This window comes from Papio anubis, chromosome 14 (genome assembly GCF_008728515.1).
Source record: "Papio anubis isolate 15944 chromosome 14, Panubis1.0, whole genome shotgun sequence".
Taxonomy (NCBI): Eukaryota; Metazoa; Chordata; class Mammalia; order Primates; family Cercopithecidae; genus Papio; species Papio anubis.
In genome coordinates this window covers 28796554-29931941 of record NC_044989.1, presented here as the reverse complement: position 1 = coordinate 29931941, position 1135388 = coordinate 28796554, and the positions used below count along the sequence as shown (strand labels likewise).

General features: G+C 43.4%; 4 protein-coding genes, 5 long non-coding RNA genes and 1 other non-coding gene across 19 annotated transcripts; 6 read left to right on the top strand and 4 right to left on the bottom strand.

The window, feature by feature from the left end:
• The first annotated feature begins 192992 nt into the window (after window positions 1-192992).
• On the top strand, window positions 192993-942751 carry ALK (ALK receptor tyrosine kinase). 2 transcript variants are annotated; one of them, XM_017947405.3, is made up of 29 exons: window positions 192993-193677; window positions 405721-405840; window positions 429185-429349; window positions 588876-589077; window positions 735666-735793; window positions 792627-792758; window positions 800234-800365; window positions 802406-802506; window positions 823711-823880; window positions 845656-845750; window positions 845921-846049; window positions 874153-874315; window positions 885497-885647; window positions 892232-892363; window positions 893481-893625; window positions 896846-897028; window positions 898242-898340; window positions 898837-898989; window positions 900318-900422; window positions 902378-902564; window positions 903267-903357; window positions 903466-903530; window positions 905029-905158; window positions 912853-912950; window positions 917087-917179; window positions 919910-920011; window positions 929279-929413; window positions 930409-930499; window positions 939841-942751. In XM_017947405.3, the coding sequence occupies exons 1-29, from the start codon at window positions 193011-193013 to the stop codon at window positions 940537-940539; spliced, it is 4863 nt and encodes a 1620-aa protein (XP_017802894.3). In that variant the 5' UTR covers window positions 192993-193010; the 3' UTR covers window positions 940540-942751. The 2 variants fall into 2 exon arrangements, with proteins under 2 accessions (XP_017802894.3, XP_031511389.1); XM_031655529.1 differs by lacking the exons at window positions 192993-193677; window positions 405721-405840; window positions 429185-429349; ... (9 more) ...; window positions 885497-885647; window positions 892232-892363 and having other exon boundaries at window positions 893598-893625; window positions 896846-896954.
• LOC108581591 lies at window positions 454916-474911 on the top strand. The gene is made up of 3 exons (XR_001893961.3): window positions 454916-455473; window positions 458561-458891; window positions 466987-474911. It is a non-coding gene; the product is annotated as an uncharacterized LOC108581591 (long non-coding RNA).
• LOC110741128 lies at window positions 596075-602459 on the top strand. Its single transcript, XR_002516871.2, has 2 exons — window positions 596075-598068; window positions 598313-602459. It is a non-coding gene; the product is annotated as an uncharacterized LOC110741128 (long non-coding RNA).
• Window positions 791976-801754, bottom strand: LOC103876823. 4 transcript variants are annotated; one of them, XR_004178386.1, is made up of 7 exons: window positions 801648-801754; window positions 801279-801308; window positions 799610-799647; window positions 798594-798664; window positions 798018-798132; window positions 792599-792723; window positions 791976-792181 (listed from the first exon to the last, which is right to left on the bottom strand). It is a non-coding gene; the product is annotated as an uncharacterized LOC103876823 (long non-coding RNA). The 4 variants fall into 4 exon arrangements; XR_004178385.1 differs by having other exon boundaries at window positions 798594-798638; XR_636219.4 differs by lacking the exon at window positions 801279-801308.
• On the bottom strand, window positions 914177-941574 carry LOC103876824. Its single transcript, XR_636223.4, has 3 exons — window positions 941494-941574; window positions 919994-920099; window positions 914177-916162 (listed from the first exon to the last, which is right to left on the bottom strand). It is a non-coding gene; the product is annotated as an uncharacterized LOC103876824 (long non-coding RNA).
• A 7227-nt stretch (window positions 942752-949978) lies between the features above and the next one.
• CLIP4 (CAP-Gly domain containing linker protein family member 4) lies at window positions 949979-1034703 on the bottom strand. 6 transcript variants are annotated; one of them, XM_031655523.1, is made up of 16 exons: window positions 1034437-1034703; window positions 1010677-1010824; window positions 1000993-1001132; window positions 999666-999759; window positions 998095-998256; window positions 996238-996356; window positions 988642-988878; window positions 987239-987374; window positions 979879-980022; window positions 976201-976290; window positions 975286-975429; window positions 972181-972315; window positions 968665-968788; window positions 965204-965268; window positions 958575-958647; window positions 949979-952230 (listed from the first exon to the last, which is right to left on the bottom strand). In XM_031655523.1, the coding sequence occupies exons 2-16, from the start codon at window positions 1010807-1010809 to the stop codon at window positions 951909-951911; spliced, it is 2118 nt and encodes a 705-aa protein (XP_031511383.1). In that variant the 5' UTR covers window positions 1010810-1010824; window positions 1034437-1034703; the 3' UTR covers window positions 949979-951908. The 6 variants fall into 6 exon arrangements, with proteins under 6 accessions (XP_031511383.1, XP_031511385.1, XP_031511387.1 ...); XM_031655525.1 differs by lacking the exon at window positions 1034437-1034703 and adding an exon at window positions 1017856-1018074; XM_031655527.1 differs by lacking the exon at window positions 1034437-1034703 and adding an exon at window positions 1017014-1017105.
• On the top strand, window positions 1017413-1038174 carry PCARE. Its single transcript, XR_004178384.1, has 4 exons — window positions 1017413-1017491; window positions 1034780-1035093; window positions 1035375-1035525; window positions 1038086-1038174. It is a non-coding gene; the product is annotated as a photoreceptor cilium actin regulator (transcript).
• On the top strand, window positions 1038172-1040703 carry LOC116270345. The gene is made up of 2 exons (XR_004178387.1): window positions 1038172-1038258; window positions 1040547-1040703. It is a non-coding gene; the product is annotated as an uncharacterized LOC116270345 (long non-coding RNA).
• A 16969-nt stretch (window positions 1040704-1057672) lies between these two features.
• PCARE (photoreceptor cilium actin regulator) lies at window positions 1057673-1069682 on the top strand. The gene is made up of 2 exons (XM_031655522.1): window positions 1057673-1061369; window positions 1066854-1069682. Exons 1-2 carry the CDS (start codon window positions 1057684-1057686, stop codon window positions 1067050-1067052), a joined length of 3885 nt encoding a protein of 1294 aa, XP_031511382.1. The 5' UTR covers window positions 1057673-1057683; the 3' UTR covers window positions 1067053-1069682.
• Window positions 1069683-1078304: 8622 nt separating this feature from the next.
• On the bottom strand, window positions 1078305-1134461 carry TOGARAM2 (TOG array regulator of axonemal microtubules 2). The gene is given in 19 exon segments (XM_021924705.2): window positions 1078305-1078540; window positions 1078542-1078780; window positions 1085332-1085418; window positions 1094007-1094223; window positions 1095134-1095326; window positions 1097713-1097807; window positions 1098221-1098338; window positions 1103945-1104103; window positions 1106577-1106812; window positions 1107745-1107850; window positions 1108637-1108787; window positions 1113477-1113641; window positions 1114129-1114279; window positions 1117094-1117260; window positions 1120159-1120205; window positions 1127622-1127812; window positions 1128555-1128766; window positions 1131880-1132167; window positions 1133165-1134461. Coding segments are annotated over 19 exon segments (3315 nt in total). The 5' UTR covers window positions 1133559-1134461; the 3' UTR covers window positions 1078305-1078441.
• Between the last annotated feature and the right edge of the window lie 927 nt (window positions 1134462-1135388).

The following is a 1135388-nucleotide window of genomic DNA, read 5'->3' as shown; positions in this document are numbered from 1 at the left end:
ACAGAAGAGGCCCCAGGACTCTGTCTTCAGGGCCAGGGACTGTGTCTGGGTTGCTTGGTCAAAGACAGACAGGCTTCACCCAGAGCTGGCCAAATGCCGGACACTGGGCTAAGAGGGCTTTATATGCCTGCTTCATCCAACTGCACAACAGCCCACCGAAGAAAGGGAGCTTCAGAAAAGTCACTTGCTCGGTGTCATACAGCTAGTGGCAGAGTTGCAACTGCAAAGTCCCCTTGTTCACTGGGGCATTCCCAGATGGTCAGTGAGACAGCAAGCTCCGGTTCACTTCCTGAGTGTAGCCCAGATGAGTTCGTTTAAAGCACTGACAACGTCTTAGAGATTTTATATATACATACCACACTGCTCAGAGCAGCAGAGGCACGCCTGTAAGAGCAGATGCAGAACTGGCCTTCGTTCCAGTAGGAGAACAATTGTAACTGAGGTTCCTTGGTCTGGGGGCCACCAGAGAATCCTCTGAGCTCAGCCCAGCCTCTCGATCAGAACATTTTGGGCTAATGCCCCAAGTCATTTCTCTGCTGTCTGACTGAGCTTCCTTCCTCTGATAACCATAAAGTGCCGTCTCTTCTATAAAAACAAAAATTTTCTTCTAAAGCTGTCTTCCACCCCCAACCACAAGCCCAAGGTCTCTTAGTTCTTACAAGTTTCTGCTCCCAGAGCCATTTTATTTCTCCTTATTGCGTGATCAACTTTTCCCTCTTTACCGGGGACTTTCCTGCTTTTAGGACTGAAAGTCCTTGGTCCTAGGCAGCCCCCTCAGTCCCAGGTAAAAACCAGAATGGTTGGTCACTGCTCTACACTAGGAGAGGGTAGAGAAATGTTTTTTAATTCTCATCCATACATCAGTTTCTTTTGCTGCTTCATGTATGCAGCCTGTCCGATTTTGTGACAAACCGTCACCAACATTCCCAGAAATTGGCAGGTCATGTGCAGTGTACTTGTCTGACCTAGTGGACTTGTTGCATACATGCACTACCGCTGTTGGACACTAGATGGTGGCCTCGCACCCTTGTTTAGAGAAAGTGCGACACTGAACCAGCCTTTAGGAAGTGCTGGGCATTTGGGAAGAACATGGGCCAGAGAGAAGTGAAAAAATATATGCTTATGGGACAGCCTGGAAGAAGCAGACCAGTGTGCAATGGCAAGCGCTAAAAAGGAAAAATATCAGATTTGGCTTAAAATTCCTTAAGCATTTAGACATTGGGGTGGAAAGAAAGGCATGTTTATTTCACCAGGAAGTGGATCTGCTTTCACCAGCTGATCCGAATAACTTGTCCACTGGGAATATATCGTATAAAGGAGGAAACAAACAAACAAAAAAACTAACAAGTTGGTTAGATGCAGGGAACATTTTCTGGGTGGGTTTAGTTACAGCTTTGGCTCCCTGGCTAAGCAAATATCCCGATACCAGAGCCGGTGCTGCAGGTGTGCTTAGCCAGCCCAGCCAGGGCCGAAGATGCTGAGAAGCCCGGAGAGGCCCCTCCCGAGGCTGAGTGACTCACGCCACCTGCAGAGAACACAGTTGCCATGAGCCTTGCTCATCCTCCTCGAGCAGCTAAATTTATATTCTGAGAACAGAATACTGTGGCGCCGGAGCTGTCAGGAGGGAACAGGGAGGAGATGGGAAGGAAGAGTGCCATCATCTTGGAGCGGGCTCGGGGGTGGAAGTGGATTCACATTCTCAGGGCTTTGTAAGTGAGCCCGAAAGATTTTTCCTGGAGAAAGTGGTGTCTGAGAAATTATAGTTTTTCTTTAAGTGTTGCCCTCTCCTCCACTTAAACCCCAGTAAAGGCTGTCAAGGTCAAGGGAATAATCTTCCCTTTCATTCTCTGAAGGTTTGCTGAAAAAGCAACTCACAAAAGGCAGGTTCGTAAGAGAAAAGGCATACACATTTATTAGCATGCACAAGGCTGAATCAGAATGACTGTCTCGTGTCCCGGTGGGGCCCCGATACTTACATAGCCGTATTTCAGAGGGAAGCGGGGAGATGGGGAATATAGGTACTTCTGTTAAGAGGCAAGAAATGATTACTAGGGAGAATGAATGGATCAGGAACATAGATTAACTTGTAAATCATTCTCTCTGGAAATTGAATGAGCCTGAGAGCTAGACGTTTTCCTGTGAAAGGGTCTCTTCAGGCGTGGTTACATTGAATAGATAATAAGATAACAGGAAGAGGAAGGAAAAATAATTACTTTCCTTGGTGAGTTGATCTGGTCTTTATGCAGATAAGATAAAAGTCTCTTCTAGCATCTGTTGATCTCTAAGGGCCTTCAAAAGACTCATTATAGGCCAGACGTGGTGGCTTATGCCTGTAATCCTAGCACTTTGGGAGGCCAAGGTGGGAGGATTGCTTGAGCCCAGGAGTTCGAGACTAGCCTGGGCAATATAGTGAGATTCCCCAACCCGCTCCTCCACCTCCCCGCCGCTGCCATCTCTACAAAAATAATTTAAAAAATTAGCTGGGCATGATGGTTCATACCTGTAGTCCCAGGTACTCAGGAGGCTGAGGTAGGAGGATCTCTTGAGCCCAAGAGGTCAAGGCTGCATTGAGCTATCACGTTGCTATACTCCAGCCTGAGTGACAGAGTGAGACCCTGCCTCAAAAAAAAAAAAAAAAAAAAAGTTAAACCCCAAATCCTCATTATGCCAAGGAGCCATATTTTGGGGTGAAGTTGCCTGTGCCCCTTCGTTACTAACAAGTTATGCTGCTGAACTCCCTTTCAAAAGCTTGAGTTAACGGTTAACACCCTGCCCTTCACAGGACATACTCATTAACCCAAAGAATGGTGGAGCTGGGCTGGCACTCAGTGGCCCAGAGGCTTTTCAAACTGCTGGGGAGAGCTAGCTCTCCATACTCACCCCAGGGTTTTCTTATACAAAGATGTATTTAATTCTGCAAGTAGAATGTTTAAGATTTCTAAAGAAGCTGTTACCACTTTTTATCTCTTTTATTATGAACTCTGGAAAAACTGGGCTTGAAAAAGAAATCCCATACTAAAAATACAAGTTTGATTAATTTTACAAGCTCGGAGAGATGAAGTAGAACCACAGCCTTCCCCTAGAGCTGGTCCAGCAGGATGACTAAGCCCAGGCAGAGCCCAGTCATAAGGCATGCTTTTCCTGCCCTGATGTCATGTCCTTGGAGTGGGTTAGAAGAGGTCTCTAAAGCAGTGGCCTGGAGCGGAGTCACAGCGTGGAAGATGAGGGGGTTTGCAGGAGAAAGCTTGAAGGAGGCCTCACCACGGAGCTTCAATGGAACCTCACTGAACCTCAGTTGCCTTGGTCCTTCAGAGAGTGGGACTTTGAGGCCTTAAATCTGTTTTTTTCTTAGACTCTGGGGCTAGAGGAAGGCTTTCACTTTTGCATCTGCCCTGCAGGTGGGAGTCTGATAGGGCACCAGCTGAGGACAGCCCTGAACTGCAGGGCTGGCAGGAATGATCCAGACTGGATAGAGACTCCATGTGAGTGGTGGCGAGTAGTAGTGTGACCGTAGGCAGATAATCAGGTATCAGCAGGGCAGAAGAGGGCTCCCCCCCCACACAACAGGAGTGTTGGGCGACCATCAGGCGAGGGTCAGGTCGTGGTTAACTGTTTCTCTAAAGTAATAATTGTTCACAGCAGTACCAGGGAAAGGCAGTCTCCAGTCTTCTAATACATAGAAAACATCTGAAACTGGTGATCAGCAGCTTCCCCATAAGATCTCAGGAGAGGGGAGAAGTAACACAAGACCCCAGAAGTATGTTGTATTAGGGTTCTGTAGCGGGACAGAACTAATAGGATACGTGTCTATATGAAGACGAGTTTATTAAAGAGTATTGACTCACACGATCACAAGCTGAAGCCCCAAAATAGGCCGTCTCCAAGCTGAGGAGCAAGGAAGCCAGTCTGAGTCCCAAAACCTTAAAAGCAAGGAAGCCATCAGCACAGCCTTCAGACTGTGGCCGAAGGCCTGAGAGCCCCAGGCAAACCGCTGGTGTAAGTCCAAGAGTCCAAAGCCGAAGAACTTTGTCTGATGTTCGAGGGCAGGAAGCATCCAGCATGGGAGAAAGATGAGGGTCAGAAGACTCAGCAAGTCGGCTTCTCCTGCCTTCTTCTGCCTGGTTTATTCTAGCGGCATCAGCAGCTGATTGGATGGTGCACCCTTCCATTGAGGGTCTGCGTCTCCCAGTCCACTGACTCAAATGTTAATCTCCTTTGGCAACATCCTTACAGACACACCCAGGAACAATACTTTGAATCCTTCAATGCAATCAAGCTGACACTATATTAACCATCACATATGCCACTGCATAAAACCCCAAGTCAAGAGCTCAAGCCACACACTTGGTCTTTCCAGTTGCCCTCTTGGCCTTCTTCCAAGTGTACCTTTCTTCCTTCCTTTCATTACTACTGTAGAACCTTTTTTTTTTTTTTTTTTTTTTTTGAGATGGAGTTTTGCTCTGTCACCCAGGCTGGAATGCAGTTGCGCAGTCTCAGCTTACTGCAGCCTCCACCTCCTGGGTTCAAGCGATTCTCCTGTCTCAGCCTCCTGAGTAGCTGGGATTACAGGTGCACGCCATCACAACTTGCTAATTTTAGTATTTTTAGTAGAGACAGGTTTCACTATGTTGGCCAGGCTAGTCTCGAACTCCTGACCTCAAGCAATCCGCCTGCCTTAGCCTCCCAAAACGCTGGGATTACAGGTGTGAGCCACCGCACCTGGCCTGCTCTATAGCTTTTTAATAAACTTTCACTCCTGCCCTAAAATTTGCTTTGGTTGCCAGGCGCAGTGGCTCATGCCTGTAATCCCAGCACTTTAGGAGGCTAAGGTGGGTGGATCACCTGAGGTCAGGAGTTCGAGAATAGCCTGGCCAACATGGTGAAACACTGTCTCTACTAAAAATACAAAAATTAGTCAGGCGTGGTGATGGGCACCTGTAATCCCAGCTACTGAGGAGGCTGAGGCAGGAGAATCACTTGAACCTGGGAAGAGGAGGTTGCAGTGAGCCGAGATCGCGCCATTGTAGTCCAGCCTGGCTGACACAGCAAGACTCTATCTCAAAAAAACCAAAAACCAAAAAAAAACTTACCTTGATCTCTCCTTCTACCTTATGCCCCTCAGTCAAATTCTTTCTTCTGTGGAGGCAAGAATTGAGGTTGCTACGGATGCAGAGGGATAACCACCACCGCTAAGAGTAGAGGGAGGGAGCCTTGAGTGGGAGGAAAACAAGCCTGGGTTTCTTAACTCCCGAGTCCTGGTTTCTTCACCTCTAACGTTAGGTATAGTAATAGAGGCTCCACCCATTGCCCAGGGTCGTTTTGAGAAACAAGTAAAATGATGAAGGTGACCAGGTGTTTTAAAATAGAAAGTCAAGTATTTAAAATAGCTCACATTTTTGAGCACTGACGATGTTAAGCACTTTGCCACCAGCAGTGGAACTTCTGTGGTGGCACTTCTCACGGAAGTGCCTGTGAGAAGCAGTGACACCCTGACACGTGCACACCGGAGCCCCGCGTTAGGCTGGGTAAGGGCCGGGACCTGAGCATCACGCAGGCTTGGATGTGGGCCTGCCTGCAACAGCTCCCTCGTGGGTGTGATGCTGAAGGGGGTGCTTGACACCTCTGAAGTCTCAGTCCCCTAAGGTCACCCCCAGCTTATAGGATTGTGCTTCTGTGGATTAAACAAGACACAGCAGTCCTCCCTTATCCATGGTTCTGTTTTCTTTCACCAAAAATATTAAATAAAACATTCCAGAAATAAACAATTTATGGTTTAAATTGAGTGTCATGATGAAATCTCACACCATCCTGCTCCATCCTGCCCGGGCATGAGTCATCCCTGTGTGCAGCACATCCACCGTCTATACCCACTACCCCTTAGTCACTTAGTTACTGTCTAGATTGTCAGATCAAAACCATAGAATGGGCCGGGCCTGGTGGCTTATGCCTGTAATCCCAGTGCTTTGGGAGGTGGAGGTAGGGGGATCATTTGAGGCCAGGTGTTTAAGGCCAGCCTGGGCAACTAGTGAGACCCTGTCTCAACAAAACATTAAAAAGTTGGCCAGGCGTGGGTGGTATACATCTATAGTCCTAGCTACTTGGGAGACTGAGGTGGGAGGATCGCTTGAGTTCAGGAATTTGAAGCTACAGTGAGCTGTGATTATGCCGCTGCACTCCAGCTTGGGTGACAGAGGGAGACCCTGCCTGAAAAACAACAAAGAAACAAACAAAAACATATAGAGAGCTTGATATGATCTACAGTTTCAGGCATCCACTGGGGGTCTTGGAATGTATCCCTCATGAGTAAGGGGGTACCACTATCCATTACACACATAAAACGTGCAGCAAAATACTTATCAACGGCCTACAAATTTTAACTTAGAAAAGATAATTTTATTTGGGCTTCTGTCCTAGTCACTTAGAGGTCATGCCTGCGCCTGCCTTTGAAGAGCTTACAACCTAATTAGGAGGTAAGACATTAACATGAGCAGACCACTGACATACAAGGCAGCCAGTAAAAAAAAACAATGAGGTGATTCAGACTTTATGTATTTTAAGGGATTTAGAGTAAGGAGAGTGGTAACTTCAAGCTGGGGGTAGGGGCTGGGGTATGGAGTGAGAATGACTTTTTGCAAAGCAAACTATACATCCATATATTGGATCTTCTGTCACCCTTATGGCAACCGTGTAAGGTGAGGAGTGGATAATCCCAACATCCTGTCCTTGTGTAATCAGTTTCCTGCAGGGCTCTCGCGTGCCGGTTACAGTTTACACTGGTGGCTGCAGGCTGTTTGGAGTAAACCATGGGAATAAAATGGAATAGAGCGGTTGTTCTCAAACTTAAGCATGTTCAGGATCACTTGGAAGATTTATTAGAAACTTCATAGGCCCTGTCCCCAGAGATTTGAAAACAGGGGGTTTAGGGTGCGGCCCATGGGTTTGCATTTCTAGCCAGTCCCCGGGTGATGGCTGTGCTGGGGGTCTGTGGGCCACACACTGGGAGCAGTGCTGGAGTGGAGCAGTGTCCAGGGCTGCCCTGGGATGAAAGCACACATCTGTGTCCCCTGCTTACGGGGGTGGCCTCTGATGTACTCTCAGAACTTGTATTTCTTCTTTGAGGCTCACATCTTGGGTGATTGGGAGAGAATTAATTTTTTTTCTTTTTTTTTTTGAGATGCAATTTTGCTCTTCTTGCCCAGGCTGGAGTGCAATGGCACGATCTTGGCTCACCACAACCTCCACCTCCCAGATTCAAGTGATTCTCCTGCCTCAGCCTCATGAGTAGCTGGAATTACAGACATGTGCCACCATACCCAGCTAATTTTGTATTTTTAGTAGAGACAGGGTTTCTCCATGTTGGTCAGGCTGGTGTCAAACTCCCGACCTCAGGTGATCCACCCGCCTCGGCCTCCCAAAGTTATGGGATTACAGGCGTGAGCCACCAAGCCCGGGGAGAATAACTTAATCTCTCTGAACATCTATTTCCTAGTTTGAAAGTGGAAATGGTAGCTACACAGTAGAGTTGCTGTGAGGACTAATGCAAGTGGAAGCCCACTGCACGTGCCCCCTTGTCTTGGAGCCTCCCTCTCACACCCTAGATCCCACCAACCTCCCTGACTTGACTTTTCAGGCTTACCCTTTCACCTGCCGTCCCTGTGGAGTACGGCTGTCGCCGTCTGTCTTCCTTGATTCTTTCAGATCCTGGATCCTCTTGCAGGACGTTGACTGACACACCTGAACTCTTCTGACTGACCCTACACCTGGCCATAGTTCCTCCTCCTCTGTTGGTCTTTCTTGCTGCCAACACATTTCTGAAAATATTGCCCTTTAGGTGTTTTTACATAAAGGCGTCTGGACTCTGTGAACCCTTCTTATTGTTGTAGCTAAGACTCTGGTATCCAGAAGGCTCAGAACCTGGGAAGTCCCAGTTTATAGTGGTTGTAGGTAATTTTGGCTGTTCCCTCCAGCCAGTCACAGAATAGTATGTGAGTCAGGCTGGGTTAGTCTTTGTGCTTCCCTTTCTAGCTCACGATAATTGGTCAGTGGAGTGAGCATTGACCAAGGCCACATCAATCCAAGTTCTTCCCTGGGGTTTTTGATACAGTAACTCATAAAATCTGCCATCTCAGATGATGCAGTGCAGCAGGTTGCATTTTTCAAAGATGCTTACAACAGCATCCTCGAGACTACAGCTCTGCATATGATGCGACCTTTTCATTTCTCCTATAAAGAGGTGGGATTGATTTTCCCTTTTCTTAAATCTGGGTAAGTGTGGGACCAAGGTGAAAATAATGCTTTGTGACATCTAAGGCTGTGTACTAAAAGATAATGCAGTTTACATCTGGTCCTCTGGGGATAGTGCTCTTGGAACCCTGGAACCATGCTATGAGGAAGTCCAGGCAGCCGCACTGGCCGTAGCGAGGTGCTCTGGCCACACCCCCAGCTGAGGTCCCTAGCAGCTAACATCAGTCCTCAGACAGGTGGGCAAGGACCCCTCAGGCATTCCAGCTCCCAGCTGTCCAGTCACCTCTTGCCATTGAACCCCAGCTGATGCCGCACAGAGCAGGGATGAGATATCCCCTCTGAGCCCTGCCCAAATTATAGATTCATGAGCAAAACAAATTATTGTTGTATGAAGCCACTAACTTTGGGGTGGCTTGTAATAAATAACTGAAATACGGAACTTGGTAATAAGAATTTGGAATTTCCATCAGCATGTCCCCATTATATAAAGAAAATTTATTGGTAATAGGGGAGGACGCAGAGACAGCAGAAATAAAAGTGATTCCAATGATAATCGAGTTCCCAAGTTCAGTCTCTGAGGTCCCCAGATCCTCTCTTCCTTCTGCAACTTTTCCACTCACACTGAGCTGCCTACCCCAGTTTCTTACCAGCAAATCCATTTTCTTGCTTAAGGTAGTTTGATTTGGGTTTCTGCTGCCACGTTCACAAATAGGTTTTTGTGGTGCTTGTTTCCTTCAGAATGTGCGTCCGTCAGTTGTCATCAACGTGGCCAAAGAGTAGCATGATCAGCCTCTACGGGGAGAAAAGCAAAATTCCAGGCACCATCATCTCAAGCCTATAGAATCTGTGGGGATGGGACCCTAGAATCTGTATCTTTTTTTTTTTTTTGAGACGGAGTCACGCTCTGTTGCCCAGGCTGGAGTGCAATGACGCAATCTCAGCTCACTGCAACCTCTGCCTCCCGGGTTCAAGCAATTCTCCTGCCTCAGCTTCCTGAGTAGCTGGGATTACAGGCACCTGCCACCACACCTGTCTAATTTTTTTTTTTTTTTAATTTTTAGTAGAGATGGGGTTTCACCATGTTGGCCAGGCTGGTTTCCAATTCCTGACCTCAAGTGATCTGCTCACCTCGGCCTCCCAAAGTGCTGGGATTACAGGCATGAGCCACTGTGCCCAGCAAGAATCTGTATCTTTTTGTTTGTTTTGGGACAAAACAACCTAGGCTCTGTTGCCTAGGCTGGAGCACGGTGGTGCAATCATAGCTCACTACAGCCTCTACCTCCCAAGGCTCAAGTGATCCTCCCACCTCACCCGCCCAAGTAGGTGGGGCCACAGGCATGTGCCACCACACCTAGCTAACTTTGTAAAATTTTTTGTAAAGAAGGGTGTTAGTCCAAACTGTACCTTTGTTTTTTTGTTGTTGTTGTTTTGTTTTGTTGTTTTCATTGTTGTTGTTGTATTTTTGAGATGGAGTTTCACTCTTGTTGCCCAGGCTGGAGTGCAATGGTGCAATCTTGGCTCACCACGACCTCCGGTCACCATGACCTCTGCCTCCCAGGCTCGAGCAATTCTCCTGCCTCAGCCTCTCGAGTAGCTGGGATTATAGGCACCTGCCACCATGCCCAGCTGATTTTTTGTATTTTCAGTAGAGACGGGGTTTCTCCCTGTTGGTTAGGCTGGTCTCAAACTCCCGACCTCAGGTGATCCACCTGCCTCGGCCTCCCAAAGTGTTGGGATTACAGGCATGAACCACTGCACCTGGCCCAAACTGTACCATTTTGTAAGCCTCCCCACCCTACCATTTCACAGACCTTGGTCAAAGTGAAACATTCCATGGGTGTTCGGGCCGTGAAAAACAGCCTGTCTAACCACCTGACCACAAGGCACAGGAACGTCCTTATCATACCCTGCCTAGCAAAGGGCCAACTGAAGAAACATCCCTATCATATTCTGCTGGGAAAAAGTGCAAGGAACATCACATTCTGCAGGAACAAGAGTCAAACTGCCTCATCGTGGGAACATCTTATCAACGTCTCTCCCAGCAGCAAGCTGTACTGCCCAGACCCCTCCCGCTCAGGCACATACGTTCCCCAGCCTGTTAAGCGGTGGTGGCTCTGGCATTAAGGTGGTGCCCCCACCTCTACAGATTTTTGCAATCTACCTGTGTTGTTGTAGCGCCACCCTCTCTCTCTCTGTGTCTTTCTTTAACCCTCTCCTTACCTTTAAAAGAACCTAACAAAGTGGCCGAGCGCAGTGGCTCACGCCTGTAATCCCAGCACTTTGGGAGGCTGAGGTGGGCAGATCACCTGAGGTTGGGAGTTCGAGACCAGCCTGACCAACATGGAGAAACCCTGTCTCTACTAAAAGTACAAAATTAGCTGGGCATGGTGGCACATTCCTGTAATCCCAGCTACTTGGGAGGCTAAGGCAGGAGAATCGCTTGACCCCAGGAGGCGGTGGTTACGGTGAGCCAAGATGGCACCATTGCACTCCAGCCTGGACAAAAAGAGTGAAACTCCGTCTCAAAAAACAAAAAAAACCTAACAAAGGGATCTCACTATGATTCCCAGGCTGTTCTGGAACTCCTGGGCTCAAGCAATCCACCTGCTTCAGCCTCCCAAAGTGGTGAGATTACAGGTGTGAACCACTGTGCCTAGCCAGAATCTGTACCTCAGCAAGCTTGCCTGGTGATTTTTATATAGCAGGGCCCCACTTTTTCTCACACTCTTTAAAGAATTGGTTAGAGGACGTGCAAAGTTCCTGAAAGTCAGCTCCTGAGCCTGCCTCATCCACTGTGTCATTCCTGTGAACTGCATTCCAGATAAGGGGTGCTGTACTCAGAGGGGTGGAAAAGGAAGGTAGATGATGGTGACACTGCAAGGAAGTCATTTTCCCATCGAGATAAAGGGTTTGAAATTGTTCATTCATAGCCATTTATTTTCTCTATAGCCTATGCTGAGCAGGTGGGAGCATATCAAAATAGTGACAGTTCCTGTCTTTAAGGTAATTAAACTTTAGTTTTGGAAAAAGACGTGACTAAATTTTTTTTTTTTTTTGAGATGGAGTCTCACTCTATCGCCCAGGTTGGAGTTCAGTAGCTCGGTCTTGGCTCACTGCAACCTCCGCCTCCCAGGTTCAGGTGATTGTCCTGCCTCAGCCTCCTGAGTAGCTAGGATTACAGGTGCCAACCACCATCGCTGGCTAATTTTTGTTTTTTAGTGGAGACAAGGTTTCACCATGTTGGCTAGGCTGGTCTCAAACTCCCAACCTCAAGTAATCCACCCACCTCAGCCTCCCAAAATGCTGGGATTACAGGCGTGAGCCACCACGCCCAGCCGACTAAAATAATTTAATAGGCTGGGTGTGGTGGCTCATGCCTGTGATCCCAACACTTTGGGAGGCCGAAGCAGGCAGATAACCTGAGGTCGGGAGTTTGAGACCAGCCTGACCAACATGGATATACCCAGTCTCTACTAAAAATACAAAATAAGCTGGGCATGGTGGCGCATGCCTGTAATACCAGCTACTCGGGAGGCTGAGGCAGAGAATTGCTTGAACCCGGGAGGTGGAGGTTGCTGTGAGCCAAGATTGTGCCGTCGCACTCCAGCCTGGGCAAGAAGTGCGAAATCTTGTCTCAAAAAAAAAAAAAAAAAAAAAAATTAGTAATACACTGTAGGTAGCCCATGCCAAAAAGCCAAACAAAGATCCAGCCATGCACCCTGGACACCCTATACGATCACTATTTCAAATATCTTGTTCCCTGGACCCACATACTATCGAAACATCCTCCAAAGCCCAATTTATGAGCATCCAAGCAACATTTCCCAGAGTGTCTTTCACATCTGTCAACAGCATGAAACTCTGTATCCACATGTTCCAAATTTGGGTTCAGAAATACAGTCTCTATAGATAGGTTTTTAATGAAAGGAAAGATAAATGGTCATCTAGTGGTGAAGCCAAGAAAGGGTTAGCAGAGGATGTAAAACGAAGCTGGGTCTAAAAGGGGGATGGGCAGCCAGCAGGCCAGTGACACTGTATTGTAGAGGAGTCTGCAGAGCAGGCGGGTGGGAACTGGGTTTGGCTGTGTAAGCCATGGTGGGCCACGGGAGATTAGAGAATGGGAGCTCGGGATGGAGATATTCTCCGAGAAAAATTATTCCAACAACAGCATTCAAGATGTGTCAGGGCATGAGTCTGTGAAATTGCTTTCCTAGAGGTTTTGCTGCGTCCCATCCTTGGGGGGACAGCAGGGCTGGCAGTTGGCTTTTTAGGGTCTTTACTATCATATGAAAATCATTCTTATATTTGCATTTGTAAAGGTTCCTGGTTTAACTGCAGTCCTGATCGATCATTTTCCCAGGAGGCTTTTTTTTTTTTTTTTTGATATGTGCTTCAAAATGCTGATAATCTCTTTCTAACCTGTGCTCGTCTTGTCCTGCATCCTATCCCCACAGCCCTATGTGTGGCATTCTCTGCTTAAGTCAGTGTTTGGCAAACAGTCGTGATGACTGGAGAACATTAAAAACAACAAAAGCAACTTTATTGAAGTTTAATTAATGTACAATAGATTGCAATATGTTTTGACATATATTTCTGACCATCACCACATACAATCAAGACTATAAACATCTACATTATCCCTGGAAGTTTCCTCATGCCAGTTAGGGGTTATTTTTAGCTGCATTTTGCAGGAAGACTATCTTCCTGATTGGGGGTGGTGGTGATCAGAATAAAAAATTAATGTCCTTTGGGTAGAAACATGGACTCCATGCCATTTCATGAACAGTTCCATTCACCGTCCTATCTTCCTTTCCTCCCACAGCCCTGCAGGGTTTAGGGAGTTGGTTCTGACTAACCATTTCATCCTAATATTAGTTGGCAACAGTGGAAGTCATACATTGATGCAAAGGTACAATGCCTCTTTCACGCCTTTTAATTATCCCTTTTTTTCTTCACCACTAAAAATAAAAATAACCATCATTTTTGATTGCCCACCAAATGCCAGGTACTTGTTTAAAAACTCAACACATCATGTTGCACTCAATCTAGTCGTCCAAGGTAGATACTTTTTTTCCACCTAATAGAGAAGTTAGTGAGTTGCCTAAGGCCCCTATGTAGAGTTGGTTTGTAGAGGTGCTGGCCTTTGGACCTTCCACTATTAACTACAAGCAAGGCCTCTGTGCAGCAGTGCGGGTTGTGTACTACACAACTCCAGTGGGTCTCCATTCACGCGAATGCAATGGTCTGCTCCAAAGTCCTTTCTCTTTTCCTTTTATTACTTTGCCTACATAAGTGAAGCTGTTGTCGCTTCTAAATGAGCCAGGCAAGATGGAAACTGTTAGTGTGGAGGAAAGTTCCCTGGGACAGACTGGCTGGCCATTAGGAACCTTGTAAGTGGTAATGTATTATAGTGAGTTCACCAAGGTCCAGAATCTGGCTCTCAAGTTTGTACACAATTCGGCCCTTAACAGTGGTGAAATGGTTTGTCCCCCAGGATAGAACACAGCCTAATGTCATTAAGTATTCAGATGAAGTAGCTGGCTTTGTGTCTGGAGTCCATACTCTTCAAGCCACAGTAAAAGACTGGCCTTTCTGTGGGTCAGAGTTCTTCAGACTTGACCATTCTGACCCACACCGATTAAGCCACAACACTAAATGTACTCCAAGTATAGCTAGCAATCATGTTGGCAAGATCAGTGCATTCTTTCCTTAACAACCACAGGGAGCAAGATGATCAGAAGGTGGCTTGAAGAGTGTGGACTCCAGACACAGAGAGCCAGCTACCTCATCTGAACACTTGATGACATTAGGCTGTGTTCTATCTTGGGGGACAGCTCAGCCCAACCATTCCACCACTGTTAAGGGCCGAGTGGTGTACCTTTCCCCACCCCACTTCACATGTTGAAGCCCCCGCTCCCAGTGTGAATGTGTCTGGAGATAGGGTCATGAAGAGGTCATTAAGATTAGATAAGGCCCTAAGTGTGGAGTCTTAATCCTATAGGACTGTGATCTTATAAAAATAGGAAGACCTCCTTTCTTCCCCAGCACATGAGAACATAGCAGGAAGGTGGAAATTTACAAGCCAGGAAGGGGGCCCTCAGCAGAGCCTAGCTATGCTGACACCCTGATCCTGGACTTTCAGCCTGTAGAACCATGAGTCTAAGTCCCCCTGCAGGCTCTGGTAATTTGTTATGGCAACTTGAGGTGACTAAGACAACCATAATTTTAACCCTGGCAGATTAGATTTTGTTCCTGCCTAAACTGGGACCTCCTCATCAGGGCAGTGCTTGAATGGGCTCACTCCCCTCTCCTGAGTTGCTCCCAAACCTGCTTTTCCTCCTGGGTTCCCCAGTTTGGCACCTGGCACCACTGCCTACCTACCCACTCAAGACAGAAACCTGATGTCTTAGTCTGCTATAACAGGATACCTGAGGCTGGGTAATTTATAAAGAAAAGAGGTTTATTTAGCTCATGGTCCTGCAGGCTGGTAAGTATGAGAAGCATGGTGCTGGCATCTGCTCAACTTCTGATGAGGGCCACGTTCTGCATCATAATATGGTGGAGAGGATCAAAGGGGAAACAGTGTGAAGAAGAGGCAGCCCGAGGGACATCCTGGCTTTATAACAACCCACTCTCCAGGAAATGAATCCAGTCTCATCTGAGCTGGAACTCTAGAACTCACTTACCAGGCAAGAATGGCACCAAACCATTCATGAGGGATGACCATACTGCCAAAAGCAATCTACAGATTCAATGGAATTCCCACCAGAATACCACCATCACTCTTCACAGAACTAGAAAAAACAATCCTAAAATTCACATGGAACCAAAAGAGAGCCCACATAGCCAAAGCAAGACTAAGCAAAAATAACAAATCTGGAGGCATCACATTACCTGATTTCAAAGTATACTATAAGGCCATAGTCATCAAAACAGCTTGGTGCTGGTATAAAAATAGACACATAGACCAATTGAACAGAATAGAGAACCCAGAAATAAAGCCAAATACTTACAGCCAACTGATCTTTAACAAAGCAAACAAAAACATAAAGTGGGGAAAGGACACCCTATTCAACAAATGGTGCTGAAATAATTGGCCAACCACATGTAAAAGAATGAAGCTGGATCCTCATCTCTCACCTTATACAAAAATCAACTCAAGATGGATCAAAGACTTAAATCTAAGACCTGAAACCATAAAAATTCTAGGAGATAACATTGGAAAAACCCTTCTAGGCACTGGCTTAGGAAAAGACTTTATGATCAAGAACCCCAAAGCAAATGCAACAAAAACAAAGATAAATAGATGGTGCCTAATTGAACTAAAAAGCTTTTGCACAGCAACAGAAACAATCAGCAGAGTAAACAGACAACCCACGGAGTGGGAGGAAATCTTTGCAATCTATATATCTGACAAAGAACTAATAACCAGAACCTACAAGGAACTCAAACAAATTAGCAAGAAAAAAATAAACAATCTCATCAAAAAGTGGGCTAAGGACATGAATAGACAATTCTCAAAAGAAGATACACAAATGGCCAACAAACTTATGAAAAATGCTCAACATCACTAGTGATCAGGGAAATGCAAATCAAAACCGCAATGCAATACCACATTACTCCCTCAAGAATGGCCATAAAAAAAAAAAAAAAAAAAAAGATGTTGGCAGGGATGTGGTGAAAAGGGAACACTTTTACACTGCTGGCAGAAATGTAAACTAGTACAACCACTATGGAAAACAGTGTGGAGATTCCTTAAACAACTAAAGGTAGAACTACTCTTTGATCCAGCAATCCCGCTACTGGGTATGTACCCAGAGGAAAATAAGTCATTATACAAAAAAGACACTTGCACACGCATGCTTATAGCAGCACAATTCACAATTGCAAAAATATGGAACCAGCTCAAATGCCCATCAGTCAACAGATGGATAAGGAAATTGTGGTATATACACACACACACACACACACACACACACACATATATATAAAATATATATATACACACACACACACCATGGAATACTACTCAGCCATAAGAAGGAATGAAATAATAGCACTCACAGCAACCTGGATGGAATTAGAGACCATTATTTTAGGTGAAGTAACTCAGGAATGGAAAACCAAACATCACATGTTCTCACTCATAAGTGGAAGCTAAGCTATGAGGACGCAAAGGCATAAGAATGTCTCTGCAGCCAGAGAACTGTTTTCTAAAAAGTAAATCTGGGCTGGGGATGGCAACTGATGCCTATAATCCTAACAATTTTGGAGGCCGAGGTGGGAGGATTGCTTGAGCACAGAAATTTGAGACCAGCCTGGGCAACATAGCAAGACCCTGTCTCTCTCTATATATAAAAAAATTAGCCAGGTAGGGTGGTGGGCACCTGTGGTCCCAGCTACTCAGGAGGCTGAGGAAGGAGGATTATGTGAGCCTAGGAGTTCAAGGTTGCAGTAAGCTATGATTGTGCCACTGCAGTCCAGCCTGGGTGACAGAGCAAGACCCCAACTCAAAAATGAATAATAAAATAAATAAAATAAAATATAAAATAAATAAGTCTGACTATGTTACTCCAAAACCCAAACTTGTTAATGCAGACTTCAAAGCCACACAAGATCTCCACCTTTCTTCCCTGTGGTCTCTCTGCCCTCAGTCTGTGCTCTGGTCTTGCTGAATTCCCTGTCTGGCCATTTGCTGGCCCTGTTGTGTTCAGTCTCAGAAAGTTAGTACACACTGGTCTCTCTGCTTAGAATACTCTTCTTCTTTTTATATTTATACTTACAGTTTTATTTATTTTCATTTTGGTAAGAACACTTAACAAGAGGTCTACCCTCTTGACAAAATTTTAAGTGTAGAATATAGTGTTGTTGACTGTAGGAGCAATCTGTACAGCAGATGTGGATGTATTCACCTTGCAGAACTGAGACTCTGTACCTCACCCCCGAGCCCACCCTGCCCTGTCCTGGGTAACTCCCATCACTTTCTGGCTCCCAGGGCTCCTTGTGCTTCTCTATTATGGTCCACATCCTGCTTCATGATGGTCGCTGGCTTAATTATGTTAAAGGCAAACTGTAGGCAAATTAACTTTAACAGAGTTTAGTTTAGAAAAGAATGATTCGAGAATTTGGCAGTCCCCAGAACCAGAATAGGCTCAGAACCACTCCGGGGCTACCACATAGTTGGATCCATTTATGGACAGAAAAAGAAAAGTGACGTCCAGAAAACGGAAGTGAGGTGCGGAAATAACTGGATCAGTTGCAGCTCAGCGTTTGCCTTATTTGAATACAGTTTGAACAGTTGGCCACCTGTGATTGGCCAAAACTCTGTGATTGGTACAAGAGCAGGTTACAGTCTATTGACACATCTAGTTAGGTTACAGTTCACTACGTACAGAGAGACCTTTAGTTTGAACTTAAAATATGTAAGGAGGCAGGCAGCTTTAAACGAAGTGTAGTTTAATGATTATCCATCTTCCTTTCTGGCTGTAAGGCCCTTCAAGGAAGGGGTCCTGACTTTCATCCTCATGACTGTAACTTTAGCATCTAGCAGTCAGCCAAGCATATAAGAGGTGCTTAATGAACATTGGTTGAATGAGTTTACCTCTCTGGCTCTCCTTTCTATGTTCCTATTTCTGAATATTCCCTTTTCAATTTATATTCTTTTCTTAGATATGCTATGGAATAAAACAAATGATAGTACTAGCTTCTCTGTTTCAGGAGCCATTCTATTTTTTCAGGTGACTGGTTACCTTGCTTCTATGTATTACATGTTGGTTTATACTTTGATCCAAAGGGGAAGCTGAGCACCCGTCTAGGTTCTGAGAAGCCTCAATATTGCCTCCTCAAGCCTACAGGAACATTAACTCATTCTCCAGGGCAGCATCGTTTTCTCAGAGGTGCCATCCCATGAAAGCACTGTCTAACCATCACCAAATTAATATTCAATGCCAAGTATAACCAGAATGCGTTGTGCTCTAAATTGCGAATAAGGCATGAGGATGCTGGGTCATCCTAAGCATCACTAAGGGCAGGTTGGGTTGTACTGTGGTCACAAAATCTAGTGATTTGTTACAACAAATTTAGTGATTTGAAACAAAGGCTTATTTCTTGCTTATGTTACTTGTTTATTAGGGTTGGTGGAAGCCTCTGTTCCATGTCACTCACTCAGGGACAAGGTAGACAGAGGCTTGGTCTTCTGGAGCATCATTGGGTGCTAGCAGCAAGGCAAGCGGGAAAATGGAAAAGTGTGCACCAACTCTTAAGTGCTTCCACTTAGAAATGACACACATTCTTTTTATTCACATTTTACTGACCAAATTGAGTCATATGAGGGGGCAGGGAGGTGTAATCCTGCTATGTGCCAGGAAGGAGAACTAGAGATACTGGCAAACAATACTGATGTTTAATCGCTGTAAAAATTGAGACAAAAACAACCCGCAAAACACATAGACAATTTCAAAATTGATGTAATTGCTTTGCCCAGTTCAACATTGATGGTAAGATGAAAGGAGACACAGGTTTCATAGCAGACGTGCTCTGGGGGAAGGCTGGGGCACACCACAATGGAGGAAAGGTCAGGTTTGGGTAGCTAGAGTCAGAAAAGGAGTTCAGGGGAGGCTCTGAGAAAGAAGGAAGCAGCAGGGACATAAAGTGAGCAGAGACAGGAGGTAGGGGATCTGGGCAAGGTCTCAGCTGCCTTCCGCTGCCACGCTCAGGTGAGCTCCCTTTGAACTGATTGCTTGTGAGGCTGCTCTCACCTCCCCCATCTCGTGGTGTCTTAAAGCTGCCTCCCAGATGCTGATAACTCAGTCAGGTGAATGACAGCCATACTTGGAAAATGGTCTCAAGTCCGGGGAGCTGGTGTAAGGTGAGGAGGCCTCAGAGCATCTAGTGTCAGACTTTTAGTATCAGCTAGTCAGGAGACAAACCATCCCAGTTCATGTAAGAGAGGACATTTAATATAAAGCATCATCTACTTAAAGAACTGAAAAGGCAAAAAGGGAACACTAAAGGAACATGGAGGTGGTAACTGCAGGAAGCACTCACACTCCTAGGTCTGGGCTGCAAAGGAAGAGGTTGGAAGTTTAGAGGAAGGGGTGCTGCTCAACTGGTGCTGGTGTCCCTGGGCTCAGAGGAGAGGCCCTGTGGACCTGGGACCCACATCTCTGAGGACGGAGCCCCGCTGGCTGGTGCTGGTGTCTCTGAGGCAGTGTGATAAGACCAGTCATTCAAGTGTTGGAAAAACCGCAAACTGGATTCAGCTGCTGCTGTCGCAAGTAACTGCTGCTGCCATTGTGAAGCAGCATAGCTGGGTGATACTCAGAAATAAGAAGCTGCCAGGAAAGAGCAAGTCCCCTTTCCCTCCTCCAGCCTTGAAGATTCCCTCTCAGTGTCCTCTATTACCAAAGCCTAATGGCAAAGTACAGTTGCAGCCCCAGCATCACAAAGCAGCGAAAAAAAAGTGATTTTGAAGCTGAGAGACAACGGCTTACTGACCGGCACAGAGGAAGGAAGATTTAAGAAACTTTGAAGTAGCAAATATTTAATTCAGGTTGGACATTTCTAACCCAGAAATCTGAAATCCAAAATTCCCACAAATTCAAAACTTTTTTGAGCCCTTATATGATACTTTAAGGCCCTGCTCAAAGAAACTGCTAATTGAGGCACTTCAGATTTCAGATTTTCAAGTTACGGTTGCTTCACCGGTAAGTGTAATGCAAATAAATATTCCAGAATCTGAAAAATATGTGAAATCCAAAATACTTCTGGTCCCAAGCATTTTGGATACGGGATATTCAGCCTGTATTAGCAAATTCTTCCTTTGTGGAAGATTCCACTGTGATTAGAGAACAAACTGTATAATTTATTATTTTACATTTGTTGAGGTTTGCATCATGCCCCAGGATATGGTTTGTCTTGGGATATGTTCCATAAGCACTGGAAGAAAATGTGTATTCTTCTTCTGTTGTGGGGTGGAGTGGAATCTAAATGTCAGTTTGATTCTGCTGGATATAGCATTATTGAGTTCTTCTATTATCTTGCTGATTTTCTCTCGTTTTATCAATAGTTGGGAGAGGAATGTTGAACACTCCAGTTGTAATTGTGTGTTTTTCTATTTCTCCTTTTCACTCTATTAGTTTTTGCTTCATATATTTTGCAGCTTTCTTGTTTGGTGTGTACACATTTAGAATTGCTATGTCTTCCTGCTGGACTGACCCTTTATCATTATGGTATCTGTCTCTATCTGTCTCTGGTAATTTTCTTTGCTTTGAAGTTTTCTTTATCTGATAATAGTATAGCCAATCCTGTATTTTTGGATTAATGTTCTCACTGCCCAGTCAGCCCTCTGGATCAGCTGGCTCCACACTGTGAATTTAAGCAACCACACAGCCTGAAAATATTTGAAAAAAAAAGTCACAACAATAAAAATAATACAAATTTTAAAATACAGTATAACAGCTATTTACATAGCATTTACATTGTATTAAGTGTTGTAAGTAATCTAGAGATTATTTAAAGTACAGGGGAGGGTGTACGTAGGTTGTATGTAAATAGTATGCTATTTTACATAAGAAACTTGAGCATACAAGGATTTTGGTATACTTAGGGGGTCCTGAAACTAATATCCCCCACAGGGATGACTGTATATCCTTGTCTACCCTTTTACTTTCAAACTATCTAGATGGTCATATTTGAAGTATTTTCTGGTAGACAGAATACTGATTTTCTTTTTGTTTTTTAATTTTGTTTTTTTTTTAAATTTTTTAAACTAGAGATGAGGCCTTGCTATGTTGCCCAGACTGGTCTCAAATTCCTGGGCTCAAGTGATCCTCCTGCCTTAGCCTCCCAAACTGTTGGTATTAGAGGTATGAGCTACCACTGCTGGCCAACAGCACACTGTTGAGTAATGGGTTTAATCCCTCTGCCAAGCTCTATTTTTTTTTTTAATAAATGATAACAGTATATATGTACCGTGTACAAAGCAATGTTATGATACATGTATAGAGTGTGAAATGAGTGACTCAAGCTAATTAATATATCAATCACCATAAATACATTGTATTTATTCCTCCTGTCTAACTGCAACTTTGGACTCTTTGATCTACATGTCCCCAATTTCTATCTTTTAATTGGTGCATTTAGACCATTTACACTGAGTGCGATTATTGATACAATAGAGCTTAAATTTGCCAGTTTGTTTTATTTTTTTCTCTTTGCTCCCTGTCTTTATTGGTTTCCTTTTTTCTCCTTTCCTGTGATTTTCTTGAACATTTTTTAGAATTCCATTTTGTTTTATCTGCAGTGTTTTTTCAGCGTACGTCTTTGTTAGCTTTTACAGTGGTTGCTCCAGGTATTATGCTATATATACATAATTTATCATCATCTATTGTTGACAACATTTTACCAGTTCAAGTGAAGTACAGAACCCTTAACTCTCTTTACGTTCCTTTACCCTCTCCCACTTATAATGTTGTCTTAACTCTTTCTTCTAGATATGCTTAGAATAACATCAGACAATTTTTGCTTCAACCATTAAATATAACTTAGACAACTCAAGAGGAGAAGGAACGTCTATTGAATTTACCACTGTGTTTGCTCTTTCTGTTGTTCTTTTTGCCATTGTGATGGTTTAAATTCCTTTAAAAAAAAAAAAAAAAACACTGCCTTTTAAATTTTTTTAAAAGAACTTCCTTTAGGCTGGGCACTGTGGCTCATGCCTATCATTCCAGCACTTTGGGAGGCTGAGGTGGGAGGATTACTTGAGCCTAGGAGTTCAAGACCAGCCTGGGCAACATAGTGAGACCCCATCTCTACAAAAAATAAAAATTAGCCAGGCATGGCAGTGTGCACCTGTGGTCCCAGTTACTTGAGAGACTGAGGTGGGAGTATCACTTGAGCCCTGGAAGTCAAGGCTGCAGGAGCCATGATCATGCCAGTCAATGAACTCCAATCTGGTGACAGAGCAAGACCCTGTCTCCCCACACCCTAAGCCCCCTCCCAAAAAAGACCCAGCCTGCTACCAACAAATTCCCTTAGTTTTCTTTTATCTGAGAGTGTCTTGATTTCTCCTTCATTCCTAAAGGGTATTTTCTCATTCCAGGAAGGCAGGACAACTCCAAGTGGGTGGGGATGGGTGGAGGGTGTTGGGGAGGAATTATAGGTCATAGGTAGATTCAGAGATTTTCTGATTGGCAATTGACTGAAAGAATTAAGTTATTATCTAAAAACCTGGAATCAATAGAAAGGAGTGTCTGGATTAAGATAAGGGGTTGAGGAGACCAAGGTTCTTATAATGTAGGTGAAGTCTCCTACATGGTCACCCTTAGAGACAATAGATGGCAAATGTTTCTTTTTTTCTTTTTCTTTGAGACGGAGTCTTGCTCCGTCACCCAGGCTGGAGTGCAGTGGTGCAATCTCAGCTCACTGCAAGCTCTGCCTCCTGGGTTCACGCCATTCTCCTGCCTCAGTCTCCTGAGTAGCTGGGACTACAGGTGCCCACCACCACACCTGGCTAATTTTTATTTTTGTATTTTTAGTAGAGATGGGGTTTCACCTTGTTAGCCAGGATGGTGTCGATCTCCTGACCTCGTGATCCACCTGCCTTGGCCTCCCAAAGTGCTGTCATTACAGGCGTGAGCCACTGCCCCAGCTGATGGCAAATGTTTCTTATTCAGACCTTTAAAAGGTTCTAGACTCTCAGCTAATCTCTTTAGAATTGGGAGGGCCTGGAAGGGGAGAGATCTAGTTATATTAATAGAAATTCTTTACAGATGCAAATTTCCCCCTACAGAAAGGTGGCTTTGCAGGGCCATTTCAAAATGTCAACAATAGATGATTGTTTGCCATTTCAAAATATGGCAAAGAAACATATTTTGAGGTAAAATATTCTGATTTCCTTCTTTATCTGTTGTGTTATGCTATGCCAGAATCAGGTTTGAAAGTAAGCCATGTTGTTGGGGCTGGGCACGGTGGCTCACGCCTGTAATCCCAGCACTTTGGGAGGCCGAGGCGGGCCGAGGTGGGCGGATCACGAGGTCAGGAGATCTAGACCATCCTGGCTAACACGGTGAAACCCCATCTCTACTAAAAATGCAAAAAAAGTAGCCGGGCGTGGTGGCGGGCGCCTGTAGTCCCAGCTACTCCGGAGGTTGAGGCAGGAGAATGGCGTAAACCCGGGAGGCGGAGCTTGCAGTGAGCCGAGATTGTGCCACTGCACTCCAGCCTGGGTGACAGAGCGAGACTGCCTCAAAAAACAAAACAAAACAAAACAAAACAAAAAAAAAAAGAAAGTAAGCCGTGTTGTAAATAGGGTTAAATAAAACCCATCTGATGAGATTTTATGGTTTGTAGCCCCAGGGCACTTAGACAGGAATTTCAGCAAGAGAGAAAAAGGTGGGAGTTTACATGCCCTAACCTGGGAATTAGGATCCATTGATGTAAGAAATGCAGGGTCTGCAAACAGAACATCCTTTTCTTTCCTTCTTGCTTCCCTTTGCCATTAACTCTGGCCCTGTCCCTTATTATTTGCCCCTTCCCTTTGATGTTCCTTTTCTTCTTATCCAATTTTCATACTCTGCCCCCCCCTTTTTTCTTGTTTTTCTGGCTTTACTTGTAGGAACAAAGTGTCAGATAAGCCTCTGAAACAGCACCTTTTTGTCCTCCTCAGGGAGTGATGGGAGTTGAAAAGGAAGCATTTCTGCTGGGATACTCATGTGTTTTCTCCTCAGTGTATTTCAGGGTGCGTCTTTCCTTGCAGATTCTTTTTTTTTTTTTTTTGAGACAGGGTCTCACTGTGTCACCCAGGCTGGGGTGTAGTGGTGCGATCTTGGCTCACTGCAACCTCTGCCTTCCGGATTCCGGATTCAAGCGATTCTCCTGCCTCAGCCTCCCGAGTAGCTGGGGTTACCGGTGTGTGCCACCACGCCTGACTAATTTTTGTATTTTTAGTAGAGATGGGGTTTTGCCATGTTGGTCAGGGTGGTCTCGAACTCTCGGCCTCATGCGATCCGCCCGCCTCAGTCTCCCAAAGTGCCGGGATTACAGGCGTGAGCCACCGCGCCTGGTCTCCTTACAGATTCTTAAATGAGGTGGAGGGAGTAACCTCAGGGATTTCCGCTGGAGCTGTTTTACACTTAACTCTGTTGAATATTGCCACCTTGTGGAGTGAGTGGGAAATGCAGATGAGACAAGGAGACTCAAGGACAAAGGGATATTTGAAAATATGATAAAGAGGACCCCTGAGTAAATGGCCCTTCCTGGATGATGAATTTATTTTCTTGATGTTGTATAATCATTTTAACCAGTTTGTGATGCCGACTGATGTGCATCCTTTGAAAGGAGAGTGCTGTGAGAAGCATGGAAAGTAGACTTTGGAGTTCTAGAGAATTAGGATTGAACCTCAGCTGAGCCTGGTAGGAGCTGTGTAAACTTGAGAAAGTCACCTGACATCTCTGAGCTTCCAGGGCGATTCTGAGAAGAGCCAGTATGCGGAAGATGCCCTGGAAATGTTAATTTCCTTCCTCCAGTGATGAAGGAAGGAGGGCCCACATGTGAGGGCTTCCATGTGATCTGGGAGGTGTGGCTGCAGGTGGACGCATTGAGTCAGGGCTGGAGGGAAACTGACATTTACTGAGATATAAAGTACCAGGCACTGTGCTACCTACTTACATGTTTTCCTCTGGCCTTCCTGACACTCTGTGCAAAATGTACTGTTAACTCCACTTTATAGGTGGTGAAATGGATGCTTGGAGACATTGAGCAGCACATCATGCAGCTGAGCAGCAGTGAATGTGGCAAACCAGGTTATAAACTCAGTTCTGCCTTTTACTTTTGGTTTTATTTTTTTCCTTGTATCACATTCATCTGATTAGCGTTAGCAGAATAGTGCAGTGTTCTGTTGAATTCATCCTGGTTTCCTTGTAGGTTACCCCAGGGCATCTGTTTTAGAGACTGCTAAAGGTGAAGGTGAAGGGCAAATAGTGTAGCCTATCAGGTTCCACTTCTTCCTCCGCTGTCCACTGGGAGGGTGAAGTAGGGGCTGTCTCCAGAGACGTGAGTACTGGGGTGCAGTGGGAAGATGGGGGCCTGAGAAGCTAGGCTGAGCTGAGCAGAGAAGCCGGAAAGGATGAGAGCCTGAGGGAGGCTAGTCTGGACTAGGGAAGCCTTTTTGGGGATATTCCTGCGGATCTGTAGAGGAATGCTTCTGTGTGAAGGGTGGCCTGGGAGATACCGGTAACCTAAAAATGCTGGGAGTACTGTGATCTTGGTGGTTAGAAGACTGTAACTGTGCCAGGAGATTTTGGAGCCACAGTTGTCCTTGACTATGGTCAGTTGACTGTATATTTGGGGACAGCACACTGGCTGAGGAGGCCTGGGGAAAACTCTTAGGTTGAAGGATGGGTTGGTTACAGGTGCATTGCTGGAGCAAGAATAGTTGGGGGAGAGGAGGTAGCCGGAGTCGGAAAAGAAACACAGACTATATCTTACACCTGAGTGGTACTTGCTAGTTTAAAAATGTTCTTTTGCATGTATCATTTGAGCTATCAGGTAACCATCCACATGCGCTGAGTTTACTATGAGCCTGATGCTGCAAGGTACAGGGATTCAAATAAGGAAGGAGATGGACACGTTCTGTTCTAGAACTTGTAGCCGTCATTACAACTCTTTGAAGTGGGCAGATCAAGTATTATCGCATTTTCCAGATGGAAAAACAATGGCTCAGTGAGGTTAGGTGACTTGCCTGCTAGTGTATGGCCAGCTGGGAACTCAGTGTAGATTTACTGGTCAGGGAACCAGTGCTCCTGTTACCGCCCAACGGGTTCTTCTTGCCCACTGCCCAGATAGAGCGGATTTGTGAAGACAAGGGCATTGCAGTAGAGAAAGAGTTTAATGCATGAAGAGCTGGCTAAATGGGAGAATGGAGTTTTATTATCCAAATCAGCCTCCCTGAAAATTCAGAGGCTAGGGTTTTTTTAAAGATAGTTTGGCAAGCAGGGGACTAGGGAATGGTGAATGCTGATTGTTTGGGTTGGAGGTGAAATCAAAGGGAGTTGAGTCAGTTCCTGGGTGGGAGGGGCCCAAGGCCAGATGAGCCAGTTTACTGGCCTAAGTGGCACCAGCTGGTTCATCAGAATGTAGGGTCTAAAAAATACCTCAAACACGAATTTTGGGTTTTACAATAGTCGTGTTATCCATAAGAACAGTTGGGGAGGTTAGGAATCTTGTGACCTCTGGGTGGATGACTCCTGAGCCATAATTTCTAATCCTGTGGCTAATTCGCTAGTTTTACAAAGGCAGTCTGGTCCCCAAGCAAGGAGGAATTTTGTTTTGGGAGGGGCTGTTATCATCTTTGTATCAAAGTTAAACTATAAACTAAATCCCTCCCAAAGTTAGTTCAGCCTACACCCAGGAATGGACAAGGACAGCTTGGAGGTTAGAAGCGAGATGGAGTCAGTTAAGTCGGATCTCTCTCACTGTCATAATTTTGCTATGTCAAATTTCTTGTCATTGTCATGATTTTTGCAAAGGTGGTTTCACTCTTTCTAGCACTTCACGCAGACTCTAACAGCATTCAGATCTGTTGTGAGTTTCATTATGGAAATAGTCTTAGTTCAGGCACACAGCTGCAAGGGGCATCTGCAGCGTGTGTTCCCACCACGGATCCACGTCCTCTCACAGCCTAGGGGATGAGCAGTGGATCGTGGCTGGGAGAAGTGGATGCGAGTGAGTCCCTTCTGATTCTTTGCTGAATTCCCTTCCATCATGTTTGAACAGCCTTTCTGCAATGCCCCACGGTCCTGCAAAGAAACCAGCTGCTCTTTGTTATTCCTCTCTTTATGTATGAGCGAGGATTTTCTGAAGCTGGTAGTTTGGTTCAGTAATGGATGTATTGAAATCATCAAGCGGAAAATAACTAATTCATTTGCTGAAACTATAATTACAAAATTACCTGTATGTTTATATGTAACTCAAACATAAACACAGTCGACTTTAGCCAACTCCTTAACCTTAGCAGGCTCCTGTGCCTTTTGCTTCTGCTACCATTCCTTATACATTTTCATCAGCTTCTTACCTTCCTGTCAGTTTTCATTGTTGCCATTGACTCTGCCACCAACTCGGCATTCCCTAGACCTCAGTTCCTTATCTCTAAATGCTGAGAGTGGACTAAATGGTCTCTGAAAGCCCTTCTGGTTTGAATATCAATGCACATATGCCTCTGTGATATACCTGTTGACTTAGTTCGTGTCTTCCCAAAAGCAAACTCTGAGAGAAGAATCTGAATGCAAGTATTTTATTTGGTAGGTGATCGGGAAGTACCCCTAGAGGAGTAAGGAGGCGAAACAGGAACGGGAAGGAAGATAATACAGAATTAATTATCAAGCAAGCTACCGCTGTGGGCAGCCGGAGCTTAGAATAGCGTGGGGAAAGGAGGGAGCAGGAGTCGGAAAAGAAACACAGACTCTCTCTCAAATCTGGGTGGTACTTGCTAGTTTAAAAATGTTGGTGAGGGAACCAGTGCTCCTGTGGGAGCCCAGTGGGTTCTTCCTGCCCACTGCCCAGATAGAGTTTATTTATGAGGACAGGGGACTTGCAGTCGTCCTGCTGGGGGATTCTGGGAGACAGTGTAGACACTGTAGAGTTATTTCTATCAAGCGTTGAGGAAGTTGGGGTATTTTTCCCCTGGCCCCCCATCTGCCCCTGGTTGAAGGACACTTCTGGGGCATTCTCTTCGGGTGCTTCTGATGTTCACTGGGGAGAGAAACAGGCTGCTAGGGTCAGGGAAAAATCTCAAGCAGGGAGCCATAGTGTTCGTCATCTTTGGTGTATAGACAAAGAGTGGCAGGCCGGGTCTCCCTGACGCAGGCCTCCATGACAGCTGTCCTGGCATTGACTGAGTAGCTCCGTTAAACATTAAAAGCTGATCAGGCCAGTGCCCTTATACAATGGCTGGAATGTCACAGAAGCCCACCAAGAGTTTGTCTCGGCTTTTCCTGGGCCTTGAAGCTTGACTAGATAATGAAATAATTCTTAACAGGACCCGTTTAGGATTAAGCAAGTTTTACTGGGGGGTCTGAAGAAACTCCCCAGGCCTCCACAAACAAGTTTATTGGGGTCTAAAGGAACTCCCCAAACCTCCATGATTTACCAGGAGACAAGATAACGGTAATCACCCCAGCACCTGGACCCATTTAGATTAAGTTTACTGAGGCTCCAGAGGAAGGGCTTTAGGACTCAGACCTTAGTTACAGATGAAAAGAAGTTACTCACTTATGTGTTTAGATGAATGCACACTTACATGTAGACATATAGCTTAGAAGGTATATAAGCTCTGGAAAACTTTGTAATTTTGAGTTGGTCTGGAGATATTTTCTAGGCCTTCTCCCTGTAACCGGTTACAGAAATGAAAAACTCTCTTCCTCCCCAGTTCATCTGCATCTGGTTATTGGGCCATGAGAAATGGTAGCCTGACTGTCAGTCTGGTCTGGGAACAAAAGTGTTTGCAGTGTGTAGTGTATAGAGGTTAAGTGACTGACGAGCAGGGTATTGACAGTGCCCGCTACTTTTTTCCCCCCTTTTAAATTATTGCTTGTCTATGGATCTTTGGTTTTGAAAAAGTAGACCTATCTTTTTTGCCATTAGCACAGTCTAGTCCTGTTAAACTTGGCATATATCTCTACACCTTGTAAGAAGGAAAGATTTAGATTTCTTAAAGCGTTGCATTTTAACGGAGAAGCCATAGATTACGGGATCACCCTAAAAACTATACATCCTGAGATAAGTAGAGGTACTTACATTTTGTCAAAAGGATGCAAGCATTGTAGAATCAAAATTGTTGACTGCTGTGTAATAATTTGAGCTATGGGCCAGGCGCGGTGGCTCACGCCTGTCATCCCAGCACTTTGGGAGGCTGAGGTGAGCGGATCACATGAGGTCAGGAGTTCGAGACCAGCCTGGCCAATGTGGCAAAACCCCATCTCTACTAAAAAAAAAAAAAAAAAAAAAATTAGGTGGGCATGGTGGCAGGTTCCTGTGGCTGCTCAGGAGGCTGAGGCAGGAGAATCGCTTGAACCTGGGATGCAGAGGATGCAGTGAGCCGAGATCGTGCCACTGCACTCCAGCCTGGGTGACAGAGCAGACTCCGTCTTAATAATAATAATAATGATAATAATAAATTTGAGCTGCGAATAGAATACAGCATTCTCTCTTTGCCCTGGAATCACAGGCATTCTTGAAAGCCCCACTTCCTTGCCTGATGCCCGATTGTAAATACAGTATCTTTCACTCAGCATTCAGTAATTGTCTCTGCATTGTTCTTTGAGAGGATGGAGCTGAGATTTTCTCCTGTAGGAAATGCCTGGCCGGGCGTGGTGGCTCACGCCTGTAATCCCAGCACTTTGGGAGGCCGAGGCGGGTGGATCACAAGGTCAGGAGATCGAGACCATGGTGAAACCCCGTCTCTACTAAAAATAGAAAAAAAAAATTAGCCGGGCGCAGCGGCGGGCGCCTGTAGTCCCAGCTACTCGGGAGGCTGAGGCAGGAGAATGGCGTGAACCCGGGAGGCGGAGCTTGCAGTGAGCCGAGATTGCGCCACTGCACTCCAGCCTGGGCAACAGAGCAAGACTCCGTCTCAAAAAAAAAAAAAAAAAAAAAAAAAAAGGAAATGCCTGGAGCCTGGATGAACGTGTTAAAAGGGCAGAATGTGAACAAGAGCAGCTTCTCCCCAGGCTGTGTTCTCACAGGGAGGTGTTTGTTTACTTTGGAGGAGAAGCAGGTCACGTCTTCTCTGACCGGAACTGAGATTCGTAGGTGGTATAAGAGCCATGCTGAACACAGGACTAGTTAGACCTATCTGAGGTTCTAAGGTTCTCCTGAGTACTCTGCCTAAAGCCTGTGAATTATGAGGTTTTCTGGAGGGAACGGGCACTGGGAATCGGGCTGGAGGGAAAAAGCACTATTCCCAGCCCTATATGAGTGCTGGGTATTGTTCCTTCTAATCCTTCTAGGTGATTCCCTCCCCAGCCTTGGGTCATTTCCACCATGGATGCACTGGTCAGTTCTCTGCTGAATACTCAAGGGGGTATTGAAGGTCTCCCACGGTTTTATCTCCACACAGCTCTCTCTTCTCCAGTAGTTTGTCCTGTAAATGCTGGCTGCATTGTTCTCCCCAAATTCTCTGAGTTCTGTCTCCTCAACTCAAGGAATCCTCTGTGCATTGCCTGGATGCCCTCTTTTCGGTTTCTACCTAGACATTCTCTCAAGGCAGTAAGCTGGGGCAATCATAGGTCCCATCTCAGGGATCAATCACTGGCCTTTATTTGCTGATGTCCACTATCATGACATAATTATTTTCATTTATTCCATCTGCATTTTCATTGTTTCAGGTGGGAGGATAAACCCAGCCTATATTAGGCTATCCTATTTTCTAGAAATGGAAGTCTCTATTTTTAAACAAAGCCTTATTTAGTAATATGTTATTTCAATTTCCTTTCATTACTTTTTGTTGTCTACCCAACCTCAGCTATTCACTCTATGGCCACGCTGCAAATCTTCCTTAATTTCAGTTTCCAGGCATTCTACTCTTTGGCCACCACACCCTAACTCACCAGCAGGTTTCCTGCAATCCCCTACTTCTGCCAACCCTTCAACCCCTCCAGTAACCCCAAATGCACAGATCCTGCCTCTCCCGTCCCTCCTGTCACTCTCCCGCTTCATGCTTCTCAAAGTCCTCACTCTCTTGCATACACTCAGATATTTTGCTCTTCTTTTGCTTTGTAGTATTCTCAGAGCAAAGCTTGAGCCTTGGTGATGTATAACTCTGTCTCTCTGTGCCTGTATTCACATAGCCAAAGGTGGCAGGAAAAATTCACAAAACCGCGCTGGTTGGTCTCCTCTAAATTCATTACCACAGACTTCAGTGGAGCAGTTACTCCTGCTCAGTAATCCCATCCTGTTTCCATAATCCATTCATTCTCACTTTTGTAGGTGATATTTTAAAAATATTTTCTATATTTTTTGAGCTCTGTGATCTAACCTGCAACACTACCTCCTCCACGCATACACTGAAAGACCTTGCTTTCTATTTCCGAGACAATGAAAGTGACTAGCAGAGAACTTCCACAGCACCCACCGCCACGTCTACCCTCCTCCTGTACCTGCACCCTCATGCTCCATCATCCTTCCTGCTTCTGCAATTTACATTTCAGCCTCCTAAATTTGACCATCTCTGGTATGCTACCCTACCTCCTTGCCTTCACTCCAGGCATTGCGTCTGCAATTCTCCATTTCCTGGACACTTCTTACATCTTCATTATGCCTGTAATCCTAGCACTTTGGGAGGCCAAGGTGGGTGGATTGCTTGAGCCCAGGAGTTTCAGACCGGCCTAGGTAATATAGTAAGACCTCATCTCTACAAAAATAAAGAACAGTTAGCCAGGGCTGAGCACAGTGGCTCACACCAATAATCCCAGCCCTTTGGGAGGCCGAGGCAGGCAGATCACTTGATGTCAGGAGTTCAAGACCAGCCTGGCCAACATGGTGAAACCCCATCTCTCAAAAATTAGCTGAGTATGGTAGCACATGCCTGTAATCCCAGCAACTCAGGAGGCTGAGGCAGGAGAATCACTTGAACCCCGGAGGCGGAGGTTGCAGTGAGCCAATATCACACCACTGCGCTCCAGCCTGGGTGACAGAGTGAGACTCTGTCTCAAACAAACAACCAAAAAAATTAGCCTGGTGTGACTAATACCTGTAGCACATGCCTGTAGTTCCAGCTACTTGGGAGGCTGAGATGGGAGGATCGCTTGAGCCCAGGAGTTTGAGGTTGCGGTGAGCTATGATCACATCACTGCATTCCAGCCTAGGGAAAAAGAAAAAACAACAAAAACCCACAAAACCTCTGTCTCCTTTATTTTTGTCTCCTTTTATCTTGATCTACTTTTTAAATTCACTGGTTCAATCTGTTCTGCTATTTAACCCATCTATTTTAATTTTTATTTCAACTATCGTGATAGTCAAATCTAATACTTCTACAGTGTTCCTTCCTAACATTTCCTACAACTGTTTTGCATTACTAACATCCTTACATGTCTTATTACTTTTACTTTTATGCTTATCTTTTTTTAAACCCTTAGCTCATGTGTTCAACATTTGTGTTTCAGATGAGTATATATTTCTTCCGTTTGCTGACTTTCTTTTGAGATACTTGTAACTCTCACTTGTCTAATTATTTTTGCCTCTGACCTCATGCTCCATTGGAGATATTAGATACTCTGGTAATGTACATTTTAAAGTGTTTTTTATTTGCATTTTGAGTTTTGAATTAATTGCCTTGTAATCAGAAAATGTGAACTATTTCATAGATATTCTTTGAAAAATATAGAGACTGGCTTTATGTCCTCCATAATATGTGGTCAATTTTTGTAATAGTTCCACAAGAGATTGAAAAGAGTGTCTATTTTCTAATTGTTGGGGGAAGCATTTTTATAAATGTCCATTTGATTAAGCTTATTAATGTATTGTTCAAATTTTCTATAACTTATATTTGGCTGTTCCATCTTTTTCGGTAACTGAGAAACATGCATCAAAAGATCTCACTATGATGCAGAATTTATTAATTCAGGCAATTTTTATTTGATATATTTTGAAGAAAGGTTATTAGTTATATACAAATATAGAATTGTTCTATTTTTCTGAGAATTGGAAAATTTATCACTGGATAAGTTACCTTTAAAAAAATCTCTAATAATGCTTTTTATCTGTTAAATTGTATTTTCACTCATGTTAATCTAGAGCTACGTATCAGTTCTATTGTTAATATATGCATAGCTCATCTGTTCCCAGTCTTTTACTTTCAAATTGTCTGTGTTCTTATATTTTAGGTGTATCTTAAAAATAGCATATGGGGGTGGGTGCAGTGGCTCATACCTGTAATCCCAGCACTTGGGAGGCCGAGATGGGAGGATCGCTTGAGGCCAGGAGTTTGAGACGAGCTTGGTCAACATAGTAAGACCCCATCAGACCCCATCTCTAAACAAACAAACAAACAAACAAAAGCATACTGTTGGATTTTGTTTGTCATCCAAAATGACAATCTCTTTCTTTTAACTCCTGAGAATAATAAATTTTTCTTCTTTATGACACTGTGATATATTATATATTATATTCATGTATCATTTTGGGCTTTTTACTTGCCCATATTTTCAATGCGATTTCCTCTCCATTTTTTTTTTTTTTTTTGAGACGGAGTCTCACTTTGTTACCCAGGCTGGAGTGCAGTGGTGCCATCTTGGCTCCCTGCAACCTCTGCCTCCTGGGTTCACCCATTCTCCTGTCTCAGTCTCCCGAGTAGCTGGGACTACAGGCGCCCGCCACCACGCCCGGCTAATTTTTTGTATTTTTAGTAGAGACAGGGTTTCACCGTGTTAGCCAGGATGGTCTCGATCTCCCGACCTCGTGATCGGCCCGCCTCGGCCTCCCAAAGTGCAGGCGTGAGCCACCGCGCCTGGACTCTCCTCTCCTTTTTTTTTAACCTATTTTAGGATTCATTTGCTTTTTGTTTAGTTCTATTTATCTATACTGTTTTAGAAGTTGCACATTTTGTTTTTTATTTATAGTTGTTTAATTTTTAACAGTTGCTCTTTGTATTTTAATATATATATAACTTAAAATTTAACATTATTAAACATTTTTATCATTCTTCTGAAAAACACAAAGATATTTGTCCTTAATTCCAACTGCCTGTTCCCATGATAGATGTTTTATGTAATATTTTTGTCATTTTAAACCATACAATTTAGATATTTTTGCTATTGTTTTACACAGATAATTTGTGAAGATTTACCCACATTTGTCAGCTTCTTTTCTCACTTTTTCTTTTTGTAATGCAGACAGTTTCTTCTTCCTGAAGTATCTTTAGTAGTTTCTTTAGTGAAGATAGCTGATGATAAGCACTCTTAGTATTTATTTATTTGAAAATGTAGCTCGTGTTAGACATGGGTCAAATTTTGTCTGCTTTTTCACATGAAGGTCCAATTGCTCTAGCACCATTTGTTGAAATGGCTACCTTTTCTCTATTGAATTGCCTTGACATCTTTGTTGAAAATCAATCCATCATATATAGGAGAGTCTGTTGTGTCTCCCTATTCTCTTTCACTGATCTATGTCTGTCTTTTCACTAATACCCCACTGTCTTGATTACTATAGCTTTATATTATGCTTTGAGATCAGATAATGTGGGTCCTCCAAAGTTGTTATGGCTAATTTGATTCTCTTGCCTTTCTATGTAAGTGTTAGAATCAGCCTATCAATTTCTATTTTTAAAAGCCTATGAAGAGTTTGATTTTGTTTTTGCTTTTGTTTTTGAGACAGGGTCTTGCTCTGTCGGCCAGGCTGGAGTGCAGTGGTGTGATCACGGCTCACTGCAACCTTGACCTCCTGGGCTTACATGGTCCTCCCACCTCAGCTTCCTGAGTAGCTGGGGACTACAGGCACGCACCACCATGCCCGGCTAATTTTTGTATTTTTATTAATAATAGAGATGGGATTTTACCATGTTTCTCAGGCTGGTCTCGAACTCCTGAGCACCAGAGATCTGCCTGCCTCAGCCTCCCAACGTGCTGGGATTACAGACGTGACCCATCACCATGGCCGGCTGAAGAGTTTGATTTTCATTGTATTGAATTAATGGATCAATTTGGGGAGGATTGACATATTAGCAATAATGACTCCTCCAGTTCTTTAACTCATTTTTGAAGTATCGTTTGAAATAGCACCAATATATGAAATAATTCAATTTAAATCTATCAAAATATGTGCAAGAGTTGTATGCTGTACTCTAGCAGTCCCCAACCTTTTGAGCACCAGGGACCAGTTTTGTGGAAGACAATTTTTCCATGGACTGGAGCATGGGATTGGGGGTGGGGGTTGGTTTTTTGGGATGAAACTGTTTCACCTCAGATCATTAGGTATTAGATTCTCCTAAGGAGCACACAACCTAGATCCCTTGCATGCACAGTTTCCAACAGGGTTCTCGCTCCCACGTGAATCTAATGCTGCCATTGATCTGACAGGAGGCGGAGCTCAGGCGGTAATGCTTGCTTGTCTTCTGCTGTGCACCTCGGTTCCTAGCAGGCCATGGACCAGTACTGGTCTTTAGGGGGTTGGGGACCACTACTGCAGGCACAAAACTGTGGCAATGTCAAAGAAGATCTAATTGATTGGAGCGATATGCCAGTTATTTTAATGGGGATAATTTAATATGAAGAATTGTTAATGAGGCATAAATGTGTTAACCACGTTTCAGAAAACAACAAACAAACAAACAAAATCCTAAGTGTTAGAAAGGTAGCAAGTACAGATACCATCCCTAAAGCTGGGAGAGCAAAAGTAAGAGACTGGAATTAGTAAAACTTTGCAAGCTTGGAGGAGGGGACGCGTGAAGCTGAAATTTAGATTTTGGGGAAGGGGTTACCTCCCATTTGGTGGTGGTACCTCCGAGCTCAGAGGTAGGGCCTTTGGGATTTGGAATCCAGACCTCTGAGGAGAGGCTCAGCTGGTGGGTGCTGGTCTCTCTGAGGGTATGCAATGAAGGCTTGTTCTGCTAGAGCTGAAAGACTACACACCGAAGACTGGGCACGGTGGCTCATGCCTGTAATCCCAGCACTTTGGGAGGCCAAGGCAGGTGGATCACAAGGTCAGAAGTTCAAGACCAGCCTGGTCAATATGGTGAGACCCTGTCTCTACTAAAAATACAAAAATTGGCCAGGTGTGGTGGCGTGCGCCTGTAGTCCCAGCTATTCGGGAGGCGGAGGCAGGAGAATTGCTTGAACCCAGGAGGCAGAGGTTGCAGTGAGCCGAGATTGCGCCACTGCCCGCCAGCCTGGGTAACAGAACAGGACTTCATCTAAAAAAAAACCCAAAAAAACAAAAAAACTACAAACTGAATTCAGCTGATGCTGTGGGAAAGAACTGCTGCTGCCAAGGAGAAGCATTGCTGAGGTGATGCTCACAGGAACAGGGAGCAGACAGGAAGCCGACAGGAGAAAGTCTCTCCATCCTTGCATTCTGCCTTTAGTGCCTCCTACTGGCAGAGCCTAACAAGAAGCCGGCTGCTAGGTCAGACGTGTGATGTACAGTCTCAGCCACAGCATCTCAAAACACAGAAGACTTAGCCTAACAACTGGAATAATCAGAGAGCAAAGGAAACCAAGTAGTAGGGTATTTATAGTATTAAAATACATGGCTTAACAGCAGTTGAAATGCTGACAATAATATTAAATAAAAACAAGTTTTACATAGCAACCCAAAATAGAAATGAGTCAAGGAAGAAACTATGCATGAGAAAACAAAGGGGGCAATTCAGCAAATTTAGAACTGTATACACATCACAAAAATGAAGGCATGGGATGAATGCAAGCCCTTCCACTGGGTTAATAGCATTTGTAGATACTAAAATGAGACATTGCAAACGTTTTCTGGGCAAGTTCTTACCCAAAGTATCAATTCCTTTTTAAGATGTCATTGATCCATAGATCAATGACATTGATCCCCGTAGAAGGGATCAAAATTCTTGGCTAGTACTCAAAATTTTTTTCATACTCTGTTTTGGCAGTAGTTTCTCAAACTTTCTACACAATTTGATCTTACATATTTGGTTCGTTTAGAAATTTCTGTATTCCTAATAAGATACGTTTAGTTGTGATTGCTGGAATCCAATCCTTATCTTCTTCTAAGATGGGCAGGCACAATGCATCTAAAGGATAGCCATTGAGTGAAATAATGGTAGTTAAATTTACATGATTGTGTTGAGGATGGAAAATCATCCCTGGGAAACAATCATGGGTTTTTAAGCAGGTCTCTTTCCATTTACTTTAAAAAATATTCCTTTTAAATTTAAAAATTTTAATTGATAATCAATAATTGTATATATTTGTGGGGTGCAATGTGATGTTTTGATGAACCTGGAAAACATAAACCTAGGTGAAATAAGCCAGGCATAGAAAGACCAATACTGCAGAATTTTACTAATATGTGCAATCTGGAAAAGTTGCAGTCATAGAAGTAGAGAGTAGAATGGTAGTTACTAGGGGCTGGCGGAAGGGGATGGATCCGAATGGGGAGATGTTGATTACAGGGTGCAAAGTGTCAGACAGGAGTAATAAGCTCTAGTGATCTATTGCACATTGCACAGAATGGTGACTATAATAGATAACTGCATTGCGTATTTCAAAGTTGCTAAAAGAGTATATTTTAAATATTTTCACCATTAGAAAAAGTCTCTCTCTTTTTTTTTTTTTTTTTTTGGAGACAGAGTGTTGCTCTGTTTCCCAGGCTGGAGTACAATGGCACGATCTTGGCTCACTGCAACCTCCGCCTCCTGGGTTCAACCGATTCTCCTACCTCAGCCTCCTGAGTATCTGGGTGGCACCCACCACCACGCCTGTCTAATTTGTGTATTTTTAGTAGAGATGGGTTTCATCGTGTTTGCCAGGCTGGTCTCGAACTCCTGACCTCAGGTGATCCGACCACCTCGGCCTCCCAAAGTCCTGGGATTACAGGCATGAGCCCACTGCACCCGGCCCCAAAAGTATCTTTTTAATGGAGTCTTTTCTGTCCTAGAGTGTCACTCTCTCAGTCCAGAAGGCTGATTCTGACATCTGGATTTTTTGTAGATATTGTCGCAAAACTAAATGAGAGGTCTTTTGCCATGTTTTTCTCTTGGACCTGCATATAGGAGTCATGCTTGATATCCTTCGTGTCCCCTTTTCCACGTTTAAATTGTAAGTTTCCTTTTATGTTTCCATTTATGATAGAGTCCCTTGCAGGCAGTTGGGAACCCTCTTGGCATGGGTGGTAGGCATTGGTGTGGGGGAAACTGTGCTTCTCTTTGCCTTGGGTGCCTTCTGGAACCCTTGCCTGGTTTTTGATTCAACGAGAGACATCGTGCTTGAAGAATTGTAAAGATAATTTGGGGCACTGGATGATATCTTCCTCCAAACACGATCCACTTTTGCCTCAGTCAGCCGGCTGTGCTAGGCAAAGACTTAATCCATTTTGAGATGCAGTTGGTTTGACACTGGTTTTGATCTCTCTCTATAAGGGCTGTCACTGTCACTCCCTGCTAGGCTCCTACTGGAAGACCTGGGAATACTTAACAGGGTCCTGAGCTCCACTTTGTCTCTCTCTAGCCCTTAATACTACCAACAGCTTTCTTAGCCTCTCAGCATCTTTGTTGCCATTTTCTTCGGAACTTCCCATTCTCTCAGCTGGCCACTTTCAGCAACACCTTGGGAGGAAAAAGCATTGCTGAGTTTCACTCACATCTCTATACTTCCCTTCTCTTTGAGGTCCAGGTTCAAGGTTGCACTGTGTTGGTAGCTTTCTGAGGTTTGAAAACATCTTTTAAAACAAGAAATATGTTCTCCGTTTTTTTAAAAAAAGATGTTCTTAATAGAAACTTGGTCTTGTGTAGGCCGTAGTTTGAAGCAGAACCTATTCAGTTTTTGAAAACAATGATTATGTTTTTATTTCTAGAATTTCTTTTCAGATCTTTTCGGAATATTCTTAATCACTTTTTATAGGTTGGAACATAATTTCCATATTTCCTATTTCATTAAATGTGTGCACATATTTTATCAAGATAAAATTATTACACACTAAAATTGGCACAGTTTGATGAATTTTGACAATCATACACACCTATGAAACCACTATCTGGTCAACGTATAGAATAGTGCTGTAATCCCAACAACTTCCCTGTATATCTTTTCAGTTAATTTTCCTCCTCTCTCTTAACTGTTCTGATTTTTGTCACCCATAGATTAGTTTTGTCGGTTTTATTTGTTTGTTTGTTTGTTTTGAGATGGAGTCTCGTTTTGTCACCCAGGCTGGAGTGCAGTGGTGCGATCTTGGCTCACTACAACCTCTACCTCCTGGGTTCAAGTGATTCTCCTGCCTCAGCCTCCCACATAACTGGGATTACAGGAGCACACCACCACAGCTGGCTAATTTTTAAATATTTTTAGTAGAGATGGGGTTTCTCCATGTTGGCCAAGCTGGTCTTGAATCTCTGACCTCATGTGATCCCCCCGCCTCAGCTTCCCAAAGTGCTGGGATTACAGGCATCAGCCACTGTGCCTGGCCTATTTTGTTTGCTTTTGAACTTTATATAAATAGAATTGTATGGTATGTGTGTGGCTTTCGTATCTACCGTCTTTTGCTCAACATAGCGTTTTTGAGATCCATCCACATTGTAGCTTATTCCTGTAATTTATTTTCTTTCTATTACTGAGTAGTATTTCACTGAACGAGTATCCCACACTTTGGTTATCCCTTCTCCTATGGATGAACATTTGGGCTGTTTCTAGGTTTTCACCATTATAAATGAAGTTGCTATAGACATTCTTGGACAGGTATTTTTGTGGACATATGGCCTCTTCTATTTTTACTTAGTTTATCTTCTGTACCTGATCATTTTAATACCTGCATCATTTGGGATGTTACGCTTTGCTTTTTTGTTCATCTTTTCCTGGTGTTTGTTTCCTTGTGGTTTTGGCAGTTTTTGATTTGATAGTATTTTGCTGACTGGGAATCCTGAGAATTTGGAGCAGTTTCACATTTGCATCTTCCAGGTACCCAGGGTGATTCTGACTGAGAAGCACTCGAGATTGATTTTTCTCTGGGGTTCCCTATGTAGAAACAGTATATTTTCAAACCCCTTCTATAAGAAGGAAGGTTTGTGCATGTAAATTTCCAGGAAGCTTTTTTTTTTTTTTTTTTGAGAGAGGGTCTCACTCTCATGCCCGGGCTGGAGTGAAGTGGTGCAAACCTAGCTTCCTGCCGCCTTGTCCTCCTGGGTTCAAGCCATCCTCCCGTTTTTGTAGCGATGGAGGTCTCACCATGTTGTCCAGGCTGGCCTCGAACTCCTGGGCTCGAGTAACCTGCCCTCCTCTGACTCCCAAACTGCTGGGATTACAGGCATGAGCACCATGTCTGGCCTTATTTATTTATTTATTTATTTAGTTTTTAACCACAACCTGTAGCCTGAGACAGACAAGTTTCCCGGTCAGCTTCTACACTGACACTTCCTCACAGTCACCACTCTTCAGGGCATAGCTCCTCAGAGATGTGGATTCATGTAGAGGTCTCACATCCCATCCTCCACCCTGGGTCTCTCAGTGCCTTGGATCTTCCATGAGACTGTTACAATAGGGCTTCTAGGTTCTGGGCAGAAGACCCTAGACATTAAAATAGGGTAACCTGAGCTTCTCTCGTTGGTCTCCTTTTAGATCCTTCTTCATTTTCGTGTCACCAGATTATCCCCTCCCTCCGAACAGAGGTGCCTGTGTTTTAGAAATGCCAGGGAAATGCTCACTGGGGCTCGCAAACAGGAGCATTTGTGGGCTCTGGAGCACCCAGTGCTGGCTGCTTGGCACTGCCAGTCCACTAAGCGGCCTTGAGCAAGTGACCTGGCCTCCAGGAGCCCCAATTTCCTCACCTGCAAAGTGCAGATAATCCTCCCCCACTCCCTGTGGGATTGTGATGAGCACCAAATATGTCTTTGCATGGAGCTTAGCACATGGTAGGCACATATCCAAGGGCTAGTATGAGCCATCAGCCCTCCTCCGCAGCTCGTGGTCAGGTCTGACAAGCTATTGATCTTAGCATATGTTAGCAAACTGGTGCCAGCAAACATTTTATGCAATGTAGTTTAAAATAAAACTTGTAATGATTACCAGAAAAAAAAGTAGGTCAACAGGACAAGTCAGTCCGAGACTGAGACACCTGCAGAGAGGGCTATCTGTCTCTCGATTTCCCTCTTCACTTTCAGACCTTGTGGATTTCTCTTACTTTCTTCTGAGCCAAGCTATGCATTTTAAAAAAAAAGTTTGTCTATCTTGTACTTTTAGATATTTATAGCACTAGTTCCTCTCCCTCACCACCCACCCTGGCAATATCTGGCCGCCTTTTTGCCAGAAGTACAGTCCTCAAAATACTTTTCCCCAAGCTCTGCTCTGTCTTCTGCAGAGGGTATATCTCTGCTTCAGGCTTTCCACTTTCTGCATTCCTATTTTTAGAGTGAGCAGCAAGTCTGCTTACTCAGCATAAAATCCTGTATCGTCACAGGTTTTTTGGATAGTGTTTTAGCATGTACTTCTTTCCCTCTATCTTTGATCAGAAGTGGCAGAGCTGTTCGCTGGTTTGCTACCTGGTGTCAACCAACATCTAGTTTTTTGTAAAGTTTTCTCCTTCGGCCCACTTCCCACCTCCCCTGCCTCCGTGGGCCGGAGTGAGTTCTGAGATGCTCTTCCTTCACTGCCAAGCTCACGGTTGCCGGTTGGCCTGTGCGCTGACTTCGGCAGAACCGTGCACCACCCAAGGACTGGAGAGGGACTTGACTAATCTCTGCCTGCTCTGTCGACTTGGCCCAAATGGCGATTACTCCCCATCAACTGGGCTTTAGGGTTTTGGCTGTTTCGTAGTTTCCCTGAAGGTGGATTTTCTTCTCTGTTTTCCATTCTTTTTGGAAAGGAGAGTTGTGTAGAAAGGCTTTTGCACTGCCATCTTAGCAGAGGTGGTCTGTTCCGGGTGTGAGTACTCCCTGAGCCGCCATGGCCAGCCTGGAGGCTGGGTCTTATTTTATATTTGGGGCTCCCGATCTGGGACTCTAGATGCCCACCCCCATGTCTAAGGCATCCTGGCTACATTTTGGTGATGTGGTGTTATGGAATGATCACTTCACTTAGGATTAGGAAACCTGGATTTGTTAATAAATACCTTAAGGCCAGGTGCAGTCACACTTATAATCCTAGCACTTTGGGAGGCCAAGACAGGAGGATCCCTTGAGCCCAGGAGTTCAAGACCAGCCTGGGCAACAAAGTGAGACCCCATCTCTACAAAAGATTAAAATAATTAGTTGGGCATGGTGGTATATGCTTGTAGTCCCAGCTACTTGGGAGGCTGAGGTGGGAGGATTGATTGAGCCCAGGAGACGGCAGTTGCAGAGGACTGTGATTGTACCACTGCACTCTAGCCTGGGTGACAGTAAGACCCTGTCTCAAAAATAAAATAATGAAAAAGAAAAATACCTTAACGTCTCTGTGTCTTAGCCTTCTTTTCATAAAATGGGACTTTGAGGACTTGTGCTACTGGCCTTATGAGGTTGTCTTGAGGATCAATTGAGGTAATAAATATGAAAGTATTTTAAAGACAGTCAACCTCTCTCTTTTTTCGGGTCTCATCATGGGAAAGAGCGAGCCATTTCTGTTTCACAGGGTTTGGCTATTTCTCCCATGGTCACGTAACTCCACTCTGTAGCCTAGCTTGCCCTCCTGACCTGGGAAGCCCAAGCGCTGCCCTGGCTGTGTGATGCCAAGGAGTCCATCCCTCTTCTGTGTCCTCAATACAAAAAGATTTGTGGAGAGCCTGGAGTGATCTCAGTGACCACTGGGTGTCACTCTTGGCCTCAAAATTGTGTGTTACCTCCAGCCCTGTAGTTTTCCTTTCCTCAGCCTTGTTTCTCAGCAGTAAGCATGGCCAGTCTCAATTTCTAGTATGTGTTCCCTGCCTTCTTTTTTTTTTTTTTTTTTTTTTTGAGACAGAGTCTTGCTCTGTCACCCAGGTTGAAGTGCAGTGGTACGGTCTTGGCTCACTGCAACCTCCACCTCCCGGGTTCAAGTGATTCTCCTACCTCAGCCTCCGTAGTAGCTGGGATTACAGGCTCCTGCCACCACACCCGGCTAATTTTTGTATTTTTAGTACAGATGGGGTTTTACATATTAACCAGGCTGGTCTCGAACTCTGACCTCAGGTGATCTGCCCGGCTCAGCCTCCCAAAGTGCTGGGATTACAGGCATGAGCCACCTCGCCTGGCCTCCCTGCATTCTTACAATTCTTGGCACCAACACTCGGAGTCATCACGCAGCATTCATTCAGGCCTTTGCTTTCAGGCGGAAGGTTCTCGTGCCATCCCAATTTATTTTAATTTTTGCCTAACCAATGTGTGACCAGAAGGGTACATATCTATGGCCAAAATGTTCATAAGTTGAATTTCATAACTAAAAGTCAGCAAATTTTTACAAGTCAGCACATTTGGGACTGGTTATGTCAAGTCCCCTGCCACCACTGTCCCCAAGATTTTGCTGCTAAAAAAAGTGTTTTAAAAGCGTTGCCTCGGGGTGACCTAGTTATTCTAACAGCAGCACGAGGAAGAGGGAAGTTTCTGACTTGACTCCACCGAAGTCCTGCGGCTCCACAAAGCCAATGGCTGCCGCAGTTTAGCTTTTATCTTTCTGGAGCTCTCGAGGGGCATCAACTGTTGATTACTCTCCTGTTTTAAAAATTCTCCCTGAACTTTTGTGCACTATTTTCTCCTGGTCTGTTTGCTAGTTCTCTCGTTCCCCCACGGTCTTGCCCCTTAAATGTCACCATTTCCTACACTACTGTCCTTGGTCTCTGTTCTGGCACCCTACACAGTCTACTCACCCATTGGTTCCAAATCCACGTCTTATATCCAGGCCTCTGTGCATTGCCATCTCTACTTGGGTGTCCTGAAGGATGTTGTTTTAGAAACTAGCTTTATTGAGGTATTTATATTCAATAAAATTCATTCATTTTAGGTGTATAGTTTCACAAATTTTCGTGATTGTATAAGATATAGTCATGTAACTGCCACCTCAATCAAGGTATTGGTCTCAGAAAAAGGCACTGTCTCTCACTCTGTAAAATTTCTTTTTCACGTCTTGGCCTTGGCTTTCAGTGTTCTCGCACCTTAAAAAGCTTCCTCCTACCCCTTTGCAGTTGGTCTCCTTCCCCACCCTAACCTGGTCCCTGGCATGCACTCTGATGTCTGCTTTCTGTCACTATGTTGTTTTGCCTTTTCTAGAACTTTAGAAAAATGGAATCCCATGGTGTATGGTCTTTGTGTTTGACTGCTTTCACTTCGCCTAATCCCCACTTTTGATGTGTGCAGAAACAATCTCATTTCTCATGCCAGGTTCTGCATGTGATGGCCCCTCTCTTCACCCGACATCAAAACTAGAAAGTTAAGGTTCATCCTCCCGAGGCCCCTTCCTCTCACTCACTGCCCCCCTCCGATTACACCCCATGCCATGAGTAATTAGTCAGGAAGTCCCAGCGCGTCTCTCTGTTCTGTATTTTTAAAATTTTTTTGAGACGGGGTCTTGCTCTGTCACCCAGGTTGGAGAGGAAGTGGTGTGATCTCGGGTCACTGCCACCTCCACCTCCCAGGTTCAGGTGATTGTCCCGCCTCAGCCCCCTGCATAGCTGGGATTACAGGCATGCACCACCACATCCAGCTAATTTTTGTATTTTTAGTAGAGATGGGGTTTTGCCATGTTGGCCAGGCTAATCTCAAACTCCTGGCCTCAAGTGATTCACCCACCATAGCCTCCCAAAGTGCTGGGGTTACAGGCTTGAGCCATTGCACCCGGCCTGTTCTGTATTTTTCAGTCCACCTTTCTCTTTATTCTCAAGGTTGCTGACTTAAGTGAGATTCTCTTCACTTCTTGCCTCTCCTAACTGGTCTTCATGCCTCTAGTCAGGACTTTTTCAATCTGCCCTTCTGAAAACTGCCAGTGTGACCTTCTAAAACACAAATCTGCCTGTAATCCCAGTCCTTTGGGAGGCCAAGGCAGGAAGGATGGCTTGAGGCTAGGAGTTTGAGGCCAGCCTGGGCAACAAAGCAAGACCCTGTCTCTACAAAACATTTTGAAAATTAGCCAGGTATAGTGGCTCACAAACTGTAGTGACAGCTACTTGGGAGGCAGAATTAGGAGGATCGTTTGAGTCCAGGAGTTTGAGGCTGCAGTGAGCTATAATTGTGCCACTGCACTCCAGCCTGGGCAACAGAGAATGACTCTGTCTCTAAAAACAAAACTAATATCAAACAAACTAAACCCACAAATCTGCTCTTTCCACTCTCCTACTTCAGTGGTTCCCCATGGCTTCTAAGCTTAACAAATGACACCCTCCATAATTAGATTTGTTTCTGCCTAAATCTCTATACCTTATTTTCCAGAACTCTCTCAAATGCAGCTATACTCAGCCATTACTTGTGTGTCTTTTTCCAAGGGCCATTCTCACTCATGCTTCTGTGTGCATGCTGTTCCCTCAGTCTGGGAAACCCCTTTCCTCCTCCTTCCTCTAGCCAACTCCTACCTAGTCCTTAAAAGCCAACCCACCTGACTCCTCCTCTGCAATACCTTCCCTCACCAGTGCCCCAGACTGGGTTAGGTGCTCCTCCAAGGTGTTCCCTCCATCATAGTATTGGTCATCAGTCATTATCAATCTACTTGTCGAGCTAGTAATCTGTCCCTCCCACTAGACTATAAGTTCCTTGAGGAGTTTGTATCTTGTTCAACTTTGTGTCCTTGTTTCTAGCACAGGGTCAGGCACGTTGGAAGCATCCAATGAATCTCCTCAGAATGACTGAGGGAGGATGGAGGGAGAGATCCGAAGCTTCATAAGGAGGCAGGGATGAGGGTCAGGAAGACCTGGTGGAGAAAATAAATGCCCCATTCCATGGCCTCAATCATAGATACATCTACTACTGTGAAAGAGGAGAAGAGTTAGGTGGGAGTCCTGGCAGATAATCCATGAAGGAGAATGAAGTGTGGGAAGGCAAGTTCAAATGCCTGGTGCCCTGGCTTTGGCAGTGAGAGTGTCTGATGAGAGAAGGAGGATAGTGTAAGGGAAAACCAAGAGGGAATGAGATCTTAAATGATGCCACACAGCAAAATAAGAGAAGCACATGTTCTTAGATTTATTTATTTATTTTTTGAGACAGGGTCTTGCTCTGTCACCTAGGCTTGAGTGCAGTGGCACGATCACGGCTTACTGCAGCCTCTACCTTTCGAGCTTAAGCAACCTTCCTACCTCAGCCCTTCTGGAGGCTGGGAGTATAGGCGTGTGCCACCATGTCCAGCTAATTTTTAAATTTTTTGTAGAGACAGGGTCTCAGTTTGTTGCCTAGGTTAGTCTTGAACTCCCGGGCTCAAGGAATCCTCCTCCCTTGGCCTCCCAAAGTGCTAGCATTACAGGTGTGAGCCACCATACCTGGCCTCATTCCTAGATTTTTGCATGAAAGAGACAAAGACTCCTGAGTCCCAGACAGTGTTGTTTTCACATCACATACTAGATGGATCCCGATCGTTGTTTCTTACCATGAACAGGGTCCTGTAGTTTTCACAGTACTTTCCCAAGCACTGTCTTATGGTATCTGCACATCAACCCAGGGAAGTAGACAAAGATGAGCTGATGGATCTGGCCTAACCAATGAGGAATCAGAGGCTTAGAGATTCTAGTGCCTTACTCATGCCACAGGGCTGGACCTCTTCCTATGACAGCTTCTGCCTCTAAGGTGATACCTTGGGCTGAGTTGCCAACGTCAGTTGTGTTTAAAAATGATGTGCCTGAGAAGGCTGTTGACTATTTGCCGACTCTACAATAAGACAATAGAGACCTGACAAAGGATGTCCAGAGGCGGAAAAAGCTACTGTAGGTTGGAGAGCAATCTCTGAGTGAATGAAATGTTAGAACCATTTAATGTTACGTGAACAGAAGAACTGTGAATTCCCTAAAGTATAATGTCTTCCAATTGCACAGCTGGGGCAACTGGCCAAGGAAGCTTTGGACTAGCTGGAGCTTTATGGGATGAAACATTTCCTGTGATAGTGCTTTTTCCTTTTTTTAATGAAACAGAAAAGAAATGATTCTCAGAGGAGAAAAGAGATTGTCATAAAAGGAGACAGTTTTCTTTTCACTCTTTAGTAGATGTTCTTGTGTTAAATGATGTTGAATCTTAATACCATACTATCAATCTTACCACAACATAAAATATAGAAATTTTTGTTTTGAATGGAAGATCAGCGTTTTTCTTAGTCTATATAACCTAGAGGTTAAGAACACAGGTTAGTCAATCCTGGCTGCACCACTTACTTAGCTGTAGGACCTTTTTTTTATTTTATAGAATTGCTTATGCATTCTATACCTTAGAGCTGCTCCTACCACATAGGCTTATTTAAGTACTAACTGATATAATCAATAGAAAGAATTTAACATGTTGTTGATAATATTATAATAATGTAGTTTATTTTTGCAAGTAGCTTGTTTTAACTTTTTTTTTTTTTTTTTTTTTTTTTGAGACAGAATCTCACTTTACTCCCAGCCTGAAGTGCGGTAGTATGATCTTGGCTCACTGTAGCCTTCACTTCCTGGGCTCAAGTAATCCTTCTGCCTCAGTCTCCCAAGTAGCTGGGACTATAGGTGTGCACTACCACACCTGGCTAATTTTTTTTTTTTTTTTTTGAGACAGAGTCTCGCTCTGTTGCCCAGGCTGGAGTGCAGTGGCACAATCTCGGCTCACTGCAAGCTCCGCCCCCCCCCCCCCCCGCCCCCCGGTTCATGCCATTCTCCTGCCTCAGCCTCCTGAGTAGCTGGGTCTACAGGCGCCCACCACCACGCCCAGCTAATTTTTTGTATTTTTAGTAGAGATGTGGTTTCACCGTGTTAGCCAGGATGGTCTCTATCTCCTGACCTCGTAATCCACCCGCCTCAGCCTCCCAAAGTTCTGGTATTACAGGCATGAGCCACCATGCCCGGCCACAGCTGGCTAATTTTTTTATTTTTATTTTTGTAGAAATGAAGTCTCTTTTACTATGTTGCCCAGGCTGGTCTTGAACTTCTGGTCTCAAGGGATCTTTCTGCCTTGGCCTCCAAAAGTGCTGGGATTACAGGTATGAACCAACATGGCTGGCCCCATTTCATTCTTATAACAACCATATGAAATAGGCAGGGTAGGGATTATTATTGCATTTCAACATTTTTTTAATTTTTAATTTTTGTGGGTGCATGGTAGGTGTATATATTTATGTGGTACATGAGATACTTTGATACAGGCATGCAATGCATAATAATTACATCAGAGTAAATGAGACATTCATCAACTCAAGCATTTATCCTTTGTGTTAAAAACAATTCATTTATACTCTTAGTTATTTTGGAATGTACAATTAAATTACTATTGACTATAGTCACCCTGTTGAGCTATCAAATACTAACCATCCACACTTCCCCCAACCCCCAGTGCCCTCAGCCTCTGGTAACTATCCTTTTACTCTCCGTCTCCGTGAGTTCAGTTGTTTTAATTCCTTTTTTAAAGAACAGGATCTTGCTGTGTTGCCCAGGCAGGTCTCAAACTCCTGAACTCAAACTGTCCTCCCACCTCTGCCTCCCTAAGTGCTGGGATTATAGGCATGAGCCACTGTGCCTGGCAGAATTCCTTGTATGTTCTGGTTCTTAATCCTTGTTAAATGGGTAGTTTGCAAATATTTTCTCTCGTCTCTTTATTTTGTTCTTTCCTTTGCTGTACAAAAGCTTTTTAACTTAATGTGATCCCATTTGTCCATTTTGGCTTTGGTTGCCTGTGCTTATGGGGTATTATTCAAGAAATCTTGGCCCACTCCAATGTCCTGGAGCATTTCCCCAATGTGTTCTTTCAGTAGTCTCATAGTTTGAGGTCTTAGATTTATGTCTTTAATCTATTTTTAGTCTATTTTGATTTGGTTTTTGTATATGGCAAGAGATAGAGGTCTGGTTTCATTCTTCTGCATATGGATATCTAGTTTTCACAGGACAATTTATTGAAGAGACTGCCTTTTCCTCAATATGTGTTCTTGGCACCTTTTTTGAAAATGAGTTCACCGCAGATGCATGGATTTGTTTCTGGGTTCTCTATTCTGTTCCATTGGTCTGTGTGTCTGCTTTTATGCCAATACCATGCTGTTTTGGTTACTATAGCTCTATAGTACAATTTGAAGTCAGATAATGTGATTCCTCCAGTTTTGTTCTTTTCGTAGCTTTGGCTGTTCTGGGTGTTTTGTGGTTCCATATCAATTTTAGAAGTGCTTTTTTTTATTTCTGTGAAGAATGCCAGTGGTATTAGTTTGGCACAAAAGTAATTGTGGTTTTTTGCCTTTGAAAGTAATGGCAACTTAATATTTTGACGGGAGTTGTACTGAATCTGTAGATTGCTTTGGGCAGTGTGGACATTTTAACTATATTTATTCTTCCAAGCCATGAACATAGAATATCTTTCCATTTTTCTGTGTCCTCTTCAGTTTTTTTCATCAATGCTTCATAGTGTTCGTTGTAGAGATCTTTCACTTCTTCAGTTAATTCCTAGGTCTTTTATTTGTAGCTATTGTAAATGGGATTACTTTCTTGATTTCTTTTTCAGATTGTTCACCGTTGGCATATAGAAATGCTACTGATATTCGTATGTTGATTTTGTTTCCTGCAAATTTACTGAATTTATTGATCAGTTCAATAGTTTTTTTTGGTGGAGTCTTTAGGTTTTTTCAAATATATGATCATACCATCTGCAAACAAAGATGAGTTGATTTCTTACTTTCCAATTTGGATGCTCTTTATTTCTTTCTTTTGTGTGACTGCTCTAGCTAGGACTTCTAGTACTATGTTGAATAACAGTGGTGAAAGTGGTCATCGTTGTCATGTTTCAGATATTAGAGGAAAGGCTTTCAGTTTTTCCCTATTCAGAATAATACTAGATGTGGATCTATCATATGTGAATTTTATTATGTTGAGGCATGTTCCTTCTATATGCAGTTTTTTGAGGAATTTTATCATGAAGGTATGTTGAATTTTATCAAATGCTTTTCAGCATCGATTGAAATGATTACATGGTTTTTGTCCTTTCTGTTGACATGATGTATTACATTGATTGATTTTTGTATGTTGAACCATCCTTGCATCCCTGGGATGAATCCCACTTGGTCACAATGAATAATTTTTTTAATGTGTTGTTGAATTTGGTTTGCTACCATGTTTTTTAGGAATTTTGCATCAATATTGTTCAGGGATATTGGCCTATAATTCCCTTTTTTGATGTGTCTTTGGTTTTGGTATAAGGGTAATACTGGCCTGTAGAATGAGTTTGGAAGTATTCTATTCTCTTCTGTTATTTGGAATAGTTTGAGTAGGATTGGTATCAGTTCTTTAAATGTTTGGTAGAATTCAGCAGTGAGGCTATCAGGTCCTTGACTTTTCTTTGCTAAGAGACTTTTTATTGATTTCAATCTCGTTACTTGATACTGGTCTGTTCAGGTTTTGGATTTCTCTATGGTTAAATCTTGGTAGGTTGTATGTGTCTAGAAAATTATCCATTTCTTCTAGATTTGCCAAGTTATTAGCATATAGTTGCTCATAACAGCTACTAAAGATCCTTGGAATTTTTGTGGCATTGGTCTTAATGCCTTTTTCGTCTCTGATTTTATTATTTGGGTCTTTATTTTTTTCTTAGTGTGGTTAAAGGGTTGTCAGTTTTGTTTATGTTTTCAAAAACCCAACTTTTAGTTTTACTGATGTTTTGTATTGTTTTCTTCATTTCCATTTTGTTTATGTCTGCTCTGATCTTTATTATGTCCTTTCTTCTACTAATTTTGAGTGTGGTTTACTCTTGCTTTTCTAAATCTTTAAGATGCATCATTAGGTATTTATTTGAAGTTTTTCTCTTTTTTGGTTGTAGACACTTTTAGTTATAAAATTCCCTCTTATTATTGCTTTTGCTATATCCCATAGGTTTTGGTATGTCATGTTTCCATTATCATTTGTTTCAAGAAAATTTTCAATTTCCTTCTTAATTTCTTCATTGATTTGCTGGTCATTCAAGAGCATATTGTTTAATTTCCATGCATTTATATAGTTTCCAAAGTTCCTCTTGTTATTTATCTCTAGTTTTATTCCATGTGGTCAGAGAAAATCCTTGATATTATTTCATTTTCTTTGAATTTTTTGACTTGCTTTGTGACCTAACATATGGTTTATCCTCAAGAATGATCTTTGTGCTAAGGAGAAGAATGTATATTCTGCAGCCATTGGGTGAAATGTTCTGTACATATCTATTAGGTCCAATTTATCTATAGTGCAGATTAAATCCAATGTTACTTTGTTAATTTTCTGTTTGGAAGATCTGTCCAATGTTGAAAGTGGGTTGTTGAAGTCCCCAGCTGTTATCATATTGGAGTCTATCTCTTTAGCTCTAGTAATATTTGCTTTAGATATCTGGGTGCTCCAGTATTGGGCATTTATATGTTTACAATTATATCCTCTTGCTAAACTGACTCCATTACCATCATATAATGACCTTTTTTGCCTCTTAACTATAGTTTTTATTTTGAAATCTGTTTTGTCTGATATAAGAATAACTACTCCTGCTCTGTTTTGGTTTCCATTGGCATGGAATATCTTTTTCCATCCCTTTATTTTCAATCTATATGTGTCTTTATAGGCAAAATGTGTTTCTTTAGGTAATAGATCATTGAGTCTTATTTTTTAAAAAAAATCTATTCGGCCACTCTATGACTTTTGATTGGAGAGTTTAGTTCATTTACATTCAATGTTGTTACTGGTAAGTAAGGACTTACTCCTGCCATTTTTTTTTTTTTGTCTTCTGGTTGTTTTGTGGTCCTCTCTTCCTTCTTTCCCTCCTTCCTGTCTTCTTTCTAGTAAAGGCGATTTTCTTTGGTGGTATGATTTAATTTCTTGCTTTTCATTTTTTTTGTATCTGTTGTATGTTTTTTGGTTTGAGGTTACCACACGGCTTGCAAATACTATCTTAGAACCCACTATTTTAAACTGATGACAACTTAACATTGAATGCATAAACAAACAAATAAACAAGCAAAAAAGAAAACTAATAAAAACTCTACACTTTTAACTTCATCCTCCACTTTTTAACTTTTTATTGTTTTTATTTATATCTTATTGTACTGTCTATGTCTTGAAAAGTTGTTGTAGTTATTAGTTTTGATTGGTTCATCTTTTAGTCTTCTTAGATAACAGTAGTTTGTATATCACAATTACAGTGTTATAATATTGTGGTTTTTGGGTACTTACTATTACCAGTGAGTTTTGTACCTTCAGATGCTTTCTTATTGCTCGTGAATGACCTTTTTCAGATTGAAGAATACCTTTTAGCATTTTTTGTAGGACAGATCTGATTTTGATGAAATCCTTCAGCTTTTGTTTGTCTTGGAAAGTCGTTATTTCTCCTTCATGTGTGAGGGATTTTTTTTTTTTTTTTTTTTTGCCAGATATACTATTTTAGGGTAAAAGTTGTTTGCTTTCACCTTTTTAAATATGTCATGCCATGCTCTCCTGTATTGTAAGATTTCCACTGAAAAGTCTGCTGCCAGACGTACTGTATGTTATTTGTTTATTTTCTCTTGCTGCTTTTAGGATTCTTTATCCTTGACCTTTGAGAGTTTGATTATTAAATGCCTTGAGGTGGTCTTCTTTGGGTTAAATCTGCTTAGTGTTCTATAACCTTCTTGTACTTGAATATTGATATATTTCTCTAGGTTTGAGAAGTTCTCTGTTATTATCCCTTGGAATACACTTTCTACCCCATCTATTTCTCTACCTCCACTTTAAGGCCAGTAACTCTTAGATTTGCCTTTTTGTGGCTATTTTCTAGATCTCATAGGTGTGCTTCATTCTTTTTTATTTTTTCCTTTTGTTTCCTCCTACTGTGTATTTTCAAACAGGCTGTCTTCAAGCTCACTAATTCTTTCCTCTGCTTGATCAATTCTGCTATTAAGAGACTCTGATGCATTCTTTAGTATGCCAATTACATTTTTCAACTTCAAAATTTCTGCTTGATTCTTTTTAATTATTTTTATCTGTCTTTAAAATTTATCTGATGTAATTCTGAATACCTTCTTTGCGTTATCCTGAATTTCTTTGAGTTTCCTCAAAATAGCACTTCTGAATTCTTCGAGAGGTCATCTCTGTTTCTCTAGGATTGGCCCATGGTGCCTTATTTAGTTTGTTTGGTGAGGTCGTATTTTCCTGGATGGTCTTGATGCTTGTGGATGTTTGTCAGTGTCTGGGCATTGAAGAGTTAGGTATTTATTGTAGTCTTTGGAGTCTGGGCTTGTTTGTACCTGTCATCCTTGGAAAGGGTTTCCAGGTATTCAAAAGGACTTGGATGTTGTGTTCTAAGCCATGTCTGCATGAGGAGCTTCCTAAGTCCAGTAATGCTGTGGCTCTTGCAGACTCATGAAGGTACTGCCTTGATGGTCTTAGATAATGTCTGGAAGAATTATCTGGATTACCAGGCAGACGCTTTTGTTCTTTTCCTTTACTTTCTCCCAAACAAATGGAGGCCCTCTCTCTCTGTACCAAGCTTCCTGGAGCTAGGGATTGGGGGACACAAGCACTGTGGCCACCACCACCACCACTGGGACTGTGCTGCATCAGACTTGAAGCCAGCACAATACTAGGTCTCACCCAAGGGCTGCTGTAACAGCACGTGGCTACCACCTATGTTCACTCAAGGCTGTAGAGCTCTACCATAAGCAGGTGGCAAAGCCAGCCAGGCTCACGTCCTTCCCTTCAAGATGGTGATTTCCCCAGGGCCTAGGTGAGTCCAGAGATGCCATTCAGGAGCCAAGAACTGGAGTCAAAAACGTTGGAAATCTACCTGGTGCTCTATTCTGTTGCGATTAAGCTGGTGCTCAAACCATGAGACAAAATCCTTCCCACTCTTCCTTCCCCTTTCCACAGGCAGAGGAGCCTCTGCTCATGGCCACCCCCACCACAAACCATGGAGAGAACTACTAGGCTACCGCTGATGTTCCATTAAGGCCCAAGAGTACTTCTCTCAGCTTGTGGTGTATGCTGTGAGGCCTGAAACTCACTGTTCAGGGCAGTAGGCTCCCCTTTGGCCCAGGGCAGGTCCAGAAATGCTGTCCAAGAGCCAAGACCTGAAATTGGGGACACTAAGGGCCTGCTTTGTGCTCTTCACATCTCAGAGTCTCACCCAAGGCTACCTGGGTATTACTCCTGATTCTTCAGGGCCCAGGGACTCTTTAGTTAGCAGATGACAAATCCTGCAAGGGCTGGGTCCTTCCCTTCAAGGCAGTAGGTACCCTCCTGGCCCAGGATGCGTCTAGATACGTCATCTGGGAGCTAGGGCCTGGAATGGGGGCCTCACAACCCTTGCTGATGTTTTGTCCTACTGTGGCTGATCTGGTATCCAAGAAGTAAGACAAAGTTCTCTTTATTCTTCCTTCTCCTCTCCTGAAACAGAAGGAAGGAGTCGTTTTTGTTTCTGTTTTTGTTTTTTCTGGGAGCTGCACTGCCTGGGGTTGAGGGAGGGGTGGTGCAAGCACTCCCTTAGCCACCTTGGATGGTATCTTAGTAGGCCATGTGCCCACCATGTCCACTGGCTCTGAGCCCAGCAGAGCATGAGGACTTGCCTAGGAATAGCAGTCCTGTGACATCGACTGCCTTTCAAGTTTATTTAGGACCTCAGAGCACTTCAGCCTGTGGTGATAAGGCTTGTTGAAACTCAAGTTCTGACGGCTGGGATGGGCAATTCCCCCCTGGCAAAGGCTGGTCTAAATACTCCCTCTGCGAGCGGGCACCTGCTATTTGGTTTCTGCTGTGGCAGGGCAGCACTGAGTTCAATGCAGGATCCCAGAATCACTGTGCTTTCCCTACCCCAAGCATGCAGATTCTGCATGCTACGCTGCAGGGGGATGGGGTAGAGGTGGCAGTGGAATTCAAGAATGCTTTTCTTACTCTCTTCATGCCTCTTTCAGTGACATAAAATTAAAATCAGGTACTGTGACTGCTTACCTGATTTTTGGTTCTTATGAATGTGCTTTCTTGATGTGTAGATAGTTGTTAAATTTGGTGTTCCTGTAGTGGGGGATGATTGGTGATGGCTTCTATTTGGCTGTCCTGCTCCACACCCTATTATTGCCTTTTAGACAGATGAGAAAACTGCAGCCCAGAAAGGTTAGGTGATTTATGCAAGGCCACAGAACTAATAAAGGACAGTCTCTTGGTTGCCAATTCAGACTGCTTCTTACCAGTTCACCTTTACAGAGTTAGTGGAACTAGAAACTATCACTGGAGAGTGAAAGAGCTGGTGTGGTGGAGGCCTTAGCCTCTTTTTCCTAACCTTTCTGGTCTGGGGTTTGCCTTCACTGGGCTCTGGATTTTAAGTTCTGAACATAAGCTGGGGCTCTATGAATTACATTGTTGTATGTCAAATCCTACTTATTGGTTTTAGAAATGAAGCCTTTGTTACTTTCATTAACTTATTCTTTGGGTTATTTTATACACACATTTTATTCTTCAGTTTTACCTGATTAGATATGCAGTCCATTCTAATCTTTCAGTAAATATTTGTCAGGTACCTACTTTGTGCCAGGAAATGTGCCAAGTCATTTCACACATGTTTGCTAACTTAATCTTATAACCACCCTGTAAACTATGGTAAATTGTCTTAATTTTATCAAAAAGGCAACAGAGGCTCAGATATGTTGTTATGCATCCAAATGTATTAAAAACCACTACAAGAAAGGAATATTTCAGATAAATCTCTTCTTTGAATGATGATACAGAATCCCAAGAACATATTAACAACCTGATCCAGCAATATATAGAAAATATAATGTATCATGACCAAGTTGAATTTATATAGGAAATCAAGAGGTGTGTTTAACATTAAAAAATTGGCCAATGCAATTTACCAAATTAACACAATAATGGAGAAAAATCATATGATCTGTTTGATAGATGAAGCAAAACATTTGATTTTTTAAAAAACCTTCTTAGCTAACTAAGAATAAAAGGAATTTTTTATTCAGATAATGGAAATTTGTAAGAAACAGTTATAAAAATCTACTTGAAAATTAATTTATAAATTAATAAGAAACATAATTAATGGTAAAATTTTGGAAAGTTTCCTGATAAGATTAGGAAGGAGACAATGATACCCTCTAATACCAATTCTCTTCAACATTGTACTGGATGTTCTAGCCAGGGAAATAAGAAGAAAAAAGGCAAAATGAATGGAAAGGAAGAAATAATACTCTCATTATTTATAGATGATATGATTGTGTGTACAGAAAGCTCAAATGATTTCACAGATGTAGGATTCAAATTGTTAGGTTGGCTCACACCTGTAATCCCAACACTTTGGGAGGCCAAGGAGGGCAGATCACTTGAGGTTGGGAGTTCAAGACCATCCTGGCCAACATGGTGAAACCCTGTCTCTACTAAAAATACAAAAATTAGCCGGGCATGGTGGTGCGTGCCTGTAATCCCAACTACTTGGGAAGCTGAGGCAGGAGAATCACTTGGACCCAGGAATCGGAGGTTGCAGTGAGCTGAGATTGCACCATTGTACTCCAGCCGGGGTGACAGAGTGAGACTACGTCTCAAAATACAAAACAAAATGAAACAAAACAAAAAAAAACAAACAAAAAATCAAATTGTTAGGTAAGTTTAAGGCCCCTAGATACAAGACCCCTAGATATTGACAATGGTCAATAAACAATTGAAAAATAAAATTTTAAAAACATACCATTTATGGCTGGGTGTGGTGGCGCACACCTGTAATCCTAGCACTTTGGGAAGCTGAGGAGGGCAGATCACCTGAGGTCAGGAGTTCGAGACCAGCCTGGCCAACATGGTGAAACCCTGTCTCTACTAAAAATACAAAAATTGGTCAGCATGGTGGTGCGTGCCTATAACCCCAGCTACTCGAGAAGCTGAGGCAGGAGAATCGCTTGAATCTGGGAATCAGAGATTGCCGTGAGCTAAGATTGCAACATTGCACTCCAGCCTGGGCGACAGTGAGACTCCGTCTCAAAATACAAAACAAAACAAAACAAACAAACAAACAAAAACAAATTGTTAGGTAAATTTAAGTCCCCTGGATACCAGATCAATGGTCAATAAACAATTAGAAAATAAAATTTTAAAAACATACCATTTATGGCTGGGTGTGTTGGCACACGCCTGTAATCCTAGCACTTTGGGAGGCCGAGGCAGGCAGATCACCTGAGGTCGGGAGTTCGAGACCAGCCTGGCCAACATGGTGAAACCCCGTTTCTACTAAAAATACAACATTAGTCAGCGTGGTGGCGCATGCCTGTAACCTCAGTTACTCAGGAAGCTGAGGCAGGAGAATCGCTGGAACCCAGGAGGCAGAGGCTGCAGTGAGCCAAGACTGCGCCATTGCACTCCAACCTGGGCGGCAGAGTGAGACTGTCTCAAAACAAAAAAGTAATAATAAAATAAATAATAAAATAAAAAATAAAACATGTATTCAAAACATCAACTATTAGGAATAAGTTTAAAGAAAGACATGCAAAATCCTCTGTATACTGTCTCCTTCTTAATATGTATAATTTCACTTAGTACGGTTCTTCATGGAGGCACCCCACCCTTGTTTTCTGAGAAGCCTGGTGTCCTCAAGAGAGATCCTTTTTGGTTCTGTTACACCAACAGGAAACCTCTAGTTTTCTCCTGAAGTGGGGAGGCATAGTTACTTAGTAGCTTGAGGGTGGGGCTCTTACCTGCTTTTAGTCCCTGCATTTTCAGCCCCATCTCTTCCACCAGACATTGAGGTTACATTGAGGTTACCTGATTCCTTCAAGCTCAGAGCTTTTCTGTGCTTCTGAGGTACAAACTGATTTGCATCTTTTTGATTCATCTTTTTCCGTGCCTAGTTTTCAGCCTTCTCCATACTAAGTCAGCTGTCACTTCCCTCTTCCAAAGTCTTGCTGCCATCCTGTGTCTGCTGTCATGTTCTTTCTCTTCTTTGTCCTATGGATTCACACTTAAAAAAACTCTTTTACTGGCCGGGCGCGGTGGCTCAAGCCTGTAATCCCAGCACTTTGGGAGGCCGAGACGGGCGGATCACAAGGTCAGGAGATCGAGACCATCCTGGCTAACACGGTGAAACCCCGTCTCTACTAAAAAATACAAAAAACTAGCCGGGCGCAGTGGCGGGCGCCTGTAGTCCCAGCTACTCGGGAGGCTGAGGCAGGAGAATGGCGTGAACCCGGGAGGCGGAGCTTGCAGTGAGCTGAGATCCGGCCACTGCACTCCAGCCTGGGCGGCAGAGCGAGACTCCGTCTCAAAAAAAAAAAAAAAAAAAAAAAAAAAAAAAAAAAAAACTCTTTTACTGTCATTTTAGTAGGATTGGAGGAGGAAGTAGATATAAATGCATGGGCTTAATCTGCTGGGCTTAACCAGAAGTTCCACACAGAATTATCAAAAGCAAGGTGATAGGCAGTGATTGCTACGCTTGAGTCCTGTACAAGCTGCTTAACACCTCCCTGCTGCCTGCTTCACCTGGCTCTGTTAAGTGCTCTTCCTCACAGGCATTGGAGTTCCCTGCTGCTGGACCGGGGATCTCGGGGGCTCAATCTGGCCTTGAAAACCTGTCTTCACATTTGCTTCCCAGAAGGATCCAGGTTGACTGACAGGAAGGAGACTGGAATTCCCCAGCCCCCCACTTCATTTATGCAGTTGTCTTTTGGGGCTTGAATAAACACAGACCAGCCTGAACAATGCCATTAATTAAAGTGTGTTCTAATTGATTGGATAATCCCTAGATAGCTTAAGTTTAGAGAGGGGAGAAATAAAGGAAATGGGAATGGATGCAGGAATCTAAATGGAACACTCTTTTTTCTTCCTTCAGGCTCATCCCAACTCTAACGTACCTAACACAAAAGATCTCCTTGTCATGTTATTTGCCAAGTAAATGGCCCTCTTCCCTACCGATTCTTTGCTTTTCTTCCACTCCCAAACACCTCTAGTGTCTCCTAACTGCAAGGATGTACAGTGCAGTGACCAAGAGTGGGATGTCTTTCTTCATACTGGACTCCGCTTCTTACCAGCTCTGTGACCCTGTGCAAGTTAGTGTACTTCCTTGTGCTTGAATTCTCATCTTCAAACTGGGTCAACAGTAATGGCCACCTCACTGGTTTCTGTGAGAATTAAATGTGATAATACGTAAAAGTGCTTAGAACTGTGCCAGCCACATGTTAAGCACTCGGTGCATGTTAGCCATTAGCTATTATTATTACTCTGTGCTTCTCTGCAAATGAAAGTGAAAGAAGTGATCATTACACTGAAGAGCCCACCACCTACATGAATGGTCACAATAGAGTCATATATAAGTGTACAGGACACTCTGAGGACAAAAAGAGATATTCACTAGCTCAGTGGGGATTGGTGGTGGGTGGTTGTGGGAAGGGAGTAGGGAGGGGACATTTTGGAAATTATCCTAGAGCAGGTGGTGTTTTTGAATTGAGCCATCACCAGAATGTAAGCACCATGAGGGCAGGAACTTATCCCTAGGGTCTAGAACAGTGCTTGGCACATAATAGATGCTCAGTAAATATTTGTTGCATTAATGAATGAGTGATAAGCTGAAGTATGGGCCAGGTGAGTAAAAATAGAAGAAACAGTGTATGGGAAGGCACCCAGAGAGTATGTGACACAATGGGAGAAGCGCAAGGGCACAGCATGGCAGGAGCCTGGGGTCTGTGTTGGAGAGTGGAGGCAGGAGAAGAGGCAGGCCCAGGTCCAGAGAGTATGTGGAAGATGTGCTTTGCAAGACACAGAACTGATGAACTGATATCAGTGGATCCTGGGACCTAGGGCCCGCATTTTCTTAAACACAATGTCTCAGCTGCAATAATAATTCCAAATAATATTAATCAAGTTTACATTTTTAGAATGCCTTCCACTCTACAAAACAATGAAGCCCTTTCACATGTATTATCTCATTTCAGAATCACAATACCTTGTGAAGTTGGTGACATACATATCCCCATTTTACAGAGAGGAAAGCTGAGGCTCAGAGAGGTTATGTGATTTACCATGGTTACTCAGCTAATTAGTTACAAACTTGGGATTCAAATTAGGAATTTGGACTCAGGCCAGTACTCTTTCTCTTATGTAACAGTGGTCATATTGCTTTGCATTTCTTTGGAGAGCACAGTGCTTCACTGATTTTTGTTATTGTTGTTCCTGAAATAAATGCATAGGGGACCTACAAGTTTGAAAGTAAATGCTCATGTAAGTGTCACCCACGTTAAGCAATGGAAAGATTGCCATTGATCCCAGAATGTCTCCCTTTTCTTTGTCTCATCCCCTTTCTCTCCTCCAGAGGGGATCATTCTCCTGACTTTTATGGTAATCAAATCCTTTCTTTTCCTTCTAGATGTAGCACCTGTGAATGCACAGACTTGTTTTGTGATAAATCAAAAGGTCACTATAATCTGGGCAGTTTTCTGTTAGTCTGTAAACTTGAGGGGCCTTCTCTGTGGCTTAATGCGTATTCACTTGTCAGATGTTTAGTGAACACCTCCCTAGAGCCCAGCAACTAAGTTCTGTAGAGCCAGAGATTAAAGAAAAGGAGGCACGATCTTCATGCTGGAACAATCTCATGGGCACTGCTTTAATAATTAGTATGATTTTTAATTAATTAATTTATTTATTTATTGAAATGGAGTCTCGCTCTGTCACCCAGGCTGGAGTGCAGTGGCGCAGTCTCGGCTCACTGCAAGTTCCACCTCCTGGATTCAAGTGATTCTGGTGCCTCAGCCTCCTGAGTAGCTGGGATTACAGGTGTGCACCCCCACGCCCGGCTAATTTTTATATTTTTAGTAGAGACAGGGTTTTGCCATGTTGACCAAGATGGTCTTGAACTCCTGACCTCAGGGTAATCTGCCCACCTTGGCCTCCCAAAGTGCTGGGATTACAGGCATGAGCCACCACACCCAAACTGAGAGTAGTCCCACTGAGCCAACCAGAAGTCAAGCCTGGAATCTTCTGATTCTTAGTCAGACGCATTATCCATTGAGCCACTCAACTGGCCCTGAGCCTGATTTTTAATTAAAAATAAACGGTAATGGCAACATGATAACCCATACCAACCCTGGAATGGGAATACTTGATATCATGTGACTTTTCACAAAGGTGACTTCATCCATCCTGCCCAGGTGTCCTTCTCTGTTCTGCAGTGGCAGCTGAGCAACCAGAGTGCCAGTTCCTCACTTTGTCAGTGATCAATACCTACAAATTCTAGTTGCAAAATGATGACCATTTGCCATCATTTTGATTGATGTGTAATCAATAGCAAGTGGCCATTATTTTGCAACTAGAATTTGTAGGCATTGATCATATTCAGAAATGAACCAGTTATTCACATTTGGAAATTCATAGACTCATGAGAATATACCTACAAACGTCCAGCTTGAGAGACTTCCTTAAAAGTTAACACTTGTAGTTCTGGATAATCACCTTAGTGTCAATAAGGTCAGCACCCAATTATAACAACAACATTGAAATCTCATGGCAAGGTTCAGTTATCAGTGGCCATCCATGAGAAATAGAATTCACTTAGATTAATTTTTTAAAAGTTATCATAAAAATTTAAAATAGAAAAACAATTCTTATGGAGAACTTCAAATTCTTAAGGATATTTCTACAGACCTGTGTGAGAAACACTGATGTACTTACCTTTGTCAACGAAAAGGCATGAACTCCCATGTTGATTGGAATTATAGATAAACCCAAGACCAATCTAGTTTTGGATGCATCTTGATGTCTCTGATCTGAAGTAGGTTTACCTTCTAGTTATATTTAAGTCACATTCTGCAATACTTATTGACTCCAGGAAGAACCCTTGGGGGCAAAGGGTGGATGGCTTAGATTATCCTTGGACAATCTATGTGTAATAAATAGCATACTAAGTCAAGGGACCTGTCTTTGGATCCCTAGTGGAATTTTAAGTTTCAATGAAGAACTGGGAGACGATCTATTTTTACAATCTGGTTCCCGGTAAATCAAATGCTCCCATTTTTTCTCTGTTTGTTATTTCTCCGACCACCAGTCTCAGTGGAGCAGACAACTCACTGTGCCGGTTTGACCTATGTTCTTTCTAACATATGGAGCAGAGTTAATGAGCTTGTTGTGACTACTAGCAGCATTTCGCTCAGAGAGTCATAGAATTTCAGAGTAGAAAAGATAAAAAACAACATTTCTTAGCAGGATTGTGGCAGCAGGCTCCTAACTTGTTTCCCTGCCTTACTCTTTGTCTGATCCAATTCATGTTCCACACAAAATCCTAGTTTCCTTGTGTTGAGTTTCTTAGAAGCAGAGCCTGAGCCAGGGTTTGGGGATGTTTATGCAAGCAAGTTATTGAGAGAGTGCTCTCCTGAGAAAGAAAATGAGGAAAGCAGGACATGGCAGAGGAAAAAATGCAAGGGCATGGTCTCAGCTAAACCCAGCTTCAGCTTGATCTCGTGGGATGCTCTGGAGTAGAAATGGCACCACACAGGTGGCCCACTTTCAAACAAGGGGTCCACCGTTTGTACTCCATGTCAACCAGTTGTTAGCTGTGGGCTGCCAAGGCTAATGGAGGGTGGACTGAGGGCAATTCAATTCTTAAAAGAAGGCGGCAGCTCTGAATATTAGCAGCCAACACTCAGAACATCGGGGAGGGTGCCCATCCTAGAAATGAAGATATGGACTGGGCACCGGCTGTCTACATTACACTAGGTAAACTTGAAAGATCAATTTGATGCTGACGGCTGGTAAATTGACTTGCCCAGGAGCACATAACTACTTTTGTGGTATTTTGTGACTTGCCCCATGCCATGTAGCTTATAGTTCAAATGCTTAATCTGAGATTAAGTTTTATGGGTTGGAGCAAAAACAAAAAACAAAACAAAAAACGAAACGCAAAGATTTCTCATAATTCAGGCAGGTTTGGTGGTGAGAGTGGCAAGTGTGGAAGGGAAGAAGCCAGGACTGGCCTAAACAGAACTGACTAGTTAGATCACAGGCTTTAGAGGAGGGTAGCCTTTTTTTTTTGAGACAGAGTCTCTCTCTGTCACCCAGGCTGGAGTACACTGGCATGATCTCAGCTCACTGTAACCTCTGCCTCCCAGGTTCAAGCGATTCTCCTGCCTCAGCCTCCCGAGTAGCTAGGACTACAGGCGCCCACCACCATGCCCAGCTAATTTTTTTGTATTTTTAGTAGAGATGGGATTTCACCATGTTAGCCAGGATGGTCTCGATCTCCTGACCTCATGATCCACCCACCTCGGCCTCCCAAAGTGTTGGGATTACAGGCGTTAGCCACCGCACCCTGCCTGAAGGTAGCCTTTTAAAAGACTGTTCTGTGAGTTGGACACAACAATGGGATATCTAGAAATGGCGTTCTTAAAAGTCAGATGGGTAATAGAGTGATTGTGGAGTAGGACAAAAAGGGCCCAGGTATCATCCCAAACTCTAGACCTGTGACAACACAACTGATCTGGACCCTGTCCACTGAGAACAATGGGACTTCTGATATGCTCTGTGTTGATGTGGGTTGGCTTGGGGACTGTGTGGGACTGGACCTCAAAGACTTAGTTGAACAGGTTCGGGTAAGGCAGGGGTTAGTAGGACCTAAACTTTGATTCAAATCTTTAGTAAAAGATAGTATTTCCAATTTGAGAAGCTCAAATAAAGAGTTGGGTCCCGAGGGTAACTGTATTATTTTTGTGTTACAGACTAGTTGTTGCTTCATTTTGGTGAGAATTACGCTTTTCCCTGAAGTCCCTGGATGGTTTGATGATCTTGATAGCAATTATAAATGTGGTCTGAAAACTGGTGGCAGATGAAAGGCACTGTCCCTGCGGTATATATCCCTGTGTGCTCTATTGACTGGCAAATATGGCGCAGAGAATTTCAAGCATAATGATTGTTCAGCCAACTAGATCCAATCTTATTTTTAAAAGCTGTTTTCTCTCAGAGCTCATGCGTTTGCTGCTGACTCATTCTGATCAGTGGGGCATCGAGTTGAAGGAGCAGATTGGAAATTGTTTTATTGATTTTTTTTCTCTTTTTATTTCCCAAAGGTGAGAGAGAATTTCTCTTCCCTGAGAGTTGTTCAGCTATGAGTCCAGTTAAGGACATTAGGTGGTTTGGGTAGAGTCAATTTGGAAACATGGCATCCTGACTTTGCTGCCCTGGTAGAGCAGTAGAATGACTTCAGTCTGCTGACTAATGGGCAAAGGCAACTTTTCTTTATGGTCTTGGCTTCAGTGGTCATTGGAGGTTAGCGACTGCAATGCTGAAGCTCGCAACAGCCTGTGGAATGGCATCAGAGGTCCTAGAGTCTCACCAGCCCCTTGGAGATCATGCTATGGGACTGAAAAGGTTGTGCTTTTGGCTCAGATCCTTTGTGAATTGTCTGATTCAGAATCTTCCTTTCCTCCCTGGTCCCCATTCTTTCATCAGGAGGAAGAATGAGAAGGAGTTCATTTCTGTTGAATCCAGGAGAAAGAGCTTTCCTCACTATTAACACGACGGAGGTGTTGAATGAGAAATGGAAAATCATTTCCCCCCTCAGTTTTTTTCTTTCTTGTGTGCTTTTCCAATGCCACTTCCAAATTCATAGTGAATAGCATGATTAGGAAGTCTTCACGTGGCCCTCTCTGTTTTTTATTCCTCTAAATGATTTTTAAAGTTATCCAAAGTAAAAACTTTTGTGTGCTTTATTAGAAAACATTAATTACTTACCATGACACTGTGCTAAGTAGCTTTCTACACATGACCTCATTTAATTCTCAAAAGAACTCTGTGAATTAGGTTATCATGACTACCTCCAATTTACATAGCCCGGAAGTGTGGGAGCTGGAATTAAAACAGAGGCATATCACCTAGCACTTCAGAGCCCATGCTCTCTACCACCTCCCAGTTCATTGAGAGTGAGGATAAACCTAATTGATGAGCCTGCTGTGGGGGTCTGGATTCATGGTATAGTGCCTCCCCCACCCCCATCACCCACCCAGCCAAGGTTTTATTGTGGGAACCAAGGTGAACAGAAGAGGCTGATCAGAATGGTCAGAGCCAGGCAAACCCACAGAAGTGCAGCAAGTTGATTTCTGACTATTTATACAACCCCATAGGACACTCCCCATTCACTGAGGCTGGCTGGTGGGAGATAACTCTTAAGTGTAAGAGAAAGATGCATGTTGGCTAGCAAGGAGCACTATCATCATCATGATGGAAGGAAGACCACCCATTAGCTTGTTGGACTTGTGGACCATTTCTTGCCTCATGTTGACCAAAACCATGTGAATAGGTTTTTAGCTGTAGCTGCTGCTTAGTCCTCAGAGTTCTGGGAATAGTAGAGACCCTGGAACTAGTGTTGAAGGAAGTGCCCTGCTTTCCATCCCTTATGCAGTCAGACCATGAGGGCAGCTCTTCCATGATATAAAAATGTGAAGATGTTACATACGTACTCCATTAAGTCAAATCAGTGTCCTGTTAACTTATGTGTGTTTGATGTGGCCTTTTCAGTTCGTAAGCACCACCCATGCTTTGCATATATGTAGGGACATAAAGGCAATTAAATTGTAGTTCTCAATCAGGTGCACACTAGAATCACTTGTAAAGCATAGAAATGCCCAGGTCCTACTGCAGACCAATTAAATCAGTGTCTCTGGGCATGGGGTCCAAACATCAGGATGTGCTTGAAGCTTTCCAGGTGACTCTAATGTGGTGCTTTCCAGGTGATTCTCAGCTGGTTCTAAGAATTGCTGGATGAAAGCTAAGTCAACTGTGAAAATGTGCTATGTTCCAGGTAAACTATTGTTAAAAGGAAAAAGCTTAGACAAATTAAATTTAACAGCTTAGTTGAGCAAATAACAACTTGCAAGTCTGGCAGCCCTCAGAACCAGGCAGGTTGTAAGAACTCAGGTCAGGCAGCATTTATGGACAGAACATGGAAGTGAGGGACGAAGTCAGCTTAACTGGTTACAGCTTGATGTCTTGCCTTATTTTAATCAGTTGGCCACCTGCGATTACTGAAGCTTCCTTGCTATGACTGGCTGAGACTCAGCTATTTGTTACAAGAGTATACTCGTACTTAGGCTTTCGGTTAGTTTACACACTGAGTTAGGTTGCAGTTCTTTATGTAAGGACTCAAATTTGGAGTCATCCTCAGGCCAAATGTAGTATAACACTATCATATATGTGGAAGCTTTATCCTTACTGTGTAGTTCTGTTGATCAGCCAGGAAGTTTATCTTGGTGACGGCAGTGGAGTTGCCCAAAATGATAGCTTTGTGGAAGCCAGGTAAGGGCATTGGTGGTGGCATTGTTTGAAGGTTTGGGAGTATAGGGATGCAGACACATAAGGGTGTGGCGGCTGCTGGAATTATGGCAGCTCGTTGGGCAAGATTGTGGCTTTGGAGACATACAGGGCAGTGGGAGCAGCCCCAGGCCAAGGGAGTAGACACAAAGGAAGGATCAGGAGAACAGGCCTCACAGGGCTTCAGGCATAGCGATTTGGAATCCCTATTAGATGTCACCTTTTGATGTTTGCAACATGAACTGCTTTAGAAAAACATCCCTCAGGAACATTTAAAAGGGTGTGTGTGCAAGTTTATACAAATGATAACAAAGTGAAGGCCTTGTAGAGGGTGTGGCATCCAAAATGTCTGCATGTTCTTCATTATTTATTTGCAACCCCTGTCCTGCCCTCTCATCCCCTAACAGGAATAACAGAACATTGTAATTAGTCCAGAATTTAAGCCTAGGAGGGGGCAGAATGTTGAAGGTTCCTCAAGGGAAAACAAAAGAAAAACAAAACCCTTCATTCCTGAACCTAGACCTTGTGTCTTGCAGAATCCTGGCTTGCTCATGTGTTCCCAAAGGAGCTGGAATTGAATGCAGAGACGTGGCTGGGCCCTGTTCTGTGTATGAATGGAGACCGGCCATTCAAGCATTTGCTGTGCTTGGGAACTACCAGGTCTGAGAGGCCCAGAGAGGGTAAGGTAGGCCCCATTGACATTTCATGACATGATCTTGTCTTTTATCACTAGAGATCAGTGGCTGTCCCTTAACAACCCCCGTCTCACCCCTAAAGGAGCCATAATCAAGTGAAGAGGATAGAGAACATGCACAGCCATCTATAGGGCAATGCTCTTTTACATAGTGAGGTAATTCCCCCTGCACCCTCACAGTGTTGTTATGAGAATCAGTTAGCTAACTTAAAATATTATGTACAATAACAGTTAAGGTGTTAGCATTATCTAAATTCTGGATATTAAGCTGTATTTCAGCTATGTTCTCATATTTTTCATGTCAGAACCTGATGCTTAGTGCAAAATCACCTACACTTTAGAAGTGACGTGAAGCCTGCAGGAACAGAAAGCTCTTGAGCACCATGCCAAGAGCGTGCTCTTACAATATTTATACCTGCTCTGGTTTGAACTGGCTTCTTAACTATAGTCTTCTTCCTTGCCTCCCTCCTTTAAGCAAAACGATGAGACCAACTTTGACATATGGAAGAATTTCTTCCGTGCACATTATTCCAGAGGAGAAAAACAAAACATGATTTGCAAATGCTGTCAAGGAAATGTTTCTTTCAAAAGGCTACAAGCAGGATATATTGATGTGTGAGGATTGTCTTGAAGCTACGTGTGCTGTGAATGAGAGGACCATGATTATTAGTGCCAGGTATACTACCCATGGTCTCCACCCAGATGGTTTGCTGTGATGCTGTCATGACACTAGAAATGTTACCTTGAAATCCTCAAGAAATCAAATATTCCAGGGAACAAAATTCCTACACCCCTGTCTCCCGTCATTTGTAGACAAGATGCCACCTGGATATCACTAGATACCTTGGCCAGGCTCTCTCAAGAGCTGTCTACTCTTGGATGCACTACTTAATAACCTTAAAAGCATTCTTAGAAGGAATTTTCAAATTACGAAGTCCATCTTATTTTCCCAGCAGACTCTTTTCAAGGGAATCTCTTCTCAGTCTTACTGAGGGGGAAATAGGATTGGGGCAAAGGAAAAAGAGCAATGCTCTTATCTCATGGCACTTTCAGGTGGGCAGGACAATGTGTAGGGAAAGGCATCATTGCTTTGGGGACACCTCAACCGGTCGTCCAGCAGTGCTGATCCAGGAACCAGATACACTATAGAGCAAGTCTGCCATGAAATGCACAAGAAGCAGAATAGTGCAGTGGATTACAGCATAGATTTTGAAGTCTGACAAAATTGGCTCTGTCATTTACTTGTCAGATGATTTGGGGTGAGGTACCTCTCCAAGCCTGAGTTTCCTTAGCTGTAAAATGCAGGATAATAACAGCATCTTTTTCATGGGGTTGTTATAAGGCAAGGGCAATAACGCATGCTGGGGGCTTTGCACAGGCCATGGTGCTCTATAAGCACCTGGCACATGCGGCTCGAGTTCTACTGAGAGAGGTGAAGCTGAAGCATTTGCTTTGCCAGCTGACAAAATAAGTCCCATCATGTCTGTAGCCAGATGGGAGGTTACAATAGATAAATAGTCATGTATGAGTGCGACAGGGTATGACCTCCTGGTTTAAGTGTGTGTTTTTATGACACCATGAAGTTGGGAACTGTCCAGATGATATGCAGATGAACAGAGACTGTTACAAACATGTAAAACTACCAGTCAACCAGTTGAAGATGTCTTTCCAAAGTACCAGGAAAAACATTGCCTAAGGTGAAATAGAAAGAAAAAACTCCTGTTAAAAATCAAACAAAAATGCTTAAAAATGTCACTTTAATTTTTGTCAACTTTATGCAACTGTCTAGTTTTAAAAATCAACAAGTAGTACAAAGTTTCTATTGAAAAGCTAGAGGTCCCTTTTCACCCCATTCACCTTGGAGTTCCACCCACCATGGACAAAGTCTTTCAACTCTATAAAATTTTTAAAATTTACCTTCTATTTCTAATAACATACAATATACTGCTCCTCAGTGAGTTTTCAGTTTTCTATATCCATTGACTTCCATTTCCTCAAATGTCTGGTGATTCTTGGCTGATCATCAGTGTTATATTGAGCAAGGCGTTGGAAGGCTGTTGGAAGCACAGCGGGTGGGAGAGAACCTTCGACTGGGCAGGCTCACTGCACAGGAATGAGGATGGGTCTCAGCCCCCTTGACAGGAGCTCTCAGATATCAGGCTTCTGATTTCCTCCATTCTGGGAACACTTTCCCAGGCCAATGGTGAGGTGTTATAAACCTGAAAGTCTGTCTTCCAGAAGCCCATGGGAGAAGGAAAAAGGGGACTTCACGCTTCCCTGTCCCAAGTTTCTCTTACTTTCTCTGCTTCCCTTGTGCACTACCCACTGCCTCAGTTGTATCTAGTGTCCCCAGTTCATAGCCACTCAACAGCTTTTCCAGATAGCAAACCTCCAGGCTTCTCTGTGGTGGGAACAGGGGAGTCACTGAAGGCTGGAAATGGGGAAAGCGGTCTGAGGGCCTGAGCACTCCATATGCAGGCTTTCACCCTCTCATCCTGGCTTCAGCCCCACCCTGCAGGCCACTTGCAAGAGATATTAAACCTTCATTTCCCGAACGTTTGCATTGTGAATTCGCTTGCTTCTTGCTGGTTCCCTCCTTCCACCTAAGCAGGTAAACTAGACAAATCTGAACTCAGGTCAAGATGGAAGGGCAGTTACTGACTTGCTTTCCATCTGTAGAAAATTTTGTTGATCCTGTCCCCTTTGTCTCTGTGGGCCTGTGTCCTTTTTATTCCTTTGCTATAATTTTAGTGAGGTTTGAAATGGAATCAGACGTAAATGCCAGGATTCAGTACCTGGAAAACCCCTCCACAACTTCTCAGTGGCCATTTTTTTTTTTCTTGTCAATAGGCTTTGAGAGGCTACTAACACTTTAAAAAATAACCCATAGCAATCAAACATTAATCAGAGGTTTCCTATGTGGGAAATTGGAATTCAGGTAGAGTGAGAGAAGGGAATTTTATTTTTTATGCTACACACTTCTACATATAATTATATATATATACACACACACACACATATATTTAAATCAAACCACTCGTGATAAAAATAAGATGACTTCAAGCACCTTAGTCATCTGTGGCACTTGTTGCCCAAAAATCACACTTGGGCTGGGAGTGGTGGCTCACACTTGTAATCCCAGCACTTTGGGAGGCTGAGGTGGGAGGATCACTTGAGTTCAGGAGTTCAAGACCAGCCTGGGCAATGTAGTGAGACCCTGTTTCTTAAAAAAAAAAAAAAAAAATCACACTTGTACCAGAGCATAATACTGTGGTTAGGACTGAAATTTCCATTATTTTATTCTCATTTTGGATTCTTTAAAGTTCTGAGGAAGAATTTTTTATGTTATTTTATGCCACTTTAAAATGGCTTTCTGGCAGCAGAACCAATTTTTACTTAATCTGAACAAAAATTATAAAGTTGACCAGGTCTCCAAAATAAGAAAGAATGTTTTGTATGATGATGTCACCTAGACTCTAACTACATTTTAACTTCAGGATGACTGACTGGATATTACAGAAGAACTGACAAAAGTAAAGCAAAAGCTGTCAGCAAGGCATGAGGAACACTTTGCCTTTATCTGCTGCAAATATCTTGGGTTCGAGAGTAAAAGGCATAAAGTCAGTACTTTAGTGGTGGTAACTCACTAAAAACTGAGAGCAGGTAAATATAAAGCCATGATTTGAACCCCTGTGGGTCCATGTTGGTCTTAGCCACCACACCAGACACAGGAACCAAGTGCCCCAGGACAAAGCCAAGAGATCAGAATGCGTAATTCAGCCTAGGGTGTTTGGGGAAAACTTGATCAAAAAAGTGACACATGGGCATAGTCACTGCTAAACAGGCGCAGGGTCTACTTAAGGCTATTCACTAGCTCTGCGAGTTCTAGAAGAAATGTGGGTTTCTAGGTGGTAAAGGATTTGCTATCAGTCTTCCTTTTCCTCGCTGTAGATAATAAAACTTGATTTCCAGCAAGGAATGGCACTCTGCTTACAAGCTTAAAATTGCTGGACTACAAAGTTACAGTGATCAAGTCAGTATAGTACTGGCACAAGGATAGGCTCACAGATCATTGACATAGACCTGAGAATCCTGAAAAGGTCATCTTTATATGGCTAATTGATTTTCAATAAAGGCGTCAAAGTAATTCAATGGTGGAAGAAATGTATTTTCAGTATATGGTGCTGGAACAACTGATTATTTTTGCTATCATATCTCCTTTTCCTCATTGTATATAATAAAGCTACTCTAATTTTTATATGAGGAATGATTCTCTACTTCGAAATTTAAAATCATTGTACCACAATGGAATTAAATATCAACACAGAGGAAATTTGAAAAACGCCCAAATATGTGGAAATTGAAGTAAGACACTTGTAAATAATCTGTGAATCAAAGAAAAACATCACATGGGAAATTAGAAATTATTTCGAACTAAATGAAAATGAAATGTATCAAAATTTGTAAAAGGTAGCTAAAACAATGCTTAGAGGGAAATAATAGCTTTAAATACTTCCATCAGAAAAGCAGAAAGGTTTATAGTCAATGAACTAAGTTTCCACCTTAGGAAACTAGAAAATGAAGGGCAAATTAAACCTCTGAAAAGCAGAAGGAAGAAAATAAGAAATATGAGAGAACAAAACCGATGAAATATAAAAGAGATAACCAAATGTCAACTACTGGGTGAATAGGTAAACAAAATATAGAATAACCACATAATGGAATATTACTCAGCAATAAAAAGGAAGTAACTGCTAATTCACACAGCAACATGGATTAATCTTAAAAACATCATGGTGAATGAAAGAAATTAGATACATATCTAAACTAGGGTGTCTAATTTCTTTATTCACCATGATGATGCAACCATAGTTTTTGCCTTTTCCAGAACTCCACCTAAATAAAATCATATAGTATGGTTTAGATACCCTAGTTTGTCACCCAAAAATTGTCTGAAATTTTTGGCTCGCATTCTTTTCAGAAAAATTTTACAGTTGTTTATTTGCATTTTTATAGACTTCATAGTATATGTGTGCACGTGCACACAGACACCTACCCATCTACCCACCCCCACACACACATACAAAATGCTCTTGTTTAATGTATTGGTGAAGAGAATGATTCCTCTTTCTACAAATGGCCATATTTAAACTTCTGGAGAATTAATCGTGAGAATATGAAGGTTCTTTATTTAATGCCAATATTTTGGTTACTCTATGGTTGATAATTATTTTTAGAAAGTTTCTTGAGGTCCAGAGCTCAACAACAGGAAGAAACAGTAAACTTTTTGTGTCCTGGGCAGCAATGAGCTGGAATAAGCATCATTGCTTTCGAGGAATAATACCTTGTTGTCTTGGTTTCTTTTCATCTTTCATTTTTTCTTCCTCTCACTTTCTATCTTACTCCCTGTCTTTTACACACATACATTCACCTTCATAGTCATTGTGACATTTGGAGCCGGAAATGAAGAGAGCGAGATAAAAGTCAAAGCAATCAAAGGCAAAATTTTAAATGAAGTATTTTCACTTCTAGGATTTTATTCTGAGGAAAAATTAACTATATAAAGTTTAAGCTATAAGGTTCTCATCTCACTTTTGCATGTAATAGTGAAAAGCTATAAATGACCTATGTGTTACATAAGGATTTTTTTAAACTACTGTAAATTTTATACAGTAGAATAGCATGCAGCCATTAAAAACCATGCTGTAGAAAAATATTTAATAGAAATATCACTATAATCTAAAAAGTAAAGATGTAGCTTTCACAATTGGATAATCTATTTTATAGTATATAATTATATTTTATGTCAATATATTTTAATATGTAAACATAATTTTTAAGTATATACGTTATATACTTTATGTGTTATTTACATAAATTATATAATTTATATTATGCCAATCATATTTTTCTATGCCTATATTGACCTATAGAGCAAAAATAAAAGAATATGGAAGATGTTCAAATGATCGAGCGGTAGAAAATGGAAATTTAAAAATTTTTTATTTGCTTTTTTATTTTCTAAATTTTCTTCAATGAATATTTATATTTCTGAGATTTTCAACAAAGACAATGTCATAGAAAGGACATAAAAGAAAGCTGACTGTATTCATTTCCTCTGACTTCCATAACAAATTGCCACAAACCGGGTGGCCTAAAACAACAGAAATTCAGTCTCTCACAGTGCTGGGGCCCAAACCTCTGAAATCAAGGTATCAGCTGGGCCCCGCTCTCTCTAAAGGCTCTTGGGGGTAATCCTTGCCCCTCCCAGCTTTTGCTGGCTCTGGGCATTCCTTGAACTGTGGCTGCTTTGACTTCAATCTCTGCCTCCATCTTTATAGGACTTTTCCTCTTCTGCCCTTCTCCCCGTGTTTCTCCCTCTGGACGTGTGTAATTGGACTTAGGGTAGACCCAGATAATCCAAGACGATCTCATTTAGCAATCCTTAACTGAATTACATCTGCAAACACCCTTTTTCCAAGTAAGATCACATTAAGAGGTTAGAATGTAGACACATTTTTTCTTGTGGAGGAGGGAGGCACCACTCAATCACTACACAAACCAATCTTTAGTTGTTTTTTTTTTTTTTCCTTTCCTTTGAGACAGAGTCTCACTCTGTCATCCAGGCTGGAGTGCATTGGTGTGATCTCTGCTCACTGCAACGTTCGCCTCCAGGTTTCGAGTGATTCTTCTGCCTCAGCCTCCCCAGTAGCTAGGACTATAGGCATGTGCCACCATGCCGGCTAATTTTTGTATTTTTAATAGAGGTAGGGTTTCACCATGTTGGTCAGGCTGGTCTCGAACTCCTGGCCTCAAGTGATCCACCCACCTCGGCCTCCCAGTGTTGGGATTACAGGTATGAGTCACTGCGTTCAGCCTCTAGTTTTTAAAAGAAAGAAATAGTGATGAAAAAAATTCATTGCCTGTGTGATGAATTTAGCGGTCTGTTTACTTTTGACATTATTTGAAAGCCAGAAAACAATCCATGAGGGAAAGCAGGCACACAGACAAGATAGAAGAGCAGTGCTGTTATGGCATTGACCCTCTCTGATTCATATTTTTTTAAAGATCCAGTTTTATTGTCAAAACTCATAATAAACCTTATCCACCAAAACTGTTCTGATGACCTGAAAATTTTTTGATGAAATATAAGGGACAGAAAAAGTAAATTGGTTTATTTTTAAATCGTCAAACCATCCTAATATCAATAAAAAATGAAAACATGGATATATTATTGTTTTGGTATCACTATCCCAAGCTCAATGTCAAAATAAATTTAGACTAAGACCCTTCACTTTTTATGATTCTGAAAATTATTATGTGAGGAAAGGGGCAGTATATAATTTGAAGTTGCCTAATAAATTTGTATTGGGCAAGTACAAAGCACTGATGCTTGGGCCTGGGTCAAGGGGCCTTGGTAGGCACTTCAGCTGGACTCCGAAAGTGTTCTTGGTCACTCTTTAGTGGAAGGGGGTTTGGCCAAGATGAATTCTGTCTGCAGAATCTTTCCTGAGAGGGCTGGTAAAATAATTCCTGGGTGGAACTCTAGACTTGCTGAATCTCTGGGGTGTGGCTTGCTTTCTTATCAAGCTTAAGGTTGTGTTTAGGAACCCTAAAGTTTGCAAACCACTGTTCTTCAGGACCGCTGCCGCCCATTATCCTCTTAATTCATCGAAGTCTTAGAAGAAAAATGTTTTTAAAATCCCACGATTGAGTTAACTGATAGCAGCTTAATATATTGTTTCTAAAGTGTTTGCGTTTTAAAAGTCTTGATTACAGAGGTCCATTTCTTCACCCAAAGGAATAAGCCTTAAATGCTGTTCTTTTAGGAACCTTGGTTGGCAAGTGTGGATAAGGAGGTGTTTATAGCCTGCGGGTAAATGTGATTTTGCTAAGTGCAAGGTTGAGTTTGCCTCCATGACTGTGGGGAAACCTGGCCAGGCCCACTGTGGGACTCCTGAACTTTGGGAGCTGCACTAACTCACTTATGCCCTTGGTTATGTGAATCATTCTACACTTTTCGATTTACTAGTTTGGAAGTTAGTCTCAGTGGAGAAAAACATCAATGGTGTTCAAGCCACTATTCACTCCCACCTTTGAACCATACCAGCCTTTGTGGTCTGGACTAACTCATCTGTGTGATTCTAGATCAGCAGTTCCTAAGGTGCATTTACTAAAACACCAGTCCATTTGTTTTCCGATAGCCATTTATTGAACTGCTGCTATGTACCCAGCTCTATTTTAGGCATTGGGGTTATAGCAGGGAATCAAAGAAGATATATGCTTTCATGAGGCTAATGATCTAGTTGTGAAAGGTATAAGCAGATTAAAAAATAAATAAAAGGGTAAGAGGGATTTGTGGCCAAATATCTTTGTTAACAGCAGAGTTTCTCTTGTGTTTTAATATATTATTGTGCTTTATAAATTACCATGGGATAGTGGAGGCAGGGGTGAAGATATACGATGTAGCATTTAAAAAACAGATTTGACCATGGGGCCTCTTTACTAAGGGAGTCCTAGAAAAATACTTTGACAAGTAGGTTCTAAAATCTTTAGAGTGAGAGTGTTTCTCATTGTTGTCATTGTTGTTCCTGGATTCAGTGGTGGGGGGGGGGGGGCAGGGGTAGAAGCCTATTTTTCATAAAATTCAGAGCTATTATTTCTTCTCTCCTTGACTTCCTAGTACTATTGTATATTTATTAACAAATCACTTCACCAATTTTTAAAACATGCTGACGTTACTCCACAAGGAATAACGTTACTCCAAATGAAGTAAGGGAGGCTGGTATCCTCACCCTGGTATAGTAAGAATGGAGAGAGAGGAAGAAAAAAATATTGTAATAATGATAACCATAATAGAGAGTGTGAACCGGAATTCTGAGATGGCCTTCATGACCTTCACCTTACTCCTGTAGATCATGTTGTCTTACTTGGCAAAAAGGATTTTGCAGACGTAATTAACATTACTAATCAGTTCACCTTAAGACAGGGAGATTATCTGGTGGGCCTAACCTAATCACACAAACCCTTTTAAAAGCTAAGAGTTTTCTCTGGGTGATACCTGGATTTCAGCTGTGATATCCTGCGTACAGAACTCAGCCATGCCAGCTGGGACTTTTGACCTTTAGAACTGTAAATCTTGTGTTAAGCTGCTAAGTTACTGGCAATTTGTTACATAACAATAGAGAACTAAAACACAAAGCTAAAACACAACCATGCCTTTTTTTTTTTTTTTTTTGAGACAGAGTCTTGCTTTGTCACCCAGGCTAGAGTGTAGTGGCACGATCTCTGTTCACTGCACCTCCGCCTCCTGGGTTCGAGCGATTCTCCCACCTCAGCCTTCCGAGTAGCTGGGATTACAGGTGCCCACCACCGCGTCCAGCTAATTTTTGTATTTTTAGTAGAGACAGGGTTTCACCATGTTGGCCAGGCTAGTCTCGAACTCGTGACCTCAAGTGATCCGCCCGCCTCGACCTCCCAAAGTGCTGGGATTACAGGCATGAGCCACCACGCCTGGCCTAACAACCATGCCTTTCATTTGACAAATGAAGGAAGAAAAGTCTGTGGAAATGAACAAATACCACCAGTATATGTGTTCACTGAATATGAGTGTCTTAGATCCCTAGGGCCACTTCCTGAGGTCACTTCCAACTGTGGGATGCAATAGTTTTAACAGCTACCTCTCTCTCTCCTAGAGAATTATCTAGCAGAGCATTTTAATTACTCATATGGTGTGCATTTGATGCTGCCCTTCCCTTCAAACAGCTCACACAGTCTGATGAGGGCAGCAGCCAAGTGAGCAGAGCTGGTGTGTGCGAAAGCTGTGCAGAGCTGTGTGCAGGAAGGACAGAGTAGCCCGTGCATGCTTTGGGTGGACAGATGCAGACTTTCTATGAGGAGTTTGGTGATATGTGATACTATGAAACATTATTACCTGCAGGCTCAAGGATGAGTTCATGAACTTCAGGCTGGGGACCACTGATCCTTTTATGGATGAGGAAACAGGTCAGAGAGAACAGCTATGACTTGCCCAAGGTCATACTGAGAAGCAGAACCTGCTGATGAACTCAGATCCACCCACCCCGACAGCAGTTCCGCAGCTATTGCATGTCTTTTTTTTTTTTTTCCTAAAAAGAAGCCAATCTTTTCCCCTCATCTGTAAAACTTTACAAAAGACAGCAGAGAACAAAAACCTTTCGTCCAGAACTGTTCAGTTTCAAGGAAGAGAAACTCACTGGAACAAGCAGGCATCCTTGGGAGCTTCTCATGGCTCCGGGGAACCTAATGCTACCAGCCTACTCCTTCCCTCCGCCTGGGCTACGCTGGCCATTTTCTCTGCTCTTCTGCGTATCCATCCCTATATTTATTCCCCCACAGCCCTGAGGCCTCCACACCGTATAGCCTCTGAATCTAAAATCCCCAGTGTGGCTCCTCCTGGCTGACTTGGTCTCTCATTGTCATTTCATATTGCTGTCCAGCAGGGAAGAAATTGAGGCACCTGGGATCAGACATCCACCTTGGCCTGGGGATGGGGAAGTCTTTATGAGGGTGGGATAGCATCTTTAAGAAGTGTATTAGGAAGATCACCATTACAAGTGCCGAGTGAGGGTGACTGCCCTCTGGATGGGTGCAGCTCATTTAAGAAACCACCTCTTCTCGGGCAACATAAGCCATATTTTAAAAATCTCATTCTCTTCCCTCCCATTCTCTATGAACCCGATTACCTAAAGACTATTTATGCTACTTCCTTTGCTGCTTAATCTCTAATTCAGCTCTTTCATCATTCAGGTTTTTCATTTATGTTTTGTCTCTCCTCCTTGGATTTAGAATACCCATGGAGGGCCTGGAGGGGCATACATTTCATGGTGACGCATGGTCCTGGCATCTTCTTTTTCTTCATTTGTTCAAAGAGCAGCCCCAGTGTTGACGTGTCCTGGCTTTGAGGGCAAGGGCCAAACAGCCATGGCTGGAATGACGGTGGCCAGATGGGATGGTGCTGGTGGTATTTGCTCCAAGGGCCCGGCTGCTTGGCCAGTGTGAATGCCAGGTGATATCCATGAACAAGACTGCCTGGGCTCCAGGGCCACATTCAGCTTTCCAGCTCTTCCTGTGATTCACCCTCACTGGGGGCTGCTGAATCACTATAACCAGCAAAAGCCACTAATACTTGGCACTGAAATTTAATAGCTCCTATAGCCTAGGGACTTCATTAACTGGAGGGAGAATCAATGACAGGCTCTTTATGACCCTGGGCTTCCTACTTAGAGCTCCCTAGACCACATCGTCTGAGAGCAGGAGCTGCTGCCATCTTGGGAGGGACATTTGAGAGATAAAAATTTATTTTTGTGTAATACATCCCGGATATTCATTCCTCTTCTCCACAACCCAAACCAACATCTATGTAGCAAGGTGATTGTAATCTGGCCTTTGGAGATGGGAGAACGATTGATTACAGATATTTGGGAAAGTCTGACCTGGGCAAGCTAACAGCGATGATGTTGTTAGCATCCCCACTCTGTCTTTGGGGAAGTATGTGTTTAGTAGCATTGCCAATCTATGTTTGCTTGTTAATTGCATCCCTAAGCAAACCAATTTAAAGTGTAAGAAGTGCTACTTTGTTTTCTATGAGTCTGTTTCACATTTGGCTTAACCCTTCTCAATTCCAATCAACTCTTCAAAACATTTCCTGCTAAAAAGTTGGTCTGATGACTGTGGATTAAATGTGTGGGTTTGGCTTCAGAAAGTCTGGGTTCTAAGTCTTGCTTGGCTCATAACTCAGTGTGAGCTTGTGCAGGTCACCCTTAGGAGGATGAAGATTACTAACCCTGGTTATTTTCAAAAGAGAAAACTTATTGAAAGTCGTTTTACTTTTCTGAGCCCGCATCCTCATTTTCAGGAGGCAGCATAGTTGTGGTGGTACAAACAAAGGTTTTGGAGCAGACAGATGTGGGTTCCAATCCCAGCAAAATCATTGATTTTGGTCTTGAGCCAGTTTGTGAGTCTCATTTTCCTTTTCATGAAGAAGTAGGGAGAGTATTGCCTCATTGCATTACATTAGAGTTCAGTGAGAAGATTAAGATGAAGCCCCCACTCCCTGGCATATCCTGTCTCCTTATTCACCTCTATTTTTTCAAAGCATTCATCAGTTTTTATATTCTATAGAATTTTCTTATTTATTTTGTTTAGTATCTATCTCTCCCAATGGTTCCACAAGGGCAGGATTTTTTGTTCATTTTGAACACTGCTATATCCCCAGTTTCTGAAAATAGTATCTGGCATATAATAAGCATTTCATAAATACTGGTAGGATGGAATGTTAAATGAATGTCATTCTTGTCACTATGAAGGGTCAGCTAGTAAATATTTAAGGCTCTAAATATTTAGGCAGACCATAGAGTCTCTTTCACAGCCACTCAACTTGGACGTTGCGGTATGCGTGACAGCTGCCTCATAGATAATACATACACAAATGGGTGTGGCTGTGTTCCTATAAGACTTTATAACAAGGCCGGGCGCGGTGGCTCACGCCTGTAATCCCAGCACTTTGGGAGGCCGAGGCGGGCGGATCACAAGGTCAGGAGATCGAGACCACAGTGAAACCCCGTCTCTACTAAAAATACAAAAAATTAGCCGGGCGCGGTGGTGGGCGCCTGTAGTCCCAGCTACTCAGGAGGCTGAGGCAGGAGAATGGTGTGAACCCGGGAGGCGGAGCTTGCAGTGAGCCGAGATCGCGCCACTGCACTCCAGCCTGGGCGACAGAGCGAGACTCCGTCTCAAAAAAAAAAAAAAAAAAAAGACTTTATAACAACAGGCCTTGAGTGGAATTTGGCCTGTAGGCTTCACGAGGTTGCCCATCCCTGCTGTAGACCCACTTAGTGCTTCTGAATTCTGTTGTGTCATTCTAACTCAGGAACAGCCCCCGTTTGGGTCCCTCTACGAGGAGGAAACAGGAAAACTCACCCTGGGTCTCCTCTCTTGGCCCCTCTTGCCATGTTCTAGGGGGCTGACCCCAGGGCTTTATCCAGTTCCTTTGCTCTCTGGCTTCTGATTGACTTCAGTCCCTGAGAGATTATGGCAGGTTCAGAACCTGGAGTAGAGAAAAGTTGGGGAGTGTATTTCTAACTCCTTCCTTCCTGGCGGTGGTTTGGGGAGACTGAGCTCTTCTCCCATGGCCCCGGCATTGTGCAGGTTCCAGTACCACTGCTTTTAGACTCAGGATGCTTTATCATTTTTTGGTGAGTTTTCTTAGCTCTTTTCACACATTTGTAAAAACAGTCCCTTCATTAAACTTGCTTCTCTCACCTACGTTAGCGGGGACCATCTGTTTTCTGGCAGGCCCCTGACTAATACGCTGTTCAAAGCAAGAGTAAAGAGTAGGCAGCCCACTGTGATGCCCCTCAGCCCCCATTCACAGCTGCCCTTGATCCCAGCTCCCCAGTGGCAGCTTTCATGGCTTTTTAGCTGGTTGAGAATTCGTGTTTTCTCTTCCTTTTCTGCCAGGAAGGGCAGATAAAAAAGGAAATGACTTGCTTGAGGTGGGAGGATGACAAAGAAGTGAGATTTTACTTGTGTCTCAAATTCATCCAAAGGGAGAATAGAGTTCCAGAATGTTTTTATTCTAGACCAGCTTTCTCATTCAGCAGGCTGTGTCTTTGGACAAGTTATTTAACTTCTTTGAGCCTCAAATTACATATCTTTAAAATGGATATAGTAAACCTGGCTATGTATATTTATATATTTAGTATGATTAAAAATATGATTTTGAGCTAGATTTGTTTTTTCCTCTTTACTAATATGATTAGTAATACTAATACTTTATCCAGTTCCTTTGCTCTCTGGCTTCTGATTGACTTCAGTCCCTGAGAGATTATGGCAGGTTCAGAACCTGGAGTAGAGAAAAGTTGGGGAGTGTATTTCTAACTCCCCACTAATTAGTATTACTAATACTAATCATATTAGTAAAGAGGAAAAAACAAATCTAATCATATTAATAAAGAGGAAAAAACCAACAAACCTAGCCCATAGAATATGAAATACTATTAAAAATGTGAAGTATGATATCTGTAGGTACTTTCTTCCCTTCATTTTCTAAATTTTATGATAAGCATTTATTACTTTTTATGAGAGAAGAGGAAAAACATAGTATTTGCCAACTCTACAAGGTGACCCAGAAAATAAAACAAAAGATTATATTGGGATGCACTTTGAGAACTGCAAAGTGCCATGAGGATGGGCATGACTCTTACTAACTTACGCTGTGTGGTTAAGTGGGCCTCTGCTTGCTTGTCCAGAGGTGACTCCTTTTGCTAGGCCCTGAGCTCTTGGGTCCTCAAAGCTCAAGAGAACATTACAGGAGGTTGGCAGCAACCCTGATGCCCCACTTCACCTCAGTGGTTTCCACCACCCCTAAGGCTGACCCTCCTTCTTGGGCTGTCCTGATTTCAGCCCCAATCACTCCACTAATGTCTGGAGGATTTCTAGAAGCACCTGCCAAAGGTCCAAGTCCCAAAGTCTCTTTGTCTGACACATGAACTCAGACCCTGCTGGACAAGAGTAACAGGCACTAGTAGTCTCTCCTCCCTACCACATTCGCTTGCTGGAGCCAGAGAAGGAGCACTATGGACATCACAGACATTTTTGGCTAACTCTTTTCTTGTGTGTTTTTGAATGAAACCTTTCCTCTGTGGCCATATTGATGATGTAGTGCTTGCCTTCATTATCCTGCCCAAAGAAATGACTTTGATATAGGTGGCCCTTGGATCAAGCTTTTTCACCTCTCTCTCTCTCTTTCTCAGACAGACAGACACACACACACACACACACACACACACAGAGTCACACACACAGATAAAGTTGAAGTCCCATTTTCCTTCCTTCTCAGTGTTAACCACTGTCATGAAATGAATTTGGGTTTATCTTTTATAGTAATGTTTTCTGATTTAGAAGTGATCGGTTGTATTCTCTTAATTGATGTTCTTTTAAATATTACCATTAACATTTTTAAATAAATATTTTTATCAAAGTGTGGCGTGCATACAGAAATTGTACAACTCTTAGGTGTATAGTTTGACAAGTAGTATTAGGGGGTGAAGGAAGCAGTAATCCACCCCAGCTTCAGGCAATAAAGGGGTTAATTGTAGAGAATCTAGAAACAGGAGAAAAGCAGCTTTTATTATCATCATACATTGGATATTCTAATCAACGTCAGTGATAAGATATTCATCCTTGCTGGAGTAGACCACTCTGGTGGCCTCCCTACCTTTGTATACCACTTCACCTTGATAAATATCACACAGTGAACAAATCCAGGTAATGACTACTCATATCTAAAATAGAAGAGGGCCAGCACCCTGGAAAACTCACTTATAATACCACAGATTCATTTTGCCTATATTTTAATCCTATATAAATGGAATCATATACTATAGGTTCTTTTAAGCCTGGGTTCTTTTGTTCAACTTCATGTTTGTAAGATTCATCCATACCATTATATGTAGCAGGTTATTAATTTCTGCTGTGTAATTTCATTGTGCATATACAAAACATATTTATCCATTCTTTGGTTGATTAACATTTGGGTTGATTTTGTTTTGGGGCTATTATGAACAGTGCTTCCATGAACATTCTTGTATGTGTTTTTTGGTGCGCATATGTAGGCATTTCTATTGGGCAGATTGGGCATTTCTATTGGGCAGCAGAATTGCTGGTTTAGAGTGTGTGTACCCTCAACCTCAGTAGCTTCTGTCTGAGGAGGTTTTTCAGCCATGTGGAACTGTGAGTCCATTAAACCTCTTTCATTTATAAATTACCCAGTCTTGGGTCGTATCTTTATAGCAGTGTGAGAATGGACTAATGCACTGCCACTTTCTTAAAATGGTTATACTGACTGACAACCTTACCAGCAATCAAGAGAGGTTCAGGTGACCCACATTTTCACCAAAACTTTGTATAGTCAGTTCCTAAAATTGTAATCATTCTGGGAGAAGTATAGTGGCATCGTATTGTAGTTTCATGTAATGTGCATTTCCTTGATCTCTAATGAGTTTAAGCAACTTTTATATGTTTATTGGCCATTTGAATATCTCCTTTCTAAAATGCCTATTCAAGTCTTTTGCCGCGTTTTAAAATTGAGTTGTCTGCTTAATTGATTTGCAAAAGTTATTTATATAGTCTGGATAGGCTCATTTTTTCCCAGTTACATATAATGTCTTTTTTTCTATCAATGGTGTGCTTTGAAACACAGCAGTTTCCAATTTTAATGTAGATCAATTTATCAATTTTTTCATTATGGTTAGTGCTATTTGTATTCTGTTTAAGAAATCTTTGCCTACCACTGTGATTAATTCTCCTATGTTATGGTTTAGAAGATTTATCATTTTGTTTTTCATATTTAGATTTAATCTACTTGGAATTGGTTTTTGTGTATGGTGTGAGATAGGGGTCATTTTTTTTTCCATGTGGTGATCCAATTTACCCAGTAATTGGAAAGTAAGGGTAATGATCATTCTGATTTTGCTCCTAACCTCAGAGGAAAACCTTTCAACAATTTACCATTAAATGTAATGTTTGCTGTAGGAGTTTTGGTAGCCATCCTTTATGGAATGAAGAAAGTTTCCTTCTACTACTTGTTGGCTAAAAAGTTATTTTTTTCCTTTTAAATCATGAATTGGTGTTAAATATCATCAGAAGATTTCTCGTCATTTATTACACTGATTATATTGGTTTAAATATTTTTCTTTTAAGTTAGCATTAACATTAACATTGACAGATTTTCAAAATGTTGAAATAACCTTCCTTTTGGGAATAAACCTAACTTGATCTTGATGTCTTCTATTCTTTTTCTATACTATATTTTATTTGTTTCATGCTTGTGAGTCTTGCTCTCATCTCCTTGGTGACAGGGGTTTGCCTCACACGGATTTGATACCTCTCCTCCCATAGTGCTGGGCTCTTAGGAGATGCCTAATGCATGGAGTCATTAATCCAAGCAGCGTCATTTTTCCTTCCTGTAGTTGGGTGCATTTGACAGCTTGCATGGTGTGGTTCTCCCAGTGGCTAACAAGCAGCTCAGGAATGCTAATGAAGGACTTCCTTTTGTTGTCTCTTGTGAGTCAGCAAATGAGCTCTGTAACTTGGAGAGCCAGAAGTTAATTAGTGCCCTGGTATAGACAGACCCTGATGGAAATAAGGGAATTTGGGTCTGTCAGAGAAGAGTGCTAGGAAGCTTTGAAGGTGAGGCCCAGATTAGGGACGTGAGGTGAAAACCAAAGGGAATCCAGGGCTATGGTTTATAAATAAATGTCAGTATTGGAGCTCTGTAAAGAAAACCGGGAGAGCCCAGAACATGTGGCCTAGACAGAAAGAAGAGGAGCAGGCCCAACATCTGGGTGTTGCTGACATCAGAGGCGCTGTTGATTACATCTCTCCCTTGTAGCAGAATAAAGAGAGAAGTGCAGGAGATGTGTACAGCATGGATAGCTGAAGCAGATCACCTGGCAGGAGGCGGTGATGGATGAGGGATTTTAGGTGTCTTGCACTCCTTGTTCATTTTTCTTTGAGGCAGAATGGAAAATCTAAAACCCCATCTGCTTACAAGTTCACTACAATAACCCAATGGATACATAATTTGCAAGGCAATACTGTGGATGATGAGCTCCAAATGAAGTCGAATAGACTATACACATGAGGCAAAGATGAAAGTTCAGTGCCTTCCTGGCAGAGCTGCATAAATGGTGTCCACTGTGAGCATTGGACTCAGATGTGCTGGGCATGCTCATGATCTTGGGACTGTTACTTTGGCCAGAAAAATGTGTCACTCCCCTGGCTTAGGCAGATACCTAATTCGGTTAGGAGAACTGCCAAGAAACAACCTATTGAAAGCAAGACACTGTGAGTAAAATATGCAAAATGTCACTGAGGCAGAAGTGAGGAAACCAGTAGAACAGGTGCAGCATGAAACTAACCTGCCGGGGACATTGTTAGTTCTGTTTCTTCTTGAAATCTCTCTCTTTTTTTCCCCCTGACTGTGTGGAAGCCCTGTCCTCTTTCCTGCTGGAGACCCAGAAACAGATGCTCCCATCCTCTCCCCACCTGAATTGTACTAGACTGAAAATGAAAACGAGGCTCCCAATTCTACCATGTCCATGTGCCAGCCATGCTGTGTTCGCCAGGGAATGGCCCAGGATAGAACAAAGATAGATCAAGATTTTAAGTGTAAGCCCGTTCTTTGGAAGTGTAACCATTTGAATGAAACATTCCTAATGTGTTGTACTTCTTTGTTATTGTAGCAATGGTAACACCACACAGATGTCACCAGGGGTCTCCACAGCCTGGGAGAGGCCTAAGCCTGTCCTCATGGTTTCTGGGAATTCTCGCAGACTCATGGTTCTAAGCTGCACTGAGGATGCAAAGAGCAGCCTCATTGCACACCCGCACACTCCACTTCAAACATGTGACATGTTTTATTAGTTTAGCAGTTTGCTGTAGTTAAGAGGCATAGTGCTGTCGGATGGGGTGGGATGGGGAGTGAGGAGGCTGCATCCTGCCCATCACAGCCTCTGGCTTGGTCCCTGGTTCTCCCCTCTCCTCTGTGCCTCCTGCTTTTCACTGCCTTTTCTGTCAGAAATCCTTCAATCCATCCTTCCTTCCTCCCTTCCTCCCTTCCTCTCTTCCTTCTTGCTTTCTTCTTTCGACAGAGTTTCACTCTTGTTGCCCGGGCTGGAATGCAATGGCTCGATCTTGGCTCACTGCAACCTCTGCCTCCCGGGTTCAAGTGGTCCTCCCACCTCAGCTTCCCGAGTAGCTGGGATTACAGGCGCCAGCCACCACGCCCGGCTAATTTTTTGTATTTTTAGTAGAGACAGGGTTTCACCATGTTTGGCAGGCTGGTCTCGAACACCTGACCCCAGGTGATCTGCCTGCCTCGGCCTCCCAAAGTGCTGGGATTACAGGTGTAAGCCACCACACCCAGCCAGGAATTCTTTATTTCTAATGCAGAGATGTCACTCCCTTTCCTGAGCCCTTGGTTCCAGTCATATCCATGCCCTACAGGATGTACATAGCTCAGGGGAGCTTCTGGGGTTGGGGGGTCCTACCAAGGAATCTCTCTCTAAGAGGTGATGTGGTACCAGTTCCTTTTAAACATTTTGAAGTGGTTATCATTATTCCTGCTTCACACTTGAGGAGACTGAGGCCTGACCTCAGTTTGGAGAAGGAAGGGACTAGGTTAAAGTCCCACCTCCAGCAAGGAGAAGATCTGGGTCTCAAACCCAGGCCTTCTGCCTCCACATCCATCGCTCTTTGTACCATCAAAGGGCGGAAACTCAAAGTGAATGGCCGGGGGTTTGTAGAATCCTGGTGATTTCCACTTAGCTTCTCAAGACAATGCCTAGCCCAGGCTGAAAAGCATAATTAGCTCAGCCATGGATTCAGGCTCCCCCCATGCTGGCCCATGGCATCCAGCTCAGGTCTGAGGCTGATTTGTACCCCGGAGTGGTCGGTGCGTATTAAACCTCTCTTGGAAGGCCAGGAGAGGACTTAAATGGCTGGGCCTTCACATTTATTTTCCTCTCTTCCCTTGGCTTTTTGTGGGGCTGAGCCTATCATTAATCAGGCTGTGAAGCAAAGGAAATAAAACACTGCCTTGGAAAGAGCTCTTATTTGTTTAGAATTGAAAAAAAAAAATAACAAGCCAGAAAAGACTGAAACATGTTTCCAATATACTGAATTTGATTATCTGTCTGTGCACAAAGGGACACAGTCATTTGAAATTAAAGTTTAGACAGTTGGCAAGTTTGTTTGACGAATCGATTGTGATGGGAGGAGCCCCCACCAACCGCAATGCCGAACTTCCTTCCTCTCCTCTCTGTACATTCTGAGCATTTTGTTAATTGCTCTGATTGTTCAGTGCCACTGTGTTACAAGCTCTGGGGAGGGACAGAACTGAAGAAGTCCAATGTGTCTTCATCATAAGGGCTTGAACAAGGGAGTCCCCAGTGTCTACCCAAGGTGGTGATCATTGGACCCACCAGCAGCTCCAGCACAATTGCGTTTGACTTTATTGTGAATTTCAATCAGAAATACAAGCCTCATCCATCGAGGAGCAAAGACACGTGCATTGTTCAGACGGCAGAGCAGAACGCAGGCCAGTGGGAAGCAGAGGATGTTATTATTGTTCTCTAGGGCAGCTCAGAGAGGAGAAAGCCTGGCAGTGAGTGCACAGGAAGCAGAAACTGGCAGATATAATCTGGCAATATGAACACTGGGATATGTTGTTCAGTACTTTGAGTTGCAAAATAAAATCCCGGTGGACAGGGTACCCCTCTTCCCCTGAACTCATGCCCTCCCTTTCCTCACACTGCAGCATTCATACTGAGGGCTCTTTTGCCCTGCAGCATCCGGAACAGTTGATTATGCCCCTGTCTTGTTTTGGAGCCTACAGGGACTCCCTGATGCCGAGGGAACAGTTAACTTGGCATTCAAGTTCCCTTTACCACCTGCTCCTCAACTGGGCCCCACCTGCCTTCTCCACCTATTGCCTGTGTGTCCCTTCTTGCACCTGCATTTTAGCCAGATGCAACTGCTGTCTTCTCCATAACCACTTTTCCTCCTTGTTCAGTTCATGCCTTTTCTTTCTTTTATTCTTGAAATGCCCTACATTTCATCTTTGCATGCCCCCATTCTTCTCATGATTTTGGAGCCCTGGTGCAATGACACTGCCTTCTTTGATTTCTCCCCTCTTTGCTCCTCCTCTGGACTTGCACAGTCGGGAGTCTTTCCTCTCACAACATACATCACCTTCTACTTCATATCGCACTGGCTTGGTAAGATTTCCTTTCCACATGCTTTATCTGATATGTTCTTTGAAAGCAGGGGTAAGAGATTCCTTGTTGTATCTGCTCTGGGTATAGGCAGGATGCCTTGGGCAGAGTAGGCACCCAAAAATGTTTGATGAATGAATGAATGAGAGACTTATTGAAGCAAGGGTTAGCAGTCTTTGGCTCAGGTTGGTACTCAATGCATTCATCTGTCCATCCTTTCCTTCCTTCTCTCTATTCCCTCTTTTGCTTTTTCCTCTCCTCTTTACCTTCTCCTTTTCCTCTTTTTATTTCATTTAACCCCAAGCCTTGACACTCTACACAGCTCTGCTGGGCATACCCTATCTCTGCAGGTTGCTGGTTTATGCTACAGGGGTGTTTCCTATGGTGCCAGACGACTTTTCAAGAACAACAGCAACAAAGAACCTGCACACTCAAGGTGGTTTTGTCTCAAGGAAGTGGGATCTCTTTTCCATGTGATGCTTGTCTGCTATGGAGACTACTCTTTGAAATGATGCATTCGTGGAGCACTTCTTTCTCTCTGAGACGTGGCAAGTGTTCTTCCCTGACCAGGGTCTCTGTTCATCTCCAAAGGTGGGTTAGGCATGGAGGTGGCAAGCTGGCACAGCACCGAGTAGCAGCCAAGCCTCTCTCCTTGCTCAGATCTCGCCGCAAACCCCAGCTCCCGCTCTGGCCAGGATTACTGGGTCATGGCTGTTTGGCTTAAAGCAGCAGATCAGTGAGGCACTAGGAAAAGAGCACCAGGTGGGCTTGCCTGTGGCTCTGCCACACAGTCGGACGTGGGGGAAAACTGCCAACATCAAGGGAGCTCAGTTTCCTCTTCTGCACATGGGGTGGGAAGAGTTAGATGGTCTCTGGGATCTTTTTGAGGTCAAATCTCCAGAATTCCCAATTTGAGATTCCAGATGCATCTGGAGACTGCAGTGGCTCAGCCTGAGTGGGGCCAGGAGGTGGCAGCACCTGCTCTGTTTCGAGCCCGATGCAGCCGCAGGGGCTGGGCTGTCACTTCTGTAGGGCTGGGGTGTACATCATGCTCCACTCCCACTGGACTGTTTTATTACATTTCACTGCAAGTTGTTTGTAGTCAGCTGGGTCATGAGACGGTCGCAGCAAGATTGCCAAGCCCTGGGTACAGGGAATATTTACTGCCCCCTCTCTGACTTCACCTGGCATGACACACGCAGGCCAGGAAACAATCATCCGCAACAAGGCCCCAGTGACAGGCTCATATCCGGGAGCTCCTTGACGCAGGCTTGGGTCTCCCCAAGGGTAAATGAGAGCTGCATCCATGAGTAAGCACATGTGGTCACCCACTCTGAATGAGCACACCTGTCTCCCAGGGCCCATGTGCTTCCTCCAATAGCTGCATTTGCTCAGGGCAAAAATGGAAATTCCTAATGCCAGGCATGACTGATCCTAGCCAGAGAAGATGATCAAGGGTTGTTCATCAAACTTTTGGGGAGCTTTTACTAAATGGACATGGACACAGACACTTAAAATGTAATAGAATGTCTGAATTGCATGGAACTGTACACATGATCTAGTTCAGTGGTTCTCAATCCCAGTGGGCACCACCACTGAAGCTTGTTAGAAATGTATATTCCTAGACCCAGCTCTAACTCCATCGAATAAGAATGTCTGGTGCTGGAACCTAGGAATTGGTATTTTATTTTATTTTATTTTTTGAGACAGAGTCTCACTCTGTTGCCCAGGCTGGAGTTCAGTGGCGTGATCTCGGCTCACTGCAAGCTCCGCCTCCCAGGTTCATGCCATTCTCCTGCCTCAGCCTCCCGAGTAGCTGGGACTCCAGGCACCCGCCACCATGCCCGACTAATTTTTTGCATTTTTAGTAGAGACGGGGTTTCACTGTGTTAGCCAGGATGGCCTTGATCTCCTGACCTCATGATCCGCCCGCCTCGGCCTCCCAAAGTGCTGGGATTACAGGTGTGAGCCACTGTGCCCGGCAGGAATCGGTATTTTTAACAAACTTCTCCGGTATGTCTAATGTAGCTTGTCTGCAGAAAGGCATTTAGGAACCACCATCTAGTCTATCCCTGGCATTCAGGGAGCTTGTTAGCAAACTCTTGCTCCCCTTTGCTTCCTACTCTCCCTCATGGAATCAGAATCCCCGGTCAGGGGATAGCACCATCATTCAACAAGCCCTTCAGGAGAAGGGTGACCAACTTGGCTCAGTTTGCCTGGCACTGTCATGGTTTTACCACTGAAATGCCGATATCACAGGACCTCCCTCAGTCCTGGGACTACTGGAATGGTTGGCTACCTCTTAAGGTGATTTTTATGCACTCTAAAGTTTGAGAAGCACTGGAAACAATTTACTGCACAGTTGAGGAAACTGGAGCCAGGAAAAGAAGCAGCTTGCCCATAGACAAGCAGTGAATTAGCAGTACAGACAGGGCAAGGCTTCCAGTCCAGCATCCTTGCTACTCCTGGAAATATTTTGCTCTAAGTAGCTGCTTCACTCTTTCCTACTCTCCACTAGGAGCTAACCCTGGAGGAGCTCATTATGGAGTGGCCATATTCGAGGTGAATAATCTGTATTCTGTGGCCTTATTTGAGTGAGGCGTGCACAATGACAGGTGCAGGTACCATTACACTTTAATGAATTCTACTGGGGTTTCTCTTGGCCCACGTGGGGAAGGTAATTTACAATTTAATGTATTTCCATTTGGCCATAATCCCCGGGATAACAGCATTACTGAAATGGAAAATCTTTGACAAGGGATTACAACCCAGGGGCTGTGGTACAACCAAGTCAGCATCCTTAGCTGCTACGCTACCTCCAGGGGCTTCCCAGGGGCCCTGGAATAAACCCTAGCATGTCTCCCTTTGTCTTGTCACCAGTGACCACCAAGACTTGCCAAGCTATTCTGATTATCAGCTCCAGGTTTGACTTATTTATTCTGTGGTGCCCATTGCGTTACCAATTAGCTACGAATGGGGTAACAGGCCAGGGGCTCTTGTAATACAGGGGTTCCCAGACTGGAGCATGCATCGGAATTACCTGGAGGGCTTGTTAAAGCACGAGTGCTGGCGCCACTCCCAGAGCAACCGTAGAGTAGCCCATTATGAGCACTTGAGTGACTTTGTCACGTACTGCTCATAACTGATGCCACAAGGCTGGCCTTACTGTCTAAGTCAGGGTACTAGGTGGTTTCTAAAGACTCTCCTAGCAACAAAACTTTTACTTATAAATAAGGTAGGTCTAGCTTTACGTGGGATATAATTTCATCATTACTCTTCTCCCTTCCCCTAAGTGTTCCTGTGTGTAGGCTAACACCTAAAATCCCACAAATAGAGAACAGTTCTTTTGATGTAAATGTTTACCTTCAGCAACACGTAAATATCTAAGGGTAGAGGTGGAAAGAACACTAACATTTATTCAGAATCTTTTTTCGATCCATTTATCACAGGGCGGAAACATTAATGCTTTTCAGTCATTTGTACTTAAAGCCTCTTGATGTTGAGATCTGTGGTTCCAGGGTCTCCTGGTTTTCTTCCCACCTCCCTGGCCATCCTTCCTAACCCCCTTCCCTAGCTCCTCCTCTTCCTGACTTCTTTTTTTTTTTTTTTTTTTGAGATGGAGTTTCGCTCTGCTCTGTTGCCCAGGCTGGAGTGCAGTGGCGTGATCTGTTGCCCAGGCTGGAGTGCAGCGGCGTGATCTCGGCTCACTACAAGCTCCACCTCCCGGGTTCACGCCATTCTCCTGCCTCAGCCTCCCGAGTAGCTGGGACTCCAGGTACCCACCACCACGCCCGGCTAATTTTTTTTTGTATTTTTAGTAGAGACAGGGTTTCACCATGTTAGTCAGGATGGTCTCGATCTCCTGACCTCGTGATCTGCCCGCCTTGGCCTCCCTTCCTGACTTCTTAATATTGGTATGCCCAGGTCTCGGTTCTGGGTTCAACTCTCTTCTCTATCCCCTTAGCTTAAAACCCCTTCAGTGTTCTGATGGAATTAGACCTCCAGCCTGGACCTCTCCTCTAAGCTCCATCTGCCTGACAGCTTCGTGTGGATGTCTGCAGACTCCTCAAATGAAACACGCCTAAAGTCACATCACATGATGTATAAAACCTACCTGCTTATTCCATCTCCACTAGTTTTCATCTCCTTAGCCTAGGCCATCATCGTCATCTATCTTCTAGACAATACAATGGTGTCCTACTACTTTATTCCACACAGTGGCCAGAAAGATGTTCTTAAAATGAAAAGCAGATGGTCTCTCCCCTCCTGAGAACCTTCCAGAGGTTCACATCTAAACTCCTTGCCATAGCCCGCAAGCCTGGTGAGATCTATTTCTAATCTATCCCTCCAGCATTATTAAGCCATGTCCCCAGCAGCTCATACACTCCAGCCATGTGCGGTCTTTTGATTTCTGGAACACAAGCTTTATGCCACCTCTGTATGTGTTGTTCCCTCTGCTTGGAAGGTGTGCTCTTTTGCGGTCTTGCCATGGCTGGCTCCTTCTCATCATTCAGTTTCAGCCTAAGCAGCACTGTCTCAAAACATACTTCTCTGACCAGCCTATGGTAAGTAGATATCCCATGCCTTATCACTCTTTTCTGTTTATATTTGTCTTTGTAATCTGGAATTATTTTATGCTTCCAGTCTGATTCCTTGTCTCTCATCCTGCTCCTCCACTGGGCTGTGGGCTCTGCAAGGCAGGATGTTGGTGGTGAAGCTGCTGACTACATTGCCTGGTGCACACAGCAGGCTCTTAGAGAATGAGTGAGTGGGTCTGATCCCATCTGGAAGAATAATAACACTGCTCAGGGCGACCAACCAGGGCTAGGAGGGAGAGGAGCAGAGGAAGAGAAAGAAGGGTTCAGACATGAGAAGCCAGGAGCGAGCTCTCAAGTCACAAAGATCATTATGGTTTGTTATAATAAGTACAAGAATAGCTGTATGCACAATTTCCCATAGACGCACAGAAGAGGCATCCTAACCCAGCCTGTGTGGTCAGAGGAAGTTTCTGGAAGGAAGTGACACCCAAACAGAAACGGACACTTTGAATGGGAATTAGTTAACTGAAAAATAGGAGATGGGGTGCAGTAGTTTATTTATTTGCTCTACAAACACTGACTGTGATCTACTCTGTGATAGGCACCATGTTGGTCACGTCTCCTTATTTCAAAGCTACCCTGGAAATTGCCAATTGGTGGTAAAGACTAAGCCTGGGAGTGAGCCACAGAAGCAGCATGGTATAATGATGTAAAGCCTGAATTCTGAGCAGACAGAATTGAAATTAGTTTTAAATCCGCGCTTTTACCACTCATTATGTGACCATGAGCAAGTTGCTGCAACTCCCTTCCCCTGCATTTTCTTATCTTGGGGGAGCAATAGTGCTTAGCAGTCTTGTGAGGATACAAGGAAAAATTTTATTAATGCACTTAGCATGAAACTTGGCACATAGCAAACACTCAGTAAATAACATTGCCACTACCATTATCATGGTATTAGATTGTATGATTAGCCTTAACTATTGTCTTCTTCCTTGTGAGTTAAAGGATTATACATCCTCTCTCATTGCTGTATGTCTCACAGCATCTCTCTGTTGAAGGAGGGTACATTCCCAGTCCAAAGATAATATCCCTGGTCATGTATGACATGTGTTGGTCAATAGACTGTGAGAGGATGGGACGTGTGCCACGTCTGAGTAGAAGTTTTAAGAGGCATCCCGTGTTTCCACTGTGAGAATGTCATGCCATAGATTGGGACTGCACCCTCAGCCTGGATCCTAAAATGAGAAGGCACAGGCAGCAGGGCTCACCTGTAGCCACTGACATGTGAAATGAGAAGAAAATTAAGTGTTGATTGTTGTAAGCCACTGAGACTTTGCAGTTGTTTGTTATTGCAGCAGTATGTAAGCCACTGAAATTTTGCAGTTGTTCGTTATTGCAGCAATAATATCATCTTCTTGTAGGAGTGGAGAGTGAGGAAAGACGCTTTGGAGAAAAGGATTCTTAAGTTGAGCTCTGAAGATGATAGAAATTCTATTTAGACATAGTGGATGTAGATGGGGAGTATTCCAGGTGGAGGAAAAAGACCTGCAAAAGTTCTTGGATTCAGGAGATAGTACTGCTTACTAGAGGAATGGAAAAGAAGCTCAGAATAGCCGAAGAGCATGAAAGGAAGAGTGGTGACAAGTTCAGCTGGACAGATAGCTAAGGGCTAGGTCATGAAGGGCCTTAGAAGCCGTGATAAGAAATTTGCATTTTATCCTAAAAACAAAGTGAGACCATTTCACGATCTGTTTTTGCCTTTAGAAAGATGAGTCTGGCTGACTGCAAAGATTGAGTGAGAGGGGAAGAAGATCATGGAGAAGACTGGCAAGAGTCCAGGGAAAGGATGGGATGTGAGAGGTATTTGGAAAGACTTGGAGCCTCCTGTGTGAGATTTGAGGGGAGGGAGTCAATGACAGAACTGTCTTGGGAGCTGTGGTGGCCTTGATGGAGGGCACAGCAGAGGAGCAGTTGAAGGAAGGCAAGTGAAGACGATAGCTTAGCCATTTGGAGTTGCAGGTGCTTGAGGAATGCTGTGACATTCTAACAACAGCAATGTGCCCAGCTATAAACTACATTGTCCAACTTCCTTTGCAGCGAAAGGCAGTCATTTCACACTCTTTTGAACGAGGAGAAACAAATTGAAGTCTGCTGGGGACTTTAGGAAAAGTTTTGTTTTTATATTACAGGGTGAATATCCCTTATCCTGAAATCCTTGGTACCAGAGTGTTTAGATTTTGGAATACTTGCATATACATAATATATCCCCCATCTTGGGGACAGGACTCAAGTCTAAACCTGAAATTCATTGATGTTTCATATATTTCTTCTGCACATAGCCCGAAGGTAATTTTGTACAATATTTTAAATTATATGTGGCTGAAACAAAGTTTGCGTACATGGAACCATCAGAAAGCAAAGGTGTCACTCTCTCAGCAAATCACGGGGATAATCTATGGTTGTTTGGCCTCACCATCATTCCTGACTCTGAATTTACATGCTATTGATTAGCAATCACTTTCTTATTCTTATTTAAGTACTTAACAGTAAGAAATGTGACATAACATTAATACAGTGAAAAAGTAATGTGTCAGGGTAACTAAGCAGCACAGTAGCATCACCAGGATACCTGCATCTCGTTACACAACAGCAACCACAAACAATGGCAGGCTTTCCGTCTCCACCTACAGTGTTGTGTTTGGATTAAAAGGTGACCGCACAATCTATTTTATTTTTTTAGGTGAGAAGAAACTGTATATGGTGGTTATTCTTTTTTTTTTTTTTTGAGACAGAGTCTCACTCTGCCGCCCGGGCTGGAGTGCAGTGGCACGATCTTGGCTCACTGCAAGCTCCACCTCCTGGGTTCATGCCATTCTCCTGCCTCAGCCTCCCGAGTAGCTGGGACTACAGGATCCTGTATATGGTGGTTATTCTCACATTATACTCTGCGGTAAGACATTTCACACTGACATTGCTGTCCAGTTTCTCCTTTAGCTTGACTTTCTATGCTATGGATAATCATAAATGCTTCCTTTTTTTCTTATCACTGTTATCTGTAGGAGCATCTGTAGGCCTTTTTGACATGTTCAACAACACTTTTATACCACAGAGTACAGAATAAGCAAATAACCACAGTGAATAATGTACCTAGGTCTTGGACCCATGTAGGGCATTGTGGAGAACCTGCCGTTGGTGCACCCAGCCTGCATTTTGTTACCCTTTTTGGGCGTGCTTGCTGGGGGGGAATCTGGGCCCGTGCAGGAAGGATGTATATAGCACCTGAAGGGGCTAGGGCAGTCTTTTTTCCCCAAGGAACACTGGACAAACTGTGTGTTGTGCACTTGGGTTTTGACTGCGACCTGTCATGTGAGGTCAAGTGTGGAGTTTTCCATTTGTGGTATCATGTCGGTGCTCACAATGTCCAGATTTTGGACTTCAGATTTTCTGATTAGGGATGCTTAACCTGTGTAGACACCATCATTTCCTCTTGAATCTTCCCCTATCTGTTTCCTGGAATGAGGATTGTTGGACTAACGTAACCTTGTCAGAACCATGGGGGAAAGCCAAGGGAATTTCAGAGACCTTGGCCCCAACATCTTTGAGTTACTCGAACACCTGTTGAGCTGAAAATACAGATTTGGGAGGCATCAGCATGTGGGTGGCCAATAATTCTGTAAGAGTGGATGACATATTTTTGGGGAGAGTATGGAGTGAAATGGTCAAAGGGCCAAGGACAGAATCATGAGGAATTATCATCGCAGTGTGATACAAATAACACAGTAATGTACTTTAATCTTGTATTTTCTAAAAATAGAGAACATAGTACAGATAGTGCCAAAGGTCCCCCAAACTACATCACCAGTGCTAGTCCTCTAACTTGATCCCCAGAAATAACTACTTTTTAAATGTTTGGCTTGTATTCTACACAAAGATTTCCACTTTTACTCCCGCAAACAGAGCAAAAGAGTACTTGTTTCCCCATGTTCTGTCATCATGTGATGTTATAAGACTTAATATTTGGATCATCTGATGAGTGAAAAATGGCATCTTTTAATATTTTCCTGCCTTTTAGTGAGACTGAGCATTTTCTGTTTATTTATTCCTTATTTGTAAACCTTCCAAGAACTGTTTTTTCATATCTGCAGACTATTTTCTATTGGATAGTTTATCCTTTCCTTAGAGGTTTCTAGGAGTTCTTTGCATATTCTGAATACAAGTTCTTTGATAGTATTTGCAAATAGTTTCTCTCAGTTTCTTGAAATGATTTGATGCTATATTTTAGTACATAGCACTTGAAAAAGATTTATCTATCTTTATGATTTTTTATTTTAACATCCTTACCCCAAGGATATCAAAAATTATATTTTCTTTCACTTTTTAAAATAACTTCATTTTACATTTAGGTATTTTTTTCCATCTAGAAATTATCTTTATTCATATGAGACAGGTATCTATTTTCCCTCCCCAAATAGAGAGCCTATCTGCTCTAATACCATCTTTTGAGTAATCCATCTTTCCTCTTCTTATTTGAAATGCCACCTCTATCATTTATCACATTCCCTGTACACCAAGGTCTGTTTCTGACTCTGTGTGTTCTATTGGCCTATCTGTTATAACATCAGATACGTTCGATTTACTTCTCCGGATCCATTCTCTACACTTCACCCTGCCCACTGCCCTGGGAAGCGGTATGGAATATACAGACAACTCTCCAGCACCGGCTGAGCCAATGGAGGATCTCCAGTAGAAGATGAGGAAGTGAAGAGGATGAGAGCGGGATATTTATTCTCCTGGCTGTCTGCCTGCAGGGCTGCTTGGGGCTGGCTGTGTTCCTCTATTGAAGGTCACATGTCTTCTCAAGGTTGCCCTCTCTTGCCAACTCCTTCCTTCTGGATTCTGGTAACTGCTCTCCCTCTGCCCCTGTAAGCCTTGGGGTGGTAATATCCCCAGTGATGCTTGCTCTGGGATTCGGCGTTTTTCCTTGTGATTTCCTAGACCCTGTCTATTTCATGTGTAGATAGTCTCTGTATCAAAACCTCCTTGATTCCTCTTAACTGGAATATGCTGTTGGTTTCCAGCTGGGATCCTGATTGATACGGTCACATTGAGATTTTGATTGAGATGGCATTGAATATATAGATTGTTTTGGAGAGAAATGTTTTGGAGAGTATAGAATCTCTCCTTCCAATAACATGGTCGATCTTCCTTTATTAACATCTTTTAAAAAATGTCTTTCTATAAAATGGTGTGTTTTTTCTCAAAAAAGGTTTTGCATATTTATGATAGATTCACTTATAGGTAGCTTGTAGCTTTAGTTCCTATAATGATAAGTTTTTTTTCTAAAATATAGTTGGTAAATGCTGGTTTATAGAAAAGTTGTTGATTTTTGTGTAGTGATTTTGCATCTGGATACTTTGCTGAACTCTCAAATAAGTTTCAATAGTTTTCAGTTGATTTTCTTCAGTTTTCTAGGCAGATAATCTCATCTGTAAGTAATGACAATTTTATTTCCTTTTCAATTTTTAAATAACTTTTATTTCTTTCTCTTATATTTTTTCTTGTTTTGGCAACTGGCTAGACCTCTAATACAATGTTGAATAATATTAACGGCAATAAACATTTTTGTGTTGCATGATATTAATAGGTAATTGCACCAAGTTAAAGACTTTAGTTCTGACTTATTTACTAAAAGTTTTAAGAGTAATAAATAGCTGTTGAATTGTATCAAAGGTCTTTTCAGCAGTTGGGAGATAATATTTTAAAAATTGGTCTGTAACAGTTATGCATATAATAATTATATTTTTATTTTTTATTAAAGTTATACATGTTCATTTGTTAAAAATAAGACTTCTAATAAAAATAGCTTTTTATAGTCATTATTTCTCACACTTCTCACTTTCCTGAGTCAGTAATTTCCATTCTTCTGGCTGTTTCTTCTGGGTATTTACCTCCATAGTTTTTAATTACATGCATATACTGCCATTTAAAAAAAAATTCTTTGAACATTTTCCTCTACAGATTAGAAGGTTACAAAGTTTATCTTGATTTTTTCAGGTCTTTCTTCCATTTTGACATAATACATAACTGAATATTTTTCTCATGAAGTCTAGAGTTAATTAGTATTTATATTCTTTCTCTGCATATAACAAAAAAGCATGCCTTTATTTATCTTTCCATTATCCAAACCGCATGTTGCTATTGATTCAAATTTTGAATTCAGATTTTTATTAAAAACCTTTTTTTGTTACAATCAATACTTATTTAGATTTAACAACATATTTTTTCTGATTTCTTTCCTTAATATTTCTTCTTTATAAACAGTATTTTAAAATGTTTATTAAATATTGAGTATACACAAAATAATATGCATGAAATATGTATAAGGTACAAAATAAAAATACAATGAGCACCCAAAATCCAGTGTAAGGAAAGAACATTATGTTATCTTTGAAGTTTTCTCTGTGACTCTCCTTGCCTTTTTTTTTTTTTTTTTTTTTTTTTGAGACGGAGTCTTGCTCTGTAGCCCAGGCTGGAGTGTAGTGGCCGCGATCTCGGCTCACTGCAAGCTCTGCCTCCTGGGTTCACGCTATTCTTCTGCCTCAGCCTCCCGAGCAGCTGGAACTACAGGCGCCCGCTACCACGCCTGGCTAATTTTTGTGTATTTTTAGTAGAGACTGGGTTTCACCATGTTAGCCACGATGGTCTCGATCTCCTGACCTCATGATTCGCCCACCTCGCCCTCCCAAAGTGTTGGGATTACAGGCGTGAGCCACCGCGCCGAGCCGACTCTCCTTGCTTTTTTCCTCTTCACCCACCCAAGCATTCCCCACAAATTTGTGTTTGTCATTCCCTTCCTTTCCTGTATAATTTTGCGCCTTACACTTTTTTTTTTTTTTTTTTTGAAACGGAGTCTTGCTCTGTCACCCAGGCTGGAGTGCAGTGGCGCGATCTCACCTCACTGCAACCTCCGCCTCCCGGGTTCAAGCGATTCATCTGTCTCAGCCTCCTGAGTAACTGGAATTTCAGGCGCCCACCACAATGCCTGGCTAGTTATTGTGTTTTTAGTAAAGACAGGTTTTTGCCATGTTGGCCAGGCTGGTCTGGAACTCCCGACCTCAAGGGATCCACCGGCCTCAGCCTCCCAAAATGCTGGGATTACAGGCGTAAGCCACCGCGCCCGGCCCCCTTACACTATAAATTGTGATTTTTATCTGCAAGTGATATAAAAGTATCTGGTTTCTTTTCTAATATCTGAATAAATAGAATCATCCTTTATCATGTTTGTATCCTTAACTTTATTTAGTTTTACAAGTTTTTTAACTTTATGTAAATAAATAGCACAGTATAGATTCTTCTACAAAACCTTTCTCCCCTCCCCCACTCAACATTATGTTTCAGAGATTATCTGCATTTTTGTATGTAGTCTTACTGCTGTATTGTATGCCATGATTAATTATCTTGGGAGATGGGATGGATAAGTGGTTAAGAACAGAGCCCTTAGTCTTATAATATCCTTGTTCAAATTCTTGGGTCCACCATTTATTAACTGTGTGATAGTAGACAAATTTTTTAACCTATTTATGACTCACTTTCCTTCTCTGTAACAGCATAATAATACCTACCTCACAAGGGTGTGGTGAATGAGTTAAAAATGTAGTAGTATTGGCTGGGTGCGGTGGCTCACGCCTGTAATCCTAGCACTTTGGGAGGCAGAGGCAGATAGATCATGAGGTCAGGAGTTCAAGACCAGCCTGGCCAAGATGGTGAAACCCCGTCTCTACTAAAACTATAAAAATGAGCTAGGCATGGTGGCGGGCACTTGTAATCCCAGCTACTCAGGGGGCTGAGGCAGAGAATAGCCTGAATCCAGGAGGTAGAGGTTGCAGTGAGCCGACATTATGCCACCGCGCTCCAGCCTGGGCCACTGAGTGAGACTCCGTCTCCAAAAAAAAAAAAAAAAAATAGTAGTAGTAGTAGTAGTATTTAGAACACTTTCTGGCATGTTATAAGCACTATATAAATATTAGCTATTATTGTTGTGTGGATATACCGTAACTTATTTATCTGTTTAATGGCTGATGGACATTTTTTACCATCTCAAATGGCGCTTCTATGAACATCCCTGCACATGCTCCATGGTCCACATGTATGTACTCACAGGGCATGAGCATTTTCAACTATAGAATCGCGAGTTGTCTTCTAGGGTGGTTATAATAGTTGACCCCTCTACTAGCACTGTGTAAGTGTTTTGTTTGCTGCACTTCTTCACTGCACTTGGAATAAAGAGATTTTACAATGCTTGCCAACATGGTGATTATAAAATAGTATCTTGTTATGGTTTATTTTTCATTTCCCTGATTACTAGTGTAGTTGACCATATTTTTATTTGTTTATTGCCTGTTGCAATCTGGTTCCTTCTGTGTGGTTGTCTATTCAATAATTTTCTCTTTTTTGCCTAATTCTTTTGTCTTATTGCTGCTTAGAAGTTTTAAAAATATATATTTGGCATCTTAATCTCTCACCAGTTATGTGTTATAAATTTGAGGCTTGTATTTTTACTTTCTTTGTAGTGTGTTTTGACGATCAAAAGTTATTCAATTTTATGTAGTTGATTCATAAATTTTATCTTTTATTATTTTGCTTATTGTGTCATTTTAAAGAATCCTTTACTCATCCTGAGAACATACAGATATACTCTTGTCTTTTCTTTGGAAAGTTTGCCTTTCACTATTATATCTTTAGTCCAGCTAGAATTGAATTTTATGTGTGGTAGGAGGTTTGGGGTTCAATTTCATTTTTTCTCCATATATATAGTAAAGTATCTCAGCAATATTTATTGAAAAGTTCAACTTTTTCCTACTCATGTGCAGTGTTCTAAAACAATTCTTTATCTTATTGTTTGACATCTTTGTTTTTTGCTATAATATTTTAGTCCATTTGCATTTGTTGTAAGCACCAATTTATTTGGATGCATTTTATCTTCTTTATTGCTACCATTTTATTTGTCTTGCCTTTGCTGTGTTTTTTTCCTCTCCTTTCTTGCATTTTTTTGATTAAATGCAATTTTTCATTTCACTTTTCCCTTCTAATTTTAGTAATTTTCCTAGAAATGCTTACATGCATACCTGACTTATCAAATCTAAAGACTGTTAATTTTTTTAACTTCATTTAGGACAACAAAAGGACCTTAAGACAGGTTAACTCTGCTCACCTCTTCCCTGCATTATTTGTTTTTGCTGTAAATTTTAGTTTTTTTGGTTTATTTTAAACCCCACGAAATGATATGCATGTGGATTATATTTTTTAAGATTTACCTACAAATTCATCATATCTGCACTCTTCGTTTCTTCTTATATCTCAGGTCACTTTCCTTCATCTGAAGTATATCCATTTGAATTCCACTTAGTGATGGTCTATTGTGTAAAATTCTCATTTTTTGTTTGCCTGAAAATGTCTGTTTTCCCCTGCTTTTGAAAGATGTTTACAAAGTTATTTTCTAAGTTAACAGATATGTTCTCTCAGTCTAATGAAGATATTATTCCACTGTCCTCAGGATTAGATCACTGCTATTTGGAAGTCCGCTGTCAGATGATTGTCATCCCTTTCATGTTATCCCTGCTTGTCTCTATGGCAGGCTTTAAGATCTCTTTATCTTTGGTAGTTTCCATTTCATTGCGATATATTTGTTGGTCAAGGCAAGTAACTGGGCCAGCCCAGATTCAAAAGGTGTGGAAAAATACTCTACCTCTTGATGAGGGAAGTACAAAATATTATGGCTATATTTTTAATTGAGTGTGCATTTTATTAGTCAACAAATGCACTTTATATACTTTTGAAAAAATTAGTAGATAAATGTAAAAGATATATTCTATTTAAAGACAATATTTGGTGTCCAGGTAGATTTTTCAGAAAATCAGCCCACAGGTTAAGAACCATGAATGTAGAAAATGCTTCTCAAATGTTACTTTCAATAATCATAACAGCAATTATAATACATTGAACGCCTATTCTGTATTAGGCACTGTTCTAAGTGACTTTTAAAAAAAATTTTATTTTGTATAATTTTAGATATACAAAAAAGTTGCAAAAAGAGTACATAGACTTTTAATATATGCTTCATCACACTTTCCCTAAATGTTAACCTCTTACATCACCATAGTATAATTATCAAAACCAGGAAATTACTAGTGATATAATACTATTAACTAATCTACCTTATTTTAATTTCGTAAGTTTTCTCACTAATATCCTTTCTTTGGTCCATAGTCTAGTCCAGGATTCCACATGGAATTGGCATGTCTTCCTGACTCCTTCAGTCTGATGGTTCCTTGGAGTTTTTTGTTTTTTTTTTTTTTTGCCTTTCATGACCTTGATACTTTAAAAAAACTAACGTCAATTTTTTTTGTAGTGTATCTCTTAATTTTGATTTGTCTGATGATTTTTATCCAATAGATTAAGTTTAAGCATTTTTGGGAATAACACAGAGGGGATGTTGAGCCTAGCACAGCGTATTTGGGGAAACATGGTGTTAATTGGTAATGCTAACTTTGATCACATGATTAGGATGGTATCTGTCTCGGTCCATTTAGTGTTGCTATAAAGGAATACTGAAGGCTTGGTAATTTACAAGGAAAAAAGATTTATTTAGCTCATAAGTCTGAGAGCTGGAAAGGCAAGATTGGGCATCGAGTGAAGGCCTCAGGCTGCTTCCAATCATGGCAGAAGGTGAAGGGGAGTCTGTGTGTACAGAGGTCCCATGGTGAGATAGGAAGAAAGAGAGAGACCTGGGAGGTGCCAAGCCCTTTTTAACAACCAGCTCTCTTGGGAGCTAATAGAGTGAGAACTCGCTCACCTCTGCAGAAGGGCATTAATCTATTCATGAGGGATCTGCCCCTATGACACAAACACCTTCCACTAGGCCCCAACACTGCCACACTTGGGATTGAAGTTCAACATGAATTTGGTGGGGACAAAAAAATCATATCCAAACCACAGCAATGTCTCTCAGGTTTACCTTATTTTTTTCCCCCTTGTAATTAATAAGAATTAATTTACTGATTTATAATTCATAGGAATCTTGTACAATAAGCATCAAGATACTCTTATGTTTCTTACAGTTAATCTGTCATACTTTTATTTTACATTTTCTGCTCTTTATCTCTCTTGGCTGAATTCTGGGTAATTATTATAGTTTTATCTTCCAGTTCTCTAATTTTCTCTTTAGCCATGCCTACTAGTAAACACATCAACTGTCTTTTTAATTTCAAAATCTCTAATTGGTTCTTTTAAGGAACTACTTATTTAAAAATCTTACTTTATTGATAAAATTTTATATTCATTTTTAAGAGGATCATAACCGTAATTTTTAAAAGCCTTTAAATTTTTTATCAATGTTTTTCCCACATGAAGTTTCCTTCTTCTGTTGGAGAGTTAACAGTTATGTTCACCTCACCCAACGTTTAGTAATTCTTGGCTCTGCATTCATTTTCTGTGACAAGATTCTTCCCTGTGGTCCTGAAGCCTGCTGATTTTTTTCCCATGTGGTTGATAGCTTCTTAGCTGGTGGCATCAGTTGTTCCTTGGCATGGCAGGTAGGAAAGCCTCCTGATTCAGTGCCCAGTGTGACTGTCCCACTGGCTTCCTGGAACGGTGGCCCATTAGCTTCCCATGTAGGTCTTGCTTGTTTTCTCAGAATATGTTAGGATATCCTGTGGAATCTTAGCTTATTATAAACCTTTTAATCTACTTCCCCCCTCCTTATATATGCTTCACAGCCTCATATCCACCAAAATTCTTCTATTTATGTGTAGTCCTTAAAATACAATCTTAGGGATTTGTGGTGATAGGATGGGAACGTTAACACTTACATGCCACTTACCAAATGTCATGCCCCATTCTAAGCGCTTAACATATGTCAGCTTATTTATTTCTTACATTTCTATTAGGTAGGTATTAGTCTTTCTTTATTTTTATTTTTTTCTATATATATACACACATATTTTTTTTTTTAAATAAATAGAGACAGGTTCTCACTATGTTTCCTAGACTGGTCACGAACTCCTGGACTCAAGTGATCCTCCTGCCTCAGACTCCCAAAATGCTAGGATTCTAGGATTACAGATTTACCAATGTAAGCCACTGCACCCAACCTGAAGTAGGTATTATTCTTTCTTTTCTTTTCTTTTCCTTTCCCTTCCTTCCTTCCTTCCTTCCTTCCTTCCTTCCTTCCTTCCTTCCTTCCTTCCTTCCTTCCTTCCTTCCTTTCTTTTTCTCGCTCTGTCACCCAGGCTGTAGTACAATGGCGTGATCTCGGCTCACTACAACCTCTGCCTCCTGGGTTCCAGTGATTCTCCTGCCTCAGCCTCCTGAGTAGCTGGGATTACAGGCATGTGCCACCATGACTGGCTAATTTTTATATTTTTAGTAGAGACGGGGTTTCACCATGTTGGTCAGGCTGGTCTCGAACTCCTAACCTTGTGATCCACCTGCCTCAGCCTCCCAAGTTGCTGGTATTCCAGGCATGAGCCACCATGCCTGGCCTATGTATTTTCTTTATTCCTATTTTATAGATCGGAGAATGAGGCCCAGATGTATTAAGTGGCTTCCCCAAGATCACAGAACCAGAGTACTGCTGAACCATGTGCTTTTAAATCCAGTTACAAAGCTTCCCTTTGCAGTCTTCTCCTTATCAGTCAATGAGCCCAGCTTCTACAGCCCTGACTTCCCAGAGCAACATCCCACCCCTCACCTTACAGCCTGCAACTACAGAGACTGTCATTACAAGAGTAGCAATTCGTTCTGCTACTATGACCCATGTGACCTTCAAGGCACAGAAAAAGGAGGGTTTTGGCCCTTGCTCTTCCCTGTTCTACCCCCTTGCTTCAACTGCTGCTGCAGGACCGTGTTGTTGAAATAAGATTATTATTAGTAACAATCCCCTGGGAGACCTTGGACATGTAATATCTCCTCTTCTGAGCCTGCTTTTCCCATATGTAAATAAGTAGGGAGCTGAGGTCGAACTGGAAAAGAGTTTGTTTAGACTTTTTTCAGTTCTATCAATTCTCTGAATCTATAATTCACATGATTATATTTTCATTATTTTGTTTTATTGTATTTTGGCTTATTTGCATTCCTTTTATTTACTTTTCTTCTTGTTTAAATTGGCCTAAAAAATGACATTAGTACACATGGTTTAAAACTGGCATGATACACAAGTGCTCAAAATGAAAAACAGTGCCCTGCTGTTCACCTCTTCTTCTAAGTATTACTCTTTGAAGATGACCACTCATGACTGTCTCTGGTTTTAGTTCTGCTGGAGTTTATTTATTTTCATACTAAATAATGTGAGCACAGCCATTTCTTGACTTAGGAACTTCAGACATCATCTGTTGACTCCCTGTGAAAGATGATGATATGGGTCACCTACTACAGTACAAGGGTGGGAGCCCTTGCCCCAGCATCGTGACCTCAGCTAAATCCCATGGTGCCTCTGGAAGAGGGAGCATTGACCCAGGATGGCTGCTCGGCATGGTGGTGGCCTTACTTATGTCTGCCAAGCTAAGGATGGGAGCACAGAGAGGGGCTAGAGAGGCTCATGCTTACAGTCTGAGGAGGGGCTTTCTACTCTGGGGAACAGAAGCTTGGGTTTTGAAGAGGTTAATCAACAGGGAGTATGTGATTGTCTCAGATGAGCACACAGTTTATTGCTCCCGAGTGGGCCTGGTGGCACTGGGGAGCCCAGGAATAGGAGCTCTTTTATTATAATTGATGTGTGCTGTTGTTCCAGGCAGTGGGAAGCTGCAGGTCACCTGAGATAAGAAGAGCAGAGTGCCAGGAAGTCCTCTGGCCATGTCCAGTGACTGGAAGGGGAAAATGTGGGATGTAATCTGTGCGGTCACATCAGGCCAAGTTTCCTCCATCTTGCATCTTGCTGGGGACCAGGAGAGCATCTTTTGGAACCATTGGGGGCAGAGGCTGTGGCTGGGGCCTGGGAGCAGGTGGCTGCTCCCTGATAATTAGATTGCACCACAGGAGACCTAGGGGGAGTGGGAGCCACAGAAGGGAAAGCTCTGCAACTCTGATCATCTTTCTTACCTGCCCTGGGCTTAGTAGCTCACAGAGAACACTGTTATGTACCTGTCACCTGTGTCAGCTTCTACCCTTTCAAGGGTCACCTTTCTAGTGTCTTTGGAGAAAAAGGGGGTTTGACTAATATCCACTGAACTGCCCATGGACATTGACTTCCTCGTGATGGGAGTGTCCTCTCCATCCCAGCTGCACTATGGGTCCACCTCACCTTGCTGCTGTCACCACCTGGAGCTTGGGGGCTGCCATCCCACACGGAGTGAGGACGTGACAACCTGGCCAGCTCCAGTAGAGGAGTAGCTTGGGGAAGGCCACACTTCCCTACGTTGCCCTGTCTCTCTTCTCCCCATCACACTTCCATACAGGGCTGAATGGCTCAGAGCCATAGCTGAAGGTAATTACAGAATTGGAGGAAAAAGGGTGAACCAATGCATGCTTTGGCTGTCTCCATAGTCCAAGGGAAAAATCAGGCAAATAATGAAGCTCCTCTCAGGGTGCCCTCTCGGGTCCACCCTGATACTTAGCCTCACTTCCTGTGCCTGAGTTGTCTTCTTCATTCCCTTTCTGAGAAACTTCTTCAGTTGTTCAACACACAAAACCTCTGCCTTTGTAAAAATTAAAACTCATACCCTCTATCACAGGGGTTGCTCTTAGCCCAGAATCCACTCTTTTTATTATGCCTCAAACCAGGGACTCCATCCCTAATGGCATCAAGGGAGGGAGAGGAGGAATTTGAGGGATAGTCCAGGGTGGGCATATGGACTCTAAGGTCTTATGTCCCTTGGGGATCCCTCTGTGTGAAAGTAGAACTCTTCCTCATTCCTGGTCTTCCAGCCTGCGCATGCGCGCGCGCACACACACACACACACACACACACACACACACACACTCCACAAATACACACAGAAGTGGAAGTGGAGAGAGAACAGAGCCAGATGCTCTTTATTCATCTTCCACTATGTCCCAGGCCGATCGCTTTAAAGAGAAAGATGATCAAAGACCCTGGACTTAAAAAAAAATCACTTTTCTTTACCTTTGGCACAAACATTCTCAGGCACAGTGCCTTCCTCCCCAGTCTACGGCAATCCTCCAAAAGTGGTGTTGGTGGTGATGGAGTCTTCCACCTGCACACACGAGCTCATCTGATACCATGACAATTCCGTGAAGTTTGGAAGTGGAGACTGATACAGGCTTTCTGGCTTCCACAAGGTCAGGCATGGCTGAGCCAGAACTAGAACCCAGGTCTCATGAGTCCAGGCCTAGAGCTTTCTAACACATTGAAATGATAGAGAATATCACTAAAACACATTATTGCACTAGTAAAGTAGTGTGAGCATGTGTGAGACAGGGAACCCACAGCACAAAGTAGATAAAGATGTCCCAAAATATTATTTTCCAAGAGAATTTAAGGCAGAAGAACCCTGTCTGTAATCTTGGAGGTTGTGTTTTTACCCTTCAGCCAAATTTTCCATCACATACTTTCAGAGGAGTTTGTTTCTTCATCTAAAGGCAGGAGATGTTGGCTTATGATTGGGCCTTTTCAACCCTAGCATTCTGTGATATAAAAGCTAATGTGACAAGTGATATGAAGTAAGGAGAATGACCTCCTTTACTATGTGATGACTTGGGAATGGTCTTGGCAGAGTCTGCAGCAAGACAGCTGATCTTCCCATCCAAACACATCCAAGATCAGCCCGTTTGCCTGGTCCTACAGCCACAGTAAAGAGACGTGCTTGATCTCATGATGATGACAAATGATTGGCCATTATCAAGAGCAAGGAACTCATGTCAAATTCTTGGTCAGGTTAAACAGATCTTCAGATGAGACACTTGACATGTAAAAGGAACTTAAGTGGTTCGAGAAAAAGCACTGTCAGCTGACACTGATGAGCTCATGAAGGTCAGATGCCCTGTGAAGTGGGGGCCCATCTTCTGCAGGGGTGATGAAAATTGAAAACAATCAGAAATTTGGCTTGCACAAATAGACAATTATCTGTGAGAATGATGGCTGAGGACTTAATCTGAGATGAAAGGACAGACTCATTTGAGAGGGTGCTTGAGGAGAAAAGTTTCTGTGACAACCATGCTGTGCATTTGATTAATAAACAGAAACAACCAGGTCTTAGTAGTTTCCTGGATCTCTCAAGGGAAGCTTGTCAGAGTAAAATATTTTTGAGGAAATGCCTTCTACCTTTGACTCCCCTCTCCAGGCAACTCACAGGGACATTCTTGATCTGGAAGCACTTGTCAAAAAAAAAAAAAACATAGGGGTAATATCTATCTCACAGGTGGTCTTCAAAATAAAATAAGATTATGTTCAAGATACAGCAAGCTAACTTGAAAAGACCTCAACTAAGTTGACACTGAAGAATTCACGAAGGTCAGACATACATGTGAAGTGTGTGAAGTATTTCTGTGATTTAGGTGTGCTATAAGGAAAGGGGGTGAGTGGTATCTTGGCAACAGCCATGCCTTTGACATCAGCAATGTGGGTTCTAGCCCCTGCTTTGCCACTTGTAGAGAAACCACTTGACACCTAGAGTCTCGTATTTCTCATCTGTAAACTGGGAATTACAAATCTCACCTTGCACAGGTGTGTGATTTAAAGCCAAAATGAATAACATATGGGAAAATGTTGTAAATACTAATGCACTATGTAAGTGTGGGGACATATTAACATGATTGTTCTTGCTTGGGTCCCCAGGTCAGGGGATTGAAATTCAGCTGTTCCAATGACAGATGAGCTGGCCTACATGAATACCCCCAAAGTATACTTTTTTCCTTGCCACCTATCACCAATAAATATTTGATTTAAATTTGAAATCTGGCAACCCTGAGAGTCATCAGTCCAAATAAATACTCAGCTCTCTGCAAAACGACATTTCCTAGCCAGAGCCTACACCTGCTCGGTGATGCTTGCCTTGCACATGTGCTGAGAGACCTGGCCAGGTGCTGCTGGGGCTGTCAATGATGACTTGCCCATCAACTAGTCAACTACTTGCAGTTGGTGACCACCATGCTTGGAACAGCTTGCAGGAATCTGTAGGCAACTACAAAGAAAGAACAAGCGTTGTCCTAAAGTGCTGATAAGCTTGTCGAGAGAACGAGAGGAGCACAAGTAAAATATAGGAAACCTAAGCGATTCTGCGGTAGACAATTATTGTTGCTGCCTGTCTAGCCTTCATCTACCCTCTTCTGGTAAGAAAATCTCTATTTTCCTCTTGTTAACCACCCTTCCCCCATTCTTGCCTATGTGATATTTGAGTGAGACTGACCTTAGCCCTTTGCTTTGGAAGTGGGCACACAACCCAGGCCTTTTAATCAGAGCTTTGGTGATCGGTTCTGGGAAGGGCAAGTCAGTTTGGCCCAGGTTTAGAGTGCTTGCTCAAATATTAAGAAAAAAATATTTTCCTGAGACGCAAAATAACTATCAAACGCTTCCTGGTGGTATTTTTAAGCACCTGGACCTAGCTGGGCCTGAGGCTTATTTGGACTTGCCCATTACCTTAACCAATGAATTCTTTTTGTTTCTTTGTTTAGTCCATTTGAGGATACCTGTAGCCACATAAGTAGTTATGGTTGTGTTTATTCCTTCAGTCTGCGTGAAACTTATTGGGTGCCTCCTTATGTCGGGCCCTGTGTAGGAAGTTTTGATGAATGACATGCGCTCGTCCCTTACAGAACTTTAAAACTAGCAGATGAGACACAGAGTATTAAAATACAATATAGTAAGCATGATGATGAGTGGTATATGTATGAGCTATTAAAGAGCCTAAAGTGGAAACCCTTAATTCACCTATGAGCGGGTCATTTGTAGAGGACCTGGGAAGGCCTTCCACCTCGAGGAGGTAAACCTTGAGTGGCTACTTAAGAGCTGAGTAGGAATGATCCAGGAAATTATGGAGAGGGAAGGAGATGGATGCTTGTTTTTACCTCTGTGACGCAGAGAATGGGGTGTGTGTGTGTAAGAGAGAGAGAGAGAGAGAGAGAGAGTGATTAACGGTTGACAACAGAGGGGAACTACAAGCAGGTCCAAGTTTCTCAAATGAAAAAATGTGAAATCTCATTGACAGAAGAGTGAGCACAAAGGAAGAGTCAGGATGATGGGAGAAGTCCTCTTCACTGTGGAGGGCCTTGGGACTTCTCTTCGATCTTGATTTCATCCTATAGGTCATGGGGAGCCTGGAAATGTGTAGAGCAGGAGAATGTTTTGAAAGGTCATGGCAGCAGCTATCTGGAGAATGGATTTGAGAAAGACACCTTGGAGGCAAGGAGACCAGTTAAGAGGTTCTTACTCTAATCCTGATGAGAGGTCAAATTTAGTTTGGAGAGTCAAATGCAAATTAAAGAAATATTTTGCAGGTAAAATTTGTAACACTGGTGCCTGGATGTGGGAGTGAGGAGGAAAAAAGGGTTAAATTTGTACCATTTAATTTTCCTACTGGCAGTATAGAGTTCCAATTTCTCTATATCTTCACCACTACTTGTTATTAATTTTTATTATAACCATCTTACTAAGTATGAAGTGGTATTTCATTGTGTTTTTTATTTACATTTTCCTGATGGCTAATGATGTTGAGCATCTTTTCATGTGTGTATTGGCATTTGTTGGTTTTACTTTTGGCGTCATATCAAAGAAACCATTGTCTAAGATCATAAAGATTTACACCTATGTTTTCTTCTAAGGGTTATATGATTTTGGCTCTTACATTTAGGTTTTTGATTTATTTTAATTATTATGTATGATGTGAAGTAGTGGGTACAACTTCATTATTTTGCACATGGATACCCAATTGCCCCAACACCATTTGTTGAAAAGACGATTCTTTCCTCATTGAATTGTCTTGGCCCCCTTGTCAAAAATCAGTTGACCATAAATGTAAGGGTTTATTTCTAGATTCTCAATTGTATTCCGTTGATGTTTATGTATTTTTATGACAGTGTTACCTTGGTTGCTATCACTATGTATTAAGTTTTAAAATTGGTAGATTCTCTAGTTTTGTTCTTTATGAAGATTGGTTTTAGCTATTTTTAATTCCCTAGATACTCATGTAAATTTTAAGATCAGCTTGTCAGTTTCTCCAAAAAAGCCAGCTGGGATTTTGATAGGGATTGTGTTAAATCTGTAGATCAATTTGGAAAGTATCAACCTCTTAATAACAATAAAAGTAAGTCTTCCAGTACATGAACATGGAATATCCTTCCACTTATTTAGGTTTTTAAAGATGTCTTTCAACAATGCTTTGTTTTTATTGTATAAGTTTTACACTTCTATTGTTAAAATGTATTTGTAAGTATTTTTTTTTGATGACATTGTAAATCAAATTGTTTTTTAAATTTATTTTTAGGTTGTGTATGTATTTCTAGCATATAGAAATACAACTGGGTTTTGTATATTACTTTTGTATCCTGCAACCTTGCTGAACCCTCTTTATTAGCACTAGTAGTATGTGTGTGTATTTCTTCAGATTTTTAAAATATGTGTGATTATATTACTTGTGAAGAGTTTTTCTTTTTTCTTTGCAGTCTGTATGCCTTTATTATTATTGCTAATTGCTGTGGCTAGAACATTTACTACAGTGTTGAATTGTGGTAAAGGTGGCAAGTGTGAGCATTTTTTCCAGTGTTCCTGATATTAGGGGTAAGGTCTTTGGTCTTTCACAATTAAGTTTGATGTTAGCTGTGGCTTTTTTCATAGGTGCTCTTTGTCAGGCTGAAGAAGTCTCCTTCCATTCCTAGAAAAGAATAGTAATGTTGAATGATTTTACCATGAAAAATATTGGATTTTGTCAAGTGTTTTTTCTGCATCTATTGAGATAATCATGTGGTGGTTGTCCTTTATTATATTAATATAGATTATTACACTGATTGATTTACATGTGTTGACTCAACCTAACATCCTGGGATAAATTCTACTTGTTCATGGTATATTATCCTTTTTTTTAAAAAAAAAAATATGTTGTTAGATTTGGCTTTTTAGTATTTTGTTGAGGATTTTGACATCTACATAAGAGAGATTGTTTTCTAGTTTTCTTGTGATTTCTTTGTCAAGCTTTGGTATCAGGTTAAATCAGGGTAATACTGGCTTTATAGAATAAGTTGAGAAGTATTTCATTTTATTCTACTTTTTGGAAAAGTTTATGAAGAATTACTTTAATTTATGTGTACATGATTGACAGAATTCACCAGTGAAATCATCTGCTCTGTCACTTTGTATTGAGTTTTAAAATTGGTAGGTTCTCTAGCTTTGTTCTTTATGAGAACTTTTTTTTGTTTGTTTTTTTGAGGTAGATTCTTGCTCTGTCACCCAGGCTGGAGTACAGCAGCGCAATCTTGGCTCACTGCAACCTCTGTTTTCTGGGTTCAAGTGATTATCCTGTCTCAGCCTCTTGAGTAGCTGGGATTACAGATGCGTGCTACCATTACTGGCTAATTTTTGTATTTTTAGTAGCGATGGGGTTTTGCCATGTTAGCCAGGCTGGTGTCAAACTCCTGACGTCAGGTGATCCACCCACCTTGGCCTCCCAAAGTGCTGGGATTACAGGCCTGAGCCACTGTGCCTGGCCATGGGAAATTTTTTTTTTATTACTAATTCAGTTTATTTACTTGTTATAGGTCTATTCAGATTTTGTTTCCTTTTAAGTCAGTAGGTTATGTGTTTCTAGGAATTTGTCCATTTCATCTAGGTAATCTAATTTGTGGACATACTTTTTTCATAGTATTATAATTTTTTCCATTTTTGTATGGGTGGTAGTAATGTCCCATCTTTGTTTCTTTTAGTAATTTTAATCTTCTCTTTTTTTTTTTCTGGTCATTCAGGCTAGAGGTTTGTCAATTTTATTGATCTTTTCAAATAACCAATTTTTAAAATTTCTGTTTTTCTGTTTTCTATTTCATTTATTTCTACTCTAATTCCATTATTTTCTTCCTTCTTCTTGCTTTGGGTTTTTACTCATCTTTTTTCAGTTTCTTGAGGTAGAAGATTAAATTACTGACTTGAGAGCTTTCTCCTTTATTTTAATATAGATGGTTCAAAGCTGTAAAGTTCCTTCTAAGCACTGCTTTAGCTGCACCTCATATGTTTTGGTATGTTGTGTTTTTGTTTTCATCTATCTCAAAGTATTTTCCTGTTTTTCTTCTAATTTCTTCTTTGACTCATTGGTCACTTAGAAGTATGTTTTAAAAATTTCCACATAATTACAAATTCCCCAAATTGACTTCTTTAATTATTTTCTAATTTCATTCCATGTCATTGGAGAACACACTGTGTGATTTTAATCACTTGAATTCATCTAGGACTGTTTTATGGCCTAACATATCATCCATACTAGAGAATGTTCTATGCACATTTGAGAAAAATATAAATTCTGCTGTTGTTGGGTACTGTTCTTTAGATGTCTTCTTTGTTGAATTGGTTTGAAGTGTTATTCAATCTTCTATTTCCTTATTGACCTTCTGTGTAGTTGTTCTGTTCATTATTGAAAGTGGGATATTGAAGGCTCCAAATATTATTTTTTATTGATGATTTTACCCTTCAATTCTGTCAGCTTTTGCTTCATGTATTTTGAGGCTCTGTTGTTAGGTACATATATGTTTGTAATTATTATATCATCATGGATTGGTCATTTTATCATTGTGAAATGTCATTCTTTAAAAAATGTTTTTAATTTTAATTTTAATTTTTTTAGAAGTAGGGTCTGCTTTTTTGCCTATGCTGGAGTGCAGTGGCACAATCATGGCTCACTGTATCCTTGAACTCCTGGGTTCAAGCTATTCTTCTGTCTCAGCCTTTTGGGTAGCTAGGACTACAGATGTGTGGCACCCTATCCAGCTAATTTTTAAGTTTTTTTTTGCAGAGATGCAGCCTTACTATGTTGCCCAGGTTGGTCTTGAACTCCTGACCTTTAGCGATCCTCCTGTCTTGGTCTCCCAAAGTGTTGGGATCACGGGCATGAGCCACCATGCTGAACGCCCAAATGTCGTTCTTTGTCTCTAGTAACAATTTTTGTCTTAAGGTCTGTTTGTTTAATATTAGTATAGCCCTTAAGTTCTCTTCTGGTTACTGTTTTCATGGTGTATATTTTTCCATCCTTTTTCTTCCAACCTATTTGTATCTTTGAACCTAAAGTATGTCACCTAAAGAAAGTATATAATTGGGTTATCTTTTTGTATCCATTCTGCCAAAATATCCCTTTAATAATTGAGATGTTTATTCCATTTATAATTTAACATAATTACTGATGAGGTGGGATTTATACCTGTCATTTTGCTGTGTGTTTTCTTATATGTCTTATGTCATTTTTTATTCCTATATTTCTCCATTACTACCTTCTGTGTTAAATAGATATTGTCTAATGCACTATTTTAATTTATCATTTTTATTGCGATATTTTTTGAGTTATTTTCTTAATGATCACCCTGGAGATTCTAATTAACATCTTAATTTACAACAGTTTAGTTCAGATTAATGCCACTTTTCTTTTTTCCTTTTTTTTGAGACGGAGTTTCACTCTTGTCACCCAGGATGGAGTACAATGGCACAATCTCAGCTCAATGCAACCTCAGCCTCCCAGGTTCAAGTGATTCTCCTGCCTCAGCTTCCTGAGTAGCTGGGATTACAGATGTCCACCACCATGTCCAGCTAATTTTTGTATTTTTAGTAGAGACAAGGTTTCACCACATTGGCCGGGCTGGTCTCAAACTCCTGACTTTGGGTGATGCACCCCCCTCAGCCTCCCAAACTGCTGGAGTTATAGATGTGAGCCACCATGCCCGGCCCCAATTTTCTTTCAATAGTAGACAAAACTTTGCTGTTGTATAGCTCCGTTCCTCCTTCTTTGTAATGCTTTTGTAATAGAAATTATGTCTTTATACATTGTATGCCCATTGACACAGATATATAATTGCTGTTTTATCCAATTGTCTCTTAAACAAGAGAGTTACAAATAAAACTCATTTATGTTTTCTTTTATATTTACCTATGTAGTGTCCTTTACTTACACTCTTTGCATCTTCATGTGTATTTGAGTTCTGCTCTAGTGTCTTTTCAGCCTGAAGGACTCATTTCAGTATTTCATGCAGGTCGACTAGCAACAAATTCTCTCAGTTTTGTTCACTGACAGTTCGGTGAACTGTTTTCAAGTTCACTGCTTCTTTCTTTTGTCTACTCAGATTTGTAGCTGGGCCCTTCTAGGGAATATTTTCATTTCAAGTATTACACTTTTCAGCTCCCAGAAATCCTATCTAATCCTTTTAACAGTTTCTGGATTTATTTATATTTTCTATTTGGTATGACATTCTCATATTTTCCTTGAGTTCTTTAAATATGCTTTCTTTCAGTTTTTTGAACATATTTAAAATAGTATCTTAGAGCTTTTGTTTAATAAGTGCAATGTTTAGACTTCCTCAGGGATAGTTTCTACTGATTGACTTTTTATTCCTGTATATTTTCCATACTTTCTTGTTTCTTTGCATGTCTCATAATTTTTACTGGCAACCGGGCATTTTAAATAATATAATGTGGCAACTCTAGAAATCTCATTTTCCCTTCTCCCCAGAGTTTATTTTTGCCATTTGTTGTTATTAATTTGTTTTGTGACTTTCTGAACTCTCTCAAGGCCATATTCTTTGTCATGCGTGATCATTGAAGTTTCTGCTCAGTTAGGTTATTGCTTACTAATGAGTAGCAGCAATATCCTTAAATGCCTGGAAAGTCTCCCAGTCATTGCTGAGGGGCTCTGTGTGTTTTGGGGGATTCCTTCAACCCTCAACTAGGCCATTGATAATTCTGCCTAAGCCTTTGCTTCCTCTTTGTACAGAACTTCAGTGTTAGCCAACAGTGAGATCTTAGGTTCTTCTCGGGTCTTTCCTGGGTATGTGTCACCCATATTCATGCAATTGGTGATCTAGATTCTCAAGAATATGTCTGTTTTTGAAGCTGCCTGTGGACATCTCTCATCCTCCAGTTTTTCTTTTTAAGCTTTTTAATTAGTCTTTCGTTTGCCTCAACTTTTGCCCACCTCCTCAAGCACCGTGATGTTTAACAATTGCTAGGCTGTTCCCACTGGGCAAGCTCCCAGTTATGTCAAATAAACACAACCCTGTAAGTGAGATCTTCTAGGCAACCACCAGAGAGGCCAATTGTGGGAATTCTATGGGAATGAAGCTTTGAAGGTGCTGTAGCCCTGTTCTGCCCCTGTCAGTGGCTGCCAGGATGCTGCTTCTCACCTTGATTGTAACCTGTTGATTTTCAAGGCTACTTTGGAGCTGGGGGTAGGGATGGGGATTAGGACAAGTTAAATGCCACAATGCTCACTGTTTTTTTTTTTTTTTTTAAACTGAGATTCAGCTTTTTGCCTTGAATAAATGTTCCCTGGTTTGTATCAAGTCTTTGGTTAAATCCCCGAGTTCTGGAAAAGTTGATTCTGATCATTTTTGCTGGTATTTTAGTTGATTTTATGGAGGAGAGGATTTTTAGATGTCTTTCCTCTACCATGTTCGCTGATGTTACCAGATGTTTTTTCTATGAGGTAGAAGTAAACACAGGGATGATGAGTGCCAAAGACTATACCACAGGGCAAAAACCATTGTGGCTAAGGAGGGGTGTAGTGGGTGGGATGCCTCAAGCAAATTTTAAAAGAGGGAAGGCTTATACTTAGAAAAAGAGAGAAAGTTCTGTTTTTATGTGATTTGAGAGGCAGTCTGGCTCCAAGGTCTCTAAATGAGGATTGCCACATGCAGATGATGGCTAAATGTGCCATCTGGAAATATATCCCCATTCTTAAGAGACAACCTTCTGCGATGCTATACGTCTTCCCAGGTGCTATTCCATCTTCCTCTTATTTTCTCATGTATAGTTCTCGAAAGAGTGATGTACAGTTTTTCACACTACAGTGTCACCTTCATCTCACTCCTTTGGCTTCCCCATCTGTCCAGAGGGACCAGAGGAAGAGAGCTTCATAAAGAGAGGCATCCCAGCCTAGATGCTTCCAGTTTAGAGCATGGATCTGGGCTCTTGACATGGAGAGAAAAGAGTGGCACTGAGAAGAATCCTCAGAGGACAGGTTGGCATATTTCAGAGACAAACCATCTGAAGAAACAGAGGAGCCTGGTTCTTTTTTAGGCTTGCCAGGGGAGCACGCAGGACAACAGCAGCATGAGATGCTAAGTGGTAGGAAGGACCAAAGGATTTGACTGGGAGGACAGTCATGGTTCTGTTACAGATAAATATGTATGTTAGGAAAGACCCTGGTTGCCAGTAACAAACTCCCTTGAAAAAGGTGAACAAAAGGGGAAATGACTGGAAGGACAGGGGGCATGCTTGTTTGGTGGTCCCCAAGGACAGGGAAGCAGCTCCCTCACTAAATGCAGGCACTGGGACGAGGAAGCTGGCCGAGCTCTGTCCCCTGCCGCCATCTCTTCTCCTTTGCATGTCTCTGTTCTTCTATTTCTCTGCTCATCTGCTGTGTCTCCCTCTCTGGTCCCTGTGGTAGAATATGGCCACCTCACAGCTCATGCATGTGTGCAGTACGAGTCCTGCTACACACAGAAATTGACTGGCATCTCTGAGTGTAAGCCTTGGAGCAGAAGGTCTGAGTGCCCCAGTCTAATTCAGGTGTCCTCTTCTGGTCAAATCAGCTATGATTAAGGGTTGGATTTGCTCAACCAGTATAACTGAGGGTCCATTTTTGGGCTCACATAAGATGGGGCAGTTCCCAGGGGGGAAAGTGATGGTTTATAGGCTATTCAGACATTCCAGCTTTCTCTTCTGTAAAATGGGGATAATAATAGTACCTATTTCATTTTTGTCGGGTTTTCTAGTTCACAGGAGAAATATATGCTTTGAAAAGTGTTCATCATGTAGTAAGTGATGTACAAATGTTTGCTATTATTTTTCTAATCACTATTACTGAGAGATACTGACATGCTGAAAATAAAACCAAAGGAAACATATTGAAAAACAACCCGATGGGATTTTCTTTATCAATGTCTTTTTTTTTTTTTTTCAAATGGGAGAAAAATATAAAGCATTCCATTTTTAAAATGTATCATAAGAACTACACAAAACAATTTTAAACTATACATTCATTTGTATATAATGCCCAAATAAGAAAAAGAAAACATGGGCTAGAGAGAGAAAAACAGTAAAGAAAAACAGAGAAAAAAAGAGGCTTTTTGACAGGGAGAGATAGAAAGACAGAAAATCACATAAGGATAGACAGCTGGGGAGTATGAGAGAAATACAGAGATAAGACACGCAGAGTGAAATGGAGCAAGAGAGACAAGCAGGCCAATTAACACACATCGAGAAATGAAATCAAGAAAACAATATAGCCAGCCAGTGCCAGGAAGTAATACTCTCATCTGATACCCTTTGAATACATTGCCATTCATTTCACCAACTGTGAGATGCTTTCTAAATCAAGGCACAGATTGGGAGGACGTCTCTTGCTACTTGCCCCTCTGGCTAAGATAACATTAGACTAAGGGTCAGAACAGCCTTGATGTGAGGGACTGAAAAGGCTTGTACTCTTTTGTTTTTTTTGGAGGCAGGGTCTTGCTGTGTCACCCAGAGACTGGAGTACAGTGGTGGCTCATGGCAGCCTCCACTTCCTGGGCTCAAGGAATCCTCCCACCTCACCCTCCCAAGTAACTGAAACTACAGGCATATGCCACCATGTCTGGCTAATTTTGCTTATTTTTTGTAAGGGCAAGGTCTCACTACGTTATTCAGGCTGGTTTCAAACTCTTGGGCTCAAGCAATCCTCCCACCCCCATCTCCCAAAGTGCTGGAATTACAGACATGAGCCACTGCATCTGGCCAAGACTTGTACTCTTGCTGACAGCCTGTACATAGCCAGATGAAGGCTGATGTTCAACTCAGCTCAGTTCCTATCACCTCTTGTTTTTCTCTATCTGTTCCAGCTTGCGCAAAAGGTCAACCTGTGGCAGGCCAGGTCTCACTAACAGCTGAACAGGTAGGCCTCCGTAACAGCTGTTTCAGCACTGACTGAGTGGTTAAGTTAAATATTAAAGGCTGAGGCCCGGCGCGGTGGCTCCCGCCTGTAATCCCTCCCTTTGGGAGGCCGAGGTGGGCAGATCACGAGATTAGGAGATCGAGACCATCCTGGCTAACACGGTGAAACCTTGTCTCTACTAAAAATACAAAAAATTAGACAGGCATGGTGGCAAGTACCTGTAGTCCCAGCTACTTGGGAGGCTGAGGCAGGAGAATGGCGTGAACCCAGGAGGCAGAGCTTGCAGTGAGCAGAGATCACGCCACTACACTCCAGCCTGGGTGACAGAGGGAGACTCTGTCTCAAAAAAAAAAAAAAAAAAAGGGCTGAAAGGGCCAGTGCCGTTTTACCAAGGCTAGAATATAGTAAAAGCCCACCAAGAGCCTAGGCCTTTCCTGGGACTTGAAGCATGACAAGATAACGAAGGAAATCTTAACAGGACCCGTTTAGGATAAAGCAAGTTTTATTGGGGGTCTAAAGGAACTCCCCAAACTGCCATGATTTAGCAAGAGACAAGATGGGGTAATCATTCCCAGCACCTGGGCCCATCTAGATTAAGTAATTTACTGAGGCTCCAGAGGAAGGTCTTCAAAACTCAGACCTTAGTTATAGATTAGAAGAAGTTAATCACTTATGTCTTTAGATGAATGCACCCTTACACATAGACACATAGCTTAGAAAGTATCCAAGCGCTGGAAAACTTTGGAATTTTGAGGTGGTCTGACAGTGTTTTCCAGGCCTTCTCCCTATACCAGGTTACAGAAATAAACTCTTCTTTCCCAGTTAATCTGCATCTTGTTATTGGGCCACGAGAATGAGCAGCCTGACCCTCAGTTTGGTCGAGGAACAAACCCACTTTTCCTGAATCCCCACCGTATGTCGTGAGTTGAATTAAAGTACTCTAAGTGTGTTCCACACCAAATCTTCACGTTAACCCTAAGAGATAAGAATCATTGTTTTCATTTTATGGATGAGGAAACCGAGGCATAGAAAGGCCCCCCCCCCCCCGCCACTCCCCAAGATTATGTGCTATTCAATAAAATACAGCAAATTTGTAATTCTAGGACTGGCCAACTCAGAGTTTGTGTTTGTTCTTTATCACCTGTTTCTCTTTTTACTCACTCTCTTCAAAGCTAGTCTGCGTCAGGTGCCAAGGATGCAGAAATAAATAAGCCCTGAACCCTACTATCAAGGAGCTAACACAGTAGTAGAGGGAAAGATATATGTTAATACATGAGGTTAAGTAATGCAGGTGCAGTCCTAGGTGTCTGTACTGGGACAGCTGGGTGCAGAGGTGGGGTTGATGAGGATGCAGAGTGTGGGCCTGTAAAGGGGGAAAGTCACTCTCCTCTCCAGTGATGTCAATAGAATCTGAGTTTTGCCAGGTAAATAGGATGCTGGAAGGGCCAGATATTATGGGGGCCATGTGGTTTTTATTTACATACTCCCTTTTCTGATCTGTGAGGGGTATAGACCCTTCTTTTTGGTTTGGATAAGGGAAAAAAACAAGTGCAATTTGGGCTCAACTTCCTGTTTGTCTCTCTTCTGGGGGCTTGACCCAGAGGCCCTGCGGAGATTGAGTCACAGTTTCATTACAGGAAAGAAGGGCTGGTGCATTTAGACAGGAGAGCTCCTGACAGAGCATATGAGCTTCTGTGCTGAATTGGAGGTATTTTCTTCTCTGGGGTCAGACTGACATGTCCTTGCTTGCTGATCCTGGTTCCTTGGCCCACATACTTTGTTTCTGATGATCCCCGAGCCCCTTTGTCCTGACAGTCTCGTATACCTGAAGCAGGCATCTCTAGAATGACTGGGAAGAGTGCGGCCCTCTGGGAATCCTACTAGAACTAGGCAACCTCATATAGAAGCCATTGGGCACATGTGACTTTTTTTTTTTTTTAAACATAGAATCTCGTTCTATCACCAGGCTGGAGTGCAGTGGCATGATCTCGGCTCACTGCAACTCCGCCTCCCAGGTTCAAGCGATTCTCCTGCCTCAGCCTCCTGAGTAGCCGGGACTACAGGCATATGCCACCATGCCCAGCTAATTTTTTTATTTTTAGTAGAGATGGGGTTTCTCCATGTTGGCCAGGATGGTTTCAATCTCCTGACCTCATGATCTGCCTGCCTTGGACTCCCAAGGTGCTGGGATTACCGGCGTGAGTCTCTGCACCCGGCCACATGTGACTTTTGGGCAATTGAAATGTGGCTATTCTGATTGCCATGTGCTGTGAATATTAACTATACACAGGGTTTCAAAGCCCTTGCTATGGAAAAAAGAATGTAAAATATTATAATAATTATTTACATTGCTTACATGAAATGATATTTTGAACATATTGGGTTTAATATTAAAATTATTTTTGTTTGTTTTCACATTTTTTAACATAGATGCTAGAAAACTTAAAGTTACATGTGTGGCTCACGTTGTATTTCTGTTAGGCAGCACTGCACTGGGCCCACCTATTCCTGGGGTAAGGTGGATAAAAACTACTGCTCATTCTACTCCCACCATTGTGGGAACAACCATGCTGTGAAGCCCTTGCGAGGTGGTGGGGCTGTTGAGAGTGGAATAACCAGGCCTGGGGATATTGGGCATCACTCAGACAGCTATGCCTTTAAGACAGGCGCATACATGCCCACAGAGCAGCCATGCAACCCTTAGAGGAAATAGCAGTCCAGGGAGGCGAAGCCAGGCTGATTGCATCTCCACAGGTCCACTACTTGTCATTTCCTTTTATGTTGACCTCTGACTCTGGATTCTGTCTCTCACCATTTTTCTCAGTATCTAGCATTACTCATGGCCCTACATGATGGAACAGGGCCCTTGAGTGCTTCAATTCTGCAGTTTGTATAGAACTGAGCCAAACACCATTGCATTCCAGTGAGCAGGTTCAGGGATGAGAAAGTCCTTCTATCACCTATCAGCCAGAGCAGCAGCACCGGAGTCCCCTTTCCTGGCTGCTGTTGGAGGCTGGATATGCCCTCCCCCACCATCCACTCTACCTCTAGACCTGAGATTGATACTCCTTTAGGATCCCAACAGAGTTAGGAGTCTGTGCAGTAGAGACCTCACCCCATGGGCCAAGGTGCATTTGGAGGATATGATAGAGGCAAGGACAACCTAGAGCCAAGTTGTGTTCTGTCAACTGAGGAGTGCTTGCTGAATGTGAGTACTGACTCCTGGGTGTGCCAGCAGGGATTTAACCAGCAGAGAGATCAAGGAAGTCGGGATGAGGATGCAAGTGTTTCATGAAAGCATTAGAACCGCCTAAAAATACGTGCTGCATGCATTACCATTAATTTAATCGCCCCTCTCTTTCCCCTCCCCTTCCCTCATCTCCCCTCTCCCTTCTCTGCCTGTTCTCCTCCCTCTCCCTCCCTCCCTTCCCATCCTCCTTCCTTCCTTCCTCCTTCCTTCCTTCCTTCCCTCCTTCTTCCTCCCATCTTCTTTTTCTTTGCATGAATCCCACAAAGGAAAAGTTCTTGTGACCCATCAGAGGCCCCTGATTTGAGCACCCCACCTGCATGGTTTGTCACCTCATTAAGGTATTTATGTCCTGGCAGTGCCTGAACTTGAATGTACCTTGAAGGTGTAATTGTGTGTTGCTAATATAATGGCTGGAGTTGCCCATGCAGAGAGTAACATGAGAAAGGTCACTGGGAAGAATGCAAGGTCACAGAGCCACCTGAAGCGTGCTCAGGGTTGATCTGCTCATTTCCTCCAATCCCAGGGTAGGGAAGTCGTGTGATGGCAGGTAGGGCTTGTAGAGGGGAATAATACAGCATGGGCTTGTGCAGATGGAAATGGAGAGGAGTTTATTGTGCTTTCCAAATGGCTAAAAGCCTCACTGAGAATCTGAGAACAGACACAGCAATAGCCCTAAACCAGATGCCCATAAATATGAATGAACCAATGAGAGAAATGGTCATCTCTCCCCTAAAGATGGCTTGCTGTTTCCCTAACACAGATTAATTAACAAATTAATCTGAGAAACAATATAGGAAGATATTTCCCCTTCAGAAACAGGTTCAAGATCCAGGCCTTGCTTGGGATCTACTTTCCAGATTCCTTGGGGTACGTGGTGTGAGAGTCGTGGCTAGATCGGCCACTGTGATGCTTTTCTTTTCCCACTGCACAGGGAAAGGGTGGCTCGCTGTGCCTCAGGGACCTCTGGCCCCTGAATTGTATCACAATTATGAATTCAGCCAATTAAGCACCTGCTATGAGATGTTCCAGGTGCTGGGAATATAGCAGGGAACCAAACAGTCATGGTCCCACCCTCGGTGCCAACTGACTGGCTGAGGATTCAGACAATATGAACAGTGTGGCAAGTGCTGTCAGGGAGGACAGAGCAGGCTTCCAGCTGCACAAAGAAGAGGCATCTGGCCCAGACCAGGTGGGCTAGGGGGTGCTCCCCAGAGGCAGATGCCCCTGCAAATCCCGGATGCCTAGAATCATGGAAGGGATCTTGGAAGTCATCTGGATCAATGCTTTCAACAGTGAACATACTGAGTCTCAGAGAAGTGAAGTAAAACCCCCAATTAGCACAGCTGGTAAGTGGAAGGCCATTCAGAACTCAGGCCTCTTTACTTCAGTCTATTCTGTTCCACTAAAATTATGAAATTCTTCTTCCATAATATTGGAGGTTGGACCAATTGAATTTTAAGATATAAAAGAATTGATGGGAACAAAAATATTGCTGTTATTAATGCTATAACTGATATTGGAGAATACAGCTATGGTCTTAGGGAAAGCCTGAACTTCACATTTGTTCATCCTGTCCCACAGGTGCTGGCACCAAGGAAATGCATACACGCTGTGGGCAGCTCATTTTGGGGAGAGAGAGGAGAAGAAAGGGCTGGGCTGCCCCTATTCAAGATCTTCTTCTAAAAGCAGTACTCAGATGGGTCACTCCATAATTCCCAGGGTCCAGTCAGGGAGCGGTGGGGAGAGGCTGGAGTGGCCTACTAAGGGAGATCCCTGTTAACAGAGCCTCCTACACAAGGAAGAATCACTAGGAGAGGGGAAGAAACACGCCAGGTCCCTGCCAACTCCTCTTCCATACTCGTTCATTTGTGCATTCAACACACTTTTGAGCACCTTCTCTTCCTCTGTGCTCAGTGACAGGAATTCAAACATGAAACTAGATGTGGCCTTGGTTTTCTAGTGAAGTCATTCCCTTAGTAGTGAATACTAGTTTCCTGAAGTTTGACATTGGAGGAGAAGGAGTTATTGAACACCCATTCTAAGCAAGAACATCAGTAGCCTACAAAGGGCCTTTTTTCACACTTTGAGTCTGTTGAAGAAAACTCAGTCTGTTGAAGAAAACTCGCTTTGCTTTAAAAGTGTCCCCCACTCCACCTTGTCATCACTGTGAGGCCATGACAAGGAACCGAGTTTTGTTTTTCTGTGAAGAGAATGGAATAATCATTTCCTTCTTCCCTGTAGCTGCCAGCTGGTCCCTTCACTCAGTCACTCCCTGTTTCCCCTTCCTCCCTTTCCTCTCCCCTTCCAGTACACAGAATCCCTTCTCCATATGCCCCCATGAAGAAGGACCACCAGTTGTTGGCTCACCTCTCTTCCAAAATTCCAGTGACTAGACTCTCAGAGTATGTTTGGCTGATGTCACAGACCCCTGAGTCTGGAAGGGTCTAAGTAAAAGTGGGTGTTGACCTGAATGTAAGTTATTTTTCTATTGTCTTAGTTTTTGTTTCCCCAAAAAGAAACCCTGAGATGATATGGATGAGATGATATGGATGCAATTAATTTTGTGTGTGTGTGGAGGCAGGGGCAATTCCAGGAAGCAGCAGTAGGGGAGTGAGGAAGGGATACAGGGAAGGAAACAACGCCAGCCATGTGTGAGGTTAAAGAGCAGGTAACGGCTCTGGGAACTTGGGGCTGTCTTCCTCTGCAGCCCTCTGAGACAGCTTTTATGCAACATGTCTCAAAATTGTCCTTTAAAGGGTGAGGAAGCCAGGGTAATGATCCACTGACTCCCATCCCTCACTGGGTGAAGGGCGTTCCTGGGGCTCCAACTCCCTAAAACTTCTAGCCTCCCCTTGCTCCAGAGAAGACTGCCCCAAAGCAGAGATGCAAGCAGAAAATCACTACGTGGATGGCAGCTATCAACAGTGACCTCCAGGGCAAGCTGGGGTGTAGGCAGGACACTCACCACCTTGGCCATGTCTCAGCTAGTCTTTTATGCCACACTTAAAAACATTGCTGCACTTATCATACTTTTCAATTTTACATTAACTTGTATATTTATATGTCCCTTAAAGGGTGAGGAAGTCAGGATAATGATCTACTATAAACCCAATACCTAGCTAAGTGCCTGGAATGTAGGAGAGCCTCAATAATTATTTAAGTGAATGAATACATAACTGAATGAATAGAAGAATGAATGAATAGAATCTGTGCTTCTGCAACAGCTTTCTGTTCTCAGAGCGTGACTGGGAGTGCCTCTGGGGCTTTAGTTGCTGGGGAGAGGAGAGGGGGAAGGCAGGAAGCTATGCCTGATTCTAAGTAATCCTTCCCCTGAGAAGTCTCTATAGTAACGTGGTATGGCTGTCATTCAAAACATGCCCCCTCCCACCCCTGGAGCTCAAATCTTCCTGAACACTCAAAGATCCCTTTGATGGCTCACTCATTTGACAAGTATAAAGTGCTTACTTTGGACAACCATTATGTTTAGAGCTGTAATACATATAAGGAAGATATAAGGCACAAATCTTTCCTTTACAGAATTTATATATAGTCCAGTTCAAGGAACACAGTAACCCATGTGAATTGCAAAACAGCTTATGATCAAGCAATGACTTGTGTTATCTCAGATAAGTACTTGTAGGGTTCAGAATCACCCAAGGGGTTCAGTACAGCAAAGGAAGGTGGAACAAGCTGGGAACATGGAGTGAAAATGCTGGGACTAGGCTCCCTTCTCTATCCCTAGACTGTAAGACTACAGAGGGCACACACTAGAGTTGATCCAAAGGTAGTGAAGAACTGGTCATTATTTAGATCCCACAAAGGCCATGTTGTTCTCTGCCCCAAAGATTATCAGAGGATTACATTGACAGTGCCCATGCCCTCTGGTTTCTGGTTGGGTTTAGCCAATGGAGAGTCCAGTTGGAGGGAGGAGACTGAGGCCAGGAAGTTGGCATTCCATGGCACCTTCCCTGTGTTCATCTTGGCCTGGTATCTACTTGGTATCTTGGCCTGGTATCTACCCACTCTTTTTTTTTTCCAGGATTCATTAACTTTACCTTTTCTCATCTCTGAGTCTTTGCTAGCTCTGGATTCCCTCATGATCCCTTGAAGTTCCCTACGTCTTTCCTATGCCTTTGTAATAAGGACCTTTGTAAATAAAACCTCTTGTATTGTCCAGTTTCCATGTGCCATGTTTCCTCTTGGAACCTGAATGATACAGAAAAACCCAGTCCCTGCCCTTAAGAAATTAATGGTCTGGGAGAGAGAGTTCCAGACAAAACCACTCCCAACCAGAAGCAGACTGAAGGTAACATGCTGGTAGGCAGAAAGGAATGTGTGATGATTTAGGTTACAGGTGGCCAGAGGGCCTTTCCAAATGTACTTTGGGAGTTACAGGTGATGAGATCTCTTAGAGGAGCCGTTCTATCCTATAATTGTACTAATTTAATTGCGGCAGTATGATAAATTGAAATTGCAATTGAGTTTATTTTTTTAATTGGTGCTATACAGTCATCATTTTTGTACCCCATTTTCATCTCTGGTCTCTGCCCAGGAGCAGCAGCCCCTCAGAAGATAATGGTTCTCCTGGCTTTTGTTGTGCCAAAGTCTGTGCTCCAGAGGGGAATGTGCTGAGCTGCAAGGGAAGAGATGGAGGTAGAGGAGAGTGCTCAGTATCCAAGAGGCTCTAGCTGTTGAAACTGCCACAAGAGGAAGAGGTTTTTAGACCATCCCCTAACACCAGAAGGGAGAGAAAATTTTTAGGCTTCTTGGGTGGTAGGCACCAGTGTCTTTCCCCTAATGGTAGGAAAACATAGGAGGATGGCAGGATCTCAGCAGAGAATACTATGTGGGGCACCCAGGAGGCTGGCCCTGCGGCTCTGGCCACTTAGCCTTAGCCATGAGCCCAGGACAGAATTGATGCTCACCTTTGTGGGATTTCATGGGCTTGGACAATGACCATATTAGTGGAACCAGGGACCAGAGAGCCATTCCTGAATCACATACTGTGGAAGATCCCTGGGAACTTTGCCAATCCTGAGTGAGGAAAGGATGCAAGGTAGTGACCAAAATTAAATTTGCTATTAACTCAGTGGGATAGGACCTCAGAAAAGATTAAATTTTATTTTAGGAGATAAATGTAATATGAACTTTCTTATGTTCCATGTTGTGGAATAAAATTTATACCTGCTACACATGGAGACATCATCTAGGACTGCTAAGGCTCCCAGTGCAGAGCATATCTACCACAGATGATTGCCCTAGCTGTGAGACCAATTGATTTTGAGGCAATAGCTGTTTCCCTATTGGAACACTGGTGGGCAGAGATGAGCACAAACCCTCAGAGGTCACACCTGATTTGGAGAACAACACGTACCAGTGATGAACTGAGTTTGAAAGAGTGCTATAGAAAGCTTTAAGCCTCTGACTTGATGCAGGGTGGATTAACACGTTTGGAAGGAAGAGAACACAAATGTAGCCTTGTTAGATTACCCTGACAATAGTCATTTCTTTGAAATTCCCAAGGAATACAAAGAAAGAGTAGACTCACAGAAGAACATCGAGGCCCTATCTGTGATTTTATTTCTAAAAGCAAACAGATGAATAAATAAAATGGAACCTTTTTGGGCTGGGCGCGACGGCTCTCGCCTGTAATCCCAGCACTTTGGGAGGCTGAGGTGGGCAGAATAAGAGGTCAAGAGATTGAGACCAACATTCTGGCCAACATGGTGAAACCCCGTCTCTGCTAAAAATACAAAAATTAGCTGGATGTGGTGGCACGCACCTGTAGTCCCAGTTACTCAGAGGCTGAGGCAGGAGAATCGCTTGAACCCGGGAGGCGGAGGTTGTAGTGAGCCAAGATCACGCCATTGCACTCCAGCCTGGCAACAGAGTGAGACTCCATCTCAAAAAAAAAGCTGGGGAGCAAAACATCTGAACAGATACCTCACTAAAAATATATACAAATAGCAAATAAGCATATGAAAAGATGTTCAACATCATTTTAATAGGGATTGCAAATTTAAATAGTACGATGAGATACCACTATATACCTATTGCTAAACCAGTGGGATAGGACTAAAAAAACAAACAAACAAACAAACAAAAAACCCTGAAAACATCAAATACTGGCAAGGATGTCAAGCAACAAGAACTCTTCATTCATTGCTAATGGGAATCGAAATGGTACAGCCACTTTGGAAGACAGTTTAGTGGTTTCTCACAAGGTTAAGCACGGTCTTATCAGATGATTTGACCATTGTGCTCCTAGGTATTTACTCAAACTTTAAGCAACCAGGATGTCCTTTGAAAGGCGAATGGATAGTCAAAAGACACATGCATGTTCATTGCAGCACTATTCACAATAGCAAGGGCATGGAATCAACCCAAATGCCTGTTGATGATAGACTGGATAAAGAAAATGTGGTACATGGCCAGGTGCGGTGGCTCACACCTGTAATCCCAGCACTATGGGAGGCCGAGATGGGCGGATCACGAGGTCAGGAGATAGAGACCATCCTGGCTAACAAGGTGAAACCCCATCCCTACTGAAATTACAAAAAAATTAGCCAGGCATGGTGGCAGGCGCCTGTAGTCCCAGCTACTTGGGAGGCTGAGACAGGAGAATGGCGTGAACCCAGGAGTCGGAGGTTACAGTGAGCCAGGATCGCACCACTGCACTCCAGCCTGGGTGACAGAGCGAGACCCTGTCTCAGAAAACAAAAAACGGAAAATGTGGTACATATACACCCTGGAATACCGTGCAGACATAAAAAGGAACAAGATTCTATCATTTGCAGGAACATGGATGGAGCAGGGGGCCATTATCCTTAGCAAACTAATGCAGGAACAGAAAACCAAATACCACATGTTCTCACTTATAAGTGAGAGCTAAACGATGAGAACAAATGGACACATAGCAGGGAACAACACACACTGAGGCCTGGTGTCGGGGGTCAGGGAAGGGAGAGAATCAGGAAGAATAGCTAGTGGATGCTGGGATTAATACCTGGGTGATGGGATGATCTATGCAGCAAACCACCATGGCACATGTTTACCTGTGTAACAAACCTGCACATCTTGTACATGTATCACTGAACTCAAAAGGTTGGAAATAAAACCAAAAATATAAAAAAAAAGAATGGATAATCAAATTGTGGTACATCCATACAATGGAATATTCTTCAGTGATAAGAAGAAATGAACTATCAAGCCATGAAAAGACATAGAGGAAACTTAAATGCATATTATTTAATGAAAGAAGCCAGTCTGAAAAAGCTACATATTATATGATTCTAACTATATGACATTCTATAAAAGTCACCATGTTGTAAGGAAGTCCCAGCTACATGGGGAGGTCATGCAATAGTGTTCCAGCCTATGGTAGCAGCTAATGTCCCAGACTACAGACAGCATCAACTAATAGGTATATAAGTGTATGAGCCGTCAGATAATTCTAGACCCCAGCTGTCAAGATACTCCCAGCCTTCTAGCCTACCGAGGACTCAGTTATCTTAAGCAGAAGCTAACAACCCGCACTGTGCCCTGTCCAAATGCCTAATGCATAGAATTCATGAGCATAATAAATGCTTGTTATGTAACAGTAAATGGTAGAATAACTTGTAGTAAATGACTAGACTATCTATCTTTATAGCAATACTTAACTGGAATATATAGCTCATATTTTGGCTACTATTTAATTGGTAGGGAATTCTTTGTGGTGTCTGTATCGGAAGACTCAGAGACAGAAACATTTAGAAAAGAAAGGAGGTTTATTTGTAAAGAAGTACAAGATAGAGGACTGGCTTTCCAAATTAAAAGACAAAACAAAACTGAATTCTTGTGTTAGTTTCCTACGGCCTCTGTAACAAATTATCCAAAATGTAGTGGCTTGAAATACCACCAATTTATTATCTTAAATTCTGTAGGTCAGATATCCAAAATGGGCTAAAATCAAGGTGTCAGTAGGGCTCCATCCTTCCTGGAGGCTCTGGAGGGAATTCATTGTCTTGCCTTTTTCTAGCTTCTCAAGGCTGCCCAGTTCCCTGGCTGCCTTCTTCCACCTCCAAAGCCAGCAGCATTGGGCTAACTCTTTCTTATGCTGCCATCTCCTTGGATCTCCTCCTTCTCCTTCTCTCTTCCACTTATAAGGACCCTTCTGATTACACTGGGCCCACTCACATACTCCAGGATAATCGCCCCATCTCAACGTCAGCTGGTTAGTAACCTTAATTCCATCTGCAACTTTAATTCTCCTTTTCCATATCGTCTTACATATTCACAGGTTCTGGGGATTAGGACATGGATATCCTTGGGGACCATCATTCTGCCCACAAAAGTTCCAAACTAGCTTTCATATCAATTATAGGATGAGAGTGGAGGCATTTACATTCGTTAGGTGGTTGAGAGTACGTTTTATACACTTTTGCATGCCTCTACAAACTTTGCATGTATTAGTCTCAATAAATGTTTGTTAACTGTCCCTCTCCCCAACACGTGCAAGTAGTGAAAGTAAGCCTATTCATTTACCAATCACATTGTTCCAAATGGAGAGAAGGAAAAATTAAAACGACAGGCAAAGCCATCTGAAACCTACCTGTGATATAAAATTAAAACGACAGGCAAAGCCATCTGAAACCTACCTGTGATATAATAACCTGCCCTTCTCGTTCTGATTGATCTCATTGAATTCTTAGAGGAACGTTGTGAAATAAGGAGATGGGCCTTTATCTGCATTTTATGCATGTAAGGAGGCTGAATGAGCTCTCTAACATCACCTGAGATCTCTATATAGCCAACGTTGAGCTCTTTCTCCTGTTTGCAAACCCAGTGCCTCTCTCTTACACACTTGATTGCTGAGCTTCCCTTGGCCTCTTCTTGGGCGGTTGAATTTTTTGTAGGTGTCAAAATCTAATGTTTGCCTTTGTCTTCTTCTCTTCCTTATTCCTTTTTCTGGACTATGGGGTTTTTATCATCCCCACTCTGTCCTGTGATTTTATTTCCAGCCTATTCTTTGAATGTAGCTTGATATTTTAGGGCAGGGGTGTCCGATCTTTTGGCTTCCCTGGGCCACATTGGAAGAAGAATTGTCTTGGGCCAGACATAAAATACACTAAATGCTAACAATAGCCGATGTGCTAAAAAAAAATTGCCAAAAAAATCTCATAGTGTTTTAAGAAAGTTTATTAATTTGTGTTGGGCTGCTTGCAAAGCTGTCCTAGGCCACATGCATCCTGTGGGATGCAGGTTGGACAAGCTTGTTTTAGGGCATCCTCAGGCACCAGCCAAAGAAAGCCAGGACAGGGCAATTGTGTGAGCCTTGATTTCACTCTCCTTTCCTGCATGCAGATGCCCTACATTTTGTGCTATCATAGCAGCACATTTGGACTGCAACAGCTGATAAGAGTCCAAATTCACTCTAAAAGTCATTATCAAACTCCCACGTCTTTTAGGGTTATCAGGAGCAGAAAGAGCCAGTGTCATCAACGGTGCTCTCAACGACTTAACTTTCTATTTAAAAATATTTATGGATATATTTGAAAAAGTGGAATTGTTCACGGTCACTCAGCCAGTTAGTAGCAGACATAGGACTAGAATACAGTCTACTTCCCCGGCTACCCTAATCATCATCAGTTTATTACAGAGAGCATCGTGGCAAGATGATGTAGTCAGGGGTAAGGGCTGCTCGTCTCCATCTGTCTTCAGATGTCATTTTCTGAGCATTTTCAAGTTCAGAAATCTGACACTGGAAGATCTCAGGTACAAAAATTAGGGCAGAGCTTGGAGTGAGATTGGGGTTTGAATTGCAGCTTTAGTAGTCATTAGTTCCAGGCAAGTTAGTTAAATAATTCTGACCCTTATATTCTTCTGTTTTCTTTCCTTACATTTTTGTGTAATGAGAATAATTATGATTATCTTTCAAAGATCATTGAGAGAAATAAATGATATGGTTGACATGAAAACATGTGACAAAGTATGTGACACAGCAAGTGTTCGGTAAACACCTTTCTTTCCCCTTCCTGCCTGCAATGCATTCAGCCACTCCTCGACTCTGTTCCTGAGAAGACACTGAGGGTAGCTAAGGCATACCTGGTAACTGAAATTGTAGGCTTGGTTTTGCTATGGGTACCCTAGGTATGATGCATCCTATTTCTATACACTGGTTTTGTTCCATCCATCAAAATGTAGGTAGTCAAGTCATACCCTCTCCAAACCTCATGAGGTTTGGTGACTAAGCTTTTAGGACTAAAAAACCTATAGGACAACAGAGAAAGAGAAAAGGTCCAGCCTCTAATCTCACTGCACTAGTGAGTAGAAAATAAACACCTGGAACTATTTGCCAGCAATCATGAACTATAAATATTTCAGGATGAAATGAATTTAGAATTGGTAAAAAGCACTTGATTAATAGCTCCAGAGAATTAAATCCTTTATCAATGTAGTTACTATTGTTAATAGACTCATATTGAACAGCTGCTATGCTCTAGGTAGACTTCAAATAAGAGTATTTAAACATAGCCCCTCCCCAGTGTCTACAATGAAAGGAGATAGAAAATAAGCCAAGCATGAATAAATAAGAGATGTGCTAAAGGGAGCAGGGCGTGGGATTAGACTCAGTATGGATCAGGAGACCCTCAGAGCACTGGAACATGTCTTGGGGCTTCAGGAGAAGGGCTGGGGCACTAGCCACTGGTCCAAAGAAAGCCAGTGGGAATGATAAAACAAGATCTGAAGGAAGGTTAAATGCTTCAGGCTGATTGCCCTGCAGAAGAAAGGGTTGAGAGGTCTGCCTTATTCAGGCAATCACACCCCAACTGTCCATTGCATGCACATCCATCCTCCTCTCAGCTGTTTCCTCTCCTGCCCCTTATTCTCTTTGTGGTCAGTTTCCAGTTTTACCAGACTACAAGCCCTCTGAAGACAAGATCATATCTCATTTATTTTTGAATGTCAGACCCCTGGTGACCACTGGTGTTTGTACAGACTAAGACTTTCATGTTGGACTATTGGATGATTGGTAGGGAGGATGGATGCCAACTGATGGGGCCACAGCTGGTTCATACTACTGAGAAAATACAGGCTATTTGTCACTACCTAAGAAAGTGTCCTCACACATTGTTGGTGAGGGAAAGGGGGGAAATAGTTGTTTGACTGTCATAGTGTACATCTGTTTGTTGCTCACCTAGCATCCTATCCTGCTTTCCCCTCTTTCTAACAGAAACCAGAGTTTCTTCTTGTGATGTAGCTGAGGTGGGAGTTACCTCATCCTGGGCCTGTTACCGTAAGCTCATTTTCCTTGCCTGGGCATTGGTCTAGGACTGGAGGATGACCCAGGTTTAAGCTAATCAGTGCATGGCCATTTCTTGGCCACTTTGGTTCTTTCAAGTTGGTCCAAATCAGAGTGAAGTTTATCTGTCTGTTTCAAGTTCTAGAGAAGAAAAGGGTCACTTCTCTCTTCCCTCTGGATGATGTAGGGCATGAATATTATGTAGAAATCACTGTAACCACTTTTCTTCTATGAGGGAAACCAGATGAAGCCTCACATGGATAAGGGCAGAACCAGAGAAACAGAACAGGAACATGCATCAAGCTGCACCAAAGACCCTTCTCCATTGTGCTTTTCTGTTATGAATCAATACATTCGCTTTATGTTTAAGTCCATCTGATTTGGATTTGATTAATACTTCTAACAATGCATTCTGAGTGATGCAAACATAATTCTGCCATTAAAGTTGCAAACTGTGAGACAGTGGCACAGTGGTTGGGAATCTAGTTTGGCTCCACCACTCCATCACCAGCTGTGGTACTGGGAGAGTTATTTGAACTTTCTGAGACTCAGCATTTCCCATATGAGAGTAGAGTGAGGATAATAATAGGCTTGTGAGGGTTAAATGGGATGGTGCATCTCACTGCTAAGTATAGAATGAGAGCTCAAAAGAGCGTGGCACAACAGTGCTTACATAAACCACACAGCCTTGAAGCATCCTGCCTGGGATTTCAAGTGTAAAATAATACCTCTGGAGTTATGAGTGAATTTTCTTATCCTATTTCTCTTAGTCTCAACTTTAAGTTATTTGTGTCTACTTCTTAGAAGGTCAAAGCAACTCAAATGGCCTCTTATTAATAACACCTTCCATTTTATTGTGTTGTACTCATTGTACTGGTCATAGTTCTCCAGAGAAACAGAACCAATAGGATGAATGGAGATCAACCAATCAACCAACCACCTGTCTATCAAAATAAACTTATTATAAGACATTGATTCACAGAATTTTGGAGGCTGAGAAGTCCCAAGATCTGCAGTTGGCAAGTTAGAAACCCAGGAAAGCTTGTGGTATAAGTTCCATTCCAAGTCTGAAGGCTTGTAAACCAGGAGAGCTGATGTTGTCAGTTCCAGTCTGATGGCAGGAGAGGACCCGTGTCCCAGCTCAAGCAGTCAGGAAGGTGAAACTTCCTCTTGCTCAGCCTTTTTGTTCTATTTAGGTTTTCAACTGATTGGACGGAGTCCACTCATGCTAGGAAGGGCAATTTGCTTTACTCAGTCTACTGATTCAAATGTGAATTTTATCCAGAAACACTTTCACAGACACACCCAAAATAGTGTTTGACCAAATATCTGAGCACTCCATGACCTACTCAAGCTGACACATAAATATAACCATCACACTCATAAATCCAAAGATGTCTGTTGAATACCTCCTGTGTGCCAGGTATTGTTCTAGGCACTGGGGATATGGGAGTAGGAAAAAAGAAAAAAAAATCCCTATTCTCATGCAGGTGTTTTTTTGTTTTTTTTTTTTATGAAAGTTTCTTAATAGTTTAGAAATGGTTTTCTCTTTATTGTCTTATTTAATCCTCACAGTATTCCTGTGGGGTTGTTTGAGAAGAATTATATCTTTGCCATACAAAGGAGGAGATGGAGACACAGAGATTAAGTCATTGGCTTGGCTAAGGTCACAGTGCTCGAAGCAGTAGAAACAAGAGTAGAAATGAAATCCCCTGAATCCAGTGCAATGTTCTTTTCACTTTAGTAGATTTTTTCGTATCTGTGTACCTGCAGAGAGCTGCAAAATGGAGAAGAGTCTATTTACAGAATTACCCATCTCCACTCTGCAATGTGTTTAGGGATGGATGGTGCAATATGAATTGTCAAATCATTCATAAATAATAGTGTGATTACTACTAGTACTCATTCAGCAGAACACAGTCTAACAGACTTTCACGGCTTTGTCCAATGAGAAACTACATTTGAGTAACACACTTGGGTTGGCATCAGTTGACCACTAAATTCTCAACCTAAGACGAGCTCTTGCTTTGTTTAATGGCTCTCAAAATGTTGACATGCCAGAGAGCACAAAACAGCACTCTTTCTTGTTTTTCCCTCCTTCTAAAACCATGAGAAATTATTTAAGGAAGTTTTAATGAAATGCATCTGTCACTTATTAAGATGGATGGCTGGAGTGCAGCTTTCCATTACTGGAAATGGCAGAATCAAATTAGGAAATAACAGTCCTCAGCATCTTCTCCAACTGGCTTTTGCATAATGTGTTGGGAAAAATGCCACCTCGGCAGAAAACTGCTGTTTTGAGGGCCAACGTTATTTCCCCAAAGGGGCTGTGTTTACCAATAAGGTTCCTCTTCCTTTTGAGCAGGTGAAATGGCTGCCCTTGGAAGTGAAGCTTCCTTGCCTGGGACGTTTTTTGGTGTTTGGAGGTTGGAGACTCTGTTTCATAGTCCAGGAGGCCTGATAAGTTCTTCTGTTTTGTGTGTGGGGGTGTGTGTGTGTGTGTGTGCGCGCGCGCGCATACATATATAGATATATACATTTTTTAGATAGAGTCTTGCTCTGTCATCCAGGCCGAGTGCAGTGGCATGATCTCGGCTCACTGCAACCTCCACCTCCTGGGCTCAAGCGATTCTCCTACCTCAGCCTCCTGCATAGCTGGGATTACAGGCACCCGCCACCACACCCGGCTAATTTTTGTATTTTTAGTAGAAACTGGGTTTCACCATATGGCCCGGCTGGTCTCGAACTCCTGACCTCAAGCAATCCTCCTGCCTCAGCCTCCCAAAGTGCTGAGATTACAGGCATGAGCCATCGCACCTGGCCTGCTGTATACTTCTCTAAGTCAGAAGTCTTGGCTTCTGATTTGACTTTTAAGCTTTTAATTTCTCTTTCCTTATTGTTCCAAGCAGCACCCATTCAATAAATACTGAATGTCTACTATGTGGCCAGCACTGTGTTGACACTGGGGTTACCAGCAAGAGCAAAACAATGTCCCTGCTTCATCTTGCTACTGTGCTAGATGGGGATGCAACAGATAAAGTTCAGAGTGTTGCATGCTCTCAAGGTCATAAAAGAAAGCAACAAAGTAGAGTGGGTTTGGGAGAGGTTTATTAGAAAGAATAAAAACTCTTTCACAAGCCATGAAACCCAAGTCCTTATTTTAGGATAATCATAGTATTTTTATGTTTCCAAGGGAAAAAATGTGCAGTTTGCATTTTTGTTGTTGTTAAAAAGGGCTTTGTGATCATGTAATTTATCTTCCATCTAAACAGAGGCATCTGTTTTTCAACATACTGATAGATGATGGTTGGCTAGCCACCTTTGCCTATGTACATCTAAACTCAAATTCCCCCAATAAGAAATCAGATCAACTCAGAATGCTTGTTAATCATGTAGTCTTTCGGCAAATATTCATTGAGCTTCTACTAGGTCCCAGTCAGGGTGCTAGTTACATAAGGGGAGTGCAATAAACAGGATACACTGAGCATCACCAGTATCCTTTCATTTCCATAGCACTTTATTATTTATGAAGTTCCATGTGCATGATTTTGTCCTTTCAGTCACCCTGCAAAGTAGGTAGTACAGATATGATGGAGAGATTGAAGTTGATGATTGTCATTAATGCTGTTCTCCAGATACTCCTGGTGTTCGGCTTTCTGAGGACAACTCTTTTAAGTAGTTGTGTAGTTGTGCTGTGTGAGGTGCTCTCACCAGTGAAATATGAGGAAAGGATCATGTCCCTTGTGAATGGTCTCAAAGAGGGCCTTTCCTTTCCCACTTTTGTGGGCAATTGTGGGTGCTCACATGTGCATCACCAGCTTGCTGAGTGACGCCACAGTGAGCAAAGACCCCTGCTGTTCCACCTCAATGTGTAGTATGAGTGAGGAATTCAACTTTTGCCATATTAAGCTACTTAATTTTTGCAGTCTTGTGACTGCCCCATAACCTGACCCAAGGAATATAAGGTTCCATTTGATCGCCTTTCTTCACCGGGATCTTACTATCTTGTGGGGAAACTTGGCATCTCAGAGGGAATCTGTTTCATTGTTAGAAGGTTCTAATAGTTGGGAAGTTCTCCTGTCAAAATCGAAATACAATCTGCTTTCCCATCATCCTCCTGCCTCTGGAGTATCAAGGGAGAAGGGAGTTCCCTATGTGGCGGCTCTCCACATGATGTGGCAGCTGTCATGCCTCCCTTCAGAGCTCTCTTCTCCAGGGGAAATGTGGCTCACGTGGTTCCCTGATGACTCGTGATTCTGGTTCCCTGTCTCCAGATATACTGACTCACCAGTGCCGCTTTTAAATGGGGACATCAGTGTCTTCAGATGTTTTCTGACAACATCTACTACGATGAAATCTTTATATATATCTATGTTCAGGTAACAAAATGAGTCATGGCAGGCGAAGGCTGTGTTAGCCACATTCTTTATTGTATTCCCAGAACCTAACCCAGTACCTGGATCATAGAAGGCGCTCAATAGATCCCTGAAGAATGAATAAATTCATAGCATATGGAAAGCGAGGTTATGACCCAGCACTCTGAGTTTTGAAAGTGAAATGAGTGCTTTGGTAACTATCAAAAATGTCTGCGACTCTGAAGGTGATGAGTGTTGGGTGAGGCCCTGTAACATGACTTTAATATGAACAGAGACATGTGTGACCTTGACTTATATTTTGGATATCTGTGACACAAGAAATTTCCTGAGCTTTTTACCCAAAAGGGTAAAAACCTTAAATGAGAAATTGTTGCCACTGATTGTACCATACAAGGATCCCATGAGCAAGGGCTTGATATTCTGTAAAAAATGTGGATAGGACTGGTTGTTGGCCAGAGTATCCTCTTGTGCTAAGATGGCTACTTGACGTTTATCCAGCTTTGCTGACCTTGGGCCCTGGATTTTAGAGATGTCCCGGTTAGGAAATGGAAAACAGCAGCTCTCCATTGGGTTTTATCACATGTCATGGTGGCACTACCAACCCTTAAGTATAGACTCTCCTTTCTGGTCCCTCAATTTGATACCAAGGGGCACCCCAGTGGCCAATGGGTCCGGGAGAGGGGTGATTTCTTCTGGCACTACTGCATTTGGCAAGGGATTGAGGACCAGGGAAGCCATTTTCTTCTGTGGTCAAGACATGCCAGAGGGTGCAGGTTTGGCTCTATCTTGTAGGTACCATTTCCATGTTCAATAAAGAGGCTTCTGTAGCTGTGCTGATTCTGTGCTGCTGCCTCCCAGACCCAAGGCATAGAGGCAGCTGAGTAAAGACCAGTCTGGTAGAGCTGGGTGAACGCTGAGTTCAGGACCTGTGAAAGCTTCCATTCATCTCCAGAGGACTCCAATATATAGCCAGAGGCTGCTGCTCTAGAAAGCCAAGGAGTTTCATGTACTGAAGCCCATGAGCAATTTATGGCCATCACAGGTAGTCCAGAGACTTCAGGAGGCACAAGAGGATGTTGTCACTGCTTCTGTATAGAAGGAGTCTTAGGGAGGCATTAATGGGATTGCCTGTTGCATTTGAACAGATTTTAGAGCCTTCTGTTGTAGGGGGTCCCGTTCAAAGTAGGCTGATTTGTGAGTAACAGCATAAATGGGCTGAAGTCAAATTTGCAAGTGAGAAATATGTTGCCTCCAAAATCCAAATAGAACCAGTAAGTGTGGAGCCTGCTTTAAAGTAGTCGCTGCCAGTAAGATGAAGATTTTATTCTAATCCATACCCTGTATTGGGTGTGGATTATCCCTCACCTGACAAAATAGCACCCAGCAATTTTACTGAAGTGGTATAGTCTTGAATCTTACAGGGCACAATGGCTCAGCCCCAGTTGGAAAAGTTCTGTGACAAATGTTTGTGTCTTCTATGTGAGTATATCCTTTAAATATCTTCAGAGAAGGATGCCATCAATGTGATGTCATACTCGTGTTCCTAGAGAAAATTGGATGTTGTTAAGATCTTGCCTACAAAGATTGAGTGCGATGGCCTGCAAAGATTGAGTGAGATGGCAGAGTTGTTGAAATACTCCATGGTGGGGGAAAATGAAAGTTTATTGTGTTTCTTCAAAGGTGAGGGCAAATCTCAGCTGAGAGGCTGTCAAAATAGGCACCGAAGAAGATATCTTAGCCAAATCTATTACAACAAAATACTTTTCAGTTGCTAATGGATGGTCAGTAATGTCAATGATATTAGATATGGGGACCTTACTGAGGGTACCATGGCATTAAGGCTGTGCTAAACCACTCTCAGGCATCATCTGCTTCCATCAGGGGTGAGCACTGGCCAAATTGGGTTATTAAAGAGGGAGACAGCAGGAACAATGACCCTTTCCTTCAGTAAGTCTTATATAATGGGTCAATTTCTGTAGCCCTTGTTTCAAAGTATATGCAGCTATATTAACTATATTAACTATTTTAACTGGTGGAAAGGGAGTATGGAAAAGGTCTATGGGACTCCATTTTGCAAAACCAACTGTAAGTACTAATTACTTAATTTTATTCCAATTTATTGGTCATTGGGTTCGGGCATCCATGCCAACTATAAGATATTTTTGGGTAGTGAGTGCTATCTATGACCATGGGGAATTTAGGTAAGGTAATAGTTCTGACAGTCAAGGTGAGGGATAGGTGTCTGTCCTATATTTTATGTCTTATAATTTCCCTAAGAGTATAAGGGTATCTAGTTTAAGTTTCATGGGATCCAAGGCATAGCTATAACTTGAGCCTAGTATTGATTAAAGCAGTGAAGATTTGCTAAATGTGAGGAGACCAATGAACTCCCAGAGAGGTATAGGAACAATTGTCCTCAGTGGTGGCTGGTGCTCTGGGGAGAGGCTGAGTCCCTAGCAGGCTTGTGGCAGTTGCCATTACCTGAAAACTGGATGTTGGACAATGAGCCCTTGGGGTGTCAGGGATGTGGGAGTCACGGAGGCCTGAAGCCACCTTGCTGTATATCTGATGCGGCTTGGCACTGGGAGCCATAACTTCCCCACAGTCTGTTATAATCAATCTTGTAATTATTCAAGGGTTGTGCCCAAGAGAAAATGATTTGAGAAAGCTAGATTGTGGAGTCTCCAATATCAGACCTTTGGATTGGGATCTTGGTTTTAGGGAAACTGATTGCCTGGAGGTCCTTCATGAGGACACTGCCTCCTTTATGACTCCTACTCCTTTGATTATTTCATTGATAGAAAACATTTATTGGATTTTATTTATTTATTTATTTATTTATTTATTTATTTATTTATTATTATTTGAGATGGAGTCTCACTCTGTTGCCCAGGCAGTAGCGCCATCTTGGCTCACTGCAACCTCCACCTCCTGGGTTCAAGTGATTCTCCTGCCTCAGCCTCCCGAGTAGCTGGGATTACAGGCACCCGCCACCATGCCTGGCTAATTTTTGTATTTTTTCATAGAGATGAGGTTTCACCATGTTGGCCAGGCTGGTGTCGAACTCCTGACCTCAAGTGATCCACCTGCCTCAGCCTCCCAAAGTGCTGGGATTACAGGCATGAACCACTGCACCCAGCCTCATCTTATTTTTTATGGGCAACTAATAGCTCTAGGCCATCCAATGCTTCCCTAATGGTCACAAGGTGGCTAATAAGGAGAAATAAGAATGCCTGAGAATTTGAGAGTGTCCTTCTTAAAAATAATTGCCTTGTATCAGCATCAAAAGGTCCTCTTGGGGCTAGTAAGAGCCTCCGGTACATCAGAATATTCAGCAAAACAATAATACTCATTGCACCATACCAATTTTTCTCAATAGCTGTTGTCCTTCCTCCCAGGGTTTCCAACTAGTGAAGGCATGAGCATTTACAGTGGTGGCAGTGGGCTGGGCTGTTTTCCCTGTCAACAACACCCAGTGGATGAGAGGACAGACCGGGGGAGGAGCTCTAGAACACTGCAGAGGGCATGGATTATGGGCTCATTTCAATAGATTAAATGGATTTTTAAAAATATTATTAATTTGGGGATCACAAAAAAAAAATGGCCTGACAATCAGCTCATCTCTACAGATGCTACAGTAAATTCTGAATGAGTGTTACAGAGGTGCCAAAGTCAGTTGGCTCCCTGTTCATCTTCCTGCTGAATAAATTCTTTTAGTAAATTTTCAATCAGTTCAACTCAGACTATTTCCATTTCTGCTGCTTCTACCTGAATACCATTTTTTGAGTAGTTATAAGAAACACTTCAGGGAAGGTCTTCCCCTCTCCCATCTTTGAGCTTCTCCATGAAGAGAATTCTAGTCAGTGGCACTAGGGTCAGGAGCTTGTCCCTCCATGTATCCCCACTCCTCAGTGTTACCTGTTTTGAAGGCTTAGGGGCCTCTGCTCCTAGTGGTGTTGCAATAGTCCCTTCGTATACTGAGGCTTGGGGTCACCCACAGTGTTTGGTGATCACTGTTTCAATTTTCCAATACATGTATAGTTTGCTCTGGCCCATTTGGAAGAACCGGGGTGAGATATTCTGGTCCACTGTTCACTAGGCTCTGCGCCACAGGGCACCTGAGATCTCCCACTCTCGAATACTGAGGATCAGGCCCTTTTCTTGTGACAGAAGCAAAGCAGCAACAACAGCAGAGGCACTTGGAGCCTCACAGAGTCCAGGTGAGCCAGTGCCCTTGGGCTGTCCCTCGGTGCACCCCATATAGTTGCTCTTCCTCACCTGAATGACTACCTGATGGACCTATACGTTGTGCAGGACGCCAGCTTTTCCCTGAGTGCCCTGTAGAACAGGGGTCAGTACCTGGTTGGTGCACGCAAACAACAGTCAGAGGGCAAGAGTTGTTCTCTGAGCCGAGAGTCAGTCAGTCTCAGCTTACGCTGGAATCGAGACAGATGATTCAATCTGAGACACATGGCTCCATCTGAGCCATGCCACGCTCCCCAGGGCAACTCTAAGGAGGCCACCAATCCTATTTAGGGACCCCAGTCCCTAAATGCCAATTATCGAAGCTTCTCATTTAAGGCAGTTAAATCTATAGCAGAGTCTCAGCAGGACTTGGCAAATGCAGCACAAACTAGCACAGCTCAAAGTGCAGGCCAGCAAGCAGCAGCACCACTCAGAGCACACTGGCCAGCAGGCTGCAGCCCCAGGTGCACGCATGCCAATAGGCAGCAGAGCTAGTTAGCAAGCCAAAAGCCAGAGAAGAAAGGTCCCCAGGTGGTGGTGGTCATTGCACAGAGCATCCTGCTCACACCACTTATTGTCTTGTGGTAGCTCATGGAGGGCAGGATCAATCCCTCAAAACTGGCATGGATGTCAACGCTGAGGATGCCACACATGTCCAGAAAGGGCACAAAAACATTCATTTCTCATTGATTGAGGCTTTCTGGAGAGTGCAGGGCAGGCCCCCAAGGTGGTCTGAAATGACTTTAAAACCAGGGGCCGGTGGCTTTGGTTTTTACTGTGGTTAGGGGGCGGAAGCAGAGGGAGTTCTCCTGTGCACGGCCAGGGTTTGTGTGGTTTGAACTTCTCTGCGGGCACCCAGGGAGCGAACACCTGGGCTTTCTCATCAGCTGCTCAGCGTGGGGCAAAGGAAGACAGGTGGGGCCTGTCACTCTTGAGGACACCGATACAACATGCTGTACAACATTCTCATTTTGGTTTGAAAGCTCAAATGGTATCATTAGCTACAGGTATTGTCAGGTGTTTTCCTAGCAGTGACAGTCTCTGTTTCTGACCAAGTGTCTGCTAAGCTACCATCATTTGCTAGTCATCCTTTCAAGTGAAAATGGTGTTCCATGGACACAGCAGCTAGGACCGCTTGTGCCTCTATCACACAGATGCTTTTCCCTGTGACAACTATAGTACTTGGGTGTGCAACACAACTGCTATATGCTTACCATTTCCTTACACACACTAGTGAAACATTTACTCATACATCAAGATTTAATAAAATGCATCTTGTTTACTGCTTCCTCAGGGAAATTTGTAGACAAATTGGCAACTTCCCTTAATGAGAGTGAATGGTAGTGAGGTATATACAATGACTTGATTTAGTTTGTGGCACAGCCTGGATACCTGCTCATGTGCCAGCACTTTCACCCAAAGCTGCTTCTGCACCGTCAGTGGAAATGCCAACTCAGTGAAAAGAACAAACAATGTCTTAGGATTATTACAAAGGTAGTTTTGAACACACAGCCTTTCTAAAAGTATTTCAGGGACCACCCCCTTCCAGATGTTTGCACTCCACACTCTGAAGATGGCTGGATAAGATCAGAATCAAGTGTCAGGAAAGCAAGCTTGCCCTTTCCTGAGGCCGCAGTGCAAGGATTCTAATATGGTGAGAGGGGGTGAAAAATTAGGACCAATAATGTAGTCTACTATGATGGGTGTTTTACAAATCTCAGCTTACCTCTAGCCACACTCACTCAATTTCCATCCCAGGCACCGTTTTGGGAAATTAATAATAAGCAACAAGTAGCTCCTAATGTGATTCCAGACCAGTAGAGCCTGAACATACTCCAATAAATGACCATAAAGCTTCGTTAATAGGTTCTATAATAGAAGCATATACTATGGGAACACAGTAACTAAGTCTGCACTGTGGGTTCAGAAAAGGCTCACCTAAGGATGTAATGTTTAGGTTGGGTCTTGAAAGACGAGTAGTTCATATGGAAAAAGAGGATAGGAGCTTTATGCTAGGGAAACAACAGGAGCTGTGACATGAACGCCACAAAGAATGAGACCTGCCGACGTTTCTTCAAAACCAGCTGCAACTCTGGGCTTCTGTGGTTCTCTCTGAGGCTCCTTTAATCACCTCAGATCCCAACGTGAGGCTGATTCTCATCCCCACCTTCTCCTCTTTGGCCAGCCATTCACTCAGTCATCAAAATTGTGTCAAGCACCTACTAGACATTTTTACTGAGTTGCATCTTATCTTAGTCTGAAGTGGGGAACACGAAAATTACAGCTTGAAAATTCCTTAGATCACCTATAACATACAATGCCTGTGAAGACACAAAGACTTCTTAGACTTCTTTGTGTCTTCACAAAACCATACACATTGCATGTTATAGGTGATCTAAGGAATTTTGTGATCCATGCTGCATGTAACAAAGGACTTGAACACATTAGATGTTTGCAGTCCTGCCATGAGATGCTCACACTGTGAGAGGCATGTGGGAGCTGAGACCAAGTGAAGGACTCACAGCTTCATAGCTTCTGGTTCATGGAGGAGCACATGAGCCTGGAAATTTTACATTGGTTTTTTTTTCTCTCTCTCCCATGGTCAAATCTGTAGATTAAAGGCACGCACGATGAGACTCCCTTCTATTTTGTTCCTGTTCAGCTGGCATTCATCATTTCCTTTCTGCCCCCTCTGTCACGACCCTGCTGAACTCCTGGATTGCTATTAGGGTCCAGGATAGCTGGCCTCTTACTCTGGTCTCTGCATGTCCCATCCATTCTTGGCACTAGAATCAGATGAAGTCCTAAGACTCCTTGATTGAAGGCCTTCCACATGATACCCCATGGCCAATTGTACACTCAGCATAGGCAACTTTGTGCCATATGACTTTTATCTCTCTGACTTCTTCCTCCAACCAGAATGGGAGGTCACTGGGAGTAAAAAATCATATTTTTCCCCTTGATACCCTTAGACTGTCCCCATGATAGGACCTTCATGAAGTCTGTTTTTTTTTTTTTTTTTTTTTATAATGATGAAAAAGACATGGAGGTACATTTTGTCCCTTGCATGCAACTTGATGTCCACTTGTTTTTTTCCCTCTTGTGTCCATGAGGCTCCTCTTTCCCCTGCTTTGAGATAATCATCTAACAATGATCACCTGCTTTGTGAGCTCTGCACCTAAGAAACATAAAGCTGTCAATCATATTATCTTTGGCAGTCTCTTTTCAAACCAGATTCTCTTAAAGTCCTAAAGCAAATACAACCTGTTTGTAAGCACTTCCGAGGTTGTTCTTCCTCATGGGTACAATCACTTCCTGCTGAGGGAAGTTATTCTCTTCTCCTGGAGATCCAGTCTCCCACACAGCCACCATGTGTGGGATACAGCACCACAGGCATTAGGGGCGCTTTCTTTCATCGCAGTCCAGATGTGTGAACAAGTAGGGGCCCCTATCCTTACACCACCACCAAAAGTGTGAGTTGAATAAGTATTCCTCATTACTTGTGTCCAGCTTCCTTCAAAGAAGAATTCAGGCTGGTCTACAAAGAAAAATACATTAACCATGAGACAAAAAAATAAAAAAAAAAGAAGCAGAAAAACCCTCATTCTTGTAAGATGGAAAAAGGTTAGTACAAAAATACACACCCCGAAAACCTATGCATTTACAAAGACGGGTCATTTATTTGGCCCCTGGCTTTCTTTTGGGGCCTTGCAGTAAGAGCTATCATTATTAAGTCATCATGCCCTGAGGTAAAAACAATCCAGTTGATTGAAAGAAGTAGAATTCCTATTATTGAGTTCAGTGAGAAACTTCTCCCGAGGATTTCCATAAAGAAAACCCATAGAGTAATGGTGTCTTCAACAATGTTCTTAAATAGATGTAGTTGGGGGTTTCTTAGAGCTGTTTCTTATCATGTCCCTAGATACAGCCTTAGAGAGTGCATAGGGTGTCTTATAGAAAGGAGGCTTCCTTTAAGGCCTGAATGAGACCAAGGCAGGGCAGGACTGGGCAGAAAACCAGACTGGACAGAGCTAGCAGGGCCAGGCTGGAGTGGACAGGAAGGGCTGATTGGGCAAGAATGAACAGGCGGGCAGGATGGAGCAGAACATGAATTGGGCTGAGCAGCGCTTGGCTGGGCAAAGCAGAGTTGGGCAGGACAGGACAGCACTGGTCAGAACAAGGCATGACAGGGCTATGCTAAGCAGGACTGGGCAGGGATGCCTGGACTGGGCAGAAGTTGTCAGAACTGGGCAAGGCTCAGCAGGACTGGGCAGGCCAGGGAAGAACTGGGCAGGGCTGCTAGTGCTGGGGAGAGGAGGGCTGGGCAGGACTGGACAAGGCTGGGCAGGTCTGGGCAGAAAACAAGGCATAGCAGGATAGGGTCTTATACTCTGGAGGGTGTTGCTGAAGGAAGGAGAATGTCCTTTACTCCCAGCAACCCCAGAACTCCTCCTCCCTGGGTATCGGAAGCCTGCTTGACCTGTTTCACTGTGGACTTTGAACCCTGCCAAGGGTAGGAGAGACTCAGAGGCCTCCCCTGAGGATGCTGTAGGAGTGACTCAATCATCTTGGGCTAGGCAGAGTAGTATCCTCCTGGTTGGTGAAGACCGTCTGGATCTAATATGTCCTCTACCTCGAAGGTCCTTCTTCTCTGGAAAACTCCTTGTCCTTAAAGACCCAATACAAAGAGCACTTCCTCTGTGCCACCTTCCTGATGTTTCAGCTCTGCAATTCTCAGATCCTTTACTACATTTACTAGGGGGCACCAATGATGGGTGCTTGAGCCATTCCTAGTGCTAGTTATCATTCCCCTCCTACCTACTCACTGATCATGAGTGAGTGTAATGGTACTTGAATGGTCTCTACTTTGACACATCCAACATTAATAACAAACTATTTGCAATATGCTTCACAATTAAAGTGTCAAGACATCTCCACCGGGAGTCACTCCTAGGCTGAGATAGATCCAACTTCAGGATCAGAGAATAGAGGTTTCTCTATTTTGAGAAGTCTTATCAGGAAACTGAGGCCCTGAGATGATAATTAACTTACCTGAAGTCGCTCAGAGAATGAGAAGGAGAATCTAAGCAAATTTCGTCTGCCTTTTGGTCTGGTATTGTCCCCTGGAAGTCTTTTGTAAAAACATGGGATTTAATATCTCAGGCACTCTGGGTTAATGGCTCTGAAACCAAGATTTTTCAAAAGGTGGGTCAGTAACTCCCAGGATTTGGGGATTTCTAGAAATTCTCTGAAATGTCGCTTCCCAGCCTGAACTCATAGTTCCTTTCCCCCTTGATTCTGTGGCACCCCCAGGGGCTTCCTCCCCTTTTAATGGTTTTGCTGGTGAACTACAGGAGCCCCCAGAGTGGAGTGAGAATCACAAATAAACACACTCAGATCAGCCTGGTGGGAAGATGATGGGCACTGGAGTCAGATAGACCTGGGCGTGGAGCCCGGTTTGATAGCTTGAGTGAGTGAGTCATTGACTATCCCAAAGTCTCAGTTTTCTAATCTGTAAACCGGAGATGAGAGTATTCACCACACAGGACTGACATGAAGACGAGGAGACATGAATACAGAATGTCCAGCTCAGAGTAGGTGCTCTGTAGACACATTGTTGCCTTTCTTCTTGAAAGAGCCCCCAGATGTCATCTGTAGAGCCTGTTCCTGCCTGGAAGGCAGTTCTGAATAGCATGCTGGTTAGGAACTCAGGCCCTCAAGTCAGACCTCAGCCCTAGTTCAGCTTTGCTGCCTCTTACAGGCTGTGCTGACTTGCATGGGTGAGCCTCAGTTTCCTCATTGTTCCTACATTGCACAACCATTGTGAAAAATTTAACAAAATACTGCATGTAAATGGTTTGACAGCTCAGCACCTAGTACCAGTCAATGCCAGCTCTTACTGGCAGTACTGTTACCCCACCAGAACACTTTGGATGATGACAAGGAGAATCTTCCAGAAGCCGCGGCTCCGTACAGCCAACCAGCAGCTCTGGTTGGGCTCAGCTCTCTGGCCAGATGTAGATGCAGGTGCCTCCTGTAATTCTGGACTTGTTCCCTGAGACCTGTTATGAAAACGAAGGAGGCCTCACACTCGCTGCGTCTCCTATTCGGAATGTCCAGTGGACTTAAAGCGCTCAAAGGCATGTCTAAAAACTGTGTGTGTAACACATGGTTAAACCAGGCACGGGGTTCCTCTGTCCCCCAACCCCTTAACTCAGGGCCTCCCACCCCCGCAAAGGGGCCATTGCTAGGGCTCAGGATCCCAGATCACCCCTTCTGGCCCGTCCCTGATTAGCATTGCAGATTTCTCAAGCCAGGACCTGCCTAATCCTAGCTTGAAGCTTTAACCAGATAAACATTTAATGAGCCCTGGAGCACAGTGGGCTCAGTCCTGGGGGTGTCAGGAGTGAGGGGAGCAGCCCCGGGACAGGAGGCTGGAGAAGCAGTTGCTGCTTGGAGCTGCTGGCTCTGTACTCCCCTTCCCACACCCCGCTCCCGACTTGACTCACTTCCAAGCCTTGGCTGTCCCAGCAGGCTCTACAGGGGTGAGCGCAGGGGCTGACTCCCGCATCTCAGAGCTGTGGCTTTAACTTTCATCAAGTCATTGATGGCCCCTGGCTGAGGCAGGGTGGGAGTGGGGATCTGGCCCTTGATATAATTGGGGAGCTACTAGGAGGGCTGGACTAATGGGCGGGAAGGGCCCCTCTGGAGCAGCCTCCTTGGCAGATCGCAAGGAGAAGGTCAGAGCACCAATGAATGCTGTTCTTTCTTTTCCCAAGGTCCTGTGCCTGGCAGGCTCCAGGAGTCTGGGGGGACTCGGAAGGATCGCGATCCCCCAGGACATAGGCCCCAAGAGGGCATCTCCAGTGGCCTATGGGACACAATAAAATAAGGCCATTTCCATCTATGTTATGTACTATGTTGAGTTCCCTAGTATGCCAATGAGGTGGACCAGCCACATTTACAACCCGTTTATGGATGGGGAGACTGAGGCCTAGACAGGATGAATGAAGTGCCTGAAACTGCTGAGTCAGGCAGGGCTAAGACTAGAATCAGATCTGAGGTCTTAAGGCTGCAGTCAGTATTCTTCCTGAGGGAGCCCCTGCCCTGACCTCACAGGTCTCCTCTGTTCCTGGGAAGGTTTGTGAAGAGGTCCTAAAAGGCAAACAGGGCCCCAGATGTGGGTGCCTGTAACATCGGAGCTAGGGGAGCAAGAAGAGGCCTGGAGCCCCATTCGGCCAGGCAGCTGGGGTGGTCAGATCCTCTCCAGAGCTGGCTTGCCTCCTCTGGAGAATTGGTAGAAAGGGGGCTTCTTGCCATGTGTTTTGGGATTGTTTTAAGAAGGAAATGAGATGGACATGAAGATGTCTGGTACATTATAAACACATAAAAACAAACAGTGTAACTGACATAGAGTCAAGCCAACAGGAACCAGGTTGGAGACACTTAGAGCAGAAAACAAAAAGGTAAGAAAGAAGGAGAGCTTTAAGCTGGGGTTGGTTTTCTTTCCTTATTCCTCTCCATCTACTGCCTGTGGGCTGTCCTCGCTTTCTGTGTGAAATGTGCTGACCTTTTTTTTTCTTTTTATCCAGAAGCTTCAAGAGCAACTTTAAGATGAAAATGATTTTAGGAGGCAGAATCTCAGTGTAAATTCCACATTTTTCCTGAATTTCTGATTTTAAGCATGTTATTATGTTGATATTTAACATCATTCTCTCAATTCCCAAGACTACAAATTAGGTATTTATCTGTTTGACAGTACAGTACTGTTTAAAGTAAAAACAATTTAATTTGGATTTGCTACCATAATTTGCACACAGATACCACTTAAAAATCATGTCCTAAAAATGTCAGACTTAGCTTGAACAAGTTTTAGTGGGACTATATTGCAAAGCAAAGGGAATAAATGCATCATATAGAATGTTATAAAACATAGATGTCTTAATCAATTTTAAGTGCAAGTTTAGACTTCAATAAAGGAGAATGATCATGTGTGAGTGAATAACTATTTCAAATGTAGTTATAATTAGGATTACATTTTGGCTCACACGAAATATTGTAAAACATGAGTTTTATGCAGCAAAGATGTTTTGTCATCAGTTCCCATTGTTTCTTTTAAAATACTGTTGGAGGAAGGAAGATCTTTGCCAATGACTGCTTGGAAAGACCTAAGGGAATGGGTCAACATCATTAAAGCTTAACTGAAGAAACTGAAGCCCAGAGAACTTAAGTAACTCTGCTGAGGTTGCACTGGGAATCAAGGCCAGAGGATGGTATGTCCTCAGTGTCCTGACTTCTGAGCTTGGGCATTGGTCTCTAAAGTTTAACTGTTGCTCTTCACCATTACTTTTTGTCAGGAGTGTCATCTGGTGCTACAATCTCATTTTCCCCCCTCTTATAACCTCATCTACAGAGCTCACTACGTTCTTTTTTCCTCCTATTAGTTTCACAGCTTGTTGGAAGGAGACCCAGGGTTCTGGGAGTGTGACCTGGTCCTAGCACATGAGTATGCAGTGATAGAGGGGTCAGAGGGTGACGGAGCCTCAAGGTCCTGCAGCCCTTTGCCCCAACCCCTGTGTCTAAAACTGCTTTACTACGATTTGTCATATAGTCCGAGATCAGAAGAAAATTGAATTTGAAAAGAGGATTTCACTGCCCCACAGAGAGTATGAAAAGCACCACTGATAGCAAACCACCCTCCTTGGATTGACAGATGTAAGGTTGGGTGGGTCAAGGGTGGGAAAGGCAGGGCAGGGGCAGCTGTTATATCCAGTTGAGAGTGGGGAGGAGGAGGCCAGCAAAGAGTGGGAACGTGAATGTTCTCACTCCAGGTGTGAATCTGGAGGAGCCCGGAGCACCTGCATCTCCCAGCTGCTTTGGGAGGTTTTGCTTATTTCAGGGAATCTGGAGCAGCAGCCAAGGGCTGCCTCAGAAACAAACAGGCTGTTTTCTGAAAAATAGGACATTTGGTGTCCTTAAAGGCAATATACTATCAGCTCCCCGCTTGGTACATTTACTTTAAAGGGAACAGAATTACAGAACTGTTCAGCGCTGAATGAAAGGTTTGGAGACATATACCATGAAGCAGTTCCAAACTCCATGTTGATGGGCTCAAATCCTTTCATCTTAGGATCTCAAAACACCTCACCTTGCTTTAAGGGTGATCGCTTCAGCTTTACAGAGAGAAAATAGAGACAGAAGAGAACAGAGCCTGCTGGATGAGATAGTGAGTGGACAGTGAGTCGTGAATAAATCCTGGGGCTGAAGGAGACCTTGAAATGCTGTTGGAAATTTGATGGGATTCCTTCCTCTCCCTCTGTTACGGAGCTTGAAAAGAGAGGGGAGATTGCTTGCCTTAGAATCTGAATTTCATTACCAATGAAATAATCCTAAAGTGGGGATTAGGTGACAACTACGAAACCCAAAATGAAAGCACATTCCAGTCTTTGCATAGTTCCTAATAAAAATGAATAAAACATATGCCATATTTCATTGTTTACCTACCAATTCTCCTCCCACCAATTTATAGACAAGGCTTCAGCAAGAGATCCAGCACATATAGCTGTGAGGATAAGTGATAGACTCTGAAATAGATAAAAGTAAAAGCACAGAGTCCAAGAATCAGCAATTAGATCATGAAAAGGGGGTGGTGGTGACTACTTATCCATGTCTTTGCTATGGTGAATAGCACTGCAGTGAACATAGGAGTGTGTGTATCTTTTTGATAGAATGAATTATTTTCCTTTGTGTATATACCCAGTAGTGGGATTTCGAAGTCGAATGGTAGTTCTGTTTTACGTTCTTTGGGAAATCTCCAAGCTGCTTTCCACAGTGGACCTAGTTTGCATTCCCACCAACAGTATATAAGTGAACCCTTTTCACTACAGCCTCACCAGCATCTGTTATTTTTTGACTTTTTAATACTCATCATTCTGATTGGTATAAGATAGTATCTCATTGTGGTTTTAATTTGCATTTCTCTGATGAATAGTGATGTTGAGCATCTTTTCATATGTTTGTTAGCCATTCGTATGTCTTCTTTTGAGAGGTGTCTGTTCATATCCGTTGCCTATTTTTTAATTGGGTTATTTGTTTTTTGCTTATTGGCATGTTTAGGTTTCTTGTAGATTCTGGATGTTAGACCTTTGTCAGATGGATAGTTTGCAAATATTTTCTCCCATTCTGTGGGCTGTTTTCTGTTGGCAATCTCTTTTGCTATGCAGAAGATTTTAGTTTAATTAGGTCCTATTTGTCAATTTTTATTTTTGTTGCAATTGCTTCTGGAGACTTAGCCATAAATTCTTTGCCCAAGCTGATGTCAAGAAAAGTATTTCGTAGGTTTTATTCTAGGATTTTATAGTTTTAGGTCTTACATTTAAATCTTTAGTCCATCTTGAGTTAATTTTTGTATATGGTGAGAGGTAGGGGTCCATTTCATTCTTCAGCATATGACTAGCCAGCACCATTAATTAAATACTTTACCTATTGCTTATTTTTATTAATTTCATTGAAGATCAGATGGTCATAGGTGTGCAGATTTATGTGTAGGTTCTGTATGCTGTTCCATTGGTCCATGTGTCTTTTTGTACTAGCACCCTGCTCTTTTGGTTATTGTAGTCTTTTTTTTTTTTTTGAAATGAAGTCTTACTTTGTCTCCCCAGCAGGAGTGCAGTGGTGCCATCTCGGCTCACTGCAACCTCTGCCTCCCAGGTTCAAGCAATTCCCCTGCCTCAGCCTCCCGAGTAGTTGGGACTACAGACGTGTGCCACCACCCCTGGCTAATTTTTGTGTTTTTTTGTAGAGTCGAGGTTTCAACATGTTAGCCAGGCTGGTCTTGAATGTCTGCCTCAGGCTCCCAAAGTGCTGGGATTACAGGTGTGAGCTACTGCCTGGCCAGGTTATCGTATTCTTAAAGTATAATTTGAAGTCAGGTAATGTGATGCCTCTAACTTTCTTTTTTTGCTTAGGATTTCTTTGGCTATTTTGGCTCTTTTTTGGTTCTATATGAATTTTAGAATATATTTTTCTAATTTTGTGAGAAATGATGTTTGTGTTTTGATAGGAATAGCATTGAATCTATAAATCGCTTTGAGCAGTATGGCTATTTTATTAATAACAATATTGATTCTTATCCATGAACATAGAATATTTTTTCCATTTATTTGTGTTATATCTGATTTCTTTCAGCAGTGTTTTATAGTTCTCCTTATAGAGAACTTTCACCAGTTTGGTTAGATAAGTTCCTAAGTATTTCATTATTTGTGTGGCTATTGTAAATCTTTGTCTACTTTTAAATGGGATTTTTTGTTTTTTTCTTGTTTAGTTCATTGTGGATTCTGGATATTAGTCCTTTATCTGACACATAGTTTACAAATATTTTTTTCCCTTTCTGTAGGTCATCTATTTACTCTATTGATTATTTCTTTTGCTATACAGAATCTTTTTAGTTTAAGTCACATTTGTCTATTTTTGGTTTTGTTGCACTTGCTTTTGAGGTGTTAGTCATAAATTATTTGCCGAGGCCAATGTCCAGAAGAGTTTTTCCTAGATTTTCTTCTAAGATTTTTATTTTGGGGGTGTAATGATATGGCTTGGCTTTGTCCCCACCTAGATCTCATCTTGAATTCCCACGTGCTGTGGGAGGGACCCAGTGGGAGATAATTGAATCATGGGGCCAGGTCTTTCCTGTGCTATTCTTATGATAGTAAGTAGACTCATGAGATCTGATGTTTATTATAAGGGGGAGTTTTCCTGCACAAGTTGTCTCTTTGCGGACTGCCATTCATGTAAGATGTGACTTGCTGCTCCCTGACTTCTGCCATGATTGTGAAGCCTCCCCAGCCATGTGGAACCGCTTTCTTTTGTAAATTGCCCAGCCTTGGATGAGTCTTTATCAGCAGCATGAAAATGGATGAATACATAATTCTTTGTCAGATACATAGTTTACAAATATATTCTCCCATTCTGTAGGTTGTCTGTCTACTGATTATTTCTTTTGCTATACAGAATCTTTTTAGTTTAATTAAGTCCCATTTGTCCATTTTTGGTTTTGTTGCATTTGTTTTTGGGATCTTAGTCATAAATTCTTTGCGGAGCCTAATGTCCTAGAAGAGTTTTTCCTAGATTTTCTTCTAAGATTTTTATAGTTTCAGGTCTTACATTGAAGTCTTCAATCCGTCTTGAGTTAATTTTTCTATATGGTGAAAGATAAAGGTCCAGTTTTATTCTTCTGCATATGGCTAGCCAGTTATCCCAGCACCATTTATTGAATACAGCGTCCTTTCCCTAATGTATATTTTTGTTGACTTTGTCAAAGATCAGTTGATTATAGGTATGTAGCTTTATTTCTGGGACCTCTATTCTGTTCAATTGACCTATATGTCTATTTTTATACCAGTACCATGATGTTTTAGTTACTCCAGCCTTGTGGTATAATTTGAAATCAGGTAATGTGATGTATCCAGCTTTGTACTTTTTGCTTAGGATTACTTTGGTTATTTGGGCTCTTTTTTTGATTCCATATGAATTTTGTGATTATTTTTTCTAATTCTATGAAAAATGATGTTGTTGATTTGATAGGAATTGTGTTGAATCTCTCACCATGCCTGAGTTCTTATTTGAGACTGAAGGCCAATGCTGTTAGAATTTTAAATGTGGTTAAGACAACAACAAAAAGATGAAATATTTTGGAGTAAACCTAATAAGAAGTGTGTAAATCCTATATGAAGAAAACCAAAAAACACTTTTGAGAGACACAGCATTGAGTAAGTGGAAGCACATGCCTGTTCTTTGATAAATATTTCAATATCATCAGTATGCTGGGGAAGTTAATTTATAAATTTAATATATCCCCCCCAAAACTGATAAGATACTTTTTTTTACCATAGCTTTACAGATGATACTAAAAGCCCACATGGAAAAATAAACATGCAAGTATAGCCATGAAACAGTGAAAACAAATAGCTATGTTTGTGTGTCTGGGGGAGGGGGAGAATTGGGGGAAGAAAGCAGTAAGTCCTAGGAGAGAAAATATACTGCAAAGTCCCTATCATTTAAAAATGCAGTTCTGACAAACAGACAAACTAATGGAATAGAAAGTTTAGAAATCAACCAAATACATGTAGAAATTTAGTATATGATAAAGGTGGCATCTCAAGTCACTGGGGAAAAGGTAGATATTTTAGTTAAAAAAAATGAGGCAACTAGAAATCCATATAGTAAATAATAAAATTAGATGTATACAATATGCAGGAGTAAACTCCAGATACATCAGAGGGAAAGTAGAACTACTGGTCATGGTGGCATCAAGAAGTTGACATATTCTCTGTCCCCAGAATACATATCAAACTGGACGTAAATCCTTTCAGGGATCTGGAAATCAACCAAATTCTGACAAAACATTGAGAAGCATTTAATCATGAAAAACTACCAGAGCAGTGGGTGAGAACATCGCAGCCTGCAAACTTCTTGCTGGGACCACTGTCAAATTCCTGACCCTCCTACAAATCCTATCCACTTTCCACACACAAATCTGTTGGCAAAAATTATAATTCCACCGTTGCAGAATTGACCAGGAAAAACAGTAGCTTTGCTGCCCAGGGCGGGTGGACTTGATATAGGGAACAGGGAGGAAACGCAGGGTGTTGTCAGTAAAAGTAGCAAACTCAGTAGAAAATGAGCAGGAAATACTATCACTCTGTTAATTTGCCTTGTGGTCCCAAGGCAAATTGGGGTATGAGGTGGATCAGTGAGATACTTAACAGGAATATATCCTAGATATTAGAGTCACAGAGGGGCTCTCCACCCTTCTCTGACTGACCGCGAAACCATGAGCACGCTCAGGGACCCAAGAGAGCTCAGGGCAAAGTGAAAGTCAAGGCTGACTTGAGAACTAGCTGACGTTTGAAGGCTTCCCAACCTATACATAGATAAACCAGCAGAGTGGAAGCCTTAAGAGACCAAGGCTTTTGAGAGCAGCCTCTACCCACGTGTTGGTTATCTATGAATTATATAATCCTGGAAAGCCAGATTAAAAGAAGTGAAGTTAGGAAGGAAACAACTGCGCAGAGACATTCGTGGCTATTCATCATGGAGAGAGAGATTCTTGTAGCTTAAATTCAGGCAAGCTACCTCCCTTTCCCTACCAAGAAAACTCTCAGAAAAAAAAAATATGAGAATCCACAGTTGTCATAATATATTACCTAAAATGTCAAATTTCAAACAAAAATGTTGAGCATGCAAGGAAACAAAGTGTGACTCATACTAAAGAAGAAAAATAAGTCAATAGAAAACAGATTCTGCATGAGCCCAGAATGATAAATTTAGCAAAGACTTCCAAGATCTATTATAGATATATTCAAAGAATTAAATAAATATATGGTGGCAATAACTCAACAAATAGAAAATCTCAATAGAGAAAAAGAAACTATAAAAAATGGAATTTCCAGGATTGAAGAATACTGTAACTTTAAAAAAAATTTGCTAGATTTGTTCAATAGCAGATTTAAGATAGCAGAATCAATGAAATCAAAGATAGTTCAATAACCATTTAACATTCTAGCCAAAAATGCATAGCACAAATCTAATGAGGAAATATCAAGCAAACCCAAACAGAAGCATTCTATAAAATAACTATATTCAAATAAAATTCTATAAGGTGACCTATAATTTTCAAATTATCAATGTCATGAATATCAAAGAAAGGACAAGGAACTGTTTTAGATCAAAGAAAACTAAAGAAACAACACAAACTAAATGTAAGACTTGATAACTGCACTGGATTCTTTTCTGGGAATAAAATTACAGTAAAGGACATTACTGGGAAAATTGATGAAGTTGACAAACAACCTCTAGTTAGATAAAACTGCATCAATGTTAAAGTTCTTGAATTTGATAATTCAACCATGGTTGTAGAAGAGGATATCCCTCTTCTTAGGAAAGACATATTGGTGTATTAAAGGTAAAGGGACATGACGTGTATATATTAATATATAAAACATGCCTTCAAATGGTTTGAGAAAAATTATTTCAGAGAGAACAGATATGGCAAAATGTTACAACTAATGTGCCTAAGAATAATATCCAATGCTCTGTTAAGACCTGTTATGTATTTTTTGTGGATTAGATGGCTGTTTAGTCAAAAATCAGGGCTACACCACACTTTTTGTGGACTCTGGATTTTAAGGGTTTTAATAGCCCTTTTTGGAAATAATATTTTTTCTTTTAAAATACAACATAAAACTAATATGTACACAGTTTATAATGAGACTCTCTCTCGCCCCCGGGTCCTGCTTCCTGCCTGCCCATCTTCAACCTCAGCCCTCCTCCTCCAAAGTAGTCCCTCAGAACCCTTCCTGGTTTTGGTCTGGCTTTCACCACGTGTTAAATGGCACACTCTCAATCTGGCACAGCGTCAGTTCATTTCCTCCTGTGATAAATGAGGTTTTGGCTTATTTACATTCTCATCTTCCTTTTACTTTCTTCTAAAGAATCAAGTCACTACTTTCAGTTCCTTTAGCTTTGAAATTTTAAATATTATATTTAAGCCTCTGTATTTTGTGATAGCAATAAAGATCATACCTCTTGACTCCTACTTTGCAAAATGAGGAAATGAAGACCCTGTACCTCCCTTTAAGTCATCTTCCTTCACCTCTCAGTTTCTGTGAGCTGAACTTTTATATTGCTGAAGTTGAGAGTATGTGCATTGTATTTTGGGATTATAATTAAGTTTTCTTTCTTTCTTTATTTTTTTGCTTTGACTCTAAGTTGATTCCAAAAGTGGAAACCAACACAGAGATTTTTACATTATGAGGAGGTGCTGGCTATTTACTGCAAAGCCAATTAATTACTGTGCTCCGATTACATTTCTTTCTCTACAGTTGCCATTTCATTATTCCTGTACCACATGAAGAAAAATCTTCAAATAAATTATTTTTTCTTGCATTTTACCAATTGCTCAAAATTATGTCGTATTTTTTCAGATTTTATATTTGGACTTTGCCTTTCTTGTACTTGCCCTTCCTCATAATTACAGATTGCTTTACATTTTTCTTGTTAAGGGAAGGAACATAGGCCTTTTTGCCTTCTTCTTTTTACCACTCAATCTCTCTATTGTTCAGAATCCATTTCGTGTTTTCTTCACAGACAATGATCTCTTGTTCTGTGTTGAACCATCTGCTTCATATTTGGACCACAAGTTTCTTGAGAGCTTTTTGGTTTCCTTGGAGTATCTAAGTGCCTTCCTTTATTTATCCCCATGCTTTTTGTTTTCTCATTCCTAATGTGTTTTTAGACTCTGTTCTGTTGAGTCCCTTCCCTAGCTTTTCCTCCCACTTCCGTTTTTTTTGTTATTGTGGTTTTTAGAGCCTTCCTTCTTGAAGGTCTCAGTTTCCCTCGTCTAATCTTCACTGGTTGGTAGGCCTATTTCACAGCTATCATTCTAGAACTTTTGTATTTAGTTTCCTGGGTTGCATCTGTTGTTTCCTGGATCCAATGTTTTTCTCTTTCTTTATTTCCAACCCTATTTTGTTGATAAACATCCTGAAATAACTTTAAAAGAGGGTATGTAGAATATAAACTTTCTGAGATTTTTTTGGTATCAAAAGACTTTTATTCTTTTACACTTGTTTAGTAAATTACCTGGTTACAAATTCTAGCTTAAAGTTTTATGTTCCTCAGCCTTTAAGATATTATTCCATTATATTTTGCATCCATTGTGTATGCTGGGAAACATGGTGTCAATCTGAATCTTTTTTTTATTTTGGTAGGTAGCCATTTTCCCTCATCTGGGTAGTTGTAATAGTTTCTATTTAAGTCTGGTGGTCATGAGTCTAGATATGGGTCAGTTTCTTTCATCCTGTTTGACTCTGTGTTTTCCGTTTTAGCAACCCTCTCAACTGAAGTAGACTTTCTGAATTGAACACTATGTCTCTTTTCTCTCATATGTTGCATCTCTTTGTCTTTTTGTTCAATTCTGAAAGTGGTTTTTGGCTTTATATTTTAAGGATCCAATTTATTAATTTTTATGTTGGGAAATTATATTTTTGATTTCCAAGAGATCTTTAATGTCTTTGGATATTTTTTAAAAATGGCACTCTGATCTCATTTTATCCGTGCAGGATTTTCTTGAATTCCACTGGAATTTTCACTTAATCTTAATGTTTCTCATGATGCTGCAGGTTTTGCTTGAGCATCATGAGACTTTTAATTGAGGCTGGGGAGAGGCTGATTGGGAACTCTCTGTACTTGGTGAGGCCTCTTGATTGACAGCTTTCCTTAGGGTGGGAAGACTGAGAGCCTTTGTCCTGGGGGCACCCCAAATGACCACATGGGTAGGGTTTTGCTTGCAGACACAAATCCTCACAGTAAAGGCTCATATCCTCTCCAGATAGTTTGTTTTAATTCATTAGAGACTTTATTTTTCCTTTCTTTGCACAGGGCGAATGGCTAGCATCCAGTATTCTGCATGAGAGTAGAAGTAAATTGTTCCATTAACATACCTGTAATCTTTGTTCCATTCTGGCCCTAGCTTCCATTGTATTTACTCCCTCTGGAGGTCTGCTTGGAAATTTGATTTCCTCTCTCTAGGCAACTCTGCCTGTATTCTAGGCTGCAGTTGTATCTGCTGTCAGACAATACAAACTATTTCCTTCTCCCTTTGTTGAACTTTCTGGTCTGCAAATGGGCCCCTTCAGTTCTGTTTGATGTTTAATGAAGTCTTGCAAGGAATAAGATGTGTTTGTCTACTATCTTTGGGAATAAGTTTTAATTACCAACAGTTTTGTTAACAGGGGTCTTTGGTCAAGTTCTCTGCCTCCAGGAGGTGCCGCCTTGTTCTGTCTCAGACAGGTTGCACTAATCCTTATTTTAAATTTAGAGATAGCAGTTCCACAAACACTTTTCAACACACTAGTAAGGCATACAGTTTTATAACTTTCAGAGATATAAACCTACTCATTCCTGAATTAGTGATTCTCCTTTCACCAAAGGTCTGTATTTATTGCTTGGTAAGAAATCTTGGTATTCTGGAACCTCCCCAAATCCCTGGCTTTCATGAGGTCAAGCCAAGATCACATAATCTACAGGTGTAGTGTTATCCTGAGCTTTGCTCCCTCCAAGCCTTTGCCCATCTTCTTTCCGCTGGAATGTTTGCTCCTTTCTTCTGCACCTTACCTGTTGTCACTTCCAATAAAAATCACACCTGAGATTCCAGGCAAGACTGGGCAGGCCATTCAAAGTGCGCAGCCTATCAACATCCACCTTCTAATGGAGTCGCTGCCCTAAGCCCTGTGGAAGGAAGTGTGGTGATCAGCAGCTCCTTAATGTGTACCATATTGTCCCGTGTGATTCCATCGCCCTCTCCTGTCACAGAGGATTGTATGAAGCTTGGCCATGTTCCAAGGAAAACCAACCTATAGATGTGACAACAGCCTATGAGGGGCCCTTGGCTTATTTCGCCTAATCAGACTGATGGTGACTACATTGGATCCATTACTCTCCATTGGGCAGTTAGCTGACAGCTGAGATGATGAGCAGAGTCAGATATACACAGAAGCTGAGTCACATTCACAGTGGGGCATTAATGAGTAACAAAACAAGGCTATTGCTGGCAATGTCTTGAGCCCCAAGTGACTTTTGTCTAACTCTAGACTCTGTGAGGCTTGGTGTGTCATGGGTTTGTTCTTCCCATTAGAACAAGTTGAAAAGTTTTTCTTGGTTACAGTGAGTCCTGGCTGATGGCTAGAAATCTTTTTCTTATTGCTGTTTGCATTCTAATCATTAGCCTCCCATTGTGTGGGAGTAATATGGATAAATTTCAGAGCTCAGGCTAGAGTAAGATAAATCCAAAGGCTTTTTCAAAGACAAAGTGTTCTATGAAGCTGCCACTGCAAACCCAGGGATTGCTCCTCCCTCTAAACTCACAGTTATAAATGCTCCTGATAAGACATGGCCCATACTACCCCGTGGTTTGACTTTCAGACCTGTGCTACTACAGGATTGGAAGAGTATGAGGACCATGGCTTATTCTTATTCACCTTTATGTCCTTACAGTGCCTGGAGTAGGGATGACACAGAAGAACTCTTCAGCGCATGTTTGCTGAAGCAGTGAATGAAAAGACAAAAGGGTGAGAAAAGGAGAGAACAGTGGAGAAAAAAGATTTTAATTAAATACATGTGGGAATTTCTCTCTGGCTATTATCTGTTCCACCAAGTACATGGACGTATGAATTCATTTAGCAAACCTTTCTTTTTTTGCACATTTGCTATGTATTAAGTCTTAGATATACAAAGAAAGATAAGAAAGACACAATCTTTCTTCTTAAGGGGTTCTAAATCAAATGGAAAAGAGAGTTGTAAAGTAATATTTATAATACAATAACTGTTGTGTCCTGATAGTTCTCTGAAAGCAAAACAGTAGCTGAAATATAAACGATGATGTCTTCACCAAATGGGAGGAAGAATGAGGCTCCTACTATGTGTGACCCAGTGCATACATTATCTCAGTTGATTCACAGAGCAAGCTTTTCATGGTCTGTATGGTCCATCCTTTGTTTATTCTACAGCTGAGGGATCAGGCTCAGGGACACTTGGATTTTGCCCCAGATCACACAGCCAGCAAGTGACAGATACATGATTCCATCCAAATCTTCTGACTTTAAACCCTCCTGCTCTGTGAGTGTTGAGTACCTGACCCAGGTGACTTTTCCGGAGCTTAACCTTGCTCTGACATAAGATCAGAGGGAAGAAAACACACTGGTTTAAGAAGATTGTCCTGACTGTAACACCCTTGGGGCCTTTAGGGGGAAAACAAACTCCCTGCTTATTGGCCTCATAAGACATTTAGCCTCAGCCGCTGGCTTCTGTTCTAAGGAGGCCTGGTTTTCTCATCTCACACCTGGCCTCAGACTGACTCTGCTGGCCCCCAGCTGCTGGGCCCAACGGGAGGTGCGGACACAGGCTCTAACCTGCAGCTTGCCCTGGCTTGCTTTTAACCTGGGTTTGCATCAGCTCTGCCTTCAGGGCTTAGTTTAATTATCGCAAACCTGCTGACTGGTTTTTTTTTTTTTTTTGTCTTTTTGTTTTTAAAATCCTGGACACAGATTCTGCAAGGAGCCTGATAGAAATAAAACGTTTACCCGCCATTGGTGATGTCATTACCAAAAGTGGTTGGCAACTTTCAGGTCAAGTTCATGCTAGAGTTAATCTGGAGCTCAGCCTGGCTCCAGAGGAAGACAGATGTGGCAGGAGGCAGGGTGCTTGGAGCTCTGAGTGGCTACAGAGCCACCTGTTGCTACCAGTCAGCAAGCATCCCCACACAGGAGCTGGCCCTGCAGGGCATGAGTTAAAACAGGGAAAGGCCTAGAAAAACTAGGGAGAGAGACCCAGAATCCAAATGGCAGTCTAAGGGGCCCTGCAAAGATGCCAGTCTTTGCAAAGTGTAACAAAAAAAGGCAGAGGGGCAGCGTACACACACCACATTGCCTTATACACCACGTACCTTTATTGCAGTGCCACCAAGCGGAGAGAGCACCTTTTGGGGAAGGATGCTTCTGGGAGGGCACAGCTGCCCATATTTATTCTGATAATTACCCTCAGGGTTCATGGGATCCTCTTGAGGACATCACATTTGATGCCCAACAATATCTCTTATGAACACTCTGAGCAAACGACAGGTGATTATGTTCCAGATTGGAAGAGAAAAACTCACACTACTCTTCCAGGGAGGGCAGAAATACATGTGTGGGTCCTTAGCATTGGCGGGGGGATGCAAATCAGAACAAGCACTTTTCTCTTTATCCCCTCCTGTCTGCACAAAATTGGGCAAGGAATTCAACTTCTCCAAGCCTTGATAATCTATTTGATGGAGCTAGTGCTACCTACCTAGTAGTTTGTTGTAGGATTAAATGAGATTTAAAGGGCACAAGATACAGATGGAGTCAGAGCTCACTAGATGGTCAGACTGTCGTATGAGTAAAGAACTGGAGCTTAACCTTGCTCTGACATAAGATCAGAGGGAAGAAAACACACTGGCTTAAGAAGATTGTCCTGACTGTAACACCCTTGGGGCCTTTAGGGAGAAAGTTTGTTTCACCCCATGAAAAGGTTCAAGAGATTATCTGATCCTCCGTGAGCCCTATACTGAGCGTCCATACTCATTAGACTCTCTCCATGAACCCGCATCCTTTTTCCTCGTCCTGGGTTTTGATGGGTCTTACTGATCCTAAAATATTCAGCTCAAACATTTCTCTCTCTGGAGCTTTCCCTGACATCACTAGACTGAGCCAAATGTCCCTCCCCTGGGCTTCATAGATTGCTTGATTGCAAAGCAATGTGCACATTTTCTTGAAATGATCTGTGCAAGCACCTATCTGTTATGTGTTTTTCTCTCCCACTAGTGGTAAACTTCATGAAGGCAGGGGCTATATTATTCCACTTTGTATTCCAGCATCATTCATAGTGAGCTGCATATAAAGTCCAACATAAGGAGGACCGAATTCAGGGTCCAAGTTTGCCCCTTCCTGTGGGTCAGGGCCACATGGCTGCTGAAGGAGGCAGGGACAGTAGCATCAATTGCACCTTGAATAGAACAGGAATCCAAAGGGGAACACACTGTATTTCTGCATGCCCCTGTCTGAGCTGTCAGTACCTGTGGGTGCTTTTGGCAGATCTAAGCCATTAAGGAGAAGAGAAGAAAATGGGAGAAGAGAAAAAAAGAGGAGAAACAGTAATAGCAAAAGTAGAGTTGTAGCGGATCCATTATAGACCTTTGCTGATTGAGAAAAAAAAAATCATTGCCCAACTGAGAGTGAAAGTAGGAGAAGAATATTAGAGAGAGGACAGCCAAGTAATATTTTGTAGACTCTCGCCCACCTCTGTGGGAGACTTGACTCCACGCAATGCAGTAGAAAATTCCCATGAGGTTTCAGTTAGTGGGAGGCTGGAGAGCCGGAGATTTTGCTCTAGTTAGTGGGAGGCAAAGAATTCCAGCTCTGGAGTCAGGTTGTCTGGTTTGGGTTCCACCAAAAGACCACTCAGGTAGCACTTTAAAACCCTATTTTGTGATTCATACAATGTGAGTAATAATGATCTCTCTCTTTTTATTGTAAGGATTAAATGAGATGATCAGTGTAGATGCAGTTGTCAGAGTGCTTGGTATATAACAAGTACTTAATAAATTATATCAATTATATGTGCTGATATTTTTTTCTGAACATCCTGGGCCTGACTTTGGTGTATTAGAGAATCTAGTGGGAAGGTTGCAGGAGGGGTAACCATTGAATAAAGAATAATGTGGCCTAGAGAGGAGGAACTATATGTTAAGATGCTCAAAACATTTTTACTGTGGATCTAAGGGAATTAGCTATATGGAGAGACAACTACAACAGTGGAAAGAGTGATCCTGAAGTGAAAACTACTGTGTTCTGGTCTAAATCCCAGTGCTGCTCAGTTTTGACACATTGGACAAATTCTATAAGCTCTCTGGGTCTCTGCTCTTTCATCTGTCAAATAAAGGAATTGGACCTTTTTGGCTACAACAATCGTCGATTCTAATGTCTAGCCAAACCAAGTTAAAACTTTTCCCCTTTGTCTATATTTACTTCTACCCCACCCAGTTGGCTGGGGGCCTATAAATTAATTAATAGGCAAAGCAAAGGTCACCAGACAGGCTCTTTATAAAGGGAATTGATGGTTGAAGAGAAATACAAGCTACATCTAGCACTCTCTGTTTAAGTATTTAAGAACCCAAAGATTTCTGGGGTAGATGTGGGAGAGGGAGTGGGGTTGGGTGTGAGACATACGTGGCTTCCTCAGAAGGCAGAGCCAAGCGTGTGTGGACAAGGGTCCTTCTCTAAACTGCAAGTGGAGACTGCACAAGTAAGGGGTTTCCATCTCGAGGGGGAGAGAGAAAAAGAACAAACCACAGTGATTGATTACACATAACCAAAGGGTTGTCTGATGGAGGAAGGTGGGGAACAGTTTGATGGAGGAGGATGTAGCCTCCCATGACACTCCAGGGGGAGGACTGTGACCACCAGGGCAGATTTCAGATTCCAGTGCAATGTAAGAAAACTCATCTTTTCCATTAAAGCAGGGGCTGGGAAACTTTTTTGTGCAGGGGCAGGCAGTAGCCATTCTAGGCTTTGTGGACCCTACAGTACTTGTCACAACACTCAACTCTGCCATTGTAGTATGAACACAGCCATAGGCGATACATAATAAACATGGCCATGTACGAATTACGTATGATTTGCAAAAGCAGGCCGTAGGCCAGATTTGGCCCATGGGCCACAGTTTGCAGACCCCTGCATTGGAGGATCACCTGTAGGATAGGTGACCTTTGGAAGTAAGTGGTAAGTATCCCCTCCCATCATCGCCATCACAGTAAAGACAGGGTGTGATTAGAGGTTGAAAGACCCTCCCTTAGTAGTGTCCAGGTGTGTATACCAGCCCAGGCTGGGTGGGGGTTACAATTAGCTGGCTTATGGGGTCTCTTTTAACACTAAGTCCTACAATGCTATTAGATAGTAGACATAGGGAGCTAGTATGGGGTCCCTGAGTATCCAAGAGAAGGCAGGAGACCTTGGAAGAAGAAGCTGAGACCCATAAGGCAAACTTCACAATTAGCCTGGGGCCGCTGCAGTCTCATTTGACACTTTTCCGCTTTGATCTCTTTCTTTGGAGAAACATTGCCTGGTAAGGGTTTTCTGTTCTTACAGTTTTAGCAGATTTGAAGGGGATATCATGGAGATGGTCAGTTATCATCCTATCAGATAAAAAAATCCCTTTCTTCTCTCTTTTGCTGTTTTGGTTCCTCCCTTACCCTATTTGCTCAACACACACACACACACAGACACACACACACACATGCGCCACTCATTGTGTATACATTTTCAGTTGACCAGCTGCATACAAAGCAGGCATCCAATTATCCAAAAGGAGCACGGCCTAAATAGAAAGCTGTAGCTCTCTCTAGCCCCCAAGGGCCTCCCCTTCAAGGTTTGCTTCCTGCAAACACTGTGTCCTTTTTGGGCTTCCTTCATAATCTGTTTAGCTTTCATCAAAAATATAGCAGGACTTGGAAGCAGGAGGAGGGATATGGGGCTGCTGGAGGGAATATTAAGTGTGCACACACCCAGGCTGCTGTTATCTGACTCTAGGCTGCCAGGCACGGCTGCATCTGGAATATTAAGATGCCGGGCTTCTCCTGGGGCTGCCAACATCTCAATTTGGAACCTGTACCAGACCACTGATAAATCGAGTTCTCATAAAACCCAGCTCAAACCCAAGTGGAACCAGGCAGGATTCTAGGATTTTACCTGGCCATTACCTCCAGTAAAGGGCTGGCTAAGGCATCCTAGAAGACCTTCACTGAATTACCTTTCAGTCTTATGGCATGGCTAACTATAGATTTCTAAGACCTGGCCTGAGGGACACTGGTATTTCTGCTATTTTAGCATCTGCTGCATTTCAGAGTAGAAATAGGATGGGAGTGGGAATCAGACCATTTGTGTTCAAGCCCTGGCTCTGACACTTAGTAGTTATGGAGCTTCGGGCAAGTCTCAGCCTTGTGAGACTTAGGGTCCCAATTTGTGAAATGGAGATTTTAAAGTCAAATAAAATGAAGCCATTCCAAGTGCAGTTGATTCTTATTATTCATGGTAGTTACATTCTATACAGTTGCTGCAAACACTGAATTAAATACTAAACCATTGCTCCTAGGGGAAATATGGAGTGAGGTTCCTGCAAGCTTTTGGTCATAATAGTTTAATCATTCTATCAACACATTGTTAAAACCTTGTTTTACGTGTGTTTCTGTTTAGATATCTTGTTTAATACAAATTGTTGATTAATTAACATTGAACTCATAGCCAACAGAACTACAACTCATGCCTGAATAAAGCTTATCTAACACATGCATTTTCTTTATAAGGCATATCACATTCTTCTGGCCCTGCAGCACTTCAGCACCACACATGGGAGCTATTTTAAACAGTGGAATTGAAGCAGGTGGACAGGCAAGCCCCGGAATTGAGGTTTAGCCAGGGAAGGTTTGATATGGTTTGGCCATGTCCCCACCCAAATCTCATCTTGAATTGTAGCTCCGATAATTCCCACATGTTGTAGGAGGGACCCAGTAGGAGGTAATTGAATCATGGGGGGCAGGTCTTTCCCATGCTGTTCTTATCATAGTGAACAAGTCTCACAAGATCTGATGGTTTTTATAAAAGGGGGGTTCCCCTGCCCATGCTCTCTTGCCTGCCACCATGTAAGATGTGACTTTGCTCCTCATTCTCCTTCTGCCATGATTGTGAGGCCTCACCAACCATGTGGAACTGTTGAGTCAATTAAACCTCCTTCCTTTATAAATTTCCCAGTCTTAGGTATGTCTTTATTAGTAGTATGAGAACAGACTAATACAGGTTCTTGGCTTCACCCAGCAAAGAATTCAAGGGTAAGCCAGTGGTGTTAAATAGCAGTCTTTTATTGAACTGGAGCTGCTTTTGGTGGAGCAGGGCTAATTCATAGGCAGCGTGTCCACAGTCACATTTGTGGGCTGTTGGTGGCCATATTTATATCAAGTTACTTGCAATACTTGCAGTTACAATACTTGCAAATTAAGGGGCATGTTAATGCAAATTAAGGGGCAGGTTATTCAACAACATTATAGAAAGGGGTGGTAACTTCCAGGTCATTGCCACAGAATTTGTAAACTGTCATGCCACTGGTGGGAGTGTGTTATGCTAATGAGCAATGAGGGCAGCTGGGGATCACTTTCGTTACCATCTGCTGGTTTTTGCCAGTTTTTTTTTTTTTTTTTTTTTTTTTTGAGACAGAGTCTCACTCTGTCACTCAGGTTGGAGTGTAGTGGTGTAGTCTTGGCCCACTGCAATCTCCACCTCCCAGGTTCAAGCAATCCTTCTACCTCAGCCTCCGGAGAAGCTGGGACTAATGGCCTGCACTATGTACCATTGTGCCTGGCCAATTTTTGTAGTTTTAGTAGAGACAGGGTTTCACCATGTTGATCAGGCTGGTCTCGAACCCCTGACCTCAATGATCTGCCCCCCTTGGCCTCCCACAGTGCTGGGATTACAGGTGTGATCCACTGTGCCCAGTTGGTTTCTGCCAGTTTCTTTACTTCATCTCATTTGGATCAGGTTCTGTTTTGTGTCAGCAGGGTTGTGACCAGAAAACAAATCCTGCTGGTCTCCTACCTCAGAATCACCAAAAAAATCACAAAAATGTGCCACTCAATAGACTGCAAAAGTGTGCTGGTTTACAGTCTGACAGCCAAAACAAAAACAGCTTGGTCCCACCTCAGCTGGGAGCGTGCACATTTTCCCTCATCTGCGAATGTCTATGAATGACTGCAAATGCATCTCAAGAGTTGATTTGGGGGTTACACAGAAAGAAATTTTAGTAGGAGAATTTGCAAATACTGAAATGTGAATAATGAGGAAAAACTGCTTCGTGGGGGGTCATGGTGAGGATCTATCAGAAAGTCCAAACACCCCATCTCATGTGCTGAGTCCTTTGAAATCTACTTCCTGCCTGCTTCTTCCACCCTTTCTGCCACTGCTCCTAACACATGCCCCATTCTCCACCCACCCCTCTTGCTCTCTGGTCAGGGAATGCTGCTGCTTACCTTTGGACCATTGCACATACCGTTTTCTGCCTAAGGTGCCCTCTTCATCCTCACAAAACTAAGCTATTATTCTCCTCAAAAGACGCCAATAGGTAGATATCTTCATCCATGTGTGCTGCTGTAATAGAATACCATAGACTGGGTGGCTTATCAACAACAGAAATTTATTTTTCATGGCTGTAAATGCTGGGAAGTCCAAGATCAATTTGCCAGTAGATTTGGTGCCTGGAGAGGGCCTGCTTCCTGGTACTTAGATAGCCATCTTTTCACTGTAACCTTACCTGGCAGAAGGGGCAAAGAAGCTCTCTGGTCTTTCTCTCTCTCTCTCTCTCTCTTTTTTTTTTTTTTTTTGCTCTATCACCCAGGCTGGGGTACAGTGGCACCATCTCGGCTCACTGCAACCTCTGCCTCCCAATTTCAAGTGATTCTCCTGCCTCAGCCTCCCGAGCAGCTGGAATTACAGGCATGCACCACCATGTCCAGGTAATGTTTTTGTGTTTCTAGTAGAGACAGGTTTTCACCATATTGGCCAGGCTCATCTCAAACTCCTGACCTCAAGTGATCCACCCACCTCGGCCTCCCAAAGCGCTAGGATTACAGGCATGAGCCGCCATTCCTGGCCTCTGGTGTCTCTTTTATCAGGACACTACTCTGTTCATGGAGGCCCCGCCCTCATGATCTAACCACCTTCCAAAGGCCCCATTTCCTACCTTGGGAAGTAGGATTTCAGCATATGAATTTTACAGAACACTAGGCTTCAGACCATAGCAGTAGGAAAAGTAGTCGTCCACACAATTTGTATACTTGGCTCAGACGCAAAGAGTTTGATTTTTATTATTTGTTTTTTAAAGCACGCATAAGTTATGGGACCAACAAATGAAAATGACTTTTCATTAAGGATTTGTTTCTTTTGTTTCCCCTAATCATCAGCTCTTGAGGAAACTCGGTCCTTTGTGAATGTTCTCACTGTTAGGGCTTGGGGGGAAATTCCTGCTCTATTTTTCCTGGCTTTTATACTCAAGACTTTGAGAATTCTCACTCTCAGCTTGTGGTTTCCACTCTTGCCCTATGCTTTCATCAGATGAGACCCTTTAGAATGGTGAGATAGGAACAACCAGCACCAAAATAACATCAGAAATCAAAGCCAGCTCTTTATGTCTCAGAATGATAGATTCAGCCCTTAGCCCTGGTCACTCCGGGTCAGGGCTGGACTCCTGGAGATGGAGGAGCCAGTAATGTCATGAGTCCAGTCCTGTGAGTCTGGCTCCCAGACAAGGCTAGGTGTCACTGCTGGCTGGGTTTGGGCTCCCATCCATTTTCGCCTGCTCCTTGGATATGTTTGCTCCATTCTTGCCTTGTTTCCTGCCTACCTCTATCTAGTTCAGGGGCTTGTTTCCAAGTTTGTTTCATCTTCACTCCAGCCAGCTAATTTCCAGCTGCTCCTGGCTTCTCTCACCTGTGTGTACTGCCTTTCCTCTATTCCCTGCCAAGGCTCTGATGGTGTCATGTCATCTGACTTCAAGAAGAGGTGGCACTGGGTAGCGGAAAGAATACTGGGATGAAAGTTAAGCCGCCATGGGTTCTGGTACTGTTCCCCCCCTCTCATTATCTGTATGTTTTTACACATGTTCTTTATTTTTCTGTGTCCCATTTTTTCCTATGTGAAAAATGAAAGGTTGACTAGATTGCAAAGAGCTTTTCCAGCATTCACATCCTGTGGTACTATGAGTCTTTGGAAGAGAGATGGGTGGGATGCACCTGATTTGTCATCCACAAGTGGTATAAACTACCTTTGAATGTCCCCAAGGCTAATGGAAAATCAGCTTCGTGACTGTTTGGTTGAAAATGTTCAGGAGCTATATTTCCCCAGGCTTGGGGGTGACAACCCTCGGGTGAGTGCTGACTGTCAACACAAATGAAAATTAAGCAAAAGCAATAACAATAGGCAGGGAACATTATTTGTCTTTCAGAGTAATCTCAGATTCATTCATTACTCATCTTCTGGAGAAGAAGAGCCTCCTAGGGTATCAGAGGAAGTCTTACTACTCAATTTTCTAATGCTGCTTGGTGACTTAGAGATTGGCTTAAAAAGGAAACACAAGTAGCCAAATGCCCATGAATCAAAAGAAGAGAATATTCATTGATTTGGGGGCCTTTGTAATATAAAATGAACAACACAGGATGACAGTGACAATAGTGGTGATGATGATGGTGACGGTGATGTGGTGATAGTAATTGTGATGGTGATGATGATGGTGGTGATAGTGATGATGGTGGTGATGGTGATGATGATGGTGATGTGGTGATAGTAATTGTGATGGCGATGATGATGGTGATGATGTGGTGATGGTGATGATGGTGATGACGTTAGTGATGATGATAATAACAATAGTCAGAATGTAATTATGTGCTAGGCCCTATGCTACGTCTCCTTGCATACTACCTCACATAATCTTCAAAATCACATTGTATTATTCAAGGTCAAACCAATGCATAAACAATAATATTGTATAAACAATGAACCCAGACATGTTAAGGGGTCAGTGGTAATGTTAGTAATCATAATGTTTTACATTTATTTCTAGTTTATAAGCCATTGCTCATCTATGATACCCTTTCTGCTTTGACATTAGCAACAACCTAAGTTGTAGAAAGGGTGAGTATATCTCATGTTATAGAGAAAGAAATTGAAACTCATGAAGGGCAACAGGACTACAAGCACCTAGAAAAGAATGGATGAAGAGCACTTCAGGGCAATTGCATCAGAAATTTGAGGACAATCCCATCATTGCAATTTGTGCCCTGCCTCCAACACACACACACAAACACTGTTTACTCTTATGTAGCAAAAGCATTTGCTTAATTGCATGCCCTTTGGCTATGTTGAAACCTGATTTGGAAATATTTAAGACTGCAAAAAGTTCCCAAAAAGTTTTAGAAAGAAAACTGCTTACCTTTCCCTCCGTGATGCTGGGCTTGTTGTTTTGTTTGTTTTGTCTGGGTGGTTCTCTGGCCCTGCCTCCCCGAAACTCATTCCATGGGTCAGATGAAAGGAGTTTGCTGTTCTCTGCCCCTCAGTGACAGCTGTTTTATTATTATTATTATTATTAGTGTTGTTATTATTATTATTATTTTGCTGCATTTTTCTTTGAAATCACTGACTTTGGAAACTTTAGGCCTGCTTAACCTCCAGTCTGTGTTCCCTTGGCCGCAGCCAGCCCTGAACCCAGGCTCTGTGTGGAGCAGAGGGGGACTCTGGCCCCTTCCTTCTCTATGCTGCTTCCATTCCCCCCAACATCAGCCAAAGGGCTCAAACAAGAAGAAAAGATGATGTCAGTGTTCTCTCTTCCAGTTTCCACATTCAAGAAGTTTATGAAACTCATTCTTTTAATCTTTATTCACATTCCACCTTGCCTCAGCTTGGTACCATGTGGCCTTGTGAGTAACTTTCTTATTTCATCTTCTAGGTCATTCGTAAGGATGTTAATCATTTAGAAGGATGGGAGTTTTCCCTACCTAGAGAATGCTTTTTCCTGAACTCATTGAAAGTCTCTTTGATTTGCCCAGGAACTAAAAAAATAAGTAACATATTTATAAGCTCTGGGTGTTATATCAAAATCCCCACATTGGAGAAAGGTCTGCTGGCTGCTCCCATTGGCAGAGTAGGTGGTTGTCTATACAGTGTCTTTTAAAAGTTTGCTAGAAAAGGCTTCCTGCATCTAAAGATATTGCCTTGGATTCTGCATCACAGATACACAGCTTAGTGTTAAGCATTGGCCTCTTAGTGCAATATGGATGAGAATATCTTTTAAAATAATACTCCTGGAGTGGTTATCAGCTAGAATTGTGTCTGACTAGAATAACAGAGGCTAGATTGAATTTTCTCAGGTATAGCAGATGCTGTTAGTATCCCACCCATACCTGTCATTAAGGTTCTTATTGCTACTGCAAATACCCCCAATCACAGTCACAGGGCTGTTTTAGGGTAGGGGAGCATACTTGGCCTGTGTGCTGGGCAAGCCAGAGTACTGAAGAGTTAAAGCGCTATAGAAGCAGCCCTCTTCCAAGGACAGATGGGATTGAGTGGATACATACCCCAGCCTCTTCTCCCCTTGGCTAGATAATCCTGGCAATGTTCTACACTGTCTCCAAGAATTCCCCAGGGATTAAGCTCCAGGTTCCCACTGTGCCATTGGCTTGGCGACACACTGCTACGGGCTCCCTTTCCTTCCCTGTGTCACTTCCCATCCCTCCGCTGGGGTTTCCTGAAATCACTCCCAAATAAACTACTTGCAGCTGAATTCCCCTCTCAGGGCTGCTTTTGGGGAAACCCAAACTTGGGGTGCAGGTAAGCACAATCCATGAGACTTGAAGGACCCAGGCTGTTGCTTCCAGCACCGCTTTCTTGAGTCTAGTTTTCAGTGTCATGGCCAGAGAGCTGCTGCTGCCCCTCCAGGTATTAGTCGGTATTTGAGGCAGGGAAAAGGGAGAAAACACCAAAAGCCAAGACAAAGGCCAAAACCTCTGCCAAAGATTTTGCCCTTTAAACAGGAAGGGATACTGTATTATTCAGGGTTCTTTTAGAGGAACAGAATTAATAGGCTATATATGCATAACAAATACATATATGTATTAATCATATACGTGTGTGTATATATGCACTCACCATATACATATATGTGCATGTATTCATCATATATAGGTACACATACACGCACATATATGTACAGACCATGCACATATATATGTACACACATGTGCATATGCGTGTGCACATATGTACACATATCTGCACATATGTGTGCATGTATATGTATATGTCCTTATACAAAGCAAATTAGCACAGGGATGTAGATGATAAATATTAAATTTTAATTATTAGAAAATTATAGGCCCAAACTACTTTTGATGCAACTATAGATCACAGCACATCATAGGGTTAACCAAATAATTGATAATACTCTAAATTGATAATAATAAAGCTAGATGAACAGTAATTTATATTTTACAGAAAGCAAAAATAGCAGCTCTTGAAAACCTCACCAGCTAACAATAATTGTGGTAAACTTGTTCTAGTGAGAAATCACATGAAATATTATTTGCATTGTGAGTGCAACTCATGATGCAGACCCAGTGATGGAGGAAACTGACTTCCTCAAAGTGTTGGAGTACACCTACCTACCAGTATATATGTACATATATATACACATGTACGTATATGTGTATATATATGTACATATGTGTATGTATATATGTACATGTGTGTGTGTGTGTATATGGGAGTTTGTTAAATATTAACTTACACAACCACAAGGTCCCAAAATAGGCTATCTGAAAGTTGAGGAGTGAGGAGAGTCAGTCCGAGTCCCAAAACTGAAGAACTTGGAGTCTGATGTTCAAGGGCAGGAAGCATCCAGGATGGGACAAAGATGTAGGCTGGGAGGCTAGGCCCATTTCTCCTTTCCACGTTTTTCTGCCTGCTTTATATTCACTGGCAGCTGATTAGATTGTGCCTACCAGATTAAGGGTGGATCTGCCTTCCCCAGCCCACTGACTCAAATGTTAAGTCTCTTTTGGCAACACCCTCACAGACACACCCAGGATTCATACTTTGACTCTTTCAATCCAATCAAGTTGACACTCGGTACCAAGCATCACAGATGCCTTCTCCAAGAAGTTCTGCTTATACTTCTATTGCCAGAATTATTTCACACATACTCCCCCACCCCAACTACAATTGATACTATATTGAAAAATTGAATGGTTCTAGCTGAGCATATTGCCCTGCCAAACAAAACTGGTTTCTCTTCGTGAAATAAAAAGAGAATGGATATCGGGTAGGCAAGTAGCAGTATTTGTCACCATAGTTACTGCCTTATGATGTATCTCTAGCACTTGAGTGAGGCATGAGTTCATTAGATCCACGCTGCTTCAAAGTGTCTGACCAGCAGCACTGGCATCACCTGAAAGCTGATTAGAAATGCAGAATGTCAGGCTAGCCCCAGACCTTCTGAATAGGAATCTTTTTTTAACAGGACCCTCCCCCTTCTCCCTGCCCTCCCTTCTCAGGTGATTTGTATGCACATTCAAGTTTGAAAAACATTGTCTTAGATTACTTTCCTTAATGTCAGAGAAACAAGGGAATCCCTGGTTCTTGGAATCTTTTCCTTGGCTTTGCCCAGTGCCTTCTCAGTGGCAAATTTCTGCTAAATAAAATCACAACTGAATAAATTATGTCAACCCATGGTTCAGGGAGAAGTATCCTTCCTAGTAGCTCATAATCAAAGTGATCCTTTCTCCTTGGGATGCTTCACCCCCTTGGTCAATGCTGTTTTAATTTCTTTTTTTTTTTTTTTTCTTTCTGAATCATAGTCAGTTTCGAACATCTGTCTTTGTTTTCCTGAACCAGAAGGTCCAGGATCTTCTCTCATTCATCTCCCATCATCTCCATCCCACCCCTCCCGATATCCACCCAGCTGGGTGCTTTGCTAGGGTAAATTGAGATGATTGAATCTTATTATCTTTCTGTGCCTAGTTCTACCTTTTTCTTTTTCTTTTCTTTTCAACCTTTTCTCCTCAACTAACAGGGCCATCTCTCTGGATTTTTCTAGCATTGTTTTATGGTTATAGTATTTTTAATAAATAGAGAAGTATGGTGCAGAGATTTCAAACACTTTTTGGCAGTAGGATTCTTTCTGCAAACATAGAAATTCAGTGTGTACCCAGAACACAGGCAAGCTGCAGTGCTTTAATGGAGTGGTGGGGGACTTGCAGCCCTTACCAATGGCCTCTCCATCATTGCCCCCTCAACCCCTATAATTCTTAAATGTTTTTTTTTATCATAGTCTGCTTGGGTGGAACAGAAACCTCCCTTACCCATCAATTCCCTCTGTCAGTGACTGATAGGAGTTGATAGAGATAAAATATAATTGAAAGACAAAATCAATTATGTTAAATTTGTTGCTATAAAGAAATATATATTGCATATTATTTGTATTGTAAAAAAAGACAATGAATACATACAAGAGTCTATATATGCTAAAATAATGCCTTGTGATTTTAAGATAACTCTGATTTTTGTTATACTTTCTTTGTGAGAAGGCTCAAGTGATTCAAATGGCACAAGTTCACAGGCAGCACATAAAGGTGTCATTTAAGTGTCCTTATACAAAGAAAATTAGCACAGGGATATATATGATAAATATTAAACTTTAATTATTGGAAAATTATAGGCCCAAACTACTTTTGATGCAACTATAGATCACTGCACATCATAGGGTTAACCAAATAACTGATAATACTCTAAACTGATAATAATAAAGCTAGATGAACAGTGATTTATATTTTACAAAAAGCAAAAATAGCAGCTTTTGAAAACCTCACCAGTTAATAATTGTGGTAAACTTGTTCTAGTAAGAAATCATATTTTTGCGTTGTGAGTGCAACTCGTGATAGCACTGCAGACCCAGTGATGGAGGAAACTGACTTCCTCAAAGTGTTGGAGTACACCTACCTGTAAGGCATTCCACACACAGTAGGAGCTGGGAAACTCAGCCAGGCTCGAAAGATGTCCTCACTTTGGAGTGAATACTCAAACTCTTCTGCAAACTCTAATAATGAGCAATTTTTAGTTTATGAGTGACAAAATTTAAGAACCCAGATTGCTCAGTTTAAGTTGTGACTATGTAGCCTGTGGTCCTGAGTCAAGATGAAAGTGTACAGTCTTCCCTGAAAGAAAGGGAGACCTCTTGCCTTCACCAGGCTTTGAAAATCTGTAAAGAAGGCAGAGTCAGACTGGAAAAATGCTTCGCTTCCCTCAAAGGAGCCTCCTTCATTATGCGGTGCTGCTGGAGACAGAAGCTAAACTCACCAGATGGGCTCCCTCGATGGGCCAGGAGTGCATTCGTTTCTCGGCAAACTCGCCTTGATGTGGTGTGAGTTTCAGGGAAGTAACTAGCGGCGGTGCTGGTGGTTCATTAACCGAGTCCCCAAACACCCCAGGAGGCATGACAGCGGGACAGCTTCTGAGTGAGGGTTTCTTAATGGGCTGAGCCATTTTACTCGTTTGCTTAAAGACCAATTTAAAAGCAGTTCAGCAGTTCTGCCACTTCACACCACCCTTGACTCTAACCACAGGTGGCTGCCTGTGGATCTCCTCAGCATTCTAAGGCCACCATCCAAAGTGGTCCTGACTGTGCGTGTGAGCAGAGTAGACAGTTTGTAAATATGATTGTTCATCTCCAGGGTTGCTTGTTCTTACCAGTGGCCATAACTCAGGGGCTTGCAGGTGAGACCTGCCCAACATCATCAGGCTGTGGAGAAAAGGTGGAAGTAGAAAGAGGGCAGAGATGGGTACAAGGCAACCAACCATCTCCCATGGAAATGGCAGCTAGCAAGCCAGTGACTAGTGTAACCACGGGTGTGGCAGATGCCATCATGGCTCCTGTTAGCCCTAATACCTGAGGCAGTTTAGGAGCAAGTGCAGACATCTGAGACACTGTGGAATTACAGGCAGGGCGGCTCCACGGATAGGGATGTACAGAACCAGCCTTGGGCACATGTTGTCTATGACTAGAAAGATCTTGCTGTCATAGGCTCCCATGGCCCATTCTAGTAAAGACTGATTTCTCTAACGAAGGCTCCTAGGTTACCTCACTAGTTCTGGGTTTGTCTGGGTTTGACAGACATGTCTGATCCACTTTGTTCAGAGTATCTACTAGAATCTACCCACGGATGGTTTGGGTGTGTCTCTACCTTCCCAGAAATGCATGTGCATCCTTGGAGATTCCAAGCCGAGTAGTTTAGGAATAGCGTTTGTCCTGTCTGGGTGGTGGTCATAGCATATCTAATAGTTCTAGGAAGAGCCCTATAATTTAACTTTGCTTCAGAAGAGTTGAGGAAGAAGAGTTGGACCTTGTAGGACCTTTAGCAGTTCCTGCAGTTTCTGATGAAACTGTAAGGCCGTGCTTCTCAAATCATGGTATACATAAGCTTCACCAGGTCTTGGGAAGCCTGGGATTCTAAAGTTTTAGTAAGTATTCCTGGCTATTATGTTTGTTGGGAAACTGTGACGTGTGGTTTCACAGTCTTCACAAGGTCAGCATTAGCAGGTGTGGGTGAGGATAGAGAGTGTGTCTGAAATGATTTTGAGACCTGGGCTCAGCATGCTTTGTGAGTTAGAGACAGGCAAAGACTATGGGGGCTTAGGAAAGAAAGAGAGCTCAGATAGAGCAATAGTATATGAATAGATTTGGGTTGAGAGATTTTGCAGGCACTGTCTTCTTTCTTGAATGTTCTCTGAAAATTAGGTAGGCCCCAGTAGTTAATTTTTACTCAGCAGCCCTAAGCTGAAATATATGTGGTACCTACCTTTTGGTAATCCCTTTTAGAGGAAAATGTTTAAAAATACCTTATTTTGGTCCCCAGGAGAGGGTTTACCATCTAATTCTAGATGACAAATTCATTCCTCCAGTTTGAGATATGTACATGCATCACATGTCACCTGATAGGTGTAAAATGGGGGCCACAATGATTGACTGGGGAATCTGAATTTTTGATGGGAGCATGGAGTTTAGAAAAGTAAGAGTTGTAATTCAATAAAAAGATATCTTTTTCAAGGCAATTCTAGCATTAGGCATACTGGTGAGATATTAGAACCATTCCCATAAAGTCAGGAACAACACAAGATTCTACACATCCTTACTATGATTTAGCTTTATTTTGGAGGAGCTAGCCAGTGAAATTTGGTAAGGGAAGTGTTGCCAAATGCCAAGGGTTTGGTGAAGGTCAGTTGCTCACTGCACAGAAAGCCAATCACTGAGACAGTGGGTATTGTCAGAAAAGAAAAGCTTTGTTGTGGGTGACGTCTGCAGAGAGATGGGAGACAAGGCTCAAATTAGTTTTTTCCATGACTAAAGTTAGGGGTTTATATAGTGGGGAAGGAAGAGGAGTTGGTCAACAGGCAGCAGGTGGTCAGACAAAGGGTCTGGAAAGTCTCCACTCCTTGATGCTATCTGGGAGGCCTGACGATTGGTTTTCTGAGAAAGAAACTCAGATAACACAAATATAAGTTTCTCAAGCTTCAAGAACAGGAAAGTCAATATCTATGTTTACTCAAAAAAAGCTGTAAACATCAGTTCTATGGGAAAATTGAGCTGGTTTCAGAAGGAAAGGAGGTATAAAACTCAGAAAGAAAGTAGCACAATTTTCATTGTTTTCAGATGATATATACGTGAAAAATCCAAGAAGACCAACTGAAAAACTGTTACAAGCAAGTGTATCCAGTAAGAAGGCCAGATACAAAATGAATATAGAAAAATCAATAGCATTACAATATTATATGATATATAATTCCAATATTACATAATATATAATTCCAATATTATGTAATATAATTCCAATATTATATAATATAACCAATTCAATAGCATTATATAACCAAAATCAATAGCATCCCAATATTATATAATATATAATTCCAATATTATATAATAACTAGTTAGAAACTATATTTGAAAGGAAAAAAATTCCATTTATAATAGCAAAAGAAACAATAAGAATAAACTTTACAAGAAATATGCAAGATCTGTGTGAAGAAATTCATAAATGCTACTTAAGACCAATGTAAAAATACTTCCTGTGTTCTTGGACAGAAAGACTCAATACTGTAAAGATGGCAGATTGTCCTATGTTAATTTGTAAATTTTAAGTAATCTCAAAGCAACAGGATTTTTTTTAACTAATTCAGTCAGTTCTAAAATTTATATGGCAAAATAAAGGAGCAAGAATATTTAGATAAATGCTGAAAAGAACGGATAATAGGAAGGGAGATAAAGCTTTCTACCTATTACAAAGCTGTAATATTGTAAATGGTGTGTAACTAGGTAGGGATACACAGACGGATCCATGCAACAAAATGAGGGAGCCAGAAAAAGACCCAAATACAGGCAAAAATAATTTTTTAGTAAAGATAGAATTTCTTATCAGTGGGGAAAAAAGACTTCTTATGAAATAAATAGTGTTGGGACAATGAGTCCCATGTAGAAAGAAAATTTAAAAAGTAAAGTTGGATTCTTGTCTAAATCTTTATGAAAACAATTTAAATGGACTGAAAAAGATTAAATAATATCCCATAAAATCACTAGAGGAAAATACAGAATAAATTTAAAACGAGAGAGAGAGAGAGTGTGTGCGTGTAACTCGCATATAGCCCAGATGCCATAACAGAAATTATTAATTTGATAGTTGCAAAATTTATTTTGCCTGGTAAGGTAAACCAATTAAAAGGCAAAAGACAGAAACGTGCTAATTTTCTTATATATAAAGAAATCCTAGTAATCAATAAGAAAAAAAACAACAAATCAAAAGACAAATGGCAAAGTACATAAGCAGACAATTTCCAGAGAAGAAGATACAAGTGACCTTTTAAAATAGGAAAATATACTTGATCTACTCATAATGGAATAAATGAAGCTCAGAGTACAATGGGATACCATATTTTTAACTATCAGATTTTAATGATCAAAAAACTGATATACTGTGATGGTGAAGATGTGAGAAAATAATTGTTCTCAATGTTGTGGATATAAAAATGGATATATTCTCTATGGAAGGCAATTTGACAGTACCAATTTAAAATGTGCATACCCCTTGAGCCGGCAATTCCACTACTAGGTATTTACTATAGAAATATACTTGCGTTTTTACAAAATGAAGGGCACATAAGCTTATTCTGTGCGTCATATATTGTTATGTAATGGTAATAATGCAGTGAAGCTATATTTTAAAACATTAAATTCTATTAATGGAAGCTGGTTAAATACCTGTGGAACAACCATAAAATAGAACAAAATAGTCAATTAAAAGCACGAAGACTGTTTTATAGCTGTTGAGATGAAATAATCTCAAAGATATATTGTCACATATTTTTAAAAAGCCACAGAATACATATAGCATACAACCATTTTTATGTACATGTATGTGTGTTTTAAGATCTATACCAACAGATCTTAATCATTTTGGTGTCAGGAAGCCTTTATACTCTTAAAAATTATCAAGAACACTAAAGAGATTATCTTAGAAAATTCTAGAAAACCTAAGAATACACAAGCACACATTCCATTAGCTGTCAACATGATGATGTCATCATGTATCATATAGCCTTTGGAAAACTCCACTGTATACCTCTGTTAGAATAAACGTGAAGCAGATGAATAATGCTTTGGTATTATAATAAAAGTAGCTTTGATCTTATGGACTCCCTCAAAGAGTCCTGAGGACCCCAGGGGTCCATGGACCACACTTTGAGAACAGCTGACCTTTACATCTATAATTATATATGTATAGAAGGGTTCTGCAAGAATACCCCAGAATGAGTAACAATTATTGCCTCTGAAGAAATTAACTTGGAAGACCAGGGACTCTGGAGGAAGAAGGATGTGCTTTTTACTGCCTAACGTTTTTATAATTTTTCTTTTTTTTTTTTTTTTTTTTTTTTTTTGAGACGGAGTCTCCGGCTTGCCGCCAGGCCAGAGTGCAGTGGCCGGATCTCAGCTCACTGCAAGCTCCGGGCCTCCGGTTCACGCTTTATTCTCCTGCCTCAGCCTCCCGAAAGTAGCTGGGACTACAGGCCCGGCCACTGGGCGCCTCCGGCTAGTTTTTGTATTTTTTAGTAGAGACGGGGTTTCACCGTGTTAGCCAGGATGGTCTCGATCTCCTGACCTTGTGATCCGCCCGTCTCGGCCTCCCAAAGTGCTGGGATTACAGGCTTGAGCCACCGCGCCCGGCCTTATAACTTTTCAATTCCATGCATGTGTTAGTGATTACATTTTAAAAAAAGAAATTTAGGGATTTAGAGGAATGAATTGAAATGCAAACAGAAATTTATGAGCTGTAGAATTAATCAGAGTCATGGACAAAGATTGATGTACATGAATATTTGTTGCAGCATTATTTATAACAGCAAAGACTTGGAAACAACCCACATGTCCAAAAATAGAGATTGGTTAAACAAATTATGGTATATCTATACATTGTAATTCTGTGCAGTCATTAAAAACCATAAATCCCTTGAATGTTCTGTGATATGGGAAAATGCTTACAATATAATGTTAAGTTAAAAAGTAGCACAGGGTATAACTTTGCATCAACCAAATGATTCTGGCTTAAAACAATACTGGAAGGAACTATAACAAAATTTTGAGTCATTCCTTTTAGGTGGTAAGAATGTGGGTTATTTAAACTTTCTTTTAAACACAGCTCTGAATTTTCCAAATTTCCCACAATTAATATGTATCACTTTTATAATCAGAAAGAAAATTCTATAAAAGAAAAAACAATTAAAGGATTCCTTCCCAGGAATATGAGGGGCTGTGTAGCTTCAGCCGCAGGTGTTAAGGGAACAGTGAAGTATTTTTGAGGGGGTTTCCTGCCCCTGGCTATAGCCTGTGGTGATGAGTCCTGTCCTGGTGGACATTTGGGTACATGTGGCACCAGCTGTGGCAGATTGACCTGCAATGGCACAGCCTGGCTGGGGACACAGGTAAAGGGAAAGACAGAGGAACCTGGTGAACAGGAAGAAGTGGTATATCTGTTATCTATTACTGCAAAACAAATTTATCTAGAACTTAGCCATCAAAAATACAATAAATATTTATTATCTCACAGGTTATATGAGTCAAAAACCTGACCTAAGTAGATGATTCTGGTTCAGGGTCTCTTACAAGGTTATAGTCAGGGTATTGGCTGAGGTTCCAGGCATCTGAAGGCTTGTCTGGGGCTGGAGCATCTACTTCCAAGATGGCTCATTCACATGCCTGGCAAGTTACGGCTGACTCTTGGCAAGGAGTCCTTGCCACATGAACCTGTCCACAGGGCTTCTTAAACATCCTTACAGCATGGCAGCTGGCTTCCCTCAGAGCAAGTGATCCAAGAGAGCCAAAGTGTCTTTTATGACCAAACTCAGAAATCATACTCTCATTTCTGTCTATCCTATTGGTGACACTGGTTAGCCCTAGTCACTGTGGGAAGGCAATGGACAGGTGTACAAATATGAGAATGTGGGACCATTTTTGAGGCTGGTTAACACCAGTGGACATATTTTCAAAGTAATGAGCAGGACTCCAGAGTGCGGCTATTACCACAGGGCCAGACATCTTGGACTGGTGGGAGAGTTGAGGGTCTGTTTTGCAGGGTTGGGACTGACTGACTGGGCCATACTGGCTGCTAAGCCATCAGGAGCCATAAGGCAGGGTTTGGGACTTGGAAAGGGGAAGTAGACACAGAGGGGGCTTTTCCCTTTTGACACTGATGTCACTCCCTGTGTACAGGACTGTTGTCCTACCAGCTGGGGGTGCAGATATTGGCCGGTGGTGATACAACCTTGTATCCTGGATGTGTTTGGTCAGCCTTGATGTAACTTTATTTTCCAAAAAGCTTTGAAATATCTGCAAGATATTGGCATCGTAGCATCCAAGCTGTTTCTCCCAAATTGCCTCATATGTGGAAATGTACTGTATACAAAAGTCCCATCCGACTGTGTCTTTAGATTGGTGGCTCTGAAAATATGGTTATGATGGACCTATGTTTCCCAAATGCTGGTCAAATCCACTTGGGTACTCAGTTCACAATCAGCAAGGGGTGACAGCAGCGGACTCTGGGGTTCTGTCACAATGGGATGGACAAGGCCAGTCCTGGATACCAGGGTAGACAGGTGCTGGGGTCAGATACCCATGAGACTTTGAGAAGAGTGATTAGGTGGGGCCTATGTAGGGAGTCAGTGCCAAGAGGGACCAGTGAGTGGGAAAGGGCAAGTTCCAGCTTGTCTTAGTTTGATTTGCCAGGAGCAAAGTCCATCCCAAATTTTCTCAAGGTGAGGCGTTCATTATAAGATCACAGATCTGATGGAAACCGCCAGTTCTGGGGCGTTTAGGTGCTTCACTATTGACATGACTCAAATGTCAGCTCCACACAGTCTGGGATTCCTAGTTCAAAGTTTGGAGAGAAAAGCTGATTGGTTCAACCTGGCCCGGGGCTTTGCTTCCCTGGAGTCAGGTGTTCACCTCTGATCTAATCAGCTATGGCTATGACTTGAGGTCCCATGGTAATTAATAATGCCCCCTTGGCTGTCGGCATAATCACAAGAAAGGGAAAAGGGAGGAGAGATAGGTAACTCTAGTTTATTTCTCAAAGAGAGGCCTCGGACCTGGTGTGCACACAGCTGGGCCAGCAAGGGACTGGCATCATGGAAGCCAGTTAGGGGGTAGCAGACCTCAGAGAAAGGGCACTGCCTAGGAGGAGGGTCCTATAAGAACAATGCTAAGAAACAGTCTTTTAAGAAATTAGGGACAGGGTGTGGCTTGGTCATAGAGGCAAGAAAAAATAGGATTCACTCAATTTATTAGAAATGGGATTCAAAGTGAGAGGGGAATTAATATGAGAGGGAGTTGATGTTGAGCTGCGTGGTCTTAATTCCTCCTAGTTAGAACCAAGATTGGTCTCTGAATGGGGATGGGGCTCAGTCAAAGGTGTTCTGCCATCCTAGGGTCCGGATAAGAAAGGAAGGCAAGGACAGAGGCCTGGGCATGACAATGCATATGGGAGATGATAGATCAGATTAGACTGGCCGGCGCGAGCTGTCTTTTATTTGATCATTATTTGTGCAATTGACAACTGCAGCAGGTCAATTACATGTAATCTATTGCTCAGAGATTGACTTGCCTACAGTTGATCTGATCCACCTCACAGACATGTCTAAGTTCTAAGACACCAAAGGCTTCTCCCTGAAGCCACTAAAGGTCACAGACCACAGTTCTGGCTGCAAGGCAGAGAGAACTACATGGAGAGGATACTTACTGCACGTGGGTTTGGAGCCCTTTAAAAGGCTTTTCAAGAAGGCTGTGTCGATAACCAAATTACCCGAAAAGGGTTTCTTTCATCTTCCTCAGCTCAAAAGGATATTTAAAAAGGCAAGAGCGTGTTAGCATAGCAGCAGGTGGTAAGACCAACACTTGTTCGTTCGTAATAGCTCCCACCGCTCTTCCCTGATGTACTGTGCTTTGGCAAGAACAGGGATTGCTGTGAAATGTTCAGTGGTGGACACAGTGTGCTTCTGTCTCTCTTGCTGTTTCTCCCCTCTTCTGTAGATGTGAGGTGGTTTCTAGTTTTTAGGAGAAAGCTGTCACTCTTTGGTGTCTGGGAAAGGCTTTTCTTGTGTCTATGCCACCTCTTATCAAGCTGCCAGGTAACTCTCATTGTTTCCACGATGATGTATTCACAGACTGAAGCATGTCGAGGAGAGATTGTGCTCTCTGGTGATGGTTGGGCTCCTCAGCTGGACTGTGGATCCCTGGGGAGTTGAGGTCATTGTTTTTTCTCCGGGTAACTCTAGTCTTCCGGACCCTTCCTAGTCTAAGCCATCTAATGCAATGCTTGCAGGTCTTCCCCTTCTTTGGGAGTTGGTAAGCCCATTTGCTAGATATTTCTGACTCTCCACCTTGCAGGCCCTCTCGTGGGATGATGTAAATCTTCCCAGCCAGAGTTGTGAATGGAAGTGACATGTGCCATTTCCAGGCTGGAGGATTTACATGTGCGTGCAAGACCCTGCAAGTTCACAAGAGTGGGTGCTCCCTCAGCCCGGATCTCTAAGTGACTATGATGATCAGAGCCCTCAGCTCACCCGAAATAGACATGGATTATGAGAAGAACATATATATATATATATATATATATATATATATATATATATATATATAAATTTTTTTTTTTTTTTGAGACGGAATCTCACTCTGTCGCCCAGGCTGGAGTACAGTGGCGCGATCTCGGCTCACTGCAAGCTCCACCTCCTGGGTTCACGCCATTCTCCTGCCTCAGCCTCCCGAGTAGCTGGGACTACAGGCGCATGTCACCATGCCCGGCTAATTTTTTGTATTTTTAGTAGAGACAGGGTTTCACCGTGTTAGCCAGGATGGTCTCGATCTCCTGACCTTGTGATCCGCCTGCCTCGGCCTTCAATATATTGTTTTTAATTTATTTAGATTTAGAGGGGTGGGGGTTGGTGATTGTCATTACATCATAACCTAGCTACTCTAATTTCTTTATGGGGATCAGATTCTATTACTATGTGTTCTGCAAAACTATTAAAAGTCATTTGTTAAAAAAAAAAAAAGGAAAAGAAAAAAAGTCACTCATAATTCTGCCATCCAAATCTATTTTTCAATGTTTTCCTCCAGTTATTTTTTGTATTTTTACTTTCTGCTGAGTTGTAGCATAGGTGTGGATTCTATTTTGTACTCTGGGTATTTTTCATTTAATTTTATCAACGCCCCATGATAGTAGGAACCTAGACTGTTTTTTAATATATTTTTTTAAATTATAAGTTTAAATTATAAATTTAAGTTCTAGGGTACATGTGCACAACACATAGGTTTGTTAATAGGTATACATGTGCCATGTTGGTTTGCTGTACCCATTAACTCGTCATTTACTTTAGGTATTTCTCCTAATGCTATCCCTCTCCCAGCCCCCCAGCCCCCAACAGGCCCCAGTGTGTGATGTTCCCCGCCCTGTGTCCAAGTGTTCTCATTGTTCAATTCCCACCTATGAGTGAGAACATGCGGTGTTTGGTTTTCTGTCCTTGTGATAGTTTGCTGAGAATGATGGTTTCCAGCTGCATCCATGTCCCTGCAAAGGACACGAACTCATCCTTTTACATGGCTGCATAGTATTCCATGGTGTTTATGTGCCACATTTTCTTAATCCAGTCTATCATTGATGGACATTTGAGTTGGTTCCAAGTCTTTGCTATTGTGAATAGTGCCGCAATAAACATATGTGTGCATATGTCTTTATAGTAGCATGATTTATAATCCTTTGGATATATACCCAGTAATGGGATGGCTGGGTCAAATGGTATTTCTAGTTCTCGATCCTTGAGGAATTGCCACACTGTCTTCCACAATGGTTGAACTAATTTACGCTCTCACCAACAGTGTAAAAGTGGAACCTAGACTGTTTTATTCACCATAGTCTCTCTCCATGGCACATCACATAGAGCAAAGCACATAGTAGGTGCTTAATAAAGAGTGATTAAATTAATATTTAATGACTTTAACTACTCTCATTGTAGCATGCCGATCCTTACAAGATATCTTGTATGTGACTGGTCAACAATGTCAGGCTACAGATTCAGAGCTTAGGCTTGCCCAAGTGGCAGAGCATATTTTAAAAGAAATCCTGGTTTTGTTTTTCCTCTGTCCAGCATTGGGCCCAAGCTCTCTTCCTAATTGTGCTGGAAACTCACAGTCTTATTCTAGTACCTGTCAACTCTGTTACCCAGTCTTGAATGAGGCCTTTTGGCCAGTTGAAGAATCTTACAGAGGATTTAGGACTTGTATCTTAAAGACTATACTTGGTCCTTTCTTCTACTTTGAAACAGGAGTCTGGATAAGCCAAAGGTTTTCCCAAAGTCACAGAGCCTCTGAGAAGAAAGGCTGGGATGAAAATCTACTTTCCTGAACGTAAGTCTTGGTTCATTTGAATGTTTCTTCTGGGTTCCAATTCTTGCTCTTGGCCCAGGATTAGCTCCTTTGGTCATGGGTTTCCAAATGCCTTAGCACCTCACCTCCCTCCTGCTTGCTGCTGCCGCTCCTCCTTCTCCTCCTCCTCCTGCTGCTGCTGCTACTGCTCCTCTTGCTCCTCCTGCTGCTCCTCCTGCTGCTACTGCTCCTCTTGCTCCTCCTGCTGCTCCTTCTTCTTTCCTCCTCCTCCTTTCCTCCTCCTTCTCCTCCTCCTTCTTCTTCTTCTTATCTCTCTCTCTCTCTCTCTCTCATAACACATGTTTTCCCCCAGCCAAAATACAATTGTATCCTGTCCTTATTTTTGATAGTTGACCATGATTACTGACTTGCTTTAGCTTAGTGAAGGTAAGGGGTACCTATCATGCCCTTAGGAATTTTCGCATTTGCTATATTTAATTGTCACAACAACTTTGTCAGAAAGAGATTATAGTCCAGTTTTAAGTAGGAGAGATAAGGCCAAGAGTTAAAACTCTTGGCCAAGCCCAGAATGCTAGCTACGTTAAATAAAGTAAAATTAATTTAATAAAGTAAAATTAACTGGAATAATATGTTTTATTTAACCTGATAATACCCAAAATATTATCATTTAAACATGTAATCAATATGAAAAATACTAAGGAGAGATTTTATGTATTTTTTCATACTAAATATTGGAAATATGGTGTGTACTTTACACTTACAGCCCATTTGAGTTTGGATTAAGCATATTTCATGTGTTCAATAGCCACATATGACTAATGGCTACCATATTGGACAGTGCAGGTCTACAGCATAAATCTGAGTATGAGACTTTCCACTAAAATAGTGTCTTCCCATTGCAATCAAAATAAAATGCAAACTTGTTACCATGGCCTATCCAACTGTAGAAGATCTAGACCTTGACTGCACCTACACCTTTCTGTCTTCTGTTCACTATCAATCTGTTCCAGCCAGATTGATTTCTCACTGTCTCCTGGACATGCAAACCAATTCTCGTCTCAGGACCATTACATGTGGTATTCCTTTGCTTAGAATGTCGTCTCTCATAAGCTTTTCTTGACTGCCTCTTTCCCAACAATCAAGACTTAACTCTAACCTCCTTAAAGAGGACTTCTCCAACTATGAAGCTAGACCTAGGGCAGCACCCGCACCCACTGTTCCAAGTCATCTACTGCATGGCCCTATTTTGTTTTTTATAGCACCTATTATTATCTTAAATTACTTTATGTGCTTGCACATTTATTATCTGTCTCTCATCGTTAGAGTGTAAGCTTCTGAAGGTGAAGGACCTTTTATTTTGTCCAGAGCAAAAAATTCCTGGAACGTAGAACAACATCCTGTATACATTAGGTACACAAGGAGTATCTGTTGACCAACAAAATGCCTAACTTGATTGATCCTATAGGTCCTAATCAGATTTTGCAGTTGTGAGATGTGTTTTACCTTAAGTCACGTTGCTGATTTTGTCATGTCATTTTTGTTATTATTTCCTTTATAGAGAATTTATGTACCTTCTTGACTGAGTTGTTCACTTTTCCCTTTCCAGAAATTGGGAGTTTCCTGAGGAGGGTGTTGGTGGTCTCAATGTCCTCTTTGGCCACTTCCTCTCTTGGCACATGGTCAACTCACATTCCTCCTTCCCCAGCCCAATGGCCCAAGTCATCTGCAAGGTGACTCAGAGCAGCCCACCTCACTTAATTGTCTCTTGGGGATTCCAGTATCTATGTCAGAATCTATGCCATGTCCACTCCCCATCTCTCTGATTTGATCTTTCAGCTTCTTCCTCTGTTGATCTTGGCTCACCTCATTCCATTTTACCTCATCTCATTTTCTCTATTGTGAGGTCATCCAGAATTGAAGAGCATGAACTTCTTAGGTATCCAGGTTCAGCTCTAGTTACCTGTGTAACTTTGTCGGGGAGTTAACCTCCCTGAGCTTCTATTTGTGAGGTACTATTGCTTTTCCTCAGAGTGTTACTAGGAATATTAAATGAGATAGTGAATGAAAGCCTTTTTGAAATAGATCGTAATAAGTGCACAAGATGTGTTAGCAATCATTGCTCACACTTTTTTATCTTTCCATCTCTGTTTCCCCTATGTGCTCTTAAATTCATTTTCCTGTCTCCCATCCTTTTGATGGAAATTATATAGGATAGGGGTGTTTAAATTATAACTCTGGGCATGAGTTAAAGCCCTAACTTTTCTCAGTGGGTTGTGTAAATGTTGGAGGAAAAGAATCACTGGTTTGAATTCCAACCCTGTTATTTACTTGCTGTTTTACCTTGGGCAAATTATTTTGCCTCTCTGAGTCTTAATTGTTTTATCTCTGTAATAGCAATAACAACATATACCCTTTCCCAAAAAGCTGTGTGATGTGTTAGACACCCACACGTCTACAGATGTGTACATTAGTGCCTGGTAGATTATCAGTATTAATTCCTGCCTCCTTTAAAAAAAATTACCTAAAAAAGAAATTTTTTGAGATTTAGTGTGATCTAATCTACAGGGAAAGGCACTTATTTTTCCTTGGGAAAAGTTTGAGACAATGTATACATCATGAGAATTAATTGAGACTCTTGTGTCTATGAGGTGCAAAAGCAATGGACAGGGGCATTATTAGAGAATGTTAAACCCTGGCAGCTCATTTAAAGTTTCAAGTCTCTGCAGCCTCCTAGTGGCCATTGGGTGCAGCAGACAATTCACAGTTAACGACAAATTACTGGAGTCAGTAATGCCTTTGGTCAAGAATTGTATAGAGAAATAGGGAAAGGCTGGAGTTTTAGTCATTTTTTATATTTCAAATAAAAATTCCTCTTCCAGTAGGTATGTCAGAAAAATCTGATGAAAATCAAACATATATTGTACTAGGAAAGTATTAACTACTGTAGCATTTTCCTCCCCCTTTTCTTTCTTTTCCTCCCTTCCTCCACCAAGATAGGAACATACTTTCTTCTCCTTGGGTGAGATAATTATTTGCCCTAAAACTTGTAAAGTCAGTGTATCCAGTGTGACTTCCAGAGAGAGGGCAGATGCCTGTCAAATTAAGTGAGTTGCCAAACACAGAGCGGAAGAAAGCCATACCGAGAATCAATATTCCTTTGTTACTGGGTCTTCCACTTGCCAAAGGCATTGCCACAAAGCTGGAAAGAGCCCAGTTCCTAGAAGAACAGAGGTTCCACTTGGCCACTATCTCCTGTGGGGTGGTAGGCAAATTACTGCGGCCCCCAGGAGCTCGGTGAGGGAGGTTCAATGTGACACTGTGCTCTGATCCTATGAGAAAACTCCTGTGCTACCCGCCAGGCTGTGAGCTCCAGAGAGGATCTTGCCTCATTCTTAGCTTCAACAGTCAGCTCAAGGCCTGACAACCAGCCTTCAAGAAGGAATCAAGGGGATTTGTGTGACCCAAAGATGGTAGTTTTGTCTGAGGATCTAGTGAACCACTTGTTATAAAAACAGCTATTATCTGAGTTCTGCATTGGCAGCTCAGGAGAGACGAAAGGAAAGGGAGAGGAGAGGTATGGCCACTACAGGTGGTTAAAAAAGGCCTAAGGTTCTGAACGCTCATTCCCAAGATTGTGGGCAAGCAATTAAATGCTCTGCAACTCAGTTTCTGCATCTGTAAAACTGGAATTAAAATGTTTACCTTGCAGGGACTAGGGAGGTTGCACATGTTCAGACACCATTCTGAGAAAACGGAGTGACTGACAGGGGTCCGAAATGTATTTGTTGTAGCTGCAGAACAACTCTGCCAGACCAAGAACATCCATCCCTGTCTGCCCCCCGACTCCCAGATTCTCCTGTGTGAACGGCGGGACTCCTAAGTTCCCAGGAATGCATTCAAATAATAGATGGGTCAGAGAATGTTCTGTCTCAGGGCCCTAATACAAGCTGTTCTCAGATTTGCCAGTGTCGCGCTGCCACCCCCTCCCCACTCCCTCCTCCCTTCCCTTCGCCTCCAATTTTATTCTGGAACCTGTTTTTCCGAAGTCGGACCCGTTTAATCTCTTAAATGTATAATTAGGGAGAGTGCTTGATTGCAAAGGCCTCTTCCAGTTGTCACATTTGCTCCCTTTCACACTGCAGAGAAATAGGGCAGGGAATCTGGAGGAGGGGAAGGAACTAGAGACTGGAGAGGGACGGAGGGCGGATGGGGCGGGCTCACTGCTTTTCTCAATGAATGCCGAGGCCTCTGCAGATTTGCATAGGAGCCGACTGAGCCACGCCATTGGTTGGAGGGAGCGAGTGGGGCGGGTCGGGCCGCGGCGCGGAGTTGGCTCGTGAGCCCCGCCCCCTCCGGGCCCCGCCCCCTCCCTGCGCGCGCTCGCGCGGCTCCGCCAGCTGCAAGTGGCGGGCGCCCAGGCAGATGCGATCCAGCAGCTCTGGGGGCGGCAGCGGCAGTAGCAGCTGGTACCTCCCGCCGCCTCTGTTCGGAGGGTGGCGGGGCACCGATGTGCTTTCCGGCCGCCCTCTGGCCGGCTACCCAAAGCTGCGGGCGCTGATGATGGGTGAGGAGGGGGCGGCAAGATTTTGGGAGCCCCTGCCCTGAACGCCCTCAGCTGCTGCCGCCGGGGCCGCTCCGGTGCCTGCGAACTCTGAGGAACCGAGCGAGGCGCGGGCGACAGCAAGGACGCTGCAAACTTGCGCAGCGCGGGGGTTCGGATTCACGCCCAGAAGTTCAGCGGGCAGAGCAGTCCGAAGCCTTCCCGCAGCGGAGAGATAGCTTGAGGGTGCGCGAGAAGGCAGCCCCCGTCGTCGGATCCCACCCAGACCGGGCAGAGGAGCTCGGAGGAGCCAAAAGGAACGCAGGAGGCGGCCAGGACAGCGTGCAGCAGCTGGGAGCCGCCGTTCTCAGTCTGGAAAGTTGTGGAGATTGGAGGCTTCCCCGAGAGGGGACAGACCCCAGCTCCGACCGCGGGGGGCAGGAGAGGACGGTACCCAACTGCCACCTCCCTTCAACCATAGTAGTTCCTCTGTGCGGAGCGCAGCGAGCTACAGACGGGGGAGCGGGAGCGGCACTCGGCGTGGCGAGCAGGAGACTCAAGGTCCCAGTCAGTGAGCCCAGCGTGCTTGAGGGTCTCTGGACTCGCCCCTGAGATTACAGCTGTGTTTCCTTGAGACTCCTGCTCGCCTCCGTGCAGTTAGGGGAAAGCAAGAGACTTGCCCTCACGCACAGTCCTCTGGAGATCAGGTGGAAGGAGCCGCTGGGTACCAAGGACTGTTCAGAGCTTCTTCCCATCTAGGGGAGAGCGAAGGGCGAGGCTGGGCCTGGAGAGCAGTGTAAACGGCTTCCTCCGGCGGGATGGGAACCATCGGGCTCCTGTGGCTGCTGCCGCTGCTGCTTTCCACTGCAGCTTTGGGCTCTGGGACGGGGACCGGCCAGCGCACGGGATCCCCAGCTGCGGGGCTGCCGCTGCAGCCCCGGGAGCCGCTCAGCTACTCTCGCCTGCAGAGGAAGAGTCTGGCAGTGGACTTCGTAATGCCCTCACTCTTCCGTGTCTACGCCCGGGACCTGCTGCTGCCGCCATCCCCCTCGGAGCTGAAGGCTGGCAGGCCCGAGGCGCGCGGCTCGCTCGCTCTGGACTGCGCCCCGCTGCTCAGGTTGCTGGGGCCGGCGCCCGGGGTCTCCTGGACAGCCGGCTCACCCACCCCGGCAGAGGCCCGGACGCTGTCCAGGGTGCTGAAGGGCGGCTCGGTGCGCAAGCTCCGGCGTGCCAAGCAGCTGGTGCTGGAGCTGGGCGAGGAGGCGATCTTGGAGGGTTGCGTCGGGCCCCCTGGGGAGGCGGCTGTGGGGCTGCTCCAGTTCAACCTCAGCGAGCTGTTCAGTTGGTGGATTCGCCAGGGCGAAGGGCGACTGAGGATCCGCCTGATGCCCGAGAAGAAGGCGTCGGAAGTGGGCAGAGAGGGAAGGCTGTCCGCGGCAATCCGCGCCTCCCAGCCCCGCCTTCTCTTCCAGATCTTCGGGACTGGTGAGCAGCTCCCTCCTAAGTGTGCTGAGATTTAGTGTTTTTAGTCACATTGACATGCAACCATTAAATAATCCTGACTTCCACCCCACTTTCTAAAACCTCAGCTCTGCTTCTTCGTCCCCTTTCCTCCTGCAAACCTCCTTCCTGAGTCAGATGGTAGTTTCTTGTTTTCTCTCTGAAAGCAGTTGAGGGGTCTTCCTTCCTCTTTAGCAACCAAGTTGGGAGAAAAGTTTCATATTCTTGGCAGAGCGCCTTCTTCTCTGGACTTATACGTAGTCCCAGACAAAATTGGGCGCCCCTCTTCCTGGGCCCCTGGGACTGTTGAAATGCCCCGATTACTTCTAGGTTCCAAGTTTAGTAGTAGATGTCAAAACTATTGCCCTTCTCTCCCCCTTGTTCCTGGCCGGCACAGATTTGGGAAATATGGTACACTTTCTCAAAGAATATAGAATTTCTCCTCATATTATGGAACCTCACCCAACTGTCCCCATGACAAACGTTGGCTTGAGCAGGTATTGCCAGGGATTGCCTCCTCTTTATTTATTTATTCTCCCCCTCCTACCCCCACCCAGTCTGCTGTGCACTCTCAGACTCATCCTTTCTCTTACATGTTGTTGGAAGAGCCCCCAGAGAAACTGAGGAACAGAGGACAGGAGGGAGGTGTGGAGGAAGGAAGGAAAGTTGTCAATATTCCTTTGGGGAGTCACTAAGAAGCCAGAGAGAAACCATCGTTGGTTTTCCTGCTTTTCTTACCTTTTCCCACTCCTCCTTTCCCCTCTGATTCTTAGCTTGAACGTCAGCAGCAGTTCTTGATGATAGTCTCTGGCAGGCTTGTTTCACTGCAGATCTCCCTGCTGGAGACTCCTAAAATGAGATTTTTCTGTTCCATTTACTCCCTTATTTCTTCCCATTTTCACTGAGTTGGGTGTGTGTGCAGGCACTTACTTCTAACTCTTTCCAGAGTATCCTTTGACTGGAAAACCAGGTAGTTTTGAATGGATGTTCTTCTTGTAAGACAACTGGGGAAGACTTGTGAATAAAATATACAATGCAAATGAATGAGAAAGGCACAGAAAAGAAATCAGGCTTTTAAAAAGCCAACACAGATTCCATCAAGCAAACCCAGCTTCTTTTCTATCATTCTCATCATCAGAAATAAATGAAGTTCTTATGCTCCACTGGCTACTAATGTCTAATATTAATTGGATGGAAAGCATTGAAAAGGGCCCATTGTAGAGCTACAAGTATCTTGCATGCTTGTCCACACACACGTACACACCCACACATGAGTATTCTTCTGCAGCAGGGATATTCAGAAGCTGAGTTTCCCTAGTCATTGCACAGAAAACATACTAGTATGTGACCCCCAAGAAAAACAGAGTGCAGATGCACATTTCAGCATTAGTCTTAGTGGCACTGGCACCTAAAGTGAGCCCTTTTCATTTAGTGCTGGAATTTATATAGTCCATCCTAAGAGGCACTGATGAGTTTGATAGTGCCTTCAGTGAACTGAGATGGAAGACTGATACTGTTGTTCCACCCAAGATATTTTTGTAAAGAACAGCTGGGCTTTAATGTCACTGTGTTTTGTGTGGTTTATACATGCAACATTCTGTTTTAGTGCCCGGTGTTTTAGTAATGGATATAAAAAGACTTCTCTGGAAATGCAGATTATCTTCTAGTTTCATGCCTATGAGCATCTCTGGAGCTTCCCCATCACCTTTCATCAAATGACCATAGAATCCAGCAGTCTATATCAGCTCTTGTCAGATGTTGGTGACAGGCAAAACGGCTCATTTCTACAGCCCCACACCTGCCAACTGTAAACAGGTAGGTTGCATGAAGCTATCAGTGAGTGTCTCTGAAGAGTCACATACTTACTTCATTTAAAGAATATACTCCACTCAAGTCTTAAATAAGGTGCTGGAGCCGCTGAGTGGGGAGGTTTATGTAGAAAGGCCTGTGCTCCAAGGGCTTCTCTACTACTGACTGTAGGAAAGCATTGTGGTCTTCCCAAGTCCTCCCTCAGTGGCCCAGTACGTTTGGCAGCTGGACCAAGCTCTTATGCATCATTTGACACATCTAGCAATGCTGATTTCAGTAGGAGCCAGGATTCTGCCATTAAAAGGCAAGAAAATTTGGCCAAGCATTTTTCAGCAGGATTGGAATCAAATGATTATTGATAGGATTAAATAAGACACTAAGTGTAACTGGATGAGCTCCCCATGACCTCCAGAGAGACAGATAGCCTATTGAAAAGCACTTCAGGCCTTGTGGTGATCATACTTGGAACAGCATGGTCTCTCTTGTCTCTGAGGACATATGCTGTCTGCAGTTAGGCAGCTGGCCATGCAGGACTAGCCTCTCTCACATTATCATTGCCTCCCCAGCCTCATTCAGGTACAGGCTCCACTGCAGACATCCCCATGGAGTAGATATACTTTGCTATACCTTGTTCTGTGTTTCGGACAACATATATCATTATGGTTCCATTCATTTTCCTTATGAAAATTCAAGGTTAAGTTCTGACACTGGGATTGATTTTGCTATTTATCATGTTTGGAGAAATGGGTTTATTCTTTTTATATAGGCTCTGATTTACAGAAAAAGCATTTAACTCTTCTATGATGTGGGCTCTTCAATTATACAGAGGGAAAGTAGGCATAGCTCAGCTTATTTCTTCCAGTGTCTGCCCAAGTGTCTTGTCTGGAGGTACACAATGATGCTGATGGGGCTATTTGTGGGGAGGGAAGAGCTGATTGTTCTTCCTTGTCTTGTAGTGAGGGGTCTGGAGCAGTGCATTTGGCTCAGACCAAAGATAGCTTCCTAAACCTGAGCAGGACCATGACTAAAATAGTAAAAATGAAAAAGTGCCAGTTAGGAGAAAGCAAAACCTTTGCATTGCTTGTGATTTGGGCTGTCTGAGAGGACAGAAAGGTGTCTGAGAGGCCTTATAATGCATGAAATGCTAATGGTTTTTCTTTGTGGGTTGCTGTGAATTCTTAAATGGGATCAGCATTTCAAGTCTGAGACAGATCCCAAATTCACCCATTCATGGAGAAGAGGGCAAGAGGCAGTTTCTGGGACTGTATTAATGGTTCTGGCCTCTCCTAGGACAGCCCAAATCATAGAAAAGATATCTGTCTGCAAGGCTGGCATGTTGCCCACAGTTCCAGTTTGTATCCTGGCTTACAGGTGGTTTGAGATCTGTTTCTGCCATCACTCAGGCAGAGGGCTAGGGGATGATGACTCATGGGATAGGAGGCCTATTTCCCTGTAAGCACTCCCTCCCACTCCAGGAAAGTGGATACATGACTTGGGATTTTACATGTACTACGGAGAGGCCTGAGCAATTTAGAGATGTATGCAATGCAATATACCTCATCTTTGACCTCCCATATCTGTCAGTTCCTTCCCATTTCATTTCTGGAGTGGGCAGAGAAAGCAAAGGAGGATAGAGAGGAAATTGGAGCTCCCAGAAGGGATATCAGTTATTGGAGGTGAATTGGGAGAATTGGAACTAGTCCAGAGAAGAGCAGAGAGCTGATTTAACAGTTGAAGGGACTGATTTACGATGAAAGATGAAAAGAATTAAATATATATGGCTGGGCTAAATGGCGATGAAGGGAAAGCCATGGTAACAATCTACAAATCTCTGAAGAGAGAGTGGCAGTGAAGGAGAGGAGTTATTTAGCGTGGCCCATGGAAGTAATCGGATCATACTTGTAGAAGGAAACTTCGGGTTGGATATCAGGGAAACCTTGTTTTCTGACGTTGATATTCCTTCCTCTGACTATGGAATGGAATTCCAAGGGAGTGGGGAGTCAGGTGAGATGTGGGTCAGACAAGCCGCAGCATTCCTAATTAATCAGTTCTATATTTTCAAATATTGAGAAGTCACAACAGGACAGAGAGCTGGGATGCAGAATGGCGGAAGGAATCATGATCCAAACCCTTTTATGATCCAAACCCTGGAGGCTTTGGGCATTGGTGTTTTTAGAGGAAAATAAAAGAATTGCATGTACATCTTTGAAGTTGGTGAGAAGCACTTAAAAAATTGTTAATGACAAGTATTTTGAAATTACTGAATTTATTCTTCCCTGCCCTCCAATTAAACATCGATTATTTCTCTGAGGTGTGATCTGTATATCCAGGGGTCTGGGAGGCACACTCACCAGAGAATTGTGTATCTAAGATACATCTATGGGTGAATGTATGTGACAAAACATCACTGAGCAGGGCAGAAAGTGACCTGTGTCTTGAGAAGATGTCATCAGTTCTAGATTTGGTGGACTCCTACTGGCTACTTAAAAATCCCTTGAAATGTTGAGAATCTATATTGTCATTTGAAAGATGAAGTTCATTCACATCCAATTTAGCATTTCAAAAATTTTCAAAAGAGAAAGAAGGTCCATGAAGGGTTTTTGTGTAAGGCATGGGAGGAGAGTGTGATTATTAATAAAAATGGATGTCTAGGCTGGGCGCAGTGGCTCATGCCTGTAATCCCAGCATTTTGGGAGGCTGAGGAGGGCAGATCACTTGAGGTCAGGAGTTTGAGATCAGCCTGACAAACATGGTGAAACCCTGTCTCTACTAAAAATACAAAAATTAGCCAGGCATGGTGGCATGCGCCTTAGTCCCAGCTACTCAGGAGAATTGCTGGAACCTGGGAGATGGAGGTTGCAATGAGCCAAGATTGAGCCACCTCATTCCAGCCTGGGCAACAGTGAGAAAAGGATATCTATAAGGAAGTTGGTCTGCCGAAAGTCAGGAGGAACTGGCCTGCAGGTGGGAGGAGAAAAGAATGAGATTTGCTCAGCAGAAGTCTCAGTGCCCTGCCACTCAGGATCACTGCCTGACAACCTCACAACATGAACATTTTTCCAGTCTGACCTGTAAAGGAAATTTTGCCTTTCTTTATAATCGTTATTAGTGTCCTGTTATGGTTATATGGAACTTTACAATTTATAAAGCACTTTCACATTTGTTATTAGTTATTAATCCTATGGTAGGCAGGACAAGTGTTTGCTTTATTTTGTAAATGAAGTAACTGGAATCCAGACATTTAGTAATACTTTTTCCAGGTCTTATAGTACAAAGTGGTATACACCTGGAAACTTTCATACTGACTAGAACCACAGTTCCCCTTTCCTTCAAATCAGAGTTCTTTCCCCTGAGGGAATCATCTCCAAGTGCAGATTACAAAGAGCAAGACATGTCAATAGGTGAAAAAATGTCCGGTATCCTTGCTAGAAGGCCATGCAACAAATATTTGGTGGGCAATAGCCAGGGCTTGGAAAAATTCCTCGAAATCATTGAGGGCTAGTTTTATCATTAGAAAAATAGGGATAGTAATAGTTCTTAAATGTTCCTAAATGGGGTTAGTAATAGTTCAAGGTGTTGTCATGGGGATTAAATCAGATGATATGTGCACATCCTTAACCCAATGCCTGATGAAAAATAAAGTGCTTCATCAATATGAACCACTGTGGTTTTCTCATGTAATAGCAACAGCAGCACTCCAGAATCTGATCATGCAAGCTGTGCACTCTACAACTCTAGGGGTTCCATATACATTCTAGTCTGTCTGAATGGTGCCATCTGGAGTTGTAATCTCTATGTTTGCCCATGTGAGGCAACCTTGGCAGCAGCAGTTGTGATGCTGTGGTTCTCCATTCAGCGAGCTTCTTACTCCCAAGAGATGAAAGATGGGATGTATGGGAAATGAAGAGAGTTATAAGAGTAGTAGTTTCTACTATTTCACCATGGAAGGTGACTTTCTCAGAAATATGCATGGAAAGGAGGATTGATATGTATGGTATTTACTTCCTCCCCATGAACTAATGTCCTCTCCTAAGGCTTTTGACTTTGGATTCAGTTCAAAGGGTCAACCAGCATATTCGCAATCCTGTTCTTTTTTTCTACAGAAAGAAACCAAGGCTTAACTTTATGAAAGTATGAAAGTTAAGATGGAGGAAGAACAAGATAGAGATGTTACAGCAGAATCATTTTCAGATGGCAGATCTTTCTTAACTGAGAGTGCTCTGTCCAGGTCTAGAGACACTGGACTACTGGCCTCTGGTAACTCCTTTATTGTAATTAGCTGAAGATGTGTTCTTTCTTTCTTTTTTTTTTTTTTTTTTTTTTTTGAGGCGGAGTCTCGCTCTGTCGCCCAGGCTGGAGTGCAGTGGCGGGATCTCGGCTCACTGCAAGCTCCGCCTCCCGGGTTCCCGCCATTCTCCTGCCTCAGCCTCCCAAGTAGCTGGGACTACAGGCGCCGCCACCACGCCCGGCTAATTTTTTTTGTATTTTTAGTAGAGACGGGGTTTCACTGTGTTAGCCAGGATGGTCTCGATCTCCTGACCTCGTGATCCGCCCGTCTCGGCCTCCCAAAGTGCTGGGATTACAGGCTTGAGCCACCGCGCCCGGCCAGATGTGTTCTTTCTATATTTTCAGCGTCACCATTCATTGCCAAGTGGAGAATATGGAGAGAAATGTAAATTACCAACTGATTAATGGACCTGAGCACATTAAGAGCAGTTAAACTTTGAGATGCCATGGAGATAGATAACCCAGGGACTTGAGTGGGAGGCTGCCTCAGGAAGATCCCTCAATCTAAAAAAAGAGGCTAAGAATCCACAGAGCATTTTGTACATGGTGGTTTTTATGAACCATAGCTGAGCCATTGCCTCCAAAAGATGCACGTGAACATCATCTCTACTTGGGAGTAGATAAAAAATAGGGCACGTGGGTGAGGATGGTTGTAGGTCCAGGATCACATGGAGAGAGCTAAGAATAAAGCTATCAAGGACTCCTTCTTCTTTACAGCCATTGTGTTGCTCTGTGGTCTAGGGTGTGGCCAATGTTTCTTAACCTTGTGATGACCAGGGCTGTTTCACGGAGGTCAAGATGTGAGCAGGGAGTGTTGGCCTGGTGGTGAGGTAGTGGAGGAGGTTGGAGGCATTCTTCAGTACGCTTTTTGATTAACTGTATTTTTCAGAATAGCTTATTTTTCTTCAGTAAATTTTGTGATGAATTTTTCAGCTGGCTGTTCTGAGCTTGGGTCCTTTCCCAAGGAAATTCTATTAGATTTGCTTTGTGTTGTGGTGTACATATTCCAGAAAGTGGGCAGAGAAGAACTCCCTTGGGGGAAGATACACCCAATCACTTGGTTATTTAAGTCTTTTTTTTTCTTGCACCTTACCTTTCTGGCTAAGTAACAACAGGTACATGGAGTGGTAGGCGGTCAGAATTCCTTAGAGTAAGAATAAAGCTAAAGGAAGGTATGAAAAAGGTATGAGGTTAGAGGACAAGGGAAATCTAGGCAGGCTTAAAGAAATCAGGAAACTAGCCAAAGGAAATGAGGATAGATTGAACCGTTGATTCTATTTTTCTTTGACCCCTACTTATCTTTTATTTAGTTTTCACTGGAATGTGAGTTCATGAGGGTGAATATGGAAAGGACTCCTTTAAGCCCGGATAATTAAAGTAAGTGTTCTGTGGCGAGAAGAACACTAGATTAGGTGCTCAAAGACCTGAATTCTATGATGTTCTTTAATTTTTGTTAGCTTTGCAATCTTCTACAACTCTCTTAAACTTGCTAAGCCCATAGATTTTTGTTCCTTGCTTTTGGAAAGCAAATAATAGAGACTTTGTCTCAATTATCTCATGGAGTCATTATCAGCATTGTATAAGATCACCTATGTGGAAAGTTCCAGTTTGGACTATTCTAAGGCAGTAGAAAAAAGTGAATGCACAAGATAATAAAATGTGCTGAGATCCTGCTTTACCCATTCATGATTTCAGCTAACCCTTGGCATTAGGAGCAGTGGTGTAGAGTCCTAGATTTTGAGCCAGGCCCTGGGGTTCAAGTAATAGCCCAGTATGCTTGAAAAGGTGTCCCTCCCCAGGGATAACACCTTCTCAAAATGACATCATTGCATTGAAAGCATTTTCCCCAATTTCAGACTTTTCTGGCAAAGAGTCTAAAAATGGGACAGAGGAACCTTTATTTTAACAACAGAAAATGATTTTTTTTAAATTTAAGGGATGACAAGTATAATAAAGTGTATTGAGAGTATTAATCTTGTATAACTTAATGATAATTTGCATGTGTAACATCTGTATAATCACCACCCAGATAAAGATACAGAGTGTTTCCAGCACCCCAGAAAGTTCTCTCCAGTCCTTTTCCAGTCTGTATCCACATTCCACTCAAGGTCACCATCCTTCTGATTTGTATGTAAGCAATTAGTTTTGACTATTCTCGAACTTCATGTAGATGGAATCATACCAAACGTACTCTTGTGTTTGTCTTTTCCTACAGAACATGATTTCTGTGAGATTCATCAATGTTGTGTATAACAGTATTCTTTTTTATCATTATGTTGTATCCCTTTGTACGAAAATAACATCATATATTTATCCATCGTCTTATTTTTCTACCAAGGAGTTCAATTTGTGGGAAATTAAAAGTAAAACCATCTATTCCAAATAATGAACAGAATAAGACACAGATCTGGGGTTAAAGTCCTACTCTCTTATTTACTGACCCAAGGCTATTTATTTTCTTCTCTCTGAACTTCCCTTAATTGTAAAGTGAGAAAAATAACACCCAACTTCCAGAGATATTTTGAGAATTAAATGGGATAAGGCGTATCGGAGATCCCAACCCATGGTTAGTGTTCAACAAGTGTTAGTTTCTTTCCTGAACTCTTGATTATATTTTTGCCCTCGTTGGACAGAATCCATGCTTCAGAAACTCTTCCTGAAGCAAGGAAGGTAAGTCTTTTGGAAGTAAAGGCGTTAACCCACAGAGGTAAAAGGAACAACCAAGGGCTATGTAAGTTACATGTAAGACTTTTTAATAAATAATTTTGTTTATAAATAAAATAATTTTAAATAAAAATAAAGATTTTTATGTTCAGTAGTTAACAAAGAAAATAAACTATTCAATAAATAAATAATTTTGAAAACTTTTTGGCCTTTTAGTCAGGACTGTTAGAGAAAAATTATAGAAGGAGTAGAAAAAGAAACACAAATATATTTGCATAAAGAGAAAAAATGATGAAGAACAATGAAGTTATAAGTGAAGAAACTGAGAGAGGAATGTATAAGAGGCAACCCAGAAAGAGAGAAGGCGGGAATTATCTCCCAGACACTGAGATGCATAGACATAGAATAAAAGACCAAACAATGACACAAAGAGTGAGGTGGGGGTGGGGGAAGGAGAAGGGAGTGAACACATGACTATTTGGGGCTTGGACGGATGCTGACCTGGTGTCAAAATCTATACTCTAAATCTAGGCTAAAATTATATGCTATTGTTTTTAACTTTATTGAATTCTGATTCACATAGAATAAAATGTGCCCATTTCAAGTGTATAGTTTGATTTGTTTGATAAATGCACACTCCTGGGCAACCACCACCATAATTAGGATATGGAACATTTCTATCAACCCCAAAAGGTCCTTCTCGACCTTTCGCAAGAACATCCTACACTCCCTGCTCCAGGCAACTTCTGATTAGATTTTGATCACAATAGATGAGTTTTGTCTGTTCTGGACTTTCACAGAAATGAAATCATATAATGTGTTTTCTTTTGTGTCCAGCTTCTTTCACTTAGAATAATGCTTTTAAGATTTATCTGTTTTATTGTATGTGTTAGTGGTCTGTTTTATTTTTGTTGTTGTTGCTGCTGAATAGTATTCCATTGCATGAACATATGACAATTTGTTTATCCAGTCATCAGTTAATGGACATCTCAAAACTGTTACAGACATGTTGTGTACAAGTCCAGAAGTTGACTGGAGCAGGAATTATAGGGGATTTACTTCCAGTTGTAACAGAACAACTTCCATTAATTCAGCAACTTAGAAGGAAATAATATTTCCTTTTTTTTGTTGTTTGTGGGGTCGGTAGTTATGTCCCCTTTTTCATACTTCATACTTGTGATTTGCATTGTTTCTCTCTTTGTTGTCATTCTGGCTAGAGGTTTGGCAATTGTATTTTTTTTTTCAAAGAAACAGCTTTTGGTGATACTGATTTCTGCTATTTTTAAAATTTTAATTTCATTGATTTCTGCTCTTATTTTATTAGCTTTCCTTAATTTTGCTTGCCTTGGGTTTAATTTTTTTAAATCTTGTTTCTAGGTTTCTTAAGGTGAAAACTTAGTTCATTCATTTGAGATCCTTCTTTTCTAATATAAAGTTGTAATGCTATAAATTCCCTCTAACAATAGTTTTATTTATATCCCACACTTTCATTCAATTTAAAATATTTTATAATTTTCCTTTTGGCTTCCTCTTTTACCCTTGAGTTATTTCTAAGTGTATTGTTTTATTTCCAAACATTTTTTCTAGATATCTTTCATTTATTGATTTCTAGTTTAATTCTAATATGGTCTGAAAACATGCTTGATTTTATTTCAGTTATTTAAAATTTATCAGGGTTTGCTTTACGGCCCAGAGTATACTCTGTCTTGATGAGTGTTCCATGTGCTCTTGAAAAGAACATGTGTTCTGCGATTGTTGGGTGGAGTGTTCAATCAGTGTCAATTAGGTAAATTTGCTTAGTAGTGTTATTCAGGTCTTTTGTATCCTGACTGATTTCCTGTCTGTTATATGGATTACAAATAGAGGAGTGCTAAAGTCTCCAAGTTTTTCTTTTGCCTACTTCTTTCAATTCTATTAGTTTTTGCTTGATGTATTTTGAAAATCTATTATTATATGCATACACATTTAGGATTGTTATATCTTATTGCTGATTTGACTATCATTATGTAAAAATCACTTTTCACTTTTTATCCCTGGTAATATTCATATTTTGAAGTTTAATTTTATTATCTTAATATAGTCAACCCAGCTTTCTTTTAATTAGTGCTTATATGATATATCTGCTCCAGCCTTTTAATCTATGTATTTATATTAAAAATGGGTTTCTTTTAGAAAGTATATAGTTGGATTTTGTGTTTTAAAAAGACAGTCTCTGCCTTTCACTTGGTGTGTTAGGCCACTTGTATGTAATGTTATAATTCATATGGTTAGAATTCGGTCTGTCATTTTATTATTTGTTTTTTATGTTTGTCCCCCTGCTTTTCTGTTGTACTTTTATAACTTTCTTGGCATGTTTTGGGTTATCAGAATTTTGGGGGCTGGATTTCAGTGTTAATTCATCTATTGGTTTTTTGGCAAGAGCTCTTTGTACTATTATTTTAGATTTTAGTGGTTGCTCTAGGTTTTATACATACATAGAGAGAGTCTTTTACATCCTACTTAGAATTGATATTTTACCACTTTGATTAAAATACAGAAGCCTTACAATTATATAGGTTCCTTTATCCTCCTCCCCACTTTTTGTTACAGGTGTCATTTGTGTTCTTTCTACATAATTAAATCCCTGCTAGATTTTATATATATGTGTACCAGTCACGCATGTTTTAAATAACTTTTAAAAAGAAAAATAGTCCTTTATAGCAGTCCAGATATATACCATTTCTTTTGCTCTTCCCTTTTCCTCAAGTTTCAATATTTTCTATTTTATCATTTCCCTTCAGTCTAAAGAGCTCTTTTTTGCATTTCCGTTAGAACAAGGTTATTGACAATAAGTTCTCTTAGTTCCTGAAGGATAGTTTTACTAGGCTCAGAATTATGCATTGACAGTTCCTTTCTTTCCACACTTTAACTATTTCATTCCTGTGTCCTTCAGAGTTTCTGATGAGCAATCTGCCATTAAATTGTTGTTCCTGTATGTAATTGCTTTCAATACTTTTTTCTTGGCTTTTGATTTTCAGAATTTGATTATGATGGGTCTCTGCATGATTTTATTTGACTTTATCCTGTTTGTAATTTTTTGAGACTCTTGAGTCTATACATTTATGTCTTTCATCAAATCTGGAGATTTTTCAATCATTATTTTCTCCTTTTTATTCTGCACCAATATATTCCTCCCCTCTTTTGAGACTCTTGATTACACGCCTATTAGATCTCCCATGCTCTTGAGACTCTGCTAATTTCTTTTTTCGAAATTTTTCTCTTCTGCAGATTGAACAATTTCTATTGACCTATCCTCAAGTTTATTGACTCTTTCCTCTGTTATCTCCATTCTGATATAATTATTTACTTTAGATATTGTAGTTTCCAGTATAAACGTTTCAGTTTGACAGCGACTTCTATTTCTTTGATGAGAACTACCTTTCCATTCATTTTCCAGAGTGTTTACTTTTACCTTCTGGGACATAGTCATAACAGCTTCTTTAACGTCTTTGATAATTCCAACATCTGGATGATCTTGTTATTGGCATATGTTATCTTTCCTCTTAAGAATTAGTCATCTTTTTTCTTTTGTGTTGAGTAATTTGAGATTGTATCCTGCAAATTTTGAACATTATGTTGTTTGATCTGAGTTGGGTGTGGTTTGAACCTTTGCTTTGTTCTCAAAGCCTTTGTTGTTCTGCTTTGAGTCTGTCCACACCTCTGCCACTCAGGTGAGCTGAGGCCCTTGGCCAGTTCCTTCAGCAAGTTAGCATATTTCTTTCTCCAGTTCTCTTCTCTTTAGGATTCTCCTTAAACTTAGAGTTTTACCTACCTGTGTTATTGCTGCACAGATTCTGCACTTAGGGTTGCCCTTGAGAGATGACAGCAGAGAGATGATAAAGCAGATGAAAGTAGAGAGATGATAAAGAGAAACAAAACAGGGATTCCCTCCATACTCTTGGGCCTGAAGGGACCCCTTTCCCGGTCCTTTAGTCTGAAAGCTGTGGTTTCTACCAGAGCTGCTGGGTTTTTTTTATATATATATGCGTGCAATGGAATATTATTCAACCATAAAAAGAAGAATGCTGATAATGACATCATATTGTATGATTCCATTTATAGGAAATGTACAGAACAAGCAAATCTATCAAAACACAAAAGAGATAAGTGCTTGCCAGTTGTTGGGTATTGGAGGAATAGGAGTGGCTGCTAATTGGTATGGTGTTTATAATGTGATGAAATGTTTTGGAAAGAGACATTAGAGATGATTGCCCAACCTCGTGAATATATTAACATCGACGGAATTGTACCCTTTAAAATGGTAGACTTCATGGTATGTGAATTATATCTTAATTTGAAAAAATTATTTTAAGGTACAAGTAAGGTATATTTCAGGAATCCCTTTATGTCTTAAAATGAGTTTATTTTGACATTACACTTTGTTGATAGTTTGACTGAGTAAATAATTCTAAGCTCAAAAGGAATTTTTTTTTTTTTAATCTTGAAGATCTTTACTATATTCTAGCTTTCATTATGGCTGATGAGATATCTGATTTTTTCCCCTTTATTTTTTATTATTTTTTAATTATACTTTATGTCCTAGGGTACATGTGCACAACGTGCAGGTTTGTTACATATGTATACATGTGCCATGTTGGTGTGCTGCACGCATTAACTTGTCATTTACACTAGGTATATCGTCTAATGCTGTCCCTTGCCCCTCCCCGCACCCCACAACAGGCCCCAGTGTGTGATGTTCCCCTTCCTGTGTCCAAGCGTTCTCATTGTTCAATTCCCACCTATGAGTGAGAACATGCGGTGTTTGGTTTTCTGTTCTTGTGATAGTTTGCTGAGAATGATGATTTCTAGCTGCATCCATGTCCCTACAAAGGATATGAACTCATCCTTTTTTATGGCTGCATAGTATTCCATGGTGTATATGTGCCACATTTTCTTAATCCAGTCTGTCACTGATGGACATTTGGGTTGGTTCCAAGTCTTTGCTATTGTGAATAGTGCCGCTATAAACATACATGTGCATATGTCTTTATGGAAGCATGATTTATAATCTTTTGGGTATATACCCAGTAATGGGATGGCTGGGTCAAATGGCATTTCTAGTTCTAGATCCTTGAGTAATAGCTACACTGTTTTCCACAATGGTTGAACTAGTTTACAGTCCCACCAACAGTGTAAAAGTGTTCCTATTTCTCCACATCCTCTCCAGCACTGTTGTTTCCTGACTTTTTAACGATGGCCATTCTAACTGGTGTGAGATGGTACCTCATTGTGGTTTTGATTTGCATTTCTCTGATGTCCAGTGATGATGAGCATTTTTTCATGTGTCTGTTGGCTGCATAAATGTCCTCTTCTGAGAAGTATCTGTTCATATCCTTTGCCCACTTTTTGATGGGGTTGTTTGTTTTTTTCTTGTACATTTGTTTGAGTTCTTTGTAGGTTCTGGATATTAGCCCTTTGTCAGATGAGTAGATTGCAAAAATTTTCTCCCATTCTGTAGGTTGCCTGTTCACTCTGATGGTAGTTTCTTTTGCTGTGCACAAGCTCTTTAGTTTAATTAGATCCCATTTGTCAATTTTGGCTTTTGTTGCCATTGCTTTTGGTGTTTTAGACATGAAGTCCTTGCCCATGCCTATGTCCTGAATGGTATTCCCTAGGTTTTCTTCTAGGGTTTTTATGGTTTTGGGTCTAACATTTAAGTCTTTAATCCATTAGGTGTAAGGAAGGGATCCAGTTTCAGCTTTCTACATAGCTGATTTTCCCAGCACCATTTATTAAATAGTGAATCCTTTCCCCATTTCTTGTTTTTGTCAGGTTTGTCAAAGAGCAGATGGTTGTAGATGTGTAGTATTATTTCTGAGGGCTCTGTTCTGTTCCATTGATCTATATCTCTGTTTTGGTACCAGTACCATGCTGTTTTGGTTACTGTAGCCTTGTAGTATAGTTTGAAGTCAGGTAGCATGATGCCTCCAGCTTTGTTCTTTTGGCTTAGGATTGTCTTGGCGAGGCAGGCTCTTTTTTGGTTCCATATGAACTTTAAAGTAGTTTTTTCCAATTCTGTGAAGAAAGTCATTGGTAGCTTGATGGGGATGGCATTGAATCTATAAATTACCTTGGGCAGTATGGCCCTTTTCATGATATTGATTCTTCCTATCCATGAGCATGGAATGTTCTTCCATTTGATTGTGTCCTCTTTTATTTCATTGAGCAGTGGTTTGTAGTTCACCTTGAAGAGGTCCTTCACATCCCTGGTAAGTTGGATTCCTAGGTATTTTATTCTCTTTGAAGCAATTGTGAATGGTAATTCACTCATGATTTGGCTGTCTGTTTGTCTGTTATTGGTGTATAAGAATGCTTGTGATTTTTGCATATTGATTTTGTATCCTGAGACTTTGCTGAAGTTGTTTATCAGCTTAAGGAGACTTTGGGCTGAGACAATGGGTTTTTCTAAATATACAGTCATGTCATCTGCAAACAGGGACAATTTGACTTCCTCTTTTCCTAATCGAATACGCTTTATTTCTTTCTTTTGCCTGATTGCCCTGGCCAGCACTTCCAACACTACGTTGAATACGAGTAGTGAGAGAGGGCATCCCTATCTTGTGCCAGTTTTCAAGGGGAACGCTTCCAGTTTTTGCCCATTCAGTATGATATTGGCTGTGGGTTTGTCATAAATAGCTCTTATTGTTTTCAGATACGTTCCATCAATGCCGAATTTATTGAGAGTTTTTAGCATGAAGGGCTGTTGAATTTTGTCAAAGGCCTTTTCTGCATCTATTGAGATAATCATGTGGTTTTTGTCTTTGCTTTTGTTTATATGCTGGATTACATTTATTGATTTGCATATATTGAACCCTGCCTTGCATCCCAGGGATGAAGCCCACTTGATCATGGTGGATAAGCTTTTTGATGTGCTGCTGGATTTGGTTTGCCAGTATTTTATTGAGGATTTTTGCAACGATGTTCATCAGGGATATTGGTCTAAAATTCTCTTTTTTGTTGTGTCTCTGCCAGGCTTTGGTATCAGGACGATGTTGGCCTCATAAAATGAGTTAGGAAGGATTCCCTCTTTTTCTAATGATTGGAATAATTTCAGAAGGAATGGTACCAGCTCCTCCTTGTACCTCTTCTACCAGGGTTTCTATTTGAGGGTTTCTATCCACAGTCATGCTGGCTCTATTGAAGGGTCACCATCATGAGATAAGAAGGAAAAAACAAGTAAGTGTAAATTTTCCTTTGTACTCACTGAATCATAAGCTCCTTTCCTTGTCCTTTCGGTGAGAAAGAAAAGATTGCTTTGGGCCCCTTAGCTGTCCATGGCACCACCACCACAGATTTTCTGGGTGCCTGCATTCGGTTCATAGAAAAAAGAGGTAAAAACAGAAGACTTGCCTTCATATGAATTGATTTTTTTCAGGTTTTGACTCTCTTCCTCAGTGTTCCTGATTTCACTTTTCAGAGTCCCTATTAGTCATTTTTTTTGTTTGTTTTGTTTTTTTCTTGTTATTGTTGTTGTTGTTTTGTCCAGAGTATTTTGGTTGTAAAGAACAGAATGAATAAGACTTAGTGGACTTATTTCATCTTGGCTGCACTGGGAGTTTCTCATTTCTATGTTGAATCAGAGTTTCCATCTATAATTTTTTTCCTTTAGCCTTTAATATTTAATGTTGTTCTATTTGGTATTTAAATTATCTCAGCATTTGTTTGCTGAAAGTGACTTTATTCTGCTTTCATTTCAGAGAAAGATTTTCACTGGATATACTTTCAGGTGGATAGCGCTTTAATGCTGTTGCTCCATTGTTACATGGTTTGCATTATTTCCAGTGAGTCAGAGAATTTCCTGAGTCAGAGATGCTCTTTACCTGTTTCCTGTTATGTCTTTCTCACCTTCTGCCTTCCTTAGGATTTTCTTTTTATAACAGGATTTTAGAAGTTTGATTAATGATGTGCGCTTATGTAATTTGCTTTGTGTTTTTCCTCCTTGCAATTTGTTGGTAGACTCTTGGTTTTCTTTATATTTTTCAGCACATTTGGAAATTTTTTAAAAAATTGTTTTCTCTTCCTCCTTTCTAGGAATTCAGTTACAATTGTGCTACACTTTTAAGGCTCCCATATTTTATTAAGGGTCTGTTCATTTTTTTTCTCAGCCCCTTTTCTCTCTGTATTTCAGTCTGCATAGTTTTTATTGCTTATTTTGAAGTTCACCCTCTTTTCTTCTATAGTGTCCAGTGTGCTAATAAACCAGCCCATGTAATAAATTTTCACTTTAGATACTGCATTGATTTTCAACTCTAGAATTTCTGCTTCCATTTTTATTTCTATCTTCATTATGTTTATGTTTTTCTCTAAGTCCTTGAACATATATAACAGCTATTTTCAAGTTCCTTTCTACTAATTATAGTATTTCTATCATTTCTATGTCTATTTATATTGATCAGTTTTTCTCTTGGATATAGGTCACATTTTCCTGCTTCTTTGCATACCTTGGTTTTTTTTTTGGCGGGGGTGGGGGTGTTGTGCATTATGAACATTCCATTGTTGAGTGTGTGGATGTTTTTGTCTTCATTGAAAAACTTTTGAATTTTGTTTGACAGTTAATTTACTTGTCCATCAATTTTATACTTTCAAGGATTATTGTCAAGCTTTGTTTGAGGGAGTTTAGAGAAGTCTTTATTCTATGGTTAGTGTAAGCCTCCTCTTAAGGTTTGACCTTTCTGGAGTCTCCATCACATGCCTTAGGTATTCAATGCGGTCTCTCCTCTCTGGTTCTTAAACACTTAAAAAACATTTCCCAATTCCATGTATGAGCTGTAGAAATTGTTTGGCTTACAGTTCCCTGATAGCTATTCTTTATTTGGTAGCTGTTCTTTGCTTAGTCTTGTGAAATCTCACTCTGTGAATGCACAACTTAATATTTAGCCAAAGACTCAAGGGGACTCCTAGGCAGTTTTGTGGAGCGTGCTCTCTCTCTCTCTCTCTCTCTCTCTCTCTCTGTGTGTGTGTGTGTGTGTCTAGTTGTGCCTTCTCTGGTTTGCTCCCTGGAAATTCGAGCTGCTTCAGCCTTCCTAGACACCAGTCTCCATGACCTCAAGCCAGTGAGGCCACTATGCTCTGTTTGGCTTTCTCTTTCCTGTGTCAGAGTCTGGTAAATGCCTCTAGGCAAAAAATCAGGACAGTGCTAGGGTCTACCACATACGTTCTCACTCTTTCAAGGATTATAGATGTAGTCCTGCATTGGTGATTATTCCACAGTTGTTTTTTTTTTTTTTTTTCAAATATTTTGTCAGTTTTACAGTTATTTATGGTAGGAAGGATCGTCCAGTGCTCATTCTTCCATCATGGCCAGGAGCCTATATGATACGCTTTGGGATCTAGGTCATACTAGCCTGTCTCCTGAGACACCATATAGATCTCCAAGGGAAGTGCGCACCAAAGAGAAATTAGACAAGGGAATCCTTTTAATGGAGATCCATAAGTTTGAATTTTTGCCTGAGGAAAGGCTTATTTATTGGTTTAGTGTTTTTTTTTCTTTTAAATTGAGCACTTGCCAAGATGAATGAAGTACAGTCTCTTCCTCCCAGGAGTTCACAAACTAGCTGGGGAGAAAAGGCAGACAAAGCATGCTAATAAATAACTCCAATAAAAGGCAGCACTTGAATGCTAAGCAAATGGTGCAGGTGGTTGTAGTGGTTGGATAGAGGGTTGGTGAGGTCAGTTCCTGCTGGGGTGATTCAGGAGACTTTCATGCTGTCCCTCCAGATCTCAAAAGCATTCCCTTAAAGGCGGATGAGCAATACTTTTCAGTGCATTATGGGAGAGGTAAAGTTTCTCGGAGACAGGGAACTATAGCTCTGGAATTTTAGAAACAACAAGCTTATTGCCTTTTGGCAGGGAGTCAGGTCAAAGGATATCTGCTGAGAATGATGGTTTCCTTTTGAGATTGAGGTAGAAGTGAGTAAAAAATAAAAACACTTCCAGAAGGAGGTAATTTGAAAATAGGGTCTTGGAGAGAGGGCAGATTTTTACTTGGAAAAGAGAAGGGCAAAGGGTCTTCTGAGTTGGGGCAAGAGCCAAAATAATGCCCAGGTGAAGAACAATTGGCTAGAGAAAGGGAGAGATAGGAGAGGAGAAAGGAGAGACAGACAGAAAGGCAGACAGACAGTGTGTGTGTGTGTGTGTGTGTGTGTGTGTATTCTGGAGAGTAGAACCAGCCAGAGCAGAGAGCTCTAAGGTGCTAGTTCAGATATTCTGAACTATCGGGTAGCCTGGGTTTTTGTGTCTGGAATTTTGACTTGATGCTAGAGAAATCTGAACCTATTTAGGTCTTGAGTAGGGGAGTTGCATTTTGACTGCATATTGACTGCAGATTATTCAGGAAATGTATTTTAGTGTGGGTCTCAGGCCTAGATGTAGAGAGAGCTAGTGTTGGAACCCCGTGAAGCTGTTACACCAAATTAGGAATGAAAGTGTCAGAGCTGGGCCAAGAGATGCCCAGATATAAGAGGAACAAAAGTGTAAAGTTTTGACCCAGGAACCTTGACAACTTATGGTTCACTGATAAAGAAGACAGTTGGGAAGAGGATCTGGTTTGAGGGGCAAGTGGTTGGCATGACAATAATTCTAGTGTGGCATCCATCCAAAGATGAGGGTATCTGGGACACACGTGAAAACATGGGCCTGAAGCAAGAATGGGGAAGAGGTCAAGGCTGAAGATATGAATGTGGGAGCTATTTACACACACCTGGTAGTTTAATTCTTGAAAAAAAGAGATGACTTTTCCAGAGGATGTAGAGAGAGGAAAGAAGGAAGGTCACAGCTTAGATTTAGGAAAATTCATAATTAGACAGTGGAATAGAGTCAGTGACGTCACCGGAAAGAATTTTCTTACAAGAAGGAACAGAGGCCTCTGGATCATGTGGTGTCATAGAAGCTCAGCAAGGTAGATGGAGTGGAAAGACTATTGTGTTGGACCAAGAGCAATTCGCAGAGTGTCTTGTAGAGAGCAGGAACAGGCAGAAGGAAGTTTAGAGACAGTGCTAAAGAAATAGAAGCAAAATGTGTTTAAGTAGTCATTTAAGAAGTCTATCTGTGAAAGAAAGACGAGAAAGAGAATGAAATATCAGTGATGTCAGGGTTCAGCAGCATGGAGAAAACACATTTTATGATAGAAAACCTCTTAATGTTGAAAATCAGGGGGAAAAAGCTAAAGAGAAAAGATTTCAGGTATCTGAAAGAGGATAATTGTATAGCAAAACCATTCAATCTAGGCATTGCAGACTCATACAGGTATTAGATGCCATTATATCTAGGGCTCTGTCTGCTTCTGGAGTCTCCTCTTAAAATAGAGTTCATTCAATCTTATTTAAAAAAATATTTCTGCTACTCGGGAGGTTGAGGCAGGAGAATGGCCTGAACCCAGGAAGCGGAGCTTGCAGTGAGCCGAGATCACGCCATTGCACTCCAGCCTGGGCGATAGGGCAAGACTCTGTCTCAAACAAAACAGATATATATATATGTATATATTTATTTATTTCTGGGGATGTGAGGATCACTGTTTTACAAGGCTGCCCTGTTGCTTGTTGGACAAATCTGTTAGGAAAATATTTAATAGTGGCTAAATTCTATTCCTCTGTAGTTTAATGGTAACAGCTACCATTGAACAGTTTGACATAGACTGTTTTATTTAATCCTCACTATAATGTGGTATTTTTAAGATTTTAGTATTCCTTTCATTTTCCAAATAAAGAAACTGATGCTCAGTGAGGTCAGGTAACATGATCCAGGTTGCACAGCCAGTAAGTGAAGGATCTGGTATTTGAATTTCAACCTGTTTAACTCCACATCTATAATCTCTCTGTCTTATGTCTTTTGCTTGTGACTGTAGTTTGGCTGACAAGTATTAACTTCTCTCCAACATGAGGGTCCTTCAGACATTTAAAGTCAGTTATTCCACATATCCTGGATATTTTTCTTTGTCTCCTCCTTCTTTTCATTCTCCTCCTCTTTTTCTCCTATCCCTTTTCTTTAAAAAATCATTAATTCAACAAATAATTATTGGGCAGCTTCAGTATGTTAGACACCATGTTAGATGCTGCACAGACAGCAATGAACAAAACAGACATGGGCTTTGCCCTCATGGGATTTATAGAACGGTGAGGGAAGAATATTAAATGTGCAAATGAGCAAATAAATATATAATGAGAAATGATGATACATGCTGGGAAGGAAACAAACCTCTCTAGCCCCCTTGTCACTCTTCCTCATTCACCACGGATTTCACAGTGCTCACTGAGCCTGCTTCTTCCCCCCGCCACCCCACGCCCTCTCCTCTTAAAGCATGGCCCCAGATGAGGACAACGTTTTGCTCCTGTGATTTGACCCTCTGAGTATAGCGAGGCCCTTGAACTGGGAAACCTGTGTTGTTGCAGTTTAGCGGTAGGCATGGGCAGAATTGTAGGCAGGGGTACAATAGAGAAGGAAAACAACCTCCTCCTCTGAGATGAGAAGACAAATGTATCCAAGGCCATGCAGAGATGAAAGGCAGAGAGCCCAGGAGTGGGGCCAGACAGCGGTCTCAATCTGTTCTGTGAAGTACGAGCAAAGGTTGTGCTAAATAGATCACGAAGCCACGCGTCCCCTTCCATTCCTCACATCCTGCCTTTCCCTTCATGCTCCAGTCTCCTTGGACCCACACATCTGCTTGACAAATGCAGCCAAGGGGGAAAGCATAAAGTTTACTAAATAGAATGCTTCACTGTGGGTGGCTAAGGTAGGAAAAGGGATTCCTTCTCTGCCTCTGTCCTTCCCTCCCTCCTCCCTCCCTCCCTCCCTCCCTCTCTCCCTCCCTCCTTTCCTCTCTCCCTCCCTCCCTCCCTCCCTCCCTTCCTTCCTTCCTTCCTTCTTCTCTTCCCTTCTCTTCCCTTCCCTCCCCTCCCCTCCGTCTCTTCCTTCCCTCTTACCTTCTTTCTTTCATAGTATTAATCTTGACACCATAATTTGGAAGAATCTGATTGGAGAAAAATGTCATGAAGCACAAATGCAGATTTGATATATCTGACCTTTCTTCTCTTCAGAACAATAAATGTCAAATAGCTTAAAATGACAGCCAGGATAACTAGAGATTATTTATATGCTTAAATATTTAGGCGAGAAACATAGTTTAGACTTAAGTCTAATTTACATGAAGATGCTGACCTATGTGAATCAGAAGCACTTTAAGGGAACCATCACAAGCAGTGGTGTTTGCATTTCAGAAAACAGAAAATGTGAAATAGAAAATGTGAAAAATCAGAATAGAGTGAAGTGGTAAATGACCCTTGATAAGTAATGAGAATGTTTGATAACATCAAGAAATTACTTTGCAGCACAAAATTGTGTTTGCATTTTTCATATCTGAGTGGTGTGGTGGCATCTGGAGAAGGACCCACAACCCACATGTCCTCTCCTTTATCTGATGCAAAGTATTTTATATGTGCATGTGTATGTGCATCATTTATCCCCATTTTACTGAAGACACCAACAGAAGGAGGGAGAATTGTCTTGCTCCAGCTGTGTAAATCCTGATAGAAGTATAATGCCCCAGACAGAGTGTAATTCTCTACTCAACCTCACACTCAATTATCATCAGGAACAGGCTCTGAAAGGTGGGTTTCTTGTTTTGTTTTATTTTGTTTAAAGAACTCTGAACATCCGTTAACCCATGTACTTCTGAAAAGAGAGGATACTACATTGTGTTAAGGAAGCAGAATCTGGAATTAGTTCTGAGTTTGACTCCCAGCTCCAGACATTCTTAAGCTGGTATGAAAATAGTTTTTCTGATCTTAGCATCCTCATCTGTAAAATTATAGTACTTGCTTTATAGGGTTCTTTTGATGAGTAAATGAGGTAAATTTTAAAAAGAGTTTAGTATAGCATCTGTCACATGGTTAGAGCACTGAAGATATTATCCATTATCTTCTGTTTTATTATTACTGATGTTGTTATTAATAAAGGGGTTTCCCCTCATTATTTTTTGTGGCTCCCTTTCTATCTCATTTTTGCTGGGATCTAACTATTCTCACAGTTAGAGTTTATCTTGTGGAAAATATAACTAAATAAATGAGGGTCACAATATAATTCTTTTTTGAGACAGAGTCTGGCTCTGTTTCACCTAGGCTGAGGCAGTGGCTGGATCTCAGCTCTCACTGTAAGTCTGGGCCCTGGTTCACCATTCTCCTGCCTCAGCCTCCCGAGTAGCTGGGACTACAGGCGCTCTAAGCACTCCGGCCTGCTAAGTTTTGTATTTTTAGTAGAGATGGGTTTCACTGTTAGCTTGTGGGATGGTCTCTGGATCTCCTGATTCCTTGATCCTCACTTTGCCCTGCCTCCCAAAGTGCTGGGGATTACAGGTTTATTTCACCGCTACCTCCTCCACAATATAATTCTTTAGATATTAAGCACTGGAACAGCTGTTTTGCTCTAAGAGTGAACGTTACCGGAAAACCAATCCTGTCCCATTATGCATTGCCTAAGGATTCCATATTGAACCAGTGAATCTTTTGTTTATTTATTTATTCATGTGGAAGGATTTTAATTAAATCATAAATAATATTTCCAAAGTCAAGATATTCATTGTCAGATCTCTTATTTCACAGCAGAAAAGACCCTATTTCAATAACTAACTATGAAAATTTAAAAACTGTAATATGAGTTGAAGCAGTGGAAGGAGGGAAGAGAGTTCTTCACCAGGAGTTGTGAGATTAGGTTTTCATTTTAGAATATACTAAGTTATTCTTTTTTAATCTGGGCAAATCACCTAAACTTCCTGAGTCTTTGTTTCTGACAAATAAGTGAGTTCTAATCTCTGTCCTTTTCATATTAAAATCCTATGATTCTAACCTATTTTCTGGGCTGATGCTGAAGCATGACTGGGAAGTATTATTTCTATAAACAGTTGCAGGGCCCATTGGAATTTCATAAAGCAGTAATAAGAAATGATCACCTTCTCTGATTCTTATGTAATTGGTAAATTATGATCAGAGCTGCTTACCTCTAATATGCTTTAAAGACCATGACTAGATTAAGAACATTTATTTTTCCTTCTACCCCAAAGGAAAACCCAAGTGATTTTGATGCTTTTCTGGGTGTATAGCAAACTCACCAGAGCTGCGTTGTTATGGGTTTCTGTTCTAATCATTATAGCCAATTGTGTGAACAGAGGCAGTCAATCCATTGATTGATAGACCAACTGATAGATAAATATCTACTTACATAGACACATAGAAACTGTATTTTCTCTTCCTTATTTGGGCAGGGTTTATGTTGGGGTTGGGACTGAGGGACAAGGGAGTGTTTGACTCATCTCTCTCAGATGAGGGACATAGTAGGTGCTCAGTAAATATTTGCTGAATCGGTGAAGGAAGGGAAAAGGAATGAATTAGGGATATAAATGTGGTATATTAAAAGGACTATCTGAGCAAGTTCTTTCTGTCTTTTATAGCCCATGTCCCAGTGAACACAGTATGTGTTTATATATTCACTTGCCCACTTCTTAATGGTTCACTGACTCTTTCCTTAATTCCAATTCTTCCTTCCAACAAATAATCATTGAGACTTCCCATGTGTTCAGGACTTTATACGGTTCTATAGGGTAACAAGCAGTAATTACAAGATGTAGTCCCTGACTTTAAAGAATTTAAAGTCTAATGAGGTAAACAAAAAATATAGGATTTTGAGTCAGAATTTGGGGATTCAAGACTCGACACCATCGTCAGTTAGTTTCATGATCTTCATTTAAACTCTCTGGGTCCTAGTGAAGTGCAGGGATGATAACCCCACCAGGTCGAGGGGATCAGATAAGATGATATGCATAGGTTAGTGCACTGTAAAATCAAAAGCACTGTAAGCATTATAGTACATGCTTTAAAATAATACAAGATGGTGTGAGCTTAAGAGCTAAATGTCTTGGGGCAAAGAACAGTGAGTAGGAGTGGTGAGTACAGGCTTCCTCACAGAGCTGAAACTTGATGGGTTTTGAAGGAGGAGTAGGGTTTGGAATAGTCAGGATGAAAGAGGAATAGCATTCCAGGTGGGAATCACAGAATTTGGAGCACAAGGTCAGTCCAGTTTGTCTTCCTGGAGTGCCTAAAATGAGCCTCATGCTCTGCTGGGCCCTCTCAGTTTGGAGAAGAGATTTTATGTTGGTAAGTACAGTAGGATGGGCAGGATGGGGTCAGGACCTTGGAGAGCAAGCAGAGGGTGTTTGACTTTCTCACAGCAGGAAACAGGCAGCCATCAAAGGCCTGATACAAATAGCATTTTAGGAAGATGAAACTGGTAATGGTGTATGATCTGGATTAGTATGTAGGAACTGAGGTCAGGAATCTGGGGTGGAGGAGAGGGAAGGTTTGGAAATATACAGATTCAGCAGGATGATGGAGAAAAGGATGGCTTCAGAAAAACTTCACAGGCCTTAGCACAAGAGGCTGAAAAAGAGAAATTCAAGTTTTCTAGCACTTTCTGCCAACAAGATTAGAATAAAAATGGGTCATTTGATAGAAAAGAATTTGGGAAGAAAAAACATTGGGGAGGAAGAGTTGAGTTCCATTTGTACCTGGGTAGCTGAGATGATAGCCCAGCTCCAAGCAGCTGCGTCCTGCTAGCTGGAAACGTGGCACTAGAACTCATGTAAGAAGTCAGGGCTGGGCATGGGGATTTGGGTGTCATCAGCACAGAGACTTCTCATGAATTATGCGCTTTGCTTAGAACTTAATTTCATGTTTTTTTGGAAGATAAGAGAAATGAAAAGCTTCCTGAATTATGGATTATGCAACTGTATTCAAAGTAATTCTCTCTTCCCCCCTCCCCTCTGCTCCCCTGATGAATTTTGTGTTCTGTTCTTCCCTTTGATCCACACCCCCTACCCCTAATTCTTTGCAAACTGAGGAACACAATAAACTATTTCTGTCAGATCAGAAGATTGTCAGTGAAGGGAATAAGGTGATCGAGAATGTTCACCAGAAGATAGGCCGATCTTCCAGGCCCCCTCTCCAATCCTTCATAGATCACAGGGAGAGAGACTTTCTCTAGAGGAAAGCAACCATTTATATTTATAGGAGGAAATGTTTAAGGAGCTAAATTCTAAGTTCCCTGGACAGCCCTGTTGTTTGATTTGCAGCTTTTCTTAAGTAAAGCGCTGATTCTCAACGAGAGATGAGCTGCTTGGCCAATAATGCAATCAGATAAAGTAGGGTTTTCAGACCTGGTGGATGGGCTTGAAGCTGGTACTCCTTTCCTGGCACCAAGCTTGCCTTTGTAGTTTGAACTGAGTTAGCATAAACAGCGGGTGCAACACTCAGAAGTTGAATTTTCTTTAGTTTAATCCTCTTTGTCCTCCTCTTCAAAGGGAAAAATTTGCAAGCAGTTTGCTGAGACATGCTCAAGAATTACCTGCCAGAGAGAATATCAGACATGACCTCAGATAAGGCAATGATGAGGAGGGGGGTTGGAGAAAAGAAAAATGTGGCACTGAAGTTTATTGAACATCTATTATATGCCAGGCACTTTACAGACATTCCCATCTAATCTTCACAGCTGCAAGAGATAGATAGTTTTATCTCTGTTTCACAAATGAGGCTCTGTGGAGTTAGGTGACTTGCCCAGGTCAAGTGACTCATAAGTGGCTGAACTGGGATTTGATCTCAGGTTTCTAAGCCTGAGGATCCCCTCCTCATTCCAAATCTGTGCTTTCTTCTCACCCCTGCTGTGAGGGAAAGCTTTCTTTCTTTAAAAAGACATTCAGCTATAATTTTCTGGAAGCCTGTGGAATAGGATGAAAATCGAGTGATTCTCATATCTATCTACTCCTCTTCTATCACTCATTTTCCTTGTCCCTCACTCCTTCTTGATTTCTTTTCTCTTGTTCTCTACCTCTCATAGTGGGATGTGCTCCTTTCTTCTTACATGTCTCTCTTTGGGGTTGAGGGGTTAAAGGATGAGGAGAGTGATGAAGCAGCAGAGTGTCAAGTCCTTCATCTCTCACAGTGTCCTGTGCACTTTTCATCGCCTTTCTGTGAAGCCCAGTCAAGGGCGTGTAGATGGCCCATGTTTGCTGGTTACAGCTTCTGATTGTCATTTTGACTGCAGATAGTCATAGAGTGAAGTACCCACTCTGTGCAAGGCATCACAGTGGGTGCCAGAAAAAATTATTTTGAAGTGACTAAATTGAAGTTTCCTTAAATATAAATGAGTGTGCTTACATTTTGCCTATTTAGGAAATAGGGGCTAAGGAGAAAGGAGTGAGGAAGCCAGAAGAGGAGGCAGCAACCCTGCTTAGAAGCCAAGGAGTTCCCTGGTATACAAGGTGATAGATTCATATGCGGCCTTGGCCACCTGTCCTGGTCCACAATATGGTCCACTGACTGGTCTAAAACTGTTGAGTGTCCAGGGCTCCCTGTTAGATGGCCCATCTCCATTGGCACTGTTCAGGGGGCACCCCATGCAGATTCTCTACTCTCTTTTCTCTTCCCCTGAGATCTATTTATGATAAATGAAAGAATGCATGAACCAGCCTACTCTCAGGATAGATCTGTGCGTGCTTTCTAAAGCCCATTCATCTGGGCAAGACAGGGAAATTGGAGTGGGCCAGAGCCCCTTAAAATGCTCTCAGGTCAGGTCAGCCTTTCAGAGAAGAGTGGCTAATAGTGAGGATTTTAGGTCAGTGAAGAGGTGAGACCAGCTGTGATGCCCATGATGATGATGCCCATGAAGCAGCCACTGCAGTGCTTGGCACATGGTAAGTACATCCTGAATCTTTCAGTCAGAATACATTTGGCTGCAAGTAACAGAGACCCGCTCAGAGTAGCTACACAATCAGGGCCGTGGTCCTTCCTTTCTTCCTTCCTTCCTTTGACAGAGTCTCACTCTGTCACCCAGGCTGGAGTGCAGTGGTGTGATCTCGGCTCACCGCAACCTCTACCTCCCGGGTTCAAGCGATTCTCCTGCCTCAGCCTCCCGAGTGTCTGGGACTACAGGTGCGTGCCACCATACCCAGCTGATTTTTTTGTATTTTTAGTTGAGACGGAGTTTCACTGTGTTAGCCAGGATGGTCTCGATCTCCTGACCTTGTGATCCGCCCGCCTCAGCCTCCCAAAGTGCTGGGATTACAGGCTTGAGCCACCGCGCCTGGCCCTAGGGGTGTGGTATTTCATGTGAGAGCTTGAGAGCACATATGACTCCAGGGTAGGTTACTGCAACATGACCAGCTCAAGAGCCCAGGCTCTCTGTCTTTCTACTCTGCCCTCCTCAGGGTGAGTGGCTGCCCGCAGGGTGATGGGTGGGTGCGGAAGCCCTCAGCACCTTCACACACAGCTGCTTGCAGGGCAAAAAAGGGGCAAGGGTCTCTGGAGAACAAAAACCTTTCCCGAAGGCCCCCACTGGATTTCCTCCTGTGTCCCACTTGCTGGGGCTGCCTCACACAATGCCAAAGTCAATCACTAGAGAAAAGAACACAATTCATAGTCTCAAGCTCGAGTGCACATCACAATCACCAGGAGGGTTTGTTAACACGGGCATTGCAGGGCCCCATCCCCAGAGTTTCTCATTTAGTAGGTCTGGGGCAGGGCCTGAGAATTTGCGGTTCTAGCAAAACCTGCTGGTCTTGGGGTCACACGTTGAAAAGCATTGATTTGAACTATTCAGCAATCATCTCCCAGGCCCAGGGCAGTGCCCCTGAAGTACCTAGAAGCCCCAAATCTGAAAAGAGCAGAGAGTCTGTGAGCAAGAAGGAAAGAGGAAGTGCCTGCCGGGTAGTTACACCATCTTTAATTTTTGGAGTTATAGATGGATATCAAACATTGAGATTAAGTAGACCACCAGAGGTGGTGGTGGTGGCTCCTTCTCTCCTCCCCACCCTTTTCTTCTGTTCCTCCTCTTCTTCCTCACTGTAAACTTCGGTGCCGTCTGAAACTTCTCTGTTTCTGAACATCAAATTCTTCCTTGTTCTGTAATGGGTCCACCCAAAGCTACCATGTTGCGGACATTCAGTCCTGTGGCAAGGCCTGTGGTCTTTCAGTGGGAGCTGAGCTGCCCGAGCTCAGCCATCAGGGAGCTTGATGTGGTGGTTACTTCTAAATGAGCACTCATTATTGATGTTAATTGAACTTGAAGTTAATGAAAAAGGATTATTTTACAGGGCTTAAGTTGAGGCCAAAATTGTTATTACAGGTTAATTATTCTCCTTAAAAGGCACCATTACAACCATGATTGTTTTTTATCAGCTTTTTCTCTGGTGCTGAAAGAGATTTCTTCGAAGGCAGATTCCTGATATAATTAATCACCTCATCTAATTCGTAATCACCAATCACTTCTCTCCAGATAAAGGTTGATCAAAGGGATGTGAGTTGGGTACTCTCCCTTAATCGCATTTGATCAGTTTCAAACAAACCCTTTCTTCTTCTATTTTTGGTTGGGAATATGGCCTTTCACTATGTTTTCAAACCTAAAACTTGGAAGAATTCAGGATGGGTTCACTGAAAAAATCAAACAGGCCTGCTAAGGACAGCTCTAGGCTGCCTGGGGCTGGGGAAGGTGGCAGGAAAGAGAGGCCCTGAGGCCATGGAACTGTGTCATCTGCTGTCCTTTCTCTTCTCCCTCCCTCCTTCTTTTATTCTTCCCTTTCCCTTTTCTCTTCCTCTAGTCTTGCCTTTACTCCTTCCATCCTCCAATCTCATTTTCACTTCTGTCTGACTTTAGGCTCATAATTTTGCCTTTAGATCTGCCTGCTTTTCTTTCATCTTCTCTTTCCTCTTTCCACCTCTCTCTATAGCACAAGCCTGCACACTGGGCTAGAACTTGGGGGAGTCTGTTTGGCTGCTGCTACCAAGGAAAGATAGCATGGGCCACGAGAAGGACTCTCACCGCACCCAGGGATAAGGGCAGGGTACAGGAGGGGCATGGACATTTGAGAAAAGCCTGAGAAGGGTAAAGGCTCTTCCTTGAGAGAAAGGGAAGGCTGAAGGGAATAGGATTGAGCTACACAATTATAAAAAGCCCTAGGTAGGAGGAGGAGAGATTTAATCACGAAGTCCCAGGGTAACTGAATGAGAGAGGAGGTCTTGAGGCTTTAGCACCCTGTCTCACAGTGCCACACTGCTGACTGGTGGAGGGAGGAGCTGTCAGGGAAATCCTGCTGAAAAGTCACCAGAGACAATCCTCCCTGGGGCCCCCACCCCACCATCTCCCACTCTGATGTCCCTGGTAACAGAACAAATGCACCCTTCCCTTCCTCTTTACAATTATTTTTCAACTGAAGTATTATTTATGAAAGTGACATGTGAATGTACTCTCCTAACTTTTTCTTTCTTTCTTTTTCTATTTATTTATTTATTTATTTATTTATTTATTTTTGAGATGGAGTCTCGCTCTGTCAGTCAGGCTGGAGTGCAGTGGTGTGATCTCAGCTCACTGCAAGCTCTGCCTCCCAAGTTCAAGTGGGTTCTCCTGCCTCAGCCTCTTGAGTAGCTGGGATTACAGGCACCTGCCACCACACCCAGCTAATTTTTTGTATTTTTAGTAGAGATGGGGTTTCACTGTGTTGGCCAGGCTGATCTTGAACTCTTGACCTCAAATGATCCACCCACCTCAGCCTCCCAAAGTGTTGGGATTACAGGCATGAACTACCACGCCCGGCCTCTCCTAACTTTTTAAAGGTGGATTGTAGATCTCTATTTACATCTACATCTATCTGTATCTAAGCTCCCCTTTGCTCAAAACATCCACCTAGGCTCTTCCTCCTTCACTAGAGATAACCAGTGTTTGTAGTTTGGTGTGTATTCTTCCCAATATTTCCATGTATTTACAGAATACAGAAACCTGCCTCTGTGAGGTAACGAAAACCCAAGCTGAGCATCTTCTTACAATGACCTTGTATTGTCCAATGGGATGGTGTGGAGGTGCATGATGGAGATTTTATTTTCTTAAAAGAACTTTTATTGTCCAGTGGGATCATGTGGAGGTGCTCCACACTTGTCTTAGCTTGTGAGAGCTGCCATCAGAAAATCCTACAGAATGGGAAGTTTGCAGCAGAAATTTATTTTCTCACAGAAATTTCTTGAGGCTAGAAGTCCAAGATCAAGGTGCTACAGGGTGGGTTTCTCCTGAGACCTCTCTCCTTGGTTTGCAGGTGGCTGTCTCCTCTCCATGTCCTCACAGAGCCTTTTCTCTTTGTCTCTTCCTCTTCTTATAAGGATGCGAATCCTGTTAGATTAGAGCCCCACCCTTATTGACCTCATTTAACCTTAATTACCTCTTTAAAGGCTGGATCTCCAAATGCAGTCACATTGGGGATTAGGGCTTCAACAGATGAATGAACGTGACTTAGTCCACAACAGCACAAAATCTGCCCTCCCAGCTCTGTGCTTTTGTCGAGACATTCCCTCTTGGGGGTGGAGGGTATGCTTTCTATTCTTCATCCTGGGAAATGTTCTTCATACCTTAAGTTTCCACTCAAATGTCAACTCCTCTAAGACACATTTCCTCTGCAGCCCGGCTCCTTGCTTCCACGCAAGAGCTTTGTGCTCCCCGAGAGCTTGTGACCCCTGTCTTGTAGGAGCTCTTTTTGTCCTGCAGCTTCTGTGGCAGTTTGTCTCCCTGCACCCACACTACCATACCTACTCTCCCATTGCAGGGAACAGTTCATGGATCCTAGGGACACATTCAGTAAGTTTCCCTTACTTCAGGATGGAGAGAGCTGTGTCAGAATGTTCTGGCATCAAACACAGTATGTGGGGAATGTAGGGAAGACCAGGGAAAAAGAGAGACCCATAACCTGTAGCCAACCCTCTTTCTTCACCCCAAGCCACTGAGAATGCTGGACAGCCAGGATGTCACTCCTGTGGTCCTCCCTTCAAAAACACATTGGCCAAAAGAAATGACCTAGTAGAACAGATAAACTGGCCAATAAGATGGTAATTAAGCAGATGGAGGCTCACAATGAATGGTTGAATTGAGATGGTTAGGGATCTCCCGAATAAGCCAGTGGAAGGACTACTAAAAGGCACATATCATCTAGAAGGAATAACATAATAAACTATGGCCAATCATGCAACACTCATTTAAAAGACTGAATTCCTTTCTGCGTTGTTTCCTTTCTCTGGTTTCTGAAGGCATTGGTGTTGGTAAAGCATTCTGGGGCTGGACCGTGGTATAGCCAGGCTCACAGCCACAGACCAGGGATCCCTGGAGCTGCAGCTTCCTGCTTCCAGCCTCAATTCTTGTCTCTCTGCCAAGCCTTTCAGTCTCAAACTTTCAGCTCATCGCCCTTTCTCCTTTAAAGAAAAGCTCTGTGTTTTAACCTTTGTTCACTTTCAATGTCTTTCAGAATGAATAAAGACTTTCTAATGGAATCTCAGTGCAGTGTAGTGTGGTCTGCCTTCCCAAGTTGTCACCCCTCCACAGTGCAGAGTGCTGGGGAGGAGGTCATCCTGAGTAACAACTTTCAGAGCTAATTAAGGTTTTACATCATTCTAGAGAATTAGGATCAACCAGCGGCCCTTGTGTGTAACTTGCCAAATCCAAATCCTGCCTTATCTCCAGGCATAAAAGCCACATTAAGTTTTAAGACCTGATTCAAAAACACATTATGGATAATGATGACACCTTGATATTAAGTCTTCAGAAAGGAGTCTGGGCACATGACTTGACATATGGAGGTTTTACCACTGATGGAAATGTGGGGCTTTTTATGGTTCCCATTGATTGTTAAACAAATGCTACATCTCTCTATGGGAGATATTGACCACCAAGTGCATTTAAGAGGAGTTTGTCTGTGTATGTGTGTGTGTGTGTGTGTGTGTCTGTTTTAAGCATCATCATTCTCACAGATACTGGTATGTTCCCCTCATCCTCCTGGAAAAGCAAAATAGTTGAGAATTGAAAGGGAGTCCAGAATCACAGACTATTGCCTTCAAAAAGGTGCTTTAGAAGTAAGAATGAAACGTTCATAGCATGATATCACCCTGACTTTTACAATTTCATTTTTCTGTACTAGAAGAAAATATCCTGGACTTGAAGTCACTCTGCTTGGGGTCTTGCTGGTCCCCACTAATTAACTAAGTTATCTTAGATAAGTTATTGATAGTTTTTTCCCTACCCCCGCTCCCCAGGTTATTGGTAGTTGTGAGAGCTAACACTTTGTTGAATGTTTTCTCCCCTGCAAAAATCAGGCTTAACCTCCATTTCTCATGTAGCCCTCCCAGCAATGCCATGTGGGGGATAGTATTGATTTTCCCATTTCACAGAGGCTTAGAGAGGTTGTCCCTTGCCCAAGGATCTCACTGTTCAGTTGTGGAGCAGGAGCTCAGGGCTCCTGGACCCCCAGACACCTGCTCTTAGCCCCAATGTTATGCTGCCTCCCCTGGGTTTAACACCACCATCTACAACAGCAGCAAATATTCATTGGGGGCTACCATGAGCCAGGCACTGTGAAGGAAATGGACATGGCCCCTGCCCCCAGGGTTTGCAGATGAGGACAGCTAAGTTCTCTCTGGGTTTCTTGATCGTTTTCTATCATAAGAAAAGGGTTTGGGTCCTTGACACCCTTTTCAACTTGAAAGTTTATGAGCACTTAAATTATTTGCGGTGACTTCTAGTTTTCCATTTCTTCATTCGTATCACCAGTTACCCGCTTGTATTGGGTGACTGTCATGTGCCAAGCACTCTGCTAAGGGTTTTTGTAGAACTACTGAATTTTGTCCTTGTATCAGTCCATAAGAGACTGCAAATGAGGAAATGGAGGTTCAGAGTTTGCCTTGCTCAAGGTCATTCTGCTGGTAAATGTCAGAGCTGGGATTTGAACTCAACTCTGTCAGCTCCATGCTTTTCCCCATGGAAGCAACTTCTTGAGCCACTGTTCTTAAAATTCAGTAAGTCCCATTCATTTAAACGAGCTAATTTCTGTTATTACAGATATTATGGAAACAGTAATCTATGTAACCGAGTCATCTGGAAGCGTGCGCTGCAGTCTGCTTATTAGAGGCAGGATTGTATACCAGGGAATTCAGACCTGAACAGGACCGAAACCTTGGTGTTTGGTTGCTGAGCTGAGAAAGAATCCTGGAACCTTCCCCACAGTGAAAGTTAACATTTTGACACTTAGAATCAAACTCGGGAGGTTGTTAGTTATAGCAATAACAATAACACAAAGAGCTAATATTTATATACCTCTTTATAGTTTCCCTGGACCTTCCACATCCATTATCTTATTTGATAAGAAGAAAAGAATAATGGAATGAATTGGGAGCTGGTGAACATATAAATTGATACTGAGTCTGCACAGCAGAAAGTCAGAGCAATGAGAAAAAGGAGCAGGGTCACTCATCGGAAGCAGATGGGCTTATCTTTAAATACCTGATCAGGAAGGTGGCTGAGCAGTAGATAAATGTAAAAAGGACCATGAAGCTGAGAATAAATGGAGCAATCTTTTTCTGAATGGAAAGTGGCTAAAATCCCAGGGCCAGGGAAGGGGAGGGGTGGAAATATTCAAGAATTATGGCCTGAGAAGAATCCGTAAAGCTGTCAGGCAGCAGGGGCAACAACAGCACATCAGGAGTGGTCCAGAATTGATGGTCCCATAAATCAAGGGGGGAAACATTATGGCCAGTGCAAGGCAGCACTGTGCCCTAATGGGGAATGGGCTGGAGGACTTTATAAAACTGGGTCGGCCAGGCTCTAGGCGCGATGGAATTGACCGAGTCAACCTTGGAAAAGCTCAAAATTCAGCACGTTTAAAAAAATGGGCTAGTTGGTGCTTAGATCATTCTGAGGATCCACAAGTCATTCTCCCCCCTCTACCACAAACTTACTTAAAAGGAAGAAATATTATATACCGTTGGGAAGTATGTGTGTGGGAGCAGGGAAGAGGATGCATTCTCACTGCATCAATGTGCGTAGAGTCAGTCTGGAGTGTGGGGAGAGTCTGGGCTCCAGCATGGGTGGTCATGGTGTCAAGTCTTAGGTCTGCCACTTACCAATCATGTGACTGACCAATCCCTTCAGCTCTCAGCCTTCAGATTTTCTCTACAGAACAGGGACAGTAATATCTTAATAATTGCTCATTGTGAGGGTCCAACAGGCTGTTTGATTATAAAGTGCTTAGCACAGAGTTTAGTACAGATAAGTGATTAGAAGCAATTATTAGAGGGAACAGTGGAACTACCCTTCACTCAGAAATCATAGTCCAACAGATGAAGAGTATGGTGGACAGTTTTCACTTGGTTATGCTGCATGAATAACCTCAAATTCTTGATACTTTCCAGCAACTTTATTATTGATGTTGCTTGTTGGTGTAGTGGGATGGCTGCTGCTCTGCTTCAGGCTGTCAGTAGATTCACATCTGCTCCATGCATCTTCTCATCCCATGATCCAAGATGAAAGGGCTTCTCCTATGAGAGCTGAGTATTTTCAGATCGGAGGAAACTAGAGCAAGAGAGCTCTGAGAACCTCTTGAAACTGCCACATTGCCCCTTCTGCACACATTCCAATCAGCAAATGAAATCTTGAAGCCAAGGCCAACATCAGTGGACAGGAAAGCACATCCTTCCGTGGTGGGGGTGCAGGTAGTAGGAAAGACTGAATATTTGCAAGACAGTAATAGGGTCTGCTTCAAGGGGCATGGTTAGGACCATGGTTGTGCATAAAAAGCCAGTTGACTGGGTTAGGGAGAGATTGGTTGAACTCAGTCAAGCCAATGTTTACTAAAGCAATAGACATATGGTCAGAGAATGAGCTTTTGCTGAGTCTTTCTCTTGATGCTAGCATTGTATAGAGAGAAGCTGGATGTCAGGATGACTGTGCCCTTCCTTGCAGTCCTGCTGCATCTAAGCTTCCACCTGTGACATGGCACTGACCTTCCTTATCAGCCCCTGCAGCGCCTAGGCTTGGGTAGCATGTGGTCCCAGGCAAGTGTGAACTGATGGTGAGTGAGTCTCTCTCTAAGCAGCTGGATGTAAATGTTAACACTTGTTTCCCAGGCAGCATCAGAATTCAGCGTTTTCTTATAGTTCTTATGGTTCTCCCCAGAACTAGAAAATGTTCTTTTTTATAGGCCTTGGATTTGTCATTTTAAATGAGATGGGATAGAGTGATCTCTAAGGCCATTTGCAGTTCCTGTGGTCTATGACCATGATAATTTTACAAGTGTAGAGAAGGCATGTGAAGTACTTGATCTGAAACATGCTAATGCAGTAAGTGTTATGCTAACACTGTGCTCATTTAAGATGCATGGTGTTATCCACATTGCTGTAAGTAGAGGTTGTCACCCAGCATCCTCTGTAGGTCTCCTGTACCCTGCAGTTTCTCCTACTCTCACCTCTTTTAAAAAATCTGCTGTAAGGCATCCTTAAAGTGTGCATGTCTAACCATTGTTTACACTCTTGAAGGAGATGAGCCTTTACCCCCAAAGGAAGGGCTTTCTAATACTGTGATGTTACAGTATTGTGAGTATTGATAAATACTTACAGAGCCTCCATTATGTTTCCTCCCAAGCTATGTGCTTTCATTTATGTTGTCTCTTTCAATCCTCACAAAACCCCCTTGAAGAAAATATTAGTATCCCCATTTTTATAGATAGAGAACACCGAGTTCCAGAGAAATTAACTTACCCAGTCATACAGCCAGGAACAGCAGGTGTGAGATTTAAACTTAGGTCTTCTTCACTGCAATTTCCATTCTATTCAGTTCCTCTTTTATTATGTTTTGATAAGATGTGTGCTGAGCTACGAGTTGGGGGCTTCCTTCTAAGACTTGAGAGGTCTTCTGGCCTGTGTGGCCTGAGGCAAGTCTCCAATAACACAGGATTGAGGCAAGGGAACAGTTAGCTACCAGGAGACCTTGGTTCTTAGATAGAGGGACACAGCTGATTAAGTCACTGGTTTAAGATGAGTCATATATGTGAAGCAGGGCTGATGGCAGCTACCCTGCCACCCTCTTAGAGATTCAGAGGGACCCTGGAGAGAGAATATAGGTAAAAATTCTTTGTAAACTATTTAATATCATTCAAATAGATGGCGTTGTTGTTGGTTCTCTTTAGAAGGAAATGGGAACAAACCTAACTGGCATTTTCCCTCAACAGAGGTTCTGCCTGAAAAGGCAATCCTGTCCCCTAAAATGTTTGTTTTGAGGGTTCTAGGACACAGGGCAAAGAATATCACGCCTATAACCTTTTTGTAGTAGAGAGTACAACAGAGAATTTCAGACTCACTTTTGGAAAACTCAGTGCCTAGAAATCTAGATTTCTACCAAAGGCATTGGTGGATTCAGGCCCAGGCTTGTTTGACTCTGGAAACTTCCACTGTTTCCTTCTGTAACAGTACTAATACTTAGGTTAGGTATGGTACTAAAAGGGGTTACCAAATATAAGACATAGCCCCCTTCATTCTAGTGCCACATGGTCTGTTTGATGTGGGAAAAGGCACACTGACATAAAACAGCAAAACCAAAGCGCTAAGGGGCAGAGGGCATGGAGTCGATTGTCAAGATAAATGCCTGGTTAAAGACCAGGCAGAACTTGTCTCTCTCCTACTTGTAGATGCTCTATGTTCAGCTGAGATTGGAAATGGCCTGGAAATCCTTGCTTAGGGGACTGGAAACCTCTGGATGTACACATGTTTTGAAGCATTTCTCTATAATGTCTTTGTAAAGCATCCTGCTGTCTTGTTTTTTCAGCTTGCTTTCACAAGATGGTCCAGTAACAGCTGGTTGTGGTTCTTATCCTTCAATAACTTGGGTCATAAAGAGGTGAAATGGCTACCCAGTCATCCAGGACTGGCAGTACCGGAGTCTGTGTCCATCACAGGGCCTTTAGGCACGTCACCTGACTGGCTGCCCTCCTGGCTTCTCTCTCTCTTTCTCTCTCTAGATGTAGATGTAGATATAAATATAGATATAGATATAGATATTGATATTCCACAGCAGTACTGGGGGTCTGTGCATGGCCAGACCCAGGAAGGGGCTGTTTTCCCCTGCTTTCTCTCTGCTGTCACTTTCTGTCCACAGCCTCTCCCCTACTCTATCTCTCTTTCTCTCTCTCTCTCTCTCTCTCTCTCTATTCTTTAAAGGAAAAAGTCATTTTAAGGAAAATAGATCCTATGGGAATGATAATTTATAACACCTGATAATCTAGACATTGCCATATTTTATCTAGAGGTTTATATTTCCTGTAATCCTGCTTTGAATGGTATCGTTCCTTAAGCAAGTAAACATTAGTAAATAAAATTGTGTTAACATTGATTATTAGCTTATATATGATTATATATAGAGTATATGATATATGTGTATATATACACACGTATATACACACATATGTATATATGTACATATGTATATACACATATATACACATATATGTGTGTATATATACATATGTGTGTATATGTGTGTATATACATATATATGTGTGGATATGTGTGTGTGTGTGTGTGTGTATATATATTCCTTTTTTTTCCCTTTCTTTCCTCTACAGAGAAACCATTGTATATCTCTGGAAACATTTAGTTCTATTTAAATGTGCTTTAAAATGCAACTAAGTAAAAAGAGAACTTTTTAAGAAGAAAGCTTAATATGAATCTAGCCAGACTAGATTTATATTCAAAGTCACTTTTCGGTTCAAATTAACTTCTACTCAGTGGTTTTCAAACTGTGTTTGGAGACAGAGATACTCCCATGGTTGATTCAGTCACAGCTACTCACTCTCATTGGTTTTATACATTGGGATTTCCCTTAGGACTTCACTTAACAAAATGTTCTATTTCAAATAAACAGCTTGAAAATCCCACTTTCACACCAACAGTGAGCTCCCCAGGAGTCAGAAGGAAATGGTGTATTGGATGTTACAGTAACATAACATTTTTCTGATTGTGAGGAAACATCTTAGAAATTGGCATGTAACTTTTTTAATGCATTTCAAGGCCACTGGTGCCATGTGCCTCTGAGTTTGGAAGCTGGTTTGGTAGCTGGAACAGCTTGCTCCAGTGGAAATTCTACACAGGGCAAAATCTGCACTTGTTTTGATGGGAAAAAGGGAAAAGTCCCTTTAAAGAAAACAGGTCCTATGGGAATGATAATTTATAACAGCTGATAATTAATCTAGACATCACCATATTTTATCTTTAGGTTTATATTTCTTCTAATCCTGCTTTGAATTGTATCATTCCTTAAGTAAGCAACTAAATATTAGTAAATAAAATTGTGATCATTGATCATTAGCTTAATACATAAGTTCCTTTAAAAAAACAAAAACAAACCAAAAAAAAACCAATTTATTGGACCATGTGCTCAATGTCTACAGGCCCAATCCTCCACAGCTAGGAACAGCCATGGTAATTGGATAATTGACTTATATTGCCAGAAACCAAGACATCAATATTTACTAGTTAGCAACTAGCTGAGTCACAGGTCTCGCACGAGCCTCAAAGAGGTGATAAACCACCAGTGAGTCCTCCTCTCACAACCAGCTTTTTGGACTCACTCTCTCCTCAAAGTGGATGGCAGAGACAGGGTACCCAGAAGGCTTTATGATTACCTGACCTGACATTCTCATTTGCCAAAGGTTTTCCTGGTAGCCTCTTGTGAAATCTAAACATAGGGATGCTTCTTTCTTTTGAAGCAAAGGTCTTTTAACATAGCAGTCCTTCCAGTAAGCACAAGAAAAGATTGGCTGTCTGAGTTTTAAATTAAATGAAGCTACCCAGAAATGAGACAACAGGAACAGTAACAGACAGGATTTTGGTGCAATGGAAGATGCAACATAATGGGCTTGTCAAGCCTTTCCTACTCACAGTGTGACTTTTAAAATGTCCATATTGGCATCGCTTGGGAATCTGTTAAAAATGTAGAATCCAGGGCCCAACCCCAAGGCCTACTGAACTGGAATTTGTGCTTTGACAGGATTCCCAGGATGACAGTTTAAAAATATAGGCCCAAAGTCTTTGATCCTCCTCTCACTGAGAGGTGATGGGCTCTATGTCCCTGCCCCTTGAATATGGGCAGGGTTGTGACTGTTTGACAACTAGTGTGTGGCAGAAGTGACCCAGGATGACTTCTGAGCATAGGACAGAAAAAGTCGTGCAGCTTTCTTCTGATTCTCTTCAGATGCTCACTTTGGGGGAAGCCAGCCGCCATTTAAGACCTCCAAGTGCTCTGAGATACCCATGAAGGCACTGTGACCAACAGCCCCAGCTAAGCCCAGACTTCCTAACATTCTTGCTAGATTGTCAGGCATATGAATGAAGCCATCTTGTGCCTCCAAGACCAGCCATCTGCCAGCTGAATACCACCAAGTGACTCCAGCTCATGCCACATGGAACAGAAGAATCACCTAGTTAAAACCATGCCTGAATTTTGGAACTATGGCATTTATGAGATATCATAACAATGGTTGTTGCTTTAAACCACTAAATTTTGGGGGTAGTTTGTTAGGCAGCAAGCTACCTGGTGAACTGTAGGCCCAGTAAAATGTGAAAGCACTGGACAAAACAGCAATAATCAATCATTCAGGGAGGCATTGAGAAAATTCCACAGAGTAGACAGAATGCTTGGATGGATTAAAATATTTCTGATTTCAAGTGAGAATGTTCCTCATTCAGTCTTTCTCTTCCTTTCTTTACTCTGTAAACCATGGAAAACCTTCTGATAGGAATTTGAAAATTGGCATTTAATAAATATCTAATTTACCAGGAGTTGAGCTAAGTGCTACACTGTGTTATATCAGCTAATCTTCATAAAAACCTTTTGAGCTAGGTATGATTATTCCCATGTTGTAAATGATGGAACTCAGGCCAAAAGGGGTGATATAACTTGGGCAAAGTGAACTGCTAGAAGTTAATTGTAGGTCTGTCTGTCTTGAGCGTCTCTTTCACCTGGGTTTTGATGGCAGGAGGCTGAGATGCACTTGACCACAGTCCTGACAAGGTACTGTTTGTTAGCTAAGGGCAATTTTCCTTCTTTCTCTTCCCTTATGGGAGTAAATGGACATGACAAGCCTGAGTTTTGAGTTGCATCTCTTTTTCTATTTAGTCTCTTATGAAAGGGCTACCAAAGACCAAGTTACAGGCAAATAGTGAGGTATGGGGCCAGGGTACTACACGTGCATGATGGATTGTTCTTAGTTAACTGGCTCAAATGTACACTTGACTTTTGAACAACCCCTGCACAGTTGACCCTTTTTTACACAGTCAAAAATCCAAGTAGAACATTTGACTTCTCAAAAACATAACTATTATTATTAACCACTAATAGCATACTGTTACCGATAACATAAACAGTCAATTAACACATACTTTGCACATTATATGTATTGTATACTGAGTTCTTACAATAAAATAAGCCAGAGGAAAGGAAATGTTATTAAGACAATTATAAAGAAGAGAAAATACATTTACTATTTATTAAGTGGAAGTGGATCATTACAAAGGTCTTTGTTATCTTTAAGTTCAGTAGGCTGAGGAGGAGGAGGAAAAGGATGGGTTGGTTTTGCTATCTCAGGTGGCAGGAGCAGAAGAGGTGGAGGAGGTAGAAGAGAAGGCAGGCCTTCCTGTTGTACAACTCCAAACCTGTCTCTTTTCTCTTCGAGGTTTAGGGGTTAGCAGCTGTATTGATAAGTCCTCATCATAAACCTATTTGCATTTGCACAAAATGGTAGAGTTAGCCTATCCCTTCCTCCGTTGAATCACGGTGCTCACTTCTCTTCCTTACTCGTAAGTGTTCTTTGTGGCCATTTCTTTTCTGAATAGGGCACTTTAATCTGCATTAAAAATCTATGCAGACAGATATCCTTTCTCCTAGATAATAGGAAGGCATATGTGGTGTAACTTTATGAAAATACCTAGTTATTTCTGTCTGACTTTTTTGCTTTCTCATTTCTCTAAAAATATTTCTATACAATATCAATTCTTTCTTCCACCATGTGCTTTGGTTTCAGTGCCCATATCATAGAAGGATACATGTTGCAAAAGAAGTAAAAAGCAGTTTTGAGTAATTAGAACCCTTTTTCTAGATTGTCTACTTTCAATTTGTTTTCTGTCACTGCTTCTTCTGTGTCTTCCTTGTCATCATCTGGCACTGGTTTGGAGGCACTCATCTCCATCAAGTCATCTTCTGTTGATTCCTTTGGTGTGGTTTCTATTAGCTTTTGAACTTCTCCAAGACCCATATCTTGAAAACATTCATTCTCCACCCTTTTTTGCCATTTCCATAATCTCTTTCCTGATTTCCTTGATTGTCAGAAAACCCACAAAATCATATATAAAACCTGGGCATGGTTTTCTCGAGCAGGAATTGATTGTTTTGGGCTTGATGACTTTCACAACTTTTTCTATAATAACAGTGGCATCTTCAATGTTGTAATCCTTTCAGACTTTCACGATGTTCTGTCTGTTGGAGTTCTCTTCTATAGCATTGACAGTCCTTTCCATAGAGTATCATGTGTAATGAGCCTTAAAGGTCCTTGGAACCTGCTGATCTAGAGGCTGAACTATAGACATTGTGTTTGGAGGCAAGTAGAATACTTCAGTACCTTCATTGTTGAACTTACAGGTTTCTGGGTAACAAGGGGCATTATCCAATATCAAAAGAACTTTAAAGGGCAGTCCCTTACTAGCAAGGTACTTCCTGATTTCAGGGACAAAGCATTAAGGGCACCAATCCAGAAAAAGGGTCTCAGCATCCAGGCCTTCTTGTTGTACAACTCCAAACCTGTCTCTTTTCTCTTCGAGGTTTAGGGGTTAGCAGCTGTATTGATAAGTCCTCATCATAAACCTATCTGCATCTGCACAAAATGGTAGAGTTAGCCTATCCCTTCCTCCTTTGAATCACGGTGCTCACTTCTCTTCCTTACTCGTAAATGTCCTTTGTGGCCATTTCTTTTCTGAATAGGGCACTTTAATCTGCATTAAAAATCTATTCAGGCAGATATCCTTTCTCCTAGATAATTTTCTTCATGGCATCTAGAAACTCTTCTGTTGTCTCGGTCAGCAGAAGCTGCTTCCCTGTTATCTTGACATTTTTATAATCTGAACTTTTTCTTAAAATTATCAAACCATCCTTTGCTGACATTACCTTCTCCAGTTTTAGATCCTTCACCTTTCTTTTGCTCTAAGTCGTTACATAATGACTTGGCTTTTTCTCAAATCACATTAGAGTCTATAGGTATGACTTTCTTATAACAATCCTGCATTCATATAAAAGCTTTATTTTCAATCTGACATAAAAAGGTATTTCCCCCAAAGTGCAAGGTTTTTATGCCTGCAGGTATAGCCACAGCAATGGCTTCACATTTTTTTTCTTTTTCTTTTTCTTTTTTTTTTTTTTACAATTGTCCTTATGCCTGATTCATTTATCTTGAAATGGCTGGCAGCTGCAGCTGCAGACCTCAATCTTTGGCACATATCAAGCAATTCCTCTTTTTCTTGTAACATCATAACTTTTCTCTGCTTCTTGGGAGCACTTCCAGCATCACTAGTGTCACTTTGTACGGGCCCCATGGTGTTATTAAAGGTTTACAGTATTGCACTAAACATGATGAATAATATGTGAGAACCATGAGAGATCACATTTTACTGTGATATGAAATTTACTGGAGAGAAAACTACTCATGTAGAGAAGATTTTAAACAGATACAACACTTGACCTCTTGCAATAGTAACAGGTGGTCATGAAACTATTACAGTAGTACAGTATGAACTAAAATTAATTTCATAGTTATGATTTAATGCTGCATCTTTACATTTGTTCACATTTCTCTCAATTATGAATGATGCCATACACAGTCTGTGTGTGCACAATAAGTTTTAATACATTTTAACTTATAGATTTGTGTATATTTTATGGTAGTAAATGATAAAATAGACTAGTATCTATGTATATTTTATGATTCATAACATACATAACTTTTTCTCATTTTTTTGATATTTCCAGGCTATGTAGTATATCTATGAGTTTTCTCAAACTGTCACAAATCTCCAAAAAATTTTTCAATGTATTTATTGAAAAAAAATTCACATATAAGTGAACCCGTGAGGTCCAAACTCATGTTGTTCAAAGGTTATCCATATTTAAATGGCATATGAGAAAATTCCATCTTACTTTTCAAGGAGTGAGTAGGTCTGAGCCTAGTTTTTACCCCATTGAATCTGAGTTAGTTGGCTTCTCTGTATTCATCTCTTGGGAAAAGAACACGTTTCAATTCAGCATTCTTTACTGAGGGCCCCTGTGAGCCTGGTGTGATGCTAGACACTATTGGGGAGATACAGTGGTAGACCAGTCATAGCACCCATCCTCAGAAATTCATCATCATGCACCAATGAATATCAGAGGGCAGTGGCCAGAGGATGGAGAGTCTGGGAAGGTTTTCTGGTGAAGATGGCCTAAACATGGGCCTTGAAGGAGTTCACTGAAAGTAAATGAGCTTAACAGCATTAAGACAGTAGGATACTTAAAGGAAAGACCTAGAATAAGGAAAAGACCAGGTTGGGGAATGGCTGGCAGACCTCAGTAGCTGGAGTTAGCACAGGCTTGGTTGCTGGATAACCATTGTTTTGCCCTGTCTAACAGGGAAGTAAGGGATTCTTTAATGCTGTGCTTCCTTCTTTGCCCTGCCCTTCCCTGCCCTTCCCTTCCCTTCCCTTCTTCCTTCCTCCTTCCTTTCTCCCCCTCTCTCTGTCATCTCTCTCTCTTACCCCCTGCTCCCGTCCTTCCTTCATGAAAAAATTATCTATCAATATAAACATTAAGCTTACTTGCGCTTCCATTTATGACCAAGGAAAAATATTTGAGTAGTAGGTAGAGTTTAGCAAATAAAAATCAGCTTTAGCAAATAAAATACATGATGATCAGTTAAGTTTGAACTTCAGATAATCACCTCTGATGTTACAATATTTGGGATACACATCACTAAAAGTTGTATTGTTGTTTATCTGAAAGTCAAAATTTAACTGGGTGTCCTGGATTTTATCTGGCAACTTTAGCATTAGGTAAATATAACAGTTCTTTTGACTTCTCAAGCTAGGCGAAGTGATGCTTCCTTGGTATTATCTAGTTTGTTGTTGTTGTCGTTGCCTGTCTGTTGCCAGGCTGGAGTGCAGTGGTGCGATCTCAGCTCACTGCAGCCTCTGCCTCCCATGTTCAAGCAATTCTTCTGCCTCAGCCTCCTGAGTAGCTGGGACTACAGGTGCGCGCCACCACACCCAGCTAATTTTTGTATTTTCAGTAGAGATGGGGTTTCACCATATTGGCCAGGCTGGTTTTGATCTCTTGACCTTGTGATCCATCTGCCTCAGCCTCCCAAAGTGCTGGGATTACAGGCATGAGCCACTGCACCCGGCCTGGTATTATCTAGTTTTTATAAACAAATTACGTTTCGATTTAACCCACTGTAATAGTTTATGTTGAGACATTATGTTTTGCTTCATACTTTTTATTGTTTCTATTTTTTAGAAAAATGACCTGTTTGCAATTTGTGGCTTAGTTTCTTCTTGTCTGGCTTTATTCTCTTGATTTTAACACTTTCCTGTCTGACAGTCGAGTTCTAGAAGTTGTTCTGCTTCAAATCCCTTGAGGTTTGTTTTGAGGGGACATAGACACTCTCTCACACACCTACAGCCCTTCACAACCTTTTCTGTTTCGTGGCCAGCTTAGAAATGATTAAGTTTATTGAGGCAGCCTCAAATGGAGTCCCTGTTTGCAGATGGAGGAATTGGGTGGGGGGACTGTGATGTGTGTGTGGGTCTTCACTGAGCTGCTGTAGGGCTGAGGGTCAGATGAGAAGGGCAGAGCCAAAACAGTCACATCCCATTCTGCAGGCTCCTTTGGCCTACTGAACTGAGGAAGCTCTAGTCGTTTCTCCCTGCAATCTGCTGGGAGTAGAAACTACAGAAAATTTGAAGTTTAAAATGAGGGAAAGTGGGGGAGTACATGCAATGAAAATAAGAATGAGAGAATAATTCATTTTGACTTGGAAAAGGTGAAAAGTATCATTTTGACTTGGAAAAGATGAAGAGGGTGGGGAATTGGGAAAAGTTTCATGGAGGAAGTGGCATTTCAGCTGAGCCTTAAAACAGTTGGGTAGAACTTTTGCCCCATTCTTGCCTGTGAAATTTCCTTTCCTCTCCCAGTTCTATCTCATTACTTTGTAAAGAGTTGAACAGCCTACGCAGGAGGCGGGGAGACAGCCAGCAGCCTGTTGTGTCTGGACAAGCTGGCAGGAGGGCCCACCCCACAAGCACAAAGTTTGCCATGCCTGACAATGCCACCATACCCTTTGCTCCAAAGTCAGAACAATTCAGCCCCATCTATCTTTCTTGCTTCCTGGAAGACACAGAAATGCTCCTCTTTGAAATTTGATAAAAGCACCAACTTGCCAATCAGAAGAGGGAAGATCATAATTAATGATAATAGCCTGGTTTTAATTATAGCTATTTAGCAAGTTAGCAGAACAATACCAGTAAAACAGCTCGACACTGAATGGGTCGGGAGCAGCCTGCTGCTTCCTTCAGCGTTCACATGGTGGCCCTGGAACTTTGCAAGGCTCAGCTCTTTGGAAATGGAGGGATTGCAAATGAGGGCAAAGCAACCTGCATTCCTCCTTCTCCAGTAAGAGATTTCTACCTTTCTCTGTTCCACACGATTTGCAGGTGCATCTAGCATGAGCTGGTTGTCCCTGAGACTACACAGTTGAAGACGGACCTGTGTTCTGTTGGAGTAGAGGCAAGAGCTCAGATATGCATATTACAGTGAGGACCCTTAGTTGAACTGTCCATCCTTGGCTCCTTTCTCTGTCCTGGCCAGACCTAGACTACTAGAAAGTTAACTCTGAAAGGGAATTTAGAGATCCTCTAATCCAGAGACCTTCAAACTTTTTAAGGCCAGAAGAGCTACTGTAATTGAAGAGGAAGAATGAGAAAGTGGCCACAAAACCTTGATTCCAGCCTCCATCTTGCCAATGGCTATACTATAGCCCCATGGTCGCTCCATGAAACCCTTAGGATTCCTTAAAGAAGCAATTATTCAGCCTCATTTTTATGGCATGGGTACTAGAAGAAATGTGGCTTTCCTATACCCAAGCAAATAGATATTGTGAGATTTAAAACCCAGATCTCCCCTTTCCTCCCAGGCATATGTGTTTATGATATTCCACTTGGGATATTCTTTCAACACTGAAAATCCAAATCTACCTAGCCATGCATCCCTGGGGACTTACAAAGCAGGAGCTTAAGTGGGGGTGGGAGACAGCCACTATGTCAATGGCTTTTAATTTGGTCCACAGTGGAGAGTCCATAGCTTTCATCAGCTTTTCAGCAGGATCTGTGACCCCCCCAACATTTAAAATCACTGCCTTGAGGCTACTCAGCAACTCAGCTAAGGGCTCTGACACACCCCGAGTTCCTGCTTCCTTCTGAGGTCAGACCATCACCTCACTCCTGCCCTGGGCCACATCTGCCTGGCCAGCTGGTTTTTCCTACTTCACGGCTAATTCCAAAATGACCAGGACCCAATCAAGATAGAAGCTGACAGGTAACAAAGGCACGGAGCAGGATGGAGAGGAGGCCGCCTCCCAAGGCAGCCAGGGAAAGATTTTCTCTGAGAGATGACAAAGTGGCCTTGTCATTAATGAGGCAGGCATCTCTCCAAGGATGGGTCTGCAGGAAAGATGGCATTTCCCCAGTCCCCTTTCTGACAAGACAGCAGCCTCTAACAGATGAAGAGGAAATCTATAGGACGGAATTTCTTGGATCTGCTTTAAATCTGCCATGGGACATTGGCAGTTGGAGAAAATCATCTCAGGTGATAAAGAGTTGGATTAGCATCAGATGACTGTGAAGTAATAATTTGTCCCTTTGAAATAATTCAGGCGGCCTTTCTTCTCTGTGACAGATTCAGACCCATGAAGTTTCAGCCTTGTTAGTTACCAGATTTACAGGAAACTTACTGACTGCTTCTTACCACAGAGAAGAGAAGTTTTTCCCTAAAATAAAGCATTATTTTGGGATGAATGACCTAGCATTCATCCTTTCTCATCCCTTTCATGAGTGGGCATGTCCTCTTTGTTTCTTAGGAACAATCACTCTGTTGCTTTGGGGAGAAAAGGATAGAATAAGTACCCCATTGCTTGAGTCAAGCTGGATGAACCATTATCTACAAGGTGAGTCCTCCAGACCCTACTTTCCCATGCTGTCAGTCCCCTAGGACATGAGTGGATGGTGGGATTTGTTTGGGAGGAGTCTGATGCCTAAAGAACTGGAGCAGAATAGTTTAAAACAGGTTGCCATAGATAGTCATTGATGAGACAAGGAGCTTGCCCAAGGATGTAAATCACCTTCATCACAAAGTTTACAAGTTAGTTCAGTTGACACTTTTTTTCCTTGCAAGACCTTTCTGATGGAGGAAGCAGTGTGTTGCTGCATGCATAGTTGCACACTGCTTACCTGATCAACCACCAGCACTTTGGTTTAAAATGAGAGTATTTCCTGTAAGCTGTTGTATCTAAAGGTTGGAAGTTTTTCAAGTCAAATTCTTTTAGAATCCAAGAAAACTGCTTGGAGGAGGGATTCTCATTCTCTGGGTCAGGTTTGCATGTCCTGGGCTGCCATGCAGGCATAGGCTATGTGTGGACAGTAGCCCTTTAGTACCACGCACGGGAGGGTCGTGTATGCTGGTTCACTGAGTTCAAAGGATCCTGTGGCTTTGGAGTCAAAGAATGCCGGAAAGAATGGACTTTCATGGGAGGACTCAGGTCTCCTGACTGACACTCCCTGGCATCAGTCCTATTTCTTGCCTGCATGCTGCGTGGCTTCTCTGCTTGGACTTTAGCCAACTAGACTACTGTGTTTCTCTGCAGCATTTTGCCCTGGATTCTCTCCTTGCTCCATCTACCAGTCTCACCTTCTCAACTCTGGATTCCTGACCAGCACTGTCCCCTGATTTTACTTTCCTCTTAGACCTAGTAACCCTGTACACCGCATACCATCAACTACAATGCTTTCCAGCTCTCCACCCACCTCTCTGCTGTGTCTACTGTCACTGCACTGGCCGAACCTCCATACCTTAGAGTTCTCCTTGCTCCATAATCTCGTGGGATGAGAGTTCCTTTTTCATAGTGATTGGCAACTTGTTTATCCTCCAAGGAAGACTGGAAATTTCTAAGCCCCAATAGTGACCTTGACCTACTAGTAACATCCAGGTCTGAGCTAGGGGAAGTTGTTTTAAAATGCCTCAACAGGACAGTTCAGCATATTTGCCTAGGAATGATGGCTAAAGAACAAAACTTAGGCTTGGGATTAAATATAGACTTTACAATTTACCAGCTGTTAGATCTCAGGCAAGTCATATGAGCCTCAGTTTCTCAGTCTATAAAATACAAAAGACTGCAGGAATGTTATGAGGGTAATAGAGGCAGTGAACAGTGTACTTAACACAAGGCTTGGCTTATAATAGTTTTCATTATTTTCATTCAACCTCCTAGAGACCTAATTTCCCAAAGGCTCGTAACTTTATCTTTTCTCTCTGATTTCTGTGCCTCTTGCCCTTCCTCAGTGGGTAGAATACTGCAGCTCCACACTAATATTTCTCGGAGGCAATCAAATCTCTTTACAAATGATAAACAGGTAGCTTCTTGCCAAGCAAAAAGCTGTGTACTTGATTGATCCTGTAATCCAACAAAATGAAAGAGGTAGCTTTTTATCTTGTACAATGGATGAAAAAACATTTTTACCAAACAATGTTCTTCTCAGCTTTTCTTCCAAGTTGGGGTGGATGGGATAATGCCCTCTACAGATTGTAGTAAACAGGTGGGCCCACTACCGTCTGCTCTGGTAGTCATGTCTCTCTTCCGGGTCTGGGAAGGAGGCCAGAATCCCAGGGTTGGGCAGAGGGAAGAGGAGGTTTCCTGCCTTTGCCTCACTGAGAACCATATGGCAGCCAGTCATTCCATCGGGAAAAGCAGCCTCCTGGATTTTCCCCTAGGAGCCAGGAGGCAACCACAAGGAGCAGCTCTCTTGCCTTGAAGACCTGACTCCTAAAGTACAGATAGGCAGAGCACAGCCACTGTGTGGGAGGGGTGTGGAAGTGAGGTTGTCACCCATAATATGCTGCTACGTCTGTGAAATTCTGGACCAATGAGTTAGTTGGTGGACTGAGGCCTCATGAATTCATTCAATTAAACAATGAACTGACTGGCCCACTGAATGAATGAATGAATGAATGAGTAAATGAATGATTACTTAATACCTACTATGTGATAAGCACCTTCTAGGCACTAGGGATACAGCAGTGAACCAAACAGAAAAGAGTTTCGGCTGTCATGGTGTTTATATTCCAGAGGAGAGAACAGGCAATAAGCCAAAAAATACATGGCGGTAAGGGTCAGGGAGAAAATGAAGCCCAGGAAGGGACAGAGAGTGATAGGGCGGTAGTGCTCATTTACATAGGATGGACAGGGAGGGCCTCTGTGACAAGCTGGTGTTAGACCAAGAATGGGAATAGCATGAGAGAGAGAGCCATGAGGATATCTGGAGGCAGAGAGCTTAAGGCAGAGGAAATAGCAAGTACAAAAAGTCCAAGGTGGGAATGTATTTTGGCCCATATCAGCCTTCAACTTTAACTTATAAATAGGCAGAAAGAAGTTATATATTTATATGTTTATTTTTGATATGCAAATGTGATACTACAAGAGTCAAAGGAGACACTGATCCTTAAGAAAATCCCTTCACTGAACTTCTGGTAATGTAAATATGTTGGATTGGATTAGCTCTAAGCTGTCTTCCAGCTTGGAGGGTCTGATTTTTACTATGAGTCCTGGGAGGTTAGATATTTCAGGGAGAAGTCAGGACCAAGGAAGCTAAGAAAGATGGAAGGATAGACAAGAAAAAAAAACTGGTGGGACAGGACCTGAGAGCTGGTTCAAGGCAAAGGTGGGATCTACAAACACAGAGCATTCTAAAGGGAGAAAGGATCATTATTGTCATTTTCACCTTCATTATCACCAACACCACCATCATCATCATTACCACCATCATCACCATCATTACCATCATCACCATCACCACCATCACCATCATTACCATCATCACCATCACCACCATTACCACTATTACCACTACCATCACCATCACCACCATCATCACCACCATTGCCATCATCATTACCACTACCATCATCATCACCACACCACATCACCGTCACCACCACATCACCGTCACCACCACATCACCATCACCACTATTACCACTAACATCACTACCACTATCACCATCATCATTACCTCTGTCACCACCACCACCATCACCTTCACCATTACCACTACCATCAGCACCATCACCATCATCACCACCACTGTCATCACCATCATTACCATCACCACTGTCATTACCGTCACTGTTAACATTGAATGAGTTTATCATGTGCCAGACATTGGAGTAAGCATCTTTTGTATTATCTCCTTTAATCCTGACAACAATAGTATGCAGTTGAGAGTATTATTATCCCCATTTTACATATGAGAAAACTGAGAATCAGAAACGTAAAGTAAGCTGCCCATGGTCATAGAGCCAGCAAGGGCAGGGTAGGTAACAGAATATAATCTCAACAAACACACACATTGCTAGTCAGAGCCAGAAGTCCCGAGTGAGGAGGACATCATGAACAGATGGAGCAGAGAAAAACAGACAAGGATAGGGAGGGCCAGGGAAACATTAGGAAGTGCTTCAATTCAGGCTTGCAGCTCTCCTTGGCTCCGGCTGAGGAGCCTGGCTAGCCTGGGTCCTGCTGAGGGAGCCCTTGTCTAGTGCAAAGAGGAAGAGTGTTAGGTTTGGGAGAACAGCAGCTCCCAGCAGACACATCCTGACAGAGATGAGTGAAGTGTCACCCCTTGTTGTTCCTGAGTTGGATGTAGCACCACATTAGATAGGCCAGGAACTGAGACTGCAAGATGCCACTAACTAACCTGGGTAGCTAGTAGGGAGGGAAGGTTGACCAGATGGCCTTTGAGGCCCTTCAGTTCTAACATCTCATGAGGCTGCAGGCTTGGAAGCACACATGGAGGGGAGGTTGGAGAGGGCAGGTGGACTACAAATGGGCAGTCAGGCAGCATTTGAGATGCATGACTTCATTTTGTGTCTTCCTTTCATGCCTCATCCCAACCTGGCTTCCTAAGGTAGGAGCCTAGGAATCGAGGCTGACCTCTTCTACCTCACCCCCAAATATTCTTTTGTTATTTTCTTCAATCCATCTCTTCTATGTTTCTTCTACCTCACCCCCAAATATTCTTTTGTTATTTTCTTCAATCCATCTCTTCTATGTTCATTCTGGCTTGGCTCTTTCCTCTCTCTTGCCTGGCTGTTCCAGGAGGTTCCAGGAGGTTCTTACTACTTTTCCTGCCTCTACTTTTGCCCTGTCTTGCCAATGCTTCAAGCAGGATAAGTTGGGTAAAATGCAAACCTGAAAACCTCCAACAACCTGAGGCCACCCTTGTCAGAGATATGGAGTCCAGTTGTCTCACTGTGACCTCCAGGACCTTCCATGGTCTGTCTCCAGTCACATCTGCTATCCTCTGCTTTGTACTCATGCACTGAGTTGATAGCAATTTCTCAAATATACAGTGGAGCTTCCTGTGCCTGGAATGTCCTTGTTCCTCCCTGTCATTCATTCTTTAGGTATCAACGGAAGGATACTCATCACTGGGAAGACTTTCTGACTCTTCCCTACACACCCACCTAAGACTAGGGTAGGTTCCCCTGTCCCCACTGCCTCTGTGTTCCCATGCTTCCCTGTGCTTCACTAGCAAGCACCTATTACAGTGCATTATATGTAGGAGTGGTATCTTTGTTTATTTTAGCCCTTATAGCTTTTTTTTTTTTTTGAGACAGAGTCTAATTCTGTCACCCAGGCTGGAGTATAGTGGAGTGATCTTTGCTCACTGCAACCTCTGCCTCCAGGTTCAAGAGATTCTCCTGCCTCAGCCTCCTGAGTAGCTGGGATTACAGGCACACGCCACCACACCCAGCTAATTTTTATATTTTTAGTAGAGATGGGGTTTTGCCATATTGGCCAGGCTAGTCTTGAACTCTGGACCTCAAGTGATCTGCTCGCCTTGGCCTCCCAAAGTGCTGAGATTACAGGCGTGAGCCACTGCACCTGGCCCCTTATAGCATTTATGTCTAGCAAATAAGAGGTGGTCAGTAAATAGTTGCTAAACGAATGACCTAGAAGTTAGGCATACAGATGAGGGCTAGCCAGGAGGAAAAGCTGAAGTCAGGAATGAGGCAGGCACTTGATAGTGAAAGGCTTGGATAGTTAGATTTAGCGACCTTCAAGGCCCCTTTCAGTTCTGAGAATCTAGTTCAACCTCAGTATTTGGATACAGGTTTTGCTGCATATCAAATTATCCCCAAATTTAGCAGCAGCTTAAAACAACATATGTTTTTAATATCACAGAGTTTCTAAGGGTCCAGAATCCAGGTCTGGCTAAGCTGGGGCTCACAGTCTCTCCTGTGGTTGCCGTGAAGCTATTGGCCAGGGCTGCAGTCATCTCAAAGCTGGACCAGGGCTAGAGGATCACCTTCCATGATGGCTGTCTTTCATGCCTGTTGGTAGGGGGCCTCAGCTTCTTTCCACAAGGGCTTCTCCACGAGGTCACTGAAGTGTCCTCACCAGGATCAGAACCAGGAACAGCAATTAAGGTGAGGCATGTGTCAGCCCTGGTTCTCACAACATGGCACTCAGCTTCTCCCAGCATGACTCATGAGTGACAGTGCAAGCCCAAAGCAGCAGGACTTTATTCTGTTCCTTAGAAACCAGTCATTTAGCCAAGCTCATGATCAAGGGGAGGTGAATTAGGCTCTACCTCTTGACTGAAGGAATAATCCAACAATTTGTGGACATTTAAAAATCACTACATCTATATTTTAAGTTGTGGAATTCATCAAGTAATAACTCTTGATCCTCAGATGCTCACTTCCAGCTCTTAGTATCCTACATGAAATGTGCATGGAAGGCACTTACAAACTTATATTTATTGATTTATTTAGAAGGAAAGGCAAGAATAAATGGAAAAAAGGCTGATATTTAAAAACACATGGGCCATGCCAAAGGTATTCTGATTCAGTTGATCTTAGGTGAGATTTGTGCACAGGCATGATTAAAAAATTTTGTGTGTGCTTATTGACATATTTTATTGTGATTTATGCAGCCAACATACACGAAAATAAGCTCATCATCACTGGTCATTAGAGAAATGCAAATCAAAACCACAGTGAGATACCATCTCACGCCAGTTAGAATGGTGATCAATGAAAAACTCAGGAAACAACAGATGCTGGCAAGGATATGGAGAAATAGGAACACTTTTACGCTGTTGGTGAGAGTGTAAATTAGTTCAACCATTGTGGAAGACAGTGTGGCGATTCCTCAAGGATCTAGAACCAGAAATACCACTTGACTCAGCAATCCCATTACTGCGTATATACCCAAAGGATTATAAATCATTCTACCATAAAGACACATGCACATGTATGTTTCTTGCAACACTATTTACAATAGCAAAGACTTGGAACCAATACAAATGCCCATCAATGATAGATTAGATAAGGAAAATGTGGCAAATACACACCATGGAATACTATGCAGCCATAAAAAAGAATGAGTTCATATCTGCAGGGACATGGATGAAGATGGAAACCGTCATTCTTAGCAAGTTAACACAGCAACAGAAAACCAAACACGGCATGTTCTCACTCATAAGTGAGAATTGAACAATGAGAATACATGGACACAGGGAGAGGAACATCACACACTGGAGCCTGTCGGAGGGTGGGGGGCAAGGAGAGGGAGAGCATTAGGAGAAATACCTAATGCATGCAAAGCTTAAAACCTAGCTGATGGGTTGATAGGTGCAGCAAACCACCATGGCACATGTATACATATATGACAAACCTGCACATTCAGTGCATGTATCCCAGAACTTAAAGTAAAATTTAAAAAAATAGTAATGGTTAAAAAAGAAATATTTTATTGTGGTAAGTGTACAACTGAGTGACATTAAGTCCTTTTACAATGTTGTGCCACCCTCACCATTATCCATTTCTAGAACTTGTTCATCATCCTAAATAGAAACTCTGTACCCCATTAAACAGTGACTCCCCATTCCTCCACCCTAGTAACCTCTAGTCTACTTTCTGTCTCTATTTATTTGCATGTGTCAGAATTTCATTCTTTTCTGAGGCTGAATGATATTCCATTGTATGTATATACCACATTTTGTTTATTCTTTCATCTATTGGTGGTCATTTGGGTTGTTTCCACCTTTTGACTATTATGAATACTTCTATGAACATTGATTTATAGGTATCTGAGCCTTTGCTTTCAATTCTTTTGAGTGTATACCTAGGAGTGGAATTGCTGGATCACATGCTCATTCTATATTTAACTTCCTGAGGGCCTGCCAAAGACAGGAATGTTTTTTAAAGCTCCTTGGGTGATTCTAATGTGCAGTCAGGTGGGAAGAGCTGACTACAGGTGGAGACTGCTAAGGAAGTTCACTTGATGAGCAGGGGGAAGGTGGGCACTAGGAATAAAGACATATCTTGGTATGAAGTCCAAAGTGTCTGTGTCTGTACCTCCAATGTCATTTACAAAGACCCCTCTGATATGGGAATTACTACCCTTTGAATCAAGAATCCTCTCTTGTCTCCCCTGTTGCTTTCTTGTGGGATTTTCTGAAAATGATTTTCCTGTGTATATTTCTGTGCAAACTTGTCTCATGCCTGCTTCCCTTCTCTCTTTCTGGCATGTTGAGAAATGACATTGGTAATGTGGAGACAAAATCCCCAAAGAGCCTGAACAACATCAATAGTATTTCCTCTAGGTGCACGTGGGCCGGAAGGTCCTGTCCAAGGCATAGTAAGTGCTTTAGGTAAGGGTTCCAGCACTATCCCTGACTTAAAATATCCAAATTTTCATGTTGTCTGAGTTCTTCTCAAAGAGAGGAAAACATCTGATCTGATTTATCTGATATTTCACTGAGTGCCTTTGGGTTTAGCTTGTCATTGCCAAGGTTTATTTCAACTATGTCAGCCTTTGTCACACCAATACAGCACTTTTCATACTGGGCTTGAGTTGACAGTCATCAAGCATTGCTAGGTCCTGGGTGGTGGGGGTGGGGTGGGGACAAGAGAACAAAGCCATAGAGAAGGGAATAATCTCACCAGTTTTTGAAGTCACAAAAACAGTCATACCAACAAGTACTTCTGTATGCATAAATCCTTGAGCAGTGGTACAAGAGAATTTGTCCATACATTCCAGTGCATTGGTAGGTTTGGTCAGTAGTTAATGGGTGGTTTGATGGTGAAGCAGTTTCTACTTAGGGTTGGGGAGGTCACTGTAAGGAGAATTCTTTATGGAACTGCTAAATTTGGGTTCTGCTGAAGGAAGGTGCTTCCAGTACAAACCAGGTTCCCATGGAACCTGCTTTGTTGTCCAGAGGCTGCTGGTTTGTTGGGGATATTAAAAGGGATTTTGATGCCCAGAGTGGAGGTGATTATCAGGTGGTTATTGCTACCCAGTCATTATCACTACTATCCTGGGTAATGATGTTCTGCTTGTCTTGGTGGCATTTCCATATCATAGGAACTCAGGAATGGTGAGTCTAGCTCCATGGGCCCCTGCTTTGCCCAGGAAGAGGCCATGATGAAGCATCTGCTTCCTCCTGTCTGGCTTTGTTTAAGACTTACTTTGACTCCAGATGCTGAATTCTCTTCCTAGAATTTGGCTTTAGGCACCTTCTGGATTCTGTCTCTGGGCATATTTCTAGCATCTTGGTTTGCTCCACTGATTTTAGTTGTCCTTTATACTTCCCATCTCTGACTTGGAACAAACCCTTGAGCACAGTCCTCATCACTGTCCCCCCATCACCATTCCAGAGTTCCCATTCTCAGTGCCTGCACCTGCCAAATGCCAGCACTCTGGTTCTGCCCCAGCTTCTGTTGCTCCAGTGGCATGTGCTGACCTGGCTTCAGAAGCTCTCTGGGTCCCAGCACACATCTTTTCTGCAGCCGCTTCGTCCGACCCCTACAGATGTCATTCTGGCTCTGGATATGGTATTTGGGAGTATTGAGAAGAAGAGCCATCTGAAATCAAGCCACCAAATTCTAGACTTTTTATCATTAATCATGAGAAATGACACTTGGATCTCTTGCCTGTTTGAGATGGGAGCCCATAGCACTGAGCTGTCACTTTGATAAAACATCTGTCAGTGGTTGGAGCCACAGCCCAGGGTGGATACCACTAGTGCCTCTGACTCCTGGAGGGAGTGTGGCTGGACATACAGTCAGCTGAGGAGCTCACACTGTCTAAGACACTTTCAGAGAAGCCTTTGGGAATTCCCTGGGACTCTTCCAAGGAGAGATGTTGTGTGTCTCTTAAATCGCTTGCTTTTTGACTTGCAAATGTTCCAGTCCAACAAGTTCTTCTGAATGCACACATCTCTGGGCAGTGGGACAGAGGATTTGTCTGTACATTCCTTTGTCCAACTTGAAAGTGAGGAGAGCTACTCTTGGACAGATCTATGGCAGAGATTAGAAAAAATGAAACTTAAAGAAATCTAAGAGACCTTAGTGATTACAGAGGGTCACTGACTTACAGTAGGCTGACTTAGGATTTTTTGACCTTACAATAATGCAAAAGTGATATGTAGTCAGTAGAAACTGTACTTCAAAATTTGAATTTTGAAATTTTCCTGGGCCAGTGATAAGGCAGCATGATACCCTTTTGCAATGCTGGGCAGCAGCAGTGAACAAAGGCTTCCAGTCAGCCACACGACCATGAGGATAAGCAACAGTCTGTGGTATACTGTGCTGCCAGGTGATTTTTACCGAACTATGGACTAATGTCAGTGTTCTGAGCACATTTAAGGTAGCCTAGGCTAACCTATGATGTTGTATTAAATGCATGTTTGACTTACAATATTTTCAATTACTAGGGTTTATCAGGACATAACCCCACTGAAAGCTGAGGAACCTCTGTATCTAGTTTAACTACCTGTTTTATCTGCTCACCAAATGAGGAAATTGAGGCTTGGAAGGATTTCAGGATGTCCTTAATATAATGCGCTCTGCAGATCAGCTGCATCCCCTCCCCAGCTCTGTACTTAAATTCCTTGACTTCCAACACCCTCAGTTCTTCTGAATTAAGAATGTTTCAGGCCGGGCGCGGTGGCTCATGCCTGTAATCCCAGCACTTTGGGAGGCAGAGGCAGATAGATCATGAGGTCAGGAGATCGAGACCATCCTGGCTAACACGGTGAAACCCCGTCTCTACTAAAAATACAAAAAATTAGCCAGGTGTGGTGGCAGGCACCTGTAGTCCCAGCTACTCGGGAGACTGAGGCAGGAGAATGGTGTGAACCCAGGAGGTGGAGCTTGCAGTGAGCCAAGATCACGCCACTGCGCTCCAGTCTGGGCAACAGAGCGAGACTCGGTCTCAAAAATAAAATAAAATAAAATAAATGTTTCAGAGACCAGTTCAGTCAACTCCCTGTTGTTCAGAATATTCTGGGGTCTCCTCTCTGAAAGCCTCTGAGCTTAATCAGAAAGAGAAGCAAGTGGAGAGTGTGAGTGTGAGGTTTCCTGAAGCTTGGATTTGTGGGTCAGTGTGTCCAGCATGCCATGAGATCTGTGTCAACCATGTGCTTACTGATATCTAGTCTAGGGATTGGAGGACAATAGGCTGCATGGTTTCTTTGGCCAGGAAGGCATGTTAGAAGACCCACACCTCTATCAGATATGAGTGGTGTCTCTCTAACCTAATTGGGCAGGTAATATAATTGCCCTCAATTTGTGATTGCTTCTTCAAAGCTAATACCAGGCTTTTATCAGAATTGGTCTAGGATATGCTGTGAACCATCTGTGTGACCTTGGATCAGTCACTTTCTCTCTCTGGACTCAGTTTTTCTTTTATGTAAAACAAATAGAACTGCTGATGTCTAAGGTATTTTTGTTGGGGAGGGGACCCATGTGATATTAGTAGAAACCACTGTAGAGTGTCCAAAGCTCTTTTTAAACACGTCTGTAGTCATGGCAGGGTTCTTATGGTCAGGAGTAGAATTAGAGCCATTGGTTGAGAGTAGATTCTAGAATCAGAGGTTCTGTTGCTCTTAGATGTTGGGCATGCTCTGATTTGATTTTTCCTTTTCCATGCTGCTTGTGCCTAATGGCCCTAAGCTCCACACTGCTACATGCTCAGTGAAGGACCAGCCTTGGACTCCCGTCTATGAGTGATGATTGGGCAACAGTGGGAAGAACTATACAGGGAGTGTAGTTGTTGATCCAATGAAGCCTTTCCAGGAAATTCCATCCAGTAGGATTCAAGGGATCGGTGCAGGATGTTTGCATGGCTCTATTATGGCCTAGATACTAGTTGCCCTTGGAGATAACCCAGGAAAGCCTGGATTAGTTTAGATACAAACTTCCTCTAGTTGAAAGGATGCCTTCACTGGTAGTTGGCTGTAGGCTTAATGTCACTAGGGATCTCTCCTCTGCAGTCAGGCATCCTAACCCTTAACACTTGGCATCTGTCAACTTTCCTAAAGCCAATGGGTTTTATACCAAGGTTCATACGTGTTGACCAGCCAGACATTTCTGTCCCCACAAGGGATTGAAAAAGGAACATAAAACACACTCATGCACAAACTGAGGGCTGATGTGTTAAACGGTCCTGGATTCTTCACTTTCCTCTAAAAGAGGTTAGCTAAGCTGCCCTATGATCCTGCATGACCTTGTGGTTCCTGTGGGCAATGCTCTTTATCAAAGACCTAAAACACTTAATTGCTCCTACTGGAAAACTGGGATCCAAATCTTGATCACTTTTGCCCTGATTTCTTTTTCTTACTGCCTAAAAAAATGACCAAAACAAAAATGTATGAAGTAGATAAGAAAATTCGCAGGTAATCCCTAAGATACCCAGCACCATCAGTTTAAGGTACATCTTCTTAGACTTTTTTCTTTGTAGAAGCATACGTATTTTTGCGTATTTTTATTTATTCAAAATTGTATTACATGTTCCACATTAAAAAGTCTTTGTAAGCATGATTTTAATAAATACATAATATTTTCTAAAATAGATAAATCATAATTTGCTTAACTATTTCTTTGATGGTAGTTGATATGGTTTGGCTCTGTGTCCCCACCCCAATCTCACACTGAATTGCAATCCTAAATGTTGGAGGAGGGGCCTGGTGGGAGGTGACTGGATCGGGGGCAGACTTCCCCCTTGCTGTTCTCATGATAGTGTGTGAGTTCTCATGAGATTTGGTTTTTTAAAAGTATGTAGCACTCTCCCGTTCACACTCTCTCTCCTGCCAGCCATGTGAATTTGTGCCTGCTTCCCCTTCACTTTCTGCCATGATTGTAAGTTTCCTGAGGCCTCCCCAGAAGCATAAGCCTGTACAGCCTGCAAAACTATGAGCTTATTAAACCTCTTTTCTTTATAAATTACCCAGTCTCAGGTATGTCTTTATAGCAGTGTGAGAACAGAATTATACAGGGATAATTTACCCTAAATTGTTTCAAGTATTTTTCTTTTGTTTTATTCATTATGATGTGTGTTGTCAAATTAACTACCAACTTTTAAAAAAATGTATACTTCTACCAGCAATGTATGAGACTACTCAGCTCACAATACCATTATTATCATTTTGCTATCATAGATGAAGATCATTATTACCTTATTATTATTTTAATTTGAAATTCTTGATAACTTTCAGGTTGGATATTTACCATTTGTATTTTCTCATTTAGAATTGTTCTGTTTGTGTCATTTGCCCATTAATCAATTAGGATCTTAATGTTTTTGTTTTGCGTATTTGTTTGTTTTCGGTATTTGTTCTTTGCTTGTAATCTTTGTGGCAGATACAGTTTTTAGTTTATTGTCTTTTAATACTGCATATAATTTTTTGGCATGTAATTCAATCCATCAATATTTTCCTTTGTAATTCCTTTGCTTTTACATTGGGAAAGCCTTTCCCTGCAAGAAATAAAATATGCCTTTATCCATACTTCCTTCTTCTTTATTAATTTGATTTTTTAATATAAAGTTTTTTTATTTATATCAAGTTGATTTAAGTGTAGGATCTAAATTGATTTTCTTCCAAATAGTTAACCAATTATTCCAGTGTTAATGTTAAAATCATTCTTTCCTTCCTTACTGATTTGTGATGCTTCCTTTAACTTCTATTAAGGTTTGCTTCTGGGCTGTTTATTCTTTTCTGCTGATTTCTGTTGGGGGTAATGTTGAGACAATTAGATAGTTATTAGGTCAAGGGATATAAAAACACATTGATCTTACCTTAGCCTAACTATCTCCTTTCCTCCAAAGATGCCTAAGGAAGATATATATTCAAGGGACATGCAAATCAAGGTAAATTTTATTATGTAGCTGAGGTAGGGCTCTATACTTTTATGTGGCTGTTCCGGTTATCTCTTGTTATGTGGTTGCATAGCAAACCACTTGAACTTAGAGGTGTTAAAACAGCCATTTTATTATGCCCATGGATTATATGGGTCAGGAATTTGAAAAGGGCATAGTGAAGATGTCATATTTCTGTTCCATAGTGTTTGAGGAAGACTTAATGACTGGGGGTGACTTAATGGCTGGGTGATGGAATCATCTGAAAGACTGTTCACACCCTGTCTACTGGTCAGCAATAGCTGTCTGCTGGGACCTCAGCTGGGGCTGTCAGCCAGGATACCTGTATGAAGTCTCTGCATGTGGCTGCTTGGGCTTCCTCACAACATGGTGGCAGGATTCCAATAGTAAGTGTTCCAGGAGAACCAGGTAGAAGGTTTACTACCCTTTATAGGTTACCCTCAGTGGCTATGTAGAAAAACTCTGCCACAGTCTCAAGTCTGTGCAGATTTAAGGTAAGGGAACATCAACCCCACCTCCTGGTGGAAGGAACGTCAAAGTCCCATTACAAGGAAAGCATATGGGATGGGAGACATTTTTGTAGCCATCTTTGGAGGAAGGTATGATTTGTTAGAGTGAGGAAATTTGGCAAGTTGGATTAGAGCATAAGGATCAGACTCCTTGTCCTGCTTGATGTTCCTTTCCCCTAGATATCCATATAGCTCACTGCCTCACTAACCGCCTTCTCAGTGAGGTCTCTCCTGACCACTCTATTTAAATTTGACCTTACTCACACTCTGGAACTCTCTATTGCTCTTCCTTGCTTTGTTTTTTTCTTAAATTACACTTATCATCTCACATGCAATATAGTTGTCCGGTTTATTATGATATTATTTACTGCCTGTCTTTCCCCTGTAGAATATTAACTTCACAAGTGCAGAATCTTTGTCCGTTCTGTTCATGGATGTCCCCCAAGTGCCTACAACAGTGACTAATATGTAGTAGGTGCTCAAAATAATTGAACAAATAAATGGCTGAATGAAGGGCAGGAGCCCCTTATTCCCCTCCTTCTCTTGGCCACCTCCTATCTTGAGGCTCCTTTGGAAGCCCAGAGAGACAACCAGACCATCTTCTCTCCTTCCTTTTCCTACCTCCTTGTCTTCCAGCTCCAACTCTACAGCCTTTCTGCTCATCATTACCTCTTTTGTGGCCAGCATTTGCTCTGCTCTAGCGAAAGTAGGGCATGATCTTGAGGCTTTGAGCAGATTACACACACCTATTCCTAACACCTTGCTCTCCACCTGATTATGCAGGGTCCATGTCTTCTGTATGTCACCTTCCAATAGAAATGAAGGCATTGCTGTCTGAGCAGCTGCCCACTTCTCCCATCCCCAACTGTATCTGTTGTCATCTTGCTGCAGCGCACCCCTCACTCAAGCAAAGCAAGGAGACTTGATCCTCAGAACAACCCTGAGAAGCATGAAGGTCAAATATGGGGGATCCCATTTGCAGATGAGGAAACTAAAGAACCACATAGTGAGCTTGCTGAGGTCATAAAGAATGGCTGCTGGAACAAGGGTGCTCAAGCTTGGAATCTATGAATCTCCATTGAAATGTCACAGTCCCCTTCTGAAGTGGTGGCTACATTACCTTGTGGCTCTGGGCCCCTTCTCAGTGTCTTTGGGTTTCTGTTTCCTCATAAAGGAATTTAAAATACACCCCAAGTTACGAGGCAATTGTAAGATCTCAAATTGTCAGAGACAAAACAGTCTTGTTGCAACTCATGAATCTGTTGAATACCATGAACATAGCAACAAAATGGCTGAATATCTTTTTGGGACAAGTGAACCGTGTCATTTGATCAGATTGCCTCCCAGAAATACCATTTTGGCTATTTTTAATACAGAAGCAACATACTGAGCAAATGACTATTTTGGTTATGGTTCTTCTAATCCCACTACCTTCGCCCTGGAGAACATTTAGGGAAGGAACCAAGAGCCCCAGGAGCCTTCTCTATAATCTGTGTGGTTCACGGACAGTGGTGTGCACTGGAATCAGAACTGTGTGTTATGGCTGGTCCTTTTCGCCACTTACAAACAAGCCAGTTTTAACCTTTTGGTTGAAATACGTACACTGGTTCAATATTGAAGGGCATAATGTATTATCTGGCAGGCCCTGGATGCCAGCTTCTGGGGTGGGTGGAAGGACTAATATATTCACATAAAGAAAGCCTCCAGCCCCCTCCAGATTCTGCGAGACACTCCACTGCACAACAGTAGAATGTTAGATTTAAAAGAAACCTTCTAGAAAATAGTCCCCATTTTATCAAGGCCCAGAGCTCAAGTGAGCATGTCGAAGATGGCAAAATAAAGTTATTTTTGTGTCCTCATGTCCCTTTAAGGAAGTTTAGTCCTTACAAAAAAAACACAAAAAAACACTAGAGTTTCCAACAGGTGACTTGTACTCCATGTGGCTCATTTTCAATAGGCCTTGAAGACTTTTCTTTCAGACTCTTCTCTGTTTCAGTATCTCTCAACCCCTTTAATTATGAAGTTCTTTTCATCTTTAACTTTAATTCTTCCTTATGTATGTTCTCATCAGTCACTGCCAGTCTCTGGTAAATCTGCATATCACAGCGATCAGCCTGGGGCTGATACAGCTCGTAAGTGTAGCCTGTAAATGGAACTGGAGTTTAGGCTCCTTATTACCATAGAAATTAAAAAATTCTTCCATTCACGTGTAGTTTGGGTTCTTAGACAGGGTCCACTAAACCTGCCAACTCTTAGTGGGCTGTAGAGGCTTTGTGCTTGCTTCATGCTGAGCTGGAACCATGCTCTGAAGGGCATCAGATGCTACCAGCTCCCTCTGCTCTGAGCATTGTGTGTCGCGTTGCCCCATGCTGCTGTGCAAACATGGACAGACTGACTGCCTTTCCTTTCAATTTAGTTAATAAATTCAGTGGAAGTGAATTCAGTTCCTGAGATGTGCTAGAGATGAGAAGGGATGTGGCAGAAGAAGTACCTATCTCTTGAGGGGTGAAGTGGCCTCATTTCACCTCCTGAGAGTCAGGGAGTGCCCCCTCTGCAGCCTCTGGGCTGGTTGGGATCAGTCTGCAGATTTCCCGTGCCTTTTCCCATGCCCTTGTCTTTCTCTCCCCTGTAGAGAAAAACGCTGATGTTGCTGTTGTTCTAGGAACAGTGGAGACAACTGTTAGGTTGGTTAAAAACAAAAACAAACGGCCGGGCGCGGTGGCTCAAGCCTGTAATCCCAGCACTTTGGGAGGCTGAGACGGGTGGATCACGAGGTCAGGAAATCGAGACCATCCTGGCTAACCCGGTGAAACCCTGTCTCTACTAAAAAATACAAAAAACTGGCTGGGCGAGGTGGCGGGCACCTGTAGTCCCAGCTACTCCTCAGGAGGCTGAGCCAGGAGAATGGCGTGAACCCGGCAGGTGGAGCTTGCAGTGAGCTGAGATCTGGCCACTGCACTCCAGCCTGGGCGACAGAGCGAGACTCCGTCTCAAACAAACAAACAAACAAGCAAATAAACATTGAAGAATCAACTCCCTTCAAGCATGCGCTAGATGCTGAAGATACAATGCTGCCCCTGTCCCCAGACACCCTTGCTCCCAGAGACCCTTGGGGCCTGGGAGAAAGACCTTGGGCATCTGGAGACCCGGTTTCAAGTCCCGGCTCCTGTCTTACTGGCAGTGTGATTTTGGACAATAAAAACAATATCAATAACCATAATAAGTACTTCTGTTTTGGAGCACTAACTGTGTCAGGCACAATGTTAGGTGACTTCCCACATTACCCATTTAAGTAAATGTATCTTTTCAGCTTTCAATTTCCTTGTACTAAACAGACTTTGTCAGCCCAGCTCTTCCTCCAACACAATCTACACCCCCACACCCCTGAGGACATGGTCCACTGATCTAAGAATGGATGTCTGAGCAAAGGTGGACCAATAGTTCTTCACCCTAGACTTTGGGGACAAGACTGAGTTGTGTTGAGAGAGAGAAGGAGAATGTGTATCCGTGAGTGTCTGGATGTGCAGATTGTTACATATAAAACTCAGGAGCAGCTGAAAGGCAAGGAAGCCAGTCTACATAGGAGAAACAAATAAAGCTGACTGGCAGAATGGTGAAGACAAAAGAGGAGTGCACGGTCCTGAGGACTCCTCAGGCTCAGGCTTCAGTGTGCTCTGGGGACCCAGCTCCTTGCCTGTTCTTAGGCTCTGTGGAACAGTCTGTGTCCTAGCAAAATCTTTCCTCCTTAGCTGGAGCTAGTAGAAATTAAGTTTCTAGTCACTGTGATAAAATTCCTAAATATATTTCTTTTGTGCAAAGTGGAGAAGTTGCACAATGGCAGTCCCATGGAGAGCACATGCCCAGAGCAGGTCACCTGAGGTGACCAGAAGGTCATGGCAAGGTTGGGAAGACTTTGTTGAACCAGAACACCCCAACCACAAGCTCTGCTAATTTAATTGTTGGCAGCAGAGTTCTGCTTTGGGCTGATAGGAGCAAGCCCTTTGAACTCAGTAGCATCAGGCCAGAAAGTGGCTGAGAGGTCTTGGCTGACATCTCTGACACCTTTGATGGATATCAGCCCTGCTTGATCTCCAGTGCCCTTCAGGGGAGAGGATGGGAGGTGTCTGTCATCTTGATGTGACCTGCATGTCTAACTGCTAGTTCTATACATGTCTCATCTAGGAAAAACACTCCCAGTTCTCCAAACATGGGATGTGCCTTTGCAGACTGCTGACTCTCCCATCATTAGAGGCACCCTGGCACTGGAGGTTCTTTTGGGCATGTGTGGAGTGATCTTTTTCTCCCATTCAATAGATTTAACTCTTCTTTTTTCCTTCCTTTGTCTTCTCTTTCCCTATGATTAAATGAGACAATATGTGTGAAGAAATACTATGCAAATACATTAACTCACCCATCATTTGTTTATTTGACAAATGTTTGTTGACTATGTGTCAGACACTGTATTAGGATTTATCAACACAGTTGTAAAAGAGAAAGATGTGATTCTTAGTATCATGGGACATGCATTCAAAGGGTAGAAGGAGACAAAAACACTAAGTAGAAAAGTAGAAGCAAAAATTGTATGTTGTGAATGCTGTAAAGGAAATAAGCAAGTGACAGAGAGAAAGAGAAAGGGCCTACTCAGGAAGGCCAGGGAGTACTGCTCTGCCAAGACTCAAAAGAGGGGAAGAAGCTGACCCTTCAAGAGAAGAGCATTTCAGACATGAGAAGTGGTTTGGGCAGAGACCCAAGGCAGGATAAACTGGCTGTGTTCAAGACAGGGAATAGACTGCTGTGACTGCCCTGTGACAAGTAAAGGAAGGGGCATGTGTAAGTAGCCAGAGGCAAGAGCACAGACCCTGGAGTCAGACAAATCTGGATTGAATCCCAACTCTGCCCAGGTACTAGCTCGGTGATCTTGGACAGGCAGGTAACCACTCTGTGCCTCAGTTTTCTGGTCTGAAAAATGGGGACAATAGTACTTATATTTTGGGTTATCATAATTATGAAATAAGATGAAGCATTATGTTAGTCCAAATCTTCTGAGAAGCAGATGGCAAGACAGGATTAGATGCACAACAGGCTGTTGGGAGAAATGTCTTGAGGGATAATGGAGGAGAAGCCAGAAAAGGTAGGAAAGCCTTCAGACCTCAATGCAGGTCTGACTTATGAAAGAGAAGGGGAAGGTTAATAATGCTGCAATCAACATGGGAGTGTAGATATCTCTTTGACATACTGATTTCATTTCCTTTGAGTAAATACCTGGTAGTAGGATTGCTGGATCATATGGTAGATCTATTTTTATTTTTTTGAGGACCCTCCATACTAATTTCCATAATGACTGTACTAATCTATATTCTCACCAACAGTGTAAGGGTTTCCTTTCCCCACATCCTCATCAACACTTGTTATCTTTTTTTTCTTTTTTCTTTTTTTTTAATAGTAGCCATTCAAACAGGCATGGGGTGATGTCTCATTGTGGTTTTAGTTTGCATTTCCCTGACGGTTAGTGGATTTGAGCATTTTAAAAAATATTCCTATTGGCCATTTGTATGTCTTCTTTTGAGAAATGGCTTTTCAGGTCATTTGCCCATTTTTAAATTGGGTTGTTTTCTTGCTATTAAGTTGTTTGAGTACTTTGTATGTTTTGGATATTAACAACTTTATACATGTATGGTTTGCAAGTATTTTCTCACAGTCCACAGGCTGTTTCTTCACTGTGTTGATTGTTTCTTTTGCTGTGCAGAAGAAGCTTAACTTTTTAGTTTGATGCCATCCCTTTTGTCTGTTTTTGCTTTTGTTGCCCATGCTTTGGAAGTTATCTCCAAGAAAACTTTGCCCAAATGTCAAAAAGCTTTTCCTCTATGTTTTCTTCTTGTAGTTTTACAGTTTCAGGTCTTACATTAAAGTCATTAATCCATTTTGAGTTGATTTTTATATACAGGGAGAGATAAAGATCCAATTTATTCTTCTGCAGGTGGATACCCAGTTTTCCCAATGCTTTTTCTTAGACAGACTGTCCTTTTCCTTGTTGTATGTATGTTCTTGGTACCTTTGTCAAAGATCAATTAACTGGAAATGTGTGGATTTATTTCTGGGCTCTCTTTCTGTTCCATTGCTCTATACATCTGTTTTTTTTGCCAGTATCATGATGCTGTGATTACTAAAGCTTACTACATTTTAAAATCAGGTAGTGTGATGCCGCCAATTTTTTTTTTTTTCTCAAGATTGCTTTGGCTATTCTGGGTCTTTTCTGGTTCTATATGAATTTTAGGATTGCTGTCTCTATGTCTGTGAAAAAATGTCATTGGAATTTTGATAGGGGTTGCACTGAATCTGTAGATGACTTTGGGTAGTACAGACATTTTAATAAGACATTATTCTAATCCATGAATACAGGATATTTTAAAATTTGTGTCTTATTTAATTTCTTTCATCAACATTTTATAATTTTCAGTGTTCAGATCTTTCACATTTTTGGTTAAATTCGTAGATTTTTAATGCTATCATAAAAGAGACTGTTTTTCAGGTAGTTCATTATTGGGGTATGGAAATGCTACTGAATTTTGTATTATGATTTTATATCATGAAACTTTATTGAATTTATTATTTCTAACAGTTTGTTGGTGGAATCTTTAGGGTTTTCATATGTAAGATGATGTCATCTGCAACAGTGTCAATTTAACTTCTTTTTTTCCTGTTCGGATCCTTTCCCTTCCTTTTCTTTCACTTCCCTTGCCTTTCTGTTTTTGCCTAATTGCTCTGGTTAGGACTTCCAGTATTACATTGAATAGAAATGGTCAGAGTAGGCATCTTGTCTTGTTCCTGATCTTAAAGGAAAAACGTTCAACTTTTCACCATCGAGTATGATATTGGCTATGGGCTTGTTATAAATAGCTTTTATTGTGTTGAGGTACATTCCTTCTATAATCTGCTGAGGATTTTTATCATTAGAGGATGTTGAATTTTGTAGTTGTGGATTTTGCACCTATTGATATAATCATATGATTTTTGCCCTTTATTCTGTTAATGTGGTGTATCATATTGATTGATATGTGTATTTTGAGCCATCCTTGCATCCGAGGAATTAATCCCACTTGATCATAGTGAATGATCTTTTAATATGCCATTGAATTCATTTTGCTAGTATTTTGTTGAGGATTTTTGCATCTATGTTCAAGGATATTGGCTTGCAATTTTCTTTTCTTGTAGTATCCTTGTCTGGCTTCAGTATCAGGGTAATTTTGCCTCATAAAGTGAGTTTGGAAGTATTCCTTCCTCTTCAATTTCTTTGGAAGAGTTTGAAAAGGATTAGGATAAGCTCTTCTTTAAATGCTTGGTAGAATTCAACCATGAAACCCTCAACTCCTGGGCTTTTCTTTGATGGGAGATTTTTGATTATTGATTCAATCTTTTTACTCTATTAGTCTGTTAAGATTTTCAATTTCTTTATCACTCAGTCTTGGTGGGTTGTATATTTCTAGGAATTTATCCATTTTTCCTAGATTATTCAATTTATTGCTGTATGATTGTTGATAGTAATCTGTTATGATCCTTTGTATTTCTGTGGTTTTATTTGTAATGTCTCCTCTTTCATTTTTTATTTTATTTGAGTCTTCTCTTTTTTGTAGTACAGTTAAGAATTGTTGATTTTGTTTACCTTTTTAAAATACCAACTCTTAGTTTCATTGATCTTTCCTATGGTTTTTCAAGTCTCTGTTTCATTTATTTCTGTTCTGATATTTGTTATTTCCTTCCTTCTGCTAACTTTGGGCTTAGTTTGTTCTTCTATTTTTAGTTCCTTGAGGTCTGATGTTAGTTTATTTGAATGCTTCCTCCTTCTCCTTACCTTCCTCCTCCTTCTCCTTCTCCTTTTTGAGGCAAGGTCTTATGCTGTTGCTCAGGCTGGAGAGCAATGGTACAATTACAACTTGTTGCAGCCTTGACCTCATGGGCTCAAGTGATCATCCCACCTCAGCCCCCTGAGTAGCTGGGGCCTACAGGCATGTGCCACCATGTCCAGCCACTTTTTTTATTTTTTGTAGAGACAGGGTCTTACTATGTTGCCCAGGTTGGTCTCAAACTCCTGGGCTCAAGCAATCCACCTGCCTTGGCCTCCCAAACTACTTTCTTCTTTTTTAATGTAGCTATGTATTGCTTACCTTTTATAACTTACCTTTTATAATTGCCTTTGCTGCATCTCATAAGTTTTGGTATGTTGTGTTTTAAATTTTATCTCAAGATATTTTTAAATTTCCCTTTTGATTTCTCTTTGACTCATTGGTTGTTCAGGAGCATGTTGTACATATTTATGAGTTTTCTGAAATCTCTCCTATTACTGATTTCTAGTTTCATACTATTGTGGTCAAAAAAGATACTTGATATGATTTCAGTCTTCTTTAGTTTGTTAAGACTTGTTTTGTGGCATAACATATGATCTATCCTGGAGAATGTTTTGTGTGCGCTTGGGAAGAATGTGTATTCTGCTGCTGTTGGGTAGAATATTCTGTATATGTCTGTTAGATCCATTTGGTCTAAAGTCTTAGTTTGTGTCCAGTGTTTCCTTATTGATTTTCTGCCTGTGTAATCCAAGAAATCTTGATAATTGCTATTGGTATCTTGTTTTTGTTTTCCTAATTTCTTGTTGTTGTTTTTTTTTTTCTCTCTTGCCTTAACTAATCCTTAGTTAGCTATAGAACCTCAGGACATTACCCATCCTCATAGCTGAGCAAGAGACTTCCTAACAAGAGCTAACGTAGGCAGTTGCCATATGGTAAGATTTGAGAGGTACCATGAAAATTGCCCTTTGTTAAACAAACCAATAATCCCATACCTGTGATACTACCAGAAGTTCCATCGTTAAGAATTTCTTCCCCTGGGATAAGCCTCAGACCACAGCTTCCAAGGGGAACATTTTAAGGCCCTAGCATTGTAGGTCTTTGTGTGTCTTATTTGGAAGCACTCAATGTTGCTTAACCTACCCTCTTGAAATTCTCCCCTTGCCTCTCATGGGCCACTGCTGTTCTGATTCTTGTTTCAGCCTTCCTCCCCTTCCTTTTGTCCATATCTGTATTCTTTGCTAACTCCTTTCTCCCATCCTTTGGGAATCCCAAGGCTATACTAACACCCTTTCCCTTATAAATCTACTATGACTTCAACCAGGAACATGATTGTCAATCGATATGTCAAATTTTCACATCTTCCGAGCCTCATAGCACATCTCTCAACTTTCCTTTGGTCATTTCCTCTTAGAAGAATTCTTTCCAGTAACTCAGTCCCTATGTGACCAAACTGTCTTCTCCTTCCCTGACATCCTTCCTCTGGGTTTCCTGTTCATGCAGGCTGGAAATCTGTGATAGATGTGTGATGTTTTCCCTCTTTCCCCTCCACTTCCAATCACTCCTGATCTTTTCTATTTATTTTTTTCACAAGCGACCACCTTTCTCTGTCATTACCTTAACTCAGGTTTTCTTCTTCCACCTGTGATTTTGCCGTGGCCCACTCATTATACTTCTCATTGCCTCCTCTGATCCCTCCATTTTTTGGAACTGTCTATTGAATAATACATATGGGTGAAGTCAAAGTGGTTTTGAAAGTTCTTGAGCGTGGTTTGTTCTCAGCAATTTTGGCATCCCATAGTTTTCTTTACACGTGCCATTGTGAGTAAGTCTGGCTTCATGGGAGAGTGGAGGACAGCTTCAGCTGTAAGCCTCTCTTTCAGGCCTGGCCTGACTCCCATCCCAGACCTGATCTCCTGCTGAACAACTGCTGCCTAAGCCTTACCTTGCAGACACAGCAACTTCTTGCCACTACTGTCACGTAGGGTTCCCATCCCCAGTACATAACCCTTCGAGTGGCACAAATCCAATTCCTAGCCCCAGCCCCTCCTATTTTATCCTGCCCCACCCACTCAAGTTGTTAAATCAAAGTGGCCATTTCCTGAGAATGTCTGGAAGGTCAACTGGGTCAGACCTTTTGTTCGTTTATTTGTTTTTTGAGACAGAGTCTTGCTCTGTTGCCCAGACTGGAGTGCAGTGGTGCAATCCTGGTTCACTGCAACCTCTGCCTCCTCGGTTCAAGTGATTCTCCTGCCTCAGCCTCCTGAGTAGCTGGGACTACAGGTGCGTGTGCCTGGCTAATTTTTGTATTTTTGGTAGAGACAAGGTTTCACCATGCTGGCCAAGCTGGTTTCGAATTCCTGACCTCAGATGATCCGCCCGCCTCAGCCTCCCAAAGTGCTGGGATTACAGGCGTGAGCCACCGCGCCCAGCCTTGGTTTTGTTTTTGAGATGGAGTCTTGCTCTGTTGCCCAGGCTGGAGTGCAGTGGCACAATCTCGGCTCACTGCATCCTTTGCCTTCCGGGTTCAAGCGAGTCTCCTGCCTCAGCCTCTGGCGTAGCTGGGACTACAGGTGTGCACCACCACGACCGGCTAATTTTTTTTTTTTTGTATTTTTAGTAGAGACAGAGTTTTGCCACATTGGTCAGTCTGGTCTTGAGCTCCTGACCTCAGATGATCCTCTTGCCTTAACCTCCCAAAGTGCTGGGATTACAGACATGAGCCACCGTACCCGGCCTCAGACCTTTTGTCCATATAACCTCCTGTCAGAGGATAGGAGATGCTGTATGAGAGGGGGATGGTTCCACTTTTGTGTCTCAGTTATCACCCCAAGGGATGTTCCTCATGCTTAATTATGTGCTATTATTCATATAATGTTAGAGTGCCTACGGTTCCATTTATGTAACATTATTAAAATGGCAAGATTATAGAAGTGGAGATTAGTGGTTACTGGGTGTTAGGGATGAAGGCAGGTAGAAGGTGGGTGTGGTTATACGGGGGCAATAGGAGGGATTCTTGTGGTGACGGAACTGTTTTGAATCCTGACTGTGGTGATGGATACAGAAACTAATGCATGTGATAAAATTGCATAGAAGTAAGCATACCACATGCACATGCACACACACATACACACACACGCGCACATACACACCAATGCAAGTAAAACTACGGGAATCTGAATAAGGTTGTTATTGTATCAGTGTCAGTATCCTGGTTATGCTATTGCACTAAAGTTATGAAGATGTTACCGTTGGTAGAAACTGAGTAAAAGGGACACCACAGGATCACTCTACTATTTCTCACAACTGCGTGTGAATCTACACTTACCTCAAGATAAAAGGATTAACAAAAGAACTAGCACTTCTAGTTCTAACACTTGCTTAGTGGTATTTGTTCAACTGAACTGTTTATTCTTTCAGCTAATTCTGTCTCTTGGGAATAATAGATTTCATGGGACTTTGGTTCATTTAACAAGAGTATGTTTCTACTCACTCTCCAGAATGTACTGCTAGCTTCAGCTTCTCCAGCTTCCTCTTTATTCTTATTTGCATGATTTTGTTGACATCAGTCATACCACCCTTGGTGCTCTTGCCTGTGAACTGGAGAATCCCACTAACTTTAGTTCAGCCTCAGTGCTCCTTTGATTGTTTAAACTGCTCTTCTCCGGCCCCTCACCTGTGCCCATGGGATCAGAGCCATATTCAGCCTTAGCCGAGGTTGACGGCACTATGATATGCCACAGTCAAAATGGGATCATCTCATTGGTTTGTATTTTCCCTTTTTTTCTTTCCAACATTTTTGGCCACAGAAGCATATTAACTGGAATTCCCTGGGGTCCAGTCTGGGAAAGACTCCCAGATGAATTCCCTGACTCTTAACTGAGTACTCAGCTGTTTGAATCTTTTAAGTTGCAGAACTATCCTCTACTTTTCTACCTTTCTCTGCCCATTTATATAGTCTTGTAGGATCTTAAGGTTCCTTCCCATCAACCTCCCAATTTTATATTAAAAAAACTTAGTGTCACCTGCCAAAGCTGAAAGTGTACTGCACATTTCATACTCTAGGTTATTTATAAACAAGGTGCATAAATTCGAGCCCAGTTCTAACTCCACAGATGCACACATTCGCCCCTTCTGGATGTTTCCTGCCTTTAGGCCAGAGTCCTGTATTTGCTAAATCCCACCCCCATGGTCCTGTACCTGATACACACACTTACGGACAACTAAGGACATTTGGCTAAAAGGTACAACTGAGAACAGTGGTGTAACCTACTACAGAATCCTAGAAGTGGGAGAAACTGTGAGGTCATCCAATTCAACACCCTATCTAACTCAGGAACTTCATTTGTTAGAGATTCTTTCTTAGGATGAGTCCACAGCTGTTTGCCCTCTGGAGGGACACAGGATCCACTTCTTTTCTCCTTCACCCATGATGCTTCTCCACTAATTGAAACTCTGTTTCCTGGGTGATGTACCCACTCATCCCTTCAGTCATTTTGTGCACATCGTAGGCAGACAGAGGATGGCACCACTTGACCCACTTCTGTGTGTATCTAAGAGGAGGTAGGATTTGGTGAAAGCAGCCTGTTGGTGGAGTTACACAGACCTAGGTTCAAATATCTATTCCTGCACCTCCTAACTGCACGACCTCGAGCAAATTACTAACTCAGCCTCAGATTTATTTTCCTCATATGTAAAACTTGTCTCAAACGTTGAAGTGAGAAGTGACTGAGGTCGTGTTTGTAAAATACCTGGTACACACTAGATGCTTTCACTATGATGGCTTATATTACACATAGTAGTTTGGGTAATTTTACTGAACACTTACTTTGTGCCGATACTACATTGGGCACTTCCTATGCAATAATCATTTTTATTCTTCACAATGACTCTAAAATAAAGATGCTGTTATTATTTCTTACTTTACAGATGAAAGAGCTAGGGCCTGGTTAAGTCATTTGTCCAAGGCCACAAAACTGTAAAGCAGGAGAGCTAAAATTCAACCCCAAGTTTTTTCTGAAACTAGAGGTATGAGTTCTCTGACAACTGTGTCTTTTTTTTTTTTTTTTTACTTCCTCCCTCAGAGAACCTCAATACATTAATCAGGCAGTCACCTCACATCTTTCTTAAGAAGAGACAACATATCAGTACAGAGAATATGCATATTTCATCTGCAAGGCATCATAATACTGCTTGCTCTATGTTTATGTAATTATCATGAATTTTAAATTAATGTCATCTGAATTAATGAGGTCACCCATTAAAGAAACAAAACATGATCTTTAGGATACTTTTGGCTTTAAAATTTGATGATTCTATATATATAGCAAATTACAGGGAAATAAACAAATAATTGAAGAAATGGGAAGAGTACACAGAGGCTGGTTTTGACCAAGAGTTTCAGGATTTTCAGAACCTGAAAGCCATGGGCTTATGGAGACAAAATGGGCCGAGTTTCCATCTGCCCAACCTGCTCTGACCTTGTGGCTCTAACACAAGAACTGGGACATATAAATTCCTGTGTGCACTTCTCTGAGGTGCACAGAGACTTTTGTCAGTATGTTGATTCCTATTAATTAATTTTTAGGAACTCTTCTGTTAATTTTTCCTAAAGTTCAAGGGTATAATCCTTGAATATTGACCAATTAATTAAAGGTTATGTATAGGCCTATTAATCAAGATTCTCATCTTTACATTTTCATATCCCCAGGGGTATGAGGCAGTGATCTCTTGGTAGAAGGAAGAAGGGGCTAACTGTTCCTGTGTCACTCCCAAGAAATGAGCATGGCACTGCATAAAGAGATGAGTTACTTGTGCATCAGGGTGGCAGTCCTGTACAGTGGGAATAGCATGGGCCCAACATTCATTCTGACTCAGATGTAAGTCTCTTAACCTAAGAGCCTTGGTGTATCCAACTATAGAGAGGAAATAATAACAATATTGCCATAGGGAGGCTGTGAAGATTAAATGAGATAATATATGTGAAATGCCAAGGTGCTGGCTTGTTCCTTTATGGCTTCATTCAATAAATATTGATTGAGTCCCTCTGTATGCCGGGGCCATGCCATGCACCAGAATTACAACTGGTTAAATGGTAAGACAGACATCATCCCTACCCTCATGAAGCACACAGTCTAGTGGAGAAGACAGACCAGAAAAAAGTCACAGATACAATTCTGTATTGTGCACTTAAAATTTGTCAAGAGGGTAAATTTCAAAAAAAGGAAGAGAGGGTAGCTCTCATGTTAAGTGCTCTTACCGCAATAAAATAAAGACATAAATAAATAAGCTAGTATATTTAACTACAAAAGAAAGTATGCACGCATATCAACGAATTTATGTTGGTATTTAGAATATTACTGGTTACAGAGGAAGTACTATGGAAGTATATGTTTAATAAACAATATATTCAAACATTGGGGCTTTATTAGAAGGCCATGATTATGGGATGTGGAAAGATTTAATTGCAAAAGTGCTTCACCGCAGGATGGTTAATAGAAAGTTGGAAACAACCTTAAAGTCCAACAGTGGATGATGAACTATATAGTGCATTTTGTGTTGCTGCAAAGAAAGACCCAAGGCTGGGTAACTGGTAAATAAAAGAAGTTTATTTTGGTTTACAGTTTTGCAAACTGTACAGGAAGCAGGATGCCAGCGTCTGCTTCTGGTGAGACCTCAGGAAGCCTCAGCCTACCGTCATGGTGGAAGGCAAAGGCGGAGCCAGCATATCACGTGGTAAAAGAGGGAGCTCTTAAGAGAGGGAGAGGAGGTGCCAGACTCCTTTACACAGCCAGCTCTCGTGGGAACTAACAGTGAGACATGAGGGATTCACCTTCATAACCAAAACACTTCCCAGCAGGCCCCATCTCCAACATTGGGGATCACATTTCAACATGAGATTTGGAGGGGACAAACATCCAAATGATATCATTGCTTAAGTAAATTATATGAATCCATATACAAATAAAAGAGAATACAGGGAACACTAACGTAGCTAGTATGATAGTGAGGGCATCCTTGAGGACGTGATAACGTGATCAGTGAAGTGCGAGAAAGACCCATCCTGTGCAGGGTGGAGGAGGACAGGATAAGAAAGAACATTCCCGCCAGGCGCGGTGGCTAACACCTGTAATCCCAGCTACTTGGGAGGCTGAGGCAGGAGAATCGCTTGAATCCAGGAGGTGAAGGTTGCAGCGAGCCGAGATTATGCCACTGCACTCCAGCCTGGGCGACAGAGTGAGACTCTGTCTCAGGAAAAAAAAAAAAAAAAGTAAAGAAAGAAAGAAAGAACATTCTTGGCAGAGGGAACAGTAAACACCAAAGCCAGGAGGTGGGGAGGGGTGTGGCAAATCTGAGTGAAAGATGAACCCCAAGTGAAGAGAGAAGAGAAGGGAGGGAGAGGTATGGGAGGCTGGGGAGCCCAGCAAGGGCTGACCCTGCAAAGTCTCCTGGGCCATCTGAGTGACGTTAGATTTTATTGCAAGTGCAACAGAAAGTCTTTGATGAGGTTTGGGTTGGCAGATGGCATGATCTGAATTACGCGTTAAGAAGACTGCATGGAGAGGGGTGGGTAGGGAGAGCAGAGGTGGGAGGCAGGAAGGAGGCTGGTTGAGAGGCTGCCGTAGAAGTCCAGGTGAGCAATGAAGGTGGCAGAACTGGGTGGTAGAAGTGGGAAGAGCAAGGTGTGGGGGGCCTGGGATCTTGTCTGGAGGTGGCATCAACAGACTTGCTGAGAGACTGGATGTCCAGTCTATCCAGGTGAGAGAAGGTGAAGAACTAAGGATGCAAAACCTGGATTTTGGTTTGAGTAATTGGAAAAATCAAGATGTCATTTACTAAAATGGGGAAGACCGGTGTGTGGAGAGAAACACGGGATTAGGCTTTGGGCATGTTGGATTTGAGATATCTATGAAATATCCAAATGGCAAGATCAAACAGGCTGTGCAGAAGTTGGAGGGTGGAGAGATAAAGTAAAAGTTGTCAACCATATTGATGATGTTTACAGCCTAAATCAATAAGGCTGCTTTCTATTCCCATATAATAATAATAACAGCAACTGCTGGTTTATGAGTTTTCTCTGACTTATTATTTGGTTATAGCTGTTATCTTAGTTTGGGCTACTATAACAAAATACCATAGACTATGTACCCTAAACAACTGCATCTATTTCTCACAGTCCTCGATACTGAGAAGTCCAAAACCAAGGTGTTGCTGATCTGGTGTCCACCTGTGATGGCTGCTTCCTGCTTAGCAGATGGCTGTCTTCTGGTTGTATCTTCACATGGCAGAGAGCAGAGAGAGTGAGACAGAGAGAGAGAGAGAGAGAGAGCGAGCTGAGAGAGAGAGAGAGAGAGAGAGAGCAAGCTCCAGTCTCTTCATCCCTTTCTAAGGGCACTAATCCCATTCATGAGGGCTCCACCCTGATGACCTAATCACCTCCCAAAGGTTCCACTTCCAAATACCATCACATTGGGGATTTAGGCTTCAGCATATAAATTTTGGGGGGACACAACCATTCGGTCAATAGGAGTTGTCAGAAATACCCATTAGATTGTGTACCATCAGGAGTAGTTGTAACTGAGTGACCTAGGAGAGGGGGAATAAATGTGGAGGAAGGTTCCAGAACTGTTGGAATCCTCTGCTGGGCAGGCTGCTCATCCAATTCCAACTGCTACAGCTGGTATTGAGAGATCTGTCTATGGCACGGAAGGGCCTTTCCCCACACCTCTGAAAGTATCGTCAGCAACTGTCATACTTGTAGGTCGGGCTGGTGTGGCCCATCTTGGTAGGTAATGGTAGGTGGGGCTGCTAGTTTGGTTTTTTGAGTCTGAAGGAGTTGAAGAGGGCCACACAGATTTCATTGCAGACTCTCAGCCTCTGCACTTACACCTCCCATTGTCTGCTGTCTGATTGTCACCTACAGGGAAGGCTGCCATGCCATGAAAATGTAAGAAGTTGCAAGCTTTTTTAGTCCCTCACCACCTTACCTACCTTGGCATAGCCTTGTCCAAGGAAACAAACTCTGTGCCACAGGTCATTGGATAAACGCTACATAGGGGCTTCGTTTCTTATTCCTGTGCTGGCATCTACGGGAACAGAAGAGAAAAATCGATGAGTTTTTGTTCCGTTCTCTATCTTCCCCTGCAGGCAGATATGGCCAGAACAGAGTAATAATATGAAGAAACTTCTCTTTGGCTGCACATAAGAAAATACAGGTTCTGCCTGTCATTCTACTACTTACTGCTGCTGACCTTTTTTTGGCCAGTCCCTTGAACATTCTGCATCTTGGCTGGTCCATCTGTAAAGAAGTAGCAGTCTATGCTTGCTCTGCCCTCTCCCAGAGCTGTCTTAAGCAGCAAAAGAGACCATAGGTGTGAAGGTGCTTTGGTAACTACAGAGCCGTAGAAATGGGGATTTGTTTGCATGTATTCAGCCAGGCTCCTGTTCTCATGGAAGTGTGTCTGGTGAGGAAGATGAATAAGGCAGGCTGCTTGGTCTCGACAGCGGTCCTTAAAGTGTGGTTCCCAGACCAGCAGCAGCAATACCTGGGAGCTGGACAGAAACACAGACTTCCAGGCCCCATCCTAGACTTACTGAGCCCAAAAGCCCTCCAGGAGTATCTGATTCCCACCTAAGCTTGAGAACCACTGGTCTAGGCATTCAGGAAAGCACTTCCTGAGAAAATGACTTTAATAAAACCTGAGAAATAGTCAGCACTTAGCCAGACCGAGAGGAAGGGAATGTGGGATTCAGAACACCATCCTAGAGAAAGGTCTTGGCGCAAGAGACAGCTTCATCCTTTTGAGAAACTGAAATGAGTCCAGTGTGGTAGGAGCCAAGGAAGAGCAAGTGTAGAAGCCAATGAAAGGAAGCAGCCAGGTGTGAGGGGCCTTGTAAACCAGGGAAAAGGTTTTGCAGTTTATGCTCAGGTCAATTGAAAGCCATTAAGGGATCTGGAGCAGAGAAGGGCCTTTTCTTTCAATAACATGCTATCGTAATTTTAAAACATTTCCTTACAATCCAATAAAGGCAGTTAATTGTCTTAATTAGAACTTACACTCTAATTCGGGAGAAGGCACAATGCAACTATTGGGGCAGTCTTTGAATATATATATAAATACAAATTATGTGTTTGGCACTGTGCTAGGCACTATGAAGGAGGCGGAAAGTCACGCAGCTCCTTCTTTCAGGGGACTGAGAAGCTGGGTGAGAGGACAAGACAAAGACACACCAACACGGGTGAAGGGTGCCAGGCATCTCCACATTAAGTCCCCCCAGGGGGGTGGGGCTGGCTATGGCAGTGACTCAGAGTGTGGGTAGTTGAAGAAGTGCTGGGGCAGCCAGACCAGGCTTCCCAGAGGAAGAAAGGGCTTGGGAGAAAGCACAGAGGCAGAGATGAGCAAGGGATTTCTCTGTATTCCTGGGGAACAGTTCCCTTGGAAAGTACTACAAAATACACTGGGAGGCACAGCTGAGACCAGATGGTACAACCAAGTCTAGGGAGAGGAAACCCCCTCGAGCCTGGCTGTGTAGACCCCAGACTATCTTGACCCCAAATGAAGCTATCCGTGGGGTTGTGGCCAAGGGCGCTTCTGGGAGGCCTCATGCAAGGGATTGAGGCCTTTTTCTGCAGTGGTCGATGAGAATTCCCTGTTCAGTCTCTTTCTCAGGCTCTGGGGCATCCCTGAGAGTTACTGGCTTTGCCCTTGTTTTTAAACCTTTTTATAGAAGTATAATAATCATAGAAAAAAATACATAAACTTTAAGTGCACGGCACAAAGAATTTTTTTCAAATGAACCCACCTATGTTCCCCCCATGATGATCAAGAAACAGGACATTCCCAGCGCCCAGAAGTGCCCCTGCCTCCGCCATTCCTCTGCTGGTGCTGCCCTCCCTGCAGGGGACCAGTCCTGATTTCTAACTTGCTGCTTTTTGTCTTCTCTGGGCTCTTTGGTTTCTAGCTTCCCCATGTGATGTTTGTGAGCTATGTCCACAGTGTTGCCTGTAGTTGCAATGCTGTGTGATATTCCATCGGGGAGGTGTATACTCTACCATTGATTTGTCTTGTTCTACTGTCAATGGGCATTTTGGTAGTTTCCAGATTGGGGCTATCATTTTGTTGCATTTTAAACTTTGACCTGGGTCTTCCTTTTCAGTTTGCTCAGATTCCCCTTATTGTCACTAATTTCCTCTCCTCTAAAACTGTTCTACTCTGTTGTATGTGTGTTTGGCAATGGAAACAAATAAAAAAGGAATACTAAATAAAAAATTAGCACCACAAGATTGGAGGGATGAGGGCGGAGGGCACCACCGGAGAGCCACCTCTCCCTTCCCTCCTCCCCTCCCCTCTCCTCTCCCCTTCTCCCCTGGCTTCCTCCCCACACCTCTTCTTCCTCAGAGGACCTAAGCTAAGGGACACCACTGCAACCAGGTGCTGACAGCCAGGTACCAGCAAAAGTGGCCAAGTTAGATTGCCCTCCAGAGCCTGTGAAGGGCAGGAAATGTATCTTGTTTATTTTTATAAATGGCTTTGTGTGTGGACACTTGGTAAATGTTTCTTGAATGAATGAGTTTCTGATATAATAAAGTGTTTATGTTGCCTTCGAATCTGTGATGTGCCATGACATCCTTCCTTGAGGATGTTCTGAAACACATTTGGCCGAGCACTTAGGCCGACATCAGGCCCCGTCTCAGCACGCTCCGCCTCCTGCCTCCTGTGATTCTGCCACAGCTCTGTGGTAGTCCCTCTTCTTACCCCATGCACAGGTGGGGAAGTTGAGGCACAGCTGCCTGAGTGGTGTCCCGGGTTCAGACCGTTAGTGAGGGGACATTCAAAGCCAGTGGGCTTAAATTCATGCTCTAACTGCCACTGTGACACTTGACTACTGTCAAGTGAGCATAGCTAACTGGAAGGGACACTAGACAGTGGGCAGCCCCAGAGCAGCTGGTGAGGAAGCCCAGCTTTTCTGAGGAGGCGGGGCCTGAGTAGGGCCGTCAGGAAGGCGATGCTTAGACAGGTGGGAAGAGCAGGTGGGTCCTGTGAGATGGGAGGCAGCTCGAGGACCCTGCTGGTGTGCATGGGGATGTGTAAGTCAGAAGGTCAGGGACGCTGCCAAGGGCAGGTGAGACTGTGGGGAGGGGGGAGACATCTCCAGGCTGTCCTGGGGACACAAAACCTAGGAGTTCATTGTGGCCAATCAGTCCACCTAGAGCCGCCCGCATCAATATTTCACATTCTAGAATCTGCAGCTTCGCTGCTGTTGGGGTCCCTGGTGGCTGTATCTCTGCAGTCCTGACTTGTGCATTTTATGTGAGTTCAACTTTCCTCCCCAGCCAGTCTCCTAAGTCAGCTTCTGCCAACAGTCCCCGGGATATGTAGTCGAGACCTTCACCTAGCCTTCAGAGCTACATAGCCCCCACCTCGCCCTCCTGGCACCCATTCCAGAATTTAGCCACAGGAAGCTCAGAGTTGAAACTTGCTGGAAGCCTCTTCCTTTCCACAAACCAGAGAGCCTTCCCCTCACTTTCTATCCTGGGTAACCCTCGACAACACACAAATCCATTAACATGTATTAAGGTTTTACAGGCTAGGTATTAAAACACTATGTGAAAAGCCCTGCAGGCTAGCAGAAACACTTTAGAATTCTCTACTCATCCAGCAGTTTGAGAATTACCTTGAAGGTGGGGTGGTTAGAAAGCCCATATCTGCATACACATGTTCATTTCCTTCCTTCCTTTGAGTCAAGTTCAGTGGTTCTCAAACTTGCTAGTTAAAAAAAAAAAGCCTTCCTGAGCAAGGTGGTCAGCATGAAACATGCAGGCTGCATGTTCTGGGGAATTTAAGGGATTTTCAAGGATAGTTTTGAATCTATGAAATTCAAAATATAGATTTTTGCCTTTTGCACTGACATCAGAATTGAAGTCTCCCTGTACTGCTTAGGTGGTTGGGAAGGAAAGCCTCCCGACTTCCTCCACCCAGAGGCACTAAGGCCTACTCACACCCGCTGCCCCGGATCCCCCAGGGACCCTGGCAGCTGCGTATGGAGCCTCACCAGCAGCCAAGAGAGCACTTTTTGGAGACTTGGAAATCCCTGCCACTTATGGGGCGATTTAAGTCCAGTTGGCTCCTGAGCTGAGCCTGTTTTTTGGAGCCAGAAGTTTGTCTCGCCACTAGACAATGAGCGTATCAAAGCCAAGATTGCTTCCCATCTCTGCTTCTCCTTCTTACCCCTCTCACCACCCTCATCCTCCTCTCCTTCCTCCTTGGCTTCATCTTCCCCCTCCTTCTTGTCCTCTTCCTACCCTCTCCTATTTCTCTTCTCCTTTCTCTCTCCTTCTACCCCTTTCCCTGCCAATGTTGCTGTCATTGATCACAGTGCCTGGCATGGAACACCATTCTATAAAGTTTATAAATGAATGAATGAATGAAGGCCATTCTTTAGCTTCAGAGGAAAATCCACCTTTTTTTTTTTTTCCTTTCTTTTTTCAATCTAGGGCTCTTGGAACTAGATTGTCATGTTCACCTTTCTGTCTTTTTCATTATTCCCTGAAAGCACAAACTCAATTTAGGCTTTAGTGAAAAATGAAGAGCATTAGACCAACCTTTTAAAATTGCTTGGTCAGTACTTCCTGCTCGCCTGTACTTCACAACGCTGTCATCACTGGGTAATTATAACATTAAGTATATACCTGATCAGCAGGTTGCTTTTAATTAAAATCCCCTGTTGGTTTCTAGGCATCTCGTAGCTCCTGGGATGTTTGGTCAACTCTTTGGGCCTCAGGCAGTTTCAGCTCCAGCGGGGATAGGAGCCCAGGTCCAAAGGTCCTGGGTTTACACATCCCTACCACCGCCCCATTCCCTGGCTTTCCCGATGGTACTTTTGCCAACTGTGTGGTGAGCAACTTATTATGGTCACCTCTAGAAGAAGGGGCTGCCTATTCATAGGTGAGAATACCGAGGTATCGTGGAGGGAAGGGAGGAGCCCCTGGGAACACGGCTTCTCTTGGCAATCCCTAAACCACATCCAACCCACAGTGAGATTCCTCCCTGTGTTTTTGCTGGTGGAGACCACCTGGACCTCCTCTCATGTTTCTGGGAAGGGGTGATGGCAACTGTGGCAGGGCTGTTTTTTACTTTACAAGCTCCCTTTTACGTGTGTTTACAAATTCTACAGCTCAGCAAGATTCTAGTTCTAGAGTCAGATAGATCTGCTTGCAGGTGCTGGGCCAAATAACTTGACTGTTCTGAGCTTTGTTTTCTCTGCTGTAAAATGGGAATAATAATAGAACCTATCTCAGAATTCTTTTGAGTGTCAAAAGATATATGTAAAAGGCTTCACATAGATCCTGGCACGTGGTAAACACTCAATAAGTGTGGCTAATATGATAATAGTAGTGCTACTTAGCAGTTGTCCAGTAAGGAAGTTGCCAGACTTTTGACAACCTCTGGAGAAGGATGGTATCCCTTTCTTGCAGTGTCGAAAATCTTTCAATGCCCAGGGGAGGAGGTGGACTTTGGTACAGCACCGACCAGAGTCTCTGCCACCAAGTAGACTCCTCTACCTTACAAAAGTTATAAGCAAAAACTCATTGAGAGAATTCATTCACTGAACAAATGTTTACATGCTTGCTACGTGCCAGGCTGTAGACAAGGATCACCCTAGACAAGGTCTTGTTCTCATAGAGCTCATATTCTTGAGAAGAAGACAGACAATAAGTGTGTAAATAATTGGACAAGGCAATTTTACGTAGTGATGAGCATTGTGAAGAAAATAAAACAGGGTATTAGGACAGTAGGAAATTTGGGGAGGGGTGCTGTTGAATTCCAGTGGTTAATAAAGGAGCCAGTCAGCGTGAACTGGCTGTGCGGTAGGGTGGGGGGCAAGTGCCAAGGGCCAAATCCTAGAAACAGATCCTAGAACCAGCATGGTATGTTCAAGAAATAGGAGTCCAGGGTAACTGGCCTGGGAGAGGTCAGTTCCAGGTGAGATCAGAGAGATTGGCAGGGCCAGATTATGAGAGCCTGCTGATCACAGGACATCACATTCCCAAGCCCAAAACCAGATTTCTTTTTTATAACCATGGGCCAAATGTATGGGCCACACTATAGCACTTATGATATAGACCAGACCACTGGAGAAGGCTTCCTTCATGAGGCAGGATTTAGTATGAACCTTGGATGGGAAATAAAGTTGTGCATTGTGCTACAGAGAACCCTGGCATGAACTAGAGCACAGACACTTTTTAAGAGTGCTATGGAGAGTCACAGTTCCCAGAATCTGTCTTGGAGCACCAAAGCCAGGAGGTGCTCCTCAACCAAAGGTGTCTGGAAGTCTTCCAAAAGTTTGGGGAAATGGTAAGCTAGATTTCATTCTCCAAGGTTAAAAAATGTGGCCGGGCACAGTGGCTCATGCCTGTAATCTCAGCACTTTGGGAGGCCAAGGTGGGTGGATCACCTGAGGTCAGGAGTTTGAAACCAGCCTGGCCAACATGGTGAAACCACTTCTTTACTAAAAATACAAAATTGGCCGGGCGTGGTGGCACATGCCCGTAATCCCAGCTACTTGGGAGGCTGAGGCAGGATAATTGCTTGAACCTGGGAGGTGGAGGTTGCAGTGAGCTGAGATAGCGTCATTGTACTCTAGCATGGGCGACAAGAGCGAAACTCTCTCAAAAAAACAAACAAAATGTCATTAAAGGTTGAGGAAGCAAAGGCACCTGTCTCACCTTTTGTAATCCAACGTATCCCAAGCTTACTTGACCGTGAAACCTTATTTATTTTCAGAGTTCCTATTAACATCCCCCAGAATTAAAGTGCCAGGGAACACCCTTTGGGAATCACTGTTGAAGAAGAAGCCAGGGTTTGCGTGAGCCTGAGGGATCAGTAGCATCTGTGATTCAGCACTTATGCCTGTGACGGTTCATGCTGATGATCCCCTCCAGTGACTCAAATCATTGAGTGTCAACTGCGCCTATGTTAGCCCTGATCCACTTGCTTTATTTTCACTTTGCTAGCAGGACAAGGGAGTGCCTGGAGACAGGAAGTGAGTAGACTCACATCCATAACCCCCTGGGACTGGGCTGAGACTGGGTTGCTTATGAAAATGCTCTTGGGCCTTAGACTACAGCCCTGGAACCCCCAGTGATGAGCTTCTCAAAGAGTTGAGGTCCACAGCCTGTGAGGTGCGTTTCTGTAGGATGGGCAGTGTGTGTACTCTGTGTGTGTGTGTGTGTGTGTGTGTGTGTGTGTGTGTGTGTATGCAGGGGGTTATCAGGGTGCAGGTGATTGCATTTTCGGCGCATCTCTGCTGCTAGCCACATCAAACACACACTTTTAAACTTTTGGCTCTAATTTCCCTGCTGATGACAGTGAACCTTAGTTTGTCAATCACTTGGATGGATCTGGGTTGGTTTTTGGCTCATGAATCTTAGAAATGGAAGTGACTGTAGTGAGAAATCATCCAGTCTCCAGTCTCCTCCCCTAAGAACCAGGACAATGGTTCTAACCTTCAGAGGACTGTGAACTCCTTGGGGAATCTAATAACAGCTATGGACCTAACCCCAGAGAAAAAGCACAGATGGAGATTCAAGTAACATTTCACCTACTATATCAGAGGTTTGCAGGCCTTTTTATGTCCTTGGTACCCCTTATGTATGATATGGTTAATAACTGTTCCTTGAATACCTATTTAAATCCTGTTGTTCATTGTCTCACTTTGCTCTTAGGGTAAGGTAAAATATCTCTAAAATGGCACACGGGGTGCATGATCTGTGTCTGCTCCCCACTGGCTCCCAGGGGCACTGCTCAGTCTCTCTGTCCCCATCTGCTGCTGGTCTAGCCACGCTACAGCACCTCTGAGAGTTCTTGCCCTTACCTGCCCCTGCTTTCCACAGGGCCTATGCATACGTTGTTTTCTCTCCTTAAAATGTCTTTTTTCCTTTGTTGCCCAGACAACTCCTTCTTATCCTTCAGATAGCAGTTCAGGGGTTACTTCCTCAAGGAAATTTCCTTCACCTCCTTTTTCAGGTCTCATACAACAGATCATCCATTCTATGTCCTTTACCAAGTCCTATATGTCAGATTATCCATCCTGTATTCTCATAACACTGTAGATGTTTCTTTCAAAAGCGTATGTCACAGTTGAAATTTACCTCTATTTTTGAGATTAATTAAGGCCTGGCTTCCCCCACTAGACAGCAAGTTTCATGAGGGCAGGTGCTGGATCTTTGGTGCCTAATAATATGCTCAGCACACAGTAGGTGCTCAGTAGTAACTTCGTGTAGGGTGAGAGGATGGCCATTGATTATGAATGCTCCCTATATATCAAAGCAACCCATTCCATGGTCCCAGAGGTTTTGTTCTGGTACCTTCTGATACCTTCTGGTACCTTCTTCCTCTTTCCCTCTTTTCTTCCAGCAGTTGCATAGGTACCCTCACAACCTAAGTAGAGAATGTGACACACAGACATACCATACACACACACCACACACACAACTCTTGGAGGAAATTTTATGTGTATATGTGTGCCCAGTATGTGGGAGTAGGTAGAAAGTAGGGCAAAATTTCACTACCAATAATTCCGATTCATAGCTGAAATTGACTCTGTGTGGTGGTGGGGCACCAAGACCCCTTCTAGCTGATGAGTCTTTTCCCCTCATCCCCATTGACATTCCCCTCCTCTCCATGAACACAACCTAATATTGGTATTACTCAAGTCTCACGCCCCAATATTTTTCTCACCCAATCACCCTTACACTGCCCCTGCTATTTGGTCTGGACTTCATACAGTGGGGAGAACCTTACCTCACAAGGATGAGAAGCGGTGGCATTCCCTGTTCTCATTTCCTCTGTCCTTTATGCTAGAGCATTTGTTCCAACCTCTACTTCCTCTCAGTATCCTGCCACACAAACATCCGAGAAAGATGGGAAGCCTGTAGTTTCCCACCTGCAACTCATTTCCCCACCTGCAAGAGAGGAATGTTGGTGGAGCCAGGTACTGAAAGAGATGTTTGCACAGCCCCACATGTTTGTGGGAGCTCAGCACACACCACAGTTGTTAGGTCTACACAGTCCAATGTAGGCACATGGCAAAGCTACTCTGATAGAAATGAGCCCTGCCTGCTCAGTCCTTTCTTACTCTCCTCCTCCATGTGGTCCAGTCCCAGCATGTGGTCCATGCTGTGGGTCCTGGAGGTAATCAGCTGCCACCTTATTGAGAAATGTCCAGAGTCTTCACTGCCCCTTAACCACAACTAACCTGGGAACTTGAGTGTTTATCCTTGAAGTGGTAACTGTGTGGGGTAGTGGGTGAGAAAGTTCATTGTCAAGTGGGAAGAAGAACAGGCATGTGGGATGTAGCTGTGTATCCTGGTAAAGCATGAGAATGATAGTCAGTACAGCCTGAGAACATCCCCATATTCAGATTCTTCATCCAGTTCTTGCTTTTTCTGAAGTGTGATGGTGGGGCTCTTCTTGAGTTCCTTCCAATATATCCCTTGCTACTTGAAGTCACTCGAACAAATGTCTGTTCGTTGCAACCACGAGAATCTAGCTAGAACCTCTCCTAGGGTCTCTCATAGATATAATATATAGTTTTTCTTTTTTAGGATGGTCATAGATATATCTGCCATATTTAACCTATCACACTACAGACTTCTTAAGGCAGGTTCTCATTCAAAGTCAACTTTCTAGCTTCTGATGAAAATTGGTTTGAATAAAGAGAAGGAGGGAAGGAAGGAGGGGGCAGGATAGAGAAAAAGGGGGAGGGAGAGAAGGAAGGAGAGGAAGAAGGCAGATAAGAGGACTGAAGAGGGGGATGGAGGGAGGAAAGGAGAAGGGAACGTTAGTTTTCAGGAGGGACCTGCATAGCCTACACGTCATTACACTGTGTACCATGACTGGGGTAAGAGTGGGGGATGAGGTAGGTCAAAGGCATAAGGGTGAAGGAACAGTTATTGGCTAAGTTTTCCATGAAGAAGGGTAAGATAAGGCCTTGATTCAGAACAGAGAGTTTTGTTTTTGGATAAACTAGTTTTGATGAGTATTTTTGGAAGATGAAGAAATGGAAGTTTATTTCATTATCACTTCTGCCTGTTTCAATGTGGCAAACAGATTTCTTCACTCCCCTTTGTGTTTCAGGCAGCACTAAGGCTGTTGTTCATTGCAGCTCTCCAGGAGTTATGGAGCACAGCCCCCAGCAGAGGCTGCCTGCTATTACCCAGAAGGCCAATAGAGGGCTCCCAAGAACACTGAGCAAAATTTGATGGAAGACACCAAGATGTTCAACTGTAATGGCAGTAGCGGTTCTTATCCTTCTCTAACATACAAACTGATAAGACTGTATTCATATGGCAAAGGTGCAAATGGAAGAGCACCTGCCATGAATGCAACAGAAGCAGTTGCTGCATTAAGGAAGCTTGGATTAGATTAGCTTTAAGTTTCTTTCTGAACACAAGCCAGTGTCTTGACCAGAAGTATCTCTTCTGGAATTAGCTGATGATAGAGCTTTATAAAACATTTGCTTGTTGGATATGTTAAAGCCTTGATTCTGTTCACTATGTTATCTTGGAAAAAAATTGCTTAATATCTCTAGGCATTATTTTGTCTATTTTTTTTTAAATGATGGGGATAATATTAGGGTAGTGGGAGTTTAGCTTTTTAAGACCTTTTAAGGTACAATCTTCTGTTACTACAACTGATAGAAACCATACTCAGAAAAATCTGGTCAAACATAACTTATTCAAAGGGAAGAGAGTTAATCCTATCCCCTAACACAGGGCTAACAAAATGATTCTTAGGGTAATACTTAGAGTAATACTTGGAGCAGTGACTGCAGTGTGTGATGGCCAATGAGTTAAGACAGTATAGTGAGGGTGAAAAGATAACAGTAACTGTATCTAGAAGACTTAGATTGAAATCTTGATTTTATTTAATAGCAAATCACTTCACTGAGTCTCAGTTTTTTTAATCTGTAAAATTGGGATAATCCAAATTGCCTTGTCTACTCCAAAGTGTGAAGATCAGATAAGACAATGCAATAGAAGTGTTTTGCATACTACAGTGTGCCATGCAAATGTTCAGCTATTATTTAATAGATGCAATAACTTAATGTTTCACATTTTAGTGACATAGTATGTGTGAATGTCTTGAATTCTTTCTTTCCTGAATTTAAGATCTCATATAGCCATATTGCAGCCATAGTTTTTCTTTGTAATCTTTCAACAGAAAACACATCTGAAAAGAGATATAGAAAGATTTCTGAGATGTAGAAGGAAAGGAACTAGATTCATAGATTTTAGAACAGAAAGGAATTCAAGAGACTAAGCAAAACCAGGTGATTTATAGATAATATTGAGAATATATTTGAATTAGTAACTATGGCTAGACTATTTGAAGTAGGAACTAAGCTTTGTCTTTATCCATTTATTCTTTCATTTCAGTTGCTTGAAGTTCTAGGAATACAAATTTTGGAACTGTGGAAAGAACTAGAGTCTCGCAGTGGGATTGTCTATCTCTTTATCTCTCCAAGCATTTGTAGACATGTACCTATTTGCCAGATACCACGTTAAATGCAGGAGGCAATACAAAGATGTACAAGATATTGCCCCTCCCCTCAAGGCACACTGAATATTCTGCCTGTCACATAGTAAGTGACTTAAAAGAAAGAGATAGATTTCTGGGTTTGTTTTTGTTTGTTTTAGGATACATGAGACATATATGTCAAGGAGGCAGTGTAACATTGCAGTTAAGAATAAAAGCTATAGATTTAGACAGGTTTGGAGTATAATCTCAGATTTGCTAAGTAGATTAGCTTTATCTTGAGCAAATAATTTGGCTTCTCTAAATTTGAGTTTCCTCCTCTATGAATTGTGTTAATGCTGCCTACCTTGGAGCATGACTGTAAGGATTAAATGAGCTGATGTGTGTAAAGTGCTCAGCACTATGAGTAGTGTGTAGTAAACTCACAATTATTATTATATCATTATCATTATTACAGAGCGACACAACACCAAGTCATAATATATCTCACAGAAGAGACACCAAGAGCCACAGAAATCCTGAGAAGGGAGCACTCAGCAAAGGCTTTGTGGGGAATGACCCTGGACCGTTTAAGGATAAGAGAATTTTCTATTGGCAGAGATAAAGAAAAGGTCATTCCAGAGAACGCAGAGGAAGGGACACAAACAAAGGAGGGAAGCAAGAGAGAATGTGTCAAGGGCTGGGAATGTCGAGACAACCATTTTGCCATGAACAAAAAGCTTATGTTGTGATCTACTTAATGTATTCATCCTGACTCTGAAATTTCCATAAAGATACCTTGCCATGTCTCCCTGTGTAGAAAATTGCCACAATTATCCTAATGCTTTGCTGGTCTGAATTGGAAGGTAGTTTTGTGAAATCTTGAAGATGATGAGATTTGTTTCCCGGAATTCTCAGCCACTCATTCTTCTACCAGTTTTCTATCTCACTGGGTCCTCCCCTCTGCCATTCATCCAGGATCTCTAGTTACTTTAAAAAACTCATTCATTTTTCTTATATAAATAATATTTGTTTATTGAAGAGAAATTAGAACATGCAAGAAAATCTATCTCCTGTGACCCCCATGGAATTTGACCCAGCCATCTCCTCAAAAACACATTCTTAGAAAAGAAACAGATACACTAATTTGCACTAAGGTGGAAATGGTTTTCAATGGGACCAATTTAAGAGCCCTTTGCAGACTACCAGGCCTAGAACTTCAGAATATATAAATAATTATCAGTGTAATTTTAGGCATCAGAAAGCATATAGGGAAGTCATTTTGGGTGGTAAAATTGATGCCAGTATCTACTTAAAACATAAAAGTATATTACACATAAGCTGTTGGGTTATGCCTTTTAAATAACTTTTAAACATTTTTATTTAAAAATAATTCATATATCATGAAAAACACTTATCTTTTGTGTCCAGTAGGATGAGTTTTGACAACTGTATGCACCTGCATAACCCTCTTCCCTACTGAGATATATAATATTTCTATCATCACAGAAAGATCCCTCATGCCCCTTCCCAGTAATCTCCTCTATAGAGGCAAACACTGTTATTCATTTCACCCACAGGTTCCTTTTGTCTGTTCTAGAACTTCATATATGTGAAATGGCACAGTATGTAATTTTGCGTGTCTGGCTTCTTTCACTTATCATAATATCTGAAAGATTCATATACATTGTTGACTCGTTCAGTGCTTTGTTCCTTTTTATTTATAGTATTCTATTGTATGGTTATTCCATTACTTGTTTGTGCATTCTCCTGTTGATGGACATCTGGATTATTTCCAATTTGTAGCTATTATGAATAGAGTTGCTATAAACATTTTTATACAAATCTTATATCTTTCTATCACTAGTTTTTAACAATTTGATTATGATGTGCCCTGGTAGAACTGTCTTTGTATTTATCATGCGTGGATTTCATTGAGCTTCTTAGATCTGTAGATTTGTATTTTTCATCAAATTTGGGGAAAATAATCAACACTATTTTCAAAAATATTTTTTCTGACCCAACTTTTTGTCTCACTTTTATTTAGGCCAATTACATATATGTTACACTGCTTAATATTTTCCCATAGATCACTGTGGCTCTGCTCCTTTTTTTCCTTTTTAACATTTTTCTACTCTTAAGTTTTGATAGTTCCCACGACTGCTCTTCAAGTTCACTAATCTTTTCTTTTGCAGTGTCCTCTGTTGTTAAGCCCATCCAGTGAACTTTCCATTTTAGAAACTATATTTCTCTGTTCTAGAATTGCAGATGGATTCTTTTAAAAAATTTTTTGCTTACCATTTCTCCATTGTAATTGTTTCTTTCTTTATTAAATTCATATTTTTCCCTTAAATATATGAACAACTTTCGATACCTATTTTAAAGTCATTTAAATGAATGCTAATCAATTCTTCTCTATCATTTCTGATTTGTTTCTATTGACTGGCTTTTCTTCTGGAAATGAGTCACATTTTCTTCTTTGCCTATCTGGTAATTTTTGATTGTATTCTAGACATTATTGGTGTTACATTATTGACTGCCTGGGTTTTATTGTCTTCCTTAATAAATAGTTGAATTTTGTTCTGGCAGGCAATTGATTTGTGAATCAATTTAGTCCTTTTGAAGCTTGCTTTTAAGCTTTTAAAGAGATGATCTAAAGTAGTCTTTAACCTAGGGCTAGTTTAGGTCTACTCATAAGCATGGACTTTCTTGGACTTCTGTGAATTTATTGAGGATTCTCCACAGTCTTGTGCCATCTCCAGTAGATTGGGGAACAATATCTTGCAGTTTTGGGAGCAATTGTCTTCGGTAATTTTTCTTTCTCTAGTAGATATTATTTTCTTGGCTCTGTGAAGTCTTTTACTGCACATGTGCAGCACAGTATTCAGCCAAAGACTCAAGGGAATGCCTTTGCCTATTTGTAGATCTCTTTGTTTGCACAGCTGCCTTCTTTCTGGTACCATATCCTACAAATTCCAGGCACCTCAGTAGCTCCAAATCCCAATATCTCTCCCCTGACCTCAGCAAGACCATGTTTTGGCCTTCTCTTGTGATGTCACTCTCCAACAAGTGCTATTTTCCAGATAGAAAACTAGGTCAATTCCATGGCTCACCTTATCTGTTTCCCTACAGAAAATTATCTGCATAATTCTAGATAGGCTAAGTTATACTGTGAAACATACAACTCTCAGAATCTTGATGATTTAAAACAACAGAGGACTACTTCCAGTTCATAATACCTCTCTATCAAAAGTTGAGGGGGATGTCTCCATTCACAGTGGGATTAGGGATTACGGTCCTTTACTGCCTGCCGTCCGGTGTTTGAAAACAGTTATTTAATGAATTTCTTTTTTAGTTTCAAAAATGTTTGCACTAGGAGACATAGCTCTGTGCCAGTTATTTTAATCTTGACCAAAGTGAAAGAACACATAAAGTAATGCTGTCAGTTCATTTTGCATGTGGAGGAACTGTAGCATTGACCATGGATTACCTAAGAGCTCCATATTAAGCTGGAGTAAGAGCAACATTTTTCAGCTCGTGATTTCTCCAGTCAACCATACAATCTCTAGTAGAAAGTAAATAGATTATAGATTATAGAGCTAAATATAGAAGTAAATAGATTATAGAGCTAAATTGATATTCATGAAAACCAAAGCATATTTCACAAGGAGGTAACAGATTAGGGTTCTAAGCTCTGAGTTACTGCAGTAGCCATTAGTGAAGTTCTTCCTTATTCTGGCCTAAGGTGATATTACACTTACTTGTAGTTGGCAGGGGCACTCTCTTCTAGTTGGCTGGGGCCACAAAATTAGCTCTGGCCAGGGAGTTGTGAGCAGAAGTGGTATATGTCAATTCTGAGTGAACACTTATTGCTGAAATACACATTCCAATCTCTATTTTTTTCATGGTAACTAGCAATGTTCAAAATGGTGACTTGCTCAGCCTGCGTCTCTGAGTGACTAAGGTGAGCAGAGAGCCCCTCTCTACTTTCAATGACCAGGTAGTATGAGCAAGAAGTAATTCTCTATTATGTCCAACCACTGCAATTTTTGAGGGTTGTATATTTTCATAATATAATTTAGCCTACCCTGAGTGATGCAGATAACTTTGATAAAATTTGCTATTTTGATTGTCTTAGATTGGTTCCCCAGAAGCAGAGCCTGAAATCAGAATTAGTATACCAGGGACTTATTAAAAGAAGTGCTCCCTGGGCATACTGCTAAGGGAGTACAGGAAGTGGGATGGGGAAGGGAAGAAGCTAAGTTATGGAATGATCTCAGGCAAAACCCCCTCATTTGTCATGCTGCAGCATGATCTGCAGGGGAGCTATGAAATGGAAGTCATGCCTCAGTGATGTCTCAACTCAAGGCAAGTGAGTTGGACTGTATTAGTCCATTTTCACACTGCCGATAAAGACATACCCAAGACTGGGTAATTTGTAAAGAAAAAGAGGTTTAATGGACTCACAGTTCCACATGGCTGGGGAGGCCTCACAGTCATGGTGGAAGGTGAGGCTTGTCTTACATGGAGGCAGACGAGAGAATGAGAGCCAAGCAAAGGGGGTTTCCCTCTATGAAACCATCAGATCTTGTGAGATGTACTCATTACCACGAGAACAATATGGGGAATACCACCCACATGATTTAATTATCTCCCATCGGGTCCCTCCCATAACACATGGGAATTATGTGAGCTATCATTCAAGATGAGATTTGAGTGCGGTCACAGGCAAACCATATCATGGACTTTCTTATATCCACATACAGTCTGGGTTGGGGAGGGGAGAGTGGTGCATGGGGAATCTGAAGAAGGAGATACACGAACATCTAGATGAAGCACCAGCATGGTATACTACTGTGATCACAGGGGAGAAAGAAAACACTCCGTACCTTCATTTTCAGTTCTGTACAATGGGAAGACACATCATTTCTTGTCTCTTGTAAGTAAGAATGGCATGGAAGAAATGCACAGCAATGTTATTTGAGGATAGAAATGCTGCTGGTTGCAGTACTCTCAGATGGAAATGCCTTTCCCCCATGTCATTATGTCTTAACTGTCAATGTGTCTCTGTAGTATGGCCGCTGAATTTTACCCCAAAACTTTTACATTCTCTTCTACTTTCTCAGCCTCTAAATCAGCTTAGAGAAGAAAAAAAAAAAAAAAGAGCATCAAAATTTGCCTTCAACTCTTGCTATTTATTATTTGCTAGCTGCTAGCAGGGTACTCAGACCTTTTGCTGCACAAAAATACATGGGTCAAAATTGCTTGTTTCTTTGTCACCACTTGATTTACCCACTCACCAGCCCAGCCTGAGTGACTGCTGCCTTTTTATTTGGCTTAGATTGCAAGGCTTTGCTGAGCTTGTCTAATGAGGCAGTTTTCTTTACCATGAGCTCTGAATGAGTTACACTGCCTTTGTGCTCTTTTGAAAGGTAAAGCAAACGGAATTTTGCCTGCCATGATTTGAAGTGAAGGTGTGTGATTCTTTTGCTGCAATTGATGGTACCATTAGTGCCGAAGGCAGACCAGGAAACTCTGGTCTTTCTGTGTTTTGGTGTGACTAACGTGGGAAGACTTCTCAGGTCGCTGCAGTGAAGTGGTTCGAGACCAACTGCCAATTAGGGGAGTAGAGAATCATACCCCTCATTTTCTTTTCCTCCTCTTTTTGTGATCTCCCCTCTCTATACTCACACCCTTTTTGCTTGTTGCCCTTTCTGGACAAAGTATTTCCTATTGCAATCTCAGTTTTTCATCTTGATTTTTAAGCTGATAAAATGTCTATTATATTGGCATTATAGCTGATATCTAAGCAAGCTTCACTAAAAACTTTAAAAAATCTTTACTGTTCACTCCCACCCTACTTACTTTCCACATACTGACATTGTCCTAATTGTTTAGAGTTGGTACTTCCCCTAGAATTTTCTGCCTCCAGCTCTGTCAACCCGTATACCAAAATAACGTGTCAAATCAGTTGAGAAAATTGATGAGACTGGCTACTTGGCATTGTGTCAAGCCCACAAAACCTGGCTAACTCAGCTGAATTTTTCACTTTTTTTCTAATTGGGTGAGTACCATGTATACAATAAACATATTGTGTAATTAGAGCTCTCAGGCAGAAAGAAGCATTCTCACATTTTCCCCAAACATCATTGGCTGAGAAGTCAGCGGTTTTGACCTTACCAGATGTGTGGCCTTGCTGGTCATATTAATTTAACTAACATTTTAGAGTCTCATACTCCTGGCTTATGTCTCAGGATGAGTTTAATAATATTTTATATACTTTTGCAGTCTACAAAGTGCTTTTGTATACCCTATTTTGTCTGCCCAACCATGCGTCCTATTCATTTTGCAGGATTAAACTGTGCTTCCTGGTTTGAGATAATGAGGGCTGGGTTGGGCTGAGGAGTGCAGTTGATATTGGTAATGTCAAAGTCTATAAGAGATCTCGAGTAATCATGTAATTAAGCTTGCAAGGACAATGGCATCAAAACTGTCTAGAACTGAAGGTGGTGAGATGTGTTTGTGATTTTTCAAGAAAGGAGATGCTGCATGCTTGAGATGCTTTCAAGGAGATACAGGGTAGACCTGGGCTCCAGTCCTGAATCTACCACCTGTGAACTGTGTCACCTTAGGTAATTCTACGTCTGTGAGCCTTAGTTTCCTCATTTGTAAAATGGGAGCTAAAATGCCTGGAACATGCAATATTGTGAATATGAAATGAAACAATGCCTGTGAAGCATGTGCCCAGTGCCTGGCACCTGGTAAGTGCTCCATAAAAGGCAATGATTATTCTGGGCACTGAAGGATTCTTGCTATTGGATTTCTTCCTAACGTTTGCTTCCATCTTTTTTAGAAAGCTCAGGATATGAAAAATAAATGAATGCTTCAACCCAACTAGTGAAAATTCACATTGTAGAGCGTGAGAGATGATCATGTCCAAAGATGGACCTGAAAACAGGCAGGTTTCCTTTTTTGTTCAGTGTCTTACAGATTCAGGGCCAAGCCTGGAGGCTGCTGCATTATTGATGTGGACTTGCTCCTCACACAGGTGCCGTAAGGGGTAGTGGAGGAAAATAGAGACACAGGGATGCAGAGCAGAGATGCCTTTTCATAGTTCTTTCAGTCTAATACCTGGAGAGAGTCCAACAGAGGAGAGGAGAAGAGGGGCCTGATGCTCACTTTCCTTCAGGGCATGAGGGCTCTATGTGGCTGGAATCTGGAGGTCTTGTCCCCTAACAGCCCTCTCTGTTTTCTGCAGTGTGACTCCACTTCCCTACCTCAAGTGCTCTCTGGGTTGTGCAGCCACCCACACTGGGCTCTCTTTCTTTCCATGCCCCTGCCTCTGTTGAAAGTCCTCTCCCTACTTCTCTTTGCCCTGTCAATCCCTACACATACTTTAGAGCCCAGCTCAACTGCCACCTTCTCAGGAAGCAAGCTTCTCCTGACTTCCTGACTGCATCCAGTTTCTTTACACGCTCTCATGGTGAAGTGAAAATTGAACATTTATTTCTATTCTTACTTGATTCATGTCCACTAGACTTTGAGACTCATAAAGATGGCCACTGCCTCACTCAGAGCCTGGCACATGGTAGGTGTTCCCTAAATATTTGTAGGCTGGATGGATAAATGGGTGTATGGGTGAGTATTCAGAAGCAGGTACAGTGGTCTGTGGTTTGCCCAATGTGCTGAAGAAGCAAGGGCTTTAGCTTCCCTATTGCCTCAAAGTAGCTGTGTTCAGAAACTTTAGATCTCTGGGCAAAATACCCACATACATAGTGAGAAGAGGCATGACAGAAATGTAGGGCGTTCGTGTAACCCTAGTGTGCACACGCACTCAATCATGCGCACCCTACATATCCCTCTTCCCCCAAAGATAACAAATTTTGGGCTTCTTGGTTGTTGTGTGTTGGTTTACCCCTTTGAAAGATCTACCCCTTCCTCTTCACTTCACCTCAGTTCCCTAGTTCTGACCATCAGGCTCTGCCTCTACTTCTCTGCTCATGAGACTTCCTGCCGGGGACCTATGTGATGGGACCCCACACCCAGCTTTTGGAAATTGCCACCTGCTTGCTCCATATATCTGCTTTCTGGGTTCTCCATCCTCTGCTTTCTTGGTTCTCCACCCTCTGCTTTCTTCTCATTAGTCCAAAGTCATGTGGAATTGGTGTCTGGACATCCTGAATTTCAACCCAGTTTCTCCATGATGTTGAGATGCCCTATATTACTGTTTCTTGTTTGTACATTTCTACAAGATGACAATGCATACAGGGACCCTCATCTCCCAGTGTCATGGTGAAGACTCACCCATGCTCAAGATTCCTTTCCTGTTGCTAGAGGTTCTTCGTAAATCGTATTCAGTATACTGAGCTCTTTGAATGATAAGACCATACCCAGTTAGAGAACATTGTGAAATTCCTACTTTTCTGACATTTTCAGAATTAAGCATGCAGTGAAAATGGTTCGCCTATTCAGGAGATATTGGCCATTAACCCAGACAGATGCTCACAAATAATGTCTTGCACTCACTGTATAATAATGAGTGCTATTAAATATGAATGACCTCATTTGTCCTCCTGGCATGTGTGTCCCATAGAGAGTGACACATATGTATATCGTCATTTAGCATCTGGAGAAACTATAGCCTAGACAGGTTAAGTGATTTCTATCAACTCCCAAGGCTAACTATTAGGTGTTGGACCTTGAGAAGGCATTGCATTGGCCAGACTTGAGTTGTAAAAGTTGTAAATTATAGTGATGATAGAATAAGAAGCCAAAATATATACACTGATGTGGGTCAACAGAGTTGGAGCTAGGTCAGGAGGGGACACAACACACACAGTAGAAACAGAAGAGGAGCTGATCAGGAACTAAGAATTTAGCCTATAGAGGAGTCATTGTCCCTCGGGGCATAAAGAGAGAAGCGCTAAAGCATGCTTCTCAAAGTGTAATATATATCCAGAACTCCTAGGAATCTAATGAAAACTCAGATTCTGATTCAGGAGGTCAGAGATAAGTCTTGGAACTCTACATTTCTTCTTCTTCTTTTTTGTTTCTTTAGAGTCAGCGTCTCACTCTGTTGCCCAGGCTAGAGTGCAGTGGCACAATCATGGCTCACTGCAGCCTTGTACTCCTGGGCTCAAGTGATCCTCACACCTCAGCCTCCCAAGTAACTGGGACTATAGGCACATGCCACCATGCCTGGCTGTTATTTTTGTTTTGTTTTGTTTTTGTTTTTTAAACTTTTTTAGAGACAGGGTCTTGCTGTGTTTTCCAGGCTGGTCTTCAACTCCTGACCTCAAGCAATCCTCCTCCCTCAGCCTCCCGAGTCACTGGGATTACAGGTACGAGCTACCATGCGCAGTGGACTCTGCATTTCTAACAAGTTTTCACGTGATACCAGTGCTCTTGGCACTGGATCGCTGTGAATAGCAAGGGTCTTAGGAGCCCTGGATGGGATTAAAGAAGACCTTGTATCAATAGGGCTCCCCTTACCTAAAGTCTCTTTTGAAAACCCCTTATCTACTTCCTCAGTAGGGTCTTCCTACATTCTAGGGCTGGAAAGGTGATGGTGGTCAGTGGGGAATACTAGGCTATGCCCAGGTCCTAGAAATTGACCTAGATTTCTCCTAGATTTTTCTCCTAGGTTACGTTAGCAACAACCCTACTTTTTGAAGATTGGAAATACTTTTTCCCCTGCAATGATTAATTCAATTGGAAGGGAAAAGAACTCTTTGCCATTGGTATCTTTGTGAAGGACAAAGCATGTATTTGATCACAGAGTTGAAATAAATAATTGAAAACAAGTTTCCCTGAAAGTATTTACAGCCAAGAGCCTCGCTAAAACATCCACTACACAAACGCTCTGTCTTCAGCAAGCCAGAGCCAAGTCAACGTTAAACTTCTCGGCAGCCAGTGGCTCCATGCCACTTCAGTTTGCCAAGGGAGTGATGAAGGATGCCCAGATTGGAGAACAAAACCTTGCAGAGAGACAGCAAATTATGGCATCAACTTAATGGAAATCTCAAATGTTCACCCAGAGGCTGACAGCTTCTGTGCTCCCATCAGCCCATAGGGTTTGCTGTGTAGCTACTTAAAAGAGAAATCAAAGTCCAGTAGGGAGAGAGCTTCACAGGTTAGGGCCATGCAGGCTGAGAAATAGATACATACATCCATAGCTTGGGGCACTGTGCTTCATAGAATCAGAGACAGTCTTGCACTGGTGACCTTGGATTCTTCTAACAGCAGAACTCAATAGTATTAGGATAAGTTCCCTGTTCACTGAGAATTAATCTGATGAATAATTTACCTCCCTTCTTAGGTGAAAATGTTCTTAGTAGTGGATCCACCTCATTCATACAAATGCAGACCTATAGTCCGATTCTAAATAATTGGTCCTCTGAACATCTCATGTGATAAGCCTAAAGTATACACAGACTTGCTTGGTAATAGTTTTAGGCACCATGCAGTAGGACCGAGAGTAATGGAAGTCTCATTCTCTGCTCTTACAAACAACCACTTGGAGACTACATCCCATCCAACTCCCCAGCCTTGAAAGAGACACTACAGTCTACAAACTCAGGTCTAGAAGGCACAAAGAATATGGTTAAACTGCATCAGTTTAACCATCTTCATCCTTCATTCTATGTCTCCTTGCAAAGCCAGTAGTCATCTTGGGCTGTGGAATCAGTTTCTTAGTAGGAGTAGCAAATCACCTTACATAGGGTTTGAGCCTACCAAGTAATACCCTGACCCTGCCTTTGCCAACAAAGCTCACTAAACAGATTGGACTAAGTAGGAGAAATACTAATCAGAAAGCAGCATCTCTAATATGTAAAATCTGCGAAGAGTTCATCATTTGGTAACGGCTCAGAAGCAGAGAAGACCTGTGCATTTAGAGGACATCACATCATAACAGTGAGCCACAGGAAGCGAGTGTTGTTGAAAATGTGTGACTTCTTTGAAGGTCAATTGGGTTTTGCATTAGACAGTGGGCCACAAATGAGGGATCTTGAGTAAATTCCTTAGTCTCTCTGGACCTTGATTTCTCATCTATAAAATAATCTTAAAGGCCTTCACTTCCAGCTCTGATATTCTAATTTTTCTGGGCTTGGAAAGCCATGCTCCCAGAGCTGCCTCTGATCTGTGGGCTATTCTGAGACCATTGCTTGATGTCTTTAAGCCTCTCTTTTCCCTCTAGCAATAGTTACTCCGTTAAATGTCTTATGATCATTGGTTGAGAGATACCGGATTGAGACCGATTTCTCTGTTAGTCTCTAACACTTGGATTTGGGTTCATATATTTGGAAATCAATCTCCTGTAAGGATACAGCAGCTGGAGGCAAACCTTTCTGAAATGCTGCACCATTAACATGGCCTTTTAATGGGTTTAAAGTTTGACATCTGACTAATACCGACATGGCATATGCCTGGAGAATTATAGCCATGAGCTTGGGTAAAAACATTTTGAGTGCCCGTCCAATTTTTGTTCCTTATGGCAAATAAACCACATGATGCTCTCTTTTTAGTACTCAGCCAATGCCTGAGGGCCCTAAGGAGGGGTGGAAGATAGCTGGGGAAAGGCAGATGTGATTTATTGCTCTGATTAATCATGGAGGGCAGGCAGGCATTGCTCTGATGTTGGACTTTCTCCTGGGAAGTGTAAGAACATTATTCTCCTCATTCCTTGCACACCAAGAACATTTGCTGCTGCTTCAAGCACAGAAAGGGTTGCATAAACATTTTAATATTGCATGAGGCTTGTATAAGACTGACGGAATATGTGAATGCTAAACCCTGACACATAAAGAGACAGAGAGAGAGAGAGAGAGAGACTGGTAAAGACCTAAGATTGTCTTTTCTTTTTTTTTTTTTTTAATCAACTGGTGATGCCGTCTGTAGTAACTCAGAATATTTTGATGATTCTCATTGGAGAATTTTGTCATTGTGATATATCAAAGCCCATGATAGATCAAGCCCAAACACCAAAAACTACAGACATATTTCCTGTTTTTGCTTGAGTTTTCACACACAAAAAAGTCATAAAATCACAGGCACTCTGTCTTTCTTTTTCTGTAATAGTTTGGATTTTGCTGTTGGATTTCTCCTACCCCATATGGAGAGGCTGGCTTTAAAGAGATTTCAGAACTCAGGTCTATGTGTCCTTCCTACAGAACAGCAGACCATGGCAGAGCTGCTAGGGGATGGGGAGGGGCACTGCAGGGAAGGACAGTTGCAAGTGGGCACCTGTCACCTGAAAGAGCCCCCAGGAGAGCAGTTGTGCAGGGAAAACTTACCTTGTTTGGTTTAGCATTCAGTGAGTCACAAGACCAAGTCATGGGTCACCAGGCACTGTCAGTCCTGTTACCACAGCCTCTAGAACATCTTTCCATAGTCACTCTGTTCTAACCCCTACCACCTAAACATCTAATTGCCCTTTTTGTTGTTTTGATTCTAACTTCTCGGTATTTCTCAGATGCTTCCACGTTTCTCCTTCTCAATCCCAGTCCAAATTCAGATCATCTCTGCCTGGACCACTGCATTGCCTTTTTGTTTATTTTACCTTCATCTGCCCAATCTTTGGTACACAACAATGATTTATTGTAAAAAACACAAAATGATCTTTTCAAGACAAAAACATAATTCTATCACAATCATGCATAAAATCACTCAATCCTCTAGGATACCTTTAGAAGTCATCATCCTTAATCTGGAGTATGAAGCCCTCCAGATCTGCCTCCAACCTACTCCAGCTTCACCTGCCAGTATTCCCTGCCTTGCATTCCATGGCCTAACCCTGCTGTCCTTCTTTCCGTTCCTTGAACATACCAAGGTCTTGCGTTCCTCTGACTCTTTACACACACTGTGATACATATTTACTTCTCTGCCTCTCCTCCTTGATTGTAAATTCATGAAGACAAGGACCAAACCATACTCATCTTGCTTGTTGTTATGGCCCAGCACCTAACAGGGAATCTGACCATATAATAGGCACTTAATACATATATGATGAATGAATGGATGGACAGATGAAGAGATGAAGCTGTTGTATTAGTCCATTTTCATATTGCTGATAAAGACATACCTGAGACTGGGCAATTTACAAAACAAAGAAGTTTAATGGACATAAATTTCCACATGGCTGGGAAGGCCTCACAATCATGGTGGAAAGCAAGGAGGAGAAAGTCACTTCTTACATGGATGGCAGCAGGCAAAGAAAGAGAACTTGTGCAGGGGAACTCCTCTTTATAAAACCATCAGATCTCATGAGCCTTACTCACTATCATGAGAAGAGCAGAGGAAAGACTTGCTCCCATGATTTAATTACCTCCCACCGGGTCCTTCCCACATCACGTGGAAATTCAAGATGAGATTTGGGTGGGAACATAGCCAAACCATATCATTCCACCTCTGGCCCCTCCCAAATCTCATGTTCTCACATTTCAAAACCAATCATGTGTTCCCAACCATCCCCCAAAATCTTAATTCATTTCAGCATTAACTCTAAAGTCCACAGTTCAACATCTCATCTGAGACAAGGCAAGTCCCTTCTGCCTATGAGCCTGTAAAATCAAAGGCAAGTTAGTTACTTCCTAGGTACAATGTGGGTGCAAGCATTGGGTACATACAACCATTCCAAATGGGAGAAATTGGATGAGACAAAGGGACTACAGGCCCTGTGTAAGTTCGAAATCCAGCCAGGCTGTCAAATCTTAAAGCTCCAAAATGATCTCCCTTGACTCTGTGTCTCACATCCAGGTCACACTTGCAAGAGGTGGGCTCTCACAGCCTTGGACAGCTCTGCCTCAGTGGCTTTGCAGGGTACTGCCTCCCTCCGAGCTGCCTTCATGAGCTGGCATTGAGTGTCTGTGGCTTTTCCAGGCACATGGTGCAAGGTGTCTGGGGCCTGGAGGACAGTGGCCCTTTTCTCACAGCTCCACTAGGCAGTGCCCCAGTAGGGATTCTGTGTGGGGGCTCCAACCCCACATTTCCCTTCTGCTCTGCCCTAGCAGAAGTTCTCCATGAGGGACTTCCCCCTGCAGCAAACTTCTGCCTGGATATCCAGGCATTTCCATGCATCTTCTGAAATCTAGGCAGAAGTTCCCAAATCTCAATTCTTGACTTCTGTGTACTTGCAGGCTCAACACTGCATGGAAGCTGCTAAGGTTTGGGGCTTCCACCCTCTGAAGTCATGGCCTGAGCTATACCTTGGCTCCTGTTAGTCATGGCTGGAGTGGCTGAGATGCAGGACACCAAGTACCTAGACTGCATACAGCATGGGTCTCTGGGCCCAACCCACCAAACCATGTTGTCCTCCTAGGCCGCTGGGCCTGTGATTGGGGCGGGGAGGCTACTGTGAAGACCTCTGACATGCCCTAGAGACATTTTCCCCATTGTCTTGGGCATTAACATGCAGCTCCTTGTTACTTATGCAAATTTTGGCAGCTGGTTTGAATTTCCCCTTAGAAAATGGGATTTTCTTTTCTATTGCATTGTCAGGTTGCAAATTTTCTGAACTTTTATACTCTGCTTCCTTGTAAAACTGAATGGTTTTTAACAGCACCAGAGTCACCTTTTGAATGCTTTGCTGCTTAGAAATTTCATCAGCCAGATACCCTAAATCATCTCTCTCAAGTTCAAAGTTCTACACATCTCTTGGGCAGGGACAAAATGCCACCAATCTCTTTGCTAAAACATAACAAGAGTCACTGTTGCTGCAGTTCCCAACAAGTTCCTCATCTCCATCTGAGACCCCCTCAGCTGGGTTTCATTGTCCACATCATTATCAGCATTTTGGTCAAAGCCATTCAACAAGTCTCTAGGGAGTTCCAAACTTTCCCACATTTTCCTATCTTATTCTGAGCCCCCAAACTGTTCCAGCCTCTGCCTGTTACTCAGTTCCAAAGTTGCTTCCACATTTTTGTGTATCTTTTCAGGAGCACCCCACTCTACTGGTACCAGTTTACTTTATTAGCCCGTTTTCATGCTGCTGATAAAGATATACCTGAGACTGGGCAATTTACCAAATAAAGAAATTTAATGGACTTACAGTCCCACGTGTCTCGGGAGGCCTCACAATTATGGCACAAGGCAAAGAGCAAGTCATGTCTTACATGGGTGGCAACAGGCACAAAAAGAGAACTTGTGCAAGGGAACTCGTCTTTATAAAACCATCAGATCTCTTGAGACTTATTCACTATCAGAAGAACAGCATGGGAAACACTTGCTCCTATGATTCGATTACTTCCCATGGGGTCCCTCCCACAACATGTCGAAATTCAAGATGAGGTTTGGGTGGGGACACAGTCAGACTGTATCAGCAGAGAAGGGAGTCAGTGTCTGGAACAGTATCTTTCTATTATATTTCCCTCCATGTAGAATCATTGAATTCAGAAATAAAAGCCAGAACTTAGAGAGTTCTTAGGGAGAATATAACCAACAGCCTCACTTGAAAGGTGAGGAAACCAAGGCTGTGAGAAGTCCAGTGATTCGTTGAAACAGTCAGCTAATGGGCTAGGACTAGAATCCAGCTCTCCTAATGCCTATTGCAATAATTCTTCTGGTTCCCTTGCTGCCTCCCCAAGGAGTTCATATTTGTTGACTTGTAGACCTTCAGGAGCTGGAAGGAATCTTTTTGTCGATTTATAAGTGAGAAACCTCACTGAGGCTCAGAGAGGCCAAGGGCCTTGCTCCAGGTCAGTTTTTACACACAATTCAAGTCCTAGAGAACAGGGATGGGCATTAGCAACTGATCATAGCCCCTGCTGGCTGAAATGAGGCAGCCCAGGAGCCAAGAAGCACGTGCCCTTGACTATACACGGAGCTACAGTGATGCTCCCTGAGCAAATGGGCAGAATTCAGACTTGGCCACATGAGTTTCCCATTTCCTCTGTCCTCCTGCCACCTGAAAACTGGTTCTGCCTTTGTCTCACCTCTGCCTAAGTACCCTGGGACTTTAGTTCTCTAGGCTGGTCCTGTAAACTGCCAGGAGGTGCTAGGTAGTGGTCTAAGACCAACCAGTTTGGAAGCCAAGGCCTTTGAATTTCAGATCTCCCACTTAGGTAGGGGGCAGGGATGAGGCCTTGGATTATTTACCACTCAGTCCTTTGACTCCTCCCTCTGCTGAATCAGGTGACATTGGGACATGGGAGCTGATTTTACTGGATTATTGGAGAAATGTGCATTAAGTCCTTTGGACTCTTTAGGGAAAAGGACAATAGAAGTTCCAGACATCCTTATCCCATTCTGCATAAGAAGGCCTGTTTTCAGGTTTAGAAGCTAAGCATACAGGGCCTGAGAGAGCTTCTTGAGGTCTGTTTCCTTCCTAACAGGCCAGAAGGAATGTCCAGACAATGTGTGCAATAGCCACCTCGGAGTGGCCCTTCAACCCCTGAATCCCCATTCTGTGCTCATCTTCAGGAAGGCGACAGTGGGAAGGGCAGTTCAGATAAGATTGATTTTCCACTTAATCCTGGCTGGCAGGCAGGAGATTGAGTTTCCCTTCTCTTCCCCCAGGCCTGAGGAATGGGAACAGCTGAGGGAGGCCAGGACAATTCAATTTGTGAAATACATTCCAGAGGTCTTCCTCTTAATGCCAGGAGGATGTCTGGAGCAGAGTGGTCTGGAGCAATTGAGTGCCCCAGAACACCTACAGATGCCCTTCATCAGGGGTAGGTGGCCAGGGCTGGGGATGGCACCAGCTTCCTTTTCACTCTCATTTGTGGGGGTTGGTCTTGGACCTTTCAGTGCAGCAGGACTGAATCTCAGGGACTGTACCTTCTCACCAGGATATGAGAGCCTCTTGGCCCTCAAATTCAGGTGCTCTTTACTTCGATCTATGTAAGAGAAATTTATCAAAATTGGTGCTTGTCCCCTTCCCCAAGAAGTCTTCCCAAGAGGTAGATGCTTGAGGGGAGGGGAGAGGAGTGTGGGTTCAGAGAGGGCAGTGGAGAGTAAAACCAAGCTAGAGCCTGAGAGCAAAGTGGTCTCCCCCTAGTGACTCAGAGGGCCACCTCTCTAGAAACTGTAACACTGAGGCTAGAAGAAGACGGATGGTTGCTGGGGAGAGCACCCGCCATTATTCTCACAACTTTCCTCTTCTTCCTCTAGCAACAGTGGATGGGAAAACAGAAGGTGGGTTCCATGTGATGGCACCTTCCCCTAGTGCCACCGTGACACTTGATTTGGCAGTAGTCTCGATCCCCTCCTCTAGTGGAGGCTTCAGTCAGACACCCACCCTCACTCGGGTAAGCTCCAGATAGAGTAGGCATGCTATCCCCTAGCTCCTTCTTCTCCACACAGCATCACTGCTCTACCCCCAACTCCTGAGAACATGTGTTCTGAGAACAACAAATGTGCTGAGGTCAAAGGCTGCAGGGCTCTGAGAGTCAGGAACAGAAGAAGGAGAAGGGGAAAGAGAACACTGTAGAAGCAGTGGCTCCAGCTCTCTGAGTCCCATTTGGCAAGTGCTGAGTTAGTTCTCCAACATACATCACTTCTGTTCTTCTAAGAGGAAGACTAGTTAAGGGACTCGGGTCACAAAACCAGTCAGTGGCAAAGCCAGGGTCAGACCCAGGCTCCAAAGTCTATGTCTTGTAAGTGTACTAAGAAGACAAGAATCTCATGAATCTTCATCTTCTCTCATGGCATGGGACCTGCTTCTTTTTCAGCTGGATCCCTATATTCTTTCAGTTTTGCACACTTCTCAGGCTTTCAGAAAACATCTATTTGATGTTTTCAAGACCAACGTATTGGTTATCTACTGCAGCATAACAAATTCCCCCAAAACTTAGTGGCTTAAAAATATAGCAACATCTGTGACATTATAGTTTGGGTAGGTTAGGCATCTAGGAACACCTTAGCTAGATGGTTCTGGCTCAGGGTCTTTTCCGAGGTTGCAGTCAAGCTGTTGGTGAAGGCTGCAATCATCTGAGGGCTTCAATGGAGCTGGAGAATCTGCTTCCATAATGGCTTATGGGCATGTCCTCACTTCCTCCCTATGTGGACTTCTCCATAAGGCTACTCAACTGAGCTCATGACGTGGCAACCGGTTTCTCCCTGAGCAAGTGGTCCAAGAGAGGGCAAAGAGGAAGCTGCAATGCCTTCTGTAACCTAATCCTGTAAGTCGCATACTGTCATTGACACCATATTCTATTCATTAGAAGATAGTTGCTAAGGCTGGCTCGCTTTCACAGAGGAAGGAATTATGCTCCATCTCTTGAAGAGAGGAATACCGAAGAATTTGTGGATGTATTTAAAAACCATCACGCTCTGTTACCCAAGGCACCTCAGTCTTAGGGACAGATGTTTTGTTTTCCTCTCTTGTGCTAAATGAATATGGGAATTGCCTGTTCCTCACCTGCATTGGGGCCCAAACCCAAAAAAGACACATTTCATTCTGTTCTACTGCTGTAGAATCATGGATTGAGGAATGTGGACGGTGGAAGGCAAGCCGTCACTTCCAGTAACACCTTTTAGTGACCTGCTGACCATGGGAAGTCTAGCACAGGAGCTGAAACGTCCAGAACAAAGTCCTTTTAGCAAATAAGAATGAAAACAAACAAAAAACACATGCAACAGCTCTGAGTTCACTTGTTTTAACCATTTCCTAATGCTCCAACATAAATTTATTTTCATTCAATTGGTAAGATCTATTTGGTAAGAAACTTTTTATGGCAATGAATTTTTCTCTACACCATGGGAGAATGCACTCAGAGGTGAAAACACCTGGGAGAGCAGGAGTCCAGGGCATCGCCCAGTCATCCCTCTCGTGGTAATAATAACACTCAGAGAACACACACGAGCCAGCAGTGTTTCAAGCAGTATTAGCTAATCTCCTTCACACAAGAATCCTGTGAAGTAAGTGCTGTAACTCATTCTACAGATGAGGAGACTGAGATATGAAGAAGCTGTATAATGTATCCCATATGAAGTGAGCAGCAGAGCAAACCCAGGCAGTAGTGACTGCAGAATCTGGGCTCTCAGGCATTCTTAGTGCTTTACACATAGCCCTGGATGAAGAAACAGGAATAAAACAATGTTTCTCAGTTTGTAATGTGAACATGAATCTCCCAGAGTCTGGGGGATCCTGTTAAAAATGCAAATTTGGATTCAGTAGGTTCTCGTTGGAGGCTGAGATTCTTCATTTATAACAGGCTCCCTGATGATCCTGATTGGAGGGACAGGAGAGGCAGGAACTACACTTTCAGCAACAAGATGTCCCTTCCCTTCCCCCATATTTCTTTTCCTGGGGGCAATAGTTCACTCTGACTGGACTTTAGGATCACTGGTGTGGTGGTAGAGTGGAGGATGTGGATATTAAAGAAAAAGCAAACCTTCTGCCTATGTTCCTCCCTCAGAAGTTCTGATTCACTTGGTCTGGGGTGCCTTCCAAAGGAAGTAGCTTTTAAAAGCACCCCAGATGATTCTCACAGGCAGGTAGAGTGTGGAACCAAGGCCCTAGGCGTCAATCTGCATATTCCTAAGAACATTTCTGCAGCCCCACCCAATCCAGAACCTGCCCAGTCTCATTTCCCTTTGCAGAAGCTGTGGCCAGGGCTGCCTCACGCTGTGCCAGCCACAATCAAACCCTATATCTGCTACTGAGCTGCTGGAGGCATGGGGGACAGAAAAGCTTGATGCTATGTTTCTTATGCAACGGAATATTCTTGGAGCACTAATGGGCTGCCTTGCTTTGGGGGCGAACAGCAGGCACTGCGGATTGAGGCTCCAGAGCTGGGCCAGTGTGGAAAACCTGTGCGCTGTTTCCAGCCAGCGTGTTGGGTATGCAAGGCACGCGCCGGGCCGGGCTTCCTCTAACGTCTCATTTTGCATAACACTTTTTGTTTTCATTATGCCTAAATTTGGCCTGCCCAGAGAGCGTGATTAAAATGAAAACCTTATTCTAATAGAGCTCGGGAAATGAAAGAAGAAATCTAAAAATAGGCCAGGGAAAAGGGAAAAACTCAAATGGTATAATGACCGAATTGCTTCAAACACACACACTTGCAGTCATTTCTCTTCGAGAGAGAAAACAGCAGTGACATCCATGCAGGTGTTTGTATAATCCAGGTCACATCAAAACTCCTGTCAGTTTTATAAATTCACAACCCTGGAAAAAATGGCAGCAAACAGTAATAGGAGATAATAAGAGGGATAATAAGTCTGACTCCCTGCCTCTCGCACAGTGGAGTTTGGCGAGCCAAGAGGGTATCTATAATGCACTTTGTTCTCTGTGGAGAAACACTGGATGGCGAGAGGAAATACAGCGTTAGTATTCTAGCACAGGCCTGATGAGGACTGGCCATGAGCGCTTGGTTTTTGGCTTCATTTCTTGCTTTCTCTAAAATTAGATAATCCAACCTTAAGAGCTCAGCTTAAACAATTTCTGTAGAAGGTATCCTCTAGTTCCCTGGCCCAAGTTAAGTCCTCCAGCTCTAAGTTCCAAGAATTCCTTCCATTTCCCCATCAGGGGACTCTTTTCTCTTCATGACTTTTATTTAATCTGTGTTCGTTTAGCTCAGCCCTACATCTGTATGGCCTTGGACAATACATAGGTGGCACTTAGTATGCATGTATAAAGGGAGGAAGGGAGGAAGGAAGGAAAGAAGAGAGGAGAAGGGAGGGAGGGTGTGTCCTTGGGCAAGCCATTTAAATTCCCTGAGCTTCTGTTTCCAAGTTAGTATAATGTTAGTGGAGAAGAATTTGGGCAGATGATCCCTAAGCACCCTTTCTCCATTAAGCATCCCTAAGCTCTATTGTGAAGCTTTCAGTTTTTCCAGCCTGAGAGTCCCCTCCACTGGGACAGAGTGGTTGACTGGACAGACAAGTGGCAGAAGACACAGCCCAGGCGTGTTGCTCACAGGCACAGGTAGCGCCAGTAGAAAAGATGCCATCTTGCATTCACGTTGTTTACTCACCTCCCATCTTGTCCCCCACTCCAGCCATTCAGTGTGATTTATAATTTGTCCTAGTTAAAACTGAGATCCATGAAAGCTGAGCTATCCAGTTGTCACAGAGAAATCAAGGAAAGGACTAGGACTAAGATCAGAATTCAGGACACCACCCACTCACCCCCCACCTCTTAGTGTGACACACCCACCTCCTCTTGTATGCAAACCTTGAACTCCCACCTGGTTGGTCTCAGGCTGGAGCAATAAGCGGCAGTGTTGAAGCTGCGTGACCTTGGGCAAGTTACTACTTAAGCTCCCCGTGCTTCCATGTGCTTCCATCGTGTCCTCTGTAAAAGAGGAATGGACATTTTTCTACCTCCTAGAGTTGTTGTGAGGATATAATGAGTTCATACGCACAAAGCACTTGAAACAGGACCCAAAGTTAGGCACTCAATAAATGTCAGCTCTTTTTATTGTTCCCTCTCTCTTGCATATTCCTGTCTCTGCTTCTTGCCTTTATTCATGAGCTCCCACTCCTCTATTGAAATCTGATTCACTTTCAAGGCCCAGCCCCTCACAGACCATACATCACATCCCGTCAAGCTGGGGGGAGCTGTGCAGATAATTAAATCCAACCCCCTAATTTTACAGATGAGAAGTCAGAGGCACAGAGAGGCACAGCCGATTGCTCAAGGTCGCAGAGCCAGGTGGTGTGGAGCGGGCTAGAAACCAAGGGGGGCCGACCTTGCGGCCCAGCCTTTCCTTCCAACACTGGGCAGCCTCCCTCTTTGGAACTCAGAGTTGTTATTGTCGGCATCTTTCCTCTGGTGCTTGCTCTCTTGGGAAGGCTTTTTTATTAGCGTATAATTAGTAAACACTTTTAGAATCGCCTTTCTTGATGAATCCTGCATCCCCTGCCTGCTGGGCATGTTGCTTTGTACAAAGTAGGCATTCACTGATAATAATAATAAAGTCTATTGGATTAGGAGGCCACTGTTTACAAAGCTCTTTCATATATGTATGTAAGTATCTCATCGATGCAACAATCCGTGAGGCAGAGATTATTTTTGTCTCCTCTAGAGAGAAAGAAACAGGTTTAGAGAAAGGAAGAGCTTGCTCACAACCACCCAGCCCTCACCCAGGTGAACCTCTGTCTGCAAATGTCCCTGTTATTCCTGCTTGCCTGAATGAATGAATCTATTACTTAATGTTTCATGTGGATTTGTTTTGTTTCCTTAACTAGAAAGCTTGAGCTGTGTGTTAAAGATACTTTATCTTCTCGAAGAGTCTACGGTAATCACAGCAGGTTCACAATGTGTACTAGTGGAAGAAATTAGTCAGTTTTCTACCAGCGCCTCCAACTGCAAGGATACAGGGTCTGTCCAGACACACAAATGCCATTGGCCATGTGGCCCTAATTCACTTGCTTCCCAGTCTTGTGTTTCTCATTCTTCCCTGTAAAATGTGATTAAAGCTGTTTGCCTGCTTTCAAATTCTTTGAGAACAAGCTGGTAACTAAATATTCATGGACTTTACACAAACGGACTGTAAACACAAAGCCAGGAGAAAGAGTATATATGGAATTTCCAGAGCCTCAGTTTTGGGACAGTGTCTCGGGGCACATCAGGGAGCAGAAGTTGGAGGACAGTGGACAGGAGGTAGAAGGAGGCATCTGACCAGCCCACTCCCGGTCCTTATTTCCTTGTTTCATTACATTCTTATTTCATTAATTAATAATGTCACTACTACCTTAATATTATTCATTAAAGCGGTTGATTCCAGGCAACCCTGCATGGGCTCCTTTGTGAATCCCACATGAGAGATCTTTCTACAACCCAACAGCAGAAGGGTTCCAAACAAGAACTTCTCCTTCCTCAGACAGGGACTGGTGGAAGAAGGGGCTCGGCACAGAGTCCCAATGCCTCCCTCACCTTCTTTGCAACAACTGGATTTTAAACAGAACTCTTTATATTAAACATATGGTAGACCAGAAATAGCAGGGTCATTCAGAGACTTTAATGAATAGTCCCTGCTACCCCTTCCCCTTTATTTTTAAGTGAATTAAGAGGTTAGTAGTGACTCTATAAAGACATTCCAGGTACTGTGCTAAATCTTTTCCAAACTTTGACTCTTGTCCTCACAACTTGCAAGTTACTGTTATCCCATTTGACAGACAAGAAGACAAAGGCTAAGAAAGCCTAAGAACTTAACCAATGTTGCACAATTATTAAGTGACAGAAGTGGGATTTAAACTCAATTTAGACAGATTCACCAGGAATAGCTGAGGTTCCAGACACACTTTGCAAAACACTCTAGATTCCTATGATTTTCCACGAATGACCTGCATCATACCAGATGCTAGATGTTACACTGAGTCCAAGTCCATTCATTCATTCATTCATTCATTCATTCATTCATTCATTCCAGATTAAATTAGAGGGTTTGTAAAACCTGACATTCTGTGATTCTGAAGCACAACCACCACAACTACTGTCACTAATATTCCCTGCATTGTAGTTTACTAGTTGCTAGGCACTGTAAAGTACGTTTAAATTGCATGTAATTCTCACACCAATCCTGTGAATAGGGATTAGTCAGTCGCATTTCACATAGGAGGAAACTGAAGCTCAGAGAAGTTAAATAACATGGTCAAATTCATGTAACTAGTAAGGCAGACCCAAGATTTAGGCTTAGGCATGCCTGACGCTTTTTTTGTCTGAGACAGTCTTTTTTTTGTGGAAAGGAAGTCTTGCTCAGATGCCCAGGCTGGAGTGCAGTGACATGCTCTCGGCCCACTGCAAGCTCCGCCTCCCAGATTCACGCCATTGTCCTGCCTCAGCCTCTCCAGTAGCTGGGACTACAGGTGCGCGCCACCATGGCCAGCTAATTTTTTGTATTTTTAGTAGAGATGGGGTTTCACCGTGTTAGCCAGGATGATCTCGATCTCTTAACCTCGTGATCCACCCGCCTCGGCCTCCTAAAGTGCTGGGATTACAGGCGTGATCCACCGCGCCCGGCCTTGGGCATGCCTGACTCTTAACTCCTAAGCAAAGGTGAGATGCTTGACTGGAGAAAGGATGTATATACCGCCACGAAGGGGACTGGGAACATCAGCACTGGGCTGCCTGGATTAAACTCACAGCTCCATCACTTAAAGTGCAGCGTGACATGGACAAGTCAGTTAGCCGCTGGGCCTCAGTGCCTCTTCTGTGAAACAGAATAACAATAGTATGCCTGCCTCCTAGGGTTGCTGTTAACATTTGCAGAGTGCTCAAAGTATTAGCTACTGTTGTTATTTTCTTCTTCCAGGAATCTAAGTCTGTGCTCTTGCGCCCCAGGGGAGGTCAGCCCCAAGTATCTTCATTCCTTGTACCACTGTGGGAGAAATCAGTCCCCAGACTTCGGAAGAGAGATTTAAAAAGATAGCCTCTCGGATGTTACTGAAACATGAACTTCTCCTTTCTTTCTCTCCTTGAGTTTCTTTCAGCCATGACAGCCATGGACTTAATAGAATTCAATTCACTAAAATTCTATTCGTTCTGGATATGAATTATAGAAGGAGCTTTCCCAGGAAGCTGCTTATGGGACTGACGATATAGATGCTATTTGCTACACAGTTGTGAGTTACAGGGTTCCACAAGGAGAACAGACTGAGTTTAGATGAGACACTTGGAGCCGGCAGGTGTGGATGCTGTAGAGTTCAGCATCGAGTCCAGGTTACAAGCTGATAGTACTACAATGGGCCATTATTTGTGCAAGGGCATGGCCTCTCATTTTATAAGGAAACAGACACCCATATCCCTGTAAGTTCTAGGAAATTTATTTTTATGCCTCTTCGTTTTAAATCTAAGTAATGAATTTAGTAGCTGTCTTGGGGGAGACAGTGACTCCTTGCTTCTGGTGTAACAAGAATATGTATGCAACCTTGAGCCCTCAACATAGTTATTTCCTAGCCTGCTTTCCCTCCTCCTCCATCCACTCCCTAATTCCCCTCACACCTCCATTCTTTTTTTTTTTTTTTTTTTTTTTCAGACGGAGTCTCGCTCTGTCGCCCAGGCTGGAGTGCAGTGGCCGGATCTCGGCTCACTGCCAGCTCCACCTCCCGGGTTCACGCCATTCTCCTGCCTCAGCCTCCCGAGTAGCTGGGACTACAGGCGCCCGCCACCTCGCCCAGCTAGTTTTTTGTATTTTTTTAGTAGAGACGGGGTTTCACCGTGTCAGCCAGGATGGTCTCGATCTCCTGACCTCGTGATCCGCCCGTCTCGGCCTCCCAAAGTGCTGGGATTACAGGCTTGAGCCACCGCGCCCGGCCACACCTCCATTCTTAGTGCTAAGAGATTCTAGCTTGTGACATTTCTGCTGCATCCTTCTTGGGTGCTCACTGCCCAGATTGAAATGGATGTTTGGCCTTTACCTAAATATACGAGGTGCGGACACCTGGAAAAGACGTTTTTGAATCTTCTTTGATGCCTGGCACAGTGTGGAACCTGCAGTAGCTGTGCTCAGGAAATACTGGCTGGAGAAAGGCACCAATGTGCTGTACTCAGTCGGAGTCAGCCGTATTTACTGGGATGTCCTTCAACCTCCTCCATGAAGCTTTTCCTGATGGTGTCTTCATCTAGAAATAATGTCTTCCAGTCTGAAATCCCATGAAGTTTATCTCTTAATGGAGCCTCATGCTTCACAATGTGTCATACCCAGGTCCTGGTTTCCTGGCAGGACTGTACACATCTTCAGATCAGGACAAAGTTGGTACCATCTTTATTCCCTATACAGCCCCTAGCATGGAGTCCATTAGGGAGATGTGTATGTGTGTGTGAAGTTGAACAGCATATTCTAGATTGTGTGTGTGCTGGAGGGGTGTACAGCCCCAGTGTCCAGCTCAGTCCTAACACATGATAAGTGGTCCATGTGCATGACTACATGAAGCCCAGGTGGGAAATGTTGTAGAGGAAATGCAGCCCTGGATGGTGGGCCCTCAGGAGTGGAGGTCTCCAGACACGTGGCCCTCTCTTCTCCATATGGCACCATCAGCCAGATCAGGGGTTCTTGCGTCTCATTGGAGCCAAGCACCACTTTGGTTACACCAATACACTCACCTGTGCTTGGTAAAAGGCAAATGGAGTTTAACCTGAAACCCCATCATTTAAAAACAGGAAGGGAATTTTTATATGTATGAAATAATAATGTAAATTCTTAGGGTGAGTGATGCATGGAAGACACTCAGCAGTTGTTAGTAGCCTTGTTTGCCTCCTCTCAGGGCTGTGTTGGAGTCAGCTCACCCAGGGCCTCTGAGAGTCAATTGTACGCGACTCTTTCTGACTCCGTGGAGTGAGCTTTTGTTGGTAGCTAGAAATTGATGATGGCGGGGGTATTTATGCTACAGAAACCAGCAAATACTACAAAGCAGAGCTTACCTCCTCTCTTACCCTCTTACCCAAAGCTGGTTGTTAAACATTTACCATTGGCTGCTCCCATCCCCCACCCCGGCAGGCTTAGATGCTGTGCCCTTGGCGTTGTTGTGTGTAGCTGTGATGGGCACAACACCTGAGATATGTGAAGGAGAACTGGGTGAGTAGGGACTGGGTTGTAGAACTGTGTGCCTTTTGTGTCTCATACTTGTCCTTCCTTCAGGAACCTGTATCCTCGCTAGGTAACATTTGATAGGCACAAGGAGGCATGAAGAACCTGAATTACTGCCTTTTTGAAACAGGGATTTATCTTGTCATCTTTGCTATGTGTGTTTTACCCCTTCAGTTTTCCTGCCTCTAGCACCCTCTATGCCACCTTTTCCAAGCGTTTACTCTAATTGTGCCATAGTTTTGCCACCTTAGCATTATAGAGCCTAGGGGGACATTTGAACTGGAAGGGGTGTAGACAGATACCAATGCATTACTCTGGACATCATTTACGCAATGAGATACACAGTGTCAAGAGAAGAGAAAGGCATCACCAGTAACATAAACTTGAAATCCAGATCAGAGCCAGGAATGGAGAAGCAGAAAGATTACAAATCCTACAATGCAATCTGCCATCCTCTGTTTGGCCAGTTTAACTACATGCCTTATTGTGTTTGTGCTTTAGACTCATGTCCTTGGCATGAAATCAGTTTGTGCTAGGAGCATGGGAATATTTCCTGTGTGAAGCAATGAGTTAGTTCCATCTCACACCTGTCAGTGAGTCACAAACCTGAATACATGAAAGCTCCGTCCATGCAGAGCTTTTAGAATCAGGGAACATCCATTTTTTAAGGACTATTACATTTGGTCTAATCCTCTTCTCTTGAGACATGGAGATAAGCTTGACATTATGATGACCCAATGTAAATACTGTTTGTAAATATCTCACGGGCTGGTTATCTCTGCATCTTTTGTAAGTATTCATGGGAGGGACCCTGGCCTTCCATCCTACCAAACTTCTTTCTGTTGTGCTACCTCCTCAAGTTACTTCATGTCTCATTTCTTGTGCTCTTCAGTTTCAAAGGGGGAGTCAGAACGTGCCCGCTCCACCTCTTCACCTCCCCTGCTCCCCTCCAGCCTGGCCTTCCACCTCAGCACTGTATGAAAGCTCCTTATCTGTGTGACACTTGACACCCTTTTTCTTACCTCATCTCTTTGGACTCTCCAGTAGTCTGCTTGGGTTGCCATAACAACATACCATGGACTGGATGACTTAAACAACCAAAATTTGTGATCTCACAGTTCTAGAAACTAGAAGTCTAAGATCAAGGTGCCTTCAGAGTTGGTTTCTGGTGAGGTCTCTCTTCCTGGCGTGCAGACAGCAGCCTTCTCACTGTCCTCACACGGCTTTTCCTCTGAGAGAGAAAGCTCCTTGGTGTCCCTGGTAGAGCCCTATCTTTATAACTTCATTTAACCTTAAATACCCTCCCAAAGACTCTATCTTTAAATACAGTTGCATTGGGAATTAGGGCTTCAAGCTATAAATTTGAGTACACAGTTCAATCCATAATGTATATATTCTTTTTTTTTTTTGAGATGGAGTCTCGCTCTGTTGCCCAGGCTGGAGTGCAGTGGCGGGATCTCGGCTCGCTGCAAGCTCCGCCTCCCAGGTTCACGCCATTCTCCTGCCTCAGCCTCCCGAGTAGCTGGGACTACAGGCACCCGGCTAATTTTTTGTATTTTTAGTAGAGACGGGGTTTCACAGTGTTAGATGGTCTCGATCTCCTGACCTTGTGATCCGCCCGCCTCGGCCCCCTAGAGTGCTGGGATTACAGGTATGAGCCACCGCGCCCAGCCTAATGTATATATTCTTAATATAAGGCCTAAGAGATAGTCAGAAAAGGCCCTGTGATTGCCACTTTATCAGCACAGGAAAGCATAGCTCAGGAAGTTCAAGTGACCTGCACAAGCTTGTCAGGCCAGTCGACGTTGAAGCTGGGAGGAGAATCTGCATTTTCTGACTCTGCCCCTGATCTCTTCACATTGTTCTCCCAGGCCTTCCAACACAAGTCATACAAGTCATACCCAACTAAAAATGCAATTGTCTTTTCTCAGCCATTATCTCACTGACAACATTTGATAGTATGACTGTCTGACTGTCTGTCCTTTTTTTTTTTTTTTTTTTTTTTTGAGACAGAGTTTTGCTCTTGTTGCCCAGGCTGGAGTGAAATAGCGCAGTCTTGGCTCACTGCAACATCTGCCTTCCGGGTTCAAGTGAATCTCCTGCCTCAGCCTCCCAAGTAGCTGGAATTACAGGCATCCACCACCATGCCCCGCTAATTTTTGTGTTTTTAGTAGACAGGGGGGTTTCACCATGTTGGTCAGGCTGGTCTTGAGTCCCTGACCTCAGGTGATTCACCCGCCTTGGCCTCCCAAAGTGCTGGGATTACAGACATGAGCTACTGCACCCGGCTGACTATCTGTCCGTTTTTAGACATTATGATATCTCAATTAAATTAAATTGTGAAGGAGAAAATTTTACCCAAAACACCACCATCTTGACACCATCACTATTCTTTGTCTGTGTTACCTTTTTAATCCATATATAGTCATTAGATTCAGTTGTCAATGGGAAGTTGGAATGAGAAATCCATGGACTTGTCAAACTCTTCAGGCCTATGACTTGGGAAGATTCTAAAGCCATGGGCAAACACAGACCAGGAAGTACAAACTGGTCTCAGATAGACAAGTCCTTTCTCAGTGAGGCTGGACCATCCAGCAGCTGCTTTCCTGCACTCTTCACAAACCTGCTGAATACTAGTTGCTCTTTGGAATTCCCTGGCCTTGTATATGTCTCTGGAAAGCAATAATTTGAATCCAGGACAGAGCAGCAGAAGACACATCAAAATCTCATCAAACCTATGCTGTGACTGCATCTGAAGATGGGAAGTACGGGTCATGGAGATCTCACACACTCTTCCTAATGTCTTGCACCCCTAAACCAGGATAAAGGGCTGTTAGGAAGCAAGGTGCCAGGCAGACCCCCTCCTATCCTTAAACCAAACTCCCTCACGTAGATAAAAGTAGCAAGATCCAGTAGAATGAATATGAATGGAGTCAGATCAACTGTAGTTCAGATCCAACTCTGCCACATAGTCATTTATTTTTTCACATCCTCCCTTGTTCCAGTAAAATTTGTAAATGGTTTTCTGCCTTATTACTTGCTATTAGGATGACGTTCAGAAAGCCATCTTGATTTCAAACTCTCAGTATAATGGAGATGCTAACAGCTACCTTGCTAGGAAGGCTGTTTTGAGGATTAAATGAAACAATGTATGGAAGGTCCAAGCACAACATGTGGCACATAGTAGGTGCCCAACAGATAATATTCATTATTTTAAAATGGAAATGTACTTGTGTGATAAGCTTGTGTTTCCAGAACCTTGCTTAAGTAAATGCTCTTCATCCATATTCTTCTTTAAACTCATATACTGTCCGATGTAGTTTAGCTTCTGCATAAAGTTTACACTGACCTGGTGTTATCAATAAGGGACTCATTATTCCACTGCTTTGGTGAAGCAGTCCCTGGAAAGGCATTAGGATTTGGGAATGGCAGGTGATTATGGATGGGGCTAAATTATTTACTTCATCAAAGTGTCTCTGGGCTTTATCATGCAGGCCTGTCATAGGAAGCTGTACATAAAGATGAATAATGGTCCCTTTAACTCAGGGATCTGAAAGGTCACTGGGGCCGTGGCAGACATATAAAGTTGTGTTTGCCATATCCATCAAGATGCAATTGTGTATGGATGTGATGCATGGCAGGCAGTGGAGGATGGACTTTTGCTTTCCGCTTTGTATTCTGGTCGTGCTGGGCTGCCATGTGGAGAGGCAGTGATCAGCCACCAGAAGGCCCAAAACCCTGTGCTGACACTACCCTTCATAGCCACTGCCTACGGGCAGTAGGCTGCTCCTATGGGGGAGCATTCAGAGCAGCAGGGGTTTGGAGCATGGGCCAGTGAGAAGAGGGTAATGGCTTGTCTGTTTTTCCATCTGATAGGTATCCTGGCTCTCAGCTCACTCTATCTCCCAGGGATCTAGGAAATTGATGGAAGGAAAATGAGGCAGAGTGACTAATTTTGTCACTACCACGTGAGGCACCTCGGGGTTGGGGGTCAGTTGGCTCTTGGTTTCAGGTTTCTTGGCCTGAAAAGGAGGGACTGAGACACTTAGGATCCAGAGCTTCAGAGAAGTCATGTGGCTTCTCTGAGTGCCAGATGCTTTTCAGATAAGGCTGCCTTTCATTTTCTCTCCACCTTCATAGGAGACACCAGACAAATGAGACACTATGGTCAAGTCATTTCTGCACTGGGACCAACATCCTTGTTCTCCTGACTCTGGTCACATTTGTGCCACCTACATTATCCATGTCCTCTTTGTGTAACGTGTACTTAGTATCTTTTCCCATAGACTGTTTTTAATTTCAATACATTCATTTTAAAGGAAGAAACCTTATACGGTTTTGTAATTGCATATAGAAAATACATGAAAAAAAAAGAGATAAAGTGAAAACCAAACAATGAGATTAGATCTTTGTTAGATGCTTTAGCCAAAGCAAAGTCTCTAAGCCTGAAGCTTGCTCTCTCTTTGATAAAAAAAAAAAAAAAAGGAGCTTGGCAAGTGTCAGAGAAGAAGCACCCAATTGAAACTCTCTCTCTTTGAGATACTCAGAAGGGTTAAAAGAGAATTAGAAACAGACATCACCTTCTCACAATGTGATTTAATGTTATTTAATAATCCATGCCTGTGTCACGGAAACCATTTCCCGAACGATCTACAACGAGATGCCATAACAACAACAGTATGGACTCTATACTGTGGGGAAAACTCTACAAGGAAATTTTAACTCCCTTTTAACTCCACATTTTTATTACTTCATCTAGTATCCATAATGATCACCTTATTAACCATTTATATTTCCATTTTCACTTGTACTACTTTGCTTACTGGCTTGTATTAAGCTGGTATTTATTTGAACTGCTCACCCAACACTTGTACCTTCAAAAAACTTCCAGGTGCTAAAACCATTGTTGCTTTCACTCAGCAAATCATTGGAGCCTGGAAGCAGGCCAAGGAACAAGCCCCGAGACTCCCTCTCCCCAAAGCTCCTGGCCTGTGTTGGGCCCCTGAGCACAGAGCCCTCCCTGGCAGAAGGACGCCTCCTCACCCTCTTCCTGAGGGCTGCCACCATTCCAGTGAGTAATGTTTTCAGACAGATGCAAAATCGATAGCATGAGACTCACACTGCTCTGGTTATCTTCTATTCTTTTTCATTCAACCTCCCTTGGCTTCCCTAGATGAGAGTTTGGGGAGAGATTCGTCTCCTCCCTTGTTTCTTATTATGTCACTGTTGTAGCCGCAGGGGTGAGAATGACAGATATTTCTAGGTTGTCAAGGGAGAGATAGGAAAGGCGAGCTCTTTGTGGCACCTGACAACTTGCCATAAAGACCCAAAGCGCTATTTGTGGGCTTTAAGAAAATTAAAGTTTTAATTGTCATCTTCAATCTGCACAGATTGTAATCCTTGCTAAGGATTGCTCCCAAGTGAAGTTTGGAAGTACTTTAGGTGGTCGGGTTGTCTAAGATCTCTTTAATGATGGTGTGTGTGTGTGTGTGTGTGTGTGTGTGTGTGTGCATGCGTGCACGCGCACATACACATCTATGTTTTCCCTTACAGTTGTCTAACACAGACCTGTGGTATTTTCCTCGAAGAACCCTGTTTGTTCTTCTTACCACCATCTAACCTAAGACCTTCTTCTGCAACTCATTTGTTTTGCTTCTTGTGTTGCCACCCAGAAATGGACCCCATGCGTGCCTGTGTATACCCTATGCAGTGGGGAGAGTTGTGGTGAATCAGCCACTTCCCCATCTGACTTTCTCATGGTATCACCAACTCCTCTACCTTCCCCAGGGAGGCTTTAAGTCCTCACCAATCTTTTTTGACATGTCCCAGCACTCTGGACAACATCTGCAAATATCGACATTGCTCAGGTAGAAAATCCTGCCAGGTGAGGACATGGGCAGGTAGTCTCAATTGGACTTCAGCACAGCTCAAAGATTTCAGCCACTGTGCAATTTTAGTTACCTTTGTGTTTGCCCACATCAGCTGGCAGCTCCTTCTCTCCCAACTTTAATCGTTTAACGGTAGCTTCTAAGCTATCTTCCATTTTGGGAGCTGTTCCTAGATTTCGATCTCATTTCGTCTTTTCTAAATGATTTCTTCCCTCTACTGTTATCACATGGAACCCTTTTCTTCTGATTTAAAACACTGTTAGTCTTTCTCCCATACTATATATTTTTTTTTTTTTTTTGAGACGGAGTCTCGCGCTGTGGCCCAGGCTGGAGTGCAGTGGCGCGATCTCGGCTCACTGCAAGCTCCGCCTCCCGGGTTCACGCCATTCTCCTGCCTCAGCCTCCTGAGTAGCTGGGACTACAGGCGCCCACCACCGCGCCCGGCTAATTTTTTGTATTTTTAGTAGAGACGTGGTTTCACTGTGGTCTCGATCTCCTGACCTTGTGATCCGCCCGCCTCGGCCTCCCAAAGTGCTGGGATTACAGGCGTGAGCCACCGCGCCCGGCTCTCCCATACTATTAAGAAACTTCGCCATCCCACACCTCTCCCCGCTGACAACAATTACAGACCCAATGCACACATGTACACCGTGTGATTTAGGTTTTGCATTCAACTCTCTCTGACCTTTTACCTTAGTCTTAAGACTGTCCTAAGGGATTCAGGCCTTTCCATGTAGTATCATAGCTAGAAGACTATGAAAAAAAGATAACAATGCATTGATTTTTATTTAAACATCTGGATATTTGAAGGCTTCTGGAAATTACTTAGCTACTGAAGCCTGGGGATGTATAGACACACACAGACACCCCTCCATTTCACCTTCTCATTCACATGTACATGGCTTGTCAAATGTGCTGAGTTCCTTATGGTTTGGGTTCTGTAATCCTCAGCTGGTATCTCTGCTACCTAGCCCCGCAATATGAAGATGGTTCTCAGATACAGGAGTGAATCAGAGATGAAGAGTCAGGGATGGAGAGGTGGAAGAAACCAGCAACCTGAACACACAAACAGTGATGATTAAAAAGTGCTCTCCCCATTATTCACAATAGCTAAGACGTGGAATCAACTTAAATGCCCATCAATTATAGACTGGATAAAGTAAATGTGGTACATATACACCGTGGAATACTATGCAGCCATAAAAAAGAACAAGATCATGTCCTTTGCAGGGACAAGGATGGAACTGGAAGCCATTATCCTCAGCAAACTAACACAGGAACAGGAAACTAAATACCACACAGTCTCACCTATAAGTGGAAGCTGAATAATGAGAACACATAGACAGAGAGAGGGGAACCACACACACTGGGGCCTTCTGGAGGCAGGAGGAAGGAGAACATCAGGATAAATAGCTAATGCATGCGGGGCTTAATACCTAGGTGATGGGTTGACACATGCACAAACCACCATGGCGCACATTTACTTATGTAACAAATCTGCACGTCCTGCACATGTATCCAAGAACTTAAAATTAATACGTTTTTTAAAAGTGCTCCCAGGAGCTTGAGCCTATTTGTATAGGGCTTCTGTCTTATAGCCTTTAATGTGTAAGGACTCCTTGTCTGTTATGTTAGCTGTCCTCAGTCACTCTGTGAGGTTGGGGAGGTGGACACTATGACTGTTCTCATTTAATTTAATAGGTGATGAGTTGTTTCACAGTGGGCAGGTCTATGCAAACTTAGCCCCCAAAGTTCAAGGAAGCTGAGAGGCTGAAAAAGAGGCTGACAGATCCAGTTTCTCAGAAACATTTAATAGAGGCTTCCAAACAGAAACCAGACAAGATAGTAGATCTCTGCACCATTACTCCCCAGGTCCAGGAAAGGGGGATACGTGGTTCAGAAGTGATGTGTAGGACAATCAACATACCATAACATCAAGGTTGTTTTGACATCTAGGGGCAGGATTTATAGTAAATATAGTGCTCTTACACAGGAACAGTAGATAAACTGGAAATCTTACAGGCCTTCCCAGAACTAGGGTTACTCGAAAGTCAACATGGCAGATTAGCATCCAAGATGGAGTTGCTTCAGCCCCCACATGGGTCTAAGAAACAGAGAGGGTGGGCATACTTTCCAATATGGAAAGTCAGAAGTAGGACTAATGGGCTGAGACAGCAGCCCTGGTAGCACCTTCAACCCGACGCTGGTATTCCTTCAGACAGTGGAAGGCAATGGAGGTAGAGTAGGAGTCACAGGCCTCCACGGCTGCCAGGTAAGTGAGCTATGATGGCTCGATAACCTCTCTGAACCTGTGTTGCCATGTCTGCTGAAGGCACACAGTCTTCCTGGCCTGCCTGCCTTTTAAATGGTTACAGTCTTAAGCTGCATATGGGGTGAGGGTTTTAAAGTCCGTTGTGACCCAGGGAATGCTGGGCATTAGTCCATGTTGCTTCAGGAACGAACCCATACCCTGTATCCAGGCCCATTCTAGTTCTTGGAAGTCTCATTAGTTGGGAGTGGAATGAGATGCCATCAAGGGAGAAAGAGCACGGGCTGCCCTGCCTTGTACCCCACCTGTCTGTGGGGCCACTGGCAACAGGCAGCCACTTTTAACTTTCACTTGGAAATATATCTTTGCATTCAGTAGTTAGTTCTTAGAAGATGAGCTTACTGTTCTGAAAATGTTCTAACTGCAGGCTTCACAGATAGGCAGGCTTTTATATTCTGCAATGCTGTAATGAGAAAAAAGAAAAAGAGATTTAGTTTTCCTGGTCTGCCCCTGAGTATTGCCTAATTGTCTTGAAAAACAATTGACTTGGTCTTTCTCACTCAGCTTCTAATACTAAACGTACATATATTATGTCCCCCAGTTTACTTATCTATTTGCCACTGTTGCTTGGGGGAGGTTCATTTCTTCTCAGCCTAAGTAATTTGTTCCCTAAAAATGCCTCCTATAAGGGACATTGAGGCAGAACCCATATACACGTGCAAGGAAATAGAGAACAGCATCGTTTATGAGGCATGATGCACCAAAGGGTTTGGGCCTCCTTCCCCCACTTCCAACCTCTAAACTTGGCATCCCATTATTTATCTGCATTACTTCTTAAATCTACATTTCACTATGTAGACAAGCCGAGACAATGTTTATTTTACATGAATGAATCAACCCTGGTGCAGTCAATTTATTTCTCCTTAGTAGGATAAAAAGACAATTGTCATGTGATGGACTGGATCAAACATACAGCAGTCGGAAATAATGGTGAAGAAGGTAAAGACCAGCATCCTGACAGCCCAGTGTTATTTTTCTCTCTAAACAGAGGCCGATATGGCTAAACCCCTCTATTCAATTTCCACACCTTGACCATGAAGAATACCCCAAGCGCGACAGTGGACTCATGTAAACAACCAATTACTGTTTTACAAAGTTAATCACCAGTTGCTGGCTGTTTAGTTATTAGTAAGGAATCAGCGGAATTCAAGCAAACAAGAGTCTGATTCTATTCAGCTTTACAATAATACCTTGTGGGAGCTTATTCTCTTCTGGCCCATTCTCTGCCCAAATCTGCTGCCTAATGGGCTGAGTTGTCCAGAAGCTCGTGGTGATGGAGTTGCAGCAATGACAGATTTCTTTGGTCTGAATTATGTGGACCGTTGCCCAAATTGCCACTTTGTTTTGCTGGCATAGACACAGCTCACTGAGAAGGAGTAACTCCCTGAGGTTGCTTTAAAAAAAGATTTGGCATTTAATAAAAGCAATTCCTTACTTGCATAACAGTTCAAGCCATTTTAGATAATTAAGAAAGAATTCCTTTGAATACATTGTAACTACTTTTTTAAAGTTCTGTTATATTTTTAAAATCCCATTTAGGTTATTTGCACTTTTCCAAGAAACAGAGAACTGTACCTAAGCCAGGATGCATGGTTTGGGGGTCAGCGTCGAGGGAGTGGCTGCCACTATCTAAAATATGTCTTGGGCCTTCTGTTTGGTTTTCAACCTCTTCCTCCTCCTCACTGTTATAAACCGCAACTGATAACCAAAAAAAAAAAAAAAAAAAAGAAAAAGAGTTCCAGTCTTTCGTTTCTTTTCCCCTTTCCAGTGGTAGGTATAAGGGTGTAGAACAATGATCTAAAAATCATATTGGCAGAAGGAGATGGGTAGAGCAAAAATCCTGAATAATCTACCAACTTGATAATCATCCCCTGGATATTGATTTGAGATTTGGCTCTGGACGGTTTTCTTCCCTCCCCTCCCCTCCATCTCTCCTCCCCTTCCCTCCATCTCTCCTCCCCTTCCCTCCTCTCTCCTCCCCTTCCCTCCTCTCTCTTCCCCTTCCCTCCTCTCCGCTCCTCTTTTCTCCTCTTCTCTCCTCTTTCTCTTGATAAGCAAGACCATGGAAGTTGCCCAGTGCAATCAACCCCCAAGCTTTCTTCTTTTCTCATTCAGTCTCCATACTTCACTGAGCTTAAGTAGGTAACCATTTTGGGAGACATGCACAGGTTTCTTATGTGACTGAGACAAATATATTTAACCTTGATTAGTTTTGGGAGATTTCGTTTTGAAATTTAAACCAAGTCAGCATTTAAACAGAACTATTTTCTTTGATTGTGTAGTTTACTTTATAGAACAAGAGGTAGATTTTGATTTGGAGTTTATCATTATTATCATCGTTATTATTTACATCCCCCAGACCTAGGGGTTAAGAAGTTGTTTACTCTATCATTTCCCAAACTGATTTGCCCTGCGATGGTGCTGCAGCTCCATGGTAGAAAGAATACTGACATAAGAGTCAAGTGATCTTTAGGATCCTAAATCTGATTCTTCAATAAATAACTGTGGTTTTAGGCTGTGATTTCTCAGCCTCCATTTCCTCAATACTGAAATGATGTGTTACTGGATAATTTCTACAAGCCCTTTTAACTTTTATGGTCTGCACTACCAAATGGAGAGCTGTATTTCTTTCCTCCTGGAAAAAGAAAGAAGTCAGGCAGGGAGGCAGGAAGGAAAACAGAAAATGAAGACAGTTTATGAGAAAAACAGAAGGCAAAACCAAGGAATAGAGGCCAATTCTAGCAATACTCCTAGCAAATGGAGAGCTGTATTTCTTTCCTACTGGAATAAGAAAGAAGTCAGGCAGGGAGGCAGGAAAGAAAACAGAAAATGAAAAAAGTTAAGTGAAAAACAGAAGGCAAAACCAAGGAATAGAGGCAAATTTCTACTGAAGTGGTTGTGTGGCTCCCCTGATCCTTGAAGGCTGAAAGTCATGCAGCAATAGCATACACAATGCACGATGCAGGCGAAACCTGTATGTCTAGGAGCCGAACCTAGAATCGTTAAAAGCAAATGAGAAAGCTGAAGTGTTGCTCAGTATAGGTAGCAGCTAGAATACTCATCTGTTTTGTTTTGTTTTGTTTTTAACATAACAGTCTCTGGAACAGAGTGATAGATGACTAGTCATTGAGCTTAAAAATTCTATGCATTTTTCAAATTAGGTGCAATGAAGGGGAACTGGAAATTGGGAAAGCAAATGGGTTATTGTTTTCCATGTTTCTTGTTTTCTTCACCTACTCTTGGTGGAAGACATTTCTCACAGTATCTGCTGGTTATTATGCATAGCTTTTGTTTTTCCTCCATCAGCTGGGTAGGGGAGCATATTCCTGGGCCTCATGGTCTTCCATGGGTTGAAGGTTGTCTCTCTCTTGCCATCTATGGGTTCTTGGGAGACTGGGGGAGTCGCTTCAGGACCTGTTCCTCCCTGAGGTTGCTCTGCCCCTTGCTATGAGTAGGACCCCTACCCCGATTTGGGTGAGAAAGAGGAGGCCAGTGCCTATGGGAGCCCACAAGAGGGAGAGAGAAGCATGGGCATGCTTGGCGGCGCAGCTCTGATCTGTCGCCACACATCAGATGCCAAATGACTATACTGTAAATTACTCAGCTCCCCAAATTGCCTTGCTTAGGACCCGGAGGCCCCGTGCCTTGGGAATGTTGTGGTTCTTCCTCTCTAGGTGTGGGGTAGATTTGAGCCCAAAGGGCTCTCCTTGGATCTCAAAGAGAAGAGCCTGTTGTGAAGTCTGAGGTGTAGGAAACCTGAGTGCCTCCAGGACTCTGGTCCTTCTCAGCAACCTCCCTGTTGCCACACTTCCATGGAAGTTCCTGGGTACCCTAATCCTAATGATTTTAGGGCTGGGGTCAGTGGCTGCAGGGGGTTGTAAGGAGTTGTCTGTCCTTATTGACCAGCCACTTCTACCAAGATTCCAGATCCACAACGAATTATCCTCTGCATAGTCCCAACACCTTCTTCCAACTCACTTTTATGTAATCATCTTAGATTGCCTTTGAACTCAATAAAACCAAGTAATGGTTCACGTTCCTTGCCTGAGCTTCACGAAATGCTGGGAATGATGAAGAAACATACAAGGATTTGTTTCTGTGCTTAGATGCTAAGGACTAAATCTGGTTCCTTGCCTTTGCCCAGCATGCTGGTGGCTAGACTTTCTTGAAGTCCTCTGAGAAGTTAATCCTACTGTCTCTCAGCCGTGAGAGCTGTGCTCCACCTGTCACTTTTTAGCCTCCTCTCAGGCACTGCCTCCTCTGAGGGGTCCTCCCCCGCTTTCACATTCCTCTCCACCCCTCACTTCCACTTCCAACGAGTGTCCTCATTCCGGGCAGTCATCATTCTTAGAGCATGGCACACACCACGGTGAATTACGGTTGTTACTTTGCGTGTTCACCTCTCCTACTTGGAGTCAGGAGCTTCGTCCTATTCTGCACCCTAATGTGGCACAGTGCCTGACACGGAGAAAGTTCTGAACATAGGTGTGCTGAATGAATAGATGAATGCAGGGATGCTGGCTTGGCCACAGTTGTTGTCATTGTACTTTTTGGTCTAGTTTTGCATTTCTTGATCAGCCAAATGTGGTTTATTGATGACAATACAATATTATAGTATGCCTTTTTCTCATTTTGAGGTATTTATGGTGATTTTAAATGCATTTTTCTACTATTTTTGTCATCTATTCTCTCTCTTAAAATACTGTTTTACATTTTTATTTATTTTACTTCATTTTTGAGACAGGCCTTGCTCTGTGACTGAGGATGGAGTTCAGTGGTGCAGTCATAGCTCACTGAGCCTTTAACTCCTGGCTCAAGTGATCCTTTCACCCTAATCTCTTGAGTAGCGAGGACTATAGGTGGGTGCCACTGTGCCTGTTTTTGTTTGTTTGTTTGTTTTTGTTTTTGTTTTTTTGAGACAGGATCCCACTATGTTTCTCAGGCTGGTCTCAAACTCTTGGACTCAAACTATCCTCCTGCCTTGGCCTCCTAAAGCACTGAGATTATAGGCATGAGCCACTGCGCCCAGCTGCTATTACTTTATTAGTGTTTTTAAAGTGATACATGGTCATTCTTTCCAACCCATCACTTCTGTGACCCCATTCTGAACCACTTCAGCGTTCAAGTTGGTGCCTTGCCTGGATCTCAGTGGCTAATTCAGAGTTTAGAAGTTTCTGAAAATGTTTCTTTTTCAGTCAAAAGAGAAGTGGAGACAAATGAGAGAGAAGCAACTATGGAAAGTGTTGGTTTTATAGTAACCTGGCTGTTGAGAAAGCCCATATGAACAATATCTAGCTGGTGCAGCCATAGCTTCCAATTTCAGACCATTTCAAATCCCCTTATCTCATTGATTACTCACAATAGCTCTGTGAGGTAGGTGGAGCAAATTTTTTAAAATTTCTGTTTTATGGGCGGGAGAATGGAAACTCAGAAAAGCTCAATGGCATATCCAAGTTCTCATTAGTGGTGAGCACAGAGGGAGGAATAGAGCCAAGGTCCCTGACTAAATGCAGTGTCCTTGCCACCACACCAATGACCTCTCTATTCTTTCCCTCTTTCTCCCTCTCTTTTTTTTCCCCAGGAGAATTGTCCAGAAAGGTCAGGGTCCTTCTGTCTCTAGGATTGAGGTTTCTGGGTATTACTCTCCCTGGGGTAGGGATAAAGCCGTCCTTACCTAAGTGTGGCTTAAAGGAAGAAAAAAGTTCTTTGGGTTATTAGCGTCCTACCTTTGGATGTTCATGGAGGCATAGCAGGTTCTAGATATGGTAGCAAATACAGAATGTGGCCAAAGACTGTCATACCTCTCGAGAGCTTCACCATTCTTTAACTCCCTTTAAAGGTACATTTGCTAAAAAGACCTGGATGCGAGGATTGCAGGTTTTACTTTGTGATGCGAAGACCAAATTCTACATATTTTCTCTCCAGCACAAAATCTCTTCAAATCATGTATGATTTCTAAATTTTAAACAACAACTCACATTTCAGCAATATTTGAAATCACCAATTTCCAAATGCAATGGAAAAGAATTCTAATTCCTTCGATTTCCCTTTGATGGGATTTCTACGGTTAATGTTGTCCCTGTGAGTGAACCTAGTGCTGAGTGTCCTTGGCTTTCCCAAAATGGAGAGGAGCTGGCGACGATACCAGTTTAATCATAAAGCATCCAAAAGCCTCTCTCTCTCACACACACAAAGAGAGGATTTGGCCTCATAAGTCCCAACATGGTGATCGTTATTTCCTTTTGGATTTAGCCTTCTGGGCTTGTTTCTTTATTAGCGGATATAATGAAGGACACTGGCAGGTGTGAGGAATCTGGCTGCTAGGCTTTGCCCTCTGGGCTCAGTGGTTGATGGCAACACCAAGGTAGTGCACAGCTCTAAGATACCTGGTCATGAGCCTGCAGGCGGCTTTAAGACTTGCTTACTGACCAGGAAGATCTGGAGCTTACCACCCCACAGCCTTCTGCAGGTGGCTCTACTTACTCCTTTTCGTCTTTCCTGGTTACTCTTAGGATGGCCACAGCTAAAGCTTTACTTGACCCAAATTCTTGTGTCAATGAGTACATGAATAAACAGGTCTAGTGCTTTGGTGAAAGTGAAAAAAAATCCTCCTATTTATCTGCTTTTTGAAAAAAGATCAAGAAATATTTATTTAGCACCTACTTTGTGCATGTATATGGAGATGAGAAGGAAAGAGTCCCTGATTTAAGGAGATTTAAAATCTAGCACTAGTCCAATAACTAGTCAGAACATCAGTTCCTTCAATCAGCAGACATTTAGTGAGTCCTTCTAAACTAAGCAATGTCCCTGGCACTTGGGCTATACTGGTGAATGAGACAGACATGGTCCCTACCTTCAGGGATCTCAGAGTTCCAAAAGGGAGAGAGACACATGAACAAGCAATGATAGTGGGGATATTACTCCTTACTGTCCTTTGATGAGAGAAGAAGAGAGTGCTCTGATAAACTGGATCTTAAGAAAGATTCACAGGCAAGAAATCAAATATAACTGGGGCACAGGGGCAAAGATTAGAGGATGCTGCAAGGAGAAGCATTTGAAAAAAAATCTTTGAAAGACTTATGAATAGGAGCAGGACGTGAGCAATTTTGGTGGAGGAAATAGCATGAGCAAAAGGCAAGGAGGTGGGAGAGCAGAGTGAGCTCAAAAAACAGTTATCTGGACTGGTTAGAATATACAAGATGGGACAGTTAAAGGAAGTTATGAGCAGAGAGCTGCTAATCTTCATTTATTTTTAATTTTTAAAAAATTATTGCAATCTAAAGAAAGGTTGCTAGGACAGTATTGTTAATTTCCGTATACCTTTCTGTTACATTTTATAATCTAATTATTTACATTTTGCCATATTCTCTCTCTCTATATGTGTGTGTATGTGTGTGTGGGTGTGCATGCACGTGTGTGTGTATGTATGCATATATATGTAATTTTTGTTATTGTTGTCATTGAGCCATTTGATAGTAAGTTGTGAACATCATGACCTTGTATCTCCCAAAATTACACTAACAGAATTTTATTTGTGCTTATTCTTCTACCTTTAAAAAAACTCACGAAAGGTAGCTCACCTCCTCTTCCCATTATCATACCCTGTGCTCCACCCCACACCGGAGCTTCTTTTAAGGTAGTTTCAGCTCCACTTGCATCTTTCTGAGCTTTGAAATGAACAGCTGCTGAATAGCCAGGTTGCTTAGAGAAAAGAAACAAGTTTAAACAACTCCAAAGTCATTCGTAGTCTCTGCTGGGTTGAAGCAGACGGGGCCATCTGTGCTTTCTGTTCATATCTCAGGACCTGAAAGAAAATATTCTATGAGGCTTAGGAGAAAATGACATAAAATGAATCCATTCTGCTGTCAGCGATCATAATGAAACGAGAGAACAGGTACAAAATCAATTCATTCTTATTATAATTTTCAGATTGCCATCTTCCCGTTTGTTCAGATGCAGGTCTGATGGCTCAAATTGGTCTTTGTAATATTTAAGGAGCTTTTCTGGTCTTTTAATATTGGCTTATCAGTTCCAGTAATTTTACCTCCCAGAGTGAAATTGGCTGCTAACGTTTGGAGGAAATCCGTGCTGTATTTTTCGTAAGTTTTGCTGATCGTCACTCACCAGGCTACAGTAAATGTGCTTCTGGCTTATTAAGAAGACAGCCACAGAGACTGGACGCTTTATTACAGATCCACTGATGGTTCCAGGAGCTCTTCCCCAGCAGAGAGAGCCTTTGTGAAGCATTTATCTATTTATCTATTTTTCTGCCATAATACCTTAGATCTTCTGTTTAGAAGTCTTCTCATTTGACCATAAGGATAAAAGAGAAAACTCAGGCCTACAAACAATTCTTTTATTTCTCCTTCAAGGCTGTGTGTGTGGACCTCATAGAGAGAGATTAGGAAGGAAAAGAAGGGCAGAAGGAAAGGCAGTTTGAAGGCAATTGTCAACCTCATCCTATCTTTCTCCTGTTGCAAAGTAATAATAGGAATATGCAGTTATGTCCTTTTTATAAAAATATGTTATGCTAATTAAAAAATAATGCATAGTAATTATTTTTCAAATAATTGAAAAAGAAGAAATTAATTGTTCATGCTACTACTCACCAAAGATAACTACTGTTAACAATTTAGTATTTTTTAAATCAGTCTTTGTGAGTTTAAAGCCTAGAGTTGATTCATATAAAATTTTTAAGATGATCTTTTCATTTAATATTACATAAAGTCTTAGTCATCTTTGTTGGAAGTTACATAATAACTTATCTTTTGGATATGCCATATTTACTTTATCACTTTTTATTTCAAGCAGCTACTTTGCTTCCTAGTTTTGTTCTATTTTGTTTATCCTATAAAGATTGCAGCAGTGAATATTCTTATGCAAAAAAAAGCTTTTATGTGTGTAACAGGTAATTTTCTTGGGATGGATTTCGATGAGTTAAATTACTGGGTCAAAAAATAGGCATATTGTAAAGGCTATCTATATTTGCCTTTAGAGAGTTTTTAAGAATGCTCTTCCAGAACAATTTATACTCCCACTAGAAGGGTATAAGAATGCTTATCTCACTCAACACTTGCCAGAACTGCATATTACTTTTAAAATATTTTTTAATTAGATGGGCAAAGAAAAACTGCCACCTTAAGTTACAGTTCTTTGCTTACCAGTGAGGCTGAACAACTTTTCATATTTGTTAGCTCTTCGTGTATGTGTGTGTGTCTGAATTTTCTGATGTTCATAGCCTTTTAACCTGCTTGTCTTAGTGCTTTTCTAAATAATTTGGATGATAGCAGGACTAACCCTCCATCTACTACATTTGTTGTAAATTTTCCCCAATATGAAAGTCTTTTGCAATATTTGTATGCAGTTGTAATGCAGACATACTTCCATTTTTTGCGCTTTACTTTATTTCACTTCACAGATATTGCAACTTTTACAGATTGAAGGTTTGTGGCAGCTGCATGGAGTGAGTCTGTCAGCACCATGTTTCCAACAGCATGTGTTCCCTTCATGTCTCTGTGTCACATTTTGGTAATTCTCGCAATATCTCAAACTTCATTATTATATCTGTTATGGTGGTATGTGATTGGTGATCATTGATCTTACTCTTCTAATTGTGTTGGGATGCCACAAACCATGCCCCTATAAGGTGGTGAAGTTATTCAATAAATGTGTGCTCTGATTGCTCTACCAACCTGCCATTTTCCTAACTCTCTCCCTCTCCTTGGGCCTCCCTGTTCCCTGAGATACAAAAATATTGAAATTAGGTCAGTTAATAACCCTACAACGGCCTCTAAATGTTCACGTGAAAGGAAGAGTAGTATGTCTCTCACTTTAAGTAAAAAACTGGAAATGATTAAGTCTGGTGAGTAGGCATGTCAAAAGCTGAGACAGACTGAAAGCTAGGCTTCTTGTGCCAGTTAATCAAGTGTGATGGAAAAGAAAATTATTGAAAATTAAAAGTGCTACCCCAGTGAACACACAAATGATCTTTTTTTTTAGGCAAAACAGCCTTATTGCTGGTATGGAGAAAGTTTTAGTGCTTTGGATAGAAGATCAAACCAGACGCAATATTTCCTTAAGTCAAAGCTTAATCTAGTGCAAAGTTCTAACTCTCTTCAATTCTATGAAGGCCAAAAGAGATGGAGAAGCTGTAAGAGAAAATTGGAAGCTAGCAGAGGTTGGTTCATAAGGTTGAAGGAAAAAAGCCATCTTTATAACATGAAAGTACAAGGTGAAGCAGCAAGTGCTGATGGAGAAACTGTAGAAAGTTATCCAGAAGATCTAGCTAAGATAATTGATGAAGGTGGCTACACTAAACCATCAAAGTAGGCAAAACAGCCTTATGTTAGAAGAAGATGACACTTAGGACTTTCATAGTTACAGAAGAGAAGTCAATGCCTGGCTTCAAAAACTTCAAGGGACAGGCTGACTTGCTTGTTAGGGGTAAATGCAGGTGGTGACTTTAAGTTCAAGTCAGTGTTAATTACCATTCTGACAATCTCAGGGCTCTTAAAATTATGCTAAATCTACTTTGCCTGAGTTCTATAAATGTAACAAGGGCTGAATGACAACACATGTGTTTACAACATGGTAAATCATGTAAACTGAATATTCAATAAATGGAATATTTTAAGCTCACTGTTAAGACCTACTGCTCAGAAAAAAATGATTCCTTTTAGAATGTTATTGCCCATGGACCATGCACCTCGCCACTGGAGAGCTCTGATGGAGATATGCAAGAAAATTAATGTTTTTATGCCTACGAAAACAGCATCCTTTCTGCAATCCATGGATAGTGGGCTAATTTTGACTTTCAAGCCTTACTGTTTAAGAAATATGTCTTGTTCACGCCTGTAATCCCAGCACTTTGGGAGGCCGAGGCGGGCGGATCACAAGGTCAGGAGATCGAGACCACGGTGAAACCCCGTCTCTACTAAAAATACAAAAAATTAGCCGGGCGCGGTTGTGGGCGCCTGTAGTCCCAGCTACTCGGGAGGCTGAGGCAGGAGAATGGCGTGAACCCGGGAGGCGGAGCTTGCAGTGAGCCGAGATCGCGCCACTGCACTCCAGCCTGGGCGACAGAGCGAGACTCTGTCTCAAAAAAAAAAAAAACAAAAAAAAAAAAAAAAAAAAAAAAAACAAGAAATATGTCTTGTAAGGCTATAGCTGCCATAGATAGTGATTCCTCTGATGGATCTGGGTAAAGTAAGTTGAAAACGTTCTGGGAAGGATTCACTATTCTAGATGCCATTTAGAACATTTTTAATTCATGGGAGGAGGTCAAAATATCAACATGAACAGGGGTTTAGAAGAAGTTGATTCTAACCCTCATGGATTACTTTGAGGGGTTCAAGACTTCAATGGAGTCTTCATTGGAGGGAGCAATTAGAGATGTGGTGGAAATGCAAGAAAATTAGAATTAGAAGTGGAGCCCAAAGATGTGACTGAATTGCTGCAACCTCATGATCAAACTTGAATAGATGAGATGTTGCTACTTGTGGATGAGCAAAGAAAATGGTGTTTTGAGGTGGAATCTACTCCTGGTAAAGATGCTGTGAACATTGTTGAAATGACAGCAAAGCGTTTAAAATGTTGCATAAACTTAGTTGATAAAGCAGTGGCAGGGTTTGAGAGGACTGACTTCAATTTTGAAAGATTTACTCTGGGCAAAATGCTATCAAACAGCATCATATGCTACAGAGAAATCTTTCATGAAAGGAAGAGTCAATGGATGCAACACACTTCATTATTGTCTTATTTTAAGAAATTGCCACAGGCGCCCCAACCATCAACACTGAGGCAAGACCCTCCATCAGCAAAAAGATCATGATTCACCGAAGACCCAGATGATTGTCAGTGTATACTGTTTTTTAGAGATTATGCCATTGCATACTTAATAGTCTAAGTGCAGTGTAAGCATAACTTTTATATGCACCAAAACCAAAAATGTTGTGTCACTTGCTTTATTGCAGTGGTCTGGAAATAAACCCTCAATATCATTGAGGCATTTCGAATGGTCACATTTTCCTCATTTTCTTTTAATCCTTTTTACTGATTTTAATCTTAGAAAATCCTATCTTATCTAAAGATGTGCAAAATACCATTTTGTGTTTCCATTGAGTTTTGTTATGGATTATTTTTCTTACACTTACTTTATCTGCCTTTTATTGTGGTAGATGATTTGAATTGAGGTTTCAAATGAGTTTTTCCCCCAAAAGTTAACTAGTGGCCCCAGCAGTAATTATTATCTAGTGCTACCCTCCCCCTGAAACAACTGAGATGTCCCATTTATTACATATTAAATTTTTTTTTTTTTTTTTTTTTTTTTTTATTGAGACAGAGTCTCACTCTGTCGCCCAGGCTGGAGTGCAGTGGCCGGATCTCAGCTCACTGCAAGCTCCGCCTCCCGGGTTTACGCCATTCTCCGCCTCAGCCTCCTGAGTAGCTGGGACTACAGGCGCCCAGCACCTCGCCCGGCTAGTTTTTTGTATTTTTTAGTAGAGACGGAGTTTCACTGTGTTAGCCAGGATGGTCTCGATCTCCTGACCTCGTGATCCGCCCGTCTTGGCCTCCCACAGTGCTGGGATTACAGGCTTGAGCCACCGTGCCCGGCCCATATTAAATATTTATACAGACTTGAGTCTGTTTCTGGAGTCTCCACTGGACTGTTCCATTATTCCGTCTACCTACCTTCTGCAACTGTTCACTGTTCCATCTATTTTTGTGTTAGCATCACACATTTTAAGAATTAAAGCTTTATAAAATACCTAATGTATAGTTAGAGAATTCCCCATCCCTCCATTCATTTTCTCTAACAAAAAGGTTAAAACTATTTTTAGCTATTTGTTACAACAGAGGAGTTTTAGAATCATTTTTCAAGTTCCAAAGAAATTATATTCATATTTTGGTTAGAATTGTTTAAACCTATACATGCACACAAATGTCTTCAAGGTTACAACTCTTATTTCATAAGCTCATGTTACGATCAGAATTGCTGATTCCTTAACATCTATGGAAAACACAGAATACTCATTTTCAGATAACTTAGTGCCTCTGAATCACCCTGATTGTTTAGAGAAAATCCTGAAATGCAGTATTTCAGATTCCCTCGAATTATAATTATTAATTGATGATAAATGACAAAGACTGTCTCTTGGTCTATATTGCACAAACCATAGAAACTAGTTGAAAGTAAGTCAATGAATAAATAAATGAATGGATGAATGAATGAGATTGCAAAAGCGTCACAAAAAGCAAGAGATCTGGTCTACCAGAGGCCTTCAGTATCATCTGGGCAGTGGTGACTATTGTTTGGAAATCTTTTTTTTTTTTAAATTATACTTTAAGTTCTGGGATACATGTGCACAATGTGCAGGTTTGTTACATAGGTATACACATGCCATGGTGGTTTGCTGTACCCATCAACTCGTCATATACATTAGGTATTTGTCCTAATGCTATCTCTCCCCTAGCCCCCAACCCCCTGACAGGCCCTGGTGTGTGATGTCCCCTCCTTGTGTCCATGTGTTATTGATCAACTCTCACTTATGAGTGAGAACATGCGGTGTTTGGTTTTCTGTTCCTGTGTTAGTTTGCTGAGAATGATGGTTTCCAGCTTCAGCCATGTCCCTGCAAAGCATATGAACTCACCCTTTTTTATGGCTGTATAGTATTCCATGGTGTATATGTGCCACATTTTCTTTATCCAGTCTATCATTGATGTGCATTTGGGTTGGTTCCAAGTCTTTGCTATTGTGAATAGTGCTGCAATAAACGTATGTGTGCATGTGTGGAAATATTGTCTGACAACATCAATTACATATGATACAGAGATAGGAAACTAAATGTTTATTGAGTTACGCTGGGCATTTTGTTAGGTGTTTTCCATGTTATCTAATAGAGGAAAAATAAGATAAAGGAAAGGAAGAGACTTGCCAAGAGGTCACAGAGACTGTAAGAGGTGGACCCAGATACCGATTCCTGTCTCCTGGGCTCCAGAGCCTTTGCTGTCACTCCAGTTTCCACAGCCTATGCGTGGGCAGGTCTAATGTATAGGATCTTAAAGAAGGATTATTTTTTGGCCAGGCACGGTGTCTCATGCCTCTAATCCCAACACTCTGGGAGGCCGAGGCAGGCGGATCACCTGAGGTCAGGAATTTGAGACCATCCTGGCCAACATGGTGAAACCTCGTCTCTGCTAAAAATACAAAAATTAGCTGGATGTAGTGGCGGGCACCTGTAATCCCAGCTACTTGGGAGGCTGAGGCAGGAGAATTGCTTAACCTGGGAGGCAGAGGTTGCAGTGAGCCAAGATCGTGCCATTGCATTCCAGCCTGGGCAACAGAGTGAGACTCCATCTCAAAGAAAGATTTGTGTGTGTGTGTGTGTGTGTGTGTGTGTGTGTGTGTGTTCCAATGTCAATATGTCAGAAATAGCAATGGGTAGTAACATTTTAGAAATGAAGTCCCACTGATGATTATTTACCCTTGGAAAAGACCCATAAGATTCATCTTTTTTCTGTTATATGAAAGTAGGTCCACAAGGATGTGTGCCATGAAGGAATCTTCTGGTGTATACTGAGAACAACAGGATTTTGCACAGATTAACATTTTTTCAAGTCCAGTCTATGTCACTTGTGATTGCATAGACATGGCTCTTGGAGGCTTAACCTGGCATCTGGTCTTAACACGAGCAGCCCTGCTTTAATCTACTTTCCACTCTGCCACCCTCCATCCTGACAAGATAGTCTAATTATGGCAGATGCAGGGTTGTGAACTGTGGTTTACTCTTCTTAAAAAAATGACATTAACATTGCTGTAATCATTCTTTAGCTGCATACATTAGAGATTTCTTCCCTAGAGCCCCAAACACTTTGCAAATGTGATCTCATTAACCCACATGCCTACCCTCTGTGGTAGGTCGGCTGTCTTGACGGCATTCGGGGATTGAATTATGCAAAGAGAAAGTGGTCTCTTCAGAGCTGCCCGCCAGCTGGAGATGGGATCAGGATGAACATAAAATCTTAGAACTTTACAGGGCCCTGGATATTACCTAGTCTGACATCCTCAACAAATAAGCAGGAAACTGAGGCCTGGAGGGGCCATGCTGCTAAACTCCAAGGTTCTCCATGGCCAAATGCTATTATCACCTGGGAAGCTTAAAAATAATAGCATTATCCAGGTTCCACTCCAGATCAATGTAATCGCAGTCTCTGGGACCTCCCCACATGAATGATTTTAAATGCTCCTTAGGTGATTCTAATGAATAATCGTGGTTGAGATTTAACTGGACAACAGCAGACCCAGGAGAAGCCCCATTCATTCACCCTAGTCTAGGGGTCTGCCTATGGCTTCACTTTGTCATTCTCCATCATACAGTTTGGTTTATGAGAGAAGTTCTTGTGGTTTTAATCCAGGCTGGCATCTTTCACACAGGAAATAATCGGGGTAATTTCTTAGCTTTTCACTTCATTTCACCAGCAGAGGCACATTGTAAAGCTGTGGCAACATGGTACAGAAGTAACTGTGTGACTCTGCCAAGCCAGTCAATCAACTGGTCAGCTCACTGGACAGAATCAGTCAAATTGGTTGGTTGGCTGATTTAGCCATTCCAGATAGAATAGCCTGCCTGATTGGCTAAGTGTGGTCATTACTCTTCTATACCTTGCCTTTTACAAGGAGGTGTGATGATGTTTATTTTCCACCATAAGCTCAGTGCTAGGGAGCACTGGAGATTCTCAGCATTTGCTCTGTAAAAAAATAAACGAAATTATATCCTCTAGCATTATAAGCATTAGAGATTCAAGAGTTCATCACAGTGCCCATAGGAGGGGCTCAATAAATGGTAGTAATTATGGTGTTCATATTTTCCTGGAATATTGCAATGACCTAGACTCAGACCCAGGCAGTCACACATAGGCATATGTGTACAGACACACACACACACACACACACACACACACACAGTGTTCCAGGATGGAGCATTTTTTTAGACTCAGCCATTTGCAAAACTTAGCTAAAGTTGATGGTGGAAGGAAGGAACAACCAGTCTACTAACTCTTTTACCTTCGGAAAGAAGTGTCAATGTAGAAAGTGACATTGGTTAGGGAACTGGAAATGCAAAGACCATAAAGCTTTGTCTGAATAAGAAAACACAGTTACTTCTTAGGCTTTATTTGAGGTGCAGCTATAATGGGTCTCCTGGCTCTTATTCCTTAGCCCTCCAGGTTGTAAAGCTGAAGTCCTTTGACCCTGGAATTTGGGATTACCCTGTCCTGCAGCTCATGAAGCTCTTCCTGTCCCTTTCTGTTCTATTATTTTTGACAGTCAGTTAGTCTTACTGAGGTTCTTTGAGCCTCTTTGCTATGTTCCCAGAAACTCAGTCTGCATCAGTTGCCTGTGTACCTTTCCTAATCTCTTGTTCAAGAGCTGGGTCCTTGTCTAGTTCCCTCCCTTTCTCTTTCTCATGAATACCCAAGTCCCTATATAACTTCTAATTTCTCCCAGGCCAGGGAGTCCATCATGCAAGCAACAGAAATGGAAAGAGAAAGAAAGCAATTGTTGCTCCTGGTCTCCATAGCAGGCTCTTGGGATCTGTCTAGACCTCTCTGGTTTTGGCAGCTAGACACTTGTTCCTTCTCTGACAAGGAATGTCATGTTAATCTGTCCACTGGAATATCCCTCACTGCCTGCCTCCCATGACATTGTAGCCCTTCCTGTCATGACAGGTGCTGTGACTATGTGGCCAGGCTTTGACCCACCTCACGAAGCACTCAGTGAGTTATCACTAGGCTCCTTAATCTCACCAGCTGTACTATAGCCAGATGGCTGGATGAGCTAAGACAAGTTCATTTGTTGTCCTTATAGACAGGTCATAGGCTAAAGAGCAGACAGAGGCTGCGCGGTACATCTCTTAGCAATTGTGATCACTGCTTGTTTCAACAAACTTTTTTGCCTTTATACAAATCCCTGGTGTCTGCTGCAAATGATGGTATGTTTTCATTTCCACGACTATGCCACACCTAACCAACATTTCCATAACACTTTGAATAAAGGTGTAGATTCTAATCTCACTTGAATGGAATTCATGTTTATGGAAGAATACCAAAGATCATTGGTGATTTTGATTCCATTCTTCTTTGGTTGGGACATTTGGTTGGGATGTAGGTCATTTGGTCCCACCCACATTTTCAACATCATTTCTGCTTCTTCCTCGGAGGACCACTTAAATATTCTCCCTTATTGAACCTGCTCTACTGTCTTACCAATTCTTATCTGCATACTTGCTGCTTCCTCTCTACAGACTGTCTTTTTCTCATTCTCTTCCTGGCTAACTCTGACTCATTTTCTAAAATCCAACCCATGCATGTGTCAGCTCCCTTGTAAAGCCTTCCTAGGCTACTCTCTTTCCCTATGCATATGTCCCATGGACCGCTTGTCATATTGCTGTGAGCTCCAAGGAGAAGCCTGTACATTGTTTATCTTCACATACTTGATGTGCATAGTATGAGTCCAGTAAGTGCTTTGGTGCCAGTGTATACATTTAACTGCAAATTAATAAACACTGGCCTTGGATTGCCCTCTGTGACTTTTGACTCAGTCATAGAAAAACATTAAGTAGCTTAAGGAATAAAGCCCTAATTAATCCATCTTTGTATCCCCTACTCAGCACCCAGCACTGTGTCTCGGACATAGTAGGTACATGTATTCTAGATGAATAAACAATCACTGGATAGATTATTGCAGTGCTAATGTGCCTGGCCTAAAAATGGTATTTGCTTGGGTTAGATTGAACCTGATGTGAAACATGTGTGAAATTGGACTTCAAGAGGCTTCTTTGTGTTGAGGAGGCTTCCATTCCCTTTCAAAAACTTCCAGGGAAGGCTAGGCGTGGTAGCTCACACCTGTAATCCCAGCACTTTGGAAGGCCGAGGCAGGTGGATCACGAGGTCAGGAGATCGAAACCATCCTGGCTAACACGGTGAAACCCTGTCTCTACTACAAATACAAAAAATTAGCTGGGCGCGGTAGTGGTCGCCTGTAGTCCCAGCTACTCAGGAGGCTGAGGCAGGAGAATCGCTTGAACCCAGGAGGTAGAGGTTGCAACGAGTCGAGATTGTGCCATTGCACTCCAGCCTGGGTGACAGAGCAACACTCCATCACAAACAAACAAACAAAACAAACAAACAAAATTCCCAGGGAAATCCTCAGAACATTTGTCTATATAAACTTAATAAGCAGAGTGAATACAAGGAAACTTTTCATTAGCATTTATTTTCCACCTGGACTTTGGGCTCCCACAACTGAGACTCTGACCTTCTACAGTCGGGGACTACATTATTCACCTTTTACCTTGCCTCACCAAGCACAATACACAATTGGTGGTTTATAAATGTTTACTGAGGGAGTGACCACGTGGTGATCTGTACACCACTCTTGGAAGCCCTCCAGCACCATGGCTCTTAACACACATCTAGGTATAACATTGATTGCTGCGGATGCCATTTCCTTTCTAGGAGAAGTTATTTGTTCAAGTGCAACTTGCTGGCCTTTGCATTGTCCTCTGAAAAGAATCCCTGATGGCTGTGCAGATGCTTTAGTTAAGTGGAATGAGATGGTTTCCATTTTCATATTGTTAGGGAGTGCCACTCGTGTTGGTTGATGAGTGCTGGTTAGAGCTGGGGGACGATCTCCTATCCTTCTCGGGTTCTATAGACATTTCAGATAATATAAGGTAAAGAAATGAAAGATTGGATGGCAAAAGGAGGAAAAAAACTAACCTAGGCAAAGAAAACGAATACAAGAAAACTCCAAAGGACATGAAAATCGGTAGCATTCATCATTAAAAGGGGAACATCAATCATTCTTAGTCTCATTTTATCTTCATTGTGTGCCTGAGTGAAGGCGAAAGTGGAAATGACAATGGCGGAAATTTTTTAAAGCCACTTTATCCAGGAACAGTGAATAAGAAAGATATTTAGTTCCAACCTTGCAGAGAGGGTGTGTGTGTGTGTGTGTGTGTGTGTGTGTGTGTGTGTGTGTACTCAAAAACATTTCTCCCTAGGTAGATGATATTCCCCCTGAATCTCTCCTATGCTTCCTGCTATCAAGGGAATGAAAGATAGGGGAGCAGGCAGAACTACAGAGAGGGTGCTGACGGGAGGCCGGGGTGGGGGGTGGTGAGGGGTCAGTAGTGCGGTAGTGGTCTGTGGCTTCGGCTCGTACTAAATTCATTTTCCCACTGCAGGATTCATATTCAACCCCATCTACTTTCTTTCTTGGTCTTAGCCTTGCAGCTCTGCACACATTTGTATGCTTTGCTTCTTGTTTTACACATTTTCCCAAGTCACATGGACTCATGCCTGTGTAACTCACCTCTGTTAATGCAAGGTTGTGTGAAAGGTTGTGGACAAATGGAACTTTCGTAAATCGAATCATCTTTCAGATGTATTTGGGAGCTTTCTATTTAACAGAAGGCAGGCTTGAGTCTTGGACAAAATGAAAAAGACTTTAGCAATCTCACTCACATTCCAGTTTGTTTCTTCTGAAAGGTAATTTTGTGTTTTTATCACCAGTTTTCTTAAAGCTGAGTCTGGTTTTCCTGAAGCAACAACTGGGTGCCTGCCATTTGCAGGATATTGGTATGTTCTGCTGAAGTGGCTCCCACCTCTCACGCCCCTCATGTATACCAGGAAGTGCCAGGGACAGAATTATCCTTTGCTTGTGTCTAACTCCTTATACCCATGAGCTTATGTGCACCAGGGTATCAGCAGTGCTTAGAGGCAGGTAGCAGAGAGAGGGCAGAGTCCTGTGAGAAATCTGTGGTCAGAGCGTAGGCCCAGCTCTCCTGATGTCTAAGCCAGTACTTGTCCCTCTTTTTTCTATGCTGTCCCCCACAGCAGGATCCATCCTGAAAAGGGATGCTTCTTGTCAATGGTTCAGGGCAGTTTGCCTTGATCCTCCCCTTCTGTGTCAGAGGCACATTCAAAACTGCTGGTGGAAGGAGATGCTGCCTTTGTGGGTTTCTCACAGCTCCTCTAGTTGAGCCATGCTTTGTAAAGTAAAGCAGAACATAGCACTGTATCTCTTGCTAAACAACTGGGAGAATGGTTTAGGAGGCACTATAATGTAGTGCAAAGGCTAGGTTAGATTCTTGGGTTCAATCATAGTTCCAAATAATTATGAGCAGTCTGAACTTGGACCAGTTTTTTTTTTTTTTTTTTTTTTTTTTTTTTTTTTTTTTTTTTTGAGATGGAGGTCTCTGTCATCCAGGCTGGAATACAATAGTGTGATCTCCGTTCACTGCAACCTCCGCCTCCTGGGTTCAAGTGATTCTCCTACCTCAATCTCCCAAGTAACTGGGGATTATAGGCGCCTGCCGCCACACTCGGCTAATTTTTGTTCTTTTAGTAGAGACAGGGTTTCACCACATTGGCCAGGCTGGTCTTGAACTCCTGACCTCAAGTGATCTGCCCGCCTCGGCCTGCCAAAGTGCTGGGATTACAGGCATGAGCCACCACGCCTGGCCTGGACCAGTTCTTTAACTCCACTGAACCTCAGTTTCTTCACCTGTGAGACAGATGTGTTCATATCAGCCTCAGAAAACTGTGAATATTAGAGAAAATGTATATGCAGCATAGTAGGTGCTAAAGAGAAACTCTCATTGTCATTTGTGTTTATTAGCACTAAAGTTCTTTTTACCCCATCTTTGTCTTGTTCTCTACTTTGTCTACACTTCTATTTTCTGTTATTATACTTCTCTTGTGGTTTCCTAAAGACATTTTCTTGGTTCTATCTCCTTGCTCCCTCATTTCTTCCTTTCTTCTTTTGTCTCCCTCTCTTTTCTCTCTGTCTCTCTCTCCCTCTCTCAGTCTCTCGCTGTCTCACTTTCTCATATCTAATATCATGGCATTCCTGTTCTTTCTTCTACGTAAGAATTATAACATTTCAAAGCTGAAATAGCCCTTGGAGATTCTCAGATCTAGCTCCTATGTGTGAGATGAGACAATTGATGCCCAAGGAAATTAACATCTTACACACGACTGCCAGTTGGTGGAATCCTGGAGGACTGGGGTGGGTGCTCAGGCCACCCACTCTGTAACAACACTTTGTCCCTGGGGGTGACCATGGGAGGGTCCTCGATCCCCAGGGAACCAGTGAGGACAGGGATGTTATAGTTCTTCGTTTCCCTAAAGGGTAGTGTTTTTCCTGTGTCCTTTCTAACTCCTCGGGAGCACTTTATATTTCAAAGCTTTTTGATAAAACAACTAAACCAACTCATCTCCTGGGACAGCAAAACTCAGCAGAGATTTCTCACGAAATTATCTTATTGTTGGACTAGACTGAGGATATTTTTAATTTTTTTTCTTGCAATCAAAAAAATTTATAGTCGCTCAGCATGGATAGTACATCATGAATGGCCGGTCGTGGGTCTTTGATCTCATTTTTATGTGTCTGATTTCTCAATAATAAATGGGCTTTTGTTAGGAGACAGGTTGACACTTACTGAGTTTGCTCTTTATGGGTCTGTAGTGAGTTGGGAGCCAGCTGTGGATGTGTTCTCTCTTCTCGGTCCTACAGCAAAACTGTGACTTGACACATGATTGAACATTGTTGCCTAGGCCCTTTCAATAGTCCAGGCATTTGAAAAGAGAGAAAACTATGTTCCATCCAAGAGAATAGCATCTAAGCTAAATGTCAGGTGACAATTTTGCATAGTTGTGACTGATATGATCCATCACAGAGCGGGGGAGAACTATTGATTATGATGCAGATAAGAGAAAAACACATCCCAGAGACAAAGGTAGGAAAAAGGGAAGAACCCGAAGAGCCTGTAATGTGACCGGTTGTCTTTAAGTCACTGCCCTTGAGGAATGACAAACGCCTTGCCCTGGCTCAGATTTCTTTGAAACAGCCTAGAAATGGAGCACAACACTGCTATCATCGCAGGCAGGAGTTATGTTAAAGCAAGCTGTTTTGAGTAATGCTCATGAACAGCAAAATGGCTCACACAACAGAACATCCTTCTAGAATGTGGTCAGAGGGCATTCTGCAAAAGGGCCTGAGAATGAGGACTGGGGAAGAGGAACTGGCATAAACATGTCAAGAAGGCTCATTTTTCTGTACTCTTGAAAGGCAAGGTGAGAGGCAGAGGCACACAGAAGGCTGGCTCTGGGGAGTGATAATGGCATTTGGAGCTTTTCACTTCTGTGTAGGTCGCTGGTTCAGTTCAAAGCCTAACTGCTCGAAATTGTTACTGCTTGATGGCTGATGGGAAATTAGGTCCTGGCTTTCAATCTGCCTCCTAAAAGTATTCCCTGGGAATTAGTCTCCCTTCCTGGAAGACTGACAAAGGCTGGGAAAGGAAACAGGTACATGACTGTTCTGACGCCAGAGGGGCTCTTGGTGGAGTGGGGTGGGGTTAACGCTGGCCAGGCGCAGGAGAGGGAAGGCCGTGAGGGGCTGGTGATGGTGGTGGGTACCAAAGAAGAAAATGCTTTATTCCTGCAGCCCCTGGAAGTGTGAGGGCTGCAGGAATCCTGGGGCCGCCAGTGGGCAGACCAGCTTGGGTACCATAGACAGCAAGTTGAATGGAGTCCCATGAAGAAACTCATACTTGTCTCTAGAGGGCACAGTCCTCCTTACAGATCCACAGGTCTCTTCACCCTACCTCTCTCTGATCCACCTCTGGCTCCCTGACTCCAGAGAGTCCTTGTCTAATCTCAGGACAGGCAAGTTTGATTGATGGGCTGTATTCCAAATCTCCTAAGACTCTTGCAAAGCAATTTAGCTCTTAGAATTAAACAACTTTTTTGTGTGTTTCTATCATTGTTCTCCCTCCCCTGAGGCAATGACATGAGGAAGAGATAGGGTAACCAGATAAGGGGAAATCTATGGAATAAAAAGCACCTCAGTTAATATCTCCAACTGTCAATCCTGCTATACTTCTCTACTTGTTTTTGACACTAACTTGACGCCTGGGCTTCTGAAGCCTACACCCAGCCCGTCTGGGGGACCACTGTGGGCCCAGTTCTTTCTATCTAGAGGAAATTCCCTGTGGGCAGTTCATGAACCCAAAAGCTGTGAGAAGGCTGATTTTGTGTCGTAGGACAGGTTAGCAGAGGACAGGAGACAAAGAAAAGAGCCCATGGAGAACTTGGCTAGAAAATTCTCTCCTGATCCCCCAGCTTTTTCTTTTGCAAAACAGGAGGTATGAGGGTATTGCCCTCAATGAAGAGCTACTACTTCATGGCTTATAACCTTTCAGACACAGGTTTAGGAGATGAGAAAAACCTCAGTACAGTTAATCACCCATCATAGGCATGCAGTGTCATTTTTTATATGGGTGAGACAGATTCTTCATTTGCTTCACACATTGTAACGATTTGATGTCACTTTGCAGATGATCTGTTTCTTAAAAAGTGTGCCTAGTGCGTCAGCTGTGTGATTGCAGGCATGTTCTCTCTCTTTCCTGGAGGAGGGGAGCCTTTGGTGACATGGAAGGCCCATGCAAGGAGGATGGGGAACCTGGCATGCTAGACCTATCAGTAAGCCTGGGAGAAGCCCAGACAGTGGTTTCCACTGGTCTCTGGAATACAGAGATTTGTGCAAAAGCTTAAAGGCTGGGATATAGTTCTTTGAGGGAATCGCCCAGCCAAGGCAGAGGGTGGGATGGAAAACAAAGATGGTACTCTCTGGAACAAGCTGCTGCCTCCACAGCCCTGACAGATGTTGGGCAGCCTTCATGCTCTGTCTGGGTAGTAAGTGGGTGTCTTTTAAATATTTGTGTGTAAGTTTCTCTCTCACTACCCCTTGAAATCTCTGGGGACAATGTCTGAATCATCTTTGTTCTGTTTATTCCTGGCAGCTTCCAGGCACATAGAAAGTTCACAGAAAATCCTTGCTATCAGAATGAATGAAAGGGGAGAATGAAGTCCAGGTAGTTCTGTCTTTTCTGAAGATGATGTTTGAATGTCTTGGCAAATTTTTAATCCGTTCCTACCCGACTTTTTCTTCAAACGTCGCTCAGGCCTCTAGAAAGTCATCAAAGAACATTTTGCTGAAGAGCGGAGGAAGTGATCTTAAAAATTAGAACTGAGGTTTCCATGTAATGATAAAGTCAGAGCTTCATCAACTGAAAAGATGCTGGAAAGATTTGGAGACACTCTCGCCAGTATCACCTTCCTTACCCAGCATGGGCTTTTCACTGTGGCATCTTTTACCCCGACACTCCACAGGTTGTGCTAACATAGCCCGTCAACTTCACTGGAGGGCGCCACTCAGATCTCCCTAAGGTGTTCAGGACTTAGCTCTCCTAACCTGGATTCCTCCTGTGCGTTCCTGACTCCATTTGACCCTGTCATGTTGCAGTTAGGCCCGATCAATAATCTTTTAAAATAAGCTTTACCCTTTGAAAACTAGCCCTAAGCATTTTGTATTCCTTTCTATTTGAAAAGTTCAGTTTTGTTCCATGCTCAGTTCTAAATATACCCTAGAGAGGTGAGGGGCCCACGCCATGCAGTCCAAAGCTGCTTCAGGGGGTGAGGGTCTTCAGGGCTTGACAATGAGCTCACTTGGGTGAATTCATCACCGTCACACTTTCTGGAAATGGACTTCCTTAGGGACAGAATAGGAAAGTGAGCATTCTGTCCCCTGGCAATCTCAGGTCCATGGACACGAGGGCTCTGCGCTCAGAAGATGAGGCAGGCACCAAGACCCTGAGGGTTGCTGAAGTGCCTGAGTTGAAAATGGCCCCCCAAATTTTTTTTTCAAGATGAATGCAGTGTGTAGACAGTATTGACTGCAGGTCGATTGATAATCTTCAGTCTGCATTTTCGAGAGCACCTGTAGAGATCCGGAGTCAATACTCATTGTCTTTAGGGCTGGGATGCTAGGTCCACAATGATGCTGGTTATTTGGTTCTCAGCATTCCCAAGATCAAGGAATCTTGTCCCAAAGCCCCATAAATGCAAGACAGTTTCCTGGTGTCAGTGAAGTAATACCTTTGTTCCCTTTACCTATAATTGTCCCAAAGTGGCTAGCAGAGGTCTAATCTCTGTTTTTACTTGATGTCCTTGGAGAATGAAGCACAATGAGATACAGGCTGTTCAAGCACTGAGCTTTTTGCACTCTGTTTATCTGATTCTTCTCTCTAATTAAAGTTACCTTCTACACTTGATTGGTTTTTAAAGCCCAATATTTGGCAATTAAACCTTCTTTATTCTAACAACTGTGTGACATTTCCCTGAGTGATTTAGCACATGATATATTATCTGCAGAACCAAAGACTGGCTTCCTTGGGGAGCTTCTTTTGCAGAATTTGATGTCCAGTGACTTCTCTAAACATACACTGAGCATTCTGCAGAGAGAATGATGCAGACTCTATTCAGGGGTCCATATTGCTGGTGTAGAGAGAGCCTTAGCTTGAATTCAAACTCAGGAGACCTCATTTCATCCCCAGTGAAGCGACTTTTCTAGAACCCACTCGAGGTATTTGAAAGTGTCCCCCTTTTTATCTGTGTCTGTTGATTATAACCAAAGAAGCATGAAGGGTGTCCTTGGAGAAGCCAGCCTGCCCTCACCATAATGGCATTTTAGCCCACTCAGCCCAGGCCCCAGGTGGGGTGCTAGAGGCTCTCAGGGTACAGAGAGCTTCCAAATAGGGCTGGCTAATACACCAGGAGCAAATTATTTTGACTTAACCCTTCCTGGAGGCCTAGTCAAACCACCTCAAGGTTTTCTTTCTTTCTTTTTCTTTTTTTTTTTTATTTTTGAGACAGAGTCTTGCTCTGTCGCCCAGGCTGGAGTGCAGTGGCATGATCTTGGCTTACTGCAAGCTCTGCCTCCTGGGTTCATGCCATTCTCCTGTCTCAGCTCCCCAAGTATCTGGGATTACAGGTGCCCGCCACCACACCCAGCTAATTTTTTGTATTTTTTAGTAGAGACAGGTTTTCACCATGTTAGCCAGGATGGTCTTGATCTCTTGGCCTTGTGATCTGCCTGCCTCAGCCTCCCAAAGTGCTGGGATTACAGGCGTAAGCCACCATGCCCAGCCTCAAGGTTTTCATTATTCCATGTTCTCTCAGACAGGAAAACCCATGGCAGGACACATGAGTGGTTCAGCAGGTGCAGACATTGTAATACAGCCCCTTCGCTTTCCTCATAAGAGTGGATCCTGTTTCCTATTCAGGTTTGTTCAATTTTTGATGGACAGTTGTAGTGTTGCCTTTTCCAGGGAGATGGAGAAAAGGTTGTTGTAGTACCTTTCAGTTGCCATAGGCAGGACGGTGTGAAGCAGATGGCAGCCACTGCACAGAGAAAGCATCAGTGTGTTCAACACTTTCTCCCCACCTCACTCCTACTGCACATACACACACGATGCTTGCACTCACTCACGATGGCGGCCAACCCGAACCATCTAGGAATGCACACAGAACTCCACCTTCTGCTCTGTTGGGAAGTCATCTTCTCCAAATTTAGCATTTGAGCTGAAATTTAGTCTGTGACCGTGAGCCTTCCTGGGAGCCTGGTCCAACCACACAGGCATTCTTTATTTGTTTGAGAGTGTTTTCAGTCTTTTTTTTTTTTTTGAGACAGAGTCTCACTCTGTCGCCCAGGCTGGAGTGCAGTGGCCGGATCTCAGCTCACTGCAAGCTCTGCCTCCCAGGTTTACGCCATTCTCCTGCCTCAGCCTCCTGAGTAGCTGGGACTACAGGCACCCACCACCTCGCCCGGCTAGTTTTTTGTATTTTTTTTTTTAGTAGAGAGGGGGTTTCACCGTGTTAGCCAGGATGGTCTCGATCTCCTGACCTCGTGATCCGCCCGTCTCGGCCTCCCAAAGTGCTGGGATTACAGGCTTGAGCCACCGCGCCCGGCCTGTTTTCAGTCTTTTATCCTCACATATGAGTTTGGAGTGATGCTGAAGGGAGGTTAACTCACTGCCATCAACTGAATTGGATTCCATGTGAGGTGATTAACTCTGCCACCTGACACCAAGGACTGCAGAGCACATCCTAATGCTTTTATGTTTCCTGTGCTGTGATTGCAAATTATTTTAGGGGGTTTCTCCTAGACTTTTTGTCCTGTCTTGAGGACTCCCCTGGGGAGGATAACTGGAGCTATCGAAGACCACTATAGTAATTTTGGTGTGTTTGTAAGCTTCCTCAGCAATACTTCCCTGCCTGGAGCTGAGGTGTCCCGCTGCTACCTGGAGTACTTCTGCATCTGGGCATCACTGTTTTTGCCAGGTGGAAGGCTGGACTGCTGTATAGGGATGGCTCAGAAAGCAAGGGCCTGCAGGAATAATCCATGAGACTATTGATCTGGGAACTTCTGGCTGAGATCGTTCTGGGGTGAGTTCACAGGCTTGGGGCAGTCAGAGCTAGAGAGGTTTCTAGTGCCTCCCTACTTAAAGTGTGGCCTGAGGACCAGAGATAGCATCATCTGGGAGCTTGGCAGAACGCAGCACCTTAGACCCCATCCTAGACATGATGAGTTCAAATCTGCATTTGAACAAGATTCCCGGGTGATCTGTAGGTATGTTCCAGTAAACAGCCGGTCAGCCTGTCCCTCGTCTTATGAGGCATTCTTCTAACGGTCCCTCTGAGATACACTGCACCAAGAAAATGCCCACATGGGGAAAAGAAAGCCAGCCAGCCAGTGGGAAGTTGCTGTATGAATTTCTGACTCAGATTTCTGGATAGTAGAAGACCCTAGGTACCTAGAAATAAGCAAAATAGGTGGATGGCAAGAGGGGATAGAGAGAGGTCTGCGCATCCACAAACTTCACCTTCTCTGACATTCTCTTCTTTTCTTCTTCCCTACAAACTAGCTGCCAGTGACTCACTGTCAGTGACCTCAGCCAGTGACTCGTAGGCTGGGTGATGATTTCAAGAGACCCTGGTCTCTAAGAAGGTCATGATGTACCCTTTTTCCTACTCCTACCATAGAATTAAAAATAAAATAATAGTATATTGTAAAATAGATTATTAAAAATCTGATAGAATTCTGATTTTCTCCTGGATGAATATTTTGATTCTTGCTTTAAAATAGCACATGCTAGTTTAGTATATGAGCCCCTGATGTCCTCCCTAAGCACATACTCAGCTTCCCACTGGGTGCCAGGCTCTGCTCTTGCTGTAGTTTGAGGAGACATTTTTGAGACTAGATGAAGAAAATCCTGACTCCCTGACCCCTCCCAATTACAGAGTCAGTTGCTGGTAGACTAGGGGGTCAGAACCCTTGTTCCTGGACACTTAGGTCACAAGTAGTCCTGGTTCACCTGGGCATGGTGGTATCCTGAAGGAATCATGAAATTTTCTTAGCTTCTAGGACTTGACGTGAACTAAGACTTGGGGTTTGGGCTTGTTTTTTCTTTTTCTGTTTTCTTTTTTCTTTCTTTTGTTTTTGTTTTGTGTGTGTGTGTTTTTTTGGAGGGGACAGGGTCTCGCTCTGTTGCCCAGACTGAAGCACAGTGGTGCAATCATAGCTTACTGCAGCTGTGACCTCCCAGGGTCAAGCAATCTTCCTGCCTCAGCTCATGCCTATAATCCCAACTACCCCTCCTGAGTAGTTGGGATTATAGGCATGAGCCACCATGCCCAGCAAAACCAGGACTTGTTTTGAGTTTATCCATATCTTAGCCTCTGGGAGCTAATGAGAAACAGATCTGACTCAGATTTGAAATAAGCCAACTATACATTCAACCACCATCATTTCATTCCCATTTGCCAGGAGTGAGAGGGACAAATTGGCCCTCTGGCCAAGGTGGTGCAGGAGGTCAGAGTGGATCAGAGGGAAGCTGCCCTCCCAAAGGCTGTTTTCAAACTATCATCTGCCACTGTTTCTTGCTCAACACTGAATCAAGGTTAGGATTGGAAGGAATGAGGAAGGGGTTTACCATTGCTGTTCTTGACTTTTAAATTGATTTGTGATGAACATCCTTCTCTCTCATGCCTAAAGAGCCAGTTTAATCATCACAATGTCTTGTGGGAGTAAGCTTTTTTTTTCTTTTTACAAAATTCCATTGTATTTTCTTAGCGTAGTTACAGTTCCGTATAAGGGTTACATATGTCATGCTTCTTCCAGGAAGGTCTGAATGTAATTAAGCCTTGTGCCGTGCCTCACATCATGCCTTGCAAGGAGAAGGTGATCAACATTATGTCTGATTCAGCAAAAGACTTGTAGTACCATCAATAACATGGTTTACTGCTTCAAAAGTGGCAATTAGAAAATGCCTGTCTCCATCATTGCCTTCCAGATGTTACCCGAGTATACCTGGGGGTTTCCTGGGTTATGTCATGTGACTTTTTCAAAACGCTCAAGAATGTGTGAAATACCCCATGGTGCCCTGACCTTTATGATTCTTCTCCACTGCAATACTTACTAAAACTTTAAACTACAGTCATTGATCATTCTAATATCCACTGGGTGGTTACTGTCCATTGCCAGCCCTGTGCTCTCCACTTTACTTACATTAATCCTCACAATAGGCTATGGACAGGTACAATTATTATCCCCATTTTACAGATTAAGTAACTTTCCCAAGGTCATCCAGCTAGTAAGTGGGGAAGCAGGGATTTTAACCCAAAGAAGTCTGTCTAGAGGAGCTCAAGTGATTAAGCCCTGCCCTAAAGGTATAAACAGAGGGAGCCAGTCTCTCTTTTGACTTCTGCTTTTTTTTTTTTTTTTTTGGTAGGGAGAGGGAGTCTACTTCCATCCTACATGGTGGAACCGGTTTCTGACTATGAGGGAAAGCTTTGGTGTATAACGTCTCAGGCCTCCATCATGTGGTATGCAGTTGTTTAGGAGGGATTTCCTTCTCCCCTGGTGGCATGACAGTCTCCAGTTCCTTTGGTTAGCAAAATAACAAGACTGTCAAGTGTTTTGGTAACAGAAATTATGGGCTTCAGTGAAACATTTCTCTGACTTTCCAGTTAAAGAATGGTTTGATCAGAGTTAACCAAGACCTGAGAGTTGGAAGAGAATTTAAAGGCCCTTTTGTTCAAATCCCCATCTAATTCATGGCTCCTTTAATAACCTTCCACCGAGCATAATGTTGTATTTTGGTTTATCTTTTAATCAGTCAAAGGGGGCCTTGTGCTTGTTGACACTTTCAATGATTAAAATAAGAATTCTTTTTTTTGTCTTATTCTAAATCTTTAACCTGGATTTCTTGTCTCTGTCTTTTCTCCCCTTAGGCCCTATTTGTCTGCTTAACATGAGCATCTGGGTTAACTATATCCAGAAAGAAATCCATTCTTTTAATTATAGATTGAATAACTATAAATGTAAATTAACCCATCCCCAGTTCAGTATTTTAGAATCATCCTTTTTGGTAACTCTTTGGCGAAGTTTGTTTCAGCTACTAATTTTTTTTCTTGGGAGTAGTTACGTCATCCATTTTCAAAGAGAAGTCGTATGTACTCAACAGAAACTGTTTAATTACGGGTGTCAGTATCCATCTTTGTCTGGTCTAGAGTCGTGCCTTTTGCATTCTACTGGAAGAAATTTCTCAGGCACATGGCATTCTATTTTTACCTCTGAGGCCCACCTCACAGTCCAAATGTCAGCACTTTATGGAAAGAGCACTGGGCTCAAAGCCAAAACAACTGAGTCCCAGGTTGGCTTCTGCCCTGGGACCTTGGTCAAGGCATTAACCTTTGGGAATCCTTGTTTCTCCTAGAGAAAATAGCCACTCTGCCAGCTCTGCCCTTGTCATAAGGTTGTTGAGAGGCTTCAAAACAGAGTTGTATGTCAGAGCACTTAGTAAACTGTAACATGGTATGGCAATAGGAGGTCAAAGCACTGGGTTCCCAGAACAATTATGATGTGGGTACCTGGGAACCAGAGAGCAAGAGAGCCCCACAGCTTCAACCCCACAGTGGATTCTTGTCCTTCTAGGGTGAGTGTCTGCAGATGTCTTGGCAGGGGAGGGTGGTTGAAATTAAGTTGCCTTAGAGATGAACGTTCCTGTCAGTCAGAAATGTGTCAGTCAGGGAGTTTCAAAGCAACAGGGGGGAGAGAATGAGCTGACAGTCATTTGTAAAAATTTAATGAGCACTAATTAAGCATCCTGTTTGTAAATAGCACCAAAGATATCATTATATAAATGCTAACCTGGACCGTTTTGGGAGGTGGCATTACGCACAGGCGAGCTGCTCTGGTTAGCACTGTGCCTTGCCCGCAACAACTCTGAGCATCGATGGGCAAGGGTCTTATTTGTATCTTTTAGAACTTTTCCACAGCAGACTAGCTCTCCATTGAATATGATCTTATCAAATTATGTTTTTCTCAAGATTTTGATAAATCTGGCACCATCCAGTTCTAAGACCTTCTCTTGAAAGAAGCCTTCACATTAAAGACGTCTTCAGAGATCCTCTTCCTTCTCCTTGTTCCCTTCAAATTCTAAATTAATCTCTTCCTCTTTGAAGTTTTATTTCTTTATGATGTGTTTTAAAAAGAATAGAATTTCATAGGGAAATTGATGAAACAAAATTCAGCCAAAAATGCATTTAGCGCTTAATACCATAAATATTTCAGTTGTCATTCCCATCATCCATCCATTGGGATGGATGTTTTACTTATATTTCTCTGAAAAATAATGATTCTGTCAGTTATCAATAGTCTTTAACTTTATGCTAAAGAAACTCATCATTATCTAGTGAGTTTTGCCCTTTGCGGTCATTAATGCCAATGTCCTTGGGGGAAACTCACCAAAACTGAAGTCAGTCAAGTCAGACCTGAGACTTAAAGACCTAAAAGCAGAAGCTTCCTCTATCCCGGTAGCAAAAAGTACAGAGGGGAAGATAGAGGTCACTTCCTACAACAGAGGGCCCCTGAAAGATTGTTTTGGCCAATTCTCTGTTTCTACATAGGATTTCTCCTTCCTCATTCCTGAGCAATTGCTATAGGTACATTGGTGTACTGGTAAGTGTTTAACAACTAGTTCTCTAAAAAGAAAAAATGTGTGTGTGTGTATACATTTACTGTGTATTTTACTGATAGAAAAGATGTGTAGTGTACAATTTACAAATAATATTCTTTTTTGAAAATTCCAATAGATTCTCACAGAATGCTTTTGTTGATTTTGTCAAAATTTGTATCAATAGTCAACATATGGTTGTAATTAACAAGTGAGTATAGTTCCAACATCAATGTTGGTTGGTGTTTTCGTTTACATTGACAAGCAAGACAACAGTGAAACAACAAAGATAAATGTGGGAACTCCAGCACATCATTCCATGAATCCCATTTTCCTAGAGTTCTGAGGAGAAAGAAGTCATTCCCCCTACATGGAAGTCCTCATGTTGCATGGCAAGCCAGTCCTCTGCTTTGTGCATGAGACCAGGTAGGAAAATACCAAGACCTGTAAGAGGCTGGGGCACTTGAAGAATTGAGATTCATTCATTCTTTAAGTTCTAACATGTTATCAAATCTTATACATGCCCATTTGTTTAAAAAAGCAAATAGTATATAAGGCTTGTTGTGAAAAACAATAGTCCTCTACCCCTTACCCTCCATCTCCTCTCAGCAGAGAGACCCCCTTTAACTCTTTTAGCTATTTTGTGGGGGCATACAGCTAGACCTCTGTAAATAATACACTTGTGTTGCTGTTTCTTGATTTACCATTTTAAACCCTTTCTGTTGACTTCTCACTATGGTCAGGAAGTGTGGGAGGCGAGGAATTGGTTAACTCCACCCCTATTCCCCATTCCACCCCTGCATCTGCATACGTGCCAAGACATGCTTTTAATTTCTCTTCACTCTTCCAATAGAGCTAAATTTTAATTTCATTCAAATCAATATTCAGTGTTTTTATTATATAGCAATGCAAATGATATTCATGACTAAGCCTTTCTTTTTCGTTTCATGAACAATCTTTTATTTTCCCTAGAGGTTTTGCTTTGTTTCTGTTTTGCTTTGTTTGATATTTACATTTAGATTACATTATATCCTTTTATATTAGCTTAGTTTCCTCTGAATGTATCACTGTGTCAACCTCAGACTCTGCCAGTTGTCTACATTTCTAATCCAAGTATCAGAAGCCTCTGCTGTCCCACCAATCTTATCTTCAAGAAATCCCTCCTGGAGCCCTCTTCCCTGCTCCCATCTGGGTGGGTTGCCCTCTGGCATTCTTGGCCCTGCCATCTGCCTCGTCTCGGGAATTCTCTTTACCTGGCTACCCTATGGGTTTAGACCTCTGTCTTCCAGTTCCCGATGGTACTGGCTGGTACTGAAGGAGTCCCTCCTCAGTCAGCTTCCTGACAAAGAGTACAGAGGAGATAAGACATTTGAGGCTCTGCTTATCTGACAAAGCCATTATTTTACCCTCATATTTGATTGGTAGTTTCTCTGGGTGTAGAATTCCAGGGTGGAGGCTCACGCCTGTAATCCCAGCACTTTGGGAGGCCGAGGCAGGTGGATCACGAGGTCAGGAGATCGAGACCATCCTGGCTAACACGGTGAAACCCCGTCTCTACTAAAAATACAAAAAATTAGTCAGACATGGTGGCGGGCACCTGTAGTCCCAGCTACTCGGGAGGTTGAGGCAGGAGAATGATGTGAACCCGGGAGGCGGAGCTTGCAGTGAGCCAAGATTGCACCACTGCACTCCAGCCTGGGCGACAGAGTGAGACTGTCTCAGAAACAACAACAACAACAACTTAACAACAAAATAGAATTCCAGGGTGCAAGTCATAGCCCTTCAGATTTTGGAAGACATCACTCTATTTTTTTCTGGCCTCTGGTAATACTATTGAGAAGTTCAAAGCCATTCAGACTCATAATCTTTGGAAGGGATATATTTTATCTTTCTCTGTCTAGAAGCTTGTTTGATTAGAACTTGTCCTATGTACTCTAACATTTCATGACACTGTGTTATGGTTTGAGTTTATTTCATTTGTCTTGCAGTATGGACTCCTTTAATCTAGAAATTCAAGTCTTTTGGTTTAGGGACATTTTTTGAATTGCTTTGTGGTTAATTTTCTTTCCTCCTTTGTGTGTGTGTGTGTGTGTGTGTATTTGTGTATGTGTAGACGTATCTGTGTGTGTATTTGTGTATGTGTGCAGGTATGTGTGTATTTGTGTGTGTCTATGTGTGCATGTCTCTGTGTGTATTTGCCTATGTGTGCATGTACGTATATGTGTGTATTTTTCTGTGTATATGTGCATGTCTATGTGTGTGTGTTAATGTTTGTCTGTGTATGTGTGCATGTATGTGTTTGTGTTTTTGTCTCTGTGTGTATATTTGTCTATGTGTTCATGTGTGTGTGTCTGTGTTTCTGTGTATGTTTGTGTGTTTGTGTATGTGTGTGTTTCTGTGTATGTGTGTGTATGTGTGTGTTTCTGTGTGTCTGTGTGTGTATTTGTATATGTGTGACTGTGTGCATGTGTATGACTGTGTGAGGCTGTGTGTGTGGCTGTGTACATGTGTGTGACTGTGTGTGTGACTGTGTGTGTGACTGTGTGTCTGTACATGTTCTCTTTCTGGCACTGTCATTATTTACATGCTGGGCATCCTGGACTGGTCATTTGCTTTTCTTATATTTCCTGTCCTATTTTCTATCTCTTTATCTTGTAACCCTCTGTTGACTTTTCCCATTTCTACTACAATCGTTTTAATTTCACCAGTCTTGTTTTGCTATCATAATGTTCTTTTTTTATATTATCCAGCTCTTGTTTTCATAAATGTAATTTATCTTCTTTTAACTCTCTCAGGATATTAAATACATTCTGAATATAAAATGTTTTTCTTACATAATTCCTATTTGGTTGTTTTTATCCCGTTTGCTTGATTTGATTGCCATATTTCAAGTCAGATGTTTTCCTCAGATGCCTGTCAACACTAGTTTCTGCTCTTAGTAAGAGTGGGACACTGGAATGCTGTTTGGAAGCCCCGAGCTTGTTGTTGGGATGTGTCATCATCTGTGGGCCTCAGTGCAGGGGGTGACTGGACAACTTTGTTAGAGAACCTTGTGGTCAGTACCTTTAGGTCTTTCCTTTTGAGCTGTTCAAATCCGCTTGGAAAAGCTCTCCCAGTTACCTGCTTAGAGATACAGGCCTAGTGGCCATGATTCTGGCAACCCAATGGGGAAAGAGTTTGGAGATCTTGGCATTTAGGATACAAAAAGTCACTCCTTCTTGCTACACTTGGTAGTTTGCCCTCTTCCTCTAACTGTGCCTGCTGTCCCTGGACCGGGAGTCTCCATTTCTCCAATTCCAGATAGTAAAGAAGCCTCTGGTCTCTTGCTGGATATGGGAAGGGGATTTATGGATCCAGCTGCTTCTTGAATGAACTTTCATCAAGGCTTCTTGGCTTAGTTTTTCTTCCCTCCCACCAACAGAGGTAGTACAATCAATGCCTAATCCTTTTTAGGAGTTCTGGGAAAATAGGGCTGCTGCTAGGCCTCCACACTATCAATTGAGGATGCGGCTTTCTGATCACTGTTCAATTAATTGGCTCTCAGTCTACTCATCCATTTGCTGCCCAGTATCTAAACCGCTGTTGCTGTTGTTTGCTTGCTTATTTTCTTTGCCCCTGCGCATGAATGCCCCCTTTCCTCCTGCAGCATCTCGATGCACATTTATTTCATGTCACCTTTTTTTTGTTATTGATCATAATAAATCTGATCGCTCCTCTAAAGAGGGAACACCTCTGAAGGAAGAGATGCATCCACATACTTAATAGTTCTCAGTACTCAGCCGGGGAAGATCACTATGTGCTGAAGTGTGACTACCCTGAGGTCTGTTCAGTAACTGAGCCAGGTCTCGGGCTAGGTGCTGAGGTTCAGATACTGGTGGACTCATCTATGCCCTCAAAGAGCTTATAGGTGGGTGCTGTTTTCTCCTGTCCAACCACAAGGAGCCAACTTCTGCCTGTTGACATCTTGGTGGCTAAAGAAAGAAGTGATGGCTGTAATCGTGAGCTTTCCTTACTCTCTATCAGGAAAAAAGAGATAGAAAAAAGTGAAAGACAGACTAGAAATGAAGAAACACGTCATTCTACAGACTGATGGGAAAAGACAGGGCTGGCGAAGGATGGAAGTCAAGAGACTCCAACCCCTTTCCATATACTTCTTTGCCCTCTTTAATAGGAAAGACTGTTTCATAATTTTAAAAGTAATACCAGCTCAATGTGGGAAATTTGAGAGATAAAGAGAACTATGAAGAAAAAATTTAGCCAGATGCTATGGCTCACACCTGTAATCCCACCACTTTGGGAGGATGAGGTGGGTGGATCACTTGAGTCCAGGAGTTCAAGACCAGCCTAGGCAACATGATAAAACCCTGTCTCTATAAAAAAAAAAAAATGCAAGAATTAGCTGGGCATGGTGGTGTGCACCTGTAGTCAAAGCTACTTGGGAAGCTGAGGTGGGAGTATTGCTTGAACCCAGGAAGTCAAGGCTGCAGTGAGCCATGATCGTGCTACTGCACTCCAACCTGGGTAACAGAGTGACACCCTGTCTTAAAAAAAAAAAAGATAAAAAAGATAAAGAAAAAACTTAAAGTTACTGTTAACCAGACCACCTTTAAACATTTTATTATAAGTATTTATTTATAAACACATATACATATATATATACACACATAGACATATATAATTTAATAAAATTGTAACTTGGTTAAACTATACCTCCTCTTATAGTTTAGATATCAAGTAATATTTTTTATTGATTTTAATTTATTACTTGGTCAAATTTTGTCCATTTTAATATTTTGAGATTCATCATTTTTAATTAAGAACTTTATACACCAATATAATGGAACTTTGTCATATCTTTTCCATCAGTTCATTATTTTCCTTTTTTACTTGTATTTTGACATCTTCTGACATATAGAAATTAGTATTAGATTTTTATGCAATCAAGGCTATCCGTCTTTCTTTGCAATATCTTGCTTTATACCAAGAAAGTATACTGAGATTTCCTGAGCTGAATTTCCTGGGGTGCTTTATTTCTCAAAAAGCCATCAGCTCTCCCTGAAGTTGTTTAATTAACATTTACTGGGCCCCCGTTTACCCGGAATTCCAAGGCTGACTCAGATAGAAGATGTGGATTGGGCTTTTTAGAGCTCCAGCTCTCTGCTGTATCTGTTCATTGTCCTGTTTGCCACATTCACAAAGAGAATGGGCGTGCTCACTGCAAGCAGAGTCAGCGACGTGGCCACAGCTGTCATCGGATCTCTAAGCCATGAAAATTCCCTGGGAGTCCCTTGGGATACTCCAGCTGATATCCACCTTCATTTGAAAGTCCTAGGATCCTCCCCAGAAGACTCGCTAAGACAAGAAATAGCAAAGACTGCTCTAGGCACCAACTGTCATCCGGACAGTAACAAGTCATTTTTCTTCCCTTGTAGCTACCTAATGAGTAATCATCATGACTTCCCCAGACTGGGGCTAGAAGACAAACAGTGTTCCTTGCAGTTACATCCTTTCATCTTGCCTGTTTGACATCCCTGTTGACAGGACACAAGATGCCAGGCCAGATGGCGCCAGGCACATTATACAGATGAGTGGCAGCAGTCCAGGTGTGCCAGGCAGGGGGAGGAGGCAGGGGAGAAACTGGGCATTTCATCACTGGAGTGTACCAAAAAGAACAGGTCCAGCTGGGGTCTGTCTTTTCTTGAGAGGCTGAGTGATTGATGTTCCAAACAGATTCCAAAATGCCTGTTTCACTAAGGGCCCGGGAAAATGAATACATGCGTCCTAATGACTACCTCTTCCATTAGGCCCTCCATGAAGTGAGAAAGTAGGACATATGTTTGTGGTGGAAAGAGCAGTATGCCAGGAGCCAGAGGCCCTGTTTCTATGCCTTCATAGGATGACCAGCCATCCTGGTTTTCCAAGGACTGATGGGTTTCCTGAGACATGAGATGCTTCATTTTAAAATCACAACAGTCTGGGAAAAACTGAGATGATCTCCTTTTCTAGCTATTTGAGCTTGACTGCGTCATTTATCCTGCTGAGGCCCCATCTCTTGACATTCATCCCTGCTCTGCCTTTAAAAAGTTGCAGTAAACATCATGAAGGTATTGGGAGACAGAGTTAAAAGTTATGTGACCTTGATCAAGTAACCTAGCCTTTTTAAGCTTGATCTTACTTCTTGCTAATGAACACTTCATCAGATTGTTGTGAGAATCAAATGAAAAGTAAAAATTAAGTGTAAACTCCTGATCACAGTGCCTGGTGCATAGTAGACCCTATTAAAAGTTATTAATACCTGTGGTTCCTACTATGTAGTACATTGCCAAAGCTAGATGTCATTGTTACTGTAAGAGATTTTGGAGTTAAGAAAGTCGACTCTGCCTTCTTTGGATTGGATTGATGTTTATCCAGAGAGAGGCCAGGTGGAGCCTTAGAAGGCCGGGGTGTTCCACAGCTTCTAGAAGAGCCTTTGGAGGCTGGGCTCTGGGAGAGTGAGGAGCTACACTCAGCAGCTGGCAGCACTGGTCTCCTCCTTTTCTCCTGGACATGGGTTTCAAGTCTGCCAGGGACACTTCCATGGTTCCTGTCAGAAAGTAAATCATGCAGAGGATGGCAGGTGGAAAAGTACATAAAGCATTGTATTCAACAATCATTTATTAAGCTTCAGCTCTGCTCCAGGCCTGACACTAGTTACTGTGCATATGAAGATGAGGAAGATTCATTTCTTACCATATCCTCAAAGGGTTATGGTCCTGCTGACCACAGATTTAGATCATAGATTTGTTTAGATGCCATAACAGAGGTGTCTGTGCAATGCTGGGAGGCCCAGAGGAAATACTGACTGCTCAGAGTGTGTCTTGATGAATGAGCAGGAGGTGGTGGGGAAGAGAAGGAGGTTTCGGAGACTGGGGAGACAATACTCAAGTATGTGAGGCAAATATGTGTGTATGGAGGACATGGGGTGATTCATGGTGGCTGCGGGAGAGAATGGAACTATGCTGTGTAAGAATAAATGCCAGGCTTTAGGACTGGAAGATCCTAAGCAGCCTGAACAACCCCGTGGAGGAGTTGGGAATTTGTGCGTGGTGCAAAAGGATCCATACCAGATGTTTAAGAAGGAAACAAGAACCAGATTCTGTATTGGAACTATTGCTCTGTCCACACAGGTCTATCTGTAATTATGTTCATAATAGCATTGTTTATACTAGCAAAAACCATAGAGTTTATATGGATTCTGTTGAGTCAATTATGCATTGATACAACAAAATACTATACAACTAATTAAAATTATATTAGTGATATATATTCATTGGCATGAAAAGACTTTAAAGAGTGTGTTACAAAGAAGACACAGCATTTCCACATTTCACTTCAAATTATATATGAGTTTTACAGTGGTGCGCTGCAGCCAGCTCACATAAGCTCGCAAGATCCGATTTGCTAGCACCTCTTTCCAAGTCCATGTTCAGTGACATCATGTTGGTAGCATGAAATAAGCCAAATGGAAGTATTTATTATGGAAATTGGCAAATACTACAAATCAGGGCCTAAAAAAACAGAGAAATTGTTAAACATCTCCCAGCCCACCACTGTGTATATATAAATATTGAGAGAAAAACCTGAGCACTACTGGTTGATGAGATTAGAGGTGATTTCTTTGCTCATCTGTGTTTTCCAAGTTTTTTAAACTGACATGCATAACTAAGGTAATTTTTTTTTTCATTCTAAAAGTACCAGTCATGGTGGCTCATGCCTGTAATCCCAGCACTTTGGGAGGTTGGGGTGGAAGGATCACTTGAGCTCACGAGTTTGAGACCAGCCTGGGCAACATAGTGGGACCCTGTTTCTACCAAATAAAAATTAAAATAAATAAAAAGAAAAATAAGAGCAAGCTCACTCTGACAGCAGCATCATGATGAGGGATGGGAGCAGGGGGATCAATTAGGAGATCACTTAATCCAACAGTCCTGGAGAGAGCTCATGAGAGGCTGGGATAGGGCACTGAGAAAGTGAAGGAAGGGGAGAATTGCCATAAGATTTATGAAGGAGGCCACTCTATATACTTCACATCTTTCAGGTGAGAAAGTCATGGGCAATACTTTCACAGAACTGTATTAGTCCATTCTCTCACTGCTTTGAAGAAAGACCCTGAGGGTGGGTAATTTATAAATAAAATAGGTTTAATTGGCTCATAGTTCTACAGGATATACAAGAAGCCTAGTAGCTTCTGCTTCTGGGGAGGCCTCAGGAAACTTATAATCATGGCAGAAAGCAAAGGGGAAGCAGGCACGTCGTATGTGGCCAGAGCAGGAGCAAGAGAGAGAGAAGGAGGAGGTGCCACCCACCTTTCTAAACCACCAGATCTCATGAGAACTCACTATCATGAGAACAGCACCAAGCAGGAGATCTGCCCCATTGATCCAATCACCACCCACTGGGTCCCACCTCTAACATTTGGAATTACCATTTGACATGAGACTTGGGTGGGGACACAAATCCAAATCATATCAATAACCAACACAAGGACAACCAGAAAGATTCCATGAAAATGGAGCATCCATGGATTTTAACATGATATACCAACCTTCATTTTAACCCAGAATTTTAAATTCTCTTGCAACTTCATTATTATTGAAGCCGATAACAAAAACCAACATGACTGGACTTGAATGTCTTTGCTTTTGGGAGTCCCTGCCCACCCTAATGGGATTTATTAAGCCAGTGACAAACAACATATACAGGCAAGATCCATTATTTTCATATATATAGTGACTCTCACAGTGCATGGCCCCAAGTGTGTGCTCTAAGAATGTTTGGTGAATGAAGGAATAAAAGGTAGGGCTTCCTCAGTGGTGTGCTGGTAAACGTTGAAGAACTATTTTCCTGATTTGGGACATTCACTGATATTTGGTGTAATATGGTGTAAATAATCCTACCATGGCCAGTTTTAAGCTGTAAGTGTGATCACCGAACTTGAGACGAGGTGAGGACAATGGGGTCTTAGGAGCCTCTAGGAGAGGATTCAGCACACAACTGGACCACTTGTTACTCAGGGACCAACCCCAGGCACCTCTCTGGCTCGACCCACCCTCCCCACAATCACTTGGAGAGCTTTGCTCTGACAGCCCTGCAGGGCCTCAGCCTGACCCTTGGACAGGTGTAATGAATGCCATGGTCCTTGAACTGCATCCTGGTAACATGAGGGGATTGACCCCAAGTAGGGACCCCACTGGAAACACTGGGTTAGGGTTGAAGGAAATCTGGATTCTGGTTCTGGGTGACCACAGGATGTCACAGGTCACACAAGTCCTCTTGCCTGTCTCTTGGAGATAGTGATCTCCACCTCCCCAGGTGGCTGTGAGAGCAGAATAAATAGGGTGTTACTAGAGGGCATTTCAAGGATCCCTGAAAGTTGGTGTGGGGCCCTGAAGAAGGCTGTTTCTTTCTCTACCCCTTTCTTTCTCCTCCCCTCTGCATTTCCCTCTATTGGCCTGGGCTCTATTGTGTGTGAACAGGAGCCCTGTTTTTCAGTGTCTTTCAGTGCCCTGGGGTTAGGGGACATGAATTAAGGTTTCCGGAAATCATAAATCATTATGATTTATTATGACAAATCATAAATAATTGTGGAGCATGCTCTCAAAGCTGATGGGAAAGGGGCGGCAGGACAGCACCCTCAATCCTCGCTATAGCCTGTGACCTGCAGGCGGGCACTCTAGTTTCCCTTCAACAGAGGTGCATGAGCTCCTCAAGAGGCAGCTGGGTCTCCACTGGCCCATAAACATGGGGGCTGAGCCTGGTTTAATGGGGAAACACTTAATTTCCTGATTTATGAGGCAGTCGTTATTTTTATTAACTGTCCTATTTTATTAGGCCTCATTCACGGACTGGGAAAATCCTTATTCTTATGGTTCTAAATGCCAAGATCTTCATCCAGGCAGAAAGATCCTTAGAGGTTGCATATCTGGGAAAAAATCTAGCTCTCAAAGTGGCTAGAAGGAGAATATTGGCATTTATAATGATTATAATAATGCTATTTAGGTGCCTACCTACGGGCCTGATTCTATACTGATATCATGCGTTTCATGTACTCCTCAAAGCAACCCTACGTGATAGATACTATTACTTCCATCATACAGATGAAAAAAATTGAGGTCTAGCAAAGGTATACAACTCAACCAATGTCACACAGCTAGAAAGTGGTGGCACAAGACCTATACCCAGGTCATCTGACTTCAGAGTCCTTTTTTTTTTTTTTGAGACAGAGTCTCACTGTCACCAGGCTGGAGTGCAGCGGCATGATCTTGGCTCTCTGCAACCTCCACCTCCCGGGTTCAAGCGATTCTCCTGCCTCAGCCTCCTGAGTAGCTAGGACTACAGGCACGCACCACCACGCCCAGCTAATTTTTGTATTTTTAATAGAGACGAGATTTCACCATGTTGGCCAGGATGGTCTCTATCTCTTGACCTTGTGGTCTGTCTGCCTCGGCCTCTCAAAGTGTTGGGATTACAGTCATGAGCCACTGAGCCAGGCCAATCCTTCTCTTTTAAAGAGGCCCTGCCATTGCCATAGATGCTTGGAACTAGTAAGGGGCTTAAAGTCTCTCCTCTAACCTCCTTGCATGGCTGCAACATCTTAGCTGGTTGCTTAAGCTTCCCTTATCCTCATTTCCTCTTCTGTTCTGTAGTTCAGAGCCACATATGTCTATGTCTCTAAGAGCTGCTGTATTTTAAGAGCTAACTTCACTTTAGCCATAACTGAGTCCTACCAACCCCTTATTATCATATTTTTCCTCTGCTGAGACATGGATCTGGTATAATGATTTCCTCTTGTCAGATGGACCAAGGGCTACAAGTTGTTCCACAATATATACTCATGGGAAGACTGCAAAACGCAACCCTCTGCGCAGCTATTAAAATAACCTTCCCTCTGTAATGGATTAGTTATTTCAGCAATGAGACCCATTTGAAGGGAGATCATGAGATAATTGACTGTCAAACAGTTGAGCAATGTTAAGGTCAATTGTAGTGGAGGTCAATTCGTTTGAACAATGGGCCTGCTTCTGACAGGCCTCATAATGTTGATAATAATAACTTTGGTTTAATGGAAGTGTTCAGTGGTGTTAGAGAAGAATGAACTATTAGATGTTCAGATTAAGTATTGTCTAAACTCAGAGGGTTTTGGGCATGGTTTGGTCATAGAGAATGCAAAATCCTCGGCTAGGGAAAACCAACTTTAAAGAACAGCTGGATTTAATGTCAAAGGCAAATGATTTTCTTTCCCCCTTTACCGATTGACTTGAATTTACATTGCGCAGATTGTGATTATTCCCCTACTCTATATTTATAGTTCCTCATTTGCATTTTCCAGAATAATTAAGAATTTAACCTAGAATGGGCCATTTTTGAGCAGAGGTGAATGCTTTCTGATTTTCAAATAAACCATCTAAATTAGATACCAAATATACATTGTATTCTCCTTGCCTCCTGCTTGAAGTCCTTCTAAACTTCTGGACTCATTACTGGAACCCAAAGGGAGAGATTGCTCACCCCATCCAGAAGTCCGTCTTTGTTAGGAGGTGACTCTCATTCACAGAGGACAAGCCGTTTTACAGATGGGGTCATCTATGCATGGCTATGTGGAGTCCACAGACAAGCTCAGCAGCCTCTTTAATGGGTGGACACTGAGGGACTCCCCAGTGAGTTCCCAGTAGAAGCAGAAGAGGAGAGCTGCTCTACATTCTTTGCTTAAATTCCACGGAACATTTCCAATCTATTTTGGTTTGCTTTCCAGTGCGGACTCTTCCTTTGTGCTTTTAAAGGATTTACATCTCCAGGAAGAACATAACTCTGACACTCCCCGAGGTCATGCTGCCCTCAAGATTCAGCTGAGAAGGGGGAGAGCTAATCCTCAGGAGAGTTTGCTCCTCTAGCCAGAGCATATTCATCATCCTATTGCTCCCATTTAACACAGGAAGGCCAAAGCTCCAAAGGTCAAGAAATACGCCCCACATCACAGAGTGTCAGGAAAAACTGGCAACTGGGCCCACATCTATTTGCCTTCAAAGCCTGTTCACTCTTCCTATCTACTTTACTACATCCCAAATTTATGAATGGGGCCTCATCATTGTGAGGGCTTCTTGGTTCTTTAACAACAAAGCCCCCTGTCTACTCCCTAAGTTCATTCTCTGTTAGTGGGTAGTGGGCTATTAAGGCCATGTCAACCCTGTTGCTGCAGGATTCTGCATTGCTATAACATGGTTCCAAGAGAAGGGCTGTGTTCTCCCTGGGCAGGGGGCTCTATATCCCCAGGCAGGCATGAACACAACTGCAGAAGTGATTCTTCAGAATTTCTTGGAAGTCTGCAGCCCCAGGCAATTGTTTCTTTCCTTGGGACAGAAGGGGCAGGGGTAGGGGAGAACCATGAGACTCTGGATGAGTGTAGGTGTGCAAACAACCAAAATCTCTTTCAGAGTTCTTGGATGGAGGCAGAGCACGTTGAGGTGTGTGGAGAACAGCTTATCTGGTTTTACTATAGGTTTTTGAGTTGTCTGCAAAGTTCTCTGCATGGTTGGGTTCCAGAGTTTCAAATACTCCCTCTACCCCCAACAAAAATTAGTAGTAATCCCAACAATAATGTCTGTAATCCCTTTGCAAAAGAGTCAAAAGACCCTGCCAGTCAGACAGCATAACCTGTGAATTTTGCTGGTACTCACCTGGACCAGGTCATTGATCAACTAGTTAGCAAAGATTGGGGCTTAATGGAGTGTGATGGGTCCATTTTGACATTGAAATGCACTGGAGAAATCCCTGGGAAGGGTGGACCTTAGTGAGGTTCTACACTGGGGGAGCTTAGCCAATGATATTTGCACTTATCAGGCACTTACTATGTACAACCTGTATAGTTGTATAGTTGTACCATGTATAGTTGTACCATGCAACCCTGGTATAGTAACTTCGACTCTTAAATGCATTTTCTCACTTCATTATCACTCTATAAGAATGTAAGTACTATTATTATCACCTATATTACAAATGAAGAAGCTGCAGCTGAGAGGGTTAAATAGCTTGTCTGAAGTTGCCCAGTTAGTAAGTGTTGGCACCAGAAGTCCCAGCCAGTCAGTCCAACAGCCTCTACAGATAGACTGAGCATCAGGAAAGGGAAGTGTGTGTATAGGGGGGTGTGTGTGTGTAGGGGTGTATGGGTGTGGAGGGGTGTTTTGTGTGTGTAGGAGGGCACTGGCTAGACAAAAATGATGCCAAGCATCTTTTACCTGGCCTGAAAGCAAGGGCAGAATGGTGTCTGAGTAAAGTACTTGTAGCTTAGTTACACTTGCTGTGACAAAACCAAACAAACAAAACTACTTTACCTCCATGAGGATGATAGGCAGAGGTTTAAAAAAAATCCTGTAATACTTCCTTTGTTTTGGCTTCCAAAGTGCTGTTGATAACAGCCGTTCCCAGTGTACAGTGTATTTATTGTTGAGTAATTATGTTTTGCTTTCATATTGACAAAGCTATTATTTGTACCCATAGGAGCAGTGGACATCATGTATGCACAAATGAATTACTGTGACAATGGCTTTCCACTTTGGAAGCAGTGACCTATTAATCTGCAGTGTTAAATAAATACTCAGATCTGTTCATCATGGGGCCTATCACTACTGGGTTTCTCTGGCTGCAAATTTCACAAGATCATGCAACCCAAAGGACTGGAATATAGACAAAAAGAGAGAAATCATGGACATCTCCCTTGTGATGATTTTGAAACCTATTCAGAAGCCAAAGAGTGTTTCTGATTTAAAACAGCCAGAGTGGCCAAAGCCAGACATTGGAAATTTCCCAGAAAGCATGTCAAGGGAAAGATTCCTGCACTGTATCCTGTCCTTAGAAGGCTAAATCAAAGTGACATTCCTCTTTCTCCACTCTCCACCCACATTTGCACACACACATGCACACACATGCACATGCATGCCCAGGGATCTTTGATTTCTCTCAGACTTCCTAAGTACCTCATGGAGGTCTCAGTCAATAGTATTGTTTGACTGTTTTATTATTACGTACCATTTCCTGTATACAAGGCAACACACAGTTAGCTAACTCACCCGCTAAGTTGACTGAATGGAAGGGCAGACAGAAAACCTCAGTTAGGTGAAAGATGATGAATATTCTCAAGGAATAGGAAGGTACAATAACGAAGAAAAAGGTTTTGTGCGACCATCTTGCAGACTTGCATTCCGATTGGTTAACTTCAGACAAGAGGAGAGACTGACAAGCAGGAAGGAGACAGCTTACACAAAGAGAAAAGAGATGGGAAATGGAAGAACTGTGTTTAGTAAATATTCTTATATTCTTGTGTCTTCATTATGTCCAAAATGAAGTGTAGATTGTGGATTGCAGGAAAAAAAAAAGCAAGACTTAGCTTGTATTCCTAGAGAAGTCAAATTGTTGGACAGCACACACCAAGCCTATAAAGAGGCAATGAGAGGTGGTTGTGTGTAAAGGGCCCCAGTAGGGCATGGTTGAGAAGAAAAGGAGAACAGGCATTGTCTTAGACATTCTTCAAGGCAAATCTGAAATGTCCAGAAAACAGGAATTTGAAGGCCTGACAGAGGTAGGAACTCATTTGGGCTAAAGCCTTTTTAATTAGGAGAAGAATGAGAGAAAGAAGCAGGAAGAGGCCAGAAAGGAGGTCACCCATGGAGACAAATGATGAATAAGGCCTGAGCAGTGCCTGGGGAGGGGGGAAGGAGCCAAGGACAGGGCCAGGTGCCTGGATTCAATGCAGAAAGGGATGAGATCCAGAAAGGAGGCCAAGGGGCTTTGGTCTACAAGGTACAAATCCTGTTCATCTCTGATACATCCCATGGGTATGGAAACCCTGGAGTCAAATCACCATCCCAGACACAAGTAGGCCAAGCCCCGTCCTCAGAAAAGACTTAATCAGTGGCTTATCATTGAGGTGCCATGATTGAACCTTAATGCTAAAGTTAGTCCTAATGCCAAGGCCAGCAGGCAGCTGTTCCTCTATGTGATGGGAATCTCACAGCCACCCCCAATGCTCCCCAAATAAGAGTATGTGGGGCCGGGCACAGTGGCTCACACCTATAACCCCAGCACTTTGAGAGGCTGGGGCAGATCACTTGAGGAGTCTGAGACCAGCCTGGCCAACATAGCAAAACCCTGTCTCTACTAAAAAGACAAAAAATTAGCTAGGTGTGGTGGCACATGCCTGTGGTCCTAGCTACTCTGGAGGCTGAGGCAGCAGAATCACTTGAGTCCACAGGGCAGAGGTTGCAGTGAGCCAAGATCAGGCCACTACACTCCAGTCTCGATGACAGAGTGAGACTCTGTCTCAAAAAAAAAAAAAAAAAAGAGAATGCGGGTAAGGTGTGAATATCCTCTCTTGGGAATGGGTGCATTTTCCCTCGCAAAAAGAATCAAGGCCTAAGTGAGATCATGTCTGTCAGAATCCTCTAGATCAGGGGTCAGAAACTGCAGCTGGTGTGATGTGTGAGCTAAGAATGATTCTTACATTTTCAAAAGGCTGTTATAAACAGCACAACCAAAACCAAACCAGAATATGCCACAGACACTGTATGTGCCATATTCTTATATGGCACAAAATATTTACTATCTTGCCCTTTACAGAAAAATGTTTGCTGACCTCTGCTCTAGTGGATTCCCACCATATTTAGACAAAATCCAAAGTTTTTAATGGCTTAGTAGTGGCATTGGCAGATTACACACACACCCCACAAACAGGATGCTTGCACAATATTTAGGATATACTGATGTGAAAAAATGACTTGCTGTTTATCTTAAATTCAAATTAAACTAGACATTTTGTATTTTACTTGGCAGCCTTCCTTACAGGACATAAAAGGGTGGTATAGCAAGAGTATGAGCTCTGGATCAGACCGTCTGGGTTCATATCTCAGTTCCGCCACTTATATAACTGGGTGAGTGGTTAACCTTTCCGTGCCTCAGCTTTGTCAACTGCAAAATGGGGGTGATGGTATCTTCTAGGGCACCTGGAACAGTATGTGGCATGTAGTAAGAGATCAGGAGTACCAGCTGTTACTACATCACCTGCTCCAAGATACCCTTCTGGCTTTCCCTCTCGCTGCTCCCCACTTTCCACATTTCACTGTAGCTATTGTGGTCTTCTGGCCATTCCTGGACTCTGCCTTAAAGGCTTTGCACCCATGGCACCCTCTGCCTGGAACACTTTTCTTCCTACTATCCTACGGAGCTCACTGCCTCAATGCACAAAGGATCCTGCTCAACTGTAACTCCTGGAAAGGGGTCTCTTTCTAACCCCCTTTCTGCTTTTGTCCATCATCACAGCATTTACCTCTGCCTGATGTTGTTTATCTGTGTTATTTGCTCATGGTCTGCTTCCCCACGGCAATGCCAGCTTCCTGGAGCAAGAATCTTACTGATCTTGTTCTCTGTAATGTTCCTAATCCCTAGCACAGTGACTGGCACATATTTGAAGAATAAATGGGCCAGGTGTGGTGGCTCATGCCTGTAATCCCAGCACTTTGAAAGGCTGAGGTGGGTGGATCACTTGAGGCCAGGAGTTCGAGACAAGGCTTGCTCACATGGTGAAACCCTGTCTCTACTGAAAATACAAAAATTAGCCAGTCGTGGTGATATGTGCCTGTAATCCCAACAACTCGGGAGGCTGAGGCAGGAGAATCACTTGAACCTGGGAGGTAGAGATTGCAGTGAACCGAGATCACGCCACTGCATGCCAGCCTGGGCAACAGAGTGAGTGAGACTCTGTCTCAAGAAAAAAAAAAACAAAAACAAAAAAACAAATAAATGAATAAATGATCTACTGTACTTTGCTAAGGGGCTTGCTTCAGAGTCAGGGAAATAGTTATAAAGACATCAACACAGTGTACAGAGGATTGACTACATGCTGAGACAGGGTAGTGAATAAACAGATAGGGTCCTGTCCCCTTCTGAGTTTACAACCTAGCTGGGAGGGCAAATATGACACAGATACTGAGGACTGACAAAGTATAAAATCTGAAAAGAGTTGTCAGCAAAAGTCCTGGGGGCCTTGAGAGCATTTAAAAGGTCTGGAAGGTCCTCCCAGGAAATGGACTTTTGAGCTGAGCTATGAAGCAAGACCAATTTAGCCAAGTAAAAAGGGGGAAGAAGAGAATTGCAGTCCAAGGGAACTGCATGTGCAAAGGCCTGGAGGCGGGGTAGGCTCAGAACGTTCAAGGAGCATAAAGGAGTACAGGGAGCCCAAGGATGTGGGCTCCTTGCCACTGGTGTAGAAACCTATTAGTCCCGCTCAGTGCTTGGGATTTTGTGTTCTGGCTTGATGCTTACATCAGCACAACTGAGGTGCATCTGGGCCAATGGCAGCCTCCTTGCATGTACTGATTAAAACTTGGGTTTATTATTCTTTTCAATTCATTTAAGCACTGGCAGAAAGAGCTAAGCTGACAGGTCTGAAGACTGATGGATGGATGGGTGATGCGGCACAGGTGCTTGAGGTGCTGTGACTCTTTTTTTGCCACTCCCTATTTGGCAGTGACAGCCCCGTAGGAACAGCACAGCCTTGAGTCATCCCCGGGTGTCCTCCCACTGGCAAGCTCTATGAGCCCCCATCTCCCCACTAACAAAATGGGGAGGTGGGTGCTAGTATGTGCCTTGTAAAAATTAAGATAATTAAATGAGAAGGGATATAATGTGCTCAGTTTGTTGCCTGGCACATGCGGGGGACCCAAGAATGGTGAGCCTGTCTCTCATTCCTCCCTCTTCAAACCCAGCCTTCTTCTACTTGAAGCTAGCGTTTTCCATCCTGGGCCCTTTGAAATCCCGGTTACCTGAGATAGTCTGCAGAAATAGGTGCTGTGGTAAAATAGGTCCGTGGAGAATTCTTCCCCCAAAACTGCAAGGTTCCTTCCTAAAACACCAACCAGGGGATTTTCCTCAGCCCAGAGCCAAGGATGTGTGGGTATTTGACACTCTGGAGCTTCCTGGCAAAGTCATTTTGTGATGCAGCACAGGTTCTCACACAGGGCCACTCACTGGCAGGTGAGTGGGGACTCCAAGTCCATGAATCCCTTTGAGTGCAGGGTTGAGGTGTTTCTGACTAAAGAGGGCTGGTCCCCTGGCTACAGTGCTGGTCACCAGCTTCTGCATGAAATTGCCTCTGTAGAAAACCCAGAGGGTTCCTCCCTGACCCCCCACTGTCACTTCAGCCTCCTACTCCCAGAGTTGACACCCTTAGAGAAGCTGCTACTGGTAAAACTTCATAAACATTCTTTCACAGGCAACCAAGCTCAGAATCATGGTGCTTCCTGCCAGCTGTGGGGCGGAGGTCTTCCAGAAGAGGCTTCCCATCTGCACATCCATGCTGACGCCCAGCATGTCCTGAGACCAAGAGACATTTTTGTCCTGAACACTTCTATACTACTATTTGTCAAATGGATGTAGAAGCTGTTGTAGGTAGAAAAGTAGAAACTCATTTAGAATTTTTTTTCTGAGAAATATTAGTGGCCGCTAAGATGTAAATACCAACATGTATGGATTGGCAAATATTGTTAGCCTAAAAATAGTCTTTATTCCCAGACAAGTTTGGAGTACCACTTTATTATTATTATTATTATTTTTTTTTTGAGACGGAGTCTCGCTCCATCGCCCAGGCTGGAGTGCAGTGGCGTGATCTTGGCTCACTGCAAGCTCCGCCTCCCCGGTTCACAGCATTCTCCTGCCTCAGCCTCCTGAGTAGCTGGGACTACAGGCGCCCGCCACCGCACCGGGCTAATTTTATTTTGTATTTTTTAGTAGAGACAGGGTTTCACAGTGTTAGCCAGGATGGCCTCGATCTCCTGACCTCGTGATCTGCCTGCCTCGGCCTCCCAAAGTGCTGGGATTACAGGCGTGAGCCACTGCTCCCGACCTATTATTATTATTTTGAGACAGGGTCTTGCTCTGTCACCCAGGCTGGAGTGTGGTGGTGTGATCATGGCTCACAGCAGCCTCAAGCTCCCAAGCTCAAGCGATCCTCCCACTTCAGCCTCCTGAGTAGCTGGGACCACAGGCATGCACCACCACATCTGATTAATTTTTAAATTTCTTGTAGAGATGAGGTCCCCCTATATTGGAACACTGCTGTAGAATATTTGGTATCTCTCATCACAGATGAAGAGACTGAGTCAGGGAGTGACTGGTATCATGCTTCAAGTCAGTGAGGGCAAGCAGGGGCTATGGCATGCTAGTTCGTGGAGTGTATGATGGGATCACACTTCAAACTGCCCTGTCCTCCTTCAAAGCTCCTTCTGGGGGGAGATGCAGGCAGGGAGAAAGGCTGCTATATTCTGCATCCTGCTGAACTTGCTGTGGCCACCCTTGGATGGCCTGGATTTGAGGACCTGGCTTTCTTGTCTGATAAGCCCAATCACTCCTGCATTTCGGCTGGCTGCATCCTGCAAAGGTGCGTGGTCCAGAGCGGAACAGAATGAGCACTGCGTTAGGAGTTAGAAAACCTGGATTCTAACCTAGTTTAACCATCTATTATCCTTGTGGTTTGGGGCCAGCCAATTCCTCTCTTTTTGTTGTCTGGATTTTTTTTTTTTTTTTCAACGTCCGCATCTGTATAATGCGGGCTCGGTGGGAGAGGGAGCAAATCTGCTTTACCTTTCTTGCAAAGATGCTGTGAAATAACAAGATGTGAAACATTTTAAAAACATTCAAAACGATTCAGCCAGACTCGGGCTGCTGACTGTGTTTTGGTGCTGATGCCAAAGCAAACATTTCCATTTCTTTTGGCACGTTTAGCATCAGATTCATGGCCTGGAATTGTCAAAAACTGACCAGAAAAAGTTTCTTGGAGTCTGTCAAGGGCATTCAGTTGTGGTTCAACTGAGTTGAAACCTTGGGAAGTTGCAGGATGAAATTGGAAATTGCCCTGGGTAATGGAGAGCCAAATTGGACCTTAGAGCAGGTAGCAGGGTGACTTATTTTTTAATGTTTCCAACATGAAAGAACACAATTGATTTTTTTCCTCCTTAATCCCTCCAACGCCCTAGCTTTTATTGTTTCTAAAATAAGATAAACCAAGCAGGTGTTATTTCAGCTCTGTAAACAATCTTTATTTTTCTGGCTGATAGGAATAGAAATTGAGACGGAGACCAGGCTTAAGAGAGGGGGAAGCCAGGCAATCAAGGAAATCATTGATCTTAACTTAGCCAGCTCCTACTACTTCTGCAAAAGCTCACAGTGGTCGTGCTCCCCCTGTAACTTACCCTTGGGTCTTTGTCGATACCTCATGAAAGTGCAGAGCCTCCGGCAGAGAAATCTTCAAGCACTCTGGTTCCTTGCACGGATCAAATCACACTTGTTATTTTTTCAGATTAGTGGCAGCTCCTAAAATGACTTCACTTTCTCAATCCAGGCAAATAATTGTCCAGTGATTTTATTTTAATGCTTCAGTGCTGGGAACATTGCAGGGGTTTCTATTTTGTTGCACATTCTGAAGTTCCCGACCTGCTTTCTCCTCCCTCTGTGTGTTTCTGCCATGGGCAGAACTGTGTTAGATTCAAAGGCCTTTTCTGAGTTTGTAGACAATTAGCAGGGTGGAAACAAGGAAGACATGAGCCTGAATGGTCCTAGTGAAGGAGATAAACCTGTGACCCTGGGCTGGATCTGAGTATGAAGATTAGGGTGCTTGCTGCTGCTGGAGTGTAAGCATTGATCCAGCAAACCCCCGTCCTTTGTACCGGTCCCAAGTCTTGGGTGTCTCAGAGTGAAAGGTGAGTTCTTTCACTCCTTGAAAAGCAGTTTTGGCAGAACTGGCTCAGATGACAAGACTGTTTCTCCTTCTCCCTACCTTCAGGGCTATTTGCAGTGTCAGTGCAGGACGTGAGGGCAGAAGCAACAGGATGCAGAAGCTCCTCGAGCTAGCATGAGGTTACATCCTGATGAACCCATTGTAAGTTGAAAATAGCAGAAGTCACAAGTGTATTGAATACACGTAAGCTATCAAACATCGTAGCCTAGCCTAGCCTACCTTAAACATGCCCAGAACACTTACACCAACTTACAGTTGGGCAAACTCATCTAACACAATGCCTATTTTATAATAATAAAAATAAACAATTTGTCAGGAGATTGAGATCATCCTGGCTAACACGGTGAAACCCCGTCTCTACTAAAAAATAGAAAAAATTAGCCGGGCGTGGTGGCGGTTGCCTATAGTCCCAGCTACTCAGGAGGCTGAGGCAGGAGAATGGCGTGAACCTGGGAGGCGGAGCTTGCAATGAGCCGAGATTGCGCCACTGCACTCCAGCCTGGGCGAAAGAGCAAGACTCCTTTCAAAAAAAAAAAAAAATTTGTAACAAAAAAAGATCAAAATTTAAAATATGGTTTTCACTGAATACACATAGCTTTTGCACCATCATAAAGTCAAAAGATCATTAAGTTATGCCATCATAAGTTCAGAACGTCTTTGTAGAGTACAGGTAAGGTCTTCGATAACAGACTCAGGTTAGATGATGTTAGCTCTGTGCTAATATCTTAGCTTCCTGAGTCTGTTTCCTTACCTCTAAAATGGGGATAATACCTCTACAACTCGGGTCTCAAAAATGTTAGCTACAATTATCATCCTTGTTATTTTATAGTTATCCTTAACCAGTATCTCTAGGGTTTATGTATATTTTCATCACCACTAATTAGTACTTGTTGGTTGAACAAGAGGACAGAATACTTGAGCTGGGAACCGTCCCTAAAAACCTAGAACATGAAGACACAGTGGACACTTGCTCTGCTTCTACTTTGCCTGGCAACGTGTCACCTCATGAAAGGTGGTCACTGCCTCAGAATTGTCCCTAAGTTTCGGTAAAATGGTGCTTCATACAAGCAGGAGCTTGAGAATTGGGATCCTAGGCTGCCTCAGAAACCAGTTATCTGGTGTTACTCTTTAACTCAGAGCAGCAGAAGGCAAGAGGAGCAGAAAGTGCAATTATTACTTGGGATTATAAGAAGAAGCTGAGATGCTCACACTCAATAAGCACACAACACCTTTCCCATCCCTGAGACCATGGGGCAGGCAGAACACAAATCAAACCAGTCATGGGCCACATAATGACCTTTGAGGCAGTGAAGGACCACACATACATCAGTGGTCCCATCAGCTTATAAGGAAGCTAAAAAATTCCTATCACATGCTGAAGTCATAGACATCAAAATGTCCTAGCACAATTAATTTTTAAAAATAAATTTAGTGTAGCTTAAGTGGACAGTGTTTCTAAAGTCTATGGGAGTATACAGTAATGTCCTAGGCCACCCTCACTCACCACTCCTTACTGACTCACCTAAAGCAACTTTCAGACCTGGCAAGTTTCATGGTAAATGCCCTGTACAGGTGTACCATTTATTATCTTTTATATTTACTATAACCTTTCTTTCTTTTCTTTTCCCTCCCCTCCCCTCCCTCCTTCCCTCCTTCCCAGAGAGTCCTTCCCTCCTTTTGCCGTTCCTTGGGTGCTGTGGTACACTGTCGGCTCCGCTCAAGCAATCAACCTGACCTCAAGCAATCCTCCCACTTCAGCCTCCCAAGTAGCTGGGACTACAGGCATGTGCCACCATGCCCAGCTAATTTTTTAATTTGTTGTAGAGATGGAGTCTCACTATGTTGCCCAGGCTGGTCTCAAACTCCTGGGCTCAAGCAGTCCTCCCATCTTGGCCTCCCAGAGTGCTGGCATTATAGGCATGAGCCACTGTGCCCAGCTCAGTACCTTTTCTATATTTAGATATGTTTAGTACCTTTTCTATATTTAGATATGTTTAGGTCACAAATACCATTGTTATACAGTTGTCTACAGTATTCAGTACAGTAACATGCTGTACTGTGGCCTAGTTTGTGGCCTGGGAGTGATAGGCTATACCATATAACCTAGGCATGTAGTAGGCTACCATCTAGGTTTGGGTAAATGCACTCTGTGATGTTCACACAGCGATGAAATCATCTAATGATGCATTTCTCAGAACAAATCCCCATCGTTAAGCAATGCATGACTGTACTTCTCAAGTCCTATGTAATCATGCCCTTGGCGGATGTGCTGTTTGTCTGGGGCAGCTGTTCTCTGCCTGCTGCCTCTTTCCTGAAATGCTTCTCTGGGCTGTTCTTTCCTGGCAGGGAGCCCTCATTAGCCTTTCTAGCTAATGCTGCCCTTGAAATATTGACATGAACCTGCTTTCAAGGGTCTGGAGTGTTTTAGGGGAGGAGCACTACACTTCTGATTACCATAGGTCCAGATAGAATGTGTTCCTATTCTGTGAAACAAGAGGACTCTGCTCATTTCTTCTCTCCCTGTCTTGATAAATTTGGGGAAGATCTCGATGAATAAGTGTCACTCTAGTTTCCATATATTATAGATAAGCTGTTCTGCTAAACTGAAGCTGCCTTGTGTGGGCTAAAAAATGGCTGCGCTCAGGGGGTTGGAGACACTGTGGACTGTAGGGGAGCCATGACCTCCTTTACTTTGGGGACTGAGAAGCATGGGCCCACCGCCTGATGGAGCAGCTTCCCTCCTACTCAGCATCTGTTAGGCCTTTCCTTGGGTTTGGGCCTGAGGATTTCCCTGTCTGAGACCCCTGGGTCTAGTTGGTCAGCAGTCCCACATATCTTTCTGGGGTCCTAAGAATATTTATTTAAAACTATTATCTATTCAGGATTAAGGGGCCTTTTCTTTGGAGTATTTGTTCTCTGAGTGGGTGCTTAGCACCTGAAATGCTATTTGTAAAGGACATGGGTTGGTGTCCCTAAGCATTTCATAATGAGTGTGGGTTGAAAAGCTCCTCTGGTGATTTTTAAAAGGTTACCTTTCATCTATATCAGAGGTTCTCAGAGCGTGGCCTCCAAACCACCAATATCAGCATTACCTGGAAACCGGTTAGCAATGCGAATTCTTGGGCCCCACCCCAGACCTACTGAATCAGAAACCCTGGGGACTGGGGGCAGTTCTTTGAGCTTTAACAAGCCCTCCAGGTGATTTTGATATGCCTTGGAGTTTGACAGTCACTGTCCTAAGTAGTCGGGAGGCATGGATGTCAGGTGAGTATTTCTCTTCTGTAACAGGCCAGAGGACACACCTTCAGTATGATCATTCAAGAGATATGTTAGTATCTTTTACTTTGGGAGGCCAAGGCAGGTGGATCACTTGAGGTCAGGGATTCAAGACCAGCCTGGCCAACAGGACAAAACCCCGTCTCTACTAAAAATACAAAACTTAGCCAGGCATGATGGCTCGCGACTGTAATCCCAGCTACTTGGGAGGGTGAGGCACGAGAATCGCTTGAACCCAGGTGGCAGAGGTTGCAGTGAGCCAAGATCGTGCACTGTATTCCAGCCTGGGTGATAGAATGAGACTATGACTCAAAAAAAAAAAAAAAAAAAAAAGGATATGTTAGTATCTCTTAAAGTACCGTCGACTAAGTGCCTTCTGCTGAATCATTGAAGGGTACCTATTAAATATGTATATACTGTGGTCCCATTTCAGTTTTTCTGAATCAAAACCTTTGAGGTTGGTGACCTGGGATTGTGCCTATTCAGCATGCTTCCTATGGGCTTCTTTCAGCCAGTAAATTTTAGAAATAACCTTCCTATTCAACATATGGTATTTGGGCCAGCAGCATGTTCATTACCTGGGAGCTTGTTAGAAATGCAGAATTTTAGGCTCCACCCCAGACACTTAATCAGAACCTGCATTCCCAATATGATCACCAGGTGATTCATATACACATTAACATTTGAGAAGCATTGCCAAGGGCCATATGCTTGGAGCACTTGCTCTGTGTGGGCTGCTGATTCATAGTTTAGTCAACACATCCTCAAGTGGAAAGTGTCATTCTAGGGTAGACCAAGAGCTCTTAAAAAAGTGCTAGTGTCCCACGGGTCCTGACTCAGACATCCTGAAGCTTGTCCAGGATGTGATTAACAGGGTAACAGATGTCTTCTGAAATCAGTGGAGAACTGATCCACACCTAACGAGTGTCAGATCGAAGGCACCATGTGGATCTCTTCTTGTGGGTCTTATAACCCCTTTAAGAAGGGAAGTCCAGTTGACCGCCCTTCCAAACTGCTTTTTTGTTTTCCCAGAGGAGATAGGTAGGCAATCTCACCAGTTTAGATGATACCTACCATGTAGCTCAGAGAAGCAGAGATTTAGGATTCACATGACTCATTCTTTTGTTGCTAGTTTTATGTAGCTTTCCAGAAAGGTCTGCCACTGTCCTTTATACCTTAGTGTGAGTTGAGGGTAATTTATCTTTCCTTTGGACCTTGACACTTTAGAAGGGAAAGCTTGACAATGTGTGCTATGACAGGCTCTAGACTTCCATCAAAGGAACTTTAGGCATCAAAAGCAGATGAAAAGGTATTGAATTTGGTGGCGGGGGAGGGGTTTTCTAGGAACCCACAAGAAATTACTGACTTGTTTCTCTTTTATATTTCTGGGAGGAAAATGATTGGGCCAAATGGTCTCTGGGGCTCTTTCCATTACTGGAAATTCTTTGGAGTGTTTGTTGAGCATTCACTCTGTGCTAGGTCCTGTGCTGTACATTGAGGGGATAAAAATGTAAACTGATGCTTCTACCTGTCTCCCAGGATGGGGTGGGAAGGGAGACGGAGACATCAGCCCCTTTCTGAGGTCCAAGAGATACTCTCCTCCTGTCACTCCAAAACCAACGTATCCGGAGGGTAACTCAATAGTAAAGGAAACTTCCATTTTTATTGGTGTGAGTAAACTCATTAATGCATTCATTCAACAATTATTTTTTAATGTCTCCTACCTGTAGACAATTGTTTCTGAAATTTGTTTTTAAATTTGAATATGAAAATGATCTTTCTTAAGAGCACCTGTTTCAAAGATAAGTTTGTAAACTTTAAGACTAGTTGGAACATTGTTGTGAATAAAGCACTGATTAGAGGAGAAGAAATGGGCTATTTTCCCTCTAGTTTTCCATAGGACAGTTTGAGAGAGGTCAAGCTGAAGTTTTAATTCAGGAGGGTTTTTCCATCAGTCAGCACTGGCCACTCATGAAATAGAGTGACCTCCCCGACTCAACACACACACACACTTGGAACTGGTGAAGAAAAGGTCAGATGTCATTGCCAAGGGCTTTGAGAAGGGACCTGGACTTGGTGGCTTCCTACAGTACTTTCCAACCTTGAGATTCTGTGAGGAACAGAGGGCTGCGTGAGATTCATCTCAGGGACTGTGGTTCTTTTAGCATAACATCCTCATGTCTTATTTCATCATGTTTCTGCACAAACATTATGAGTAGAGGGCTTGCATTTGCCCTTCTAATTTTCTCTCCCAAGTGAAAAGACACTGGGCGTATGGTTCAAACACAAGGGACTGATAGAAAACATGAAACTTAGAATGTAGCAGATATCTCAAAGATAGCAACTAAGAAAAATTACAGGCACTTTCTCCCCTAAACTGGACTAAGGACCTAGAGTTGCAGTGGATCCCAGAAAGTATTAGGCTTCTCATTAACCTTTCTCCAAGTTACCTAAACCATATCACAACCCACAACTAAGGGAGATGTTGGAGGTGGCATGAGAGCCACGTGCTACATTAAACCCTATGCCAGGGTAGAAAACTGAGAGCCTAGAATAATTTAGATCAAGTCACCCTCTTATTTAAAGAGTTCAAGCAAAGCCAAACTTTGTTGCACCATTCCCTATTTGTATTCTGAAGATTCAAGAGGCTCACAAATGCTGCTCCTATAATTTGGGTACCTGTCACCAACATGCATGGACCTAGTCCAAACACTACTTGGTGTTAGTAATGTGTTGTCAGAGAGTCAAGTAAGCAGTTGTCATTTTCCATAAAAATTAATTGTTTAAAATTGATCTCTAGCTACATTTTCATTTTTTTAATCAAAACTTTAAAGAAACCCATAGTTGGCAGTATTGCCCAATAGCTGAGAGAGCAGGCTGTAAAGTCAAACAGATCTCAGTAAGAACCTTTAGTTTTGCTTCTTTCTAGTGGTGTTGGCTTAGTGCAAGTTACGTATCTTCTCTGAACCTCAGTTTCCTCATCTGTAAAGTGGGAATAATTGTAATATCTATGTCACAGGGTTGTAAGGAATAGTGAGATAATAATCATAAGGTGATGGAAGAGTGCCTGACTCATAGTTAAGTGCCTCATTAAGATTGCTGTTATTATACCTGATTTTTCCATAGTGGGCCTTGAGAGTGTGGACCTGTGGTCCTAGCATTCTGAGGTTAAAAGTAGAAGCTCTATGAATCTCAAGGTTTTTACAGTCTAGGATCATTCCCTCATTCAGTCATTTGTCCATCCAACAAATATATATTTAGCACCTACTCTCTGCCAGGCACTATGGTAGTAGTCAGACAATAAGCAAGTTACTGAGCCCATGTGTAATTATTGGTTGGGATACATGCCAGGGAGGAGGCAAACCATGGGCAGTGATGGAATATGCTGGTATGGGGGGACCTACTTTGATGGGGTAATCTGAGAAGGACTTTTTGAGCAGGTGACATTTAAGCTGGGTCCAAAGGATGAAAAAGATCTTGTCAGGCAAAGAACTACTGATCCTTTCATTAGCACATAAGGTAGAAACGATTTCACCAGAAGGACTCCAACCAAATTGAGAGCTCCAGCTTTCTTCTCATCTGTACAAGAAGTAGACCTTGCTAGCATCTGGGAGGGGAGGTTTTGCTCATTGTATTGTATATGGTGGAGGGTTCAATTATATCAAACTTCTCTAGAGCCCAGAATTTTCAGGGGTGTTGTACCACCAGGGACACAGTTTCCCACCTCAGTGGAAGCTGGCAGGAAGTGGCAGGAAGTTATCTTATGAAAAGAGAGCGAGCCTTCAGTCCAGATCTGCGATAAAAATCTGCCTCTGCCGCTTCCTCATTCAGTGAGTTTAGGCAAATTAAATGATCTCTGAATCTCAGTTTCCTCTTCGGTAAAATGTGAGTGTGGCTGCTGTTGTTATCAGGACTGAAACTGAAATGAAATAGCCATACAAAACATTCAGCCTAGTGCCTAGTATATGGTAGGCATAGAGTAAAGCACATTTTCCTGTGGGGCTGTGTATTTAAAACAGTGAAAATCAATTCCTCACTTTCTAACCCATGTGGTAGGAAAAGACATCTTTGGCATACGTGGTGCTTTAAAACAGGTCCACAAATTCTTTGACACCCCTTCCATCCACAAATAGAGTCGAATCCCCTTCTCCTGGAAAATGGGCTTGCCTGGGTCACTCACGCCTGATGAGTAGAATGCGGTGGAAGTGATGCTGGATGAGTTCTGAGGTTGCGTTGGAAAAGCTAATACAGCTTCCATCTGCTCTCTCTCTCGGTGCCCCGATCTTGAAAGCATGTTGTAAAAAAGCCAAACAGCCACATGGAAAGGCCTCTTACAGATGATGTTCAAGCTACAGCCCCAGGTGAGATCCCAGCCAAGAGTCATCATCAGCTCAGGAGGTTGAGGCTGCCATGAGCCGTGATTGAAACACTGCACTCTGGCCTGGGTGACAGAGAGAGACTCTGGCTCAATAAGTCAAATAATTTCCCAGAAAATTCAGTTAATAAAAAGTCAGCATCACCCACCAAATATGTGAGTGAATGAGCCTTCAGATGATTCCAGCCCCCAGCCTTTGAATGACCCAAGTGAGCCAGAGTTGACCAGAGACAAGCTACCCCAACCAAGCCTTGCCCAAGCTGAAGATTTGTGAGCATAATAAATGCTGTCATTGTTTTATGCCCTAAGTATTGGGGTTGTTTGCTACACAGCATGATAACTAGAATAGCACACTTCTCTGTCTTGGTCCAACCCACCCCCTGCCATAGTGTCCGTCCCACCACTGTGGACCCAGAGTAGCAGAGATATTAGGAAGGACACTGTACCATAGTGAGATCTTATTTCTTCCACTAACATCCTGCAAAATCTTAAGCAAGTAGCTCCTCCTGTGGAGCCTCAGTTCCCTCCTGTGTGTAGTGAGTTTGGATTAAATACTCCCTAAGGCATCTGCTAGTCCCAAGGTCATGTAGGAAACTAATATGAAAATAGGAAAAGTTGCAAGATTTAGGTATTTTGCATTGTAGGCCTAAGTTTTGCATACAGTGGCATAGAAACCCAATGTTCTCTAAAAGCCATCTTTACAAATTTTCAATTAAAGGAAACATAGTCTAAGCATTTTTTTTTTATTTCAAAGGGGGGTTTTATGTGTCTTGAGACCTCCACGTGAACCATAAAATGGGCTTGGTTGGAACCTTGCAGGCCTGTCCTGATCCAATTGTCTAGCAATTCTCATAGAATCCTCATTAGAACCTGTGCCCTGAAGAGGCCTGCGACTGTGGGGTCCCATTTAACACCTGCAGTTCTCTTAAAGTTTAAACAAAGACTGGCAAGCCGCAGGCTAACAGAGTTTTAAGCCCCCATCTGTTGGGTGGTTTCTGGCAGATGGTCTTTAAAAGATGCTGTGTGTTTTATCATTTCAGTTTCTTCTGAAGAGGGATTTAAAATCAATTTAGGGGTCATGTTCAGGGACTTTGTCAAAAGTACAGGCTCCACGTCAAACAGGAATCCGTCCTCAGGGGCTCACTAATGACAAAAGGAAAGTGATCCGGGCTGTTCCGTGGATTCTTGTTCCCATCTCCTTCCTTTGTGGAGGGGATAGCTTTTCTTTTGAAGTCTATTGCTTCCTTCATTTAGTCTTTAATTTTATACCACCAAGGTGAGTACCGCTCTGTCTTGTGCATATAACTGACTGTGGTATGGGAGACTTCCCTAATGAGCAAAGGCCTGTCTGAAAAGGGCTGGCTTCCAGGCTTCCAAGTCGAACATCATACTCTAAATGAAACAGAGGCAATTCTCATTAAGGGGAACTTGTGGGTAAGCTTTGGCGGGAAGAAGAAGTGAAAAATTGTAGAAGCTCTAGAGATCTTAGCTGGCTTGTGCATTATCAATATGGAAAAATGGATTGTTGCTTTTTCCGTCCCCACTCCTACCCATGGATAGGGAAATCGTGAAACTCAACATCAGAAAAGGTAAATACCAAGAGCCCAGAAAGAGCACAACTTGTTTTTCTTGGTCTGTTTAAGGCTGCTGAGATTGAATTATATCCCTGGGATATTGGAGTTTTTCTTGTCTATTGCCTAGAGCCTGGCCATTATTGTGATATTTGGCTGAGATGTTGCCAAAGTACAAGAAATGTTTGTCATTATGAGTCCTTCACTGAAAGGTAGCTGGCAAAAGAAGGGCCCTATTCGTTGCTGGCCTTTGCAGCTGTCATTTTGGTAGGGGCCGCAGCTGTGTGTAGGGAAGGCTCTTGCTCTGGGCTGCTCTAGGTGTCTTAGAGCAACAAAAAGGAGGGAATAAGCTCTTCAGGTTGTAGTCCCAGTTTGGATTGCAACCTAATACATCCTTGCTCACCTGGCTAGAATGGGAGAATAAGTGAGGTTTGGTGTGCCAGAGTCCCCTGCCAGGGGTTCCCTGGCTCTGAGCTGTGGTTGCTGGCTTCTGTTGGTTAGATCACTGGACTAATGTGTCAATGCCTAGTGTTGGATCCCTGGCTAGCGGGGGAATCTGACATACAGATATAAAGCCTGTAGAGGAAATCAGAGCCAGGAAGGACCTTGTCGATCAATTGGCCTAGCCCCTTTCTATTATGAATGTAGAAACTAGGTCCACAGCCATTGAGTTCTTTCCCCACAGCCTGTAATAGAGACAGGGCCACCCATCTCTTCTCTCAACTCCAGCTCAGGTCTCAGTCCAGGTCAAGCAGCCTATGAACTCAGGCCCTTGGTCACAAGGATGTTCGGAGGAGGGCTTTGCACCATTCGCCCATACCTACTGTGGGAAAAGCAATGTAGAGTGCTTGCCCTGCTGATGTTTATCAGCAAGACCGCCTCACAGTTAAGATGGCATCTCACCTAATGGACCTGTCCCTGCATTTTCCCTCCAGAAAGAGGGCCTTGGACAAGATGAAGGTCCCTGCCCTATTTACCCACAGTCACGCAGGCCCTGCCTGAGGTGAGGCTGAATAGAAGTGAAGGCTGTCATGAGTTGGAAATGGCCCCCATTCCCAAGGAAGCCCTGTAAGCAGTAAAGTTGTTGGTGTGATGGAGGCCAAGATGCTCATTGATGTGCTGGGAGGCAGAGTTCAGGTTTCATAATTGAAATGTTCAGATTTTTTTCATGGGTGAGTGAAACCTTCTCAGCCCCAGCATTTTGGGTGAGTAATTCTCCCTCCCCAGCTCCTCTTCTTGAACCCATTTGGACCCCAGCCATGTGACTGCCAGCCTTTACCCACTAGGGTCACTCTGAAGCTGCAGCTTGGATCCCATGTCAGAATCTATCTATGTGGCACCTTCGACTTGCCCCAGAGACTTTTGTAAGGGAATGGAAGCCAAAGAGGCTTTTGTCTTGGAAGAACCATCACAAATGACTCTCTAATTCTGAGAAAGGGGTTGAGCTTGGTAGCTGTCAGCGTCTCATTGACTAGGTGATGTCACCAGCAGAGACATGGGCTGGTTCACTTCAACAGCCAAGCAGCTCAACTTAAAAGCTCAGAATGGATCTGACCTCTTTTCCAGATTGTTTTTGTGAAGATTGATTAGCTGTAGTATGCAGATTATATACATTTATTTTAATACACATTATGTTTTAGAGCAGTTTTAAGTTCACAGCAAAATTTAGTGGAAGGTACCAATATTTCTCATATATCCCTGGCTCTCACAATGCATAGCTCCTCCACTGTCAACATCCACACCAGTGTGGTATAATCTGTAACAATTGACAGACGTATGCTGACACAGCGTTATCACCCAAAGCCTATAGTTTACAATAGGGTTCACTTTTGGTGTTGGGCACTCACCATTATAGTATCATTGAGAGTAGTTTCACTGCCCCCCAAATCCTCTGTGGTCCACCTATTTATGTGCCCCACCCTTACCCCTAACCCCTAGCAACCACTCATCTTTTTCTTCCATAGTTTTCCATTTCTAGAAAGTCATACAGTTGGAATTATATAGTCTATAGTCCTTTTAGATTGGCATCTTTCACTTAGTAATATGCATTTAAGTATCTTCCATGTCTTTCATGGCTTGATACATTTATTTTATATTATTTTTTTTATTTGATACTTTTTTATTTTATTTTATTTTATTTTATTCTGAAACAGCCTTGCTCTGTCGCCCAGGCTGGCATGCAGTGGCACAATCACTGCTCACTGCAACCTCTGCCTCCTGGGTTCAAGCAATTCTCCTGCTTTAGCCTCCCGAGTAGCCGAGATTACAGGCATCCACTATCACGCCTGGCTAATTTTTGTGTTTTTAGTAGAGACAGGGTTTCACTATGTTGGCCAGGCTGGTCTCGAACTCCTGGCCTTAAGTGATCCGCCCGCCTCGGCCTCCCAAAGTGTTGAGATTATAGGCATGAGCCACCATGCCCGACCTGATAGCACATTTCTTTTGAGTGCTGAATGATATCCCATTATCGGGATGTACCACAATTAAATAAATTTTTAAAAATCAAATACTCTGTTAGTGTGATTTGTCTGTTTTACTTGACACTTAATATTGGCACTGTTCGTAACCATTCAGAATCTAATGCTTCTCTCATTTTTAATATGTTCCTTTCAATAGTCCTGTGAAGCAGGTAGGAATTGTCATGGTCCAAAGATAAGAGAACTCAAGGATAAATAACTGTCTTTCTGTCTGTCCCTGTGTCTAACTGTCCCTCTGACTGTTCTCGTGTCTGTCTTTCTGACTGCCCTCTGTTTGTCTCGGTGACTGACTATCCATCTCTCTCTCTCTCTTTGCTATCTTCCCTTCTTTCATTCCTTCCTTCTTTCTTCCTTTTTTTCATTGAATAAATGTCCACTCTCCTACTATATGGAAAGCGTTATTTTTGTTAATTCGTGAAGCTGATAGAGCTCTGTTGTACCTGTGTGGAGCATAATAGTCAAGTAAACTGGCCCTGCATAGTTAGGGACAGAAAACTTCTCAATGTCAGAAGTAGAGATTTGAAACAACAGTCTCTGACCTCACATCAGAATGCGGTAGCTCTCTGAAGTTCTACTAAACTAGAGAATGAGTATGTATGGTATAGGCATTCAATCAATGTTTGTTGAATTGAATGCAATAAAAATGATAAAAGTAACATTACAAGTGCATTTTTGAAGTCTTCATTACATGTACTGGAAGGTATCTTTGGCATTTTATCCACATTTCTAGTTGCATCCTTAGTGCCTGGCACACATGATAGAGTTCCTCGTACTGCCGTGGTATGTATCACTGGCTGTAGAGTCAAAACCCATGCTTGCCTCTAATTATTTGATTCTAATGGGGGTGTGGGGAGTGAACTCATATTGAAACAGTCATTGATGTGCGCTTGTTATTCATAATACACATCTCATAAAATCTTTTAACAGTAATACAAGGCAGAATTTTCATCTTCATTAAATTTTGTGACAGATGAGAAAAAGGAGCCTCAAATATATTAATCTGCCTCAATCATATGCCTTGTAAGTGGTAGAATGGAAATGTAGATCCAAGTTTATCAAATGTCACAAACCATGTTACTATGGGTTTTTTTTTTTTTTTTTTTTTTTTGAGACAGATTCACGCACTGTCGCCCAGGCTGGAGTGCAGTGGTGCAATCTTGGCTCACTGCAACCTCTGCCTCCCAGGCTCAAGCAATTCTCCTGCCTCAGCCTCCTGAGTAGCTGAGACTACAGGCACGTGCCACCACGCCCAGCTAATTTTTGTATGTTTAGTGGAGACGGGGTTTCACAATGTTGGCCAGGATGGTCTCGATTTCTTGGCCTCGTGATCCACCTGCCTCGGGCTCCCAAAGTGCTGGGATTACAGGTGTGAGCCACTGGCGCCCGGTCTATGTTCTTTTTTTTTTTTTAAAAGAGAGACTGTCTTGCCCTGTTGCCTAGGCTGTAGTACAGTGGCATGATCATATCTCACTGCAGCCTCAAACTCCTGGGCTCAAATGATCTCCCTGCTTCAGCCTCCTGAGAATCTAGAACTACAGATGTGTGCCACTATGCCTGGCTATTTTTAAAGATTTTTTTGAAGAGACAAGATCTCACTATGTTGCCCAGACTGGTCTTGAACTCCTGGTCTCAAGTGATCCTCCTACTTTGGCTTCTCAAAGCACAGGGATTACAGGCATGAACCACCGTGCCTGGCCAGTATAATAATGTTCTTTTCTCCCTTTTCTGCACATCTTTGAAATCAGATATCCTAGAAATTATTGTTTTGCTATTTTTGGCTTTGGATTGTCAATAGCAAATATCCTTGCATGTTCTGACTATGGTTTCATTCTGAGTTTCATGAAACTCTAAGCATAAAATTTTAAATCACCAAGTAGAGCAAACGGTTCATGCCATGGTGTTCCTATCATGCTTCAGCTTTAAGTTGAGGCCACTCTTTAATTGATTCAATCTCTGTAGAAGGTAAACAAGTCTCCTTTCAAGAGTCCTTGTTTGAAATTTCACTTTTTCATTTGACTGTCTTTTCCCACATTGAAAAACCCTAAGATCCACATATTCAAAACATGTCTCATATTTCTCTTGGTCCTAAAAACCTGGGTAACGTCCTCTAAATATGACCAGAGATAGATTCATGGGCTGTGTTATCACCACCCAGTAGTTCTGAATGACCACAAAGTAGTAGATGGCCACATAAGTTACAGAATTTTCCCAGTGGGTTCATAAGCTAAATTATGCTATCGAGACATAAATGTGGAAGGCTATTTTATGATAAAAAGTAATGATACATACAACATGAGTGTGATTCTTCTGCAAAAAGAGCACACAAATTTATAATATGTTGCTTACTTTTCAAGTGTCCATTTGGTCCTTCTCTTTCCATTGATATGGACTCCAAGGTCCAGGGGAGCCGGGACTATTTGGTGTGATGCTCAGTTTTGTGTAACTAGGTGCAGCACCTAGTTACAGTGCAAGAACAGAGCAAGGGCTCAGGTAGTATTTGATGAATAATTGAATGAGTATAATATAACATGATCTCCCTGACCTGAGGCACATGAAAGCTACTGCCAAAGCCATCTTTCTAGCTTGCTGTTGCTGCTGATCTCTACCCTTTTTCACTCCTCTCATACCAGGATCTGGGTTTCAAGGCCCAAATTAGGCCCACCAGGCTTACATTTTTGTTCTTGCTCTCTCTTGTGCCTGTTGTTCTCCCTCTCGCCTTGGCTCAGCTATCCTCATCATGGCCTGACTATTCTTCCAAGGTCTAACTTCTACTACTACTCAAACCATTTCCCACTCTCCATGCAGGCGCATGTGTTATTCTGAGGAACCATCCCAAAATGTGTCCTAGTGGTGGAGGCTCAGGGAGGATTATGTAAAAGAAAACAGACATCAGATTGGGAAGGATGGTGGAGGTAATGCTTCCCAGTAGACTCTCCTTTTCTGGGCAAGCCATGTTCATGGCAGATACCTACCACCTGCTTGTTGTATTCTGGATTCCCTAGTTTTTCAGTTCTTTTCTAAAACAATGCAAGAAATGAATGCAAAGTTATCACTGTGCTTTGCCCACTGTGGAGCCCAGAGGAGTCACTGCTGCCCATAGCCAAGAGATTTTGCTTCTCGTGGTGTCACTTAAGATTGTAATTAACATCTTCTTAGCTGCCATGCTGCACTGCTAGCTATACAGAGCTTGGGGCAATCATACACCCAGACCCATTTTTTAAATATATATGAAATGATGTAAAGTCAGCACTAACTGCAGTTTTCCAGAACACATTCTATAGTTGTATATAGAATAGTTTTACATTTGTTTTTCAAAAGTAATTCACATTCATCAAAGCATAATGAAAAAATACAAATATAACTAAGCTATCTATGATTAAATCATACAAAGATATCTACCCCTAAGATTTTCATGTATAGCCTCCCAATCTATGTTTCGTGCATTTATCTCTAGCTAGCACCTATATATTTTAACAACATTAGATCACATTGTTTATACTGTTTTATGACCTGCCTTTTAAAATTAATATATTTGTAAAAAATCCTTCTACATCAACACATAAATTTCTACAAAATGCTTCTACTGGATAAGATTTTATTTTAAGGATGCCCAAAGTATATGCAATCTATCACATACTGTTAAACATCTAATTGTTTGTAATCTTTAGGTGTTACCAAGTACTGGAACAAGGAACGTCACTGGGTCTAAATATTTGCACCTATTCTCTGTTACTTCCCTGGGACAGTCAAAATTAGCAATTCAATTAATAAAAAATATTTTAAGATTTCTGATACATAAATTTTAACAAGTATTAAATTTCATCCTGTGTATGGCTTAGATCATTACAAATGTTGACTCTATTTTCTGTGATATCAGTTATCGCTACAAATTCAATAAGCATTTTTTCTATGTCTTGCCATTGATTTTTTAAAAGTGTTCAGCAAGATAAAATCACTCATTCTATAAATATTTGCCAAAAGTCAACGCTACATAAGGCACTCTGCTAGATACTGGGGTAACGGGAGTAGAAAATCAAGAGTGTGTAAGCCTTAATCTTGGTCCTCTTTTATTTACTTACTATAGGAAACATTGCTTCATTAATAAAGAAATCTAAGCATTATTTTTATTAAACTTGTTCCCTTGTTTCCATTTTTTAACTTATACTGAAATATAAGTTACTTTGTCAAATTTTAAAATGCACTGTCAAAATGGAAATAAGGGTAATTTGGCATGAACATGACTTGCTTTATTTCCACCCTGGATTTAAAAAAAAAAAGACACATGGTTATTTTAGTCCATTAGAAAAATTCAGAAAAGTATAAAGAAGAAAATAAATGACTCATAACCAGACCATTCAAAGGCAATTACTGTTAATTGTTGTATTTCCTTCCAGGCATTTTCTTTGTATATTTTTCACATAGTTAGATCATACTATATATGTAATTTTCCAAGCGTATAATGTAAATATTTCCCTGTTATCAAAAACCCTTTGAAAACATTATCTCTAATGGCTCTGTCATATTCCATAATGGAAATGAACTACATATATAGAGTTTGATCATTAATAGTAAAAGCTCTGGTGTAAGACTTCCTGGGCTCTAATTCTGATGCTGTCATGGGCTGGCTTGGGGTCTTGAGCAAGTTACTTTTCGATGGCTCAGTTTTATTATATGCAAAATAGGGATAATTATAATCTGTAACTTACAAAAGATTTTTGTAAGTGTATTCGTTCATTCTCACGCTGCTATAAAGAACTGCTCCAGACTGGGTAATTCATAAAGGAAAGAAGTTTAATTGACTCACAGTTCTGCATGGCTGAGGAGGGCTCAGGAAATTTACAATCATGGCAGAAGGGGAAGCAAATATGTCCTTATTCACATGGCAGCAGGAGAAAGAAGTGCCGAGCAAAGGGGGAAGAGCTCCTTATAAAACCATCAGATCTCATGAGAACTCATTTGCTATCATGAGAACAGCAGCATGGGGGTAACTGCCCCATGATTCAATTACCTCCCACTGGGCCCCTCCCATGACGTGTGGAGATTATGGGAACTACAATTCAAGATGAGATTTTGGTGGGGACACAGTCAAACCATATCGATAAAGAATATATGAGATAATTCAAATAAAGCTTAAACTAGCACCTGGTACATAATAAGTGTGCAATAACAATTATTATTACTACTACTATTACTATTATTTTCTAAATAATTTAACCTATTGCTAGATATTTAAGTTGTTTCCAACTAAGATAGCATTTATTATTATAAAATCACTGAAGGCTGTGATTGTTCACGAACACTTTCATAACTTTTCAATATTTTCTTAGGAGAGAATCAAAGTCAAAAGTATGAACACTCTTAAATATTGCCTAAATTAGTTATCTGTCCCTATCTACAGAATAGTGCATTGTTCTTATTCTAAACAGGGGAATGGTATATCCAAATCAGAACACCCTGTAGGGCTTTCTCTTGTCTCGTCCTCTCCTTACCCATTTCCATTCTCCCCGCAACCCCTAGATGACATGTGAGAATCAGAATCTCTGGGACATGTGAAACTCTTACCCTTTCAATTTCTTTATGTGCAAAATGAGAATACCAGTACCTTTTTCATAGGGTTGTTGTAATAAAAAAATAAAATGATCCATGTGCATAGTAATTTACACATACTCATTGTTAGTCATTATTACATTATTATTTTAAAAACATTAAATTTACAATTCATACTTCTACCAGGAATGTATAAGATTATCTATCTCATTGCCCTCAGCAGTGCTGAGCATGATTATTTTAAAATGTATTTTAAATTGTATTTAAATTACTAAAATATCTATTAAATTTATTTAAATTATTAAAGTGATTTTAAATATTTTCTAATTCAATAAGTGAAAAGTAGTATTCCAGTATTTTAATTTTATTTTCTTTGATTACCGTTAGAGTTTTTTTTCAAGTATTTATTGGCCATTGATATTTGGATATTTGTGTGTGTGTTTATGTGTGTTTCAGAAAGAGAGAGAAAAAGAGATCAGGAGCTATATTTATTTTTACAGGTGTTTTTGTTTTGTAATTATTTTTCTTTTTGAGCACGGAGGAAGAAGTTGCTCATTTGATAGTAAAAATATTATCTTTAACCTGACCATGTCTTATTCCAACTGAACTAGTTTCGTCTCCCTCTGGTCAATGTATATTTCTAAAGGCTTCCATGCCATCTGATTAATGACTATTTTAGAGTTTTGTCCAAGAGCACTGTTAAACTTAAAGGTCTGTAGTCCCCGAACTTTATCTTTTTTTCATGTTAAAAAAAATCTGAAAACATTAGCCAGTCTCTTCTCTTTAGGACAACATGAAATCTCCATGATTACTCAGAGCAGATGGGGATGGAGACGGTCTGCAGCACCTTTTCTTGGGACTTGAATGTGGTTGAGGGATAATGAATATAAACAGCACAGATTGCACAATTGCCAAGTCAATGAATCTTGGACAAATGGCTAGAAGGAGGCTGAGTCCTGGGCCCAGTGCTGGATCTCTGCCCTGTCCTGCTGCTTATTCTCCAAGTCCTCTCATTGGGCCCCTAACTCGTTTTTCCGTGCCTCAGTTCTCACCTTGGGAAACTGATGTATGCTTTGCTGGCTCCCAGACTGACAGCTTTTGTAAGCATTACAAGCAACTCCAAGTTCAGGCCATCTACTGTTGGCCCCTCTGATGTTGATCAGTGGTCTGCCAGGATCTACAGGCCACAGGCTCAGCAAGTCCAAGCTCCCATTGCCTCTTTTCTTTCAAGACAACCCCTCCAACCCCTCCTGTTGCTGCCTGCACAGCCCTGAAAACCTGCCGGGTCCTCGTGGGTGTGTCTGGATTGCAGATCCTCCCCTCCTGCCTACAAAGTGTATGTTTCCCTCATAGGCATCGCATGACTCTTCCCTGAAGTTTTAAAACTCAGAACTCTCAATGGCTGGGCACACATTTTGCCCAGCATTTTATTTTCTATAATAATAATATAAATCACATTGACTGAACACTTACTCTAGCCAGGCATTGTGCTAAGTGCTTCATAAGCACTCTCTCATGGCATCTTCAAGGCAAGCACGTAAGGTTGCTTCTATTATTATTCTCATGTTACGTAACAGGAAAGCGAAGGCTGAAGAAGTTAAATAGTTTGCCTGAGGTCACGTAGGTGCTAGTAGGTGTTGGAACTGTGAGTTAAGTTCAGGCCAGCCTGACATCTAAGCCCATGATCTCGATTCCAAGACAACATGGTACCATCTGGGATTCTCCATCTGGCCTCCTTTTCCCTTAATCTAGTTTGCAGTCCTTTTATAATTTCCATATCTCTTGCCACAGATCTCTGTTAAACAAGGACATTTCAAAACTGTACGAAGACCTGGCTGCCATTTCATTCTGCTGGGTGATACCGGCAGATCCTGATCCTGCTATACTTCCTGTATGACTTCCAGGGAGAATGGCTGGGTTACTCTTCAGTGCCCGCTTTCAGGGAGAGTTCCCCACCAGCCAATTGTGTATCTTCCTCTTGGGTGTCATGTTACCTATTTGCTCTGAGTGGATTTCCTTCTGCTTACTTCCTAGCCTCTTTCCAACCCCCTGGAAGGCTGCTTCATATTCTAGTGCTTCTCTCTGTTGGTCTTATATTCATTCCACTTACATCAATTCATGAAGGTCAGGAACTCTAAGTCTTTATCTTTGGGGTCTCCCTTAGTCTATTCAGGCTGCTTTGAAGAAAACCCTATAGACTAGGTAGCTTAAAAACAATAGAAGTTTATTGTTCACAGTCCTAGAGATTGGGAAGTGCAAGATCAAGGTGCCAGCAGATTGAATATCTGGTGAGGGCCTATTCCCTGATTCACGAACAGTGCCTTCTTGCTGTGTCCTCACATGATGGAATGGGTGAGGGTTCTCTTTGGGCCTCTTTTCTACGGGCACAATCCCATTTATCAGAGCTCTGCCAAAAGCCCGACCTCTCAAAGGCCTCACCTCCTAATACCATCACATTGGGGAGTGGGTTTCCACATGTGAATTTTGGGGAAACCATAAACATTCAGTCCACGACACTCCCTAACAATCAGCCAATAAACACGTCTTCCTCAAGTCTTTTCACCCCAAGGGTGAGTTAAACCTAGTATAGATACAACTGCTGCTTACTTCAGGGAGGAAAACTGCACAGTCCACAAGTGTGGACAGTGAGGAAGCCATGGCTGGAACTTCTGGAGTTTGTGACAATAGTTCTTGGCTCCCCCTTCCCATTTCAGAGTCTGGGACCACAGGGTAGGTGGAAAAGTCACTTTTGCATCTTGTTTTATTTCTCTCTCATGTTCTGACTACAGCAATTTCTTGGTAGTGGCAGATTTAATAGTCACACTTTCTACTATTTGCAAGTGACCCCAAATTACATAATATGTAATAAATTGTCATTTTGCTGAGATAAGAATTTGAAAAATCTCATGCTATGAGGCTGGGTTTGGTTATAAGTCACTTAGTGAATGATTTATTGTTTTCTCCCTATTGTAGCAATGCATTTTATGGAGGTAATGATACGTTACAGCAATATTCTTGAAGATGAGGATTCCAGAAGTCTCTGGATGCATGCCGTACAAATGACCAGGGTTTACCCAGTGTGCAAGGCCCAGGGCAAAGTGAGGCCTCTCCTCTCTTCCCTTCCATTGCTGAGTGTGAGAAATTAACAGGGAATTGACCTCACCTTCCTACAACACCTTTACAGGTCACTGACAGAACCTCCCAAGACGTCAGGGGCGCTCTCGGTGCACAATTATAAGAGATAGAGGTAGTATTATCCAGTTAGCCCATGGTTCATTCACCTGCTCCAAATATCTTTAATGTTTAGTCTTGACTGCTTCTCTTGGGCCAAATTGCTATTGTCCTAATGAAAATATAGATCTTTGGTTTACATTCGGAGATATTAGAGGATTTGAGGAAATATTTTCATTTTCCATCCAGAGGTTTCATGTTGTGTAAGTGCTGCCTGGATGTGACCTACCTGTATCTAATAAAATCATTAATTCAGCAGCCCAGAAGGTTTAGTTTCTGTTATACCTGTTGCTAGCAGCTCCTCATGTCGTGATGCTGCCCAGAATCTCCAGTGACAGTAAGACCCAGGAAGTCTTGGGGAGATAGAGTGCCACTTGCAGCAAAAGAGTCCATTATCTTGAAAGTCACTCCTGGAGTCATTGCCAAAAGCAATTTCTCAGAGTTTATGCTCAAACCTTGGAAGGCTTCTCCTGCCACCATGATTGAAGGGGACATGGAAGGAGCCAAGCCATATTGGCCAGCAAATGTCACCAGTCATGATGAGCTCCTAATCCTGATGGGACGTCTGATAAGACACTCGTATGATGACAGATGAGGCTACGCATAGCAGTTTAACTCAGTCATTTGTAATCATTACTTTTTGGCTATTCAATAACCATCTGTGAAATTATTTTCTGAATCTCCCAGAGTAGAGAAAGGAACCAAGTTTTGCCCCTTTTCTTTAGGGGAGCCTCTTGACAGTTACAAATGCCTTAAGGAAACTTTCTGAGGCACTCTCAGATCAACCTTCAAAGCCCCTATTCACCCATGTCACCTGCTTTGTTTGAGTGATGACACAGTGTTGGTGACAAGCACCAGGAACTTTCTGAGGCCAACATCTCTGTTGCCGTGTAGAAATGTCCCTGGGGCAAGATGCAGGGTGACAGTGCATCCTACTCTTCTCACTGTGTGATTGTGGCCGCATCTCCTGACCCAGAGCTTCCTTGTCCAGCAGTGAGCTGTGGTCCCATGTGTGCTGGCCAACAGGTGTGCAGAGACACTGACCTATGGAGCCTGTCAGCACATTGAGAGGCTAGGCCAGACCAGGAGTGGCAGAAGCCCTCGGGCCAACTGCCTTTCACTGCAAGCAGCCTTAACTGTTTACTCCAGTGGATCATACAAATATTATTTTCTGTGTGTATCATGATATGAAAAAAGGTGAGGAAGCGCTGGTTTAGCCTCTCTGATTTTTTGCTTTCCTCCTGTGTAAGTTGGGATTTGTTTTTCTTATCTTATTAAACTGTTATGAGGATCAAAGGCTCAAATGAAAGGGCTTTGGGAGTCTATATATTTGTGGGGTGTGTCATTGGCCACAGAGATAGAACTCTATCCCTCTATCTCTAGTTTACTTTCATTGGCTGTTCCTTTGAAAATGAGGTGGAATTCCACTTTTTTTTTTTTCAGCCTTTCCAAGTCATAAAATCAATGTACTGTACCTACTTTTAGGTTCAAGCACTTATATAACACTATAATTATACATAGTCTTTGCTTCTTATGACTTTTGCAAGGCGCCTACCAGAGCAGAATCTGCTTACCCCTCTGTCTACTTGTGCTGAGGATACACACTAGTGTATCTGACTCCTCCTGGTCTATCCTGCACTCACATCCCAGTAGCTCCCAAATCCCCACAGGTCTGCCCTTCCTAAGGACAGCCTTTCCTTTCTCAGAGCCTGTGCTACATTTAGTGGCAGGTCCTGGCCCAGGGATGAGGGGATCCCAAATTGCCATGATTTCAGCATGTGTGTGCCAGGGTGCAAGCTGCTTTGGTGGTTTAAAAGGACGACTTACCCTCTCTGCCCTGCAGACAAATCTCATGAGTGCAGTGGAACTCTCTCCTTCCCTTCTCCTCGATATACTTCTCAGCCAAGTGCTGTCTTGTTAAGTGAGTGAAAACCAAGTCACAAACCAATATACCATAAAATGTTAACGCTGGCTTCTCTGGATGCTGGAGGTATGGGTGATATTTATTTTCTCCTTTAGACCTTCTTGATTTTTTTTCAGATTTTCTATAGTAAAACCGAAAGTGTATTTTAAATTACATTCTAAAAGATGCACTCAAGATGTGCTGCATGAAGGCAAATAACAGCTTCAACATTCCTTCACACTTGCTAGCTCCAAATTACTGCCTCTGCCTTCAGAGCCAGGCGATTTGGAGGGGGTGGGAGCCGAGAGGGAGTGGGGAAGAGGCTGCAATGTGGGCCATTGAATCTCCTCTTTTTAGACATCGCTCTGGCAGCTAATTCCAGGGTGCTCGTCTGTATGGTGGCAGCGTGACTTTCATGTTTTCCCCAAGGTGTTTTATGGCCTTTTTACAGTGGTACTTTGAATAACTTTCTCTCAGTAACTTCCAGATAGTGAAAAATATCAGATGATTTCTCTTTCCCCCTCTACGTTTCTTCCCTTTTTTGTTGCAACTCCATTCCTTAATAGGCGTCTCCTTGCCATCTCTTCCTTCTCCTTCCTCCCTCTTCTTTTCTCTCTCTCCTTGCTCTCCCCTCCCTCTTTGCCTCTCTTCACCTCATTTTTAAAGCAAAATAGAGAGACTCTGACCTTGCTGGCCCCGGCCATGGGAGAGGGCAGGGAGTGCCAGCCAGGGCTTATCAGTGACCCAGACGGCTGCAGGAATAGTTCCTGAGGCAGTTTCAACCCTTCACTTTTCCAGAAGGTAATTCAGGTTTCAGAGCAAAGGCGAGGCTGAGGTTTAGTGGCTGGATTTCAGGCTCCTTCTCCGCAGGAAAGTTGGCCAGCAGACTGAGCATCCGAGAAAAGGCAGGAGGGTCCCTGGCAAGTCAGGTCAGTCTTGTTACAGGGCAGAACCATTTTAGGTAGCAGTTTTAGATGGCCTTCTAGGTTGATCTGGAGGGATCTCTCATCCTTAGTCAGGAGAAGGCAGCAGGCATCTATGATCTGGTCACTCCTGCTGTGTTTAATTCCCTGTCCTTGTTCTCGATTGCAATCAATGTCATCTGCAAGGGGTTCTTTGCTGGACAGTGGCAGTGTGATTGGGCCATACATCAAGGTTCCTCTGTAATGCCTCACCTTTCTTGCTGGCAAATAAGGAGCCAGTGCTCCATTCTGAGAGAGACTCGAGTTTGAATAGACCCCTGCCCTCTTCAGCCTCCCACCCTACCCCACTCCCTTTAACTAGTTAACTCTACTCCTCTGGTTAAGGGCCTCAGCTCAAGCATCAGCTTCTCAGGTGATCTTCCCCTGGCTCTCATAGTGAAGTCAGATCCCTCATCATGTGTTCTCATAGGGGTGTGTCTATCTCCTTCACAATGGATAACAACAATCAAGATGTCAAAAGGACTTGACAGGTTGTTGGACGGCTGTCTGCTGCCTTCCACGCTCTAAGCTCCTCAGCCTGGAAGCTCTATGAGGGTAGTGTGGGGTTCTGCTCACTAACGCAGCCCAACTGCCAAGGGCAGAGCTTGGCACATAGGAGATACTCAGTAAGTATGAATGGAATTAATGAATTAATCTTAGCTCCATCCCTTTTGGCTCCAGAACCTTGCACAAGTTACTCAACCTCTCTGAGCCTCAGTTCCTGCATGTGAAAATGGGAATAATAATCCCCACTCAGAAAATTGTGGGATTTGTGGGGCAATGATTGTAAAGCCCCCAATATGGTGCCAGGCACCATGTGTAATAGGCACACATGAAGTATTGGTTTCTTTCTTAGTGAGTTTTTTTTTTTTTAAGACATCCCAGAGTATTGCAGCTTAAAGGTTTAAAGAACAAAAACATGTCTCCCTATTTCTTCTCCCTCCTCCTTTCTTTGCTACCTTCTCCTGTGGGGGGTGAGGCATAGAATGGGGGCACAGAAGATCAGATTTTGTGATTTTTTCACTAACGAGATGACTTTAGGTGAAGCATTGTTCCTTCCAGTATTTCAGCTTCCTCACATGTGTGATAGGAAGACGTAGATAAATAGCCTTCACAGCCCCTCCCAGCTCCCCCACTCTGAGTCTCTGCATGAGGTCAAGGGTAGCATTGATGACCGTTGTTAACAGTGCAAGATGAATGGAAGCAACAAAGGTGATGCAGTGCCAGAGTAGGATGAATCCAATCAGACTGTTGGCCTATCTATTTTAATACAAGCTGAGTTTATTTTAGTAAACTCTTCACAGGTGAAGAGTGATTTAAAATATGGCATCATGCCAACACCCGTTAGTAAAAGCACAAGGATTTCTAGTGTACCTTTCTTCAAAAGAGCCTGAGGCTTTGTAGATACTGTCTCATTAATTCTCTGAGCATCCCGAAAGTTGGCTGGGAAAGCATGATGAGTTCTGTATTATATGCAGAGAAACAAAGCTTGAAAAAGGTTAAGCAGCTTACCCAAGGTCACGCAGTAACACCGCTGTACCCTAGAACACAGTTCTCTAGCACGTCAGCCTATCTCTGGAAATGAGTTCAGTCATGGTGAGGGGCCTTTGCGCTGAATAAGTGGCATCTGGAACTGGGGCTTCTTAGAGGATAGACTCTTTATCCTGAAAGGACAGGGGTGACAAATAAAGAGGGATTGAAAGGTCTGGAAGTTAGGAGAAAGTGTTTTGTCCCTCTTTCTCCCCTCACCCTAAGCATCTTCCCTTGGACAAGCCAAGGACCAATTTCAAGGATCCAGGCATCAGGCCTTGTGGTGGTTGCCATGGAAACAGTCGTGGCTGAACCTGAGGCCCCGCAGAGCCAGCTGCCCTGATGGAAGGTGTGTGTTTCTAGTTCGACTTCCTGGTTGACCCAAAGGGATCTATTGTCCTCAGTTAGGAGAAAGCAGCAAGCATCTGTGACCTGGTCAGTTTCTTTCTGCTGTATTTAATTCCCAACCCCTGTTCTCCAGGAGAATCATCACCTGCAAGGGGTTTGTACTGTAGAGTGGCATTCCTAGCTGGTCCACACATCAGAGGTCTGCAGTCATACATCCTATCCTAATACTCACTGGCAATGTGACCTTGGGCATTTGTGCTTTCTGAGCCTCAATCTTTTCATCTGTAAAAGAGGTTAACTACCAAGGTCGTTGTAAGGATCACAAAAGTGGATGCCTCTGAAAGGCATTAGGGAGCCCTAAGTCGTGGTGAATGTGTACACAGTTACAATCTACTCTTCCACACTGGAGCTTCCCTCTTCCTGTGAAAGTGGGTCACACTATGCCCAGGGCACTCACTGCATGATTTCAGGAGTCATCCTGGCAAGCGTTACTTCCTAACTTGACACATCAGGTCAAGAGAAGAGCCAGTTGTTCTTGGATAGTTCATAGCCTCTTGTCCAACATGTCTGGAGACTCCTAGGCCTGCTGGTGGGTGATTATCCCTACCAGGACTCTCTCACTCCAAAAGAAAAAGGTCTTTTGTTCATGGACTTGGTTTTCCAGGCTGCCCTGTCTTTGTGTCTTTGTGTCGCTTTCAGTACATTAATTATTTAGTGCTTGGTAAAGCTCTCTGAGATCACAAGATGAAAGGCCTGGTGGCAGTTCAAAGCCTTCCTTTTGATTATTATTCCAGTCAACATATTGTGGGGGGAGAAAATAGGCTTAAGATCACAGTGGAGTAAATTTCATAAAGAGTAGAGTACAAGCAAACCACAGAAATGGACCCAAACAGATAGTCATGTTGCCCTGCTAATGGAAGCACTCAGGTCTTACAGGGGTAGGGGGTGCGGGTGTGTTAAGAATCAGGCCATCTGGAGAGTGATATCCTCTATATTGCTGGCTTGGATTCGTAAAATAAAAATGCCCATTAGTCTTCCACAGCTACCAAAAGCCAGTGTGAGTCCACCTTGGCTAGTAGGTAGGGCCAGTGACCAAGCACACCTGCAGCAGGGGTTCAGGGCCAAAGGAGACATTGTGGGTGAGTCAGGAGCTGCTTGCTTGGGATGCTGAAATCGTCTCTGGAAAGGTAAAAATGCAGTGACTTGGTACTATCAAATTCTGAGAGATACAGATTCTGAAGAGGAGACATCAGCTGTCACATGGCCTTTGTTATCGGACTTTGGCCTTGAATTATGAGTCACTGGTACCTGCATAGACGTGGTATCTCAACTGATGAAATAAGTCCATGCCTTGATCTGCCCCTGCCCCTGCAAAGCATGTCCTATGTGACACCAAACCAGAAACAGCCTCTGTGAAATGCTTTTCCTATTTTTTTCTAAATCAATGAGCCAAAAAAGAAAAGAAATCAACCTAAACAACAGACCTGAAGCTTAAGTTGCGTGAGTGAAATTAATATACAATTACAATCCATCATCATTAACATGTTTGTTGAATGGCCTCAACACCACTATCCTAAGTGGTTAAGGAGGTCAGGGCCCAAGTTCAAGTTTTGTTCTGACACAACCCGAATCCCAACTCTACTGCTTTGGTGTCCAGCTCAGGAAAGACGGGGACCTTGAGGAGGAGGGATTTGAACTGGCTCTTTAAGAAGGGGTAGGATTTAGGAAAGCAGGGTTGGAGAAGTATGTTCTAAGCAGAGATTAGCTTGGGCGCAAGTTTGGAGACTAAGGTGTAATGGGATAGAATGTGAAAGGAAGGATTCTGAATGGGAAATAAGGTTGAAAAGGTAAACAGTGGCCAGAGTGTTTGGGCTCCAAATTTATATGCTTTAGCCGTTTCTGGAGCAACCTCTTTGTGATTCTTTTTTTTAGTATAGGATACCCTGCAGGTAACCAAGTCCCTAAGGGCAGGGACCAGGATAACAATTTCCTTTATTAACATTCCTCACTGTTATGCCTTGGGAAGGGGTACATGCTTTCGCTGGCTGGCAGAGGTTGTTCACCATTGAATGAGCACAGAAATTATACATGGGTCCTCTTGGGGAGGCAGGAAATGCATGCTGAAACTCTAACTTTTGACAGTACAAGAGAATATTATAGGAGTGTAATTTTTGCTTCAATACTTGAGCTACCAAGAAAGAGCACAAACATCTCTGGCAGGATGGGATGGGGCTTAGAGAAAGGTGAGGCGGAGTGGGAGCTGTTTAATTCCATCCAAATTCCGCCCTTGACACTAATAGCTCCCTTCTGAATGAGCCAGCTGGAAGAAAATGTGAAAGCAAACCGTAGAGAACCGAATACGTATGAACCAGAGAGGACCTTAGCAACCAGTGAGTTCAACCCGCTCATTTCCCAGGCCTAGAGAAGGTATGGGGAGGGCTATATGTGTAGGACAAATGGTGCATCTGCAAACTCTCTCTTTTCTCTGAAATCACATCTCAGTTTTTCAGACTAAATTAACAACATCGCCCATCACCGCTAACTCTAGGAGTCATGTAAATTTACTGAGGTTTCTTTTGCTGAACAGGTGCAGGCTCAGCCTAGTGAATACCCAAACCATTTCCCCTGGACTACCCGTCCCAAAAAGAGGCCTGCCCTGTATTCTCTGAGAGCTGTGCCTGATTTGACATCCAGACCGCTATTTATTTGGCCACAATAAGCTTTGCTTTGTGTGACACAAAATCATTGTAAAAGAATGCATTATTAAGTGTGTTTTCAAATAAGGGGGGAAAAACAAGCAGACTGTCACTGATTGTTTTATTGTTGGAAGGAAAATAAATAAGTAAAGCGTCTACAGGCAAGGTAGGAACTGTTCCAAAGAGCGTTTAGAATGGAAGCATTTGTTACATTTTATTGATGTAGGTTTGTAAAACATGCTTGCTAGTGAGCCTGGGGCATTCATGTAAATAACCATCACACATGCATAGCTCTTTATTATTTATACTGACACAAGTATGATATATTATGTACATTGGCTTAGGAATAGATAGACATGCAGTGAGACATATAAAAATAAAGATTGGAAATACACAGTGCCAACTGGCTGCAATTTGGGTAGTCGAGATCATGTACAGTTGGCAAAGTTAATGATTAGTGAATAATAGAGAAGCAGCTCTCTGGGAGCACTTTTGATTTCTGGATATTGTAATTATTGACACAAGATGATCCAAATATAGGAAAGGGACCAAGACTCCCCCTCATTTTGGATTCTAAAACAGAGATAGGAATATACAATTATAAGGATGGCATGACTGATATTGAAAGACTATGTCATGCACACATTGTCTCATCTGACCCTTACAAAACCCTGAGAATCTTTAGAGTATGCCCATTCTTATTCTCATCATCATTTTCAGAAAATTGAGGTTTGGTAGAGTGTGTGCTTATCCTGAAGTTAACAGCTAATAAGTGCCAGAGATAATACCTTTCTCCAAGGCTCTGGTTTCATTTATTTGACAAATATTTATTGAGTGCCTGCTGTGTGCCAGGCATGGAGACATAGCAGTGACTAGTGCAGGAGGTACACAATGAATAAACCAATATACAGAACACATATATGTGTAAGAAATAGGGCAAAGGGATGGGAGTGGCTTACAAGGAGTTGTCTCTCAACAGGATGACCAGGGAAGTTCTTTCTGGGGAGGTGACCTATGGACAGGGACCTGGACAGAGAGAGGGAGTGGCCATGTACCTGTGAATAGGAGGAGCTTCCTCAGCTGAGAGAATTCCCAGTGCAAAGGCCCTGGGGTGGGAATGTGCTTGGCGAGTTTGCGGAAGAGCAAGAAGACCTGTGGGACTGAGCTCCAGCAATGAGGGAAAATGGTTGCAAATGAGGTTAGAGACAGAATCAGGAGCCAGATCCTGTGGGGCCTTTACGGGCTACGCTATGACAAGAAATTTGGAAGCTATTTCAGGGGCTGCAGTGTCAATATAACTGCCACATAGAGAACAGACTGAAGGCGACCCCTGTGGGAGCTCATAGCAATAACAGAGAGAGGTGAGGAGGGAAAAGATGAGAAGGGGTAAAATTCAAGTAGAGCCATCAAGATTTGCGATGAATTGATGTGGGGTGAATAAAAGGAAGAAGTTAAGAATTCCTTATTGGTTTTTGGCCCGAGCAACCCGGTGAGTATTGGTAACACTTTCTGAAATGGGGAACGCCTGGGGTTTAGGGGAAGGGCAGTCAAGTTTTTGGCTTGCTCGTGATAAGTTTCAGATGCTTATCAGGCAATAAAGTGGAGATTTTGAACAGGCAGTTGGATGTGTATTCTGTTGTTCAGGGGAGAGATTGGGCTGAAGACACAAATTTGGTAACAGTAGTATGTGGATGATATTTAGAGCTATGAAACTGGGTGAGATCACTTTGAGAGAAAGTTTAGATGCAGAAAATGCCCAAGTTCTCCAACTTTTAACAATTGTCAAATAATAAAATAAAGATCCCACAGATTTTTTTTTTTTTTTTTTTTTTTTTAAGACAAGCTTACTTACATGTCAGGCAAAGAGAAATTCACTGCATGGTTTTCCAAGTAAGAAAAGTCAGAGTTGTAAAAGCCTTACAAAGAGGGCTACAATGTTGTCCTGGTTATTTGGAATTAAAAATCGGTTATTTGAACTGAAGAGAATGAATGAATGCATAGGCTTGTGTGAGTGTGGGTAAACAAGTTCCCTTCATTGGTCAGCAAAGAGTCTTCAGTTAGGTACAGGAAGGGTCTGGTGTCCCACAGTCACTTGAAATTCATGATCATTGATCATCAGCTGGTTAGAACCACTGGGATAAAATACAATACTCAGCCATGACAATTCCTAAGCAAGTGCTGCTGGAAAAGGAGAAGTTTCCTCCTCTACAGTTTGGAAAATGAGGAAGATCTGGCAAAGAAGAATAAAGAGGATCTTCCCACTGAAGCAGGAGGCAACCAAAGGCTACATGGTGACCAGGATGTAAGAAATCCAAGAAGCAGGGAGTGATTGCAGGGACAAATGCTTCTGAGGGGTCTAGTGAAACAAAGACCGAGAGTTGTTCAATGTATTTGCAGCCTAGGGTTGTCGACCTTGACCTGGAGTAGTGAAGCCAATCTAGATTTTGTTGGAGGAGACAGGAGCAAAGACAAATCCTTTAATAGATTTAGCTGTAAAGAAGAACAGAGTAAAGGGACAATAACTGGAGAAGAGTGTGACAGTCAAAGAAGCTTTTTCTTTATAAGATGGTGCATGTTTGTGTGACTGACTTGGCAGAGAGGGAAAATTGTTGATACAGGACCATTGTAATAGCAGATCCCTTGAGAAGAGATGAGACTAGCACCTAAGTGAAGAGGCTGGTGCTGTTTAAGAGTGTACACTGTTATCCTTTACAACAGAAGAGAAGGCACTGATACCTGTGAGTGGGTAGATTGCTTCTCTTTTCTCAACAAGCTAAGAAACAAATTCATTCGCTGACAATGTGGAAGCATATGGGGAATTGAAGGTTTGAGAACTTAAGAGGAAGTTTCAGCTAGTTGTACTGGAAATAGAGTGAACTGAGTTAGGGAAGGCAGTGGGATTCCTGGGCCATCCTGAGGGTCTTGAGGTTTCTGGTGATGAATTTTAAATGAGGCCCATCAGCACTGTTGTGTGTTCCTCTACCCCTCTTCTCCCACTACCACATCCACCTGCTCCAGGATAATTGTAAAGAAAGAGGCAAAGAAGTTGAGATTGTGTGCAATGGAATTATGATAGAGGTGAGCCCTGGAGCTGAAGCTAAGGACATTAGGGGGATGATGCACAGGGAAAAATGCTGAGTATCAAGAGCTTGAGGTTTTCACTCTGCCTTGATACCCTGCAGTGCCTAGAAAGGGCTTAAGAAATCATCAGAAAAACAACAACAATTGTATCGCCAGCGAATCAATAATGCCCTCAATCCAGGTGCATTTCTTCCTCATTTCTCTTCAGGCCTTCGCTTGTCTGCCTCACTTGGGCACCTAGAAGCTCCTACTCCTATTTCCCCACTCCTTTCTCCTCTACACTTCATCTCCCAAGGTCCAAGAGTCACTCTACTTGAGCCCGTTGGTCTGCATTCATACTTTCACCCATACGTCTGCATTGAGGCCCATTTCACTCTGGATCCTCATATTTTCAGAGTGGAACCCTGAAAACACAAGGCTTTCTTTAGCTTAAATGGATTGCTTCTGATGGCTTGGCTTCTCTTTCTGCTAGAAAATCCTTCCCTGCAGTGGTTGGGAAGGGCAAGGGTAAAGAGCGTGATGGGAACAGACAGTCTCTTGACCCTGCACTTGTTAAATGCAGAAATATTTTGTTTGTTATGTTCTACATTGATGTATATTCTATGAACTTTGACTAGCACTCATTTCTGTTCCAATGCTTCTGATTTGAGCAAACAACTGCCTTCATGTGGGCTTTGCTTTCCTTGATCCTTGACTTTTCAGGTGGGGAGGCTCAGCCTTTTAGCTGACCCCTGCATTAGCTCCCTAGCCTCATCCGGCTTATCACTTGCCCTCCCTACTCTAGGGGGTAAGTTTAGGGACCCTGTGAGCCCACTGGCAGGAAGAAATTCTAGGAGTTCCTGTAAGGGCAAGATAAGACTTTACGCTTTTTTTCAACCCTGCAATATTCAACCCTGTGGATGCCTGGCAAGTTACTGTGTTTTGTGATATAAAAGGCCTCTGAAGGGATGACCTGCAGTGATGTCCATATTACCTTGCTGGGTCATGACCCAGCCCTCAGAGCCCTTCCTTTTGAAAGTTTTTTTTTTTTTTTTTTAACCCCTGAATATATTGTCTGGTCCTCATTCATATTAAAGTTATCTGCCATTCTGTGCCCATTCACAGATTCATAAGTGCTTCCTGAAGTCTAGCCCCATCTGTTTGGTTCTTCATATCCAGGAAGAAGTTACTATCATTCCCAAACTGAATGGTTCAGAAAAATGACATCACTTAGAAACAGGGAAGTATAACCTAGGCTTAGTCTTCCTGTCACTTCAAAGCTACTTAAAATTTGAGATTAGCTGATGACTCAGACCTAGAGTCTAAGTGAATTTTTATTCACATGGGAGTCACTGCAGGGAGTTGATTGTCCGAATCTTCCCAGACCCTTCCCACTTGCCCTGTTCTGAAGCATGCTCAGTGGTGACCTTCCACCTCAACCATTGTGCCGTGGGGGCCCTGCCAGGCCCTGTGGAGAGCCGAGGACCACCCTGCACTAGTCTGTGGCCTGTGCAGAGTAGTGAAAGGAGCTTGGACTTCAGTGTCAGTTGATCTAATCTTTTGACCCTGATTTCCTGTCTCCTGCTGGCTGTGTGGCTGTAGTCAAGGTAACTAACCTCTTTATGCCTCAATTTCCTCAGCTGCAAAATGTGGACAAATAAACTTATTCACAAGGTTACTGTAAGAAGCAAACAAAATCACACATTTAAAGCACTCAGCATCATATCTGGTTCATATGTGCTCAATACATACTAATTTTTTAAAAGACTAATAAACTAACCCCACCCAAAATAACCCTATGTGGCTTTGCATTCACTTCTCTGAGGCCCATTGCCTGTCTGTGAAGCAGAGTTGATGTGCAGGTGAAATGAGACGACTTCTCTCTGCACTCCGAGCACAGGCTCTCACCCCTTTCAGTGCCTTTCCTCTGAGCTGTTTTGCAGAAATACTGCAGAAAGATGTACCTGGCCCCAATCAATTTCGTTCTAATCTCTATAGACCAAATATAAGAGAAAAGCCAAAATTCTTTCCAAGATACCCAGGAGCCAGCACGTCCAACTCAGATCTATGGAAAGCGGCGATTAAAATGTTTTTAGGAAGGAGACCATGGAATGCCCATCCTGTCCCAGTTGCAGGGCACAAAGACCGTTAATCAGCATCACCTAAGGGCAGCCCCTGCAGATAAAATAGTGGAGGGGTCTGGAAACAAGAGACTGCCATGGGTACCCAGGCCACAGATTTCCTTCAAGTGTGTGAAGTGGTGTGATACTAAAAGGGAGTTAGAAGTAGGAGACCAGAACCTGCCAGAGCTGGTGCAGGGGGTGATGTAGAAGAAACTGCAGAGCAGGCAGACCGGGAAAATGCCTCCGCTACTCCTGCTGCCTGCCTGTTCTTCTTTCTCTTCTCCTCCTTTTCCTCTTCACAAACTTCCTCCAAGTGGGTTAACAGTTACCACCAGAGTAGCAGATCAGCCCATTCTCCATAGAACATGGCCTGTTGATCTGAGGCAAACCTGGGCTCAGTTCCTGCTTCCATCACTTGCTTCTCTGCATCTCAGTTGATGCATCTGTAAAATACAGATGATCATTTCTATCTCAGAGAGCCATGGTGAATATCATGTGACATTATGTAGGTAAAGATTCCAGCATGGCGCCTGTACCGGGGAAGCTACAGAAGAAATGCTACTTTCCTTCCTTCCCTCCTCCCTGCACTCGGTCTTGCGACACATCTATCTACGAAAGAGAACTAATTCTCAAATCCTTCCTTCTTTAACAAAAAAAGGCTTTGTCTGCCATAAAACATTAGCAAATAGTGATTGAGCTTGGGATTTTCCGGGAAGCACTGTGTTAGAGCAGGCAGTGTGTGATCATTTGATTTGTAGATATATTGTAATGACTTTTCACCACACAAAATCCACTTGAGGTGCTGCTGAGGACAGGAATAATGCTTCTCTGCTGCTTTTCTTTCAAGCCTTCTTTCTCTCATACAAATCAGAACCATTAATCCTTTTGGCTTTCTGGCCTCTTGTCTTTCAGAAAACTCCAGTCAGCTAGCTTCCCCCACAACCCTGAAAATAACATAATTGTTAAGAACTCATAACTTCAGAGTGTGATTTCAACCCTCTCATTGATAAGGCAATAACCTAAGCAAACAACATTAGATGAAGTTACAAGTCTGAACATAAAGTAGGGATGGAGGCATTATCTGGATGAGATGAATTGGAGTTCTCTATAAAGCTGCACAAATTATTATAGACAGAATAGACTTTGGATAGAACTCTTAGACCAAGCCATTAAGTGCCCCGGCTTCTAGTTCATCTCCCAGAGCTCCTCAGCGTGGCCTTGGTCAGAACATTCAGACCTCTTAGATCTGTCTGCCCTTGGTAGAAAATGTACATCAGGGTCCTGAGGTCAACTCAGTCTACTAGTGGCTCATTTTTTCCCCTCATCTTTCCAATGGATGTCATGAAAGCCCCTCCTAAACTTCCTTTTTGACTGATACTTAGTGACAGCTAAAAGACACACCCCAAGCACATGGATCAGTGTTTTCTTTGTTTTTATGTCCAGGTCATAGCTCCTTGGAGTCACCAACAAACATACCTTCTCCTTCTCCTGATTATTTTACATGGAATCTCACCTGGATAATGAAAGACTCCTTCCCTTTCCTGTCTCATCGCAGCCGATATGGTAAGTATATGTTTAATAGTTACTTGTGATGCACCATCACCATCTCGTAATAAGGACTCTGTGAGTTTCAGTTTGGGATTCATAGTGCTCCAGGGGATTCCCTCAGTTCCCTATATACAAAAGAAGTCTTTCTGAGCCCTCTGTCTCCCAGTGATACTCAACCCACTGGAGCATTCCAGCCAGGTCATTCCAGCTGCGCTCTGTATCCTCATGGGAGCCAAGGGTTTTGTTGCTGCCATATCCCTCCCGCTTAGCCTTTATGGTATATAGTATTCCAGCCATCCCCTTATCAATCATTGGAGGAGATGTTTATTTGCATCTTGACTGTGGCTTGCTTTCTGGTTCTAACCCACAGCGTTTCTAACAATCTCTCTCTCTCTCTCTCTTTTTTTTTTTGAGATGGAGTATTGCTCTGTCACCCAGGCTGGAGTGCAGTGGCGAGATCTCCGCTCACTGCAAGCTCCGCCTCCCAGGTTCACACCATTCTCTTGCCTTAGCCTCCTGAGTAGCTGGGACTACAGGCTCCTGCCACCATGCCTAGCTGATTTTTTTGTCTTTGTATTTTTAGTAGAGGCGGGGTTTGACTGTGTTATCCAGGATGATCTCGATCTCCTGACCTCATGATCTGCCGGCCTCAGCCTTCCAAAGTGCTGGGATTACAGGAGTGAGCCACCGCACCCAGTCAACAATCACAATCTCTTAAGAGGGGATTACTATTATGAGCAACACAGGTCTTCCAGGGCCCCTTACAGTTGGGAGGCTTCTTAAAGTTTCCCAAACATGTTCTTTGATATTTTTTCAGTTCATTTGATTCTGCAACAGCATCCGACATAAAGAGACCAGGTCCAATTACATTTTTACAGATGCAGAAACTAAGTTTAATAAGATCACACAGAGTGGCGTCTCCAGCTACCAAGCCAGAGTTCTTTCCCTACTTTCATTTTTTCTCCCAGGTGCCACCTACACAGCCTGGTAGGTCCTGTCCTAAGAGCCCTCGGGAGGCTGCTTCACATGGTATAAGATTCCTCCTTCTCTGTGCTCATTCAAACAGTTCATAGTAGCTGGGTCTCCGCAGTGAGGAGATTTAGAGGAGAGAAGAAGCATTTCCAAATGAACATTTTAATTCTCTTGAACTCCTCCAGGGTGAACCCCATAAGGACAGGCACTAAGCTTTGCTTTCCACTTTATTCTATCACATGGAAGATATGCATAAAGACTTATTAGATTGGTGCAAAAGTAATTGTGGCTTTTGCCACTACTTTCAATGGCAAAACCACAATTACTTTTGCACCAGCCTCATATGTATGATGAATGAATGCAAAAGGCCTCCAGAGATGAAACTCATTCATCAGGCCTGATTCAATTAAGTATTTATAAACCTAGTGTAGCACTGAGTTCTAGATTCCCTTCTGGACATATTTACCTATTCCTCCATGCAGTCTATACCCTCGGCCTAAGCTATTTCAAATGTACCTAACAGAGATGTTCCACTCACTATAGAAAAGCTTCCAGTCCAAAGCCTGCTGTCCTCTCATCTATAATGCTCCTGGTTCATATTAACTGTACCTTTCTGTACCATATTTTAACCAAAAAAAAAAAAAAAAATCCATCAAAAACCCTAGGGCAGTTTAGAATTATCTTCTGTGCTGGCATGTTTCCTGTGACTCTTAAGCAGCCCTCGCAGGAGAGAAAGATCAGTGGTCGTCAGGAGATTCCAGATAAGAATTACTTCCTGATTTTATTTAAGCCAGACACTCAGTGTCATCTTATGATAAGGGCAGGTATCTATAAATAATTGAAATCTGGATCTTTGCGTTGTTAATGCTTTGTAACCAGATTTGCAATACAACTGGTCTTCAGGTAATATTTTTGAGTTTGCTCCCAAAGTCATTCAGTATCTCTACAGGAGAACAATTTTTATAAAATGCGGAAGGCCCAAAAAAGACAGATCTACCCCCTGCATTCTGCAGAGGGCAACATATTTGTTCCCTGTGGAGCATCTTGTAAGAGGTTGCAGGTCAAAAGAAGAAAACCATGAAAGCTTATTAAGCTACCTCCAACCCACGACTTGGCCCTGATAAACCCATTTGGTGCTCCCTGAGCTTCATCCTCCTTACCTGTAAAATGAGGGTGAAATGCCATGCCACCTTAGGGCAAAGGAATCAATCTGGAGGTTTTTCAAGATCTTTTTCAAACTCTCCTCATGGCCTGGAATTCTCATGATTTCCGTTCTTGGCAGAGGAGAGGACCCAAACCATTGGCAGTTACTGCCCAAGTTCTGGGTAAGAGTACCCAAGTCATCACCATTGTTGCTATTGATGTATGGGGAAGGAGGAGCTTATTCTGCATTGGTGGTCCCTTAACCGATCATGGTGGGCATTTCAGAGGCTTTACATCTTTCTGCCATATTTAATTCAGCTGAGACTTATGAAGACATTACCACCACCACCATCATCATCTCTGTGTGCTTGGCCCTGTGCCTGATGTGGGAAGTGATGCAAATATAAAGACAGGTAAGGGTTGGCCCTGCCCTTTCAGTGCTCATAGACCAGAGAAATCATTCCATAGACAACTAAGCCCAAGTGTCCCCAGTGGGCTGACCTCAGAGCACAGATGTTAAGGACTTGCCCCAAGACCCACTGTAGAACAAGCTAAAGGCAGAGCTAATGCCAAGAGTCTGGTCCCTTTAAGGATGTTGGTCAGGGCTCAGCCTACAAGTCTATGAATCAAAGAGGCCAGCCGAGTCGGGTGATAAATCCATACCTTTCAACTGCTGTGAAAGACATTTTAAGAAATGTTAACAACTTCATTAATCTTAAGGCCTCAAACTTGGACTGAGAAATTTGACTGGAAAATTGCTGCCTGAAGGGATCGTTCTTCAGACAGTGAGAAGTCACCAAGTCTCTGCAAGTCCATCGTGGAACTCCACGCTTGGCTGGCTGTCTTCACCTGCGTTCTGGTGGGGGACGTCAGGGTGGGGGAATGACAGTGAGCATCAACAACCTAATTGCAGGTGTCCTGATGACCACTGGGCTAGGCCTCTCTCGGGTGAGCGGTCCAGTTCTGAATTGGAATGGCTTTCTTCTTTCCAGTGTTTTATGAGAAGAGACAAGGTGGAAAGAGGCTAATAAGATTTACTCACCCCCAGTCTGTAATTATCTGCTTGAGGAAAAAGTTTGACCTACCTTTTTGAAGCCTCCCCATATTTCTTCTAATTTGCGTTGGGGCCTGATATGCTGTGTGAAATATATTCTCTTCTATGGCTTTTGACATCAGATTCCAGTCCTTTCTCGCCTTTGTGTTGAATGACGAACGCCCACTAATTTCATCATCAGCGAGCAGAGGGCTGCACATTCCTCCCCTAAGGCTTTGAGAGGGAGGACGTCTAAAGAAAGACTTTATTTTTCTTTTTATCATCAGCTCTAATGCCTTTAGACTTATTTATAGGCTTGGCTAAAGGATTAGGCTCTAACTACCTACCCAGATAAAAATCTGTTCCATCAGGTAGCACCAGATGCTAAAAGATTAAGGCCACTGGGGGTTTTGAAAGGCAGTTTTGATCACCTTGAGTTTTAGAGCCACAGAGACAGATGGTATCCTTTCCAACTTTAAGTCATATTTGCCCACTCTGGGTATGGGAAGAATCACATCAACTTTTTAAATTGAACGACGAAAGGTTCTGCCCCATATGAGCAGGAGAAAGGGACTTTTCATTTATTTAAAAAAATAAAAATAAAACAAAACATGATACATTGCAAAACTCTTTTCACCCACTTTTCTCATTTAAGTTGTATTATAAAATTGCAGTAGATGAAAATTATTTTATTTTATTTATTTTTTTTTTTTTGAGACGGAGTCTCGCTCTGTCACCCAGGCTGGAGTGCAGTGGCCGGATCTCAGCTCACTGCAAGCTCCGCCTCCCGGGTTCACGCCATTCTCCTGCCTCAGCCTCCCGAGTAGCTGGGACTACAGGCACCCGCCGCCACGCCTGGCTAAGTTTTTTTGTATTTTTAGTAGAGACGGGGTTTCACCGTGTTAGCCAGGATGGTCTCAATCTCCTGACCTCGTGATCCGCCCGTCTCGGTTATGTTTTATTTTTATGGAAATACACATTGAGGGTCAAAGGAGTTTATTAATGTGCTTTCAATTTACGGAGTAGGTGAGCCGTTAGAAAAGAATAAACCCAGACTTTCTGACTCTCTGAGTGCTCTTTCTATCATGTCACAAAGTTATTTCAAAGATGAGCTTTCCCTGCCTGGAGGGCATGCCCACTTCCTGGATGACCTGGTGTTTAGCTGAATGATCAATCTGATGTCTAAGACCTTGGGTAGCTATGGGACCAAGACTTGATATCACCAAATGGAGACTATCCCAGGCAGGCCAAGTAATTCAACCCGTTCTAACCATGAGTGGAATCCTCTTGGCACTGTAGGTAGTCTTGTCTTCTCTACCATCCCTCCCTCCCCATCCCAGACTATGGTCCCTGTATGGATTGACTTGTGTCTCCCCACAACATTATGTTAAAGTTCTAATGCCCTAGTACCTGCGAATGTGACCTTATTTGGAAATAGAGTCTTTGTAATCAAATAAAAATGAGACCATACTGGATTAGGATGGGCCTTAATCCAATATGATTGGTGTCCTTATAAGAAGAGAAAACACAGGCATATATAGGGTGCACACCATGTGGCTATGGAGTCAGAGATTAGAGTGATGTGTCTACAAGCCAAGGAACACCAAGGATCGCAGGCAGCACTGGGAGCTAAGAGGAAGGAACAAATTCTTCTTTAGTGCTTCAGGGAGAGCATGGCCCTGCCTACATGTTAACTTTGAATTTTTGGCCTCCAAAACTGTGAGAAAAGAAGTTTTTTTAAGCCACCCTGTTGATGGTACTTTGTTATGACCGATTATTTTAAGCCACCCATTATTTTAAGCCACCCAGTTGATGGTACTTTGTTATGACTGCCCTAAGAAACTGATCCAGCCCCCTAATGTCCAGAATATTGGCTCCTGGGAAAGAAAATATTCTTCCCAACATCCCAGCGTCTAAGCACAACAAAATAACTGTTAGATTTGAATAAAAGTTCTATTCAAACTTTGTCTGCTTTCCAGTCCAAGGGGATCTATCCAATTCAGGGGCTGGTGCTTTTAGAAAGAAAAATTAGATTTTTTAATTACTTTCCCTGCCACTGCCACCATCACTACCCATCCTGTTAATGTATCAATTTCTTTGATTGAAAAGACTAGGTAAATTAAATATCTCTCTCTCAAAAAAAAAAAAAAAAAAAAAAATCAGCCTAACACGGAATCAAAAATGGAAAACACAAAGGGCCTCCGGCTCTGTATGGGATTTGCTTCATATCTCTGGCAGGAAGTCAGTTTGATCGCATTTCTGAAATTACGTATTTAATGTGGCTGGCTGTGAACAGCCATTCTGGTCCTCAGGAGCACTGGTGTCAGTGAAAAGCAGCTCCCTTGTGGACTGTTGTCAGGGCTGAAAGCTTCCTTACCAACTCCTCTGCCCCTGCCAGGCCAGGTCTTTTTGTGTTCTCTTCCTAACCTTGCTCACTGAGCTAGGGTGTCAAGCTCTTTCCTAGCTTATGCCTCTGTATTTTCATCTATAAGCTTGGTAAACAAAAGACCTCTGCATGCATTCACCACAAAGGCTGAGTCCCAAAGGGGACAGTAATGCTGGCAGTCACACAAGACCAAGGATCAGGGACCGGCTATCACTTTGAGGGCCCTGACCTACTGGGAGCCAGTGTACTCAATCCATGGAAATTCAATAAAAAGGAGTTGGCTTAGGTGTTTCGAGGAGAGGCATGTTTAAAATGCTCCTCTTGGTCATATCCCTTTAAAACAAAGACACATAAAAACATTCCAATAAATATGAACAATTTATCTCTGTTGGTGGCAAGTTGAGTAAGGATATGCAGAAAGAAAAAAAGTCAGAATAAAAGATAGTAAGAGAATGAATGACCATGTGACACAAAGGTGAGAAAAACAAGTCAGAAAAGATCCATTTAAAACACTTTTCACAGACAGAGCAGGAAAGACACTGACAAAGGGAAACAGATGATGAGGGGACAGAGACAGAGAGAGACACACAAGGAAAGAGAGAGAAAGACACAAAAGTAGGAGGGGTCGCCCTTGGCTGTCTGATCGCCTTTTCATTTATTCTTTTTCCTGTTCACATGGGTTTGGCTCTCACCCCTGGGAAGATGGCTCCCTAGTGCTTGCTTCAGTCTTGACTTCCCCCTTCGGAGGCCCTCTTGCACCCCCACCCTGCCTGCATCATTTCCCCCTTAGCATGTCTCCACCAACACAGAGAACGGGAGAAGGGATGTCAACAGTCGTGGAGTGCCAAGTGTACGCTTGGTTGTGCTCTAGGCATGTCAATGATAAAGACAAATAGGGCATGTTTGCTTCCCTCAAGGAGCTCTGGAGGAAGAGGTAAGCATGCCTGCTCTTTGACAAATGCAGTATCAGAGGCCCAGGAACACAGAGGAGGGAGGACCAGGTCTGTAGAGGACTCAAGAAGGGAGATGTTTTGGAGACTAGGGCAGCAGAACTGGACCTTGGACTCTAGGGAACATGGAGAGTCATGAGAAGAGTGTTCTGGACAAAAGGGATGCATGTGCAAAGGCGTGTTTGGGAACAGGTCAAGCTCTGTGGCACAGGCTGTAGAGGACCTGGGGTGAGGCTGGAGAGACAGTTACTCTGCGTATGCTCAGGATTTGGGCATGGTCCTACACATGAGGCATAGGGTGGGAAAGAAAGGGAAGGAGGGGAATCTGGAAGAGATTCTGGATATAAGGTGAGCATCACTTGGTTTCCTATTCAGGAGAATCCACCTTGAGTAACTGAGTGGATGAAGATGTCATTGACTGGAACAGAGAAGAGAAACATTTGGCAAGGAAAGATATTGACCAAGATATCTAAAGGGAGGAGGAAATATGGTGAGATCCACTGTAATCAAGTTACATTTGAAATGCCTTAGGACAGCCAGGTGAAGATGGCCAGTACAAAGCTGTAAACCCAGGTCTTGGCTTTGAGGAGAGAAGTGGATGGAGAGTTATTAGCAGCAAGACTGAGGTTGAGGCCAGCACAGTTGCTCACACCTGTAATCCCAGCACTTTGGGAGGCCAAGTAGGTGGATCACCTGAGGTCAGGGGTTCAAGACCAACCTGGCTAACATGGTGAAAACCTATGTCTACTAAAAATACAAAAATTAGCTGGATGCACATGTGCCTGTAGCCCCAGCTACTTGGAAGGCTGGGGTAGGAAAATCGCTTGACCCCGGGAGGCAGAGGTTGCATTGAGATGAGAGTGTGCCTCTGCATGCCAGCCTGGGTGACAGAACGAGACTCCATCTCACACACACACACACACAGACCGAGGTCAAAGCTGGTAATTGGAGGTTGAAGACCCAGAGGAGATCCAGGATGTTTCGTTTGAGAGGTAAGCAGAGGAAAAGGACCATGAAACAGAGAGAGATGAAGAAACGGGAGAGAGGAGGAGAACCAGGAGATGGTATAGTCACCTGTGTTAGTCTGTCCTCATGCTGCCAATAAAGACAAACCTGAGACTGGGTAATTTATAAAGGCAAGAAGTTTAATTGACTCACAGTTTCACATGGCTGGGGAGGCCTCACAATCATGGCAGAAGGCAAGGAGGAGCAAAACCACATCTTACATGGTGGCAGACAAAGAGAGTGTGTGCAGGGGAATTCCACATTATAAAACCATCAGATCTCATGAGATTATTCACTATCACAAGAACAGCATGGGGAAGACCTGCCCCCATGATTCAGTTACCTCACACAGGGTCCCTCCCATGGCACGTGGGAATTATGAGAGCTACAGTTCAAGATGAGATTTGGGTGGGGACACAGCCAAACCATATCAACACCAAAGCCAAGGAAGTGAGGAATTTTTAAATGAAGGAATGTTGTATGTATGTGTGGTACCCCCAACACTCCAGTCAGTTCTGTGGAGGCAGAATCTCTCTCTGGGTCTGACGAACCATCATTACCTAATAGGAAGGTTTACTCAGTTTTAGCAGACATGACATGGCTGTTGGATTTAATAGAGCTTCCTTTTGGATACCATATAGCAAGTATTCACCACCAGCAGCTGGTGACCACACTATAGCCCCAAATTAGAACAGTCTGGGAGGTTGTGGACCTCACTTTATCCCCATATTCTCATGGAGAAAATTTTTATGTGTCTCCCTGCTACTCGGTGCCTCTGATGTCACACTTTTCCTTGTGTCTTAGTTATTTGTGGTCCTGCATTATCACTCTTCCTAGACTTGAAGCATTTAGACGTCCAGGAATTCACATCTTGTTTCCTTTTGCACCCCTGGTACTTCTCTCATGTTTTATACTCATTGTGTACTCACTAGAGGTAATTGCAATGTCTGCTCAGCAGTTCAGGCACAAACGAGGAGCAAACTGAGGTCTCCCAATTCCCAACCTCCAGCTTTCCAGCCCCCGAAGTTCTCTGTTTTATTAAAGGGCAGGGACATTCCCACCAGCCCTCTCATTTCTAGTCATATTAATCAGTTTCAGGAAAGAAATGTGTCTAAGGGGAGAACAGTTGATGGGCTGGACTGACTTTGGTTGAGGATTCAAAGCTGTGATTTTAACTACTTTGAGCAGGCTTGTTTTTTTTCTTTTCTTAACCTAAAAAAGCATACTCAGCAGACATGAGTGAGCTGAGGAATTTCTCTTTTGACAGCTGTGGGACATCTGAGCTATCGTATACAGAGCACTTCTAACCAACCTAGAAAGACATGTGTCCAAAACGTGTTCAGGAAAAGGACTGATCAAGAGTGAGAAAAATAAGAGAAAATCGTCTTAAAATGTTTTGTTGAGAGCTCAGGCGCAAAACTTTGTGTCAGAAGAGAGCTCTGATTCACAGGACTTGAACCAGCCCATTTGGGTAGATGACTAGGATAATTTGGTCTATGAGAAGTTCATAGAAATTGTGAGCTGTCAGGGCCTTCTGTGGTCTGATCAAATAGCCGCATCTGTAGGATGAGGAAACAGAGGCCTAGAGAGGTTAGTGATCGCCCCAGGACTAGTGGCAAAGCTGAGATTCAAACCCAGGCCATCTGCTTGGCAGAGCCCCTGCCTAACCTCTCTACCATAGAGGCAAGGGTTCATTTTCTTCTCAATAAGAGGGCTCACAAAATATTTTCTCACATTTCAGTCCCATCTGTTGCTTTGCACACCTCATCCCTTGAATACCTTGGGTTTGCATCAGCCCAGTAGAGTTTTGCTGCCCCACGGATTGCCTTGGTGTGGGGTCAGTGCCTTGCTGGTGTGGATGAACACATGGCCACACTCAGTCTAGTTGCCTTATAGTCACTTGGAGAGCACCTTAAAAAACAGGATTCTCGTGAGGGTGTTCACTGGACTGAAGAACTAGGTCTGGTTATCCTAGGGCTTTAACTCGCCTCTACATTGCCTATTTAAATCTTCTCTGGGCCGGGCGCAGTGATTCATGCCTGTAATCCCAGCACTTTCGGAGGCCGAGGCGGGTGGATCACCTGAGGTCAGGAGTTCCAGACCAGCCTGGCCAATATGCTGAAACCCCATCTCTATTAAAACTACAAAAAATTAACTGGGAATGTGGTGGCAGGCACCTGTAATCCCAGCTGCTTGGGAGGCTGAGGCAGGATAAATGCTTGAACCCAGGAGGTGGAGGTTGCTGTGAGCTGAGACTGCACTATTGCACTCCAGCCTGGGTTACAGAGCGAAACTCCATCTCAAAAAGTAAATCAATCAATCAATCAATCAATCTCCTCTGTAACATCCCAACAAAAGGTCTTCCAGCCTCGGCCTGAAAGCAACACATAGAACCACAGTGGGGAAAACTCATCTTGGGGATCTGAGACATGGAATGAATTCCCAGCTCTGATTCTTGTGAGTTGTATTACTTTCAGCCACTACCTACTCCTTTTGGTTCTCTATGTCATCTTTAAAGTGGAAGTGATCAGGATTACCAACTGACAGCATTATTGTGAGGATATCATGACAGATCTGAATGTGCCCAGTGCACAGCAAAAGGTGGGTTTTGGTGGCGTGGCTCCATTTGCTCTAAGGCTCTGGCTTAAAACTCTTTTAAGTCCCTAGTTTTGCCCTCTGGAACTTGAAAGCATTTTGCCTTTAATCACACTAGTATTTGAGCTGGGATTTAATTCATGCAGTTCAGCTTCAACATTTATACACCTATAGCGAATTAAGCAATATCAGTTCTTCACCTGCCTAGAATAACCTTATCTTCTCCTCTGTTCTTAGCAAACTTCCTAGACAAACCCTTAATATCTGTTGAAAGTGTTTCATCCTTCAAGATGTAGCCCAGCAGTTGCTCTTTCTGTGAACCTTCAGTCCTCCCAGGCAAAGAGCCTCCCTTGTTCTGTTTTCCCCGACGTCTCTTAGAGTTAGGTGTGGGCAAGTTCATCCCCCAACTGGACTGGGAGTCCCTGAAGGGTAGAAGGTCTGTGCTCGGCCAGCCTGGTACCTTCCTGTGTTTGAAAACAGGGAGGAATGGAACCGCATGTTCACATTAACACCCAGCAAGTCCTGTCTCTTTAGAGACAGCAGAGTAAGTGGGGAGGTCTATCTGCATATTCTGAGGTCTCCCTTAACCACCAGGCCTTCTCCTATTGTCATGGATGCCACGTTGCTCAGAGTTCATCTCCAACCTTCTGGTTTCAGGAATAAGCCTGTTTAGACAGATGTCGTATTGAAAAATGGTACAAACTGCTAAGGATTTCACCATGCCCTCAGGAGCCTGCGTCATTCTGTTAGACTTTCTTACCCAACACACATACACATATTCTGCATGAGTGTTTCCTGGAAATTGCAAGCAGAGAACTGAATTGGAAGTCCAGTCTGGGTTCTGGTCTCAACTCTCTTCCTGCTCCAGGCCCTAGGCCATGCCACTTTGACCACGTCCCTTCACTCTCCTGAGCCTTAATTTTCCCATCTATAAAATGAGGAAGCTAAGCTAGTTGACTTAAGAATTTATTTTCAATTTTCTGTTCTGTGATTAAGAGCAGAGCCATGTTTTTCTATCTGTAACATAGTAATGGTCACTGATAAGAGAAATAAGAATTCAACTTTCCATGTGTATCTCCCACTGCAGTGTGCACGTGTGCGCACACGCTGCCATCCGAGGCTGTGTTCATGTAATTGATTGATGGAAGGAGACTTGGCCCTTCTTCTCGGCAGCTTGATTATAAGTGAGCTAAACAGATGTCTTGAATTGGGTGATTGGTTCCCAAGATGCATTCCAGGGAGCAGGCTGGTGAAAAAGAAGTGAATGATTTCAAGTTATGGGGCTCTATGACAAATGAACAGTGGTTGTGGGCAGAGTGGGTAGGGGCCAGGTTGGGTACTTAGTGTTATGAAGCAAGTGACCAGATGTTGATGGCAGCTTGTGGATTAATAACGAAGGTGACTGGTGAGCCAAGTACCCCTTAAGGAGATAATCCAGAAAGGGGGAGCCACAGTCCCTAATCGTCTAAGCCTGGGCTGGAAGTCAGGCCCCCTGGGTTTCTACTGACCAGCTGGCTAGAGTGAAGTTAGGCAGCTTATTTTGGCCACCTGCCCAAAGGGGCAATTATTCTTAGCATGGTAGAGATGCAAGAGACCGGAGAATCATTTTATTCCCCCACTCCATTTTACAGATGAGGACACTGAGGTCTGGAAAGCTTAAGTGGCTTGTGTGAAGTTATATCACAGAGCCAGAGCTAGAACCCAGGTCATCTCACTTGAGGTCTTCCACAGCCAAGCTCAATCAGCCGTCACAAAGGAAAGTTTGAGAGAGGAGCACACGTTTCTCCGTCACCCCTTTTCCTTTTACACTTCCAACTGCAACGGGGCTTGAAACAAAGTTTTCTTCCTGCTGTGCTGGATATACTCCCTCTTATATCCTCTCTGCCATTGCTGACTCACGGAGACACTTAAAGAGTAACAGCAATGGCTGGGCACGGTGGCTCACACCTGTAATCCCAGCACTTCGGGAGGCCAAGATGGGCAGATCACAAGGTCAGGAGATCGAGACCATCCTGGCTAACACGGTGAAACCCTGTCTCTATTAAAAATACAAAAAATTAGCGGGGCGTGGTGGCAGGCACCTGTAGTCCCAGCTACTTGGGAGGCTGAAGCAGGAGAATGGTGTGAACCCGGGAGGTGGAGCTTGCAGTGAGCCAAGATTGCGCCACTGCACTCCAGCCTGGGCAACAGAGTGAGACTCTGTCTCAAAAAAAAAAAAAAAAAAGAAAAAGGAAAAAAAATGAGTAACAGCAATGACACCCATCATTAAATAAGGCCAAACTGTGTGCAAGTCACCATGCAGGGCACTCAACATACACTATTGCATTTCACCCTCCTCACAATTCCAGGAGGTGCTCCCTGCTTTAATTCTTATTTTGCAGTTGAAAAAATTGAGGCACAAAAAGATTAAATAATTTTCTCTGACATGTGGAGCTAGTAATGGCACAGCCAAATTTCCAACTTGGGAGCCTGACCTCATGCAGGATCTGTGCTTCTAGTTACTCCATGCAATGCCTCCCCAGACACCCTGGTGCCTCTCCCATGCCCCTGAGAGGTTGATATAAAATAAGGCAAGGACAGAAGGATCTCTGTTCCAGCCTGCTTCTCCCTGGGTCCTCCAAGGTCAAGTCAGGTCAGTTCATCCCCAGGTTCCTGGTGGTAGATCTGAGGCACAGGAAGAAGACACAGTGCTATGTCTGCATCACAGGCCAAGATGGTGAGAACATCCATCTATTAATATATGGTAGCTCAGGGTTTATAAAGCATGGCCACATTCATTACCTCATATGATCATCATAGTAGATATATATATTTTTTTGTTTGTTTGTTTTTGAGACGGAATCTCACTCTGGCACCCAGGCCAGAGTGTAGTGGCACAGTCTTGGCTCACTGCAACCTCCGCTTCCCGAGTTCAAGTGATTCTCCTGCCTCAGCCTCCTGAGTAGCTGAGGTGACAGGCACCTGCCATTATGCTTGGCTAATTTTTGTATTTTTAGTAGAGACGGGGTTTCACTATGTTGGCTAGGCTGATCTCGAACTCCTGACCTCAAGTGATCTGTCCGCCTCGGCCTCTCAAAGTGCTGGGATTACAGGTATTTATATTATTTTTATCAGCATAATTAGTGTGATAATTCTCCCTGGTTTATCCATGAGAAAACCGAGACTCAGGTGGTTAAATGAATTGCCCCAAGCACAAGGCTGATGGGCCTGGAGCTGGGAGGCTTCCTAAGAATTCTCTAGTGAACTTTCCCCTTTGCTTCTGGCCCCATGCTTTCCCTCACCCTGTTCTCACTGTGGCTCCTGGCCTGAGAACAGACATGCTCACCAGCAGGGAGCTTCCAGCAACCATCAAAAAGCAGCTTGTTGGCAGAAGAGTACATGCAGGAGGAGACAACCCAAAAAGCTTTATTGGAGGTGAGTTGAGCCATCTGATCATTGGGAGATATTTGAAACCTAGCCATATATGGTTTTGCTAATTTATTCCAGAAAAAAATAGTGTGGATTTTTCAGAATTTTTCTACTTGTTTAAGGTATTGTTTTGTCTATTTGTCAGGCACAGCTTTGAATAATTATAACAATCAGGATTAGAAACAGAATTTTAGTACCAGCCTTGCAACCAGCCGCTGTGCATTCTTTCATGATCCCCATCATTCTCCAGCCTTTTCCTTCCTCTTAGAGGTCTCCAAGGTCCCTCATGATTCGGAAGGCCTACAGCTGGGACATTCTGATGAATCCCTTGAGCAAGGAAGACCCTCCCTGTGCCTCAGGATTAGTGGCCACTGAGAGAGTTCCCTTGAGCTGAGTACAATCTTTAAGGACTGACAGTGTTTTAAGAATGCTGATTTCTGGGGTTCCATTTAATGAAATGTAGCGTTACGTGTAGATCTCTCTAAAGGCCAGCTGTAAGATAATTGCCATGTATGCATGATGTTTCATATGGTTCTTTACTGAAGACACTTAACCAGACTTGTCAGGAATACATTGGCATTTTCCTATGCCATGAAGAAAACCAGCTTCAGCTGGAGGGGCCAGTAAGAAAGCCTGAGGATGCATGACAGGTGGTGGTTCAGTACTTCTGCCCAGCTCCCGTCTGGTGCTCCCCAAAGTGGTGACATTCAGAAAGACTTCTGCAGCCAGGAGAAATGCCCTCCACACTGTGTGTGAAGGACTCATTAATCAGTGGCATGGCCCTAAGTCAGTATTTTCCTGTGCCTGGGTCTTGTTTTTTTCACATCTTGAATGGAGAAATGGTTGACCTCAAATGTTGCTTAAAGTTCTAACAGCCTCTGACTGCAAATATCACCTAAAGGCAATGCCAACCTTACTTTGGTACAACAAAATACTAAAGAAATGGTCATGGTCATGTGCCATCACCTGCTTCAGACTGACAATTTCTCAGAATACTATTTCTCAGGATGAACAGGAAGCTGTGTTCACAAAAGGCGTGGTAAGCAAATTTGGAATCAGCCAATGTGCTTTGGGAATTCTCCATTCTAAGCACATGCCTCATCATCTTAAGCCCTTTCAGCAGTTCTGGAAAGTGAGGCTTCTCACTGAGATGACCTGAATGAGGCTTAGCACAAACAGTGTCCCATATTACAGAGCTGACAATGGCAGAATTGGAGTCGAATCTCAAGTCTTGTGCTCTATTCCTGTGAATCAATCATGATGATATTAAGGTCACTTGATGCATAAGACATATGGCCATAGACGTACGGAGAAAGATTGTACAGCTGATTGGTATCACAGACATCACCATTCAACAAGTGAGGACAGTCAGGCCCAGTGTCAGGCTCTGTATCCCAGTAGTTAGACATCAAGTCAAGATAACTGGAGACAGGAAAGCATTTTTAGTGGGAAAATAACCCCAACACAAAATCACAATCATATTGTCATTTTAAGTGAGTGGCAAACCTGATAATTCTGTTTTCAGACGCAGATCCCATTGACCAAGTATTCAGTTAAATGAACTCTTATAGGCCCCTTCTGAAAACAGATACATCCTAATGGCCACAGAAACTTTGCCCACCCACCCTCAGTTTTCTAAACTGGGATCCCAATCAGACCCAAGAAACACAGCACATATTCTGGAAGACATCAGTGATATGGCTTGACCGTGTTCCCATACAAATCGCATCTTGAATTGTAGCTCCCATAATCCCTACATGTCATGGGAGGGATCCGGTGGGAGGTAATTGAATCATGGGGGCAGGTTTTTCCTATGCTGTTCTCATGATAGTGAGTAAGTCTCATGAGATCTGATGGTTTTATAAAGGACAGTTGCCCCGCACACACTCTCTTGCCTGCTGCCATGTGAGATGTGCATTTCTTCTCTTTCCCTTTCTGCCATGATTGTGAGGCTTCCCCAGCCATGTGGAATTGTGAGTTCATTAAGCCTCTTTTTCTTTATAAATTACCCAGTCTTGGGTATGTCTTTGTTAGCAGCATTAGAACAGACTAATACAATCAAGAAACCTAGATGGGAACTTTAAGCCCTGGGCTTTATTGTGCTTGTGGTTTTGGCTTCCTGAGCCATACGCCCACTGAGAGTCTGACTTAGATCTTGGTGATGTGTCCTCTGACTCAGTCCTCACCTAGGGCATCCCAGGCCCAACTTTATAGGTCGTATCAGAGCCTTCAAGACAGCAAAGACACTCTGGCTCCTGTCGTGCCCCCAGCTTTGTCCTGCCTGTCCCTCTCTGGGCCCAGGTCCTTTCCTGCCTCACTTGCAGAGCTCATATATTGTTGTAGTGTGAAGTGCGGCCATCCAGAAGAGTGTTGGCATTCTAAATCAGCACACTGGCTGATTCAGAATTTGTATACCATGCCATTTTTTGAGCACAGCCTCCTGTCCATCCTGAGAAATAGTATTTCAATTGTCAGTGTGAAGGAGGTGATGGCATATGGCCATGACCATTTCTTTAGTATTTTGTGGCACCACAGTAACGTTGGCATTGCCTTTAGGTGGTACTTGCAGAGTCAGACACTGTCAGCTCTGCCTCACTTGTGGAGCTCGTACATTGTTTCCTGCCTCACTGCAGCCGCAGACATGTCCATGTCTGTGGCTCTGCGTGAGGGGAGCTATGTCTGCTGCCTTTTCTATTGGCAATCCTGTTTGTGACCTACTGAAAGGGACTCAGGACTCACAGGAAGGAAGCACATCAGTAAAAGACCACCGAGTCCCTTCCTATCTGAGTAACATCAGATGTAACTTCACTTCTCTGAGCTCCAATGCCTTCATCTGTTGAATGGAGATAAGAATCCTGCCTACTTCAAAGGGATTAAATAAGATGATCATGTCAGGTGCCTGGCATGGTGACCAGCCCCAGTGAGCCCTTGGCGAGTGTTATTACTTATGAATACACTTCCCACACACCTTCACAGAAGTCCTCTCCATAGGGCTCAGGGCTCTTCTATGCACACTACAGCATGCGTTGCCAGGAACAAGAAAGTAAGTAAGACCTCCAGCTTTACTTCATAATAAGAGACAAAATCAAGAAGGACGAAGTGTCATGGAATTGATGGGCATGGTGTTCTTCTCTTTTTTATGACTTTTCTTTTCATTCTGCAGTATTTGTTTCCAAGGCTCACAGTGACCTGAGGCTGCGAGGCCTCATCCAAGGGGCTGATGTGGACCTGCCCTGGGGGGCTGCCCTTTAAGGCCCTGCCACCCTACATTCACCTGGAAACTGGGCAATGTTGGAGGGGATGTCTTTAAAACTAACGGGAGCTGCTGGTCCCCTACCTTGAAACTGACCCAAGGTGATTTAGAAAACTAGTAGGGTTTAGGAAACTAGTCTCTTGGTTAACAGGCTCAGGTTAAGGAGGCATAAAGGGCCTTGCTCCAAGGGATTCTGGGGAAATCTGAGGTCAGTCTGGATACAAAGGAGGATTGTTTGATATTCTGAGCCCACTCAAGAGGAGATCCAAGTGTCCAAAATGCACCAAGCTCTCTATTCCCCTTTTGTGGTGTTATGGAGAATAGCTGGAACCTACATGCAATCTCCTTGAGTGTCTCGGCCTGGCACATGACCCTGGTTGGAAGGCCCCCATCTCTGCCTGAGTAACAAATGCTGGGCTTCCTAGGCACAGGCCTTGGGCTTGACTGCTTTGGGAGTCTCACACATTCCTAGAGGCTACATTTCCACCCTCGGGTTCAGAGTGTTCAAGGTGGATGGTCATTGACAACTCTTCTACAGCCAGGGGGTTTTGATAAGGGAGACTGGGTATGTCTTCGGGCAGGGTCACCCCTGTGGTTTTCTGATAGTTACCATAACGTTCTTCTGAGTGGCTGTGCTTCATACTAAAACAATGTCTAGAAGCTAACTGTTAATGAATTCAGTCTTTAAAATGTGATTCATGCACTGGGAGGTTTCAGGAAGTGAGTATCAAATCATAAAAATGTATGAACACACACACACATGTGCAGGTGTGTGCACACATACTCACTTGTTCATCCTGCAACCATTATGTACAAAACTTACACGAGCTTTCCTTTTTTTTTTTTTTTTTTGAGACAGAGTTTTGCTCTTGTTGCCCAGGCTGGAGTGCAATGGTGGGGGTCTCGGCTCACCACAACCTCAGCCTCCCAGGTTCAAGAGATTCTCCTGCCTCAGCCTCCCGAGTAGCTGGGATTACAAGTATGTGCCACCATACCTGGCTAATTTTGTATTTTTAGTAGAGACAGGGTTTCTCCATTTTGGTCAGGCTGATCTCCAACTCCCGACCTCAGGTGATCCGCCTGCCTGGGCCTCCCAAAGTGCTGGGATTACAAGTGTGAGCCACTGCGCCCGGCCAAGCTTTCCTTTTTAATTCTTTGAGAATCTAGAGGCAAACCAGGTCCCCATTGAGTGTGATGTATATTCAACCTCCTTCCATAGGAAATCTGTCTCTTGGGATGACAACAAGTCCCTGTTTAGGGGCAGCAGCTCCTCAGCAGAGGCAGGCTGAATGGTCTGTAGGTTTGGTTGTGTCAGCCCAGGGTAAGCCTATAGAATCACTGACCTTCAGAGATGAAGGGCACCATGGAGGACACATGCTCCATTTCTTTCATCTTTCAAATGCAGAGAAACAGGCCTAGAGACAGAAATGGACCTGCTGGGGTCTCAGCTACTCTGTGCGGGACCAAACCCGGAACCATCCTCCCTGCTCTGCTAGAACCCTTTCCCTTCACAGCACTTGATGCTCCTCTCAGCTGGCAGATCTTTTCCAGAAGGTTCCATCACCTTACCTCTCTTCCATGATGGAAACAACAAGAAAGTAGGTGGCAGTGATTTCACGTATGTGATTGGCAGGTCCTGGAAAGTGTGTCTTTTTCTCAACGCTCTTTTTCAATGGTCAGATTCTCTTGGGTCAAAACAAAAAAGGTCAAGATCTCTGGATCCTCCTGAAGGTCACAGTCATTCTGCAAAATGGGCCTGACATTGAGAAAATATAGATGTGTCCCCTATCATGGAGAAGCCTTTTCAGATATGAAAAGTTTGCAGGCTTTGGGTCTGAGAATAGCCAAGATAAAACACTTCATAGGTTTCTCATCTATTGTGTAATTTAATCTTCAGCACTAAATTGAGATTCTGAAACTGGGGGAGAGAGACGAACAACACTGGATATTCCGCATTATCCAGTTCTAGGTCACTCTCTGGGTCTGCCTTGGGGTAGTCCTTTGATTTGGGGGCAAGAAAACTTTTTACGCCTCAGCTTCCTCACCTATAGAGAAAAGAAGAAACCAACCACTTCTCAGTGTTGTTCTGAAGATGAGGTACAGTGATGGAAGGAAAACACCCAGGACAGTGCCTGGAAGACTACCAGGAGGGGCTGAGTGAATGTAGTTTCCCACCCTTACCCCTGGGTGGGTGTGGACCTGCCTCTGTGGTTGGGTTGCTTAAGGTTCAGCACTGTGCAGAAGCCGTAGACCCCTCTGAATCCCTCCTGTAAAGTAGATTCTACAGTCTCTACCTAACAGGCACTGAGTCGGAAGAGGGTGAAGGAGAGACATTCAAGAAGCACACTAGGTCTAGAACCTCGGAAAAGACCCAAGGAAAATAAGACTTAACCTGGTGTTTTAGACAAGTCCCAAGGTATTATTGCCCAAGAGGCACTGAGGCTAGTTTGAGAGAGAAAAACCTGTGTCCATGTTTTATAAGAAATTAAATCAGAATGTAGAAAAGCCCAATTCAGTTTCACCCAAATGAGTAGTAATAGTAACTCCATTCCTATTTAAAGCTAGAAAGTACAGCTTTAACAGCTAAAAGGAGGTTGCTGCGGACTGAGAATTACAGAAGAAACTCATTTGATAATCGGTACATTTGCATAGTCTGTTTTACTAGGCAGGATCTGGCCCAAACACAGCCAATTATCACACTTAAATTCTCCAGCATTCAAAGATCCTAGAATTAATATACTTGGTGCTGGGATTGTATATTCCACTGTCTGTTTGTTGAATACACATGTAGGGCACATTTGCCAGGCAGGACACAACTCAGACAGTTGGCACACCTCACCTCTGTCTTGAATAGAAATAGGTCATCTTTCATTGGAGGAGAAAAATCAAGATAGACGATGGCTGCAGAAGTTGAATCTTTGGGAAAAGCACTGATAATTGTCAATGTGGGATGGGAGTGGCTGGGGGCATTCTCTCCCTTTCTCTGACATGAACATCCACCAATGTGGATGTGTCTTTTTGACCCTCCCCAGAGGAGTTACATTTCATGGCTACGCCTCTCCTTATTAGTCATGTTTCATAGCTAATCCTTCCTATGTCACTCTGGTGTTGCAAAGTACAAAATGTTGGACCAGTTTTCTCTTTGAAGTCTGCTATGAAAACCAGGTGTCTTCAAATACATCTTGAAGATTAAGGCAGCCTGTGGTTCCTGGACACCAGCTGTAGAGCAAGTGGCCTATCAACCCAAAGTGAGAGCTACCCATTTCAGCTTTCCAGTATGAAGGCAAGTTGTCTGAATCGTGAAAGGGCAAGGAGTGTTAACCTTAGGGCCAGAAGGATGGTAGCTCCTGGAAAGCAACTGAGGAGCAGAAAGACACTCAATAGAAGTGTAATTGAAGGATTTTTTTTTTCTTTTCTCCTACACTTAAATAGTTTGCTACACTTAAATAGTTACTTAGTGTTAACATGAATATTTTGCTCCCAACTCTGCAGCAGGGCCAGCTGTCTATGGGTGTGGACACCCATTGGAAGACAATCCAGTGACCAGCTGCTTGCCTTAGAATCTGCCTCCACTTTATTCTGAAATTTCCAACACCAGACTTGTCTTGGAGATTGGGGTAGTAGTAGCCTCAGAAGCAGCTGTTAAAATGCACAAATGCTAATTGGGACGTAGCACCCATTAGCACTGTCACAAAGATTGAATTATCAAAATAGCTATTTTAACTCTTCTGAGGCCATGGACTTTGGAATCTTTAAAAAGCCAAATCAAATGGGAACTTTAGAAAATATCTGGTCTAGATTTTATATTTGAGGAACTTGAGGCCCAGAGAGGTTAAGTGACTTATTCAAGGTCACCAGCAAATCAGTGGCAGAGATGGAGCTGCAGCCCAGGTTTCACCAGGTGCTTGTTCCTGGAATCTTCTAGTCTATAAGCCCTTTGTCTTGCAGATGAGAAAACCAGAGTTCACACATGAGAGGTAACTGGACAAGCCTGGACTCAAACTGAATTCCTCAGATTATCTGTCCAATATCTATCACATTATCCCTTTTTTTCTTATTCCCATGGCTTTGGGGAGAGGATGAAATAAGAGGTGGTTGAACGTTTTGTGTCTTGGCATCTTCCATTAATCCATAAGTCAGCTTTGAGAGCCCACCATGTGCAAAGTTCTTCAGCCACTTTGGAGAGTAGACAATGAGCAAGGAAGGGGAAGAAAAGCTGAGTGGTCCATGTACCCTAAAAGTGGGGCAAATGTGGAATCACTGGACAGAAAGAGTCTGCCTAGAGAAGCTCAACAAAGTACAAAACATCCCAGGGCATGGGCCCTTCCTGCCTCCCTTTTCTCTCTCTCCTTACCCAGGGACCCTCCCCAATCACTCCCCAAGAGAAAATAAACCCTGATTCACTGTCATCGCCTTGGCCCTCTTCTCTGGACAGGAGATTGAAGGGTAGATTATAGGGCTGGCAAAGATTATATGAGGAAACTGCAGTTCCCTGTGGCCTTTCTCTTATCAATCAGAAAGGACAGGGTCTGGCTAGCATTTTTCAGAGCATCCATTATGGACCAGGTCCATTTTTTCATAGGCAGTACATTTTTTTATTATTTTTTATTATTTTTAATTTAAGTTCTGAGGTACAAGTGCAGAACATGTAGATTTGTTACATAGGTATATGTGTACCATGGTGGTTTGCTGCACCTATCAACCCATCACCTAAGTTTTTAAATTTTTTTTATTTATGCATTTTTTCTTTTTTCACGGAAAAGGGCAAGCAGGTTGTATTTCTGGCCAGGCATGGAAAAGGAGAGAGCACTTGCTCTAAAGACAGCTTCTCCCAGAGCAGTGGGAAGCTGGGGAATGTTACAGGGTTAGACGTGGGTCAGAGGCTATGTAAGCTTGTGGGGAAAAACTTCAGACACGCAGGTGCAGATCAAGAACACGTGTGCAGAAAGTGGCAGTGATTCTCTTCTATGGGTGGGAACTTTTGCATTATAATGATATGCTAATGATCTAAATGTGACAGGGGCCACTGGTTCTGGTTTGCTCTGGTTTTGTGCAGGCCTTATCTTCCTCTGCAAAACGTCCTGAAGTTCCCAGGCCATCTGGAGTTTTTTGTTTTTTTTTTAATACTTTAAGTTCTGGGATACATGTGCAGAACGTGCAGGTTTGTTACATAGGTATACACGTGCCATGGTGGTTTGCTGCACCCATCAAGCTGTCATCTACATTAGGTATTTCTCCTAATGCTATCCCTCCCCTATCCCCCCACCCCCAGACAGGCCCTGGTGTGTGATGTTTCTCTCCCTGTGTCCACATGTTCTCATTGTTCACCTCCCACTTATGAGTGAGAACATGCGGTATTTGGTTTTCTGTTCCTGTGTTACTTTGCTGAGAATGATGGTTTCCAGCTGCATCCATGTCCCTGCAAAGGACATGAACTCATCATTTTTTATAGCTGCATAATATTCCATGATGTATATATGCCACATTTTCTTTATCCAGTCTATCATTGATGGGCATTTGGGTTGGTTCCAAGTCTTTGCTATTGTGAACAGTGCTGTAATAAACATATATAGGCATGTGCCTGTATAGGAGAATAATTTATAAACCTTTGGGTATATACCCAGTAATGGGATTCCTGGGTCAAATGGTGTTTCTGGTTCTAGATCCTTGAGGAATCACCACCCTGTCTTCCACAATGGTTGAACTAATTTACACTCCCACCAACAGTGTAAAAGCGTTTCTATTTCTATTTCTCCACAGCCTCACCAGCATCTGTTGCTTCCTTTTTAATGATCACCATTCTAACTGGTGTGAGATGGCATCTCATTGTGGTTTTGATTTGCATTTCTCTAGTGACCCGTGATGATGAGCTTTTTCTCATATGTTTATTGGCCACATAACTCTTCTTTTGAGAAGTGTCCTTATCTTTTGCCCACTTTTTGATGGGGTTGTTTGTTTTTCTTATAAATTTGTTTAAGCTCTTTGTAGATACTAGATATTAGCCCTTTGTCGGGTGGATAGATTGCAAACATTTTCTCCCATTCTGTAGGTTGCCTGTTTACTCTGACCCATCATCTAGGTTGTAAGCCCTGCATACATTAGATATTTGTAGAGAGTGTGTTTTACCACCAGTTCTTACAGCCAACTTGAGTGGTAATTATCAGCCCAATGTACAGGTGAGGGAATTAAGGGACAGAGTGGTGAGTTTTCTTGCTCGGAGTCACCGGGCTGGTAAAAGTAGTGCCAGACTTGGACTCAGGCCTCGTGCGTTGCTTGCGCAGGCTCTGCCTACTCACCCTCAGGCCCTCTCTGTGTCTTCAGGTAACTTCACAAGATGCAGAGCTTCCCACCATTCAACCTGTTAGTTAGCTCTGCTTTTTACCTGCCTTCTCTGAGAACATCTCCCATAATATGAGTTACAGAAAGGGCACATTTTACTCTCTTAGGCCCCTTTTCACCAATACAGAGCCCCGTGGTATTGACAACTGATCTCCCCTGGACAGGGCAAAGGGTGTGGAGGAGATGAAGGCCAGCCTCCTAGTGTGGAGTGGAGGGGGCTGAAAAGCCACATTTGGGAAATGGTTTGTTCCACTGATCCTTGGCTCTTATTGCAGGTCTGGAGTGCAGCTTTGACTTCCCCTGTGAGCTGGAATATTCCCCTCCACTGCATGACCTCAGGAACCAGAGCTGGTCCTGGCGCCGTGTTCCCTCCGAGGAGGCCTCCCAGATGGACTTGCTGGATGGGCCTGAGGCAGAGCGTTCTAAGGAGATGCCCAGAGGTAAGGGAGAGACCACTGGTGATGTCGTGGGTGGGTCAGGGCCAGGCTGGAATGCCTGTTTCTGTTTGAATTGATGAGACTTCACCCCTGTTCTGCTCTGTTTCCGTTGAAACCTGCTTTTAATATCTGTGCCTTTCCATGGCTTCTTTGGCCATGCAAGGAAGGGAGGAAGACAAGTCCCATCTCAAGTTCAGCCCAACCCTTTATTCTTTAACAAGTAATAAAAGTAGGGTTTCATAACTCTCCTCCATGCAGATTTCCCTGTAAGAGAAAGTGCTGATCGGTATTTGAAATGGGGTTGCCAGATAAAATACAAGATACCTCATTAAATTTGAATTTCAGATGAACAGCAAATGATTTTTTAGTATAAGTGTTTCTCATGCAATAGTTGGAACACACTTAAACTAAAAACTATTCCAATTATACAAAACAATTCAAATGTAATTGAGTGTCCTGCATTTTTATTTTTACTGCCAAATCTGGCAATCCTAATTTGGAAGGTATTGTAGAACTGGCTTAAATGTTTGTTTCAAAGCCATTCATAAATACTTAAGTGACATGTTTGCTTGGTGTGATGCTTTCTGTGGCCCTGAGCTGTTTATGAATGTCCTCTTCTTTATTATCAGGCCTAGGAAAGGTAGGCTCAGAGGAAAGTAGTGGGCAGTTGTTAAATTGTGCTGAGTTTCTTGGAGAGAGATATGGAGGCAGTAAGCCCTGGTCTAGTTTTATGTCTCACCAAGCCAAATCTTAGGGCTCCCAATGTCTTGAACCCAGAAAACTCTACTGACTCAGAATTGAAAGCCTATGTTCCTGGCTTTTAGGAAGAAGTAATAACTGAAATGGCAATGGGCTTATTGGACATTCAGGGTAGTTTTTTCAGTTTGCAAAGCACTCCCACCTACACTATCTCATTGGATTTCAATGAGAGAGGCAGGGCAGAGAAGAAAACTAGTGCTCAGAGAGGGTGAGTGACTTGCCCAACATCACACAACATGTACATGTGAGTCTGGGTCTAAATACCTGCTGTGATGAGTCCTAGACAAGGGTACTGTCCACCACATCATGCTTCTGTCTTTGTAGCAAGACCAGGACCAGAGTGTGCTCTGTGGCCAGGTTCTTGACAGAGATCATCTCAGGCTCATGCTACTAGGGAGTCTAACAGGTCAGATCTGTTAAGCTGATGAGGGAGATTGAAGGTGGCACAAAAACAACTAATGCTCTCAGGCTTATACCTCAGTCTCTACCTTGTCATCAAAGAACCAAAAGAGACTTTCCTTTCTATACACTTTCCTGGGCTGACTTTTTGTCTTTATAACTCTTTTGGGATTGCTTGACCTTGACTTATATTTTAAGCTGCTTTTATCTGGATTTTGATAGGTATTGTAGTGTGTGTGTGTGTGTGTGTGTGTGTGTGTGTGTGTGTGTGTGTGTGTAGGTGAATGCTCTTAACTAGAAAGTGCATCAGAATTCTTCTGGAGAACTAATGGAAAACACTGCCTAGATCCTATAACCTGAGATTCTGATTCAGTAGATCTGAGATGGAGACTACGTATCTGTGTATTTTACATCTTTACTAGGAAATTTAGCAAAAAGTAGATATATGCATGCATAGATTAGAGATTACAACAAAACCAACAACACTTGCATTCTCACTGCCAAAAAGCTGAAGAATCTGAACATTATCAGTCTTTTTGGGGTTTCCTCTATCCCACCTAGATCACAAACTTTTCCTCACCCTCCAAAGTAACCACTCTCCTATATGTTGTGTGAATCACTTATTTGCTCTTTTTCATGGCTATACTACCTATGTATATAGCTCCAAACAACATATTGACTAGGTTTGCATGTTTTCAGCCTTGTATATAAATGGGATTATACTGTCTTTGATCTGTTCACTTTGATAGATGTAGCTGTGATTCATTTGCTTTTGGTACTATATTCATCCTTTGCATAAAAATACACAATTGATCTCTTCTACTGTCATTGAACATTTGAATTATTTCCAGGTTCTTGCTATCGCCATCAACACTATTGTAAACATTTTTGTACATCTCTCTTGGTACACATGTTCAAGATTTTATCTAGAACAGAGACCCCTAACCCCCAGGCTGCAGACTGGTACCTGTCCAAGGCCTGTTAGGAATGGGATGCATAGCTGGAGGTGAGTAGCAAGCGAGCCAGCATTACTACCTGAGCTCCGCCTCCTGTCAGATCAGCTGCTGCATTAGATTCTTATAGGAATGTGAATCTTATTGTGTACTCTGCACACACACGGACTGTGCATGCAGGGGATCTAGGTTGAGTGCTTCTTATGAGAATCTAATGCCTGATGATCTGAGGTGGAACATTTTCATCCCAAAACCATCTGTGGGAAAAATGTCTTCCAAGAAACTAGTCCTTGGTGCCAAAAAGGTTGGGGACCATTGCTCTAGAGCATGTAACTAAGAGTGGAATTGCTGGGTGAGAGGGTCAGTGCATCTTCCATTTCACTGGTTAATGCCAGTCTATTTTCCAACGTGGTTGCACCAATTTGTACTCCCACTAGTGATATATTGGTATTCCTCCCCATGGCTTTACATCCTCATCAATATCTGCTATTGCCAGACTATATTTTTTTATCTGTCTGGCGAATGAAATACAGTATCCCATTGCAGCTTCAATTTTCATGGAAGTCTGTTTTATTTTATTTTTCATAAGTTTCTTGGGTGATTCTGAGGCATAGCTGGGCTTGTAATACTGTTGACTTACTCTCATTCAGACTTACTCCCATTCAGCCACCCCTAGGACTATCTCCAGAGTCCAACGTTTAACCTCTAGAAACAAGTATTTTTGGTCACTACAGATTTTTTAAAAATTTATATTCCAGGAGTGGAATTGTAATTACAGTTCAGTGAGATCAAGAGAGAGGGACAAGTGGAAATTTTGTTCTTCGTGAATTCCACTGATGGTACGCAGTTACACATTATAACTTTGAAAGTTTGTGCTTTAAAAAAAATTTTAAACAATGCCAATACATTGTGCATTTCACTTGGTGACCTGTTTCTCCTCTTCCACCTGTGATTGCTGACATGAGCACATTATACTGAGTGCTGTGAGAAAACAAAAAAGAAGGGGAAGAGGAGACAAGGAAGAAAATAAATAAATTTTTACTTCTTAGCATTCCTTAGCATGGAAACATATCAATGCCTTTTGTTTTTATGAAGCTGGATCCCAAGGGTCAGTGCACACACTGAATATGAAACTTTCCCATTAGATGAATCAGAATTGGAATATCCATTTATTTAAAGTAAATGTTGTCAACTTCCATTGCTCTGAAAAGTCATCACTGTTAGCATCAGGTAGTAGTTCGCAATACTAAGGATGGTGGTATGAACAACCATAGCAAAAGCTGCTGTGGATACACCAGACTCCTTTACCAAGCTCTTTCATGAACGAGCACATCCAAACATAGCTTAAGAGAGGCTTACCACTGTCAGAAACTTCTAATTTTTCTGGGGTCTAATGGAGGGGTCTGTACTCACACAGCATGGATCAGTCATGGAAACAAGGAGATGAGCCTCCCAGCCCTCCCAGAAACTCCACTGCTTCAGTAATGACACTGAGAGGTGTTTGGAGCTTTCAGGAGTGGGTCATTCATCACTTTTCTAGTCAATTCTTTACACCACTACCTTTCCCTGAAGTAGCATTGTTCCTCATGAAGCAGCCTACTGTAATAAACTCCCTTGACCTTCAGGGAAAGAAGTGAAGGTAAAGGAAGAGAAAGCAACCTGTCCATTCGGCACAATGGCCAAGCAGGGTCCTATATTCCAATCCTAACTCCCAGAGCTTTAGAGTCTCAGTTTCTCGGTCATTTTGGCAGAAAGGGTGCTGGCGGTGATGATGAGAAGCGGGGATGGGTTGCCTTTAGTATGATGTAGTCACTATTTTGTTTTCTAACTCAATATTCATGGGTCAGAGAGTATTTAGATGCTATTGCAATATTTCTTGTCAGGTATAGAAGGGCCAGAAAAAGGCAGCAAGATGGTACCAATCAAAGATAATGAACTGTAAGTGTATAAATCCTGAATGATTTTAATTTATGGCCCCTGTAGCTGAGAATAATAAGGAAGATACAATTCAGAGCAGCAAGATAATAAAAAGTGATCATTTTGATGGAACATAATATTATGAATGAATAAAATCTTGAAGAACCATCAGATCAAGGCATTCTGTGACTTTTTAAGAAGTGCCAGGGGCCATGTTGACGTCTAACTGCTTCCGGTGTTTTGGAATGTAGTCAAGGTATTTTTCTTCTCCAGCAAGGCAGGATTTTACTCTGTAGCACGAATCCTGGCTTAAAAATGGAAAACATACTCTCGCCCCATCCACAGAGCCCCGTCCCCAGCGCCTCACTCCCAGGCACACACAGGAAAGATGGAAGCAGACTCCACAGTGAGGAGGCTCCTATTCTTCCTGGATCGGCTCGACTCTCTCCCAGTGCTCCGACTCTCAGGTTTTTGCTTTGATTTGTTTTGTTTTGGTGGAGGGTCTGGATGCAGCACTGCTACTGAGGTTCTTCTGTTCATCAAGATGGCTTCGTTTTCAAAAGGTGGTGAAACACCGTCCTGGAGCCCTGGAGTGGCTAAGGATGCTTTCACACATGACTAGGGTATTGCAACACCAGGATGGGGTCATTCAAACTTTTGATGCACTCCTGTCGTACCCTTGTGTATTCGTTTCCTGTGGCTGTTTTAACACATTCTTACGAACCGGATGGCTTAAACAACAGAAATTCATTCTCTCCTCATTCTAGAAGTCAAGAGTATGAAATCAAGATGTCTGCAGGGTTAGTACCTTCCGGAGGCTGTGAAGGGAAATCCTTTCCATGCCCCACTCCTAGCTTCTGGTGTTGCCAGGAATCCTTGGCATTCCTTAGCTTGTAGATGTCTTACTCCAAACTCTTCCTCTGTCATCACATGGCATGCCTCCTGTGTCTCTGTCTGAAATCTGTGTCTTAATGGGACATATGTTATTAGATTGAAGGTCTACCTTTAAGTCCAGCATGATCTCATTCTGGGATGCTTGATAACATCTGCAAATACTCTATTTTCAAATCAGGTCATCTTTACAGGTACTCTGGGGTTAGGATTTGGACAGATCCCCTGGGAGCCACTCTTCAGCCCACTATGCCTTGGTTTTTCTCCCGCTGTGTCTGGGTTGGCATGTGGATCCCATGCACCTGTGGACTGTGAATTCTCAGACCCTTCAGGAAGTCTGATTAGACAGGTTCAGAGGAGCCCAGATTCATGCCAGCATTTCTCATCCTTTCTTCAATTTCTTCCCCCACCCCAAAAGTTTGCCATATTCTTAAAAAGGTCCCTGAACACTTCTCAAGTGAACTGTATCCCAGGAGTAGCAGGGACCTGAGTCACCTTTTGAGCTGCAGGTGCAGGCTTTGTGGGAAAACCCTCTCAGGATATAGCCTCCTTTGCACCCACAGTCACTGCAGGCTGCAAATAAGTGGCTGAGTTGACTCTGAGTCTTGCCTCTGACTCCTGATCTTTTGAGGCATTGATAGGCTACTGGAATGATAAAGGGCTGCCCAGCATTTCCTCCTTCATCAGTGAAACTCATCGTTAGCCAACCCATTTCTGCCTTCAGGCTTCATTTGCTGATTGGTGGGGACCTCTGATACCTACATGCGAATGGGTTTACCACTCTTCCTGGAGAGCAAGTACCATAGGTGAGGAAGGGTAGGAGGTGTCCTTACAGACGAGGACAGGCTCTCAGTAAGATGGAGACAGACGACCTTCAGAGCTGGAGAATCACTGATCTTTATCCCGAGAGCGCTGCCGTTGTCCCTGCTCTGCACCACTGCAGAGTGAAATGTGCTAATGCAGGCTTCAAGTCCGGCATTTACGGCCCACAGGGTTCAGTGGTCACCCTGAAGTTCATCTGATTAATGGGAGTCAATAATTATACATTTCACTTTGTCTGTAGGAACAGCCTTTAGCAAACCTCTTGTTTTAGAAGAATGTTGAAGTTGGGGAAACAGGAGAGGTAAGAAAACTGAAATAGAAGAAAAATGTAATCGGAGTGACTGCTGATCACACACACGGAAATGCAGACACATACTCACAGGCCGAACAATGTTCCTTTCTTTTCACTTGTTTCAAACCGGATGATCTAAACTGGGATTGTCCTTGCCTGGTATTCACAGGCTGCAGCTCCCCAGAGCTCCCTTCCTTTGCTGCTCTGTTCATGGCCAAGTTTATACTTTAAGTCAATGGTCTCCAAACTTTATTTTGTTGTATGCCCCATCGGTAAAATTTTTGAGCATGTACTCCTACCATGTTATATTCATCAATTATATGCACTTTTATGTGCCTAATTGTATAATACTATTTATTAGCAAAGGTTTTTCTTTTCTTTTTTAGATAAAATAAATATAATTAGAGCCACACATCTGTCCTCTATAAATGGAATCAGACTTCCTTGTTTGTTAAGTCATCTCACCCTGGCCCAAAGGTTCCCAATATCTCTGTCCCTTTTCCAGTCCTTTAAGGAGCATTTCTGGGGCAGGGTTCTCCCTGTCCACTCTCTTCCCATTACATGGGCTGTGCTGGCCAGGGACTCCTTCACCAGGAAGGCCTCACACACAGCTCTAGCCCCTGTGTTCCCTCTTAAGTTTCAAAGACCTTTATCCTCTTTTCTCAGAATCTGCATCGTTTGGAGAGGAAAGAGATAACTTCTTGGTTGAGTGCTACTGACAACACTAACTCTCCAAAGTCAAGAGATATCTTTATAGAAATTCATGTTTTCATTTCAACTGACATACCTAAGATACAGGCTGCAACCAATATTTCCTACTGGCTTATCTAAAAAACTATCTTGGTGCTGTTTATGATGGTGAAAACTAGAAATAATTTAAATGCCTAAAATAAGGAATTAATTACATAAAATACAGTATACCTAAAATATTATAACACAATTACAGGTATACTTTGTAAAAATATTGAATAATATGGGGAAGTATTTGGAACCTATTATAAAAAGCAAGTTAAAGAATGTGTGTAGTAGAAGTTGTTTGTAAAAGAAAAAAACACTAAGTACCTAAGGAAAAAGTCCATAAGGAAATATACCAACATAGTAGCAGAAGTTATTTCTAGATAGATTAATTATTAGTGATTTTCATTTCCTTCTGTTGCTTTTGCTATTTTCCAAATTTGAGTTCATTAACATGTATTATTTTTATAATAAGATAAAACATGCTATTATTTTTAATACAAAGGGATCAAAAATTCTCATTCGAGACTGTATTGAGTTATTCTATTGAGTTCTATTCTATTATTCTATTCTATATGTATTCTATTGAGTTATCTTAGACTTTGGGGGAAAAATGTTAACTATTTTGTGCCACAACCACAGTCAAAAAAGCCCATCCAAAAATTCTGGCTAGGATGCAGTAGGCAAGCAGACAGACAAGCAGGTTATTTTCCTGCCTGCCTGCCTAGGGACAGAACATTGGCAGCTGGTATGGGCTCCCAAGTCCAGAGCACCCCATCCCCTACCTCTTTCTGCTTGGCTTATCCTTGAAGGGTAGGAAGAGGGAAATGTGGAAAATAAGTGTGCAGTAGGCTCAGGAATATACCCAGCAGCCAAATCCAGCATCTAAGTAAGAGTACAGAAACACGCCCACTTCAGTTCAATTTTTGCCCCTGCAGACTTACCAAGAGGGCTCTGTGTGCTCATGCTTTTCATTTGAGCATGATTTCTCATCACACTAAGGTCACTGGGTGGATGTGTGGCCTTTTATCCCTGCCCGTCTTCTGGAATTCACCAGGAAAGCCCACATTAGTTCTCTGGTTCTGTTTACAGAAGCATGTCACTTGTCTCTCAAGCAATATGGTCCCTGGCCCTTAGATCTGGACCCTTGAGCAATCACATCAACAAGTTGTGGCGTGTGATTCTTTCCATCTAATGTGATTCTGATACAACTAGCAGCTGGAGTTTGGGCTCCTGAGAAAGGTTGCCTTAATGAGTGGCATTCTTGCCTCAGGGGTGGAACTTCCAGGGAAGTATTATTCACCTCCCCATCAGGACAGGCCTCTCCTGGGGTGCTGGGATGGATTATAGATGTCCAGTGAACATGGAAACCCTCCTAACTGAACCTCATGGGTCTGCCCACAGGGAGATGGGGAGCTAGGCATGTGGAGCAAGGAAAGAAGGACTGGCTGGGGAAGCAGAGGCCTGGCTCTGGTCCCAGCTCTGCCATTAGGAGCATCACTTTACTTCTCTGGGTCTTGGCTTCCTCATCTGTTAGGTAATAGACTAGATGGTCAATAAGGCCATTTCCTGCTCTAAGACAAGGGTTAGGCATATGCAATACAAATGATGGCCAAATACCTGGCACAAAACCTGTGAGGCACAGAAATCTCTACCAGCCCAGAGAGAGAGAGACCCACCTCCTAAGGTTTGGCCATGGTTTCTGGAATCTAAACAGCCCAATGATTCAGGTCACCCTTTGTACCACAGTGCCAAGATAGGATCATTGCCTCCAGAAACCCTAGTATTTTCTCTGGAGGAGGGAAAGAGGAACTCCTGGCCCATCATAGCAGCTGAACTTGTCAGATTAGATTCCAGAGGTTTGGGAGCCTGAGAAGGGATCATAGCACAAAACTAAAAACTAGTATTGGCAAATTAATGCTTCCTCCAGCCCCCAACAAGATGTCCCAATCTCTAGAACCTGTGAAGATGTTACTTTATAGGGCAAAAGAAACTTTGCAGATGAGATTGTCTTGGATGATCTGGGTTGACCTAGTGGAATCACAGGCGGTCCTTAAAAGGGAAGGAGGAAGGCGGGAGAGTCAGTGTCAGAGAAGGAATGTGAAGAAGGAAGCAAAGATCAGAGAGAGATGGAGATTTAAGGAGGTTACATTGCTGGCTTTGAAAATGGAGGAAGAAGCCATGAGAGGAAGAATAGAGGTGGCTTCTAAGGGCTGGAAAAGAAGAGGACATGGATTCTACCTGGAAGCTCATCTGGAAGGAACGCAGTTCTACCAACCCATTTTATACTTCTGACCTGCAGAACCAAAAGATAATATAGTTGTGTCATTTTCAGCCTCCTACTTTCTGGTAACTTGTTACTGCAGCAATAGGATACTAACACAGCTGGTCTTGACCAAGTTGGCATGAAAATTGACATCCTCTTGGGGTCAGGGCCTTGGCTTACCTGGGACATGATTCTAGAAGGATCAGGGCTGAGAAGACTTCAAGACAAACTGACTTAGATACATTGAAGGTATCCAGTGAATTGTGGCTGAAAATGCAGTCCTTAAACTGTCTCCTCCACTGTAAACAGAATAAACTTCTCTATGGACAGAAATGGGACAGAAATACCCAAGAGGACAAGAGCTGAGGCCAGAAATAAGGAGATGCATCTGGGAGTTTGGCTCTTGTAGGGCAAGAAGTACCGAAAGTACCCCCAGGGAGGGTCCCGGAGAAGGCCAGTTGCTAGAAATGTGGTACCTGGGATAAGGCTACTACTTTACCTGTGGAGAGAGCCTGAAAGAGCTGTAACAGCTGCCAAGAGCTTGGTTTCTATGAAGCTCCTGTCTGGGGTGGTTGGAGGAGGCAGTGAAACTACACACACACGGGTTGGGGTGAGCTGCCAACTGGCTCAGAAATAAGCCCTGTTTTCTGTCCCAAATGAAACTGGTAAGAGTTGCAGACTGTAAAGTGCTTCTCCAGCCATAGTCACAATTGATTCCTATAACATAGCAAGATAAGTATTATCAGTATTCCTAATTTATAGATGATAACCTAAGATGAACTGGTAAGTTTCAAAGAGAGGAAACTGAGTCTTATTCATTGCAGTGTTCCAAGAGCCTAGCCTAAGCCTCAGTATAAAATAGGCATTCATTAAATATTTCTTGACCTATAGTTAGAAGCTTGGAGAGATGAAGTAAGAGGTTCAAATCTGCAAAGTCAGTATATTGCAGAATCAGATACTCAATTCCAGTTTTTGAACACCCAGTCTTAACATTCTAACCATTACGACAAGCTCTTCTTAAAGCACAATGTTTCCCAGGCCTGTGCCCACAGAAGACTCACCCTCATTAGATATCTGGCAGTATATTCAGAAGTTCGGGGCGTCACCCAGATACCAGTGATACTGGGGTATCCGCTTTGTTCTATGACACAACCAAATTACATCAATTGGGGTGTCTGGAAGTGCAGTGTCTTTGGAGGGGTCTTGGGAAGCCCACTGTTACCTGTGTCTTCTTTGCAGATGGCCGGGTTGAGGGGTGCTGCCCAAGGCAGCTGCAGCCTAAAACTTACCATCCATCCCGGCCACACAGAGATGCAATCCATGTGAGGAAGTGGAATTGGTTACTGCACCAGCTAAGCTGTTTATGGCTTCCCTGCCCTTTTAGAAATGGAAGGCGCACTGTGCTGAGAGTTGAGTGCTGGGTTGGCCATTGGTTGACACGTGACTTCAGACCTCAGTCTCTTAATTGGTGAATTGAGTGGGTGGGACTAGATCATCTATGAAAGAATGTGGAGCTGTCTTTTTGCTTTCCTTACTTCCTCGTGTTAAGAAGTTTTTATTAGTGTTATCTGAGTTTTTTAGCCTCACTGATTTCTATATATCAAATAATATAGATAAGACACATCCTAAAGAAAAATGGGCTCTGCTTAAGAAAAGCCATGAACCACTCTGAATTTATGCTTGAAGAGATTTGAAAGAAAGCCAGGACCTTGCAAAAAAGAATAAAATAAAATTCTCTTGAATGGGGATAACTACAGAATTATTCTACTTAGAGTGGAAAGATAATCTTTACTCATTCAAGATGGAGAAAGACTGGTTCAATGTAAGTTGAAGAGGGATCTGGGGGTCATTTTACCTCTGTGGCTCCCTTTCCTGACTTGTTATAAAAATCAGTCGAAATAATGCACAAGAGACCATTCTGTAAACAGGAAAATGGCATAGTAGAGTAACATGCAGCCCTGCCTGACAGCAGCCATCCAGCCACAGCAGGCTGAAGCAAGCGGTGCTTCTCTGTCTTGGTGTAAGGATCTTGACCCTACAAAACAGGCTTATTGGGCCCAGGCATTCACATATAACATCATATCTGGGCGGCGTGGGGGGGTGGGTTAAACTCAGGAATTTTGGACATGACAAAGGATATGCTAAGAATGAGGAGCCCTCACCTGAGGCAGTAATCATGCACATTTACAAATGGAAGTGCAGCAAGCTTGAAAGAATACATACACAGGGCTTCAGATCTCATTGTCCAGCTCTTTCTGCTAAGTGATTGGTGAGGACCTTTAACCCGCATGGCAAAGGCTGTGGTCAGGTTATTCTTATCTAATGCATTATGGTCCACTTTGAGTTTTCTCCATCTTGCTTTGGGATCCTTACTACTGATTGCTAGTCATGCTTTTTTTTTTTTTTCTTTCTTGAGACAGAGTCTTACTCTGTCACCCAGGCTGGAGTGCAGTGATGCCATCTCAGTTCACTGTAACCTCTGCCTCCTGGGTTCAAGCGACTCTCCTGCCTCTGCTTCCCAAGTAGCTGGGACTACAGGTGCATGCCACCACACCCAGCTAATTTTTGTATTTTTAGTGGAGATGGGGTTTCATCATGTTGACCAGGCTGGTCTCAAACTCCTGACCTCAAGTGATCCTCCTGCCTTGGTCTACCAAAGTGCTGGGATTACAGGTGTGAGCCACCATGCCCAGCTTTCATGCTTGATCAAAGTACATGTGTTGAGTAATACTCCTTTCCTAATTGATTCTTGTGGAAGCTGTTATTATTTGGAAATATGCAAGATGCTGTATTTACTTGTTAATGAAACTAATAGCATACATAGTGTGGCAGCTCCCTGTGTCTCTTTTCTGGAGCACCCTGACCTGTATCTGTGTTATATTTGGCAACTTCCTTCTTTCTGTTGTGATCAGCATTTAGAGGCTGCACCTAGAGGCAATAAAAGAGGTATTTGAAATATTGTGCTAAGAATGATGAATTATTCTTAGGTAAGGTACCTACAATGACAATAGTCTTTCGATTATATATTGCCATGACGCTAAAGTAGATAGACATTAAATTTACTTCTGCAACAACAGCTTACAATGCCCCTGTTTAATCCCCTTATCTCCAACATTACTTCAGCTAAACAAACATAAAGTATTATTAAAGTATCATTATGTAGGTTAAATAATCTTCCTCTCCTAAGATTTATTCTTCTTCATTTATTAAGACAATACACTGATACCCAAAGGAATTCATTCTATAGTGGTATGTACCCAGGCAGTGCAGTGTGGGAGAACTCTGTACAGTCACTGCTATCTCTCCCATGTCCAAGTTCCAAACACAGATTATATCCTATTTGGAGCCTTTAACTATAAAATAGGTCAGAGCACTGGGAATATTAAAAAATAGAGTCATCAAAATAATTAATGCTTTCAAAATGAGGATTTGAGAGAAGACAGGAGTCTCAGTGCTTTTGGCTAGGCAGTTCTCTAGAGAGAACCCATAGTTGCCCAGCCCTCAAATGAGTGCTTCATTCATTTCTCTCACTTTTGCTGTATGTTACTTTTCCATCTCTCTCCTATCCCCGTGTTCTCTCTTCCTCTTCCCTCCTCAATCTCTTTGCCCTCGAAAGCCTGAAGTATTCTTCCTATCAACAACTCTGGAAATGGAATAGGCAGAACCAGCAAGATTGGCTGACATACAGAACGAATGGGCTGGCCCTACTAATAAAAACAAATTCAGACACCTGTTGGTCTTTTGTGTGATGCATATTTAAGGACAAATTTAAGAAACATTGCTTTCTAGAGAAACAAGCTTAATTGTCTAAATTAATAAGAGAGGTGAATTCCAGAAGCCTGTGAGAATGAAGAAAGTATTACATTGAGTAATATTTTTTAAGTAAACTGGATCAACTGGGTTCTGTGCTCCTGAGATCAAAGACAGGATGAAAACTCAGTGTCCTTTGGAAGGAAATCAGGTGTCCAGGTGGAGTGAAATAAAGATGAGGTTGAGGGGGAAAGGGGCAATGTGCATGTCCAATGGGGTTGTAGGTGAAAGTGATCATCTCAGAGGGAAGTAGGATGGGGCTGGGATAGGGCAAGAACTACTCTACTAGTCTGAGGTTCCATTTATGACTGCATATATTCCCAATGGAGATGGGACAGAGTCTGAGGTAGCCACAGCCTTTTAGCCAGTCCTAAGGTTGTGTATATGCAGAGCAGACACGCAAGAACTCAACAGCCTGAACATTAAACTGCATTCCTCCTCCAAATTTTTAAGACCTGACATACACAAAAATAAGAAAAGAAATGCATTATCTTACCTATACACAGATCTATTGACAGATGACAGAAGTCTTACTGACTTAAGGAGTATAAGAACATCATCTATAAAAACATTTGCCAGTCACTAAGGAACTACCCATAGAAATCCAGGCTTAAAAATCAAAACAGCTGGGTATGGCGGCACATGCCTGTAGTCCCAGCTACTCGAGCGGCTGAGGCAGAAAGGATGCTTACACCCAGGAGATCTAAGCTGTAGTGTGCTATGCTGATAAGTGTCTGCACTGAGTTTGGCATCAATATGGTGACCTCCCAGGAGCAAGGGACTACCAGGTTGCCTAAAGAAGGATGAACTGGATGGGTTGTAAACAAAGCAGGTCAAAACTACTTTGCTGATCAGTAGTGAGATCATGCCTATGAATAGCCCCTGCACTCCAGCCTGGGCAACATAGCAAGACCCCATCTCTTTTTTATTAAAAAAGTAAAAATAAAAATATGCACCAGAAAAAGAATCAACAGAGACATCAGCCTCCACACACCGTGGGGAAGACAGACTTCACAGATAGAACCCAGCCAACATACTAAATGAAGAAACAAAACTAACAAAGATAGCAAAATAAAACAACTATAAGAACAAGAAAAGAACCTGTGGCCGTCTTCAGGGGGAAATATCAGAATCCAGAATTGCTGTAATATATTATCCAAAATGTTCAGTTTTAGCAAAAATGAGAATATATGCAAAGAAATAATACAATATGACTCATAAGAAAACAAAAAGCTAACAGAAACTTTCTGAATGTCCTTAAATATTGAATTTAGAAAACAAAACCTTAAAAGTAGCTATTGTGAATATATTCAATTAAAAACAACAAAAAAGTTTAAAGAAGTAAAGAACAGCATGACAACAATGAGCAATAATAACCAAAAAAAATGAGAATTTGACGGGACAGATAAAAATCTTTTAAAAAGAAACCGAAATGGAAAATCTTGAGTTGGAAAATGCAGTAACTAAAATGGAGAATTCACTAGTCCAGCTAAACAGCAGATTTAAGAAGCAGAAGAAATAAAATGTGAAGACAAGCCAGTATAAATTTTTCAACCTGAAGAACAGAGAGAGAAATGTTTTAAGAAAAATGTTCAGATCCTAAGAAACCCCTGGGACAACATCAAGTGTTATATGTGTTTAATAGAAGTCCTGTAAGAGAGAAAAGAAAAGGGGGGAAAAATTTTTTTGAAGAAATAATGGCCTAAAACTTGCCAAATTTGGTGAAAGAAAAATCAGTTTACACATCCAAGTGCCTCAGAAAATCCCAACTTGAATAAATACGATGAGATCTACATCTAGACATATAATCATCATATTGTTAAGTGCCACCAAAGATCTTAAAGCAGCAAGAGCAAAATAGCATATCATGTACAGGGAATATTGAAATGATTAATGGCTGACTTCTTATTTGAAACACTAAAGACTAAAAGACAGTGGAATACATATTCTAACATGTTGAAAGATAAGAAAAATATCAACAAGATTTTGATATCAAGCAAAACTAACCTTTAAAAATAAAGACAAAACAAATAATTCCCAGAAAAACAAAGACAGAGAATTTGTTGCCAGCTGACCTGCTTTACAATAAATACTAAAGGAAGTCTTTCAGGCTGAAATGAATAATACCAGGGGCTAACCTGAATCCATGGGGAGAAATAAAGAGTACCAGAAATGGTAAACGTATGGGTTAATATAAAAGGCTCAAACAACCTTTTTCTTATTCTCTTAACATCTTAAAAGACATAAAATTATATAAATCTGCAATTATAACACTATATTGTTGGGTTGATAACATATATAGATGTATATAGGACAATAACAGCACAAAAAATGGAGAAAAAATAAAATTATATTGGAGCAAAATTTCTATATTTTAGTAAAATTAAGTAATATTAATCTGAAGTAGACTGTGATAAACTAAGATGCATGTTGTAATTTTTAGAGCAATCACTAGGAAAATAACTCCAAAATGTAAGAAAAAGAAACAGAGAGAAAAGAAAGAAAAAGCAAGGAAGAAACAAAGGAAAAAATGAAAGAAAAGAAATAAGCGATTTCAAATGGTACACTCAAAAGTATTCAGTGTTGAAAAAACAAGGAAGAAAGATAGGAACAAAAAACACAGGAGATCAGAGACTGTCGGACTACATGAAAAGGAAGATGAAATATATGTTTTCTAGAAGAGGGACACTTTAGACTCAAATACTCAAATAGATTGAAAGCAAAAGGATAGGAAAAGAGATATCATGCAAACAATTAACCAAAAGAAAGCTGGAGTGCTTGTATTAACATCAGATAAAATTAAGACAAAAAATATACCAGAAATACATTTTATAATGATAAAAATGTCAATTCACCAGGAAGAGATAACAATTATAAATGTATGTGCATCAAACAACAGGGTCTCAAAACACATGAAGCAAAACTGTCAGAACTGAAAGGGAAGGCAAGACAATTCAACAATTATAGTTGGAGATTTCAATAACTTCCAATAGTAGAACAACTGGATAAAGAAGGATATAGAAGATTTGAGCGATAATATCAACCAACTCAACCTAACTGACAAATAGGCACCTTTCCACCTAATGACTACATAATACAATCCTTTCAAGTATACGGAGAACTTTCTTCAATATAGACCATATGGTAGGCCATAAAGCAAGTCATAAATTTATATGGATTAAAATTATACCAATAAAAATTAGTATTATATAAGTAAAATTAATTAAATTTAAATTTAATTAAAATTAACATTATGCAAGTAAAATTTAAAAAGTATATCCTCCAATCACAATAAAACAAATTAAAAGTTGGCCACTGAAAGAAATCTGAGAAATCCCTGAATATTAGGAAACTAAGTAATGAACTTCTAAATAAACATCAAAGAAAAAATCAATCACATGGGAAATAGAAAATATTTCACCTGAATGAAAATTAATATAAAACATATTAAAACTTATGAGATGAAATTTAAAAGTGCTCAGAGGAAAAAAAGTATAGCTTTGAATGCCTATATTAGAAAAAGAGTAAAGTCTCAAATCTATAACCTAAGTTTGTACTTTAAGAAATTAGAAAAATCAATAAAAACATGCAATGTAAACAAACATGCAGAAGAAAGGAAATAAAGATTGAGTAGAAATCCATGAAATAAAAAAGCAATAGTAAGAATCATTGAAACCAAAAATTGGTTATTTGAAAAGAATAACAAAATTGATAAACCTTTTATTAGATTAATCAAGTAAAAGAGAAGACACGTTACTAATTCAGGAATAAATGAGGGACCATCACTCTTGACCCTAAAGAATTTAAAAGATTGTAAGGGAAACTAAACATCCTTTTGCCAATATATGACAACTTAGATATGACAATATATGACAACTTAGATAAAATGGATAAATTTCTAGAGATACACAAATTCCCAGAACCAATTCAGGAAGAAATACTAAAATCTGAATAGACTTATAACAAGTAAAGACTTGAATTAGTAATTAAAAATCTACCCCAAAGGAAAAGTCCAGACCCAGATGCCTTCATTGAGGAATTCTACCAAATACTTGAAGAAGAAATTATTCCAATTCTTGACATATTCTTTTAGAAATAAGGGAATGAATACTTCCCAACTCATTCTGTGAGGCCACTCACTATTCCCCTGATCTTAAGTCTAGGAAAACAGATGTGACAAGGAAAGAAAATCCCTGATCAATATACCTCATAAAAGATGGGTGCAAAAATTCTTAACAAAATATTACAAACCATATTTAACAATGTATGAAAAGGATGATACACTATAACCAAGTGGAATTTATTTAGGATTGCAAGGTTGGTTTAATATCCCAAAAACAATTGATGTAATGCATCATGTTAACAGGATAAAGTACATAGGCCATTTGGCTACCTCAATAAACACAGAAAAGGCAGTTGATAAAATCCAACATCCACTCATGATCAAATTTCTCTGTGTACTAGGAATAGAAGGGAATTTCCTTAACCTAATAAAGAGCACCTGTGAAAAACCCATACCTAACAAACAATATATTTAATAATGAAAGACAAAACTTTTCTCCAAGATTAAGAATAAGGGAAAAATATTTGTTTTCATCACTTATAGTGACTGAACCTAGCCAATACATAGGAATGGAAAGGGACGGGAGGGGAGAAGGAATGGGGGAGGGGAGAGGGAAGGAAGGAGAGAAGGAGAAAGGAAGGGAGGAAGGAAGGAGGGAAGGAGGGAGGGGGCCAAAAACATGCAGATATAGAGATTGGAAAGGATAAAATAAAGAGGGAGGGAGGGAACCGAAAACATGCAGATATACAGATTGAAAAGGATAAAATAAAATTGCCTTTATTAGCAGATAAGATGATTTTTAGGTAGAAAATCCAAAAGTCACAAAAGAATGAAAACTAATTTAACAAACAAATGAATTTACCAAGGCCACAGATACAAAATCAATATTAAAAAATTAACTGTATTTCTATGTTCTAACAACAATTTCCAAAAGGGAATTAAGAAAGCAATTCTACTGACAAGATCATCAAAAAGAAGAAAATAATTAGAAAAAAATTTAACAAAACAAGTGCAAACTGTGTATGCTAAAAATTGCAGATTGCTGAAATTAAAGATAATATAACTTTAAAAAGAGACATTCTATTTTTGGAATTTAAAATATCAATAGCTTCAAGATGGCATTTATCCCCATGTTGATCAATAAGCTTAATGTAATTGCTATCAAAATTCCAGCAGGCTTTTTCATTTTGTAACTTAAAATTTATATGGAAAAGACCTGCAACAGACACAATATTTTTTCAAGGAACAAATTTGGAGAACTTCTACTACCTGATTTCAAAACTTACTGTAAAGCCAAAGTAATGAAAACAGTGTGATGTTAAAGAAAGGAGGGGCTTATATATCAATGGAACAGAATTGAGAGTCCAGAAATACATTTTTAATTTATAATCAACAGATTTTTGACAAAGGTACCTGAGGTAAAAGAAATGGTTCTGGAATAATTGGATATTCATATACAAAAAAAATGAACTTAAACTATGACCTCACACCATACACAAAAATTAACTCAAAATGTAAGAGCCAAAACTATACAAGTTTCTACCCAAGAAAATGAAAATGGCAGAACATCTTTGTGACCTTGGGTGGGGAAAAACGTTTTTAGGTATGACACTAAAATCACAATGAATAAAAGACATTGATAAATTGTGCTTCGTCAAAATTTAAAACTTTTGTGTTCTAAAAGACACCATTAGGAAAATGAAAAGTCAAGCCACAAGACTGGGAGAAAAATTTGTCAATCATAAATTGCATACAAAATTGTATCCATAATATATAAACAACTCTTACAAATCAATAATAAGACTAAAATCTGAATTAAAAAATAAGATTCAGGCCAGGTGTCACAAATCACACCTGTAATCCCAGCAGTTTGGGAGGCCAATGGGGAGGATTGCTTCATGCCACGAGTTCAAGACCAGTCTGGTCAATATAGAGGGACCCCATCTCTACAAAAAAAATTTTAAAAATAAGATTTATAAAACTTACCTCAAGGGGATTTAATAAGAATTAAACAAAGTAATGCACTAAATGTCACATTGGCACAATGTTTGCTACACAGGAAATAATCAATAATAAACAGCAGCAATAGGTATACTCAGAAAGGTATACTCATTATTTTGTAAATAAACAAACTGAGCTGCAAAGAAGGTAAAGAATTGTCTAAAGACATACAGCATGTAAGCAGCAGTACGGACCAGCTATAACTTTCAGTATCTAAGAAAAAAAAAATTTCACAGGTGATTTTCACACTGGATGAGGGAAAGATGTTCCCCTGGGCCATCCCATCCTTCAAGGTAATGAGGGCTGGGACCTCCCCCTGGTCTCTGTCCCATCAGGTTTTGCTGGTAGGGAAGGCTGGGGGCAAAGGAAAAGGGAGAAGCAGGCTGCCTTTAAGAGGAAACTCTCAGGATCTCAGTTATCCCTCTTTCCCTCACTTGATTTTCAATAACTGTTTAAATGTTATTACAGTTCACTGTCATAATTATGTGGAATGGGGAAAAAATGAATCTGCTTTAAATGTCCATCAACAGCCAACTGGCCAAATTAATTAGGATTGATCCATAACAAATTTAATTACAAAAGCAATGAATATTTTAAAAATTTTTAATAAATATTATATATGCTAACATGGAAAAATATTGATATATTCAAATGAAAATGTAGGTTGTTAAACAGTATGCATATTATAGCCTCATTTTGGTTTATGTGTAATTTAGGTGTAGAAAATGTTCTTGAAGCATATACACCAAACTATTATTGTCAGTTACTTTTGGAGAGTAGAATTTTGGTTGGGAAACTAGGAGGAGAATACATTTTTGTATCATTAGAATTTTTTACATATTTATTTTTTAATTGAAAACTAAAAAAATAACATTTAAAAATATTTATATCTAAAAATGCTTATTTACTTTCTATTAAGAAAAGGGGACTTCCAGTTTGAAAATGGTGATGTAGAAGCAAGGTGGTTTTAGTCCCCCACCCTTTAGAAAATCAAAACCAAAGCATTGAGATTTTCACTAGCAACACTTGAAATTCAAACATGAGGATCAGACAGGACCACAGAGAAGTGAAAATATTCTAAGCAAATGGTAGGAGAATCAGACTTTCGCATCTGTGACACCCCCACCCCACAATCTTCCTGGCAACAAGTTCACAGAAAATCTTTCCTCATTCACAATTTCACACTGGAAAAACTGAAATTGAGGTAGTCAGCCAGCTTTTCCATCTTCTTAGGGGCTTCTTGGCAGGAGATCTGTCCTTCCCTTAATGCACAGGAAGCATTGTGATGGCCTAAAGGGAAAAATATCCCTAAGGATGGGCATAGGCAAAGGTGGAAGGCAGGACTGCCATCTCCAGCCATGAAAACTCTGCTCTGTAACTCAGCCAAAGGAGATGCCAGATCAATGTGGCTATTCAGCAGCATCATGTTTAGAAGGCACATTTCACAGGTTCCTTGGCACAAACCGCTAGCTAGCCTTCCCACACTACTGGGTAGTCCCTTTGGGATCTCCCCCAGTTGGAGCAGGCAGCACTGTGGCTATTTATTAGCACAGAGGTGAACCTGGGCTTCAGGTGCTACCTAAAACCAAAAAGGAGGCAGCAACCTAGAGGTAAAAATTTGCTAAGCAAATATATCCAATAAAAAACAAAACAAACCAGAGAGAGAAAACTAGAATAAATAGCTAATCTTTCAGTGCAAAGGTATAAACATACACCAACAAGAATCAACAGTTAACAGGGAACTATGACCTCCTAAAAGAACAAAGCAACAATCCAGTGGCTGACCCTAACAAAGTGGTTATTTGTGAACTCCCTGACCAAGAATTAAAAATAGCATTTTAAAGGAAACTTAGTGATCTCCAAGGTAACACAGAAAAGCAAATCAAAATTTTATCAGAGAAATTTAACAAAAAGATTGAAATAATTTTTAAAAATAAAACAAATCTTAGAACTGAGAAATACATTTGCTGAAGTGAAGAACTCATTAGAGGCTCTCAACAGAAAAATGGGCCAAGCAAAGGAAAAATCAGTGAGCTCAAAGACTGGCTATATGAAAATACACAGTCAAAGAAAAAAGAACAAAAAGAAATGAGGATTGCCTGTAAGATACAGAAAATTATCTCCAAACACCAAATCTAAGAATTATTGGTGTTCAAGAAGGAGCCAAGGAAGAGCAAGGGGTATAAAGCTTATTTGAAGAAATAATAGCAGAAAACTTCCTCAAACTTGAGAAATATACAAGTCCAAGAAGTTCTAAGAACACCAGAATCAACCCAAATAAGACCACACCAAGGTATATAATAACCAAACTCTCAAAGTTCAGAAACAAAGAGAGGATGCTACAGGCATCAATTAAAAAAAAAAAGTGAAATAACATATAAAGGCACTCCAATTCATCTGGTAACAGACTTCTCAACAGACTTCTAAGTAGGCCAGGAGGGAGTGGAATGATATTTTCAAAGTGCCCAAAGAAAAAATAAAAATCTGCCATCCAAGAATACTGTGCTCAGCAAATTATTCTTCAACTATGAAGGAAAGCTAGTCTTTCCCAGACAAATAAAAGCTGAGAAACTTCATGACAACCACACTCTTCTTAAAAGAAATGCTAAAGGTGGTTCTTCAATCTGAAAGAAATAAAAAACACTAACATGCAAAAAAAAAAAAAAAAAAAAATTCAAAGTGAAAAACCCACTAGTAAAATTAAGCACACAAATAAACCCTTAATACTCTATTGTAATTATGGCATGCAGTTCACTTATAACTCTAATATGAAGCCCAAAAGACAAATCTGTCAAAAACAATAAAAACTACAGCAACCTGTTGAGAGGAGGTAATATAAAAATTTATAAATTGAGACAACTAAAAGTCAACATGTGGTGGATATGGAGTTAAAGTATAGAATTTTTTTTAGTTTTTTTTTTGCCTTTGTTTTTATTTCTTTATTTGTGATCTAAGATAAGCTATCTTTTTAAAATAACTTCTAAAAAAAGATGTTTTTGTAAGCCTATGGTAATCACAATGTAAAAACCTGTAGTAGAATCACTAAAAATAAAAAGCAACAAATTAAAACATACTACCAGAGAAAATCACTTAACCACAAAGGGAAATGGTAAGAAAGGGAGGATCTTAAAACAGCCAGAAAGCAGAAAATAAAATGACGGTACTAAGTTCTTATTATCAATAAGAACACTAAATGTAAATGGTCTCAATTCTCTAATTAAAAGGCATAGAGTGGCTGAATGGATAAAGAAACAAGATTCAGCTATATGCTGCCTTCAATAACCCCACTTCACCTACAAAAGACACATATAGACTGAAAGTAAAGGAGTGAAAAAAGATATTCCATGCAACTGGAATCCAAAAAAGGACAGGAGTAAGCTATACTTATATCATGTAAAATAGACTACAAATCTAAGATCATAAAAAGAGACAAATAAGTTACTATAGAAAATAAACAGGTCAAATTCAAGAAGAGGATATAGTAACTATAAATATCTATGCAGCTAATATCAGAGCTCCCAAGTATATAAAGCAAACACTAATAGATCTAAAGGAAGAGATAGACTACAATCCAGTAATAGTAAGAGACTTTAACACCCCACTTTTAGTAATGGACAGATCATCCAGACAGAAAATCAACAGAGAAATAACAGTGTATCTCAGAAATACAAAGAATTTTTAGAGACTATTATGAACAACTATATGCCAGCAAACTGGAAAATCTGAAAGAAATGGATACATTCTTGGACACATACAATCTACCAAGATGGAAACATGCAGAAATAAAAAGCTTCAACAAACCAATAATGAGTAATGAGATTGAAGCCATAACAAAAACTCTCCTTTCAAAGAAAAGTTCAGGACCTGATGATTTTCCTGCTGTCATGTAACAAACATTTAGAGAAGAATTAATACCAGTTTTACTCAAACTCTTCAAAAAAATTGAAGAGGAGGGAATACTTCCACATTTATTCTACGAGGTTAGCATTACCCCGATAGCAGAACCAGATAAGGATGCAAGAAAAGAGAACTACAGGCAAATATCCCTGGATGAACATATATGCAAAAATTCTTAACAAAATATAGGCAAATCTAATTCAACAACACATTGAAAAGATTATTCACCATGACCAAGTGGGATTTATCCCAGAGATACAAGGATGGTTCAACATACACAAATCAACAACATATCTGACACCTAGAAAAACCTGAGGACTCCACCAAAAAAGCATTTGATAAAATTTAATGTCTCTTTATGACAAAAATCCTCATCAAAGTGGAGATAAGAGAAACATACTTCAAAATAACAAATGCCATACATGAGAAACCCACAGCTAACATTGTACTGAATAGGGAAAAATTAAAGCCTTTCCTCTAAGGAGTGGAACAAGGTTAAGGATGCCCAGTTTCACCAGTTGTATTTAGCATAACACTGGAAGTCCTGGCCAGAGTAATTTATTCACAGAAAAAAATAAAGGGCACCAAAACTCGAATCAGTATAGCCACTATGGAGAACAGTATGAAGTTCCCTAAAAAAACTGAAAATAGAACTACTACACAATCCAGCAATTCAACTACTGGGTGTATATCCAAAACAAAGGAAATGAATATATTTAAAAGACATCTGCACTCTCATGTTCATTGCAACACTATTCACAATAGTCAAAATATGGTATCAACCTAAGTGCCCATCAATGGATAAAGAAAATGTGTTACTTATACACAATGGAATACTATTCAGTCACAAGAAAGAATAAAATCCTGCCATTTGCAGCAACATGAATGGAACTGAAGATCATTATGTTGACTGAAATAAGCCAGACACAGAAAGACAACTATTGCATGTTCTCATTTCTATGTGGGAGCTTAAAAAGTGAATCTCATGAAGATAGAGAGTAGACTGGTGGTTACCAGAGGCTGGGAAAGCTAGGAGAAGGGGGTGAAGGGGAAGAATATATACACATAAAAAACTACATTACATATATAGTTATTACCACTTAACTGTATACTTAAAATAGTAAAGATGGTACATTTTATATGTATGTTTTACCTTAAAATTTTTTTTTTTTTTAATTACTTGCTTAAAGTCACATGGCTAGTTAATGGCATGCTCAAGACTGGAGCTCAGATCTGCGTCTTCAGCACACCATCCTCTTTCAGAATAGTCCTGGATGAGAAATTAGGAAGTTCTTCTGGAGCATAAGGTCATACATGAATCATTGATTCAATTATCAAAAGAGGTCTCGGAATCTCGTGTTTGGGAGACACTGAGTAATGAGTACTGGTCTAAAATGGTTTAGAAAGGAGATGAGAGCCTTGAGGAGATACAGGGGCATTGATCAAGTGACTCCTGGGAGCTCCTTTCTTATTTTATGATTCAAGAGAGTAAGAAAATACCATTTTGTTGATAGTTTCAAATTAGGTAGCACATTTTCAAAGCAGTGGGGAGAAAAAAAAGGATTCTAGAAACGACCATCTAGTAATTCAATCCCTGTTAATATAGTGGAACAAATATTAAGAGGAAAAAAATACTATCTAGGATAATGGAATTATGAGCAATAAGCATTATGGGTTTTAAAAGAACAAATCATGCCAGACAAAGTTGATTGCTTTTTTGATTAGTAGACTAAGGGAATAGAGTAGATGTAATATATCTTGATTTCAGCAAAAGGTTTGATAGTGTCTCATGAAATTTTACTCAGGAAATTAATTGAAAATGGCCTAGAGATGAGCACTGTTGTGTGAACTTCGGCACGGTGGCAGGACAGCAGAAGGGAATGAGAAACATCCATGCGTCAGAGTGAGGAGACGTGGGGCAGGGAATTTCAGGTCAGGGGTTAGTTCTATTTAATTATTTCATTACTTCTCAGGAAGAAGAGGAGGCTGCTCTTATGTGAGTGAAATTCATAGTATATCTTATCCATGTGCTTTAATGAAAAAAAAAAATCATTTGAAAGCTAGCAAGTCTACACAGGTTCCAATCCCAGGCTTAACCTCACTGTGAGTCCCAGGGGAAGCCCTGTTAATGCAGACAATATCAAGTAGGCCAAGAATTAACTTCAACTCTAATTCTGAATGATGAGGTGGGTGTAATGTTCTTAGCTAAGAGCTCTGCCTATTCTTGTCACCATGCCCTTGTCACCATGCCCTGTCCTGCATAGGCCCCCTTTCAACCTCAACACCTGGGAGCCCACCAAGCACTCAGAGTCTAGCACTTAATGCTATAATAAGTTATTTAGTACCTACTATGTTCCAGGCCATGGTAGGCATAAGGATAAAGGATGCCATAAATATATAAGACATAAGGATAGTTCATATAGTTCATGGTTTGGAGTAGGTAACAGACACATTAAACTTGCAGTCATTATTGCTGTAGTCAAGTTTAAACAATACTCTATGAAAAAAATACAGTAGGCTCAGAGTAACATCAAATAGGGAAAAGCAGGAGGTTAGGAGGGTCAGGGGTTGTGGAAGCCAGCCTCAAAGAGGAGCAGAGGCCAGGTGTAGTGGTTCATGCCTGTAATCCCAACACTTTGGGAGGCTGAGATGGGCAGATACCAAGCGTAATGTCACATGCCTGTAGTACCAGCTACTTGGGGGATGGAGGCAAGAGGATCACTTGAACCTGGGAGGTCGAGGCTGCAGTGAGCTATGATGGTGCCACTGCACTCCAGTCTGGGTAGCACAGTGAGACCAAATCTCAAAAAAAAAATAAAAATAAAATAAAAAGGGTATATTTTACCAGGTTCTCAATGGAAGGCTAGATTTTTATACAGGATGGGAAAGGAAAGGGCAATGTAGCCAGAGGATAGAGACTGGTAGGCAGCCTTTGACAAGTTCTGAACCTCTGTAAGTGTTCCGGAAGACGATTATAATAATCATATCAGCCCTAAGTTGTGAGGATGAAGTGAAAGGTTGTCCATATAGAACATAGCACCATGCTGAGCACAGAGTAAAGGCTCAATAGTTGGAAGCCATTGTGCTGTCACCACTGATGGTGGGACCTGGGGCAAGGTAGGGTGGAGCTGGGGTGCAGCCTGAGGATGGAAAGATAGGTTTAGAGCCAGCTTGTGAAGAGAACTGTGAAAGTCAGACTTTACTGGGCAGATAATAGAAGGACATAAATAGGGGGGTAACTTGACCAGCCCCTCTTTTGCCAAGATTGCTCTGATAGCGATGAAGGAAGAGTATGAGGAAGGGGTAGCCACAAGAAGACCAGGTAAGGGCCTACTCAAGTGACAGATAAAGACCCAAACCTACTCCCAAATGGAAGTGGGAATAGAAAAAAGGCTGTGAGTCCGAGGTCTGTTTTGGTAGCTAAAGAAAAGAGAACCAGTATTAACTTAATTGTATAGTTTGGACAACTGGATATTTAGTAATGTCATTATTTTTAAAATGGAGCTCAGAAACAACAGATTTCAAGTTTGGTTTTTCATAATCCCATGAAAAGTTTCTTAAGTGGACTTATGCAAATCAAGCCTCTGAACCATGGTTGGAATGCCATTTTCATCATTGCCACCTTTGTCGTAGAAGTGAGATCTTAGTGGGCTAACGCTGAGATCATCTCTCCTGGCTCTCAGAGGCATTGGCAGTTAGAGCAGAGCTGTTTGTAGGAGGAATGTTTCAGAAGGTTTTACCTGGGAAGAACTGGGAAAGCTGTACTAATCAGAAAGAGGTAAATGAGGAACCCAGAAACGAAGGGGGTTCCTAGAGGTAGTACCTTCCCTCTTTTTCCCCTCTCCTTGTGTTGTTTCAACAAAACAAGGAAAGGTTTTTATAAGTCCTTTTCAGGGTGGTTTCATCATGGAGTGAAATGTTTCTTTGTTTTGCTGCTTGACATATAGAAAAACACTAGAAAGAAGCATTATACACACACCGACTTTAAACATAATAGGTTACAGGCTAGACCTATTAGTTATGATTTTCCTTCATTGTTACATGGAACAAGATTTAACTTTCACAACTACTGATACCCACAGTTAGATTTTGTCCTATCTTTTATTTTAAACATCGAACAAAGGAGAATGAAAACTAGTTGAAAATACTGCCTGATTCATTATCTGTTATGAGAAGATATTCAAATATGTCTTAGACACACAGTACAACTGTAAGTCACCCAAAATACAGTCCGGTTCTCTTGAAATGATCCCCATGAGATTAAACTCTATAGAGGGAAATTGCTTCAGGATCTCACCAATACCATCGCTGCTTGTACTCTTTCTTGGGTAAAAGTTGGTGAAGGAATTGGGGAGGGAGAGAAGGAGGATGACAGGAAGGAGGAAGGCAGGGAGAGAAATCATTCCAGACCAAGAATTTTCTTTCAATCTCTTCCTGTAAAGCTTTGACTGATTATGTTTACTTTGACTCACCTGAAGTGATTAATAAGAGTGTGGCTCCATGAAAGAATTTTGGGTCCGTGTAATCAAGACATTTTTACTTAAACTTTTTTCAGTGTCCCTAAGACATAATTACTAGGTCATTTTGAAATCATGTTTTATGGTTGCTCAGGAAGATGAATATGAGGAGTTTCAGTGGGGAAATTAGGCCTGCAGTTTAGTCTGCTCTGATTTGTGAATTGCCCTTTAAGGAAATACAGTGGTAGTTGAACATAGGCTTATGGGAAGACAGTGGTGTTTAGGAAGTGTGTTCAGTGGAAGGAGTATTAGCCTAATAGTCAAACTTAGCTATGAGTCAATGTGTGACTTAGTCTGATTTATTGTCAATCATCAAGCAGCTCTTGAGTACCTACTATCCACTGGACATTCTTCTAGGCCTGAAGAGCAATACATAGCAGTGAAAGATATGGTACTTATTCTAAGGAGCTCATATTTTTATCAAAAATATAAAACACAAACATGTAGCAAGGGTTAAACATGATATTATAAAAGCAGGCACACAAATTTCTCTTGGGAGGAAGCTGTCTTTATTTGGAAAAAATACCTTCATATGAAGGTCACGGATGTCTATATTTATGTGTGAAAACAATGAGAGGACATTTCTGGAAAGAAGAGAAGGAAAAGATAGGACCAGTGAAGTCAACTTTGACAATTTCTTACTAGAGGGTGGTTGTAACTGTAGGAACTGGCATAAACATAAGGAGCCAGCACACCTAATGATCACCTTGAGGTTGTTTATATTCCTCTATGTATTAAAAGATACTGATAGGCCGGGTGCAGTGGCTCACGTCTGTAATCTTAGCACTTTGGGAGGCCAAGGTGGGCGGATTGCTTGAGCTCAGGAGTTCAAAACCAGCCTGGGCAACATGGTGAAACCCCGTCTCTACTAAAAATACAAACAAATTAGCTGGGCATGGCGGTGTGCGCCTGTAGTACCAGCTACTTGGGAGGATGAGGTAGGAGAATTGCTTGAACCTGGGAGGTAGGGGTTGCAGTGAGCCGAGATGACACCACTGCACTGCCTTCCAATGATAGAGCAAGATTCCATCTCCAAAAAAAAAAAACCAAAAAACCAGATATTCATAAAAGACACAGTATGATACTCCATAAACATATGAGAGTTCAACAGATAGGGCATTTCTTCCATTGGCCTCTGTTGGGTCTCAGTTTTCTGCTACGTCGGCTGTAAATGACACAGACTGGCCATTTCAGTGTGTAAGTGGAGGATAGAGTGGACACGAGGACCAGAGAGTCAGACTGCTCGAGTACAAATCTTGGCTCCATATTTATTCACTGTATGATCTCCAGAAAGTGACTTTATCTCTCACTTGTGCCATGCAAATAGAGAGTCCTGCCTTATAGGATTTTTATGAGAATGATGTGATTAATATATGACAGGTCATAGAACATCACCTGTTAAGACCTAAACAATCATGTTATTTTTCTTGTTAAAGTTCAAAATGATTCCACACCTATGTGTCCTCTCAACATTGACATAAACTATTCTTATTCGAATCATAGAAGTGGAAATATTTCTTCATTCAATGAAAATGCAATGAGCCAGATAGTGTGGTGAGTCCTGGAGTTGACAATCACAGCATCAGTGCAAAATGGCAATGCCTCTCTCATCTAATCTTCTGGCCCATTAGAGAGCCCCTAACTAGGTAAAGAGAAGAAGCAAGAGGGTTAGCATGATGCACTGGAGGAGTGAGGTTAGACCCATCTGACTGTGCTTCCTATAGCTGTATGACTTGCATTGAGATGCTTAATTTCTCTGAATCTTGGCTTTATCACCTATCAAATAAGAATAATAATATCTTGTTTTAGGACTGTGATGAGATTTAAATGAGTCAACATATATAAAATCCCTACAAGAATGTGTAACACTCAATAAATACCACTGTCTTCAGTCTCTTTCCATAACTATGTGGCAAGGAGCCAGAGAGGAGCAGAGTAAGTGCTTTTGACTGCCCAGGAAGATGTCCAGTGTGAACACTTCATGCAAGAAGTCAACCAAATGAGAAGTTGAGGGAGCACCACGGTTTCCATGAGGGCATTTGTGTGGTCTCCTTCTTCTATGCCTTTACAGCTGATGCAGTACTTCAAGGTAGAACTGGGGAGGGTCGTTTAATCACATTCAGGAAGAGACATAAGTTATGAAAACGCAAGGAAACTGAGAAGACCCCAAAGGAAAGAAAGCTGTGAGCTTTGGAACAGCTGTGCACACTTCAGCCTTCCATGGTACCCTGCCTGTCTGCTTGCCTCTACCCACTCTTCTGACCACCCCCTTGGTCCCCCTTTCTCCCCTCTCCCTGGGCCCTTTCTTTCCTCACCTTCTCCTGGTTTCCCTCATCCCCTTTTCACCCTGACTTCCTCATATATATCTTTTCTTCTTTTCTTTCTCATCACACCCCATCTCTACCACTCCCCTCTTTTAAAAAGAGAGAATTGTGTGAAGCATTGGCCTGGGAATTGATGGAGTTGAGTGACTGGCATCCAGGGGGTGGCCTTGTCCCCACAGGTAACTTCCTCAAGAGGGGCCTCGAGAGGGAGAGGCTGAACTTCAGCACGCTTGCCCACCTGTCTTGGCAACTCTTCTTGTTCCCAGTTCCTCCGAACAAATTGGGCACAGATCACTCAGGCTTTAAAGTGTTATCTGGTTTGTGTTCACAGTCAGTCCACAGTACAGCTGTTACTGCATTTTCTGGACTAGGATTTAACCACATGACCAGTCAGGAAGCATGTCTATGGGTACAGAGCCTGACTGGGCCCTGGGTCCCAGAGGAACCATGCTGGACAGAGGAACCGTGGTAGACAGAGGGACCGTGGTGGATAGAAGGACCGTACTGGACAGACTCTCGGTGCCCCCATTGTCCATAGCACATCCATGGCTTATTTGGAAAGGACAAGGCTTCCTCCCATAATTTTACACACTAAAGGACTATTTTATTTCATGTCCTGAAAGTGGGGTATCACTTTTTAAAAGATGGAGTCTTGCTAATAATATTTTAAAACTGGATATATAAGAAGGGGCATACTAGAGCAAGGTAAAAGGAGAAAGGACAGAGCTGGGGGGGAAGAGATGAGAACAAAGTAGAAAGGTGAAAAGAAAATAAAGTGCAGCAGACAAGAAGAGGAGGAGGCAGGGACAGAGGGCTCCTCTAAGAGACTGATGGTAATCAATCTCTTTTCTTTAAAAATTACCCAGTCTGTAGTATTCTGTTATAACGATATAAGACAGAATAAGACAATCTGTTGTGTTGAAGTAGACCGTCAGAAATGCCTGGTCCCTGGGGACAGATGTTGCAAATGTGAACATGGGTTGGTTTATGTGGTAGACTGGTAGAACTGTTTGTTTGTTTGTTTAATAACTGGGGTCCAGCCCAGCCCTGAGAGAATGACTGATTCACTTCTCCTCCCCAGATGTCAGTCCCTGTTGTATAACGTAATGCTTAGAATGCCCGACCCTTCTTAAGGGGCTTCTCACAGACAGTGTGTGACCAGGTTTTGTGACCAGTTGAGAGCCTAGACCGTGCTGTCACAATAAATAGCTCACCATGGAGACCCTATCCCATCTCCTAGCCCACCTTCCCCAGGCAGAACAGCCCACTCCTGGGTGTAGTGATGTCAGTGGTACGCACTTGCCTTCCTGGAAACCTCACCTACTGATTTACCGTGGAATCCTAAATACTGTCTATAAATGCAAGGCTAATTTCATTGAGTAGCATTGTTCCCAGTGAAACTGCAAATCTCCCTATCAGTCACTAATGCTTTTGTTTGAGTGGGTTTAGAGGATCCCTATCACTCCTTTTAACTACCTGCAGCAGGCTTGACAGTGAATATTAGCTCTAGGAGACGCAGGAGGAGAGGAAACCCACAATTCTAGAGCACTGGCTAAGCATTAAATCTAGGACTTTAACATCATCATCCCTTTTTAAGGGGAGGGGAGGGAGGACAATTCTGAAAGCCCAGTGAGATACATGGGTTTGCTTGAGATAATGAGCTCTCTTCCAATTTGATTTTTTCGTTTTGCTGAAAACTTCATAATTTTGGATTTAATGCAAGTGATTTAAAAACCACAGCACCCAAATAGTAGCTTAAACTGGCTCAAAGAGGGAATTAAACTTATGGTCCCTGCTTCGGTGTAGTTTATGAGCCTCTTTATCTTGGTCTATTCTAGGGTGAGTATGCAATAAATATTATATATGTGTATTACATATTATGCAGCACACATAATTAAGAAAATCTGTATTACTTAATCCACCCTAGAAAGTAAATATACTAGCATTAAGATGCATGCTAAATAAAATGGCACTCATCACACTTGCATATTACACATGTCTTTAAAAAACATGCTAGTATTTTCTGAAGCCAGGTCAACTCAGTGTGGGTGTTTTATTTGAGCACCTTTTCAGCCCTTGCTCTCCTATCTCTGAATAAGGGTTATACTTAGCCACTGCTATCTTTCTGGAAGTGTTGTTTGCTGCTATTTGGCAAATAGTTGACATGTCTCCAAGAAAAGATATATTTATTAACTCAAATTTCATAATGCTAGAAAGGATCCCAAATGAACATCTTTCCATGCAGGTAGGTAGTTCAGGTGAGGTAAGAGAAGCCCAGAGAGGTTCAGGCACCTTACCATGGCTCCAAGCTGGTCGCTGAGAGAGTTGGCCCTAGAGCCTGGGCTAGGAGTTCTGCGGGCTGATATAGTGCTCATTGTACCATATTACACTGCTCTCATTTGAGTGCTACACAAAGGCAGGAAAAAAAAACCTCATTTTAAGCATTTTGAATTCCTTTGTTTCCCAGAGTTACAATCCTTTGGCCTTGCTTGAGTGGATAGTGGGGAGGAGAGGAGCAGATGAAACCGGAAGCTCACATTTTTTCAGCCTTGTAGTTAGCTCTCCTTTCTCCTCCCAGAACAGGACACATGCATGGCCCGCAGAGACACCCGCCATCCCTCCAGCTGTTCAGTTGAGTGAGACAGATGCTCAGTCCAGCAAGTGACCCAAAGTGACTGGCAAAAATTAATTAACTTGCTGTGGAACTAATAATAAGCTGCTGGTTTGTTTTTTCTTTCCCTAACACCAGTTGCCAAAGAGTTTTTCATTAAGGGGCTGAATGCTTCCTTTGTAACCAGAATAACCTCATTAGTTACAGCCCCATCGTGGCTGGAGAGTCAGACAACAAATCATTGTCTACTCTTTAGCCACTGTGACCTAACTTGTCATCTTTCATTGTCTTTCTTGGAGGAGTTTATCTCCACCCCAAACATTCTCCATCCCTTCTTTAAGGTCTCTTTCAGAAATGACTTTCAAGTGTATCTACCCACTGTGTTCTTCTTGACAGCAGAGCCATTTTGTGTTTGCTAATTCAGGCCTTTGTTAGAAAGAGAATAAACATGACCACTCTGTCCATATTCCTCAATTCCCTAGCTTCTTCACCCAGGCACCTTTGGTTGGTGCTCTGCCATTTTAATTCATACTGCACGGTGATTTACAATGTGTACATCAGTTTTAGAGACATATCTTTAGTCTTAACAAGGACCCTTTTTGCTATCCCCATTTTACAGATGGGCTCATTGAGACTCAGAGAAGTAGCAGATTCAGAGTCAAGCTTCTACTGAAAGACACAACTGGTATTAAGATCAGGACTTCTGACTCTGAGTCAAGTGGTCTAGAATCCACCGCAGTTGCCTCTCAGTCCTTTATTTTCCAGTGCTATCTTTACAGTCCAGGTTTTGCTTCCCTTCTCACTTTTGTTCACCTTAGCCTTGTTACTCCTTTAAGACTTCTGTGTCCAACTGATTAGCTTAAAGCCACCAAGAAGTGGGTGACAGGGCAAGGGCACTGGATCACAAAAGATCCACCCATTGGTTCATCTTCCTTGCAACTTCACCAATCTTACTTCAAACTGGCAGCTTGCCTTAACTGATGCCGTTGTCTATGTTAAATACTTTGCATGGGTGCTTTCTAGGAGGAAAACGTGAAGAAGCAGAATAGGGAGACACCATGCCCTTTATATAGGCAGGAAAAAAGGTTCTGAGGTTTGTTCTTTGAACAGTTTTTTTCCCTGCAAAAAGGGATGGAGTAGTAGGATGGAGAATGAGGAGCAAGGATAAAGAAGTCTGTGATGGGAGCTTCAAACACCGTGTCTACCTCTCTGTGGAGTACATATGGTTTGATCCCTCCTTGCTCATTGGATTCTGAGTCTCTCCACAAAGAGTACAGTACCTGGCTTTAAGTTCTGGCTTTACCACTCACTTGCTGTTTGACTGTGAACAGGCCACCTAACTTCTTTGTGTTTCAGGTTCCTTGTGTGTAAAATGGAGACAATAATAGTTTCAGTTTCATAGAGTTGTTATATCAAGTAAACTAATACATGTATGTCACATAGAAATGCCTGTGCATAGTAACTATTCAATGAATATGAGTTAGCACTATTACCTTAGCGAGGAATTGAGATATTAACATTTGCTTTCAATATGTTCCCCTGCATGTGGGAAGAAATGTGTATACATTCGTTGGCCAGGTTTAAATACATGCTTACAGCCTCAGTCATTAGTGTCCTGCGGGATAGAAATGTAAAGTGCTTCGATTGGGATGGTTTAAAATTATTCATAGAATGTTAGGGTTAGGAGGAATTTTACTTATCATTTAGTCAATCCCTCTACCTTTCCAATAAGGCCATGAAAGCTGGGCTTTATCATAGACTTTTGTCTTTAAGAACTTAGTATGTGTGTTGGGGGTGGAGTTAATGAAGTATTTAATGTAAAACTTTACATTTTTAAAATTCACCCTTTATAGTATACCGTCCCATGAATTCTGATAAACACACACAGCCCTGCAATCAAGAGAAAAAATTTCCATCATCAAAAAAATTTTCTAGTGTCTCCTCTGTGTATTTGAATTTGTATATATACATATGCTTGTGACCCTCAGACAGAATGATATCTTCTTAGAGAAAGATGTTTATGGATATAAACATGGACACAGGCATTTAGTAGCACAGCAGCTCTACTCCTATGACCCAGTCTCCAGCTAGCACAACCATATGTCAATCAACAGAGAAATGCATGAAGTATTAAGACACTTGATATTTGACCTGGATTCTTTCCAAGTTGCTTAAAAACAATCCTTCAGAAAAGAGAAATACATCTTTATACTTTATTTTCAATTTTCTTTCTATGAAGAGTATCTAGAACTTTTATAATTGTTCAAAGGAAATCCACATTTGTGAGCTGATATTTTTTAATGAGCCTGATCTCTGAAATGAGCTGAGACCTTACAACTCCAAGGTGATGAGTGTTAGAGTCCGGAGATCATGGGCCTAAGCCCCAGAGGACTGCCTTCCTGCCCTGTGTGGTTATGAGTGAGCTTTTCCAGGCCTCCCTGGACTCAGCTCAGAATAATCTGAGAGAGGACTGAAAGCGTTCCTCATGGACTCTCTTGTTAGTGAAACCTCAGTGTTAGTGTGGGCCCCCCTAAGATACTATCTTCAGCATTTTTTTCTTATCCCCCCAAAAAATGGCTTGGAAGAGGTACCATAAAGAACTGGTATATTATTATTTACTATTTATTTGGATATCTTGACATCTTCCCAAAATTACAAAGCACAAAACCATTAATTAGGTTCACAACAGATGTACTTCCTGTTTCTCTAGATCCTTAGTTTGTTAATGGCACCATATTCAGCCCCTATCGGCATTTTTATAACACCCCAGTATTGCCAAGTTTCCACCTACAGGAACTTCCTGAGTCTAATCCAAAGAACCTTCTTAGACTTTGAAGGTTGATAAATCAGAGACAAACATGGCTTATTCTTGTTTTTGCACTTTCCTATTAGTATTTTTGGACATTTCTCTGATTTATATTCCTGGAAACCAATATCTGGTCTTCAGCAGCTCAGATACTTTCAGCTTTTGAAGATGTCTTCAGTTGGTAGAACAAAAGAACTTGTTTTCTTGGCCTACAGTAAGCGAACAATGACAGAAGCAGCCAGTTCATCATCTTTTCTTTATTAACAGATGTCAAAGTAATTGATGAGGGCTTTTTTTTTCAACCTTTAGTATATTTTTTAAATGGATTGATTCTGGGGCATTTCAGTTCATTTACCGATAGTGTCTTGAGGAGGGGAATGTGGCTGTAATCAATTTTCATTATCATTGTGTAGCTAATAGGGCTAAAAATAAGAACTCTTAATTTGCTATGGCATGATTGATTACCCAAGAAGAACATGGAAATAACATCTTTTAATATGCCTGGAGAGTTACATTAAACCTCCAAAATTTCCATCTTCAAAACATATCACTTCCTATAATTTTCTATCCACTAATAAAATAACTCAGGACTCATGACATCACTTTTCTCTGGGTCCTAACCTCAAAGGGCGATCTCTAGTTGTGATTTTCATATGCAGTGTTCCCCTACCCACAAACTGTATGACTCAAGCTTCCTTTTTCATGGATTCTTTCCATCATCGTTTCTCTCTAAATAATTACTGGAAGCTGTGCTAGACCTGGAAGACCCAAAGCAGCTTCCTGGAGCATTGACTGTTTGTATAACTCCCCCTAGAACAAAAGTAGGTCATCTGGAGCATGACAGCCATCACGGAGTCTCCGAGATGGTGTGGTAAAGACAGAAAGCTGAAGATCATATAGCCTTACGAGCAAACCACTGGGCTGGGAATAAGGAGAACTTGGGTCCAGGTGCCAACTCTGCTTCATCATCTTGGCCAGCTCTTTTAATCTTTTAGACCTCCGTTTTCTCATCTGAAAAATGAATACTAAAGCCCATTCTATCTCACAGGGCTGTTGGACTATGCCAGTGATATAATGTATATAAATTGACTTGTTAACTACACAATGCTCTATATTATTATTATTATTGTTATTATTGAAACAGAGTCTTGCTCTGTCACCCAGGCTGGAGTGCAGTGGCGCCGTCTCAGCTCACTGCAACCTCCCCTCCTGGGTTCAGATGATTCTCATGCCTCCTGAGTAGCTGGGATTACAGGCATGTGCCCTGCCCAGCTGATTTTTGTATTTTTAGTAGAGACCGGGTTTTGCCATGTTGGACAGGCTGGTCTTGAACTACTAACCTCAAGTGATCCTCCTGCCTTGGCCTCCCAAAGTGCTGGAATTACAGGCATGAGCCACCGTGCCCAGCCCTGTATATGGTTTTTACTACTTTTTCTCATCTTCTCTATCTCCCTATTTTGAATCACTTGTTCCTCATACCTTGTATCTTCCCACATTCCTTTACCTTCTGATAAAACTTTAGCCACCCTTTGCTCCCTCCTGACATTTGTTGAGCATCCATCCATATCTGGTCCTCTGGGATATGTTGGGGCATTTAATCCTTACGATAATTTGGTAGAGTACTTATTGCCATGACTCTTTTACAGACAAAGAAACTAAGGTTCAAATTAAGTTAACTTAGGTAAGCAAGAGGCAAAGTCATGATTTCAACTGAAGACGATCCGACTCTAGGTAACAGTTTCTTAGTGATGTGCTGCTCAACTCTAATTCTTGTCCTGGTCAAATTAGAAGGCAAGATATGATGCCCCTAAAGACAGGGCGAAGGGAGTAGGAGTTGGGGAAAGTCCCAAGTGGATAAACTGGTAGCTTTTACCCTCTTTAGCATCAATATTTCTTGTGGCTTTTAAACTATCCAGGTGAAGGTGGAAAAAACACAAACAGCTCTCACGCCAAAAATCAACACAGATAGAAGGTATCTGTGACCACATGTGTAGAGATTTTCCCCACAAACCAAGCAAGCAGGAAGTTCTGCAGCAAACACCAGCTGGGTATCCTCCAATTCAGTTCTATTCTGACACTATCTACCTGGAGACAGCGTCAGACTCCACTGGTTGAGGGATCAGTCCCCAAATTGCCACTGCTTCCTACCAGTCTTAAATCCAAGCCTTAGGAACCTCTGCCTAACCAGCTTCAAGTTGGGGTTCTCACAGTTCCCACTCTGGGTTTGATTAATGTGCTAGAGCAGCTCACAGAACTCAGAGAAACTTAGTTATGTTTACCGATTTATTTTACAAAGAATACAGATGACAAGATGTGTAGGGCAAGGTCGAGGAAGGGGTGTGGAGCTCCCAGGCCCTCTCTGGGTGTGACACCTCCAGGAACCTCCAGATGTTCAGCTACCCACAAGCTCTCTGAACCCTTTCCTTTGGAGTTTTTATGGAAACCTCGTTACCTAAGCATGATTGATTACATTATTGACCATTGGTGATCAACTTAACCTTCAGCCACTCTCTTTCCGTGAGGTTGGGGGATGGGACTGAAAGTCACAATCTTCTAATCCTGCCTTGGTCTTTCCAGTGACCAGACCTCATCCTGAAGCTACCTAGGAGCTGCCAGTCATCAGTCAATCATTAGCATACAAAAATGCATCACTTTGGAATTTTTAAGGATTTTAGGAATTGAATGCCAAGAAGTGGCATCAAAAATGAAACACGTTTCACAATATCACACCAAGAAACTTTCATTATGGAAAAGGGTGGCTCTCAATGGATGTTTCACCATGCTTCCCTTTGAGTTTAAATCACATCATGCAAAGAGAACTTCTTACTCCTTCATTAACCAACCTCAATCATTTTTTATTTCACTATGGGCAGCAGACCCTAAGCCAGGGGTTCCCAATCTGAAGACTATAATGCCTGCAGAGTTATGATAAGGAATCCAGAAATTTATCAATGGACTAAAAAGATAAAATGGCTGACATCTCTAGGTGCTATTTTTTAAAAATATATAGATGCAATAGTGAATAATAAAATACAAATTTGTTTAAGAGCATCACTAAATTCACAGGACAGTAGAAGCTCTCTTAATTCGCCTTCCCTTTACCAGCTCTCTGTATTAGCTTTCCCTCTGTAAAGTATCATTTTTTAAAAAATTCCCAGAACTGAGCAGAACACTCGGTAAAGTATCTTGATTGATGCCCATAGCATCCTGTACACTCAAGGCCTGTAGGCTATTCCCTTGCATACCTGCACACTTCTGCTCACCAGTAAAGATGCTCATTTCCCAAGATGCTGTTGTATTTGTTCTAAAAGATATTTATGGTAATTACAAGATTCAGTTGCAGTGCAAGGAAAGAGCTATTGTTTCTATGAAAACTCAGTTGAATGCTGCAGAAAGATTCAATAAAGGCAAGCCACTACAAAAGAAGTTGCTGCTGGATGAGGCAGGGCCCCTGAGAATGACTCTCAAGTTGTCACTGCATGACTCCAAGGGATACCCTGTGGCTGACACCTCCTCAAGTTGTGTAGGGCATAACTGCAAAACAGCACACAGAAGCCTTTGAATTGGGTGACTCTCAGAGTTTGGAAAGAAATACATAAATATCTCTGAGATGCTATTGAAAATGATCCTCAAATCTTTTTAGGTTCTTATTCCCCATTACGTAAACCCAAACTGAAAATTATAACCAATACATTAAAGGTGTGATGAATGTGAGAAAGATGATACACAGAAGACACTGACCTTGGGCATGAGCCTACATCAAGAGATTGATATATGAATATGTGTGTGTGTGTGTTTGTGTGTGTGTGTGTTTTAGTTAAAACAGAATGTTTAAGGTATCATAATTTATGTTTCTCTTACTTACCTAGCTCTTTAAATTAACATTTGTATCACTAGTCCTTAGGGATTCCAGCCTTTGCTTGTTTTACATGTTCCCAACAAGCTTGAAGCACAGCCCCCACTATCATGTCAGGAAGAGTGGTCTGGATGTGAGAAGTTTTGAAGTTACAAAGGAGATCTTTTTGGTGGCACTCAGATAGCTCTTAACTGAGTACAGGGTTGAGTAATTCCATCATTGTCATAGAGGGGGCCGAGATTTCTGCAAACACCCATATCATTTTCTGTGCCTGCCACACACTCCCCGAACAGCCCACACCACTGTTGTTTCAAGAACTCCAAGTCACCGTGCGGCGACTAGCAGACTCTGCATTCTCCATAATTACACCCAATTTTCCAATTGAATTATCGCATGATTTAATTCGTTTGGTGCATCTGGAGAGCATCAGCATTGTGCAGCTGTTGCAGCTTCAAGAGCTAATTGTTGCCAAGCACATTAAAAGTAGCCCTATTGCAATGCTCTGGAGTCAGAGGGGAGGGGGCACAAACTTTCACTTGCCATTTTCCCTTTGGTTGAATCATCACCCAAAGAGCCTGAGGGGGTAGCAAACATTTAAGCTCTATTGACACGGAGACCTCATCGGGTATGGTTACTGTCACTGGATGAAACTTCTTAAGTGAGTCAGACATATCCAGATACCAGAAAACAGAGAAACCTGAAAGCTCTGTTTGGCATGTCTTAGAGAATCATGCCAAATAAGATTAGGTTAGAAACTAAAGGCAGGGTTAAAGGAGAGACAGTGCTTCATCAAAAAGTACTAGGAAGTCGATTGTTAATGAAGCCCCAAGACATCTTAAGACCCCAAATCTTTCTTCCAGTAATAAGCCACCTTAAAGAGAGTTACCCTTTTCCATAATGAAAGTTTCTTGGTGTGATATTGTGAAATATGTTTAGTTTTTTATCCCATTTCTTGGCATTCAAATCCTAAAATCCTTAGAAATTCCAAAATGATGCATTTTTGCATGCTAATGATTGACTGATGACTGGCAGCCCCTACGTAGCTTCAGGATGGGGTCTGGTCACTCGAAAGACCAATGCAGGATTAGAAGATTGGGACTTTTATACCTGATTACCTATCCATATGTTCAGTTCATCTTGCTATGTTTCATTAGAACATCTCTTTTGTATATAACCATTTGAAGGCTTGCTTCAGTGTAAAATACTCCCTACTATTCATCTTCAATCTCTTGTTACTTAGTATCTTAGAGTCAGGGGTCTGAAACTCTGGAAGGCATGGGTTGGACACTTGTCCTTCCTTCCTTGTGGTTCTAAAGATGTGGAGTTTGATTCCCAAAGGGTCTCTGTCCTCTGCATAGATTTTGGGGTCTACACATTTGCTGTCTTTCTTATATGAAAGATAAAAATCATGAGTTCATGTAGGGATGTCATATCTGAGCTGAGGGCTAGCCAGGGAGGAAAGCAGGCCATGGGGGGCTGAAGTAAGGGCTGGAGGGCAGAGGTGAGTCAACTAAGGGAGAGAATAGAGGGACCCCAAATGGAATGTAAGGACAGAGTCCACAAGGCAGGAAGAGGTGAGAGCATGGGTGTGCACCATACTAACCACCGGGAGGTTAAGGAAGAGTCTGCATCCTGAACAGTGACATGTCCTAGCCTGCTCCTCTCTCAGACTTCAGAACAGTGTAGTTAGTCGTATACCCCACTACTAAGGAAAAAAAGGGAGTTATTCCTCAAGGAGACTGGCAAGCCCAAGAGAAAAATCTGTTATTGCCATGGGGAATACTCCATTCAGTGATTCAGTCCTGGCCCAATCACCCTCCTATGAAGTTTACAAGGCAACAGCCTTCATTCATGCACATAGAAATTCCAACTGGCTTTGAATTTTTCATAAAAAACAACCAAGGATCAACAGATATTTGATGGTAGCAGTTCTAACAGAAAGCACAGTGACTGAAACCAAAAAGCAAAGGTCAGTGGTGAAGTGGGGTGAGGGTCTCAGAGTCAATACGGGGAGAAAGAATAAACATGAAACACACACACACTCTGTCTCACACACACACACACTTTCTCTCCCTCTCTCTCTCACACACATACAGTCTCTCTCACACACACACACACACTGTAACTTCAGAAAGTGTCCAGTTTTTTGAATCCCACACTATAAAAGGCATACACAATACCAGATAATTATAAAACTTTAGAGTACTACAAAATAAAGATTGTATATCTTGCAAAGGAAAAAATATAGATCATATACAAATGATAGGGAATCAGAATAGCGTCTGTGTTAACATCTGCAATTTGGGGACCTAGAAGTCAGTTGATAAATGTGTTCAAAATGTGAATGGAAAATAATTTCCAATTTAGAATTCCATACCCAGCCAAACTGTCATTAAACGCAAAGTTAAAGATTTTTTTTCACACATGCAAAGTCTCAAAATATGTGCTTGTTGTGCATCCTTTCTTAAAAAGTTAATGAAGGCTATGCCACATCAAAATAAGAGAATAAAACAAAGAATAGGAAAACATGGGATCTAGAAGACAGAGAATCCATTTCAGAAGAGAGGAAAAGAGAATTCCTAGCATAATGACAAAAGAAAGTAGGGGAGTGAATTGAAAGTGTTACATGCTACCACATGAGTGAGGCTTGAAATAATGATGCTAAATGAAATTAGCAAGTCACAAAAGGACAAATACTATATGATTCCACTTATATGAGGTACCTAGAGTAGTCAAATTCATAGAGACAGACAGTAAAATGGTGATTGCCAGAGACTAGGGGGATGAGGGAGTGGGGAGTGAACTGGTGTTTAATGAGCACAGAGTTTCAGGTTTAGAAAAGAGTTCTGAAGATGGGTGGTGGTGATGGTTGCACAGGACTGTGAATGTACTTAATACCACCAAGCTATACACTTAAAAATGAGTAAAATGGTACATTTTATGTTATGGATAGTTCATCACAACTTTTTAAAAAAAGAATTGAGAGTGTATGCTCTAGGAAGGGAGAATTAGGAGGGAGGGGCAGCTGTGTTTTGTTATAAGCCTAGAATACTAATTGATTTTTCAAGTTATTTATGTGTAATACATTAATAAAAATTTAAAAATGTTTAAACCTAAAACTAAATTAATTGGAGTGGGCATTCCAGGCTAAGGGAACTGCATGAGCAAAGTCAGTGAGGTGTGAAACAGTGTGCAGAGAACCTTAAGAATTTTCCTCTTCATGGAGAGGGTTGAACAAACTGGGTAAAGGAGCTGCAGCTTTATTCTCTAGGTGGTGTTTCCCTACAGTGTGGTGCACACTTACAGATGAACATGAAAACTTTGTCATCTGAATCCCTGTATATTTAATTGTAATATTCTCTTCTATTCATAATGAATGACACATTGGGTTTTAGTTTATGGTGGTGACAATAATGATTTAGATTCCCTAAATTTAAGTTTATAAATATGAGTTGGTTTTAAGAAAAACATTAGGTGAATAATAGTAAGAGAGGCATACAACTGTGGCAAAAAACAAAAAAAGAAAAGAAAAATTCATGAACGTGGTGCATGGATTACTACAGTAGACAAAGCACTTCTCTGAGCAATAGGGAGCAGCCCTTGCTGGTTTGTGTGAAAAGGGGCGTTCAAGCCAAATGTATGGACTGGATTGATCAGGGTAATATGAACTTCATTCTACAGCTCCCTGAGTTCTGGAGGCTTCTTCACAGACTGCCTTGAGGTGGGGTGAAAGAAAGAGCTTCAAATAGAGATGCTCTGTTCTATATATGAGTCTACCTATAATTACAAAGGGGTGGCCACTAAAAATGAAAGATTGCAGACCACTGAGATAGATTACTCTGGTTAGGTGGGAATTAGGGGAGAAAGACTAAGAATGGGGAAACCAACTGAGAAGCTGATGCAAGTGACCTAACAGGAGACTACGTGGGCCTGGCCTAGGACAGTATGTAGGGAGAGGAAGAGACAGATTAGAGATGCAGAGCTCCTAACTGAACGCCCAGAGTTCTACCTAGTGGCAGCTCATCTGAACTATAGGTATAGCACTTAAGGAGATATAAACAACTCTTAGAGAACAAGCCTTACGTGCCATAATACAGAAGTGATGGCAGAAGTTCATTGTCATGTTGAATTTTCTAACATAACTTCCATTACTAGGAGCAGTTGTATTCGAAACTGATTTTGCCAAGCCCAGAAGAATGTGAAACTGGAAGAAAAGCCATATATCATATTACAAGGAAACTAGACTTGGATTCATCCATTCATTCATCCATTCATTCACACCACAATTATTTGTTCAACACACATTGATTCAATACACCAGTGCAAGGAACTGGTTTATACACAGAGACCCATCAGTGAGCACAACCTACATCAATCCCTGCTTTCTCGATGTGTATACACTCATAGGAAGAAACAGAAAAAATTAGTAAAATATACAATATGTTGAAAGTAAATAAGTGCTATAAAGGACAATAAAGCAAGGAAGGTAGGAGTGGTAGGGTGCAATTTTTGAAAGGGTGGTCAGGAAAGCTTTGTGTGAGAGAGACATTTCTGAGAGACATTTCAGAGAGACAATTCTGAACAAAGAATTGAAGGAGGTTAGATAATGAGCCACACAGCCATCTTGCAAGGGCCGACCAGGCAGAGGCAGTAGTGATCACAAGGGCCCTGAAACAAGGGAATGCCTGGAATATTCAGGAATGGCAAGACGACCATGTGGCTGGAGCAGAGTAAGCCAGGAGGAGAGTGGCAGGAGATGAGGTCAGGGAGGCTTCGGGGCAGGCTCTAAGGGTTTTGGAAACATCATAAGGACTTTGGCTTATACTCTTAGAGAAATGGAAGGTTTTGGAGGGTTTGGAGGGCAACATGTTCTAATGCAAGTTTTAAAAGGACCCCTTTAGCTGTCAAGTTGAGACTATAGTGAAACAAGAGGCTGAAGCATGTAGATGTGTAGAAATATTTTCAAGAAACTCAGCAAGAAAAATATAACTTGTATCAGATGCTGGAAGGGCAGATGGTAAGGAGTGGTGTTTATGAGGCAGAGCCAATGACTTGGGCGTAGAATTTGAGAGAAAGAGAGGAAACAAGAATGACTCCAATGGTTTTGGCCTGGGGGGATAAAGTTGCAATTAATTGGGGTTAGAAATGACTACAGGTAGATCAAGTTTGTGTCAGTGACTCATGAATTTAGGTTCTAATGTGGGAAACTGGAATCATTCAATCCATAACAATGCCCAAGTGGAGATCTTAAGAAGGAAGAGAGATAAAGGGCCCTGGATATCACGGCTGTGGTCTTGGCTGAAGATACAAATCCAGGGTCTTCACTAGGGAGTTGTTCACTAGGGAGATGAGACTAAAGTAGATTTCCCAAGGGAATGAATGACTGTAGCTAACAAAGAGCAGAAGACCAAAGGCTGGGCCCCATGGAACTCCAATTTTAGCATCTTGGGGAGATGAGGAGGAACCAGTAAATGTGATTAAAGAAAGGATGATGAGGTAGGAGGAAAACCAAGAGGCCTGTGTCCCGGAAGTCAAGTGAAGGAAGTGTGGGTGTGGGAGTGATCGGCTGTGGGCAAACGCTGTCTATGGCCAAGGAAGAGCATCTGAGGGCTGAGGGTTGACCACTGGATGGAACAACACACTTCTTGATAGGAGCAGCAGTGGCACAGGATGGGGGAAAATGCCTGGTTGGAGGAGGAATTGCTGGGCCCTGGTCCATTCCACCAAGTCACCATGCAACTTCTCTAGGGCCAGTTTCCTCATTTGTAAAGCGAAAAAGCTCCTACTAGCTCTAAAATTCTAAGATTTTTGATGATTCTAATGGAGTGCGGTTTATTCTTTTCATGAAACTGGTACCATGAGAGTATTTGGGATCTGAGAAAAATGTGGGTGAAAACGTGGGACATTCCTCAAGCTGACCATTGGGTCTTATATGAAAGAAGCCAAGTTCATTTGTTGTTGAAAACAACTGACCACACACTTTCTGACTTTTCCCACAAGGAAAGACACCTCATTTATATTTGTATTTTTGTTTTTGTTCCATGTGTAATATTGATCCTATTTAATTACGATTTCCAGACTTTCATTAAACAGAGTTTGTTTTGATAATTTCCTGAAACTGAGCCTTACACTTTGATAACTCCACCTTTCTCATAGATGCACTTACCTGCTACCACCTGGTGGTAGCAAAAATATTACAAAATAGAGGAAAAGAGGAAAAAGTAAAGACTTATTTTTAGTTTACTACTCTCAAGGATTGGACCTGGGTCTTTCTGGGCAGTCTTGGCTTTGGGACATCTCCAACACCTCCAAGGCTGTGGGACCTGGAGGACCCTATGGAGAATTGATATTGGGCACTTGGCCTGGAATCCTTGCACCCAGAGCCAGTGAAATCTAAGCACACTGAATATTTATGAGATATTCCTAGGCGAATGAACCAAGTAAGTCAGGATCATTATAATTAATTCTAACTTTCTGAAACTACTTGAAATTTCTATTTAAGGAATGATCCATGCATGAATTGTTTTTAAAACATACCTTTTTGAATATGTACTTTTAGAAAACTGTTTCTAGTAAAGGCGGGTGTGGTGGCTCATGCCTGTAATCCCAGCACTTTGGGAGGCCGAGGCAGGCGGATCACGAGGTCAGGAGATGGAGACCATCCTGTCTAACACGGTGAAACCCCGTCTCTACTAAAAATACAACAAATTAGCCAGGCGTGGTGGCAGGCGCCTGTAGTCTCAGCTACTCAGGAGGCTGAGGCAGGAGAATAACATGAACCCAGGAGGCGGAGCTGGCAGTGAGCTGAGATTGCGCCACTGCATTCCAGCCTGGGCGACAGAGCAAGACTCTGCCTCAAAAAAAAAAAAAAAAAAAAGATTGAGCTTTTTGTTTTTTTAAGGTCTTCCATCTGTGTTGGAGACAAACTGAGTATATCTGGTTGCTAGGGGTGTAAACTTCTCTAAATGATCAGCAAACATAATGGCTAGCAATTTGATTTCTACATGAATGGAGAAGTTGCTGCTTTCCCTGGAGAGTGGGAGAAAAAAACTTTAATTTGAAAAGATATATAGGATTTATTCTGCTCTTGCAAAGACACACCGACATGACTATAATCTCTCTGTGTTTCTGAAACCACAGGGAAAGCTCGAAGCAGCTCTAGGTGAAAAATACTGAAGGATAGCAGGAAACGACTAGATTTCGATTGTTACAGTACGCCCATTTCCTCCCCTCCCTAACCTGGCTGATCTGAGCCAGCCCAGGGAAGAAGGTCTAACTTATAAGACAGAGCCACAGTTATAAATGGTCTCCCCACTGTTCACCCGCTCCTAGCTCAGTCCTCGTTGCCCTCCACCAAGCCTTTTGCGATGCCCTTCCTCTGGGTTTTCAGTGTCCAATTCTCTTAACCAGCATTTCCCCCCAAAAGCTCAGGCTTGGCTGTGTCACTCCTCTATTGAGAAAGTTATTGGTTGCTCCTATTGCTTTAGAATAAAGCTCAAATTTCGTAGACTAAAATTTAAAACCCTCCACAATCTTTCCAACATATTTTTTGAATTATCTTCATGCAGGGGCCACTCAAGTCAACTTCGTTATATTCAGATGTCCACACACTATATATGGTAACCACTTTGCCTTTGCAGATGCTATTCCCTTTCCTGGTGATGTATCTTGCTTTCCGGTACCAGCCTGGAAACTTTAACACCTGCCCATATCAGTTTAACTTTTCAATGCATATTTTAAACCCACCATGACCCCCAAGAAACCATTTTTATTTTTCCCCAGCCAGAAAAATTATCTTCTTTGGCTTTCCCCATACCGTTTTATCTCTCTCTCTTTTAAATCGTCACTTCTCACTTTCTATTAGGTGTTATTAATATTCCTGAAGTTTAAATCTCTAATAAACTCTGAGCTCCCAGAGGAAAGAGGCAGGTTGGATTTAATCTCACATAGTATGATACTTTGGGGTACCAAACTAAGTAGGTGCTCAATAAATGTTGGTGGACTGAATGACTAAATGACAGTTACTGAAACAATTCCTGAAGACAATAGGCAAACTTAGTTTAAATTCAAGTAGACAGGTAAATATGGAAAGAGATTTGGGATTTATCCATGTAGTACTAATGGAAGAAATTATAACAGGTTTTTGTTGTTGTTGCTTATTTTGATTTGCCTGTTTTTCTTTTTTTAAAGAGGACCCAAATAGGTGAGAGTTGAGTCTGAGACAGGAGAGAAACTGCAGAACGCAGCTCAGGATGAGAAGGACCCAGTGAAAAAGGAAGTGGAAAGGGAGGAGGATATTTAATACCCCTGAGAAGAAATTTATGCAGACCCAGATTTGAAGTCAGCCTCTGATTATCTACTATTTATATATTTTAAAGAAATATGCACAAGATTTTAGTGCTTCCTTTTTTGTTTGTCTCCAATATATGCATGAGCCAGCACAATTCAGGACTTGATTTACCTTTGCTGATTCGGCTTCTTTTCTCTGAGCTTATTTATGGCGGTGAGAGAGGCATTCTGTCCTTGCTGATAAAGGACAACCGAATTGCATTCGAAGCTCAGCCACTGAGTTGCTCTGCTTCTGCTGGAAAGTTGGTTTCTTCTCCAACTGCCAAGTTTTCCTGAACTGTAGGAAATAAGGTGCATATTTGAAAGGTAGAGTCCTAGACTGGAACTTCTCAAATTTTAATGTTCCTCCAAATCTTCCAGGATTCTTGTTGAAAGAGCAAATTCTGCTTCAGCAGGTCTGGGTTGGGGCTGAGATTCTATATGTCTAACAAGCTCCCAGGTGGACCACACTGCAAAGCAGTGTCCTAGACTTTTGAAGACAGAAGGAACTTGAGAGGTCATCCAAGCAAGTAGTTCAGAATACAAATTCTCAGACTCCACACACAGAGAATCACGGATGGAGCCCAAACAGGTAAATTTTTGATAAACTTCCTAGCTCATTCTTATGTATACCTGGGTTTGGAAACCACAGATTAGTCTGATTCCCCATTATGGATAGCAAAACTGAGGCTCAGAGACTTCCTGAATTCCACGAAGAAAAGTTTCTGTTTATATGAAAGGGGCTTTCCTGAAAGGATAACCCTTATATATCTTGCTGCCCTAAGCAAAGGTTCCCCTTTAAAGCCACAGAAATAACTGGATCCTGTATATAATTCATTTCTTAAGAGCTACTAGCAGAGAATAGCAATTTTTTCTGCCTCTTTTAGAATGACAAATACTCTAAATTATTTTAGTTTTGTCCTAATAGTAGGGGGTGGTGGTGGTGGTGGTAAGGAATGGCTATTAAGCAATTATGTTATTCAAACACATCATTATTATTATTACCAAGATGAGTGGACTCATTATAATTGAACAATAAAAGCATGAATGACTTTGCATTGTTATTAGTGTCTGTCTCAGGGCCCCTGTTTTTCCCAGGGGCTGTGGCGTTCAGCAGATCCGATTCACAATGTACCGGACTTGCAGTGGTTCACTTGCAGGCAATTGGATTGTTTTTCAGAATCATCTGCTGTGGTCATCTTTTCTTTTCTGGTACTGACCTGTTGTTCATTGAAGACTCTTGCCACCCCCACCTCCTGCTCGGATAACCTAATCCTAGAAAGACTGTGGCCTCCCTTTCTTCCCTCTTGTCATCTTCCCATCCTTTTTTTTTCGCACAGCAGCTAGTGATCATCAGCATGCGAACAGGCATTAAAATTCCCTTGCTTGAAACCTGCCAATATCTGCCTATTTATTTTAGGATAAAACACAAATCCTTGGCAAAGCTTTCCAGGCCCTTAATGAAGTGTGCCACTTCCTTCAGCAGCCCCACTGGGAGCCGTTCCTCTTCTTCCCCCCACCATCTCTGCCCCTGCCAAGCACCATACTGTTTCCAGCTTCTGGAATGTCCCGACATCTCCAGTTTCTGGAATGTTCTAACACCTCTCTCACTTAGGGGATTTGTACATGCTCTTCTTTCTATTCATAATACTCTTTCCCTAGCTGTTTAGTTCTTATCCTTAAGATCTCAGCTTAAATGTCTATATCTTCTTCACTACCTGACTAATTCAATACCCCATATGGACCCCTTCCATAATCCTGGCACTTCACCATTGGTAGCAGTGTCTACACCAGTAATTACTTGCTTAATATCTTTCTTCCCCCACTAATAGTAAGTTCTAAAAGGACATAGCTGTCCTTTCAAAACTAACTCCCTATTGTTCAACACATACCTGGTATGTTAGGCCATTTTCATATTGCTATAAAGAAATACCTAAGACTGGATAATTTATAAGAAAAGAGGTTTAATGGCTCACGGTTCTGCAGGCTGTACAGGAATGTGGCCTATACAGCTTCTCATGTACAGGCATGTACAGAATGTGGCACTTGCTCAGCTTCTGTCCTCAGGAAACTTACAATCATGGCAGAAGGCAGAGGGGAAGCAGGCACATCACATGGCCAGAGCAGAAGCAAGAGTCAGATCATAGGAAGAAAGTGTCACACACTTTTAAACAACCAGAGCTCATAAGAACTCACTCACCCTCATGCGAACAGCACCAAGGGGCTGGTGCTAAACCACTCATGAGAATTCCACCTCCACGATCCAGTCCCTTCCCCACCAAGCCCTACCTCCAACATTGGTGATTACTCCACAACGTTGAGATTTAATTGGGCACAAATATACAAACTATATCACCTGGCACATAGGAAATGCTTAGCAGTTATTTACCGAGGAGATGAATGTTTGAGAATCCACCAGGTACTGAAATCACAATACAAAATCATGGAGACAGAAGGGGGAACTGGAGGCACCGGATCTCCCTCTGTATAATTCACAGCATTAAGTGCTGAGCTGCTTCTTCTGTAGTTGCATCTCCCTTACCCCTCCACCATAAGTTTAAAAAAGTTTAAGCGATTAAAATATGTTTTATCCCTAAGTTGAACATCAAGACCCAGCACATTTGATCTAGGTTTCCTAGAACTGTGGTGGCAGTGTTGCTCTGGGAGGCTACATGGCTGAAACCATGCAAACTCTGGACCTGAACTTTCATAGGATGTTGTTGAAGATGCTGTTCACGACAGCACTCCCTGTTCCCTATGTAAAGACACACCTAAGAAATGTCTCTTGTAGATTTAAATGTCAGAAAGAACTTTGCTTCCTTGAGAAACTGGTGAGTGTTTGCCTTATGTTCACTGAATTCATGAACCATGCTTTTCTCTCTCGGCTTTGGCTGCCAGAAAGCTCAGAGTCACATTCTCTGCTCAATTTTTGTAACTGTAGAAGCCTATAGCTCACACACCTGGCAGGGTAACTTTGCCCTGGTCTTGATTTCCTGTTCTAAATATATTCTCCCCAGTCTCAGTTTATTAAGTTATTTGTAGCTTTTTATTTTAGAGTGCAAAGTCTTGTAAGTTTGCTGAAATCCTTTGTGGAATGGGGCAAGGAGATATATTAAAGAAATGCATGAGGCTCTGAGATACATTCCATTTAACTTGCGGAGGGTTCCTATCTGTGGGTGGTCCTGGCAGGGGCAGTGCACAGCAGGAGCCCTGCTGACACGGGTGTCTGTGCACCCCACAAGGACCCAGCAGGATTTCTAGAAGAGGAACCCTCTGGAACAGCTTACGGAGGTGGTTTTGTTCCTGATCTTTTGCCGAAGCTATCCTCAAGTGACCCAGAAGCGTGAGTGATGCCAATCTCCATTCAAGATCTGAACCCTTTTCTGGGGAGTGGCTAAATATGAGCCCTGTAACCTGTCCTGAAATTCTGTGTGAAAGCTGGATTTCTGCTGGCGTGAGGTCTTCTACTATAAGGTCAAAATTAGAGTGTTTTCTTAGGCAAGACTCTAATTTCAGCTACTTTCTAATTCTCCTTAAGTGCCCAGTATTGCTGTGAAAACCCTATTTGTTTTAATTGAAGCTGGCATTTATTTCTTTGGCTAAGAGAAGCAGGAGCAGACGTGTGGTCCACAGGTACTGAACACGGGAGGCCATGTATGTGCCTCACACAGGCTGATTTATGAAGGAGCCTCATTCTCTGCATTTTATATATGGGTAAAACATATGTAAACATGTATATGGTTCAGAGAGTTTTCAGAGGTCACTTAGCTAATGAGAGGGGGTGCTGTGGTTCAGTCCCAATCTTCTGATCCCAAACAGGCAGATCCTCTACAGCCCATTTCAGATGATGATAGAGCAGAGAAACTGTAGGGCAAGAAACAGGCCACTCCATGGGTGAGATAAAGAGCGGTTCCATGTGAAGCTGGGAGAGGACTAAGAGGCAGGCAGAAGAGAAAGGACGAGACCCTTGCAAGGATTCAGCCACATCCTTGGTGTACATGCCCCTGCCCCGGCATTATCTGCATCCATCTCCCCCGACCCCCCACCCTACTCCATCATCCTTGCCCTGTGGTCATTGCCACAAACAAGTTCCCTAACACTCGAGGCTGTCCTGGCTCTCATCATTCTTCTCTCCCCAAACAAAATGAAGATTGCTTGAGTGGAGAGCTTTCATCCACAGCATCCTTAGGGTAGGAGGTGCTCTTGGAAGGTGCATACTAGTCAATGAAGGTTGATATTGGCAAAAAGTTACTATGTGTTGACGTACAGTCATGTTCTGTGCCCCTGGGCACAAACTTCACAATAACTCAGCATGGTAGACACCATTACTTCTCTATATTGCAGGTCCCCATAGTCATGCAGTTAGCAGGTGCTGGTGTCCCAGCTTCCTGCCTCCACTTTCCATCATTGTTGAGATGCCAGAAACGTCTATCAGAGCCCTCCAAGTATCAAAGGTGTGCTTTAGGGAAAATGGAGTCAATAGGGAAGAACATACTCCACAGCCCTCTGATCTGAACACTAGGTCTCTCTGCTTATTTCATTGACATACACATTGATTTTTTTCAAGTTTATTTCAAAATTCTATATTGGATTTAATTACCAGCTTGAGTTTTAATAGCAACTATATATATTTTAATTAAACTTATTTATGTTGAAAGAATTATAGATTCATATACAGTTATAAAATAATACAGATTCCATTTCGCTTTTTACCTAATTTCCACTAACGGTAATATCTTGAAAATATAAGTGTAATATCACAACCAAGATATTGACATTGTCAGAGTTAAGGTACAGAACATTTCCAGCACCACAGAGATTCCTCTTTTTTTTTTTTTTTTTGAGACGGAGTCTTACTCTGTCACCCAGGCTGGAGTGCAGTGGCACGATGTCGGCTCACTGCAACCTCCACCTTGTGGGTTCAAGCAGTTATCCTGCCTCAGCCTCCCAAGTAGTTGGGATTACAGGCCTGTACCACCAAGCCTGGCTAATTTTTGTATTTTTTAGTAGAGATGGGATTTCACCATGTTGGCCAGGCTGGTCTCAAACTCCCAACCTCAAATGATCCACCCGCCTGTTGCTTTTTTTACTCACATCCTCTTCCCTCCTCTCTCATCACTTCCTTAACCCCTGGAAACTACTAATCTCTTCTCCATTTCTATGTTTTTGCAATTCTAAACATGCTATACAAATGGAGTCATAAGGCATGCAACCTGTTGAACTTGACTTTTCTTACTCACCATACATTTTCTGGAGATGTATCTAAGTTTTCACATGTATCAATAATTTATTTCTTTTATTGCTGAGTGATATTCCATGGTATGGAGGCATCGCAGTTTGTTTAACCATTCCTCCATGGAAGAACATCTGGATTTTCCATTTTGGGACCATTATGAATAAAATTGCTGGAAATATTTGTGTACAGATTTTTGTGTGAACATGTTTTCATTTCTCTGGAATACATTTTCAGGAGAGCAACCGCTGAGTCTTGTGGTAATGGCATGTTTACTTTTATAAGAAACTGCCAAACTGTTTTCCAGAGTGGCTGTACCATGTTACTCCCATCAGCAGTGTAAGAGTGATGTAGTTTCTCCATAATCCTTATCAGTATTTGCTGTCGTCACTTTTTATTGCAGCCATTCTGATAGATGTGAGGTGATAGCTCAGTGTGGTTGTAATTTGCCTTTTCCTAATAGTTAATGATATTTAACATCTTTCATGCGCTTATTTTCCAGCTGTTTATCCTTTTTGATAAAATGTCCCTTTAACTCTTTTGCCTGGTTTCTAATTTGAATTTTTTAAATTATTGAGTTTTGAGTTTCTTTATATATTCTAGATGCTAGTCTTTTCTCAAAAGTGTGGTTTGTAAATATTTTCTTCCAGTCTGCAGCTTGTCTTTTCATCCCATCAACAGGTTCTTTTGCAGGGCAAAAGTTTTTAATTTTGATGAAATCTAATTTACCAAATTTTTCTTTTATAGATAGTGTTTTTTGGTGTCAAGTCTGAGAACTCTTTACCTTGCCCTACTTCCTCAAAATTTTATCCTATGTATTTTTTTGAAGTGTTATAATTTTACATCTTACATGTAAGTCCATGGTTCATTCTGAGTTAACTTTCATTAACTAAAAATTCTGACCTAAGGTCATTTGTTTCTTCTCCATTTTTCTTTATCTTTCTTTTTTTTTTTTTTTTTTTTTTTTGGCCTGTGGATGTCCAATTGCTCCAAGACCATTTATTATTTGTTGCAAGTCTATCCTTCCTCTATTGAGCTGTTTTTGTACCTTTATCGAGAATATGGGCGTATTTGTATGTGTCTGTTTCTGTGTTCTCATTTCATTCCATTGATCTTTGTGTATATCCCTCCCCCAACACCACATGTCTTGATTACCATAGCTATATAGTATCTTGAAGTCAGGTAAAGCAATTCTTCCCACTTTGTTATTCTTTTTCAGAAGTGTTTTAGCTATTCTAGTTCCTTTGCAACAAAAATCTTCCTGGGATTCTGATAGGAGTTGTGTTAAACCTTGTATTGGTTTCTTGTGGCCGCTGTAAAAAATGACCACAAGCTCAGCCATTTAAAACAATAGAAATGTGGCTGGGTGCAGTGGCTCACGCCTGTAATCCCAGCACTTTCGGAAGTCGAGGTGGGCGGATCGCTTGAGGTCAGGAGATCATGACCAGCCTGGCCAACATGGTAAAACCCTCGCACGTACCCTAGAACTTAAAGTATAATTTTAAAAAATACAAAAATTAGCCAGGCATAGTGGTGCATATTTGTAATCACAGCTACTCAGGAGTCTGAGGCAGAAGAATCACTTGAACCTGGGAGGCGAAGGTTGCAGTGAGCCGAGATCACGCCTCAGGGACAGAGTGAGACGCTGTCTCAAATAAGATAAAATAAAATAAAACAGTAGAAATGTATTCTCCAGAGTTCTAAAGGCCAGAAATTAAAAATCAAAGTGTCGGCAGAGCCATTCTCCCTCAGGCAGCTCTCGGGGAGAATTCTTTCCTTGCCTCTTGCAGTTTCTGGTAGCTGCTGACATCCCTTGGCCACATCACTCCAATCTCTGCCTGTCTCTACATCTTAATCTCTGCATAATCTCTGTACAGTTGTCAACTGCCTCTCTCATAAGGACACCTGTGATTGAATGTAGGACTCATCTCTGTTATCTAGGGTGATACCCCCTTGTCGAGATCTTTAATTGAACCATATCTGTGAAGACCTCTTTTCCTTAAAAGGCAATATTTAGATTAGAACCTGTTATCTTTGGGTGGTTATTATTCATCCTGTTACAAACCTACATATCGATTTTGGGGAAATTGACAACTTTACTATATTAAGACTTCCAATCCACGAACTTGGTATTCTTTCAATTTATTTAGATCTTCTTTGATTTGTGTTGTCAGCCTTTTGTAGTTTTCAGCACACAAATTCTGTACCGGTTTTGTTAGATTTATGCATAAGTATTATTTTTTGAGTAATTACAAATGTTATTGTATTCCTAATTTTGTGGCCTTGGTGTTCATTGCTAGTATAGAGAAATACAATTGATGTTTATATATTGACCTTGAATCCTGCAGCCTTGCTGAATTTACTTATTAGTTATAGAAGCATTTTGTTGATTAATCGTAGATTTTCTATACAGACAACTATGCCCTCTGAAAATAAGGACAGTTTTATTTATTCCTTTCTGATATATATATCTTTTATTTTTGTTTCTTTGTTTATTATTTATGTATTTTTGCCCTATTGCCCTGACTATAACTTCCAGTACTATATTGAATAGCAGTCATTAGTGTGGACATCTTGCTTTAAATCTCAGAAGGAAAATAGTCGGTCTTTTACTATTATATACAACGTTAGCTATAGAGTTTTAGTTGTAGATTTATCAAGTTGAAGAAGTTCCTCTCTCCCGGTCTACTTTTCTGGGTTTTAATCATGAATGAGTGTTGAATTTATCTATTGCTTTTTCTTCATGAATTGATATTATCATGTGATTTATCTTCTTTAGCTTGTCAATATGTTACATTATATTGATTGATTTTTTTAATATTGAACCAGCCTTGCATCGCTGAAATAGCTCCCAGTTAATCATGGTATGTAATTCTTTTTATATTGCTCAATTCTGTTGGGCAATATTTTGTTAAGGATGTTTGCATCTATATTCAGTAGGGATATTGATTTGGAGTTTTGCTTTTGTTTTGTACTGTCTCTGTTTGGTTTTGGTTTTGGAGCAATACTAGCTTCATAAAATGAGTTGGAAACCAGCACAGCAGTGTGTCGCTAGTTCTAGCTATTCGAGAGGCTGAGGCAGGAGAATCGCTTGAACTGGGAGGCAGAGGTTGCAGTGAGCTGAGATTGCACCACTGCACTCCAGCCTGGGTGACAGAGCAAGACTCCATCTCAAAAAAAAAAAAAATGTGCACCAGTCATCCTTTCATGGATAGCCAGGACACCGGGACAACATAGTGAGACTCTTTCTCTAAAATATAAATAAATGAAATGGAAATCATACCTCTTTTATTTGTATAGAATTGATATTAATTCTTTATGTGTTTGGTGGAATTTTTCAGTAAAGCCATCTGGGCCCAGAGATTTCTTTTGGGGGAGTTTTTAATGGCAAATTAATTGTCTTAATAGTTACAGGGCTGTTCAAATTACCTATTGCATATTGGTTGACTTGTGGTAGTTTGTGTTTTTCAAGAAATTGGCCCATGTTATCTACATTGTTGAATGTGTATGTGTAGAATTGTTTGTAGTATTCCCTTATTATGCTGTTGATGGTTGAATGGGCCATAGCATCCCTTGTTTCCTTCCTCATATTGGTAATTTGCATTTTCTTTTTTTCCTTTGTGATTCTAGCTAGAGGTATGTTAATTGTATTGATCTTTTCAAAGAACTAGCTCTTTGTTTTAATTGAATTAGTCTACTGTCTGTATGTTTTCAATTTCATTGATTTTTTTCTCTATATTTATTATATCTTTTCTTCTGCTTGCTATTAGTTTATTATGCTCTTCTTTTTCTAGTTTCTTGAATTGGGAGCAGAGACTGTTGATTTGAGAATTGTATTCTTGTCTAATGTAAGCATTTGGTGTTTTTAATTTCCTTTTCATCACTGCCTTAACTGTGTCCCACAAATTTTGATACATTGCATTTTAATTTCAATCTAGTTCAATGTTTTTAAAATTTACTTGAGACTTCCTTTGGGATCTATGTGTAGTAGCCGACATGGGTAAATCTCTCCCACATCTCCTGAGCTCAGACCAAGAGTGGAGCCTTTTCAACATGTTCTAAAGATTATTTTGACATGATCACTGTTATGACTATGATGAAGAAAATATTTCCAAGAATGAGAAATCAGGTCATTCAGCCTATGAGGTGTATCATCATGGACTTAGCCCACCATCAGCCCAAAGTGTAAGATGTCTGCTCAGGCTTCCATAACAACCATAGGTGAGGTTGTGTAAACAAGAAAGATTTCTGTTCTAGAGGTTGGAAGTTCAAGATCAGAGTGTCAGCATGGTGGATGATATGGTTTGGTCCTCTGTCTCCACCCAAATCTCATCTTGAATTGTACTCCTATAATTCCTAGGTGTTGTGGGAGGGGTGCAGGGGGAGCTAATTGAATCATGGGGGTAGTGAATAAGTCTCATGATATCTGATGGTTTTATCAGGGGTTTCTGCTTTTGCATCGTCCTCATCCTCTCTTTGTCTACCACCATCCACATAAGATGTGACTTGCTCCTCCTTGCTTTCCACCATGATTGTGAGGCTTCCCCAGCCATGTGGAACAGTGAGTTCTCCATTAAACCTCTTTCCTTTGTAAATTGCCCAGTCTCAGGTATGTCTTTATTGGCAGCGTAAAAATGGACTAATAACAGTGGGTTTCTGCTGAGGGCTCTCTTCCTGGCTGGTAGATGACTGCCTTCTCTCTGTGTCTTCACATGGTGGGGAATAAGGAGAGAGAAAGATTTTTCTCTTCCTCTCCATGTAAGGCCACTAATTCTATCAGATTAGGGCTTCAGCTATAATTACCTTTTATACCTTATTTATTTAAATTTAATATTATTTACTATAACTTCAATTTAATCTTATCTCTTAAATTTAACCTTATTTATCTTCTAGATTACTAAATGTAACCTTAGTTACCTCCTAAGATCCCTATCTCCAAATATAATCATAGTCAGGGCTAGGGCTTCAACTTACGAATTTGGCAGGAGAGGGACAAAATTCACTTTATAATACTTGCATTCCCACTAGCCCTGCACTCTACAAGGAAAACCTGGCTGTTACTCAGCTCTCACAGTTTATTTCTGTATCACTCATTTTTATTGACTCACACTTTGTGCAAAGCTCTGCACCAGACAGTACGTAGGCATGCCCTCTGGGAGTTACCACCTATCCTGGGGGAGAGACATGAAGAAACTTTCCACATGAGACAATCCTAAGAGATGAATCTGGACCACATCCTGTCTCCGCCAGTTACTGTTTGCATGGGATTTGTGCAGTTTGCTTATTTCTACCCTTCAGTGCTAATTAGAAGCAATCCCTATTCTGTCTCCAAGAGTTACAATGATCGAATGATACATGTGCGAGATGTGCACATGAAATACAATAACAGACAATGCATAGCTGTCATATGGTAGAAAACGGTAACTTGATTCAGGTCACTAGAGCAGAGGATATGTGCCTAGATAGCAAGGGAACTGAGGTAGGACCCATGGAATGGGGTTAAATGGTGCGGAGCCTTGAGGCCATGTTATGATACCTAATCTTTATTCTCAAGGCAGGTTAACTGTGAAGTTCAGTGCAAATCTGATTTACAGCTTTCAGAAAACCTTCACATTCATTTTCATTTGATGTATCAACAGCCTTTTGAATTGCACAGGGCAGGTACTGTTTTTTCAGTTTTAGAGATTTTAAACAATGAAATCAAAGAGGTTAACTAATTCACTAAGATCTTACAGCTAGTAACTGGCAGAGCTGGGATTTCCAACTCCTGTTCCAGTCCTTTGTCAGCAGCCCTGCCAGCTGCTGTACGAATGCACAACCTGTTCCAGGATGGGATCTAGAATGAAAGCCCATTTCCATGCTCACTGTTCCACACATATTAGTGGAGCCAGAGGCAGAGGCTCCTCCATGTCAGCAAGATTCCCCTGATTGTTCTGAACTGTGTTGAGTTTAGAAACAGCTTACAGCTCTAATCTGATGTGATGATAAAATCTGAATTTCCTTTCGTTTGTCAAAGTTTTATTTCATCTGCATCATCCTCATCATGAGATACAGCCTAGGGGCCCAAATCATCACTTGTTCAATAATGCATATTAACGGGAAATTTTCTCAAATGAAAATGAGCAACATCTATGACATAATGAATGCCCAAGTTTTTCCCAGATCTTAAAGCTGCATATATAACTATAAACATGTGTTATTCACTTACATTTTTATTTAGTTTGTGCAGATTCAGTTAGTACAGTCTCACCTTGGTCATTTTATCTACAGATCTGTGAATTTGCTTTTTTATTTGAATATGTTGCACATATATATTTCTAAATTGCTACCTTTCTTGAAGAACCCTAAGCACCATGTGCAACTAAATACATCTATATAGAGAGGGATGAGTAATGGATCTCCATGAACAATGGCTTATGTGATGCTGGAGTTTATAAGGCTTGTCCACAAGAAAAAAATAGATAGCAGTACGTAACTAGGCTAAGAGTCTTGCAGTGTAAATACCAAAGTTCCTCAAAGGCATAGACAACCAAATTTCAAAATATAGCCTGGGATAATCTAGTATATATTTCCTGTGAAAATATAACTCTTCATTAAGAGAGCAAAGTATTAATCTAGAAAGATTCCTAATACCTGATGGTTTATGTAACATTTTAATGATACCCTTAAGAACAATATTTTTAAAATTATGTTAAAATTATAAATACTTAGTACACTCAGGTACTTAGTAATTGCCAACCTTAATTTCATTTCTCTTTTCCTTCTCTGCTTTCCATAAAAGCTTAACATTTTCTTCTCATTTATGGTAGTTTGGGTGTCAAAAGTCCCTAGGCTACCATAAAACTCCCTGGTGCTTAGAATTAGAGACCCTGTAATTAGGCTTAATATCACCTGTAAAAAAAATAATAAATAAAATTTCTTATCTACGATGGCTCTGTTAATACCAGAGAATCACTAAAGTCACCTTTTAGCTATTTCTTTACTCTCCTCTTTCTTTGCAAGGAGAAGGAACTTTTATTTTCTCCACAATGGGATTGGCAGAAGCTAGGAGAAATATCTATGATCACTTTGGGCACCTTCCTATGCATCCATGACTATTGTTCTCCAACCAAGCATCGTTTACCTCACCTCCTCCATGCTTATTCCCAACGCTTTAAGGCACATGTGGCCAAACAGTCCATCAAATTTCCACCCAGACTTTAATTGCATTGTGTGTCGAAGAAATGCAACTGACACAAAATACCTTTAAAGCATAATGTCTTCCTATTTATTATTAAACTGCTTTTATGAGCAGGGGTGGGGAGCAAAATGGAACCTGTTTGTTGGGTAGACTACTGCCTCGAGGATATGTTCATCATTTTATAGATCTAGGAATGTATTACTTCCAATTGGCTTCATGGTTAAAACTGTGAATGTGAAGTCAGGCTGACCTGCATTCAAATCCTCAAAGATCTATCACCTGCCCCAGTGTGACTTAATGCTTTGACCTGTAAAATGAGACTAATAACTGTCTGTACCTCAGAGGGTTGCTGTCAGGATTAACCGAGATCATGTATATGAAGGGCTTATTGCATCGTACCTGGCAACTCATTACTGAGTAACATTACTCAGTAACATTACTCAGTAATGTTAGATAGTATTAGCATTGTTGTGGTTGAAAGACAGTGCTTAATAAGTGGACCGAAAATGCCTTCGATTATGATTTCTTAGAATCTGTGCTAAGTGTAACAGAAAGAATTATGAGAGCAATTTAAGATTATTCAAGATTCTCCTCTAAACTTTAGCTTTAAAAATCCTAGAGGAAAACTCTGACCATTATGTAGGAAAGTTCTATATTCCATCTCAAGAAAGATTCAAACAAATAAAACTCCTGTTGTGGGCCATTGTGTATCTGTTCACTATCATATTCGTCTGCTTGAAGAAACCAGTAGTTAGAAAACAGTTTTCCATTTATGCCATTCTTTCCTTAGGGTCTCAAGTTTTCTAGCATTTATATACAGAGTTAGTTTGTAAAATACAATAAAGGTTTAAATATTTATTATAAAAACTTATTTTCATCCTGGTTAGTAGGCAACGGTCCCGTCAGTTGTGTTTGAGTGCGGGATTCTTAACACTCAGATGTGCTTACATGTGTGAGGGAGGCGAGTCTCCAACGGTGTTCAGGTCTAGATATGACCCCATTGCCTTTGTGTACACAGAGCTAGGCAGAGTGCCATGTTTCCTCTTCAAATAAGCTCTTGCAACTTATCATAGAAAGCAGATAGCCTTGCCTGCCAACACTCCCATGGCAGTCTTAGGTTTCATTTTTATTTTGGTTCCCTGCATCTTCTCTACATTAGAAAGAATGACTCGCTCCTATAGATGAGGTCGTTCTCAGTTTTGAGTGTGCTCCGTTTTTGAGTCTTGAACATGCTATATCTGTATTATGTGAGTATTTTATTACGCTCTGTCTTTTTTTTTTTCTTACAGAGTTGTCTGTCTTTGAATAGTTTCTCTTTTAGTGCTTAGTTTAAAAGTCATTTGCATTGAATTGCTTGGGATCACACATGAACTAGTTTAGCAAACAGTTTTTGCAATCTGATCTCTGCCAAAGAATTGGGTTTTTTTGTTGTTGTTGCTTTTTGGTTTTGTTTTTTGTTTTTTGGGGTTTTTTTTTTTTTTTTTTGAGATGGAGTCTTGCACCGTCACCCAGGCTGGAGTGCAGTGGCGTGATATCGGCTCACTGCAAGCTCCACCTCCTGGGTTCACGCCATTCTCCTGCCTCAACCTCCCGAGTAGCTGGGACTACAGGCGCCCACCACCACGCCCAGCTAATTTTTTGTACTTTTAGTAGAGACGGGGTTTCACCGTGTTAACCAGGATGGTCTTGATTGCCTGACCTTGTGATCCACCTGCCTCAGCCTCCCAAAGTGCTGGGATTACAGGCGTGAGCCACCACGCCCGGCCAAGATTTGGTTTTAATTGTTAAGGTAGCCAGACATATTTTCTGAATCAAACATTTTAAAGAGAATTCCACTAAGTTTTAAAACAGAACTGTACACCATCTCTTTATAACACAACAGAGTGTTTGCTATGCAATAACAAATGAGTACAGTATAATACTTGTGAAGTGGTACAACTGAATTCTGTCCAAGAAAACTCCTCCATATGGTTCCTCCAGCTCGTAAGTTTGGCTGCAACCCTGAAGCATTCTCCTGGTTACTATGGCTGCTTATACATTTAAGTCCCATGGAGATAAGAAAAAAAATGCAGTAGAGTGAAAATTAGCTATATAGCATGTTTTAATAGAGAGCACGTGTGATTCATCCTGAATGTGTTAAGATTATATAGAAAATTTGTAAATTTTACTTGTGGTTTTGTGGGAGGATGTAAGGCATATAGATTGCATGTTGACAAATGTAAAATGCTTCCAGTGAATCATAAAAGGCCTAAATGGTGCTTTTATTGTATTTCAGGGTTTTAAGGAAACATATCTGTGAAATCATAATGAAAGTCAAAAGGAAAAGATTGTAGCTTAATGCGTACTTTTTAACTTTACACATAGCTGGGGATAGGATGTGATGCATAAAGTAAGATCAATCTTTACTGAATTTACCAATTCTTCATCTGAAGACTCCTTAAATTAAGCCTGTTTGATTTCTCAACTGGATGCTGAAAGAGAATTAATGTTATTTCCCAAGCCAAATCAAGGTTTGATGCTCCGAAGCTTCCTTCATTCCTTTCCCCTTTCAGCATTTTCTTTCAGTTTGGACCCTTTGCAGTGCCATTGAAAATGGAGCACGCTAAACTTTTCTCTCTTTAAACACACAAGATCTCTTCTTGCTTAAATGGTAATGAATAAATTACTTTCTGCCGCCTGACAGAAAGATGAATTGTTTAACACTTATTATGCAGGCATCTACTTAAAGCCCATATTACGGTTCAATTCATATTTGATTCATAGAACTTGAAGTATTCATCATCCCACCCCCTCTCCCCTTCAAAAAGGTCCTGGGACATCTTCCTGTTGTAACAAACAAGACATGACTCACGCCTCCTCATTCCTGTCTCCTGCCGGGGTCTCAGCAGTTAGGCAGCCAGAGACACGTGTGTGAGAAATAAGACTTAAGTTGGATGGATCAAATGCTTCTCAATTCCCTGGCCCACTGCTGTTCACACAACATAAATACAGTAATCATCTTCATCTGCTAAATTAGGGAGTGGAAATGGGCTACTAGCCATCTAATGCAGAAATTTGCAGCATCAACAGTGAGCCTTATGTTGGGGAGAGGGAGTGGTGAGCAGGCAAATACTCTTCCTTGCAAATAGCCCTGCTTTTTGAATGCATGGAATGATTGTGTCGTCCTCTCTGGGTACTGTGTAGAGGGCAGCTGGGGCTGGAGAACAGAGGAGAATTTTCTGTTTTAATTGGACAAGAGAGAAATCTTTTACAGAACAGAACTGTGGTGGTCTAGAAAAGGCCGCTGTCTGCCTTCCAGTGTCTTGCTCAGCAGAGCCTCTTTGCATCAGTCAGCTTGGCTTCAGAGCTGGGGCAGTGCCTGGCATTAGGGGATGATGGGCATGATTACCTAACACTGACATCTTCCTCTTTTGGAAACTGCAGCCAGGTTCCTAGAAGTAAGTCTAATAACTAGTGGGCAGATTTCAGGTGGTTTGGAGGAGCCCCAGCTTTAGCGATGTTTGGCAGCTGGGGAAGGAACAAGAGGGTCTCTCTTTTCACTGCAAGCCTCTGGAGCTCCAGGCATCATCTCTGCAGATGTATAGGCCTGCATCTAGCTAGAGTGGAGAAAGCATACTGTCTCAGTCTGCTCAGGCTGCCGTGACAAAATACCATAGGTTGGTAGCTTAACAACAGACATTTATTTCTCACAGTTCTAGAGGCTGGGAACTCCAAGATCAAGGTGCTGGCAGATTTGGTTCCTGGTGAGGGCTCTCTTCCTGGCTTGCAGGTGGCCACCTTCTCACGGTATCCTTATGTAGGGAGGGGAGAGTGCCAGTTCTGATCACTTTCTCTTATTACAGGATGCAAATCCCATCATGGAGACTGTTTTAGTCTATTCTCATGCTGTTAATAAAAACATACCCGAGACTGGGTAAAGGAAAGAGGTTTAATGGACTCACAGTTCCACATGGCTGGGGAAACCTCACAATCATGGCAGAAGATGATGGAAGAGCAAAGGGATGTCTTACATGGCAGCAGGCAAGAGAGCTTGTGCAGGGGAACTCCCATTTATAAAACCATCAGATCTCTTGAGACTTATTCACTACCATGAAAGCAGTATGAGGGAAACTGCCCTCATGATTCAGTTATCTCCACCTGGCCCCACCCTTGACATATAGGGATTATTACAATTCAAGATGAGATTTGGGTGGGGACACAACCAAGTCATATCAAAGGCCCTACCCTCATGACCACATCTCAATCTAATCACCTACCAAGGGTCCCACCTCCAAATACTATCACATAGGGGGTAGGACTTCAACCTTTGAATTTGAGGGACACAGTCCTTCAGTCCATAGCACGCACGCACCATCAGTAGTTCTTAGAGCCCTGTGTGGCTTCTCACTTCTTTGCCTTTGCATGAGTTGTTTCCTCAGTTGAAAATGCCTTAATCTATCTTGGTCTCTTGGTAAACCTATGTTTTAAGATTCAGCTTTAGGAATCTTCAAAGCCCTTTCCAACCTTGGCTCCCCAGGTGAAGCATAAAGGCCTCAGTTGATGTCTGCCTCCGGCACCCACCACCCGCTTGGTGATGGCACAGGTGCCTCCACTCCATCAGGCAAGTGATGTCAACTTCCTCTTAGTATCTCCAGAGCCTGGCCCTCCAGCAGCAGGCAGAGGTTAGCTGGATGAGTAAGTGAGGGCAGTAAGCATGGGATTAACAGTGGGAAAAAGTGGGTTCCCGTTTGCAGCCATATACCTGGTGTATAGAAGGCCATATCTCCTAGGCTTGTATAAGAACATTGTATGATGTTGACACAATGATGAAAATGCCTAATGACGTATTTCTCAGAACCCATCCCCTTCATTAAGGGACACATGTCTACGCTACTTACTACTTGGTTCTCTGTCATATTCTAGTTATTGGTTTTCTGATTTGTGAAATTTAGGTAGTTATAATTGTTACTTTGCAGGGCTATTGAAAGAATCCAGTGAAACTGGGAGAGAAGAACTTTGCAAATGGTAACATTTGCTTCAAATCTATCAGAAAAACTTTTAGGAAAATACACACATATACATACATACTATGCTTGTGTGCACTCCTCCTTCCTTCTACTTATGGGTCTTGAAGTCAAACAATTAATTTGGAAGTTGAACTGCAGTCTCTTCCTTAGCTGTGTAATCTTTACTCATTAATTTTCTCATTTGTAAAATCAATAAAATAAATATAGGATTGTTGGTGAGGATGAAATAACAACATAGCGAAGTTGCCTAGTACAGCACCTAGCACATAATGGATAGCTACAGATTCTCTTCCTTGAATCCCACACACATTCTACGGCCACCAGTGTGGACACAGTGCCCCTCTGACTGCCTCCCCACACTGACCTGACACACTTAGGTCCATACCACTCATGTGGGCAAATGGGAACCACATGCATAGTTTGAGATTATCAATGACCTTTTCCCTAGCTGTCAGTCTTATCTCCCCACCTAGTGTGTAGGCTTCCAGAGCTGAGGCAAACCCCCTTCTCACCCAGCACCAGTCTCTGCCCACAGTGAACACCCTCCTGTAAATATCCATTAGAGGAACACTCATTTGTAGTGCCTTGGAGTGGGGTTTGGGACTAATCACAGAAGAAATGAGTTCTACTTTTTTGTGTTTGCTTTTGTTTTCTGTTTAACTTTTATTTTAAGTTCAGGGGTGCGTGCGCAGGATGTGCAGGTTCATTACGTAGGTAAACATGTGCCATGGTGGTTTGCTGCACGGATCATCCCATCACCCAGGTATTAAGCCCAGCATGCATTAGCTTTTCTTCCTGATGCCCTCCCTTCCCCCACCTCCTGATCCAGCAGGCCTCAGTGAGTCTTAAGTTTTAGGCAACAGTGGTGGCTTCCCTGCAGTTCCTCCTCAGCTCGTTCCATTGGAACAGCTCCTTCAAAGCAAGCTCCATCTGCTCCTCTTCAAACCTGAACAGGGAGGTGTAGGAGGACCCCTCCCCACCTGTGTCCTCTCATTTCCCATAGAGGGTTTCTCACTCATATACAGACATGAAACCTCACTTTGTAACAGAAATACTCTGTGTGAGAGCTCAAGGAATCCTGGGTGGTCAGTTTTGCTTTTATAAAAGATCTAAATCACATTAACTTGGTAAAAACTTAAGGGTACCTTTCCTTGTGCCCCAGAAATAGGCGCAACACTGGTCTCCCCCATGCATCTCCACCCAAGCAATCTCCCAGGACTTGGTTTGGGGTTTCTACCACCAGTGAGAGCAGGGCTCGGGTTCGAGCAAAGGAAGGGCATCTTTCTTTCCTGTCACACACTCACCCACCTCAACCCTCCAACCCTGCAGTGACCATGGTTTATAAACACATAGTCTAACAATGATTTTTTTCCTTGACTGGTGAATTGATATCTTTCTACGAAGAGTCTTGCTAGGGTATAAACATCAAATCCCATATGTTACACATTACAAAGGAAATAAATACATGAGCAGAAATACAGTTTCAGCTTCATGTGTCTGTCTATGCATCAGGTAACTTAGTATTTAAACATTTTCATTCAAGACAATTGTGGAATATTTAAGCCACCAACCGTTGTAAACATGCTTTACAAGTAGACATTTGAAGAAAGATTTCTATATTATAAAATTTCTAAAATTTTTATTTTAAATATTGTTCTGTTGTAAAGGTAGTATAAGCCCATTATAGAAATGTTTAAATATAGACTGAGAAATTCCTTTTCTCTTCACAACCTTAAACAAGCAAGAGCATTTGGTTTTATTTTCTTCTAAACTCTAGATGAATTTTATATCATTATGGTTAAGAACACAGTGTCTAGACACAGGCTGTCTTGGGTTCAAATTCAGACTCTATTACTTACTAGCTGTGCAGTTTAGGGAAAGTCACTTATTCTCTCTGTGCTTCTGCCCCGTCATCTATAAAATGAAGATGTGAATAGTACCTACCACACAGGATTGTTGTGAGAATTAAGAGTTCATGTAAAGTGTTAAAGTGAGCCACCATATATGTGTTTGCTATCATTTTATTTTACATAATCATTATCATCCTATCCATGTGTTTCATGTCATTTTCATTTAATGTTTTATCATAATTCTTTTCCACATTTGACACGGTTTCTTCTAGCGATGATTTTTCACGGTTGCAAAACATTATATCAGATTATAATTTAACTGTTTATCTATTATTGGACATTTATGTTATTTCTAGGCATTTCCATTTTAAATAACACTGCTATAAATACCATCATGAAGATCATTTTTTCATAGTTTACATTATTTCCTTAGGCTAGTTTCCCAGAAGTGGAGTGCCAGGGTCAAAGTTGATAATATTGCCCATGATGCACCTTGCCAATGGCTTTCCAAGAACTTTGGATCGATTTATATTTCCACCACAAAGTAGATGGGTGCTTCAACTGAGTTCTGTTGCTTTCTAATTAGCAAATTTAATGGTTAAAAAATGGTTCATTCACAATAAACATTGTTAGGAACCTCCTAGGTGCCAGGGACTGCCACGTCTCACACTGGAGTTGCCAAAATGGAGGTCACTGGTTCTGCCACGTTCTAGAGGAAGAAACTGGAAACCAAATGAACAATTCTAATCAGTGTGATTAGAGCAGTGAGGTGCAGGGGACCCTCACCTACTCTGAGAAGTCAAGGAGGCTTCCTGGAAGGGGCAGGCTTGAGTTTAGTATTGAATGAAGAATTGTAGTTAACCAGGTAGAAAAGGGATAGAGAGTTGTTCCATACCAAGGCAAGAGTGTGTGCAGAGGAGGCGTGAGGGGGCTGGCCCATCTGGGGAACTTCAAGGAATTGGTTATTGGTGTTTTGGAAGGAGGATTGAGAGATGCAGCTGTTACCAGGTCATACTGAGAAGCTGGGTTCTGTGTAAAGTTATGACTTTTCAAAGCTGCTTAATATGGTTTGGGTGTGTCCCCACCCAAATCTCAACTTGAATTGTATCTCCCAGAATTCCCAGGTGTTGCGGGAGGGACCTAGAGGGAGGTAAGTGAATCATGGGGATTGGTCTTTCCCCTACTAATCTCGTGATAGTGAATAAGTCTCAGGAGATCTGATGGATTTATCAGGGCTTTCCACTTTTGCTTCTTTCTCATTTTCTCTTGCCACTGTTGTATAAGAAGTGACTTTTGCCTCCCGTTATGATTCTGAGGCCTCCCCAGCCATGTGGAACTGTAAGTCCAATTAAACCTCTTTTTCTTCCCAGGCTCGGGTATGTCTTTATCGGCAGTGTGAAAACAGACTAATACACTGCTTTTTATTTGTTGGTTGTTTATTGGTAAGTTTTAATAATAAAAGCAGCCTCAGAAGAACCCTGCAAGAGAATTTCTGATGACATACCTTCAGATTTACCAACTGGCTCACAGTATGAACTGTTAAAGTAATTTAGTGGTATGGGTGTTCACTAAACCAAGCTAACCTATAAACTAGTAGCATTGGTGCTTCACTAAATGAGGTTAGCCTGTACTGTGGTTCACCTGGCAGCATAGTGAAGTGGGCAAAAATGGTCTTCGAAGTCTGCCACCCACCCCACCTCATCCCTTTTTTGTTTTTCTGCTTCTTCCTATTCCCACCAGAGGCTTGGAGACCTGCCCTGCCCTTCCCAGTCCCTCTCTAAATAACCTCTCAACACCCTGGAGAAGGATGGTTGAGACAAACTCCTTCACACAATGATGCTGGTGATTAAGAGGTCCAGCCCTCACCTCTCCAGGAGCAATTGAATTCTTGAAGGAGTCACCTGGACCCAGAGTCTCCAATAGTGCAATTCAGATCAAAAGGCCAGCAAGTAAAGAAGCTATTTAAGATCAAAGCGGGCAGCAGTGCCTTCTTGGCCCCTTCCAAGGTCCCACATGATGAGACATCTTTGTGCAAGCCCAGATCTGAATGTGACCTTTTGTCCCACTGTCCAGGGTCAGCTTTAGCCCTGCCTCCTTCATCTTGCCTTCTACATGGAGTATGAAATCAGTGTCCTGGGATAAACTGTGCCTGACCATTAGCTTTTCGTAAAAGCCGGTCAGACTGAGGACAATGGCCAGAGGCTGGGAGGATGAGGGCTTCAGTGGAGTGGCCACAATTCCATCATTTCAAGCTTGCCTACCTCTGTAGCCCTGATTTAGAAAGAAAAAACCAAAGGTATCTTTTCTACCTTTGCAATAGCAAAACCACAACAAAAAGCGATAAACAATTCATCTAGGACAGTGTTGTTTTTTTTCTCACCTCAGAAAAACATTGTAATTCCTTCTCAGCAGATTTCCTAGATCTTAAATATCAGCTCAAACATTTATGCATGAAAAATTAGAGGCCATGAATGATGCATGTATTCTGGAAAGTCTGCCTGTAAATCTCTCCCTCTCGTTTGGAAAGTCCCAGGATGGCAGCCAAAGCCTCATTTCCAACCCCTATTTCAAAGCCACCTGAGATGAAATTTCCTATTTGTTTCCAACTCGCTCACCCTTTGCATATTCAGCCCTCCCTGGAGACAGATAAGTCTGCTATTATCTTGTCTGAGATATTGTTCTTTTACTTGACCAGATTATAGCACAATTGTCAGTTTGCTCTTTAATAATACTACTTCACAGGGGATTTGTAAAGATTAATGAAATAATGTTTGAAAACCACTTTGAATTTGTATGCATTCTTTCTCCCGAGGCACAGGGTTATTATTTCTTAGTGTTTATACTGTATCGTCCATGTAAGAAGTTTTAAATACTCTGCTAACATTTAAAACAGTTTAAGTTAGATGGTGAAGCCATTGGCTATTATAGCTGCAAGGGGTCCTACCCTTAAACTGAGGCGAAGAGAAGTCTGTTGCCGGGAGTACGGGGCTGATTTACCTAGTGCCATGCAGCTGCTGAATGGCAGAGCTGGGTCTAGAATCTACGGCCCCAACTCCATGTTCACACCTTCAACTCCATTATAGGTTAAATTGTGCCCATCCACCCCCCACAAAAAAGAAAAGTATACGTTGAAGTCCTAACCCCCAGTACCTTGGAATGTGCTCTTATTTGGAAATAGGGTTGTTGCCAATGAAATTAGTTAAGATGCGGTCATACTGGAGGAGGGTAGGTCCTTATAAAAGGTGGAAATTTGGACAGAGGCACACACAGAAAGAACACCATGTGAATGTGAAGGAAGCCATCTGTAAACCAGGGAGAGAGGCCTGGAAGGGATCCTTCTGTCACAGCCCTCAGAAGGAACTAACACCTTGATTTTGGACTTCCAGCATCCAGAACTGCCAGGCAACACAGTGGTGTTGTTTAAGCCACACAGTGAATGGGATTTCCTTACAATAGCCCTAACAAACTCATACAAAGTTTTTCCTACTTTTAATACTAATTATTGCCACTTAGCAGATTAAGAGATTGAGGCATTAAGAAAGGGGTCATTGGTCCATAGGCTGGAACATCTACTGGAGAGCCAAGTAATGAACCCAGAAACCTGAGCTGCTTTTCTTCACTCTCCCCAGGCATCCCTTGGGGCTGCTAGAGTTGGGCAGCCCTAGCTCGATGCCCCTCACTGTGGGTATGGGCACCTGATGTAGCCCATAATGACATTCCAGTGCCCCAGGGGCTGCCTCCTGGCATCCCTCCATCCTTCCCATTGTCAGAAGGCAACAGCAGGGCTGAGTGCCGGCAGCAGACCAGGGACCCTTGTCATGTATTGTTTGACAACCCAGGAGGGGTTTTAAATGCAAATGGGTGGAGATAGGTTCTGAGAGTCTCTTTGTCAAGGAGACATTGGATACACAGAATCCATTTTCCTGGGACACAGCATATGATCCATTGGGGCTAGGTTTTCAGTCCTGTCCACAAAGCCCGTGTAAGTGAGGGTGTTCCGGAAGCTGAGGGCTAGCAGTGCTGCTTGCTACTTGGGAAGTCATCAGTGACACTGAAGAGGCTCTTTCTTTTTTTTTTTTTTAATTTATTTTTTTTTTGATACTCTATGGTAATGTTTATGTACTTAGGAATTAATACCAACTCATTATTAGCAAAAAATCTTTACATCAAGAGTAGTTTTTCCTTTAAAAAAAAAAAAAAGGTGGAATGTGTATAATGGACAAGGGATAATCAAAATTTGCCAAATGAGGCTAGTAAGACAATCCCAACAATTCACAATCACTGGTCTATTATTCACTGGTCCATTAATCACAGGACAATACATACAAATGAAACTTACCTGGCTGGGCGCGGTGGCTGATACCTGTAATCCCAGCACTTTGGGAGGCCGAGGCGGGCAAATCATGAGGTCAGGAGTTCAAGACCAGCCTAGCCAACATGGCGAAACCCCGTCTCTACCAAAAACACAAAGAATCAGCTGGACATAGTGGCGGGCGCCTGTAGTCCCAGTCACTCGGGAGGCTGAGGCAGGAGAACCACCCAAACCCAGGAGGCAGAGGCTGCAGCAAGCCGAGACCGCACCACCATACTCCAGCCTGGGCAACAGAGCGAGACTCCATCCCAAAAAAAAATAATAATGAAATAAAAAAATTAAACTTACCTACATAGTAGAAAAACATCAAAATTCAACCATGAATCCGGCACATTATCAAATGAATAGACAAAAATTCTACCAACAAACTTAAGAAAATATCATTATCTATGAAATTCAAGTACTACTGCTTAAAGAGCATTTACAGAACTCTGAAGAGGCTCTTTGAATGGTGTTGTCAGGGAGAGCAGAGAGAAGGAAGGCAACACCCTCAGCTCTGGCACCCTCAGGAAAGGGGAGAAGGGAGAGGAGAGCTTGATCTGAGGGCTTACACACTCAAGGAACAGGTATTGGAGGTTTATTTTCCACACTGGAGAAACCTGAGTACATTTGAAAATCAGGAAAGGAGCCAGCCCCATGAAAGCATCAGTGATATCTGAGGAGGCCTAGAGAGGTTAAGGCACATCCCAAGGCCATACCGGAAGTAAGAAATAGAGCAGAGACTCTTGCTTGCCAGCCCAGGGCTCTCCACTGTGCACAGATCATCTCAACTTCCGCCCGTTGTTTCTAATGTCACAGATCACCCTTGTGATCAGTTATTTGGTACTATTGCAACTCAGCTAGTTAAACTTAAATATTTAACCTCATCTAAAGCAATAACATCTACAAAATTATGGGTTTCTTATGTTAGTTATATAATCATTTCCTTAATACTTATTTAATTAAATGCACACCTATTTTTCAAGCGTTATTTATTTATTTTTTTTTTGAGACAGAGTCTCGCTTTGTCACCCAGGCTGCAGTACAGTGGCGCAATCTCAGCTCACTGCAACTTCCGCCTCCTGGGTTCAAGGGATTCTTTTGCCTCAGCCTCCCAAGTATCTGGGATTAAAGGCACGTGCCACCATGCCCAGCTATTTTTGTATTTTTAGTAGAGATGGGGTTTCACCATATTGGCCAGACTGGTCTTGAACTCCTAACCTGATGATCCACCCTCCTAGGCCTCCCAAAGTGCTGGGATTTCAGGCATGAGCCACCACGCCCAGCCAAGTGTTTTATTTTTTAATGATTTTGCATATCACGGATAGTAGTCACCTAGTCTGTAGTGTGGGCAGCTTTGCACCAGGGGTTAGGGAAGAAAGAATCCGAATCAGGGACAGTGACTTAGAATCCTGAAAATGGGGGTGTGGACATGTTGGGAGCACAGGGAAGGGACCCTCTCCCCACCAATATAAGGGCAAGTAGGTTCAGGGACAGAGTGACATTGAAATGGAGGTGAAAGAAGATGGCAGCACTCCTGCTCACTCACCTAAATTTGTCAACAAAAAATGACAAACTGATGACAACTTGAAGGTAACACAGAATTTTAGATCTTAAATTAAAATTGTATTATAGTCATCTGAGACTCAACCGTTTTTGTCACAAAGCAGAGGTCAGTTGTTTCAAGGAAAAAAGTTGGACTTTGAACCTCAACTCTGGTACTTAAATCACAACTATAATTGCTTCTGGATTGGATTTTGAGGTTGACCTTTGATCAGAAACATTGGTTTCCTAAGATGAGGCCTCTCCCTGATAAAAGGCTGGTTTGATTGCTTGGAACAGGGGTGAATGTTGGTCAGCACCTAACAGCAGCTTCTAAAGGCCTGGCTTGACCCCTCCTTGGCAGCTCAACACATTGACCCTAAGGAAAGCTATGGAGGCATGTGCCAGGCAGACCCTGTGCTAGGCAGAACCCAAAGCACCTGCCTGTAGTCATCACGCAAGGGCAGGTCTCCCAGCCCAACGGTGGTGCTAGAAGAGTCGTCACAGGACTGTGGATGTGCTGCCTTCCAAACCAGGAACTAGGTGGAAAAATTTCACCATCTGTTGATCCCTGGGGGAGAGGAAAGATGATGGCATTAGTCACGTGCATGTGCTGTTAAAGAGAAGTTATTCTAACACTTGTTAGAATAGTGAGGAAGACTTCATCCAAGACTGTTGCAATGGGGCCACTGCAGTAGGGGAGGTAGTAGGGGAGACAGACAGTGCTCCTGATACAGCAAGGACAAGTGGAGTTTCATAACCATGAAGCAGATGAGTGGGTCAAGGGAGGGGGGGTTTCTTGCTAAACTGGCTTAGCAGGATTCTTACTAAAACCGAGCTAACAGAACAGGGGCCAAAGTCAGGAAGAAGGCTCAGAGGATCCTGAGACAGTCTTTGTCCACACTAGGTGCTCACTAGGTGCTAGTCACTGGACTATGCACTCTGAAATGCAGTCATCACACCATCCGCTGAAGTAGGAAGGCTTATTTCAATGTGATAGAAGAGTAAACTAAGGTTTGCCCCTTGTCGAGGGCCTATAGACGGTCAGATGGGAGATGTAGATTTGATTTCAGGGTGATCCTCATGCACAAACCTTTCCCACCACTGAATGATTCCTGATGCCTTGTGAGGAGCTCTCCTTCCTTCAGAGATGTTTGTAAAAGAGCAGAGGCTTCCATGTCCAGAATGTTCAACACAGACAAGAAGTGGGGGGCTGTGTGGTATAATTTCCTCATAGCTTTGACATCTAAAAGACCATCAGGATGGCTAAACAGTAGAAAGGAGAGCTTTATTGATTATATCAGTTTGCAAACCAAGAAGAGACAATTTCCAGCATGGACCTAAGATGCTTTCTTTTCAAAGAGAGGAAGGATGGGCTGTGTTGTATGCCTCAGAAGGTCTGTGTCACACAGTAGATATTTACCAGGTTGAATATCACTGTACATATTCACCAGGTGTGGAGGAAGGCCATACAGATTTATGAGGTGGGTCAAGCACATGCACGATGGGCCAACATATAGGTAACAAACATCCCATATTCACTTTGGAGCAGGGCTTTAGCATTAAAATGAGGTGGAATTTGGCTCTTTAGGGCAAAAGGTGAATGACAGGGCACAAAGACAGTTTGCCTGCAGTTTCTATGAGCTGCCGGAACTGGCTTAAAGGCTATAGTTGCTTATCAGGAAAGAATGTTTACAAGGCCAGTCCTCTGTCTATTCAGAGTTGTAGTGGTCTGGGTTGTAAGTCAGAGTTAGGACGAGTCTGATATTTTGCCTGCTACTGTTAGGAAGTTTAGCAAGGGTGTGGTTTTTCTCATAACTGTAGGAATTTCAGAGGTTGCCATGCCCACTGAGTCCGGAGCCCTCGCCAATATATAATCTTTTCCCCTTAACCTTTGTGTCTGTCTTAGTTCAAGGGGCATCTGTTTTGGTCTCTCAGATTACAAATTCTTCAGACCCCTTGATTCTCAAATTGTAAATCTTCCTTCCTCTTGCCACTGTGAGCTCTATGCAAGTTCAAAACCTGAGCCTACATTTAATTCCTAGATAGAGAATTTGAGGACTTGTTTTAGCAAACATGGCTGGTGATTCTGCCCTTTTCCTCCCCTCTCTTTATTCACTGCTGATAATCCCTCCCCATCTTTCCAGGCTGCCCTTCCCTTAATCCTGCCAGTAGAAACCCTGACCGTCTTCAAATCCCAGCTCACAGGCCACCTCTTTCCCGAAAGCTCCTGGGGGTTCCAAGCAGGAGCTCCCTCTCCTGTGTCCTTTCTAATGCCCTGAGAGCTGTGGCCATACTCTGTCTCATGACATAATATGCCTGGGCTGTGACTCCGTGAAGTCCACTGTAGAGGCGTCAGCCTCACCAGAGCAGGCTCTGGGTCTCCTCATCCCTGACTCAGTGAATGACTTTGAGTAGAAATCATTTAGTTGGGAGGGGCCCAGGCCCTGGCCTCTGCATAGGAGATGTAGCCAAACACTAAATGAGATTCAGAGCTACTGAAAGGCCTGAGGGTTCAAAGGTGTCTACCTCATCCTCCTCAATATTAAAGATACTTGACTTCCTGGGGTGAAATGCAAAAGGTATTCCTTGCAGCTCAAGCACTATTTGAAGGCTCCTATTAAAATAAACTGCCTTGGAGTGCACATTAAACCTGCAGGGAATCCTTCATTAGACCTACTGATATCAGCAAAAGTACCGAGTACCTACTGTGTGCCATGGTGATGTGAGATTAGAAGAAAAGTGCAAAGATGAACAAGACCCAATCCCTGCTATGAAGGAGCCTCCCAGTTGAGGATTGTGGGGTCAGTAGTGGGAACAGGGCAAATAGTATTGATAACAACAGTAACTATAAACTATGAGAAGAGCTCCGATAATAACGCTAAATGTGTTGAAGCACTTACTATGAGTCAGACACTATATCCAAGCACTTAACAGAATAAATGCATTAGAGCCATAACCCAATGAGCTAGGTATTATTGCTATCTTCATTTTTTAACAAGGGAACCACAGCACAGACAGGTTAAAACCATTTGCCCAAAGTAAACAATTAGAGAAAGGTGGAGCTGGAATGTGACCCCAGACAGTCTGGTGCCAGAGCTTTGCACTAGAAGAACAGAAGAACGAGGGGTTAGCTTTACCTTAGGGCAAGAGTCAGGGGTGGGGGGCTGTCCAGTGAAAATTTCACGAAGGAAGTGGCATGATATCTGGAAGAGTAAATATCATGTAACCAAGTAGGAAGGAAGAGAAGAGGGAACAGCATCCTTAAAGTCACAAGCAAGAGCATAGACACTCCAGGTCTTGTTAAAGAAAAACATTGGCTGGGTGCGGTGGCTCAAGCGTATAAGCCCAGTACTTTGGGAGGTTGGGGCAGGCGGATTGCTTGAGTTCAGGAGTTCAAGACCAGCCTGGGCAACATAGTAAGACTCTGTCTCTTAAAAAATGAAAAATAAAACTTAAAAAAATTATCCATGATACTTGTTAAAGAACTGTAAGGCAGAGTTTATTCCAGATGATTGCAACAGGGGTTTCACCATAGCGGATGGAGAATGTGCTCAACTGAGACTCCAACAAGAAAAAGTGGGAATTGATAGCCAAAAACCACGGGAGGGGGAAGTTGTCTGTGGATAGAAAATTACTAAGAAGAAACGTCAGGGATATGGAAGGATTCTGGCCACACTGACCCAACAGGAGCCATGCAGGCCAGGGTAAGCAGACATGGCCTAGGGGATGGTGAAGAATGGGAAATTCAATCAGATACAAAGAGTGAGGGATTCTGGCTAAATCGAGGTGACAGGATTCTTGCTGAAAGTGGGCTCTTGGACGGCCTGCCCAAGAATGGGGCCTAGTGGGTCTCAGATGAGCTTGACTCATGTTTGGTCACAGAAAGAATTCTTGTCGGTCTCCAGATCATTTGGAATGGATGGAATGTGCTGTCAATCTACAGAGAGGGAAATCTTGGAGAAAGGAGCTGGGCTTGGCAAGCCTGGGAGGGCAGGGGTTGGAGAGTAGAGTGAAAGGAACTAACCACAGAGCCTTTCACAGGCCCTACCATGATTCTAGGCACTGGAAATAGGTGACACTTTTAGTAGTGATGTAAGGATTATTCTACCTGTTGAGCAAACTGAACTTTCGAGAGGTGAAATGATGCAGAGCTGGCAAGTGGCAGAGCTGGGATTGGAAACCGGGTCCCACTGATGCCAGCGCCACTGGAACCAGCTGTGGGGAGTGATGCTAAGGGCTTGGGAGGCAGGCAGCCCTCGTCAGCAGACATCCGAGGACCCAAGAGAAGCAGGGCCCTGGTCTGGGGAAGGGTAGAGGGAGGTGAACTCTGCTCCAGCTCCTCCTTACTTCCTCTGAGTCCCGATGCCCCTGGTGAGTCTCCCGTCACACCAGGCTGCCTGGGCAGGATCAGTGCTGGTTGGAAGCAGGATGAAAGATGATGGGCTTGCGTAGGAAACACTGGCTCCTGTTTCATTGCCAATTAGTCCCTGAGCTATAGAACCCCCCTTTTTCCTGACTTGCTGGAAGTGGATCTGTCTCTCCTTAGCCACAGAGAAAAGCAAGTCCAGATGAATCTGCAAAGCTAAGTAACCTGGTTACCACAGGGCAGGAGTAAATCAGTCTTGACAATCACATCTGGCAGTATGTAAAGCCATTTTGTTCGGACAGTACAAATTCACTTTATGGTATAAAATGCTATTTATTTATTGTGGAGGAACACTGAACTCATCAGTACTCTACCTAGTGTTTAAGATTTCCGTTCCATGGAGAACAAGATTTTACTTTCTTCATGGAAGAGATATAGATGTGTGAAGTGCTTGTGTACCTGTGTGACATATGCCCTGGCTAAAGATTGCATGTCAGCTGATGTCCGCAACAAGGAAGAACAGTGCCCAAGCCTTTGAACTGTGTTTCCATTGACACTTGTGTTTCCAAAGCTGATTTTTTAAAGGAAGGGCTTATGCCTTAGAAGGAAGAGTCAACATCTGAACATGTTAGCTAATTTAATTTCCCGAAGAGAAATGCAAAAGGGATTGAGGTGGTTTATTATGTTAAATCTCATATAAACCTGGACAATTAAAAATGGAAGGAAAGCCAAGACTAATTAAAAGGAGAAGAGAATGAGAAATTGCAGGCATCTGGGATAAATTGATTATTGCAGTTGAGCACTAAATTTAGCTCTTGGCTTCTTTGTGGCTCAGGCGTTCAAAAAATAATTTGGGATAATGAAGATTTTTAGGTTTATTTACAGAAAACTACCTATGACCACAATCATGACAGAACCCTTATGACTAAACAATTAGTTTGGGGATTGAAATGTAAATAGGACTAGAATTCATGAATTTGTTCTCAACATTTTTCCTCTCTGACAAAACTCATGTTTGATATTGTACCTTTGCTTTTGTACTCAGACCACCCGTGGTATGTGTATGCCTGGAGTGAGAGGAGGTCATCGTTCCTATATTTTTTGTTTGTTTTGATTCCTTTCTTCCCAAACTGGTCTGGAGTTGATCTGAAGGTGATATGTAGTCTGGAACTCTAAAATTCCGAAGGTACTAGAGCAAGACAGGAGGGAAGACAGCACCACTGCCTCCCTGCAGGATGGGCACAGCTGCCTCTTTCTGTCACCTCTTCACTGACATTAGCAGTCCAGCACTTAATAAGCATCCTGACGCTCCCATTCTCCCATCCCCACTCCCAGCACCCACTTCAAGAGCTAAACTACTTGGAGATGTTGCCATCGCAGACTCCTCGACAGGAGGGCGATCCTTCAGGACTAGGGGTCAGGTGAAAAGAAAGAGAAGTTTCAGTAAGTTTGGGGGGAATTCGGGAGCATTGATTGGAAAGTGAATGACCTCAAGGGAGAACTCTCTTCTGGGTAGGACAGTTCCTCCTCAGGTGAGCGCTAGTTGACCTCATGATCACTTCGGAAACAGAGAGAAATTGTCCATGTTTGAAGTAGAATTTCTACATTTGTCTTCAGCATGGAACCCTGAAATGTAGAAATAACTCCAGGGATAATTGAAATCAAGGAAGCAGAGTAAAATGCAACCTACCAGGGACTTTAATAATCACCCAGATAAACATTTTAAAAACAACACACACAGCTAAAAGCACAGGAAGGGGAGTTGTGCAGATTATATTTAGAAAGGCTTAATTTTTTAAACTTTTTCATTTTCAAAATCAGAGATGCTATTAGCACACTACTGAGATGGCAACTGCAAAGGTATCTGTCTTATAAGCACAAAGGCATTGAACAGGCCATCAACATTGAAGGCAGTGGGAGAGGGAAGGGAGGAAGCATGGGTTCTGTTGCACACCCTGGTGTCAAGTCCCAAGTCTGCCACTTCCGGGTCCTGTGATGGTGAGTGAGTCACCCTGTCTGGATCCATTCCTATAAGGTGTTCCTGGCATTGATACTGCAGAGAAAGAACCTATTTGTCTGTCTCTTTGTTTATTTATTGTATTGGTCTGTTTTCATACTGCTATGAAGAACTACCTGAGACTGGGTAATTTACGAAGAAAAAGGGAATACTTGACTCAAAGCTCTGCAGGCTTCACAGGAAGCACGACAGCCAGGCCTCAGGAAACTTACAATCATGGTGGATAGCAAAGGGGAAGCAAACGCCTATGGCAGGAGAGACAGAGACAGAGCAAATGGGGAAGTGTCACACACCTTCAAACAACCAGCTCTCCTGAGAGCTCACTCACTATCACAAGAACAGCCAGGGGGAAGGAAGCCCATCCCCACAATCCAATCACCTCCCACCAGGCCCCTCCCCCTAAATGTGGGGATTACAATTCAAGATGAGATTTGGGTGGGGACACAGAACCAAACCATATCATTTATTTATATAGCCTTCTCTCTCTTTCCTCAAGGTAAAAGTTCAGATGGTTGACATAACCCTTTCATGTAACGGTTAACAGCAAACAAACAAGCACACAGAAAGCCAGGGAATTAAAACTCTACCTATCTCACAGGTTGTAGTGAGAATTATGTGTACTGTTTATGAAAGTGTTTACTTTTTGATAGGCACATAGTAGATAGTAAATGTTTGCTGAGTCTGAAAATATGCTCCTACCAGCCTAGGGAGCTGATGCGTTGTCGGTTCTGCCCACATACCTTAAGGAGAGCCAGAGAAAGTTCTTGTCTGTAGCCTCCTTTCCCTTTGTGCTGTCCCACACCATCCACCCAAATAATGCCTATCACTCTGGCCAAGATGCTGTTTGTGGCTGTTCCCCTGCAGCCCAGCCATCCCTAGAGACTTCAGCATGGAACCCCAAGCATCACATTTGGTTCCCAGGGGTATCACGTTTGGTCTGATGGGCAACATTCCCATGCCTGTCCCTCTCCCACACTCTTTTGGTGTTAGTGACCTAGGTCACACTAAAGAAACTTCTCTTCTACCTTTGGAGCCGAAGTCTGAGAAGTAGACAGCAAAGGGGATCTGGAAGAAGCAGTTAATGATCCCAGACACCTCTCATAAATTTTTCAGTGGGGTCCTAGAGGAAGTACAGTGTCAGCAACTCCAGGCTGATTTCAGCATAAGTGAAATGTATTCAAGTGACAAAACTCACAAGCAGAACTAGAATGTGATCTTATCCAGAGTCATTTTTTTAATTATTGTTGAGAAGCAGAATCTAGTTACAGAGAAATGATTTGATGGGGATGCCCAGACTCTAGCTGCAAAATGAGATACAGAGTAACATTTGTCCAGTGACCTTTTCCTTTCACAGGACAATTAATAGATCTTGTTTTCGTAGAGCTATGATCTTGTCAGTTTAAATCCAACTCCCTGACCAAACTGGAGAGAAACCTTTGTCTCCAACAGACCAAGTGCTCATATCTGCCGCTGCTTGGAATCGAGTTTGCTGGCTGGTGTGAGTGGAATTTCAGATTTATCAGGCCAGCCATGGAGCAGAAATAATAAACATGGGATTCGAATGAAAGGAAAGCAGAAAGTAGAACTCATTTAAGAGAATGAAACCCTTTAAATGAAAGTGCATCTTTCTCAATAATAGAAATTCTAATGTTCTTGAAGTCGTTATTATAATAGCTTTCTCTGGAGTATGCTATACATTAAGGAGTCCAAGTCAGAGCAAAGGACAAGTAACCGGGAATCATTTGTCCACTGAGCCAACAGCAAGTCATCAACCATCCATATGCCTTTGTTTCCCCATCCATACGCTGGTAATGGCACTGCCACTTTGTACTCCTGTTGCAGCATGTGAAAAAATAGCAAAGATTTACGAACCTGTGTTTGCTTTAATAGCCAACAAAGTTTTGCTGGTACTTATATTCAACATGAGTGGACTAAATGCTCTTTTCTGTGTTCACAGGCCTACTTGAAGACCTGATAATTGAGTGAACCATGAGATTTACTCAGAATAGGTGTCAAGGACAAAACCAGGGCCAATGTATGGAAGCTTTAGGGAGGCTGGTTTTATCTCAACCTAAGGAAAATTGTATGAGAGTAAATCTAGGCCAGGTGCAGTGGCTCATGCTCATAATCCCAGCACTTTGTGGGACTGCATTGGGAAGGTCACTTGAGGCCAGGAGTTCAAGACCAGCCTGGGCAACACAGTGAGATCTCACCCCTACAAAAGATTAAAAGTAGCCAAGTGTGGTGGCATGTGCCAGTAGTCCCAGCTACTCAGGAGGCAGAGGTGGGAGAATTGCTTGAGCCCAGAAGTTCAAAGCTATAGTGAGCTGTTATTGCACTACTGCACTTCAACCTGGGTGACAGAGCAAGACCCTATATCTGGAAAAAAAAAAAAAAAAAAAAGTATGTTCCATTGATAAAAAGCCCCAAGCGAAGGTGACTCACATGTCACAGATGTTTCAGGGATCACTGCATTGGTGCAACATGGTGAGACAATATGCCATTTGAGATCCCATCCAAATCTAAGATTCTGGATTCTAAAATTTTATTAATTTTGGATGTGTAGATGAGTGAGAGAAGACCTCTAAACAAAAGCTCTGAATATTTCTCTTCTGTGGGCCGCCAGGATTGGGTAGAGTTGTCACAGAGCCCCTGCCTCTCCCGACTTGCCATCATGTAGTGAAATCTTCTCAGCGTGGAAGGGCAGGCTTGCAACACTTTGGAATGGGCACCAGTGAGAGTGGACAAAAGAAAAAAAAAAAAAAAAACTATTCACCCAGATAAGGCACAGGCATTAAAAACTGGAAATAGGCTGGGCATGGTGGCTCACACCTGTAATCCCAGCACTTTGGGAGCATTATTTGAGGCCAGGAGTTCAAGACCAGACTGGCCAATATGGTGAAACTCTGTCTCGACTAAAAATACAAAACTTAGCCAGGCATGGTGGTGTGTGCCTGTAATCTCAGCTACTTGAGAGGCTGAGGCACAAGAATCACTTGAACCCAGGAGGTGGATGTTGCAGTAAGCCGAGATGATGCCACTGCACCCAGCCTGGGTGACAGAGCAAGACTCTGTCTCAAAACAAAACAAAACAAAACAAAACTGGAAATGGAATTATGAGAGGCCAGCCAGTAGATACTGGGACACCTCACAAACCACCCAAGATACCCAACTCTTAACAGTCACACTGTGGAGAGCTGAGAAAGTGGCCTTAAATGCGAAGGGTAAATTTCTTCCCTGCTGCAGAAGTCGTGTGTCTAAGCTTTATGCCTCAGGAGGGAATGGTGGCCATTCAAAGACAAACATCTTCTTGGGTCACAAATGGCCATTAGGATGGTGGAAACATTATGATGGAGAGAGCCTGGTCTAGAGGTCAAGGAGCAAGCATTGTCCATTCAAAGTCAGTCTTCACTGAAAATCTCCATGAGAGCAGAAAAGGCGCCTGTGTCCACACGGTTCATTACAGTGCCTGGAACTTAGTAGAGACTCAACAAATGACCAGGTGTCTGATGTCAGCTGTGCCATTAACAAGCATGTGATTTAGGACAAGAAGGCACAATCTTAGATCCCTCAGCTATGAAATCATGATGAACCCTAGAACCCTGTGTCAGACAACTCACACCTCTGTTCATCCATCCTAAAATATTTGCTGAGTGTCTAGTATGTGTCTTGCAGGATTATAGGCCCTGGAATTACAGCCAAGAACAAAATATTCCCTGCCTTCATGAAGCATATGTTCTAGTGAGGGAAGACAGACAGACAGCTAACAAATATAAGCAGATGTAGAGAATATATCAAATGGTAAAAGGTGGTAGGAAGAAAGCACGGCAAGGGAGCACTGGGAGGCAGGTGTGGGGTGCGGGTGTTCTTTATACATGTATTTATAGAAAGAACCACACTGATAGTGTGATATTTGAACAGAAACATGAAAGAAGTAAGCCACATGGATTTCTGGGGAGAGAGCTTTCCAGACAAAAGACAGCGATAGAAATGTGGTTTACCTGTGTAACAAACTTGCACACATACCCCTAAACTTAAAATAAAAGCCTTTGTAAAAAAGAAAGGCAATCACCATTATGTTGGCAAATTGCTATAATTATTTTTATAAGACTTACTACAGGCGAAGGTCTACTGAGATTAAAAAAAAAAATGTGAGAGTTGCTAGTGTGTACTTGGTATTAAAGCCACGAGACAGGATGAGATCAACAGAGAAAGTGTAGGTGAGAAAAAATTCATTCCAAGAAGGCTTTGAGGCATCCAACAGTTACAGGTCAAGGAGGTGAGAGGGACCCGTACAGTGGCTGAGAAGGAGGTAGGAGAACCGAGAGAGTGGGGTCCCAGAAGCCAAGAGAAGAGATGCTTGGAAGAGGAGGGTCATTATCTGTGTAGAATGCTGCAGATATTTTGACTATATCGGAAGCTGAGCCTTGACCATTGGTTTTAGCTACCTAGAGGTCATAACGACCTTGACAAGAGCCATTTCAGGGGAGTAGTTGGGGAGAAAGCCTGACTAGAATGGGTTCAAGAGAAGACGGGAAGAGGGGATTAGGGGAAATGTGTATTGACAGTGCTTTAGAGGAGTTCTATTGCAAATGTCAGCAGAAATGGGGGGGAGGTAGCTGAATGGGAATGTGATTTTCTTAAGGTAAAAGATGCTCTATTTCTGTGCTTAGAGAGACGATCCAGTAAGGAGAGAAAGTATGATGACATTGGAGGGAAAATCCTCTGCCCACTGCAGTTCTCCCCACTTCTGTTATTACCACCCCCATCACAGGGGAAAGCACTACTCGCCTCTACTACCCTGGCTTAAGGGAAAACCATAGCCCTCCCTCAGATATCATCAGCAAAACTGTCACTAAACTTGAAAATCTAAGTAAGGCCTGTCTACAGGCTTAGAAAAAACAATAGAAAATCAATTCAAAGAACAGTAATAAGCCACAAGATTGGTGTTTCACCGTGTGTGCTCCCCATGCTCTGTGGAATGCTGACAGGTCAGGTGAGTTTAAGGATTGCTGAGTTGAACAAAGGAAAGCAGATGCATGGCTGCAAGACTTCTTGGAGGCTTCAAAGGCTGGTGAGCACTGTGTATTTCTAAGAGGGGCATCTGGTGTGAGGATTTTCCCCACCACATTTGGGGAAGTATGACAGGGGACTAGTGTTGCAAGGCATACAATACAGGAAAGAGTGAACAAGATCAGGGGTTGGCAGACTTTTCTGTAAAGAGCCAGATATAAATATCTTAGATTTTGTGGGTCATTGTCTCTGTTACAACTACTGAAGCCTGCCATTGTAGCACAAAAACAACCACAGACAATAGGTAAACACATGGGCATGGTTTTGTTTCAGTAAAACTTTATTTACAAAAACAGACAATGGGCCAGATTTGGCCTGAAAGTCATAGTAGTTTGCCAACCATTGAACCAGATAATCTGCCTGAAGAGATGAGCTCATTTTCCTGCAGAAATACCCAGGTCTGTCCACAGGAATGCCAAGTTCCTAGTTACCTCTCTTTGGCAGGGGCTATTTTTTCTTTACCTTTCACTTTGGAGCACCCTCAAATACACTTAAATTCTTTGCAATTTAGCACAAAGGTCCGAGACCTAGAATGGCCCATGTAGATTCCCATTTCCTTTCTGGGGCCCTGCCCTTTTCCTTGTGATTAATACCAGAGGTATCCAGCTTCTTTGCCATTTTTATAAATCTGTTTGGGTCCAAACTGAAAATAACTCTGAATCATCCAGATTGTGGCTTATCCAGTGGGCCTTTTGCTTAAGTGTACCTCCTCATTTCCTCATGTCTGTGAGGGAGACAAGGGAGGGGAAATGAAATGAGTGCCTGCCATGTTGGCTGCTTATTGTCCCTGTTGAAAGCTTTTGTGAAAAAAATGAGTCTTGGAACCACAGCACATGAAGAGTGATTAGAAAATATTCGCTTATTGGTTCTGAATAAAAGAACATTTTTGAGGTTATGGGGAGGTGGCAGTGGGGCTGGGAGGTGGCAGTGGGGGTGGGAGGCGGAGGGATGGTTGTGGGGCTGTTTCATGGAAGGGAAATTAAGATTTTTCCTTTGGGACCCAAAGGATGAAACCAAGACCATCAGGTTGAACTTACAGGGAGCAAATTTCAACTGATAAACAGGAGTCACTTTGATTTTGTCAGAGGGGTAGGGAGGCAGCATTCCATGTGAGCCTTCAGGTAGAGGCTACAGAAGGGACACTCACAATTCAAATGTGCCAGTAAGCTGGTGCCTTCACTGGAGCTGCCCCAACCCAGTATCATATACTGGGTGGCTTAAACAACAGACATTGATTTCTCATAGTTCTGGAGGCAAAGACCTTCAAGATGAGGGTGCCCACATGGCCGGTTTCTGGAGAGGGCCCTCTTCCTGGCTTGCAGACGGCCACATTCTTGCCAGGTGCTCACATGGAAGAAAGAGACAAAGCTCTGGTCTCCCTTCCTCTTATAAAAACACTAATCCCGTTATGAGGGCCCCACCTTTGTGACCTCATCTAGACCTAATTATCTCCCAAAGGCCCACCTTTCAACCTGTGAATTTTGGACATGTAGTCTATAGCAGTGGGATAACTTTTTAAGGCCCCTTTCAATCCTGGTCATTTATGATAGGGATCTACAACCCCAGGGCCATGGACCGGTACTGGTTCCTGTTAGGAATCAGGCCACACAGCAGGAGGTGAGTAGCGAGCAAGGAAGCATTACCGCCTGAACTCCACCTCCTGTCAGGTCAGTGGTGGCATTAAATTCTCACAGGAGCGTGTACCCTATCGTGCACCACACATACAAGGGACTTAGTTGTGTACTCCTTATGAGAATGTAATCGCCACCCACCCACTGTCTGTGGAAAAATTGTCTTCCACGAAACCAGTTCCTGGTGCCAAAAAGGTAGGGGACCACTACCTTTTTGAAACTGAAGTAATCCACTCAAGCATGGTTTTCTTTAGGCTGTAGATTATTGCTTCCACATAGTGTCCTACTATTGCCCTGGCCCCCATTGTCATTAAACATCACCTATATATATTGGCTGGAGTGAATATGTCAGAATATCCCAACAGGAATGATTGAAGAGAGGATTCACCAACTTTTAAGAGACATGAGTTAACAACACCAGTGCTGCCACCTTTGTATAGCTCTGGTTTGAGCAGGGTGAGCTGAAACAAGGCGCTCTAATCCAGAGACAACTGTCTGCATAGGCTTATGGCTTTGTTCCCATGTCAGAGATGTGAGCAGAACAAAGCAAGATCTGAAAGAAGAGCAATGTGGTGCCAGAACATGAAACTCCTAGGGTTGTTGCATTTTATAATGGAATGGAAACCAAACTCAACTTTGGCACAAACAGGACACATCAGACCTCTTTTCAGTAGAAACGCTTTTATGCTTTTAAGTGTCTTTTCTCAGGGAGGTGTTCAAAGTGGCTTTTAACAAAGCACCTTTTATCCCATGTCCTCGGGATATTTACCTATCCCAGATACCTAGAAAACCTGCTGAGGGGGCCAGGTTAGATTCTGGACCATGAGTTTTGCTGTCTTTGTTGCCAGTTTGGAGAAATTCAATAAGTAAAAACTCTGCAGGAGTTTGAAAGATCTGAGTGTAATCCCTGACACATGTATGAACTTCAGCATGGCCCTTCTCTGCTGCTTTTTTCTGTTGTAACTACTTGACTCTGCCATTGTAACACCAAAGGGCCGTAGACAGTATGTAAATGAATGAACATGGCTGTCATCCAACAAAACTTTACTTATGAACACTGAAATTTGAATTTCACATAATCCTCACGTTATAAAATATTCTCTCTCTTTGATTTCTTTCCGACAGTTAAAAAATGTAAAAAACAACAACAACAACAACTTCTCTATTCTTAGCTCTTGAGTTATACAAAAATAGGTAGTGGGGCAGATTGGATCTACAGGTTGTAATTTGCCAACCCTGTGCTAGACCCTGAGTACACAGAGGTGACCACATTGAACTTGATCCTAGCCTCATATTAAATAATTTGAAGAGTTTTTCATGTAATCAACAATTGCATAGGAAGGAAAATAAAGGGTCTCATTAGGAATTATAACAGGGAAATATCATTTAAATTGGAGAATCGGCAAGTCAAATATCATTAAATTGGAGAATCGGCAAAGATTTAAGGATTTAGTCAGGAAAGAGTGGATTAAAAAAGGAAGTATCCCAGGCATAGGGGGAAATCATAAGCTCAAACCGATAAGCTGAGGGGTGGTTTCGATCCTTCATCACGGACCTACCAGGTAAGTGCTTCAGGATATTTCCAGAGAGGCTGAATGGTACTGAGCTTGCTGGGCCAAGTGTGAGGGATGAACTGGTAAACTAAAAACAAAATTCTGAGCCACCCAACCAACTGAATGGACACCTCCTCTTGGCCAAAGGAGCTTCCAAAGAAACCTAAAAAAAGCTAGTTCAGACCATGATGGGAAGGAGGGGGTCAGACATGCCTCATGATACTCTCCTTCCTTTGGAATTCAGGCACAACTAACTGGCATTAACATTAAAGCAGAGATCTGAAGGCTGACAAAACAGACTCTCCGTAGTAATAAGATACTAACTTCCAACCTGACTCTACTGTAGCATCACATGACAGATATTAAGCCCTGAAAGAAATCCAAGTATTTTACCCCAAAATGTATTTCTCTGACATATTTTGAAATGGACCTGCAGAGCTGTCTCTTGAGGGGGAAATTTTCGTTTGGTAGAGAATCCCCTTCCCTGTCTAGGTCTTTTTCTGATCCTGACAAGATCAGGCGAAACTCAGGTACCTTTTAAAGGTCTGAATAGGAAACATTTGCGACCTATTGCCTCTATGAGTGGCCATCTATGAAGACTTCATCTTCATAATAAGAACCTTGGTCTTCGTAACCCCTTATCTTAACCCAGACACGCCTTTCTATTGATTCCAAGTCTTTGGATAATAAATAACTTAACCCTTTGGACAAATTGCCAATCAGAAAATCTTTGAATCCACCTCTGACCTGCAAGCCCCCACTTCAAGTTGTCCTGCCTTTCCAGACAGAATCAATGTATGTCTTACGTGTACTGATTGATGTCTTATGTCTCCTTAATACTTATGCCACCTAAGCTGTAGCCAACCACCTTGGGCACGTGTTCTCAGGATCTCCTGAGGCTGTGTCACAGGTCATGGTCTTCACATCTGGCTCAGAATACAGTTTCAAATATTTTTACAGAACTTGGCTTTTTCATCAACAAACTCACCTCCAAATGTTGTAGCCTCTGTTGTCCAGCTATAGGAGAGAATGGTCCCACCACCTTCTTTAGCATCATTATGTATTTTTGCAGAGGTTCAGGACTCTTTAACCTGATCTTTGTCATTGTCGTACCTCCCCTGGGAGGCAGGTGAGGGGTAGTGACATTATCAAGCAAACAGGACCCTCTATATCTAGAAGTCAGGCATGCTGGTTTCCAGATCCAGTTCTACCACCATCTTGTTAGGTAATACTAGACACATCGCTTAATCCTTGATAAACTGGAAAATAAAGAGATTTTGTACATCAAGAGTCTCCAAGCAGGTGGCCTGGTGGGAATCCAAGCCCCTTTAACCAGATCATCCCCACTCATGTCTGTCTCATATATTAAAGAGTTCATTCAAAATAGGATTTCATAAAAAGCTCGCTGGACGTGATGATTTTTGGGTCCTCCCCAGGCCTGACCCTCCTGGGATTCTATGACCAGAATCTCTTCTCCAAGCCTGTCCATGTTGGATCCTGAATACGTCTTGGGCCTCCTTGGGGCAAATGAACCATGAGAGTGACCATCCAAACTTGTTCTGTGAGAATAAGGACAAGTCAAGCCACCATTTTCTCCAGGAAAATGATAAATCCCATCCTGCTGGCAAAATATCAAGAAAAAACATAAATATATGATTCAGCTTTCTGTCGCCTCAGTAGTGCCACAGGCAATTAGTGACATAAACTAGGTGTTAGCCCTTTAACCTCCCAGTAAATCTGCATCCAACCCTTGAGGCACTCACACCCTCAGGACACTGAGCTGGTAGAGTTCCTGTCCCCCGGCTCTCCATCCTCCCCCCACCTTCAGGTGTCCTCAGAGGCAGCCCTGGGGCTCTCTAGCTCTGTCCAGCTTGAACATGCTTCTCTCAGAGCTTCTGTCTCCCCTAATCCAGATAGGCCAATGAGCTTCAGTCTCTGAGTCTGGTAAGGGACATCCTGACAACGAATGCCAGGACGAGGTCTGGACCCTCTGCTGAATCTGCCCAGGCACTCGTTTCTGAGTTGCCTGAACCCAGCATCACTCCTCTGGATATACCCTGTACCCGTTTGCATGACTTTCCTGCCTGCTTTTGTTTTTTCAGAGAACTCTTCCCACAGCTAACTTCACTCTATGGAACACTCAGAGAAGCCGAGTAAGCACCATAATTCTGCCCTGTCCTCTCTGGGTGGCCATGACACTGAGAAAAAATCCACTGGTACTCTTGATGCTTCCACCAAGATTAATGGAGCTGTTAGAATTCAGGCCACAGTGTGCACCTGCTTCCCTTTGTTATACCCCCGGCCCCTCCCCTGGAATCATGCCACGGCTCACAAAGCCTTTCATTCATATCCTTGCATGTGATACTCAAGATAACCCTAATACTTTAGGATAGGCAGAGGACACATGATTATCCCCTATGACACATGGGGAAACTGAGGCACCAGACTCAAGTCATTAAATAGGACTGGAGCTAGAACTGGTGCCCAACGTCTTGATAAATACTAAATTAATATTTGTCAAGTATTAGAGCCTGTCTGGGGCCTTGCTGCAACACCAGGCTCCTACTCGCTGTCCCTTCACTCCCTGATATTTCTGTATTGCTTTCAGAGGCCATTGGCCAAGCTGTAAATTGGCTAGTTTGAAACTTCTTCTAGAATGGGAATCAGAGAGAGCAAATTTCTCTGCATACAGGCAGGGTTGTGTGCAAATGCAATTCTGGTTATTTGGACCTCCAGAAAGGAATTACAAAATAGACTACAAACCCAATTCTGAAACCTTTAACCCAATATAATTGGTGACTCAGCAGTCCTCACCTTTCCCCCTAGGTGGGTATCCCTCTGAGCTGGGCTGTTAAGAAATTTGCTGCTAATCCCCAGTAGAAATACTGAGCCCTTTCATGGTCCTCTAAGTTAAGCTGCCTATTTCCAGAAATACGGCCTGGGTTCCTTCCTGTTCCTCCACCCACCAACCAACACCATACCTCTTCTACTGTTTATGCCCCAGCTCTTAACGTGTCCCCAGACTATCCTTTTGAATCATCTCATCCTACCTTTGGCTCCCACAAAGTTCAATCTGGCCTGAATCCTCTGAGCTCTCAGGGCTACCCCCACCATGCAACTGACACTGTACACAAGCAGTCCTAAGCGAGTGAGCAGCCCCCACAATATCAGCCTGAAACACTTGCCTTGCCCATCTCCCAGCAGGCTTAGGATCTGTTTCTCCCATTTGCTTCCTCTCTAATGCCAGGAACTACTTCTTTAACCTCAGCATTTTGTTTCCCACATAAGCTGTGATTTAATGTCTTCCTCTACTTCTGCAGCCTTCATTTCAAAAATTTCTAAGTGTTTTCTCTTTGATAACCACCTCTTCTCATTCCATAATCATCTATTCTTTTCCATGGATGTTATTACCTCCTTTATCTCTTTGAGTAAAGATACTTGTTTAAGAGCCAATTTAATATTATTCTATATCTCTGTTTCCCTATGTGAGTTCTGTTTGTTGTCTGCCTTTTGTGGTGTTACTCTCCCACAGACTTGAGAATTTTTGGTTTATGAGCTCATCTTCCACCAGAGGCTACCCTTCTCAATGTTCTGGGTGGTATCCCAGGAAAACAGTCTTGGGGGTTCTTAGCCCTAGACTTGAGGGGAAGTGGTTCCCAGCCAGGCTTGTGCTGGTCACTGGTCTGCCCCATGTGTAGATGGGTGATGTGGATCTGAGCTCTGTCCTCACTGGAGTGAGCTCTGGGCCCTTGTGTCATGTGAGTAGCACTTTCCTCACCTCGCCATGGGTATTCACATCATCCCCAACCTTAGGGAGATGGCAGGGGTGGGGACGACACAGCTTAGCTTTTCAACACCAATGAGCATGGTGACCCAGCCCCTAGCCTCATGAGGGTAGTCTTGTCCTTACTATAGGCAAAGAGCATTGGCATGTTGCCCATTTGATGTTCCTTTTGTTTTCATGTTTCAGGGTTTAAGGAATCCCCATTTTGGTCTCATGAGATGTCTCTTTCTTGCTTTTAAGTATGGATATATATCTATTAACTCTTATTACACTTAAATAGTTTTCTACTTTTCCCAGTGTTTGGTGTGGAAAAGTGAAGTGTCAGCTTATGTTCAATTTTCTGTTTTCAAGAAGACACTCAAGTTCAAATTCTTCCCTTCTGGTCCAGGCAGGTCCCTGAAAACCTGCATTGTACTGCAGGCCCTGCAAACAAAGCCCTGGTCACACACATTCTTGTAACCTGAAAGCCAACTCATTAAACAGCTTCATTTAAAAGCCCGCTTTGTGCTTCACAATTCTAACCTCCTCCCTTCCTTAAATATGAATCCATGTCCTCTATTAAGGAATTTTTCTGCTTAAAAACATGTTATGAAGTGAGAGAGTTGCCATCCTAATCCTGGCAGTTAGTTCCTCATTGACTTTGAAACATTAAAAAGTACTTAAGAGCTCACATTTTTATTTTATCACATCTGGGATTGTGCCTTATACTAAGGATGTTCTTGTTATACCACAGGCCTTCCAATTACGTAGCACTCCTCTAGGACAGAGTGTAATGTGGGTTTTTTTTGCAGAGTCAGATATTTAAGTGAATTTTATTGTCAGGTTTGCTTTGTAGTCATTTTAAAACCAGCCACTATTTCTTAAGCTACCTCAGAGGGTAACTTATCTATTGATGACACAGCTATATCATTTTACAGGGTTCCATACCACATAGCTTAAGTGCCTGGACATCATTATTTTAAAGTAGAGGAAAAAAATTCTTTTTTTGGTTCATGATTTTTTATGTGTCCTTTTACATGTACTTTTAAGTGTCCATATATTTTGTAACAGGGAACAAAAGAGATGGCTTAAGGTGCCTTGTATTTATTTTGTAGTACAAATTATATGTTTGTAATATTTATTTCTCTCAGTCATAAAAGCAATTCATGCCCATTATAGAATATTCATCAAATATACCAATGTATAAAATAAGAAAATGAAAATCACTCATGCTCCCATCATCGCAACGCTTTTAATCAATATTAATATTTTAGAGCATTTCCCTCCATTCTTTTTTCTATGCCCATCAGTGTACATGTATAGTATATATTCTGTAATTGAAATCTGATCATACATAGCTTTGTAGACCACCATTTTTCGCCAAATGTCATGTACTTTTAAAACCAGAGCCAGATGCCCTTTGCTCTCCAGACCCATGGCTGCCTTATTCCTACTTGCAAGACTATGAAGCTATGAGCTTTCATGGTGTCCCTAAGAAAAACTGTTAGGATAAGAACAAGCTGCTCTAGGATCATGCAATGCCTTAGTGTCACCTCTAGGTTTCTATGCTGGGTTCTGTTACACTAGTCCATGTGAAAAACAAAACAAAACAAAAAAACAACTAGTGTTCTCTTTTCAGAAGTACTCTCTGGACTGGGCATGGTGGCTCATGCCTGTAATCCCAGCACTTTGGGAGGCTGAGGCAGGTGGATCACCTGAGGTCAGGAGTTTCAGATCAGCCTGGCCAACATGGTGAAACCTCATCTCTACTAAAAATATAAAAATTAGCCGGGTGTGGTGGTGCATGCCTGTAATCTCAGCTGCTCAGGAGGCTGAAGCAGGAGAATCGCTTGAAGCCAGGAGGCAGAGAGGTTGCAGTGAGTGGAGATTGCGCCATTGCAGTCCAGTCTGGGGGACCGAGTGAGACTCTGACTCCAAAAAAAAAAGTGCTCTCTGAACCTCTCTTTTCTCCTCCACAAAGTGAGGAACTAGAGCAGGTGACAAAACCCAGATGGAGACCAGCCACATTGACCAGGCTCCCTTGGCAGATGCTGGCGGTGGCCCACACTCTGCTCAGGCACATGGGTGCTCTGCTCCTCCCCTCTGTACTCCTTTGCAGCCCTGCACCACCCTCCCATCCCTCCACCTGCCCCGCTGTCTCCCTATCACCCTGGGGCCATTCTGTGTCTCCTCCCTTGGTGAAGAGAAAAAGAGTATGCTCCAGGAGTCTTCAAGGTTTTAATTAAACATGATCAGCTGTACATATTAAAACTTTTATTAAAATCACGGCTAAGGTTCCACATTAATCAGGAAGCCACTTTTTTCCTTAATGGACAAAATTGCTGGTTAGATCACCAAAACCAGTTGAAATCTCTCAGCTGTCAGGTTTTTTCTTCCCTAATGCAAAATCCATATAAGTCACCTTTCCTGTTAGGAATTAATACATGTATTATTATTTGATGTGATTTTAAGAAAAGGGCACTGGGCTTTCTGGAGGAATTTCTGAGGCCTCCATGGCAAATGGAACAACTCGGCGCCAAATGAGTGGTGTTGGTTCATATTCTTTGATTTATCATCTTTTCCATGCTTTGAAGCACAACAGATATGATAGGTCTGAGAGTGAGCACTAAATCTCCACTCCCTCGCCACTCTGTTGACAGTAGCTACTTAAGGGAAGCCTGATTTGTGAGGCTGTCCAGGCCTGCTGCACACCTCTGTCACTGCCCGTCAGGGGATTGGATTTCCAACAGACTTTCCCCTTCCTTCCAGTCTCCTCCACCCAACTTTTAATAATAGATTCGTGTTTCCCAGGTACTTTCCTGTGGCCTTAAGGAATGTGGTTGCCTTGTCTTATTCTCAGTCTCTGAGGGAGTGCTATTTTTTGTGTCTGTTTTGAAATGGGGAATGCTAAGAGATCTAGGTATTGACTGGCCCATAGTCACACCAACTAAAGACCCAGCAGCAGAGACTAGAATGTTCCTTCAGGGGAGGAATTCAATATCAGGCAAAGTTTGGTTGGACCTCTCCACAAAGGGCAATGATGAAAGACTTCATGGACCACTTTATAAGCACTGACCTCTTTCAAGACACAGCAGGCAGTCCGCAGTCCACAGAGTTACCAGGAGACTCCCCACATGGTCTCAGTGCTTCTTTTAGAAGTCAGGACCTGCCCCAGCCTGCCAGGGGAATTCTCAAGTGGCCAGAGCCCTTGCCACCATGCCAATGCTCTTGTAGAGTCTATTTTATCAAAGGCTATTTTGCGTCCAGCCAGTCCCTTTTGGTTAGGGCTCTCCACTGGGTTTTATGATCAACTCATAAATCAAAGCCCTCAGAATCTGGCCCTGCTTACCTCTCCAGCTTCCCCTTTCCCCTCTCCACACACCCCCACCTGCCCCTTGCAGCCATTCTGAATCTCTATCATTTCGTAAGGTGTCTTTACTCTCCTCACCTCCCAGTCTTCTGACAAATCGCTCTCTCTGCAGGGAACACTTTCAGGGAAGGAAAGATGGTTTGGGGAAAGAGAGGGTGATTTGTTTTGGATATGTTGAGTGAAGGTGACAGCAAAACATTTAGGATGTCTGTATACTACTTAAAAGATAAGATATGGGGGAAACAAGATATTGGGACTTAAGCTGTGAACCCCAGAGTCATTTTCCCAGACAGGGCAATTGAAGTTGTCAATAGGAATATAGGGAGAAGTGCGCAGGACCCAAAACAGAGCCTCTATTTGGGTTACGGAAAGAAAAATCTGGCCAAAGGATATGGTAGAGGCAGGTTTAACTGAAGGAGATCAGAGGTGAGAGGTAAGTCACAATCGTGTGCAATTGAAAGTTAGGGAGAGGAGCTAACATTTGTTGAGTGTGGAGTAGGCACCAGCCCTGTATTGAGTGATGTATGTACATGTGGTCTGGACTCCTGGGATCTAAGTGGACACTCGTTTACTGTCACCTCTTAAACATGGCCCCAGCCTCATTTTCTCATCGTCAAGCCAGCTTGCCGCTGCTGGAGCACAAGATACCTTATCTTCGTCCGGAGTTCATTCCTATCAGTGTCCAGGGTTCTTCTGCTTTTTCCCTTCAGTCCTAGAATTCTCTCAGCTTCAGAGAGCTTTTTCCCTGTGCCTCCCCTTCTGAGCTACCACTTGGTCCCAACAGACTTGTTTCATTGGCTTACTTAGTTTTAAAATTTGTAAAATTCTTCCTTCCATTGAAAATGTTTTGTTTCCTCTCTCTGTCTTCCTCTCTGTTCCCCTACTCCCCTGTGTTTTTAGTGAGAGGAGCTCTTTAAGAATGTGACCACATCACAGAGCAATCTCCAACTTCAATGAGACGGCCGGGCGCGGTGGCGCACCCTGTAATCCCAGCACTTTGGGAGGCCGAGGCGGGTGGATCACGAGGTCAGGAGATCGAGACCATCCTGCCCAACACGGTGAAACCCCATCTCTACTAAAAATACAAAAAACCTAGCCGGGCGTGGTGGCGGGCGCCTGTAGTCCCAGCTACTCGGGAGGCTGAGGCGGGAGAATGGCGTAGACCCGGGAGGCGGAGCTTGCAGAGGCCCAAGACCCGCCAACGCACCCCCACCCGGGGAAAAAGAGGGAAACCTTTTAAAAAAAAAAAAAAAAAAAAAAAAAAAAATTCTAATAAGACAGCAGATCCCAGTGAAGAAACCACTGTCTGTGTCTTTGCTTCCACCTGGGATCACTCTGAAACCAAGTGCTACTTTAGCAAAAGTTAGTTTGTTTTCAAATATCTGAAGAAGAAAAAAAAGTAGAAAATCATCTTAATATTTCCTAATATTGAGACATTATGCTTTGTGTAATGCAAATATTCAAATATTCATCTACTTGGCATCACAATGAAAAGACATCTGGGAGGAGGATTGATTTTCACTTTTCATTCAGATGTTTTAATCATGTAAAAACATATTTAGACGCATGACTTCCTTTCCATGTAAAATTACTTCTTGTAAATAACCTATTCCTTCTGTTCCTTCCTTTTGCACTTTTATCAGATACTTCATTTTTTTCGACCTTCTTTGCCCCCCCCACCTCGTTTTTGTTTAGAAAAATAGAGGTCTCAGCTTCATTGCATTCTTTTGTAAGAAGTAAAAAAGAGAAGAGAACCCTCCAACACACCCCTATAGCCACACTATACCCATTTTTCCCGTAGTGAGCTAGGGCATGTTTAACAACTGGCTCTTCAAAAAAGTGAGGAGACTTGGCTGGGACCAGTGGCTCACACCTGTAATCCCAGCACTTTGGGAGGCTGAGGTGGGTGGATCATGAGGTCAGGAATTCGAGACCAGCCTGACCAACATGGTGAAACCCCGTGTCTACTAAAAACACAACAATTAGCCAGGCATGGTGGCACACACCTGTAATCCCAGCTACTCAGGAGGCTGAGGCAGGAGAATCGCTTGAACCCGGGAGGCGGAGATTGCAGTGAGCCGAGATCGTGCCACTGTACGCCAGCCTGGGTGACAGAGCAAAACTCCATTTCAAAAAAAAAAAAAAGTGAGGAGACCTTATTTGTACTGTTTGTCTACACTCATAGCACTTATGAGTACTACACTCATAAAAGTGCCACCATGGCCACTCTAAGCTGCTGACATGATTTTACTGAATGTAGAGTTGGGAAGAGATACACAGTTCACACCCTTATATAGTATTTCCACTGTACAGATACAATATGCACATAAATATCTAATCTCAAAAACATAGATACTAGTAAATAATGGGAAAGTGATGAGTTTTGAGTGATTGATTACCTTTTTAAAAATATAATTTAGTTAATTCAGAATTTTTCAACATTAGTATTGTTGACATTTTGGGCAGGATAATTCTTTGTTTTGGGGGGTCTGTCCTGTGATTATAGGATGTTTAGCAGCATCTCTGGCCTCTACCTACTAGATACTAGTAAAATCCTCAGTTGTAAAAACCAAGAAAACCTCTCCAGATATTGCCAAATGTCTCATGGAGTACAAAATCACCCCCAGTGAGAAGCACTGATTTAATTGTAAGTTTGTATATTTTAATAATGGCTGTATTTAACAATCTTAACAATCTTCTTTCAAAATTCCTGAAAATGTCACAATCAACTTTAAAAGCTGGTACTGTCAGCTTCAGCTCAACACTCATGGCATTGACTGTAGAGAAGCTTGTCCTAAGAATACACCGGTTTGCCATAGTCACGTAGAATATCAGAGGAAGTAAAAAGAGCGAGATTCTGATACACTTCTAAACTTTTTGGTTTCTACAGGACTGTGTTCATCACATCCCTAAATGCAGAGTGACATCTTTCTTTCATTGTGTTTTGGTTTTCTTTGAATTAAAGAATTCCTGGCTAACGGCCAGTGTTTTTCTCAGGTGCGTAGCCCTAGAGTTCCCTCTAAGGCGAATGTGATTTTCTGCTCTGTCAGAGTTAGGAACCTCCTGTAGGTCCTTATGAGCTTTCTAAGTTTTGCAGTGGGAAATACAGGGTAGAGAATGAAAGGGGACAGGGTCTCTAAGGCAATGTCAGGTAGTGATCTGGGTGAAGAAAGGTCAACTCCCCCATTCTCACAGAAACTATATCCAAGGGTAAGAAATCCTAGTCTGCCCCCATCTCTTCACCCCCTGTCTCTCCATAGGCAATGGTCGAGCCTTTATAGATACTGGAAATCATCTCCAGCCATCCCCCTTCTGGGACTTTTCTGACCTCCCGACATCCTCATCCTTTGTTCCCACAAAATCCCCAAGGCCCCTTCACAGACCAATATTACCTTTGGTTTCATCCAAAGCTCTCACCCCACATGCCAGCCAGGCACAGGTATAACATAACCTATGGACTCATTTGTCTGAACCTGTGAGGCCCAGTCCATACCCCTTTGTCCAATATGTGTCAACAGAAAATATTCTGTTATTGGTGGTGTTTGCCTCGGGCCATGTGCTAGTTTCTTAGGGCTGTCACAACAAATGACCGCAAACTGGGTGGCTTACAACAGCAGAAATGTATTATTATCTCGCAGTTCTGGAGGCCAGCGTCAAGTTGCAGCGGGGCCATGCTCCCTCCCAAGACTCCAGGGCAGAATTCATTCTTGCCTCTTCCAGTTCTGGTGGTTCCTGGAGCTCCTTGGCTTGCAGCAGGACTCCAGGCTCCTTCTTCATATGTCTGTCTTCCCTGGGTCTCAAATCTCTTCTCCTGCCTCTCTTTGGATTTAGAGTCCATCTGAGCTTAATTCCATCTGCAAAGATGCTGTTACCAAATAAGGTCACCCTTGCAGGTGCCAGTGGTTAGGACTAGTACATAGCTTTCTGATGGACACTGTTTAATGCACTATAGGGATATTAGAAGAAGGGTTATTTCTCCTGCTTCATAAATGATTCAACTTGTCTGACCTCCCAACATGAAAACTAGCCAGGAAGTGAGGAGAAGGAGGCTTTGTGGCCTCCAGCATCCCTCTTCCCAGGTATAGGGAGGGAATAAGCAACTCTTTCACTTCCTTCTCCCACAAACTTTGTGCTCTGAGAGCTCAGGCGAGAGGAATACTTTGCAACTCCAAGCAGCCTGTTTGAGCCAGGATGGAGTAAGGAACAGAGAGGCCTGGTGTGGTCAGCTCAGGCCTGATCTGAGAGAAGCAGAGAGCTGGACCCCAGAGCACATAGGGCTTCGTGACCAGCTCCTCGGAGTGGCAGTGAGTCAGGTGATGTGGCTAGATCTCTGGCTAGGGTGAGCCTGGTGCTATTCCAGGAACAAAGGATGGGTATTAAAAGGAATATGAGAGTCAGAAGGAGACCCACAGGGAGCAGAAAGGTGCTCTGGGACCCGCTGAGTACCCCTGGAAGCCATCAGCTGCTGGTGACTCAGGGTCCTGCCTCTGCCCAACTCTCACTCCATCCCCCAGGCTCCTCCGGAAGCATTGTCATCTGGATTTGGGGGAGCTGGTTCTCCAGTGACAATACCCCCAGGCTTCAATGTGGGTAGCCTTGACTTTGTATCTGAGATAGAGAGTAATCTTAAGATTGGCAACAAGGGATCTCAAGCTGAAAAGGATAAAGATGGAGCCATGAGAAAGATGACAGAAAGGGCAAAACCCAGAATGAACTCAGGTGCTGAAAGATGCCAGCAACGACCCAGAAGCTCTGTCTCAGCTCTCACGACACCGAGAATGAGAAGGCGCTTCTGTCACTCAGGAATAATGATGTAATCTACATGACCAGGGCTTCATACGTTGATTCTTTTTGTAAAACTTTCTTTTTTCTTCCTTCTCTTACCAGGCCCCCTCTCTCCTTTCATTTCTCTCGTTGTTAGCCCTGCTGTCACTCCTTGCCTCCCTCTTTTCTCTGACCTTTAGTAAGAAAAATTCAAAACGCCATCTCCAAGGTGCTGCCTTAGAGCTCTATGTTTATTTCCATCTCTTGAAATTCTGGCAGCTTTCACCTGGGCTCCTCTGAGGTTTTATATTCTTCCCTCTTTTTAGTCATCAGCCTTAATGTTTCATGGCCCTGGGGTGTGACTGGGGAGGCAACCATTCCCACTTGCATACGTCCAGCCCTCTGTCTTACTGTCCAGCCCTGTCTTGCTTTGGTACTTCCCTTGTTTACCATCCTGGCTGTGGCTGCCCGGGTGCTTCCAAAAGCCAAGTCGTCTTTAAGATCCCAAACTCAAGAGCAGCTTTAAATCTGAACTTCTTTCTAGTGATGAAAAGGAAAGAGTGGAGAATTTAGCTCATCAGAATGAGGAAGTCTGAAGGACCTGATAAATGAAATTGGTTTAGACAGCACTGGTGTTTTGTTTTAATAGGGGGGTGGTGTGTTGAAGAAAAAAAAAATTATTCCATGATTCTTGCTAAAGCATGGTAAGACAGACTTTGTTCAGGACCATCATGATAGGGAAAGGGACCACCGCAGTGGGATTTTTGCAGGGAGGGAGAGAGATGGGGCTCCACTCCCAATATAGCATGAGCAAGTGGGAATGCATAACCAAGAAGCAGGATGGGGGTAAGAAGATGGAAAATTCCGAGGAGGAAATATCACGGGTAAGGGGAGGATTCTGGCTAAAGTGACCTCATAGGATTCTTGCTGAAGATAGCCGAGATGATCAGATATTACCTGGGGCCTGGTGGAGGATGAGAAACCTTATCAGATATCTGGGGTAGAGGGTTTTTGCTAAACTGACTTAGCAAGGTTCTTAATAACACTGGGTTTTATAAGGAAGGGCACAGATGTGCCTAGGAGAAGGTTTAGGAGCCTCACTAAAGTTTAGTCCAGCAAAAAATCTTGGTCAACTGAACGTGAACATGAGTTTGAGGGTAAAACACAAATTTTTTTAACCTTTAAAAATGGTCAACTGAAAACAAGCCACAGAACCATGCATGATTTGGGTAGACCGTTGTAGAGTAATTAATGCAATACAAAGTAGTGACCCGGTTTCAATCAATTAAAATGTAATAAATCTACCAATAACACTATGTTCAGAATAATGTTCAGAAGAATTAAATAGTTTCGTGATTAAGAATATATTTGTTCTTCTTAGTCTGCCTCTGGAAGAATTAGGCACATCCGTTCCCATGGCCCTGGAGATGTTTTCAAGTGTTGGCTGGTGCAGAAGTTCATTTGATGACAAGCCAGACAAACTAGCTTTGGCTATGGATGGACAGTGTCCCAGGGGTGACTTTCCCGTAATATGCTCAATAGTATCCTATTCCCTGGCACACAGAGAGCTTGACACAATGACCTCCAAAGCCCTTTTAGAATGGCAATTTGACAAGCGTGCTTGAGGGGACTTCACTGTTTACTTTCCGTTCTGCCAAAGTGCTTCCACTTGGCACAGGGATACCCACTCCCTTGGCAGCTGGTTCTGACTTATGAAAGTACTTTATGCCAGGTCTCTGAATATCCATTAGACTCTTTTGATCTAGGTAATAGTATTCTGAAAATAGTTACTCATCCATAAAATGGGGTAGTGTAACTTCCCGAGCTGTAACCATGAACGAGAAGGCCCCAACTCTATACAATAGCAGTGGAGTTAGCCAATGATTTTGGATATTGTTGTCTAGTCACAGCCTAAAGACAGCAGGCTGAGAGTGTTTGAGGTTTCTCTAAGTGTGTCATAGCAAACCCCACAAATTTCAGGACCCAAAAGACCTGCCTTATGGTTCTAGCTCTACTGTTCGTAAGCTGTGCAACCATCAGGAAGCTTGTTGGTCTCTCTGTCCTCGATTTCATCACTGTCCAAACTCAGGACCACCACACTTTTTCTGAACCTGTCCTTGCAGTGTTGTTGTGAAGATCTTTCCCCATGAGGTAGGACTAGGTCAGAGGTCCTCCAACTTCTCCTGTTACGGGTCACACAGCTCTGGTATATTCATGACAGTTTGTCCTGCCTGTGACCCTCACCTGTTAGTCATCTTGCAGCAGATCCCATCTCCTACCTGGAGAAGGCAAATGCAAGTGAGGGAGAACAGCATTATTATAGCAACAGCGTCAAATCTGCTCTAACTTATAAATAGGCATAAATCACCTGCAAGCTTTGGTAGTTTATTATCAGTAGCAAATTACTTATGATACATCTCACCTATCATCACTTGCTCGGTGGTTGAACACTGCAGAGATGATAAGTTTCTCCCAGCTCTAAAGCTCTCAGACCTCATGTGTGTATTCAGGCTATATAAATGTAAATGTTGTTGATGATGATGATACCCAATGTATGCAGAGAACCAACCCCCAGAGGGGAGCAAGGGGCTTGTTCACCAGCATCCAATGCATTCAGAAAGGTGCTAAAACAGCACAGGGCAGCTACAACCTGCAGGCCTTGTCTAGCCCACAAGTTAAGAATGGTTTTTACATTTTAAATGGTGGAAAAACAATCAAAAGAAGAAAACTATTTTGTGACACATGAACATTATATGAAATTCAAATGTCTGTGACCACAAATGAAGTTTACTTGGGAAATAGCCGAGCTTATTTGCTTACATATTGTCTGTGGCCACCTCTACAATAGCAAAGTGAAGTAGTTGCAACAAAGCCTGTCTGTCCCACAAAGCATAAAATATTTGCTATCTGGTCCTTTATAGAAAAAGTTTGCTAATCTCTGGGATAGCATGTGACTCACCTTACCACAATCCCCAAATCTAGAGACAAAAAGAGAGCTTAATGTCTTTCTCGGCCAGGTGCGGTGGCTCACATCTGTAATGTCAACGCTTTGGGAGGCCAAGGTGGGCGGATCACTTGAGGTCAGGAGTTCGAAACCAGCCTGGCCAACATGGCAAAACCCCATCTCTACTAAAAATACAAAAATTAGCCAGGCATGGTGGTGGGTGCCTATAATCCCAGCTACTCAGAAGGCTGAGACACAAGAATCGCTTGAACCTAGTGGGTGGGGGTTGCAATGAGCTGAGATGTGCCACTTCACTCCAGGCTAGGCAACAGAGTGAGACTCTATCTCAAAAATAAAAATAAAAAAATTTTCTCATCTCTTTTTCCATGAATAGCTAGGATAACTGTATAATTTATGGTCTCAATGGAGACATTCTTGAGAGTTGAAAGGGGTCACTGCATAAACTGACACAGTCCCAGAAAAGCTGGGATGCATGATCACTCTACTTAAAATCCTTAGTGATAGCAAAGCAAAGTAAATCTGTCCAGGGTGGGGACAGAAATCCTGTTGGCCCAAACTCTGACAGATGTATTCTCTGGCTTCCTGAACTAGAAGAGGCATATCTTGGCCCATGAACCAAGAGGAGGGTTAGATGCAGGGAAAGTTGATCTTCCATGTGCTACAGAGCTCTACTCTGCCCACCTCTTTCCCCTGAACCAGGCCTTCACTGTTAAATCAATATTTTGATATTTCTATATGTTGTTGCTTTTAGAGGGATAAGCTACATTTTTTATTTTTATTTTTAGCACATAAAATATTGCATACAACATAAACACAATCTCTCATCTGTATTTGTTTTTGGAAATTTACTAAAACTCTGCCCTCACCTGGGCTCTTGTTATTTGTATAAGAGATCAGGATCGAAAGAAGTCAAAGGAAGAAGTGAAGCTACTGACAGTTACGCATTTTCTATAAAACCAAATGCAAAATGCTAAGTATTAGCTCCAGGCCAATGAGTTGACACATTAGCATGTGACTTGAACTAAAAAGAGAAGTGATTTTTAGGGGCCTGGACCTTTGGATCCTCCAACTAGTTCACCTGAGGGGGGAAAACAAAAATTCTGATTTACTCTTGTAGGGGCAGAAGAAGTCATCTCTCAGAAAAGCAAAGGCTGTTTCACCTTGAGCTTTATACTTCTTAGTGAAATCAATGCTTTCAGTTGTGCTTAAAAATAAGCTCACAGCCTATGCCAGTCATGAAAGACAGATGTTATTTGTATGGGAGATCAGGGCTGAAAGAAGTCAGAGGAAGAAGCGAAGCTGCTTGAAAGACATCAGGCCATAGCCAGGAATCTCGGATCTGCTGCACCAGAAGACCAGGGACTTGGTGTCTGTGCCCAAGTCTAAAACATGAGAATATCCTACCCCTCCTCCAAGCACAGGGGAAATATATTAGCATCCCTCCAGTTGCCCTGGGGAATAGTCTAACTGGTCACCCAAGAGAAAGGCCCTAGGCTAACTTTCAGGCAAGGAGGGGCAAGAGTAGGGAGGTGTTGATGGAAATCAGTGATTCAGGCTTCATTTGCATTGAGGAGCAGGTAAGGGTACACCCACCTCATCCTCCTAGATTCCCCCATCTCAGTGCTCCTCCATCCTGGAACTGGTCCCAGGAGTCTGAGAATCTCGGCTGAATGTCTTCAAAAATAATCACCGTTAACCTTGGGAACTGACTAGAAAACTTAACTGCTCAGGCTTTAGTTTTTTATTTGTTGGAATCAGGTAGAAAGAAAAGGGATATATCTATAAAGGTGAAATTTGGGTCCTGTTCCTGGATGCTGAAAGTGTTTTATATATTTTGGTAGGCAGCAATGGGGAGATGGGTCTTTCTGATTCACTTCCAATCACACTGCACAAGTTGTCACCTACTTTACCTTCTTTGAAGAGTCCAGCCTAAATATGAGTGTTGAAAGTGTCCCTATTTCCCAGGTAGATAACAGGACCACTATCCCAGAGGGGCTTGGAGATAACTAGTATTGATATATTGTCATGGGCCCAGGCCTTGAGCCTGCAACAGAAGCCCAAAATACACTAAGATTAATTCTAGATTTTAACCAAATGTAGTTAAATTTAAAAGATCAAAGCATTTTTTGAGACCTAAAAGAAAATATATGTGGATAGTTATTTCATTCTCAAATGTAGATAAGAATTAAATTGAACAAATCTGTTGAGATGATTGCATAAGAATTAAAATCCTGTAATTAAAAAATTTAACAAAATGGAAACACAAGCATATTTTCCATAAATACATAAGAAAATAGTCGTTGTATTTAATATATGTATGAAAGCCTCACATTTAAAAAAAAAGAAGTGTTAATATCCCCAAAAAGAAAAATGGGCAACTGATATGAAGCAACAACTCAAAGAAAAATACATTAAAAAGATTAATAAAAGGATGAAAAATGATTGCAATTGCTAGTATTCAAAGATGCAAATTAAAAAACAAACCATTCACTACTACAAAATGGCAAAGGTTTTAACTGTTATAGCACAATAATGCCAATGAGGTTGTGATGAAATAGGCACGCTTTTTATGCTGCTAGCAAGAACATAAATATATTGTACAACTGTAAAGCAGTTGTACAATATTCATCAAAAGCATTAAAAATGTTATGTATTTTAAACTACTAATTCTCTTAGTAGGTATGTATCTTAGGATAATAATTAGAAACTTGAACAAAAAATATTCTAGAAAGATTTTTTAATACGACATTATTTATAATAGAAAAAAATACCAAAGCAAAACCATGAGAACATGCCAAAAGCCCCCAAACAAGAAAGTGGTAAATATAGAGAATATTTAATAATATTATAGAAAAATGCTCAGGATATTTTGTGGGAAAAATCAATTTGTGTATGGTATATTATTTTAATTTTGTAAAAATAATTGACAGGGCGGGCACAGTGGCTCACACTGGTAATCTCAGCACTTTGGGAGGCCGATGCGGATGGATCACCTGAGGTCAGGAGTTCAAGACAAGCCTGGCCAACATGGCAAAACCCCATCTCTACTAAAAATATAAAAAAATTAGCCAGATGTGGTGGCACGCACCTGTATTCCCAGCTACTTGGAAGACTGAGGCATGAGAATCACTTGAACCCAGGAGGTGGAGGTTGTGGTGAGCCGAAATTGTACCATTGCACTCCAGCCTGGGTGACAAAGACAGACTCTGTCTCAAAAAATAATAATTGACAGAAAATACATCAAAATATTAACTGCATAACTTTCTCTGGTGTTTTAATTACATTTGACTTTTACTTTCTTCTTTGCATCATCACCTAAAGTAAACGTTGAGAATTTTAAAAAATATATACATTTATATTTTGCCTTATTCTAAAAAAGAATGTAGGGTTTAAAACTATGAATAATTGAGCAACATAAAATAAATTTAAAATAATTAAGAAAGATAGAGGAGAAAACATAAATAAGGAAGTTACTATGGACCTCAGAATGTCCTTAATACAAAAAACCATGCCATGCAGTTTACCTGATAGAGGAAGCCACACATTTGGCTGTGGGTCTCCCAAGCAGCACACATAAAGCAAAGCATACAAAGTGCTTTTCCGTTATAAAATTCACAGCTTAGCTAAAGTAAAACAAACCAGTTGCTTAACAAAAATGTATGTGGTCTGAAACTATGACCAGAGAGAAATCTTTTATATGGATCTTTAAAGCGATGCCAATACTCAACAGCATCTGAGCAGTCATAACAATGAGTATATGTGGCATTGCTTACAATGACTTTTGAAATACAACTGATGTCACCATGCACAGGTGCAAACCAGAAAAGCATTCTGATCACTTGGCAAAATCCAGGGCTAGACTCCAGAACACCAAACCAGCCATTCTATAGAAGGAGTTCTGCAGGTCCTGGAGTTTCTCTGCAAAGAAAAGGTGTTCCTATGAGTGTGAGACTGCAGATGATGAGGGAGGAAAAAGTGAAGGGCAGGGCCTTGAATAGTCCTATTTTTCAAATATCCTGTTGGGTATTCAAGCAAATATTTCCATGGTCACATGGATGTGAGGATGCCTGCATACTCTGTGTGCCTGTCTGAGAGTCAGAGGGTGTGTTACCAAATCAGACAGTGTTCAGTACAGGCCTGCTCCAATTTATTTGACTAATTTCATTGCAAAATTCCTGTTAAGATACAGATGAACCAACCACTAACTTTTCTCAGATTTTATTTGGGAAAAATGCCCAAGGTACACTCATTGCCTTTAAAATTAGGGGAACATTGTGTAACAAGTAATAAATGAGGAAGGCTCCTATCATGGAATGTTCACAGACTCCCTGCCTCCTTGCCCTTCAGTAAATCTTGCTAGATTTGACTCAAAGATGTTTCCTAGAGACTCTTTCTCATAAAGGCCCCACTCAGTTCTGGTAATTTTTTTTAGCAGCCTGGGTTTTGTGGTGGGCTGTCTTGAACACCCCCTGACTTACCTTACCCCATTTGACTTTTGCCTTTAGCCTTCTGCTCCCTTATGCTCCAGGGCCAAGATCCAAGAAAGACAGAAGTTAATTGTTTTTGTTTTATGCCAGGGCAAGAGAGTTCAGGATGCAGAGCTAGAGAAAGTGGTGACTGTTGATAGACACAGAGTAAATAAATCAGGCCTCTAATTAAATTTACATGATACATAAATAGGTTGTCTCATTTATTTAGTAAACAAATTTAGGTAAATAATGAGATTTCCACTGAAGACTGGTCATTGCCCCAGAGGCATATGCCAGCTACTTACCCTGTTAACATCCCAGGTTTTCTATAGAATAGCTTATCTGATTCATCAGGTGAGTGTGACTGCAAGAGATGGGACAAATGACAAACAGCAAGGAAGAGAGGTCGCTGGTACAGGGGACTGTCCTTCTAGATAGTTCTCTTAGGGAGGGCAGAAGCAGGGATCTCATAATAACTGTAACAAGAAAAGGAAGGAAACAGATGGAGCATATTTATCTTGATATTATCCGGAAACTGAGATCAAGAGAGGTTGGAATTAGAATCAAGATGCATCTATTGTGTTCTTTGTGGAGGGTTTTGCTTTGACTTAGGGGTCTAGCCAGGAGTTTGGTTGCATTGGGGAAGCTCTCTTGAATTAACAGAGACAGGCTGCAAAATTCCCCATTGACCAGTGGTGTGGTCTTGTGCAAATCATCTGGTATCTGTATGACTAACAGAGACTACTAATGATGCAAGGATTGTCAAACAGTTATGAGGCTTGAAATGCCTTGCAAATTATAAAGCATGATGCAATGTTTAGTTTTATAGTAATGTTATGTAAATAACAGCAGAAGCAAAGTGTAGTGGAAGGAACAGTTTCTCTGGATTAAGAGGCTGGGTTTGGGCTGGGCATGGTGACTCACGCCTGTAGTCCCAGCACTCTGGGAGGCTGATGCAGGTGATGCAGTTGGATCACCTGAGGTTAGGAGTTTGAGACCAGCCTGGCCAACATGGCAAAAATAAAAAATACAAAAGTTATTTTTATTTTTAAAAATAAAAAATACAAAAAATACAAAAGTTAGCCAGACATGGTGGTGCATGCCTATAGCCCTGGCTACTTGGGAGGCTGAGGCAGGCTAATTGCTTGAACCCAGAAGGTGGAGGTTGCAGTGAGCTGCGATCGTACCACCACACTCCACAGTTGGTAAAAAAGCAAGACTCTATGTCAAAAAAAAACAAAACAACAACAACAACAAAACCGAGTGCTGGGTTTGAATTCTGACCTTTGCTGTTTTCCTTGTATGAAGATGACATTGGAAAAAAAATTCTAGTTCTCTCTGGTTCGGTCTCTGTCTCTTTCTCTGCATCTATATTTTATACACTCTCTGTCTCTCTCACACTTGGTCTCTGTCTATGAAACACGTGTGACAACTTCTTGGAAAGGAATCTCAATGCCAGGCTTTGGAAAATCCTGTTCCTCAGAATTACTGTGCAGGTAAATGTTCTTTAGAACATCAACACAGAAACTAACAAAATGAAGTCACATCACAGTGTCCCTTTAATCTGCAAATGCCCCACAGAAGCCTGCCAGGCATAAGACAGGTAAGAATGTCCAGGACAGGGTATCTGAACAATCTGTCACATCCATGGCACTCACCCAATCCAGAGACCCCAATTTTAGGTTCTAATGATCAGACTGGTCCTATGAGCTCCTGGCTCAAACTCCCTCCTAGGCCCTGTTACTGAGATACTGAACAAAATGAGATTGTGCCTTTAGAAGCAGTTAGAAGGAAGTGAGATGCCCATTCTTGTAGGATTCTGGGTGCAGTTTCTGAGTACTACTCAAATATCTCCCTCCTCTGTGACTGCCTGAGCAAGAAGGCCGTTTCCCTCTGCTGCACCTGCATGGCGCTCTGTTTCTGTCACTCGTAGGCACTCATCCTCTTCTCCCCCTCCAGAAGTGGCTCTATCTAGGCAGATCTTCTCCCCTCTCGTGAAGACCCAGCAACTCAAGGTCAGGGCTTAAGTGGGAGATATATCTATGTCTTCATACACTGGCCCCATGCTTTGTACAGTGAAGGCCCAATAAATGCTTGTTGAATGAATGGTCAACCTGAGTCTGCATGCAAGGATGGGGTGGAGGCAGAATTTTGCCATGGCCACCTCCTGCAGCCTACTCTGCAGAGGCACCACCCACGCCCACTCTTCCCTTAGTGTCATCCTTTCCACACGTTTCTCTCTGCCTAAGAGGTAAGGAAACAAGGCAGGATGGACATTTAAGCCATCACTGAACAAAAACTCAGCAGAGCCAAATGCCCAGTCTTTCCAGTTTTGAAAGAAAGAAGTAAGAAGAGAGAAGAAAGGGACTCCTTTCTATTTTGGGGATCCAGAGGGCTGAGGTCCCTCTTTGTCCTGGTCATCTAGGATGGTCACCATCTCCTGGAGCTCTGGGTCTTGGTGCAAGCAACTCCCAGTTCTTTACCCAAGACCTGCAATACACGCCTCAAGGCACCCGGGCAACACTTCACCTTCCCAGCCTCCTCCCTCCAGTGCACTGACAGCAGGGAGTGGTGAGCAGAGCTGGTGGGAAGCGGATATGATGAAGTGGTCCTAGGAGGTGTTCCCCTGGCTCTGGGGCTAGGGGCGGATTCCACCAGGTGTGGCCCTCCCTTTGAGCAGCTGCTCTGCACAGGCTCTGCTCACGCTTTGTCTCTATTTTATTTTATTTTGTTTTGTTTTATTTAAGACGGAGACTCACTCTGTTGCCAGGCTGGAGTACAGTGGTGCAATCTCAGCTTACTGCAACCTCCGCCTCCCGGGTTCAAGTGACTCTCCTGCCTTAGCCTCCCAAGCAGCTGGGACTATAGGCACACATCACCACACCAAGTTAATTTTTGTATTTTTGGTAGAGACAGGGTTTCACCATGTTGGCCAGGATGGTCTCGATCTCTTGATCTCATGATCCGCCCACCTCGGCCTCCCAAAGTGCTGGGATTAGCGGAATGAGCCACCATGCCCAGCCACTTTGTCTCTATTTCTATCTATGAAACATGTGTGACCACTTCTTGGAAAGGAATCTTGATGCCAGGCTTTGGCAGAACCACATGGTATGGCCATAGAAATGGGCAGAAGATCCAGACCTTGTGAAAAGAGGCACCTATGTCCACCCACACTGACTCATCCTTGCTTCCTGGCCCTCACCGCTTCTTTTTCCTTGCCTGAGACATAAGGAAACTATGACAGGAAGGGCATAGGAGCCATCCCTCAGCAAAACCCCATAGAACTGACCACTGCTGAACCTGTGGCATGAGCGTCAGTCTCTCTGACTCCCCGCCACTGGGCAGCAGGATGGCGTAAATAGCCGCAAACCATGTCAGGGCCTGTTCTTGTTCAAGCTGAACCAAACTGTCATCTGGATGGCAACTTTCCCCTCCACATCTGTTTAGCGTAATTTAGAAATCACAGCCCTTGCACCTACACGATCGGTGCCACATGTTGCTCATATTCCTTATTATCCCAAATTAAAGTGTTGCCTGGTATCTGGGTTTTCTGCATGGACTGTAATAACGGGGCTCTAATCTGACACCCAGTCAAACTGGGAAAAAGCAGATTGAATCAAATGGGGGTTATGTCAACCTGAGACGTGTGCTGTGGCTGGGCCTGAAATCCTAGGCTTTGGTTATAAGGATGCTCAGATGCCAGCGCTGGCCTTGCGGTTTGGCTCCTGTGCATTACAGAGAAAGGGGGAGCGGGAGAGGACACTGAAGCGAGTACATCTGGGCTTCATTAGTGGCAATGTAATTTACAAAAGGCAGCTTTTCAGATGTTGAGATAATCAGCAGGCTGTTATCAAGGTAGCGGACGGTAATCACGGGTTGACATGAGCAATCCATGCTCGGTGAGATAAATGGGTTTGACTGGCAGGGCAGCGGTTGGACTCTAATAAAAAACAAATTGGATTTTTTTTTCCTGTGGCTTAATATAAGAATCATGTGGACATATGCATAACACTGACACAGTAGCAAAAATCCCTGGCAGAAAGAAAATGCCACTGCCCTGGGTCTCAGAGCCAATTTCTGCGTTATAAATTCTGTGGCTGTTTGGGCAGTGGTTGAAACTGGGCTGAGTGGGTTGAGGAAGAGAAAGCAATGCAGGGACCTCTCAGCCCACCCTAGCATAAATCACATAATAATGGACAAGTAATTTAATACTGTTCTGAAGCCTCAGAGTGAATCATTGCTTTTTCGTACAGTGAGTCTGGGTTCTGGGGGGTGCAGAACTTTAAGCTGTTGACTCCTAGAATTATGCCTTCTTTGGGAGCTGTATATCGGTGTGCCTAGCGTCGTCAAGACTGAAGTCTTTTGCTGAGGGGCCTTTCAACCTTCCCTCTACATATCCAACATCTGAAGCAAATGAAACAGCTCTCAATCTGACGAGTTGACAGTTTTTCAAACCTGGCATGTAGTGGGTGCTCTTAGAGAAGCCTCAGGATGGCTCATATATGCTGAGTTAGTTCCCAGAGCATAGAGGAAAAGAGCAAAATATCACCAAAGTGTATAGAGGACATTGCTGAGGACATCTTCTGGAAGGCTGTCAGGGATTTCTTTGCATATAACAATGCACGTAAAAATCAAAGTCTAGCTGAACATTTGCTATCACGTCATTCCCATGTGGATAAGAATTTCATCTTGTTGAAGTTCAAATTAAATAAGCCATGGGGATCTTTAAGGGCTCTGAAGCTTGTGGGATACAAAGGAAGAGCAGATACTATTTTTCATGGCAAGTTGATAAAAAGACAGCTATTGGTGCAGGAATAAGGTCATCTTTAAAGATCAGGAAGAGCCTAGAACACGAAAGCTGGAATGGAACTTAGGCCTAATCCATCCACAGGTGAGGCAAGTCAAAGACAAAATTGCTAACACAAGGTCACATGGCAAATTGGCTGCAGTGTCAAGGCTACAGCCCTGGGCTTTGGGCATTTTGTGTGATGCTACTTGGTGCCCTGTGGATTTCCAGACCCATTCAGCAGGGCTACCTAGAGATGAAGGGCCTGGCGAACCGGGTGCTCTCCAGAGCATCAAAGTTCAGGTAGCTAGTACTTCTTCAAGAGTGTGCACTCTCCTGCTGACATTGCTTGTTAGACTTTCTCCCTCCCCATTCAGCAGTCCATGCCTAGGCTTCCTGGCATCACCAGCTAGGAAAGCACAGAGACAGTGCTCAGATTGTCTGAAGGGCAGGGCCAGGGGTGGGGAGAAGAGCTGGACTCCAGGGTAGATACAGTCCCAGACTGGGATCTGCACTAACCAGTGGGTGACCTTGGGCAAGTCTCTTCACTGCTCTGACCCTTAGACTCCTTTGACTCTGAAACATGGACATGAAATCAACCATCCCTGTGGCTTTTGAGGCAGTTTATGTTTTGCTGCAGTGGAACCGTTTATTCCAGGTGATAACTTCATCATCACATACCCCTGCAAGAAAGAAAGAGACAGGGTAAGGTGGTTCTAGTTGAAGACAAGGAACAAAGCCAGAGAATGCCTTCACATGTGAGTCCCCTACCCCCAAACAGGCCCTGAGGCCCCTCCTCAAGCTTAGTACTCCACAGAGTTAGGAAAACACTGGAATAAGCATCCTCAAAGACCCTTTCGGCATCAGCACTTCCTGATTCTATTAACAGCCTGGAGTCAGGTGTCCAAACAGAGACTATGTAAGTTAGGGCACCATACCCTGCAAACCCTCCCTGAGTTACAGTATTAGTCTGTTCTCATGCTGCTGGTAAAGACATACCTGGGACTGGGCAATTTACAATAGAAAGATTTAATGGACTTACAGCTCCAGATGGCTGGGGAGGCCTCACAATTATGGTAGAAGGCAAGGAGGGGCAAGTCAGTCTTACATGAATGGCAGCAGGCAAAAGGAGAGCTTGTGTAGGGAAACTCTCATTTTTAAAACCATCAGATCTCATGAGACATGTTCACTATCATGAGAACAGCACAGGAAAGTCCTGCCCTCATGATTCAATTATCTCCCACTGGGTCTCTCCCATAACACATGGGAATTCAAGATGAGATTTGGGGCCTGGCGCGGTGGCTCACACCTATAATCCCAGAACTTTGGGAGGCCAAGGCAGGCGGATCATGAGGTCAGGAGATCGAGACCATCCTGGCTAACACGGTGAAACCCCACCTCTACTAAACAAATACAAAAAATTAGCCAGGCATGGTGGCAGGCGCCTGTAGTCTCACCTACTCAGAAGGCTGAGGCAGGAGAATGGTGTGAACCTGGGAGGCAGAGCTTGCAGTGAGCTGAGATCTCGCCACTGCATTCCAGCCTGGGTGACAGAGTGAGACTCTGCCTCAAAAGTAAAATAAAATAAGGTAAGATAAAATAAAATAAAATAAAAGTAAAGTAAAATAGATTTTGATGGGGACACAGCCGAACCGTATCAGTTAGTGTAGATCAAGATTCACTCTTCTTCCTCTTTACCTAGAGGAAAGAGACCAATGCAACCAGGGGGTGCCACCCTGGGCCTGCCAGTGCTGCCACCCCTCAACTTTGCCCTGACCTAAGAAACAGTCTGGCTTCGAGGATTGAAGACCATATCCTGCAAAAAGACAGGTCTTGGGTGTCTTAAGAGTTGGCTTATACTGTCCATTTAGGTTGCCGGAAAAGATTCATCAACTGTCAGCTCATGTGAGAACTAGAGCAGAGATTCACCAAGCACATGCTTTTCTCTCAGATCAGTGTTTTAGGCCATCTGGGAAACAAAGATGTTGTGAGGAGTCAGTCACTCCTGTGTTTGCAGAGCTGTGGGAGGCTGCACTTGCTAGAAGCATGGTCCCGTGATGGGCAGTAATGCATAGAGCTGTGGCATCCCCTGGGACAGGGCCCTCATCTCATCTCCTTTTTCTACCTTTACTAATCGTTTATCATCATGGCCCAGATCTCCTCCGTGTAGACTTCCCAGTCCCACCCCTTCCCATGCATCTATTATTATCTGTTATTTAAAGCAGGTAGACACATTCCTACCACCTTCCTACCATTCAGACTGCTCATTAAATTTATTTTTGCCTTTTGTCATACCTGAGGAAGGGAAGGAAGTGACTGCTGGGTGCCAGAGCAGAGCATACAAGGACCATGACAAATGTCATCTGCTTTAAGCGTATCTGAAGTAGGTATCTTTATTTACTTCCAAATGAAGAAACTGAGGCTCAGAGGGGTAAAATGACTCAAAGAGAGCAAAGGGCAGGCCCAAGATCTGAACCCAAACACCCAGAGTTTATTTTACAAACATCCAGTGCCACTTCCTGTAAGCATGTGGGTGAAGGCTTGGGCTCCCAAGGAGGGTGCCATGCGTGAGCTGACAGGCATCTATGAAGTTCTCTAGAGCAGCAGTCTCCAACCTTTCTGGCAATGGGGACTGGTTTCGTGGAAGACAATTTTTCCACAGACTCGGGGTGCAGAATGGTTTCAGGATGATTCGTGCACATTCCAATTATTGTGCACTTTATTTCTATTATTATTATATCATAATGTGTAATGAAATAATTATACAATTCACCATAATGTGGAATCGGTGGAAACCCTGAGCTTGTTTTCCTGCAACTAGACGGTCCCATCTGGGGGTGATGGGAGACAGTGACAGATCGTCAGGCATTGGATTCTTATAAGGAGCACGCAACCCAGATCCCTCTAATGTGCAGTTTACCATAGGGTTTGTGCTCCTGTGAGAATCTAATGCGGCCGCTGATCTGGCAGGAGGTGGAGCTCAGGCGGCAATGGGGAGTGGCTGTAAATACAGATGAAGCTTCGCTTACTCACCCACCACTCACCTCCTCCTGGTGGTCTGTGGCCCAGGGGCTGGGGACCTGTGCTCCAGAGGACCCGCTAGCATGGCTGTCAGAGGCATCTGCAATCAGCAGGGAGCTTCACTGAGAGCAGTCAGCAGGCAGAGAACCGAGCTGAATGGGGCGGGAGTGGGGTACAAATGTCAACAGAGCACCTGCTGAGGACACGGGCCCTGCCCTTACCAAGTTGGCATTGACAATTGAGGGCATTTGCCAAGTTAGCCTGCAGTTGGAAGGCAGTGTGCATGGTGTTAGGAAGGAAAAAGTAGAGCAACACCCAGACAGGCCGGCAGCGTGGCCCGAGAGGAGGCAGGAGAGAGAGGCTCGTGGTTCCGCTCCTGGCTCTGCTCCTGGTCTCTGGGAGCATAGTGGGCAGTGGAGTTGGTGACAAGCACACTTGTAAGCCAGGCTATTTCTTAATGTCTTGTGATTATTTAGGGATATGCTTTTCAGCACATCGTAGCTCTCTGTTTCATTCATTTCTTAGTCTCTAAAATGTGCCTCTGTTTCACTTCAAATGATCTAGAGCAGTCAACTGGTCAGCCCCAGTTCCTGACTCTGCACCCCGTGCACCCACTGGCTAATCATGAAATCAGATAACTGCAGGTTCTTGCAGGTTCTTCCCCATTCCAACTTCAGGAGCACATAGTCACATCTTAACTGGGAGGCTCAGGAGGTGCATAATATGCTCTCAAATAAACACATTTCCTCTGCATCAACCTCTGGTGTTCAGAGTATGCCTTTCATGAGCACATCAGCCACACCCCTGCTGCAAAGCCCCCTGGACTCCACTCTGTTGGAGCATTTGGCAACCCCAGCAGACTTGACCAAAAGAAACACCATTCTGGGGTCACAGCACTGCAGAAGAGCAATCTTCTGCCCAGAAACTTTCCAAAGGACTGGGAACTCACTTATCTGCCAGCAAAATTGCCAGCTTGGGAATTCAGCACTGCTTCTCTGCAAAATCAGGCGCTGAATTACCCTGCACTTAACAAATGGTTGCCCTGCTCTCCTAAAGCTGCCAACACAAATTGAATTGTATTTTTTCATTGGTGTATATAGTGGGTGTGTGCTAGAGCCAGCACTAATTTCCCCCAAGCAAGATAAATGCACAGACCCAAGCCTTCCTGCTTACATTCTGTCTCATTCTAGCAAATTAAAATGTCACAGAGCTATAGCCATCCTTTAGGAGACCGGGTCAGATGGGGATGAGGGAGGTTGCAGTGGGGGTGGGAAGCCTATCAATTGCTCTCCTGCCTCAGCTGCAACTTAGATAACTGAAGAGAATAAAAACTGATGAAACCTGGTGAAAACATTCGCAGCTTACTGTAAAATAAGTCTGTAGAAGGCCTTGCCGATGGAATCTTGCAAGAAGCAAAACGTATGATTTTGGCAGTTTTCTTCAGGGTAATTTTTACATTGCTGGTGTCCTCTCTTGGATTTCCACCTCCCCCATCCGCAATACCGTTCGCCCTTATAACCAACCACAATCAATTTGGTTTAATTGAGTTCTATGAAAATTTTCACCTATGGTGGCCACTTCATGAATCAAAGTTCATCAGCACACAAAGTTCAGGCAATCAGAAACAGAGTCTGATTTAGAGAGGCTCTCACAGGGGCTTGCAGGAGGAAACGGGGCTTCGTTTGCAGCTGGAGTGCCGCTGGTTGTGCCTGCCTGAATTCTCTGAAGTTGCCGCGCAGGTATTAATAATGTAACACCTGGTTTCACATGTGTTTTTCTGGCAGGCATCTCTCCGGCATCAAAGGGCACTTCAGCAGGTTCACGTTCATCCTTTTCGGAAAGGGTGTGTGTGGGACTGTGCTGCATCCCATTTTCCAGAACAGAAAATGCAGGCTTAGAGAACCTCCCCAAGTCCTAAGCAGCAGCTGAGAGAAGAGTTCAGCAGAGCTTCCCTTCCTCATCAGCAAAAGGTAGTCACACCAACCTGCGGGAGGCCCTGCCTCAAAGCAATTCTAGGGAACTTTTACCCATTCCTGCCCACATGCCCAGAGGTCAAGCTTTTCTCACCAAATCTTTATTAACGAGGTCCTGCCAAGAGGCGCTCCATACTAGAAGTAGTCAGAGAGATGCAGTTTGGAAGCTGAAATATGAGTCTGTCTGAGATATTTCAATGGTTTATAGGGCCAGCAGGACCAAACATATAAAATCAAGGCTGTCCCAGAAAATTCAAGCTAAATGGTAGCCAACCCATGGGGGCTTAAAATCAGAAGCAGAGAACACCAGCACAGACAGGTGGGAAGAGGTCCCTGTTGGTGATACTTAACCCCCTGATGTACATTTCAGTTTAGAAAGAGCCTTCTTACTCAGGATCTCACTCACCATCCTGGAAGGTGGATTGAGAACTGGTGTCATGGCCCTGCTCAACCGGCAAGACGCCGAGGCTCAGGGAGATGCAGTGGCAAGAGCAAGTCTTTTTTGCACAGCCGGGATCCAAACACAGATCTTCTGACACCAGAACCATGCTCTAACCACTGCACCACACTCCCTCACCCCCTCACTATACAAGCTTGCATGCAGTGAGGCTTACTTGCTCTGCTCCGGCATCAGTCAGTGCTGCAAGGACTTTTTTTTTCAGATGGGGGTTCTGGCCAAGGACTCTCCTCCCTCAAGGTCTTTGCAGTTGGCGTTCCCACTACCTGAAATTCTACCCCCTATATATCCATCTCTCTCTCCTTTTTATTGTGCAGGTCTCTGCTCAAATGTCAGCTCATCCATTTCCTCAGTGAGATCTTTTCTTATCACCCACCCATGCCCATCCCATTCCATTTTCCCTCATTGCATGAATCAGTCTTTATTTGTATACTGTCTGTTTCCTTCCTGTGAGAGCAGTCATGAGCACTGAGAGTTTGTCATGTTCATTATTCTATTCCCAGTGTTGAGGTTAGGAGTTGGCTATTTTTGTAAAAGGCCTGATAGTAAATATTTTAGGTTTTGTGGGCTGCACGCTCTCTTTTGCAGCTGTTCAATTCTGTCATAGTAGTGTGAAAGCAGCACTGGATAATACGTGTATGAATGGGCCTGTGTTCCACTAAAATTTTGATGGGCACTGAAATTTGAATTTCATATAATTTTTACATGTCGCCTAGGCAATAGAGTGAGATCCAGTCTCAAAAAAATTTTTTTACATGTTATAAAATAGTCTTCTTTTGTTTGCTTTAAAAACCATTTACAAATGTAAAAGATAAGCATAAAACATTCTTACCCATGGGCTATACAAAAATGGGTGTTAGACTGGATTTGGCCTTGAGGCCATACTTTGCAGACGGACTTCTGATCCAAATCAGTGGCTGGCACAGAGCAGGCACCCAATAAATAATTGTTGAAGGAGTGACCAAACCAATGCATAACTATATCATGAAACTGCATCAAGCAACAGATAAGCAGCCATCAGGCGTTTATGAAGCAGCTGGGTGCTCTGAGGGATGCTCTAGAAGTCAGACCCAGCCCGGTCCTCAGGGAGCCACAGTCTTGTTTTACATGTAAGGGGAGGGAGAGCAAGGAGGGAGCTGTAGAAATTCATCAGGAAAAGAGAAGCCAGGCAGATGTCCCAGTTTCCCTGCAGCTTACCCAGAAATTGCGTTCCCTTGGTAAAAACTGCTTTGGAACTAGAGACAGGATGGTGAGCTCAGAAGCCAGGGCCTGAGGAGGACAGTGTTGTCTTGGGGGGCCTGGTGCTCCAGAGACCGCGTGATGCTTGCCACAGAGATGCTGGACCACCACAATCCCGCTGTCTAGGGCTGTGTGAAGGAATGCACTGGGCATAGTGGGGAGGGGAGGAAGAGGCCCCTCCTACAGACTGAAGGAATGGGTGGATGAGAGGCATTTTCTCAAGACAAAATATTTGAGATAAGTCTTCATTCATCTGTTCAACTCCCATGTTTTGAGAGGCACTGGGATTGGAGCTGAAGATCAGGCAGGCATAGTCCTCACCTTTAAGAGATGACAGTAGAAAGGGGATCAGAGACACTAAACATTATTGCGTTAAATTTGTGGGAAGTGTTCTGGTGAAGAAATAGAGGGTACTATGAGAATATAATAACCACCCAGATAGGCACCACAAAGGGAATGGATTTGCCTGGCACACAAGGTCGGGGGGCAGTGTGCCAGCCATGCAGGGCATATAACAAGTCACCATGGCACAAGAGAGCCAGGGATGCTCAGGAACTGAGCCATCGGTATGACCAGACTGCAAGAAATGTGCTGCTTCCCTAGGACCTTGCATGCTATGCTGAGGAGTTTGAGTTCAATCCTGAAGTCTAAAACTTTTCATTTAAACAGTGGCCGACCACCTTTCTGAATGGCCCACAACCCTGAGTTCTCCCTCCATAGCTCAAGACCTCTCCACAAATCTGCCTCACTTGGCAATTTCCAAGAAAAGAAATCTTCATAACTACTTCAGGCTAAACAAATCCAAAACAGCTTTAAGTGACATCAGCAGAGATATCCTTAAGTGCCACAATTTGGAAATGATACTCAACACAGGCCTTAGATTCTTGAAAATGTGACTTGACTTCCCACCTTGCAGGATACAAAGTTAAGCATTGCCTCCAGGGAGCTGAGCTGCTTTCCCTAACATTGGTTCTTAGTCTTTGAATCCCTCAGTCTAGTAAGGCTCAGCCCATTCTTCAGTTGGGCTTTCTTTGTGTTTGCAGATATTCTCATTGTATTAGTCTGTTCTCACACTATAAAGGTACTCGCCAGCTGGGTGCTGTGGCTCACACCTGTAATCCCAGCAGTTTGGGAGGCCGAGGCGGGCAGATCACGAGGTCAGGAGTTTGAGACCAGCCTGGCCAATATGGTGAAACCCATCTCTACTAAAAATACAAAAATTACCCAAGCATGGTGGTGCACAGCTGTAGTCCCAGCTACTCGGGAGGCTGAGGCAGAAGAATTGCTTGAACCCGGGAGATGGAGGTTGCAGTGAGCCAAGATCATGCCACTGCACTCTAGCCTGGATGACAAAATGAGACTCCATCTCAAAAAAAAAAAAAAGGTACTAGCCAAGACTAGGTAATTTATAAAGGAAAGAGGTTTAATTGACTCACAGTTCCACATGGCTGGGGAAGACTTCAGGAAACTTACAATCATGGCAGAAAGCAAAGAGGAAACACGGATGTTCTTCATGTGGCGGTAGGAGAGAGAAGTGCAAGCAGGGGAAGTGCCAGATGCTTATAAAACCATCAGATCTCATGAGAACTCACTGTCACAAGAACGGCATGGGAGAAACTTCCCCCATGATCCAGTCACCTCCCTCCCTTGACACGTGGGGATTGCAGGTCCCTCCCTCGACACGTGGGGATTACAATTGGAGATGAGATTTGGGTGGGGACACAGAACCAAACCATATCACTAGTCTATAAACCACCTCTGTGTGTGGCTGGGCCCCTCTCTGTGGGTCTCTCGGTTCCCCTGAGAGTTTATCTCCAACTTCTGTGTGGCCCCTTAGGTTTCCTTAGCTCTCTCTGCAAAGTCATTCATTTTCATCTTTCACAAACAGGGACAGGGAACACATGGTAAGGTGCCCCCTCCACTATCTCTCTCTAGGACTGTGAGCTCTTCCTATGTTTCTTTATGTCTTTTTCTCTCCTGCAACTCTTTCTTCCCCCTCCTTTTTCTCCTTCCTTTCTCCCTGAGTCTCTGCTCTGTAATTATCCATAATATAAACAGATTTTATTTGTTATAAGTATTTGAAAAGATTTTGTGTTTCCTGCTTCTAGTTTAAAAGGCTGCTGAGAGAACAGTTTAATTCCTCTCTCGGAAACAGGTAAATAAAAGTTTTGCTTTGCTGATGAGCCCTGGTCGGATAAAATGTTCACCATCTGCACTCTGCACAAGGAAGCCCTCTGCCAGGGAGCCCTGCTCTCATCAAAATCACTCCTGACCAGCCAGCTTTACTGTTGAGAGAGCGAAATGTCTAAAAGAGATAAGCTATGCCCGTCAGAGGCTTTGAGGATCCTTGCCCTAGAGCTGGCATTTACCAAGTTCTAAGCGAGAGAAATGTCTCCAAGGACTTAGCCTCAGAGCCTGCTCCTGCAGACCCTGTTTCTTTCTGAGCATGAGACCCTGTTTCTCGGGCTGGTTGACCCTCACAATCCCTCACAATCCAGAATCTATGAACACTTTCTGTCCTAATGTTTCCCTCTTCCCATGCAACACTCCCAGAATTTTCACATTCTTGGGCACTGTCAGTCCTACCTGGGCACACCTGCCAAGCTTCCTAGGAAAACAGGCCCTAAAAATTAAGCCAATTTCATAGGCACAGATGACTACATATGCACTTATCAACTCTTTTCCTAAAACATCATCTTCCAAGTCCAGTGTCTTTGTGACACCCAGAGCATTGATCACTCCTATTTGTTTATCTTCTCTTTCTTTTTAGAAATCCATTAGAATCCTAGGTTTTAATAGTTGTTTCCTTGATATAAGGAGTTTAATTGTACAGCTCTTAGCATGCCCTAGAGAGTCTAATGAGAAATAAATAATCCTAAGCAGCCTCCCTTAGGAAGGAAGGATAAACTCTACCCAGAGGCTCTGTTGTTAAGGAGACTTCGCTAATTGTTTCCACAGTGTTAGGCTGCTCCCCAATTAAGCAGGTGGTTCCTTCAGGCCTGGGGTCATTTCTTATCATTTCTTATCCTACTAGGGTATTCCCTTTCCTCTGGAGCTTGGAACCTGGGCAAGTAGACCTGAGCTGGAGGCTCTGCGGTCAGCAAGCTCATAGCGCAGAGGAGGGAAGGGGGACCCCCTGGAACTCAGGTTCTTCCCCTCCTGGAGGGGATGTGGGGTTCCAGGGACCCCTGAAGAATTTTCAACTGGAAAGCACGGATCCCTGCTTACCCAGGATCTGTGCTAGGGACTGAAGGGAATACCCTAGTAGAATAATCATGTTAGTCAATTGGTGGTGGAATCAGCACCACCCCAACAGAGCCCTCTGGTGCCCTTTGATTGAGTGATGGCCAAGAAACCCTGTCAGCTTTCATGTGCTGCCGTGTCCTCGTCTGTGGAAGGAGACACTGTCTCTGGACCTCACTTTGGGGGAAGAAAAGGGAAGGAAAGTCACATTTATTGGGCAGGTACTATGAGTCATATCCTGTGTCAGGTACTTTCCCATTCATTATTACCCACCTACAAGGTACATGTAAGTATCCAACCCATTCTATAGACAAGGAAACTGAGATTAAGTGATTTACCCAAGTAAATGCAGTTATTAGGGATAGAGATGGGATTGCATGACTTTATGGAAGGATGCAGAATGGCACTGGAAGGGCTCACTAGGTGTTAATCATTGCTGCTGCTGCTACTATAATTATAGAAAGTCAGGCTATTTGATTTCCAACCCCATGCTCTAAGGGTGAATGAAAGGAAGCTTGCGAAACTCAGGATGATGAGCCTCACCGGTTGGATAAATTCAAGCAGTTTAAGCCACAGGCAGGTTCAAATTAACAGTCAGTGCCCAAAGGGCTTGCTGGTGGGGCCGTGTGGTTGGAAGCCCTCTGGGTGCTCAGTCTCTGGCCTTCCTCTGTGGATGGAAACAGGGGTACCACAGAGAGCCAAGGCTAAGGTCTGAAAAGAAAGACTCATTCCCCACCCTGCCCCACCTAAGGTAAGAAGTGGAGGGACCCAGCGTATCTTTAGCGAGTGCACTGTCAGTCCCTCCTACAGACCACACACAAGGGTCAGCTCCAAGAGCTGTCATTGCCCATGGTGACACCACTGCCAAGTGATTGTTTTTCCACCTGGCCCCACTGAGAAAACACTGACAACACCCACCAGCTTTACAGATGATCAAACAGGAGCCCAAAGGGAAGAAAAACCTCTCTCAGATTCGTTAGTTCTTTCCCCTTCTTTGACCACCTCTGCTAACCAGAAGCCAGACCCACACTTTATCTTCCTTCCTGCACTTCGGAGGTTCTGCGATTAGTGAGCTTACAGAGCAGGGGAGGGAAGGGAGACAACCTGGCACCCAGGTTTTCCCCTCCTGGAGTGGGTGTGGGGTTCCAGGGACCCCTGAAGATCTCTCGACTTAAAAAGCCTGTCCTCCCTACACTTTGAGTCACCCACCTGAAAGTACACTAGACCTTTGAATTCCTGACTGCAACCAGCTCTCAATTAGGTTTTCACTGCCCCTTGTCAGTTCCCTAGCTAGATTTCGGCAGTGACACTTGTAGCCACTACAGAATGTGGCAATGGAAAGAAAAAATGTCACTATGCCGTTGTCAAAAGAGGAAAGGCACTCTGTTCAATCAACTGTGAGAGAGATTGAATTATTTATACTGCCTTTGTCAGTCACTGCGAAAGGTAATTTCATTGCTGAATTTTAAGTTTTTCATTAATTAACCACTTTTTCAGTTCAGTGCTCCGCAGCCAGGCAGAAACCCACTGCAGAGCCATTTCTGAAGAGGGCGGGGGCCCTGCTGCTCCCAGTGACATATGGATGTCTCTGTGTTTTTGCTTTTCTGCAGTCACTTTTGCTGTGTGCTGGTACAGATATTGGATGTTTCATTTAAGGCTCAGAGTCTCACCCAAACTGTCTGCAATTTAATATATCTCAGTATATACATTGGTAAATCATCTCTGTGTCATTTTTCTCAACGCTCTGTTATTAAAGCCCATTTTTCATGGTAAAATATTCCTCCAAGAGATGGCACAAGGTACACACATCCCCAAGCCTAGTATTTAACCCTAATAGGCTGAACTTTCTCTGAACTAAACTTGGAATTGAGAAAATGTAGCAGAATGAATCAGGAAAACACTTTCTTAGAAACGGAATGGGATTTAGACTAGAAAGAGGATTCAGAAGAAGGCTTACATTTTACCTGAACTGTCCAGATAATCGCTTTATTTTTTTTCTTCTCTTGGAAAGTGGAAATGTGGCTAGACGCACCTTGGGAATGGTTTCGGGGAGAATGTGCAATGATACCCCAAAAGGAACAAGCATGCAAAGTTTATAAAACTTTTTCAGGTGAAGCAATAAGTGAATGACATTGCATGATTATGAACCTCCTGTCTGAAGGTAAGAGTCTCCCAGATATCACCCCTGCTAGAAATAGAGAGTAGACAAACGCTGGTCGATTCAAGAGAATACTTGACTACATACTAAGTGCCAAGCACAGGACAGGTCTGGGGATGTGGAGAACGTGGACTTGACCCCTGACCATTTATGAGTGACTGGAATGAGATGGAAAACATTGGCAGAAGCTGCTTCTTGGCTCTTGGAAAGGCCAGTATTTCTGGGGCCTAGTCATGTGATCTTACAGACATTAATAATCTGTCAAGAAGGATGGACTATCTATGAAATCCTGAATGCTGCAAGAATGCCAACGCCCAGTAAGACAACCAAAAGGTGTTACCTGGTCTGTGTTGCCTTTGGTCATCGAGAACAGCTGGCTTTTCTTAAAGATCCCTCCTGCACTGTGACTTCTTCACTTACATAGAGCACTACCTCAGAGTTCCTTGAATCTTAAAATATATATATATATATAAAAAACTTAAGTTGACAAAACTAACATATTCATTGTAGAAAATTAAGAAAATAAAGATAAGCAGAAAATTACTCATAGCTTATGACTTAAAGATTTCTACATTTAATGTTTTGATGCTTATCCTTTCAGTTTTTTTCTTTGTATATTTTTACATACATGATTTATATATCATATTGCATTCTGTTTTGTGGCTTTACTTATTATGTAGAAATATATCATGATCATCTCCCAGGTCATTAATTACTTTCCTTCAACCTTATCTCCCATTCTCATTATATGCATGAATTAGTTCATTTAACTATTCCCCTTTTTAAGCTGTTTCCAATTATCTTTTGCCATTATAATCAATATTTCTTATAATATTTTGGAAACTACATTTTTATTCACTTCCATAATCATTTCCATTAGACAAATTTGGGTTTTAAATTGCTGAGGCTAGGATTTTTGCCAAATCTCAAGGTTTTTATAAAATTTTCCTCCAGAAATCTCCAACCAATGTATGCTCCTACCAGCCTTGTTTTCCCACATTCTTGCCTTGGTTCCTTTGACTGTCAAGAGTTCACTTCTTAACAACACATGAGTGTACTTGGGATACCCTACTCCCAACTATCATCAAAGTTCAATGCAGTCCTGAATCAGTACATGCAGAGTCTCTGATTTCTTGTTTTGGGGTGCAGTAAGTTGATGTTGCTACTACTGTTGGCATCTTAAATAAAATGAGGCAGGCTAGCAGCCCTTCCTTGAAGTTCTGGCAAACTCAGTATAAACCCAAGATGCCCAGACCAAATCTGATGTGGCCAATCAAATCATGTGGACCTCTTTAATGACTAACTCGGATTTGGCCATGGTGAGTGGCCCTCATCAACATGCAGAAATAAATTGGACTTCTCATAAAGTGATCCAGATAGGGTGACCCTGGGCGGGTGGCCCTGGCTGCAAACTTCACATGGTTTCCTGGTCCAACTTTTCTCCCTGCAAGCTTGTCACTCAACCAGGCTTAACCTGTCATACAAAGCATCTCCAGGAGACCTTCCACAGCTTATACACTGTGAGAGTCACTCGAAGCAATAAGAGCTGACAGGTGCAGTCCCACAAAGCTCTGAGTGCGAGTAGTGGTCCCCTCACCTGTCCATAGGGTTTCTCTTTCTTTACTCTTCTTTTTCCTTCCTCCCTTTTTTTTTAGCTGTGTTAATTTAATCTTGCCAATATCAAACTCCTATGCAAGAGGTAATAAAATCCTTTTAGGAGTAAAGCAGAGTTTATGTTGAGAGGAACAATCTCTCAGTTTTGCAGGGTGCTATTAAATGGCTGCTGTGCAGTGTGCTGAGGTGAGGTGAGGCTGGCTGCCTTTGCCTGTGGCCCTGCTTTTCTTTGTGACAAGCCATGCCCAGGGCAATGTGGTGGCTGGCAATTAGGAGAGCTTGGCCACTACCTCGGGAGTGCTCCACTGGAGAACCTCATGAAGAAGTGGATCCCAAGGGCTCTTCTTGTTTGTTTAGGCTCTGCTGTTATTATTCAGTGGCTATCCGAGATTGCTTTTCCATAATCCACCTGCTTGATGCCTGGTTTCTAGCACTCCTCTGTTCCCCTTTCCTTTCCACCAGCCTCCCCTCGCTACCTGTGAGCTTCTGTTAGGCTTGCTAAACACTAAGCAGGGTCTTGGGATGTATATTTATCCATCTTCCTGCCCTTCCATGCTCACCAGTAGGAAGTTAATGCTAGAAGACCCATGTTCAAATCTCAGTTCCACCAGTTAGGGTCTTTATGTCCTTGCTCTTGGATCTTCTTTGCTTCAGTTTTGTCATTTGCAAAAATTGTCATAGTAATCTTTCCTAGCATTTATGGAAGGATTAAGTGAGAATATAGTAAATCTTCGTGCCATGCAGGGCAATGTCACTTCATGACCCCAGAGGGCACCATATCACGTTATCACCTAGAGTTGTGCATTAGTCCCTTCTCCAGCTCTGTGTCTGTTCAGAGTAGGCGATTGGCAAATGGAAGCTGTGGTTATTGTCGATGTTATTTTTTTTCTGCTTTTTACTGAAAGCTGCCTCAAGTCACTGGGCTGTGCTATTACCCCTAAGGGTATTCGAGTGAATGCCCTGGTTATAACTGGCCAGCAAGCCTGGGTTCCCAGTCTCTCTGTAATAAAGCAAGAGAACATAGGGGTCCTCTCAGATTGAACCCTGGAAAATAACCATGCAGGAACCAAGTTGTGGCCACACACACACACTAAAAATAAAGCAACAACGGAAAGATGACAAGAGTGGCTCGGCCTGCCTCTGCCTCTGAGTGGAGCCTGAGATACCTCCTCCCTTCCTGAGGCCTGCAATTCCTCACGCATAATGACCTCAGTGGCTTCTCTGAGTTATGCTATTCCAAGACTCTGCAAATATGAGTGCCTTTTATGATTTCCAATTTTTAAGAGGGAAACGGAGAAATAAGAGGAGTAGATGAGAGGACAGGTTGACCAGCCCAGCGTGAGGCAGCTCCTCAGAATGAGCATAGTAGCAACAGGAAATCTTCTAGGAGATGGCGTTTTGCCACAAGGTCTCAAAATAGCTAGGAAGAGAGTCTGTTCTCTCACGAGGGTGGGGAGGTGGTGCTAGAGATCCTCTATGCCAGGCACAGGGTGGAATATTCTATGTTCACTCATTTTTATTGGAAGACCCATTTGACAGTGTCTGTTTTTCTGATTATTTGATTTTGTTTTGATTTTGATAGTTAGGATAGTTGGGTGAGAAAAAGCACCTGTTACCCCTCGCGATTGGCCTTCGAGAGTCTACGTTGGAATTGTTTGTTCATGGGGTGCAAAGTATTATCCCAGGGAGCTGGGAGAAGTAGCTTCCCATGTAGCTGAGTCCAAAGCTTGCACCACTCACCACACAACAGCCAGTAAGTCAAGAGACAAGGTGTTGGGTCAAGGAAGATGCCCCATTATGGAAGATGTACCCATAATATTTCAGGGACCCGGCAATCTGAGAAGATGGTGGACTAATGTCCTAAAGAACCACCTTAAAGGGCATAAATGTCACGCTTCTTTTTACATTGGGAAGGAGGAGAAAGGAGGCAGCTGAGGTTAGGAGGTGGCAGGTGATCACAGATGTTCGGGCGTCAGCTGGAGTCCAAAAGGATCGCATAACTTCTTTGTCCTTGGTCAGACCACAATGCTTCTGTAAATCATTAGAAAAACATTATTACTTGTGTGTATACTCCTTATCTCTTTGAGGGCTAGTTTTAGGACGGGACTGTTCTCATCCTTGTTTTAGAGTTAAACTATAAACTTAACTCCCCCCGTAGTTCATTTGGCCTATGTGCAGAGATAAGCAAGAACAGTTAACCTAAAAGATATTATCACAGATGGTGAGAGTTGGGGATCAGGAGCAACATGGAGTTAGCCGTGTTAGGCCTCCTTTTCACTGTTATACCCACATCAGAAAGAGGCTCTTGGTTTGTATATTGCAAAACTATAAATTTCTCTCCATCCTTTTGATATATCTTTCAGCCTCTGCCTTGTCTGTCTATAGAATTTGGCTGATTTCAGGTGAAGACCATGACCCACAAGAGCAAAGTCACTGTGGAAGGGCATGCGCTAGGTTTTGAAAATGCTTCTTTTTTATTAATATTCTCAAAATCAGGCAGTAAGATACTCCTGAGTTTTTCTGGTACTTCCCTGATCCTCTCCCAATTCCTATGTAGACTCTCCACCCCTGGAATCCAGCGATCCTTTCTGAATAGCAGTAGGTATTCCCATTCTGCAATCCAAGTAAACCCTGTTGCAACCAATTTAAAACAAAACCATATGTAAAGGCACCCTCCCCAGGTATCTAGCACAGATTATGAGTATTCAATATATGTACATTGAATTTGAAATGAATTATCTTTGGACAGAGATGTGGATAGTTAGGCTGGCTAAGAAGCAAATATATCCTACCACAGTCTGGGCTCTGCGCCAGCAGAGAGGAGGCCAGCACAGCCCCTCCTCTTTGGGAGACCGTGTTTTTGTGAGTAAAGCCACATAAGGAGTAGCTTCAATTCACATCCTGGAGTTTAAATGGCCTCTCCAGGCAGGGGATGTGATTTGCATTTGATCTTAGCTTACCTGTGGGAAACAAGTCATTTCCCCAAATAGAAGGTACCCTACGCAAGATAGACCCAATCCTTTCGAATCTGTTAAGCCCTTTGTTGAGTATTATCATTTTGCCAGCATCCCCAAACTTTGGCCACTGGAGCACTTGATAGAAGGCTAATAGTTAAGAAATAAGTTGGAATAATGAGAATTCCTTCTCTGTAGACAGTCTTTCCATTCCAGTAAATTGGGTCCACGTTCTCTGGATAAGTATTTTGTGAAGTGTCATACTCAACCATAAAAAGTTTATGGATAAGAAATTTCAGAAATCTAGCTTTCCCTTTTTCCCCCCTCCTTCCCTCTCTTCTTTCCAATTCTGCTATTGAGCCAATGCAGTATGGTTGTTCATTACTAGGAGTGTAATGGCCTTATCAAGGAATGTAATTGTCCTGCTGTACTGGCCCTGGGCAGACACCATCTGGAGGGTGAGCATTTGGAGGTTTCCCAGCTTAGAGGGAAAATTGACAAACTAGAGCTGAGAGATGGTTACAGGCCTGGAAAGGAGGCCATGCAGTGAACAGATCAAGGAAATGGGATGTCTAGTGTAGAAAAGAGTAGAGAGGTCCTGGTAATTGCACTCAAATAGTGGAAAGACTCTCATGTGAAAAGGGGCTAGACTGAATCAGTCTTTGTCCAGACAGCAGGACTAGGACCCATAAGTGGACATTAGAGAGCAGCAGGGTTGAGTTTAAACTGGGAAAGACACGTCTAACAACTAAAGCTCATCCAAGAGAGAGAAGCTATCTCATAAGCCACAGACGGCACCCACCCATGGTTGTCCAGCAGAAACTGGCTGACCGCCTAGAAGAGCAAAGGGGATGCTGGCCCTGGTTGGGAAGGGGATTGATTATAAACTTTGCTTGGCCTGCTGGATTTGGTGGCTTATCTTGTCCATCCTCCTCTCTCTATTAATCTAAAGTCCATTAGAAGTCCTTACTGAGCAAGGCCCTAGGTCAGTGATTCTCAGTAGTGTCTGTTGAAAATCTTTTGAAACATCACTACTTAGACCCCACCCCAGAATAGTTAATATATCTGGGGGTGGGACCCAGGCATCCACATGCTTTAACCACCACCACCAACACCCATCCCCGGCCCCAGTCATTTTCATGAGGAGCCAGGGTTGGGACCAACTGCTTCAGACAAAAAGAGAATGTGATAATAACCTTGCTCCCCTAAACACATCGTATGATATGTTTGTTTTTTTTTTTAATTTTTTTTTCTTAAGACGGAGTCTCGCTCTGTCACCCAGGCTGGAGTGCAGTGGCGCGATCTCGGCTCACTGCAAGTTCCGCCTCCCAGGTTCACACCATTCTCCTGCCTCAGCCTCCCGAGTAGCTGGGACTACAGGCGCCCGTCACCTCACCCAGCTAATTTTTTTGTATTTTTTTAGTAGAGACGGGGTTTCACCATGTTAGCCAGGATGGTCTTGATCTCCTGACCTCGTGATCCGCCTGCCTCAGCCTCCCAAAGTGCTGAGATTACAGACATGCGTATATGTTTGAAAATAAAATAATTTTGTCTCAAATTAGTAGCATTTAAGCTTAGATCCTCCTAGATGGTTTTAGTGGCTTCTATGCTTATGTTATTTTAGCACAGATCACTGGCATTGAAGGGTATGTGAACATTTATGAACACTTATGAAGGGTGTATGAACATTTGGGTGAACAGTGAACATGCTCCATTTACAGACGTGATGGATGTGCCATTGACATTGAACTTGGTAATCTCTTATGCTCCTGTGCCTCAACTTGCAAAAGGCCAGCAGCTTCCTCCACGCCCAGCCCAACACCCCTCCTCCAATCACCGGGATGCTGTTGTATAGCCAGGGGCCTGAACAGCTACGATCTGGGCAATTTCCCCCTTTTTTAGCATCTTTTGGATGATGCAAGCACTCAGTTTCCATATGGGGCTGGTTGTGAGTCCAGAAGAGAGGAAGCACGATCTCTGAAATGGAATGGAGGTGTGGGGATTGTTTAACAGCTATCGTGGGATCTTCTAAAGCTGTGCTGCCCAATAGAAATATAATGCGAGCTACATACGTAATTCAAAATTTTCTACTAGCCACATAAAAAATTAAAAGTAAATAAGTAAAATTAATTTTAATAATACGTTTTATTTAACTCAATATAGACAAAATATTATTTCAACATGTAAGCAATTTAAAACTTACTACATTAAAATTACATTAAGAATTATTACATATTAATGAGAATAATATTAGGCTAAAATCACATTTAAATTTATTGCATATTAATGACATATTGGGTACAATTTGTATACTATAAAACTTACTTGTTTTAGGTTAAAAAAAAATCAGTAATTTTTAGTAAATTTACAGAGTTGGGGCAGGTGCCATGGCTCGTGCCTGTAATCCCAGCATTTTGGGAGGCCAAGGTAGGTGGATCACTTGAGTCCAGAAGTTCGAGACCAGCCTGGACAACATGCAAAAACCCAGTCTCTACAAAAAATACAAAAATTAGCCAGGCATGGTAGTGCACACCTGTAGTCCCAGCTACTCAACGGGCTGAAGTGGGAGGATTGAACCTGGAAGGTCAAGGCTGCAGTGAGCCGAAATTATGCCACTGCACTCCAGCCTGGGCAACAAAGCAAGATCCAAAAAGAAAAAAAAGAAAAAGAGAGAAAGAGGGAAGGAGGGAGGGAGGGAGGGAAAGAAGGAAGGAAGGAAGGAAAGAAAGAAAGAAAATTAGAGTTGTGCAACTATCACCACAATCTAATTTTAAAACATTTTTTATCACCCCAAAAAAAGGCCTTCAGTTCATTTGCAGTCATTCTCAATTCCCATCCTAAGCCCCAGGCAATGCTTAATCTATTTCTTGTCTCTACAGCTGTAAAGACAGTAATAAAATATGTGGTCTTTTGTGTCTTGCTTCTTTCATTTAGCCTAGTGTTTTTGGCCTTCATACATATTGTAGCATGTATCAGTCCTTGGTTCCTTTAGACTGTTGAATAATATTCCATTGCATGGATATACCACCATTGTTTATCCATTCACCAGTTAACAAACATTTGAGTTATTTCCACTCTTTGGCTATTACATACTAATAAAGCTGCTATGGACATTCATGTACAAATCTTTATGTAGACATATGTCTTCATTGCACTTGGGTAGCTGTCTAAGAATGGAATTGCTAGGTATATGTTAACCACATGCTGAATATTTTAGGAAACTTCAAAACTGCTTTCCAAATAATGAAATATTTTATATTTTTTAAAAAACCCAAAGCTTCAAAATCTGGTGTGTATATTATACTTCTAATACATTCATATTGAGACTAGCCACATTTTAAATGTTCAATAGCCACGTGGGGCTGAGGACACTGTATTGCATAGAGTAAGTGAAAGTGTTTCTGCCCAGATATCTTATCTAGAATCCCAAGCCAGGTCAGGATAATGTGTGAACTAATACACACACACACACACACACACACACACACACGTACATGCTCCCCTCTGCCCCACACACATCATGAACACAGGCACAGCAGCTCCACCCTCATTACTCTTCATTTATGATTTATTCATTTGCCTTTACGGAATGTTGCAATAATTGGATTGTGCTAAATAAATATGCTTTACAATAATTCATCCATGTCTTCCTGAAACACATTTCTCAAGGGATTGAAGGTGATAAATTAACAGAAATATACCCCCCAAAATGAAGATATAGAACCTCATTAAGAGTTGATGGCAAATATTAAGAATGTGGAGAGACAAGGAAGATTAGAAAGCTGAACATATTAAAAACTGTGTCATAATTCTGGAACTCTCTATTATTTGTCAGTGATGCAGAATTCAGCCCATACGCCTCTGCTGGGCAGACATTTGGAGCTGCTTCTCCTACCTACTTTATCGGTCCTACTCAGATCCCAAGATGCTTGGTCTCTTGGCTCTCTAAATTTCTAATAAACAGGCTTGGATGTAATTCTGAGTTCCCAAAACCACCTGCAGAGTGAGGGTCCCAAGGCCATGAGATGGATTCCCTTCAATATACAGATTCCTGGAAAATCCGTTAAAGCTCAGTTGGGGACTATCTGTACCATTTCAGGCAGATAAGCAAAAATCCATCCAACTCTTCAAGAAACTCCTTTTGCCCTCAATTCTGGATAGACTTGTCTGAGCCCTTCAAGGTATGTTAGGTAGTGGATGCATATTGACTAGAAAGATAGCTTGCCCACCTGTGCATGTTTATAGGAGTGTATATGGACAGAAAATTATAGGCCACCCTCTTAAAATTTCATATTAGACTTATTAAAACGATTTATAGATTATTTCACATTTCTAAACCCCTAGTGTCCCTTTCAGTTCAATTCAGGAGTCTTTTATGGGTGTCCACTATATGCCAGGACTGGAATAAATGCTGCAGAGAATGAATGAATGCTGAATGAATAAATGGTAGTTCATGCCTTGGGGAGAACATGGATAACTGGAAACACAGGCATACTGTCATAATAACGCACTAAGTTTTAGAAAATATTATACCCAAAGATTTGGCTATAGGAAAGGAGAATAAGGCCAACTCTGCTTGAGGAAGTTGGAAAAGTCATCCCAGAGGAGGTGACCCTTAAATGGACCTTGAAGGGTGAGCAGATTGTGACGTAGAGAAGGGGAAGAAGGGCAGAAAGGGTAGGGAGGGGTGTGTGCAAAGGCTTGGTGGCCTTAAGAAGAATGTCGTCCTCAGCTAGCAGTGATCAGTCTTGTGGGTTGGGAGGTGGGCCACAGAGTAAACCAAAGGGTCTGAAAGCAGGGAACTGTAAAGATGATGTTGGGCCAGGCTAAAGAGTTTGGACTTGGTTCTAGAGGCAAAACAAAAAGCCACAAAGCTCCAAGGAGAGGCAATGAAGTCACTGGGCCAAGGCCTAACACTGAGATAAGCAGGAATACATCAGCATGAAACCAGAAAGCCTAATCCAATTCTAACAGTTCTGCCCGGGTCTAAAGTTATCTGGCCTCTGTGAGTAATCTCAAGTGTTATAGCACATGCCATAAACAAACAAGTATGTTTGCAAATGTAGAAAAGATCGGCTCTTGATTGAGGACAATCCTGTAGTATGTCGAGATGCCAGAAAGAAGGGAGGACTTTTTACAGAAGATTTAGTTGGTGTCAGTCTTCCAGAAACCAGAAGAGTTTTTAAAGCAAAAGGAATCAAACAAGTAATGCAGTGTAGACATCACTGGCCAGACCAGGAGGAGGAAAGAGGCAGCCTTTCATCTCAATAGAGGATTTAAGGGCTCTTAGTTTAGAGGACTCCTTTGCCAGGACTTCGAAAGAGCACATGAGTATAAGCTTAGACTCTCTGGAGTCAACTTGGAGGGAGAGGACAGGAGATTAGATACATGCAAATATCCACCCTAACCCACACCCTAAAATCTCAGTCTCCATTATTACTATTATGTGGCACTTAGGACCTATCTATACCTTTTGTTTTGTTGTTGCTTGTCTTCACACTGTATTATATATTCCCTGAGGACTAGGAGGGTATATATACCCCTTTATACATCCTCCACCCCACTAATATAATGCTATATCTTGGAGGTACTTGCAATCTATTTCTTGACCTAACGATGGGTGTTTCCAATGAAAGAATGCATTCATGTGGGGCCACTGGTATGAAGTTTTGTCTCATGCCCATTTGTTAGTTAAAAGGTCAAAGTAAAGGATACTGACCTACCTCTGCTATTTATGCCCAGTGTAGCAACCTTCATATCTCTTGCCAAAAGACCCAGGATCTGAGATCAGTGAGCTCTGAGCACTGAACTCTGAGAATCTGGCTGGAATTATTTCAAAAATCATTCTCTAAGAGAGTATCAACATTCTTGGCTAGGTTGGAAATACGTTTCTCATGACCATTTGGTTCCTGAGAATCAAGCACTTTCAATATGCTTTGTTGTTTCCAAATGTGCTACCTGATGATCTGCTCCAGGCTACTTAAGAACAGAATTTAGAGCATAGGTCTCAATTTCAAGGTGATGCTTAGTTCCCTTATTCTTTTGTTTTTTTCCATTAAAAACTGTTGATTTGCTTTTTCATCCATCAGTCAGTCAGTAAACATCTACCTGCTCAGGACCTACACAGTACTAGAGAACAAAATATATGCAATTTTATTACACATTTGTGTGACAAATGTTTCTATGCATGGATAGACCACATGCTTTAAGAAACACTGTAGAGGCTGGGCGCGGTGGCTCAAGCCTGTAATCCCAGCACTTTGGGAGGCCGAGGCGGGTGGATCACAAGGTCAGGAGATCGAGACCATCCTGGCTAACATGGTGAAACCCCGTCTCTACTAAAAATACAAAAAACTAGCCGGGCGTGGTGGCGGGCGCCTGTAGTCCCAGCTACTCGGAGGCTGAGGCAGGAGAATGGCGTGAACCTGGGAGGCGGAGCTTGCAGTGAGCCGAGATCGCACCACTGCACTCCAGCCTGGGTGACACAGCGCGAGACTCCGTCTCAAAAAAAAAAAAAAAAAAAAGAAACACTGTAGAAAGAGTTTGATAATGAAACTGAAGTATTTATAGATATATTTTTGATTTCACAAGTTAGTATTATTAATAAAAGGAGAAAAATCCAAATTTGGAAATGTAATTTATTACAAATTGCCTGGAGGAGAAATATTTACAGCTTATGACATAGACTGAATACTGTAAGCTTATACCCACTAAATGGAGGCTACCTCGTGGCCCTTGAGGGGTAGTAATAAGCCTTGAGAAACCTAGAAAATGTCATCAGTATATACCTGTGCAGGTAGAATATTGATCAGAAAATCCTAAGCTAAATGTCACTTCCACGTTTTAATGAAACCTGGATGGTTCTCATAGGCCCCACTAAAATCAATAGCAAAACCTTAAGACTTCTTGATAATAACTTCTGTATTTAAATGAGACTGAATTCATGAAATCACAGTGGCCACCTTTCTATTTGCCCTGCCTTAACTGCCACCATTCAAGTCCTTATATAGAGACTACAACCTTGAGAATTGATTCCTGCTACCTTTCTTGTATCCCTCATCATTGAAAGTTGTCTTGACAGTAACACAAATCCTCAGGACAGTCTTGTGTGCAATAGTAAGGACTGTGATGACAATAATAACAGGAGTGAACAGTTTTTGAACCCTTGCTGAATGCCATGCAGTGTGCTGAACATTTTACGTGGGTTTCCTCCTGAGACTTCTCCACAGTTCTACAAGAGGGTCCTGTCACTGTCCCTATTTCATATACACTTTAGAAATGATACATGCCTTGTCCTACAGTAAGATCACACAGCAAGTAATGGCAGAGCCAGGACTTGGCACAGGTGGTCAGAGCTCTGAGCAGTGGGGCAGTAACCGCCTAGGTTGCAGCATCTCCCAGATAGGCTCTGCAGGTACTAGTTGGGCCATCACAGGCACAAATCCCTGATGCCAGGTTTTGCTTGGGGTCCACTTTGACCATCTCCTCACTGAGGCGGGATACAGCTGCTCAGGATTTCAAATCCAGCCTCTTGTATGTTGGGACCCTTGAGCCTGGCATTTTAGATTGTTTCTTTCTGCACAAGATTATACTTTTAACAGCCTGAAAGCCACTTTTTCTACCACAACCAACATTTTTGTCTAAGTCATATTTATAAATATTTAACGGTTATCTTTTTCCTTTTCTTTAGTCCTAAACAACTAACTGACCTTTTTTCCCCTCTGTTTTCTCTTCTGATTTTCAAAGTTCAAGCAATTTCTCTTTTCCAAAGAAATTGGGAATCTGCCCCTATTTATTTACCATCACTACCTGCAGCCATTAGGATGTAAGATGCAAGATACCAGCTGTATCTTCAGGCTCATTCAATTGAGGTCATTTCACTATCCGCTTCTTCAATTGGGCTTTTGTTACAGAATTTTTGAATTGAAGTCAATATAAATCATATTCATTAAATCCAAACCAAGGGAAGAGGAAGGAAAGAGAGGTGGAGGGTAGGGGTGGAGAACAGACATCAGTTTCTGCTTACAGAAATGGACAGAGCAAATACTTGCAGATTGACTGTTCCCAATTAAACAGTCAGAACTGGATTTAAATTTAATCCCCATGTTTCCGTGACTAGGGAGATTACCTAGCAAATTTCAGCAGCCCAGCCTGATGTCCTTAAACAAAACTCAAATGCCCACAGCAGCCTAGCAGGTAAAGTAAATGAGTGAAGTGGGCCAATGGTAAGATGATAAATGGCCACTGACCCTCAGCCTCAGTGATGGAGACATTAGGAAATGGTGGGGACTGTGGGGAACTCGAGAGACATGGCCATCCGAGGGAGTAGTATTACTGGAAAGGGGTCCCCATCCAGAACCCAAGAGACGGTTCTCGGATCTCATACAAGAAGAATTCAGGGCAAGTCCATAGAGTAAAGTGAAAGCAAGTTTATTAAGAAAGTAGAAGAATAAAAGAATGGCTACTCCAAAGACAGAGCAGCCCCGAAGGGTGCTGGTTGCCCTTTTTTATGGTTATTTCTTGATATGCTACACAAGAGGTGGATTATTCAGGCCTCCTTTTTAGACAATATAGGGTAACTTCCTGATGTTGCCCTGGCATTTGTAAACTGTCATGGTGCTGGTGGGAGCATAGCAGTGAGGACGACGGCAGGTCAGTCTTGTTGCCGTCTTGGTTTTGGTGGGTTTTAGCTGGCTTCTTTACTGAAATGAAACCTGTTTTATCAGCAAGGTCTTTAGGACCTGTATCTTGTGCTGACCTCCTATCTCATCCTGTGGCACAGAATGCCTGAAGTGTCTGGGAGTGCAGCCCAGTAGGTCTCAGCCTCATTTTACCCAGACCCTATTCAAGATGGAGTTGCTCTGGTTCAAACGCCTCTGACCAAAGCAGATATTCAAATCCAGCCACTTATTGCCACCAAGAAAAAAAAAAAATAGGCCCAACATTGTCAGATCTTCCTTCACTTTCCCAAATCCAGAACAGCTCCAGATATTCAAGTGATTACTGTTTCTGACTTTTAAGCATTGAAGACCAATCCAAATCTAAAAGTCAGTGCAGGCCACGCCTTGGGCCAAATGAAAACCCATCCAAGAATAATCAATGTGCTCTGAAAGGCTGACAGTTTGCAAGCTCTTTTCTAAACCTTCTTCTCCCAGCCTTGCTATTGTTTTGCAATTTAGATCTCACTTAAAATTTAGGGCTTTTTTCTCTCTCTAGCTCTAATAGCTAAGGAAGTCCTAAAGAAAGCTCAATTTACAACACAAATTTAGTGACTCTTTAGATAGGCTTTCCCTTTTTCCCCCCCACTTAACGATTTCTATGAATATAATTATGCTTAAAATTTCCAGCCAAAGATCCATAAAGCAAGGTATACCTTTACAGTGATTATTTTTGTCACATATTAATGAAAGTAATACTATGGAAAGCCATTACAGACACTCAAGTTCATAAATATAAAAAGGCAAATTAGTAAACTTTATATATGAGATTTGATAGCATAAAATTGTCCAAATTGTTGACATTAAAAACAAAATTAAATGGCAAAGGACAAATGGGATAATTTCTTTTAGCAAATATAATAGATAAAGGGTTAAGAACCCAGTTTGAAGAAGTTCTTACAGATCAACAAGGAAAACACTAAGCCTCCAATAGATAACTGAACAAAAAAAAAAAAATGAACTGACAATTCACAAAAGATGAGAAACAACTAATTAAAGAACATATGGGGAAATGACTCAACCTCTCTAGTAATTAAAGACATGCAAATGGAAACAACAAATATAATTCCCAGTTCAGACAAGGGTGCAATGAAACAGGTACTGCCATGCATTACTGATGGACAAAATATAAAGCCTCATTGGTAAGCAATTGGCTAATATAAATCAAGAGTTCAGTTCTATTAGGCAATATTGAGCTTTTTCTATGTGCTAGGCATTGAGTGTATGCAAATGACGAAAGCCCACCCCTGCTGTCAAGTAGAGAGCATGTTTCATCAGAGACACAGGTAACTCCATTATTAGGAGGTAACTGTCAGAAGCATCCACACATATGGCAAATGCAGGAGTAAAGCAAAGAGTTTGGAAGGTGTCTTAGTCTTGTGCTGCTACAACAAAATACCTGAGACTGAATGGTTTATAAACAATTGAAATTTATGTCTCACAGTTCCTGGAGGTTGCAAAGTTTAACATCAAGGCTCTGGGACCGTTCGTGTCTGGGGAGGGCTGCTCTCTGCTTCAAGATGGAGGGGCTAAGGAAAAAAAGGAGCCTAAGCTAGTTCCCTCCAGCCTTTTTACAAGGCACTAATTCATTCATAAGGGTGGAGCCCTTGTGACTAAATCACTTCCCAAAATGGCCCCTCTTAATACCACCACAATGGGAATTAAGTTTCAACATGAGTTTTGGAAGAGACATATTCACACCATAGCAGGAGTTTTATTTGAAATGATCCTGAGCTGAATCTGGAAGGATGATTAGAATGTAGTTGAATAAAGAAAGGAAATAAGAGGAAGAGAAGATGAGGAGGCTTTCTCAGCATATGGTACAGCGTGGATGAAGGCATGGTGTCTACAAGAAGTGTGGGAGCATTGAGAGCTGCCATAGCATCAAGTATGAAGTGAAGAGGCAGGATGGGAGGCTGGAGAGGGAACCCAGGCAGCCCATGCTCTGATAGTGTGAACTTTTTATCTCAGAGGCAGATGAGATATGGAAGCAAGGAATGGATACATTCTGATGTGTACTTTTTAAAATTCTGCACAAAAGTCACTGTGGTTTGTTTTTCTAATTCAAGAAGTAACAGATAAAAGCAAACAACCCAATTAAAAAATGGGCAAAGGACTTGAGTAGACATTTCTCCAGGGAAGATATGCAAATGACCAATAAGCACATAAAAATATGCTCAACATCATTAGTCATTAGGGAAATGCATATCAAAACCACAATGAGATACCACTTCACATCCATTAGTTTGTCTACTATTTTTTTAAAGTAATATATATTGGTGAGGATGTATGGAGAGAAATTAGAATCTTTGTGTATTGCTAGTGGGAATGTAAAGTGGTGTAGTTGCGGCAGAAAACAGTCTGGTGGCTCCTCACAGGGTTAGACATGGAAGTATCACATGACCCAGCAATTCCATTCCTTCATATATACCCCCAAAAACTGGAAACAGAGACTCAAATGTACTTGTACAACAACATTCATGGCAATATCATTTACATTAGTCAAAAGGTAGAAACAACCCAAATGTCCATCAACAGATGAATGGATAAACAAAATGTGGTGTACACTTACCATGACCTTAAAAAGGAATGAAATTCTGATACATGCTATAAAATAGATGAACTTGGAAACATTGTGTTAAATGAAATAAACCAAACCTGAAAGGGCAAATATCGTTTGATTCCAATTTTACGAGGTATCTAGAATAGGCCAATTCATAGAGACAGAAAGTAGAATAGAGGTTACCAGGTGCTGAGGGGAGGGATTAATAGGAGTTATTGTTTAATGAGTACAGAGGTTTTGTTTGGGATGGTGAAAATATCTAGAATTGAATTGTAATGATTGTTGGACAACACTGGGAATGTACATAATGCCACTGAATGGTATACTTAAAATGATTAAAATGGTACATTTTATGCTGTGTATATCTTATCATTGTAAAAAGTGTGTTTTTTAAAAGTAGCAAGTGTTTTGGAAAATTCAAGAAAGTATAAAGAAAAATATTCTAACCTCCAGAGTTACCCATTTAACATTTTGGTGAATTTTTTTCTCAAGTTGTTCTGTGTGTATAGTCATATATTTATTAGATTTTGTTAGACTGAGGTCACACTCTCCATGCTGTTTTATAACTGCCTCTCTCTTCTAATGAGAGATTGTGAACTTCCTAGTTGTTTATACAGCATGGTGGTTAAGGATGTAAGTCCTGGAGACAAACCACCAGGGTTTTTGTGTCTTAGTTCTATTGCTTACTCAGTTATCAGCTATGTGGCTATAGGAGGTCACCTAACCCTCTGAATTTGTTTCTTCATCTGTGTGAAAAAGACAATAATAATAAGAACAAGCACATGGATTGTTAAGGATTAAATTATATCCTAAATATGCATAAGCACAGTATCTGGTACTCAGTAAAAGAAAACTATTGTTATTCATATTTTTAAATCCTCACCTATTTTTCCAGAGAATAATTTTAATGACTCCGTGAAGTACTTTATTATGTGGATACACCATACTTTACATAACTAATCTTCTGCATTGAACATGTACCATTTCTAAATATTTACTCCCATAAATAATGCTGGAAAACTTTGCAAACAAGTCTTTAGAAATAACTCCATTTCTTTAAAGCAATTCCTAGAAAGGAAATTATTTGGTAAAAAAATGTGCACAGTTTAAAAACCTTAAACTGTGCATATTTTGGCGGACTATCCTCCAGAAAGAGTATGATATTCACAGAAGCAGGAGAACAACTTGATCACCAATAGCAAGAAACTGGAAACAACCCAATTGTTTAAACTAAAGCAATAGATTAAATGTGATGTCCACTTATTGGAACATTACACAAGTATTTATAAATATGTTTGCAAATCCTACATAAAAACATAGAGAATGCTTATGACAATGTTAAGTGAAAGAACAAGATAAAAAATGTATGTTAAATTTTTAAAATCCCACGCAGATAGTGAAATAGAAAACCAAAATAGAATGGTTAAGTAGTAGGACTGTAGATAAATTTTCTCTTACCATTTCTTTTCTAAATTATATTTAATGCACATAAACAAGATTTATGACAAAGGAAAAATAATTTTCCTGGGAAAGTATGATTTGTCCCTATATTTGAAGGCTGTTATTGAGATATAGTCTGACATTGCAAGTAGATCTTTAAATAAGCACCGGTGATAACAAAGCCCAAATTTCAATTTTGTGGTTGAAAATTTTCAGACACAAAGTCACCTTCTTCAGCCTTATCTATATATTCAAAAACCGTAGAGATTGGAGATTTCTGCCATATAGTGTTGGAATCAGCAACTAGATCAGACAGCCATTATTTCTCAAAGGAAATGAATCTAACAAGACTCTAGAAATAACAGCAATATACTATCTCTCAGAGTCCAGCTGCTTTCATAAGGGCCAAGGTCCAGGGAAAGGCTCTAGCTGTCCAGTCATCTTCATGGAGCTCCTGGGCTCTGGGCCCCTCAGTCTACACCATCTTGAGCTGATAGGCAAGTTAATTGATATCTCTGAGTCTCAGTTTTCTCAACTAAACAGTAGGTATAATAATCATATAACTAGCTTACAGGGTTGTTGCAAATTAAAATGCAGTAAACGTTGTAAAATGTTAACATATTGCTCAGTACTAGTAGGCACTGGATAAGCATTAGCCATTGTTATTGTTATCATCATACACTAGTTTATTCAGCAAGGCCTAGGGCGATGTGACTTGTCCTAGTTTAGTGGGAAGAGCCATAGATTTGTAAAGGGACCTGAATTGTAATAGTAATTGAAGCACTTACTTATCCAGGGGCTTAGGGCAAGATACTTAATCCTTAAAGTAGTGCTAATAGAAATACAATATGAGCCAAAAATGTCCTTTTGGATTTTCTAGAAACCACATCATAAGAAGTAAAAAGAATTTCATTTTAATAAACATCTTATTTAACCCAATAGATACAATATTTTCATTTTGACTTGTACTCAATATAAAAATTATTAATAAAACATTGTATGATTTCTGTACTAAATCTTTGAAATCCAGTGTGCATTTTATACTAAGTCATTTCAATTTAGAGACTAAATTTTCATCTGAAATACTTGATATGTATTTTATAAAATTTATTGTTAGAAGATGATATTCACATACCCAAGTTGTTCCAAACATATTTTTCCAATAACTGAATTAAGTTTCAGTACTTAAATTAATTAAAATTAAATAAAATAAATTCAATTCTTCGGTCACGTCAGCCATATGTCAAATACTCAAAAACCACATGTGGCTATTGGCTGCCATTATTAGACACATAGCTACAACTGGGGATAGCATCTATTTCACTCGGTTGTTGTAAGATTGCATGAGAGAGTTTTACAAATCATAAAATGCTGTCCAAATAGATTACTTCTTCTCCAAGGTCACCCAACTAATGAGAGGTGGCTCAGGAACAAGAACCAGGCCAGTGTGATTTTCACATATGGACATTTGAAATTTGAACACTACTCATCTTGAGCCTGGCTTTTAATTTTTTTTAAACTGTGATTCACAGTAAGAAATATATTTCACATCACAATGCAAGACACATACACCTGTGCGTGTGTGTGTGCATGCGTGTGTGTGTGTGTACCTGTAGATCAGCAGCCATTATTTCCCAAAGGAGAGTTGCAATGAGGATATTTTATAAATTCATTCTGCTTCTTCCTCCTGCTGGTCTTCTCCTCCTCCTCCTTCTCCTCCTCTTTATTTGATGCTGGTCATGACCCACTAAATTGATTTCATGGCCCATTAATGGGTTACAAACCACAATTTGAGAAACACTGATCTTAAGAGTCCAAACTTCAAGGCATTTTAAAAATTAATTTGTTTTGTGTTGCAAAGAATAACCCTCTGTAGCCACTAGTCATAATGTTCCAAAAGGAAAAACATCCCCCGCAAGGTAAATAAGAAATATGACACTGCTTTAGGTAAGATATAAGAAAATAAGTGAGTTGCCCACTTTTTTGTTAAATATTATTAATGTATTCATTCAGCAAATGTTTACTGAAGAAACACTGTACTTGGCATTGCACTAGGTACTAGTGAGCCCCGGCCCAAGACAGACAGGATCCCTGAGCTCACAGAAGTTCAGCTCCAAAACAACAGAAGTCTTTGCTGCAATGACTTAGCCAGATGAGGATCTTGGGTGTTTTGCTTTGTGTTTCCCACAACAAAAAGAGCAGAGACAGGCAGTTCAGTGCTGGCATAGATATCCAATGACACCATTAGTGACTTGACTTAACTCTTTTTTTTTTTTTTTGAGATGGAGTCTTGCTCTGTCGCCCAGGCTGGAATGCAGTGGCACCATCTCGGCTCACTGCAACCTCCGCCTTCCGGGTTCAAGTGATTCTCCTGCCTCAGTCTCCTGAGTAGCTGGGATTACAGGCATGCGCAACCACGCCCAGCTAATTTTTTGTATTTTTAGTAGAGACAGGGTTTTACCATGTTAGCCAGAATGGTCTCAATCTCCTGAGCTCGTGATCCATCTGCCTTGGCCTCCCAAAGTGCTGGGATTACAGGAGTGAGCCACCGCGCCCGGCCGGCCATGACTTAACTCTTATTACTTTAGTAGTCCACATCCCATGTTGTCAATCCCTGATTACAAGACAGCTGACACACCTCCAGGCATTATGTTCATGTTCTAGGCAAGAAAAAGAAGAAGCAGAAAGGGGAAACTTCCCCCACAATTCCCAGCGCCAGAGGGCTGCCAGATAAAACACAGGATGCCCAGTTAAATTGAGTTTCAGATGAACAACAAAATTGTTTTTTAGCATAAGCATGTCTCATGCAATATTTGAGATGTATTTTCACTACTAAAATTGTTCATTATTAATCTGAAATGCACATTGAACTGGGTGTCCTGTATTTTTATTTGCTGAATCTGGCAACCATATGAGCGTAATTCTGCTTACATTTCACCACCAGAACTGTGTCACATGGCTGTTCCTATGTGCAAGGAAGGTTAGTTAAATCAAGTCATTTTTTTTAAACTTCCAGTCTCAATAAAAGAAGAAGGCAAGAGAGAAGGAAGTTGGTTGGGGACCTGAGTGAGCCAGCCTATGAAATCCATGGCAGTTCAGTTCCCCTCTGGCCTTTCTTATACATCATATTATGGAATTTGTTTTTGTTTCTGTTTTTGTTTGAGATGGAGTCTCACTCCGTCACCCAGCCTGGAGTGCAGTGGCGCGATCTCTGATCACTACAACCTCCGCCTCCCAGGTTCAAGCAATTCTCCTGCCTCAACCTCCCGAGTACCTGGGACTACAGGCGCACACCACCTCATGCCCACCTAATTTTTTGTATTTTAGTAGAGACGGGGTTACACCATGTTGCCCAGGCTGGTCTCGGACTCCTGAGCTGAGGCAATCCGCCCACCTTGGCCTCCCAAAGTGCTGGGATTACAGGCATGAGCCACTGCGCCAGGCCCCGTATTATGGAATTTATATTTTAATCTATGCTCAGTGAGAAGGAATTGAAGAGTTTAAAAGAAGGGAAGGATAACCTAAATTAAATGTAAGAAGACAGTTCTGGCTTCTGTGTGTAGAATGTATAGGGAGGAAGTTTAGGCCAGAAATGAAAAGATCTGTTAGAAGAAGCCTGGAACCTTCTAGAACCTTTGAGAACTCAGCCTGGCCAGCTTGCCACGCAGATACCTCACCTTCCTGCATGTGCACTGACTCTTCTGAAAAATGAAGAGGAATGGGTAAGAGGCCCCTGGGTGCCCCATGCAGCTCTCCCAGAGTGGCAGCAGGTGACAACCAGTAGTGCATTCCCAGCTTCCCTTTGCTTCTCAGCTGTGTGGCTTGGTTATTAACGTTCACCCACGTTCCATGCTCCTTCTTCAGCAGGGGGTGTCTGAAAGCCACAGTAGATGGAACATCAGAACTTATTATAATAAGGTTGAGATTTTATGATACTCTTGCGAGGAAATGGGCAAAAAATTGCTTTTTAAAATATTTAATTAAAAAAATCAATGGAATGCCCAGAAAAAGCAATAAAACCTGCTACCTTTTAGCAAAAATTTTAAAAGTAACATAGAAGATGTTTATCCTTTGACATCTGGGACTTAAGGCAAAAATTGAGCAATCCAATTCCAGAGCTAAAAAACCCACATGGAAAAAGGAAAACCTGACTTTGTGCTTCTCTCTCTCTAGTGGGTTTTGTTCCACTGAAGGCACCCTGGTCGTCCAGCTCCCTCCCTTCCGTCCCCCTCCTCCAGCAAGTGCTTTTATCTTTCCTTCCTCCTGTTTCTCATTGAATTAAATCAATTCTTTAGTTTTCATTTGGTTCCCCTTTCTCCCTCTCGTCAGATCAAGTGCTTTTCTATTTTCCTTGAGGATTACCGAAATGAGCTCTTAGGGAAAAAGGATTTCTCAGCACTTTGTCTTCTGTTTCTTTCTATTATTTGGTTTGCCTTTTATTATCTTTTTTTTGCTGACACCCCAGGACATATATGCAGTATGTAGAGATTATTGGCTCTGCCCCTTTTTTCTAAATGAAATCCATTGATGTAAAAACAAAAACCACCTTTGTGTCTCACCTAAAAATGGTTTATTTTTTAACAGGATCAGAGATCTAAAAGGGAATATATAAAAACATACTCCCCCACACATAGACATACATATACATCCATACATATGTGTATGTTTATGTGTATTCATCTATTGATGTACACGTATAAACGCACACACACATACGCATGCTTTACTACACACACATGAGCATAAATATGTATTATTTCTAGGGAACTTCTGCCTCAGTTAAGTTGGACCTGAAACGTTGTTTTGCCTTTTCAGTTTGCAGAGGCTCACTAATTGTGCAAATTGTACCACCACTTCTAGGCTACAACTAACTTATTATCTTTTTTTTTTTTTTTTTTTTTTTTGAGACGGAGTCTCGCTCTGTGGCCCAGGCTGGAGTGCAGTGGCCGGATCTCAGCTCACTGCAAGCTCCGCCTCCTGGGTTTACGCCATTCTCCTGCCTCAGCCTCCCGAGTAGCTGGGAGTACAGGTGCCCACCACCTTGCCCGGCTAGTTTTTTGTATTTTTTTTAGTAGAGACGGGGTTTCACCGTGTTAGCCAGGATGGTCTCAATCTCCTGACCTCGTGATCCACCCGTCTCGGCCTCCCAAAGTGCTGGGATTACAGGCTTGAGCCACCGCGCCCGGCCAACTTATTATCTTAAGATTAATAATACTATCAAGAAAAATCAACTCCCTCTACTCCCCTTCTCTCTCTTAATGAACGCACTTGGTTTTTCTAATGATTCAATCTCAAAGACTAATACCAATTCTCTTCAAAGTGCTTCCAAATGAAGGTGCAGAACAGCAATACATGTAAGTCCTGGTGGTGGAGGGTAACAGAGCTAATTCCAAATATTTGACATCAAGACAGAGGGAGACAGTAAAAGTGCACAAGGACTGAGTACCTAAATAGCTCAGTTCTGCTATGGAAGCCAGTCATAGCCCTTCACCCACTGGACGGTTTCCTCAGCTGCAAGGTGAACAGGTTGGACCAAATGATTTCCACGAGTCTCTAGAGTTTTGAAGTTCTGTCTTTCCATTATCTCAATATTAGGCAAAGCATGCCAATGAGCACAGTCCCACCTACTCCTTATTCTAAATGTCAGACTTCTGCTCTAAAACCTATAACATGAGTTGAGGCTATGTAGGATAGTAGAATTCAAGTTTGAAAAATAAACAATAAGGAGCCTCTTGCAGTGGCCCCAGTTTGCTCTGAACAATTCATAAGACCACATGAACAAAGGAAACCCTCAAATACTGCTCAGCCACGGTAGGGCCATCTAAGCCCTGTGAGTGATTTCAAAAGGAGGACCCACTGTCTGGGTCCCACCTGCCCATGCGTTAGTCTGTGACCTCTGGGGACAGTCAGAAAGAGCTTGAGACCAGCTGCTGGGCCTGATCCACAGAGTGGTGAGAGTGCTGAGAAGTGAAAGGAACAGCTGCAGGCAGCTGGGGACCAAACCACAGGGCATTTGACTGAAGCACCTTCGTAGACTTCTGTCACGGACAGGCATATATCCAGTGAGTGTTCTACTGGACAGAAGTCTGGAAACCTTGCCTTCTAATTGCAGATCCACCACTAATATGCTGTGTAACATTGGGCAAGTCCTGAACTTCTTTGCTTCTTGGTTTTCTCCCCAGTACAACAAGTGATTAAGCTACGTGACAATCATGTTTATGTGTAGCTATGACATTCCCAAAGTCAGATATGGAATGTAGCATTTTTAAGTCTCCTCAGGTAGCGAGTCCAATGCAGTAACTCAGAGGAGGCTTTCCAGGAGCATGATTCTGCCAGAAGGAGCTGAGGTCTTATGAAAGGACAGTTTGAAAGTCAGACAAGCAGAAAAGACTTAAGAGATGATAGAGATGTAGATATAGATTAGACATACACACAGATATTGATATAGATAGATATGGATGAGGATATATTGTTTCTCCTTTTTTTCCATGATTTTTTCCTTTATTAGTTTCTGCAAATGGTCTTTGTAGCAGAAATAGATTAGAGGAGGATATCCAAAGTGTGTTCCATAGAACATTATACACAATAACAAAAGGGTTCTGTGCAGAAAGGAGTTTGGGAAATGTTTCATTTTATATTCCACTCTTGAAGAGCCACACTCTTATTGGCATATCAAGGCTCAGAGAAGTCTTCAGTGAAAGAGCCTGTTTACTTCTTGTTGTACCCAGGAGTCCTCAGACTCATTTGCCCACAGAGCCTTCTCATAATACCTGTTGACATCCATGGGGCTGGTGTTCTGTGGAAGGTACTCCGGAGCTGGCACAGCATTATTCTCCAATACGGCATCTCAGGGGCATGCATCTGGATGAGGCCTGCATGCATTATACTGCACTCCTTTTGTCCAGATTCCAAGCCATTAAACCTCTGCTGTTCCTTAGTTCCCACCTAACATGAGTGGCATTGTGATCAACTGAATGAGTAATAGCTTATAATAATGATTTAATAGTTTATTGTACTATGGACAATTAGCCAATGATGCCTGGGTCCTGTTTGATTGATTGAGATGGAAATCCATCCATCCATGCATGTGTGTATTTATGGTCTCACTCAGAGAATATGATTAAGAGGCTTTCTGGTTCAGAAAGGTGGATTGAACATTTGTCTCCTCTTTTGAGATCCCACAAAAGTTATATGAAATAGAGAAATATCAATGCAGGAACAAATTCTGAATAGCAAACAGAGCAGGAGGGGAAACATGAGCAATTTCTAGAGCACATAGAGGAGACAGAAGCTGTCCATGGAGAAAATAAAGTGGCCAGAGCCCAGAATGTGCCCAAGAGGTTTGGGGGTCCTATCTGCTGAGAGTACAGGTAAAAGATCACCTGAAAGAAAGGACGAGGGTAAAGAAAAAGAATGGAAATTTCTCTATGGTTAACCCAGATGGCCTTAATTCCTTTTCCAGTATCATTTTCCCAAAGTGAAAAGTAGCAGGATACTTAACCACAGAGAGAGGAGAAAGCCTCTAAAACTTCAAATAGAGTGATAGACTTATGGCTGCTAGTGGGAGTATTCATACCCAGGGTGATGCACCCTTTGGGCTGGCATTGGGAAACAGTCACCTGCAAAATGGCTTGCTCCTGACACTGTCCATCAGGCAAATTCTGCATAAAGGACAAACACCATCTGTACACATATAGTTCCTGTTAGCCTCCCTAGTCTCTCCTGTTTAAATGTGAGGGGCTGATCAGTGATCACTCAACATGTGAATAACCCAGCAGCATGAAAAAGAAACATCATGCATAGCAATAAAGCCTTTTCTTGTCATGTGTTTCCTCCCCTCACCCTTCCATAATCTGCTGCCACCTCTCCCCAGGGCTCCAAGCCTCTGTTCATTTCTGCACAGTATAAAAACTTCAGTCTTCTAGTCCTTCAAGTCTCATATTTTGTGTGGCTCCCATGCATTTGCACATAAATAAATTTGTATGCTTTTTCTTCTGTTAAAAAGAAAATGAAGAATAAAAGAGAAAAAGAAAGATCAATATAAAAAAAAGCTGACCCCAGAGAAAACAAAGATAAATCAGATAACTAACAGAAGCTAACTTGAAAGATAAATCTCTTAAGAAAGATTCAAGATTAAGTATGGGGTAATTAAATTATCAGAGAAATAATAAAACAAGATTTGCTAGAGATGAAAGAGGCATGTGTTTTCTTATTGACAGAGGCTAGCAAATGCTATGGATAAATTTTTGTACAGATCTATAGCTAGATACATTGCAAAATGCCACAGATAAATTTTTATATAGATCCTTACCTAGATACAGTGTATTGAAATTTTAGAACTTTAAAGTTAAAGAAAGATCCCAAAAGCTTCCAAAGAGGAAAAACAGATCAATTACAAAGAAATTGCGAACAAAACCAGCATCAGACTTCTCAATAACACTGACACTAGAAAACACTGAAGCCAGGTCTTCAAATTTCTGAGGCAAAGAGTTTCTAATCTATAAACCATAACCAGAAAATCTATCAACCAAATGTAAAGATGAAAGAAACATTTCAAATATTCAAAGATTCACTAAGAAATTTGCCCCTGAGGATGTTTTCTGAGGATGGTGGGACTAACATAAAAGTCCCAGTGAAAAGAAATTTCAGAATAATAGCTGAACCATAGGCCCAGAAAGCAACTGATACAAATCAAAAGAGGAAATCAGTGTCTTCAAGAAGAAGGGAGTAATTTTTTCAAGAGGTGTATGGATGTGTTAGTGATATGGTAAAGAAGGCAGATATAAAATAAATAGAAAAAAAAATCAGCTAGAAATTCCTGGAAAGACAAACTGCAAAAACAAACAAACAAACAAACAAAAACTGATTCTGTAGGGACCAAGGGAAAACTTTCCCTTTGCCCTCCCTCTGAAGGTTCACTGAAAAATTAACCCACAAAGGGCAGATTAATTGGAGAAAAAGCACACCAATTTATTAATGTGTACATAAGGGAAAGTCACAGAGTGGTTAACCCACCACCCAGTGGGATGCAGAAGCTTATTTACCATCTTGAAGTTACAAAAAGAATGGGGACTTGGAGTATGGCCAAAAACAGGTTATGGTTGCAAGACAGGTTATGGGAGGAAGAGAAGAGGAGGCTTGGCTAGCAAAGGTGGTCTTGTTATGTAGATGAAGTCTCACAGGTAGCAGCTTTCAAATAGAATAATAAATGTATTTTTCAGACTTTTAAGGGTGTCAACCTCTCAGTTAGTTTTTCCTAGCTCTGGACAAGGGAAGCACTGGTTGCATAAGTGCAGATTTTCTACAGAAGCAATTTTGCCACACAAAAGACAGCTTTGTAGGAATACTTTTGTTTTCTGACTCTCCAAGCAGCCATTTGAAAATATATCAAAGAAATATACTTTGGGGTAAAGTATTTTTATTTCCTTCAGTCCCCACTTTGAAGCCTTAACAAGTTTCGCATATTTGGCCATGTGTGGTGGCTCACACCTGTAATCCCAGCACTTTGGGAGGCTGAGGCAGGCTGATCACTTGAGATCAGGAGTTCAAGACCAGCCTGATCAACATGGTGAAACCCCATCTCTAGTAAAAATACAAAAATTAGCTGGGTGTGGTGGTGAGTCTGTAATCCCAGCTACTCAGGAGACTGAGACCAGAGAATTGCTTGAACCTGGGTGGCAGAGGTTACAGTGAACTGAGATGGTGCCATTGCACTCCAGAGCAAGACTCTTGTCTCAAATAAACAACAAAAAATGTTTCACATATTAAAAGCCAAGTTGATAGCTTTGGAGAGATTTGGTTTAGAGATTGTTAGAGATAGAAGAATGGAAAACAAATTGGGATATGCAGAAAAGAGTAAATTTAAATATACCATTCCGTCTCTCTTTAAATCAGCCTTTTAGTCCTGAGAATAGATCAGTTTGGTTAAACAGTTGTGTCCCCTTCCAAGAGGTGGCATTGCAGGTAGGCTAGGCTCTATATATGATGCAGGCAAACAGATCATAAATAAAAGGTATTTCTGTGGAAACAGGAAAAAAAAAAGGCTAATGTCTGGAATAGTCTATAAATTACTTTTTTTTAGAGTCTCTGAAGCATCTTCAGATTTCAGTGACAATCTGACACATATTTCTGGATTGTAGTTTGAATTGGGTGTTTAAATGAACTTTGTGAGTTCATATATTACTGGCTGTTTATATATAATTTGCTGTGGTAATTTTTCTTGAAGTTTGTTTAAGTGGCCTATCTTTAGTTTGCAGGGCTTTAAGAAAAGCACAGTTTTAATTTCCAATAATTTCAAGTTAGAAAAATGGAAGAAAAATTGGAAATGTTATTTTGGAGACTTGTAGCCAAGAAAGAATTCAGGATTCAGTCTAAATTGTGAGAAAATAATAAAAACTCAAAAATAATGGACAAGGCTAGAATCTCATAACAGGGTTACGAGGAAAAAAAAAAACTATAGGGTTTTAAAAAAAAAAAAAAAAAAAAACTATAGGGTTTTTTTTTAAAAAAAAAAAAAAAAAACAATTTTTCTCTTTAGTCCTTTATTTCTACCAAAGACAAATAATGGTAGGACAAACTTATTTGCAAAATAAGTATTAGTTTGATAATGTTTGGGCCTGCTTATTCATATTCATATAAAGCGTAGCAAGAACAGTGATTGGCCATAGAGGCTCTTATAAGTTAGCTTTGTTGGAACTTTTTTACAAGGAATCTAAGATTAGACTTTTTAAAACCTCAAGCCTAGAAAGCCAAGCCAAGGATGTGCCACTTATCTATATCTGTAATACCTGTACAAATTGGGCGAATGTTTCCCTTCTCGAGGTCTTAAAATATCTTGAGGTTTCTGGGCCTGTCAGAAAGTGACATATTTTACTTACCACAGGTCAGGAACCCTATAAAGAAACTGTGTAGAAAAGGTATCAGGTCAGACTTTTTAAAGGTCTTCTTATCAGCTCGATAAAGTCAATCTAAATTCCTCAAAGCAGTCTGATCATATTTGAAAATATACCATTTCAGTCAAGGCCTTGGTAAAATAACCACTATATCCAATAACCACTATATCCACTATTAACTACTATATCCACTATAGCCACTATTTTGTCCTACAAAAGAAAACAGATTCTAATTGAACTTATGTAAATAACTACATTGCTATAAATTAAGAATACTCACCCTTTTCAAAATTCTGGAGAAATCAGGTAAAGAAAAAACTGAATGGTTTAATTTTGCTCACAAAACTATGCTTTACCCAGTTGTTGTTGTAAGCTATAAGTAGCTCAAAAGAAAAAGTTTTCTTAACTTTAGACAATAAAGCATAAAAAGAATCAACAATGTTTCAAACAAAAAGAAGTCATTAAAAATTATTTTGGTCCTCTGTTCAGTCCCATGTAATTAATTCTTGTCCCACTTGATGTTGTGTTGGCAATTTTCATGAACATGTCAGATTATTAAAATTAGAGTCTTGAATGTTTTTTATCTAGTTCAATGATATGATCTCCAAAGTTATAGCACCTATGTTCAAGAGAACCTGTCAGAGTCCTTTCAATGAATTACCTTGAAGATGAAGCAAATTTTGGACAGTAGCTGATTACAAACCTTTTTTTGAGAATAATCAAAGTAAAACAATAAAAAGACAGAAATAGCTATAAAGACACAACTGGCAATGAAATTTGGTTATTTTTGTGGCACACAACAATTTAACATAATAATCAATTATTGCTGATAACATATACTAAGACTTATTTCAAATATGAGACAAATTAAAATGTGCCACAATTTTGACAAGTTACAATGCAAGAGGGAGAATTCATTTGATCCTGATGCTGGAAATATATCCTGCTTGGAGTAGAATGCATTCTTGGATCTATAGAGAAGATTATAAATATAACCCTTATTCACTGCAGTAAGAAATATATAGCCATCAGTATAAAAGGTCTGTTTATTGATTTTTCAACACTTAGCATCAACCTATAAACAAAACGCGAAACACTTAATCTTTCTTACACAATCTTGACAAGGTAAAGGAAAAGTACAGCTGATTTGGGAGGTGGGTGTGGAAGAGAAAAAGTACAGGGAAAGGCAGGAAGACTAAATAGCCTCATCTTTATAGTGAGGAGAGTCAAGTGATACTGTCTGGAGCTGATGGAAGAAGTCATAAATATATCACATAAAGTTAAAAACATAAGCAATAGAAGATAATTTTTTAAATCAAGAACATTTAAAAATCAAGAATTATAAAATGGATATTGTTATTTTTCTTATTGTCCTGTCCATGTCTAAAGTTGTCATACCTGCAAGTAAAACTATGACTATAATATTTAGAATTATGAAGGCAGCCACCTAAATAAATTAGGAATCCTTAAAAAAATTTTTTCCAGTGTGTGGAATGTGGTCAGGTAGAGCAGAGGTTAGAGACTGTTTTTTGAAAAAACATTATAAGCAATTCTGTACTATTCCTTGTCATGTGTATTAGTTCATGCTTGTGTCACTGTAAAGGAATACCTGAGTTTGGGTAACTTATAAAGAAAAGAGGTATAATTGGCTTATGGTTCTGCAGGCTGTACTGGAAGCATGGCAATGGCATCTGTTTCTAGTGAGGGCCTCAAGAAACTTACAATCATGGCAGAAGGCAACAAGGAGCCAGCATGTCACATGGTGACAACAAGAGCAAATGAAAGAGAATGAGGAGGTCCCAGACTCTTTTAAACAACCAGATCTCACATAACTAACTGAGCAAGAACTCACTTATCACCAAGGGGGTGGTATTAAACCCATTCGTGAGGGATTTACCCCCATGATCCAATCACCTTCCACCAGGCTCCACCTCCAACATTGGGAATCACATTTCAACATGAGATTTGGAGGGACAAACACATCCAAACCATAGTATTTCACCCCTGCCCCCCCTCCAAATATCATCTCCTTACATTTCAAAATATGGTTATGCCTTCACAATAGTCCCTCAAAAGTATTAACTCATTCCAGTATTAACACAAATGTTCCATGTCCACAGTCCACAGCCTCATGTGGGGCTCAAGGCCAAGTTCCTTTCACCTATGTGCCTGTAAAATCAGAACAAGTAATTTACTTCTAAGATAGTGGTGGTACAGGCATTGGGTAAATATTCTTGTTCCAAAGTGGAGAAATTGACCAAAACAAAGGGGTATCACACAAGTGTGGAACACAGCAGGGCTGTCATTAAATCTTAAAGCTTCAAAATAGTCTTCTTTGACACCGTGTCCCACATCCAGGGCACACTGGTGCAAGGGATAGGCTCCCAGAGCCTTAGGCAGCTCTACCCCTATGGCTTTGCAGTGTGCATCCTCCATGGCTGCTCCCACAGATTGGAGTTGAGTGTCTGCAGCTTTTCCATGCTGAGGTTTCAAGCTGCCAGTGTCTCTACCATTCTTGGATATGGAAGTCAGCAGCCCCTTTCCCACAGCTCCACTAGGAAGTGCCCCAGTGGGGACTCTGTGTAGAGGCTCCAACCCCACATTTTCCCTTGATATTAACCTAGTAGAGTTTCTTTGTGGGGGCTCTGCCCCAGTGGTAGACTTCTGCCTGGGCACCCAGGCTTTCCCATACCTCCTATGGAATTTAGATGGGAGCTGCCAAGCCTTCTTCACTCTTGCATTCTGTGTGCCTGTAGGCTTAACACCACATGGAAGCATAGCTTATGCTATCCAAAGTTGTGTCTGGAGCTGTACTTGGGCCCTTTTGAGCCTTGGCTAGAGCTGGAACAGCCAGAATGTAAGGAGCAGTGTCATGAGGCTGAGCAGGGCAACAGCACCCTGGGCCTGGCCCCTGAAACCATTCTTTCCTCTTAGGCCTCTGAGCCTGTGATCAGAGGGGCTGTCCCAAAGACTTTTGAAAGGCCGTTGAGGTCTTTTTCTTATTGTCTTGGATGTTAGCACTTGGCTCCCTTTTAGTCATGCTATTCACTTTAGCAAATTGCTCCACAGGCCACTTGAATTCCTTCTCTGAAAATGTTCTTTTCCTTTCTACCACATGAGTAGTCTGCAAATTTTCCAAACCCTTATGCTCTGCTTTCCTTTTAAATATAAGTTTCAAGTTTGTCATGTCTTTGCTCCCATATCTGATCATAGACTGTTAGAAGCAGCTAGACCACTCAGGAACTCTGCTACTTAGAAATTTCTTCTGCCACATACCCTAAGTTATCACTCTTAAGTTCAACCTTCCACAGATCTCTAAGGCATGAACATGAATGCAGCCAAATTATTTGCTGTGGTGTGCACAGGTTACCTTTACTCCAGTTTTCAACAACTTTTTAATTTCAGTTTGATACTTCCTTAGCCTAGTCTTCACTGTCCATATTTCTATCAGCATTTTGGTCAAAACCATTTAATTAGTCTCTAAGAAGTTCCAAACTTTCCCTCATCTTCCTGTGTTCTGAGCTCCCTCTGCCCAAATTCCTCCAACCCCTGCCCATTACTCAGTTCCAAAGTTACTTCTATATTTTCAGGTATTTTTATAACAAAACCCCACTCCTTGGTGCCAATTTTCTGTATTAGTCCATGCTTGTGTCACTGTAAAGGAATACCTAAGGCTGGGTAATTTATAAAGAAAAGAGGTTTAATTGGCTCATGATTCTGCAGGCTGTACTAGAAGCATGGCAATGGCATCTGTTTCTAGTGAGGGCCTCGGGAAGCTTACAATCATGGCAGAAGGCAACAAGGAGCGAGCATGCCACATGGTGAGAGTGAGAGCAAGAGAGAAAGGAGGGGAGGTTCCAGACTCTTAAATAACCAGATCTCACATAACTGAGTAAGAAGTCACTTACACCAAGGGGATGGAGCTAAACCATTCATGATAGATCTGCCCCCATGATCCAATCACCTCCCACCAGGCCCCACCTCCAACATTGGGAATCACATTTCAACATGAGATTTGGAGGAACAAATACATCCAAATGACATCACCATGTTACCACCATATCACTTTGATTTTTAGGATCACTGAGTACCTACTATGTGGCAAGCATTGTGTTGCATACCAGATATTTAGAGGTGTTAGCAGCCTTATAGCAGAAGCATCTAAGAAACAAATGATGCTAGCACAGGAGCCCTTCCTAGGGATGTTTGTGTGTAAATTGGGAGAGAGGAAGGCAGGGCAGGGAACCACAGCTTACTTCCTTACTTCTCAGCAGGAAAGTTCACGGAGTATTTGGCCAGTTGATTAAAACTGTTGGTATATAAACCTCAGAGAGGTGAATTATGAGAAGAAGAGTTTAGGACTTGGGGGCTTGGAGACTTGACTCAATTTCTTTAGATTAATAACATTCTAGGCAGGCAGATAGAATTACTGACAGTTTGGGGCTGTAAGAATCCTTAGAGAGACTCCATCCAACCCTTTCATTTTACAAAGGAAGGTTGGTAGTAGCAGAGCTACTCCAATTTAGTCCTGATTCCAGGTTTAGTCCTAGTTCAAAGGAATTCCAGACTAAGACACCTGTCAACACAGGGAACTGATATTTATTACATACCTACCTTGAGCAGCATGGTACTGCCTACTTGATACATGTTATTTAATCTAATCTTCACAGCAGCCATATGAGGTAGGCTATGCCCATATTAAATTTGAACAAACTAATATTTAAGTGTTTAAATAATTTGTCTAAGGTCAATAACTGAACAGATATAAAAGAGTTTGACCTCTAAGTTCATGACCCTTGGGTTTTGCCCATAATTTGAGCCCTGCTGGTTGAGATGAGAGCAGCGCATTCCTACACTGGTGAACAGAGGTAAAAATAACCATTTCATATTTAATCATTAAACATATTGACATGATGCATAATAAAAGAAACATGGTCATGGCGCTGTATAAGCAGAGCTCTTTGATCTGCCTCTCCACTCTCCTGTGGCCACACTGGGTGAAGGTCTGTGTGCTGCTAGACCATCCTTCTTAATTAGAAAGGACCCCAGGAGACTTCGCCTAGCCCCAAGCTATCCTGGGCAAAATAAATAGGAAACAGAAAAGAGAGAGAGGAGAGATAAATTCTTACTGACTTTAAAAGATTTATACTGACAATATCCCAAGGAGCTTATGAAATGTATTTTTTCCCTTATTTTTGGTAGAGGAAAGCTGCCGATGAAGAGATAGCTCTCAACTATAGAGTTTCACTGACAGTGAAAATACTTTAAGCTCAGTTGCTTATTGATAGGTTGCAGAAAATAAGGTTCATATAAACATCATCTCACATATTAGAGCTGGAAAAATAATCTATCTTTCAGTCAGCTTTGAAAGAGTTCCATTATTGAGGTGCCAAATTACGGGGACAGAATTCACATGCATGGCCACACCCAAGGGTGGAGAGGATCAGTGACACATGAAGTGTCCCTGGTCCCAATACCCCAACACCTTCAGCTGGATTTTTTTTAGCTTCTCGTGCGTGTGCACATGTGCATAAGTATAATCTTCCTGAGAAGAAGGGGGATACCTTCTTTATTTTGCCCCCATTCTTCCCTTCAGTAACTTAAAAATCTCCTGGTTTCTACTCAACATTCTGCCAACTTGAGAACATCAGAGAATGGTCTCAGACCAGGGCACAGTTGCTGCTGCTCCCTTATGTGTAAATTATTATCGGACATGGGACTGGCTTCATCCTAACCCCAGGCCATACCCCCAAAGAGTCTGGAGCAAGACTCTGTCCCCAAAGATACTTCCAGGGTCCTCATGTGCTCTGCACAGATACACACTACCCTAGTACTGGAAACCCCAGTCATCCACCTTCCATATATTGCCTATGCTTACAACAGTAACATAGCAAACACTTCAAATTTGTATTTAGTCACATTCTTGCCCTTGTGTGGACTTGTGGTGCAAGATGAGGTTGGGTCAATATTAATTCCCTCTTGCCCCCACCATAACAGATCAGTTCTCCTGCAGCACCACTCTGATGGTGCCATTCTCCTGCTCGAAATATCTGGCTCTCTATTATCCACAAAATAAAGCTGGAAATCTTCAGCCAGGAAGCAATGCTCTCTATGGTCTGGTTATACCACCTATCACCCTAGCCTTCCTTATTTCTCAGTTTTCTCTTCAGTGTCCTACTCTGCAGCCAAACATCTTCTACCTTTGTCCTTATTCCTCTTCCCTTCAACTTCTGCACAGTCCATTCTGCCAGTATCTTTGTTTTTCTCTCCCTGTAAGACCTGGCTCAAGGGTCTTCCTCTTTATGGATCTTCCCACCTGGACCTCCTGTCTCCTCCCTCCTGAAGCCTCCCAACATGTTTTGCCTGGATGCGTGTCTGACTTTATGACCTCTGTTAGTGCTGATAGTTCTTGCAGACATCTCTTCACCCCGCCAGACCTGGAGTTCCTTGAAGGCCACAACTGTGTCTGTCACATCGTCTCCTCAGTGCAAAGCCAGTCAGTGCTTGGATGTTTGCTCAAAATAGGCATCCGTTAAATGGAATCTGAGGGCAGAAAGGAGTAAGGAAGGGACCGAATAAATGGATTGGGTCTGGCCCATGCACCCCTCATTCACCTTCCTGCCCCTCTGACTTCCAAAGTTGTACATTCTGGCCACAAGGTACCTTGGCCATGTTTCAGGCTGAAGTACACGGTGGGCCAGTGAAAAAGATAGAAGAGTACTGCTTAGGAGTCCAGAAATCTGGAGTCTGGTCTTAATCTTCAAACTAAGACTTTGGACAAGTCATTTCCCTATCTGGATCTCCAGTCTGCTTCTCTAGGAAAGCAAGGCGACTGAATTAGATGATCTTCCCAATTCTTTGTCTTTGGTTCTAATCCCTTTTCTTTTCCTCTGTGCCCAGACAAGAACATTTCCTCCACTCAAAATACTGTAATAATGTAGATTATTTACTGATGGTTGTAGAGCACTTCTCATGACCATACGCCATGCTGAAACTTCCCAGCAGGTACAGAGGGTTCACGTTCTCGATCCAGCTCAGACACAGTCTTGTGCTTCATCCTGATTTAAACCAGAAGTCGCTTTTACTTACTTTAAGAAAGTTGGAAATCTCCAATTCCTGGAAGAACACCTTCCTTTGGAATAATGCTTTGCCTTGGTAGGGATCCCTCTCTTTTATCTGCACCATTGCTTATTGCAGGCTGCTAGTTTATTTGCCTATTTGGGAAATTGGGTTATCTGCAGAAGGAGACCTTGGAAGTGCCAGGAGTAGTTTAAGAAGACTGAGTACTCCTTAGCTGCTTCCCACTGTGGAAGTCAGGGATCTTGTTGAAATAGATTTCTACTGCAAAAGCAGCAGCATCTAATGGCCCAAAACTTCATTGCAGAAGTGCAGCAAGTAAAATTAATGTATCAGAGGGAATGCCTGGAACAATACAATGGTGGTGTGCTTTTACACTGACAGTAATCCCCTTGAATGTAGGTTTCTTGCAGGTCATTTGGCCTGTGCTACTGGAATCAGGATTGGCTTGCTCCAGAGGGAAACTCTGCCACAGGCATAACACCAGGGGGGATTTGTAGGGCTTTTTCTGGGGAGAGTTGCAAGTTCACATGACTCATAGGCTCAAGAGCTGAAATGAACCTTAAGAGATTATTGAGTTCAGCCAACCCTCCCACCCCATTTTACAAGGGAGGGAACTGAAACCTAGGAAAGTTAATGCTTTTCCCAAGATCATTCAACTAGTAAGGGAAGGAACAAGAGTCTTTTGAAATGGATGTTTTTGTTCCTGTTTTGCAGATGAGAAATCTAAGGCTCTAGGACACAGAAGTAGGAAGTAGGGGAGCTAAGGTTAGAACCTTGGTCTGCCTGACTATAAGGCCCATGTGCCCAGTCACTGTCCACCTGCATCAGGCTATACTATTTACAAAGAAAATCTAAGAGCGGAGGAAGAAGGCTGGGTGCATGCAGAGAAGGAGATAATGGCCTCCAGTATCTCTGATTTTGATGCTATTTGTCTCTAAGTCTTGCCACAGAGCTACTGCTGGTCTTACCTGAACACATCTACAGATTCATTTTCCCTGTCTCTTTCCAGGCTCCTTTCTCCTCCTCAACACCTCAGCTGACTCCAAGCACACCATCCTGAGTCCGTGGATGAGGAGCAGCAGTGAGCACTGTACGCTGGCCGTCTCAGTGCACAGGCACCTGCAGCCCTCTGGAAGGTACATTGCCCAGCTGCTGCCCCACAACGAGGCTGCAAGAGAGATCCTTCTGATGCCCACCCCAGGGAAGCATGGGTAAGTACTTCTCCACGTCCAAAATTGATTTTATACAAGGTGATTTGGCTTTTGGCTACACATTTCCAAAGTCTGTGACATCTACTTACAAACTCATGATTGTCATTGAATCGGTAGGTCCAGGTTGAGCAATTGGTACTAATATCCCTTAGGTGGTGTCTTGGGTACTGACCTGTGGGTCCCTCTGACTGCCCTGGCTAGTGGCCCTTCCAGAAGCCAGAGGACCAGCTGCCAGAGTGGGCATTTCATGAGTGGGTATTAAAGATGTTCATTTCCCAAAGTTCAGATGGAGCCAAGAAGAAAACAGCCAAAGAAATGTTAAAAGGCCAGAATGAAAGTAATTTAATATGGTAGAAACTGGGTTTTACCAGCAGAAGCTGGGCAGAAAGGGAAAGGACAAAATATTTTGGCCATCCAAGCAGGTTCTACGGGAATTTGGTACCCCAGAGCAGGATTAGTCATGGATACTACACCAGTGTAATTCAGTAGAGATTGGAACAGAGCTTTGTGCTACAACCACCAAGGCATATGCCAGTGGAAACCTTTAAGCTTTCTGGAGATACTTACTTGCTTACTCAGTGATTCATCAGGGCTCTACAAGTCATGACATTGGAAAGCAAAGTTAAACTAGGGCACCTCTGTGCCTGGCTTTTGTTTTTTCATTCCATAAGTATAAATACCATCCTATGATCTCAGCACTGAGGGACCCCAGATCTGATTACTTTAGCAACAAGGATCCTTCTTTGTGACTTGTTTACAGGAGAAAATTCCCAAATGTCTAGCTGTGCTTAGACTTGGCTTCCTTCTAAGAGAATATCTTTTCAGAAGGGTCCCAGCTGGACGATGACTGCTACCCATCCTCCATCCCCATGGTGTGCAGGGGAGAGATCCTGTCTGTTGCTTTGGCAGTAAGGCTGAATGGCCTCCTTTGTAATTTATTGAAAGTCTTCTCCCCACTCCCCGCCATTAACCCATCTGTATTTAGTTGCACTTAGAAGGACTACAAGCTGCTGCAATCTCATCAGGAATGAAATCTTGGCATCAAAAAGAATGCTCTCCACATTCCTAAACTCATATCCATCTTCCTGCCTCTGAAATACCTCTTTGGGCTGGCTGAGAAGGTCCCAGCTACCAAGGACTCTTGCTCTATTCACCAGATATCAGTGTGGGATAGCAGGTGTCTGGACTGCCCCGTTTGGGACCAGCTGTCCTCTGGCGCCAAGCCTCCCTCCAGCACGGCTTCTCTTTCCAGTAAGGAGCCTGGATGGGAAGGCCTCTTATCTGAGAGCAGGGCTATGTGCCATCCTGTAGGTATTTGCCCAGCCTCATATTCTGAGAGTTGCATATTCTGACTTACCACTCTCAACATTCCTTCCTTCCCCACCAGGCCTGGCAGAGACGAGAGATTGTTGCTTGAGGCTGCTGAGCCCTCAGGCATCAGTCCCTTGTGATGCTGGTGGAGGGTGGGGGGATTCACAGATGTGGCTGGGAGAGGTGGAGTTGGAGTCTGAGAATACCCACGAGTGTGAGAAAAGGTGCCAGAGGGGTTTCAGCCCTTCTTGTGTGGCCTGGCCTGTTTCCCTGTGTAGCATAGTCAGGAACATAACTCCTCGGGTGTGACTGGCCATAGGGCCTTGCAAAGTTTTTCCCTCTTTACCTTTTTATGCTCATAACTACCAAGTAAATTCTCATTTAAAGGAGGAGAAAATGAGGCAGAGAGAGGAAATAGGAAGTGACGTGGTCCAAACTGGACTCTTTCCAGGAAACCTAAAGCCTCTTAGGGAGAAAGGGTGGAGTTGGGAAAGAGAAAGGGAAATATGAAAGAATCTTGCAAAAAAATCAAAAAGAGAGAGTGATTATTTTGATTATTTGACCTTTCAAGACAAGTGAGCCCTGGGGCATGCGATGTCAGTGCCTTCAAGGGCAGCCTTCCCTCCATATGGTGCCATGGCCACCTACCTCAAGGTCCACCTGGCCACCCAACTTACCCTCTTCCCAAGGCAATGCCTCTATCACCAGAGGAGCTGCTCTGTCATCTGGAGGGTGTGAGTTGAGCAGGACAGAGGAATTGGGACTGAGCTGAGGCAAATTCAGTGACTTGATGGCTTTGTCTGGGGCTGCCTACATATACAGGGACTTAATCTTAGACCCAAGCTTCATGCATCTCAGGTACAGCGATGTTTTCCCCTGGCCCTGGCAGAGCCATGGAATTTATGGAGTTTAGTGAAGAGCAGGAGTGATTCCAGATTTAAATTACAGATGCCTGGGCCAGCCTCCTCACCTCCCCTGAGATCAGTGTGGTGAGGGTAGAAGGTGGCAGCAGAAAGGACAATCAATAGACCATCCACTGCAGCGCAGAGCTACTCTCGTGGGTGCCTTGGCCAGCTGCAAGGAACAGGGCATTTGCCTAGCAAATCAAAACTTGCCCAGCTTTGCACTGTTGAGAGTTTGGGATCACAAAGAATGGAGATTTGCTTGCTCTCTGATTATGGGGTCACTGCTAGTCTCAAGAATCTTTGGATTTGCAATACTCAGCAGTTTGCCATGCTGAAAGCTCACTCCGTTTAATGTCAGAGATGACCTCACTAGCATAGCGCTCAGAGCAGTGAGGGGGACACAGTGATATCCTGGTGATGTCGAATGTGATGATTACGAACGGGGCTGGCTTCCTCTCATAACAGGAGATGGTGGTTTGGGGACCACTATTTGGAAAACAACATTCCGTGTTTGTAGTAATGAGGGAGGAAGTTGTAATAATAAAGTCGGCTGGGGAGAGCCTGACTCAGAGGAGTGGGCTGAGGAATGACAAGTCAGACGCCACCAAGTTCCCCGGAAACCACTGAGTCGTGAGCAGGCAGTGCCGGCTGTCGTGCATCAGAGGGGCGGGAGCAGCAGGCTGGTTGGAAGCACCCGGAGGCAGGAGGTAGGGGAAAGGCAGTTGGAGAAGCACAGCAGCTGCTCCCTTCCTAGTCGCCTGGAGAGCAGCGGAGTATATGAGGTCTAATGAATCACAGAGCATGAGTGGCCACGTTGGCCAAGGCTGCTTGGCTTTGCCCAGAGTCTCGCAGGGGACAGACAGGTGAGTGCCCAGCCTGCTCATGTGCCCAGCCAGAATGACCAGAGAATCAAGGAAGCAGAGAAATAGGGGCTGTCAAACAGCCTAGGCCCAGCTGGTCACAGTCACGTAGGCATAGGACATCTTAGCTAGAAATTAGTGGCCACAAAGTCCCCATGAACTGAATGAATATGATAATACCTATGTAAAATGGTGAGTTGTGAAATGGCATATGGAAAATGGCTCACACGGTGCCTGGCTATAGTTGGCACTAATAAATGCTAGGTCCTTTTTGGTTCAAACATTCCTCTCACCATCATGGATTCAGTGCCTCTTGTGTAGTAGGTGCCAAAGACGACACAGCCGAAGACAACAAGGTCATAGCTTTCAAGGAACATCCAGTCCAGTAAGGAAGACACAAGCAGAATAGCAACAGCACGTGCTTGTGTGAATGTTTTAAAATTGAGGCTCATATTATTAAGAGGCTGAGCTAAGATCGCTAATGGCAGATTCAGCAGAAGCAGCCGGCTAGGGAGCCATCCACTGCACCACACTGCCGTTCTGATGTGTCTTAGAAAGATCGATCCAGCAGCAATTGTCTATGTAAAATTGGTGTTCTCCTGGATGCAGGAATGCAAGCTTGAGGGTGGGTGGCATGTCAGGCTATAGGAGACACTCTCCAGGGCTCCTGCCCAGAAGGCCACCTCCAGTCTTGTTTCCTCTCCAAGCACATGGCTTTCTCCTACAGCCGCGGGTATCTGGGGACTTTATTATGTGTGACCAGAACTACACAGTGTGTGGAGGGAAGAATTGGGCCCCGAGGGAATAGAAGTTGCCAATCATTTGAATTACTAATACTTGAAAAGATATTTTAAACCGAAAGTCATTGGGGAAACTCAGGCTTGAGCCAAGATAAGCTGTCAGGGCATTTTAAAGCACAAATAAGACTCAGTCCAGAGTGTGGTGGTGAACTGAAATTCTCAGCACAAAGCCTTGCCTTTCTGCAGGACCTCAACCCCTAGACCCGGAAGATACTTGAGTCTAATCTCCTCCCCTTTCCATGTTGGTTTCCTGATGGGGAACGTGAAGCCCAGGGGGGTGATGATGTGGTGTGATGTGATGAAGGTCAAACTGCAGGCGCAGACCCGGCACAATGGCTCACACCCCTAATCCCAGCACTTTGGGAGGCCAAGGTGGGAGGATCACTTGGGGCCAGAGTTCAAGACCAGCCTGGGCAACATAGTGAGATCCCCAACCTCTACAAAAAAAATATATTTTTAGTTAGCCAGGCATGATGCGACATGCCTGTAATCCCAGCTACTCATGAGGCTGAGGCAGGAGGCTTGCTTTAGCCCAAGAGGTTGAGGCTGCAGTAAACTATGATCATGCCATTGTACTCCAGCCTGGGTGACAGAGCAAGACCCTGTCTCAAAAAAACAAACTAACAAACACACAAAACTGCAGGCTCATGGCAAAGCCAGGACTCATCTCCACAGTGGCACCCTGGAAGGGTCTGTTTCCCAGCTGCCCAGCTGCATCAGTAAACCCTCAAACTCACTGCCCTTAGATTAAAATCTGCAGCCACCCTCCCCAAGTGAAGAAAAATTTGCATTCACACTGGGTACCCATACAGCTGCAGCACTTACTTAAGGCAATCAGTTCCGACCAAAGATCCCAGCTTTAAAACTAGTAACAATCCTAATAGGAAATGTGCCAAGGTAATTTAACTCAAAGAGATATTGATTTGTGGCCATCAGGAGGTGCGGTTTCAGTCCTGATTCCGCCGCTAATTTGCGGCATGGTTATGGACAACCACAGCATTGCCCTGCTGTAGCTTCTTACCTTCTAAAGTGGAGGTTCTGACTGCCCTCTGCTCCCCTCTTCTGTCCCAGCAATGCCAGCGACCGATCCTCAGATGCCATCCAGGACTAGGGCAGCAGGAAGTAATTCTCCCCACCCCAGACTCCTGCTCCCTGGACAAAGAGGGACCTCCCTTCTGGCCCACTGAAACCTTCACCACTAAGTCACAGAACCTCAAACGTTCCTGTCAGTAGACAGGCTGAGCGAGAGATGGTCTCAGGGCAGGGCACCTATGGAAAGATGCCACCAGGCATTTGCTTCTGAAAAGGGACCTGATTGCTTTTCCCAGGCTGCTCTGGGTTGAACTTCAGTCAGCCCAGGGCAAAGTGGGAAGTCTTGACAGCTGGGGAAATCAGAGCCTGTGGCATTTAGCCTCCACGGTCAAAAGTTCTCCTCGAATCTTGCCTGCATGATAAACGAGATCAGAAATAAAAAAGGTGATCATTTATTGAAATTGATGCCCTCAAGTGGCAGTGTCACAATGATTTAATTTCAGGCCCAGCTTTTTCTCACTTTCAAAGTCATTCATAGAGTCAGCTTCTCTCTTTTCCCCCATGGTCTGAATAACACACTAATAAATATATAATAAGGCCTTTAATGTCTAGGTGATTTACACTAAAAAGAGAGAGCCATTCAAAGGCTCCAAAGATAATTTTTAAAAGCCTTAAAACTCACACCCAGGCTTGTCAGGGGCATATTTCCCAGACACCTTGTTACAGGAACAATCGTGTAGCTCAGAGTTCTCTGAGCACACAGTGGGCAGGAGACGTGAGGTCTAAGTGTCCCTGGAGGAAATTCTTCACATACAATATGAGTTTGGACAAGTCTCAGAATCTCTATAAGCCTCATCTTTGTAAAATGGTAGTAATTGTGCCACTCACGGGGGTGTCGTGGGTTTAAATTAGATTAAGATGCAGAGGAGGTGCTAATAGTGCCTACCCCCTGCCTCCCAGGCCCAGGCTGTGTGTCTAAGGGACACCCTTCTCTCAGGCTGCTCAGGGTCATGGGAGAGTGGGCAGGAAGAGAGCCAGGGTTACAGATTTCACACCCCTGCTTCTCAGAGTAACCACTTGTGTTCTTCAAAATGGATCCCAAAGTACCAGTCCCATTGAGTATGCCTGGATTTACCATATTTCTCCCCACTTTGAGTAGTAATATTGAAGCAACTACTAAAATGCTAGTCTTTAGATGAACTGGACCTTCGGCCATTAACATGGTAGGTCACAAGCTTTAGTAATACAAATCGGAGCCACACATTTTACAAAATTCATATAATTGAGTCTCATCTTGAGCCATTCTGATTTTACTTGTGTTGGAGTGGGCCATGAGCATATGTATTTTTAGGAAGCCCTGCAGGGATTCTGGGTGTGCACCAAAAGTTAAGAATCATGGCTCTAACATCTCAGCTTGAATTGGTTGATCACATAAACGGGTAGCTTTATATTACCATTTACTAAACACTAAGAAGAAAAGCAAAATAAAAGCTTAAAGACGTGGGAGGACTTGTGTTTAAGGTGGAGAGCCATTTTTCTCCCACTCATGATTGGACAGGCTAGTGATAAGGTTTCCACCCGTGGCCTAATCCTGCCTGTGCAGCCCATGAGCTGGGGTAGCTGGAGGGAATCCAAGGTCATAAATGTCTCTGGTCTCCACAGGTGGATATACTCTCAACACATCTATTATCCTCTCTCTAGAAGGACTATGGCTTCCAAAGCCACAGGGGAATGAGAATACAGATGGACTAGAGAAGCAAAACCTTTTAAAGCCAGAAGGAAGCTCCATCCCATTCTTCCATTTATCTATCCATCCATCCATTCATCTGCCATCCATCTATCCATCATCCATCCATCCATCCCTCCCATCCTCCCATCCACCTACCTATCCATCCATCCATCTACCATACCATCCATCCATTCATCCATCCATCCGTTCATCTACCATCCATTTACCCATCATCCATCCATCCATCTCATCCTCTTATCCACCCACCTATCCATCCATCCATCCATTCATCCATCTACCATCCATCTGTCCATCCTCCATCATCCATCCCATCCTCCCATCCATCCATCCATCCATCCATTGATCCATCCATCCATCCATCCATCCATCCATCCATCCATCCATCTATCATCCATTGATCCATCCATCCACCCATCCATCCATTCTCTTTGTACTTCACGTATTGACTCTCATCTAGGTCCCAGGTAAACAACAGAACCACAGCCCTCCTTTTTGTTCTCAAGAAGCAGAGACTATGTTGTTAAATATTCATGGTAAATTATCTGTACACTGCATATTCAGTTTGCCAAGTGAGTCAACATCTATCAACTCATTTCACCTTTACTATGATCTGTACCATAAGTATTATTCACCTCCTTTATAGATGAGTAAACCGAATCTCAGAGAGCTTCCATAATTTGCCTATAGTTATGGGTAACACAGGGGAACACAAATCTTCTGGGTCCATTTCTTTTCTTATGTTGTTTTCCCAAGACAGCCTTGCAGTTGAACCCTGGCATCATGCCTGGCTCTGAGAAAACTAAGAGCTGTCTTATCCAATCAGGAAAAGCTCTTCTCAAGAGGACCCCTCTGATATTTGGTCATCTAATTCTGGCCCACAGGTCTTGAAGATGGAGACTTTGGGTTGCACACCTTTTTATGCTAGCAATGTCTGGCACACTGCCTAGCAGATAGTAGGGGTTCTGTGTTAGATGGATGGATACCATATCAATTGAAGCTAGTTCTAGGATACAACTCTTTTAAAGCCTAAGCTCTGGGTCTAAAAATTAAAGCCCCGTTCAAGATCACAGAAGAGTCTCCAATCGATGGAAAGATGAAAAGTATTTTCTCCCTGCCCTCCACCCACACCCAGGGATAAATGTGTAACCCTCCCTGGGGCTCAGGAAGCAGCTGTCAAAATGCACCTCAACTGTGAAGGTTGCCATGAAGTACAAAGGACAATTCCTTTCCTGGCAGGTACAACTTTTACTCACGATTGCTTTCATTGATGGGCATCAAAAAAAAAAAAAAAAAAAAAGACCATCAGCTTCTGCCAGTTCTGACCTTCGAGATTTGACAGCTGAAGGCTTGTAGTGAGGCTCTTTTGAGCCGCTGCTTTTGCTTTCTCACTCTGCCCTGGATATTTGATGGATTGAACACCAGGACGATGAGAGAACTGTGAATACCTGTAACCCCGTGGCTTGTCAGAATGGCATCTTGGCCAATCCCATAATGATAAATATATATTGCATACAAAGAGAAGTCAAAATGCGTAGAAACAGATGCTTCTCATCTCAGAACTGTTTACTGAGCCTCACCGTTTCCCAGTGGGGAGGGAGATGGTAAAAATAGGTGCAGGAATTTTAGTGATAGAACACTGGTGTCAAGAAATTCACTCATAGTTCATGTATGCATTCTGTCAACAAATGTCTATGAGTCATGCTCAGTCCCAGGCACTGGCTGGACTCTGGAAGCTCATTCAGGCTCCAAGGAGCTCAGAACGAGGTTTGGAATTGGACGACAAGACACAGTTATGAGGCCATAATGGGTGCTGTGTGCTGGGTGCTATGGAAATGCTGGTGGCTGTCAGGCAAGCTGGCCCTGAGAAGAACACTTGAACTGGCTCTGCAGGGGTGAGGGGTGTCAGGTGGATGATGAGAGGAAGACATTCCACAAGCGCACGTGTGCGAAGGACAGCCTGAGGACACAGATCATGGACTGTGGCCATGTGATTCTCTTGGTTTCTTCCTCCCCGTCCTGCCCGGGGTTCCTTATCCTGGCTCTCGGAGTCCTCACTTTCATGTGTTTGTGGCCACCGGCTTATGTGGCAAGAAAACCCATCCCTCTCTACAAAAGCAGTCCTCAAACAGCAGAGCTTCATTCCTGGGTCCCACAATCACCACTACCTCTTCTTGTAGCAAATGTCCTGCTGCAAATGCCCGGAAGACCTCCCTCTGAATGCAGGCACTCCCCTTGCTTTCACTTTCTCTCTGGCAGTATCTTCTTCTCCACCGAAAACTCCAAGTACCTGTGTGGACAATCCGTGCATGCAACTATTTCTCACCCCAGCATGGGTGGGTTTCAGTGGATGAGCCAGGACTCCAGGATTGGCCTGTTGCCCCTTCACTCCTCATTTTGCAAGACGAGTAGCCATAGGGGGCGGGGGTTCTTCATGGATTGCCCTTAACCCCTTTTCCACTACAGAAATCCCTACACATGCAATGTCCCCTCCTCTGAAAAGCCCTTTTAGGGTTTCTCAAATAGCATTGACCATGCAGCCTTGTGACCATTCAGTTACCAGCTTGTCTCTCCCCACAGTCAGCAGGGACCCAGGGTCCTCTCCCTATTGGCTCCTAAGTGCCAACACATGAAAGATAGGGAGAGAATGAGGCTGCTGGCTGGGGGACCGGACAGGACCTGGCATCCCAGGTAGGAATTCACCTCCCTTCCTTCATCTCCTGTAATTTGTATGATAATGAGGAAGAGAAAGAGGAAGAGTCACTTGATACTTACGCTCTGGTGGCAGCATTGTTCTAAGTGCTTTGCAAGTGTCAGCTGATCTAATATTATATGTACCATCACTTGCTGAGGGAGGCACTAGCACTACCTCTTTTACAGTGGGGAAGCTGAGGCTCAGTGAGGTTAAGTAACCTGCCTAGAGTTGCACAGCTTATAAGGAGTAGACTGGATCTGAGCCCAGCTAATCCAGCTCCACTGTCCCTGCTCCCAATCATCACTCCATGGATGGTAACTACCCTATTACCAGCTGATAATCAAGGATGCATTCTTATTTATTTATCATTGTTAACCGTTATTTATTCTTTATAAATACCCAGCTGCATTTTTCTATGGTGTGTATACAATCCTTCCCGTCCACAATAAAGGGCAAAGTTGTAAGGCTTTGACGCACAGAAGAAGCCTGTTTTAGAGAGCAGGCAGTCCTGAGACTTACGTCTGGCACTGCCAAAGGTCATAGAGAGTCTATCCAGAAAGTCTGGCCTCAGTTCTCCTGTCTCCTGAAGCTCCATTCCAACCCGGTTGCCTTTACCTTCACAAACCAAGTCTGTGGTGAGGAGATGGAATTGGGTGATGGAATTGCCAGCTCTTTGAGCTGTAAGGAAACTGTCCAGGCAACTGGAACTGATGGCCCAAGTGTGAGGAAACACCATGACCCGCTTAGTAGCCCAGTTCCCCTCTGCATTCATGCCCAGCCTCAAAGCAAACCTCCTTCTTTCTCATTACTTGGCCTGCTTCTAAGTTTGCCTTTTCCTCTTTGTTTTATTTAGAGAACCACACACATATGCCTGGCTAAACTCCTGGCTTTTACAGAAATGCATTCTCTTATGGTTCAGAGCCTTAGTTAAGAGCCATAGCAGCCTGGGGATTTTGAATTTAAAGGGGCTCACAAAGTCTACATATGGATTTGGTGCACTGTCTATTCCTGGGAGAATCTTACATCAGTAAACTCAGTGAATGAGTGTTCCCACTCCTTTCCAATGACTGATCGTGTTCCCCCTGCCAGTGGGGAAGTCTTGTGGTGGTAAGAAAAGGGAGGGTCCCTAGGAGAGGCCACTGAGACAGCAGGCTGAGCCCAGGGCATGAGACCTACCATTGCCAGCGGCTAAAGATGTTTCTTCAGATCACTCACCCAAGGGCACCAGGTTACCTGAGGATCTGGGACCTTGCTCCACCCTACAGGGCAACTTAGCTCAAATGACATACACATAATGGGAGTCTAAGGAAAGAGCTGTGGGCCATGCTGCTTTTTTCTTAGCCCCGCTATGTGATCCAGGCTTTCAGTTCACCAAAAGTAGTGTGAAGGAGAACCCACAGTCAGATTGGTGTTTTGCATTGTGCTGTTCATTCTGTGGAACGTTCCTTGCAGTCCTAGAATGATCATCTCAGTGACTTCTGGGCATTAGAAAGTCCCACATTGGAGCAAATGAAGACCCGGATGAGAGAACTGACAAGTGAATATCACGGGCTGTTAATCTTCAGCCTCAAATCCTTTAGGGGGTCCCTGTGAAACCCAGGATCAAGTGAGCTGTTTATTAGCATGGCACTCAAAGCCACCGATCAAGCCTCACCCCTCTTGAGCCTGGCTCACCCCATTTCTCTGGACCCATGATTCATTTGTATCAAACTACCCACAGTTGCCCCCCAGTGAAGCAAACCAGTTCAAGCCCTCTTGCCTTCCCTCACCTTCCCGACCATCAAGAACAATCCATCTTTTCCTCCAAGAAGGAATCTCCTACCGCCTTTTCCACAAAGTCTTTCTTGAGACTCCAGACCCTCTGTGAACAGAGCTGATTGCACCACCATTTGCTGCCTGTTGCACATCTCTATTAGTGTTCTCACAGCACTGGGCCACGTTTGTTCTTTTACATGTCTTCCTCACCAATCTGGTACCCCCAAAATAGGGATGGGCATTATTTATCACTGCAGCTGCAGTGCCTAGCACAGTACTTGACTCACAGTCAATAAATGCTTATGAAATGAACAAATTCCCAAATTAATTGGAGCAGAAACTCTTTGAAAACTTGAGACATGGTTTTAAGAATGCATCTAGAATGCTCTTGACCAAAATTCCATCTCTGTGCTTCATAACAACCCACTTCCTTCTGCCCAACCTCCAATAGAATGACTGTCTTCAGCCTGGGCTATCTCCATTTGTGGCCCTAACCATCCTACACTGCCGATCAAATGCTGGCCTATGTTAGTCTAGGAAATGAGATGGTTCCCGTGCTTGGTGATTGCTCTGTCTGTGTGTGCCTTTTAGTTCCTCCAATTTCCTGAGCTATTTCCTGCATATTTCCTGTTCTTCCAGTCAGGACTTCTACTTAGTAATTTTCCCCCAATTCCTCTTTCTCCTTAGTTTACTAGCCTTTACATCATCACTTAACCACACTGACTTCTGTTGAGTGTTTTATCTTTTCAGATAATCTAAGATGAATTCCAATTACATTCTGTCCAACTGTTCCCTAAAGATTCCCTCCATGATTTTGTTTCTCTGTCTTAGAGCTAAAATTTCTCTGTGACTGCATGAAATTCTAATCGGCACCCTTTTGGATGTTCACCTGTAGGCCTCAGAGTGATTTCCCTGTCTGGAGTCTTCCAGCCATTCTCGCAGTGACCTGGTCACCTGCCCTGGGAGCTTCCTAGTGACCATTGGCTCATCCTCTCAGTAGACCCAGATGACTTCCATTTCTAAAAAACCTCACTTGTCTAACAACTTTCTAGTTTAACTTCTGCCACCTTGTCTAACTTATGGACAATCTCCAGGGTTCTGGAAGCTGGTGGCAGCAAGTTACATTGTGTGTGGGATATGAGCCAGAAAATGTGGTTGTTGGCAAAGCCAGAAATCAGATGGAAATAAAAACTCCTGTATTTCATCATATGTCCAAGGTCCTTAGTCCTTGGCCTTCATCCATGACTGCCTCTCCAATTTCACATTCCTACATGACTGTTTATGGGTTAAAGGCATAATCTAGCTAGCAGAGCTTGAAAAATATTTCAATCATAGAATCATGAACCAGAAATGAACCTTCAAAGTAATTGAATTCAAATTGTTTATCCCCTACCCCAAACCAATGCAAGAGGCTCTTCCAAAGCCCACCTGGCTTTGACTTGCCTGGCTCCAGCAGGAGAATGCTCACCACCTTGCAAAACAGATCACCCCATCATAGAGCAGCTGTAGCTCCCAGGTAGAACTTGCTGGTGGCCCCTTGGCTTTGTAACCTTGGAAAGGTAATGACTGTCTCTAAAGAGTTATTCAGTATCTCCAAACCTCTTGTGTTTTATACACAAAATGGCAATAGTAATACCTGCTTACCTTGTAGGATCTTTGTGAAAATAATGCTTTTAACAATGAGAGCCAATGTGTATAGAGTACTTACCATGTTCTTAATACAAAGACATATGATTTCATTTAATACTACAATTTCCCTAAGAAGTAGTACTATGATAATGCATACAAAGGACCTAGAATCATATGAGTACCCAACACATGATCGTTCCTTCTCCTAATTCACCATGATCTGGCTGATCCTCTATTTGTCCTCTAGAGTCATACAGAGCAAGCTTACATTCTCCTAGCAAGGCAGTCTGTTTTCCCTTTGAGGATAGTTTTTATATCTCTTCTTCACTTGTTTTCCCAGGCTGTGATTTTAGTCTCTTCTACAGCATATTTGCCAGAGCCATATTGTTCAGAGGGATTCTTACAGCAAAGGGGTCCAGGAGACTTGTTCTTCAGCTATCTGGAACCTCCACCTGCTGATGCGGCTTAAGCCTGGCTAACCATTTCACTAGCTTTATTCTGCATTTGAACCCCAGCCACCTAAGTTGACACTATTAGGAACCATGAAAGCTGCTGCAGCATTTCACTAAAACCATTTCTTAGACTATTTGATTTTTTTTTTTTTCCAAATGGAGAATCCTCAAGTTTTTCTTGCAGGCAAAGAAGGCCTTTCTTGTTCGCTATTGACATTCCCAAAAATGTCTGATTCGGAAAGAAATTTAATTCTGGCCCCAGCTTTCACATCATCTTGCTTTGTTTGTCATCCCTGTAGCCTGCCAGCTTTGCCCCTTTGTTCTCCTAATTGCCAGAGACATTTTTATACTGAGTAAATTGCATCAGGCCCACTGCAAAATGAATCAATTTGGGAAGAGTATGAGCTGCGCTGTTGTCTTAAGTGTGCATTAACATTTAGATGCGTTATTTAAAATGGGCCTGGAGTTCGTGCCAGAGAGACCACCTCATGCCTATTCTGACTCATTCTCTGCTATTGGACTGCACAGAAGGGACCTGGGGAGCCCTACAGCCCACCACCAACCTTGTTTTATTCTCCATATCTCTAGGGAGGGCTTGAACTAGGTGAGAACTTCTAAGAGCTCAGATTTGGAAAGTAAATTTACAAACGGAGTTTGACTTGGTGATCTTAGAGTGAAATAAAGACAGGTGAAGGAGGAGACAAAGGGGAGGCGAGGTTCTCCTTCTCTGTCTATCACACACCATGCACACACATGACATCTAGCTTTAAATACAAATCATACAGCCAGAAGTCTTTGGAGGTAAAACAAAGCATACACAAAAGCACAAAGGACACCAGCCAACACTCTAGTTTAAAAATTAAGTGATGTTCTGGAACTGGTGAAAAAGCAAGGCTGCAATCCTGATAATCATGTGGTGATTTGATGAGATAATTCTTTTATTATCAGGAGAGTCAGATAATATCTCCATTAGTAGCAGGAGGTTTAAAAATTGGAGAGAGTGGCAACACCAGGACAATAGCCTGATTAATGCTTTTTCAATCACCTGGGCTCATGGCCTAAACTGGTAATGGACTCCATCCATCAAAAAATTATTCTATCTGGCATCCTGGTTTCTGAAGAAATCTGGACGTCCTCATAGAGGACTGGTTAAATGATTTAATGTGGATGAAAGCTCTTAGCACAGTGCCTCAGTAAAAGCTGCTTGAATCTATTCAGTCTATTTTAATATATGTTCAGAGATATAATGACCCACTAGATACACAAGAGAAATAAAATGACAGTGGTATAATGAAGATCTTGAAGCTCTGAGATGTACGATTATCAGCGATGTAAAAGTGGTACCTTCTGGGAGAGATTAACCTGGAACCCCCGTTCCTGAGGGTCACTTCTCTTTGTGCTACCCCTAAACCTCTCTGTATGTAACAGCCCCAGTCCCATGGAAACTGACTGACTGTGTGTATTTCTATCCATTTTTTCCACTACAGCCTCAACTTCATCAAAACATACACTGAACTTTCATTGTGGGGTCCTCAAAGTACAAAACAGTACCTGACACAGAAGAAGTATTCAATAAATTTTTGTTGACTGGGCAATATTTCCAAATTAAAAACTCAAAACTAATGTCATGCTGATGTGTGAGTGACAGTAGATGATGATAAGGATATCTGATGTATTTTGTGCCAGGCAGGCCTGAAACAGTAGCATCCCTGACCAGAGATAGAAAACAAGACATACTCACTGATAACCCAGCTCATTGCTGTCAAATAATAGCAGCTACCACGTGTATAGCACTTACTATATGCTGGACATTGTTCTAAATGCCTTTACCTATCTTTACCCATTTAATTTTCACAATAGGCTTGTGAGGTAACGTATTATTACCCTCATTTCACAAATGAGGAGACTGAACTTGCTCTGTCACAGAGCTAGTAATCAACAGAGTTGGGATCTGATCCCACAGAGAGCACTGCACTATACGATGTGACCCCTCCAGAAGAGATGTAGAGAGGTGGCTCCCCACTTTTCCTCTCCGCAGCAGGGGACTTCACAGTGGCCCTGGCAGGTGACATGCCAGGTGCACAGGGACAAGTAGCAGTGAGAAGAGACTGTCGCCCTGACATGTACCACATGAAACAGCATCTCCACCATCTACCCCTTGGACCCCCTTCGTTCAGCTACCGCTAGGACCTGGGAGGGAGGATCCTAGGCAAAGCCTCACCACATATGGTATCTGTATGGGAAAACTGAGAGCAGAACCATTGCAAGCCAGAAAGATGTTTCCTGCCGTGCCCTGTTTCAGGACAGGTGTGGGGACTAGGAGGCAGTGTCTGATCTATACTCCCACCAAACCCCAGCAGTGCACTTAGCAGAGGAGTTGTTTCATTCTATTCATAGGCAAAATTGGGTAATGAACTCATAAGAGGAGGGACATGTACATAATGTATTCTTAGGTAAACTGAGGCAAGATGAAGTTGACTAAGTCTGCATGCATTCTACTGCCGTGCAGGAGCTCGCTCTGAGCACAGACCCGACTCCAGCACTGTCACTGTCAGAGCCCTCACCCGGGTCACTGGACCCAGAACTCACCTTAGCCCACTCAGCCAAGCTTGAGCTGGCCTTCCACAGCTGTGTAAATAGGATTTCCAAAACCTCCAGAGGAAGAGTGAAAATATCTCCCTGTTTTCTAACTGGCTTATGAAAACATCTTCCTCTAATTGAACTTTCCCCTCTTGCCTGTGCCTTTTGATGCCTGTACTTAATTGTTTCTAAACAGGAAGCTAGTGTGGTAAGAATTTAGTTACATCTGCATCTTCCGTGCTGAAACTATTTTACCATATGCTTCTAAGGTTGGTTACAGGTTGATTTTGATGAGAGTAATGTAAGTCCCACCAGTTTTGCTATAATTGATAGGGAAAGAAAATTTTTTTATTGATTCCCAGTTCCAAAAGGAAATCTATACAAGTGTTTCCCACAACCACATGATCGCATTATGCCTCCCCCCATCCCCACCATCTTGGTGAGGTCTTACCCCATGGATCACCCCTACCCTTCCATCCCATCCAGGATTGCCCATCTCTTTGCTTTCATTCACTCATTCATCCATTCATTCATTAAATGCTTATTTCAATACGAATTCTATTATGTGCAGGGAAATTAGCTAGATGGTGAAAATAGAACTGGGGACAAGCAGAAACAGTTACTATCCTCAGGAAGCTCACATGCTAGAGAGTGAAATATATACTACATGACACTTATATGTATAATTATATCATTGCCATAATGATACATGACAGAGAAGTACAGGCTTCCAGAAGCTCTTACAAGCAGGGACCTGAGCCAGGCCAGGGGCTCAGGAGAGCCTTTCCCCAAGAGATGGCATTTGAACTCAAGTGTGAAAGAGGAGTAGAAATGACAAGTAGCAAGACCCTTTCTGGGAGTGGGAGCAGCATATGAAGGACCTGAAGGGAAAGAGGTAGGACATTTTTTAGGAAATCAGGGAAAACATGCATCTGAGCCTGAAAGAAAAGAGGAGACTGGCTGGAGAGAAGGCCAGGGGAAAGGACAGTCAGAGGACTGATCAGGAACATTTAGGATCATAATCCTTGTCTTCAAAGCCAAGGAAAGCTGATGTAGAGTTTAAGGATGGGACTGCAAGTCAGTTGGAAGTGGGGTAGGGATGGGTATGGGAACCCCAGACCTTTGCAGCACCACAAGGAAAGGGAGGATAGTCCTGAATAGAGTGGGGCATAGAGAGTAGTGAATGACTTGCAGATATATACAAGAGACAATGGGCAGGATTAGTGATGGGTTGGACAGGTGGGAGACTGAAGAAGATATTTTTAGCTTGACCAATTGGGTAGACAGAGCCATTCACCAAAACAGGCAAAAATGATAGAGGCACATGTGTGGAGAGAAAAGTACAAACTTCAGTTTTGAGATGTTGAGTTTTTTGAAACTTATAAACATCCAAGGGGAAATGCATGTAGACACAAGGGTCTGGAATTTGGAGGAAAGATGTGGACTGGAGGAAAAAAAAACAGGAGTTGTTGGCATGTTGGAGTGGCCTTCAAGCCCTGGGAGTGTATTAAAAAGTCTAGGAAATAAACTGATAATAAACTGTAGACCTAAACAAAATCTAAAGTTATTATAACATTTCTGGAATAAAACATAAGAGAAAATCATTGCAAATTTGGGTAAGAAAAGACTTCTTAGCATACAAAAAGCATAAACTATAAAACAAAATATTGATCAATAGGAATTTATCAAAATTCTAAACTTTTTCTCTTCAAAAGAGTCCATTTGAAAAATCAAAATGCAAGCCACAGTGTGGGAGAAAATATTAGCTATACATATATCTGAAAGGAACTTGTACCCACCCAATTAAGGGCAAAATATTTTAACAGACATTACACTAGAGAAGATATACAATGGCCATGAAACATGAAAAGATGCTCAACATCACTAGTCATTAGTAAAATTACAATTGCTAAAATTAGAAAGACTAACCATACCAAGTGTTGTCAAGGATATAAAGGAACTAGAACTTTCATATACTACTGGTGAGAATGTAACATGGTATAATCACTTTGGAAAACAATTGGAACATTTCTTTAAAAACTAGACATATGTCTACCATACAACCCAGCCATTCTACTCCCTGTCTGGGTATTTACTCAAGAGAATGAAAACACATGTCCTCACAAAACCTTATGCATCAAAATTAATAGCAGCATTATTTAAATAGTCTAAAACTGGACCCAAATGTGTATCAACAGGTGAATAGATAAATTGTGGTTTATCTATACTATGGAACACTATCCAACAATAAAAATAAATAAAATACTGATATATATGATAACATGGATGAATCTCAAAATCATTATGCTGAGAGAAAGAAGCCAAGCACAAAAACCACATAGTTTGTGCTTCCATTTATATATAATTCCAGAAAATGCAAACTAATCCACTAATCTCTAGTGACAGAGAGCAGGGCAGTGGTTGCCCAGGAAGCAGGGCAGGATTGACTGCAAAGGGACAAGGTAACTTTTCATAAGGGAGAGACAGGGTTGGAGATGATGGAAATGTTCTATATTTGGAATGTGGTTGTGGTTTCTTGGTGTAACAACTATTAAAACTCATCAACTTGTACACTTTAAATGGATACCATTTATTGCACATAAGTTATACCTCAATAAAGCTGACATTTTGTAAAAATACCTAGATAAAAGAGCTGAGAGTAAAATTAGTGAAAAGGAGATGAGAAAGTGATATATGCATGTACAGACAAGTACATTGAGTGTAAGGGTGAAGGGCTAGTGAGAGAGATGGTGGCAGAGTAGAGAGGCAGAGGATCAGAGCCCACTTATTTGACCTTATCTACCCTTCAGTCTGCCTTGCACAGTGCAGACACAGCTAGACAAAATGAGTGGTATTCCTGGGCACCTGATTCATGAATCACCTCCCTCATGAAGGCTTCTCAGAAAACATCAGCCCACTCTGTTCTCTTCTTCTCTCAACTCTGTAAAACTGACTAGACCACAAAATAAAACTCCAGTGTCCCATCAGGTAATGCCTGGAAGTTGTTAAACCGTACTCTGTTTCCTCAGTCTATAAACATCCAATACTCTCTTTGTTTGCAAATTGTTTTGTTTAGGTTTGGTTTCCCCAAAGAGACTGTTGTTTCACTATTAGTTATTGATTTCTTTTTTTGCTGCAAATATATTACAATTATTGTACACAATAAATACTTATAGCAGCATATGAAGTAAATATTATTAACTTCCATTTACAGCAAACCAAACTAAGGCTCAAGAAAATTAAGCAACTTCCCAAAAAAGAACTGAGCCTATTCATAACCATTGTAGAAACAAGCTTCTTCTATTTCTGGGCCACGTTTTATGCTTAGTTTGCCCACCATTGCAAGATGCTAAACAAATATTGGCTTATTCATTGATTAATTCCTTCAACTAATATTTTTATGATTTAAAATAGCAACCATCTGCCACTAGGGACTCTTAAGGGGCCTTAAGAATGCCAATTGCTAGGGACATTTCATACTTGCCAGAGCAGATGAAGGAATTAAAGAAGCCACAGGTTTTGTGTCACTGCCTGGGTGGGAGGAGAGAAAAGGAGTAAGCTTCCTCCTCTCTGCTTACCCAGCAGCCTTTCTACTTCTAGGATTTCTTCTCCTTCCCTGTGAGAGAAGCCACAAGAGTGTCAGGGATTGTGGCCACCTCCACTGGCCACCTTGGCCCAAAACCAGTGTTGAAGCTTCCTTTACACCCATGACCCCATAGGCAATCCTGGACTAGGGAGTGGGGACTAAAGCCACTGAGTGGTCATTCTTCTGATTACAAAGTGCCGAGTCCCAAACCTGAACCACAAACAGATCACAACTGCTAAACCTAAAAACTACCTTTCAAATTGCCTTGTAAATAAAGCCCCCTCCCTGGCTCTCTTTCTCTTTTTAAATGCCTCTCCCTAAGCCTACCTTTATTCTTTCTGGCTCTCCAATGTCCCCAAAGTCTGCACTATAATTGCATATCTAAAAGGTTATTTTGGTTGTTGTAAAAGGCATTCTATTAGAAATAAACTGGAACAAAGGAAGAGAGACATGTTAAGAAATGTAGATTCCAATTTATGTGTCCTTGATTTTTGCATAATTTAGGATGAGTCATGGTTCTTTGATGAATCAGTTGGGGGAGGAGGTAAGGATTCATTCATGAATAAAAGTATAAAAGTTCCTAGGATTCATGAGGACTCAGAGTGAGATAGTTGCCTGGAAGGTAGAAAGGCTCTTTTCTTCCAGATTTCAGACTTAATATTCACTGAAAAGCATGAGAGAAGGAGGGACTGAAAGGGATTGTACAAGCCAGTACAGAAAGCTTTCGCTGATCTAATTTACTCTTAAAACAGCCTTCTCCATGGTTGAAGGAACCCCTGTTCTCCTTAAACCTTTCTATCTCAGCTACATTTTTGAAAAATAAGCTTCTTTTAATCTGTCAGGGGAAACCAGGGATGTGTTAAAGATGCTTCCACGAGAGATGAAGCCAAAATCAGTAATGCTGGGAAAGGTCAAAGCCAGAATTGTTATTTAAATGTTGAGTGTCCACAAATTTACTACAAGTTGCTTATAAACATTTACAATATTGACTTTCTTTTCCCTCTAGAAGTATCCATGACAAAAAGCTTCCACACATGACCATGGGCACCTGGTCTTCTCATAGCAGGGCGTACATATCCCTGTTCCCCTCTGTCCACGGATGGGAATACCTGCACACACTACTCACATCCGTTTCTTTTCCCCTTTCTATTAAAATAAAAATACACACTGAATTAGAATCACCAAGAAAAGAGCCTGGGCATCTCTTTAATAATGCACACCCAGACGATGTCCACGACTGGGCACGCTTGGGAGACACTGAATGAGATGGCTTAAGCAGAGCTTCTCAGCATTTGTTGTGCCTGTGAATCACCTGGGGATCTAATAAAATGCAGATTCTGATTCAGTAGGTCAGGGATGGGCTGGAAGTCTGCATTTCTAACAAGCTGATGCCTATGCTGCTCTGAATAGACCACTTTCAGTAGCAGGAGTTGGAAAGGAAATGCACTGGGTGTCCGTATGCAGATGTTAACTGAAGCTGGAGGCCAGAACAGTTTCACAGGGACCACGTGAACTTTCTGCTTTCCTTGAACATCAGATCAGTGACAGCAGAAAAACTTCTTGAGAAAGCCAGCCAGACCCTGTAGGGTGGCAGTTTCTCAGTGCACTCCCCAAGTTCTAGATCAGACCCTCAATTTGGTGGGACCAAACATGCTCAGGGCTCAAGCTAACCACACTCACACAAGACATGTAAGTCATGAGTAGGATTTTGAAATGTCCAATAAAACATACAGCGATTGGTGTGAATTCACTCCTTGACCAATCAGTGCATTATCTGACTGCAGGCAGAGCCACCTGGGGGGCCAAGTTAACTGATTGTAATCAGCAGGTGGTTTGGTGAACAGGCCTTCAGATGCATCAGCTGATTGACTTCATGGCCTCACTCTGTGTACCATGAGGGACATCTTAAGTCAGGACTCAGTCAGCTTGTCCTGCCTTTCCTGCTCCTATTCTAGGAAGTTCTTGCTTCTCTAGATGTGTTTGTGTTCAACTCATTACTGCATCCTAAGCCTCAGGTGCTATCCTGAGCACAGAGGCCACAGAAATGTTAATTTTAGTCAAGCCCTGCTCCTCCTGATTTGGGCCTGGAAGTCGTTTCTGCCTCTTAGTTTTTTTCCATTTTTAATTATTTAACAGTGGTAAAATACACATAAAATTTACCATCTTAATCATTTTTAAATGTACAGTTCAATAGTGTTAAAGTACATTCACATTGCTTTGCAACTATCACCACCATCTATCTCTAGAACCTTTTCATCATCCCAAACTGAAACTGTGTCCCCGATAAAAATAGTTCCCCACTTCCCCCTACCTCCAACCCGAGGCACCCACCATTACACTTTCCGTCTATATGGGTTTGACTACTCTAGGTACCTCATAAAAGTGGAATTCAATGGTGTTTGTCCTTTTGTGACTGACATTTCATTTAGCATAATGTGCTCAAGGTTCATTCATACTGTAACAGGTGTCAGAATTTTCTTCCTTTTTTAATGTTGAATAATATTCTATTATATGTATGTACCACGTTTGGTTTATTCATTCATCTGTCAATGGAGACTTGAGTTGCTTTCAACATTTAACTATTGTGAATAATGCTGCTATAATCATGCTTGTGCAAATAACTCTTCAAGACCCTGTTTTCCCTTTTCTTGAATATATACCTAGAAGTGGAATTGCTGGATCCTATGGTAATTTGACTTTTAATTTTCTAAGGAGTTACCATGATGTTTCATAGTGGCTGCATCATTTTACATTCCCACCAGCAGTGCACAAGGATTCCAATGTCTCTACATCCTCACCGATATTTTCACCTCTTACTTTAAGCATCTTTCTCAGCTATAAGCTGGGTCATTCCCCAGTGTCCCACCCAAAACACTGTTTCAGTCTTCTTGCCCCCTCCAAATCCTGCTCAACTTCTAAAGCTAAGTCCCATATTTTTTAAAAAGTCCAAAGCATTATCCCCTGATGAGCTCGCCTTGTCTATACATGATCATGAGTGTCTCATTCTCTAATCACCTTCTATTACCCCACTAGAGGTCATATTCTATGCTCCTTGGCTTGATCTAGCAGTAAAAGCAATTGGTATTTGTTGTAGCTTGTTTGATAGAATAATATAAAGAAAAACAAGAACCATGCAGAATTGGAAAAAGGGATTAAATGCCCAAAGTTTGATCCCTGATCTGAGAACTCTGTACATGGACAAAGGAAATCGAGTCCTCCTGCCCCCAGAAAACTATCTCTGGCAGAGACTTACGTAGAGCCTCTGTACCCACCTAGTCAGCCATTCCTTCCCTGGCCACAGTTACCTAAAGTCCTAAAGTCCATCGGGTGAGGCGAGATGCCTCTCAGAAAAAAACTGGCTCTGGAAGCGCTGGCCGCAAATCTGCAGCAAACCTGAACTCATTAGTTGAGGGGATTTTGCTGTAGGATTCCATGTGGGTTTTATTACAGTATATGCAGCCACTTACATTATGTCAGGCCTGAGTTTTCTTCTCTATTCATTCACCCCATGAATGGGTGTTGCTGGCTGCTGAACCAAACTAAACTTACTTTTTTTTTTCAAGTAGTCTAGCTGCCTTAGATTATGGAAAGAGCTGAATGGTGCTGGTGTTGGCCTCTTAGAATGATGATTTCTCTGCCATTCCATGAATTCTCCGATGTGTGAGGTGGCCACTACAGTTCCTGGGCTGCCCTGCACCCATTTATTGGTATGAAGCAACTGCCTGAAGCCTACAGGCAGCATAAACAGGGCCTGGGACAACCAGGAGCCCAGTTCCAGTGTCCTTTCAACCTCTTCCACCCACAATGAGGTTTCAGTCATCTCAGGAGTGCCTGACCTAACATAGAGCTCCCCGGAAGCTCACCAGAACCTGGCGGAACCAGGAGTGCTAGCAGAAGGAGACATTCAGGACATCTAGTATGGCTTCCACCTGGCATTTGAAGCCCCTGCCAAGTACTTATCAGTCCACTTGAACTGCTCTTGTGACAGGAAGCTCACTGCCCCCAAAGGTAGTTCGATCATTTTGAGATAGCACATTCACTCAGGCGCCATTGATGACCCAAGAGTCTACACAGCAGCAGGTCCCTGGACTCCCTTCCCCTCCCCCAGAGGCATGCTGGGGGCTGTGTGGCTCCCAGGCCACCCATCAGAGTGTCCCACCCAGTAGAGAATTCACAGCCCTCCCATCTGAGAACCCAGAGCAAGCCAACTTCTCCACTGAGAGGCCTAAAGGCTATCAAGTTACTCTCAGGCCATCTTGCCTCCCTCACCCTGGTCCAATTACTAATGCCTCCCAGACAGGAGCTGCATTTTCCTTCATGATCCTAACCATGCTGGACCCTGGGGTGGCCACAGGCCATAAGTAGCCGGGGGTCTCTGCCCCACCTCTAGCCCTCATCCCTGCTTGCTGACTGTCACAGTCACCCTGGACTCACCCCATGCCTCCAGGCTCCTTGCCTCCCCACTCTACCCAGCTGTCAAAGTGGCCTTCTATTAGGATGGTGCAAAGGTAATTGTGGTTTTCCCATTGGAAGTAATGGCAAAAACCGCAATAATGTTTGCAACAACCTAATAAAATGCCAGCTTGACTGTGTTATTCTTCTGCTTAGCATCAGTCACTGGCTCCCTATCTGCTATGGGATCGAGTCTAGCCTTGCTGATGAGCCTCGAGGTCTCTCTCATTTCTCCCTTTTACTCCACCCCTCACTGCCTCTCCCATTGTTCAAGCATTACCCAAGGCTGTGATTCTTCCTCATCTCCTCTTCACCCCATATCCCCCATGAGAGCAAACCCTGTCAATTCCATCTCCAAAGTATACACTTACCCACTTGCCCCTCCCTCCCACCATCCTAGTCCAAGCCACCATAATCTCTCACCTGGTCACCTGATACAGCAGTACCTCCTGACCGGCCTTCCTGCCTCCACTTTTGTTCCCTTCTTTCTCTGCACAGCAGCCAGCATAATAAACATCAAAAATATAGATCAAATTATGCCAGCAAGCCACCTCACTATAAAACCTTTGCATGGCTTCCCACTGGCCTCAGAGTAAAATCTCGGCGTAAAGCTCTGTGTGACCTGGTTCTGCCCACCTCTCTGACCTTCTCTCACACACTGTCCCCTTCTCTCACACACTGGCTGTCCATCTGTTTCTCCTGGCCACCGGCCCTTTGTACTCACTGCTCCCTAGCATGGGACACCTTCCCTTGGCTCTATACTGTCACCTCCTCCCGCTCATCCTGTGGAGCTCAGCTGGAATACCACCACCTCAGGAATTCCCACTGTGAGCTGTGTTTTCCTCTGTCTCAGTGTTGTGTTTAGCTCCTTTTAGCACCACTAGCAACTGGTAATTAATTAATATATTGGTTCCTTGTTTATTGTCCAAATCACCTCACTATTAGGTTGGTGCAAAAGTAGTTGCAGTTTTTGCCACTGAAAGTAATGGTAAAAACCACAATTACTTTTGCATTGACCTATAGAAAGAAAGCTCCATGAGGGCAAGAACTTTATGTATCTCGTTATATCCACAGCAACGACAGCACTAAACACCATTCATGGCACTTAGTAGAAGCTCTATAAATTTTGTGAATTGAATGCCAAATAAATCCAGCCCCTGCTGCTTCACCAGTATTCCTTCTGCCACGCCTCACCCCGTGCCCACATCCCAGCCATGTTGACTGGGATTCCTGAAGATGCAGCTGTTTTAGGTCTCTGCCTTCGCTCATGTCCCCAGGCTGGGATTCTTAAGCCAGAGAACTCCTCTGGTGGAAATGTTACCTCCTCTGTAAAGCGTTTCTAGCTTCCCCAAGCAAAGTCAATCTCCCAGATCTCTATGTGCCCTGGTACATTGCCCATGCATTGTTCTTTCTCTTGGAAACTTGGTTGTAATGATGCTTTTTCATATCTGTATCCTCTGTGAGATTTGATTTCCCTGATGAAAGATATCATCTCCACCAACCTTCACTCACAATCAAATACAGAACCTGGAGCATGTTAGTTGTTCAACAAACATTTGTTGAAAAGATGAATGAATTAAGTGGAAGAGCACTCCCTGGATATAAATCCAACAGACCAGATCCCTAATCCCAGCTCCCTGGTAACCTGAGTGACCCACAATGCCACTTGTGTCTCAGTTTCTTCACCTGTAAAATGGGAATCATAATTCATCACCTATCTATTAAGTTAGTGTAAGACTAAAATAAAATAGTAAATACCAAAATAGTTGAAAAATATAAGTTCATTCATTTAAACAATATTTATTAAGTCCTTACTCAGTGCTGAGGCACTTGAGTTACAACTGTGAAGACATCATCCCTTGAAGAGTTCCATGTCTTCATATTAATATGTAATTACTAGTTAGTTGCCCACCCCCGCATAAAGACAATCTACTCTGAACTGTCTTGGTTCTTGGTCTGCAGCATCTTTGCATTAATCCTTTGCTTTTGGATTCACTGCATACCTGTTTACTCTAGTTTTACTGGAGGTCTCTGCGTGCATTCCAGCTGTAATCACGGCTGAATGATTCCCTCACCGATCCTGGTTCCACTTCAAGAAAACTGTCAGCAGTACACACAGCACCAAGCCCATCCATCTGTGTAAGAGATAATGTAATTCTAAGACAATATTTAACATTGTAGGATGAGGCATAAACTCAATATGCTTTCAGGCAGAGTAAAAAAAAAATATGTGCCCCATCTCATTAATCACAATAAGAATGAGGGATGGGGCAGATACCCAGGCCGGTGCTGTTCCTCCAAGTTAATCTGTCTTAATACCAAGCCCTTGATAAAAAGAATGCCTGTGTCATTGTTCTGCTTGTTTGATGGCAATTTACATTGGGGGAGCGCAAGATTTATGAAGTAACAAGAACCTCTGAGTAATAAAACCTTGAGTGATCCATGCTCTGTTTGGAAGTCACTTCTCCTGCAAATACTCTCTGGGGATGAAACTTCAAGAGAAGTTATACATTTACAAAACTGATCTTTTACAAGTGCTTATTGGGTTCATTCATTCATTCATTCAGCAAATCTTAACTAGGCATTAACTCTGTACAAAGCTCTGTTAGGGATTTGGGGACCACCAAAGAAGCCGGCAATGGTCTGTACACTCAAGGCACTCGCATTAGGGAAGTTGTGACTCAAATTCAGTACAAAGGGTGCTGCATGGACTGTATGCTTTGCAAAGGCAGGGATGATGCCTGTTTTATTCTCCAGCATGTACCTGTGCCTATTACAGGACCTGGCAAAGAAGAACTCATTAAAAATGTGTTAAATGATAAGTGTCCATCAAGAGATAAATGGATAAACAAAATGTGGTAGAATGGAATATTATCCAGCCTTGGAAAGGAAGGAAATTCTGACACCTGCTACAATGTGCGTAAAGCTTGAAGACATGCTAAGTGAAATAACCAGACACGTAAAGACAAATACACCATATGGACAGAAAGTAGAATGGTAACTACCCAGGGCTGGGGGTAGGAGGGAATGAGGAGTGACTGCTTAACTGGTAAGAAGTTTCAATTTTGCAAAATGAACAATGTTCTAGAGATGGATGGCAGTGATCATTGCCCCACAACGCAAATGAACTTTGTGCCACTAAACTATACGCTTTAAATGATTGAGATGGTACATTTTATGTTACGGGTATTTTACCACAATAAAAAAAAAATGTTTTCAAAAGGGCTAGCAAGAAATCCAGAGAGAGTTTGAGGCAAGGGATGAAATGGAGCTTTCCACAGAGATGAGGCCATTGAGGGGAACCTGTACTTTCCCTGGGAAGGAAGAAGAAGAGGGCATGGAGCAGTGCTAAGGACACCCCCTGGGCATCCTCCAAGGAATGGAGGCCACAGGAAGAGTGGTGAGAATTTGCAGGAGCAGCAAACCAGTAAGGACATGGAAATGAAGCGTCAGAGAGTTTCAAGGATGGTTGTTTCAAGGATGACAGCAGTGTGCAAAGGCCTTTGGCTTTGACAAGTAAGAGGTAACAGATGACCCCTGGTAGAGCATCTTCAGGGAATTGTCGGCGTGGAAGTGAGGCTCACAGGATGAATGCAAGTAAATGGGGAATAAGACATTGAGATTCAGTAGTGAAGGAAGGGGAATGATGGTGGGGACTTGAAAGAATCAGTGGAGAGGAGAGAAGGAAGACTTAGTAAGGGACAGAGGGACTGAAAGAAGAGATGTTCTAGAAGGATCCAGAAGAGCTTGAAAGGATGATCTGGGGGAGTTCTTCTACCCATGAATCAGAGGTCAGTATAAGAAGATGAGAGAAGAGAGGTGTCAGGAAAAAGCAAGGGGAAAGAGGGGGTATTGAAGGGCTCCTGGGGGACAGCCCAGTCTCCCTTCTCAGCAATGCAGGAAGCAAGACCAAGTACTGACAGTGGGAAGACAAGAATATGCCAGAAAGGAGGTGGGGAGTTTGGGACTGGGATTGTGTGGATGTGGTAGGGAGCGAATCAGAGATGAGCAAAGCATTAGATGCATAAGATCAGAGCCCCTGTGTATGCAAGGATCCCAGCAGGCCTGGAGACATGGCAGCACTGGGCTCCTGATAGTCTGAAGGAGAAGAGCGAAGGGAAGATTTGCCCAGCTGGGGATGAATGAGACAGGGTCAGCACAGGCCAGAGGTACATGCTTCTCCAGGGTAGGCAAGACCGTGGATGGCACTGATGTCCATGAAGTTCCTGGATGACAAGGAAAGCAGGGAGCAGGGAGGAGGAGAGGCTAGACCAGGTAGAAGAAAAGGAATAGGTGGCCATTGTCTTAGTTCTGAGATTGGGTAATTTATAAAGGAAAGAGGTTTAATTAGGTCATGGTTCTACAGACTGCACGGGAAGTATAGTAGCTTCCACTTGGCTTCTCAGGAGGCCTGAGGAAACTTAGAATCATGGCGGAAGGCAAAGGGGGATCAGGCATCTTACATGGTGGAGTAAGAGCAAGAGAGGGAGCCAGGAGGTGCCACACACTTTTAAACAACCAAACCTCGTGATAACTCACTCACTCACTATCACAAGAACAGTACCGAGGGGATGGTGCCAAAGCTTTCATGAGGATTCCACCCCCATGATCCAGTTGCCTCCCAGCAGGCCCCACCTCCAACACTGGGGATTACAATTCCACATGAGATTTGGCTGTGGAACACAGATCCAAACCATATTGGCCATTGAGGAACTCTGGGGTCTGAAATCATGGCCATGGAACCACTGTGGGTGGTGGGGAAGGACCCAAGAAGAGCCGTGTTGAGGAGGAGTGGGCACCATCCAAGCTTAAGTCAAGGAACGGTGAGACCCAAGTGTATGGGGGTGTCAAAATGTCCTCAGTGTTGGTGACTGGGTGATGAGATGGGGACGAGTGTTCCAAGAATAAGAAAAGCAACCACCGGGTAGGAAAGAGCTGGAGAAGGAGAGGGGAAGGTACACTTGGCTGGCAAGGGCAACAAGAGAAGGGGCCTGCTGAAGTTGGAGGCACATCTATGGCTAGGAAGTCACCTGGAGGCATCGCAAGACTCAGTCAGGAAGTCGTGGGCTGGTAGGGGAGGGAACTCTATGCAAGATGGTTCATGGTGGGGGAAAATGAGTCCACCTGGGGATATATGAGGATTGGAAGAGGAGAGCTGGGGTTTGGATTTTCAGTCTGAGGAATAGTGGTGAACAATCTGATAAAGAGGTTGGCTGGAGGGAGGTGAGCAGGTCTAGAGAGTGGAACCAGGGAGATGTGTGGGAAAAAAGTATCTGAACTTCGAGTATTTGTAAAACTAGTCAGCCCTCAACCTGAACATAGAAGACCCTAGGAGCCAGGTGCAGTGGCTCATGCCTGTAATCCCAACACTTTGGGAGGCCAAAGCAGGTGGATCACTTGAGGCCAGGAGTTCAAAACCAACCTGGCCAACATGGCAAAACCTTGTTTATTAAAAATACAAAAAATTAACTGGGCATGGTGGTGCACACCTGTAATTCCAGCTACCTGGGAGCCTGAGGCAGGAGAATCACTTGAATGTGGGAGGCAGAGGTTGCAGTGAGCCGAGACCACACCACTGCACTCCAGCCTGGGCTGTCTCAAAAAAAGACCCTGTCAAAAAAGAAAAAGAAAAAAAAAAATGGAGACCCTGGAGAAGGACACTCAAGAAATACTCAGATGTTGGATTCTCAAATGCCACAAAACCGGGGTGAGGAACATATATCTTGGGAATGGAGAACTCCTGCTTCTAATTGGTAGGACTGCCAGGCAGGCCACCACGGGTCTCATTCCAACTGCTACCAGCCAGCTTCATGAACTTAACTAACAAGCCTTTATTTTTTGATGGGGAGGAGAAGTTGACTCTGAGTCTTGAACTCCTTTTCTTCAAAATGGGAGTGTTTGGAGTAGGTGATCCTCTAGCTTCCAAATGCTATACTCGTGTGAACCTGTGTCCTTGGCTTTTTCATGCCACCATCTCTGACTGTGCTCAATTATAGTGATGATCCAACTCCACACTCTCCCCACTGGTGGTACAAATAGACACTCATTAGGAAAAAGTGAAAGCCCTTGGTTGAATAATAATGTCATTACATACTTATCTCAATCAGGGTGGCTGTGAGCACAAACAGCTCCTTTTTGCAAATTAGAAAAAGCCCCTCTGCTCTTGGCCAACAATGAGAAAATTAGCAAAGATGCACGAGCAAAAGGCCATGGCTTGGCAAGTGGAGCCTGGCTCCATTGGTGCCCCTCTGCTCCCCTCAGCAGAGTGTTCCAGAGCAGGCCCAATCTGCACAACTGCACCCCAAGACCCTGATTTCAACCCTCAAGACAATAGACGTGGCACTGGTGGTGGCTCCAGTACTCCCATTTTATGGATGAAGTCAAGACAGAGAAAGCATCAGTAATTTCCTCCACATCTCACAGGCCCTCCACCCACATACCAAGACCCTGCAGGCTTTAGACTTTGAAAAAAATCACATTTCAAAATTTTATTCTGTTTCATTTTTGCATATTTATCATCAATAAGTGTATTTCCTTGCCTAAGTAGCCTGACAAATAATGAAGGATATCTCCCAACCTGCTCCCCCCAACCCAGTCACAGTGCCTCCCTTTTCATTTTTTAGGTCATATTTGGTCATTAATCATATCACTCATAGTCAAAATGCCATCTCATCTGGCAGGAATAGAGCTGCAATATTGGGAGAGCATAGAATAAATACTGAGACTCATAATTCTTTATCATCCTCTCAGCTCCCATATGCACTTACTGAAATGCATTTGGCCAGATTGGCAGGGGGGGAATGTGGAGAGGAAGAAATGAATCCTAACAAAATTAGTAGTAATGGCATTAGAAATTGTATTTTGGCTTATACTATTGTTACTTATTGTAAGTAATAGTATTATAACAATATCAGGAGTTCTCAATTAGTTTTGTATTTTTTGGACTTAAGAAGATAGAAAAGAATTTAAATTTACTTTTTGGACCAGGAGAGCAGTAATCATTTTATGACTATATTCATTTTCTTAGCCTCATATGAAAAAGGTGACCAGGGACTAGTTATAACAAATGATCATGCCTTATTTTTCAAGGCACCCTACATGACTGAAACAATATGATTTGTTGAGTTCCCATGTGAGCAGAATATTGAACCTAAAAGGAAGAAAAAGATTCTGTCTTCAAGGGATTTGCCCTCTTGATAGGAATGCAGCGCCTGGACACACAAAAGAATTATAATGAGTTTTGCAAAGATTTACAAATTTTCATTGAGTGCTGATTAGCAGAGAGCAACAGAGCATGGGTCTGTGTGGAGTTTAGAGAGGAGAGGAGGAAGGAGAGCGGGCTGAGGTCAGTGGGGATGTGTGTGCTGCTGCGAGCCCTGGTACACTCAGTAGCAAGCACCATGCTGACCTAGACCAAGGTTCTGTTCATATTTGAGCAATGAATTGAGGCAGAACATAGGCCAGTGGTAGAGTGGGAGCCAGGTATTGCCAACCAAGGGAGTGGTACGCAGACCTGGAGAACATTCACAGGGCTCTGGTGGAAGAACCTGTGATGACCACAATCATCAGAATCTTTTTTTTTTTTTTGAGATGGAGTTTCACTCTTGTTGCCCAGGCAGGAGTGCAATGGCGCCATTTCGGCTCACTGCAACTGCCATCTCCCAGGTTCAAGCGATTCTCCTGCCTCATCCTCCCTAGTAACTGGGATTACAGGCACCCACCACCATGCCCAGCTAATTTTCATATTTTTTAGTAGAGACGGGGTTTCACCATGTTGTCCAGGCTGGTCTCTAACTCCTGACCTCAGGTGATCCACCCACCTCAGCCACCCAAAGTGCTGGGATTACAGGCGTGAGCCATCGCGCCCAGCCTCATCAGGATTTTGAGATGGTGAATCTATAGTGCCTAGAATGTGATGACGATTGTGGTCATTGTTCCAGGTGCTGTGGATTCACTATCCTGAAATCCTTACAACAACCTTCTTGAGCAGTGACAGCAAATGGGTATGAGCCAGTATGCCAACCCCATTTGGTTGGCAGTGGTTACTTGGCACATGGTGTAGGTTGCATCCAGATTTGATGAGGAAGGGAGCTATGATGGCTACTGGGGTCTTCCATGGGCAAAGTGTGGTGGTATACATGGCAAATATTTGTCATCTCTATTCTAAGAGATTTCCCTTGATTAGATTATAAAACCTGAAGAAAGTTATTTTCATAAACTTATATATAATTGCTTTATTATGAAGCTAGGAGAAGGTCATATTAGAAAAAGTTATCTCTTCCTCAAGGCATTTTTTTATTTGTTGTAAAATTGTCATAATATACGAAGTTTAACAAAGCCAGCCACTCTACTACTATCTTCTGGAAAACTGTCATTAAAAAACATAAAGATCTATAGCATCGATGATGCAAATACCTTAGATGTGGCATCCTGTGCAGGACAAAGCCTGCACCACCATATGCGGTGACCCTGAACCAAGTGTGAATCTAATTTGCCTGTATTAGTTCCACGAGCCCACACTGCCTGAAGAAAAAGTGAGTGAGTTGTGGAGGAAAGGCAGTACATTTTTATAAGACCTTAACATTTTGGCAAATAAGTTTGGATCTGATGTAATAAGCAACGAGCAAAAAGGCTGTTTATAAGCATATGCTATCCTACATTTAGATATTTATAGATTGAATAGCTATAATCTTTTGCATTTTATAAAGAACATTACAGTGTTTAAAAATACTTCAGATAAGTTATTTCATTTGATCCCTACATGGCTACGGTCTATTCCTGAGCAAAGAACTGACATGGGAAAAAGGGGGCCGCGAAGGGAGGGGGATCTCGGCATAGGAGTTCTATAAAATGTTCCTCTTTTAGAAAGGAAATGTGAGGTTGTTCTCTTTTCCTCAACTAGGTTAGGATTCTCTTAACTGAAACTGAAATATGCATTTCATTATTTAATTTATCAGCATCTCGAGTAGACTTGCTAAATCATAGCTCCATTCATTGGATGTGCCAGCATAATTAATTACACCGTGAAACCTCCTGACAGCATCTTCCAGGGACCAAGAAGAAAAGACGAAACACAAGAAAACAGAAAAATCTGGGTCAATGTGTTACATATTCATGATAGGCTTCGTCAGCTTGAGTCCTGGTTTCTCTCTGATTGAGTAACTTTGGGTAAGTCACTTCCTGTGTTTCCTCCTCTGTCAAAATAAGGAATAGATGATCTTTATCACTCAAGGTCCGAGGAAGAAAGAGAGGGCACATTCAGATTGGATAATTTGAGGTGAGTCTGATCAGGGAGATTCTTTACAAAGGTGTAGGCAGAATAAGAAAACCACCAGGACTAGTAACTAGCACTAGTATGCCAGGGCTAGTAACCATCACTAGCCCAGCCCTGAGCGGGGAAGGCATGATTGCTAGAATCCAAAGGGAGAAGAGTTTTGTAGAGAAGGTTGTCTTGAGAGAGGAATGGACCTTGACTTGGGAACACACTGTGTGGTGCCACAGGAAAGGAATTAGAGAAATAAACACTCCTATGCCACCATCCTCCCTTGCTCTGATCTCCTGTGGTGTTCCCCATTGACCAAACACAGCCAGAAGCCAGAAAGCCAGGGAGGCAGGATGCACTTCATCCCCTTCAGCCTCCTGCAGCACAAAGCAGACAGGAAGGAGCAGGGAGCAGAGCTGGGGTAGGCAGGAGGGAGCTGGCACACTTCCTAAGTCTGCCCCGGCACTGTGAACCTACTTCATGCGTATTAAACATCCCTTTCTCTTCAAGATGCCAAATGTTAGATGTCTTAGAAGAATTAATATTATTTTTTTTGAGTAGAGAAGATGCTAGCATCTTGGATTAAAACATTATAAGGCACAGTCTGCTATCGCAGGTGAGCGACATCTATGTTTTGAATGAATGAATACATGCAACAAAATAGTCCCTGCTGACGTCCAATAGTGAGGAACTAAGAGACTCTATGTGCAACATACAAATGCATGCATACACACACACACACACGAGTCTCTAAAGAGCTTTGAGCTTCTCACAATAGCATGGAATTTACTAGGCAGGAAGTCAATCCTGCGACTCAAGCCTTGAGACAAAACCCATCAAGGCATCCAAAGGGTCCTATTGCAATGGCACCTCAAAGACCAGGCGGACCAGGAACCCAAGGATTTTAGGCCAGGGAACGATTCAGGGAGCAGCTAGCAAAACCCACCCCTTTATGTTCCAGGCTGGGTTACCTCAAACTGCAGAGGGGCTGGACATGCCGGGCACCCACGCCGAGGGGGCAGCACCTGTGTTGAAGTCATCTACAGCTGTCACTCCCCCACCCACCCCTTAAGACTCACTGTCTCACTCCTAGGATCATGGCCCTCATGAGGGTGGGAAAGTTTGCTGTTTTAAAGATCTCCGAGCCCCAAACTGAGTGGGCCTTCTAAAGACCCTCATTCAGCACACTCTCTGTAGTGTTAGCATCTGTCTGTCATCCCAGATTTCTCCGGCAGCTCCTGTCTCAGTGTTTAAAATTCTGCTCTCCCTCACCATGAACAGAGACCCAGAGCAGACCAATACCAGGTCTGGAGGCCTCAAAGCTTGAGGCTGTTCTCTTGATACTATTATTATCACAAATCATAATAGAAACAAAACTGCCTTTTATTCTGCACCTTCTGGGTGCCAGGCTCTCTGCCAGGAAATCCAAATACCTAATCTCATCTAAGCCTCCCATCACATTGGTGGATCTAAGCCACCCATCTAAGCCACTCATCGCATTGGTGGATTCTGCCTCTTATTGCCTATAGGAGGACCCTTAGACAGGTCCTCGGGCACGGAGCAACCTGCCTGAGGGCCCATCACAAGTTAGCGGAGAGCCAGTATATCTTTCTGCATCCACCCCACTATGTCCCCTCCCCTCTGTCAGAATTAGACATGGAAGGATCAAAGAGCCTTCTCCTTCATTGTGTTGAACTGTCAGGCCGTTTCATCCTGACAGTGCTGGCCTTGTGACGAGAGCCTCATTGGACTACATAACCAACCAAGTCCTAAGGGCTTTGCATGGTACCTCCTAGGGAGCCTTGTTCACCTGCTTCCAAAGTGCTCTCTAGAAGACAGAAAGGAGCTAACACTGATCAAGGGCACACCTATGTGCTTGCTGCACTAGACAGACCTCATCACTTAATGCTCCCACAACCTTGTGAAGTAGGAATTATTATCCCCATTACACAGATGAGGAAACTGAGACCTACCCAAAGACTAAAGAGTGAAGTCAGTTTTGTTTTGAAAGCCAATGTTCTTTTCACTGCATGCCACTCCCTCAGAGAATAAAAGAGGAAACAGGAAGGCTAGACAGAGCATGCTAGTCAACCTCTCAGTGATGCAGGGACCTCCTAGAAACATCCTAACAAGGACTCATTTTGTTATGGAACAGACAACTCATTCTGTTATGGGACACCTGGAGAAAACACAATGCATCACTCTCTGATATATACGCCTTTGCCCTCATTTGAGTTGTAGGGCAGAGTTTGGGGATGAGGCGAAATTAGGACCCGAAACAGCGGAGTAGTTAAGGCAACTGGAGATGCCAAAATCTCAGGAATGAGTTACCCAGGTGGAGCTATTTGAAAATCTGATGGGCTAGCCATCCAGTCTTCATCCCAGTGTCAGATAAAAATGTTAGACAGGACAGGGCAGAGGACAGAGAGACACCAATCCACACTCCTTGCTATTGATGCTCAAGTAACTGTAAATCCACTTAATGCTGTTATCGACTAATCCACATCTATCATATTACTCAAAAGGATAGCAGGAGAGATTTCATCAAAAGCTGAAATGAGATGCATGCTCTCTACTGCATTCCTCGACCTGCCAAGTGCCAAGCCAATCAGAAGAGAAAACGAGATTGGTTTGCATGCTTGATTCTGAGTTTACCCACAGTGGCTTTTCAATGATTCCTGCATTCTTTTCTAAATACTCCCAAACCATCTGGTTAGAAATCTGTTTTTAAATTTGTTCAAGGATCTATGCCAATATTACCACTATGAAGTTGATTTTTTGAATCAAAACAGTTACCTACATCTAATCTGCAACCGACATCTGCATAGCTGGAAAGCCATGGGTTCCATCCCTAGTTTAGACAACCAAACCCTTGATGTTATTTACATCTGCTCTCAAAAATAATCTTTAAGAATCTTTACGAAGAGCAGAGGAAGTTCCTCATCCATATTCTCGGCTTTTTACTTATCAGGCAGAACTACTGGACCAAACTGAAGTCATCAAACTTGGGCTAAGCACTTACTGACTGTGTGCAGAAACAGCTGGGCCCTGGAGAGATCCAGCACTGAATAGGGTCCAGTGGGGGATGACGTGGAGTCTACCCCTTAGGCCCTGATTCTCTCTTCCCACTTCTAATGACTTCCTCTCACTCTTTTTAAGCAATCCTCACCCAAGCCATCAAGGGCCTTCATCATTTTCTCGCTTCTTATAAGGTCAGGCACTGTATTTCATTTCTCAGTGCTAGCTCCATGTCTTCCATGGAAAACACACTCAAATACACACTTGTAACAATGATGACAATGTTGATGATGGGTTGCAGCAAGACACAGCCTAAAGATAAATGAATCTCTGATTCAGAAAAAAAGGGTTATAGAAACACATTAAATATAGCATTGTCAAGTAATATGATTACGTATTAAAGCCAGCCCTACACTACTGTAATTGGGAATGGTAGCCAGGGCATATTCTTTGAGCCAGACCCAGGGTGATATTTTTCATGATTAGCTTTTGATTAATCCTACTAGATAGATATTTCATTTACAGTCTATACATTTGTTCTTAAGGATTTCATTGATTGTGCAATTTATAAGTATGAGAATCGCTGTTATGTAAATGAATTTTCAGCATCCAATTCACCTTTAAGGTAATTAAATTAAGTGTGGTTAGTTAAGAACGTTAGACATCTATGAAAAGTGCCTGAGAAAAATTTGTTTTGCTTAGAAGAGGAGAAGGCCTGGTATGTTTCTCTTCTCTCATTTTGTGCTTCTCTCTGAGCCTGGGTTCTCAGCACTCCCTGCCCCTTTAGTCACTGCCTTCTTGCCTCTCCTGCTGGCACTAATTTGTCAGTTAAAGGAGGACACACATTGAGTGAAAGTAACAACCTGTTTCATTAACAAGCTCAGCTGCTTCCAAGAGAAACCAGAGGGACTGGCGTTCCTTGCTGAGACACTCCTCTCCTCGATTTGTTGAATTGTTTTCCAATTTTGTTGGAATAATGTTGCTCGTGGTATGTGTATTCAACATCAATTTTAGAATCAAAGCTCAGTTGTCAGGTCTAGTAGATCGGGGAACTGAACTTACCCTTCCCTGCCTGCTGGATGAATAAGGAGAAAAGTCTTTTTCACACGTAGTTGCACAGGATAGATGGAGAGTAGAGAGAGCATGGAATTTTGAGGTACGCAGGCTTGACTTTCATTCAATTCAATTCATTCATTCGAGCAATCAGCACATACTTACTGAGTACATATTATGAACTCGGCCCTGTTCTAGGCACTCTGAGAGACACTAATGGATCAGCCGTGAAAACCTGATTCTACAGGGACTTTGAGCCCACACTCCATATCTGACTAACCACATAAGACATTAGACATGTTTCTTCGGTTCTCTGAGCCTCAGTTTCCTGATCCATAAAATGGGAATATTAGGAGTAAAACTTTTAAAAGAATAAAATAAGATAATGTTTATTAAGGACTTATAGCATAGTTCTGAATTTGGGGATCATGGATCCTTAGAGGACCCTGGAGAGAATCGAGGGGCCTATGGACATGGATGGAAAGAAAGACATTTTTATTTTGATTACTTCTAACTGAAATGTAGCATTTCTTCCATTGTAAATGCAGGTAAAAAATCACTACTACTACAGTAATAGGAGTCTAGTCTATGTGATTTTGTCAGTAATAGAAATCACATGACAGCTGTTGTTGACATCTTGAAATACTGCTGAAGCTCATCACTACATCAAAATTACAGATGTTATTAGATCTGCCATGCGATGGTTATTTCATGTGTTTATAAACAAACACATACATGATTGCAGCATAACTTTTTAAAAACTGTATTTCAGTATATCTGGTTTCCTTTGTAGTTCTACATATTTGAAAACATTACTCTGGGGAATCTATGTGCTTCACCAGTCTGTCAAAGAGGCCCGTGACATCCATAAAATCCAAGGGCCTGATTTAGATGTTGTCAAACACAGTGGTTCTCAAATTTGAGTATGTGTTGGAATCCCCTGAGGGATCTGTTAAAACATAAATTGCGGTTCCCCTCTCCCCAAACCGACCATCACCTCCCAAGTTTCTGACTCAGTAGGCTGGAACGAGGCCAAATAATTTGCATTTCTAACAAGTCCCCAAATGATGCTGATGCTGCTGATCTAGGGACCACACTTTGAGAACTAGTGGTCTAAGTATATAGCAAGTATATTTAAACCCCTTTCTCCCCAACATTGACCTGGCACATGAATACTTTCAGATTATTGGAATGCTACCAAATGATCCAGAACAGCATATTAACACACCATCTGACTCTGCTGGCCAGGTCACGCTGAGTGTTAGCCCCTCCTTCACCCAAGGCCAAGGTCATATGACCCTGCTGGGCTGCTTACAGCCTCAGCTCTTCCCTATCTCTGGCTCCAGCTCTGACTTGGCACAGACAATTTCAGAAGCACTGAATATTCTGGGATTTAGCATCAAGGCATACTCACTGCCTAGCCAGCTCTAATCTTTTGTCCCTTGTACCCAGGGATGATACCTAGCTTCTGCTTTATTATGTGGTACATGAATCCCTGGCCCATGCGCTAGTTCCTATAAGATAAGAGCCTGTCCCCAAGTTCCAGGTTTGGAGTCCTGGCCAGCATGTGGTACAACAACCACGTTTCTGCTACCTATAGATTTTCTACCTTCCTGCATTTATAAGCATTGCCTGCTATTGGCTCTCTTGTTGACATGCTTCTTTCTTTTGCAGGGCCACTTCCCCTTCATAACACCTGCATAACCAGCTGTCTAATGCCATGTCCTTCAGATACCAGATCCTAGGCCTTTCCAGAGCTCAGCACCTGAGACAGCTCCTCATCCCTAGAATAGGCTTCTTAGGTCCAAGCTCCAGGATGTCTCATCCTGGTGGAGTTCACTGTGAAACACTGCTTCATGCCTTAAATAACACATTGTTCATGATTTTCTATTTGGGGCAGTATTGAGTATCAGATTAATATAACATCTTTGGAGGGCCAGGCACAGTGGTTCACACCTGTAATCCCAATACTTTGGTGGGAGGATCACTTGAGCCCAGGAGTTTGAGACCAGCCTGGGCAACATGGGGAGATGCTGGCTCTACAAAAAAATTAAAACTTAGTTGGGCAAAGTGGTGTGCACCTGTAGTCCCAGCTACTCAGAAGTTTGAGGTGGGCAGATCACTTGAGCCCAGGAGGTCAAGGCTCACTGTTACCGCAACACTGCACTCCAGCCTGGACAACAGAGCAAGACCTTGTCTATAAAATAATGGTAATAATAATAATAGTAATATAACGTCTTAGGAAGAGCTTATACTTGTAGAATATTGAATTCAATTAATCATTTATTGAGCATCTATTAAGTACTAGGCATCATGCCAAGCCTTAGGGATAGAAAATCAAAAACCTAAGATACAGACCTTGTTTTAAGAAATGCACAGGCTAATATGAGATGTAAACATATAAGTAAGTGATTGAGGGCTCTTTTCATCTCCTTTGTGTATTCATTTGCATAGTTCTGCTCTAGTTAGTCGTTCATCGCTAATTCTGCTTTAAGTGGACTATTTTTAGATCCTGACAATGATCAGTTTGGGCTTCTCCTTTGGCAGAATCTTTTAGTTCTTTTGCTTTCTTTTCAGAGCTTTTGGCCCCATTCACTCCCTCAGTGATTACTGGTCTGAGTTGGCTAATAAAGTGATAAACCACTTATTTGCTCCATGAAACCAAAGTAACAAACTTAGACAAAGACAATGGCCTTCCTAGGTGGAGGAAGACCAGGCTGTGATTACAAGTGTTTGACAAACTTCATTTTCTGCTAAGCCTACCTGGTGTTCCCACTTCCCATCCCCTCATCTCCCTTTGAACATATACTGTGGTTATGGAGTTCCACTGGGACTGAGCAATTTGAAGTTCTCCCCATACTAAATAAGAATTGAAGATCATGAGTACATGGTGAAAAAAAAGAATGCTACGCATCATTTTTTTCCATTCTTTGATTTTTTTCAACCAACTTCAGCGAAATTTATGAAATATGACCATGAAAGCTATCTGGATTCTTACCAATATTATCTGGTCCAAGTCAATCCTACCACTCCAATACCATCAGTCATGCCAGGGAAACTGCTTGACATACCCTGAACTAGCGCTGTTCTGCTCCAGTGCTGCTGTGATTAATTAGATGTTTAGGAGAGCTGGTGAGTCACCGGTGTTTGAGTCCCCATTTGGGGGTTAGGGAATGACCCCACCATTCTGCTGCATACAATAGTGTGATGAAACACTGCTTATGTAATAAGAAGTAAGCACCTGGTGGAACATGGTGACAGATTATTAAGAAGTAAATAGCAAGAACTTGTCAGTTGCCTGAAAAGCAGGCTGTGAAACTAAAAGAATGCCAATAATTTAGTCATTCACATAGGAATATATAAATAGCACATGCTTTGTCCGGAGAACTGTTCTGGGGTTACCTAGAACTGCATATGAGATGAACCCAGCTGCTACAAAGTTAAGTCAAATAAGGCAGACAGAATGTAAAGGGATGTTAGTGCTTTTCTGTGTGCACATGCACATGTGTATAACTAGTATAAAAGAGTCCAACAGAAAAAAAAAATGACAACCCAAGAAAATAAACTGAGCAGAGAAGCCCAAAGTAACTCCAACCACACTGGGCCCCTCTGTCTTTGAATTTGAGCTGAGCTCCAGGAACAAGCATGGGATAGCAGGCAGCTTTTGGAGAGAGGGAGATGCATAAGCTGTGAGTTCTCGATCTGGTGCCATCTATGGCCTTGGTTCTGTCTCAGTAAAATGACAACTAGCTCAGTAAATGGGTGGTAAATTAAATGAACTAATGTTTAATACCTGGTAAGGTGACTGATACATAGCAGGCATTGAATAAATGTCTTCTCCTTATCATCTAAAAATCATGTGAGCTAGGGCAAGATGGATACCAGTAAGCCTATATTTCATATTAGGAAACTGAGCCTCAAAGCAGCCGAGTTGCTCAAAGTCATAGAGTTGTTAAGCTGCAGAGATAGGACTTCAACCTTGAATCTGAGGCTCTGTGTACTACGCCGGGTTGCTTCTCATTTCACATTTTGACAGATTAACAAACTCAAAGAGAATCCTTTTTTGATATCAAAGTTGGACCACCTTTCCACAAACTCTAAGCTAGTACTTGGAAAAACAGTCCCTCCTCATTGTCTAAAGTAAATCCTATTCCCTCAGCTTTGGGGCTACAGACAGCTATCTGGGGGCATGGGGATCCCCTTCACACTGCTCTCCCACCTCAGGCTCAATCGCTGTCCTCTCTGCAGCCCAGCTCTGGTAGGAAGCATCCATTCAAACTCCCCTACATGCTCATCTGTTTATTTCAGTCCCTTTTGGACCATGATCCCAAATTGGCAATTCTTAGAAATCCAATTTTGTCTACTTTTTTGATGACTCTAAAGTGCAGAAAGTTAGAGTATTGCTTTTTAATTAATTCTACTTTCCAGAAGCTCAAAATGCATAGTCCTGCTTCCTGAAGAAAAGGATCCCCTCTAACTCTACTGGAAACATTGATATAGGTCAGTTGGTTGGCATTGTATTCGCCATTGTTACCCTTTTAGGACTCCACTTTAGAAAAGCTTACATTTTTTAAAATTGCTGTCATTTAATTACATAGGCAGTTGACTTAAGCTTTATTTTTTTCCATTAAATGAAAATTAAATTAAGCTCATTATTGTATTAGACAAGCATTGATTGTGCCCACTTTGGTTTTAATTAAACGTTACTATTCATTATTTCCTCCTCTGTAGTGCTTTTAATTTTCTTTGGTATATAATTTGGGGTAACCACGATATCAGTAAATTATCCCTCATAAATAATATTCAAAGAGAAAGACAAACAAAACACTGTGAAAGCAATTTGAAGGTATTTGCTTCTTGCTTTTAATTTACTGGTAGGATATTTATCAGTGAATATTTTTCCATGTTGCTCCTTTGTTATAAAACAGGGCATGCCCATATCTCTCTTAAGCAGCTCTGACTTTTGCAGTTAATGGCTGACTTCAAGATGTCATTGATCTTAAAAATGTGCTGACTTTATGTGCAACACTGAAGTTATGGTCCAGGGGGTAGGTGTTTGAATTTAAGTCTAAGAACATTATCAGAAAGGTTCAGAAAAATGCCCAGAGAAGCTTATTTCGTTTTCTCTTTAGCATTTATGAAGCACTCATTTTATACCAAACAGTCTCTGGGGTCTTTCCAATGCAGGAATGATAGAGAACCACAGTCTCCATCCTTCTAGTACTTGTATTCTAAAGGGTAAGAGATAATATACTATATACTGATCCTCATCCACCAAGAAAACAAGATTCTCCATTATTAACTTGGCGACTGTGCCTTGGCCATTATTTTGCAAATCTAGACTTTGAGCAAGATGGTGTATTTTGCACTACTCTGCTCTAAATACAGCACAAGGAGAGATAACATGGGGATGACATAACTGTCCTGAACAATACAGACACCATGTTTCCATCTCTCAAACCCAGAACAGAAATGGAAAGTAGTAAGCAGATCAAGCTGCAGGCCAGCTGAGCTCTGGGGTGGGAAGCAGTCCATACAGCCAGGAATTTGGCCTCTGTGTGGTAAATACTTCTAAGGATGACCAGCCAAGCTGAAAGGCCAGGGCCAGGATCAGTGCTTGCAGCCGGGGTTCACATGAGCTAAGCTCCCACAACCATAAAAAGGAGCCTAAAAAATTGCCACTGAGGCCACTGTTTTTTTGCAAGCTGCGGTCCTAGGAACAATATCTTATGACTCGGACGTGAACCAAACTGCCCAGAGATTGAATCTGGTTCTGACCTTGAGGGAGGAACAAACAGAGGCAACAGAAACAGCCAGACAGGAATGCGTGAGCCTGGCTGGGGGAGGGGAGGACCTGTAAACAAACACCCATCAAGCAAAAGGAGCCTAGCCTTCAAGTACAAAATTCTAAAATGTAGAACTCTGCCAAGAAAGAAAGCCAAAAACCAATCATTCGCATATGAATGCTCTTCAGATTAATAGAAATTTTTATACCAGTCTGAATAAACTTTGAAACGAATACATTTAAGATATACTTGAATAGATACAGGAAGGAAATCTTTTGTTTAAAAAGAGCTAGAAGTTATGAAACAGAATCAGGCTGAAATGAAATGAGAACAGGTAGATATGGAAAAGAGCCAATTATACGTATTAGAAATGCAAAAGATGGTCACTAAAAATAAAATTGAAATGAATTAAAAATAAGTCTTAAAGTGTCAGCTCAGCCGCTAAGATGAACTCTGGGGTGGTCTTGTTCAAATGGAAAATTAGAGGATTAGAATATCCATTTGGTGGTTACTCAGAATGTAGCAGAGATTGTCTAAATATTTGAAAAAGTGATTTAGAGACATAGAAGATAGAGAGGTGCATCAGGAGAGGACAGTGGAGGAGATGGAGGAGAATCAATACTTGGGAAAACAATTTGAGTATTTTCTAGAACTGAAGAAAGACAGAATTATTTAGATAAAAGGTTCACTTCAAGTAGGCAGCAGGATTAAGATACATCTACTCCTAGATAAATTATAGTGAAATTTTAGATTATCAAAAGTAAAGGAAAAAAAACACTAAAAGCTAGTAGAATATTTTTAAAGGGATTACATATAATCAGAATGACATCCAATCTGTCATTAGCAACAACAAAAACAACAGAAAATAGTAGGTCAATACTTTCAAAGTGCTGACAAAGAGGAGTTGTCAACAGAATTTTGCAGTCATTTAAAGTAGTGTTAAGGAATAACATACAAATAAAGATGTTTTCAGACTTATCAGGATTAAGAGAGTTTAAAATTTATAGATCTCATGAAAAGACTCTTTAAGGATGTATTTCCTGAAGAAAGAAAACAAAGTTTAAGGGAAGGTATATAAAACAAGGTACAATAGGTAGCACTAAAATGAATAAATTTGGTTGGTAAATTTTTAAACATTACAATTAATCATTGATTACAAGAAATGATTTAGGGTATCTAAAAATTATGAAACTAAAACACTAGAAAAAATTGGAGGTGGTGTTCAGTGTGTACTTAAATCTTGCTAAGTTCCATGTTTTGAGGGGAAGAAGAATAGAAATACTTTTAAGTAAATTTAGTTTTTCTTAGAAACTAATTATAGTTAAGTATATATGTAAAATTTAAGATTGTTTCAGAGAATAGAAAGATAATCTATGACTTTCAAACCAGTTGAGGAAACAGGGGATATAAAAAACATGTCAATCTAACAGAAGGCAAGGGGGAAAAGTAAAAGAAGGAAAAATGTAAAAAATAAATTATTATGGCTGTTGATAGAAATCAGTCAAATAGATTAGTAATAACACAAAAAGGTAAACTGACTAAATTCACCCATGAAAAAGATAAATTTTCACACTGAATTAAAAAGAAGCATATCTAAAATGAAACCATTCAGCAAGGTTGAAAATAAGGAGATGGAAAAAGATTTAGCATTTGACTAAAAAATGATTGTTATCAAAATACAACTTAGCAGGAAAAACTCATGAAAAGACTAACAAAATAATAAGAAAAGACTCTAGCAAGAAGATCTAGCAATAGCAAACTTTCATGTGCTTAATGATATGGACTTGTTATATGTAAACTAAAAGCTGACAGAGAATAAAGAGTTGCTGACAAAGCTACTCTCTCAAAATTTGAAGATCAAACAGAAAAATAATTAGTAAACATGTAGAAGATTTGAACAACAAAATTAACATGCAACATCTCATTATAAACCCCCTAAGTCCATAGACACATGAAAAAATTCTAAAAGTGGGTCACATTCTACATCCAAAGGAAGTCATACTTCACAGAGTTGATGCCACAGAAATCATGTTTTCTGTCCACAGTGCCATTAAATTAAAAGTAATAGGAGTAACAAAAGAGAGTTACAAACAATAACAACATATGTTTGGAAACATAAAAATGTCCTTCTGAATAACTAATGAATTAAAGAGACAATCACAGTGGAAATTACCAGATATTTAGAACCGAGAGACAATAAAGGCACTAATCAAAATTTACAATATGCAGCTATAGTGAATTTTGAGGTAAAGTTTATAAGCTTTATGTATATTAATTTAAAAAAAATTATAAGATTCAATTCAGCAAGCTACAAATGTAAAATCTAACTAGAAGGAAATAAAGAGTGGTTTACAAAACTGGTTCTTTGAAAACAAAACAATAAATGAGACAAAAGGAAAATCAGACAATAACTACAGATACAGTAGAACATTTTTAAGTTAATAAGTTAAATAAAGAATTTTTAGGTCAATAAATTTGAAAACTTAGATGAAATGCATAAATTTCTAGAAAGAGGCTGGGCGCAGTGGCTCACACCTGTAATTCCAGCACTTTAGGAGGCAGAGGCACGTGGATCACCTGAGGTTGGGAGTTCGAGGCCAGCTTGACCAACATGGAGAAACCCGTCTCTACTGAAAATAAAAAATTCGCCAGGAGTGGTGGCAGGTGCCTGTAATCCCAGCTACTCGGGAGGTTGAGGCACATCGCTTGAACCTGGGAGGTGGAAGTTGCAGTGAGCCGAGATCGGGCCATTGCACTCCAACTTGGGCAACAAGAGCAAAACTCTGCCTCAAAAAAAAAAAAAAAAAAAGGGAGGTAAGTTGCCGACATTGACTCTAAAAGAAATAACAACTCAGAATAAACTGATAACCATTAATGAAAAGGAATCAATATTGAGCCCCCTACAATAATCCGCAAGAGACAAGACACAGATGCTTTTATAAGCAACTTTTTCCATCCCTCCAAGAAACATACCAATCCTATCTTTTGCAAACTAATTCAAAGGATAGGAAAAAAAAAAAAAAAAAGGTGAAGGGAAACAGCTAGGGGCGGTGGCTCATGCCTGTAATCTCAGCACTTTGGGAGGCCTAGGCAGGTGAATCACCTGGTGTCAGGAGTTTGAGACCAGCCTGGCCAACATGATGAAACCTTGTCTCTACTAAAAATACAAAAATTAGCCAGGTGTGGTGGCGCGTGCCTGTAATTCCAGCTATTTGGGAGGCTGAGGCAGGAGAATCACTTGAACCCGGGAGGTGGAGGTTACAGTTAGCCAAGATTGTGCCACTGCACTCCAGTCTGGGAAACAAAGTGAGACTCCATCTCAAAAAAAAAAAAAAAAAAAAGGGTAAAACCACCTAACTTATTTAATATGCCAGTAGAATCTTTATACCAAAAACCTGACAATAGAGGAACACTTTAAACTGATCTGACTTAATACCGTAAGTCCTAAATTGCTAGGACCCAGATCCAGTGTTTATATATTTGTGTGTGTTGTATATATAGATATACACATACATATAAAAACTTGTGTGTGTGTGTGTGTGTGTGTAATGACCCATTAGGATTTGTCTCAGGAATGCAAGATTGGATCAACAGAAAACATGTTAAGAAGGCAAAGTCATTCTATCATTCAATCAATTAATCTAATTACCTACTTATATAATAATAGTATGTGATATGGTTTGGCTGTGTCCCCACCTAAATCTCATCTTGAGTTGTAGCTCCCATAATCCTGTGGGAGGGATGCAGTGGGAGGTAACTGAATCATGGGAGGGGGTGTTTTCATGCTGTTCTCATGACAGTGAATAAGTCTCACGAGATCAGATGGTTTTGTAAAGTGCAGTTGCCCTGCACATGCTCTCTTGCCTGCCACCATATAAGACATGGCTTTGCTCCTCCTTCACCTTCCGCCATGATTGTGAGGCCTCCCCAGCCATGTGGAACTGTGAATCCATTAAACTTGTTTTTCTTTATAAATTACCCAGTCTTGGGTATGTGTTTATTAGCAGTTTGAGAATGGACTAATACAATATGAAAACATTAATGAGATGGAGAAACACCAAAGTCAGGATAGTGACTCTATCTTTGAAGAAAGCAATAGGCATAAGATCCAAGAGGAATACACAGGGAGGCTTCAACTTAAAGTATATGTCATTACATTAAACAAAACCTAAATGAAAAATAGTTTTTAAAAACTAATGACTTGCTAAGCCAGGTTGGGTATGTGGGTACTAATTAAATTATTCTCCATGCATTTCTGTGTGTTAAAAATATTTCACAATTAAAAGTAAAATGTTATTTAGAGATGAACTGTCTTGGGGCTTTTCAAACTTGGATGTGCACATGAATCATTTGAGAATCCTGTTAAAATGTGGATTCTCTAAGCTGAAGCCAGAGATTCTGCATTTCTAAAAAGCTCCCGGGAGATACCGCCTACTGGTGCACAGACTACACTTTGAAAAGCAAGAGTGGTTCTCAAACTTGGACATACACTGGAATTAGCTGGGAGGGCTTTAAAAAGGCCCTGATGCCTGTGTCCTGCCTCCAGAGATTCTGGTTCAATTGACCTGAGGCGATGCCTAGACACAGGGATTTTTTGAAAGCTCCTCAAGCAATACCAGTATACAGACAGGGTTTAACACCATTGAGATAATATAGTCTCTCATTTTGTACCTAAGAGAATTAAGTCTCTGGGAGAGGGAGATGCTTACCCAGGTCATACAGCTTGCTGGGGACCAGAACCTAATCTTGTAACTCCTATTCCTGCTGTCTTTTTAAGCACAGATATTTACCACAGTCTTTTCCAAGTTCCTGCCCTTTGGGTTTCCTATTCTAGAACACATATTGCTCATTCAGTCTTCTCAGCCTAATAACCGTGCAGGCATAGCCTAGTAGAAGAAAAGCAGGCAGATCCAAGGCAGAGCTGTAAATTAAAGCATGCTGCCATTGGCATTCTCCATTACCTCCTTTCCTCCCATCTCCCCTTCATGCACACTCTTGGGGAGCTTCCCACTGTGGGTTTTAATAATCCATGTAGTCATCATGGAAGACTAAATAACTTCCTTATCCAAAGACCAGGTCTCAGAGTTTCTAAGTTGTTGTTGTTGTTTTTGCTCTCCTACAGCACTCTCCTGCTGTCATCAGCTAAAATACAAGACACTTGTGGTTCATTCCATTGTACCAACAATACTCACTTCTGTGCAGAGGACCCATAGGATGCATGCCGTAAATAACTGAGGAAGGTCTACCTACCTGACCTACCTCACACCATTAGCTTGGTGCCTATTTAAAGCATAAGGTCACTTTTCCCAGGTAGTACCAGCTGTCATGCTTCTCTGCTAGCCTCGACCTCTGTTCTTGCATACTAAGCCACCTAATTTGATACCTCCTCCCTCAGATGTAGGCATAGACATCTTTCCCCCTTAGTTCTCCTTCACCTTGAAGAAGTGGGATTTATGACCTCACTCCAAGTCCACTTTCATACACAGAATCCTAGAACTAGACATCAGAAATTCTTGCAGGCCAACCCTCTATTTTATAAAATTATGGCTCTAAACAGTAAAATAACTCCTTTGCTCATGGCACACTGTCCACTGGTGTATCCCATCCTGACCAGCTAGATCCTACCCCTAGCAATATCTCTGCAAGCCCAGAGAGAGCCTTGATGGTTCCAATGCTACTAGGGTTTTCATTCCTGCCATTGGTCTCAAACCAGGCCTTTCTTCAGGGAAAAGGCCGAATTTATCCAGAGGGATATACTTACTGCAGGTTTGCATTTTTCCTGTTTGAGGTCTGTGGTCACAAGGCAAGAAGGGACAGCCACAATTGGTTTGATTAGGTTTCCTCCTAGGTCCACTGCACTGACCATATTCTTTCTTTTAAGGAAGGCCAATTAATCACCTTCTTTTTGGGAAGAATTGAGGCTTAAGAGCCTTTGAAAATCAAACAGAAAGTGATTCCATTGCTGAGTTTTAAATAGTACCTTGACCCTCTTTCCTGAATATAAAGTAACCACTGTATCAATAGTCCTTCCTGTCACTTATCACTTTTCTGAGCAGGAAAGCTGTGAACCATGCAAAGAGAAAAATGACAGCTGGAGAGAGAAGCCCAGAAACCCATATTTAAGGTATACAAAGAGGAAAACTTTAAACTCAAAAACCGTTAAAACTGAAAAGACCTTAGTGATGATGTGTTCAACACCAGTTTGTAGATGAAAGACTTGAGGCCTAGAGAAGAAGCTTTGCCAAAGTCAGAGATTCCAGAAACCTCAAGACAGACAGAGATGTAGAGTCTGACAGAAGCACATTAATCAGTTAAGGTAGGACTTTATTTATGCAATATGTGCTGATAATATGTATAAATTGAGTTTTGGTAAAATCAAATGTGAAGTCTATTATGCGAGCTTGTCGTTTCTAGGAATCCTATGATAAAGACTAAAAAATAATTGTCTTACCTTCCACATTGCTCTTCTATTTTAAACCTAAATTTGTCTTCAGGGGAGTTGCAGGGGAGTTGCTTAGAGCCAAATATATTGTCCATTTAATGAATTCTTTACCGTCACGTTTGTTTTCTTACTAAGAGGAAAATGATGAAATGGTAAGATAGTTAAAGCACTGAACTACAAACCAGGCATCCAAATGCTAGTCCAAATCTGCCACTACCAGCTGCATGGCTTGGGTGAATGACTGAAACTCCATGGGCATCTGCTTCTTCCCTTGCTATTTGAGAATGATCACTCAGGTCTCCTGTTCATTAAGTCTGAAGCTGGTCCTCAAACGCAGGAGCATGGGCCCCTATTACAGGAATACACCCATGTGATATATGAGACGGTTCAAAGGATCAGGCCAGATCTCTTTTCCTTCCTAGGGACTTTGCTCCTGAAAGCGTGGTCCCTGGACCAGCAACCTTGGCATTGCCTGGGAGCTCACTGGAAATGCAGAATCTCTAGCCTTGCCCAGACCTGCTGAATCAGACTCTGCAAGGTCTCTAGGAGATTCCTGTGCATATTTAAGCATTGAGAAGTGCTGGTTTAAATGATGGATTTTTTTTTTTTTAAGATGTCTGTTCCCTGAGCTTTCTGAGTTCCCACTTTTTCATGTGCCTGCGTGTGGCTGGAGAGTGCCTGTAGCCCCCGGCCTGAGCCAGCCAGCCCCACTTCTCCCTGTGTCTGACTGGCCTCTCCTCTTGACTGCTGTGTGAAGTGAGTAGGTAGGTTGACTGACAACAGCAAGAAATGTCAACTTATCCCTGGGGCAACGGGGCAATAAAAAGCAGAGACAAGAAATATAACAGACAATCACCTAGGACCGTGCAGTTTAGAGATAAACAGTCCCATTTAACTCAGCAAACTCCGAAAAGATTCACACCTCTCCAAATGCCAGAAGAAACTATAATTTTCATTGTTTTTAAAATAATATTTTACTTTCAGTTGTGAAATATTTTAGACATATAGAAAATAATATCACAATTATTACAAACAGCTCCATCCCCACCACTTAGAATTAGCAAACATTAATATTTCACCCTATTTGCTTTGTTTTTTTCTTTCCTTTTTTTAAATAAATAAATCTAAAGCCTCGCCCCATTCTCCTTCAGCCTCCCGTCACTCTACTGAGGTTGCTGGTGTTACTCCACATGAGACTTTCTACTTTTCCTGTATACTATGTGTCCGTACCATAGTCAGTGCATATTCCTGTTTTTATCACACTGTAAGTCTCTTTTGCAATGTGTGTTTTTCACTCCACATTATGTTTTGGGGATTTTTCTGTGCTGAAATATACAAAGTCACGTGTATTTTTAAAGCTGCTGTTTAGTGTTTAGCTGAAAGAACAAAAGCCCGAGGGACAAGGGCCGGTTAGTTGAGGGGAGTGAGAAGGGCTGTTTAGGAATAACAAACAACTTTGAGTTATGTGTCTGGTGTATTTTAGGTCAAAGATTTCTTGTACCAGATTTCCAGACTCTCATGTCCTTTTCCCGGTCTAAACCTATCCTTTCCACCCCTGAGATGAATGTTCTTTTCCAGATCTTCCTAACTCTTCCCAAACTCATTGCCAGAGCAGAAGGCACCCACTCATCTAGGGGGAGTGGTAGGAGAGCAAAGGACCAGCCATCCCCAGACCCACAGCCAAGCTGCCCCACGTCCCCCTGTGTGACCCTGTGGTCTTCAATCAAATTGCCTATGACTAGAGAAGGCTCAACTCCCTGCACCCAGCAATACATGGAGAAAATGCAAACACTTTATTGCTACAATTTATCCTAAAGGAGATTTGCAAAGCCGCATGCCTGAGATTTATGGTGTGACATCCAGAGATTTCATACACTGTATTTCTCATTTATGGGCTTCAATTTAGTTAAGAGAAAAGAAGCTTTCTAGAGCAAAAACACCCTAAAGCTTTGGTAAGATGGGATATTTAATTAATTCCAAAATCACCAAGCGGGTGAAGAATGAGTTTCAGGCCTTTGTGTTCAAGCGTCCCCTGGGCCTGCTTGTTAGCTCCCTCCTAGGTCTTGGCTACGGATCTGTGTATGAAGAAAGACTGAGGCTGTGGTTGAGGGCTCAGAACCTACTACTATCTCCTGCTGCCATCCCAGAAAGCTCAGGATGGGGCCTTTTCCCAGGACAGTGTAGATCTGCCTGCTTCAGAGTGAGCCATCATTTTGGGGACATCACAGATGTTCAGGGACCCCTGGGTGGTCCCAGGCTCCAGAGCTCTCTCTAACACACCCCCTTTCTCTCCAAGATGATCATCCTGCCCAGTCTCACAATAGCCAAGGCATCCTTTCTTTCATACCAGTCTAGGACCCTTTTATGAGGATGCAGGATGTCATGGCAAGGCTTCATTAGATGGCATTCACCTTGGTCTAGAGTCCTATTCTTTGCAGGGCCAGAAACTAGATTTATTTTGGTGTTCCTGATGCCAGTAAGTCTCTGGGGGCATGCCTTAACAGTAACTGAATTCACAAACCAGGTATCCTCCCACCCGCTGCACCTGCCCCTACCATTCCCACACGCTGGGACACACTCATTCTCCCTGACCTTTCCAAATCCTGCCTGTCCTTCAAAACCCAGCTTAAACACTGAGTTCCTCCTTGAAGCCTCTTCTCACACCACCCGGCCTTTGAGTGACCCCTTTCTTTGCATATGTCCATGTTCATCATTGATACAGATTGGACATCAATCCTCAATCACCTGGCGGTGTAAACTGACTTGCATATGCATATGACTCAGTCCATAGGAGCCTTGAGAGCACAGAACGAGCTCGTTACTTCAAAGCTCTTCTTCAGTTCAGCACAGGGTAAGGGAGTCATGGAAAGAAGGCAGTGGCCACCAGGGAGGCGAGTCCTCCGCCTGTCCAAGGCTCTGTTTCCATATACACCCAGCGATGGGAGCACCCACCCTACCTTACCTGGAAGGGGCTTGTGTGGCTCATGGCAGACAATAGATGTGAAGGCTGTTCTGAGGCTGCAAAGCCCTGTATACGAAAGCAGGATCATTACAGTCCTGTGTATGGTAAAACATGGTTTGCTAATTTACCGTAACTGGAATATGGAGTGAGAGCTGTCCTCCCCCTAGAGATGATAGGGGGGCAACATTGGCCATATTCATATGTGTGTTTCCATTCACTTGTGTGTTTGTATTCCTGTTCATATGTGTGATTATATCAATCCTCATGTGTGTTTGTATTCCTGTTCATATGTGTGATTATATCAATCCTCATATTTCTATCTGTTGGGTCTGGAGCCATAAGCAGCAAACCTGGGGAGCTTTGAGAAGCTTAGAGTGAGACAGTCTCTTCATTTTTTGTAGATGGAGGAGCCTACATCAAGAAGGACAGTGCTTTGCACAGCTTGTCAATACTGAACTCAGACTCAGGAAAATAGTCATTTTCTTTTTTGCTTAAAATCACTGTGTTATCTGCTGGCAGAAGCGCCTTCCTTACTTCGCCTATATGCTCCCACATAGCACCTCCAGCTAGAACCCAAGATTTCAGATTCTAAATCACATTCACATTCAGCTCTGATTTCCTGACTGCCACCTGGTGCTGGCCAGGGAAGCAATTTCCCCTAAGTCTTTCAGCCATATCTAAAGTCCCCACATTTCTTGTTGCCCCTGCCCACACAGAGCCTCCAGTTCCCTCGCATCCCTCACCATCCCTCTGCCTGCTGTCACTGTACCTCTGAAACCAGCAGCCGGTTAGGATCTATCAGCTTGGAAACCACTGTGTCCCAGGACAAGAAGATCTGGGACCACTGAGAAGCCATCTGTTTAGTCCGTGCCCTTTAAAATCTGGGACCAACTCTGGGTTATAAAGAATCATATAGCACCTCTTAAAAAACAGTCTGAACCTGAGGGTGGGGACTTCCTGACTTGCTTAGCTGGGAAGCAAAGAAAATCAGCATCACTTGAAAACACATGTGTGCCAAGAACTCCACTAAGCAATTTCATGGTTTCAATCTCAGTAAATCCTCACCAAACTAGAGGGCCAAGTGTTGCCATTTATTTTGTAATGTGGAATCTCAGAAAGTTTAAGTAAATGTGCCCCAGACCATGCAGCTGGTACATAGCACAGCCCCTTTCTCCTTAGCATGAGGGTAGTGGGATGAGGGGGTACTGGCCATGTTAGTGACGATGATGTCCTTTCCAGGCTCTAGGACCCACTCAGACCTTCCACCCCAGGAAGCATCTCTTGGCTCCTATTCATGTACTCAAGTCTTACCCAACCTGCACTGCTCAGCTCAACTCTCCCTCGTGGGTCACCTCTTCCTGTGCACACCACAGCCTTTCTAGCCTGGGTGTCCCTAGTCAACATCTCCATCTAGACCCTGCTGCTCCACCCCTTCCCATCAACTCTGTGTAGGCTATCAGAACATATGTGAATGAGGATGAGGCAAGGTGCATAGTGATCTCCTTGAATCTGCTCCAGTGTCGACCAACGATAAAAAGGCAAGGTGATCAATACCCAGAGAGTCATTAGTAACAAATTACTAGCTATACATCTCACAACTAATTTCTGCAGTGTGACATCACAGCAAAAAAAAAAAAATGGTCCAGGATGGAATCGAGCTCTTCGCAAAGCCCAGGGCTCTTTTACACACCTCATCTGTCTCCCTGGTCTCTTCTCCCTTTCTTCCCTGGGCAGCCTCACAAGCTCTGAGTCTCGGTCCATGCAGCACACTTCCCTGCATCCTCCTGTGTCTTCTCGGGGAAGTACAGCCCTCCATCTCCACCGGGAAACTCCCCCGCGTCTCAGGGCCACTCCCTCCCTCTTCTGTGCTTCTACCACCTACACCCTGTCTCTTCCAGGCATGGGGCCTGTGTGGTTATGCAGAGTTTTTTTCCATATACCTAAACACATACCATGATTGTCTCTGGAGAGTAGGATTTTATTTCCTTCTTGATACTTTCATTCATTTTCTATATTTTTCTATAATGTATCTTTCCTACAATGATCTTTACAAATGGAAAAGGATGTTGGTTGTTTAAAATGATTACAGTAATTTTATGTCCCTACTGTACTGTAGGATCATCCAGGCCGGAAACTAGGCCTTGGTGTGGTCTTCAGAGCTCAGTGTGGTGCCTAGAACCTGGAATGCGCTCATTGTATGTCAGATGCCTGAAGGACTAGATGCATGCCTGCAGGCATGGGGAGGAGAGGGCAGCATTTGGGTTGGCAGCTAAAGGCTGGGTCTGAGCCTCAGCTTGTGTCTCCTCATATGTAAAGTGAGCAACAAACCTGGTGGTCCCCGCATCCTAAGTTGTTCTAGAGTCTCCTGACCACTCCCACCCGTAGTCAGCGCTGGAGGGGGGCTCGCTGCTCCCTGGTCTGAGTCTCTGCGCCGCTGTCCCTGCCCCATCTGTCAGAAGCAGCCCTACATGGGAAGACCAAGAGACTTTCACTTAATTGCAGTTGTGAGACTCGATGTCACCGTTCACATTTGCCGCCTGTCTGGGATTTTATAGACATGCTCTCTGTCTCTCTGTTTATTGTAATGGCAGTTTGCACAGTTCCTCTTCAGGCACTCAGAGTCTTCCAAGCATGAAGCTCCTAGAGATGAATGAGCCTTTATCGGGGCCTCAGCGCTCTTCACTCAGTGGAAGCCAGCTGTGCTCTAGGCTGTCTTAAATTTCCAGCCACATTTTCCAAACCTTTGACTGAGAGACCAGGACCAAAGGGAGATTGGCCCCAGAGGGTCGCAGATCTCTACATAGAGCTAGCAGGGGCTTAGCCACTCACTTCAGGGGAACAATGAGGATGGTAACACTTGCCTCCCTCTAGTGCGGTCTGGGAGGGCCTGGAAATGCAGCTCGTCTGGCCAGCCCAAGACTGTTCAGGAATGTTCTCCAGTGTGTGGACCTGGAGATTGAAGGATTCCTTTAGTGGAGGGAGGGACTCTGGGAAAAGATGGGGGGAGAGGCAGATTCTGCCACCTGCGCTGTGTGGCCTTGGGCAGGAGAGTTCACCTCTTGGGGCCTATTTTTTCCACAGTCAGATGGTAACTATGTTACCTGAGGGGATGTGGAGTTGGGAGGAGACATTGAATAAAGGGCAGTCTTCCTCTTTTGCTGCCCGCTTGAGCTCCCTGAGGCCTGAGGCCTTCCAGAGATGTGGCTCTGGTTCAGCAAGAAAGGGGTTTCTCCAGGACGGGCTGCAGGGCCTCTGACCTCGCCCCCTGTCTTGCCTGGCCTGTCTTCTCCATTTTCCGCCCTCTCGGCTTGTCTGATGCTTCTGCAGGAAGTCAGCAGAAGGGCTCAGAGACTCAGAGGGAAGATGAATGAGTGGAGGAGATAAGAGGAGGGAACGCAGGAGCAGGGGGACAGAGGACCCAGGCGGTTTCTTCTGCAGAAACTTCAAGGGGTTCCCTAACGCCTCTCTTCAAAGTGAACACCAGAGCCTGGGTGCTGACCAGCAGCAGGTGTGGCAGCCAGGCCCCGACCAGCAAAGGCCTCGCAGTAGATAATTTATTCAGGCTTTTGTGCGTCTATCTTGGCTTTTCAACTTGATCTGATGAATCACCCCTTGTTCCACCTCTCCCCCACTTATATTGCACTAGAAAATCAGCCTGAACTAAACCTCCCCAAATCCAACAGAATAAAAAATGAATTCACAAATAAGTTTCTGTGTTGCGGTTCTGTCTTGTGAAATACAGCATATTCCTGAATCCACAATTTTTTCCCAGAGGCAAAAAATTCAGATATTATTTCTGTAGAGTTAGTTACACAAGGTAACTGAAAATCTACACTTGATTTTAAATAGAGCACACAACTTGGGCATTTGGAAAAAAAATCAAACCTCAGAATTAGGAAGTCATCCTTATCACCATCAGCATAACCAGCCGTCATTGCTATTTTTTCCTTTTCTTAAGCTAGCTTTATGTAATAGAGCATACATACACTAAAACCACACATCAGTGGATGCATTTTTACAAAAGGAAATCATTCATGGAATTACCACTCGGACCAAGATGTGAAACAATTACCAGCAGATAAGAAGCCACCTTATGCCCCCTCCCAAGTCATTACAATCCCTTGAAGATCATTGCTATTTGACTTCTTTCACTATAGATTAGATTTTCCTGTTTTTAAATTTTTTGCAACTTTATTTGAATAGTATTAACTATTTTGTGTCTGTGAGATATTCCTGTTTAGTTGTATGTAGCAGTAATTCAATTTTGTTGTTGTTGTCTACTATTTCACTGTATAAATATGCCGCAATATATCCAGTGAATTAGGTTATTCTTATACATGTCTTTTGGAGCATATATATACATTTCTTTTGGATGTTTACTTAGGAGGGTAAAAATGTATGTCTAGTCAGCTTTAGAAGATATTCTGGAACAGTTTGCCAAAGTGATTGTACCAACTTAACTCCTCCCAGCAATGTATTGAGAATGTGTTCCATAGTCTCAACAACTTGGTAGGGTCCATTTTTTGTTTGTTTGTTTGTTTGTTTATTTTTAGCCATTCTGGTGGATGGGAAGTGTTGTTTTTGTTTTTGTTTTGGTTTTGACAAAGTCTCACTCTGTCCCCAGGCTGGAGTGCAATGGTTCAATTTCAGCTCACTGCGTCTTCTGCCTCCCAGGTTCAAGCCATTCTCCTGCCTCAGCCTCCTGAGTAGCTGGGATTACAGGCTAATTTTTGTATCTTTTTCAGTAGAGATGGGGTTTTGCCATGTTGGCGAGGCTGGTCTCCAACTCCTGCATTTCCCTGATGAGTAATGATTTTGAACACCTTTCATATGCTTACTGAATATTTCTTTTGTGAAGGTCTTGTGCAAGTCTTTTTACCTTTTTTGGTTGTTGTATTGTTTGTATTTTTCTTAAAGATTTTAGGACTTCTTTATATATTATGGACAATAGTCCTTAAGATGTATACATTGTAAATATTGCAGATATTTTCTCCCAGTCTGTGGCTTGCCTTTCCATTTTTTAATTTTTTGGCTTTTGATGAGAAATTTCTCCAACTTACCAATTTTTTGTTTTTATCATTAGTGCTTCTTATATCCTATTCAAGAAATCTTTACTTACCTTGATATCATAACTGTATTCTTCTATGTCATCTTCTAGAAACTTTGTTGTTTTTCCTTTCAGATTTAGGTCTATAATTCATTTAGCATTAAGTAGAAGTATAGGTTCATTTATGTTGAAAAGATTCTCCTTTCTCCATTGCATTGCAATGGCATCTTTGCTGTGAATCAGGTGGTTTTAAGAATAGGTTTGTTCCTGGACTTCATTCACTGCGTCTGTTTGTTTATATTTGCACAAGTACCACACTGTTTTAAATACAGGAGCTTTATAATATGTCTTGATATCTGGTACTGTAAGTGCTCCAACTTTGTTCTTCAAGATCATCTTTGCCATGCTTTGCCTTTTGCATTTCTATGTGTATTTTAGAATCATCTCATAAATTGTCACACATATACAAATATACACAATTCTGCTGAGATTTTGATTGGGATTAAGTTTAATCTACAGATTTGAGGAGACCTGACATTCTCACTATAGTAAGTCTTCCAGTCCTTAACACATTATAACCTTTCATTTATTCAGATCCTTTTTAATTTCTCCAGGTAATGTTTTGAAGTTTTCTTTGTGTTCTTGCCAATATTTCTTTAAACTTACTCGTATGTAACTTTTAAGTGTTTTTATAAAAGTTATTTTTAAAAACTGATTTTTTTTGTGACTAGTATTAAAAAATATAATTTTTATTGTATATAGTATTGACTGTGTATTCAAAAACCATGTTAAATTCACCTATTGATTCTAGTTGATTTTTTTTCCCAAATATGCCTTTTATTTCCTTTTCTTGCCTTATTGTATTGGCTAAGAGAACTAGTAAAATGTATATTAGAAGTGGTAACAGGGAACCTCATTGTCTTCCTCCTTAACTCAAAGAGAAAACTTTCATCATTAAGTATGAAGTTAGCTATAGGATTTTCAGAGATACCGTTTATCAGATTGAGGAAGTTTCCTTCCGTTCCAGTTCCTACAGTGGCATAAAAAATTATCCCAAAACTCAGTGGCAAAGAACAACCATTTAGTACACTCACAGATTTTGTGGATTGGGAATTTAGACAGGGAACAGTAAGAAAGGCTTGTCCCTGCTTCACAATGACTGGGGCCTCAGCTGGAAGACTTGAAGTTGAGGAGATGGAATCATTTGAAAGCTTGTTTACTAACACTTCTGGTGGTTGATGCCAGCAGTGGACTGGTGGCATCACTACTTGGGTCTCTCATATAGTCTATCCATAGAGCTAATTCAGGCTTTCTCATACCATGGTGAGTGGGTTCCCAGGGTGACCATCCTGCAAGACAGCCAGGTGCCATCTGTGATCTAGCCTTGAAAGTCATCAGCATCAGCTGGGTGCAGTGGCTCATGCCTGTAATCCCAGCAATTTGGGAGGCCAAGATGGGTGGATCACCTGAGGTCAGGAGTTCAAGACCAGCCTGGCCAACATGGTGAAACCCCATCTCTACTAAAAATACAAACAATTACCTGGTTGTGGTGGCGACCACCTGTTAATCCCAGCTACTCAGGAGACTGAGGCAGGAGAATCACTTAAACTCGGGAGGTGGAGGTTGCAGTGAGCCAAGATTGCACCATTCCACTTCAGTCTGGGCAACAAGAGTAAAATTCTGTCTCAAAAAGAAAAAAGAAAAGAAAAGAAAAGAAAGTTATTCAGCATCATTGCCACTGCCGTCTACTCTGCAAGTTATGTAAGAGCATGTGGGAACAGAAATATTGCCGTGACCATATTTGGAAAATACAGTCTACCACAACTGCTATTCCTAGTGTGCTGAGGTTTTTAATCATGAATAGATAATGAATTATATCAAATGGTTTTTCTGTATTTATCAAGACAATGGTATACTGCTTATTCTTTTTTCTATTAATATGGTGGGTTATACAGATTGAATTTTGAAAGTTAAACCAACCTTATATACTGGAATAAGCTCAACTTTTTCTGACGTATTATCTATTTTATATATCATTCATACTGATCTGTTAATACTTTGTTTAGAACTTTTGCATCTATGCTAATGAGAGAGATTGACCTGTAATTTTTCCTTTTTGTAGCCTTCTTATATTTTGATATCAAAGTTATGCTAACTTAATAAAACAAGACAGAAAATCTTTGTTTTTCCATCTTCTGCTAAGAGTTTGTGTGAAATTGGTTTTACTGCATCTTTAGATATTTGGAAGAACTCATTGGTGAAGCCAACTTGGCCTGGAATATTCTCTGTAGAAAAGTATTTAATTATGTATCCTATTAACATAATTAAAATTATTTAATTTTGCATCCTATTAACTCTGTATCCTATTTAATTATGTATTCCATTAAAATATAGTTATATTTTACTATACTGTTTGTGGTTACCTTAGAGACCATTAGAGTATATCTTAAATTAGTATGCTTGCCACTCCAGAACAAGGCAAGAACCTGATTACTTAAACTCCGTTAACCACCTTCCTTTCTTTTATCCTTTTGTTGTCATGTATTTTACGGCTACACATATTTTACATATCTGAAGACATTATTATTATGTTAATTAGCCAAAATTCATTTAAATATTTCCACATATTTTCCTTTGCCATTGCTCTTTATTCCTTCTTCCATGACTGTACCTTCATTTCGGAAAAATTTCCTCTTGCTTCAAGAGCTTGCTTTAATATTTCTTTTAGTAAGGGTCTGCTGGCAAAAAAAATTTCAGCTGTTTTGTCTGAAATGTCTTATTCCGCTTTGATTTTTGAAGAATATTTTCACTGGGTAAATAATTCTTGGCTGGCAGTCATTTTCTTCTAGCGCTTAAAAGACATCACTCTGTTCTCTTTCGGCCTTCGTTGGCTCTGTTGAAGTCAGTTGTCAGCTTTATCGATGCTTCTTTGGAGGTAATGTGTTTTTCCCCCTCTGGCTATTTTAAAGATTTACTTTTTGTCTTTGATCTTCAGGAACTTTATTATGATGTGACTAGGCATAGTTTTCTTCACATTTATTCTATGTGCGACTCACAGAGAAGTTTGAAGTTTTTGTCAGTTTTGAAAAATTATCAGCCAGTATTTCTTCAAATATTGCCTCTGTCCTTTCACTGTTTCCCCTTGTCTGAGACTTCAAATTATATGTATTTTATACCTTTTCATTGTGACTCACATGTCTCTTGATTTCTGTGTATTCCATCTTTTTTTTCTTCTTTCTATTACTCAATCGGGGCATTTTCTATGAGTCTTTCTTCCAGTATCCTAATTTTCTGTTCTGTTGTGTCTAATCTACAGTTAAGCTCATCTATTGAATTATTAATTCGTTATTGTATTTTTCACTTCTAGAATTTCCATTTGATTCTTATATTATAAATTTCTGTTTTCTAATGAAATTCTTTATTGCTCATCTGTTTTCTTGAACATATTATAATTATTCTAAAGTCTGTATTAGATAACTCCAATACCAGACTTCAAGGTGTGTTTTTATTTTTTTCCATTGCTTTTTATATTGGCTTTGGGTCATTTGGCTCTGTCTCCTGTCCTTTCTGGTAATATTTTATTGAATTCCAGAAGCTCTAAATGATGTTGTTCTTCAGAGAAGTTTCATTTTCTTTTGGCAGGCAGATACCTTGATCCAATCAGGATTTGATGATTTAGGGCTGTGAAGTCTCAATGAATGACTAAATGACTGCATAGAATTGGCAGAAATCCACAACTTATTAAAAACTCGTTGACGGGCTGGGGAATGATGAGTGGAATTTGCAAGAAAGAAGAAGTCAAACCTATTGTGGCTGGGAACTTCATTGTCAGGGAGGGGGATGGTGCCATTAAGAGAGCTGCAGAGAGGGCCAAAGTTGGGAAAGAGTAAGGAGAGATTTAATGACCACAGAGGTGCAGCATGACTGTGAAAAGATGCTGGGACTGAATGGGATTTTTATCTTTCAGAGAGAGAACACATTGAAAGATGAACCTAAAAATAAATGCAAGTGGGCCCTTATCAAAACTAATATCTGAAGACCACCTGCCACTTTCCTATTAGATATTACTGTTGATGTCACTGGTTCTCAGCAATTGTCAAATTAGGGGCTCTGGGTATTGGGAAGGCAGTTTGGCACAAGATAGTGGCTGGTAATCACTGATTTGGCTAATTCCTTACATTGACCCAACGTGTCCACAGATGTGGAATGGATCTGGAAACTCATCTTTTCATTATCTCACTGACCAGGTGCCTGCCTCTCCCCTCAGACTGCAAGTGAGAGCAGCTTCCTTTAGGAAAGCTTCATAGCATGATCTTTACCCTCTCAGACCTCATTAGGGCTGGCTATTTCCAAGACATACCAGCCTTCAGCCTGTACCATTAGCCCATTTATGCTTAGTGTTCCATTATTGGAATGCCAAGCATGTGAGAGTTATTTATATCCTGCTGCTCAAGGTCATTGCCAAGGTCTGATTGCAAAAGTTCAAAAAATTGCAACCTCAGGTATAAATGGGTTACTAGTAAGGCAGTTACTATAGTTCTTTTGTGTGCTTAGTTTGTTTGTTTGTTTGTTTGTTTTGAGACAGGGTCTCACTCTACTGCCCAGGCTGGAGTGCAGTGGTGTGATCATGGCTTACTACAGCCTCAACTTCCCAGGCTCAAGCAAACCTCCCACCTCAGCCTCCTGAGTGGCTGGGACCACAGGCACATGCCACCATACCCAGCTACATTTTTTTTTTCAAATTTTTTGTAGAGGAAGGGTCTCACTATTTTGTCCAGGCTGGTCCTGAACCCCTGGGCTCAAACAATACACCATTCTTGGCCTCCCAAAGTGTTGGGATTACGGGCATGAGCCACTGAGCCGAGCTGGCAATTCATTCTGAACCATGAACTTTTCATTTAGAAGGATTGAAAAGAGAAATGTATGTTCATGAACTTATTATGGGCTCATATCGCTAGCAAGCCAATATTCTTCAAATCTGTATCTCCATGGCTCCTCAACTTCACCCTAAAATATATTTATTGATCTCCCAAGTGCTCAGCATTGGTCTAGGTCAGCAGTTCTCATAATTTTTATCTCAGGACTCCTTTACACTATGAAAAATTATTGGCCAGGTGCATTGACTCACGCCTGTAATCCCAGCACTTTGGGAGGCCGATGTGGGTGGATCACTATGTCAGGAGTTCAAGACCAGCCTGACCAACATGGTGAAACCCCATTTCTACTAAAAATACAAAAATTAGCCGGGTGTGGTGGCACAAGCCTGTAGTCCTAGCTACTTGGAAGGCTGAAGCAGGAGAATCACTTGAACCCGGTAGGCACAGGTTGCAGTGAGCTGAGATCACGCCACTGCACTCCAGCCTGGGCAACAGAGCAAGACTCCATCTCAAAAAAAAAATTATTGAGGACCCCAAAGAGTTTTGTTCATGTGGGTTACATATATACATATAGATTCTTATGTTGGATATTGAACAAAGAAATTTTAAAAATATTTATTCATTTATAAATAATAAATATATTACATAACAAGGGTGTAAATAACCTATTTTAATAAACAGTAACCATATTTACCAAAACTAAAATAAATTTCATGAGAAGAGTGGCATTGTTATACATTTTTGCAAATCTCTCTAATGTCTAACTTAATAGAAGTCAGGTAGCCTCTGGAAAACTCTATAATACACTCATGAGAGAGTATGTTTGGAAAAGAAAAATGATATTTTAGTATTATTATGAAAAGAGCTTTAACCTTGAGGGTTCCCTGAAAAGATCACAGGTCCCCCGAGCCACACGTTGAGAGGAACTGGTCTAGTGGATAGGCTTTTATACCAGAAAGAATGAGCAGATTCCAAGCTCTGGTCTTACACCAGGCTCATTTCTTAAAATAGGATCATTTCTTAAAAGCATCCTTGTACCTTTTAAAACCAGAATTAATAGAGAATGTACTTGGACTCCATCAGATGGCAGAAAATGATAAACTAAGTGGAAAAGGAAGACTAATTGGCTTATGTAACTGAAAAATCTAAAATAGTGAAACTAGGCTTCAGGCTCTGAGGGCTTGTTCACTGCCACATTCCCGAAGTCAACAACAGTACTAAAAGCATAGTAAATATTCAATATGTATCTTTTAATTAATTAAACAGTAAATTAGTTACTGTCATCAAGACTCTTTATCCTCAACTCGGCTTGCCATTTGTTTTTTCTGTTATCAATAAGAGTCTCCTTAAAATTGCTCCTTGGAAGCCCCAGTCAAACATGGCTCTTGGTCCTCATGATCCCAAAACAAAAGTCATCCCTTCCTTCACACAGCATACCAGTATCAGCCCTTCTTGAGTCATGTGCCCAAGCTCTATCAACTATTGTGTTGTGAGGTGAATGCGTGTTGCCAGCTTAGAAGGGGAGGAGGGGCAAAATTATTAACAGCCTTACCAGAAACAACTGGAGATGCTTCAGTTCCTAAAAAAGAAGAAATACTGATCACACATCACACAAAATTACAGATGTCCACTAAAGATATCATAATAACCCATCAACAAATGGCTTATCCAATCAAGTGTAAACGCAAATTATCAGATGTAAAATATGTGCTGTAATCACTTCAGTGATCCAGAGAACTGTCTTCCAGACAAGTTAACAACTGAGTGATTGATTTATGATTATTTTATTAGTTTTAGTCAGCCTCAAAACAAACTCTTCAGCTTTTTTCTACCTCATTTTCATCAAATGTAAAACTTGTGAGAACTCTGTTCTCATGACACACCATTGAGAAGCCATCAGCAATTGCTTGTTACTTGTAAGAAACAGTCTCAAACCCTCAAGGCCCAGCCCTTTAATTCATCACAATGGTTCCACGGTTCCCAGCGTCTTAAAATTGAGGAGCCCTTTTTAATGACTCCCATGAATAGAACCTAGTTGTTAGTCATAAATATTGATTGATTTAAAAAACATAATGACACTTTAGAATAGATTTGCGTGTGATAGCACCCATGTGCGTTTGAAAAGTATTGTGCATATATTTGTGAGGCATATTTGAAATGTGTTCTCCAGATAAAGCTTGGTGAGTGTCAGTGTGTGAGTGTGTGTGTGTGTCTGTGTCTGTGTATGTGAGTGAGTATGTGTGTGTGGTTTCCATGACTCTGGACATAGAAACAACAGATGATGGGAACTAAGAGGTCAGCACAGAGGCTTGGGAGATTCTTCGTTGATGTCTGTACTAGTGTTTTCACGGCTTTTTAAAGAAGAAGGAAGAAATCAGGCCACATGATGTCCAGAAGCCCTGGAACCATGAAGAGCTTCAGTTTACTTAAGTATTTGTTTGTGATTCCATTTTAGTTTGCCTATAGTTTATTAACTATATCTTTCTTTTTAAATATATTTTTTGGTGGGTGTTCTAGGCTTTTTAGTGTTCATTGTAAACTTCTCACAAGCTGCCTTCAAATAATATGACTGTACATATAGTATAAGATCTTTATATTCTTGTATTTCCAGTCTCCATCCCCAGCCTTTGTGCTATCATTGTAATACATTTTAATACTACATATACTATAAACTCATAATACGTTGCCATTCATTCAAACATTCAAATCTTTTAAAGGGATTAAAAGTGAGACAAAATGTTTTTTATATTTGCCTAAATATTTGCCATTTCTGACATTCTTCATTTTTTTATGTAGATCCAATTTTTCATCTGATATCATTTGCCTTCTGCCTGAAGAACTACTTTTTAACATTTCTTTTTTTTTTTTTAAGATGAAGTCTCACTCTGTCACCCAGGCTGGCATGAGTGTAGTGGTGCAATCTCAGCTCACTGCAACCTCCACCTCCTGGGTTCAAGTAATTTTGATGCCTCAGCTTCCCAAGCAGCTGGGATTACAGGCATGCATGACCATGCCCAGCTAATTTTTGTATTTTTAGTAGAGATGGAGTTTCACCATGTTGGCCAGGCTGGTCTCGAACTCCTGACCTCAAGTGAGCTGCCTGCCTCAGCCTCCCAAAGTGTTGGGATTACAGGCATGAGCCACCGTACCTGGCCTACTTTTAACATTTCTTAAAGTGAAAGTCCTTATAGAATTTTGTTTGTCTAAAACACGATTTTTCTTCATTTGAAAAGATGTTTTTGTTGAATATAGAATTCTAAGTTGACTATTTTTTTTCTTTTAACAATATCTTTAAAGATACCCCTTGTCTTTTGGCCTATGTGACTTCTGACAATGAGTCTGCTGCCATTCTTATATTTGGTCTCTGCATATATTGTATCTCTTTTTGTCTAGGTGCCATAAAGATTTCCTTTTTATCACTCATATTAAACATTTAGATTATGATGGATCTTGATGTAATTTTCTTTATGTTTCTTCAGGTGGGGGTTTGTTAAGCATCTTGGATCTGTGAACTTAAAGTTTTCAACAAATTTGGAAATCTTTGTGCTATTATTTCTTCAAATATTTATCCTCCCTTCTGAGACTCCAGTTATACATATATTAGACTGACATTGTCACTGATGTTCTGTTAATTTTTTCCAATCTTTTTTTCTCTGAGCTTCATTTAGACAGTTTCTATTGCTTTGTCTTCAAGTCTAATGATCTTTTCCTCTACAACAAGGTTTCTCAACTTTGTCACTATTAACACTTGGGGCTAGTTAATACTTTGTTGGGGGAGCTGTCCTGTGAATTATAGGATGCTTAGCAATATCCTTTGTCTGTACCCACTGGATACCAATAGCACCCTCCCCTCATTTCTGATGATAAAAATCATGTCCTCACATTACCAAATGTTCCCTAGTAAAAAACCGGCTGCTGTTGAGAACCACTGCCCTACACTGTCTAATCTGCTTTTAGTCTTATCCAATATATTTTGTATCTCAAAAATTTCCCTTTGGGCCTGTTTCAGTCTTTCATGTTTCCCCTGATTTTCCCATGTCTCCTTTATAAGAAGGCACACACAGGCTTCTGTTCTACCACTTGCTTTCATAAATAAATTTGTATTTGAACACATAATGCCCATTTGCCAATGTATTATGATGGCTGTCTTCATGACCCAACGGGAGAGTTTAATAGTTGATGACCTGCAAAGCCTAAAATATTTACATGTTTATACTCCAGTTCTTTATGGAAAAGGTTTGTTGGCCCTCTGCTTTATATTAATAAGTATATTTATAAGGTTTATAATAAGCCATTCTAAGATCATCAAATTCACTGACTGATTATCTTCTTGATTATGGGTCCAATTTTCTTCTTTTTTGAATGCCTGGTAACTTTTGGTTAGATACTAGACCTTGTGATTTTATATTATCAAGGCCGAATTTTGCTAATATTCCCTTACAGAGTGTTGGATTTTGATCTGGCATGCAGTTAAATAATTTGTAAATCAGTTTGATACTTTCAAAGATTGCTTTTAAGTTTTGCTGTGTCAGACTCAGAGTAGCCTTTATTCTGGGACTAATTTAATTCTAATACTGTGAAAGTATAACTTTTCTGAGAACTCCACTGAATGACCCATGAGTTACTAGATCTACCTACTTTGGCTGGTTGGGACACAGATTATTCATAGCCTTGGATCTAGGAATTGTTCTGCCTGTTGCTTTCTGGTACTGCTTTCCTTGCCCGGGGACAGTTTTCCCTCATGCATGCATGAATTAGTACTCAGCCAAAGACTCAAGGGGACTCCTTTGCAGATTTCCAGAACACTCACATTCTCTCTCTCCCCTACATCTCCCATTCCAAACTTGACTTAGTCACCAAGCTGTGTTTGGTTTTATTCTCTCTGCATGGCAACCTGGAAACTGCCTCCAGGCAATAATCTGGAAAAATTATAAGTATCACCTCATTTGTTTCCTTTCTCTCAAGGATCACTTCTTTCTCTTCTCTTAAGTCTTGTGGTGTCTGTTGTTCAGTGACTGAAACCCACCATTTTATCTAGATTTCCAGCTTTCTATTTCTTTATAACATGAGAGCAATTCCTGTAGCAGTTAATCCTCATGAGCCAAAGTTGAAGTTTTTGAGGAGCTTTGAATAAACCAAAGAGCAGACTTTCATATTAAAACATATTTTCAGTATGAAAAATACAATATCTACTCTGTGCAGCAGTCATCATTTTCTGTGGTATTTCAAGTGAATGGAATGTCTGGAATCCTTCTTCTTGCTGCAAGAGTCAATCCAAAACAAGGGAGTGCACAAGCACTAACTTCCTTTGGTATTTCACATGTTAAGAGAAGTGGGCATCTAAACCATCCTGTAAAAATCCATCTGAGGTCTAAAGGAAGGAAATAAAATTATCCTTCATTACATGTTCTTGGTTTATTATTGTTAGCATGTTAGTCTTAGGTGAGATTTGTGGTGTAGGTTTTCACGATTATATGTTATATGACTACTTTGATTATACAATCAGCCCAAATGTGCTGTAATATGTTCCATATATTTATTCCCATTTTATAGGATTTGGATCATCATTTTATTATTTCAAATGATGTTACATTTTGCTCTTGTGCCTTGTTATTGGCTATATTTATAATTAATTGGATCCTAAGTCTTTGGTTAACAGCATAACCCTTTTTATGACATAATTCCTATGGGGAAAGTAGGAATCATTTTATAATGATTTGCTTTTTAACACTGATTTGAAGAACATATTGTAGCAAAAAGGAGCCATTGCTTTAAAAGGACTCTAGTTTAACTCTTGCATTTCTTCTCAGTATGGTACAGGCATACCTCAATAAGGTATTCCAGACCACCACAATAAAGCAAGTATCTCAGTAAAGCAAGTAACACAAATTGTTTGTTTTTTCCAGTGCATATGAGTTTTGTTTACACTACACTGTAGTCTATTAAGTGTGCAATAGCACTATGTCTGAAAAATATACATGCCTTAATTTGAAAATGCCTTATTGCTGAAATCTGCTAACAATCATTTGAGCCTTCAGTGAATCAGAATCTCTTAGCTGGTGGCAGGTCTGACCTCAATGTTGGTGGCTGTTGACTAATCAGGGTTGTGTTTGCTGAAGGGTGGGGTGGCTGCGGCAATTTTAAAAATGACAACAATGAAATTTGCTGCATCAACTGACTCTTCCTTTTATGAAAGAGTTCTCTGTAGGTTGTGTTGTTGTTTGATAGCATTTTACCCACAGTAGACCTTCTTTCCAATTTAGAGTTAATCCTCTCAAACCCTGCTGCTGCTTTATCAACTAAGTTTATTAAATACTTTAAATCCTTTTTGTCATTTCAACAGTATTAACAGTGTCTTCACCAAGAGTAGATTCGATTTCAAGATACTACTTTCTTCGTTCTTCCAGAAGAAGCAACTCCTCTTCCATTCAAATTTTATCATGAGATTGCAGCAATTCAGACACATCTTCAGGGTCTCCTTCTAATTCTAGTTCTCTTGCTATTTCTACCACACCTGCAGTTACTTTCTCCAATGAAGTCTTAAACCCCTCAAAGTCATCTATGAGGGATGGAATCAACTTCTTCCAAACTCTTGTTCATGTTGATATTTTGACATCTTCTACAAATCAAAAATATTCTTAATGACACCTAGAATGGTCATTTTTTTTCAGAAGATTTTCTATTTACTTTGCCCAGATCCATCAGAGGAATCACTATCTATGGCACTTATAGCCTTACAAAATGCATTTATTAAATAATAAGACTGAAAGTTGAAATTACTTCTTGATCAATGGGCTGCAAAAATGGATGTTGTGTTAGCAGGAATGAATACAACATTAACTTCCTTATACATCTTCATCAGAGCCCTTGTGTAACCAGGTACATCGTCAACAAGCATATTTTTAAAGGAATCTTTCTCTCTGAGCAATAGGTCTGAACAGTGGACTTAAAATACTCAGTAAACCATGTGTTGTCATCCAGGCTTTGTTGTTACATTTATAGGGCACAGGCAGAGTAGATTTAGCCTAATTCTTAAGGGCCCAAGAATTTTCAGAATGGTAAATGAACATTGGTTGTAACTTACAAGTCACCAGCTGCATTTGCCCTGAACAAGAGAGTCAGACTGTCCTTTTAAGTTTTGAAGCCAGGTATTGACTTCTCTTCTGTAGCTATGAAAGTCCTAGATGGCATCTTTCAATAGAAGGCAGTTTTTATCTATATTGAAAATCTGTTGTGTAGTGTAGCCACTTTCATTAATGATCTTACCTAGATCTTCTAGATAACTTGCTGCAGCTTCTCCATCAGCACTTGCTGCTTCACTTGTACTTTTATGTTATAGAGATGGTTTGTTTCCTTAAACCTCATAAACCAGCCTCTGCTAGCTTCAAACTTTTCTTCTGCAGCTTCCTCACCTCTCTCAGTCTTCCTGGAATTGAAGAGAGTTAGAGCTTTGTACTTGGTTAGGCTTTGGCTGAAGAGAATGTTTTGGCTGATTTGATCTCCTATCAAGAACACTGAAACTTTTCTCCATAGAGCAATAAGTCTCTTTCACTTTTCTTATCATTTGTGTGCTTCCTGGAGTAACTTTTTATTAAAAGTCCTCCAAGAACTTTTCCTTCGCATTCACAACTTGGCTGTTCGGTGCAAGAGGCCTAGCTTTTGGCCTGTCTCAGCTTTCGACATGCCTTCCTTACTAAGCTTAATCATTTCCAGCTTTTGATTTAAACTTAAAGCCATATGATGCTTCCTTTCACTTGAACACTTAGAGACCATTGTAGGGCTACTAATTGGTCTCATTTAAATATTGTGTGTCTCAAGGAATAGAAAGGCCTGAAGATAGGGAGAAAAATGGAGAATGGCATGTCAGTGGAGCAGTCAGACAGCATTTATTGATTAAGTTCACCATTTTATTTTGGCATGGTTTGTGGCATCCCAAGCCAATTACAATACTAACATCAAAGATCACTGATCCCAGATCACTGGAACAGATATAATAATAACAAAAAAATTTGAAATATTGTAAGAAGTATCAAAATGTGACACAGAGACAAGTGAGCACATACTGTTGGGAAAAAAATGGTGCCAATAGGCTTGCTCTATGCAGGGCTGCCACAAATCTTCAGTTTGTAAAAAGTGTAATATCTGTGAAGTGCAATAAAACAAGGTGTGCCTGCATGTGTATATGACTGATGTCCTCCACTGGGTAACAAATGTGCTGAGAACAATGATCAAGTATTACATTCTTTGTACCTACAATGCCTCACATTTAAGAAGAAAGCAGCATGGCATAATGCTATTGTATTTCAAACTATTTTTTCATTCATCAAAACTCTGTCTTTAAATTGTATCTTACATGGAAGCCCAATTTAGAAAATATATTAACAAGAATTCCTCTGGCTGAAGTGAGATCAAGAGCCCAGGCCCCATAACTTGCTGGGTTCCTTCCACTCCTACTGCAAGGTAATCACTAAAGCCCCTTCACTGTGGAGCAAGGCTCCAGGGGTGGATGGGTCAAGATTTGCAATCAGTCAAGCTGAGTTCCAGCTGAGGATCCACTGTGTACTTGCTTAGAGATTTTGAGCGAGTCACATAACCTTTCTGAGACTACTTTATACAAAACATGGATTTTAATCATTATAATACTTCTGTATCAGTCAGGAATGCTCTTAGCTGAAAGTAACATAAAATTCGGTTTATGGTGATCTAAACAGAGATTCACTTTTCTTACTTAAAAGTAGGTTCAGAGGTATGCAGTTACTAAGTGTTTTTTAGACATTCGATGATATTGCTGGGGACCTCGGCTGTTTTTATCTTTCTGTCCCATCATACTTAGCATTTTGGCTTTTATTTGTATGCTTGTTACTTCAGTGTCATAAGATGGCTATTCATTTATAAGTTCCAGAAAGAAAGAAGGAGCAAAGGCCTCCACCTCTGGAAGTTATTTGTTTTTAATTCAGGAAGAAAAATTCTCCCTCAGCACAGTTAAAAAAAAGAAGAAAAATTAATTAGCTAGAACATGACCTCCTTAGCCAATCAGTTGCCAACAATAATGAGTTTGCACCAATCCAAGATTTTCCCCTGAAGATTAGATAGGGACTTATGTTCCCAAGTTTGAAGGAATCTCTAGCCCAACACCTGAACACATCAGAGTCCTGCTGACAGAATAGAAGGAGCAGAAGAGGAGTGTCCATTGGTGTCTGCCATGTGTGTCCCTATTCCTGCCTCATGAAGTTTAGAGGGCTGCCATGTGCTTCAAATGTGGATGTTGGAGAAAGTGACTTCCAACCTATAAAAGCACCAATGAAATGAAATTGTTCATTATGTTAACGTCTCAGTAAATGTTTAAGGAGTGAACAAAGGGGAAAATTTCAATGGAGAATAAGAATGACCTTGAATGTCCTAAGTCAGCGATTATCAAAGTATAACCCCATAATGCCTATGTTAGATGGCATCAGAAGGGTTGATAGTTTAAAATATAAATTCAGACCTACTGAAGGTGGACCTCTAGGTGAGTTCCAGGAACTTATATTTTGAAAGATTTCCCAAGTGACTCATATGCCTATTAAAACGGAAAACCATGGTCCTGTATGACTGGGGACCACCCAGTGAGGCAAAACCAGGTACTCCTGGATAGATGTGTACCTACAATGGGTATTTGGGAGTATCAGAAGGGGGAACACCAAACAAAAGAGCAGGTTGCTGACTGGTAGCTGTACCTTCTGTTTAGCACAGCCCCTCCGCAGTGTAAGCACTCAATCATGGCGGCAACTTTTATTCTTATTGACAATTTTCTCCAGCACCAGGAGAATTCAATCTTAATGGAGGCTTCAGCTATGGTTCAGTTGTTCAGTCACTGTCTGTGAAATGAAGCCGCCATCACCCAGGTCTGCTTGTGGTAGACACCATGGAAACTCCTAATTTGATCCACAGGGAACAACAGGAAATTCCCAAAGCATTCTGTAGGTCAATAAGAAATGTTAAGCCTCAAGATGGTGTTGAAGGCAGTTGCAAGATTGATGCAATATCTATAAAGGGTATAGAGTCCCTCAGATGACAGACAGCCAAATCAAGGTGTAATGATTAGCGACATCTCCTTAGGCCAGAGCATTGGGAAGCGCAGATGATAAATTACTCTAAAGGCTTAACGGAATGCTTCAAAGTTCTATGTAATATTACAACATAGAGCCTCTGAGGCTGAGTCCCTGGGTGTGACTGAGCAGATGTTTTCCTGGTTGATTTTGAAGCAAATTAATCAAGTTATGGATGATTATTCCAGGCTGTGTGTCCCAAGTTACATAACTGGACCTGAAATGATTGTCAAATGTAAACAGATGTATACCCACGCATATACATTTAAATCTACATAGATATGTGTGTACATGTATGTGTGCATGTATGCGTATGTACACACATTGTATAACACTGTGGGAGTCACATGTTAAACATTATAGGTTTAAAAAGTAGATTACATGTCTCCATTTGTCATCCTTAGAGTCTTTTTCTCCTATAAGCTAAGCACACTGGTAGGCTTTCACAAAGGCTATTGGTGAGAGTAGTATCTGAGACCTTCCTAAACTTCCTAAAGTATTGATGATAGTACCTTCAAGATGCTGAAAAGTTGTGGTTGAGCAGGAGAAAAGTATGTGAAGGGTTGTTTTTTAGTATCCTTGTACCAGGCACCTAATCTCTTTAAACATCAGTTTCCTCATCCATGAGAAGGAAATCATAATACCAACACCAAAGGGTTCTTGTGGGGAGTTAATGAAATAATGTATATAAAGCACCCAGTACAGTCTGACAAATAGTAGACTCTTGATAAACCACTGTTACTGGTCTTATTTATCTCTATATGTAGATGTGACAGGTTTGAAAACAATCTGAGCCCAAGCTCCCTGATTCCTGGTGTTGTTTGAAGGCACCATCTGAGAAGGAGCAATGTAAGAAGACAAAGAGTCAGGCCCAGACCTAGACAAGTATGCAGTAGGGTTCAGGGCCTCGCCTGGGCTCCTGCAGGAAGAGCTCCCCTGAGACCTGCAGGCGGAAACCTGTCCATACGTAGAGGCCACAGATGCACTGAAAACGATCTGGAAGAAGCCTTAGAGAAGTACTCTTTGGAATTATCCCCTGAAAGCCCATTTCCCAGCAGCAGCTGAAACTTTCCCTACTCCTAACCCAGGCTCATGCCTTCCAGTTTACCTCTTCACCTTGTTTCTGAAGTTCAGCTGAGCATCGATGGGCAGATGCAGTGACTCACCACCCAGAAACACCATTCAGCCAGGCGAGTAAGATTCCAGCTCCTACATTTGAATCGAGCCAGTGCTGAAATGAAGTGTTAGCTGGCCTAGTGGACTAAGTAGGTAAGGAAGGATACTCCCTTCACTTTTCAGACCCACTTTTCAGACCCAGAGAGGTACGTTTCCCCTTCTGTTTTAGACTCAAGAGGAAGTTGCCATGGTGCCTTTCCACTTTCAGTGTGTTACAAGAAGCTTTTTTTTTTTTTTTTTTAAAGGCATACAGTGGAGAAATCAGGGTCTCCAGACTGGCTTGTGATTACTTTCTTTCTTCTTTGAGTGTGGTCATCTTGCAGTAGAAATGTCATTCTATTTTGTCTTTATGTGCGTGGCCACTTTTCGGGTATTCTCTCCTAACTGAGAAGGCAAGGACACACTCTGTATAAATTGTATATTCTCTGTAGAGAAAGAAACCAGTACATGTTGAACAACTGCTAGGAGATGGAGCATTATTCTAGATATTTTACATGTGACATCTAATTTAATCCTCAAAATAACCCCACATGCTAGGTGGTAATATTCCCATTTTTTATTATGGTAAAATACATATAACATGAAGTTTACCATGTAATCATTTTAAGGGGTACAGCTCAGGAGCAATAAGTATATTCATATTGTTGTGCAACCATTACTGCCTTCCATCTCCAGAACGCTTTTCATCTTGAAAACTAAAACTCTGTACCAGTTGAGCAATAAGTCCTCATTCTCCCTGTAGCCCCTGGCGACCAGCATTCCACTTTCTATGTCTATGAATTTGACTACTCTACATACCTCATATAAGTGGTATCATACAATATTTGTCTTTTTGCGACTGGCTTATTTCACTTAGCATGTCTTCAAGGTTTATCCATGTTGGAGTGTGTGTCAATTTTTTTTTTCTCGTTAAGGCTGAATAATATTACATTGTGTGTGTGTGTGTGCACGCGCGCATGCGTGCCACATTTTGTTTAATCATTCATCTGTCAGTGGGCACAGATTGTTTCTACCTTTTGGCTACTTTGGCTGCCATGAGCATGGGTGTACAAATATCTATTTGAGTCCCTGCTTTCAGTTCTCTCTGGTATATGCCCAGGAGTAGAATTGCTGGATCATATGACAATTCTATGTTTAACTTTTTGAGGAATCACCAAACTGTTTTCCAGAGCCCCTGCACCATTTTACATTCCCGCCAGCAATGCACAGGGATTCCAATTTCTCCTCCACCTCACCCACCAGTCTCATTATTTTCTGGACATTGTTGTTGTTGTTTATTGATAATAGGCATCCTAATGGATATAAAGTGGTATTCCCACCAGGCTCAGTTTTAATCTAGAGCTCTTTGGCCTCAAACTTATGGCTGTGTTCCTTTCACCAGCACAATGCTAGGAGTACAGGGACCTCGGGAAAACCACAGAGGAGAGAGTCTGCGTAAGAGAAGAGCCTGGTTGTGTCAGTTCTCTTTTCCAAGAGCCACCCAAAGATGGAAAGGCAGTCTCTGCAACATAATTGCCCAGTCAAGAGCACCGCCCAGAACTTCAGTCTCTGCAGTTATAAATAGAAGCTTTTGAATTCCCATTTCTCTTACTTCTCTTAGTCAATCAAGTGGTTTTTGACCTTTTCTTTCTTGCATCCAGACGAAGGCTCCCCCTGGGGATATTGTGCTTTTTCCCTTCTGCAGCCAATTAGATCATTTTGATTGTGGAGCTAACAAAACAGTCCTTATTTGAAAACTGAGAGTGAGAGAGAGAAAAAGAGACAGAAATAGAAGCAGTGAAAAGAAGACGGAGGGAAAAAAGAGAGGATTGTGAGGTTGATGTAATTAGCATGGCACAGCATTTCAGCCAGTTAAACAACATCCATTTCCGTCCCCCACACACAGGACAGCAGAAGTCTCCAAGCTGACCAGACCAGAGGCCCCACCTTGCTGTTCTCCCAGGCTAGAAGAGGGTTTTCACATCTTCATCATCTGACAGATGACATAGCTAAGGCTCAGAAAAGGCAAATGCCTTCACTGATCCCACTGAAATAATATGAAACAAAGACAGGCCTCCAGTCTGCTGACAGTCCCTCTGGGCTCTCTTCACACTGTTCCCGCCACCTCCTGCTGCCACACCTTGTGAAAGAGACCAGGACCAGGACCCCTTCCTCTTAAAGGCTCGTCTCTCTCGTCTGCAAATGTCTGTTATGAAATAGACATGAAAGATGGGGCAAAGAAGTGAAGAGTTGGGTTAGATGACGTCTAGGACCCTTTTCAAGAGCTCGGAATGAGAGAGAGCTAGGTTTGAATTTCTGGCTTCGTGGCCCTATTGTGTAAATTAGGGCCAGCGATTTTCTTCTCTGAGCCCGTTTCCTCATCTGTGAAGCAGGTACATTAAACTAACCACATAGGACTTTTATTGTGAACAACTAAGGGAGTATAGAACTTTAATAGTATATAACTTTAATAGTATATAATTTTAATTATGTGTATTAATTGCCAATTATGTACCTAGTATATAGGCACTTATGTACTAGGTGATGGGTTTATAGGAACTCTCTGTACTATTTTTGCAACTTTTTTTCAACTTTTATTTAAATATAAAACTATCTCAAAATTAAGGTTTTTAGGGTTTTTTGTTTTGGTGTGTGCCTATTATATAGGCATCAATGCAATTTCATTCTTTCTACTGGAAAGATACCCCAAATTTTGAGCCCTTCTTGTGTCCTTAGATTTGGAAGACAGCACAGCATATACAATCAGATCTTCGTGTCTGTAGTTCTGCATTTGTGGATTCAACCAACTGAGGATCAAAACTATTAGGAAAAAAATGAAAAGTAACAATACAACATAGAAAATAATACAAATTAAAATACAAGATCACAGCTATTTACATAGCACTTACATTGTATTAGGTATTCCAAGTAATCTGGAGATGATTTAAAGTATATGGAAAGATACATGTAGGTTATGTGCAAATATTATACTACTTAATATAAAAGACTTGAGCATTCTTGAATTTTGGTGTTCACAGGGGGGGTCCTGGAACCAATCCCCCAGAAATACTGAGGGAAGTGTATAATTTTCTATATCCCACAGTTGAAAATAAATTCAGTTCTACAGGTCATCCAAGAATGGGCCCTATTTTACTGAATTAATCTTGTTCCAATTTCTAGCAGTCTTAAGAGACTCATGTATGCAAGCCCTCAGGACCCAGGCCTTAGACTATGACAGTTTCATCCAGTAGCCAAAGTTATTAACCTGCCCACCAAAAGCTGGAGAACTCTTTTGGGAGAGCGTTGCATGTGTTAATCCAACTATTGCATTTAATCCAAGTTATTAACTACTTGAATTAAATTGAACTCAATGAAACGTCTAGAATGTGAGATCTCCATGCTTTTGTGTGTCCCTGGGGTGTGCTGGATGCTATGAGAGAGCCTTTTCTCTGAGGTCCTTAACAGGCCTGTTCTGTTTCACATCTTCTTCAAGGGACACCTTGAATTTTCCCAAAACTGTGCAGTCCTTCCCCTCATACTTCCTCCATATCTTCTTTCCTCTCTTCCCTTCCTCTTTTTCTCTTTTCCTTTATCAGCTCCTCTTTTCTCCTATTCCATCTTTCCTTCTTCATTCTCGGTCTCCCTGTCATTCACAAATAAATATTTAATACCTACTATATAGTAGGTACTATTCTAGAACAAGACAGATAAGCCCTTGCCCTCAAGAAACTTGTAATTTTTTTTTAAAGAAACTTTTTATTTTAGGCCAGGTCCAGTGGCTCACGCCTAAAATTCCAGCACTTTAAGAGGCCAAGGCAGGAGGATTGCTTGAGTTTAGGAGTTCAAGACCAACCCGAGGGACATAGCAAGACCTTGTCTCTACCAAAAATTATAAAATAAATAAATAAATAAAATTTTAAAAAACAGGCATGTTGGTGCACACTTGTAGTCCCAGCTACTCAGCAGGTGAGGTGGGAGGATGGCTCGAGCCTGGGAGATTGAGACTGCAGTGACCTATGATCATGTCATTGCACTCTAGCCTGGGCAACAGACTGAGACTGTGTCTCAGAAAAAATAAATTGTTTTGAGATAGTTTGATATTTAAATAAAAGTTGCAAAAATAGTACAGAGAGTTTCTATAAACCCATCACCTAACTTCGCCTTATGCCAACATCTTACCTAACTATAACATAATTACTGAATATAGGAAATCAACATTGACACAATTCTCTTAGCTATCCTACAGATCTCATTAGATTGTTTCCAGTTTTCCTACTCATTTTTCCAGTTCAGGAGCCAATCCAGTTTCCTGCATTGCATTTAATTATCATATCTGCTTAGTTTCCTCCCATATATGACAGTTCTTCAATCTCAATGCATCTTTCATGACCTTGATACTTCTGAATAGAATCGCCAGGTATTTGGTACAACGTCACTCAATTTGGATTTGTCTAACGTTTTCTTCTGAGTAGACTGGGGTTCTACATTACAGAGGGGAGACCCCAGAAGTGATGGATCCTTCTCAGTGCATATCAAGTGGGCATCTCATGTCAAAATGTCTTGTAACTGGTGATGTTACTCCTGGGTTACACTTGAAGTTAACATGTGGTGCGGTGGCGCCTGATGGTTTTCTCTTCTGTACTAAAGTTTCTGTTTTCCCCATTATAATTAATTAGTATCTTATGGGGAGATACTTTGAGACTATATACATATCCTGTTTCTCATCATGCTTTCCTCCATTGATTTTATTATGCATTGTTTTTGAGCACTTCCTTACTCAAGAAGCTTACCTTTTATTAGGAGTTAGACAATGAAGAAGTAATGAAATAAATGAGATGACTTTAGTGAAAGTGTTATAAAGAAAGTGTAAGAGGGTAGAGTGAGAGCAAAGAGGTCTACTTTAGAGAGCACATCAGGGAAGTCCTCTCTAAAGATGGGACATTCAAGCTGAGTCCTGAATGAATGAAAAAAAAAAAACTTGAATGAGATCTAAGAGAAAAACACTCTAGGCAAAGCGTGCAACAGCAAAAGCCTTGAAGCCAGAACAAGCTAGGGCCTGTTGGAGAAAAGGAAATCAGCCAGGCATGGCTGGAGTGCAGGGAGTAAGGGGCCAAGTGTAGAAGACAAGGAGGTGGAAGTAGAAGAACCAGATCAAGCGACCTCTGTGGGTGGGATAGAGAGTGGGAATGTTTTCTACGCACAGTGCAACCTCCTTTGTTAAACATATTCTCATCTGTGCTGTCCAATAGGGTAGTCACTAACCACATCAGCTACTTATATTTAAATTGTCATTGATTGAAATCGAATAAACATTTTAAAATTCAGTTCGTCAGTCACAGTAGCCACATTTTGAGGGTTCACTAATCACTCTGAGGCTAGTGGCTGCCCTGTTTGACAACACAGCTATAGAACAAATTCATCATGGCAGGAACGTCTACTGGACAGCGCGGCTGCGCATGTTTTCTGGAGGTCATTCATTATGTTAGTTTCTAGGGGATACGCAAAGTTGAATGAGTTATAGCCCCTATTCTCCAGGAACTTCAAGTTTAGGAGACAAATATGCAAATAAACATAGTACCAGACAGCTCGTATTAAGAATCATGGGCATGCCACAGAAAAATTGCTGTCGGATTTGGAGGCAGCACTGACAGTTAGGAGATCAAAAGAGGCTTCCTGGAGAAGCAGCGCTTAAATGTCTAGGAGGATGGTAAGATTCTTTTGGGTTGAGAGGAGGAAGTTATGTCCAATGGAAGTTCGATATGAGCTGAGGTTTTGAAGACAGCAAGTACAAGATGAGGATAGCAAGTAGTGTAGGTTGGCTGCAGTTTGGTTGTGTGTGTGTAGGAGAATGTGAAAGGGAGATTAGCAGGAAGGAGGGCGATAGAGTGTGAAGGGCCTTGGAGCCAAGCTAAAGAGTTTTATCTTTATCCCATAGGCAGTGGGGGAGCTGTGGATGGCTCTTACCAAAGGAGTAACATTTTTGAAGTTGTGCTTAGGAAAGATTGGTCAGTGTGCAGCATATGAAGTGGACGATGGCTGGGGAGATGGACTGCAGAGAGAGGGTGGGAAATCTATTTGCAGTAGAGCAGGTGTGAGGTCATTCCTGTTCCAGCGTCTATTTTTCTGAAGCCTAAAAGCGTTCTCAAGCACAAGAAGACAGGCTGCTTGAAATATAACATTCAGAAATAAACCTGAGATTAGAAAACACACCACTTACTCTTTACAGCAAGCAAACATCAGACCCACAGGATGTAATTAAGCTCACTGAAAAACAGGCACTCTTTGTGTGTGTTTATTTACACAAATCAGGGTTTTAGGAACTTTAGGGCTCATAAAAGTCACCTTGAGCAGCTTATTAAAATGTGGAGTCCTGAGCCCCTCCCCTACGGACTCCGACTTCATATGTCAGGGATGGGGCCTAGGAATCTGTTTTTTAACAGGAATGCACTATGATTAGGGCAGTCAGTGATCTCAGAAAAGGCGCCTGAGAAACACTGCCCACCCTCTTTTCCTTTTAAGCTTTCTAACCTTAAGGTAACAGGTTCCTTTTCTCATTATTTATAGGCCATAGTCTTGCAAATATAAAAATTGTTCCTCTCTCATTATGCCTTTTTCTCTCACCTCCATGAATTAGTAGACTTCAGAGAACTGTAACATATTTTTTCCATTTATCATTTTTTATTTTATCTACTTAAAATAGGCTTAAAGAATTATCCCTTCATTTTTTTCTTTTTCCCCAAGTGCTGATTTCCAGAGCTTAATCTATCTACCCTCTGTCTATGTATCCCTTCTATTGGTTTTGTTTGTTTTTCTTTGCTCTGTCTGCCCCGCACAACCAAAAACTCTGAGGGCAAAGACCTTGTTGCAGTCACTTCCCTGAACCCTACAGGACTCAGCCCTGTGCCCTGGAATTGTCCTAGTTAGCCCTGGTACCATTAGAGCTCTGGCCCAATTGGGACCACAAATGTTCTAAAAACCCTCTGAATTGGCATCATTACTAAAGCCACTTGACAGTTGAGATGACCAAGTCTCAGAGTGTTTATGTGGAATCCTCAGAAGCAAACAGTGAACATCTGAGTGGTTTTGAACCTCAGTCTCTGAACCTGGCATCCCATGTGTTTTTATTGTTCACTGCATGGGGTCGGAGAAGGTAGGTAAAGAAGGTGAAGGAAGGTTTGGTGATACTGATGTTCTTTCCCTGCGATCTCAGGAGCCGTACAGTCAAGGAGGGAGCAGGAGGGGACAGCATTTTCCCCTTTGCCCTTTCTTTTGCTTGCTATTATCCACTTCCAACTTTGGCACTTTCTCTTCCTATTCCTCCAATGCCATGTGCCCACACGTGATCTGCACAAACAAGCAGCCATTCCATTAGCCCGTCTTCAAGACCAGCGTTCCCAATTCACAGGTAACTGGGGAGTCCAGAGAGTGATAATTACAGACCTTTCCTCCAATTTCACACAAGTAAGGAGCTTTTACAATTTAACACAGTGCCTTTCTTCAATTATGTCACATTTCAGACAAAATGCTTGAGCCTCAACATTTCCTTTGGCAATCCATGCCTTTACAGAACAGATGGGGGTTTTGAGATAACAGCCTCCTCTGCACAGACAGTTCCTGTAGGGAGGCGATGGGAGATGGAACAAACATTCGTAAGCCCTCAGCTTCTACAGCCAGACCCTTGGGGGTACTGGCCCCTCCCAGGGGCTTTCCTGCTCCAAGTCGCATGCCCAGGTGAAGCCAGATGGATCTGAACTGTATATGGAAATGCACCAAAGTGTTGTGATTGTCAGAGCCCACATAAATGGAGGCCCCAACACAGTGGCTGGGTAGACACCAACATGCAAGTCTCCTAGTGATGAATTTGCCAAGCAGTTTGAAGAAAGTTAGGAAATATGCAGCCCTCAAGGCCCAAGATCAACGCCACCACCTTGGGAAGCCTTCTCTACTTCCACTCACTTACCCACCCACTAGGCAATGAATATGCTTTCCTGTAGACCCCCAGAGGACATTGTTTAGGCTTTTACTCACTGTAGAAAATTCAGATTAGTTGACTTGTGTCCAGTACCATAGTATATTGTGAGAGCACGTTCCATATCTTATCCACCTTATATCCCTAGTCTCTGGTTTCTGGCACATAGTAGCTGCTTAATATATGTTCACCTAATGAATGATCAAATAAATGAATCATGTGATATGGCATGGCATGGCAGCTACCTGCAGCTATTGGAAGATTGGCATGCAAAGAAAGATTGTTTATGCCCTTTGTGTAATACTGGATAAAATTAGAATCAAGCAGTAGATGTCATGATTTTAAGAACGTAAAGTAGAAGGGTTTTGTTTTTGTTTTAGCAGCCTGGTCACTGAGAAGTTGAGATGAGTCAGCTGCCCTGGGGGAAGCAGCGAGATCCCCTTGGTGGACAGGGTTTAAACCAGAAACTGGAGGAGAATAAATAAAGATTTTCTAAGAGGATTCAGGTGTAGACATTTGGAGGGGTGACCGGTCTGGACGCTCTTAAGGTTTCTTCCAACCTTGAGACTCTCTACTTTCCGGATTTGTTTTTATTCACCTGCATGGCTGCTTTATTGGTCTGAATATACATGGGGATATTTTTCATCTTCACAGTAATCTGAAGGCAGCCTCTCCATTTACCCACGGAGCTTTTGGTGGGAACCGTGGATTGACTTATAGTGGAGCTGACTCCTATGTTGCTTGATTCACTGTGCTCTATAGATGCCCCCAAACACATATATCATTGTGTCTGCTCTTCCAGGATGACACTGTTATTCCCCCACCTGTGCAAATACAGCTGTAAAAAATGTTACATGGCCAGCCTTCCCTTCCCCAGAGTGTAGAGAGAGAGCACACACCTTCTGGTTTAACACGCCCACGAGGCACACACCCCCTTTTCTGAATTTCAACACTCACATTCAAGTCTATTAAGAAGAGAAGAGAATTGCAAATGAACGCACACTACTGGCAAAACCAAGCCAGCCTCCCTCCTAAATTACTGCGTATATTAAGTCTGTGGGCTACAGAAACTCCTGCACCGTCCGTGGCTCCCTGGAAAATCAAAAAGGTTTCCAGCAGTTTCAGCACACAAACAGGCTCTGAGACTTCTCTCTTTGTTAGAGATTTGATTCAAACTGTGTCCGTTAGCGGTGCAATACAAAAGGAAAAAAGTCAGTATGGTATAGCTTTGAAATTTTTTAGCAAGCGCCACAGGAAAGAATAATAGACCATAAATTGCTGCATCTGGCCTTAAATTTATGAAGAAAACAATAATGCAAAAAACCAAAGATGTTACTCTCCTTTGTCATTTAAAAAGATAGTTTTGACTCCTCATCAGTTTTTGTTCACCCTTTTACTTCACCAATTGTGAAATTGCAACAAAAGCCACATCCCTTTCTCCCCATCCCCCCCATTAAGCAATAAACTTTTGCCAAAAACCTCACACATATTTAAGCAGCAAAGAGATTGGGAAAAGTTGAGAGTAGTAAGGACCCCTCTCCATCCCAAAGACAAGATGTGTGGGTGGGTTTCTGGTTAGGAAACAAAGCCAGGAGCCACCTGGAGGGCCTGTGCCATTGAACCTGAGATGTGAAGTGGCCATCTGAGCTCAAGGTGAAACCCCTCCACCTCTCCCCCAGCCACTCTCTTTCTACAAAAGGTGCTATTGAATCATGTCATCTCCTAATAGAAGCAGACTGTGGAGAGAAGGATGAGTCCTGACTCCATGTTCTTATCTTTTATGCGTGCTCAGAAGTCCAGGACCGATTCTATTCGATTTTGCACATTTGGGGCAATCATCTTGGACTGCGTTGTAATAAACACAAGATTTTTTTTTTCCCTCCCAAAGCCACACCTTGCTGTGCTGCTCAAAATAATTTCTGCATCTGATAAAAGCACCATATGTCAGTAGACCTGTTCTGCATGGACTCTCTGTCCCCGTCTTACCCAGATACTGCGATGGTTTAGTCTCAACGCTCCCTGCCCAGGTGCTGCTGTACCTGCCAGAAAGATTTCTGCAAGAAGTCATGATGGGCAGTGCTAATGAACAATGGAGAGGGGTAGGGGAAGAGGTTCTGGCCGGAAGGTCAGTTGGGGGTAGACTGTGGAGGGTCTTGAGTGCCTCCATCAGGTATCTGGACGTAATTCAAAATGGCATCCAGCTCCACCCACGTGTTTGCCAGGAGACGAGTCCCCAGCTGCGTTTACAGCTGACTCTGGTGGCCACATTGCCAAGGAGGTCCTTAGGGGAGGGTTCGTTCCTTACTTCTCTTCCAGTGAGTAAGTTCCTGGCACCATCATTTTTAAGTGATTAATGATTGAAAGACTTTGCTTAAATGATGTCAAATACCCTGATGAAGACTGAAAAAGAATATTAAGCACACAGTTTATAAAGCACACCCTGAACTCTAGCTTCCCCAGCATCTGTATTTTATAAAACAGCTGGAAGGGTAACTAAAGTTTAAACTATTCTTCCTGATTCTTGTGAAGATATAGACAGCCTTTGGCCACCAGATTTTTCTAAGCTAACACAAGGACACTATTTGCACATTATTTTTCATGAAGTGTGGTCATTTACATACATTTGCATAGTGCTTTCAAAAAGCCTTAATTCTAAGTACGTCAAATAAAATAAAACAAATTAGTGTAATCTACTGCCATTGTATAGCAGCTCAGCTTGGAGATCTTAGCAGTGGTGGCTGGAAGAGCCAAGAACCAGCTTTTAAGAAGCTCCAACAACCCAGGTTTAGTGTATCCAGGGGTCAACAGACACAGTAAAGTCTGAAAACAGGGAACTCTTTGGGGCAGGGTCAAGTTTCAAGTGTCTGGATAGTGCTAGTAGTTGACAAATCCCAGTTATATCTCTTATTTCATTGAAGCCTTACAAAAACCCCGTTACTTGATAGGGCCAGGATTGTTAAGAACTTTTCTGCAAGGGGATCAGAGAGGTCAAGTGAATTGCATAGTTATACCCTGGTAAATGGTCACGCCAGCGTGCAAACCTAAGACAATTCCAAATCCTCATGGACCTCAGAGCCTTGTTGCTCTGAGAATTGATCCTTGAGAAGAGGTAAAATATCCCTATTTACTGGTTGTTGTGTTTTCTTCATTTTTTTGTTTGTTTTGTCTTATTTTCATTATTATTTTTTTTCTGAGAAAGAGCTTCACTCTTGTTGCCCAGACTAAAGTGCAATGGTGCAGTCTCTGCTCACTGCAACTTCCGCCTCCCAGTTTCAAGCAATTCTCCTGCCTCAGCCTCCCAGGTAACTGGGATTATAGGCATCCGCCACCACGCCCAGCTGATTTTTTGTATTTTTAGCAGAGAGAGTTTCACCATGTTGGTCAGGCTGGTCTCGAACTCCTGACCTCAGGTCCTCAAGTGATCCACCCACCTCGGCCTCCCAAAGTGCTAGGATTATAAGCATGAGCCACCATGCCCAGCCCTTATTTACTATTAATCCAGCATCTCCTCTTTAGTCACCACACTGCCACTGGGAAGCAATATGAGGGAACCCCTATTGGCTCTGGAAGAGCATTACCCAGCCTGTGATGCATCTGGCCCTAAGTAATTGTCTTTTTATAGTTTGAGACAGTTATTTGAAAGTTATGGTAATGGGGTGAAAATATAAGCAGCTTATAGTTTACTAGAACATTAATCCTCTGGGGATGATTTCTTTTCTCCTCATGCATCTCCATGGGACCTTTTTCACTGCATTGTGTAAAATTTATTTTTAGACTTTTCTCCCTGTGATCTACTATCACTGGCCCACCTCTGCCTAATTATTAATTTCCGTATTTGCTAAGGTATAGAGAAAGGGTTCTAGTGCAGGTCAGGCTAGATTTTGGACCAAGGACCAAGGACCTTCTCAGCAGAGGCTCAGGGGAGACACACAATGGGAAGTATGAGTCAAATCCAAATGGGCTTTGGAGCCAGACAGAGCTGAGTTCAAATCCTGGCTCTTTTATCTTTGATAACTTGGCCTTGGCCTCTCTGATATTCAGTGTCTTCAGTCATGCACCTGTAACTCCTGGATGCCCAAACTGATGCTCTAAGACTAATCCTGTAAATTTGGGTAAGCCTGTATGTGGACAGGCTTGAGCAGGACCAAGGAGTCAGCTACTATAGCTGGCAGCCCTAGGATGCAGAGGAGACTTCCAGGGCCGACTTATTCATGAGAAAGAGGAATGCACAGTGCCTAGGGCCACAATACTTTTAGAAGCCCAAGGAAACGTTTTAATTTCTTGAAAAATCAGAGGAAAAAAATGAACTTTTGAGTTTAATAAAAGGGTTTAAATATATGATATTAATATAATTTGTATACATTAATATATACTATTAATATATTTATCTCAATGCAATTATAAAACAGACTTTTTAATTTTTTCTTTGTATAAAGGATCCCATAATGGCAAAAGCACCCGGGGCCTCCAAAAGTCATAATACAGCCCTGGGAGTTCTTGCCCAGTCCTCTGTTGTCTCTTGGGCACCCACTCCTCCTTTGTTCAATCTTCATCTGTTCATTTACAAAAGAGCTTCCAAATCAGGCAGCCTTGGGCTGACCTAGCTCCCAACATTTCATGGTGCCCAGGGAGCACCCATGGGGCAGGTCCTTTACATCAAGGTGACCTTTGGTTTGCCCAGACTTGGCCACCTGCCTGCCCTGCATCTTGCACCAGGTAGTATCATTCCACATTCTTCAGTTTCCCTCATGTTCCTGCCCATAACCCTCAACCACCTCAAGCCAAGCAATAAAAGAGAGGAGGGGAGAGTCCGATTCACTCTCAGTCCTAGCCTCCCCACGTAGGACTGTTCTGGCAGACTAAATACACATGCCAATGGCAATCATGTTGCTCTCTACTGTAGTTTATTTTATGTGAATGCTTGAGAAACCAGTAGAACCAATGCCAATTCATGATACGACTTTCTGTGCCTCAGTTTCTCCTTTTGCAAATTGGGCATAACAAGCAACGTGGTAGAAGCAATAGGAAAAGAAATAAAATTACAACCGGGAGAATGCAGAATGCCCTTCAGAAGAAACATCCTAGGTGTGTTTGAAGTTATTATTAGCATGACTATCAGTGAGCTCAAGCCTCTCAGAGTGCCTGGGGCATAAGGACTTCCTGTATTTATAGGGCTACATGTCTGCCTCCTCTTCCTTCCTGATTCACCATCAATTGCTTTCACCACTACTAAATGGGCCCTGAGCTCCAATTACTCTCAGTTTATGCCCACAGCCTGCAAAAGGGTGAGTGAGCCAGTGATGGGTTAATTTCAGGAGACTAGCCCCTTTCCAACCATCCCGAGGGCCTCAGTCAGTCTCCCAGGAGGCCTGCACCCTAAGGGGTGAGAAATTGGGAGCAAGAAGCAAAGTCAGCAGGCAAAGGAGGGCAGAGGCTGTAAGGAGAAAAGCCCAGAATTATAATTAAATTAACAAACCAACCCTTCTCCCAAACTGGAAGGGAGCCGAGAGACCAAAGAAACACTCCGTGGCAAGTAGATGAGTTTATTTGGCCTTACATACGGGGCACTCCTGGGCGGCTGCAGGACAGCTCTAGAGATCTAGCCCACCTCCCATCTCCAAGCTGCTTTTAAGCTAATTTTCTGGCTCTTTGCCTACTATATGTATGTGGTGGGACTGTTTTCCTTGTTGGTTCTCAGATACTCTCTGGGAGGTTTGCATTCTCAGGGACACCTGCTCCCTGGCAGACACCATGGCCTTGGCTCACAGCCTGGCCTTCAGGGTTCAGGCAGCAGGTGTACACCCTTAAGTAACCTGTCACACTACAGAGGCAAACAAGGAGAAAGAGGAGAAGTGCAAGAAGCGAAAGGATAGTTAAAAATGCCACAGGGATGGGAAAAGACGCCCTCAAATGTCTAGTGTCACCCAAAGCTGATGCCTTCATTCTCTGTTCCACAGTCATCCTTTGAGCAGGACACACAGGACATGCTTCCAGTCCCCCTGCATCCTCATCGTACTGTAGCTACCATGTGGCAATTAACCTTAGCCAGTGGTAGAGTCATGCTTTGTCCCTTCCAGGTTTCAAGTTAGAATCAGAGATCTTCGACCTGGAACGGACATTGAGAATCATTTGTCTAACACTATCTTTTTACAAATTAAAAAATTGAAACCCAGAAACTTAATGGGCTTGTCCAAGTTCTTACAACAAAGAAATCAGGACGAAAATCCCAGATCTTCTAGTGCCCAGCCCAAAGTTTCACTGTTATGCATCAGACTTTTAGGTGCGTACCCTTCCCACATGCTTAAGATCTAGGTGTGCTTTTACTCTCATTATTTTATGCATCCTGACACCAACCAGGCCTGGAAAACATGTACTATATCCCCATTTTTACCAGTGAAAAAGCAGAGGCTCAGAGAGGCTAAGGAAGAGTACCCAAGACTCAAGGGAGAATATTGAAGATCACCAGGTCGTTGTGGCAGAGCTAGAATCCAACCCAGTCTCACTGACCAATACTCTCAGACAGTGCACTTCCCTCCATCCCACACTGCCTCAAAGCCGACTGTCCAGAGCTCTGTAGTAATGGATATTGTGAAGGAGCAAGGATTCCCATCCATATTTATAGGCAAACTTCTGGCCCAACCACATTCATGCTTAGAAGTCTCAACATTTTTTTTTTAATTTATCAGAGGAAGGAAAGTAACAATAGAGTTGATGGGCAATTTGTGTAATTAACACCCCAAAGCTCCTAGTACTGTAAGGTTTTTGGATTCAGTGCATTCTCCCAAAAGATGCTCTTTTTACTGGTCAAGTGGCGTTATCATGAGGATTATAATGGAGTGGAAGAGAATGGCTGCCAGAGGAGTCCACAGGGTAGGCGGGATATGGGTTTGTCATTAGTGGTCTTGGGTGCACTTCTGTGCACCTATGAGCCTGCTTCCTGTGAAGAGTTTAATGATGAAACCGGTGAGCTCTGGAGAAGGAGTTGGACATCTGCTTCTCAATTAGCATTAATTTAGCTTGTTTGGAAATGATTTATGCTTCTACAAGACAACATAACTGAAAGTTGTTTTCTTTCCTATGATCATAACTTTTTACTCTTCTCACAATGGGCCAGATGAAGGCAGCAGAGGGGCATTCCTGGGCTGCAGAGGAACGATGAATAGTCCTGTTCCTGTCAATATTTGAAAGACATTGTTGCTCCTTAGTCTCAATACAACTTTAATGCCCAAATCAAAGTCTTAAGAAATGTCCAGCCCCTTCCAAAGCATTTCTTGGAAGCACGTAATTGGCCCTTTTATGGTTGTTACCCCAGGGTGGATGTTAAGGTGGTACACACAGCTACAATCATGCTGGTTTTTAAAACATTGACATATTTCCAGATCAATTGAAAAATAGCCATTTCTCCAAGCCCTACAAGTGCTCCATCACCTCTTCAGCTTCCCCAGACTCAGGGATCACAGATGAGCACTGATCAGGAGCTTCCCTGGTACCCAGACACCAACCAACCTGCCAGTCAGGCCTCCATGGCCCCTGCATGCCTGCCCCATTCCTACATGTCCCTCAACCAGGCCCTGCCCTGCTAAGGGAGATAGCATCCCTTACAGTGACACTGAGCCCCAGCAGGCTGATCCCCGCTCTGTGATTTCCCCAGAGGCACCTAAAGTGATTGATTGTCAAATGGTTTTAATGGCACACTGCCTTTGAGTTCCTTTGTGAGGTACACAAGGAGACCCCTGCTCTACGCTCTTCACAGGGGCCCATGCAGATGTGCTGTACTCTTGTTGGCTCTGAAGTTGACAGAACCAGAGTAGGTTCTGCCCTTGAGCAGGGCGTGCCAACACTACCTCTTACAGTGTTCAGGTGAGCAATGCTGGAGCCTGATGGCCAAAATGAGTTGAGTGTGATGGGAAGTCTAAGTCCAAGTTGGCTATTGAAGCCAGAGACTCTTGACCAGCCAGAGCCTGGAGTCACACAGGAGTCAGGAAAGGCAAGAGGGAGCGAGAAATGGACAAAATCTGATGCTTTTGCCCCTCAAATCAGAGTCTGTACACAAGGATCTGTGAGTTCTCTATGATAATTTAAATGATATGTTCTCATATTGATGATAATCTAAAAGAAAGTCATTTTTGCCTCTACCTTTGGGCTTGTGTTCTGGATCACTTTGGCATCAAAAAGTGGTGCTTTAATAGTTATCAGACTTGAAGATAGAAGCAAGGTAGACTTGTCGAGTGTTCATGCCCTCGAAGGCCAAATGATTGCAGGGGACCCTGACGAGAGAAGGGTTTACAGCAGTTGCATACTGAAAACTCTTAGAAGAATTGATTCATCAGCCAGGCACTATGGCTTACAGCTGTAATCCCAGCACTTTGGGAGGCCGAGGTGGGCAGATCACCTGAGGTCAGGTGTTTGAGACCAGCCTGGCCAACATGGTGAAACCCCATCTCTACTAAAAATACCAAAATTAGCTGGGTGTGGTGGTGGACACCTGTAATCCCAGCTACTCAGGAGGCTGAGGCAGGAGAATTGCTTGAACCCGAGAGGCAGAGGTTACAGTGAGAGGAGATCGCGCCACTGCACTTCAGTCATCCAGCCACTTGACAACAGAGACTCCGTCTCAAAAAAAAAAAAAAAAAAAGGAATTGATTCATCACGTAACCTATGTAACATGGGCATATCAATCATCTGAAAATATGTGTATTCGTGGGTTTTTTTTGTTTTTTTGAGATGGAGTGTTGATCTGTCACCCAGGCTAGAGTGCAATGGCAGGATCTTGGCTCACTGCAACCTCTGCCTCCCAGTTTCAAGTGATTCTCCTGCCTCAGCCTCCTGAGTAGCTGGGATTACAGGCACCCACCACCACACCCAGCTAATTTTTGTTTTCTGTTTTTGTTTTTTTTAGTAGAGACAGGGTTTCACCATGTTGGCCAGGCTGGTCTCGAACTCCTGACCTCAGATGATCCTCACACCTTGGCGTCCCAAAGTACTGGGATTACGGTGTGAACCACCATGCCTGGCCAAAGATGTGTATTAGTTTTCCATGGTGCTAGAATGGATGACTTATTTACTCAAAGTTCTGGAGGCCAGGCGTTCAAAATCGAGGTGTCAGCCACGCTGTGCTTTCTAGGAGACTCTGGGTAGAATCCTTACCACTTCCTAGCTTTTGGTGGTGGCCATCAGTCTTTGGCATTCCTTGCAGCCACATCCCTCCCACTTCTGCCTCTGGCCTCACGTGGTCTTCTCTCTGCACATCTCTCCCATCCATTTTTTTTACAAGAACACCAGTCATGTTGGATCAGGGCCCGCCCTGATAATCTCACCTTAACTTGATTACATCCGCAGAGACCCTATATGTGGTCACATTCACAGGTGCCAGGAGTTAGGATTTCAACACATCTTTTTGGAGGACATAATAAGAACCTGAGTAGGAGCCATCTATGCTCTATTTGTCTGTCCTGTGAGCAGTGATGTTGTTTCAGCAAATAGCACCTTCCATCACATTGAATTGATGTGTTAATTTAAACAGTATGGTTTTATGGATTTATATTTATTTCGTATTAAGTAATTATTGAATTATTTTTGTTTGGTTTTAATAGTCAAGTAAGAGCTATAAGCGTAAGGAGTTTATGCCCACGTATGTGCTTTCCATTTTAAAATAATATTAGAATACATAATCTATCAGCTAAGGCAATTGTCCTTGACAATTGTCACCTGTTCTACTTAAAGCAGCTTCGTGTTGTTTCAGTACTAGAAACCCTGGAGTCCAGAGGAATTCCAGATGTGAGAGGAGATTGTGCCTTTTCTAAGCTTGATAGGTGGTCAGATTTCAAGTTCCTAAGGACCTGTGTGCTCTCAGGACTTGCAAATGTCCTCGAGGTAAATGTTGAGTTTTGAAATAACCTGGAGCCAACACCAGTTCTCTCAGCAACAATATCTGGGCCAGAGAGGGGTCAGATTCTGGCTTGGAGTCCCACTGGCAGGGCTGGTCTGGAGATAGTCAAGCTCCAGAAAGCTGGGTTGCCCCTGGAAACCTAGGGAAGAACTGGCATCTATAATAGAACAAGACCACAGTTCTCTCCTCCCCAAATCAATGGGAGCCCTAGGGGACATTGTAACCTACTCCATTGACCCTCATGGCCCTGAGGACAGGTTTGCTCTCAGCACCCCAACGAGAAAGCCAGCATGTCAGTCTAAGGTATTTGCTTCATGTTCTTTGATCAGAAATGGATGCAGGGACACTAGTGGAACTTCTTAGCTCCATCTACATATTCCTAAAGGCAGCCCTCTGAAGGTCAGGTGGGATCTGTGAGAGTAGCCTTCAACCATTTGCAGCAAGTTACTGCAAATTTGGCCGGGCGCAGTGGCTCAAGCCTGTAATCCCAGCACTTTGGGAGGCCGAGGAGGGTCTGGATCACAAGGTCAGGAGATCGAGACCATCCTGGCTAACATGGTGAAACCCCGTCTCTACTAAAAATACAAAAAACTAGCCGGGCGCGGTAGCGGGCGCCTGTAGTCCCAGCTACTTGGGAGGCTGAGGCGGGAGAATGGCGTGAACCCGGGGGGCGGAGCTTGCAGTGAGCCGAGATCGCGCCACTGCACTCCAGCCTGGGAGACACAGTGAGACTCCGTCTCAAAAAAAAAAAAAAGTTACTGCAAATTTCTTTGCTTTCTATTTTAACATTTCTTTCAGTTTTGTTTGAATTTTAAAATGTTTGAATCTCTTGCTTTAAAAAAATATTAAACTTGTTTTCTCAAAATAATTTGATTAAAATTGATGCCTTTGAAAGATATTCCAGGTTTTTCCTATGTCATGGTGCCTACTACCAGTCTTATTCTCTTCTCACCTGCAATCTCCAATTAGTGCAGCACCAAATAACAAATAACTATGAGACATCTTTCTTCTATGACCAGCTCATGTGAACAAAACACTGTATATGGAACAAGATGACCTGGATCAAACTGTGTTTCTAGTACTTATGAGATGTTTGAACTTTGAACTTACATTTAAGCACACTGAGCCTCAGTTTCCTAATCTGGAAAATGGGTATTAATATAATAATACCTGCAGGTCTTCCTCATCGGTGGTGTTATGAAGATTGAATAAAATAATGGCTATAAAAGCTTTTCAAAATGTAAATGACTGTTTGAATCTGAGTTATTTTTACCACTTGTCTATGGCCTTCAGCCAGAGACCACCAAAGCTAATCTATAGTTAAACAAGTTTGGTTTATTACTAATTGTAGCATGAAGAATAAACATGTTGAGTGTCTTAGTAAGAGGACATTAGGAAGAACCTATTACAGAATTGGGGTTTTGTTGGGTAATTTGAGGTGGGGCTTAGGGAAGCAGGGCTTTGCTCTAAATTGGATGGTGTCATTAGGTGGCAGCAATTCTATAACTGGGTATCTCAATAAACCTCCACTGAGAAGAAAGACTAGAATGAGGATAAAGCTGTATTTGGTAAAGAAGCAGGAGTAACTCATTTTGGTCAAGAGAAGAAGGTGTTTGGTATTTTGGAGGTAGCACAGTGATCATATCTTTGTCTGTACTTAGAAGTAGTCTTGCTTTGTCTCGTTTTATCAAGATCTCAGAGTAGCCTTGTCTGAACTTGGTATTCTGCATGCTGTGTCTAACGGGAGAATCACATGGCCTACCTGTGAGCCAGGCCAGCTTCTGAATGGCAGAAGCTGCTCTTTTATTTCTCACATTATGCATGTTTAAACCAACAGATTCTCTGGAGAACCATGGGCCCGCATGGGGATCCAAAAATAGATGTTCTCAGCATATCTAAGAGAGAGAAGAAGGAAGGGAGGGAGAAAAATGAGGAAGGAAGAAGAAACATAAAGGGAGAATGAAGTTAGGAGGCTGTAGAGTGTTCGCATGTCCACCAAGGCTCCCCAAGAGCCCCGGAAGAACTAAGATGGATCGAGTGATTTCCCCTTCCTAACAGGCCACCATCACATCACATGGTTGGCGGAGAAAGCACCAACACCATTTGATTCCCTTAGAGGGCACCGCTTGAATCAAATCCTGGGACTGGTTGTAGATTTGACCTTTTTTGGCACCCCTCACTACCTGTCTCACTCCTGCTGAGTCCCATGTCATACAGATCTTGGGGTCTGTGCTCCCTAAGTGGTTTGAGGGGAAGGATTCCAGAGCCATTTTCTCCTCTGGCCGGTCTGTGATCACAGTGCACAGAGGTTTCATAAAACTTAAAATGACTAAGCCATTTACCTCAGGTGGCTAATCAAGCAGGTTTAAAGAATTCCAAGGTATCAAGGAACCACAAGTGCAGAGTGGAAATTGAATTGCAGTCACAGGTATGGTTGGGCCATTAAAAGCCAAACTTGATGGGCTAAGAGAGAGTTATCAGCTGATGAATGAACATGAATATGATAGCAAAAAAATTGGCCTCTGTTGAAAGGGGCTTTTCTCAAAGGCCTCATGATACCCAGTAGAAGATGAACTCTTGATACCTGCCGTCTCTCTGTTAATAGCTTCAGTTGAATCAGATTAATTTAAAGGGGCTAATGAAAATGATGTAGGAGAAGAGTTTGGAGGTAATAATTTGATGCTAAGGTATTGGCTTAAAGATGATGACATTATAAAACCAGTCCCCTGGGGAACAGGCAGAGAGAACTGGGAAGTGATTAGGAAGCAGGGGGTTCCCGCTTTCAAGGGTTCTTGCCTCCCCTCTGCCAATCCACAGTGCCTTTCTCAGACAGGAGCGTGTGACAATATCAGCTGACATTTATCAGTAAGGATTTTATCAGTAAGGTTCCTGGAGAATTTAAGTATTTAAATACATGGCATACGGTAGGCTCAATATCTATTTTGTTTAACAAATGAATACCAAGTAGTAGAGACTCTTTGTTTCCTTTATTGGTTAGCTCATTTCCACTTTGTTTTGGGTAAAGACCCAAATCTTAAAATGATACTGGAATGATACTTAAATTCCAGTACCTTTTGCTTGATACTGGAATTTCTAAGGAGTTCCAGTCTTCTCAATGGTTTTATAATATATGTATCTTGCCTTTTTCTTTCATTTCTAGGAAAAGTTCTCCAACTGTGCTTACGGTGCCTTCTTTGCTTCTTTCTATCTTTTTTGGGACCAAAGTTATACTCGAAACCAAATCTTAGCATTATGAAAGCCATGTCTTATACAGAAAAATAAAAATCCGTAAGACAAAGGTGGAAAATTACATAGTTAACAAGTGGGAGTTAAGGTGGCCAAATGGACTCCACTTTTACTTCTTTAAGGGTTAGAGTTACCCAGTTCTGTCTAGCCGGCTGCTCTTGACACAATTCCTCAGTCATATTGGCATAAGGGAGAAGCTTATGTTGCCTTTGGTGTTAAATGTACCTGTATTCAAATATTAGCTCTAGCACTTTTTTTTTTTAACCACTGTGACCTTGAATTGACTTCATAAAACTTTTCCAGATTTCTGTATTTTTATGTTTTCAGGACACAGATTGGGAGAGGGGGTAATATTTGACTGTGTTCCTGCCAAAACTAGATGAGAACATGGATATGAAAGCACCTGGCATTGCACCTGCATGTTCAAACTTTTTTTTTTAATCTTATGAAGTGCTCAGTTTTATCCTCTTGTTGATGGCATCTGGCAGGGCCGCCTCTGACAGAGGCATATAGGCATTACTCTTGAGGTGGACTCAGCAGAGAACACCTGGATGGTGCTGAAGACTCCTAGGAGTCTGTTGAGAAATGAGTTTTGAAGTTCTAGTAGGAGGGTTCATGGTTCCTAGGGAATTTAATTAGTTAAATAACTGCCACATAGTAGGCTCACTGTCTATTTTGTTTAATGAATGAATGACAAGTAGTAGAGACTCTTTGCTTCCTTCGTTTGGTTAGCTCATTTCCACTGTGTTTTGGGTAAAGACCCAAAAATATACTGGTCGGAAGGGTAATGGACTGCTAAGCTAAGAGGTCCCTAGGACTTTGCTTGATATGAGTCAGCTGCATTCATGAACTGACCTGACCTAACAACCAGGAGATCTGAGTGCTTTAAATCATTGTGCAACCTTGGGCAAATCAGTTCAATTCTCTGAATTTCAGTTTGCTTATCTATGAAATAACAGCTTTGAGCTAGAAGATTTCTATTATTCCTTCCAGTTCTAATGGTCTGTGATCCAAAATTGACTGTTCCCTTGCAAATGGATTCCCCACGGACCTAATGGAAAAAGGCACAATTGCCTCATCATTCAACCCTGAGCTCAGCAATGTCCATTAGAATTGGAAGGTGAGCCTCCATTGAAAGTGGTTATTATACATGTTGGGGGCTGATCAATGCCTTTCCTTTGTGGATGAAGTGTTATTTTGATAAAAACTTACCTTATGAATTTTAATCATGTAGATTGTCAGCATTCCTCAAACTCTAAAGACCAAACTGTTGTTATTACTTATTGACTGACTTACAGCCAGGTCAAAGAAACAAGTCCCAGACATTGGCAGCTGAAATATTTATGATGCAACTAGTGTTGCTTCCAAGTAATGTACATGATATTCAAAAAGGAACACATTATGGCAAGCCAGGGCTTAAATTGATGAACGTGTGTCCATTTTAGCCATGCAAATTATGCATCAGAGAACAATCAATATGAATTTGATATTCCCAGGAGACAAAGCAGGCGTGGAAGTGGGTCCTGGGACTAATTCTACTTTCTCGTGCTTTAGAGAAGGAATGAGCTATCCTCAACATAGTACCCTAGCCCCTGTCTCATTTGTATTAGGTCATTATGCTCTTCCATCCAAAGGACAATGTGCCTACTTAGAGTGTATCATATAGATATATAAGATTGAGATTCGGAGTTAGTTTCTTAAAATATTCAGTTAAAAAATTTATGCATTCCCTTTCCAACCAGGGACAACACCGTAAGTATTATTGTACAGGCGCAAGTGGTGAAGTGATAAGGAAAGCATCCTGTATAAAACTCCAGGCACAAGCAAGCATCCCCTTCTCCATGCTTTGCCTTTTCAGTACTTTACAAAGCACATTGACTGATTCCAACTCTTGGGAGTTTGGGTGCAAAATAGCTCTGAGTTTTAAAATATCTTGTAGATATTCCATTAAGCTGGGCCTAAGAGATCCAGAAAGACTTAATTGCAGACAGGATGGATGTGATATTTCTTTTGTTCATTTATTTGTTCATGCATTAAACAGTATCTTTTAATTGCCTTTTTATGCCAGGAAATAAGCACCTATTATAGTCTGGGTATACCCATAGATTCCATTTTCCTTCCAGAATTGACTTATTAGCTATATCTCATCATTTTATGAATTTTTTTAAGTTGACAAACTATGACTCCCAGGTCAGCCACCTGGTTTTGTAAATAAAATTTTATTGGAACACAGCCATGCTTACTTATTACATATTTTCTACAGTCATTTTCATGCTGCAATGGCAAAGTCAAGTAGGGCATGCTATTTGAGCTATATTGCCCTTAGTGGTTAAAAAGGAAAGAGATACATTTTCTTCTAGCCTTTAGCAAAAGAGCAAAGTTTATCTATCAGTGAGCAAACACTTATGAGGCACTTGAGCAAGGCCTCAAGTTAAGCACTTGGGGGGAACAATTTGGTATTCTCTCAGATATAGTATCAAGCCTCCTAATACTGGCCTCATGTTTCCTCCTCAAAACCCTCTAGAAACTTGCCACTTAAAGTGTGGTCAACATTCGTCTTGTCTGGGAGCTTGTTGGAAATACAGACTCTCCAGCCCCATCCTACACTGACTGAATCAGAATCTGCGTTTTAACAAAAGTCTCCTGTTCACTCCTATACACGCTAAAGTTTGAGAAGCACTACTGCAGACTAAAAGGGTCTGAGAAACAATCACTTGGCTAATCAAAGAGTATTCACAGGGGGCATCCTGAAGTCCCTACTATGGGTTCAATAGTGTCATAACAGCCTCTAATAGTTGTTAAACATTGCCTGGTCACTTTGGAAATAAATGGATTATCTCTAAGGGTCCTATAAAGAGGACTTTTTTAATTGTGTGAAATCATAGATGGTACTGCTGGGAAGGATCTTACTGACTACCTATTTCCTGCTGATACAGATAAGGAAACCTAGAGCAGGGAAATGATCAATGGTTCATAGCTAGTAAGCATGAGAGCTGGAGCTAGAACTAAGATTTCTGAATGTATTACCTAGTGCTTACTCACCTCCATTTCACTGAGCAGTGAAGACAAGGGATGAAGTACATGTTTGGATGAATCACTCCAGATCAATTGATGTACAGTGGATCCGCTGGTTAAAAAAAAAAAGAAAGAAAGAAAGAAAAGGCTACAGCTAGTTTACCCCTGGGTTATCCATTGCTTAGAGTCAAGTTGTCAAGGGGAGAAAATGGAATTACAGGAACATGGCCAGTGTGTACCACAATTAGTGCCATAGCATGAGTCAGGGACAATGTGGAGACTGACCAAGTTTAATCATTAAATAAATGACCTTGTTATACAAATCTGAGGTTGATTGTCCATTTGCATTGCTATAAAGGAATACGTAAGACTGGATAATTTATAAAGAAAAGGGCTTCATTTGGCTCAAGGGTATGCAGGCTGTATGAACATGGAACCAGCATCTGTTCAGCTTCTGATGAGGCCTCAGGAAGCTTACAGTCATATCAGAAGGGGTGGGGGAGCCAGCGTATCACATGGCAAGGGAGAGAGCAATGGGAGGATGGTGCCAGGCTCTTTTAAACAACCAGATCTCATGTGAACTAATAAAGTGAGAACTCACTTGTTATCACAAGGGCAGCACAAAACCATTCATGAGGGATCCACCCTCATGACCCAAACACCTTCCCCTACGACCACCTCCAACATTGGAGGCCACATTTGAACATGACATTTGGAGGGGACAAAACATCCAAAGTATAATCTTTTCTGATATCTAAGAAATAGATATCAGAGAGAGGCCTACCTGTAACCTAGGCTTCAGGGGTTGAGGTGGTAGCAAGGCAGGGGCATTCTCCTCAAAGTTTCTTCTGTGCTAGGAAACACTCCCTCAAGCCCTATTCTTCAAGGGTCAGCTGAAATACTGGGATGGGATGGGATGGGATGGGATGGCATGGCATGGCATGGCATGGCATGGCATGGGATGGGAGGGGAGGGGAGGGGAGAGGATATTATTTTCTCTACTGGCCTGGGAGCTCCTAAAGATGGAGTACACATCTGACTCATATCTGGGTCCCCAAAGTGCCCAGTACCTAGTAGGCCCTCAATCCTATTTGTTTTGTGGAACCTTTTGGGAGAATCTTTCCCAGTTCACAGATTGACTGAGCTTCTATCACAATGACTGCAGGAGCTTTGGGGAACCCCATATCCACCAGCACCATCGCTATGACCTAGTTATCATACACATCTGACCTACACGGTCCCTGTTGCTGTTCTTGCTTGCAGTGGCAATGGTATACATATTTCATATCCTGACCTCTGCTGAGTCAAGGGACAAGCAGGCAGTTTGCACAGAAGCCTGGGCAAAAAGAATGGTTTAACCAAATTGATTTGTCAGTCTCCATGTGCCTAGAATAAGTCATTATAAATGGAAAAAAATAAATCACTTCAGTGATTTTTATTTGGGACTTAATTTTAGCTAAAATTCAGAATCAGTTGGCTACAGGAGTCAAGAGGATTGATTCCCATCTCCTCCTTAACCCATTAGCCTGAATGTTCTGTCTTACACACCATGGTCCTCTGTCTTGTAGACAGCCTTAAATACACATTAACATTAATGACTCTTGGGAGATACAACCTGAGAGCATGTTACCTTCCCATATTTATCATTTGGTTAGATTTTCCAACCTCCTAGGTCCCTTTGTGTCTTATATCAGAAATCATTTGATTGAATCACTGAAATCAATTTTCCTTTACTTTCAGCTAGCTTTCTGTTGTCCTTTCTGGCTCTCAGCTTATAGTGATTCTCTTGTGTCTGGCATCTCTATGTCTGTCTTTTGTGGAAGTGATTATGTTTCTAAGAACTCTTACTGTTATCCCTGAGATACAGAAGAAAAAAAAAAAAAAAAAGCCTCGCCTTCCAGTGCAGCCTCCTTGTCCTCTCCTTGCATTTCAGCCCAGCTGCAGTCAATGTGGAATGCTGACATACTATACCAGGACTGCTCTGGCTGGGCTGTTTTCCTTCTGAAGTTCCCGATCAAGGTGTCCAAAAACACAGGGTGTCAGGAGACTTGTTCAAATCAAAGTGAGTACATGGGAAAGCATACACAGTATGTGGCCTCTGCCTGCCCCCATTCATTTCTTTGTTCATTCGTTAAACAGTATTCATTAACTGCTATCTTTATACCAGGCAATAAGCGCCTATCACAGTCTGGGTATGCCCATAGATTCCATTTTATTTCCAGAATTGACTTATTAGCTATATCTCATTGTTCTATTTTTTAAGAGTTGCTCTAGGGCATGAGTGGGCAAACTGACTCTCAGGCCAGCCACCTGGTTTTGTAAATAAAATTGTATTGGAACACAGCCATGCTTATCTGTTACATATTTTCTATGGTTGTTTTAATGCTACCATGGCAAAGCTGAGTAGTTGTATTAAAGACTGTATGGCCCTCAAGCCTAAAACATTTACTATGTGACCTTTTACAGAAAAAGTTTCCCTACCATTGGTTTACAACATCCTTTGTACATTTTTAATTGGTTGTCTTTTTATTATTGAGTTATAAGAATTCTTTATATATTCTAGATACAAGTCTTATCAGATACATGACTTGCAAATATTTTCTCCCCATCTGTGAATTATCTTTTCAGTTTCCTGATGGTATGCTTTGAAGCAACAAGCTTTAAAATTTTGATAAATTCCAATTTTTGTATTTGTTTGTTGCTGCTTATGCTTTTTTGTGTTATATCTAAGAATCCATTGCCAAATTTGAGGTCATAAAGATTTACTTCTATGTTTCCTTCTAAGCATTTTAAAGTTTTAGCTTTTATATTGAAGTCCTTGACTACTTTAAGTTTTATATATTGTATGAGGTAGGGGTTCAACTTCATTTTGCATTGGATATCCAATTTCCCAGAAACATTTTTTTAAAGACTATTCTTTCCCCCATCGAATTGTCTTGGTACCCTCTCAAAACTCAACCGCAAATCTGAGGGTTTATTTCAATTCTATTTCATGGATCTGTGTGTCGATCATTATGCCAGTATCACATTGTTGTGGATGCAATTACACTGCAGTAAGTTTTGAAATCAGAAAATCTCATACTTGGTTCTTCTTATTAAAAACTATTTTGACTATTTGGGGTCCCTTGAAAATTTTATATAAATTTTAGGATCAGCTTGTCAATTTCTACCAAAAAGTTACCTGGGATTCTGATAGGGATTATATTTAATCTATTGATCAATTTAGGGATTATCTTCATCCTAACAAAATTAAGTCTTCTGCTCCATGAACCTGGGATGCTTTTTCATTTGTTCAAATCTTATTTGATTTCTTTCAACAAGGTTTTGTAGTTTATCAGAGTGTAAGTTTTGTACTTCTTTTGTAAAATTTATTTCGATTTTATTCTGTATGCTACTGTTCTAAAAAGAATTTGTAATATCATTTTTGAATTGTACATTGCCATTTTATAGAAATACAATTGATTTTTTGTATCCTGCAACCTTGCTGAACTTATTAGTTCTAATATTTTTTAGTGATTTCTTAGAATTTTCTATACACAAGATTATGTCATTTGCAAATAAATAGTTATCCTTCTTTCTTTTCAATCTGGTTGCTTTTTATTTATTTATTTTTTGCCTAGAATCTCCAGTATAATGTTCAATAGAAGTGGCATGAGCTGATATTCTTGTCTTATTCCTGATCTTAAAGGAAAGCATTCAGTCTTTAATAATTAAAGTACAAAGTTAGCTGTGGGATATTTTTAGATGCCCTTTATTAGCTTAGGAACATTTCTTACTATTGTTTGTTGACTGTTCTGTCATGATAGGGTGTTCGATTTTGTTGAATCTTCTTTCTGTATCTGTTGAGATGATGCTGTGGTTTTGTTTTCTACTCTACTGATATGGTTTATTATATCAATTGATTTTTGCATATTAAGTTAATCTTGTAATAAAGCCTAATTGGTCATGAAGTACAAGTCTTTTTATACATTGCTGGATTGAGTTTGCTAGTATTTTGTTGAGGATATGTGTGTTTATATCCATAAGAGACATATTGGTCTGTAGATTTCTTTTCCTGTAATAACTTTATCTGGTTCTGGTATCAGAATAATACTGACATCATAGAATGAGTTGGGAAGTGTTTCCTCTTCTTCTATTATTTGAAAGAGTTTGTAATGATTGGTATTATTTTTTTAAATGACATAATTCAGCAGTGAAGACATCTGGGCCTGGGATTTTCTTTGTAGGTAATTTCTTTAATTACTAATTTAATCTTTTTACTTGTTATCTATTGATTCAAATTTTCTATTTCTTCTTGAGTCAGTTTCAGTAGTTTGTGTCTATCTAGGAATTTATTTCATGTAAGTCATCTAATTTCTTGGCACATAGCTTTTTTAAAACAGTATTTCTTTATAATCCTTTTTATTTTTGTAAGTTTGATAGTAATGTCCCCTCTTCCATTTCTGACATTAATGATTCAAGTCTTTTCCCTTTTATTCTTAGTCAACCTAGGTGAAGGTTTATGAGTTTTGTTGATTTTTGCAAATAACAAATTTAAGATTTATTGATTTTCTCTATTTTTTCTATTCTCTGTTTTATTAATTTCTGCTCTTTGTTATTTGCCGTCTCCACATGTTTTAGTTTGCTCTTCTTTTTCTGGTATCTTAAGGTGGGTGGTGAGGTTATTCACTTGACAACTTATCTTCTGTTTTAACATAGACATTTACAGCTATAAATTTCCCGGTAAGCACTGTTTTAGCTGCTTACCATATGTTTTGGTATGTTGCATCTTTATTTTCATTTATCTCAAAGTATGCTCTAAGTTTTCTTATGATTTCTCCTTTGACCCATTGGTTATTTAGAAGTGTGTTGTTTAATTTTCACTTATTTGTGAATTTCCCAAATACCTTTCTGCATTGATTTCTAATTTTATTCTGTTATGGTCAAAGAAAATAATTTGTATGATTTGAATTCTTTTAAATATATTGAGCCTTGTTTTGTGACCTAGCATGTGGTCTATCCCAGAGAAAGTTTCATGTGCATTTAAGAAGATTCTGTATTCATACCTCCTGTAGAAAGCATATAGACAGATTTTGGGTTTTTTATTTCCCCCATTCTGATGATCTCTACCTTTTTGTTTATTGTTTAGTCCATTTGCATTTAATGTTATTATTTACATGCATGGATTTTCTCTGCCATTTTATCTCATTTTTTCTGTGTCTCATGTCTTTTGTTCTTCTTTTTATCTCATACTGTTTTCTTTTTTATTAAGTGAATATCTTCTAGAGTAACATTTTAATCTGTTTAATGATTTTTTTCTCTACATTATATTGAGTTATTTTCTTAGTAGTTGCTCTAGGGCTTACCATATACATCTTAACTTATTAGAATTGATTTTAGATTTATATTAACTTAATTCCAGTGAGATGCAGAAACATTACTCTCATATAACTCTCTTCACCTTCACTTTTTAATGTTATTATTCTCATACATATTACAACTTTACATTTTATAAACTTTACAACAAATACATTGTTATAATTGCTACTTTATAGAATTTTATGTCCTTTAAATAAGCTTGCAGGAAAAAAGGAGAGCAAGTATATATTTATAGTGTTAGTGATACTAACCTTCATATTTACCATTTCTCTTAATTGTTTTTGTATCTTAAAATTACTGTCCGGTGTCCTGTCCTTACTCAAGTATGCCTCTGCTGCCTGCAACCTCCCCCCAATCCTTTGTGCTGTTATTATCAAATATATTATATAATACATTTCTAATTATTTTAGGCCCAACAATACAATTACATACCTATTTTTAATGTAACTGCTTTTTTTTTTTTTTTTTTTTTTTTTTTGAGACGGAGTCTTGCTCTTTTGCCAGGCTGGAGTACAGTGGCGTGAGCTCAGCTCACGGCAACCTGTGCCTCCCAGGTTTAAGCAATTCTCCTGCCTCAGCCTTTTGAGTAGCTGGGCCTACAGGCGCACACCACTATGCTCAGCTAATTTTTGTATTTTTAGTAGAGATGGGGTTTTACCATGTTGGCCGGGATGGTCTCCATCTCTTGACCTTGTGATCTACCCACCTCGGCTTCCCAAAGTGCCGGGATTACAGGCACGAGCCACAGCGCCCGGCCTGTAACTGCTTTTTAAATCCATTAAGAGAAAGAAGGACAAGAATTACGTGTTAAAAATGTCTTTTATAATTACATAATTACCTTTCTTGATGTTCTTTGGTATGTGTCTGGGTAGGGGGTGTCTAATTATTGTCCGGTGTTACTTTCAGTCTGAAGGAATTCCTTGAGTGGTATCAAATCTCAGTTTTTGCTGATCTGGGAATTTTTTATATTGACAGAGATTTTTCTTTCAGCACTTTGAACATGCCACCCCACTGCCTTCTGGCCTCCATTGTTTCTGATGAGAAGACAGCTGTTAATCTTTTTGAGGTTGCTTTGTAAGTGATAAGTCATTTTTCTCTCGCTGCTTTCAAGATTTTCTCTTTGTCTTTCAGCCTTTTTACCATGAGTCTGTGTGTGGATGTATGGATTGAATTGTGTCTCCCAAAAAGACATGTTGAATTCCTGACCCCTTCCTACCTATAAATGTGGCCTTATTTGGCTTTAGTGTAGTCTATTTCCCTGCAGTGGGAAGCCTTTCATGTCATTCTCCAGAGGGCATGGTGTGTGTGATCATCCTAGGATGACACTGCTTTTAACAAGGTTCTCTTTGACTGTTTATTTCCCTGATCTCTGTTAAACCGACTGCTTCTGTTGGCATTACACCCAGCTGTTGGCACTCCCTAATTGTTGGCTGATTATTCTATTGTTTTTGGCAAAGCTCTGGGGTAAATGTTGCTCCACAGTCTGATCCAATTAAATGTGAGTTCCCTTTACAGACATAATATTTGAGGCCACTCTTTGAAGGATTTTTTCTCACTCCAGCAGGTTCTTCTTAGCTATCTATTTCCATGGTTCTCTCTGGATAAATAGCTAACCAACTGTTTAGCTTGTTGTAGATAGTCATGAAACTGCCAGTCTCGTCTCAGTTGTTTGCCTCCAAAATCACAATTGTTTGTAAGAGCATTCTTAGACTTGAACTCCCTCACACTCTGATATAAATAAATTCTGTTGCTTTGGGGAGAACTTTGAAGATCTCTGTTCTTATGGCCTTCTTCTCTCCCTGGGCAAAATCTCTGAGCCACAGGTCTGAGGCAGGGAGCAAGAGATTGTGGCCCACTTTTCTTACAGTGACACCCTACATTATGGTCAGGGTGCTGAGCAGGGTAAGTAGCCTCTCTTCTTGTCAACATGTCTCTTCCAGCTTAGAACATCCATCCTACACATGAGCTGTGGTGAGGGCAGCTGGAGCTCAAGCATTATCAGCATGACATGCCTGAGGTAGAGACTCCATTCTATTGGGGTGAACTGGGTAGAGTAAGGGATCCCCAACTTCTTGGTCCTTCTTACCTGGAATTTAGCCTCTGCCATGTGTAGCTGGGGAAAATTAGAAATGCTCATAGCCTGTCCCTCCCGGGTCCCAGGAGGTACCAGACACTAGATAGGGAATTGGGGGCCAGGGAGAAAGCCTTTCTTGACTAAACCTTCCTGGAATGGAATTTCCATTATGTTGAGCCGGGAGGGGAAAAGAGAGAGCAGGTCATGGTCCCAATGTTACAAATTCTCACTGTTCTTAATGAGTTTTAGTAGCTTTTCTTATTTTTTTTTCATTTGCTATATTACCTTAGGACAATTTCCAAAGACTTTAAGTGATTGTGTTTCTAAAAAATAATTTTTACCAGTTATGCTTGTTTCACAGGAGAGCAGATATGCAGGGCTCCTCATTCTACCATTCAAAAGTAGAATCCCTTTGCAATTCTTTATTTTTCTGTCTCCCATACCAGACAGTGAATGCCTTTAGAATAGGGTCAGTATTCAAATAATAATTTCTGCCTGCATTTAATCTATGCCTGGAGGTCTGTGAATTTTATTTATGGTATCCTCAATAGAAAGTTAATTATTATCACCATTCCACTGGTGAGAAAACCATGGTTTATGAGGTTAAGTGATTTGCCTAAAATGTTACCATTAGTAAATACTGGTTACAAGAATACAAACCAAATGTCTTTCTCTCAAGTCCATGGTCTTCCCACTCCATCATGCTGCCGTTGTGTCTCTAGCACCTAGGATAGTGCTTGGGATACAGGTTCTGGCTGAATGAATGAATTGTAATTGAATGTACAAATAATTAAGCTCTTAGAGACCAGAAGCTTAAGAATATAAGCACACTGCTATTCTCACCCCTTTTGCATTTTGCTTTCAGGCTGATTGATGTACCTTCATGGCAACCTTCTTGACTTTGCTAATTTGTTCCTTTGCCTTAATGGTAATCATAATATACAAGAACAACCTTAATCCTAAATTCATTAAATTAGATCAATGGCTATTATGTAGCCACGATATTCAGAAAATGTAGTGCTAAGGTCTCTGGAATTTGCAAAAAGTCTTCCCTTTGAGTTTATTTTAGTGCCACATTATAGTAGTATTCTTTTGTGCTACTTGATTTCTGCATAATTTGTCAGCTTGGCTATTTTTAGATTGGTCATTTTTGATGTAGTATTGTTAAGAAAGTCAGGTTAGATAAGCCATTCATAGCATGATTGTACCTGAGTCTGTTTTTGACAAATACATTGATCTATTGGACACTCCAAAAATTTGGAATCAATAACTTCCTTCCAAAACTAAGCTTTATCTTTTAAGTTCCACTTTACCTTTCTCTCTTTCTCTTTCTTGTTTAGAATTACATTTTCATTACCCATGTAACATGTGAATTTATTCTCCTTGTGAACATTTCTGTGAATACATATTTATGTGTGATACATAAGAAAAAGGCCTGAAAAGATATATTTCAAACTTTATACGATGGCTACCTCTAGGGATAGAAGGGAGAAGGGGAAGGGGAAGGAGGGAGTCTACTGGTCAAAGAAAATGCTAGGCTTATCCGTATTGTTTTAATATTTTATAAGGAGAACATAGCCTCCTCCTTTCTGTGTTCCCTTTGTTCGCTTGTCATTCTTAGTGCAAACATATGAGAATGTGTTTATACGCCCATGTATATAAGGTAAATGCAGCCAAAACCTCCTCCCTAGGAGGGTCCCTCAGTGTCCTAAGGGGTCACTCACCCCTTCTTAATTTTTCTTAAGTATGAGAAAAGGGGTATCATTATTCTTGTCTGTGCCTTTTTCCTCTGCAATGTGCATTTTTCTATTAGCTTGTGCTGCTGCAGTTTATGGCAGTTTTATTGCTCAGATTATTTGCCCAGTAAACACCAGCTTGATCATGAAGAAGCGGAGAAAATTGAAGAGGTACTTCTAAAGACACATCCTGTTACCAATAGCAAGTTGCCGCCTTGATTAGAGATTCAAGCTGAGGCCACCTGTGGCATGATCCAAGCCTTCACTCGGCTAACCAGCTCCCCACTGGACACTGTCTGCTGCAATGGGATTAGTCACTGAAGGACCCACATTGTTGGCTAGGTCAATGCAATGTGGTGGAAAGAGCAAGGGCTTTGGGGTTTCAATCTTGGTACAAATTCTGGTTTTATCTCTTACCAGTCAAAGGGCTCACAGGCAAATTCCAGTTTCTTTCAAGTCTCAGGTTCCTCTTCCTCCTCCTTCTTTCTCCTCCTCTTCCTCCTTTTTCTTTTAGAATTAAATGAAATGACATATGGAAGATATGAAAGAACCTAGTTCCATTATAGTTGAGGCACATAAGAGGTGTTTTATGATTGACTGCCACTTTTCTTTCTTTCTGCTAAGAGAGAAAAAAATAATTCTTTCTCCTTCTTCTGGCATGAATATGCCCTCTATTTCTCTTTCTTAAAACTATGGAGAGCAGTCCTCACCCATGCTCATCTCCCCTGGTATTGTTGATGACATTTCAAGGTAAGATCTCTTAGGCTGAACAGAGAATTGATGCTGGAAAAAAAAAAACATATCAAGTGTTATTAGGATTGAGGTTTGAAGTTTTCATAGACTCAGGCACTGTTCCTCAAGCAGTTCCTGAAAAAGCTTTTAAGATGAAGGATTTCTAATATCTGTAGGAAGAGTAAAACCTAGACCCCTTAAGGAACAATAACCCTAGGCCATGCCAAATGCTTCCTTTCTTTAGGTGAGGACTCTCAAGAAGAAATAGCAGCTGGCAAGAGTTCTCACTGGCATTTCTTATTTCCATATGATAAGCTTGGTGTAAAGGTGCCTAACTAGTCTCAAAAAGAAAAAAAAAAAAAACTAAACAAAAATTATTGAGCTGCATTTGCTTTCATTAAGCATTTCTTCAGGAAGTGTTAGAGAAGATAGAAAATAGAGAGTCAGACTAGCACCTCAGGAAGCACCCAACTTACTAAGGCCAAGGCAGTCCTCATTGTTTGTATTAGGTTGGTGCAAAAGTAATTGCAGTTTTGCCATTACTTTTGCACCAACCTAATAAAAGAAGCCTGGACTAGAGAGGCTTCCCCATAGGATCAGGGATGAGGTTTCTTCTGAGTGAGTAGAACGCCACCAATTGGGCTCATGTAGTCAGTCATTCATAAGGCTCTTTCTCTGGCCAAGGAGACTGTGTTTTCTATTAGTGAGAAAGTCAGGAGACCCAAGAAACCCTCCTGGAACTCACTTGAGTTTGCTGGGAACTATTAGGTTCTTGTGAAAATGACTTTGATATCACTAACGTTCTTTGAAGCCTTTTAATTCTGTAATTCTGACTTAGAAAGGTGTAGTCACACCTACCTTACCTACAAGCTCCAAAAACACTACCTGGCTTTGGTCTTCAGACTCTGATTCCTTTGCCTGTCCTCATGGAAAAAGCCCAGGGAGCCTCACTGGAGAGGCGTTATCAAAATGGAGTTGTCTGGGTAAATTCCAGAATGGAAACAACCTAACTGCTACTTCCAAGCACTCCTGGAGGTTAAGAAAAAGAGAGGTTAGCTGTGAAATGAATTGCTTTTCTAGAATTTCTAGCAAACAAAAGTTCTTCCTCAAGACATTACAGTGGGGTATTCTGTAGAGTTTCTGATTTGCAGAATGGGGCTCTGGAGAAAGAGTTAAATTCAAGGGTTCTTCTTTATCCCCACGGTGACTGTGATCTGGGCAGAGGTACATAGGATGCCTAACCAATGGCTGGCACTTAGGAATCTCATGCCTGAAGCAGACGCTCTGGTCTCTCTGAGATATAGGACGCAGTCAGGCTGAACATGACACAGTGAGCTGGGAGTCACATCTCTAATCTGGTGTTTATCTGGTGGGAGTAGAGAGTCAGAGGTCAATCACAGAATTGCAATTGCAGACTGTTAGAGTGGAAAGAGGCCTTAGAAATATTGTCCATGCCTGTGCTTTTAAAGGAAACAGGCTCAGAGAGATCAAATGGCTTTCCAAATGCCTCCTCTACTAGCGCGTCCCTCAGGAGTCTCATTCTTCTCAATGTTCTCAGCTGTCGGCATGCTTCCTGACACATGATAGGTGTTCAACAAATGTGGAATGAATGAGTACACATTGTGCTGGTGACTCAATAATGGAGCTGAAATGAGTACCAAGACTCTCTTTTCTACCCCTATCGCTCAAGTCAACACTCAGTATTACTTTCTCTGCACAGTCAAGCATTGGCACTTGGAGCTAAACTAAGGCTCACCAAAGGCGGCCTCCTGCCTGCACTCAGTCTGGATAGATTTGCCACTCACTGCTATGTTGGCCTTGTGGATTGAAGGGGCTGCAGCTTCCAGTACCGGCAGAGGATGTCCATTGTCTTAGGGAACGGATTGGAGCCAGTCTCTCCTTTGGAAGCTAGGATGTATAGAACCAACGATCCTATTTTGCCACAGCTGTCCTGGGATGAACATGGAATGATGGCATGGAGTCAGGGAGGTCAAGAGCCACCAGCAGCTCCTGGCCATTTCTTTTCCTGACAAGTGCTGTGATAGGGAGAGTATGCGACCTCCCCGAGCATGTAATCACAAAGCAGAGGGCGCAAGCTATGTCGAGCAAAAGTAAGGTCTGGCTAGCATTCTCTTTATCCAGACTTTTTAAATAACAGGCTGCAGGGCTAGCATTTCTCCTCTCTGTGGTTATTATCTGTTTCTTTTTGCAAAGCAAGGCATTCCGTGAAGGACGCTGGAACCGCAAGGCGGGTCATAAAGGGTGACAAAGCAGAAAGAGAGTTGCCTGCAGTCTCCTCTGCCTAGGATCCACTCCGCCTGCTTATTCATCCGCACAGAGGAGTCGCGGGCCCCACTCTTAAATGGCTTCATTCATGATGATTGACTTCGGAGATTTGCCCATGCTGTTTGCAGAATGTTAAGCAGGAAAGGATTTTTCCCTCCTTTGAACCAGCTATGTTAGGAGGCTCCAGTTTCACAAACTCAGGGTGGGGGAGGCTGGAAGGAAAAATCAGTCCTCAGCCAGAATGCGTTCCTCAAATGTGAATAACTGCTGAATAAAGATGATAATGAACTTGGAAGAGGCTCCGCAGCATGAAACTGATGCCTGGGGGTGCTCAGGTATTTCTCTGACCAATTCTAAGTAGCATTTAAAACCTTCAAATATCTGTAAAAGTTTGTTCTATTTAAGATAGCTTCACTTCTGTCTACTGACTAGCTTTAGTTACCTATATTACAGGAGTTGGAGAAGATCTGAACCTCATTGTTCATTAAAATCAAAAGTTGGATTTGTATGATGCATTGGAGCTTGCAGTTGTGGTCCCCACCTTTTTTTTTTTTTTTTCTGAGACAGGGTCTTACTTTGTCACCCAAGCTGGAATGCAGTGGCACCATCTCAACTCACAGCAGCCTCGTCCTCCCTAGTTCAAGTGATCCTCCTGCCTCAGCCTCCTGAGTAGCTGGGACTACAGGTGGGCCATCATGCCCAACTAGTTTTTGTATTTTTAGTAGAGACAGGGTTTTGCCATGTTGCCCAGGCTGGTCTCGAACTCCTGAGCTTGTGATTTGCCTACCTTGGCCTCCCAAAGTGCTAGGATTGCAGGCATGAGCCACCTCACCCGGCCAGTCTCTACCTTTCTAGAGAAACTGTCAGCATGCATATTGGTTCAAACTTTCTCCTCTCAAAGCTTGACTCCTGTAGTAGCTTCCCCAAGTGTCTCCAGTCTTCACAGTCCTCTCACCCCTAAATATTCTAATGCCAAAATATTTTTCCTGTGGACTATTTTATTTATATAACTTTCCCAGTGATGAACCTTATAAGCTTCTCATTCATTCCCTTATGAGAATCAAATTTCTTCATAGAGCAGTTAAGGTCCTTACAAATGACCATTCGCACTTTGTATCACACTAATCCTCTCTATCCGATCTCCATTCCAGCCAGGCAGGTTCACACCACATTGTTAGCCAATCTTTAGGCCTCCCCAACTCTGTAACCTTTCTATGTGCTTGTTCCTCCACCCGGAAGGCCCTCACTTCCCATCTCTGCTTAACACGTCCCAAGTCATGCTGCAAGGTCATGAAGGCTGTATTGATAATTCTCATTTGGGAACTCCTTGTATTATAAGCACATGGGAAAATAAACATCTTGGCCAGGTGTGGTGGCTCACGCCTGTAATCCCAGCACTTTGGGAGGCCAAGGTGGGTGGTCACTTGAAGTCGGGAGTTTGAGACTAGACTGGCCAACATGGTGAAACCCTGTCTCTACTAAAAATACAAAAATTAGCTGGGCATGGTGGCAGGCACCTGTAATCCCAGCTACTCAGGAGGCTGAGTCAGGAGAATTACTTGAACCCGGGAGGTGGAGGTTGCAGTGAGCTGAGATTGCACTACTGCACTCCAGCCTGGGCGACAGAGTGAGACCTTGTCTCAAAATAAAATAAAGTAAAATAAAAAATAAAATAAAACATATTGTCTTCTGCACAAGAATATAGGGTTATTGAGAGCACAGATTATGTATTTTTTATATTTCTACCATACCCTCTCACCTGTAAAGGCCACTGCTTTGCATATTATGCACACTTTAAAAATAATTTTTCAATGATGAATGAATATATGAGTGAATGAGTGATCAACAAATTAATGTATTAATTCTGGATGTACATTTTTTTAGCCTTTAGTCTCTATTTTCCTGTACAACCCAATGCAAAGAAACTCACTTCTTAGTAGCATAATTTAAAAAGAAAGACTATAAAATATCTACTATTTAGCCATAAGAAAAATGAAATCATGTCTTTTGTGGCAAGATGGATGGAGCTGGAGGCCATTATCCTAAGTAAAATAACTCAGAAACAGAAAATCACATGCCACATGTTCTCACTTATATGTAAGAGCTAAACAGGGGGTACACACAGATACACAAAGTGGAATAATAGACACTGGAGACCCCAGAAAGTAGGAGGATAAGAGAGGGGTAAGGACTGAAAAATTACTTTGTGGGTACAGTCTTAACATAAGCATGTAAGAAATCTGCACTGGTACCCCCTACCTCTTTAAAAATGTTTTAAAAATAAATATGTAGAAGAAAAAGAAAGATTATACGTATCTGTTATAAAGTCCGCGTTTTCCTATGGACTCCTTAGTTGTAAAAACAAGAGAGTAGAGAGCATAAAAACTTGGACCTCGGGGCTAGGTTTTCTGGTCCCAGGAATCCCCAAGGAGTACTGGGGAGTAGGGATTGGAAAACATCAGGAGTTAGACGAGACAGAGCATGTAAGAGGTTGACTGCTTTCTGGTCTGGGTGAATATTTTTTTAACTGCAGAGTTAACCCTCAAAGGTCATGGACTGGGAAATCTAGCTCTTGGTGGTTTTACTCAAATCAAAATGTTAAAGGACTAATCGAATCCAATCAGTAAAAGTAAACTTTTTATGGGCTGTAAGTAAAGCATAAGGGAAGCAAGCCAGGAAGCATGAACTTAAAGGGGTGCCATGCCCCAGGGGTGTGAAGCTTAGAGGCCTCTTATGTCAATTTTCACAAATAGAATTATAACTATATTCGCGAAAAATAACTATGATAATAAACATGTCCTGCAGCATGTAATTTATAAGCTCAGTCACTAGGGTAAATGCATTCGGGTCTAAAGCATGCTGTTATGCTAGAATACAGTCCTTGGGACAGTCATATTATACTTAGCAGATGCAAGAATAGAGCACAGCAATTCCACTCCTCCTTATGTACTTGAGGCACAAAGGATGGGGTAGCCCTGAGGAAGTCTCTCTTCCTGATGTCCTATCTGGGTTTTTTATTTCAGTAGGAAATTGTCCACTTGGTGATCACAGGATGTAGGTTAGAAGCTATTTTATCAGTAAAAATAGGCTTGCCTTGAAATAAACACACCCTTTCACTCACTAGCCATGTGATTTTGGGCAAGTCATTTTCCTCTCCACCCGTCTCTTTATCTGGTGAACTAAGTGATTAGATCAGAGGATCTCTGGGTCTCCTTTCCATACTAGAGCTTTCTCTTATGGATGAAACTCTATGGGTCTATGAATCTTTGTTCTTTTTCTGTTCTACAGAACTTGCTTTACAATACAAGTTTGGCTCTCAGGATAGCTCAAGAACAGATTCATTCATTTTGAGGAAAGGAAGGAGAAAATGTTTCAAGAGTTGATTAGCAAAGCAAAGAAAGGATACTTACATTTATTGACCTGCTTGAATGTTTAAAATGCTTCAAATGCTCACGCCTGTAATCCCAGCACTTCGGGAGTCCGAGGCAGGTGGATCACAAGGTCAGGAGATCGAGACCATCCTGGCTAACATGGTGAAATCCCGTCTCTACTAAAACTATAAAAAAAATTAGCCGGGCGTGGTGGTGGGCGCCTGTAGTCCCAGCTACTGGAGAATGGCATGAACCTGGGAGGCAGAGCTTGCAGTGAGCCGAGATTGCGCTACTGCGCTCCAGCCTGGGTGACAGAGCTAGACTCCATGTCAAAAAAAAAAAAAAGCATCAAACATCTATAAAACAAAAGTTCACTCATTCTTTTTTAATGAGCAAATATTTATTGACTACATGCCATATATGAGGCAGGCATTGAGCCAGATGCTGGGGATACAATAAGAAGCTTTTGTCTAATCCCACTTTACAGATGGAAAAGTTGAAGTTCAGAGAGCTTGGTTAAGTAATCAGCACAAGGTCATGTAGCTATTGGTTGGGGAGTCTGGATTTGAACCCATATCCCTCTGACTACTGTAGTACTTCATGTTGCATCCTGGGAAGTGAGTCTACAGAGCCAAAAGGAGTAGTGTCTGGAGCCTGAGCCTGGATCTAATATCCTGGGTATTCTTTCTACAAGAGCCACCAAAATGAGGTTTTTTGTGCTTCCTGACACTATCCCCAAAGTCTGATGGTATCTGAAAATTCTCACTTTCCTTAATGATTTTTATAGAAACGTCTTCTGTTAATCATGCTAAACGCTTAGAAAATAGCCTTGGAAAAACTCAGAACTAGATCCCTGAAGCCTGGCCCTTGGATGCCACATTTGATATTTCTAGAAACAAGAAGGGGACTTCATAATATCTGAAATCATGAATGAGGTACTTGAAGAAATAACTAAAAGATGGGTCTCCTGCAAATTGGAGTTTCTTTCCCTAATCTTGTTCCCCAAAGCCCCTGGCTTCTTGTTTGATTTGCATACAAGTATTCATAGATCTTGCAGAGACTGGGAAGACCCAGAGAGATGACTCTGTGCCCATCCAACCCTCCAGCCACTCCCAACATGTAGCCTTAGGGCCTATGTCCTTGTATTCACTCAGAGTTCTCCAGAGAAACAGAACCAGTAGGCCATATATAGACATATGAAAGCATATCTATTATAGAAATTGGCTCACGTGATTATAGAGGCTGATAAGTCCCATAGTATGTTGCCTGCAAACTGGAGAAGCAGGAAAGCTGGTGATTTAATGTAATCGGGGTCCGAAGGCCAGAGATCTAGGGGAGCTGATGGTGTGACTCCCCGTCCAAGGCTGAAGGCCTGAGAAATACAGCCAGGGTGGGGGCGGGGTTGCCGGGGGGGAATTGCTGCTGGTGTAAGTCTCAGAACCCAAAAGGCCCGAAAACCAAACGCTCTGATGTCCAAGGGCAAGAAAACATGGATGTTTTAGTTCAAAAAGAGAGAAGGATAATTTGAACTTCCTCCACCTTTTCGTTTTATTCAGGCACTCAATGATTAGGAGATGCCTGCCCACATTGGTGAGGGCAGGCCTTCTTTACTCAGTCTACTGATTCAAATGCTAATCTCTTATGAAACTCCCTCATAGACATACCCAGAAATAACATTTATACCAGCTATCTGGGTATCCCTTAGCCCAGTCATGTTGGCACATAAAATTAATCATAGCTTTAACTGGGTAGTTCTGATTGGGGAGCCTGTGTTTTCCAAACCTAATGGATTGAAGCAACACTGTATGATTCTAAGGTAACTCCTTGCTCACTGTCTCCATCTTATGCTAGAAGTATAGAAAGAGTTCTTAAGGAGAGCATACCTGGCTAGGTGACCAAATAGAACTTCGGTAGGCGACACTGGATTGGAGATAAAGAATGTGCTTTAGGGGTACAGTAGAAAAATAATGAGTTTGAATGCCAACCTAGTCTACTAGCTGTGTACCTGGGACTCTAGCATCAGTGCCTTCCTCTATTGAATCAGGATAATAATACTTCTCTTGGAAGATCGTGAAGATAGTTGCTAACACAAAGCAAAAACCTGTTTTGCAATAAAGAGTATCTGCTGTTATTTTTGCTTTATTTATTAATATCCCTCATGAATCACGTAAGATTTCAGACTATGGCATTCTGGATGGTCACTTATAGTGAGGGAAGAAGAAGCTTAATTGCAAACTAGAGACTGTGACTGTATTTGATGTGTGTGTATACATGTGTGTGGGGTGTCTGCATATCTGTGCATGTGTGTGTGCACATGTCCTATGTATCCATGCATGCATTTGCATGCTCCTGGGCCTGGAGCCACACCTCCACATGACATTCTCTGGAATGACTAGAAGATTTGATAATCTCCCTTCTTGTGCAGCCTTCCTTAAATATGGCAGTTTGAGGATCCCAATTATAGACTCTTGTCTCAAAACAGCCTGGAAAACATAAAGACAAGTCTCACAAACATTGTCTCATTAGTTCAGTAAAATCTTGCTAATTTGTCCTAATTGTGGGGAAGGATCGTTTGCATGCGGGAACTGTCTGAAAGGGACCTGCTTTAATAAATAGACAGGACTTACTTGTAATTAGTGGTGCCACTCACACACAAACAATCAATGTGCTCAAGTACTTAAAAATAGTTTGTTCTCGTAAGTGGGTTGCACATTCCCAATGTCATCTTGAAGCCGCTAATGCAAGGAATGGGCTGGGAGCAAGGGTCTTTTATTTTCTTATTTCCAAATACACAACCATCTGACAGATGGCCAGGGGCCTATTTGGACCTACTTGCAGGGAGAGAAGGAAACAATGAAGGCAAAGCAGAGGGTTTTGGCAAGAATCAGGACTCAAAAGACCAAAGTTGGAATCCCAGTTCAGTCTCCAGGCTGTCCGGTTATGTTCAATTTCTGGGTCTGTTTTGCCTGTAAATGAAAGAGTTTAGCTAAGTGGTCTTCTAGTGTTTTTAAGTCACAGTATTTCAGAACTGTAAGCGATCCTAGAGGTCATCCAATTTAACTCCTTTCTTTAAAATGTGAAGATAGTAAGGGGTTCTTCCAATACAGTCACGTGCCACAAAAAATTTTGGTTAACAACAGACCACACATACAACCATTGTCCCGTAAGACTATAATGAAACTAAAAACTTCCTGTCAATCACCTAGTGCTGTTGTAGCCATCCTAACCTCATAACGCAGTGCATTACTCGTGTGTTCGTGATGATGCTGGTGTAAATAAACCTATTTCACTGCCAGTTGGATAAAAGTATAGCACATACAATTATGTTCAGTACATAATACTTGATAATGATAATAAACAGGCCTGGGCACGATGGCTCATGCCTGTAATCCCAGCACTTTGGGAGATCAAGGTGGGTGGGTCACCTGAGGTCAGGAATTCAGCAGACTGGTCAACATGGCGAAACCCCGTCTCGACTAAAATATAAAAATTAGGCCAGGTGCGGTGCCTCAAACCTGTAATCCTAGCACTACAGGAGGCTGAGACAGGTGGGTCACCTGAGGTCAGGAGTTCAAGACCAGCCTGGCCAACATGGTGAAACCCCATCTCTACTAAAAATACAAAAAATTAGCCGGGCATGGTGGTGGGTGCCTGTAGTCACAGCTACTTGGGAGGCTGGGCAGGAGAATTGCTTGAACCTGGGAGGTGGAGGTTGCAGTGAGCCGAGATTGCACCACTGCACTCCTGCCTGGGCGAAGGAGCGAGGCTCTGTCTTAAAAACAAAATAAAATAAATAAATAAATAAATATTAGCCAGATGTGGTGGTGTGCACCTGTAGTCCCAGTTACTTGGGAGGCTGAGGCGGGAGAATCACTTGAACCCAGCAGGTAGAGGTTGCAGTGAGTCAAGATCATGCCACTGCAGTTCAGCCTGGGTGACAGAGTGAGGCTCCATCTCAAAAAAAAAAAAAAAAAAAAGGGATAATAAACAACTGTATTTACTATACTATACTTTTATTATTATTTTAGAGTATGTTCTTTCTACTTATAAAGAAAAGAGTTTACTGTAAAACATATGCTATGTTACCCCAACAGCAGCCTCACCCGTCTTGTGTTTACCATGTCTCTTGACGGTGTCGTTTTCTCTTGTGCTTGATTTAGTCTCATGTTGTTTTGTTCATCATGGCCCCTAAACATACAAAATCCACTGCTGACATTGCCAGTAACCGGCCAAGTCAAGTGATTGACCTGGAAACAAAATTAAAAGTGATTAAGGACTACGAAGGTGGAAATCAGTGATGGTTATTGCTTGCCTGTCAGGCATGTTGCATGCCACCATAGCTATGATCTTGAAGAACAAGAACAAAGTGATGGAAGCTATTAAAGGATCTGCTTCATTGAAGGCAAGGAGACAAACAAAATTCTAGAAGGCTCTATAGCAGTTATGGAGAAACTTCTCATGATTTGGATTAAAGACAAGACACAGAAGTATATCCATCTCAGCACCATGACAACCATGGCCAAAGCAAAAAGATTGTTTCCAATGTTGAAAAAACAAGGCTGGACCTGACTGTGATGTTGAATTTACTGTTAGCTCTAGATGGTTTAAATGATTCAAGAATCACTATTCATCACATAATGTGAAAGTGAGTGGTGAGTCTGCATATGCTGATATGAAGGCAGCTGAAAAAAATTTTCAAACTAGATAAGCTGATTGTGGGGAACAATTACTTGCCAGAGAAAATCTTCAATAAGGTCGAAATCTCCCTACTTTGGAAGTGGATGCCTGAAAGGACTTCTATCCATAAGGAGACTAAGTCAATGTCAGCTTTCAAGGCTTTTAAAGACAGGACAACAGTCTTGCTTGGAAGCAATGGTGCAGGCTAAAGATGGAATCCCTTTGTGACCTGGCACAGTGAAAACCCCAGGGCCCTCAGGCATATCTATAAGCACACAGCGCCAGTGTACTACGGGAGCAATTAGAAGTCATGGATGACCCAGCTCCTCCTCCAAGATGCCCTCCTGAATTGCTGTCTCAGTAAAATGGAGAAGTGCTATTTGGAGAGTAACATACCTTTCAAGATTTTGTTCACTATTGATCATGCTCCCGCACATCCCCCTTTTATTGGTGATTTTCATCCCAATATCAAAGTGGTGTCTCTCCCTTCACATAGCACCTTTTTGGTCCAACCAATGGATCAAAGACTTATAGCAGCTCTTAAGGTCTACTACCTGGACAAGACATTTGTACCTACTACCTGGACAGGCTATTGCTGAAGCTGAGAAAGACACTGAGATGACACTGATGCAATTCTGGAAGGATTACAACCTCTATGACTGCATCAAGAACCTTGCTTGCACTTGGGCTGGTGTCTCACCAAAGAGTGTATGAGTGGCATCTACAGAAGAGCCTCATCCATGACTTCAAAGGATTTGCCAAGGATGAGAAGGTTGCAAAAATCAACAAGGCTGTAGCTGAGATGGCAAATAACTTTAACATGGGTGTGGATGAGAATGACATTGAGGAACTCCTAGAAGTGGTTCCTGACGAATTGACTAATGAGTTGTTGGAACTGGAACAGGAGTGCATAGCTGAAGAATAGGCAAGAGAAAAGGAAATTGCATGAGAAGAAAAAGAAGAACTCCCAAGAAAATTCACAATGAAGGATTTCTTTTCCAGACCTCAACAAGGTCCTCAAAAAGTTTGAAGACATCTTCCAGCTACTTGGGAGACTGAGGCAGGAGGGTCACTTGAGGCTAGGAGTTAGAAACCAGCCTGAGCAACATAGCAAGACCCCCATCTCTTTCTTCAAAAAGAAAAAAGTTTGAAAACATGAAAAAGTTTTTTTGTTTTTTGTTTTTTTTTTTTTAATAGAGAGGAATGTTCACCGTGCATTATCTGCTTACAAGCAACTCTGTGATGAAGAAAGGAAATAAAGCAAGCAATCCACCATGGACATATTTCTAAACAGAGTGACAGCTCCTCTAGAACAGCCTCAGGCGGGGCCCTTAGGAGATATCCAGAAGAAGGCATTGTTATCACAGGAGATGACAGCTCCATGCATGTTACTGCCCCTGAAGACGTTCCAGTGGGACAAGCTGTGGAGGTGGAAAACCGTGATATGGATGATCCTGGCCATGTGTAGGCCTAGGCTAATGTGCATGCTTGTGTCTTAGTTTTTAACAAAAAAGTTTAAAAAGTAATAAAAATAATTAAAATTTATAAAAAATAGAAAAAAGCATACAGAATAAGGACATAAAGAAGAAAATACTTCTGTACAGCTGAACAATGTATTTGTGTTTTAAGCTAAGTGTCACTACAAGAGTAGAAAGTCAAAAAATTAAGTTTATAAAGTAACAAAGTTACAGTAAGCTAAGGTTAACTTATTATTGAAGAAAAATATTTTTTATTAATTCAGTGTAGCCTCAGTGTCCAGTGTTGCTAAAGTCTACAGGAGTGTACAGTAATGTCCTAGGCCTTCACCCTCACTCACTACTCCTCACCGACTCACCAACTTCCACTCCTGCAAGGTTCATTCATGGTAGGTGCCTTACACAGATGTAGCATTTTAAATCTTTTATGCTTTATTTATACTGTACCTTTCTATGTTTAGATACACAAATACCATGTGTTACAATTGCCTACAGTATTCAGTACAGTAACATGCTGTACATGTTTGCCACCTAGGAGCAATAGTCCATACTATATAGCCTAGGTGTGTAGTAGAAAGTTTATTTTGCCAAGGTTGAGGACGTGCCCATGACACAGCCTCAGGAAGTCCTGATGACATATGCCCAAGGTGGTCAGGGCACAGCTTGCTTTTATACATTTAGGGAGACATGACACATCAATCAATATATGTAAAAAGTACATTGGTTCAGTCTAGAAAGGCGGGACAACTTGAAGCAAAGGCAGAAGGTGGGACAGGAGCTTCCAGGTCACAATTATACAAAGGGTGTACACAAAGGGCTACATTCTTTTATTAGCCTTTCCAAAGGAGGCAAATCACATATGCATCTATCTCAGTGAGCAGAGGAGTGACTTTGAATAGAATTGGAGGCAGGTTTGCCCGAGGCAGTTTCCAGCTTGAGTTTTCCTCAGTGATCTTGGGAGACCAAGATATTTTCCTTTCACACCATCTAGGTTTGTGTAAGTACACTCTATGAGGTTCCCATGATGACAGAATCTCCTTAAGATGCATCTCTCAGATGTATCCTCGTTGTTAAGCAATGCGTGACTAAACCCTCTAAGGGTTCATAAGCTATAAATTATGAAGGTTGAGCGTATGTTTAATGATGTATATGATTAAGATAAAGACTCAAGAAAGAGTGAAAGTGGAAGTTCTTGACCCAGGTCAAGGTCCAAGCAGAGAAAAGATGAGCAGCCAAACAGGGCGCACAGAGTGCAGGCAATCAGAGAAGACAGAAACGGGTAATGGGGTAGAGAAATGAACCCTTGAACCCTGAGCTCAAGGAGCAGAATAGGTCTGGGGTCACCAAGGGAGCAAGAAGGCAGGTGGGAAGCCCACTAGGAATCAAGGACACAGATAAGAATCTTAGCAAAGAAAAGCAAAACTCAGCAAAAATATTGCACCACAGTCCCAGGTCATTGAAGAAGGGGATGAGGCTTGATGGGAGCCTCTGGCTCAGCCAATGGTGATCATTATAAGGCTAGTGGTCCAAGGGCATCTTCTTGGATTAAAGGAGATTAAGGAAGCTCTGGGCTTGTGAATTGTGTCCTCCCCTCTGGAGGAAAGTGGAATAATGGATAGAGGGATGGGCTGATGGATTGAAGGGGGCTCCGTGTAATGGAGGGCATCCTTGCAGAAATGGTTCCAAGCGGCAGGAAACAGTGCCAATGGCCCCGTGAGCCTGACCAGAGCAGGAGCTGAAGATTTGAGAGTCCTCCCCACAGAAAGCAACATTGAGACTGTGAGAATGAACAAGCTCTCTGCAGAGACAGTAGAAGGAGAAAAAGGAAGGTCAAAGATGATCTTAGATAACACTCTCTTCTGGCTGGGTAAATACACTAAAAGGTGGCCTATTCTCTTCCCTTACTAGAAGCTAATAGTGAAGCATATATTGAGGACAAGTGGGAAGCAAGACGAGTGGCATTTTAGAGGTGACAAGAATAAATATGGCTCACTCCTTGGGTTGCATGTTATCAGATTCACCCATCTGTGTCTCTCCTTCACTTACATTATTGTTCACTGAGGAGATGGCATCTCCATTGTCTCCAGAATGCAAACTACAACAAAACAAGTCCCTGGTGTTCTTTTCCTTCAGAGATAGGTGTGGATTGAGATATGAAAGCTACAGAAATAAATCAGCCCCTAGAAACAAATGCTTGTATGTTCCCTTCTCCCTGGGAAATTGCATTCCAAGGAAAAATCAGCAAGTTCTGTTCTTTTCTTGATCTTTTTTTCTAAATGAGCATTCTCAAGCCTGGTGACCTTGAGGCTGTCAGCTGGGGCAGCAATCTCAGAAAGGTCTGCCTGCCTCCAGAATGCCTCCCTTCTCAGCCTGAAACTCATAGAACTAAAAATTCTCATCTGCCCATTCCCCACTTTTCTAAAAATGTAAAGAATAAGTCCAGAGAAAAAAAAAATAGTTCGATCAAGGGCATCAGTGCATATCATGGATTAGATAGTATTTCTCAAATCACAGTACTACATAAGCCTCTTTTAAAATAAAAATAAAAATATTTTATAAGTCCCTATAATATATGCATATACCTCGATTGAACCCTAACTTCAGGTTAATAATCTGCAGATTGGTTCAGGGTGGCTGAGAAGTGTCATGTGCTCCCCGCCCACTGGCTCATATCCTGAGCTCCATCGGTCTCATTGTCCCTCACAGTCCACTCCATCCCAAGCTCCTGGCAGGCCTTATAAGAAGAGTTTTCCCGGTGGCTCACACCTGTAATCCCAGCACTTTGTGGGGAGGCCGAGGCAGGTGGATCATGAGGTCAGGAGATTGAGACCATCCTGGCTAACACGGTGAAACCCTGTCTCTACTAAAAATACAAAAAATTAGCTGGGTGTGGTGGCATGCGCCTGTAGTCCCAGCTACTCAGGAGGCTGAGGCAGGAGAATCGCTTGAACCCAGGAGGCAGAGTTGGCAGTGAGCCAAGATGGCACCACTGCACTTCAGCCTGGGTGACAGAGTGAGACTCTGTCTCAAAGAAAAAAAAAAGGACTTTCCCTGAGTACCTTTGCCTACAGGAATCTTCCGAGGCCCACCTGTAGCCTACTCACTCTTTCTCCTTTGATAATGGTAGGATATCTTTCTCTGCCTCTAGTTATACAGTCTCTGAGGCTTCTTGGTTTCCAAAGCTACTCTCCTAGGAATTGGTCTTTATTTGGCTTAATTTCTTTTTCAGATCCATACTTACCCAGAGATGAGGTAGAAAAATGTGGAGGAGTCTAGCAGGTGATGTGATGAGCAGCTAGGCCACCATGACGTGACACATGGGTGAAATGTTAGGGGTCCATAGGAAAAGGGTATAGCCCTGGGAAGCTCTGAATGGAAGGTAGGGTAGAAAAGGCCGCAGGGGTCAAAGGGTGTGTAGGGAATTGATCCACAGCATGTGAGAACTGAATGGACCAAGGAAAACCCTAGACATACTCCCTTACTTTGCATATAAAGACAGTCCCAGAGATCCAAAGAAGCTTGCCTTGTTCCTTGTGGGTTAGGAGACCATAAAAGGTAGCAGTTAAGAGCAGTGGTTTTGAAGTTGGACAGGTCTGGGTCCTGAATTCAAACAGCCTCTATTATGAGCTGTATGATCTTGAGCAAGTTATCTTACTTTCCTGAATTTCTGTTTCCTCATCATAATAGACCTACCTCATATGGTAGGGGTGAATGTTAAATGAGATAATGGCTTATGAAGTGCTTAACACAATGTCTGCCACTTAATAAGAGTTCAATAAATGTTAACTGTGAATAACAACAAAGGTGGAATTAAAAAGTCAGGTCTTCTGGATCCTTCATCTGGATGTCGCGTATCTCACCCAAAGGAGACAAATTTGATTCATAGGTTTATTTATGGTTGAACCTGGCAGAAAACATGCTCTGTTAAGAAGATAAAGAGTTTCCTCAGATCAGGAAGTTGAATCGTAGGCGGTTAGACATGTTTGCTGGAGAGCTGAAGGACAGTTCTACCTGTCCAGGATTGAGGATGAACCACAAGTGATGCACGTGGACTTCATGTGCAAAATAAGATGTGCTGCTAATCAGGACAGCTGATACATGGACAAAACCAGAATGTGCAGAAGAAGAAAAAAAGCCAGACTGTGCCAGGGATTGGGAGCAGGATCATTATTCAGGCCAGATCTTTCATGAAAATTCTGTTGTAATTTTTTTTTTTTTTTTGAGATGGAGTCTTGCTTTGTCGCCCAGGCTGGAGTGCAATGGCGCAGTCTCAGCTCACTGCAACCTCCACCTCCCAGGTTCAAGCGATTCTCCTGCCTCAGCCTCCCGAGTAGCTGGGATTGCAGGAGTGCACCACCATGCCTGGCTGATTTTTGTATTTTTAGTAGAGATGGGGTTTCACCATGTTGGCCAGGATGGTCTCGATCTCCTGATCTTGTGATTGGCCCACCTCAGCCTCCCAAACTGCTGGGATTACAGGCGTGATCCACCGTACCTGGCCTTGTTTTAACTTTCTAATACAGAGAATCCATGAATTGGGCTCCCTCCCAGCTCCATGCAGGCTCTGCAAAGGAATACAGGTACAATCAGCAATCGGTCAGCTTCTATTCATTTCTATGAGGCATCTCAGAATGACGCTTCTAAGCCTAAGAGGAACCTGTTTACTGAAGGCAAACTTGGAGACAAGCTGGGAATATCTCAGCTCATAGCCTCATAGACTCTCATTCTACCTCAAATCCTAACAAGTCCTTATACAAAAGGGTTCCTGGAGGAAGAAATGGAAACAGGAGGTGAGGGAGGGATTTGGGAGATCAGAGTTCCTAGGGAGGACCAGAGATGACCCAGGGAGGCTGATTTGGTGGAATGATGCATTCCTTCAGCCTTTGCTATGGAGGCCACCCCAGACTTCCCTGCATTCCATCCTGGGGGAACAATAGGTGTTGACTTGTCCCAAGGTCATGCTCATCAGTGATAGGGATGGAGAAATGTCACTCTGGGCCTTGTCGGCTCCGCAATTATTCAAATGCTTTGCTTATAATACAATCACAGCTCCTAGCTCTGATTATTGGCATCATCAACATCATCTATTAATGGCCTTTGAGCTCCTCTGGGTACACAGCATTGTACAAGATGCTAAAAGGTGCCAAATACAGACTCAGAAAATGGAAGAGGAAAAAGAGCAGAAAGTGGACCAACCCAGGCATCATTCTGAGTAGAAAGATCTAAACCAGCCTGAATTCATTCATGGGAGCTAATCTTAAAGGGCCAGGGCCTGCTAAGTACCAGAAGGGCATTAATTATTCCAGGGTCTTCTATCATTCCTGTCTTCATGATTTCAGCTGTCTATTTTTAACTAGAAGTATTTAAATTTCCATTAGTTTTCCTTTTATCCCTTTTGTTAAGTAAACCCTCTCTTTATCACCTCTCTGCCTCTCCCAGTGTGGTGGCTGTCTGCAGAGTGGAGAATGAGAAAAACTCTAACAGTTAGAACAAAATAAATAGGTAAAGGAGGGCTAGCTTCCAAATTGGCCAGACCTTGCTGTGTTTGCACAGTGGTACCTTGATACCTGGCATTTCTCTTTGACGGTGCCGTAGGAACTCAGCACAAAGTGGGGAGACACGCTTTGCTGAAAATGCCCATCACCCCAGCATGAAACATGTTCCACCCACTGCAGAGCTCCAAACAGCTGTTCTGCCTCCTTTCATGCATGTGCTTTTTAGCTGATGGTGGGAGACAACATGCCAGAAACGTCTGAGTTTCCACCAAAGACATATTGTAAGTTAGAAGACAGACAGCTGCTGTTGTATTGAAAACCTGCTCATCAGAGTTTCCAAAGGAACAGATATGAAAGGTTCAAATGACCCCTTCAGGGTTTCTCCATCTAACTAGGCCTTAAGCTCTGCCTCTCATTAATCTTTAATGAACAACAAAGAAAATGTGTAGCTGGCTAATTATTGTGTAGGGTGGCAGATGCTTAGCGAGGAAAAGTCCCCAGAGTCACATCATTTAAAGAGACATTGTCAAAAAGGGAGTCTTATTTTGAAATGGCTTCCCTGACCTGTAGCATTATCTATTTCTTTTAAACTTGAACTACTTTTCTCTCAACATTTTTATCATTGTCTCTGTCTAGGGCATTTGAGCTTTAAAAGTCTACAGCAATCAGGTGATGGAATCCCATATTCATCCCCTACAAGAAATTCTCAGCCCTCCTCCTTGGGACTGGGTAGGAAGATTTGAGTGCTGCTTTTCCTCATGGCATGATACCTACCTGGAACGTCTTTCTTCAGTTTTCTCTTTCCCCAGTTAATTCATTCATCCTGTCCCATGCTGCACTGGGCTCTCTCTTTCTTTGAATTTTCTCAGCATTTAGGCAGTCTTAGTATGAAAATTCTTGAATACAAGTTCCTCCAGGGCAGAGACTGTCTCATCATCTCTGTCAGTACTTACCACAATGCCTGGCACACACTATACTCAATAAATGTTTGTTGAATTCAATGAAATTGCTTATAGACGCCTTGGGCTTATTTGCTTTTTATTTTATACTACTCTGCACTTTTTACCACTAAAGATTCCTTGAAGGTAGAATTCTTGTCTTATTCTTTCTTTGCCCTACCTCTAGAATAGTTGCTACACAATGATGTAATAGGTTCTCCACATGCTGGATGGCCTTGTTAATTGTTGTTTAAAGTCATTCTGTATATCAACTCAGCATGCACTGTAAGGTGTTCTGTTTGAGTAAATATTTATATATTATTTATTTAAGAGGAAACTAGGCAAGTATGATTAGAGCTCCTTTTTTTTTCTGAGATGGAGTCTTGCTCTGTGGGTCACCCAGGCTGGAGTTCAGTGGCGTGATCTGGGCTCACTGCAACCTCCACCTCCTGGGTTCAAGCGATTCTCCCACCTCCGCCTCCCGAGTAGCTGGGATTTCAGACATGTGCCACCACGCCTGGCTAATTTTTGTATTTTTAGTAGAAACGGGGTTTCACCATGTTGGCCAGGCTGGTCTCGAACTCTTGACCTCAGACGATCACCCACCTCGGCCTCCCAAAGTGCTGGGATTACAGGCGTGAGCTACCATGCCTGGCCTAGAGCTCCTTTTATAGACAATTTTATTTTTAGGTTTAAATGCAAGGATGTCAATGCTGTATTTTTAAGATTGTGTTTACTTCAGGAGTCAGTAAAAGAAAATGTTTTTTTGAGACAGGGTCTCTCTGTGTCACCCAGTCTGGGGTGCAGTGGCACGATCATTGCTCACTGCAGTCTCAACTTCCCTGGCTCAAATGATCCTCCTACCTCAACCTCCCCAGTAGCTCGTATTACAAGCATACACCACCATGCCTGGCTAATTTCCTTCCTTCGTTCCTTGCTTCCTTTCTTGTTTTTGTTTGTTTTTTTGTTTTTGTAGAGACCTGTCTCACTGTTGCCCAGGTTGGTGTCGAACTCCTGGGATCAAACGATCTTCCTGACTTAGCCTCTCAAAGTGCTGGGATTATAGGTGTGAGCCAGCATGCAGGCCCCCTCCCCAGATTGTTTTAATTTAAAAACATTAAACCCAGTAATATTCTAAACAGTTGCTGAAGAAGTGATTTTGGAACCTTTAGAGGAGAATATGGTAATTCCAAGAGTCAACACAGGCTCACTTAGAATAAGTCCTTTGAAAAGGCCCTCTTCAGGAGGGTCATGAGCTTAGTAGCGTAGAGGAATGGAACAGACACAGAATAACTTGATTTAGGCAACCCATTGGACAATGCTTTCCCGATACTCTGGTAGCTGAATCTGTGGCAAATTGAACACTTTTATCCAAAGAGGTATAGTGAGTAAGTCTTGCCCATCTGGAAAGCATCTCGGATAAAAATGTCAAAGGATTCTGCTTTGGCCTTTGGCTTTTCTGTGTTTTTGATGTGTGACTGAGAGGCTGGCAGAAACAGAATTTAACTTTTGTTCAGCACCTACCACATTCTAGGCATGGTGGTAGAAGCTGTGTGGTCATCATCTCATTTCATGAGAGGCCTGGTCTGCTGATGCTTCAAAGCTCAGGAGCAAAGCCAACTTCACAGATGACAGACTATATTCTGGCAACGAAGTAGTTAAAATTTGCTGCACAAAGCACCATGCCCCCACACTCAGGTTCAAAACAACTAGCTGCTTTGAGCCACAACCTACAGAATCTAGGAGATCTGGTTTAGTAATCATTTGGGGGAAAAGAATTGGGAGTAACGAAGAGGGGGTGGTGAGGAGGGGGGATTTGCAGTGATCACATGTGAACAGAAAGTGATGGTGAGCTGCAGCTGCTTGGAGAGAGAACTCTCCAAGAGGCTGCAGATGCACAGCCCAGACCTCAGGGAGAACTGGCCCTAGGATTCCCTGCACCTGCCAGACCAGTACAAGGTACCACCATTGTCCTAGAATTCTGTAGCTGAACAAAGCTTCAAGAGTCATCTAGCTCTATTCTGGTCATCAGATTTGAAGGGAAGAGACTTAAATCCAGAAGAGAATGACCATATCAAAATGGGCACTAGAAACCAATACAATGGAAACCTATTATATGGTGTATCTTCAAAGCACTCTTCTATTCATTCTACCATTTAATCCTTCCAACAGTCCTGTGAAAGAGTTAATAAAATAAAGGAACCACAAGGAAAGAAGTGGAGTGACTCGCCCACAGCCAGCCAGTGAAGAGTCTGGCTCTTGAGTCGGGATCTCCAGACCATCACTCGGGTATTCTTCCTCTGGACCATGCTGTGTCTCTATGCACGGGCATCTGCTCATGCTGGACCAGACGCCGAGTAGGCACAGGCCTGTGGGGAAGTTGTTCTGTAAGGCTCATGGGAGGCCAGAAGCTCCACAGCCCATAAACTCCCAGCCCTTAGCCAGTCCCTGGCCCCCAACACAGTCTGACCCAGAGCAGCTGTGTAACAGGCACAGGCTGTTCATGCCTCTGGCTTTCAGCAGAGCTTGGGCTGGAGTTCACCTGGGAATGGCTCTGCCAGCCTTTCACTCAACACCCGCTGCCAAGTCTGCCTTCCCTTCCTCCACTGATCTCTTGTGAAGGGAGGGATGTAAAACACAGCCCAACTCTAACCCGCGGTTCCCGCCAGCCCGGCCCTCAGAGCTGCCCCTGCTCCCAGAAACAATACCCTGATTATCATTCATTATTTCTACTTCTTAGTATTAAAATCCTTTTAATATGGCATTGAAGACCATTGGGGAGTTTTAAATTTCGTGTCAGACCAGGATTTATAGGCCAGTTCTGAAATTTTACCTCTGGGCTCGATAATTGCAATTCCCTTTTAATCGCTCTCTTAGACACCTCTGTTAAAAGACTTCAATTATTTTCACACTGTGGCCCATGAGACGGCCAATCTGAATACCCAACCCATGTCACCTCCTTATGGAGGCCTGCATGGGAAGCGCTAGACATGAACCTCGTCTGAAGGTACCAGGTCTGATGTGCTGTCCCAAGGAGCCTTGGAGTTTGGGGAAAGGGAGTCTCCTCTCTCAAGGAGTCACGAGTTCAGGGATCATACCCCCACCCACCTCTGTTCTTCCATTCCCCAACTGGAAGCAAGAACCAGATGTGTTAGGATGTATATGCTCACTCAGGCTTATTTTGAAAGCTGTACAATTCTATGAACAGGCAAATGCATATACTGGGAATCCTTCCATGGGAAATTACTTAAAGGAATATGATACAGGGGGTTGGCTAGGAGGGTCAAGGCAGATAGAGATCCTTCAGCTGAGCTCTCAAGAGTCCTGTGGTGCTTTTGGGAAAGTAAAAGCAGATACTACCTGAGGGGGTTGTGGAGTATTGGAAAGAGACCCTCACCGCCACCTCCACCAAGGACAGAAAGAGGACACAGGATTAGCCACAGCCTACAAAGGGCGGCCGTGTCAGGAGAGGAGAGAAGAGCAGCTGTTACCCTGCTCCTCGAAGACCCAACTTGATCAGGTGTAGTGAAGGGGGCTGAGACAGGAGCTGAGGGTGGAAGTAGCTAAAGGAGCCACCTCCAGGATGCCATTTAGTGCTTTGTATCTGATGATGACAATTTGTAAGGGATAAATGCGTAACTCTGTATCCAGAGCCACCAAGTGCTGAAAGAAGGGTTAATTGTGGGCCAAAAAGATCAGCTTTTTTTTTTTTTCTGAGACAGAGTCTCACTCTTGTTGCCCAGGCTGGAGTGCCATGGTGCAACCTCAGCTCACCACAACCTCCGCCTCCCCACAACCTCTGCCTCCCAGGTTCAAGCGATTTTCCTGCCTCAGCCTCCCGAGTAGCTGGGACTACAGGCATGCGCCACCACACCTGACTAATCTTTGCATTTTTAGTAGAGACAGCGTTTTTCCATGTTGGTCAGGCTGGTCTCGAACTCCCAACCTCAGGTGATCCGCTCATCTCAGCCTCCCAAGGTGCCAGGACCACAGGCATGAGCCACCACACCCAGCCAACATCTGCTTTTATTGGGAGATAGTAGGCTGAATGAGAGGCAGCACTCAGGTTGGAAAAAGGGGACTTCATAAAAGAGGCAAGGGATACAAAGAAAATCTAGGACTCGGGGTCTCACACATTGTGATCAAAGTCTTGTTCTTGGGTGGCGGCAGCGAAGAGGGAATGAGACTCCCCAGCCTTGGTTAGGAGGGATCCGCTGGGCCCTTGGTCAGCAGCCTTGCACAGTAACATAAGGGATGTCTGCACTGGAGGCTGTTAATGGGTTGGACGAAAGCGAGAAGGGTCTTTGTCACTCAAGAGCGTAGATCTCTCAATACAGCAATGGGCTAGGCTATTGTGTCCAAAAACAGAGTGCTCTCACCCCAGTATATGCAACATGATTAATTGGGGTACTATTAACATGGCTTCTTATATTTATCACTAATTTTAAAATAAGATATTGAATTTTACTAATATTTAATATCAGACATGTGCATGCTCAAAATATTTTTATAATACAGGAAAGTAAATGAAAAAAAATCTTTGAAATGAGCTGATGTACTGACACCAAAAGACTCAGTGGCATATGATTTAACTCAACATGGGGCTCCGCCCCTGGCCCATCACCGAGCACATGCCCACAAACATACACGGAGCCAAGTCATCATGGAAGAGGATTCAGGGTCCCAGTTATCCTAACTCAGTTTGTAAGACGCCATGAGGATCAGCACCAGACGCTTGTTCTAGGATGTTAGTGTCTGTGTCTTTTCCTGTCGAAAAAATGGGCTTCTATTTCCTTCCGCTTTCCATGCCTGTTTTCTCATCTGTAAAATGGGAAGAGTCTTGCATTATCTCTGTCCACAAGAACCAATGTTCATTCTCACCCATGTGAAAATGCAAGGAAGAAGGAGACTCCCAGGTCTGGTTTGTCCCAGGCTCCTCCACACATATAAGCCCTTCTCATGCCCCTACCAAAGGAAAGCTTCATAAACAGGAGAGACGTCACTGGTCAGGCTCCACAGGTACACACACCAGGCAGACACCATGGTGGCCAAGCCCCATGCTCTGAGGCACTTCCCGCTTGTGGGAGTCTTCAAGGGGTGGATAAGAGAGTGTCAGCCTAGAAATCCCAAGGCCAAGCTCAGGCACACCCTAGCTAATCTTCTGAGCATGCCCTGTAACCCTCATTCCACACTGCCTGGCTGTGCGACAAAGGGGACACGGGCACCCTCGTGACTTTTGCCCAGGGTGGCTGTAAGAATCAGATGAGTTGGCAGTGGGGTGTATGTGTGGAAACATGGAGCCCTCTTAGATGGTAGAGAGTGTGCTGAGTTGAGGGTCCTCTGGCTGTCCCAAGGACTCACCCTGCTGTGGACTCGGAATTTGACAGATCTAGGTTGGAATCTCATCTCTGTTATTTACCAAACCTAGAACAAGATAATTCACTTGCTAGAATCTCAGGGTTTTTTTTTTAATCTGTGCAATGGGAACAATTCCTCTTAGAGCTCCTAAGAGATTAAATGAGATAACTGTGAGGAATTCCTGCCTAGCATCTGACACAGAGTTAGTGTCCAAGGATGGCAGGCACTAATGTAACTATTATCTAATATCAATGTAACAACCACCACCTTCACTACTTGGATGACATCATTGGCAGGTTTCCAAAGCCAGAGACTCTTGCAGATCACAGTCTCGACCACTTTCAGATACCCCTGCAGCAGCTCCTGCCACACAAGCCCCACCCTGTAGCCATGAAGAGCCTGAGTGTCCATTACCTGCCTTGGGGCAGAGGCCACCAGCCCTTTGAATCAGAGACTCAGAGCTGTTTTGAATGGTGTCTCTGAACCTGCTCTGAGCTGTCAGCAGAACTTTGCAACCACCTACAGAATTCACAGAAGGTGGGAGCTCACATGCCAGATTCCATCTTTGCAGCCTTTGTCACGGTCTATTCCAGAGTCCTCCGACCTCTGAGGATGCTGGGAACTGGGAAGGAGGAGGGGGCTCCTGCTCTCCTGCCCAGCTCCCTGAGAAACATGCCAAGCAACTGAACAGACGCCAGCTTCTGTGACCTATCACAAAAAGGCCTGGGTGAAGACATGGGTTTTACAGCCTCATCCCCAGGAGCCAGTTTTTATGGACTCTTTGGAGGTTTCTGCTTGGTTTGTTTTTAAGAAAACTGCATTACAAGCTCACCAGTGGCTATAGTGACACTTATAAAACAGTGGGTATCCAGGAAGCTCTGTATTAAGACACTTTGCATATATCTCTTGGGAGACAGGTAAAGGAAGTGGGCTATTCCTGTTTTGGAGATGGCTAAGTCCTTATCAATTAAATATATCACTTAAGGACTAAACCAGCCAAAAACTGGGAGCCTGTCCTTGCCGGAAAATGACAGCTTCCAGTGTATAGGCCAGGGACCATGTCAAATGATCCTGAGGGTTTGGGGCTTTCTTATTATATTGATTCAAAGTCTGAGAGAAATGAGCCAATGGGAGGAAACGCTGACCTGTGCCCAGAGATTCCTGTGCCCTCCAGCGCCTGGCCCCCATCTTTCTGGCTCTTCCATGTGCCCCTGCTTCTCGTGCAGGCTCAGCATCCCTTAAAAGTTCCAGGTCACAATTTTGAGCTGACCCTCGAAAGTCATGAAAATTGGCAGTGGCAGTCCCAGCCCAGAAACTGACTCCCAAGTGAACATATCATTGGCACAATCTCAGGGCCTCTCAAGCAGTTCTGTTTGCTATGTTCTGGAAAGCTCCCATATGGCTGACACGGTAGAGGCCTCAATTCTGAATTCCAAATTCCATTAGTTTCTTCAAGCATGGCTTAAAGATGTGAGCATGACACTGGGCAAATCTAATGGGCCCTTGATTCCTGCATTATTTGCAAGCACTTCCTAGTATCATTCTACAGAGGGGCCTGCCTGAAGGGTATGGTGATATTATTCGTCTGGGAGGCAGAGGTAAATGTGTAGAAAAATGTTCTGTGCAATTTCTGGCCACAAGGAAAATTGGGCTGCTTTGCAAGAAATGAGTTGTTTTCTCAGCAGCCTGTGGGCTGTCTGTCCACCGGGCTGGTCATCACACAGAAAAATGATGCCATTCATCCCCAATCTGCAAAAATACTTTTAAAGTTTGTTTCTCCAGTTAGTGGGGATGGTTTTGAATGATCGACCTGTATTAGTTTGCAAGGACTGCCATAATAAAGAACCAGAAACTGGTGGCTTAAATAACAGAACTTCATTGTCTCACAGTTCTGGAGGCTAGAAGTCCAAGATCAAGGTGTCAGCAGGGTTGGTTCCTTCTGAGGCCTGTGAGGAAGAATCTCTTCCATGCCACTGTGCTGCTAGTGGTTTTCTGGCAATCTTTGGCATTCCTCGGTATACATCACCCCAATCCCTGCCTTCATATTCACACAGCGTTCTCCCGGTGTGTATATCTGTCTCTGTGTCCAAATTTCCCTCTTTTCTATAAGAATATAGTCATATTGGATGAGTGCCCACCCTAATGATCTAATTTTAACTTGATTACCTTTATAAAGATCCTGTTATCACATAAAGTCACATTCTGAGGCTCGGGGGGTTAAGACTTAAACACATCTTTTTGAGTGAGTCACAATTCAAACAATGATACCAGCTTTGCTACCCACCCTACTAGGACCAAAGGAAGCCAGCCGATAGTAGCACGTGCCACCTTCTCCAAAAAGCTTTTCCAAAATCTTCTCAGACAGGGTTTGGCACTCCTTGCCCTTGTCCCCTATACCAGTTGCCTGGTCCAACCTGGGAGGTGTATTCCTGAAAAACACCAAGATGAGCCTTGATCAATGAGGAGTAGCCAAGTAGCAAAAAAAAAAAAGTAGCAAATGGCCTCTGGGTACAGGGAACATCATGAGCAATATGTGGAGGATGAAGGAGCCCTGGTATGTGCGGGGAGCCAGAGGCAGGTCCTGAGGCCATTGGAGAACTGTGGTCATGTTTGAGGGTTTTTTTGGTTTTGTTTTTGTTTTTGAGATGGGGTCTGGCTCTGTCACCAGGCTGGAGTGCAGCAGCACAATCTCAGCTCACTGTAACCTCAGCCTCCTGGGTTCAAGTGGTTCTCCTGCCTCAGCCTCCTGAGTAGCTGTGATTACAGGCTCGCGCCACCATGCCCGGCTGATTTTTGTATTTTTAGTAGAGATGGGGCTTCACCATGTTGGTCAGGCTGGTCTTGAACTCCTGACCTCGTGATCCGCCCACCTCGGCCTACTAAAGTGCTGGGCTTACAGGCATGAGCCACCGCACCTGGCCATGTTTGAGTTTTAAAGAGATTATTCCTGACACAGGGTGTAGAATGGACCCCTCCTCTGGCTGAAGGTGGGTATGTCCTTGGGTCTCAGTTCTTCTCTGCCACATTAGAGGATTAGACACAGCGATTTCCAAGATTCAGACCAGTCTTAACATCTATCAAGCCTGCAACAACATTATTATCCAGGATACTTGCCCCCAGGAAGTATAAGCAGCATGGGAGAGCTTGTGAGCCTTTTGCGTACCAAGAGGGCTCAGAGCACCGTCCATCAAGCTTCTGACAATTACCTTCCCATTCCTAGTGTGGAGATGGAAAGGTGTGATCCCTCTCCTCACTCATCGCAACAACCACAGCTGACACACCTATAACAAAAGACAGGTTAACAAGAGAAAAAGCAAAACAAACGTATTTAATCAAAGTTCTCCATGACATGGGAGCCTTCAGAAAGGAAAACCCAAAGACCCAGGGGAAATTTTCTGATTTTATGCTTAGGTTCAATGAAGAACAGAGAGCTGTGTAGAAATATGATTGGGCAAAAGGCTATGAGCTAAGGCTAATAGACTAAGGGGGGGACCCCAAAAAGGCCTGGCTGTTGGATTCTTCTTGGTCTCTTGTGTAGCACTCCTTCCTCACTCTTCCCTGGTACAGGGCAGGACCCTCTGGAACTAGGGTCTTGAGACCTGCTATCCAATAAGATAGTTTGGAGAATTCATTTATGGACAGCTCTACATAGAAAGGCAGGGAGAAGGTTACAGCAACAATTCTCATTTCTATGACTTGCCTTGAGGGAGAAAGGGGAGTAGGGAATAGAAAGGCAGGAGAGGCCAGAGAGAACTTGCTTCTGAAGGCCCTCCAATGTCCTTCAGTTTAAAGTCCCCATCATGCAAAGGTGTCATACCTTGGGGTCATATTCTGAGTCCCAACCATGACCACCCCAGTGAAGGGGCAGGGCATAGCAAGGTGTGGGTGGGGGACCCTCTCCAGCAGGTACAAGTCTGTGAGCTATTCTTACTGCACCTCACCAGGCCCCTCCAGCCTTTTCTGGCTGACCACTTATCCCAGCCCCAGAATTTGCTTACAGGACCACAGTTTATGGCAAGTTTCACCCTACTGTATAAAATTTCAGCACAGTGGCTTGACTTGGCCAGAGATTTGTGGCTGAAATGGAGCCTCTGGGCTTGGGTGTCAGCATTTTGCTTGGCTTAGAGGTTTACATTCACATTTGAACCAATCAATACATGAAGGCATTAAGTGGTATTTAGGCTGCCTCTCTAGGGAACAAGACGGGCTGCTGGAATCATTTGAGCATGGGCAGGGAAGATGCTTCTAGGACTGGGAAATCCTCGGAGCTCTGAAGTGGGGGCCCTGGATGAATGCCTCAACTCCAGCCCTGCTCAAGACTCAGGCCTCAAGCTGGAGGCAGACTGGACTGAAGGAGGGATCCCACAGAAACAGCCACATTTCAGTTTCAGTGTTGTCTTTATCCTTCTCCATGGGGATGATGTATTGAAAGAAAAAAAAAAAAACCTACTGCATTGACTTGGCTTGAACGAAAAGATTGTATTTGAAAAGAACAGATGGTGCTAAAAAGTTATTGGAAGGAAGAGAGAGTTAGGAAACCAAATTCCAGATTCCCACTGGCTGCTGGTAGGTGATGTGCCCACATCTCCTTACAGAAAGAGTTAGAAAGGCAAAATGATCACCTGGGACTCTAATCACAGAAAATCCACCACCCACCCTGCCAGAAAGATTGTCTGGCAAGTTTGTGGAGTGGAAAAACCCCCCTGGGATCCCCTCCTGTGGTCTCTTCTCTAACTCTAAGTGATTCCTGGAATGCCGGCACCATCCACACTCACTCTCCTCTCACTTCCCCTGCCCAGAATTCAGCTGGGTCCCTCCCCACAGCTCCCTGGTGAGGGATGCTCAGCAGATGCTGGAGGAGGAGGTGGCTTGCATGGGACCTAATCCAAAATTCAGAGAAACAGAAAGAGGAAATTCAGGATTCTCAGGGTCACTACTCGTGATTAGAAGTTTTCTCTCGCTTGATTTTTTTTTTTTTTTTGGTCTGGATAATCAGTGTTTTTTCCTTTAAAAAGAAGAAAAAACCACTGATGCATCTTCTATGTATTTTTTATACAAACCAGAGCGAAGAAGAATCCCTCTTAGACAATACTACTGGGACTAATTGTTGTTTGGGAATCAACTTAGATCCTTAAATGTTTTCTTTTAATTTGCAACTTCTAAATGCATACTAATTCACCAATGCTTGATGTAGCGCCAGATTAGTGTGGTGTGGTCTGTTGATTAGAGTTCCTCATTGTCTTTCTCATAAATCACATTCATAACACCTCATCCTTGATATTCAGTCTCCGTTTCTTTAAAATGGAAATAATTTTAAAACTTGTGAAGTAATCTGAAGGCTCTCTGGAGGCTTTCCGGATTTTTAAGATTTGTTTCCTGATCTTTCTGTTGCCCCATTCACACCTAATTCAACAGTAATTATTTGTAGTGACTCACCAGCTACCAGTCTTTCCAAAGTATTCAAACGTTGTCCTGCGTATTTCATCCACTTAATGAGTACAGCTGGCATAAACAGTTTTAGAAACTGTAGGGGCGGAAAGGTGTGTCACTCTTCCTTACCCATCACAAAGGTCACTCTGGACACTCCTAGGACAAAAGACAGGAAAGCAAGAGGAAAGCAAAACAAATTGATTTAATCAAAATTTTACGTTACTTGGGAGCCTTCAGAAATGAAGACCCAATGTCTTTGTTTGGTTTGATGAAGCCATTGCAGAAGGGGACGGGACAGAAAGGGGATGACAGACTTAGGGGGAAACCTAGCAAGCCTGTGGGTTCAGATTCTCCTTGGCCTCCCTGTCTAGCATTCCTTCCTCCTGGGTGTGGAACAGGACCCCTGTGGAATGAAGGTCCTCAAGGCCGCAGGGAGAGAATAACCATTCTAGTTTTATGGCTTGCTGCAGGGGAGAGGGGTGCTAGTTCCTATGACTGATTTTGGGGAAGAGGAATTCTGGTTTCTACAACTCACTTCAAGGGAGAAAGAGGGGCGGGAGACAGGAGGGGAGGAGAAGGTCAGAGAGAACCTGCTTCTGAGACCCTTCCAATGTCCTTCATTTCAAAGGACTCAGCATGCCAAGGGGCCATACTTTTGGGTATCATGTTCTGTGTCTGACAGAATAAGCATAACTGACTCTCAGTGGGTGTGGAACTCAAATGATTGGAGTAGGGAGTCTAGGGGTACTAAAGAATAAACTTGAGCACTCAGTAACTTTGAACACTCAGTAACCTTGGGCATTCAATGACCTTGAACATTCAGTAACCTTGGACACTCAGTGACCTTGAGCATTCAGTGACCTTGAACATTCAGGAACCTTGGACACTCAATGACCTTGAGCATTCAATGACCCTGAACATTCAGTAACCTTGAACTTTTAGTGATCTTAAACACAGTAACCTTAAATACTCAGTAACCTTGAACATTGAACCTCAGTAACATTGAACATTCAGTGACCTTGAACACTCAGTAACCTTGACCACTCAGCAACCTTGAACATTCAGAGTGCACAGGGTATTTCACAGCATGTAAAATGCAGAGCTTGTGCTAATCCAGCAAGCAAATTAGTCACACAGAGGCCAGTTAAGAACACCTCTACTACTATGTTTTTCTTATAACTGTGGCTATGATCAGTCTACTCCTCCCCATCCCGATTGCAATGATTTAGAGGCTAAGTCTGTAGAGGTAGACTCTTTGTCTCCTGCTTTCTGGCCTTGTATACAGAATGAAGAAAAAATGCTCAGCCACGGCCAGGGTGGACATCAGCCCCCCACAAGCCTGCATATTCCAATCCAGATTCTGAAGATGCAGAGGTCAAGTAGAAAAGAAATAGGGTAGCCTGAGGCAACACTGAAAGGAGCCAAAATATCTGCAGGATGCACCCTTTATTAGTATGCTGTTCTTCAAACATGACGCACCTCTGACCCACCAAAAGTTCTTCTAAAAAATGAGTTATTTGCATTTGGCGTACATTTAAACCTATGTGCATTATAGTAGGAAGTGCCAGAGTTTTGAAGATAGTCTTGGGTTCACATTGCCTCCTAGTACTTACTACATGAACCAGCTATGTCAGCTCTCTGAGCCTCAATTTTCTCTCATAAAATGGGCGTGATGATATGTTTCATGCATTTGTTAGGAAAATTAAATAAGATTTTCATATTTAATGGAGGGAGTCCTGAAAACCTTTATGTCTGGAATGGGAGGCTCTTCTCCAAAACCCCCAAATCCCACCACATAGTCAGTCTCTTATTTCACCTTATAAGATCATCAGCCACACTGGATTTAGGAGAGAAAAGAAACACTAGAGTAATAATAACAACAGCATCTGCTAATGCTTATTGAGTGCTAACTACATGCCCACATATCTCAACCCATGTGATCTTCACAACACCCCTTTATAAGTCAATTATTATTCCTACTTCTTAATTACAAAATTCAGGCACAGAGAGGTTAGGTTAAGTAGCTGGCCTAAGGTCACACAGCCAATAAAAGGCAGAATTGAGACTATAAAACTCCCAGTGGGGGTGGAACTCAAGTGATGAGAGCAGGAGGTCCAGGGGCCTGAGGTCACATAGCCAATAAAAGTCTGGCTGCTTAATTATTATATTTCTCTTGAAAGAAGGAAAGGAAAAGGGAGGGAGGAATGGAAGCAAGAAAGAGAGGAGGGAGAGAGGGAGGGAGGGAATGAGAGAGGAGAGAAAAAAAGGGGAAGTTAGAAGAAGCTCAAAAGAAGCTAGGAGAACCGAGTGCAGTGGCTCACGCCTGTAACCCCAAAGGAGGAGCTCTGGGAGGCTGAGGTGGGTGGATCACCTGAGGTCAGGAGTTCAAGACCAACCTGGCCAACATGGGGAAACCCCATCTCGACTACAGATATAAAAATTAGCTGAGCATGATGGCACACATCTGTAATCCCAGCTACTTGGGAGGCTGAGGCATGAGAATCGCTTGAGTCAGGAGGCAGAGGTTACAGTGAGCCGAGATTGTGCCACTGCACTTCAGCCTGGGTGACAGAGTGACACTCCACCCCTGTCCCCCTCCCCCCGCCCAAAAAAAACAAGGAGGCTAGGAAAAGGAGCTCAGGACCATTTATGTTGTCTTTGTTCCAAAACATGTGAAAATAATTAGGGAAATGCAGTTTGGAACATCTTCTATGCCTCTACCCCAGGAAGGCTAGCCTACCTTCCAGATCCTAGTCACCCACTTAACATCTCTGATGAAATGAAAACTGCTTTACAGCTGACAATGCTAAGGTCTCAACAAGCAGACCTGTGGCCCCAGGGAACCCATCCCTGCCTTGGCCCCTCCTACAGAGCCTAGAGCCCCCCTTAGCCTCAGAGCAGCTCTTCTCCACCCTGGGCCATTGGGAGCCAGATCCCCACTCGACCTGAAACCTCTTCCTATCACAGCTGATCCTCTCCAGAACACATTTATCTAACTTGTGGGAAAATATGAAGGGCAAGTGAATAACAAAGCCAAGGCTACTTGGATAAAAGACTCCATGCCACACGCCATGTGTAATTATTATTACAGAAGATTAATAAGCAACAAAGGACTTCACACTAAAATTTACATTGATCTAGCATTTTCCCCCTGCTATCTCCCATAAAAATGCTTTAAATGCAGGCTGATTTAATGGAAACAATAAAAAATTGTGCTGAATGGTTTATATTTGCTACAGAATTACTACAAAGTATATTTTAAGGAAAACTTGAAAGTTATGTGTGTTTTTTTTTCCTGTAGGATAAGATTAGAGAGAGAGGTTCAATTGGTTTTTTTTTTTTTTCTCCTTTCTTTCTATATTGATCTAGACAAACTCCCACAGGCTCAGTTCTTTGTTTCTAACAAATCTTCACACCTTCACACCTTGTCCAGACACTTGTCAAGAGAGATTCTTAGCAAAGGCACATGTGGAGGAATGCCAGCAGTGTGGCCTGAGTCTTGACAGGGTTATGCTTGATAATAATCGTCATCACGTGACTGTGTTCTATGTGACAGGGACTTGGCTAGTTATCTAATTTATGTGGCTTTTGTCATTGTCGATCTCACCCATGAGTTTGGCCATCCCAGCTAGGAGGTCAGTCACCACCTGAATGACTTGGTGCTCATGACCAGCACAGGACATGAGGATGGCCACATCTCGTAGCTTCAGGTCCCCAGCCATGTCCATCAGAGCCAGAAATAGAAATAAAGCCTCGGAAAAATAGTTTCTAACCTCAGGGAGCTTAAGTGACAGAATAAAATGGTGTTCTAAAGATTGTAGAGGCATGCCAACCTGCATTTAAAACTCAGCTATAAGCAGTGCATATAGTAGGCCTTTAATAAGTTTTAACTCTTGTTGGTCATATTATTAGTGCTGCTGTATGTAGTATTCACATTGACTTAGTCCAAGCCCGACCTGCATTGGAGAGAACATTTATGCAACAGATGGTAACTGTCCTAGTTGAGAACTCAGGTATCCTCCAGGTCTCAATTACATAATTCTCTGGTTCCTTCTGATTTGCTCTTGGCAAATGAAGGCCAAGAGTTATGTGATGAGCTATGTAGTAATAATGCAACCGCCAAAGTTCCCCAGTCTGTGCGTTTCTCCTAACAGGGAAGGTATCATTATCATGTGAATAGATGACAGCTAGTGTTCATGAATTGACATGAACGTTTGGATTAACTCAGCTCCACTGCAATATAAATTTTGACCAAGAGTGTCAGAAACGTGTCTGATTTAATGGAAATATGTTCATTTGTCCTCTCAGTCAACAAATATTTTTTGAGTGTCTATGATGTATAAGGCATTGGAGACATGTGATGAATGATCTACCATTCTGGCATTAAGGAGGTGGGAAGGCGAGACACAGAAGTCATCCTTCCTGTAGAGGACCATGGAAAACATTGGCACGCGCAAGACTGGACCACCTGTTCTCCAAACACGTACTGTCTATGTGGCCTCTGCTCATGTGCTTATGCCAGTCTCTCTCTCTGCATTGTCCTTTTCCTAATTCCTGACCCCTCTTCACAACCCATCCTCAAGATACTCCTATCCTGACCGCCCATTTGGAGACATCGCTTTGGCCTCTGCTTCAATAGCATATGGTACCTACACCTCTCACTTGCCTCTTCTATGCTGCCATTCACTAAAAATCTTGGTACATATGTTTATTCTTTCTCACCAGTCTGTAAGCTCCTTGAGAACAAGGCTAAATCCTAGACCCTTAGCATCCCTAGAGCATCCAATACTTTAGCTAGTGTGCAGCAGTGCACCAGTAAATATCTGAGAAATTGAATGCGACTCAACAAATGCTAACCAAGAACTAGACACAAAGCATCTTTTCATGTCCTACAGGAAGATGCAAAGGTAAAGAAGAAGCTTTTACTCTAAGTGAGGTGGTGGCCTTTGGAGGATTCTGAGAGGAAGGGTGATCTGCTATCATAGTCAAATCCTAATACATCTCATTGTAGGGATGTTCTAACATAACCTTTTGGAGTTGTATTTAACGTATAAAGGTGCATTTAACCAAGTTTTTCTTTATTTAAACAAATGTGATGGCTGCTATTGATAAATTGCAGTACCTTTCTCGCCCTCTTTTACTATATTCCTTTCTTCTTTGACTCTCATAAATGAATTGAGATGCCCACATTTGCAAGGACCAGTGTCATTCCATGGAGAAAGCAGTGGTTTCCATAGGAATAGCTCCACTTATGGAACTCCTACTGTGTGCTAAGAGCTATTGCTTTGTGTACATCCTTCTCAAAAATCCTTACAACAATCCAGCAAGTTAGGCATTATGACCTCCACCTTAAAAATAGGAAAACTGGAGCTCAGAGGAGTTAAATCTTTTGCCTAAGGTTGTAGCTTAGGATGGTGGATGGTGGAGCTGAGAGCTGAATCTAGGCCTTTCCTTGCTACACTGCAGCAGCTAAAACCATCTCAGAAAGGCATTCCTTTGAAAAGGATGTAGGGTTTGAGGGCTCACTGATGTGAGCTAGCCCTATGTCAACATGACGCCCATCAGGATATTGCACAGAAGCAAAGTATGACATGTTCCCTGTCTTGTCAACTGCCACTCATGGTCCTCACATGCTGTCATAAAGTGTCCCTTCATTCTGGGCTTAAAATAACTTGGTGCCTTTGCCCTTTTGAGTCACAGCTGCCAACCTTTCAATCTCATCATTGGCTTGCCTTGTATCAGATGTGCCAGACAGTTTTCTTTAAACATATACAGCTAAGCTGGTAGGGAGCCATGGCAGCCTTAGAAATTCTTTTTGTTTCCATGTTAGGACTTCTTATGATTTTTTGGGAGATTTTTCTGACAGTGTATTTCACTATCTGGCTGGTGGGTCTATCCTGAAAACCCAAATTGATGATCCCTCCAGCAATGCTAAGTAGACATATTCTTCTCTATCTCTGTGATTTTAGGGAAATGAAATGCAATTGATTGTATCGACTGATCCATAGGTTGCATTGTCTCTTTTGCTTGCAGTCTTGGAGCAATAATATGCTTTATTTTCATCTTAAGTCTGCAGGTAACTCAATGTGTGACCTTGAGCAAGTCTTCACTTCTCCAATGAGGGTGAAACTGAGTGTCTTTGCAGAAATAAATCTGTGATTCTGTGATTAATCATTCTCCTCTCATCTCTGTGGGGTATTATTTGTCAATTGGAGCTTTCAGGGCTTTCATAAAATGTTTTGTTACTAGGACTTCTGCAATCAGCTAAGGAAGTATAGATATCAGATCAATAAAGGCCCTTAGGGAACTTTTAATTCAATGCCTGCATTTTGCTGATGAGGAAACTAAAACCCAAAGAGGTGCAGGGACTTGCCCAAGCCCATGCAAATCCACAACCAGAATCCAGGACTCAGCTCCCAATTCAGTGGCCTTTCTACATATCACTTCTAGCCCGTAGGTCAGAAATGGACCTTGATATTCACAAGCCAACCCTCCTGCCTTTTTTGATGGACTCTAACGTACTCATTATCATATAGGCACTCTGCAAAAATGGGTGGTCAGTGTTTTTCTCAAAAAATTCACGCAAAATTGGAGACAGAATACAATTGATCAGAAAACATCCAACATTTCTGTCATTTTTGGAGAGAAGTGCCTTATTCAAAGTCATCAGGCAAATAAGGGGCAGAGCCAGAACTGGAACTGGAGAGCTCCAGAGAGACACAGGGAAGATAATGGATTGTGACAAGCTGTCCATACAGTCCTCTGGCTTCCTAAAGTCCAGATGGACACCCCACACTGTCACATTGATTGATGGAAGCACCAGTGATAAGAGAGTCACAAATCCCCAACACATGGAACCAGCTGCAAGTTTGTTTCCGGGAGGCTCTAGGTCAGAACCTAACCTTCCCTTCTGCAAGCCTAAGTAGAGTTGCCACCAGCCGAAGGAACAAAAGCAGGACCCTGATAGGCTCATTCTGTGACCACTCAGGTGTAAGCAAAGAAAATGGAGGCAGACCAAGAAGAGAGTTTAGATTTATTTTTCACTGGGTTTTTGGTGGTCTCTTAAACAAATCTGACCCTAGGCATAAGCTTGCCCTTTTCTAGTCCCAACTTCCCTGGATATAAAATACATGTTTGGCAACTGCTCTGGAAGTTATTAAAGCAGCAGTAAACTATGGGAGGCCAGAGAATTTCAGACAAAAGTTATTGCATCGGTAACTCAGAAACTAATTCCTAAAACTCTTGACACATTTATCCAGAGGGCTAGTGCCAATATAGAAATGGAAATCATTGTCAAGGGCCACTGTGTACCTGGAATTAAAATCCATCATTCCTCAGAGCAGAGAGCTATGATTGTGGCAGAATATGAATACTCCTGCCTTTCACCACCATCTTTCCTCAAAAATAGATCCTTTATTTTTCAGAAGAACAAGACAAATTCTGCTCTTTTTGTCTTTTTGTTTGTCTCCTTAAGAACCCCTTGTTTACATATTCTTTTCAAATATTGCTTTCTTTGACAGTCCCTCATTTAAACCAAAAGGCCTCCTTTTCCTTCAATTGCACCAGTTTTATTGTGGATGGAAATCCTGCTGGGTACAGTAACAGAGAACAAACTTTACAGCAGCAATAATCCCTTCTACAGCATCTATTGTGGGGAAACTCAATACACTTTTATTAAATGGCTGAAGAATTGGCTTCAGTGATCTGAATTAACTACAGAGAACAGCGATAGGGAAGAAGACTACCTCCTTCATTCAGCAGACACCCACTGCATGCCAGACACCAGAGACATAAAGCCACCAGCCAGGAGCACCACACTGAAAGAGGTGGTGGATTGTCTTAGGCAATGCCTTCATCAAAAGTTAGCACAGGCAGAAAAGACTTGGTGGGAACTAGTGTTAGCAAGCCCATGCAGAAATGGGCCCCCGATTCACTGTGGGGGGATTGACAATATGCCTAAATGTGTACACACTTTGACTCTGATTCTAGGAATTTGTCCTTAGGCCATATTTAGACAAGTACACAGAGTTAGCTTCGGCATAATCATGATCAAGAAAAAATTAGAAGCAATGCACAAATCATTAAAAACGCAATCATTAAAATGATAATGTAATCTATATTGTCTTGTGACATACCGTCAAGTGAGCAAGTGCAACCACAAAGTATATGTACTATGGTCTCATTCATGAAAAATTAAAATGGATTAAAATGGACAGGTTGGGCTTGACACAGTGGCTCACACCTGCAATTTCAGCACTTTGGGAGGCTGAGGCAGGTGGATGGCTTGAACCCAGGAATTGGAGATCAGCCTGGGTAACACAGTGAGACCCTGTCTCTACAAAAAAATACAAAAATTAGCCTGGATTGGTGGTTCGCAGCTGTAGTCTCAGCTACTCAGGAGGCTGAGGTAGGAGGGTTAACTAAACCGGGGAGGGTCAAGCCTGCAATGAGCTGTGATCACACCACTGCACTCCTGCCTGGACAATAGAGCAGGACACTGTCTCAAGACAAAAAACAAAAAACAAAACAAAACTGACAGGTTGTTCCCTTAGGTGGTGACTATGGTTATTGCTGGACAATGGTATTCTAGGTGACTTTTACTTTCCATTATCAGCCTTTCTGAATTGTTGGATTTTCGGTGCTTTTTATTTTTTACAGTGAGCATCACTTTATATTTAGGGGGTGGAAATGTTTTTAAAAATTTAATGGAAAGCTAGTTTTTCCCTTATTCCTTTACCACTTGTACCACCATACCAAAGCCCAACCTAGTGGTAAAAAAAGTGAAATATTGTGATGATTTCATAGATGTATAAATAAACCAAAACCCACCATCAAATCATACACTTCTTTTTTTTTTTTTTTTTTTTGAGACAGAGTCTCTATCACCAGGCTGGAATGCAGTGGCTATCGCTGCTCACTGCAACCTCCACCTCCCTGGTTCCAGTGATCCTCCTGCCTCAGCCTCCCGAGTAGCTGGGACTACAGGTGCATGTCACCACACCCAGCTAATTTTTGTATTTTTAGTAGAGACGGAGTTTCACCATGTTGGGCAGGATGGTCTCCATCTCTTGACCTTGTGATCCACCCACCTTGGCCTCCCAAAGTGACACTTTTAGTACATGTAATTTATTATACATGAATTATACCTCAATAAAGTTGTTGTTAAGGAAAGAAAATATGAAATAATCTAGGTAATTTTTATTTTCCACACAAACCACTCAAAATAAGTAAATAAATCCCCCCCACACACACACACACTTGCAGACATTTATGAATCAATGTTGGAAAGTAAATCTGATGGTCCAATCAGTGACAGGAGCATATTTCAAGAGGTTAATAGCATGAGCAAGGTGTAAAAGTGTTCATTTAATTTGTTGTCTATTCTCTGACAGTGTCAGTATCCTTGATTATAGGTGGGTGCCGAGCTCACCATTTCGCCTGCTTCCATCTTTTTCTGTCTGCACTTTTTGCAAAGTCCACGTCAATCTTAGGTACCTTTTACCCCAAAATACATGCTTCGGTGCACTTTAATTTTCCTGCAGTAAATAAATAGCTCTTACTAGCTTCCCTGTTAAGTAACTGTAGAACAAACCTGAGGGTTCCGAGACTTTCTATCAGATAAAACTCTGAAAACCAATCATTCTTTCTAGAGATAATTATGAATAGAGTGATAAATGTTTTGAAGACATTTCCTTGAGTCTGCTGGCAGATTTTCTCAAGTATATATTTTCTTTCTTGTGATACTAGCTACTGAATAGTCCAAAGAGCTTCATTTGCCTTAAACAGAATATGACAAAAGAAATGCCAGTGGTGAGAGTGGGTTTGCGAATTGCATCTCTAAGTTTGCTAGACTAAAAGTAAATAAGTATTTGATTGTTGCTGTCAGAGTCACTGTCCTCAGTGCCACTTAGAGTCCCATCTCTTGGTGCCCATGAAGAATGTGAGCCCTGAAGTCCCTGCAAGGACGTGACCCTGTCCACATGTTACACCTAATTCTCATAACTGTTTCTCTATGCTTTTCTCCCCTGCTTTCCGATACAACCAGTTGGACAGTGCTCCAGGGAAGAATCGGGCGCCCAGACAACCCCTTTCGAGTGGCCCTGGAATACATCTCCAGTGGAAACCGCAGCTTGTCTGCAGTGGACTTCTTTGCCCTGAAGAACTGCAGTGAAGGTATCTGAATCTGGCTTTCCCACTCTCGTTGGTAGCCTATTGTGTTAGATGTGTCAATAACCTGCAACCATGTTTAGCTGGGAATGCACACACTTATGAAGAAAAGTCTAGAATGGGCTGGGTGCTGTGGCTCACACCTGTAATCCCAGCACTTTGGGAGGCCAAGGCAGGTGGATCACTTGAGGTCAGGAGTTCAAGACCAGCCTGGCCAACACGGCAAAACCCCATCTCTACTAAAAATACAAAAATTAGCCAGGCGTGTGATGTGCACCTGTAATCCCAACTACTTGGGAGGCTGAGGCAGGAGAATCGCTTCAACCCAGAAGACAGAGGTTGCAGTGAGCCAAGATTGTGCCTTTGCACACCAGCCTGGGCAACAGAGCGAGACCACATATCAAAAAAAAAAAAAAAAAAGGTCTAGAGTGTTTTAGGGGCTAGTTCTGAATGACACCAGGTGATCCATATCCCAGATAATGAATTTCGAAGAGCTGGTATAAAATTGTATCTTCCTTGAGAACACTTAGGCACATAGAAGGGAAGAGCAGACACTGGGGCCTACCGGAGTGCGGAAGGTGGAGGGTGGGAGGAGAGAGAGGATCAGGGGCCCAGGAATGAAGTGTGGAGCCAGAAGAAGCCTGAGGCACTCTCAGACCTCAATTCTCAGTTTAGACTATTCATGAATAACTTTGAAGGCCCATATCCCACAGTCATCTGTCCCATGTACAGGTCTGGATTTGAACTTTGTGCTCCTGGGAAGTGGTGTGTGAAAGGAATTCTCTTAGGGAGGAAGCCCTACTGACCCCCCGCCAATCCAGCTTCTTTTGCCCCTGTGGCTCTTCATTTATTGCTGGCCTTGCAGGAAATTTTATAGTGTATTTTGTTTTCGTTGTTTAATCAAAACTGGTTTATGTGTGGGGAAAAGAAAAATCACCATAATGTGATAGATTGAACCACAGTTCAAGTTGAAAAGGTTGTTAACCTATGATATGAGGCAATGTATGAGAAACATGTGGTTTGGGAGCAAGCCAGGAGCTTGTACAAATGTTTCCGCACTCCTGAACTTGAAGATTTGTGAATGTCTCTGGACATCATCAGTCCTCACAGATGTCAAGGATCTGTGTACCGTACAAAAGAGGCCATCTGTTGAAATGGAACCAGTTAACAAGAATGTGACAGGGAGAAGGTATCAGTTCCCAGAATGTTCTCATTTGATCATCATTAGGAAAAGGGGAATAAGAAACTACAAAATTCCAGATATCAGGCCCACTACAAATACTCTTGCAAAAATTTCTTGACCTAAAAAAAATTCTTTACATGTTAAAATCAAGAATCTCAACCTATAGATGTTTTCTCCCTTGCCCTGCAACTCCCTCTCACCTAAAAATATTCATCCCCCATAGCCTGTGTTGCATTTGCAGTGAGTCTGTTCCAGAGACCCGTTCCTTGTCTGCTTTTCTACCTTTACGAAACCAAGAGTTGACCTCCCTAAACTCTCTCTAATGATCCAGAAAGTTTCCGCTGGCAGGGCACCCTCTTAGAAGAGGGAGAGGATGAGTCTTCCTCTGATTCCCTAGAGAAAGTGGCTTGGCCCAGATACCTGGGAAAGTTCTCATGGTCCAGCTTCCTTCTTTCAGTGGCTCTAGGTCCAAGAACAGATGGTCTCCATGAGGAGGCAAATGTTCTCTGTGTTTCTTCTCTGGGTCAGACCACCTGTGGTCAACAATGGATGTGGAGGGATTGATGTGGATGTGTAAGGCGGAGAATAGTGAAGAACAAGGTGATCTCAGTGTTTGCTCAGAACTTCTAAATTTCCTTCCCAGAGAAAACAAATTCAGGTGCACATCAGTAGGCATAGACAAATTGCAGACATAAGAATCATCCTAAAATTATACTCATATTTAAAGGGAAGGGGTTACTTTAAAGGCATACTCAATGCCTATTTGATGTAGCCAAATGTCTAGGTTTTCTGGGGTCATTGCTTTGGTTATGCCAGAAGAAGAGGGGATAAGAGGAGAAAAATGGTGTCTTTGAAGGAGGTGAATAGGGCTGGCGACATTACTGGCCAGAACTGTAGGTAGGTCTGCAGGATGCCTGGTCTATTTTTCTGATAAGAACTTGGTCCCTTCATGATGAGGCACAGACACAGAGCACAAGGGGAAACACAGCTGTAGAACTCCACAGCTCTTCCTTGGTCCACTGCAGAGACGTGCCATTTTAGTTCATCTGGAGAAGACTCAAGGAGACATGGGACGATTCTCTCTGCATAGGAGATAATATCTATCTGTGGGTGTCATCAAGACAGAGGCCATTCCTATATCCTCTCTACATCCTTACACTTACCACAGTGTGTGACACTAGGTAGGTGCTCAGTTCGTGTCAATTGATATGGACTAATGGTGAAAAGCTAACGCTGACAGAGCACTCGCCATGCACAAAGGCAAGTGTCAATGCCTTTATGTGTTACCTCATGCAAGCTTTACAATAATGCTGTAAAGCAGGGACTAGTATACTCATTTTACAGATGGGGAAACTGAAGCTCACAGAAGTTTCAAAACTTTCCAAGGTCATTGAGTTAGTGAAAGGTGGAGTCAAACTCAATTCCAAGTTGATCTGATGACAAAGCCAGTATTTCTGTCTAGACACTTGATATGGTTTGGATTTGTGTCCTCCCCTCCCCACCACATTTCATGTTGAATTGTAATCCTCAGTGTTGGAGGAGGCTTATGCCTGTAATCCTAACACTTTGTGAGGCTGAGGTGGGCGGATTACCTGAGGTAGGGAGTTCGAGACCAGCCTGACCAACATGGAGAAACCCTGTCTCAACTAAAAATACAAAAAAAAAAAAAATTAGCCAGGCGTGGTGGCGCATACCTGTAATCCCAGCTACTTGGGAGGCTGAGGCAGGAGAATCGCTTGAACCTGGGAGGTGGAGGTTGCGGTAAGCCAAGATTGCACCACTGCACTCCAGCCTGGGCAACAAGAGTGAAACTCTGTCTCAAAAGACAAAAACAAAAGTGTGCAGTGGCAGGGCACGGTGGCTCACGCCTGTAATCCCAGCACTTTGGGAGGCCAAGGCGGGTGGATCACGAGGTCAAGAGATCGAGACCATCCTGGCCAACATGGTGAAACCCCGTCTCTACTAAAAATACAAAAATTAGCTGGACATGGTGGTGGGTGCCTGTAGTCCCAGCTACCCGGGAGGTTGAGGCAGAAGAATCACTTGAACCCAGGAAGCAGAGGTTACAGTAAGCCGAGATCGTACCACTGCACTCCAGCCTGGTGACAGCAAGACTCCGTCTTAAAAAAAAAAAAAAAAAAAAAAAAAGGTGTGCAGCACCTTCCTCGTTGCTCTCTTCCTCCTGCTTTAGCCATGTAGGATGTGCCTGCTTCCCTTTTGCCTTCCACCATGGTTGCAAGTTTCCTAAGGCCCGTACAGCCTGTGGAACCGTGAGCCAATTAAACCTCTTTTCTTTATAAATTACCCAGTCTCAGGTATTTCTTTACAGCAGTGTGAGAATGGACTAATACAATACTACTGTTGCTGTCTCTTGGATCTACCCTTCTGACCTCATATGCTCAGCTGTGTGTCTTATTCTTCCTATATTCTTCATATATGCAGACTTGAACTTTGGCAGCAGCCAACTGGTCTCTCTAATACCATTCCATCTTCCACACATTGCCAGATAAATCTCCTCAATATTACTCCTTCCCTTGTGGCACTTTCATGTGACACAGGTCATTTCTTATTGCCTCCCACATCAGAAAATAATAGAATAAGGGACCTAGACTGGACCACCTCACTCATTTCCTGGGGCCAGGAAATGTCATTTGCAACTACAGAAATTCTCCTTGGAAGACTTTATTCTCTACATCTAAATTTAGTAGGTGTTTTATAATCATTTCCCATTTAATCATTTTGGGATCCTAACTTGAAGTTCAAGACCTTGTCTTACATTTCTTTTATTTCTCCAGGGAGCAGCTAGCATGGTGCTAAACACACAGAAAACACCACACAAATACACGTTGACTGATTGGTTAATCAATCTATTGATAAATGCTGCACCTTCTTTTATAGCTTTGGGCTATTACCCTACTACTTCCAAAAGAAAGTAGCTGTGAGTAGAAATGGCTCGGAATAGGTTTTTCCCTGAAAGACCAGTGAAAGAGCAGCTTACACAATCAGCACAGACAAGAGAGACATCAGCCCCCAGAGATACCCATGCCTGGCTCCCAGGAAAACCTTAGCCTATTCACAAAAACCTGTCTTGAGCAGACAACCCAGAGCAATAGGATCACACAGGACACTCACTGGGACCCCTCAGGTTCAGAGGTGCCTACAGAAACACATATGTCAGAACGGGACAGACTAGCTTCTTGGAAGGGATTTGAAAAGGACCAGTGTGCCAGGCGTGGTGGCTCATGCCTGTAATCCCAGCACTTTGGGAGGCCAAGGTGGGCGGATCACCTGAGGTCAGGAGTTTGAGACCAGCCTGGCCAACATGATGAAACCCCGTCTTTACTAAAAATACAAAAAAAAAAAAAAAAAGAAAAAAAAATAGCCAGGCATGGTGGCACGCACCTGTAGTCTCAGCTACTCGGGAGGCTGAGGCAGAAGCTTGAACCCGGGAGGCAGAGGTTGCAGTGAGCTGAGATGGTACCACTGTACTCCAGCCTGGGCAACAGAACAAGACTCTGCCAAAATAAAAAAGAAAGAAAGAAAGAAAGAAAGGGAGGGAGGGAGAGGAGGGGAGGATTAGCGTGGCTCCATACAGCTCGTAAAAATGCACAGCATTGCAAACCCTCATCTAGCACTTCCACGCACTAGGCCCTGTTCTAAGCATGGGCATGGTACATATATTAACTCATTCAATCCTTACAACAATGCTATGAAGTATGTAATATTATTATTATCATTATTATTCCCATTATATGGATAGAGAAATCAAGGCACGGAGACCTAAGTAATTTCCTCAAAGTCACACAGTTGGTATTGAAATGGAGCCATCTGGCTCCAAAATCCACGTTCTTAGCTACCACACCTTGCTGTGTGCACAGAAGATCTCTGCTGGAAAGGACACCAGAAACATCGAATCTGTCTCCTTTGCCATGTAGAAATTGAATGAACAAAGACCCAAAGATTTTCCTTGAAATGTGATACACTAAATTACTGACCAGCCCAAGGTGCTTTCTGCCTCTACCTTATGGTTGTCAAGTTCTCAATTTTTCTAAGAAATCAATTCAGTGTTTCCCTTTCCCAGCTCGGATTGGTCAGAGGCAGTTGAGATGGACCACTGCCATCAGTCAACACGAAGACAAGGAGCTGCAAAGGAGCTCCCCCGTGAAAAACAAGGAGATGCGATAGCTCCTGTGTGAGCCTACATACATTTTATAGCAGGCCTCTATAGCTCCTCTTCTCTTTCATGAACCTACAAGAAACACATCTGAGGTTTCCCAGGCCATAGCCACATTCAGCTCACTAACAGATTTCTCAAAAGAAGTAATCTTCTTGGTTCCTTACTCTACTGAAATAATTTCATACACATTGCTTCTGATTCATTCATTAGAGAGGATGTCATAACCTTCAGCTTACCCAAGAGAAGTTATTTCTCTAACTTCTTTGGCTCAGGAAGGTGAAGGAATCCAAAGTGTCAAATGCAGTCCCATGATTATGGATACCTTGAAACACATGTCCCCAAAGAGTTGGAGATGCACAAATACCATTTTTTAACTTCTCTGGGGCTAAAATGAGGGTGTTTGAACTCGACCCGTGGTCTTCAAACCTTTTCTAGAGCCTGAAGCCTTAATTAAAACAAAGTCTTATATGGAAGCCCAGTATATAAAATGATACAAGTACAGCTCTCTTTGGGGGGACCCAGAACCCACCTGTTCCACAGCCCTTGACATTCCCCCTCAATGGGGCTTCATGTAATACATTTTAAGAGCCACTGGACAGTCTGATTCTCAGCTCTCTCTCTCTTTTTTTTTTTTTTTTTGAGTTATAGTCTCACTCTGTCTCCCAGGCTGGAGTGCAGTAGCGCCATCTCAGCTCACTGCAACCTCTGCCTCCTGGGTTCAAGGGATTCTCCTGCCTCAACCTCCTGAGTAGCTGGGATTACAGGCGCACACCACCACGCCTGGCTAATTTTTGTATTTTTAGTAGAGACAGGGTTTCACCATTTTGGTCAGGCTGGTCTCGAACTCCTGACCTTGTGATCCACCCGCCTTGGCCTCCCAAAGTGCTGGGATTACAGGTATGAGCCACCGCACCCGGCCTCAGCTCTCCTATTAACTCGTTTTTATGATCTGGTCCTGGATGTTACACTATTTAAAATATGAAAACCAAAAATAGGTAGATCAACTGTATCTTTTTTAAAAAGCTAGGGCTTAGTACAAGGCTATTAGACTTTGAATATGGGCCATTTTCACAAAAGGCAAGTTCTTGTCCAGGTGGGTCCTGGCTTTGAGGTGCTGGGTATGTAGCTAGTATAAATATTTCCAGGAAAAAATGGGTAGCTTCCCCTAACCTTGTCCCCCCTCTCTCTTCTCCTTCTCAACCAAAGACAATGTTGGGCAATGGAGGGTATCTTTCTTAGCCTGAAAGGGGACAAGAGGAAATGAGAGAAGCTGAACAAATAGATTCAGATCTTTGGCCAGCCATGTGGAACCAATCAACATCTAGAGTAGGCTCCAAAATCCAGCTGGGTAAATGAGGGATTACTTCATGGGCTCCTGGCAGCCTGACCCAAACTGGGCATTTTCTCTTCCAACAGCAAGCAATGCCTCAGCAGGATCCTCAGTCTGTGCTTGTAAAATGTAGATCACAGTGGCACTCTGTCTTGGGGCTGCCAGGAGAAAACTCTGTAGGTAGCGGGCTCAGCTATCCATCCATCCTTGCATCCACTCATCCATGCCACAGACATTTTCTGAGAAAGTACTAAACTGGGTGCATACTGACATTAATATAAAATAGTTGTTTCTGTCTTAGGACTGAATTGTGGTGTGGTTGCTTTAACATTTCCATTCTACTTTGCATAGAACTGTTCCTTAAAGGTCATCTTTGATTTATATTTAATTTGCACCCTAAACCTAAGAGTTGTGAGAGTTAGTGCAAAGTAAGTGCAAATCTTACAAAGAGTTTGTAAGAGTTAAAGAAAGAGGAAAGAAACACAAAATGCAGCTCAACAGTTAAAACCAGATTTATTTTAGAGAAAATAAACCTGAGAGGGGCTTCTGGCCGATTTTGGTCAGGAACACTTTCTCTTACAGACTAAGAGTATATATTAGTCTTAGGGTGAGTGGGCTTATCAGAAGCTTGGAATGTTTCTGTGTAGGGGAGAAGTTTTATGGGGGGGTTGAAATTTCTCTGGATGGAGGGGAGGTTATCTTGGGGCTGACATCTTTCCAGCTGGAGAGAGACTATCTTGGGGCTAGCATGTCTCTGGCTGGGGAGGAGTTTGGAATGTTTCTTGTCAGAGATGTTATTTGTGGTTTATGGTCATGCTGACCTTGGCCACTAGGCTGATGTCTTTTGGATTTAGGTGGTTTTTGATTAAGGTGAACTTTAGGATAAGGTGCTTGTCCAAGATGGCAGTGTTCCTCCTCTGTCAGTATTGAATAGGTGTTCCATTCCTGAAGATGTCTTCCTCCAAGGTAGTTCCAACATTCCTTTCTCAGAAAGACCACAGAATGAGCCCTGAACCAGAATCAGAAAACATGGATTTAAGTCTCCTTCCTACCTCTTACTTGCCATAGATTAGCCATCACTCCAAATCATTAAAGATTTCCCTCATAACTGGAACATAGATTGGGTTTTGTTTTGTTTTTTTTTTCATTTAAAATAGGGATAACAACGTATCAACAGTTGTCTCAAAATTGACCTCATGCTGAGGGTCAGTGAGAAGGTGGATGTGTGGAGGTACCTTGTAAATGATGCCATGAGCTATTTAACCTCTCTGGGCCTCGCCTCGCCTGAAGCTTTTGAAAACTAACCTGTTTCTTTGATGCTGCTGTTTCTCATGAAGAAATTATCATTCACAATAACAAACTGGCTCCTCTGAGGCCTCCTGCAAAGCTTTGTGATGTTAATTATTGACCTAATGCCAAGAAGGTGATGAGAGCCACACACTGCCAACCTGGGGAGGTGCCACCACCTGGATCAGTCACTTTAGGGGACTCAATCAGCCATGCAATGGTGGGCTCTATTGCCTGGAAGTGAACACCAAGGAGAAATCGCAGTCACAACCTTATTATCTTCACTTAGTTCTTGTGCCTAACTCCAGGTGGATGTTCAACTCCATTTTCAAAACGCTCTCCTTCCTAACTCCCTATCTCCAAAATCTCCTGCCCTTAACTTACTGTGGACTGAATCATTTAAAAGATAAGCATGAAAATTATGATTTCATCAGCCACTGAGATCTGCTTGCATTTCTCAAACGTCCCTCCCCAGCTCAAGCTTTGGTTCCATCTGTGCCCCCCTGCAGTGCACTCTCCATCTTTCAAAGACCTGCACATCTTTCAAACCCCAGCTCAAATAGTATTTTCTCTAAGTCTCCGCTCAGAATTGTTTCCATGTATGTCTATTTTAGAACCATCTACTTCTCTCCACAGTTATTTATGTGTCTCACTCAATAGATGCTAAGTTCCTAAAATCAAAGACTGTCTTCTTTTTTAAATCTCTGTATCCCAATTAGCAGCGAAGTGCTTTTTTTTTTTTTTTTTTTTTTCATGGCAAGCACTCAATAAAGGTTTGCTTATTCCAATGTAGGAGAAAGATTAGAGGCTTTAGAATCAGACTGAATGAATTTGGAATGCCAGCTCCATCACTTACCACCTTTTTGAGCTTGGAAAAGTTTCCTAAGTCTATGAGTTTTTATTTTCTCATCAGGAAATACATAATTATAGGTTTGTTGGGAAATTAAAACAGATATTGCGTGCAGAGCTCCTAGCACAATGCTTGGCACAATACATGTTCTCATCCTCTCTCTGGCATCCCTTGACTAAGCTGAATCTCCTAATTCTAGAACCAGAGCTGAATAATTCGGCACAACTATCCTGGGGTATGTTTACAGATTCACACCCGCCTTTTGCCTTTCCATCTGTGCCTTGCCTGAGCCATTATGCAAAGGGAAAATTTACCTCTTTTCCAGCAGAGATTCTGATAGCCCAGACTTGCTTTCTGATTGCAAAGGCAGCTGCTTCTCTTGCCTCCTAAGACCTATGCTCTTATGCCTGATAAAGTCATTTTTTTTTACCTTGGTGACTGGGTGCAAAGAGACCTTTGTGCCACACAAAAGAGTAATCCTGCTTAATTCTGTAGAGGTGGTTGGAGGCAGGAGAGAGGTCTTTTCAAATGCCTGTCACACCGCCTCCCTTGAGGAAGACTGGAATCCAAAACAGTCAGGCGAGAAAGCAGGTGGAACCAGGAAGGAAATTCGCTGGTCTTTCCTTTCTCCACCAGTGCCTAGCTACTGTTGGCAAAGAAGCTCTTACTTTGGAATGGCTTATCCATAATTATTAATAAAGCCAATTTTTAAATGCCCCACAAAGTGCTTAGAAACAATGCCTGCTTGGGCAACTATTTAAAATATTCGATCATTGGAACTTGCCCAGAAATGGGGGCAGACACAAAAGGTTTTTAAATATAAATAAATAAAGAATGAGTGTGCCGAGGTCATTGTACTCCCAGAAGAAAATTACTTTCAAATTACAACTACATAAAGGAAATAATTGAAAAGATTAATCACACTAAAATAATTGGTCTATTTTACAAGTAATTTGGAGCAATACTCAGTCATTGACATCAATGTCTAGTAGTAAAATAGTAATGAATTTCATTCTCTGACTAATGTATTTATTTTATTAATGGTAATAAATGGTGTTGTTACCGCTTATAAATATTTCATAACTTTTAATTCATTAAAATGTTCAATGAATTTCCAAAAGTATTTATTAGTTTTACATAATCCTTAGTATTCAATGTGCAATTGCCACTCTGCCTGGGTAATTAAAAATATTATTGTTTTGGGTAATGGGACTCCCTTTGAATGTGAAGGATTAGGCTCCAGTTATTAATGAGACGGATGCTCCAGCTGGTGATGGGGAAGGGGCTTGGGAAGATGTTTTCTCTTTAGGTCGCTAAGACCTCTCTGGAATCATTCCTTAAAAAAAATGTGGCTGTGAAGCAAACAGGGTGGAGCCAGATAAATTAATTCCAGATGTGATCAGAGAAATGTCACTTTAGACATTGGTTCCGATCCACCACCTCTCCCACACTCTCTCTGTCTTCCTGAAACAACTGACTGCAGGATTCAAACTTTCCAACCTCGCCTCCTCTATCCATTTTATTCTCCAACATTACAGGTCATAAGGGGTAAAATGGCCAAAAAGATGCAACAGAAAGAAAAGCAAGGGACATAGCAGCATGGACAGTGGATAGAAGATATAGGACTTGGAGAAGAAAAACATGGATTTGAATTCTGAGTCATTTGGGTGCTATGTGTCCATTACATCCTGTAGTACCAGATAATTCATGTGTGAAATGAAGACAGTGACACCTATCCCTGGGTCCATGTGAGGATTAAATAGGATACTGTGTGCCTCACCTGATACAGTGCCTGGAACCTTGTGGAAAATCGAACTGGGTTAGCTCTACCATTCCCTGTGTCCAAATTGTAGGTCATGGTATTATTGGCCCAATGACCTTGGCAGCTCTTCATTAACTAACAATTGATACAAACAATTGGTATGAGTCACGAAGAAAAACTGGACCAACAGTGAATTAGTACAACTCAGGATCTGTGAAGTGAAATGGTATCCCCTGGAAGAGGGACTAGATGACTCAACTCTCAGCACCTTACTCTGTAGGTCTGAGATTCAGCTCACTGTAGTACCTCCAGAGCCTCTCCTTACAGGAGGCTAAAGGCATTTGGCTGTGGGCAGGTTGAGAGGGACCAACAGGTGGGTTGGGGTAAACTGGGGCCAGCACTCACACTTAGATGTTTGCACCTGCAGGATGTGTAACCATGATCCGAAAGCGTGCAAACCCAAAGAATCAGCATGGCTCATATTTCCAGAGCTTCAGTTTTACCAAAAGATTGGACGGGAGGAATATTTTTTAATTTAAACTAACATGGCAATGTATTGAGTTCCAATGCGATCTGCACGCAAATGTTAAGGTAAAGCATCAAAGATCTTCCCTGCTCAGGGTGATTCCCTATACTTTGAGTGGTGGCTTTATTCTTCTCTGCCATTTGGGACACATCAGAGGGGACAATGGTAAGGCACCACTCCAGAGGGGACAGAGGAACATGAGGAGGAGGTGCAGCCAGGCCTGGAATCACCAGCTGGAGAGGAGAGCCAGAGGGGAGTGTGTCTTCTCGGTGCAAGCCATTGACAGGTGCAATGATGGGCAGGATCCCGAGGTGACACCAGAGACTAGCAGTGGGCTCCAACCTCCCAAATCAGGCAGAGAAGGGCTCAGTTTCTAATCTGACATATCAAGTCAGAACCAGACCCACCAAACATTGGATGTAAAAGTCTCTTGTGCGTTGGCCTAAAGTTTCGTAAATGTCCCCAAGGACAGGATTGATCTTGTTGATTTGTTTTGTTCATTTGGTGGGTGGGGTGGGGTGGGGAGAGGTAAACAAGGACTGAACCTTTAGCTGAAGATCCTGAAGACATTTTACTTCCTTCCTACCCAGACCCCTGGACAGAGCTCCTCACACCAGGATCGGTGGGAACCTCATGCTGAAGTCTTCCAGAGTGAAGGGCTTTGTGCAGGAAGTGAGGGAGCCTTTTGCTAACCGAAGGGCATAGCCTAGGAGTACCAGAAAGTGCACTGCTGGGATTTGATGATGGTTCTCTTTTTACTCAGGTTATTTTAAAGTTCTGGCATTTTCTGTCTTCAAGTTATGCTGAGAGCATGGTTTTTGTGGAACTTTATTTTGCCCTTCTGGTTGAGATCTGTTTGGGGAGGAAACATTGGCAGACAGTTGCTGGGCAGCGGCCCAGAAGGCCCCTCAATGCAGAATTTTTAAACCGTAGGGCAAATGGTTTCGGAGATCCCTCCTTCCCTCAGCTCCAACATTATGGAGTTCTATGATCAGCATTTGGGTGGATATAAAGTCTTTCAGCTTTTGCTGCTTCTGCTTCTTCCTTTAGCTCTTAGCCAGCATTTTGTATCTACAAAATGACTAACAAACATTGACTAATTACCTCTCATTAATCATTTATACCACTGGTAGCCCAGGGTCTTATCATTTCCTTCAAGAACACGGGTGCAATATCCTGTCTGGATCCCAAATCTCACGTCTAGGGGATGATGGACCAACGTGGCAGCCCTGGATCCTCCTGAGCTCACAGGGGAAGTGGGCCGGAAGGTGGGCACGGGCTCTGTGAGGCTACAACCCCACTAGGATGCCTTTCTGCTCTAATTAACAGGAAGGGCGAGCCACATGGCCGCCCAATGGTAGCTAAGAGGCAATAAGCTTTAATTAGAAGCTTCTTCCTGGCAACTCACATGGTCATAATAAGTCTGTTGTCTTAAAAGGCCCAGAGAGTTTGAATGCATCAACTCTTTTTTGCTTTTATGAGCTGATCCTTTCAATCATTTGTGAAATTTAAATATAATGAAAACATTGGCTCCGGGCAAGGGCCCTGATTATCGCCCCTTGCTACAGGGACGGGCAGCCCAAGTGTAAGGTGAGGAAGGCAGCCTGTCTTCTTCCCATCCTAGTCTGTCTGTAGGTTTATGATTCAGAAACACACAGCAGGCATGTGAATAAGCTGCCATGGCCAGGACCAACCACAGAACTCTCCCTTGGAGGGGGCCAGTTTGTTTCGGGGAGGACTAGAGAGGGAAAAAGCCCTGTTCACACCACTCCCCCAGAGATCCAGGAGAACAAGTGAATGGCTCAAAGCCTCTGTCCTGAGGACTTGGGCTCATGAGTATATGAAGGTGGGGTGCAAAATTTCTTGAACTACGTGATTCGAATTAGAAGAGAAAGCAGAAAGTGACAGGAAGAGGTGGTCTCTGTTTTCCTCCTTGTCTTACCATCACAGGATCGATGTCTTTCTTTCTTGTTAGTGCACGGACACAAACTCATGCTTGCTTCCTGCACGCTCTCCCCAAGAGATCCACCATGCATGTGTGTCAACTAATGCACAAGGGCTGTCCTCTTGTCCACCCCCTGCCATTCTTCCACTGACGTGGCCTTTTTCTCCGTTCCTTTCTTCCTGTTACTTATCTGTGGCTGTATGTAATGCAAAAGCAGGTACTCGATTCAGAATCGTATCGTTTATTTACTCTGTGTGATCATAAATAAATAAATGCAGGCAGATCATTTTCCATCTCAACTGTTTGGCAGCTTGTGGACAGCCTTTCTCTGCATCTCCCCAGTCTCAGCCTCTCTTCTGTGTGCCTCTCCACACTCTGGATATCTTTGTCTTTTTGCTTGTCTATTAATTCATTCTCACTTCTCAACTTTTTTCCTTTCCTCTTGTGAAGGGAAGAAACCTGGGCCATGGAATTGCTCATCTGATCCCTGTGCCCAACTCCATTGTCAGTGAAGCCTGCTGTGCTCTTGCTCCAGGCACAAGCCTGAGGCTGTATATCCACAGACAAGGTGGCTGAAATGGTTGAATTGGCTTTGCTGGGGCCCAGCTCCGGGGCATACACAGATGGAATCTTCTTCTCTTTTCATCCTTACTCTAAGCAAAGATCCTCTGATGATCTCCTCTCCTCCCTTTCCCCTTCTGCTATTTCTCCTCCTTTTCCTTCAAGTGCCTGTCATTTTCTCATTAGGAGACCAACACACACACACACACACACACACACACAAAAATATGCACGTTTGCACACACACACAAACAGCGAGGAGGCATTTGAACGTGGTGATCCTAAAGAGGACCTCAAGGGCAAGGCTGAGGTCTTTAATTAGAGATTGAGGTCTTATCCAAGGCTGAGGTCTTCCCTAGTGCCAGTCATATGGCAAAAGCAAGGCTCTAGGTAGATAAGAAGGTCCAGCATTTTCCTGTGAGTGTCAAGAAATTAAATTGGAGCTAAGATTGCAGTCTCTCCATGGGAAGACACTGGAAAGCAGGGTCTTGAGAAGAGTCTTTTCTCTTCTGGGGTCAGCAAAGCACAGAGTCTTAAACTCGTGGTGAATACTGGAGACTTTTTTCCCTTTGTCTTTGGCCAGTCTTTAGTAAAATCATATTGAACATTCCAGCTTACCTTGGTTGGACTCCCAGAGTTTTGACTAGGCTTTTGCCAGGGCTTTAAAGGGTTTAAATATCACCCCTGAGAACAGATGGATGATGGCAGTAGTGATCTATGGGATACTCCAAACAAATGCCAAGCCTCAGAAAAAGGAGGAGGAAGAGAGGGAAGAAAAGAGGGAGAGAGGGAGAAAAAGGCTATGACATCTTACCACTTTCCACTCTATGAAGTTCTCCTTTTGTGCCCAACCTGGAAGTTCTGAGCTTGCATTAAGGAAAGTGAAATTTCCCTACCTGGCATATTCTCTACCAGACACATAAACTGGTCTGTCCATTTCCCTACCACCTGGTAACTGGATTTTATAACAAGAAGCCCTACTTCGAGAACCAAGGCAGGAGACTTTACTAGAGAACTCAAATTCTTTGGATTTTTGAAAATTGTATTTGCATACTCATGTTATTATATTACCTGGTGCAACTTCACCAGAAATTCTACTGACATATGAAGGGCCACTGTCTCTCATTACTGGGTGTTGCTTTTCAGAGATGAAAAAGATTAGAAAGGAAGTCACGCAGCCACCATTTGACAAGTTCTTTGTGGGGTATAGAATTCCTCCCACACAGGTTCCAGCACACAGACGATCTCATTCCATACGATATGAGGAGTAGCCCAGTGTTCTGTCTGCAAAGCTCTGACAAGCTCAAGCAAGGCTTGAGCTTACCCAGGTGGGTCATCCAAGTGCTACAGCCTATTTGACTTTAGCGTCTGTTATTTTCCCCTCCTGCTAAACAGTAAGCCAACCCCTTTATCTCCACATCCCTGGTGTTTGGCTCAAAGCCTGGGACAAAATGGAGGCTCCATGAATTTTTGTAAAATGTTGAAAGAGTGAATGAAAAAATGAGTCAAAATGGTATGGCATGAGAAACTATAAACACAAAGCAGAGTAGGAAATTGAGATCAGTAGCTAGAAAATGTAAATAAGGCAAATATATTAATATTTCAAATGATTTCAGAGATTCATTTAATCACTTTACATGGGCATTCAACTTTGTAATTACAGGCAAAGACAAACAAGCCTAGTAGCATAAGCTTAGATTCTAGATTCTCCCTTGCCAATATAATAACAACGACAATAATAATAATAAATTGCAAGAATGGACCCTTCAATACACACCATCTAGAAACTCCTTCCCTAGGTCCTGAGCACTGCCAGCACCACTCAGGGAGGTGATCAATTATGTTCACACCCCAGCATGATTTGCTTGAGGTGTGACTTTGCCACTGCTCTGAGGATCTTACAACGGAACAGAAGAATTTGCTGTATCCTGTCACCTCTTTTGCCCCCTAGGATTTCAGTTGACTATACAATTTTTTACGTTGAAACTCGCAAGAGTCATATAATTTAACATCTGGAAAGGATCTAAAGGATTTCTTTGTCTTCCTTCCTCCCTCATTTTACAGATTGGCAGATTGAATCCCAAAGACATTATGGTTCTGTAGCTACCAAGTGGCCAAGTCATAAGTTTTTAACCTCCTATTCTGTCATTTCTTCAACTGCTCCCTGCCCCTTCTTAATCTTGAAAATATTAGAAAATGACTTTAAAGTCTCTGTGTTTATGTTCCTCAATAGACTGGAACCTTCGTCCCGAATCCTTACCCTCCAGCACAGAGCGTGGCACACACTGCATGCTCAGTCAATGGTCCTTAACTGAAATAAATGAAATACATGGCATCCAGATAAATTATTAAATGGATAATAAGCACACTAGAACCTTATATCTCAGCTTGTATTATCAAAAAGAGGACAGCCCAAGCTCAGCCCAGGTAAGGGGTGTGTTTGAAAAGAGAGTAATGATGGGAGGAAGAAAAGCCAGACCAGCTGAAATATGAAAGAACTGAGCAATTGGAAAGGACCTTCAGGAGCATATAGAGAATATAAATCTTACATTCTGTATGCAAAATTTAAAAATTAAACTTAGCTCTTAGGAAAACCCATTTCCATCAATGGCAAACAGCTTAATCTAACTAATTTAGAGTAAACTCTGATATTTGGCAATTTTTTCCTCCCTTTTGGATAGATAATCAGGTAATTCAGAAGTTTTCTTTTTTTCATTTTCCATATCATTCCTCTGAGGTGTAAGTAAACATAGGAAGGCTTCTGTATCATCCTAGTATTGGAAGAACCATCTACTCCCTTCTCCACTGAGAGACTCACTCCATGTTGGTCTTTGGTCATGGGTCCAGTCTGAGTTTGACTGAAGGAGTCCTTGCTAGCAGGTCATTAGGTCCACAGAGATCACTCTGGCTCCATCCACAGGACCTCCAGGTCTGCCCACACCCTCTCAACCACCTCTGGGCCCCTCTCAGGGAAACACTGAGGCCCTCAAAGCTCTCCTATGCTGCTCTGGGTTCCCAGGCCCTATCTGCCAAGGGCTTCCCGCTGCCCTCCTCAACTCCTCTGACTACCAAAGCAGTCCAGTGCTAACTTGGGGCACATAGGTCATCTGGTTCCCAAGCCCCCTCGACTTTTCTGGTAAAATCTCAGGTAGGGAATGCACCCACCTTGTTGCTCCTTCAGGGCCCCTCTCATGCTCTCCTTATCTAGTTCTCTCTCTCCCAGCCCACAGGGTCTATTCTACATCACTGCACATTCTGCCTCACTCTGTGACTTTTGACTACAAATCTATGTTTTGGGGCCTATCAATTCTTGGTTCCAGATATTCAAGGTTTAGCTTTTCAGACTCAAGGATGTAATTTCACTCTCAAATAGTCCATATCTTACTGCTAAAAGTCTGTATTTTCAAGTGTGTCTGCCCTCCCCAACCCAAAGTAGTGTGCAGAGAAAGCAACAGCAGCTGTCTAAATGGAGGGAAATGAAGGATTGGGTCTGCAAAGCTCAGGAAAAAGAAACCTCAGGCAATGTTTCAAAGTATCACCATATTTTGAATCATAATTGTCATAATCATGATCTCATTGTAGTGTCACATCCCCAGACTCTAGTTGTCCAGCTGTCTCTAGCTGAAACAATCACCAGAAGAGATATCAGTGCCCTTTTATAAAGGCCTTTATGGAAAGAGTTTCCATGACAGTTATGATGCAAGATAAAGAACTCAAAATATTTTAAAATTCTAAGATGTTCCATTAAATACCCAGCCCTTTTTGGTATCGATTGTAGTCCTGAATCACATTCAGAGCTTGTAAAACTCTGTGTAAATCCTTTAGTGTACACCAGATTATCTCCTGGCAAAAGATGATGACTGAAGACAGGATGCAGAGTGTGTTCTGATTCATTTTTGGAAAGCACCACTTGCGTCTTTTTCTTGCACAAGGTCCTCATCATCTATAAAATAAAATTTAGAGACCTTGGAGCTGGACCCTCTTTCTCCAGCCCCAACCTGCCTGCCCACCCTCTAAGTCCAACAATTGGGCTCAACCAGATCCACAACCTGTCCTCTGAATGGGCCAGAGATGGCCATTACCCTGCCCTAATCCCATCTGTTCATCAAGGACCATCACAAATCTCAGTTCATCTCCTAGAGGCATCTGTGAGTGCTTCCTATGTTTAAACTGCACATTTGGCACTAACTGGCCCTCAGTTACCTGCTGCTTATGACTTCTCAAGTAAAACAATTTTATTTTAAGTAAAAGTCTATATTTTGGGCAGAGTCTAGCAACTCTTGCTTCAGCCAACACACATGAGAATGTGTTCCTGCTAATCTAGATGGTAAATTTCCTGAGGACAGCACACCTCTGTGAAAAAAAATTTGGAGCCACAAACAGCATCCACTGAACTCAACCTGTCTGAGCATTGGTTTTTCTCACGTAAAATAGGAATCATTATAATGCCAACCTTACAGGGATGGGTTTAGACTCAGTGAGACTACCTATGTTAACACATTGGCACAAGAAATGTTCAAAACAAGCTAATTCTCTTTCTTCTTTCCCATCGAGTTCTCTATTTCCTCCTCTTCCTTTTCTCAGCCTTCATTCACCAAAAGGGTCCTGCTAACTCACATGATGGTACAATGCTCAAAATAATATGTGCTTCCTAAAGATGGGCTCGATGTTGGATGATGAATGGATGAATTAATTAATAAGAATAAATGAAATTTGGTCTCTACAAGGATGGCCTCACCCAGCCTTGGGAAGCCTCATGACCACTGTCTGGAGCCCTGACTCTTCTTTGGCCATTTTGCTAAGAAGAGCTTAGCAAGGACCCTGCACTGGGCTTCAGTTTTCTTGATAGTGAAATCCAGGATGTATGTAAGGAATGATAGTTGGCTCCATGCTCAAGGACGGTGTGTGCTTCAGAAGGAACTGGCAGGATTTCTATCGGAACCGCATTCCCTTCTGCTGCAAATGTGCCAGGGACTTCCAGCCTTTCTAAGCAGTGACATGAAGTCCATGGTGAGCTGACTTGGTTAGCTGTCCTTCCCCAGCTCCACCTCTGACCCATGTTGCAGAGAAGTCACCACAGCAACTCACCATGCTCCATTTCCCCTTCCAGGAGGGGACAGGAAAACAATGGCAACCAAAGCCTCTCAGCCATTCCAGGTGTTATCATGACCCAGCTGGGCATTTCTTTTCTGGGTCTGAAAACACCAGTTATCTGCCATAGAGCTTGGGTGGCTGTCTTAGACACATGTATCTGAATAGCCTCCCTTTCATTAATCTCTAGCCATGAAGGACTCTAATTCAATGTAGAATATTAATACAGTAATATTCAGATTTTTCCCATTTTGAATATGTGTTTATAGCCCATAATAATAAGGAACTGTAAGGTTGGGTCACATTTTAAGGACTTAGATTTATTTTGGTGAGAGCATTGAAGGGTTTTGTGATCTCACTCCCAAATGGGAGGAAGAAAGAAGTCTCCTAGAAAAGGGGACGCCACCTCATGCCTATGTTGTTTCAGTTTGCAGCTACAGTATTATTATATATTCTCTCAATGCTCTCAAACAGAATGAAATCTGGGTTCTTCGATGTATTTTTTAATAACTTTTCTGAAGAGATGGCTGAGTCTGAATTGTTGACTCAAATTGTGTCAGCTTTCCAAGAATCTTGCTTTCAGAGGCAAGAATGATGAATTAAAGAGTTATTTACTTGGCTTTTTAAAATGTTTCCATCACTGAGGCCCCTGGGCTTGTGTACAAAGATTACAATGTACTATTCCCCCAGAAAAATAGACTGAATAACCTGTATACAGGCCAAGACAACTACAGTCGAGGTAGCCATGCAGTCCTGCCCTACAGATCCAGAAGTGGTGGTACTCCAGCAAGCTCACCCAGCTAGAAGACATGTCTCGGTAGAAGCAAAGCTTTCATTAGGGTGTGAGAGATGAGGCCAGGTGATTTCTACCTACACCTTCAAGTCAGGAGACAGACCTTTCTGGGGCTGAGGGATGTGAGCTCAGAAAGGCACCACTCCATGGAGGAGGCCATGTCTCCAGTTCCCTAGATATGCTGTTATCCAAGAAATAGCCCAGCTGTCATGGGTGAAGGCCCCCAGGAGGAAGGAAGCCAAAGTGGATTCTGTGGTTCCAGAGAAGAGACATTCCCAGAGCCACTGATTCATGTAGGTGCACACCCCAGGCTCTGCCTGAGAAGAGAAGAGATCCCTGAGACCCACATTCTTAGAAAAAGGTTCTAGATAGCCATTATGAGAGAGAAACTGGGGCTTGCCCACTTTTACTGAGGACCCCTGGAGAGAGGAAGAGCAAGTACAAAGGGAAGGGAAAGGAAGGAAAATGGAAAGGGAAAAGCAGCCAGGCAAGGCATGGATGTTGATGAAAGCATTCCCAGAAATATCTTTCCCTTCCTTCCACATGCAATGGTGGTGATGTGATGGAAATACTAGATGGGGAGTTACTGTTGTAGTAACCCACGTAAATGGGAACCAATGGAAGAGAAATTATATATGCCTTGCATTTCATTCAGTGTTTTTTCTGTTTGTTTGTTTGTTTGTTTGTGGGTGGGGATTGTACCTGCTATTTGCTAGCATCAAACTAGGTCCTGGGCAATGTAAATATGAAGGCAATTAAATCAAGTTTCCTGGCCTTAAAGAGCTCAGTACAGTGGGTAAGACAGATAAAGAAGGAACTACAATATAGTGAGGTGAATGAGACACAGTGCTGTGGAAATGGGGGAGGATGCAGTGACTGTGTGAAGGATGATAATAGAACAAAGCCACAGAGTGAGTGCAGAACAGAAGGGCACAGACATTCTACGCATTTCCTGGGATCCATCCAGCTCCATGAAGCCTCTCCCAAGCCTCCCTCCCTCTCCCCAGGAGCTCTGATCCATTCCTGTAACTGTAGACACACCCCTCTTAGGAGGGTCATCCCTCCTAAGCATTTAACCTAAATGGTTAAATCACACATTTAACACTCTGCCTCCTCCTAATATACTGTCAACTCCTTGTGTGCAAGAACCATGTTTTCTTCATGTTTGCCTCTTTAGCACCCAGAATATTGATGCTGAATACTATGTGCCAGATTATGAGTTGCTAGTGTTTGTTGGCAGGAAAGAAAGAAGGAAGGAAGGAAAAAGAGAAAGAAGGAAATGAATTTCTCCAACTTCCAGCACTTCTTTCCATTGCCTCCCATCCTTCTCCTGTATTTGGTTCCTTTTTTATTCCCTCCAGTAACTCCTTCTTTCCCCCTGTTCTCTTCAATTCTTCCTCCCCACCAGCCACCAATCCGTTCCTGAACCTTCCCTTTCCCCTTCCATCCTTTGTCTTCCTTTCTCTGTTTCTCCTCCAGGTGCTTCCTTTTTTCCACTTCCTGTCTGACCCCCTAAGCCTTTGTGTCCTTTCTTTATCCTTTTCTCCCTAATTTCCCATTACTTGGGGCAGGGTCAGAGGTCTGATATGGCTCATGAGGAACAATGAAGTGAAGAAAAGGATGGGCTAAAGATTATTTGTTTTCAAAGACAATCAATTGAAGGAATGGCGACAGCTTTCAGACGGGGCATAAACCAAGTTAGGCCTTCAGTCAATAAACAAAGAACCAGGACCTCCAACCAGACAGTGGTTGTAGATATAGGCCACAATATACAAGGATCATGTGACCAGCCAGTTTTGAGAGTTTCCAGCCCAAAGCAGAAGTCCTGGGAGAGCCTGTGCCCTGCTGAAAAAGACCCTACATGGTGACCCCAAATTGCAGACCCCACAGGGATCTGTTGTAAGGCTGGGTTCACCTGTCCCAGCCTTATAACGTGGGAAGCCCCAGCACCAGGGAGATTAAGTGACTTACCCAAGTTACATAGCAAGTCATGGCTAAGTCAGAGCTACAGCCCAGCTTCTCCACTCCTGGCCCAGCATTTTCCCACTGTAACGCATTGCCTCTAGCTCCAGCAAATGCATTTCCTATGCGCCAGGATTGATGCAGCCAGCATACAGGGAGTCATTTTTCCTGCTGAGAAATGCATCCAGTTATGGGGAGGAAGGTGACAGCTGTTTAATAGCAGCTCTGTGGGATGGTTCTGGACTTGGAATGTGGAATATTATCTCCCGCTAATGCGTTAGCAGAGACGAGGGGAAACAGAATGTAATTACCCAAACGGCTGTTTTTCCCGGATACTAAAATGAATTCTCCCATCCTGGCGAATAATGCGGAGGGCCTTTAACAATTGGTTTATGCCCCCTCGGAAAGCTGTCACCACTCCTAATAGCACAGGGACCTGTCTTGCCAATCAGGGGTATCGATTTGAGACTGCCTCGGCGATCTGCTCGTGGATTCATCAGCTTCCTGAGAGAGCCTCCCCAAAAAAGAAGATCCAGGGGGACTTTGCTGCTGGGCTTCTGACAGCGTGGACTCGGGGCCTCCCTCAAATATGGCCATGCTTCCCTGCGTCTCTGCATCTCTCGCTGAGCCCCAGCAGTTTATGTGGTTTCAGGCCGGTGACCGGGGTGGTGGGAGGGTCCAAGCCAAAGTCAGGATTTAGAGAAATAACCCATTCTTAGGAGAACCCAGAACAAGTGAGCTTCTGGCCACTCATCTTTGCACAAACCTCATAGATAAATATCAACTAGAAAGCATATAAATTAAGTGTAATTAATTCATCTCGTCAACCTAGAAATAACTCTCCTCTAAATGTCTGTGGGCTTTTATGTTTTACTACCATTATGGTACTTATGGTTTACCACAACTCCTAGTTATTTGTGCTCCTGTCATATCTGCCCTAAGATTGCAGCTCTTTGAGGATAAGAGTCCATGAATCATTTTTGTATTCTCACAGTACCTAACACCTACCACAGAGCTGTACATGGGAAAGATGCCCGATAAATCAAACCTCAGCATGAAGTCATTGACAAACACATGGCTTCAGAGGAAGGAATCCACTGTGGGCAGGACGAGCCTTGTATCAGGAGCTCTGGGCAACGTGCTCCCTTTGCACTTCCTGTCTCCAGAGGCCAGAAGGTTACACAGAGGCTAGACCAGGGACAGGAGAGGATTAGCTGACCAGGGGCAGGACAGCAGTACATTGTCCAAAAAGAAAGGGAATGGAGCCCATCCAGACTAAATAAGACCTGGGACCCAGAAGCCTCACTCATGGCTGTGAAGACTCTGCCTAGAGGAGGAAGGGCCAGGACTGGGAAAGCCAACTATGTCAGAAAAGCCATGAATCATGGCTTGCAATCTTGGCCTCTAGGAAGAAGGAAACCAAAGTGTGTTCTGTGGTCCCAGAGAAGAGACATTCCCAGAGCCATTGCACACTCCAGACTCTGCCTGAGAAGAGGAGAGATCCCTGAGAGCCACATTCTTACAAAAAGGTTCTAGATAGCCATTATCAGAGGGAAACTGAGGCTTTCCCACTTCTACTGAGGACCCCTGGAGAGAAGAAGAGCTTTCAGACCATGGAAACATCATGGCTTGGATGTGAGAAGGAAATTGGAATGCAGGTCAGGTCTTCCTCTCAGCGACGAGAAAGCATCTGGACAAAGCCTAAAAAGTCTTAGGCACCGCCAAAGGGCCGTGCTGCTTAACTGTGTTAGGTAGAATTATCTTCTAGACAGAGACAGGAGGGAGGCAGGCAGCAGGACACCAAACCAACTAACAAGACTGCCAGCCCGGGAGCAAGCCGCATGGTGCTGGCCACCTTCTGGGAGATGAGTGGCCGAAGCAGCCCATTCAAAGGTTTTGGGAGCCTTTATGAATCGAATCTCTGGAAGTCCAGCTAGAGTGTCTATTGATCCCAAAGTCACCTTCAAGTGAAACAGCCATAAATTATCAGTCAGCTTTTATTATGTGAGAGACTTTCAAATTCTAAGCCTGACTTTCTCCTTTTTTATTATCCTAATGAAATACCATGACTTGGCCCAGTCTCAAGAAAGCACCCAGTGAAAAAGGAACAGGATTTCTGAGCTAATTGACTCAAGTCCTCACTAAGAAGTCCTGGACACCAACCCTGCCAGGAACCCTCCTCTGTGTGGGAGACAATCTGGACGCCAAATCACACAGATTTGACAGAACTTAAAGTGGGTGGAGGTGTGGACCCAGGAGTGTGGAGGAGACCTAGACCACCCTGAATAATCCCCTCTTCAAGGGAGGGCCATTGGCCGCAGTGGAGACCTGACTCCATCCAGGAACAACACTAGTCCCGGCTGATTTGTGTGCAGACGCTGCAGTGTTAGTTTTTCTAAAGGCTCCTTTACATTCTGGTTTGGGTCATCCTTTTAGATATACCTAGAATATTCTCTTTTTTTTTTAGTTTTTTTTTTTTTTATTACTGTAGAAAGAACACTTAACATGTGATCTACCTTCTTAACAATTTTTATAATGCACAACACAGTATTAACTATAGGCGTAATGTTGTATAGCTGATCTCTAGATATACCTAGAATATTCTTAATTGTGCACCTCTTAGTTGAAAAGTCCTGTGCTAAACCATTTATTAATCCCCCAAACATTTATTAATCATTTACAAATGTGCATAATAGGGAATTGTTGGTCGTCACAGAGCTGATAAGGTAGTAAGGAGGAAGGATCTATGACAATTCATTATAAGGAAATTAAGTACCCCCATGGGGGAAGCTGTGGAAGCAGACAAATGAGCATGTGATTCCAAATGGGAGAAAGTATATCAGTGCCTGCCTCTCACTGACACCAGAGTTTATTTTCTGGAGGTGCAGATGAGATGCTATACAGAAAGGTGGGCATCTGCAGGCAGAGGAAATCCATGTCCAAGTAGAACTGGCAAACAATCAACTTCCCTGACACTGGAGCAAACTTAAGATTGACAGGGCTCCTCTACAGCACTTGGGAGAACCTGCTGTCAATCAGTCTGCTTCCTGGGGGCCACATGCTGGGAAATGTTTGTTCTTATTTGGAGACAAACAAGATGGAGAGCATTAGACCGAGCCATAGGCCCAATCACTAACATTCTGTGTGAGGCTTAAATATTTATGTGAGATTTTCTCCATATTTACTTCCACCTGATGTTTTCTCCATCTTTACTTTTCAGCGAAGGCCAGAACATTTATTAAAAATTACACAATTTGATCACCTTTTTCAGTCATCATTCAGAGATTTAAATTTCCAAATAAAGAAGATAAAATATCTTACAAGGACAGCATTGCCTTTTCCAAAGAGTGGAAGGCCTGTCTTGGTTCAGTTATTGTTTTAATACATTTGCAGATTTTCTTGCATGAAGTGTTCATGACACACAAAGCAACGTTATAGGTACTCCTGACAAACTCAGTACCATACTGGTTATGGACTCTGGCTCTGCAAGCTGGTGTTCTGGGCTCAAGCCTCCTTTCTGCTGTTTACCAGCTGTGAAACCTTGGTCAAGTCTTTTGTTTCTTCTCTTAGCCTCTTGTTAATCTGTAAAATAGTACACCAAATGGGATATTGCGTATTCTGTTTATCACAGTGATTAGCACACAGGAAGATTTTACTCTTGACCCAGGAAAGCGCCAAGACAGTGAGATATTATTAAGCATCTCTGAAATTGAGAGTATAGTTTTTGAGGTACACCGTCATCTACCATAAGCAAGGAAATAACTCTTTCCTCCTACCCCTCCAGGAAGATCGTAGCTTAATTCAGAGCCCCTACCTGCTGCAAAGCCAGCCTGCAGATTCGGCAGGGGGAGCACTGACATGAAAGAGATGCTAGGTCAAATCCCACCTGGGGCTTGGCATTGGACATGGGAGACCAGGAATATTCCTATAGACAGACAGGTGGGGGAGATGGGGCTTCAGGTTTGCCACAGCACCCCCGCTATGACCAGGAGGACAGAATGAGAATTAACTCTGGCTGTGGTTTGACCCTAAATAACAAAGGCATCTGCTGTGACAGTTTGCCAGGACTGCTGAGATTTCAGGAATAATACAACTGGCCTTTCTGGAGGTTGGAAGCAATGGGGTGATGTGCTGTGTCGAGGAATAAAGAGCCCACTTCTCCCTGGAAGAGTCACAGATGTCTTCAAAGAACAGCGTGAGCTGGGCCCTGCCAGCTGGGGAGAAAATTGGGACAGAGAGATTTGCAGGGTATTTCAGATGCCAGGGACAGTGATAGTGGTCACGAGAAGGAGATGAGGGCGAAGAACTAACTAGTGTCTGCATTGTCACCACTAATCATTGCTGACTCATATTTAGTCCTAGTGAAGGACCAGGCTTTGCACTGAGCATTTAAATGGGTTAGCTCGTATTCCTCACTATAACCCACGTGGTAGCTCATCCCCATTTTGGAGACAGAGAACCTAAAACTCAGAGGCGTTCGTTATAGCGGAGATATAAGAGCAGAAGTGAGTACCGTGGCCTGGTTGAATCTTCGCACTCAATTTGATGAGGGGAAAAAGCCTGTGGTTTATTCACAAACTACTTGTGAGTCGTTTGTGGTGGCTGAAGCTCCGGAGGGTGGGACTCGGGGGTCTTTGAGGATGTGGAGCAGTCCTGGGCTGGATGGGAAAGCTTCATTTGCTGATGGTTCAGCTCATGCTCAGAAACCTGGAGAATTCTTTAACCCTGGCTGAACTCAGGTGTCTCCTTCTCTGTCCAAGACAGCTCAGAATAAACAGCACCCCGCAGCTGCGTGAGAGCCCTGCTGTGTGCAGGGCCCAGATGGCACACTTGATTTTCTTTATTTATTTGGATGCCATTTTCAGTGTGATTGAGTGATTCCACCACCTCAGTGGATCTGCTCAGTCTCCCATCCCAGAATCAGGCAGGAGTGGAACAAGTTTGAGGTTTCTGAAAGACATTTATTAATTGAGCCAACTTTGACTAAGCAGCTTCTACTAAGTTCTTGAACCAGAGGCAGCAAAGTGTGGAGAAGGGAACACTCAGGGCACTCCATCGTACTGTAGTGAGAATATTACTTAATTTTCTAACAGTTTCTTCCCCGGGAGTTTTTTTTTTCCAAATTACATATGATGTGGAGAAGGAGTATAGCACAGAGGTTAAGACTGTAGGTTGAGTCAGACTGCCTGAATTCAAATCCAGGTACCAACCTCACTAGCCGTGTAAGCTAGGGTAAGTTATATAATCTCTCTGAGTCTCATTTTCCTCATCTGCAAAAAAGAAGTTAATAATACTATCTACTCTTAGGGTTTTAAGGAGATAAAATGAGTTAATACTTGCAAAATGTCAGCACACAACCTGGCACATATATAGTCCTCAGGAAAGGTCAGCTATTATTGCTGTGAGGAAGAGACAGAGTCAGAGTGGCCCAGGCTGCATCAGGACCGAGGGGCCTTCAGCTTCCACCCACGCTCCCATGCAGGCTCCTTGGACCTCCGGGGGCCCTGGGCAGTGGTGTGCTGGCAGGTGTCTAACAAGTGCCTCTTCAGGAGGAAACTTTGATTTTACCGTTTGCTGATTTCTGTAGTATAAATATTCCCATGATGGATGATTATAAGATACCACTGTGAGGTCTCCGGATGCGGAATTGGGAAGAGATGCACACAATTGGCTCCAGCGTGCTACTCTGGAAGCCTAGGTGGAAGCCAGAGAGTCTGAGGTGTCCCTGTCAGCTCTGGCTTTGTATATCCTAACTCAGGGTAGCCTAAAACATTGGAGTTAAGCTCCCCACCAATGTTGGGCAAATGTGAGGAAATGGACAAAGTGTGGAGCAAGCAGGAAAGAGTTTGGAGAGTTCAGTGTGTTAGGTTTTAATGCCTGATCTAAAAGGCAGCACATCTGACAGTTCAGTGACTCTTAATTAGATGAGATTGAATCAGCAGAACTGCTTCCTGTAGCTAAAAGTCTTTCCCTTCCAGTGCAGCCATTCAATTACTGCTAGGGCCCATTGGGCAACACGCCTCAGCTGAGGGATGGGATAGTGGCATAAGGACATGCATGGCAGAGACCTTCAAGGACAAGTGGTGTATGTGTGTGTGTGTGTATGTGTGTGGCGGGCGTATATGTGGTGTGTGTATTAGCAGGGAGCATAGGCCAGGATGGACAGAAAGTCTTGGGCTTAGAAACTCAGGAATTACCTTGTAGAAAGTGACCTGAGATACAGATAAATTATATAAAAGCAGCACTGGAGTGGGAATCTGGGGACCTAGGTTTTAGGCCCAGTGCTGCATGACTTTGTTTTCCCAGCTGAAAACAGGAGAATCAGGATGCCAACCATGCCATCTTCACAGGGGTGTTGTAGAATCAAGAGACATCTCATCTGTGAACGCACTATACAAATGGAAGAGGTTAATTAGCGAAGTAGCTAAATGCTCATGAGTCGGCCAAACGCCTTGGAAACCAATCAGTTGCTAGGGAAGGTATCAGATATCCCTTCCTGTCACAAAGAAAAGTGGGCTGGCCAGGCGTGGTGGCTCACGCCTGTAATCCCAGCACCTTGGGAGGCCAAGACAGGCAGATCACGAGGTCAGGAGATCAAGACCATCCTGGCTAATACTGTGAAACCCCGTCTCTACTAAAAAAAATACAAAAAAAAATTAGCCAGGCGTGGTGGCAGGTGCCTGTAGTCCCAGCTACTCGGGAGGCTGAGGCAGGAGAATGGTGTGAACCTGGGAGGCAGAGCTTGCAGTGAGCCGAGATCGCACCAGTGTACTCCAGCCTGGGCAACAGAGTGAGACTCTGTCTCAAGAAAAAAAAAAAAAAGAAAAAGAAAAGTGGGCACATGGTAAGAGTAGTGATGGCCTGGGACTGGAACCAGAAAGCTACATGTGCCAAGAAAGCAATTCTTCATCTTACTCCTCAAGAGAGGTGACAGCATCTCTTAGGTATAATACCAAAGCCTCTGGGTTTTAGCTTCTCTCTCTCTCTCTAAAACTGGGACATTGAGGAGAAGGATGAAGAAGGATGGTCTCTGGTGCATGATGCCATGGTTCCCATTGGGTGCTACTCTGCTCTCCTGCCTTCTCTGATACACGTGGCCCAGAAGGACTGCCTTGGCCCCAAATCCACCCCAGGACCATTCAGCTCAGCCCTCAAAGACACCCAGCACTATCCCAGTCTTGAATTCTGAAGAAAATAATCTGATGGGCCCAGATACGGCTTTTGAGCAAGGCCATATGCATCTTGGGTTGTTGGCCAGCTTGTGAAAGGGCTTCCCTTCAATCACAGACAGGAAGGAGTCACACAGCACAGAGACCACAGGGCCACCTAAGACAGGGCAGACTCTGTGAGGAGTCAGGACAGGAAACAGCCACAGTTGGCCTCTCTGGAACATCCTGCACTCCTCAGACACATCTACAGTCTTTTCATAGCCCCTTAAAGACAAAGAAATGAAATTCTGAAATACCTTGTGGCCAGCACATGAGACTACACTGAAGGTCATACAAAGCTATAAAGGTCAGTGAAAGGCTGGTCTGGGGTGTCTGAGCTGCCAAGTGACAGAAATGCCCCAGCCTCAGGCTCTCTTGTGCGTAGGAACCAAAGGCTGTCCTTTGTTAAAAGTGTCAACTGCGTCTATTTATCTTCCTACCTTTGAGTCTCAACATCCTAATCAGGCAAAACGAAGTACCAAGGTTTTCCTTTTGGGATGTCCATGAAGAATTTAGCAGAGTCTTAATGCATTAGGTTGAATCATAAGAAATTGCCATTTTTACGTGCCCAGAACAGTAAAATGTCACCAGTTTCATCTGGTTCAACCTAATAGGAAGCCTTCAATAAATACTTTTTTTTTTTAAGATCCTCACTTCATCATGACCTTCTCCACCAGAAAAATATTGAAACCTCAACACACTGCCTTTGGGTCATTTACAGCTCAATACAAGTGTGTAATGAATAAAACACCTCTCCCTGGTGTACAGACAGGAGCAGGCTTTAGCTCCGACACCACCTTGTAAATTCCCTGCCCTCTGCCCTCTAGAGATGGAGGTTTGTGGTGCATGGAGCCAGACCCAGACTTGGCAAAGCAATGAAAGCTCTGTGTTCTCAGGCTGGAAAATTCCAGAGATGAGTCTTCTGTTTAATCATGTCATTTTTTTCCTCTTTCCTGAAAATTGGGGTAATTGCAAATGTAAATACACAAAAGTGAAAAAGAAAATTGGTGATTGATTGATAGGAAGGAATAATGCATCAAGCTTATTACCTTTCCTTGGAGTGGCACACGGCCAGACCTGAAGCTCTTCTAAGCACAGGCAGGGCCTGATGGAGCATGGGAATGGAAGAAGGGGAAGGAGTCAGGTAGAACTCAGAGAACACTGGCCGGAGGGCCAAGGAAGCCACTAGCATTAGGGGACTCTGGACTTGTCCTCTTTTCTCACTGGACCTCAGATTCTTCATTTACAAAGTGAAGAATGGGTCAGGTTCATTCCCACTTAGCATCCACAGCCTCTGAGACAGGAGTGTACACAGTACTCCAGATAACCTTAGCATGAAAGGGTCAGTGTATCAGTCTGTTCTCAGACTGCTATAAAGAACTGCCCAAGAGTGGGTAATTTATAAAGGAAAGAAGTTTAAATGACTCACGTTTCTACATGGCTGGAGGGGCCTCAGGAAACTTATAATCATGGCAGAAGGTGAAGCAAACGTCCTTCTTCACATGGTAGCAGGAGAGAGAAGTGCAGAGAAAAGGGGGAAAAGCCCCTGTAAAACCATCTGGTCTTGTGAGAACTGACTATCACAAGAACGGCATGGGGGTGACCACCCACATGATTCAGTTACCTCCCATTGGGTCCCTCCCATGACATGTGGGGATTATGGAACCTACAATTCAAGATGAGATTTGGGTGGGGACACAGCCAAACCATATCAGGCAGTGAGGGTGAGCCCCAAGCCAACTGGGATGGCAAATGGGAGGTCCCTGCCCATTCACGCCTGTAACCACCCGGCAAGTTCTCCTTGCCCGCTGCCTAGATAGAGCCAATTTATCAAGACAGGAGAATTGCAATAGAGAGTTTAATTCATGCAGAGCCAGCTGTGTGAAAGATCCAAGTTTTATTATTACACAGGTCAGTCTTCCCAAGAATTCAGGGATTGGAGTGTTTAAGGATAATTTGGTGAGTAGGGGGCCAGTGAGTTGGGAGTGCTGATTGGCTGGGTAGGAGATGAAATCATAGGGAATCAAAGCTGTCCTCTTGTGCTGAGTAAGGTCCTGAATGGGGGCCACAAGAACAGATGAGCCGGTTTACTGATCTAGGTGGTGCCAGATGATCCATTGAGTAGAGGGGCTGCAAATATCTCAAGCATTGATTTTAGGTTTTACAATAGTGATGTTATCCCCAAGAGCAATTTGAGGAGGTTCAGAATCTTGCAGCCTCCAGCTGCATGACTCCTAAACACTAATTTCTAATCTTGTGGCTAGTCTGCTAGTCCTACAAAGGCGGTCTGGTCCCCAGGCAAGAAGGAGGTTTGTTTTGGGAAAGGGCTGTTGTCCTCTTTGTTTCAAAGTTAAACTACAAACTGAGTTCTTCCTGAAGTTAGTTCCTCCTGCACCCAGGAATGAACAATGACAGCTTGGAGGTTAGAGGCATAATGGAGTCAGTTAGGTCAGATCTCTCTCACTGTCATAATTTTATCAGTTATGATTTTTGTAAAGGCAGTTTCACTCCCATCCCCCAACCCTTTCTGGACTCTGCCCACTTCCCACAAGCCCTCCTATTCCTTACTACCACAGCCTCTATCCTCTGGCCTCTCCTGCCTCTCTCCCACTACAGCCTAGGTGTCTTGGGGCAACTCCTCTGCAGATGGATCTGGAAATGCCTGCTCACTGACCAACCACTGATTAATCAATCAACATCACAATGTCACATAACCCTCTCTGGACCTCTGTTTCCCCAGATAATTGGATGTTGCCTGTCTAAAAGTCCTCTCAGCCCTGAGATTCTATCCTCTGTATCTTTGCTTTAGCATACTCCCCACAGCCACCATGCAGGTATGGAACATTCTGGGCGTGATATAGGAGAGCAAGGTTTGGGGGGGTCGTCAAGCCACGGGCCACACAGGGCACGTCTTTCGTGACCACGTGGTCCTAGTAGCTGGAAACCAGCCTGCTTGTCTCCCCCAAGTACTACAAGCCCCACGCAGCCTTTTTTTTTTTTTTTTGAGACGGAGTCTGGCTTTGTGGCCCAGGCTGGAGTGCAGTGGCTGGATCTCGGCTCACTGCAAGCTCCGCCTCCTGGGTTTATGCCATTCTCCTGCCTCAGCCTCCCGGGTAGCTGGGACTACAGGCGCTCGCCACCTCGCCCGGCTAGTTTTTTTTGTATTTTTTTAGTAGAGACGGGGTATCACCGTGTTCGCCAGGATGGTCTCAATCTCCTGACCTCATGATCCGCCCGTCTGGGCCTCCCAAAGTGCTGGGATTACAGGCTTGAGCCTCCGCACCCAGCCACCCAAGCAGCCTTTAAAGGCATTTCTGCCTGTCCTCCCTACATACATTTCCACAACCAATAACAGTAATAAATCTATGCCACTCCTGACAGTTTACAAAGGGCTTTCACACACACATCTCATGTGCTCTTCCCCACAACCTTTATTGTCACCAGTTTAGCAGTGATGGTGAGGGTGCAGCACGGATGTGAAGTGATGTGGCTAATCGGTAGCACAACTTGAAGCAGAGCCCAGATGGCCAACTCCTAGGCCAGTGGCCTCTCCAGATATAGCATCTCCCTGCTCCAAGGTGGTCATCATTTCCTGCTCCTCATGACGGGGCAGCCAGAAGAAGAGAGAGTGGCTGCCAGGGCTAGGGCTGATGATAGGATCGCCTTCACTGCGGCCAGAGCTGAGAAGGTTCTGCCTACCTGGAGCTGCAGGGACCCCCAACAGGAGAGTCCCGGGATCTTAAAGCCAACATTCTGCTCTTCACCGGGCTCAGCCCCAGTTGAGTGCCACTTCTCTCTCTGGTGCTGCTTCTTCCAACTAGGGTACTCTGCTTAGGAGTCTGGGTCTGCCTCTGCCACCCTACCACCAGCCTCCCACGGAGTTAACTGAATTACACCTGGCCCACCTTAGCCTCTCCAGCCTTACTCCAAGACTTTGCAGCTGCCATCATCACCATAAATCAGCAAGTCTTTCCATGTGTTTGATCAGATTTCTCAAGCTGAGAATCTGATCGCTCCAGTCTATGTCTTAAGGCACAAGTCACAGGTGTGGCCAGTCTAGTAATTGGCTGCCCCGGCTCGATCTGTGATGGCTGGAGTGGGATAGTCTGATTCAGAAGTGGCCCCCAGGATACAGGAACTCTGGGCAGAGGACTGGTCCCTGGAGAGTGAAGGGTGGAGGACTGAGCATGCAGTTCACGCTTTTGTCTGGGATACCTCCCCTCTGTCATTATCGGGTGATCCCTGCTGACCTGTCATGGCCCAGCCCAAGTGAAGCACAAAGGCTTCACTGCTTTGTGAAGCGTTCAGGGAGAATGAGCCAGTCCTCTCTCTAAGCTTCCATACATCTCTCCTCAGTTTCACGTATGTCTTCACCCCCCACAAAAATATAAGATCCCAAAAGAACAGAAGTATTTTTCATCTATCTTTAATAACTCTATACGTTAATTCAAAATAGAAGCCACAATATAACTCAATGTTTCCCAACACTGTTGTGGTGAAAACATGTCCCATGTTCAAATATGAGCAATGAATGTTGGGTTTTTAAATGTTGCCCAAATTTCTCCAGTCCAGGATTTCTCAGAGCCTTTAATCTGCTAATGTACAATATGAATCTCCAAGAGTAAAATAGAATATGCAGCCTTCCCGAACTTATTCCCACAAAATAATCTTTTCATGAAGCACAAAAACAGTTCCCAGAACCAGTGTTTTTGCAGAAAACAGTTTGGGAGATACACATGTAGCAGAAATTCCTTAGACTTAGGTGCAGGCAAGCTATAGTTCAAATTTGGCTCTGCAACCTTGGACAAGTCACTTAACCTCTCTGGGCCTGAGTTTCTTTATCCGTTAAAGATGATAATACCTACTCACAGGGTTGGTAGGAGGATAAAATGACATACAGTGGGTCCAGTGTGACTTGCTCAGTGACTGCCTCTGAGCAGGTGCTCCATAAATGGTTGCTGCTGGTTTCTTGGGACTCTGTCATTACTGAGTTTATAGCAGGTACTCAGGAGGTTCTGGTTCAGAAGCACAGCACCGCTGAGAAGCCTAGACGGCTCCTGAGAGCCAACAGAAACTGAGCAAGACTAGAGCCAGTGGCAGCTGTCTCTGTCCCACAGGGGTGGGACAGGCTGACTCAGGTACTCAGCTCAATGGAAGGATCTTCCCAGGATCTCCACATCTGCCAGTCTCCTCTCCAGAACCAATGGCCATAGGGATCACCAAGGGGCCACTAACCTTTCACTGGCCACAACAAATGTCTGGTGGCCCAAGGCCATTCTCATCCAGCATGCAGAATAAAATAATACAGTCACTTACAATTGCCCAGTTCCTTCACATTCACAAGACTTTCTTTGTGGTTTCCATCTTCTCTCTTCAACCAGGCCCAATAGACCTCACATAGAATGCTCTGGAGTTATGTATCAGGATAGTTCTAATCCCAGAAACCCTGTAGGATAGACAGGACAGGGATTATTTATGCCCATTTTACAGATACAAAAAGTAAGACTTGGAAAGACTAAGCCAGTTGCCCAAACCTTCACCCTGAGAGCAGCAGTTTATCAGCCCTGCTTGCTAGAGATCGTTCTTGCTGATTATCCATTGCTCTCCAGGCTCTGAACTGCCTCCCTCTACCTTGAGTGGGTAACATTCCTGTTTCAGTGATTCCGGCCTTGCACAGGCTGAACTTCCCAGCCAGGTGTCTCCTGACCAGCCCTCACTGTAGCCATGGTGACAGAATCCAGCAGGTGCTGGTTCTACTCATCCAGCTTGGAGTCTTCCCCACACTCGCACTGTATTTTGCAGGTTGCTCTTCCCTGAGCAGGGCACATCCTAGGTTTAGTGTGTAAACCATATCTCTATCCTTCTTCCAGCTGATAGACATGGCTCCTCCCTCTGACCTGTCACCTGACCACTCTGCACATCCTTCATACCACCTGCAGGATGCTCTTCCAGAGCTGGAAATAATGAAAGGGGAGGCCTTTGGCCAGAGCAGGCTGCCCTGATTTTTGCACTAGAGTGTTTAAAACAGCCCAGGTGCAGAGGATCCCTGCTTCCTGGAAGCGGAGTTGTTTTGTGTCTAGATGAACATCTCTCTTCAGCCATTGCCCCCTACCCTGGTAGACGCCATGCCAACTGCCTTAGCGTAATGCACTCTGATTTCCCCGCTGTGACTAGTAATGGACTATTAAGCCAGTGTTGCCCCATGAATCTCAGCCTATGAGGCAGCAATCACAAACAAGCAGTTTGAAATGACTTTCCCCCGATGAGGCTGCAAACAAACAGAGGCCAAACCCAGCCTGTGGCCTATTGTCAAGAACACCAGTCAGAGCAGGGTCCAGAACAAAGTTGCAGCTGCAACACAGGCCAGGGAAACCACTGCTTCCCGGTAATTAGGACCCAGGCTATTCCCAGGCTGGAGCCTGAAAGGCAATAGAGGTAAAAGTCTCCACCTAATACCTCTCTATCATTTCATTTTACTGCCCAAGTAGCCCCTGCACCTTAGGAGCGGATGGGACCATACGGCCAGTTATTTTATAATTAAAAAGAAGTGAAAGGAGACATACTTCCCAAATTCTTTGCTTGAGGACATAAAGCCGGAGCCCATAGAATAAGGCAGACTCTAGTGTCTTCTCCGCGCTGATGGAGAGGGAGGTCCTGCAACCCCTTTCAGCTGGAGTGGGGACTGAGATAGTAATGCAGCCAACATTCATCAAGCCTTACTCTGTGTTAGGCACCACTAAGAACTTGATGGACACTAATTCATTTGCTCTTCACAAAGGCCACATGAAGAAGGTACTCTTATTATCCCCATTGTACATTCGAGAAACTGAGTCTTAGGATGAACCACTTCCCAAGCTTACAGAGCAGGTAGGTGAGGGAGCCAAGAGTAAAACTCAGACAGCCTGTCTTCAGAGCCACTGAAAAGTCCTGACTGAATCTGGGTCCCTTTAATGGAGAGTACTCAATGAACACTGATAACATAATAGTGTATTGAATTAGGAGTCTGTCCTCACAATGGGAGCTGTAAATAGCAGAATGTGAGCTGCCTTCAGTTCTGCCTCATTCCTTCCATGTGATCTGCACAAGAACCAAACTGACTTCATCTCTACCTCACAGGACTATTATAAAGATTGAATTTCATAACATGTGTCAAAGTGTTTCATAAACTACGATGCTTACCATATGAACTGTGAGCATTTGTTGCTTTCCAATAAAGAATCAGTGTCCTGCCCTGGTCCTGCTACTCACTAGCTAACTGAAATGGCACAACTGACCGTGTGAATTGGTATTTCTAAGCTTTGGCTTTTTAAACATAGAATGACACTATTGATAAAAGGCCAGCTTCTCACCTTGCTTCCTACTAACCTGATTCTCCAAGTTGTAGAACCTTAATGAGCTGAGCCCCTGGGTGCCTCGAGGATGCACACATACCAAATGAACAGAAAGCATTTATTATTACGGTAATTGTGCTAAGATGCCCTCTCCAGAGAGCTGCCAGCACTTTACAGACACAGTTCATTCATTCTCATAAGCAGACCCAGATGGACCACCCTGGGGGACCATCTGGCTGGGTTGAGTGTGCCAAGTCAGCCTAGGAGAGATGGAGCAACTTGGGCTCACTAGGGTGGTGGCAGAATCCTACAACTCATGAATTCCACCCCTGCCCAGCCTGACACAGATCATGTTGTCTCTGAGAAGAAGCAACTCCTTCAGCCCTGTTGTCCTTGAAGACCAGTTCTCAGCCTATACCAAGTTGATGGGAAAGGTTTTAATAAGACACAGCAAACCCCTACAGCTGTCCCTTGCAGCGAAACCCTCATGGCAGAGGTTCTTAAGGTGCAGTCCCAGAACCAGCACCAATGTAATTTGCATAATTAAAAATGCAAATTATCAAGCTCTATCCTAGATCTACTGAATCAGAAACTCCGGGGGTGTTAAGAAGCATGACTTTGAGGTATGCTAAAGTTTGAGAACTACTTCCTTAGAGTAAATCCCAGTTATAGTTGCAAAGGTTATCTGTGCCTCCTGAAAGGCACTTTCTTCAGATGGAAAGAGCTAGATCGGCAGCTGCTTATTTACTGAGCAGTCATTATTCCCAGGCTGGAGCCTGGAAGGCAGTGGAGGTAAAAGTCCCCACCTAATACCTCTCTATCATTTCATTTTACTACCCATGTAGCCCCTGCATCTTCAGAGCAGATGGGACCATACGGCCAGTTATTTTATAATTAAAAAGAAGTGAAAGGAGACAGACTTCCCAAATTATTTGCTTGAGGACATTAAGTTAGAGCTAAATCTCCCCTATGAGACCAAGGTCTCAACTGCAGACTGCCCCCAGCAGCTCAGAGTATGAGCCCTGCCACTCCCTGACCATTCACACCCCACCCCATCCAAACCAAAGGATGACCTTTAGTGGTCCTGAGCAGTGTTCCTCCAAGTGCTCATGGAAATGAGTTGGTTGACCTCCTTCACCAGCCCAGTAGCCCACCTGGAAAACCAGATTCTAGGCAGAAAGAGGGTGTCAGAGCTTCAGAGGAATGGCCAGGATCTGTCTTCTCAGGGCCAGAGACCCCACTCCTAGAATGTTCTAGGAGAAGCCCTGGACTGGCAGCCAGGGGACCACAGTTCTAGTTCCTCTCTACCTCTTACCACCCATGTGACCTTGAGCCACTTTCCTCATCTATAAATGGGGGTGACAGTTCCATGTCATAGTGTTGTTTTCAGGATTAACTGAAATCATGTACCTCAAACTTCAAAAAATAGAGAGTGCTATGCAAATAAAGATCTTTGTTATTCTGAATCACTGCTCTTTAAAGAAGACAAGTGAGGTCAGGAAAGCAGATGGAGACCACATCTGACCATCGGGTAAGGATTTATGAGTGAAATTGTCCCGCTGATTGGAATGAAGACCCAGGAAGCATGCTGCAGAGTGCACAGCAGCTCTGGGGACTGCCTGGCTGGTCAGCGGTCTGTGCTTCATTCGTCTCCTCCTCCCAGTTCAGAGCCTCTGACAGATGGACCCAGGAATTGCTTCCTGGTTCAGCCAGTGAAATGGACTCAGTGAATAGTTTACAGTTTACCCCTGAGCCAGTAAATCCAAACTCTTCTGCATTGTGTCATACCGGGATCACAATAAATCTGGCATAAGACGGGACATAAAACGTATCCGTGTTTAGTTGATTTGTTAATTTAACTGTCAATGGAAATCAGATGTTGAGATTCACTGTGAAACGAAGTAGCAATTTGTGCCTCTGTCAGAAATATGGGTCTACAGTGTGATTCAGAAACCTCGCCCCAGCATGGTGGGCATTTCGGGGATGCTGGTGGCCCTGAGAGATGCCAACAGCTTGGTGGCCCAGGCCTGGATAAGGTCCGTCTCCCCATTCCCATGGCTGTCCACACTTGGACCAGCCCTGATTCTGCAGGATGCTGTAGGGAGTGGGTCAGAGGTGTGAATGAACTGTGGATCTCTGAAAATAAAGCAGACTGCATTCAATTGGTACCTTCCTGTGGATCTTTTTTTCCCCTCTGAAAATAGATGCAGTCCTCACCCTGCCTGCCTCCTGGATTGATTGAGAGAAACTAATGAGATAGTGGACATGAAAGGGCTTGGAAGAGTTTTGTGAATAGAAATACAGGTCATGTATTGGAATAGAAACAGGGTGAATTGGGGTCCTCAGAATGTAAGCATCAGCCTAGGAAGGAAAGAGAAGGACTGACTCACTCATGCTTCTTTCAGAGAAATTTACTTCCTTTTTTTGATTGTAAAAGTTGTGTATGTCCATTATAGAACACAGAAATTCAGAGAGGTTTAGAAAAGAGAGCTCAAAGCATTCATAATCCTCTCCCTTAGAGGTAACTGTGGTTAACAATTTGACACATATTCCTTCTGGTTTTCCTTTCCGCGTATATAAATGGATTTTGCTATGCTGTTCCAACAGTCTTAGATACAGGTGCATTGGGCTTTTTTGGTTGGTTGGTTGGTTTTCTTTGTAGTTAATTTATTATGAAAATTTTCTCATGTTAATAAAAGTTCTTCAAAAACATCCTTGTGTGATACAGGGGTGCAAGCTTTTATTACTGTTTCCCTGCCTGTGGGGATCTTATTTCTTTGTTTTCACTTTCATGGTATGATAATCTGCTATGAGGTTTTTTAGATCTAAGTGTCTCATAACCCTCTCTCCTCCAGGAAGTTTCCTAAAAGTGGAACTTTGGGGTTCAAAGGTCTGAACAAAATTTTAACGTTCTTAAAACATACTGCCAAACTTTTCTAGAAAAGATCTCGCAGTTCACATTCTCACCAGCAGTATGTAAGAGTCCCTAACTCACTACATCCTTGCTAGGACTGAGTATTATTTTTATTTATTTATTATTTATTTAAATTAAGACAGGGTCTCACACTCAGTCACCCAGACTGGATTGCAGTGCTGAGATCACAGCTCACTATAGCCTCGACCTACTGGAGAGACCTCCCAGGCTCAGGCGATCCTCCCACCTCAGCCTCCCAGGTAGCTAGGCCTATAGGCATATGCCACCATGCCCGGCTAATTCTTTTGTATTTTTAGTAGAGACAAGGTTTTACCATGTTGCCCAGGTTGGTCTCAAACTCCTAGGCACAAGCGATCTGTCCGCCTAGGACTTCCAAAGTGCTGAGACTACAGGTGTGAGCCACTGCGCCCAGCCTGGGTATTATTTTCAAATCTTTGCTAATCTGATGAAGCTATTTTGTGCAAAGGCTATTTCAGTTTCTACCGTTATAAGTAAAAGTAATGGCAAAAACCAGAATAGCTTTTGCACCAACCTAATAAAATGTTTGAATCTGACCATCAGTTGACACAGCTCATACTAAAGTCACACAGACAAGTCACTATTCCCTGAGTATGCCATCCTCTCTCCCTGGAGCTCCCTTATCTTTTCTCTTTTGTTGAGAACTCTTGCCCACTCTTTGAGGATAACTCAAGTGTTATCTGTTTCCTGGAGCCTTCTTTTCCCGCCTGGCTGGATACTCCTTCTCTGTGTGCCTATCATTCAGATATCCCAGTTACCTATTTCTGAGCAACAAATACTCCAGAGCATATTAGCTTAAAATAACTACCATTGTATCATTTTTCACAATTGCATGGGACAAGAATTTGAGCAAGTAACTTTTTCACACCACATGGCATTGACAGGTCATGTATTGGATTCAGCTGGCAGATCATATGGTGTGTGGGCCCCAGGATGGCTTTGCTTGCATGTCTACTGCCTTGGAAAAGATGGTAGGAGGGCTGAGCTCAACTGGGACTATCGCCAGAGTGCCTACACCTGACCTCTCTAGCATGGTAGCCTTGAGGGAGTCAAACTTCTTACATGCATGCTTCAGGCTCCAAGGACAAATGTATCCATGACCAAGGAGGGCACTGCACAGTTTTTATGATCTAGCCTCAAAAGTTACATGGTGGCTTCCATCATATGTTATTAGTCTAAGCAGTCATGAGCCTGCCCGACTCATGAGAAGGATACCAAAATCTCCATCTCTCAATAATCCTCTCAAGAGGATTTTTAAAGAATTTGCAGATAAGTTTTGAAACAGCCAAAACACACACCTATTTTAGCACTTATTGTGTTTTTATTATTAATTGTCAAAATATCTGTCCTAGTATACGGGATGGCCTCAAGATTGTAAACCATGTTTTCTTCATTGTCTAGTATTTATTGAATACCTACTATGTACCAGACACTGAGGCTCACCTGCAGTTTTTGTAAACCTCAAGACAACCTTGTGAGATAGATGCTGACACTCAAGGCAATTGAGTACCTTGTACAAGACCAAGCACGGTCGAGTCAGCATTCAAATTTGGTCCAAAACGGTCTCCAAATCCAATCTTGTTTTCCTCACCTCTAGCACATGCTCAGTAAATTGAAGGTCATTGGAAATTCAGGACAGCACATAATTTTAAAACTTTATATCAGGTCCATTGAAAATGCATCTTCCTTATATTACCAGGGGTTCCACAGCAAAACTGCTTTCATCCCTGAACCCTTAGTGAACTGAGAGAGGACACCTGTGTCTGTGCCCCTGTCACTTGGCCAGTGAGTCCAAGATCTGTGGGCACGAATGTTTCCTCTAGGTGTCCTCAGAGATTTCTCCCATCAAGTCTTGTCTGTTTTCTCACCTATTTTCCCTAAATGAAATTGTAGACTCTGTTCAGTAGCTCTTCACTCTAGAGAATATAGTACCTGGCAGAAACTCCCTGGGTGTTTGAGAAAGACTTGTAAAAGTGGAAATGGAGTCTTGTGTACCCGGTGACCTGCCCAGTCTGAAGCAGCCCTTTGTGCCATCTGCCTGTACTTCGTAGCAAGATTGAGGGCTGAGAGGATTCTAGCTGATCTGGGAGTCTCCCCATATGCTTTCCAAATTGTCATCCACATGTATCACCATTACCAGACCCTCCCCCAACACCTTATTCCTGCACATGGAAACCCATCTCCATTGTTCCCTGCTGCTGACTGAGATGCTGACCCATGGCGCGGGGAGAAACAGCCCTCAGAGCTCACCTGGTCCAATCCTATCATTTCACAAATGAGCAGACTGAGGCTGAGAGAGGCTAATGCCAGGTTTAAGATCACTCAAGTGGCCTGATGCGATGGCTCATGCCTATCATCTCAACACTTTGGGAGGCTAAAGCAGGAGGATTGCTTAAGCCCAGGGTTTAAGACCAGCCTGGGCAAAATAGGGAGACTCCATCTCTACAAAAAAAATTTTTTTTTACTCAGCCAGATGCAGTGGTACACGCCTGTGATCCAGGCTACTTGGGAGACTGAGACGGGAGGATCACTTGAGCCCAGGAATTTGAAGCTGCTGTGAGCCATGATCGTGCCACTGCACTCCAGCCTGGATGACAGAATGAGACCCTGTCTCAAAAATAAATAAATAAAAATTAAAAAATTAAAAAAAAATCACTCAGCACACAGTAGTGTCAGGTTAGCTCAGAGGCTTCGTCACTGCCAGGCCACTGTAGTTTAAGCTATATCCAGTGCCTCACACACTGGTAGATTCCACTGGAAACCAAACAGAAGGGGGATTTAAAAGAGGAAAGAGAAGAGCCAGAACTCCGCACGGGGCCTCAGCCACAGGCTTTTCTCGGTAGGCCACACTGACTTTCTCCTGTCCTGCAGTCTTCATTAGTGCTTATTTTCAAGGCCAGTATAATCAGTCATTTTTCAAATGTTCTAAATATTGTTCTAAAATATAAATTGTTCTAAAATATAGCATAAAATTGACCATCTTAACCATATCTATGTGTACAGTTCAGTAGTGTTTAAGTATATGCAACATTGCTGTGCAACCAATTTTCAGAACTTTAACTTCCCAAACTGAAATTCCCATATCCTTTAAACAGCTCCCTATTCCTCCCTCTTCCCAGCCCCCATAACCACCGTTCTACCTGCTGTCTCTATGGATTTCACTACACAAGGTACCTCATGTAAGTGACATCGTACATTTCTCTTTTTGAAACTGGCTTATTTCACTCAGCATGGTGTCTTCAAGTTTCATCCATGTTGAAGCATGTGTCAGAATTTATTTCCTTTTCAAAGCTATACTGAGGAACCGCTATATTGTTTCCCATAGCAGCCACACCGTTTTACATTCCCACCAACAACACACAAGGGTTCAAATTTCTCTATATCTTTGCCAACACTTGTTATTTTCTATTTTTTTTTTGATAGTAGCCATACTAAATCAGTCATCTTCTTGTATATTTCAATCATATTCATTGAAGGAATCAAGTAAACGATAACACATACAAAAAATGTCTGATACATAGTAGGCTGAATATTATTTTAGTAGTTGTTATTTATCCTCCCTGCCTGCCTATCATCCAGTTTTCCTTCTTCATTAGGTTTCTCCCAATCTTGTGGTTCTGAGAAGTTCAGACCCTCACATGAGAGGCTTAGAAAAGAACTAAAAACTAAAAAATACGAAGAGGTTCTTGACTCCTAGCCTTGGCAAGTGATCTTGATATTTTCATAGGGGACTCTACCCCTTTCCAGGTTTCTTTGCCTGAACTGTGCCTATCAAATTTGATAACACCAAAGCTCCTTATATTTCCTCCAAGGAAACCCTGCTTCCTCTCGCCCCTGGCTGGAAGGATGTCCCATCCACTGCACACTGCTAGCTTGTAGTCTATTTCCCACTTGGCTTTGTGCCTAGAATGGGAAGCAGTGTTTTTTAAGAGATGGAGTCTTGCTCTGTTGCCCAGGCTGGAATGCAGAGGCACAATCATAGCTCACTGCAGACTCAACCTCCTGGGCTCAAGCGATCCTTCTGCCTCAGCCTCCCAAGCAGCTAGGACTACAGGCACATGTCACTGTGCCCTGCTGGGAAGCCCTTACTGACTGTCTCCCAGCCTCTCGCTACTCACTGTAAATCAGCCATCACTCTCCTGCATGTATGGTGGCTCCCAGCAGCCCATGCCAGTTGCAGCTTCATCAGCTTCCCAGTCCAAGCCCCATTGCAGGTATGAATGGGCAGCCGTCATCCTGAATGGAGGTGGCAGCACTGAGCAAGGTCTTTAGATACAGAGAAGGCCATGATCAGTACAAGGAGCCTTCTACATGATTTGCTTTTTATATGAACAAATGCCAGCTTTGTACACACATAGCCACAGGAGTTGGGGCTATATGGAAGTCCTCTGAAATACCAATTTTACATTATGAACAAAGCATAAACCCTGCTTCTGAATCTACCCAAAATTATGTATTAAAAGGCATTATTCACTTATTCTTTCAAGAAACTTTTATTGAGATTCCCAGGTGCCAGGTGTTGTTCTAGGCACTGGGGATTCAGCAGTGAAATACACACTAAGTTCTCCATCCCGAGTGCTAGTCAGGGAGACAGACTACCAACAACACTAATAAGGAAGGTGTATATTGCTCAGTTATACAGGTAGCAAGGAAAGGAGAGATGAAGTATCTGTGATTTGATTAGAGGCCAGGGGAGAGATTTTAAATAAAGCCACCAGGGAAGGCCTTGCTGAGAAGGTAACATTTCAGTAAAGATGGAGGTGTGGAAGCCTCTTATGAGTTTAGTGATATCATGTGTAAATGTCAGATGGTTAATATTAAAAATAAAATCTTAATTGTTTTCTAGCACTAGGTGGTTTACAAAGTACTTTCCATAATTATCTCATTTGGCCCCAACAACCCCTGATGGAGGAGGCATTTTTCCTGGCTCATGGGGACGAGCCCTGAACGCCGATATTCAGGTTCCTGGACTTTATCTTAGTACCTACTTGGTACATTATTCCTCTGAAAACACTGAATGTCCTAGCCATTTGAGAGACGGGAATCCTATTCCCAAATCGCAGCCACCCTCCATGGGTCCCCAAGACACTGGCTTGCTTGCTCAGGCCCTGCCTCCTGCCTGTTGTACACGTTCTTCTCTGGCATTCCACTGATTTGCACTCCACAGTCTTCCCTCTTGCTCATTTCTGGGGCTTCTAAAATGGCCTTTTCCACCCTGGTGGGGCTAGCAGATTGATTAAGAGTGTGGGCTGCCAAGCCAGACAGACAGAAAACTCTAGCTCTGCCAATGCTTATGACCTCAGTAATGATCTTACAAATATTTGGATTCCAATTTCCTTCTCAGTAAAATGAGGGAGCAATTACTTCATAGAGTTACTGTAAGATCCAAATAAAATAATCCTGATAAAGCCTTCAGTACAGGACCTAGAACACTGTAAGCACTCAATCAGTGGTGAGGGTGGAAACTATTGCTATGATGATTGACAGTGGCATCAGCACCCAGTGGCTATCTTGACTCTTTAGCAAGTAGCCAGCCTTTCTACTGTGGCTACCGTGGATCCAATGGGAGCAAGATGACTTCCTATATATCTTTAAGAGGGCTGAATCCACTTGACTCCCTTAATTGGAGGTGCCTCAAGGGGCCACTACTCATGATCAGGTGCTCCTGTCTTCATTTCTCCAGTCTGAATGAGCCCTCCTGGCCTTTGCTCTCATTCCAAGCAGCTTCCTCTGCTGCACAATCTAAAGCCTGGTCCCTGCAGCAGTCTCAGTAGTAGCTATAATTTGTTTGTGATTAGTACTAATTCTCCAAGGTACAGTTGAAATTGCATTGTTTACTGAACAAACGAGGAGAAAATGACATATTTTACAGGGAAGTATGGTTAAATGCAATCACTTTGCAGAGAGATTAATGGCAAAATGTACACAGAGGTCATTTATCATATTACAAATAAAATTATTGGTGTGTGTTTTCAACAAAGCAATGAAGATAAATGTTGAATAGGAAAACCTTAGGAAAGGATCACGCAACAAAATAAAGGGGCTATGGAGACTACAAAAGAATTAGAAATTTTTTAATTCTTTTGGAGAACTTGACCATAAAAATGAAACGCACTCTGCCTTCCTGCGAGTGGCCTACAGGAATCTTGGCGGTTCTCAGTAAATCTATACGAAGACTTTGTCCTAGGGATTGGAAGTTAGAAACCAGCCCTCACAGGCTCTGTCATGTCAGGCAGCCCTGGTCCCACCCTAGTGCCATCCTTTATGTTGTCCTCTCTCACCATCACCTCGGGCCCTCTGCCAGTCCTATCAGGGTCGCCTTCATATCGACTCACCTCCCTCCATCTCCATGTCACCAGCCTCATTCAAGCTGCCTTTGTGACTTGCTTGGTCAGTTACAACATGGTCAGTTACAACAGCAGCCGGCCAAGTGGTTTGCCCACTTCCATTTTCTCTCCATCCATTCTTCCCGAATCACTCAGAATGATCTTTCTAAGGACTTAGATTTTTTTCAATCTCTTGTCTAAACTCCTTAAATAAGGTCCATGCTCCTTGCCATGGCCCACAGGGTCCTGCCTGGTTGGGCCTCGGCCTCCCTCCGCAGCCACCCCTCATAACCCTCTGTGACCATCTGTGACCCTCTTGAGCTATACTGGCCTCAGCTCTGCTTCTAGATCAGGAACATCCTTTCACACCCCCAGCCTTGCAGTTTCTGCTCCTCCACAGCCTTCTTCATGGCTGATTCCCTCTCATCCTTCACTATCAGCTCACATATCACCTCCACAGAGATGGCACATCATTTTTTTTTTTTTTTTTTTTTTGAAATAGAGTCTCACTCTGTCACCCAGGCTGGAGTGCAGTGGCATGATCTGAGTTCACTGCAACCTCTGCCTCCTGGGTTCAAGCTATTCTCCTGCCTCAGCCTCACAAGTAGCTGGAACCACAGGTGCACGCCACCACACCTGGCTAACTATTGTATTTTTAGTAGAGATGGGGTTTCGCCATGTTGGCCAGGCTGTTCTTGAACTCCCCACCTCAGGTGATCCGCCCGCCTCGGCCTCCCAAAGTGCTGGGATTACAGGCGTGAGCCACCACGCCTGCCATGTTGCTCCTTCCTTAGTACTGTCACCCCAGTGCTGGGCACATTGTAGAAGCTCAAAGATTGAAATGGAGACTGGGAAAGGTGGGTGCAATTTCTGCAGTGCAACCCAAAGGAATTAGTAATTACTAGCAGAATGCAAGGGAACCCCACCTCACAACATTCTTCTATTTAAACTCGGTGATCTGGTTTGTATTATTTGACTACATACATTAGCACTTGCTATGTGACAGGCACTCTTAGGAGATTAAATAAGTGACACAGACTCCCTGCCTTAAGGAATTTAGAATTTAGTGGGAGAAGCTGGCAATGCAGATATAAACACCCAATAAAGTGAGGCAAGGCTCAGCCAGAGGTATGCATCAGCACCCCAGAGGGAGACGCGTGTCTTTCTTCAAGAGAGAAGAGCAAGCAATTGGGGAAAGTGGCATCCGAGTTAGCAGAAATTGTTGAGATCAAGATGATTCTAGACAACGGAACAAAGTTACACAATGGCTGTAAGGAACTGCACGTCCCGATGTTTAGCTAAAGATGTGAAAGGACATGGCAGAGCTGGGATTTGGACTGAATGCTGCAGAAACCAGCAAAGGTTTATGGTAGGATTAGGACCAAAAAGGAGCTGGCCTCAGAAAACTGACTCCCATGGTGAGGTGACTCCAGAGACAACTAATGCTGAAAACCCATCATTTTAAGTATTATTTTTCATAGCTATTATTTATGTTGGAAATGACTCTTGCATTTGTTTCAGTTACTGTTTTGCTGAAAGGACCTGGCAGAGCCTCACCTCTACTATGTGACATGAGGACACCCAAAGGTTCTGTCTGTCCCAAGATCTGGCCTCTGTAACCCCCTCACTGACCCCCTTCCCATCCACCCTCCATAGCTGGTCCTCTCAAAGCCCTTAGGATAGTCTCTGAAATTAGCCCATAATAAGAACCCATGTATTCTTTTATGTACACACGATTTCATTTCATCCTCACATAAATCTTGTAAATTAGGCAGCATCCCCAATTTATAGAAGACTGTAAGCTGTGTCAGTGTTTACCCCACTAGCTAGAAGATGGGGGCTGGAGCCTAGTATTATGTTCTCTACACCTTAGGGGGCTCATCAACACAAACTGAACAAACTGGGTCCTTGGACCTGCGAGAGTATTCACAGACATGGAATCTAGGGGTGAAACGCGCTCTTGAGAACCCTGGACAAAGGAGGAAATCCTTGCAATGAGAGGGTGGGGGCGGTGAGAGGTGCTGGAAGTCTTGGAATTCCTCTGCGAGGAGAAGGAACTAATGATCCATTTCTCAGGAACCAGAGGTTCTCAGACTTGGCTGTACTCAATTATCAGCCAGAGAGCCTGTGGCACCTGCTTTTTCCAGGCCCCCCACCCAGATCCTCGGATTCAGTAGGATTGAAGTCAGGCCCAGGAAGCTCCTGCGTGGTTCTGATATAGGCGTGTGTGGACACACCATTAACTCAACAGCCTAAGCCCATGGCAACTATGAATGGCTGGCTTTAGAGGGCTTACAAAGAAGGAAACTGAAGCCCAGAGAGAAAGAGACTTGCTCATGGTCCCAGGGGACTGGTGACAAGGCTAGGCCTCAAACTAACTCTCCCACTTCCCAGAATCATGATTTCTTACCCAACCCACCAGCAGCCATCCATAGTGAGACCCACTCCTCGCTGATTCACATTTCAAGTAGTAGAAACCCAAGATGCCAGTTCTTTAATGAGGTTGTCCACGCTACAATTTATGAGGCCCAAAGCCCTCAGCAGGACTGGTCTCTGCCAGGCTTAATTTACACAGTTCTCAGGCCTTCCAATACCCCCATTAAGGTCAGAAAGGGATCTGCAGCTGTTAGTCTGTGCACTTGACTACATTCTCATCATGTCACCATCCATTTTCATGTCTTCAGGCTGTTTACCCTTGAGAGCCTGATTTGCCTAGTCCAGATCATGGCCCAGTCCCCTGGACTCCAGCTCCAGCCCCAGGCTTGACCTGAGTCCCCTAGACACCAGGTTCCTCCACGTGTCATCTCCCCTCATTTTAATTGAAGAGCAAGACCCTCTTCTCACCAAAGGAGCACTCAGATTTCCTCCTTTAACGAGTGTCATTAGTTAGGCAAGAGCAAGCAGGTGGGAGATGGCCAGAAAGCTGATAGAAATGTGCCTTTTTAAAATGACACATAAATCACCCTAATTAAAAATTAAGCACCCTAAAATTTGACATTCGTTTAAAAAAAGAAATTTGAGTTGGGAGAGTTGTGTAGGTTTTGTAGCATCAAATCTCTAAAACATGATTGAAGGAGCGGAGGATGCGTGGGTTTCTGTTTTGAATGCACAATTAGGGAAGAGGCATCATTCTCAGTGAGTGAACCCAATAAATCACCTGCGGTGTAGAACAGCAATTCACGTAACCTGACCTGGGCCAAGTGTGTCTCCAGTGCAAATCTGAACTAATTTCTACTATATCTAGAGAGGAGATAAATGGGCAAACAAATGTGGCAGGCTGTTTCAGGAGAGATGTTCCAGGATGCAAGTGACAGATGACTGAGACAGGAAATTCCACTGAGAGGCAAGTTTGCTGGGTGTGTGGCTTTGGAAAGATGCCCCGGAGGGGAGAAGGCTTCAGGAAGAGTCATTAACGACAGCCAGCATTCATAAAATTGACACTAACTCTATCCAATCAACCTCATAAACATGTAGCCACCAACAGCTACTGCCCAGAACAGGACATCAGAGATGGAAGGAGCCTTGGAAACAGGATTTGAGATCAACAGTGAAGATAGTAAAGGTGAAGAACCCACCCTTGATACAGAGGCATCTCAGCCCAAGATCTCCAGGCCTCCAAGGAAATGATACTCAACCATATGCCCCTGAGAATTGCCCGAGGAACAGTTTTTTGTCGTTGTTGTTTGTTTTTTGAGACAGTCTCACACTGTCACCCAGGCTGGAGTGCAGTGACATGATCTCGGCTCACTGCAACCTCCGCCTCCCAGGTTCAAGGGATTCTCCTGCCTCAGCCTCCCAAGTAGCTGGGATTACAGGTGCCCACCACCACGCCCAGCTAATTTTTGTATTTTTTGTAGAGATGGGGTTTCACTATGTTGGTCAGGCTGGTTTCGAACTCCTGACCACAAGCAATCCACCTGCCTCAGCCCCGCAAAATGCGTGAGCCACAGCGCCTGGAACTTTTAAAACCACCAATACCAAGGGTCTGTCCTCCAGAGATACTGATTTCATTGGCCTGAACGCCAAAAATATTTCTCACTTCCCAAGTGACTCCCATGGGCAGTCAGGGAGCCTCTCCTAGAAGACAATTTAATCTGAGTCATGGGAGAGGAACTGGAGCTGGGATCATCTGACCAGGTCCTGGGCCCCTGTCTGTGGTTTACTAGCTGTGAGACCACTTGCAAAGTACCCAGTAAGTCACTGGTTACCTTTTGTAGTGCTTTATTGTCTAAAAATCATTTCTCTGTGCATTGTGTAGGCTTTCACATCCTCAATCTTCTGATTAATCAGATGAGAATATTAATAACTGTCCTTCCAGTTTTTTGTGAGATTCAAATGAAGGGTAAAGAAAATACATCGTAAGCTATTAAAATGCTATATAAAGATAACCCCCTCTGATTTACTTTGTCAGTCTGGGGGAAGTGCCATTTCAAAGGCTAATATGTAAATACCCATAGAAAGGACCCTTACTTATAAAAGATCCCCAAGCACCGACTCTTCCCAGAGTGGCTTGATCTCAGATCTCCCTTACTTTTGCCTATTAGAGCATTTAGGGGTTTCAGTGGTTACCAGGAACCACATGGGCAGAACGCATCAGAAGTCATGATGGGAAACGGGAGCTGGCTCTTCACATCCAAGCCACTGCCTTTCCTCGCTGCTCTGCAGGCTGTGACCAGCCGGGGCCTCAGGATACTCTACACCGCAGGCCAGAACGATCATTTTACAACCGCAGAGAAGATGCTGTTTGGGAACTCAGGCCCTTGATTAAAACCATTCACCAAGGATACTTTTCTTCTTGGAATTTATGGGTCCCATAAACAGAACTTGAGAAGACAGAGCGTTGTTTTTTGTTGTGCCTCATTAGTTTGGGGTTTGGGCTGGCAGTAGAGATCACAGTACCAGGCATCCATCTAATTGACTCTCCCGCCAGCATAAAGCTCCCTGTGGGACGGAGGAGGCTGTGCCGGGGAGCCTGGAAGTCTCCAGTCGGGGAGGGAGGCTGGGCGGAGTTGGTAGCAGTGCTGAAACATAGGCACCTCTGGGCTGCTGCTGTGCTTCCACCTGGGAAGACAGGTCTAGGGGACAAAATCCAGGGCATCGGAGAGTGGAAGCCACCCTGGCTCCTGCTCCTGGACCTCCTCCTTTGTCGAGGTGTGTGGGTGAAGGGCAGGGATGCTGACAGCCTGACCTTCCATGCCCACCACCACCACTCCTTGGAGGCTGCATCAATAATAGAGAACAAGAGATCCAAATCCGTGGGTTTCCAGCAGTCCCTCAGCCAACCAGTAACCACTCGGAGCTTTGGTATTCTCAACTATCAAATGGGCGTAATGAGACCTTCCCCAGCTAATACACAGGATCAGTTCAATTCCCAAATAGGGAGAATTGAGATCTTTATACCAGACACTGTCTGAGGCTCTTGAAGGTGAGACTTGACACCTCCCTTCAAGTCAGCTGCAGCTGGATGAGGAAGTCAGGCATACAAGCCATAGTAATGATATACAGCAGAGTGTCTACCACATTAATTGTAAGAAGTAATGTACCCAAGGGAAAGAGCCATTTATGGACGGGAGAATCCGTGAAAATGGCAGAGATTAGGTGGTGAGATCTAGATCCCCAGTGCCAAAAGGGGAGGAGTTGGTGGAAGGTGTCCCCAGAGAAGAGGGCAAGCCAAAGATTCCAAAGCGTAACCCACATGTGACCTACTGATCCCACTGGAACAAACTCTGTAAGCATCCATACAGAAGAGGAAATCACCAAGGAAAATATCAATAGGGTGGCATCATATGAAAATTTCAGGCTGGGTGCAGTGGCTCACACCTGTAATCCTAGCACTTTGGGAGGCTGAGGCAGGAGGATCGCTTGAGACCAGGAATTCGAGACCAGCCTGAGCAACATGGTGAAGCCCCATCTCTACAAAAAAAAAAAAAAAAAAAGTAGCCATGCACAGTGCTGCACACCTGTATTCCCAGCTATTTAAAAGGCTGAGGTGGAAGGATCACCTGAGGTTGGAAGGTCAAGGCTAGGATGAGCCAAGGTTGTGCCATGACACTCCAACCTAGGTGACAGAGACCCTGTCTCAGAAAATTTAAAATGCCTATTTATCAAAATACATTACAAACAGAATGAAAATATACATAAAATACTGGGAAAAGTTGTCAAGCATATAATAAATAGTTTCACATCCTTATTAATGACCTCATACAACTCAGAATGAAAACAGGAAGAACCTAATCAATACATTGGCAATTCCCTAAAAAATTTGAAAAGAAAAAAAAAAAGCTAGTAATGTGAGAAAAAATTCAACCTCGAGGCTGGGCACGATGGCTCATGCCTGTAATCCCAGCAATTTGGGAGGCAAAGGTGGGCGGATCACTTGAGGCCAGGAGTTCAAGACCAGCCTGGCCAACATGGTGAAACCTCATCTCTACTAAAAATACAAAAATTAGCCAGCCATGGTGGTAGGCATCTGTAATCCCAGCTACTCAGGAGGCTGAGGCAGGAGAATCACTTCAACCCAGGAGGCAGAGGTTATAGTGAGCTGAGATTGTGTCACGGCACTCCAGCCTAGGCCACAGAGTAAGAATCTGCCTCGAAAAAAACAAATAAATAAATAAATAAAAATAAAATCCAACTTCACCGGCTATCAGAGAAATCCAAAATAAAACAGCAGGGGGATACCTTTAGTTAAAAATAAAAGTTCTGGTACTACTCAGGGTTGGCCATGATGTAGTATGAGGGACGTACATGTATGAAAACAGCTGGTGGAGAGTGTAAATTGGATTAACTTCTAGAAAGCAATTTGGCAATCTGTGTTAAGAGCCTTTAAAATGTTTATACCTTTTGATTCAGTAATTCCACTTCTGGGAATCTATCCTATGAAAATAATCTGCAGTGCAGGCAAAGGTTTATGCTCAAAGATTTTCTTCAAAGTGTTATTATAAACAGACTAGCAGCCCAATCATTGAATAATGTTTAAATAAATGATGGGACATATCACACAATATTGTAGCCATTAAAAAGGATTTTTATGGGAAAATGTTAAAGCCTCTGGAAAAGCTTGTGATACAACCTAAATTATTTTAAGGCCTATATATATGACACAACTATACATACTTATAAAGCATGGACAGAAGAAACTAAACCAAAGAGAAATCTACCAAGATGTTAAAAATGGTGGCCTCAGGGTGGTGGGATTCTGGGCATTTTCTGTGTTTCTTTTGACCCTGCTTTTGAACTTTAGACAATTGGATTCTGTTTTAGAATGAAGGAAAGTAAAAGAAGCTGTAAGACCTCTTTGAGGAATGACAGGTGATCGGTGTGTGAAACACTTACGCACACTGGGACATAGGTGTGGATGAAACAGTCTAGATTTGTCCAAGAGGTTGAGAGAGACCTCACAGATATTTTTTTTCTTTTTCTTTTTCTTTTTTTTTTGAGATGGAGTCTCACTCTGTCTCCTAGGCTGGAATGCAATGGCGTGATCTGCAACCTCCACCTCCCAGGTTCAAGCAGTTCTCTTGCCTCAGCCTCCCAAGTAGCTGGGACTACAGGCGCCCGCCACCACATCTGGCTAATATTTTGTATTTTTAGTAGAGAGATGGGGTTTCACCATGTTAGCCAGGATGGTCTTGATCACCAGATCTCGTAATCTGCCCACGTCGGCCTCCCAAAGTGCTGGGATTACAGGTGTGAGCCACCGCGCCCGGCCGATTTTTAAGTTCGCTTATGTTTTCTGTGGCAGGGCTGGGAGTGAGGGTAATAAGGTCTTAACTATATTTAATGGTCTCCTGTGATAAGGCATAAGAAAAAGTGATTTGGAAACAAAATCACCAAGCAAATGTGAGAACTTTTCTTGTGATCCTAAATACCTGGGCCTTGAAAGAGGGGCAGAAGGAACAGGCACTGGGCTTCCCCATTTTCTCCTACTAAGTAGAAAGAACAGAACTGCCCTGGCCTGGTTGTTACAAGTTTAGTGAGCAAGCAGGTGCTGCTTCTGGGGTGCTCTTGACTCCTGGGACACAGCCCCATCAGCTCCCCAGGCAAGGGGATCTCCTCCCACTGTTTCAGGGAGACCACACCTTCCACGGGACCAGCACCAGTGTGTGCAGAAAGCATTTTACCTTCCAGTTTCCAAGAGGACATGAGTGGCAGGTGAAGAATTGATGCACAGAATTAAAGCTGCAAAATGAATTTGACATTTTACATCCTAAAATGAGCATTGCGTCTCATTCTGCCATTCCCTCTGTACTTTGATCCTGCGTGTTTGTCTGAGAATATGGCCTCCATACAGTCGGGAAGTGGTTCCAGGACCCCCACATCTGCACAGGCTCAGTCAGCCCTGCCAAGCACAAAAATACTGTATTTTCCATTCATGTTGGTTTGAGAAAGATCCATGTGTAAGTGGGTCCAAACCTGAATTGTTCAAGGGTAATTTTTTGTTGTGCATTTTCCTGCACTTAGAACCCATAAGTTATGTGGGGAAATCTTGCTTAGGCTATCTTGAGGCCAAGGGACAAATGGGGTGGTGTTTTTCCTTCTGTGTGAGTAAGAAAAAGGTAGAGGTGAATAGTCCAGGGAACCGCAAAGATCTAGTCACGAAAACAAGTTAGAGCACTGAGCAGTGGATCTAAAGCTACTCTGGGCTCCCGATGATGGGAGCCTCGGCTGTCCGGGATTTCAGCGGGAGTCAGGTCTCGATGGAGTGTTCTTTCTCTCTTGCTGCTGTAAAAACTACCATGAACATAATAAAGCAACATGAATTTGTTCTTTTACAGTTCTGGAGGGCAGAAGTATGAAGTTAGTTTCACTGAACTAAAGTCATGTCGTCAGGCAGGCCGGGTTCCTCCTGGAGGCTCTAAGAGAATCATTTCCTTGACTTTTCCACCTTCCAGAGGCTGCCGGCACCCTTTGGCTTGTGACCCCTTCCTCCCACTACTCCAAATGCTTGCTTCTACCCTCACAGTCCCTACTTCTTACTTTGACTCTCTTGTCTGGTCATCACGTTGCCTACACTCCCCAACCCAGGATATTCCAGGTTAATGTCTCCAGCTAAAGATTCTTAATCACACCAACAAAGCCTCTTTTACCACATAGGTAACATTTTCACAGGCCCCGGGGATTCGGATGTGGCTATTTGGGGGTCTGCTATTCAACCCACTAAAGATAGGTAACCTGACGTTCAGATGATTCATGAACCCTCCTGGGGGCCAGGCACTGGCTAAGGCTGAGGGAATGCCATGCTCAAACAACTTGATGGAGATGATGGGATCGTGCACAAGCGTTCTGGAGGCAGGTTGCATGGAACTAGCAGCTCCCCAAATGGAGGTAGGGAGGAAGGTGTGAGGATTGTCACAGGCAGTGTCTGTGAGCTGGACCTGGACGGACAGGAGGATTTCAATCAGCAGAGTATGGGGTGCATCATCACATGACCATCACATGACCATGTTCATCTCCCTCTGGGATTCTGCAGCACAGAGTCCATGAGGAGAGGCAGAAGGAAAGGCAAAGGCAATTTAGGCCCAGATCACAGGGACCTTGAAGAGCCGGTGAAAGGGCACAGATGTGATTCCCTGGAAGGAAGTGGGACCTGTTTTCCCATGACCACTATTTGCAGAGAATGCCCTGCAGGAGGCAGGGTGGACAACACTGGGTGCCCATCTGCTGTCATCTGACAAACTTTGCCTTATCTGGACTACTCTAGAAAGGAGGGCACAAGGCCACCTCCAGCATCTCCTTCCATGAGATGGAGAGGGCGCCTTTACAGTCAGAGAGGCTGGGTGTGAATCCCACATACCAGCGGTGTGACCTGAGATAAGCCACTGAACCTCTCTGACCTCAGTTCTCCCGCTTAGGAAATAGACATCAAGACCTGTCAGCCGGGTGCAGTGGCTCAAACCTGTAATCCCAGCACTTTGGGAGGCTGAGACAGGCGGATCACGAGGTCAGGAGATCGAGACCATCCTGGCTAACACGGTGAAACCCCGTCTCTACTAAAAAATACAAAAAACTAGCCAGGCAAGGTGGCGGGCGCCTGTAATCCCAGCTACTCGGGAGGCTGAGGCAGGAGGATGGCGTAAACCCAGGAAGCAGAGCTTGCAGTGAGCTGAGATCCGGCCACTGTACTCCAGCCTGGGCAACAGAGTGAGACTCCGTCTCAAAAAAAGAAAAAAAAAAAAAGACCTGTCTACCTTCCTCACAGGGCCGGATGTGCTAAAGTAGGTGGAGGAATTCCAGAAGTAAACAAGTCGGGCTTCATGTTAGTTTCAGTGCTATTGGGAAGAGTCCTTTGAACCAGGAAATCATGGAATTTTAGATATTAAAGATCACCTAACCTGGAGAGTACTGCATCAGAATCAGTTGAGTTCGATTTGCAGCCAGAGTTGGAAAGGCCGCACCCCCATGTGAGGCTCAGAGAGGCTGGGGGACTTAGCCAAGTGGGGTCCTAGTTCATCTTCCCCCCACTGCCCCGAGCACTGAGATGGGTTTAGCACCAGCTATGACTGGAATAGAGCTAGAAAACAAGGCAGAGGGTAAAGCAGGCACACGTGGGGTGTTGACCCAGGTGAGCCCTACCTGCTCATCTCCACAGGGGCCAGAGGCTCCCCATCTGACACCAGCCAAGAGCTGAGTAGCAGGAGGCACCAGCCAGGCTCTTGTGAGGTGGTTCCCAGGCAAAGCCCTCCATTTGGTCAGGGAGGCTAAGCCAGGCCAGCCTTCTCCTTCCTGTGGTCTGAATCTCTGGGGCCTGCAAAGATGTGAGTGGTCACAGGTTAATTCATTATCAAAATGTATTGTTCTTAATCCAGAAACTAATAACTGTGTACGCTCATTATAAACTACCCCCGTCCCTTCCCCCTCTGGATAAAATTAATTATCTAACAATTTCAGACTAGAGCAAACCTTCACAATCTAATAGAAATCCCGCCTTTGATAGAGGAGGGGACAGGGACCACACAGAGAAGGGACATGGTCAGCTTCACACAGCAAGGCAGGAGAAGCCAAGTCCAGATCTGAGGCCCAGGCTTGCATGATGGTATTCTTTGCATTCCAGAACAGAAAGTGCTGCATCTTTCTAGAATCTTCTCAATGTCACTCCAGTGGTCGAACCTGGGGTCAAGAACATGGGGGACATGCACTAGACCAGATCCACCTCTTGGTACCCCAAATTTGACCTTGAGGGTGGAGCTGTCTGTACAGGTGAGACTCCACCTGGAGGCCATCCACTTGGCACACTAAAGTCATAGGTTTGAGGACCCCCGAGGGGGAATGTCGTGGAGGGAACATGGACCACTCTGCTACTCACCATCGTAGAAAGTAAGATACCCCAGCAGGCCATGGATGAGCATAAGGGGTTTTGACCCCTCTCACCTGCTGGTGTTTGCCCTGGGTGTGGCCAGATGGAGATGCAGATGGCTCAGTCAGGCCTTGGGATGTGAATGGCAGGGCGGGATAATGCTGTCCCTACAGCCTGCCCACGGGACCAACCCATCAGGCCAGCTGGTGCCTGGGACCATGCAAACTCACCATGGTTGTGTGTCTGTGTGCTCTCCAGGAACATCTCCAGGCTCCAAGATGGCCCTGCAGAGCTCCTTCACTTGTTGGAATGGGACAGTCCTCCAGCTTGGGCAGGCCTGTGACTTCCACCAGGACTGCGCCCAGGGAGAAGACGAGAGCCAGATATGCCGTGAGTAGATGGGGTTACCCCACCCTGCCCCAGCCCAGACCATGCTCATAACCCCCTATTGTCCCCATTACCCCCGGCATGAGAGCATGGACAGCCTTCCCGATATCCAATGACACTTGTGACTCCTCTCATGACAAAGCCACACAGTCTTCAAGAGGCAGAGCTAAGATTTGTGGTCTAGAAATAACCTGGTCCATAGTCATGTAAGTCAAGAACCAAACAAAATCTTGTAAGTTATGCTGTCAGCATCCTTAAGGCACAGAGAAAACGTGCAGGATAAAGCCCAGCTCTAATGTGACATTGGAAGTCCTCCATGCCCAGACTTCCCTCCCCTTCCAAGCCTCATTCCCCACCTGCCCTCATCCTCTCCCTCCTCCATGCACCCCAGCTCCGGCCATATGGAACCACCTTCCAGATCCTTCATGCCTCCATGGCTTTGCTCACATGGTCTCCCCTTTCCTTTCTCGAGTCACATCTACTTCAAGACTCACCCTGAGTCGATTCTTTCAGAAAGCCTCCCTGACCGTCCCCCACAAGTACCATTGGTTCTTCTCCCTCTGAACCCTTCCCCCACAATCCAGTAGATCCATCCAAACATCATCACTGCCATTACTTTTCATGAATAGCTTTGAGATACAATTCATATACAATTCACCCACTTCAAGTGTACAATTCCCTGTTTTCCATGTAGTCACAGGGTTGTTCAACCATCATCACAATTTTATTTTAGAACATTTTTATCACCCCAAAAAGAAACCCATAGTATCTCTCCCCATTTTGCTCCAACCCCCCTGCCATTGGCCTGAACCAACCACCAATCTTTATTTCTATAGATTTGCCTATTCTGGGCATTTAGCAGCCTACGAGGGGCCTACTTTCTCCATATCTTTGCCAACATGTCATATTATCTGTCTTTTTAGTTTTAGCCATCCTAGTGGGCATGCATCCATTATGTGTTATGGAGGTGATTTCCGTGTCTCTCTTCCTCTCTGTGGCTGGTTTGAGTCTGGTCGTCTTTGCTGTAGCAATACCTCTCATGATTCCTGGCACAGCGTTGGTGCTCACTGACTCTTTGTTGATGAGAGGAAAGAATGAGTTGGGAAACTTGGACTCCATAGGGGAAAACAAACTGCCGAGGCCCCACTGGCAGTCGGGGCGGAGCAGACTCCCAACTGGTGCTCCTGCATTGAACAGGGTGCTCCCCGCAGCTGCCTCTCCAGAAGTAATCACTCCAGAGCCCTTGATGTTTTTGCCAGGAAACAACCAACACTTGCAGAATACCTACAGGGAGCTGGAAAACGTGCCAGATCCCGAAGCAGAGATGAATAACTTGGCATCTTCCCTCAAAGCACTGAAAGCTCCACACGGGGACGGAGAGTGAAATCGAGACAGGACTGGGGAAGGATGAGGCAGAATGGTGCCTGGGGTGGGGCCCAGAACCGGAGCAAATGCCTCACCTCGCAGATATGCAGACCCCACTGGCCTGCAAGAAAGTTTCCAAAATACCTTATAAAATAGGGCCGTGTGTCCCTAGTCATCTGGACCCTTTGTGGGGGTGGAGAAGGTTTCATTTATTCTAATTTAAATTAAGCAATCAAGACATCCATTTTCCCATTTTTAAAACTTCATTTTTATACAAAACTTTCAAGTGAAGTTTTCCAATTATAATGGAATAGTTGTATGTTTTTAGATAAAACTCAGCAAAGAGTTACAGGCAAGGGCTTTGCTTGCCCTGTTCTGTTCCGCTCCTGGCCTTTCTCATAGAGTTCTCACTACACATATGGCCCAAAGTGAAGCCAGCCCTGCCCACAATGCCCTGTTCAGGCACCTGTGTGTGTCTATTTATTTGTGTCTGCAATGTTTCCAGCAGTGCCTCTGAACTGTGTGATTGCATGATTACCTTTTTCAAGTTTTTTGATAGCCACCTCCCAGCTGGGACACAGGTCAGGCAGGCCATGCCCTGATTGACAATTGGGAAAATGAAGGCACGGATAAGGCAATGGACTTGTTCAGGGTCACACAGCATGTCAGGGACAGATTAGAGCCCTGAGTCTTCAGGATCCAGCCCATTACTAAGGGCTCAGGGCGTTTCCCACCACTCCAAAGCTTACCATTATTGGTCTCCTGGCCAGCTCCAAGCTTCAGGGCAGTCTGCTTCAGGCACTGAGGGCAAGAACCTGGGGCCCAGAGGCTTTTTCAGCCACATTTGAAAAGCGGCTCTGACAAGCTGTCAGAGTAACCCCTCCACCCTGGAGAACACCCCCACTGTGTTCTTGGCTACAGAAAGCAGCTGCTGGGAGGGAAGTTCAACTCAGGAGAGTTATTCCCACTCAGATCTTGGCAGAAATTTTAGAAAATATCCTTTTTCTTATTTTTGTGCCTTATCGTCTCTGGCATTTTTGCTGTGTTCCTCATCACACTAATGTTGACTCTGAAAACCATTCCCATGAAGATAACAACAGCAACACCACCAGCTTACCTGTTGAGGCTTTACTCTATGAGTCAGGAGCTGTTCTCAGTACTTTTCAGGTATGAACTTGCTTCATCCTCACAGCCTCCTGTGTGATGCTATTGTACCCACCTTTGTTAGAGACAAGGAAGCTGAAGCTCGCAGAGGTGGTTGTCCATGATCAAACTGATAGCCAGCTGAGCAGTGATTCAGGCTCAGTCTGACTTCAGAGCCACATTCTGAACCATGCAGGGTAAACTCTGTTTCACGAGCTTCCAGCACTTAGCTATGCTAAGCACTGAACCTAGCCACAGACACACCCAGGATGAAGGGGCCAGGAAGAGACAGGGAGGTCCAGGGCTCTGCTACCGCCTTTCTCTGGGGGTAGAAGGGTTCAGACCATGGGCCTCCCCCTCTGGGTCTCGGGTTCCTCATCTGTAACGTGATGCCCACTGACACTCTGTTGTCTGAGAAACAAGTAGGAAGTGTTTGGAGCAGCTCCTGGCACAAAGTAAGTGCTCGGTAAATGTTAGCCAGTATTATTCATGTTATTGTTGTCTTCATGGGGATGGTTTCCAGAATCAACACCAATATCATAGGAAAATATTCTTGACTACACCAGCTCTTACCCAGGTGGTCTGGAACCTGTTAAAATGTTTCCTCTGAGCAGGTGTTCACACTGCAGCTCTGTTAGGGATGGCCAGGTCCTCTAAAGAACCTTCCTGAGGGTCTTTCATCTTGGGCCAGGGTAGTTGACCAAACCCTGCCATGGTTGGAATTTGGAGGGGGAAAGTAGGTTACATTTAATCAACACCCCCTACCAAAGGGCCAGCCTCAACTCACCACACCTTCCCAGAGGGAGTCTCCTGCACAGGCTGGGGCTGCAAACAGATGACCAGACTCAATCTGGGCAATGGAACTGGATCTCTCTGGAGCCCTTAAAAATTCTAAGAGTTGTCCAAGATGAGTGGAGGGCCTGAGATGGAGGGGACATTCCCTTGCCCTTTTCTAGCCAATCATGATACTCATCTGTCCATTGTACTCTCTCTTCCAAACTCACAACCCAACACACTACTCTTGGTCCTCTCTCCAACACAGCCAATCCTGCATTTCTAATTAAACATGGCCAAATCCAAGTGAGAGATCCCAGATGCTGTAATGCACTGAAGGGGGTCTTCGTGACTCTCTGTGTGTTCTGGCCAATGGCCTTGATGGCATGTGGCGCCCCAGAAAGGGGCCAGGTGTCCCCACTTCATTCCCTGGATGGGTCAGTGATTCACTGAGTATTGCAGACAGATCACTTTTTCCCCATGGACTCGATAATCTCATGTGCTGGGGATACTCTTCCTGCCAGGCAAAAACAGTGTTTTCAAAGTGTATTTCTTTATTGTAAGACAAAACATACTGGTTGTAAAATGCAGAAAATCTAGAAATGTATACAAGAGAAAATAACTATCGTCCATAATCCTCCCTCTCAAACATTCAGAGATAACTATAATATTTTGATGTATTTCTTCTAGCATTTTTTCCCATGACTGTATATTTTCAAGAAAATGTATAGCACATATTTATCAAAAATGTTAACAGAGTTGTCACGCAGGAAGGAAAAGAAGTAGTGTCATTTGGCCTGGAGTTTATACTTGGCAGCTCCCACAGCTGCTGCTGAGGTCACAGCTCCATGACTCTACCAATTTGTCTCTCTTAGAGTGGAATCAGGTGTCATAATTGCCAAATGTTGCGGGATTGATTGACCTACCCACAGCGCTATTTGGCCATGCAGCCAATGAAATAACTGGCTACAGCCCAAGAAAGGGGTTGGTTAGAACAGTGCTTCTCCAAATTTGAGGTGCACAGGAGTCACTAAGGGAGCCTCTTAAAAATGCAGATTCTGATTCAGTGGGTTGGGGCAAGGCCTGAGATTCCACGCATTTTACAGATTCATAGGTGATGAGGCTGCAGCTGGTCCCTGGACCACATTTTGAGTGGCAGAGAGAGTTAGAGGATTGAGCCCACTCCCATTTTGTTCAGCAGATAAGTTTTGAAGTCCTCCAGTGTGCTGACTGAGTAGGAGCTTGGGGCGGATGGGAAGAGAAAAGGATGATTAGAGGATGAGTTGATACCATTAGAGCCAACCCTGTGGGCCAACCTTTTGCTCAGCAATTGCCCTTAGTAGTGATTTCCCAGTTGCAGCCTAATCCACAGGGGTCTTTGTTCTGACTCTTAACCTTAACCCCACCAGCTTCCTCAGGAGTGGCTTCTGTCTGAGTACACTGCCCTGATGAGTTTACAATCATGGAAATCCTGGGCTCTCCTTCCTCCCTTAGGGGTTTTAATGGCCACATCAATTGTCCACTGGCCTGTCTTGCTCTTTTGCCTGGCTCCTCTCCCTTTATTGAATCAGCCAGAAAGAAAAGGGGTTTCCACGACCAGCTCACCCTGGATTCTATGCGAAGCTGAAACAAGAATGGGATTCCAGAGACAGAGAATGCTGATAACTTTCTTCAATCCTGTCCAGCCCAAAGGCATAGGCAGAGCTATCACATATGCAGCCTCCAACAGGCATTTCCAGAGAGCCAGCCAGGGACCTGCTGTCAGTTTCAGCCATACTTTGATGAGCTAGCTCCAAGTTAGGTATGAATGGCAATTAATAACACTACCACCACTTTACATTTGCACCTCTCTAGCTGTTTACAAAGTGTTTCCACAGTGTCTCCCCTACTTTATCCTCAAACCAGCTCAGTAAAATAGACACTAATATTGCCCCATTTTACAGATAAGGAACCTGAGGCTCTAAGGAAGAAGTGACTTACGTAAGGTCACAAAGCAGAAAGTGGTGAGGCTAGAACTAGAGCCCATATGTCCAGATTCCAGTGCTGTTGTGGTACCAATACCCATGATCCAGGCTCAGTTCTCTCCCTCTGCCTCCTAAAAGGGTAAGGAGGGAGTGATGTACTGTGCGTCTCCCACCTCAGGCCGGCTTCCTCCTTCCTCCAGGAATCCTTCGCCCACTGGAATCTTCCATTGTGGGCCTTGGGGTATTTTGTTTGTTTGTTTGTTTTTGCTTATTTTTTTGTTTGTTTTAGATGGAGTTTTGCTCTTGTCCCCCAGGCTGGAGTGCAGTGGTGCAATCTCGGCTCACTGCAACCTCCACCTCCTGGGTTCAAGTGATTCTCCTGCCTCAGCCTCCTAAGTAGCTGGGATTACAGGCGCCCACGACCATGCCCGGCTAATTTCTGTATTTTTAGTCAAGACAGGGTTTCCCCATGTTGGCCAGGCTGTTCTCAAACTCCTGACCTCAGGTTATCCACCCGCCTCAGCCTCCCAAAGTGCTGGGATTACAGGTGTGAGCCACAGGGCCCTGTCGGGCCTTGGTTTTTAAAACTCACTTGTGAAGGACACTCCATGAGAAGGTCACTTCCACCAGTTGGTTTCTGCAAAAGAAGTAGATGTGGGATCCCTTGCGGGGGGAATAAAAAATAAAACAGAAAGTTCTTCTTAGCTTTGGGATTTTTAATCAGAGAAACATGTGGGGCTTGGGGGGAAATGATTCCTTCAGGGGGGTATAAACGGGAAGAGATGCTCAAAGTCAGTGACAGCCTGCTTTAATTTATAATTCTGCCTCTGTGTGAAATGCACAGAGAATCGGGGGGAAATGAGTAATAATTCACTAAGGTGCTGTCACAGCCAGGAAGCGTTAGGGCCTTCTTTGTCAGCCTGCTGCTGCCAAGAAGGCTGAGACAGAGGAAGGACATGCAGTGCTGTGGGTCTCAGCTAGAGAGCTTCTTTCCTCCCACGTGGAGACACAGGCTTCTCCACAGCTAGGCTGGGAGGTGTTGGGGGCCATCAGAATTGCCTGGAATAGCCCACTAGCTCCTCAGGGCTGAGCGCCTTTCCTGGAGCCATGCTCAGAGTGAGCTGGAGAAAGTGAGCTCTCTCTCTCACCTTCTTATCCTTTCCTCTTCCTTCTGTGGGCAGTTGGGAAATACACAGTCTAGAAAGCTGACTGTGGCCTCTTCAGTGGGACCTGAGATCAGTCTGATGTAGAGAAAAAGATGACGTGCCCTTTGTGCTGAGCCCACAGATGATATAAAGAGGCCCCAATGACAGGGATTGTTTGATCAGGCAGGATAGGCTAGATTATGCTGCAGTAATAAACCCCATATTTCAGTGGCTTGGGATAACATTTATAGTACCCATCCAATAAGAGTGGGAGTGGGAGGGGCCTCTGCTCCACAGGATCACTCAGGGACCCAGGCTGGCAGAGGCTCTTCCATCAATATAGTGTCACCCTTAGGAACAAGAACTCTCATTGGTTGTTTCAGCAAAGGAACAGACAGACCAGAGATTTACACAAGGGCTTTTCGCAGCCTTAATTCAGAGAAGACACATCACTTCCACTCACGTTTCATTGGCCAGAGCACATGAGATGTCTTCACTTAACTGCAAGGGAAGGTTGGGAGATAAAGGAAAGCAAATGGAAAGTTTTGAGCAATATGTGTCTCTGCAGACAGGTAATTTGATGGACCCACACAAACCCCCAGCCAACACTACCACAACCACCACCACACTCTGGACATTGTGTCAACCGTTAGAAATGTAGTGAGCTACACAGTGGCTCCTCCTGGGGTCACACTCATGGTGGATCAGTATAAAGAGTGCAGAATGTAGAAGCAGAAGACCTGGGTTCAAGTCCTAACTGGGTTACCTGCTAGCTGTGTGACCTTGGTCAAGTTGCTTCACATTTCTGAGCCTCTGCTTTGTCAGATATGCAACTGGACTACGGATACCCATGCTGAGGAGTTATTTTTCCTATTTTGCTTTCTGAAGATAAGAAAACTGTAAACCAGCACAGGCATCAGTTAGGGCTTGGGGGTTTCTCAGTGTCATTAGTCATCCAGCGTTCTGGCTGGGGAGCTATATTACTAATGAAGATAATTTGGTCATGCCTGGCTAATTCGACTTGGTGTTGGCATATTTTGCCTTTAGTGGTCCTGGAAATGACTGTGCCTCTCTGCTCTCTCCATAGGGAAACTCCCTGTGGGTTTTTACTGCAACTTCGAAGATGGCTTCTGTGGCTGGACCCAAGGCACACTCTCACCTCACACTCCTCAGTGGCAGGTCAGGACTCTAAAGGATGCCCGGTTCCAGGACCACCAAGGTACTACCTCTCTCCTGCCTTCTCCCTGGCACCCATCTTCATGCCCACATAGACAGATGGGAGACTCAGGACTGGGCTTCACCCCACCTGTAGGGCAAGCTCGGGTGTCTGACCAAAGCTTGCGTAGAGCGCTCACACACAATTCCCTCTTCATACCTTGGGCTTTCGAATGATTAAATCTGGCCAAGATAGATGTCACCTTTGGTTACTTAAAATGAGAACCATGAGGAGGAACTAACAAAAAAATAATAGCAACAATGATAATAATCCTTTCCATCAACAAGTGTATGTTGAGGGCCTCCTATGTGTCAGCCACATAATTCATTGAGAGGTAGGGAAAGCCATAGCCCTCTTTATGACTGGGGAGACTGAGGCACAGCGAGGCCTTGTGTCATTTGCCCCGGGGTTGTGCCCAGGGAACCTCACCCTACACCTGGTCCATGGTCCATTCCCTGCAGCACAGCCTCTACAACCATCCCCCCACCTCACCCCTGATTTAAGCTAGTAATGCCTGTCCTCCCATCTCTGGGGCCCATCCTCCCCACAAACCCTGCATGTCTGGCAGAGAGCAAAGGGCCTCCACACAGCCAAGAGATAGCCAGCTCCTCCTGGGTAAGCTGACTCTAGACTCAGAGACACCAGGCTGGGCAAGGTGTGGGATCACAGAGGGTCTACAAGGCCAGCATAGCTCCCAACGTTAGGCTGCTGGAGAGGCCAGGCTAGCCAGCTTTGGGGGCTGTCCCTAGTGATGGGGCCCGGGCAGGCCCTGGTGCCCAACTCTGCAGCATAGGGGCTGATGGGGTGGGAATGTCTCTCTCCTTCTTCTGTCCTCTTCATTTGCCTTCTTTCTGTGGAACTAGAGACCCTCCAATGCTTATTTGTTGAACAAAGTAAGAGTTGGCTCAGTCCTCACCATGCAGCAGCATTATTCTTAGCGTTCTGTCTGTAAAAGACGCACAGGAGAGAAATGGAGCTCCAAGCTGGATGTGCCCTTAATGTCTCTGTTCCCAGTTTGATAATTTCCATTACAGCACCCATAGCAAACAAACATCCAGCCCTGTGGAATACCTCCAATGACAGGGCTCCCACTGCCTCCAAGAGCAGCCCATGCTATTGTTCTCAATCACAGATTAGCTTTCCTTACCTAGAGGCAAGCTCCACCTCTCCGTGACTTCTACTCATTTATTATGACTTTTGCCCCCTGGAGCCCCACAGAACTGAACTACCCCTTCTCCCACCAAGGCAGCCCTTCAGAAATCTGAAGGCAACAGTTGTGACCCACCTGCCTGCCTGAGGGCTTTTCTGTTCCCAGTCACACAATGCCAGCTCCTTGAATCTCCCTCATCCTTGCTGAGATCTCTCGGTTACTCTGCCCTTGACCCACCTGAATATGTTACTAAACAGCCTTTACTGAGAAAGGCAGAAAGGTAGAAAGGAAAGACTAAAGTAATGCTTGAGGTTCTGAGGCCCCCTAAAGTGTTGTGAGCTCACAAAGGCATTCATGCCACAGCACTGACCACCTACAAAATGCTCTGCAGACCCCGGAAGTTTGCAGATGCTTCTTCCCATCACCACGTGGGGTTGGGAGCCCCTGTTCTCCCAGATTTTCAGGCAGAGCCATGCTTAGAAAATATAAGAAGTGAGTCTTCATGGGCAGGGGCACAGGACGACCTGGGTTCTAGACAGGGGAGAAGAGAGTGAAGGTCATAGAAACCACTGGAAGGGCACACATGACTGAAAATGGGGAGGGTGGAGCTGGGGAGGCTAGTGTGCCTCAGGCTATTCCTGGGCCATGGGCTGAAGCTGGTGACCTTGGAAGATCAGGGATGTGGTAGCCCAGATGATGGTGCTGGGACCTCATGGGCAGTTTAGAATGAAATTGTTGACAGGTGGGCTTTCTTCTCCATTGTAGGCCAAAAACCTGTTTCCTCAAAGATATCCCTAGGCTAGATAAGAACTGTGCACAGTCCAATAACCCTGCACCCCTGATCCCCCAGTTCCTGTTAATGGTGTGCTTGTGATTCTTTTCCTCTCTCCTAGACCATGCTCTATTGCTCAGTACCACTGATGCCCCCACTTCGGAAAGTGCTACAGTGACCAGTGCTACGTTTCCCGCACCAATCAAGAGCTCTCCATGTGAGGCAAGTCTCAGTGTTTCTCTAGTTCTCTAATTTCTCCCACCTCTTGTCACTTCCGGAACCCAGATTAAGAAAGTAGCCTAGCTGGCTGGGCTGGTCGTTCTCCTAGGGAGAGAAGAATAGGGCCATCTCTGCCATCTTTGAGGCAGAGATGTCCATCAACATGGTAAAGCCCTGTCTACAGAGAATCATGCCTTAAACAGCCATCCCCAGCTGCACTGAACTATTTGCAGTAGAACCATGATTTAATCAATCCCAGAAGAGATTTTCTGCGGCATAACAAGAGAGAGTGACAAGGATTACAAGACTTTCCACAGAATCCTTTTTAAAAATATTGAGCTCTTATAATACATTGTAAATACTATACATCCTCAAAATTTGGTTTACATAAATTTCACTAAGACATCAATGGCATTCAGTGAGGTACCTCCAAAGCCACTCTCTGAAATGGTTCCTGACGCTGTTTTCTCATTGGTTTGTGGGTGGAGGGACTGGTGCCGTGTTCCTCAGCATATTCTTTAGGGGCCAAGAAATGTACTTAAGACCCCAACGTGGCACAGTGATTAAGCTCATGGACTCTAGAATCAACTTTCTGAGTCCAGGTCAGGTTCCACCACTGATTGATTGTACAGTTTGTTTGGGCAGTTAATTAACCTCTTGGGGCTTCAGTTTCCTCACTGGGAAAGTGAACACACATAATGCCTACCCCGAAGAGGGAAGATTAAATAGATAATGTCCAAAGGGCTTGGAAGAGCATCAGGCACAAAGTAAGCACTGCAGTCTTTAGCCCACAGGGTGCCTGGCACCCTGTGTAAACATTCAGAAGGACACTGGGGGAAGAGGAAGAGAACTTGAGCCAGAAATCAGACTCTAAGCTCCGAGAGAGCAGGCCATGTCTTGTGCTTCTTTGTACTCCCTCACTGCACCTGCATCAACATCTTGCACGTAGTAGAAAACCTGCATGTAGTTTAGATTTGGCCAGTCATCTCGTTCTGGACACTCACAGGAGAAATTCCTGTCTGGCTCAGTTTCAGGAATAGCTATGCACCCTCTGAGCAATTTGTTTCCTGTCAAGTTGTGGACATTGTGAAACTGACCAGATTAACTTCTCCTTCTGTGGCTCATAGAAATCCCAGGGAGGTGGTTCTGTGACCAGCAGAGGGACAGACAACAGGATTGCCCCTGCTGAGGGATGCAGGCAGATTCGAGCCCCTTGAGTTTCTCATAAAATAAAAACTCACAGACAGAAAACAAACAAGAATGGAAAAGATGTAGAAATGATTTTTTAATACGAGGAGTGGTTAAATTAAAACCAAGGCTCCACTTGGCAAGCAAATGGGACTTTGTGATATGCAATTTGTAGCAGCTTACTCCTGGTTTGATTTTATAACTCGACGTTCACCACTTCCTTCTCACCCTCTTCTAGGCTATGCTATCCTTCTAGATTTTATGTATGTCTGTGAACCACCTTAAATCCTTTTTGGAAGAATTCTGAGCACAAATAGATTCATTATATTAAATTGTATTTGAGAAACCATGCTATCTCATGCAGATGGTGGAATTACACAGTCATTGCTGATATTTCTCAGGTGTCTGAGAGCAGGTACCTAGAAAGGAAGGCTTTTTAAGAGAACATATATATGAGGACAGATGGTTGGCCCACCGGAGAGGACAGGAGGATCCTTAAGAGCGTTTGGTCTTTAAATTTACTCTTTGCTGGGTTTAATATGAGCCAAATTTCGGACACAGAAATGTCAAGGTACAAATGATATTATTCTAATACTTCAGCATTTCTCTAATAACCTTTGAGTTGATCAATAGCTTAAACAGGTGTTTTGTTTTACTGGCCTGTTTTATTTTTCCTGCAGTCTAATTTGCTCTGGGCTGTTTCTGCTATTTCCTGCCCTTTTCCAGAACTTGGCTCAGCAGGCATAATGAAGGGAAGGGAAATAAGTCCATTCCACACTCACATTATTTATATTTATATACATTCATATGATTTCACATTCAGGTTTTCAGACCATTTGTCTAATGCTGATGGGTCTTTGAATTCCCAATGTTGGGAGAAATGTTTTTATCAGGAAAATAAATAACCAAAATAGAAATATGCATTTCTAGATTTGTAAGCCCTACCATTTATTTTATGTGACTCCTAAACGCAGAATGCAGGAAGTTGATTTCCTCCTCCCAGGCAGGCTAAACCCCAGTGGCAGAAAAAAATGGATATTGCATTTCTCTGGGAGACTATGTGAGGTTCACCCAGGGCTTTCAAACCCCACCAGCCCTACAGGGGCCTCTGTTGCCTACGGGGCCCAAGTGCAGAAAGGTGGACACTAGACAGAGTTTTGGGGACAGGTCTCTGATGAGCATCAGGCCTACAGGGACTGGCGATGGGTCCAGCTGAGTTCTGGGGTTGATGCCTACCACGAAGGACTTTCTCCAAACCCAGCTCAGTTCTGGTCTCCGGGAAGTTAAAGTAATTGTAGACTATCTCAAGAAACACCACCCTCGTCAGTGGATTCCCAGAGAAGAACTGGTGTCATCTTCAAGAATTTCCTGCAACATGAGAAGTGAGTTAACCAGTAGTTCTATGTTTTACCAGTCACATTCACCTGGAAAATGTAACAGATGCCCCACCCTGGACCTACTGAATGACAGCGCTAAGTGTGGGGCCCAGGGCTCTGCATTTTTAAACCCCATCCTCAGTGATTTGGAGGCACGCTGAGACTTCAGAGCTATTGGCCATAGGTGTGCTTGCCAGTTGTGACTGAAATTCATTCTGAGCCCATGCAGAGAGTTTTCCTCACCTGCCTGTGGCCCCAGAAAGTGTGATGTCACTTGTCTTTTAGAAAGATGAGTCGGAAAAGGGATGAGAAATGATGGAGGCAGGGGTGAAGAGAAGCGGGTGGGAGAGCATATGAAACCAGGTCAAGGGTCCCCCACGATAGAGGCATAGCCACAGTGTGCCTTTGTGCCAATCCAACTTCCAGAGCATTCCAGAAGCCTACCCCACTCCCACCTCCTCCCTCCAGGTTCCTGCAGCCTGCTCTTGCTGACTACCGCGGCCGCCTCCTATCTCTCTGCACAGTTACACATGGGGCATGAATATTTAAAGACCTCTGCCTCGCCCAGCCACAAACAAGAGAGAACGTTGTGGTTTTGGTTTTCTTTTTGTGTTCCTCCTCTCTGCCACAAGCTCTTCTCTGCAGGAAACTGGGGAGCCACTTACAATATATTCTGATTTTATTTTTATTTTTATTTTTCTGAGCTCCAGTTCAAATAATTAAAGTTGCCACCGGGGAGGGAGGGCTTGCAGTGGCTTTCATGTGCACACTTGCTGTCAGACCTGCTCGAATCCGCCTCGGCTTTGAGACACCCGCGGATGTGTCTGGCATTGCAGCCGCTGGTAATAAAGAGCACGGCAGAGTGGCGGCTGACACCACCCCAGCCCCCTGCCTTTCACACACCCGAGCAGCCTGAATGTCTCAACAAGCCCCGTGTGGTTTGAAATTCTATTTTATTTGAATAGCCTGCCTGTGACTGGAATAATTTAAACCATGTTCTCAGGCCAGAACAAGGCCTACAGGGAGAAAAAGTGGACTTTCCTCATTTTCTTTCCCCTCCAAGGCATGAAAGCAGTTTTTCTTATGTGAGCTGCCGAAGTGCAATTTGATCCAAAAGTGAGATGGGATCCCCCAGTTTGTGGTGATCAGTTCCTCAAAGATGGTTTTCCTGCCTGGCCAGAGCTGCAGTTGCCTCTCCCCTCTTCTCGCACTTACATATATACACGCAAACACACACACATACACACATGTGTGCACACACCCATGGGGATCTTGGGACACAGCTGAACCTTTCCACCCCTGACGTCACCTCTAGCAATAAAAAGAATCAGGTTGGATTAGCTGTGGAGAGCTGCTGTGATCTAGGCAGAAAGTGACCAGCAGGCCCCTTACACATCTACATGGGCCTGGAGAAAAGGGGACCCATCCTTTGTGTCATTAAAACCAGCAAATGTAGCCCAGAGAGATGTGAGGGAGAAGACGCCATGGCCCCTGGAGTTGCCCTTGGCCATCCGTCCCCGAAGCCCTTCTCAAAGGGAGGGAATTTTTCTATAAATTGCTATCTGGTTGATTTTATAAGACATTTCAGGGTGCTCGTGATCATCCCTGGAAACAGGCTCATCCTTCCCTCCAGCCTCTCAGCGTGACACAGAAGCAGGGAAGCTGAGAGGCAGGTGTTGATTGGGCTTATTGAAGCTTGCCCCTGACCTCAGCGGCAGGCAAATAGGACTCTCAAGATGGGAAAAAGAGAGGATCTTTTCTGACTGCTGTGTATTCAAAGTTTATTAAACTCAGTGGCAAATTCTTCTGTGGAAAGTCAAGAAAAGCAGGATAAGAGTAAGAAAACTTAGCATCAGATGGCATGAGATCGAGGAAAAACAAAAGCAGAAGGGGGCCTTCCTTTATCAGCCCCCACCAAACTCTCGACAGGGCAGGAGCCAAGGAGGATGAGCAGAACTGTTGAATTCAGCTCATTTTCCAGAGCAGATCCTACGCATCAGGGGCTGCCCGTCCAGATCATGAAATTTACCCCAAGACCCACAGCTAATAAACACAAGACCACACCCAGATCTTATGATTCTGAGCTTCATGCTCTTCCTGTCACACTGCCCTGCTGCGGACAGATGGAACCTTCTCAGCTTGGGGAGAGTTGAGGAGAGCCTCAAAAGCATCAGAACTGGCATTTCTCGCACCTAACTCAGAGCCTCACTACCACGTCTCTGCAGGCAGGTAGGGAATCCCACCCCATTGTGTAACCAAAGAGCTCTCCACTTCGTCTCTCCACAGGCTGGGAGTAGTCACTGGGTCTAACTCCTGAGCCACCAAGGGGACACTGCCACTCACCTACAGGACTCAAATGGAGTTTGTTCATTGGGTGGGCCCCGTTCTCAGCCCCATGTGATCCAACTTACTTTAGCAAATCAGGAAGCAGAAGCCATTCCGGGAGGCCTCATGGGCTGGATGGCAAATAAAGTTGTTATTTTCTGGAGCCAGTTTACCTTCTGCATAGAACGGATGACCATCTAGGGAGAAGAATGTTTCACCCTTCCCCTCTCCGGGCTGACTGGTGAAAGAACAAGCAAGTCCCCATCAGAGCCCACCTGGGACCAGCCTCTCTCTGCCTGTGCTTGGCCAAGCAATGCTGTACTTTGCAGTGTTTGCAAAACCCTTTTATAAATAGTAGGGGACCAGTACCAAGCTAGAGGGGATTCCGGGGTAATGTTATCTCTACCTCCCTCACTAAGCCCAAGTCCCTTTGGTCAGGTATTTGGGGACCAAGATACTCATCAGGCAGAGTTCCTGTGGATGTCCAGCCCCCATCTCATCTGATGCTGTGACATCTCTGCAGTGACAGAATGTGCCTGAACTGGGAGAAAGCAAGTCCAGCTCTAGGTGTCAGTGCTTGCCTAAATTAAGAGCAGATCCAGCTAGTCTTGCCGGGGATTGTTTTCACACATGCTGTTCTCTGCACACTCCTCTTCCTGCCCTGGGGACCACGGTCAGGACCCCAAGCTAGCATATGATCCCTCTAAATTATCCACTGTCTGCCCAGGAGGACGTAATGCTGGGCCCAGCAGAAAGCAGAGGGCTGCTCGGGCTCCCACAGAGTAATGCTGACACCTACAGCAAGTCGGAGCAGGGTGGTGGCTCCAGGTAGAGCTGCCTCCCTCCTGCCCCACAGCCCAACAGCCACGCCATCTCCTGTGACCAGAAGAATCCAGCTGGCCATGTGGGGCTGAGTGCAAAAGGGGCATAGCAAGGCAGTGCGGTGCAGTGGGAAGGACGGGGCTTGAAGTCCCTTAGCCCTTGGTGGAAGCCCTCCACTTTCTAGCGTGGAAATCTTGAGTACAGCGACCCACTCTTCTCAGCTTCAGTATCCTCTGCAGGGCTGTCAGGAGAAACGAGAGAGAGGAGATATGAAAAATGCCCCGCCTGAATCTGGACACAATTAGGTGCTGAAAAATGGAACATGTGGTTTCTGCTACTCTGTTGCAGCCATTACTATTATTATCTTCCTCTCTGACTTCAGTGATGATTCTGAGACCAAGGCTGGAGGCTGCCTTCTCCAAGGAGCCTGAATCTGGAGGGTTTGGCCTCTGCCCTGCCCTGGGTAGCCTGGCAATAGTGGGGAGAGGGGTGTTGCCCAGTTCAGTGGCTGGGGTCAGGGGAAGTTTATACTTTAACAGCAGCAAAGGGGCCCCTGCTGCCTCTGTCCACCATCTCCACCAGCTCCTCTCCCCAGCCAGCAGGGGCATGGGAGCTCCCTCCTCCAATCTGCCAAAAGTCCCTTTGTTCCACTGCCCCCTCGGCAGACACCTACACAGAACAAAAACCCCATACCTTGATATAGTCCCAACGTGTTTACAGAGGGGCCTTCCCCCACATCGCCCCCATCCCCGAGGGATGATATTGTCACCCTTTTACAGATGGGGAGAGAAGGCTCAGGAAAGGAGCCTAGACCACACGCAGCTGGCCAGCAGGGCCCACAGTGTCCTCCAGATGCAAGAGTATCTCTGCTTTCCCCAGGGGAGCTCCTGGGAGTGGGACATCTGCCGTCAACAAGGTCACCCAAGGCAGGGAGGAAGTCTGGTGATATGGCCCAGAGCAGAACATCACAAGTCTGACTTTTCTTTTACAAACCCCTTTTTTAACTTAAAAATAAATGTCAATTCTGTATTTTAATTCCTTACCATGCCTATTTATTTGGACACAAAAACATGCCTCATGTTTTACTATTGAGTGGCTAATGCACCTATTTGCCTTGTGGCTTTGGGTACCCCCAGGAAGAGCCAAGCGGCATATGTGCTCCCACTCTAAGAAGCCCAGAGGAAGAGTTCTCAACCTCGCTGCCTTTTTCGGAAGCCCCAAGGCCTCCCCACTTTAATGATCTCACTCCATTTCCTAGGTCGCAATTAAGCTCATAGATGGTGCATTTTGAAAAGCACCTGCTCTGCCTTGGTTGGCCCTGAAGTCAGCTTCAACTATGGTCGCCCCTCATCTACCCCATAAGTCACCCTGACCCTGGTGCTGAAACCTTAGGAGGGCTGAGCGCTAGCAGCTGCTAACACTACTGGTGATGGAGACAGTAACCTCAGAAAGCCTTTAGCTGGGATCTAGGCATACGCAACTTTGTATTAGAGGGCAAAGCCCTCTAATACAAAGGAGAAAGCTGCAGTGGTTCTCAAGGCATTTTCCAAAGGGCTTTTTCCAAAGGCTCTCTATGAGTAAGAGATCTGGGCTCCACTTCCAGTCTCTAACGACAACCATACAGACACCTGTAATAACATCACTGTAATGAGAATCCCCTGAGTGTCAAAGCTTACAGAGCCTCTCCACCTCCCACGGCTACTCTGTGAGTGGATAAAATCTTCCCTGTTCTTCTGATAAGCCCCTGAGCCATGGCAACAAGGCACTTGACTGGCTGGATGCACACACAGACCCCGAGCGGGAGGGATGAGCGAGGCAGGGGCACTGAGGGTCCACAGTCAGGTAGTGAACCAGCAAGTATTGATTTCAAACCTGCTGCGTGGCCAGCCATGCGGGGAGACAGCCCACAGGATTGTGGGATCTCTTTGGGGTGTTTATTCTACAGAAAAGTTAAGAACACTTACATTCAGTGTGAAAACTTCTGGTCTTCAGGTCATTTACAAATCACTTGGCTGTATTACGCTAAAAAGCAAGCCATTATTCTTAATGAGGGCCCTCAAACACCCTAGCTCTTTGCACCCTAGTTGAAATAAGCCTTCACTTAGTCCAGAGCTAGAAAAATGGACCCTTAGTATCGCTAAAGCCAACTAAGGATGTGGTTTTCAAATATTGATTCCCTAGTATAAGCCTGGCTCTGTGCTAAGCATTTCACCTACATTATCTTATTATAAAAAAAAATTGTTACCCCCATTTATTGATACAGAAACTGGAGCTTAAAGAGTTTAAGTGACTTGCCCAAGGTCACCCTGCTAGAGGCAGAGTCATGATTGAAACCAGGTCTGCCCACCTCCCCAACCAAATCTGTAAATACCGGATTTGACTTAGATGGCCTGAGTTTAGATCCCAGCTCTGCCCCACTTAGGAGCCATATGACCTCAAGCAAGTAACTTCCTTTAATTTGAGAGAAAAAACAAAAACAAAAAAACAAAACCTGTTTTAGTTGCTGCAAGAGGTTGTTACCAGGATCAGAGGAAAATGTGAAAAGCCTGTGTCTTTTCTGCAACGCTTGATGAATGGCAGCAATTATTATGATGATGATCCCTCATCTTACGTTACTCAGGCATGAGGAAGTTGCTGCTGCATAAATTCAGCCGCTGCTTGTGTTCTGATTTCTCCTCTCAGTCGATCAGCAACACGTGGGCAGGTCGGGAGCATTATTTCACACAGTGCCCACATTAGCACCAGCAGGATGTGCCCAATAAACCCACTTCGTTGATAATTAATTAATTGTGCAGCCCCACCCCCACCCCCTGCAATTGCAAGCATAACCCTCATCCAGGATGAGAGCGAACAAGAAGTCTCCTCAATGAGCTTCAAGGATCCAACAAATGACACCTTCCTGAGCTTTCTGAGCCAAAGTCATTCTTACCCCAGCACCTAGAGCTAGGAAGCCACTGCAGCCCAGCATTCTATCACCACTGCCTGTTAAGTGGTCCACTCGGCCAGAGCACTTGCTAATGGCTACAGTAATCAACAGCAATTTTAACTGCAGTCAGACATAATTAATTTAATACCTTTGAGCCATTCACAACTAATACCTCTCCCATTGCATGATGAAGCTGAGGTCTAGGAAGAATGCTGTCTCGGCCCTGGGGTGTGAACAGGGTCTTCCTTGGCACTTAGCACAGACTTGGGTCCCATTCAAAAGCTGTATGTTAATCACAGACCTCTCTGGCTCCCACTAGTGGTCACTGCAACACATTCATGTCGCCCACGTACTGGGGGAACACCCCATTGAGAGCACACACGCTCTCCCACTGTCAGGGAAAAATACTTCCCAGAGGGCTCTGGTTCCCCTGCAGATGTTCCTGTGCCCCACATGTACTTTTTCCAGTGGTGTCCATGAAGGCTGTGGGAGTTTCATTGCCTAGAACCATCCTGTTCCCCAGCAGTCAGATTACAAAGCTACTCCTCAGTGTCATCTCCATCACACACAGAGAAACTGAGGCACAGAGGAGGCCGTTTCCCCAGAATCACACCATGGCAGTGTAACAAGAAAATACCATCTTTTTCTTCCCATAAGCCTGGAAAGATAATTCTCTAGGGAACCCAGAAGATTATAAAACAACAACAACAAAACTAGACAGAAATTTTAACACAGCATTTTCACCCTGTCCTATTGCTTTTTTTTGTGAACTGTTTATCTCTAACAAAGTGTCCCCAGCAGGAGGAAGGAACTAACATTTATCAAATGTCTTCGCTAAGCTGGGCACTGGTCTCATATAATCTTGTTAAAGCCCCATAATAAATATCTAAGCAGGGGACTGTTGACCCCGCTTTACGGAAGAAGATGCTGAAGCTCTGAGATATTATATGATACATAAAAAATAGACCATTCTTTCTGATACCAAAGCTTGTGTTCTGTTCATAGCACTGTCCCACCTCATTCTGCAGAAGCTCCCACCCTCCCTTGGTCTCCCTCACAAAGCCTAGAGTACAGGCACAGTAACTTGATTCTCTCTGAAGTGGGTAAAAACATAGTGCTAGCTTTTACTATTTTCCAACATCAGAATCCTCTCTTACCACCTGTTTAATATAGCATTTATTGTTTTCTCTGATTATAAAAGAACTTTATGTTCATTGTAGAACGTTAGGAAAATGCAGGAAAGTATGAAGAAGAAAATTGAAATTGCCCAAAATCTTACCCCCCAAAGATATTGGTGCATTTCCTTCCAGACAGATAGATTGAGATTTGAGCTTTGCTATAGAGAAAGGGTTTACATAAGATAAATATAAACATCCTGTGTCTTATTTCTTTATTTAACATTACATTTTCCCATATCAATATTAGTCTTCATAAACATGCTTTTAAAAGCTGCATACTCTAAATTAATTTCATTATTTTTGTTCTAGTTATCAAAAGTCAGATAGTCATTGAAAAAAAAAAAAGTTGGAAAAGAAAGAAAAAACCACAGGAAAAAAAAAGAAAAAAAAATAACTTGTAATTTTATAACCTCACCAGCCAGGGATCCCAAGGTGGTTATTTTTATATGTAGCCTTCATGTTTTTAGAAAGAGGGCATATGGATGTCCCCTGGTGTTCCCTGGCTTCCTCATGATCCTTCAGAAAGGAGACAGTAAGTGGTATTTTCAGGAAGAATCCTGATCTTTTAAGTATCCTGCAAGACCAGGAATCCAGCATTTCTTAATTGCAAGCATTTGCCAGAAACATGTTTTATTTGCTTGTTATCAAAAATCTGCATCTGGCCAGCTTCTTGCTGTGTTGGGTTGATATGTCATTAGGCTATTTATAGCTAGAGTGGTGGTGTTTCTTTTTTCAAGGTGAATTAGAAGATGGTGAACAAAAACACTGGATTTTGCAGTGAGTCAGTATTCTCAGCTGAAGTTAAGAAGATACCACATTGAAACCAGGGAAGTCAAAATTACCAGTTCACACTGAGAATTACAACCCTCTGGCACCCTATACTGAGGGAGAGCCTTAACCCCCATGCAGAGGTTGCTTAGATGTTCCTGATGACAATTCCAATCCCAGTCATTCAACAGAGACTGGATGGGGAATACCCAGGGAGTACCCCCACCATGCAAGCTCATCTTTGAGCATCTCTGTTAAAAATGTATTTCCTTCTCTTGAAGTGAAATACACACTACAGCATCTAGCCTTGGTTTTGTCTCTACTATTGGAATTCATGCAGGTCTTCAGAAATTTGAAGAAAGATAGCACCTCCCCCCTCAGAGCACTTCCTACATTTGGGGATCTTGCATGCAGAATAGCTATTATTTAATATCATTGAGTCTCTTTTGAACACTGCAGGCTAAATATCATTACAGTATTTTCTATGGGTTGAAGCGATTGTCCTGAAGCTGCCATGAGGTATGCATAGCAAACATGGGGCATATTCAAGACATAAAATTGCAATAATTACCTCTGGAGGAGGAATGGGCCAGGAGAGAAATAATAGCATTAGGCCTAGCCACAATGCCGTTCCTGCTTTACATACAGGACTTTAATTAATAAAATGACAAACACTGGTACCACATAATTGGAAAGTCTATCAGTCCCTTCCGAGAGGCAGGAAAAAATGGCCCTTGTGAAAGCGCTGGCTGGAACCAGAAGATATAATTGCTGGTGGCGTCCTCGTGGTGTTGTCTCTACTCACTTGTCTCATTTGCTGTCTGCATATAAAAGAGTTTATTAGTCAAACACTGCCATTTATAACCTATATCTACTAGGATGTGTCTAGAAGGATCAAAAATTTTATTGTTACTGGCACCAGCAAGCGTTATATCCCATAAATATAATTTAGAATTTGTATCAGATTTCCCATATTTGTGTGAATACACACACACACACGACTGTTAATCGTCTGGCGGGGACAATGGTTGTAAATGCATTAAAATTCACTAGCTCCCTAATTTCTCCAACAGGAAAGTATTTCCAGGATAAGATCTTGTTAAAATATAAATTCTGATTCAGAAGAGCTGGGGCAGGCCCTGAGACCCTGAATTTCTAATAAGCTCCCAGGTAGCGCCCACATTGCTGTTCCACAGACCACACGTTGAGCAACGAAGATCTGGAAAATCTTTGCAATATGCCCCCAAAGCTTTAAGGAGTACCATAATATATTATATGGGCATTGCACTCCATGTATGGTAGAAAGAACACACAACATAGTGTGGACTCCAGGTCTGCAGCCTGTGGGCTTAATGCCCAGGGGTGACTGACTGACTCTCTAAGCCTTCAATTCTGCATCTGAAAAATGGGTGGAATAATAATATCTATATGAAGGGATGTTGTCAATATACAATGAGATAAGCCTCCGTGCAAGTTCCTAGTTCAGCTTCCGGGCATTCAGTAAAGAGTCAATTAACAAATGACTTCATATCCTGTAGGCCAGGGGTTCCCAACCCCCAGGCCACGGACCAGTACTACTGCCCAGCAGGAGGTGAGCGGCAGGCAAGTGAGCGAAACTTGATCTGTATTTACAGCCACTCCCCATCCCTCGAGTTACTGCCTGAGCTCTGCCTCCTGTCAGATCAGTGGTGGCACTAGATTCTCATAGGAGTGCGAGCCCTATTGTGAACCGCATATGCATGCAAGGGATCTAGGTTGCGTGCTCCTTATGAGAATCTAATGCCTGATGATCTGTCGCTGTCTCCCATCACCCCCAGATGGGACTGTCTAGCTGCAGGAAATAAGCTCAAGGCTCCCACTGATCTGACATTATGGTGAGTTGTATAATCATCCTGAAACCACCCCCCAATCCCCAAACCCTGGTCTGTGGAAAAATTGTCTTCCACGAAAGCGGTCTCCGGTGTCAAAAAGGTTGAGGACCTCTGCTATCGGCCACCCAGATAGAAACAGATCTTAAGATGGAATTCTAAGGGTGTTTTTGGACCGGAAACTTGACTGCCAAGATCAAGCTGGGTCTACTTGGCATGGGTATTTACATAAAATGATATCAAGGGACCTCTCTAACCAAGGACTATATAAGGGAAATGAAAGTCTTTGAGAGGGACTTGAGCCTGCAGTCTGCTCTAGGAACCACATACAGTGAGTGCTGTCTAATGTCAGACACATGTGATCAACAAGGAATACTCAGAACTGATACCAGGCCTCTGAGTCTTCTAATTAAGAAACTGGTAAAAACCTTATCTTGCAGGTCCAAGAGGGTAGTTCTTTCTCCCATCTACATCTCTCTGGTCATCTCTCTGCTCAGTTATTCCAGTCTTTTTCTGGAGGTGATGTAACAGCCCCAAGAAGGCCCTTAGCTGAGAGCAGCAGACTCCCCGCTGCAGGAAAATCCCTGCCTCTACACCTTGGTGATGGTGGGCACATTTTAAGCCATTTGTAAGTTATTAAGAGTTGCCTCTTACTCAAAGTCTAAGATGAAAATGGACCCCTCACTGAGACGGCCAGGCCCTTCCTGCACTAAGTAGCCCAGCTCCCCAGAGGTCTCTACCCAGGCTGCACTTTAGAATCGCGTAGAGAAATTTTAAAATCTGCTGATGCCCAGGACCTACACACATCTACTTAAATCAGAGTCTCTGGAGTGGGGCCCAGACGTTGGTTGTCTGGAACGCTGATTCTAATTTGCACCCCAGGTTGAAAACCACTGGTTTCACCATGCCATTCACAGTATCACAGGAGCTCTACTTCCATGTTCTTCATCTCATACTTCATAACCCCCTTTTAAGGCAGGCAGGGAAGGTGTGGTGGTTATTATCACAAGTTTGTCTTTAACAAAATATAGGTTCAGAGGAGGAAAGTGGTTGGCTTAAGGTCACACAGTTAATCCACATTGGCCTTGAAGCACAGACTCCAAGTTATGCCATAGTCAGCAGGCAAGGAAAGAGGATGGCTGGACAAGCCACTGAAGAATGAATGTTGATGCAAAGGGCAGGTGGTTCCAGTGCATTCTGGAAAGGTTGTGGGATGAGTCACAGGAGCACAGGGACAGGGATTTGGTATCAGTCCAAAGATTCTGCATTTCTTTTTTCTTTTCTTTCTTTCTTTCTTTTTTTTTTCTTTCTTTTTTGAGACAGAGTCTCGCTCTATCGCCCAGGCTGGAGTGCAGTGGCACCATCTCAGCTCACTGCAACCTCTGCCTCCCAGGTTCAAGTAATTTCCTGCCTCAGCCTCCTGAGTAGCTGGGACTACAGGCACCCACCACTACCATGCCTGGCTAATTTTTGTATTTTTAGTAGAGACGGGGTTTCACCATGGTGGCCAGGCTGGTCTCGAACTCCTGACCTTGTGACCCGCCCACCTCAGCCTCCCAAAGTGCTGGGATTACAGGCGTGAGCCACCACGCCCGGCCACATTCTGCATTTCTAACAAGTTCCCAGGTAACACTGATTTTACTAGACTGGGATTACCAGTCTGAAGACCACACTCTAAGCAGGAAACCACTGACTGGTTCTTAGAGGTATAATGTGGAAGAAACAGGTGAAAAGTAGGCCAAGGGAAAGACGTAGGCTCTGGACTGCTTGTATCTTTTTCCTAGATTCAGGGGGTACACATGCAGGTTTGTTACATTATGCAATAGCATAATGCTGGGGTTTGGGCAGCTATTGGACCCATCACCCAAAGAGTGAGTTTACTACCCAGTAGGTAGTTTTTCAATCCTTTTCCCCCTTCTTCTCTCCCACATTTTGGAGTCCCCAGTATCTATTGTTTTCATCTTTAAGTCCATGTGGACTCATTGTTTAGCCCCCACTCATAAGTGAGCACATACGGTATTTGATTTTCTGTTTCTACATTAACTCAAGATAATGGCCTCCAGCCACATCCACATTGCTGCAAAGAACATGACTTCATTCTTTTTTATGGCTCTGTAGTATTCCATGATATATATGTACCACATTTTCTTTATCCGATGCACCATTGAGGGACACTTAAGTTGATTCTATGACTTTGCTATTGTGAATAGTGCTGCAGTAAACGTGACTGCAGGTGTCTTTATGGTAAAATGATTTATTTTCCTTTGGGTAGATACCCAGTGGTGAGATTTCTGAGTTGAATGGTAGTTCTGTTTTTAGTTCTTTGAGAAATCTCCATACTGTTTTCCACAGCAACTCAACTAATTTACATTCCAACCAACAGTGTATAAGCGTTCCCTTTTCTATGCATCTTCACCAAGATCTCTTTTTTTTTTTTAACCTTTTAATAATAGCCATTCTGACTGGTGTGAGATGGTATCTCATTGGTTTTCATTTGCATTTCTCTGAGGTTATTGTCGTTGAGCAGTTTTTCGTATGTGTATTGGCTGCTTGCATGTCTTCTTTTGAGAAGTGTCTATTTAATGAAGTTATCTGGTTTTTTTTCTTGATTTGTTTAAGTTCCTTATAGGTTCTGGATATTAATCCCCTCTTGGATGCTTAGTTTGCAAATATTTTCTCCCATTCTGTAGGCTATCCGTTTGCTCTGTTTATAGTTTCTTTTGTTGTGCAGAAGCTCCTTAGTTAGGTCCCAATTGTCAATTTTTATTTTTGTTGCATTTGCTTTTGTGGTCTTAGTCATAAATTCTTTGCCTAGGCCAATGTCCAAAAGGGTTATTCCTAGGTTTTCTTCTAGAATTTTTATAGTTTGAGGTCTTACCTTTAAATCCTTAATACATCCTGAGTTAACTTTTGTATATGGTGAGAGGTGGGACCCAGTTTCATTCTTCTGCCTATGGCTAGCCAGTGGACTACTTATATCCTGAGGAAGAACATCTGCCTGGATATACTCCCTTACTGAACACTCAGTGGATGAAAAAAAAAAAAGGCCAAAAATACACATTTGCCAGCCATTCACTGGCTACTAGTTTGCAATCTTATTCCAGGCCTTTTGCATCTATTTCTAGAATGCGATATTGTTGAAACTCAGTGCATGCCTTGGCTTGAGTTGTGGCTGTAGTTGAGTGTCTTCTGCTATAAACATAGGAGGTATCATTATAAGATGAAAGAAGGTTAATTCTTTTTTTTTCTTTTTCTTTGAGATGAAGTCTTGCTCTTGTCCCCCAGGCTGATGTGCAGTGCACGATCTCGGCTCACTGCAACCTCCGCCTCCCGGGTTCAAGCAATTCTCCTGTCTCAGCCTCCTGAGTAGCTGGGATTACAGGTGCCTGCCACCACGCCCAGTTAATTTTCGTATTTTCAGTCGAGGCAGGGTTTCACCATATTGGCCAGGCTGGTCTCGAATTCCTGACCTCAGGTGATCCGCCTGCCTTGGCCTCCCACAGTGCTGGGATTACAGGCGTGAGCCACCACGCCCAGTCAGAAGTTAATTCTTTAATTCTCCTATTTGTTCCTAGCTCTGAGCAGTTGGGTCCAGTGGCTGTCTGGACCTAAGTCTTTACTGTGTGATGTCATGTGTCTTGCCTTGATCATCTTGTGTCATATGTCCTGACTGTCAAGTGGCTCCAATTACTTCACCATTTGCGACAATCAGAACATTTGTAATCATTCATTTAAATTCTATCTTCCTGGCTGGATGATAAGCTCCATGAGGGCAGGAGCTCATCTTCAAAAGCAGAGTATACAGCACAGAGTAGGAAGCGGTAACTATCTGTGAGTGAGTAGATGATGATCTCCCTTAAGGACTAATCCCAGGAAGCATCCTGGTAGATTTCCTCAGAAGGCTAAGGATGCCATAGCCTTCACACCATCCCTGGGTGGCCAGTCCAGTTCTCTCTCTTTTGCCCAGCCTGATTGGCCTAAAACACAGAACAGGAAGATGGAGAGAGCTCAGCTGCTGGCTCTCCCCTGGTCCCAGCATAGACAAGACAGGGCTGCATCTTGCCGACATGCTCATACCAACAGCAGACTCTACTTTAAACTGAAAAGTTCCAGGGAGTGGCTGAGGAGGAGGCACTTTAGAATATAGCCAAGTGGCTGGGAAGTGAGGAACCTCTCCCCTTCCCTGGTCCCTGACTCATAGAATGTAAGAAAGTGCCAAGGAGCTTCCTAGGATGGAAAGTTGATTGACTACCCCTAAGAGGAAAGCCTGGCAAAGACGAGAGTGTCTCCCTATATAGATATGCAATTTTATTCATGCTGACATTGATTGGTTCCTACCACCTGCCCTCGCTTGACAGCCACCATGAACATAAGATGAATAAGACAGTCCTTGCCTTGAAGGAATTCATGACCAAGGGTAGAGAGAGAAGACAAGGCAGCAGGTCCCAATAACCTTAGTTAGAAGATTTAAGAGGAGGAAGAGGTCGTTTCTGAGATGGATGATAAGAAAAAGGCTTCCTGAAAAGGAAAGAGATTTCATTTTTTAAGGGGACAGAAGGAAAAAGCAGGTAGAGTAAATGGAAGAATAAAAAGTATAGAAGCATAGAAATGTCAGGCAGGTGCAAATTTGGCAAGTAGACTGGTGTAGGGAAGTTTGGAACCTGCATTCATTCAGCTTCCTTGTGTGGGTTGTTAGGTGAAAACTGACAGGCTACTTCTCTGATCACTCGAAGGTAATGCAGACAGATCTTCAGGCACTTAAAAATGCAAAACACAGGCTTTTTGGTAATCATCATGCTCATCCAGTCATAACTTCAATCTTGCTTTAGAGTCATCCTTCCTGCCCTCTCCTGCCCCCTCCACACTTGGTCCTATTGCAGATGGAAAGCCTGAAATGAGAGAAAGGGTGTGGTCAGTGACCTCTCTAGTTCTCCACCCAGCCTCTCCTCCTCTTCTGTCATCTTATTGACTTCTGACCTGTTGAGGTTGTAAGCATAGACAGTGAGAGGAGTCCAGGGGATCAAGAAAGTTCTTTTTGGAGACTGTTGGGTAATCTTGCATTGGTGTTCTCTGGATGTGACAAATATCCAAGGCTTACTATTTCTCACACAGGGGCTTTTGGGGTTCCTTTGTAGATCCACCTTTCTCCTCATTCCCTCCACTATGGCTTGGGATTTTTCGCCTTGACTTAGAGTATGTGCATCTTTTTTTTTTTCTTTTCTTTTTTGAGACAGAGTCTTGCTCTGTCACCCAGGTTGGAGTGCAATGGCACAATCTCGGCTCACTGCAACCTCTGCCTCGCGGGTTCAAGGGATTCTCCTGCCTCAGCCTCCTCAGTAGCTGGGACTACAGGTGCCCACCACCACGCCTTGCTAATTTTTGTATTTTTAGTAGAGACGAGGTTTCACCATGTTTGCCAGGCTGGCAAACTCCTGACCTCAAGTGATCCACCTGCCTCGGCCTCCCAAAGCGGTGGGATTACAGGCATGAGTCACCGTGCCCTGCCGGGTATGTGCACCTCTATTGTAGGTGGTCACTTCCACCTTCCTCCACTCTTGGGCATCACAAGATACTGGCAGCTTCTTCCTACTATTGTCTATTTACCTTCCTCTTAGGCAAGATCTACAGTGACCCTGCATGGGTTCCCCTATACATGGTTCTCCTCCCACCCATATGCAACACTCATGCATTTCTGCCCCAGCAAACTCTGGGAGTGCAGGCCACTCAGTGCTGCCACCTTGCATTGTTCTGCCATCAGAGCAGCTAGCCAGCCCCTAGTTCAACCTTTAGACCTTCCAGGTAGGAGACAGACAGTAATCCACTGTGTTTCCAAAACTGCAGGGGATAAGTATCAAGTCTTTGATGTGGTATCATAAAACCATTCTCTCTTGGCTTGAGATAAAGATGGAACCCCCTTCTCACCTTCTTCTTAGCAAGAGTGTGAAGTGGAACTTGTGGTATGCCAAAAGCACCTTCCAAAAACTCTCTCCTAAAGTCAACCTCCAGCATTTTGTAATATGAAAAGTATAAGTGTGGGGCTAAGAATTATGTCATTCATTTTTATCCACCTCTCTTGAAAGTTCTGCACCCTTGTGCTCTTACACTTCCTTTGAAATGTGGCACCCGCTGCCTCCATGCTTCAGCCAAAATGCCTTTTTAATATTTTGTTACATCAATTATTATTTCAGTTAACAGTCACTATAACCCTATAAGAGATACAACTATTCTTATCTTAGAGAATAGGAAACTGAGCTTCAAAATGATTAAATAACTAGGCCAAAGTGGCAAAAACAGGTCTGAATTCAGAACGCTCTGATTCTAGAGGTCTTAGACCATTCTGAAATGGAGAATTCATGTGACCCAGCATAAGTGCTCAACAAATATTTGTTGAATGATGAAAAAGTTGATTTCCTCAGATAATAGAGGAATGTAAATGCCATAATTTTTGATAGGGAATGATAAACCATGCCGAGTCACAGATAAGCATGATCAACAGGAGAATGGGACAGAAATATACAAGAGAATTCAGAAGACAGAAAGAGTGGAGTGGGAGAGGCACTTTAGGAGACTCCAAAGAGTTCACAGAGTTATAAGGGACATGGTTACTCTATTTTTCTAGAGTAATGAGGAAATTATCCAGAGACCAGGTTGAAAGAATTTAAGGAGAGCATGAGCAACAAGGAACTAGAGGCAGCAGTTACATCCCAGCTGTTCAAGATGGGAGCGTCTGAATGGGGCAAAGAAATGGTTGCAAGCCAGCGGAGCCCAGAGGATCAAATAAAGGATATTTCTCCAGAATGGGTGAACCTTGATCTTATTTGTAGACTAAGGAGCCAGAAGATCAACTCTGAGATGCTGGGGAAAGGAGGGAAATAAGGGCAGTAACTAAAAGAGCAAAGACTGGGGAAGAGAAAATGCGCAGGGCTAACATGGAAGATAGTAAAGGATGCAGCTTCCTCTAAGAGAAAAAGAAAAGAAAGGGGGATAAATAAATAAACACTTTGCCCACAAAAAAGAGAGAAGGGGGCTGAAGGATATTGTACCTGACATAGTAGATCTTTCTCAGTAAAGTAGAAATCAAATCAGTGGATCAGGAGGTGGGCATTAGGGGGTGACAGTGTCAGTATGTGAGGTGACAGTGTCAGTATTGAAACACACATTGTACTATGTGGGTCCGGAAATCAACTGTGGAAATCAACAGAGAATGAACAAGTACCACCTCACATCCAGGGTATTGAGATTCAACAGTCTGAATTCATGGAGGTTCAAATTACCAATATTCTGCAGCCAAGGAGCAAAAGGAGAAAGCATGTGTCAAGTATGAGCCCAAGCTAGGCATTGCATGGCATGGGCTGAGAGCTGAAGGGGTTTACAGTTAGCAGGGGTAGAGCTGAAATTTCCAAGCATGGCATCCAGCTGGTACAAGAAAGCTAAGTGAGGCCAGAAAAAAAATTAACAGATTCATTCATTTATCCTAGGAGGTCTCAATGGAGATGCATATTGGCTACCCAGGTTATGGAGAAATGGGAAAGGTATAAGTGAAGAGTCTGTGGTTATAGACCAGGCTTATAAGGTCCAGGGTCTCAGAAGTAGATCAGTCCCTGAGGGCCCTAATGCCCTGGTGTGACCTTATTAGTGAAGGGTTTGTATGCAAAAAAGTGGGAAGTTTGGGGCTGCAGTCATCGTTCTTAACTTCTTCAATCAAATTGTGAGGCAACCATGTATCAAGGACTGGAAGACAAAGGAGTGGCAATTTACAGAGAAGCAGGTATTTAAAGAGAATCAGTGAAAAGGGGGTACCTTTACTCTGATGAAACTGCCAGTTTGCCATAAGACATATTTTACCTTTCTTTCTACAATAGCCACCATTTTTTCTTACAAGATCTGAACAGGATTATTTTGGGCAATGATATGATGTAGTTGTCCTAAGTTTTTAAACACAAAGACGAGGAACCTTGTTTATAGCATGTCCTACCTCTGAATATGACTGTACTTAAACTTTCCTAGAAAGGTTATTAGTTACAACTCCCTTTCAAATGTTTAGGAACAATGCCACAGAAACTTTTAATAAAGACACAATGAAAAACAGACAGTTGTAACTTCCTTTTGGCAAAGTGGGCATCCTCTTTGAAAGACGCCCATATTAAAAGATCTTGGTTTGTAGATTTTTGTCTGGCCTTTGCCTGCCAGTGGCCACAGGTATCAAGTCATTGGGTCTTTAGTTAGCTGACACGTGACATGGCACCATTCAAATGAGATTATTAGAGTCTTTGGGGAAGAGATATAAATCTATGATACCTAAATCACTAAAAGAAACTGAGTCACAAAATCATTTGTCCAAGGTCGCAAAGTGAATCTGTCCAAAGGTCACAAGTGAATTCTTGCCACAGGCAAGAATCTTTGGCTACTCTTTAGGAAGTTCATTTACTACCCCACTGATCTTGATATCACCTCACAGGCAGAATCTTGTGAAGCATAGGATGATAATATTAACCTGAACAAAGTTCCAAAACTGCCCATCAGTTGTCCCTGCCCAAGAAAAAAAATTAACAGATTCATTCAGTTATCCTAGGAAACAGGTCACTTGAACTTCATTGAAAGCCTCTTGGGAAGACAGGCGGTGGGCATCCAGCTCTTCTCACCAGGCTGAACCCAGCCGAGTCTCTGGCAAGGTCCTTGAAGCTTCAGTGGAGAATTCCAGAAAGTAGAACTTTCAACAATCATACCTTGTCCTCTGACTCTTCTCGCCCTCACAGCTCCGAATGTCCTGGCTCATTCGTGGAGTCCTGAGGGGAAACGTGTCCTTGGTGCTAGTGGAGAACAAAACTGGGAAGGAGCAAGGCAGGATGGTCTGGCATGTCGCCGCCTATGAAGGCTTGAGCCTGTGGCAGTGGACGGTGTTGCCTCTCCTCGACGTGTCTGACAGGTAGGCCTCTACCCATCTCCCCCAATACCCTTCTCCTCTATCAGCTAAAATGCAAAAGGAATCATGCCTTCTCTTTCCCCATGCCTGTCACCCAAGACGCACATGCAGATGTGCCCCCACACAGATATGCGTGCATGCGCGCGCGCGCACACACACACACACACACACTCTCTGCAGGTTACACACTTTCTGCAGTTTACAAGCTTCTCCAAGGGATGATGAGGCTACTGAACACTTGTCTCAAGACCACCGGTATGTCCTGGTTGGCTACCCCCAGTGTCTGTAGGAAAAACAAAATTGAACAACTCACATTACTAGCAAATAACAGTTTGGTTTTACATGTATATAGCATGTTCTCTTACATGATGGACTTTGCTTTACTTTCCCATTTAACTTTTATTTTATCCTTATTAACAAGAAAACCTGCAAGGTAGGTAGGGCAGGCCTTATCATCATTTACCACTCCTGTCCTGTTATAAGGAGAGAAACAGAATCAAAGTGGTGAAGCGCCAGCAAGTTGGTATCAGAGTTGGGACTGGTACCCAGGCCCGACTCTGACTCCAGTGCTCTCTGTTGAGTCAGGTCCTGAGGCAGGTTGATAAGGAGGATGGCAAATTATTCAGTAAACAGAGGAGTGCTTCTACCTGGGGTCCTGGTTCCTATTTGGGCTCTATCACTAATGGCCTCTGTGACTTTGAACAACATCCTTGACTTCTTTGGGGCTCAGTTTCCTCGCCTTTAAGCTGAGAGGTTTGAACTGGAAAATCATTAATTCCACACAACTCTCCAATGGAGCAGGAACCATGGAGGGTTTGCTGCTCCTTGTCTCCCCAGGATGACACTATTCTGCCACCTGCAGTCGGCCTGGAGCAAGCCGTGCTTGAATAAAGATGGCCCTGCATGGCAGCACTCATGTGACCCTGCCGTATCATCCTGAACCCTCATGGTGGGTGCTGATCTGTTCCAGACAAAAGAGGGGCGAGGGGCCATTTCTATAGAGGGGACAGATAAATGGATCTGGATGGGGGAGAGCCATCTTTTATGGGCTAAAAGTCAAACCTTACAACCCAGAGCAGCCTCTGCCTAAGACTCCTAAAACACATTCAAATTACCATCCTGGTGGATCCACCTTCAAAAAATGAGGGCAGAGGGCTCAAGGCAAGGTGGAGGGTGATGCTAGTTGGCATGCAGCTTTATAAGTGTAAAGCTGGGTTTCACATTTTTCACCCAAACCCCACAGTCTGCTATGTCCAAGAGCTCATAACTGCATCAGTGTTGTCAAAGGAGGAAGGCATTGTCCTCACTCTGAGCACCAGCTAATCACTCCTTCAGATGTGTGTGGGTTAAAGACATTAACCCACCCAAGGACATTCCAAGAATCAGTGACCCCAGGACAAATGGATTTAAGTGGAGAAAGAAGAAGTGTGAGCTCTGCCCACTATAGTTTAGTTTTTTGTCTTTGGGGATTGTGGAGCTGCATGCAGTTGGTGGAGAACAGGAGGGTCGTGAAAGAATCCTTCCTCCTGGGAGAGGCAAAATTAATTCAGATGAATCAAAAGGTTTTTTTTTTCTCCTCAATCCAGCAAGTCTTCTCTCTTTCATAGCCACTCCAGGGGATTTAAAGCAAGTAAGATGTTGACTCTGTTCGCTCTCATCCTCTAGAGTTTCGTTTGAAGGAGACTTTGTTCTCAGCCTCCTTCTTCCCTGTTAAAGGCTGTTTACCAGACTGACATTTCCAATATTGATACTGAGACCAAACTGTCCAGTGGGGATTCAGACAAAAGACAGCTTGGTTTGATGATGTCTCGTGACCTAATAAGTGTACAATTACAGAAAAGAAGAGTGCTTCCATCCACTGGGAGCCTGCATACCACTGACATGCTCTGAGGTTGGAAGCTGCCCTCCCAGAGGTACAGATGATACAGAAAGCATCAAGACCCAGAGGCAAATGGTACTGAAGGAAAATGAGGTGCAGCAGTTTTCATTTGCTAAAATCAAACTAGACTGTAGATGTGACTGGCCCAAAACATCTAAAGAAGCACTCTGGATTAAAGTGCAGAGGCTTTGGAATCAAATAGTGCCAAGTTTCAAAACTGACATGGTCACTTACTAGTTGTGTGACCTCAGCCAATTAAGCTCTCTAAGCCTCAGTATCCTCATCAGTAAAATGAGGATAATGACAGTATAATTTCACAAGATTGTTATGAGACTAAATGAAATGACTGTTGAAAGAGTCTACCCAGAGTAAGTATTAATAGATTTTATTTTCTGCATCTTCCATCCTCATCTTTCAGTTATTTGGTCTCCATAATAATTTATTAAGCAAATAGCACAAATCACAACCACTGATATTCCAAGTCAAGCCATGTTCTATAAAACAGACAACACAGTCTCCTCTTAGGTTTGGAGAAGTAAAGTGCTTGGTTAACTGCCTGATCCACACTAAAGGCTCACTACTAATGATCGTAATATAATAATGACAGTATCTCCCCACCTAATGCCTCAGAAGGGTCTAGGATGACCTCTTTAGCAATATAACCAGTCATCCAACTCTTAGATAAAGGTGGACTTCTTAGGAATTTGTTTTCGCAATGCTCTATTGACTCCTTATAAGGAGAAGTCACTGATGGAAGAGCAAGTGTACTCCTCCCTCTTCCTTTAGGGAGAGTCAGCCATAGCTGCCCAGATTGCTAGAAGATGAAGGGGAGAAAGGAGAAGGTAGAGGAAGAAATAAGCGAGGAAAATAGAGAAATAGAATGGATAAAAGACGAAGGAAAACCAGCTCTCTTCCTCCCACCTCTGAGGTAGGCGTTAACACCTGGCGCCACCCGTCCCACATCCTATGAAGCTTCCTTAAGCAGCTCCTGGCTTCAGCTATTCAGCACCTGCCTTGTGGACAGCTCCCCAACCCTGAACCTTGAAAGCAGCAGAAATTTTATTCCCTATGCTGTCCCAAATCACCTCTGCTCCCAGGTTCCTCAACCTTCACACATTACAAAACTTTTAAAACAACTTTATTAGGGCTTAGAAGTTAGGACTTAAGAGATTCCAGGCTCTAGTCACTGGTATTGGCCCTGGCTGTTACATGAAATATAAATCTGACCATTTTCCTATTTTGGAAATCCTTCTGTGGCTTCCTGTGGCTTTTGGGATGCCTTTCAAACTCCCTGATAAGACCTTTATTTAAGCCCATGTGTGATCTGTCCAGCGCTAATTTCACCAGCTGCTTCTTTTTTTTTTTTGAGACGGAGTCTCGCTCTGGAGTGCAGTGGCCAGATCTCAGCTCACTGCAAGCTCCGCCTCCCGGGTTTACGCCATTCTCCTGCCTCAGCCTCCCGAGTAACTGGGACTACAGGCGCCCGCCACCTCGCCCGGCTAGTTTTTTGTATATATATATTTTTTTAGTAGAGACGGGGTTTCACCGTGTTAGCCAGGATGGTCACGATCTCCTGACCTCGTGATCCGCCCGTCTCGGCCTCCCAAAGTGCTGGGATTACAGGCTTGAGCCACCGCGCCCGGCCCAGCTGCTTCTTAAACCATTCTTTCTCTCTCAATCTCCCCTTCCTTCCATTCAGTTGTACCATGCTACATTCTTACTTCTAGGCTTTTTTGCAGTTGCCGTGTTAAAGTTAAAGGAAGAACTTAATGTTCTTCCTTTACCTTCCATCTCTCTAAATACTACTCTTCCTTCACTTAAAAAAATTATCCCCAGACACCTATACTCTATATGTACCCACAATATATTCTCATGGCTCTTGAAACGTCCCTATAATAATTTATCACTCTTTACTATCTTTTTTATATCTGAATATACAAACCAACAAGGCAGGGATTATGTGTGTCTTATAAATCACTGCTTCCTGAATATTTAGTACCATACTTAACACATAGTATGCCCAATAAATATGCATTGACAGAATGATGTATTGGGGGAAATTGCATATACTTTCAAATTCCAGTTGAATAAACTGAGAATTTCACTTGATGGAATCTATCTAACATTCCTCCTCTCTTCAACCTGTGTCCAACAAAACAGATATGATTGCTTTATAATAAATACTACTGCAAAGTGTTCTGTATATCAGAGCAACACCTGTGCCCCATCAGATGAACCAAAACAGCATTTGTTACTCTGTAACAAGGAATTATCTTTAGGGACTTGCCTGGTACCTGTGCTTTCTTTGTCTCTGGTCACATTCCTGTTGGAATCACTTCATAAGAAAGACTTTGATCCTAATTGGGTGCCCTGGTCCTTGTGATAGAGAGAACTAGAGCTGTGCACTTGAGAGAAAAGAGCTCTAGTCAGATTGCCCCCACCACACAGTAGTCCTCAGGAAGGCTCGGTGAATACGTCATAGGTACATAAAGCCTGGTGACAGGGAGGCATTGATCCATGAAATGATATTTCTTCTGTCCACTTACAAACATGTAAAGTGATGGAAGGAATGTAATAGTCTGTCATCATTACAGAATTATGTTAACTGTACAACCATACTATAACGAGTAACAAGAAAAATCTCCAAGAGCAATGCCTAAGATGTTTTGAGCAGTGGCAGTGTCTTCCGAATACAGATAAATGCTCTCAAGGTAATTTTGAAGGACAACACCAATTCAAATATCAGCTTGATGTGTGCTTAAAAGTTATCTCATTACTTTACATCCACCTCACATAGCTACTTTTCCTCATCCTCTCCCCACTTTATCAGCCCCACCTCCCCCATTCAATTGCTGCTCTTTCTGCTGGAATTAATTCTACCTTTTCTCAAAATAGAAGAAAGGCAAGTTCGCTCCCCTGATTCTAATTGTCAATCTCTTGCAGAGATATACCCCTAGTTTTTCCTCTCTATATATATCTTACTAAATTAAACATAATGTTCCCACGCCATCTAAGCTTTGACACGCTTACAGAGCAGAAGCCATGCTAAGTTCAACTCATTATGAGATGGATTTGGAAACACCATGGATCAAATCATGTCCCACAAATCACTGCAATTGTACAGTCAAATATAAAGTACACAACTTATCACACCTATGCAGGCCCCATTCCTCAGCACTATCATTTTAAAGGCTTTTAGCCGTACACTATATACATAGTCTAACAAGAAAAAATGTTCCTTCTGGAGATATTTAGATTCCCTGTTCCCTTTGCATCCTTTGTCCTAAATGACAAGTGTTGTGTTTCACAAATGCATCTTTCAAATGAGATGGGTTAAACTGAGAGTTATGTCTTCATGCATTTAGACCAGAAACTCCATAGAGCCAAGATTTTTTTCTATTCAATTTTTATCACCAACAGAATTCTCATTTTATATGGGATGCTGTCAATAACAACATTTTCCCTTTGTGTAGCATCTTTCTGTGATGAGAAAGGCATCAGAGGAGCATTTTTATTACTTGTTCTTATCTGTGTAGAGAAGTAGTAGATTTCAGTAAGTGGAAATCCAGAGATTTCCGGTAAGCCTCAGTTTGCAGGTCTAGACATGCCCCTAAAAAAAGTTCTGTTTAATTCACATTTTTGTAAATTGAGTCACAGCATCCTGATAAAGCCATTGAAGAGTTATAAATGATGATTAGAGCTAGCATTTGTTGAGTGCTTACTGCCTGCCAGTCATGTAACAAGTACTTAACATGCATTATCTAATTTCATCCTTACAACAACCCCTTGGGGTAGATACTATAATTAATCCCCTTTTTAATATGAGAAATCTGAGGGCTATGGAGGTTAAATAATTTTCCCTTAACCCTTAGGCTGGTCTGCCTCCTGTGTACTGCCTGAAGTACAGTACATACTTCATGTACATGCATGGGGCTTGGCATGTAGCAGAAACTTGAAAAACAGTAGCCATTGCTGTTGTTTTTTAATTTTTTAATTTAATTTTTAGAGACAAGGCCTCACTCTGTCACCCAGGCTGGAGTGCAGTGGCATTATTACAGCTCACTGCAGCCTCAAACTCCTGAGCTCAAGCAATCCTTCTGCCACAGCCTCCCTAGTAGCTAGAAATACAGGCGTGCACCACTGTGCCCAGCTAATTTAAAAAATAAAAAAATTGTAGAGACAGGGTCTTGCTACATTGCTGAGGCTGATCTTGAACTCCTGGCCTCAAGTGATCCTCTTGCCTGGATCTCCCAAACTGCTGGGATAACAGGTGGGAGCCATCGCACCTGGTCGATAGCCATTGTTATTAACAAAATATTTAGGTTCTCGGTTATTTTTAGGCCACATTCATCTTATTCATTTCACGTTAGTTTACTGCTTTCCCTTTGCTTCAACCAGCTCCTGAAATTCATCATAGCAAATTCCCACCACCATCTCCTGCTGCAGACCATTCCCCGCCTGGCCCTTCCCTGCCTGCCTCGCCTCCTCTCAGGCTCACAGCTGGAGTCTCCCCTTATCCTTCCAGGCCATTGTGTCCCCTCCCCAGGTGCCTCCCACTCTGCCATGCCTTTGACTATCCCCACACCATGTGTTTCCTTCCCAGCACTGGAGCATAGGCTCTGATAGGCATTTTTAATTTGCAAATCTATTCATGTACCAAGTCTAACGAAGACATAAAAATAACCTTTAGTTATACTGTACATTTAACAAATCGCTCTTTCATTGAGAATAAAGTTCACTGCCATAAGGATCAACAGGAGACCCCAGCCACAAGGTTGGTGCACTGTGCTAAATAGAGCCCTGCTTCATCCTTAGGAGCACATGGCCCAGGGGTGCCCCCCACATCCGCTCTCGCCCTCCTGCCTGTCTGCCCCTCCTAGGAGCACTTTCACCTGTAACTGCTCTGCCTCTGCCTCCACCGCAGGGAAAAGGGATGCCTACGAGGAGGAGCAGACGTCACTTGCCGACTGCCCCTCTGCTGGATAAGCTGGCTGATAGTCCCGGCAGCTCCTGCACCTCCTCACTCTGCTCACGTCTCCCCATCCACGGCAGCCCTGTGCCCACTTCCAGGGTGCTTGGCTCCTTCACAACACAAGGTGCTCATTCAGGCCCACATCTGAGCAGCTAGGGTAGATGTCATTCCCTGTTTTCAGCTGAACAGACAGAGGCCCAGAGGGGTTCAAGAACTTGCCATTAAACATAGAGGCCCCTTTGTGGAGGTCCTTCCTCCCCTCCTTTCACTTCACCAGACAGCATCCTGTGAAGGTTTTCAAGCATGAAATGTACAAACCTCCAAAATCCCCTGAGGCATTATGTCAACCAACATTTACTGCAGTGTTGGGTGCCAGGTGATGGGCGCACTCAGACAAGCAATACAGCCCCAGCTCTCAATCTCCGTCTAATTAGGGAGGCTGGTGGGAAGATGAGACCATGGCATCACAGAACACGAGTCTGGGAGCTGGAGCAGCAGGAGCCCAGTAAAGCCCCAGCTGTTGGGGCTCCTTGCTTCCCAACAGGCACCTGTCTAGTTGCCAGTGGTGCATCCTCCCTCTGCTGGGCATTCCCACACCAACAGAAGCAAAGAGCAATGACTACCACCCCAGGTGGATGTGCATTTGCTCATCCACTCTCAGCAGACGCATGCCAGGAACTTACCCTAGAGTAGCCCTGCAGGCTTAAAGTTGCAAATGGGGCAGAAGGGACAGGAATGTCTCACCTGCCTCTCCAGAGGACAGTTGAATTGCCCTGATGCCATACACACACACACACACACACACACGCACACACACACACGCAAAACCAATTCGTTCACACGGTGGGTGAAGAAAACAAAAGGTGCTCTCCACTCATGACCTGCTGCAGCAGCACAAGTGTCCCTTCCCGGAGTTGCAGGGGCTGGGGACATTGACATGCTTATTGGCATTAGGCTGAGTCAGTTCTTTGAACTGGGAGACAATGGTGGTCTCAGAAGCAATTGTAAGCCATGCAGGGTAAATTACATTGACTAAACCCATCAAGTCTTTCCCCAAGGGGTTCAAAACAGTTCATGTGCACACTATGCTTTATTCTCCTTACCTTCGTGATAAGGGAGGTGGGAATAGAGTCCCTTGCTTCATCAGCAGCCTGCAAGGCTGAGGGGACTTTGGCAGAGCTGGGGTCCCACCTGGAGCTCATGGCCTATGCCTCTTGGGGCCATGATGATAGAGGACAGAAGAGGGATGGTGTTCTCACTGAATCAAGCATCTATGCCCATTAATCTTCATCATTGTAAGTCAGATTTTAATGTCCTCAGTTTATCAATGAGAAACTGTGACTCAGAGTAGTTAAATAATGTGTCCAGAGGCACACAACTAAGAAACAGAAGAGTCAGGATTCAAAACACAATTTTCTTTTCTTTTTATTTTTCTTTTTTTTTGACAGGGTGTCTCCCTCTGTCACCCAGGCTGGAGTGCAGTAGCACCATCTCAGCTCACTGCAACCTCCACCTCCTAGGTTCAAGTGATTCTCCTGCCTCCACCTCCCGAGTAGCTGGGCTTACAGGCATCCACCACCACACCTAGCTAATTTTTGTATTTTTTAGTAGAGATGGGATTTCACCATGTTTGCCAGGCTTGTCTTGAACTCTTGAGCTCAAGTGATCCACCTGCCTCAGCCTCCCAAAGTGCTGGGATTACAGGCATGAGCCACCACACCTGGTTCAAGGAACGATTTTCTAGCTCAGACTCTCACCTGTTTCCAAACACCATGGTCTCATGGTCAAAAAAATTTTTCCATGAATCTCAGTGACAACAGGCAGCAAGTGTTATCACATATCAGCAGCTGATACGAAAGAACTGTGCAATGGCACCTAGGCCTGGGCCACCTGAAGACCCTGTCAACCATGAGGAGGTCAGCCTGTACCTGCAGAGCCCAGCCATGCAGTTAAGAGCCAAAGAAAGGACTCTGACCTGTAGGAGCACACCAGGCACAGCCTTGGTAGAACTGGGGTGCCAGATCAGTCATCCAGAGAGGGATATGGGTGTGTGGTCAGGACCCAGGTGAAAAACTTGGACAAGATGAGGCCCCAGGCCTCCAGAACATGACAGAAAGCCGGTCAATGAGTCTAAAGCCTATGCAAATAGCACATTAGCACAAGAAAGCTGCATCTGCATCCGGAGCCCTGGTCCAAGCTCCTTAATGCCCCCTCCCTGACTCAGACTTGTCCCTAGTCCTGGAGTAGTGCGGGAGTGTGCTGTCGGGGGAAGGCTATTGCTGTGAAGGAAGAATACTGCAGATTCCTGCAACCAGTCAAGGACCAAGTTCACCCATCCCTTCTACCCCCATGAGTGTGTCAGTCATCAACCCAACCATTCCAGGTGCATTGAACACACCTGAGTACCTAGGCATGTGCCACATGTATGTGAGTGGGGGTGACACTACCTGAAGTAACATTACATCTCCACTCCAGGGGCTGTACACAAAAGAAATGTTATTTCCTGCTCGTATGAAATAAAAAATAAGCACGCTGGTTGGTGGGTGGCCTTCCACCTGATCATTCAGGGATCCAGGCCCCTTTCACCCTTTTCCTTCCCTGAATGGAAAGGATTCCAAGGCCAATCCTTTCCATTCAGCCAGTCAGTGGGCAAACAGCTTAGGAAACCTTGAACAGGAAGATTTTTATGAATCATCACTTCTGCTCCCCTCGCATTACCTCCCTTCCCATCTGCTCTCTTCGGATTTCCTTACTGACTTTTTGTTTGGCTTATCTGGGCTGGTTTTTGTGCTTCATACCTAGAAAACAAAAATTTTCAGTCATTGGGATTTTTTTTCAGGGTTAGAATTACCACACCACCTGTAATACCATACTGTGGCTTCTGTATCATCATTTCAGGTTTCTGTCTAAAATTTGGCCCATGTAAGAATCAAAGAAAATGGGTTACATAATTCAGTCGAAGGTCTTGGTCATTAGATGTTAGGCATCTATTGTGCGTAAGACACAAGGCCAACAGTAACACAGAATGATGTTGACCTGCTAAGCATTCTTTGAAACATAGCCAAAATGTATTTTATTATGAGCTCATTTTTGGCTGTTGTAAAGATTAGTGGTTAACAATGTGCTTTCATCATATTTCCTAAAAATTCAAGCAGTGAGAAATAAGACTCCTCTGAATTTAGTAGCTCAACTGATAACATTAACTTGGAAAAAGTCTGGAATACATGGTGCACACAAGAACCGTTCAGGGTTCTGTGGATGAATTTCTTAGCTTTTGCAATGCACCATGTTTCTCAAAGCTTGTTTTCATTAATAAAACATTTTATAATGTAAAAAAAGGTCACATGGCCACACCTACTGCAAAGGGTGCTGGGGAATGTAGTCTAGCTGTGTGCCCAAATAAAAGAAGTGAGTTAGATTTGAAAAAAAAAAAAAAATGAGATGGTATGTCATGAAATAAGCCAAGGAATATAGCTCTCAAGTCTGGGCATCTATCAGAGTGTCACTTGAGAATGTCTCTTCCTCATTTAGCTACGCTGAGCATTGATCATGCTCCTTCTCCACAAAACCTCATAATTCAAGGCTGAAATCAATTCCAGGTTCTATTCTAAGGTACGAATGTTTCATTCCCAAATTTTTATGATGCAGCAAAATCTTACTTTCTGGCAGAAACCACCTCAGAATTTCCCTCCCTGAATTTTTCATTTCTAAAAACAAAAAATAAATAAACAGGAGAAAGTACTTTTGAAAAGGCTTAAAACTAGCAGGACAGTGTAGAACAATGATTTCCAAACTTGAACGAACATTATGATCACCTGGAAAACTTATTTTTTTCTTTCAGAGCCCCAGATCTCATACACAAAGATTCTGATTCATAGATGACATATTGGGACCAGGAATTTGTATTTTTTAAAGTTCCCCAGTTGACTTTCATGCGTAACCACATTTGGAAGTCACTGGTATGTAATGGCAGATCCAGGTATCTGGATCTGGGCAAGACAGAGAATCAAGAAGTGACTGGAGAAATGTCATTGGCTGACACATTGTCGGCAAACATATATTAAGCCTCCATCAAGCACAGAGGATGGAAAAGGCTGTTTGATCAGCTCTTGCCAGATCGCAGGACCTCCACAGGCAAACAGTAGCACCCAGGTACACTGCAGGTTCCAACAGATCACGACCAGGGTTCAGCAGGTACAATGACCTCCAGATACAAGAGCAGTCAGATGAACCATGATGGAGAAAATGGGCTTTTTATAAGCTGACGCTTGAGGAAAATTTATGTCTTGGGGAAATGGAAAAGGGACAAGGCATTCCAGAGAATGCCCTCAGGGAAAGAAGAGGCTTGGAGATGCAGAAATGTTTTCTGTGGGTTCAAGAACAGCCAACCAGGTTATGTCAGAGAATCCTGAGAAATATTTTTGGCAGAGAGTGAGTGTGAATATTAGGCCAGGTGTTTTGGATTTAGGAATACAGGTAATAAAGAGCCACTGAAGGCCAGACACGGTGGCTTATGCCTGTAATCCCAGCGCTTTGGGAGGCCAGCAGGCAGATCACTTGAGGTCAGGAGTTCGAGACCAGCCTGGCCAACATGGTGAAACCCTGTCTTTACTAAAAATACAAAAAGTTAACTGGACGTGGTGGCATGCACCTGTAATTCCAGTTCCTTGGAAGACTGAGGCAGGAGAATCACTTGAACCTGGGAGGCGGAGGTTGCAGGGAGCTCAAATCGCACCTCTGCACTCCATTCTGAGTGACAGAAAGAGACTCCATTCCAAAATAAAAGAGCCACTGAGGGCCAGGCACCATGGCTCACACCTGTAAACCCAGCACTTTGGGAGGCCAAGGTGGGCAGATCACTTGAGGCCAGAAGTTGAAGACCAGCCTGGCCAACATAGGGAAACACCGTCTCTACTGAAAATATAAAAAATTAACTGGTCATGGTGGTGCGCACCTGTAATCCCAGCTACTCAGGAGGCGGAGGCACAGGAATCGAACCTGGAAAGTGGAGGTTGCAGTGAGCCAAGATCACACCACTGCACTCCAGCCTGGGTGGCAGAGCTAGACTCTGTCTCAAAAAAAGAAGAAAAAATAAAAGATCCACTGAGCATGGAGATAGGCTGGAAGGTGGGAAGCACAGAGCATGGGGGATATTGGAAGGTCTTGTGAGGGGCCCAATGGGAAGTGATTGAAGCCTCAATGTGAAGCTCAGAAAGCATGAAGAAAGAAGCTGGAGGAGAGGAACGTTCTTCCTCTGCTGTCTTCCAAATGGCACTACTGGCTCAGGATAGCCTTGGGCGAACTTAAGTAGACATGGGCTACTTAAAATTATTAAGTGAACTTAATTAGGTTTGTCAATCCCTAAGGCTGGCAGGGTGGCAAATAAGGCAATATATTCACTGTCCATCGAGACAGCCTGTTGCCTGAACGAGACTGTGCATTTTCTGAGCTGTAAGTGAGCAGCCTCAGCCCTTCAAGAAGAGGAGAAGAGATGCGGCCAGTGGCTCAGCATGCAATGTGCAACCAGGCATTGATATATACAAATCAAACATTCGTAATTCTGGAAGGATCTGGCCCTGTTTCTTTCTCAGAAAATATCCCAGATCATTGGAGCAAGGAGTAGATTAGCAATTCTGAGCTTTAAATCTTATTTCTAACGCTGATTTACTGTGATGTTTGGGACAAGTTGTTGCTTTTGATTGCTAAGTTTCCACAATCAAGAGTGCAAAGCAGTGAGACAGATCCGGCCCATGAGCTTGGTTTAGGAGGCAGTCGCTCAAAATGGCACTAAGTGAACCTCTTTAAAATAACAGGATGTTTGAATCTGCTCAAGATTTTCTTGGTAACATCCACAGCTTGGCTTACAAGTTAACAGATGCATATGTTTTTCATAATTCTTAATGTCTCTGAAAATGTAGCCCTGTGTTCTTAGCCCCTTCTTTCCCTAAACACAAAGCCTGCAATTTAGGAGATAATTGAGCTTCCAATATTTGAAACAAAGAATCCAGTTCTATCTATGCTGCCCCCACCGCTACACCAGGAGCCTCATCAATGCTCATAACTTCCACTCTTACCTCTATGCAGATGACTCGAATATCTTCATGTCTACCTGAGTCCCACACCTGGGTTTCCAACTGCCTGACTGGCGTCCCACCCACACCTTCCACATTGCTCCCACCAGCACACCCCATTGCCTAGTGAGAGTTCCACCCATAGCTCTACCATTCTCCAAGACTTTTCATTGTTTGAAGGCTTTCTTGACTTCTCTCTCATTGCCCAGATGCAATGATTTTCCAGCTTGAGTAACTTCTAACTCTATAGGGGGCACAACTAAAAGAGACTTCAGCAATTACCAGGTCAGTAAATAATGTGAATTACATCACTGTCTGAAATCCTCAGGAGCAAGGTCCACATTTTACACATCTCTACACTCCTAGCTATAGGCACAAGTAGCTACACTCCTAGCCATAGGCACAAGTGTCTGACTTATAGTACGTGCTCAAATAATCTCTGCTCAAAGAAAGAGGGGGAGTTATGTCATTTGTGACACTGCCTGAGGAAGCACATGTTACTAGTAAGCATGTAATATAAAACAGCAATAAATTAGCATCTCGTGCTAAAGAAAGGGTTCCATTGTTGGGAGGGAAAAAAAACCTCACATTACATAGATTCTTTTAAAAACCAAGATGGCACCTTAAAAGTTTTGGCCACTTGCCCAGGGCCCTACCAACTACACAACCCAGTCTTCACTCCACTCTACTTTTTGAAACTAGTCCTCACCAAGCAGAAAAGACTGCTAGTTTACTCTCCTAAAGATGTTTTTGGTCAGCTGAGAAGAGAGGTAGAAACCACGCTTTCTCTGGGCCTTCTCACCTTTGGCAGTGCTACCATCTCTGGTACCATGTCAGCTCCCCAGGCCGCAAGCCAACACAGCAACAGAGGACAGAGGAAATGTTGATGTGTTCCGAGAAACAGGGAGCAGACATCCCTATGCCTCCAAGAAGAATGGATGCCAGGCCTTTCTAGCCCCAGACAGCCCTCATGCCCCCAGTCATCCCAAGGAGCTTGCTCTACTTTTCCGATGGTATGGAGTACATATGAGACTAAATGAGATTCAAGAAGTTGGATGGTTCTGCAAGAGATGATGGGAAAAGTGGCCAGGGAAGCAAGAGGCCTGAGCTCTCATCCCACATCTGCTCCTGTCTCCATATGCAACCACACAAGTCAAAAGAATGGCAGGGGCCAAAGAGGCACCTGACTCCTTCCCTGGAGCACTTGGCATTTATTTGACTGTAAGTCAAGTATTTTTGTCCATAGGCACCTCCCTTGCTGGGCCATGGCTCCAGGAAGCAATGTCTTTCCCCATCAAAGCCCAGGGCCCAGCAGAGCTCAACATACACCACACAGATTTTGAGAATGAAAGCAAAACAGGAACTTGCCAGAGATGGGCCTCCGTCTGCTGTGGTGGAACATCCTTGCAGCAGGCCTTCCTAACTGGTGACACACAAGAGCACAGGAGGCAGCCAGGAGCCTTTAGGCTCAGCCCCCGAAAGTGAGCACAAAATGCCCGAAAACCTTGAACGGAGAATGTGGAAGAGTCCGAGTGATTCTCCATGCTTGCTCAGCCTGGCTGAAAACTCATTTTCTCTCTTATTTCTAGACAGGCTTCCTCACCGAGCCAGACTCATTGTGAAAGATCTCTAGGGCCCTTGAAAGCCATGGAAGCTCTGTGTTGGCTCCTGGTGTCATTATGCCTAGAGGGGAAACCAAGGCAGGAGGTGGTAAATTAATTCTGAGAGTGAGATGGAGCCAGGAGGGGTGTGTTCCCAACTCCTGAGTATGGCCTTGAATGTCCAGCTCATCTCCAGTTTACTGTGCACAAGTTAAAAACTCCTAGAGCCAAGACACACATTCCCAGCCATGACAGCATTTGACATGGCCAGGGATTGTCCCAGGAATCCAAAGCGGTCCATCAGTTCCCATCTTCATCTTAGAGCTGAAGTCCATTACACAGATAATAGGAGGGATGTGGCAGGGCTTTTTCTTCACATTTATTGTTCTAATAGATATGCCTGCTGCGACCCAAGCTTCGTGACAGCCCATTTTAGAAGACTTTTGCGGAGCAAATCAACTGCGCAGTTGAGAAATTGGAGAAAGTGTTTTTCCTCTGCAGTACCTGCCAGCTCTATCCTAAGCAGCCAGGGCCCAGACAAGCCCCAGCAGCAAAAAGGGATGCAGAACACTCCCTCCTTCTGAGCCCACTAAATGGCCAAGGGAGGAATCTGAGACATGGTGCCCAGCCGGCAAATGCCTCTACCCAGTCCAGCCACTCCATCCTGCTCTCCCCTCCAAAGCGTCGCCATTCCCTCCATCCACATCAGACACAAACCTTTCTGTCAGCTACTTAAAATCATTAAGTGAACTTAATTAGGTTTGTCAATCCCTAAGGCTGGCAGGATGGCAAATAAGGCATTATATTCGCTGTCCATTAACAGTCTGTTGCTTGAATGAGATGGTACGTTTTCTGAGCCGTACGTGAGCAGCATCGGCATTTCTCAGGCAGAGATCTGCCCGGTGAGTCTCCGAGGCGCCCAATTCTGAAGCTGCCCTTCCAGACTTGGCCCACTGCCCAGATGGCCACCTCCCAGATCCCCCTGAGTCTGTTTTCAAAAGGCGTCTCTGTAGAGCTGAACGAGAAGAGTCAGGGCGAATGCATTCTTTATGCAAAGCCAGCCTCCAACCAAGATCTCTAGCCAAGTCTGTTTTAATAACAAGTTCCAAACTCCACTGGCTGGAAAAAAGAAAAGAAAAAGCAACAACAACCCATGCAATCAAAAGTGTCCTCTTTGAAGAAACAGAAAGAGCTGAGCAGGTATGAACTATGAAGGGTCAGGAGCAAAATCTCTGCTGCTAAGCACTGGGAAAGAGAGGAGGCTCCCCTGCCATATTCTTAGGCAACACAGATTGGTGAGAGAGTGGAAGGAACCCCAAAGGGCTAACGCTTCCCTTCTCCTTGACCAGGTTGCCCACAGAGAGGAAGGGGAAGCTTCTTCTATCCTGGGGAACCCAGCCTCCTTTCCCCATCCAGAGCTGAGGTTTCAAAATGGGGCAGAGGAGTAACTATATGTTCACTGGGACGGCCTGTCCCTTGCAATCTTGGCAGTGATGTATCAGGGTCCTTGCTTTCTTTCAGCTAAACCCAGGGTGGCTCACCTGGTACATGTCAGAACCTTCCCACAGTCCCAGAGAGGTCTACATGCCAGAACTTTCCTTCAATCCCAGAATGGACCACCTGGTACATACTAGAACTTTTCCTCAGCCCCACAGTGGTCTACCTGGTACATATCAGCAGCTTCCCTCAGTCCCAGAGTGGTATACCTGGCATATGTCACAACCTCCCCTCAGTCCCAGAGTGGTCTACCTGGTAAACACTAGAATTTTCTCCCTCAGTCCAAGAGGGTCCACCTGGTACATGCCAGAACTTTCCCTCAATTCCAGAATGGACCACCTGGTACATATTAGAACTTTCCCTCAGTCCCAAAGTGGGCCACCTGGTACATTCTAGAACTTTCCCTCTGTCCCAGAGTGGTCCACCTGGTACATACTAGAACTTTCCCTCAATCCCAGAGTGGTCTCTCTGTATATACCACAACCTCCCCTCAGTTCCACAGTGGTCTACCTGGTACATACTAGAACTTTCCCTCAGTCCCAGAACGGACCACCTGGTACATACTGGAATTTCCCCCCCGGTCCCAGAGTGATCCACCTGGTACATTCTAGAACGTTCCCCACGTCCCAGAGTGGTCCACCTGGTACATACCAGAACCTTCCCTCAGTCCCAAAGTGGTCCACTTGGCATATACCAGAACCTCCCCTCAGTCCCAGAGTGGTCTACATGGTGCACACTAAAACTTTCACTCAATCCCAGAATGGACTGTCTGGTACATACTAGAACATTCCCTCAGTCCCAGAGTAGTCCATCTGTATATACCACAACCTCCCCTCAGTCCCAGAGTGGTCCACCTAGTACCTACTAGAACTTTCCCTCAGTCCGAGAGGGTCCACCTGGTACATGCCAGGACTCTCCCTCAGTCCCAGAGTGTGTCAGGTCTCGCCTAAGTGTCAGGTCTACCTGGTATATAACAGAATTTTCCCTCGGTCCCTTGGTAGTCCACCTGGTACATACCAGAACTTTCCCTTAGTCCCAGAGTGGTCCACCTGGTACATCCCTCGATCCCAAAGTGGCCCAGCTAGTAAGTGGTAGAACTGAGACCTGAGGCCATAGCTGACTCTGGAGAGTGACATGGTAGTTGTACTTCTAGGGGACTCACAGGAAGGAGCGGGTAGAACCAGGAGACTGCGAGAGCCTTGAGGAAGCCTTTCCCATCTCCAGCAAGGAGAGGGTGAGCAGTCCAGAAGCAACCTCTTCTTCACCTATCAGGTAGACACACAACCAGGCACCTTCCAAAGTAGGGAAACCTGAATCTGGGTGGTCCTGACGCCCACTCTGTCTCTGGGCCAGCACATCCACAGAAAAGAGCATCCTAGATTGGTGCTGCTCTACCCGCCGACTGCCCATCATCTACCACCCCCAGACTCCATTCCTAGATGGCCTTTGCTTCTGCCCCACCCTCCACCCATCCTTCAGCGGCTCACCTTTGTCCCACTGTCCCTTCCCTGCAGCCTCTGGGGGCTGGAGCCATAGGGGAGCGTTGGCCCATGGGTGGACAGAGGCACCCATGTGTGGGTGGCCCCGGGTGGACAGAGGCAGCACTGCCTGGTTCCATATTGCCATCTGATTGAATCTTCCTGATGGTTGTGTGTGTTCCTGACTCAAAATATGTGCAATTCCCAGTGTCAATCAAACTCTTTTAAGCAGCAGCTGCCACTGCTGTCGCCGTGCAGAGTACTTTAGAAGCTCTTCTATTTAGAAACCATTCCAGCCTCAGCCAGCATCATCCCATCCATGCTAAGAGGCCCCGTGGCTGTGAGAGACTTCGCAGATCTAATCGCTTAGTAGTAAGGAAGGCAGGCAGAGAGGGGGGCGGGGAGACACGCAGCTTCCCAGGGAGCACCCAGTTAGAGGACAGCCGCGATTCTATCCCTCCTCCCCAGGCTCCGCAGGCACACACATGTCATTTACTCACTCAGGCCCCTCTGGCCTCCAGGAAGGTACACCCCTCATACTGCTCAGCATTGAAATCAGGGCCTGGCTTGGCCCCTGGTCCTGTGAATGACAGGTTAGGAGATGATGACCTGGTAGAGAAATGTGCCCTGTGGGGGGACTCACCCCTTGATGTGCAGGCGAGTCAGGCAGCTGTGCCTTCCTGATGCTCCCACGGGGAACCTGAGTCCTTCTATTCACCCTCTCTGTCCCTCTCAGTGCCTGTTTTCTTGCTACCTGGAAGCAGCATTTTCCTAAGGGTTGCACCTGCTTTAACAAGACAGCAGGCTGGGCACGGTGGCTCACGCCTGTAATCCCAGCACTTTGGGAGGCCGAGGCGGGCGGATCACGAGGTCAGGAGATCGAGACCATCCTGGCTAACATGGTGAAACCCCGTCTCTACTAAAAATGCAAAAAATTAGCCGGGTGAGGCGGCGGGCGCCTGTAGTCCCAGCTACTCGGGAGGCTGAGGCAGGAGAATGGCGTGAACCCGGGAGGCAGAGCTTGCAGTGAGCCGAGATCGCGCCACTGCACTCCAGCCTGGGCGACTAAGCGAGACTCTGTCTCAAAAAAAAAAAAAAAAAAAAAAAAAAAGACAGCAGTACTAGGGCCCTGGTTTTCCAGTTGAGATCCCAGTCCTGGGCTTTGTCTGGGGTTATACAGGCTCAAGCCAGAAACTCATCTATGGACTATTTCCCCTGGGGGGACCCCAGGGAAATCGTGGCTATAACCTTGCCGAGATTCGTAGAGAAACCTGATGAAGGCGTGTGAGATGCATGCAGAAATGTCTCTCACGCAATCTCCCCTGTCTCTCTGCCTCCTCTCCTAGTCTCCATCCCACTTACTAATCCCATCACAATTATCCTCTAAGAGGTCTTTGATCTTGCACTGTCCTGTTAGAAACCTGCAATGGCTCTCCATGTTCCCTGAAATAATGGCAGAACCTCCTTACCTGACCTCTGAATGTCCACATCATCTTTACCTCCTTCCTCACTCCTCGCTCCCCAGCAGGACAGGTCCTATCCCTGCCCACATGGCCCTCACACCAGTTCCTCTGCTCCAGACATCTTCTCCTCCCTGCACGCCACTCCCACACCCACATCCTCAAACCCTTCCCTGCATTCAAGACCAACTTAAATACTGCCTGTTCTATGAAGCCCTCCTGATCTCCCCACCCTGGTGTAATTCCCCCTTCCTCTGAGCTCGCACAGTGCTGTGTCTGCACCTTCATGAAGCATTGACCTCCTTCTACTTTATTCCACACCAAGGTACACACACTTCATCTTCACACTGGACAATAAGTGACTTGAATGCAGCGTTCATGCCTGATTTCTCTTAGAATGCCCCATAGACCTATATGTAATAGCTATAAAGGAAACAAAAATAGGTGTGTATCAAAGTTGGAATGAGAGATGCCTCTCGGAGACATACACCCCAGTGCCGGGGTGGCAGGGGCTGAGGGTCTTTGTGCTGTCCATCCCCTCTTGCGCACTCATCCGGCATGCCCATGCCACCCAGAACAGGATTTGAAGGTTGTCCATCAGGCACTTCTCCTTCCACACCCAACCACCAGCACACCCTATCCTGACTGAGGGTTACATGGAGACATCTTCATGGGGAATACGGCCTGAAGGGCCAACCCCAGTAGTGTTGGCCGCGGCTACAACAGATGTGGGCATTTCTTCTTTAGAATCAAACCGGATTTGGGTCCTGTAATTATGACTTTCAGACAGAAAGGATTGTTTCTGAATGACCAGATCTCACAAGATGGTTGAAAGCACAGGCAAATGTATGGAGTAGTTCATTAAGCATAATCGAGTACAGTTATTCCGATAAAAGTTTTGGAATTCAAGGCTTTGCTTCACGGAAACAGTAATTGTTCTCTGGCCAGGAATAACCAAGCCAGCATCTAACAAGCCAGCATCTTCTACATGTTGATCAGAGATCATCTGCACACAGGCGGAGCGGGAGCTTCCGACCCCTGCTGTAGTTTACCCACTGGCTAAAGCTTTGCTGCCTCACTGCAAATCCATGTGAGCAAGCGCCCTTTCTCTCCATATCTTTTCCTCTGCGTCTTCCCTCCCACTGTTGACATCCCATTTCTTGTCCTTCTTGTACCCTGCAGGCCCTGTTCTCTTCACGTCGCCAGTGCCGCCCTGCTTCGGTTTTCTGCTCTTGCCACCCTATGTGGCCAATGCCCTGCGGCCTGGGTTCCCTCCCTCCTCCTCTCTCTCCTTTTTATCTAACAGCTTTATCAAACTGTAATTTATATATCATAAAATTCACCTACTTTAAGTGTACAAGTCAATGACTTCCAACAGATTTATACAGCTGTGGAGAGAGCACCACAATCTCGTTTCTGAGCATTTTCATCACCCCAAAAAAGCCTGTATGCTAGTCTGCAGTCAATCCTGTGCCCACTCCCAGCCCCAGGCAACCACTAACCTGCTTTCTGGCTCCATAGATTTACCTTTCTAGACATTTTCTATCAACAGAATCATTCAATAGGAGGTCTTTAACCTACTGTCTGGCTTCTTTAACTTAGCATCATGTCTTTGAGGTCCATCCATTTTATAGCACGTCTCCGGGTCCGTTCTTGACTGTGGACCGGCATCCCATGGTATGGCTGTACTGTATGGAGTTTGCCCAGCCACCAATGGATGGGTATGGCTTCCTTCTCTTGGTGTTTTCATATCTATGCCAGAGCCAGCACCCTGTTCTGCAGGTCATTCTGGATTGACGTTCTGGAGGGTGGGAAAGGATTTTAAGGTTCTCAGGAAACCTTCACTTAGAACAGGAAAGGGCTGGCTGACTGCTAGGCTTCCAGGCGATGATTTCTCAGGAAACAAACAAACGAAAGGTATTTTCCTGTTTATGTCACTGTAAGGCCTTCCCTGGCCACAGTCTGAGAACCTGGCCCTCCAAGGACATGAAAAGGGGCGGGGGGAAGAAACAATATCTTAATGAGTTTATTGTTAACACTTTTATGACCCCTCTGTATTGGTTACAAATACTCCCAAGGGTAATAGTCAAGTCGCTCAACATTTAACTACCAGGCAGGCAACCTCCTGTGACACTGGATGAGACCCAGGATGCTTGAGACCCCTGCTGGGCTAACCAATGGATAAACCCTACAGATGCTGGTTAATTAGGAAATAAATGGGGCAGGGGCACCAGGGAAGGAGACAGTTGCCTGAAGCAACAAGCAAGTGGCACTCATGAAACTGCAGTTCTTTATTGGCTGGTACAGAAGCATTTTAATATTTTAATAATGACTTCAGCCCCACTGGCTGAATGTCAGACCTACGCATTTTTCCTGTTTAGTTCACCCAAACAGGAGACCCAAGCTGGTATTTTTTTTCCCCAACTCAGTGCCTTGAAATCACTCCCCATTTACTGAACAAAGCAGTTACTGTCAGATTTCCTCTCCATTTCCAAGCATCCTACACACCCAGAAAGCAAAAGATTTCTCCTCAGATGACCAGGGAGTCCTGGTCCCAGGCCCCAAACTCCAGGCTGGATTTAAGGACCAGTGTGTCAGCTGGTTCAGAAGCGGAAGGGGATAGTTCGGAAGGGGAAGTGCTCTGCATTGCAGAAGTAGGGGGAATTGATGGCTTTTCTCTCACCACTGCTCTGGGATTAGGTAAGCCTTTTTCAAACTCACATTCTGAGCCAGGTAATCAGCACTTGCCTGCTGGATGCTGAATCCTAAGACAAGACCCCCCAGTTTGCTCCTCACACACATTCCTCTTGATGTGTACAGGTTCTGGCTGCAGATGGTTGCATGGTGGGGACAAGGATCCAGAGCCATCGTGGCTTTTGACAATATCTCCATCAGCCTGGACTGCTACCTCACCAGTGAGTTCACTCTGACCCCAGCACTATGTCCCCCAACCCCGATGGCCCATGGCCTCACTGTCCCCTCCTCAGCCTAAGCCTGTCTCTCCCACCTCCCTCAGTGTGAAATCATCTCTCACCCTGAAATCGACCCTCACCTAACTCAGCCCATGGGGTCTTCTCTATTCCAGTTAGTGGAGAGGACAAGATCCTACAGAATACAGCACCCAAATCAAGAAACCTGTTTGAGAGAAACCCAAACAAGGAGCTGAAACCCGGGGAAAATTCACCACGACAGACGCCCATCTTTGACCCTACAGGTAAGGGCTCAGCTCACAAATGTGAGCATAGTAACCTCTCGTTGCAAAAGGCAGAAGAAAGATTGGTGCTGTGTTTGGGGTAGGGAGCTGTGCTGAAAGAATGAAACGGTCAATCTTTAGAAGGAGCATCACCTACGCTCTGACTATGGGGTCCAAGAAGAAGCTGTCTGGTTCTCATATTGCCTGAGCAAAGGAAACCTCTGGAAGTTGTACAAAGGAGCAGCTTCCTCTATGCCTAGGGAATACCTAGGCCCCACCCAAAGGAGATAACGAAACTGGCATTTTTTTTCCCCATCTCTGCTTTGAATTCACTCCCGCCTTACTGAACAAAGCAAACCTTACTGTCAGATTTCTTCTCCTTATAAAGAGGGCTGGGGCTGGCCAAGGTTATCTGTTGCACAAACGTGGGCTACTCCATCGTGGGTAAGGTCCCCAAAGCTTTCTTTCAACACAGTTCCCCCAGAGCTCAGATCTCCTCCAAAGCTGTTCTATTCAGCATACCCCAAGCCAAGACTTCTTATGGCCCTTTTCCACTTCAGCAGAACTTTTCAGCCTCTGGTTATAAACCACAGTTGTGACTTCTCGGCCACTCTTCTATTAGACCAGAGGCTGTGAGCCTAGCCCCCAGAAGCTGATTTAGGCTGCCCCAGCTCCATGCCAGTCAGCCAAGGGATTTTCCCAGGCAAGCATTGGTGCCTGGGCCTGTGAGGTTTCTTCTACTATGTATAGCCTGGAAAAACAAGTGTACAACACACAGTCTACCCACACTCTTTTTCCTATAAAAGATAAGTCTTTATCAAAATAATAACAGATCAATGAGAAATCTCTAATTTCAACTTATAATGTGAAATCCTTTTCTGGTACAAAGTACAAAAAATGAGGTTCATACTTTTGCTGCTGAATTCATCAGCTCTCAACAGTAAACTAGACATTAGCGTGGCTTTGTCTTTGAAGGAGTCCTTTCCTTTCTGTCCCATGAAAAGCTGCCCCAGGGCTAACCGTCACCCCTTCCTGATTCCTGCCTGATCTAATCCAGCTGCCAGACCCAGGAGAAAGAGTTAGTTCCTTTTCCCATCATCCCTGCCTTCCCCTTTAACTAGAACGACGAAAGACCTTTGCATATTCCTACACAGAGGGGAGCCTGTCCCACAAAACTGCAGCTCTCTCTGGTTTCCCCCTCCCCTCCCGGTTCATGCCAACGTCTCACCTGATGGAGGCAGCTTTCTAACTTCTCCATCCAATGCCCTGCCCCCCAGCCCCAATGATTCACCTCTACTCACTCCTTGGGTCTTGGTCAACTACCACCTCCCTGTGATAAATTCAGGAAATGTATAAATGTATAAATTGAGGGAAGAAGCCAGACTTGCCCTTTTAGTGTGCTAAGTAAACATAGCCACAGCTCCCTGCCCAGCCTAATCAGCAGCACTGATTACAGAGCAGAGACTCCAGAAACATCTATTGACCAGTGGGTGGCTGGATGCCTGAGCTTGGATCTCAGGTGTCAGCAGCCAGCCCCTGCAGCCAGCATTTAGGAAACAGCCAGCCACATTGCTCGATTCATGAGTTTATTGCCACATAACTCCCACTGTCCCTAAAAGGTTAATCGATAAGGGCCTGCCCAATGGCCACTCAGACTAATGAAATCACCAGTGGCTCACACGTGGCGATGGCTCCCCCACCACCTCTAAATACAATTAAAGGCTGGAGGAGACAGCAGCTGGAACATAAGTCTCCCCACTGAGAAACCTGATCCCTCATTCTCAACCCCAGTCTCAGAGCAATACTGAGGTAGTGCCTATGGGTCCAGGCAGACTCGTGGAGGCAGAGGCCAAGGCCACACCCACTCCCACACCCACTCAGTAATAATCACCCAGCAGACATGTACCCAGCAGACACGTGCCCAGCACAGTGCATGGTTACAACAGGGACAGGGCTGAGCCAGTACTCGCCGTTCTGGAGCTCCTGGGCCATGGGGGAAAAGTGGCCTATGAGGCAGCAGGGCATGTTTGCAAAGCACAAGCTCAGAGCTTCCACCTGGGAGGACCCCTGAAAAAGGACAGAGGGATAGGCTGGAAGGGGAAGGAAAGGAAAGGAAAGATCACTGAGTGTGGTCCCATAGCCTAGGTTATTTCACACAACAACTTGTCCTCACACGGGCCCAGGGACAGTAGCTGTTTTTACCACTGTAAGGATGAGGAAAATGGTATGGAAGAATTTAAGGGCCCCAAGGCTGGAAGGCAGTGGGGCCAGGAAGTCAACCTGGAGTCCACATTCTTTCACCCAACTAAGCTACTTCGAGGTATCAAAGTCTCCAATCGGAGAAAAACACTAAAAATGGCAAAGGGCAGGGAAGAGTTCCAGCCAAGAGGCCCTGCACGAACAGTAAACAAATCAGCTCCCAACCTTCTGACAAACAATCGAGGAGACAAGATAATAAGATTTTTCTTTCCAAAGTTCAAAGCTGTCAGGTTCTGCTGGGCTGGAACAAGGTGGCTGGTGGCATTTCAACTCTCCTCCAGGCAGGTGTTAGAGAACTAGAAACGCAAAGGCCCTTTGGGGTCTTTTGGAAACAGTTACTGGCAACACTTCTAAGCTTCCCTAAACATTCCTCACTCTCCACAGCAGCCCTCCCCTCTGATGAGGGACTCGGCCTGACTCCCTGGATCTGGGAGGTTCTTCACCTCCGGGCCCATGGAGCAGAGCTGAGCCGCTCAAGTTTCCAGGCCAGGAAAATCCTGTCCAGGTGCTTCATGTGGCATTCTCGGAAGACTCTGAGTCACTTTAGCTAATCAGATGAAGATGCTGAAAGAGAAAATGGGGCAAGTATTAAGTCCAGGGAAATTACATTTGTCAGCTTTGCACATACAATTACACTAACCAAATGACTGGGGTAATCTCATCACGGGGCTGCAGAACCAGGTTCTTCTCTCTCTCTTTCTATCTTTCTCTCTCTCCCTCACCCCACTCCCTCCTTCTCTCTCTCTCTCTCCCTCTCCCCCTCACCCTGCTCCCTCCTTCTCTCTCTCTCTCTCTCCCTCTCTCTCTCCCCCCGCCCACCCTGCTCCCTCCTTCTCTCTCTCTTTCTCTCTCTGTCTGTCTCTCTCTCTTTCCCCTCCCCATGACCGTCTCTCTCTGGCAGTAATGAATGTTAGCAGTGAGGAGGAACGGGCAGGTTCTACCACACCCTTTCCCTAAAAAGCCCAGATGAGGACAAGCAGGCCCCCAAGGCCCAAGGACCCTTCCTCAACCTCCCTACCCCTCTATCCTTCTCCTTGGAGCTCAGATGCTATGTAGGGCAAGTCCAATGGAATCAGCTCAGCTGACGGGAGAACCTGCCCAAACTTTAGGCCCAACTCCACAACCCTAACTGTGGAGCCTTGGCATCAAAACCACAGCCTTGCCTCTAGCTATTTGGTGACAGGTTGGTCTGCCATTTTCTGAGTACACATCCCTCATCAAAGCGGAGATAAAAGCAATTAAAACTATATAGAGTCATGGGAAGAGCACTGGACTAAAAGAGAGAACACCCCGCTGGGCCCTGGCTGGTTGCACTGGCAAGCTGTGGCCCTGGGGCCATTCTGCCTCTGCAGGGCCTCCCATCAGGGCAAGTCAGCAGATGAGGGGGGTTAATGTGAACACAGACAAGGGCAGAGAGACTGCAATTTTTTTAAAAGTCAAGGTTAGAAGTAGACAGTGTCCAAGTCCCTTCCCGTTCCCAGCTCCAAGATTCCAAGGGTTGAAGGGTGATACCATCAGGGAGCCATGGCTTTATTTGGCCCATATCTCCAATTAACCCGTGGCACCACTAATGTGCCCAGAAGTGAGGGTGACAGGCTGTCCATTTCCACACACGCTCCTGATTCAAGAACAGATGCCAATTCCAATGAGAAAGTTTTATGTGTTTCATATAAATTGATTGGGTCTATTTCTGCTAAATGCATTATCCATTCACCACAGAACAACTATTAGAGTTAATAGAATTTGTAGCTAGAGCCATTATGTTCCAAGTACGCCCTTCTGGGGATGACGGCATTGTTGGAAGGCAGGCTCCGCAGGCCCAGCATCCTCCCACAGACCCTGTCTTTCCACTCGATGGGGGTCTTTGTTCCCCTCAGAGCCTGCTGCGCTCAGGCCCTGCAGGTCTGGCCAAGCCTACTTTAGTGGCACACCCCAAGAGGGGAGGCCTCTTCTCTTCAGAGTCACTCCGTTCCTGAATCAATAATGTATTCTAATCCAGTTCTGAAAAATCCTGGCCTCTTCCTTGCTGGCCTTGCAGATAATCCCATTCTGGGGACCAGGAGGAAGCCAAGTCCCTCTCTTTAGCCACAGCTCATCATTGCATCCCAACCTTGAAGGTGGGAGGTCCAAGATGTGAGAAGTCCAGAGACAAGTCAGAGCAGGAAGCTGGGGAGCCCCCTCCCGTTGGAAGAAACTCGCGTTAATGGCATCATTAACAGCTTTCCCCAGAAATCCCCAGTTACGGACACAATCTAGGACTCACAGGTGCAGCAGTGAGCTGGCCAGCCAGGGAACTAGATTCAGCCCCCGGTTTCTCCAGGTGTGTTCTCAAACCATCAGCATCTGGGTCCCCTGGTGTCTGCAAGTGCTGCTTGTTAAAAATGCAGATTCTTGGGCCCCCATCAACCTGCAGAATCTGAATGTCTGGGAGCAGGATGTCAAAATTCCCATTTTTAACCATCCCTCAAGGAAAGTTTGATTAGCAAAAAAGTTTAGGAACCCGGGTGTGCATCCTGACCTACAGACGAGGAGCCTGGTCCAAAGCAAAGGCCTTGTGTCACGTTCCCTCGTCACACAGCAATCATAATTGTGATTCACCAAGCACTGCTGTGTGCCACGACTGTGCTGAGCTCTTGGTGCTATCATAGTATCCCCCTTTAACAAATGAGGTCTGGAGGGGTGAACTAACTTGCCCTAAGTTAGACAACTTGTGTAAAAGGCAAACGATCGTGTTTCTTAAAAATCACGCAGAAAGTGAAATGTTCTAGGCCAGATAACATTTAGAAGGTCAAAGTTGTGATAGAGAAATCTTTCAGGAATCCCATTATTGAATAGGTCTTCCAGAGGGATCTCTCTTTCATTATTGAATAGGTCTTCCAGAGGGATCTGGCTTCTTATGTTAGTTTTTGTTTAAACAGAGCACATCTGCATCTTCACTAACATTCAAGACGGCGCCCCAGGCAGGCAGTGTTCCCACACACATGTAAGAAAGCTGATAATTGCAGCTAATTGGCATTCCTCCGTGTACCCCAGCCTTCAATGGTGCACTTGGAAGGCACTTCTGTTAGCACCCATTCGACTAGGGGGGGACTGTTCATTAAGGGGTGGCAGGCATGGGACCGTAGTTAGAACCCTTGGAGCCCCTTCAGACACTGGTCACCTCTGTGTTCTCGCTTATGTTACTAATATTAGATTATCACCTATTTTATAGCAAGCACACTAGTGATGACGCAGGAAGCACCAGCCTTAACAAGGCTCTTGGGACCCCAGTCATTGGAGCACATTCGGTGCCCTCCCAATTAGAATGTCACTATTCATTTGGGTGTGTCTTCCTTCCCCGGAGCAAGCACGGCTGTGCTCCAGGAAGAGAGGTGGCAAAGAACTAATTTATGATTCATGATTCCATTACCAATGCTAACGAGTCTCTTCCAGTGGAAGAGGCTTTGCACGCTGGAGAGCCAGTCAGCATCCCCAAGAAGTGGACATCAGTGAACACTGGGGTTAGCTTGATGGTGAGAAAGCACTTCCCCAGGGACCTGGTGACAGTGACAGGGTGGAACCGGAGGCTGGGCTGAAGGCCGAGCACCCATCAGCAACAGAGTTTCCCAGCGTGTGTTCTGCCATTTGTCAGCCACCTCCTTCCATCTGTCCATGGAGTGACAGTCACTAAGCTCATTCAGTGTCTCTTTCATTTGATTCTCACAGACTTCCTGAGGGAGATGTCACCATGAGGAAGCAATATAGCATCTTTTTTAAGAGCACAGACTACCTGTGTCCAAATCCCAGCTATGCTACTCACTCTGAGCACCTCCCTTCTGCTGTCTGTGCCTTTGTTTCCTTGCATCAAAAAAATGGTGCTTAGATTATCAATGCTTACATCGCTTAGGTTTGATGCAAGGATCACATACGTTAATATGTATCCAGGGCTTATAGAGGTGCCTCACACATAAGGAGCTACCTGAGCCATCATTTTCTTCCCATTTTAGAATTGAGGAAACAGAGGATCAGAAAGATTATGTGACTTGACCTTCTAATCAAATGCAGAGTCAGGGTTCAAAGTCAAGCCGGCTCACTCCAAAGTCTTTCCCACTCTAAGCCCATGCCTATTAGGAACAATACTAAATACTGCCCAACTGCTGACCAGCATAAGGGAGAAGCTCTTGCTGCATCCAAATCACTGTTTTCTTTGCACTCGGGAGATTCAACTCAGCGCCCAATGCAGACAACATCGTTGCTTTCCCTGAATCCCAAGCCTAGGGAATCACAACTCATATAGTTCAATTTAACAAGCATGTACTGGGTGCCTACTCTGTGTCAAACCCTATGCAGGGGCCTGGGGCTCTGAGCCTGTGAACAAGCCAAAGTGTTCTCTTGAAAAATGATCATCCACTGGGAGACCGAGGCGGGCGGATCACCAGGTCAGGAGATCGAGACCATCCTGGCTAACACGGTGAAACCCCGTCTGTACTACAAATACAAAAAAATTAGCCAGGCGTGGTGGCAGGTGCCTGTAGTCCCAGCTACTCGGGAGGCGCAGGAGAATGGCGTGAACCTGGGAGGTGGAGCTTGCAGTGAGCCGAGATCGCACCACTGCACTCCAGCCTGGATGACAGAGCAAGACTCCGTTTCCAAAAAAAAAAAAAAAGAAAAGAAAAGAAAAATGATCACCCAAAGCTTCATCTGCCTAAGCCCAATTTGAAGCCACTATTATCCCACCACAGGAGAGACTTCTGATTCTGATCACATCTAGAACCAGGACAGGTGCCCTCACTTGACTCTGCCCTAGATGGTGCATTGCAAATTATTCTGAACCAATCATCATTTTCACAATATGTCCTGTGAGATGGAAAGGCATCAACACTATTACTTCACAACTTCCCAAACCACAGACCCCCTTAAGAAATAGCACAGACCCACCCAGCTCTGACAGACTCAAAGATGCCTCATGAACCTCCAATCTAAGGCTAGGTGGGGGTTGGAATTATGGCAAGGTTGCTGACAAAATGCTTCAACATAAAGTCGATACTGTTGGCCTTCTAAGCAGCAGACAGGAACCATTGCCTTTCCCTCTCCTGGCTGGCCTGAGAAAACATGCTGTTTTTTCTCATTTGTTTCAGTGAAAGGTTACATAAGTGGGAGACAATAAATGATCCAGGAACTCTGGGCTCAGTATGCCTTAAGATCATTTAGCTTGAAGACTAGCAGAACACAAAGGCCCCTCCATCAGGGCAAGTGCATTAAGTACTTGTTGTTTGGGAAGACCACTTTTTTATCATTCTTCTCTTGGGCTTGCTGCTTCTGCCTGTAAAACAACTCTGTATCTTCTCAGAGCCTATTCAGCTCTCTGCTTGTTGCAGCAAAGCTTCAGTGGTTTTGGACAAAGAAAAAAATTTTTTTAATTCATCCGGGCCTGGAGGTGGACAGTGAATCTAGGAGTAAAAAGGTTAAAATGCTAACTCTTGATCACAAAAGGTGGTCTTCCCAGCTTGCCCCTCCCCTATTGAGAGGAAAAGAAACAAGAGGTGGAATTGCCTTAGCTATCATGGAGTCAGGGAGGAGGGAGAGGGCACAGGGCAGAACTCGGCCCAGCGAGTGCCCTCCCTGCTGGGTGCTTACACAAAAGATGAGGAGGCCAAAGAATGTACCAGCTGTGCAGCAGGGGCTTTGGGGTGCCTGGATAGTTATCCATTGCATTGTAACAAATAGCCATAAACACAGTGGCTATAACAACACACATTTATTATACCAGTTTCTGCAGGTCAGGAAATCAGACACAGCTCAACTGGGTCCTCCATTTCACAGTCTCTCGTAAGGTTGCAGTTAGGGTGTCAGTCTCATCTGAAAGCTCTGTTGGGGAAGGGTTTACTGCCAAGCTCACATGGTGGTTGGCAGTTCTTGGAGGGCTACTGGACTGAGGGCCTCAGTTCCTAACTGGCTGGAGGCCACCCTCAGTTTCTCCCCAGTATGGTGGCTTACTTTTTCAAAGCTAGTGTGGGGGTGAGAGGGTGGGGTGGGGAGAGAGAGAGAGAGAAGGAGAGTCTTCTGGTAATACAGAAATTACAATTTTATAACATAAGCAAGAAAACGACATCTCATCATCTGTGCCATATTCTATTGGTTAGAAGCAATTCACAGATCTCACCTATACTCAAAGGGAGGGGGTTACACAGAGGTGTGATTATCAGGAGTTGGAGACCACTGAGGCCATCTTAGAGCCTGCCTGTAGTGGCTTCTCTATGCTGGAGACCAACATTCACCAGGAAGCTCTGGGAGCCCAGTGGGGATTCTGATGGGCAGAATTCCTAGGATCAGTCTCAAGACTATGTATTCAATATTCTACAGATGCTTAAATAGTCATGAAGCACCTACTGAGTGTCAGGCAATAGCAAGACAGTAAGCGAATTGGCAAAGAATCCCAGAGACCAAGGTTCTGGCCATGCAACTTCAGGAAAGTCAAAGATTCTGGGCCCTGTTTCCTCATCCATAAAGTAGGGATATTAATTACCTGCCACAGTTCTTTCTCAGAGCTGGCTATTGTACTGAGCAAATGAGATCATTTCTATCAGGCTTTGAAAGGTACAAAACAATATGCTAATATAAAATGCTGTTGTGACATTGTAATTAACATTATTATTAAATATATATGTAAGCAAAAAGATTGGACCAACTCACCCCTCGTGTGTTGCCTTCTATAAATATTCAGTGCATTTACAATCCACCTCCTTCCATGAGTTGTGCACACTTTTGTGTATACATGAAATCTATGAGCTGCACACTCTTATGTATACACATAAGTATGTATCTGAGGGGAGGTTAATATTTTGAATTTTGTGTCCTCTCATTCAGTCAATTCCCCCAACCCAATTGATCATCAGTTTTCAGGTAAAGCCCTCAAACTCCCCTTGGGGGAAAAAAATGATTTGTGTGGGGTATACAGGATTGCACCCAAAATCCTGTCATCAGTATAATTTAAAAGAAGATCTTTAGTCTTCTAAAACTTATCAAGATCTTAAAAATAATAGATGCATCAAAACCTTGTTCACGAAAATTCTTTCAAACAAATTTGAAGTGATTGAATTGGAGAGGCTTGGTTTTTTGTTTGTTTGTTTTAGGGGTGTAGATGTTTTGTTTTGTTTTTTTTTTTGAGATGGAGTTTTACTCTTGTCACCCAGGCTGGAGTGCAATGGTGCAATCTTGGCTCACTGCAACCTCCGCCTCCTGGGTTCAAGCGATTCTCCTGCCACAGCCTCCCGAGTAGCTGGGATTACAGGTGCCTGCCACCACATCCAGCTAATTTTTGCATTTTTAGTAGAGACGGGGTTTCACCATGTTGGCCAGGCTGGTCTCGAACTTCTGACCTCAGGTGATCCACTCGCCTAGGCCTCCCAAAGTGCTGAGATTACAGGCATGAGCCACCGTGCCCAGCCCTGATTTGTTTTTATGGTGAATATTGACAGTGTCTTCATCATAAGATAAGAGCAACTTGTAGTCATGTAATTTTTATTACTTTTTAGTAAGTGATTGGCAGATCTAATAATGATCATATTCCAGGAAAAATGTTAAAAAGTAAGAAAATAAGGCTTAGTGTAGGGTTGTCCAGCAACCTAACAGAGAATCGGAAAAACTCCCTTGGCCTCAAAATCATTTCCTGGAAAGAGGACAATTTCCTTCCGCTCAACTGACTTTATGATTGTGATCCTACTAACTAGACCATTCAGTCTATCAGCCAATCTGTTTCATCAGATATGGGATTGGGGGAGTGTCCACGCTGCTAAGGAGTAGGACTCACGTGTTTTCTTAAAAACACAGGGCTCAGCCAGGTGCAGTGGCTCATGCCTGTAATCCCAGCACTTTGGGAAGCCAAGGTGGGCAGATCATTTGAGGTCAGGAGTTCAAGACCAGCCTGGCCAACATGGCAAAATCCTGTCTCTACAGAAAATACAAAAAATTAGCCGGTGTGGTGGCATGTGCCTGTAATCTCAGCTATTTGAGAGGCTGAGGCATGAGAATCACTTGAACCCAGGAAGCAGAGGTTGCAGTGAGCTAAGATACCACTACTGTACTCCAGCCTGGGTGACAGGGTAAGACTCTGTCTGAAAAAACAAAAACAAGCAAACAAAAAAACCAAAGCACCTTGCATTTTGGATATGTGTGTGCATGCATGTGTTAGTGTGGGCTGGTGTGTGTGCTTGTGTGTGTTCAACAGAGTATGTGAGAGTGTGTGCCAGCTCCTCAGAATCCCAACACTTTCCAATCATGGGTAAGAGACAAAACAAAAGGCCTTTCAGCAAACATCCACTTACACTAACAAAAACACTCTGGTTCGTCCATCTTAAGCATTCTAATGCTAGAACAGGAGCCTCAAAGGATCAAAAGTGTCTCACCACCCACTCACTATACCCCATGCATGCATGATCACCTCCTTCTGACCACTCAGGTGGGTTTGGAGATGACGTTTGGGCTACTCTCTTCTTTCTATTTCATTTTGCTTTGGTTTTGTTTTTCATTTAACAAAAATTTATTAACCACCCTTTCTGTGACTAGCACTGTTTTAGGCCCTGGACACAAAGCAGTGAACAAAACAGACAAGGCCTACTCTTTATAGAGTATACATGCTAATGCAGAGAGCAATCTAGTGTACAGATGGCATCATTTCAGAGGGATGTGCTGTGAAAATAATAAAGCAGGTCAAGAGGGCAGGGGTGATGGTGGCTGAGCACACGTGTGTGAATGCGAGCCCTAACAATGAAGTATCGAGGGAAAAAACTTCAGGTTCCTTCAAGGACGTGGGAGCAGAATCAGGAATATGCTACTGGCTACTAATATTAAGATCCTACTTCTTACTCTAGGCTGGTGTGACCTGGGGAAATCTTTAAGGCCTTCCACAATATCCCTGCAACACCCAAAGCTCTGAAGGCCTTAACGGTGAAGTGCACTGAGACACAGCAGAGGGTGGGTTGAGGGTGGAGTAGGGGAGCATGCCTTGGCTGAGCAGACTAGGCCGGGGGAGTGACGTGGGTGCCTGGCTCTTCACCAAAGATGTCAGGTAGAAGGCCACGTGCAGTGTCTGAGAAGCATGGGCAAGTTGGTCCCAATCCAAGCTGGCATTGCTGTTTGAGAGACAGCAGAAGGATTCTCTTGTCAGTGTTGTTTCATTGCAAGTAGCTGGGAGATCTTGATTCTGGGAGGCTTCATTGGGGTTGAAGATCCAGCCAATGGCTGGGAGTCCAAGGACTACTCCAGTCCTACAACCAAAATTATTTCATAGGTGACTGCTGATGTTAATTCAGTGGCCCTAGAAGTGACTATTGTCATTATCCAGAGCCCAATAATGTCAAGACTCACATCTCTGAGAGCCTCTTGGCATTTTCCTCATGCTTGTTGCCTCATGGTTGCAAAGTGGCTGCCACATCTCCAGCCACCATGACTGCATTACAGACAAAAATAGGAGGGAAGCATCTTTTCCCTTCTTTTTTCTAGTCTTCTCGTCTTACACACTTTGCCTTCTCTCCTTGGTCTAGTATTTGGTCCTAATGCTTCCCCACTGCTTTCTTTTCTACCCTTAAAATTTAGATATCATATCTTCTCATGTGTGTCTCAGTCCTCCAATTCATTTTAGAGGATCTGGGACCTAGACCTGGAAGTCGGGACATCTTTCTAGCTCCAAATCCCCTAGCCAGTTGGGCTGCCTTCTCCTCTGTCTGCTCATCTTCAGAGGTATTTCCCAAGGGCCTTGTAGAGATTTCAGTCATCATGAGTTAGAACCAAACAATGAGCAGGAATGACTTAGAATAAGGGAGTGAGGGGCTGAGGCTTCCCACACGTTTGCCTCTCTTTTAGGTGCCAGTGAACCTTACAACAGAAGGCCATGAGTCCTAATCATGTAACCCCTATGGTGATGCACTAGATTAAATCTCTCCCATCTGCAGACAAGAATGGACAAGGCAGAAGTCCGTGACCCTTTGGGCTTCAGTGTGGCAGAGCTGGTATTTAAACCACCAACCACTTCCCACTTAAGCCTCAAAACCAAATCCATTATGCGTAACCTGCAGATGGGTGAGTCCACAGCACCCAGCTCGATATCAGACACTTTATTGGCCCGACTCTGGCCTGAAGCCAAGTTAGAAATAACCAAATTAGCCCTGAGGCCTCCCTTAACTTAATTTTTACAGCCCTGCTTTCAGGATAGTGTTTTTCCCATGACCTTTCTCTTCTCCCTTGTGTTCCTGACTTTCCCTTGGGGAGCAGGGGGTGGCTGAGAACACAATACATCAGCCATCACAGGAGCCATTAAAATCTCCTGCAGATCGCTGGGTGTCAGAGCTGTTTAGGGTAATTCAGCCCTGAAAGCAGCTTTTATCTAGACAGCCCCAGCTTGCTGCCCTGTTGATGGGGGTAAGCTCACTTGGAAGTCCCTCTCCAAGAAGGGATGTCTGCCTTCCAGTAGGGAGGGAGATGGGCCTCTGGTCTTTGTTCCATGGGATACTTCAGCATTATCGGGCAGTCCGCCTGTCTAGAGGAACTGTGTCTGGAGCAAAGGAAACAACAATATAAAAGTAAAACTGAGATCATGTGTGTGAGCATATCTAGTAAAAGACAGGGCTGCTGTGATCATTGTTATTGTCACCACCCCTAACTTCTCATCATCCAAAAAGAACCAGAGAGAATGCTTTGCCTGAATGAACAGGGTGGGTGCGTGTACACAGGCACACATGGGCAGGTGCTCACAGGTACACACGCAAGCATATGTGTAAGTATGTGTACAAGCACACATGTGTGTGCACAGGTACATGCACATGCACGCAAATAAATTCACTCTGAGAAACAAGCTGGAAGAACAGCATGGAAAATTCATCAACTGAAACAGTTTGTGTTGTAGAAAGAGAAAAGGTGACGTGCCCCTCCTTCCTTAGCCCCAGGTTTGCTTTGCAATCACTGGCCAATTGCTTAACTTTTCTATATGATTGCATGACGTATGAGACAAAAGTCAGTGTTTCTTTCTTCCCTGTCTAGTGACCTATCGTGGTTGTAAGGAGCTAGACTTACTGGAGGACAGAGATACTACAGAAATGTACCATAAATTGTCCATTGAAATTGAAAGCCTCAACATTCTCAACCCTGTTCATTCAGAATCATGATAACCTCCTTTTTTTTTTTTTTTTTTTTTAAATAAATCATAATTTATTACGATTTAACATGATCGAACTTGAACACCTAAACATTTCTAAAACTGAGGAATTTTTATTTGAGAATTTAGAAAACTTGTGCCTGCTTTTTTTAAGCTAATAGTTATTGCCAGTCTGATATGTAACAAATTGAGAGTCCAGTCGCTACCCAAATGTTAGCGATTAATGGAAATATTTGTATACGAGTACATAGCCCCCTCAAAAATAATTCTCTCAGGTTTAAAATCAGTATTCAGACCAAGACTCAGACTGATGTATAGCCATCTTAATAATGTGTGAGAGGGTTTGTTTGTATCCTTACCCTTCTTTTTTTTTTTTTTTTTTTTTTAATTTATTTATTATTATTATACTTTAAGTTGTAGGGTACATGTGCATAACATGCAGGTTTGTTACATATGTATACTTGTGCCATGTTAGTCTGCTGCACCCATCAACTCGTCATTTACATCAGGTATAACTCCCAATGCAATCCCTCCCCCCTCCCCCCTCCCCATGATAGGCCCCGGTGTGTGATGTTCCCCTTCCTGAGTCCAAGTGATCTCGTTGTTCAGTTCCCACCTATGAGTGAGAACATGCGGTGTTTGGTTTTCTGTTCTTGTGATAGTTTGCTAAGAATGATGGTTTCCAGCTGCATCCATGTCCCTACAAAGGACGCAAACTCATCCTTTTTTATGGCTGCATAGTATTCCATGGTGTATATGTGCCACATTTTCTTAATCCAATCTGTCACTGATGGACATTTGGGTTGATTCCAAGTCTTTGCTATTGTGAATAGTGCTGCAATAAACATACGTGTGCATGTGTCTTTATAGCAGCATAATTTATAATCCTTTGGGTATATCCCCAGTAATGGGATGGCTGGGTCATATGGTACATCTAGTTCTAGATCCTTGAGGAATCGCCATACTGTTTTCCATAATGGTTGAACTAGTTTACAATCCCACCAACAGTGTAAAAGTGTTCCTATTTCTCCACATCCTCTCCAGCACCTGTTGTTTCCTGACTTTTTAATGATCGCCATTCTAACTGGTGTGAGATGGTATCTCATTGTGGTTTTGATTTGCATTTCTCTGATGGCCAGTGATGATGAGCATTTTTTCATATGTCTGTTGGCTGTATGAATGTCCTCTTTTGAGAAATGTCTGTTCATATCCTTTGCCCACTTTTTGATGGGGTTGTTTGTTTTTTTCTTGTAAATTTGTTGGAGTTCTTTGTAGGTTCTGGATATTAGCCCTCACCACTCCTATTCAACATAGTGTTGGAAGTTCTGGCTAGGGCAATTAGGCAAGAGAAAGAAATCAGGGGTATTCAGTTAGGAAAAGAAGAAGTCAAATTGTCCCTGTTTGCAGATGACATGATTGTATATTTAGAAAACCCCATTGTCTCAGCCCAAAATCTCCTTAAGCTGATAAGCAACTTCAGCAAAGTCTCAGGATACAAAATTAATGTGCAAAAATCACAAGCATTCTTATACACCAATAACAGACAAACACAGAGCCAAATCATGAATGAACTTCCATTCACAATTGCTTCAAAGAGAATCAAATACCTAGGAATCCAACTTACAAGGGATGTAAAGGACCTCTTCAAGGAGAACTACAAACCACTGCTCAGTGAAATAAAAGAGGACACAAACAAATGGAAGAACATACCATGCTCATGGATAGGAAGAATCAATATCGTGAAAATGGCCATACTGCCCAAGGTAATTTATAGATTCAATGCCATCCCCATCAAGCTACCAATGAGTTTCTTCACAGAATTGGAAAAAACTGCTTTAAAGTTCATATGGAACCAAAAAAGAGCCCGCATCTCCAAGACAATCCTAAGTCAAAAGAACAAAGCTGGAGGCATCACGCTACCTGACTTCAAACTATACTACAAGGCTACAGTAACCAAAACAGCATGGTACTGGTACCAAAACAGAGATATAGACCAATGGAACAGAACAGAGTCCTCAGAAATAATACCACACATCTACAGACATCTGATCTTTGACAAACCTGAGAAAAACAAGAAATGGGGAAAGGATTCCCTATTTAATAAATGGTGCTGGGAAAATTGGCTAGCCATAAGTAGAAAGCTGAAACTGGATCCTTTCCTTACTCCTTATACGAAAATTAATTCAAGATGGATTAGAGACTTAAATGTTAGACCTAATACCATAAAAATCCTAGAGGAAAACCTAGGTAGAACCATTCAGGACATAGGCATGGGCAAAGACTTCATGTCTAAAACACCAAAAGCAACGGCAGCAAAAGCTAAAATTGACAAATGGGATCTAATTAAACTAAAGAGCTTCTGCACAGCAAAAGAAACTACCATCAGAGTGAACAGGCAACCTACAGAATGGGAGAAAATTTTTGCAATCTACTCATCTGATAACCTCCTTTTATCTGAAGTTAGACTTCCAGTACCTTCCACCATCCACCAAATATAAATGCCAAAATATAAATATGTCCCAAAACTGTGACATAAAGGTTTTCTGTAGTTAACTGCCCCTTAGCCTGATACATGAAGAGGGATAGGGCGACTCTCATGCCCTCACCTGAGCTTGGAGGTAAAATAAAATTAAACATGGGTGGACACGCTGCAGTGGAGAGACACCTGCCAGGAGAGACAGAGAGTCACTATAAAATATTTATGCCTGAGGCCATTTAGTGATGAGTCAAATAGCCCTAAACAACTCATTAAGTCTGGGTAGCACTATCAAGAAAAGGTTAAATTATACTTAGTGGACTGTATTGAAAATAGGCAGAGCATAATGTAATGGCAGGTTCGAGACCATGGTCACTGGAGGTGTCCCTGAGGTGAAATCCGGAAAACAAGCCTGCAGTCCAGGAATAGAAACGCAGGTGAGGGCTCTGACAGATAGACGGCATACAGGGGCTCACCATAGCAAATGAGCTCAAATGATTTCTACATTTAAAAAATGCTTCCAGGATTCGGGGAAGAGGGCAGTGATGGTGGTAACAGCATAGTTTTTTTTAATCTTTCCAAATCCCTAGGTAAACACAGAACAACCATATATCAAAACTGAAAACCCATGAACAACATTGACAGTAAAATGTGAAGATAAGGCATTCCCCTAAAACTTCAAAATGCAAGTGAGATAGGTCAAAGCTCCAACAACCAAAAGACCTGCGTGGTATCCGCATCTGTACGAGATATAAGACAGGAAAGAAACAGGCCTGAGAACAGGAGAACCCCTAAATAACCAAGAGATAGTTGCTAGAAATTACAGAAAGCCAGTCTGAGAGCAGCCTCTGAAAGTGGGAGCAGCTTTGCCCAGTGCAGGCGACCGTGAGTACCACAGTCGGATCTGAAGGGGCTGGAGCAGCCTGGCCAGCAAACCTCATTCCAGGAAAGGGCCCACTTAGAGAAGAAAGTTCTGGGGGTAAAATCAGTATTGAGTAGGAAAGGGATAATAGAGAATAAATAAATAAGAGAATGTCCAGATAAAAGTAAAGGAAAGAAACAGAAACCTTAGAAAGCAAACTGCCTCTTTTTTTTTTTTTTTTTTTTTTTTTTTTTTTGAGGCAGAGTCTCCCTCTGTCACCCAAGCTGGAGTGCAGTGGCATGATCTGAGCTCGCTGCAGTCTCAGCCTCCTGGATTCAGGTGATTCACCTGCCTCAGCCTCCTGAGTAGCTGGGATTACAGGCACCCACACCACACCCAGCTAATTTTTGTATTTTTAGTAGAAACAGTTGTACCATGTTGGCCGGTCTGGTCTCGAACTCCTGACCTCAGGTGATTCACCTGCCTCAGCCTCCCAAAGTGCTGGGATTATAGGCATGAGCCACCACACCTGGCCAAACTGTCATATTTTTGAACACCGTATTTAAAAAAAGGAGTAGAAGGAGTTCTGTGAAATAAAAAAGCTTCTGAACCCTAAAAATTCAGGAAAACTAATCTCACATAAAAATACGTAATAACAGAAGAGCATTGAGATCAAATGTCATTCAAAATTAAAATAAGAAAACAAAACAGGACACAGAGGGCAGAATAACAAACCTACAGAAAATAAAATCATGCCAGAAAGACATGCTTATTGGATGAGTCAGAATCCAACCTTCTGTTATTTTTTAAAATGAGCTAACAGACACTAAAACAATGATACAAGACATGAAAAATAACATAAGTCAGTGTAAGAAAAACTCAGAAATGTGGTGCTAGAACTCAGAAAAGAATTTGCAATAAAAGAAAAACTATTTTCAAAAATGAAGGCTAACCTATTAAGGGGAAGGAACAAAAAGCCGATAAACACAACAGTTTATGACTTACAAGAAACAGAAGTTAAAAAGAGGACATTTTTAAAAATGGAGAGGATAACACGCATCAAAGACTCTATCTTCTTGTTATATAAAGTGTTGCTATCAAAAACTCTGATCATTTTACATTTTCTTCTTCAATAAGTCACTTGCTATTTTGCTTAGGTGCTCAAAGTATTTTTTTTCTTTTTATTTGAAGTCCAGCAATTTTACTAGAATACACATGAAGATCCAACATACAAATAATAGAAAGACCTGAAGAAGAAAACCAAATAACTGGAACAAAACAAAATACTTAAAAGTATACCTCTAGGAAAATATCCTTGTTGAAGCTACTTACTAAAAGAGCACACTGTATACCTAAGAATATAGACCCAGAATGAGCGGTACCAATGTATATTCTAGTAAAATTGCTTGACTTTAAATAAAAAGAAAAAAAATACTTTCAACACCTAAGCAAAATAGCAAGTGACTTATTAGAGAAAGAAATTTAAAATTACCAGAGTTTTTGACAGCGACACTTTGTATAACAAGAAAATAGAGTAGAATCTTTAAGATACTCTAGGGAAAAATATCAACACCCAAATAATTCAAGGAATATTTCTCCAGTGACCCCTTTCTAAGGAATTTACTTTAAAACAAGCTTCAGACAACAAAAATGACTAGAGAAATAGCAACATAATGACTGATGTGAGCAATAAATATAAATTCTTACAGAACTATGACTAAGTAAGGGATAAAGAGGAAAGAGAAGCATATATAATGGCTATCTGCCCAGGGCAGCTATGCATAGTATGCTACACAAAATCACGGGAGAATGGAAAGAACATATACACAAAAAAAGTTGAGTGCTCTCGATTTTTATATTAGTAATGGTGGTAGTAGTAAAGCATTGTGACTCTAATACTGTGTGTAAGGAGAGGTAAAGTAAATGAATAATTACAATATATTCTAATTCGACTATCACATGTGTTCCTGAGAGACATGGTTCTCCGTGTGAAAAAAGAAATGCAGATATGATATAGACGAGGTTAAATAAAAAGTCCTGTCGTCCTGAATTTGAGTTGGAAATATCAATATGAACTCATGATGTACCTTGTCATATACATATGTATGTGTATTTCATATAGATGTATGTTTATACTGATATACATATATGCATGCACATATATATATTTCCCAACTCTGTTCACTCAAAAAAATAGAGACAATTACCAACCCAGTAGCAAAACACCTCCATAGCACCCAGAATATGTACTTAAAATACATTTTTTCCCACTAAAAGAAATTAGGGCTTTTGAGGAAATGGTTGATTCCAGGTCTAGAGAAGAAATATTTTGTCATATCATATAGCAAAGAAGCTTTAAAAGTCTACTAGGGTCATGTCAAAAGGACCTGGGAGGCTACCACTGACCAAAGATGTGATCATTTGAGCTTTCAGAGGATAGTAATAGTGATTAATTAAAACTCAAAAATATGTTTAAATTCATGGATTCATAATGATGTACAGTTAATTGACCAACTTCAGAGGATGATAGAGAACCAATTCAGTATCTTGAAATGTATATGTAAGGAGAAAGAATTGAGCATTTATTCTGCATTTTCTACATGAACCATATTACTCAGCAACCCAAATAGTAGATTAGGGGGAACATCTTTTTATAAATATATTCCAACTAACGTATGAGAAAAGAGGTAAATAAGTAGAACAACATATTTTGCAACTTGCAATAAATAAATGCGTCTAAGCATTGAGCTTTGTTTGATAAGTGCTAACATGAAAAAAGAGACCAATAATCAGACACAAAGTATCTCCTGATGAAAGAACATGACCTGTAGTCTTGCAAAAGGATCTAGTTAGCAATTTGCAGGACAGGGAACACGTTGAACTGCACCATGGAGAAGGATTCAGCAAAATTCAGACTCATGGAAATGCTGCAGGTCAAATAGCCCAGTTTCTTCAAAAAGAGAAAATATGGAGGCCAGGCGTGGTGGCTCATGCCTGTAATGCCAGCACTTTGGAAGGCCATGGATCACTTGAGCCCATGAGTTCAAGACCAGTCTGGGTAATACAGTGAGACCTCATCTCTACAGAAAATTTAAAATTTAGCTAAGCATGGTGGCATGTGCCTGTGGTTCCAGCTACTCTGGAGTCTGAGGTGGTAGGATTGCTTGAGCCCAGGAGGTGGAGGTTGCAGTGAGCCAAGATCGTGCTGCTGTACTTCAGCCTTGGTGATAGAGCAAGACTTTGTCTCAAAAAAAGAAATGGGTGAATTATTATATTTGCCTGGATTTTGGTCATGATTTTTATTTACTGGTACCTAGGGTGCCCATCAAGATGATTCTGTATGCCACAGCATCCATGGCATTTAGTTCAGTCAATGGATGTGGATGAAATTCAATGCTATGGATCTGAATAAAAATTGTACAAACGATCCACATGAGGCATTTGAGCACTCTTCTGTGGTACAATACACACAGGCCTCCAAACTGAGGCAGATCCTTACTGCTGTGATTAATAGTGATGATCGAGAACTTACTTTCCTTTGTATTATGCTTTATTTCTTTGCATTGAATTGAGCAGATGAGATGGCTTAGCAACAGTAATAAAACCAGGACAACCACTGTCTAGCCTATTTTTTTTAGCAGTGTACTGTTTATTACTAATTGATTTGTTTCTTCTTGGAGGGTGCTGCAATGTACTTAAAATGAAACCCAGTGCTTAATAGACTTTTCTGTACCCAACTGTCTATAACCAATCAGTATTTTGATATTTGTGGGCTCTTTATGCAGTTTAGATGTGAATGAGTATTAAACTATGTTTCCAGTATGTGGTATGTGTAAGAAAGAGACAAGGCAGTTCTTTTTTTTTTTCTTTCATAAATGAGTATTCATAAAATAGGTTTGTTTGTTTGTTTGAGAGAAGAGGAAAGAGGCAGGTGATTTCCCTCCTCTGCCCCCCATCCCAGATCCTCCCTGGAGACCATTCGATCCTCCTACAGCTCCATAGGGCTTCAGGGACCAAGGCAGACCCTCAGCAGGGGAGATATGAGGACCCTTAGATTATCTGCTCGGCATCTAGCCAGCCTCACTGCTAGTCTCACTGTGATGATCTTCTCTCCAAAAACTGAGACTTTTGTCCTATTGCGTATGACACAGTCTCTCTTTCTAATGTCTCTGCATACTGACCTTGTAAACACTCCAGTTACTAGGTTTCCCTTATGACACTGCCTTGTTCCCAGACTAGCGCCTCACCCTGAGTACCTTCTGTCCTTGGCTGATACCTTTGACCCTGCACAGCCCACGCTCCGCTAGGCTAAGCGACTACAGGGGCCACTGCGGGACTTTCTGGGATGGAGTGTCACTCACCTCAGTACACTGACCACACTCTCACCTGTCCCCTCATAGTGACCTGCCTACTCTCTGGGCCTGAGCAACCTTGATATGGTCTGTCCTGGCTAGAACTGAGCCCCAGGCTCAGGGATTTCAAAAGAAAAAGCAAGCAAACACTCAAAAGTGTTTCCTAGGGATTTCCTGGGGAGCCAAGCCCCTTTTCAAGCCTTGAACTTGGACTCAGAAGATCTACATTTAGTTCCTGGCTTAACCAGTTATCTACTTCGTACGCTGCAGACCAGTCACTCAACTCCTCTGAACTTGAATTTCCTGATTTTTAGAGGGAATACTGTAACTCCACTTGTAGCACTACAAAGTTGCAGCAAGCATAACGCATTTCATGCATGTGTGAAAGCGCAGTGACTGGCCTATATTAGGTGCACAGTAAACACTGAGAGGTTCTCGCCCCTTTCGTGAGTGGAGATTACCTCTCAGGTGCCTGAGGTACAGCCTCCCACCCCAACTCCTTACCCAGGAAGAAGGACAAAGCAAGTCAGGAAGCACACAGCTTCTACCTGGGGATCAAGGCTCACCTTGACTCCTCCTGTCCCCTGGAACCACTCTTGCTAATTCTCTTGCCTCTCGGGTTTCAGACCTGCTCACTTTGATCCACAAAGTTGTGCCCATTGCCTTCCACTTCAGCAACACTTTTGAAAATCAACCTAGGATCTACCTGTCTCCTCATGGTTCTGACTCAACCTGTCTTGGCATAGAGCTGATCTCGTGTCTACCCTGCCTGAAGTATCTGCCAGATTCTTCCTGCTTAAAGCAAGAGCCTACCCCTTGGGCAAGGATGTGGAAATAATGAGAGTCTGTCCACGGCAAGCCTCAGTCCAGTGCGCAGCTAAGAGAGGTCAATAGTGTATGGAGCAGCTTCAGAGAGAGACTATAAACAAAACAGAATAACAAGAGTCCCTTATGCAAAGTCACAGGTACCCACAGCTCTGATGGGTCAATCACAAAAATCAGACTCTGGTATTAAGTAAGGTTCTGAAAAAGACAAGGTGGATCAGGGACTCATGTAGGGACAATTTGACAAGGCTTGGAAGTCTTCAAGGCAGAAATCTGGGAAGGGTTTAATCACCCCCAAAGGACCCTTGGACAGAGAAGGAGGAACCCTCAATTCTGGTTCTTTCTCCAGTACTGATAGGCTCAGAAAAGTCACTGCTGCTCCCTAGCATGCTGTCTCTCCACCTGGACAATGAGGTATGTAAGACTAATGTACAAGTCTCGTTGAGTATTAGATTCTCTTGAGAATGTTTTTTACATATTTCAAGTATTGCCTTCTCATCCCCACCCAGGATCTACTGAATTTGAATCTCCAGGGCCCTAGAATCCGTATGTGAAAGGTCCTCAGGTGGTTTGGAAAACACTGAATTCAGAGATCTGCAAGGTCCCACTGTGCTGTGACATTCTCTGATGACTACAGGATTGCAGACAGTAAGGACAAAGGGAACCAGCAGAATGAAGCTAGAGCAGGACAAGCCCACACACGAGAAGCAGGACAGCCCTCGTACAATGAGCAATAAAGTCAGAAACTCCATACCCCCAGAGGCGGTGCCGGTGGAAATCATAAATTGATTCCAAGCAACTCTGGGCAGATTTATGAGGGTCAGAGCCATCCGAGGCAAGGAGGACCACCATGCCTTGGAGGCTGCTGGGAGCAACAGAATTCTGGCAAGATAAATCACGGCTCTGATACAGGATGGCAAATCCTCTCTTCCCATGGGATCCACTTTAGAAAATGTTGCCTCTCTAGGCCCATCCATCTGAAATCACTGAAAATCAAAACAAAATTTTGTGTATGGAAACCACTGGAGACTAACGTATGTCCACTGAATTGGGAAAATACAGGTCCCTTTTATTGAGAAATGACCCTGGAGTCCCTCCTTTATGAAATGGAGGACATAAATTTTGAGATTGGATATCTGCTTCCCACAGTGAAAACTTGAATGCAAAGTTACACACGTTTTAAACGTAGTCATTGTGCATCTCTAGTGCTGAATGTTGTGCTAAGCACTTTGCCTAGGTCACCACCTAATTCTCACAGAAAGTCTAGGTGGTATGTCTTACAGTCTCCAATTGTTCAGATTTAAAAGACTGAGGCTTAGAGAGGTTGTACAATCTACCTTATGTCTCACAGCTGGCCAGCAGCAAAATCCAGAACGAGAAAACAGCCTATCTGAATCCAAAGCCTAAGCCCCTCTTCCTCCCTCAGCAGATGTCTCACCTTGTCAGAAGTAGAAGCCCAGCATCTCTGGGAATATTTCAGAACCCTTCGAATAATCTTAACCTAGGCTGAAGTGGTTCCTACTGAGGGTGAGATGCTCAGGTAGTGTGCCAAGCCCATACCTTTAGATCTCTTCCCTACCACACTATTGAGAAGAAAAAAATAATAATAATATATATATACACACACACACATATATATATGTATTTATATATAGAGAGAGAGAATATGTATTCATATATGTATTAGTCCATTCTCATGCTGCTCATAAAGACATGTCTGAGACTGGCTAATTTATAAAGGAAAGAGGTTTAATTGACTCACAGTTCAGCATGGCTAGAGAGGCCTCAGGAAACTTACAATTATGGCTGAAGGGGAAGCAAAACACATCCTTCTTCACATGATGGCAGGAAGGAGAAAAATGAGTGCCTAGTGAAGGGGGAAGCCCCTTATAAAACCATCAGATCTTGTAAGAACTCACTCACTATCATGAGAACAGTATGAGGAAAACTTCCCCCATGATTCAATTATCTCCATCTGGTCCCTCCCATGACACATGAGGATTATAGGAACTACAATTCAAGATGAGATTTGGGTGGGGACATAGTCAGACCATAGCTAGCTAGCTATCTATATAATATAGATACATGTATTCTCTCATTTTCAGGGTTGAATTAACTAACTGAACTGCCACGCTTCTGCCCTGTGATTGATAAGGCCACCCTCACACCCAGGCTACTTGCTGTAAGGAAAGCCTGGGTCTGCAGAACAGGTTTCAAGGAACTATAGATAAGGAGAGGAGTGGATTTCCCAACTTCTTTTCTGAGGCTTTATTTTTCTTCCTGCCCCCATCCTCCTCCCCAACCCACTGACTTTATTATTTTTTTTCACTGTGAAATGCCTTTTTATTTTGTAATGATTTGTTTAATCTTTTATTATTATTATACTTTAAGTTCTAGGGTACATGTACACAATGTGCAGGTTTGTTACATATGTATACATGTGCCATGTTGGTGTGCTGCACCCATTAACTCGTCATTTACATTAGGTATATCTCCTAATGCTATCCCTATTCCCTACCTCCTCCCCACAATAGGACCCGGTGTGTGATGTTCCCCTTCCTGTGTCCAAGTGATCTCATTGTTCAATTCCCACCTATCAGTGAGAACATGTGGTATTTGGTTTTCTGTTCTTCTGATAGTTTGCTGAGAATGATGGTTTCCAGTTGCATCCATGTCCCTACAAAGGACATGAACTCATCCTTTTTTATGGCTGCATATGTGCCATATTTTCTTAATCCAGTCTGTCACTGATGGACATTTGGGTTGACATTTGGGTTGATTCCAAGTCTTTGCTATTGTGAATAGTGTTGCAATAAACATATGTGTGCATGTGTCTTTATAGCAGCATGACTTATAATCCTTTGGGTATATACCCAGTAATGAGATGGCTGGGTCAAATGGTATTTCTAGTTTTAGATCCTTGAGGAATCGCCACACTGTTTTCCACAATGGTTGAACTAGTTTACAGTCCCACCAACAGTGTAAAAATGTTCCTATTTCTCCACATCCTCTCCAGCACCTGTTGTTTCCTGATTTTTTAATGATTGCCATTCTAACTGGTGTGAGATGGTATCTCATTGTCGTTTTGATTTGCATTTCTCTGATGGTGAGTGATGATGAGCATTTTTTCATGTGTCTGTTGGCTGTATGCATGTCTTCTTTTGAGAAGTGTCTGTTCATATCCTTTTCCCACTTCTTGATGGGGTTCTTTGTTTTTTTTTCTGTAAATTTGATTGAGTTCTTTGTAGGTTCTAGATATTAGCCCTTTGTCAGATGAGTAGTTTGTAAAAATTTTCTCCCATTCTGTAGGTTGCCTGTTCACTCTGATGGTAGTTTCTTTTGCTGTGCAGAAGCTCTTTAGTTTAATTAGATCCCATTTGTCAATTTTGGCTTTTGTTGCCGTTGCTTTTGGTGCTTTAGACATGAAGTCCTTGCCCATGCCTATGTCCTGTATGGTATTACCTAGGTTTTCTTCTAGGGTTTTTATGGTTTTAGGTCTAACATTTAAGTCTCTAATCCATCTTGAATTAATTTTCGTATAAGGAGTAAGGAAAGGATCCAGTTTCAGCTTTCTACTTATGGCTAGCCAATTTTCCCAGCACCATTTATTAAATAGGGAATCCTTTCCCCATTTCTTGTTTTTGTCAAGTTTGTCAAAGATCAGATGGCTCTGATCTGTAGATGTGTGGTATTATTTCTGTTGGCTCTGTTCTGTTCCATTGGTCTATATCTCTGTTTTGGTACCAGTACCATGCTGTTTTGGTTACTGTAGCCTTGTAGTATAGTTTGAAGTCAGGTAGCGTGATGCCTCCAGCTTTGTTCTTTTGGCTTAGGATTGTCTTGGCAATGAGGGGTCTTTTCCAACCCACTGACTTTAAATTCCCAGGTGCTGTTGGCACGGGATCCATATTCACAGAAACTCCCCTGGCCACATGTCCTGCTGTCCAGGACAGCACCAGCCTTGGGTACAGGCAGGAGTCAAGGATACACTCACATTTTTAGAGTTTGGGACTTGGCGGCAAACTTTCCTACCCCCTTGCTTTTTTTTAATATGCCAATCCAACCTCTTTTACAGACAAAGGAACTAGATCAAGATCCCCTAATCAATAAATGATGAAGCTGCCCCCAGACCCTGGTGTTCACGCTGCTTTCAAAGTCTGTGTTCTTTCCACATCACCCCTCACGTGGTGACGTAGCACAGCCCACATACATATTTTGGGCACAGGAGTGGGTAAAAGGGCAACTGGCCTAACTAGCTCTGCTAAAAATGCCTTTATAAAGAGTCTGAATTAGCAAGTTTGCCCTCTTTATAATAAAAATAGAGTTCCGGGCATGGTGATTCATGCCCATAATCCCAGCACTGTGGGAGGCTGAGGCAGGAGGATCACTTGAGCCCAGGACTTCAAGGCTGCAGTGAGCTATGATTGTGTCACTGCACTCCAGCCTGGGTGACAGAGTGAGACCCCCATCTCAATAAAAAGTTTTAAAAATTAGCTGGGCTTGGTGGCGTGGATCTGTAGTCCCAGCTACTCAGGAGGCTGAGGCAGGAAGATTGCTTCAGCCCAGAAACCCGAGACTGCAGTGAGCCATGATTGCCCCACAGCCCTCAGCCCGAGCAAGACTGAGACCCTGTGTCAAACAAACAAACAAAAAATCAGAAAACTAACAATCAGTCATTCACACCCAAAGTGAATGGCTCCATTACCTTCTAGCCCTTGAAATGACCATTCAGAAACCAAATAGAAATCAACATCTTCCTTTGCCAAAAAAAAAAAAAAAAAAAAGCCCAGAAAAGTGTTGAGGACTCCATGTTGAGTAGCATATGCATTAGAACCCCACCCAGAACTTCCATCTCCCAGACTCCAGGCCAGGGGCAGCATGACAAAAACCCACCACAACTGACCCAGTTTTCAGATTAGCAACTCTGCCCACAGCAGTCTCATTCTATTGCTTATAATCAGCAACCCAAGTTAAGCTTTCATATTTGCATCACTAAATTAGTGCAGTCTTCAGAAATGTTTTCAGTTTGTTTTAGTGAGCAAAATTATGCACACCCAAATTAATGTTTCCATCATTTTCCTTAGACTTGAACTTAATCTCTCTTTTAAGGGAATTTCTGCAATCTTATAAGATTTTTGTATTTTAAGTAAAAGTAGTTTATCAACAACACCTCTTTAAAGGTTTTTATAGGTTGTAAAAATGTTAGAATTCTGGCCAATATGAGATGTGACAACTCCCCAAGGTTTGGTCTGGCTCAAAGATAGAAAGTTTGAAAGGAAATGGCCCATGGTGGGTGGGGGGGCAGTTTGTGCTGAGTGTTCTTGTGTCGCCCCCAGAAGGCTACCTAAGGACATTGGGTGGGACACAGAACACCAGGAAGTGGGTGAGGGGGGCTGGGAAAAGGAGGAGCATGCACCAAAGACAAATTTGACCTGTTTTTCCATTTCTTATACTCTGTTGCATAGAGAGCCTGAAAGCTGCTTTCATTGCATTTCCAAATGCAAGCTGGTTTTAATAAGGAGCCTGAGCCCTGCCTTGCCTTGCTGCAGGTCTGTTAGGGAGCGCCTGACAGGCAGGCCAAGCCATGGCCTGGGAGTGCAGGGCTTCCTGCCCCCGCCACCGGCCTGGGTCCCTGGGCCAATGTAGCATTACAGAGCTTTCAATTCTCTTTTTCAATTGTCTCCAAGCTAAGAGGCTCCTATATGCAATGCTAAGCCTTTGGGAGCAGGTTAGTTGCAGTCAATAATAGCACAGATTGAGCACCTGTTGTTTGCCCAGCACCGTGCTAGGCTCAGTGAGACCCTGGGAAAAGACCCAGGTGCTGCCCACACTTGTCTCACCTGCAGGGGCTTTCTCCCCTTCCTGGAACTCCCCAAGCACAGTGTTGGCTGGGCCTTCCTGTGGCTTGTTGTTCTTGCTGTCCTGTATTTTTGTTGGTTGCATCCCTTTGGGTCTCTCATAGAAGCCTGTAAGCTTCTTAAGGCCAGGGTCCATCTTAAGTCTGCTCCATCTTTGTCTCTGACTCAGGGTCTGGTACTAGTAGACTTTCTACGGAAGTTTCCAGTTTGATGGCTGATTGGTGTTTCTTGCCCCGACCTTGGTACCATCTTGGATGGAGGGTTTGGGGCCATGGAGCAGACATCTCAGAGGTCACCCAGGGAGGCCCACTGGGGGAGGGAGGGCCTGGCCACATGAGTGACTACCTCTCCTCTTGTGCCACAGTTCATTGGCTGTTCACCACATGTGGGGCCAGCGGACCCCATGGTCCCACCCAGGCGCAGTGCAACAACGCCTACCAGAACTCCAACCTGAGCGTGGAGGTGGGGAACGAGGGCCCCCTGAAGGGCATCCAGATCTGGAAGGTGCCAGCCACCGACACCTACAGGTGCGTATGGGAGAGGGGGAGGGGAGGGCAGAGCACCCCTCCTGAAGGGGCCTGGAGTCTTGCCTACGGGTACATGCTCCTGGGGTGCCCAGGCGTGCCAAGGTTCAAAGGCCACAGACTCAGGCCCATAGTGGGGTGTAGAGGTTGGAGATGGGGAGATTTGGGATAGTGAAATATGGCAACAAAAGAAGATGTGTCCTTTGTCCTCAAGAAACTCACAGGCTCTTGCTGGAGGTGGTATGCATGCATGAGCTAGCTTCAGAATTATTGCTAATAAGGATAATTATGGTGGCCTGTTCATTGAATATTGCTTAATGCTCTTCAAATGAGGCATGCATGTAAAATGTTTGGGAAACAGAAACACAATGCACCTGAAACTGAAACTCTTATCCTTGCACCTCCTTTCCTGGGCCTTCGCTGTTGGTAAGCAGAGCAAACTGTGCTGGAAAGCTCCTCCCAGCCCCAACCCTACCCCAGCCCCCAGCATTCCCTTAGAGCAGGGCCAGGCTCAAGGAGATCCAGCTCCACTTGAGCACTTTGGGGCCATGGCATCAAAGGAAGCTAATGGTAAGATTGGAGGCCTGGTGGAGACCCTGATTGCAAGAGCACCTCCTGGAGCTTCTGGTTCTGCAGGTCTGGAGTGGGCGCTGAGAACTGACAGTTCTAACAAGTTGATGTCAATGCAGCCTTTTAGAACCTCTGAGCTTGATCAAGTCTTGGACTTAGATAAAACTGGGTAGCCCCTAAATGAGCTCTATGACTAGGCAAGGCCAGTGCCGCCATCCTCATTTTACAAATGAGGACACTGAGGCTCAGAGAGTCAGGAGCCTACCCACAGTTACACATCCAGAAGCAGCCTCCACCTCCAGAGATCTGGGGCAGCACCTCATGCAGCCCCTCCACGGAGCATGGCAGGGCAGGTTAAAAGGAAAGCAGAACCACTATGCCTTGTGGGAGCGATGTCCTCCCGGGGCGGAAACAATGGGAAATGAGCGCCCCTCCCCTTCCTGCAGCCTCCAGCATCCACCACATCCTGGGCCTCCTGGGAAGGAGAGGGGCTTCTCAAGTTGCCCTGTTTTCTCTCTCCAGGTTAACATTTCCTGTGGCAGCCCCATCCCTGGGGCCTCAGGGTAAATGTGTTACAGGGACAGCCCTAAGTGCTTTTTAAATGGCACTCTGGGCAGAAATGCTGTAACAAGATTGGGCTACAATCAGATTAGCTGCTACAGTGCCCACACGCCCCCAGTAAATATCCCGGAAGACACCGGACCACCCCTGGCCCTGCTACAACGAGCAAGCCAGACCTCCCCTTCCTGCTGAGCCAAGCCTCCGTGGGGCCGGTGCAGGCAGGAAAGGACTCCTGGAGAGGAGGAGATGAATACTTGCTAAGGACCCACAGGTGTTGCTCCTGCTTTAGCATAGGGTGGGTGGCGTTATTGTTGGTGTTCCCATGTTTCCATGCGAGGACCCTGGAGTCGGAGGAGCTTAGCAACACATGTAAGGCTGCACAGTCGGTGATGGAGCTGGGATTCAAACCCAGGGCCCTCTGGCTCTAAGTCTTTCTACTAAAGGCCATGCCTGGACTCTGGGAGGCATGCAGAGGGCAGAAGGGGCAGGAAAGGAAGGAGGGCATAGGAATCGCCCACTTCCTGGAAGCCTCTGGAAATGAGAGGCTATGAGAGGGGCCCAGCCTCCTGAAGGGATATTGGCCAACATACCCCATATACAAAAAGCAATACGAAGGAGAAAGCAGAGCAGCTGCGAGGTACACAGGAACCCCAACAGTAAGCCCCCAGAAGAGCCCATTGCCCTACCCCTGCCCAGGGCAACTCTAATGCCAGCTTGGCCAGAATTCCCCTGCTCCCTGTGCCCCAGAGGGGGACACACTGTCAGGCACACTGTCAGGAGATCCCTTGCCTGGGGATTCTCTTGGGCTGTGTTCCCCCGAGACAGTGTGAATCAAGCTCACTTCCAAACTTGCACAGGTCAGTTAATCTCTTGAGACTCTGATTCCCCATCTGTGAGAGGCAGGGGCTGTAAAGGTGATATATAGTGCCTGGCACAATGCTTACACGTGGTGGGTGATCCCTGGCCCACGGGCGGAGAAATCAGCTGAAGCAACGCTGCTATCCAGCAGCAGGCAGCAGCCAGGCAGGGTTTCCAAACACACCCACCCCATACGCGTTAGTGTCTGCCTTTTCCTGTCTCCAAAGACATCTCTTTGACTTCCTCGGATGAGCCCTGTGTTCTGAAAAATTTGGACTGCCAGATGAACTACACTTATTAAATAATAATTAATTCATTTTCCCATTTATTATTAATCACAGCCATATCTAAGTCAAGTCAGGTTTCTGATCTGCATGAAGTGCCACAGTATTTCCACAGCGTGTTGATAGAATCCCAGCCAAAATCAGAAAGCCGTTTCCACTCATCTCTTAGAAATATTGAGACTGAGGCCAGCTCCGGGCCCCAGCACTGTCTGGCAATTTTGCCTCTGTTGAAGCAGCCAGTTTGAAGTGTCCAAATTAGTAGAGGAGACATTTTGGTCTGGCCTAAGATAGGACCATATCAAAATGGAAGAACCAAAACCAAAAGCCACTCAGTTGGGGTTTTTGTCACTGCTGTTTTTGAGACAGAGTCACGCTCTGTTGCCCAGGCTGGAGGGCAGTGGTGCCACCTCAGCTCACTGCAACCTCCGCCTCCCAGGTGCAAGCAATTCTCCAACCTCAGCCTCTCGAGTAGCTGCAATTACAGGCATGAGCTAATTTTTGTAATTTTAGTAGACACAGGGTTTCACCATGTTGACCAGGCTGGTCTCGAACTCCTGGCCTCAAGCGATCCTCCTGCCTTGGCCTCCCAAAGTGCTGGGATTATAGATGTGAGCCACCACACCCGGCCAGTCATTGTTGTTTTTGAATACTTGTGTTTTAACTAAATAAAGGTTCTAACAGATATTCCTGACCCTCACCTCCTCCTTGGCCTTGGAAGAGACTCAGGTCTTAGATGACCTGAGTCTACTGGTCACATAACTTAGTAATCTAAGAAGCAGGCAGTTAATGATTTGATTTTTAGACCACTTCAAAATGTCCCCAAGTCAGAATACGACCGAGAAGTCAGCACCCTTTCTCTGGAAGACTTTTTCTCCATAGTAGTTATTGCTATTTAATAAGTGCAGTTCATCTGTTGAAAAAAACACAAGACACACCAGAGGATGTGAGAAAAAGGTGCTTGGACACAGAAAGGTGGGAGCCGAGCCCTAGTGAACCCACCCATCCTGGAGGCGTGGCTGCCACCGAGGCCTGGCACTGGGACCGCTCCGCTGACTTCTCTGCCCACTGCTGGGGAGATGAAGGGAAGGGAGCAAATGCGGCCAAGCCCCAGCTTCATGCCAAGGGGGGACCACCACTGCCTGGGGCCTCCTCCAGGATGTACACAGTTGGAAACACCCCCACTCTTAGCTGGTAACTTATCCTGGGCCCACCTCCCACCCTCTATAGCTTTGCCCACCTCCCCAAAGGAAGAGGCCCAGAAAGAGGGAGAGGAAGCGGGGGGCAGGGCAGGCAGGAGGAGACAGCAGGCTGGCATGGGGGCTTGGGTGCAGCCCTGGAACCCGCATCTCCTCCACCCACCATGTCCTGCTTTCCCTGCCCTGGACTTACCACTTCCTCTGACAGGTGATGCAGTCCGTGTGTCCAGGTTCCTGGGCTTCATATTCCCCCTGCTCTGCAGACCTCAGGGAACCATAGTAAGCTCCCATTAGGATGCTGTGCCTGACACCAGGTGTGCAAAGGTGATTAAGATCCAGCCCTGCCCCAGAGGCACTGCTGCCAATGGTGTGGTGGTGTGTGCACAGGCATCTCCATGGGGTGTAGAGAGAACCACAGTGGAGGTTTACACAAGTCGCTGCTGTGGAGGCGGGGGAAAGGCACTGCACTCAGCTGAGCTTGTGAATGGCTCCTGCCAGGAGATGGGCACCTGGGTTAAGTTCGAAGGCCCTAAGCATTGTCTACAAAGAAGCGGGTGGCCAGAGCCTGCAGTGAGCACAAGAAGTTGGTACTGCTGATGAGAAGTCAGGCAAAGCTGGCCTGGGGGAGCCGAGGCTGGAGGCAGCAAGGCCAGGTCCTGGGGCTTCAGTGTTACCCCCAAATGCCTCTTAGTCCCCCTGGTGACAGCGTGAGGTTGGAAGTGAGAGAAACGGCCTGGAGGTGGGGAGAGCAGATGGAAGGGAGTCACTATCACTCAGGCCAGGGTCAAAAGGACTAAGCCAGGACAGGGTTAGGTGCAGGGGACAGGCCCAGAGGTGTTCAGGAGCTGGGATCAGCGTAAGTTGAGGATTGAGTGAATGTGGAGTCGGGGACAACGCTGAGACTACATCCACACTCTGGCGTGGGCTGAGGAGGCGAGGACAGGGAGCGCAGCCACTCTCCCACGTGCATGGCTGAGGACGGGCAAGGCTAGGGCAGCAGCGAGAGGCCCTGATCAGGGGGCCTCTGGGCGCTGGTGCTGAGTGACCGTGGTGTCTAGAGGGTGGGTGGCTGGAGCGGATGGGAGCGTGGGAGGCCACTGCAGTGCCACAAGAAGAACGTGGATTATGGGGTTTGTGCTGGGGAGGGGGACAGCATCCTCAGTGTTGTCAAAAAATGGAGACAGACAATGGTACAACCCAGCTCTGCGAGGTCTGTCGGGGGACTCAGTGAGAGCCCACGGGTGGTCTGCCCCAGGCAGAGGCACCAGCACTTAGCCCAGCCCACCCCCTCTCTCTCCCTGACTTCTCCCCTCCTTCATCCGTCTCTCCCCCTCCAGCCCACCTGCCTTCCTACCTGTCTAGGACCAGCATCCTTCTCAGCCTGCAGTCCTGCCCCCACCTCCTCCCCACCCACTACCACACACACACAGATTGCATACAACACCATTTGTCAAGCATAGCCCATTGCTCCTGATGGCAGTCCTCACACAGCTCACCTGCTCTTCAGACATAACAGACAAGAGGCCCCAGGTCCCAGCTGGAGCCAGCTGACCTGGACCACAGCCGTTCCTGATGGTCTCTACCAATGGCACTCATTTCCTTACCTGGGGCACCAGCGTGTGCAGCCAGATAACACCATCATTCAACTCCACAAATAGCCATGGAGCCCTACTGTGTGCAGGGCACTGAGCCATAGAGCCCCTACTATGTGCAGGGCACTGAGCCGTGGAGCCCCAACTGTGTGCAGGGCACTGAGCCATATAGCCCCTACTGTGTGCAGGGCACTGAGCCATGGAGCCCCTACTGTGTGCAGGGCACTGAGCCATACAGCCCTAACTGTGTGCAGGGCACTGAGCCATGGAGCCCCTACTGTGTGCAGGGCACTGAGCCATGGAGCCCCAACTGTGTGTAGGGCACTGAGCCATACAGCCCCTACTGTGTGCAGAGCACTGAGTCATGGAGCTCCTACTGTGTGCAGGACACTGAGCTATGGAGCCCCTACTGTGTGCAGGGCACTGAGCCATGGAGCCCCTACTGTGTGCAGGGCACTGAGCCATACAGCCCTAACTGTGTGCAGGGCACTGAGCCATGGAGCCCCTACTGTGTGCAGGGCACTGAGCCATACAGCCCCTACTGTGTGCAGGGCACTGAGCCATACAGCCCCTACTGTGTGCAGGGCACTGAGCCATGGAGCCCCTACTGTGTGCAGGGCACTGAGCTATGGAGCCCCTACTGTGTGCAAGACACTGAGCTATGGAGCCCCTACTGTGTGCAGGGCACTGAGCCATACAGCCCTAACTGTGTGCAGGGCACTAAACCATAAAGCCCCTACTGTGTGCAGGGACTGAGCCATGAAGCCCGGCTATGTGCAGGGCACTGAGCCATACAGCCCCAACTGTGTGCAGGGCACTGAGCCATGGAGCCCCTACTGTGTGCAGGGCACTGAGCCATGAAGCCCGGCTGTGTGCAGGGCACTGAGCCATACAGCCCCAACTGTGTACAGGACACTGAGCCATGAAGTCCTACCGTACATCAGGCACTGAGCCATAACACTCCTGCTGTGTGCCAGGCACTGACTAGACTGGTAGAAAAGGCCTGAGACTCTGGAGCCTCATAGTCTCTAGAAAGACCACAGGACAGAAAAGTTTAATAACAGTCCACAATGCCAATCAAGCTCTAGACAATAGTAGGAGAGATGTCACAGGCATGATTAATTGCCAAAGTAATTGTATGGATAGCCATCGCTGTAAAGGGCACAGACCAGGGAATGTCAGAGATGGAGGAATTAGGCAAAGATGGATGGGCTGCAGGCAGAATTAAGTTTGAGTTCAACCTCCACCACCAATGCTCCATGTCACTTAGAAAGTTGTCTTCCCTCCTCTCCAGAGGCTCCATCTGCAGAGCGAGAAGTTATGGAGAGAGGTCACTGAAGTCCCTGCAAGCTCAGGTGTTTCGAGGCACTTAGGGCTACACTGGCCAGGAAGGTGCTGAGGGAGAAACAGAGCATGAACCTTGCTCATTGACACAACAAGAGTGGAACCTGGGCCGGCCCCACTGAAAAGCATCTGCCTCCACAATTGAGCCCTTCAACCCTGACCCCTATCTGGATAATACAACTATATACTATATAACACTATATACCTGATCAGAAATCTCCCGCTGTCCAATCTCCATCCACACTCACATGCATCATGTGTTATCACAATAACCCTGCAGGGTGGGTAGGACAGACCTCACCATCCTGATTTCACACATGAGGAAACTGAGAAACAGGAGAGAAAAGGACCTTGCCCAGGATCCCATGGGGAGTTAAAGGCAGAGCCCACAGCAAGGTGCTGCTCTCCCGCTCCTCCGGAGGGTGTGCCAGAAAGGAATGGGGCGCTTCCGTTTTTCTGAGTGGGAGTCCACTCTCTCCCCCAGGATCTCCCATGTGGGTGTGGACACTATGGTTGTGCTACACACCAGCTGTGCTCTCATTTCAGGATCTGGCAGGCAGTCACTTTGATTTGCTGCTAATTCTTTATTTAAAAAAGATTCACAACTCAATTACATCAGGTAACAATGGCTCGCAGTCAATAATACAAAACACAAACCCAATAAACATCTATTCTGACCAGGGGACATGGATTTAGATGAGGAAAAACAAAAAAATTACAGCATCAGCTCGTTGAGAGCAGTATCTTGTAATTTCCAGTAAATTGGAATCACTGTGAGTCATTTTCCCCACTTGAGTGGCAGGTATATTAATTTCTTGTTGTTTCTCAACCATCAAAAATAAATTGTTTACAAGGGATGGGGAGAAAGCTTCGAAGAGGCAGGCTGAGGCTATTATCGTAGCATGAGTTTGTGTAACGTGATTCACAGGGTGCAGGAGTCTTCAGAAGTGCTAAGGCTGCCCTGTGCTTTACACAGAAGTGGGCTCTGGGTGAAACTGAACAGCCTTGACCCCAAGCCCCCTTGGCCATGCCCTGGTTCACCCACTTGGTCCCCTTCTGCATCCCAGAAGTCACCCCTGGAGAAGGAGTGGACAGGCTCACCCATGCGGGCACAGGATGACAGCAGCTGCCATTTGTCACTTGCTGGCTATCCTCTGGGCTCTGAAGTAGGTCCCTTATAAGCATCATCTCATTTAATTCTCATAACAGCCCTCCAAGGTAGGTATTATTATCCCCTTTTTATACATGAGGAATCTGGGCTCAGAGAGGGTAAATAACCTACCCAAGCTCACACAGCTAGTGAGTAACACTGGCAGGGTCAGGACCAGGGAGAGGTAAGCAAAGTACCTTGGGCAGAAAATTTAAGGAGGTGCTTCCTCTCAGGGTCAATAGAGTGCAAGGTCCTCCCTGGGAGGGAGGCACCTCGCTGGGCTCAGCCTACTCCTGGCCCTGAGTGGCAGAGCTGGGATTTGGATCCAGGTCTGTCTGCATTCAAGCCCTTGCTTTTCTACCTGTGGCACATCCCACTCCGAAGGCAATCAGCCCTGTAGTAGCAACTAGAAGCTTCCAGAGCAGTGAAGCTCTAATGGTGGAATTTTAGGCTTCAGGGGACTGATGAGGGAGCTACTCCTTCTAGGACCCCTGCAATAAATTCAGGCAGGCAGCTGCCTGCTCCCCCTGACTTTAAGCCAGCCTCTCATCTGGGTTGGAAATGTGGGGCTGAGGCCACTACCCAGGAAAGTACAACCCAGCCACGGACACCTGCTCGCCAAGCTCTACTGTCTGCTTTGGAATCTAGAAAGCTGACCCCAGCCCCGGTCTCGCCCTGTGCTTTGCATGGGTTTGCAGTCTTCTCAGATTCGTTTTGTATGCCCATGAGAGCAGGGGTTCTTGTCTTCATTTTCTTCCTCAGTAGTGGAAGTTGAGGCTCTGAGACATGGACCATGTTGCCTCAGGTCACACAGTCAAAAGAACAGGGACAAGAACCAGCAGATGACTTGGAGCCCAGGGCTTTTTCCATCCCAGCTCACCATCAAGAACTAGGTCAAGACATAGATGGGGCTGGCTTTCAAAGGTGGTTGAGCGGAGCAGGGTGGGAAAAATAGCAAAGAAGGCTTAGGAAGGGTAAAAGGAGTCAGGAACAAACAATGTCTAAAATGTAATAATTTGGCTAAATTTAAACATACGAAAGAGTTGAGAATGATTTATAATGCATGGTTGATGCAAATGACTATGCAAATGATGCCAAAAGGAATGGGCAGCATGATGCTTACCACTCAACCACAGCAGGAGTGGGGAGGTTGAGGACTTCGTCTTGGGCAGAAGTTTTCCAAGCAAACCACATCTTCAGGTGGAGATGACTTTTTTATGCAGCCTGACCAGGCCCCAGAAACCTGGGGAAGCGAGCAGGTCAGAGTTGGGGCCCATCCACACTGCTGTCCCCAGACGACAGGAAGCCGCCACATCGTCCCCTACCCAGGTTCACTGAGCTAAATAATGCTGCCTCCTCTTACCTTTCACCAATAAGCCTTCCTTTTCCTCAGCCTTTTAATTATCGTTATCACCTTGTCCATTTCTAATGGATCAGGAGGGAGTGTTTGGCTGAGGGTCTGGGAATTCGGAGGGGCGAATAGCTTCTCACACCCCTCTCTTTGTGCTTCCCAGCAGCACACTGGGGAGGAAATGACCTCTAAGAGGGGATGTGCAAGGGTTTGGACCATAGCCAGCCACTGACTGGCTGTGTGGCCTCAGATGATTTACTTAGTGCCTCTGAGCCTCAGTTTCCTCATTTGTCAAATGAGATTAATAACATTTGTTGTTTATGGCTATCGGGTGATGCCGTGTGCCTGTGAGCGTGCGTTGTGCCTGGTACATTGGAGGATGCTGGTAATCAGCCCACAGCCCTCTCCAGACCTACAGCCCTCAGCTTCCCACTCCATCCACCTGCTGCAGCCAGACATACCAGAGGCTCCCTGCTTCTTCACTTCTGTTCACACTAGCGCCAATTCCCACTAGCCCCAATTCCCACCCCCTCTTTCTGTTTGTCTCAGAGCCCTACCCATCTGCAAGCTCCACATGAAGCCAACATCAGCCTTCCTCACCCCATCCTCACACCCCAGAACCACCTGTTGCAGTCCCCCATCTCCCTCCTGGCCCTAAGCACCTGACGACCCTTACTTTGGCCAGAGATTCGCAGCTTCCCCGGGGCTTTCACCCATGAGCTCCTTGTGTTGGACTATTGTGTTGTTTGGAATGAAAACGATTCTTCTCTTACTAGGGAAGGGGCTGGGGCTCAGAGAGGGCACAGGGGCAGGAAATGGCCCCATCTGATCAGGGAGCCCCGGAGCCCTCCACTTCGCCTCCTGAACGTAGCCACCCTATGGGGAGACTTCTCTTTTCATCATGAAGATCATCTCCCCAGTTTCTTTGTGAGCTCTTGAAGAGCCTGGAGCTGACTCAGGTCCACAAAGCCTTACACCCCTCCCAACATTCGATAAACTCCCATCAGTGCCCAGGCACCCACCAGGGCAGTGGGCACTAGACTCTCCATTTGCATTTCGTGAAGACCTCAGTTCCTTGCCTGCCATGTTCGCAAAAAGCCTGTGCAGAAGGGCCGTGGGCTCTGCCTTGCGAGAGCTCTGGGAGCCCCTCACACACTGGGAAGAAGGGACATTTCCTGGAGCTGTAGATAAAGGAGCTACCGTGCGTGCACATGGGCAAAACTGCCTTGCATCTCTTCCTGGTTTTTCATAAAAGACCTTGGATCTGAATACACATGGATGTGAAAGTCTCCTGAGTCCTGTACCCTGGCAGCTGGTCTCTGGGGACCCATTTGTTAGCTGGTGCGCTAGCTGTCTTCAAGACATGCCGCTCTTCTGATATACTACAGAAGAGAGTTCTTTTTTTCCCCATCCTTGCTTGACTTCATTGCCGCAACCTAAGAGGCAGCAGAAATCATCTCCCATCCCCACACTCTGTTTTTATTTTCATCCTGATGGGTTGTTTGTTGTCTGCACACACATTGCTCCAGAAGGAATTACTGGCGGGATGGGAATAGACAGTCGGCTCATACACACTGCTTTCCTCAATCATTCTGTGTGGAACCTCCTTGTTTCCAGACCCCATGGAGAGACTTTACAACTTTGTACCAAGTCAATTATGGCTACTACCATCATTAATAATAATAATAATAATTAAGTAATACTTATTGAGTGCTTATTAGCCACAATTCTAAGACCACATGTCTTAATTTCTTTAATCCTCATAACACATGTAGGCTAGGAGGCAAGTTCACTTATTATCCCCATATTATAGATGAGGAATAGGGAAGTTACTTGTCTAAGGTCACATGAGTCCATTGATCTGGGACAAGGAGAGAAAACCATAAAGAGGAAATCCTAGGTATTCAGAAAGTCATCACCCCAATATGCCACATTCATATAGTCTTCTCTTTCTCTGCTGTTTCCCTCTCTCTCTCCCCTCTTTCTCTCCCTTCTTCCCTCTCTCCTCCGTGCCCTTTTCCTCTCTTTCTCTCTTGCACCCTTTACTAGTCTTTAACCTTCCTAGTTCTGTGACTGAGGTAACTCCCTCTCCCTCTCTAAACTTGACCATCCTCTCCTGAAGACGGGGAGAGGAATCCCTTTCTGCAGGGACTGATATGGGGGAGAACCCTCAGACCATGACGGGGATGTGCTCAGCCCACTGGAAGCTGCTGGGTTGGCAGGAATGGGGAGAGTCTTCATACCACAGCGGGAGCCGACATTCTTTGTCCCATTACAGCATCTCGGGCTACGGAGCTGCTGGCGGGAAAGGCGGGAAGAATACCATGATGCGGTCCCACGGCGTGTCTGTGCTGGGCATCTTCAACCTGGAGAAAGACGACACGCTGTACATCCTGGTTGGGCAGCAGGGAGAGGACGCCTGCCCCAGTGTAAGTGCCCAGAGCAGGAGTTTCTCATCTGCACTCTCTCAGGCTCCGGGGAGGCCTCTTGGAGGCACCAGCACTCAACACCCTCCTCCTGGAAGTTCATACCAGGAGAATGAGACAGCAAAGAGTAATTAAACAGCAGTCATGCAAACTCCCAGCACCCCAGTGGTTCACCTCTTGCCTGTGCTGGGGGGAGGCAGGACCTGGCAGGGCTGGCCATCCTAGCAGGAACTCAGCACCCTGCAGGGTGAATCTCCTGGTTGGGTCAGGCCCCACCCTTCCTCACCTGAATCACAGCTTTTGCTTGGGAAAAGGGGCTGAGGCATGTTCTGGCACCCAGGAGCCCCGGATCCTTCTCCAGAGACTTATATGAGAGCATCCTTGGCAGAGAGATGTGGGAAGAGGGGCTCCCGAGAAAGCAGTTTACTTCCACAAAATAAATTCAGGGCTCCTAAGAGCCAGGCTCTGGACCAGGAGCTGAGGAAGCATGAAAAGTAGAGTTCAGCCTTTCCCTTCTGCCCCTTCGGGGTTAAGGCGAAACAATAGGAGTAAGCTTAGCTAGTGCAACCTTTTGCATAAAAAATGTCTCAACTCCAACTTTTATTTAGCAACTATAATTGGGACTTTCCAACCTAATATAATATATTAAGCCATTAAATTGCAGGCTGCTGTAATTTTCACAGGAATTTATTGAGTGCTAATGTAATTCTTTCATCTAAGCAGAAAGATTGCATTATCTTCTGCAACGGACTTTCACTTGATTGGACTGTAATCAGTTATGTCTTTTCACAGGACCGCGTCTTTTTTAAAAATTCAATTGAAATCTAGTTGTTCCTCGGGGTTGCTGCACTTTATTATTTTTATTAATCAACCTACTAGCTTTCAAACGTTGTGGACGCACAGGAAGTTCCCAAGCAGGCGGGAGGAGGCGATTCTCGGCCAGGGACAGAGGGCAGCTCCCTCTGCTGGTCGGGCAAGGCATAGCAGGGGCCTGTGGGGAGAGTAACTTGTCTTCCCGGTGGCTTCACACCTCCACCCCTGAGCAGGCATTTGGAAAGGGGGGAAAATGGCCCTTGTCAGGCACTACCTCCATCTCCAGTTCTCTCTAGGCAGGAAAAAATGGTGTCTAGACACAATTCTCAAGAGAATGAAGGGGACTCTTAAGAATTAAACTGCAGGGGCCGGGTGCAGTGGCTCATACCTGTAATCCCAGCACATTGGAAGGCCAAAGCGGGAGGATCACTTGAGGTCAGAAGTTCAAGACCAGCCTGGCCAACACAGTGAAACCATGTATATACTTAAAATACAAAAATTAGCCAAGCTAGTGGCGCACACCTGTAGTCTCAGCTACTTGGGAGGCTGAGGCACAAGAATCACTTGAACCCAGGAAGCAGAGGTTGCAGTGAGTCAAGATCATACCACTGCACTCTAGCCTGGGCAACAGAGCAAGACTCTGTCACAAAAATAAATAAAAATAAAAAATAATTAAACTGCCGGATGTGGCAGCTTTGCTGGTTCAACTGCACATCTATGGGGGCAGTGGGGAGTTGCCCTTCTATGTACCTGGCCACGCTGGAGCTCCTGTGCTGGAAATGGGCTCCAGCTCCTGCTAGAATCCTCCTCCCCACCTTAACTGCAACACATGTGCCCACACACAGCCCTCAGCCCTTTTCTTCTCCAGTTCCTTCCAAACCTCCCCTGGTGGCATGAGTCTAAATCAGGCTTTCTCAACAGTGGCATTATTGGCATTTTGGAGCAGGTAATTCTTTGTGGCTAGAGGCGGGAGTCTGTCCTGTGTATTACAGGATGTTTAGCAGCATCCTTATCCTCTGCTCACTTGGCGCCAGTAACAGCCCCCAGAAATGACAATCACAAAAGCCTCCAGACATTTCCAAATGTCCCCTAGGCCGCCGAGTCTGTTCTAAATGTTAAATCCCACCATTACCATCCCCTGCAAGACAGATATTATGAAGAGCCAGCCCACAATCCAGACAGCACTCAATTCATTCAAATGTATTTAACCAATATTTATTGAGCATCTACTTTGTGCCATCCCTGTTACAGGAACTTGGGATATATTGGTGAACAAAAGAAAAATCTTAGCTTTCAAGGAACTTACATTTGAGGAGAGGCAAGGGGGAATATCTGGGGAAACAGTGACCCCAGCAAAGGCCACGTCCCAGAGGTTCGTCGATGCTCAAGGAACACTCAGGCTAGAGGAGAGGGAGCAAAAGGAAGGGTAGGTAAGAGATGAGGCAGAGGTAATAGGACTGGATCAGGCCACTTTAAGACATGTTGGAGCCATAGGAGGGTTTTGAGGCAAATGGTGACATAATGTGGTATGTTTATTAAAAAAGCTCACTCTGGCTGCAATGTGAAGAATCTACCATTGAAGAATCTATGGACACAGGGGAAGGGTCAAGACAGTGAATTCGAAGGCTATGGCATTAATCCTGGCAAGAGATGATGATGGCTTAGACTAGGATTGTAACAGTGGAGGGGATGAAAAGTGGTTGAATCCTGGGCGTAATTTCAAAGTCAAATCCAAAAGGATTTTCTGCCAGATTGAATGAGAAATTAAGAGAAAGAAAAGAGTCAAGGATGACTCCAAAAGTTGTGCCTGAGCCACTGGAAGAAGGGAGCTGCCATCACGTGACTTAGGGAACACTGTGGAAGGAGCAAATTTGGGGGTAAGATCAGGAGGTCAATATCAGACATGCTGAGTTGTAGAGGCCTGGTAGACAGCCACAGGCAGACAGGTGGATGATGGGAACCAGGCCACTGGAGTTCAGGAGAGAGGTCCAGGCTGGGGATATAAATAGATATAAATATGGGAGAAATTAGCATAAAGTTGAGACAGGATGAGATTGCCTAGGATGCAGTACAGATAGAGAAGAAAGCAAGGACTGAACTTAAGGGACCCTCAACATTTAGAGGTCAGGAAAAGAAGAGGAACCAGCAAAGGGGGACGAAAAAGAGGAACCAGGGAGGTAGGAGAGGATACAAGAGGATGGGGAGTCCTGGAAGTCAAGTGAGGAAAGGGCAGCAGCTCCTCCGAACGCTGCTACTGGTCCAGCAAGAGCCTTGACCGCTCCCCATCCCCACCTGATCTAAAGGAGACACCAGAAGCAGGGGCGGGGTGATGAGCATGGGTCCAGACTCTAACTACAGGAAAGCCCATCCTCAAGCCCCACTGCTCTCTCCTCCCTATCCCAGCAATCTCCAGATCTGTTCACGAGGGGAGGGCATCCCATAGGTCCCACTGCTGCCCACCAGCCAAGAGAGGAGATGGAGCAGAGGCTGAGGGGGTGGACCTTCTTAGCACCGCTGGTTCAGACTGGGCAGCCCCTCCATCTCCAGATGAGGAGACAAGTCCAGGGAGGCGGGGTGCCTCACCTAGTATAGCCCAGCAAATCTCTGGCAGAGCCATCAAGAACCCAGACTGAGCAGGGTGTGATGGCTCATGCCTATAATCCCACACTTTGAGAATGCTGAGTCAGGATAATCACTTAGTTAGAAACTAGCCTGGGCAACATAGCAATACCCTGTCTCAAAAAAATAAATAAATAAATTAGTCAAGCATGGTAGTTCGTACCTGTACTCCCAGCTACTCAGGAGGCTGAGGCAAGAGAACTACTTGAAGCCAGGAGTCAGAGACCAGTCTGGGCAACATAGCAAGACCCTGTCTCTAAAAAAAAGAAAAAAGAAAAATTAGTCAAGCCTGGTAGCTTGTGCCTGTAGTCCCAGCTACTCCAGGGACTAAGGCAGGATGATTACTTGAGCCCAGGAGTTCGTGGCTACAGTGAGCTATGATCCCGCCGCTGCACTCCAGCCTGGGTGACAGAGTGAGACCCTGTCTCCAAAAGAAAAAAAAAAAGAACCCAGACTGGACCCCGAATCCTGCACTCTGCCCAGCTGACAGCTCATCCCCAAGGCCAACCCTCAGGGCACATTCCTTGCAACTCATGCCTGTGCCAGGTGGCAGTGAGCAGGCTCCTCCCAGGAGTCTCCCCCCAGGCCGGGACATAGCTGCACATACGTACGGGAAATGCCAGATCTCTACAACAGCAATTCAGAGCCTTCCGCCCACACAAAATCCACTCTAAGAAATATCAAATTATTTCCATCATTAAATCCAAAACGCCATGGAACAAATTGCTTCTCGGCTATTTATCTGGAAATTTCTGTAGTACTCATTGCCGGCACCCCTGAGTGCTTTAGCCTAAGAAGTGGCTCAAGAAGAATGGCTGCATCCACTGGCTGGTTATGAAGCAGCATCGATGGAAATGTGATGTTTTACTGGCTTTTTTTCTATTAAGTGAAAGAAAAGTTACTTTCCTCCGAGGTCAGGCTGATGTTTGAAGAATTTGTCTGAGCTGTGGTGGCCAACAAGCAGGCGTGGCTGTTTTTGAAGCACCATCCTCCTTCTTCAGGGATTCCAGGATTCTGTTACAGAAATCTCCAGCACAATCTTGAGGGCTCTCTAATACCTTAGCCCCAACCAGGAGCATATGTGGGCCCAGAAGTGAATCTAAATTAGAACAGCAGCTGGCCGGGCACAGTGGCTCACACCTGTAATCCCAGCACTTTGGGAGGCCAAGGCGGGCGTATCACCTGAGGTCAGGCGTTCAAGACCAGCCTGGCCAACATGGCAAAACCCCTCCTCTACTAAAAATACAAAAATTAGCGGGGCATGGTGGTGCGCACCTGTAGTCACAGCTGCTCAGGAGGCTGAGACACCAGAATTGTTTGAACCCGGGAGGCAGAAGTTGCAGTGGGCCGAGATCGTGCCATTGCATGGAGTAAGACTCTGTCTCAAAAAACAGATAAGAATAGCAGCCATTTACTCAGTTCCCACTGTACATGAGGCGCTCCACTAGGCGCCTTACTTTTACTACCCTCAGTAAATGCCACAATGACCTGTGTTGTCTTTATTCCCAGCCACACTGGAGCATGAGAGATCAAGGGCCCCTGTCACGGTTTCCCGGGATGGGTGGAGAATCCAGACTACCTGATTGCAGGGCTCACTCCACAAGGCAAGCAGAGGGCTGTGCCAGGGATTCCAGAGGGAAGAAATGGAACAGTAGCTAGGAGGAATGAGATGTCCAAAAGGGAGAACTGATTTTCCCAGAGAAGAACTGGGAATAAAACTTGAGTCTGGCCTTTGTGGTTTTTTTCTCTCCTCCTGATGCTTCAGAGCTGTGACTTCTCAGAAAACCTCGATGGCTTTCAGTGAGAGAATGGCTGTCGTAGAGAATGAAGTCCACGGGCCGGGCGCGGTGGCTCAAGCCTGTAATCCCAGCACTTTGGGAGGCCGAAACGGGTGGATCACGAGGTCAGGAGATCGAGACCATCCTGGCTAACACGGTGAAACCGTGAAACCCCGTCTCTACTAAAAAATACAAAAAACTAGCCGGGCGAGGTGGCGGGTGCCTGTAGTCCCAGCTACTCGGGAGGCTGAGGCAGGAGAACGGCGTGAACCCAGGAGGCGGAGCTTGCAGTGAGCTGAGATCGGCCACTGCGCTCCAGCCTGGGCCACAGAGCGAGACTCCGTCTCAAAATAAATAAATAAATAAATAAATAAATAAATAAATAAATAAATAAAAATTTAAAAAAAAAAAAAAAGAGAATGAAGTCCACTCCTCACAGTGCCTTCAAGGCCTCTAGCCACGATCAGACTGTTCAGTTCAATTCTCTCTACCCACCTAATATACACTCCCTCCAGCCCCATCTCACCACATACGGCTTTCCCATTCTTTCTCGGATCTCTTTATCCCACAGGATGGAAACAGGTCATCCTGGACAATCTCTCTGTCCTGATAGACTTCTGGACCAAAGAGACCCTTGTGCTTTTCCCCCACACACCCCACTTACCCACTTCCCTCCGGGCTCATGCCACTCTTTGTTCTTGCAATGACATAACTTTGCCCTACTCTCTGTGAAAAACAAACAAACAAACAAACAAACAAAACAAAAAAAAAACCTCCCTATCCTTCAAGGCTCAACTAAAAGTCGCCTCCTACAGGCAGTCCTCACAGCAGTAAAGCCTTGCTCTCTCGCTCCCAGTTTCTCCTAGCATTTTCTGTCTAAGCCATCCTTGTAGTCCTTCCCTAACACTGCCCGTAGGGACAGTTATTAGTGTATTTTTCTGCCTCCTAAACTCAACTGTAAATTTTTTTGAGAGAGAGTCAGATCCTAGCCGGGCGCGGTGGCTCGCGCCTGTAATCCCAGCACTTTGGGAGGCTGAGGTGGGCGGATCATGAGGTCAGGAGTTCGAGATGAGCCTGGCCAGCATGGTGAAACCCCGTCTCCACTAAAAATACAAAAAATTAGCTGGGCATAGTGGCGTGCGCCTGTAGTCCCAGCTACTCGGGAGGCAGAGGCAGGAGAATTGCTTGAACCCAGCAGGCAGAGGTTGCAGCGAGCTGAGGTCACGCCACTGTACTCCAGTCTGGGTGCCAGAGTGAGACTCCATCTCAAAAAAAAAAAAAGAGTCAGATCCTGTTTTTAAGCCTAGAAGTTCTGTCTGCTGCAAAGTGGAGAACTCCGGTTTGGCCACAAACCTAACGTGCTTTTTGTTTCTACAGACAAACCAGTTAATCCAGAAAGTCTGCATTGGAGAGAACAATGTGATAGAAGAAGAAATCCGTGTGAACAGAAGCGTGCATGAGTGGGCAGGAGGAGGAGGAGGAGGGGGTGGAGCCACCTACGTATTTAAGGTAAGGTCTACACCGCCAGATTTCCACCAGGTTTCTGTGAATCTGCGATGTTAGAGCCTCATGACAGCCCTGGGACAGAAACACCTCAGATGCTCTTATCCCCATTTAAAGATGAGCAGGGCCAGGTGCAGTAGCTCATTCCTGTAGTCCTAGCATTTTGGGAGGCTGAGGCAGGAGGATCGCTTGAGGTCAGGAATTCGTGATCAGCTTGGACAACATAGCAAAACCTTGTCTCTACCAAAAAAAAATTTAAAAATTAGTCACTTGTGGTGGCTTGCACCTGTAGTCACAGCTACTTGGGAGGCTGAGGCAGGAGGATCCCTTGAGCCCAGGAGTTCAAGGCTACAATGAGCTGTGATCACGCCACAGCACTCCAGCCTGAGCAACAGAGCAAGACCCTGTCTCTAAAACCAATAAAAGAATTAAAAAATAGAGATGAGCAGACTGAGATCCAGAGCGATATAGATTCTGTCTGTCCAGGAAAGGGTAGACTCTTCTCTTACTGATACAGCGGCCCAATTTCACCATGCACAGCCTATGCCATCCTACTTTCAGAGGGTCCTACTGTGCCCTCCTGGACCAGCTCTCTGTCCTAAGGTAGATTTTTCTGACATCATCACAGCCAGGCCAGAAACTGAAGACCGAGGCCACCTGCTAGGTCCTCCCACAGGACTGTGATGCTGAGGGCTTAATCTTGAATCTTTGGGGGCCAGAGTCAGAGACCCCTAAGAATGAGGGAGAGAGAGTGCAGAGAGACCTGCTTCTAATCACCAGCATCCAGACCTCTGAGGCCAGTCTGAGGAGCTTCAGGAAAGGGGCTGGAGGAAGTGGAGGAAGCAGCCTCTGAGATCAACCCGCACCTCCTGGTATACATATTTTGCTTTTGGTGTATAGGTTTTGCTTCTCTGGTTGAACCCTGACTGATAGAGAAGCTTGTGGAGTTGATGGGCTATTGTAACAAGGGTTCACAGCCCGCAAACCACCTCAGACCACTGAGAGGTCACCAGGTCACCCCACTGCCCAGCAAACCCTCAGTCAGGCTGAGTTAACCAGGGCTTGGGGGCTCCATGGGGAAGCACAGCTGGGTTTTTCAATGTCTCAACGTCTCCCCGGTCAGATGAAGGATGGAGTGCCGGTGCCCCTGATCATTGCAGCTGGAGGTGGCGGCAGGGCCTATGGGGCCAAGACAGACACGTTCCACCCAGAGAGACTGGAGAATAACTCCTCGGTTCTAGGGCTGAACGGCAATTCCGGAGCCGCAGGTAAAGCGCCGCAAGCATGCCCTCTCCCGGAACCTCTCCCAGGCTTTCAGCTGGGCCCTGATGCCATCGCATGCCTGAGGGCATCTCAGTCACTGGCACCTGGGATGCTGGGAGCTCTGGATATTGGTCCCAATATCCAGGGAGGGAGGGCAGGCAGCACCCTGGGAGCCCTGCAGGCCGTCCTGCTGACCTGGAGCTTGGACTTATAGAAGGTTACTGAGAAAGTGAGGCAGGGAGCAGCCGTCAATCAGCCAGCTGACCCTCCCTGGGTTTTACCAACATGCAAGTGTTAGAGCCTCCCCCGGAGATTCCTTCTTCCTCCAGGGGCAGATGGGCCCCCCAGTTAAGATGTGAGCAGATGAAAAAATTCTGGGCAATGTCAGGCCCCCTAGACCCCTATGGTACAGACCTCCAGGCCCAGGGCTGCCAGACCCAAGCATACGCCACTGGAAAATCTCCTTCTTGACTCTCCACGGCTGAGCTCTCTTCCTTCATTAGTGGGAGCCAGAAGCACAAAAATGCGAGACAGGCAGGGAAGAGAGTATCAATTCCCTGATTCCTCTAAAGTCAGCCACCCCTAAAGACAGAAAATGCAATTCCTTTTTGTATTTTCTTTTCCACACAATCAGACTGTGGGAGGATCTTAGAAGGCATTTAAGATTTGGGATTAATTAAAACAAATGTGCAAACTGTCTCTCAATTGAGAACAGCTAGAGATAGAAGAGTAGAAACAGTCATGGGTCCACCATGAGGTTCTCCAGTGACGTTCACAGCACCCCTACCCAGGCCCAGCACCTGAGAAACCCTGAAGCACCTCCGCCTCTCTTGCACATGTGCTGTCAAAACAACCCTGCAGGCTTCCAGGCGGATACCATTCCTGTTTTACAGGAGAGCCAATGGGCTCACCAAGGCCTGATGACTCTTTTTTTTCTCAACATGGTCGAGCTGTTTAGTGATGGAGACAATTTTGTTCGTTCGTTTGTTTGTTTGTTTTTGCGACGGAGTCTTGTTCTGTCGCCAGGCTGGAGCGCAGTGGCACGGTCTCGACTCACTGCCACCTCTGACTCGTGGGTTCAAGCGATTCTTCTGCCTCAGCCTCCAGAGCAGCTGGGATTACAGGCACGCACCACCACACCCAGCTAATTTTTGTATTTTTAGTAGAGATGGGGTTTCATCATGTTGATCAGGCTGGTCTCGATCTCTTGACCTCAAGTGATCTGCCTGCCTCGGCCTCCCAAAGTGCTGGGATTACACACGTGAGCCACTGCGTCTGGCCAGACTCAATTCGTATTTTTAAAACACCGTTGTTCTGATTTTGATATGGGTTATTTTCCTTTCCACACATTTGCTCGAAGGCTGCAAGATGGGTGTGGGGTCAGAAACCTCCTCAGCTGGGGGCTGAGCAGGATGAAAGCACAGCACATGGTCTCCACCATCTCGTTCTGATTTATTTATTATGCACTTGCTCACAGCCCTGCACAAACACCAGAGCCAACTTCTGGCCCCTATCGCGCCTAAGGGGCCTTCCCTCTGCCACATGACAACCGCTTTGACAGGCCCACACCCTCCTCTGAGAGCAGAAGGGAGGACAGCGAAACCCAAGCTCAGCACCCACCCCTGCAGGTTTCATGGCTGGCAAAGTCCCCCCAGCTCGCCTGATGGCCTCGCCTCAGCTCTGCTTGTCCCCATTCTAGATTCAAGCTTGTTCCTGACCTCAGCTTCATTTTCAAAACCTGGCTTCCTCTTTCTAGCAAGACAGTTATCCCACCTACAGGTCCCTCTGGGTCCCAAGGAATCTCGGCCACAAGTGCTTCCAGAAACCCTGCCAGGCCGGTTCACCCGCAGGGCTCCGGCAGACACACACACTGCTGTTTCCACCTTCCCCCGTCAATGTCCAGGTCCCCGCCACACATCATCACTGCAGCAGAAAGGGTTTTAGGGTTTTTAGGATACAGTCGCCCTTTCCTATCCATCAATTCTGTGTTCGTTGGATTCAACCAACCACAGATCAAAAATATTCAAAAAAAAAAAAATGATTGTGTCTTTACTGAACATGTACAGACTTATTCCCTAAACAATACAATAGCTATTACATAGGATTTACCCTGTATTGGGTATTATATGTAATCTAGAGATGATTTTTTTAATGGGAGAATGTGCAAATACTATGCCACTTTATATAAAGAGACATTTATTTTGGTGTGATGGAGGGATCCTGGAACCAATCCTCCACAGATACTGAGGGACAACTGTAGATGTCTGTTCAAATGTCCTATGGAGCAGTAGGGATAGGGGAAGTCCTGGAATCTCAAAGGTTAGCAGAAGAGATTTCTTGTGGTCAACCTGTGGCTACACTCAACCTCGGCTCTGTAGATAGCTTCCTTTGCAAGAGCCCAAAGCAGCCCCAGTCATTGGGAAGCACAGCCCCGAGGCTGCCTTTGTTGCCAGGGCATCGTCCACCACCAACCAGGGCTTCTGCTCCTGACCTTGGAGCGGTTCCTGAGAGCCTGGCCCTGGAGAACCTCTAAGCAGGCTGAGCCGAGGTGTGAGGCTGTCTGCACGCATGTGTTCTGCCTCTCAAGCCCCTGACACTCCTCACCCCTGGCAGTTTGTGGAGCATTTCATACACTCACTGTCTCCTTTGATCTTACATCAACCCCATGAGCTGGGTCTTATTATCCCCAAGCTACAAGTGAAGAAACACAGGCTCAGAATGGGCATTCTTGCCCATGGTTTCATAGACAGCAGTGGGCTCTGTGGTGCCTAGTCCAGGATTCCTGCAAGGAACTTTAGTGCAGGGTTTTGACATTGGGCTGCTCAAAGACTGATGAGTCCCATTTCTTGTTAGGATGGGAGGCAGTTAATGAAATGAAGGTCCAGCACTATGGGGCTTGGCTGACATGACGAGAAGATAGAGGAACGAGTTTAGTCACTATGCTGCCTGTCTGCCCACCTCCCCCAATCCTTAACCAAGCACAGCCCCTCCTTTTGAGCCAGAGAGGACTGGCAGGAAGCAGGGGTACAAGGCACGCTCTCATCTGGGTGTACTCAGCTGTGGCCAAACAGGTCTCCCTAGGGCAAGCAGCCTCCTGGTTTTCCTACTGTGGTTTTTCCTACTGAAGATGGGCCCCGGGAGCTGGAGCTGGTGCAGGCGCCCTCCAAGGCGTCCTGCATCCTTCTGGCCAGCATCCTCACGCGGGTTCCCTATCTCTTCCCGCAGGTGGTGGAGGTGGCTGGAATGATAACACTTCCTTGCTCTGGGCCGGAAAATCTTTGCTGGAGGGTGCCACCGGAGGACATTCCTGCCCCCAGGCCATGAAGAAGTGGGGGTGGGAGACAAGAGGGGGTTTCGGAGGGGGTGGAGGGGGGTGCTCCTCAGGTGGAGGAGGCGGAGGATATATAGGTAAAGATGATTCGTGTTCAAGGTGTCACTCCCCCCCCTTAGTCCTAGGCTCCTCACCTCCCTGCCCTCTCCCGGCCCTCCCCTGGCCTGCCCAAGTGTGGACTGTGATGTGACTGCACGCCTCCCTCTCCGCCTGGCTGGACCTGCCAGAGGCAGGGTGTTGGTTCTCGAGCCAGCATCCTGCCTCCAGGCTTCCTCAGCAACAACATCAAGATCCCATGTGATTCTTGATCTCCCCCAAAGTCGATGACAAAGAGGCTTTGGTTTTCCAGACTAGTCTCTGAGTCACCCGTAAGGACTCCCCCAGCCTCCCTTGGATGACCTGGCCAAGCCAGCTCCTGAAGGGGCTGGTTTGTGGTTTCATGGACTCCTCACTCCTGCTCCCTACCCCAGCCCACCAGCTTCCTGAAAGGCGCTGCTGTTCCTGCTGACGGGAGCTACTCCCAAGGGCAACTGCAGGCAGGCTTAGCCCAGCCCTTCAGCAAGCAGCCGGCCATTGACCCCAGCTGCTTCATCTGGGCTTCAGAGCACAGTCAGCAGAGCCTTCTGAAGCTGAGAGGCTGGGAGATGATGGCTCCCCGCTCCCCACAGATTAGGACGAATGCATGCATGTTCTGTGGTGTTCATGTCTGTGTTTTGCTTTGATGCTGTCTGTAAGATGCTTGTGTTAACCACATGCTCTTCTTTTCCAAGCTGGGTGGGTGGGAGGAGCCCGAGGGGGGAGCCCAAAGATAGCCCAGCCCCAGGTGAAAGGAGGGACAGGAGCCTTAGGGTACAGGGGCTCATCTCCCGCAATCCCCACACCCCGCCACACCCCAACCCTGACCCAGTGGGGTTGGAGAGCAACTCCTCATCCTGACCAGTCCTGGGAGAGGCACCACGGGCGTATCCCAGCCTAGAAGGACTAGAACTTTTTGGACTCTTGCTCACATTAACCACTTCTTAGTGGGCCCCCAGCAGAGTGGTAGAGGCCCCTCCTCCATCGGAGCTGGCCTGGACCTGAGGGGAAAGTGGCCACACACCCAGCATCTACTGGGCCAAATCCCATGTGCAGCCTCTGTGCCCTGAGCCTCCCTTCCCTCCCCGCATCCCTATCCCTGAAGCCCCAGTGACCCCCTAACTTTGGCCAGAGCTGCATGCCCCGCTGATGTGCATGTGTGTTGATTTTGGCACCCACCCCCCATGTTAAACTCTGCTCTGGTTTGCTACTCAGGCGGCAATGCAGCCTCAAACAATGACCCCGAAATGGATGGGGAAGATGGAGTTTCCTTCATCAGTCCACTGGGCATCCTGTACACCCCAGCTTTAAAAGGTAGCCCCTCTTCCAGGCAGCAGAACAAACTTCCTTAGGTCAGTCCTCCCACCCAGCTAAAACCTCAGAGTCTCTGACGTGTATCCAGGATACAGAGGCACAATTATGGGTCCCTGGCAGGCAAGCTTCCTATAGCGCAGGTCACCACATTTTCTGGAAGTCAGGATGTGTGCTTTAATATGAATGCAGAGGCAGAATCCTAGGAAAGGTAACAACAACAGCCCAATACCTGCACCAGCCAACCTAAAGATCACATGTGTGGGCTTTCTCCCACCACCGGCACAAATGCAAACATCCATAGGCACCCATGCCAGCTGCCTCCACTGCACTCTCCATATGCACAGGAAGACTCCCCTACACAGTTGTGCTTCCAGTGGCTATGGGACCTAGGAACAGGGACCAGAGCACCCACAGTGACCACCTGGAGACACAGTACTGAGGCTGGGAGTGGGGAAGCAGGCTCGGCCGGTGACTGACCCTGCCTCCTTGTCACCAGTGATGGAAGGCCATGGGGAAGTGAATATTAAGCATTATCTAAACTGCAGTCACTGTGAGGTAGACGAATGTCACATGGACACTGAAAGCCACAAGGTCATCTGCTTCTGTGACCACGGGACAGTGCTGGCAGAGGATGGCGTCTCCTGCATTGGTAAGGGAGCGGGGCTGGGGGAGGCAGAGGGGCAGACAGCCTGAGATTTGGCGCATGACCACAAGTGGTTTCTGGGTTCCAGGACACCCTGGATTCGGTTTTGTAAGCTGTCTTACCTCCCCTACCTGCGACAGCTCAAGCGCTCTGACCCCTGTGTAAAAGGTGGGCCATGGCTCCTGAAGGAGTCTTAAAAGTCCTCTGGTATAGAATACCGTCCCCACTGAGGGGCCATTCTGCCCCCACTTAAACATGCCCGGTGACAGGGATCTCACTGCTCCTAAGGTGCTCTGTTCCCTTGGGCAGTTTCAGAGCCGGAGCCCTGTCCCCTTAACCTTTCTCTCCTAGGTTTCCTTACTGCAGCAGCTTTTCATGTGCAGTGTTTGAAGACAGGGCTCCCGTCCTCCTCCTTTTCTTTTTTTTGGCAGAGTTTCACTCCTGTTGCCTGGGCTGGAGTGCAATGATGTGGTCTTGGCTCACTGCAACCTCCACCTCCCAGGTTCAAGCGATTCTCCTGCCTCAGCCTCCCGAGTAGCAGGGACTACAGGCGCCTGCGACTATGCCAGGCTAATTTTCATGTTTTCAGTAGAGACAGGGTTTCACCATGTTGGCCAGGCTGGTCTCGAACTCCTGACCTCAGGTGATCCACCCGCCTTGGCCTCCCAAAGTGCTGGGATTACAGGCATGAGCCACCGCACCTGTCCCAATCCTCCTCCTTTAACTCTTCTTCAGATTAAATAACCTGTTTGTTTGCAGCAGTTCATACAAGATGCAGTTTTGTGTCTCCTCCCCCCACCGCACTGGTGTCCCTCTTCTGCATGTGTTCCATTGTCGATGTCCCTTTTGAAATGTAGTGTCCAGTACCAAGCACAATGCCTCCGTGTGGTCTGGCCAGCAGAGGGCACAGGCCCCCTCCCCACTCTAAGCCCAGTGCCTCAGGGCCACAGGGAAGTAATTTAGCCTCAGAGGGGGTTACTTAGAGCGCACCCTGTTGTTTGGTCACCTGCGGTCCCCACATCTCTTCCAGATCTACTTTCGTTTCACCTTCCTCACCCTGTAGTTGTGCAGCTCATGTTTTAACCAACGTCCCGCCATTGATATTCATCCCTGTTAAATTTCCCTCCGCTCAAAAGCTACAGCTAAAAGCTTGTAAAAACAGGATGAGTCTGGTCCTGCTCGTGATTCTCTGAAAAGAGAAGTGTGACAAGGTCTCCAAAGATGGGAGGGAGCAGGTAGTTTTTGTCACAGCTGGAGAGGTTATTTTTGACTTGGGACCAGCTCAAAGGAGAACGGGTGTGGTTGTCAGTGCCCCACTGGGACCTGTCTTCCAGTGTCGCCCACCCCGGAGCCACACCTGCCACTCTCACTGATCCTCTCCGTGGTGACCTCTGCCCTCGTGGCTGCCCTGGTCCTGGCTTTCTCCGGCATCATGATTGGTGAGTGCACAGAGCCCCAGGGACTCCCAAGGGGGCGGGAAGGCAGGACGGAATAGTGTCTCAGGCTGTGCCACGGGTGCCAGGGTGTCACTTCATTATGCTAGTCCCTGGAACTCGGTGGGGTGGTGATTAGGGAAGCCCAGGCCAAGCCAAAACCGAAGCTCCCAACCTTCCCCCGACCAGAGCAGCTGCAGTTCCCTGAGGAGCCCCTGATTCTGCACCTCAGCCCCATGTGTATCCTCTGGCTGATCAGGGGGTGGGGAGCGCTCTTCAGTGTCCATCACGATGGGGAAAGCTCGCCCCCAGCCCTGGACGTCACTTCTAGCTCCCATGTGCTTCTGCGGGCACAGCTCCTGTTTGGCTCCCACCCTGTATAATGCACTAGCCCACTCTTCTCCAAACCAGTCCTCCACCACCCTCCAGGCAGAGAGATGGGAAGATCGGTTTCTGAGTATATTTCTGTTCAGCCTGTGAGCCAAGGTGAGCTGACCTGCAGGTCACAGAGAGCTCAGTGTGGTCCCAACCAGCCCTTACTGCTGGCAGAGACATGCCCAGTACAGATGAGCAGAGGCTTGAATAGGGCAGAGGGAAAGGCTCCTGGGAGCCCTCACAGGCCAGGCCCCTGCAGGCAAAGGGATCTTCCAGTAGAAGGGAGATGGCAGCACACGCTGCGTCCCCATATGGTGCCATCCCTCAAAGGGACAGCATAATAGGAGTTAACACTTGTTGCATGGTTACTACATGCTCAGCAATTTACACATTTCAGTTCATTCGATCCTCAAGTAACCCTAATCTGATCGTGGTCGGTCCATAGCGTAGAGGAGGGAACTGAGCACATAGTGGGTGACTCGTTTGCCCTGGCCCGTGTGTTGGGGGTGCTGGGCTTTACACACAGAATCTACCCTCTGAATCACAATTTTGTTCTGGCTCCCATGGAGTTTGCCTTCCAGCACATCCTCACACGTAGGAGTGATAATGGTCATTCACATTGGTAGAGCTCTTTAGAACTTTTCAAAACCATTTTACGTTGGTGAATTCATTTCATTGACAACCCTGGGGGTGGGGAGTGGGAGTAGTTAGGGAAACAGGGCAGGAGTTACCATCCCTGCTTACAGAGAGGGAAACTACTGTCCAAAGAGGTCCTGTGACCTGGTCCTCACGGCTCAGCTTGTAAGTAACAAGAGGCGGAATTAGAGCACAGATCCCCAGACACCAGTTTAGAGATCTTTTCATTATGTGGCTCTTCTCCAACTCTGCGGCTTGGCAGTTCTCCAACTATAGGAAACACAATTGACCAAGATCCCAGCTGCACCCTCAAATCCACTGCTGTGATTGCAGTGAAGCTGCCCTACCCCGTGGCTGGCACAGCAGAAATACTAAGGCAGGCCAATTCCTGGGAGCCGTGGGACTCCTCTGATGACTGACTTTGGCTCCAGAACCCCTTAGGGCCTTGCTGAAAATTCCTTAGGCTGCATGGCACCCAGGGTGTTTCCACCCAACCTTCCCTCCCTCCCTCGTTCACATGGGGTCAGACTTGCAACACGGTCTGCTGGTTCACCCAGCCTTCCCTGGCTCCCTCCCCATTTCCTCTCATGGGCCTTTCTTCTAATAAAATCTGCAGACCATCTTGGGTCTAATCCCGTCTCCAGTCTGCTTCTTGGAGGACCCAGACTAACATGACTCTGCCCTGTATAATACAAATAATTCTTTTCTGTGTTTGTGATTTTTAGCTTTACATTTACTTTAAATCATGTTTCAATTAAAGACACACCTTCACATCTAGAATCATTTTGTTAGTATTTCTAAGTATGATGGAAAGGTTCAGAGCTCAGGGGAGGATACGGAGATCCAGGGAGGCTTCCTGTAGGAAGTGGCCTGTGTAGTGCTTCAAGGGCCAGGCTGCCTGGGCCAGGCTGCCTGGTCCAGGCCATGTTGCAGCTGACATCCACCTGCAGTGTACCGCCGGAAGCACCAGGAGCTGCAAGCCATGCAGATGGAGCTGCAGAGCCCTGAGTACAAGCTGAGTAAGCTCCGCACCTCAACCATCATGACCGACTACAACCCCAACTACTGCTTTGCTGGCAAGACCTCCTCCATCAGTGACCTGAAGGAGGTGCCGCGGAAAAACATCACCCTCATTCGGTGAGCGCCCTGCTGCCGTCCTGGGAGGAGAGGGGCTGCAGTCTAGGGGCTGAATGTTATCACAGCATCACAGACTCCTCTAGCCACAAAAGGTCAGCAGAGCCCTCCCTGTGGGCACCCCCAGCCCTCCTAGGAGGACAGGCCTTGACATTCAGGGCCATGTGTGTTGGTTTACACTAACTCCTATATGTTTATGGAGTTTATACAATGAGAGGAGAACCAGGGCTCTCCTCAAAATTCATTGAGGTATGCTCTCTCCAAGGCTTCCTGGCCCTGCTTCCCTCCAGGGGAGCAGGGGAGCAAAGGGCCCCTCCTCTGAGCATCTAGAGCAACTGTACCTTTCTCTGTCACTCACTGGCAACACTCCCCAGCCAGTACCCCCCGGCGATATGTCTGTCCTAAAGGAGCATGAGCCTCCCCAGGGAAAAGCCATGGTTCATACACCCCTGTGTCCCTGGCAAATATCAGACTCAATAACTACTGATTGAATGAATAAACATTTGACCATTGTCATGAGTCCCTGGTTGGAATCCTTCTTATTGCATAGCACAGCCGTGTTGAGGGTGTTACTCCTGAGTGTGTACGTTATCCCCTGCCTCTTGTGTTTGTCCATTAAATGTGAGCCCCGGGCTCAGGAGCCCCAGCTGCCTCATTACTGTGGCCTGTTTCACTCTGTCTCATCTTGTCTTCTCCTTTGCACAGGGGTCTGGGCCATGGCGCCTTTGGGGAGGTGTATGAAGGCCAGGTGTCCGGAGTGCCCAACGACCCAAGCCCCCTGCAAGTGGCTGTGAAGGTAAGAAGTGGCTCACTCTTGAGCCTGCCCTTGGCTTGCAGACTCTGTAGGCTGCGGCTGTCAGCTCACAGCCTCCTCCTCCTCCCCACCTTCCCCTTCTCTGCCCAGACGCTGCCTGAGGTGTGCTCAGAACAGGACGAACTGGATTTCCTCATGGAAGCCCTGATCATCAGGTAAGGCCACAGAGAGACACCCTCACCCCAACTCCCCACTGCCCCAAAGAACCTGGAGAGGTTTTTTAACACATCGATGTCTCCAAGGGAAATGGTGTTGTCCCCAGCATGTCCCCCTTTCTCCAGTAGGAGACTCTCAAACATTCTAGACACTTCTTATCAGACTGGAACAACCCCTGGTGGTTGTTTCAGAAACAAAATCTGTGTGGCCTAATAATCCCACCGATGTCACGGTCTGCAACCAGTTCCCTGCTGTTCTCCATTGGTTCTTCTCCCCTCACTTTTTCTTAAGAAATGGAACATGCTAGACTTTGACAGTACAAGATACAATCTCCCTCCCAGACCCTTCACCAATCCCAGTAAATGTGTTCCTAATATGATGGAAGGCCACCCCATCCTAGGCTCCCATCAGCAGGGATGAGTCTCAGCTGGCTGCACCTTTTGACTTGAGGTTCCAGGGTCTGTATTTAAGCTGAGAGTCTCAGTGCCTGTGGCTCCTGCGGGCGTCCACAGTGGCAGCAGATCCCCTCAAGGAGGAGGCAGATGTTTGACCTCAAGATCAGGTGGGGGCTCATGGCCCCCATCATACCAGGAAGTCTCTGAACGTCCTGACAGGTGGGGGCAGATTGGGATGTCCCCTTGGTGGAAGTGGCAGGGGTAGCAAGGCCAGGCAATGTGAGCGATATGGCTGTGAGGTCTGGAGTCACAGGAGAACACACAAAATAACATTTATTTTCTGATGATACATGTAATTCCTGATTATGAATAAAACTTGGCAAGTATGAGATTATATTGAAGAAGACCCAAATCGCTCAATCTCACTACTTGGTGGTAACTAACCATTATATGTTAGTGTCTAATCACCCAGTCTTTCAACACTTGGTGGGGGCATGTACATGTATGTGTATGCACACACATGCATGCACATGTTGGCCCATGTGGAATTCCTAGGCCCCACTGCCTGTGTGTTCTAAAGGGATCATGTTAACAAGAAAACCCAAGTCTTGGTCCCCTCCATGAGGAATCCACAGGAAACTGATGGACTTATGAGGCCATCCCCTTTTCCTGGCTCTGTTTCACATGCTGTCACCTGGCAAGTCTCACCCAGTCTCTCTTAGAAGCAGTTGTTTTGCTTCACCTTCTGCCTGAGACCTTCCTGGGAGAAATCGACCATGAATTCTAGTGCCCAGTCCATGCACCAGTATCTGAGAAAGACACCGTCCTGCCCTCGAGACACTTTCTCACCCAAGTGCCTGAGCAACATCCTCGCACCTCCAGCCCCTCTCCTGCAAACGGAACTCCTGTGGAGCCTGCTCTGGTTCTTCCCTCACCAGGGAGATTCTGGGTTTAGGCTCAGCCCGGGACCCCTGCTGCCCCTATTTACAGAATGCATTTATACATTGTAGCTGCTGAAAATGTAACTTTGTATCCTGTTCCCCCCAATTTAACATTCGCCCAGACTCAGCTAATTTTGGTTATACCCCACTCTGCTCTGCAGCAAATTCAACCACCAGAACATCGTTCGCTGCATCGGGGTGAGCCTGCAGGCCCTGCCCCGGTTCATCCTACTGGAGCTTATGGCAGGGGGAGACCTCAAGTCCTTCCTCCGAGAGACCCGCCCTCGCCCGGTGAGTGAGAACCAGTCTTTGCTGCAGTTGTTGTGCCAAGGACAGGAGCAAGGATGGAAGGAGCAAGAGTGGGCAGCCTGGGTAGCAAGTTCCTCGGTGGAACCCAGGGAGTCAACTTTAGGCTTGGATAGTGGGGTGACTGACTGGAAGAGAATGAACAGAAGACAGAGGTAGATGACGGCTGAGCCCCAGGCCCAAGGAGCTTGTTCAAGGCTCCTGCAATGCATTTGTATTAGTCCATTCTTGCATTTATATAAGAACTACCTGACACTGAATAATTTATAAAGAAAAGAGGTTTAATTGGTTCATAGTTCTGCAGGCTGTACAGGAAGCATGGCTGGGGAGGCCGCAGGAAACTTACAATCATGGCAGAAGGTAAAGGGGAAGGAGGCACATCTGACATGGCTGGAGCAGAAAGAAGGGAATGCAGGGGGGAAGTGCTATACACTTTTAAACAACCCGATCTCATGAGAACTCATTCACTATCATGAGAACAGCAAGGGGGAAATCCACCCATGATCCACTCACCTCCCACCAGGCCCCTCCTCCAACAATGGGGATTACAATTCAAGGTAAGATTTGGGCAGGGACACAAATCCAAACCATATCTGCATTCCATAGCCTGGATCCATTCCCATGGTCTGCTGACTCTGGAAAACCAAACGAGAGACAAACACAGAGGGGAACTTTCATGCCAGCCATGTCACTACTCAAGCAACTGACCCGGGCAGGTCACTCTGCAGCTACTCATTCAGAGCCCACTGTCCTCATGTCTCAAGTAGGGATAATAATGCCTGGACATTCCAACCTCATATTTAGGAAGGTGCTACACACATCTTATGGTTAACAGAGCTTGGGAAGTGAAGATACTCAGGGTGGACCCAGGAATCCCAAGCTCCAGCCCCAACTTGGCCATTAGACACCCATGTGGTTTAGGGCAGTCTTAAACCTTTAACCTGGGTATCCACACAGGTGAGATTTGAGGATTGGACTAGAACATCTCAAAGGTGGTTCTAAATTATTAAACATAGCACCCTGGGCAGACCCAGAGCCCAGCTGCCCATGCTTGGGTCTGCAGGTCTTCAGCAGGCCCTGGGTACCAGGAACTGGAACTGAGCAGGCCCCAGGGTTAGGATCTAGGCTTCCTCCAGGAACCACTGTACTGTGGAGATCACAGGGAAGACTTGCACAGTAAAAGCAGCGGCCACCCTCCGGCCCCCAGGAAAGCAGGGAAGGACCAACAGCCAGTGGTTCCAGAAAGCCCAACCTGACCACACTGCTCACAGGGACTCAAAGTGGTGATGGAAGCCCTGCAAGGTCATGGCTGTTCTGATCTCCACCTTCAGTCAGGATCCATGTAAAATACCTTCACCTTAGCCACTGGGTGACCCATCTCGGTATCTAAGAAGAATACTGTCTTACCCCTTGAGAAGAGGAATGTGTGTGCACCTGAGCATACCTGGCAGGAGGACTGGGCAGGGAGCAGGGAGATAAAGACTACCCCTGTCTCATAAGAGCCCTCGTCAGCTAGCATCCTCCTCAGACCTTTCACATTTCTCAACACCACCCTATGAACAGACGATGCAGATCTCTCCCCAGTTCTATGAATGAGAAAGCTGTGGCCCAGAGAGATTAGGGGACTTGCCGTGGCCACACAGGAAGTGGAAGAGCTGGGACTAGAACTCAGGCCTTATGACTCCTGATTCAGTGCTCTCTCCAACTTACTGCTTATCCAGTGGTCCCCTCTGGGAAACTGTAAACTATCAAGATGAGGTTGGGTGCTTAAAGCCAACACTGCCAGGCATCCCAGCATCTCTGCCAGGGTACAAGCATCAGATTCACTGGCTTTCCCACCACCACCTAGGAGGGCAGAGCCTTTGACCCTCATGCCCTGAGATTCTCAGCAGCGCTGCTGTCAGTGGGGGACACGTGGTATCACACTCTGGGGAGAGGCACAGCCCTGGTTCTCCTGCTGGACCTTCCTGAGGCTCAAGAAGAGAAAGTCGTATGTATGCAAAGGAGAGAGACTTTGCAAAGGGAGTCTGGGAGCCCAGCACTTGGCAAGTTCAAGGACTTCAGGGGCAGGAGAGGGCAGGAGTGAGGAGTGGGCCTCCTCTCTCTCTCTCTCTTTTTTTTTCTCTCTCTCTCTCTCTTCCCCTTTCTCTCTCCCTCTCTCAAACACAAAGGCATCTCTCTCCTTTGATGATGAAAGATGATTCCAATATTATTACAAAGAACAAAGTCCATCAAGGAAAGGCAGATCATTCAATCTCTCACCACCCCCAACCCAGAGTGCCGCCCTTGGAGAGTCTAACAGGAGCCTGTCCCCAAGTTCTGCCCTCTAACAGCAGGCACTACCTGAGGGTCGCCCACAGCGGGGAGGGGGCCTGCCCTTGGAAGAGCCACTTCTCAGGGCCAGAGTCCCACCCTCACCCAATCTGCTCTTTCAACCCCTGGCCCCGCTTTTCCTCTGTGTGGCTCTCGTTGCCAACCAGGCACACTCCGGCAGCACCCCAGTCATGGTCCTCCCCGCCTCCCATATACCCACCAGGCCCAGGTGAGCTGTCCTTCCTGGGATCCTTGGCTGATTTCAAATGTCCAATTGTGGTCCTCCAGAGCCACCAATGCAGATGTGTTTGTGGCAGCAGCTTCCCTGGGGCTTAGCTGGGCTTCCTGCATGGATTCTCAGGGTCACAAAATCCAACTTTGTAAGATAAGGATTCAGTGGACTGTGAAAAAGGAATGTGATTTCCAGCATACAGACAGGACTAATATCAGTAAATCCTACACAGGATAAAAGAGGGTGCATCGGCCAAGGGACATGAGGGATGGAGAAACATGTGCTGTGAAGAGAAAGTGGGTGGAGGTGTGCCTCCAGGTGCTGAAACTCAGACTTCAGAGGCCTGAATTCCACCTGATTCACTTGTTGGAATCACCCTGATACTCCCAGGGGTTCCCTGATGACCTACTGTGTGCAGGCACCAGGCTTGGGATGCAGAATCAGACAAGGTCTCTGTCCTCACTTCCTGCCAGCTCTGGAGCTCAGTGGCTCCACAGACCTTAGATCAGGATCAAAGGCCCTTTGAGATGGGATAAAAGGCTCTGGCCTCCGACAACATCTGTGCAAACATGAAATGACAGAACGGACGTGCAGACGCGGTAGACAGAGTGGATGCCCAGGTCAGCCGTGCCTGTCATGGAAACGAAATGCGTGGGTACAGATGAAAACAGCACTTGGTCCCAGGACTCCACCTCTTCGGGAATGAAGATCCCTTTTTAATGTCAAAAAAATTCTGCAGACCCAATATTTATTCAGTAAATATTTATGCAGGGCTTCCTATATGCCAGGGATAGGTAAGAGCTGTACTTTAGTATCCATGAATTCAGTCAATAATGACAAAAGCCATTAAGAATTCAGTAATCTCTTTATAAAGGTGTAGGTCATTAATCACAACAGTGTCTGTGACTATTTGGGACATGGCAATGCCTGTGGGTAGTGGCTGTATGGAAGACATTCAGAATACAGTTGGCTTATTGGATTCCAGAGGTCCACAGTCCACAGGCAAGAGACCAACGATGGCAATGCTGACTCCAAACACATAAGGGACATCTGGTGCCAAGGAAAAGTGGGGACTTCTTGCTGCTTTTTTTTTTTTTTTTTTTTTTTTTTTGAGATGGAGTCTGGCTCTGTTGCCCAGGCTCTGTGGCCCAATCTCGCTTCACTGCAACCTCTGCCTCCCCGGCTCAAGTGATTCTCCTGCCTCAGCCTCCCGAGTAGCTGGGATTACAGGCATGTGCCACCATGCCTGGCTAATCTGTGTATCTTTGGTAAAGACAGGGTTTCACCATGTTGGCCAGGCTGGTCTCAAATGCCTGACCTCAGGTGATCTGCCCACCTCGGCCTCCCAAAGTGCTGGGATTACAGACATGAACCATTGCACCTGGCCATTCCTCACCGCTTTTCAAAGTGGGCTTCTGCAGCACTTTATGTTCCCCATCTGCATTCTTTGCCTCTTTTTCATCATTCCCTCTCATCTTTATATGCATCAATTTTAAAACATCTGCCGGGCACAGTGTCTCACACCTGTAATCCCAGCACTTTAGGAGTCTGAGGCGGGCAGATCGTCTGAGGTCAGGAGTTCGAGACCAGCCTGGCCAACGTGGTGAAACCCCATCTCTACTTTAAAAATACAAAAATTAGCCAGGCCTTGTGGCGGGCACCTGTAATCCCAGCACTCGGGAGGCTGAGGCAGGAGAATCGCTTGAACCTGAGAGGCGGAGGTTGCAGTGAGCTGCATCATTGCACTCCAGCCTGGGCAACAGAGCGGGACTCCATCTCAAAAAAAAAAAAAGAAAAAAGAAAAAAAAAAGAAAAATCCTATTCTGTTTTTCACTTGGCAAAAGGATTCCTACCCTTTGTCCTGTGATGGTTCATCTCTGAATACTTAGGGAGAAGCTATTAATGCTTTAGAAAGGAAGCAATCTCAATATTATTCTATTTTATTTATAGAATATATTATCCTTTGGGAATAGCCCCTCAGAAGCTGTGATACCAAACAAATCACTCCTGTTTTCTCAACAGTAAAAGTAGGATATTGACCTAAAGGGCATCCCTGAAGGGAACACCAGTGCCCTAGGGGCCTCCCACTCACACGTGCTCTCAGAGGAACCCATGCGCAGACAGCCCTCAGAGCCGCGGCTCTCCCTCCCTGGACTCTCATGCACACGGGCGGGCAGCAGAGACTCTGATCATTCCCATCAAGCAGCACCCACGCCTACTTGATCTTCCAACTCCATCCCGCAAACCTGGGCACCATATGAGGGCCCACAGCCATGGCCGTGGGGCAATGAGTCGGTGCGCACTCGGTGGCGAGATGGGGATAAAATCCTGATTCCAACTCTTTGCCCCAGGAGGGATGCAGATGGGTGCACTGGCTGGCGATGCTCTGCAAGTCTAGATTCAGCATCAGGTTTGCCAATGTCACAGGTCCTCCCACCCCACCCCACCCATGCCTATAGCCCCTCCCAGACACCTGGCCATGCCACGCAAAAACACGCCGCACCACGTACATATGCAGCTCATCACAGCACCACTGTATTCACAACACACAAAAAACACACCACACGTGCATTACATACCTGAAACATATGCACATCAAACACAACTTACACCGAAACACCACACACATGCAACGCACTACTGCCGGTTCAAGTGATTCTCCTGCCTCAGCACACACCCCCCACACGCCCCCCACACACAAACACACCACATAGACATATACCACATACACTACACATACACACCTCCTTCCTTGTCCTTCCACTGTCCTTCCTTCCACCCTTCCCTCCCTCTTCCTTCCTTCCATCCATCCTTTCCTTCCACCTCCACCACCACTGAACCATTCTTGTGAATAGATCTCTTTATTGATTAGTGGAGCAGTTAATCTGCTCTGAGCAGCCAAGGACAGGGAGCCACATCAGCCTGGCCCATGAGTTAATGCCCGGAGAGATTTAGTCCCCACAGCGCTCCAGGCTCCTGGGGCTTCCGAGACATCTATGGCCCTTGCATCCTCAGTGATGGGCACTAAGACACAAAGATACTGGCAGGAAGAGAATCTTCCTGAAGGCTCTAGCACAGCTAGGACCGGGGCCTGCTCTGGTAGGGACAGAGGGCACGTTCCTGAAGAGCGAAAAGGTATTTATTTCTCGTTAGGGGCAGAGGGGGTACCTCTGCTCCTGAGGAGGCCTCTGGAGAGCCAGACACAAGGAGCTGTTTTCCGAGTCCCCCTGGCCTCCCATGTGGCAACCCCTCAATACCTCGGGTCCCCTGATGAGGCACTGCCCAAGGCTGCTGGCATCGTGCTCCTGACAACCCAGGGAGGCCGACAGTCCCATGCCACTGTCACAATGAAACTGTGGCTCTGAGAGGCTGAGCAGCCAGCCCCAGACCACATGGCCTGGAAGGGGCCAGCAGGCTGCAGCCCGGGTCGGCTCGATGGTCCACTGAAGTGTGGTGGTTGCCATTGTGGGTGCTGTACTCCGCATTCGCTGTGCGTTGGGCACCGTATTCACATACACTCCATCCCCGCTCAGGCACTCTCTCTTCGATTTTAACTCCTTAGATCCTCTCCCAAGGAGGAGGGAGGATGCCTCTCCTGACCCAGATCCTTAAAGCCCATCTCCGGGCAGCTTTGGCTCCACTCTTATTAGCTGTGTGACCTGGAGTGAGTCACTTAGCCTCTCTGAGCCCTCAGCCTTCTCATCTTTAATATGGAGATCACCTTCTCTTCCAGACCTACCACACGGCAGATCATGTGTGTGCTCTGGGGAATGTAAGGCACCGGTAGGGGTACTATCCACTCTCAGTTTTCTCCCCTAGAACTGAAGCATGGCCTAGAGAAGCAAGACTGTTCTGCCTCCACCAGACCCAGGCCATTGTTCCACAGAGTCCTGGGGAGGCCCTGATCTATGGCAGAGAAAATCCCCAGCAGGCTAAGCCTGTACCCAGACCCCACCTGGTTCCACCGCTGCCACCTGGCTAGGTGACTTCCCTGTGAGCACCTCAGGACTAAAGAGCCCAGTCCTCAGCCCACCCTTTGAAAGAAGAGCAAAACAGGAGAGCTACAAGCATGAATTTCCTGCAGGGAGTTTGCCCAGGTGCTCAAGAGTCACCAGCTTAAACACCTTTCTTGGGGCAGCCCTAAAGGGGTGGATTTGACACCCTACCTGCATGAGCTTTCCTGAGTAGGTATGTGAATCATGTTCCTCCAGGTAAATCCTGGCCTGGGGCTGTCATCAACCAATCAGCCGCCCAACACTCACTGAACCCCCAGAGTGTGTCCAGCATTGTGCTGGGTGCTGAGGGAGGGTGAGATCCCTGTCTCTGGAACTTCAACAACGTGACTTGGGGAAATGGTGAAATCAACATGGAACAACACAGTGACTCGGACACTGCCTGAGGCTGAGCTGCCGCACACGTCAGGGATTTAGGAATTAAAAGAGAGACCAAGATGGGATGTCGCCTTCTGAAAAGGCTTCATTGTGCTCAGCAAGGCTGTCCAGGAAGCCAAGATGGGATGTCCCCAGAGGGGTAGGGAGGTGACATCTCCTTTTGCATGAAAGAGACCTCATGCAGAAAAGCTTACGATAGCTCATAATTGCCCAGCATTTCCCAAAAGCTTTTCTTTTTCAATCAATTTTAGCGCTGGATCTGCTTGAAGAAAATTAGTTTTAAGAAATATTTTAAGACATTTAAATCAAGGATTTTAAAAACTGCCCTATTCCCCCGTGGTTTCCTCCCAAACTTGTTTATAAATTGGGGATATTCAAATGCTTATGAAGATTGGGGTGAGAGAATGTGCACAATAAATTAAAACGAAAGAACACCTGCTCCAGCCCGGCTTCCCGGAGTCTGGGTGCTCCGAGCCTTCGCTGCACGCTAGCATCACATTACCTGGGAAGATTTCAAATACACAAATGCTGTGCCCACTTAGAGAGGTCTGGGTTGAGGCCCAGGCATCCAAATTCTTTCAGATGCCTCCAGGTGACTTCCAGTGTGCAGCCAGGGCCAAGGCCCCTGGTGTAGCTGCACGTTCACGGTCTGCCTCCTTGTGAGCACTGGAAGCCAGTGTTTCCGATTTCCCTCCTCTCACTGGCAGGCTCCTCGTCAGTGGCCCGCTTCTCTCTCCCCACAGAGCCAGCCCTCCTCCCTGGCCATGCTGGACCTTCTGCACGTGGCTCGGGACATTGCCTGTGGCTGTCAGTATTTGGAGGAAAACCACTTCATCCACCGGTGAGTCAAAGTGACCGTGCTCTTCCTGTCATCCTGTCGCTGTCTGTGTGCTTTCCTGCAGATCTCAAGGGCTCACATCACTAGGTCTCCCTCCAGGGCTGTTTGGATGTAGGATGATTCAGCTTTGGTTTGTTGTTTTTTGTGAGAGATGGGGTCTCGCTTTGTTGCCCAGGTTGGTCTCGAATTTCTGGGCTCAAGTAATCCTCCCACCTCGGCCTCCTGAAGTGCTAGGATTTCAGGCATGAGCAATGGCTCCTGGCCCCTTCAGCTTTGTCTTTGAGATGGTAACTTATTCTATCAGGGTTTCACTTGCCCCTTACATAAAACAGGTGTCATAAAATATCCTTGCCAGGGCTGGAGACCTATAAGTTAATAAGTTAATTCTTAACCTCCTGTGAGGCCCCCTGCCTGTTTCTTGAATGTTCAAGTCCTATATCACTTTAAGGCTTCCCCCGCCCCCCCGTAGAAAACTGGGCTCCATATGGGGAAGTTAAGGAATTGCATTTTTGACAATGGGTGGCTTACAGGCAAGGATGCTGTTGTATTCATCTTTGTATACCTGGCATATAATGGGGACACAATGTTTGTTGGATATATTATTTTTTTCTAAAATACTCTGAAATGAAGCATAATGATGATTTTCATTACTTCTATACTTCATTTCTTCTATTATAATCATTCTTGTGTTTAAAAGCTGTATGGACTGGGACATCATGCTATGAACATCATATATCATGTATGTCTTTCCTTGTGAAAGCTGATGACTTTCTCAGCTGACAGCTTGAAATCAGAAAACTAAAACAGATCATCAGGCTCTTTGCAGAGCTCTTCCTTAATGATTTGCCTCTAATGTAGTAAATAATAACTTGGTGAACTCACAATAATTTATTAACACATGTCTTCAAAGAGTTTAAGGCATGTTCATAATCATTAAAATATGTAAGTACAAAATAGGAAATGAGAGATGCTGTAAGAGCTTAGAAATAGAAAATTATCATGCCTGTAATTTTATCATGCACTTTGGGAGGCCGAGAAGGGAGGATCATGTGAGGTTGGGAGTTCGAGACCAGCCTGACCAACATGGAGAAACCCCATCTCCATTAAAAATACAAAATTAGCCGGGCATGGTGAGGGGGTGCCTGTAATCCCAGCTACCTGGGAGGCTGAGGCAGGAGAATCACTTGAACCCAGGAGGCGGAGGTTGCAGTGAGCCGAGATCACGCCATTGCACTCCAGCCTGAGCAACAAGAGCGAAACTCCGTCTCAAAATAAAAAAAAAGAAAAGAAAAGAAAGGAATAGAAAAGTATGCAAATATATAACAAGCTATGCTTTCTCCCTAATAAAAACGGGGAAACGAGAAGTCAGGAAGTACACCTGCCTAAGTTCCAAAGTCACTCCTAACAGGAGGCAATCAACTCTCAGAAGAGCTTATCCTCTTACTGTCACTTCATCCTTTTGGCCTTCAGTTCTCCCTCTAGCTTCTAACCCTTTCCAACTTGCAGGTCATGCTGCTTCATAGAAATAATGAAAGCAAAAAAGGAGCCGGGAGCAGCTCCACCATCTGCTGCTTCTAAGACTGTATCAGTTCCGTTCTTTTTTTAAGGTCATTTTTCAGCCCTTTTCCCCGCTCCCCAGTCCTGTTCTTGTCCTTTGCGTTGTACCCAGAACTTCCCATAAATCTCAACTCTGGGCTTTGTCATTCCATTACTCAGTCGAGACAAAGCTGTGCACTTTTTGAAGTCGTCCTTTATTAGAGTCATCTTTCCATCTTTTGTCCATGTGCTTTAAGTGTGGACTCCTCTGAGATCAACCTGTGTCACCTTGGTGACCAGATGTCTTCCTTCACTTAGCATTGGGATCCTTTCTCTTTTTTTTTGGATCTCTGCCCACGTTGGTCACCATAACGTACAGATTCTCTGGCTGAGGGATCATTTCCATTTGTCCTCTGACCTTTTGACATCTGCTTTCCTACAGCCACAAGACATTTCGATGATACCCAATGCTCTGTTGTTATGATGTTAACAGGATTACATTCCCTCAAGACTCCTGTCACTTCCATATCTAGAAATAGTTACTGAAGGTTGGAATTAGATCCCAGAGCAATCGTTTATTGCTCTTTTCTCCTTTTTAAGAAATTAAATTGTCAAACACCAAATCAAGAAGGTATCAGATGATCTGTTTTAAGCAAAAGAAAACTTCTGGCAGAAACTGTCCATCTCAATCAAAGCTTTTCTTCTGGGGTAATTTGGTCATTTGTATGGAAAAAACGTCTTTTACATGTTCTAACTAGCTAAGAGGTCTATGGTACATACCCACAACAGAGTTGCCTCGAATTCTCTCTCCCTGCACCCTTTATCTGCTCTTAAGATTCATGGACTTCCACACATGTATACTTCTACGCTTTTGGAATTCAGAGTGGAACTTCCTTACCAGATCCACATGCTTCCATTTTTTAAAAAAATTAGATCTTTTTCCTTTGGACATGGTTCATTGCCATTTCATGAATGATGTGTCATTCTCCCAACTCTTGGTATGTTCTGTATATTGCATTTACCTTCTTGCCATTAAATTCACGATCACTTTTTAAAGCAACCATTCCATACGCATCAGTGTAAAGACTTTTCTGGAGCCATAAATATTATTCCTGGTCTACTTTGCTATATTTCTCTTGAGAATGAATGGCTATACAGCCAACTATTTTTCTTCCTTTTTGATGTCATATGTGTTATGCGTGTATGGTTTTATGGGGGCATTTTATACACCACCTCAAAATTCAACTTAAACCTTCTGGATCAGGTCAGCAGTATTAACAACATAAATCTCCTATCTGAACCCATTATTCTTGTACTCTCAGCCATGATCCCCAATCAAGATCCTATTTTTTAAATACTATCCTAGCAGCCAGTTGATTCTCTAAGTCCTTTCTCAGCCTAGGATCAGAACCATCATGAAACCAGTTGAACATGAAAACAGCAGCTGTGCTCCCTAAGTACATCTTGTTTTTTTCTGCACAGGAACCTTAATATTATTAGAGACCCATCCTAGACTTCTTCTGGCTGTATCCCTCATTCCTACATGCATGACCAGAACGGTAAGCAGTCAGACAGTAGAAGCTGATGAGTCTTGGACAGTGGTTGACCATGCCTCAGGCGCAGGCCACAGGAAAGCAGGTCATCTAGAGTCAACAGCAGAGATGACAACTTTTTATCACCTGAAAGAAGCGATTCTTCAGTTATGTAGCTTAGCAAAGGCTTTAGATAAAATCATGGACAAAATAACCATAATGGCTTATTTAAAATAATAATAATAATAGTAACTTTGGGAGGCCGAGGCAAGTGGATCGCCTGAGGTCGGGAGTTCAAGATCAGCCTGGCCAACTTGATGAAACCCTGTCTCTACTAAAAATACAAAAAACTAGCCAGGTGTGGTGCTGCATGCCTGTAATTCCAGCTACTTGGGAGGCTGAAGGAGAATTGCTTGAACCCAGGAGGCAGAGGTTGCAGTGAGCCAAAATCGCGCCACTGCACTCCAGCCTGGGCTACAGGGCAAGACTCCGTCTCAAAACAAAACAAAACAAAAAACTAGAAATATTTGTGAATATCTTAATTTACTTGAATTTGATTTCAGGGAAGTCATGCTGTTCTAAAACACTTTTTCAAACAACTGGCAGAAACCAACCAGTGGTTTGTTCCAAATCTGCCTAAGGTCAAATAACATTCCTTATGACCCTATGTTATCTACTTTTAGCTTACTTTTTAAAAAATGAGGACAGTAATAGCACCTTGTGTCTTATAGGGCTGTTGTGAGAATTATATATGAAGCACTTACAACAACACTTAGCACATAGTAAAAGGCCAATAAATCCTAGTTCCTAGTATATTGCATTTCATTATGATTGCCCCATTAAACATTTTTAATCATTTCCCCTAATCCTTTTCCATTTCTCTGTAGTTGTGAGGCCTAGAATTGTTAAGGCTGTTTCTCTCACACTGAAGAATACTATACTAACGGAAATATAGGGAGGAGAAGGAACTATTTAAACTTCAGCTTGGAGATAAAATCCTAGTGATGGACATAGTACACTTACTTACCTTCCTAGGGATAAAATTAGGACATGCATTTTCTTTCTTCCCAGAGACATTGCTGCCAGAAACTGCCTCTTGACCTGTCCAGGCCCTGGAAGAGTGGCCAAGATTGGAGACTTCGGGATGGCCCGAGACATCTACAGGTGAGTAAAGACTGCCTCACCGGGCCGGGCGCGGTGGCTCAAGCCTGTAATCCCAGCACTTTGGGAGGCCGAGACGGGCGGATCATGAGGTCAGGAGATCGAGACCATCCTGGCGAACACGGTGAAACCCCGTCTCTACTAAAAAATACAAAAAAACTAGCCGGGCGAGGTGGCGAGCGCCTGTCGTCTTCCACCTCAGCCCCTCAAGCGAATGGGGTGTGGCTGCTTGTCCCTTACATCATCTCCTGGTACCCTGTCAACTTTCCACCTAAAATTTCACTAAGTTCCTTTTCAGGACATGGGAAACTTGAATTAGTGACCATGCCTGAAGGCCTAAATCCAGGATCACACTTCCTGCAATAATTGACACCAAGTTCTTTTTTTTTTTTTTTTTTTTTTTTTAGGCGGAGTTTTGCTCTTATTGCCCAGGCTGGAGTGCAATGGTGCGATCTCGGCTCACCGCAACCTCCGCCTCCCGAGTTCAAGTGATTCTCCTGCCTCAGCCTCCCCAGTAGCTGGGATTACTGCGCCACCATGCCCGGCTAATTTTTTGTATTTTTAGTAGAGATGAGGTTTCTCCATGTTGGTCAGGCTGGTCTCAAACTCCCAACCTCAGTGTGATCTGCCCACCACAGCTTCCCAAAGTGCTGGGATTACAGGTGTGAGCCACTATGCCCAGCCAACACCAAGTTCTTCATTAGGTTGTCCATCGGTTCCAACTCTAATCCGGCCATGCTCTGAGACATGGGATAACTTGGATACCTGATGTGGAAAGACCTTCAAAGCAAACTTTATTGAACTTCCTCAACTCCTCTTCTCAGTCCTCAGGAATTCTAAGTGGCTATGGCTTCTATCACCCCAAGCACCTGCATCCCAGATCGGGCAGAATGCAGGGCCTGGCTCATTGCTCAGCTTTAGCCACCCCAGGAGATGTGGAGTACAGTGCAGAACCCATTGGTACTTACCGCAGCCTTAGGAGATGTGGAGACAGTGCAGACCCCATCAGTACCTAACACAGCCTTATTTTTTTTTCCCTGCTACATTTGCAAGGCTACATTTAAAAACATTTTCTTCAATTTTAAAAGCTAATACTACTTTAATTGTACTTTTGCTCACTCTTCTCTTCCCAGCCCCTAGTTCCTTTTTTTCCCCTGATTATTTACAACACTGACTTGCTATGTGAGCTGAGCAAGTCCCTCCTTGCATGGGATGACCCCTTCCCTAACTCACAGGGGTAGAGAGAGGAGCAGTGGTTATATGGAGCTTTAACTCTTTGGAGAATAAGTGAGACTGATCCAGACACCACCCCTCAAGGCCTCAGTCAAACATGGTAACAGTCCCCAGAGGCATGAGCATGCTGAGGCTATCACGTTACCACGGGGCAGCAGCACGTGGAAGATGTAGTAAAGACGTTTCTGGAGCGTCTACCACTGCTATCTGTCGTACTCCTCTCCTTTGCTCCACTTCACCTTCTGATGCTACCCACAAGCTCAGCGTTCCTTCCTCTCCTTCCTCTCCTTCCTCAGAATACCCTGGGACTGCCTCTCATTTCAAATACAAATGCTGCAGCATGACTCCTCAAGCCCTCTGTTATCTGACTTTTCCTTCCCAGGCTCAGCTCTGACAGCTCCCAGCTCCAGGCTTCAACCACCCGAAGTTATCTACAGTCCTTCGTTCCCCACCTACTCTATACTTTGTGCAATGGCACGGGTCAGGAATGGTCTTCTGGGAGAGCGTCTTTCCTACTCAGCTCCATCAGTGCCCTTCTGTGAAGCTTTCCCTGTCCCTGACCCCTGCCTCAAGTAGAATGAATCCATTCTTCATTTGTGTCACTGAGCCTTGCACATACATTACTGTATGTGGTGTTCTATATTGCAATGCATATATATCCATTTCTTCCACCAAACAATATCCTTGGAAGAGAGAGACTGGCCTATTTATGTCCTCAGCACATGGCAGAGTACTTGATACACACTAAATATTCAGTACATATTTATTGAGGTAATTAATTAATGTCAACAGCTGGCAGGAAGCTGCCTCCTGTAACACATTCAGAGAGGAGAACACCAGGCTAGACATGCAATTGGCCTAACAGGCAGATGAGTTAATTTATTGGTTTTTATCAGTGAGTTGCATTAATGACATTACTGAGGAAAACTAGTAAATTAACTCGTCTACCTTGCAAACCAACTCTACGCCTAGCCCTGTGTTCTTTTGTCTGGGTGTGTCATGGCAGGCAGGGTCCACACAGCTGTCTAGATTACTGGTTGATTGCCTACACTGAACTAAATGCTGTGAGTGTCAGAGGATCCAAAATGATTAAGACACAAGCCCTGCTCTCAGTGCTCCCATTTTGGATCTTGCATTACTGCAGATCATCAGAAACACACTATACTTATAAGGTTGCAGTAATGTTATTCATTGTGAGCTATAACAAACAAAACCCAACAGGGAAAGCTAAACATCTGCTAGCAGGTATCTTAGTCATTGCATAGATCATTCCTCTCATGCCTCTCGTGGGTTATTTTGTCTTCTATTAAATGACACCAACGTTCTTAACTAAAAGATCTGTGTGCCCCTGCTCTCCTCCTGAACCACCAAGGACCGTTGGTTAATTTCAGACCTTTAATGGGTAGACTATATTGTTCCCACTTTCTCAACTTTCCCGACAGAGCGGATGCTTAGTGCCATCTCCAGATCCTAGTTTGGTTTTCCTCTCCTTCCCCACAGGGCGAGCTACTACAGAAAGGGAGGCTGTGCGATGCTGCCAGTTAAGTGGATGCCCCCAGAGGCCTTCATGGAAGGAATATTCACCTCTAAAACGGACACATGGTAAGTCTGCTATCATCCTCCAGGTATCCCTGCAGCCGTAAGGTGGTGCTCCTGGGCCAAATGATTCCATACTCTAAGCTGGGAGCCCCTGTGTTAGCAGGGAGGGAAAAGAGCAGAATCAATACACCCAACAACAGTGGTTCTCAAATGTGAGCATATATCAGAATTCATAAAGACTTGTTAAAATTCAGATGATTGGACCCTACCCTGGGAATTTATGATTCAGAAGGTCTGGGATCTAGCTGAGAATGTGCATTTCTAACAAGTCCCAGAGTGATGCTGCCATTGCTGGCTGGAGGACCACACATTAACAGTCACATGTAATTTTAAATGGCAGATTGAACGCATGCCCTTCACAAAGTACACACACACACACACACAGACAGACACACACACACACACACGCCGCAATAAAGGGTGTCTTTTATTTGCATTAAACCCTACAAGGACACAACAATGACAAAATTTTGGAAACTGGGAAGTCATGAACACGTGGTACCTTACTAAGAAGACTAGAAAGTGGATCTCTAAACCAACAGTCCAGATCCAGAAGCAGGGCTGGTTCCCTCGGCCTAAGAGCCCCAGAAAGGCCCAGAAATTGACAGTAGGGGTGTAGGCCAGGCACAGTTGCTCACGCCTGTAATCCCAATACTTTGGTAGGCTGAAGCTGGAGGACTGCTTGAGCCCAGGAGTTCAAGACCAGCCTGGGTAGCATAGCAAAGGCCCCATCTCTACCAAAAATTTAAAAATTAGCCAGGTGTCATGGTACACGCATGTGGTCCTAGCTACTCTGGAAGCTTGGATGGGAGGATCACTGGAGCCCAGGAAGTCAAGGCTGCAGTGAGCTATGATCATGCCACTGCACTCCAACCTGGGCAAGCAAGAGAGGGAGAAAGAGAGAGAGAGAGAGAGAAAGCGGGGGAGGGAGGAGGGGGTAGGAGGGAGGAGGAGAGAAGAGAGGGAGGGAGGAAGAAAAGAAGGGGAGGTATAGCAAACAGGAAAATTCATGAAAGGTCTGTTTAAGGAATAACTAAATTCTGTGGCTGAGCTCCTCACCCCTGAAGCTTGCTGGCTGTCCCTCATCTACCATCAGCACAAGACTGGGGCTCTCTCCCTGAAGAGACTGAACTGAATTCTCTCTGGTCCTGGTCCCCACTGGCCCCTCAGCACCAAGAACACTGGCAGCTGGGCAGGAGATCAGATCATTTCTCTTTGGAGGACCGATGAAGAGAAAATTACAGATACAGCACTGCCAAGTGGGGCACAGGTGCAGTGGGCTGAATAATGGCCGCCTGAAGGTATGACGTCCTAATCCCAGAGGCCCAGAATGTTGCCTTATAAGAAAAATGGGTCTTTGCAGATGTGATGGAGTTGAGGATCCTAGAGTGGGGCAGCTGTCCTGGATTATCTAGGTGGGCCCTAAATGCCATCGCAAGTATCCATATAAGGGAGAAGGACCAGGAGATGTCATACACACAAAAGAAGAGGCAGTGTGAGCACAGAGCCCAAGACTGGAGATGCGGTCCCAACTCAAGGAGTTCCTGCAGCCACCAGAAGCCAGAAGAAGCAGGGAACAGAGTCTCCCCTAGAACCTCCGGAGGGGACACAGCCCTGCTGACACCTTGATTTCAGTCCTGTGATACCAGTTTCAGAGGTCCGGCCTTCAGAACTCTCAGAGAATGAACTTATGTTGTTTTAAGCCACCAAGCATGTAGTTTTTTGTTTGTTTGTTTTGGTTTTTTTACAGCAGTCACAGAAAATTGCACCCAGTGAAACAAGCAAGCAAGCTGCCCACCAGCCAATGTCTTACACAGAACTTTCCAATGGCTTCTTAATGTCCCGGTCTTAAAATATGAACAGACAACCAAGAATCAACAAACACTTGAGAAAATATTCTAATCTGAAGAAAACAAACATATAAAAAGGAACTCGAAAGAAGAAACATGTAGAAAGTTTAGGAAAACTTTTTTTAAAAACTATAATATCCTCCAAAAGGTCAGAAAAACTATTGCAACCATAAATGGGCGACAAAAGGTTATTTTAAACAATACTTTTAGGAGGATAAGGAAATCCAAGTGTGATAAGAGGCAGCCTCGAGGAGATGCGCAGGGCTGCCCTGAAGCCTGTGTGGGCTGCGTGTTCTCACTTTCTTCCAAAGAGTATAGGGCTGGGGCAGAGGGGAAAAAGAAACTTCACAGTGGAGAGACCTGACAAATACAACCTCAGCCAGGTGCTCAAAGTCCACCTCAACAGTGATAAGTCTAGGGGCCAAGCACAGTGGCTTATGCCTGTAATGCCAGCTCTTTGGGAAGCCAAGGCAGGTGGATCACTTGAGGTCAGGAGTTCAATACCAGCCTTGCCAACATGGTGAAACCCATCTCTACTAAAAATACAAAAATTAGCTGGGCATGGTGGTGGGCCCCTGTAATCCCAGCTACTCAGGAGGCTGAGGCAGGAGAAATGCTTGAACCTGGGAGGTGGAGGTTGTAGTGAACTGAGATTGTGCAACTGCACTGCAGCCTGGGTGACAAAAGCGAAACTCCATCTCATAATAATAATAATAATAATAACAACAACAACAACAACAACAACAGGACTGGGTCGTGTTGCCGGTATGCACCCCTGATGTGATGAAAATGGTACTTTACCTCTGTGGTCTTCTTCCTCCCCATGTCCCATAACCACAGTCTAATCATGAGAAGAACACACAAATCTCAATTGAGGAATATTCCACAAAATCCCTAACCAGATCCTCAAACCTGTCAAGGTCATAAAAAACAAGGAAAGTCAGAGATGTTGTCATAGTCAAGAGAAGCCTAAAGAAACAGGACAATTCAATGTAATGTGATATCCTAGTGGGATTCTGGAATAGAAAAAGGACATTCAGTGAAAACTAAGGAAAGCTGAATAAAGTATGGGCTTCAGTCAATAATGCCTTAATTGTGGTTCATTAATTGTAACAACTGTATCATACTAATGTGATGCTAAAAGTAGCAGGAATCGAGTATGAGGTACAGGAGAACTCTGTATTCATAGTTTCTTCCAAGTTTGAACTGTTCTAAAAAGTAAATCTTATTATTTAAAAATTTGAGGATAGAAATGTAAAAGTAATGAAAAGGATGGAGTGTGAAGCTAAATAAACCTTCTAGAAAATAAACCTAAAAAGAAATGGGAAATATAGGAAAATATAATAATTTTTTATTTAAAAAATTAAGGGGTGTAAACCAAAAGGTCCAATTAGCTGACAAAATAGGAGTCCCAGAGAGAAAGAACAGAGGAAATGAAGAGAATAAAGACAGCAGAGAAATCATTCAAGATTTCCTAGCACAGGACATAAATTTCCAGAATGAAAGAATTCACCAAGTGCCAATCACCATGGATAAAAAGGGCACATCCTTGGCTGGGCGCAGTGGCTCATGCCTGAAATTCCAGCACTTTGGGAGGCCAAGGTGGGTGGATCATGAGGTCAGGAGTTCGAGACCAGCCTGGCCAAGATGGTGAAACCCATCTCTACTAAAAATACAAAAATTAGCTGGGCGTGGTGGTGGGTGCCTGTAATCCCAGCTACTTGGGAGGCTGAGGCAGGAGAATTGCTTGAACCTGGGAGGCGGAGGTTGCAGTGAGCCGAGATCACTCTAGCCTAGGCAACACAGCAAGACTCTGTCTCTTAAAAAAAAAAAAAAAAAGGCACATCCTCAGGCCAGTGGTGATAAAGATCCTGCAAACTTCCATGAAGAAAAATTTTAAAATTAATAGTAAAAAATACTAGTGATAAAAGATAAGGAATCCAAATGGCATCAAATCACTTAACAGCACCACGGGAAACGTAAGAAGACAATGCATGAATGAACAACCTCCACATTTTGAAAGCCCGGCGCTGAGATCATGTCATAACACGATGCGTCCACGAATGGCCAGAGCTGCCTTTCTGACCAGCATCACATAATGAGAGCAAGAGCCTTTGTTGTTTTTACACCAGTGAGATTTGGTTTTAACGTAACCCAGTGGATCTCTAAGTGTGGTCCATCAGCACCACCTGGGAACTGCGAATCCTCAGCCCCCCCCCTCAGGCCTAATACAACAGAAACTCTAGGGGTGGGACTCCGCAATCTGTGTGTTAACAGATGATTCTGATATGATATGCAGTGAAGTTAGAGCACCAGCAACCCAGGGGATCCAGAGACAGAGAATAACTTAAGCAATTAAGTAATTGTCCCGAACACATGCACATCCCGTGACCCAACACTCCTATTTTTAAGTATTAGAGAGAAGATGACACAAATAGACTTGGGCGCTGGATGTTCACTTGCAACATTGTTTACAATCGAGAAAAAGCAAAACAAAAATAAAAACAAAACCCAACCCAACTACCCCTCAACTAGGAGATGGAAAAATTCACTGTGGTTTACTTATATCATGGAAAACTATTCAGCAGTATAAAAGAACACACTAAACCTACATGTATCAACGTAGATAAATCTCAAAAACAGTGTTCAGTGGGGAAAAAGCAAATTACAAAAAGGAGTAGGATATCATTTATGTATAACTTTACAATGTAAAAAATGTCTATAATACAGAGTATTGTTCGTGCTTTCAGGCATTGTTTAAAAATGTGAAACATACAAGGGTAGGATACAGTCTAACTTCAGGGGAGCGGAGAGAGGGAGGTGGGGTCTTCCTGTCTCTTAAGTCTTCATAAAGAAAGGGAGAGCTGACACAAATAAGGCAAAAGATTAACATCTAGATACATAGATACTCTGGTTCTTTTTAAAGTTTTGACTGTTTCACAACTGGAATGCTTAAATTACATAGCTGCAGGGATTGGGAAGTGCTCTAAGACAATCAGGCAGAAGAAGGAGGAGCTGGGGGATTTTTGGCAAAGGTGGGCGGGGGGAAGCTCCTCACAGGAGGTAACTTCAATACCTGAAAGACAGAAAGGGCAGGCCTTGGAAAGAACTGAGAAAAGACTTTCCAGAAAAAAGCCAATGTGAACAGCCAGAGGCAGGAATGAGCCTAGCTTGTTTGCTGAGAAATTAAATCAAGTCCTGATGGTCGGAGCTAAGGGAGCCCAGGGCCAGTAGGGGTGGAAGGGATGGGTCACAACACAGACAGCCTTGGAGCTCAGATGAGGGGATGTGGATTTTATTCTAAACACCATGGGATGCCGGTTGAAGGGTTGTAAGCAGGAGTGTGATATGATCTTTGCTTTTTTTAAAAAAATCCCTCTGCCATTGAATTTACGCTAGAGGTGGGTAAGTGAAGAAGGAAACCAGTTAAGAAAATCCTGCACATTGCTAGCTGAGAGAAAGAGGAGAGTGGTGTGGCTTGGTGGTGGCAGTGGAGGTAGTACAAAGTAGTCAGATTGAAGACTTTTTTTTTTTTGAGACAGAGTCTCGTTCTGTCGCCCAAGCTGGAGTACAGTGGCGCCATCTCAGCTCACTGCAACCTCCGCCTCCTGGGTTAAAACAATCCTCTCACCTCAGCCTCCCAAGTAGCTGGGATTACAGGCTTGTGCTACCACACCCAGCTAATTTTTGTATTTTTAGTAGAGACGGAGTTTCACCATGTTGGCCAGGCTGGTCTCGAACTCCTGACCTCAAGTGATCCGCCCACCTCGGCCTCCCAAAGTGCTGAGATTACAGGCGTGAGCCACAGCGCCCAGCCTCAAGATCTTTCTTGAACGTAGAGTTAACAGGAGTGCTGACTGTTGGATGGGAAATGGAGGGGTGTGGGATAACGGAGTCAAGGATGACTCCTGGGTTTTGGGCTTGAACAAATGCATAACCAGAGGTGCTGCAGAGTTGGGAAAGATTGGAGGAGGAGATGGTGTGGGTTCAGAAGGAGTTCCGTTTGGGCATGTTAAATTTGAGTTGCCTATTAACATAGGCCAGTGAAGCTAATGAGTGGGCATCTGATAGATGAAACCGAAGCTCAAAGAACTGCGTGAGATATTGGAATCTGCTGGATGGACATTTAAAGATATTAATTTTTGGCTCCCATTTTTCCTAAGAGCATACCCTGTATCACACCTGGAGACCATCTTCCACAATGGCCTTTTTTCTTTAATCATAACCTCCTTTCAGGTTATGATTAAGGAGAAAAATGTGGCTTTTAAAGGCTGACACAGAGCAGCTTGTTATTTTAAAATCTTTTATCAGATTGTTATCTTCATTGATTCAAATGTTTAACAGTTTAATCAGCAATGATGTATGCTATTTCTATCATTTCAGGCAGAGCAAGTTTAATACAAAAAGAAAGTGAAGTTTTAAATATATATATATAATGTATATATTTCTCTTCATTTGATTTTAAATGCTCTGGTGCAAAGCTTTGGACTTTGTCGCTCCTATTTAGGGCAGGCTTATAGGTGATGAAAGAACCATCTGGCATACAAAATATAGATTTGCCCTATCTGTAGGGTTTCTAGATAAAATACAAAATGGCCAGTGAAATTGAATTTCAGATGCACAGCAAATAGTTTTTTAGTATAAATATTGGAGCATACATATACTAAAAAAACTATTTGTTGCTTATCTGGAACTCAAATTTAACTAGGTATCTGGTATTGTTATTTGCAAATAGGACAATCCTACTTGTTCGAAATTATCAAAGTTCTATGACCAATACTACTTATTGCTCCCTTGAACTCTAAGAAAATAAATATCCATGTGCAGTTCTATTAGTGCTCTCAAAGGATGCTATAACCTGTATCTATCTAGAAAAGGAGAAAACATATAGCTGTAATTCTTTAGGCCTTATTGCCAATTTCTTGCTCATTTGATTTTGCCTAGTTAGTTTTGCCTTGAAGGGAAGTAAGATCACCAAACAGAAAGGAAGAATATGCGTGCCAGGCAATTTGTAGGTAGCAAAATCAAGAGATCTAATAATGTATTCCAGTCTGTCTCAGATTAGTTGTATAATAACCTCTGCTTCAACCTTCTCACCTGAAAAATAGGGAAAATATCTTTGCCCAATCCTTCTCACAACAGTCTTTGAAATTTCACACAGATGATGACAATAAAAGCACCCCATGTTTCTTAGAAGATGGAGGAACTATTTTCCTCTACAATTTTTGTGGTGATATTTGCTAACCTCAGAAAACTACAGTCAGACACTAAAAGATAGTCTTTGTCAAAAAGCTAATCATCAGAGTAGTGGTTTAAAGTTTTAATCAAAATATCAAAGGTGATTCTTTTAGAACACGAAGAATTCATCTCATAAAGCTTTTAAAACAACAAATGAGAAATCAAATATTTTTTAAAGAGAAATAGACAAAAATGCCTCATCAGATATTAAGACAAATACACAAAAATTAAAACAGAATGGTATCAATGCAAGAAGCAGACAAATAGATGAAGTGAAAATATAGCCAGAAACAGACCTGTTTTTAATCGCGAGTCAATGGGTAAGGAGGAAATTATCTTATGCATAGTGTTGGAAGAGTAGTTATTTGAAAAGCAAATCAATTTAGGTCCTTACCTCACACTAGACACCAAATTAAATTCCAACTAGATTTAAGAAGAGAAGAAAAACAAACACAACTAGAAGAAGATAGCAAATATTTATCTAATCTTTGGCGAAGGGAAGATTGTGTAACTATAAAGGAAAGGAAATCATGACATTAAAAAAATAGGTTTGACTATCTCAAAATAAAAATCTTTGGTATGCTAAAAAGTAGCATTAGAAAGTAACTAAGGCCAGGTGCGGTGTTTCACACCTGTAATCCCAGCACTTTGGAGGCTGAGGTGGGAGGATCACCTGCGGTCAGGAGTTCGAGACCAGCCTGGCCAACATGGTGAAACCCTGTCTTTACTAAAAATACAAAAATTAGCCATGCATTGTGGTGGGCACCTGTAATCCCAGCTACTTGGGAGGCTGAGGCAGGCAATCAACTTGAACCTGGAAGGTGGAGGTTGCAGTGAGCCGAGATGGCGCCACTGCACTCCGGCCTGAGTAACAGCAAGACTACATCTCCCCCCCCAGAAAAAAAGAAAAAAAAAGAAAGAAATTAATAAAAGTATTTGAATTTTTTATAAAAGGTTAACATCTCTGACATACAAAGAATGCCTACAAATCAAAAAGAAAATTGATAGATACCGTAAAAATGAGCAATTCATAGGAAAAAAGTGAAATGAATTAATAAACACTTGGGAAAGCATCCAACCATGTTAATTATCAAGTCAATAAACATAATTTAAAATATTCTACCATTTTTTGCCTTAAAATCAGCAAAAGTTGTTGTTATTAAGAGTACTCAATGCTGGTGAGTGTGTCTACCACGCTTTTACATGGTGCTGGTAGATGAATAGAATAACACATTTGGAAACCAAATAGTATGTATCAAGAATTTGTCAACATTCATATTCTTTTGATCTATTTATTTTACTAGAACTATGCTACATTTTAATTCAGTAACCACCCTGAATTACTAGATTATCCTATCTGGATTCAAGACCTATCTTGAAAGTAGAGTTAATAGGACTGCTGACTGTTGGATGGGAAGTGGAGGAGTGTGGGAGAATGGAATCAAGGACGACTCTTAGGTTTTGGGCTTGAACGTATAACCAGAGATGCTGCTGAGTTGGAAAAGAATGAAGGAGGAGATGGTGTGTGTACAGAAAGAGTTCCATTTGGGCATGTTAAATTTGAGTTGCCTATTAAAATAGGCCAGTGAAGTTGATGAGTGGGCATCTGATAGATGGAACTGAAGCTCAGAGAACTGCAAGAGACTATGGAATCAGCTGGCTGTACATCCTAATCTAGTAATTCAGAGCCTTTATCTTAAAATCTTCCCTTTAAAAAATGCACAGAGATGTTCATCATAGTATGTTAAATATTTTGAAAACTGAAAACAATGTGGAAATAAGGCAAACCAACTACTCAATGGAATGTTTTATAGCCATTAGCCATTCCGAATGTTATTTATAATATGTGCTGGCATGGAAAATATTTATGCTATAATGAAATGTGCGGAAAAATCAAGGTCCAAAATTGCATATTGAATATAACTGTGACTAAGTGAAAAAAAAATCTCAGCACAGAAACGACTTACACATTAACAGTGGTTGTCTTTTAAGGGAGCATCACGTGCAGTATTTTCTTATTTTTAAAAGTTTTCTACGTTTTAAGAGTTCTCTATTATGGCCAAGGGTATAATGAAACCAAAAAAAGGGTTGAAATTGTATGTCTGTGTGCCTGTGTGAGTGTGTGAGTGAATGTGGGTGGGTGTGTCTATATCCATCTCCATGTCCTCTGTCCCATGCCCAGGTCCTTTGGAGTGCTGCTGTGGGAAATCTTTTCTCTCGGATATATGCCATATCCCAGCAAAAGCAACCAGGAAGTTCTGGAGTTCGTCACCAGTGGAGGCCGGATGGACCCACCCAAGAACTGCCCTGGGCCTGTGTATGACTCTCTTAGGAACTTTTCTACTAGTAGTTACTAAGCAGTTTTTCTTTTTTTTTTTTTTTTTTTTGAGACGGAGTCTCGCTCTGCCGCCCAGGCTGGAGTACAGTGGCCGGATCTCAGCTCACTGCAAGCTCCGCCTCCCGGGTTCACGCCATTCTCCTGCCTCAGCCTCCCAAGTAGCTGGGACTACAGGCGCCCGCCACCTCGCCCAGCTAGTTTTTTGTATTTTTTAGTAGAGACGGGGTTTCACCGTGTTAGCCAGGATGGTCTCGATCTCCTGACCTCGTGATCCACCCGTCTCGGCCTCCCAAAGTGCTGGGATTACAGGCTTGAGCCACCGCGCCCGGCCGCAGTTTTTCTTTTCAAAAAATATCCAGAGTCACATATGCTTCTTTAAGATGAAGGGGTAGATAGCTGCCCTCCCTTTAATATGCCCCAAGATGGGAATGTGACTGCGACTTCAATGAGATGGGTGGGTCTCCCAGGCCCTCAAAAGCAATGATGCCATCCCAGAAAAAGTGTCCATTGTCTGGCTACAGGCTGTGGACTCACCAAGTCTACATTCCCCAAGCTCCTGCTGGGAATGTGTGTCCCAGGCCCAGGCCCTGCTGCCGTACACCGTATGTCCGTGTCTACTTTAAAGATTTCCATTCCCTGCAATGTCTGCTGCCCTGCCTGGCACCCCTCACTTCCTTCCCAGAAGCAACGCAGATGGGAAATGTAATTGGAATATTCTGTCCCCGAAGTGGCTTTAATTCAGGAATGGAATGAGAGCAGCCGTAGTTAACGTAAACATCAGGATGTCTGTGTTAGATACCTTTACACCTGCACACTCTTCCTTGACCAATCAGCAGGGGGCAGCATAGGCCAAGTACACGGGCCTAGACGAGTTCCCACCCTCAACGTATTCATTCCAACCCTGGGGCTGGAACAAAATATATTTTTCATCGTTGTGCTTCTCCTGATTTTAATTAATGTGCTGCTTCTTTTAGATACCGGATAATGACTCAGTGCTGGCAACATCAGCCTGAAGACAGGCCCAACTTTGCCATCATTTTGGAGAGGATTGAATACTGCACCCAGGTAGAAACATTTTCTTCCCTTGATCAACATTTACTCTATATGGAAAAGTCTTAAAGATGGCAAATACCGAAATATGAAATAGGTCAAGCCAGTCAGAGTATAAGATTTATGATCACAATAGTGAAAATTAATTTTGTCTAAAATGGAATGACTAGTGTCTCCATTTGCCCATTTTGTAAAATATAATACCAGTAAATTCACCAGCACACAGCACAGTGCCAGACGCGCAGTAAGACTGGGGAATCAATCCAGTCCACAAGAATTTACCAAGTCCCTACTGGGGACCTAATGTTTTATTAGCCAGAATTGAAGCTTCACAGATGTATGGAACACATCTGCTCGCAAATAGTTTAGAGGCTGGCTGCAGAAATAACATGTGAAATAATTAAATGCATATAATTGATACATTATATGTCCAACTATGTATGTCAGGAGGATTAAGGGAATGAAATTTCAAAGTAATCTGAGGAAAGTTTAACATCATCAATAATACTTGTGTATCATTCATACTGTACAAATCACTTTTTGTGTATTTTGTTTTATCCTTATTGAGGAATGTAAAATATCCCCACCTTATAGATGAGGAGTTAAGGCCTGAAGAGTTTGTCTAAGTCAGACATTTTTCTAGCAATCCTGTGGGTTCCTCTATAGATCCCTCTCCCATTCCCTCAGTAATGATTTGAAATTTTTGCTTCTCTCCCTCATTTTCAGCAGACAGCTATGCTTCCTCCCCCAAGAGGGTGGAGATTATCGTATGAGAATGACCTCGTTTCCTCCCTGTCTCTGATACAAACTTCTCTGCCTCTGCCGCCATTCCTCACCACTCTCCTTCCCATCTCTCCTCCCCTTTAAGGCCAGCCTTGCCGCCAGTATCACCAGTTGCCCGCTCAGGGCTTTGTTCTGTCCGATGATCTCTTCCCTGTATTCACTTTCTTTCCCTCTCTCTTGGCTCTCATTCTGCCAGGATATCTAATTCTGAGAATATTTTAGAAGAGTCAATAAGCCACTATTTATTTTAATTTTGGGGACAGTCTCGCTCTGTTGCCCAGGCTGGAGTGCAGTGGTGCCATCTTGGCTCACTGCAGCCTCCACCTCCTGGGTTCAAGCGATTCTTCTGCCTCAGCCCCCTGAGTAACCAGGATTACAGGCGTGTATCACCAGACTCGGCTAATTTTTTGTATTTTTAGTAGAGATGGGGTTTCACCATGTTGGCTAGGCTGGTCTCCAACGCCTGACCTCATGATCCACCTACCTTGCCCTCCCAAAGTGCTGGGATTACAGGTATGAGCCACTGTGTCTGGCCTAAATTGTTATTTTTGTTTTGAGTGAATACAAAATGAGTATTTTTGAGTCAGCATTTTATGTTCTTTTATTTTTATTTTTTATTTTTTTTGAGACGGAGTCTCACCCTGTCACCCAGGCTGGAGTGCAGTGGTACAATCTCTGTTCACTGCAGCCTCCACCTCCTGGGTTCAAGTGATTCTCCTGCCTCAGCCTCCTGAGTAACCAGGATTGCAGGCGTGTGTCACCACACTTGTTTTTTTTTTTTTTTTTTTGTATTTTTAGTAGAGACGGGGTTTCTCCATGTTGGTCAGGCTGGTCTCAAACTCCTGACCTCATAATCCACCCACCTCAGCCTCCCAAAGTGCTGGGATTGCAAGTGTGACCCATCGCGCCCAGCCTACCCACTATTTCTTTAAATCCCCTCCTCTTCACTGTGACTAAAGACAGACACATTTTTCAAACTGTAGTCATTTTCCAGCCTCACTACTCCATCCTCTTACTCCTTTCAGCTCAGGTGGGTGACCTGGCATTTTTATCTATACAGACTTCCTACGTCAATTTATTGGGGGTTCTTTCAGAGAACTTCATTTAATGACATTAGGTTATTTTGTTGTAATACGAATGGAATACACCCACTTAAACATATATACCTTCTTAGGAGTATTTTTCTCAATAGTCTATAATATCCCTCTTAAAAGCAGGCAGTTTTTTTTTAGGTTGTATATATATATTTTTTAATTATACTTTAAGTTCTAGGGTACATGTGTACAACGTGCAGGTTTCTTACATATGTATACATGTGCCATGTTGGTGTCCTGCACCCATTAACTTGTTATTTACATTAGGTATATCTCCTAATGCTATCCCTCCCCCTACCCCCTCCCCACAATAGGACCCGGTGTGTGATGTTCCCCTTCCTGTGTCCAAGTGATCTTATTGTTCAATTCCCACCTATCAGTGAGAACATGTGGTATTTGGTTTTCTGTTCTTGTGATAGTTTGCTGAGAATGATGGTTTCCAGCTGCATCCATGTCCCTACAAAGGACACGAACTCATCCTTTTTTATGGCTGCATAGTATTCCATGGTGTATATTTGCCACATTTTCTTAATCCAGTCTGTCACTGATGGACATCTGGGTTGATTCCAAGTCTTTGCTATTGTGAATAGTGCCGCAATAAACATACGTGTGCATGTGCCTTTATAGCAGCATGACTTATAATCCTTTGGGTATATACCCAGTAATGGGATGGCTGGGTCAAATGGTATTTCTAGTTCTAGATCCTTGAGGAATCGCCACACTGTTTTCCACAGTGGTTGAACTAGTTTACAGTCCCACCAACAGTGTAAAAGTGTTCCTATTTCTTCACAGCCTCTCCAGCACCTGTTGTTTCCTGATTTTTTAATGATCGCTATTCTAACTGGTGTGAGATGGTATCTCATTGTCGTTTTGATTTGCATTTCTCTGATGGCAAGTGATGATGAGCATTTTTTCATGTGTCTGTTGGCTGTATGAATGTGTTCTTTTGAGAAGTGTCTGTTCATATCCTTTGCCCACTTTTTGATAAGGTTATTTTCTTCTTGTAAATTTGATTGAGTTCTTTGTAGGTTCTGGATACTAGCCCTTTGTCAGATGAGTAGATTGCAAAAATTTTCTCCCATTCTATAGGTTGTCTGTTCACTCTGATGGTGGTTTCTTTTGCTGTGCAGAAACTCTTTAGTTTAATTAGATCTCATTTGTCAATTTTGGCTTTTGTTGCCATTGCTTTTGGTGTTTTAGACATGAAGTCCTTGCCCATGCCTATGTCCTGTATGGTATTACCTAGGTTTTCTTCTAGGGTTTTTATGGTTTTAGATCTAACATTTAAGTCTCTAATCCATCTTGAATTAATTCTCATATAAGGAGTAAGGAAAGGATCCAGTTTCAGCTTTCTACTTATGGCAAGCCAATTTTCCCAGCACCATTTATTAAATAGGGAATCCTTTCCCCATTTCTTGTTTTTGTCAGGTTTGTCAAAGATCAGATGGCTGTAGATGTGTGGTATTATTTCTGAGGGCTCTGTTCTGTTCCATTGGTCTATATCTCTGTTTTGGTACCAGTACCATGCTGTTTTGGTTACTGTAGCCTTGTAGTATAGTTTGAAGTCAGGTAGTGTGATGCCTCCAGTTTTCTTCTTTTGGCTTAGGATTGTCTTGGCAATGCAGGGTCTTTGTTGGTTCCATATGAACTTTAAAGCAGTTTTTTCCAATTCTGTGAAGACAGTCATTGGCAGCTTGATGGGGATGGCATTGAATCTATAAATTACCTTGGGCAGTATGGCCATTTTCACAATATTGATTCTTCCTATCCATGAGCATGGTATGTTCTTCCATTTCTTTGTGTCCTCTATTATTTCACTGAGCAGTGGTTTGTAGTTCTCCTTGAAGAGGTCCTTTACATCTCTTGTAAGTTGGATTCCTAGGTATTTTATTCTCTTTGAAGCTATTGTGAATGGGAGTTCATTCATGATTTGACTCTCTGTTACTGGTGTATAAGAATGCTTGTGATTTTTGCACATTGATTTTGTATCCTGAGACTTTGCTGAAGTTGTTTATCAGCTTAAGGAGATTTTGGGCTGAGACAATGGAGTTTTCTAAATATACAGTCATGTCATCTGCAAACAGGGACAATTTGACTTCTTCTTTTCCTAACTGAATATCCTTTATTTCTTTCTCTTGCCTGATTGCCCTAGCCAGCACTTCCAACACTATGTTGAATAGGAGTGGTGAGAGAGGGCATCCCTGTCTTGTGCCAGATTTCAAAGGGAATGCTTCCAGTTTTTGCCCATTCAGTATGATACTGGCTATGGGTTTGTCATAAATAGCTCTTATTATTTTGAGATACGTTCCATCAATACAGAATTTATTGAGAGCTTTTAGCATGAAGGGCTGTTGAATTTTGTCAAAGGCCTTTTCTGCATCTATTGAGATAATCATGTGGTTTTCGTCTTTGGTTCTGTTTATATGCTGGATTACGTTTATTGATTTGCGAATGTTGAACCAGCCTTGCATCCCAGGGATGAAGCCCACTTGATCATGGTGGATAAGCTTTTTGATGTGCTGCTGGATTCGGTTTGCCAGTATTTTATTGAGGATTTTTGCATTGATGTTCATCAGGGATATTGGTCTAAAATTCTCTTTTTTTGTTGTTGTATCTCTGTCAGGCTTTGGTATCAGGATGATGTTGGCCTCGTAAAATGAGTTAGGGAGGATTCCCTCTTTTTCTATTGATTGGAATAGTTTCAGAAGGAATGGTACCAACTCCTCCTTGTACCTCTGGTAGAATTCGGCTGTGAATCCATCTGGTCCTGGACTTTTTTTGGTTGGTAGGCTATTAATTATTGCCTCAATTTCAGAGCCTGCTATTGGACTATTCAGGGATTCAACTTCTTCCTGGTTTAGTCTTGGGAGAGTGTAAGTATCCAGGAAATTATCCATTTCTTCTAGGTTTTCTAGTTTATTTGCATAGAGATGTTTATAGTATTCTCTGATGGTAGTTTGTATTTCTGTGGGATCGGTGGTGATATCCCCTTTATCATTTTTTATTGTGTCTATTTGATTCTTCTCTCTTTTCTTCTTTATTAGTCTTGCTAGTGGTCTATCAATTTTGTTGATCTTTTCAAAAAACCAACTCCTGGATTCATTGATTTTTTGGAGGGTTTTTTGTGTCTCTATCTCCTTCAGTTCTGCTCTGATCTTAGTTATTTCTTGCCTTCTGCTAGCTTTTGAATGTGTTTGCTCTTGCTTCTCTAGTTCTTTTAATTGTGATGCTAGGGTGTCAATTTTAGATCTTTCCTGCTTTCTCTTGTGGGCATTTAGTGCTATAAATTTCCCTCTACACACTGCTTTAAATGTGTCCCAGAGATTCTGGTATGTTGTATCTTTGTTCTCATTGGTTTCAAAGAACACCTTTATTTCTGCCTTCATTTCATTATGTACCCAGTAGTCATTCAGGAGCAGGTTGTTCATTTTCCATGTACTTGTGCGGTTTTGATTGAGTTTCTTAGTCCTGAGTTCTAGTTTGATTGCACTGTGGTCTGAGAGACAGTTTGTTATAATTTCTGTTATTTTACATTTGCTGAGGAATGCTTTACTTCCAACTATGTGGTCAATTTTGGAATAAGTGCGATGTGGTTCTAAGAAGAATGTATATTCTGTTGATTTGGGGTGGAGAGTTCTGTAGATGTCTATTAGGTCCGCTTGGTGCAGAGCTGAGTTCAATTCCTGGATATCCTTGTTGACTTTGTCTCATTGATCTGTCTAATGTTGACAGTGGGGTGTTAAAGTCTCCCATTATTATTGTATGGGAGTCTAAGTCTCTTTGTCTCAAAGGACTTGCTTTATGAATCTGGGTGCTCCTGTATTGGGTGCATACATATTTAGGATAGTTAGCTCTTCCTGAAGAATTGATCCCTTTACCATTATGTAATGGCCTTCTTTGTCTCTTTTGATCTTTGATGGTTTAAAGTCTGTTTCATCAGAGACTGGGATTGCAACCCCTGCTTTTTTTTGTTTTCCATTTGCTTGGTAGATCTTCCTCCATCCCTTTATTTTGAGCCTGTGTGTGTCTCTGCATGTGAGATGGGTCTCCTGAATACAGCAGACTGATGGGTCTTGACTCTTTATCCAATTTGCCAGTCTGTGTCTTTTAATTGGACCACTTAGTCCATTTACATTTAAGGTTAATATTGTTATGTGTGAACTTGATCCTGTCATTATGATATTAGCTGGTTATTTTGCTCACTAGTTGATGCAGTTTCTTCCTAGCATTGATGGACTGTACATTTTGACATGTTTTTGCAATGGCTGGTACCTGTTGTTCTTTTCCATGTTTAGTGCTTCCTTCTGGATCTCTTGTAGGGCAGGCCTGGTGGTGACAAAATCTCTAAGCATTTGCTTGTCTGTAAAGGATTTTATTTCTCCTTCACTTATGAAACTTAGTTTGGCTGGATATGAAATTCTGGGTTGAAAATTCTTTTCTTTGAGAATGCTGAATATTGGCCCCCACTCTCTTCTGGCTTGTAGAGTTTCTGCCAAGAGATCTGCTGTTAGTCTGATGGGCTTCCCTTTGTGTGTAACCCGACCTTTCTCTCTGGCTGCCTTTAACATTTTTTCCTTCATTTCAACTTTGGTGAATCTGACAATTGTGTGTCTTGGAGTTGCTCTTCTCGAGGAGTATCTTTGTGGCATTCTCTGTATTTCCTGAATTTGAATGTTGGCCTGCCCTACTAGGTTGGGGAAGTTCTCCTGGATGATATCCTGCAGAGTGTTTTCCAACTTGGTTCCGTTTTTCCCGTCACTTTCAGGCACACCAATCAGATGTAGATTTGGTCTTTTCACATAATCCCATATTTCTTGGAGGCTTTGTTCATTTCTTTTTACTCTTTTTTCTCTATACTGCTCACTTCATTTCATTCATTTGATCTTCAATCGCTGATACTCTTTCTTCCAGTTGAGTCAGTTACTGAAGTTTGTGCATTTGTCACATAGTTCTCTTGTTATGGTTTTCATCTCTATCAGTTCTTTTAAGGACTTCTCTACATTGGTTATTCTAGTTAGCCATTTGTCAAATCTTTTTTCAAGGTTTTTAGTTTCTTTGTGCTGGTTATGTAGTTCCTCCTTTACCTCTGAGAAGTTTGATGGACTGAAGCCTTCTACTCTCAACTCATCAGAGTCATTCTCCGTCCAGTTTTGTTCCATTGCTGGCAATGAGCTGCGTTCCTTTGGAGGGGGAGATGTGCTCTGATTTTTTGAATTTCCAGCTTTTCTGCACTGCTTTTTCCCCATCTTTGTGGTTTTGTCTGCCTTTGGTCAGTCTTTGATGATGGTGACGTACTGATGGGGTTTTGGTGTGGGTGTTCTTTCTGTTTGTTAGTTTTCCTTCTAACAGTCAGGACCCTCAGCTGTAGGTCTGTTGGAGTTTGCCTGGGTATCAGCAGCATAGGCTGCAGAAGACAGAATATTGCTGCACAGCGAGTGTTGCTGTCTGATTCTTGCTCTGGAAGCTTCATCTCAGGGGTGTACCCCGCCATGTGAGGTGTGAGGTGTCAGTCAGCACCTAGTGGGGGATGTCTCCCAGTTAGGCTACTCAGGGGTCAGGGACCCACTTGAGCAGGCAGTCTGTCCATTCTCAGATCTCAACCTCCATGCTGGGAGATCCACTGCTCTCTTCAAAGCTGTCAGATGGGGGCATTTACCTCTGCCGAGGTTTCTGCTGCTTTTTGTTTAGCTATGACCTGTCCCCAGAGGAGGAGTCTACAGAGGCAGGCAGGCCTCCTTGAGCTGTGGTGGGCTTCACCCAATTCGAGCTTCCTGGTGGCTTTGTTTACCTACTTAAGCCTCAGCAATGACAGGCGCCCCTCCCCCAGCCTTGCTGCTGCCTTGCAGTTAGATCTCAGACTGCTGTGCTAGCAATGAGGGAGGCTCCATGGGCTCTGGACCCTCTGGGACAGGTGTGGGATATAATCTCCTAGTGTGCCGTTTGCTAAGAGCCTTGGTAAAGCACAGTATTAGGGTGGGAGTTACCCAATTTTCCAGGTGTTGTGTGTCTCAATTTCCTTTGGCTAGGAGAAGGAATTCCCTTCCCCCTTGCGCTTCCCAGGTTATGCAATGCCTCGCCCTGCTTCAGCTCTCGCTGGTCAGGCTGCACCCACGACCCAGTGAGATGAACCCGGTACCTCAGTTGAAAATGCAGAAATCACCCATCTTCTGTGTCACTCACGCTGGGAGCTGGAGGCTGGACCTGTTCCTATTTGGCCATCTTAGGCACGCCCCCCCCAAAAGCAGGCAGTTTTACACAAGCATATTTAAAATGATTCACTATAGAAATTACTAAAAAACAGAGAGGGAACTAAAGAATGTTTTAATGAGTCAAAGGTAGTTATTTTTTGAGTTTTGAACTCTTTTAATATGAATACTCATGTGTTTTTCTGTTACTTAGGTAACAAGGGTCTTTTCTCAATTTGCATAACATATTAATGAATTTCTCCAAATTTAATTTTTCTTCCACAAATTTTCCCTAATCTATTACTGTGAAAATGATCTAGCACAAACTTGTTTTTGTGAATGGTTTTCCTCACAGCACTTCAGCATTTCCGGGGTTGTGCAAAGGGTCCCTCACATCCAGACTAAAGAACCCCTGTAAGCCAGGTGCAGAGGCTCATGCCTGCAATCCCAGCACTCTGGGAGGCCAAGGCGGGTGCCTCACCTGAGGTCAGGAGTTCGACACCAGCCTGGCCAACATGGTGAACCCTTGTCTCTACTGAAAATACAAAAATTAGCCAGGGGGTGGGGTACATGCCTGTAATCCCAGCTACTCAGGAGGCTGAGGCAGGAGAATGGCTTGAACCCACGAGGCAGAGGTTACAGTGAACCAGGATTGAGCCATGGCACTCCAGCCTGGGCGACTAAGCAAGACTATCTCTAAAACAACAACAACAACAAAACATGCATTGTGGTACCTGCACATGTGACGATGTGGCACAGGAAAATTTATAATCAAGTGTAAAGTAACAAAATGGAAATGGAAAGCAGCTAGGAAGAGATCAAAAAATAAACCCTGTAGGCCAACATGGCATGTGTCTCCTCTCCTCCTTCCCCCAGCCACCACCCCCACATCATTATTGAAGTCAAACACATAGGATTTTTTTTTTTCAGTTGGAACAATTTTAGTGGAACTAGACTGGAATAATACAAATAATAATTTTAATTTTTTTAAAAAAATCCACTAATCTTTAAAAATTGGCCAAAGGTCTCCTCCTCTACAAAGCTTTTCCTGCTCCACTCTGTCCCAAGCACCCATACACACTTCCATTATAGCACTTACCCTCTAAGGTCTTTGAGGATAAGGATGACTTCCCATTCATTCATATGCCCCAGTGTCTATAAGTTACTATATTCTCAATAAATACTGGTTTCTTCATCTGTAGAATATGTTTAAATAACATCATCTCTAAGGTATCTTCTAGATCCAACATTTTTTGTGTCTGAGTCAAAGTTTTAATCATTTCTCCTACGGCAGGACCCAGATGTAATCAACACTGCTTTGCCGATAGAATACGGTCCACTTGTAGAAGAGGAAGAGAAAGTACCCGTGAGGCCCAAGGACCCTGAGGGGGTTCCTCCTCTCCTGGTCTCTCAACAGGCGAAACAGGGGGAGGAGCGCAGCCCAGCTGCCCCACCACCTGTGCCTACCACCTCCTCTGGCAAGGCTGCAAAGAAACCCACAGCTGCAGAGGTCTCTGTTCGAGTCCCTAGAGGGCCGGCCGTGGAAGGGGGACACGTGAATATGGCATTCTCTCAGTCCAACCCCCCTTCGGAGTTGCACAAGGTCCAGGGATCCAGAAACAAGCCCACCAGCTTGTGGAACCCAACGTACGGCTCCTGGTTTACAGAGAAACCCACCAAAAAGAATAATCCTCTAGCAAAGAAGGAGCCACATGAGAGAGGTAACCTGGGGCTGGAGGGAAGCTGTACTGTCCCACCTAATGTTGCAACTGGGAGACTTCCGGGGGCCTCACTGCTCCTAGAGCCCTCTTCACTGACTGCCAACATGAAGGAGGTACCTCTGTTCAGGCTACGTCACTTCCCTTGTGGGAATGTCAATTATGGCTACCAGCAACAGGGCTTGCCCTTAGAAGCCGCTACTGCCCCCGGAGCTGGTCATTACGAGGACACCATTCTGAAAAGCAAGAATAGCATGAACCAGCCTGGGCCCTGAGCTCGGTCGCACACTCACTTCTCTTCCTTAGGCTCCCTAAGACCGTGGAGGAGAGAGAGGCAATGGCTCCTTCACAAACCAGAGACCAAATGTCACTTTTTGTTTTGTGCCAACCTATTTTGAAGTGCCACCAAAAAAGCTGTATTTTCAAAACGCTTTAGAAAGGTTTTGAGCATGGGTTCATCCTATTCTTTCAAAAGAAGAAATGTCATAAAAATGAGTGATAAATGCAAGGCCCAGATGTGGTTGCATAAGGTTTTTATGCATGTTTGTTGTATACTTCCTTATGCTTCTTTTAAATTGTGTGTGCTCTGCTTCAATGTAGTCAGAATTAGCTGCTTCTATGTTTCATAGTCGGGGTCATAGATGTTTCCTTACCTTGTTGATGTGGACATGAGCCATTTGAGGGGAGAGGGAACAGAAATAAAGGAGTTATTTGTAATGACTCAGCATGGGGAAAGACATTCTTTACTTGAAAAATCATAGACAACTAAAATGTCACTTTAGGTGACGGTTAGATGCTTTTAATTGTGCTGATTCATCACCAATTGTAACAAATGTTGTGAGTAGTTCCAGTAGTATAGCAGAAATGTGTATATACTCATCTAAATGAAATGCATACATTCCAAGTGCTTTGAGTAGGATAAAGCACCAATACAGATCCAGAGATTCAAACATCCTATTAATATACCTCATGCCTTAAGAAAATCCTCTTACTAAAAGTGAAAAACTGAGTGTGAGGTTTCCTACTGGATTTAAAACTCAAGATTTAAACTACTTATTTAAAAAATTTCCACTAATTAAACTTTCATCATTTAAAAGCAAAAATTTTAAGCAGCAGTGATACATAGAAGCATAGAAACATCCATTTGTGGGCATAAGTGTCAATACATTTTAGGCCAAAACCTTCTATTTGTTTCAGCCATGGACTGACTACCAAACTCAAGTTTATACCTGTAGAGATGGACAGGGCCCCAGAAGGAACAGGCCGCTGGTGGTCCTAAGGAGAGGCACTGATCCAGTCTCTTTCCTTCCATGGCTAACCTGCGTTTTCTCTCCATCATGTGATCCAAGTACACTGGGAACACAAATGTGCTGAAATACACATAGCATAATTTGTATAGCTGTCAAAGACAAATTAAAACAAAGAATTTTTTCCCTAGGAGGCAATGAGGAAAGGAATTGTGGAACCCTTGGAGAGTTGAGGTTGACATTGACATGTTAGAGTGGGAGTTCTGAACCTGGTTTTCACAGATGAATTTTACTTCCATGAAAACGCATTGGGAATCTGTTCAATTTTACACACATACTTATGTGTGTAATCCTTAGAATGCTTTATCAGTAAGTCCTCATTTCATCCTCTTTCTGCTTCTCCTCTATCCTCATGCCCGTTTTCTTTCCTGTTGGTAGCTATGCCAAAGCATTCAAGAGGGAAGCATTCTCTTACTACTTGCTAGTAACTAAACATTACCAAACAAAAGGACTGTGTGTGTGTATATTATGAAAGGTATATATATACATGCCTGTTTCCGACCCTCTGTTTCACCTGCATCAAAAGCATCACTTTCAGCGTGGGAAAGCCATTATGTTAAAAGCCAACACCAGACAACTGTTCCTTTCTCTGAAGGCAGCTGCCTTACCCTGGAGTTAGGAGTGTGCATCTGTAAAAGCCCTGATGCCCTAGGGGCTACCTTCCTTACCTGCTTAACTGCCGAAAATATTTTCATCAGAGATACATGAAGATGAAACATCAGTGAACTCATCTCTAAATAAAAGTATCACTAAAATTTGGTTCATGCCAGGCACAAAAGTAGCCTAATCATATAAACATTATTTAACTCACAGACCACCTGAAGGGGCTCAAGAATATCACTTTGAGAAACACTCTTCCTAAAGGATACTGACAGAGGAGTTGTCAATAACTGAGGAAAACACTTCCATTTTAGATTTGTTACACCAGTAACCAATCAAGCTGGGAGTAAGCTATCTGGTTAAATAGCCATCTCTTTATTGTTATTCATGGGGAAAATATTACTTCTTTCCACTTTTAAGAACTATAAATCCATTACATTTTCAGGTTGTGCCTTTCTACCACTGAGATTGATTTGTTGATCTCTCTAATCGTCCTTATTGGTATCAACTTTCATGTAAATAATAGTCAAGTCTTAAAAGCTTGTATACATGGATAAGTAAATAAACAACTCCACACTGAGATGCGATGACCTCAAGATGTTTCATTTAACTTGGTGTAACCCATGGGTATCAGCATGATATTAATCTGGACTATTGTCCACTCGAATATTGCTCCAGCCATATGGCTACAATTCATACAGACACCATGGGCTTTAGTAAAGTTATTAACCATGATAGAAAGTTCCACCCAGAATATGAACAGGCACAATTAAAGTTTGCAGAAGCTATGCTAATTAAACCATAATCTAGCATAATTATTTATATCCTATGTTTATAAAGAAGCCCATCAAAAGTTCACAACTGTTCCACTGGGAAACTGGCAATTTGCGAGCAATGACCAGTTTGTTATTATGTTGTACCTCAAGATTATAGCAATTCAGACTAGCAGGAATAAACTTTTTAAAAATAGTATGCTCTACTAAGTAGTTAAAAGGCTGGATTCTCTTTCCACCAGTTAGGGTCTGAGTTCTGACTCCCCTTGGGTTATCTGGCCCGTTGGTACCTCAATGTCTCCATATATAAAAGGAGGACCATCACTTCCCTTCCTCACAGCTCCTCAGGGAGATCATACACTGTGTGAAAGCACAAGCACCTCCTCTTACACCTTGGCAGCCCCCAAGTGAGGTGGGGCTGGGTGTGGGGGCAGGTATGTCTATGCCTCCCTGCCCTCATGCTCAGCTGTGGTTCTTGTCCCCGCTCACATCCAGCCCTCTCGGCTCTCCCGTTTGTGCCGTGTTTTCTTCGTCATTTGGTTTTGTTGTTTTAATTGACATATAATAATCATGTGTATTTATCGTGATGCTTCAATACATGCATGTATTATAAAAATCAAATCAAGGCATTTAGCATATCCATCACCTCCCACAGTTATCATTTCTTTGTGGTAAGAACATTCAAATTCCTCTCTTCTAGCTATTTTGAAATATACACTATTGTTAACCATAGTCATCCCACTGTGCAATTGAACACCAGCACTTATTCCTCCTCCTAACCCTAATGACAGTAGCAGGAACCCTGCCAGAACCCAACTCCTTTCAGCGCAAAAGAAGAACGTAAAGTCTCTACCACAATTTCAGTAATTCTTTAAAAAAAATTTTTGGCATCTCCACATAGTACTTAGTAAACCCTATAGCTATAAGGTATTATGTAACTAAAGTTAACTTTATTCTGTAAAACATGGGCCTTTATATCCAAATTCCCAGAGCACACCACTAAGAATTTCTAATGATCAAGCCATTTTAATAGGTTTTCAGTAGTAATAGCAGGATTAAAATCTGTTACGAGCTTTACAGACCTAAAAGGAGATGCATCCGAATTCATGTTACTCTAACAGACTACCCATGACAAGATTCATAAAATCGTATGAAGTGTGTTGTCAATCTGTCTTTAATGGTTTTTAAAATGAGTCCCTAAAGAACACACAATTTGACTTTGCTAATTTCATTGCAGCAGATGGCTCCTGTGTTGTTGTGTGAACATAAAAAGCAAAACCAGCATTCCCGTAATCCTAAACATGCTGCTGTAAAATAAAAGATCATTACTGAGAACAAATAGAGAGGCTTCTATTAAGATTCTACTTTCATTTTGTGTCCTGAGTAGGGGTGTTTAATTTTTTATGCACTACTCAAGTAGTGCAAAACATTTTTCAACTGTAGCCTGACAACTCTAAAATATTTGAAAACCTTGGTAAGAACAAACTACTACATGAGGGGTGGGGGGGGACAGGAAGTTGCATGCACTGTGACCACAAAACTGCAGGAACCACCTTCCTCTCTTCAGCATTCAGTAAGTGTAAAACAAGTGTGTTACCCTTCATGTGGAAAAATGGCACTACAAGTCTAACCTCAGAAAAAGCACAAGTACCAAAATTAGGCTTTAGTGCCTTCACATGTTCATTTCTTATATCCCTCTTCTTGACATCCTCAGGCTCTCTCCCCATCCCATCAATTTCCTAAGACTTATTGCCTCCTTGTGAGAACTAACCCGCAGTTATTCTTCCTCCACACTCAATGTTCATTTCAGCTGGTGTTAGGTGAAAGACAGTCTTATTAAATGAACTCACATCGAAACCTTAGCAGCTAGGATAGTATTTCTCCCTAGAATATTTACATATTAGAAGAGGTTATTTGCTAACATAGATGAACATCAGATTGATAAAACTTCAGATGATTATATCATCTTGGATGGTTTAGCATTCATCAGTTACTTGAGAAAACAGCAAGCAGACCGGGCAGGAGTGAAGAGAGTTACCACTACTAGACTGCAATTACCTACCTCCCTGACTCAAGCAAGTTACTGAAACTCATTTTCTTATTTAAAAAATGAGGTCAGTAGTTCAAGACAAGCCTGGCCAACATAGTGAAACCCCGTCTGTACTAAAAATACAAAAAATTAGCTGAGCATGGTGGCAGGTGCCTGTAATCCCAGCTACTCGGGAGGGTGAGGCAGGAGAATTGCTTGAACCCAGGAGGCGGAGGTTGCAGTGAGCGGAGATCATGTCATTGCACTCCAGCCTGGGTGACAGTGCAAGATTCACATCTAAAAAAAAAAAAAATATATATATATATATATATATATATATATATATATATATATATATATATATATGGTCTCAAAGGCCCCTTCTAACTGTGAAGTCTGTGATTCTGTAAGACTTCACCTGTGTAAGGTAAATTCCAGCACCCAGCCATAATCAGTGGAGCATGACTGGTGTGTGCATGTGTCCTTGACCTTGACTCTTATCCCAATGAGACAAATTATATGTAATCTTTATATAGAAGTAGACCAGAGAGTTTAGTATCAGTCCTGTTTATTCAAAGATCTTTCTATTCAAAGATCTCTTTAACAAATCATCAAATCCTTACCATAGCAAAACGAGATTAATCAGGGATGATTTCCAGAAAGAAGCAAAGCCGGCAGAACTATGAGTCATGTCCATTTAATAACTTTCATGCTTTCAGTGACACACCACTTATTTCTCTGTCATTACATTTGCTATAATGGCAACCTTATTAGCAAAGTAAAACCATAAAACTTACCTTTTATCACACCAATATTTGGTGGTATATCTGATGCACTTTCTTTTTGTCAGTTGACAATTTGCACCTCTCAGTGCCTATATTAGTCTGTTCTCACACTGCTGATAAAGACATACCCAAGACTGGGTAATTTATAAAGAAAAAGAGGTTTGATGGACTCACAGTTCCACATGGCTGGGGAGGCCTCACAATCATGGTGGAAGGCAAAGGAGGACCAAAGGCATGTCTTACATGGTAGCAGGCAAGAGAGCGTGTGCAGGGGAACTGCCCTTTATAAAACTATCAGATCTCATGAGACTCATTCACTATCATGAGAACAGCATGGGAAAAACCCACCCCCATGATTTAATTACCTCCTACCAGGTCCCTCCCATGACATACGGGGATGATAGAAGCCACAATTCAAGATGAGATTTGGGTGGGAACACAGCCAACCCATATGGTGCCCATTCCCAAAGTGAGGTGGCAAAGCCTACAGCAAGTCAGGTGTTTGAGAGCAGGAGGTGCCTGTGGATTCTGATGCTCCTCAATAACTGCATCCAAGTGCCATTATGATGAGCAATTCATTAAGAACAGGAGTCCTCTCTCACAATCACCATAGAATTGGACAGAACCCCTCTTTTCAGGCTCATACAGATATCCACTGCCATTGGATGGCAATTTTTGGAAACCTGTTGTGAACCATATAGTTTTATAATGGATCCCTAGAAACAGGGAATCCAAAAAGATAGCCAATTCCAACATCCCACCAAGATAAGATTGTGAAGACTGTGGGCAAATTTCCTACATTTTACTGCATCTAATAGTTGAGAAAAGAAACAATTTAAATCTTCTCGCATTATTCTCAAAGTAATATTTATATAGTATTTCACAGTTCTCAGAAGAAATAATTTTCAAGATAGAAATTCTTTTTCCTCAAGTATGCACCAGGAAACAGCTGGTGATGTTTTATAAAGGATAAGAAACTAAAGCAGAAAATTACATTGGATTTTCCTCTGTTACACACCGGGGGGTGTAAAGTGAGGCCTCAAGAATCTCATGCTATTTCTTAATTCCCTAAGCTCTATTCCCTTCAAGTAAGAGAAAATATCATCTGAAAAAAGTACAATATTTTCACTGATATGTGTAATGTACTGGAATTCTTATTAGAAAGCCATTTGTATTAGCAGGTTCAATAAAGGCAACTATAATTTTTCGCTTTATTCTTCTGCTCTGTAATGCTCTATATTGTCTGTAATGCAAAATCCACTTCCCCTTGCCATCAATATTAGACTTTTTATGACTATTAAAATTCATTTAAAAATCCATTTTAGGGGTTTTTTTCCCCCAAAGATACTGGATAGTAACACCCACCCTTCACAACAAGAAGAACTGTCAGGGGCAGCCAACGTCATTAACACTGTTGACTGAGTTTCAAGCTGAATCTCAGAAGTCATACTAGAGAAAAGAACAAAAACCATGGCTTGAAGCTGTGCATATAATCGTAATATGATTCATCTCCATGTCGGTCTGATTTGATTTGTTATGTGAAAAATAATAATTAGTTCAGTCTTCAATAAGGTTAAGTCTGTCTACTTGGAATAAAGTCATGAAGGGCTGGAACTGAAAGAACTTAACCTCCCTCAGATGGACACAGGCCAAGAACAGAGCACTTGGATGATTAAACCTTCTATGCTTTAGAAATGCCTAAAATTCAAATTCAGTACAGGATAGTTAGCTTGCTGAGTTCAGTTGATCCCAATTGGATTTTATGTAGCCAGTTGAAACAACTCTGACTAAATATCTAATCCTGAGACCAAATTCCTCCTGACGCAGGAGTCTATTGGGGCTACGGTGGCAACAAACTCACATATCTGGGTTCATCAGGGATTTTAGAGCCGAACTTAAACCAGATTTATGAGCATTTAAAAAATGACACCAGTGATCCTTGGGAACAGATTATGTTTTCAGCTAACAGCCTCAATTTAAACACCTGAAATATCTTTAATAATTCAGAATGCCCTGCCCCTTCTCAGCACCACCATGACCACTACACTTGCCCTATTTGAAAGGTATAGTATGATGAAATTTGCTGCTGATTTATCGTCATGAACATTCTAATCATTGGAAGACATTCTAAAAAGATAAAAGGAAAACGCTTCTCCTACACCTTGATGCTGCTCTCAACAGAGAGCTATAAAACAAAGTTTCATTTGACCACACATAATGAAAGGATATTAATGTCAGTAATATGTGCCCGTCTACTCGAATTCCACCATGTAGACTTCCTCTCATAAAAAGAAGCATTAGCAAAAAAAGTATGATAGAACATCTTTTTGCCTAAGCAAAAGCATCATATTCCGCTTATAATACAATCTTAACATGTCCTGCAAGTTTAACTTGTTCATCCTATACATAAACTTCATCAGGAATGCTTATTTTATATTCAAACAGCATATGTGACACTGTTTGTAAATAAGGCCTATGTACCAAGGGATACTAAACAATTACTAAAAATATACATGATAACGTGAGTTTTGTATTAACCACTGTATTTGTATTATAAATAAGTGTAGAGAAGCAAAGGGCATGAAAAAAATAAAAAATTAATTCTTCTATTGGCTTGCAATGTGGCAATGGATATTATATGTCTCTGAGTCATTCAGTCATTTGTTATTTTGATAAATATCCATCTGATAAGTAGTTAAAATTACTAGAACTATTTCTCAATTAAGAATGATTTTAACACAATAGGCTTCTAGCCATTGGTTGATGTGGTTTAAATAATATTATCACACATTCTAAATAGGTAGCCTCAAAATAAAACTCTGAAATAAAAATATCTAACACAGGCAGGCATGGTGGATCAGGCCTGTAATCCCAGCACTTTGGCAGGCCAAGGCAGGTGGATCACCTGAGGTCTGGAGTTTGAGACCAGCCTGGCCAACATGGGGAAACCCTGTCTCTACTAAAAGTACAAAAAATTTAGCTGGGCATGGTGGTGGGTGCCTGTGTAATCCCAGCTACTCGGGAGGCTGAGGCAGGAGAATCGCTTGAACCCAGGAGGCAGAGGTCGCGGTGAGCCAAGATCGCACCATGGCATTCCAGCCTGGGTGACAGACTGAGACCCCGACTCAAAAATATATATATATATATATTTATAAATATATATATATATGAAAATAAAATACTGGAGATCAACGTTATCCCCACTTGGGTATGATCCAGTTCATTCTCTCCACATTAGACCACACGTATTTTCACGTTCTGTACATTACCATCATATTAAAATAGGAATTGAAAGTTAGCACCAGGCAGAAGGGAAAGGGAGCTGACCCAGTTGGTCCTGCTGTGTCTTTCCTCCCCATTCCCTACTGCTGCACCACTCAGCATCTGTTGTCTCTTACACGACACTCTTCAGGGGTAAGTTCGGGGCTCCTGGATTCAAACTTTTCTTGTCCTCCTTCCTTCCATGTCTAAGAAAATTTACCTGTTCTGTGGCCTAGTCTCACAAGGCCCCTTGTCTGAAGCTAGCTAGCTAGATAGCATATTTCCAACAATCAGTGGCCTTTACTGCCTTTGTTCACGCAACAAAACCGCACATCTACTAGGTATCAAGTATTATTCTAGGTGTTGGGGATAAAGTGGTGAACAAAACAGTCAAAAATCCACTCCTCAATCTAGTGAAGGAAGAAAGAAATAATAAGCAAGAAGCTGTAATCAGTAGTAAGCATGACCAAATGCTAAAGAGATAATTAAAACATGAGAGGGGAACAAGGAGCTCTTGGGAGGAGGTGCCAGAGACTCACACCAAGATTACAACACCACGGTTCAGTCAGCAAACAGCTGTATCTCACCATTCTTACATACTTAAAAATATTCCCTCAAAATCACCGTAAATATAAAACAAAATATAAAAACAAAGTTTAGTAAAAGGCAGTTATTTCTATTTTCTAAATTCAAAGTGTTCCATCCTACACTAAATAAACAAGTGAAATCCTAACTGTAGAAATGTATTCTTTTCTTAAATGACTCACTATTCATCAAAACAATAATAGGAGGGTGGCTATGAACATACATTGTTGAGTAGAAAGCATGATACTTTTTAATATTCTTTATAGGGATAGGACAAACCCAAGCCATTACCATGAGGAAAAAGTTCAAAGCATATGTACCCTGAGTTACTGAGAAAAAGGAGAGTTGCAAATAGGGTAAATGACAAGATACCATTCCAAAACCACACAGCTTCCCTTTTTATTGATGCTCAAGAATTGAACTTTAAATGACATTTCATAAGCAAAACACAAATGAAAACACCTAATTTGCATGTATAATATATGTAAACATACATGTTATATGGACTTAATAATCCTCATCTAAATATAAAGAGAACTGGTTCTTTGACCTCAAAAATAAATTCAACGTTGGCATTACTGTTTTTAACTTATAGTGTTTTATATTTAACAGGAAAAATTATGAATAACCAAGTTTGGTGTGGTCATGGATTTCATGTTAAGGTATAAATAGAGTTTTTAAGAAATAATCTGTATAATAAAATAAGTTTACTTTTGAATCGCAGTACAGTCATTTCCTTCAATCAATAAAAATATTCCTTGATTACAAAGCAGCCTTATTTTGCAAATGTATTTCAGGAAAATAGCTCTAGCAATATTTGAAACACCACACTATTTTAAAAAGGCAGCGAAGTGACAGAATTTAGATTTAAAATAGTATATTGCAAAATAGTTCAACATATTATTTCTAAGCACAAGGCAAGCTCCATTCTGAAGGATACTTTTTAATCTTATAAAGCAAACTGTTCCAATATTTCTGTGGTAAAGTCTAAATATTCACAATAAAAGATGAATCTTTACACAGACAGGACATTAACTTCAATATGTAACCACAATGCAAACATTTTACATTATGACATCACTCTAATATGAAGCTTAGTTTGTTAACATGTGCTCAAGAAGAAAAATAAAAACAGTACAGTTCTGTAGCTTTGTAACAGGCTGAACTCTGCAACAATTTGAGAAATAAAAACAGCAAACCCAACACCAGTTCTATGAGTAATAAAACAAAAAAAAATCCAGATATTATAAACATTTAAGTAAATAACTAATACATCCCTCCTAATATATCTTTATTTGCTCTCTTCTGTTAAATACGTTTTTTAAAATGTTTCTCATATCTCAGGAGGAAAGGACGGTAAATTCTTCACAAAGATAAAAGTGCATCATGTTTTAAAAGTGCTTCGTGTTTATGTGTTACAAACATATCCAATAAGGAAGTTAAGTAAGTTTGTGCAAAAAAATCTAATTACCACTTGAATTCATAAACCTTAATCATGGGTTTTTGTAGTTCATCCAGATGAAGCAGTCAAGCAGCAGAAGAAAAATCTGAGATTAGACATTTTGTATAGAGGAAAGAGCACTGGGCCACAAGTGAGGAGACCCACATTCTACTCTTAGCTCAGTTAACCAACCAGTTAGTGACCCCAGGTAAGACGGGCTTCCACTTCGGTATTTGGCAATGGACAAGAAGCAGAGCTGGAGAGGCTCTGAGGCCCCTTCCAACCCCAAAATTATCATGTATCTTTAGACGAGGCATTTCTGAAAGGGCAAATAATTTTACCAAAATATAAAAATACATACTAGTCATCTAGTTACTATTCACTTATTGGACTTATTAGTAATAAAGCACAGAAAGAAAGAAAAATTCCAAAAATGCTTGACCAAAAAAAAAGGTCATGTGAACATTATTCGTAACCAAAGCTAGAGAAACCCTTCGCAATTATGGCGCTAAGAAAAATCCAATAGGTTTGTGCAAAACGAAAACAGAATAAGCAAAGAAATGCAACAGCTGGTCACCTGATGGCACTTTTTCTTCCTGAGTCCCAGAATTTTCTTGGGACCTAAAGCTTTAATCGGTACTTATTTTGAAAATTGCTTTAAAAGAACCATGATTCCCCAGAGTTCATATTCATGGCTTTGTAAAGAACTCTCTCTGAATTGTTATAATGGTTTTTAAGAAGATAACTATATTTTCAAAATTTAAACATGGCTAAATAAAGTAAACCATTTACCATGGACTCTTTATTTATATATATATATATATATATATATTCGAGCTTATTTAATATATTAGAAGCTTAACTCAACAATTCTCATCCACAAGCTTGGACCCATTAATTCCCCGATAAGTCACTCTACTCGGTCGAACTAAGACTCCATGGTTCGGCTTACAGGTGAAATAGCGCTTGTCGCCCACTGACCCATCATTTTTTCCCTTAGCGCTTCGGAGCTCAAGTCCAAGCCAGATACCTGAAGCAAAGTCAGTGGGGCCCACGTACCTAACAGTACCCATCTCGTTAGAGCTCGTGAGCAGGACCTGAGACCCCTCGTGCAGCTTCACGCTCCCTTCAATGCCGCCTGCAGGGGGAGTGCTGCTCCAACTGCGACGCAAAGCAGCTTTCGATCTGTGCGGAAGGGAAAAGTGGGGAAAATTCTTTAGTGCTGAAGATTACTGTGATTTTCACATAAAGAATGAAGACAGCCATCATTTCCTGATATCATTTCCACTGCCAGATGCAGAATTCATTCATTCAGTTCCCAAAAGAGAATACTTTATGGTCACAACTTGATTTTCAAATCTTAAATAGCAGTTTTAAAATATGCAGTTGACCCATGAACTGCACAGATTTGAAGTATGTGGGTCCACGTATACACGGAGTTTCTTCTGCCCCGGCCACCCAGGACAGCAAGACCAACCCCTTCTCTTCCTCCTCCTCCTCCTCCTCAGGCTGCACAAAGTGAGGACAATGAAGATGAAGATCTTTATGATGATCTGCTTCTACTGAAGGTATAGTAAATATATTTTCCTTATGACTTTAACATTTTTTTCTTACTTTATTGTAAGAATACAGTACATACTACATGTAACATACAAAATATGTATTAATCAGCTGTTTATGTTATAGGTAAGGCTTCTAGTCAACAGTAGGCTATCAGTAGTTAAGTTCTGGGAGAGTCAAAAGATATACACTGATTTTCAACTGTGCAGGCAAGCAGGGGATGGCACTCCTAAATGCCCGCACTCATTACTCAAAGTTCAACTGTACCTTTGTTTAACATTTTAAAAGTTTTTGTCTTTGCGCTATTTTAAGACTACCCTATTCTGGATTTAAGATTTCATTTGCCCTATATATGTGTGTGTGTACACATATATATGTGTATGTACACACACATATACAGATATATGCTTTCAGTAAAATAGCAATTAGAAAAAATACACTTATACCTAATTAATTTCTACCAGTATTATCAAATAAAGCAAAAAGAATCTAGTATTTTCGCTGTTTTAATTGCTATCAATATTATCAAATAAAGCAAAAAGAAAAGAATCTAGTATTTTGATAGTGTAGTAAATTTATTTTTTGTTCACTCGAAAAAAATATTTTTTCATATGAAAACAAATTTCAAAAACTGTAAATCTACAACTTTGGAAATATCTATACATATATGCATATATGTTCTATGTATAAACTCCAGTTACGGTTAAAGGTTTAGCACCCTCCGGGCCACTAACACTAATGAGGGTCTGAAGTGCCTTGAGCAGCTGCCTCTCCTTCTCCCTACAACATAACATTCCTTACAACGTGCTAGAACGTCTCCTAGCACTCACCACCACCACAACCTGATAATGAGGCATGGGACTCCCCAGAGCACTCACCCAAGGCCTCAAGGCCATATTGCCCCAGAGCTGCCTGCACTGTCCACTGGAAGTAACTGACCCTGATATTCACCCACAACAGAAACATGACCAGGGTCTTGTTGCCCCCTGGGCTGAGACCTTCCAAAACGGCCAGAAAGAAACCACCAAAACTACCTGGAGCCTTCCATCCTCTATCCCATGCCACCTCCCCTCCAAAAGAAACCCTTCTCCCTACCCCACAGGAGATTCAACACAGAACCTGTTACTAAAACTACACAGGAGCTTGTTGTGAACAGAATCTGGCTCTTATTTCATATTTCATTTCACTTTCTATATTTTTAATACACTGTCACATACAATGTCTCATTTGCTCCTATTAACCACCCTGCAAGAAATGAAGATGACTAATTTTAACGGATAGGAAAACTGAGGCTCAGAGATTTATTCTAAGCCACATCTGCAAGTACGTGATAGAATTCTAATTAAAAAATAGTCTTAAATTATTTACATGTCAAATGCACAAATACAATAATAAATTTACTGAAGAAACATGTAATACCTGTAAGAAAAAGCATAAATCTTTACTGAAAAACACACATGAAGGAGCTCTGTTACTAAATAGAAACGTATATAGGTTAATTCTCCCCAAATGGATTTTTGTAACCTGACAAAATTACTGTAATTTTCACATGAATAATGACAAGAGCTATCACTTCCTGAACACTCAGTAGGTACCTAACACTTCACATACGTTATCTCTTTTGATCTCACCCAAACCAGTGAAGAGGGGATTATTACCTCCTTATAACGGAAGAAGAATCTGAGGCTCAAAAAAATTAATGAAAAAAAACATAAAAATGTTTTCATATCACGGCACAGTCTTTAAAAACATTGCTAAAGTAACGCGGAAGGAAGCTATTAAAGAATATGGGAATATGAGCACGACATACAGGGGGAAAGCTTTGAAATGGGTATATGGAATATGATTCATTTCCCTTTGCTTAAAAATTCAGACACATGGTCGGGCACGGTGGTGCACACCTGTAATCCTAGAATTTTGGGAGGCCGAGGCAGGTGGATCACCTGAGGTCAGGAATTCGAGACCAGCCTGGCTAACATGGTGAAACCCCATTTCTACTAAAAATACAAAAAATTAGCTAGGCATGGTGGCACGGGCCTGTAATCCCAGCTACCTGGGAGGCTGAGGCAGGAGAATCACTTGAACCCAGGAGGCGGAGGTTGCAGTGACCAAGATCACATCATTGCACTCCAGCTGGGGCGACAAGAGTGAAACTCCCTCTCAAAAAAAAAAAAAAAAAAAATCAGACACATGCATTAGGAAAACAATTGGAAAAGTATATACCAAATGCTAACAGTGATAATCTCATCTAGATATCAACATTACAGATGACCTTTTTACATTTGGTTTTTCTTAATTTTTCAAATATTATACAACTTTCATAATCAAAAAAGCTTTTAAAGAAACAAGCAAATAATGGATTCAACATCTAAACCAAAAATTAATGGCTTGGGTAAACACTTCACATTCTAGTAAGAATGATTTATCTGATTCAAGGTATGTCAAAGCTCAAAAGCCAGAGAATTGAGACACTTAGAATTGCGGTATGTTTGAGAGCTCCATTTACTCATTCAAAAACATGTATTGGCCACCTATGAAATGGCAGGCATGGGGCTACGTTCTAGGTATTTGTACATAATAGTCAGTAAAATGTTATAAATACTATAATAAAGACTGTATACAGCACAGAAGAGGAAGACGTCTCTTCTCCCTTAAAGCCTCAGGAAAGACACGTTAGTGGGGAAATGACATTTCTGCCAGCTTGAAAGATAAGCACACAGAAAAGGAAATGCAGAGATTGTCGTCTGAGAAAAATATATATATTACTTTTTTTTGTTTTTTGAAACAGAATCTTGCTCTGTCACCCAGGCTGGAGTGCAGTGGAGCAATCTAGGCTCACTGCAACCTCCACCCCCCAGGTTCAAGTGATCTGCCTCAGCATCCCAAGTAGCTGGGACTACAGGTGCCTGCCACTATGCCCAGCTAATTTTTGTACTTTTCTTTTTTTTTTTTTGAGACGGAGTCTTGCTCTGTTGCCAGGATAGAGGGCAGTGGTGTGATCTTGGCTCACTGAAACCCCCGCCTCCCGGGTTCAAGCGATTCCCCTGCCTCAGCCTCCTGAGCAGCTGGGACTACAGGTGCAAGCCACCACACCCAGCTAATTTTTTGTAGTTTAACAGACACGGGCTTTCACCATGTTGGCCAAGATTATCTCGATCTCCTGACCTCAAGTGATCCTCCCGCCTCGGCCTCCCAAAGTGTTGAGATTATAGGCATGAGCCACTGTGCCTGGCCAAAATATATGTTACTTTTTATATTCCTGAAATGCATACAGTTTAGAGAACTGCAATCACCTGTGAGGATACTACCGTGAAACAAAAGTCAGGGAAACACAGGAGCCAATCATATAGGTCTCTGTATGCTGGGCCAGTGAAACTGGACTTCATTCTGTGTTTGAGAATTCGAAAGCTTTAAGGGACAGGTAGAAAACAAACCCAAGCACATGATGTGAGAGGCCAGACCTGTGGCAGACAGGATCATACGAGTTCCCCCTAAACACAATCAAATTTGGGCTGACCAAACCATGCCAGTGAGCCAGATTCCACAGACAGGACCCAGTGAGAATCTTTGAGCAAGCCCTGCTGATAACATGGAGAAGAGCTGAAGCGAGTTAGTAACGATGGGACTGGAGACAGATCCCAGGCGGGATGGAGACATCCGCAGAGTGAAGGAGAATGGATGCCTCATGCCTATCAGGTCCCTGTGACCTGATTTTACCTGTGTGGTAAAATCTCAAGCTAATTCTTGGCACTGGACATACAGTGTTCTGAAGACAGAGCTGCTTCCCTCCCCCTTTCTGCCATGTCTTCCTCAGGATGAAACATATTCCTCACTACCATTTCTGTACATGATCTAGAAAAATCTTGTTTTCTCACAGAAAGGGCATGGGGGGACTGTTCCTTCCCCTCTCCCAGCTTGCTTTCACTCGTAGGGGCCACATGTGTCCTCCAAGACCTTCAGGTTTCTACCCAAGAACGTCCATCATCTCTGACTCGATTCTCCACATTTCTTCTCAAAGTATCATTTATTTCCATACAAATAAGCTAGGAAATGGAGCAGAGTTGGATGAATCTCAAGAAACGCACTTTCTCAACACATGTGCCTCAGAACGCACCACATCTCCAGGTTAACAACAGCACAACACGCAATCAACTCTGGCCCCTTAGCAGAAGGCCATCGAGCACTGCCCTGTTTCCCTCACCCCTAAGAGCAGGGACAAATGTCCTAGTGCCTGCCAGCACCTGAAACCCTTTCTTTTGTTCCTGAGAACAATGATCACCAAACATTTTGGTTGCACACATTATGAGTAAAAACAGATAAATAAATAACGTAAAAAGTTTACTCTCGGCCAGGTGTGGTGGCTCACGCCTATAATCCCAGCACTTTGGGAGGCCAAGGTGGGTGGATCACCAGGTCAAGAGATCGAGACCATCCTGGCTAACACGATGAAAACTCGTCTCCACTTAAAAAAAAAAAAAAATTAGCAGGGCATGGTGGCAGGGCACCTGTAGTCGGGAGACTGAGGCAGGAGAATGGTGTGAACCTGGGAGGTGGAGTTTGCAGTGAGCCGAGATCGCACCACCACACTCCAGCCTGGGCAACAGAGTGAGACTCCATCTCACAAAAAAAAAAAAAAAAAAAAGTTTATTCTCTATGCTCAATAAAAGTATATTTTTAAGGTACTAGTGTTAACCTGTATAAATATTACTAAAGCTTTTTTAGTTTTACAGAAAACAGGGAAGTACTGATATTTCCACCTCACGTCTGCAGAGCGCCTTGTGTATAACCATACCTGCTGCATAATTCCCAGGGCTCAGATTGTTTTCTCCTTCCCTTGCTTCTCTGTATCATGTTCTTCCACTCACCAGCATCTCGACACTGATTTGGATTCCTCTCTCCCTTCAGAATCCTTTATTTCCTGGTTGTTTCTTCTTAGCAGCTTCTTCCATTCTGCCTAGGAACTCTTGAATATCTTCAATAAACTGGGAGCATAAACTGACTGCCCTTAAACTCTTTCAGCTACTCAAGCAAGAAGACCAATTTCAAAATTCTCAAAATTGGTGATGGTTTTGAGGAAGGGAGAAAAACAGCCCCACCCAACCCTCTCAACAGTACCTAAGAGTCCTTAGGACCAGCCAGGCTTCTCCTGTGAAATTTCAGACCTCTGCGAAGCTTGCCAATACCTTCATGCCAGAAGGTAAACAAATGACCTGCCTGTCCCCGGTGGGACATCAAGTTCTAGCCTTTGGGCTCTAATTTCTGGTGGCTGCTAGGGTCCCACTACTTAAGCAAGCATGTGTACTTCCCTAAGCAGCTAAGCCTTTTCCCCCAGGGTATTATTCATAGATTAACTGGCAGCATTTTAAAAAAAGAACCTCTAAACCCAATCAGTCTGGAAGAGCCTCATATTGCTCTAAAGTGAAAAAGCTTCAGAAAACCACTGGGGAGTAGTAAAGTGGGTCTGGGGGAGATGAACAAAAATGAAAAAGAGCAAAGGGCATTCTCTCTACAACAAAACAAAACAACAAAAGGCTTTTGTGAGCAATATACTCTTAAGAGGAATTGGGAGCATTTTTCAAAATAACTGGTAAGATTACACCTTACATTTCTTTCATGTATCACTGGCAATATTAAATCAAATCTCCGATTACTTAAGGAGAGTTTAAAAGCAATCCGCCCTACTTAATGAAAAGACAATATGTAAATTCCTCTAACTTTTATTAACAGTTCTAACCTCTACGAAGATAAAATATATGCAGTGCACTAGTTTTAGTCACTGATGACATTTTTAATTGCGCTTGCAAAGGAGGGAGGAAGAACTCTTCTCAATACACTCATCACACCTTTTCTCCTACGTGTTAAAACTCTACCAAGCGATGCAAAAGATACAGCACTCCACTTTTCTTTCTTCACAGAATCCCATCATGTTCATCTTGAAAGGCGTTTTTCTAAATCTTCTTAATACTTACTTGGCAAAAGCATTTCTTCTGTTAATCTCCTTTTGGGAAGAAGCAGAAGTTGTGCTGAAACTTCTCCTAAAACCTAAATATGAAAGTTGGGGTTAGAAGAAGAAAAATATAAGCTTTCAGTTCGTATTTAAAATGATATTTTATCACTTCTTCTATAGATGTTCTATTATATTAAATGTTTCTTTCAAAACAGAAAGCAGGCCGGCACGGTGGCTCACACCTGTAATCCTAGCACTTTGGGAAGCCAAGTGGGAAGACTGCTTGAACTCAGGAGTTCAAGACCAGCCTGGGCAATAGAGTGAGATCCTATCTCATTAAAAAAGAAAAGAAAACAGAGAAGGTAAGTATACAGAATATAATGGTAGTTTAGATTTCTTAACAAATTTTCATCTTTACCTTCATGATCAAACTATACGCATAGATGAATAAGCGAAGAGCATGACATTACATTTGGAGAATTTCATTATAAGATTTCTTAAAAATCAAATAAAATTGAATTACAGATTTATAAAGCTAATTATTTTTACTATCAAATATGACAATCTTGATAATCATACAAAAAAGAAAAAGATAAAATGGTTTAAAGATACAATCATTCATAAAACACTGAACAATTAACTTCAGAGCTTTTGATTGTTGGCATCTCCAAATAATACAACAGAAACAAAAACACTTCACAAGAGGTAAATTTTTAAAAAGATGTTTTTAAAAAGAAACAAGATTTCCAGCCTGGCCAGTTATGGCAGACCAGATGTGCTAAATGAATCTTTTGATTGACACAATTTTAGTTTAAAACTGTAATTGTTAAAAAAAAATACTATCGAGCTGACACAAAAGGCACAATTTCAAAGAGGCTGAAAACAAAAAAGAGAAACCATCAGAGTCCCCCAACCACCAAAGTAATTGACCATCTTATACCAGCAGGCTTTCCACTGAATTCCAGAGGACCTGGGCTTTCACCTTACTGGCTGCACAGGAGACAGGGAAGGAAATAAAGCCTAGGGCCTCCAAATGGAGTCTCACAAAAAATTCTTGGTTAAAGTGAGGATCCCAAACAGCTCACTCTCAGTGCAAGGTGAAATGAGAAACAAAACGAAACACCATTCAGATTAAGACAAAGGAAAGTCACTTATGTCAACCTTAATCCTCAGTAAGAGACAAAATTTTCTCCCCTCAGAATTTGTTACCATGAATGAAATTCATGTTATCTGCAAAAATATGTTGCAGAGACTATAAATTAAAGTGTCCCAGGTTGGCAGTGCCTCCAGGCAACTGGCACAGGTAGATATAATCTTGTCTGGAGGCATCTATGCAGGCCTCAAAGAATTTTTATATATAAAATTCTGAGTAAAACAAGCATCTCACAAGAATAAATTACAAAACTCACAAGGAAAGAAGGCAAACCATAAGTTAGTCTCAACAGAAACAGATGGCAGAATCCGACTCACAAAGGCTTTAGATACTGAATTATTTAACACAAAATAAAAGATAATACTTTAAATATTTAAAGACATAAAAGAAAAATTTGAAAATATGGGGAAAGAATTGCAATGGTAAGTCACAAGCAGATTTGAAAAAAGAAAAAAAAAGACAATCTTTATAATTTTAAAACTTTATGGCTGGATTAAGCAGCAGAATAAACATAGCTGAAGAGAGAATCAGGAAACAGAGTGATGGGTCTGAAGATATCCAAAATATAGTCTAGAGTGACAAGTCGTGAGAAATATGAGACAGCATAGGAAAGAAAATGAGAAGGTCCAACATACTGCTAAACAGAGTTTCAGAAGGAGCTAAGAAAGATAATAAAGGAGAAACTATTTTAAAATTATAAGAATTGTAAATAATTGATCAACTCCCAGATACAGAAAAATCCATAATGCCAAACAAAAAGGATAAACAAAAAGGAATCTCTACCTAGACATATCATAGTGAAACGACTAATATGAATTAGTTAGACTCACAGATGACGTCTCATCAACAATGACAGAAGCCAAAAAACAGCACGATACTGTCAATATGCAAGGGGAAAATATCTTTCAACCTAAAATTCTACACCGAGTAAAATTATCATTGGAAAAGACAAAAAACAAAGACTTTGCTACCCAATAGACCCTTTCTAAAAGAAATTTTAAAGAATATACATGAAATTTTAAAAATGATCCCAAGTAGAAATTTTGAAGGTTAATGAGTAAAAATACTGGGAAATATGAGACTAATGAGTAAAGATACTGGGAAATATGAGAGTAATGTTACAATATAAAACTACTACAATAATGTCAAATTTATAGGAGAAATAAAATATAAACTGGACAACTCAGTTTCTAATTATTTTCTATTATTTGAGAAAGGATAAAAATCATTAACTTCAGACTTTACCAAGTATTAATGCTAAATTATCTACAGTGATTACTAAGAAGCATCTTCATAGACTATAACTTCTACATAAGTAGAGGGAGTAAACAGAATGAAAAAAAAAAAAAAAAAAAACAGAGGGTGGGATATATAGCCAGAATAAAGTTGAGAAATAAAAATCACTTATTAAGTACAAAAAAGTGAATAGAAAACAAATAACAAAAATATCATCAGTGTATATCAGTAATTACAATAAATGCAAATGAGTAAGACTCTCAGGTTAAAAGAAAGATTGTCAGACTTTTTTAAAAAAGTAAAACCTGTAGGGACATGGATGCAGCTGGAAACCACCATTCTCAGCAACCTATTGCAAGAACAGAAAACCAAACACCGCATGTTCTCACTCATAGGTGGGAACTGAACGATGAGAACACTTGGACACAGGAAGGGGAACATCACACACCGGGGCCTATTGTGGGGAGCAGGGAGGGGAGAGGAATAGCATTAGGAGATATACCTAATGTAAATGACGAGTTAATGGGTGCAACACACCAACATGGCACATGTATACATATGTAACAAACCTGCACATTGTGCACATGTACCCTAGAACTTAAAGTATAATAGTAATAATAATAAAAGAAAAACCTAACTATATTCCATTTAGAAATATTCTAAAAACACAAGAACATAGAAAGGTTACAAGTCAATGGACAGAAAAAGATATATTAGGCAAATACTTAACCAAAAGAACGCTGGTATAAGATAAAAAAAATATATTATTATGAAAGCAATACCATTTACATTAATGCCAAACAATTAAATACATAGGTATAAATCTAACAAAATATGTACAAAGTCTATATAAGGAAAACTATAAAACTCTGATGGAAGAAGTCAAAGAAGATATAAATAGGGAGACAGTCCATGTTCATAGGTAAAAAGACTAAATATTAACATGTCAGTTCTTCCCAACTTGATCGATATAGTCAATGCAATCCCAGTTAAAATCCCAGGAAGTTATTTTATGGATATTAACAAACTGATTATGAAGTGTATATACACAGGTGAAAGGCCCAGAACAGCCAACACAACACTGAAGAAGCAGATCAAAACCAGAGGACTGACACTACTCAACCTGAAGAATTACTATTAAGCTACAGTAATCAAGACAGTGTGGTACTGGCAAAAGATGAGACAAATAGATCAATGAAACAGAACAGAGAGCCCAGAAACAGCCCCATATAAATTAGTCAACTGATCTTTGAAAAACGAGCAAAGGCAATTCAATGGAAAAAAAGACAGTCTTTTCAACACATAATACTCCAACAACTGGACATTCTCATGCGGAAAAAAAAAAAAAAAATCTAGATACAGACCTCACATCTTACCCCAAAATTAACTCAAAATGGATCATAGATCTAAGTATAAGACACAAAACTATAAAACTCCTAGAAGATAACACAGGACAAAAATCAGAGTGATCTTGGGTTTGATGATGACTTTTAGATAAAACACCAAAGCACAATTCATGAAATGAAAAACTGATAACTTGGACTTCATTAAAACTAAAAGCTTCTGCTCTGTGAAATACACTGTTATGAGAATGAAAAGACAAGCCACAGACTGGGGGAAAATATTTGCAAAACACATGTCTGATACATGTTTGGTATTCAAAATATACAAAGAACAATAAGAAAATCGCAAAGAGAATTTAAAAATGACCGAAAGATGTGAACGGGCACTTCATCAAAAAAGATATAGCATACCATTGTTGGGACATTGTTGTACGCTGTTGAGAATAAGCAGTACTACAGCCATCATGGAAAAACAGGATGGAGGTTCTTCAAAAAACTAAAAATAGAACTATCATAGAATCCAGCAATTCTACTGCTGGTATATATCCAAAAGAAAGGAAATCAGTACATTGAAGAGATAGCCGCACTCTTATGTTTATTGCAGCACGATTCCCAACAGCCAAGATATGGAATCAACCTAAGTGTCCACCAGTGGATGAATGGAGAAAAAAAATATAGTATATGTACACAGTGGAAGAGTATTCCACCATAAAAAGAATGAAATCCTGTCACTTGCAGCAACATGGATGGAACTGGAGGTTAAGTGAAATAAGCCAGGCACAGAAAGACAAATATCACACGTTCTCACTCACGTGCAGGAGCTAAAACAGTGGATCTTGTGAAGGTAGAGTGGAATGATTAACATCAAAGGCTGGGAGGGGTGTGTGGGTGGGAAGGGGGATAAAGAGAGGTTGGCTAATGGGCACAAACATGCAGTTAAATAGAAGGGATAAGTTCTAGTATTCAATAGCACAGGGGGAAAATTATAGTTAATAACTTATTGCATATTTCAAAATAGCTAGGAGAGAAGAATTATAACATTCCCAACACAAAGAAAAGATCGATGTTTGAGGTGATAGATATCCCAATTACCCTGACTTAATGATTACACATTGTATATGTGCATAAAACTATCACATGTACCCCGAAAATATGCACAACTATGATATGTCAATAAAAAATACAAAAAAAGAGATGGCACATAAACATATGAAAAGATAGTCAGCATCTGTTACAGACTGAATTGTGTCCCCCAAAAACTCATATGCTGAAGTCCTAACCTCCTGGCATTTCAGAATGTGACTATATTTGAAGATAATTACGGTAAAATGAGGTCATATGTAATTGGAGGTAATTAAGTTAAATGAGGTCATATGGACGGGCTCTAATCCAACGTGACTAGTGTCTTTATGATGAGGAGAGTGGGACACACACACACACACAATGAAAAAGACCACATGAAGACACCAGAGATAGAAGGCCATCTACAAGGCATGGAGAAAGGCCTCAGAATAAACCAAACCTGCCAACACCTTGATCTCAGACTTGTAGAGCCTCCGGAATTTTGAGAAAATCAATGTTTGTGTTTCAACCACCCAGTCTGTGGTACTTTGTCACAGCATCCCTAGCAACCAACACATCATCAAACATCTTTAGAAAATCCCAAATTAAAACACGAGGGAATTTCAAATTAAAACAACATACCTATTAGAGTGGACCATAAAATTAACCTCAACAATTATTCAAGGATTGGTATTATACAAATCATTCTTTCACAGATGGTTATCCGTGCAAAAGAAAGAAAGAAATTAGATCCTTACCACACACAAAATCAATTCTGAGTAAACTGACAAATGGGAAACACAAAAATATAAATCTTTTAGAAAACAACATAAGAAAATATCTTCATAATTTCAATTTTAAGAAAAGATTTCTTAAAACAAAAAGGGCAAACCATAACATGTTTTGCTATTTTGACTACAAAAAATTAAGGAGTTCTGCTAACCTAAAGACACCAAAAATAATAAATAAAAAGATTAAAAGACAAGTAACAACCTGGGCAAGATATTTGCCACACATGAAATTGACAAAATGTTTGTCCCCAAAATACACAAAGAAGCCTACAAATTAATAAGATAAAGACAAACCACCCTCTGAAAATGGGCAAGAAACTTTAACAGGTACTTCATAATACAGGAAAGGCATATGGCCTATAAGCATGAAAATAGGCTCATCCTCATTTGTAATCTAGAAAACGCAAATTAAAACCGTAATGAAATACCATTTAAGCCCTTCATATAGGCAAAGACTTCTAAATCAAACAAGGTAAGTACTAATGAGTTGAAGAGCAGCAGAGGCTCCGGTTCATTGCAGATACAGTATGCAATACAGACAGACAGGCATTACCTAGGAAGGTGGAGGGCATAGGTATCCCATGCCTGGCAATGCTAGAGAAACTTCAAGTGTGCACAAGAATATAGTTTGTAATAGAAAAGAAACAGGATATAACCCAAATAACCATCAATTATGGAATGAATATTTCAATGGAATGCTAAATAACAAAATAGCAAACAACCAAACCTAAACACTTATTATTTATTGATATATCTATATATGGGTGATAAAAATAAAGAGAATCAAGGGAATAATTAATGTGCAATTCAAGACTCCTCCACCTGAGGATGGGGTATATGAAGAGGGAGGCAGATGAGATGATGAGGTACTCAGGGGCTTCTACAGATCAGGTCATCTTCTTCTTCAGCCACGGGATAGGTAACAGATGTCTGCTCTATTATTACACAAACTATACAAATACAGTTGATAGACCCTTTTGTATACATATATACCTCACAATAAAAATTTTTCAATAAATGAAAGCAAAGAAATAATGATTAGGACCACAAAACTGTGTAGTCTTACCAGGATAAGAATGATTCTGTTTATTTGAAGAAATTTCTGAAAGGGTATCCAGGGAATCTGTTACTCTATGAATAAAACAAAGCACACCTCGTTAGAAGTAGCTGGTTTTCAGGTTTAAGACTGGCTATCAACTAAGTTTTTCACCCCAATTGTAGTCATTCATTAGACAAATATTTATTGAGTGTCCATTATAAGCCAGGAATGAGCTTCCATCTGGCATGGAAGAAAAACAATAATTAAATAGAAGAGGTTCTCACTATCCAAAGATAATTAGTGTAGAAAAAAATTCAAGTGAATTCACCTAAAATATGGACCTGAATTTATTTCTTTGTAACTTCATCTTCAAAGGTGAAACTAAAAGTATGAAAATATGTTTATTTTATATTAAACTTAACAAATGTTAGATTAATACTGTGAAAAAGGCACTAATTCTTAAATTGAAAGAAAAATACATTGGCTGAGTTTGTGTGAGTGATTTTTCTGGTAAAACTATATGACTAATACAATTCAACATCTTTTACTTTATATTTGACTCTAAGCCACAATCATAAAGGTCACTTTCCTGATGGGTTTTCCTTCATTTTTTGATATTCAAATCATTCTTTATTTTTAAAAAGTCAATCCTGACAGGCTCATTTTCTTTCAACTGTTTAGTGACCTAAACCTGGAAAGCCATCATTTGTCAATCACTTCCTCCAGCATATCTTATTACCATCAAGAAATCCTGCAACTCTTGCAATATTTGCAATTTCACGTTACAATTCACAGGCATCATTTTTACATGATATACAACATACCACAATGAGAGACTGATGGACACAAAGAATATGATTTTATGAAGAGGACGGATATTTGAATGAAGCAGTAACAGACAGTTGAGAGGGAGTGAATTCTAGAAGTAATCAGTTCATTAGTAGTAAGTGCCTAATAATAGTAAGAACTAAGAAAGTGAACACTATGCTAATGAAGATCACTTGAGCAGTGTGTGTGTGTGTGTGTGTGTGTGTTTGTGTGTCTGTATGTGTGATTAACCTCGTGAGTTTTCTCAGAGTTTCTCTAAAGAAGTTTTGACTGAGTCATATATTAGCCAAAGAAAAGGTATTAACTAGGTGAAAGTTGGGCAATAGTAGGTGGGTGTAGAAAGCCATCCAAGCAGAAAAAAATAATGTGTGCAAACATTCTGGGATAGTCCCTGGCTTAAAATTCTTCCATTTTGAAGATCAGTGGTATCTTTCTAGAGTTCCAAAGCTGGTTCAGATTAGAAACTCCTCAAAATCAGGGACCATGTCTGTTTTATTTGCTTATAGAATGCCTAGCACAGCATAAGTGCTAAAAGACACTTAATAGTATTTGATGATGATGAATGAGACAATCAGAAGATGACAGGAAGACAGCTGGATTGAGATAGCAGTTCATTTAGAGACAGCCCTATTTTTTTTTAAGCAGAGGGGGTTGCTTTTAAATGCACCACCTTAAAGAAAACCAAATAGAAGGCAATCAAAAAAAAAAAAAAAGTAAAAAACGTGTGCTGCAGAAACAAAGCAAGAAAGAAAAGATGAAACCATGAGAAAGTGGCTTTACAATGTAAAGGAGGGGGAAAAAGCTGTTACAGCATAAAACCACTGAACCAGGAATCAGATTGGATCAATATTTACTGTGCCTAAAATATGCCAAACTATGTACTCTGGGTAATCAAACATGACAAGCAGAATCCCAGTCCTCATGACTAGGAGACAGACAAAATTTCTAAGAGACTGCTGCAATGTTTTGATGAAGATATGCCCAAAGTAACATGAGAACACAGAAGACTGACTGGTGACTCAGCATGGATTTTACTCCCAAACCAATTATTTACAAGATATATGCCCTGAAGAAGGTCCCTGAAGCTCTTCTAACCATTATAGGGTTATGGTTAAGGGCATGCATGCTGATACCAGACTACATGGGTTCCAATCCCCAGCTGGGAGCACAGCACACGTCACCTCTTGTGACTTACTTTCCTCATCTATGGAACATGGTGCCTGCACCACAGGGTTACTGGAGAGCAGTAAACAGGTTAATATATGAAGAGTCCTGCAAACAGACCCCAGCATGTATGAGCACTATTCGTAGTTACTACTTCCTTTTCTTCATTTATAAAATAAATACAAAAAAAAAAAAAAAGAACAAACCAACTAAAAGCAAGGGCTTACAAAAAAAAAAAAAATTACAAAATAACACACCCAGGCTGAGTCCAGCTCCTTGCCTAATTAGTTGTATGACTTCAGCTAAATCACTTATCTCTTTGAAACCTGTTTCTTCATTTGCAAAATGGGAATGATCCTAATAGCTTACAGCTCACAGGGTCTGGGGGAATTAATGAGGTATGCATCTAAAGTACACTGTACAGAGCCTACCCACTTACTAAATGCTCAACAAATATTTGTGATAGTTATTATTCTCCAGCTTACCTGATCAATATTTATTAGGATCAAATGAAACAACATTTAAGTGAAGATACTTTATAAACGACAAAACACTGTATGTTAAATTCTGTATCACCATAAATAAGAAGAAAATTACATCAAGTATATCACAGAAGGAAATTAATACTAAACAAATATGTAATGATTCACTAAGAAAAAGAAACCGAGGGAGAAATGGATGTAAAAACTTCAATTTGCCAGGAGATAGTCACAACAGTCTAGTTGTGAGGGAAAACCAGACAAGACTCCCAGATTGCGATCGTAGTTCTAGTCTCATGAATGTGATGATGCCATATATGTTATCTCTCATTTAAAGATTAGTCCCATTTCCCATCCACTCAAAGGCATACCAACCGACTTCTTCCAGAGCATAAGAGAAGCCATTTCACATAATGATATCTGGAATTTTATGAGGACTTTGTTTCTGCTCAACTTATTTTTTAAAACCAGATGAGGTGGTATGAAAGATACTATCTTAAGAAGAAACACCAAGGAGGTATATTATATAAAAATCCTTGAAGCTTCACTTCCCCCAAAGATCTACTGCCTATCTATTTTTGAAAACTAAAGAAATCAGAGGAAAAAGCCATTTTGGTTCCATTAGGTTTGCAGGAGAATGAATGGGGTGCCTGCTGGCAGGAAATTTAATGTAGTTAGGATGTGACTGAAGCAATCAGAGAGCATTTTTACTTTTGTTTGCATGACAGATTAAGCTTGCTGCTCTCACTGTTCTTAGCTCCAAACGCCACTTCTAATAGCCTACACATACTCATAGGGTTTGCAAATGAGGAATAAAGGAGGTTTTTAAAATTGCAAATCCTCAGCAAAGCAAATTTAGCTTTCCATGAGCCTTCTCTCTGAAGGTGGTTGGTTAACCCCTTGAAAGAAGACATGAGCCACGATCAGAGCATGTCTTTAATATAAAATTAGTGTCTCTATTAACCACTGCAAATTACAAAAAGTTTCTGTAAATAAACATAAATTTCATTCTCTCACCTTTGCACCCTGGATGGGGGAGCAAATATTCCATATCTTGGAGAACAACTAAAATACTGCACACCTCCAACTGAACCATCATTCTTGCCATGGGGTTTTTCAAGCTCTATACCATACCAATATCCTAGAACATGAATATTGCATTTTAAAAGCATCTGTACTTTATCCAAAACTGTTATGCTACTATATAAAACCAAAGTCTAGGTGGTTTAACATTTCCATAAATGACCAAAATGAGGGAAGATCATGATACTCATTAAGATTTCAAATGATAAAATTGTAAACTCTGAAAATTCGAAAAGTGAACAGGCAAAACATTTTACAAGTATAATTGCAGAGTAGTACATTAAAGGAGGAAAATAAAATGCACAAACACAAATTTGGCAAGAATTGGCAACTGTGCAAACAGTATATGACCAAAATATATCTAAAAGCTGCAAAGAAAAACTCTTCTTGACTCGATAATATAGTGTGTTTCAGTGAAAGAAGTGAAACATAATATTGAGATTTAAAAATCATAAAATGAACATGCAATCTTTTCATCTTACTCACCTAACATTAGAACACCACAAACAGCGCTCAAATATTTAAAGAACAAAAATATTATAGAAAATACCACTAGACATCATGGTGAGTGCTTTTTCTTTTATTTTTTCTACCCAAGATAAAAAGAAAAATCTTTTTTTACCTAAATGAAAAGGTTTAGGTTAGCTAATAGAGAGAATTATTTTAAAGACTTTTTGTATTTAAAAGGACCTACTACTCTGAAGGAAATAACAGGATTTCCTTTTCTAGAGAGCCTAAACTTAAAGTAGCAAGGTTGCTTTAAATGTGGTTTTACCCAATATAAGGTAAATGGACACATAATCCTAAAATAAGGATTTTCGAATTGAGGGTGCCTCAAGACCAATTAAAAGTATCTAATAGTCCATTTATTTGTGATTTAAAAGGAGCATACAGTAGTAATTGTATTTGGTCTCTTATAATCAGTATCGAGTAAAAAATAGGGCATAGATATCAAGAAACTTATTACAAATTACAAAAATAGTGTTTCTTCCAGATTACTAGTTCAAAGAGTTAATTATATGCCTTCTAAAAAACCAACTCACAAGTTCTTAACGCCTTCTAAAAAAACCAATTCACAAGTTCTTAATTTTTTTCCTCTATGTATAAAAAGATGATACCTGAGTCCATTTCCTAATATGTAATACAAGTAATGTCTACAAAACTATTGTTAAGCCGCACTAACACTCTGAAAATAGGTCATCACATTTCCGAATGTCCTAAACCAGGTTAGTCTGGTTGCCACTGTTACTTCTCAGTGCTATAGTTACAATTTTCCAAGTTTTACTTGCTTCTGCCTTTTATGCTTTCCTATTTTTGCATTTTCCCATTTTAATTGACCATATAATTACTAATGTTAACCATGTAACTCTTGGAAAAGTGTAACATACAGTAGAAATACATATGGCAAGTGTTAACAATAAAGACTACAGCTTGGCAGTGGTGTGGTATGGATATCTTCCCAATTAAATGTTAATTTTCTTTCCAAGGTGTCGCTGATAAAAAATGCTGATGAGACTAAATACGACCTCTCTCAAATCTAGATCTTACAACCTCCAAATACTGAAGATATTACCACTGTTCCGCAGCAGTGATTTATTTTTGATGCAACTACTTCCTTACAGGACAGAACGTTTTTAACAAAAAAGTTTCCACCTTTTATAATATTTGCTTACTACTTCCCAAATTTCTAAATGCTTTACATTATGAATTTAAAAATGGAAATCAACCTAAAATGAAGAATTATATCCAGAGAATCAAACCATTCTACCTTGGTTTAATATCATCAGAGAAAGGGAACTCAAAAGATATGGTAATTGTAAAAAAATAACCTACCTGTGGGATTAAGTTTTTATTTGAATGCCATATTAAGTATATCCTAACTAATCTCAATTACTACCTGGAGACCTAAGAAAGTCATGAATTATAAAACACCTAACTCAAATCAAGCAGCTGGCTTGCAATTAATTGTAAGTGGTATTAGTGAAACAAGACTGTGTTGGGAGACAGTCACCTATGGTCCTGTCATGTTTCCACATGTCTTACTGGTAGACTACTTTTGTTCTAGACTACCTTTTCATAAACGTCTGTGTAGGGGACAGCCCTGGAGGATAGAGATAGCATCTCCCACCAGAGCAAATGGCAGGCATGTGTACAATAAGTTCAGTTTAAAGATTCAGTTTCCCTAAGTTCTGGGGTCCTCTCCTGGAACAAAAAACACTGGCTGTGCAGGTGACACCTGGCTCACTCGCTCTCACCCTGTGAGAATTGGCACTAAGGGAATAGTTCAAGAAAATGCCGATACTCTGGCTACTGCTATGACTGAGTACTAGAGTGCTTTGTCTCAAACTTGTGATGACTCTAGTACTCACAATATCTTCCACCAACATCTATGAAACTGTGGCAGGCAAATTTGTTAGCTTGCAAGTAGGGTAAAATCTCAGATCCCTCATAGTTCTTGGCTAAATGCTACAAACTTTTTTTAAAAAATCAATGTTCTAGATAACCCTTTCCTAAAATACTGCAATGCCACCATGTGTTAAAATAGTATATTGCTATTTAAAATATACAAACTTGTTTTCGTTCAACCGACTTCTGTTTAAAATTATTAATCACTGACAATACAAAACAAAGTAATCCGGCCGGGCACGGTGGCTCACACCTGTAATCCCAGCACTTTGGGAGGCCGAGGCGGGCAGATCACCTGAGTTTGGGAGTTTGAGTCCAGCCTGGCCAACATGGAGAAATCCCATCTCTACTAAAAATACAAAATTAGCTGGGCGTGGTGGCACATGCCTGTAATCCCAGCTACTCGGGAGGCTGAGGCAGGAGAATCACTTGAACCCAGGAGACAGAGGTTGCAGTGAGCCGAAATCATGCCATTGCGCTCCAGCCTGGGCAATGAGAGCAAAGCTCCATCTCAAAAAAAAAAAATAGAAAGTAATCTTTACTTTTGGAAACACAATGTTAAGTATAGATTGGAATGAATATATAAATACACAAACATGTATTTTTAAGAGCCCCCCAAAAAAATGTATTTTGGGCTCTTTTGTGTGCTTTTCTCTGCAAGCCACTCTGATAAAAAGGTATACAGTTAACTCATTATTTACTACTTATTTTAAAGACTATCCTTAGCAAAAATCTAATCCTAAAATGTTTGCTTGTCACTTAGCACACCCAGCAATCAGTAGGAGTAAAACTGGAGAATGACAACTAATTTTTAACACTGACCATTTAAAACACAAGTGGCAAGAAAAAAATGTATGAGTAACCATCCACCTGAGTAAACACAGTCTGAGTGTTCATCATCGTTTCACATTTTCTGTGCTATAGCTGCCATCCATAAAAACTGTTCATCAAGATTTCTCTACAATTAAATTCTATTTACATGTAAAATTTTAAACCTTTTGTATTCTAAAGAATTCAAGTTAAGCAAATACGCAGATGAGTTACCTGGAGCGAAGTTTGTTGTCCCAAAGAACCTAATGGTGCCCAGTCTCTGTCCTACCACTAGCACTCTCTCTCCGAGGCGGAGTTCCCCCTCACAACGGCTATTATTTGCTGTAGATGTTGCTGAGGAATTCAAACCTGTTCAAGTCAGGGAGGGACACAGGGGCAGGGCAGGAAAACAGGAGAAAAAACAAAGGGAGAAAAACTCAAAAAGCACATTAGCCAAAAAAATCACACTAGGTATTCTAACTAGTCTAGTTAGTTGGTGATTTTGATATCTGATGCCTTTCATCACATAAGTCATCTACAGTCGTGTTTCTCACGTGTGACGTCAAGTTACTCAAAGGAAACGTGAAGAGTTTCCTGGGAAAATTACTGCCATGGGAAATTCACAAAACCTTATCCCTGGTAAAGTACCAACTCTGCCAATATTGCCTGCAGCATTTCTACTAGAAGAGGGGTCACAGCAAACTGTTTCTGCAAAGAGCTGGACAGTAAATATGTTAGGATTTGCTAGCCATACCTCTGCCACAACTATTGAACTCTGCCGTTGCAGCATGAAAGTAAATACAAACAATACTTTTTTTTTAAATGTGCATGGCTGGATTCCAAAGAACTTTACAAAAACAAGTGGTAGGTCAGATTTGGCCTATGGGCCATAGTTTGCCAATTTCTATTCTACTAAAATACTAGAATTATATTATTAATAGTTCACTTAGACTCAGTGTAAATTATATAAAAAGTCATGTGATTTGACTTTTTCTTTCTTTTAAGAAACAGGGTCTCGCTGTGTTGACCAAGCTGGTCTCAAACTCCTGGGCTCAAGTGATCCTCCCACCTCAGCTTCCCAAAGTTCTAGGATAACAGGCATGAGCCACTGTGACTAGCCAAAGGTAGCACGATTTGAAGGTTAAATTGCTATACGGTCCCAATTATCCTAAATTGATTTTGTTATTAAGAACAAAACCACTGCCCTCTCAACTTGATTCATTCAAAACTAAACCTTGAAACGCCCACTATTAAATATAGAAGTCCTAGAGAAATACGATCTAGAAAGCTGTTCAAATATAACAGCTGAAAGAGAAGAGGTGGGCGCTTGAGCCTTGTCCCGTCACTACATAAACAGAGATTTGAAGAGCTGCCATCTGAGAGGGAGTAGAGAACTCTGGAGGAGGGCATGGGATGGAGGATAAGTCATATTGTGAAAAAAGAAGAGACCAAAAACACAGCAACTAAACAAGGAACATAAACCCATGGAGAAGGTCTGGATTATACCAGTAAGTCCTAGGCCCTCATCATAACTATTATTCTATAGCACTTCATAGTTTATAAAGTGCTTTTCCTAAAAATTATACTGAAAAATAAGATACAAACTCAGGAATTAACTAAGACACACTGTCAACAGCCAGTAAGTGGTACACCTAGATTAAAACCAAGACTCAGTGACCAGAAATCCTCAGGCCCGTCCCCTTGTTGCCTGTAGACAATGAACCAAAGATGGCAAGTTCAAAAGTGGGACACAGGCTAGGCATGATGGCTCACGCCTGTAAATCCCAGCACTTTGGGAGGCCAAGGTGGGAGGATCACGTGGGTCCAGGAGTAGAAGGCCGCAGTAGCTATGATTGCAACACTGCACTCCACCTGGGTGACAGAGCAAGACCTTGTCTTTAATAAAAGAAAAAAAAAAAAGTAAAAAACTATGGGATATGATGAGGCTGAGGTCCCTACCTTTCCCATTTCCCAAATCCTTTGTTTCTATTCTTCTTTCTCTAATTTTTTAACCTAACTTTCCATTATTGTTCGTTCTCTGCAGTCTACATCTCCCTCAAATGCAAATCTACAGAAAAAGTGGAATATCTACTCACTCGAGAAACATGTTTTAAGTAAATGTCTCTGGGGTTCCCAACACAGACTTTCCCATATCTCCCATTCTCTGCCCATCTCCCTCTTTGAAAGGTCCTCTTTCTCACTCTGATAACTCTCTTCATCTTCACTATTAAGTCAACATAACCCTCAAATTTATTTTTTAAAAGGTAAATATATAGGCATGCTAGACTACTTTGTTTAGAAGGTTAAAAAAATTCCATACCCACATATAAATTTTAAAATCAAATAAATGTCAAAAGTGCAAATGCCAAATGAAGGGGGCCTTAAAACGTGAATGAAATTCGGACAAACAGGACGGCTGTGTCAGCACTGTACCTTCTCACCTCTGCTCCTCACAACATAAAGACAACAAACTGGTGGGGGTATGGAGAGAGGAAGCCATTTAGAGAATAAATACTCCAGGCAAACAACTTCAGGCAAAACTTTCAGGTTCTCTACTTTTAGGGTCCCAATGTTTAGGCTTATTATGTCAATGTTATTGTTGAGAGTTTGGGAGGTTTTTTCCCATCAAGTATTTTTTTAAAAATCTGTCATGAACATTTTCCATAATAAAATGTTGGTTCAGTACAAGTACTATTAATAGAAGTACTAAAAAAAGACTCTGGTAATAAAGGGGCTCATGAAGAACAATTTTTGCCAGGATGGCTTTTGCCTTTCCGGACAAGTTCACTGTATAGGCAGCAAATAAGTGAACTGCAACAGACAAAATCTATGTCATTTCAAAAGGAAGTCTGATAAAGTGTTTTACGTATCTTTACAAATAACTGAAGAAATGTGGACTGAGTGAGATTATGCAGGTTCACGGCTAGTTAAAAAAGCTGTCTCAGAACTGGCTGGTATTGCCATCCTGGGAGAGGACCTCTGACCTTCTCCTAGGTTTTAAGCAAACATAGTTTTGAAACAACCACTTGAATAAAAACAGAGAACGCATGCTTTTTAAATATGAAGATGACACAAAGTCCTATGAAGAGGCTAAATTCAGATGAGGCGAAACCACTAAGAATGAATTACATGAAAATAAATGCAAAGTCTTATATCTGACACAGCAAAACGAAGAGACCTTAAGGCTTAAGGCTCAGGGGGAGGCGGGGGAAGAGTAAAAGTAGTTCAATCTGATTGAAGTAAAGGGTTCCTTCTACACATTTAAAAAGAGCAAATCTACTTACAAACAAACCAAGATAAAAAACACCAAGAAAGCCTGGTTGAAAAAGCCATAGATACCAGCACTGGCTCTGGATGAAAGGGAAGGGCTTTTGCTCATTGTCTTCTTGTTACTGCTGATTGCATTCTGTTTCTTGGGGTAGCTCTGTCTGTGTTCCAAAGAAGATGTAGAGGAGCAGCTGCTGACAGATCCAAGCAGGGCGACTGCAACAGATAAAGAAAAAGAACGTGTCAAACTGCGGAAAATAAGATGTGGACCAAGAAGCAGCTCGTCGAGGCAAATCTTTCTGAAACTCTTCCTTTAACTTCCTCAATTATGGATTATCTAGTGTCAAATTAAATGCCTGATTTCATCCAAATAGCAACTGTAGTTTATCTATAAAAGATTTTATAACACAAGCAATAATATTTTAAGGATTCCCACGGTAAGATCACAATCTTATATAAGAGGTGTCACCACATCAATTGATGTAAACTGACTACTTAATCTAATGACCATCACTCACCTCTCACCTTAGATGACAGAGTTCCATCTTATTTATACAAAAATTAAACATGATATTAGTATGTTTTAAGGCAACAAAAGCTTAATATTAAGATGTTTTGAGTTAAACCAGGAGGCAAGTAGGAATACTCATGCTCAATTCATCTAATGATTTGATAGCTAAAGGCAAATGAAACGTTTGTGTAGAGCTATCTATATTATGGAATTTCCTTTTATTTTCTTAAATCTAGTCCAGTAGTTATCTAATTTAAGTAAGACAAAAGAATCATAGTACAGTGTTTTACACACACAAAATATAATGTATATAGCTTGGTATGAGCTGCTTCAGTGATTTCCAAGTTTAGTTTTTACTATAATTTCTCCCTTACCAACTTTAAAACTTAACCTCCATATAAACTGTTTTCCGACTATTAATTTAAAGTTCCATCAAAAGTTCAATTTTGAGAAACAGAGGTTACAAGGTATATTACCGTCTTTCTCTGTCACAGTTTTCAGTTCTTCCCCAGGAGGTAATGAAAGTGTTGACTCAGAAGCACTATCTTTTTTTGATGTCATTAATCCTTGGACGCAAAAATGAAACACTTTCAGCAAGAATTTTAACATTAAAATTTTAACATTAAGAATTTTAACATTAAACATAAAATGTATTTTTTAAAGTACATGCATCCCTCATTATCTAAGTCTTACTCACTTCTGAAAACATACTGGATAACAACTGCACAGACATATGAGGACATGTTTTAGTATAAGTACTAGCATATGAGAAGGAGACAATAACAGTGGCTACAAAGATAAATTCATGTCTCATCAAGATGATCACATTCTGAGATGGGTCCTGAGGGACAGGTCAGATTTCTTCCTGAGAATACTGGCCATATGGTGAGGAAGAGCTGAGGGCAGGCATTCTGGATGGACAAAAAGAAAATCTTAAGGAAAGACACAGAAAATGGTGAGCAGCTTGGCTGGACTAGAGTACTTCCGGAATGTAGGAGAAGCCAGACTAGACAGACAGGTCACAGTAACACCTCAGAGGGGGTGACAGTGCCCCGCTAAGGACTAAGAACTCTTCTGCAAAGAAGGAGCCTCTGCTGGGCTTTGAAAAGGAACACTGGCATGAACAGAGTCTAGTTAAATAACACTCTCCTGACAGCAGGGCTGCAACGAAACCACAGCGGGAGAGGCTGGAAGCAGGGACCAGTCAGACGTTATTAGCATAGTCCAGCCATTAGAGCCTGAACTCCAACAGCAGAAACTGAATGAAGAGGGTGGAGAGGAGACATTTTATGAAGGCAACCTGAAGAGGACATTTTTATTTTTCATTATATTTTTCAGTTATAAAATATTTAAAGTTTTTATACAAATAATACAAGGAGATTCCTTGTACACTTTGGGTTTCCTCCAAAGGTAATATTTTGCAAAATTATGGCATAATAAGTATAATATGTCAACCAGGATATTGGCAGTGATACAATTCACCAGTCTTAGATTTCCACAATTCTGCTTGTACTTATTTGTGTGTGTGTGTGTGTGTGTATATATATATATAACACACATGGGTGTATCTTTGCTTCTTTTTCATATCTTCTATTTCTTGGCTGAAACTTTCTTTTCATTTGTTTCAATAGTGTTCACGTATGATTTTTTCTTTTTTTTTTTTTTTTTTAAAGAAACAGTGTCTTGTTCTGTTAGCCAGGCTGTAGTGCAGTGGCACAATCATAGCCCATTGCAGCCTAAACTCCCGGACTCAAGCAATCCTCCTGCCTCAGTCTCTGGAGTAGCTGGGACTACAGGCGTGCACCACAATGCCCAGCTACACCCTTAATTCTTAGAGTGTGGTTATATTATTTAAAATCTTTGTGTTCACTGCAATGGCCATGTAGTCTCGAAGCTGCTATGCTTGGACTGTCTTTTTCCTTGTTAGAGGTGTTGACTTTCCTGGTTTTTCATATTTTGGGTAATTTAAAATTGTATCTTGTGTCTTCTGAATATTATGTATGGACACTGGAATAGATCGTGTTTAAATCCTATGGAGGACGTTGACTGTTGTATTTTAGCAGGCAGTCCACCCATGTAGGCTCCAGGTGGAAGCTCCTGACCACTCTCTGCACACTGTGGTTCTAATGTGGGTTCTGTTTCCACAGCCTCTACAGTGCTGTTTGAATTTGTCTCATGTGCTGTGCAGCCCAGTAGTCAGGCTGGGACCCGAGCAGTGGTCTACCAAGGAGACCAAAGGCTTTGGTCAGATCCATGTATACACCACTTGCAAGAAGACTTAGGAGTTCACAGCCAAAATTGTGAGGCCTCTTTCTTGAGCTCCCTCTTCTCCATGATTTCCCTGATACTTCCTGCTCCCGGGCATCCCTTGTTGGTATTCTGAGAAGAATGTCTAAGCTTTAGTTTCCTTGCTCTGTCATACGATCCTGAGATTGACTGTGCCTCTGGGGCCAAGCAGTGAGAAAACAGAAGAAAAACCAGTGGGGATTCCATCTATGTCCTTGGATCAAAGTTTCTCTGGTCAGAGACATGGATTTCCCTTCCTTGGGGTTTCAGGTGCCTGCCCATCCACAGCTGCCCATCCATACAATAAAGGATTGCCTGGGGACTGGATGGGAGAGAAACAAGGGAAAGAAAAGGCAAACAAGAAAAACAACAGGTAATTTCATCCACATTCTATCTAATAGGAGACCTCTTTTCTGCTCCTCAGACCAGAAATAGAGGGGGCTTCTCTTGGAGCTTTCTGTCTATATTTACTGTATACTTCTGGGCTTCAGGTTAAAAGGATGCTACTTATAATAGCATCAAAAAGTATGGAGTACCTACCAATAGACCTAACAAGGCAGATACAAAATATCTGTAGAAAAAATTACACAATTTTGTTGGGATATTTTCAAAGGGCCTAATTAAATGGAAAGATATTCTAAACTCATAATTTAAAAACTGACTATTGTAAAGATGTCAGTTCTTTCCACACTGATTTAAGCTTTAACTAAAACATCAGTTAAAACCTCAACAGAATTTTTAAAAGGAAACTTAACAGTTCATTGTAAACTATATATGGAAGTGTGATTTATAAAAGCCCAAAACAGGCAAAACAATGATCAAGAACGAGATAAGAGGCTCTCCACTACTGGACATCAGGACTTATTTTTAAAAACTACTTATTATGGAGTGCAGTATTGACACAGGGATATTCAAATAGCCCAGCGGAACAGAATATAAAGGCCAGTCGAATTCTTGGACAAATTCCTTTCATCCTGGTAGAAAGCTTTCCACCTCAAGTATTTACAAATTAGCAAGTATTTATTGAGCACCTATTTTGTGCATTGCTACAGTGAAAACAACACTACAATTTGCTCTCATGGTTCAGTTCAAGTTTGAAATTTTGCTGAGAGAATAGGACACTTGCACAAATAAAGCAATCAGAGGACAAAACCCAAGATAACAAATAACAATTGGGCAGTATGGATAAAAAGTACATACAAAGTTAGGGAATGAGGAGATTAAAGTGAACTGGAGTTATCAAGAAAGCGTTCATGGATAAACAGGATAGGAATGAGAAACAGGATAGGAATAAGAAGTCGAAAAAATGGTGAGGACCTCAAAAGGCAGACGTCAAATTACGGCACCCAGATAAATAGCATGAGACAAAGTATGAAGGGAGGAGTGAGAAAACGTACGTAAAAGACAGGAAGAGATACGATAAACCATAGTTCACCTATGGAAGCCGTGCGAGACTCTATCAATAAAGAAAGAGAGCCGCAACTGCTAGTTTCAGGAGTCAGAACTTTTTTCTGGTAAAAGAGAAGTCACTAAACATCCTTCAATAGGTGAGGAGCCTAAAGCTAGTTTTGTTCCATAAAAGTTTGATGAAAGTATGAAATCTAGCTTTGAGGATAGATTATGTGTGATAAAAGTATGGAGATGGTAAGGGGAAAAAAGGAAGGAACAAATCTGAAATACATTTGTTAGGGACTGAAGTCATTAAAATTGAGGTTTAAAAACACGTAAGATGCAGGTTTTATTAAATTCAGGTTTCATAGTTGGCTAACAAAAAAAAGTGAAGCAATCTAAATAGTAGGAATTCTACAAATAAAATTAAAATACTGAAGCAGAACTAAAATACTGAATAACTTTGTGGTTTGACCTACCAGTATTTACTTTGGACGTTACATGAGCTATGTCAATTTTCTGGGACCTGATGAGAGGCACGGCAGCTTTTGTAGAAGGAGTGTGTGCTATATTCTTCCTTCGATCTTTTGCTTTACTTATCTTTGAAAGAGGTGCAAAAATACCTAAGGGAGAATGTAGAATTTTAGTGTTAAACAGTTAAAACACTTCAAATAAAGGAACAAGTACAACTAATTAGTAATATAAATCTTTAATATAAACCTTTAATGCCCACCGTATGTCCTATGATGAGAGGGAAAAAAAATGTAAGACACAGTACTTACCCTCAAAGAGCTTACAGTCTAGTTTTCAAGACTAACCATACATCAATAATGTAAGAACCACATTTCAGTTGTTAAGTGAAATTCAGGAGAAAGAGAAACGAGTAAAGGTAATATTAATAGTTTTCTATTATTTCTAAGCAATTGGCAAATAATAGTAAGCTATAGAGCATAAAAACCTATTCTTCCATGCCAACTTATATCTCCTTTGGAAGTTATATTTATCCCACATTATAGCTTTTTATGCCCATGTCTTATCTCTCTTCCAGACTAACACCTTTAAAGACAAAATTTTAATGTTACTTAACTCTGCATTCCCCCCGTACCTAATTACAGTGTGTTACACATAGCAGGCATAAAATAAAGCTTTCTGACTATAAAATATAATCTTCCTAAAAGGCCTGGCCCTCAGGTCCTGACAATCGGAAACAATACAGTGTGCACTGGGGAGGGGAGCGGCAGGGGCAGGGGGTTGCCTATCTGCAGCAGTTGGGAGTACAAAATTCCATCAAAAAGGAGTTTATCCACACAATAAAATAACCAGTATAAGAAGAATGCACTGACATTAAAGATAGTGAATATAAACTATAAATACCAAGATAATCTGGCTAAGATATTTAAAAAGTGAAAATAAAGCCATAATATGTGTATTACACTCTTTCATTGAGTGTTTACCATCTAGCAAATATACATTATGACTAAAACGGAATATATTAAAAACAACTTGTTTTAAAGCCGGGTAGAAATGCTGGAGACTCTATAAGAAGTGAGTGCTTTGTTAATAACTAAAAAGTACCAACTCCACTACTTTTCTGCTAATCTTAAAATTCTCTCCCACCTCAGAGTCCATACTACTTTATCCTGATTTTCCTATCTTTTTTTTAACTTATTCACAATGTTCTCTCTTCTGTCTCCTATCTATGAGATTTTCCATGACTTTCTATTCTTTCTCTAAATTATTTGCCTTCCCTAACACACACACACATACACACCCTTTCTCTCTCTTTCTCTCTCAAGCTTGGTGATAATGATGACGATGATGATTACAACCAGTGTTGGCAAGGGTTTGATGAAAGAAATTATTTTATACCCTGGGAATGTAAATTTGTATGATCTTTTTAGAAAACAAAAATCTTGACCTAATCCACTTTATGGAATTTTAAAGAAATAATTATATTTAATGGTACTGACAAAGGTTACAAGGTTTCATCTGTATACTAAAAGAAAAAAAAAAAAATTCAAGAGCTGCCACAATTTCTAGTTTACTACAATGACCCAATCACACTTCTGGAAATGAATCATGAGAAAATACTCTAAATAGGAGGAAAAGGTTTTATATCTGAATATGTCATCACTGTAATATTATTCATAAGTAGGAGAAAACATAACTGTCTGCCAATATGATGAATTAACTATATCCATAAACCACTATATCATTATAAGACAATAAAGATTATGTAGAAATATATAAAAATATGAAAAGTAAATCAGGCCAGGCGCGGTGGCTCACACCTGTAATCCCAGCCCTTTAGGAGGCCAAGGCAGGCGGATCACCCAAGACCAGGAGTTTAAGATCAGCCTGACCAACATGGCAAAACCCCATCTCTACTAAAAATACAAAAATTAGCCAGGCACAGTGGTGCGTGCCTGTAATTCCACTCGGGAGGCTGAGGCAGGAGAATCGCTTGAACCTGGGAGGCCACTGCACTCCAGCCTGGGCGACAGACAGAGAGACTGTCTCAAAAAAAAAAAAAAAAAAAAAAAAAGGAAATAAAAAAATTAAGTTATATATTTGATTACACTGTAACATTTGTGAAAAATTGTATGTGGGAATACAGGCAGCAGGCAGGATTGGAAGAAACCTAAAATAAACATTTATAAGAGAAGTCAGGCTATGGAGTATTTTTCTAATTTGTTTGTGTCATTAATGTCATAACCATGTTCAATAAATTATGTTTTTCTTCATCTCAGGGAAAATGTGTGATTTTTTGGACAGCAGCAAGTTGAAGGGCCAAAGTCTAGATCGGGGATCAGTCACTGAAGGACACTTTTCAGGATTAGTAAATCCTCTCACAATTATTAAAAGAGAAGGGCAGCCCTCTCCATCTTTTTGTACTTTCTCTTCAACTTCCACTGACCATAACATGTTTCTCTTCTGAGCAAGCCCCATCATTTGGTGAACCTCCCCGCTAACAAAGTGGGATGGGGTAGAGGGCTAAATTAATTGGAGTGGGGAGAGGAGAGACTGCTGGAGGCAGCAGTGCTGGGTGGAATTGTCTAGGCTGTGGTATGTTGGCTTTCTCTTTTTTCTTTTCTCCTTTCATTATGTAAGAGCTATTTCATTTTAACTTATTATGGTGATCACACAGGCAAAAAGACAAAAAGGAGAGAAAATGTACCTCTTTTACTGGAATAATGTTTATGATTACAAGTGAATAAGGTATTTTTATCAATATGAAGGCAACCTTGGCTGATATAACCTCTATCATGAATACTGACACCTCTACTTCACTATAAATAATATATTTTCTAACAAAAAAAAATCTTACCAGGAAATTTCTGTAAGCTAAAGTATATCTGTGTATTAAATTAAACATTTAATTCTATGGCTTAGAAAGATTTCTACATTATATAAAACCTCATCTATATAGTTTGCATTTTTCTTTTTTTTTTTTTTAATTAACCAAAGCATTTCAGAGAACCTAAAACTAAATGTAAAGCAATGACTGGATGCATAGTATACGGGCAACCTCTATTACTCAGTTACTCAGGCTAACTGAATTATTGATAGGATTTTTCTCAAATCTCGACATGTAACTGTAAGGCTTAACTAAAAACAAACACATGATGAAGAATTATTTGGAAAGACAAAAATAACAAATTTCCAGATAAACATGGCCCACTGAACACAGCTTTAACTCCAATTCTTCTTCTCCAACCCCCACTAAAATATCGGTAAGGAATAAAAATGGTATGAACTCTGAAGGAAAAAAAAAAGAAAAGAAGAAAAAATACTAAAAGCTTCCTAGAAGGAAGAAAGGGTCAAAAATAGAAGATGGAAAAATCTCTACCTACTTTTTGTTTTTTCTTTTTCATTTTATACTAAATAATCTGTACAACAGTACTTCGAAACTTTTGAACGGCAACACTGGAAGCTCAGGATGGTAGTTGGTAAACTATGGCCCAACAGCCATATCCTGGCTACTGCCTGTTTATTGGTCTAGTTTTACTGAAATGTAGCCATATCCATTTGCTTACACACTGCCCATGGCTGCCTGTTTACTACAACAGCAGAGCTGAGTAGCAGGTGTACCAGAAAGTGCAGAGCCCACAAGGCCTAAAACATTTACTATGTGGCCCCTTACAGAAAAAGTCTGTCAAACTGTACCTGAGACACTAGAGTATCTCCTTAAATACACTCAGAGAATATGAAATCCAACCTAACATTCCTTATCCCAAATTATCGCATGAAGTATGAGGCGAGAAATCAACGTGTTTAGAATAGAAGGACTCAACACATTTACTTCTCATGAGTCCTCTGTCAGAAAGCTACTGAAGGACATCCCATATCAAAAACAAGTCAACCAAGAAACTGTTACAATGGGTTTCACATTCTCTCCGTATATTTAAGGTAATACTCTATCGTCTCATGTAGCGCATTAAATTTTTCTCTTCAGAATACGAACTCACTAGATGTCTCAAACTGGAAAAATCAAGAAAGATTCATGTAAACATATGATTTACAAATACAGATATTAATATCAGATGATACAGCTAAAAGCATTGAAAAAGTTCTTGCTTCTAAGGAGCAGGATTCAAGGGCAGAGAAAAACAAGCTAAGAGAGAGTTTTGTAATAAGCCCTGCCATACAATCTGACTTTAGTAAACCAAGTATATATATTCACTTTGGTAATTATTAAAAGACATAAAAACAGTAATACCACCCAACTATTAAAACTTATCATTTTCTACAGTTAAAAAATCTAATACGTATGAGAATTAACAGATCAATAGAACAAAACAATCCTGAAATATACCATAGCATTGATAAGAACTTAATCTATAATAAAAGCAGCACAACAAGCCAAAGGGAAAAGATGATAGATTTAGCAAGAGAGAAAACCGTTGTTGAGAAATTCCTTGGCTTCTGATTAGCCAGGGGATTCCCCAACTCCCCTCACCTCCACCTAAGTAGCTTAGCCATGATCTGGGGCTCCCAGGACTGTCAAGGGTTACACCCATTTTCACACAATCTAACACATGACCCCTGCCCCACAACTTGCCCTTAAGTACATATAAGAGGATGGAGGCAGGTCCTGGGAGTATCCAGCTTTGTGCTAATCAAGCACACCTCCCCTCGGGACAATGAGAGTTTGGGAGTCCCAACGTGTTCTGCTGGCAATCTAAATTATTCCCATAATTCTGATTTACCTCTGCCCCATGTGTTGCTAAAGGCTTTTGATCCTGCCCTTAGTCTGCTTGACAGGTGGCAAAGTAATCTACTGGAGGAAAATTAAAATTAAATTCTTAACCTCAGACTACTAACCAAATAAATTCCAAATAGATTACATAATTAAGTATAAAAATTAAAACATTTACATTACAGCTAAACAGGAGGAATAAGTTCTAGTGTTCTACAGCACTGCAGGGTGAAGACGGTTAACAACAATTTATTGTATATGTTCAAAAAGCTAAAAGAGAGGATTTTGAATGTTCTCAACACAAATGATAAATGTTTGGGGTGATGGATATCCTAATTACCCTGATTTAATCATTACACCTTACATTACACAGAAATATCACTCTGTACCCCATAAATAGGTACAATTATTATGTGTCAACTAAAAATAAAATGAAAAATATAAACATTTAAAGAAATATAAAATGTATAACTAATCCTTAGATTAGGAAGAATTATCAAAGCATAAAAGCAATATAAGAATTTATAAAAGAAAAGACTTTAAGCCATGAAACTACATGTCCAAAAAACATTGCAATTGAGGGTCAAAGGCAAATGACAAGCTGGACAAAATATCCATAATAAATAAAGCTTAATATCATAAGTATGTATTTTAAAACTCATCCTTTTTTTAAAAAGACACACTAATATCCCAATTTTTACTGGGAAAATAATATGAACAGGCAATTGCCAAGGAACATAAAAAATACCTACACTACAACAAAACACTTTAATAAGTGCTCTATTTCAACACAATAAGATAAATACAAATTAAAATACAAAAATTTTCATGAATCAAACTGGAAAAATTAAAGGAAATGGAGCTATTCAAAATCACATTTTCAAACAATATGTAAAGATTTAGGGAAATTATATTAGGATATCAAATAAAAATGCAGAATTTTTATTTTCCTCATTTTCAAATCTTATACAATAAGCATTTTTGTAAACAAACAAAAAAAGTTTTAATAGACCAAAAAAATGAGATTCCATCCTAAGTGTGTGATGAAAGGAAACTAGTAATTTTGATAAATGCGTGATAGCCAGCAGCTCTCATCTGCTGAGTGCTTACAGGGAATCAAGCACTGTTCTAGGTGCTTTATACTTTTACCAACACAGTTAATTCTTGCACTAGTCCTTATGATAGTGTCATCCCTATTTCACAGAAGACAAACTGAGGCACAAGAAGAGAAACAGAGTCACATAGCTGGTAAGTAAAGAAATCGATTCACACACAAGCAGTCAGACTCCAAAGTCTATACCCTTCATCATCATCATACCACACCACCTCACCATCAGGCCACAAGATGAATACTACACAATCGTGGAAATAACGTTCTAGAAGAGTATTTCATTTCAAGGAAAAATATTCACAACATAGTAAGTAACTACAAAATCAAATTGAAATCAATAGGCAGGATAGGTGTGTATGAGAGAGAGGAAGAATAAATTTACCTAAACATGTCAGAAAGAATTTACTTAAACATTTGTCAGAATTTACTGAAACATTTGTCAGAAAGAGAAAGAAACCTCGCAGAGTTTCAAAGAAACCTCAGGAGTGTGGTCGTAAAGTTGGCCTTGCTTGATTTTTCCAGTTTTCCAGGTTCTTCATGACCTCCAGAGCTCTGTACTTCCTTGATAACCAAGTCCCTCCCTTGGCCACGACACCACCAGGAGCAGGACTTAAGGGAGGTCTGCAGAGCTGGGCGTGCCCCTGGTCAGAGGCCTTCTCCCAATCACTATACTGCTGGCAGCAAGAATCAAGGGCAGTCCAACAGCTCACAGCCTACTAATGAAAACACCTCTCTCATCACTGTCCCTCCACTAAAAGCCACCCAAGAGACCAGTCCCAAGAAAGACACTTTCCCAAAAACATCATTAAGGCAACCCCATCAGACGCGCTCTTCACCAGTCACTACCAGACACCCTCCTAAACCTTTCCATCATGGCCTCTGAAACTCATGGTTGGCCAGGCATGGTGGCTCATGCCTGTAATCCCAGCACTTTGGTAGGCCAAGGTGGGCAGATCACTTGAGGTCAGGAAGTCGAGACCAGCCTGGCCAATGTGGGGAAACCCTGTGTCTACTGAAAATACAACAATTATCCAGGCATGGTGGCAAGTGCCTGTAATCCCAGCTACTCAGGAGGCTGAGGCATGAAAATCACTTGAACCTGGGAGGCAGAGGTTGCCGTGAGACGAGATTGCGCCACTGTACTCCAGCCTGGGCGACAGAGCGAGACTCCACCTCAAAAAATAAATAAATAAAATAAAATAAAATAAAATAGTGGAAAGCTGCACCTGATCTAAAGTAAGGCTAACTCTTATACTGAATTCCATTTCCCTTTTAAGTTTTTCAGGCCTTTCCTTCTATAAGTGTCCCCCTTCTCTCCTGCAACTACCATTTCTCGCTCTCACGTCACCTCCCATCAGGGTAAATAAACATAACTATCTCCTACCTTTAAAAAAGTCCTCCCTACCTCCACATGCCCCTCCTTTATCACATAAGTAATCAGGAGAAAAGTTTTATTTAACAACTGTAAAAGCGTAGAACTTGATTATTTTTAATTAATGCTTACTGAGTTAAATAATATCAACCTTACCATATTTGGGGGCACATTTAAAGTACTGGACTTTCCCAACACTTCCATTATTTTTTCCTTCTGGCTCATCCAGTTCAATACCGGCCCACTGCCCACTTGCAAATTCAGTTGTTCCACAAAATCTTAATGTACCAACCTAAAGAAAAGATAAATCAGAATAACTTTTGGGAATTATTAGTAATTCCAACAGTCCTACTCTTGCAACTTTACTTCACCATGGAAGTTTTTAAAAATTCACTCTCTCAACATTACCTTTTTATCCTTGGTAATGTTCCTTGCTCTCACTTCAGAACAAGGAACATTACCAAGGATAAAAAGGAGTATTAAATAATAATAAGGGAGTCAATTTCCAAGAAGACATAAGAATCCTAATAGGCTGGTTAGTAGCACACGCCTGTAGTTCCAGCTACTCCAGGGGCTGAGGCAGGAGGGTCGCTTGAGCCCAGGAGTTCAGGGCTACAGTGACCTATGACTGTGCCACTGCACTCCAGCCTGGGCAGCAAAGTAAGACTTTTCTCAAAAAAAAAAAAAAAAAAATTGGGATGCAACTATGTTGGGAAATTCAATATCCAAGCAGGAATTCCCTATTCCATTCTCCATACCAAGCTCCCTATTAACCTCAATATTAAGAAAAAACTGAGGGTGGGGGGCTGGGGAGGGATAGCATTAGGAGAAATACCTAATACAGACGACAAGCTGATGGGTGCAGCAAACCACCATGGCACATGTATGCCTACGTAGCAAACTTGCATGTTCTGCACATGTATTCCAGAACTTAAAATATAATAAAATAATTAATTTAAAAAAGAAAAAACAAGAAAACCTCCCATATGAGATATTTTTTAAAAGCAACTGGTAATAAACGAATGCAATATGGAAACAAAAGCTTGGGAGGAAAAAAGGTGTCTGGATGACGGGAGTAGGAAGAGTCCTCTTTTCCACATAAATCCTTATCACCAGGCTACACAGTATCTCAGACTGCCCTATTTGTGGGAACCCAAAGACAAACACCCACGAACAGCAAGGGTCTCCTGTGCTCCATTTCTATGGAGTAGCAGCAGTCGGAGAAGCACCATGGGGGAAGAGGGGACTGCAAAGAAAATCCTCCACCCTAGATCATCCCTCAGCTCATGCCTCTAAATTCACTCAAGAAGTTCTACTCCGCTCCACTCTTTATTCAAATAAAGATGTCTTCATTATTAAGTTCAAGTAGTTCATATTCTTAAAGCATAACTTAACAGTAAATTCGTATCCAAGTTTTACATTTTCCATTAAGCATCTTTCTACCTACAGGTTGAACCTTTTTTAAAAAACTCGAAACTCTGACCTTACTCTCTGTGCCCCTAAACATAGGTCATGGACATAACAACCTTGGCTTCAGAGATTGCAGCTACTTACTGTACCTTCTGTCCTGCAATAACGACACGATCCCCCAACTTCAGGCCAAGTGACGTAAGCATTGCCTTGCCAGTGACATGATCATAATTTGGGAGCATGGCCTTTGAGATGTTACATGACAGAGGCACCGCGTCTAGGAGCATCTGCTTGATTTCCTTAGCAGTGGCTGCGGCGTCAGCCATCTCTAACGGCATATCTACTGGGTCTGGAACAACATCAGCAGGGATCTGTCCTTTGTCATTCTACAAATAAAGATAAGAGAAAAATGTTCAACTCTTATTTACTTAGAGCACTAGAAAGTCATATAAAATTTCTGTTGGAGGAATTTTATGTTAAATTCATTCATCATTTGTTTATTCAAAAACATTTCCTGAACACCTACAATATGCAGGCACCATTCTAGGTGCTAAAGATCCTACGGTGAAAAAAACACAAGCCCTGCCCTCAAGGAACATTACATTCTGCTGGGAGAGACAGACCACACAACATTAAACAAGTAAATTATATGTGGCATAATAAGCAGTAATAAGTGGCCTGGAGGGAAAAAAAAAAAAAAAAGCAGCGAAGGGAAGTAGGAAATGTGGAGACAGAGATGGTTGTAGGGGAAACTCTTTAGATTAAGTTGTCAGGGAGACCTCACTGATGAGATGCATCTCCACAGAGATCCAAAGCAGACCAGGGAGGAGCCATGCAGGTTCTCTGGCAGGGAAAAGCACTGCATCCATGGTGGGGAGCAGTGCTCAGGTCCTAAGCGGACAGCATCCTGCCCTCACAGGCATTTGAGAAAGCAAGCTTGGAAACAAAAGTCACAAGACTGACTGGCTTCCCGGACCCAAATCCACGGTTCCAGAGCTGCCCTCTTGGCTCTGTGACCTCAGCCCCCTGCCCATTCATGGGGTAACTCAGATTTCAAAACTAGAAACTATGGTTTTGATACTTCTAAAACCTGGGCTATAATCAAGAAAAAAGCTCTGTTTTCACCATGACGGAAAGACTGGTATCCTAGGATTTATCCTGTGACCAGATAACCAGAGACAACCCCACAGTCATTTGCATGGTATATGTATCATCAAAGCCCTAGCATATGAATTATCTGTCACCTTACATTCCCTAACCAAAAACCTTAGACTTCATGAGAAATAATCTAGATTGTAATTTTCTCTTAATATAAAGAATAAAGATACTTTTGTTAACTGAGAAATTTTTCCCTTTCTTCACTGATGATAATCTTCAAATGAACCACGTGGAAAAATGAATGAGGCTTTTAGAACACACTTAGTTTGCAATTGCTTCACATTTTTTTGTTGTAAAATTCAAGTCAGGTTGGTCCTTAGTAAAAACATGGCAAGAAGGTATGTTACTAGATTTCTGGGATGGTAATGGACTCTTTTAATCCCAGATTTCAAGAAAACATACAAAATACAATAAAGATATGTGTTACACTAATGTATACTCTAAAAAACAGAGAGAGAAAAATAGGGAAACATAACAATTTTAAAAATACAGCCAGGCTGATAAGTTGTAAGCTATGCTTACAGTGAATATTTTACTTTGGACTTTTGTTATATCCCCACTTTTTGGAGCCTGTCACACACTTCTGTTGTAAATTACCATACAATTCAACAATCAAAACTCCTGTAAAAAAAAAAAAAAAAAAACTAAACTAAATAATAGTAAGAATAGTGCAGTAACAATGATGATAGCTTCCTAACACAAGAAGGCTTATTCATGATCGATTGTGGAATTCCACTTTCTTCTAAAGTGGTGGCATAGTACCAGACTGGCCCTATAAAAGATGATTAAGGGAGTTCTACATGTGGAAACAAAAGAACAAAACTTGCTACCACAAAAGCATACATAAGCACATAGACTATGTTCTCCATAAAGCAACTATACAGATGAGACTAGGAAGCAACTAGCTAAAATCACGACAACAGGAACAAAACTTCACATATCAATATTAACCCTGAGGAAAGTTAATAAAGGATGACTAACAGAGTTCTAAACATGGAAACAAAAAAATAATACTTGCTGTCACAAAAGTATACATAAGCACATAGTCTATAGACTCCATAAAAGCAACTACACAATCAAGACTACAAAGCAACTAGCTAACAACACGACAATAGGAGCCCAACTTCACATATCAATATTAACCCTGAACATAAACAGCCTAAACACAGCACTCAAAAGACATACAGTGGCAAATTGGGTTTAAAAAAAAAAAAAGACCCGTCCTTCTGCTGTCTTCAAGATACCTATTGCACATGTAATGACACCCATAGGCTCAAAGTAAAAGGCTGGAGAAAGATCTACCATGCAAATGGAAATAAAAAGGAGCAAATGGAAATAAAAAAGAGCACTATTCTTACATCAGTTAAACATACTTTAAGCCAACAACAGTCAAGAGGGACAAAGTAGGGCATTACATAATGATAAAGGGTTCAATTCAACAAGAAGACTTAACTATCCTAAATATACATACACCCAACATTGGAGCACCCAAATTTATAAAACATTATAACTAGACTTACAAAAAGATGAACATAGTCACACAATAACAGTGGGTGACTTCAACACTTCACTGAAGGCATTAGATCATCAAGGCAGAAAACTAACAAAGAAATTTTGGACTTAAATACAGCACTTGACCAATTAGACTTAATGGGCATCTAAAGAATACTCCACCCAACAATCACAGAATATAAATGCTATTCTCATTGGCACATGAAACATACTCAAAGATTGACCACGGTCATAAAGCAAGTCTCAACAAATTCAAAAAATCAAAATCACACCAAGAATCTCTTGAACCACAGTGGAATAAAAATAGAAATCAATACCAAGAAGAGCTCTCAAAACCACACAAATACATGCAAACTAGAAAACTTGCTCCAGAATGACTTTTGGAATGAATAATAATATGAATATTAGTACAAAGAATAATAATAATATAATAAATTATATATTAAAATATTTAATAGTTATATTAATAATTAATATTAATAAAATATTATTAAATAATAATAAACAATGAAATTAAGGCAGAATTCAAAAAATTATTTGAAACAAATGAAAATAGAGACACAATATACCAAAACCTCTGGGATGTAGCAAAACCAGTGTTAAGAGGAAAGTACAAAATGTCTGAATCAAGAAGACAGGGAGATCTCAAATTAACAACCTAACATTGCACCTAAGGGAACTAGAAAAATAAGAACAAACTAAACCCAAAGCTAGTCAAAGAAATAACTAAAATTGGAGTACAACTAAATGAAACCAAAAAAGGCATTCAAAGGATCAGCAAAATGAAAAGGCGGTTCTTTGAAACAATGAAGATTGATACACTGCTAGCTAGGTTAACAAAGAAAAAGAAAGAGAAGATCCAAATAAGCACAACTGGCAATTATAAATATGACATTACAACAATCCCACAGAAATGCAAAAGATCCTCAGCGACTAATGTGAATACCTCTATTCATACAAACTAGAAAATCTAAAGGAAATCTAGAAAATCTAGGAATCTAAATTCCTAGAAACACACAACGTTCCAAGAACCAGGAAGAAAGTGAAACCCTGAACATACCAATAATGAGTTACAAAATTGAATCAGTAATAAAAAACCTACCATCCAGAAAAAGCCCAAATGGATTCACAGCCAAATTCTACCAAACGTATGAGGAGGAGCTGGTTAACAATCCTACCAAAACGCTATGAAAAAACCAAGGAAGAGGGATTTCTCCCAAATTCATTCTATGAAAGCAGTAACATCTTGATACCAAAATCTGGCAAAGACACAACAAAAAAGAAAACTACAGACCAACATCCCTGGTAAACACAGACACAGAAATCCTCAAGTTACTAGCAAACCAAATTCAGCAGCATACCAAAAAGAGAATTCACCATGATCAATTCATGCAAGGAGGTTCAACATATGCAAGTCAATAAATGTGATTCACCACATAACAAAATTAAAAACTGTATGATCATCTCAACGGACACAGAAAAAGCAATCGATAAATTCCAACACCACTTCAAGACAAAAAACCTTCAACAAATTAGGCATCGAAGGAATATACCTCGAAATAATAAGAGCCATCTATGACAAACCCACAGCCAACATCATACTGAATGGGCAAGTTGGAAACATTCCTCCTGAGAACAAGACAAGAATGTCCACTCTCACTACGCCTATTCAACACAGTACTGGAAGTCCTAACCAGAGTAATCAGGCAAGAGAAAGAAATAAAAGGCATTCAAATAGGAAAAGAGGAAGTCAAGTTATCTCCCTTCATCAACAATATGGTTCTATATGTAGAAAATTCTAAAGGTTCTGCCAAAAAAAACTCCTAGACCTGATAAACAACTTTAGTAAAGTGTCAGGACACAAGATCAATATACGAAAATCAGTAGCATTTCTATACACCAATAACAGGCTGAGAACAAAATCAAGAACACAATTCCATTTACAATAGCCACAAAATAATAATAAAAATACCAAGGAATACATCCAACCAAGGGGATGGAAGATCTCTACAATAACTATAAAACGTTGCTGAGAGAAATCACAGACAACACAAACAAATGGAAAAACACTACATGCTCACGGACTGGAAGAATCAGTATCACTAAAACGTCCACATTCCCCAGAGCAATTGACAGATTCAACACTCTTCCTATCAAATTTCCAACATCGGTTTTCACAGGATTAGAAAAAACTGTTCTAAAAAATTCATACGGAGCCAAAAAAGGAGCCCAAATAGCCAAAGCAATCCTAAGCAGAAAGAACAAAAGCCAGAGGTATCACATTACCTGACTTAAAATTATACAAGACTACAGTAATCAAAACAGCATGATATTGCTACAAAAAATAGACATATAGACCAATGAAATAGACTAGAGACCCCTGAAATAAAGCCATACACTTACAACCAACCAACTGCTCTTTGACAAAGGTAACAAAAATAAACACGAGGGAAAGGACACTCTACTCATAAATCGTGCTGGGAAAACTAGCTAACCATATGCATGAAACTGGGCCCCCACTACTCACTATATACAAAAATTAACTCAAGATGGATTTTAAAAACTTAAATATAAGAAATCAAACTACAAAAATCCTAGACAAAAATCTAGGAAATACTCTTCCAGGCATTGGCTTAGGCAAAGAATTTGCGACTAAGTCCTCAAAAGCAAAGGCAACAAAAATAAAAATTGTCAAACAGGACCTCATTAAACTAGAGCTTCTGCACAGCAAAAGAAACTATCAATAGAGTAAACAGACAACCTACAGAACAGGTAAAAATACAAACTATGCATCCAACAAAAGATTAATATCCAGAATCTATAAGGAATGTAAACAAATCAAAAAGAAGAAAAAATCCCATTAAAAAGTGGCAAAGAACATGGACACTTCTCAAAAGAAGACATACAAGCAACCAACAAATATAAAAAATGCTCAACATCACTAATCATCAGAGAAATGCTAATCAACACCACAATGAGAGACTATCTCATACCAGTCAGAATGGCCATTATTAAAAAGTCACAAAATAACATGTTGGTGAGGTTATGGAGAAAAGGAACATTTATACACTGTTAGTGGAAGTGTAAATTGGTTCAGCCCCTGTGGAAAGCAAACTGGAGATTTCTCAAAAAACTAAAAACAGAATTACCATTTGACCTAGATCCCACTACTGGGTACACACCCAAAGGAAAATAAATTATTTCAGCAAAAAGACACTGCACTCATAAGTTTTTTACAGCATGATTCATAACAGCAAAGACATGGAATCAACCTCGGTGCTCATCAATAGTGGACTGGATAAAGAAAATGTGGTACAAATACAGCATACTACATAGTCATTTAAAAAATGAAACCATGCCCTTTGCAACAACAAGGATGCAACTGGAGGCCATTATCCTAAGAAAATTAATGCGGAAACAGAAAATCAAATAATGCGTGTTCTCACTTATTAGTGGGAGCTGAACACTGGATACACACAGACATAAAGATAGGAACAACAGACACTGGGACCCCTAAAGACGGGAGGGAGTGTGGGAGGGAAGGAGGTGGGGAAGGGCTAGGGCAAGGGTTGAAAAACTACCTATTGGGTACTATGTTCACTGTTTGGGTAACGGCATCAACAGAAGCCCAAACCTCAGCACCAGGCAATATAACCTATTTCACAAACCTGTACATATACTCCCTGAATCTAATATTTAAAATAAAAATTAAAAATGAAGATGGTGGCTATCACACTATGGTCTGAGGGCTACTGCTGACCCACATGTTTACCACTGTTTTTTAAGTATTTTCAAAATATGGCAACCTATTCATCTGTTTCTGGCCTAAATTGGTAATTTAGCTCAATAACATATCTCATGGCATCCTAACAAATTCAGAACATCGTCCCCACTAATGGGGCTTTGTCAACAGCTGTACCAACAAAAGCAAACGCATCCCCTTCACATTCCAGCTGGACTGAATGATCACCTCTAGGTTTCTTGCATGCTACTCTCTCTGCCTAAAATGCCTTCCTCACCTCCCTCCAGTACCTGGTTAATTCTTGCCTATGTAAGCACTTGATTTAGATGTCACCCCCTGTTGAAGCCTTGGGAAGATGACCCACGGCCCTCTGCCACCCCCGCCCCATCGTGTCGCACTGAATTCGCACACTACAGTAAAACTGATTGCTTCCTTGTCCCACCTCCCCTCTGCAATACATTCTTTTTGAGGGCAAGGGCTTTATCTACACTACTGTAGTATTCTCCCAGTGCCCAATAACCAATAGAGTCAGAAGGGAGGGAGGGAGGAAGGGAAGAAATTAAAAGTTGGGGGGTAATCAAGGCGGTTAAACAGAAAGAAAACTGGCAAAGAAGTAGGGAAAATGGGAAAAATAGGAAAGGGAAGGGAAGACAGGTGTTTTCAAATACTGCACTCTATCCGCCGTTCACACTCACCCCTTCAAGGGAAAGTATAACACGATTAAGAATACCTGCCACGGCGAGTTATTGTTATCAATATAAAGAAAGTGAAAACTGAGAGCCACTTTCTGGAGGAAAAAAAAAAAAGGATCTGAAGACTATGAAATTCAATCCTGTGTAACTCTGTAAATTAGTGACATTTTACTATTAAAAAAAGACACTTTTCCTTTAAATGTTTCATTTTCAAAGGCTTACTTCATCCTTAAATGGGTATTTTTATTTTAACTTTCTGAAATGAATTTTATTTCCAAAAAAATTTAGAATATGACTTAACAGAAAAATATAACTTTAATATATGTATTTGTACTTAACAGCTAACTTTTCATAAATACATCAAACCCCTAAATGAAAGATACTTAAAGATTATGACACTTAAAGGAAGACTTTACTTTCCTGAATGGGACTTATCGATATAAAAGGAAAGTTATCATCATGCCTTAAATTTATTTACAATAGAGATCACCATCACTCTTTACATGTGGAACAAAGATATAAATTACCTGCTCATGTAAGAATTCTTCTATTAATAACATTCAGAGCCAACACTTTACCAGAAAGTAGGATAAGACTTCTTAATTCTTTTAATATTTTTCACTTTTAATTTAACCTCTTACCCTAAATGCAGGATTTGCTCCCTGCTCCAAGAGGCACTTCACAGCACCTGCACACAAGTTGTATGCTGCAATATGCAAAGCTGTTCCAAAATTAAAATCACTGCAAGTGGCATCCACATCTGCAATGAAACATCACAAGTGTATTAACTAAAATTTTAAACTTAGCTATTATAATTTAAAAGAAGACAGGGTTTTGGGAGGAGGGACTTTTATCATTTATAAGACTTAAATCAACCCACTAGAAGCATGATTTCACAAAAGAACAAAATGTTTATATTACAATCTAGTTAAACAGTTGATTATTTTCTTAGTACAATAAAATTCATTATAAGATGGAGTGATATTATCCTGGATTTTCAAACTAAAACACATTTTAAAACAATTAATGGCAATAATTCATATTTGTAAAAGTAACAGCTTATCACAATCTCCCATTAAGTCTGTGGCATATTTGCCATGACAACTACAGTGAGGTAGAGTAGTAGAATTTAGGTCAGGGGTTAGCAACCTATGACCCAAAGGCCAAATCCAGCCCATCTGTTTTTATAAAGTTTCATTAGAACACAGGCACATGCACTCATTTACATATCCTCTGTGGCTACTTCCATGCTACAACTATGGAACTGAGTAGTTTCATCAGAGACCATGTGGTCCAAAAAGTCTAAAATATTTGCTAGCTGGCCCTTTACAGAAACAAAACAGCCAATACCTGGTAGGTAAAACAAAGCAGAATTTTCAAAGCAGCTAAAGTCTAATTAAGCATAGAAATGCTTACCTATAAATTGATTCATAATACTCTACTGAACAAATGAATTTGAATTTCATAATGAGAAAAGCAATCTTGCAACTCTAAGGACATTTTAATAACTTTTAATATAGCATCATATGTTATATTTAAATACAGGAAATCCTCCAGATTTGGGAATCCCATCTTGAATATTTTCCATAACAAGGGTTTAAATATAATACCTCTGGTTCTGCAAATCCTACCCTCAACTAAACGACACCACACCCACATATCCTTCCTACAACTGTAAACGACCCAGATATACTCAAGACACACTCTCTTGAATTATTAAAAACACAGAAGTGTCAACAGAGGCTTTCTTCCTAACATCATTCACAAAGTGAAAAGGTAGAATTTTAAAGAAAAAAATGGACAATTATGCAGATTGGAGGTTAGAAATGAACATTCTGGGAAATTTACTGAATCTCTAAAGCATGTTCCTACAATGGGGAAAATATTGTACACTTTCTTTAATTTAATGTTAATACTATTTGCTTGCTCTCGTATTTTTCTAAAAAATAAAGAAAAGAAAATTGGCCCCAAAGAGAACCAGAAAGAAGAATCAAAATACCAGGACTGTGACTTAGACATTCAGATCTTCAATTTCAGGATATCACCATCAAAACAGGGAGGAAAAAACGGAAATATTATCCCTTAAGTTGAATTATATAATTTCAGAACCAAATGCCATCTAAAACAAATAGTATTTATTATTCCAATGCCAATCTCTGAAGACCTTATTGTTCTATTTCTGGCTACCCAAGCAAGGCAAAAGAATCATAAAGCATGTAGAATCAATTATATAAAACATCCGTGTTATACTGGAGAACTTATAGAGATATGAAAACCCAGAGAACACTCTTTCATTTTGTATCTCTGTACTAATCCTTTTGTAGAAAAGATAGTAATACTCAATAAAGAAATTTTAAACTATCTCAGAAATAAAACGGAGTAGAAAGGCATATGAAACAAGATGAATTAGAAGTTAAAAAAATCCTTGAATTATAATTTATATGCCACCACTAAAGTGTTCAGTTAATAATATCTAAAAGTGATCTTATAATACTTGCCTTTTGGTTTCGATGTTTTCAAAATCACTCTTATAAGTTCTGGGACATCAAAATAAGCAGCATAATGCAAAGCATTCATGTTTGTCCAGCGACTCCGCAAACTAATGTCTGCTCCCAGGTCAATAAGTTGAGTTGCAAATTTTACAGCTGTTTCCACATCACCTAAAGAAGATTTTCCAAATCACTTTCCTTTAGTACAAATTTTAAGTTCCAATGGATGGCTATCAATTGCCTCATTTAAAAAGCCAAAGCAAACAGTGCACTGTATAAACACACCTCGAAAATTTCACTTGCAAGAATTTATACTAAGAAAATAATTATAAACAGGAATGCGATAAATGGGATACACTTGGCTGTAAAGATGCTCATCTCTGCACTGTTATTAATATAATTCTAAAAAATCCAAAAAGTATAGTAAGAAATTGGTTAAATAGAGACACACATAGAATGCTATGAAGCCATCAACAACAACACAGCAGATCAGTGCTACTCCAAACATGTTCTGTGGACCACCGGCAGTCCCAAATTGCAATCTGTGTGTACTTTTTATAGCTTTTCCCCGTTTAATATGTCTTCTCGTTATGTTAAATAAAATGTAGTCTTATGCCTTTTATTCTTTCTTCTTTTTTAAAGACAGGGTCTTGCTCTGTCACCCAGATTGGAGTGTAGTGATGCAATCACAGCCCACGCCAACCCTAAACTACTGGGCTTACACGATCCTCCTGCCTCAGCCTCGCAAGTAGCTGAAACTCTAGGCAGGCACCACCACAGTTGGCTAATTATTTAATTTTTTGTAGAGACAAGGTCTCACTATGTCACCCAGGCTGGTCTCAAACTCCTGGCCTCAAGCAATCCTCCTGCCGTGGCCTCCCAAAGTGTTGAGATTACAGGTGTAAATCATCATGCCTGGCCAGTTTCATGCCTTTTGAAAAATATTTGGGCTTATATTTTATGGTTTTATTTTATTTTGTATTATAAATTCATTTTTATTTTATTTCGTGAAAGTATCAGTCCATGATGGGTTGTGAGGGGAAAAAGGGAGTCTGTCACCACCATAAGTTTCAGCACTACTGCATCAGACTATTGAAACAAGAAGAGACAATCACAGTATATAGTTAGGTAAGAGATGCAGGTTTATAAAATGACAAAGCACAAGACAGTAACAATTTTGGAAAATATGCACATATGTTACATATGTAAGAACAGACCTTAGGTCTCCAGACTGGGGTCTTGAGATTAGGAATCAGTATGTAAAGACTGGCCTTGGACTGTCAAACCTTGTTATAAACCCTCAGAAAGATTTTAGGGCGTTAGCAGTTACTCTCATCTAATACACAATCAGGCATGAGGCCTGATCCAGAAAAGCTCGGAGGTATCAGGAGGGTATAAAGACCTCCTTGAGAAAAGGGAATATGGTTTTTGGAAGGACCTAACTGAATCCTCAACTCTTCAGGCAATATTATCATCAGCAGCTGGGTGCCTTCCCATGGACAATATATGGGCATAAATATAGATTATCTAAGCACAAATGCAGATGATATAAGCAATTGATAGATTTACCACACACTTACCAATACCATGAGCTCCAGATTTGCAGGTATAATGTAAAAGAGTCATATCTGTCAGTCCATCTCTATCATTCACATTGCAACCTCTCTTAAGAATCTGAAGCAGTCAAGGAAAATATGGTTACAACCTAACTACTGAGGTACCTATTGCTTTCAAACCAATGCTGAGGAACCAAGTTAGTCTATCAAATCTGAATTACTTCTCAGTAAAGTGTATAGACAGTATCGGCATCTCTAAAGGGTAAATTTTTAATCTGCACTCAACAACAAGAATGAAAACTGAACTTGTCAGCAGGCTGAAGGAAATTCTTGAAGATTATTCCAAGGGTAATCTGGCACTCCAAATATGTTCCTCTCAAAAATGAGCAAAATTTTATTTCTACGGGTGTAATGATACCCATAGAAAACATAGTAATACTCAATAAAGAAATTTTAAACTATCTCAGAAATAAAACGGAGTAGAAAGGCATATGAAACAAGATGGATTAGAAGTTAAAAAAATCCTTGAATTATAATTTTTATGCCACCACTAAAGTGTTCAGTTAATAATATCTAAAAAATGGCCGGGCGCGGTGGCTCAAGCCTGTAATCCCAGCACTTTGGGAGGCCGAGACGGGCGGATCACGAGGTCAGGAGATCGAGACCATCCTGGCTAACATGGTGAAACCCCGTCTCTAAAAAAATACAAAAAAAACTAGCCGGGCGAGGTGGCGGGCGTCTGTAGTCCCAGCTACTCAGGAGGCTGAGGCCGGAGAATGGCGTGAACCCGGGAGGCGGAGCTTGCAGTGAGCTGAGATCCGGCCACTGCACTCCAGCCCGGGCAAAGAGCAAGACTCCATCTCAAAAAAAAAATAATAATAATAATAATAATAATATCTAAAAAAAAAAGTATAAGCACTCTGCCTACAACACAGCAACATACTGGTCAAGGAACCCTCCCTCAAAAAATCTAATATTCTTAAAGACTACATTCAAGCCTGTATCTTTACCAAAACACCCAAAAGTGTAAATAGAACATGATGGTAATTAAATCCCTTCATGAAATGCATAAAAGTTTACAAAATTAATTTTTACAAAGAAGGAAATACGAAAAATGCCCCTCCCTGCACCCACCAAGAGTCTATAAATGTCAGAAGGACAGAGCATGAAGAAATAATCAGAAGAATATATAGTATTAACTCACTGCCCCATGAAAATCCTGGAAATACAAATAAATATCAGAACATTTAAAGGGTTTCTCCTTCATTATCATCTTCCTTTCAGATGGGGAAAAAATCTATACCATTAACAATCCTAACAATACAAAACTTAAACTGTAAGAATTCCTTACCTCATTTCCAATAATGTCAATGTTTTGTTGGACCTGAGGAACCCATTGTCTTAAAATGGCAAATAATTCTGAAACTGAAGTTTTGGGATCAAAAAGAATTTCCTGGCATGATGCATCATTAGGATCAAAGAAAGAAAATTCTGAAATTAAAAAAAAAGATGTGAATTAAATTTACTAAAAGTTTCAAATAAATATATTGAAAATAATAAACAATAAAACCAAGGTTCAAATGATACAAATATTTTAGATGCTAAAAAAAAGCAGAAGTATCTAAAGAAGGAAAATATTACGAACATTTGCTGAGCACTTACTAAACACTTTAAAAATCCTCACCAACACCTTACCTGGCAGGTATTATTCTCATTTTGCACATGAGGAAAGCAAAGCTCAGACTAAATAATACCAGCTCAACGTTGCACAGCTAGTAAGTGGCAAATCTGGGGTAGAAAACCAGGTCTGTCTCCAAAGTCTATCTTCTTTCCTCTATTATTCTACTTGCTGAGGTAACTTGCCATTAAGCTCAGATTGTAACAGCATGCATAAGTAGTGGGACTCATGGGGTTTGTTTTTGCTTTCTTCTTTGCATTTATATATTTTCCAAAATTATACTATGTACACATGGTTCTTACTTTTAGAGTGAGGATAACTAAAAGATGAAAGGCAACAAACTAAAGACATGTATAGAAGCAGAGCAGCAGTCCATCAGAAGAGAATCAGAAAGACTAAAACGGAAACAACATTCATAATCTTAGACAACAAAATGGTCCTGTTAGGCAAAAATCAAAATAGAAGCCAAGACAAACCTTGGCCTCTGAGCCAATGTCCCACATCCAGCTCAGGAAAACCTATAAGGACCTATTCTCCAAAACACCTACTTAAACTGCACATGAAGCTTGGTCAGCAAGACTCAGCACGTTGTAGCAAATCAGCAATGACCAAACTAACCCACTCATTCTAACCAGTGAGAATTAAGCTATATGAATTTCCTCTTCTAGGCTTTATAAACCTTACTATGACCTTCATGAGACAAGCTTCTTACCTTGGTTTGGAAAGTCTCCCTGTTTGCAGTTTTTTTACTCACTTAATATTTATATTAAGAAAAGCACCCTGGATTTTCTTGACAGTTTTTGGTGTCCGAAGCAGGATCAGAAGAAGACCCCTGCAAAGCCCCAAAGCCAGTGAGTAACTAGGTGCTGGTACCCACGGCCGTGGCACTGGCTGCTCTCTCACCCGGCCATGGAGTTCTAGAGTAAGTCTCTTTTGAATCTGAGCTCTCCTCCTTCTGTGTAGAACTCTCCAATTATGCTGAGCAACCTTTGCTGAAACTTCTCAGGAAGTCACCCTATTCTGCTCAAAAGGGGGAAGGGTGAAACGCGTGATTCCTGTGTTCCAGAGCAGCTGCTGAAAAAAGAATCCTTAATAGTTAAGACTTTTCAGAGAATCTAATGCAAACATGGGGTCCAGAAACAACTGTGGATCAGAATCTTGTGCCTTTTTGGAAAAATGGGTGAACTTTACAAAGAATAATTTGCAATTTCAGTGACCACTTCGGAGAACGTTTAATTTGAGATAAGATAGTCAGTCTGCCTTTGGGAGTGCCCTTGAAGAAAGAGTATCCTGAGCCTTTCAGAGACAATGGAATGCATTCTTGGATTTGTATGCAGAAGCTTCTGGACACAAAATGACTCAGAAATAGCTTCTCTAAAAGCATCCCTACAGCATTCAAATTAAAAAAAAAAAAAAAGCTTCACTAAAAAGCTGTAGCCATCTGAGCAGGTAACCTTGACTTGTTCCATCTCTCAGAGGTATAATTTGGATCCAGCTTCTTTCATAAACTAATAAGCTTTGTATTATTTTAACTGACACATGGCTAAAATTTGGAAATGAAAGCTGTAAGATCTGTGTCTGTCTGTACACACAAACATACAGACACAGAGATCTTATAGCTATGTATGTTCAATAGATATAAGTAAAAACAAGTATTTATATAAATTAAGTATTCCTGAAAACTCTCAGAAAAATAGGAACTAATTCAAATGCTTTTTAAGTTCATGTGACTCGGGTGATTTTCAATAAACAAAAACATTGTTGGTTTAGTTTAAAAAACCAATATGCCTTCAGAGTTGTCAGCATTAGACATAAGGCAAATGTACAACTTTGATTCTATGTAGGTTTACTAGTCGAATAAGCTCATGTTCAAGACTAGAGAATTACAAATAAGCTTCTGCTATCTCCATGTTACAAAATTTCTCGGCAAGAAAAACAAGATAATGCTTAGCGATTTAATGTTTCATGAAATTTTCTTAAGTAATCCAAGCATAATTGTTCAAAACAAGTGAATTAAATCAATGTAAGTCCACATAAGATAAATATTGAAACATTAATTGCTGAATATAATGTTACCTACTTTTGGACAGAGAAACTAAAGATACCTGGGTGTGTTAGTAAACATGTCCTGTGCTACACTGAAAAATTTAAGGAAACATGTGCTTCCAGAAATTATGGTATATTCATAGATTTCTAAACCTACAGAATGCCAGCATGACAGTCAAGAAAAGATATGAGGTATGAAGATATGTTTTTTGAAAAAGAAAATAAAGGAAAAAAACAAAATGGCTAGAAGAAGTTGAAAAGAGGGAGAAGGAGAATCTTGTGTGATTAAGCTGGCTAAAATTGAATGAATCTATTATCATTCAAATCAAAATAAGGCATAACTAGCATTTGAGCTCCTGTTAAAAATGACTAAACTTTCTTGGAGTATGGGCCTGCTTTTGATGGGAGACTGTGAAAGGTTTTTCTTTAACTTTTGAATGGTCTGCCTAGAAAACAAAGATTCTGTGTTTTGTCAAGATAATTGCTTCATGTTGTCTTTGATTAAGTTTCTCTCTCAAAAAGTCAAGGGGTTTTGGTTTGTTTTTTTTTTTTAAACAACTACATGGCTTTCTGTATTTGCCTTTGAAATCTTTGTCACTTTGGTTAAATGGATAACTAAATACCTGTAATCTATTTAATCAAGTGTTTTGAATCTTTTGGGTTATTTTTTATAAACTTTCCAAAATTCAAATTCTGAATGAAGTCTTTTCTGACCTTAGACTAATTCTGGGATTTTTCAGAGGCCCCCAGAAAATCTTGTTCTATTTCCTTATTAAAACACACACACACACACACACACACACACACATTAAAGTAATTAAGCATCTTTGCATGGGAAGCCTTGTCAAATAAATGTGAAACTAGGCTTGATATATTACATTGCATGAGAAGCATTGTCAAAGGTGATGCTTAACCTTCCTTATGTTATTTTTGTATGACTATATTATTAATGTAAGTGTTCTAGAAATTGTATGAAATTCCTAGAAATTGGATATGTTCTGGTGTAATTTTATCAGTCATAATTCCAGTTATTACCTTCAAATGTTATAAAACAAATAACAAATTTCCTTGTCAACTGCATTAAAATGAACTCTCATCAAATCTGTAACTATGGACATTTTAAATCTTTTGCCATCTACAGACAGTGATTTTTTACTCTGATATTTTCCTGAAAGCTTTTGTAAGCATCAGTGATACAAAATTGCAGGAAGATTTACAGAAAAAACTCTGACAAGTATAGGTTTCTGATAACTTTAAGATCACAGCATTGGACTGGGTAAGAATTTCCAGAACTGTAATAGAAAACCAAACCAATGGATTCATGAGGCTGCTAACCCAAAATCAAGCAGGACAAGAATTACAGGGAACTGAATGAACTGATGAGGGTGATAATTTTTATGTCTTTGAAATATTGCGGGTTCTTTAATGTTTGTTTTCTAGATTTAAAGAACGCCTTTTCTCTTTTCCCTTAAGACCTACAACTTACAGCAATTTGGTGAAGAATACTTTTTGTTAAAAAAAAAAAAAAAAAAAGAAAATGTAAACATTTTCTTTTCTCCCTACCCCAACCCCTCCAAAATTCAGACACTCTTATTGAGTATTTTTTCATGGCAATATAAGCATTTACGTAAGTTCAATAAAAGTTTGTTTTCCCTCTAACAGGACACAATTGGGCAAGGCCTCTGCTTGGTTTCTTAGACTGAAAAGGCTTTTTAAAGTCTCATTTCAGATTCCTTATTACCAGTTTTAAAGAATTCGGATTGACTTTACAGAACCAATAAAGCCCCTAAGATATTACCAAACCTCTGACTGGAATGGCATACTTCAGAATGTGCACATATTCACTATTCTTGCTGCACTTATGTATATAATCAGGCCAGCTTAATGAGACAAAACTTATTTGCAAACAAATTAGCCTGTGATTATCTTTGGTAGAAATGGGGAACTGTAGAGAGAAAAACTGTGTTTCCGCAGAAAACTCAGAGTACACCCATTATCAGATTCTAGTCCTGTTTATTGTCTTTGGGGCGTTGTCATCCACCTACAAACTGGACTGGATCCTCAATTCCTCCAGTTTCCTCCAATATCTGGTTACAACTCTCCAAACTAATATTTCCAATTTATTAAAACTGTCCTTTTCCCCAACCCCTACTGGATGATTTGATGTAAACTTTAGACAAATCGCCACCATGGCTCACGTAAGGAACTTTTGTGCCTGTTTCTGTGGGGGTCGCCCAGAGAATTCACCAAAACATCTGATGACATCAACCAAGACATTCAAACTGCAAACCAGGGAAGTCTGTCAGCAGAAACTGCCATCCTCATTTCACACCTCAAGATGCTCCAAGAGCAAATCTGGAAATCTTCTTAACGTGCTGCCCTCCAGATGGCTCATTTAAATAACAATAAGTTAGATTTATTAAGTGTCTTGTAGATACTAGGGACTGTTCTATGAACTTTGTGTATATTAATTTATTTAATCCTCATAACTACCACATGAAGTAGGCACTATTGTTATTCCCATTTCAAAGAAGAAACAAAGGGAGAAAATAAACAATTTGCCCAAAATCACACAACTGGAAAGTGATTGAGTCAGGATTAATGCCAGAATGAGACCATAACCTCTAAGCTACAATGTAAAATATTAACATATCTAACTACATTTGAATTTTCAACTTCCATGCAGGAAAATAAAGTATTTCTTATCTTGTTGCAAGCTTTTGAGATTAAAAAAAGTTTTATGTTTCTATTTTTTGGGGGGATGGAGTCCACTCTTTCGCCCAGGCTGGAGTGCAGTGGCCGATCTCAGTGATCTCAGCTCACTGCAACCTCTGCCTCCCTGGTTCAAGCGATTCTCCTGCCTCAGCCTCCCAAGTAGCTGGGACCACAGGTGCCCGCCACCACACATGGCTAATTTTTATATTTTTAGTAGAGATGGGGTTTCACCATGTTAGGCTGGTCTTGAACTCCTAACCTCAGGTGATCCACCCGCCTCAGCCTCCCAAAGTGGGGGGATTACAGGTGTGAGCCACCATGCCCGGCCTAAAAAATAGCTTTTATCAAAAGAAAGTGGGGTGGGGGGAGAAAATGGAGGTGATGTCTGCTTTAAGTCAAGATGGAATAATGAGGGCCAAATTTGCCCTTCCAACTGAAACAACCAAAACACCAGAGGGAGGGAACAATGGTTTTCAAGACACTGGACATTAGACAGTGAAAGACAGTGGTCCCTGAGGAATGGAATACAAACGAGAAAAGTCCTACACATGCCCCAGCTAACTGCCTTGAGGGAGTCTCCAGGAGCACAGTTCAGGGATGGGGCGGGGGGGACCAAGAAAAAGCCCAGCAAACTCCCTGAGTTGAGGAGACAGAGCTGAGAGTCTGGGGAACTTGGGGTGGCCAGAGGTCACAGGGCAGAATACAGCAGAGACGGATGCACGCACTGCAAGAGAACCCTGGAGACCTGCAGAGGGTCCTCCTCAATTATTCATCATATGCTTGTGAGGAAATACTTGAGGTAAGGGAAAGAACCATCCATAATGACTACAGGGATTAGTACCTATTCTCACCAGGAAGACTGAAAAAGAATCCTCATAATTCACACAGCATTGAGTAGAACAGCAGTCCCCAACCTTTCTGGCACCAGGGGCCAGGGCAGGGGGACCAGTACCAGTCTGTAGCCAGGGGGTTGGAGACCCCTGGAGAATTTTCAGCAGTAGGGAATAATTAGCTCCAGACCAAGAATGGCTCCAGACCCACCTAACAAATCAGAAAAGCAGGACCTCAAAGGGTCCAACTATTTCCAAGTAACTAAACTGTATCCCGGAACGAAGTGCAAGAATACTTACATGAGTACAAAAATATCCAGCATCCAACAAAGTAAAATTCACAATGTCTGGCATCCAATTAAAGATTATCAGGCATGCAAAGAAACAGGAAAACATGACCCATCATCAGGGGAATAATGAAACAGACCTAGAGTTGATACGGATATTATAATTCATAGAGAAGGACATTAAAACAGTCATTATAACTCTATTCCAAATGTCCAAAGGTGGAGAAGAGACCTGGGCATAAAAAAAAGCCAAAGTAAACTTTAGAGATGAAAACTTCATCTGAAATGAAAACTGCACTGGATAAAATCAGCAGCTAATTAGACACTGCAGAAGGAAAGATTAATGAACTTGAAGATATAGTAATAGAAACTAACCAAAATAAAGAGAAAAAAAGTTTAAATATTAAAAAAATCAGTGAGTTGTGGGACTTCAAGCAGTCTATAACAAACATGCAATTACAGTATCTGAAAAGGGAGAGAAGCAGAAAAAAAAATTTTTTTAATGATTTCCCAAACTTAATGGAAACTGAAACCCACAGATCCAAGCAGTTCAACCAACCCCAAGAACAAGAACACACAGAAAATAATATACCTAAGCGCATAATAGTAAAATTGCTCAAAATAAAGAGAAACTCTTTAAAGCAGCCAAAAAAAAGACATGTTACATCTAGAGAAACAAAAATGACAGCAGAAACAATGCAAATGGGAAGACAGCAGAGCAAGATTTTTCAAGTACTGAAAGAAAACTACCAACCTATAATTCTAAACCCAGCAAACATATTTTTCAAAAAAAGAAGGTAAATAAGATGTTTTCAGACATAAAACAGCTGAAAGAATTCATTACTGGCAGACCAGCACCGTAAGAAACATTAAAGGAAGTGCCTCAGGCAGAAGGAAATGGTACCAGATGGAAATCTGGACCTACACAAAGGAATGAAGAGCACTAGAAACAGTAACTACATGGGTAAATGAGACTTTTTATATTATTTAAATTTAACAGATAATTCAATTTTTAAGCAAAATATAAGGTATTGTGATATTTATAATGTATATAATGTGTGTTCTGCATAAACTGATTCTGAAGGCATTTCAAGGCAAAAGATTCCAAAAACGGTTGTGCAAGAACAGTACATAGTTTTACAAGGTAATCACCTTGAGAGTCAACACCGTGTCACATGTCTCAACTCTGATTTCTGTGGACTGGTTTCTTTTTGTTTCTTGGTTTTACGCTCATTAGTTGGTATCACATAAAAATTCCTTATGGGGGCCTACATGACCCCGCATGACCAGGCCGGTGCCTTACTCTCCAATTCCGTCTCCTTCCACTCTGCCATTAATCACTTTGCTTCTCAGCCACAGAGGCCTTCCATTAATTCTTAGGATACACCAAGATCTTCCCCCAACACTGTGCCTTTACTTTTCTGTTTTTTTTCCTGGAACATTTCTTTCCAGGCTCTTCTCACAGCCAGCCTCTTCTGATTCTCTGAATGACGACCCCATCTAAAGGAGCTGCCTTGGCCCCATTGTTCTCTATCACAGCACCCTGTTTCTTTGTTCCACAGAATTCATTATGACCTATTTGTGCTTTGTCTATTCATTTGTTTGTTTACTGTGTTCCCTACTAGAAGACCTGTCTTGGTCACTGATACTTCCAGCATCCAGGACAGTCCCTAGCACACAAGAGGCCTTCAATAAATACTTGCTCAATAAATGCAATTATGTATGCTGCTTTTCAAGAGGACGCTGACCACAGTGTACCAACAAAGCAACTACGAAGAAAAGGGTCTAGAAATCCTGACAATGAAAAACTGGTGAAAGAACCAGAAATGTGTAGCCTAAGGAGGTTCGGACTAACTTAAAATGTTCAAACTATTTGCAAATACTTAAAGGCTATCCTATAAATGAATTTGTGCCATGTATCAAACTAGAATTGGCCAAAATTTCAGGGAGATCAATTCTGAGTCAATATACAAACACAGTTTTATTACAACTAAAGCTTTTTAACAATAAAATTGACTATTTTGTTAGTTTCCCACTATTAAAGACACGCAAGAGGTTAAATGGTTATCTGACAGAGATCCTGAAAATACAATTTCTACACAGGAAGGTGAGCAGGGAAAGGTTCATAAGAGTCTATGAACCTGTAATTCTAAGATTACAATGCTTTTTTTTTTTTTTTTTTTGGAGACAAAGTCTCACTCTGTGGCCCAGGCTGGAGTGCAGTGGTGTGATCTCAGCACACTGCAAACTCTGCCTCCTGGTTCAAGTGATTCTCCTGCCTCAGCCTCCTGAGTAGCTGACATTATAAGTGCACATCATCATGCCTGGCTAATTTTTGTATTTTTAGTAGAGATGGGGTTTCAATGTTTAATTTCAGTTACACAAAGGGTCAATATCCATTATCACCTTTCATTCAATGTATTTATTCAACAATCATTGAGCAACTAATAACAAATGACTATATTAGCCTTTTTGAGATAAACAAAAATAAAGTATGATTGTTCTCCATCCCAAAGCGCTACAATATAGGAACGAAAATAAGACAATTAGAAGTCAAGATGGAGTGAGACAAGTATCATACATAAGGGACAATGCACAAGGTTCAAGGTTTCCCCTGCATAACTGATTTTGTTGTATCTGAAAATAAGCCCAATCAATTATTGCAAAACCTGCAAATAACTCCCAGGATCAAGGTACAGGTTTTATATGATACTTCTGATAACTGGTCTACGTAAGCTGGGATAGAATCTGAATACAACAACAACAACAACAAAAGGTACTTGGAGATGAGGGATTACTATACTACAATGAGTATGACTAAAAGGACAAATTCTCAATCCAATAACTTTATATCTACTAATATTTAAAATTTGTATTATCTCTACCTCCAAAGACAATTTGAAATGGTGAACCAACATTTTACTTGAAAAACTCTAAATTGGAAATTTAACAATTCTATCAAATTTATCTCCTGGTTCTCTTTTATTATGGTTCTGGAGAAATAAGCCTAAATAGATGAAAAGTGGAATGCTTCTAAATTAACGTTTTACAGAGGAGATGTAAATGGACCAATTTAAACGTTAACCAATCTCATTTCACATTCCAGGGAAGGGTCTCTTACCCTCTTTGCCGAAGTACATGGATTTTTTAGCACATCAGTATATTTAACCAAAATAAATACATCAATAACAGAAGAATGCTAGATGGCTAAGCACCATTGCATTCTAAAAATAAAGTCCTCTAAATCCATCATGATGCTTAAAATGAACATTTTAACATAATATAAATGCTGACAGCAGAAATAAAGCATTTAGCTTAAGAAGCAGAAAAAGCAATAAGCAATTGTATTTTTGAAAAAGGAAAACTTTAGCAATTTTATGAGAACCACAAAAATGGTTCTAAGAAAAACTATGAGTACAAAAAAGGCATAACAGAGAAGTTACCAGTTCTCACAAAATAAGCACAGCTACTTCACATACCACAGTCTGAAGGCATTGGTGCTGCAGAAATGGAAAAGATAACTGGGGTATCAGAAGCAGAAAATATAAATGGGTATCTTCCAAACAAAGGATTTCCTTCTAATGGAAAATCTGGAAGGTCCTCTATGGTCATCTTCTAGAAAGCCACCTATAATAAAAAAGAAAAAAAAAGTGTTTCTACTTTATTTGTATGCAACCTAGAATGACTGCCTTCAATCACAAAAAGCCTAAAAGTTCTATGATGTCAAATCTGCTGACACTTTCAGCAAGGATCTTTTACGAAAGGGAAAAAATTCCTTTTGGCAAAACTGTTGTTAAAAGGCATACATTGCTTCACACCGCCTCTTATATAGTCGGCAGCGCATGTAATCTTTCTAGACAAAGCTCAAGAGGAATAAGCTATAATAGGTGAAAACACTTTTTAAATGCTGAGCTAATCTAAATGGGTGAAATCCTCCTACTCATGTAACAAACAAGGGCATATTAACCCTTGTAGATGAATCTTTAACTTCCCACAATGCTGGCACAAGTCACATCATTTGTCATCCAATAGCTCATGCCATGTGCTCATCACATGAAAATAATCTACCTTAAAATGTTTCCATTATTTTCTATCCCAGAAAACTTGACTGAAAATTAATCACGTCACTCTTACAAATCTAAGAGTTTACTAAGATTGTTCGACTTAACAAGGTCCGAGGGTCTGTGAGTTCTATCCTGGCTGAAGATGGAAGCCATGCCTTTTAAAGCACGGGGCTTATATTACCTCTTTTTCCCAGACAACATGAATGCTTAGAATAAATTCGTTCTAAATTAGACTTTGTACTACACCCTAGCCTACATCTCAGAAATGATGTAGAAAGCAGAGAAACTGCTAATAAAACCAAACTCATGAAACTAAAAGCCTTCCAGTTTCTTTTGTATCAGATCTTTACAATCTGAAGTATCATGAATCTCTGTTTTTAAAATGTAAGCAAAAAAAAATATAAAACTAAATTAAAAATGAGTTTAGATTGTTTCAGTAAAAAGCACAGAATAAAAATAGGCAATCGATAGCTTGATCTGGTAATAGATAACACCATATTAGCTATTACTTAATGTGTGCTCTGTTCTACTTAACCAACCCTGTGTCTAACATAACTATCCTTACCATCAGTGCCCCAGTACAATAAAACAGTCATTTCATTGAGCTCACTGTTGTCTTCCCAACTTGATTCATGTTTTCTTAATACTGGCAGGAACTGGTAAAAAGTAGGAGGCTTACTTTTTCCTCAAAAATCATATGCTTATATGGACATAGATCTTAGGTAACCTAATCTAGTTGTCACTATTTTAAGATATTCACATTTTCTTGGATGCTAAAATTACTTACCACCGAATACTCAGAAGCATTTTGACATAACCTTGCCACATAAATAGGAAAATGACAAGTTCATGGAATTAGTGTTACATAGCAATGGTGATCTTCCTCAAATGCTATCAATTCCAAACAGTAGTAAGTATTTATTAAGGAACCACTACATACAGGGCACTATTCTAGATGTTTCAGTGAATATGAAAATGAGTTAACAGATGGTCCGTGCTTGTTAGATAGCTTACAATCTATTAAGGTGAATAAAATACCACTAATAACCATAGATTATGAGGCAGAATGGGATCTGCTCCATCACATAAGTACCAGGAATATTTGCAGTGGGAGCTTCTGAGAATCATAAACGGTGAAGAAAGTATCATCTGCGATGAGTCTGGAATGATGAATAGATATAAATGTAAAAGGGGATCCCATTAAAGGAACAGTAGGGCTGGAACTTGGGATATGGCTAGGAAAACAGTCAGAGGTGAGGCTGTAAGGGCTTTTTAGGGCTATACTGAGGAGCAAATGCCTAATCACAGACCAAACTACTTACTTTCATGAGCACTGGGAAACAACTGATTTTTTTAAAAAGAGAATAGCATGATTAAAGCTGTTTTAGGAAAATTAATCTGACTATAATTACAGTTTGGGACTCAGACATGTTTTTATACTCTTAATTCTTCAGCAAAGTGACTCAGTGGATATCTGTCTGAGTCCATTAAGAGGAGTCACCACATGACTTCCCTTTCAAAGGGTGGAGTTTCTCATTCAAAAAAAAAGTTTTTAAGTGACCCCCAGAGCACCTTTCATTTCCTTGTAAACTGTTGAGATCCTCAAAGATATGAACTGTATCTTACACAACTATCAGTTACCACAGGGGCTAGAATAGTGTGTTACACATTTTTAATATTCAAAGCTTAGATTCAAAGTGGAAAGAACATTCATGCAATCAGATGTAACCAGCTTCATTCTTTTACATATTAGATACTTCAAGTCCAGAGAAGCTACAATATTACCTGACCAATGCAGTGAACATTCTTTGTATTTTGTCTTTGTTGCATTTTTCCCTAGTTACATTTCCTTATCTTCATGAAAAACTTAACATTCTACCTTTTGTCCTACCAAAGGAAACTATGTATCCCTATAAACTTCCTATAGTCTCAGATTCATTTCCTAAAAGCAATTCCTGGATCTGAAGACCTATGACACTTGGACTCTTGGTCAAATGTCTAAGTATACTGATCTGGACTGAGTACATACTTCCATTCCAAATCCAACTATGGTTAACTGGTGATAACTGATTATAAAGTAAGCCCAAAAAAAAAAAAAAAAAAAAAATTTGGCCCTGCCAGGCACGGTAGCTCACACCTGTAATCCCAGCACTTTGGGAGGCCAGGGCAGGTGGATCACCCAAGGTCAGGAGTTCGAGACCAGCCTGACCAACATGGCAAAATCCCATCTCTACTAAAAATACAAAAAATTAGCCAGGCATGGTGGTGGGCACCTGTAATCCCATACTCAGGAGGCTGAGGCAGGAGAATCGCTTGAAAACCCGGGAGGCGGAGATTGCAGTAAGCCGAGATCATGCCACTGCAGTTCAGCCTGGGCAAGAAGAGCAAAACTCTGTCTCAAAAAAAAAAAAAAAAATTGGCCCCAATCAACTGTCTAAAAAACAGGTGCCTCTGATACTAACAATAGCTAGAATCAAATTCCCCAAACTCTGATTTCTACAGGAATTTCATCCTACTCATCACTCCAAGTTAGCTGTTAGCAAAAGCTAGCAGCTCAAACACCTTGTGATTTTTTTTTTTTTTTTTCAAGATTCCTTGGTCCATCCTTTAACATACAGCAGTAATAAATGGGGATGTCCACTAGCATCTTCAGGCTGGTTCAGGACTGTCTGGACCCCATGAAAGAAACTTACTGAAGGCAGGAGACTTCAGATTTGAGATATGGTTCAAGAACATCCTTGAGTTGTTCAACTAATAGGAGACTGAAGCTGTGTCTACATTAGCTGGAAGCATGAGGCCCTTTCATTCAATTTCCTATAATACTTTGTTATGAGTCATCATTCTCCTGAGATTCCAATCTCACCACGTAAGTATTTAAAGCATAACTCCCATGATCCTTTTATTTGCTACCTACATAACATCTGTACAATCTACTAAACAGGTATTTACAGTATTGGACACTTAGTTGGCCCTGGAGATAATTCAAAATTGAAATACTTGCCCTGAAAAAGCTATTTATGCATTCAACAAATATTTATTCAGTTTTTCTTACTAAGTTCTAAGCTATGAAACGGTAAGGAAAGCAGATCTGTCCTTGCCTTCATGTAGATTACAGCCTAGTGCTGATTCCTACCAGAAAGCTGAAAGTAGTAAGTGCTATGACCAAGGAGAGCCGAGTCCTATGAGAGCACAGATTTAAGAGGGTCAATGAAGGCTTCCTGGAGACTAATAAGTTAAAGCTGTGGCCTCTGACCAGCTAACTACTAGCCACATGTGACTATTTAAATTAATTTAAAAATTGGCCAGGTGCAGTGGCTCACGCCTGTAATCCCAACACTTTGGGAGGCCAAGATGGGCAGATCACCTCAGGTCAGGGGTTTGAGACCACCCTGGCCAATATGGTGAAACCCCACAGCAAAAATTAACAGGGTGTGGTGGCAGGTGCCTGTAATCCCAGCAGATTGGGAGACTCAGGCAGGAGAATTGCTTGAACCTGGGAGGCAGAGGCTGCAGTGAGCCGAGATCAGGCCACTGCACTCCAACCTGGTCAACAGAGCGAGACTCTGTCTCAAAAAAAAAAAAAAGAGAAAAAAGGAAAAGAAAATTTTTAAAAATTAAAATTTCAGTTCTTCCACTGCTCTAGCGCCATTCAAGCGCTCAAAAGCTATGTGTAGCTAGTGCTACCATGTTGGGCAATGCAAAAAGAACATGTTCCTGGTTTCCTAAAGCTCTTCTAAACAGCACTGAAGGAAAACAGTGCAGATCACTCTCCAGAAAACAATATGCAAATGCCTGAAACAAGACACAAATAATGGTTAACACACTAAAGCAAGCCCATAGCTCCACAGTTCATTATAAATAATTAACAAGGGAGCAGTAAACCTAAAAGTAACCAGAGTTTGTAGGTTTGAACAGGGAGAAAGAGTGAAGTCGGTTTTATATAAAGATCACTAGTTTCAAATACGTGCCAAAATTGGAGTTGTCATAAGCAATAAAAGACAACACAGGTCACTTTTTTAAAAGCCCTTTCCGGTGGGACTGCATGTAGGTAAACACAAAATGTCTGAAATGAATCCTACAAATAGTATACCATGGGCTAAATCTTCTACAAAACAGAAGTAAACACATTCCACGCATAGCAAGACTCAATCTTACAGTCCAGATAGTCCGTATCAGATGAAAGCATTTTAAAAATGCATCATATTTACGATAACAAAATAAGCTGGAACCAGGATGGTTCTCCAACACAAAAACGCAGACCAACTAGACTCCACCAGGTTCAAGTCTCTGCTTTCCTCCCTGGTTGCTCCATGCCCCGCACCACCCGATCCTGTGCTGTTTAGACGACTCACTTTAAATTGTGCACAAGATTCACAAACAACAAACGTCAAAGTGAAAGTGAAGTACAATTTAAGTGCTGGCGGATGTTCCTAAGGAGGACGGTGTTTACTGAAATCTTTCAAAGGTGCCGTTTTACACGACGACGGTGCTACAATATGAACACAGTCTAGTATCTCAGAACATACAGCAAGTTACTGTTCCGTAAGAACATCATCCTCTGATCTATATCAAAACACTGTCTCAGAACAGAGCTGAAAACCAGCGTCTGGATGACGTGAACAGCCTGACATCTAATTCAAAGCGCTACCATCATAAGCCGTGAACGGAATCCTTAAGGATGCGGGCTCAGCTCCAGCGCTCCTTCCAACTTCCCCTCCCAGGTGCGGCTGGTTCAGAATTAAGGGACCTCAGGTAGCCAAGGACTGCAAGGACAGCCATTTGGTTTAACTTTGAAGACCCAAGGGCCAAAGATTTCTCGACAATTTAATGTGCAAGGGGAGTCAAGTGAGAAATGGGAAGAGGCCGCGTTGGAAAGCCACTGCGCGTGCGGGGACTCCTGGGGCGGCCGCGGGGTCGTGGGCCAGAGCCCAGGTCCGCCGCCGGGTCCCGCACACCCCACGCCCCTCATCCTAAAGTTGGGCCATCAGTCAGCGACCGCCACGAGGAGCCCCCATCCCCGCCGGGTGGGTCGCACCGCCCCGAGAAGGCCTCCCCGCGGTCGGTGACACCGGTGCCCACTGGAGGCGGCCGCGGGGCTTCCACAGCCCCCAGCGCCTCTGCGAGACCCTCCCGGGGCCACCGACCTCCCCGCGGGCCCCCAGGGCCGCCCACCCCCGGCCCCGACCCCGCCGCCTGCCTGCCCGCGGCCCGGGGGCCCCGCGCGCCCCCGGCCCACCTGCCTCCTCCGGGTCCTCTCGGAGCGGCCGGCTGGGGACGCGGGGGCGCGGAGGAAAGGCCGAGAGGCGCGCTCCCGCCGGCGCTGTCTCCCGTGGCTGCCCACGGAGCCTCCCGCCGCGCCGCTCCGGACCTCGCCGGGCCCCTCCCGCTGCCTCCCACGCGGGGTGGGCGCGCGCGCAGTGCAGGCGGCCGGGCGGCGCGCAGGCCTCGGCCTCGGCCCCGCGCACGCGCCGGGAACTCGGTGGGGACGGAGGAGGGAGTGCGCGCCTGCGCTGGCTCACCTCGCGCCCGCGCCCCCGCACTCCCCAACTGGCGGAAGATCCCGAGCACGCGGGCCGGAGACCCTGGCTAGCAGGGTCTGCGGGGTGTCGCAGTGTTACCTCCCCCGCTGCGAAGCCAGGCGGCCCCGGCACGCCGTGTGTGCCCACCGCCTTCACAGCGCTCAGCCTCGCGGCCTCACGTCTCCACCCTGCGGCTCTCCCACCAGCTGCTCGGGCCAGGGACCGCGTCTTACCCGTCTTGGGCTCCCCAGAGTCCAGCCGAGTGTGGCCGAGCGTATATCCACCAGTTCCCTGCTGGCAGGGCTTGCTGTAAAAGGCCTAATCCATGCTACACCCACGTTGAGCAATTTAGTTCATATCTCCTGCGGCTTTGCTGCCTCTTCACCCACCTTCTCTCCTGACCCCCTTTCTCCGTCTCCCAAGGACCTGACAGGGTGAACTGTGCACCTAAAGTCGTGAACTCTGACAGCCTGTCTGTCATCTGGTAGCAAGAAAGCGTTACTGGATACATAGTAAGTCCCCTTAATGAGGAGACCTAGTAAGACCATGGCCGAGGTTTGAAACATGGAGTCAACAGTTACATCGTATCAGCTGTCTCTGAGGCCTACAGCGGCTGCTTCATAGAGGCTGTACTTCTGTGTTCAGTGCGCACAGTGCCTAGCAGGAACAGATGTTGAACGAACGTCTGTCATTGTCTCTGCAAGAGCAGAGGTAAGCGCTCACCTCACCCCAGAGCATCTTTTCCTGTTAGAATCATTGATTCCATGGGCTGGGAAAAGCCCCCTTCCCAGTTGCTTGAATCCTCCCTTACAGTGTCTTCCCACCAAGCGGTGGTTTAACGCCTCGCGGTGTAACAAGGAGCTCATTACCTTTTAAGGCAGTCATTTAATCTTTGATCAGCCTTTTGGAAAATTTCTTTCTATCTTAGAAGCTAAAATCCAGCTCCCTGCATCTCCCCATCATTGGATTTTGTTTCTGCCCTGGGAATTCTTAAGTCTGACTCCAATTTATCCAAGACACGCATTACCTATCCCTTAAGCTACTCCTGATATGACATGGTCACAATCCCACTCACCAGCATGTTGAGGGATTCTCTTGGATGCATCCCAGCTTGTCCAGAGCTCTCTTAAATGTGATTATCAGGAATGAGTGGGTGGCCTGCCAAGTGCGGAGAGGAAAGAGACTGCCACCTCTTCTTAGGTCCTATGCTTGTGTTAACAAAAATTCACCATATCAAAATAGTTGCTAGGAGCAGTCACATCACATTGTTGAATCGGGTGGAGCACACTGTTGACTAAAACCCACAATATTTAAATACATGACCATCCCCAACCCTGGTCAGCTGCCAGTTTCTCTGTCTCTGCAGGCTCAGCATCTGTGAGTGCTCTCAGAGATAATGTGTAACACAGATACTTCCTCCTCCCTCTGAAGAGTCCGCCTCCCTTTCCCTGCTTTCATCACACCCTCTTCTTGTCTGACCCACCCATCTCTTTAGCTGGTTAAAAGAAGAAAGGCAATCTGCCCTTGGTTGGCTTCAAGCACCTATAAATGAGGCCGATTGTCACTGAACCTCAGAAAGTCATAAAGATCTGTGTGTAACAGAGGAGCTATTGGTGAAGTTTCCAAAGGTATACAGTTCACTTTTACTGGTGATTTAAATTATCCCTCTGAAATACCACTATTAGTCAGTGACAAGGCATGGCCGAGTTGTTATTAGCTATAATAAAGATCTCTGTTAGAACCAGTCAGGCCACTGGCTTTATCTGCTACACCCAAACACCGGAATACATAGGCAAATTCCCAGGATACCAAGCCACCAGAGTCTCCCACTCACTTAGTGGCCTTTGTTCAAAAATCTGACGTTACTCCTTTACACCATCACCAAGAATGCAAGTGCTCGTTAGAGTCATGCTTTCTAGAGTACCTCATGACATACAAGCTTTAGAACCAGGTATTGCCCAGTTAACAAGAGTGAGACTGGACAATGATACGCGGCCAGAACTTGGAACTTGAACTATTCATTGGGGTGGGAAGGCACATGGGGATGTGGACCAACTGTAGCTGCTGAGATTCAATTATATCTGGAGACACAAAGTTCCTGAAAAGTGTAGCAATAATCCACAGTGTCAGGAGGTGATCGACTTACTGGTCAACATCACGGTGTGGAGAAGGGGCATTACTCACTGACCACTGTAAAGGCACTTGGCCTATGGAGAGCTTACTTGTCTTCACTTTACAAATGAAGAAACAGACTCTGGGAGGCTGCGTGACTTGCTCCATGTAGCCAGGGGCAGAAATAAGATTCAAACCTAAGTCTGTCTGATCTGAAGGCCTGTGTTGATTCACTACTTTGCTAACCTACACAGGCTGTCTTTGGGGGCATTAAACACCCAGAATGGCTGCATAGAGCAGCATGCAGAAATTCAGACACTCGGCAGCAGGAGATCTGTCAGCAGCTTTCAGGACCCCCACCATGATAAAAGGGTTAGAGGAAATAGCAAAAGACAAGGTCACTGCTTTTACATGGACTGGATATGGGGTAGAATATCATCAGTTTCTAAATTGTGAGTGTATAGGGGGCCTAGCCCTTAGGACCGTGAGAGACACCCAACTGTCAGAATTGGGGCACCGGATTGGAGTTCAACTAGTAGAAGTGCTTAAATGCAAAAGATCAGAGCACTGGGCAGAGTCCCTAAAATCTTCCTGTCTGCGATATTTACAGATATGATCATCAGCATCAAAAGCCTAACAGAATCAACAAAGTATTAGAAGTAATGTTAGCTCAGCAAGGTTGCCAAGTACAAGATCAGTTTCTAAAAATCAATAGTTTTGTCTACATCAGCAGTAAGCAACTGGGAAATGTAACAGACAATAAGAAACCATTCACAATAACAATAAAGTTTAACAAACTCTAAAGCATAGTATCCAGGAATTAACCCAACAACTTGCAAGAACTTTAAGGAGAAAATTTTAAAACTCAATTTAAGGACATAAAAGATTGAATAAGTGAAGAGATATAGCATGGATAGGATGACTTTACATTGTAAAAATATCCATTTAGTCTCCAAAGTAAATGTTATCACAACCAAAATTCCAGCAGAAACTAAATTTTTTGAGAACTCAACAAACTTATAAAATATATAAGGAGAAATACATTTTAAACAGTGAAGTCAATTTTGAAAAACCAGAGGAGACCTGCCATGCCAGATATTATGTCATTGCCACACAGTAATAAAAATATTATGGTACTGGTATAGGAATACGTAGAGCAAATAGGAAACAGAATGAAGAACTCGGGAGCAGACCCATGTATAAATGGGACCTCCATTTACACAAAGGTGGTACCACAGATCAATGAGAAAAATATCAATTATTTAGAAGATGGCATTGGGGAAACTGGCTTTAATTTATCAAGAAAAAATAAAATTGGGAGCCCCATGTTGTACCATATACAAAGGTGAACTCCAGATAAATGGAAGACCTACATATGATACAAAAGAAAATGCAGGAGACTATCTCTATAATGTGGGTTAGGAATTTACTTCGTAAAACAGGTTTGCAAAAGCACAATCCTTGAAGCAAAAAAAATTGTAGGACTTGACTGCATCACAATTACGGGTTCTCTTAAGAATACCATAGAAAAAATTAACAGATGGCTAACAGATTGGAAGAAGACATGTGGTATGTTCAAAAGCAACTAGGGATTAATATCTGAAATGCATGAGGAACTTTTCACAAATCAAAAAGAAGTCAATATAAAATATTTTTTAAAGCCAATATAACAATGCAAAAAGTATAAGAATAGGCAATTCACAGAAGGAAAAGCCAGAATGGCAAGTAAGCATTAAAGAGATGCTCAACCCCACTCGTAATCAGAGAGTGGGAATATAAAGAGTGTGACACACCCCATAGCTACCAATATGCTGGTCTATGTTTTAAAACCAGCTCTCCAGGGAAGGAAAAGTCCTAATGTACAGTGTTTGCCAATTTCCTTGGTGCAAATACTCTGGGTACTGCCAGTTTCCAGCTACCAGTGTAGTTCAAGGTCACCAAAGAAGTTGGGAAAAAATGTGCTTTATCAGCTCTCATGAACTGTTTTCAACACACCACTGCTTTACCCACCAGCACGGCAAAAATCAGAAAGATAATCCTAAATATTGGCAAAGATGTGGGGAAAGATCCACTGCTGATGGGAATTTAAACTGGTAAATATATTCTGCAGATCAACCTGGCAGTGTTTAGTGAAAAAAATTAGCAGTGTGATTTATGACTCAGCAATCACCCTCCTGGATATGCCTCAGAGAAACCCTTACAATGGTTCTATAAGCACTTTCTTCATGCAGTTTCCAGGAAGTCAGTTTCTTGCTGGAACTCGGGAGGTGGAAGTTGCAGTGAGCTGAGATCATGCCACGGCACTCCAGCCTAGGGGACAGAGTGAGACTCCATCTCAAATAATAATAATAAATAAACAAATATCATCTCTGTTTTCATGATTCCCAAATTTCTATCTCCAGCCCTGAACCTCAGATGTATATCCAACTGCCTACTCAACATCCATTCTACAGCATACATTACATATCACAAATAGAACATGTTCAAAATGGAACCCTTCTCCATAACCTTCCCTATGTCAGTAAATGGCAACTATTCTTCTTTTTACTCACTGGAGTCATCCTTTCTTCCTATCATATTTCTGGATTCTCCAAACCAAACTCCCTGTCTTCATTCTTCAAAAAGTTTATGATATCATTTATTGAGTAAATTCACGTACCATAGAAATCCTTACAAATCAGTAGCCACTGGAGACCCCAGGAACCTCCTACTGCTTCTACCTGGGCTTGCCCTCCTCCAATCTGTCTCCTTTGTCAAGGTTGCAGGTGGGGACTGCCTGCTGAAGTAGACCACAAACTGAAGAGGACTCCACTGAGCCACACGAGCCTTATTATCTGAATGGGGTTTCGCGTTCATGGTTGTACATTAGAATCACCTAGATACCTTTTGCAACATTAAACCCTAAAGACCCCCTCACATATTTCAATTCAATTGACCTAGCTTAGTTTCATGCTATTCTATGTTTATTCTTTTTTTTTTTTTTTTGAGACAGAATCTTGTTCTGTCACCCAGGCTGGAATGCAGTGGCACAATCTCAGCTCACTGCAACCTCCGCCTCCTCGGTTCAAGCGAATCTCCTGCCTCAGCCTCCTGAGTAACTGGGATTACAGATGCACACCACCATGGCTGGCTAATTTTTGTATTTTTAGTAGAGACGTGGTTTCGCCATGACAGCCATGCTGGTCTTGAACTCCTGACCTCAAGTGATCCGCCCACCTCGGCCTCCCAAAGTGCTGGATTACAGGCATGAGCTATCAGGCCTGGCCCTATTCCATAAATTTATTTTCCCTTTTCTTAGCCCTACTTCCTGAGAAGATACTAACAAAGGAATTTGCATGTTCCTACATGGGGCCCTGCTCCCCAGACCCTCCAGTTGCTGCCACTCGCAGACATCACATGATGCAAAGTCTTCTTTATAATTACAGCTAGATTGGAGGCATATGCTCTAGTGCTCTATAACTCTGTAGGATAACTATAGTTAACAATAATATATTATATGGTTTCAAATAGCTACAAGAAGGATATTGAATGTTCTCAACACAAAGAAACAGTGAATGAGATGATGGATATGCTAATGACTGTGATATGATCACTATACATTATATGTGTTGCAACATCACTGTGTACCTCATGAATATATGCAATTATTATGTATTAATTTTTAACTTTTTTAAAAATAAAGTAAGTCTTCTTAAAGCCTACATAAAGGAAGATGGAATGAAAGGAATGTTACGGCATCAGGATGAAAACTGCCACTGTGGCACAAGAACTAAGTTTTGGATACCAGCCACCCCCCCAAATTTTGGACCAATAAGACACCTCTAGAAGCATCTTCGGCACAAAAATAGCATAAGCCAGTTACCATAAGGATGTCAGTCCAACAATCTTCCCAGCACCCACCACTGAAACTGACTCTGACCAAGCCTCTAGAAATAACTATTATTTTATAGAAAATGTAAGCATAATAAAAATCATTTTTTAAAAACACCATGAGAATGCAATCGTCCAAGGCCAAAATGTAGGAATTTCTAACAGAGCAAATAGCCCAATTCTGACAACCAAAAAGTAGCTGAGGGGAATGGTTATAGACCGGAAGAGACATGAGAGCTCCATCCACAGCCTGCAATGTCCAGACTTCCTTTGGATCTGGATTCAGACAAACAAATATGAAAATATTTCTGAGACAAATGGGGGAAATTTAACCTGGACTGGATTTTAAATTATATTTTACAATTGTGTTCATTTTGGGAGGTATGATGATCATGACATGATGGTCATGTTTCTATTAAAAATTCTTGTGTGTTAGACATCCATACTGAAGTATATATGAAAAATGTTTGAGGGATTTGCTTTAAAGCACTCCCTTAAAAATAAGTGTGTGGTGGAGGGATAGATGTAAAAAGGATGATAAAATATTGATCATTATTAAAGCTGAATGGTGGGTACAGTAGTCTTCTCTTACTGGCAGTTTCACTTTCTGTAGTTTTAGTTACCTGCCATCAACTATGGTCTGAAAATATTAAGTGGAAAATTCCAGAAGTAAATAATTCATAAGTTTTAAATTGCACACCATTCTCAGTAGCATGATGAAATCTCACACCATCCTGCTCCCTCCTGCCTGGGATCTGAATCATCCCTTTGTCCAGGGCCTCCACACTGTACATGCTCCTTATCTATTAGTCAGTTAGTAGCCAGCCCAGTGATCAGATCGACTGTCAAGCCATCACAGTGCTTGTGTTCAAGTAACTCCTGTTCTGCTTAATGATGGTCACAAAGCACAAAAGTAGTGATGCTGGTAAAATTGTTATATTTCATCATTAGTTATTATTAATCTCTTCCTGTGCCTAATTTACAAATTAAACTTTATCATAGGTATGCAAGTTTAGGAAAAAACATAGTACATATAGGATTTGGTTCCGGCATCCACTGGGAATCTTAGAACATATCCCCTGTGGATAAGGAGGTGGGGGACTACTGTATATTATTCTTTCTTCTTTTTAGCAATTTGAAATGTTTTCCATAATAGAAAGCTTTTTTAAAAAGAAAGAAAGAAAGAAACTCCAAGAGGGCAGGAATTGCCATCTAGTTCTGTCACTGCTATATCCTAAGTACCTAGAATAGTATCTAGCACATAGTACTAATTCAGTAAATGTGTGTTCATTGAATGGGCCAGGGTTTTTCAAGATTTCAGTCTCAGAGTCAGGTGCAGCAGCATGTGCTTGTAGTCTCAGCTACTTGGGAGGCTGAGACAGGAGGCTCACTTGAGCCCAGGAGATAGAGGATGTAGTGAGCTGTGACTGTGCCTGTGAATAGCCACTGCACTCCAGCCTGGGCAGCATAGTGAGACCCCATCTCTAAAAAAAATTTCAGTCTCAGCCAGGCGCGGTGGCTCATGCCTATAATGCCAGCACTTTGGAAAGCTGAGGCAGGTGGATCACAAGGTCAGGAGTTTGAGACCAGACTGACCAAAATGGTGAAACCCCGTCTCGACTAAAAAATACAAAAAAATTAGCAGGGCGTGGTGACAGGCACCTGTAGTCCCAGCTACTCAGAAGGCTGAGGCAGAACGGCGTGAACCCAGGAGGCGGAGCTTGCAGTGAGCCAAGATTGCGCCACTGCACTCCAGCCTGGGCGACAGAGCAAGACTCCATCAAAATAAATAAATAAATAAAAATTTTAAAAAATTTTAAAAAGATAGACTATCATGTCCCAGGAATTTAGAAATCACACAGAAGCTGCCTGTGTATCACATGCACACGCACAGGAAAATCTGAGGTGTTTACATATTACTAAAGTACCACTGAGTTGTCTTCCCGACAGCTGTTTACAAAACCAATCCACTCTTATCCCAGTTGGCTGCTGTAAACCATCAGAAGCTTTAATAACATCTTGATTAGGAGTTGAGAAAATGTCAGACCCACTGGAGCTGCCACAGAGTAGGGAGAAAGTAGCTTGCACCTTGTCAACAATGGATCAGATGACTCACCTCGCCAAAGAAAGCCACTGACAGACTAATTAGCTGGTACTAAGTCATGAGAAAGTCTCCTTTGTGACAAAAGCGGCATTCATAATAAGATTGTTTCTGACATTCCCCACCTAATCATATTTGAAACAGCAGGGGATAGTCAAGGTAAAAAATAAATGAGAATTGCTTTTTGAATTCACATCGAGTTCAACACAAGAAGAATAAGCTATTGTCTAACTTTTTAAGGTCCATCAAAATATATCATGCAATATCTTTATCATCATCAAGATCATCACAACCAGAAGGCACTGGGTGGCACTTACAAGGGCAACAGTTTGCATACTGACCCATCAAATCATCAGCAATATGTTGAGTACCTTCTACTTGAAAAGCAGTATGGAAGCTGGAATCAAGTGCAAGATTCACTCCCTGTTTCCTAGTAAAATAGAGAGCGTCATGGTTGCAAGGGGTGGGGAACCTGAATTGGAACCCCAGAATCACCTCTCTCTGCAACCCTAGCAAGCCGCTTAACCTCCCTGAGCCTCAGTTGGTTCCTCTGTAAAGTGAGATAAGGAATACCTGCCTCCAAGAGTCATACAAGCCTGACTCAAAGTGAGTGCTCAATGAATAGCTGTGATCATAAGACACAAGCATGAGAACAGAAACCACCCACCCACCAAAGAACAGTGCCAGTACTGGGATTTCTCAAGATGGAAAACACATTGCAGGATGGGGTGGTCAGGAGAGTCTTCAAGGAAAAGACATATTTTGAGCTAAGTGAGGAGGGTGATGAGATCTAATTATGGAAATAAGGAGCTAGCATTTACTGAGTACTTAAACTATGTGATGTGCGTTGTTCTAAGTACTTTCATTCTTTGACTCCTATAAGGTAAATATCATTTTGGTTTCATTTTTTTCCAGTTGGAGAAATCAGGTCATAGAGCAGTTAAGTAACTTATCCAAGATCACATAGTAAATAGAAGAACCAAGATTTCAGCCCGTGCAGTCTAGATCCAAAGATTAAATGCTCCGTCTCAAAAAACAAACAAGCATAGATTAAATGCTAAACCACAATACCTTGCAAGAACAAAATATTAAGAGGCCGAAGAGTTCAGTGTGTATTTAGATGATGGTAATCGAAGAGCCTGTCTGTGTCAGTCCATTCAGGCTGCTATCACGGAATACCATAGACCAAGTGGCTTATAAACAACAGAGGTTTATTTCTCATGGTTCTAGACTCTGGGAAGCCCAAGATCAAGGCACTGGCAGATTCAGTGGCTGGCAAGGGCCCTCTGCCTGGTGCATAGACAGCCATTTCTCAGTGTAGCCTCACATGGGGGAAGGAAAAAGGAGCTCTCTGAAGTCTCTTTTATAAAGACACTTAATTCCAAAGGCCCCTCACAATGGGGACTAGGTTTCAACATGATTTGGGGGTACACAAACATTTAGTCCCTAGCAGTCTAGCTGGAGTAGACCCATGGTAAGACACTGGCAGGAGATGAGCTGGAAAGGCAGGCTGGAGCCAGACTAGGCCAGAAATAGCCTTGAATGTCACACTGAGGTGGAGAGGCTGTCATCTGGGGACAAGGAAAAGCCAGCATGAGTTTCTAAAGAGAGAAAGACTGAGGAGTCTGTCAGCAAGGTTCAAAATGGAAACTCCTGCCTAACCTTTGTGCCCCAGGTCTGTTACACATTCTCTTAAAGAAAAAACCTGAACATTAAAAGCATATAAAAAAACTTCAGGCCGGGCGCGGTGGCTCACGCCTGTAATCTCAGCACTTTGGGAGGCCAAGGCGGGCGGATCATGAGGTCAGAAGATCAAGACTGTCTTGGCTAACACGGTGAAACCCCGTCTCTACTAAAAATACAAAAAATTAGCCGGCGTGGTGAGGCAGGAGAATGGCATGGAGGCAGGAGAATGGCGTGGACCCAGGAGGCGGAGCTTGCAGTGATGCGAGATTGTGCCACTGCACTCCAGCCTAGGCGACAGAGCAAGACTGTCTCCAAAAAAAAAAACAAACAAACTTCAAGCACTTTGAAGTAAGATTTAGCAACAGAAAAGACAGTTACCTTGAGATTCTTTTACCAATTCAACTTAGATTTCTTTAAAATAGCAAATGATTTTTTACAAATGACTTCTTTACAAAAAAAAAAAAGTTCTTATATTTAATGTGTGCTCAATACCAACCTGCATTTAAAATGAAGTTGAGACAAGTTAGCCACACACCCTTGGGGGACGGAAATCTGTTGTTTCTGCCTTTCCTATCACACCTCATTAAACACATTGCAGCCTAACAACACCCACATATCATCATTTTAACCACTTGGTTATTATATAATAATGTAATAATATATAATCTTTTGGATACATGCCCACTGGACAAAAGTGGAGTCCCAGCAAAGAAACAACAGCTACACGGCTTCCTAGAGTGCTGTCCCGTCCAGCAAGGTGCTGACTGGCTTGCTGCGCACTTGCACCCTGCTCCTCCGAGCACCCTGGCTTCTGTTTCTCCAGCCTCACCCATACCCTAACTCAGACTTCACAGCAGGATGCCTCTCAAGGCTCAGCTTGTCAAGTGATACACCACACACCTACCTACCAGGCAGCTGCATTTTCAGCAATTGAGAGGCATTGTTGCTCATAGCAATTGCCTAGCATCTTTGCAAGCAGAATTCAGTGGCATCATGAAAACGTGTGTGCCTCTATTGCAAAGGCCTCTAGTCATCCTCAGGTCTCAGCTGAATCTGAGATTGGCCACTCCCAAGCATGAGCTCCACACAGTCCTCAGCTCCTACAATCCAAAGAGACCCCAGAGGCTGGGCACGGTGGCTCACATCTGTAATCCCAGCACTTTGGGAGGCTGAGGCAGGTGGATACTTGAGCACAGGAGTTTGAGACCAGCCTGGGCAACATAGCAAAACCCTGTTGCTACCAAAAAAAAAAAGATCAGCTGGGCATGGTGGCATGTGTCTGTAGTCCCAGCTACTCAGGAGGTTGAGGCTGGAGGATCACTTGAGCCCAGGAGGTGGTGGTTGCTATGAGACAAGATCTCACCATTGCACTCCAGCCTGGGTGACAGAGTGAGACCCTGTCTCAAAACAAAAGCAAAAACAAATAAACAAAGACAAAGAGACCCTAGAAAAGAGATTTTGCCTGTAAAGGGACTTCCTACTGCTAACTTGTCAAGCACTTACTGAGTAATTCTTAGTATGAGTAAATACCATAAGACGTGTCCCTTTCCTTAGGGAGTCCATAGTCTAGCTGAGAGAACACAATTAAAACCCATGAAAAATGAGAAGATAGAATCCCAATGTTAAAGTCAGACGTTACGGCTTGCCCAGGACTGAGGGGGTTCCTGGGATGTGGGACTCAGTTTAAAAACAGAGCAGTGCTGGCGGGGTGTGGTGGCTCATACCTGTAATCCCAGCACTTTGGGAAGCCAAGGCGGGTGGATTGCCTGAGGTTAGGAGTTTGAGGCCAGCCTGGCCAACATAGTGAAACCCCGTCTCTACTAAAAATAAAAAAAAATTAGCTGGGTCTGGTGGCGGGTGCCTGTAATCCCAGCTACTCTGGAGTCTGAGGCAGGAGAATGGCTTGAACCCAGGAAGCGGAGGTTGCAGTGAGCTGAGATCAAGCCATTGCACTCCAGCTTGGGTGACAGGAGCAAAACTCCATCTCAAAAAATAAACAAAAACAAACACACAAAACAGAGCAGTGCCATGAAAACTGAAACAAGTTGGTCACCCTGTAGACAGATCAACATTCAAGTTCTTAATTAGCTTTGGAACCTTAAATAAATAAAATAACCTCTCAAAGACTCAGCTCCCTCATTTATGAAATGGGTATTATAGTAGTACTTACTTCGTCATGAATCTTGTAAGAATGTAAGTTACGGTATGAAAAGAATTTAGCACAGTGCCTGATGTTGAATAATTGCTCAATAAGTGTTAATATTGTGTATATAATTAATAAGTATAAGATAGCATAGAATGAAATACTGAATTAAAGACTAAATCGGGTGTTTTAGAAACTGAAAAAAAGGAGATCAGAGAAAATTGGGTCATTAAGAACAGGCTTTGTAGACATAAGGTTGACAGGTAAAATATAGGTTAAATTTAAATTTTATATAAATAATAATTTTTAGTATATGTCCTATATTTTTAAACTTTTAATTATCTGAAATTAAAATTTAACCAACTATCTGATATTTTATGTGCTCAAAGTGGTAACCCTGTATAGAGAAGGTAGAACTTAAATTATTCTTTGGAGGGAGGAGGAGGAAAAAATGCCAGGCCCAGGGTAAAATGAGCAACAGCGGACTAAGGCATGGGACAGGCTGGTAGGTTTTGAGAGGGAACACCTTGAAATCCAGGCCCAAGAGTCCAGACTTGATGCAGAATATATGGGGGAGTTTCAGGGAAGGTTCTGAGGTCCTGGGGCAGGGTAGGAACCAAAAGGAAATGGTGCGCAGGGTGCAGTGGCTCACGCCTGTAGTCCCAGCACTTTGGGAAGCCGAGGTGGGCAGATCACTTGAGGTCAGGAGTTCGTGACCAGCCTGGCCAACATGGCAAAACCCTGTCTCTACTAAAAATACAAAAATTAGCCGGGCATGGTGGTGGGCACCTGGAATCCCAGCTACTCAGGAGGCTAAGACAGGAGAATCACTTGAACCCAGGAGGCGGAGGTTGCAGTGAGCCGAGATAGTGCCACTGCATTCCAGCCTGGGAGACAGAGCAAGACTCTGTCTCAAAAAAATAAAAAATAAATAAAGGAAGTGGTGCTTCAGAGAAGGAATGAGACACTGTGTGGGAAAAGAATGGATCTAAGCTGCCTCTGATGTTTTGAACACAGTGACTGTGAGAGGGACAAGAGCCAGGGAGTTTGTGGCTGCTCTTGCACTCTTGCAGTCAAGCGGGCAGCCTGAACTCGGGTGGCAACAGTAGGGGTGGGGGCAAAAAAACAACAGAGAAGGGGCAGATGCCTAGAGAGATTGTGAAGGCAGGTGATGTTTGTAGGGCAGGTGTGACCAAAGTTGTGTATATGTCCTTTCACTAACAAAACTTTCTCGTGTCCCTGCAGTCTCACTGATGACACGAATAAGCAATTCCATGTAAATCTAGAGAGGCCTGTTGAGATAAGGTAACTAAGACCAAGAAAGAAAAATTCTATGCCCTCCTTGCTCTTCCCCTAGTAGTGAGAAGCGATTAAAGCAATAGGGTTCATTCAGTTCCCTCATTGCTTTCCTCCCTTAGAGACCCCACAGGGTTTTCCTGACCACCAGAAATGACAAAGGCCTTCAAGGAGAGTGAGTTCAACCCAGGCAACGCGCTTGGAGAACTCAGGGCAATTTCCCTGTAGGGCCCGTGTTGCTATTTGTGACCTCCTAAGCTGTTTGCTTTCTTCCTTTGTGCATACACAAAATTCTACCCTTGTGGCAAATGAAAAAGCCGGGGTAACCATTTGGTAGCTTTCCCCCAGAAATGCAGTGCTTCTCCTTGGCATGAGCCTTCAATTTTGATTCAAAGAAGCAAATGGTGCAGAGTATCTGCCTTGAGATATATGTGAAGCCAAACACCAATGGTCCTGGGAAAACCAGATCCTAAAGATCTGCTCAGAAACTCAACTGTAAGCCCCTTATCAAGTTTTGATTCCTCACAGCAACATGAAGGACTGTGATGGTTAATACTGAGTGTCAACCTGATTGGATTAAAGGATGCAAAGTATTATTCCTGGGTGTGTCAGTGAGGGTGTTGTCAAAGGAGATTAACATTTGAGTCCATGGGCTGGGAGAGGCAGACCCACTCTCAGTTCAGGTGGGCACCATCTAATCAGCTGCCAGCACAACCAGAATAAAAGCAGGCAGAAGAACATGGAAAGACTAAACTGGCTAAGTTTTCTGGGCTCCATCATTTCCCCCATGCTGGATGCTTCCTGCCCTTGAACATTAGACTCTGGCTTCTTCAGCTTTTGGATTCTTGGACTTACAGCAGTGATTTGCCAGGGGCCCTTGGGCTTGGCTACAGACTGAAGGCTGTACTATCAGTTTCCCTCCTTTTTCTTCTTTTTACTTATTTTTTCTTTGCTTTGCTTTTTTTAAAAAAAAAAAAAAATCCTGTTGTCCCGGCTGGAGTGCAGTGACACAATCTCGGCTCACTGCAACCTCTGCCTCCCGGGTTCAAGCGATTCTCCTGCCTCAGCCTCCAGAGTAGCTGGGATTACAGGCATGCACCACCACACCTGGCTAATTTTTGTATTTTTAGTAAAGACAGGGTTTCACCATGTCAGCCATTCTGGTCTCAAACTCCTATCTCAGGTGATCTGCCTGCCTCGGCCTCCCAAAGCACTGGAATTACGGGTGTGAACCACTGCACCTGGCTGGCTTTCCTACTTTTCAGGTTTTGGGACTCAGACTGGCTTCCTTGTTCCTCAGCTTGCAGACTGTCTATTGTGATCACGTGAGTCAACTCTCCTAATAAACTCCCCTTCATTTATCCTATTAGTTCTATCCCTCTAAAGCACCCTAATACAATGACCCTGTCCTGTTTGCTCTTCAAAGTCACTTCCCACCTCTGCCCAATGTGATATGTGATAAATCCCCTCCCTCTATCATTCCTGCCTCTGTAACCTTGCACAGGCCTTTCCTTCTGCTTGGACTTTGCCTGTAATCTACCTGCACCTCTCCCATTCCTACCTCACTTCCAGAGCCTTCCTCCTTGCTGAGGAGGACACACGTTAAAACCAAACTGTGCACTATTTTGTAGTCATTACTCACATGACAGCATTTTTTTCCCACCTTCTCAGTGGGATTGTGAACTTCATGGGGGCAGGGAACATTTCTTGTGCATGTCTAAAAGCACTCAATATCTGCTTACTGCATTAAACTTAAATTTTAAATTTGCAACAAATGTATCACACTAATGGAAGAGATTAATAGTAGAGGGAACTGTTGAGGGGCACATAGGGATTCTCCATACTGTTGGCTCGATTTTCTAGAAACTTAAAGTCTATTAATTTTTTAAATATTTAATTTCATATTTTTTTCCAAACCCTGAGTATTTTCTCTTTCAAGAGACATAAGAAATCAATGAAAGAAAAAGGCAAAGAAGAGATTTAAAAGGTAGACTGATATACAAAAGTCAATTGTGGCTAGGCATGGTGGCTCATGCCCATAATCCCAGAATTTTGGGAGGCCAGAGTGGGCAGATCACTTGAGCCCAGGAGTTTGAGACCAGCCTGGGCAACATGGCAAAAACCTTGTCTCTACAAAAAATACAAAAATTTGCTAGTATCATAACCTAGTCTCAAAATAAATACATAGATTAAAATTTAAAATAAAATAAAATGTTAAGTCAGTAGCTTTCCTATATACCAGCAGTTAACAATAGGAATTTAATTTAAAACACAATACATTTTACATTAGCATCCAAAAAGAGAGACAGAGTTATGTATAAATCTAACAAAATATATTCAAAATGTATATAAGGAAAACAATAAAATTCTGATAAAATAAATCAAAGAAAATCTAAATAAATGGAGAGATATTTCATGTTTGTGGACTGGAAGACTCAATAATGTTAAAATGACAGTTCTTCTCAGCCTGATCTGTAGATTCAGCGCAATCCCAATCAAAATTCCAACAAATTATTTTGTACATGTTGACAAACTGATTCTGAAGTTTCTGTGGAAAGGCAAAAGACTCAAAATAACTAACACAATCTTAAAGAACAAAGTCAGAGGACTGACACTACAGGCTTAAAGATATACTGCAAAGCTACAACCATCAAGACTGTGGAATTGGCAGAAGAATACACAAATAAATCAATGGAATCTAATAGAAGCTCAGAAATACACTCACTCAAATATAGCCCACAGATAATTAACACAGGAGCAAAGACAATTCAATAGAAAAAAAAGTGACCTTAGGTTTGCTTATGACTTTTTAGATACAACACCAAAGGCATAATTCATGAAAGAAATTGACTAGTTGAATTTCATTATATTTTTTCAATTCTGTTCTGTGAAAAGTACTGTTAAGACAATGAAAAGACAAGCCACAGACTAGGAGATAATCTTTGCAAAACACATATCTGGTAAAGGCTGTTATCCAAAATATACAAGGAAGTCTTAAAATTTAAAAAGAAAATTCAATTTTTTAAATGGGCAAAAGATCTGAACAGACACCTGTAGAGGACTACGTGCTCGCAAACGAGGCGTTCCCGATAAGTCCTGCTCTTGCAAACGAAGCAGGGCATTCCTTCCCTGCAAACAGGGAGGACAAAGGAGCCAGCTGCAAACAGCAGACCCTGGGGGCTTGTTTATGTGTAAACATCTTGAAAATCCAGAAAGTCAGGGAAAGGTCAGAAAAACAACAATGTGTCTTGTGACTTGGCAACATTCCACAAACGACTGTATAAAATAAAGCACAGCGTGCCATTCGGGGCGGCCGCCATGTTTGTCTTGTGTTGTGTTGTCTTGTGTGTTCATTCCTTTGTTTAGGAAACACGCGGACCCCAACAGACACCTCACAAAAGAAGATATACAGATAGCAAATAAGTATGTGAAAGGATGCTAACATCATATGTCATTAGGGAATTGCAGATTAAAACAACCATAAGATACCATTACAAACCTATTAGAATAGCTAAAATCCTAAACACCAACACCACCAAATGCTGGTGAGGATGTGGAGCAACAGGAACTCTCATTCATTGCTGGTGGGAATGCAAAATGATAAGGCCACTTTGAAATATCACTTGGCAGCTCTTACAAAGCTAAGCATAGTCTTACCATATGATCTAACAATCATGCTCCCAGGCATTTACCAAAGGGATATGAAAACTTATGTCCACACGAGAACCTATACATGAATGTTAGTAGCAGCTTTATTCATAATTGCCAAAATTGGAAACAACCAAGACATTCTTCAATAGGCAAATGAACAAACCATAGTACCTCTACACAAGGGAATATTAGTCAGCGATAAAAAGTAATGAGCTATCAGGCCACGAACAAACGGAGGAAACTTAAGTGCATACTGTTAAGTGAAGAAGCCAGTCTGAAAAAGCTTTGTGAAACTATGGAGACCGTAAAATGATCAGTGGTTGTCAGAGCTGGGAAGGAGAGCGGGAAGGATGACCAGATGGAGCACAAGAGACTTTTAAGGGCAGTGAAACTCTTCTGTATGATACTGTAAGGGTGGGCATATGACATCATGCATTTGTCAAAACCCATCAAATATAAAACACAAAGGTGAATCCTAACGTAAACCACAGGCTTTAATTCATAATAATGTAGCAACATCTATTCATTGATTGTAAGAAGGAAAAAAGTCAATTGTGAAACATTTTTAATACTCCGTTTAGGTTTGGAGTGCTGAACTTTCTGATCATTCTATTACATACAAAAGGTTGCATTCCTGTAAAATATGTCAAAATTGGCTCTCAGTATATATCCAGTTACTGAAATCCATACTCATCTGTCTCATACACTGTGTTCAGGATACTCACCTCTGCCTTAGCAGAAATGAGTTTCCTCAGAGGGCTGGGTGGACAGGAGAGTGGTTGTTTAGTGAGACTTACCCAAACCATGTGACTGTCTTCTCAGTGTCACGTAGAAAAAGAATTTTCAGTCCCTCATGGGTCTTTCTCAGCAAGAGTATAGATTGTTCAGTGTGTTGGTTGGGAGTGCATGGAAATAGGTGTTTTCATGCTGCACTCCCTGAGGCCCCTATGCAGATCCGATTACAGAAAGCCTGGTGGTGGTGGCAGGCTTCAGCAGGCCTCCCTTAGAGTCCTCCTTTGAGAGCACCAGCCAGCGTCCCCATAGGCAGCACATACACAATAATGGCATTGCGGAGGTGCTATGGAGACCAGATTTAAAGGGCCGGGTGCTATTAATTATGACTCTTCACCTACCTCATAGGTTGCCAGCAGCAATAGCAGAGGAAGAAGAAACATTAATGGGGCCTGGACTTCCACTTCACAGCAAAGTAGCCCAGGAAGTTTGAGGAGACTCTCTCAAAGTCACTGTCAAGTCGTTAAGGACCTGGGTCACCCTGCATCCCCATCTGGGGCTCCTTCTATATCAGTTTTCCTGAAGCTTAGTCCAACTTCTTGAAGTGGGCCAAGAAAAGGCTGTTTCCAGAATCGGATATTGCATCTCTAAAACACAGGCTTCACTGATGTCGTGGAGTCTATGAGACACAAACTTTATGTCGTGTCGTGGAATCCGGAATGGTAAGTACAGAGGGAGGGAGCAAGCAGCCCATCAAAGGTCACAAAGCACCTTTGGGTGCCGGGAGTGGTCACTACCGGAGGCTCAGCTTAGGAGGGCAAAACACTTCCCATCTTTGCTCAAATTGCCACATCACCCAGGACGAGGCTGCATGGGTTTCTCTGACTCATGAGGGACCTGTGGCTCCACTGCGTTTTGAAATCGTGCTCTCTAACATGCTCTAAGGAGCAGAGGAGGGCAGTACAAATCGCTGGTCTTTGTTGATTTTCTCTTCTGCAAACAGATCAGCCATCGCTTCACACCCAAGGAAAGAACTGCTGTCCAATGCCAGGCCCAGAGCTTCTTGGTTTGTGGCAAGTCTTTGGAAAGATAATTCATTCATTTTAGCTGAAAATACCCCGTGGTGGCATTTTTCTGGTCTCCCTACTAAAAAAGTGAGTATGACACACAAAACATGGTGCATGGCTCTAGCTCTTAATAAATTCCAAGCCTTTTTGACCAAACCATTACTGTGTAATTTCTAGGAGGAAGCTGCTCCACTAAAAAAAAAAAAAAAAAAAAAAAAAAAAAATTCCAGTTATCAGGGTCATATATCTGTTTTTTGTTTCTGTCTTTTTTTTGAGATGGAGCCTTGCTCTGTCACCCAGGTTGGAGTACAGTGGCACAATCTCAGCTCACTGCAACCTCCACCTCCCTGGTTCAAGCGATTCTCCTGCCTCCGCCTCCTGAGTAGCTGGGACTATAAGCATGCACCACCATCCCTGGCTAATTTTTTGTATTTTTAGTAGAGATGGGGTTTCACCATGTTGGCCAGGCTGGTCTCGAACTCCTGAGAGGGTCATATATCTGTTTGAAAATAAAAAGTATTGTGTTAATGGCATAAAGAACATTCAAGAAATTTAGGAAGTATCACTCTGTGGAGCACATCGAGGCGAGGGGAGCCTTGGAACCTCTGGGACTTTCTTCAGACAGGAAACCATTGGCTAGGAGCTGGGGAGATCGCAGTCTATATTGAAATACCACTGCTGACAGAATAGAAATTGCCTATGATGAGTGACTTCTCCCTGCCCTCTTTCAATATGAATGTGAATTCTCAGCCATTGCCTTCCTAATAGAAATCCTTAACCTAGACGTGTTCACTTCTGGTTTCAAAAGGAATAGCCAACCCCTTAGTACCCAGAATTTTCTATAGGCTATCATTTTTTTTTCACATCTATAGCAATAATTACTATTTATGCTGAAGATCCTAAAGAGCTAAAAGATCTTGAATACAACCAGAATCATGCACAAAAGACTCTGGAACCTGTACTACAGTAAGCAAGCATGTCACCTGAGAAATCATTAGTCTTGCTCACTCACAGCTCTTGACTCAGCTTTGTGAAGAAAACATGTTGTTTGGAGCACACGTGTTCACATGGCCCACTCCCTGTGTTCATGCAGACGGCATAGGGCTTTGCTATATAGCATATAACCGTCTCCAAAGCATCAGCCAAGAACACTATAGGAGACGCAGCAGTTAATTAGTAAAGTGTTTAATAAAAGTATGATTGTCAAGGGTGTGGGCAAAGTTTAGGGAAACCCTCATAAAAAGGGCAGTACTTTGGGGCAGTATTAAAAGTATGTTACTACCCTAGCCTCAAAGCAAGGAGAGAGAGTGATTTTTGGAGCCCAGAAAGGGTGACTGTATGGAATGGCGTTGCCTGATAGGTGCTGTGGTCCTCCAGAGAGGGCTGCAGCCAGCCTGTGGGGACTGGCAGGGAGGACAGAGGAATCGGTATCCTGACTTGTTACAGTAGGTAGCTGGTCAGGCATGAGCAGAGCAGGAGAGGCTCCACCTGACCAAGAATGTCAGGCAACCATCAGGTGATGGTCAGGCGGTTGTTAACTATCTATCTAAAATAATAATTAGTCGCAGTCAGCGCCAGGGAAAGGAAGTCTCCCTACAGATAGAAAAAACCTGAAACTGGTGATCATCCGCTTCCTGATAAGATCTCAGGAGACGGGCGAGTGAGCTCCAGCACGCGCAATAAGAGGCAAAAGGCAGCGCTTAACTGATACAAGACTTTCCAGGCACATCCCGCAGGTAGAGGGAAGAATGCCGCGAGTGAGCATGAGTACAATTCCGGTAAACACTGCACATGCCCGCCTCCCAAGTGCTAGCAGGACACCACGCAGAGCGGCAGCTCACCCCAAAGGAAGAGTCGAGGGAAAAGGGACACAAGATGCAGGGAGTATGCCAACATATAAAACCTTTAGTCCAAGGTCAAAGGAGACACTGTCCTCCAAGACACCCGCTTGGCCCTCCTCCAGGAATACTTTCTTTTCTTTCCTGCTCTAAAACTTTTGTTGTTGTTTTTGAGAAGGAGTCTCACTCTGTCACCCAAGCTGGAGTGCAGTGGCGTGATCTCAGCTCACTGCAGCCTCCGCCTCCCAGGTTTAAGTGATTCTCCTGCCTCAGCCTCCCGAGTAGCTGGGATTAGGCACTCACTGCCACGCCCAGCTAATTTTTTTATAGTTTTAGTAGAGACGGAGTTTCACCATGTTAGCTAGGATGGTCTCAATCTCCTGACCTTGTGATCCTCCCACCTCGGCCTCCCAAAGTGCTGGGATTACAGGTGTGAGCCACCATGCCCGGCTCACTCTAAAGCTTTTTAATAAAACTTCACTCTGCCCTAAAACTTGCCTTGGTGTCTTTTTCTACCTTTTGCCCCTCAGTCGAATTCTTTTATCTGAGGAGGCAAGAACTAAGGTTGCTGCAGACCCGTACAGGTTCGCCACTGGTAACTTGGATACCTTCCACCGTCAACAGACTCACTCTCTCCCTTCCTCTGATTTCTTGGCAATGCCTCTCAAGGGCAGGAGCCCCAGCGATGCCATGAACAGGGATATGCCTCCCAGAAGAATTGTGGGGAGGTGTGGACAGTGGTCTGCAGGGGTAGGCAGAAGATATCCAGCATCACCTACAGTTTCTTACTTTCCCTCTTTTGGTCATAGGTTTATAACCTGGCCTGGGCCTCCTCAGAACTCTGAAAAATGTACCTTTTCCACCTCACAAGGCTTGGTTCTGCTTTCTGACAGCAGGAGTGAAGAGAAATGTGAATGGGTTTCATCATGATTTCTGATGATAAGACATTGTGTTGACCTTTTGAGGTACAGCCACAGATCAGGTAATAACTTAGAAGAACAGCACATAATAATCCCTTGGTCTATTCTTGAGATTTGACTGACACCTGGCCACCTGTAATTATTGGAGCCAGTACAAATTTCACAGTCACTGACTTGAGTGTGCAAAAATATAATTTTCTCTATTCTTTTATAATTGAGTGTAATTTCTGCCTTGAGCCTCCATTCTGCCTCAGAGAAAATTTAATCTAGTCACTTTCAGATAAACTCATTCAAATTCAGTCATTTCTTAGTCAATTCCAGGTTATAATGCAGTCACAATTCAGTTTAAAACTCTCTTTCTCTCCCTTTTTTCCCCCTCTCTCCCTCCACTCTGGAATTGAATTTAAGCTCTCAATGGCTTATCCAAAAAGTCCACACTTCTTGGTCTTAATGTGTCCTGTGTGCCTCTGGGCATCACAGAGGTTAGGCGCTCTCTTGAAAGAGGACTGGGTGGTCCACGGAACACAAAGAGGGGCTCCCATTTCTTCTCTCCATTGAGAGTACAGCTCAGTCCCGACCCAGTTCTCATCTTATCCTGGGTTCCCAGTGGCTCGCTCTCTCTGCTAAATCGCATTCCCCAAGGAAGGCTTTGGGACATTGTGGGTGCCCTCCTGTGCCACTCAGACCTATGGGCAACAGTCTCTAGTCCTCTTGTGTCTGAACACCAGTCCTCCTTTGCTATATCAAGATGATATGAGGCCGGACATGGTGGCTCATGCCTGTAATTCCAGCACTTTGGGAGACCATGGAGGATGGATCACTTGAGGTCAGGAGTTTGAGACCAGCCTGGCCAATATGGTGAAACCTCGTCTCTACTAAAAATACAAAAAAATTAGCCTGGCGTGGTGACAGGCACCTGTAATCCCAGCCACTCGGGAGGCTGAGGCTGGAGAATTGCTTGAACCTGGGAGGCGGAGGTTGCAGTGAGCCTAGATCACACCACTGCACTCCAGCCTGAGTGACAGAGTGAGACTCTGTCAAAGAAAGAGAGAAAGAGAGAGAGAGAGAAAGAAAGAGAGACAGAGAGAGAGAGAAGAAGGAAGGAAGGAAGGAAGAATGCCCTCAGAAGAAATCAACCCTACTGACAGCTTGGACTTCCAGCTTCCAGAACTGGAAAGAAAGAAATTTCTGTTGCATACACTACCCAGTTTGTAGTACTTTGTTATGGCATCCCTAGTAAACTAACACAGATTGTGAGAAAATTAGTCTTTTTACTTAACAATCACACCTTTTGTTTTGTTTTTGAGACAGGGTCTCACTATGTCACCAAGGCTGGAGTACAGTGGTATAATCATGACTCACTGCAGCCTCAACCTCCCAGCCTCACGTGATCGTCCCACCTCAGCCTTTTAAGTAGCTGGGACTCCAGGTGTGCACCACCACATTCAGCTAACTTTTTAAATTTTTGTAGAGATGGGGTCTTGCCGTGTTGCCCAGGCTGGTCTTGAACTCCTGGGCTCAGGTGATCCTCCCACCTCAGCCTCCCAAAAGGCTGCCAGCGATTACACACTTGACCCTCTGCTCTCCGCCCATTTTGAGATTCTTTGAAACATTAAAACCAGCTCCAGAAATCCTTAAGAGAGGCCATAATTTACAGTTACCCATCTTGAAATGTGTCCACTGTTTCCTGGTTCAGAGATAAAACTCAATCTAGTCAAGTCATGTTCTCTCATATCATGGGTACTCAACTTTAGAAAATAATAACTTTCTGAAGATAAATTTATCAGGGTATTTACTTCTGAGCTCTCTATGCTGTTCCATTAGTCTATGTGTGTGTTTTTATGCCAGGACCTTACTTTAGCTTTACAGTACATTTTGAAATCAGATAGTGTGTGATACCTCCAGCTTTGTTCCTTTTACTCAATTGCCTCAGGTATTCAGGGCTTTTTGTGGATCCATATGAATTTTAGGATTGTTTTTTCTATTTCTGTGAAGAATGACATTAGAATTTTGATAGATATTGCATTGAATCTGTCGATGACTTTGGGTAGTATGAACATTTTAATAATATTAATTGTTCTAATCCATGAACACAGAATATCTTTCATTTCTGTCTTCAATTTCTTTCATCAACGTTTTATAGTTTTCAGTGTACAGATCTTTCATCTCCTTGGTTAAATTTATTCCAAAGTATTTTACTTTTTTTGAAGCCATTGTAAGTAGAATTGTTTTATTTCTTTTTCTGATAGTTCATTGTGAGTATATAGAAATCCTATTACTTTTTCTATGTTGATTTTGTATCCTGCAACTTGACTGAATTTATTTATTAACATCAATTGATTCTCTGCAGAGGTGCTAAGAACACACATGTGGAGAAGACAGTTTCTTCGATAGATGATACTGGGAAAGCTGGCTACCCACATGCAGCAGGAGAAGGATGAAATTGAACCTTTATCTCACACCATAGATAAAAATCAACTCAGAATGGATTAAAGATTTAAACATAAGGCCTGAAGCTGTAAAACTACTAGAAAGAAATAGGAGAAAGCTTCATAACATTGGTCTGGGCAATGATTTTTTGAATATGACTCCAAAACCACGAGTGACAAAAGCAAAAATAGACAAATGGGTTGCATCAAATTAAGCTTTTGTCCAGCAAAGGGAAAAATTAACAGAGTAAAGAGACTACCTACAGAACGAGAGGAAATGCTGTATTTGCAAACCATACATCTGATAAGGAATATCTAAAATACATAGGACCTAAAACAATATTTTAAAAGACTCTATTAAAAAATGGGCATAAGTCTATTCAGGAATAGACATTTCTCAAAGGAAGACATACAAATGGCCAGCAGGCAAATGAAAAGATGTTCAATATCACTCATCATTAGGGAACTGCAAATCGAAACCACAACGAGGTATCACCACCCACCTGTCAGAATGGCTATTATTAAGACAAAAGATAACAAGTGTTGGTGAGGCTGTGGAGAAAAGGGAACCCTGGCACATTGCTAATGGAAATGTAAATTAGTACAGCCATTATAGAAAACAGTATGGAGATTTCTCAAAAAATTAAAAAGAGGACTACCGTACAATCCAGCCATCTCTTTACTGAGTATATATCCAAAGGAATTGAAATCAGTCTGCCTGACTGGGTGCAGTGGCTCATGCCTGTAATCCAAGAGCTTTGGGAGGCTGACGCAGATCACCTAAGGTCAGGAGTTGGAGACCAGCCTGAGCCCACAGCTAAAAGAAAAAAAAGAAAGAAAGAAAGAAATCAGTATGCCTATTCATTGCAGAATTTTTCACAATAGCCAAAATACAGAATCAACCTAACTGTCCAACACTAGATAAATAGAAAATGTGGTAAATATGCACACTGAAATATTATTTTCACCTTTAAAAAAAAAGGAAATCCTGTAATTTAGGATAACATGGATGAAACTGGAAGACATCAACCTAAGTAAAACAAGCCAGGCACAGAAAGACACATACTGTGTGATCTCACGTATATGTGGAGTCTTAAAAAATGTCAAATTCATAGACCAGGCCGGGTGGCTCACTCCTGTAATCCAAGCACTTTGGGAGGCTGAGGTGGGTGGATCACCTAAGGTCAGAAGTTCAAGACCAGCCTGGCCAACATGGCAAAACCCTGTCTCTACTAAAAATACAAAAATTAGATGATCCTAGTTGTGCATACCTGTAATCCCAGCTACTCGGGAGGCTGAGGCAGGAGAATCGCTTGAACCCGGGAGGTGGAGGTTGCAGTGAGCCAAGATCACACTGCTGTACTCCAGCCTGGGTGACAGAGCTGGAGTGAAACTCCATCTCAAAAGAAAAAAAAAAAGTCACACTCATAGAAGCAGGGAGTAGAATGGTGGTTGCCAGGGGAACAATGGGGAGATATTGGTCAAAGAGTACAAAGTTTCACTTAGGATGAATAAGTTCAATAGATCTATTGTACAACCTGCTGACTATAGTTAATAATGTACCGTATAGTTCAGAATTGCTAAGAGGGTAGATCTTAAATGTTCTCACCACAATATGTGAAGTAATGAATATGTTAATTAGCTTGATTTAACCATTTCACAATTATACGTGTATCAGAAGTAGCTACTTACTTCCACAGAGTACAGTATGGAGAGGGGGAGGAGGAAGTTCACAGGGGAGCACCAGGACAAATGCTGCACAGCCAGGGATCAACGTCAATATCAACAGTCACAAATCACATTGACAGTATGCACCCTTGATATGTGATGAAAATGGTATACTACCTCTGTGATCGTCCCCCAAAACCCAGAATCCCAATCTAGTCATGAGAACATCAGACAGATTCTGAGGAATATTCTGTAAAATACCTAAACCAGTACTCCTCAAAACAAGGTACCAAAAACAAAGAAAATCTACAAACTGTCACACCCAAGGGGAGGCTGAGACATGACAGCTAAATATAACGTGGGGCCAGGCATGGTGGTGCATGCTCATAGTCCCAGTACTTTGGGAGGCTGAGGCAGGAGGATGGCTTGAGCTCAGGAGTTTGAGACCAGCCTGGGAAACATGGCAAAACCCTGTCTCTACAAAAAGTACAAAAATTAGCCAGGCATGATGGTGCACACCTGTAGTCCCAGCTATGTAAAAGACTGAGGTAGGAGGATCTTCTGAGCCCAGGAGGTGGAGGCTGCAGTGAGCTGAGATGGCGCCACTGCATTCCAGCCTGGGCGACAGAGCGAGACCTTGTCTCAAAAGACTATATGTATATAGATATGTATAATATATGTATATGTGTATATTGTATTATATGCATATATGTATAATATATAATTACTAATTGTATATTGTAATTAGCTAAAGAATATACACGTTAGCTAATTAATGTATCCATTACTTCACATATATATAATGTGGTATCCTCAATGGGATCATTGAACAACTACAAAAAATGGACATTAGATAAAAACTAAGGTATGATGGTTAATACTGAGAGTCAACTTGACTGGATTGAAGGGTACAAAGTATTAATCCCGGGTGTGTCTGTGAGGGTGTTGCCAAGGAGATTAACATTTGAGTCAGTGAGCTGGGAAAGGTAGACCCACCCTTAACCTGGGTGGGCACCATCTAATCAGCTGCCAGCCAGGCTCGAATGTAAGTAGGTAGAAAAATGTGAAAAGAGAAACTGACCTAGCCTCCCAGCCTACATCTTTCTCCCATGCTGATGCTTCCTGCCCTCAAACATCGGACTCCAAGTTATTTAATGTATATTTTTATATATATTTATGATATATATCTATATTCCATTAATTCTGTCCCTCTAGAGAACCCTAATACATAAGATAATTTGAATAAGTGTGAACTTTAAAAATTATGAATCAATATCAATTCATTAATTTGTTACATATGGTAACAAATGTACCATAGTAATATAAGGTATTAATAACAGGGGCAACTGAAGGTGGGGACAGTATACAGAAACCTTCTGTTCAATTCTTCTGTAAATCTAGAACTATTTTTAAAAAGTAAAGTCTATCAGTGTTTTAAATGTTTACATTCTTTATCTAGGCAATTCAACCTCCCAGAATTTGTTCTGAGAAAATAATCACAAATGTGGGCAAATACTTACCTACAAGAATATTTCAATATTATTCGTAATATATATAAACTAAATGCTCAATAATAGACTGGCCAAAGAAATTATTTTTCCTTAATTCAGTGGAATATTGTAGTCATTAAAAATACTGTAAAGAATATTGGATGATATAAATTTATGATATATTAAAAGAAAAACTAGGCTACAGATTATATGGACAGCAACATTCTGTCTTCACTGAGACAGAACCAGATAAATAGATAATAGAGACAGACACATTTATTTTTAGTTTCCTTTGAGCTTATCTTTACCTTCTAAATTTTTACATGGTATATATTGCTTTTTAGTGTGGTGAAGTATATGTAACATAAAATTTATCATTTTCAGCATTTTAAAGTGTACAATTTCATGGCATTTAGTACATTCACAATGTACCATCATCACAACTGTCTAGTTCCAGAACATTTTCATTGCAACAAAAGGGAACCCTGTATCCATCAAACAGTCACTCCCATTATCCTATCCAGTCCCTGGCAACCACTAATTTGGTTTCTGTCTCTATGAATTTACCTATTCTGGATATTCTGTATAAATGAAATAATACAACCTGTGAGCTGTTGTGTCCAGCTTTTCACTTAGCATCATGTTTTCAAGGTTCACTATGTTGTAGCATCTGGCCAATACTTCATTCCTTTTTATGACTGAATAATAGTACATTGTATGGATATACAAATTTTGTTTATCCATTTATCAGCTGGCGAACACATGGGTTGTTTCCATTTATATCTATTGTAAATAGTGCTGCTATGAACATTATTGCTTCTATAATGTAAAAATGCTGTTCTTAAAAGGTAACATCTAAATAAATTACATTCACTAAATCCCCCAGTCTATATCAGTGCTGATTCCCTAAGAAATTTCCTAAATTTGTTGACTTGCGTACAAGGACCCAATCTTCCTTTCATTACATTTGTGAAGTTTCTAGCCCCAAATTATCTTTTAAAAGTTGAACAATATTTTTCTCAATCTTTTCAATTCACAACACACAAATTGAATTAAAGAGGATTTTGTAAGAATTGATATATTTGAGATTAGCTCATGTTTTCATTTCCCTTTGGCTAGCTTGGAAGGCAAAGGTGATTTTTACCATTTTATCTATTATTCCTGCAGTTCTATTTACTATTTTGCATCCTAGAGGCAATGAACGATAAGGAAAATAATGTACATTTAAGTCTCATGTTGACATGTTAACGGTGTACTACGTCCAACTTGATGGTCATTACTAGAGGTGGACTGGTTCATTCTTTATTTTTGACTGCCTGGAGTTGGGCAAATTCTAGACATTTCAAGCTATCAAAAGTTAATCATGTGGGGTGGGGCACGGAGGCTCACGCCTGTAATCCCAACACTGGGAGGCTGAGGCAAGTGCATCATTTGAGGTCAGGAGTTCGAGACCAGCCTGGCCAACATGGTGAAACTCCATCTCTACTAAAAATGCAAAAATTAGCTGGGCAGTAATGGCGCACACCTGTAATCCCAGCTACTTGGGAGGCTGAGGCAGAATTGCTTGAGCCTAGCAGGCAGAGGTTGTGGTGAGCCGAGATTGGGCCACTGCACTCCAGGCTGGGTGAGAGAGTAAGGCCCTGACTGAAAAAAAAAAAAAAAAAAAAAAAAAAAAAGCTAATCAAGTGTGAATCCTGCTCAGCAATGAAAAGGTCTGAACTAATGATGCATACAGTAACATGAATGACCCTCAGTATAACTATGCTGAGAAAAAGAAACTAAACCAAAAAAATAAATCTGTATGAAATTCAAGGCTGGGCACAGCGGCTCATGCCTGTATTCCCAACCCTTTGGGAGGCCAAGGTGGGAGGATCACCAGAGGCCAGGAGTTTGAGACTAGCCTGAACAACAGAGCAAGACCCTGTCTCTTTAAAAATTAGCCAGGCATGGTGGAGCATACCTGTGGTCCCAGCTACTCAAGAAGCTGAGGTGGGAGGGTCACTTGAACCCAGGAAGTCAACACTGCCCTCCAGCTTGGGTGACCAAGTGAGACCCTTTCTCTACAAAAATAAATTTTTTAAATCCCAAACAATGCCAACTAGTCCATAGTGAAAGACAGAAGATCAACAATTGCCTAGATGGATGAGAAGGGGTATATAGGGAGGAATTACAAAGGGCCATGAGAAAACTTTTGGGGCTAATAGACATGTTTATCATCTTAATTGTGGTGATGGTTTTGAGACAGCCAGGTGGGTGGGGGTCCCTGGAGAAACTCCAATCAGCCTGCCCACTGAGGTGGAGCCTCAGGAAGTTCACGACCTTTGCAACGGGGAGAAGCCTGGTCCCTCCTCTTCCTGTGTGGAACATGGGATTCAAATGGTGGGCGGGAAGTGCTCTAGCAGGGACTCTGGCCTAGCAACAGTCTCTGTTTCCCACTTTTCTCCCTGTTTACCCAATAAAACCCTGTCTTACTCAATGGTCTGCAAGCCTGAATTTTCATGGCTGTAGGACAAAAAACCCTGTCTTTAACTGAACTAAGGAAAAGTCCTGCAACAGTTTCATGGATACATGTGTGTGTGTAAACTCATCAAACTGTATGCTTTAAATACATGTGTCAGTTATACCTCACTAACACCACAAAGAAAAAAAAGCTAATGATGTGAGATGCTCATACAATTATTATTAAACATAGTTTAAATGTGTACCTAATATTGATCCCACTTTTCTATTTATTCGCATTTAATGTCAAAACAACAAACATACAAGGGAAGGGTTATTTGATGTACCTCAGGTTAGAGGCATGTTTGTTCTTGGTGTCTTTATTAGTGGTCTATTTTAAATGTTGACATTGTTGTAAATTAGAATCTGCAGAGATCGACTCCCTGTTCTGCATAAATGCGAAAAGGAAATTAATCTGGTCCAAAGATATGCTCCTTTCATAAGGCCGAAGTATTTTAATCACCACCTCCCTGGGTTATTCTTCAGAGTCAGTGTTGGGTAATTTATCTCCTTTGAATCTATTATGAATACTTATGGATTTTTTTAGGGAAGGGGGTCTAATTCTAAATGTATAAATGGGATGTATTTTTTTTAAGTCATGAGCGAGCAGGAATGAAATTTCCCAGCAATAACGTTATAAAGTTATAAGCAGGGTTATAAGTGGTGATTGATGTCCCATTCCCCCATTTGGCACAGACAAACCACCCTTATGGATAAATGTAAAGGGGAACTGAATCTGCTATCGGCTCTTCAGTCTAAGCGCAGACTTTAGACTAAGTTACAATACAATTAAATAATAATTTAAATACTGTAACTTTTTCTGAGAAAAATGCACACAATATTTGAGTTGTCTACAATATTTCAAAGACTCTGAGCTAGTCTGACTCTCGTTGCATAACCCTGGGAAATTGTGAAACTCAGTTCTGACTTGTGTTCCACTATGATGAATTCATATGACCCAATGTCTTTCCCCAAATTTGCCACACACACAAATGCATACTCACAAATTCATACTCACAAATGCATACACACAAAACAATAACTAGAGTGAAGAGTCTATTTTGAAAAGTTTGCACAACTAGCAGCCATTATCTTTTCAAAGCCCAGGGTACTGCTGGTGGCGGTGGCCTGTTTGGAGCAGCCACTGTGGGGATGCCAGCTGCAGTGGGGAAGGTGCAGCTGGGGCTATGTGTTCCACAGAGCCAGAGGAGGGTGGGAATAGGCGGGGGTCCCACCCCCTACCGAGTTGGCTGGGCAACAGCCCCTCACTCCCCAGTGCAGCAGCAGCCACATTGACACAGCTCCAGACCCAGGCATCCCTGTATGCTCAGGGGCATGGGAAGCCCCCTGCCCCCACAGGCTTGGAAGTGTCTGCTTCCACTCCCTGGCCTCTTCCAACTCCCGGCACCTGCTCCGATTTCAGAGCCTGAAACTGGGTGCTGTCATGGCCCAGCTAGGTGTGTACACACTCAGGGCAGCACTGACATGCCAGACATTCCCTACTGCCTTGGCCCCCTCTGAAACTGAGCACCAACGAGCTCAGGAAGGGAGGCCAGGAGGGCTGAGGGAGGCTTGATGCAGGCCTGCAGGCGTCCCTTGGTGTGAACAGCCTGGGTGCCATGGAGGGCATGTTGATGGTGGCAGGAGGCAGATAGGTTCCTAGGAGGGAAGGGGTGGGTCCCTGGTGAAGACCCACCTTCAAACCAGGGACAGCCTGAAGCCTGGGGGCCAGGCTGCCAGTCCCAGGTGGTGTCCATGACCCAGAGTGAAAATTTATGGTGCTTTTTCCAGGTATGCCCATGGCCACCTATGGACCAATCATCATGCAGTTCCTCCCTTCTAAGCCCATAAAATCCCTGGATTCAGCCACACTTGCGTACTGGTCAGGATGATCTGCCTGTGGAAAGGAGCTGCCCACTATGGGTCTCCTCTCCACTGAGAGCTGGACACTCATCAGCATGGCCTGCCTGTGGAAAGGAGCTACTCACTTCGGGTCTCCTCAGAGCTATTCTGTCATTCAATGAAGCTCCTTTCCATCTTGCTCACTCTTCAGTTGCCCATGTGCCTCATTCTTCCTGGACATGGGACAAGAACTCAGGACCTGCTGAGTGGTGGGACTGAAAGAGCTGTAACACAAACAGGAATGAAACATGCCCCTTGCTCACCACATTGTGGGTGACAAGAAGGAGAGAAGACTTTCTGGGAGCCCAGACCTCAGGGCTCCCCAAGTCATGGCTGTGACATGCTATAACTCCCTCTTTGGGGCTTTGTGGTTCCTGGTGTCTCTGAGCTTTCTGGTGTTATTGCATTCCCCTTGTGCACATGCTGGTACCCACAGCAGAAGCTGTTTGCAGTACGTCTGGTCCAGCTGCAGCCTTGCACAGAGCTGGCGCCTGTACTGGCGCCTGGAGCTGCCTGCCCCACCACAGCTGGCACACCTGGCTGTGTGCAGTCGCTGGACCCTGCACTTGCTCACTCACATACCCTGGCAGGTGTGGGATCTGGGCTGGAAGCAGGAGCCACACGCAGCCTGATGGGCCAAGTGGGCAGAAGGAGCCCAGCGGGTGTGAGCAAAACCCAAGAAGAAGCACTGCTAGCCACAGAGGTTTCCAGCTGGTAAAGCAACACCCTAAGGATCCCATGACAGTACATACACGTAAAAGTAAATACACAAATAAACAACCAGTCGAAAGTCAAGAAATTCGAGTCTGCTGTTGTTTCCCTACAGGGAATTAGCAAACCATCCCACAGTTCATAAGGACATTGACACAGTTTTCCCGTATGTTCTTCTGATAACATGGCTGAGCAGTGATCTTACAGTTTGGGAAGAATTCTCAATTAATTCCTTCCCTGTGTGCTATGTTCTGACTCAAAACCCAGCATTTCTTTCCCCGAGCTATCTTGTCTTCACACCAGAGCTAAGTTCCAGAGGACAGGGACAATCCTCTGTTACAGGTGGAGAGACTCATACCTGGGGGACAAAGGCAAAGATCTGAGGATGTTTCACAGGCCTGGGGAGTAGAAGAAAAGGCAGGAATGAAGAAAGGGCCCGCATTCAACCTGTGGACTCAAGCTTTTTAGGCCAGAGTCTTCCTTACAACCACCTCAGCAACCAGCTCCCAGGAAAACTCAGTTGAGTTTCACCTTTCCTTTCCTCTTAGTGTGGGATCTTGTCTAATAATGCTAAATTCCATTTGGGGGCATTCAATTTCACAGCCTGCTCATCATGCAGCAATGGGCTACATATAGTGTAATTAAATAAGACATACAAAGTGTTCACAACACAATCTGGCACATTCAATAAATGTGAACATCATCATCAACTCTGAGTCAATGAGATTCACATCTTACTTTTTAAAAAATGTTCTGACCTTCATATGTGCATGAATGATCTTTATATTGAGGAAAAACAGTAAACATGTCTTTAAATTTTAAAAATATTCTGATGAAAAACTGCATTAAGCTGCATTAAGATAGTTGGAAGAGCACAAAGTTATTGTTTCCTCTGATTAGCATCTATATTATTTTATTTGAAACCAGATCAATAAATCTGGACCAATAAGGAGGGGGAAAAAAGAATTCTATGGTTGTTACAGGGTTTGAGGATTTGGGTTCCTCTAATGACCACTCGCAAGGTAGAGATGGCAATCAGACCATAGGACACCCCACTTTTTCTCTGCTGCTCTGAAAGGCAAACTATTGTAGAACCACATTTTTAACTACGAGAATGTTAATGGCAAAAGGGACCTTGGGAGTCATCCATTAACAGCCACGGGATTGTGAAAGCCCAGAGTAGGCCCCAATAGATTCCTGCTAAATCTCTTGGAAGATATTTTACAGGAAAGCCCAACATATGAAACAGATAAAAGTGGCAGGCCAGGAGCAGTGGCTTACTCCTGTAATTCCATCACTTCCGGAGATTCAGGCAGGAGGATTGTGAGAGCCCAGGAGCTTGAGACCAGCCTAGACAACATAGCAAGACCCTATCTCTTCAAAAAATAAAAATAAAAATTAGCCAGACATGGTGGCACATGCCTGTAGTCCCAGCTATTTGGGAGGCTAAGGTCATAGGATTGCTTGATCCCAGGATTTTGAGGCTGGATCATGGCACTGCTGCATACCAGCCTGCATGACAGAGGCAGACCCCTGACTCAAAAAAAAAAAAAGAAAAGGTGGAGGTGATTCGTCATGGACCTACCTAGAACTCCTTAGAGCAGAGTCTGAAAATCATTAACATATTTCAACCTCCTCATTTTGAAGTTGTTGTGGTAGACAGCCAGATACAGTAGAAGGTGCTAGAGCTTTGGAGTCAGCCATACCTGAGGTTTAATTTCTAGTTCAGCCACTTTCAAAATGTTGGTCTATGCCACAGACATTGGCTTCTCAATGTGACCTTAATATTTGGTCATCCCCTTCTCCATTCACTGATGCCACCGCGTAGGTACGTATGGTGATGTTCATATGCAATTCTGTGAATGACTTCTTCCTGAGAAATATCTGCATGGGAAAGAAGAGTTAGCAAATTCACGTATTGCACTTCAATTTACACCTATAAACTCTTTGCCATTAATCTTTTTGATAAAGTAAGAGATAATTGCATAATTGTGTATAATTTTATTATACACATCGTTTTTTTTTAAGAACTATAGAACAATTTAATTTGGAAAATGTTTACAATGTGTTAAGTGAACAAGAATAATGCAACGGTATGTATATTATGATTAGCGACTATGTACTACATATACAAGTAGAAGAAAAGAGTGGAAGGTAATAAGCAAAACTAAAAATGATAATGCTGGCCGGGCGCGGTGGCTCAAGCCTGTAATCCCAGCACTTTGGGAGGCCAAGACGGGCGGATCACGAGGTCAGGAGATCGAGACCATCCTGGCTAACACAATGAAACCCCATCTCTACTAAAAAATACAAAAAACTAGCCGGGCGAGGTGGCGGGCGCCTGTAGTCCCAGCTACTCGGGAGGCTGAGGCAGGAGAATGGCGGGAACCCGGGAGGCGGAGCTTGCAGTGAGCTGAGATCCGGCCACTGCACTCCAGCCTGGGCAACAGAGCAAGACTCTGTCTCTAAAAAACAAAACACAAGCCAGGTGCAGTGGCTCAAGCCTGTAATCCCAGCACTTTGGGAGGCCAAGACGGGCGGATCACGAGGTCAGGAGATCGAGACCATCCTGGCTAACACGGTGAAACCCCGTCTCTACTAAAAAAATACAAAAAAATAGCCCGGCGAGGTGGTGGGCGCCTGTAGTCCCAGCTACTCGGGAGGCTGAGGCAGGAGAATGGCGGGAACCCGGGAGGCGGAGCTTGCAGTGAGCTGAGATCCAGCCACTGCACTCCAGCCTGGGTGACAGAGCGAGACTCGGCCTCAAAAAAAAAAAAAAAAAAAAAATGATAATGCTTGTAAAATTCAAATATTTTAATGAAACATAAACATCTTTGCTAAAATCAACATTTCTTACTTTAAAATATCTCTGGGAATAGAAAAACATTTGTTTTCTTGTAATAGAGACTTTAATCAGTAGTTAACAGGAAACCACTTTACAAGTCCAATTCCCTGGCACTACCACCTCTCTGGCAAGGTAGCAAGCTGGGAGGTGGGCTGGCTGAGGACCAGAGACCAGGAGACTGGGCTGAGGTCAGAGACGACTGAGCATGGGACTCCTTCTGGGATCTAGAACTCAGAGCTAAGGGTATCTGGAAATCCCCATCCAGAAACAAAATTAAAACCAGTGACCATCCAGCAAAGCCATCAATCTAAAGTGACTTGTCAGGGACAAAGAAGGTTTGGAAGGACAAGCTGGAAGAATTATTTGGGCTGTGGGGCAAAACTGAAGTTGCTTGCCATAGACTGTTGTAGCCTTCCTCCTGTCGAGGCCAGAATCTGAAAAGATTTTCAGAATCTGAAAAGTTCAATGTGGTTGAACGTCCAAGCCCAGGTAAAATATAAAATGTAGATATCTCATTTTTAAAATGTAGGAATAACACAGACTGAGGAATCAAATAGACCAGGGTTCAAATCCCAGATCCGCTACATGCTAGTTACACGACTTGAGAAAATTATCTAAACTTTTTCAGCCTCAGTTTCCTCATCTGGAAGCATGAGTATGGCAGAGGAAGACTATTTGACCCCCAAAACTGAGACTCTTCTTCCACAGTATAGAAATGTTGCTGGTAAACAGCTTTCTTCTTGACTACATTTCCCAGCCCTTTTTGCATCTAAGTAGGGCCATGTGATAAGTCTTGGCCATCAGAATGTAAGCAGAAATGATGGGTGTCAACTCTGGGCAAAGACAGTCAAGGATCTGGCCTACCTTCCCCATACTCTCTTCCCTTTCTGCCCTATAAGTCATGTATTGAAGATGGTGATGTTGCAAGATGGAAGGGCTTAAATCCCTGAGTCACCATGTGGAGTAGGGCTGTTTAAAAGAATGTGCCAACGTCTACACTGGCATTGTATAAACAATAATAACTCTTACTGTGCTAAGTCACTGAAATTTGGGGATTGTTAGTTACAAAAGTTAGCCTACCCTTTAAAAAAAAAAAAACCCAATTTATATGCAAGAATTGAATCTATTTCAATAAAACACTTTCTCTTATTACCACACAAAAAAACTAGATAAATGTTTTTCAAGTTTGTGGTACATTTAGGATACTTTGATTCTAAATATACACGACCTCGTGTACGTGAAATTCGCTTTGGAGGATCCTTAAAGGCACCTTAAAGGGTTAAGCAGTCAACCTCCAGAGGGACAATGTACCTGTGTGATGACTGATTCAGACCACAAGCCACGCACACTAAGAGTCAAGAAAAACAGGCAGGTGTTTCTGCTATGATCACCAAATCAAAAGCTACTTAGGGCAGGCACCTGGATATCACATGTTGGTTTCTGATAGAATTGTGTATCCCACGAGCAACTCTGGATGGATTGCTCTAAGGTACATAACAGTAGCCAGATTGGTTCTTTTAATGATAGTTAATGATCCTCCAAAGCAAAGCAAGGAAGGCCAGCTTCTGAAAAGACAAATGCAAAGTGAGTGCTTAATGAAGTGCCTGGAACACAAACATGACCTCCTTCCCTGCCAGCTTACCATAACAGATGCATGTTTATCTGTTACCTGTTCATCTCACATCTAGACCAGGGAACTGTGTTGCAAAAAGCACTCCTTCAGATATGGAAGATCAGGTATGTCCTAGGTAGGCCTTGACTAGTGGGAAATTTTTCTTAGCTCTTAAGGTACAGGAGAGCCCCTTTGGTGAAGCTGATAGAATTTGAGAGGTAAAACATTTCTTAGATGTTTAAATGACTTTCAGTCTTGGCTCAGAATTGATGTCACACTAGAACCATCTTTGCTGATCAATTAGTTCAGGGCCACATTAAACAAAATGGCATGGAATTTATTTAACATGCTAAAGGGGAAAGACTAGTACCTTATAAACTAATGTTTAGAATAGTTATATTTTAGATGCCATAGTTTGAGCTATGATATGGCCTGATTTTTTTTTTCAAGTGACTTTTGAAGGTGGAGCCTAACTTTCCTCTTCTTGAATGTAGACTCTACAGTAGTGACTGGCTTCTACAGAATAGAATATGGAGGAAGTGAAGGTGACCTTTGAGATTAGGACTTGCTCTGGGGGCAGGCAGTTGCTCTGCTGTAAGAATACTTAAGCAGCTCTACAGAGGGGTCCACGTGACATGTAACTGAGGCCTCCTACAAACAGCCAGGAAGGAATGGCGGCCTTCATGTGAGTCAGTTATCATAGCCATGTAGATGAGCTATCTTGACAAGAATCATCCAACCCCAGTCAAGCCTTCAGATGACTGCAATCCTGGCTGACGTCTTGGCTGGAAACTCATGAGAGATCCTTTTGAGTTGCCCCCAAATTCCTGACCCACACAAACTGTGAGATAATGTTTGTTATCTTAAGCTGCTAATTTTTGGAGTAGTTATATAAAAACAGACAACTAACAGAGGGACCCTTTTCCAAGACCAAGGACATTATAGCTAGGACCCTCTTAGGCACCAAGCAAAGCATACAATACTGCATTTTAGTTAGAGGTGTGTGTGTGCGTGTGCACACACACAAGTGCAACATACATAAAGCATGGAACTTCATTGTACAACTCAAGGAATTTTTGCCTATATAGTATATACCCAAATAACTACCACCTAGGTCAATATGTGGAACATTTCCAACACCCTAAAAAATACCTTCATGTCCACAACCAGTTGATAACTCTTCGCAGAGATCACCATTTTTCTAATTATTTAATATAACTATGGATTACTTGCCTGTACCCGAACTCCATAAAAACGGAATGTTTCAACCTGCACTCTTTAATGTCTAGCTTCTTTCACTCATCATGATTTTAAAATTTATCCTGTTGTTACATGTTTCATTAGTTTGTTCCTTTCATTGCTGGGTAGTATTCCATTGTACAATTATATCAAATTTATCTATTTCCATATTGATAAACATTTGGGTTGTTTCCAATCTGAGGCCATTATGAGTAGAGTTCATAAATTTTCTTATACTAGTCTCTTTGCAGACCTTTGTGTTCAATATTCTTGGGCAAATTCTTAGGAGTGGAATTGACGGGTCACAGGGTATATTTTGAAATATCAGTTTTCCAAAATAGTTGTACTTTTATATGCCCACTCAAAATAATTTTCATTTGAAGCAAATCCAGTTTAAGAAAGAAAGAAAAACAAAAGTTGGTCTTAATGAAAAATGAATGGCAATGAATAAAGAGCTTCCTAAATTATTTGGAATAGTCAAGGAAACTCATATGTAAGGTACAGAGCTATGTGACAGCCAATCCTCCAGGCAAACACTTTGATTTTGATCACTGGTTTGGAAATAATTTTAATCACTTAGATCAAAGTTTTTCACAAAGATGAGTCAAGCAGGGGCCCAAATCCCGAGAGGAGAAGAATTTACATAAAGCGTCCTCCAGATGAGCTTTTCACTCTGTTAAATGGATGACCCGAAGGGAAAAGAAAGCCTTCCCACGTGGCACCCTTGTTTACCAGGCCAGCCCAGCGCTGTGACAAATGAAGCACCGTCTTGATGCCTAACGCAGCTCGCCTGCAGGCGCTGATTCGGCTTTGTGTTTCCCCTGAGTTCTGCTTCAGATAAACAGATCAGGGAAGTTTATTAATGATGCACTCTGGGGCATTGGGCTGCGATAGGCAGCAGGCGCTGCACACGGCCCCAGTGGCCAGTCTCCAGCTAGCACAAGAGGCAGCTCTAAGTCCTGCCTGTTTCGAAGACATCCTGACACCCACAGGGTTGTTTTTGTTGGTTGTATGGAGTTAAGCAGGAAAAAAATGAAGACCGGGAAGCCAGAATAGCAACTCCAATCTCAGCAACTTCAGGGGGATGCTCAGAGATGCTCAATGCAATGTTTTTCTATTTGGAAAATTTCAAAATTGGCAACAACCTAGATGCCCAAAAATAGAAAACAGTTAAATAAAAGCCCCTCTTCTTCCTGCAGACTGTGGGAATCATTGTGTTTGAGAGCAGAGAAATTAAACAATGAGGCCTTAGAAAACTCCTGGGGCAGCAGTGGATTGAGCACAGGGTGGGGGTGGGGGGCAAAAAGAGCACCAGATTCAGAGGGCTCTAAGTGCATCACAGGCAATTATCTCCAGACCATTCAGGAATAAACCAATGCAAACCAATGAAATTCTTATGGCTTTCATTATTATAAGCGCCCTAGCTTCCAGGGGAAAAGAGTAAGAAACTTTTTTTTTTTTTTTTTTAAAGACACGGCCTCACTTCCGAAATCCAGACTGGCTTACAGTAGCACTATTATGGCTCGCTGCAGCCTCAACTTCCTGGGCTCAGGTGATTCTCCCACCTCGGCCTCCCGAGTAGCTGAGATTACAGGTGTGTGCCAGCATCCCCAGCTAATTTTTTGTATTTTTTAGTAGAGACAGTCTCACCATGTTGCCCAGACTGGTCTCAAACTCCTGAGCTCAAATATCAGCTCGCCTCAACCTTCCAAAGTGCTGAGATTTGTAGGTGTTGAGTCACCACACCTGGCTGAAACTGCATGTTTTTGAATACCTACCGTGGGTCAAGCACTGGGTCAAGCACTTACCAAGTATTAATTGACAATCCCCACAGTGGCTCTGTGAAGTAAGTACCATGGTCCTCATTTCAAAGATGAGCTCTGCCTCAGGGAACTTTAAAAACTTTCAGAAGTTTCCCCAACTAACAGGAGAAAGAGTCAGGATCCAAACTCCAGTCTCTCTAGGCCAAGCCCTTGTTCTAGATTTTACTGACAGCAAATAAAGTTTAAAATGAGTTTTTCAATGGGCAGCTGCTACCCTTAGCCACAGGCAGGAGCCCGATGCTCAGCTTGAGCAGAAAGATGGGCTTCCCCTTGAGTTATCCTCCTAATAACGAAATGGCTCTCCACTGCCCAGTTTTAGCTTGTTTTCCTATGAAGAAGGTTGAATAAAAAGCCTCTTCCCATGAAAGCATTGCCTTCCTGAGCGTAGTGACCGGCCTTGAGCTTTACACGGCAGTGACTTTTCCTGCTGTCCCCATCCAAACTGGGGGGATAGCTTTTCTGCTACCAAACTCAATTTTCTTAATGCAAAGGGAAGCAATCTTGCCTTCTTCATTCACTATCTTATTTAGAGACATTCTCTATCACTAGAGTCCTGGGGTTTTTATAAGCCATACAAACAACAACACGTTACTTCAATTATTGTCTATTATGTTTTGGGGTCTTCTTGATAACAACAGATTGGAGCACACTTGGCTGGTTTGCCCTTATTAATCCGTGAAGGTCACTTCTCTTCCAGGGCCTGCAATCAACGAACCCTCTTCTTCTATTCCACAAATGCATCCCTTCCAGAGCCTTTTGCAATTATGGCTCATTTCTCTAGGTTTCATATGGCAGGCGTCTGAACAGAATTAAAAGCATGAGCACGTGCAAAAATAATCCGCTTCCCAAGATAGTAAATGCTGAGAAGTTCTATATTAGAACACACTGTGAGTGCTGACTGGCTAGGGCATGATTAACCTAATAGGCTTAAACTGCACTTGCTATCCACATCTGTCAGGACGCGAGCAAAACACAGGCCCGTAATCCACCAGACTGGGGGCCTTCAGAATTGTCCTGCTGCTCACTAACAGCACAGGGTTCCAAACTTAGAACAACAACAGGACGACAGGTACCACTCCCTCTTCACATTTGGACCATGAAAATAAAGAAAGCTGGTTCCAAGTTTAGGATATTGTACCATGGACTTCAAAGGATTCTGGCCTGAAAATTGCCTGGATGGACTAGTAAGATTGCCTTTTGTTCCTATTTCAACATGATTCTTGGAAAATTGTGAAGGTTGTGGGTGGAAGATGACTACAAGCTGAAATCATGGGGTGTACACCTTCACACAGTGACATCGTAAACAGCGTTGCAAAGAGTGGCATTCAGTTCTTGAAAAAGCCCAAAGCAATTCGGCCAGGATGTCAGGGCGGAAGTGAAAGAGGTTCCATCCCTTTGCTGGTTAAAAACTCCACCTGCTATGACGCTGGGGAGGGCCTGGCAGAGGAGCAGCCAAGTTCCAGGAGGAACCAAACCACAGCTAAAGGTCTTTGTCAGCTTATGGGAGATCCTGCTTCAGGCAAAAGGAAAGATATGGAAGGACTGATCTCAGGAACCAAAACCTCTTCATCCCAGCTGAACACATCACAAAGCCACATGGCTAAGGACATTCTGTTCAAGACAGAGGGTTCCCATGGATCACAAGGGGCAGACTTTTCTGGAGATGAGAGTCAGGAAAGTAGTACCCAAGACACTTCCAAATGGAAAAGGACACAAAAATGTCACACGTCAAGCAAACAGAGCCATTGCTACCAAACCATCCACCCTGCTCATGAGTCTGAAGGCAAAGTGGACTTCCCGGAGCCCCTGGTAAAGGCCCACCAGCACGCTTACACCTATCTCCACTCCAGCCTCTCCAAATATGAAGCAATTCTGTGCATCATCCATCAGGCCACCCAGACCCGGGAGCTGCTGCAGCCCATGGTCAGCTTCCTGCTGCTGTGCTTTGAGGAGATCAGCCAGCTTTTGGGGGAGATCTCCAAAGATGGAGAAGTACTCCTGCAGGAAGTTAGGGAGGATCTGGCTTGGCCTTTGAAGAAAAGAGAGCCCCAGGAACAACCAGATCTCCTGCAACAGCTGCTGCAGTACACAGTCAGCAAACTGCAGGTGCTCAATGGCACAGTGGCCTTGCTCACCAACAGCTTCCTGGAGGGCTCCAGCAGCTACCTCCACTCCACTGCAACCCACTTGGAAAACAAGCTGAGCGCAAAAAGGAACGTGGATGAACGCCTCCTGGGGACTCTGGGGCAGCTACAGAGCCTGGCGAGTGGCCGTGGTGATGCTGGGGTGCAGGGTCTCCCCTTATGCTCTGAGGACAGTGGCATTGGTGCTGACAATGAGTCTGTGCAGTCGGTGGACAAGCTGGGCAAGCAAACCAGCTGGGACCTTGCACCAGAGCCTGAAGAATGGAAGTCGGTGACTTCACCCCACACAGAAGCTAGGCAGTCCGGACATGCCTGGCAGCAAAGTCCATTCTGTATGGGTTCAGACAGACCCCAGGACTGCCTGCTCTCAGGGGCTCCTATGGCAAAGGTTCAGCCACAAGCACAGGATGAAGCAAGGAGCCCATGCCTCTCCAGTACAAACCCAGAAAATATCACCTCCCCGCCTTTGAAGCTGGGGACAAGCACCCCATGTGATTCCTTTGGGATTGGGGTCTCTGTAGAACCACATCTTTCCAAAACCTCCAGGCTGATGGACGCTCCATCTCTTAGTGACAGCGAGGACAGCAGCCCAGAGGAGGAAGACGAAATGAGCAGCATGAGTCTGTGTGTCTGGCAGGAAAAAACTCCACATTCAAGGCCACGATCTTCACCTGCTGACCAGGAAAGCCCATTTCAGGCCCGCACCAGGAGGCTTAGGAGCCTCCAGGCCCAGGAAATGATTCTGAAGATGAAGGAAGCAATCAGCGAAAGGATCAAGTTTGTCCCTGTGCCCTCTGGGCACCAGGATTGGTCTGAGGAGGAGGAGGGGAGGATAGTGGTCCCCCCAAGACCTAGCACCATCAGTGGCAGCAGGAGGGCCCCTGAGAGGCAGAGGAGGTCCCAGTCAGAGTCATGTCTCCAGAGTCACGTGGAGGACCCCACCCTTCAGGAGCTGCGAAGGGTCCAGAGGGACCTCAGTCAGAAGCTGGAGGCATTTTATGCCCTGGGTGCCAAAGGGCAGGAGCAGAGCCAGGAGCAGATTCTGCAGCCCAGAGCAGCAGCCGTGTGGCCCAATGGCACCTGCAAGGTCAGTCCAAGCAACACCACCAGCAGGCTCAAGGCATCCCTCACCAAGAACTTCAGTATTTTGCCTAGTCAGGACAAGAGCATCTTGCAGAAATGCAGTCCCCATCCTGAGGACGAACAGGGCAAAGCTGAGAAGCTTCCAAATGCCATCCCATCAGATGTCAGTGAGGCTGCCGAGGCCACAGACTGGAATGTCAGGGGCTGTCCCACCAGAACATCCGTCAAGAAGCTTATTGAAACTTTCAGTCCCACAGACAGTCTGAGGACACTGGGGGACTCTAAGGACTCTGGGGCAAGTCCCTGCCTCAGGAATTGCATCATGCCGCCGAGACTTCCCATGTACAGGGGCCTTGCCCCTTTGTATCCGAAGTCCCAAATTTCTCCAGCATCAGGCAGAGAACCTCTCAAAATGGGCATAGGCTGGAAGCCCTTAGCACCTATCTTTCCCCCTCTGCCCAAAGCAGAAGCAGCCAAGAGTGAGGAGCTCAGCTGTGAAATGGAGGGGAACCCCGAGCACCTCCCTCCACCGCCCCTGGAAGTCCTGATGGACAAATCATTCGCTTCTCTGGAGTCTCCAGAAAGCAGCAAGTCCACAGAGAGCTCCCCCGAGGAAACCCAGGAGCCAGGGCCGGGAGAGGCTGGCCCCACCAGGAGAACTTGGGCTTCCCCAAAGCTGAGGGCCTCTGTGAGCCCCCTGGACTTGCTGCCCAGCAAGAGCACCGCCAACCCCACCAAGCCTCGCAGCACAGGGCCAGGGAGTGGCAGGAGCAGCTGCCAGCCCAGGAAGCCAGTCCTGGACCTGAGCCGCCCACCAGCCACCAGCCAAAGCCCAGAGGTGAAGGGTGGGACTTGGAGTCAGGCAGAGAAGGCTGCCAGCCTCTACAGGCAGCCCCGGAAAGCCATTACCTGGCACCACTCCAGCCCTCCATCTGGACAAAACAGGACCTCAGAATCCAGCCTGGCCAGACCGAGGCAGAGCCGAGAGAGAAGCCCCGCGGTGGGCAGAAAGGCCTCTCCCACGAGGACACACTGGGTGCCCCAAGCAGACAAGAGGCGCCGGAGCCTGCCCTCCTCGTACAGACCTGCCCAGTCAAGCCCCTCTGCCGTGCAGACGCCCCCCAGTCCACCACTCAGCCCTGGAGCTCCCAGCCCACCCGTGAGCCCCAGGGTGCTAAGCCCTCCAACCACAAAGCAGCGAACTTCCCCATCGCACCAGCCCAAGCTGCCCAGCCCTCCCCCCGAGAGTGCATCCGCTCAGTGCAACGTCTCTGGCCCTCCAACCCAGCACCCAGAAGCAAGCCCCCCTTCCTCGATTCCCTCCCCATCACCCCCAGTGTCCCCTTCTCAGGGGCACAAGGAAACAAGAGACTCTGAAGACAGCCAAGCAGTCATAGCCAAAGTGTCTGGGAACACACATTCCATATTCTGCCCAGCTACCTCCTCTCTGTTTGAAGCTAAACCGCCGCTCTCAACAACCCACCCACTGACCCCACCATCGCTGCCACCAGAGGCTGGAGGCCCTCTCGGGAACCCAGCAGGATGCTGGAGGAACAGCTCAGGGCCTTGGCTGCAAGCAGACTCACAGCGGAGAGCGGCTCTGTGTGCCCTCAACCCTCTGCCTTTCCTCAGGAGGACAGCTTCTGACCGCCAGCCGGGTGCCCGACCGCAGCCTCCCATCTTGAACCCCACCAGCACCTCTTGTGAATCCCAGCTCAGCCAAAGCAGGTAAGGAGTGTCCTGGGGTCACTGCCCTTCAGCGGCTTGGAATAGAGAGGAACAGAGCGCATGGGCCTTAGGATCTTCTGGGTCCCAGTAGTTTTCAAACTGTGCTCAAAGGGAAGAGGCAGTTGGGAAAAAGAGGTATAGGGGGCAGTTCCAGCTCCCCTACTCTCCAACCTTGAGTTACTGGGCTCTTATCTGTTACACATTCCAGCTTCCTAAGAAAGATTTTAATTGAAAAGAGGCCCTGCTGTATTAAAAAAATCAAGTTCAAATGAGAACACATGGACAGGAAAGGCGCACACACCGGGGCCTGTCGGGGGGTAGGGAACAAGGGGAGGGAGAGCATTAAGACAAATACCTAATGCATGCGGGGCTTAAAACCTAGATGATGGGTTGATAGGTGCAACAAACCACCATGAAACATGTATATCTATGTAACAAACCTGCACGTTCTGCACATGTATCCCAGAACTTAAAATATATACCTCAAAAAAATAAAATAATAAAGTTCAAAACACTCAAGTTAGTTCAACCCCACACAACCCGTGTTTTACAGCTGGGGAAGCTGAGATGAAAAGGCTTGCCCCTATGGCTGGCTCACTGGCTCCCCTTGTTTCTGGTTCCCCGCAGGAGACCAGCATCTAGTTGGGAGGTTCTCAAACTATTTGGTCCCAGGACTCCTTTAAACCCTTTAACGTTATTAAGAGCCCAAAAGAGCCTTTGTGTGTGGAGGCTGTATCTATCAATGTTTACTGTATTGGAAGTTAAAACTGAGAAATATGTAAAATATTATTTTTTAAAAAAATATATGTTAACACAAATAATATACTCTTATAAAAAGTGTGTATTTTCTTTTGTCTAGTTTTTTTAAAGCTTTTATTTTAGGTTCATAGGTACATGTGCAGGTTTGTGATGTAGGTAAACTTGTGTCACAGGGGTTTATTGTACAGATAATTTCATCATCCAGGTACTAATACCCAATAGTTATTTTTTCTGCTCCTCTCCCTCCTCCCACCCTCCACCCTCAAGTAGGCCCCAGTGTCTACTGTTCCCCTCTTTGTGCTCATGAGTTCTCATCATTTAGCTCCCACCTATAAGAACATGCAGTATTTGGTTAGTTTGCTAAGGATAATTAATGACCTCTAGCGCCATCCATGTTCCTGCAAAAGACATGATCTTGTTCTTTGTTATGGCTGTATAGTATACTCCATGGTATATACATGTATTACATTTTCTTTATCCAGTCTGTCATTGATGGGCATTTGGGTTGATTCCATGTCTTTGCTATTATGAATAGTGCTACAATAAACATTTGCATGCATGTGTCTTTATGAAAAGAGTATCTTCTACAACAACAAAAAATTTAGGGAAAAGAATAGCACTGTTGTACATTTTTTCAAATCTTTTTAGCATCTGGCTTAATATAAAATGACTGGATTCACAGCTCTGCTTCCATCGTCAACCTGTTGGGATCTCACACCTCATGTAGATGCTGGTATCTCCACCCTACATTCACAAGAGAATGAGTGAGAAGGAGAAGTGACATCTTAGTATTAGGATGAAAATAGTTTTGACGTCATGGGCCCCCTATAAGTGTCTCAGGAATAACCAGGGGCCCCCAGACCACACTTTGAGAATGGCTAGTCCTGGAGGCGTGGAATATAAATGTGTGGCTTCCCATATCCCCAGGGACATGGCTCCACTTCTCCTCTAACTTCAAAAGTTTGTAGAGTGAGAACAAGAGTCTTCATGAGTGCTGAGTGCCAGAATCCAGGGGTGGGGCTGCTACCTCTTCCCCGGGCAGACTGAGTTCCAAGTGTGCCTTTCTCATCAGGGCAACAGACGTGCATGTCATTGGCCCAGCCGCACAGACAGGCCCGGACATGCAGCCGCAATGGGGCATGAGTCAAAGTGTAGCCATTGCTGGGCACTGAAAGAAGAACTCATATGCTCAAGTGGTTATTTTACAGAATACACAGGGAAATGTGCCTTTACCCAAACTGGCGTAGAAACAATAACAAAAAAAAATTCTGAGGTCTATTAGAGAAGAACTCTTATCAATGTGTCTTGATATCAGATCAGACAAAGCTCAACTGACACTGGTCCTTGCTATCTTTGCATAGCCCACGACTGTGTAAATCAGCAGTTAATTTCTGCCAGAGTGATATGTGTTGCAGACTTCACAATCTGTCCAGGCACAAATGGTAATTTTTTACAAAGTACTCGGCAGTCAATTTTAAATAAAGATATTATCTCGGGAAAGTTGTGCATTATTACAGTTAAACTTCCCCAGCCACTTGAAAGAAATGAAATATTGATTATTTTTGCAAGAATCTTAATGTAACATTGCTCTTTTCTTAAATCTAAAATGAGCTTCCTACAGTACAGTGGTTTTCATCTAAGAACCTCTATAAATGTTAATGCATTATTCCTCATTCAAGCCACTTATTCAGTTATTAGATTTCTAAAACTGTGCCCTTCAGGAGAAGAGCTTGAGAGAACAGGGACAATAAAATGGCATTAATTAAAAACACTAACATTTTAAAACAGCAGGAGCAATAATAAAGTAACATAAAATTGTTCAAGAAGAAAATAATGCCCTTCTTCAGGCTTCTCCTCAGAACAGGGCAGCTAAAAGGTTGTTTTATGTCCTGAATCTCAACACTTGGGGCAGGGGTGGTGGGGAGGTAACAGTGGCTTGAAAGAGAGAGGATGTCCAGGCGCGGTGGCTCACGCATGTAATCCCAGAACTTTAGGAGGCTGAGGTGGGTAGATCACCTGAGGTCAGGAGTTCGAGACTAGCCTGGCCAACATGGTAAAACCCCTTCCCTACTATAAAAATACAAAAATTAGCAGGGCATGGTGACACGTGCCTGTAATCCCAGCTACTCAGGAGGCTGAGACACAAGAATTGCTTGAACCTGAGAGGCAGCAGTTACAGTGAGCCAAGATCACGCCATTGGGCTCCAGCTTAAGTGACAGAGCAAAACTCCATCTCAAGAAGAATTTAAAGAGAGAGAGAGAGAGAGAGGGTTCATAAACAGGAGGCTTCCCAAGGTCACGTGGAAGGTTATATAATGACTTACAACCATTCCCCTGCCTCTCACGACACCACACAACTCTAAGCCTTCCCACACTGTGAACATGTGATGGGAAAGTGCTCATTCCCCAGCACCCCCGCCCCCAGGTATAAAGTTGGCATCCGGGAGCAGAAGCGCACCTGCTGTAAGCGCGTCAGGCCTTTGTCACCCTGTGAATAGCAAGCTTTTTTTTTCTGCCATCCTGCATATGGGGAAACAACACCAGGGACTAGGCATGATTTCCCCAAGATCATGCAACAAGCCAGTGCCAGGGAGCCAGAGGCTGCTCAGAAAGGGCTGTTTCCCCAAGCAGGGACATGCAGGGACACAACCACACCCATGATGTCTTGCAGCTGAGGCAGGCCTGCAAGCTGAACCAGCCTGCCCTTCCAGTCACCCCGTGCGAGGCAGGAGCCCCTTTTTAGAAAATGGATGATGTTTGTATCTCCCGATCTTGGGGCCCTGGGGATTGGGAACAGCCCTTGGAGGCTTACCCAGGAAGCTCAATGACTGAGCTGCAACTGTTATTTATGTGCCAGATCCCCCAGTGGGGGTTCCAGCCTCTAGGTCTCTGGATGTTGGGGCACTGTGTGCATTCAAGAAGGCTCCAGACTTTCTCCCCTCAATGTGGTGCTTTCAGCCTTTGCCTGGCCTGGACTGCCCAGGCCTGCACGCTCTGCCGCCTTTACTCAGTCTCCTGGATCAGAAGCCCAGTGGCCCCTGGGCCCTGAACTCCTGTAGGGACCTGTGATGGGGCCGGAGGCCAACACAGATGAGATTGGCTCCAAGGCACAGTGAGTTGGGTTCCTTCCTGTCTGACAACCATAGCTGTGTGCTGGTCTAAGCGCCCACCGCGCTTACCCACAACTCCTAACACCCACCTCGATCGTGTTCAGATCCAAATGCAAACATATTCTCCAGTGGTTTGGCATCCCATGTAAGCCTAACTTCACAGAGCTGAGCATGTTGCACAATAAAGCTCACAGATCAGGCAAGAATGTGCTGTCGCAAGCAGAGAGATGCCTTCTTACCTGTGCATGTGCGGAACTGGGGTCCTGTCCTGGCCCTGAGGCAACTGACTGAGAGCTCTGACCAAGGCCTCATAGTCCCTGTAGTAGGATGGCGTGGTCCCTAGAGTCCTTTCCTAGTGCGACTTCCTATTCATTCAACAATGCAGCTCCATAGTATCGCTACCCACCTCTGGGGCACTTACGCTATTAATACAACAGTACACCAAGGGTCTTCCATGCTTCACCCAATATTGATACCTATGAGTGCCTGATGAGCTGCGTACTATTACTTCCTTTTTTTTTTTTTTTTTTTTTTTAAGACGGAGTTTCACACTTGTTGCCCAAGAGGCTGGAGTGCCATGGCACAATCTCGGCTCACTGCAACCTCCGCCTCCTGGGTTCAAGCGATTCTCCTATCTCAGCCTCCTGAGTAGCTGGGATTACAGGCATCTGCCACTATGCCCGGCTAATTTTTGGTATTTTTAGTAGAGATGTGGTTTCACCATGTTAGCCAGGCTGGTCTCGAACTGCTGACCCCAGGTGATCCACCCTCCTCAGCCTCCCAAAGTTCTGGGATTACAGGCATGAGCCACCACGCCCAGCCTATTACTTCCATTTTATACGGAAGGAAACAGACTCAGAGGGGTGAACTAATAAGCCGGAGAGTCAGGACTCGAACCCAGGCAGCTAGCCTCTAATCCCCACTCTGGGAAGCCTCAGGCTGTCCTGCCAGCAGATGGCCAGTGTGGCTTCCTGGGTGGGTCCCCTGCTAGCAGAAGCTTGCTCCATGCTCAGGGCCACCCTCCATTCTGCACTCCTAAGGCATGCCAAATCCCACTCAGGCTCCTGTGGGGGTCCCCTCCCCATGCAAAGTCCCCCTTAGCTGTGTCACTCCCCAGCTGAGAAGCTCTGTTCCAGCCAAATGCGGGGCCTGGGCTGGGCCAAGCTGTTTGCATTTTTCTCAATTCAGGAAAAGGGTGGCAGCTGCGCGAAGCCAGTTTTTTTCCTTGTTGTTGTTATCTTTAATTCAACTGGCTAAGCCTAGCCCTTATTAAACAAGAAGTGCTTTAAAAACAAAAACAAAATTAAGGCCCAGCTCCCAGAGCTTCTGAGGGAGTTGCTTTGTTCAGAGCAGTAGGATCCAGGGCTTCAGGGGAAAGAACAAGACTCAGCCTGTCACCCCAGCTCCCGCAGCGCCCACCCCTGCAGGCACACGGCAAGGGCGGCACCAGCCTGGCAAGCCTGGTATAGAGGGCAGAGGCCTGGCCCCCAGAGTGAACAGGCACAATTGTGGGAGAGGGCTGGGGTGGGACAGAAAGGGAGAATGGAGGACAGGGGTGGGGCAGGAAGGAGCAGCAGAGGAGTGTCTGACCTGCATTTGTCCTTTCTCTCGGCAGCAGCAGCGAGGAGAGCCCTAAGAAGGACACAGAGCCGGGGAGCAGCCCCTCTTCCCCTGAACTGCAGGGCAGCAGCAGGCGTGCATCTCCCCCAGAGTTCTGTGTGCTGGGCCACGGGCTGCAACCAGAGCCTCGCGCCGGCCACATCCAGGACAAATCCCAGCCAGAGGCGCAGCCCCAGCAAGAGGAGGTGTCCTGACAGGCTGACGAGGGGGCCACACTCATGCAGTCACCCCAGAAGGCCAAGTGTGACAGCCAAGTGTCCCGCCTGACCCAGAGATGGTGGGCAAACCAAACTCCTACCGAGGTGTCCTGGAAAGGCCTGGAAGGTGCACTGCCCAGCGGGTCTGCTGAATTTTAAACAAGCGCCGTTTTCAGTCCCAGATCCTGCTCTGCCTTGGGGTTCAAAGGTTAACCAGAACTTTAGACCCCACAATGACAGTATTTAATCCTTCAAGTGCTGGCCTTAATTTTGGGGTGGGGTGGGGAGTGGAGAATGTATTTGTTGCATGCTTGATAGGGTTTTAACTGGGTTCGTTCCTTGAGATCACTGAAGCCTCACAACGGTGAATGAAGCAGACAGCATTCTCCAGTTTTGCGCACATGAAAACCGAAGGTGTGGGGAGAGGCCCCCTCAAGCGTTTTGCTCAAGGTCATATAGCTAAGAAGAGAATAGAGCAAAATTTTGCACAGATGAGTCTGGTGCTAGAATCTCTCTGCTCTTTTTATTACATTCCATTGCCCATAAGTATTGCGTCACTCCACCTGCCTAAAGCAGACATGGGTGCGCAAATGGTCGGAAAGCTTCTTTGTTGTAAGGTTAAGTCGTGGCACAGCATTGAAGCCCCTATTGAGAGCTTTGTTTAGAAGCGCGTGGCTCCCAAAATGAGAAGGCTGAGTGAGCTGGGATTAAAACACACAGCCCCACCTGTCCTCTGTCCTCTCCTCCTTCCCAAGCTCAGTTTCAGTGCTTTAAACCCAAAGCTGAAAGCTCACAATACCAGCCACGCTGCCTCTCGGCCTAAGCGTGTAGCAAATGCTCTCACTGCCCTACGCATTACGTGCTTCTCGACTGAGTAAGGTGAACTAAGCCTCCCAAACAAGGCAGCCCATTCTCTACATGCCGTGGGCGCTGGAGCACAGAAGATAGCGTGGGTAAGGCATACGCACTCACACGCCGATCTCCCCTCAGAGGCTTCTTGGCCAACTTTATTCCCAGGTCATCTTGCAAGAACTTCTGCTGGAGTTGAAATCAAAGTGAAAAACAGTTGTTCATGCCAAAAACCTGCTTCTGCCAATGAGCTAGATATTTGCTGCCAATCTTGGAATGTTTCCATTGGAGGCTGTGGTGTACGTTCTGTTTAGAAAAGATTTTGCAGTAACTGGGTGATTCAATGCCGGCTCAATGGGTTGGCAAAAGACAAGAATTCTTACCCACTGCGGTACAGCTAAGGGACGATCCTCCAGATCTGCTGCAAAGCTGATTTTTAAGGTTTGGAGAAATTACAGACCTCAAACCCATTCTTGCTGAGATTGTGGGCTCAAAAACTTGTGAAACTGTGTCCCTAGGGACTCCAGCTACCTCCCCCAGAGAGAGGCTATGACTGAGTAAATGAATCCCACCTCGACTTGTCCAGTTATTATTCAAAGGCACCCAAAGAACAGCTGATTAAACTACCAAGAGGGGCCACAACCCGCCCCTCTGCTGGAAATGCACACGCAGCTCTCTGCTCACGTTTGCTCCTATTGTCGCCCTCATCTCAGAGAAGTGCTCAGGCAGTGCCCAGGCCAGCGATTCTAGAGCCAAGCCACACCCACTGCTGGGTGGACACTTAGGAGCTGCCTGGGCTGCAGGCAATGAGGGAAGCCCAGCCACCCAGGCAGGGCAGGGGCCGAGGTAAACACATGAGAATGGACCAGGCTCAGGAAACTTGCCTGACAGATATCTGGGCATTCTCCCTAAATGGTTGGGCAGACCACTGGGTGACCATGGGGTGAGCCTTAGGAAAGCTGGGCACTGAGCTGAGTGAGGAGACATACAGTGTGAGCAGCCTTTGAGGTTAGCGCACAGGTAAGTGGCTTCAGGTGGGACTGCTCAGAAAGTGGGCCCTGCCTGAGCTAGGATTTAGGGGCAGGATTCCTAGAGGTCTGAGGAAACAAAGCTGTTCCCCAGCTGCAGGGAGGCTGGAATGGGACACAGTGGGTGAAACTGGGATACCATGAGGGGGTGTAACCACAGGAATTAGAAACATTTTAGTTACTGGAACCAGGATATGAAGTGGAGCCAGACCAGCAGTGAGGGGAAGCAAGGCTGAGTCTCCAGCCCAGGCCTCCTTCCATAAAGGGCCTCATCTTACAAATCCAGGGCAGGGTAGAAAGTGGAAAGGGTGGCCAGGTGCCCCCTGCAGTGGCTGTGCAAGCTAGCGGGGGCAGCAAGGAGCCAGGCAGAGTATTCCACCACTGAAGGGGTCAGTGTCATGGAGAACACACAGGAGGGGTCCCAAATGAACAACCGTGCTTTCCGTGAGCATGCATGGCAGGAATCTACACTTTTTCTTCATAGAATTAGAAACCAAGAACCGTCAGGGATACAGAGAAGGAGGAACCCACCACAGATCCATCTAAGGGGTGCACGTCATACCCATCTTCTTACTCGGGCCAGCTCCACCCTGGAGGAGCACAGCTTTCATCCTCCCAACCATGGAGACCCCAGAGCTGTGGAGAGGGAGGTACTGAGCCTACCCAACACTTTAATGACACTGTAAACAGCTCCACCCCAGGGGGAAAAAAAACCACAATTTTCTGCTTCCATCAAAAGAATTCATGGAGGGAAAAAAAAAAAAAAGAAAGTAAACATCATTTTCTGGCAGAACAGTGATAGTTTTTTGCAAGTATAAACACAATCTTCAAGATGAAATACAACCTCCCTCCGCAGCTGCGGTCCGAGCTGCCATTGACTCTAAGCAGTATCTATCTTCCTTCCTCACATCGTATGCCCAGTTCAGAGCCTAAAATAATCCATGTTGAAAGGAAACACAGGGCACACAGACCAAGGAGACTTTTCTTTCACTGTGAAGGGCCTAGGATTGACAAGACTTGCCTCATAAACCTTACAATGTGAATGAAAGGGATTTTGAGAAATACATTCTTTTTCTGAAATAAACCAGTGGTTTGCATGTATCAGAGGAGCCGCTGCAGTGAATTATAAGTGCTGACGTGTTTGTCAATTGATCATCTGGTTGACGGCTTACAGGCTGCTAAAGCACCCACTCTATCTTTCAAAGGAAGTCTTTTCAAAGGTAATATATTTTTAAGTAGCCCCACATCAAAGATTCAGTTGAACTGCCATAAAGTACGCGTGTTCTGGGCCTGTATTAACAGAACATGTTATACTGCACTATTGTCTACTCCCCGTGCCTACCTGAGGTTTAAATAAAGCTCCATCAATCCATCCAGACATTTTTATGAAATGTTATTAAAAATGCATCGCACAAGAAGAGGAGCAAACAGTTAATTCACTGAGCACTCTAATTCAATCTTATGGAGGACCCTGGACACTGCAGGCTTGATTGCACTCCTGGACTTCAGAAAGTAACTTTGTGAATAGTCCATGGGCCCTGCATCAGGTGGCTCTAGGATTCCACTGACCTAGTCACCTGCTTCTGAACGCTGTCATATCAGACACCCTTGAAGTCTAGCACAGGAGGCAGCAATCGGTTTTGGCTGGAGTGATAGCACTGGCGGGGCTCAGTTAATGCCCACAGATAAAGCTGATTGGCCTAAACTGGAGGAAAAAGAAAAAGAGGAGGAAGAGAGCAGGAGGGGAAAGAAACAAGGGGTATGGAAAATGGGCCACTCATTCTCAGGAACCAGAGAGTATCATGCTCCTGAGGGTTGGATTTACAACACCAGAGCCTGAGTCGTGACACCTCCATTCCCTGGCTCTATGACCCGGCATCTCTGGGCCCGTATCTTCATCTGCAAAGCAGTGATAATGTCAGCCTACTTATCCCACCATCTGCACGACAGGGGCAAACGTGTCTTTTCTAAGGCATCTTTTTGAGCCATCTTGGGGAACGGAACTCATAATCCTGGCCATTTTGATCTTTAATGTTCATCTCTGCTGCCTCCGCACTTTAAGATCCCGATTGAGAAAAGAAGCCAGTATCATTTCCCCCTCATTTCTGAGCTGCGCTTTGATCTTTGGAGAAACTTAAAAACAGCTGTCAAACTCAGCAAGAATTGACTTCCTTCTTTGAAGGTTTTCATGTCTTTCAAAGTGAAGAGAAAAGACTTCACAACATTTGCTTGCAATTGCAAGTACATATGTCAAATATACCACATGGAAAAAAACAAATTAAGCCTCTGAATCTCTCGTCTTTCCCATGTTGAGTCATGAGGCTGTCAGTCAGTCAGATAGATGGCCAGCAATTACTCTGAACACTGCTCAACAGCAGGCTTTGCATGCAGTGTGGGATGAGGCTCCCTCCAGTTAATAACAATTCTACCTTTCTTTGTATGTAACGCTCTACTTTTTCAAAATGCGATTATCTACATTGTTTCATTAAATCTTTAGGGGGAAAAAGACTCTATGAGATGGACAAAGCAAATGTTTTTTCAATACCTTTTACACATGAGAAAAATACTTCACTCCAGAGACACATTGCCAGTGAGGGCAGAGCAGGCCTCTTACCCTGGCCAGCCTTCCTCCTGATACCTGGAAAGCAGGATCTAGATTATTCCAGAGAGGCAGTACTGGAAGGAGACAGCATACCTTTCTATGGAAGAAATTCTCCATTTTCTCCAACATTTACAAATAGGAAATTATTTTTGTTTTTAAAGATACAGGGTCTCACTCAGTGTCGCCCAGGCTGGAGTGAAGTGACACAATCATAGCTCACTGTAGTTCACTGCAGCCTCGAACTCGTAAGCTCAGTCTCCTGATTAGCTGGGACTACAGGCATGCACCACCATGCCCAGTTACGATTTTTTTTATTTTATGTAGAGATGGGGTCTTGCTCTGTTGCCCAGGCTGGTCTCAAACTCCCAGACTCAAGCAATCCTCCCACCTCAGCCTCTCAAAGTGCTGGGATTACAGATGTGAGCTGCCACACCTAGCCCAGGAAATTACTTTTCATATCTCACCAAAGTTCAGCTGAAATTCTAGCCATTCCTCAAACTAGCTTGGATGAAAACTCAAAACAAGGTCTCCAAGAGTTTTTAAATTCCCTCTGAGAACCTCGACCACTCCCATCATTTTCCAGCCACACACACACACACAAACACACACACACAAACTGCTGCCAGCATTAAGAAAAAGAGAAAAATATCTTCCAAAAATCTTTGCTTCTCATTGCCACGAACCCTGAAGTGGGCTTCCAGATGAAAACTGGCAGGAGCAGACGTGGCCTCCTTCTGGAGACAGCTCTTTATTGCCAGGGCCCCACAGCGGTAAAAACCAGCGGATGAGACAGAAAAGAATATAGACCCTGGGAAACAAATTGCCTTCATGAAAATTATTTATCTAGCAATTTTTTTTCCCTCCTTTGGAAGGGGACAGGATTGGCTATGTTTACAAAACCTGGTGACATTTTAAAGTGATTGTTTAGTTAACGGCTTCTGACATCAGCTGCAGAAGTGCCGGATCACTTTAAGGATGTAAAAATTCTCAAGGAGAACCCAAGGTGATGCTAATAACAGCTGTCAACCCACAGAGAGGTAATTATAAAGATGTGATTAAAACAAAGCAAAGCCTTCAAATGTTACAGCCAGCTTCACTGAAACACCAGGGGACAGGATATGGCGAAACCAGCACGCCCCCTGAATAAACCCCAGTAATGATAAGGACCAAACCTGAGCCCCCAAGAGGTCCCTGACTCAGAAACACACACCAGGGAGCACCCATGCGCACAGGGATGCTGCCGTGCTATCTGGAACCCAGCTGGGAGCAGGCAGTTAGGACGCTGCTTCCCAGGCTGCCTGGTCTTCAGAATCAGCTGCTTGATAATTTGCAGATTCCCAGGCCTTCCCCCCAGTAACAGGTCTACAGCTGAGACTGAGTCTGAGTTTTTAAAAAGCACTTGTTCCTGTTTCTCTCCCCATCTCCTCAAGCAATTCTTTTCATCAACCACATTTGGTAAAGACTGATTCAGGGATGCTGACTCCCAGGTGTGGGCTAGCCTGGGAACCTAATAACCACTGAAAGCTTTGAGATCGTGACAGAGGTTCTCAATCTTGAGAGTGAGCGATCAAGGCTCTGATTCAGTAGGTCTGGAGTACAACCCAGGGATCTCTACTTTAACAATCACTGTGGGTGATATTGTAACAAGCCACAGTCCACACTTGGTGCCTATAGCATCCCCAGGCCAACAGCTTCCAATCAGGGCATACCTGAAGTCTTCCCTTTTTCCACTATGAAGCTGCAGCATTCCTCTGCTTGCGTATGAGCCTCTGCCAAAACTCAAGTCATCATGGCAGACTCCCTTGCTAAAGCAAGCTCTGAATAGACTACACTTTTCTCATGTAGTCTTCATTTGTGCCCGCAAATCCTATCCCCACCAGAGGCCAAGTGTTCACAGAATGTCCTAATGATTAGAGCTGACCAAGCAGACCCTCTGCCCTGAAGCTTTTGGGAGCAAAACTCTGGGACCAGACTAACTCCAGATATCCATGGGGCTTCAATGGGTTCTTTCTAAGGGTTCAAACTGACCCAAGGGAAGGTAAATGTCTTAGAGCCATAAAGCATCCTGGAACAGAAAGTCAGGGGCTTTGGAGTCAAGCAGGCCTGGACACATACCCAAGTTTCAGCCACTTTCTTGCTGTGTTAGGGCCTGACCCCGCAACGTGTGGTCCCTGCCAGACTCACAGGACTGACATCACCTGGGAATTGAACAATACAGACTCTCAGGCTCCACCCAGACCTGCTGAAACAGAATCTGCGCTTTACCAAAATTCCCAGGTGATTCCTGTGTACTGGCTGAGGTTGTTCATTAAGCATCGCTGAGGCTCAGTTTCCTCATCAGGAAATGAAAGAAAGAATGTCTTCCTTATAAGATATCAAGAATGGCAGACCTGCAACACTGCAGAATTTAATGAGGAGGTTGGTTCTTCCTCTCGGCTTCCCTTTCTGGGCCCCCATCTTCCTCCCTCCATTACAAGGAGAACAGAAGACTTACGGTCATTTCCCCCTTTCTTTCCCTAATGGCAGAACTAAGTTATAATAAAAGGAAAATGCTTTAGGCAAGAGAGCGCTCTGCTCCCCTTCAAATCATCCCCCCTCCATTCTCAAGAGTCAGAAGAGTGGAACGGAGGGAACGGCCGCGAGTAGAGCTGCTGGGTTTTCTTCTCTGGGGGGAGGGATGGTTGTGAAGGCGTATGAAGAAAGGGGAAGATAGCTGGAGTAATGACAGGCCCCAAACAGAGAACAGCTCCCTGTTTTCGTGGCCTTATAAGTACTTACAAGTACCTTATAAGAATGTTCTTATTCATCTTCAGCACAGCCAGGTGAAGGTGGGCACCGACGTCATCCACACACGAGATTGATATGGAAAGATCAGAGAGGTTGACAGATGGGCCCCAAGCCGTACGCCAGCAGGTCACAGGCCTGACTCCGGAACCTGGACTCAGTCTCTGCCGTCAACCCCAGAACACTCTAGGGCTGTGAGGTAAGGGGAGCTGACAGGCCGGGAGCCCACAGGGCCTAAGCCATGGCTAGTTTCCTTTTTTATCGGACTTTTTATTGTGGTTTTTGAATTCGCCCAGCCATTAGAATCACCTGGAGTTAAAAGAAAAAAAATACAGTTGCCTAGACCTCACCTCAGACCAAGTGAATCAAAATCCCTGTGGGATGGGGGTAGAACTCAGTATTTTTTAAGTCTTGCCAGATTATTCTGAAGCACAATGAGAGGGGAGAAACATTTATTATCTCAGAAGGTAGGAGATAATAAAGGGAGGAGAAAACAGAATGAGATTTTGTTCCTGGACCAAACTGAGGGTCGGGCTGCTATTTCTCGTGGCCCAATAACAAGATACAGATGAACCGGGGAGGAAGAGGGTTCATTTCTGTAATTGGTTACAGGGAGAAGGCCTGGAAAATATCACCAGAACAACTCAAATTACAAAGTCTTCCAGAGCTTACATACCTTCTACGCTACAGGTCTGTGTGTAAGTGTGCATTCATCTAAAGACATAGGTGATTAACTTCTTTTAATCTGTAGCTAAGATCTAAGTCCTAAAGCCCTTCCTCTGGAGCCTCAATAAAGTCACTTAATCTAAATGGGTCCAGGTGCTGCGGTGATTACCCTTATCTTGTCTCCTGCTAAATCATGGAGGTTTGGGGAGTTCCTTCAGACCCCCAATAAACTTGTTTGTGGAGGCCTGGGGAGTTTCTTCAGGCCCCTAATAAAACTTGTTTAATCCTAAACGGGTCCCACTAAGAATTCCTCATTATCTCGTCAAGCTTCAAGGCCCAGGAAAGGCCCAGGCAAAACTCTTGGTGGGCTTTCGTGCCATTCCAGCCTTTGTATAAGGGCACCAGCTCTCTCAGCTTTTAATGTTTAACTTAACCACTCACTCCGTATTGAAACGGCTGTTATGGAGGCCTGTGTTAGTGAGACCTGGCCTGCCACAATGGGACCCATAGGAAAAGTTTCCCAAAATCTGAAAAAATTCTACCTGATGTAAAAGGGAGTCCTGGCAGTTACAGCTCTCAGACAAGTCTTCAGTCTATGAGTCTCACTCTAACCGAGTACACCCATTTTTCTAAGAAACGAGTTTTTAAAATTATTTCTCTTCTCTTTTCCCCGTTTCCCCTTGTTCCCCACTTCCTACTTAGCTCTTTAGAAATGCAACTATAACCTTTTACCTCTTTCACCAGACTCTCCCTACAGGGCAGTTTCATCTGTGCTTAGAAGCTCCAGAGCAGAACTTGCACCCACCAGGAAACTGCCTGGAGACACAACAGTCAATTAATAACCCAAAGTATGCCCACTATGAAACTCCCTCCCACCTAAAGAGCTTCAGCCACCTTTACAACCTCGTTCTGCCCACAAAGATGCCAACTCGACCACCCGTTACATAAGTCATCAAAGCAAGTATGTGCACTCCCCCACCTGCCTGCTTCCTCTCCTGCATGCCATTCACGCCAGCACCCCACCCCCCGCTTTAAAAGTGACCACTTTCTGCTCCAAAAACCACTCAGTACCCTTCAAGGCAGCTTCTTCCCCTAAACTAGTTTTGGAATAAAAAGTCAGTTTCTTTATACCAGGCCTCCCTTTTGTTCATTGGAGTCTGCAAGCAGTGAGTGACTGAACCTGCATTTTTTGTTACCTGGAGAGAGAGACAGAGAGAGAGAGAATCTTCCATCATTAGAGGCTGTATTGCCACCCCCAAGAGCATCTCATGTAAGTGGAGTTCCTGGCCGCACACAGAGCCAAGCAAAGGATGTGTGGGCTCAGCTCCAGCCCCAGCTCTCAGGACAATCTTCATTTCCCATGACAGGCCATCCCATTAGATTCCCACAGGTATTCCCAACAGGCCCAGGGCCAGGTTACCAACATGCTGTCTTCCCTTTGTTTTCAAAGTAATGAGGTAAGGAACTCTTTGGAGACGGAAATTTCCCAAGGTACACCGGAGCCACCCAGTGCCTCCCAGCAGCGTCACGCCACAGGTGTGATTAATAAAACCTGAAATAATGAGGGAAAAGAACAGTGCAAAGATGTATTCTGCACTTTTCCAGTGTTTTCAGCTGTTTTCAACGCCTCCACCCCTGAGAGTGGGTGGAGGCCCATGGGATGGGAAACCTCCTGTGTGAGAACAGACATGGAAGGCAGGAAGGCAGGACAGTGCTGCTGAGCTTCATTTCTGCTGTCAAAATCCCCGCCAGACTCTACATCCCTGGCCTCCTAGGGATCTAAAAAATCCTGAAATGTTCTGATATATTCTAGGATAAAAGCAGAAAATGCAAGTCTCCTCACCTAACCAAAAACATTTGCTCAGATGACAGGCAAACGCAATTCATTAAATTGTGCAACACGTAAAACATTTACTGTCAGCCTCTTGGGCATTTTTGGAGGGCTGCCTGTCTAGCAGGCCTTTAACCTGGTTCGGTCAGAATCAACAAAGAGCTAGATGGTCGCAGGGAAGCCTATGCTGGGGTCACAATCAGGTGAGAAGCAGCTCACTGGACTAGAATTACCCAAAGTCACTCTTAAGCCGCCTATGACAAGCCCAAGGCCCGGGATGACTTGCATGCCCAGCCTCACCCCAGGGCTTAAGGAGGAGCCGGCCTAACTACACCTGCCACACAGGCAAGATAGGAAAGTGGCTTCCTCAGCCTGGCAGGGTCTGGAAATACATAAGTGAGTAGATTCGGGGCTTTCCAGAGCCAGACTCTCCAGGAGAGGCTCAGAACAGGGATGTGGAATGGATGTTAGGTCTAGGGGGCAGGTGACAGGGGAAAGAGGTTCTACTGGGGAAGGACAGGGGAGGCGGGTGTCTGCCAGAAAACTTGCTGGCATGAGGCCGGGCCCTCAGGGCCTCGTTTGCCTGCATCTGCCCCAGCGCATGGCTGCAGGCTGGGCTCCCCTGCGAGAGCTGGGATGCTGCCCCTTCAGCGTTTGTCTTACCAGGCCTGCCTTGCCTATGCATTTGAGGTCACGGCCTTAGCTCTAACTCTTTCTGATCACACAGTTGTTAACCTGCCACTGGCCCCAGCCAAGGCAGAGCCACTCCTACCTAATGTGTCCAGAGCCTGAGCCCCAGACTTCCCTCTCCAACTGCCAGGACCCCATTTCACTGGCTGCTCCCCCAGGGGCCAACACCTTCCCTGCTTCCACAAGTCCTGGCCTGTGCTGTGCCCACACGCCCCTCCAGGATTCTGATGTGGCTCACAATCGCAGCCTGTGCAGTTTCAGAGACTCGGCAGCATCTGCATACCGGTAGCACTTTACGCTCTGCATGCATCTCCATTTAGGGTGTTTTGATGGCAAAGCATTGTCTAGTCCTCTTCAGAACTAGCCAGAACTCCAACTTCTAGAGAAGGCTTTTAGTGATGCAAATCTCAAATTCCCCTTGTCTTTTGATAAGCTTCGCAGATCCCATCAGAAGGTTCCCACAGGACCAACAGACACGCGCTGCAGCTTTTGCAGGGCAGAAGCACGATGTCCCTGAACACATTTGTTACACTCACCTCCAATCAGACCCATAACAAATGGACTGGATTCCATGACCACCCTCGGGCTGTGGGTTTCGGGAGGGCTGCCCAGCAGCTCACAGATGGACAACTATCGTCTCCAGCGGGCTGCAGCTTGCAGGGCTGTGCTACCCTTTTTCTTCCTAACGCTTAACACCGTCTGCAACTGGTTTTGCTGCTGTCACATTTCATTTTGTTCATCACAAACCTAGTTACTGGAAAATTCTCTGTGATTAAAAAAAGTACAAGATTATAAAACCTTAGGAAAATAAGTAATTCTTTTATTTCTACTTCAAAATAGACCATGTACATCTGGAACTCTAAGGGGGAAAGTAACCAGGAGAATATTCCATCACAAAAATAAGATACATAATAATTGCCCATTTCAGATCCATCTTTAATCCAGCTGAAAAGGGTATGAGCTGCCAGTTGTCTTGCTGTCAGGGGCCACCCCTCTGTTAGTGGCCTTGTGGCTGCCTCCCAAGGACTCCGAGTCTTAAGAGTTCCTGGAGCGTCTTGAGGACGTGCTTTGGCTGGCTGGCGGCGAAGTCCAGTAGGCGGGGGCCCATGTGCTCCTGGAGGCTCCTGGCCAGCCTGCTCACCACCCCGTGGATGTTCCTGCTGGGTCCAGGCAGGGTGCCCTTCCCGGTGGTGGTGTTCAGGAAGTGCCAGAGGATGGGAAGGACATGCCGCTCTACAGCTTGAGGCTTCCGGGGGTAAACTGAGGCCACCAGCACTGTCAGGCAGAAAAGGAGAGTCACTTGAGCCAGGCACTCTCTCCCTCTCCCACTTCCCTCTCTTGGGACACCAACTTTGTCCCCCAAAGGGCTGGCAACCCAGCAGGTGCAGAACCTAAGGATCATGACACATTTAGGGGCCTACGAAAATGTGTTAGTTTCTTTTAACATTAGTAGAAAATATATGAATATATCCAACTGATTTATATCTGTGCTTACACCAACTAGTCAGAAACTATAATTTTTAAAAGTTTTATGGAGAAAGGGGCACGCAAAGGCAGAAATATGCAGAACCTCTGACAATCATAAGGGTTCCTCCAGCCCAGGGAACAGGAAAGAGGCAGGCACACCTGGTTACAATCCTGCCGCCATCAGCTGTGTCAGCCTGAGGAAGCCACCTGACCTTTCTGAGCCTTTTCCAAACCCATAAAGTAAGGATAAAAATGCTGAACCAACCTCTCAAGTCTGTTAGAAATTCGATAATAAATATACATAAAGTGCCTACCTGTAGGCAGGCAGGTGACAAATAGTAACTATAGTAATACTGCATTTATCCACATCACCACCTATGGAAGTCCACACAAATACAGAGAAAAACTACTGGAGAGGGAAATCAGGACCCTCTCGCATGAAGCATGCTGGCAGACAAGACAGCTGGGAGGGGAGAAGCCTAGCACAGCCTCCCGGGTGCCCGGATGCCAAACCTCAGGACCAGACCAGCAGCAGAGGCATGAACGTGCTTGTGAACCAGCAAGCTCTACACAGACCATTCCAGTGATGAGCCCCCAAATCTGGTTTCCCAAGGCCCCCAACCCTCTCTAACCCCCAGAAAACCCAGAAGCCAGCTGAATCTGCCAACCAGCTCTTCATCACCTGAGTAAATGCCAGGGCTGTGGCCACATCAAAACCACATCAAGGGCTCTCCCGGGTCCCCAGAAGGGCTGCTCGGGCCTTCAGCTGTGGCCGCATTATCCTAAGCGCATTAGCACTAACGAAGCTGGCTTTGCGATTCACATGCTCTGCCCGTCATCCTGCCGAAGGATAACTGCTGGAGCAGGCAATCACCACCAACAGCAGTGCTTTATGGATTCTGTGGCCCGGGAATTCTGTGGAATAGTTTCCATATCCTGGAAACTGCCTAAGACCAGGGCTCAGAGCTTCACATCACAGCTCCACTTCATGCTCACAGCACCCCCAAGAGGCAGGATGCTTGTCCGTTTTCCAGAGGAGGAAAGCAAGACTCAAATCAAGGCAAAGGGCAAAGCAGAGGACAGAGGCCAAATCTGCCTGGACTCCAAAGTCCACACTCTTTCTACCTCACACTGTCCCCAAATTTCTAGGGATTCCATATTTCAGAGGCTGACCTGGAGCTTTACTTTTTGTTTTATTTATTTATTGAGACAGTGTCTTGCTCTGTCACCTAGGCTGGAGTAGAATGGCACAATCATGGTTCACTGCAGCCTCGACCTCCTGGGCTCAAGTGATTCTCCTGCCTCAGCCTCCCCAGCAGCTGGGACCACAGGCATGCACCTCCACACTCAGTTAATTTTTTTTTTTTTTTTACTTTTTTGTAGAGATGGGGGTCTCATTGTGTTACCCAGGCTGGTCTTGAACTCCTGGTCTCAAACAATCTGCCCATCTTGACCTCCCAAAGTGCTGGGATTATAGGTGTGAGCCACCATGTTTTATTTTTCATGAATCTGCAATTTGTCCTTCCTTCACCAGGACCACATCATCTAATCCCCTAGGATATCTTCCCCTGAGAGCCCCACGGGTCCCTCTGATTTCAAAGCCAGCCAGGAATAATGAGGAACCAGGGAAGATGCCCTGGGCCACCCTCTGGTCAGCCTCACACTCTCTTGTGACGTTTCTCAAGGAATCTTGGCTTTGAGGCAGCACCCTCGGAGCTCTTACAGGGAACCTCCGAGGGTCACAGTTCCCTCAGAGGTGAAGGTGGTCCTGATAACTGGAAGGGCAGGACTGTACCCTGTGGGTCACCCCAGCATTCCCAGGAAAGGATCCTGGAGGAAAGGGCTTGGAGGAGCTTTATAAAGTGGAGTGAAGAGGTACACTGGTTGGAAAGAGTTGAGAGTTCTGTTCCCTGTGCTTGAAACAGGCTGAGTGGGAAGAAAACAGGTGACAGGAAAGCAGTCCCTGTCAGCCGCAGGGTGGGAGATGAGGGGAAACTAGAAGGGGGACAATGAGAGGGAACCACAAGAAAATGAATGACCCTGAGTAGCTACCTGCACTGAATAACGGTAACTCAAAGGTGTCCTCAATCCCCGTGGAATCTCACCTGCAAAAATAGGTGAGAACACAGAGATTTGTATGCCCGTGTTTATACCAACCTTTTTCACAATCGCCAAAAGGCAGAAGCAGCCAAGTGTCCATTGAGGAATGGATAAACAAAATGTTGTATGCACATTTAATGGAATGTTATTCACCCTTTGAAAGGAAGGGGATTCTGGCCAAAGTGCTGTGGCTCAGGACTATAATCCCAGCACTTTGGGGGCCCTAGGTGAGTGGATCACTTGAGCTCAAGAGTTCGAGACCAGCCTGGCCAACATGGCAAAACCCTGTCTCTACTAAAAATACAAAAATTAGGCCGGGCGTGGTGGCTCACACCTGTAATCCCAGCACTTTGGGAGGCCGAGGCGGGTGGATCACGAGGTCGGGAGTTCAAGACCAGCCTGGCCAACATGGAGAAACCCCATCTCTACTAAAAAAAAAAAAAAAAAAAAAAGAGGCCGGGCGCGGTGGCTCAAGCCTGTAATCCCAGCACTTTGGGAGGCCGAGACGGGTGGATCACGAGGTCAGGAGATCGAGACCATCCTGGCTAACACAGTGAAACCCTGTCTCTACTAAAAAATACAAAAAAAGTAGCCGGGCGAGGTGGCGGGCGCCTGTAGTCCCAGCTATAGGGAGGCTGAGGCAGGAGAATGGCGTAAACCTGGGAGGCGGAGCTTGCAGTGAGCTGAGATCCGGCCACTGCACTCCAGCCTGGGCGACAGTGCGAGACTCCCTATCAAAAAAAAAACAGAAAAAATTAGCTGGGCATGGTGGTACGTGCCTGTAAGCCCAGCTACGTGGGAGACTGAGGAAGGAGAATTGCTTGAACTGGGACCCAGGAGGCAGGGGTAGCAGCGAGCCGAGATCATGCCACTGAACTCCAGGCTGAGTGGGAAGAGAACAGGTAACAGAGCAAGACTCTGTCTTTAAAAAAAAAAAAAAAAAAAATTAGCTGGGTGTTATGGTGGGCGCCTGTAATCCCAGCTACTCGGGAGCCTGAAGCATGAGAATGGCTTGCACTGGGAGACAGAGGTTGTAGTGAGCTGAGATCTCATTACTGCACTCCAGCCTGGGTGACAGAACGAGAACCTCTCTCTCAAAAAAAAAAAAAAAAGGAAATTCTGACACCTGCTACAACATGGATAAATCTCGAGGACATTCTGCTGTGTGAATTAAGCCAGACACAAAAAGATAAACTGTATAATTCCATTTATATGACATACCTAGAATAGCCAAAATCATAGAGACAGAAAGTAGATGGTGGTTGCCAGGGACTGGGGAAGAGAGAAATGGAGAACTAGTGTCTAATGGGGACATAGTTTCTGTTTTGCAAGGTGAGAGTTCTGAAGATGACTGCAAAAATCATGGACACTTACTACCACTGAACTGTACACCTGAAAATGGTTAGGGTGGTACATTTGGTTGTATATTTTAACACAATTCTTTTAATGGGGGGTGCTGTGGTTTGACTGTGTCCCCACCCAAATCTCATCTTGAATTGTAGCTCCCACAATTCCTACGTGTCATGGGAGGGAGCCGGTAGGAAGTAATTGAATCATGGGGGCAGGTCTTTCCAGTGCAGTTCTCATGAGAGTAAGTCTCACGAGATCTGATGGTTTTATAAGGTTATAAGTGGGAATTTTCCTGCACAAATTCTGTCTTCCTTGCCCCCATGTAAGATGAGTGGCATGATTGTGAGGCCTCCCCAGCAACATGGAACTGTTCATCCATTTAACCTCTTTTTCTTTCTAAATTACCCAGTCTCGGGCATGTCTTTCTCAGCAGCGTGAGAATAGGCTAATACAGCAGGGAAAAGCGAGAACTATCTCAAGAACCAAACCCAGGCACGCATCCTCCACCCCCATCCCCACCAAAGGCTGGAGGCTCCACCTGCCCCCGACAGAGCCCCCTTCCCCATCCTGCTACATTTGATCCACTCTTGCTCCTTGAATTCTCTTCCGCAGAGTGAGGCATGTTTACACCTCAGCCCCCAGGAAGCTCACTCCACGGGAAGAGTAGCAGTCCCCACCCAAACTCAGTTCCACAGCTCACACCACCCTCTCCGCTCACGTCTTGGCTAATTGAACTCAGGCTACTTCAGAGCCACATTCCCCAGGTGCAAGGATGTGGCAGTCACCTGGCCGGCAGGTGTTGACTTTTAAGCTGGCAAAGATGGCAAGGCCCTTCTGGGGGCCAGCATGAGGGAGAAAACCCCATTAAACTCAAGCTTAGAAGCAGCTGAAGTAATTAGCAGAAGATTTACTCCTATTAAGCTGTGCTATTATTAGTCCTCGCCTGTGTCAATAAAAATTTTCTTCTCTGTTCCTGGTGGACATGGAGTTAACAGAAGACCTATGGAGAAGCTCTTGCTTTTGAGGTCTCTTGGAAATAGACAAGAAAAAATTACAGTAAGTGGATAAGGTGAAGATACTTGCCCACCTCTGGGCCCTGTAAACTACCCAGACAAGGACAGGTAAATCAGAAAATGCTGATTTTGAGCAATGGCAAAGGGTTCCGTGTCTGGTGTCTAGGACCATCTTACTTACCTACCCTGTTCTCCCCCAGCTCACCTGCAGCCGGCCCTGCCTCACTCGCACCTGCCTTCCGGTAAGGTAAGAGGCCACTCCAGGAATGCTGGAAGGATAGAACCCACACAGAGGCAAGGCCAGGAGCCAGACATGGGGCAGGGGAGAAGCTGAAAGGGCAGCTAGTGTCGAGGTCCTCAGCCATGCAGCATGTGCCGGGCCTGTCTCTGAATGCTCACAGCGGGGCTAGGAGGTGAGGGCAGCAGAGAGACCAGTGATATCATGTGGGATGCAGTCTTGAGAAGTACACGGGAAGAAGGTAATGCCAGAGCCAAGCAGGCATCCCCCAGGTAGAGGAAGAAGAATGGAGAAGGCTTTCCGGGCAGGGCAGCCACGTGTGGGCAGAGCAAGAGGCTGAGAGACTGGCCACTGTGTGGAGGGTGCATACAGGCACCCAGGAGGCAGTGTCAGGGGGAAGCAGCACAGCACAGGGTTGGGGGCTTGGCTCTGCAGCCAGGCTCTCAGGATACATCCTGGGTTCCTCACCAAGGGACCTTGTGCATTTCACTTTTCTAAGCTCCATTCTCCTTTTCTCCACCAAGTGGAATCTACATCCTCCTGGGGGTTGGTCATGAGGATTCAATGATCCAGTGCATAGAGCTGGGGGTGGGAGGAAGGGGGCACATCCTAGAGCAGCAGTGACAGCTGTGGGCCACACGTGGACCTTCCCAAGGCAAAGGAGGAGGCTTTGTGCAAGCAAAAATGATCATGAAACCAAGATAAGTAACCTGCCCAAGGTCAGGGCTGCTGGCGGCAGATGGGTGTGTGGACACCTAAGCCTGTGTCCTTTCTGTGTTGCCACCTCAAGGATCACAAGAACAGATTTCAGCCCTGGAATGAAGTCAGTTGGACTTCTCCTGTGGACTCAAAGCAGAAACAGGATTGGAGTAACCCTTCGTTAGCTGGAGCTTGAGCAAGGCGAGTAGATTCAGACCGAGGCCCCGTCTCCACATAGTACAGTCCCAGCACTGGCCAAGGGGTCCTGTGGGGTTGAAACCCAGCCGGTGCCTGCTTGCCAGGCTGCATATGCTAAAGGCTACACATGGCAACTTTTTCTAATTCTCTTGATGGTGCTGTCAACTGACCAATCCATATGCACCCACTAGGCAGTGTCTATCTGGAAAGGGAGGCTTTTTCTGACTCACACAAAGGTACTCTATAGGCTAGAAGCAGCCTTGTTTGCAAGGAGGAAGAAGCGCACACAGGTTGAGTGTCCCTTATCTAAAATGTTTTGTACCAGAAGTATTTCAGATTTTTTTCTGATTTTGGAATGTTTTCATGATACTTACCAGTTCTACATCCCTAATCCAAAAATCTGAAATCGGAATTGCCCCAATGTACATTTTCTTTTAATGTCATGTCAGCACTCAAAAAGTTTCAGATTTTGGAGCATTTCTAATTTTCTGATTAGGAGGATTCAACCTTTAACAATTTTTTAGAGACACTTTTGCTTTTGTACAAACCTACCTAATTTTGATCAAAACAAAGATTGTCTTCTGGCAATATGGAGATTGTCACACACACAAAAAAAAGATTATCAGAATTTTAAATGATTGGGGGGGAATTATTTCAGGTCTAAGATAACTGGGTGAATGGTTCGACCACAGGCCAGGAGAGAACAGAAATCTACCGGGAGGCTGGGTGGGGTGGGGTGGGGTGGGGCTGGGGGTGCTCACCTGCCAGGCGATCGGTGACATCCAGCACTGCACGGCCACTCAGGAAACGCACCCGCCCAGCAAATGCTGGTAGAAGGCACAGGTTGTCTGAAAGAGATGGGGGATGTCAGCGGCCACACTGCTGGGGACTGAGTGACAGCGCTAGGGGTTTGTAGGGCCACATACTTACAGTGCCTGCATGGGGATGAGGCCTTTGGGGGAGCTGAATTAATTTTTCCAGGTCACAAAGGGGCCACCTAAAGTGAATGTATGTAGCGTGTTTGGGAAAGAATCAGTGGCCTGAAATAGCTAAACTGGCTCCCAAACAGGCCTCATTTATTCCCGCAGATCTGATTCATATTGCCTCTGCATCTCAAAATTGCCATGAGTTTTGGAACAAAATAAAGTAGATAGGTAGGTAGATAGATGATAGAAGATAAATGAATGGATTGATGGATGGATGTTGGAGAGAAGATATTGGAGGATGGATAGATAGAAGATAGATAATAGAGAGGGGTGGATGGATATACAGATACTGTTTTATGGAAAACGGAATCACTGAGCCATGATTACACAAAGGTCAGTAAAAGGTTAGGATTAAAATTCAGAAAGTATAGCTCTTCTCAAAGCCTGAATTTGTGCTTTAACCACCAAGATGTACCCACAGCCAGTGGTGGTTTATTTCTGCACTGAACACATACTGATATCATCTATGTAATAGGCATGGAGCTAGAAGCCAAGTAAAACCCAGTACTCCCATCCCCCTCAAGAGGCTCCTCTGACAAGCAGACAGACGCTTAGACATGAACGCTGACACTGGGTGAGAAGCACTGTGCTCTTGTAACCAAGAACCTGCGGGTCTGAAGCCAGGGTGACCGACTGGCCCTGGTGGGCCCAGGCTCTCCCCATTTCAGCACCGTCAGTCTCCAGTCCCAGGAACCCAGGATGCTTGGTCCTCCTATCCAGAGCAGAAGCACCCGGCTGGCTCTGGCAGGGTCCGAGGAGGGAGTTTGTGGGTTGAGGAGCACGTATTATCATCAATGGTTTATATATGACCTCACTGCCCGGGCCTGATTTTTTCCTTACTTGTAAACTCCAGGTGGTCTGAGTCCCAGACCCAGCATGAATATACTTGCAAAGATGGCTAAGTTTATCATCTATATGCCCCAACATGTCTTTCAGGAGGTTTGGGGAAAGAGGGATTTTAACCCTTTTTTAAAAATTGTCCCAGTGCCCCTGCCCCCAATCCCAGCTCCACCAACCATCCAGCCACATCCAGCTGCGAGGCGCAGCTCCCTGGCTGCCCAGCCATGCCCATGGGTAAAGCTCTGGGGACTGAGCACCACCCCCTTCGTATCTTGAAAGAACTGAAATAGTATGAGTGTTTATTACAGAGATGAGCCACTAATGGCGAAAACACAAGCAAGTGGGGTGGGGACGTTTCCGGAATAAAGAGGCTCTCGGGCTCCTTCATATTCCTGAAGTCGACTGCAGCAGGACCCCATTTCTACTGAATTTAGAAGCCACTCGTTCCTCTGCATTCTAGCTGACACCTCCTGGTTTCTCAAACTATTAAACTTGAAGAGCTTCATTTCTCACAAAAACACACAAGATGAGAAAAATGGGGCTGTCCTAGAAAGGTGTGCTAAGCTGAGAAAGCCACACCATCCTCAGAACCTTCTCCTTGTGGACTGCAGAGAAACCAGCACGCCAACCTCCCAGCATTTTGCAACCACAGTAGTCACAGCTTAATTCAGTAGCAGGTGGGGCAAGTAACAAAATGCACTTTTCAGAGATGTGGCTTTGGGGCTTGCCTGCCCCTGTCAGGGAAGTGAGGGTGGGTGGCCTGTGTGGTGTTAACATAGCAGTCCCAGCACGTGTATCCTGGGACCCAGGAGCCGACCACCTCAAGGCCAGACTTCTCTTTGCAATGGTCAGAGTTTTTAGAGCTCTGCACGAGGAAGTCTTTCCAGACTCACCTTTTCCAAGTTCCTTCAATACCTCAGCACAGAGCCCCCGCATCCCTGGAGAGGTGCACTCAGTGCTTTGTTTTCCTCATCAGGCAAAAGTTTAGCTAAGACCTCATCCCTGCTTCCCTTGCTCTCCTCCTGAGGGATACAGAGGAGAAAATGGACCCAGGTACATCTCTGCTGTTTGCAAAAGCTCCATCCACCCACCAAGAGGCTTTAAAATAATTTGTCCTGGGAGATAAATGAGATGGCAGCTTCTAGAATATTGCAATTAGCAAGATAAGGTCTCAGGGTGCATTGGTAAAGCTGTCAGTTGCATAAGAAGAGGTTTTCATATGAATGGCACCTGTTTGTTTCCAGGTGTTTCTATTTGTCCCACCCCTATCATTTACCTGGGCTCAGATTTGAAGACAAGGACTTCTTCCTCCTTGGTCACTTCCCACAATGCTCAGTCTAGAACATTCTCTAATGTAAGGAACATGGCTGTGCTTTGGTCAAGGATAGGCTGAGGTAAACACCCAGAGTGACTCAGCAAGTTTAGAGCACAGACGTATAACTCCACTTGTTATCACAGCCATAACATGGGAAGGCCATGCCTTGGCCCTATGCCACTATGGTCTGTAAAAGGCATAATTGCCCTGCTGACACTGTGCAGGCTTGTGTGTGCCCAGAGAGAGAGTGAAGCTACTGTCCTCTGTAAGAGAGAATGACCGTCTGCAGATGGACATGGAGCCAGGAAACGGCTTGTGTCTAGAGGGAAAGAGTTAAGCTGCTGACCCTGAAGGCAAGGGAGAGCTGGCACAGCTGTGTGTGGGAGCCAACAGACTTAGCAGCTGAGCCAGGGCAGATGGTGTGAGAGTAAGCTGCTGCTGAGAGCTGCTGCTGAATAAAATCATCTTTCACCTGCCTGCAGCCCCCCGAGTGTTCTTGCTGCTCATCTACCCACTCCCTTCAGACCTCAGCCTGAGCTGGAACCTGACCCTGGACACGTCTAGACCTGACATCTAGACACAGCAGGGACTCGTGCTTCTGGCCCCAAACATCCCCTCTCCCCAGAGCCAGAAAGAAGTGAACTTGGGGAACACTTAAAAATGCATATCCAGCAGAGACCCATGCCAGACCATGCTCCCACGGTGCAGAGCACACTGCAGGTGCTGAATAAATGCTCGTAGTGTGCAGGGCAACGTCAAAACAGGACACAGTGTGCCTGGGCTGGTTTATGAACCCCAGAGCACTACACCCAGGCAATTGGCCTGTCTTTCCACTGGCCACTTTTAGAGTGAAGCCTCGTCTTCAGTTTACCTCCAGGTTCAATAAGACACACTAAAGCATAGCAGTTATAAGAGCACTGAATACAGATTGCCTGGGTTTGAATCCTGGTTCTTCCATATTTTACTGTGGAACACTGGACAAGCCACTTAGCTGCTCTATGCCTCAGTTTACCCATTTATAAAATGGGGATGATACTAATAGCTTTCTCATAAAGTGGCTGTAAGGGTTCAATGAACAAACAGTGCTTAGGATAGTGCCTAGAGCATATAATTACTATGCAAGTATCAGCTATTATTGTTACTATTATTACCTTAAAACTCTGAGAGCCCAGCAACCATCATGGTAGAGAGACCAATGAAGAGGCTAGAATCTAAGTTTTAAAAGCTGAAAATCTACACTCCATTAGCCTAGCCTGGGGCTTTCCTAGGCTCCTTTTCTGCATCACAAGGAAGCAAACACGGGCCTTGCAATGGAGAAAAAACAGCCCCCAGCCGCGGCCCAGAGACTCTGTCATTCCTAGGCTCAGACTCCCCTGTCTACAATGGGGTGGAGGTCTAAGGGGCCTTACGCCTGTCCCATTCAGCCAAGCCCTGAGGCTACCGGGCCACATCATCCTCTGGCTACTGGGAAGCCAGAAAAGAACTTTTAAGAAAGTGTAGGAAACCTGGTAACAAGGACAGTGGCAGCAAAGAAACTGGAGTCCCCCAAATAAGCACAAGACTTGGTAAGTAATGACATGCTGGTTTTACCAGATTCACCATGGCTGCCAACACTAGGTATGCTCATCTAAAGAAAAAACTGGGACTGACACACTTGCACAGAAACACACAAGCTATGGTGCAGCCACCTGATGGAGCTGTTAAAAGTGACTCAAGGCCAGGCGTGGTGGTTCTCACCTGTAATCCCAGCACTTTGGGAGGCCGAGGTGGGCAGATGACCTGAGGTCAGGAGTTTGAGACCAGCCTGGCCAACATGGTGAAACCCCATCTCTACTAAAAATACAAAAAGTAGCCAGGTGTGGTGGCGGGAGCCTGCAATCCCAGCTACTCAGAAGGCTGAGGCAGAAGAATCGCTTGAACCCAGGAGGCGGAGGTTGCCGTGAGCCCAGATGGCGCCACTGCACTCCAGCCTGGATGACAGAGCCAGACTCCATCTCAAAAAAAAAAAGTGACTCAAGAGTATAATCATCTGCAAATGCTTATGCTCTGATTTTTTTTAAAAGCAGGATGCAAATCCAAACGTATAACACAACTGCTGTGCTGAACCCCTATTGACCCCCATTTATAGAAAGGGCATCTGGTTCAAGAGGCCAAAGCAGAGACCCAGAGCCAACAAACAAGACATGGGGTTTTATTAGGGGCTTACATAGAGGGGAGAGAGTCTAGTGGCAGTGGGCTGAATGGGAGCGCCTCATGGCCCAGTGGCGGAGGGCTGGGCAGGAAAATCGCAACCACTTGCAAACAGCATGCAATTTATACAGCGTTTTCACTTAACACCCTCCACCTGGCAACCTTCATTTACCCCAAAACTCAGGGCCTCAATCCCCTGTATCGCTCACGTTCCAAAGGACAGGTCGGGGGCTCAGATGTGCCTCATAAACAAGGAACGAATCTCTGAGTTGGCCACTCCCAGATTCCCTGGCTCAGAAAACACACTTAGGTGTGTCTGCCATTCAGGATCATTCTAAGGGGATGCTTAAGTTATTGCTATCAGCTGCATTTACCCTACAACAATGTGCACAGAAAAAAACTCAAATTGAGAAATGCCAAATGTTAATAATGGTTTCTCTTAAGAGTTGGGACTATGAGTGAGGGATTTTTTTTTCCCCTTTCAACTGCTTTGTATTTTCATTTTCTCAATAATAAGTATGACTTCTTTACAGTGGTAGAAGTGAACTTTAGGTTTTTTAATTAACTAGGAAGACTGCCTAGTAGCATGGGAAACTGGGTAGTGTTAAATGAAAGAAGCAAAATCAAAACTGTATTTACATGATGATTTTTAACCAGGGAATTTGTATATAGACCGACAAAAATAGAAGAGATATTTTTAAGCAGTTTGATATTGGAGAAGCATCACGGATCCATTTTTAAATTCCATTAACAATATAATGTTCATATGATTTATATAAGGTAATAAATTTAAGGTCAGAGAGCAAAAGAGCAAAAGTAGACTTGAAGCCACCCCCATTCCAGGCTTATCTGCTCTCTCTAGTACTAACCAGGGGCTGGAGTAAATTAAGAAAGTTCCTTTTGGCACAGAGAAGCTTGAATGCTGAGGTCTGATCAGGAGAGGATGAGCTGTCAGCAGCCTGATGTTTTAATTAACGAAGTTTCTTCTGTAACTAATCCAGTAACAGAACCCAAAGACAGAGCCACCCAGTTCTACTCAGGAACTTCTTGATCCCAGAATAATTCCCCTGAAATCAGAAGGTCTTGGTGCTGAGTAGAAAGAATGCCACTTGAGCCTTGATCCCAGAGAGGCCTCAAGGCTGGCAGTGACAGACGGCGGAGGTCAGGGAGCAAGCTGCCAACATGTCTCATTCCTTACTACCTCCCATGAAAATGACATGGGCAGAAATCCTCACCTGCTCTGCCAACCAATCCTCCGTTCAACCCCACCCAGCCTCGGAAACCAAGGGATTAGAACAGATGATGTTGGCTTTTTTATCACTGAATTCTAGAATCAGTGAGTTCTAGAAGGTCCCCCAAGAAGGCCATCCTCCCAGCTTGGCTGTGCCATCTGGATTTTATGCCAGAACACATCCTAGCTTGGCATTATTCTTGATCCCCTTGACCTCCAGTGTTGCAGGAAATAAACAGTAACCTGCTGAGCTGTTGCTTTGTGACTTTCCACATTTAAATATTTCACAGCATGCAACAGTTCATCTCCAGCCTGGAGCCCAGAATCTCTTACAGAGCATGAAGAAAGAGGTTTAGGGGAAAACTCCTTCCCATCAAAGAAACTGGATCATATCCAATCCAAGCCACTTCCAGGAGGGGCCTCAGGTGTTAAAGGTCCCCCAAGAAACCACTAGAACCACCAGGCTCAGCTTGGGTGATTTGGGGGGACTTCATACCCTTTCTCTTCCAACCGATTTGATGCACTCTCGGCTGCTACCACCCAATCCCCTGGGACAGCGGGAACTTTAGTTACTTCCATCCGCAGGCCAGGTTCAGACCGTGACAGGCAGATAAGAACCATTCCCAGAGATGGGTTCTACCCTAGGTACTCCCTGGCAATGATGAGTTCCCCTTGTTGGTAACCTACTCCCTCCAGTTCTGACCTACATGGATGTGGAAATCAGCTTGTCACTTCAAAGTTAGGAACACTTTCAAAACCCGTTTTGCTGGCTGGGCTGAGAGGGTGTGGCTTACAGCAAAGCCATCAGATAGCCCATGCCTCACCTGCTCAAAAATTACCTGGATCCAAAACAGTATATCTGGCCAGACACGGTGGCTCACGCGTGTAATCCCAACACTTGAGGGGGCCGAGGCCGGTGGATCGCCTGAGGTCAGGAGTTTGAGACCAGCCAGCCTGGCCAACATGGTGAAACCCCATCTCTACTAAAAATTTAAAAAGTTAGCCAGGCGTGGTGGCACGCACCTGTCATCCCAGCTACTCAGGAGGCTGAGACAGGAGACTCACTTGAACCCGGGAGGCCAGGTTGCAATGAGTCGAGATCGCACCACTGCACTCCAGCCTGGGCAACAAGAGCAAAAATTCCGTCTCAAAAAAACAAAAACAGACAAAAAAAAAAAAAACAAAAAAAAAACAGTGTTTTACCCTTTGGGCTCCACCAGAGACTTTTGCCAGGGATTTACTGGACTCCATTCATCCCTTTGAGGCCCACACCATTCCATTCCAGCCTGAGCGCTGACCTATGGATTAGAGAGGAAGACAGCCAACCCTTCATCTTGCACTAAAACCTCTGACTGATGAACCACAGGGTACCATACCCATGGAAGCCCTGTCCTGGAAGGAAGAACTGAGGCATTGTCCTAGTAGCTACAATCCTGCTACCAGGTGAGTTCAGATCACAAAAGCAGGCCACCCCCAGGCTCTCCTTTCCAGGACGCCCAGTCTAGTGGGAGTACAACAGAGCCCCAAATAAGAGGGACCTGAGTCTTGTGACAATGTGAGACACTAGATTCTGTTGCCCAAAGCACCACAGTTCCAGCGAGCTCAAGGAGGCTGGCCTCATGGCAAAAAGTGGTAACTAAAACACCCGGAGAGGGAAGAGTTAAAAAGTCCTCTCCCCAGACAAGGATGCTTATCCTCTTCAAATAGCTAAAGCCTATTTCGCTTGGTACAGGTTTTCCCAATAAATCCAAGGCCCATGGTGATTTACCAAGAGCCTTGGTTATTGGCAACAGCAATCTCACTTACCCAGAGCAACGCTGAGAACAAGCCGTAATTTAGAGCTGGATTTATATTGTTTGTTCTACAGCAACAAACTCAGCAAATCATAAATTCCCTCTGAGATGAAGAGCGGAAATTGACAATATTTATGAACTCAAGAGGCAGAGAGGGACCTGACCAGGCCTTTGATTTGTAACTGAAACTTTTCCTGGAGCCTCCAGCCAAGGACATGGTGGCTGTCCCAGCCCCAGGGAGCTGGGCTCAGGCCAGGAAGCGGGTTGTGTGGGGGACGGGGGCAGCAAGTGTGTCAGGAGGTGTGTCCAGCCTCTCTAAAGGATGGTCTTTGGATGCTAAAGCCAAGACGTTGCTCTATGCTCATCAGGACACACAGCAACAAGGCAAACAGGCAGTTTTCAGGCCATGAAGCAAGGCTTGTTTGGGAAAGCTCATCCTTATACTGGGCTGGCCATAAGTCCACTCATGTGCTACTTTCTCCACACACCCAAAGTTTGGAATTTGCACTTTGATCCACGTACTGGATACACCAAACATCACCTTCTATCATCCATGAAAGGAATAAGAAAACACAAGCAGATGCACCAACATTTCCCCTAACATTCCAGAAGCAAGATGTCATACCGAGAAGCTCTCACCTTTCCTGATGTCTCTTCCATAGCTCCCACCTTTTTTCCTTCTATCCTCTTTCCCCTCCCTCCACTTTCCCTCCCTGCCCATCACAACAAACCCCACACCAAGCCCCGGCCCAGCTTAAGCCTTCTCAGCACTCCTGACTCACTCACTGTGGTGCCTTGTGGCCCTGGGGGGGTCACTGCCCTCATGTGTCTGTGAGGATGCTGGACTGGATCATCTCCACATCACCTCTACTTCCAGTCGTCCAGAGGTGTGGGTGGCTGTGACATGGAAAAGCTCACCAGCCAAGAGCCTTGGAGGCTCTGGTTTCCACCTCTGCCCTACACAGCCTCTGGTGAAACACTTGGCCTGGGAACCAACCAAAGCCTTATCCACCTTGCAGATTTCCAAGCAGGAAGGTGGACATGGTGACCAGAGCCACACAAGGCCAGGTGGGACACTCACCCAGGCTCTCAACCATCGCATCCAACACAGCCACAGCAGCAGCATAAATCCCCGAGTTCTTGGAGTTCAGGTTGTCTGCAACAGCGATGATGATGGAGAGCAGCATGGGGTGCAAGTTCTCTTTGAGGAGGGGGATCATCTTGGCGAGGGACTCCAGCGCCCACTGGCTCACTTTCTTGTTGGAATCCTGAAGCCTTGGGGTGAAAGCATCAAAGACCTATTGAGGAAACAGAAACCAAGAACCCATGGGAACCCAGGCTGGGCGGGACTCTCACAGTGCAGGCAGCTTGGACCTCACCCGGCCCAGCTGAGCGAACTCAGCAGAGACTCCTCCTGCGTCCCCAACCTATGCCAGAGCACTCCCAAAAACGAAGAGCTCACCTCCTCAAAAGGGTGGGCAAGAGGGGAGGAACCGACAGGTATTGAGCACTCATTGCATGCCGAGTGTCCAGGGCATCTTGTTAGTTGCTCTGCAATCTCCTTTTTACTGAATGATCTCAACAACCCATGGAGCACATGTTACCACCCCCCGCTTTCCCATAAACAACAACAACTGGGGCTCCAAGAGGTTCAGTGATTTGCCTGAGATCACACGGCTAGTAAGAAACGTGGATGGAAACCCAGGTCTGCTGACTCTGAGCTGTGTCTTTGCTCAGCTGTGTAACTGACTGTCAGCAGCCTCACTCCACCAAGAAGCAGGCGCCACCCGAGTGTTCAGCCTGTGAAGGGCTTGTACCTGCTCCTAACACACCTGTCCAGCCATCACCACCCAGTCACCTGTCCAGCCACATGCTCTGCCCCCAAACATGATGCACCTAGCTCCCCAGAAGCAACCCAAGGCCTCACCATAGTATCCTCCACCTCTCCCTCCTACCCTCCTCGCTGTAAATCTGCTAGAAGGACAAGAGACATCTCTGAGCATTTCCAAGGTGCCAGCAGAGGCGGTGCCCTTGCCCACTCAGCCGATTCCAGGTAGTCTCCATGTTACAAAGACCAACTGCATAGCAAGTGCTCCTTACACCCCGAGAGGTCTGACACAATGTCCAACGCCGTTCAGAGTTTTCAAACTTCAAGCTGCACCCCCCAGGGGAGAGACAGGTGGGAGAGTAGAAGCAGGTGGTGCTCACCTGGACCAGGTGGGCAGCGACGAGCTCCGGCTTGGCCTTGCAGAACTCCAGGAGACGCCCCACGCCTTCCATCCGGGACCGGAAGTCCTTGGCCTCCAGCAGCCGCATCAGCTCCCGTAGCTGCTCCACCATCTCCCCGCTGCCCTGCAGCATGGAGCGCGGCCCCACCAGCCTTGGGCCATTGGAGCTGAACCTAGGTAAGGAGCATGGCATCTGACCCCCAGGGAAAAGCCCAGGGGAATGAACCCACTTCTGGTCCCATGCCACCTCCTACAGGGCGGGGGGCAGAGAGGAGAGTGTCACCTGCAGCTTAGTCCACCCCCAGCTTCCCTCCACCTACAGCTTGTTACCCAGGGCCCCATCCCCTTGTCAGGGGTCAGGGCTGTCTCTTCCTGCCTTTTTCTCTTTTCAGAAGATATGTAAGCAATGGGGAAAGTCAGAGTGAGGGAGTGGCTATCCACAAAAGGATGACTGGTACACATTTTTTATTTTTATTTTATTTTTTTTTTGAGACAGAGTCTCATTCTTGTTGCCCATGCTAGAGCTTAATGGCACGATCTCGGCTAACTGCAACCTCCACCTCCTGGCTTCAAACGATTCTCCTGCCTCAGCCTCCCACGTAGCTCGGACTACAGGCATGTGTCACCATGCCCGGCTAATTTCTGTATGTTTAGTAGAGATAGGGTTTCAGTATGTTGGCCAGGCTGGTCTCGAACTCCTGACCTCATAATCCACCCACCTTGGTCTCCCAAAGTGCTGGAATTACTTTTCAACTGGTGCACATTTCATGTAAGAGCAGGGAAAGACCTTGGAGGTCATCACGGCCAACCTTCTACCTGGCTCCTATATCCTGAGCCATGGCTGGCTAGGCTCTGCTCACACTCCCCCAGCGACTGGGGACATTGTAAAAAGTCCCATTTTCTTACGCTGGGATCATCTGTGCATCACAGCCCGCTAGCCCCTTCTAGCCAGCATGAGAACAGCTCTGTGCAGAACTACTACCTTTCAGCTCCAAGCCTAGGTCATTGGCTCATGCCCTATACCCCGGTCCTATCCAGCAGAGCCCACTGTCCCTCATTCTGTGATTCACTCCTGCATTCCACACTCATTGTCTACTGAGAGCCAAGAGCTGTGCTGAGCACTGAGAACTGTGAGATGAGAGCACAGCCTTTGCCGTTAGGAGCTCACAGACAATGAGAGATAGATAAATTAACAGGGTTGACAGAGGTATGACGAACAGGCCAGCCTGTCACCCTGAGGACATGGGGGCACAAAGTGGTCGAGCTTCCTGGAGAAAGCGACAGGTGAGCTGAATCTTGCAGAACCAATAGACATGTTCTAGGTATAGATGGCACCTAGGATAAGCAAAGGCACAGCAGGGAGAGAGGATGTAGAGGGGCGTGAATACCAGCTGCTCTTGTATTTTGCTTATCCCAGGTGCTGCTCTGGTCAGGCTGAGAGAGGAAGAGTGGGAGAGGGGCAGGAAGTTACCTTTGAAGAAGTGGGCATGGGGTTTCCCTGTGCCCTGCTAGGGAGTTCAGATGGGATCAGCCCAGGACATTGCAGAGGGGCTTCAGTTTTTTTTTTTGTTTTTTTTGTTTTTTTTTGTTTTTTTTGAGACGGAGTCTCGCTCTGTAGCCCAGGCTGGAGTGCAGTGGCCGGATCTCAGCTCACTGCAAGCTCCGCCTCCCGGGTTCACGCCATTCTCCGGCCTCAGCCTCCCGAGTAGCTGGGACTACAGGCGCCCGCCATCTCGCCCGGCTATTTTTTTTATTTCTTAGTAGAGACGGGGTTTCACTGTGTTCGCCAGGATGGTCTCGATCTCCTGACCTCGTGATCCGCCCATCTCGGCCTCCCAAAGTGCTGGGATTACAGGCTTGAGCCACCGCGCCCGGCCGGGGCTTCAGTTTTAAGCACAGGCGTGACCACTGGACTCCTGCTTGGTTTCTAACTGCTCCCAGCACCCCCACACCCCCTCCTCCCAGCCTCTCAGTCCATGCCTTCTCATCTGCCTTAGTTTAGGCTGGGCCTCTGAACTAGTCCCAGGCTGGTCACTCTGGTGGTTAAAGGATCTGCTGGTCTAAGCGAACGGGGAAACACTGAGCTCACGCAGAGAGCTCTCTCACTGAGCTCACACAGAGAGATCTCTCACTGAGCTCACACAGAGAGATCTCTCACTGAGCTCACACAGAGAGCTCTCGCACTGAGCTCACACAGAGAGCTCTCGCACTGAGCTCACACAGAGAGCTCACGCACTGAGCTCACACAGAGAGATCTCTCACTGAGCTCACACAGAGAGCAACCACTGATGCTAGTGGAATCTCACCCATTCAGCTGGGACTGCAGGAACCAACTTCTACTGGCATATGCTCCCAAGGCCAGGATTTGCTCTCCCTGGGATTTGGGTTGAGGGGGAACACATCCTACAAATTCATCTATTAGTATTGCAGACCCAACTAGGTGTCAGCGGTACCCCAGATCCATGTATCCACCCCAGAGCCACCCCTGGCCATGGGCAAGCAGGACACCTCTGTCAGAAGTCTTAGATGTGAAGCCCAGAGAGACAGGAGCAGCCATACCCCTCCTTGATGGGCAGCCCGTTCTCACACACCACCAGACTCCTCGACACCTTGAGGCCTTTGGCAGAGGGAAGTTCATCATTATCTTCTATTCCCTTGAAAAATACACACAGAGCATGAGCCAAAAGGAGTGGCCCTCCAGGGAACTGCCAGACATTCTAGTGGAGACATAACGGCAATAATCCCTTCCACCTAGGAGAGCTTCAGATGTCACAGTTGAGACTTCCAGAGCCCTGAAAGTAGCTGGGGCAGAAATCAAGATCCCCAGTTAACAGATGAAGGTGTGGAAGCCCAGGAAGCCTCAAGGAACATAGGCAGTGTGGGGGCAGAACCAGGTGTGAGCACAGAGGACAGAAATCACATCTATCTCACCTATCAGGAGTAGTGGATGAAATCAACACCTCTGGAATCCACTCCCCACTCCCCTGACCCACTCGAAGGCTGCCAGGCTCAGCACTGTCGCCCCCACCCCCAAAAGACCATGACCCACTCATGCCCCACAACTCACCCGCTGTTTAATGGCTGCCATGACCTTCTGCAAGTCGTAAGATGGGAGGGATTGCTTCAGAAATGCATCAAACTTAGTGTTCGCCATCAAGATATTCACCATCTTCCGGCCATAAAATCTGCCACAGGAGAGTGAGATAAAGCAACAGCCTCCGAAATGCATAATAAATTTGCTTTACAGCTTTACATAATCTTCCTAATTAAAGAGAGTTTTTAATACTTTTTCTAATTACGAAAGCAATCCCTACCCAGTTAAAAAATAGATTAATAAAATAAACATCATCCATAATCCCATTACCAAGAGAAAATCACTATTAAATTTTCACATATTTTCCTATAGTCTTTTTTCTGTGGCATTTACTTTAGTTGACATCAGAATGTATATACAAGTTGTATTCAGCTTTTTCACTTTATCATTCATTAATCATCTTCCCAAGTCCCTTAAAACTCTCCATAAACATCCTTTTTAATGGCAACAAAATATTCCGTTGAATGGCTATACCAAAGTGTACTCAATTTTGTTCTAATATGGAACATTTAGAAGTCTGAGAAAGGGTAAAGTGGGACAATATAGGAGGGAGTAGTTAATCTACCTGATGAACAGTGGTGGCAGGTGAGGGAATCAAGGAGGGCTTCATAGAAGAGGGGACATTTGTGTTGGGGCTCAACAGATAAGTAGGAGTACACAAGTGGGGTGAGATTTGGGGTACGTTGGAGGAAAAGGGTTATTTAGGTCTATAACACAGCGTGACATGTCAGCAGGGGGGATATGTTGGAGAATAGTGAGCAGGGGTTGGACACAGGAAGCAGACAGGCCAGAGGAGAACACAGGACCCTGTTTAGGGAGACATGAAGGAGTTAGACTACCTCAGTTTGCATGCAATAGAAAGCTGAATAATGATTCAATTAGTACATTAGTCAAAATGTCTCTAGCAGCAGTGCAGACGACGGATCAGTGGAGACAAGGCTAGGGGCCAGGAGACTTATTAGGAGGCCACCATAATAGTCCAGGCAAAAGATTGTGCAGGCCTGAAATCAGGCAGTACAGTGAGGATAAGGAAGCACAGTGAGATCCAAGAGCTGCTGAGAAAATGGCAACTACAGGATTTGGTAGCTGGTTGGAAGTGAAGCAGGAAGCATCTAAAATCATAAATCATATTTCATTCAAACCTAAGACTCCATTAATTGTAAAAGGCACCCTTACTTTATTTACCACTAAGGAAAATCAGAAAAATTAAAACTGGTGATTTCCACAGCCTCCAATGACACTGACCCATGTGAGAAGGCAATCTTTCTATGTGCTATCTCAGAAACAGAAGATAGCATTGCTTGTCAGTATTTTTCTTCCTTAGTTCAGGTAAAGTTCTTAGTGATTGCTTCACAAAAAAAATGTGGGAGTTGGTCATTCCTTCCACAGTGAGAGTTTGCTTCATTGATATCTAATGGATATCCACTGATGTTGCCATGCCTTTTCTCATATACAATGATGATTCATTTCAATTGCAAATAATAGTGTAATATTCCTAAGAAACTTTAAACAGATTAAACTCAATGATTCTCCAGAGAGCATCCCAAAATCACTTCTGAAAATAAATTTAAAAGTTTACAAAGAAAGGCTCACAGTGTGGTTCCTACAAAGGAAAATTTAATTCAGAAAATAATACTCTGAGCGACAATGACTAAGTTTGTGAAGGTGCAGATAGTATAACTACATCATAAACTGGGCACAGTGGTGCGTGCCTGTTGTCTCAGCTACTTGGGAGGCTGAGTCAGGAGGATTACATGAGCCCAGGAGTTCAAGGCTGTAGTGTGCAATGGTCACACCTGTGAGTAGCCACTGCACTCCAACCTGGGCAACGTGGCAAGATCCCATCTCTTAAAACAACAAAAATGCCTATGTCATAATCACTGCCTAGCCCAACTGAAACCCAATAGCAACTGTGAAATGCCTGTCATTGTAAGATACATGTCAATTTTAAAGATATTAAAATCAGGGAAGGATGTGTGTCTTGAAATCAGTGAAGGATGTGTGTCTTGAAATCAGTGAAGTATGGGAGTCCCCATTTTGTCTCTTGGGTGGCTCAGTAAATAACAGTCACTTTTAACGATAGAGAGAACACAGAGAAGCAGACTTGGAGAGGAGGCAATGAGTTCATTTAGGGACACTCAGCACTGGAGATGGCAGTAGGACATCAGGTGGTGGGTCCCATGGAGGCTTTAGAAATAGGGGACTGATGCTTGAAGAAGGGTCTGGACTGGAGGGCAAGAATTGAGAAGCCTCCAAGTTTGCTGGTGGCTGGAGCCACCAGAAGTGAAAGTCAGGAGAGGGAGATGAGGACTAAAGACACCTTGGCAGCACCTACACTCAGCTGGCAGTCAGGGACAGAATGTCACAGAGGGACAAGAAGAACACCCAGAGTACAGTGCCATGGAAACCGGGAAGGACAGAGTTCTAGGAAGGAAAAGGAAATGTAGTCACCACCATCTAGTGTGGGGAGTGGTCAGAATGGAGAGGACTAGCAGATATGGAGAGACTTTAGACCTTGATTTCCATCCCTCTAACATTTAAAACCAACAAACAAACCAAAACCTTCTACGTCTTTTTTTTTATGTTGCATGACAGTGTTACACAACACTTTATTATATAGTAGATGCTCTAGGAGATGCTACACAAAGGATGGTTGTTTATAGACATTTCATCCCATTCCTCCAGTCCCCCTAAAGTGACTCTTCAAAGCATTTGCCCCAAATTTAATGGCAATGTGATTTATGATTTTTTTTTTTTTTTTGAGACAGGGTCTCACTCTGTTGCCCAATCTGGAGTGTAATGGCCCTATTTCAGCTCACTGCAACCACTGCCTCCTGGCCTCTTATCTCAGCCTCTCATGTAGCTAGGACCACAGGCACATGCTACCATGCCCAGCTAATATTTTGGTATTTTTTGTAGAGACAGGATTTCACTGTGTTGCCCAGGCTGATCTCAAACTCCTGGCCTTAAAAGATCCACCTGCCTTGGGCTCCCAAAGTGCTGGGATTACAGATTTAAGCCACTGCGCCTGGCCAGGCAATGTTTTGTTTGCTTGTTTTTGTTGTTTTTGTTTTAATTTTTTATTTCCATAAGGTTATTGGGGAACAGGTGGTGGTTAGTTACATAAGTTCTTTAGTGGTGATTTGTGAGATTTTGGTGCACGCATCACCTGAGCAGTGTACACTGCACTCAATTTGTAGTCTTTCATCCCTCAACCCCTTCCCACTCGTTCCTCCTGAGTCCCTAAAGTCCATTATGTCATTCTTATGCCTTTGCACCCTCATAGCTTAGCTCCCACTCATGAGTGACAACATACAATGTTTGGTTTTCCATTCCTGAGTTATTTCACTTAGAGTAATAGTCTCCCATCTCATCCAGGTCGCTGCAAATGCCATTAATTCATTCTTATTTATGGCTGAGTAGTATTCCATTCTGTGTGTGCATATATATACACACATATACATACATACATATCACAGTTTCTTTATCCACTCGTTGATTGATGATGTGGCCTTTCGGCTGTTTTCACATTTTTGCAACTGAGAATTGTGCTACTATAAACACGCATGTACAAGTATCTTTTTTGTATAATGATACCCAGTAGATACCCAGCAGTGGGACTGCAGGATCGAATGGTAGTTCTACCTTTAGTTCTTTAAGGAATCTCCACACTGTTTTCCATAGTGGCTGTACTAGTTTACATTCCCACCAGCAGGGTAGAAGTGTTCCCTTTCACCACATCCACGCCAACATCTATTATTTCTTTGGTTTTTTGATTATGGCCATTCTTGCAGGAGTAAGCAAAACCTTCCACTTCTCCACTGATATTCCTCATTTCAGCAAATGGCACTATTATTCGCCACTGTTCAAGGTAAAAACTGAAGAGCATCTTCAGTTCATCTTTGAAACCCTTACCACCTGCATCCTGTTGGCTCTGTCTTCAAAATACACCCAAAACCACTCACCACCCTCCAGTCTGAGCCTCCAGCCCCTCTTGCCTGGACTGTGGGGCAGCCATCATCTGCTGTTCCTCCTGCCTTTCTCTCTCACTACCAGTCCTGCAGCAGCCAGAGAGCCTTTATTTTTTTAAATCATAAAGGCTAGCATGCGTGTAAAGAAATACTCAAACTCATTATTAATAAGCAGGGGGGCAAAGCACTCTAAAACAATGATGAGCTGTCATTTTTACCCATTAGATGGATAAAAATTAGAAATCCAGAAATTGTCACACGTTGAGAGGCTGGGCAGGAGAGAGGCAGATGCGGACCTCAGGCAGGGCGGGGCTGCTGGTGCACACGTGTGCCTGACCCACAGTCCTGCTCCTGGGCACGTCCGAGGAGGTGCCACGCAGCATTGTTTGCAGCAGGGAAGAACAGGAGAACTGCAGGCACTACATCCCTCAGGGAGCACCCTCAGACATGGGTACCCTACAAGAATGCCTGGCCTGGAGCTCAGCCATCCAGAGTGGGCACGGCCTCTGAAGCCCCGACAGGTGCCACACGGTCTCCAGTCGGGGCGGGGATGGAGTGAGGGGTGGAGACCTACACACTCATCTAAATGGATGTGGTAGTAATAAGCCCTGAACTGAGGAGTGTGAGGAACTGAGCCCCAGCCCTGGCTTTTGAAGACAGTCAACCAGATCCTCTCACTCTCCTGCTTAAAATCCTCTAACACCTCCTCATACTTCCACTAAGAAAACTCTCCAATGACTTCCAATCACACACCACCCAAAATCCCAACTTCTGACCTTCGCCTAAGAGAATGTCCCTGACCTGGGCCTGCTGCCCACCCTCACCCCACCCCTCACTCACTGTGCTCCACCAGGCTGGCCGTCCCCACCCTTGGACCCCAAGCTTGTTCCCATCCAGTGGCCTTTGTGACATTTCCTTTGCCTGATCCTCAAAGAGCTGGCTCCATGTAGCCATTCAGCTCTCAACTCAAATGTCACTCTTAAAAAAGGCTCTCTAAACCCTCAATCTAAAGCAGCCCCCAGCCTAACACCATTGCATTGCAGCCTCTACCTCCCGGGCTCAAGAGATCCTCCCACCTCAGCCCCTCAGTAGCTGGGACTATATGTGTGCAACACCACCCCTAGGATTTTTTTTTTAAGTAGAGGCAGGCTCTCACTATGTTACCCAGGCTGGTCTCAAACTCCTGGCCTCAAGCAATCCTCCTGCCTTGGCCTCCCAAAGTGCTAGGATTAACAGGTATGAGCAACCACATCCGGCCTATTTTTTCTTTATATCCCTGATATGTATCTAAAATTACTCTAATTATTTATTTATTATCTGTCTCCCTCGACTAGGAAGTAACTCCAAAACAACAGGGGCTACATTTTTCTTATTCACTGCTGTGTCCATAATAACAAAAAGAGTGATCCTTAAATATCTCCAGAAAAAAAGGCCTGAATGGTCTTACAGAGAACGGTGCTGGGGTGAGGTAGAAACAAGAGCAATACTCAATGGGTAGAGGGGAAATGGAAGACCAGAAAGTGGAGGCAGGGAGTCAGGACCCCTCCCTGGATGGGCTTGGCTTGACGGAAGGGATGGGACAAGAGCTAAAAGGAAAGGACACAGCTTCCGCCCACCTGCCTGTCCCTCCACAAGATCCCAGGGAAGCTGAGCTGTGTGCTCCAGGCCCCTCAGGGCTGGCTGGTTGGTTGCCTTCTCTGCCCCCAGGCCCCTGGCCCTGTCCTACCTGGTGTCCTGGTTGGAGTCCTGGGCCAGCCTCACCAGGTTGTGCACCAACATGTCTGTGCTGTCTCTGGAGCCCGAGAGAAGCTTCTCAGCACCGATCTGCTCCAGCACAGCTGACAGGTGCTCGGCTGCATATTTCCGGACCAAGGGGCTCCGGTGGCTGAAAGGAAATCATGGCCCCGGGGTCAGTCTCAGGATAGTGGTGTGGGAGTCCCCAGGCTGGCAAACATGGATCTACCATTGCAGACCCATGCTTCATGCCAGCCAGGGGCTCCAAAACTACATGTCCCCATGTGAGCTGAGGGGAATCTTTGAGGAAAGAGCACTCACTTTCTACTAACAGGGTGACAGCAACAACAGGAGAGGGAAGGAAACCGACATGAAGCTACACGATGTTCCCCAATACACCGTATGCCTCCTGTTCCAGGGAGCTTCCTGCACACATAACCTTCCTTTTTCTAAATACTCTTCTCCATCTTCCCTCCACCTAGAAAAGTCCTACCTAACCATCGTCCCCTCTTCCTTCCTTCCCCAGCCCCACAGGCAGAATTAGACGTCACACTCACTGCCCAAGGTAGCTGTCTTTGTCCCCGGGGAAGGACAGTTGCACCCTTTGGGCCCCCATCAGGCTGCCAGCTCCCTGTGGGCGGGGACCAGGTTGTCTGTCTCTCTTGACTAGGAAGTAACTCCAAAACAACAGGGGCTTCATTTTTCTTTTTCACTGCTGTATCCATAATGACAAAAAGAGTGATCATTAAGTATCTCCAGAAATAAAAGGCCTGAATGGTCTTACAGAGAACAGTACTGGGGTGAGGTAGAAACAAGAGCAACACTCAATGGACAGAAGGGAAATGGAAGGCAAGAAAGTGGAGGCAGGGAGTCAGGACTCCTTGCTGAATGGGCTTGGCTTGACGGAAGGGATGGGACAAGAGCTAAAAGGAAAGGACATAGCTTCTGCCCACCTGCCTGTCCCTCTGCAGGATCCCAGGAAAGCTGAGCTGCGTGCTCCAGGCCCCTCAGGGCTGGCTGGTTGCCTTCTCTGATCCCAGGCCCTTGGCCTTGCCCTACCTGGTGTCCTGGCTGGAGTTCTGATTCCCCCTCTGTGGCAACCCCACTGCCCTGCTGGTGCCTGACACATCCCTGGCGCTCAGCAGGAGCTTAATGCATGTTTGCTGAACTGAACTGAGAGAGGAGGGAGACGAGGGATTCATGGGTGAGTTGGTGACCATAACAAGTGGCACCTGAGCTCTATAAGAGAAACCTGTCAGAACGGCACCTCTTTCAAAGGGCCTCTCTGTTCATACTCCATCAGAAAGCACTGACCCTTTTGTCCCGTACAGTCCCACCCCAGTGGAACACAGTGGGGGACATCAGAGCTCTCCCTACTCAGCTTGGTCCTTGGACCAGCAGCACTGGCATCTGAACCAGAATCTGCATTTCAGCAAGATCCCAGTGGACTCAGATGCACAAGCCGTGACCCTGGTTCTTGTTGACAGTGATCAATTGCCTGTCCCTCCATGCCAGCACCTTTTATCCATTATCTCACATCCACCTCATTAGCTACTATTATCATCATCATTCTGCAGGTGAGGAAGCTGAGCCAAAGGGAGGCATCCAGAAAAAAAAATGCAATTCATTTCTCCTAAGTTAATTATAGACACAGTAAGCACTCAGTGAATGCAGGTACGGGCAGGCACCATTCTAAATGTGCTTTCATGAGTCAATCCAATTCCTTCTCATAACAACCTCATAAGGTAGACACCATTATTATCCCCATTTTACAGATGAGTCAACTGAGACTCAGAGAAGTGAAGTGACAATCAGGATGTGAACCCAGGTGATGTGGCTGGGCAGGATCTCACCCTTTGCAATATGCTATGGTGCAGTTACTAAAGGTCTCCCAGCTGGTCCAACAGGCCCCCGGGGCTACTGAGAAACCTCATGCATCGGTGCAATGATCCACTTATGGGGTGGAGAGGCCTTTTGCTCTGTGGGAGAAGCGGCTTAGGAAATGCTTTTGGTTTTGCCTTTAGTGTGGGTTGTTAATGACAGGGAAAACAAATCTGCAGAAAAGCTCCAACAGGAGCCCAATACCTTCCCCTCCCCAGGAGCAGATCCAGTGGGGCAAGCTGAAAAAGGAAACTTTGCGTCTTTCTCACTGGCCCACATTTCATCAGAAAGCAACACTGCTCCTGCGGGTGGCAGGAGCTCCAAGGCCCACGCTCAGGCTGCCTCCGCAGCTCTGTCTCCCGGGGTGCTCCCACAGCCATGGTGTGCTCCCCAGCCTTGGAGTGCAACAGCCCCTTCCTGTTCCAGCCGGAGCTCCCTGCATCACCCCGGCCCGGCCGATGAAAAGTGGGAGAGAAGCCTGGTGCCCGGCACAGGGAAGCAGGGGTCTTCTTCCTCCCCTAGCTAAGTGGAAGGCACCTGCTGTGAAGTCTGAGGTGGGCCCCTTCACTCTGAATCTCTGATCCATCACCCCGGCCTCTAGCATCCCGAGGGACCCCCTGCAGCCTCACTCGCCTGCTTCCCTCCCTGCCTGGACCCTTCCCTCCTTTCACATCCCAGGGCCTCTCCCCTTGCCTTACCCTCCCTGACCTCCCCCGCCCCTCAGACAACAGGCAGCCACATACTAGACACCCGCCGAGGTGAGGACCACCAGGGAGCGGGCAAGGGTCACGTTCTCCACCATGGCCCTCAGGGACTGGCCAGCTGCTCTCCGGATGAACTCGCTGGTGTCCCCCATCTTCTGCAGCAAGCAGCGGGCAATCTCCTCGGCCTCCTGGTCCATATTCTTCTTCAAGGCCTGGAAGAGGTCTCCCAAGGTGGTGATGGCCAGGCAAGACACCTTGGACCGCAGGTTGGTGACCTTGGAGAGAGGAGAGGGGCCCTCCAGGGTGCTGGACCATGCCAAGGGCTCTAGGACGCACGGAGAATGGGCCCTGCACCACCCTCTTCCTCCACCCCCACCCTTCCCCTGACCTAGGTCTTGCCACGCTGGAAACGAAAACCCTGCAGCCGCTCTGAGCAAAACTGTCCCATTTCATTATCATCTCAATTATTAATCCCATCATCATCATGACCATAGGAAATGTGTACACTCTGACTTCAAAGCACTTTTACAAAGAATGTCTGATTTTATCTTTGCAACTACCAAATGAGAAGTAGGTACCATGAGAAGCCCAGTAGTGCTGACTGAGGCTCTAATTAACCTGGGAGAACGTAACTATTTTTCCTGGATGCCTCACTTTGCAAAGGAAACAGAGACTCCAGGCCACATGCAGGAAGGCAGATGCTCCCAACACAGCCCAGGCCCTCGTGTGTCAACAAAACAGCCTCCTTCGTATTCATCCCCCCGACCCCCACTGGAGCCCCCCGCTCCCAGGAGCAGGGCACAGCCTCCAGGTGAGACCAAATGCAGCCTCCTGCCTCTCTGGACCCAGCTAGACCAAGCTCCAGAGCCATGAAAGAAAGGCTTTGGGAAACACTGCCACTGCCCTGGAGTTGGGGATCTGGCCCAGGACGCTCCATCCCTCCTTAGCCAGAGGACCATGCAGGCTGACACGTGGGCACGTAGGATTCGAATTGTTTCCATTCCCAAAGATTACAAATAAGGAAACCCCAGGCTTGTTTTCCAAACTGAGAAATGGGTGGCTACCTCCTACCTCAGTGGCTGAAGGCTGAGAAATAGGCAGGGATCCCCATGTTCCTGGAGCCACAGCCCCTCCACAGCTGCTAGCGGATTGCATCGAGCAGCCGCGCTGGGGCCAAATGCACAGCACACAGGCTGGGGGGCCTCACCTCCCCAGTCACCGCCAAGCACACGTCGTGCAGCCTCCCGGTGAGGACCTCTGAGTGACAGGCTGCCAGGCGCTGGATGCTCACCAGGCCCTTCTGCTTCATCTGCCTGAGAAGCAAGGCCAGGCCCTGTTGCAGGCGGTGGGGAGGAAGGAGCCCCACCCCTCTGCAGACTAGGGGCCCCACATCACACAGCATCACGGTCCACCCTCACCCACAGCAGGGTGCCATTGCATGGCCTCAGAGTAGAGTTTCCTGGGGTAACACCCTGGCCTGGAATCCTAACCACTCAGTAAAAGCCAGTTTTATGTGGCCTCTGGCCAGCCCTCAGCTCTGACAGTGCTGTATGGAAGCCCACCCCCAGGACCTATCTGGGTCCTCGACGCAAAGCCAACACCTTCAGTAAAAGGCACTTGAACAGGGAGGACTAAAGGCAGGGAGGGCTCCTCACAAATGTTCTGGAGCCCGAGGCATTGCTTTGCTCATGACCACGGTCCTGTGTCCCCACAGTGCGAGGAGCGCTTGGAGCAGATTCAATTTCATTCAGAGAAATAAAGGGTTGCGGCCTTTCCTGGGCCCCACGGTGTGGAATCAAATGCATCCTTGCCATGCCTGGCTTTGGCACATCACAGACATCACAGAGCCACGCATAGGCTGCTTGGAGGGTCCCAGGGCACACCCATGAAGCCAGGAGCACCTCACAGTCATGCACACATGCACATAAACACACGCATATCTATATGCATGCACACAGTCCTCCCTCCAAACTGGCTTTTACCCTCCGTGGTGCTGGAACCCCAGAGTGGGAGAGGAGGGAAGTTGAGGGGCAGAAGCTATTCTGCAACAGCCCCTGCTTCTGGCCGGAACACAGCACATGGCGGAAGCATCTCCTCACCAGTCACTGCTGTTGAGGCACTGGAGTGCATCCATCAGCCCCAGCTCCGGGTTCGAGAAAGGCCTCAACTCCTTCCAGCCTCTAAGATCCATCTCCTCCTCTTCTTCCCATTCAGGAGAACCCAGTGTGAGCACCGCAGGTAATGAGTTAGCTGCATTCACAGGAAAGAAACAGCAGGCTTCACACAGCAGGACAGGCAAGAGCCTGAGTGGCCGCTCCTGCCACCGCTCTCCTTGGGAGGCCATGCCACCACCCTGAGCCCACCTAACAGGGAGGGTGTACAAGGGGAAGTGCCTGGTGAGGCTAAGAACCCAGCGCCTGGGCTTCCCTCCCCAGGAGCCATGAAGACCTCCTCACTCTACCTTCGACTGACTTTTCCCCTTCCTGCCCTTGCCAATGTGATTCTTATAAACAGACTTGTGATCAGCCATGTCATGGGACAAAACCCCCCAGCCAGGGGGACACCTCCAAACCTGCCCCATCTGTGGTGGGGTGGGGCCCCCTCAGCCATCAATGAATGATCTCCCTACTCACTTTGGTGGCAGTCTAACCTCATCCCCAAACAGAGGCCCATGTGGTCAGCGCCTCCTCCTTCCCTCCTGCTATCCAGCCTTTTGTGAGGTTGCCCACGAGCAGGGAAGGGTCCAAGAGCAGATGGCTGGAGGAAGGCAATGTAGCTAACTGGCACCCACACGGTCCAGATGCAGCCACACACGCAGCAACCCACAACAAGCAGGTCGTCATGTTTCCTAGGCTCTCCTGCCCTGCGGACAGATGCTGGAATCAGAAACTCCTAGGACAGGAAGGAATCTTACAGGGCCTCTGTCTAGCCAAATGCCCTGATCACACAGTTGAGGTCTCAGAGGCCCAGAGAGGGTGGGGGACACTCCACAGCCCCTCAGCTCCTCTGTCAGCACAACCAGGACAAGAAGGTTCCCTTCCCAGTCCAGAGCTCTCACTACCACATCTTCCTTCCTGGCAAGTTTTCTTCTGAGCGTCACCTCCACCAGGATGATTTTCATCACAGTACATCTGGAGGTACTGGGCAAGTCTGAGTGGAGAAGAAGCCCTTTACTGAATGTGGAGGCACAGCCGGGCACAGTAGCTCACACCTGTAATCCTAGCACTTTGGGAGGCCGAGGCGGGCGGATCAGCTGAGGTTAGGAGTTCAACACCAGCCTGCCCAACATAGTGAAACCCTGTCTCTACTAAAAATACAAAACTTAACTGGGCATAGTGGTACATGCCTGTAATCCCAAATACTTGGGAGCCTGAGGCAGGAGAATCGCTTGAATTCGGGAAGCGTAGATTGCAGTGAGCCGAGATCATGTCACTGCACTCCATCCTGGGCAACAGAATGAGATTCAGTCTCGGGGATTAAAAAAAAAAAAAAAAAGTAGAGACACAAAGCCCTCACTCTTGGACTCTCTTTTCAGCACTGCCCTTGGCAAGTGGAACGGTCTCTTAATCAGTTCTTTCAGTCACTCTCTGAAAGGCAGAAGGTAACATCCAACCTCCCCGTCCTTCCCTGGGCAGCAGGGACATGAATGACATGCTGTCTGCAACGCTCTCAAAATGAGGCTCGGTCTTCTGGAGAGAGCAATCCAGCCTCCTGCCCCGCTGCCCCCCTTCCCCGCCTTCCCCACACCCTGCAGGGGCATTTAGCATCCACTGGACTTAAAAACAAACCCACAAAAGGCATTGGCAGGGGGCCTCCAGCCTCCAGTGTCTTGAGGGCTTGTGTGGCCTCCCCCTTTGCCCTATGTCTGACAGCTTTCCTGTCAGGTTCATATTTGTGCCTTCTGGTTCAGTCATTTCTTTTTTTTTTTTTTTTTTTTTTTTTTTTTTGAGACGGAGTCTCGCTCTGTCGCCCAGGCTGGAGTGCAGTGGCCGGATCTCAGCTCACTGCAAGCTCCGCCTCCCGGGTTCCCGCCATTCTCCTGCCTTAGCCTCAGTCATTTCTATTTTTCACACACAAAACAGAAGAAATTGAACAGATCCTGAGCTGAGCTCACCTAAACCAACCCGGTCTCCCAAGAAAGGCCAGCTCCTTGTTGGAAACAGTGAGTTCCTCTTCAAAGTTCCCACCTGTCCTCTATTTTCAAAGCTTAACTTCCTTGCCTCCATGCCCCTAGTTACGGTAAACAACTTTCCAGCCATTCCCAATCTGTAACCCACACCCGTTCCCAATCTGTAACAACCCACATCTGATCCTTATTTGATGTCCTTAGTTCCAAAACTGCTCTTCCCGCCGCTGGAGCCCCACCCCCACCCCACCCCCATTTGAAGTAGCCGGTCCGGATCAGCTTAGATTGTGCCGTCTGACCCCAGCCAATGGGGACCGGACACAGTTGTAGGGACTGACTGCGTTCGGGATAAAAACTGCTTCCCTCCTTTGTTGGGTGTGCTCTCGCACACCAGAAGAATGAGCAGCAGCCTTCTGCGGAAGTAAATTTGCCTCGCTGAGGAAATCCTTTATTTGAGTGCTCATTTTCTTTGTGACTCCTAGCTCTTATTTACAACACCCTCACAGGACATATTAGGAGAATCAGGAGGACAAGCAGGTTTATAATCCTGAAATACTATATTTCCAGCCAGACTAAAAACCCAAACTATAAAGCAAGTTAAGGGATTCTTCGTTCACTGTGAGAAGAGAGGAAGATGAGGAGGATGAAGCTTCCAGGATGGTTGTAAGAGGAGAATGTTGGTCTTTTTTTCCTAACTCCAACAACCTAACCTACTTGATTTTATTTCTGCCTACCTGCTCACCTGCCAAATATAAACAGTTCCAATAAAGAGGGACAACAGATTATCCTGGGTCAAGCATCACTAGCCAAAGTCTCAGTCTAGTGATCTTTAGATGGTGGTACTACCGGGCACCATGACCTTGAGTGACCTTGGGTGGCCTTTACATCACTAGGTCTCAGTTCTGCTGCTGTAAAATGAGTGGGTTGGCCAGGCATGGTGGCTCATACCTGTAATCCCAGCACTTTGGGAGGCTGAGGTGGGCGAATCACTTGAGGTCAAAAGTTCGAGACCAGCCTGGCCAATATGGTGAAACCCCGTCTCTACTAAAATACAAAAATTAATTGGGCCATGGTGACATGCACCTGAAGTCCCAGCTACTCAGGAGGCTGAGGCAAGATCACTTGAACCCAGGAGGCGGAGGTTGCCGTGAGCAGAGATCACACCACTGCACTCCAGCCTGGGCGACAGAGTGAGACTCTGTCTTGAAAAAAAAAAAAAAAAAAAAAAAAAAAAAAAGAGTGGGTTGGGTTATATAGATCAATAGTTCTCAGGATCAATCATATCATTCAATTACCACTTTCGTGATGTTTGCCATATCTTTCAATAGCCTGCCCTTTCATTTACATTGTACTTTTCTTCAAATCACAAAAGAATTTCAAATCCTAAAGAATTTAACTCTAAAGGGAACTTTCTGTCACTACCATAAACTAACATTGTTTGTCATAGAATATGATAAATATTTACAATGAAAGTAAAACATTGTTAAAAACTCTAGCTGAAGAATGTGCAGGCAGCTTCTGTCTTTGAGCCTGAAAGAGGATCTCCTTGTTTAAAAAGACAGGTGCTACCATGACTGTAAGTTTCCTGAGGCCTCCTCAGCAACAGAAGCGACTATGGTTCCTGTACAGCCTGTGGAACTATGAACCAATAAAACCTCTTTTCTTTTTTTTTTTTTTTTTTTTTTTTTTTTTGAGACAGAGTCTCGCTTAGTCGCCCAGGCTGGAGTGCAGTGGCGCGATCTCGGCTCACTGCAAGCTCCGCCTCCCGGGTTCACGCCATTCTCCTGCCTCAGCCTCCCGAGTAGCTGGGACTACAGGCGCCCGCCGCCTCGCCCGGCTAATTTTTTGCATTTTTAGTAGAGACGGGGTTTCACCATGTTAGCCAGGATGGTCTCGATCTCCTGACCTCATGATCCGCCCGCCTCGGCCTCCCAAAGTGCTGGGATTACAGGCGTGAGCCACCGCGCCCGGCCAAAACCTCTTTTCTTTATAAAAAATAATAAAATAAAAATAAAAAGAGAGGTGCTAAAGGCTGGCACCAAATTCAGACTTTCTACTTAAGACAATTGAAAGGATAGAAAGAGAATTGAAAAGGGAGGTGAGCTGGCATTATTTATAGCATGGAAATTATATGTCTATGATCTAGTCTATGCTCTAGTCTATGATCATTTACCATCACATCCCACACTTAAAGAAACTGAACCAAGCTGACTGTTTTTAAGTTTTTTTCACTAGCAAAATCTTTCCAAATGAAATCTCACATGAATGCCCAGTATACAAAAAAAAAAAAAAAGAGGCAAAATAGAAACTCCCCTGGTAGAATGGGGACAGAATGTCCCCATGTCCCAGGCATGATTCCTGAGGTGCCCTGGTAGAAGCTCTGGACCCTCTGATTCCTGTCTGTAGCCAGTGCTGTCCAGCCCTGACATTTTACGAAGCAACAGGAAAGAAACTGAGGTCTTCCCCAATCCTCTCATCCTGTTTCTGCTGTTCTCAGCTGCTTCCTTGGGGGCTGTTGTCTAGTGTCTTTGGCCCTGGTGCACTGGTCACTCCTCCAGGACGTGTCACACAGGCTGGGCACACCACAACTCCAGTTGTGATATCCTGGGTCCCCAGCCCAGCCTGTAGACAATGATGAGTCCCTGACACTGTTTCTCTCTCTGGCAAGGCAGCCACCACCCCAGACTGCCTCCTGGTCTAACGTGGACAAGGGGCGGAAGCAAAACCGCCAAGGTCACCTTTGCCATGCCTCAGGGCATCCCGAGGCAGCATAGGCAGAGGGATACATGTGCCTGCCAGTTGGGCCTGCCCACCTGAGGCGTGGCGGACAAAGCGGGGCTCCTGCTGGCTGACGGGAATGCTGGGCAGGGAGGTCCGGCTGTCCTGCTTCCTCAGGATAACGCTGACATCGTTTCTGTGTAGGCCACTCAGCCTAGTGGGCACAGACAGGGTCCCGCTGCCTCGGAGGGGAAGGAGGCCTGTGGACACAGAGAAAGTCCTAGGACTAAGCAGGTCTATTTTCCCCTGGCCTCAATGTCCTCCTTTGAAAATGGGCCCGTGGCTGGCCACGGTAGCTCATGCCAGTACCCCCAACATGTTGGGAGGCTGAGGTAGGAGGATGGCTTGAGGCCAAGAGTTCAAGACCAGCCTAGGCAACAAAGGGAGATGCCCATCTCTACAGAAAATGTAAAAGAAATTAGCCAGGCATGGTAGCACACATCTATATTTCTCACTACCTGGGAGGCTGAGGCGGGAGGATCCCTTGAGCCCAAGAGTTTGAGGCTGGGGTGAGCTGTGATTGTGTCACCGCCCTTCAGCCTGGGCCACAGAGCGAGGCCCCATCTCTAAATTAATACATAAATAATAATAAAAACTTTGAAAAAGAAAATGAGCCCATCAGCAGGCTATGAGAGAGTGGACTCAGCTCCCCCAGCCTGAGCAAATCCCACACCAGGAACCCAGTACCTTCCTTCATGAAGGCTCTCCGGGAGCCCAGGCCCTGGGGAGTGAGCTTCTGCTCTGTCCTGGGCTCCTCCGGCCTCCGGAGCAGCTCCATCTCCTTCATCTGCTTCATCCGCATCTTCTCCTGGGCAGACTTGGAGATGGTGACTTGGATCTGGCACAAGGTCAAGGCAAACTCTATTAACCTCCAATCATTCAATCATCAACATTCAGTCATCAAAAATATGTCTCCTGTGTGCTCATTGCTGTCCTGGAAGTGTAGAAAAAAGACAAATCCTTGCACCTTAAGAGCTTCGAGGTGTGGGGGAGAGACAATAAACAGGCCAAATGCGGATATCAGGCAGCATGTGCCGAAAGAAAAGAGACAGAGATGACAGTGGCTTTTAGCCTAGAAGGTCCTGACGGACTCCCCGAGGAGGTGAAGCTTAAGTGGAGACAGAAATAAAGGAAGGAGACCAGCCCCACAGATTTCTAGAAGTGTTCAAAGCAGAGGGAGTGAGTGCAAAAGCTCTGAGGCCAGGTGTGCTTGGCTGGTTGGGGACAGTTGGGGGGTGGACACTGGCTGAGCTCTCTGAGTCAGAGAAGTGACAGGACACAAGACTGGGCAGGATCCACATCACATGGGTCAAGGAAAGGACTGGGCTTCTCCTCTGAAGGACACAGGAAGCCGTTTAAGGTTTTGAGCAGAGGAGTGACATGATCTGACTTCCACTGTTGGGGGCTGTCTCTAAGTGTTGTTTTTTATAATTTTTTATTTTGAAATCGTTTAAGACGCAAGAACAACTCGTAAGTTGTCAAAATAGAACCAAGACTTCCTGTGTTCCCTTCACCCTTCCCAATGATAACATCTTCCACATCCACAGAACGTTCTAACTTCCATTTCTCTGAGGCTCATGCCAGCTGCTGCACAGGAAGAGTCTGCAGCTAGCCTCACCCTGGAAGCAGGAAGAGTCTGCAGCTAGCCTCGCCCTGGAAGCAGGAAGAGTCTGCAGCTAGCCTGGCCCTGGAAGCAGGAAGAGTCTGCAGCTAGCCCCACCAGCCCACAAGGAAGCAGGGAAAAGGGAGTCTGCCTTCAGCCTTACCAAGCCCTGGAAGCAGGAAGAGTCTGCAGCTAGCCTCGCCCTGGAAGCAGGAAGAGTCTGCAGCTAGCCTCGCCCTGGAAGCAGGAAGAGTCTGCAGCTAGCCTCACCCTGGAAGCAGGAAGAGTGGTTAGGAGGCAGCTGAACATCCAGTCAAGAGGTGGCGGGGCTTGGACAGCGATGGGGGGTGGTGCAGTGGGCAGATTCTGAACATGCTTCTAAGGTGCAGCTCACTCTCTTCACTGATATATGAGGTGCAGGGCAAGAGAGGAAGAGAGGAGCCAAGGATGCCCGAGATGGTTGACCTGAGCCACTGGAAGGCTGGAGCTGAGTGGGTCCCCTGGGGAGACAGGAGGTTTTGTGAGGTGAGCGTTCAAGGGTTGAGTTTTAGACACAGTCAGTTGGAAGTATAATTAGGCACTTAAGCAGAGGTATTGAGTAGCAGCTAAATATGTTAGTCTGGAGGTCAAGGGAAGGTCTAGGCTGGCAAGGGAGGTGTGGGAGTCCTCAGCGTAGAGATGGTACTTAATGTCTGGACTGGATGAGGATCTAGCGGGTCAGTATAAATAGACGAGAGGCCAGAGGGCTGAGCGCTGGGGGAGTTCCAGCATCCAGAGGCGGGGGAGATGAGGAGGTAGCAGCCAAGAAGGGCTGGAAAGGAGCTGCCTTTCATGTAGTCAGGACCAAAAAAGAGCCACCCCTCGCCCCTATCCCTGGCTGGAGAATTCAAGGATGAGACACAAGTCGTGTCAAAAGCTGTGATGGGGTCAAAGTAGACGAGGACTAACCGTGGCTACATTTGGGAAGATGAAGGTCATTGGCGACTCCAGCGTGGGCAGTTTCAGTGGGGAGTGTGGACTAATGCCTGTCAGGCGTGGACTCGGGAGAGAAAAGAGACGCAGCAATCATTTTGTCTTGGTTTTGTTTTGCTTTCTTAAAATAAGAGAGGTAACAGAGAGCTGATACGCTGATAGCAATGATCCCGTTTCAACGAGAATATCGTTGACGCCAGAGAGGGAACAAGTGTTGGAACTGAAGGATTAGCCGGATTGAGCAGAACAAGAGGAGAGGGTGGTGAGCCAATGGGATGCTTGAAATTGAGACCATGGTGTGGGGACACACTTTAGAATGCCAAGGCCTACGATGTGGCCACGGGAGGGAGCGCAGAAGCGGGGTGGAGGATGAGCTCGTTTCGCTGCACTGAACGTTTGTGTTTCATGTTCTGTGGTCCTCTCTGCGGTGGGAGGGCTGTGGTGATGACTTACACAGCCACCCAGTCTCTAACAGAGAATACGCACCCAGGAGGCCTTCAAGATACGCTTCTTGACCTGGAATGTTCTCTGTTTCAAAGAATGAGCACAGGCTCCTCACTACAGTGACTCCCCAAGCTTCACTAAATTCGTTCAAACCAGGGAAATGACCACCTTCCAAGGCCACCCGAGAAGTGTGAGGTATTCGCCAGTCCGTGGAGCACAGCCCGTGGCTGATCAGACCTGAGTCAGCTGCCTCTCATTTGCTATGTTGGGTATTAGTTCAAACCACGCAGCCCAGTTCACCTAAGGCATCCTGCTCTCTCCCCTACATCCGGCTTCCTCCTGAGCCCTGTGCAAACTCCCTGTCCTCCTTCCTTCCTCCCTGCTACCCCTCAGCAACCCTCTGTAGTCTTCCCTGCACCTAGGTCCCCACCCCACTTCCAGCCCCTATCCTTTCTCCAGCCCCCACCCTAACCCCGTCTGCAGGTTCTGGCCTTTAGTACTTGGGTGGCTGCCTCAGATTCTCCTTGCTCTGCTCTGTGGCTGGTCCCACTCTTGAATACTTCAGATGCTTGCCTTCATGTAGCCTGCGGTCCACTCCAGCCCCACTTCCTCCTCCTCCCGCTCCCCAGGTACCTTGGTGTTGATCTCCTTCCGGTCCTCTTCTTTCAGCAAAGGGCAGGCTTCTTTGGCATGGTCAAAGGAGAAGGCTGTCAGCGTGGGAGCAGACTGAGAAAAAGGCAGGGCAGGCTTCTTGGCAGCGGCAGGTCTGTCTCTGATGGGTGAGGCCAAAGGTTTTGGCTCTGAGGGGTTGAGAACAGGAGTGGAGCTGAAACACCCAGGACCCTCCTGAGCTCACTGACCCTGTGGCTGGCTCAACTCTACTGCTAAGCCCCGCACCCTCCATTCTTCCTCGATGGAGCAAGACCTGAGTTAGGTTTACTGTACAGGGCAGCACTGGCAGGCATGGGGCGGACTACCTGTGGACCAGCATCACCCCCCATTCGTTCATTCACTGCACACTTTATTCCAAGATAGGTGCGGGAGTGGGGAGGCTGGGCGGGAAACAGGGCCAGATGTGTTATCCAGGAGATGTAAGACATTTCCTGAGAATATAAGTGTATCTGTCCTGGGAGGCTTGTACGGAAGGAAAAGAAAAAACAAAATGGGCCCACCAATGCTTTCAATATGATTGTGGGCTTGCCTGAAAGCATGATGCAGCAGGAAAGGGCAGAGTTGCCAGGACCAGAGAACTAACACTAGTCCAGTCTCATTTTACAGATGGGAAAGCTGAGAGCCGGTGTGATGGGTAATAATAGGTGCCGTCTGGATTGGATGCCTACATAGCTGCTAAAGTATTGTTTCTGGGTGTGTCTGTGAAGGTGTTGCCAGAGGAGATTGACATTTGAGCCAGTGGACTGGGAGAGGAGAACCCACCGTCAACGTGGGTGGGCACCATCCAATCAGCTGCTAGCTACCATCACAGCTAGAACAAAGCAGATGGAAGAAGGTGGGATCACCTTGCTTGCCGAGTCTTCTGGCTGCCTGCTTTCTCCCCTGCTGGACGCTTCCTTCTACTCCTCCTGCCCTTGAACATCAGACTCCAGGTTCTTTGGCCTTTGGACTCTGGGACTTGCACCGCGGCACGCCAGGGGCTCCTGGACCTTTGGTCACAGACTGAAGGCTGCCCTGTTGGCGTCCCTGGTTTGAGGCTTTCGAACTTTGACTGAGCCACTACCAGCCTCTCTCTTCCCCAGCTTGCAGACGGCCTCTTGTGGGATTTCACCTTGTAATCGTGTGAGCCAATTCTCCCTAATAAACTCCCTTATATAGAGACATATATCCTACTAGTTCCATCCCTCTGGAGAACGCTACTATAGCCAGTAACCTTCGAATGCTCTTGGGATGGATAAAATACCCATTCACTTCCACTTGATGGCATCAAATCCACAGTATTGCTTTGTCATTCCTATTTTCCCCATCAGCGGATTTTAAAGGTACATTTCTCATTATGAAGGCAGGGCTCAAACAGGTGCATTCATTTTCTGCCACTCACAGGGTTCTGAGCTCACCATCCTTGGGTGAACCTGCAAGTCAGGGGTCTGCTGAGATGGGGCCACCAGCTGAGGCTGCCTGAGGCTGGAAAAGACAGCTTACATCTGGGGCCCCTGCAGAGCCCCCAGGTCACCCGGGTCCTCTGCCCAGCCCGTGTCTTCTGCAAAGGATCCCTCTGCTTGGTGCAGGGAGAAGGATCAAGGGCCAAGGGGAAAGAGGGGCTTTGAAGCTTCATCTGCCCAGAGGTAAGAGGCAGAGCAGAGGGCACATGTGGTAGGCACCATCTGGCCAGCGCAAGGACTGCAGGAATGCCAGAGATGTGAGGAAGCCCCCAGCTTCAGACAAGACCCTGTGAGCCCCTGCCATGTACTAGGCATGTTGCCCATAGAGGGCAGTGTCAGCCCAGCTGTGTCAGCCCAGCTGCCAGCCAGAGGGCAGAGAGCCCTTTAAGGACTTAACTACTTTTTATGTCATTTCTTCACCTGCACCCCAAAGGTATGCCCTGGAAAGCCTTGTCTGAGCAGCCTGCCCCTGCCACAGCCCCCTGGTGACCTGGTTCTCAAACAGCAAGCTGGAGAGCCAGGGGAGGAAGTGGTTACTGCCTGGGGTCTCCCGGCCCAGCCCCCACACCAGCATCCTCTGGGTTAGCTCTTAAGGTCACTCAGGGTGTCAGTGCATTTCGCCACAGACTGCCTGAGCTCACCCTGCTGCAGCCTGGCCCGGGAGCCGGGGAGAAGCAGCTGCCGCAGAGGTTTCTGTGCCAGGCCCAGCTTTGTGTCTTGATCCCAGGGCCTCTTGGGCAACAGCCACCCCTCTTCCCCAAACTGCCCCACCAGCTGAGCTGATTAGCAGAGTGACCTGCCAGGAAGCTGGTCCTGGGAAGGCCACCCCTCCTCCCGGGCAGCAGAGCAGCTGTCTCCAAATCTTCCCTACCATGGCCTGGGCTCGGCGTGTGCTGCTCCCCAACCCTGCAGCAGAGGCTCAGCTTCCATCCACCAGTCCCACCTCCCCATAGAGTTCAACCCAGGAAGGATCCTTCCTCCCTCTTTAAAGGCCTCCTACCTTGCCCTGTTCCCTCTCCTTGCCTCAATCCTGTGCTGGCCCTATTCCCTGACAGCTAAAGCTCCTGGGGCCGGTTGGCTGAGGTTTGTGGACTCTGGTTTACCTTCTCATTCTCTAGGTGAGGAATACTCTCTGTATTTGCTTAACACACTGCAAGGGGCAGCTGCTTGATGTGTCAAGACCCCAGCTTTAGAGCCATGGGAACTTGACTGCAAGCCTGACGGGTCTCAGCGACCAGGGAGAACATCCTGTTCACAGAGCCTTTGTGTGCCAGCTCATCTGTCACACAGGGCAAGCATCATCTCTCTTATCGAGGCCGTGGCAAGCTGCTCAAACTGGTGTATGTCAACACACCTGATGTACCAGAGCAGGTGCCAATAAATGTCACTTCTCTTCCACACCTCGCCTGGGCCTGCTGCCACCCTCCAGTTAGACCTCCGGTGACTTCAGCTTCCTGCTGTGAAATGAAGGGCCCAGACACAAGAGCTCTCAGATCTCCTCTGGCCCTAATTCTGTTTCCATGACCGAGGGCAGGAATGCAGAGAGTCAAATAACAAAGGGAGGTGTGCATGGAAAATACGTACCCACAGATGCAGGGCTCTTCTCCCGAGGCCCACTCTCCCGAGCCAATCTTAAAAGAATGGGGGAGAGAAAAGCATCACGAGGGACGGCCAGCCACAGACACTGCTGGGGGAGCCCAGGGTGGCTCCAGGATGGGGCAATGGCCAAGATGGGGGACTGAGGGGAGGGCACTGTTATCTCTGCAGAGGGTCTTGGCCCAGGATTCAAGCTGCAGGAGATACAGCTCCCTCTGCAAACACAAGGGCAAACTGACCACCAGGCCAGGTTCAGCCCCATTTCCTGGCAGTGCAGCTCACCCATTCCCCAGGAGGCCAACACCCACACGGAAACTGCTGGCTTAAAGGAAGCCCCCACCCTCCCGCTGCGCTGCTTGGGCCTGTGGAACTGAGAGCAGCTGCAGCAGACAAGGGTAAACTGCCTCTCAGCTCAGAGAGCACTGAGCTCAAGTTCTCCAAGCTGCCCCAACCCCGTGAGAGCTCAGTGACCCCTAAACAGTCCACTCCTCATGATTGTAATCCCTATCCCCCCATCTCCCATCCCCCAGGGACTGGGGGGGTTGACCCCCTTTGCTGTGACAGGAAGTCACCACCATTTTGTACCAGAAGTTCAACCCCAGTTACCCACAGGAAGGGAAAACAGTGGCATCCCTGGCACTGGTTTTAATTGCAATTTCTTAAGTTGGAAGCACCATTTACTTATTCAACAGGTATTTACTGAAGACCTACTATGTGTCAAGCACCATTCTAGACACTGGGAATGGAGCATCAATAAGACATGACACTCCCTGCCCTCCGGGAGCTCAGGTTCCCATGGAGACCAGCCCTGCAGCATCCCACATGGCTTTCCCCTCTCAGCAAACATCAGGACCCACTGGGGGGATGACGGAGTAACAAGCCACAGCAACAGGACAGGAACATAACATCCCATGCTCTGGCCTCAGAGGATCACAGTCCAGGCCAGGCTGGAGGAGAGGCGGTAGGACAGCCCACCTCAGTGCCTGCCTGGATCCAGGGGAACCCTGATCCTTGGGGACTGTGGAGGTCAGGGGACCCTGGGTCCATGGGAGGAGGAGAGCTTCAGTCTGGGCCTAGATCAGCAGGGACTCGCCATTGCTCCCAGGGCCAGGACCAGCCTCTTGGGTCTAGACCCACAGGGAGGGATTGTGTGGGCTGGAGATAGTAAGTGAATGTCCCAGGGTACCCCTGACCTGGGAAGCCCATCCCCTAGGCCTTTGCCATTGTAACCCACCACTGCCCAATCACTGCCCAACGGCACTAACAGGATTGGAGGCAGGCGGGGAAGGGAAGTGGAGCGTCAAAGTCCACACAGTTGCCCTTGGCTTCTAGGAGCTCATGGAGGTCCCAGGCTGCCTGAGGTGAGCACAGGATGCCAAAAACCCCGATGCCACCCGCTTCTCCGAGGCCTGGCCTCATCCTGCTCGTGCCTTGGCTTGGGGCCCTGAGCTGCAGCCTCGCCCCCACCCCACCCCCTACAACACACACACACCTGCTCTGAGCAAGCGATTTGGCCTCAGAGGACTTGGCTCAGCTTCTCTCAAGCTGTGGACCTTGGGGAAGCCTCTTGCCCTCCCCTTTTCTAGAGACCCCTCAGCAGAAAGGAATGAGGCGAAGACAGGCCACACCGATCAGGGACCCTGCCTTCCTGCACGTGGCAGCCCCACCGCACCCTCTGTGAACCTCACAGAAAACCCACCACCGCTCCGGCTCCTCCTCAGGCCCCAATGAGGTGGGTGGGGCAGGGGCAGCAAGAGCCCCTCCCTGCTCCAGCCCAAACGTCTAAGTGTGTCCAAGAGTGGCCTCACACTGTCCCCAGCACCTGCCTCTTCTCCTATCCCCTGTCTCCAGGAAGGGTGCTGGTATCTGTCCAGCGGCTGAAGCCAGGAACTCAGGCATGGTCTCAGCTCCCCCGTCATCAGCCCACATCCAGCCGGTGGCTTAGCCCTACCATTCGTCCCGCCCCACCCCCACCTCTGCATCCTCACCCCACACAGTCCCTGCCTCTGCCCTGTTCAGGCACCCTTGGCCTTCTCCCTGGATTCCTGCAGCAGCCCCATCTCCATCTACATGGTCCATGCCACTCTGAGGTTGCCAATGTGGCCTTTCTAAGTCATAGCAGATGCCACGTTCATACCTGAAAGCCTTTGGTGGCACCTCCTCACAGGAGGATGAAGCTCCCACCTCTCAGGTGGCACACAGGCCCTTCACCCCCACCCCGCAGGCTGTCACTCAAGGATGCAGGGGCTCACTCCTCCTTCCGTCTCTCCCTCTTCCACCTCCGTCTCCATCTCACAAGTGTGCGCTCACCCTTTCCTCAGAAGTCTGCCTGGCGTGATTCAGATCTCTTTCTCCTGGGTCACCAACATGACAGGCAGCCTTCGCCTACACACCCAGCTCTCTGAACTTCACCTTGATGACTTCCTGAGAGGTATCTGTCATGAGCTCCCGGAGCACACAGATTATGGCCTATTTGGCTTTGAGTTCATAGCGCCTGGCACATAGTAGGTGCTTAACAGCTTTTTTTTTTTTTTTTTTTTTTGAGACAGAGTCTCGCTCTGTCGCCCAAGCTGGAGTGCAGTGGCCGGATCTCAGCTCACTGCAAGCTCCGCCTCCCGGGTTTACGCCATTCTCCTGCCTCAGCCTCCCGAGTAGGTGGGACTACAGGCGCCCGCCACCTCGCCCAGCTAGTTTTTTGTATTTTTTAGTAGAGACAGGGTTTCATCATGTTAGCCAGGATGGTCTTGATCTCCTGACCTCGTGATCCGCCCATCTCGGCCTCCCAAAGTGCTGGGATTACAGGCTTGAGCCACCGCACCCAGCCAACAGCTTTTAAATGGACAGACGGATGAGTGAAATGGTGATAGAGCCTCCATCCCCTCCATTGACTAGACAGCCCCATATTTTCAACAAAGAGAAATCCATGTCACAACCAGACAGGAAAAGACAGATATTTATTATGGAACTAATCCATGCCAGGTACCAATCCTGGCCCCACGGAAGCCACAGAGGTTTTTGACATATGGCGCCTGCCCTGTGGTGCTCCAGGTTAAAGAACAGAATGAGGTTTAAATAAAGTAGGCTGGGCCAGGTGCAGTGGCTTACACCTGTAATCCCAGCACTTTGGGAGGCCGAGGTGGACAGATCACCTGAGGTCAGGAGTTCGAGACCAACCTGGCCAACATGGTGAAACCCCATCTCTACTAAAAATACAACAATTAGCCAGGCCTGGTGGTGTGTGCCTGTAATCTCAGCTACTCGGGAGGCTGAGGCAGAAGAATCACTGGAACCAGGGAGGTGGAGGTTACAATGAGCAAAGATCAAGCCACTGCACTCCAGCCTGGGTAACAGAACGAGACTCCATCTCAAAAAAAAAAAAAAAAAAAAATTAAAAAAAAATTGGCTGGGTGCAGTGGCTCATGCCTGTAATCCCAGCACTTTGGGAGGCCAAGGTGGGCAGATCACCTAAGGTTAGGAGTTCAAGACCAGCCTGACCAATATGATGAAACCGCATGTCTACTAAAATTACAAAATTTAGAAAGGCATGGTGGCATGCTCCTGTAGTCCCAGCTACTCGGGAGGCTGAGACAGAAGAATTGCTTGAACCCAGGAGGTGGAGGTTGCAGTGAGCCAAGATCATGCCACTGCACTCCAGCCTGGGCGACAGAGTGAGGCTCCATCTCAAAAAATAATAATAATAAATAAAAAACAAATAAAATAAACAAAATAAATTTAAATAATCAAGATTTGCCTATTTTGTTTAGTGGAAGGGAGGGGCTGAGGCACTTCCTGGGCTGGATGCCTGCGGACAATGAAGAGAAGGCCACTTCCCCTCCTTGCCACCCTTTAAAGGGAGAGTAGGTGGACATGGAACAGTAGAGACGGAATGAACGGGTGGGGAAAGGGGTGAGAGGCTGTTGGGGGTGCAGAGATGGATGAGGGGAAGCACCATTACCCCTCGTAAAGGGAAGGATGGATGAGTGAAATGGTAATAGGTCCTCAGGGTCTGGAAGGGTAGGAAGGCCCCGCAGAGCAGCACTGGGGGGCAGCGGGGAGGAACTGTGGGGTCGTGGGCTGGATGGACCATCAATGTCAGGCCAAGGAGACTCAGCATGATACGCCTGGGTCCTTGACACAAAGGACCCTGCATTCGTTCAATCAGGAATGTCAATACAGGCAAAGTGCATGGAAGAGGTGTGCAAGGCAGTGGGGGAAGCAGGAAAATGAAAGATGGGGATGGAGAGCACAGGGCTGCAAGGAGACAGGTTAGGCACTATTAGGGAAGGTCAAGAAGGAAGCGGAAGTGTGAACCAAGAGGGAAAGGCAGGGGCAAGAAGGGGATGGAGCTTTCATGGCTGTTAAGAAAGACTTGAGGGGCTATGGAAGTGTGTTAAGAGCAGGAGGCACTAGGAGCAAGGGTCGAAGATGACTCTGAGACTTGAAGGCCAAGGAGAAGGTCTGCACCTTGACAGCAATGAGGTCTTGGGAGCGGGTGGTTTGGGGAAACACGAAGAGGTCCTTGTTGCCATGATGGCGGCACAGCCTCCCTGTCTCTCCCTCTGGTGATGGATCACATCAGCCAGGAGAAACTGGAGATGCCCAACAGAAAGATGGAAACAAGTAGCCTGAACTGTGGATGGTTCCAGGGCTAGAGCAGGAGATGTGAACTCACCCACATCCCACCATCTGGAAGACTTGGACACACACAACTGCCCTAGGAGAAAACAGGAGATGGGGGCAAAGAGCCCTGGAACAATTTCGGGAATGGCAGAACTCAGAAATGGAAAAGGGCACACAGGAAGCTGCCTGGAATGTCGAGAAGCAGGTGTAAAGTCAGGATGCAGAAAAAGAAGAAAAATTCAAGGGCCATCCATGGTTTAAATGATGCAAAAAGGTCAAGAGTAAGGAGATAAGAGGAAAAGTCACAGGTCTGGGGCCAGCGAGTCATGAGAGGCACAGACAAGGCTGCTCCGAGGGGAGGAAGAGGCCAGCGTCTGAGCAAGAAAGGGGAGGACGTGTCCAATGGTGAGGAGGCAGAGGTCAGTGGAGCAAGCTGCTGTCTGAGGAGGCTGATGGTGAAAACTGAATAGAGAATACGAATCCAGAAGCAGGTTCATGGATGGCTCCCCATACCCCACAGGGTCGGAGAAAGACATGAACACGTGTGTGCACAGAGGGAAGGCACCAGGAGACAGAGGAAATGAAGAATTGTGAGAAAAATGGAAGAATCCGTCCATCAGGCACCAAGAAACGGGAGGGAAGCAGTCACAGGAGGAACTGGATTGTGACTGCATACTGAAGGAGCCAAGCCCATAGGCCCTGAGCACACGCACACACACTCCACGCACATGCACTCACACACATAAGTTATTATGGCAGGCTATGTACCTCACACACATGCACTCACACACATACACACATGCACTCACACACATGCACTCACACACACGCACACACATGCACTTCACATTACCACATGTAATTTCTACATGTGACACATGCATGCACACACACACATGGAGTCACACACATACACATGCACACATGCACTCTCATAAGACACATGCATGCACACACACACACACTCACATGCACTCATATACATGCACTCACATACAAGCACTCTCACACATGCAAGACACACATACACATGCACACACATGCACTTGCACTCACACATAGACACACATGCATTCACACATACATGCACATTACTCCATTAACATGCACTCATGCACATTATTGCACACTCATGCACACGCACACACATGCTGCACTCACACACTTACACATACACACGCATGCACACACTCCACACACATGCACACACATACACTCCACACACTTCAAACACATGTAGTCACACACACACATGTGCACTCACACATGTGCACACACACACACATCGCCACACACGCACTCCATGCACATGCATGCTCTCACACACACACACACACATGCACACACATTATTAATGGCATCACTACTTTGCACCTACACACATGTTTCACATTATTACTCCATTAAACGACTTCACACACACACGGTCTCACACGCATATTATACATTAATTCTACACACACACATGTAATATTACATACATATGTGCATTTCATTACTCCACACACATGCACTCACAACACACTGTCTCACACACACATGCACCACACCCCACACACATGCACACACATGCACTCACATACACATGCACACACGCACTCACACGCACATACACATACACGCACTCACACATGCACACACATACACACTCCACACAGATGCACTCACACACATATACATGCACACATACTTCACACATGCAGACACATACTCTTGCACTCCTGCACACACACAGACATGTACACTCACACACATGCATGCACTCACACACATACACATACTCACACACACATACTCTTGCACTCACATACATGCATGCACTCACACATATATGCACATATACACACTCATACACATACACTCACACATACATACATGCAGGCACTCATACAGGTATGCACACACAAACACACTCAAACACTCTCACACACACGTGTTCTGACATCACTCTGGACTGACCATGGGGATGTTGCTGACCACCTACAGCACTGTCTTTCTTAACAAACTATAACCCGATTTATACCAACACAAAGATCCTCTTCCCCACTTGTTTATATGAGGAAGATATGAAGACCCCTTTTCAAGTCCAAAAGTTTGTGGACTGTCCCCCATACACACGGTACTGGTTGTATTTTTAGTATCCATCAATTAAGAAAATATTTAATTACAAAGAACTGCCATTAACTATATCATGCTTTAAAATAATTAGTGTTTTATTCATGGCCGGGCATGGTGGCTCACACCTGTCATCCCAGCACTTTGGGAGGCCGAGGAGGGCAGATCACCTGAGGTCAGGCGTTTCGAGACCAGCCTGGCCAACATGCTGAAACCCGTCTCTACTAAAAATACAAAAATTACCAGGGCATGGTGGCGGGTGCCTGTAATCCCAGTTACTCAGGAGGCTGAGGCAGGAGAATCGCTTGAACCCGAGAGGCGGAGGTTGCAGTGAGCTGAGATCGCACCACTGCACTCCAGCCTGGGCGACAGAGCGAGACTCTGTCTCAGAATTATATATATATGATAAAATAATTAGTGTTTTATTCATTTCTCCAGCAACCTCATCCACTAAGGCGCTGGGAGAAAACAGAGGCTGGAGACATTGTCCGTGATGCCATTGACCCAGCCTGCCAGAGCCGAGAGGCAGAGAAGCCCTGGCAACCATGCTGGGACCTCCCCAGGTCTGTGGCTCATGGGTGGAGCACCCGGCCCTTTCCCTGCCTGGTGCCCCAAGAACTCAACCCCATGGAGGGTCGGCCATGAGGACCCCCAGTGGATCTCAGGGGGACAGAGGGAGAGAAGTCAGCAAGGAAGGCTTGACTTAGAGTTCTTACCGCAGGTGTGGGGCCCTCAGGCCTGTGAGGACTCCCTGGCCTGGAGGTAATGGGCTGGGCAGGGAGCCAGGCACACAGGAGGGAGCCGCTGCAACCGGCCTGGCCTTTGGGATGGGTGGGATCACGATGCCCCCCAGGGACTTCTGCATCTTCTCATCATTGCAGTGCAGGTATTGCCTGGAGATCTGTGCCTGGGAGCAGAGGCGGGACAGGGGTCTGGCCTATGGAAACAGCCCACGGTGAACGCTCACCTCCCAGGCACCTCACACAGTGTGGAGCCTGCTGTCTCTTTCTAGCCACATCACCCTAGGACCCCCAGAAGGCTGACTGCTTCCTCACCACTCCTGGTGAGGAGACTGGCAAGCCCTTTTGTGACTATTATTTGTTTTTCTGTTCTCATTTCAGAAAAATCCTAGAACATCAGAACTGGAAGGACCTTCAAACACATCTGGTAGAAACCTCTATTTTCATAGATGTGCAAACTGGGGCCCAAAGAGGGGTGTGACTTGCCCACGGTCACACAGCCTCTGAGGGGCAGAGCAGAAACCAAGGCCCAAATGTGAGTCCTAGCCCAGCATTCTTTGCCACACTCTTGCTTAAAATGGAGAGGGCCAGAAAGCAGGAGGAATTCTGGAACATGTAGACTAGAGAAGGCCTGGGGGACCACCAGTTCTAGGACAAAGGTCATGCAGCCTCTGGCACAGCCACCCCGAGCCCCCAGGCCAGCTATGGAGGTTTGGGATGCTGTGAGAGGTGGTGAAATCAGAGCCTTGAGCCTCTCCCAGTGCTGTCCCGATCCTCACTGCAGACCTCGAGACACCTCCAGGGATGCTCAGGACATGGGGTCAGGGGTTGGTGGAGGCTAGAAAGAAAGGCAGGAGGAAGGGGGACAAGAAGCTGAGGACCAGACTCCCAGCAGTCGAACTGCCTTACCTCCTGAGCACCGGGTCTCAACTCGTGAGGACCCGGAACGTTCCCTGGCAGGTCCAGGCCCTTCTCTTTGACTCCACTGGCCTCGGGGGTGGTGGGGATACTCTGGATGGGAGGCATCGGCCTGGGCACCCTCAGCAGCCTCTGAGAGGTGGCTCTGGGGATGGTGCTCCGCAGGGGAACTCCTTGGGGGCCTCCCCCTGGATTCAGAGAGGCTGTACAGGGATGGGGATGGGAAATCAGTTAGTCCCAGAAGACCAGGGAGTGGAGGGGGGATTCAGACCCCAGCAACGGGGCCTTCTGCCCTGGGAAGGACTGGGATGGTGAGGAGAGAGGCCAGACCTGCCCCCAGCCCCACCACTGATAGACTGAGCAAACAGCCGCTTCTGAGTGTCTGTGCCATTCCAGAAAGTGCTGTCTCTTGCTGGAGACAGCACTTTCTGGATTTAGGACTCAGAGGCAGCGTGGGAAGGAAGGGAAATAAAAGCAGTGCCAGATCAGGAGGAAACACGGCAGGTCCTGGCCGCGGGTAGAAGCTATGTGGCCTCGGGCAAGCCACTGTCTTCTGAACCCCATTACGCTTCTGTGGAATGGGATGATTCAATGACATCACTTCTATAAGATGCTAGGCAAGTACGTGGCACATGACAGGGGCTGATAAATTACTTCTGCTCCCCGTTCCTTTTCGGCTAGTGATGTGGGGGCGTAGCTGTTTTGACACAGCTAACGTAGTCTAAGACAGGCCGCCACACTTCCAGCTCCTTTCTGAATGTTTCAGGTGCTCAACAGACATTCCAGCGCCCTGTGCCCCACCCCACCTCACCCAGCAGCCATGCCTCGGGCAAAGGCACAGGGCAAGAAACACTGGGGTGGGCCAAGAGCTCAGGGTTATCTTTGCAAATATTGGTGATGAGGAATAATAAAAAAAAAGACTAGCATTTTAACTTTTGTTCTGGCCTCATCAAAACCACTGCATCAAAACAGCCAAGTCAGGCCAGGCGCAATGGCTCACATCTGAAATCCCATGCACTTTGGGAGGCTGAGGCGGGAGGATCACTTGAGGTCCGAAGTTCGAGACCAGCCTGGCCAACACGGTGAAACCCCATCACTACTAAAAATACAAAAATTAGCCAGTGTAGTGGCACACGCCTGTAGTCCCAGCTACTTGGGAGGCCAAGGCAGGAGAGTCGCTTGAACCTGGGAGGCAGAGTTTGCAGTGAGCCGAGATGGCACTACTGCGCTCCAGACTGGGCAACAGAGCGAGACTCTGTCTCAGAAAAAAAAAACAAAAAATCAAAGATTAGCTGGGCCTAGTGGTGGTTGTCTGTAATCCTAGCAACTCGGGAGACTGAGGCAGGAGAATCGCTTGAACCTGGAGGTTGCAGTGAGCCAAAATCGCACCACTGCACTCCAGCCTGGGCGACAGAGCAAGACTCTGTCCCAGAAAAACAAAAACAAAAAATAAACCAGCCGAGTCAAAATATCTTCTGTTCCTGCACACTTGCTCCCCTCCTGGCTTCTGGTGCTGGTTCTGTTCTGTCTTGGAGCACTGTTGTGCTGTGGTTAGCCTGTGGGGTGATGAAAGGATGGAGAAGAAGGACTGTGGTCAAGTGGAGACCGTGTCACTTGTCGGGCCACCTTGGGCCCCAGCTGGGTGAGGGCACAGAGGAGTCAACTCGGCCTCAATGCAGGGGCCAGAGCAGCCCCAGCCCTGCTCGAGGGCCAGAGATCCCTGGCCCCCTATGCTTGCTGAGAGACCTGATAGAGTCTACAGGTCACTGCCCATCAGAACATTAGGTAGAACAACTCCATTCTTTTTTCCCCTACACTGGAACTTTATAAAAAATAAACGAAATGACTAGAAAAAGGCTTCAAACCCCTAAAGGAGAGAGTCGTTGGTGTGGCAGCTCTAGAAGTTGCACCTCCTGCAAGTTCTAAGGAAGCTTCTCGGGCACTCCAACCCCACCTGCTGCCTCTATATTATCCAGCCAGGACCATTCCTCCCAGGGGCTCCCTGGCATCCTCCTGGGCTCCCCAGGAGCTGGACATACCCCACAACTCCAAGGAGAGGCTCAGCAGGGGGAGCAGTCTGCACAGGGGAGGGGAAGAACAGCCAACGACAACCCCAGGCTTGACAGCAGCAACCACCTGTCTCTTGAGAGCACTTCCCCCGTCTTCCTAAGACCTCAAGACTTCTTACTGCTCTTGTTACCCAAGAGTTCATTCTGCTAAAAAGAACCCATAGGATTCGCCCAGAAGAGGAGAGAAAGAGGGAAAATAGTAACGATGTATTAAGTTCTTCCCATCTGCCAGGTGTTGAGAATTCTGTGTACAAGTTTTCACTGAACCCCCACAGTAACACAGAAGTATTATCGATAGTGTCCCCATTCCACAGAGGAGGAAATCGAGGCCGGAAAGGTTACCGACTTGCCCAAGGCCCCAGAGCCAATGAGTATAGGGACTAAGATTTGAACTTTGCTTGTCCACCACCCAGATGAGAGAGAGTATAAAGCGCCTGCTGTTGAATCCCTTGTTCATCTGCTCAACAAACGTTTCTTGAGAGCCTCCGAGGTGCCAACCGACTGTGCCTCACACCTAGATCTCGGTCACTGCCCTCTTGGAGCAGACGATTACATGCAAGATTCAGGTTTTAAACAGTCACAAAAGTAAAGATATAAATGCAAATCATGAAAAGAACCGAAGGAAACAAATGATAGGGCATGATTGGAGAGCATCCTAAGGGGCAAATTCACATTGGGGAGTCAAGGAGGCCTCTCTGAGGAGGGCTTTGAAGCCAAGAAGAGAGGCTGGATGAGGATTTTCGGAGTGGGAAATGGAGGAGGGGTGGGGCAGGAGCAGTGGCTGTAAACCTCAGGCAGGAAATAGCCTACAAGCCCCAGGCCCGGGACAGCAGAGACCGAAGGCAGAGAGTGACACGGTTGGTGTGAGACCAGGGCCAGAGGGTCTTGTGCATAAGGGAACATTTGGGATCTTAGTCTAAGCACATCGAAAACCCACTGGCTGGTTTTGAGCATAGTGGTGGAAATGGGAAGAACATTTGTTTAAAAGGATCCTTCTGGAACAAGACTAGAAGGTGCAAGGGTGGGGATGAAGAGGCCAGTCGGGAAGCACTGCAGAGCCCAGGACGGAGGCTCAGCTCCAAGGAGGTCACTGAGGTCACAGAGAGGGGACCTGGCGTGTGCCCACTGATCACCCCCGGGGGATCCCAGCATGCCACCTGGAAGCCTGCTGACCCTCACAGCCCTGGTGGCCTGGGGGCCTGACTTGGAAGTGGGTGGGTGAGGGGTGGGCAGGGGCCAGTGCTCACCTTGGGAAGACGCTGCCAAGCCCTCTGAGAGCCTCCTTTTCTTGAGCTTGTCCTTAATCTGGGTGGTGTCCCTGGCCACACTGTTGGCCTCTGACTCCAGAGAAGGGAGGAGCACCAGAGGCTGGGCCCCCAAAGACAAGGCCCCGAGGTTCCTGGGGCAACCGTTCCTCTCCTGCCAGCCCTTGGAAGGGGTGTCCAGCTTGCGGCCACCCAGCTCTCCGTGTCCACTCGGGAGCTGTGACGAGTCCTCATTGCTCAGTAGGGTGCTTGGCTCAGGCTGGAGGGAACCTGAGGGGGACAGAGTTGTGAATGGCTTGGCACGCAGTACCCAGGGTGGCAGCAGGCACCAGCAAGCTCCTTGACATTGCTTCCTTTGAACAGGCAGCCACTTGCCTGGTGAGACCCAGTCATCTAATGTTTTAGTCACTCCTGGGGGCGAGTCATTCATTCGACAGCGTCTCTGAAGCACCTAGTCTTCACAAGACCCATGCCACGAAGTGCTCAGAACAAAAGGGGGAATCCACGTGCAGTCCTATCGCAGCACAGACAAGAGGCCATGAATCACAGGGAAGGTCATCTGCCCAGGGACCACCATCCACCAATCTCCAGGGACCACCACCCACCAATCTCCAGACACCACCATCCACCAATCTCCAGGGTCCAACAAAGTCATCAGATCCCTGAGCACTGACCTATGCCGAGCACAGGCTGCAAGCAGGAGCTCAGGAGTCTCAGAGCAAATCACCCCCACCCCCAGCAGACACACCAGATGGGAGAGAAACAAAACGCTCAGCACATTTAGAGGAGGAAAGAGGCTCTAGAAGACCTTCAGGAAGTGGTGCTTTTCACCTGGGCCCTGGGGGAGCCCTGGTGCAGAAAGGGACAGGGAAAGCATTCAGACAGGCGGGCTCTGGAAAGCTCGGCCACACCCCAGCCCCATCAGAGACTCAGGCCACAGATGCTGGACAAGTGGCAGAGATGCTGAGTGGACATCTTGAGAGGGGCCCCCTCCCCATTGCCACCCTGGGTGCTCAGTACACTCCCAGGTCCAGGCACATGCAGAGAGCCCTGCTCCCTATTCCTGCCAGTCCCCCTCTGCACACCTCCAACCTCTGAGGCACAGGGTTGAAAAGAACCTGCCTTTGAAAGAATCAAAGGGCATTTTCAGCAGGAGCCACAGGAAAATGACACCTGCTGGTAGCTTGAGAACACAGCCAGCATCTACCACACTCCCCGCTCCAGGATGAGGCCAGGGGCCCTGACCAGGCGGGTCTTCCCATCTCACCTTCTCCATGAGGCAGACTGGAATTGACGCTTCCAGGCGGGAGCATCCGGGGCCCAGCACTGGTCCGAGGGATGCTACCGCAGTACTCGGCCACGGGGGCCAGGACCTTGGCTGGAGACAGAAGCACAGGAGAGCGGCACCTGAGAGTCCTCCAAGGCCAAGACTGGGAGCAAACCAAGAACACCCGGCCGTAACCCTGAGCACTCCAACCCCCAGTGTCCCTGCCCAAAAACCCAAGGCATGTGGTGGCCCCACCCACAACACCAGAGCCTGGCAGGGTCAGCAGGGTGCCTGTGATCTCCACCAAATCCCTCCAACCCCACTTACCCCAGCCTCTCAGCCTGGCTGCCTCCTCCTTCCTCGTACCCTGGCTTTGCTCCAAACCCCACTCCATCTTTTCATCTCCTTCATGGGCACCCCTCTTCCATCACCCAACATCACTGACCCCTGGAGTGCCCATCCCCAACCTCTGTCCACCAGCTGCTCTTCCCAGACCACTTCCTCACTGCCACGCCCTGCAGATAATCCCCTACCCTATGGCTTCCACCCTGACCAATCCCACCCGCTGCAGAGCAGAGCATCAGATTACTTTGCCAACTCCTTCTTGGAAGTCCCCAGGCACCTCATCAGCAGGTCTTACACTGATCTTCCCTCTTCTCTCCTAACCTCCCTCGGCTCAGCAAAAGGCACCCTCTATCCCCGACACGGATTTGTGAACGCTCCCTATGCAGGGAGACAGTAGTGGGCAAGGCTGACTCAGTCCTCAGTGAGATTTGAAGTCTGGCGGGGAAGACAATGATTAATAAGCAATGACAGTGTGGGGCCTGGGAGCCCGGCCAGAGATGGGGACAGAAAAAGCTTCCCAGAGGGCGGGACCACTGAACTGAGACCATACAGGGAGCAGGAGTCAGGAAAGAGGAGGGGAAGCTCAGCTAAGGCATGCGCTCCTTTAAGAAGCCTTCCATCTTTTGCCAGTTTTTAAAGAAGATTCTCTGTTTTTTGTTACTGAGTTGTTTGAGTTCCTTATATATTCTGGTTATTAATCCTTTGTTGGATGGATAGTTTGCAAATATTTTCTCCCATTCTTCACTCTATTGACTGTTTCCTTGGGGATACAGAAGCTTTTTAGCTTGATGGAATCCCATTTGTCTATTTTGTTTTTGTTGCTTGTGCTTTTGAGGTCACTGCTGGGTAAATATCCAACAGAAAGTAAATCAGTACATTGAGCTATCTGCACTCTCATGTTTATTGCAGCATTATTCACAATAGCCAAGATATGGAATCAACCTAAGTGTCCATCAACAGATGAATGGATAAAGAAAATGTGGCACATATACACAATGGGATACTATCAGGCCATAAAAAAGAATAAAATCCTGTCACTTGCAGCTACATGGATGGAACTGGAGGTCATTATCTTTTTTTTTTTTTTTTTTTAAATGGAGTCTCAGTAGTGCGATCTCGGCTCACTGCAACGTCCACCTTCTGGGTTCAAGTGATTCTCCTGCCTCAGCTCCCCCGAATAGCTGGGATTACAGGCGCCTGCCACCACAGCCGGCTAATTTTTTGTATTTTCGTAGAGACAGGGTTTCACCATGTTGCCCAGGCTGGTCTCAAACTCCTGAGCTCATGCAATCTGCCCACCTCCGCCTCCCAAAGTGCTAGGATTACAGATGTGAGCCACCATGCCCAGCCTGGAGGTCATTATCTTAAGTGAAGTAAGCCAGGCACAGAGAGACAAATTTTACTTGTTTTCATTCGTATATGGGAGCTAAAAAAGTCAATCTCACAGAGGCAGAGAACAGAATGGTGGTTACCAGAGGCTGGGAAGAGAAGGGGGTGGAATGAAAAGAAGTTGGTTAATGGGTACAAAAATACAGTTAGATAGAAGGAATAAGAGCTATTGTTTGATAGTACAGTAGGGTGACTATAGCTCATAATAATGTATTGTATAATTCAAAACAGCTAGAATTGGAATGTTCCCAACATCAAGAAATGGCCAGTGGTTGAGGTAATGGAAATCCCAGTTACCCTAATTTAATCATTACACCTTGAATGCCTGTATCCAAATACCACATGTACACCCAGAAAATATGTACAACTATTATGTGTCAGTATTTTTAAAAGAGAAAGAGAAACCCCCTCTCCTGTGTTCCCACAGCCCCAGGCACACCCCCATTACTCTCTCTTCCCCACACCTCTCTCTGCTCCTGCCCTGCAGCTT

What these genes read in the sequence shown, in the direction of transcription:
- ALK (XM_017947405.3), top strand. Translation starts at nt 193,011, where the DNA reads ATGGGAACCATCGGGCTCCTGTGGCTGCTGCCGCTGCTGCTTTCCACT. An exon ending in CCCTGCAAGTGGCTGTGAAG is followed by an intron (nt 903,358 to 903,465) that starts GTAAGAAGTGGC and finishes TTCTCTGCCCAG; the next exon opens with ACGCTGCCTGAGGTGTGCTC. An exon ending in ATGGAAGCCCTGATCATCAG is followed by an intron (nt 903,531 to 905,028) that starts GTAAGGCCACAG and finishes TCTGCTCTGCAG; the next exon opens with CAAATTCAACCACCAGAACA.
- CLIP4 (XM_031655523.1), bottom strand. Translation starts at nt 1,010,809, where the DNA reads ATGACCATAGAGGACCTTCCAGATTTTCCATTAGAAGGAAATCCTTTG. An exon ending in TTCATCCAGAGCCAGTGCTG is followed by an intron (nt 972,316 to 975,285) that starts GTATCTATGGCT and finishes TGACTTGAACAG; the next exon opens with GTTTGAATTCCTCAGCAACA. An exon ending in CCCCCATCCAGGGTGCAAAG is followed by an intron (nt 965,269 to 968,664) that starts GTGAGAGAATGA and finishes TTTTATTCATAG; the next exon opens with AGTAACAGATTCCCTGGATA.
- PCARE (XM_031655522.1), top strand. Translation starts at nt 1,057,684, where the DNA reads ATGGGGTGTACACCTTCACACAGTGACATCGTAAACAGCGTTGCAAAG. An exon ending in TCCCAGCTCAGCCAAAGCAG is followed by an intron (nt 1,061,370 to 1,066,853) that starts GTAAGGAGTGTC and finishes TTCTCTCGGCAG; the next exon opens with CAGCAGCGAGGAGAGCCCTA.